General features: G+C 42.5%; 1 protein-coding gene and 1 pseudogene across 1 annotated transcript; one reads left to right on the top strand and one right to left on the bottom strand.

Moving 5' to 3' along the window:
* Positions 1-258755: 258755 nt before the first annotated feature.
* LOC126481121 (glycosyltransferase 25 family member) lies at positions 258756-1110075 on the bottom strand. Its single transcript, XM_050104655.1, has 10 exons — positions 1109706-1110075; positions 1101342-1101573; positions 1087735-1088077; positions 1047263-1047382; positions 1045455-1045644; positions 544223-544297; positions 416569-416626; positions 340035-340162; positions 279448-279651; positions 258756-260614 (listed from the first exon to the last, which is right to left on the bottom strand). The coding sequence occupies exons 1-10, from the start codon at positions 1109942-1109944 to the stop codon at positions 260440-260442; spliced, it is 1764 nt and encodes a 587-aa protein (XP_049960612.1). The 5' UTR covers positions 1109945-1110075; the 3' UTR covers positions 258756-260439.
* LOC126483011 (5S ribosomal RNA) lies at positions 698805-698922 on the top strand (annotated as a pseudogene).
* Positions 1110076-1153433: the final 43358 nt, after the last annotated feature.

Raw genomic sequence — 1153433 nt, 5'->3', positions numbered from 1 at the left:
GAGGGCCGCAGATTCAGATGCAAGATTGTGGGCGCTTGTTGTCGCCGTGATCTCAGCCACGCCGGCAAGAAGCACGCAGCTGGCCGCCTGTGGCTCACACCGAGCAACGCTGAGTCAGCAGGGAAGCAGACCACTGAGTCGATTGCCTGCATCCTGCATCCTGACGACGTAACTCCGCTGGCGTACAAGGCTGGCACACAGTGCGTGCACGGGTCACTGAGGCAGCCATTCCGCACCAAGCCGTTTCGCAGACAGCGAAGTGATGTCCTCAGCATTGCGGGACCTGGTGACACAGATCGAGGGGAACGGGGGCACTGTAGTTGGAAACAATAAATAACTTGGAAAGCTCAGATGAGTCTTAATACAGTGCCTTCTACCTCTTCCCGCTACATTTGGTCATCCTGATACAGTCAGTGGCAGAAGTGCCACTACTACTATTGCTGTTGAATCCTATGTGCAGGAACTGTGATGGATAATTGTAACCTGTTTCTATTTTATTGAGCTCAACATCTCATTCATTGTGTATGGATCTAATTTACCCTTTTTCAAATGGGCTAAAGGAATAACACGAAGAATTCAGTGAAATGGCGGAAGTAGCGCCATGGTCATGACGCCAGCTGAAAGAAAGAGAAAAATTGTGTGTGTGTGTGTGTGTGTGTGTGTGTGTGTGTGTGTGTGTGTGTGTTTGTGTTCGCATGGTGTGTGTGTTTTTGTATGTCATGTGAGATGTGAGGACTGGTGTGACACAAATGACCAGCTAAAAAGTAATTTTCAATAATTGTAAATTTATTTGCAAATTGGATATTAGGGCCTGCTGAAAAGTAATGCCTCCAAATTTTTATGTGAAAAGTCTTGAAGTTTTTTAAACAAAACAAACTTTATTTTCGTACTACATCTTTGTTCTTCAAGTCCACATACTTATTTTTCAACTTAGTCACCCTGCCCTACAAACAAATTTCTCCCAACGAGAGAGCAATTGGTTGATACCGTCACTGTAGAATGACTGACTTCGTTGAACGGAGCCACCACGTCCCTTGTGCTAGCGCCACTTCATTATTATCAAAGTGAAATCCTCGAAGGTGTTCTTTAAGTTTGGAAAAAGATCAAAATCGGATGAGCCCAAGTCAGGACTGTATGAGGTATGATCGATGAGAGCGAACCCAAGGCGACGGATTGCTGCAGATATCGCAGCGCTCTTGTGCGGTCTGGGATTGTCTTGCTGAAGGAGAGGGTACTCCATGTGTGGTAGAATTCTTCGAATACTGTTTCTTACGCCCCAAAATAGTTACTCATGCACCGCCAATCAAATAAACATTTACATGAGCACTCCGCCAATCACGATTAAGTGCCTGACATTGGGTTCATCGAACCGCCTTCGAGCTATTTCTGTACCGTTCCACTCTAGAAAGGCGTGCGGGAAAAACAAGAACTTAAATCTTTCTGTTAGAGCCCTCATTTCTCTAATTTTATCAAAAATGGTTCAAATGGCTCTGAGCACTATGGGATTTAACATCTGAGGTCATCAGTCCTCCAGAACTTGGAAGTACTTAAACCTAACTAACGTAAGGACATCGCACACATCCAATGCCGAGGCAGGATTCTAACCTGCGACCGTAGCAGTCGCGTGGTTCCGGACTGAAGCGCCTAGAACCACCCGGCCACCTCGGCCGGCTCTTATTTTATCATTATGATCATTTCTAGCTATGTAAGTGGGCGCTAACAGAATATTTTTGCAATCAGGAGAGTAAGTTGGTGATTAAAATTTCACGAGCAGGTCCTCCCACAAAAAATTAGCCTTTGTTTTAATGATAGTCACCCCAACTCACGTATCATGTCCATAGCACTCTCTCCCCTATTTTGGCGATAATAAAAAAAGGAGTTTCCGTTCGGTGAACTTTTTCGATGTCTTGCATCTGATGCAGATCTCAAAGCGTACTTCAATATTCGCAAAGGGGGCGGACAAGCTGATGTAAGCCGTTTCTTTGGTAGACCTGCTGCACTGAGTGTACTGCGAATAAATCGTTGTCTTCGTTTGCTTCACCTACAGCGTATTATCTGTGCGATCTTTCCAATTTATGCGTAATTGTAATCCCTAAGTATTTAGTTGAATTTACAGCCTTTAGATTTACACACTACAATTCGGAGCCCTTCAGCGGCAGAGGGCTGCAAACATGAAGATATGAAAAATATGTCTATGTTCTTGCTGACAACATTTATTTTATTTGAAAAGCTTTAAGAGTTGTGACATAAGTATTCGAAGGCGTTTCTTTCCAGCAAACCCTTGCGTAAGGTAATGGGCGTAACATTATTAAATTAATGATACCTTAACCTAGACGAACAGTAAATAATATTACTGTATGCATGAATTAGCTAATTTTTAGTTTTTTAAAAACTGCTAACTTTTTCAACTAACAAGGAGACGGCACGATCGTGGGGTCGGGGATTTGTCCGCAGTTTTGTGCGGTGAAAGAGGACCCCTAACATCTAACGTGGTTAAAATATTAGGAAGCACTACTCAGAAAATCCCGAGAAAAATCGATCCAAAGTTTCTTAGGTGCCTTATGAGTATAAAATGTTAGTCCACTGCCGAGCCGCCGTCTGGCCTACATGGTTAGCGGTCGGACCCTTACGCCGAAGGGCTCGCATTCGATTCCTCCTCCGGCACTTTTTTTTTTTGTCCTGCTCTTGCTTGCAAAATTGCAGCGCATTGTTACAGGAGAATCGTGAAATTAATTCCCGCGAAGATTGTATAAAAATTCATTCTATAATTCACCATCAATTATCGTCACCAATATTCCGAGACATGATTCAATATGCCTGGTTTGCCTCAAAATTGTCAGAAACTCGAAGCATTTTCGTAAATGTTAAGGGGGAATGTTTCTGTACAGATCTATTGAAAACGGCTTGTGATTGTAAAAAATTCGCTTTTATATGTTGCGCAAGATGTCGCAAAAATTATGGCTTTGTTTGTTTTAACGATAATTACCACTGTGGTTCTTGTTTATAATTATTATATGTATAAAAATTGAATGTTTTCCAATCGACTTTGTTATTCTGATTAAAAAGTCCATGTTTCTCCTTGTATACTTAACAATGAAAAATGGAAAACCCACCGCCAGGTATTGTGTTGTTGGACAAAAAGAATATAATTTTTATTCAATAATGAAACTAATTTGTTAAAGATAATGTAGGTTTGGGAAACTTTCTGAATAATTGGTGGACTAACCAAAGAAAATCAAACAGAAGAAGGAAAAAAGTGCCAGAAGAGGAATCGAACACGAGACGTCTGGCGTAAGAATCCGAGTCCTAAACACCTAGGCCAGACGGCGGCTCGGCAGTGTACCAAAATTTTATACTCATAACCACCCAAGAAGCTTTGCATCAATTTTTCCACGGATTTTCCGGGTAGTGCGTCCTAATATACGTGAGGTGTTAGGGGTCCTCTTTCACCACACAGAATTGCGGACAAATCCCCGACCGTGCCGTCTCCTTGTAAGATGACATGTCTGATACCACTCTGTAAATGATCTATGAATGAATAAGCAAATAACTAACATCCACTTTAAGGAATCAAGAGCTGTGACAGCACATTGTGGAATAAGCAAAACATCACTTTATGCCAGGAGAAGCCATGGAAAACGTTCAGCTCACTTTCCTTTAAAACATGCAAGTGAGAGAAGGCATCACCTATACACTGCAGGCAATAGGAGCTCGTCCAGTGAGCTGCGAGAGGATGCCTCGCTTGCAGTTGGCCAGCCTCTCGCCTCCTCCTCCCTTCCCCTCCCCCCACCCCCTCCGCCCACTCCCTTAACACTAGGCAGCCCCTCGCGAGCTGCAGCCGGCTTTCAACTCTGCGGGCTGCGCCACAGACGACCCTCCAGTTCAGCATATCGAACTGCCCGCATTCAGCAGACGCGACCGCGGTGGAATCTTGATAGCGAACCGCTGCGCACTCTCCTTCTGAGGCAGCTTCCAGAGCCCAGATTCACAACCCGCCCAAGTAACTGGTACGCTATTCACGTTTCGCACGGTCGGTCCCAAGAAACTACTCAGGCGCCACCCAAAAGATGAATTTTTCCTGAAAAACAAATGCATAGGTAATATCTATGTCAAGTAGCAGTCCGAACAGAATATACTTTTAGAATCGTCGCTACGTTTAGTGAAATTTAAGTTTTTCCGCTAAGCTCTTAAAGCTTGCGCCTCCCATTAAGCAAAACTGAACTTTGAAGTCGACATTGCTATCGGAAGTTCTCCGAAGTTCTCTACAACATATCATACCTTCGTAAGTCCCAGGCGACTGGAAAAAAGCGCAGGTGACGCCTGTATATAAGAAGGGTAGAAGGACGGATCCTCAAAATTAAAGACCAATATCCTTAACATCGGTTTCTTGCAGGATTCTCGAACATATTCTCAGTTCGAATATAATGAATTTCCTTGAGACAGAGAAGTTGCTGTCCATACATCAGCACGGCTTTAGAAAGCATCGCTCCTGCGAAACGCAACTCGCCCTTTTTTCACATTACAACTTGCGAACCATGAATGAAGGGTATCAGGCGGATGCCATATTCCTTGACTTCCGGAAAGCGTTTGACTCGGTGCCCCACTGTAGACTCCTAACTAAGGTGCGAGCATATGCGGTTGGTTCCCAAATATGTGAGTGGCTCGAAGACTTCTTAAGTAATAGAACCCAGTACGTTGTCCTCGATTGTGAGTGTTCATCGGAGGTGAGGGTATCATCTGGAGTGCCCTAGGGAAGTGTGGTAGGTCCGCTGTTGTTTTCTGCCTACATAAATGATCTTTTGGATACGGTGGATAGCAATGTGCGGCTCTTTGCTGACGATGCTGTGGTGTACGGGAAGGTGTAGTCGTTGAGTAGCTGTAGGAGGATACAAGATTACTTGGACAGGATTTGTGATTGGTGTAAAGAATGGCAGCTAACTCTAAATATAGATAAATATAAATTAATGCAGATGAATAGGAAAAAGAATCCTGTAATGTTTGAATACTCCATTAGTAGTGTAGCGCTTGACACAGTCACGTCGATTAAATATTTGGGCGTAACATCGCAGAGCGATATGAAGTGGGACAACCATGTAATGGCAGTTATAGGGAAGGCGGATAGTCGTCTTCGTTTCATTGGTAGAATTTTGGGAAGATGTGGTTCATCTGTAAAGGAGACCGCTTATAGAACGCTGGTGAGACCTATTCTTGAGTAGTGCTCGAGCGTTTGGGATCCCTATCAGGTCGGATTGAGGGAGGAGCAATTCAGAGGCGGGCTGCTAGATTTGTTACTGGTAGGTTTGATCATCACGCAAGTGTTGCGGAAATGCTTCAGAGACTCGGGTGGGAGTCTCTAGAGGAAAGGAGGCGTTCTTTTCGTGAATCGCCACTAAGTAATTTTAGAGAACCAGCATTTGCGGCTGACTGCAGTACAATTTTACTGCCGCCAACTTACATTTCGCGGAAAGACCACAAAGATAAGATAAGAGAGATTAGGGCTCGTACAGAGGCATATAGGCAGTCATTTTTCCCTCGTTCTGTTTGGGAGTGGAACAGGGAGAGAGGATGCTAGTTGTGGTACGAGGTACCCTCCGCCACGCACCGTATGGTGGATTGCATAGTATGTATGTAGATGTAGATTTACATGTAAACAATCTATAAATGGTCCGCCGTACCCTGTTGCGCATAAGTCATTTCGAGTGTAACGAGAAAATTTCTCAGACTCTCTGAATGGAGCTCATAGCTGTGCCACTCACTTCCGCTTGCCGTACACAGATATTTGTTCTGTGTTATGCATTCAGTTTCTCGTTGATTAACTCTATCCCGCGCTAGAATAATCTGAAATGGAGAATGATCATCATTTTAATGAGGATTCTAAATTATTGAGGAAATGATGTGGTGGTTCAAATGGTTCTGAGCACTATGCGACTTAACTTCTGAGGTCATCAGTCGCCTAGAACTTAGAACTACTTAAACCTAACTAACCTAAGGACATCACACACAGCCATGCCCGAGGCAGGATTCGAACCTGCGACCGTAGCGGTCGCTCGGCTCCAGACTGTAGCGCCTAGAACCGCACGGCCACACCGACCGCCAGGAATGATGTGTTGATCGATAAGTAATGCAACACACTTATTCCTGTAAGCAGGTTGGTTTTATACAAAATTTCAACACACGATATTTCTCCACTCTTTTGGCTACAAAATCCTATTTTTCAACATAATTTCCGTTCAATGTAGCGGCCTTGTGCCACCTTACTGGGGACCTGTATGCCCACGTGGTACCACTCTACTGGTCGACGTCGGAGCCAACGTCTTACTGTGACAGTAAGTACATCCTTCATTGAGCCAAACAGATGGAAGCCGGGAGACGCGAGAGCCGAGCTGTAGTGAGGATGAGGAAAGACATTCCAATGAAGTTTTGTTAGCTCCTCTCGGGTGCGGCAGACATATTTGAGGCCTTGTATTGACACGGAAAAGGAGAAGTTCCTTTGCATCCATCGATCACCTAGAGTGAGAGTGTCCGCACGTTCCGACATTGCAGCAGTCACAGCTGTGTGCGTCCGGTCGGCACTCGAGAGATCGGACACGTTTGCGTGACCTTGTTTCGATGATGACTGATGCTTCACAAAACGATTCACCGTGTTACTGTTAATTGCCAGGTCTCTGTAGATATTTTGCATGCTTCTGTGATTGTCTGCCAAAATATTTTCGCAAAAAGAAACTCAGTGACAGGTCTCCGCTTGGAACGTACTTCCATTAAATATGACATTTTGAAGGCTACATGTAGCGTCGCCACCTGTCGGAACATCATGAAGCTATAGGGCCAGAAGTGGGAATATTCCAAAATGTCCTACAACCGAAACTGACCGAGAGAGAAATTTGTTGTATTAGTTATAGAACGTCTCTAGTGTGAGATATGATGGTGCAAATCTCATTAAGAGAAGGAAAAGTAGAACTTCCCTGATTAGCTGTTGTAGCCCGTGTTGACTGAATGAAAACATTTTAGCAAAAGGTAGTGTGTTGCCCAGTTCACTTAATCTCAAAGTTGTGATTTAAGTGTTCCAAGCATTTGATTATCAATTCTTGCAAGGATAACTAAAATATATCACTGTTATGCTGATGCATCATAGCACTATAATAACAGAGCGGATTTCTTCTGCATTTTGTAGATTTAACTGCAGAATTAGGTTTCTCTCCTTTAGCGACGGTACACAAACATTGACTGTGTTACTACAAGATGGCGGGCAAGCAGTTCACGGCAGAATTTCAGCTCTCGATTCTGTCACTATTGATATTTGCAGTAATAAATCCTAGGCGGAATCGGGTTAATTTAATTTCAGCAGCGATCGAAATTAATACTATCAACCAAGCGAGCTTGTCATAATTGTTATGCCATGGTCATAGTCGGCAGAGTAAATTAAGTCTCACGTGCACTAAGAGCTGCATAGACACTTTCCTCTTGTGGGGCGGCGGGTGGACTAATTGTTAATGTTCCTATTATTTATTTAATGCTGTTGTTTGCCGTTCTCAACACTGGCTCTCTAACTACAATATTGGCAACCAAAAAGTGATTAGCAAAACGTGAAGCCTGTAATTAGAATTCCTAGTGCCCACTTCATCTGAGAAATACACTTATAGCTACAGCTTATAGCACTGAGGAATTAGGAGATTCATAACCAAAAACCATTCTCTCTAAAATGTTCACTATATTCTGAAAGTCACAGACCAAAAAGAATCCACACAATCCAACTACCAGAGCAGTTCAGAGTCTAATGAGCTGATGCCACTATAACTGTTCAAATTAAATGTTTAAGTGAATGCTCGCCATAATTTGATGATAATGTTCATCAAACGCCACACTAATAATGGTAGAATGTCTGTCCTGTGGCGGCACGTGAAAATACGACATACGCAAACTAAAGATAGATCATTAACGTCATCCCAAGATTAACACTTCACTCGAAAACGATTTCATGGTTACGCGTATCCCGAGTAACTTATTACTGCATCCAAGGCTGTTTATATCAACGATACCGACGTGACGCGATTCCCGGCACAGGTGGTGCGCTAATCAGCGTGTGAAGAGAACTGGGGCCTTCCTTTTCTCACACAGCGTTCTTACATACAAGGCCGCGGTACGGACAGCCAAGGGAACGCCTGATCAAATGCGCTCTCCCGACTAGCCACTGAGCTAGTATTGCACCACTTTAAGTTATCGAATAAATCATTGCTTCCTTTGCTGATGACCGATGAAGCTCTCAATTTAAATGTGCAAGCAGCACACAGGTAAGTAATCATAATAAAAGTCTGACGTGGCTAAGTTAAATATTTTGGGCGAGATAATTAATTTAATTACACTACACGCAGTAGACGAGCTCTGAACTTGCTCTTTGGATATACGCTATAGCTATAGTTTTATAGTTATTCTGTTGAAACTTCTCACATTATTATGATTATAACGGATCTCCCTTCTACTTAAATTTAAACATCCTAGCTTTATTTATTCGCCTACTTAATCTATCTTGATTCCTTGATTTCTAAGACATAAACCAGAAAATCATGAATTTCAACTAAAATTTTAATTTGTGAGATCCAGAATACTGTTTCTACTAAATTATTATGCAAAAGGAATCTAAATATAAATTTTTAAGTTTCTAGCTATTTTCTGTTGCGCCAACGATTTTTACAGAAAAACATCCAAATTTCGAAAATGGTTAAAGTTATTGAACTGATATCCAACACATATTGATTTTCTATTACTCCTCACATGCTAGAACCGTTTCAGGTTATTTACATCATTTTAAAGTATTGCGCAATATTTATGACGTCAGAGCTAGTTACAGCAGACTAGGCTGGCACACAATGGAAAGACTGATTCAGAGGCTTTCCTGTCTGATGTACTTCGTTCATGTGGTGCCCCATAGATAGTTAACATTTAAAGAAAAAAAAATGATTTAAGTGGCTCTGAGCACTATGGGACCTAACATCTGAGGTCATCAGTCCCCTAGACTTAGAACTACTTAAACCTAAGGACATCACACACATCCATGCCCGAGGCAGGATTCGAACCTGCGACCGTAGCAGTAGCTCGCTTCCGGCCTGAAGCGCCTAGAACCGCTCGGCCACAGCGGCCGGCTTTAAAGAAAACCATTTTTGAGTAACAGCAAGAGGTGCTTATGAAACGTACCTTTTGTTTGCTAACTGTTTCACTAGAAGCTTATCCCAGGAACTTCTGGAGCAATCTCATTCGAATTTTGTTTATATGTGACTCATTATTTGTACAATTATTTGTGTAAAAATATTCGGGGTTAACATACCCAAAACAAGCCTAATGGAGGGGGGAGATTGGAATGAGAAGACAAATATTCAATAACGACTCACATTAGTGTTAGGTCCACAGTATTTTGTGACGCTAGACTTATTGGTGACAGTCAGGTTGTATTGTTACAATACTCCAGTTGTGATTAACAAACTACGTTCCCGGAATCTGTTTGTAACAGAGACAAACGTACATGCGGGAGTTTTAGACGGAGATACGCACATCCCTCACACCTCGAAAAGTGTATTTAGAGGACTCCCATCTCACAGCTTTTAAAGATGTCCTCCTAGCAGCAGATGATAATACCGAGTCGTGAAATCAATGAGATGTTGTGGAGCTGTTAAATTAAAATTTTAGGCAGAGAAGAAGTTTTCCTGCAGTAAAGAGCACATCATGTATTTGAAGCGATGCCGTGTTTTAGAGTGGGTGTAAGTGTTCCAACAACAACACATTTAAACAAATTTACTCATGCACTCTTTGAATATACTCGCACTTGTCACTTGCTGGTATATTAATTCAATAACGCGTACCCATAGCTGGCTAAGGCCAAACCAATCACGACCAAGGCCGCCCATACCCGGGGGCAAGGGGGCCCGTCCCCCAGCTCCCCTCCTATCGCTCAGAGAAACGAAAAAATATAGCGCAGTCATGTGCTTTTCTTTCAAGATAATGACATCGAAGGTGCTATTTAAGGAGGTCTTTAACAGAGCCACAACCGGAACTTTTTTTATTCTTACTTACAACTCGCTATTCGCTTTCCAAAATATTAAAAATACCCCATACCCTGAGATCTCGCCCAGGTTCACGCTACTAACAAGACAGCTTCTGAGTCACGCATTTTAGCCAAACACAGCAAAGGAAACTTGGTGCTATTACATATATTGGTGCTTTTAGCCAACAGCAAGCGAGGACGCTGTTACCAGATGCATGACGCCCTGACACGTGAGCAAACCGCCACGCTGGAACGGTCACGTCATGTTTTTTGTACAGACTGTAGATCTTGTGATATGCTGCACCATACTACGAATATTCGATTCCCATTTTAACTAAAGTCTTACATTTTTCAATGCGCCGACTAGGTCGCAAGACAATGCACTGCAGTGATGCAATAATTTCGTCGGCCTGTTTTGGAGCCGAAGACCATGCTACATGCTTCAGTACCACGGATACTTTTTAACTTCCTCCAAAGAGTCGCATAATGCAAAACAGCGGAGAAACAGACAGTTGACAGCGACAGCGCTTTTTCTCGAAACTATAATCCTCAGAATTCGGATAAAACTGAAGGGCGAAATGTGCCACACATAAAGATGAAATATGTTTACAAATATGTATGAAATATGTTAAATGTATGTGAAAAGTATGTAGTATATGCATATTCGGGCAAATTCACAGGCAAAAAGCTTCAGTTATGTGAATTAAATCTGGAAAATCCGTGCTTTCCACTTGATCAGTTATACGCTGCATGCTCATGAGTGGGCCACTGGAAAATCTGTTTTTGTAGAAGACGGAAAGACCAAAAGTACTGTATACTCCAAAGCACCTAATTAAAGTTTTCCAAATTTAACTTAATACACATAAAAGTCATTCTCTTTGGTTTATTTTCTTTTTTTTTCCCTGTACCTTCCTAGAAATATAGAGGTACTGCAACCCATACTTGGCACAGCCAGTCCATACATATTATGAGAATGGATGTTCCTATTTATGTCCTGGGTGTAACACATTGTAAGAATATGAAGTGGAATGAGCGTATAGATTCAGCTGTCGGTTAAGCAGATGGTAGACTTCAGTTTATTGTTACAATATTGGGAAAATGCAATCAGTCTACAAATGATATGGCTTAAACATCACTCATACGACTCATTCTGGAATATTGTTCTCAAGTGTGTGGGACCCATACCAAACAGGACTAACAGGAGTTACTGAACGTATACAGAGAAGAGTATAACGGATAGTTTATGTAAAATGTCATGGACAGAGCTTTTTGGCATCTGTGATTCACGTGAGGCACTGCGCACCGATTTCTTCGGACTTCGCAGAAAAGACTGCCTTACAGCTTCCACCCTGTCTGCTGAGGTCCTTGGTCGAACAGACCTCGGAAGGTCAGCAACCGATCCTATGTTTTTGAACTTCTCATTCCAGGCTTTAATGCTCTTGACATCAGGTGGATTACTTCCAAATGTTGTCTGGAAGTATCTCTGCACTGTGGTTGGTGATCGTGTCTCATGGTACCACAGGAGACACTGTGCCTTCTTCTGATTGGTTAACATGACACTGCACCTCATCCACTACTTACGTTCTGCGAACCTAAAACAGAAAAAAGACTTTGATAGTTGTAAACAATTCGACACAAGTTTCATATTTGTATCTTACTTCCAGCCTGAGTTATCAATTTATGTAATCAGGGAAAGTCTTTTCGGACACCCTGTAGTGTTGCTGGTACATTTAGTGGTATAGGTGAATAGAGTCTGCATAATTTGTTGCAAATATAGTTAGTAGCAAAGAAATAATAAATTAAAACGTCGTGCATCATGTGGCACATTTAGTGCATCAACAACTCTTTCCTTTCAACATTTTGTAGGGATTGTCAGCGAGAAAAGTTGGATAAAGTTTTGAAATTATGTATAGAGTTTGATACGAGTATCTAAGTGCTTCCTTTCTCAAATATTGGATGGGTATTCTCGCGTCGTGTGCTGCATTGCTTTTTCACACCCATCCCCTCCCCTTTGATAGGTAGGTGGTAGTTAACCCTCCCCCCTTCACTGGGATCCTTTCCAGACAGTAAGTGATACCTGCACAAAATTTGGCTGAAATCGGCCGAGTGGTTTAGGAAGACGTGGAACATACATACGTACTTTTACATATACATCCAACCTCTGCAAACGACTGCGAAGTGCATGACAGAGGGCACGTCCCATTGTACCGATTATTAGGGATTTTTGCCATTATATTCACATATTGAGCGGTCTAATTGTTTAAATGTTTCTGTGTATGCTGTAATTAATGTTTCTCCTCGCAATCCCTATGTGAGAGAAAAGTATGGGGATGTAGTCTATAACTGGAATCACTATGTAAAGCTGGTTCTTGAACTTTAAATAAGTTTTCTCGTGATGGTTTACGTCTATTTTCAAAAGTCTACTAATTCAGCTTCTTCGTCATCTCTGTGACCCTCTCCCGCAGGTCAGACAAACCTGTGACTATCCGTTATACTCTTCTTTGTATACGTTCAGTAACTCCTGTTAGTCCTATTTGGTATGAGTCCCAGACACTTGAGAACAATATTCCAGAATGAGTCGTATGAGTGATGTTTAAGCCATATCCTTTGTAGACTGATTGCATTTTCTCAATATTGTAACAATAAACTGAAGTCTACCATCTGCTTAACCGACAGCTGAATCTATACGCTCATTCCACTTCATATTCTTACAATGTGTTACACCCAGGACATAAATAGGAACATCCATTCTCATAATATGTGTGGACTGGCTGTGCCAAGTATGGGTTGCAGTACCTCTATATTTCTAGGAAGGTACAGGGAAAAAAAAAGAAAATATACCAAAGAGAATGACTTTTATGTGTATTAAGTCAAATTTGGAAAACTTTAATTAGGTGCTTTGGAGTATACAGTACTTTTGGTCTTTCCGTCTTCTACAAAAACAGATTTTCCAGTGGCCCACTCATGAGCATGCAGCATATAACTGATCAAGTGGAAAGCACGGGTTTTCCAGATTTAATTCACATAACTGAAGCTTTTTGCCTGTGAATTTGCCCGAATATGCATATACCACATACTTTTCACATACATTTAACATATTTCATACATATTTGTAAACATATTTCATCTTTATGTGTGGCACATTTCGCCCTTCAGTTTTATCCGAATTCTGAGGATTATAATTTCGAGAAAAAGGGCTGTCGCTGTCAACTGTCTGTTTCTCCGCTGTTTTGCATTATGCGACTCTTTGGAGGAAGTTAAAAAGTATCCGTGGTACTGAAGCATGTAGCATGGTCTTCGGCTCCGAAACAGGCCGACGAAATTATTGCATCACTGCAGTGCATAGTCTTGCGACCTAGTCGGCGCATTGAAAAATGTAAGACTTTAGTTAAAATGGGAATCGAATATTCGTAGTATGGTGCAGCATATCACAAGATCTACAGTCTGTACAAAAAACATGACGTGACCGTTCCAGCGTGGCGTTTTGCTCACGTGTCAGCGCGTCATGCATCTGGTAACAGCGTCCTCGCTTGCTGTTGGCTAAAAGCACCAATATATGTAATAGCACCAAGTTTCCTTTGCTGTGTTTGGCTAAAATGCGTGAGTCAGAAGCTGTCTTGTTAGTAGCGTGAACCTGGGCGAGATCTCAGGGTATGGGGTATTTTTAATATTTTAGAAAGCGAATAACGAGTTGTAAGTAAGAATAAATAAAAATAAATAAGACCTGCAGTCGATGAGGATGATAGGATGATGATGAGGACAGCACAACACCCAGTCCCTGCGCGGAGAAAATTTCCCGATCGAGCCGGGAATCGCACCCGGGCCCAGAGGATTGAGAATCCGTCACGCTGGCCATTCAGCTACGTGGGGCGAACAGGCAAATCAAAGGGTAAAATGATCATTCTAAACGCCTGCGACTTTTTTAATCAAATTTGGTACACTTGTTAGTTACGATATGGGAAGAAATGCTTTGGAGGTAAGAACAACAAACCTCCTACTGGGATGAGGGTGATAACCCCGAGAGATAGTGGGGGTCGGAGGAGATGGACAGACAGTGAGAGGGAATGAGGAACTGGACACAGACAGCGGGTAGGAAGAGATGGACAGAGAGAGGAGAGAAGAGGAAATGGACAGAGAGACAGGAGAGGAAGAGATTGGTAGATAGGGGGAGGAGGTAGCGAACAGAGAAATGGAGGAGGAGATGGTCTGACGGAAGGGAGAGGAGGAAATGGATAGAGAAAGAAAAGAGGGAGAGAAGCAGATGGACTGACAGAAAGGCAAGGAAGTTATGGAGAGAGAGGGGGCCTGAAAGAGGTGGACAGAGCGGGAGTCGCGGAGGTGGATAGAGAGAGGGGTTGGAAGAGGTGGACAGAGAGGGGGAGGAAGGAGGAGTTAAATGATGGGGAAGAAAGAGACTGACTAATATAAGATTGGAAAAAATACACACCCAGGCAACGCTCGCTACTCAAGTAGTGTTACAAAACCGTGCGGTTTCAGGTAAAATGCGTTTATACACTGATCAGCAAAAAGGTTATGATCAGTTCCTACTGCAAAGTTGGATGCCTCCTTGAAGTTGGATGCCTCCTTGTGACGTCGTGGGCATGTGACGCACTAAGGAAAGTATTTAAGCCGAGCACAGACGGGTGGGGGATTACCTTAAAGAAGATATGCTCTGCAAATGGAGAAACCCACTGAGATCAGCGACTTAGCCAAAATCAGATCATTATTACTCAGATCCTGTGAACGATTACCTCGGAAACGGCGAAGCTCGTCGAGTGCTCACCTGCTACTGTCGTGAACACCTAGGGAAAGTGACAGAAGGATAGCGAAACTATCTCTAGGCGTTAAGCGGTTGAACGTCCACGACTCTTCACAGAACTGTGACACCTCTGGCGAAAGAGCACAATGCCGGTGGACGCATGTGTGTTTCGCAGAACACTATTCAGCGTACACTGTTGAACAAGGGCCTACACAGCAGACGACCCCTCCGTATTCATGGTCCAACGCCATCACCGCTTACACAAACCAGCGGCTAGCTGTTTATAGGAATTACATTGACTTACGCTTAGACACCTGGTGCCGTATAGCTCCACAAATCTACCAAAGAACTACAGAATCGGTGATATGCTGAATCCGTAATACACTGCTTCACAAAATTGGCTCAACAAGCTATTAAGCAGATGGTCATAATGTTTTGGCTGGTCAGTGTACAAGTGAATAATCTTAGTACATCGTCCATTTCTATGTTCGCTATTATTCTGTGGAGAGTTTCCAGCATGTTCATAAACTCAAGTAGCAATGATGCTGCTATAATAATTTTACGTTGTCTGATGATGATGAACTGGATCGAGACTGTTGGTAAACAATGGTTTGTTTTAATAGCAGCTACAAAAGTGATTAAGTTTGTCTAATATACGACAGAATGCATAATTATTCCTCTAGTAAAAGGTGAAAATAGTGCTCCGTTTGAGTAAGACTGGCTCTACGATCGGCTGCATGAAGTGATTCTGACATCGGAGTGAGGTATTTAAACGTACGCATTGTACTATTATGAATCAAAGGCCCAAGAGGAAGCCTAAGAATACTAGCACATTATGCGCCAGAAGAAAGAAAAGTTGACGGGTCCAAGGTCTTTTTACAAACAGTTACAAGTGGTCTTAAACAGATAAAAATGAAATCTACTAATTCCAAAAATTGAAGGTAGATTTGGAGAAAACGTGTGTAATGAAAACGGAAAAATAATCAGAGATTATGCTACCTTTAATCATTTACAATTTACCAATAGTTTTAGGCAGAAAGACACACAAAAATTTATCTGTTCAGCAAGGTCTATTATAGATTATATAATAATTAATGATGGATTTCCAGGACACATTAGAGATATCAAAGTTATCGAAGAGTGGATATTGGATCAGATCACTTTTTATTGGTGTCATTAATTGGCATCTAAGCAAAATGGAGAAAACCAAAGAAAACGAGGATTAAAAAGAAGAACATATTCTTAAAGTTCATCTTTTAGAAGACAGCAGCATAAGAGATCTCTGTCAAAAGTGGTTGACAAAAACATTAGGAAATGTATAAGTGGTAGCAGACTTGGAAGGAGAATCGATAAACTTAAAAACAGTGTATCGAATATAGCTATTGAGGTTCTAGGGAAGACAAGGAAATACAAGAAACGTAGAGGAGTAAGGATTTGGATGCCATAGATAGAAGAAGCTGTTGAAGAAAAGCTAGAGGGTTTTGGGACATACACAAATACTCCCAGTAGTCAAAAGAGTAATGAATATAAATAGAAGAGAAATAATGCGAAATGCATAACTCGGAAAGTGCACGCAGAATCGTGGGAACGCTTTATTAGCAATACAGAGCATGCTTTACCTGACAAACCATAGCTTACAGAGTGATGAAATCAGTCCACAGACGAGACAATGATCGTATACTTGTTAATAATATAGATGAAAGTGAATGGATAGCTCATTGTAATTCATAGTGGTATAGCTCAATTCGGACATTACCTGAAATAAATGACACAAAAGGCCTGGACGATATTTATATGAGAGAACTGATGGAAGCTATAAAAATTACAAATAAGGGAAATCAATTGGTTTAGACGGTATTAATATGTAACTGTGGAAGTATGGAGGGTTATTCCTGCATCTAAGACGTCTTCCCATATTTAATCAATGTTGGAGATATCAGAAGGTACCTTAAGACTGGCTGAGAGACAAAGTAATATCTATCTTTAAGAAAAGTGGTAAAAATAAATGTAGTAACTATCGAGGTGTAAACATCCTGGATTCAGCCTATCAGTTATATGCCAGAATTCTGAATGCAAGACTTAAAAATATCATGGAAAACTCAACATCTGAAGAACAATCAGGTTGTGAAAAAACCGATCAACTATTGATGTTTTTACACTTTTATAGACATGAGACGAGATTTCAATAGGGAAACCCATCTTGTGTTTATATATTTTGAGAAAACTTTCGATAATATGAACAGAGAAATCGTATGGATTATCATGACTTAACAAGGTTATCCATTTCATCTCAGAAACACTATTAAAAGTGTACACAAGAGCACCGAAATTGTTGTAGGTATGGGACTTATAACAACAAAGACAATACACACAAAGCAGTACGACAAGAATGTTGTATCTCTCCAATACTCTTCAGTATATAAACATAGATGAAATTATCAGCAAATGGAAAATGTTGACCATAAGTGGAGTTCTTTTAGATCGTTACAGTAGACTAAATGTTGTTTGATATGCAGCTGACCTAACTTTGGCAACATAGATTGATCTTCAAACAGGAGTCTGTAATTTGCAGCAGACAGCATCAAATTACAACTTAACACTGTCATTAGATAAAAGGAAAGTGAAGGCATTTCAGGGCAGACAAACAGTAAGATCTAAAATAGTGTTGAAAAATAAAATCTTGGAACAAATAAAACATTTTGGGTCAACAGAAACATCTGATCTCACGCGTCGGCTTTGACCCGTGACGTAAGGGTGTTGTGGTGTGTGACGTCATTATGGCGCGGAGTTTGGTTTGTGAGTGTGGCGTGTTTGTAGATGTTGCCTCGTTGACGTTACTTTAGTAGGAGTTTTAGGGCCTGTAATATATAGTTTACCTTTTTACTGTACTTTTTGTTTTAACGTCGTCTATGAGGCTTTTATCAGTTTGCCATTAGATTGTTCAATCTTTATGGTCTATATGCTTTGTCGCTACTCGTTATGTCTAATGAATCAATATTGTTTTTTTCTTTTTTTTATTTGTTTCTTTTTTTTTATTTGTTTCTTTTTTTTATCTTTTGATTGACCTACATATTGATCTGTAGCGTAGCCCTGAATACGAGGTTAGGTTGGGAGTTTTTTTTTGGCGGGGAGGGTCAGGGGGGGGGGCGCAGCCCCCCCCCCCCTTGCCTGGCCTTGAGTACTACTTGTTTATTATTATCTTTGTTTGCTATCAATGTTAGCAGATTGCTCTTGTGACACCTTTGTGTGTGTTGTTTTTCTATATGTTTTCGTCTTTGTGATACGTATGCAACGTTTCTATATCCGCCATATTGTAATTGTCGTTTCCGCTATATTTGTGACGTCGTGGGTCAAAGCCGACGGGTTAGATCGGACGCTTCCGTATTTCCAACATTTTAAATATCTAGGATGCAACATCACTTACGAGTATAACTATGTTGTGCACTAAAAATTAAATAAATTTACTTCATATGAAGAACCATCGTTAAAAGGTTGTAGAATAAAGCAAGGAGAGAAACCCAGCTAAGATGTTATAAAACAATGGCAGTACCAGCCTTTACTTATGGAAGTGAAGCATGGGCAACAACAAGACACCAAAAATGTAGAACATAAGTTCAAGAAATGATATTTCTAAGAAGAGTGGAAGGACGTAGAAGGGAAGAGCGAAAACGAAATGAAGATCAAAGGAAAAATTTAGGACTATATAACCCAAATGAGAAAATAGAGGAAAATTGGAGATAAGGAAAGAAACATGTAGACCGGATGGGTGGAGAAAGATTCCAGGTAAAGCCTCTAAATTACAAATGTTCTGAGAGAAGAAATGTAAGAAGAACATGCAAGAGATGGGTATCGTAATAGGCAATTTGCTTAATACGCGAAGTGAAAAAGAAGAAGACGTAAGCTTGTTTATTTGATTGTAAGTGGCGAAATGCATTGCTCCGAATTTGTGACCGGTTTAACAAGTTTTCTTTAAAAATTTTGTAGCTACGCATTTAAAACATCTCATATAGCTAGGAGTGGCCGAGCGGTTCTAGGCGCTTCAGTCCGGAACCGCGCGACCGCTACGGCGCAGGTTCGAATCCTGCCTCGGGATGGATGTGTGTGATGTCCTTAGGTTAGTTAGGTTTAAGTAGTTCTAAGTCTAGTGGACTGATGACCTCGGAAGTTCAGTCCCATAGTGCTCAGAGCGATTTTTTTTCACATAGCGAATGTAAATTAGGCACGGAAACATGCCTTAGACCAGGCCCTAAGGCTCATTGGCACCGAATAAAAGAATGTGTCCAAAGTGGCCCTCACAAGGATTCTGCTGTGTATCTTAACCTACAACCTATGAAGTGCATTATGAAGACAAAGGACCGGTAATACCATCCATGATCTTCGTTATTGTTGCTTATACGTATCTTAGACAAAGCCCTACTGAAATGATCTAAGATGCCTAGTTAAGAGTCGGCGAGTCTGTGCACACTCAGACCTTTCGTATGAACATTTCTAATGTTCATACTACACTATTGGCCTTTAAAATTGCTACACCAGGAAGAAATGCAGATGATAAACCGGTATTCATTGGACAAATATATTATACTAGAACTGACATGTAATTACATTTTCATCCAATTTGGGTGCATAGATCCTGAGAAATCAGTACCCAGAATAACCACCTCTGGCAGTCGGCCTTGACACACCTGGGCATTGAGTCAAACAGAGCTTGGCTGGCGTGTACAGGTACAGCTGCCAATGCAGCTTCAACACGATACCACAGTTCATCAAGAGTAGTGACTGGCGTATTGTGACAAGCCAGTTGCTCGGCCACCATTGACCACACGTATACAATTGGTGAGAGGTCTGGAGAATGTGCTGGCCAGGGCAGCAGTCGCACATTTTCTGTATCCAGAAAGGCCCGTACAGGACCTGCAACATGCGGTTGTGCATTACCCCGCAGAAATGTAGGGTTTCGCAGGGATCGAATGAAGGGTAGAGCCACAGGTCGTAACACATCTGAAATGTAACGTCCGCTGTTCAAAGTGCCGTCAATGCCAACAAGAGGTGATCGAGACGTGTAACCAATGTCACCCCATACCATCACGCCGGGTGATACGCCAGTATGGAGATGACGATTACACGCTTCCAATGTGCGTTCACCGCAATGTCGCCAAACACGGATGCGACCATCATGATGCTGTAAACAGAGCCTGGATTCATCCGAAAAAATGACGTTTTGCCATTCGTGCACCTAGGTTCGTCGTTGAGTACACCATCACAGGCGCTCCTGTTTGTGATGCAGCGTGAAGGGTAACCGCGACCATAGTCTCCGAGCTGCTGCAAACGTCGTCGAATTGTTCGTGCAGATGGTTGTTGTCTTGCAAACGTCCCCGTCTGTTGACTCAGGGATCGAGACGGGGCTGGACGATCCGTTACAGCCATGCGTATAAGATGCCTGTCATCTCGACTGCTAGTGATACGAGGCCGTTTGAATCCAGCACGGCGTTCCGTATTACACTCCTGAATCCACCGATTCCATGTTCTGCTAACAGTCATTGGATCTCGACCAACACGAGCAGCAATGTTGCGATACGATAAACCGCAATCGCGATAGGCTACAATCCGATCTTTATCAAAGTCGGAAACGTGATCGTACGCATTTCTCCTCCTTACACGAGGCACTAGAACAACATTTCTCCAGGCAACGCCGGTCAACTGCTGTTTGTGTATGAGAGATCGATTGGAAACTTTCCTCATGTCGGCACGTTGTAGGTGTCGCCACCGGCGCCAACCTTGTGTGAATGCTCTGAAAAGCTAATAATTTGCATATCACAGCATCTTCTTCCTGTCGGTTAAATTTCGCGACTGTAGCGCGTCATCTTCATGGTGTAAAAATTTTAATGGCCAGTAGTGTATTTCTCTATCTGGACCAGCTGCGCTCCTAGCCGCATGAAGTCCGTATCATACACGTTCCGCTTAGATACTCTCGACGCATGTTATTCTCAAGCACAGACTGGAAACGGTTCCGCCAAGCATAGCCTCTGTCGGCTGTGGATGACTAAAGGACTCTGCACGCGAACACACACACTCACACACACACAAAGGCACACGCATTGTGGCCGCGTCCAGTCTGAAAGCCTGCTGGAGGCTGTGTCTGCCAAGCGAGGCGTGTGGTCCGCTCTGCAGCACACAAACCTGCGGGCGGCGCTCGGTTACTGAAGAGACGCCGCCTGCGGATATCGAAACCTACCCCCATATCCGGGAACTGCACCACTGCCCAGCCAGTTGTTCCTGTGTTGCCACGTTTACTTCATGCCTCGCGTACAGAGGGGTGGACAAAAATGTGGGAACGATAAAGACATCAAATTACAATACTCTATTACGATATACAACAAAACAGTTGGCATTCAAAATAGTTTCCAGCCGTCTAGAAATGGATTATTGAAGGTCCTGTATGACGTACTGTAAGTGTTGGCTGTGACATCAGTTATCGGCGCCTATTTTGAAATACGTCTCTTACAGCGTTCTTCGCTGTCAGTTATTATCGGTTTGGAGATAAATTAGTTTTTAGATCTCAAATGTAAGTGGGAAACAAAATACTGTCTTGATGAATTGTGACATTAAATTTTTAAAGTACACAGCGACGTGATGTTTAAAAGTTGATTGCTATTTTTTTTACTTTTATCTTATGATCAGATTCGATATATTCTATTATCATTTAATATTTTTCTGAACTACTAAGCATATCATTCAGAAAAACTTTTAGCCTAGATAGGCACTTCAAAAGACTTAAAATCATAACCGTAGAGTAGGTTAACCTCCTGCATGTCTGAGAAATTTCATTTTCACAATCTGGATTCTTAGTGGGGACACATACAGATCTAGAGTGCGGAACAAGTAAAGCCTGATATGACCAGGAGATGACGACGACGACGATGATGAAGATGTGATTATGATGATGGATTGTGTAATTGATTTTGTTAGTATCCAGGTTTCGCTTCCATGCTTCATAACTGCCAGTAACAGCATGTTGTAAAATTTCGGAAATAACTCTTCTTCTTACGAGGGGCCTTCAATAAGTAATGCAATACTTTTCTTTTTATGAGCCAATTTTGGTTAAAAATGCGGATTTTATCGTGGGTCACCGTGGAATATTCCCTCTACAGGCCCTGTAGTTTTAGAAGTTCCAAAAGGCGCCGGCGCTATACGTAGCCTTCAAAACGGTATCAGTAACGGTGGTGCGTTCCAAGCAGGGAGCTATCATTAAGTTAAAAAAGGTTCTGCAAGGTTTCGCAGGAGAGCTTCTGTAAAGTTTGGAAGGTAGGAGACGAGGTACTGGCAGAAGTAAAGCTGTGAGTACCGGGCGCGAGTCGTGCTTCGGTAGCTCAGTTGCTAGAGCACTTGCCCGCGGAAGGCAAAAGGTCCCGAGTTCGAGTCTCGGTCGGGCACACAGTTTTAATCTGCCAGGAAGTTTCATATCAGCGCACACTCCGCTGCAGAGTGAAAATCTCATTCTGGAAACATCCCCCAGGCTGTGGCTAAGCCATGTCTCCGCAATATCCTTTCTTTCAGGAGTGCCAGTTCTGCAAGGGTCGCAGGAGAGCTTCTGTAAAGTTTGGAAGGTAGGAGACGAGGCACTGGCAGAAGTAAAGCTGTGAGTACCGGGCGTGAGTCGTGCTTCGGTAGCTCAGTTGGTAGAGCACTTGCCCGCGGAAGGCAAAAGGTCCCGAGTTCGAGTCTCGGTCGGGCACACAGTTTTAATCTGCCAGGAAGTTTCATATCAGCGCACACTCCGCTGCAGAGTGAAAATCTCATTCTGGTATCATTTAGTTTCTTCTGGCGAAATACCAGAGCGTCACGGATATTCGTAGGCGCTTGCACAATGTCTACTGTGGCTGTCAGTGAACAAAAGCGCGGTGAGTCGTTAGGCAAGGCGTCTGTCATCATCGGATTTTGGTCACGTATACCTATCCGGTCCCCAGCGAGTCGGCCAGTCACATACAGCTGTGACTCCTGCATTGTTGGAACGTGCGGACAGTCTCATTCGAGGTGATCGACGGAGCAACCAAACACCTCGCTGCTCAACTGGACGTCTCTGTTGGTAGTGCTGACACACTCGTCCACCGATTGGAGCACTCAAAGGTGTGTGACCGTTGGTTTCCTCGCCACCTAAAACATGACCATAAAGAGTAACGAGAGGCCATCTGCGGGGAATTTCTTGCGCTTTACGAGGCTGATCGTGACAATTTTTTGTTGAACAGTGTCATAGGCGATGAACCAGCGGTTCATCAATTCGAAGCGCCGCCACACCACCTGTCCTCTGAAGAAGAAGTTCGAAGCCGCACCGTCAGCCGGTAAGGTCATGGCGAAGATTTCTGGAACTCTGAAGGGGTTATTCTGTTTGATGTCCTCCGTCATGGCAGTGCGATCAACCCTGAAGTGTATTGTGCTACATTCAGGAAATTGAAGAAACAACTTCAGATTGTTCGTTACCACAACAATGAAAACGAACTTCTCCATGTCAACGTAAGATCTCACACAAGTCTGCGTACCCGAGAGGTGGTGAGACAACTTTATTGGAATGTTTTTCCTCATCCATCCTACAGCCTGGATCACGCACCTTCCATCTGTTTAGCCTAATGGAGGACACACTCCGCGAGGAGTACGTGGATGATGGGGTTGTTATTGGTTCAGCAAGACCTTGGCTCCGACGTCGAGCAGTATAGTGGTGTCATGCGGGCAAATAGGCCCAACAAATAATGTGGTGTAAGGTCGTCACTTTGAAAGGAGATTACGTCGCAAAATAGGATTTTGTATCCAAAAGAGTGGGGAATAAAATGGTGCATTATAAATGCACCCAACTGTTTTCAGAAAAAATGTTGTGTCGCATTACTTATTGAATGCCCGTCCTACTTTCCTTTGTAAGTTTGTAACCTAAAACCAAACCACACACACAGCTATCGGTTTTATGCTACGTAGGCATGTAAGTGTCATTCGCGTATTTGCAAGTGTAATGGATGCTCTCTGAATATAACAGCCATTTTGACCATTTCTTGTGCTATTCTTCGTCGTTTTACAAAACATAAATAGAAATTGTGGAGATCGTAAGTATATGTAAACAACATAGTAAAACGTTTAAGATTTCTGAACACATCTTGGACAATAAATTATTTTGTAAACGTTAAGCATTGTCCTTGAGTAAGCCCTATTAAGACGCTGCACTGTGATTGGCTCCGAAAATCTGAATATCTGAAACGGAGGAGATCAACACCTGAAAGACTATGGAAACTGAGGGAAGAAACGTGATAATACAAAAAGATACGTACGCATCAATCAGAAGTGGTTGTTAACTTTTCTGGAAAATGTAGAAGATGAAAATAATTAATTAAGGAATCGAGATCAGTGATAATTTCCAAACCCAAATGTGATGGAGAGTAATGACCGAAATGGTCACAGAGTTGATATGATGAAAAAGAGGGCCGTTACAAGGTTCGTACATAGTACCATTTCTCTATCTTACACTGAAAATTAGTTTGCGTTCGTGTGTTATACTGCATCCGAAGTGTTTCAGATTTATTACTTGCTCTATTACGTTCCTATTTACGGAATTTTGGACCTAATTTTTGTTTTCATAAAAATGCCGTAACATTTCTTTTGTTGTAGGGTACATTAAAAAACCGAAACATTATCATGGTCCTGCCCACAGCGAAATTAAATACCACTTGCTGGCGTTAGGGGCGCGTGACGCGGAAAGGGATGTATATACACTGATGAGCTAAAACATTCTGATCACATACTTAAAAGCTGGTTGGTCTACTTCTGGAACGAAATTCAGCACTGATTCTGCGCGCCATGGATTCGACAAGTACTTGATAGGTTTCTAGAGGTTTGTGGTACCAGATGCCTACACACAGGTCATACATACTTTCAGTAATTTAGGGGTGGTTGTTTTGCGGGCGCGGAGCTGGCGCCCGGTAGCGTCCCAGATGGTTTTCATCCAATTCATATGAGTCGAATTTGATGGCTAAGACATCAACGTGATTTCGCTATTACGCTCCTCAAACCATTGCATCACGATTCTGACCTCGTGTCACGCACAGCCACCCTGCTGGAAGATGCCATCACTGTTGAGAAAGACATCAAGCATAAGGGCAACAGGTGGTCACTAATAATATTCACATAGTCCATAGCTAACGTGGTGCCTTCTATTACTACCGCAGGTCCCATGGGAGCCCAGGTGAGTGTCCCCCATAACATAATACTGATCCCAACAGCCTGCGTGAGTGGCGCGCTGCATGTTTCGAGCAGCCGTTCGCCTGGATGACGGCATATCTGAACACCACCGTCGACCTAATTTAACAATAAACGATATTTATTCGACCAGGCGACACGACTTCATTGATCCAGTCTCGATGACCCCGTGCCCACTGTAATCACAATTGACGATGTTGTAGCGTCAACATGGGAACATGCTGGGGTCCTCTGCTGCGGAACACAATGTTCTACACTGTGTGCTGAACGGTGTGCTCCAAAGCACTTGTGCCTGCGTCAGCACTGAACTCTGTCGTCAGATCTGCCACAGATTACCTGCTATCCCGCTTTAGAGAATGGACAAGCTTCCAATACCTGAGTTCTGTGATGAGGTATGTACGTCCAACTTCTGGTCGCCTACTCGTTGTTTCAGCACTCTTCAAACACTTTCCGTAGATGCTCACTACAGCAGCACGGGAACAGCCGACCAGCTTCGCCGTTTCTGAAATTCTCGCTCCGACACTGGGCCACAACAATCTGGTTTATGTCAAAATCACTTACGTCGGTCGATTTTAGCATTTGCACCACTTAGCATCGCTAGAATGATTCCCCATTCGTCTCTTACCGTGTCACATGCTCTCAACGTCACCAGGCAGCATACAACTTCGTGGTGGTCAGCGGTCATAATGTTTTGGCTCATCAGTGTAAGCGGATCAAATACGATTCGGAACCATTCTAGCGACGATACAGCCGCAAATGGGGAAAATTACTGACATAAGCGACTTTGACACGGGACACATGATTATTGTCTTGCGCCTGGAAAAGTTCACCTCTAGCGCATTGTGAGCTCCTGCTAATGCAGTGGACAATAAATCCAGTGGCGGACCGCGATCTCCCTTAGCGTCTTCTGAGTGCACCGTCCAGCTCTAACTGTTGAGGCCTGCCGCAGCGGCCGAGCGGTTCTAGGCGCTACAGTCTGGAACCGCGAGATCGCTACTGTCACAGGTTCGAATCCTGCCTCGGGCATGGGTGTGTGTGCTGTCTTTAGGTTAGTTAGGTTTAGGTAGTTGTAAGTTCTAGGGGACTGATGACCTCAGCAGCTAAGTCCCATAGTGCTCAGAGCCATTTGAACCACTTTTGTAACTGTTGAAGGCCGCGAGAAAGGGGCTGAGGTGGCCGTGCACCTGGGTTTCTGAGTTTTAATTCCTTGGTGCAACCACTCTAGCTTTGCGACCCGTGACGTCAACGTGGTGTTTCCAACCACAAATATTTAGCCATGGTTTGGCCGACCGTCAAAGGAAGTCGCAAAAGACCCAGAGACGCTTCCGATCATTTTGTAATAAGAACAGCACTTCACATTTTATCCAGCCTTAAGACTGGCTACGCGCATAGTACATAGGTAGGTTTAAATTATTTTTATTTTTCCTCTTTTACTCTTTTTATAGTTCGGGACCTCAGGGGATAAAAACAGAGCCCTTATAGGATCACTTCGTTGCCCGTCATTCTATTCTTCTGTTAAAACCAGTTTCTCTCAGGAACGGGTCCACATATCAAGTTGACATGTATGTCAAATACTAAGACCTGTGGTTCCTTGGTGGTTTAAAAAATTTCAGCTTCTAAGACAATAAAATCAAAAGATACGGTCACATATGTCACATATTTTGATAGCTACAAACTAACATATCAAAAGCTATCGATAACTATATACACACACAACTGAACTATCTATATACACAATTAAGTTCGTACGAAACCCTCAGAACTCCAGTTATATTCGTATTATATTCGTATTTTATGCGTTTTTATTTTTATTTTTCATTTTTTTAAATTTTTAATTCTTTTCTTTTTCTACAGCGCTACTGCACTGAATGACTGAACTTATTATCTTATATCATTAATTTTAATGTCACACTCCATTTTTATAAGAAGACCAGAGATTTTCAATGTCTCCTTAAATGCCCCAAGTTATATCTTTTTTGAACTTCTTTTTCGAAGGGGCGGGGCAATGGACTCTATTTAATGTCAAATACTACATTTACTGATTCCTTCTTCAGTTTATTTATCAGAAAGTATACGTTCGGCTGTTTTTGATATAGTGAGAAGTTTACTTTCCTGTGTCTTCGAGAGTATTCGTGGTTCTGAGCCGCTTACTAAAAACATTCCACGTTTCACTTAGCGCAGTAGGATTTTCTCTCTGTTTATTAACCATATAGTTTGCGAATTTCATAACCTTTTAATCCACTGGGCATTTCTTCTATTATTACCATCAAGACTGTTTGGTGGAAGGTGTGTCACCGCAGCGCACAAGCGGCAAAACGATCGGACTTCTTTTCTACCCCTGTATTCCTTCTTTAACCCCAGTTCTTTTACTTTCGGCAACAGACGTTGGCTAAAGTGAAAATTGCAACTAGAATGGAATGTTTCTGGGAACACTGTTTCCATAGCTATAGTTGTAGCCATTTCAAGGTCTAATACTGCAGTTTTCAGTGACCACCCAGTCATCTTATTTTCCTATCCAGAAATGACTCATTCATATGTATTTTGACATCTATCTGGGAGTAAAGCAATTAAAATGGGAAATATCTCCATTCTTCCTTTCTGCTTCCTATCTTAATACCAACTAAATTTAGTGAAAGGGGTTCAAGGCTTTCCTATTTTTAGTTAGCTGGTAAAATAACGTCGAAAATGCAGTTAAGTTTACCATTGGAAATTTTATTCTACTCATAAAACATTGTTTATAAATTGCACTGTTGATAAAAGGAAATGTTTTATTAGCGGATGGTGAAAACCAACTGCGTTCAACAAAAATGTGAACGAATATTCCCTGAGTGGGTTTCCAAGTTCTACAATGGATCGAAGGATGACCTATGCCATATCACATCTATAATCTAGGTTTAAATTAAGTTTCACAAAAGAGAAAACTATCAAAATGGTCTACAGTGACCATCAATTATCTTTAATTACTTATCTAACTTGTCGTAAATTACAGTGGGTGATGTGGCTTCTCAATAACTATATAACAGAAAAATCATTGCGTTTCAGATTTTTACTTCAAGTGGCAAATGTGAACACCATGAGCTTTAATTGACGATCGACACTAGTATTACGCAAAAAGGGGGTGTAACAGATGAGACTTCTGCAGTTCTGAGTGAAGCTTTATGCGCTGTTATGCGGCATCGTGTGCGTTCATTACCTTGTCGGTGTTCGTCAGGGGGCGACGGACAGCACAGCTCTGCTCACCTCGCCGTCTCAGAAGCAACTCTCTCCTAACTTCCCCTTACTACAATTTGCCGAAGTTGGTTTAAAAAAACTATCTGGCTGTGTTTTCATCTGATCAATCAGGGTCTCAATGTTAACCTTGAGATCCGCCTACAAAATTTCTGTCCATCCAATGAGTAACGTTATACTTTTCGTGGTGGGGCAATGTTTTTAAAGTTTGCAACGTAACAGAGACACGAAAAAGTCTCACGCTAAAACTTGCAGCTGGTATGGTCCTTTAGTGTTATTGTAAGATCTATACTGTTCTTCTGGAGGGCTCTATCTTTTAACATGGGCTGGCGGGTGGTCCTAACGTAACAGATGCGCAAAAATGTCTCACGCTAAAACTTGTGGCTGGGGGGCGGCCCTTTTTGTGTTATCGTAAGATCTATACTGTTCTTCTGGAGGGCTCTAGCTTCTAACATGGGCTGGCGGGTGGTCCTAACGTAACAGATGCGCAAAAATGTCTCACGCTAAAACTTGCAGCTGGGGTGGTCCTAGTGGTTAGCTGGCGACGTGGGTGTCCAGTCCGTCCCGTATCGTAGGGCCTTCTAGCTTAACACGGTTCTGCTCTCGGCTTCTGTTCTCGTTTCTCCCCTCGGAACTGTGTCTGTCTCACGGTGGGAAGGTATGACATGCATGTAGGCATTCTTGTGTTAGTCTGTGGTATTCCATTTGCTCACTCGTTACTCGTATTACTTTGGTTAATTTAATGTCATGATTTATTCAGAGCTATGTGACATACTACTGGATTTGCTTAGCATGTCAGGGTTATCACAGAAGGTGTTGGATTTGCCTGACACCTTACATATCACCACCCTTCTAACTTAATTTTTGCACTGAATTTAGGCAATGATTGAATCGTTGTCTAAGTCAGTCAAAAATTATTCCTTTATCTAAATTTTGTTGCCTACTGTTCAGCCACATTATTCTGGTTCTATGCTAGTTTGCATAACTAATTTATATTTTTATATTCTTCCACATTATTCTCAAAAATGACAAGAGAAGAATATTTTTATGCTATTATTAATTTTTAATTATTTTCTTTCTTTATTTGAGTGTGAAGTGTGTTTTTTAAGAAGTTTGTTATCGAAAGTGAGGAGTCTTTCACATCGATTTTCTTATAAATATATTTTTTTTTATAAATGTAGTAATTAAGTAAAATCTATTCCTAACAATTTTCTAAATATCATGTACAAGTAAAATATTTTTGTTTCTAGACACTCAGCATTGTTACACTAACAAATAAGAATTATTTCCAAGAATTGCTTTGACAAAGAAATTAACATACACAAGTATTGAGATATTATCCTAACAAATGGTACAAATGTTAAAAAAAAGGGAAAACATCCAACAAGATAATTTTTTATTCTTTGTTTTTATAAGGAGAAAATAAGTAAAATATAGTTACTCTTTTATTTTTTATGAGGAGAAGTGGCATATAGTTTTAGTGTTTATTATGCCTTACTTTTGTTTTTTATATACTGTCCATTTCAGAACTAACGACTTATTTTTATCGATAGTCTATTTTTTACTTAAGTCCATAGTCAATGACTGTTATTTTGTAGTTTATTAGCTGTCTGGTGTGCTTAACTTATTTAGTTTTTCACATAATTTTATTTCACACATTCACACAATACTATGAATGTTTAAGCATGAGGTTGGCGAATGTTTTTGCTCAAAGGTGATGGACTTGAGCAAGATGGATGTGGGCAAGTATTTGATGTACAGCTTCATTCGTCGTTCCTTGTTGGCTTTGCAAGTGTATGTTGCTGTTGTGGAGGTCCCATAATGGTATGGAGCTGTGAGTGCAGAATCTCATGGTTTACTGGCTTTGTATGCATGAAAGTCGTTTTTCGTTGTAATACTTCACAGACGACTAGTTTACAATAGGATAGGGATTTGGGAAGGTATGTCGTCTATTCTTCACCCATCTTCTTTCTTGGTCTCAATCTTGCGAATCTTCAACTTCTGTTCTTCCTGCTTTTTCTCTGCTTCTTACTTGCTTCTTGGTTCTTCTCTGGGCAGGATATGGAAATATTTATTGAGAACTAGTCGCTTTGAAGTTATCCTCTTAGTAACAGTTTGATAAATGGTTTGGACATGTCATTTCTACTTTGTGGACATTATCTTCAGTTTTGTGCATCAGCATGCTGTTTAATAGCGGTAGTGTGACTTTTACGGATTTTTTTTTTTTTTTTGCCAGTGGTGGCTTGCCCAAGCTGTCTTCTCGTCAGGCCGTTTTTTCCTCGCTCCGCTGAGTCGGGGCGCTCGGAGACCCTTCCGGCGTTCGGCGTCCCGTCGCGTCTCTGCAGGGCTCCGCCACTGTGCGGCTCCATGTTCCGTACCAGCAGGGTTCCGCCTGGCGGGCAGATTTATTGCCCACTTTCAATACAAGGGCCTTCTGTTGGTCTCACTGTCCTTTCCTTTCTCTCGACGCTTCTGCCTTGTAGGAATCGTGTCTTGCTAGTTACGTCCTTTTCTTTCTTGATACTTCTCTCATTGCAACTTGTGGGTCGTTGCATCTCGTCCTTGCTGGAGTTTTTACAATGGTTCTTACAAAAAGTTTTACTTATAATCATCTAACATATGTCTAGTACCTACATTGTTTTACGCCTTCTTAAAAGCTTTACAAATTTCGACGCCCTTTCCATGTTACAATTCTAAGATATTTTAAGTCTTAATTTCTACAAAAATCCTCAAATTCTTTTATTTTTTGTGTAGTGTCGTGGTGTATAGCATTTTAGTATTTCATGCTGTTAGACTATCTACGCTTTATCCCTTCACCTTAATCTATAGTACTATTGGTGTTATTTTTGTTTTTGTTTTTATTGAAACTACTTTCCTTTTCCCACCTTCTTCTGTCTTCATTCTTCTTTCTCCTGATGATCTTATCTGCAGCATGATCTTGAAATATTGTGCTGATTATTTACCAGTAATAAAATTAATCTTCAAACTTGTACTGAAAGTGTTTAATACTGCCAGTCTCAGGTAAAAGTACCTCTGCTTTTTCTCGTAAAATACCTTCTAATTCTCTTTTACTGTGTTCCGAAATACCTTGAACATCTTGCAATTTTTCGTCGATTTCTTTATGAACTTCTAACATGAGTTGAGGCGATTCCCCCTTTTGTGCATACCATTCTAATTCTTCATCCTCTTTATCTCGCATCATTCTTAATTGTTTATTTATAACTGGTATTTCTTCTAATTTTAGCTTTTGCTCAAAGAGAAGTGTGACATTCCTGAATGTTACGCTACCTTTCCCCGTATCTATTATCGCTCATCTCTCATTTAAAAAATCTGCACCTATAATCAAATCTACAGTTAGTTTAGGTATGATCACGAAGTTGGCTTCCATCTTTTGACCTTGACACGAAAGAGTTAACCTTGTTTGTCTCGTAACTTCCGCAGCATTGTTTCTAATAGCACCTCTTACTTTAATCTTACGTGTTTTCAGAACTGGCAATTCCTCATTGGCATTACACTGCATGAATAAATTTTCTGAGGTCGCGGTCAGTTCACTTCCGCTACCAATTACAATATTGACTGGGATATGCTTTACCATGGCCTTCACAATTGGTTGAATTTCAAAGGGTTGGTTCTGTTCTTCCTCTTCTTGCATCAACGAACCCTCCACTGAATCATACATGAGTTTTTTCAGGAATTTCCCTTGTCAATTCGAACTTTCTGTAGGATAAGCTTCGACTGCTACTTCTATCTCTTTTATTTCCTCTTCTCTATTTCTTCCTTCATTTACACTTTCTTCAACATTCTCTACTTTTTCCTCATACTCGTCTATCTTCTCCTTCTTCGTCGCTACTGCCACATAATCGCATCTAAATGCTCTAATTATCACTTCATAACTTCCTTCATTATATACGTTGGGTTGTGTGCCCACTCGTAACTTATTTTCAACTTCTGTCGACTGCGCATTATCCTCATTCAATTCACTTTCCCTGATTTCCATCTCAAATCGCTCTGCAATACTCATTACTTCGTCCTTTCCTCCTACATTCGTTGTGCATGCCTCTGGTAATTCATCTTCCTCGTCAGTATTCTCCCAATTAATTTCGTCCCAACATGATATTGTTATTTTCTTGTCTTCGTTTTCATCTGGTCCCTGCGGATTTGTTTCTTCCTTCTTCTCTTCTCGTGATAAGATTTTTACTTCTCTGTTCAAGGTGCTGCAATTGTCCTGGGTCGGTGCGTCATTCTCTTTCGAATGGGTGCTTAACTGTCAATTCGAACGTTTATCGGGGTTTGGTGGTCTTACCTCCACCTCTTCTATCTGTATTCTCTTTTCTTGTTCAGCTTGTTGATAGTGGTTTCTTTGTTGATTATTTGTCGGTCTATTGGTTCCCCAGTACCCGTTCCGGTTGTCGTTATTCCCTCTGTAATAGTTGTTGCCGTTCCTGGGTGAATTATAGTTATTGCCATATTCTCTTCTAAATCCATAACCGGTTCTTTGTTGAAATCTATTGTCGTTTCTTGGTGCGAAGTTATAACATGGTTCGTAATTATTGTTTCTTCGTACTGTGTCTTGTGGATTCCACCGCTTTTTGCTTTCGTTTTCACGTGCACTTCGTCTTTTTCTTGCGTCATCTTCCGAAAATATGAACTCTAGTTCCCTTAGAATACCTTTAAATGCTTCGACGTCATTGCCTCCGCGACCTTCTAATGATTGCTGGTATTTCAATGGTAGCTTCATCGCGCATAATTGAAACAACTCTCCGTCACTGTATGGTACATCTAAGCATTGATTTTTCTTTGCCATTAATTCGAAAAATTTCACGGGACTCTTCTCTCCTGAATTTTAAAAATATGGGTTCTGTAATAATTCGTACTTCACTCTGTTCTGTGCCTCGCTGGACCAATATCGTGAGAGAAACTTCTCTCTGAAATCTTCGTACGATCGGCATGTCGCAGCAACATTCTGCATGGTTTCCGCGACTGTTCCTGACATGTGTGCACATATAAAGTCTAATTTGTGCGCTAGCGTCCAGTGTTCTGGTAATCCTACTCGGAATTGATCAATAAATGTTCGTGGATGTAATGAATTTCCTTCTCGAAAGTGTTGAAATTTTCTGACTGTGAGGAAATGATCGTTGTTATACTTCGTCATAGTTCCATATGAAATTCGCGATTCTTCGCCACTTTTGTTTCTGATCATTTCTCCCGTCGTTCTTTCCGGTTGTGGTAGATCCATTGGATATTTTCCACTGTAACTTTCGCCTACCCTTGCGTAGTATCGTTGGAGTGGTACGCAATAATTTTCTTCCATCGGTTGTGAACGTGTAGCTGAATGCATTGCACTGTACTCTTCGCGACCTGGCTTTCCATTGTCACGTGTGTTACTTTCCCCCTGTGATTGGAACCGCAAATGCGTAATATCTTCGTTAATTGCTTGTTTTTCCGGTGCTGTTACAGATATGGATGTGGTTGCAGACTCAGTGTTTGTTCGATCTTGTTCACTACGCTCTTCAATGGTTTGCAACAACTCTGCTCGCAATTTCTGAAATTGTTGCTTCGTTTGCGCTTCTATTTTGACTATGCGGTTATCATATCTTTTCAGCGCTGCTTTTGTGATACGTTTGTGTGACACACTGTTTTCAACAACTTCACGCGCTGTACCTGCTGCTTGTCTAGTAATTTCGTTTATCTGTTTCTCTAGTTTCTTGACTTCTCAGTGGGTGTTGTTACGTAATGTTTTGATCTCGTCCTGAATGTCATTACGCAATGTTTGTACATCCAATTGTACCTTGTCAATGTTTGTTCTCAATTGATTGTAACCTGTTATTAAGTTTCCTATCACTTCTCGAGATTCTTTTGCCTCGTCTTCAATATCACTTAGGTGTAACTGAATTTTTTTGTTTTGTTTTTTAATCGCACGCATTTGTCTCGTGGTTTCTGCATTTTGTTTCGTCATTTTTGCATTCTGAATTTTAATTTGGTTCGCAATTTCTTTATTTTGTCTAGTCATGGTTTCCGTAATTTGTTGTAATAATTCTGCCAGATTGGTGCTTCCTATTGCGTTTTCTTCCGACGTCCTACGCTCTGTGTTTTCGCCCAAGTGTTGGTTCGAGACCGATTGCATTGAAATGTGCGGTGACACGTTTCTGCTCGGATTCCTTGTACTCTGTGGTGAGGGAGCTCTGATTACTTGTACTATGGGTTCTACGTATTCAAGGCGCAAGTTAGAATCCTCATCGACTGTCTCTCTACTTTCCTGCTCCTCTGTCGTATGCTGACTTACGTTTTCTATGCCTTGACGTACATTATCCTCGTTATGGTGCGTTATATGTCCTATTTCTCGCGATACTGCATCGTCTGTTGTACCGTCCTCTATTCTCTGTCCATCTTCATGTTGGGTCTCTACCTCAATTCGATCAAGGTCTCGATCTGCCATTGCTAATCTTTCTGTTTTAAAGCAATTCACGCGCCCTACTTCGGGTCAACATGCGCTCATACGATCTCACGTGTTTCATAAACTTTTTTTTTCACACGACTTCACAAACCATTCACTTACTTGTAGGGACAGAACCAACTTGTCAACGATGTATACGCCACCTGTGCGCTTGCATTGGAGAGGAAACTTAATTCTAACAATATTAAAATTCATAACTTAATTATGCTATTGTCTCTGCCAGAATGTCTCACATTTATTGAATACTTTCTTACTATCTATCGCTGCAGCTACTGTTTTCGACTATTTGCAACGTTCAAAAAAAAATTTTTTTTATTACAAACATTTTTCAACAGGATATTTTTCTGACATAGTTAGGAATGTGGTCGATCTTCAATCGTGGTATTTTATCATCCTGGCAGGGTCGCCATTTTCTAACATTCTGCGTGGTGTCTGTTTGTTCTATATCGTGTCCCCCTACCACTTTCGTGCAACAATGCTCTGAGCGTGTTTTTTAGGGAATTGACTAGTTTGAACATGGGACCTGTTGCTGGTAAGGAGACGTCAGACAACACATGACATGTAGAATTCAGCAGAGTTCAGTGAGACTAGTGATGTTATAACAAAATACTTAATGTTTTCAGCGTCAGCTCCACTGAACCCCCTGTAAAAGAATCTTAATACTAACTAAATTTAGTGGAAGGGGTTCAAGGCTTTCCTATTTTTAGTTAGCTGGTAAAATAACGTCGAAAAAGCAGTTAAGTTTGCCATTAGATATTTTATTCTACTCACAAAACATTGTTTATAAATTGCACTATTGATAAAAGGAAATGTTTGAATACCGGATGGTAAAAACCAACTGCGTTCAACAAAAATATGAACAAATATTCCCTGAGTGGGTTTCCAAGTTCTACAATGGATCGAAGGATGACCTATGCCATATCACATCTATAATCTAGGTTTAAATTAAGTTTCACAAAAGAGAAAACTGTCAAAATGGTCTACAGTGACCCTCAATTATCTTTAATTACTCATCTAACTTGTCATAAATTACAGTGGGTGATGAGGCTTCTCAATAACTATATAACAGAAAAATCATCGCGTTTCAGATTTTTACTTCAAGTGGCAAATGTGAACACCATGAGCTTTAATTGACGATCGACACTAGTATTACGCAAAAACAGGGTGTAACAGATGAGACTTCTGCAGTTCTGAGTGAAGCTTTATGCACTGTTATGCGGCATCGCATGCATTCATTACCTTGTCGGTGTTCGTCAGGGGGCGGCGGGCAGCACAGCTTCGCTCACCTCGCCATCTCGGAAGCAACTCTCTCCTAACGTCCCCTTACTACAATTTACTGAAGTTGGTTTAAAAAAACTATCTGGCTGTGTTTTCATCTGACCAATCAGGGTCTCAATGTTAACCTTAAGCTCCGCCTACAAAAATTCTGTCTATCCAATGAGAAACGTTATACTTTTCATGGTGGGGCAATATTCTTGGAATTTGGAAGGCAGAAGATCTTAAGAGCAATATTTATGGGCCTTGAACGCTGCATTTGGTAATACTATTATCATGGAATGGTTTTTGGCCCTGCAAAAATATAATTCCAACGCCGAGAAGATCTGTAATAAGTCGACGCCAACAGTATTACCATGACGGCATCACCTCCATGTTAACAGCCACTGCAAATTACGCCACCAGCCTACCACTATATTGTTTATATTTGACACTCTGTAAATGGACCAGGTATTTGTAAAATTATGTTGATTTTAATAATAATCATGGTGTTGCTAAAAACTCTATCTTACACCTGTGATTATCCCAAATCACAAACATGGCCGGGAATCCTATATTACAGAATTTAATTCCGATTGTTCTAATTTATTATAAAAGACTTATTCGGTAACTGTAAAAATAGTTGTGATTGCTTTCTAATGTGTGATGTTATAGTGTTTAAAGTTCAGTTTCATAGTTTAAGAAATACTCCACTCCCAGTACATTTTAAATCAGTCTGCAGTCATTTCCTTAAATAATTTGCTTTGCTGGAAAAGCTGCCTGGAAGTAGTAAAGTTGGTCTGAGGTGAAAAAGATTATTAACTGTTGCATGTATGGAAAGTGACTGCAATACAGCGAAGACATTTGTGGCTGACAATACGTTGGATGTCCACATTTTATCGCATAAAATGGTGGTCAGAGGCTCGCCTGATGTGTAAAGCGGGACTGACGCCGATCAGTTTCATAGTTTAAGAAATACTCCACTCCCTTTGATCAAAATTACAAAATTTTATCAGTGTTCATTTCATGAGAAAGTGCTTGAACTTGAATTCAGTGTTGTGTTGGCATTTGCACAGCCAACTATATTTTGGGTAGGTTAAAAGACTGGTTATCAAAGCACATTTGTTATTTAAAGAGTTATAGTTTGTTGATGCAGATACTTACCATTTCTCATACATACTTGCGTAGTTTAGTTAACGAGCATGGATCTTCGGACCATGAAGGCTTAAGAGTCTTCATGTACTAGGCTAGTTAGTTAATGAAGCAAAGCAAAGGCTCCTTCAGAGCCAGTGTAGCTGGATTAGAATTTTGTTTAATTGCTTCAAACCGAGTTTGAGAAAGACATTTACTGTGTTAGGCAGTAAGGAATGATGTTATAGAGTACGATCATTAACAGACTGCCTGATTTAAATCAGAATCATTTTCCGTTTGGTATTGCTACTAGGCGGTAATTGGTTCTATAAACTGCTGCATCTAGTTCATTTAAGTTACGTTTTGTTCAGAGGCATATGTTACTGCTTCTTATCACATTTTCCATTTGTTTGACTGACCTCTAAGTTAGTAGTACATTTATCTGCAAGGTTAGGTTACTGTGTTGTAGTGTGAACAGGTATAAAGAAATAGTTTAGTGTGTATGTGCCGAAGAAGGTTAGGTTAGCCTTAGCACTGCCTTCTGCTTTATTACATTTCTTGACACAAGAATGCCTATTTAGGCTGGCGACAGATTTTAATATGTAATGTTATAGCTTACATTTGTGCAGTGAGAACGTCTGTTCCTGACCCACCTGTGTACTGTTTAGATGTGCTCTGCTGCAGTGTTTCTGAAACGAACCCCAGTTTGATTGTTCTGTTTCCGTCAGGTTATCTCAATGTAAAATTTCTCAAAAATTCCTCGCAGAGGTATAACGTTAACATCGATATCCGTTTAACGTGGTCGTGGTTACCGTTACAGTATCCGAGCTTGCTGATCACTGGCCCGTAATTTACAGGAACTACGTGACCTGTGCTTCGTCATCTGGCGTCACATACCTACAGAAACTGCATTCCAAAGGTGTACCGGCACGATAATAATCAGGTGGCCATAACGTTTGGACTCATCAGTAAATTTGCAAGTAGTACAGTAGTTAACATGCTTCTCTATGTAGATTATTCTTCCTCTTAGCAATAGTTACTGGGCCATCTCCGAACAACATCATCGGTATAGAGTTTATGTTTATAAGACTGAAAGAGTAAAATGGTGGTTTATTTATCCATTACAAAAGAATTTCTTTTACATACGAGGGACGTCAATAAGTAATGCAACATTTTTATTCTGAAAGCAGGTTGGCTTTATTCAGGATTCCAACACACCATATTATTAACCTGGTTTCCAAAATAAACACCATTTAATGTTACGGACTTACGCCACATTATTGGGAGGGCCTACATGCCAGCATGGTATCACTCTACTGCTCGATGTCAGAGCCAAGGCCTTGCGGCTGGACGGACACGACTGTGCAATCCTTTTGCGATGATGACAGACGCCTGTCCAACGACTCACCGCGCTTTTGTTCACTGCCAGTTCTCCGTACACATTTTGCTAGCGCTTATGAATATCTGCTAAACTCTCCTTGGAACGCACCTCCCTTAAAGACGCCATTTTGGTGGCTACGTATAGAGCCGCCACCTGTTGGAACTGCATTAAACCGTAGGGCCTGAAGTGGGAATATTCCACGATAGCCCATAACAAATCCCGCATTTTTTTCAACAGCGACTGGCCAAGAATAAAAGAATGTGTTGCACCTGCCATGGTTTCTTCTGTTACTACGACAGGTCCCACGGAAGCCCAGGTGAATGAACGCCCCTCACCGATATGATGCGCTGCATGTTCCGAGCCTGAATCACTGTGTAGTTGGAAACGATCATCCACCTGGTGTAACAAACTTGAATCATCTGACCAGGTGACGTTTCAGTATATCCGTTGTCCAATCTCGATGATCCCTTGCTCACTGAAAGCAATATTGCCGATTCCGTTGACGCGACATCTCAGCACGTAGGGGTCGTCTGATGTAGAGAACCATGTGCGCTGAACGATACGCTCCAAAACACTTGTGCCTACACCAGCATTGTACTTTGTCGTCAGACCTGCCACAGATCGGCGTCAGTCCTGCTTTACACAGCAGGCGAGCCTCTGACCACCATTTTCTGCGATAAAATGTGGACGTCCAACGTATTGTCAGCCACTAATGTTTTCGCTGTACTGCAATCACTTTCCATACATGCTCACTACAGTAGCACGTGAACAATCGGCGACCTTCGCTGTCGTGTAAAACTCTGACTCCTCAACCTCGTCATTAACTGTAGTTGTTACCGGGACTAGGATCCAGTTTTGTTTTGTTGGAGAATGATCTAAATCGGGGTAGGCCATGGCCTGCAAAACGGCACGTGTGTGCACTATGGCCTGCACGTGTGTGATCAGAGGGTCACCCTGTCTCTGCAGTTCTTAGTACATCTCGGCTGCTCTCAGTCTATCTCGTAACTATTCGGTACAGCGCGACATTTCATTTAGCAGTTCGATGAAACACTGTTTCCTCCGACGACTGGTGCAGCACTTTTCCATCGACAGGAATTTCTTCGGTTCGGCAGACTCAGTGACAGGACTATATACTTCTCTGTTTGTTCATGGTATGAAGGAAGATCACAGATCCAGTGGGTGTTTGCACGAGAAGAATCAGTCTAGTGTTCTATTGTCACAAACCTATACAAGTGATTGGGAATCATGCAAGAGAAGGATGACTATTCTCAATATGTATTATGCAGTCGCTTGATCGGCGGTACCGTAAATCTGCTATGGAACAGCGATAAAACACCGTACAGAAATCATTTAAAAATTTAGCTGCTGATGAACGAGCAGAATTTACAACTATCGACAGACGATTTCCTCGGGATTATTCATTGTTCTGTACATCAAGAAGCACTTTTGATAGTTAATTAGTTAATTTCATTTGCCATGGATTGTTTGCATGGTAAATGAAAATTATGTGGAACGAGTCATTTTATATTTACATCACAAATTATTCTGTAAGAATGTATACATGCTGGTCATTCATGTATTTTTTTAAAAAAAAAAAAGGAAACTGTGAGTTAGTAATTCCTACCTGGCACCCTTTTCACATTAAAATAACAGAAATTCTTCTATGGAATAGAAGGAGTTGTCAAGAAAACTTTACAAAGTGAGAAGCAATTTTTATCTTATTTGACATGGAAAGTGGATACTTGCAAAGTGAGAAGCAATTTTTATCTCATTTCATGGGGAAAGTCGATTCATTTAAGAAAATAGTCACATTGTGAAACGGACAATTTCTTACAAGGAGCACTGCCCATTTAAGTAACTCACTGGCGTTAAAGAAAACGCGAGTTCTGAGAAATTCGTTGTGTCTTTTAAAGAATTGCAGGAAGAGTTTTCTGCACAACTTGAGAACACTTACATTTGTTTTTGACTGATTTTCGAGACCGTTTGCCATTTCAAGCGAAAGCGTCCTGATGCATGTCCTGATTTAACTGATCGATCTGCAATATAATTCTCCTTTTAAAAAACAATTCATTTTACATTAGAACTATTCAGGACTTCAGTGCTGTTTAGCACGTCTCCGTAACGGGGTTGCAAAGATGACATCAGTGTTTCGACAAATAGATGTGCGTCAAACGCTATTTTCGATTATGTAACTGAATGAGAAAATGTGCAAAGGTACTTGCGTCTGTCCGTATCCAGACAGTTTGTGCCAGAAATACGACTTTTATTGTGTCTTAAGCGACCAGCAAATAAAGTCGCGTTGAGTGCCCGCACGATTTGAGACGTCATGTGACGGGCTGCACGGCCCCTCCCGCCGGAAGTTCGAGTCCTACCTGGGGCATGTGTGTGTGTCTGTGTGTGTGTGTGTGTGTGTGTGTTGTTTTTATTATAAGTTAGTTCAAGTAGTGTGAAACTGTAGAGACCGATGACCTCAGCAGTTTGGCCCCTTAAGAACTCACACATGTTTGAACATTTGAAATAATTAAATACACCCAGGACTGAAGAATTATTTTGCTTATGACCTACATTGTTGATGTTCCTTGCTCGACAGTATTGCCACCTAATACACTGCATTCGCAGTTTCCCCGTCTTCCTGCTGAGACAGTGTGGCGTTCTAGTGCAGGGAGCATGGGCGTGCGAGACTTCTGTATGAGTGCCGAGTTCTTTGATTTCCCTGATCTAAATCATTCTGAAGTAACGTCGTGATCAGTCAGTCAGTCCGTTTGTTCAGAGCAAGTATCAGATATAGGAAAATCATTATACTTTGAAAGAAAATGCCATTACAGTGATAGTAAAGCAACTCAAATGCAATAACATTGCCAAACTATTCTTTTAACCTTTCATTTCTTGACTCAGTGTGTGCTGTTGTTGGGTTTGGGTTTATTAGGGAATCTCAAACCGCTGAATTTTGAATATTTTTAATTCATTTAAGGAGTTCTAAATTATTTAAATCAACGGAACTAAATAATCTTCATTTTTGATATCCGTGAGTTTCTCATGTCTAGGCAAACATTGTTTCTAGGTAACGCAATTTTGACTAGAACAGAGACTGCTCACCATTTAAACATTTCCCTAATGATTATTTGCATTTCCTTAAATTATTACAGTTGATTTCCTTTTGGTTATTTAAAACCACAGCTACAATTCGTCTTTGTTACTTCGTACAGTGATTCTGTTGATTTTGTGTGTGACCTATTTCATCAACAAACATTTGATCAGATAAACTACTAATAATTAGTGTTTGATAACCAAAAGGTTAATGAACAGATATTGTCTAATAGTACTGCCGACAAAAGTTAGAATCAGTTCCATCGATTTTCTGTGAGCTACTCAAAAATTTGATGCTAATTTTCGTTGCCTTTGTTGCGTGTGATTTGAATTACTTTACAACGATCTTTCAGAATTTACATAGAAAAAAGGTGGAGTAATTTGTGATAGTACCTTGTTTTACGCTTTCCCCACTAATCAGTTATTATTTCAGAAAATATCGTCCAACCTCTTTCATCTGGTTAAGATCACGTGATACGGGTGATTTGCGTAGTCCTCCAGGAAGCAGGCAAGATTAGAAATGTTAGAGGTTTTCTATTGTGAACGTAGGGTCAGTGCATTTCCAAAAGCTGCTCTCAGCTATGGGAACTGATTTTATCTCAATATACGCTAATTCATTACAAAAACCGACCTTCTTGGTTGTAACCTGTTCCCATCCGCCTCAGTTCCCTACGTAGCTATAACGGAACCCTCTGCAAGTATTATAAATTGTCCGCTGATATACAGGGTGATTATAATTAAAGTTAAACTTTCAAAACGCTGTGGAAGTAACACCACTAGTCAGAATGACACCAAATTGCAACGGAATATTAACGGAGAAGAGGGAAAACGTATGGCAGAAGAAAAAAAATAGTGTGAAAATTGATCAATAGATGGCGCTGGTATGTGTCAGAATACGTAAAAGTAAACATCTGTCATGCACATGACCCTTTGTTGGTATAAACGCGCGCGCTATACCGCTTTTCCTCCTTTCGCATCTGCGACGTTCGCCATAACTGTGCCAATGCAGGATCGCGCTCTGCGTGTAAAGCTGTATTACGAGAGTGATGACTGTGCACACGTCGCTCTGCAGAAGTTCCGGACACTGAAGAGTTTGGAAAAAGGCGTTTGTCCGATGACTGCCTTAGGTCTAGAGAAAATGATTCGAAAATTATAAAAGACGAGTCCTTTTGGTATGCAACCAGGTAGAGGGAGGAAACGAATTGATTCGACGTCAGCGGAACCAGTGGCCACAGCATTGCAAGAGGAGACGAGTAGTGGTGTGCAAACGTGTAGTGCACGGAGAATTGCCCGAACATTGGACATACCCGTGAGCTCGGTGCGTAAAATCCTACGAAACATCCTTCCTTGCTATCCATTCAAAATTACCCATGTGCACGAGTTGTTTCTTGTTCACCTGCCAGCAAGAGAGACCTTTGCTTTAGAATTTCTTACTCGCATGGAAGTAGAGAAAAAATAGGCGGTGGAAGATTTTGTGAACAGACGAAGCCCGCTTCCATCTGACAGGATATGTCAACACACAGAATTGACAAATGTGGGAAACGGAAAATCCACACGCAAATCAATCAGTACGACGTCATCCTGAAGAGGTCTCTGTGTAGTGCTGGCTTACGGCATCGTTTATGATAGGGTCATATTTTTTCGAAGAGACAGGTGCTTCCGGTCCTGTTACCTGTACCGTCACTGGTAAGCGCTATGAGTGTCTTCTGCGCAACCACATCATTCCAGTTCTCCAACAACGTGGATGTGTGGATGCGATCTTTTTTATGCAGGATGGTGCACCTCCGCACATTGAAAATCCAGTTAAGCAGCTGCTGAAGCTCCATTTCGGAAATGCAAGAATTATTAGCCGCCATTTCCCTACAGCCTGACCGTCCCGATCGCCTGGTCTTAATTCGTGTGATTTCTGGCTGTGGGGCTATCTGAAAGACATTGTGTTCAGTGTTCCGATTGCAAAGTTAGCTGCATTGAAGGTACACATTGCACAACACATTCTGAACATGACCCCAGAAACACTTAAACACTTAGATCAGTTGTGGAACATGCTGTTTCTCGATTTCAACTTGTTGCAGAAAACGGTGGATAGCATATTGAATATGTTTTGCGCCAGTTACACGAAAATTAATAATCCAATTTGATTTGATTCATACTTTTTATGCGGGTTTTGGCCTCAGGACAACTAAAAACCGATTTTCCCATCCGATGTGATATGACCGTGCCGTGGTGAATGGGCTTACGTAGCTAACAGTATTACATCTGTACGCCCATGCACACTGAGTAGTACAGTTTGTTTAACGTCAGACATAAACCTTAGGCATTGTTGCATGATTCATTTGTCATCTGTAGTCGACCACTGTTAAATTATGATGCTTACAGCACCATCTATTGCTACATTTTGTAACTATTTATTTTTGTTCTGCCATACGTTTCCCCCCTTCGCCGATAATATTCCGTTGCAATTTGACATCATTCTGACCAGTAGCGTTATTTCTACAGCGATTTGAAAGTTTAACCTTAATTACAGTCACTCTATACGTTGAAAAGCAGAACTGTCAGCTCTTAAGTCTCGCGAGGCACCTGTCAGTTTTGCAGTCACTGAGTAAACGTAGCTGCTAACCATAATTTTCATTCGATTCACGTAAATTCGCCACATCTCCGAGAACGTCGTCAGATGGTGAATATTATCACCCTGCAGCGCTAAATGTATGTCAGTTGAATTGCCGTATAATGATCGTTGATCCTAGTGCGAAAACTGGATGCTGGCCTTCACCCCGCGCTATTCTGCAGCCGACTCATGGTGTCGTGTACTCGTGTTACGATAATCAGGCCAAAACACTTCACTGCATGCAAACCCATCAACTAACACCGTGGCCAATCGACTCTCTGGTGGAAATGTTATGGATGTGGTAACATTTTGTTCCTGTTTCTATTGCAAGTGCTCTGTACCTTAATTCTAGGCAAACAATAAATGGCGAATGTATTTGTTATTTATTTGGCCTAAATTTTCATTCCCATTGATGAAGCAAGATTCAGCCTTACCTAGCACCCAACAATAAATCAAAATACACAGAGGTGACAAAAGTCATGGGATAGCGATATGGTGGTACACAAGGTGAAAAGGGCAGTGCAAGCTACCATTTATACTCAGGTGATTCATATGAAAAGATGTCCGACATGTTTGTGACTGCACGACGGGAATTAACACGGAAAGGTAGTTGGAACTAAACGCATGGGACATTCCATTTCGGAAATCGTTAGGGGATTCAATATTACGAGTTCCAAAGTATCGAGAGTGTGTCCAGAATATGATATTGCAGGCATTGTGTCTCACCACGGACAACGTAGCGGCCGACGCCCTTCACTTGACGACCAAGACCAGCTTAGAGTTGTCCGTGCTAATAGGCAAGCAAAACTGCGTGACATAACAACAGAAATCAGTGTGGGACGTACGACGAACAATGCGACGAAACATGACATTAATGGGCTATGGCAGCAGACGACCGACGTGTCTATGCTAACCGAGGCCAACGAGAAAAAAGTCTTTCTCGTTGGCCTCGATGCTAACACTATGACGTCGCCTGCAGCGCCTCTCCTGGCCGTGTCTGTTGGACCCTAGACTACCAGAAAACCGTGGCTTGGTCAGATGAGTGCCGATTTCAGTTGGTAAGAGGTGATGGTAGGACTTGAGTATGGCGCAGACCCACACGACGCTGTGGACCCATGTTATCAACAAGGCAAGCTGTAAATTATATTTCATTCGTAAGGGACCACAGCCATATGGAATTTTTGGAATAAATTTCCGCCATTTGTCTGTTGATTGTTCATTTATTTTACACAATCATGATTTTGGCTTTGTAGCTTGTTGAAATGTTAAAATACTGTATGTCTGACCTGTTTGAGACATGTCATCGTTAAAAAACATATTTCTGGTCTCGTAGCCCTGTTGTCGTATTGCAGGACACGAGTACATATCCAAGACATGTACGTATCCAAGATACTGAAACGTCCCCTTAGAACAATTGTACAGGACTGTGCTTAACCTGACACACAATATTTTTAGCGCAACGCAATCTGACTTTCAAAAATCCCTACAAAAGAATGGCCCTGACTAACATTAACCCATACGTTTCACAAATCACTTACCTCACAAAAATCTTGGTTACTCGAACTACTGCAATACAGCTAGCGCCACTACTGCCAGCTAAATAAAAGATTCAAACTATGGAAGGCACTAACTACTGATAGGCATAGTTAGCAAATGAAAGATATTAATAGAGAACAAACAATGTATTTACCTTAATATCATATATATATATATATATATATATATATATATATATATATATATATATATATATATAGCAGTTCTAGACAAATTTCAAAACTCCACCATCTCTCTCCCCACATCCACCACTGCTGGCGGCTCACCTCCAACTGCGCAACGCTACGCGCTGTTCACATCCAGCTGCCCAACACTACAATGGCAGACAACAATGCAAACTATCCACAGACTGTGCACAGCACAGCCAGTGATTTTCATACAGAGCGCTAAGAAAACCTAAACAGCCTACTTACATAGCCCCCATGTTCCCCACAAAAAATTTTACAGATTGTTTTGGGCAGTGGCCAATACAGATTTGAAAAAGTTTTTCATAATTACAATAACAAAGAAATCAAAGGCACACACTTATTGATACAATGTTGGTCAAAAGCTAAAATTTTCTCACAGTCCATAAAGACAGTCCTAATCGTTCATCACAGTAAAATAGCCGTGTTCTTCTCAAAGTCTGAGCAGTAAAAGAAAATGCACACGGAAGTAGTGGATTTCCATGCAGTCTTGAAGAAGTAGTGTTGTCCTTCCAATGGAAAGACAGTGCTGACTCTCGACATGCAGACAAGTAGTGGGTCACAACAGAGCAAACCCACAGCAGAGTCATTCGAAGTTTTGAAGAATATTGGTAGGTAGGTCATCACAGAGCAGACCCACTATAGTCTTGGTAGAGAGTATGGTACAGGTGGGCCACCAGAGGTGCAGATCCACTACAGTCCTTGTAGAAATAATGGTACTGATGAATCATCAAAGGTGTAGACCCACTGTAGTCCTTGTAGAAATAATGGTATTGGTGGATCACCAAAGGTGTAGAGACCCACTGTAGTCCTTGTACAGATGGCCAGCAGCCATCTGTTGTGACTGTGCAGGTACACAATCACTATTGAAGAGTCTTGCAGATAATATAGCAAGTCCATAACCACCACTTGTGCACTCACAAAGTGTTTGGAATTGTCCTTAGAACCAGCAATGCTGTTATCCAGTCCCTTGCTGAATTATTAACACACGTGCAAACACTAACAGTCCCTACTTCTCACATATTGTCCATATACTATGACCAACACAAACGTGTGCAGTGAAATGGAACTTACAAGTTACTTAATTTGATGAACTGGTGTCAAGTACAATTTTATAACATAAGAACACAATAACAAAGGTACAAAACATATCATTAAAAACATAATAATACAGATAACATTTGTAGTAATAGGGGCTTTACAAAAGAATAGAAATAAACATATACATCAGTGTTACAGGAATTATGACATAAGTAAATACATAAAAGATCAGAATAACTTTTGAAACATCAACTTCACACATGAGCGTTAAAACAAAACAGAATAAATAATGTCTAAACATCTTTACAAAGAAAATAACATATTATCAGAAAAATTCTACAACATAACTCTTAGTAGCTAAACACATTAAGACAGGAAAAAAACAAATTCACATAGTGTAATAACACAAAAATACAGGACAGGGTTTGTTTTTAGTGTGACATTTGGTACTGCAGTCCACCCCAAAACTTCAATCGATATATCTTTCCTCTTATTTCAACATTTGTTTCCACCAAAGAAATTCTATCCAAGCATGCTTTCTGTATTTATATGTTCACACATTTCTTACCTCATCATTTATTTACCATTATCTTACCTCAACATTTATTTCCAAAAAAATCCTACCTAAACGTGTTGTCCCTAAACCCTACTTTTTTTGTTCATATCCTCTTTCAAAATTCTTTGTTTTGGCCACACCATTTTCTTATAGCTTCTCAATGCATTTCTTCCAATTCATCATAGTTAGTTTCTTATATAGTCTACCCCCTCTTAAGCTAACTTAAATCTACTGAGCTCAGATGCTAAACTAAGGGACGAGGCAATGCAGCAGCACAAAACAATTAACACAAACAGCAATGATCAAAAATACAAATGACGAAGTAAGCAGCATAAATTACAACTTATATAAGGCAATGAGCAGCAAACAAGAAAAATAAATCAGTAGTAAACTGGCTTAGCAGAGTAACACAAATTAAAATTCAGTAGCACTATGCCTGGCAAACAGCAGCAGTAAATGCTATAACATATACCTAAGCATGACAAAGCTCAAGCAGAAAAAATAGTACACTAAAGACAACAATGCAGACAAGGGAAATGTATATTCACATCTTAATGTCTATGTAATTAAAGTGGTGCACCACAAGAAGTTATTCTACCAAAAAAGTTACCAAGTACTTGAAAAGAAAATGATATATGCAGTTACTGTTATTAGTCCCTTCTTATTGTTCTTTCCATTCCAAGAGCTCCTTTTTCGAAGAATGTGGGTCATAAAATAATTATTTAATAGATCTGTTTACAGAAAGTGTTCACATTAGCAAATGAATTTAAGTTTATTTTATAAAACCAATGCTGCAAGACAGTTGGAAACCAGATATCAAATGAAATAAGCAACTATGTACAAAGTAAAGCATAAAATAATCATTCAGTAGTCATGAGGCATTTCATAAGTTAGTAAAAATTCTCTCAATTCTCGTAGATAGACACTTGTCCTAATCAGGTGTGCAGATGTAAGAATGTTTCCAAGGTATGAGGGTGTCTTATTTGCGATGCTTTCTACAAAGGAATGTCAATAGCGAGGGTAATGGCCTCCCTTTTTTTTCTCCACCTGTACCTCTGAAAGGCACACGCTAATGGCTTTTTTTTTTTCAGGCGACTGTCGCCCAGCTGGGTGCCCACGACGCATCACGTGCAGGTGGTAACTTAACTTTCTTACCGAAATATTTACGACACCAGTTTCCGCTACAGTGACAGTCTCATATGAAAATTTCACATGTCAAAAATTTACGTTACAAATGTGTAGAAACAAAATCCTGTAAATATAACAGTGTCCAAAAAATTTTCGTCGGCATTGTGGTACATTCAAGCATTTACACACATTTCATAACTCTTAAAGTACGATTCTTGGTTTCCAACATCCTGGTGCGCAAATCAGAGTCCCTAACCACTACTCATTATTCCTTACCTTATTATACACATACATATTCGTCAACACTTCTTCAATATTTCATCATAAGAAATACGTAACATAATCAAATTCCTCATATACAGTAGCATCATCTTATTGATCATAAACATACCTCAACTGCATAATACACATCGTCGTCGTAAAAATAACATCATAACACCTCAGTCAAATCTCAAAAACGTCGTAGCTTTCTGCAATAATGTCAAAACCTAAAACAAATTCTCTGCTCATTTCAATAGTGTCATCTACCTCAAACGTACTTTAAAATCATGCTCCCTTACCAAAGACATCATTCAAAGCTCTCATAGTATCACAATGGTTCCGGAAAAATATGAGCATTTCACAAAGTACAGACAAAATACAATTTCATAAGTGTGAAGTTATCCAACTGTGTAATTATGTAAACATCTGTCACTGATGTAGTGAAGAAATGTTTGTTTCTCTGTTAAATAATCAGATAGCTGTGTAATTCTGTGTTAGAGAAATATGGTACCGATGTGTAAAGTTGTGTAAGCAAATACCATATTAGCTAGGGCTCCTTGTGCTTGCCAAACACATGGTACACAAAGTAGGCGTGTACCCCCCTGAGGATTAATGTAATTATACCCTCAGGTGTTACGGATTACAGCAATGGAATGAAATATATCACGGAAAACCCTTGTATCATTGTACTTCAAATATCTCAAAAAAATGCATGTTTTAAGTGCGAAATTAATCACTCAAATACGTGTCCTGTAGCGCTAAATGTGCGTCTTGCTGTAAGATAATCTCTGTGGAAGTATCGTAATTATCGTCCTCCGGAAGGTAAGTTCTGCAGAAGCCAATGTACTTACCTCATGATACACCAAATTTCAAGTAAACCAAAATGTTGCATTAAAATCTCATTAGCAGTACTGGTAAATGTTCTAAGTATGTGAGCCTTATAGTCGTTACGTAATCGTGCAACTAACAAGCAAGAATGTACACACACAATAACACTGTGACGTCTGTTCACTATAACAATGCATTCGTAATTTCTGTTTAAAAATGTTCCCTAGGTTCTAGACTGGATATTTAACTTCAAACATTGTTGCATGTTAACAGTTTATTAAGTCTGACAAAGCATACTAGAAACGTGAAGTGAAAAGTTTTATGGCAAAGACTAAGTTAAAAAGCAGATTATCTTTCAATAAACGGTTTTACATGTGAAATGTGGTGTAAACCTTTACTCTTCCTAGTAAGCAGAGTTTCAACTTCTACGCAATTATCATGTGGTATACATCGGTAAAGAATGCTAAAATTTTTCTCAAGGCTAACGTCTTACGTTATTTTTCTCGGAGCCAGTGGGCGCACGCGGCTGCCTGCTGCGCGAGTCATTGTATGTCTCTTTGTTGGCACGCGCCGTTATTGTGATTAGGAGACCTAACTTCTACAAATTCGCCTTGGCGAGAGGGCCCAGCTCTGTTAGAATCCCGCCAGTTCTGATGAAATTCAGGTCTGTCGTTATGTCGGTAGTTTACATAGTTTCTTTTCTCTCTGTCATGTGGTGGAGAATTTCTCCTGGAATCGTAACTGCGCGGTGGACCGTTGCGTCTGAAGTTATTCTGTCTCCCGTAATAATAATCGTCTTGGTTCCCATATTGTCTGTTTCTATTGTAATCTCTGTCATATTCATTACTACGGAAATGCGATCTTTCTCTGTAACTAGTATTACTCCGCCAGTGGCTGCCATATGGGTGGTGTCTGTTTTGGTCACGATTTGCGTTGTAAGAATAGACTTGTCGTGTCCAGTTATTGTTTCTGTCATCACGGAATTGTGACGGATGTGACCTATAGTGATTGTTTTCCTGTTTTCGCATCCGGCGACTGTCTGTGTCAATTTCTAATTCTTGTAGGAGTCCCTGAAAAGCTTCAGTGTCGTCTTTGCAACGTCCTGCCAAAATAATATTTCTTAAATGTTTAGGCAATTTCATTAAGCAAATGCAGATGAGTTCTGAGGGGCTGTATGGGTTTGAAAGATACTGATTCTTATGCAACATGTCTTCAAAATATTTCATAAGACTGGAAAATTCAGATTGTTCAAAGTGTTTCATCATCATGATGCTATGTTTTACTCGGTCTTGTGTGGCTTGAGACCAATATGCTGAGAGGAAGGCATGGTAAAATTCTCCTTCACTGTGGCAATCGTGAATGACCGATCGCATTCTTACAGCTGGTTCATTCTCCAAGTAGCCACACATAAATTCTAACTTGTGCTCCAATGACCAGTTGGGAGGAAAACAATGAGAGAACTGATGGAGCCACGCTTGTGGATGAATGTCGTTGGCAGAATTCTTAAACGTTTTGAATTTACGTGTAGTAATGAACAGCTTATAGTAAAAATCATCGTGTCGGCGAGTTGCATGTCGGTCATTGTTACGTCGTTTCGGCGGTTCCATTTCAAAATTCGGTGCACCTTGCCAATTTCTTTCATACTATCCGAAATGCCCTGTGTTACTATTTTGTGGCTTTTCCGTATTTCTAAGTTCCTCTTCCCGTGTTGGAGCGCGAGTGTCCTCTGAAATATGAATTTTTTGTATTACTTGTGCCAACTGATCTTGTACTTCCCGGATTTCTCTTTTGTATTACGCATTAATTTGATTCTGATTTTGTTTGAATTTTCTAATTTGTTCATACTCTTCTGTGTCAGTGAAGGCTACAGGTCTTGTGTCATTCAGATCATCATCTACCTTTGTAGATAAGTTAGTGACCTCATCCGAAAGTTCGGCTACTTTCTCCGATAGTGAACACATTTCCTCAGTGTGTTTTTCTGAACCAAGTTTCAGAGTGTCCATTTGTGTTGAAATCGAATCTACTGTGTCCTTCAAGATTTCCTGAGTTTTTGCAAGTTGCGTAACCGAATCGCTAGATGCAACTAAGTCAATTTTAGCCCACAAGGTCTCATGATTTTCATGAACAATGGTTTGCAGTTCTTTTATGGCTGCTTCGTGATTCTATAATACATTTTCATGCCGCGAAAAAATAGGTTGAAAATGCTCACAAATTTGTGTTTTTACGTTATTACAGACTTTTTGACATTTCGGTTCAATGTTATGTAACTCAGTAGTTAAATCTTCACGTGTTTGTTCAAGCGTGGTGTCTAACTTTTGAAGAATTTGTTCCATTGTGTCTAACTTGTTAAGATTTTGTTCCACTGTGTCTAACTTTTTGAGATTTTGTTCCACTGTGTCTAACTTTTTGAGATTTTGTTCCACTGTGTCTAACTTTTTGAGATTTTGTTCCACTGTGTCTAACTGTTGCTGTGTTTGTCTCTGGTGTTGTTCCATTGTGTCTAATTTTTGAAGATTTTGTTCCATTGTGTCTAATTTTTGTAGCCTTTGTCCCATTTGTTGCATTAACTGTAATAACAATGCACTGGTGTCTGAAACATGTTCCTCAGTGCTTTTCGGCAGTGAAGTTGCACTGGCAACATTCACATTTTGGCAAGCAGAAAATGTTACTTGACTCATTTGAGAAAACGGTGAGAACCCAAAACCTGAGTCTAGAATATTTGCAATATTGTGTTCTGTCATTCACGATTCCTGAGGCGAGTTGTTGCCGACCGATCGATCGATAATGCTTCCCTGTTCACTACCTGTTTCACTGTCTACACCATTATTTGACGCCCGCTCCATTTCCCTATGCACAGTTACCAAATTACTACTTTGAATGTCTGTTAATTCATTACGCAGCGGTGCTGGTAAGCTACACTCGTCGTCACTATTATTTCTCAGTTTACTTTGGAGCCTAGTGTTACGTTTTTCACACGCCATTATTGTCACAATATTTCACACGATAACACAGAAAAGCGCAATTTGAAGAGCAACAATAAGAGAACACATTAACATAGCACTGAAAATAATATCTCGTTAATTGCAAGCGCAGCTGCGAAATACTTGGTGCCAATCTACATGCATGCCACAACTGTTTTACTGTTCTAGAATGAAAAACTACAACTACAAAGGAAATTCTCTCTACAATTACGCGCTAGCAATAAGCAATAGCTACACTAATTACACAAACTATAAGAAAAAAAATCAGAAGATTCCAGTGAGGTATCCTGGCAGAGTCGACATATGAAACGTCCCCTTAGAACAATTGTACAGGACTGTGCTTAACCTGACACACAATATTTTTAGCGCAACGCAATCTGACTTTCAAAAATCCCTACAAAAGAATGGCCCTGACTAACATTAACCTATACGTTTCACAAATCACTTACCTCACAAAAATCTTGGTTACTCGAACTACTGCAATACAGCTAGCGCCACTACTGCCAGCTAAATAAAAGATTCAAACTATGGAAGGCACTAACTACTGATAGGGATAGTTAGCAAATGAAAGATATTAATAGAGAACAAACAATGTATTTACCTTAATATCAACATATATAGCAGTTCATGACAAATTTCAAAAATCCGCCATCTCTCTCCCCACATCCACCACTGCTGGCGGCTCACCTCCAACTGCACAACGCTACGCGTTGTTCACATCCAGCTGCCCAACACTACAATGGCAGACAACAATGCAAACTACCCACAGACTGCGCACAGCACAGCCAGTGATTTTCATACAGAGCGCTAAGAAAACCTAAACAGCCTACTTACAATACGTACTCATACCCTGTAAAAGGACAACTGCGCAATAAGCTCAGAAATGTGTTTTTTCGACGACGACATGTCACAGACAGACAAGACATATTTTAACATTTCAACATTCACTTGAGAACGGCAACAAAGCTAAAATCGTAATTGTGAAAGATAAATGAACGATTAACAGTCAAATGGCGGAAATGTCTTAAAAAACTGTAAAAAGTGATGGTGGTTCAATGTTGGTATCGGATGTGTTTGCCGGCTGCTGTGGCCGAGCGGTTCTAGGCGCTATAGTCTGGAACCGCGCGACCGCTACGGTCGCAGGTTCGAATCTTGTCTCGGGCATGGATGTGTGTGATGTCCTTAGGTTAGTTAAGTTCTATGGGACTGATGACCTTAGACGTTAAGCCCCATAGTGCTCAGAGCCACCATTTGCAATCATTGCTAGACTTCATGTTGTCAGACTTGTCACCGGGCCACAGTTGTTCGCGATTGGTTTGAAGAACATTCTGGGTAGTTCAAGCGTATGATTTGGCCACCTAGAAAGCCCGACACGAATCCCATAGAACATTCGTGGGACGTAATCGCCAGGTCAGTTCGTACACGAAATCCTGCATCGGCAACACTTCCGTAATTATGGACGGCTATGAAGGCAGCATGGCTCAATATTTCTGCAGCGGACTTCCAACGACTTGTTCACTCCGTGCCACGTCTAGCTGCTGCACTACACCGGGTAGAAGGAATTGCGACACGATATTAGGAGGTATCCCATGACTTTTGTCACCTCAGCGTATTATTAGGCGAAATACAGTGTGATTCAAAAAGAATACCACAACTTTAGGAATTTAAAACTCTGCAACGACAAAAGGCAGAGCTAAGCACTGTCTGTCGGCGAATTAAGGGAGCTATAAAGTTTCATTTAGTTGTACATTTGTTCGTCATTTCAGCCAATAAAGTTTTTGGTCCCTTTTTCTTCGAAGGTGCTACTGTAACTGGACTACAGTATCTGGAGATGTTAGAGAATTTGCTGTTCCCTCAGCTCGAATAAGAAGCACAACAATTCATATTTCAGCAGGATGGAGCGCCACCACATGTGCACTTATCTGTCCGTAACTACCTGAACGTCAACTACCCGAGGCGATGGATCGGCCGCCAGGCAGCCCGTAACAGAGCACTTCATCACTGGCCTCCAAGAAGCCCTGATCTTACCCCCTGCGATTTTTTCTTATGGGGGTATGTTAAGGATATGGTGTTTCGGCCACCTCTCCCAGCCACCATTGATGAATTGAAACGAGAAATAACAGCAGCTATCCAAACTGTTACGCCTGATATGCTACAGAGAGTGTGGAACGAGTTGGAGTATCGGGTTGATATTGCTCGTGTGTCTGGAGGGGGCCATATTGAACATCTCTGAACTAGTTTTTGAGTGAAAAAAACCTTTTTAAATACTCTTTGTAATGATGTATAACAGAAGGTTATATTATGTTTCTTTCATTAAATACACATTTTTAAAGTTGTGGTATTCTTTTTGAATCACCCTGTATATTCCTGCTAAAGTATTTAATATAAATATTGTCAGACTGTATGTCCCTTGTGGATTAGTTACACTTTCTTGGTATTCTTGCAGTGAATCTCAGTCTTAATTCTATCTTCCTCACGTCTGTATTTATTACGACCTAAATTATTCCAGACGGCTATTCTAGGACACTTCATTTGTGACTTAATTTCAGTGATCGGTAGACAATCGTGTATTCACACAATGTCATGTCTTTTCGCCTGTTTACGTGACTTCCTATCCTTTCATTTATGTTGAGCGTTAGCTGCTAGTCTTTTCACGGAGGGCTGATAATTTTCATATCTTCCTGCACTTCGTAGCAGTTTTTAACGACATATACAACAGCATCATCTGCTACCAGCGTAGAGAGTTAAAGCGATATCGCTTGTGACATTGTTCCCAGATTAATAACGACGTAATACTTTAAAATAAAGTCTTCAGAGCAACCGTATAGCTTTTCCATTACTTTGTGATCCCGTATTTAGTTTATGGGTACCGTTATGGTGCTGTATCAAAGGCTTACCACAAGTTAAGGAACACGATATTAATAGAGTTCCACGATTTGCATCCCACTGAATGTCATAAGCAAACAGAAAGTACTGTTCTGTAAGATTGGTGCTTGAGGAATGCATACTAATCCTACAAGGTCTTCAATGATGACATTACAGACGACTACAAAATTCTTACGTAATTACAGATAGTATTCTGCAATTTCCGTTACAATCTCTTTCTATTTGTAGAGGGGACTGAGTAGATAATATTTTGAATTGAAACCAATGCCCGGAAGCATAGAGTTTCTGTGCTACAGCCATTTGAAAACATGCTGGTAATGCCATCACTTTTACAAGTAATTTATTAGGTATGACCCAGTAACAGTTCCAGTCATTAATAACCTAAGAAACAAAAAGAAAACGTAATGCAGTACGGCCTCCTCCAATACGGGTCTGCGACAGTTCCTTGGAGCACCACAGTCACGCCAGCTAACGGTGATGGTGACCATTTCTCCAATCCGTTGCGAAATTGTGTTAAAAAGAGTATGCGTTGCAGCCGACCAACAGCTCTTCTATTAGTATATGCTTCGGCGTACAGAAGGATCAAGTCGGTGTATTCTACAACCGTGCACTCAACCATGTTGTTCTAACACTCACAGACAAGTGAATCAGGTTCGAACAACTTCAGAGAAGTAGGATGGATCTCAATGACATCGGCCGATCAGACGTAAACACTCCCTCCAACCATGACAACCCTGTTAAATAGCTACCTAGCAAACATGTTTTCAAACGACAGTAGCACGTGTGATGACACATTCCGACGCAGATATATACAACACCTTAAAGGCTGCGCCAAAGATTAAATTTAGAGGGATGTAGAATATAATCTCTGTAATGTTCATATTGGATTCTCTTTTGTTTCATACTCCAAGAAGGAGTTAAGAGACACTTTCGATTGTTACCTTGTAGGGGATGGACGTAATTTTTGGAGTGTGCGGAAACGCAGCCATCTTGTTAGTATTTATGGTTTGTGCGACGAGCAGAGCAAGTCTTATTATGTTGTGAATAAAAAATATTGAGAAGTATCTAAGTCTTACGAGAATTATTTAAAGCGACGTAGCATTGTATTCCTTGGTTTCCACCGTCTTCGTGAAGTGAACCGATGCCGACTCAGGAAGATACACACGGTCGACAAAGAGAAGAACATCGATGGCGACTAATGAATTAATATTGTGGCAGAAGGACGAATTCTACGTCTAAGGTGAGAACTCTGAATAACTCAACAATGACGTAGAATTCAAAAATGTAATTAATCGGAATGGTAAATTATATTACAGGCAAATGTCACACAGCACTGAATGTGTCCTCATTCAAGCCGGTCAATACAGTCCGTAAAAAAGCCTTTCAAAAATTCTAAATTTACAGTTCCATATCCATAATTTTACCTCTTTTCAAAAAATCTATAAATTTATTTTTTTTCTTTTATTTCACCACATTGGCGACCGCTGATAGGGACAGTGCTGGTGGAACAAAGAGTAAGTACTTGATTGTTGTACTATAAATGTACTTGTACTAATTACTGTTTCTCTGTTACATGACGCACATGGAAAATGACGAATAAGGTGAAACAATATTAATTGTATAAACGGATGGCACAATAACCAGAAGGAACAAGGACAAGGATTTAGAAAACTAACGTAATCGTGAGTGACGCAGCTCAGCCGGAATTAAGGTAGTAAAGCGCAAACGCGTGCAGCGGCTGCACCTTGGCTTAGCTCCACTTAAAGCCGAACCTTTTTCCTTTCCATATTAAAATCCTGGTAGTGTTGGTGGCAACACACAATTACACTTTGATAATTACTTCTTTATGTTCAACAATCGCAGAATTAGAAGATGTAGTGCACATCTTGTAATTTTAGACGCGCACCAAATAACTATCGCGAGAGAATTCAAAGATTTAGATTAACGTTAAAGTCCAGATAAAAATATCTTCACATTGGAATCGGAGAATCGTAATTTGACAAATGTTCATGGACACGTCACCGATTCTGACAATAGCGATGTAAATGATGACGCAATTAGTTTTTCAGCACAACATAATGTAGAAGTAAATACAATTCAATTCCACTCCACCGGGATTAACAATAAAGAACCACTTGCAAATGAAACCTTGTACACAGTCGATGAAGCGTCGATTACCAGATCAGATAAAAATGTTTCGCCTGAAATCAGTGAACCTAGCCCGGTTTCGATTCAATCAGACCGTGGTAGAGAAACAATGGTTACAAATAATGGCATAAATACACACACACATGCTTCGTCAGTTATGCTTGAGGCATTATATAGTCCAATGTCAAACGTGAGCACGCAATCATCTGATTTAAAGATCAGTTAGAACACAACGAACACAAAACTGTAGAATGTAGAAATCAGCCACAAAGTGACAAACACAAAATTTTCAAACATGGAAATTGGGTTCCAACTGCAGTTTTCAAGTGTAAACACGCAATTTGAAAGTATGCACAAACATTTCGATCAACGCTTAAATAAACTCGCCAATGAAATCGATCAAAAGATCGAAGACAAAGTCATCAAAACAGTCAATAGTGTATACAATGTATTGGCAAATGATTTAGAAAAGAAATTGTCAGATCTTACAAACAAACAGGAACAGGAACTGTCAGAAACCGCAGAAACACATTATCAAACACAAACGGTACAAAAAGAAATACATGAAAACGTACAGGCTATTCAATTAAATTTAACCAGAGTCCAGTCCGCATGTGAAGAAATACCTGACCAAGTTAATAAAGTTAACGAAGAAGTCGGTCTTCTGAAACAGGAGACTCGAAGTATCAAGGCGGACATTATCAAAATAAATGAAATTTTAGAAACCGGTAATGTAAATGAATCAATAACTGACCGGGAAAAAAAAGTTTTGAAAAATTAGGTAACGAAATCAAAGTAGCCGAGGACAGAATACGTAAGGAAATTGCGGGTAGACTGAATGTTTCAAATGATTTGCCTACGTCAAGCAACAGGCACTCGCCCGTGCCAGATTACGATGTCAGTAACGCAGAACATCACGCGCCCAGTCCGGCGTATGCGCACGCACCGGCGCAGGCAAACAATGGCTATTCGCCAAACGCGGTGCTGCAACAGGCAGTAGGCGTGCCGCCTTGCATTTCGACGATTCTATTCTATGAGAGCCTGTTACAACATAGACAGTTTCCAGTTTTCTCCACAGAATCCAGAAAAACCCATCCAGTCGTATTCGCAAGAGCATTCAAAAATGTCTTACCAAGAAACTGGACTGAGGCACAAAAGATTAGATATGTAGTAGGCTTCACACAAGGCGACTCACTTTTGTGGGCCAGACATGGCTGAACAGTTCATCACCTGCGAACAATTTGAACGGGCTTTCTTGAAGAAATATTGGTCTACTGGGCTCCAAGAAAGACTGCGACATGAGATATTCAACCCACAACCCTTCAACCTAAAAACGGCGGGTTGAGAAAGTATTTGTATAAGACGCGCTATTGGAACAATCCAATAGCGCACGTATATGTTCTCAAAACTCTGAAAAACAACTACCCGCGAACTTACGCGAAAAATTGGTAACCATACCGGAGAACGACCTTTAATACTTTCTTTCCGTGCTTGGCTCAATTGATCTAATATATGAAGAATAGCCGAGCACAAGTAATCGGAATGAACATTCCGGAACCAATCAAAACAACGGTAACGGAAATCATGGCAGTGGACAAAATCAACACAGTTGGCATCCGTATGCTACAAGGTCAAATAATGGAAACCGGAATTACGGAAATCGGAGGAATTCAGCCAAACAGAGACGTGAAGACCGAAGAGCTAAACTGTAAAGGAGGAAAATATGGAATGATTGCGCATTAATGGACCGTAAGGCAGTTACGTATGTAAGAAGAAATATTTAGTTGTAAGTACTATTAGTATGAGGGGACGATGCTCAGCACACCCTGAATTATTTGGGAATATTGAGGGAATGGTGCAGGGTACCGAAAAAGTGCCCCACCAGCAAAGTGTATATTACAGTAGTAGATATTTTTTGTGTTTATAAACGTATATATGAATATGTGAAAGGCGAAAGAAGCTCTGTACATGTACAGAACCTAAACAACATAGAAGTGTTTAAGGAAAATTAAACTCTAAGACAACCTTGTATAAACATGTATACCTAACGGCAAGAAACAACGGAATTAAAACCGTAAGGCTCTACGACTTTACGAGAAAATACGAAAAACATGATACACAGTGTGTAACGCCCGGAAATGCGTACCCTCCGATTTCCATCTATCGCACTATAAATTTTTTCCTTAGTTTTTACCTGAAGATATGACATTTCTGTGTATATATTGTAATTGTTTTAATATATATATATATATATATATATATATATATATATATATATATATATATATGCCGGCCGGAGTGGCCGAGCGGTTAAAGGCGCTACAGTCTGGAACCGCAAGACCGCTACGGTCGCAGGTTCGAATCCTGCCTCGGGCATGGATGTGTGTGATGTCCTTAGGTTAGTTAGGTTTAAGTAGTTCTAAGTTCTAGGGGACTTATGACCACAGCAGTTGAGTCCCATAGTGCTCAGAGCCATTTGAACCATTTATATATATATATATATATATGTCGATGTATAATTGGTTTGTTTTGTAAATATTGTTTGTATTTTTCGCTGGGTCTGGCCTAGGGAAAACTATGCTATCGAACGAATACATCGATAGGTCGTGTGGAGAACCAAAGTGTTTAGGATCTTTGGTAGTGTTAACTCTGCCGCATGGAGCGCGGGCAGGGAGAGTCTGGCTGGAGTAGGGTGGTGGAGCAGGTGTGTTGAGTGACGCTCCCGCGAGTTGCCGCGCTTCCGGGGTTTGGCAGCATGTAATTGGGCTCGACTTGCTAAGATAGTTTCTGACACGGTGTCGCGGACGGGAAGCATTAGCTTGCGCACATCAAGAGCCCGTTTCGCCTGGTGACCGTGTCAAGAAGAAGGCGTGCCAACATCCAGCTTCTGCAACAGCGACGGCCGACAATGAGTGACTGTCGCCACCACCTCGATCGACGACTACTAATGAATTAATATTGTGGCAGAAGGACGAATTCTACGTCTAAGGTGAGAACTCTGAATAAATCAACAATGACGTAGAGTTCAAAAATGCAATTAATCGGAATGGTAAATTATATTACAGGCGAATTTCACACAGCACTGAATTTGTCCTCATTCAAGCCGGTCAATACAGTCCGTAAAAAAGCCTTTCAAAAATTCTAAATTTACAGTTCTATATCCATAATTTTTTATCTTTTCAAAAAATCAATAAATTTAATTTTTTATTGGAAACAAGACGCTTTCGGACAAGGGTTCCTATTCATAATATTACGTACTCACTCTCCTTTACAAGTTCTAGAAGTTTAGAACGGGAATTTCCGAATACCCTGTATGGTGTTACAAATTTTCAAGGATGATGGAAAAGAACAAATGCATCAATTTGAGGTAAGGGTCTCTGGTTCTTAAACGAACGAGTCGAAAGTTACAAGCAAAAATAATTCTGATACCTCTGACAGTGGAATAATGTACCGGTACTGTTGTTGCTAAGTCGTAGGGTATGCAACTTTCAGAGTTGACACTATGAATCAAAACAAAACAAAAAAGTCCAGTAAACATGGGCTCTAAAATGCATACCCGAGGAGCTACGAGAGCTCATTTATTTTCGATAATATAAAACCCATCATCTCTATTGAACAGTCCCCATAGCTCTTAAGGTATCCATTTTATATCCCATGTTTACTAGACGTTTTTTCTTGTTTTGGTCCATACTACCTCCTCTGAAATTTACCTATCCTACAACCTTAGCAGCAACAATACCAGTACATGTATCCCACTGTGAAAGGTATCAGAATGATTACGCTCGTAACTTCGGAGTCGTTCATTTCTGATACGGTCATCCTTGCCTCAAACTTAATATTTATCCGTCTCCATCATCCTTGAAAGTTTGTAACATCATCATGGACTCACTCTGTATATACAAACATTTACAGGGGCCGGCGCCTGTAACTTTGACGCTCTGTAACGTCGTTGGATGACATTTCCGGACATGGGTTCCTATGAACATACTGCCTCTACATGTCCGAGAAGTTTGTAACAGGAATTTCAGAACACCCTGGATAAAACATGTACATTATGCAGATAGGTATGTAGTTCTGTGCATCTGCCATGTGAACTTTTTTAAGGACTAGAATGACCTGCATCTTTTGTCCAACCACCAAACAAATTCAGCAAAGTGTCAGGCTGGAGCTTTAGGTTCAAACGCTGGAAATGCTGCACTCTCTAGGGCATAGCTCGGCCATTGCCCCCTTGCGACAGGCCGCAAGCTCCCACAGAAGAGTCTACTCGAGGGACTGCTGGAAGAGCGGACACTACGGGCAGAGTGGACACACTAAGGAGAGAGGGCGAGCCGCAGGTTAAGAGCCAAGTCCGCTGACCAGTGGCGGCGACACTGTCGTAAAAGGCGCCAAAGCGACACAGAGTCTGTCCAAATGAAAAAGGGAGATCGTAAATGTGAAGCGTCGCGCATGTCGCGACGTCACGGCGGCGCTCTGCTGCTGGCTCTGGGGGGGGGGGGGGGGGGGAGGTAGTCTTGGGGTAACAAGCAAAATCTGGAGGTTCTGTCAGCGTAAAAATCGAAGCCCAAGTCTTATACGTATGAAATCAGTGTAGGTGCTTTACTTGATGTAGCTGCACTGTTAGATATGACAGTAGGTAATGTATAGCTGCGATCGCTAACAAGGGTAGGCAGTAAAAGAACTCAAGTGCCCCAATAACATGGCCCCAAGTACAGAGTGCATAATGATATAAATCATATTTATATTCCCTTGTATTAATTACGTTTATCATGTAGAGAGCAAATATTACACAAAGTGAGACCTGAGTTTCTCCCAGTATATACAATGATCAAACAATTTACGAAATTGCAGAAAGGTGACGTCGTCGAAAACAGCCGACATTGCGACATGTACACACTCCGTCGTTTTCAAGACCAAACTGCAGCAAGTGTGCAGTGTGCAAGGGAATTTAAAATCTCGTTTTGCAGAGTAATTCCGGAAACATAAAAAAAACACACACACAAGTGCCATCACACAGACAAAGATGACAGACATCATAAGGTACTGATAGTGGATATTGATAACCAGTGGGTGAAGTAGCATTTTCTCTGTCCCTCCGTTTTTGGCAAGGGAGAGAGAGCAGAATTTCACGCATAATTTAAACAAAAACCCACATCTACAGTTATAAGCTTACTTGCTATTTTAACTTTGAGTACTTCCTTAATAACACTATCCCAGTGGTTGGGAGCGCATGCCAGCAACTCCATGTTATTACATTCCATAGGATGACCGGTTCCAAGACAATGTTCTGCAATAGCAGATTTAATTGACAGTTGTAGGCATGTGTGACGCTTATGCTCAGTACATTGGACCTCCACAGTCTTGATAACCTAACCAATATACAACATGCCACAGCCGCGTGTAATACATAGAAAACCGCCTAAAGCAAACCAAGATCATCCTTCACGGGACCTAAAAGACTCTATAGAATGGTTGCAAAACACATTTCACGTCATAATTACGCAAAATACGACCAAAGCTGTTGTAAATGGCTCCTGCCTAAGTTAGAAAGACCGCAGAACTTGGTGCCAACTCAGTTACTATCATCACTCACCCACTACATGGTTGGTGGTTAGTGCAACGCTCGTCTGATCTGTCTTCCACTATAACCGTTCTCACGAAAGGAGACCTCAAGATGGACTAACTCAGCCGACAGACTCTGAGAGTCCTAGATGACGTGGGTCCTGTGAACCAAAGTACGATGTACACCTTCACGCTGAGCCGGATGGTGATAACAATAAGCATCTAGATGCAAGTCAATGTGATCAGACTTCCTATAAATCTTTTTATAGTCATCCCCACAGCTAAATCGTAAACATATTTTAGTTTTTCTATATCTGAAAGTGTGTAATTGTGAACATAAATGTAAACCAGTTGATTTACTTATTCTTCATTTCTACACATTTTTATTTATTTTATTTATTTATTTATTTATTGTTCCGTGGGACCAAATTAAGGAGAAGTCTCCATGGTCATGGAACGAGTCAATACATGAAAGTATAACACGATATTAGAAACAGATAAAATGAAATATAGAAAAACATATTCAGGTGACAAGTCGTAAGTTTAAATGAAGAAAATCAACAATGTAACACTGGAATTTGCTTAATTTTTTAGCTCTTCCAGGAGCTCCTCGACAGAATAGAAGGAGTGAGCCATGAGGAAACTCTTCAGTTTGGACTTAAAAAGCCGGCCGAACTGGCCGTGCGGTTAGAGGCGCTGCAGTCTGGAACAGCAAGGCCGCTACGGTCGCAGGTTCGAATTCTGCCTCGGGCATGGATGTTTGTGATGTCCTTCGGTTAGTTAGGTTTAACTAGTTCTAAGTTCTAGGGGACTAATGACCTCAGCAGTTGAGTCCCATAGTGCTCAGAGCCACTTAAAAGAGTTTGGGCTACTGCTAAGATTTTTGAGTTCTTGTGGTAGCTTATTGAAAATGGATGCAGCAGAATACTGCACTCCTTTCTGCACAAGAGTCAAGGAAGTGCATTCTACATGCAGATTTGGTTTCTGCCTAGTATTAATTGAGTGAAAGCTGCTAACTCTTGGGAATAGTCTAATATTGCTAACAACAAACGACATTAAAGAAAATGTATACTGTGAGGGCAATGTCAGAATTCCCAGATTTTTGAATAGAGGTCGACAAGAGGTTCTCGAACTTACACCACATATAGCTCGAACAGCCCGTTTTTGAGCCAAAAACATCCTTTTTGAATCAGAAGAATTACCCCAAAAAATAATACCATACGACATAAGGGTATGAAAATATGCGAAGTAGACTACTTTTCGTGTTGAAGTGTCGCTTATTTCAGATACCGTTCTAATGGTAAATAAAGCAGCATTTAGCTTCTGAACAAGATCCTGGACATGGGCTTTCCAAACAGCTTACCATCTATCCGAACGCCTAGGAACTTGAACTGTTCCATCTCGCTTATAATATGCCTATTCTGTCTGATCAAAATATCGGTTCTTGTTGAATTGTGAGTTAGAAACTGTAAAAACGGAGTCTTACTGTGATTTAGCATCAAATTATTTTCCACAAGCCACAAACTTATTTCATGAACTACATTATTTGTTACTGTTTCAATATTACACACAAGATCCTTCACTATCAAGCTGGTGTCATCAGCAAACAGAAATTTTTTTGAATCACCTGTAATACTAGAAGGCATATCATTTATATAAATAAGAAACAGCAGTGGCCCCAGCACCGACCCTTGGGGAACGCCCCACTTAACAGTGCCCCATTGGGACTGAACATCACTACCACTCTCAATGTTGCGGAGAATTACCCTCTGCTTTCTGTTCTTAAAGTAAGAGGCGAACCAATTGTAAGCTACTCTCCTTACTCCATAATGGTCCAACTTCTGCAGTAATATTTTGTGGTCAACACAGTCAAAAGCCTTCGTTAAATCAAAGAAAACACCTAGCGTTCGCAACCTTTTATTTAACCTGTCCAAAACCTCACAGAGAAAAGAGAATATAGCATTTTCAGTTGTTAAACCATTTCTAAAACCAAACTGAACATTTGACAGCAAATTATGTGAATTTAAATGCTCCAGTAACCTTGTATATACAACCTTCTCGATAACTTTAGCAAACACCGATGGCATAGAAATAGGTCTAAAATTGTCAACATTATCAATGTCTCCCTTTTTATAAAGTGGCTTCACTACTGAGTATTTTAATCGGTCAGGAAACCGACCACTCCTAAAGGAAAAGTTACAGATATGGCTGAGAACTGGGCTAACATACATAGAACAATACTTCAGTATTCTGCTAGATACTCCGTCATATCCATGAGAGTTCTTGGTCATTAGTGATTTAATTATTAACTCAATCTTCCTCTTGTCAGTATCATGGAGGAGCATTTCAGGTAACAGTCTCGGAACACTTTTTTCTAAGAGCGCTATATGATTCCCTGTTGGGACTAGGTTTCTATTTAGTTCACCTGCTATATTCAGAAAGTGATTATTAAATACTGTACATATATGCGACTTATCAGTAACACGGACATTCCCACTACGAACTGATTCTGTATCCTCGACCCGTCTCTGCAGACCAGCAACTTCCTTTACGACTGACCATATGGTTTTAATTTTATCCTGAGACTTAGCTATTCTATCTGCATTCCACATACTTTTTGCCTTCCTAATAACATTTTTAAGCACCTTACGATACTGTTCGTAATGGGCTGCTGCATTTATATTTTGACTGTTTCTAACGTTTTGATATAATTGCCACTTTGTTCTACAAGATATTCTTATCCCTCTAGTCAGCTACCCAGGCTGCCTGTTTGTGCTAGTACCCTGTTTTAAACGTTCTAACGGAAAGCAACTTTCAAAGAGCATGAGAAAAGTCTTGAGAAAAGCATTATATTTATCGTCTACTGTATCAGCGCTATAAACATCTTGCCACTCTTGTTTCTTTGTAAGGTTTACAAAGGTCTCTACAGCAACTGGATCAGCTTTCCTGAACAGCTGATGACTATATTTAACACGTGATGCACCACAAAAATCTTTTAAAGTTAAAATTTGTGCATCATGATCTGAAAGGCCATTCACCTTTTTGCTAACAGAATGCCCTTCTAGTAATGAGGAATGAACAAAAATGTTGTCTCATCACAATTGCCTTGACGACGAAAACGAGAGGCCATTTTGTACAAACCATCACTATAGAACGTCTGAGTTTGTTGACAGCGCCACAACCTCACATCTGCTTGCATCGCTTCATCACTATCAAAGTGAAGTCTTCGAAAGTGTTCTTTAAGTTTTGGAAACAGATGAAAATCGGATGGGACCAAGTATGGACTGTGTGGAAGATAGTCGGTGACAGGGTCTCCATTACGTCATGTTGATGCAGATATCGCAGCACTCGTGTGTGGTATGATATTGTCATGCCATGTGTGGATGAACTGTTGGAATTTGGAACTCGATTACAGCACGAAGTCTCATGACCCAACATAGTTACTTTACACACCGCCATGTTATACGATACAGTGCAAATCCCTCTAGCGCTATTAATCCATTATATTCCAAGTAAAGCGCCCTGAATTTTTGTAAACAATGTTGTTTTACGTTGCCCTCGAGTAAATAATACCCAGTTTCAAATAGGTTATTGATTTAGCTGTGTAAGTGATTGTAACTACAAGTTTTTTTTCTCGTAAAGTTTCAAAATGCAAAATAAAGCTGCCTTCTGTTGTTGACTCTTTCAAGGTGAATAAACATGTGTCTGAATACATGCTGCTCACAATAGCTACAGAACTAAACATATAGCAAAATAAACCAATAATGTCTTCTGAAAATGTTGATAATATATTGTATCACCATTTTATCCTCCCTCTCTATCCACCCAAAACAAACATTAAGATCAACGAAAGGGAAATGGCTACCAAAATTTGCCAGAAAACAATGAGAATTACAATTTTTCTATTGCAGAGCATCATGTGCTCTCATCTTCTCTCTACGTAAGACGCGAGCAATCGTAGTAGCTGACAGAAAACTTATTACCCCTTAGTTCAGAGAATCTCTTCCACCCTCAATCCTAAACAACATGGAAATAACCTTTCATTCTTCTGCATAGAATTTGCGGATAATTCTCGACCATCAGTTAGGCTGGACTGGACACACAACAGCAGTTTGTAAGACACCAGCGTTACCTCTTTTACTACAGAAACGTACAGAAAAGTACTTGCTTTAGAGCTTAAAAAGAATCCCTCATGGTCAGCAGTACTCCCCAACCTTGACTGTGGTGATGCTGTTCTCCAAAGACTTTGGTACCAAAGCTCACGCAGGCTAGAACTAGCGATGAATGCTTGTGTGCGATTCAATTATGACGTACGTTATTTCGTCCACATCACTCCTGCATACGAACGATGATCATGGCTGCGTGCTGATAAACGTAGAAACTCTCTCACTCTATGGTCTATACCTACTTGATCGCCTTCTCTATCATTCCATTCCCTCTTATTTATCTTCAACTCTTACATTACTATCTGAACGGCACAACAGAAATTCTGGTTTTCAACGAAGTAAAATCACTTATGTACCATTACACAACATTGCTATGTTCTCTTAATGATTTTCTGTATCACGAACTCGACTCTGTAACAACCTTCCTCAAAATATCAGAAATTAAAATGATTTCATACTTCAAAAGACAGCTAATGCCGCACTTTCAACTATAATAGCTATCTCTTCTATACCTTGTCAGTAGCTTTTCCTCATCAACTTCCACATCCCACAAAATCCCCCCCCCCCCCTCTCCCTATTGTCTACCGAGTTTTCTATTTCAATTCTGTTTTCCCTTAAGAACCACTGTCACTGTCATTTCAATCTTCTTCTCTTTTCTTATACCTTCCATTCATGACAGTATTACACAGTGTTTTAAATGTGGCAAACTAATCTGAGTCACTCTTAATGCACATTAATACTATTATTTTCCTTCTCGGATGGGCCAACAAAGGACCACAGGCCAATTCCAATTTCTTATTCGTTGTTCTCTGCTTTCCTCCAGTACTCTTTCATCCATTCACTGCATTTCTTCTTCCTGTGTTCTGACCACTTAAAACCAGCTTTTTTCACTCTCCTGCCTCGGGGTCTTCCCCATTCAATATTTTTTCCGAAACGCTTCTTTGTCAGTTGTTATTCAGCTTTCATATAATTTTTTCCTGGCTCCAATTTGATGGCTTCGTATCCCATAAATATTTGAAAGTCTTTTTTTGGTTAATCTACTATCTGTCACTCGATATTAATGTCCAAAAAATACAAGTCTTCTTTCTGATATGCTATCTACGTTGTGATAATTTCAATCATTACCGTAGTATCCAAGCTTTCTTGGTTGTTTGCCCCACATTGGTTGGCTTTTCTATTATTTCTAATTTATCTAAATTATATTTTAATGCTAGGCAACCACCTGCTTACAGATATTCTGTCTTTACTACTGTACTGAACTGTACAATCTTTTACTTGGATTTTTAGACATGTATTTAGTTATGTCCTATGCCCCTCCCACTTTATGTGTACTTTCCTCTATAACAGCTTTTTCCAAACCATTTTCTTGGGTTATCTACACAAGATACTGAAATTTTTTTAACGTTTTGAATTTGGCCAATATGTGTCTTACAGAAATTTTGGCATATTTAATGTTTGTAAAAAAATTCGTTTTTTCTAGTGAAAATCTTAAGCTGATCCCACTCGCATTTTCTTCTAAAAGATATATTTGTGTTAGGTCAAATGTCACATTTTCAGAAGGTATAGCTAGTGAGGGACAGTTTATTCCAATATTTTTGTCTCCTCTACGTGACATTATGGGCGACATCTTATATTCATTCAGTTTTTCATTCCAAATATTCGTTGTTTTTTAAGAACAGAATTAAAAATAAACGGGGATGGACTATGATCTTACTGTAAACCTGTGTTTATTTCGAAGGATTGAGAAATTTCTGCCATAAGTTTCCCTTTATATACTGTCTCTATAAGTTTTTCACAAACTAAAGTTGCTAATTTAGACTTACACCAAATTCGTGGATTATTTTGTCTACATATATATATATATATATATATATATATATATATATATATATATATATATATATATATATCAATCCATGGTCTTGCGGCGATATGAATTAATAAAATCTTCTCGGGCTTCCAGCTGCGTCAGGTGTTAAAATCCCCGACCGAGCTCTCCTTGGCCATCGTCAGGTGGTAAATAACGGCCTCGCCATTGTATACATGCGTCTCTGGCTGTGACGCTTTTGGTACTCTCTTCCTCGGCAACTTTGGCAATCACTCCTGCGTCCGTCGTATCCGCTTCAGCCTTGCGATGGCAGGATCCCAGCCTGTGCTGAGCTACAAACCACCTTTCCCGAGGATGCTTCGATACTGTAATGTCTGCCGCCTATTTTATGACTCTATCAAAAAATCGTTTCGTTTTCATAATGACAGATTTTTCATTGAATAGAGTTCTGACAGGGCTGATTTTTCAGGACAGCGTAGGTGTCAGCAATTCTGTTGTTCCTTCCGGCGTGCTCCACAATGCGTACTGTTTCGGCGACCTAGGGGCAGCCATACTGACATGGTATTTTGTACAGCCCACGTGTTCTAAACTGTAGTTCGTCCTACACGGGCCTGATGAGCTCTCATACTTTTGTTGGGGCTGTGAACACTGATGACATGCTGTGACTCTTCACGAGCTGACTAATCGTTCCTAACACTGTGCCACAGAAAGGCAAGTTTTTTCTTCTCTTCGTCGGTGGTGGTGTTCCGACGCGTCTCACCAGAAATAGCCTTTGGTACCTGGCGGTGATCGAAGCCATTTCCCTAGAACCTAACTTTCCATTACTTTTTTACTTTCTTTGTGAGGCAGAGGTAAATTTCGATCGATATTTTCATGAGTTATAGAATTCAAGGCCAATAAAGAAGGCCAATAGAAAAGCTGACGAAAATCTTTTGTATGTATCTGGAATTTTCTGTGTTACTTAAGACAAGGCTGCCATTTTCGTTTATCAAACACACATTCACTCTCTAATACCCCTTCATTTTGCCCTTAAATGCCTGATGAAAATCGCAGGTACTATTTTCGAAAAGTTTTCTTCAATTTCTGAAAGTTTCCTCCTTTCAAAATCTCTTTTAGTTAATCTAATTGTTCTTGTTGTTTCCTTTTTCCTGTTTAAGTTTATTATTATTATTATCATTATTGTGAATGTTTTGTAATATTCAAACATTTGTATGTGTTGTTCCTGCTCAGATGTAAGAGAGGGTCTTAAGGCCCTAATCTAGTCAGGTTATGTAAGCAATAAATAAATAAAGAAATGAATTAATAAAATGGTGGTTTCTTAAGGGATCCATTGCTGAAAAGATCTAAAAGAAAGTCAGGGAATTACAGTCAGTTCTCGTACCGCCAATGGTCCTACGCGTAAAACTGGAACTGTATTGTTGCTGGTGTAGAACATTATGTGATATCATTTATCATCTCGTCCCCCAAAATACTGACTGGTAGAGAGCACTGTCCATGAAAATCTTCTAAAACGTGAGGTGAATAAAGATCTACTTTCGTACCTGCCATTCCGTGAACAATGTTTGCTATGACAGATGTTTCCACCTCATCGCAGACAACAGTATCGACAAAATTCAGCACGTGTTACTTTAATATTGGTACTTAACTACAATAGACTATGCTATACAGTAAGTAGTAAAACTATTTTACATTTTCTTCACAAATACTTTCAAATATAGCTAAACAAAACTAAGCTATTGGTTTAGCTGTCAATACGACTGTAACTTCGTTTTTTTTCTCAATAAACATTAAAATACGAATAAACGCTACTTGGATCGTTATATTAGCCCCCGTATGCGATGCCCACAAGGCCAAATCCCATATGTTTGTGCATATACCCTAAGACTCTCTAATCCTGTAAATCATATCAAAGTACAGATGAAATGCTAGACTGCATTGTTAATCAGAATACGAATTGTTTTGGGGTAGGATAAATCAGAAAGGCTGCTGCGAGAGTGAAATTGATCATGTTTATATTCCAGCTAAGATATGATTTGAACAGTCTCCTAACTGAGGCTGATTCTGTGCGGTGTTGCCATAATGTTTCCTATTATGATGAAATTGAGTGCATAAATCTCTACAGTCACACTGCACACCAAGAATAATCGGACTTCTTATAACAGACAATTTAAACTGTTCGCTCGTAACGAAAGAACGCAGTTATGCATGTTATAGCATGCTCGTGGCATGTAACTATTACGTCACCAAACTTTCGCTTCCCAGCGGAATTAAACTGCTGAAACATGTAAGAAACTTGTATACACAATTAGTAATATTTAAGATACATACTCACTAAATAGTAGGTCATTTTAACTCAGTACAAGATGATAATTCATAATTAACTTAAAGCTACAAACATGGTGGTCTTAGATGCATCTAGACAGAAGAAAGTGAGTGGTGTTACTAGAACCCTAAGGAACATCCTTTTTTTCATATTAAAAAATAACAAAATTAGTCCATCGAGTCTAGCACATCGAGCTGAAGGATATATGTATCTCTCTGTATGGCACTAGACTGAACAACAGAAGTTAATCGGTTATAACCGTTCACAATAGTTTCTATAAAGACAAAAAAGTCTAGGAAATTTTGCAGCTAAATATCCTGTCCAATTGCTCTTAGTATAATGTTTCACCATTTTAGACCTCCAGGAATGAAAAACATGGTAACATTGGCAATGGTGCGAATACGTCTGGCGCCATGTAGACTTTATGCAATAGCCAGCACCACTGGAAGAGAGTAACGCTATGCTCCACACATCCATGCTGTGGGAACCTCTCTGACTGACCAAAATCCAAGAACGTTGCGTGGCTTAGGGAGATTCTACACTGCAGCGCCAAAGAAATTGGTGTACGCATGCGAATTCAAATACAGAGATATGTAAACGGGCAGAATACGGCACTACGATGGACAACGCCTGTATAAGACAAGTGTCAGGCGCAGTGTTAGATCGGTTACTCCTGCCAAAATGTCACATTATCAAGATTGAAGTGAGTTTGAACGTGGTGTTATAGTCGGCGCACAAGCGATGGGACATAGCAACTCCGAGGTAGAGTACCCATACGACCATTTCACGAGTCTAAGGTGAATACCAGGAATCTGGTGAAACATCAAATCTCCTTCATCGCTGTTGCCGGAAAAAGATCCTGGAAGAACGGGACCAACGACGACGGAAGAGAATGGTTCAACTGATAGAAGTGTAACCCTTCCATAGATTTCAATGTTGGACCATCAACAAGTGTCAGTATGAGAACTATGCAACGAAAAATCATTGATATGGGCTTCTGGGGCCGAACCATTAGTGTACTCTTGATGACTGCACGACACAGTTTTACGCCTCGTTTAGGGCCGTCAACACCGATATTGGATTGCTGATGACTGGAAACACGTTGCCTGCTCGGGCGTGTCTCGTTTCAAATCGTATCAAGCGGATATACGTGTACAGGTATGGAGACAAACTCATGAATCCATGGATCCTGCAGGGGACTGTTCAAGCTGGTGGAGGCTCTGTAATGGTGTGGGGCATTTGCAGTTGGAGTGATGATTGACCCCTGACATGTCACAACACGACTCTGACAGGTGACACGTACGTAAGTACCCTGTCTGATCACCTGCATCCATTCACGTCCATTGTGCATTCCGACGGACTTGGGCAATTCCAGCAGAACACACCTCCATAATTGCTACAGAGTGGCTCCAGGAACACTCTTCGAGTTTAAACACTTCCACTGCCCACTAAACGCCCCAGACATGAACATTATTGAACATATCTGGGATTCCTTGCAACGTGGTGTTCAGAAGAGATCTCCATCCCCTCGTACTCTTACGGATTTGTGGACAGCCCTGCAGGATTCATGGTGCCATTTGCCCCCACCATTACTTCAGACATTAGTCGAGTCTATACCACGCCGCATTGCGTCACTTCTGACGGCTCGCGGGGGCCCTACACGATATTAGACAGTTGCTTTGGCCTTTAGTGTAGAAAAGTAATTGAATGAGTTGATATGGCATTAAAGTACTAAATTGTGACTGTGCTAAATATATGTAGCACTGTTGGCACAGAAACTGTCTCATTGTCATATTTCTAAAAAATTAAATACAAAAGTGAGAGAGGGTGCCAAGAGCAAGTGAGGGTGATCATTGCTAAGGATGGGGGCATGGCTTAATAGATGGTAGGTGCATGAAGATGTTATCTGCTTGTATCTGCATGTAGACAACCTGATAATCAGAGATCAAATTTGATCCAGACAAAAAGTACTTTGCTCTCCTCCCATGATGGAAAAAGCACTTTGCTTTCCTCTCACACCTCAAACAGTAATTTTCTCTCCTAATGTATGTATATCAGGAAAAAATTTTACATCACTTATTACATGAAGAATTAATTACCCATGGGATAACTCTGTTCAAGATGGATGCTAATTTTTGTAAATACCAAAAGAATTTCTGAGTTGTGGTTGAGTTTGATGAATGTTGCAGACAACAGCAGGAGGAGCAGTAAAACAAATGAGCAGAAGACTGAAAATGGTGGGGAGTGCTTCTGGCAAAATAGATGAGGATACACATGTAATTCTTTAGTTTGGGAGAAAAGTAAGACTTACCATCAGTGTGTGTAACGGTGTTGAAGTATAGAAGCAACAGAGGAATTGCACTTCTAAAAACATTAAGCTCATTAAGGATGCTAAATTAGCATTGCAGACTGGATGAGGAAATTATCACTGTATTGGAAACGAAATGAGGTGAGTGGAACATGTAACCTGTCGAAAGGATTGTAATGGGTCAAGGAAATACTTAACTGGATCCCAAAGGATTAGAAGAGACCAAGACGAAAAGTTAATGGAAGGCAAATAGGTGACATTACCAAACAAATGGAGGCAACAAGCGTGCAGCCTGCTGAAGAGTGACCAATTGGCAAAGCTTTTTACTTGTTGGAAGAAGTCTTGACTTGTTGGCTTCAACGTATCTCAACTTGCTGACTAATTGCTTTTTCTTGTTGGCAACGAATAGTGCAGTATGTTATGGCTTTGTGTAACAATGGTGATGTATGAGCGTATTTGTTACAGTTCTCTGTAACAATCACGATATATGGGACTACTTGTCTGTTTTGTTTGATGTTTAAATAATATTTAAGATCCAGTTCTAACACCACTGGTGATTTATAGGCTAGTTTGTTTTAATTTTTCTGTAACATGATGATGTATGGGGCAATTTGTTTCAGTTTTTCTGTAACATTTCAAAGTACAAAGTAATCTGTTTCAAGTTTGCTGTAGCATAATAATGTATTGGAGAATTTGTTTCAGTGTTGTAACATGCTGATGTATAGCGTAATTTGTAACAGTTTTACTGTAATATGGGGCAATTTCTTACAATTTTGCTTTAGCAGGGGGCATTTGTAACAATTTTGTTGTAACATGTCGATGTAAGAGTAATTTTTTACAACTTTTGCTACAGCATGGTAATGTATGGGGAAACCTCTTCCAATTTCTTTTTCTTTCTGTCATGGACTTAAAACTCATGAATTCAAGGTCGATGATGAAATCTTCTTTATTTGGATGAATTACTAGATTCAGCTAGCACTAGTCATTTTCAGATCACAAAACTTTCTTGATTAGTGTTGGAGCCGTTGCAGTTTCACACATCGTTATACTCTACCTTAAAATGACAGCATCCATACAGGAAATGGTTCAAACAACTTTTCATTGCTTGTGACCAGTGTAATAGAATGCTGGTCATGAAACAAAGGAATTACATCGTTAAAACTATGTAACTAACACAATCAGTATTTACATCATTTCGTAACAGAAGTCGTCATATATATATTGCTGTAACATAGTGATATATGGAGCAATCCGTTATAATTTTGCTGTAACATGATACTGTATGATGATATATCTGCAACTGATAACAAACGTTTTGTACAGCAAATTGAAGTTAATACGCTAGCATGGGGATCACAATAATGTTTGGCTGACTTTGATGTTGGTTTCAGCCGAGCCAAGACGAATTTTTGAGAAATAACGCATACCGTCTGGACTTGGCAAGAACGATGTTCACCATGTGTACAGGGAGTGAATAACAACGACGGTCTTTTTGGTTTCTTGCACCAGCGAGTAAAAGAACAATTATTTTGCTATATACCATTAGATTCTATACAGTTATCGTGTAGGGTCTTTTGCTTTTTTTATTATTTCGTTTCATTACAAATTACTGTTCTGACAGTTAATTACACAGCCCATTTTCAGAGTCCATGCGTGATATGTTCAATGATGTTTTACAATTTTCAATTTAGTTCGTTTTGTGCTCGATTTGTCGTCGCACGATTTAATATTTTGCACTGCATACCAGTACATTTGGTACAATGACTTAAGTATGCTCATTTTCAAGTACACTATAACTTGTAAGTTAGATCATTAGTAGTGTTTATGCATGTTTTGCAATGTTATGGAACAAATATTTACATATTTTGACAAATAATAAGTACAATCTTGAATTTATTTAAAATATAGTATAGAGGTAAAATTAAGCACACTGACTAACATTTAAGTTACATCATTAATGTCTATAAGAAAACTGCATGTAATTTGATAAATAAGACAGACAATCTAGATGTATAAGTATTTAATTTGAAGGCCCATTGTGCTTTGCAATGTGTGGTGCAGATATCAAACTTTAATCATCCACAAATGCTGCTTAACCGCTAAGTCTTACCACTAGTTGTTAGGCAAGCTTTGTGTATTTTGATAAGTGATACAGGCAATTTAGACGTGGAAATATTTAATCCCTTAATACCTGAATAAATTTCTTTGTGGAAGAAGAAAATTAAAATCTATGTGTCTCTATAAGTAACCAAAGGAGATGCCAACACACGTCAGAAGCAATGGTACCTTCGTGTACAATCTGCATCTACCAGCACTGATGCTCTAAAACAGTTATCTTTCCACTGGTTTGAGTGACACTGATAATGGTGCAAATTCGCGACACCCGGCATTAAGGGGTTAAGTATGGCACAGATGTTGAACTTAAGTCACCGACAAGTCATCCTTAATCAGTAAGTTTTAACATTAGTGCAAATGTCTATCCATACACATCTTACAGTACAGTTCAATCACAATAGCAATGTCATATGTATTTTGTATCCAAATTCGTTATGTTATTTTATAAATAATTTTATGTTAGTGCTTAGTTTGAATTTTCATTTGCAATGAGAGATTAGTAAATATAGTCGCATTTTATGCTAAGCAATCTGTGTGTGTGTGGTGATGAATAATTTTATTTAAGTGCGAAGATAATATTTTCGAAGTATCAGACTTTCTGCTTTCTGTGTGATAGATTCTCTATCATTTTCTTGAGCTATGTTAAGTGTTAAGTGTTTTTGTCTTGTATTCAGAGGATTATGAAGTCACAGTGGCATCAAATGATGGTTTTGTACAGAACCTAAAATAGGTCTAAATTAATTGCAATAAAAAGCTTTATTAGCCTATCATAACACTGATTATGTTATTGTCATGTGTTTTTCTTGTGATGAGGTGAATTATTACTTAAATACTTCTAAAAATATTAGATGCTCACAGTTCGATCTTTGCACCATGAGCAACATAAACACAAGGAAGCCTGAAATCAAAATTCCAACACCTTTTTCATATATTAACAGATATTTTAGATGTGCAAATTATATACTAACATTTGACATAAGCATTGTGTGTGTTGCTGAAGTATTTTGACACACATTTTAGAGAAGGAAATACTATAAGTTTGTTTGTCTTTGGTCATGGGTGTTTATGTCTCACATTCAGAGCACTCCAGTTAGATTTTGGTATTATTTAGAAGTTGAATAAGACAAATGCGTTTTAGAGAGGCTTGGAACCATAGTTCCAGTCGGTAAATGCCGCAACTTTTCTCGAAAGATTGTTTTGTACAAAACCTAAAACAGACCTAAATTAACTGTGATGAAAATCGTTACATATTTTGATGGAAATTTTTAATGAAAATCACATTGGGACACTTTACATCAACATTGTACAGTTGACGTGTTTTTAATGTACATTTTAGACATGATAGTATTCTAACTTACAACGTTTTTGTAACTTGATATTGAAATGATTTTGACTAGCCATTGCTTTTGAGAGCCATTGCTTTTGATAAATAAAACATAGTATTCTGCTACAGTGACGTAGCCTCATTTAGGCCTAGGAGGAACTTTCATATACTACATTTTAGGTGAGGAAATAGCTTGGAAAAAGCACTTTATGTGTTTGAGTGCTTATGTATCTTCGACAAATAATTCAGAGATTTTAGACATGGAAATATTTAATTTATTATTCTATTGTATCTTGTAACAAATGTGGTAAATTAATCAAACTATGCTCATTGACAAGTGCAGCTTAAGTTGTAAGATAGGGAATTATACCAATTTTTGACATGGAAATATTTTAAGTCAATTTCTTCGTTTATTTTCATAAATAATCAGATACTCCTGAACTGGACACAAAATTCAAATCGTTCAGACAATTTTGTACATGACCAAGATGATGGCTGATACATACTGGTGTACACTTCTTTGTTTAAACTGGCGGTAAAATACTGCGATGTAGATGGCTGGTTTGTTTTAATGGCTCGTAAAATACTGGGTTGTTCGTGTGAGAGAGAAAACGATGTGTTTGTTAGTGTGTTTTTTAGTGTGTGTGTGTGTGTGTGTGTGTGTGTGTGTGTGTGTGTGTGTGTGTGTGCGTTGCTAAGGGGGCAGAATTTACGTTAAAAAGGTAGCATTTTTTATGACAAGGTGGAATGTTTGTTTATGTAACTGTGTATCAGGTTTCTGCTCGGAAAGGACCTTGCCCCTGCATCTAGGCCACATTTGAAGTCTTTCCCCATGAAGATTTATGAACTTAAGCACCTGTTCAAGTTAAAAGTATCCAAGAAGGAAAATAGCCCTCCTACTCAAAGAACATTGTTATGAAACAATAGGGTGAATAATTAACGATATAGAGGCCACCTCATGAGATGACCTCATGAAAAACCTTCAAAATAATAGCAAATTGGTACCTGAATACCTTATATCGCTTAGTGTATTTCAATGTTAGATGAGAAACACCCATTTTTCATCCTGTCTCTATCATTTCTCTTACTCCTTAATCTAACTTCCATCTCACTTAGATGTTTTAGCTATATGTATAGCTCCCTTTCATTCACCTCTGTCTCTCTCTCTCTCTCTCTCACTCTCTCTCTCTCTCTCACCTCTTCTTATCTTCATATCCTCTCCCTTTGACCTTCAGGTACCTGCATTTACATAACTAACATCTGCAAGTTGTGCAGACCAATAACCTCTATTTTAGTGTCTCTAGTACATTCCCTAAATACTTAACCAATGATCCTGCAAGTTACAAAACTGAGAAATCGTTTGATCCAGAAAAGCGTTCATGCCAGAAATTTAAACCTCTAAATTTGGCTATTAAATGTAAAAGCTAAACTGCTTTACTCTAAACAGTCCTGGCGTCTGGCACCCACATTGATACCGGTACTCTTCGGAATGGTGTGCCTACAAATGATGACGGTATTAGAAGAGAAATTTCTAGTTAAAATTTCCTAATTTAATCCCCAAGTCCTCTGCTGAAGTACACTGCACACAGAATCATCACCTGAAGCTCTGAAACAACAATTAGCTAGTAAATAATCACCTGAACACAATATATACATCTATACTTTACGAACCACTGTGGAGCGCACGACAGAGGATACATACTGTTGTACCAGTTATTACGACGTTTCTTTTTCCATTGACGTATGGAGTGCGGCAAGAACGATTGTTTAAATGCCTCTTTACGTGCTGCAGTTAATCTAGCCTTGTCCTCACGATCCGTATTGGAGCGATATTTAGGCAGTTGTAGTATATTATTAGAGTCACTATTTAAGGCAGGTTTTTGAATCATTGTTAATAGAGTTTCTAGGAATAGTTTCCACCTATCTTCAAGAGTCTATCAGTTCAGTTCTTTCACCATTTCTCTGATGCTCTCTCACAGGTAAACAAACCTACGACCATTCCTGCTGCCCTTCTCCATGCGCATTCAATACCTCCTGCTAGTCGTACTTTGTACAGGTCCCACACACTTGAGCAGTATTCTAGTATGGGTCGCATGGGGAATTTGTTAGCAATCTCCTGTGTAGACTACTTGTATTTTCCTAGTATTCTATCAATAAACCGAAGTCTCGTATCTGCTTTACCCAATACTGAGCCTAAGTGGTCGTTCCATCTCCAGTCCCTACTCTGTGTAACACCCAGATATTTCTGTGAGTTTACCATTTCCTACTGTGATTCACTGATATATTCGTAGGATACTCTGTTTCTTTGTTTTGTGATGTGCAGAATTTTATATTTCATAACATTTAAATGTACGAGTAAATGCTGGTCTTTTCACAAATTTGAAATCTTATCCTGGTCTGACTGGATATTTGTACAGCTTCTTTCAGACTTTACTTCAATGAAAATAGCTACATAATTTACGAAAATCTTGAGGGTACTATTAATATTGTCCGGAAGGTCATTAACATACAACTCGAACAGCAAGGCACCCCACACACTTCCTGGGGTACACTCAAAGTTGTTTTACAACTGTCGATAACTCTCCATCCAAGATAAAATGTTGCGTCCTTCCTACTAAGAAATGCTCAATCGTGTCATAAATTTTATTTTATACCCTATACGATAGTACTTTTGGCAGCAAGCATAGTTGTAATACAGAGTCAAATGCTTTTCCGAAATCGAGAAATGTTGCAGTACCTGATGGCTTAGACCCATGGCTCTCAGGAGGTCAAGGTACTGCATCACCTTGTAGAGAGGTGTGGCGTGTGCTTTCTTCCCGCTACTGGGCTCGGTTTTCTGTTCGAGGGATCCACGATAGATTATAGCCAATAGCTGGGCTAACTCGACAGCCAGGTGGGCACAGAATCTGATAGAGATTCTACATCTACATCTACGTGATTACTCTGCTATTCACAATAAAGCGCCTGGCAGACGATTCAATGAGCCACCTTCATGCTGTCTCTCTACCCTTCCACTCTCGAACGGCGCGTGGGAACAAACGAGCACTTACATTATTCTGTGCAAGCCCTGATTTCTCTTATTTTATCGTGACGATCATTTCTCCCTATGTAGGTGGGTGCCAACAGAATGTTTTCACAATCGGAGGATAAAACTGCTGATTGAAATTTCATGAGAAGACCCCGTCGCAACGAAATACGCCTTTGTTTTAATGATTGCCACTCCAATTCACTTATCATGTCTGTGACACTATCTCCCCTATTTGGCTATAATACGAAACGAGCTGTCCTTCTTTGTACTTTTTCGATGACATCCGTCAGTCCCACCTGATGCGGATGCCACACCGCACAGCAATACTCCAGAGTAGGGCGGACAAGCGTAGTGTGAGCAGTCTCTTTGGTAGACCTGTTGCACCTTCTAAGTGTTCTGCCGATGAATCGCAGTCTTTGGTTTGCTCTACCCATAGCATTATCTATGTGATCGTTCTAATTTAGGTTATTTGTAATTGTAATCCCTAAGTATTTAGTTGAATTTACAGCCCTCAGATTTGTGTGACTTATCGCGTAATCGAAATTTAGCTGATTTCTTTTAGTACTCATGTGAATAACTTCACACTTTTCTTTATTCAGGATCAATTGTCATTTTTCGTACCATACAGATATTTTATGTAAATCATTTTGCAAGTGTTTTTGATCATCTGACAACTTTACAAGACGGTAAACGACAGCATCATGTGCAAACAATCTAAGACGGCTACTCAGATTGTCTCCTATGTCGTCAATATAGATCAGGAACAATAGTGGGCCTGTAACACTTCCTTGGGGAACGCCGGATATTACTTCTGTTTTACTCGATGACTTTCCGTCTATTACTACGAACTGTGACCTTTCTCACAGGAAATCACGAATCCAGTCGCACAGCTGAGACGATACTCCGTACGCACGCAATGTGGTTAGAAGACGCTTGTGAGGAATGGTTTCGAAAGCCTTCAGGAAATCTAAAAATATGCAATCAATTTGACATTCCAGGGGGCCTTGCGAATTTGTTCGGTTTTAGCAATTTCAGCTGCTTTCCCCCTAATGCCGCTGGCACCACTATCTATTTCGATCATCTTTTCAGTTCGGAAATTTGTGGTAATTACCTTTGGGACCAAACTGCTAAGGTCATCGGTCCCTAGGCTTACACTCTACTTCAGCTAACTTAAGCTAACCTACACTAAGGGCAACAAACACACCCATGCCCCAGGAAGGACTCGAATCTCCGACGGAGGGGAGCAGGGCGAACCGTGACAAGGCGCCTAAGACCGCACGGCTATCCCGCGCGGCTCACCTTTTCAGTGTTGCGGAAATTATATCCAGGCAATAATCCTCGGATTTCCTTCGTGAAGGAACATTTGAAATAATATATGTGAAATACTCATTCTCAATCATCACAAGCCGGTTTGTTTCATGTTTTCTCAGCGACTCATGCTGAACCAATATTCGGTTGAGCTTTATTCTGAAACAAAGAGAATGTTGGAGTCGCAATTCTATTCGAGCCTCTCAAGCGAAGAACTAATAAAGTTCATCTTTTAGGTGTAAGTTGTACCACTCAGTATAGCTGTCTTAACAAGATGTCAGCGTATATACTGTCTCTACCTGTTTACTAAGAAACTTGCAGCAAATTTTACTCATACTGCTGACCAATTGGAGCTGTGAAGTCATTTGTGTGGGGAGAGACAACGAATTGCGTGCTACGCTGGAAAAATCGCCGGAACCGTGTAACAGTGGTGCGTTGCAATAGGCTTTGGCGTTAACTTACTGCAATAGCTGTTCGGTTAGTACTGCGAGAGGCACCGCGAGTCGACGCTATGGAGTGCGAAACAGAGAGTAATAGGGCGTACTGTTCACGACATTTAGACTGATATTCTGTCGGTTCTCTGTCGACGCAGCAAGTAGATATGGGAATCTTGCTTCATAATAAAGTTTTGAAAATAATACAAAATTCGGTGCCATCGAAGGTCGTTCATTACTGCAGATTCAACTAAAATACAGTTCTTCGTAAAACTTTCAGATAATAATAAGCTATACGTGCAAAATAGCGATCAGAGCCATAATAGTATTGCTATGAGTCTTTTTTTTTTCAGAAAACTGCGCTGTGTACTTGTATACTCGGTGTTTCACAATTAATGTCATAAACGCATACAGTTGAAAGTACACGACACTAGAAGCAAGGAAGCTTCACCAAGCACGAGCTCCACCAAGCATACATTAAAATTTATGAGCACTTCTTCACATTCAATACTGTGAAACAGATCTCACAACGTCTACATGATACACAGACAGGTGGCGTACACGACTCCCCTCCCGCGGCTTGAGTGACGACTCGTGGCGCCGCTGTACAAGACTCTGCGGCAAGTAATTTTAAATCCCTGCGAAAATTCTGGGAAGCATCTTAGCGTTTCTACACATATTACAAATTTCTGTTTGTATGTGACGGCTAATCTCAGGGACAGGTATTTTGATTCAATTTGCGTTGATAGGTAGACTATGTTGCTTATGTGTACAGAGGTCCCCTTGAGCCAATGCTTATTGCATGTCCGCCCCGATAGCTGTGTGGTCAGCGTGACGGAATGCCATCCTACGGGCACGGGTTCGATTCCCGGCTGAGTCGGAGATTTTCTCCGCACAGGGACAGGGTATTGCGTTGTCTTCATCATCTTTTCATCTCTATCCGGCGCGCAGGTCGCCCATTGTGGTGCCGAACGTAATAACACCTGCACCAAGGCGGCCGGACCTGCCCTGCAAGGGGCTTCCCGGCCAATGACGCCAAACGCTCATTTCCATTGCATGATCTTTCTGTTTGACAATAGTACTTCGATAAGCTCTAAGGAGCATAGGTCCACAGATATCTTTAAATGTATACATCTGAATCTACAGTGACTGTGACTTGAAACACTTGAATTGTTGGCAACAACGATCTATTTACTGCATTTATGGAACAAACACTTTATATACAAATCGTCTGTTGAACACCACAGGGTAGGCAAGTGAATCTTTCAGCAACACAAATATAACATTAACCACTTTCCCATGGCAAACTGTAAGTCATCTGTTGAGTTTTGCAACAGCAAGTGCCGTATTCATATTACTTGCCCCAAACCTCCACAACGCCAAAAGAACTGTAAAAGCCAACCTGCAGCATCATACGTTTGACCAACTTCTACTCAAAACCGAACAGAAAATACTGTCTACTATCTTGTTACTCATGAGGCGAACACGAGACATACCATAACCTGATTGCCCCGAAACTTCGCTTAGTGGAAGAGGAGCCAAAATAAGCGAATATGTGTCTCAGTTTATACGTAGAAACTCGACCGCTTCTGAGAAAACGACCGTCATAGTTTTTGACATACATTAGATGTCTTTTATAGCACGGTAAGCTTAGCCCAAGTGCTGGCGAATGGTTAGCGTCGCGCTATCTCATTGCATCCTGTGTTCGAAAACCGATTATTGCTTTTATTTATTTTATTTTTTGTTCAATTATCTATCCGTGTCCGTGGAAGGTTACTACACGAATGTTTCTTATCAAGTTTTGGGCGAGGGGGGGACAAGAGCATTATATTCATTGTAACATTGAAACTGAGTTTCACTACATGTGTTACATATTTATTAGGTAATATATGAGTGAACGGTATTTTCATTGATTACAATCTTTTTTAAATTCACACGTTCTTCATTTCACCCTACATCAGTTCGTAATTCTTATATTTTATTCTTATGTTTAGTCTTCAAGAAAATTTCGTGCATTCCCTTGGATGATATTGATCGTAGAAAAAATTGCAAATATAGAAATTCCGAACACCACAAGCATCGCACAAAGGCATGTTTACCACGGCGACATTTCTTCGTATGAGTCTCACGCGGGAAGAAACCATCGTTAACAATGCTGAAGATTTTAAGCGTTGGCAATAATTTCGTGGCAGACCACGCTTAATGGTTCACTTTTCCGAAAACTGGCGCTTTCAGATGGGTATGACTCAACATACACTACAGGGGTTTCACTGAAAAAAAATTTCAAATAATTTTGCCTTTCTTTTATTGTGTTTCCGCTTTTTTAAAAAAAATCATTCACCAGACATACAGTTAGACAAATAAGAGCGTTGTTTCAATATATACACGGGAAAGCATTCGCGTAGTAATCCTCTACGGGAAAAAGAAAAAATTAAAAATCGAAACCAGGTGTCGAACACCAGACGCAAAAAGTGTGAAGCCGCGACGCTGTCCACTGCGCCACCATTGCTGTTGGATTACTAGTAAGCTGTATCCGTCGTTTTCTTGGAAACGGTCTAATATCTGCGGATGAGCCGAGACACGTCTTCGCTTATTTTGAGCCCTCTTCCACTGAGCGAAGTTTCTGGGAAATCAGGTTACAGCACTTGTCGTGTTCTCCCCGTCAGTCACACTTATTCTTTCTACGTAATTCACGCATGATCATCAATGCATTTGTCAGTTATACCCTCGTTCATGGGGCCGATTCACAAAACGGTTTGCAGGCAGGGGTGGCCGAGCGGCTCTAGGCGCTACAGTCTGGAACCGTGCTACCGCTACGGTCGCAGGTTCGAATTCTGCCTCGGGCATGGACGTGTGTGATGTCCTTAGGTTAGTTAGGTTTAAGTAGTTCTGATTTCTAGGGGACTGATGACCTCAGATGTTAAGTCCCACAGTGCTCAGAGCCACAAAACGGTTCAATGTGCTTGTGTCCGCTAAGAATCACGACACCTGCATTATTTATGGATTATCTGACCAAAATTCATGTTTAATCGATTATGTTCCAAACACCTTTGGAATTCTGATTAGATCCGGCATGTTTTGGAGACAGGTATAATGTGTTACAACTGCTCTGGAGTTTAAATTACTGCCATAAGACTGTATAATAATCAGACAATATCTGTGTTGAAAAGCATGCGCTGCAGAATGTGCTCTTTTTGCTGTATCCAGCATAATATGATACCAGCTTTGACGAAGTTGACGCGGGCGCATTACATGCCAATCTGCTGCATTGTTTGTTCGAATACGTTTAGAAGAAATGGTTCAAATGGCTTTGAGCACTATGGGACTTAACTTCTGAGGTCGTCAGTCCCCTAGAACTTAGAACTACTTAAAACCTAACTAACCTAAGGACATCACACACATCCAGGCCCGAGGCAGGATTCGAACCTGCGACCGTAGCGGTCGCGCGGTTCCAGACTGTAGCGCCTAGAACCGCGTGGTCACCCCGGCCGGCGATGTTTAGAAGAAGTAATATCAAACTGATGGAGATTCATTCATGAAATTCTTGTCCGCTCTGACCATGTTCTATATTTCTTCGAGCAGGACGTATTCAGAACGCGGCAAAAAATGCGGTGTGCATTTACATGTTTATCTGCATCCCTACTGTACAAACAACCAAAGGGGGTGTGTCGGAGTGACCATAGTGCATCAGTAGTATCACCCCTCCATTCATCTATATAAATAAAAATGTAAACGTTCGTTTGTACAAAAGCTTAAATCTCTCAAAGATCTTTACTGGTTACTTTGAAATTTTGACACAAAGTTGCTTTCGAATATGCACGTGTTTTTAGAAACCCACTGGAGCGCCATATGGCGTATAATATTAATAAATGTTATACATTCCAGAATGAGATTTTCACTCTGCAGCGAAGTGTGCGCTGATATGAAACTTCCTGGCAGATTAAAACTGTGTGCACTTGCCCGCGAAAGGCAAAGGTCCCGAGTTCGACTCCCGGTCCGGCACACAGTTTTAATCTGCCAGGAAGTTTCAATGTTATACATTGTTAGCAAAAATCTCATATTCGTTAGTACAAAATCATTAATGTCTTCTTTCGAAATTTTAACATAGAGTTGTATCCCATTAAAAGTGTGTTTTTATATATCAGTTTTTAAATAAGTATGTGGTATATAAAAGGCAAATGATATCACCAAAAATCTCGAAAAGTTCTTGACCAATTTTCTTCAGATTTTTACACAATGATCTAATGAACATTCCGAGGGACATAGCCTACATATTTTTAATACATATTATATGTAAATTTATAAAAACATATTAAAGTTGAACGTATTAGCAAACAAGGAAGTTGAATACTACTACAGATTCTGAATTTACAATAACATTAAACATGGCTCAAGATCAGCGAGATGGGGAAGAGAACACAGACGGACGGATGGGAGGGAGGGCAGAGAAAGATGGAGAGAGACAGGAGAATAAGATGTACCTATAAAGAGGATAAGAAATGATGGACAGAGGTAGGAAGAGAGAGAGGGACATGAGGAGACAGAGAGACAGGGAGAGGATAAGAGGGAGAGGGAGAGGAGATGATGGAGGGAGAAGGAAAAAGGAGGAGGAGATGGACAAAGGGTAGGTGAGGAGATGGACAGAGACAGGGGATAGAAGGAGATTAGGACTTCTATTCAATTCCTATACATATTACAAAGTGTGCTCTCTCTTTTCTTTCTTTCCCATTTAACCAGATTGAGCCACAGCAACGAGTGGCTGGGAGCGGTTAGTATTTGATAAGAAGAGGACGTGCGGGGAAAGGGGTTTTTGATGTGCTCTAAGTGTTGTTCTCGTTGTTGATGTGCTCTGTCACAAGACTGGTTTGTTACGTCTCTCCTTGATAGTCTATCCATGCTTCCTCTGCCTTTCCCCATTCCCTCTCGCGTCTACTCTGCTCCCCCCTTCTGAGTCCTCTCCCTTCGTTGTTCCCCCCCCCCTTCCCCCCAAGCCTTTCGTTTTTTTCTCTCATTTCTCCCCCTTTTTCTTCCCCCTCCTCTCTCCTCTGTCCAGGTCCCCCTTCCCATCTGCCCTTGCCTGTGGAGTGTCATCTTCGTGTCGACCTTTTAGTGCAGTGTTCCTAGTGATTGTTAAGTGTTGTGCGTCTTTTCCGAAGTGTTGCGAACGGACATCATGCTGTCGCAGGGTGTGATTTTTTTTATATCTCTTGCGAACAGAATCCAGACTGTCGCCTTTTTTTTTTTAATTGTCTGTCTACTTTTTCCCTGTCTGCTTCCTGTGTATTTTATTATCATCGACAACCATTAATTTTATGTTTTAACTTTCCACAATTTTCCGCCGTTTTACATTTTATGTCACCGTTTTATCGCCTGTTTTTATTGTTTCTTATCTTCTTATGTTTCAAAAATTCTGTAGGCTGAAGAGCGGCGCACTAGGCTGCTGCCAGCCCGCCCCCTTCGGGGGGGAATCGAAATCCAATAAAGGAAAAATGAAAGGTGATTACAAGACACTTTTGGGGTATGGTGTCAAAAGACTAATGGAAATCTAGAAATATGGAATCAATATGAAATCCTTTGTCGACTACACTCAACACTTCGTGTGAGGAAAGAGCTAGTTGTCTTCCGCAGAAACTATGTTTTCTAAATCCGTGATGAGCACATGTCAATAGACCATTACCTTCGAGGTAATTCGTAATGTTCTAACACAATTTAGTTCCAAAACCTTGCAGCATGTCGGCGTTTGTGATATTGGACTATAATTTAGTAGATTACTTCTATTTCCGTTGTTGAGTATTGCTGTGACCTGTGCAACTTTCAAGACTCTGAATACGGATCTTTCGTCGAGCGGGCGGTTGATGGTTAAGTAAAGAGCTATTGCATCAGGGTATTCGGAAGGGACCTCACTGGTATATAGTCTGGACCGGAAGACTTTCTTTTATTATGTGGTTTAAGTTGCTTTAGTACTCTCAGGATATCTACTACTATGTTACTGATGTTGGCAGCTGTTCTTGATTCGAATTCTGGAACATTTACTACGTCTTCTTTGGTGAAGGAATTTCGGAAGGTTGTGTTTATTAACTCTGCTTTAGCAGCAGATTCAATGATAGTATTTCCAATGTTACAGCGCAGAGCAGGCATTGATTGTGTCTTGCCGCTAGCATACTTTGCATACGACCAGAATCTCTTTGTATTTTCTGCCAGGTTTCGACACATTGAAGTACGCGCTAAATTTCGAGCTTCTGTGAAAGAGCGCCAATATTGTGAGTTTTGCCTTCTATTGAATTTGGCATGCTTTTTTCGTTGTTCCTCGTTATACTACGGGAATTTTCGAGGAATTTCTCGTAAATGATGCCTCTTGAGACATTCGAGAAGGTCAACATATTTCTGACCAACCGATTTGACGGCTCTCTGGTGTTCTGAGTACAATAGGCTTCGAATCTTGCGCTGTGGGCCAGGAGATTAACTCATAAAAGGGAGAATGGCTTTGTTCCCAGCGAATAGCGTACGTGAAGTATGCGAGGTCTGCAACGCTAAACAACACGCGATGAAATATCATTCACTTCATTTGAGGTGTATCATATGTTTGTTGTGAGAAGGAAACAGCGGTACTAAACGCAGTATTTCTAGTGTCTATTAATAGCAACTAAGAGCACAAGAATCTATCGTGTGTGTCCCTGAAAACAGACAACAATATGGTACTTGTTCCATGTGTGTTGGTTTGGAAAAGCGAAATATGACGGATATAATTCTCTATTCTATAAACCATGAAAAATTTCAAGGCAGTCAGACGCCTTTGTAGGTTACTAACGCTGCTATGACTCACAATGAAAATTACGGTGTTTCAAAAGGTATGATACAATTTTATTACATTATAGCATCCAAAATGATTAAGATATTCACTAGCTGTTCCCAGCTACCTGTTGCTACAGTTCAGTCTGGTTAAATGGAAAAGAAAAAAAGATAAAGCACACGTTCGTAATAAATACGGGAATTGGTCATACGTCCCAATCTCCTTCTCTCTTCTGTCTCCATCCATCTCCTCCTCACCCTCCCTCTCTTTCCACCACCTCCTCCCTCCTTTCTGTGTCCATCTTCTCCTACCCCCTCTTCATTTCCTCCTGCAATAGCGACGCGTTTCGTTTATATCAAGCAACAACTTCACTCTGCCGTTTCTCGGGATGTAATTGACGTATTGCGATGCAACCAACACCATTCATTTATGTTATTTTTCATGTGATTGACTGCATAAGAAATAGTATAGGGTGTCCACTTTAAGAAAAATGTAAGTTTGTATTGAAAATATTTGCATATGTTTAGAATGTTTAAAAAAAAATGGATCAAATGGCTCTGAGCACTATGGGACTTAACATCTATGGTCATCAGTCCCCTAGAACATAGAACTACTTAAACCTAACTAACCTAAGGACATCACACAACACCCAGTCATCACGAGGCAGAGAAAATACCTGACCCCGCCGGGAATCGAATCCGGGAACCCGGGCGTGGGAAGCGATAGAATGTTTCATAGCATTTACTTTCATGAGCCCCTGTATTATATGTACACACATGAAAATCGGTTTTCAATATCTATTGTTGCTCCAGAGATATTTTTGCTGAAACATTTAATTGGGCCACCTTATATACATATACGAGGGCTATCCACAAAGTACATTACGTTTTGGAATTAAAAATAAATAAAGTATTGGAAATTTTTTTATTATATACAGGTGAAAGCCACACTTAAATACTACTTTTCTACATAGTTTCCATTTAAATTAAGCCACTTATCGTAGCGATGGAAGAGCTTGTAAATTCCTTCGCCGTAAAATTCGGCCGCTTGCGCCTTCAACCACGTGGTTACCTCTTCTTGAAGCTGTGCGTCGTCATCAAGACGCTGCATAGCCAACCACTTCTTCATTGCTGGGAATAAGTGGAAGTCGCTCGGTGCCAGGTTGGGACTGTACAGCGGATGAGGAAACAACTCCCACTTAAAATATTCGAGAACTTCACGAGTGGCATTTGCCGTGTGAGCCCGGGCGTTGTCGTGAATCAGCAAGATCTTTGAGCCCAACTTTCCCCTGCGCTTGTTTTGTATTGCTCTTCTGAGGTTGTGCAGAGTTTGGCAATACCTTTTACAGTTTATTGTAGTGCCTCTTTCCAGGAAATCCACAAAAATCACACCTTTTCTGTCCCAAAAGACAGTCGCCATCACCTTCCTTGCTGACATTGTCAACATATATTTCTTGGGTTTTTGGGGGGAATTTGTGTGCCCCCACTGCATTGACTGCAATTTTGTCTCGCAGTTCACATGCTTAACCCATGTTTCGTCACCAGTAACGATGCGATCGAGTAATGAGTCGCCATCTTTCTCGTAAGCGTCCAAAAACGTTAACGCTGCAGCCATTCGCTGATTTTTGTGAATCTCTGTCAAGATTTTTGGTATCCATCTTGCACAAAACTTGTGGTAACCAAGCTCTACGGTAATGATTTCGTGCAATAAACTTCGTGAAATTTGTGGAAAGCTCATAGACAATTCCGATATTGTGAAATTACGATTTTCACGGACCGGCATCGACTTTTTCGACAAGTTCGGCAGTCACTATGCTGGGTCTTCCACTTCGCTCTTCGTCGTGAACGTTGGTTCGGCCATTTTTAAATTTTATGACCCATTGACGCACTCCACATTCAGTGATTATGTTGTCCCCATACACTTCACAAAGCTGCCGATAGATTTCTATAGGTGTACAGTTTTTTGCAGTCAGAAACCTTATTACAGCACGCACTTCACACTTCGCGGCATTTTCAATTAACGCTGACATTTCAAACTGTCACAGTAACTCAACGGAGTACAGCACGAACATCTCACTAGCACGGCAGGATGCCGACTGAGCGGCGGAATGCCATGACACCAAGATGGCAGCGCTAGCCCCACCCATAATGGACACAAACGAAAACGTAATGTACTTTGTGGATAGCCCTCGTATACAGGGTATAACAAAAAGGTACGGCCAAACTTTCAGGAAACATTCCTCACACACAAAGAAAGAAAATATGTTATGTGGACATGTGTCCGGAAACGCTTACTTTCCATCTTAGATCTCATTTTATTACTTCTCTACAAATCACATTAATCATGGAAAGGAAACACACAGCAACAGAACGTACCAGCGTGACTTCAAACACTTTGTTACAGGAAATGTTCAAAATATCCTCCGTTAGCGAGGATACATGATCCACCCTCCGTCGCATGGAATCCCTGATGTGCTGAGCAGCCCTGGAGAATGACGTATTGTATCACAGCCGTCCACAATACGAGCTCGAAGAGTCTCTACATTGGGTACCGGGGTTGCGTAGACAAGAGCTTTCAAATGCCCCCATAAATGAAAGTCAAGAGGGTTGAGGTCAGGAGAGCGTGGAGGCCATGGAATTGGTCCGCCTCTACCAATCCATCGGTCACCGAATCTGTTGTTGAGAAGCGTACGAACACTTCGACTGAAATTTGCAGGAGCTCCATCGTGCATGAACCACATGTTGTGTCGTACTTTTAAAGGCACATGTTCTAGCATCACAGGTAGAGTATCCCGTATGAAATCATGATAACGTGCTCCATTGAGGTGGAAGAACATGGGGCCCAATCAAGATGCTACGTACTGATGTGCTTGATGCTAATACTGTAGAGCCATGCGTCGCATGTCAACACAAGCACGGAAGTCAACTTTACCTTCCTTCAATTGGGCCAACTGGTAGTGAATCGAGGAAGTACAGTACATACCGACGACACTAAAATGAGCTCTAACATGGAAATTAAGCGTTCCCGGACACATGTCCACATAACATCTCTTCTTTATTTGTGTGTGAGGAATGTTTCCTGAAAGTTTGGCCGTACCTTTTTGTGACACCCTGTATACGCAGGGGATAAAACTAAAGCATTCTGACTGTGTCCCCGTAAGTGTGGTATTAATTAGATTGTGGTCTGAATCTTATCTGCTCCTGGATACGCCTTAAAATCCAGTATCTGATTTCGAAATCTCTGTCTGACCACGATGTAATCTAACTGAAATCTTCCCGTATCACCCGACCTTTTCAAAGTATACCTTCTCCTCTTGTGATTCTTGTAGAGCGTATTCGCTATTACTAGCTAAATTTTATTGCAGAACTCAGTTAGTCTTAGTCGTCTTTCATTCCTTCTCCGAAGCCCATATTCTACTGTAACCTTTTCTTCTACTCCTTCCCCTACAACTGCATTCCAATCCCCCATGACTATTACACTTTCATCTCCATTTACGTACTGTATTACGCTTTCAATATCCGCATATACTTTCTCTGTCTCTTCATCTTCAGCTTGTGACGTCAGCACGTCTACTTGTCGGTGTTGGCTTGCTGTCGCTTCTGATAAGAACAACCCTATCACTGAACTGTTCGCAGTAACACACTCTCTTCCCTGCCTTCGTATTTATAACGAATCCTACTCCCTTCATAGCATTTTCTCCTGATTTTGATATTACGCTATACTCATATGACCAGAAATCCTTGTTTCTGTCCATTTCACTTCAGTGACCCCCACTATATCTAGACTGAGCTTTTGCATTTCCCTTTTCAGATTTTCTAGCTTCCCTAGCACGTTCAGTCTTCCACACCGCGACTCGTAGAACACTATCCTTACGTTGATTAATCAGTCTTTTTCTCATGGTCACCTCCCCCTTGGCAGCCCCGTCCCTGAGATCCGAGTGGGACTATCCGGTATCTTTTTTCAATGGAGACATCATCATAACACTTTTTCAGTTACACGTCACATGTGCTGTGGATACACATTATGTGTGTTTAATGCAGTGGTTCCCACTGCCTTCTGCATCCTCATGCCGTCGATCATTACTGATTCTTCCGCCTTTAGGGTCAGTTTCTCACCCCTACGACAAGAGAGTGCGCTGAACCTCTGTCCGCTCCTCCGCCCTCGTTGGCGGAATGTGGGTGACTTCTTACGCCGGAAGTCTTCGGCCGACAATGCTGATTATTAATCAAAATAATAGCAGCGGCTGGATTGCAACCCAGAGCCGAGGACGTTTTGACGTTATCGGTCGCTGTATTTGTTCGGGGCGGACGTTCCGTGACGCTTGTTCAAATTCATCGTTGATCCACTCACTCAGTTTTCTGTTACAGAGGGCAGCTAATCCTCTGACCAAACACGCTGAGCTACCTTGCCTGCGTCCGCTAGACTACGGGTGAATTTAGACGCAGGGGATAAAACATTTTGAATGTGCCACCATAAGTTTGGTATTAATTAGATTCGTCGTCTTTGTAGTAGCGTTATGATATTACTTCCTACCTTAACTGCTTCTGTTCCATGTGCACGTACGAGCTCCTCTTTCAGGCCTTGAGGCCTAAGGGACGTCGACTGGCTGCCACGCTGTGTCGTGTGGATGCAGTAGTGGAGTGGAATGTGGTCAGCACACCGCTCTCCTGGGCGTTTTGTCAGTTTCCACACCTTGGAGTCATTGCTTCTCAGTCATTCCCGATCAATTAGCTGCTCAACCGACATCACTTGGTTGTCCTCACACCAATGAAAAATCCTTTGTAGTACCAGGTATCGAACCCGGGTCCTCTGTATGGCAGCCATCTAAGCTGTTTATGCAACTGCGGGGACAGACGTCTGCATGTACACTCGAAAAGTGTAAAATGAAATAAGACACGTACATATTTCAGCCTTGGAGTTTGCTTGTGAGACGAATCATTGTGTTAACATGTAGTGCACATTGCAAATGTTTAGAAATATTTATTTTACTCAAAACAATTAAAAATGAAAAACTGGGACAGATATAAACACCTTCATCTTTTGTAGTCCTGTCTGCCTCAGTTGCGTGTAATATTACGGTACATTGTTAATGTTTACTTGTTGACCGTCTACCTACAACTGAATGAAACACAATTTTCGTGACATACTGTTTATAACCCATATATATATATTGCCCCAAAATATAAGCCAAATAGTAAAAATATGTACGTATTCCAGCCCACGGAAGAAGCCTTGCATAGATTAAAGGTGAAACGCGTATGGCACGAAAACTGTGTTTCATTCAGTTGTAGTTAGACGGTGAACAAGTTAAAATTAACAATGTACCGAAATGTGGCAAATATAACGTCAAGTACTCCTCCGTTTTAAATACACAAGTATTTGGACAATTAGAATTTTTTAACAGTTCCTATGATCAAATTCTTGTATAACATCGATTTAATGTAATTGGAAGCTTAAGAAAGTTCTTTCAGACACGCAGGCAACTCGACATTGACGGTTGTGTGGGGATTGATTACTGCGACGGTATCAAGGCACATAGACGGTCTAGACTTCAAAATTGTGACTATTGTTTAGCAAAACTTTCACAGAAGACTTAAAAAACTCATACGTATAATTCATATTGCCACAGTAAGCGCCGTAAGCGGATGTCTTGATTCTCCCGTATTTATTAATTATCTCCGTTTCGATGTCTCCACCGCAGGAATTTTACCCCAGGCTTTTGGATGTGGCTCAGTCATATCTGATATGATTGCTTTTATCCAGGATTTTAAGCTGCTCCATAAATTTTTAAACATATGTAAATTAGGAGAGTAAAACGTCCTCAGTTTTTTTTGTGTGTTTCGTACAGGAACTACGTCATAGCAGCGTTTGCATAGTATCATTTCCCTGTTGAAAGATACACTTTTCAACTACGTCTGTACTCGACAAGCCAGTATATGGAGTGTGGCCTTCAGTGTATTAGTGATGCACATTTCAATAATTCCATCAATGAATTCCCGGAATTCGATCGAGTCCTTTGTTTTTGTTATGCATCCTCAAACAAGCAATGGCTCACACCCGTACTTTATGGTTAGAATTAGATGCACATACTCGTATCTAGGCTGCAGCTCGGCGTGTGCTAGATGTCAAGTTATGAATAAAAGAAAAATGTTTTCATTAAGAGTTGAATAAACTATTGATGTGTCGTCAGATCAAGAACGCATTACACATCCCAGCGTCGAAGGTTGCCCGATTGCCAGGCAACCACTTCTCGCCGAAATCAGATTCCCTGGTGTTCCACCAGGTGGCCCTACCAGCACCTGCAGAGGTCGCGGGGCCCTACTTGTTTCCGCGATCTACGTGACGTCCTACACTGGACGGTATTTAGGCCGGCACACGACAGTTCACTCTGAGGCAGACTCCAGTTCAGACCTCCAGCTCCACGCCGACGCCGTCGCAACGGATGCGCCCTGCATCGCTGCAGCGCCTCCGACAGACCGTTCTTTCGTGGCTGTGGATGCTGTCAAACTTTGCCTAAATTATTCTTATAGTACATTGACTGTAGACTGTTCGAAGAGAACTTGAACTCCGTGGAAAGACAGAAGAACTTAAAACTTTTGTTAAACTTTAATTCTGTGCGTAGATGGAAGAACTTACATTTTTTGTAAGATTTTATCACCGTGCCAAGACAGATGAACTTAACCTCTTAGCTGAACTTCGCTTAAGGGCGATCTCACGGAGACTTAGCATTTTCATTTGTGCGACAAACTTGGTTTCCAAACTTTGGCCTTCACCCAGAGAACTTCAAGTGGTAAACCTCGTATTATTCGTCTGGGTAGACGAGCAGCGTTTCGTATTTTTGTAGATAAATTGTCTGAACAATCTGAAATTTTTGTGATTCTTCAACTATTTCCTTATATTATTTAATTTTATTTTACTAGCAATATAGCAAAACTTCTTTAGTTCACCTACGTGCTTTTTTCGGATAACCATTTATAATTTTCGACAAAAAGTTCAGAAGAAAGAGATCACGGACTATTTCTATGGAAAACCATATACAATTTTATTCAGTCGAAAACAATAAAATGCTTTTTTGGTTTTTAATACCACTATTATTTAAGTAACTTATTGTTATAAGTGAGCTTGTTATCATACTAAATGAAGGCAGATATTTCAGCGACGGCTTAGGATCGTGTGTCAACAAGCATGAATGCTGGGCGTGACATTTCGTTTTGGGAGCATAACAACTGCGTTTGAAGTAGCGTCAGCTCCGGCAAGTTGATTCGTGTCTCAACTTGATAGCCACAGTCCTAAGGATTAGTCTTAACGCTAAAGTAGTGCAGCGATTTATGTGTTCAGTCAAGAGAAGATAGTATAGATCAAATTGATTTAGAAGATTTATTTGACAAGGGAGACTTCGCGATCAGCAACAACAAAAAATGGCAGTAGCCAGCATGAAGCAGCTGGAGAGAATAACTGGAATGAGGCGAGCAGATATGAAGTATCAGACTTTCTTAGAAGGTGAGGATGAGAATGTACTTGGGCTCTGATTACAGAGTGAAGCAGAGTATAGGAGCTATAGCTGGTATGGATTTTATAGTTTCGATGTAACATTTTAAACGAAGAAGTTTGCTGGGTTAAGTACACTGGTGTGCCAAACTTAAGGACGAAAATAATTTCGGATATTGTGTCATATGACCCGAATTTTGCTTTGTACTTCCTCTCAAATTCTGGATCCAACTGAAATTGATCCACATTTAATCAATCCAATTGCAAAGCACTAGTTTCTCAGTGGTTAATTACACAAAAGAAATCATTTACATGTGTATCACTACAGAATAATCACCAAATGGAACAGAAGCGTTTACTCACTTTACAGTCACAGTAAAAATGTCTAATCCTTATCTACGGTCTCTGTCCATTTTACATTCCTTTTACTCGGTCTACTAAGTTCCCACTATTAGAGCCACAAAAAATGAACGCACCTCATCACAGCAGTTGCAGCTCAATTGATAATTAGCCCTGCACGTGCTCTGCACTTAGAAAACGTCAATATTTACTTACTTTTGTCCCTTTTCGACTTCACGTAACGTGTAGTACAGTCCTGCCTCAGGTACACGTAACGACAACATTCCTTTTCACTCGTAGCCTTCGTCTGTGTAACATCATAGTCTTTGGATCGGCAACTGCTCTGCTCAACTCAGCTGAAAATTGAACTAATTGGGAAGTATCAGACTTTATTAAACACTAATAATTAAACGAACTTTTCCGTTTCAAACCTCTATAATTACGTTATTAGCGTAGGCAAACCAAAAATTCAAAGATTGTAAAGTCCTTCGGACTGTTTTATGGAGAAAATTCCCATAAAAAAGACCGGCCAAAGCCGGTTAAAAAATATCGCGCTTCACCGAAATGTGATAAAATCATAGCAGTCCTTGCTATTACTTAGTGCACGTGTCTGTCACTGCTAAGGAAACGGTATTAATAGGACTCAGTGATATTCGCCGCTAGACATATAAACCAAGTCAAAACAGTCCCTACTGCTGAGTTTGATGTCTGTATTTTAGACGGCACTAGTCATAAGTTAAAAACTGAGTTTTCCTAAGAAACAATCTATAAAATTACTTTTGGCTGTGACTTCAAATTGTCAGCAATGTAATATGCGAGCTTATTATCATAGTTCAGAATTTAGGATCATAGCTCCAGCACTGCGAATCCATCAATAATAAAAGCTTAATCTTAGTGAGATAGATGTCTGAAATATAGGTTTATTATATTTACTACATTTTTGTTTTGTACACAGACCATGAAGGCGCAATGTGATCGAACTCGATGTGAAATATTCCTCAAAGCCATATGTACAGCTCACAAACGCCCTGAAATGAATTTCTTCAATTCATTTGCAATGTTTGTAATTAGCATTTACCACATTTAGTCGGAGTTCGCTTGCTCTGTCTGCTCTGGTAACAGCGGACACATCGACGCAAGCAGACTTAAAAATCATATTTCACTTTTCTTGCACAATTGTAGTACAACAAAAACGAACATGACATTGCATATTCATTCATATTACGAAGTACAGAACATTATATTTTTCTCACTTAAGTACAAGACAACCAAAGATGCAAAAAGCTTTGTTCAGAATAAATTTCACTAATACTGACGTACAGCATTACTTAATATTTTATATCGACCGCTTTTTCTTTACACATGTACCGTATTCAAAATGTCCATCAGAGAGAAAGGTCAAAAAACTTAAACTTACAATGTCTGCTCATTTTTCAGAGACAATCCTTTCTCATTACATGTTCTGTTGAGTAAAACTGGTTCTGTGAGTCATTTCGAATTTCCGCTTCCAAATTCTAATTTTTTCTGTGTCGGATGCTCCTGTCTGTAGGTGCTAACTACAATAATCAGGATTTAGTTTTATTTTATCGCACCTTTCGTACTTCCTTAAACAGCAAAAACTTCTCTCCACACACCGCGGCAATGCTGTAACACAGAAAATAAACAGAAGCACAAATTTTCAGTTGATTTCTCAGCTCTTCTTTTACTCTTATTTTTAATAACTTTATTTTTAATAACTTATTTGTAATTACCAAGACATCAATTCCTAACTCATCCCTATTCGTGACGAAATAAACAGGGGAAAGAAATTAAAAAATGTGTTGCGTCTTTTTATAAAACTTGACATACAATATCAGAACAACATACGCCCTGATAAATCAGCAGATTAGGATCCATCACTTAAGCTTGTATCGAATCAGAGTCTTTTCATCATATTTGTGCTGGTGTAGCGGGAGGAAGCAATATCGCGCGTCAGATGTGACTGACAGCGAAGCTCCAGCGTTCGGGTAGAGAGATATATTGGGATAGGTGAATTGGATCCGTTGTGCAGAATCCAAGTCGTCAGGGCAAACAGTCACTGGCATCTGTTCCGCTGCCAAAAATTAAAAAAAAGTCTTTACGCATCTCATCAGATTAAGTAGCAGGAGTGTAAGTAGCAGAAGTTCATAACTGTGCAGCATTAAGTGGTAAGCTGATTTCTTCTTGCAATGTGTTAGTAGAGTTTGAGGTGAATTGCGTTAACAGTGGTGTACCCTGTAGTGTAGCAGAGAAACCTGATTGCGGGAAGTAGGGGCGTTAAATACACAAATAAAAATGTTTTGCATCATCTCAGTTCCGAGAGTTCCGGAACCTATACAGAAAATTGGAATAGAGATCAACATTAACATCATTTCAACCCCTTTTTATTGCTCATGAAAACCACGCATTGCATGTTGTACCACCATACAGCAAGACCTTCAGAGGTGGTGGTCCAGAATGCTGTACGCACCGGTACCTCTAATACCCAGTAGCACGTCCTCTTGCATTGATGCATGTCTGTATTCGTCGTGGAATACTACCCAAAAGTTCATCAAGGCACTGTTGGTCCAGATTGCCCACTCCTCAACAGCGATTCGGCGTAGATCCCTCAGAGTGGTTGGTGTGTCACGTCGCCCATAAATAGCCCTTTCCAGTCTATCCCAGGCATGTTCGAAAGGGTTCATGTCTGTAGAACATACTGGCCACTCCAGTCGAACGATGTCGTTATCCTGAAGGAACTCATTCACAAGATGTGCACGTTGGGGACGCGAACTGTCGTCCATGAAGAAGAATGGCTCGCCAATATGCTGCCGATATGGTTGCACTATCGGTCAGAGGATAGCATTCAAGTATCGTACAGCCGTTACGGTGCCTTCCATGACCACCAGCGGCGTACGTCGGCCCCACGTACTGCCACCCCAAAACAGCAGGGAACCTCCACCTTGCTGCACTCGCTGGGCATTGTTTCTACGGGGTTCAGCCTGACCGGTTTGTCTCCAAACACGTCTCCGACGATTGTCTGGTTGAATTCATATGCGACACTCATCGGTGAAGAGAACGCGATGCCAATCCTGAGCAGTCCATTCGGCATGTTGTTGGGCCCATCTGTACCGCACTGCATGGTGTCGTGGTTGCAAAGATGGACCTTGTCATGTACGTCGGGGGTGAAGTTGCGCATCAAGCAGCCTACTGAGCAAAGTTTGAGTCGTAACACGACGTCCTGTGGCTGCACGAAAAGCATCATTCAGAATGGTGGGGTTGCTGTCACAGTTCCTCCGAGCCATAATCCGTCGGTAGCGGTCATCCACTGTAGTAGTAGCCTCCGGGCGGCCTGAGCGAGGTCATGTCATCGACAGTTCCTGTCTCTCTGCATCTCCTCCAGGTCCGAACAATATCGCATTGGTTCACTCCGAGATGCCTGGACACTTCCCTTATTGAGAGCTCTTCCTGGCGTAAAGCAACAATGCGGACGCGATCGAAACGCGTTATTGACCGTCTAGGCGTGGTTGAACTACAGACAACATGAGCCGTGTGCCTCCTTCCTGGTGGAATGACTGGAACTGATCGGCTGTCGATCCCTTCCGTCTAATAGGTGCTACTAAGTGCATGGTTGTTTACATCTCTGGACTGGTTTAGTGACATCTTTGAACACTCAGACTGCGTCTGTGATACAATATCCAAGGTCAACGTCTGCCTTCCCGGAGTTCTGGGAACCAGGGTGATGCAAAAAATTTTTGGTGTGTGTAAGTAAAACACTGGGTGACAAGAAATGCAACACGTTCAAATGGAAAGAATAATAAATACAACATTTAACATTATCCCCACAGTTTGCCGATCTCAAAGATATAGCAAACTGCGCAATAGTTCTTTCTCTGACTTTATTTCATTCCGAACATGTTTCCTACAAGGACAAATGATGGTGTCCCAACACTGTCTTTCTCTCATTTTCGTTAGCCTCCCGTCTATACGGATTGATTATATGGTGGTGTCCTGCAATAATACATTGTTTGAATTTAATTAAATGTCATGAATACTTCATTTATTCACTTTATAATCTAATATTTAATTTATTCCTTGTCCTAACTTGAGTTTTTTAATGCTTTTTAGCAAAAATATTTTTACAAGGTTCATTCTGACGAAAAAGCTTTTTAATTGTCTTTCCACGGACACCCATCATCGGCTTAAAAATAGGCCGACAAAAAGGACTCGCCGATTTTAGTTTATCCTCTCATCATCATAATCGCCCTTTCCTTAATTTGCTCATCTTTTCCTGTACAAAAAACATTCAGACAATTTTAAAAACTGAAAGAGTGATTATGAAAGAAGCGGCAAAACTGCACATGCTGAAGGTTTAAATTACTGACAGCTACCAAAAATGAATGGTGACAAGAACGAGGGAGGTGATAAACTGAAAAATAAATATGAAAGAATGATATGAAAACTCCAAGAACAACAGTCTACTCAGTTTGAAACGAATCCAGACTGGCTGGTTAAAGGACAAATGAAAAATACAAACGACCTAAAAACAAATACAATTACTAGAAAAAATACTGAGGTAGACTAAACGTGAAAGAACAGAAATAAAGACTCGTATATGTAACACGAAATTCTTATTGCTGTTCGAACGATACTCATACAGGACAGGGTACGGAAACGTGTTATGACTATTTCTATGGCAACATTCGTTTACAGTCTGAATTCTATGAACATATGGCTCAGACATATACTGATGATGCGGTAGGCATACATGATTCGTACACGTTTCCAACACGTGGCCTGATGTGTGGTTTAATCCCTATTATTTTTTTCCGTCTATGACTAAGATGCAATGGTGTACACTACAAAAAGAAATTACATGTTTCTAATCCTATCTTCCTTTAAGAAAAGGTCAAATAAAGTGTTTTTTTTTTTTTTTAACGAAGGCAAGTTCTCCATATCGTAAATAGTACAAATAATAACGCTAGTCGCAATCAGAATGCGGTAGTACCAGAGTGGGTACACGGTGACTGTTTCGGCACCCGAAACGTATTTCCTCTTCTCATTTTCACAATTAACGGGAATAGGCACGTAAATGGACGTGAATGTCCCCTAAATGTTAACCAAGAAAACGAAGGAGCAAATGACAAGACTGTGGGGAACACAGGGGATCCTTTCATTACAACTCAAATAAAACGGCTGGTTCAGAAATTGCAGGTAACTGTGGACCTGGTCCTAATTCCACACCACAGTGAAAAAGTGAAGGGAAGAAGGGCTATGCCGCTCGCAGACAGCGGCAGTAAATGTAGGAGGAAACACCAGAGGCCATAAAAGTTTGAGTCAGGATGGAGGCGTGATCAGGTTAGTGTTGGGGAACCGGAGTGTACAAATGTTCCCGGTTCCACTGTTTTCGTGGTGTTCTCGTGAAACGAAATCGAGCATTCGAGCGCCACATTCGAAAGCACTACCTCCCGTTTCACGTTGCCGATTGTCTCGTGACGGATGCGCTTCAGAACAAAACAACGAACCGTTCTTAATGGTTCTCGTATCAGTTACAAGAGATCCCTATCTTTAGTGGCAGCACAATGGATACTGGACACTTTTCTTTCTTTGCACCGACTGTCGTTATTCGTAAATTGTCTCTTCCGCCATTTAACGTGGACTTGTTTAAACACTTGGATCTCTCGATAAAAGGAGAGAGAAACTTATTCATGTGCTTTTGGTTCCGCAGTGTTGTGAGAAGTAGTGGTAAACTGGTAGCCTAACACTTAGAATGCGCAACGGAAATTAATGTGGCTTCAACACGACCTCACAGTGACGACAGATTGAGGGATTATGAAAAATAGCGGAGCAACCAGCCCTTTCTGAATTCTAAATTCTGGGCTTGGTGGCTCGATCACAGAATTTCCAGAAAGTAGAAGAGAAAGCGTAGCGGGGGGAGGTAGTGAGGCCAACAATGACAGATACTATCACCTAGGCATTTGTTACAAATATGCTCTACTAATTTACAAAATACAACGGTCACATCATGGGATAAGAGACTGTTTCTTTATGTTACCTTACACATACGCACGCACACACACAGAAACAAATACACACACACACACACACACACACACACACAGCCGTACATGCACATTTCATTAATGAAATTTTAAGAAACTGATTCACGTTTTCGCGAATCCTCATTGATGTCACTTGTTTTGTGCCACACCTGGACGCGAACCCAGATATCCCGCTTATAGCGAGCGGTCGCCTTAACAACTTCGGCTATCCGCCTCCACGACCGACCCAAATTTCTACACGTCACTGAGTCCAAAACTCTTATATTCGCATATTTAGTGATTACTGCCTGTCGAGGCAAGAATACACCACTAATGGTTACCACGTCTGTGTTTATACAGTGTCTTTATCTTTATATTACAATGTACTTCAGATGTGCATGCATGTCTGAAGGACACTGTAATCTGAAGATACAGACACTGTATAAACTCAGACATTGTAACCATCAATTAACGATATTCCTTACCATAATAATCTGCTTAGGCGCCTCGTGATAGGATACAACTACCAGGAGTTGTTGAGGAACCATACCATGCCTTGAGTGATCACTCACACAGCGAGAATTGCTACCAAATGTACCAATACGTGAAGGCCTTTTGGTTGCAGAGGTCTACAAAGGACAGAAGCTGAAGACCACTACACATGAAGAAAAGGCAGTGATTGTGATAAAACTTGATATATGGAAATATTACAATACAAGCTAGCCCTATGCGATCACAGAGAATTACTGAAGTTATAAGACGGCCGGAGTGGCCGAGTGGTTCTACGCGCTACAGTCTGGACCCATGCGACCGCTACGGTCGCAGGTTCGAATCCTGCCTCGGGCATGGATGGGTGTGATGTCCTTAGGTTAGTTTGGTTTAAGTCGTTCTAAGTTCTAGGGGACTGATGACCTGAGAAGTTAAGTCCCATAGTGCTCAGAGCCATTTTTTTGAAGTAATAAATCTAGTTCAGAGCCAACCTAAGAACCACAATAATTTCGGTAAAACACAATTTATGTAAATGTTACCATATCTGTAGGGGTTCGTGTCAAGCAGTAAATTTAGCTCAAACTAATTGGGATGTTCCCTAAGAGAAAGTCATGAATTCGGTTACACGTGCTGGTTGATAGTCAACAAAAGACAACTCGAACCTACAGGAAAACCCAATTAACTGATGGGAATCACGTACAAATGTTGCAAAAAAAACCACTGAAGAGGATCAATAGAACGATCTAGGAACTTCACACTATTAGGATCCAGCACAGGGACCCATCACCATGATAGGCGAATCCCATTGTTTTCGAGAAATTTCATTGTTATTACACAGTCCAACAAAATCCATACCCCAGAAATGAGCATGCGTTAATTATTAGACACGGGAGAACGTCAAACTTGACGAAAAGTGACTTACTGAAGGGACGTGATCTGCTCTGGATTACAAACAAGTTACAATCACAAGTTCGTGCATTATGCGCAAATTTTATTGGTATCAAAATCGATCTTTATCAAAAACATAATTTATTGCTAAACCGATATAAAGACGTCGGATCCTAAATTTTAAACAAAGCAATCTGATCTTACAACAAACCATGTTCCGAAGAACAGAGATACTCCTGACTTGACGGCTGTAACAGAAGTGTCTTGAAAACCCACTCAACGTACAACCTTTTTTTTTTTGTGTGGAGGTGGGACACTCCTTTACGTGAACCTAACAAATCAAATTAACCAAAAGTGCGGGCAAGTCTTCAGTATACAGCACGCTTTGTTATTGGATTTCTATGGAAAGGAGCCAGTGAGATTGTTACCACGATACTCTGAAGAACTGAAACTTGTCCGACATTCACTAATACTTCTGAAATCATTCACCTATTCACCTCCGCGTCTACATACCACATGTGTTATTCGGGATGTGGCAGGGAAAAGAAAGAGGTTGCTGATTTGAAAGAGAATAAAACGGGATCTCTCCGTCGTCTTCTTTTCCCAAATGCCCATCAGAAGCTCGACTAGACAGCAGAAACATCGCCTGCGAGACTTGAAACTGGAGATACCAAAGCATGAGACTAGAAATAATATGAAACGGGGCTAACACATCATTCCCATCACGTGTGAAGACGGCGCGAGCTCTTCTGAGCCTTGCTTGAGGGTGGTCTGATAGTTTCAAAACATTCGTAAGCGGTTTAGAAAATAATTTTAACTGTAGTATTGGTAACCTAAGTAAGAATGAAAAAAGCCCGCTTTTAAAGTCAGAAATCTACTGTGTGAGAAATAACTAAATAATTAATATATTTCTGTTCCTTAATTCCTATATATTTCTTTGTTGCTGGGGTAGCGAACGATCCGCACAGAAGTGGTTTTGCTGGGGAGTAGGAGACTCGCTGCTCGCTGCCGTTGCCCGCTCGGAGCCCCATGGCCGTCTTTTGTCGCTTCCCCTTCAATCCCGTCAGATAACCGCTGTTTGCTCCTCTCCCGAGCTTACGGCGCGGCCGCCTCCGCCGGAAATATGCCGGATTATAATTTCCTTCCTTCGCACCTCTCTACTGCCTCCATCCGCTTCTGCTATCAGCCTCTTAAACACCCATGTCTCCTCGTCCATTAAGTTCGAACGTTGGATTACTATCGTGAAACGTCCTCATTGACCTAAATGCTGTCTCCCAGTCAAAATCTTTCCGTTTCCTCGTTTCTGTTTTTCTTTCTTTTTTTTCAGTAATCAAGGTTTCGCTTTGCTTCTTCTGCCCAGCTAATCGTAAACAGATGACTCGTCAGTCAAATAGCCTTCCGTTCGCTCCTATTCCTATAATCTTCTTTGAGACTGTTAGGCTGTAGGTGTTACATCCTGAATGACAATAGCTTTGCACACAAAATCCGATCCTAATATGAGCAGTGTCGCCAGTCACCTTAAAACAGTGAGATTCTTGTGTTCTACCCCGTCCAGGCACATTAATGTGACCGCTTGTTAATAGCCTTGAATAACTATCTTTCGCAGCGCAAGGTGTGCGTAATGAGAGTCATTGAGGTGCTGCAAGGTACCGACATGTGTGTAGACCAATGCCGACTCCAACACCGTGGCCAGCTGCGGTGGTTTCTCGACTGAGGACCCATGGCGTGAACCATCCGATCGAGGTGATCCCACAGATTTTGATTGGGTTTGAGTGAGGGGAGTTTGGTGGCATGGGGAGTGCGGTAAACTCATCCTGGTGCTCTTCGAACCACGTACGTGCACTGAGAGCTGTGTGGCATGTTGCATTGTCCTGCTGGTACATTCCATCGTGCCTAGGAAAAACTAACTGCATCTAGAGCGAACAAGGTCTCCAAGGCTACTTGTTTGGTCCACTGTGCCTTCCAGAATGCTCACCCAAGAAATGCCACGAAAGCATTCCACATGCCACAACTCTCTCTTCTGGTAGCAGGATGTTTTCTTTCATACTGTTTCACGTCATGCAGCTCAACTGCGATCTTTCCGATGGAACATAAAACACGATTCATCTGAAGAGGCTACCTGTTGCTACTCAGTAGACGTCCAGTAGCGGTATAGTTGTGCAAATTCCAACCATCGTGGCCGACGAACAGCAGTCAGCATGGGAGCATGAACCAAGCGCCTGTTGCGGAGGGTCATATGCTGTGTAGCGGTATCACCGTTTAGGATAGTGAAAGTCAGTTTTGTGCAATATTCTAAGCGCAAGTTATAGCCAGGTGCGGGTTGGATTGCAGTGAGTTACGCATACCAACAATTGCGAAGTAGAATAGAAGCCACAAGGACGTCAAATTAATGAAAGATTATATGTAGCAGTTTTGCATGTCACAAATCACAGCAGAAGGGGGCCACTGGCCAACCTAGCGTGTTATGATTACGTGATGTGAAGCGGTGCGTATGGCAAAACAGAGTGCACAGCCACGTATAAATAGGTGCGATTTTCTAATGAGATTCATTCAAGTGTGGCAGCTCTCCTGAATGGCAGGGCATGTCACACCACCAACTACAAGCAGCAGATGGGGCGTCAGCATTTCAGTCCACGACGGGTCACAAGTTTGACCCTCTAAGGCCGATGCGGTGTCCGTAGCCAGCCAGCGGCGGGCCACTCCACGGCTCGCTACCACAGGCAGTCGACCTGGCTTCCAAAACATGCTGGAGGCATCCCGAGCCTAGGGCCACAGATTCGGACGCCAGATTGTGGGCACTAACTGTCACCATGATCTCAGCCACGCCAGCGAGAAGGACACAGCTGGCCGCCTGCGGCTCGCACCAAGCAACGCTGAGTTGGCAGGGATGCAGACTGCTGAGCCGACTGTTGGCATCCAGATTAGGCCACAACTCCACTGGCGTACAAGGATGACACACAGTGTGTGCATGGGTTGCTGAGCCAGCCATTCCACGCCAAGCCGTTTCGCACACAGCAGAGCGGTGACCTCAGCATTGTGGGAGCCAGTGATGAAGACTGAGGGGAACACGGCACTGAGCTGGCACAATAAATCACTTGGAAAGCTTGGACGAGTCTTAACAAGGTGCATTCTACCTCTTCCCGCTACATTTGGTCATACTGATACATTCGGTGGTAGAAGCTGCCACTACAGCTGAAACGTTCACTGAACAGTCATTGAGTACACACTGTTGGTAGCCCCTTGATTCATCTGGGTGGTCAGTTGCTTAACAGTTGCACTTCTATTCAGCTATAAAGTCCTCTGCAGACGTTGTTGACCCCTGTCGTCTATAACTCGAGGAGCACCGTAGTTATCTCAACGCTGGTTTTGGATATCGTCATTTTTGCATGCATATTGTGCATTAACCACAGGGCAAGCGAACAGTTTGCAAACTTAGCCGTTTCGGAAATGCTTGGACCTTTTCCACGTAAGTTAATGATCGTTCCCTTTCAGGCATAAGACAAATCACTCCATTTCCGCATCAGGACAACGACTGCACTGTTTTCCGCGTTCTCCCCCCCCCCCCCCCCAGACACCCTTCATATATCCTCCACTGCTAGCGCTTCCACCTGCCATCTGTGAGTGGTTATTGCACGCTGGCGTCGAACATAGGCGATGGTCAAATTAATGTGACTAAACTATATATAACTTACAATGTCTGAGAAAAAAAGTGGTGCTCACTGAAAGGTAAGACGAAAAGAAAAGAAACTTCGTGATTTAAATTTTACATGTAATTAAAAAACGGGTCGAATTTACAAAGCTCTCGGCAGTATGAGCCAGCTTATCAGTATGACATGGCATCGCCTCTGGACTGGATGCATGCATAGGTCACCGCTGTGCTCGCCAACGATGCTCACTAAATACAATGCAACGTCATTCTTCAACAGTCCTTGCTTATCGGCCACTGCATCGCTCCAAATGCAGCCGTTCGTGTTGTGGTGTTGGCAGCAGCCTATGCATGTGACGCTAATTCTCTAGTGCGGCTGCCACCAGTCTGCGACCAATGGTGCTGAATGACAGAACGTTGCAGGTATACAATTAGCTGTTTTCGGATGGCAGACGCAGAAGTGAAGCGGTTTGATGTGCTTGGTGCTCTATGCGTCGACCTCCCCTGTGATGGTCAGACGTAGAGACCGGTAGCTCGACGGCAAGTGTGCCTGCCCTCACTTTCTCATGCACTCCAGTTTGAGGCCACAGTCACGTTACAAAGCCCCACAAATCTGGATTGAACTATTCAACAAGTCGGCTAGATGGAGACCTACGATGAGTCCCATTTAATTTTTAAGACTATCGGACGCCGATAACGCTGTTTCACACAAGAACGCGGCATCTCCGTATCCTCCACGTGTTCATTCAACACCTGACACTGTTTACGCTCCCTATACGTCTTACCATCTCTGATAACAATTCCAAGCATCGACAACAATAAAAATTTACGTACCCGCCTATGGCTTGCCGGAGTGGCCGAGCGGTTCTAGGCGCTTCAGTCTGGAACCGCGCGACCGCTACGGTCGCAGGTTCGAATCCTGCCTCGGGCATGTGATGTCCTTAGGTTAGTTAGGTTTAAGTAGTTCTAAGTTCTAGGGGACTGATGACCTCAGCTGTTACGTCCCATAGTGCCCAGAGCCATTTGAACCATTTGAACCATTTGAACGTGTACGAAATTACATTGACATCCGACAGTGTCTTCACCTTTTTTTTTTTTTTACCTTACAGGTAGCCTGTTGTGGCTAATAAATACCGGCCCCAGACTGGGACTCAAAACCGATTTTCCTGATTATGGGAGCAGCCGCCTTAACCATTAATCTATCTGAGCTAATGATGGACACGCTCAACAACTGCAGTGAATCCAGAACTCTGTTCTCGATGCTGAAAAGGAATCCAATACACATCTGAGAAACGAGAAAATTAAGATCTGAAGTGTCAGAAAGGCTTTCAGTCACGCCGGCGTTGAGTTAGTAATGTTCTCTCAAGTTTATTTAGCGCGCCTACGTCCATAATACTGCGATATATTTGCCGCCTAGGGGTTCTGCGTCTACGTCTATATGATTACTCTGTAACTGACAATGAAGTACTTGCTCTCCCTACATTGATGGGTGGCAACAAAATATTTTCGCACTTGGAGGAGAAAGTGACTGAAATTTCGTGAGAAGACCCTCCCGCAAGAAAAGCTCGTTTGTTCTAATGATTGCCACCCCAATTCGCATACCATATCCGTGGCACCCGCTCCCCTATTTCGTGATAATGCAAAACGAACTGCCCTTCCTGCTGCCCTTCTCTGAACTTTTTCTATGTCCTTCGTTAGGCCTATCTGATGAAGATACCACACCCCAAAAGTGGACGGACAGTCTTAATGCAGGCAGTCTCTTTAGTAGACCTGTTACATTTTCTAAGTGTTTCGTAAATAAATTGCAGTTTGTGTCGGTTTCCCTACATTATCTATGTGATCGTTCCAGTTTAAGTAATTGCTATTCCTAAGTATTTAGTGGAATTTACAGTCCTTAGATTTGTGTGGTTTATTGTGTAACCGAAATATAGCGGATTCCAGTGGATGACTTCACACTTTTCATTATTTCAAGTTAATTGCCGCTTTTCACATCATACAGATATCTTGTGTAAATCATTTTGCAATTGGTTTTGGTCACCTGATGACTTCACAAGACGGTTAACGACAGCATCATCTGCAAACGGTATGAGAGGGCTGCTCAGATTTTCTCCTAAATCGTTTACATTGATCAGGCGCAGTGGAGGTCCTATGACACTTCCTTCGGGAAAGCCAGATATCACTTCTGTTTTACTCGATGCCTTTCCGTCAGTTACTACTTTCTGACAAGAAATCACGAATCCAGACGCACAATTGAGATGATACTCCACAGGTACGCAATTTGATTACATGTTATATTTAAATTTTTCCCGAGACATTTAAGTCTCATCCCTATCTACGGAAATGATGGAAGCTGATTAAATGAATTAAAATTTGTGCTACAGTCGGCACTCGAAGCCCGGTTTTCATGCTAACTAGCAGAAATGCTGAGCATTAAGCCATAGCAGCACTACGGTCAACAATGCTGCACAACAATGCCAAGTTTAATGTCGTCCCCAACACAAACGTCAGTTCATATCCTCACCTTATTTTCCCTCTAAATTGTCACTATTGTCGGGGCTCATCGGCATTGGTTTCTGTTGCGGAGGGTATTGGACTTGTGTGGTTCGTGCAGCAACAGTAGCCACAGTGCTTCGATGGTGAAATGGTCAATATTTCTGCCTAGTAAGCAAGAAGACCTGGGTTGTAGCCCCGGCTGTAATTCATTTCATCAGTTTGCATCATTATCGTTCATTAAATGTTTCTTGTGAGGAATAGTATCAAAAGCCTTCTGAAAACCTAAAAACATGGAATCAGTTACTTCTTGAGAATAAAGATCTTGTTGTGTTTCACAAGAGCTACGTTTTCTGAATACGTGTTGGCTATTTGTCAATAAATCGTTTTCTAGGAGGTAATTCATGCGAATCCTATAAAAAAGTTCATTATTTTCCAATGTTTTCATGTGCGATGTGAGTGAAACTTATAGATGTGCGCAGCCACCAAATGACATACACGATCGCAGTTTTATTGGTAAAAATAAACTTTTATTCACATTCCATAATCCGTTTTAATCTACTGGTCGTTGGAACGTAGGTCAAACTCGTGGAGCCATTATAAAACAACAGTGTTTCTGTCCGCTTATAACCATTTAACAGACACCTTTCACTAACATTGAACCATATGAAAAATTCATTTATCTGGCAAACACATCTCCCTTAGCGCCTCCTCAACACATAGGATCTCACACACTGTCTACAAGTCCTCAGCAACCCCTCCCTCTCACCCCATAAAAATTACCAGCGGTTAATCACAGCAGCCGTCATAGCAGAATGTGGGGTTTCATATTATTTGCTTCTTTTTTAAAGAAAGTAGTCTTTCTAAACTAAGCAAAGCTTCATGTGTTTGTGAAATCAATTTCTTAGATAATACGCTGCCGGATAAAAAGTTAGTACAGCTGGAAAGATGGCATATACCACCTGGGGCGTAGCAGATGTACTGATAATGGTCTCGGCATCGTCCGCCAACACACACCATAGTGGCATAGCTACCAGAGAGCCATCTGTGTCTACCCCTTAATAGGGGATGCTCACAGACAGAAGACTCCATTCGAGGGTTGGAACATCTCTGCCTCTCAGGATTAAGAACTGCCTGGACTGCTCTTAGGGTTACAATTCCAATAAGGATAAGTTTCTAGCCGTCTACGTCATCGTCATCATCGTCTCTTCGGTGTCAGTCACCGTCCTTGCTGCCAGTAATCGCTAACTGTCATCGTCGCATCTCGACCTCCCCCTTGCTTCTGGTCATCATCAGCCCGCATCAACACTGCCAGTCTTCGCTTCCATCAGTCCGTCATCGCCGTTTCATCGCCTGTTTGTCAACGCCTTCGCCTCCATCTTTTATCGCCACTACTGCATCACATTGGAGGCATTCTCACCACTCTCAAATGTACCAAAGCTCGTCACACTCGTCTAAACGCCACTATGGAGGCCGCTCACACCAGTCAACGCCACTCATCACTCTCCGCCATAGTGGATCATACCACAACTATCATCTGTACCCCTCCTTTTCCCGCTTCCACTGTTACCACATGGAGCACGTCCCCTCACCCACGCCCTATGCCTATTCGCCCTGACCTACTGTTATCACACCCTGAACAGTCGTAATTCATGCATCTCTCTCCATCCCAGCTCCCCTTATAATTTCTTTTCAGCCACCTCATCCACCACTGCTGCACATGTAACAGCCCCCTGAGCAACAGTGGCCTCAGATGCCATCACCAGCATCACCTCACCATACAAACCGACTCATACCATGCTGACCTGCACCAATCAAAGGTAATCCCCACTAACGTAACATCTCACCACCCCCATTCCTACAACAATCCTTTCCTGTAATAGCTCTTTAAAAATCAACAAAACGACAAAACACCGACATCAGTCCTACTCCCACACAAAGAAACCATTAACTGATCGTGGCAGCCCATAGCATATAGACACTACTCCTGCCCCCTCAACGTCTTCCCCTACCATCCAAACCTTTGTCCTCTTCAACTTAAATCCGAAATTCCTCAAACACAAATCCCTCTCCCTCGAAATCAAAAACACCTACCTAGCCGCTACATCCTCAAATCATCAATAGAAAAGATTCTGTGCTACCAAAGTCCCTCAACCTCAACTTCCACAGTGACCTCCTCTACAAAATTTCTCACATTACCTCCGGTTCCAAACTCCGTGCCATCCTCTCACTCTCACTGTGGTGATCACCAACGCTGACTTGAGATCAATAGATGCTGAAATGGAATCCAAACTGGACACGAACCTGAATTTAGAGCCCTTCAGATGAACAACGATGACTGTCCCACTTGCCTTGTTTGTGTATTTACTGAATCTACCTCCATTATAGACCTTCTTTCTATAGAGGGAGCCCTGATATACCATCACTGCCCCAAGCTTGAACCTTCCAAGTTCCATCCTCAGTCCATCTACCTGTCCACACTGAAAAGCCTCCCATTTCCTTATCAGTGCCCTAACCTAGCTTCTCCTCCTTCTCCTCCTACCTGCAACACTTGCGATGACTCGCACCCCACCTATTCCCCAAAATGCAAAGCCTAGCCACAACCAACCAAACCAGAACTCACTGTCCCAATCTGTCCCATTGATACGTTAGTCATCCCTGAAGTTCCCTCTGCCCAACCCCCAATGCTGAATACATCATCAACTTCATAACAATCGTGGTCCAGAACACTCATCCACCCTCCAAAAATCGCGCTTCCTGCCCTCTGTCTTTCATCTCAACACCCAAGTCACTTACTTCCACAACCAGACCCACTTCCTCTTCACCTTCCTTGACACCCTAGTCTGAGGTCTGTCTAGTCCTCACCCAAACACACCACTGTTATTTCTTTGTAATGGCGTGGCAGCACTACAAAATCTTGCACCACAACATCCACTCCCTACCCACCAATAAACATCTTTTAGTGCATATCCTGTCCCAACATAATATCCATATCCTTATCCTTAATGAAATGTTCCTCCAATCCTAGCGCACCATCTGAACCTCTCCTTATACCGTCCACCAAAGAAATAATCAGCCCCTTCCCCTGACCAAAAGTGGAGTTGCAGTTGACCACTACAGGAACATTCCTACTTAGCCTTATACAATACTCCCACCAAACACCTTATCCTTATCCTCTTTTTTCCCACCTTAACCTTTACCTGTGCATCCATCTACATCTGTTCTAATCACCCCATCCCCTATGACTTCCTTGCCCACATAGATCGTACATTTTCCACCTACATTGTTGCCGCTGAGCTCAACATCCATAGTAGATGCCCTGCAAAACTCTAATGGTGGTGTCAGTTTACTGGCTTCCTCGAAGGTTGCTTGTTCCCATCCCCCACCAGACCCAACATGAAAGCAACATCGCCTCTGATGTCATCCTACCATCTCCCAATATCCTCAAATGCCTCACTGCAGAAGTCCTCAATCCGATTGGAAGCTACTACCATTCTGTAGTTCTCACCGTCTCTTACATGCAATCTCATCCCTGTGCACCCTATCCCAATCTCCATCCACAATTTATACAAGACCACTCCTGCACCAACTGGAAGACCTACTGGTACCCCGTAGAAACCCCGACTGGAAGCCACCCCTTGACTTTCCAAGAATTTGACGATAGCCCTCACACAGGATCCTTCCTGCAGCAGAACTTGTCAGATGCTATATTCACCCACATTCCTACCAAGACCATATATCTTATCTTCACTGGCCCACCCTCCCCCCACAAGAGCTACTCCTGCTTCAAGAATCCTGTTGCATGTGCCACTTCTTTCTGCAAACTCATTACCAGAAAACCTTTCATGCCACTGGAAAATACAGAGACACATCAGGAATTTATTAAATACAAGAAATGCCAGCACTGGTGCCATATATGCACCAGACTCAACATTACACTCTCCATAAACTCTTCCAAGTATTGGAAAGTACTCCATCGATTCACAGGCAATGATGCTATCTCTCTCTACTCACTCATCCACAACAACCATTCCTTACCTGATAACCTGAGAAAAGCTGACCACTTTGGCGATATGTCTCAGACATCTTCTCCAACCTTGATGACCCTCATTTTTATTGGTCCCTGTTTCCTACCATCCAATAAACTTCTAACACTGTTGTGGCACCCCTTGCTCCTAGCTTCCAGTGCTTGGGCAACATATCACATACAGAATTAAATATACCAATCACAGCATATGACACAAAACATGTACTTCACAGAAAATACAACACATCCCCTGATCACAATTGTATCACCTACTGACACCTTAAAGAAAAACCCCTCTCCTTTTTTCGTCACACTCGCGACTCTCTATACCATTATCCTCTCTTACAGGTTACTATCCTCAAACTGCACAAACCCCTACTGATGTCTGGCGTGAGGTCAGTCACTTGACGGCGCGTTTCGGCGCGGGCCCGCCCGTCGCCGGCGCGCCGTAAGGCACGGAAGCTCGCACTGGGGCGTATCGCTTCCAGTCGAGCGTGCCGCGGCAGTCCTCACTCGGGGAAGTGATGCGTCTCTCATTGCCTCTCCTTCCCAAGTGGCCCTTTCCTCCTTCCCGTGGTGCCAGATGTCAAGCTCGGCATTCTGCCTTGCGACAAAAGGGAGACCTGTGACCCAACCCGATGCGAAAGTGAAGGGTGCGTGGCACAGGGGGAGCTGTGTCCAGGGACCAGCCATCTGTCCCTTTCTGTTCGCAGGGTACAGACCAGCAGGTGCTCTGCATGCCGGCGACCTCGTTTGTCGGCGTGGGATCGCGGTGCGACTCGGCAAGGGTGCTCCGCCGCGCCTCTGGGTAACTGGGGCGTGTTCTGCCAAACCCAGGAGGTGGTGACACCGCCAGGGCCAGGTTAGATGGGTCCAGACCGCCGAACTACTTGGTGACCGACCAACCATCTGAGTAGGAGTGGGTCCTTGGCCGAGAGGTGGAAGCTCGGGCTAGTAGGCGGCGAAGGACGAGAGGTGCATCCACCTCTCTGGAGTGCGGGGTGCACTTGTCGAGGAGCGTCGCGTGAAATCGTCGATGACGGAGCCACCGACGGGGACCAGTGCGCTGGCAACGGCGCGCTGAACCCAGCAGTTCGAGGATGCCCTTGGCCTTGGGGCGAGGCCGGTGGGCGAGCTGCATCAGTCTCCCCCCCCCCCCCCTCCCCATGCCAGAGGAGCCGGTCCGGGGCAAGAGACGAGCTCCCAACCTTTCACTCGTCAAATCAATCATGGCTGAACAAGAGACGAGTGATTCGAGTGTTCTTTCGAGGTGTTCGACACTTACTGTTCCCACCCCTGAAGAGGGCCTGGGGCAGAACGCAGACAACGTAACTGAATGGCATACTAGAATAAACCAACTGCTAAATTCTAGTATAAAAAATGGTAAAATAAGCAACACAGCAGTACTCTCTATCATAAAGGAACTCACCGCCTGGGCTATCGCTAGCGCGAAGCTCGAGGGGCGACTAGAGGAACTAGAAAAAGAGAATGAACGACTGCGAAAACAGCCCACCAAAACGTGGGCAGGGGTGGTCGCACAATCGGCCACAAAAACACAAACTACCAAAGAGACCATTGAAAAGGTGTCAAAAAGGCCTGACACAGCAGTCTTCCTAAGACCCCTGCCAAGCCAGGACATCAAAAAGGTACAAGAACTTTTCACAACCACTGTAAATCCGGCAGCAGACAAGATAAAAATAAACAAGGTAAAGGCAACAAAAAATGTTGTAATAGTAGATGTTGCTACTGAAGAAGACAGGGACAAGATACTTAATCATGACAAACTCAAAAAGGTCGTTAAGTGTGAACCGCCAAAGAAGCGGAATCCCTTGGTGATCCTGTATGACGTGCCCACCACAATAAATGAGAATGATATTTATGAAACAATAAATCAACAGAACTTTGAGGACATGAGTCTGGATAATTTCAAAAAAGAATTCAAACTACGCTTCAGAACTGGACCTGGAGAGCGCGATGTAGTGCATCATGTAGCTGAAGTCTCGGGGAGTATGTGGCGTAAGCTCAACACTATGGGCAGAATATACATGGGGTTCCACTCGATAAACGTAAGGAACTACCTCGTAGTTCCCCGGTGTCATAACTGTGGAGACCTTGACCATGTCAACAAACACTGTGAGCGAAAGCCGGCTTGTTCCAGGTGCGGCGCTGAAGATCATACTAGGAAAACTTGTGGCAAAACAGGAATATGTATCCCTTGTACAAGAAGAGGGAAAAGGAAATGTAATGCCAGAGGAAGAAACTGCCCCACATACAGGGCACTAGAACAAAGACTTATATCGAGGACTGATTATGGCTGAGTCCATTTCAGGCAACAGGAAGCCTAAAAGAAAGTCTCCAAGTAAAAGGGTAATGGATGCACTAAGGGCTAGCAGATTCAGGGAGTTCTTACAAGGAGCCACCAAAACTCAGACCAGAAAAATAGACACAAAAGATGCTGGCGTACAAACGGACCCCTGCGGTCAGATTGGTGCTCCCTCTCCCCTAAACCAGGGACTAAGGTCGCTTGAAGAGCTAGAACGACCAAAAGGGCGACCTGTGGCAAAACAACAAATGGAAACACCAGAGAGACAAAAAATACAAGTTAACACAATAAGCAGTTCATCACCCGCTATAAACCCTCTCACACAAAAAGGTTCGGGCGTAGATCCCAATATATATATACCCCAACCTAGAACACGCATTACAACTAGCGCGCCTGGAGGAGCCGGCGGTCTTCATCACAGCCCTGAGGCATGTGGTACGTGTCGGTCATGAATATGGCAGAGACGTCACCTTCTCGGTAATGGAGGCTGTTGACAGAATACAGCTGAAGACAATGAATCTCCCCACTGACTTCGGAGTCCTGCGTGACCTGGTCAAAAAAGTCTTTGAAAGGAGAAATGAGAAATTCGATCTTGACGAACTTTACAGTCAATCTGTCATTACGAACGGAAGACTAGCTCACGATTGGAGCAAGAATTGGCCTGAATCACACATTAGAACATATTACGCACGTGAGCCACTTAAACGTAGGACAGATTAACTCACACAATAGTAAATTAGTCATGCAGGAACTCCACAGGGTCGTGGAGGAGAGGAGTCTGGATGTGCTCTGTCTGCAGGAACCATACTCCCTGGCTGGGCGAATCCCATTTGCAGCAGCTAATTGGCAAGTCGTTCACAGCGGAGCGGAACCCAGAGCAGCTATAATGATCATCAATAAAGCGATAGGAGCCACAGTCCTCTCTCAGTTCTGCGACGATCATTGCAACGTCATGGAACTACAATCGCCAGCTGGAGTACTGTACATCATCAATATGTACTTCCAGTATGGCCGGGCAATAGATGAATTCTTAGACAAACTTACACAAATAACCACGGCGTTGCAGGGACGACGATGTGTCATTACAGCAAACATAAATGCCAAATCTCCCCTGTGGGTCAGCGGCACACGAGACGACCGAGGAGAAAAGGCCGAGGAGACCATCATGGCGTTACAGTTAATGGTCGCCAACAAGCAAGGAAATCCACCCACCTACGCAGGAGGTGGGGGCGAGGGCACAAATATTGACATCACACTGGTCACGCCCAATCTCGCCACCAGAGTAACCAATTGGATGGTCTGGGATCAAGTTACAACCAGTCATCATAACCTTATTACATTCTCATTGGGAGATGAGGAGTGCCGCTGGGACATGGGGTGGGAGACACAGTTAAACTACAACAAGGCTGACTGAGACCGCCTGTCAAGGGAGTTTGAAATACCGATATTGCCAGATGGTGACGAAAATGTAGAAGGATATGCTGAGGTACTGGTAAAGCAGTTGTTAGGGCGGTAAAAGCTGCCGTACCAACCAGGAGGAGAGCCGTAGCGGCCTCTCCGTCACCATGGTCAACCGAACTTGGACAAATGCGCCAGTCCGTAAGGAGGGCGAGGAGGTACTACCAGCGGAGTGTCGTCTGGGAGGAGAAGCAACGCTGGTTGCAAAGATACAGAGAGGCAAAGGAGCACTTCCAACAGGAGCTTAAGGCAGTAAGGCTACAGAGCTGGGAGAAATATGTACCAACACAACTAGCTACGGACCCATGGGGCGTACCGTACAAGTAAGTACGGGAAAAGATTAGGTCACCCATGGTGCTGTCCACCGTCAGGGATCAGGGCAGGATGACGGAAACCTGGCAGGAAACTGCTGAGGTCCTACTTCGTGTCCTGCTGCCTGACGATGGCGAGAATGATGACTCTGAGGCACAGCAACAGATTCCGAGACAAGATCAAGAGGAATACCAGAACAACAATATGGTATATCCCTTCACCGAAGAAGAAGTAGCCGCTCAGATAAATGCCCTCAAAAGAGGCAAGGCTCCTGGCCCAGATGGCATCACTGCGGAGGTGGTGCAATTCCTGGCCCCCCAGCTGGTAGCACCTCTCACAAAGTTATACAACGAGTGCTTGAGGCTCGGGAAATTCCCCCCAATTTGGAAAAAGGCCACAGTAGTAATAATCAAGAAAAGCCCGGATAAAGATCCACAAGAAGCTAAGTCCTACAGGCCCATCTGTTTATTCGACACACTGGGGAAACTTTTTGAGAGGTTGCTGGCAGACAGACTGGCAGCACACCGAGTTTTGTGTGGGATGAGTGACAGACAGTTCGGCTTCAGGGCCGGGAGATCGGCGTCTGACGCCATCGCCCTCGCTGCAGAGGTCTGTGCCTCTACCCCGCACAAATACGTGGTCAGCATCATGGTGGACATCAGTGGCCCCTTTGACAACCTGTGGTGGCCCTCGCTCTTCTCCCGCTCGCGAGAGAAGGAGTGCCCGGGGTCGCTATATGGCTGTCTCAGGAGCTATTGTGAGAATAGGGAGGTTTGGCTATCGTCCCCTAGCGGGAGAATAAGTAAGAAGATCACCAAGGGATGTCCACAGGGATCTGTCCTGGGGCCACTCTTTTGGGATATTAACATGGAACCCCTTTTGGACAACCTACAGAACAGCGATGATGTGCTAGAGGGCATAGCCTATGCGGACGACCTCCTCCTGTTGGTTGGCGGCCGTAGCCGCGAAGAATTAGAGCCGAAAATTGAGAGGGCCATAACAATCTTGAGTACATGGTGCCACATGACCAAAATGAAGATTTCACCAACTAAGTCCACGTACCTACTCCTAAAAGAACAACTAATTAGGAATCCGACAGTAAGAATAGATGGCTCACCAGTTCTTCGACGCCATGACGCGCGATACTTGGGTGTAATTGTCGATGAGAGGTGGACTTATGCATCACATATTCACACCATCACACAGAGATCATTAGAAACACTAAACAATTTAATAGCGATTGGTCACAAGCGATTCCACCTGCCACCAGAATTAATCAAACTTTATCACAACAGCATACTGACATCAATTGTAGGATATGAGTCAGGAGTCTGGGCCCACAGACTCACGATGGTCGTGCCTGCCATGGCTGTGAGAAGAGTGCAGCGGAACATGCTTCTCAGATCAGTAGGAGCATACAGAACAACACCAGGAGGAGCGTTAACAGTACTAATGGGGCTCTGTCCACTTGATATAAAAATCAGAGAGCAGGCAACATGGTACTGGGTTAAAAAGGGAAACAGGGATAAAATAGTTGATCTAATGGGGATTCATGTGGGAAACAAAATGGAAATCAAACGCAGGGGGGAAGAACTTTGGCAAGAACAATGGGACAACGAAGAAACCGGTCGCAGAACATACGAGCTGCTGGCCAACATCGGGGAAAGACTGCAATTAAAACACTTTACACCGTCACGAGGACTACTGCACTTCCTCACAGGTCATGGACCCTACCCGGCATACTTATGGCGGTTCGGGAAACGGGCTACACCAGCGTGTGACTGTGAGGCCACACCAGGCACCCCAGAACACGTGGTGTATGAGTGCCACCTCTTCGACGACGTAGCGGCGCAATTACGTCATCAGCTACCCTACTACGACACGTATCACCTACTCAGGCATGAGGACCATTTCTCAATCCTGAATAAATTGGCAAATGAGATATCACTCAAAGTGATAAAGGAATATCTTAGGAACAACGACTAAGATGTCATTACACCAAATCTGACTCCGCGCACCTGTCCTGTTCCGCCGGGGCGTGGAATTGGCCAGCCGCCTCACGGCTGGAATCCGCCACGTCTGGGATTAGGGGGAGGGTGCGCCCAACCACCGATCTAGATACTCACCGATTTTGACACTAGGTTAAGTTAGGTTAGATGTAGGATAAGCTTGGATAACAACTTTAGTATAGTACTGCAGGGATCAACAATTGTGGCCAGCCCGGTGCCAGGGGCACGTTCACCGGGATTAGCTCGGTGAACAGGGCCACTAACACAGGTTTATACAACGCTGGCACATCTGCAACGCTGCAGGTAGTCGTAGATTAGCATAAGTAGAATAAAATAACATAGAAAGACATAACAGTAGTGCCCATAGTGACAGCAAAAGGCAACTGACATAGAGTAAGCTGTAGTAGTAACACTAAATTGAGTCAACTAGGATCCACTAATTGTATAAGGTGGTGGGTTATAATGTATCATATACTGAAGAATAAAGAATTTAAAAAAAAAAAAAAAAAACCTACTGATGCCTTCTCCTATCGCCCCATCTGCCACGCCTCAGTGTTTGGCAAGGGTTTTAGAATCCATCCTCTCCCAATGCATCCATTAACAATGAACCAACACCACTTTCTTCCTCTTAACCAGTATGACTTCCATCACAATTTCTCCCCTGATGACCTGCTCCTGCACCTTACTCACCTCCAATCCCACTAACTCAATTACTGTAAAGCTACTATTTTTGTGTCCCTCGATCTAGAGAAAGCCTATGACCAGGCATGACATTCCAGTCTCCTTTTCAGACTCTAGACAAATGCACCTCTAATTAATTGTTTCTGGCTTGTTTCATCTTTTCTATTTAACAGCTCATCCTTCGTCACAGTAAGAATATGAATTCCCATACCTTCCATCCCTCTGCAATAATGCCCCAAGGCTCTGTCTTCTCTCCTCTCGTTTATCTGCTTTACACTGCTGATATGCCTAAACCACCCCCACCAGTTCAGCTCCTTCAGTATGCTGATGACACCACTTTCCTCGCCCTCTACCCTACACTCTGGAAGCCTCACGATTCCTCCTAACCACCTCAATCAGTTTACCTCCGGATGTAACCAATGGCTTCTCAAGATCAACTCCTCCAAAACCCAATAAATAATTGTTGGATGAACCTCCCACACCTTCTGTCTCCATGATTTCTACCTCACCATTTACAACTGTCTTATCCCATTAATTAACACACTAAAATATCTTGGACTAAAACTCGACCAGCAACTAACCAGCAACTCAACTACCAACTATCCAATAGAAAACCAACAATACACTAAAACTACTGAAACTCCTAACAGGTCCAGCTTGGGGATTACATGCCTCCACTGTTCTCTAAACCTACAAAATCCTGATCTACCCATCCTCACCTACACAAATTTGCATGGATTTCCACCCTCAGCAAAGTTCTATAAGTTCCTCCAAATTCTCAAACGCCAAGCACTCTGTCACTCTTTCGACATCCATTTACCTTCCCCGACTTTGATCCTCCACCATCTCATCAAATTCCCACCCCTCCTCAACCATACCAAACACCCCCATATTGTCTGCCTGCTTAGCTGAGTGGTAACATGTTGCCTGTCATGCAATGGGCCCAGGTTCAATTCCTGGCCAGGTGGGAGATTTTCTCCACTCGAGAATTGAGTGTTTTGTTGTCCTTATCATCATTTCATCACCACCGATGCACAAGTCACCCAATGTGGTGTCACCTGACCTGGAATCTGAGCTTCACTGGGCGGGGCCACCTGTCCAACAATGCCACATGATAATTTTTTACCTCTGCATCTCCTATACTGTTCACAAAGTAGATTCCAATCACCCTATTGTCTCCACTGTTATCACAAGTCCTGTCATGCCTACACAACCATATTCCTCTGTCCCTAAACCAACACACATTCCATATCCTCTCCCAATGCAACTTCAACCACCTCCCTCTCCAACACAATAAGATCCGGCCCCATATTTATCCCTCTTTCCAACAACTCTTCCCCACCTATCCTATTCCACATCAGGCTTCCTCTCTCCTTTCCCTCTCCATCCATCCCCATCCCTTTCCTTGTGCAACCACTGCTCTACCGACACATCACGCTACTGCTCACCCTCCGTCTTTCCTAACAACATATTTCCCCTACCTCTCATCTCCACAGTTTTCCTACCTAACAAAAAAATGTTCAAATGCGTGCAAATTCATAAGGGACCAAACTGCAGAGGTCATCGGTCCCTAAACTTACACACTATTTAAACTAACTTATGCGAAGAACAACACACACACCCATGCCTGGGGGAGGACTCGAACCTCAAATTTTGTTTGTATATTCTCATTATAAATTTGATTGGCTGAAGAGCGGCGTACTGTATTGATGAAAACCTACACCCTACCACGTGCAGGGAGGGGGATGAAATAACACTAAAGGGAAAAAGAACAGGAGGCTCACTGTGGTGCAGGCGTGTGAAACAAACAAATGAAATGCCACGGAGACGCATTCGCGCTTCGTACAGCCAACTGAGCGAGTGTGAAAGGGGTCAGACTGTGACCTTCTGTGTGACCTGATAGCTCTTTCGGAGAACTGCCACACAAGTTGCAAGTGCTGCATCAATTGTGCAATGATGGTGGTATCAGTGGTCACGTGAATATTCAAACACTTGCAGATGACTGGAGTGGTGAACATGGTCTGACATTCTTTGTTGTGAGGAAGCACGGTGACGCCGCGAAGAAATTGATTGTGCTATAACTCTTTTTTTAGTACAATGCAACTGTGGCTCTGAAAATATGGTTAGGACGTTGTGGGACCCTTGTGGATTAGCAAAAAGTCATTGTAGTTTTTTCTTATTTATGTGATTTGCTCGTACATCTGTAGTAGGTTGTAAATCGGTATGGATTGCGTTGTCTGTCTCTTGTCGGTCTGGAATACGGTGGAGATGTTGGTGGCAGTGGATGTATATTAACCTATTGAGCCATTCAGTTTGTTGCTATTTTATTTTGGTGTCCTCTTGTAAAGTCATTTACGGGGAAAAGCAGTATTGTTTTATCTATATAATGTATGCCTCTATCTTAGCATAAGTTTTCACTCTATATTATTGATGGTCACTTTGGGGGACAGATTATTTTATTACTGTCGGGGAATTAATTATTTCGTTTTTTATATGTCATTTGCTATAAGAAACTAATTATTGCAGGAAGTTGTGAACAAGAGTCTGCTGTATTCGCATGTCGTCACGTGACAGCTTTGTTCCGACTTAATTCTGAACAAACGTCATTACAAACACGCCTCTCGCAGGGGGCTATCGGAGATGAACTAGGTGGAAGCAGAAGACCCCTCCCCCTGCCCCCACTGTACAGCACTCGATAGGCAACATACGTGGAAGCAATCAGTCCGCCGCAAGGCCACTCACATGCCGCGGGTACAAACAGTTTCCGCGGTGGTTTCAGCTCAAAGGCCGGCTGTCGGCAAACGTGGCAAATCGTGTTACACGCTGCCTGGCGACAGTTAGCAGCGAGCTACTGATTCGTGAACCGCCGCAGGCCGCTCACAGTGCATTCGGCGACAAATGCGCCTCTCTGGCAGTCTCTCTCGCTACATCAGCCCGTAGATCGCGGTATCCGTACTGTACTGAATAAATTTTCTGCCGGAACATTACGCGCTGAAGAATTTTTCCAACATTCTTGGAAAAAAATATAATAAATTTCATTGTCATCTGTATTAGCTAGATTCATATTCCGTGGGTTAAATTTCATGATGTGCCATGATGGCGACGAACATCTTAGTTTACAGAATATTAACGTATCTGTTAGATAAGAGTGGCCGCATAGTGATCATATACTGATGAGTTCTCATAACAGGAAACAAAATTACATTTACTTAGAAATAGCGAGTTGGTGCATAAGTTCGTAGGGTTTAATAAACAGGAATACACAAATAACAGAGACTTCAGTGATCGACAGTATATGCTCCTTCACTATTTACGACAGTCTGTCAACTCTAGGGTAACTTTTCAATTTAGCGACTGTAAAATCACGTGGTTCTGAGACGAAGAGCTCGTCGAACCGTGTTCGGAGCACATTTTCATCTGAAAAGGAAGTTCCTTGAAGGCTATTCAACAGAGCGGAAAAGGTGAAAACCTGAGGGTGCAAAATTAGGCCAATAAGGTGTGTGCGGAATGACTTCTCTGCCCAACTTCTGTGTAGTGCTTTTTGTAAGTCTAGCAGAAAGGTGGCAGGCGTTATCTTTAAGTGGCATCGCTTCACGCAGTCTTACTGGTCTTTCTCCTTGAACTGCATCTACAAGACGTTTCAGTTGTTGACAATAAATGTCAGCAGTGATGGTTACATCTCGGGAAAGCAATTCAGTCGCTGTTCCACCAGATGTATAACTTTACCTTTCATGGAAGCGCTCAGGTCTTTTTACTGGGAGTTGCTGATTTATTTAGGCTCAACCATTCCTTTCTTTTCCTTATGTTAGCACAAAGACGGAATTTCTCATCACCAGTAGCGATACAGGGTAGGAATGGTAGTTGTTGTTCACAAACCAACTGATGACGACCAAGTAGAGATGCACATATGGCCAGCCGCTGACTTTTGTGATTTTGGCTTAGAGTATGCGGTACCCACGCACCCGATTTTTGAACCTTCCCCATTGCATGCGAATGGACCACGATGATTGAATGGTCACAGTTGATCACATTTGCAAGGTCTCGACTATGCTTAAGTGAATCATTATGGCCTAATGTGTTTAAACGATCTTCTTTGAAACCCCGAAGGTCTTTCTGAACGTGGAGAGCCACTAATGTCAAAACGATTCCCCTTAGATCTAGAAAATCATTTTCTTGCCTTGCTCTGTCCAGTGGCATTATCCCAATGAAAGGCGCAAATGTTTCTGACTGCCTCCACTGCTATCACTCCTCTACTGAAGTCGAACAGAATAATATGCTGGAAGTGTTCAGATTTATCCACTTGGCACTCCATTTTCTAGCGTCCGCAGCTCCACTCACTATCTGTAACCAACAAAATGACAATATGTAAACTCATACAGCAACAGGGAACTACAAACAAAACATGATAATCGATAGATAAACCCATAGCAACCGGAATATCAACATGCAAAACAAAAACGCTATGAACTCATGCACCAACCTAATATATTCGATGACTGCGAATTCCTTGGCATCGGCAGTATAGATACAGATATACTACCAATTAGTGAAATATGAAAATTTTCAATGGACCGGAACTCGAATCGGGATATCACACTTATTGCAAGCCGTCGCCTCCCCTTTTGTTATCAGTGAACGCTCCCTGGAATAACACAAACTTCCATATGTCACACTGCCTGCATCCTTAGGTCACAGTCCACTGTATATGTCAATAATGGATAGTATATTTGTACCTGTACAGCTGATGCCAAGAAATTCGCAGTCAGCGAATACGTTTCGAAGTATTTCGTGCAGCTATGCATCGTCAATAGCATCTGTTCTTTCAAACATGGAAGTAAAGTTACGTTTGATAACAAAAATTGCAATAAAGAAGCAAGAAGTTTCTAAATCGGAGTTGCCCACAAGGAACTTCTTCAGATTATTTTCCATTTCTTTTTATCTGTTAGGCATTATCCTCGAGCTCATTGTATCTCGTGAAATCGTTAGGCATACATCCATCGTCAAACAAAAATGTCTCAAACGTCTCACTGTCTTATCCCGATTTAAGTAATCACAATAGGTTCCACAAAGGTAGAATGAATCGGAGTGGAGCGTGGACCCCAAGCCACTATCGCGGTACAAAGTGCTATGCTCAGTTAGTCAATGACAGCAGATATAACTTTCACGCACTTTTTGTTTCCATAAATATCGGTCACATTCAGGAATAAGAGCCACATTTGGCCGGGTTTAAAAGTTGCTGACCATTACAACAGCAACATCGTGAAAACGACTTGCAACAAACATTAAAACAGAGTGAATTGTATCAATTTCTATTATAACAAAATGACCACGATAGTATTAAATTAATGAACAAGAGCCATAATAGAAAGCCAATTAAATTCAGAGATCTTGTCAATTATATAACTGACGAAAATGTGTTGGCATACAACATAGAAATCTAACGGGCTTACGACACAAACATTTTGTGAATACAGTACTGCAGTTTGATATGAACAGTAGCGCTGTGAACATGACGACTGCAACGACACTGTGGCTTATTACCATATTTTAAACACGCGCAACGATACTAAGCTGATTTTGTGTGTATCTTCTGATGATGACACTTTGGCTTCATTATATCAGGACACGTTTTAAAACAGGAATGTCTCGTCACAGTTTAAGCGAATGTTTCCCAAATGTATGTAAGTAATACTTTTCGTTATGATCCATTTTATTGTATTAAGATGTAGACAGTCCACTAGTTGTCTTTCTGTTTTTTTCTCATGCTTTGCTGCAGATCTGAATGTGGTCACCGCTGGCCGAAACTTGTAGTATAAGAACCTAACAATTTTGTGATCACAGAGGAAAGTTAAAGAAATTTATCCTAAAAAATAATTTTGCTATGGAGCTGGCACAGGGTATGGAAACACATCAACAACAGGATTAGTATTGTCAATTAAATAAGAATAAAATATTGAATGCACCTTAATTTTTATTTCCCTTTAGCACACTCGCACAAAATATTAGAGTATGCGGCTTGTAACACTTTTACGTCAGTTAAGATATTCCTTTTTCAGTTATGTCTATTAGGACTGCTTCTTTAATAAATTAGTACAGTGGTGACCTTAGACATTTTAGGTGTGTTTTCTATTAATGGCGTAGTGGAACTCTCGTTAGACACTTCCCCTCTAATCAGGACTGCCAATTAAAAATCTTCATCTTTCATTACGCACGGAAAACATCAAAAAGTATGTAGAGATGTGGATTGAGTCTTACATAGAGTGATTCAGCAGCCCCTACCGTTGTCGCTCTTTGCAACCCACAATGTTAGAGCTGGCCTCCATACATCACGTACGTGATTTCATATTCTCTCGCTCGCTACGCGCGAATTATTAGCTCTACAGAGAAAATGAGCAGGACCTTTTTTGAAGCAAATTTAATGTAGTTACGTCTTGTACTGGAATACATGTTCGCTCGAGGCCAAGGTTTTCGAGCTATTCAAGAGAAACATACAAAATTGACCTAGAATCGCACGTCCACCCCACGCATTCCTCACTAGTCAGTTTTTCTAGTGCGTCGTTCGTGGCACTCCCGCCTACCACTGTACAAAAATTACGCAAACTATTCCCGATATTCTACCTTTCTCGGTCCCTATTGTTTGGGCTATTTGCCACCAGCGTAATTCGCTACTTCATTAAAATTATTAATTTACACTTTCCCGTGAGGGTAATAAACGAAAAACGACTTTTGTACACATTACGTAAAAACTTAACCGTTAGAAGCACAGTAGTTTCACGCCTGACAAATACAGCGATTTAATGGTTTATTTTATGCTGCTAAAATTCAGAAAATCGTTAGGTAAAACTTACACAAATCCAACTTTTACAATTTGTAAGTGCTAGACTAAGCCGGTGGCGTAAGAAGACCAATTAATGAAGAGAGCAAAGTCGAATGTGGGAAATAATTCGTGCAGTCTCAGTTTCTGTACGGTGGTAGGACGCAGTGCCATAAACAACATACTAGATATCCTGACAGATTGAGGCTGTGTGTGGTAGTGGGGCTGCGTTTGAAAGTTGCTTTTGCAAGGTTTTCTTGATCAACTCGAAATCCTAGCGAAAACTAATCCATGTAAAAATTTAACTACATTAAGTTACCTGCAAAACAGGCCTGCTCGTTTTTTCTGTAGGATTAATAATTTGGACGCAGCGAGCGAAAGAATACGAAAATCTCACGCATAACTTATGTAGGCCAGCAATAACATTCCAGGTTGCATCAAACGACGGCGGTAAGTGTAGCTGACTCAATTTGTGTCTTACTATTATCTCAAGCCGGGATTAGATGCTGGACTATTATTTTTATATTTTATTAAATACTTTACTAACATAATTCCCACTACGATGATGGTAGATATAACATTACGAATATTAAATTATTACGATTTTTAGAAGTGGGGAAGTTAATTTGAAATATTGAGTTTAATATTAGCTATGGAAGTTAATTCCTGATATCTGCTTTAAATATTCCTGATTGAAATTAATTTACCTCCGCGGAAGACATTTACTGTTTGTTTTACCGTTATTAAATAATATTATAAAACTTTTAATCACGTCTGCTGATGGAAAAGCTTTCGAAATGATAAAACGGCGCATAAAAATTTTACTTGTTTATTAATTGATTTGCATTCTGCCATCCAGCATTAGATTCCCATCAGTCCGACGAGAACGTCGACCGACAGCATTGTTCAGAAGCCAGTGACCGATCTCAAAATTACGCAGTTTGCATAATTACATCGAGCGGATAATGATAGGAAAGATCGGTAAAAGTGATCTCGGGAACACTGAAATGAAAGTTTTATAAAGTAAATGCCGATTGTATACTAGTAGCATTCGGCTGTGGCCACCAGACAATTCGTCGACAAGTTGTAACTCCGAAAATTCAGATAAAATACCTCCTGCATCATACAAAATAGTCGCCGTTTAATATCCTTTTATAGCTTGTACTGTACTTCTGATTCCCAAGCTTTACGCTGTATTACAGAGATATATTTAATAAGTAATAGAGTATTTATTTCTGACTGTATATAATAATTACAATGAAAATATTGTAAATTTCTAGGTAACAGCAAATGGAACTTTGTTTAAATGTATCGATAGCAACGGCGAAATGGTAATAGCTGTGTCGTTATTCATCTTTGCGTATGGGAACTCTGTCGCGTTGTGAGAACAGAGGAAGGAGAGTACCTTGAACTATGAAAGAGTGCGGAAAGTGTTTGTTGCGCGCTACCGCAGGCACGGCGTACAGCTATGCTCGCGCAAGTGTAGGCACGCCTGATTCCTAAGCCCGCGGGTATTTAAGCACGATAGGGGTGGACAGGCGGAGGAAGCTGCAAATTCTAACTATTGCCTGTCCCGTAATTGTCCGTGGCTCTGGAGATGAGTCGGGGTTCTCAGACTGTAGCAGCAGCAACAACAGCGGCAGACCAGCACTGTCGTCGGCTACATTCTTCGTATTCCGCACAGCTACAACATAGTAAGACTGGTAACTGACAGATATAGTAGTGTAGAGGCTTTAACCAGCATCATTTCTTTCACAAAGTATGGCTAACCTGAATAATAACCTGCGGCAGTTAAAACTTGTCGGGCATCTGTGTTGTCATTGTCCTCAGACATTATTACCAAGCAGGGTCTCTTTCCATTCCATTCAATCACCGAGTGTCTTCAGAATATGAAAATTGGTTAACTATTTACTGCCAGATTTGTTTGTTTGATAATGACCAGTTTTAGTCTAAGTATTCTGCCTCAGTCACTTTTCGTTCTTGTATTGCACAACGGATGCTTATATAATTTACAGTTTTGCGTATTAACTCCATTCACTTAAAGTAACGTAAAATCTCACGTGCAAAACTAATAACCAAAGATACAGCACAAATTAAGAATGCACATTCCATTTATTCTGTATTTAGCTTAGCGAGTGGCTTCTGCTGGCTTGGTATGTATGTTATTGTTGTTATTTTAAAAGTAAAATCAATTGCTCATTTGCTTCGAGTAAATTCAGTTCAGTCTTTCAATAATCGAAATAAATTTCTTGCTTTTTTCTAAATTTTGCATTACATTACACTGAGGTTATTTTATGTCATTTTTGTACATCACAATGTTTAAATTAAGCAAGTCATTTACTTAACCACTAAATTCATTTAATTTTACTTTCAACATTAAATATTTCAGAATAAGTGGCTGTAAACTCAGTGCTTTCCGATTCACTTGTTTTCTCGTGAAGTGTTATGCTGTGGAAAAGCATGGAAACCTTCTGTTGCCATGTCAGTGATTATTGCTTAAATTTCTTTGCCATTACTTTTCTTAAGATACTGCAGATTCATTGCGATCGTTCAATTATCCCCTTTTTAGCTAATCAGTGTTTGCTTTGTATATCACTAATTTTTGTAGTAAATACACTCCTGGAAATGGAAAAAAGAACACATTGACACCGGTGTGTCAGACCCACCATACTTGCTCCGGACACTGCGAGAGGGCTGTACAAGCAATGATCACACGCACGGCACAGCGGACACACCAGGAACCGCGGTGTTGGCCGTCGAATGGCGCTAGCTGCGCAGCATTTGTGCACCGCCGCAGTCAGTGTCAGCCAGTTTGCCGTGGCATACGCAGTCTTTAACACTGGTAGCATGCCGCGACAGCGTGGACGTGAACCGTATGTGCAGTTGACGGACTTTGAGCGAGGGCGTATAGTGGGAATGCGGGAGGCCGGGTGGACGTACCGCCGAATTGCTCAACACGTGGGGCGTGAGGTCTCCACAGTACATCGATGTTGTCGCCAGTGGTCGGCGGAAGGTGCACGTGCCCGTCGACCTGGGACCTGACCGCAGCGACGCACGGATGCACGCCAAGACCGTAGGATCCTACGCAGTGCCGTAGGGGACCGCACCGCCACATCCCAGCAAATTAGGGACACTGTTGCTCCTGGGGTATCGGCGAGGACCATTCGCAACCGTCTCCATGAAGCTGGGCTACGGTCCCGCACACCGTTAGGCCGTCTTCCGCTCACGCCCCAACATAGTGCAGCCCGCCTCCAGTGGTGTCGCGACAGGCGTGAATGGAGGGACGAATGGAGACGTGTCGTCTTCAGCGATGAGAGTCGCTTCTGCCTTGGTGCCAATGATGGTCGTATGCGTGTTTGGCGCCGTGCAGGTGAGCGCCACAATCAGGACTGCATACGACCGAGGTACACAGGGCCAACACCCGGCATCATGGTGTGGGGAGCGAACTCCTACACTGGCCGTACACCACTGGTGATCGTCGAGGGGACACTGAATAGTGCACGGTCCATCCAAACCGTCATCGAACTCATCGTTCTACCATTCCTAGACCGGCAAGGGAACTTGCTGTTCCAACAGGACAATGCACGTCCGCATGTATCCCGTGCCACCCAACGTGCTCTAGAAGGTGTAAGTCAACTACCCTGGCCAGCAAGATCTCCGGATCTGTCCCCCATTGAGCATGTTTGGGACTGGATGAAGCGTCGTCTCACGCGGTCTGCACGTCCAGCACGAACGCTGGTCCAACTGAGGCACCAGGTGGAAATGGCATGGCAAGCCGTTCCACAGGACTACATCCAGCATCTCTACGATCGTCTCCATGGGAGAATAGCAGCCTGCATTGCTGCGAAAGGTGGATATACACTGTACTAGTGCCGACATTGTGCATGCTCTGTTGCCTGTGTCGATGTGCCTGTGGTTCTGTCAGTGTGATCATGTGATGTATCTGACCCCAGGAATGTGTCAATAAAGTTTCCCCTTCCTGGGACAATGAATTCACGGTGTTCGTATTTCAATTTCCAGGAGTGTATTGCATGGTACCCTATTTCCCCCTGTGAGGATCGTGAGTGATTGCACTAAAGTCCATCCATTTTAAATTATCATCAGTAAGTAGCTTAAGTTTAGAATAGATTCTGTCTTCAGAAGAATCTTCTGCGCACTTTCCTCCAACTAACCGGTGTTATTTGCATTCGGTAGCGATAGCATTACTCAGTGTAAAATTTCACTAGGTATATGCGATCACGGTCAGTTATATCACAATCCAGTAGGCCGATTAGGAAGGGGGAGTTAACAAAATTCTCCTTCGCTGCATCGTGAAAAAGTTCTAAAATGCAACATAATAAACTTAGATGTGGCATTAATGGAAGAGGAAAGTAGGTTTCTTTATCCAAACAAAGTTGTTACCATTAAATTAACGTAATTATTTAACCAAAAGTTACAGATACAAGAGCGACACTTACATTTTACGAGACATCAATTAATAACAAACGTGAGAGAGAGAAAACAGGAGTGCAGTTCCTGCATTTATACGGTCAAAACAAATTACGGCGACTGCCTTCAACTTGCTTCACAGAGCGTCTTTTATAAAGTTTAGATGTGTATAAACGTTTCTCTGGACCATATTTGAAATGAACAGTAAAAATACATTCTCGTCATTAACTTATGACTTTTTCTCCTTAATTTACAGATTATTTACAAAGAGAAAATTAATTCTTAATGTCTTTTGGCATTAATTAAACGTTTGGGGGATATTTTATGAACTATTGAAAAAGAATCATTTCACTGCTCCCTTGAAGACTTGATTCTTATTTTGTCTCTAGAAATAGAGATCAAAGTTTAAACTGTGGTAAGATTAGTATATACTGTGAGATAGAGGAGTAAATAAACATGATATTCCAAAAGAATCATTAACAAAATACGCTATCCACTTGGATGTTCTTTTAGAGAAAATGTTCGGTACAAACGCTTTATATTTCACTGTCTTTGTGTACCTGTTACTTAAAGTTTGTCCAAATATATATGGTTTTATAGAAAATGTTCATAAACTTTTATGTAAATATACAGAAATACAATACTACAGACTTAAGTTCTTTCTGAGGTTGTTATCTCTTTTTTATCTTTTGTCTTTTTACTGACTTTTTTCTACAAGAATATTGATGGATTTGTCTACAACTATGAAACACGTGCGGTTCGTCTGACACATCAGAACACTGTCTCAATTGGTTCTATCTGTTGAGAAGGAGGTGAACCGTCCGCTCGCGCAGTGACCTCTGACGGCCATTCCAGGAAAGTAGGAAACCCGCTGGAACGCTTGCGAGCGGCGCAGAGCGATTCTGGTGGCAGGCGGCGTCCCGACTCCCGCATGCCGAATCCACGTGACGGCCGGCTGTGGCCGTTGATACATGAAAATCAAAGCAAAGCAGTATCAGCTCTACAAAAATTAGTTCAATATCGCAGAGCTACCGTAGGGAAAAATTTGAGTAGCACAACAGAGTTCACTTTCACTATTGTCTTTCGTGTGTATTGTTCTTGATATCCACTAGTTTCTAGTTGGCACCACTGTCTGCAGATCATGGCATATTTTCAAACTAAGTGAGTCGAGTTCTTGTCCGCTGAGTTCGTCAACAAATAATACTCGTACACGCTTTTTAGCGTTCACCACATAGGCATTTCAAGAATGTCTCTGTAAAGTCACCGCTTGGAGTTGTTACTTCAGAAAATTTCACTCAGTGTATAATTGCAAAGTTTGTGTGCGGCGACAATTATTCACGCTTACACACAGTGTCTGTTTATTGACAAGGCAGATTTTTTCTTGTCCTTTACGTCGTTAGTGCCATAATACCTTTTATAAGTTCACTAAGTCACTTTTGTGTGCCGGCACATGTGTCAACGTAGGGTACACATATAAGACAAGTCATATGCACAGGACTTCTCGCTGGGTTGGCTGGCATGACGTTCATAACGGTGAATTTGACATATAAACTGTTCACTTCATGTAGTAAAACTTATTTAAATACACATTTTGGATTCACAACGTCACTTGCTCCAGTGTCGTATTACTACCATTCCACCAGTTCACACAGCAATCTCCACTTATAAAATCATTGACAAATAAGTGAGTCCCTTTTCATACCCACACAAGTCTGTTCGTTTCCTGGATCGCATTTACTTCTTGTACAATTTAATTAACATATTTTTTACATTACTCTTTCTTAAAAGTGTGGTACTTTACGTGAGTAATGCGTGGCTCGTGTGTTTTTGTTAACTTAGCCGTGTTTGTTACAATGCATTACTCATGGGCTGATGTTCATAAAATTCTTTACTTCCCTCTTTTTATGTTCCACAGACGGAGTACGATTGTCTAGGTTATCGTCATGTTACCATGCATCCATGATATAGTAGTACTCTAGGTACGGACTGGCAAAGAGCAAAGCGCAAACAAAATCCAAACAACATAGGCCACGATCATGAAATTAACACATGCCTCCGAAATCGCATGTGGCGAAAATCTAAACTCCTGCTCCGCATAAACTCACATAACTCATGGTCTTGCATCATTTAACACTTAATGGGTACTACCGATTAAATTGTGTCAGTATATCTTCACACAGAAATTATCTATTTCAAAATAGAATTCATATCAACTCATATATGACATAGATAAGTAAGAGATTAGCATACACATAAATATTTACATAAAAAATAAAATATCAGTCCAGTAGCACCTTGCTCTGGCTTTTGTTTGACTTATCGACTAGGAATGCTATCTTTCATGCTGCTTACATACTAATATCTATTGTCTGAGTATAGTTATTGCATACCCTGTACATCTTCCTTTCAATAAATGATCAGTTAAATTTAGTACCACTCTATACAGCACAAGTGTGGCCAGAGAATGCACTCTGTTTACTTACTGCTCACTACCAGGTATAACTAGTTCTTCTTTACTTGGTAGTATTCAGTGAATAAGTGTATCGCATATTTATGCCACAGAAATTAAACTTGAGAAAAATGTTTACGACACGGTAACTAATTACGCTGAATATTACTGTCTCTTGCACTATATACACTTCATTGCGTGCAACAGTTCATCAGTTTGTGTTTGTTATAGGCAACAAACTATAAAAACATAAATTTAGTTCTCATTTGGCTTCTGTTCATCACTTTCCCTTATCCGATACTTCAAATTATGTATCCAGAAATATCTTCCAGATTGTACTGTTTCCTCATCTTTTGATAATTTGGAAACAGTTTCTGCTAAATCCTTATATGCCTCCTTTAGGCTGGTAACTTTGGGTGCTATTGTTCGTAAACTAGTGTTTAATTTTTTCCAATTCCTCGTTTACCTGAGTAGAAATCTTAGTGACCAACTGTTTATCACATTCAGTCAAGGTATTATTTATTTGAGATGTCAGTGGTACATCCCTCAGCAAGAGTAGTACTGACCTGCGTAGATATTTGCAAAGCAAGTTGTTTTTCCCTTTCAGAAAGGGTGTTGTTTATGCATGAAATAAGCGCTTCATCGCGAGCGTTAATGATTTAGCAATTTTAATAAATATTACAGAAAAGAGATCTACGACGGCACTTTCAATTATTTGTTCCTATGTTTTAGCTTCTGTCTCCACATTTCGAGCACCGAATTTTACTGTCGTCGGATCGGTACTATTGCTGCCGCCATCGACGTTATTTTCAGAGATACGATCATTTGCAGACACCATGATTTCAAATTTACCTGTCTTTGTCACAACACAAATTGAAAATATACTTCGAAAGAACATCTCTTGACAACACACCGAATAATTAAAGAAAATTCACCTGAAACTAATTGTTGTATCGCTAAAATGACAGTATGGATGCTTCAAACTAAAACAATCAACTATTACTCGTTTCCACCTTGCTTGCGCATAGCGCAAAAGAAGCCACCTTGATACAAGGCTTAGCAACAATTCCTACTCCAATTACTTAGCTGCAAACTAACACAAAATAAAAAAATTGGAGCATGAATTGCATAAGCTACGCGTTGCAGACTACAAAGGCGGGGGCATTTTGATAACCATACCTTTTCTTTCATGTTGCTGCTTGGAAATTGCTTCACTTCCCGCTGCAGCAATTAATTTAATTTAAATTTCTTGTAGTCGCCATCAGTTCTCTCTTGACTCCAACAATACAGTTCATTCACGAAGAAGAGAACAAGCAAGCATCAATTACCACCATACAATTTTTTGTTAGAGCAACACGTAGACTGTACCAACATAATATTACTAATATTAAAATATTATACAGTATTACGATTTTTTAGAGTTGGTGAAGTTAATCTGAAATACGGAGTTTAATATTAGCTGTGTAAGTTAATTTCTGATATCTGTCTGTTTTAAGTATTCCTGACTGTAATTTAACTCCCCTAAAGACATTTACTGTTTGTTAACCGGTTAGTAAGTAATATCATAATACTTTTAATCACGTCCGCTCGTGGCAAAGCTTCTCAAATGGTAAATCGGTGCATAGTAAATGTTTACTTGCTTGTTAATTGATTTGTACTCCTCCATCCAGCGTCAGATCCCCATCAGACAAGAAGGTTGATCAACGGCATTGTTCAGAGGCCAGTGGCCGATCTCAAAATCACGCAGTTTGCATAATTACATTGACCGGATACTGATAGAAAAGCCGGCCGCTGTAACCGAGCGGTTCTAGGCGCTTCAGTCCGGTACCACGCGGCTGCTACTGTCGCAGGTTCGAATCCTGCTCGGACATGGATGTGTAATGTCCTTAGGTTAGTATACGTAGTTCTAAGTCTAGGGGACTGATGACCTCAGGTGTTAAATCCCATAGTGATTAGAGCCACTCATAGAAAAGATCGGTAAAACTAATCTCAGGGAAGCTGAAATAAATGTTTGGTAAAGTAAATGCCGAGTGAATACTAGTAGCGTTCAGGTGTAGCCAGTAAACAATTCGCCTGTGAGTGTCCTTCGTTGCAGTTTGAAGAAGTTCTAAAATGCAGCATAATAAATTGACATGTTGCATTAATGGAAGAGGAAAGTAGATTTCTTGATTCAAACGCGACTGTTACGATTAAAATAACGTAATTATTTAATAAAAAGTTGCAGATACGAGAGCGAGGCTTACATTTTATGAAAGACCAATTAATGCCAAACAAGAGTTACAGAGTAAACAGGAGCGCAGTACCTGTTCATATACGATCGTAACAGATTACGGCGACTGCCTTCAACTTGCTTTACAGAACGTCTTTTATAATGTTTCGATATATATAAACATTTCTCTGGAACATTCTGTATGTGGACAGCAAAAATTGTTTTTTTTTAATATTAACTTATAACCTTTTCTCCTTAATTTACGGATTTACTTAAACAGAGAAAATTTACTCTTGACGTCTTTTAGCATTATTTAAACGTTTAGGGCATATTTTATTAATTATTCAAAAAGCAAAATTTCATGGAGACGTATTAGATGTTACTCTGTGATTCGCTGATGATTAAGTTTTAACGGAGCTTCTCATACTAAGTAGAAGGAAAGTCCTATAAGATAACAGAACAGATTCCTCATTCAAAAATTGCATTTTAATATAGGGTTATTTGTGAAAAATTTGTGCTGTGCATCATGCAATAAAGCAAAATGTTTTTCAGCATGAGTCGCAATTCGACAGTGACAACGATCTTGGTTTATTGAGATTGCAGTTCACCATTCTGCGAAACTGTTTCTCAAGTTGCTCGTAGACTGAATACTGTCATGCGAATATGAAATGTATGGGTTTATGAGGCCAGAACCTCAACAGTTTCGTGCGAATAGCGACTAACAGTACAGGTTTGCAAAAGTGAAAGTATCTCCTGGACAGTGCAACAAATTCTGGAGGAGTATACACTGTTGCCACAGTTACTATTGTTGTAGCTTCCCTTGACTGGACGGAAGGAAGAGGCATGCCTGTGGTGGTGTGGCCAACGGCAACACGAGGAGCTGTTTTGAAGGGAATCTCGGATCTGCATACAGCCTCATGATGAACGTATCCCTTTCTTGAGGCTCCTAGGAGAATTAAGGTTGCCGCGCTGCATCATTCAATCCTAACCAGCCAGAATCTGGGGTAATGAAGAGGAGTGTACTGTCGCATCTGCGAATGACTGTGAGCCTATCAGTAATGAGGAAGCATTGATATTTAGTTTCCAGAACTACAATGGGCTCTTCCAGGTCGTAGTTCTCTGGATTTAGGGCTGCAAGAGAAAAGGTTTCACACTAGGGAACTCCGAATGTAGATGAAATACGGCTTTCAATAGGCAGAACAAAGGAAGGTTTATGATGTATTGCAAATTTGCGAGATATTGTGAGCAGTAGACGAATGGCGGCATCACACCAATTTTGCTATCTAATTGATATGTAAATTAATTAAATTGATCAAATAATCTCCCCGACCAAACCCCCGCCCTCAGATGACGTCATGTGTTTTCCTCAGCCAACACGCCCTAGTACATACACTCCTGGAAATGGAAAAAAGAACACATTGACACCGGTGTGTCAGACCCACCATACTTGCTCCGGACACTGCGAGAGGGCTGTACAAGCAATGATCACACGCACGGCACAGCGGACACGCCAGGAACCGCGGTGTTGGCCGTCGAATGGCGCTAGCTGCGCAGCATTTGTGCACCGCCGCCGTCAGTGTCAGCCAGTTTGCCGTGGCATACGGAGCTCCATCGCAGTCTTTAACATTGGTAGCATGCCGCGACAGCGTGGACGTGAACCGTATGTGCAGTTGACGGACTTTGAGCGAGGGCGTATAGTGGGCATGCGGGAGGCCGGGTGGACGTACCGCCGAATTGCTCAACACGTGGGGCGTGAGGTCTCCACAGTACATCGATGTTGTCGCCAGTGGTCGGCGGAAGGTGCACGTACCCGTCGACCTGGGACCGGACCGCAGCGACGCACGGATGCACGCCAAGACCGTAGGATCCTACGCAGTGCCGTAGGGGACCGCACTGCCACTTCCCAGCAAATTAGGGACACTGTTGCTCCTGGGGTATCGGCTAGGACCATTCGCAACCGTCTCCATAAAGCTGGGCTACGGTCCCGCACACCGTTAGGCCGTCTTCCGCTCACGCCCCAACATCGTGCAGCCCGCCTCCAGTGGTGTCGCGACAGGCGTGAATGGAGGGACGAATGGAGACGTGTCGTCTTCAGCGATGAGAGTCGCTTCTGCCTTGGTGCCAATGATGGTCGTATGCGTGTTTGGCGCCGTGCAGGTGAGCGCCACAATCAGGACTGCATACGACCGAGGCACACAGGGCCAACACCCGGCATCATGGTGTGGGGAGCGATCTCCTACACTGGCCGTACACCACTGGTGATCGTCGAGGGGACACTGAATAGTGCACGGTACATCCAAACCGTCATCGAACCCATCGTTCTACCATTCCTAGAGCGGCAAGGGAACTTGCTGTTCCAACAGGACAATGCACGTCCGCATGTATCCCGTGCCACCCAACGTGCTCTAGAAGGTGTAAGTCAACTACCCTGGCCAGCAAGATCTCCGGATCTATCCCCCATTGAGCATGTTTGGGACTGGATGAAGCGTCGTCTCACGCGGTCTGCACGTCCAGCACGAACGCTGGTCCAACTGAGGCGCCAGGTGGAAATGGCATGGCAAGCCGTTCCACAGGACTACATCCAGCATCTCTACGATCGTCTCCATGGGAGAATAGCAGCCTGCATTGCTGCGAAAGGTGGATATACACTGTACTAGTGCCGACATTGTGCATGCTCTGTTGCCTGTGTCTATGTGCCTGTGGGTCTGTCAGTGTGATCATGTGATGTATCTGACCCCAGGAATGTGTCAATAAAGTTTCCCCTTCCTGGGACAATGAATTCACGGTGTCCTTATTTCAATTTCCAGGAGTGTATGTCCCACTATAACCCATTCATTATGAGTGTTGTTTTTTCACGACAATTTCGAAGTGTAATTAGAACTGTGATGCATTTTTTCCATCAGTTGTGTGTAACGCCGCTTCCTTTGGACGCTAAATTGAAAATCTAAAATAGTACCCAAAACCCAAGTATAGTCCCAAAATCCAAAATCCAAATTTCAGGTCCCACTGGAAGAGCATCACTTGAATAGTAGCAAGTATATAGAAAGGAAATCCAGTGTAGGGTGACTTAATGTTTTGAAGAGGGAAAGAAAAGAAATAGAATCCATTAGTTTCAAATTAAAATAATAGTAGACCGCAAAGTAGTGTACTTATAGATCACGAAATTGAACGAGTGAACTCAAAGAATACTCTTTGTGGAGTACTCTTTGAGGACACTGCGTAATACAGAAGAAAAAAGTCATGCATTGTTAATGTGCTGCTAGCGCTTGCTGGATCAGGTCGTATCTCAACGTGTGTTCTTGTATGTAGGCGCCACGAGATTGTTTTTTGTACATTTTGGGAAATTTGCGCTCTGCTAGGAATCATTAAACTTGAAACAGGTAGAACAGCAACCTTGAGTATATCACTACGTAAAGCCAAGCGAGGAAAAGACCCGAACTTGTCTTACTTGATTATTATACAGGGAAGACTGAACTTTGCCCCAAAGTAATAGACTGTTAGTAATTTACCGACATAGGAAGTGAAAATTGGTATTGAATTGTGATAAAGTACTGAAGTTTCGTTAAAGTAGCAAATAAAATCGGGATCTTGTTACAGACTCTTTGACTGAAACTTACGTAACTAATTCTACCCAGCATAGAGAAAAGTTACTTCCTTAATACAATGATAGGACGTGAATAGTATAGAATAAACCAGCATAAAGTGGATTTACTGTGTGACATTTCAACTCATTTAATACTGTGTGTGATGAAATATTTATTTGTGCGAGGACATAGATTAATAACAGAGCGTTAGACAGTTATTGTACCGATTCGAACTATTAAGCTTGCGTAAATTGACAACTTTAGGGGAGAAACTATTGCCGTACATGGACTGTAGCCATAAGTAGTACAAGGATAGCCATTGGTTTGCAATTACGTGTAGCTATGCTCGTACACGTCGGGGAGCATATAATTATTTGAACTGGTCTACATCTACATCTACATCCATACTCCACAAGCCACCTGACGGTGTGTGGCGGAGGGTACCTTGAGTACCTCTATCGGTTCTCCCTTCGATTCCAGTCTCGTATTGTTCGTGGAAAGAAGGATTGTCGGTATGCCTCTGTGTGGGCTCTAATCTCTCTGATTTTATCCTCATGGTCTCTTCGCGAGATATACGTAGGAGGGAGCAATATACTGCTTGACTCTTCGGTGAAGGTATGTTCTCGAAACTTTGACAAAAGCCCGTACCGATCTACTGAGCGTCTCTCCTGCAGAGTCTTCCACTGGAGTTTATCTATCATCTCCGTAACGCTTTCGCGATTACTAAATGATCCTGTAACGAAGCGCGCTGCTCTCCGTTGGATCTTCTCTATATCTTCTATCAACCCTATCTGGTACGGATCCCACACTGCTGAGCAGTATTCAAGCAGTGGGCGAACAGCGTACTGTAACCTACTTCCTTTGTTTTCGGATTGCATTTCCTTAGGATTCTTCCAATGAATCTCAGTCTGGCATCCGCTTTACCGACGATCAACATTATATGATCATTCCATTTTAAATCACTCCTAATGCGTACTCCCAGATAATTTATGGTATTAACTGCTTCCAGTTGCTGACCTGCTATTTTGTAGCTAAATGATAAAGGATCTACCTTTCTGTGTATTCGCAGCACATTACACTTGTATCATTGATACGCACTCGGCGTGAATATGGTGCGGCAGGACATATTTTTTTATGAAATGTTCCTCATAAGCTAATATATATACATTCTACCGCTAGTTGGTCGGAGCACGAAGTGGGACGCCAATTTTTTATGTAACTGCTCCTCATAAGATATACTGGAAATTTTCGTTCATGACATTCGTACTCCAACTAACCAGCGGTAATATTGTCTTATGAGGAACATTACACAAAATATCTCGCTATTCTGTGCAACGAGGTGCCACAAACGTCTAAGTCCCGACCCGGTGACAGAGTGATACAGAGACGGCGTCGAAGGCGGCGTCTAAGACGGAATCCCTCAGAGTGGTTGAGCTGTCGTTTACATAGGCTCGATGACGCTCTTTCCACGCAATCACGCGCTGTCCTCCTGACCTCGTCTCTTTACAGAAGCTTCCTAGCGTCCCTGATATCGTGTCTACAATCTCTGGGGAAACTCCTATTGCGAGTATGGCAGCGCAAACTCTGCCCATGCTTGAAAATTCGTAGAAAGTGCGTTGTCAAACGACCATAAGTCACAGAAATCAGCGTATTCACCTCCCCAAAACATATGCGAAAACACTACAATATCAAAGTCATGACAAGTTGTAGATTATGTAGCTGACTAGCTACCAACAGAAATACCCAATAACCTCAAACAAGTAAAAAAATAATATAACCCACTGACGATAGCACAGAAAGTGCTGAAACGTCTGGATAAAACTAAACTGAAAAGGTGTCTAGCATAAGGCGGAATTCCCCGTCCTGCTTTGTTATCATAATACACTGAAGAGCCAAAGAAACTGGTACACCTGCTTAATGTCGTGTAGCGTTCCCGCGAGTACGCAGCACTGCTGCAACACGACGTGGCACGGACTCGATTTATGTCTGAAGTAGAGCTGGAGGGAATTGACACCATGAATCCTGCAGGGCTGCCCATAAATCGGATAGAGTACGAGGGGATAGAGATCTCTTCTGAACAGCACGTTGCAAGGCATCCCAGATATACTCAATAATGTCTCGGGAGTCTGGTGGCCAACTAAATAGTTTAAATTCTAGGGGTGTTCCTGGAGCCTCTCTGTAGCAATTCTGGACGCATGGATTGTCATATTGTCCTGCTGTAATTGCTCAAGTTCGTTGCAATGAACAATGGACGTGATGGATGCAGTTGATCAGATAGTATGCTTACGTATGTGTCATTTGTCAGGGGTCCCATATCACTCCAACCGCACACGCCCCACGCCACTACAGAGCCTCCACCAGCTTGAACAGTCCCATGCTGACATGCATGGCCCATGGATTTCATGAGATTGTCTCCATACCTGTACACGTCAATCTGCTCAATACAATTTGAAATGAGACTCGTCAGACCAGGCAACAGTCATGAACAGTCCAGTGTCGGTGTTGACGGGCCCAGACTAGACGTAAAGATTCGTGGCGTAGAGTCATCAAGGATACACGAATGGGCCTTCGGCTCCGAAAATCCATATCGCACCACGCTGAACGATTGTGTTCAATCGTCGCTGGTCCCGTTATTGCAGTATATTTTTCCGGCCGCAGCTACATCTTAGATTTGATGTTTTACCGTATTCTTGATATTAACGGTACACGCGTGAAATGGTTGCACGTGAAACTCCCCACTTCATCGCTACATCGAAGATGTTGTATCCCAACGCTCGTGCGCCGACTATGGCACCACGTTCAAACTCACTTAAATCTTGATAACCTGCCATTGTAGCAGCAGTAACCGATCTAACAACTACGCCAAACACTTGTTGTCTAATACAGGCGTTGTCTGTTTACATATCTCTGTATTTGAATACACATTCCTATACCCGTTTCTTTGGGGCTTCAATGTACGAGGGTTATTCCAAAAGTAAGGTCCGATCGGTCGCGAAATGGAAACGACTATGAAAATCCGATAAAGCTTTGCACAGATGTGTTGGGTAGTGTCTCTAGTATAACCCCAGTTAGCATCACGTCGCTCTTCTCATTTCTGAGCTCGCAGTGAGTGCGTAAAGATGTCTAGAAAATAGTGTCTGCCGCCAAGTACGAGGGCCTGGTGAGAAATTTCGCCTGAAGCTATGCAGCCAACATTACATAACTGTCGTGCTGTTTCGTCTTCACGACAATTCTCAGCCGCATTCTGCAGGGGCAATGAAGATGCTCCTGCATCGTTTTCAAATGGAAATGTTAGATTACCCACAATACAGTCCGCAATTGTCTCCCCCTGAGTTTCATCTCTGGTCACATGAACCGCTGTCTTTGAAGACAACATTTTGACACAGACAACGAGGTGTAGGCCAGCGTGGAGAATTGGCGGAAAGCACTGGCGGCTGCCTTCTATGATGAGGCTATTGAAAAGTTGGTACAACGCTATGACAAAAGTCTAAGTCAGAACGGCGACTACGTAGAGAAGTAGCTGAAAGGTGTAGCTAATTGTTACAAGTAAAACATTTCTGATGTTCACTGTGGTTTCAATTTGGCAATCAATCGGACCTTACTTTTGGAATAACCCTCGTATAAGCCTGGGGACGACTGGAATTTTGTCACTTGCAGATCTTGCTGTTGCACTATTGTCGTAATGCCAAAAAGTAGCAAGGCCAGTCCTACTCTTGGGTGCGTTGCCATGATCCTCTAAGTTAAAAAAACTGCTTTAATCTGTTAGCATCTACTTTTAGATATTTATTTCATCTTAACTAAATTACAGCATTTGGTCCTTTGACTTCAATAATAGTAAATGGACCGCGCCAATGACTGTCTAACTTTTTAGAGCGATCACGTCGTACGCTTTCATCAAACAGAAGAATCTTATAGCCTTGTCGGAATGTTTTTGGATTTGTGTCAGATCATAATATTATTTGTTTTTGATTTTCGTTTTGGACATTACGTCCCTTGCATTCTGATGCATTATTCTTAATCGTCCCTTCAACTCAGTTGCATAATCGTAATTGTAGATGTTCTCTGCAGGCTTTTTCTATAATACACCCAGCACATTACACACTCTTCCGAAGACTAATTCGCCGGCCGTCATGGCCGAGCGGTTCTAGGCACTACAGTCTGGAACCGCGCAACCCTACGGTCGCAGGTTCGAATCCTGCTTCGGGCATGGATGTGTGTGATGTCCTTAGGTTGGTTAGGTTTAAGTAGTTCTAAGTTCTATTGGACTGATGACCTCAGAAGTTAAGTCCCATAGTGCTCAGAGTCATTTGAACTATTTTTTGAAGACTAATTCGTGTGGAGCACAGCCTATCGTCATATGAGGTGTGGTATTAAATACAAACACTGCATATGGAACCCAAGTGTCCCAGTTTAGTTGATCTCTGTTGATGTAATGTCGGCGTGTGTCTGTTACTGTTCGATGTGTTCGTTCTAATTCCTCGCTGGCTTTCCCGTGGTACTGGTGGTATGAATTTCTATGTGTAGTAAGTAATCTGCATACACGATGCATGGTTTCACTCATAAAATTACTACCCACGTCGCTGAGTAATATCGACGGTATACCGTATTTTAATATTATCTTCTCTACTAGAACTCTAGCGACTGTTCCTGCATCTTGGCGCTTCAATCAGGAACCACGGGACTGCTCCGATCGCAGGTTCGAATCCTGCCTTGGGCATGGATGTGTGTGATGTCCTTAGGTTAGTTAGGTTTAAGTAGTTCTAAGTTCTAGGTGACTGATGCCCTCAGATGTTAAGTCCCATAGTGCTCAGAACCATTTGAACCATTTTTTTCTGCATCTTGCTGTTAGATCGGTTGTGCTACTAAAAATTTGGTTAAGGTCTCTTTAAAGGTTAGTATATATTTATTGCCTCGATCTGTCTGAGTGAGTGAGCCTACAATATCCACGTCTCAGCGTTCGAACACATGGTCTGAAATTGTAGTTATTTCCATAGGAATCTTTATTCTATTTTGCGGTACCTTATTCCTTTGACAACTTTCGCATTTGCGAATATACTGCTCGATGTCAGCTTTCATGCCATCCCATTTACAATACTTTTTGATCTTTTGATACGTCCTACCCATGCCTTGGTGTCAACCAATAGGTAAGTCATGATACAGTTTAAGAATTTTCAGTTTGTCTTCCTGATTTAAAATATCCTTATACTAAATAACTGTCACGTCATCACTATCTGAGGCTTCGGGAACATCTACCACGGTCTCTTGACAATCATGGACGTGTCTGACTCGGCGTTATCACTTTATACTTGCTCAATAATATTCCTTACACGCTATTTCGTATCATTATCTGCAATCGCCCAATGTTCCGTATTCTTGAAAGGGCATCTGCGACCAAGTTTCTTTTACCACTTTTATAGTTAATTTGATAATAATACTCCTCCAATTTGAATGAAAGCAGTTTTTCCTCAATTAAGCGGTCAGGTAACGGTGCATTAAAATTATTTCTTTCAGCTTCCTAGAGACCTCAGAGGTGAATAGTGGATTTTATTATGTCATTTTCAGATGGACATGGGCAATTGCTATTACAATATCAGTGACGTAAATAATTTAAGTAAATCAGTGCAATAAAATTTTACTTGTGTGATATCAAAGACTGCTCTGATGAAATCTGTTCTGGCTAATAATACAAAAACCAAATTTCATTTTTAGTCTCATGCTCTCGTGTTAGTCGTGGCAATCGATAGTGTTCATATATTAAAAAATCCAGTCCGTCTTTAACGTTTAGAGAACATAGCGTACTGTAACTTCTGTAGGTATAATAAGAGTAATTTTTAGTGCATTTCAGAGATGAAAGTAGCGACGGACATGTTTAATTTCATAATTACTTACAGTAATGATACCGTGTTCCATTTCTAACAAGCCAGATCAGGGTTATATAAAAATAGTTTGCAAATTAAAGAGCATACGTGCACATCAGGAAATCTTTTAATGTTGCGCGAATCCCCAAGTAATAGATCAAGGTGCACAAAGTTAAAGTATTTTCAACTGCAGAAACTAATAGTGATAATCATATTTTATCTGTTGTGCTCGCTACAATAAGCAATATACAGTTAGTTAAAATATCATGCCATATAAACTGCACCTAAAGTCAAAAGCACGGTGGGGATTACGCGACAGCGGACACCGAATACAAAATCTTTGCAACGGAAATAAAATACATTCCTAAACATGAGAAGCCTCTTACTGTCGCAAATAAATTGCAGCAGGGTACGGATTAAGCTGTCGTTGTGCAAACAGAGAGCTGAGATATAGGTAACATAGCGGTGGAAGTTGCCACTGACTAGAGTCATGTTCTTCGGAGGCCCGGAAACCCTCCATACATAAAGGGCGGTTACAAAAATAACGTATCGGAAGAAACCAGAGCTGCGTAGTATGTGATAAGAGGCAAGCTTCGATACGTAGGGACTACGTGACCGAATGAAGGTCAGAAGGCGTCCAGGGAAATAGGAGATTCCCTCGAGGTTGTGGAAGCTTCTGGAAAGAGCCGAGGTCAGCAGGACTGCGCGTGATCGCGTGGGAAGTGCGTCGAGAGAGCCTAGCATAACTGGCCTGAGGGATTCCGTCTTAGACTCCACTTTCGCCGCCGTCACTGCGCTACTCTGATCTCGGGGCGGGACTCAGATTTTCACAGCACCTAGTTGCACAGGGCAGCGACGCCTCTCTAAGTTTCCTCAATGACTCAGTCATATTCACAGTACCTTGTAAGCTTGCAGTACAACATAAACCATCCTTTGTACTGCCTTTTTAAAGACGTATTTCCTCTGCATACCGAGTTCCCTGGTCTGAAACCGTTTCAACTTGCAGCTCTAACTCCAGAGAACTACGAGTTGGAAGAGCCCACTCTATTCTCGAAACTAAACATCACTGCTTCCTCATTACTGGCCGCTCGCAGGAATTCTCAGACAGTCGGTATGACGAATCTGAGATATTGCTGATCCACATTAGTGGCTTATTGTAAAATTGCGGCCGAACAAACAAGGTCGGAAATTCAAATGATTCAAATGGCTCTAAGCACTATGGGACTTAACATCTGAGGTCATCAGTCCCCTACACTTAGAACTACTTAAACCTAAATAACCTAAGGACTTGTCACACATCCATGTCCGAGGCAGGATTCGAACCTGAAACCGTAGCAACAGCGTGGTTCCGGACTGAAGCACCTAGAACCGCTCGGTCACAGCGGCCGACAGGTCGGAAATGTTTGACCGCGAAACAAATAGCCAATATTTCCCTCTCTGTGGTACTAAAATTTTTCTCTGCTTTACTTAGAGTTCGTGACGCATAGGCAATAGGTAAATCACTGCCAAGTTTGCCCCGACTTAAAGTGGCTCGTACACAGCTCGGGCTCTCATCAGCTGTGAGTCTAGTCTTTACTAAAATCAGGGTATTGTGGTATTGGAGGGTTCAACAACTTCCCCTTCAATCGTCATTTCATTTAGACGCCTATAATCCACTATTACAAGCTACTTTTGCTTTCCACTGGCGTCCACCTTTGTCGAAATTAAAAGGAGGGTTGAGTTCCATGCACTGTTGCTAGGTGCCACAATATCACCTCTTAACACTGTTTCTGTTTCAGCTTGTTAAATCTCCTTTTGTGCTTGCGGTATTCGATATGGCTTTAAATTAATTACCTTCAATTATGCCTCTGAAATCAACAGAATTTTGTGTTTGACAACGTCGGTACAGAATAGGTTGCCTCCGGGCAGACGAAATATATCGTTCTAAGCTAGATATAATTCTAAAATACCTTTTCTCTCCTCACTATTCAAGTGATCATCCCGGAAGCTCTCTTTCAGTTTACTAGCTCTTGATGTTATTTCCGAACGCATCCTTTTACATGTCTCTTCCACTGAAGGTAATTCTTCTGCTCTTAACTGAAGATCATCGATTTCAACCTTTTCTTCGGTAGCATTTAAATGCTTATTGTGGACATAGCGTCTTTCACTGCGACTAACGCTTCAGATATAAGTACACCTGACGTCAACTCTTGTTTTGGGACTATCGCTTCTGATACACCCCTTAAACCAATTCGTACTTTTGCAATTTTCTCTTCCCTAGGACCGATACTTATCTTACACTTCTGTTTTACTTCTCCTTCCCTGGAGTGATTACTCTCTTAATAAACTCCTACTTCTGCGACTCCGATCGCCATCGAACCGACACCTAACGTGTTCGACACACCTTCACCTCGTCCTGTGGCTCCGACCGCAAACGAACAAACACATGGCTCTCTCGTGGCTCCTGCGGTATTCTACGTGAATTTTCCTCGTTCTGCTGCTTAAAAAATGTTCAAATGTGTGTGAAATCTTATGGGATTTAACTGCTAAGGTCATCAGTCCCTAAGTTTACACACTACTTAACCTAAATTACGCTTAACACAAACACGCACAGCCCGAGGGAGGACTCGAACCTCCGCCGGGAACAGCCGCACAGCCGCACAGCGCCTCAGACCGCTCGGCTAATCCCGCGCGTTCTGCTGCTCCTAACGCACATTACATACTCTACCGAAGACTAATTCGCCGGCCGGAGTGGTCGAGCGATTCTAGGCGCAACGGTCTCAGGTTCGAACCCTTCCTCTGGCATGGATGTGTGTGATGTCCTTAGGTTAATTAGGTTTAAGTAGTTCAAAGTTCTAGGGGACTGATGATCTCAGATGTTAATTCCCATAGTGCTCAGAGCCATTTGAACCATTTTTGTCTGCCCCGATTACATAAAACTTGCGCTCCACAGTTAGGTCTCTTTCAACTCTTAATTCTAACTGTAGGGCGCCTTCTGTTTTAACAACATTATTGCTAATTCCCCTTGTTCTTACGTTATCAGCAGAATCACATTTTTCTGGTCCTTCTTTAAAAGACTAATTTGTGCATTACTATCTATCAAAAATCTTGAGGGATATCGTACGCTCCTTTTGCACATTATGTTAATATATTAATTCTTATTTGTGCAGTCCACTTTAAATATTTATCCTGGAGGGACGCAATGTGACTGCCTTATTGCGCCTCCCTTTAGTTTCCCTGTTCTCTAGGTTTCTTTCGCCTTAACGGCCAATTATTACATTGCCTAGCATAGTGACCTTCCTGATTACAATTGAAACAAGTAACATTCATCATCGAAGTGTGGGACACTACCTTAAAATGCAAGGAGTGCCAGCTACATGCTCTTTGCTTTCTTTATCCTCCTTTCGCGTTGTCATTCTAACTGGTACTGTCTCTACACTTCGCTTTTTCCTACTGTTAGGACATCTTTTTCATATGTGCTCCAGTTTTCCACAGTGAAAACAGTTCTGGCTTTTATGATGACCTGTCCTGCTGGTGTGTCGTTCAAAAGGCTTTTCTTTTGAAGAAGTTATAGCATTTTCCCCTGTAGAGGCAAAATCTATCGCTTCAGGCAGGTTATTGACTCTCACCATCCTGTTACCACTGTCTTAATCTCTTTGTCGTATAACCGTTGGATAAGGTCAACTCAACGAAACTTGAAAATTAACGCAAGGCTATCTGCTAATTCTGATTCCATCATAAATCCCTTGACCACCTCCCTGAATTGGTGCTGAAGTGAGTATGTTTTAGAACCCCATTGTGCTATGCTTTCCCATGATTCCTGCCTACTTACAAACATTTTGCAGGCGTAGTAGTCAAGAGTACTTCTACAACCATAATTTTCTACTAAAGTAGCACATACTGAAAGCCGAATAGCATTCAAATCTTTCACTAACAGTTTACTAAGTGTTGCTAATAGTACTCGCGCCTTTACAAATTTCAGTAGTACATCACGCTGCTCTGGTGTAATCAGGTCGAAAGCACTGTCACGGTTGACAAGAAACTCACTGAGTTGTGCCTTATTACCATCAAAAGGATGTTGGAACAATTTAATTATGTCACATAAACTAATATACTCTCTTTGTAGAGCCGAGGATGAACCCTGACTACCAGGTATCTGCTCCTCGTTAGACTGCATATTTTCTGAAGAATTTCTCTCTCACCTTCCAGTGTGGTGCGTCGTAACTCGCGGCCGTGTGCTGTCTTCTACGCCGCCTCTCTCATCGCACCGCTTCCCAGCCAGGCTGTTAACGCTGCCGGCCCAGAGCCGGCTGACACACGCCTCCGGTTATGTTATATCCTTTCTTGCTGCTGGCGGACCCCTTTGGCCCGTCTGTGATGTCGCCGTCTCCCTCTCTGGAACGGCGTTCTGCCGCGCCTGCTGCCAACTCACTTCCCGCGAAGAAGAACCCGCTCTGTGGCGGACCTCCTTGGCCCGTCCGAATTGTCTTCTTTCTGCTCGCCTTGCCTCCCGATGTCCTCCCCGCCTAACTTCTTATCCCTACCTCCTCTAAGCCGTCAGTTCGTCTGAACTTCGGGCCGAGTTTTCTCAGGCCTATGAGCTTGTAATTAACTTTGGGCTACCCTATACCAAATGACGCCAAGCGTCAACAACTGATGCCCACCCGACACCTAGCACCGAAAAATGTTTTTATGTCGCGTCTGCGAATTCCTGCGAGCGGCCAGTAATGAGGGAGCAGTAATGTTTAGTTTCGAGAATAGAGTGGGATCTTCCAACTCGTAGTTCTCTGGAGTTACAGCTGCAAGTTGAAACGGTTTCAGACCAGGGAATTTGATATGCAGAGGAAATATGTCTTTAAAAAGGCAGTACAAAGGATGGTTTATGTTGTACTGCAAGCTTACAAGGTACGGTGAATATGACTGAGCCATTGAGGAAACTGAGAGAGGCGTCGCTACCCTGTGCAGCTAGGTGCTGTGTAAATCTAAGTCCCGCCCCGAGATCAGAGTAGCGCAGAGACGGCGTCGAAGGTGGAGTCTAAGACGAAATCCCTCAGGCCAGTTAAGCTAGGCTCTCACGACGCACTTCCCACGCGATCACGTGCTGTCCTGCTGACCTCGGCTCTTTCCAGAAGCTTCCACAACCTCGGGGGAAACTCCTATTTCCCTGGACGCCTTCTGACCTTCATTCGGTCACGTAGTCCCTACGTATCAAAGCTTGCCTCTTATTACGTACTACGCAGCTCTGGTTTCGTCCGATACGTTATTTTTGTAACCGCCCTGTATGTATGGAGGGTTTCCGGGCCTCCGAAGAACATGACTCTAGCCAGTGGCAACTTCCAACGCTAAGTTACCTATATCTCAGCTCTCTGTTTGCACAACAGCTTAATCCGTACCCTGCTGCAATTTATTTGCGACAGTAAGAGGCTCCTCATGTTTAGGAATGTATTTTATTTCCGTTGCAAAGATTTTGTATTCGGTGTCCGCTGTCGCATAATCCCCACCGCGCTTTTGACTTTATGTGCAGTTTATATGGCATTATATTTTAATTAACCGTATATTGCTTATTGTAGCGAGCACAACAGATAAAATATGATTCTCACTATTAGTTTCTGTAGTTGAAAATACTTGCACCTTGATCTATTACTTGGGGATTCGCACAACATTAAAAGATTTCCTGATGTGCACGTATGCTCTTTAATTTGCAAACTATTTTTATATAACCCTGATCTGGCTTGTTAGAAATGGAACACGGTATCATTACTGTAAGTAATTATGAAATTAAACATGTCCGTCACTACTTTCATCTCTGAAATGCACTGAAAATTACTCTTATTATACCTACAGAAGTTACAGTATGCTATGTTCTCTAAACGTTAAAGACGGAGTGGATTTTTCAATATATGAACACTATCGATTGCCACGACTAACACGAGAGCATGAGACTAAAAATGAAATTTGGTTTTTGTATTATTAGCCAGAACAGATTTCATCAGAGCAGTCTTTGATATCACACAAGTAAAATTTTATTGTACTGATTTACTTAAATTATCTACGTCACTGATATTGTAATAGCAGTTGCCCATGCCCATCTGAAAATGACATAATAAAATCCACTATTCACCTCTGAGGTTTCTAGGAAGCTGAAAGAAATAATTTTAACGCACCGTTGCCTGACCGCTTAATTGAGGGAAAACTGCTTTCATTGAATTTAATTTGAATTTGCCGCGGCAGCGGCTCCCGCGATCGCTGCACAGCTCTGCGTCATAAAAACTCATAAATATACTGAAAACGGCTAAAAATGTTGAATGAAGTACTAGGCAAGCTAGCAATTAATTATTACGAGTATTTTTAACAATTTCTATATTCAAAAATCAACAGAAATTTAAGGTTCACACCTTTTACATTCATCAGCCTCCAATGGCGTCTTTCTCGAACAAGGAACAAAAGAAATATAACCAAGCATTCAATCGAGCGTTCCAGGCTCTTACAACTTTGACTTCTACAAGAAGACAGACAGAATAATGTTTTAACCTCCACTATTTATAGGCAATTTAATATGCGTCTTTGTTATCTATTTTAATTGTCATTGTCTGTTTCTATTTCTACACTCTCCGATTATAGACGTTATTTGCAAAATATTGATCCATAATTATTGTACAAACATAAAAATGAAAAAAGATTATATCTTTTTTACATAATCGACAACCGTTCATACAGAAATGAAAATAACAATACAGATAAATGTTTCTCTTTTTCATATGTTACAACGACTTTGTAAATGTCTTACCAGGAGACGTCACACCGCCCTTACAGATTTTGATTCGAAGAACGTCTCAAGACAATTCTTTTTTTACACGTCAAGTTCCATAGGACCAAACTGAGGAGCAAATCTCCAAGGTCATGGACATTCTGCGACTGTTTTCTGGAAAAGTCTTGGCCTTTGAGAGAGTCTTTCGGTTTTGATTAGGAATGTTTTACAAATTTCAAAAGATATTTAGCCCAATTTGTGTCGTTTCCAGGGAACACCACGAGAGCGTAGTCTCTTTTCGTCCCCCATTAAATTTATTTACAAGATGAGTCTATTATTCTACTTTTCAATATTCACAAATGATTTTGACCTTTGCTTCGTCACTGTAACTTCTTCGCATAGGCCCCACAAGCCAACAATGATTTTAAGTTCCCATCGGTGCGGAGTTTCTTCAAAGGCTTTTCAATAGTCTCGTCAGTCTTGATTGCTGACTTTTTTGTTCTTTTTCTATTAAAGTTTAAAATTAGTCAGTCAAACTGGTGGCCTTGGTACTCTGCATCTTCTCGAAGATTTTTCACTAATTAGTAAAGCTGATGAACTTTTGATATTAATGTATTTATTCTTCGGTTCCATCTTCCTGAAACGTTATTAGTACTATGGCGTCTTCCACTGCAATTCCAAATCTCTCTTGTAATACGTTTGTTATCGAGTCACTGGTTCACAAAATAGTCATAAAAGGTTCTGAATCTTTCGGTTTCCAGGCGTATTCTCCTCAATACACAGCCAACCGTCAACCAGCATTTACAGAGGAAGTTGTGCTAGAGTAGAATATATTCGTATGTGACAGTGTACTTCCTCGTTTTCCTTATAAGATGAAACGAGGTCGCAGCACTGAATTTGTTTCCAAAAACGTTGATTAAAATGGTAGCCAGTGATCTATGTTCTAGGAAACAAACTTTTAGCTGCTAGGACAACAGCAATTTCGAAGTCCATCATCAGAGATGCAGGGGTCCATCCAGCACGTTAGTCTTAATAGCTTTAAAAAAACGTACATATGTTTCTCGTTATTTATCTGGCATCAAAACGTAAACAACTGAAATGAGGTTCGTTTCCTCCCAAGAACTATTATGGTCGGCGTGGGGTATAAACAGCTGTCTAAACTGCTTGCTCGAACTCTTCAACGTTCCATCCACAAAGAATGATTCGCAGATTGATAAAAGCGCTTTTCTCTGGCAAACACCTGTGTTCTGTCATTCGGACCCCTGTTACCATCTGCAAGTAAAATATTGCTAGTATCATTCAGCAGTAAATTATTTTCTTGAGAGGATATTCCTCCAGAATCGGTGAGATCTTGTGTAGTTCCCAGATATTTTCGCCTAATTCTATCTAACGATTGTTTCGCATTTCTATATGATGGTATCGGTGTTACAAAGTCGCTACCTCGATTAAAGGTAAACTGACGAAACTATAAAGTCTGTTTGTTTTGCCAGCTTCTTTGAGCTGACAAAACGTTTTCGCACTTCATTTGCTGCTCCATCTGGAATACAGACGTGTCTACCCTCCACTAAAATTATTTTTGTGTGGATAACCTTCGTTCGCAGTTATTCTTTTTAAAGTTTGCACAACGCCAGTAAGTCACTTCTTGCTCACTTTTATAATCCACTATCTATTAGTGCCCTCTGTAAATGAGTGAAGGTTTCCGTTTAGTGGTTTCGGTGAGCTCCATTATCTCAGCACTAAAACACGTAACACTGCTTGCCAGTCAGAGGTCAACTGCAGCACCGAACTGGTACGGGGACAGGGAACATTGTGCAGAAAATGTACTTTTAACTTGTCCAGAACATGTCGCAGGTAGCTGGGGACAGACCGGTGTAGCCTACATCTGAAACACCTTGTCTACTACCTACAGTGTCCTCGGCTCCGTAAAAATGTCAACACATTCCCTCTTCGTACAAATTTCCACTCCGTGCAAGTGTCACAGACCCTAGTATGAGTGCCTGTAAGAGATTTCGCCTGATTTCATGCAGCCTACACTGTTATGCAGTTCCTTCTTCATGATAACTGCCGACCGCATCTGCGGGGCAATGAGGACGCCGCTGCAGCGTTTTCGGCGGCTGGTGTTTGATCACCCACCCTACAGCGCTGAGTCTTATCTCTGCACACATGAACCGCTGGCTTCCAATCCCACTTTTTAGCAGAGACAACAAGCTGTAGATCAGTGTAGAGAATTGGCAGAAAGCACAGGAGACTGCTTCCTATGACGACGTACTGGAAATTTGGTACAATACTACGACAAATGTCTAAGTCGGAGCGGCAACGATGTGGAGAAGTAGCTGAAAGGTGTAGTTAACTATTGTAAATAAAAATATTTTTTACTGTGGTCTCCACTTTGCGGCCGATCAGACCCTACTTTCCGAATAACAATCGTACTCCATGCCCTAGACACAGTCGAAATCCTCCAAAAATTGAGTTTCCCCAAGAAATGATACCAAAAGTCATTAGTGAATGGAAATACGCAGGATACTATGTTCCTCATTTTTATATCACCTAAATCAGTAGCGAAATGAAGCAGAACAAAGACGCTTCATTATGTGGAGATTTACTATCTTTTGGTTCAAAAAATCAATTTTTTTGCATTTTTGGATCCATAAAAGTGTTCAGAATCCACCCCTGAAACGGGTTTTCCGAATATGGAACGGAAATGTTTGTTATTCGAGGTTGAACAAAAAAATGCACCTGCCTGAAATCGGCCTTTTTCACGAACCATTTTTTTTTTTTCATTTCGGAGGACGAGTTATTGTACCGGAGCTTGGGAGGAAACACACAAAGTTCAAATGAAAGTTTGGCTGTGTGTGTTTGGAAGTTAGCCTCCAAGGATTTGCATTCTGGTGTGAAGACTGGAGATTGCGAATTTCCTGGCAGTGAGCGGCTTCAGCGAAAGGTATTCAGCAATTATGAAGACCATGACAATGTTGGACGTCAGCCTGGGTCTCTATTCGACGCAGTTCGCCAAGTATTCGGGCGACCCCCGGATTCAAGCGGCCGAAAACCGCTTGTCACCGGCCGTACGAGCGGCTCTGGAGCAGCGCAGGACGGCCCAGATCGAGCAGAACGCCCTCTGTGAGGAAGAGGAAGGACTACTTTATGGACCCGGAATAGCAGATTGAACGTAAGTTGCATAATACTGCATTTATATGTAGTCAAAACTTCAAACGCGTTTTTCTGGAAATGACTTCTTTTCTATCGCGCGGTATGGTAAAATCTACTGAACCGATTGCCATGATCCTTGGTTTGCGACGAAGCTAACTAAACTGCCTAGGAGTAGTACCAGTTTTATTCCGATCCATCAACTATAAATATTTTTATTTGGCCGACGAAGTCGAAAAATCGATGAAAAAACCCCTATTTTTTTCAAATGGCCGCCATTTTGTTTCGTATGGTCCAAATAACTTAAGCGAGGTACAACTCCTAAAGAATCTTATATACTTCGCTAACGTCAACTCAATTTTGATTTCAGACTAGCCGGCTGACCTGTAACATACCGCGCGTGGATGTCTACATCGAAAATTTGTTTCGTTCCGACGGCACTTCCGCCTTTAATCTTCGACATTTCCGGTGGAAAAAATACCAGTTTGTAGAGGAAATATCAATAAACATTTTCACCAAATTTGACATTGATATGTATAAGACATCCCGAGAAAAAAAATTCACAAAGAACATGCTTTTTCGGGCCAAAGATAGTAAACGTACCCTTAATGGGAAGTAGTGGTATTTCCACTTAACCAGAAAAGCAATACTTCATTGACAGACGACACTTCTGTGCCCCAGCGCACCGTCGGATTACTCCCAGAACAGAAAGCGGTCGCCTCAGTGAAACGAGGCTTGCCCGCTGTGGAGTCGCAAGGTGTGCCGCCCTGCCGCGCCGGCTCTCAGCCGAGCCCCGCGGTCAGGCCGCAGGTAATTGCGAGGCGCCTGCGGCCGCCGCAACCCGCCACGCACGGACGGCGGTGCCAGCCACACAGCCACAGCCACGTTGCGAAGGCGCTGCTGCTCCCTGTGAAACCTTCCCGTCTCCTCTCTATATCTCTTTTCTTAATGATAACCTTCCCTTTTACAATAACCTATGAAACCTTTTCTTAGGATTTCTATCTCTTGCTTAATAATAACAAATGAAATCTTGCCTTTGAAATTTATTCTCTTTCTCTATCTTCGCATACAAATTTAATTGCTGCTTATTAAAATTGACTCTCTGATTGTTTCGACGAAATATATAATACATCGTCGTCGTGGCCCTCAGTCGTTATCTGCAATAGCCCAAAACTGTTCCTTACCTTTTTTACTGTTACTGGATCGCCATCTGACTGCTACAATTAGAACTGCGACATGAATATACTTACTCTGGTTTACTATACTCTATTAACTGCTGGTGTGCTGTCATAAGAAGTGGCTGTATTTATTACCAAAAGCTGACGTTATTCTTTAATTAATTTGACTGAAGTTACGTAAATCATAGTTACACTTTCTCTTGACAAAAATAAAATTTTTGCAAGGTTTTACGTTGATGGTTTTTGGGATGGATTATAATTAGTAATGCAACATTGCTGGCAAAAATTAATTATATTCTGAAAACGTTTCTTCAAATATTTACTGCTGGTAATGAAATGATTTTACAAACGTTCAAATGGGACTTACTTTTTACAATAATCTTACAACTAGCATTGCGCAAACATACCTTCAGTAGTCTTGAGTTTCGCAGAGAAAATAATTCAATAATATTAGTTCCTCTTATGATAATAGTTAGCTGATGTCTCTGTACATCCGTTTATAATCTCTTGTAAATCATAGCTGATGGCTTGCAGGCACACCGCTCCTCTCAACCTCTCGCTTCAGACCTGCTACCAACTCGCTTCACATCTCGCTTACTACTGACTTCCTACGAACGCTAAAGTGCTGTCTCTCTTGCCAACAATGCTTTCTGGTGCAGACGATCCCTGCTACCATTACAAAATGTATCAATGCGCGGTCTTTCCCGCTCTTTTCTTAAAATCTATGCATACGCGGTCTCTCTTGCCAACAATACTTTGGTGCAGACATTTCCTGCTACCACAATTATTTCCAACATGACAAATGTTAATTATTCCTACTTTGTCCTATTAATAAAATATAAGCCGGCCGGAGTGGCCGAGCGGTTCTAGGCGCTGCAGTCTGGAACCGCGCGACCGCTACGGTCGCAGGTTCGAATCCTGCCTCGGGCATGGATGTGTGTGATGTCCTTAGGTTAGGTTTAAGTAGTTCTAAGTTCTAGGGGACTGATGACCACAGCAGTTAAGTCCCATAGTGCTCAGAGCTATTTGAACCATTTTAGTAAAATATAAACATCTTTCACAAATTGTGGTTTGACAATAGACAATAGAAATATTCACGTCTTACACGGTTTGTAATTGTGCGGGCATCATCAGCGTGAGTCGGTCACAGAGCTAGAACCACTTGACACATTACTGTGGAGTAAAGCGCGTGCATCAGATGAAAGGCAGTAATACGTAGCAAGCAGAGTCAGCAAATCCACAGTGCTTGCGAATTATGTGGTTAATTACTAAAACGGATGACACATGTTGCAATACCAGGCAGTAAAGACTCCGAACAATTCCCGAGAGTGCAGACGTTGTGATCTTGCTCTCACATTTTGTAGCTCGTCCAGCCTCCAAATCTATAAAACCACCTCCCCAAACAAGTGGTACGCGATGTGTTTCTTGAAATATGATGAAATATTCTGTCTGTGGAAAAATCTTCCAAAAACACATTGCATATGTCTTCAGGGAGGAGATGGTTATAAGAGTGCAATTATTTTTTCATCTCCGATCGTTCGCGACATTAAAGGTACAGTGAAAATGCGGTGAACTTTTACACATGTGTGATGTGTAGGGCCTGTAGTATGCCCGTCTATCGCGTTACGTCGCACTTTTAAGTTCTGAGCACACAGTGTGAGCACGTGAATATCCCTAGGAAATAGTGTCTCCCACCAAGTGTCAAGTCCTGTTGAGTGTTTTCGCCTGATTTCATGCGATCTGCACAACGTAACTGTCATGCTTTTCCTTCTTCATGACAATTCTTGGCCACATACTGCTGCGTTTTCAATGTGTTTGATCACCCACCATACCACCAGAACTCGACTCCCTCTGACTTTCATCTCTTCGCTTACATGGACCGCTGGCTATGAGGACAGTATTTGGGCACAGACAACGAATGAATGACGAGGGCACCGGAAAATTGGTATCATGTTATAACAAATGTCTAATTCGGATTGGCGACTATGTAGAGAAGCAGCTGGACGGTAGAGCTAAAAATTGCAAATAAAACATATTTCACTTTCATTTTGCGACCAATCGGAGGTTGGAAAAAAATAGCCCTCATTTATGTCTCAATGTTGGACAAGCTATGGAATCTGAGAGTAAGATTACTACTTTCTCCTAATGTGGGTCCACAGCTTCTAAAAGTTTTTTAAATGTCATGTCGCTTTTAGCTGTTCTTACTTTTATTTTGCTACTGCAGTTTCCGCATTTTTACCACTTTCAAGCATTTACAAAACGTAATACAACATACTGAGAACAATGTAACATCGAATTAACAATAATTAAAACAAATTTTGCGGTTTGTTGAGATTCATATATTTTATACCGCCCCCAATGGAGGAAGGGGCAGCTATGAACCAGTAATTTCAGCTGCTTAACCGCCTTAGCCTTTGAGAACTCGCGTACAGCTTGCACTAGCTTCTGATGTGTCCTTACTCCTTCTTTACTAATTACATGCCCTAAATACCCTACCTATTCTAATGCAAAATGGCATTTCTCTCCTCTCCCCTCAACACACACAAATACACACACACACACTATTTTTGCAAGGAGACGTTATATCAATTGCTTCTCTGTATGACACATGAATTATGTTAGAACACACACAGCCCAAACTTCCGTGCTGTGTCTTTCGTCAAACGAACACAGCATTCGTTTCGTCGTGGCCTATTTCAATAATACTTTAGATAACTGAAAGGGGTCGCATTTGTCGAGAGCTGCGACTTACTCTCTAGATACGTGGAGGAAAGAGCATTATGGCAGAAGAAATGCCTCAAACTAGTCTGTGCACTGATGGCAACAACATGTCTACAGAATTTCTTTTGTTTTGCATTGCACATATATTATTTATTCTTTTGAAGCAATCATCCAATAAAATTAAAGAACAAGGAAGATCGTGTATAAGGATATCTGTCACAAGGAAAATATGTGTTACTCTGAAGAACATCTTCGAAGATCTGAAACAACTGACCATGATCAAACTTTAAAAATTCATTCGCTAGTTTTAAACGTACACTACTACAAATCTTGAGAAGAATAAAGTAACTCCAGAAAAAAAACCTGCTGTAGTTCAAAGAACAGTAACCTGCAGCAAAAACCGTGTCATTTCAGTTGCAGGTAAATGACCCACAGAATTGTCTCTGAGTGTCTATATCGTCGATACGCTCAACATATGAATGAAAGCATTAATCTACGCCTCCTGTATCAGTATCTCCCACAAGTGAACGTAGCTCGGATTTAACTCTGGTAGAAATTTCCAAAAAATATTTTGGGAAATTGTCTTGTTTGCAGAGACGTTTTGATTTCTTGTTCTCGTGGTCTTCAGACTGAAGACTGTACTGATGTAGCTCTCTGTATTAGTCTGCACTAATAACGGAATAGAACAGGTTGAAAAATCAGCCAACCAGTCGCAAATCAAAGGTTTATTAGCCCTTGACCTAGGTTTCGATATTTATAAAATATCTTCTTCAAAATTTTTAAAAATATCGAAAACTAGGTCAAGGGCTAATAAATCTTTGTTTTGAAACTGGTTGGCTGATTTTTCAACGTCTTCAGATTTACGCAGTTGCTGTTTCGCAACCATGTTTAAGATTTTTTAATAACGGAATGTTTTACGTTATCAAAATGTTTCGTAAGTCGTTGTCGTATGAAGATGACACTACAGCTCTTGTGATGATCTGTGCATTGTTTGCATTTATTGTTTTGTAAGTGTCATTCTCTGACAATGATACTGCTGTGCCCTGTAAGCCAATTATTGGTCAAGAGTCGTTTCTTTTTTTATGTTACTGAATGTAATTCATAGGTGGAGACAGATAATTACGTACAGGTCTGATTTGACTGGGGTTTATGCAGTGTATACAACTGCTAGTCATATATACATTTTTGTAAACTAATAAACCAACAATTCCAAAAACATCATTACAATATTCAGTCAAACCTCATCACTAGACCCTGAACACATTGTAAACACTCCACACACCTCCTCCCAGAAAGGTTTGGCAATGATGACTGACAATAGATGAGTATTAATATTATCTTACATGAAAGTAACAGAAGTCGTTTCTGGTCGTGCATATATTACTTTATAACCAGACTGGTAATTGAAGGTATTGTAATATGTACAGCCGTAGTTCAACTATTATGTACAATTACTACTCATAAATGTCTAAGTTAGAAATCGTTTTAGTCATTATTGCATTAATAAAGAAATGACACGTAAATAAGTTACTTACAGAGCTAGTGCTCAGGGCAGAACTTTATTGTGGATTGAACTTTTTGATATTTGTATTATGAGGCGTTTAACTGGGGTAGTTGTACTAAGTAAATGTAGAGCCATACCGAGCTGCATATTTTTCAAAACAGACAAAAGGTTTTCTACACATGAGGCACCTAGGTGCAGAAAAAAGTAATTTGTAGCACATTATTCAGAACTAAACTGTGTTTATACAGAAAGTTAAAGTAATGCGAAGGAAAGTGTCAGAGGCGACTTATGGATAGATGATACACTGGTAATTAAACGTGGGTTACAAAGTAATTGGTACTGTGAAGTCTAGCTCTATCATTGGAAATGTGATTGTCAAACTTAATGGTTTTGTGTATAGATCTTAGCACAGAAAGGGTATGAGCAGCAGCTAATAGACTGGTTGTAAAAAGATAACACAGGGTTAAATGATAACTGTGTCTAACAGAAGTAGCAAAGGCAAAGACATGCGTGAATTTTGTCAAGGTTTCACAGATCTATAATTTGTCATTGGTTACTACTAGGAAAGATCTGGGAAATACCAACATACCAGCAACACAGGCACTATTCTTTTCTCAGCTGAGTAGCACTGTAGACAGTGGGAGGCAGTGCTGCAGCTTAGCATACAACGCCAGAAGTAGGGTGCAGAGGCGACGAGTTCTTGCAAACGACTTTCTTAACAGTGCTAAAAATTAATTTTGTTTGAATTTTAATGTTAGTTTTGGTTTATTCTTACATTGAAATAAGCGTTTCAGTACTTGTTTAACGGTAATAATTATAATGTAAACAGATAGTATGATTTCTAGTGTGACTTTCAGCATGGGTTTTGTAACTGTTCAAGCATTAGCAAAGCAATTAAAATTTGGTCTGTTCTGAGCCTGACCTGAGTGTGGTAATATCGGCAGACGAACATGGGCCAACTTCGACAGGGTGTCGATATTATCTCTTACTCTAAACTTAGGAATAAAAGTTGTTTACATTTAAGTAAGGTCTTACATCTAATTTCAGATGGGGAAGAGAAGTAAAAGAAGTTGAGGGAGGGCTACATGGACTGAAGAAACAGTAAAAAAGACATTAAGTTTAGTGAAGTCAGGGAGATCACTGAACAGGGTGTCAAAGGAGCTAAATGCACCAAAAATAATACTTTATGATCGAGTAAAATTCAGACAAGGAACATTGCTTGGCAAGAAAGTCTTTCTTTACTTCTGAACAAGAACAACAATTAGCTAACCATGTGGCTAAATTGGTACAATTATTCTGTGGCTTGTCCCTGGTTGATTTGCGGCGAATGGGCTATGACCTTGCCGAAAAACTAGGTCTTAAACACAATTTCAATAAAACTACTAAAATGCGTGAAGAAGACTGGGTTTCTGGTTTTAAAAAGACAAATCCTAAAATAAGCATAATAGAACCATCAACAACAAGTATGAACAGAGTTCTAGGTTTAATAAAGCTGAAGTTGATTTTTTGTATCGTGAACACCACTTGCGGAAAAAAAGTGCTGTATACGTCTTTTGATACATGTTAAGATAACGAAATGTGTTACTTACTTAGAACAGGAATTTTATTCTGTCTGTATTTCATACTGTTGGCATTACCCCGTAAGGGTTTCGATATTACCCATGTACTCGAGGAAATGTTTGCAGGTTGTAGATATGAAAAAAAAAGATGTTTACACAGTGTGAATCACCTAAAACTGGCACCGCAAATGTTGAGGAAATGGAAAGTTCTACTAACGTGCTGTTGTCACAGAATAGATTGTTAGTCCGGGGACTCGTATTGTTAGCCAATACACAGATCGTAATAATACTTAGAAAGTGTATTTTTTGTGCAAACGTACACTTTTTTAAACCGAAGAATGCCTATTGATATCAGCAAACTAAAAACAGGGTAAATTCTAATGTGAGTGATGTTTGTTTCAGAGTTTTAGTCCGAATTGTTTACGAGATATCTTATTTTTAAAAGTTCCCACACCGACACTTGTTTGTGCCTCTCCACCTGCGTGTTTGCTAGGTGGATTAAGCTTGCTCACAGTTCGCTTGTGTGTTCCTTCAGTGCATTGTGACTTGCCAATCAGTTAGTGTGTGACAATGCATACACTAGGCCGTAGGCGGATGATGGGATTTACAAACGCAGAAAATGCATACATAATCGTAGTGCATGGAGAGTGTAGGAAGAATGCAGTTCGTTCTTGTACGGTGTATGCGGCAACATATCGCAATAGACGTCAACCAGCTCGGCAGTTATTTATCAGTCTTTTCAACCAATTGCGTGAAAGTGGTAGTCTAACACCTAGACAACTTAACAAAGAAACAAGTGACGACAGAAGAGGGGGAAATGAATGTTCTTGCTGCTGTTCCAGTTCATCCGCACGTTAACATCCGCGTAATCGCACGAGTAAGTGACATGAGTGACGCAAGTGCCTTACCCATTCTCCATCGACATAGGTTCCATCCTCATCACATCTCTCTCCATCAAAAGCTACATGGAAACGATTATGAAAATCATGTTATCTTCTGTATATGCGCATTACGACAGGATACTCCAGATGTACCACGCATCTTGTTCAGTGATGAAGCCACAATTAAAAATCATACCCAAGTAGACCACCGAAACATAAGCTGTTGGTCTGTTGACAATTCCCGTTGGCTTTCTCAGGTGGAACGTCAGCGTCCATGGAGTGTAAACATGTGGTGTGGGATACTGAACCACCACCTCATAGGCCCGTTTTTCATAGACGGATCACTGAACGCTCATGAGTACCGCAGTCTAATAGACCATCTCCAACTTCCACGAATGCTAGAAGAGTTCCTCTGTTCACTAGGACGAAACTGTGGTACCAACATGATGGCTGCCCAGTGCATAGTGCACAAAGTACTACAACGTGTCTTCACGAATTGTTTCCAAGTCGTTGGATTGGGCACAGAGAACCTGTACCTTGGCTGGCCCATTTCCCGGATTTGATGCCTGTAAATTTTTTTTTTCTGTGGGGAAAGCTGAAAGACGCTGTCTGTAAGGATACACCAACTACGCCCGATGATATGCAACGACGTATTACTACAGCCTGCTCGAATAACTCCGCTGAAATGCTAGCATGCTTGCAGCAGTCGTTCCACATCGGACTGAAAGCGTGTATTGCCGCTTCCGATGTTCATTTTGAATACAACCTGTGATGGTTAATTTTCACGTTGCTGGTCACAATCCACACAACTAGTGCATGCATTTATGTTGTACCTTAGTGTGTGCTTCCGCAGGTATTGTACATGTGTTGGTGTGGGAACTTTTCGAAAGGCTGTATCTCGTAAATCACTCGCACTAGAATCCCACAACATACGTCACTGACATTCTTATTTGCCATACTACTAGGATTTAATATCAATAGGCATTGCTCCGTTTAAAAAAGTGTATGCTTGCACAATTTGTGTATTAGCTAACAAAACTAACCCCTGATTACCAAACTATTCTGTGAAAACCGCACATTAATACCACTTTCCATTTCCACAACAACTGCGATGCAAGTTTTAGGCGATTCACTCTGTATAGCTCCGAAGGAATTTAACATTTTTTGATTTTTCTGATACATTTTTGCGTCTAAATTCCAGTCACACAGTGTGCCATGAATTTTTCCATGGAAGTCTCAGTTCCAAAATAAAACGAAAAATTTATTAAGGTGTCGGTATTCCCCCAGTCTCGACTACTGAGAATAGTAATAAATACCGACTTCAGCAGCCTACTACGAACAAATAAAAACTTGTATTATTGCAGTATCCGCTGCTGTTACTGGATTACTTAATTACTTATTTGCTCTTTCATAATTATCGTCTATCGTATGCTTAAGCAAACAATACCTATAACCATGTTCATTATGGTAAGGCAGTTTGAATGATTATAATTTCTGTTTGATTTTTACTGCCATGGTAACAAAGTACATTACTTATGCTACTACCAACCATTTCCCCACTACACAACAACTACTGCGTCCACTAATACTAATATTAGTCACCTTTCCTCCTGCTCGAACAACAGATGTTTTGACGGGGCGCAGCAGCTAATGGCATCCTCTCTACAGTGTGTTTCACTATTAAAGTTACAAACGAAGGGCAAATAGCGGACAAAACAACACGCAGATAATTCTAATAAACATAGGTCCGAAAACCAATGGTTTCCCCCACGCGACGTATTGCAGATTACTACATGACCACCTTATGACAGTATCCCCCGCGATCCGAACGTCAGATAAAGACTTAGGGACAAATACATTAGCTAACGTTCCACACGGCCACCTTTCATGCGAACGTAGGCATGAACACGTCTCTTCAACGATGCCCATGCAAGTTCAAAAATCCCAGGCGTATTCCGAATGCATTGATAACCATCCACAATAAGTTCTTGGAGTTTATCGACTCTATCAACAGAGCTTGGAATACATCAAAGTTTTTAAATATCATTACGCCAAAAAAAAAGAAAACAGCGGTTTGAATCGGAGGACCTGCCAGTCAGTGTTATTAGCAAGCCATGAGCGATACACTTGCTGCCGAAAATTAATGCCACGTATTCCTCAACAGCCATTCATGTACCACAGCCGATTCCTTTCACCACAAGAACCATCATCCAAACTGGTGATTAGATTGTTTTGCAGGAAATGAAGGTACACACGGCCAGTAAGTCTACCTGCCCAAACGTTAACATGATAACTCGGTTGACATGCCGTCTCAATGGTAGCATGTGGGTTGTCATAGACCAAAACTAGTACGTTGTGAATGTTCGTAAAACCACCTCGAGTAAAGCAAGCTTCGTCTGTGAATAAACTGTGGACTATTTCTACATTGTGTAAGATTCATTGGCAGATGGCAACCCGACCTGGACAGTCAGGTACGGCAACGGCTTGCACATTTTGAACATGATATGGGTACAACTGTCCATCTTGTAATATCCACCACACAGTGGAGGGTGAAACGCGTTCTGCTGTTGCAATTCTTGTGATACTTGTGCCCAGCATTGCGACCAGTAGTTATACACGCTCCTTCATTTGTAATATCGACACCGACCTTGGTCTATCTCCATAGTGCCTGTTGGGTTTAAATAAACCGGTCTCTCGCAGGCGCTGTGAGACATAGTGAACATTCCGAAGTATGGCCATATTCGCTAAGGACACGCTTAGTAGTACAACTCTGCTGCCTCTTGTGTATTGCCATTAGCATGTCTCTACATAAAGTGGAAGACAGCAATTTCTTCATTTAAAAATGTGTATGTAGTGATGGCAACCGTTCCAAATGCTTCACTAGTGGAAGCAAATTAGACTTTTGCCAACTAATAAATACGCACAAGCCCTAAATAAACCCCAAACAGGAGTTAAATGAGCTTGCGACGACTTCTGGCTTGCGTTAAACTTTTGAAGGTTGAAAAACCTCGAAATTTTTGGACTTTTTTTTCAGTTTTTCGCTTATAACTCGAAATCGTTACACTACAGAAAAATTTCAAAACTCGAAAATGAAAGAGCAAAAAGCAGCGTGTGGAACCATTTACTTATAAGTACAAATCGGTTCTGCCGTTTAATCGAAATAGATTGTCAAAGATCCCCTATTTTTATCAGGTTTGTGGAAAAGTGGTTATCCTCGTGTTCCAACGCCTGTAACACAAAAAATCTACTATAAATTAAAAGTATCTGTTATGAAAGTTGTACAGCATCAAATTCTGAATAAAAAGTGCTCCTAAACTTCAAAATTCACTCACTCCTTTGCAGAGAAACAAGTAAAAACGTTAAAATATTTGTAGCGCTAAATTCCTGCTAAGACTTTTTGTGGAGGCAAATTATTTCCGAACGCAAAATCATCCACACTTGTCTAAATAGTTAACAGCAGTTTACTTTGGTACCAACCTACTAAGGTAGTTAGCTGTATATATTAATTAATTACTATTTCAGTCCAAGAGGAAAATAAATGTGTATAATAATGAAAAAAATCATATCAAAGGTCTTATTAATGGAAAAATACTTCAGTTAAAATATAAAACTGAAGACAGATATTTCAGATATCCTTCAAGCAATTATTGTTCTGTATTTACATTAATTTTCAGTTTATTTTTGTGATGTTTTTCTAAGTTTCGGAGAAGATGGTCCTTGGGGGGAAACATCGTCGTCCAGTTCTTCGTCATCTTCAAGCATGAGACCGAAATCGATTTCATCCTCGATGATGTCAGTCTCACCATCGATCTGCGTCGAATCAAGAAGAATTCCTCTTCTGTTACAGAGTTAAGGCATGAAAGCTCCTTGCAATCGCTCCATATAGCCGAGCACTTTATAGACATTCTCCTGTAGGAACAAGTTGCTTGGCATCCCTTCTTACACATGCAGAATATTGCGTTGAGCAGTCCCTGGAGCGCTGTTGTTTGGGTAGTTCGCAGTGGGGATCATCCCCATTTCAGTTGATCTAGTTGATTGTTCCACCCCTGACGGAGTACTCCCTAGTGGCGACTTCAGTGGGAAGCAAACGTGCCAAACTGAAATAATTTTTCTTTAAAGCTTTCCGGAATAGCTGTAGACGAACTTCATTCAAAGATTTGGAGCTGCCACAATGAATTTCACTCCCACATCAGCAACAGTATCAGGGGTGGCGTTGGGATCCATGAAATACGACGTTCTTTTCAGCCAACTGGAAACACTGGATGAGGCAATACTCAGTATCGAACCCGTGACAGATTCCTACGACAGTTTTTCACTTCTCCAAAATGTGCGAGGAAGATTATTTAAAAATCTGATCAAGTGTGGAATTCCTTTTGTACTGTTGATGATAAAATCGCTAAATTTACACTATTTGATCAAAAGTATCCGGACATCTGGCTGAAATTGAGTTACAAGTTCGTGGCGCCCTCAATCGGTAATTCTGGAATTAAATATAGTGTTGGCCCACCCTTAGCCTTGATGACACCTTCCACTCTCGCAGGCATACGTTCAATCAGGTGCTGGAAGGATTCTTGGGGAATGGCAACCCATTCTTCACGGAATGCTGCATTGAGGTGAGGTAACAATGCCGGTCGTTGGGGCCTGGCACGAAGTCGGTGTTCCAAAACATCCCAAAGGTGTTCTATAGGATTCATATCAGGACTCAGTGCGGGCCAGTCCATTACAGGGATGTTATTGTCGTGTAACCACTCCGCCACAGGCCGTGCATTATGAACAGGTGCTCTATCGTGTTGCAAGATGCAATAGCGATCCCCGAATCGCTATTCAACAGTGGGAAGCAAGAAGGTGCTTAAAACATCAATGTATGCCTGTGCTGTGATAGTGCCACGCAAAACAACAAGGGGTGCAACGACCACACCATAATACCACCGCCTCCGAATTTTACTATTGGCACTGCACACGCTGGCAGATGACGTTCACCGGTCATTCGCCATACCCACACCCTGCCATCGGATCGCCACGTTGTGTACCGTGATTCGTCACTCCACACAACGTTTTTCCACTGTTCAATCGTCCAATGTTTACGCTCCTTAAACCAAGCAATGTGTCGTTTGGCATTTACCGGCGTGATGTGTGGCTTATGAGCAGCCGCTCGACCATGAAATCCAAGGTCTCTTACCCGCCGGCTAACTGCGAGAAATGTGTGAAATCTTAAGGGACTTAACTGCTGAGGTCATCAGTCGCCGTCTAACTATCATAGTACTTGCAGTGGATCCTGATACACTTTGGAATTCCTGTGTGATGGTCTGGATAGATGTCTGTCTATTACACATTACGACCCTCTTCAACTGACGGTGGTCTCTGCCAGCCAACAAACGAGGCCAGCCTGCACGCTTTTGTGCTGTACGTGTCGCTTCACGTCTCCATTTCACCATCACATCGGAAACAGTGGACCTACGGATGTTTAGGAGTTTGCAAATCTCGCGTACAGACGTATGACACAAGTGACACACAACCACCTGACCACGCTCGAAGCCCGTGAGTTCCGCTGAGCGCCCCATTCTCCTCTCTTACGATGGCTAATGACTACTGAGGTCGCTAATATGGAGTACCTGGCAGAATGTAGCAGCACAATGCACCTAACATGAAAAACGTATGTTTCTGGGGTTGACCGGATACTTTTGATCACATAGTGTATTTGTCAACATGTGAGTTATTCCAACTTTTTCATTACTATAATTTTTATTTCCAGATAATTATTCACTATGAATTACGACTAATCTATCGATTAACTGACAGATATCATCCATCAAGACATATTCGATTGGTTTTTCTGAATATTTCTTTACTAGACCTTGACCTGTTTTTTTTTTTTTTTTCATCTGAACTTGGATCTGTATTAACCTGTCTTCTTCAGTTTGGGAAATAGTCATCAACAATTTGGTTTACTGATCAGTCCAGCATTTACTATATATTTCCTTAAAATCGTCAAACTTCTGTAAATCTCCACCAACAAACTTATGAAAAATATGATTTAAATTGGTATCACCTTGTCTGAAAACATTTAAAACATTAATAATATCTCTAATTGTTTTGGTATTTTAGAATAAATCTGAGCTAAGCAAAAACAGTCTATTCCTTTGTCTACCTCTAGTAAAATATTCTTTAACTATATCTTGATTTTCAATAAAAGTAAAAATTGAAATAATGTCTCTATCATAATATGACTCCAAGCCTAATAAAGGATTATCACTGCCTCTTACAATAGCAATAGTTAACCAAGTATTACCAGTTACAACCTCGGTTGTAGTACAAGAAAAATTGATCTTAGCTCCTACAAAAGTAATAGGACCAGTAAGTAGCTCTTCTTGTGCTACATTATTTGGTCTCAAAGTAAATTTGTCTACGGTCTTGTAGACAGGCATTCTTGATCTTCTTGTATATCTCCTTCTCCTGTACAGCATGGCTGTGTGCTGCATGCGGCTGCCTCAAGTGGAATGAGTGTGCAGCTGCCTGTGTAGCGGATGTGCGTACTGATAAGACTGGGCGCGCCAGGAAGTACCGCGCTGATAAACCGCAATGGCGGCACCGGAAGTCGAGCAATTTTCAATAAAAGTAACAATTTTTTCGTTGCACTTGTCTTCAATTTATTCACATCTTTTTATAAATTACGAGTATTTCAATTGATCTAAACTTTTAGAATTAATGTACAAATGATTAATTTTATTCCAGTTTAACCATCCTAGTGTCATAATACAATTATCAATTACTAATGTCGTTTTCCCACAACTATGTGGGCCTATGGTTGTACATCGAATAGAACTGGTAATAGTTTAACATTCTCATACTTTGACTTCTTTTCAGGAAGTCTTATTTTTAGTTCCCAATCAGGTGTCCATTAAATAAATACAATTATTCTATTCGAATTAATTAATATAAATTTCAGTTTAGCTGATGGAATGTTTGTAAAATATACTGATCATTTGGATCACAGAAGTAATGTTATTTTTTAATTCAAGCGTAATGTTGAATTTGGTGGAGCAGTAACTTACAGACTAAATTTTCCTGTAAATATTCCAACTTTTGATCCTATTCAATATTTAGAAATTACTATAACCGATTAAAATGATAATTTGATTGAATTTAATGATGCTTGTGTAAAAGTTAGTTTAGAACTGTCTTAATGAAATTTTTGCCTTAAGAAATCATGAACAAAATCAAGAGTTGTCATCTTTACTCATTCCTTGTGAATGAGAAAAGTAAAAATAATTTAAATGTAACCCAACAGGGATACAGAAATTAATATAAATATTGGTGATGGATGGTTACAGCCTACCCATGCACAATTATACACGAACTTCAATACTACCGGAATTGATGGTACAGATTATCCAACATATGATGGAAAATTCAATTCAAATTAATCGATAATTACGTGGCAAAATTGTTTGACTTCATAACCATAAAGAAAGGAAACTATATTTTATCAAGAATTGTGCATCCTTTTAGGTCATCATCAGTTCTGTTGAATTTGACTTCATCCAGATTTAAGATACGTATGGAAGGCAATACTCTTAATAATAATGGAAAAATCAAGAGTAAGAAATGAACTACTTTATCCACTTGGAATACTTGGAGGATTTTTAAAGATTATAAGGAAATTATATGGGCAGGTGATTTGAGCGTAATTTTACTTGGAGGAAGTGCTGGAGATGCTATTTTATGATGGCCTGATTTCAACCAAGCTGGAGATGGAATAAAAGACACTCTTCCAAAAGAAGGTAAACTTGTTGTAGAATCTATGGAAATTCGTGTGCTAATTGTTAAATATGAACCGAATTATGAACTTGAACAGCGAGAAAATATACTGAAAACTCCGAAAATTCTAATATCTTTTTATGAACGTCAAACTGTAGAAAATAAGATTTTTGGATTAGATATTACAGATTTCTATTAACTCTAAAGAATTTAATGTGCAATATTTCGTATTGTTTACACTTCAGACAAATCGCGATAATAATCAGTTACTTCACTCGCCATTATCAGATCACGTTACGTTACAGAATATATAACTGAAAAATTGAAGAAACGAAATTTTTTCAGCGGAAACGTGAAATATTAACCCTCCAAATAGTTTTCTGAAAGCTTACGATGTATTTTTAGATTTTAAAAGAGTTATACTACTCTAAGCAGACATTGCATAACTCCATATAATTCCATAACAAACTTTCCTTTCTAAGTGATTAACATGACTCGTAGAATAAATATTGTTACAAGTCAGAAGACAGCTACGAAACTTTGTACCCCTCCTCAAATTGCTGCAGATTTCAGTGCTAGCCCATCTACAAGTGTCACTGTGTGAACCATTCAACGAAACATCATCGATATGAGCTTTCAGAGCTGAAGGCCCACTCGTGTACCTTCGACAACTGCACGACACAAAGCTTTACGCCTCGCCCGTGCCCATCAACACTGACATTGGATTGTTGATGACTGGAGACATGTTGTCTGGTCAGGTGTGTCTTGTTTCAAATTGTACCGAGCAGATGGACGTGAATGGGTATGGAGACGACCTCATGAATCCATGGACCCTGCATGTCAGCATGGGACTGTTCGAGTTGGTAGAGGCTCTGTAATGGTGAGGGGCGTTTGCAGATGGAGTGATATGAACCGCTGATACGTCTAAATACTACTCTGACAGGTGGCACATATGTAAGCATCTTGTCTGATCACCTGCACCATTCATGTCCATTGTGCATTCCGACGGACTTGGGCAATCAGTAGGACATCACGACACCCCACACGTCCAGAACTGCTACAGAGTGGCTCCAGGAACACTCTTCGGAGTTTAAACACTTCCGCTGGCCATCAAACTCCCCAAACATTACCATTATTGACCATATCTCGGATGCCTTGCAACGTATTGTTCAGAAGAGAGCTCGACCTCCTCGTACTTTTACATATTTATGGTCAGCCCTGCAGAATTCATGGTGTCAGTTCACTCCAGCATTGCTTCATTAACCCTGTTAGAATCAAAAGTTCAGTTTTGGCTCGTTTATTCTTCGGTTAGGCGTCATTACGTGTTCATACAATGCATTTTCCGCACCATTCAGAGAGCAGGACTTCAGCGACTACTGTACAACTGGTCCTTAAGTACTGTAGCGTGCTGGCAAAAAATTTGTGTTAAAATTTCACTTTCTTGGAAACACCAAGAAAATAATACGTAACGTTTCTGCCCTGTTATTCCTGTCAGTCGTTTATTTCGACTGTGGTAGCCTGAATCTATGGATTTCACTAATATTGTAACAACGCTGATCATCCACACACCCATTCAACCGAATAAACAAATAGTGACTGGCATTTACCTGTTTTGGTTTATTCAGCTCGGCTCGTACAGTGCCATCACCTTTTGTCTGCGGGAAAAGTTTTTATTTCTAGATGTGACAGGGCTTCCCCTTGCAGAGACATCAAGTACACTACACACGAATTAAAAAATCAGCTTATGATCCGTTCAGAAATAAACTCTGAATGTGTTCGAAAATGTTCAAAAACCAACTGGGATGTGTTTCAAAATCATATGAATAATGAATAGACCAACATGCACTGGATGCTAGGCGCTTTGTAAAACAAAGTTCTTTTCTTCAAAAAAAATGGTTCAAATGGCTCTGAGCACTATGGGACTTAACATCTGAGATCATCAGTCTCCTAGAACTTAGAACTACTTAAACCTAACTAACCTAAGGACATCACATACATCCATGCCTGAGGCAGGATTCGAACCAGCGACCGTAGCGGTCGCGCAGTTCCAGACTGTAGCACCTAGAACTGCACGGCCACCACGGCCGGCCCTGTTCTTCAAGAATATAAATTGGGCGCCCCCTTAAATCGCCACCTGGGGTAGATACACCAGCGTATCCCCACCACCTCCCCTTCCACACCTCCCACACCTCCCCTAGATTTGGGCCTGCTAAATAATCTATTCCTTTATCAAATTATCCCATGGAAACTTCCGTCATGGTTAATTTTCTGCAACTTTTACTAGTAATTGTAATTAATATTGTATTATCTAATAATGATGGCTATCAATACTGGCTGTGGCATAATGACCAAGCAGTGGGAAAAATTAAAATATTTTCAAGAAAATTAATTATAGCATCTATGAATTAATGGTAAGATTAGAAGGAAGTATACATTTCTAAATATTTGTTTTCTGTTTGGAGAACAAATATGAAAATTCCTGTTTGTCATCAAAATTATTTCATCCAATAATAAGTTTTATGATCACATTTACATTTAACTTCAGTTTCCAGCAATAGCACAAAATATGTCTTTCAAATAGTCTTCCGTGCACCAAATGTTACAAATATAAAAAATTATGGCTTGGTTTGGAAATTATTAACCTTGTTCCATTTGCAAATAAGTTTGCTACACTATGGCTACGAGAAAATTGGAACCTGCTGAGAATACAACGTGATTGTCAACCAAATGCCATGTCACCCAAATCGTTTATCATCAGATGCGATGTCGAGGAGCATGGGGTCATCACACCGCACTCCTGGTCATTGTTCCTGTTCCGACCTTAGAGCTGTTACTTGTCAATCAGGTAACTCCTCAGTTAACATCATGAGGCTGAGGGCACCCCATTCAGTCCTCCCACAAGGAAGAATTCCTATTAGTACTGGGTATCAAACCCAGGTCACTCACTCGGTGGTTTGTTGTGCTGACCATATGATTATGAGGCAGAACTTTACCTCAAGTGAACCAATCCAGTGAAGCATAAGACAAGAGGTGAACAAAAATTATAATCCTACTTTACACATTATGAACTACTTTTTTTAACTACAATGATAGCTTTCACCTAGCCGAACAATATTTGACATTTTTTGTATCATAACTCTTCGCTTCTTAATTATGATTCTTGGACAGCAACACTGCTGCTTATTAATTTTACATACAAATTCAGATGACTTTAATTCCCTCTAGTGGAAGCTTTGGTACACTGATGACATAAGATGGTGGTTGCTAGTGGTCTTCTTTCACTACACCAGCTAAGTTACCAGCATAGACAGTCATTTGGCTTGTGATGAAAATAGTAGATAGTTTCCAGTTAAATACACATTGTGATATTATCTGGTAGTCAGAATGATGGATAAATTATTTGAACGTATCTTCCAGCACTGTGGGAAGAGAGACTTGTGTGTGTGGGGAGGGGGGATTGCAGTGAGAGACAAAGGCATAACTACAGAAACAGAATCATCAGGTCCAAGTAGATGTAGACTGGAACAACTACAAGAAGATGGCACAGGATACATTAATGTGGAGAACTGCATCAAACCACTCTTTGAACAGAAGTCTAGAACAACAACAACAACAAAGATGTGGTTTTAACATGGGAAATCTCCTAAAGACACATGAAAACTTAACCCTGAAGACATGCTTAACAGATTATTGTAAACTACATATAAATGGTGCAAGAAACAGTTACTTTCATTAGTGCAGAAATTGTTTCCTTAAAAAGTTGATATTTTCAGTTTCAGTTTGAAGTGTATTCCAAAAATGATACAGGTGTGTAAACTTAACTGTTGTAAGTCAGTGACCTTAACAAAATATTTATAATCTTTGAAATTGAAATGTCTCTTCTATGAACATGGATTTAGCCTCGAATACAAGAGAACGGAATAAACTATTTCAAAGAAGACTCCTCTGCATTGCAGGACTGACTGAATAAGTATAATCTCATAAGACAAGGGTGAGAGAAATCACTGTGACAGATTTGATGGTCCCTAGAACAAAACAAGCTAATCTGAGCTTGCTGCTAGGTTAATCCATTTTTTGTTTTTTAGATACTTGGACACCAATGGATTTTATTCAACATGTTTCACGTGGGAGGGGAAAATTAGTAAAGTATAATAATAAGTAAATTTTGAAAAGTTAGGAAAATTGAGGCGAAAACTTTAAATGAGGACTGCATTTTTTCCTTAAAATGCTTCATATACCAGTATTTAAAAGCACTAAAAGTATGTGATTTTCAATAACACTACTGAACAAAAAATTCATCACTGCTTCATGCACACATTTTCATTAAATTGCCTGATCAGTTATTTATTGAATGGTATTTTTCCAAAAATATTTTTTACACTTAATAAATATCAAATCCTACTTTTAGTACAGTTTTACTAGCCATATAATTTTATAATAAATTCTGATTCTTGCCATGTGACTAACAGAATCTTTCAGTCAACATATTGATATTAGGTAGGTCAGTTTAAAAATTAACTTAATGCAAGTGTTCAGTTACTTACAGATCTAGTTAATCCAAAAATTAATGTTACACCATTTAGCCACACGTAACCTTTCATTCTTTCATCAAGCTCCATAGAACCCATATAGGAGGAGAACTGTCAGCAATGTGCAGTGAGCTTAGGTATACAACATAAGATGAAGAGGTCATAAGAACTTAATAAGGTGTGCATAGTGTATTAATAATAAACTATCACTGTCATTCTTAGTGTTTGTCACACTTAAAACATCTGAATTTAATCTAGTACATTAATAGAGAAGCTACTACTTAAAATGAATAACTTAATAAATAAAATAAAAATCTGCTGATTCCTCAGTTTTACATATGGCAGTTATTTATTTTCTATTATTAGCTTAATATTTATCTGATTACAACTGTATTTTTCTAAAAAAAATAAGTTTTACATCTATGTATCTATACTAGTTCTATTTTTATTACCTTTTGACTTGTCATAGTTTCATGATAAATATTGCTGTTTGCCATGTGTCTAACAGGACCTTTCAGTCACAGAAACTAGATTTTTCAGAAAGTTTGTAGAAATAGTAGCAATGTCATGGAAACACCCTTGTTTCTGACATCAAGACCCTGGTGAATGCTCTGCCTGTTCATTACCTCCTTTTTGTGTTTCCATTTCTCTGGCCTGATTTGAGTCAACATTCTTCCGTAATGACAAACCTTGTATTTACTGATGAGATATGAGCAAGTAGACACTGAGTGCAATGTAATATGGCAAACTATGTGACACAATATGGAAGTGACTGATACCAGTTATACCTGTAGCATACAACACGATCCATATTTGTCTCATTATGCAAATATTGAAATTCTTGGATTTCTGACACTGAGTGCAATGTAATATGGCAGACTATGTGACACAATATGGAAGTGACTTATACCAGTTATACCTGTAGCATACAACACGATCCATATTTGTCTCATTATGCAAATATTGAAATTCTTGGGTTTGTTTATTCATTTCTGTTATTTACCAATCAATTTACTCCCAGTATCTGCATGATAACATACCTATTTTATCAGACACATAAAAGTTTATGTTGTCAGTCATGCAAATGCCTCTTCTTTCCATTCATATGTAGTCAGAGATGACGCTATACAATATTCAAGGATATGACAGGAACGTTCATTTGCCACAAAAAGTCATTTCCAAGGTAGAACAAATTTGATATATATTTGTTTTTGAGTTAGTGTGCACATCTGTTTCTTACTCACCCAGTCTCTTTGAGGTTTTCATTTTATTGTAGCCCCACCTATTTCACTGCTTTCAACTTCTTTGTCCAATATGTCTTTGTGCTATTAAACTAGCACATTCAATGGACCATTGTCCATGCTGTGTTGTGAGTGAAGTAGTGTGATGGACTGAGAGTGTATCAGAGACAAGCATCAGTTGTAGAAACACTGAGCTAAAATGCCTTCACACAGTTGTATAATACACTGAGAATATTAGTATATCTCTCCACATAGTAATTAACTCATTAATGGAAACCTAATGGCCACATACCGTTAAGACATTATTTTATAAATTTCAGATGTTTTAGTATTTTGAGCAATGCATCTGTTTTATACTTGAATATGTATGCCACAGAGCAATTTAATTAAATTAACATGAACTTTTGTAACTCTAAATTTATCAAGCTTGTAAATTCAATTATGTGTAGACAAATTTTGTTTATTGAGAATGTATAAGCACTCAGACACTAGAGCTCATATGTCTCAGTCTCAGATTCATTCTGTGTCATTTTTAATTAGTATGTTCCATAAAATTACCAAATTTAATTAAAAATGGAGGAAAAGGTTAAACACTGTGTTTGTGTTTTCATTACAATGTCATAAAAATTGTTTCACATCATTAAAACCTGGTATGTACCTTTTTCTGATCATACTACTTGAGCATACAATTTTCCAATAACATATTTTACTGGGAGATAGTGAAACTCATACAGGAGTTGGATAATCTTCAGAGGACAATATGGATGCTGTTCAGTGCCCTCATCTTCTTTCTGTGGTGAAAGGAGGAAGGTATCACTCCTGATTTTGCTAGATTTGTTCATTTTATTTATAACAGGATGGTTAATAGGATTAAGGAGCATGTCAGTCAAACACTGATTAGATTCTGCACTCATTTTAACTGTAGACAGGTGGACTTTATTTCCAAGGATTTACTCTACTTATATTTGAGCCTTTCATCACAGAGATGGGTGGAAGTTTGATGATTATTCTATATAGGCACTATTGAACTGGGCACATAGGAACACCATTACCAAATATTCAGGCAAATTAGAATAGCTTCTTTCTTGTTCTATGGTGCAGGAAGAGAATACATATCATTGTACTGTGACTGATCTATTAAGTAACGAGTTGAATGGGCCCACAGAGGTGGTGTTGGAGAAAGGTTTAAATTTTGTCCTGCACCAAGGTGTCTTCCAGTCACAAAAATTATCTGCTCTATAGAGCAAGCAGTGCACAGCTTCCCTGACGATCAAACAAAAGAAATTTAGTAAGAATTGTCTCATACCTTACATCAGCCTCAGTCACCATGGAACAATATCTCCTCTGCAAAGAGCTATTCATTCCCATACGAATGATGATGAAGTAGCAGTTTTACCAGCTGATAAGGGGAATACCATGGTTGTTTCAACAGGGGATGATTTTATCCTTAAAATGGACTCACTGCTCAATGGCATGGCTTTCAGGAGAGTACTTAGTGACCCATGGAAAGGATTAAACAAAAGACTGCTTCATTTCTGAAAACAAGCATGTTGTCAGAAGATTTGTGCAAGAAACTTTATCCTGGAGCTGCCATTCTGCCAAATTTTTACGTTCTGGTAAAGATGCACAAGATAGGGATATCCTTATGCCCTATAGATAGTAATTTGGTGCACCCACCTATAACCTGGTGTTGTAGTTTACATCTGTTCTTGGTCCATTTATTTGCAAGAGCAAACACTGTTCCTATAAGGCTGTGAAGTTTGACAGCTGAAATATTTGAGGCTGGAATCCATTAAAATCAGGTTGGCAGGCAATTTGATTAATAGAGTTTTTCTCTTAGAATAACTCCGTATTATCTAACATCAAAGCACAATGCTCTTTTTTATGTGAAGCCCTAGTATTTTAAGATACTTTTTAATTGTGATATATCAATAGCAACAGTGTCTACCACAGGTAGTGCCACAAGCACAGTCTTGGGGTTACATGACCAGTGGTGGTGCAATGCACATGTGCTATATATGGTATTGGTCCTATATAGGATGAGAATTTCCACTCTCAGCATCAGTTTTCAGTGACACTCAGCAGTAGTAGCATCTATCCTGAAGATGGCAGATACATAAATTGCTAAAATATCGAATCATGTTGATTTTGGGATATGGAAGCAATGCCTGCTTCAGCTAATTATCTACATGCTTTACACTCTGAAAATTCTTCATGGAATAATAGACAGGTTTTACTGTTTACCAGTCCCTACAGTTTTTTTTACCAATACTAACTTTGTATCACTGAATCAATCATTTACTGTATGCTATGACTTAATTAACTGTTATACTTTAACTACATTTTTAAAACATGTTCATTTTAATGAACTCCTTCAAGGTGGTAACAGACATTTTCCAAATATTTATGAGCTGTGGGGCACCACCAACTGAAAATATATAACTTTCAGGTCTGAGAGAGTTTTATTGCACAGTTTTATTACCCAGCAGAAAATATTGTTTTCATTCTTTTGTTTAGTTTCTCATGGTATTTATAACTATAACCTGGATGTTGCCCCACAATCAGAGGTTGGGTTGGGTTGTTTGGGGGAAGAGACCAAACAGCGAGGTCATCGGTCTCATTGGATTAGGGAAGGATGGGGAAGGAAGTCGGCCGTGCCCCTTCACAGGAACCATCCCAGCATTTGCCTGGAGCAATTTAGGGAAATACAGAAAACCTAAATCAGGATGGCCGGACACGGGATTGAACCGTTGTCCTCCCGAATGCGAGTCCAGTGTGCCCACAATCAGGAATAGAGCTTATAATTTGGTGGAATAAGACAATATATTTAAACATTTTGATACCAAATCAATGACAAGCTATGGTACTACATGGGAGATATTGTAAAGCTGCACTGTAGCTACATTACCATTGAGAATCTGGTTTATGCATGAACTTTTATGTCGACAGTGATCACATTGGAGATACATTTAGCTGCTTGTCATTATAAATTCAGTATATACTACTCTTTAAATGATGTAACCTGATTTTTAATATAAAGAAATAGAAGTATTATGACTTGCTAATTATGTAGGTGGACTCACAGTAATTGTATTTGATGCAGCTTTATAATAATGAGAACATGTTAGTAATATTAAAACCTCCTTGGTTCTAAAGTTATTAAGGAATTCATTTTATACATTGTTAACCCAACTTAAATCACATATTTACAAAAGTAATTTTTTTCTAAGTTATCAATGCCATTATTGTATGTTCAAATTCATGTCAAGGCTAGGTGTAAGCTATGTCTAAATTATCCAGGCAAGCAAATAATTAATTGTAAAAATTGTAATGTAGAGATTTAACAATGTCCTTTTTCAACTTTCATTACTGTGATTTTATATAAAGAACTTATTTGAAGTCCTGAGGGTCAATCAGTGTTATTCAGAATCAGTCAATCTGTGTTAGCTCAGTGTATCTTCTTGTCACAATGTAATAAACATCTAAAGCAAAAGTTATCATGTGAACTTGATCATTTAGTAGCTAGTGTGGTAGCAAATCATTCAGAGAATTTGAACAATAAGAAGTAAGCATAACAAAAGTGTAAAAGTCACTATTTTATAGAAAAGCAGAACCCTTTCATCAGACTAGAGACTTAAAAGATGAGTACTGGATTTGTGCTGACTACAGCAGTTGTTGCATTTCAAGCTGTTAGTGTAATAATTGCTAATGCAATGTAATGTCACATTTTTCCAAATGTACCTAACAGATTGGTAGAATTACTCAGATGTTGCTGATACAATGACAGAATCATTTAAAAGTATGTTTAAAATTATCCTAGTTATTGTGTTTAGTTATTTATCTTTTGGCATATATTGGCACTTAATCAGTTACTCTTCCTCTTCTAGTAATTTCATCTATAACACAAAAATATTGGATCTCTAAAGTAATCTATAACTACACCACTGTGTTGTATTACTTACAATATCTATTGCATCAAGTAGTTTCCTAACAGATATATCTAATCGCAACTTCCAATCAATCTCACAGCAAGGTATGCAGGAGAACTTCCGAGGCATTTGGAATATGGGAAAAGATGCACTGACTGAAGTAAATCTTTGAGGACAGTTCATGAGTTGGCACTTACCTGAGTAAGGCAAAGGGCTCAGTCCCAAGTCCCAGCATATAGTTTTAATCTGCCAAGAAGTTTCATATCAACTCCCACCCCACTGCAGAGTGAAAATTCATTCTGAAAGCTTTCCTTTGTGTGTGTGTGTGTGTGTGTGTGTGTGTGTGTGTGTGTGTGTGTGTGTGTGTGTTTGTGTGTGTGTGTTGTGTGTTGTGTGTGTTTTGAGTGGTTTATGTATGTATGTATGAAACAAATCAATGTGATTTTACTCAATTTCAAATAGTATGTTCAATATGAAAGTGAATTCCTATACAGATTGCACAAGAAGCCCCACAAACTATATCAATTCCTGGAATTTGTTACAATGGTAAGAGCTACAGATTGTCTGTCTGAGAAAAGAGGTAAAACTTTGTACCAGCCAACTAAGGCAAATCTAAACCATGGACTTGAATCCATATTTTCTCTAAGTTAGATGAATGAAATTAAACAGAATCATGGGGAAATGATAGCTAAGTCATGGGATTGAAGGATCTGGTGCCCAAAAGAGAATGCAGTACCTAGTTTACATGCTAGACTGTAATGAAGAGTTGAAAGTTCAAAAACATCAACAGTGTAAAACCTTCCAGACTTTTATCAGAATAGCATACATAATGCTTTTTAGAGGAAAACTTGTACTGTGCCTATCAGTTTGGCTTCTGTGCCTGGTATTTTCCAGAGCTGTTTCATTCATATCATTAAAAATTAAGCTATAACTAAACTGAATGAACAAAATTATCCCATTTACTTTTTCCTTTAATTTTTCAAACTTTTTCATGCCATAGATTGTCTGCATTAGACCATAGGCAATAAAGCTGAGGTCTTCTCAATAAATGTGATATAAGTGCCATGTACCATTTCATGGCTTTGTCAATGTATAAAGGTACCTCTCAGGAAATAAGAGAAAGTGCTCTGATGTTGATGCTATAGCTCGTTACAAGACACACTGCAAGATATTGAAGGAAGTCATTTAGATGTCAAGATAAACGGATTAAAGCAAAAAAGGTCACATCAGACAACAACAAAAAAGAAACAGTACTATCAATGTCACAGACCAAATTGTCGCAGCCCCAGTGTGTGATAGATGTGGAACAGAGAGTCAAAGATACTTTGGTTCAGAACCTTGTATCAACTAGATGTGTTCTATGTTTCTCTCTGACAATAAAGTTAGGGGGGAGGCAGCACCATTCCTATTGCAGATCAAAGTGCCACAGCTGGCAGTGTGATATCTGTGGAACTGAGAGTCAAAGATAATTCAGTTCAGAGCTTTGTATCAAATAGATGGGCTGCATATCCTCTCTTGCAATAAAGCGCTGTTAACTCATAACCATGTAAATGAAGTTATTAGTACACATCCTCATATCCTTATGTGGGGATGACAACACCATCAGCTTTGCAGACTATAAGTGTTGCTGCTCTGGTGTGTGATATCTGTGGAACTGAGCTGAAAGCAGTTTGGATCAGAGTCTTGTATTGAGTGGACATATTGCATGTTTCTCTCTGGCAATAAAATACTGTTAACATTTTGGAGACCAGCCACTTAGAAGAATATTAGTCCTAGGAAACCAGCCATTTATGCTGTTATTTTAAGTGTTAATGGCGCATATGTAATTGGTACATCTTCAGGAGTAATACATACTAAAAACAGCCAAGATTTATGTTTCATATTTTCTTTATTTCTTTGGTAGATTACAAATTTTAAAATACTGATGAAAGAAAGTATAACTATCTTTCCAAGAAAAAAGTGCAAGATGAGATATTAAGCAGTTTCTTTCTCTTGAGATCCCAAATTTCTTGCTCACTCAACAAACATGATGTATCTGTAGCAGAATCACAGAAAACTGTAAAACCTAAAAAGTATATGCACAAAATTATTCCAATGCATTCATACTGGCTCAGACATTTGTGACAGCAGCTATTAGATTCTCTAATGTTTATTAGATTTATTTGTAGATTTTCATTTCCAGACATGCTGCCTGCAGCCCAGCCTGCTTCTCCTGAGCAGTCCTTGCTGCTGCTTCACACCTGTGCGCGCAGGTCTTCTGGCAACTCTGTCATACAGATTAAAGGGATCAACCCCTGCCCACCTACGCAGTCACCCTGGAGCCATTGTTGAAGTTGCTCCAAGTGTTTTTGGGTGATAGCAGTCATGGACATCGAGACTGCATCATCAGTACAGCCTTATTTGCCCTCAGCAACACCAGTGCCGTATCCACCTGTGTCACTGAATGGACACTTGCCTGTAGTTATGTAGCAGATGTTCTCAGTAGTTCACAAGATAAACATTGAGACACCTGTTGGCTGGCACAATCAGTGCACATGCCACAGCCAACCCCATCAGCAATATCATGACGCAGGTCTTGGAAAGAAACTTAATAATTTTTTCCTTATTGATAAATGTATAGACAATTTTTTGACTCTCTTACCAAAGATTCATTTGAAAAGTGTTTAACACTGATGGACAAAAGAAGATTTACATTCTTCATTTATTAGTTTTAGTAATAGTTACCTTTTGTTTTTCTCATGTCCTGGTGATACGATGTATAAACAAGTGCTCTGCAATTTCAAGTGAAATTGTGCTTAACAATGAAAGCAACTTCTGAAACAATACATTTTTCTCATTTACATGGATACCAACTACTGTGACTCTGCAATATTATTATTATTTTAATTTTTTATGGAGAATTTAGATGGAGGTGATCTTCACAATGGTGCTGCTCGACAATAGAGGTACATGCATGTATTTACCTCTTTCCCTTTGTGGCCACCAATGTCACTTTCAGTATTTAGGTCATATTTGCCATGACATTCAGAACCTGCTATCTTTCTTCTCATTTAATTATGAAGTCTGATTTTTTCTTTCTCAGATGAATAAATGCATTTAACCACAATTCTTCATACCCAGGCCATGGGGAATGATAGTAATTAGAACGTATGTGCCTCTATCCTGATTGTACATTCATAACAACTGAGTGTGTAGTGATGTAACCATACTTATGACCCATTTCCCTTATAGTATTTGTGTGTAGTCAGTCAGGTGCATTCCTTAATAACATTACTTTTAATATTCAGTAGCTTAGTTTCCACAATTGACCTTGTCTCTGTTGCAATGGCACTTCACACAAAATATTTGTGTTGTGACATTCATACTAACTCTCATTTCAAAATTACAACACCAGCTGACTAACTTTTTAACAATTTAACAATGGCGACTGAGTGCCATGACCCTTGTTTCAGAAAAAAATAGTACAAATCTTAAGTTGAAATACTTAAAAAAAATTTCCAACCATTATTGTGACTATAACCAATTGTTTATGTTACATGTTACGCCAACTGTGCACCAGACAAGAAAATTAACACTGAAATGAGTCCATAAAATCGACAAATATTTATCCTAAAAATTTGGACAAGAAGTAACATTAAACCAACTACTAAGGAAACTGACCATCAAAAGAAAATACATAAAGTAACAGCAAGAGCATTACTACACTTTTGGTTGATCATAAATGTGGAACAGAATCACATTTTGTGCAACACCCACCGCATTTTTATTATTATTATTATTATTATTAATTTTTTTCAAAAATTTTTTTTCAGATATTTTTGTAGATTTTTGTAGATATATTATACATGAATGTATCACAAGATGGCGGGAAATTTTTTGTAGTTGTGTGTGATTCTGGATCGTCAGCCTATTGTTTGAGCAGAGAGATATTTTACTGCATTAATTTAAACGAACAGCACTATGTCATTTGTGATCTGTCTATGTGTGATACAAATTGCTGTGAGGCTTGGTTATACATTGACTAATGAGTACAGATAATGATAGTGAAACTTAGGTCTCAAACTAACACTCCTACACTAGAAACCGTATCAGATTCTGCCCTTACACAGGTTCCGGCAGAGCCAAACTTATTAAAATTGTTCGAAATATGCGAACTAGCCTGTTCACGCAAATGACTACACAGATGAGCAGTTTAGAAACTAACATCAATACACAGATGAGCAGTTTAGAAACTGTTGTAAAGTATCTTACAGAAATTGCCTGACAACACAGATAACGCAGTTAAAAACTGAAGTGGCTGATCAGGTGATTGAAGTAATATGGAAAGATTTAAATAATATGACTCAGGACATTGAAATTAAAAACAAGATAAACAATATACCTGACCAAAGAAGAAAACTAACCAAAGACTTTAATGCTATGCACTTAAAACAAACAGCACTTAATACAAAATTGCAGTAAGCTGTCACTCAAGCTGAAGAGGTAACTAAAAACCAGGAGTGTCAGTTTGATGGATTTTTGCAGGAGAAAGGTATTCATATCAACCACAGTTTAGAAACATGGTTATAATAGAGGGAAACATTCCACGTAGGAAAAATATATCTAAAAACAAAGATGATGTGACTTACCAAATGAAAGTGCTGGCAGGTCGACAGACACACAAACGAACACAAACATACACACAAAATTCAAGCTTTCGCAACAAACTGTTGCCTCATCAGGAAAGAGGGAAGGAGAGGGAAAGCCGAAAGGATGTGGGTTTTAAGGGAGAGGGTAAGGAGTCATTCCAATCCCGGGAGCGGAAAGACTTACCTTAGGGGGAAAAAAGGACGGGTATACACTCGCACACACACACATATCCATCCACACATATACAGACACAAGCAGACATATTTAAATATGTCTGCTTGTGTCTGTATATGTGTGGATGGATATGTGTGTGTGTGCGAGTGTATACCCGTCCTTTTTTCCCCCTAGGGTAAGTCTTTCCGCTCCTGGGATTGGAATGACTCCTTACCCTCTCCCTTAAAACCCACATCCTTTCAGCTTTCCCTCTCCTTCCCTCTTTCCTGATGAGGCAACAGTTTGTTGAGAAAGCTTGAATTTTGTGTGTATGTTTGTGTTCGTTTGTGTGTCTGTCGACCTGCCAGCACTTTCATTTGGTAAGTCACATCATCTTTGTTTTTAGATACAGTTTAGAAACAGAAATACAGAAAGCTAGAAATAACACAATGGAACAAGTTTACACTAAACAGAACACATCTGTTACAAAATTACAGATGGACATAGAGCAAATTAACTGGCAACTTCATGACATTAAGGCGTGATGCAGAGATGCAGAAGAAGAGCAAGAACCTGAAAACATGCATGCAGGTAAGGACAACAGTGCCCATAGTGACTATCTCAGTACCAATGTTAATATGTATTCACCTAACTAAGAAGGATATGGCAACCAATGACACCAGAATGTGAAAAGGAAACAGACAACAGTAGAACCAACTTTGTCACTGCATTGTTTGAAGAGAGTCTTATAAAACATCGGAAGTTTCAGGTGCTTACCCCTGAACAAAAGTCAGTACATCCTGTTATTTTTATCATGTCATTCAAGCATTTGCCCAAGGCATGATCCGAACAGCAAAAGATTCGCTATGTTACTGGATACATTCAAGGTGACAGTGCACTGTGGATGACTGAAATGTCTCAAACTTGCCAAACATTAGAGCAATTTGAAAATGCTTTTTTTTCTAAGTACTGGCTGCATTGTGTACAGGAATGATTGAGGAAATCAGTGTTCACTCCTGAACAATACAATCCAATGTTTGGAGCTTTACAAAACTACTTCAAACCATATCTAAACAAAATGTGTTCCTGGGATGAACCAGTTTCACATACTGATTTTATATGGACTTTGAAAGCCAAACTGCCCATTAACATTAGAGAAAAACTTGTACAGATACCTGAGAGCAGTTTGGAGAAGTTCTTATCCATTTTAGATTCCATAGATCTGATTTATGAAGATGTGAAGCACAGTGGTGACAGCCAAAATAGTTATCATAATTGTGGTGGAAATCAGTCTCCACCACACCAAGCACAATATGGCATCAACAATGCTGAGCACATGGCTGAGCCACGACTGGCTTTTGTTGATCCAGTCTCTGCAGCGCAAATGCAAAACCTGAATTCAGGAGGTAATTTTAATTACAATTACAATTCTAATTACAACCAGGACTTGAAAAGAAAGAGGAAGAATGGTGATAGGAATTATTAAGGCTATTCTGGCAATGGAAATCGAAACTAGAATAGTTAGGATGGTAGAAATCAGTGGAAAATGCTTATAACCAGTGTCAACCACAGTACAATAGCAATAACAACTTAGCCGATCCCAGAAATATGCAATGGCAGTATATTCAAATGAACCAACCATTTCAATTCCAAGTGTTAAATAATATTATGCCTGTTGACTCAAGGACCAAACAATGACCGAGATGTGCAATGTACAAATAACGCATAGGCTGTAAACATTACCAAAGTGGCGAATGAGACACCAATGGACAATAACTTGGCGTTAAACTAAACATGGCCACACTAGACCCTCCAGTACTGGCCATGGATAGTCGTAAAAGTGATCCATGCAATCAGCATAAAAATGTACTGAGATACCAAGATGAAGCTGACATACGTGATGTGTTGACAAACAACGAAATACTCTGTATGAGGAGGATTGCATAGTTCAAGGAAGTATACAGGAACTAGTAGGAAAAATACGACCAGTATCTTAATGGACACTGGTCCCAAGATTAGTGCAATATCAGAAGCCCTTTTCAAAGAGATTGGCAGTCACAAGGCTCTACCAACCCACCCAGTACAAAACTGTGGAATACTAGGTGCCATAGGTGCCAAATACAAGCTGATTAAAGCGCAAACCATAATCAGAGTACAGACTGAGAAGATCGTATTCCAGTCGATTTCTCTGGTGGTCAAAGGGTTGACAGAACAATGTATTTTCAGACTGGATTTCCTGAGTGAAAAGTGTGCTAAAATTGATTTAGAACCTGGGGAATGTCATCCACTTATCAATGGTCAAAACTGTGTAATAGATTTAATAAAGGCTAAAGGTGGGATTGGTAGCCTTGTAAAAACATACAAATTCAAATTTTGAAGGTCAATGTGTTTCACTGCCATGACTCAACAAAACAGTGGTGCCAATAAATGGAGCATGGTGAAATTGAAAATAAGATAGAAGAACACACAGAGATTTCTCTACTACAAAAAGAAGAACTTAGAAGTTTATTGTTTGGATATGCATGTGTGTTCAATAAAAGACCCAGATTAATTAGAATGTATCAGTACCACATGGATATTGGTCCCCATGACACATTTTGCAAGAACACATACTCCATGCCATGGCCACAAAGAGAGGCAGTAGCTCAGGAGATAAAAAAGATGATGTCTTGGAATATTATTGAGACCTCATTGTCACCATATAGTAGTCCACTACCCATGGTAAAAAAAAGGCACTTCAACAGCTGCCAGCCATTCTGTACCAAGAGTCCCTTCCACACAGCCTAGCCAACTGTGGCTGTCACATCTGCAGTGATGATCACTTCCTCTCAACGTATACCAAGGATCCTACTGAGACCTTCACAGACCATAATTACCCTCTCAGCCTTGTACAGAAACAGATCTGTCATGTCCTATATCTCCAATCACCCACTGCCTCCCAAAGTTCCAATGTCTGCCCACAGAGGAGCATTCTGCTAGTGATTCAGTACCACCCAGGACTGGAGCAACTGAATCTCATTCTCTGCCAGGGATTTGACTACCTCTCATCATGCCCCGAATGACAAATGTCCTACACACTATCATTCCCACCTCTCCCACAGTGTACAACCCCTGCTCCCAAATCCTTGCCTCATGGCTCATATCCATATAACAGACCTAGAGACAAGACCTGTCCCATACATCCTCCCACTGCCACCTACTTTAGTTCAGTCACAAAAACCTATGAAACCAGTCATGGATTTATGAGCTAGGCTGCAAGCACTGTGCTGCATTCTATGTGGGCATGACAGCCAACAAGTTGTCTGTCCATGTGAATGACCACTGACAAACTGTGACCAAGAAACAGCTGGACCACCCAGTTGCTGAGCACACTGCCCAACACAACATTCTACAATTTAATGACTGCTTGACAGCCTGTGCCATCTGGATCCTTCCTAACACCACCAGCTTTTCTGAACTGTGCCAGTGGAAACTCTTACATTTCTGTAACCCTCCTGGCCTCAACCTTCATTAGTCATTATCTTACACCCACCTATCCCTTTACTTGATCCCACTCCCACACTACACAGCACAATGCACCCATAGTCTTTTTAATTATCTCCTTTTCCACTGCCTCCCCCTCCCCCTGCCCACAATCTAACATCCCTACTGCACCCAGCTACCCTACCCTCCCTCCACATTGTCTGTGTATGCTCCCACAATCAGCAGTTTACTGTCCCTACCCTCTTACTCTTCCCCCTCCCAGCCTACTCCTTACCTGTACCACATAGATTACTTCTCAGACCAAGTTCAGTTGCACACAGTCTGGCCTCAGAAGCCAGAGACAGTGGTCATGTGTGTGTGTGTGTGTGTGTGTGTGTGTGTGTGTGTGTGTGTGTAAGTTGCATTTGCATGTATATATATAAAAGTGCAACTTACACACACATGACCATTGTCTCTGGCTTTTTGTTGTGCCTGTCTGTGACTCAGCATTTCCACCATGTGATGAGTAGCATTATATCCTTTTTATAGTATTGTCATTATTCCATCCTGAATTTTCCATGTAATAGTAACAATATCATGAATATATCATGAATAACACTTTACGCATCTAATAAATCTGTTTTAAATAGTGCTGTTTTTGTTCCTGGTGTTCAGCTTCTCTTAGGAAGAATTCAATGAATTTAGATAACAATAATTTGAATATAATATCATCTGCATCATTGCCATTGTTGCTAGGAAAGTGAATAAAGTTTGCCATACTTCATTTCATACCCAATAATTCTACATACTATCTTAGCTTTTTATCTAGGAGTTTCAATTTTTGTACATATAATAAATAGTTTCTGCCTTTCCAATCACATGGTGAAGAATCTTGCAATATTGACTGTAGTGCCCTTTTAAGTAAATTCTCTGCATGAAACAAAAGCTCTCTCTTCCTGGTACCAGGCACTTTATTTCAGGTTTTAACCACTCTTTCTCTTGGCTTCCACTGTGACTGCCCCTGACCTGTTGTAGAGAAAAGCTAGATTTATAGTTGAGAGAATATTTAAGGAAAGAATTAAATTTCAAACCTACTGCATATTATTAGTAAACTTCATCACATCTCAAATTCTGTAAATTCTCCCAAGTTTCATGATTCTGATAAATTTTACTTTTCCCACCTTAATTAAAAGTAACAGGCCAATGCTTCATTGCTGCAGTTTGTCTGTCGCCATCAGATAAACCATTTATTATGGAGTGAACATTTATTTCATGAGAAACTGTGGGACTTATAAATAAATTTGCAATGTCTATTTTTGCACTATGCCCTTCTCTTCTAAGAGGGAATGTTACTGGAGCAATCAATAAGTGGAAATGTACCTCTGTGTCGTCTATCATTCACTATCACTGTGTACTGGAGTCCCACATTGATGACCCTGAACTTTGAGTGAATGCTAAAACAGCATAAATTTGTGTTGTGGCAATGTGGCCATCACACCCCCCATTGTATTATGCTGACCAAAAATTTTGTCAACTTGTGATGCCCTCACTGTCAACAGACATGAACAGTGCTCTGTACAATGCCCAAGTGATTAAAAGTGACAGGGACACTTCTCACGCTGCAGCATCATCACAAATCACAGGGGCACAATAATGCTGTACAGTTGATAATCTGCTTGTTGATTTAGTTACGTACTCTGTCATTGTAATGTCTATCCTCTCTCCCTATTCCACCAACATTTTCATGAGCTGGACTACTGATCAGTGCCAACTGCATCACAGTCATTATCGTACACGTTAGACATGCGTCTGCCTGAAACGCATGCCATCTCACCTGCACTGCACAGCAGGCCGTACATCCTTTGGTCTGTGTAGCCACCTACATTATTGACCAATGCCCACCGCTAACTCTCCCTGTGCTGTGCAACCATATTCCAACCACATTACCGAACTGAGCAGTGGACTACTTCATGGCTCACACTATTGCCATTTTGTGTGGACAACCCATGCCTGTGGTCTGCAATTCTTGAAAGCAATTTTGTCTCCACTTTCAACATCACAGATGACACAAAGTACGTCACTCTACTTAGCCACCTTGACACCCAATATGACGTTATCTATGATGTCATCTGGGCACCACCATCTGTGGACAAGTACGGGAGCACCAAAACAATGCTCTTATGACACCTCTCCCAGAGTCCCAGAGTGAAACTACACCAAGTACTTTATAATGAATATTTACAGGATGGGACCCCCTCCAAACTGTGGTGGCATTATTGCAGCAAAACAGACCTATGCACCATGCACATGAGGTGCTGTGGATAATCTGTATTCTCAAGCTCCCATCTCAAGTACATATGACTTTACTCCCATTAGTAACGAGTCTCTTGATGCCCACCTGTCCCTGGCTGACTGCATTTTCGCCATTTCTCAACATAGGTACAGCATCAACAGAACTCTCAATAATGGTATGGATGTACAGGTCACAGCAGTCAATGCCCCTTGTGTTTATAAAGCGAATTTCCCTCCAGCTGTCACTCCCGGTACAGCAGCAGTGATGCACACCCAGTCTCACCTTTGTTGGAAACACACCAACTTTGGTGACCCTGCATGCTCTGTTGTCAACCTTGTGCCTCCCCAAAACTAACCCCATGGCTCACAAGAGATGCCCCAAGCGGTGAGCAATGTGTAAGCCACCTCGACACAATGTCACTGCCTGCCCACCAGCCCCCTGCTGCCTCACTGCTCCAACACGACAAAGCTGACACTCCTTTGCCTTGAGCCATGCCCACACAAAAGTGCATGCAACAATGGCCTGCACTGACTTTTTACTACACATCTGTCAACAGCATATGGACACCCTCCAGCAGGACAATGCATCCCTATGCAGCCACATAAACAGCACAGGCAAAACTTGCAGAGGCTCACTCCATCCTCAAGCACCTCCATTTTTCACCCATTATCTACACTTACAGAACTGCACCTGTCACCCAACACCTCGAGTCACCTGACACAGCCACCCCTGCCTCACTGTTTACCCATGTCATTATGTCAACTGCTGCTTATTCCGTGTCCTTCACTACCTTAGGTCACCCGCACCATGCTCGTGGTACTGCCACTCACCTCCCCCAAACACCCACCCATGCAGAAAGATGATGCCTCTCACACCACATCTGTGCCTGTGCAGTATGCCACCACCTACACAATGTCCGTGCCTTTGCCTGCATAATATGCCACTACCCGTGCCGAGCCAGCACCTGCATGCAGCACTGCCTGTGATGCTATGTCCAAATTTCTACAGTTTGCTGATGATGCCACGTAGGTGCAGACTACTGTCTTGCTCAGGCAACCCTGTTCCACTGCTTGGGACACCAACATCCATGTGACCCATGCTGACAAACTCTCAACCATAATCACCACCCCACCTAATCTTTTTATCATGTCAGCCATCAACAACGACATTGTGCACCACATGAACATAGAACCCAGCCTGCCAGTTAGTTCAGCACTCCAGACATCTACCTCCTGACCACCTCTGCATGATGAAGACAGTGGTGGGCGAGTTGTTGCAAGGTGGCACTGTTCACCCACAGAAGCATCTGGGCCTCGTCCATCCACTTTGTTCCCAAGAAGGACAACTCAGTCAGATTTTGCAGGCACCTTCATGCCTTGAATGCTCACACAACCATTGGTAATTACCAGGTTCCTAACATCCAAGATTTCACACACTATCTTACTGATGCTAAGTGTTCAGTGTAATTGATTGTAAGGAAGCATATCTGGAGATTCCAATGACATGACATTCACAAGACTGCCATAACCACACCTTCTGGATTTTTTGAGTTCCTTTTTATGCCTTATGGACTGAAAACCACTGCACAAGCCTGGCAATGCTGTATAGACTGTCTGATCATTAAATTTTCTTATTTTTATGTATATCTGGGTGATATCCTAATTTTTTCATCACATCAGCACACGCTCTGCCCATCTTGAATAGTGTAGTGATCAACACTGATAAATGTCAACTCTGTCAGCTGCAAGCTACCTTCTTGGGCCACATTATTAACACTTCCATCATCCTCCCAACTCCAGAGTGCACAGGGCTGATGCATAGCCTACTGCCACTTTCCGAACTCCACTCTTTCCTCAGGATAATCAATTTCTATTACTGTCACTTTCTCCACAAAGCTGCCTTGCAGGAACCTTTAACACAGGTCCTCAAAGGCAAAAATACAACTGGTTACAGGAAGGTCACGTGGACCAAGTATATGCAGTGCACCTTCCAACTGATCAAGGACAGTCTGGTTCAGGCAGCCACCTTAACTCACCTTATTCTAGAAGATCCCCTGTCCATCACTGCTGATGCTAGCAGTTTAGTGATAGGAGCCATTCTTCAGCAACAGGTCTATGGCTCCAATCAGCCCTTGTGCTTCTTCTCCCATAGGCTGATGGAGGCACAGCAGATGCAGCCAGCTTATTACTCAGAGCTACTGCCCGTTTACAAGGCAGTGCAGTACTTCAGAGAAGATACTGAAGGATAGCCCCTTGTCATTTACGTGGACCACTGGCCATAGCTGACACCATCTGTAGCCCATCCAAGGATGAGTGCCTCTACTATTACCATCACCTCAAATGCATAACACAATTCACTACAGATGTCCATCATGTGAAAGGTGCAGACAGTGTAGTTGCTGACTACTTGTCGGGCATCAACACCATCTCAGCTGCAACTGACTTCGACAAGCTCATGTAGACTCAATAGGATGACACTCAGTTACAGGATCTGTTAAACAATGCCTTTTCCTCTCTCATTATTGAGGCAAAGTTTATCACTGGTTCAACCCTCCCTTCTCTGTGACATGTCCCAGAGGTACATATGCCTGCTCATCACACAATAAGATTATTTTTGACCTGTTTCACAACCTCGCCCATCCCAGTGTCAAACCTACTGCTCACCTGATAATTGAGTAAAATGTTTGACCCTATGTTAAGTGAGACTGCAAGATGTGGATGAGGGCCTGTGTATTAATCCGGCAATGTAAAACCACCTGACACACTCAGTGCCCAATAGGCACCTTCCAGATATTGAAGGAACGCTTCCAACACATTTGAGTGGAGCTGGTAAGCCCCCTACCCCTACCTGGCAATTACAACTACCTCCTCTCGATTGTTGACCCAGAAACAAGATGGGTATAGGCTACCCTCATCCGAGACACCACTACTAAAACAGACTGTCATGTCTGTCTGGTTTGCATGTTTTGGCTGCTCTGCCCCAAAAACCATGGGTCAAGGTAGGCAATTTGAGTCCTACTGGTTGCTGAACTCTGTGAACTATGTGGTATTACCTGTTACAAAACCACTGCCTACCACCCTCAAGCTAGTGGGCTTGTTGAGAGCTGACATTGGACTCTCAAGGCTGCTCTGATGTGCCACAGGGGTGAATGGTGTGATGCACTCCCATGGGTGCAGCTGGGTGTCTGCATGGTGCATAAACAAGACCTCAATGCATACTAGTTCAGATTTTATGTGGTGTGACACTATCGCTCCCTGGTGATTTCATCTCTTCTGACCACCTCCCCTACACCAACCTCACTTCTGCCTTGGTTGAAAGCATCTAGCATCACATTGCTAACCTTCACATTCCCTCCATTCCTTCCCCAATGCATCTCCTAAAATTTTTGTTTCTAAAGACCTAGCCACATACAACCACATCATGCTGCATTATGATACTGTCCACACTGCAGTCTGGCCCCCATTCTCATGCCTGCATAGAGTTCTCCAACATGGCCCCAACACTATGACATTCTGCTAAATGGCAAGCCAGTCATGGTCTCCATCACGACTGAAACCTACCTGGTATCTCATCAATGAGCCCCTAATATGGACGCTACCATCATGATGGCTTCCCCACTTACTCCTAACCCCCCTCCTCTATGACTGCATCCCCTCCTTTCCAGATGCTACTCAATGTCTACTCCTTCCACCCAGACAATCTTAGCCTCATGATAACAGACAAGGTTCTGGAAGTCACAGGGGCCCACAGTGACTGCACAGTCTCATTTGAGTCCCCAGCACACAATTTCCAGGAAGGTTTCACATTACTTTATAATATTGACCATGCAACTCTGTAAGCACATTTCACCAACAACGGCTGCATGGTCATCTCCACAACTTGTCCACACCCTCTGAACAATGAGCTCCTCATGGAACCATGCAATGCACACATACCCACTTCCCAACCTCCCCTTCCCACACTCATCTGCACAGGCCATGCCAACCACACACCAGCCCATTTCTGTGACTATCATCTCTACACCCCGCACCAAACCACCCTCGCCAGCACTCCCACTCATCAGTCATCACCCCCACACCATGCTCCACATGGGGGTGGGAGGGGGGGAGGCTTCACTATGTTCTGGGGGGGAAAAAATGAAAATATCATGTCCCATTGATGGCCGGGAGAGACCCCATCAGAGGAAGTTTGGCTGCCAGGTTGCAAGTCTTATTTAAGGTGGCAACACATTGGGCAATTTATGTATTAGTGATGGTGAGATGATGATGAGGACAACACAACACCCAGTCCACAAGTAGAGAAAAATCTCCTACCTGGCCAGGAATCAAACCCGGCTCCGCTGCGTGGTAGGCAAACAAGTTATCACTCAGCTAAGCAGGCAGACTATGCACTGATGTTCCACAATTATAAAGCTGGATGTGAGGAACTATAAGTGCCCTTGATGAGAACTGTCTAAAATTAGATCAATATTTATGTTTCCAAATAAGTCACTTCTCAATGATTTATTCTTTGTCATATCAGTATCCTCTCATTTGTATCAATCCCCAAAAACAGAGAACTTTCCTCCCTGTTTACCATATTCTATTGATGCTGTACATTCTTAACAAATCTTGGATTCTTAGATTCAGTACTCAATAACTTTACTCCTTAATGGTATTTGTTGCTAACAACTGATCCACAGCAAATCATAACTATAGCTCCTACAAATACTCGTACTATGCAGTTACTGATTTACATTCCATGACTGAGGGTTACCAAAAACTGAGCTCAGTGGGCACACACTAAATGAAAGTTGATGTATGAGATTTGTAGGCATCTAAATGAATAACAAAATTACATGACACTGCAGAAAGGTAAGCTAACTAAAATTCTAAGTTCTGTCTGTTTTGCATGTAGAAATCCTCCTCAATGTTTTGCTCTGCAGACAAGATTGTCACTGTACTTTCTATACGTTCACCCCATATTGTCATATGGCATAATCTTCTGAAGCAATAAAGTATTTATCTTACAGAAAAATGCAGTAAGAGTATTATTTGAATTTAACAGATGAACAGCTCATAGAAGCCCCTTCAGTTGCCTTAGCAGTCTTACTCTGCTAATATACTTACTCCACAGTTGCAGTTGTGATTAATAATAAGAATGAATTTAAAATAAATTGTGAAAACCACAAGCACAATATTGGAAGTAAAAATAATTTATTTTCTGATACAAAAGTGTTTAACACATTAGTGGCAGACATCAGAAAGAAAACTGGAAACCCGCAAGTATTCAAAAACAAAATAAAATGATACATTATTAGGTAGTAATTATCAGAATATTTGGTCTCAGAAGTGTAAATATTGTTCATATTAAGCAGGTTTTAAGCTTTCCAGTGCACAGACAGCTGACTTTTCTTAAAAAAAGTCATGCAAATGCAAGAAGAGTAGAAGAAAGAGCAGTAGTTTTTTCCAAAGTAGCCACTTTTCTACTGATATACATTATATTCTGATTTATAATGTATAAAAAATTACAGAAGTAAAAGAAATTTTCATAGTTAGTAATGTGAGAAAAATAGTACTAGTCATGAGTACAGAAGTGGCATTAGATGTAAGTATAGAAGTGGCATGCATCAGATGCTTACAGCAGTTAATGTATTGTTTGACTCATTGACCTATGTGAATGCTCTTCTTCACGGTGGAATTCACAAAGCACAATGTGTGAATGTCTGACTGAATGAATGATAAAAGCCATTACTGTTGCAATGAAATACATTAAATAAGTTTCAGAGGTCTGTAATCTGAAATATGGTATTATTTTAAAATTTTGTAATTCGGAGTAGGTATTAAAATCCATGGAGAAGAAATAAAAATTTTGAGGTTCACCGATGACATTGTAATTCTATCAGAGACAGCAAAGGACTTGGAAGAGCAGCTGAATGGAATGGACAGTGTCTTGAAAGGAGGGTGTAAGATAAACATCAACAAAAGCAAAACGATGATAATGGAATGTAGTCGAATTAAGTTGGGTGATGCTGAGGGAATTAGATTAGGAAATGAGACACTTAAAGTAGTAAAGGAGTTTTGCTATTTGGGGAGCAAAATAACTGATGATGGTCAAAGTAGAGAGGATATTACATGTAGACCGGCAATGGCAAGGAAAGCGTTTCTGAAGAAGAGAAATTTGTTAACATGAAGTATTGATTTAAGTGTCAGAAAGTCTTTTCTGAAAGTATTTGTATGGAGTGTAGCCATGTATGGAAGTGAAACATGGACGATAAATATTGTTTAGACAAGAAGAGAATAGAAGCTTTCAAAATGTGGTGCTACAGAAGAATGCTGAAGATTAGATGGATACATCACATAACAAATGAGGAGGTATTGAACAGAATTGGGGAGGAGAGGGGTTTGTGGCACAACTTGACTAGAAGAAGGGATCGGTTGGTAGGATATGTTCTGAGGCATCAAGGGATCACTAATTTAGTACTGGAGGGCAGTGTGGAGGGTAAAAATTGTAGAGGGAGACCAAGAGATGAATTCACTAAGCAGATTCAGAAGGATGTAGGCTGCAGTAGGTACTGGGAGATGAAGAAGCCTGCACAGGATAGAATAGCATGGAGAGCTGCATCAAACCAGTGTCAGGACTGAAGACCACGACAACAACAACAGCAACAACGATGTGCTCTATGAAAATTAAAATAAATACCTTAAATAAAATTGTAGTTTGTTAATTTCTTCACCTTTTCATCATGTTCTATAGATCCCATCAAGAAAGGAAACCTTATATGAACATGGAACAAGTCAAAGTGTACATTAAAAAAAAGACGAGAAATCATAATAATCTTCAGTCTTGGCGTGACTAAGGGAGTGTATGTCTGGGTGTCCGTGTGGTTGTATGTATGTGCTTATGAGCATTGTTAGAAAAAGAGCTAGTGCTCAAAAAGCTATTGTTGTGAAAACTGTCTTCTGTTATATATTACTGTGCACCATATAATAATCCACTATAAATGAGTGGTTACGTTTCCCTTATTTTACATATTTCTCCATCCAGGAATTTCCATCATTATTATAAATTAAAAAACATACTATTATGAAAAAACACTGCTTTTTATGTCCTATTGTGAGCTTAATGAGCACTTGAATACATTTGTATTTAAAAAAAATAAAAATAAAAAATTAAAAAAAACAGTCACATACATTTATGAATATAGATTCCTATTTATAACACATAAATAGATTGCTATAAACACAGCACTATACTTCACTGAACTTTCCAAACATGAGATCTAGATATTCATGTAATTCATAGGAATGGCTAAACAGAAATATATTTAATTTTGTTTTAAATAGGTTGACTGATTAATACTGTACAGGAGCTTTTGAATACTTTCGCACCAGAATCCATGACTCCATTGTGAACTTGTCTACAATGACCCCATTGTCAATGGGCCATTGAACTCTAATATTCCTTCCTTCTACATTAAGCCATAGACAAGAAGGTAAAGACTATATGATAATCAGTTTTATGTCTTGTGTTGTTATTTTATACATTGTAGTTCAGCTGACATTCATTTTATTTGTCAACAATGCAGTTGCTTATTTCTGCTAAATAGATACCCTGACAAAAATTCCATAAAACAACAGGGAGTTACAATATTCAAAATAAGTCAACATTTATGTCTTTAAGTGAATACAATGGGAGATACCTCCAAGGGAACAATATGCTGAACAAAACTTCTTGTTTAGTTTGTAAATTTGTTGAATCAATTTTAACTTGTTATCCAGTTAGATCCAAAGGAATTTTACATACAGGCCTTCATTTACTTTAAACTTCAGGGAACAGAAATAAAAACTTTGAGGTTTGCCAATGACATTCTAATTCTGTCAAAAATGGTGAAGGCCTTGGAAGAGCAGTTCATCTAAATGGGTAGACCTGAAAATAGATTATAAGATGAACATCAACAAAAGTGAAACAAGTGTAATAGAGTATAGTTGATTTAAATCAAGTGACGCTAAAGGAATGGGATTAGGACATTAGGTGCTAAAAGTAGTAGATGAGTTTTGTTGTGTAGGTAGCAAGATTAAATGGTGGTCAAAGTAAGGAGAGTATAAAATGTGGACTGGCAGCGGCAAGAATAGCAATTTTTAGAAAGAGGACTTTGATAACATTTAACATAAAATTGAATGTATGAAATCTTTTCTGAAGCTATTTGCGTGGAATGTAACCTTGCACAGAAGTGTAACATGGACATTAACCATTTCAGATAAGAAGTGAATAGAAGCTTTCAAAATGTGGTGCCACAGAAGGATGCTTAAGATTAGATGGGTAGCTCAAATAACTAATGGGGAGGTACTGAACTAAATTGGGAAAATTGAACTTCATGGCACAGCTTGACTAAAAGAAAGGATCAGTTGGTAGGACATATACCAAGGCATGAAGGAATCATTAGTTTGGTAATGGAAGGTTGTGTTGGGGCTAAAAATTGCATAAACAGACCCTGTGCAATAAGCAGATTCAAATTGATGCAGGTTGCATTAGTTACATAGAAATGAGGGGGATAGACTAGCTTTGAAAGCTGCATCAAACTAGTATTTGAACTGACAATCACAACTGCAACAACAACAACAACAACAACAACAACAGAAACAGTACACATAAGAATCATATTCAGTCTTAAATAAATGGATATGTTGAAATGCTCAACTACATGTATGAAGCAGATCACATTTTATGTATGTAATTGCAGTAAAACAGATAGCATATGAGCTAAAGCTATTCAACAAGTACATAAAATAAATCATGTATACATTACTTGATTACCTGTATAAATAATAGGAAATAGACAACAGCACTAGGTAAGGAGGCTGTAGGATGCTGGGATGCTTGGGAATGAGTGAGTGATGGTGACAGGATGTGGGGTACAGGGAAAACACTGTTAACAATTACAAATAATGTTTTGATCTTGTAATATGGCACAGTGAAGCAGGCACACCTCTCCTCACTGACCCTGGCTGGGGCTGATGAAATGGTGAAGGCTTCTGCTTGGTGCTGCTGGCCTGGCATCTCACACTGCCGGCGATGGCAGCCCCTGTAGGCTGCAGGTATTGACATCAGCAGCAGCGTGTCAGGTTGTGCTATGGCAATGCTCCACTCACAGAAGATGACCCATTGGTTCTGCACACAGCCACAGTGATGGCATGAGGAGACTGACATGTGCTGCTTCACTCAGCATTGCATAGGGCTGGTGGCCCCTTGAACCACTTGTGCCACTGTGAGAGAACGCAAATATGGCTGTGTGGGATAGACTCATTGCCATTGGGCAGTAGTCAGCTGATGGCTGGTGTTGTGGCTCTGAGTCCTGCTAGGAACTCAGTATCAGAGTCAGCAGGCACAGATGACAGATTGGCAGGGCTGAGACACATAGGTGCATGAAGAACTTAGTGCACATGATAGGCACAGCCTGGTCTTAAACTCATGGCTACAGCTAGCAGGGACCAGTCATCTCAACATCCAGCATCACTCTGGTGTTATGGCAACACTGCTAGCCTCCAGTGATGACAAGTAATCCCCACCTTAAAATTCAGGCTCATTTATGCCTCCAGTGCCCATCTGTTTCATTAAAACCTGGAATCTAGTCACACTGCCAAAATAAGAGGCTTGCCCTGGTTCGATGACTGCCCCACTTTCTACATTGTTACAGCTGTGCACCACAATTTACTGCTGAGCCTGGCTATCCTTGCTCTGCAATTCACTGATATGTCTGTTATTGTAACACACATGGCCCCACCCTTGTGTTTACCAATGCACCACTGTTAACATAGCACTCAATGGAGCTTCCATGCAACTTTTTCTTACTTTTGTTAAAGACTAATAATTTTCCAACCAGAGACTTGGTCATGGTACTGCAAGCTATACATAGTATGAAGTCACCATCAATTACAGAGGTCCACACCGGTTCATCCCAGGTAATAGCTACCTACAGTTAACTACTTGATATAGCTTAAATGATTATTTATGTAAATGACCATTAATAAAAAATTATATTAAATCAGTCTGCCACTCGTGGTCTCGCAGTAGCGTTCTCCATTCCCGAGCACAGGGTCCCGCGTTCAATTCCCATTGGGGTCAGGGATTTTCACCTGCCCCGAGATGACTGGGTGTTGTTGTATCATCACCATCATCATTCATCCACATTACGGATGGAGGAAGGCAATGGCAAACCACCTTCATTAGGACTTTGCCTATTATAGCAGTGTGGGTCTCCCGTATCATTCCCCTACGCTCTGTCAAGAAGCATGGGACTTCATTTCCATTTCCGTATTAAATCACTATGAAAGAGTGAACAAAAAATAAAATATTTGCATGAAATAATGTGTGTCTAGAGTGCAGATGGTCACACTTTGTTCAAGCTAGTGTTACATTTTTATCAATTTTAACACAAATATTTCACACCTTAAAAGCAAATGTGTACATGTGTAGGAAGTCTGCTGATAAATTACATAATACTCTATTGTTTTGTAATAAGAAGTCACAAAATAACTGTAATAATAGTGAGATTATTCTAACATTATGTGTAAATATGTAAATAGCCTTAGTTTTGAATGGTGATAATTGTTTTGATATTTAACATGGATTCAGTAGTGTATCATGTCGTGGAAAGTATTTAACGGTGAGCAGCTGCACACACATGGTCTTTCATCCTTGGACGTTAATATGTGATTGTTGGAGGCTGTATTGGTCGTGCAGTCAAGGTAATCGAGGCTAAAAGTAGTTTTGCTAGTTAAGCACATCAGACCTTGTTTGAGTGCCAATCATTTGACTAAGAATTATTTTTGGAGAGGTCAGGCACATACTTTCTTATTGTTGGACTTAGAAGAGTTTTGAGTGGACACAGATTATACTTTAACTACTCACTATACTTACAACATTTGATAGTGATATTGATGACTGACTTTGAGAGCCCATATGAATATCAGTTTTAGTTGTGGGGCTGGAGACAACTGACAACTTTATTTGTTTTGCAGCTGTTAATATTGAGACTCACCTGTGATGGAATTATCTGGTTATTTTTGCAGTGATGGTTGGGGTAATGAATGAATAATAGTGAGAAATTGTGCTGTTAGATGTTAAGTGTTTGTCCACAAATTTCATCACTGAAAGGCTGTTTAAAGAATTTTGCACGCATGTATCCTGTTTACATCGCACTGCTGGGCTATATTAATTATTATTTATCTTGGTTTTTGTTTCAGTCTCCAGTTGGGGAAGGCCACTATTTGCAAGTGTGTTAATTACTATCAATAAATTTTTATTTGATTAAAACGATAATTACATGTTTTGACAACATTATTAAACTCACAAAATTTGTCAATGCAATTTATTTTTATAACTTAAATTATAATTGTCAGATTGTCAAATTAGTAAATGTACAGACTTTCAAAGCACTGGTGTATGAATGACATCAATGACACTGAAGTGAGCTAAGCTAATAGTGCAGGGCATGCATTGTCCACACTAATAGTGGATTTTAAAACTGTTGGTGCAGTTGCACAACCCAACTGGGTCTTTGTAAAAAGTTCTGGTAGGATAAGTCTGGGTTGTTATTTTAGGTTCTGTGACCTTTTACTGTGAATTTCACCTTTTGTAATTGTATCCCTATATGTGAAGGCAGGTTTATCCCATACAAAGACTTGGTTTTAATAGAAATCAGCGCAATGGTGATAAATTATAACATATTAATGTGAAATGGCCTTCCATTGCTAGCTGCTGGAATTCATGGAAGGGTCGAGCCCCAGTTAACATCACTTGTGGTTGACATCATGTAAACTTATTCTGTGAAAACATTTAGAATTTTCCTTTACAATGGAATGAAGCAAAAAGTCAGTTAACATCAACCAATAACCACAGAGTGCCAGAAGGGCTTAAAAACTTGCTTTGAAAGTTATCCCTTTAAAAAAATTATAACAAGATCAACATCAATAATCATAGAGTGCCAGAAGGCTTGAATATACTTTAAAATTCTCTCCTCAAACTATTCACAGCAAGATCAAAATCAATATTCATAAAGTGCCAGAAGGTTTAGAAATTTTTAAGTATTACAACAAGCTTAAGATAAATACGGAGCCCAAGAAGGATTAGAAATGTTCCCTTTTCAAAAAATTTGAAACACTTTAACAGAAACAGATCAAGATATTTTACAATTCTTCCAAAAACAATTAAGAGAGTAAATCTCCCACTTCAAAACAACTAGGCCTTAGTGGTGACTACCCGGAACACAGCATTGCAATAAGCATAAGAACTTAACTGAAGTGACCATCAGTCCAAAATTGCAACTCGGGATGGGATAGTGGTCCCAATGAGGTCCTAGTATCAGCCTCTGGGCCAGAATTGTGCCTGCTTCCCCTACCATTATCAAGTAGACTGGCTGGCAAGGCACACCAGAACGATTTGTCAGCTCGTCGGACAACAAGGAGCCAATTCAGCATACAATATGGCCAATTAGCCCAGCCTGCAAAACTGACAACCTGATATTACTGTTAGATCAACATAGACAGTAACCACATAAAACATAAGAATAATTCACCACTTGAACCTTCTGCAAATATGTTCCCTTTTTAAAAAAAGAAAGATACCAAATGCTTACATAATATTGTAACACTTAATCCCAAGAAATAACCAAAGATAACTGCAATAAAACTATTAGAACTATTATTTTTCTCCAGAATTCTGAAAAAAATAGACATTCACGCACACACTCATGCACACACTGACAAACATTTAAACAAGAAACACAAGATTAATCCAGGGTAATTACAACGAGTTGCCTCCACAAAAAATTAGGACAAAAAATTTTACTAGATACAAATACTAAACCTCACCAATACAAGATATGCATAAACAGTCACAACAGTCCACAGTGTCTGCTACATGACAGCCATCTCTCTGTGTAGCTAGGGCTAATGTACAACCCATTGAATGACCAATGTAATTCTAAAAAACAATTAAAAAGGAGTTTAACAGCTCAGCAAAATAATTGCCCTGTCTATCTCAATAGGACTCCTATTAGTTGGACCTCTTCACAAACCTTCCAAAAAAACAGTACCACAAGCAACTCAAACAATACTAAAACCAGTCACTGTGCAGCAACAGGGGTGAATTACAAGTAATCACGGGCACACAGAGACCAGAAGTTGCCAAAAGACCCAACGCATGTTGTCTGCTGAGACAATCAACCAACCAGCCAATGGTCGTTCCCAATTAAATCACAGGGAAGGGAAATGAATCACCAACTGACAACTTATTACCAAAATGTCCTCAAAAGTGGATGGACAGCAACACAATGGGCAGCAGTAGCAACACACTTTTTATGGAAAACCTATTGCCATCAGCCTCTCATGGAATGGAGCCTTTGATCACTTCCCATACAACTGGCCAACCATTGTCCCAGCCACTTCAGCTCAGAGCCCCAATTTCCTCCCAGCACTGCCTGAATGAGATTTGCACACTGCAGAAATTTTGCCCACCAGCTGCAGTGTCTCAGCAGCACCACCGTATGGCCAAAGGATAAACGAATCAGGGGAAGACACCAAAAAGAGAAATTGATACTAGCCAACATGACTCATAATGTGATTGTGTATCAACTAACACAAATCACAAAAAATGTACTCCTTTAGTTGCAGAACATCATAATATTATCACCATATCTTTGGTTATCAGCAAAACAGAAATAATATTAGTATTCAATTTTAAAACTCATCAATTAATAGATTTTTTATTAATTTTTTATTCTCATTGGCTTCTCTTAACAGATAATGCATAATCTTGGTATCACCCCACCTGCTGAGGGTGTGGCAACAGAGAATCTTTGTGAGATTAAGGCTTATACTTTTTCCTGTGGGCTAATTGAGAGCTTGTTCCACTGTCATGACTGGTAAGCTAAAGTTGGAGGCTTTGTAAGTATACTTGTGTCACCAGCAAACATCACAGTTGCTGAAACATCCTTTAAAGCCATTGTAAAATCACTAGTGTAGGTAAAAACAAGGCTGGGAGCAGTAAAGATACTTGTGATACCCTGTACATTATACTCTCCCGCTCTGAGGTGAGTTTAATCCCTGTGACACAGTCTGTCAGTGTGACTCTCAGTGTTCTGTTAAGAAGGTCATACACAAAAGAGGGATGCAGTCAGTGGTCCAACACTTCAGTTTGCCAAGTATAATATTATGATCTGGACAATTAAATGCTTTTGCAGGGTCACTGGTTATGCTGAGGGGATAAATTTTCTTGTTTAAGTCTAACAGGACTTTATTTATGTGCTGACCTTAAGTCATCAGAAGTTACAGCAACATGATTTCTCACACATGCCTCTCCCAGTCTCTTTCCAGCATGGTGCTGAAATCAGCACGTGTGTGGCACCACCTAGTTTCAGCTGCTTCTTACCAGGTACAGTGGCCTCCTAGATTCAGAAGTATCCACTATTTCACTCACTTTTCTGCAGGATGCCACTATCCATACTGCTGCAGAGTCCTCTACTTGGTCCATATTGGTGACAGTGTTGGTTACCATCAAACATTAATGTTTATGATCTTCACAGGAATGCTGCCGGATATGATCATCTTCACTACACAATATTTCAGCATTCCATCTGGCCACCATCTTCAGGTGTGACCGCTGAGTACACAATCATGCCGGAACTGAATGAACGTCAGAAACAGAGGCTCTTTTATTACCTGGGTACCCACCACTGCACCTGTGCAAGAAGCAGAAGAACTGCCTCCTGAAAAGTGAAGAATTGCAGTGCTGCCAGCAGTAGAAATTGGCAAAAGCGATAGATCACAAATTAAGAGGTAGTGGGTCGAAAACCAGATCGTTGTTTTATATCAGATAAAATAGGGTTCCATATCTTGCTTAAAGGAAAACTTTTATCTCCATTAATAATGTCATCAGATAATCATATTTTGATGGATTCCTTGAGCACACAGTCCCAGTAACGAGAAGCCGGATCGGAGTGTCTCTTTAAATGACGTATTGTGCTCTTCACTGAGACAATGTTCGGCAACAGCAGATTTGTCAGGCTGGAGCAAATGTATGTGATGCTGATGTTCCACCCATTGGCCATGAAACATGTCAATAGTCTGTCCAATGTAGGCCTTTCCACAATGACAGGGAATTTTATGAACTCCAGGCCTTCTCACTGCCAAATCATCTTTAACAGATCCAAACAGGGATCATGATTGTGTACTCAGCAATCCCACCTGTAGATAGTGTCCAGATGGACTGCTGCAATACTGTGTGGTGAAGATGATTATATTCAGCAGCATACCTGAGAGGAGCATAAACATGTAAGATGCCGGAAAAATCTACGCAATCACAAACTTCAATGCTATTTTTGTAGTAGTTGGTGCTGACACTTAAGAAAGCTTGTTTTCTGGTGTCTGAATTTGTTGCGTGCTGCTAAATGCCTTGGCTGACGTTTTCATGTGGCTGCTGTGGCTGGTTACTGTGCGTAAATAGGGGTCAATGTTATCTTAATGCAAGAGAAATTAAGTGGTTTGTAGTTCACCTGAGGTTATTGGGGAGTGATCCATTTTGAAAATTAAGGACAGTGCCAAATTGTAATACTCAGATAAGTAATGTTACCTGAGTCACTAGCAGAACTAGTTATTCCAAGCATGAATAATAAGATGTCATTCATTAGCTGAGGGTATTGCAATGTCCTCAGTTAAAATACTTCATAGTTAAAAAGGTGCAGTCTCTGAAATCATTTATGTTGTGTTTCTAGCTTGGGTAACCAAGTTGTAAAATTATACCACAGTTTCTAATGGCAATTAAGTGTTTTAAAATACTGTATTATTATAATTGTGTGAGAAATCATTGTGTTGTAGCATGGGTTCACAATGAGGAATGTGGTTACACATAATACACAGTTTATTCAATCACAGAGTGCATAACAGTTATGGGTCATGGGGTGAACTCACACAGAACATGAACAGACTAGATGTACTTGTAATCAAATGACTAATACAGACATGTTGATGCATACAGATTAACAGGTACAGACTAAAAGGTACAGACTGACAGATACAGAATAGTGACAAGTACAGAATGGTTGACAGTTATAGACTGCTGACTGGAGCTGCTGCATGGTTCCATAATGAGCATTCTGTCCACCAGGGGCCGCCAGGTCTCTCAGCTGCAGGTGATTTAGATGCTGGAGCATGATCAGTGACTTTGGTGAGAGGGGGGGGGGGGGGAGGGGGGAGGGGCTGGAGCAGTCAAGCAGTATGCTACTTGAACTGCATGATGCACACTGTGTCAGAGGCAGCCAAGGTGTAGTAATGGATGAGTTGCTACACAATGTAATTAACATTTGCTGAGGATTTTGGGATTGAAATCATAATAAAGAAATTCTTACTGAAGATTTTAAAATTATTTTAAGAAGTATGTATGTTGGATGTTGCAATTGCAATAAGGGCAATGTTGTTTAAAGGAATATGTCACACCCACTTCAAACTAGTCCTTCCACATACAACAACTGTTACAGTACTTGATGTCTTGTATTGGTTTCTCTGAAGAATTCTTTACTTAAGGCAAATTGAGAGGCATTTAATAAGTTCTGCTTACAAAATGGAGTCAGTATTCTATGATAACATCATTTTTGAAATGGCTGAAAGGAGTAAATTGGGTTAGTAATCTGCTAAAGTCCTGTTATGTAGATGTGTGTTAATGAAGCATATTTAAGTATGCAAGGAAACAAGCTTTGTGTAACAGGTGGTCTACAGAGATAATTTAGGAAAGTCCTACCAAGTCAGCACTAATCAATGGTGAAGATGGAAGGGAAGTATCAGTGAATTAAATGTGAATCATTGGTATTTGGTTGCTACTGGATACACACCATCAAAAGCAAACATACATAAACAGCATAAAAGTCATTGTGTCTGTAGTGGCCTACATAATAAGGGAAACAATAGGGTGGATCTCAGGCCACACATGGTCAAATACCTGTTGTCATGGGTAGGAAAAGTAAGTCCTTTTTAGGATAAATCCAGACAACAGGTTCTCCTGCCTAAAGAATATCACCAGCACTTTAAAAAATACTGAAAAAAACCACTGAAAAGACAGATTTAACCACTCCAAGTATCACATACACCAGATGTCACACAGAAAAACAAATATTTGGAAAGAGTAACATGGGGCATTTCACAGACTTAATAAGCCTCCTTCAAAACATGCAATCAATAAAAAATAAATTACAACTGTTAGAAGTTGAGCTCCAGTCTTTGAGCTGCACAGTAGTTTGTGTTACTGAGTACTGGTGTGGGGAGACAGAAATCCAACATGTAGTGTTATCTTATGAAAGGGCACACTCTTACTGCAGAACTGCTTCAATGGGTGGAGACTCATGCATATATATCAGAAAACGAACACAGTTCATATCAAGACTTGACCTCAGTACAGAAAGTGAAGAAAAACATTTGGAAATATCAGCTATTGAACTAACAGGGCTTGATATAACCAAGAAATTAATCATTTTATGTGTATATAGATCTCCCAGTGGTAGTGTGACACTTTTTTTTTTCAATTAATTTACAGAAGTTCTGCATAAAGTCTCAAGTATGAAGGTCAATGTAATTCTGTGTGGGGACATTAACATCAACACTAATATCATAAATGAATCCAGCAGCACCCTCATAAAAGTTTTGGTATGTCCCTGTTGGTCAACAGTGCAACAACGGTTCCTACAATGACTCATCAGTAATTGTCCATGTGGTCACAAATATGGACAGGGAAAAATGTGATGTAGCTGTAAAAGATCTCGGATTAGCAGACCATCAGTAAAATCAAGCATCGAATCATTCCCTGAACTACAAGCCTACAAGTGACATTTATCAGAAATCAAAATAAAAGGTTTTTCAAAGGAACTTGCAAAACAAAGCTGAGATGAAGTGTATAAGGAAACAAATGCGATTATGAAATTTTCTAAATTCTCCACATTATTTAAATTGAACTCTGAAAAAGCGTTTCCAAAAGTATGCATATCTGTATCAACATTTCACAAAAATAGATGGATAACAGCAGGCACTAAGAAGTCCTCCCAGACACTTAAATAACACAGTTCCATGAAAAAGAGTTGCAATGATCCAGAATTCTTACATTTCTATCATAGGCACAAAAAGACCTATAGGAATGTGCTGATTGCTGCAAAAAAGTCATTTAATGACAAAATAATATATAATGCAGAGAATAAAAGCAATGCAGTCTGGGATGTTATAAAAAAGGAAATGCGGAGAGGCAAAGAAATGGAGAATAATGTACTGCTAAGGGAGGAGGATAAAGTAATAAATGATCCATAACACTTAGCAAGCTATGTAAATGAGCATTTTTAAAGTATTACAGAGACGTTATAGCAAAAATTCCCCCAAACAAATATAACAACTGTAAATAATGTTGTAGCAAATGTAATGATGTTACTTACAACCACAGAGAATGAAGTCAATGAAACTGTTAAAAAACTAAAAAAATACAAAGTCAGTAGGCTTACATTAAGCACCAATGTGTGTACTGAAACAATGCATAGAGATTATACAAGGACCATTAACAAATATAATAAATGAATCCTTCACATCAGGGACATTTCCAGAGCAGTTAAAACAGGCAAGAGTTGTACCTTTGCTTAAGAAAGGGAATCCGGAAGACACAGAAAATTACCAGCCCATTTCCCTGCTGTCACCATTCTCGAAAATAATAGAACCAATTATGAAAGACAGATTAATGAATTGCCTGAATAAACACAACCTTTTAAGGGAATCACAGTCTGGTTTCCAAAGTGGAAAAAATACAGAGTCAGAGACAGTAGAATTCACAAAGGTTGTACTTGATGCTCTTGACAAAGATGAGTGTGTGTCAGGCATATTTTTGGATCTTTCTAAGGCCTTTGACACAGCTGACCACAAGAGGATATTATATAAATTAGATGCATTAGGAACAAGAGGGGTAGCTAATGACTGGTTTCAATCATACCTAGCAGGTAGGGTACAAATAGAAGAGATAACATATACTTCAAATAGATCTAAACATTTAGTAAAACACTTACCAGAACCAAAATACATTAATATAGGTGTTCCACAAGGCAGAATATTAGGACCAATAATATTCCTGATATACATCAATGACTTTCGCAGTAGTGTTACTCATGGTGAAAAAATTCTCTTCGCTAATGAAGCAAACTTATAGTCACTGAGAAAACAAGAGAACTCATTGCAGAGAAAACAAATGAAGCTCCCAAGGAAGTTTATGACTGGTCAATAAGCAATAAAGTGACATTGAACATAAAGAAAACTAATGCCATGTATTTCAGTTTGAAGAGGGAAAATGACAATGTTAAATTAAATGTAGCTGGCACCTCTATAGACTGTGTAACAAATGCAAAATTTCTAGGAATGAATATTGATTCTCAGCTGAAGTGGTGTGAACACACAAACGTACTTGCAAACAGAATATCATCAGCATGTTATGCCCTTAGAATCCTATCATCAGTTTGTAACATGCAGTGTCTTTTAGTTACATACTGTTCATATGTACACTCAATTCTTAGCTATGGCATTCGTTTTTTGGGAACAAATGCACAAAATATGAACACAATTCTCAAACTCCAGAAAATAGCCATAAGAATCATAACCAAAAATGGTAGTTGAGCTCATTGAAAAGATCTGTTCAGAACACTGGGGATGTTAACTGCTCGGTGTGAATACATTTACCAGTCAGTTGTACACATCAAAAATAACATTGGTAATTACTGCATGAACAGTTCTGTCCATGACCATGGAACAAGAACTTGACTCAACTTACATTTGCCAAGAAAAAATAAAAATAAAACCCAAAACAGCATTTTCTACCAAGGAATAAAACTGTACAATAAATTACCAAAACAGATAAAAGAAATTGCAAAAATACACTTATTTAAAAATTCAGCTAAAAAGTACCTGTCAAGCAATACATTTATACATTGAAGGATTACTTAGATAAAAGAGTAGGGGTTTGGTAAAAAAAAATGTTATACAAAGAAATAATAATAATGATTATAAAACATCCAACATCCCACATAACACCTTCACACTATGTTTTGTCCTTCCTTTTTTTCCTTTTCTAGAAAACCTTACCCCCAAGCTATGCATTGCGTAATACTAACACCTCTTCCTCTTTCTGAGCTCAACATCTCACTCATTATAGAGTGATGCTAACTCTGTTTCTCAGGATAGCAAATGGGAAATATTGTGGTGCAGAAAATGACCCAGAGATCACAAGTGTGTGTGTGTGTGTGTGTGTGTGTGTGTGTGTGTGTGTGTGTGTGTGTGTGTGTGTAGTGAGTGAGGTGTTATGAAACAATGTGTGTACTACTACTGTAGCGTAGAGCACCATAAAAATCGATATTTGTTCTGTGCGTAAGTGTGCTATCTTCGAGAAGAGGGCTTTGGGACAGCATGTTGGACACTAACGGCAGTTAGCCTCCGGACTTGTATTTGTGTAGACGCTAAGTGTGAATAAATTTGTATATGAGAGAATTCTAGTTGTTTACCTACAACTATACCATATTCCCTCACTGGTGACCCCTTTTTGTGTAATACACGTCCGAGTTACCGCCTGAAGGTTATTTACGCGCCTACCGCGTCGGGTTTCTCCGCGATCGCGAGGGCCTTTGTTCAGCTCCAGACAATGGCCTCTCAGCATTCACCGCCACCCGGATTCCAGCAACATCTCTCCAGCACTCCTGCCATTGTAGTGGACATGCTGCAAGAATCTTCGGAATCCTTCAGCCAGAACATGCAGTGGAATTCATTGAGTGCCGCCAGTTTCTTCCAACCGCCAACGGTCGTGGACTCTGGCTTTGTTAGCCTGGACCTTCCCACATGTTCTCCACAGAGTGTTGGTCAGAACATTTCTACCCCTGTGTCAAACACACAATTCAATACAGTTCGTGGCGTCGAGCGAGGTTTTGCTACTTTAGAAAATCCAGTAGTAAATTCAAACTCGAATCAGTTCCCGCCACGTGTGTATCCTTCCACGCCGGCTAGTCAACAGGTGTTCAATGCTTGCCAAACAGCTAATATCACACCGAGTGCGCATCCTAGTGGACGTGTGTGGGATCCTTGTGTTGCTTCTAATCAGGTCAACAATTCTGTGCTGGATAGTAATTACTCCGACATCTACAACCAGCCCCACCACTCACGGTCGAGTGAATTCTGTGTGCATAACGGACATTCACCGGCGTACTTAAGCACTTGTGGCTTCTCTCCGAGCTACCACGTCAATGAGAATGCACATTTTGACTACGATCCTCACACCGTTCGAGCGTCCGTCGCTTCTCAGCCGCCCCCCCAGCGTCAAGTGAATTTCGCGATTCCCGCATTACGGGACGCCAATAATCCGGACTCGCAATCTTCTGCATGCTCTACTTCTGTCCGAAGTAATAGGCGCACCTCCGCAGTGACTGCAGTGCCGAATCTGCCGAAATTACCAGACTTCAAACCCGCTCACCCGGAGTTCTGGTTTAACCGGGTTGAGCAAACATTCAATGTCTGTGCTTTGGACGACGACGCACGCTTCGCCTGCCTCATGAACCATCTTCACGACCGCGTTGATTTAATTTATGATCTGCTCAAAGCACCCCCCCTAGCAGGGAAGTATGCTGTGGTGAAACAAACGATACTGGAGTGCGTCTCTAAAACCAGGAGAGAAAATGTGCGACAGCTCATCTACGAGGAGCGTCTCGGCGACAGGTCTCTGTCCCAGCTGTGGCGGTGCATCCGTCTTCTTGTCAATGAGCAAGTTATGCCTGATGACACGCTCACAGAAATCTGGACTGAAAAGCTGCCTTTGCCTGTCCAGACTGCAATCTGTGCATATGAAGATAGGCCAGTAAATGAACGTTTATGCGCCGCCAACAGAGCATACTCCGCCAGGCAACGTGAGCTCCGTGCACTGCATTCTGGACGTGACCGCACTAAGACGCTTTCTGACGCCACGCCCATGTCTGGCGCTGCTGATAACAAGTTTTTCAAACTAGCCGCCCTGCCTGCACCTTCAACTCCTCACAACGACAGTGCATCGGCCTCTGTGGAAGACTCTGGGGCACATACTCCGTCACCTAGCAACTACCCACAAGGGCACAGGCCCGCCCAACCTTACTGTTTCTTCCACGCGAGATTCGGGGAGCAAGCTCGCAAATGCCAGTCACCGTGTTCTTACCCAAACTCCAACCACAGGTAGGCTACGGTGCCACCTCCTGCGATGTAAACAACGGGCACCATCCCACGTTGCACTCCGTTTCAGACAATAACAGTAAGTGTGGTCGAGTCTATGTTCACGATTTATGATCAGGTGTATGTTTTCTGGTAGACACTGCCGCAGACGTCTCTTTGCTGCCAGTTCGCCTAGCAACCAATAAAGTGCAACCACACAAAACAGTACTTCGTGCAGTGAACTTGTCTACCCTACAGTGTTCGGGTTCCACTTTGTATACAGTGAAACTTTCGCCCGAGTGCAAGCTGGAGTGGACGTTTCTAGTGTCAACAATTGAAGAACCTATTCTCGGAATTGATTTCCTCAAGCAATATCAGTTGTCACTAGATTTTGTGCAAAATACTGTGTTTTACCCCCCCCCCCCCCCCCCCTTAACAAACATATTCCTTTCGCTTCGCCGAGTGACAGTTTGGCTAACACCAAACATGTGTGCTGTGCTAAGAAGTGTGTAAACCTATCCTTGGAGCTGCAATCTTGGACAAACAAGTGGCTAGTGGAGTGCGCCAAGTCTTCTAAGTTGCAGATGGAACGTATGGAAATGCTGCTGCATCTCCGCGACATACACCACGAGTTGGCCTCCACACAACAATGCCTCGCAGCACTACAAGCAGACGACTCATCGGCTACAGACAAGGTCAGTCCGTGCCAATCTGGTGTCCCCATGCCCGCGCACGTTAACGACAATGTTGTGAACTCTGTAAACTATGTCAGCACCCCCTTTTGTAATGATAGGGTATACCCGAGTGCTCATGCTCCTTGCGTTCCGAATGCAAAATTAACTTGCCAAGCTAGTGGCAATGAACTACGGCCATCTGCTGTCTGGCCAGGCCCACTCGTGCCTACAGCACTCGTAGCAGCACGGCTCGCTACCAAGAACCAGTGTACCAACCTCGCCCATGTTAACACGTGTGCGGCCTTTACGCAGCCTACGAGCAGGTGGCACACCTGTAGTTCCGTGCCCTCAGCGCCACAGCTTGGCCCGTCCACCACTGCCTGCTCCGCTTCACGGACATCTGACTATCGTGCCGCGCCACGTATTGCAGTAGTCACTAATGGCATAGTTCATCGGTTACGTCTAACCGATGGGCCGCCCATATCCCTTCTTCCGGTTGCTGCGCTAGTCCTATCCTGTTTGACCAAAAGGAAGACAGTACTTGGCGTATGGTCAGAGACTATAGGTGTTTAAATGTTCGCACCATCATTGATAAATATCCGGTCCCACACATCGCAGACTTCAATCATGCGCTTGCAGGTGCAAAGTACTTCTCTGTTTTGGACTGTAAGCACGCATTTCATCAGATTCCTATGGCTCCGGAGGACACTGAAAAGACTGCCATAACCACTCCCTTCGGGCTGTTCCAATACAAATTTATGCCGTTTGGGTTGAAAAATGCACCCCAAACGTGGCAGCGTTGCATCAATCAAACTTTATCCCATCTAGACTTTTGTTTCGTATATATGGACGACATATTGGTTTTTGCTTCTACTTTAGAACAGAGTGAGGAGTGTGTTCAAGTCGTGACAGATATTTTAGCAGCCGCTGGTTTTGAACTGAACAATAAAAAGACTCAATTGCACCAGTCATCCGTCACATTCCTAAGTTATGTTGTGTCATCGGACGGTCTGACACCACCACAGGACAAGATCAAGCCTGTTCTCGAGATACTACGCCCTCAGACCTACAGGGAATTACGCAGGTTCATCGGAACAGTTAATTATTACCGGAAACATTTGCCAGCCGCTTCTGCAGTGCAGGCTGCTCTCACAGATGCTCTCGCTGGCCCACAAACTACTGGCATCCGCCAGGTACCATGGACACCAGACATGGACAAGGCATTTAATGAACTCAAACAGCTGTTGGCCTCCGCTGTCACTATTGCTCACCCACAGGCAGACGCCACAATGTTTATCACTACTGACGCTAGTGACAATGCTATTGGCGCAGTACTGAGTCAGACATACAACGATGTTACGACCCCCCTGCAGTTTTTCTCAAATAAGCTAAACAACGCGCAGAAGAAATACTCAGCATTCGACAGAGAACTACTTGCAGTTTATGAGGCCATAAGACACTTCAGAACTGATGTTGAGGGACGAGATTTCTATGCGCTCACTGACCACAAGCCGTTGGTTCCTGCCATAAAAAATCCTGCGGCTGATCCGCCCCCACGACACTTTCGTCACATCGATTACATCTTGCAATTTACAAATGACATTTGCTACATCCGAGGAGCAGACAATGTGGTTGCTGATTTTCTCTCGCGTGTTGGTGCTGTCACAACCTTAATTGACTTAACAGACCTACCTCGGTTGCAATCGGCAGACTCCGATACCATGCAGTTAATTTCAGACCACAGCTCCTCTCTCCAACCGGTACGCTCTACTTTCCCTGGCATATCTGACTTAGTGTGGTGTGATGAATTGACTGGTACGTTGCGGCCATTCATTCCTAAGCCCCTTCAACGCCAGGTCTTTGACAAACTACACACATTAGCACACCCCGGTGTCAAAGCCTCCACCCGTCTGGTAGCTGAAAGGTTTGTCTGGAGAAACATGCGCCATGACTGTCAGTCTTGGGCAAGGGCATGCATGGTGTGTCAACAGAACAAAGTTTCCAGGCACACTTCTCCGCCCCTTGGCTGTTTTGCCCAACCTCCAGGCCGGTTTCACCATGTTCATGTCGACCTCGTAAGCCCTTTGCCCCCCTCTGAGGGTTTCCGTTACTTGTTTACAGCTATTGACAGGATGACTCGGTGGGCTGAGGCTGTGCCTATTCTGAACATTACCTCTGAGACAGTAAGTCGAGCATTCTTAGATTCGTGGATCTCTAGATTTGGCTCACCTGTTTACCTCACCACTGACCAGGGGCGACTATTCGAGTCTTCAGTTTTCTCTGACTTATGTAAAATGTGTGGTATTGTCAAAATTCATACTTCTGCATACCACCCCCAAAGCAATGGGCTTGTCGAGCGATGGCATCGCACCCTGAAGTCTGCCCTGCGTTGCCATGACTCACTATGGACAGAGGCACCGCTCTTCGTGCTTCTTGGCCTTCGTGCGACTTTCAAGGAAGACCTCAAGGGGTCCGTAGCCGAGTTTGTATATGGCCAACCTCTGGTTTTGCCTGGAGAATTAGTCACTCCGATCCCACTTCCACAGCCCTCTGAACTCCCTTCACTTCTCGAGCGGGTGCGCTTGCACTGCAGCAAAATTCAGCCGCCACCTCTGGCTGCTCATACACCTCCGCGCGTGTGCGTACCGCGCACGCTAGACTCTTGTGAGTACGTGTTTCTCAGAGACGACTCAGTCAAAGCCCCGCTTCAGTCGCCCTACACAGGTCCTTACAAGGTCGTCAAACGCTCTGAGAATAACATGGATCTCCTCATAAAAGACTCTGTAACCACGGTCTCACTCAACCGAGTGAAACCAGCTTTCATTGAGCCTCAGGTGAACCTCCCTGATTCTGCCCCTATTTCTCCCACTCCTGCTTCGAGCGGCCATCCATCTTCCCACACCATGCATTTGGGTATTGATTTTCCACAGCGTGTTTCTCTGCCGAGCACTGCTCCTTCTCCGCGTTCATCTAATTCGAGTGGCCAATCTTTTCGGGGCTTCACTCCTCACAGCTCTCGCAGTCGAACTGCCAACCACTTAGATTCTTCCATTGTGTTACCATCTTCGTGTGGCAGCTCTTTGTCACGCCGTTCAACCCACGCTGGCTCCTCGTTGCCTTCGGTCATGCTCCCTCGTCTGTCAGCTGATCGCCCGAGGTTGTCTCCTGCACAGTCTAGTGCACCTGCCACCCCCCTCTTAGCAGATGCTTCCCCCTGCCATGGCTTTCCCACACCTCCCTGCCTCCCTACCATTGCTCGTACAGGTGCCATCCAAGAATTCACAACACATGTGCACCCTGATGACATACATAAATTATCTGTTGTTGTAGATGGCGATACAGTGTGTGTGGTACTCGCGTGTGACAATATTGTGGGAGGAAGTGCAGAATCTCGTGTGGTGCGCCACTTTAAATTGAGCAGAAGTGCTGCGTGTGGCAATTTGCGTGGCTTTCTTAGGCCTTCTGGCACGGTGATTCTCCACCTGCCGGCTGATGAAGTGCTACACCTTCACTCCAGGATGGGACGTCGTCTTCAGCCGCCGGCGTCGCTTGCTGACTTCACCGTCGACGTACTGGGCTTCACCCCCCAGTCTCCTACCAGTCGACTGCTTCCGCCTGACGCAGAAGAACTGTGCGTTACCTTCCTAACTTCTCACCCCCCCCCCCCCCCCAATTCACAGGGACGTACTCCATACTGCGCGGGGCGGGGGGGGGGGGGGGAGGGGGGGGGGCTATGTGGCGTAGAGCGCCATAAAAATCGATATTTTTTCTGTGCGTAAGTGTGCTATCTTTGAGGAGAGGGCTTTGGGAGAGCATGTTGGACGCTAACGGCAGTTAGCCTCTGGACTTGTATCTGTGTAGACACTAAGTGTGAATAAATCTGTATATGAGAATATTCTAGTTGTTTACCTACAACTATACCATATTCCCTCACTACTATTACTACTAAAGCAAATACATGCGTGTGATTTTAAGCATGATTCTGAAAGTTGAAAAAGAGACAGACTTAGAATTAGGCTGGCAATTTAATAGTAATTTTGTGTTCAGTATCCTCAAAAACATAAAGATGAACTGTATCACTAAACATACAAAGAAAAAGTTTTAATTTGTGTGACAATGAAATCAGGAAATTCAGTAAGCATGAAGACAAATCACTATCTCTATTCTGTTATCAGCATACTACTCATTCACGCACAGTATACTAAAGTACAAGGTTCTACTCTGGGATAACATTCCACTACATGCATGTTGATGTTCTTTTGATATTATTCATTAACACAAGTTTCATCAGTGTAAAGCCATCTATTCTGTAGTAGTGTAACTTCACTTGAACAAAAACTTCAGAAAAAGAGCTGTAAGAATCAGAAAAGGGGTTGGCAAAAAAAAAAATGCAGAGTAATTTTTAAGGAACTTAAAATTTTGACTTTCCTAGCTATTTGTATTTACAAGCACATCTGTTGCTCAATTGTCACGAGAGTTCTTTAGTAGATATCGAAATAGACGACAGAGGGACAGAGAAACAATTAAAATCGCTCAAAAGAGGAAAGGCCTCTGGACCTGATGGGATACCAGTTCAATTTTACACAGAGTACGCGAAGGAACTTGCCCCCCTTCTTGCAGCGGTGTACCGTAGGTCTCTAGAAGAGCGTAGCGTTCCAAAGGATTGGAAAAGGGCACAGGTCATCCCCATTTTCAAGAAGGGACGTCGAGCAGATGTGCAGAACTATAGACCTATATCTCTAACGTCGATCAGTTGTAGAATTTTGGAACACGTATTGTGTTCGAGTATAATGACTTTTCTGGGGACAAGAAATCTACTCTGTAGGAATCAGCATGGGTTTCGAAAAAGACGGTCATGTGAAACCCAGCTCGTGCTATTCGTCCACGAGACTCAGAGGGCCATAGACACGGGTTCACAGGTAGTGCCGTGTTTCTTGACTTCCGCAAGGCGTTCGATACAGTTCCCCACAGTCGTTTAATGAACAAAGTAAGAGCATATGGACTATCAGACCAATTGTGTGATTGGATTGAGGAGTTCCTAGATAACAGGACGCAGCATGCCATTCTCAATGGAGAGAAGTCTTCCGAAGTAAGAGTGATTTCAGGTGTGCCACAGGGGAGTGTCATAGGACCGTTGCTATTCACAATATACATAAATGACCTTGTGGATGACATCGGAAGTTCACTGAGGCTTTTTGCGGATGATGCTGTGGTGTATCGAGAGGTTGTAACAATGGAAAATTGTACTGAAACGCAGGAGGATCTGCAGAGAATTGACGCATGGTGCAGGGAATGGCAATTGAATCTCAATGTAGACAAGTGTAATGTGCTGCGAATACACAGAAAGATAGACCCTTTATCATTTAGCTACAAAATAGCAGGTCAGCAACTGGAAGCAGTTAATACCATAAATTATCTGGGAGTATGCATTAGGAGTGATTTAAAATGGAATGATCATATCATGTTGATCGTCGGTAAAGCAGATGCCAGACTGAGATTCATTGGAAGAATCCTAAGGAAATGCAATCTGAAAACAAAGGAAGTAGGTTACAGTATGCTTGTTCGCCCACTGCTTGAATACTGCTCAGCAGTGTGGGATCTGTACCAGATAGGCGGATTTGGAGGGACATGGTCAGCACACTGCTCTCCTTGCTGTTATCAATTTTTTTAACTGCTGCTTTTCAATCATGTTGTTCCTCAATTGGTCACACAAGGGCTGAGTGCACCCTGCTTGCCAACAGCACTGGGCAGATCACTGTGGCAAGGCCATTGGCTTAGTAGGTCTAGTACGTACATTTTTTAAAAAAGTAGCCATGAAAATACACAGCAAAGAACATAGAACTTTTATGTTATTTATTGTTTCTTGTTGTTACATTCCATTTTTTGAAGCCCTTGAAGTTCCTACACTTAACTCTCAATAATTTACTCTTAATCATATCTGGAGGTGTATAATAAAAACCACTTTCATCTGAGCTGTGAATTAGATAACCACAGTACAGGAGAAAAGAAAAATATGAACTTAGACATTACCTTCTTGTCTTAGAGTCAGAGCGGGGTACTATACACTAGTGTAAAGATTTTCAGTAAGTTTCGATTTCTCACAGAAGGTATTCTTATTTTCCTACAAATTATAGTTTATCAAAATTAACAGATAAAACATTTCTGCTACTTTTGTGATAAGTAATAATGCTCACCATAAACATACAAGATATTATACAGTAAATAATTAGACAACTGTTCTGTCGTAAATACCAGTATGACAGTTGCATACTGAGATAGCAGTGAGAGACAAACAATGAAGGCTTTCACAGCCAGCTGTATTAAATAAAAGAAAAAAAGAAACCATGTATGGATAATAACTTTACAGAATCAATAAGTTTTTTATGTCCAAAAGGAGATGCAATTACTTAATTACTTTTTCAGTGCCACAGACAGTTGATCATATATTGCTTAAGTACAATGATCCCCCTACAGAAATTAAAGGCCTCTGCAATTTACTCAGACAAGTTTTTACATACTGGAATGAATTTTCAATTTTGAACAGGTTCACAAAGATTTTGTGAAGGTGCATGGATAGCTGTTTCAACATCACTCAACATTTACCTAAGTGTTACGTCCATACAAGATATATCTAGCAGCAACAGATTCCTGCAGATCAACAAAATGTACTGTGCACAGATCATGAGTGTGCCATGAAAGATCAGAGAGGAACTGAGTTGTGATGTCATGGTGGTCCAGGAACTATAACTGAGGAATGAGAAAATTCCCCATTCCTTGGTACATGTTACAACAATAGTTGGGAACCAGAATGCCAAGGCAGCAATCATCATTCTCAACTGCTGATACCTTGCCACTAAAATCATACAGTTAAAGTGATGAGCATGCTGTAACAGTAAAAATAATAACTCTTCAAAGCAATTGCATTATCACTTGCATATATGTACAATAGGCCTACATAATTTATCCATATCTTGACGAATTAAGAGGTGTAACAATGTACAGTCGCAGTGTGTATCACGTTACAGAGCCTGAGGCAAATGCAAAATTGACACTGTGGCATAGTAGAATGGCAGATAAGTGGGGTGTAATGGTGCAAAGCTTGATCCAAGAACTGGGCTCATCTGAGATCAATAAAGAATGGCAACCTAGCACATTTGTAAATGTACCAGTGCAGAGGACAATGTAGACATTACCCTGGAAAAGAAGGCAGTGACTAATAATTTTATATCTTGGGAGGTTAACTGGCACATGACCACTAGCAACCATACAGTCACAACCTTTGAAATCAGAACAGAGATTGAAAACTCCAGAAGAAGTGAAGGCGATATGGAAATGGAAGGCTGGAATTTGAAGAGATCAAATTAGAATGAACTTATTGCCAAAGCAGCTTCTTTCAGTCTAGAGCATTTACCTGAAAACATGCCTCTCTTACGGAGCTCCATCAGCTCGTGCAGGCAAATCGTATCCTGCAGAGACAATATAGATTTAGCCCAAAGGCATCTTAGATAGAGTTGTGGACAAAAGTCCATAATAGAAGGAGGAATTACTTATTTCAGTAGGAAGGTACAAATAAGATAGAAGACTAAATATATACTGCCAGCTTAAATATACTGAAAAAAGAGTCAAGACACTAAGAAGGAGATCTGGAAGCACTTCCTGAATGAACAACTAAAAAAAGTCTTGAGGGGTCAACTGAAGAGGCTTCTTACCGGCAATCATCCTTTCCACTTTTCACAATACTGATGGAACAATGCCAAATGTCAAATACTGACTACATCTACATCTACATCTACATCTACATCCATACTCCGCAAGCCACCTGACGGTGTGTGGCGAAGGGTACCTTGAGTACCTCTATCGGTTCTCCCTTCTATTCCATACTCGTATTGTTCATGGAAAGAAGGATTGTCAGTATGCTTCTGTGTGGGCTCTAATCTCTCTGATTTTATCCTCATGGTCTCTTCGTGAGATATACGTAGGAGGGAGCAATATACTGCTTGACTCCTCGGTGAAAGTATGTTCTTGAAACTTCAACAAAAGCCCGTATTGAGCTACTGAGCGTCTCTCCTGCAGAGTCTTCCACTGGAGTTCATCTTTCATCTCCATAATGCTTTCGCGATTACTAAATGATCCTGTAACGAAGCACGCTGCTCTCCGTTGGATCTTCTCTACCTCTTCTATCAACCCTATCTGGTATGGATCCCACACTGCTGAGCAGTATTCAAGCAGTGGGTGAACAAGTGTACTGTAACATACTTCCTTTGTTTTCAGATTGTATTTCCTGAGGATTCTTCCAATGAATCTCAGTGCTTTACCGATGATCAACTTTATATGATCATTCCATTTTAAATCACTCCTAATGCATACTCCCAGATAATTTATGGAATTAACTGCTTCCAGTTGCTGACCTGCTATATTGTAGCTAAATGATAAGGGATCTTTCTTTCTATGTATTCGCAGCACATTACACTTGTCTACATTGAGATTCAATTGCCATTCCCTGCACCATGCGTCAATTTGCTGCAGATCCTCCTGCATTTTAGTGCAATTTTCCATTGTTACAACCTCTCGATATACCACAGCATCATCCACAAAAAGCCTCAGTGAACTTCCGATGTCATCCACAAGGTCATTTATGTATATTGTGAATAGCAATGGTCCTACGACACTCCCCTGCAGTACACTTGAAATCACTCTTACTTCGGAAGACTTCTCTCCATTGAGAATGAAATGCTGCGTTCTGTTATCTAGAAACTCTTCAATCCAATCACACAATTGGTCAGATAGTCCATATGCTCTTACTTTGTTCATTAAATGACTGTGGGGAACTGTATCGAACACCTTGCGGAAGTCAAGAAACACGGCATCTAAGTGGGAACCCGTGTCTATGGCCCTCTGAGTCTCGTGGACAAATAGCCCAAGCTGGGTTTCACACGATCGTCTGTTTCAAAACCCACGCTGATTCCTACAGAGTAAATTTCTAGCCTCCAGAAAAGTCATTATACTCGAACATAATACGTGTTCCAAAATTCTACAACTGATCCACGTTAGAGATATAGGTCTATAGTTCTGCACATCTGTTCGATGTCCCTTCTTGAAAATGGGGATGACCTGTGCCCTTTTCCAAACTCTTTAGAGCGATTTTAATTGTTTCTCTATCCCTGTGTCATCTATTTTGATATCTACAATTTTGTCATCTGTGCGAGAATCTAGAGAAGGAACTACAGTGCAGTCTTCCTCTGTGAAACAGCTTTGGAAAAAGACATTTAGTATTTCGGCCTTTAGACTGTCATCCTCTGTTTCAGTACCATTTTGGTCACAGAGTGTCTGGACATTTTGTTTTGATCCACCTACTGCTTTGACATAAGACCAAAATTTCTTAAGATTTTCTGCCAAGTCAGTACATAGAACTTTACTTTCGAATTCGCTGAAAGCCTCTCGCATAGCCCTCCTCACACTACATTTCGCTTGCGTAATTTTTGTTTGTCTGCAAGGCTTTGGCTATGTTTATGTTTGCTGTGAAGTTCCCTTTGCTTCTGCAGCAGTTTTCTAACTTGGTTATTGTACCACGGTGGCTCTTTTCCATCTCTTATGATCTTGCTTGGCACATACTCATCTAATGCATATTATACAATGGTTTTGAACTTTGTCCACTGATCCTCAACACTATATGTACCTGAGACAAAACTTTTGTATTGAGCCATCAGATACTCTGAAATCTGCTTTTTGTCACTTTTGCCAAACAGAAAAATTTTCCTATCTTTTTTAATATTTCTATTTACAGCTGAAATCATCGATGCAGTAACCGCTTTATGATTGCTGATTCCCTGTTCTGCATTAAGTGTTTCAAATAGTTCGGGTTTGTTTGTCACCAGAAAGTCTAATATGTTATCGCCACGAGTTGGTTCTCTGTTTAACTGCTCAAGGTAGTTTTCAGATAAAGCACTTAAAAAAATTTCACTGGATTCTTTGTCCCTGCCACTCGTTATGAACATTTGAGTCTCCCAGTCTATATCCAGACCTATAACATGGTGGGGAAATCTACTCAAAATATTTTCCAAATTATCCTTCAGGTGCTCAGTCACAACAGCTGCTGAGCCAGGGGGCCTATAGAGACATCCAATTATCATGTCTGAGCCTGCTTTAACCATGACCTTCACCCAAATTATTTCACATTTCGGATCTCCGTCAATTTCCTTCGATACTATTGCACTTCTTATCGCTATAAACATGCCTCCCCCTTCACTGTCCAGCCTGTCTCTGCAGTATACATTCCAATCTGAATTTCATTACTGTTTGCATCTGGTTTCAGCCAACTTTCTGTCCCTAGTACTATGTGGGCATTGTGACCATTTATTAATGAGAGCAGCTCTGGGACCTTTCTATAGATGCTCCTGCAGTTTACTATTAGCACATTAATATTGTTATTCCCTGTCTCATTTTGCCTACTCCTACCTTGCCACGTCTCAGGAGGCATCTTGTCAGGCCTAGGGAGGGAATTCTCTACCTAAAAAACACACATGTGCACTCCACACGTACTCTGCTACCCTTGTAGCCGCTTCCTGCGTGTAGTGCACGCCTGACCTACTCAGGGGGACCCTACATTTCTCCACTCGATAGCAGAGGTCGAGAAATTTGCACCCCAGATCTCCGCAGAATCTTCTGAGCCTCTGGTTTAAGCCTTCCACTCGGCTCCAAACCAAAGGACCGCGATCGGTTCTGGGAACGATACTACAAATAGTTAGCTCAGATTCCACCCCGCGAGCGAGGCTTTCCGCCTTCACCAACTCCACGAACTGCCTGTATGAACTGAGGATGACCTCTGAACCCAGACGGCAGGAGTCATTGGTGCTGACATGAGCAACAATTTGCAGTCGGGTGCACCCAGTGCTCCCTATCGCCACCGGCAGGGCCTCCTCCACATCTCGGATGAGACCCCACAGCAAGCAGACAGAGTGAACACTGGCCTTCCTCCCTGACCTTTCCGCTATTTCCCTAAGGGGCTCCATCACCTGCCTAATGTTAGAGCTCCCAATCACTAATAAACCCCTCCGCCCATGTGCCTGCAAGGACCTTGCTGAAGGAGTGGCCACATGTCCACTCACAGGCAGAGCGGATGATGCCACACGGCCAGCCTCCACATTGACCCTCTGCCTCATGCGCCGTGAATGCCACTGAACCCACCACTCCCCTTGGGGAGAGGGTGGCCCAACCGTGCCCGGTACCCATGAAGCTGTCTCGACAGCAGGGACAGTGGGTGAAATGTGTAACACCTGGGTTGTACCATGGGACGCACCAGACTCCCCACTGCCGCTACACTCCGAGGCAGCAGCCTGAAGACGGCTGACCGCAGCCATAAACACGCTCAGCTGTTCACGAACAGTGGCCAGCTCCTCCTGCGTCCATACACAGCAGTCACACATCCTATCCATCCTAAGAAATCAATTTACTGTAGAGAGTTAAACAACTTTTAACTAGACTGCTAATTCACTAAAGGCAGCTGATAATTGACTAAACTGTGGTTACTAGACACTTCTTGTAGAAAACAATGAAAATAGCACTACCTGTCTCTGGACTGTATTCAAAACAAACACTAGCACTACTGGCACTATGAATGACCAAAGGGACTCTCTCTGACTGTATTCAAAACAAACACGAAATCTATGGAACACTATTACTAGCACTCGACAATTAAAGCTTCCTAAAAGCAAAAACACACTGAAGAAGAAGTGACAAGTAAGAAAAATACAGTTAATACTTAAATTAACATAGCTCGCTGCACAGCAGACGTGATGCAGACGGCAGTTATGACGACACTGACTAAATACTCTTTTGTCAGATGCTCTGCAAATAGAGACAATAACCATCAGTCAGTGCTGCATGACCAGATGAGAATGAAATTCTTTTGACAGCATCAGTAATTACCGATGTGGCCACAAATATGGGCAGGAAAAAGTGTGATGTAGATATAAAACATCTTGGACTATCAGATCATTTCTCCCAAATAATAAGAGTAAAATTGGGTGTGGAAAAATTCTCTAAACTACAGGCCTACAAAAGACACTTATCAGGAATAAAAATATAAAATTTTTCTAAAGAACTAACACACCAATGCTGGAATGAAGTGTATACAGAAAGAAAAATAAATGAGAAATTCTTAAATTCTCAACACTATTTAAACTGAACTGTGGAAAGACATTTCTAAAAGTATCCACAACAGTATCAAAGCCTTAAAAAAACAAGTTGATAACAGTAGATGTTAAGAGATCTTCCCAAACCTTGAAGTACCTCACTGCCATAAAAAAAAGAGTCACAATGAACCACAGTTTCTTCATAGGGACAAAAAGATTTTTAGGAAGGTGCTAACTGTTGCAAAAAAGTCATTTATTGACAAAATAATATACAAAGAAGAGAATAAAAGCAAAGCAGTCTGGGATTTCATAAAAAAGGAAACAAAGAGAGACAAACAAAGGCATAATAACCTACTAATATGGAAGGGGGATAAGGAAATAAATGATTCACATCACCTAGAAAAATATGTGAATGAGCATTTTTTTTAAAGAAGAGAAGTTACAACAAAAATTCCCAAAAGCAAATCTAATATTCATAAATAACTATGCTATAAGTACAATGATGTTAGAATCAACCAACGAGAATAAAGACAGTAAAACTGTACAAAAAGATAAAAAATAAGTCTGTAGGCTTAGACGAAGTCTTATATGCAACAAACCACTTTTGGAAGCATGTCTCACTGATTGATACAATGACTATCTTTTCATGTAGGGCAGCTAATAACCCAAATTTCAATTAACAGGACAATTATAATGTCAGAACAACCTTAGATGACATAAAATGTAAATAACTATGGAACTTCAGTACATCTAATTTATAGAATTCTAATTCATTGGAAGGAACATTGGATATTATCACATTCTGTTTTAATTGACTGTAATGAAATAATGTAATACAGTGTTACTAATTTTCATCAATTATCCAGAAACCTGGAACAAATAATAAACTGTTGTTACCCATGTGTATAACAAATGCATGCAATCAAAGCACTAATTTTCAAATTAATTAAGTCAGTTTGAGGGATTACACCAACCACAACATGACAATGAATCATCAAGAGACGTTTTCTGTGCAAAAGACAGCATTGCTGTTAATACTATTATAAAGCTCTTTTCAAATATGTATCAGAAACATAGCAGAAAAGTTGTTGTTAGCTTCATCTTGGACAGCTTGGAAGAGCAGTTGAACGGAATGGACAGTGCCTTGAAGGGAGGATATAAGATGAACATCAACAAAAGCAAAACGAGGATAATGGAATGTAGTCAAATTAAATCGGGTGATGCTGAGGGAATTAGATTAGGAAATGAGACACTTAAAGTAGTAAAGGAGTTTTGCTATTTAGGGAGTAAAATAACTGATGATGGTCGAAGTAGAGAGGATATAAAATGTAGACTGGCAATGGCAAGGAAAGCGTTTCTGAAGAAGAGAAATTTGTTAACATCGAGTATAGATTTAAGTGTCAGGAAGTCGTTTCTGAAAGTATTTGTATGGAGTGTAGCCATGTATGGAAGTGAAACATGGACGATAACTAGTTTGGACAAGAAGAGAATAGAAGCTTTCGAAATGTGGTGCTACAGAAGAATGCTGAAGATAAGGTGGGTAGATCACGTAACTAATGAGGAGGTATTGAATAGGATTGGGGAGAAGAGAAGTTTGTGGCACAACTTGACTAGAAGAAGGGATCGGTTGGTAAGACACGTTTTGAGGCATCAAGGGATCACAAATTTAGCATTGGAGGGCAGCGTGGAGGGTAAAAATCGTAGAGGGAGACCAAGAGATGAATACACTAAGCAAATTCAGCAGGATGTAGGTTGCAGTAGGTACTGGGAGATGAAGAAGCTTCCACAGGATAGAGTAGCATGGAGAGCTGCATCAAACCAGTCTCAGGACTGAAGACGACAACAACAACAACAACAGCTTCATCTTCATGTAGTAAAGCAAACTAACAAGTTCAACAATTGAAGGAAAAGATAAGTTGCTACTTACCATAAAGATAATATGATAAGTTGCAGAGAGGCATAATTAAAAGACTTTACACATCAGCTTTCAGCCACAGCCTTCGTTGAAAGAAAAAGAAACATGCACCATTCATTCACCAAGCAAGCATGCCTCACATGCACATGACCATAAATTCTGACAGCTGAGACACAGGAGTTCATTTTTTTCCCAACTTCAAATATTACGAAAGACAGATTAATGAATTACTTGAATAAATACACACAGTTTGGTTTGTAAAGTAATAGAAGTATGGAATCAGTCACAACATAATTCACAAAAGAATACTTCTACATCTACATCTACATGAATACTCTGCAAATCACATTTAAGTGCCTGGCAGAAGGTTCATCGAAACACCTTCACAATTCTGTATTATGCCAATCTCGTATAGGGCATGGAAAGAGCAAACACTTATATCTTTCCATATGAGCTCTGATTTCTCTTATTTTTTCATGGTGATCGTTTCTCCCTATGCAGGTTGGTGTCAACAAAATATTTTTACATTCAGAGGAGAAAGTTGATGATTGGAATTTCATGAAAAGATTCTGTTGCAGCAAAAAATAGCTTTCTTTTAATGATGTCCAGCCCAAATCCTGTATCATTTCTGTGACACTCTCTCCCATATTTTGCGATAATACAAAACGTGCTGCCCTTCTTTGAATTTTTTTGATGTACTCCGTCAGTTGTATCTGGTAAGGATGTCACAGTGCGGCAGTATTCTAAAAGAGAATGGACAAGCGTAGTGTAGGCAGTTTCCGTAGTAGATCTGTTACATTTTCTAAGTGTCCTGCCAATAAAACGCAGTCTTTGGTTAGCCTTCCGCACAACATTTTCTATGTATCCCTTCCAATTTACGTTGTTCGTAATTGTATTACCTAGGTATTTAGTTGAATTTTTGGCTTTCAGATAAGACTGATTTATCATGTAACCAAAGTTTAACAAATTCTTTTTATCATTCATGTGGATAACCCCACACTTTTCGTTATTTAGGGTCAACTACCAATTTTTGCAACATTCAGATATCCTTTCTAAATTGTTTTGAAATTTACTTTAATCATCTGATGACTTTATTAGTCGATAAAAGACAGCGTCATCTGCAAACAACCGAAGACGACTGCTCAGATTGTCTCTCAAATCATTTATATAGATAAGGAGCAGCAAAGGGCCTATAACATTACCTTGGGGAACGCTAGAAATCACTTCTGTTTTATTTGATGACTTTCCATCAATTACTATGAACTGTGACCTATCTGACAGGAGATCACAAATCCAGTCACATAACTGAGATGATATTCCAAAAGCACGCAATTTCACTACAAGCCGCTTGTGTGGTACAGAGTCAAAAGCCTTCTGGAAATCCAGAAATACAGAATCGATGTGAAATCCCTTGTCAATAGCACTCAACACTTCATGTGAATAAACAGCTAGTTGTGTTTCACAGGAACGATGTTTTCTAAACCCATGTTGACTGTGTGTCAATAGACAGTTTTCTTCGAGGTAATTCATAATGTCTGAACAAAATGTATGTTCCAAAATTATGCTGCATATTGACATTAATGATATGGACCCGTAATTTAGTGGCTTATTCCTACTACCTTTCTTGAATATTGGTGTGACCTGTGCATCTTTCCAGTCTTTGGTTACAGATCTTTTGTCAAGCAAACGGTTGTATATGAGTGTTAAGTATGGAGCTAATGCATCAGCATACTCCGAAAGGAATCTAATTGGTATACAGTGTGGACCAGAAGACTTGCTTTTATTAAGTGATTTAAGTTGCTTCACTAGTCTGAGGATATTTACTTCTACGTTACTCACGTTGGCAGCTGTTCTCGATTCGAATTCTGGAGTATTTACTTTGTCTTCTTTTGTGAAGGCATTTCGGAAGGCTGTGTTTAGTAACTCTCTTTGGCAACACTGTCTTTGATGGTATCTCTATTGCTATCACACAGAGAAGGCATTGATTGTTTCTTGCCGCTAACATACTTCACATAAGGCCAGAATCTCTTTGGATTTTCTGCCAGGTTTTGAGACAAAGTTTTGCTGTGGAAACTGTTATAAGCATCTTGCATTGAAGTCCATATTAAATTATGAGCTTCTGTAAAAGATCACCAACCTTTGGGATTTTGTATCTGTTTAAATTTGGCATGATTGTTTTGTTATTTCTGCAACTGTGTTCTAACCCGTTTTGTGTAACAACAAGGATCAACTCTGTCATTTGTTAATTTATTTGGTATAAATCTCTCAATTGCTGCTGATACTATTTCTTTGAATTCAAGCCACATCTGGTCTACACTTATATTATTAATTTGGAATGAGTGGAGATTGTCTCTCAGGAAAGCATCAAGTGAATTTTTATCTGCTTTTTTGAATAGGTATGTTTTTCGCTTATTTTTGGAAGATTTGCAGATTACAATATTCAATCTCTTGGTGCTCTTGATAAAAATGAGTGTGCAAAAGGCATATTTTTAGATCTTCCTAGGGCTTTTGATATCATTTACCATAAAGTTCTACTAAATAAGCAACAAGCATTAGGAATAAGAGGATAGTTAATGACTGATCCTGATCATAGCTATCAGACAGAGTATATAAAGAAGAGATAACACATACCTCAAAAAAGTCTGAACTTTTAATAACATTCTTATGACAACCAAAATGCTTTAATAAGGGAGTTCCTCAAGGTAGCACATTAGAACCAATACGGTCCCTAACATACATCAACGAATTTCGCAGTGGTATTATGAAAAAATGACACATTGAATTGCAGACAGGCATGATGAAAAGACTGTTACATATCAGATTTCAGCTAGAGCCTTCTTCAGAAAAGAGAAATGTGCTTGCATTTACACAAGCAAGCACCCCTCACACACTCATGACCACTACCTGCAGCCACTAGAGCCAGACTGCAACAGGTATATAAACAAATCTGTGGCACAATCTTGGTCTACTGCATGGCACACTCCTATGCCAACCCATGTTTGTGCCATCTAGAGGGAACTTTCCTAGCCTACCAAAACCCCAAACCCCTGGTCTGGTTCAGGTTCATTGATGATACTTTCACGATCTGAGCTCAGCCAGGTCACCCTACCCTCATTCCTTCACAACCACAACACCTTTTCTTCCTTCCACTTCACTTGTTCTCCCCCAGCCTCTTCCTCCCCCACTACCTCCAGACATTGCATCTGTCAGCCCTGTCCTGTCAACTTCAGTCCCTGCATGCTCCACCAGGCAGAGCCACTTTCTCTTCCCCCACCTGCAAGCTGCTATGCCTCCCCCTTCCTTGCCATGCTCTAGATTTTTGCTCCCATTCAACATGTTTCTGTTGCAATCTGGAAACAGTGGCCAGAGGTTTGCAGTCATGCGTGTATGTGTGGGTGCTTGCTTGTGTGAAGTATTCCTCTCTTTTCTGAAAATGGCTTTGGTAAAAAGGTTATATGTAACAGTCTTTCCATTGTGCCTGTATGCAACCTGTGCCAACTCTATGGTGAGTAGCAATCCACACTTTTCATAATATTATTGTTATTCCAACCTGGAATTTCTGTTGTTTGATTTTCCAGTAGTGTTAGTCATGGGGAAAAATTTTTCTTTACTGGTTACAGATGTATTATAGTCAATAGAATATAAGGGAACTCCTTGCAGACAAATCAGAGAAATCCTCGAAAAAGTTTACACCTGGTAAATAAGCAATAAAGTGACAATGAACATAAAAAACCAATGCCATGAATTTCAGTTTCGAGAGGGTAAAATGACACTGCTATTAAATTTATATGACACCTCTATACACTGTGCAAGAAATACAAAATTTATAGGAATGAATACTGATTCTCAGTTGAAGTGGTGTGAAAACATGAAGGTACATGCAAACAGAATGTCATGCCCTTCATCCATGTGTAACAATGTCTTTTAGTTATGTACTATCCATATGTGCACTTCATTCTCAGCTATGGCATGTTCTGGAGAACAAATGCACAAAATATGAATACAGTTTTCAAACTACAGAAAAGGGCCATAAGAATAACAAACAAAAATAGTGGTAGGGTTCATTGTAAGGACTTGTTCAAAACACAGGAGGTTTTAATTTCACCATGTAAGAACATGTACCTTTCAGTTGTTACATACCAAAAATAACATTGATAATTATTGCATAAACAGCAGTCCATGACCAGCGACAAGATCTTGACTGAATTACATTCACCAAGAATGAAGAAACATAGAACTCGAAACATTATTTTCCTTCAAGGAATAAAAGTGTACAATAAACTGCCAAAAGCGATTCAAGATATTGCTGAAACAAACTTATTTAAAAAAAAAAAAAAAAAACTGAAAAGTAGCTGTTAAGAAATACATTCTATAAATTGTAGGCTTACTTAGACAATACAGAGTTGGGATTTGGTAAAAAAACGTAACAAATAAATAATAATAATAATAATAATAATAATAATAATGACAATAAAACACCTATCTTTCCACATAACTCGTTCACACACCATTTTTCCTTCTTTTTTTTCCTTTTTAGAAAAACTTACTCCCAACATGGCACAATATATAACACCATGGGTAGTTGCAATACACAAAATAGTTCTAATGTCAGCAGGCTGTGTGAGTAATGTTATAAAAATGTGTGTATAATGTGTGCAGTGGCTATGAGTGAGAAATGAATGAACGGTGTAACAATAGCCTTTTACATTATTAAACAACTTATTTGTAAATTGTCTTGTACACAAGGTATGAAATGAATGAGGCAGCATTGTTGTAAATAGAGTAGCCTTGTATAAGGGAGGGTGGAGACACCAATCTTTATCCAGCTATCCTGACTTAGGCTTTTCATGATTTCCCTAAATTACTTCAGGCAAATGCCAGATTGGTTCCTACTATAAGGCCATGGGCCTGTTCCATTCTTGTCACGGGAGACCCATAAGTACGTAAATGTCTGTACAAGTGAATTGCTTTATTTTTTGTTCTTCTTAAATTGTAACACCAAGACATGTCCAATACGTTTGTAAAAGAGATCTATAGGTGAATTAAACTACCACTACTACTACTACTGCTACTACTACTACTATTACTATTGTTATACTAATAATGATGCCCAACTCCAGTTTGCTCAGGAAGAAGTAGCAGTAGTGATAGCCATGCTAAAATGTGTGAAATCACTGGGTCCAGACAGTATCTGTTCAGAGGTGATACAGAAAGCAGTTCCCACTGTAGTGCCATCCTTAACACATCACTGAATGGCACATCGAGGATAAGGCAGGATACAGGAGATTTGGAAATCTGCACATGCAGTTATCTTAAAGAAAGTTGCAACAAAGATACCCCACAGCTGAAGCAGCTAATCTGCAATATCTTCGAGTGCAGGCATCTCCAGGCTCTCAGGACTTTAGCTAGGGTTCCACAAAGATAGATCTATAAATTACATCAAAATCAGGCTCTACAAATTGTAGAGAGGCCAAACAATAAATACTGTGCCACAGTTATGATTGACATTGCAGTTGCATTCAATAATATATAGTGGCCTGAAATGTTCAATTTCTTAACAGATCCCTTGATTCCAAAATGCCTTCATCTACATTTCATGGCCTACCATATGGGATGCACACTTGAATTACTTGTTGGGGAGCAAAAGGTAATTTAAAAAAAAAAAACACACCTAAGGGCTGCCCACAAGGCTCAATACATGGACAATTGAGCCACTGCTGGAAGTCCTGGATAGGAATGACGAAATGATTGGAGTTGTGGATTATAACTCTGTGGTTGCTTCTGAAGGTTGCGGCACATGAAGAAAATGGTAAGCAGGTGCCCTCAGAGATGTAGTGGTGGTACAAAGGCAACAAATTAACAACAGCTGCAAATTAAACTGCATACATAATGCACTGTTTGCAGGTATTTTGGAGTTCTTCCTCAATGACAGAGGAAACTTCTCACCACATACAGTCTGTCTAAATTCTGCTAAAATTATGCACAAATTTGCCAACACCAGAACTGCCACATGTAACTTACCTCTGGAGGCTGTGAAGCTGTTCCACAATGCAATACTGGTGCCCATTCTGGGCTTTGCACCAAGTGCTTGGGTTCACTGGTTCCATCTGGTATGACACAGAAACATGATAAGACATGCACAGCAAGGGGTTCTCCTGTGGGTGACTGGACGATACTGTAATACACTGGCAGAGGCTCTTCTCATTACTCTCAGAGTATGCCCACTGACAGCAGAGTAGGATGACATCTTGCCATAACACGTTGGTTGCAGTGAGATAACACAGACAAAGTACAAGAAATTACAGGTTACAAAGTAAATAATAAATTAGATCTTTGAAACTGGACATTTGGTGAGTGGCAGAAGAGTTGGGATAGTCGAACTACAGGATGGCAGGTATATAGTCTCCTTCCAGTAATAAGAGAGAAACTGCTAATGAATCATATTGTCTCCACCAGAAGTATGGTTCATTTTACAAGGCATGTTCTGAAAGTAAATGTTCTGTGAGCAGAACTGGCTGTTGTTTTTTGAGGGTTGGCAACAGTGAGCGGTAAAGGAGAATCTCCTGACCATAGCAAGCATTTCAGGAACAGAATAGTGCATAAACTCATATTGTAGTGTCCAGTTCTGTGAAAGACATCAACAACAGAAGGAATAACACCTGCTGATTGTTTTTTTTTTTTTTTTCTCACAAATCAAAATGGTTAACAGTGAAGGGGTTATGAACATAATGAGTATATTTAGGTGGTTGTAGTCTACTCCTCCCTCACATCATTTGTTAATTGTCACTGACTTCATAACTAATGCTTTTAATGAGCTTTGAGAGGAATAAGATTCACAATAAACTTTTTACTTATCTTCTTTTCTCCTAGTTGGCTCCAGTTCTTCACATCGAGGGGCTGATTCTTGAAGCTAAAATTTTTAGGATTATAGGCTCTCATGGTTCTAACTGACATAAATAACTTCTCAGTGATAGCACATTATAGTGGGGGGAGAGAAAAGTGCTGTCTGGTGGAGCATGCAGGATCCTGGCCTAATCATCCTACCTGCAGACAAAGGTTCAACCACTGTCATTATGAATTGCAATGATTAGCTGGTAGAAGGCCTCTGCCAATTATCTGACTCCTGTCTGAGAGATCCATCCCAGGAGGCTATCAACACCTACAATCCTTGCTTAAAGCTTTAGATCCTTCCCAGAATACCTCCACTGAATCCATTTCTGAAAGAAATTTGGCTGTCATGGACCAACACCACCAAATAATTCCCTGAAATCTAGCCTCCCACATAAGAGACACAGAGACACCTACCACTTCCTTCACAAACTCTAGGACACTCCCCCTCTTTACCTCCTCGAATCCCACACATCACTGTTGACGCCACTTTCCCATACACTAAAATCCTCCTCATGCCCATGGTCTTGCCACTACTGAACACTACCTTTCCCAGCGTCCTTCAGACTCCAAAACCACTACCTCATCCCTCATATACCTTACTAACTTTATCCTAACACTCAACTACTACTACTTTGAAAAGAAGGTATCCAAACAAATTCACAGTACAGACATGGGCACTTGCATGGCACCCTGCTCTGCCAGGTTTATGGGCCATCTATAGGAAACCTTTCTAGCCTTCCAAAACTCCGTATACCTGGCCTGGTTCAATTTCTTGATGATATCTGCTTCATCTGGTCTCAGGGCCAAGACACCCTATTCCCATTCTTTCACAATGTCAGTACCTTCTCTCCCATCTGCTTCACCTCGTCCTCCTCAACACAACGTGCTTCCTGGACGTTGACTTCCTTCTCCTCCTCTTCCTCCTCTCTGATAACTCCATCCATATCTCTGTCCACATTAAACCCACCAATCACTGACAAAACCTGCATTTCAATAGCTGTTATCCCATCCAACCCAAAAATCCCTCACATACAACCTGGCCACACACGGCAGCGTATCTGCAGTGACTGCCTTGCAAAACTACCTTGTCCAGTATGCTGAAGGTCTCACCAAGGCCTTCACAGACATGCACTATCCTCCAGACTTAGTCTGCAAACAGATCCCCCCATGCCATTTCCCAACATAGCCCCAATTTTCCCACCACCCTCCAGAATCACCCACAAATGGGTGACCCCTTCATCATCCAGTACCACTCCAGAGTGGAACAACTGAACCACATCCTTATAAAACATTCTCCAGTCCCAGAATTATATTGGCTTCAATCTATGGTAACCTATTGTTCCCACATCTTCTTCAATCCTATACGCCCCTCCCTATTCACGTTCCCTCACCTTCATTGTAATGCATACATCCATCTTTACCCTTCCCTGTTCCTCTCATATTCTGCTGCCTGTTTCTCCTCTGTTACACACACACACACACACACACACACACACACACACACACACACACACAATGTTTAACAGCCTTCTTGTTGTGCCTGTCTGCAGATCAGTGTGCCATCTTTATGGTGCGTAGTAGTCTATCCTTTCACTAATATTGTAGACTGACATTTATCTTCAATGTCATAACTTGTTTTGTCTAATTTGTGCTAAGTGGGCAAAATCCATATGGTGCACAATATCAAAGGATGAATAACTGAACTAAATAAAATGGAAATCTTTAATTATGTTACAAAGTTCTTCTCCATTCTGAGATGCAGGAAAAATGATGCATGCCTGTAGGAACAGAGAAAAAATTTGACTATGTTTTTCCACACAAAACCATTACAGTGGATTTTTGGAATATGTAAGTAATACTAACTGTCATCATATAATGCCAGATTAAACAATTTAAAATATTCAGAAAATGTAACTATTCATTTCTAGTCCATGAAACAGTCCCTTGAAACTTATTGTCTATTCTGAATACATATAACACTTAATGTTCTTTCACATTTCCAATCTGTACATTTTTATAATCCCAAGCAAATTATTTCCATGTGTAACAAAAATAGCCTAGTATATAGAGGATCCAAAAAGTGCTAATCTTATATTAATTCTGGCAAAATATGTTTTTTTAGAATCATTTGGAATGGTGTGAGTGAACCAAATCTCAGTTATCGATCTCGAAAGGGGTACGGGGACCGAAAAATCTCTAAATTTTTGGACTTTTTCCAGTTTTTGCTTATGACACGAAAACAGTTCATATTTTGGAAATAACCATTACATAGTAAAGTAATTAGGGGTAAATCTTGATTTGATTAATACAAAAAAAATTGAAAGTTGATCCAGTAGTTCGATTTTTATGGGGATTCAAAAATCAGCAAATTTTTCCCTTTGCGAAAACTGTGTTTTCCCCCTTTTTAATGCCCTGTAACTTTCCAACATCAACTTTTATCAATACCCCACTGCCTGAAAGTTATTGAGCACCAATCCGTGGGCCCCAAACGCCCGAATCTTTCAAAATTGGGCCGATTTTGAAATTTTTTTCGACTCATAAATCGAAATTGAGGAAATTCACACAATTGGTTTTCACACGTTTTTGATGCCTACAAGTCTGACTTCGTTCTGAGGCTATAATATGCCATCTGAATGTGTTTAAAACTGGTTTTAAGGAATTTTGTGAAAAATCTAATTTTTTCATAATTTTCACATAGTACTGATGGTTTCTTGTTTGCAACATACATTCTAATAATAGAAGAGCTATATTAGGTCCAAACACATATTTTCCAGGTATACTTATACACCCAAATGACAAGATTTGATTTCATTTCTAACTTCCAGAGCATCCAGAATACTTTCTGCCTGAAGAAAATCCCACATGATTTTTACCTTCAGCAAATTGGTAGGTATACAAGCATATCAAAGAAGGGCACTTGGTGAGCTACTTGTAACATTAAGATAAGGAGGCAGTGGGATGGAGAGCTAGATCATAGAAAAGGGTGAGCAGGTAATTGGTTCCCCTCATGTGGGCCTGTTGCTCCTTAACAAGATTGAAGGATAGGTGGGATGCCCTACTATCCCCCACCTTCATTTTCCATTCAAGCTCTTCAGTTCATATCTTTCCACCAATGTGAATGGATGTCAATGTACTATGAGCCAGTTGTTGTGTTATTGTTTCAACATGAGTGGAAATGTTTGTTTAACCTGTCAAGTTGATGAAGATGAATTGATATTTGTCAAAGAAGAAGGAGACATGGTTAGAGGCAAGTAGAAAAAGAAATAATGCTGAACACACTTGTTTGACAGAGAGAGTTGAGAGGTATCTGCTCATATTGCATATCAAAACCATTAGAGTTACCCAAACTGATTGACGTTTATGTTTACCGTGGATATAAAGAAGCTGCACAATCAACTGTAGCAGGAGGAGTTCATGGTAACAGTTGTACCTTCAATTTTGGAGAACACTGTGTTTTATGTGGCAAGGTACTCAGAAGAATTCAAAGAGTGTCAGAAACGGAGACCAAATGACTAGAAATAACAAATTCACAAGGTCATGAAACTTTAAGTCAGACAGAGCACAATGAATGCAGCTATTTCTTGTGGGGATCAAGACATAGTAGGTCATCTGAATGATGAGTGGTTAGACTTGGTTGCAGTTGACTCATGGTATCACTTTGTATGTAAGAACAAACTTTACTGGAAGCCTTCATCAGATGGTCAGCAGGGAGCAGGACACAAACCTCTGGCCAAAATTGATAGGGCAGTGGAAAAAATAGTCTTGTAACTTGAAAAACACTCAGATGAATGCCAGTTTGCTATTGACAAGTTAATGAATCAGGTGGAAGAGGAAAATCACCCAAATATAAGGACAGTGTTAAGTTTGTCTGTTGAAACAGTGATGATTTGCTGTATGTTGAATGAGCTCAAAAGTCACCATTGATTTGTTTCCAGAATGTTGCGCACAAAATCCTCACTGATGCTTTCTATGACAAGAAAAACCAAAACACAGAAAAAGAATGAAACAGAATTGTGAAAGCATCAGCAGAAATAGTTCTGGAGTATACCCACTTTGTTGTACATGACTTAGAGTAATAATCACCTCCTGGCAACAATTTCCTGTCCAAAGCTGAGTCTGCAATACCAAGCACTTTGAAACTCTTCCTTGAAACAGTAGTCACAAAACACAATAAAGGCAAGTTGGAAAAGTGGAGAAAAAAGACATCTTTCACGATGTACCTATACAATTGTCCCCACACTGAATGTTGGAATGGTATAGAGACTAACAGTGTTTTTGTATGTGCATAAATTATATTTACATTTGCCGATAGGGGTTGATGCCCCTTATTTGTTGGCTTGTTTTCTATTTAATAGAGTGTATATGTCAGCTTATCCTATGTATGTTAGAGTTCTACAAGAAATTAATAGATTATACACATAATACAACAGTGCATTACATATTTGAATTTAGCACTCTGACAATAATGTTCAGTATGCTTTGGCTTCATTGCCAGGTTTTGCACCTGTGCACTAGTATGTTTGGCAGCTAAGCACGAGCTGCTAACAGTCAACATCCTAGTTGCTACCATTGTACATGTGGGCATTCCATTCTTAGTGTTAATTTCACACTTAGTGTCACACTTTCAGCCGTGTATTACATATTAAAGGATTGCCGTGGTGTTTGTCTTCATTCTGGGTGCAGTATGTGTGTGCTTGTTGTTTGTAATCCAATGTTGTGGCAGATGATCTCCATTCTTATGGCCCAGGTGTCATTATTACCCATTGTACTTCCATTTTCAGTGGAGAGAACCTTGGCCAACAGCATCTGTTGATGAGGTAAGTACTGGTTTGAACAACTATTGTTCACTTATTAATGTATCAGGTGTTGTGATAGTGACTGATGATCACAGTAAACTTTAGTATTCCTACCCCACAAAAACATTCAGACTTTTTAAATACCCATATTACAGCTAAACTTTCCAATTCTGACACGGAGTAAGATCTTTCTGCTTCTGATAATGTTCGACTAGCAAAACTGATGACATTGGGTATTTCTTTACCTTCTTCATCTTGCACCTGGAAAAAGCTATCCCCAGTCCCTGAGATGAGGCATCTGTGTATAGACAAAAATCCTTGCACATGTCAGGTTGGCTAAGAATGTTTGTGTTGACTAATGTCTGCTTAATGTTATAAAAGTTACCTGTAACTCCAGTTGGTAATTGCTCATGTGTTGGAGCTGTGGGTATGTTTACATTTTGCATGCTGCAACTGTCACTAGTACCAGATGTAGGACTCATGACACTTTGTGGTTAGACACGATAGGTTGTGGTTTATTCACTGTAGCCTGTGTATTATTTATGTGCATATTTCGAGATCCGGTAATATTTTCTTCTAAAAGATTGCAGACCCTAACTTCCATTGCTTGTGGGTTAACATTTACCTTGTTCACTATTTCATTTTCTTTTTTCTGGATAGGTTTTCCTACTACATCTGTGTATCACTTACAATCGGTTACTAACTTCTCTGCAATGGTATTACTCTTATCTAATGTACCTGCTTCAGCTTGACTAATGATATCACTTAGATTTTCATTGATCTTCTCTCTCTCCCTCTTAGCACATGCTGAGTCAACTTCTAATGCTGCTACCATTAAAGTAAGCTCTTCTACAGCTAGAGGTACACCTTCATAGTCTTTGTTTAGTTTGTTAATGATGGTAGTTAACTCTTCTACTGTTGAACACAACTGGTTCTTTGTGGCTGCAATGTTTGTGTTCATGTCTGCAGTTTTCTTTATCTGTTGCTCTACTAGATGATGATGGTCATTAAAAGAATCTACCTTCTGTTTTAAATGCATAATGTTACTGTTGCTTCACTTGTTTCTTCATACCATTCAATTTTTTGTTGATTTCAGTGTGAAAATTTTTGGCTGAGTCATTGAACTTCTGTGAGACTGTGTCTTACAAACCCTTGAATATTTGTTTTTGTTCTTGTTTCATTGTATTTAAATCTTGTGTAACAGTGTTTTGTTGCCATTTTAATATGTTCATATTTTGTGTAATGGTGTTCAGATTCTGTGTCAAATTATCAATTTTGGTATTCATATCTTGTTTCATATCACTTAAATTGGTGTTCATATTATTATTATTATTATTATTATTATTATTATTATTATTATTATTCGTCCAGTCTTAGAGTATTGTTCGCCTGTATGCGACCCTTACCTGTCGGGTCTGATTCAAGAGATTGAGAAGGTGCAAAGAAGAGCAGCATGATTCATGACTGGTACATTTAGCCATCGCAAGAGCATTACAAATCTCAAAGAAAGTTTGAAGTGGGACACAATTGCAGATAGATGACACGCCAAATGGAAGGGGCCGCTCACTAAATTCCAAAATCTGATCTACACCAAGGATATAGAGCATACATTATTACCACCAACTTTCATATCGCACAATGATCGCCATCCAAAGAGAAGGGAAATTAGAGCTCGTACTGAGGTGTTCAGACAGCCGTTTTTCCCTTGCACGATCCGAGAGTGGAATAGGGGGAGGAAATGTGACTTTGGAGCAAATAGTGCCCTCCGCCACACACTACTTGGTGGCTAGCGGAGTGTACATGTAAATGTGGATGTAATTTTGTGTTTATGTTAGATAATAACTGCTATAGCAGTGTGTCAGTTGTATTGCTGTGATTTCTGTCAGCTGTACTTTCCAAGTCAATGTTTGTGTTGTAGATTGTATTTTATTGGTCCTGTTGTCTACATAGCAGCTTATGCATAAGACATTGGACAAGTCAAGTTATAAATATACAGTCTGAAAGTAATTTCAAGGCATACATATTTAAGCTTACAATAATACACTTTACACGTAAGTATTTATATAACACATTTCATAAATTTATATATTCTTCAATGGAGTAAAAGCAGTGATGCTGTAAATATGACTTTAGAGATTTTCCAAATGTATTGACCTCAGTGATAGCTTTTATGTTTTCAGGAAGTTTGTTATAAAGCTTAACTCCCATGTGAAAAGTACCTTTTTGGCACAGTGCTGTGCTGATTTGAGTCATATGTAAGTTTCTGTTTTGTCTGGTAAAGTGCTCATGTACATCAAAGTTTTTTTGTAGTCTCTGGTCCTTGCCTATTACATTTAATTTAAAGAAAAATAGGGTTTCCATAATGTATACACATGGTAATGGGGGAATACCAGATTTCTTAAACAGGGGTTTACAAGAGTCTCTAGGCTTGCACCCAAACAAGATTCTAATGGCCCTTTTTTGTAGTTTAAAAGTGCTATTAGCTATTTTAGAGTTTCCCCAGAAGGTGACCCCATATCTAAGATGAGAATGAAAGTACGCATGATATGCATTCAATACTGTTTTCTCACTACAGCATGATTTTAATGAACAAAGAAGATAACATGTTTTGCTCAGTTCTGCATTGAGATATTCAATACGCTTATTCCATCTGATGTTACTCTGCAGCCAAAGTCCTAAGAATTTGGTTTCAGTACTGTTACCAACTGGTTCTTCATTGATAGAGACTGATGGGATAAACATGTCCTTGTTAGGAACATTGTGGAATTTTAGAGCAACAGTTTTCTTACTGTTTATTACAAGCTGATTACTCTGTGCCCAGCTGCTAAGTTGTTTCGTGACCGTGTTTACTGTCTGCTGTAACTGTTCATCATCGTCTCCTTTTAGTAGAATCGTGGTGTCATCTGCAAATATGATTGATTTGTGTGCATCAATATTTAAGCTTAGATCATTTATGTACAGAAGAAACAGAAGGGGTCCCAATACGGATCTTTGGGGTACACCACATATTATTTGTTTATAGTCAGATAAGTGATTAGATACAGTTTTTAGTTCAATATTTGTGTGCTTGACGCACACTGCCTGCATACGATTTGTCAGGAAGGACCTGATCCACTTGTTGGACAGACCTCGAATACCATATCTTTCTAGCTTTGATAGCAGAATTTTATGGTCCACCATGTCAAAAGCTTTTGACAAGTCAATAAAGACTCCTATTGTTTCCTGTTTTTTGTCCATCAGGTTTAGGATGGAATTGATGCACTCATAGACAGCAGTTGTTGTTGACCTCTTATTTCTGAATCCATGTTGTTCATTACATAGGATGCTGTTTTTATTATAAATTTCATAAGTTTCTCATACATAACTTTTTCCAGTACTTTAGAGATGCAGGAGGAAATTGTGATGGGTCTGTAGTTATTTACAATGTCTTTATCCCCTTTTTTATATACAGGAATAACTTTCGATTTTTTTAACACATCAGGGAAAGTGCCTGCCTGAAGTGAGCAGTCGCATAAATGTGTGAGTACTTCAATTAGGTTTGATGCGCTCTTCTTTAACATTGTTGCAGGTATACCATCAATACCTGCCGATTTGGAATTTTTTAGTCCTTTTATTGCTTTAGCTACTTCACCTTGTGAAACAGAACTGATGTACCTCTACATGCACTTATTTTATATTCATTTGCCTGGATGCTCTTAAAGTTTGATTGTAACATATTTTCAGCAACACCTGTGAAAAAGTTGTTAAATGTGTTGGCTACTTCTAAGGGGTTTGTTACTTTTTTATTTTTATGTGATAGTGTTATATTTTTCCAAGGTTGTCTGTACTCTCCACATTCTTTTTTTATAACACTCCACATAGCCTTTGATTTATTAGCTGAATTATAAATGATTTCATCATTATGCATTATTTTTGCTGCTTTTATTACATTTCTTAATGTTTTGGAGAATTTTTTATAGTATGCGCGTACTACAGGTGAGGAATTTTTTGAGTTACATATTTCATGAAGTAGTCTTTCCTTCTGGGATGAAACCCTTATTCCCTTTGTGATCCAGCTGTTTGTTCTAGAGTTTCCCCGTATGGTTATTGTTTTCAGTGGGAATGCAAGTTCAAAGAAATGGGTTAATGTATCAATGAAAGTGTTGAATTTTTCATTTATATCGTTCATTTTGTACACTCCTAGCCATTTTTCTTTCTGTATTAAGTTGTTGAAGTAGTTCACATTATGCTGATTATAGCTTCGATATGCTGTTCTAAAAGACATGTTGTTAATAATACTGCCTTGTACTTTTATGCTTAATACTTGAGCAAGATGATCACTAAAACCTGCATTGAAAATTTTTAGTGAGGTGTTGTGTAAACTCTTCTTTTCAAGAAACTGATCAAGAGCTGTTTGACAAGTTTCTGATACTCGGGTACTGTTGTGAACAAGTAGTGTGTTGTCAAGTTTCATATTTTCACCTCTCTCCAATGTTTCATTAATGAATGGTATATCACTCTGGGAGGTGAATGACATTGTCTTGTCAATTGTAAACATTGTGTCATCAAAGTTATTCTGCTGTGCAGCATCGCTGTCATTTGCTGCACCTGCAACACTCATCTCTGACCTACTTAAACTTTCTACAGTAGGCATCCATGGCACCTCAACTTCAATTGTTCAATTGTGGAATTCTACGCCATCTTTCCTGATTGTGTTTTCGCTATTGTTAACAACAATGGACACATATTTTTCTGCCATGTTGTATGAATATGCAAAAAATTAAAATTTCACAACAAATGGAAAAATTTCGTATGCTGATTATTACACTTGGCAATTGTAATTTATGCGATGTCAAAGCCTGTTTTATGTCTACTATGACACACAAGCTATTGTGTTGCAATTCTTTATGTTTTACTGACAACACATATCACACTGAAAAATACCTGTAAATTTTCCACAATAAAATTTAAGGAAGGGAATAACTAGGAACAGGTTTCTATCTACATCAAAAGATGTGCTACCAAGCGTAACCACGAAAGAAACTTGCATAGCTGCCCTGCCTTTGCTTTGCTGAACAAAACTGCTTACTATGGAAAATTTTATGTAACCTGGGACCAACTCTTATTTCTTTCCAAAATTTCTCCTCAGGTTTTGCCTTTTTGCTTTATTTGCTCACCATTGTGATTCATGCAAACAAAAAATACAGACAGTTGGTTTCTATGACTAATAACAATATCATAGAAATTTCTTACAATAACAATAGTTAACAAACCCTATTTACAACTGGTGTCCTGAAGTCCTGTCACTTAGGTTGCCAGTTGCATTATAATAAAATAAAATAATTAAAGGAAAGAATGAAAGGAAGAAACGAAGGAAATTGATTGGTAATTATCTTTTTGTTTGCAATGAAAAGAGAATATTAGTACAATTGCATTATTATGAAATTTTCTGCATTTACAAAATTGTGTTATTGTTTATTCATTTTATCGTGTGTCTTTTCTTTCTGTGTCCATCACTATACATATTTTAATTATATTTCTTGTCTTCTGAAAGTTTCCCCTTCTTTTAATTTTACGAAATATGACTGTGGACTCCTTTTCCTCAACTTCAATTGTAGATGCAGGCAGCTGACTCCAGGGAACACCAGTGCCTCTCAAGATCATATAAAATATGAAGCAATTCTTCTTAACTTGGTTTTACTTCACTTTAATAAAAATACTTAATAGTGTTATCAAGTCTTCTCCTACTCAGAAACATGTATGATATAAAAGACTTGTAGCCTATCATACTCCAAGCAGTACAGTGTAACAAAACTTCTATTTATGAGAGAGTGAAACAAAATCATGTACAAAAAAGTGAATGATGTTTTATGGTCATTTGTCTGCACTTTACTGTGCATTCATAACTAATGTAAAGTCCAGGATGGAATGTAACAATATTATGAGAAGGAAAGTTGCTACTCACCATATAGTGGAGATGCTGAGTTGCACATAGGCACAACAAAAAGATCTTCACACTTAAAGCTTTCAGCCAGAGGCCTTTGTCAACAATAGACATAATACGTTCATACACACGACTGCAGTCTAAGGCAACTGAAACCACACTGCAAGCAGCAGCACCAGTACATGATGGGACTGGTGACTGGGTGGGGGAAAGGACGAAGCTGGGGTGGGGAGGGGGAGGGATAGTATGGTAGGGATGGTGGACAATGAAGTGCTGCAGGTTGGGTGGTGGGCAGGGGAGAGGTAGGGAGGGGGCAGGGGGAGAAGTGGAAAAGGAGAGAAATAGAAAGAAAGAAATTTAAAAAAATAAAAAAATTAAAAAGACTGGATGTGGTGGTGGAATGACAGCTGTGTAGTGCTGCAATGTGAGCAGGGAACAGGCTGATGGATGAGGACAGTGACTAATGAAGGTTAAGGCAAACAAACAAACTAATGTGTGTGAAATTTTATGGGACTTAACTGCTAAGGTCATCAGTTCCTAAGCTTACACACTACTTAACCTAAATTATCCTAAGGGCAAACACACATAGCCATGCCCGAGGGAGGACTCGAACCTCCGCCGGGACCAGCCGCACAGTCCATGACTGCAGAACCTTAGACCACTCGGCTAATCCCATGCAGTGAGGTTGAGGCGAGGAGGGTTATGGGACTGTATGATGTATCACAGGGAAAGTTCCCACCTGCACAGTTCAGAAAAGCTGATGTTGGTGGGAAGCATCCATATGGCACAGGCTGCAAAGCAATCATTGAAATTAAGAATATCATGTTTGGCAAAGTGTTCAGCAACAGGGTCTTGTTTCTTGGCCACAATTTGTCAGTGGCCATTCATGCAGACAGACAGCTATTTGGTTGTCATGTCAACATAGAATGCAGCACGGTGATTGCAGCTTAGCTTGTAGACCACATGACTGGTTTCACAGGCAGCCCTGCCTTTGTTGGGATAGGTAATGTTAGTGACCAGACTGGAGTAGGTGGTGGTGGGAGGATGTATGGGACAGGTCTTGCATCTACATCTATTACAGGGGTGTGAGGCATGAGGCAAGGAATTGGGAGCAGGGGTTGTGTAAGGATGGGCGAGTATATTGCGTAAGTTCAGTGGATGGCACAATACCACTGTGGGAGGTGTGGGAAGGATAGTGGGCAGGACTTTCTCATTTCAGGGCACAATGAGAGGTAATCGAAACCCTGGCATCCCTGCTATATGGTTCATAACTAATGTCTTTGCCAACGCTTATAGTTGGTCTTTGATTATATCGTTATCGGTTTCATTTTTTAATAAATTTTAACTTTACCGTATCCAGGGGTCTTTCATCATGTACCTACACAATGTTTTCAAACGATTATAACAGGGAGTTGGTTGAAGGATTTGCTGTCAGTCATCTATGCTAGAAACAATGTTGACAAAATGCTAACTGGCCATGCCTTCGGGCGGGCAGTCAGAGCACACATCCTCATCCACAATACAATGGCATCGCTGACATAGGACATGGTTAAGCTGAATGAGGAGGAGAGAGTTGAAATGGAAAGGCTGTTGGGAGGAGATCAATCATTGATCTTTGATCAGAAAAATGTGGTACTGTCAGTCATTAACAAATTTTAAATCACCTTGGAATCCCTGCAGCAAAGAGGGCCTACTGAACATTGTGGGTTATGTATTTCAAGATAGTCACCCCGGTGAAACAGTTCAGAGAGAAAGAATGAATGGGTGACTGGAATCTTCTCCTGGGCACTACTTTTAAAAAAATGTTGCGCTTCTGTCATGAAGCTGGGCACTTGCTGCATGCCAAAAGTGCTCATCTTTATACAAGACAGGATGACCTTCAACCATTACGTGAAAAATTTTGGTGGGGTATGTATTCAGACATGACAATAGAGCAGACTTTGCTGGAGTCCAGCGAAGTTAAGGTGGTGGGCGGGTGGGGGTGGGGGGATTAGAGGCTTCAGTGAAAGTGTTCTTGCTAAGTGGACACAAGGGAATGTCAATCTGCAAAATGTGTCTGTTGTCGTAGAAACCTACTGCCAGGTGGCTGCTGTTTTGAATGAGGAGCACATTCATCAAGTCAGACCAGAGTGGCTGGAGACAATGTTGACTCTTGCAAACTGAAGGCATGGTTTCACCAGCATCTCCCCATTTCCAGAGATAGACATGCTCATGTCAGTACGCAGTGGAGTAGTTGGCGGGGAGCAGGTGAATTGTCATTCAGCCCAAGAAATAGGCAATGGATGTTTGATAAAGATGATTGGCCAAAACTTCCACAGCTTTAAATTCAAATGCATGGATAAAGTTGTCACACTCACCCAGATCACACAAACCTTGAAAGTTGGCTCCCAAATGCTGACTGCTGTGGAGCCTACAATGTTGTTTCAATGAACCTACATAGTGAAACAGTCTGATGAAGATCTGAAGCACTTTTTCACCCATGAAATGGCACCATATTCATTATCATTGTTCAATGAAGATGGATCATGAAAGGGAACTAAATTTCTACTGTACAAGGCTTTCAAGACAGCAGCTGTTCCCATAGGATTACAAAATAAAATTGTTGTTGTGGATGGAGGCTTCCTTTTTCACAAAGTTATGTGGAACAAGCATGAATCTTTTGGTGTCATCTGCAAAATGTTTGTCAGCTGGCACTACAGATCTGCAGTGATTGTTGTGTTTGAAGGGCACGCAGGACAGGCAAATCAGGGAGGCACTAAAAGCTCATACAGAGCTTGGCATTCGAACTGAAGACTTCAGTCAATAGAAATGGCTCTTTCCCAGGAGAAGTCTTTGGAAATGAAATGAATAAGCTCCACCTCATTCAAATGTTGAGGAAACATTTGGAAGAATCTTCCATTCAAGTACTGGAGGCAGCAGAGGATGCTGATTTACTGATTGTGAGAACAATTGTTCTCAGTCACCCAGATTTGACACTGTGCTTGTGCTCAGCGAGTCATCCTGTGTGGGGCTCCCAGCAATGCCACCTACAGCAAAATCTACCTACTGAAGCCAGGAAGGGGCAAGCTGACACATACTATACCATCTCATAGAACCAGTTTGAGAAGAAACACCTCCTGCTCTTGGATGCCTTTCCTGGGTGTGACACGACCTCTAAGGCAATCGGGCGTGGGAAAATCAAACTGTTAATCTCATCAACAGTACCCCAGCATTGAGGGCAGCAGCTATGGTGTTCTACAAGGCATCTGCAACTCAAGCAGAGATCAGTGGAGCTGAGGAGAGGATCCTGATAGCAATGTGTGACACCGGAACAACGACCACCCACAGCATCAATAAGCTGAGATATCATATTTTTGTGAAGATGTTAGCAAAGGTGAAGTTCATCTTGCCCCAACTTCCTCCAACACTCGACACTGTAGACCTGCACAGTTACAGAGCATTCCTCCAGGTTCAGTGATGGATGGGAAACACGCTAGACTCACTTGAATGGGGTTGGAAGCAGGACAGCCTCAGACTCACTTCCATTCCTGTAATGAAAGAACATGGTCCCCAAGAGCTTCTGAAACTGGTGTTCTGCAGCTGCAAAAAAGGGATGCATCAGTGCATGCATTTGCTGCAGATCAGGCCTCAAGCACATCACTGTGTGCAAGAACTGTGTGGGGACTTTTTCCATATGTGGAACTCAATATAGACTTGGACAGTGCTCTCACTGAGGAGGAATATGGGGATGAGCCTGATGAAGAACTTGGAGGCGAGGATGTTGAGGAGACTGATGACGACAGACCTGCAAATAACACCAATCAGCATGAGGAAGAAGAGCCTAAACCAGGGCCATCAAAATGACCAAAATTGTAAATATTTCCACTACCTATGTAATTATTGTAAGCATTTCTGTAAACAACTATAATTCCTAACATTTAATGCAATGTTGGAATTAAAAATAGATAAATAAGTTATCTTTCCTGTATTTAAGGTTTAAATAAATGATTTTTGTAAGTATTTACTTAATATCTCTTTCCCAATAACAAAAGTCTTCAGGCATTAAATACATATTTAGGAAACAAGAAATCAGCTGTACATGTCAAACTCATGAAAAATATAGATTTTAAATTTTAAGAACAGGTTAAAGTATGAAGAATTTAAATTTCAAAATTTTCACTGAATTCATTAAAACTAATTTAAAAAGCATTCAGATGGCATAATATAGCCACAGAATGAAGCTAAAATTGTTTCCCATAATTGAAGCATGCGCACGAATAAGGCTATATGGCACATTTTGCAGTTGTTGGGAAATTGACAAAAACTGTTAGTTCCAGAGAATTAATACGATATAATAATGTAATAGCAGATATGTATTGTTTGTGCATACAGACTGTGGAAAATCCTAATTTCTGGTTTTTAAAATTGCGCTAAGCACAGATTTTTCGAAAATAAGTAAGTTTTAAAATGGAATAACGCTGTATGGCAATGGATATACAGCGTTATTCCAGATCAGCCAGTGTTCTGCTGTAATTATAAGGGATCTAGAATCCAAAAATGGTAAGTTAGAGATTTAAAAACAGATACTAAATAATATTTATTGTAAACTGAATTGCTTGATCTTAAAAAAAAAATACAACATTAGTTTATCAAGTTTAGGCTCAAATCTAGTAGCCTACATTATAGTCAGTTGTCACACTGCAGGTTTTCATAAAACTGCCCGTATTTTAGTTCCATATATTTCGTCATGTTCAATAGATCCCTTTTCTTCTCCTTGTGAACTTTCAGTGTCCCGTTATAGGGCAACCGGAATTCAGAAGGCAATGGACAATTTTTTACTTGATGTTCACAACCATGCTTTACAATACAGTGTCTTTCCCATGGGCGAAGCACGTTGTGGGTACTGCGCACGCTTAAACCTCGAGGATCGTCACTACACAGCTTCAACCAAAGTACATCGGTAATTTTCAAAGCAGGCGGCTTCTTCAAACGCAACTCGATGGATCCTATGTCCTTGAAGTCTTCCATCATCATCTCGTGAATGTTCAGTTTTGAAGGATCGACAAAGGCTTCAGCAATGATGTGCTTCCATTCTGAAGGAACCATAACTTTTGACACTTTCTTTTCTCGATGACTGCAAAATCCCTGTCCCAAGGTAGGAAACTGTGACCCGAACATAAAAACTTCTGATGTATTTCTGTAAAGTACTTGCAGCTAATCAGATAGAAATAAAGCGCTAAAACTCTCCAGTTGTTGTTCTGCCCGACACAACGGTCAGACCAAACAATCAGTTTTCGTTCCATACCTTCTTCAAGTGTATCATAATTGTGCGTCACAAATTTAAGCAGACAGGAAACTATTTCGGCTGAACCTCTCCTTGCGGTGGATTCATCCCACAAATTTACGGTGATGTTTCCCGTACCAACGTCATGAATACCGTGGAATGAGTCAACGTAGGACAAAGTAAAACCTGTTGTAGGTCAACACATATAACATGTATATTGTTATTCCTCTTAGCCATTTCCGTATCGTTTTTTAGGGCTTTGTATGCTTGGTGTGCCCTTGAATGATGTAACTGACTCTCAATTTCGATCTTGTGCAGTTCTATTTCATCTGAAGCTGCAATCATTCTGTTGAACAACAAAAAAAATGGTTCAAATGGCTCTGAGCACTATGCGACTCAACTGCTGAGGTCATCAGTCGCCTAGAACTTAGAACTAATTAAACCTAACTAACCTAAGGACAGCACACAACACCCAGCCATCACGAGGCAGAGAAAATCCCTGACCCCGCCGGGAATCGAACCCGGGAACCCGGGCGTGGGAAGCGAGAACGCTACCGCACGACCACGAGATGCGGGCGTTGAACAACAAATCGCACAGTCTGCAAGTATCTGATCTAGGTGTTCCGAAACGCAGATTAAAATCTGTTTGAAACACACTTCGACAGTGTTGTTGTTGTTGTGGTCTTCAGTCCTGAGACTGGTTTGATGCAGCTCTCCATGCTACTCTATCCTGTGCAAGCTTCTTCATCTCCCAGTACCTACTGCAACCTACATCCTTCTGAATCTGCTTAATGTATTCATCTCTTAGTCTCCCCCTACGATTTTTACCCTCCATGCTGCCCTCCAATACTAAATTGGTGATCCCTTGATGCCTCAGAACATGTCCTACCAACCGATACCTTCTTCTGGTCAAGTTGTGCCACAAACTCCTCCCCAATCCTATTCAGTACCTCCTCATTAGTTATGTGATCTACCCATCTAATCTTCAGCATTCTTCTGTAGCACCACATTTCGAAAGCTTCTATTCTCTTCTTGTCCAAACTATTTACCATCCAGTTTCACTTCCATACATGGCTACACTCCATACAAATACTTTCAGAAATGACTTCCTGACACTTAAATCTATACTCGATGTTAACAAATTTCTCTTCTTCAGAAACGCTTTCCTTGCTATTGCCAGTCTACATTTTATATCCTCTCTACTTCGACCATCATCAGTTATTTTGCTCCCCAAATAGCAAAACTCCTTTACTACTTTAAGTGTCTCATTTCCTAATCTAATACCCTCAACATCACCCGACTTAATTCGACTACATTCCATTATCCTCGTTTTGCTTTTGTTGATGTTCATCTTATATCCTCCCTTCAAGACACCATCCATTCCGTTCAACTGCTTTTTCAAGTCCTTTGCTGTCTCTGACAGAATTACAATGTCATCGGTGAACCTCAAAGTTTTTATTTCTTCTCCATGGATTTTAATACCTACTCCGAATTTTTCTTTTGTTTCCTTTACTGCTTGCTCAATATACAGATTGAATAACATCGGGGAGAATATTCAACCCTGTCTTACTCCCTTCCCAACCACTGCTTCCCTTTCATGCCTCTCGACTCTTATAACTGCCATCTGGTTTCTGTAAAAATTGTAAATAGCCTTCCGCTCCCTGTATTTTACCCCTGCCACCTTTAGAATTTGAAAGAGAGTATTCCAGTCAACAGTATGACCTGCTTATTGACTTATCAGGAAACTTTTCGGTAAACAACCGATACATCCTACAGAGGTTGAGATCGGGGTGCAGACATTCTTTTGAGGATTTATTCCTGCTGTAATGGCTCATCTGCTTTGGGAAAGTCGATATGTGTTGCCGAATAAGAGCCCTGTCGCCATTTGATATGGCATGTGGTCTATTGCAATGTTTTTCTCTATCGTCTTTAGAAGTGGTTATTCCACCTTTTACTTTAAGTTGCAGAGTCTGCATTCGTCGCTGGATGATGGAGAATATGTCAAGCAATGTTTTTTGACACACTTCTTTTGAGTAAACTTTGTGTTTGAAAGTAGCTTGTTTCCGTGAAGTATCGTCTGTCTTACCTCTCTTGCGCCTGGCTGGCACGCCTATTTCCATGGATTTTATTAAGAATATGGACTGCTCATCGTATGTGAAGGCATGATATTCTTCGTACAGCTTTAACTTCATTTCCAGGTTTATGTCCTTACATCCTTCTTTTGAGCACACTACTGCATTGCATACACGATCCTGAATCACGAAAACAATCACTATTACTACCTAATATTCAACTAGATTATCAAATTTCACATTCTCTTTTAATAATATAGCATTACTCAGACTGAGTATTCTATTTTTTCACCAATGATAACTACAGAACTGTAGTTAATTTCAGTCACATTACATACTTTTGCTGTAATGTTTTCAGAAGATACACATAACATGTCATTAGAGCCATGTACTCTACAGGGCACGTTGCCGCTTTACAGGACACATATGCATCTCTAAAGACATATACCTTTTTACAAAACCCATACTGTATTATTCCACTCACCTATGTTGGAGGCTGTTTCGCAGGAACTACCTTTCCTTTTCGTGATTTATGTTCCAGTCCAGCATCACGAAGCCTTTTCCTCTTAATATCCTGCCAACTACCAATGTTAATTTTCCATTTCCTTGCATTATTTGCACGTTTCAAACCACTTGCGGTAAGCGTCACCTTGCTGCACTCCGCCATTCTTGTAACATACAGCATTGTTCGCGCAGAGGCGCGAAAACTGTGCGCGTCTCGTCGTTGTTTAGTGCTGCCCTCGGACGGTGAACATGTCAATTATAACAGCAGGCGATGCAGACTGCCGTACACAGCATTGTTCCACGCGATTCTACGAAATGTCAAAATGTGCCATACAGCGTTATTCGTGCGCACGCTTAAATTGTTGACATAAAAATTTGCGGAAACCCAACAGTGTGAATTTAAGGCTTTCCTCAAATTTGCTTTACATGTCCAAAAAATTTCAAAATCGGACCAATTTCGAAACATTCGTGCATTTGGAACTAATGGATTGATGCTCTACCACTTTTAGGCAGAGGGGCGTTGATAAAAGTTGATGTTGGAAAGTCACAGTGTGACGATGCAAGCTGGGATATTTTTATTTTCCCTTTGTTTTGCCATCTGCCTACTTAAATTCGTTTTTTTTCATGTCTGACTAATTATCATTAACATAACTGAGTATAATCTGCATTTTCATAAAAGAGGAAGGTTGGCCCTCAGTTTTAAACAATATAACACCAGGTCTAATTTTGTGGTTAGTCTTATGTATGTAATTGATTTTATAATTTATTTTGACTATGACTATTTTTTTCATAGTTAGTATCTTTTGCTATAGAGTGAAATCAGTAATTGTTTCATAAGATAAATTCCATTGTTGACTTATGAACAAATATAAATTCTGTACATTTGGAGGAACAACTAATATTTTTCTTAAAGGATCTATTTCGCTCTATTTGAAAACATGTTAGCAAAGGCAGCCCTTCATTAATTCTCAAGTAATTTCCTATTTCGTCAAAAGTATTGTTTGTGTAACTATATTTGTTAATTTCATCATTTAAACGAAAAATTTGGCCTAACCCTTGTGGTAGAAGAAACTGTTAAAAAGAACCAATTTTTCGATGTATTCAGTTAATTTAATGAGTTAAGTTTTTAAACGTAATTTCTGTAAATTAAACATCAAACAATGTGCGATTTCAGTGCCTATTATTGAGAGGATATACGAGGGGCGTTTAAAAAGTCCGTGCAAAGTCCGACAGATGTCACCACCGGCGCGTATCGAGGTCATGTTTAATTAGTAGCATCTTTGGAAAGAACGCACACCATGTTTCAGCGATATTGGTTTATTACTTTGTGTTTGGCATTCGTTTGAATCAAGGTAGTCAAGTGATTGTCAAAAAATGGACGGAAAAGAATTTCGTGTGGTGATCAAACATTACTTTATAAAAGACAAAATGCCTCAGAACACTAAAGAGAACCTTGATAAACATTACAGTGACTCTGCACCTTCGATTAGAACAGTTTATAAGTGGTTTCAAAATTCTCGGAGAGGCCACATGGGCACAAGTGATGCTGAACTTTCTGGACGCCCTGTGGAGTTTACGACTCCAGAAATCATTGATAATATCCATGATATGGTGATGGATGACAGAAGAGTTAAGGTGCATGAGATTGCTAGTGCTGTGGGCATTTCGAATGAATGGGTACATAATATTTTGCATTAACATTTGGACATGAGAAAGATATCTGCAAGATGGGTTCTGCGATTGCTCACACTTGATCAAAAACAAAATTGTGTGAAGTGTTGCCAGGATGGTTTGCAGCTGTTCAGGAAGAATCTGCAGGACTTCATGCATCGTTTTGTCACTGTGGATGAAACACGGATACATTATTATACTCCTGAGACCAAACAACAATCTAAACAATGGGTTACCAAGGGAGAATCTGCACCAAAAAAGGCAAAGACCATTTCTTCGGCTGGAAAGGTTATGGTGACTGTCTTTTGGGATTCGCAAGGGATAATTCTCATCCACTATCTGGAAAATGGTAAAACTATCACAGGTGCATATTATTCATCGTTATTATTGGACCCTTTGAAACCGAGCAGCAAGAAAAATGCTGGTGACTGGACTGGAAAAAAATCCTTTTCCATCACGACAATGCACCAGCACACACCTCAGCAGTTGTGGTTCACAAAATTAATGAAAATAGGATTCCAACTCGTTTCACATCCCCATTATTCTCCAGACTTGGCTCCCTCGGAATAGTATTTCTTCCCGAATTTGAAGAAATGGGTGGCGGGACAAAGATTTTATTCAAACAAGGAGCTGATTGCAGCAACTAATAGCTATTATGCAGACTTGGACAATTCCTATTATTCAGAAGGGATCAACAAATTAGAACAGCGTTGGATGAAGTGTGTAAGTCTAAAAGGAGACTATTTTGAAAAATAAAAAAGGTTTACCCCAAACACATAAGGGGTTTTTATTTTTGCACAGTCTTTTCAAACGCCCCTCTTATAAGGGCCCAATTGTTGGTTCATGGCCGAATTTCAGCCGAGAAACCCATAATGGTTAGATCAACAACAATAGGTCAACTTAACTGTGAAATAAGTGTAACACAAATAGGCTGTGTTGTAAAACAATGACAGTGTCTGTTCCATATGTACCTTTTTAGTCTTCAAGAATTATGAAATGTGTGCCTAGGCTTTTACTGCTCTTAGATGTTCGACAGAAAACTATTGTAACAGTATGTGGATGTTTGCCTGAAAACTATTAATGAGGCTTATCGAAAGCAAAACAATAGTACACTGGCCATATAACTGCATATCACTGGGGGGGGGGGGGGGGGGGGGGGTGAACAGTGAAAGTAAATAACTGTGAAACACAAATGTGCACCTGTCGGCTACATCATTTAAAGTAGTCAGTGTTTGACTTCCACTCCTGTTTTTTCAGCCAGTATTGCCATGCAGTACATCGACACTGAGGACCATCAATAAGGAAATAAAGCATGTGAATGTCACAACAGCACATTTAAAATGGGTAAAAAACAGTTTTTGGCAAAGTTGGAAAAATTTTGGTTTTTTGGATCCCCATAAAAATTGAATTACTAGAGCAGTTTTCAATTTTTTACTTTTAATTGGCACAGCAATTTGTCTTCTTTATTTTACTATAGAACAGTTATTTCCAGAATATGGACTGTTGTCAGGTTATAAGCAAAATACTGGAAAAAGTCCAAAAATCTCGATGTTTCTCAGCCACTGAAAGCCCCTCCCCCTCCTCCCATCTTTGAGGTCAAAAATTTAGATTTGGCATACCCACACCATCGTACGATCCAAGGAAAAAAAAATCTTTTGTCACAGTTAATGTAAGCTGAAACCCCCTACATACTGGGCAAAAAAAGGAAGATTAGAGCATAATGACACGCCAGTAACGAAGTTGTTTGAGATGGATCACAGTCTCAGACTGGACAAAGCTAGAAAAAGCAAATACTTATAACTGTCCCAGTATTTCCTTCAATAAATTTAGAGAAACAATGGAAAACCTAAAGGCAGATGGCCAGACAGGAATGTAAATTATGCTTTCCAAGTAACAGGAAGAATACACTGCGCTCAACCAAATTTATTCCTCTAAGAACTAAGGGGCCAAGATTAGACATGCTTTTTTCAAGAAAAGAATCATTGATGATCATTTACTGAGTCTGAAATTGTAATTAATGAATTGACATATTCACAAAATAGTGGAATCATGCTTAGGAATTTCCATATCTCTGTTCAGCCATTTCATTACAGTCTGCAACAGTTACTATGGATCCCCTCAAGTGAAAGTCAAAGTCATCGCTTTGACGATGATACTCTTGAGACCTTCCCTGTCCTTGTCCAACTGAACTAGTTTGCTATTGCTAAGAACACTCACAGACTTTAAGAAAACAACCAACCACAAGTTGCCTTGAAAAATTTTACTTAATTACTACCTTCAATTAGCTTCCCATTCATCTTTAGGTTATTCACTTAAGGTGCTTTATAAATGTTTGCCATGAATTTATGAAAAACAGTCTGAACAGCAAAAAAAAAAAAAAAAAAAAAAAAAGTTAAAACAGAGCATAAATCACTATCATTTGAGTTACAACAAAGGACATATTCAAGGCACCGTAGGGTAGTTCAAAACTTGCAATAGAGTATATAGCCAACAAAAAAAAAAAACACTTTTTACTATTAAATAACTTTATTTTTCAAAAAAATATTCCATCAGATGCAAAACATAAAACATACACATGTAAAATGATGCCACTAAAATTAACAGTGACATTGCAAATTACTCACAATGAACAATGTATAAAATATTTAACAATATATAAAATATTTATGAATGGCAGTTAAAATTACAAAATAAAATAAAAGCTACAAAATATGGCACCATCAAGTTTGAAGCGTTATGTTAGGTAACTGTTATACCATTCATTCACTCATGGCTGTATAATTTTCACTAAAGAGATTACAATGACTTCACAGAAATATGCTTTACTGTTTTGTCCTAATGGTGTGAGCTGTCACTCTATCAACACCATTTCACTTTACTTCCCTGCTACACAACTGCAACATCAATGTAGTCATGCACTAATTTCAACTGAAGTCTACTTCTCTATGAATCTCAAAAATAAGCAAAAGAATATTACAAGAAACACTGTTCTTTGGGGACACCATAACATTGAAGCATTACGACAAATCTTTTACAACAAAGACATACAAGAAAAGTTTAGCACAAATAAATAACACATCATCATAATCAGGTCCACAAATCAGATATGAAAGAAATGTATGCAAACAAATGTTTGTTAAATTTGGATTGCATAGCCTTAGAAGCAATATAGACTGAGTAATTGTACAGCAGAAGCACAGGGTATACAAAAAAAATCTGGTTTTATCATCACATCATCACTACCAACTAAACATTCATGGGTAGCAGTAAAAAAAAAAAAAAAAAATCTGTATAAGAAAATAATATGCCCTACTTAAAAAGCTCAGTCTTGGAGATAATAGTATTAAAATTCTTCTTATTACAGTACCAAGGACTTCCAAAGCTGAAACAGCATTCTGAGTGAAGTCTGTGGTGTCATTTAATTTTCACTTATAATATGCAATGTATGTTCACTGAAACAACTTTAATTGTGTCAGCTTATTAGTGACAGACTAACAGTGAGAATTTCAGCCACATTCAGTCACAAAACTTTTGTATTAGAGATATCTGGTAGCAATATTATATATTTCACTTTGCACATATGAAGATCAACATGACCTTTCCAAGATTTTATGAATACTCAGTCTTTACTCATGCCCTTTTCATTGTAAAGTTTCTTAATCTGAATGTCCCCAATGTGACCATTATTAATAATATTAAAACACAGTTCTGTAAACATTACTTTTATAGTTTCAGTCCCTCTCTTTTCTCCTCATGCAGTAATAATGTTAAACTCCCTGCTAAGAGACCGATCATGTTTAATAATTCTAAACTTTATATTTAACTGAGCTGACCAACTACAATTTTGAAATGTGTTGTATAGAAATGAAATGAAGCAAGGTTTGTCAGCAAAAGAAAAATGTGAATTTTTAATATCTCTACAGTTCAGTATATTTTATTAGAATTAGTAAAGGAGAGTGATGACACAAGAGTCTTTCAACAGAGCTATGCATTAATTTTATGATAAAAAAATCTGTAACCTGTGAAGTGTGAGTGTGAGTGTGTGTGTGTGTGTGTGTGTGTGTGTGTGTGTGTGTGTGTGTGTGTGGACAGACAAACCATACATTTTTGTAAACAACAGTGTAGCTGGTCAGTAGTGATATAATGAAAATTTTATTCCTTACATAAATGTTGAGTTCTGACTATATGAAAACTGTAAAATGACAGGATACTATCTTTCTATAATGGAACTTGTTTACAGCTCTTCTCCTGTAACATGATAATGCTTCTCTGGTTCCTTCACTACTGCAGAATCCTCTGTGTCACTAATATAGCCTTCTTCACCAGTGTAGTGTGTTGGGTAGACAAGCAGAGGCTCAGCTGAAAATGCTATCAGGTTTCGATTTGGGAAGTATTCCTTCCATGTATCACTGAGAAATGGAGAACATCAGTTGTTATAGTTATGACTCTGGCTTAAATATCATCTACAAAATGAAATTCTGCTTAAGTAAAATGCATAATTCTAGAGATATTTTTTAATATGGTAAATCAGAGTAACTGATGTTAAACAATTCAAGAGCCTTTAAGCTATATTATATTATAAGAAAATCCTCATATGCCAAACCATACTAATTTTAATTGTCATTAATAAACAAATTTACAGCAGAAAAATCTTAAGATATTCTATGTAAAGAGACATTAAAGCATATTCACACTGTAACTAAATGGATCAGGGATCCCTTATTACACATGATACTGCTGACTATTCTACAGAGACACAAATGAAAGTGTTACACCAAACTGATACTTCAAAGAAACATCCTGGTAGATTAAAACTGTGCTGGGCCAGGGCTTGACTCTGGGACCTTTGCCTTTCATGGGCATGAGCTCTACTGACTGAGCTGTCCAGCTTGACTCATGACCCACCCTCAAAGCTTTATTTACACCAATAACTCTTCTTCTACCAACCAAAATTCACAAATCTTGTGAGAAAGGATATTGCAGAGAAATGGTTTAGCCACAGTCTAGGACCATGCAGAGAGAACATTCATTCCGATACCTCAGTATATCAATGCCTGTGGAATATGTCGCTTAAAATCCATTCTCACACAAGCTTGTTTTCTGTACTTTGATAATACAAAAATCCAATTCTATACAATGACTATTTAGTGTGTGTATAATTACTGTAACTTTTTAGCTAGATACAACAATACAGCACACCCAGTGTGCTGTCTCTCAACTACTCACTCTACTGAATTTAAGGCTGGTGCTCAGTGGTGGGAAGCCAGGTCATTCCTAGTGAGCTCTGTGGGCCAGACACTGACGGCATTATCAGTTCATTAAGTCCTACTTACAAACCATTGCACCTGCAGGATCTTTGACACCTGTTATCCCTTTGGAAACTGCTGCTATGTGGAACAGCCAATTCTGTCATCAGAGCCCACAAAGATATGGCTTGTTCTGCAGTGTGGGCTTGTGGACACATTAATATTGGGCTGTCACAAAGTTGCGCTTTTAAACTTTTGATTCCGACTAATTCAATGACAGTGACTTTAACTCTGGTTGTTCAGAGTTGGATCTTATTTCGATTAAGTGTATATTGTCTCTGTTTGCAGACACCAAGACTAAATAGTGAATTTATAATTGTGCTATTAACTTTAAAACATTTACAATGAATCCAGAACTTGAACTTTCTGTTTATCAGTTTTGACAATATTCCAGTTGATCATTGATTGCCATTCTTGTTGAGACTTGAGCTAGTAAGGAAATTTTGATTTGCATGTAAATCAAACTCCCGGAAGGGGATTTGAGTTTTGGTCCAGTGCATATTATTGCCTCCAAACTGAGAAGTGTACTTTTTATGTGTTTATGAATAATCCAATGAAATTGTGTTGCATTGTTTATATGAATATCTGTGCACCATCAGTGACATATCACAGAAGAAGTGCACATACAAGTCATTGCCATCATTCCGGCTTCAAGAAGGTTGAATCATTGGCACAAGAGACATGTAAGCAACACACTGACAGACTGCACAGACAATGGGCTGTAGTGTAACAACTGCAAAGGAGTCATGATGAGATGACCATTAAAAGATCACAGGACTGTCACACTGTCTCTGACAAATAGACAGGTGACAACAGCTGAAATCCAGGCAGAGGTTGGAGATATTGTCACCATAAACCATGGGGAACAGATTACTGGAAGATGGGTTAAGATTTAGCATGCTTCGTTTACTGCTAACATCATACCACAGAGAACAGACTTGCGTGGTGTGGATCAAAAGTTGACTGGGTCATCAAGTGGCATTATGTGGTCCTCAGCAATGAGTCTTGCTTTAACTTCGGGTGGTCAGATTAATGCTGATGTGTCCATAAATGATGTGGTGAAAGATCACAGGAAAGAGCAATTCTTTAGATCCGTGTCTCCAACCACTGGGACCATTGTGAGTAGTTATTTGTTATGACAACAGGAACAATCTGGTAATTGCTGAAGGGAATCTGAATGTTTGCCAGTATTTTGCAAGAATAGAAAACCCTTTTGTCACACCCTTCATTACCAGGGCACCAAATAGTATATTCCAACAGTGTAAGGGAAGATCCCAAACTGCAATCCACATCACAGATGCCTTGAGGGATGTACGGACCACTAACTGGTATTCCCATTTCCCTGATTTCTCATCTATAGAGCATGTCTGGGATGCAATGGGGAACACGTGTTTTCATATGAGCCTCCAACCAGCATTCTTCATGTGTTTCAGGCATTGTAAGAAATTCTTTACGATGACATTCAGTAGTGTGCTTCCATGCCACAATGAACAGAAGAGAGCACATATACCCATGGAGGTTATGCCTCAAAATGGTTTTCAAAATGGGCATAAATTCTGAATGGAACAAAAGTTAAGGCATTTAATATCTATAATGTGGCGAATATCTTTAAACTTTGATACATGTTGTTTTGGGTTTCGTGGTGTAACACAGTTTCTGTCAGTGTAGTATAAATTAATCACCCCTAACATACATACACACACATGCGAGTAGGCAACTCTGTAACACACTTGTGATTCCAGTCACTTGTCTACTTGTGCCTTGACACTTTATGGGTTGTATCATTACACATTCATTACTAAAATTCTCAGTAAAGGTGGGTGGGTGACAACAAGGGTTTTGTCGAACTGGGGGGTCTTAGTTTTATTCATGCATGAATGCATGATCACGCCACAGGAGGACGTCAAACAGGAGGGCAGAGAAGGGATAAGCACCATTTGCTGCTTCGGATCACGTTCAAATTTCTTCGAACCGTTTTTAAAGGTCCCTAGTGATTCCAACTGTACACGAGAGTAAACATTGCGGTCGCACTGGATTTCCAAAGGGGTCGATCACGTGTAATGGGGATGCAACCCCATTATGTCCTTAGAGAAGGACTGAAACGTCCAAGGGTATCAGCAGTGTCAAAGGTTGTCAAGAACGTCTTCCCGTTGCTAATCGCACTGTGAACTATCGTTTTCGATCGCGAAATGTGTGGGCATCAACACTCAAGGGAAAGGGGTGGTTTCATTACCACCCTTTATGCGACCATCTCAGGCCTTTTCGTGCCAATTCTGAACGATGGTGTGTCTGCAATGCTTTTCCCGGCCACTCACAAGAAAACCACGCGATTTCAAAGCTGGACATCGAAATTCTGATCTCCATCACAGAGGTTTTTTTTTTTAAAAAAAAAAGGGATGAAATGTGGGTAAGAGACGTTGTGCCTACCTTCCCATCGTGTGACACATTCTCGATGGCATTGGGCAGGATTATGGTGAAATTTGGTGCCAATGTGACATCATTAACTCATATTACGGGGGTTCGAAAAGTGGTCCTTTAATTCTGTTAAATTCTCTCTTTCCTATGTGAGTTGGTTTATAGAAAGCCTGGCTTACTATATGACAAACAATTTATAGGAAGCCTGCCAACACAGATACGTATTTAGACATCACTTCACACCATCAACCAGTCGAGAAGCAAGTAATCTAAAGACTCTGTCTTGTCATAACTTCCTCATCGGTAACGATAAAAGCTTGGGATTGGAGCAGGACGTGTTACGAGACATGTTGATGATCAATATACACTATGTGATCAAAAGTATCCGCGCACCCGCCAAAACATACGTTTACCATATTAGGTGCATTGTGCTGCCACCTACTGCCAGCTACTCCATATCAGCGACCTCAGTGGTCATTAGACATTGTGAGAGAACAGAATGGGGCGCTCTGAGGAACTCACGGACTTCGAACGTGGTCAGGTTATTGGGTGTCAATTGTGTCATACGTCTGCACGCGAGATTTCCACACTCCTAAACATCCCTTGGTCCACTATTTCAGATGTGATATTGTAGTGGAAACGTGAAGGGACACGTACAGCACAAAACCATACAGGGTGACGTGGTCTGTTGACTGATGGAGACCGACGACGGTTGAAGAGGGTCGTAAAGTGTAATAGGCAGCCATCTATCAAGACCATCACATAGGAATTCGAACTGCATCAGGATCCACTGCAAGTACTATGGCAGTTAGGCGGGAGGTGAGAAAACTTGGAATTCATGGTCGAGCGGCTGCTCATAAGCCACACATCATGGCGGTAAATGTCAAACGACGCCTCGTTTGGTGTAAGGATCGCAAACATTGGACTACAGAACAGTGGAGAAACGTTGTGTGGACTGACGAATCACGGTACACAATATGGCGATCCGATGGCAGGGTGTGGGTGTGGCGAATGCCCGATGAACGTCATCTGCCAGCGTGTGTAGTGGCAAAAGTAAAATTCGGAGGTGGTGGTGTTATGTTGTGGTCGTGTTTTACATGGAGGGGGCTTGCACCCCTTGTTGTTTTGCGTGGCACTATCACAGCACAGGCCTACATTGGTGTTTTAAGCACCATCTTGCTTCCCACTGTTGAAGACCAATTTGGGGATGGAGATTGCATCTTTCAACACGATCGAGCACCTGTTCATAATGCATGACCTGTGGCGGAGTGGTTTCACGACGAACTTCCCTGTAATCGACTGGCCTGCAAAGACTGGCCTGAACCCTATAGAACACCTTTGGTATGTTCTGGAACACCGACTTCGTGTCAGCTCTCACCGACTGACATCGATACTTCTTCTAGCTGTAGCACTCCATGAAGAATGGGCTGCCATTCCCCAAGAAGCTTCCAGCACCTGATTGATCGTATGCCTGCGAGAGTGAAAGCTCTCATCAAGGCTAAGGATGGGTCAACACCATATTGAATTCTTGCATTACCGATGGAGGGCGCCACGAACTTCTAAGTCATTTTCAGCCAGGTGTCCAGATACATTTGATCACATAGTGCCCCCAGAAAAATTTGTGTTTACAGTACCGACAAGATACGGAAACCAACTCCTTATCTTGTATGATCACATTGCAGTAGTATCATAACTGAAGGCACAAGTAAAAATCCCGTGAAAAATTGATAATAAAACTTCATTTTCAGCCACAAGACTTTTGCCGGCTTACAACTGACGCACTTAATCACAACCAAACTAAAGTGACTATGAAGTGACGTACAGCAGTGCGACATCACTAATGGTTATTATGTCTGTGTTTATACATTGTCTGTATCTCCACAACGCAATATCCTTCAGATATGCATGCATGTCTGACGGCATGTACACTGTCCGTGACGATTGCAGCCGTGGTAAACATTACGAAATAGTTTCTCATGAATGCGCGTCTGAAGGAAAAGACTATCATTGCTGACTACTGTTGTGGTAAACATAGCTAAATAATTTCAGATTCTGCGATTATGCATTAATGTAAGCTATTTGCGACATATAAAAACTTATGCCGGACCCGAACTTGAACCCTAATTTCCCGCTTATCGCGTGCAGTCGCCTTAATTACTTCGGCTATCAAAGCATACCTCTACGACCGATCCAAACTTCCACATGCGACGTGGTAACAACCCTTATGCTCGCTAAACTCCCTCTGCCGGAAACACGAATTGCACGACCATAAGGTCCAAAATGCCTCTGAGCACTATGCGACTTAACTTCGGAGGTATCACGCCTAGAACTTAGAACTAATTAAACCTAACTAACCTAAGGACATCACACACATCCATGCCCGAGACAGGATTCGAACGTGCGACCATAGCGGTCGCTCGGCTCCATACTGTAGCGCCTAGAACCGCACGGCCACTCCGGCCGGCCCGAGCATAAGCGTTGTGACTGGGTGACATACGGAAGTTTGGATCGGTCCTGGGGGCGTGCTCTGATATCCGAAGTAATTAAGGCGATCGCTCGCGATAAGCGGGCAATCCGTGTTAGAGTCCCGGTCCGGCACAAATTTTCTTACGTCACAAACAGATGGCGTCAATGCATGGTCGCAGAATTCGGAAATTATTTCGTAATGGTAGGGGGAAAGTGTATACAGGATGGTCCATTGATCATGACCGGGCCAAATATCTCACGAAATAAGCGTCAAACGAAAAAACTACAAAGAACGAAACTTGTCTAACCTGAAGGGGGAAACCAGATGGCACTATGGTTGGCGCGCTAGATGGCGCTGCCATAGGTCAAAGGGATATCAACTGGTTTTTTTTTTTTTAAATAGGGGCCCCCATTTTTTATTACATATTCGTGTAGTACGTAAAGAATAGTCACAAACATATGGCTCACAATTTTAGATGAACAGTTGGTAGCAGGTAGGTATTTTAAATTAAAATGCAGAACGTAGGTACAGTCATGCCCAAAAGTATCCGAATGACCTGAATTGCATTTCGCCTGATTCACATGCAACCCACATAACGCAGCTGTCTAGCAGGTCCTCTAATCGCTCCTCGGTACAGTCATTTGACTATTGAAAATGGTTCCAACAAGTCACCACTAGAAAACATTGCTCTGTATCGCAATAACTCAAGATTTAAAATTATACCACGATGCTACAAATATCAGGGAACACCGTATCACAGATAAGACTCCTTAAGGCTTGTAAGCTCACCTTTATTACAATAAATAATATACCTGAAATGTTACCACTCTCATTATTACGTCAGATAGGGAATGCACGTAAGTTCGTCGTATTCATGATTTCCTCTTCAAAGTGTGCTCCCTGCCGCCGTTGGATAAGCAGCTGCAGCAGCAAGTCGTATACTCTTAGCTCTTTTATTTGTTACATAGTTTAATTCTTAATTTCTTTGCGTGTTTTTGGTATTTGAATTGTTTAATTCATAAATTTCGGTCGTATTATAGTATTTGAGAGTTGAAGCATCGCGTTTTAGTACCTGAATAGTGTAAAATCGCGTAGTCTCCTTCCGCCGCCGAGCAGTGTGTCAGCAGTGCGCAAGTTGCAGCATTACTGCATTTACTAGGCAATCTTGTATTTTAATAACAGTTTAAATTTTGTGTCGAATTGTTTGTGCTCTCTGTAGATTAGTTCAGACGTTCTTTGCACAACAGTTTTTAGCATGGATAGGGACTGCAACTGCTGTGTTCGGACGCAGGCTGAGTTGGCATCCCTTCGCTCCCAGTTTCAGGCAGTGTTGGCTTCGGTCACACAGCTTGAGCCTGTTGCCAATGAGCATCACTGTGAGGGTCCGGGTGGGGGTTTGTCGGGGACGGCCAGCTCGTCCCACGCATCCCCCGATAGGACTACGACTGTGGCTGCCCGGGATACTGCCCACATTGAGGCTGATCCCTCACCTGTGGTAGAGTGGGAGGTCGTCTCGAGGTGTGGCAGGGGGCGAAAGACATTCCGGAGGGCTGAACGGAAGGCCTCTCCAGTTTGTCTGACGAACCGGTTTCAGGCTCTGTCTCAGGCTGATACTGATCTTCGGCCGGACATGGCTGCTTCTCCTGTTCCAGAGGTTGCCCCTCAGTCTGCAAGATTCGGGCGGTCGCAGAGGGTGGGCTTACTGGTAGTTGGGAGCTTCAACGTCAGGCGCGTAATGGGGACCCTTAGGGATATGGCAGCAAGAGAGGGGAAGAAAACCAATGTGCACTCCGTGTGCATACCGGGGGGAGTCTTTCCAGATGTGGCCGCGCGGGATTAGCCGAGCGGTCTCAGGCGCTGCAGTCTTGGACTGTGCGGCTGGTCCCGGCGGAGGTTCGAGTCCTCCCTCGGGCATGGGTATGTGTGTTTGTCCTTAGGATAATTTAGGTTAAGTAGTGTGTAAGCTTAGGGACTGATGACCTTAGCAGTTAAGTCCCATAAGATTTCACACACATTTGAACATTTTTGAACATCTTTCCAGATGTGGAAAGGGTCATTCCGGATGCCATGAAGGGTACATGGTGCACCCATCTGCAGGTGGTTGCTCATGTCGGCACCAATGATGTGTGTCGCTATGGATCGGAGGAAATCCTCTCTGGCTTCCGGCGGCTAACTGATTTGGTGAAGACTGCCAGTCTCGCTAGCTGGATGAAAGAAGAGCTCACCATCTGCAGCATCGTCGACAGGACTGACTGCGGACCTTTGGTGCAGAGCCGAGTGGTGGGTCTGAATCAGAGGCTGAGACGGTTCTGTGACTGTGTGGGCTGCAGATTCCTCGACTTGCGCCATAGGGTGGTGGGGTTTCGGGTTCTGCTGGATAGGTCAGGAGTCCACTACACGCAGCAAGCGGCTACACGGGTAGCAGGGGTTGTGTGGCGTGGACTGGGCTGTTTTTTAGGTTAGATGGCCTCGGGCAAGTACAGAAAGGGGAGCAACCTCAAAGGGTGCAGGGCAGAGTCAGCACATGCGGGGGCCAAACAGCAATCGGTATTGTAATTGTAAACTGTCGATGCTGCATTGGTAAAGTACCGGAACTTCAAGCGCTGATAGAAAGCACCGAAGCTGAAATCGTTATAGGTACAGAAAGCTGGCTGAAGCCAGAGATAAATTCTGTCGAAATTTTTACAAAGGCACAGACGGTGTTTAGAAAGGATAGATTGCATGCAACTGGTGGTGGCGTGTTTGTCATTGTTAGTAGTCGTTTATCCTGTAGCGAAGTAGAAGTGAATAGTTCCTGTGAATTATTATGGGTTGAGGTTACACTCAACAACCGAGCTAGGTTAATAGTTGGCTTCTTTTACCGCCCTCCCGACTCAGCAGCATTAGTGGCAGAACAACTGAGAGAAAATTTGGAATACATTTCACATAAATTTCCTCAGCATGTTATAGTCTTAGGTGGAGATTTAAATTTACCAGATATAGACTGGGACACTCAGATGTTTAGGGTGGGTGGTAGGGACAGAGCATCAAGTGACGTTATACTGAGTGCACTATCCGAAAATTACCTCGAGCAATTAAACAGAGAACCGACTCGTGGAGATAACATCTTGAACCTACTGATAACAAACAGACCCGAACTTTTCGACTCTGTATGTACAGAACAGGGAATCAGTGATCATAAGGCCGTTGCAGCATCCCTGAATATGGAAGTTAATAGGAATATAAAAAAGGGAGGAAGGTTGATCTGTTTAGCAAGAGTAATAGAAGGCAGATTTCAGACTACCTAACAGATCAAAACGATAATTTCTGTTCCGCCACTGACAATGTTGAGTGTTTATGGAAAAAGTTCAAGGCAATCGCAAAATGCGTTTTAGACAGGTACGTCCCGACTAAAACTGTGAGGGACGGGAAAAACCCACCGTGGTTCAACAAGAAAGTTAGGAAACTACTGCGAAAGCAAAGAGAGATTCACTCAAAGTGTAAACGCAGCCAAAACCTCTTAGACAAACAGAATCGAAACGATGTCAAAGTTAGCGTAAGGAGGGCTATGCGTGAAGCGTTCAGTGAATTCGAAAGTAAAATTCTTTGTACCGACTTGACAGAAAATCCTAGGAAGTTCTGGTCTTATGTTAAATCAGTAAGTGGCTCGAAACAGCATATCCAGACACTCCGGGATGATGATGGAATTGAAACAGAGGATGACACGCGTAAAGCTGAAATACTAAACACCTTTTTCCAAAGCTGTTTCACAGAGGAAGACCGCACTGCAGTTCCGTCCCTAAATCCTCGCACAAATGAAAAAATGGCTGACATCGAAATAAGTGTCCAAGGGATAGAAAAGCAACTGGAATCACTCAACAGAGGAAAGTCCACTGGACCTGACGGGATACCAATGCGATTCTACACAGAGTACGCGAAAGAACTTGCCCCCCTTCTAACAGCCGTGTACCGCAAGTCTCTGGAGGAACGGAAGGTTCCAAATGATTGGAAAAGAGCACAGGTAGTCCCAGTCTTCAAGAAGGGTCATCGAGCAGATGCGCAAAACTATAGACCTATATCTCTGGCGTCGATCTGTTGTAGAATTTTAGAACATGTTTTTTGCTCGAGTATCATGTCGTTTTTGGAAACCCAGAATCTACTCTTGTAAGAATCAACATGGATTCCGGAAACAGCGATCGTGTGAGACCCAACTCGCTTTATTTGTTCATGAGACCCAGAAAATATTAGATACAGGCTCCCAGGAAGATGCCATTTTCCTTGACTTCCGGAAGGCGTTCGATACAGTTCCGCACTGTCGCCTGATAAACAAAGTAAGAGCCTACGGAATATCAGACCAGCTGTGTGGCTGGATTGAAGAGTTTTTAGCAAACAGAACACAGCATGTTGTTATCAATGGAGAGACGTCTACAGACGTTAAAGTAACCTCTGGCGTGCCACAGGGGAGTGTTATGGGACCATTGCTTTTCACAATATATATAAATGACCTAGTAGATAGTGTCGGAAGTTCCATGCGGCTTTTCGCGGATGATGCTATAGTATACAGAGAAGTTGCAGCATTAGAAAATTGCAGCGAAATGCAGGAAGATCTGCAGCGGATAGGCACTTGGTGCAGGGAGTGGCAACTGACCCTTAACACAGACAAATGTAATGTATTGCGAATACATAGAAAGAAGGATCTTTTATTGTATGATTATATGATAGCGGAACAAACACTGGTAGCAGTTACTTCTGTAAAATATCTGGGAGTATGCGTGCGGAACGATTTGAAGTGGAGTGATCATGTAAAATTAATTGTTGGTAAGGCTGGTACCAGGTTGAGATTCATTGGGAGAGTCCTTAGAAAATGTAGTCCAACAACAAAAGAGGTGGCTTACAAAACAATCGTTCGACCTATACTTGAGTATGCTCATCAGTGTGGGATCCGTAGCAGATCGGGTTGACGGAGGAGATAGAGAAGATCCAAAGAACAGCGGCGCGTTTCGTCACAGGGTTATTTGGTAACCGTGATAGCGTTACGGAGATGTTTAGCAAACTCAAGTGGCAGACTCTGCAAGAGAGGCGCTCTGCATCGCGGTGTAGCTTGCTCGCCAGGTTTCGAGAGGATGCGTTTCTGGATGAGGTATCGAAGTCACCACTAGAAAACATTGCTCTGTATCGCAATAACTCAAGATGTAAAGTAATACCACGATACTACAAATATCAGGGAACACCGTATCACAGATAAGACTCCTTAAGGCTTGTAAGCTCACCTTTATTACAATAAATGAAATACCTGAAATGTTACCACTGTCATAATTACGTCAGATAGGTAATACACGTAGTAAGTTCGTCGTATTCATGATTTCCTATTCAAAGTAGCATACCGTACTTACTATTTAACACAAAATAACATTACAAATTTAAGTTCTTCAAGAGCAGCTAGTTCAGAATATGTATGAACTTCAAATGACACGACGAACTGTCTCGTTCTGCATACGGATTCAAACCCAGGTCATGCAGACTAAGCAAAGATATCGTGATTGACGGAAACTAACAGTCATTCACGACTATGCATACAGAGCGCGATATACTTCGATTTTAGACAGTTTCAGTTGGCAAATATCAACTTTCAATTACATAACGTAAATATTTTTAACGGACAGGAATTCCTAGCCATCATCTATGGTCCCTGTTAACGAACTACGAGAGATGTTAAATATTGCTTCTTCACAAGTAACTTACTTGAAATGCCGTGAGGTAAAGCTTTGTGTTGGACAGGGATTCGAACCCAGAACCTAATCAGATTGTTATCGAAGCACAATCAACTGTGCATATCGGATTTTCTCGGCAGTAGCTAGATGTTTTAACTGAAATGACGAGATGAAACATTAATTTTTTCCTTCCCAGGACTCCAACCCGACACCTATCGCTGTTATATTGTAGAGAAAGCGAACGTTAAATATGGGTTTGTTACACCAGCAGCGACATGTGAGCATGTTTGAACTAGAAATAATATGACGAAGAGTTCAGTGCTGACTGGGAATCGAACCCCACACATATCGTTGTTGAGTACACACAAAGAGACGTCAGCTACTGAATTTTTCTATACCAGCATCCTTGAACTTACAGTGATCTCACAAATAGATCTGTGTCTCACTGTGAGTTAAAAACGTCAGATATCGTTAATGTTGACAACGAATGAAAATACATTAAAAATCAAAATTATTATCCACCAGCAGATAGGTGTTCTCATGCTAGAGCGTGATAATACATAATGAAAACTTTAGTGCTGCGCCAGGATTCGAACCCATTCACGCGCAGTATGTAGAGATGTTGAAGAATCTGCAGTATTGAACAAACAACAAATTGTAGTCGAGCTGTATTGTCACGAAGGCATCAAATTCCGCGTTAAGGGCGGTCTGAGTTGCATTCCCAGCTCAGAACCAATTTTATCGACATACAGAAGCTCAAACAGAAGATGGAATAAGCGTCCTGTGACCCTACATACCGTTCGTTTCGTCACTAGAAATAAATAACTAGTATAATAAAGGTTACTACATGTCGCCACACCTGACTTTATTGTGGTTCAACATAACGTCTACTTGATACAGAAGGAATATCATGATTAATGTGAATTTCGGACCACAATGCCATAATACCTTCTTCACTTGGCGTGGCCAGAACAGAATAGAATCTGTCTCTCCCTATCAAAAATCATCGGCAGAAGTTGGAATCGAACCCAGACCATAAGCATATGAACCTATTATGAATCCAACAGACCACCGAATCCTCTGCTCAAAACGCCACTGCGCCACACTGGATCAGAATTCTGATACACAGGCTCCCTGTAGTTGTTTGCAACATGTTCAGTACATTCATTTACTTGGTTGACCGAATCGCCATGAACTAGCTGCCTCAGTTACCCAGTGCATACATTCGACTCTATTTTGTAATCACCGAAATAAAATCACGTAACTGCCAGCTACACAGAACTGCCAACAGTGTAGGATGCAGAAATTTAAATAGGAAGTGTTCCTTTCCGCTTGAGCTACTCTATTGGGCTGTTTGTTGAAAACGTCGTGCAGTGCAAAAGAAAATCTGTAACTGTCTGTCTCTCAGAAGTCTAGATCAGGTCATATGCATTATCTCAGCGCACTGTGGAATGCGGATATTCTGGAGGACTTTTAACTGACTTCTTGCTGTGCTGTAGCTACGTGTCACCTAGTAGCATAATGGTAAGCGTTTCGCAACGTGTGTAAGATGTCGCGAGTTCGAGTACATTCACTGCTACTTTTTTAAAACGCAATTCTGCTATCTGCTGAAGTTATCGATCTAATGGAACTATGAACATAATTCCCTTCTATTCTCAACCCAAAATCGTCCCATGTGGAAAAAGGACTAATTTCTGCGACATTTTGTTCTTTTCAGGTTTAATAGACGGCCAGGCAGCAGATGCATTTCGAAACTTTTGTATTATGTATGGGGAGAGCGCATAGTGCCGAAATACGCCAGAAAAGTATTTTCTACATTATCTGTCGTGTGGTAGTGGCATTTTATTCTCGTTTGACAGCTTTTACTCAGAAGACGTTTTCTAAATGAATGTAATCAATGAACTGCATGTGCATTGTCGGACTGTTATAAAGAACATCAGAGAATTCGCATATATCATTGAGATTAATTTCTCTCTCATGTTTACTATTCTTTTAGCAACACTAAAAGAAACCTTACGAAAATTGTGTACTGTATTATAAGAAATGAAATAAAACTACCCATGATAACCTTACGACGAAAGTCTGCTTTAATAAAACTGAGTATCTGTCACAAGTGTGCCTCTATTGGCACGAATTAGTAAAACACTACTCACGTATATTTCGATTGAGTCTTGCTTAATTGGTGTGCTGTATCATACTCAAGAGGTATGCATATGTGGCATTTCATAAACAAAGTTGTGTATTCCTCGAAACCCAAAATTTGCATGTCAGCACCGGAAAGAGGTGTTACCTGTAGGGCAGCATTGTAAGTTTTTCACCATTGCATTATGAGCCGAAAGTATTTTCTTGCGATTCCCTAATCGATATTTGATCTGACTGCTTGTAGCTCTTTCACATAAGGGATAAAAACGTTACTGTCAGCGAGACTGGAACCGCTAACCATGACAGACACTTCTTCACAGGTTAGCACATAACCACAGAGCCAGCGAAGAGGTATGTGTTTTGATTTCCTCTTACGAGCCCAATAGTCGCTAGAACTCGTAAACAGTTATTTAAAGGACGAGATTAGTTGTGATTTCCACGTGCAACCACTTTCCTGGGCCGAAAACCGTAAATTTACAATCATTTATTACACTTAAAGCGATAACAACTCAGATTATTCAATGGAAATGACAGGAAAAATCAAGTGAACTTTGAGGCTTAATTCTGTGCACACCAGGAAGTAACTCGTCGATCATAGAGTTGCCAAACATACCTTGCCGTGTTGCCAAATCTCAGTTACAGTGCCAGCAGGAAGAAGACGAACCGACGTGAGCCTACAGTGGGCTGGGAAGTGACCATAGCTGGCATCTCAAAGACGCAGCTGCTATGGCCTAGAATACGTAATGCGTCTGATTCAAATTTCTATAACTAGGTTTAGGGACTGGAGCTTAGTTATTAATAATACTCAGAACTGACTGCAAACTAAGCGTCATAAATCTGTAACTCTCATAGTTGTTTTTATATTTCTTTCATAAGTGTACTCAAAACTAAGAAACTCATTCACGAACGTTTTCAAGACTCACCAATAGTCTAGCACAACAATCAAATAAAAAAAGAGAATGTGTGTGTGTGTGTGAGAGAGAGAGAGAGAGAGAGAGAGAGAGACGGAGAGAGAGATAAAAATAAAAGAAAATGAGAGAGAGTGAAAAACTTTTGTAAAGAAATTGAATCATGGTATGTAAAGAAATCTTTCATTAAAATGACACTTTCCACATCATTACAAAATGTCGTATTCATGATCTATGGAACAAGTATTAATCTAATCTAATCTAATCATGTTGCTAACTAGCCATGAAGAGTCATGAATTACTGAAAGTTTCGCCGATATCAGTAACCAAATCTAAACTTGAAAATAAAAGACGACAGTTTTTGTAATAAACCAGGACTCCTATCAGGACCCTTTCGACCCTGTTAACTAACCACGAAAGATGTCTGATATACCTTCATTCAGAAGTAACAAAGTGGGCATGCATTTAAAAATGAAGCGCATGATGTGAAGTTCTGTGACAGAGATACGAACCAAACACATAATCGGATTGTTAACTAAGTAAAATCAAATGTTACTTCTCGGTTTTTCTTACCAGCTGCTAGGTGTTAGAATCAAAAATAAGGATACAAATATTTGTGCCTGAGTGACAATCGAACTACACACCTACCGTCCTTCTTTATCATGCACGAATATAGCTTAAGTATCAATTGCTTACTCACCAACAGTATGATGTGTGCGTGTTTAACCAGAAATAGCGACATCTATTGCGAATGTTGGTAACACATGAGCAGACATTAAAAATGCGCGTTAATTCTCACTAGCAGGCAGGTGTGTTCGTGATACGGCTTGAAATGAAATTATGAATATTTCTGTTCTGTATCAGGTTTCGGACCCACATACTTACTTTGGAGGAGACCTAGGGATGATTGAAGTCTTGGGAAAAGGAACGAAATAATTGAACTATACTGTTCCAAGAGATTGAGATCCTTGAAAGAAGAGATACGAATTCGAATCACAGTCCAGCACCATATTTTTCAACGACTCTAGTTCAATCAAGTACAAGTAAAATAAGAGCCCTGTTCCTTTAAATGGCTACCGGTTCATCAAATAAAATAAATTTTTCTAATGTAAGTAAGTTCACTGGCGACAGTATTTCTTTTTACCATGACTTTCGCCTATGTCATTTCCCTACGTAAACCGGCTCTGCCCAGTTGGTAATGAAAGAACATGATGTTTAATGCGGATTCTGGATTATAACGTCTTTCTATCGAGTTTCCCGGAGGTAATGTAAATACGTTTGTGCCTCTTAAAAGTAGATGCCTGAACCCACGCATTGCACCTGTGATAGTTCATTCCACCAGACCATTGGGGCCACATTTCCCAGCCCCAGGAGTGTGCTGTAACGGATGATGTGCTTAGCTTACAATGTCAGTCACGGTGGAAAAAATACGACTCTATTAAATGGTTAAGTAGAAGGAAGCTTTTGACGCAGAAATTATACTATTCTCATGTCAACAGGATGGAAGGACTCTTCTAGGCATCATAGCCTCGATGTGAAGCCACTTTGGAATTTTCACTAATTCAGAAAATTTCTTAGTTCGAGAAAATCCACTGTGAAGTGAAGTGTGAAGTTACCCGATAATTCGATTAGTACCGTCATTATTATTATAGTTTTCTTCATGCCGCTGCTGGAACACATTTGCTTGAAGATCATTTAATGCCTTTTGGTCATTACAGTAGTAGCTGCCTAAGAACAGGCTCTTTATCCGTCAACGGAATCCTTTTCATGTTAATATCAAACATCAGCAATCACTCGTAGATTACATTAAAACTAAAGTAACTGATGAAGACGTTACTTGATAACAAAAACGCGCTGCCTTTCTTCATTTACTTGCGACCAGAAGTGGCTGTCGAATACTGCCAAACCAAAAGCCAAGGGATCTTACTGCCTTCCGTTATACGTTTCTGTCAGTTCTTCGACAAGATTTGGTCGACGTGACCTGTTTAAAGTTGTGTATGGCAGAGAATGTTTTAGAATATCAATTGTTTTCCTTTGCAATAAACAGAAAGATTTTCATTCTAAGCTATCCAAGTTCAAAATTTTCGCAATATTAGTTCAAATTTAATATTCGTTTCTATAATGTTGGAAAGTATTTCACAGTTGCAAAACTCGCAACCGACTCATTGACCTTACATTTAGTCGCTGACCATAAATTTTAGCTCAGAATGACCTCAGTTTAAGTAACCTAATGTAGCGAAGACTGTTTGCCAGTACTCTTCCTCACCGGAAAATACGCAGTTCACTCATTGGGCTCCATAAATACACTGTAACAGCAATTTGTGTGTGTAGGCGATGCATACGGATTGTAGAATTTAGTGGTGCTCTCTCTTCCACTTCTGTATACAATATGCCTGACCTAAACGGGCCCTTTATCATTACAGGCCCTGGGCAGTGTCACATCATACTGACGACAGTAATGTTCTTATAATGACAACCTCACTGTTCGTTTTACCTGATTTTGTAATCATTTAAATAAAACATCATGACCTTACAGTGGGAGACATTTCGTCACCCTTTGGTATGGTGCTTCGACGACCAATCCACCGGTCATGAAATATGTATTCAATACCGCTTCAAACGCACGCAAGCTATGTGCCGTACGTCCATCATGTTGGAAGTACATCGCCATTATGTCATGCAGTGAAACATCTTGTGGTGACATCGGTAGAACATTACGAAGGAAATCAGCATACATTGCACCATTTAGATTGCCATCGATAAAATGAGGGCCAATTGTCCTCCCTCCCATAATGCCGCACCACACATTAATCCGCCAAGGTCGCTGATGTTGCACTTGTCGCAGCCATCGTGAATTTCCGTTGTTGGTGAATGACACTTTGTCTCTAAATAGAACGCGTGAAAAAAATCTGTCATCGTCCCGTAATTTCTCTTGTGTCCAGTGGCAAAACTGCACACGACGTTCAAAGTCGTCGCCATGCAATTCCTGGTGAATATAAATATGGTACGGGTGCAATCGATGTTGATGTAGCATTCTCAACACCGACGTTTTTGAGATTCCCGATTCTCGCGCAGTTTGTCTGCTTCTGATGTGCGGATTAGCCGCGACAGCAGCTAAAACACCTACTTGGGCATCATCATTTGTTGCAGGTCGTGGTTGACGTTTCACATGTGGCTGAGCACTTCGTGTTTCCTTAAATAACGAAACTATCCGGCGAACGATCCGGACACTTGGATGATGTCGTCCAGGATACCGAGCAGCATAGATAACACACGCCCGTTGGGCATTTTGATCACAATAGCCATACATCAACACGATATCGACCTTTTCCGCAACTGGTAAACGGTCGACTTTAACACGGGTAATGTATCACGAAGCAAATACCGTCTGCACTGGCGGAATGTTTCGTGATACCACGTACTTACATGTTTGTGACTATTACAGCGCCATCTATCACAAAGCGAAAAAAGTGGTTCAACTAAAACATTCATATTTCTTTACGTGCTACACGAATATGTAATTAAAAAGGGGGGTTCCTATTAAAAAAAAAAACGCAGTTGATATCCGTTTGACCTATGGCACCGCCATCTAGCGGGCCAACCATAGCGCCATCTGGTGTCCCCCTTCAAGCTAGACAAGTTTCGTTCTTAGTATTTTTTTTCTTTTGACGCTTATTTCGTGAGATATTTGGCCCTGTCACTATTAATGGACCACCCTGTATAGTCGAAACTGTGGCGACGGTAAAATGTCGTTTTAAAATGAGCACCAATGCCATATAAAGTGTAGCGGAATACGAGAGAAACAGTTGCTAGCCAGAAAACACATTTTAACAACACACAAGTCCTAGGTAAAGAAAGAGATTCTGGAAGTTGAGATCTCTAAGGGTGAGCGTCAATTTAGGAGGAATGACGGCTATCAAGTTTACGTGGCTTCCCCATCAAAGAAGTAACTACCCAACCATATAGGAACTAGAAGAATATAAACAATAATTAGGAAACTAGTACGACAGCACGGAGGCAACAATAATTTGGTACTACACCCTATCTATTTTATTACGTCTACCCAATGATGACGATCCACCAGTGAGAGGTTGGAACTTTATTTTACAGCGCCATCTCTTCGGAAAAATGCGAGAAAATATCATTTTTATAAATGAACGCGACGCCAGTTTTCGATACCGTTCCGTCAGCCGGGAATAACAAACGACTCCTGAACTTTTGGGAGAAGTTTGAAGAGGACTTGGCATCAACGCCCATAAGATCTTATTTTTATTTCTCGCTCTATTTAGTACGGAAATGGCAGAAGAAACTCACTTGGGGTGCTTGTCGAACATGACGGGCAGGTACTCGTCCACGGGCATGAGCTTGTCGAGCGGCTTGGCGTCCACCAGCTTGCGGGCGCCCTGCCGGCTCAGCAGGTACCCCAGCGTCCAGTAGGAGTAGCTGGCCTTCACCAGGTTTTCACTGCCCTCCACAAACGGCTCCTCGGCCTCCTGCATCCTCTTGCGTCCCAGGTATCTGCGCACAAAAACAAAACGTCGTCACCGGCACTTAGCAGCAGACCTTCGTGAGAAATGTAGTTGCTAGGTCGCACTAGTGTAAGTACGACATTTTCGAATGTGTACTTGCTAAACCCCCGACACAACTACAATTTGTATCCCGTCCTTCACTTCGCCTTCACACTGACACTATACATGTCAATTGGAGAGCAAGATACAAATGTTGGGTACAGCTATATAGCTCATGTAACGAATGGGATACTATTAGCGTCCAAGGCAACAAAAAACTGTACCGCATAGTGACGTACGGGATACAAATTGTACATGTGTCGTCTTCTTGTCTCCGTGTAGTTCAATTGAAGTACAGGTTGCAAATGTAACGTACCTCTATTTCCACCTTTTTGTTACCAGTGTACATATATAGAGGTCAACGGAAGTCTGGTATACAGATATTACATACGAAGGTCCTTCTGTCATCAGTAGTACTGATATGTACGTAAGAAAAGACTGTTAGTAATAGCGGAGACGAAATAAAAGACACATCTACAATTTGTATCCCGTGTTCCATTTAGGGTTTACTGAAGCGGAGGATACATCGTTCAAATGAAGAACACGACAATAATGCTAGTGAAAACGAAGAAATTGACTTACGACAAACTCGTATTCCGTACTGTACTTAGGCAACACACTTCGAATGAGCTTTTAATTTGTATCGGGTGTTTCATTTACGGTTTAGTGAAGCAGGCGATACATAGTTCAAGTGAACAACGGTACATCAATGCTAGCTAAAACTAAGAAATCGACGTCCGCTAAACTTGTATCCCGTGCTGCACTTAAGCAATACAGTTCGAAAGAGTTTCGAGATACAACTGACATACACGTAACGTGATGTATTCTTTGCTAGTAATATATGTCATTCATTTCTTTCCATTGTATTGTGCGGAGAAATACTAACAAGGGGAGGCCGCCAATTGTGAAATTCAGATTCGATTCATACTGCGCATAATAAAAGCTCATGGACACAGGTGTAATGTGGCAAAGCACCAAGATGCACTTCTCAGCCGTTATCGAGAAAATCGACAGCTAAGGGAAACCGCTGCGGTGAAATACTCTCTACGATTAATAATTTTCTGCAATCGTCGTGGCGCAGCGGTAAGCGCTCGGATTCGTAATCCGAAGATCGCCGGATCGAATCTCGCGCCGTGCAACTTTTTTTATTATTAGTTTCTTGTAATTCAAATATATATATATATATATATATATATATATATATATATATATAAACTATTAATGAATTGCTTATGCATGTTGGTGAAGGCGGATCGCTCTCAAATGGTACCGCCTCCATTTTTCCGTTTGTTTAACAGGGTGTACCAAAGCTCTCACGTCCGCACTGATTTTTGACGATGTTATAAGTTGCGCTAGGGACCGCATCTACCTTCTTTCGAAGTTAGCAGGCAACTACGCTGTTATGCGGCGGCTCGTTTCGGCCCATTCAACATCTGTCCTTCAAGTGTAACGAGCGAGTGACGGAGTCTATATTTCATACCTGCCACAGCAAATTTGTGTTCGTGGGGTCTCTATTCTAACTGAACGTTTGACTTACGCTATACGTATTCGTTTCGGAATATCGTTTCTACGTCTACCGTTAACTATACGTGGTTAACATTATGAAGGCAATTAATAACATTTGTGAAATACAACTTTGTTTGCGGAAAACATAATAATGTTCGAAGTCGCCAGTTTTTCCACGACAAACGACTTTCAACAACTTATTATATGCATAATTGTTGCAACTGATATATGTGTGTGTGTGTGTGTGTGTGTGTGTGTGTGTGTGTGTGTGCGTGTGTGTGTATACACACACATTTGAATTACAAAAAACAAATACTAAAAAAAAAGAAAAAGGTTGCATGGCGCGAGATTAGATCCAGCGACCTTCGGATTACGAACCCGAGCGCTTACCGCTGCACCACGACGCTGTAGGAAATTATTAATAGTAGAGAGTATATCACAGCAACGGTTTCTTTTAACTGTCGATTTTCTCTACAACGGCTGAGAAGTGCATCTTGGTGCTTTGCCACATTACACCTCTGGCAATGAGCTTTTATTATGCGCAGTACGAATCGAATCTGAATTTCACAATTGGCGGCCTCCCCTTGTAAGATACAAACACGCGATATCGTTAACGTGAAAATACTACTGGCCCTTATATATGTAAAGTACAGCTTTTCTCTCTCGCATTCCTTTGTTTCTGAATCTTCTTATCAGCTCTTTCATCTTTGTAATACATGCTCTCTGGCCAATTCTGACGTCATTGGACAAAGTCGACGGGTTGTATCCCCTGATAAACTTGACCCCCTGCTTCACTAGACCCGAATTATTTCATTTCGTACTACACTGGAAGCGATACGACGGGTCGCTGCATGTTTCAACCTGTACACTGAGCGAGCAGTAAAAACCAAGAAGTAGTTTGGAAACGGAATTAACATTCAACGTTGAACAATAACACTTTAGAAAATGAATTTTTACCATCAGTTGTTTTATTTATTGATTTCGGTTATAGACTATCATCGTTGAATGTCTGTCAACATCGAATTTGAAAAAAAAATTATTTTTTTTGAAAGAATGCAATGTACACGAAAATGACAAAACAAACCAAAAATATGGATCAAATTTACATATGTACACTTACATGGTAAAACACATCAGTTATAAACATGCCCCGATTTCCTTAGAAGCTGATACGAGATCATTGAGATTGTCACAGTGAAACCACCCAAACAACTCCTTGAAATATTAACGAACATATTTCACAAGGACGGGTTACGATAGTTGTTTGGGTGGTTTCACTGTGACAATGGCGGTACAGAAAAACCTCGAGGAGGGGGGGCGGGCGGGGCGCGCTAAATATAAGGGCGAGTTTCCAATGATGGTGTCATCCAGCAATTTGTGTGTGTGTGTGTGTGTGTGTGTGTGTGTGTGTGTGTGTGTAGCTTTTATTGTCCATTCCGTTCCTTTCTAGTGCTTTCTATAGATGGCCTATATCACAACAATGCGTTTTTAGGAATCTTCTCGAAAGTCACTATTACCGGAGATATACGCATCAACCGGAGATATATGCATCAGTAGTTTCCCATACCTAATCCGTATTACATGTTAGGTATGAGAAACTACTGTTACGTTATTAGCAAAAATATGTAATTGCTATGAATTACTATTATTAATACTCCACAATAAACTGATCACTGTCACTCTTGACTAATCTACACACTTGCACTTGCTACAACTAGTACTGTTTACTTATTCATTCTTCAGTCTTAATATTTCTGCTTCTGAATGAAACTAGCTTCCTATTAGGCGAATAGGCCGTAGTTAAAACGCTACGTATCGAAAGTTCTCTGTACAAGAAAACAGTAGAATATTCGCGACTTTTCTCGAACAAATGCCACCAGAGGGGAGGACAACGTATCGATATCACTAGAATGGCCGCGACGTTTCTCGTAGGTATGTGTTAGCTATCTACGTGCCAGACAGAAACGTATAAAATACAATGACACGGACGCGCGTGCTACATAGGAAAGTACAACTACTCGATAACTCGATTCAGCTGACGAAGCAAGCAGGTGGCAATGGCAATGACATTGGCTCCGCGGGAGGGGGGGACCCGCGCGCTCCCCACATGTATCCGCCACGACCTTGATTTCGTACCAGCTTAAAAGGAAAATGGAATATGTTTTTAACTGATCTGTTTTACCTTGCAGTACACATATTTTTGATTAGTTATGTCGTGTACACTGGATTTCTTAAAACATTTCTTCAAATTCGATATCGACATCCATCCATCACCGAAATCGGTAGATGATATATATGTTAAATGAAACAGCTGCCAGTTATAATGCATTTTCTAAAATACTAAACAGCGGTTGGTTTCTCGTTTGATGGAAACATTACAAAATACTTTAAGGTTTGCCTGCTGCATTTGTAATCCTGTCAGAGATGGCAAAGGACTCTGAAGATCCGTATGATCCGACTGATCCGTATGAATAGTGTCTTGAAAAAAGGTTATGAGTGAACAGAAGTAAAATAAGGAGAATGTGATGTAGTTAGTCGAGTTAAAGCAAACGATACTGGAGGATTTAAAATAGGAAATGAGATAGTAACTGTAATAGATGAGTTTTTGCTATTTGGGTAGCAAAATAAATAAGGATGGCCGGAGTAGAGTGTATATAAAATACGGCACGGCAATAGCAACTAAAGTATTTCTGAGAAAAAGTATTTCTGAGAAAAAGTATTTCTTAATACCCAATATCAATGTGCTAGGAAGAGATGTCTGAGCCGGTCGAAGTGGCCGTGCGGTTAAAGGCGCTGCAGTCTGGAACCGCAAGACCGCTACGGTCGCAGGTTCGAATCCTGCCTCGGGCATGGATGTTTGTGATGTCCTTAGGTTAGTTAGGTTTAACTAGTTCTAAGTTCTAAGGGACTAATGACCTCAGCAGTAGAGTCCCATAGTGCTCCGAGCCATTTGAACCATTTTTGACATGTCTGGGATGTGAAGCAAGGTCAATAGAAAGAACTGGCAAGAACAGAATAGAATCGTCTGGAAAGGGTGGTAAAGAAGAATACTAAAAATAAATGAGTTGATGGCATGAATAGTGAAGAGACAAGAAATCGATTTAGGGAGGAAAGAAATTTATGGCACAGAGTGACTAAAAGAAGGGATCCGTGACAGGACACATCCTCAGACATCAAGAAACAGTTAATTTGATAATGGAGTTGAAGTGGAGAGGGTGGGGGCGGAGGTAAAATTATAGAGGGAGATACAATAACTATGTAGAGATGAAATGGCTTGCGTAGAGCAGGCTCATGGAGTTCAGCATCAAACCGTCTTCATATTGAAGACGTCGACAATATATTATCTCGGTGCTGGGTACCAAATTGCATACTGCTGAACACGATCAAAGGAAGGATATAGTAATAACGATGATAATAATAATAATAATAATAATAATAATAATAATAATAATAATAATAATTTTATTATTAATATTCGGCAAAGTACAGCGCAGACTTGGCCGTAGCGATAACCAATTTGGTCACGTGACTAGTTACAGCAACGTTCCAGTTCAAAGTAGTGCGGGCTCTTACATTATCTCAAAGTACGAGAACGGAAAGGAATCACTGAAAATGTGTTCGAGATCGACATCATGTGTACGGAAACACACAGAAATTCTGGATTTTTTTCTGCGACAATGGACACAGATACATTAAAACAGTTTCGTTCAAGGTTTTTCTGGAGGAAAGCCCCCCTCCACTCATTTTAACTTGTAATTCTTCTGAAGCACAAACATCCTCGGCTTGTTTTTGAATGAAAGCAACGGAAGCTCAATAATGGGCCATTTCACCAACAGCCAGTACTACGCCAAGCATAAAAAGATAGCAATGATTTCTTGTTAACATTAAATTATTGACAGTGAGAATACGATCGAGTGACAGTACCTACCAGAAAATGAGACTGAACGTGCAAACAAGATGATAAAAGTATCATAGTTCGATGGCTTGCAAATTATGGCAAGGTCCAAAGCGCACTGGGATTCAAGTTCTGTCTCCACCACACAGAAGAAGCAGTAAAGCGTACGCAATACACATGCGGGTAATCGTGTTGATTTGTTACACGGAAGTTCCTGCACGTTCTTACAAAAAATAAAGCATCTGAATTAAAGGGGCCCGTAGTTTTCTCAAATGAAGCACACAGGCATACATGTCACACTATCATTAAATGTCGTGGGTTAAGAAGGAACTGTTAAACAGAAGTTCCGGTTAAGAAGGAACTGTTATACTAAGCTATGCATGGCACTGGCGTATAAATTTGTAGCAAGTGGCACTGTTCCACTTGTACACTACAGAGCTACTATGAATGATTCATTCGTTTTCAAAGTTTTGCATTTTCCAAAGTATTATACGTGCACATATGACTGATGCATGATCAGACTCGTAAATTCAGGAAGTCTGCATTCTTCACTGTACAAAACGTTCCATGAGCGCCCCTCTTACACGTGTCCAAGCAGTGTATGTACTATGTCTGTAATGTTCCAGACCTAGAAACGACGGAGAGGCTTCGTCCCCACCGTAGCCCTCTGCGGTTCACAACCCCACAACAGGATACAGTAGTCCATTCACCCTACCGCCGACCCACACCGAACCCAGGGTTATTGTGCTAGTAATTACAGCTATTATTATTATTATTTCTTTCCTTTCTCAGACGTTATGTCTGGTTAAAAATGGAAAGTGACGCGGACCTTGAGCAAGCGTGACTTCCTTTTAACTGTAAGGTATATGTTACATTGCATTTAGGAACTTCCGGGTAATTGAATATGTATCAATAATTAGAGATTCTGTAGTTGTATATATACGTTTGGATGTAGCTGTATTGCGTTGATGTACTGGTGGATATTGTGTGGTATGACTCCTGTAGTTGATAGTATAATCGGTATAATGTCAACTTTATCCCGATGCCACATGTCATTGACTTCCTCAGCCAGTTGGATGTATTTTTCAAATTTTTCTCCTGTTTTCTTCTGTATATTTGTTGTATTGGGTATGGATATTTCGATTAGTTGTGTTAATTTCTTCTTTTTATTGGTGAGTATGATGTCAGATTTGTTATGTGGTGTTGTTTTATCAGTTATAATGGTTCTGTACCATTATAATGTGTATTCATCATTCTCCAGTACATTTTGTGGTGCATACTTGTATCTGGGTGATGTGTCGACAGAAGTGCCGACACAGTGTTATTTTGAGGAGGCCGATAGGCACGCTATCTAACGCAGACGGGCGTGAATTCTGGAACAGGATAACTATTGAATGGTAGCAAGAAAAGTACGTAGCTGCTTTATACTTAACTTTATTCGTTGATGAATACAGCGTTCTTCTGGAGACATTTATACTATAACTCTCAAACTAAGTAAGGCTAATGGCGCCTTGCTAGGTCGTAGCCATGGACTTAGCAGAAGGCTATTCTAACTGTCTCTCGGCAAATGAGAGGAAGGCTTCGTCCGTATTGTCGCTAGCAATGTCGTCGTACAACTGGGGCGAGTGCGCGTCCGTATCTCGAGACCTGCCTTGTGGTGGCGCTCGGTCTGCGATCACACAGTGGCGACACGCGGGTCCGACATGTACTAAATGGACCGCGGCCGATTTAAGCTACCACCTAGCAAGTGTGGTGTCTGACGGTGACACCACAGTGGGAACGTGTTGTTTTATTAGTTTATGTTGTATGTCAAGTTGTTGATGTATTATTTTTGCTACACTGTCAAGTCTTCTGGTGTATTCCGTATTTGGTAGTATTGTACATCAGCTTGTGATGTGATCTACTGTTTCTATTTGTTGTTTGTAAAGTCTGCATTTATCTGTTGTGGTATTGGGATCTTTAATAATATGCTTGCTGTAATATCTGGTGTTTATTGTTTGATCCTGTATTGTAATCACGAATCCTTCTGTCTCACTGAATATATTGCCTTTTCTTAGCCATGTGTTGGATGCGTCTTGATCGATGTGTGGCTGTGTTAAATGATACGGGTGTTTGCCATGTAGTGTTTTCTTTTTCCAATTTTCTTTCTTCGTATCTGTTGATGTAATGTGATCTAAAAGGTTGTAGGAGTGGTTATGAAATTGCAATGGTGTAGCCGATGTATTTATATGAACGATTGCTTTGTGTATTTTGCTAGTTTCTGCTCGTTCTATAAAGAATTTTCTTAAATTGTCTACCTGTCCATGATGTAGGTTTTTCATGTCGATAAATCCCCTTCCTCCTCCCTTTCTGCTTAATGTGAATCTTTCTGTTGCTGAATGTATGTGATGTATTCTATATTTGTGGCATTGTGATCGTGTAAGTGTATTGAGTGCTTCCAGTTCTGTGTTACTCCATTTCACCTCTCCAAATGAGTAGGTCAATATTGGTATAGCATAAGTATTTATAGCTTTTGTCTTGTTTCTTGTTGTCAATTCTGTTTTCAGTATTTTTGTTAGTCTTTGTCTATATTTTTCTTTTAGTTCTTCTTTAATATTTGTATTATCTATTCCTATTTTTTGTCTGTATCCTAGATATTTATAGGCATCTGTTTTTTCCATCGCTTCTATGCAGTCGCTGTGGTTATCGAAGAGCTATTATTATTATTATTATTATTATTATTATTATTATTATTATTATTAGTATTCCTGGCTACACACTGCTGTGGCTTAGTCTGATTAAACAGAAAAGAAAGAAAAGAGAAAGCACACGTTCTTAATACGTATGGGAATTGTATGTATTGGATATATGTCCTAACTCCTTCTCCCCCCTGTATCTGTCCATCTCCTCCTCAACTTCTCTTTCTCCATCTCTGTCTCGCTCTCTCTGTTCATCACCTTCTCCTCCCTCTCTCTCTCCATCTCCTCCTCCCTTACTGTCCATCTCCTTTTTCCCTTGTCTCTCTCCAACTCCTGCCCCCCTCTCTCCCCGCTCTCTGACCATCACTTCCTCCCCCTTTCTATATCCATCTCTTCTCCCTCTCTCTGTCCATCTCTGCCTCATCTCTCCGGCCTCTCCTCCTTTCCGCTTTCTGTGACCATTTCTCCCCACCCTCTCTCTTACCTTGGGCCTTGTTTATTGTTATTGCAAATTCAAATTATGTAGTAGTTATCAAACCATAAGCTGGTAAGCCATAAATACAATTTTCCCATTTGATAACAACGTCTCACTATTATATTATGTATTAAAAATTTATAGTATTTATGTGTGCAAGCGTTTATGTCAGTAACGTTTAAAATTTGAAATAAATCGGTCGAGCACGTTATGAGATTTTTGGTAACAATTCCCCTTTATATATTTTACATATATTTAAATATTATATAAATTAAAAATACATGGCGTGTGTCCATCTGAATGTTCATTAGAGTACTGAGTAAGAATATAAAGTAAATCAGTAAATAAATTTTCGAGGCTTTTGGTTATAACGTTTCCTCTTTACAAAATAAAGATATATTTATGTATTATTATTAATAGTCGCAAAGCTTCCAGAGTGGAAGACACTAAGTAAAGATGGTTCATTTTCCGTTCTTCTTGTTCTTCTGGCAGGTGCTGACAGATGTGATTATTACCGAAACCGACCTCGGGGAAGATCAGTTCGGTTCCAGTAGAAATGTAGGAACACGCGAGGCAATACTAACCATAAGACTTATCTTAAACCTAAGTTAAAAAGAGGCACACCTATGTTTACAGATTCTGTAGATTTAGAGAAAGCTTTTGATAATACTGAGTGGGATACATCCTTTGAAATTCTAAAGCTAACACGTATACAGTACAGGAAACGAACGGTCATTTACAACTTGTACAATAACCAGACTGCAGTTGTAAGAGTCGGGACATGGAAGGAAAGCAGTAGTTTGGGAGGGAAAGAGGTAGGGCTGTAGCCTATTCCTGGAGTTATATAAGCTGTACACAGAGGGAGCATAAACGAAAGCAAAATGAAATTTGGAGAGTGAATTAAAGTTCGCGGAAAAGAAATACAAACTTCGAGGTTTTCTGATGACATTGTAATTCTGTCAGAAACAGCTAAGGACTTAAAAAATAAAATAACAAAATAACAAAAACGAACATTTGAACAAACAAGGGTAGCGAAATGTAATCGAATCAAATCAGATGACGCTGAAGGAACTGATTCTTCCGTCGGTTCTTGGTAAAAGAACATTATAATAAATGAAAGCATTATATAGCTTCTATTCTACAGGATTAATTTAACGAGTTGACCGGTTTTCGGCTTCCAAGACTTTAACTGACTGTTGTCGCCAAAGATGTTACAACGTTTGCAAAAACACTGGAAAAGATGTTTCACATCTAGATTGAGGCACACAGTAAATGACATCTTTGACACTGTAGTGGTTATGCAATTTAAAAGGTAAACATCTCAACAATAAATAAATATAATCGGAGGAAAGATGAAAAACATTAACACTAAATCCGAAAACCGTGCCTGCATAACAGTTTACATTAAAAAATGACTCTGAGCACTATGGGACTTAACTTCTAAGGTCATCCGTCCCCTTGAACTTAGAACTACTTAAACGTAACTAACCTAAGGACATCACACACATGCATGCCCGAGGCAGGATTCGAACCTGCTACCGTAGCGGTCGCGTGGATCCAGACTGTAGCGCCTAGAACCGCCCGGCCACCCCAGCCGGCTTACATTAAGAAAGCAAACCCAATAAAGTAAAGTAAAATTAGTACTTGATAAGGCTACTACAAGAGGTATTAGATATGGAAAGTGTTACAGAAACCAATTAAAGGAAAGAATTAAGAATTGTAACAACGGAATACATAGACACTCTGAATAAAATAAAAGAAATCAACAAATAAAGGAAAATGGAGCAATATGAAGGAACACACAGTATGGGAAGAAATGGAAAACTGAGAGGATTGAGTGAAGTTTAGTGGAAGGGAAGTACTAACTGCGTTCGGTCATATAAGATTACATCAGGGCTGTGGGCAAGATGTTTGTTGGTTTCCAGGGCTTCAAACGGACTAAGTTTTTGGCCCTTGTTTGCTAAGTGAAGGACATGGAACTGAGGCTTGTAGTTGTAGCCCTCTATCAGTACATGCTCAGCATATGCGAAGTCATAATTATGGAACCCGCAGTTGCGTTCATGTTCAGCTTTGTTGCTATGTCGCTGCCTGATTAAACAATATAAAACTTACACAGTCAGAACACGTAATTTCACCTCCTCCTCGCCCCGAATACTGCCCCTGACTCTTTCAGTGTCTGCAAGAAGTGATGTACAGTACTATACCTGGAGAGGTATCACAGATTGTAGAAGCACTGAAATCCTGCAACTATAGAATTATTTCCTAATACGTGAAAACCACCACAACTCAGTGTATTTCAGTAGCACAGATACGACCTTATTACTAGCAAACAGCGGGGTACACAAAATTAATTTTTCTGATTTTGGTAAGTTTTATACTGATCAATCAGGCACAGACGTAGCATCTAGGCTGGCTGAGCATTAACGCAACTGGATGTTGCAGAATACTGACTCAACATTTGCCGAGCATGCACTGAGTGAGGGCCACAACCACTATCCACAGACTTATATCCTTCAGTTAGCAAACAAAAGCCAAAAACCCAATATGTTGGAAGCTATGAAAATCAACAAACATCTAGCCCGCAGTCCTGATCTAATCTTAAATGACTAAACACAGCTTAAAACTTCCCCTCTTCTGAACATCACATAATCCTCTCAGTTTTCTGTTGCTTCCCAAACTGTGTATTCCTTTTTTTTTTATTGAGATTGCCTATGTATCCTGTTGATACAATTGTTAATTCTTTCTTTTAATTGGTTTCTGTATCACTTTCAACGTTTAATACCTCCTGTAGAAGCCTAGTCAAGAACTAATTTTATTGGGTTTATTTATTAATGTAAACTGTTGAGTAGGCACGGTTTCTGAGTTTAGTATTAATATATTTTCCTGTTTGCTCCGGTCATATTTATTTATTGTTCAACTTTTTACCTTTAAGTTGCATTCCGTGCTCCTTCAACTCTACGCCAGAGTACATTAATCGTAGTGGCTGGCGACATGTGACGTGGTAGTACTTCGCACACGTAAGAAATGACAGCACAGCCTTGCTTTATTTTGTTGCTAGAGAACCTCGATGATAGAGCACAGTCATCAGCTTGAACACGTCCGAAATGTAAGTGCTGCTGTTCAAATTACCGGCTATGCGAACCAGAAGTGATCTTTATGAATAGCCAATGGTACAACATACTATCGAACTAGGTGTTGCGCCACTGTGACGAGACGAATGCAACCTGGCAACTTCAATTCGCCTCGGAGCTTAAACACAACGATATATCCATCGTTGACGCTGTGCCCAGAACCTGAACTGGCCTGGAAAGACGATGCGATGCTGCGCCCAGTGTTTCCGTTGGGCGCGTCTGTGGCGGCACACCACCACTCTGTTGCCTCGTCAACGGAAACCGGTGATGACAGTGCATGGTGAGCCAGACGTCATCGCTCTGCCGGTGTGGATGCTTGTCATACTGCACATTTCCAGACTCGAGGTGCGAGACGTGGCCGTACGATCCTGCACGGCCAAGTGGGCATTATGTCTATCCCCTCGTGCGCTAATCGCGTGGCGCCGCTGAGATCCTTCACGATGTTGGGCGCTGTTCTCCTCAGCCCTCCGATTCCATATTCTCATGACAGTCGCGGGTACCAAACAGCGCGAGCACCAATACTGCGGTACTTGCAACCACATCCTCCGTGGGCCAGAAACCTGAAGCTAACGAATTCCGACACGTGCTGGTAGCTGTTTCTGCTTCTTAGACAATCCGCAACACCAAAAACCAACGTTCGAACGTAATTTATTAACGAGAGACATGCTGCGTAATCTTATCTTGTACAGGGAGTCACAGGAAAAGTGGTCAATATTCAGGGATATGACACCAGCGATCATTAGAGGCAAAAAAGTCTAATGATGCTGCGCTCTAAAAATGCATACGTTTAAGGCAATGAGCACTTGTTCATCTTCGCTACCCTAGTACTGAACAAATGATCATAGCTCTTACGATATGCAGTTTAGAAGCCATGTTTACTACTTTTTTGCTTCGAATGATCGTTTCTGTCATATCCCTGAATTTCTCCTGGGACAGAATGTAGATGCTTATTCTGTGACGTTGGACTTAAATGCTAACCATTTGCGTATACAACTACGCATTACGCTTCATGCTAATCTGACGTTGCTGCACACAGTCTTAATAATCAACAGCGTACATCCTTTATGTTCACAAGCGACGCGTGAAACAGAACACACACACACACACACACACACACACACACACACACACAATAGTAGCACAAAAAACGCCAAAATTTAGTTTTCTACACAGGACAAGGAATGCCATTAGATCAAATACATGTAAAAAGACATGTCTAGGGGGATGTTAGAGTGACGATTTCACTGCCAGTATGAGGTCGCATGGTGCTGCAATTTCTATAACGCGTTTTATTAGGCAGAGTAAACTGTAAAGGCTGGCAAATCGGCGTGTTGTAGACTCCGGTTCCCAGGACACTCTAGGTCTAGACACCATTAGAAACGCGGCGAGAGGATTTTTGCTTTGGATTCCGTCACTTCTGATTATGGAGGCTCAGCGGGCCCAAGTGAAAGTTTTTAGAGTGAGTCCCGGCACTGGAAAACAGCTGCCCACCACACAGTGCTGCTTCTCTTCAGGCTGGCGCATTCCCTACCTGATGACGCGACACTGTCGCTCGCTGGAGGCACCTGCAGTCGCTACCAAAAGAGTTCCGTTTGATGAACGATAATCCCACCTGCAGGCGCGAATGCCGCATTTACTCTGAAGTCTCAGAGCTGAACAGGATTCATACACAGTGGAACATCATTTACCCGGCCCACGTTAAGCCGGATCGCCGGCGCAACTCGATCGATCACTTAATTTTTATTTTTTGTTTTGTTCTGTATTTGCTACCGTGAACGAAATAGCGGCAACAATTAACGACGATAAGTATTATTTTTTAATCCAGCACACACCCTGGCAAGGTGTCAGTGTGCATGTTAACACTGAGTTGTACAATACTGTATTGCCCGTATTTGTTGCAACTGTAAAATAACATCGCAAAGAAATAAGGTGGTAGCGTCCACGGGCAAAAAGATTTATAGGCAGTGCGGAACAGATCAAAGAAAATTGTTGAAGGACACTGCTGCTGAGTTTGGTGACGCAGCATTTGCAAAGATTCCAGGATGCTCAGACGTAGGTTCTGTAGGTTTCAGTGATTGGGTCCGAAATGACAACAAACTAGCTAGGTTTATGATGACGAAATCATCGCTGGTTGTTCGTCTGCAGATAATGACGATAGCGATGGACTGACTGACGAAATAGGCGCTCAAGCTGAAGACATCACGACACATACGGATATAACAACGCAGCTGGGCAAAATATGTGTCATTTGGAACTCCACGCGGGAACAACTTCAGCTGAACTACTGCTGGTGAAATACGTACGTAAATGTACTGCACATAAACGGAATACGGATCTGGCTTAAAAGAAACTTACTGATTAATTTAGTGTATAAAACTCGCTGCTTCTTTTGCCATGTGTGGTCGACACCTACCTGAAAACATCATATAATTTCTGTATTTAGCTGAAGACAAATATGACATGCGTATTTACAGCATTTAACTCGTTCCAATCTCTATTTTTCCTGACTTTCCGAATTATACTGATTCTCGACTATCCCGATGACCTGTGGTCCCACCTTGTTCGGATGAATCAGGCTCTACTGCATCTAGGTTAAGCAACACACACCAATTTATTACAAGAGCGTGCCGAAAAGTAATTCCTTCGAAATTTTTTATGAAAATTTGTAAATAAAACTAACTTTATTAATATTCTACCTCTTTATTCTTCATGCCTGCATGTCTGCAGCTCTCTGCCACTAGAGAGCTCGAAATTTTCGCATGTAGCAAGGCGTTGTGTAAAGTAACTACATTGGTGCGTGAGAAACAGCGGCTGTAATCGAGTTTCGAATTCTAAGAGTTCGACCACACATGGAGCACTCTTTCCTTGAGCATGACAATGCCAAGCTCTCCACGAGGGCTGCGTCATCTGCAACAATTCGACTGCCATCGGTCGTCCTCCATACAGTCCAGACTTGGCCCCATTCCAATTTTCATCTGTTTCCGAAACTTAATGAACATTTTCGAGGACTTCAGTTTGATAATTATGAAGCGCTGCAGGCAGAGGTGAGGTTGTGGCACCGTCAAAAAAAAAAAAAAAAATCAGACATTCTACAGTGAACGTGTCAAGAAACAGGCCTCCCGCTGAGAGAACCATATTCGTCGCCAGGTTGATTATTGCGAAGTAAATATGTAGGCATGAAGAGTAAATATGGGCGAGCTGCTCCATTAAATTTGTCTGTTGGGACCGACATACAGATATTCACCTTTTTGCTCTGTTATTCACAATTCATTTAGCAGGCAGAAAACCGCCGGTGACATGGCGAAAATGGGTACTTAAATCGTATTTTACGATAAAAATGGGGCATTACGGATAACAGAGAACCAGCTTTAACATCGTGCTCGAATATTCTTGCACCATTATCTGTGATGTTTCGCCAGTACTGCAGTTACTGTCTTCTCCCTTTCTTCTGAAAAATTACTTTGGAAGTATTTGCCCTTGTATCCGAAATCGTAGACGATCGAATAATTTATCTGAAGCCATTTCAGTTCATATTACTAATTCTTTGATGTCTATTTTACCTTTTTAAAATAACAGCAAGCGGTGTTTTACAAGTTTTAATGGTTGTTTCAGAAAGTATTTAACTGAAACTTACAACAAACGTAGCAAAAACTATTACTAGTGCTAGCACTACTAATAATATTACTACTACAGATAGTACTCAGAGCCGGACGGTGTGGCCTAGCGGTTCTAGGCGCTTCAGTCTGGAACCGCGCGACCGCTACGGTCGCAGGTTCGAATCCTGCCTTGGGCATGGATGTGTATGATGTCCTTAAGTTAGTTACGTTTAAGTAGTTGTAAGTTCTAGTGGACTGATGACCTCAACTGTTAAGTCCCATAGTGCTCAGAGCCATTTCATTTCAATAGTACTCATATTCCTGATATTAATACTATCATCACTAAAGGAGAAGTCCTGCATGCTTGAGGCACACAAAAAGACCGCTTTGAAATCATTTAGCGAAGAACGAATGAGGTCTTGGTACTCCCGTCTCTAAATCAGGGCTGATCTGGTCAGTAAAACTGTAAGTTGGCCCCAGTCGTCGCGACAGGATTAGAAGAGGAGCACAGAAGAATCACTGTGGGTTACTTCGTCACATAATTTAACAAATACTGAAACAGACCTCTGTTTCAGTAGTTCTAAGTTTGTACCCACAGACTGCCCATATACAGGGTGTGTTTGGCAAAGCTGCAGAAAACGATTCATGAGAGGGAAAGGAACAAAAAGGGTCATACCGATACTTGTATATGGACAATAATGGGTTCCAAGGGAGGTACACCTACTTGAAAGTGGTGCTGGAAGAGGTTTGACAACATCAAGTGGGCCGGCAGCATGGGGTAAGCCAGAAGACCGTCTGTGAAATTACCCACAGCTGCCGCTATCCATTTTACTCATAACGCGCGCACGCCTTGTTACCTACAGAGCCGACTCCACGGAGACGCCTTTGTCGCTGGTTCATCGCACAGGCCACTACGATGCTGGGACTTAGGTCACCTATCCCATTAACAGAGGAGGCTACCTTTACGAGGGACGATATATAATGAGTAGACAAAAGTCATGGGATACCGATATGCACGTATACCAGTGGCGGTAGTATCGCGTATACAAGGTATAAAAGTGCGGTGCATTGGTGGAGATGACATTTGTACTCAGATGATTCACGTAAAACGGTGTCCGACATGACTGCGGCAGCACGATGCGAATCAGTAGACTTTGAACGCCGAATGGCAGTTGGCACTAGACGCATGGGACATTCCATTTCGGAAGTCGTAAGGAAATTCAGTATTCCGAGATCCACAGTGTCAAGAGTGGGCCGAGAATACCAAATTTCAGGCATTACGTTTCACCACGGACAACGCAGAGGCTGAAAGTCTTCACTAAACAATCGAGAGAAGCTGGGTGTAAGACAGGGATGTAGTCATTCGGCCCTACTGTTCAACCTGAATATCGAAGAAGGAATGATGAAAACAAAAGAAAGTTTCAGGAGTGGAATTAAAATTCAAAATGGAAGGATATCAATGGTACGATTCGCTGATGACATTCTATCCTAAGTGAAAGTGAAGAAAAAGTAAATAATCTGCTGAATGGAATGAACATCCTAATGAGTACAGAATTTGTATTAAGAGTAAATCGAAGAAAGACTGAAGTAATGAGAAGTAGGAGAAACGAGAACAGCGAGAAACTTATCAGGATTGATGGTCACGAAGCAGATGATCTTAAGGAATCCAACTACCTAGGCAGGAAAATAACTAATGACAGACGGAGCGGAGGAGGACATCAAAAGCAGACTAGCACTGGCAAAAAGAGCATTCCTGGCCTAGAAAAGTATACTGTTATTAGAACTGTGCCTCAATTTGAGAAATTACGTTTGGAGCACAGCATAATATGGCAGTGAAATATGGACTGTGGGGAAACCGGAACAGAAGAAATGGCTCTGAGCACTATGCGAATTAACTTCTGAGTTCATCAGTCGCCTAGAACTTAGAGCTAATTAAACCTAACCAACCTAAGGACATCACACACATCCATGCCCGAGGCAGGATTCGAACCTGCGACCGTAGCGGTCGCTCGGTTCCAGACCGTAGCGCCCAGAACCGCACGGCCACTCCGGCCGGCTCGGAACAGAAGAGAATCGAAGCATTTGAGATGTGGTGCTACAGAACGAATGTTTAAAATTAGGTGGACTGATAAGGTAAGGAATGAGGAGGTTCTGCGCAGAATCGGAGAGAAGCCACTGCTCGAGCGTTTGGGATCCCTATCAGGTCGGATTGAGGGAGGACATAGAAGCAATTCAGAGGCGGGCTGCTAGATTTGTTACTGGTAGGTTTGATCATCACGCGAGTGTTGCGGAAATGCTTCAGGAACTCGGGTGGGAATCTCTAGAGGAAAGGAGGCGTTCTTTTCGTGAATTGCTACTGAGGAAATTTAGAGATCCAGCATTTGAGGCTGACTGCGGTACAATTTTACTGCCGCCAACTTACATTTCGCGGAAAGACCACAAAGATAACATAAGAGAGATTAGGGCTCATACAGAGGCATATAGGCATTCATTTTTCCCTCGTTTTGTTTGGGAGTGGAACAAGGAGATACGATGCTAGTTGTGGTACGAAGTACCCTCCGCCACGCACCGTATTGTGGATTGCGGAGTATGTATGTAGATGTAGATGTGGAAAATACTGACAAGGAGGGCAGGATGATAGGATATCTGTGAAGACATAAGAGCCATGGTAGGCGAAGGAGCTGTAGAGGGAAAGAAACTGTAGATGAAGACAGAGTTTGGAATACATCAAGCAAATAATTGACGTAGGTTGCAAGTGCTACTGTGAGATGAAGAGGTTGGCATAGGAAAGAAATCCGTGGCAGGCTGCATTAACCTTGTCAGAAGACTGATTAAAAAAAACAGATGACTTTAGTTGCAAATGTGGTACCATATCCCTACAGCGACCTACCAAGGTCTCATTGCCTCTATGCCAAGACGTGTCGCCTTTGTTATACGTGCGAGAAGTGGACATACCGGCTATTAGGTAAGCAGTCTTAAACTTCTGACTGATCAGTGTATGCACAACTGTAGTGAAAGCATTGACATCGCGATGCGTTTTCCTTCGTCATCAATATACTTGTTTACTGTAACGTCACCATGTATTTCCCATGACAAGCAAGTGCAATAATATAGTGGTTTAGTGATTGCGTATTATAGGAAAGAAGCACTCCTTGGTGTGAATAGCGGCGTAATCGAAAGGTCACAAAAATGCTTAAGAGCACCCATGTTGCAGTCTTGTTTGTTCGTTCATAGCGAGCAGAGCGTAATGTCTTGGTGAATTTGACAAAGATGCTATCTAGACCCTGTTCTGCAGGTCATCTTAAGCAGACCAGACACAGACCGAATGCTCTGTATCCTTTGATGTGCCACAGAGCGCCATTTTGAGGCTCTGGCGACTGTTTCGGCATACAGGATATGTTCGTCGTAGGCCTGTACAAGATCGAACAAAATAACTACCCCACAGCAGGCCCAAGAGTTGGACGTAACTGCCCGATGAAGTCGGAGTACACGTGCAAGACAATTGGCCGCAGTGCTCACTCCAGCACAGACACTGTCCAGTCTATTGTGGAATCGGCAACATCAAAATTGGACCATGAATGAATGGGAAATGTCACTGATGAATCCCACTTCAGCTTGCAAAGTATTTCTCGTCGCACGTTACTCTTGAGAGAACCTGGTTGCCGATAACACCCGAGGAACATTGGGGAACCAGACCAGTTGGATGGCCTCATGGCGTGGGTAGCAATCATACTGAATGGCCGTACAGAGGAGCACATCTTCGTTGGTGGTCGGAGGAATACTGTAGCCACTCAGAGGTATAGAGGTGCGGTACTGCCACCACATGTTCGTTTCTTCACAGGTGGAGTTGGTCCAGACTCCCTCTTTATGGACGATAACGCCCGTCCGCATAGAGCTGCTCTGGTGGACGGGTTTCTTGAAAATGAACATATTCGTTGCATGGACTGGCCAGCGAGGTCTTCGGACTTGAATCCTATGGAACATACCTGGGATGCATTAGGGAGGCAAATTGCATCCTTTCAGCCTCTACCAAGGATACTTCCAGGCCTCCGCACTGCTCTTGTTGAGAAAGGGATCGACTGCCAAGAGAGCTCCTGAACCATCCGGTAGAGAGCATGCCACGTCACTGTGCAATATGGTTGGGTGTTACATGTAATCATATCCTCTGTTAACAGCTTCTTTTGTGGTGAAAGAGATTTTTCGATTTGTGTCAGTTTCTTACAAATGTTTATCTTAGCTGTCAGAACTTTTCTAATATTGTATTTCGGGCACTGAAGTATGACAAATATCCGGTGGTTAAGCTGCAGCTTGTTCATCCAATGCTCCCGACGTCCTGATACAGCAATATGTTCTTTTGATTATGCTTAACTTTTGGACACTAGTGTATTTGTAGTCCATTTTCTCTGTTGGCGTTTTACCATTTCAGCAATGGCCTCGTGCAAACACTCGCCATGTTCTTCGCTGGCGGTGCCGAGGTTTTCAAGGACGAAATCGAGATAGCAGTCGAAAACGAGTATTGTTAACGATACATTGCATCCCACGACGTTGTAGTTCTCAATAAACTCAATGACTAGTTTTCTGTAATGTTCAAACCTGTAGCTTCCTAGAAAGCTTATAACAATGTTTTTGAAAGGGTATCATGAGGCTGATTGTTGCATATTTAACAGGCTTTCAAACTGTGACTCCTTTGTATGTCACCTAATTTGAGGGCCAATAAATATTGCCTCTTTTAGTTTCGCTTCACTGATCTTTGGAAACTTGGTTTTTAGGAAGAGAAGTACACCGTCGTCACGACCCACTGATTTCACAAAATTCTCGACCGTACCTAGTATGATATGTTATGGAGGCCATAAGATTTTGTCAGCACTTCGAAGTCGTTGATGAACAACATTTGCCAGTCCTGGACTGAACGACTACCTTTTGAAAGCTCTTCTTAATATAATGATTGATTCTATCTCTGATCTCTTATATCCCACACGCACAATAAGCAGCAAAATTTTGTATGGCCAAGTTGTAATGCAAGTAAAACAGATATCACTTTAAAATCTGCACATATATGCCATGGATAGTCATCGCATCAGGTACTGGATATCAAGAGATGCACGTTCGTGTAACTTTCCTTCATACCAAGTGCGAGAGCTACACGAATGGATCGAAACGTATTTCTTTTATGTAGTAACACCCCGTTAAAGCTTGTTTTCAAGGAGTCGATGAAGAAATCTTTTGGTTTATGTTCAACATACAGTGATTCTATCAAAGAACAAAAATTATTACAGAAAAACTATGCCCTCCTGTTTAGAAAATAGATGCTCAAATTCCATTTGGCGTAGACGGAAATAACTTACTATGGTGTCATCCTGCAGGCGATGCGTCTTTCAATCTTGAAGCAAATAACTGTTTTATTTTTACATACCCGAAATCACAAATTAAGCCATTTGGATTGTCCTGTGTTAGAAAATAAAGTTTATTTACAGTACCCTTCCACAAAATCTTTTGTTGCAATTCACTAATGTCATCAACACTTTATTTATTCCACCAAATTTTTGTCGCTTGGTGGAGCTGATATGGAAAGCCCTGGTGCATGGTTCAAATGGTTCAAATGGCTCTGAGCACTATGGGTCTTAACTACTGTGGTCATCAGTCCCCTAGACTTAGAACTACTTAAACCTAACTAACCTAAGGACATCACACACATCCATGCCCGAGGCAGGATTCGAACCTGCGACCGTAGCAGTCGTGCGGTTCCGGACTGCGCGCCTAGAACCGCTAGACCACCGCGGCCGGCTCCCTGGCGCATGAGGCACTGGCTGAATTGCTGATTGTTCATTGTATGTTTGAACTATGAACTATTTTCAGATATATTTGTCACGCAGAAGTTGTCGTCTATTCCATGAGCTCTAGATCCCCGCCACATCATACCAGCTGCAAAAAGCATAACACGTGATCCTTTTAGCCAGCCATTTAATAACGCTACTTTTGGCACAACAGATATCTGTAGCCCAAAACCTATTCTGGTCTATTCCGTTGTCAAAACAACACTGGTATGTTCTTTTAATTACAGGAGTCAAATTTCGCTTTTGCTCTTTTAAAGCAAATTCGCCGTAACAAAAATTATTTTTATCGTTACACATTTGCAAGGCATGTTCCTCTTTCCAAAACACAATTCTTAATAACGCACACTATTAGCTGATACTAAACATGTCAGATCACAGCTGATGAACACACTGAATTAGATTCTTCCATTAAATAAAGCCTATGGTCCTCTGACAAATAAGCAGGACACTTTCTATCTATAACAGATCATCTTGCTTGTATGTTGTTGGAGCAAACCTGGCCGGGAAAGCCGTTACAGTCAGGAAATGTTCATTGTTGAACATTTTTGTCACTCTTGAAGTGATAGACAACAGTCGCTAAAAGCAAATATGTCAGCTGGCCTAATAGCTCTTTTACATTTTGTTGATTACTTCTAATCACCTTGCGCTACGAAAACAGTTTTTTTTTTTGTATTACAAAAAACTGTTGGATGACGGTACATTTCTCATTTCATTTGTGGATTTGGCAGATGCAAATACTTAAGGATCAGCTGTAATTCAACATTTTCATTGTTGATCGGTGTAATCGGAAGTGAATGACATTAATGCCGAATACCGGTATATAGTTTTCGGTCTCGCTAGCAGTTACAGTCCTGATGACATTTAAGCCTTAGGGGGTGAGAATAGCAGCAGCAAGGATTGAAATGAAAGGCATAACTCTGCGAGGTAGCGCAGCGGCAAGACAATGGACTGGTATTTATACGTTATATAGATTTAGGTTTTTCCGTGCCTTACGTAAATGGCTTAAAGCAGATGCCGGGATGGGTTTTTCGTAAACGCCATGTGTGATCTTTTCAAATCCTTCTCCAAATCTAGCTTCTGCTCCATCTCTCTAACGACTTCGTCGTCTATGAAACCTTACGTGTCCTTCCCTCTTTTGCTTGAAGCTATGTCAACCAAACTAGGTACATACTGTGTACTGCTTATGCAAAGAAAAAAATACTAAGGGGTAAGACATGTCTAGTAACAGAAGAAGTAGGGGGTACTAAGGGGGCGGTTTGCAAAAATAATAGAAAGAGACAAAAATTAGTGACACGTAGATTGCATTCGTGGTTTCTAGATTGACTGGTGAAAAATTCAATAATAAGTGACAAGTAGTGGTGGTGGGGATCGGACGAGGGATGACATGTACATCGTAACTGTGGAATGCATGGAGGAATTTCAACTAAAAGTGATGCGCGTGTCACTTATTACGTGGTAAGACTGAGTGACGTAAGTAACCGGGAAACGCCACGGGATCAGTAATGAAACAAAAAAAATCATTAAGCAAGCTACACGGTATTACTCAAGAAAATATGAGATAAGAAGGTTTGAATTTAATGACTCATCGAAGAGCTCGGATGAGACAAGGATGACGGAAGTAAATGTTCTCGTTGAAGGAGTCCTTCCGACTCACGAGAAAAACTTACTTAGAATAGTTAGATGCGGTTTGAATGCCACCACTATTACGACTACTACTACTACTACTACTACTACTAAACAGGAGGCCGGAACCTAAACCAACCCGTCACCTGACTCGGTGCCGGGAGTGAATGAGTGCTGGAAGAATAGGGAAACATCGCCATGATTTGTTGGTCCTGACGGGCATCTGAAGAACGCTCTTTCTTTCTAGTCAACATACCAAATCGTACGTGCAATTCGAGAGGTAGCTGGTCGCAGACTGTAAGCAACGTTTGCACTGATGGTCTGTGAAGACGAAATATGTGATATGAAAGGGCACTACTGGGTAGTCGTGACTGGACAACACGTATGTTATCTGAGAGGCTGCACTCCGCACCTAAGTGCGCGCAAACAGAGGCCACATGCCACACGGTCGGTCGGCTCTGGACAGTGAGGGTACGGCGATACGTTGTAGACACTGCCGGAAGTTACGTCTAATCTGAATTCTCGTGTGCTGTCAGGAAATCTGAACAGCAGGCGGTGCACTGAATCACTTGCTGCAATGAACTTCCAACCTTTTAAAGTTGCAAATTAAAATGTCTTTCGTTCTTTGCTTTATCCCCGTGTCATGCTAAAAAAAAAAATCATTATAATTTTAGATTAACACTCTTCGCATTGCTGAAGTTATCAAGGTTCATATACAGGGTGGATAAGGTATTTTACAGCATGTACGGTATCGCGTTTGCAGTTATATTAGCCTAAGTACATGGAAATCAGGCAGTAATGGAGAAGGGAGTGATGCAAGGTTACAGCCTGCTCCCATATAACTGAATCTACATCGAGTAAGAAGTAAAGGAAACCACGGTGACATGTGAAAAAAAAAAAAAAAATTTCAGCAACAAGAGGTAAAATTTTGAAGGTTTTGCGATAACATTTTACAGCTACCGCAGAAAGTCAAATGGCTTCGAATTCAGTTTCATTCAATGGATAACATCTAGCAAAGAAGTTACAACATACACATCAACAAGTGTCATGGAATATAGTCGAATTACATCAGGAGATCCTAAGAGAATTAGATCAGGAAATGAAACACTAAAAGTCGTAAACGAGTTTTTCTATTCGGGCCACCATAATTTCTGGTGACCGAAGCAGAGGGGATACAAAATGTAACGGGTGTTCTGGAAGTAAGGACAAATTTGAATTTTGCGCATTTTTGTCGTATGACTTTTGCAGCCGTGGTTTTTTCATGTTTGTTACCCGTGATCCTTCCCATTGGCACCCTGATAGCTTTAGTGTGACGAGACTTGTTGTTTGACGTTTATTTTCGTAGCAGATGAGAACTGAGCAACGTATCCGAGCGATAAAAAAGATATTACAAAAACAGTGAAAAACAGTGAAAATGCCACGGCAACCGTTCGTGAATTGCGTGTGACTCATCACTTCGGAAATTGATCCGGAAGTTGGAGACCATGGGTTCTACGTCAAACGTTAAGAAAACAGGACGGCCGCGTTCTGTTCTAACACAAGAAAACATTGCTGTCGTGCGTGACAATGTGATCGTAAACCCCAGAAAATCTGTTCGCCGGCGAGCTCAACAACTGAATTTATCGCCAAGTTCACTTCATGAAATCGTTTCAAAATATCTGAAAATGAATGCCTACAAGATACAACTTACATAAGAGTTGAAGCCTGAAGATCATGGAAAGAGACATCGTTCTGCTCAATGGGTCTTGGCTCGACAAGCGGAGAACGAGATCTCCGCAAAAAGAATAATTTCCTCAGATGAGGCGCACTTCCACCTAGTGGGTACGTCTATAAGCAGAACTGCAGAATTTGGGGTGATGAAAATCCGCGAGTGGCTGAGGACGATGAGATCCATCCACAACGCATGACTGTGTGGTGTGGGTTCTGGGCTGGAGCAGTGATCGATCCGTACTTTTTTGTAAATGATGCAGGAGTTGCGTCACTGTGAACGGCGAACGTTACCGAAACATGCTTTCTGATTCGTTTTTCCTTTTATCGATGAAAATTGTGTGGTTTCAACAAGATGGTGCGACATGACACACATACCGTGAAATGATTGCTCTGCTGAATGAAAAGTTTCCTCAAAAAATTCTCTCTTTGCGTGGCAACCAGGAGTTGTCTGCCAGATCACGCGATCTTACGCATTTGCGACTCTTTTATGGGGACTTGTGAAATGAAAAGTGTACGTGAACAAAGCGTAAACAATACACCAATTGAAGGATGAAATTAAAAGGGTTATTAACGGCATCCCACCAGATGTATGTGAACACGTCATCGAGAATTTCAATGAACGCATTGCTCGTTGCCGCGCGGCCTTGGGTGGTCACACGGAGGCTTTAATTTTTCACATATAAATAGGAGAAGTTAGTTAATATGTTTGTAAAGAAGCATTACATTTTCAATAGATTTTGTATGTTCTATAGCTCTTTAATATTCATTCTCCTTCTCAGACACCCTCTTGAATGTCAATGGCAAGAAAAGTGTTTCTGAAGAAGAGAAGTTTGTTAATATTGAATATAAATTTGAGTGTTAGGAGGTCTTTTCTGAAGGCACTTGCATGGAGTGTAGCGTTGTACTGAAGTGAAATGTGGACGATAAACAGTGCAGAAATGCAAAAAATTACATGGGCACATAAGATAACTAATGAAGAGGCACTGAAAGAAATCGGTGATAATAGAAATTTATAGAACATCACTAAGAGATGGCCTACTTTGATTGGACTTGGCCCGAGGCATCAAACATCAAATTATAGTTAAATTGAGAACTGAGGGAAGTGGAGGGGGTAAAATTACAAACTGTGTGGGGGGGGGGGGGGGTTAAAGTTAAAACAGTACGCAGGTTCAGCTGCTTGTGTGGTGCAGTGTGCAGTAGCTCTGCAGAGATGAAAAGGCTCGCACAGGACAGACTAACATGAAGAGTTGTGTCAAACGAGTCTTTGGACTGTAGACTGAGCAAAACAAATACAATTTTCTTAGATGTAAAGGATGGTTATGATTAAACTTTCGCTGGTTAAGAAAGCCCCCATGAAAAACGAATGATCGTAGGACAATGAAACTTTGTGGAAATATCAATTTTAATTTCCACACAAGACGATAATATTTGTTAGCCGTGTACCATGTGCACGTTCCAGGTTACGTACATTGCTCAATGTGACGACCAACCCCATCCACGACAGCCTGGAACCGCACTAGAGACTGTTCTACTGCTACCCGAAACGCTCAGGTCGGATGTTGGCTACCTCCCTCGCTATGCTCATCTTCAGCCCCCAAATGTGCACGCTGCGTTCAGCAGTTTTAGCCGTAGCACCAATAACTTCAAAAATTTGGGGCGCAATCGGCCGTCACCTCTATCAGGAACAACCCCCATATCGCCAGTTAATTCCAACTCCTCCGTATTCCTTTAATGCGTCGATACTCGGGGAGAGCAGCGACACTACTGCTGTTGTTTTCACAATACAGCTTTACGGGCGAAGCCCTGCTAAACTCGTGCAGACCAATGCAAACTGCGACTGCGCTGGCACCTAATGACAATTCATGACACGCACTACAAACAACGCAAACCCTGCAGTGCACAGTCCTAACACCCGTGGGGTAATTCCGGGATTGATGCACCACTGGGCGAGATAACCAGCTTGTTAGTTTCTAGCTAATCCGCTTGATGGCGCCACCGACAGTCTTGTATCACCGCAGCGGATGAAATAAGAGCACCTAGTGTTTTTAACTTGGCTTTTTAAAAAGTTTTCCTTCGATAAACTGCGTAAAAGTTTTCTCTCCACCTCCAATTAAGGTTTTTATCACCAGCATCATGTTGTGCAGTCTCAACAGCTTCCAATATTCGTTCAGTCATGTATCTTACGACCCTAGTTATAGGTTAGAAGCGTCTTCCAGTAACAGGGCCGCCATGATGGCACGTCCTCGGGAGAGGTGGAGCACTAGACTGGCAAAAGCCAAACTGTCCAGTGCCGTTACGCGAAATTGTGATTTTAAGCATCCTCATTAACTACTATAATTTCAATAATAAAAACTACAAAGAACTTAGCTAAAATTATACCTTTAATGGTCTTTGTGATTTTAACAGTTCCTATTTAAAATTTGTCTTTGTTCTTAGTTGAATAATATTAAATAAACTTTTATTTTTTTTTTGAAATTAGACAGTTAATATAACTGTTAACTATCAAGTTTGCTGCAAACTAGTATTATAATATACAGTCACCCTCCTGAAATTTCATTTAGTTGACTTAATTTAAATCTAGGTTCACACCAAATTTTTTGTTCTAACTTGCGCAGGAAAAAGTTGACACGTTATGAAGGAAAGGCTGATTCCGTAACAGATGCTGGAGCGAAGAAACTCTGCATAAGGCCTGCAATGTTGTGAATAACTGCGCAATGGGTGTCAATGCAGCAGCCAGACATTACGAGGCACCGTCAACCACATTAAAATGAAGATTAAAATACGGCAACGTGTCGAATGTCCTTCTTGGGCCACCACCTGTTCTCGGAGAAGATGGTAAGAAAAAATGTGCGCCACATAGTAATAAAATTTCAGTATAGCGGTTTTTCTCCTAATAGAGAGACAGTTCGAGTGCTGGCTTTGAAATTAGCTAGAAGCCTCAAAATTCCCCATAAATTTTAATAAGGAAAACCAGGAAGCAAGTGATAACTGGCTTGAAAGTTTCTTGGCACGGAATCCCAAGTTATCAGTTAGAAAAGCGAAGGGACTGTCGATAAACAGAGTTGCAGGGATCGAGAAGGAAACAGTGGAAAACTATTTCACCATGCTGGGGAGAAACCTCCTGGACAATGATTTAGTAAGGAAACCTGCTCACACTTTCAATGTACAAGAGAGTGGTATATAGCGGAATAATAAACCCGGGTAAGTAATCGCGAAGAGAGGTTCAAAAAATGTGAACACTATTACTATTGGTGAAAAAGGAGAAACAATTGCAGTTGTTGCTTGTTTCAGTGTTGAAGAGGAGGAGGGGCGGGGGGGGGGGGGGTGCATTCCTCTCTACTGTATTTACAAGGAGAAGAATACGAAGCAAGAGCTTACTGATGGAATGCCACCTGGATCACAAGTTGTGATGAATGAGAAGTCGTCCTATGTGGCTTCTGGCATATTTTATGATTAGCTGATAAATTATTTTGTTCCGAGGAAACCAGCTGGAAATGTGATCCTTATTTTGGACGGGCATGCCTCCACTTGCTCAATGGTGGGCATGTTAGAATGTGCAGAGACTAAGAACATTATATTGTTAATACGACAAGTTCGGATAGCCAAACGGTAAGGCGACCACTCGCGATAAGCGGGAACTCCGTGTAGGAGTCGCGGTGACACAAATTTTCATTGGCGTCATTCCGTCATACAGCTGATGGTCGTCCATATTTGCTACTGTGAATAAGTTTCTTATCTTAAATTGTTCAGTCTGCCAAGTCATACGGCCCACTCCATGCTGCCTCTTGACCGCTGTTCCTTGAAAACGTTTTACTACTCCGCTTGTCACAGTTTCATCTATAGTAGCCCAGACAAACAAATAACGCGGCTGCGATTCGGAAAACTGTTGGGATCTGCTTGGGCGAATGCAGCAACTGTAGCGAACGTCGTGTCTGGATTTACGGCAGCTCGGATCAAATCTTTCAATACGGCAGCTATTCCGGTGCGTGCTTACTTCACCGCCGACGAATCAGCACAACCAATACTGGAAGAAGTATCTCTTACCACCAGTGGAGAACCCAACAGTGCTCCTTGAAAGAGTTTTCAAGACATTCCAGAGGATCTATCGGATCCAGAGGTAGTTCAGTTACCAGCGAAAGTCCTAAACAAAGTCCCTCTGATCGTAGAGGTGTACAAAAATCACGTCACGAGGTGCTGCTACAAGTGTTGCTAGAATCTTAAATTCCAGGGAAACGTTAAACAGCAAACTGACAAAGCCAACAGAATTAAGAGAAAAAACAAGGAGTTGAATAGGCAAAAAATGGAGAAGCCGAAAGCACGACCAGCGAAGAAGAACAGTAGGAGCCACATCTCTTGCTCAGGAGACTCTGATCCCAACCTGGATAACGGTGAAGAGTGTGACGAGAACGCTTGTGCGGGCCGTGGGGAGGACTACTATCGCACAACCAGCAAAGCTTTTCGCTCAAATGTGTTATAAGCAACCTTTGATTGCATGAAAGCTGCACAAAATTCGATAACACTTATGACATATGTGATAAATGAGAAATTTTCAATTTTGCTGAGTTTCACAATTTCCAAATGTTACCTGTTTGAACAGTGAAGGGCACAGGAAAAACGCTCTTTTCTTTGCTTTGAATATCTCCTACGATTTATTTTATGTTATAATCAATAAAACATTGCATAAATTCATAGAGTGTTTTGAATTTGTTACTTAGTGATCGCCGGTCCATTTCATACGGATGGTCCGGCTTAGAGGAACCAGTAAACAATTCTTTTTTGACCTTGGCTCCCCAGTTGACAATTTTCAGGAAGTTTTCCTATGGGGATTGCTAATATATTTGGTATTACATAACTGCGTGTCTTTTTAATTATTATAAAATCGCTGGGTTGTCCCAAAATTGCATTACAAAAAAGGTGCTCCATCTTTCCATGAATTACCCTACGTGTTAGTATCTACGTATGTTCCACATCCCCTCCTAAACCACTGGATCAATTGCAACCAAGCTTGGTTCGCATTTCACTTACTTTCTTGAAAGAACCACTGTCGGCGTAAGAACTACCTACCTCTCAAATGGGTGAGGCTGAATGTGAAAAATGAAGCATAACTCACGACACGCAAATAGCCAGACTATATTCAACTATATTCATCCAGACAAACTAAGACCTTTATCTCGTTCACACCCGCCAGAAAATCACCACAGGACAAAAGTTTATCGCTTACTGCATTTTCGATGTTACGCAATAGAACTGCCGCATCAGGCATGACTTTTTAATTTATTCCTTCTTTATTAATAACTATTTTCAACGCATAGTATTCACAAGATCACTCAACGCACCTGCAAATGCACACACCAAAAAAAGTTTTGCGTCAATCCGGTTCCAAAAATGGTTCAAATGGCTCTGAGCACTATGAGACTTAACATCTAAGGTCATTAGTCGCCTAGAACTTAGAACTAATTAAACCTAACTAACCTAAAGACATCACACACATCCATGCCTGAGGCAGGATTCCAACCTGCGACCGTAGCAGTCCTGCGGTTCCGGACTGCTGCGCCTAGCCGGCCGGAGTGGCTGTGCGGTTCTAGGCGCTACAGTCTGGAGCCGGGCGTCCGCTACGGTCGCAGGTTCGAATCCTGCCTCCGGCATGGATGTGTGTGATGTCCTTAGGTTAGATAGGTTTAATTAGTTCTAAGTCCTAGGCGACTGATGACCTCAGAAGTTAAGTCGCATAGTGCTCAGAGCCATTTGAACCATTGCAGCGCCTAGAACCGCACGGCCACCGCGGCCGGCCACTCCGGTTCCCAAAAGTCCTGAAGATGGACGTTGGCTGTGGATATTATCACAGAAACAGTCCCTTTGATGGTTCAGAGATGGCACTAAACCCGCCCAAAGATGTAAACAACCATGCATGAGCAGCGCCTATTACATGGAGGGGGTCCGACAGCCGATAAGTACCAGTCATTCCACCAGGAAGCAGGTACATGGCTCGTGTTGTCTGTAGTTCAGCCAAGCCTAGACGGTCAGTATCGCGGTTTGATCGCATCCGCATTGTTACTTTGTGCCAGGAAGGGCTCTCAATAAGGGAAGCGTTCAGGCATCTCGGAGTGAACCAAAGCGAAGTTGTTGGGACATGGAGAAGGTATAAAGAGACAGGAACCGTCGATGACACGCCTCGCTCACGCCGCCCAAGGGCTACTACTGCAATGGATGATCGCTACCTTCGCATTATGCCTCGGAGGAACTCTGACAGCAACGCCACCATGTTGAGTATATGCTTTTCGTGCGGCCACAGGACGTCGCGTTACTACTCAAACTGTACCCAATAGGCTACTTGATGCGCAATTTCACTCCCGACGTCAATGGCGAGGTCCATCTTTGCAACCACGACACCATACAGCGCGGTACAGATGGGCCCAACAACATGACGAATAGACCGCTCAGGATTGGCATCACGTTCTCTTCACCGATGAGTGTGGCATATGCCTTCAACCAGACAATCGTCGTTTGGAGGCAACCCGGTCAGGCTGAACGCCTTAGACACACTGTCCAGCGAGTGCAGTAAGGTGGAGGTATGTGGGGCCGACGAACGACGCTGGTGGTCATGGAAGGCGCCGTAACGGCTGTACGATACGTGAATGCCACCCTTCGACAGATAGTGCAACCACATCGGCAGCATATTGGCGAGGCATTCGTCTTCATGGACGACAATTCGCGCCCCCATCGTGCACATCTTGTGAATGACACCCTTCAGCATAACGTCATCGCTCGACTAGAGTGGCCACCATGTTCTCCAGACATGAACCCTATCGAACAAGCCTGGGGTAGATCGAAAAGGGCTGTTTATGGACGACGTGATCCACCAAACACTCTGAAGGAGCTACGCCGAATCGCCGCTGATGAGTGGGACAATCTGGACCAACAGTGCCTTGATGAATTTGTGGACAGTATGCGACGACGAATACAGGCATGCATCAATGCAAGAGGACGTGCTACTGTTTATTAGAGGTACCGGTGCGTACAACCATCTGGAACACCACCCCTGACGGTCACGCTGTATGGTGGTACAACATGCAATGTGTGGTTTTCATGAGCAATAAAAAAGGCGGAAATGATGTTTATGTTGATTTCTATTCCAATTTTCAGTACAGGTTCCGGAACTCTCAGAAACAGAGATGCGTGAAAAATGCTACATCATGCATGACGTTTCAATTTATTAGTGGTTTCCTATTACTTCATTTCACAGTACATTTACTACTACTTCTATTCGTAGCACATTCAGCAGACTGTCCACATACACCACTGGATGTACACTCTTTGACATAAAACTCGACCGGCGGCCGGCCGCTTCAGAGGCTAAGTCCGCGCCGATCGCGACATGGGACAAAAAAACTGACCAACTCGCTAATTCTCTAAGTCCGGTTATCTGCACTTTCTGGCAACACTGTAGACTGCGGCACTTCCTGGAGGAAAACTTGTCCCATGATAGAGAAACCCTAGGCTGATTACGCCTGTGGTCTAGCGGTAGCGTGCGTTGTTTTTGTTCATAATGTCAGTGGATCGAGAGCAGCTGGCATAAAATATTTTTATAGCCTCTTCTGTCTGAATGCTGAAGACGTGAATGTAATGGTAGCGCAGATTCAATCTATTTCGCTTTCTGACACACCGATATCAAAATTTTATCCAGTAACGATTTTGCGGCAGATTTCCTGCAGATTGTCCTCCTCTGGACGCCGTACACGGCTAAGCTCCGGGATCCACTGGCTGGCTAACGGCAGCGGCCGTGGCGACAGCAGTGGGGCTGCACTCCCCCGTTCTTTATCGAAAGCGCCTGCTACCGCTCATCGCTTTTGATGATTTAAAACGCTTTATTATTAAATGTTGCTTCACAGAAAATTTCTTCAATTTCCATTCACGCTCAAACGCAACGGAGACAGTCGCCCTGATTAGTAGGCGGGTATTATATTACATTAATCGGCAAGAGCTGAGTATGGCCCGAAATTAATTTTATAGACTGAGACGAAATTAAACCACCTCAATACATTCGATGAATTTACAAATGCTTCATACCTCGTTTCTTTTCCTTTCAAACGCAATGATTTGTGCAGCTTTTGGTCAATGTTCGGATGTTTTCGTCAAGCCAGAGTGAGTGTCTGTGGTGTAAAGTGTATTACAGTTCTTGTTTCATTCCTTATGGTAAGTCTATGCGATAAACTGTGTGAATACCTTGCAATGCATGCTCTGTAGCAGTACAGGAACACTGCACATTTGGAGTTCCATGTATGGGTTCATGAAGTATTTAATGTTGATCGGAAGTGATAGTTAAGGTCATCAGATTGAAACCAGAAAAATTTGTCGTTTTGGAGGTTTCAGAGAACGGAAAGGAATTGCTAACGCCGGTGTTAGAAAACGTCTACAGTTAAATGCTATTGCAAAAATTTAGAAGAGGGGAACTATATTAATCAACACGTGCACTTCATAAACAACCTTCTGACATGTTAGACCTATATGACTAACAAAGCTCAAATTTATATCGTTGACAGTCGGTTTGAATCTTTTCAGGATCTATTTTACAGTGAAGCACCTTGGCATTTGCAAAGCAGACATCCATGATATTAACTTAATTTACTAAGTCGAAATCGGACGAAGATTGATGTTTAAAGGCATTCTTCAGATTTCGTATAAGGAATTTTTTCTAGCAGTTTGCAACTCCATTAATTAAAATGGAAAATAAAAGGTTGTAGTCAGCGGCTTCTACCGTGATTGGAACTGCTATGTCATATAGTACGAGCATTGCAACGCACAAGGGAACCTCTGAGCTAACGACACACTGGCAGGAAGAGACGGACTATAGTCACTGCGATGTTGCCTGAGCCTCAAAACGCAACCTTAAACACAAACAGAGGAGGAGGAGGAGATTACTGTTTTAACGTCCCGTCGACAACGGTGTCATTAGAGACGGAGCACAAGCTCGGATTAGGAAGGATGGGGAAGGAAATCGACCGTGCCCTTTCTAAGGAACCATCCCGGCATTTGCCTGAGGCGATTTAGGGAAATCACTGAAAACCCAAATCAGGATGGCCGGGCGCAGGATTGCACCGTCGTCCTCCGGAATGCACACACAAACAGGTGTTACTTATGTGAAGAACGCCGTTCTTGGAGTCCAGAAATTAAATATACTTTCTAATTGTGTCATCTTACAGTAGATTATATCGTACGAGTCTTCGATGTGTAAAACGAATGTCAAGTGAATTTAGCGAGGTAATGCCGGCCTACACCCGGAAGTAAATGCACTATCAGAGTGTTGACAAATACTTGCTACGACGCTGCCATTTCTCGACTCTCTTACGAGGCAGCTCTTCAGCGAAATGCTTGCCGTGATTCTCCGATACGGTTCTTCAGAGTGGAGACGCGCGCGCACGTTTGGTTTTTATGCGGCGTTCTCCCCTGATGGTTTCTGACGTCGCCTTGTGGGCTATGTATACATTTGAGACCTTCGATTATCATTAATCCAGAATGATACAAGTTTCAGCTTCCGGCGTGGAAGAAGGCTGTTGCCGCCGACATTATATCATTTCAACGTAGGGAAAGCAAAACGGGTCATTCAATGTTTCTCATTCAACATAAAGCATGTGAGATAATTTTCCGTAACGTTCATAATCATCTAAAAATACAAATGAAGTAAAAATACATCGGAAGCTTATTCGAATTGAATATAATGTAAGATGACAAACGCTTTGCACCTCGATGTCGAATTTGTCCACGTGCAATCTTTTGCAGCATACACATAGAATGTCATGAGTACCACGAGAATGAAGAAATGTGTTGGTAGGAATGGAAGCAAGAAGAGACGCAGTCAAAAAATATTCGATTCCTCATGGCATTCATTTCATTTGAGACGTAAGAAGAGGTAGAGCGGGATATTACTTTCGTTAACACGAAAGATATGCCGCACATATTGATAACGAGGAAGTCTGCGTCTTCATACGTTTCCTCCTTGAAATATGTATGCTCTATTACATACTAAGTAGCCTAACAAGGAAGGAGAAAAAGGCAAAAGTAAAAGTGAACAACAAAGTGACCAAGAGCTTTAACTTTACAGATGGAGTGAAACGGGCTGATTATTTATCTGCAATGCTGCACAACTTAGCACTGCACAATAAATAGACAAGAGAGGACCAATAATAATGAAATCCAGTGAGATGCGTGCATATGCGGATGATGTTGGAAATACTGCAAGAAATGTAAACACCCTAAAATAAATTACGAAACAATGAAGGCAGAAGGAGCAAAAATTTTACTTACGGTAAACGAAAACAAGACCAAATACATGGTAATGTCATTTCCAAGGCAACGAGAACACCACATGAACTGAAGGTCTCTAATAAATTTTTTAAAGCTGTCAGCTACTTGGATCACATAGGTGTGCTGTTAACCACGAATAATAATGTGAAACAATACATTAGAGAAAGGATATAAGCAGGAAACAGAGGCTGTTATACTCACTTATAGGTATTAAAAATTCTCTAATTACAAGATCAACTAAGCAGATACGGTTCCCATGTGCAACCAGTTATTATAAATGAGTTATAAACAGATATGAACAACCTAAGGGAATTTGAGAGGGAAACGCTGCGAAAATTTAAGAGCCCTTGAGAGAGGCAGAGGGTTGGAGAGTTAAGTATAACCATAAAATACAAGAGCTTATACAAGGGACAGATATAGTGAAATTTGTTAAATCTCAAAGAACACCATGATTAGGACATGTGAAGAGGACATCGGATGACAAGATGCCTAAACCAATAACGAAAGGCAGATTGTATTCCACCAGAAGGAAGGACCGTCCAAGAGCTAGACGGCTGGACAATGTGTTGGCTGACCTCACCAAGATGGAGATCCGAGGATGGAAGAAGAAACTAGAGACCCCATACAGAGGAAGATAGCTGAGGAGGCCAAGGCCCGTCAAGAGCTGTTGTGCCATACTGACCACTGAAAATGTGGGTCAGTGGGTACTTGCGACACTAGTACGAAAGATTGATAACAAATAAATTTTCAGCGTATCTATTGTAGCTGACTGAATTCTACCTACTACTCTTCTGTAACAATGAGCATAAGTTGTCAGTATGAATGTTGCTTCGGATACGATTGTGCTTTATTAATTCTTCGTCCGAGATCTAAACTGCTACAAGCACTGAGTTGTGAAGGAGATCCTACTATTTACATGGAATGTGATCATAGTTTGGCTTTTGCACATACGGGAAGACCAGAAATGTCACTCGACTTACAGAACAAAAGAAAATCTTATGACCATGCAAAGTTTTGTAATCTGATGCTTGTTCAAATGGTTCAAATGGCTCTGAGCACTATGAGACTTAACATCTGAGGTCATCAGTCCCCTAGAACTTAGAACTACTTAAACCTAACTAACCTAAGGACATCACACACATCCATGCCCGAGGCAGGAGTCGAACCTGCGACTGTAACGGTTACGTGGTTCCTGACTGAAGTGCCTAGAACCGCTCGGCCACCCCGGCCGGCGTCGGCAGTACTGATCTTATGTAAGGGGTAATTTAAAGTAGATGAGCACGCAGTGAGAATTGAGGAGGTAGGCGTAATGGGGGAATCCGTTCAGTTGTGTAAACTGCTGTGCCAAAGCACCTGCCTAGTAAGCAGCAGGCCTGGGTTTGATTCCCGGCCTTGGTACAAGTTTCACTCGCTGCTTCAGTCTATATACATAAAATAATATCTGTATGAGACCAGAAAAGTCTCTGAAATTATGTCTTTTCCATTTTATTTTTGCATTTTCCCTAGCGTTTATCACGTCTATTACACGGTCCTCTTTTTCAGGATTTGTCAAATTTAGTTTGTACTATGTTGCTTGAGGATTTAATTTTTGATATTTAACTTTCTGGAAAGACTAATTCATTGACTGCACAGTCATCAAGGCAACTTATGGGAGCAAAGTCGTGTGCACCATCTGTCTGAGAATCGTGGACACTTTATCCTGTGTGTCACTGTATTTTAACCGTTTGCGTATTGTATTCCCTGAAGTGGATGTTAGGACCATCCCAGAGTTTGCCTAAACGAGAATTAGAGACCGCTTACAAGCCACATTCTAGCCGGTCGGTGGTTAATCCGCCGTGCGGATTCTATCCGGTCTGGCCCATCACCATGTCTCACAAGCTAGCACGTGCGCTATAAAAACATGTTCCACAACGTATTTACTGCACCCCGAAATAATATTCTCTCTCAATCAGTTTTGACTGTATAATTGTTATCAACAGTTCTTCTGATTAATTTTAATTTATTCCACAAATGGCATAAGCCTCACACAGCTCATGTCTCTTGATATAGGAGGCCTATTCGGAAAGTAAGGTCCGATCCGTCCCGAAATGGAAACCACTGTGATGGTAAAAAATTTCTAATTGCGACAGTTAACTACATTTTCCAGTTACTTCCATACATAGTCGTCTCTCCGACTTCAGACATTTGTCGTAGCGCTGTACCAACTTTCCAATACTGTCGTGCTTTCCACTAATTCTCTACACTAGGCAACAGCTCGTTGTCTGTTCCATAATGTTGTCTTCATAGTCAGCGGTTCATGTGAGTAGAGATGAAACTCAGGGGGAGCCAATTAAGGGCTGTTTTAGGGTGATCAACACATCAATACATTCCATCGGAAACGCTGCAGAAGCATCTTCATTGCCCCTGCAGATTGCGGCCAAGAGTTGTCACGACGAAGGAAACGCATGAAAGTTGCGTTATGTGGGCTGCATGATAACAGGTGAAATCTCTCACCGGGCCCTCATACATGGCATGAGACACTATTTATCTAGGCATCTATACGTGCTCACTGTTAGAAATGAAAAGAGCGACATGACGCGATGGACGAGCGTACTAGATACACTGCCCAATGCACCTGTGCAAAGCTTCACTGGCCAGTCGCCGTGGCCGACCGGTTCTAGGCGCTTCAGTCCGGAAACGCGCTGTTGTTACGGTAGCAGGTTCGAATCCTGCCTCGGGCATGGCTGCGTGTGATGTCCTTAGGTTAATTAGTTAGTTAGATTTAAGTAGTTCTCAGTCTAGGTGACTGATGACCTTGGATGTTAAGTCCCATAGTGCCTAGAGCCATTTGAACCAAAGCTTCTCCGGATTCTCACTGTGGTTTCCATTTTGCGCCCGATAAAACATTAGTTCCCGAACAGCCTTCGTATTATGGCACAGCCATTGACTAAGACTCATCATGTAGACTATTGACAGTGGTTTTGCAGCTGAAACACGTAGAGTCACAAATTATTTTGTGTGATTTTGACTACAATACACTTTACAGTTACAACTGTACTACCGAGTGAGGTGGCGCAGTGATTAGACACTGGACTCGCATTCGGGAGGACGACGGTTCAATGCCGCGTCCGGCCATCCTGATTTAGGTTTTCCGTGATTTCCCTAAATCGCTCCAGGCAAATGCCGGGATGGTTCCTTTCAAAGGGCACGGCCAACTTCCTTCCTCGTCCTTCCCTAATCCGATGAGACCGATGACCTCGCTGTCCGGTCTCCCTCCCCAAACAACCCAACCCAGCAACTGAACTCTCAGTTGTTCTCACTATACATGTGAAATACAAGACAGTGTGTAGTGGTAAGCTCTTACAGTTACCTGCCTACAATAGAATGTGTTGTTTATCAATGGCAAAACAATGAAATAAATAAAAGAAAACAATCAAACTGGAAATATGCTAAACAGTAATAAAGACAAACACTCATAATGTAAAGAAAAGAACAATATACCTATCAGAAACACTGTTTCTTAAGGATTATGTGCAACCAATATATGTGCGGCACATCTGTTTCACCGTGAGTGCTCTAAACATGTTGGTGACAGACTTTCATTTACGAGTTTAAGAATGTTATAAAGTATTTCCACAACATATACTTTACAACACACAAATTGTTACGCAATTGTCGGTATGTTTTAGCAACGTTAAAAGCATGACTAGATGCCGCAGGCAACAATGCACCGCGACAGTCATGTCTAGACTCGTACTTCTGTACTTTTTAGCTGTCAGGCCTTTGTCTGATGGTTGCACTAGAGAAGCATGATATGGGGGCGTTAAGATGGTGGCCATTCGGTGCTTCTAAAAAGGAGTTGGTTACGTCCCAGCAACGACTCTTCTCTTGCCCCTATCAACAACAAGAACTCAACATTGTTCTCTATGCATATTCCTCACATTCATCGGCACTAAACAATTAATGTGCAACATTCATGTGTCAGAAGGACACCTATATTCACAGAGAAAGAATAAAAACCTTTCCTACTGATTACATACCTCGGAATCTACAAAACAACGCTATCATATGAATTTACTGCGTACCTCTAACAAAGTGTTGGTGACTGAAAAACTGCAGCTCTTTCCATAATGGACTGAGTTACCTCATTCATTGAAAGTAAAATGTTCACATAGTTTATTTGAACTGGCATGATTTAGTTTCAAAATAGAAAACAAATTTTACTTGTAAGGAAGTAAATTCCTATTATTTCTAGAATCATGGACGTCTTTGGTATTGGGGGAACGAGAACAGAGCTGCTGAACAACGAATTTAAATTGTGACCCGCTAACAGAGCAAAGTATCCGAAAAGCGTCGTAATTGATAAATTGTAATGTATCGAATAAATTCTGCGACAGTCGAGACGTAGTTGTATTTATCGATAATACTTCGTCTTAGGGGATGACTATCTGACCTCAGTTTTTTTAGCTTTAAATAAAAATTAGCAATAATAAAATTGTTTCTCATGTACTAATTAGATTTAAAATAACGTTAGGTTGATCGTAGGTGCAGCAAATCTAAATAATACACTCCAACAACAGGCGGATAATTTTAACAAATATTGTTTATTTGTTCTTAGTATCTCAAAAATTTCGTAGCCTGATTATAAAATCTACGTAATTACGTGAATTAAACTTTAGCTCGAGCCCCTATATAGTGGTTGGCAAGCGCACTATATAAATGAAACATGGAGTACGCAGGCGGTCACCACATCTAAAATTAATCGAAGTCAAACTCTGCACTAGCACAAATAAACGATAGTCTAATCGACATACAGTGCAGTAAGCTTAAGAGCTTATCAGTGACGAAAATATAGTCCCACTGGCAAACTGAGTTAAGAATCAGTCAGTGCAAGTAAACCAAAGTCCAAATCGGCTTACTAAATCCAAGCGCTGCTAAACAATTGGCAGAAATGGAACAGAGTCCTGATCACAGTAGAACATTTCTATGTCCCCACTGAACTGATGCGAAATATATGAAAGTGTAGCGACTGACAACGTGAAAATATCTACACTACTGGCCATTAAAATTGCTACACCACGAAGATGACGTGCTACAGACGCGAAATTTAACCGACAGGTAAAAGATGCACATGATTAGCTTTTCAGAGCATTCACACAAGGTTGGCGCCGGTGGCGACACCTACAACGTGCTGACATGAGGAAGGTTCCAACGGATTTCTCATACACTAACAGCAGTTGACCGGCGTAGCCTGGTGGAAGGTTGTTGTGATGCCTCGTGTAAGGAGGAGAAATGCGTACCATCACGTTTCCAACTTTGACAAAAGTCGGATTATAGCCTATCGCGTTTGCGGTTTATCGTATCGCGACATCGCTGCTCGCGTTGGTCGAGATCCAATGACTGTAAGCAGAATATGCAATCGGCGGGTTCAGAAGGGTAATAAGGAACGGCGTGCTGGATCCCAACGGCCTCGTATCACTAGCAGTCGAGATGACAGGCATCTTATCCGCATGGCTGTAACGGATCGTGCAGCCACGTCTCGATCAGTGAGTCAACAGATGGGGACGTTTGCAAGACAACAACCATCTGCACGAACAGGTCGACGACGTTTGCAGCTGCATGGACTATCAGCTCGGAGACCATGGCTACGGTTACCCTTGACGCTGCATCACAGACAGGAGCGCCTGCTATGGTGTACTCAACGACGAACCTGGGTGCACGAATAGCAAAAGGTCATTTTTTCGGATGAATCCAGGTTCTGTTTACAGCATCATGATGGTCGCATCCGTGTTTGGCGACATTGCGGTGAACGCACATTGCAAGCGTGTATTCGTCATCGCCATATTGGCGTATCATCTGGCGTGATGGTATGGGGTGACATTGGTTACACGTATCGGTCACCTCTTGTTCGCACTGACGGCACTTTCAACAGTGGACGTTACATTTCAGATGTGTTACGACCCGTGGCTTTACCCTTCATTCGATCCCTGCGAAACCCTACATTTCAGCAAGATAATGCACGACCGCACGTTACAAGTCCTGTACGGGCCTTTCTGGATACAGAAAATGTTCGACTGCTGCACTGGCCAACACATTCTCCAGATCTCTCAACAACTGAAAACGTCTGGTCTACGAGGGCCGAGCAACTGGCTCGTCACAATACGCCAGTCACTACTTTTGATGAACTGTAGTATCGTGTTGAAGCTGCATGGGCAGCTGTACCTGTACACGCCATCCAAGCTCTGTTTGACTCAATGCCCGGGCGTATCAAGGCCGTTATTACGGCCAGAGGTGGTTGTTCTGGGTACCGATTTCTCAGGATCCATGCACCCAAATTGCGTGAAAATATAATCACATGTCAGTTCTAGCATAATATATTTGTCCAATGTATACCCATTTATCATCTGCATTTCTTCTTGGTGTAGCAGTTTTAATGGCCAGTAGCGTATCACCACGTTGACTAGCAGAAGTCTTGCCTCTACCGAACCGTCCCGAAGAGCGCGAAAGAGCAACGTGCCACAGCCCTTTTAAGCCCTCAGCACATCCATCTCCAGAAAATCCTAGCTTCTCTGTGCTTAACGAATTCGTGCTATCACCATATACAAGTGTAATAACAAATCTGAATATGCCATCAAATACAGTCTAAAAATTTAACCAGAACCGGTATCTCATGCTTAATTCTACGTGCAGTAGTTTTCCCACAATTAAATTGTAAGCAAAGCTGAATTTTAGCAGCAGTAATCAAAACACTTCATGATCTCTATCCCTTCAATAATTACAATATAGACATAGCTATGGTGCCTTTATCTTACGGAAATTTGCCTGCTCTTTTCACAACGGAATTAATGCAGCTATAAACAGTTACGAATTACCGGCAGGACAATGTACATCTGTAAATAATTAATTAAAAATAACAAAAATGTAAATCTTACAAACTAAATGTTGTAGCTGATGCGCAATCACGTTTTTCAACACATATAGCCTTGCTATTAGTGAAGCTGTCTTTGATAAAATGGTAAGCTCATTTTAATCAAAAGTTTAATAAAAAAAGTCCTTCACAGGTTAATTAATTACGTTATGAAACACGTCAATAGGTGAGTCCGTGCGCGTTGATGACCATTACAAATTACTGCTTGGTCACTCTTGTGTAATAAAAACTGTAAAAGCTATTTCATTATTTACTGCTTAGCGCTTTATCTTCCCACACACATTATCTTCAGAGCATTTATGCAAACCAACAGAATAATCATTACTCCTCCTCTTTTACATGACGTATCGTGCTTTTCTATAACTGCAACAGTTTGCACTACGCGTGTGCACATGTGAATTACGTAAATCTACTATTTGTGCTCGCTAGTGGGTGGATTTGACGTCACGTCCAGAGAGTTCAAATTCTGACAGAAGCCACGTGCTGGACCAACCACGGTACTTTGCCAGCGGGAGAACAGTGCACACAAACCAAACTCTATATCCGACCGGGATCACACACCAGTAAACAAATGTGACACATCGTGTCACAGTATTCAATTTAGAAACAACGCAAAAATACAAATCGCAGGAACAGCCCGATCACATGCTCCTTTGTGGACTTAAGGCTTATGATTTAGTTGATCGGAAATCTGTTTTTATCATCCTCAAAGAATGAGGACTCGGCACGAAAGGACAGGAAAGCCGTGAGTCTCATCACACACACACACACACACACACACACACACACACACAGAACCTCCAAAGTAAAATTCATGAGTGAGTTGTCAGAACCATTGCTGATCGAAACCGGTGTTCGATTGGATGACAGTCTGTCTCCTATCCCTTCCAATGTTTTGGTCAAAGTCATCCGAAGGTGGGGAAAAAGAACTTATAAATCAAAATTACTGGAAACCAATACGACTTGCAAGATCTAAAAATTAGATCTAAATTTCTTTCCTAGATTCCGCAAATCATCTGACAACACTGGTAGGCAAGGGAGACAACAGCAGTCAAACAGATAGAAACTCTATAAAGCTTATTCCATTCCTTTATGAGCCAATTGGTACAAAAATCGGGTTTCACAGTTATTTAAAGAGACAGTCTCGGCTGCAACGCTATTTTTACAACAAATAACGCGTTTCGCCCGGTTAAGGCTATCTCATATTTTCGAAGGCTACCCAAGCATTACACTAGCCGGTGATATGTAATATTTTGATAGCCTTTGAAAATACGAGGATGGATGGATGGATATTAGTGTTTAACGTCCCGTCGACAACGAGGTCATTAGAGACGGAGCGCAAGCTCGGGTGAGGGAAGGATGGGGAAGGAAATCGGCCGTGCCCTTTCAAAGGAACCATCCCGGCATTTGCCTGAAGCGATTTAGGGAAATCACGGAAAACCTAAATCAGGATGGCCGGAGACGGGATTGAACCGTCGTCCTCCCGAATGCGAGTCCAGTGTGGTAACCACTGCGCCATCTCGTTCGGTAAAATACGAGGAAGCCTTGGCGAAATCGTTATGTCAAATAAATAACTTTGCGACCGAGACTGTCTCTTTACATAGATATAAACTCTCAAGGACTGTACTGGAAGAGTTGGCCTCCAAATATCCTTTCCAGAAACCAAGTGCAGGGATTGCACAGAAATATGAAAACACCGCGAGAAATCACAGTTGAACATAAATGCAGATAATAACCAGGCCTACTGGTTGCGCTGTTGTATTTGACCATGAAGGTCACCTGTGCAATGTCATCGTCCTCCATACGGTGCAAGTGTGAGTCGTAGCCAGAACGTACTGTCTACATGTGAGTGCATTACATCTGAGCTAAGTGAATTCCAATGGGGGAAGTTGTTCGTGCCTTTGTGGTGAGTGCTTCCGCAACCAACAGAGCCAAAGTGTTTGAACAGGTTACCTTCCATTCGGAAAGTGGGCGCACTCAGCGACCGTAATGTGACTTAGTAGGTAGCCATTCTCAATGTACCATTTTCTATTCTCAATGGATGTAAGTCCCTGTTGTTCGGGCGTCAGTCACAGTTCTTTGAAGTGTTTGGTGTTTCAAGAGGCATAAAATCGAAGACTTATACCTCTTAAAAGAAAAGCGGAAAAACATCATAAACTAAGTCACAACGCGGACGAAAGTATGTGCTGAATGATCAGGATGGACGGTCGTTCAAGAAAACTGTGACGAAAAATAAGAGGATTGCAGCTGCAAAGGTCACTGCAGAACTGAATGTCGCACTCGTGGATCCTATCAGCACCAAAACAACACGAAGGGAGCTTCATAAGCTGGGAACTGCAAGGCGAACTGGAATTCCAAAACCACTCGTCACTGATCCAAATGCCCTGAACAAGAAAGCGTGGTGCCAAAGCTATAAAACCTGGACTGTGGACAAATGGAAGAAAGTAATTTGATCGGATGAGTCTCGCTTCATACTGTTTCCAAATTCTGGCCCAGTTTACATCCCAAGAGTGAAAGATGGGGAGGGTTTGAGGGTTATGTGATGATTTGGGCAACCATGTCGTGGTATTCCGTAAGCGCCATGGGTACCCTTCAGGGTCGCATTACTACCAAGGTTTATGTGAGCATTTTGGCTGATCAGGTCCACCCCTTGGTATAGTGTTTGTACCCCAATACTCATGCTGAGTTCCAAGACAACAGGGGCCCTTCTCACACAGCTTGCATCGTTCAGGACTTGTTTTGTGAGCATGAAGATGAATTGTTGAATCTCCCCTCGCCACCAATGTCATAACAATATTACTGAGCCTTTGAGGTCGACTTTAGAGAGAAAGGTGTTTGGTCGCAATGGTCTTCCAACACCGTTACCTGAACTTTCCACTATTTTTCAAGAATAATAGAATAAGACTCGCTTGAAAAGCATGCAAGACCTGTATTTATCAATTCCAAGACGACTAGAAGATGTTTTGAATGGCGAGGAGTTTCCTATGCCGTATTAGGCATGATAATGTATTGTGTTTTAGGTTTTTCATATTTCTGTCCATCATCTCAACATTCTGCTCAAAAAGTGATAACAAAAACAGAAAAATCGAGAGAGTGCAATACTTCAGATGTGTTCAGGCGAAGCTATTGAACCTAGAGCGGGATAGAAAATTACACAGAAAATTCTGATGTAAAACCTTAGGAGAGCTTACGGTAATGTTTACAAAACCTACATCAAAAAATTATGATCAAACACACGAAAATCAGGCACTGTAATAAAGTTAACGAACCTAAGTCTTTTGCCTAGCGAAACGCCTACACTAGATAGAAATGGTGATCTGGGAGGTATCCTAAAAGAAGACCGCAAAATCCTAAGAAAAATACTCGCCCCAAAAGAGTAACAGATGGATACACACACAATTCCGAAAAACAGCCGAAAAAATATCCAATATCGCGGTAGACGTAACAAAAAGACGATTGAAATTTTATGTAGATGTCCACAGACTCCCAACAACAAAACTCAATCACAAAATTGCGACGTACGTAGAATAACTGCAACCATACCCTGGATCCAGCAAAAAAATGGCTCTGAGCACTATGGGACTTAACATCTGAGGTCATCAGTCCCGGGACTGGTGACCTCAGATGTTAAGTCCCGTAGTGCTCAGAGCCATTTTTGAGCCACCAGTCCCCTAGAACTTAGAACTACTTAAACCTCACTAACCTAAGGACATCGCACACATCCATGTCCGAGGCAGGATTCGAACCTGCGGCCGTAGCGGTCGCGCGGCTCCAGACTGTAGCGCCTAGAACCGTTCGGTTCCGTCCGACCCTGGATCCAGCAGATCACATAGAATTTAGAAAAGGCCCTTGTAATCCATCAGATATTTTGAACAGTAAGTTATACAGACAAAAAATTAGCAAATGAGGAGTACTGCCAGAGAACGAGTTCACCACCAGACAAGGGACAAAATGGACTGAAGAAAGAAAGCAGATCCACGGAGAAAAATGAGAGCTGCTTGAAACATAATAGCTTTGAGTTGCAAGATGCCACTGGTGTTATGGAAATACATGTATGTATATACTAAGATGGTATCTGTTTTTTCGGACATGTCCGAAAGAACATATACCATCAGTGACCAAGCAGCTCGTTAGAATGAAATTACAATGTTTCATTGTGATTTCATTCTAACGAGCTGCTTGGTCACTGATGATTATATATATATATATAGTTACGGCTCACAGGCCACTTGACCATCTTCTTCTTCTGTACGGATGCACAAAAATTGCCCGAATTCTTGCGGGAATCGGCAACGCGCCGCGAGTAATGAGTATAATGGGCGGGGGCACTACGAATGTAGTGCGGGACAATACGTTAAGAATGTGGGTGTCGCGGGAGGCGTGCCAGAGTCCCTGCAGTCGCACTATCCTCTGTGTCCTCGGTGGCTCGGATGGATAGAGCGACTGCCATGTAAACAGGAGATCCCGGGTTCGAGTCCCGGTCGGGGCACACATTTTCATCTGTCCCCGTTGACGTATGTCAACGCCTATAAGCAGCTAAGGGTTGTCTTTTCATTGTGATTTCATACATGTATGTATTACATGGTCCAGTACATGAATGTGACTACTGCCTATATTTAATGTTAACGTGCAACAGTCGCTCACTGAGGGCTAGTGGCAGGTGGCAGCATTAGCAGTGGAGGGTATATACTATGTTTCGGGCTACCAACAATATCTCTTGAACGAACGTACAGCGAACATTGCTGCATACGGATGTCCGCAGCAAGTGCTTGGTTCATGCGGCCGTCTGGCTGCCGTTCATCGGCGACAAAGACCGGAATTTGCAAGCCAGTACCGCAACTAGGCGTCCGCTGAGTGATGATAGGTGGCCTTTTCAGATGAATCACGTTTTGTGTTTCACTGGATAGATGGCTGTTGGCGTGTATGGCGTGAAACGTCTGAAAGCAAACACCGTGCTACACTCGTCGGAAGGATCTAGGCCAGAGGACGGAGCATTACGATATGGAAAACGTTTTCGTGGCATTCCCTGTATGATTTTGTCATTCTAAAAGGCACAATAGATGAACAAAAATATGCATCTATCCTTGGGGATCATCTCCATCCCTACATGCACTTTGTTTTTTTCTCGGAACGATGGCTTCTACCAGCAGGACAATGCACCATGTCACACAGCTGACAGTGAACATGCGTCGTTAGAAGAGCACTATGATGAGTTTACCGTACTCTCCTGGCCACCAAACTCCCCGAATTTAAGTCTAATTGAAGTCGGTGGGACCACCTCGATCGGGCTGCTAGCGCCCTGGGTCCTCAGCCCAGAAATCTAGCGCAGCTCGCCACGGCACTAGGGTCGGCATGGCTCCACATCCTTGGTACGTTTCAGAACCTCACTGACTCTCCTCCTGCACGTCTCGCTGTGGTCCGTGCTGCAGAAGGTGGTTATTCAGGTTTTTGACAGCCGGTAACATTAATGTGACTGGACAGTGTAATTTAGTGGTCCCCTCCCGATATGCAGATTGCCCGATTGCAGTTCACATGTACGATAACGACGTATGCACAGGGAAACGGAACAGGTAGGTGCCACTGACAAATGAATTATAGCTGTGGGTCTTGTACTAAATTAATACTCGTGGGCGTAGCCCTGTAGGGGATGGTATGTTCACCTACTGGAATAAAAGTGAGATTCATTGAAATCATGGTTTATTGGCAATGTTTCACTATATGTAAATTACGAATCTGATTGTCTCACAAACTGGAGATGAGTGCAAGACGGAAACTGTATCCCTGATAGTTAGTCTCTCATTATACTGGATCGGAAAGGATACCTCAGGGAGGCATGGAAGAACCTTGGCAATTAACTCGTGAGTTACCTAACTGAAAAGCAAATGCAGTGTCGCATTGGTCATGAGATTGGTCAATTCTGAAAAGTCAAGAGAGAAAGAATGCATGAAGAGTATATAGCCAAGCCACGGCCAGGGTATCAACTCACTATGCGTCCTTGAGCTAACGTCCTAGTTAAGTGAAGCGAACAAACGCGCCTATTTCTACGTCAGTGCTGCTGACTCGCATCATTACTGCGTGACCTTACACTCAATATGTGAAACTGGATGGTAAGCTAGCACTGGAGCACGTGGTGGGCTGCAGAAAGCCATCGCGCATCTCTCGAATGTCAGACGTGGAAACCGTACCAGTCTCCAAGCCCGAATGTGTAACCCAAATGGCGAACCTTGAATGCATATCTTTGAATTGCAAAGTCGATACTTCGATGACCAATCTTGAGTCTAGAATCGTGAATGGATCCAGAATTGTGAATGAGTCCAGAATCGTCAGGAAAGCAGAATCGTGAACCGTGAGTGGCGCTGCCCCTATCTTCGCTCGTGACGCAGAAAAATTACGCGTTAAGACAATCTGAAGGACTGCCTCAGTCTATGATTCTAACATTTCTCTCGGTTACGCAGAATTTTTGTCAAAGCTCTAGCCAATGGTATAACTTATGTTAGGCCAAGCAAGAAGTGGGAAACCACTGCTTCAGAAGGGTCACACAACAGAACGCGGCTTGATTTGTGTGTCCAGAACTCCATGTGGAGTGTCCTTAAATAGCGGCGCCAGCAAGGCTCGGAAGACCACAGAGGTGTCCTTTAATGACGGTGCTATGCATTTCTCACGTTATGAGACGATCTTATAACGCTGGGCAGCCGGTTGGCGCTCGTGTTTCCAGCCCGAGGTCCGGTAGTCCTTGCCCACCTTGCGTGTGACCGCTTTTGATAAATGTCACAGTCTCGCGGATGTGCTTTTGACTGTAAGAGGACCCACCAGACAGGCTCTCCCAGTTCGCCGAAATGTTTATATTCTCAAACGGCGCTTGCCGACCGCTCACCTGAGCAGACGGGACGAAACGGTGGTTGGCCACTGCCACTCAATAGCCCAGTCCCGTCCCGTTTCAAGTCTCAGTCCTAACTGTCCCACCGAGAGAGGTGGCGCAGTGGCTAGCACACTGGGCTCGTATTCGGGAGGACGACGGTTCAATCCCGCGTCCGGCCATCCTGATTTAGGTTTTTCCGTGATTTCCCTAAATCGCTCCAGGCAAATGCCGAGATGGTTCCTTTGAAAGGGCACGGTCGACTTCCTTCCCCGTCCTTCCCTAATCCGATGAGACCAATGACCTCGCTGTCTGGTCTCCTTCCCCAAAAACAACAACAACCTAACTGTCCCATTCTAACGAACCGCCCTGTCCACGGCTCGGCTGCTACGATCAGACTCACTACAGAAATAAACATTACCAGATAGGAGTGACCTCCGCAATCATCATTCCTGCCTTTTATAAGAATGAAATCCATATCACACATACATTGTTTTATCAACAGGAAGCCTGCATATCACATTACGCAATTAATTCAGGTGGTTAACAAATGAAATGTCAGGCTGCCTACAGCCGGACATGTTTCAGCGTCATCCCAAAAGGTCCAGTTGCATATAATCTACACATATTATAACAATGGATGTGTGTATGTGTGTGTGTGTGTGTGTGTGTGTGTGTGTGTGTGTGTGTGCATGCGCGTGTGCGTTTTGCCTATCTCCTGCTAAACCACTGGACCGATTTCAACCAAACTTTGTACACGTATCTCGTACTATCGCAACAACTGCCGTGGGGGTAAAAACTACGTACCATCATTGTTCAGAAGATGTTGTTGTTGCGGTCTTCAGTCCTGGAAATGGTTTGATGCGGCTCTCCATGTTACTCTATCCTGTGCAAGCTTCTTCATGTCCCAGTACCTACCGCAACCTACATCCTTCTGTATAAGCTTATGTATTCATCTATTGGTCTCCCTCTACGATTTTTACCCTCCACGCTGCCCTCCAATACTAAACTGGCGATCCATTGATGCCTCAGAACATGTCCTACCAACCGATTGCTTCTTCTAGTCAAGTTGTGCCACAAACTCCTCTTCTCTCCAATTCTATTCAGTAACTCCTCATTAGTTATGTGATCTACCCATCTAATCTTCAGCATTCTTCTGTAGCACCACATTTCGAAAGCTTCTATTCTCTTTTTGTCCAAACTATTTATCGCCCATGTTTCACTTCCATACATGGCTACACTCCATACAAATACTTTCAGAAACAAATTCCTGACACTTAAATCTATACTCGATGTTAAAAAAATTCTCTTCTTCAGAAACGCTTTCCTTGCCATTGCCAGTCTACATTTTATATCCGCTCTACCTCGACCATCATCAGTTATTTTTCTCCCCAAATAGCAAAACTCCTTTACTACTTTACGTGTCTCATTTCCTAATCTAATTCCCTCAGCATCACCCGACTTAATTCAACTACATTCCACTATCTTCGTTTTGCTTTTGTTGATGTTCATTTATATCCTCCTTTCAAGACACTGTCCATTCCGTTCAACTGCTCTTCCAAATACTTTGTTGTCTCTGACAGAATTACAATGTCATCGGCGAACGTCAACGTTTTTATTTCTTCTCCATAGATTTTAATATTTACTCGGAATTTTTCTTTTGTTTTCTTTACTTCTTGCTCAACACACAGATTGAATAACATCGGGGAGAGGCTACAACCCTGTCTCACTCCCTTCCCAACCACTGCTTCCCTTTCATGCCCCTGGACTCTTATAACTGCCATCTGGTTCCTGTACAAATTGTAAATAGCCTTTCACTCCTTGTATTTTACTCCTGCCACCTTCAGAATAATTTGTAAGAGAGTATTCCAGTCAACATTGTCAAAAGCTTCCTCTAAGTCTACAAATGCTAGAAACGTAGGTTTGCCTCTACTTAACCTTTCTTCTAAGATAAGTCGTAGGGTCAGTATTGCCTCACGTGTTCCAATATTTCTACGGAATCCAAACTGATCTTCCCCGAGGTCGGCTTCTACCAGTTTAGAACTAGTGAAGCCTCGAACAAGCGCTGTCATGGTCAGGGACAACGCTTGAACCCTATGCCCGTCCACAATGGTAACGACTCTGCTAGCCACACGGAAAATGATTTAAATCCAAATAGAGGTGTTTTCCAGGATATGTTTCCTGCAACCACTCTAGAAGGAAAACAAAGACAGAGGATGAGATGGTCAGACGAAGTTAACCGACACCTCATGTTCTGTTACTACCAAGCAACAAACTTAGGAACCAACACAACTGGATACAGATCATAAGTATACGCAAAATTTATTACCAGATACCCAGAATTAAAATTTTTAACAGAACAACGACTAGCTGATCAGATCCGTGTAATAATCAAAAACAACAGGATACCCCAGTCACAATTAGAAAACATCAAACAACAAGTACAACAAATACTGGAACAAAATAATGTGCAATCAGAAGAAGAAGAAAATACAGTAATGGACTCAAACATCCCAGAGCAAACAAACAAAGAACACCACACATCAATTAAACAATCAGAGGAAAACGAAATCTTAAGACAGCCACCAGAACAAGGACAAACAGAACACGAAATGACACATATGTTAGATATAGAAGAAAAATTTCGGCTGACATACATAGAATACGAAGACACAAATACAGACATTAGACGATTCTTGCATAGACCACCAAATAACCCACAAGTCGAAACAACAACAACAACTATCAACACAATCATACACAACAAAATCAGTGAAAATACAACTATGGAAGAGTTACAACTACTGGTTTATATAGGAGCACTCACTATACTAAATATACACACTAGGCAGAGATCAGAACAAACCAACAACCCACAAAACCAGCATGGCAACACAGGCTACCGATCAGAATAGAAAAACTGAGAAAAGACATTGGACAGCTAACACAATTTATAAGAAATGAAATATCAGATAAAAAACGAAAAAGGTTAGCTAAAATCTCATAACAAGAAGCGATAGAGCAATTAGATGAAAAGAAGCAGAAATTACAAGCATTCGCCAAACGACTTAGAAGATACAAAAAAAGTGAAAATAGAAGGAAACAAAACCAAACATTCAACACAAACCAAAACAAATTTTATCAGACAATAGATAACACACACATTAAAATAGAAAACCCACCAAACATAACAGACATGGAACACTTCTGGAGCAACATATGGTCAAACCCGGTACAACATAACAGGTATGCACGGTGGATACAAGCAGAAACAGACACATACAAGATGATACCACAAATGCCTGAAGTGTTAATTTTGCAACATGAAGTCACACAGGCAATTAATTCTACTCACAATTGGAAAGCCTCTGGAAAAGATAAAATAGCAAATTTCTGGCTAAAGAAGTTCACCTCAACACATTCACATCTAACTAAATTATTTAACAGTTACATTGCAGACCCATACACATTCCCTGATACACTTACACATGTAATAACTTATCTGAAACCTAAAGATCAAGCAGACACAGCTAACCCAGCAAAATATCGCCCCATAACATGCCTACCAACAATATACAAAATATTAACTTCAGTCATTACACAGAAATTAATGACACATACAACACAGAACAAAATTATAAATGAAGAACAAAAAGCTGTTGCAAAGAAGCACGAGGATGTAAAGAGCAAATGATAATAGATGCAGAGGTGACATATCAAGCTAAAACCAAACAAAGGTCGCTACACTACGCATACATTGATTACCAAAAAGCTTTTGATAGTGTACCCCACTCATGGTTACTACAGATATTGGAAATATACAAAGTAGATCCTAAATTGATACAGTTCCTAAACATAATAATGAAAAATTGGAAAACCACACTTAATATCCAAACAAATTCAAATAATATCACACCACAGCCAATACAGATTAAGCGTGGAATATACCAAGGAGACTCGATAAGTCCTTTCTGGTTCTGCCTTGCTCTGAACCCACTATCCAACATGCTAAATAATACAAATTATGGATACAATATTACTGGAACATACCAACACAAAACCACACATTTGCTATACATGGATGATCTAAAACTACTGGCAGCAACAAATCAACAACTCAACCAATAACTAAAGATAACAGAAGTATTCAGCAATGATATAAATACGGCTTTTGGAACAGACAAATGTAAGAAAAATAGCATAGTCAAGGGAAAACAGACTAAACAAGAAGATTACATATCCAGAATGAGATTTTCACTCTGCAGCGGAGGGTGCGCTGATATGAAACTTCCTGGCAGATTAAAACTGTGTGCCCGACCGAGACTCGAACTCGGGACCTTTGCCTTTCGCGGGCAAGTGCTCTACCAACTGAGCTACCGAAGCACGACTCACGCCCGGTACTCACAGCTTTACTTCTGCCAGTACCTCGTCTCCTACCTTCCAAACTTTACAGAAGCTCTCCTGCAAACCTTGCAGAACTAGCACTACTGAAAGAAAGGATATTGCAGAGACATGGCTTAGCCACAGCCTGGGGGATGTTTCCAGAATGAGATTTTCACTCTGCAGCGGAGGTCCGCTGATATGAAACTTCCTGGCAGATTAAAACTGTGTGCCCGACCGAGACTCGAAATCGGGACCTTTGCCTTTCGCGGGCAAGTTTGGAAGGTAGGAGACGAGGTACTGGCAGAAGTAAAGCTGTGAGTACCGGGCGTGAGTCGTGCTTCGGTAGCTCAGTTGGTAGAGCACTTGCCCGCGAAAGGCAAAGGTCCCGAGTTCGAGTCTCGGTCGGGCACACAGTTTTAATCTGCCAGGAAGTTTCATATCAGCGCACTCTCCGCTGCAGAGTGAAAATCTCATTCTGGAAACATCCCCCAAGCTGTGGCTAAGCCATGTCTCCGCAATATCCTTTCTTTCAGGAGTGCTAGTTCTGCAAGGTTCGCAGGAGAGCTTCTGTAAAGTTTGGAAGGTAGGAGACGAGGTACTGGCAGAAGTAAAGCTGTGAGTACCGGGCGTGAGTCGTGCTTCGGTAGCTCAGTTGGTAGAGCACTTGCCCGCGAAAGGCAAAGGTCCCGAGTTCCAGTCTCGGTCGGGCGCACAGTTTTAATCTGCCAGGAAGTTTCAAGATTACATATTGTGATTCTTGAGTTTCTCCCGGCGTATTTGATAATCAAAATATCCACGGGTATGCTGCCGGTCTATAGTGTCCAACGGGCACAATATTTCGGCGATCAAACATGTCGCCATCATCAGGTGAACTGACAGACTGAGCTCCTGTGAACGTGCCGGCACGGAGATCCGTACGCTATGGCTGCTCAGAGGGAACTGGGTTCGGTCGCGGCGGCGGCCGATTTAAATACCCTCCGCCCGCGGCGCGCTCCCTCCGCCGTCCGCGCCCAGCGCCACGGTCGCGCGGTGGAACAGATTGCGACGGCGTCTGAGATGACGTCGGTGTGATGGCTCTGTCCGCCGTGGTCGTCACAACTATACGTCTGCTCGATTTACTCTTGATTAACCCGATCGCTGGTTCCCAAGCCTTGCTAAGATTATAGCCACAGTCACGGTTTATGAGGTCGTCATTGGTGCGAATTTCGATGGCCTCTCTAACAACGCTGTCCCGGTATCTCGACGTCTGTACCACAATCCTCGTGCGGTCATACTCCATGGCGTGATTTTCCAACAAACAATGTTCAGCGACCGCCGTCTTGCTCGGATACATCAGTCGAGTGTGCCTCTGGTGTTCACGGCATCGATCCTCGACGGTACGCATCGTCTGACCAATATACGACTTGCCACATTGACACGGAATCTGGTACACGCCGGCCTTCCTCAAACCGAGGTCATCTTTGGCGCTCCCCACCAGTGCACGAGTTTTATTTGGAGGACAAAACACAGTTCCGACCCGGTGTTTCTTCAGAATGCGGGCGATTTTTCCCGAGAGTGCGCCTGTGTATGGAATAAATGCAGTGCCTACCTCCTCCCTCGTGACTTCATCCATCTCAACAGGTTGTGCTGCAGTGGTTGGGCGGAGAGCACGTTGAATCTGCCACTCTGAGTACCCATTTTTTCGAAATACAGTTCTCAGATGTTCCAATTCCTGGGGTAGACTCTCTGCGTCAGAGATAGTGCGCGCCCTATGTACTAGAGTTTTAAGTACCCCATTCCTCTGTGAAGGGTGGTGGCAGCTGTCTGCATGCAAATACAGATCAGTGTGCGTAGCCTTCCGATACACCCCATGACCTAGGGTGCCGTCAGCCCTTCTCTTGACCAAGACGTCAAGGAAAGGTAATTTACCCTCCGTTTCAGTCTCCATAGTGAATTTGATGTTGGGGTGTATGGAGTTTAGATGTGTAAGGAAGTCAAGGAGTTTATCCATACCATGTGGCCAGATGACGAACGTGTCGTCAACGTAACGGAAAAAGCAAGTAGGTTTCCATACGGATGACGACAGGGCTTCCTCCTCGAAGTTCTCCATGTACAAATTCGCTACCACCGGTGAGAGTGGGCTACGCATGGCGACTCCCTCCGTTTGTTCGTAGTATTCTCCATTAAAAAGAAAATACGTCGAAGTCAAGACATGCCTAAAAAGTTTAGTGGTCTTCTCGTCAAACTTCTGACTAATCAATTCTAGTGACTCTCGCAGGGATACCCTCGTAAACAAGGAAACGACGTCAAAACTCACCATGATATCTGACTCATCCAACCTGAAGCTATCAAGGCGTTTAACAAAATCCACGGAATTACGGATGTGATGAGGGCATTTACCCACATAAGGACTTAATATTCCCGTCAGGTATTTGGCCAACAAATATGTAGGTGCCCTGATGTTGCTGACAATGGGGCGTAATGGTACCCCTCTTTGTGAACCTTCGGGAGTCCATATAGTCTAGGCGGTACCGGACCTTGGGGTAACAATGTCTTAGCGTCACCCTCCGGTAAATCTGCGTCCTTGAGAAGCGCCCTCGTCTTGTTCTCCACCTTCTTTGTAGGGTCAACGCTGATCTTCCGGTAGTAATCGTCATTTAGCAGGCTCTGCATCTTATCAGTGTAGTCCTTATGGGAGACAACAACTGTAGCATTGCCTTTGTTAGCCGGTAAGACAACAATTTCAGAGCGCTCCCTCAGATCACGAATGGCCGCCCTCTCTTTACTGCTGATATTTGACTTCATCCGCTTGGATTTCGTCAACGCACGACAAGTTTCACGACGTATTTCCTCGGCTGATTCTGGCGGAAGTCGAGCTGCAACCTGTTCAACAGCACTAACAATTTCTGCGACCGGAGTGAACTTGGGGGTGGGAGCGAAGTTGAGACCTTTCTGCAAAACCGAGACCGCATCATCACACAACACCATGCCACTCAAATTGATGACAGTCTTGCACGGAACCTCCAGGGATGGTTTGTCAAGGATAAGATGCAGAGCCTGCTAAATGACGATTCCTACCGGAAGATCAGCGTTGACCCTACAAAGAAGGTGGAGAACAAGACGAGGGCGCTTCTCAAGGACGCAGATTTACCGGAGGGTGACGCTAAGAAATTGCTACCCCAAGGTCCGGTACCGCCTAGACTATATGGACTCCCGAAGGTTCACAAAGAGGGGGTACCATTACGCCCCATTGTCAGCAACATCAGGGCACCTACATATTTGTTGGCCAAATACCTGACGGGAATATTAAGTCCTTATGTGGGTAAATGCCCTCATCACATCCGTAATTCCGTGGATTTTGTTAAACGCCTTGATAGCTTCAGGTTGGATGAGTCAGATATCATGGTGAGTTTTGACGTCGTTTCCTTGTTTACGAGGGTACCCCTGCGAGAGTCACTAGAATTGATTAGTCAGAAGTTTGACGAGAAGACCACTAAACTTTTTAGGCATGTCTTGACTTCGACGTATTTTCTTTTTAATGGAGAATACTACGAACAAACGGAGGGAGTCGCCATGCGTAGCCCACTCTCACCGGTGGTAGCGAATTTGTACATGGAGAACTTCGAGGAGGAAGCCCTGTCGTCATCCGTATGGAAACCTACCTGCTTTTTCCGTTACGTTGACGACACGTTCGTCATCTGGCCACATGGTATGGATAAACTCCTTGACTTCCTTACACATCTAAACTCCATACACCCCAACATCAAATTCACTATGGAGACTGAAACGGAGGGTAAATTACCTTTCCTTGACGTCTTGGTCAAGAGAAAGGCTGACGGCACCCTAGGTCATGGGGTGTATCGGAAGGCTAGGCACACTGATCTGTATTTGCATGCAGACAGCTGCCACCACCCTTCACAGAGGAATGGGGTACTTAAAACTCTAGTACATAGGGCGCGCACTATCTCTGACGCAGAGAGTCTATCCCAGGAATTGGAACATCTGAGAACTGTATTTCGAAAAAATGGGTACTCAGAGTGGCAGATTCAACGTGCTCTCCGCCCAACCACTGCAGCACAACCTGTTGAGATGGATGAAGTCACGAGGGAGGAGGTAGGCACTGCATTTATTCCATACACAGGCGCACTCTCGGGAAAAATCGCCCGCATTCTGAAGAAACACCGGGTCGGAACTGTGTTTTGTCCTCCAAATAAAACTCGTGCACTGGTGGAGAGCGCCAAAGATGACCTCGGTTTGAGGAAGGCCGGCGTGTACCAGATTCCGTGTCAATGTGGCAAGTCGTATATTGGTCAGACGATGCGTACCGTCGAGGATCGATGCCGTGAACACCAGAGGCACACTCGACTGATGTATCCGAGCAAGTCGGCGGTCGCTGAACATTGTTTGTTGGAAAATCACGCCATGGAGTATGACCGCACGAGGATTGTGGTACAGACGTCGAGATACTGGGACAGCGTTGTTAGAAAGGCCATCGAAATTCGCACCAATGACGACCTCATAAACCGTGACTGTGGCTATAATCTTAGCAAGGCTTGGGAACCAGCGATCGGGTTAATCAAGAGTAAATCGAGCAGACGTATAGTTGTGACGACCACGGCGGACAGAGCCATCACACCGACGTCATCTCAGACGCCGTCGCAATCTGTTCCACCGCGCGACCGTGGCGCTGGGCGCGGACGGCGGAGGGAGCGCGCCGCGGGCGGAGGGTATTTAAATCGGCCGCCGCCGCGACCGAACCCAGTTCCCTCTAAGCAGCCATAGCGTACGGATCTCCGTGCCGGCACGTTCACAGGAGCTCAGTCCGTCAGTTCACCTGATGATGGCGACATGTTTGATCGCCGAAATATTGTGCCCGTTGGACACTATAGACCGGCAGCATACCCGTGGATATTTTGATTAAGAAGATTACATATTGGATAGCCACAGCGACTGCATAGAAGCAATGGAAAAAACAGATGCCTATAAATATCTAGGATACAAAAAATAGAAATAGATAATACAAATATTAAAAAAGAACTATAAGAAAAATACAGACAAAGATTAACAAAAATACTGAAAACAGAATTGACAGCAAGAAACAAGACAAACGCTATACCAATATTGACCTACTCATTTGGAGTAGTTAAATGGAGTAACACAGACCTAGAAGCACTCAATACACTTACACGATCACAATGCCACAAATATAGAATACATCACATACATTCAGCAACAGAAAAATTCACATTAAGCAGAAAGGAAGGAGGAAGGGGATTTATCGACATAAAAAAACCTACATTATGGACATGTAGACAATTTAAGAAAATTCTTTATAGAACGATCAGAAACTAGCAAAATACACAAAGCAATCACTCATATAAATACATCGGCTACACCATTGCAATTTCATAACCACTTCTACAACCCTTTAGATCACATAACATCAACAGATACGAAGAAAGAAAATTGGAAAAAGAAAACACTGCATGGCAAGCACCTGTATCATCTAACACAGCCACACATCGATCAAGACGCATCCAACACATGGCTAAGAAAAGGCAATATATTCAGTGAGACAGAAGGATTCGTGATTACAATACAGGACCAAACAATAAACACCAGATATTACAGCAAGCATATTATTAAAGATCCCAATACCACAACAGATAAATGCAGACTTTGCAAACAACAAATAGAAACAGTAGATCACATCACAAGCGGATGTACAATACTAGCAAATACAGAATACACCAGAAGACTTGACAGTGTAGCAAAAATAATACATCAACAACTTGACATACAACATAAACTAATAAAACAACACTTTCCCACATACAAGTATGCACCACAAAATGTACTGGAGAATGATGAATACACATTATAATGGAACAGAACCATTATAACTGATAAAAGAACACCACATAACAAATCTGACATCATGCTCACCAATAAAAAGAAGAAATTAACACAACTAATCGAAATATCCATACCAAATACAGCAAATACACAGAAGAAAACAGGAGAAAAATTTGAAAAATACATCCAACTGGCTGAGGAAGTTAATGACATGTGGCATCGGGATAAAGTTGACATTATACCGATTATACTATCAACTACAGGAGTCATACCACACAATATCCACCAGTACATCAACGCAATACAGCTACATCCAAACGTATATATACAACTACAGAAATCTGTAATTGTTGATACATGTTCAATTACCCGAAAGTTCCTAAATGCAATGTAACATATACCGTACAGTTAAAAGGAAGTCACGTTTGATCAATGTCCGCGTCACTTTTCATTTTTAACCAGACATAACGTCTGAGAAAGGAAAGAAATAATAATAATAATAATAATAATAATAACAATAATGTCAGCAACTAGACTCAGTAACTCTCTTCAAGCAAACACTCACGGACACAAAATCTAAAAAAAATGTATGGGAGAAATACCAAAGCGCACATTTATTAAGGCCAGTGTTCGTAAAGGAGATGGACTGTCACCACTCCTCTTCAATCTCGTCCTGGATAAAGTCATTAGGGAAGAACAAAATCTCAGGGTGCCTACTCATCTTGAACGGACAACAGCGATATACGCGGACAGCGAAATCACAGCAATAAAAAAAATGGAAGTCCTCAAAGAACGCGCTGGAAATGGTGGTTTGCATGTCTCTTCTGGAAAATCTGAGTTCATTCGCGCTAAATTTAACTTTCAGAAATGAAACACGATATACGGACAAATAAACAGGGACAGACACTTCAAGCATCTCAGTGAGATCATAGCACCAACAAAGGTAGGAAAGGAAGCATAGAGTTGGATTACAGAAACAAAAGAGACCATGCGGGAGTATGCATACCATCTACAACAAGAAGTGCAGTTCCACAGGTACAAAGATTGGACAGCACAACACGGTTATCAAACCAAATGGACTGAAGGAAGTAAAATAGCTCACGAAGAGAGAATGAGGGCTGTAAAGATGTTCAGGAAAAGAAATCTGAAATCGCTGTGACATATGGTCCATATCCTAATAATAATAATAATAATAATAATACTATGACGAGAAGGAAGAAGGAGCAGGAACAAAACGGAGGAAGGATGGAAGGAATAAGGAAATAAGGAAAAAAAGAAAAACTGAAAAAAAAGAAAGGACTAGGAATGGCAGAAATTAGACGAAAAATGGTAGTCTCAAAAACCAACATTACTTCCGCTGATAATATTGAAAATGGGCTAAATTTACGGGTATTTAATTTAATTCAGCGACAAGGTTTACGTCACAAGTGCATCTGACGCCTATCATCGATCAAGAAACGCAGTTACAATTGCTGCTATTGTTAAAAGAAAAGTATTTTCAGTAGATTAGAGAAATTCATAGTGACACGAAGTAAACAGGTATTACTTAGCGTTAAGAATGCAGCGAAGAGTAAAATCATCTATCTGCGACTAGCTACTCACATGAGGTCCCATTCGATGTCTTCTTCCTCCAAATCCCGCATGATGTTCACCACTCGATGACGAAAATACGATTCGAAGCGAATGTCATCCTCTAGCACCATGACTTTCTCGTAACCACCTTTCAACACCTGAGAACATAAAAACCACAAGCATAGTCACAGTGGATAAAAAATTTCAATTTTTTGTTTGGGACAATATTTTCCCAGAAAAATCTGTAAATACTTCCAATCCTCCATTTCCAGCCTGTAGTTTACGCCAGTAATTTGCCAAATGCTGGACCATGCAATTTCCCCTCCATCCTCCTCCTCATTAAAACAAAAAGAAAAAAAATTGGGAGCCCCTTTATCCCGCTGAAAATATCCCAGCGTTCTACAGCGATCAATCAACCATAACCAAAGGTCAATCAGTAATATAAAAATTTACATATTTCAGTGGAGCACAGACAAACTTCACACGCAAAAAGACTTTACTGCGTCATAAATGACGCACGGCTGCAATACAGTATGTAATACATACAGTAGGTTTTAGGAGAAAATATAAAACGTTAAGAAGGGATGAACCATAAAAGGTAATTGACACAGTATGTTTTAGGAGGAAATACAAGACATTAAGAAGGGATGAACTACCTGAAGCAGTTTGTTACAAATGGAATTTCACAGTCACTCAGGCAAAAACGAATGAACAGCATGCTCGCTTTTAAAAACTTCTGCTTTTAATGCAAGTCTGTTTCTACTTGGAACAGACAATAAGAGGTTACTGTTTCCGGCTTCGAAGCCATCCAGTATTTATAGAGGGTGTACAGGAATAGTGAAAAGCTTCTAAGGGTGGTCCAGGGTAGGTTGTGTTGAGAAATAATCGTTAAGAAAAAAAAAATCGATACAATGCGACGTTTCCGAGTTGCTTAAAGTTGGCCAATCAGGTCGTTGCGCGAGAAAATTCAAGCGGCCCGTCAGATACAACTTGTGTCAGTTGTTCTCATAGTGTAGATGACGGTGCGTGAGGACTGCTCAGCCTTTGGTTTGAGTTCGATTCTCAGTACCGTCCCACGTCTCTCTCTTGTCCGGTTGTAGGAAACCAAACGAAGCACACGTCTGACGATACCATCTCTGGCGAGCCGCTTGTACTGGAGAGCACTACGGTCTGTTTAGCTAAATTCAAGGCCAATTAACTCGGAAGCGGCGCAACGTATCGACTTTTTTCTTAACATTTATTTCCCAGTACAACCTACACTGAAATACCCTTCTAAACTTTTCAGACTGTTTCCGACTAACTTGTATAAATACTCAGCAGTAAATACAATGTTTTAGATGTCCGAGAGTGTACAGTAATTGGGAAAAAACACGTTAGTTAAATAATCCAACAGCAATGGTCCTCGAAGCGACGATAGTGACAAACTTAAGCACTGTCATCTGAATGTAAATTCAAAATCGAAACACTAATTTCCCTGCAAAGTCCCGCGATGGTTCCTATTTAGACGTTGGCGAAAGGTCGAGTAGAAGGTATAGACGGGGGTGGGTGAGAGTGGAGGCGACTTTTTTATAAGGTGTATTACAAATTACGGAACTGTTCCTGCCCATTTTCACAGACTGCAGATCGTTGGGAACAAGCACTTTTTTTATTTTATTTTTTTTTATTTTGCCACTCGCTCTGCTTGGCTTGGGTTATGAACAGAAATATTAAAACACACGTAAGTTTATCACCGCAATAGCCAACTTGTGCTGTTCAGTTCTTCCAGGTTCTGAAGAGGAAATAGATAACGGACTCGCAAGGATAGCAGTTGGGCATTTGGTAATGCAACACTTCTTCACTTCTCCCTTGTCACCGCGAAAAGCTGTCAAGTAGCAGCTCTCACATCAAAGAACGCTGCCCATAGCCAGCACTTTCACTGAACACTGTATACCAAGTAACGTGTGCTGAATGGTATAATTGTACTCTCGCAATCAGATGGAAAGCATACATCCCTACATCCTGTAGGTCACCTGTTACTGCTATAATTCGCCCCACTTCCTTCGGTGTGAGCTCTAACTTAAGTTTCACGCTCCAACGAGAGTGTTACGGGAGTCAGATAGTCTACACAACACAATTTGGCAACCCGCTGCCGTAGAAGTCCCATGGTACTATCCCTTCCTCTGGCCGGATTTTTCTACACACGCTTTTTATCGCCTATTCTGCCTGATAACTAGAACCCTTTTTATCGCCTGTTCTACCTGATTCTCAGTATGTCTTTCTATTTAACTAGTAGCGTACTTCTGCAACATCGCATATTAAATGACTCTATTCTCCTTTGGTGGATCTTCCACGATTTTCGAGTTTCGATCTTGGGTGGTTTTTCGAGTTCCGATCTTGGGTAGTACTGTCCTTGAAACCTAAATTTCAAATTGCAGTTTTTCGTCATCACGATACTACATTAATACTAAATGCACACAAGTTTTACACATTTATAAACATTATCCTCATGAATGCCAGCCAGTCTCTTTTTCTCCTTCTGGGTCAAACTTGCTTACAGAGCCTTTCAGATGTGTTTTCTTGGAAATATATTTTCTCATTTCTTTAATGTATATGCCCAGTTTCAATGGCAACTGTTTGACTTCGCTGTCAGTCTGCTGTTTATTGTGGCTTTACGGGTTTTCCTTGTGTATTTTAAAATGCTGTCCATTTTGCGTCGTATAGCAAATACATTCTGGTATATGTTTCTTTCTGCTCACTCCATGAAGTCCTTTGATATCAACCACTTCTGCACAAGATGCCTCCCAACGTGTAACATTTTAGATTTTCTCATTGGGTGTACCGATATTTTAGTATTGTTCTCATTATACATGGCTGATATGACCTAAAAGTAATGTACATTTCAAGTTTGGGTGATCTGAACGCTAAACTGGATGAGTACTGCCCTCGGACAGGCAGAACAGGTCCCGGCGTAACGATAAACATTTTTAAATTGTCGTGAATGTTTAAATGTAGTCTTCTCTTCCAGCACAAAGTCGGGTAAGTTCTGTTAGTTTCCATCCTTGAGAATGTCGCAGTCTACTTGACCAGAACGTCAACTGCGTAACTGTGTTCCATTTCAGTAGACGACACCTGTTTACCGCAGAAATACGTAGAGTTTCGAAGGCTGGAGAAAGGTTATAAAGAATTACTTCTTCAATGTATCTGTCCAGTTGTAACAGCAATAGTCCGGCCCCGTTGACAGTGAACTGGAACTGATGATTAACATGCGAAAAACTGACAGTAGAAGAATAAAAATATAGAAAACATAGACATAGGCAAAGGGAAAAGAGCATTAAGATACCTCTCTGCAACAGCAATATACACAACACACACACATGGGAGGAAACCTGCTGTGTTCGGGAAACCACAAAAAATTAAGAAGTGGATGGTCATCAATTAATTTTAACCATATTTCTAGTATTTCCTGATACAATTCCAACTGCTGATTTCCATATCTCTCTCTCTCTCTCTCTCTCTCTCTCTCTCTCTCTCTCTCTCTCACACACACACACACACACACACACACACACACACACACACACACACACACACAGACAGAGAGAGAGAGAGAGAGAGAGAGAGAGAGAGAGAGCGACTGACTACGGTACTGAAGACGGACTTTTCTATAGTTTTCTGACATTTAGAGCGAGGACGAACCATGTTAATAACGAAGTAAAGGAAGAAGGAGGATTAGCGTTTAACATCCCGTCGACGAAGAGGGGAAGGAAATAGGCCGTGCCTTTTTAAAACTAACTACTCCGCTGTCAACTCTAAGTGGTTTACGGAATCCACGGAAACACGGACGATGATCTGAAACTCAGTCGTCCTACTGAATGAGGACCCAGTCTCCTAACCGCTCTAATCCCTGCGCTACTTCGCTCGAGAGTTGATGCAACAGAACCAAAGCTGTTATTGCGGCTACGACATCTAGGAAGGCGACAGGTGGTCAAAGGCAATGCGTATATCGACTTTTCCAAGGATGAAGGAACAGAAGACGGTCTTCTATAAGATGGAAGGAAAGCGAGACGTTGGTGGCCGGTGGTGACCAGGAAGGAGAACGGCTGATGAGATAATGGAGAGGCAGAAGCAGCGATAACCATATACGACACTCGGGATACGATAAGAGAGAGAATGAGAAATTGGCCTTAAACTGAAAAAAAAACAGAATTTACCGCATTGACGACAATGCAGTTATATAAGTCAGTCACGTGATAGATGACATGGGAGGAAACCTGCTGTGTTCGGGAAACCACAAAAAATTAAGAAGTGGATGGTCATCAATTAATTTTAACCATATTTTTAGTATTTCCTGATACAATTCCAACTCCTGATTTCCATATCTCATTCTGCAATATATCGTGATACACACGATACTTAAATTTTCACGTTAATTTTCAGCATTTACACAATATAAAATATATTTGAATAGAAAGATGTAAAAACCTAAAAGAATGTTATGTTCATAAATGTATTCCACGCTGTTTATTGTGCCACAACCGGTTTCGTTCTAACAGAACATCAGGTGATCAGTTTCAGTCTTGTCCGTTGAAGCGAAACGGCTCTACGTTTTGCCTAGTACGGCAGATAGTCTTAATAATTTTGCACCTTCCCCTTTAGAAAGAAACCGATTGTGGGGTAATAAACAAATCCAGAAAAAATGTTCATAAAGGAACCTTTACCAAGCCTCCGGTGACTATAAACGGTCAATTTTTTGCTCTCGTGCTCTGTAAGGAAGGAATGAGGAATGGAAGCAAAATGGTTTAGCGTTCTGTCGACGACGTTGTTAAAGACGGAGCACAAGCTTCCACCGAGTAAGGATGAGGGAGGAAATCGGCCGTGACGTGGGTGACTAGAAAGGAATTTGAAACATCGCCTCGCCAAAACACCAGTCCAGTGTGTTACCGCTGCACCACCTCGCTTCGTCTCGCGCTCTGTGACTGTCTGGAAATAATTCTAATTTCAGTCCATCATTTAGGAGTTATTAGCTGTTTCTGTTATCTGATCGAAGGATGACATGCAACCATGGGTTGTATGGGGATTGACATAGTTCCAAACGCAAAATTCCGTAAAGGTCATTGATTTCATGCAGCTTCCTCCGCTGACATTTCAGTACCTTAGCACACGTGTAGTGCAAATATAACTAAGTTTTTCTACAATTGAACAGTTAATCAGACTACGATAAATGAACGAATTATGTATTATACAGTAACAATAAACTGCACAAACGACTTTTTGCAGGAAAAGAAGTCGCTTGTATCAAGAAAAATTGATACAAAAATAACCGAACTCTCATTTATCAGCGGCTGTATAGCAAAGAAGTCTGCATTAATTACATACACCTATATTTAAATACGTAACGTGTAACATATAACAAATGGTGAAAGCAACTGCAATATCAGAAATGTTCAACAGCTGTAATCCGTACCTCCTCATCTTTCTTTACGCTCCTGTTGCTTGCTTCCTTTGTGCTGTAAAAGAAATATGAAGCTTCGACATTGATTATAGCGGCTCACGATTTACGATTTGTTAACGTTTTATTGCGTATTTTTGCCAGTAATGTCACACACATCCTTTGTTGATTTACAGGGCATAGATAAGTGGAGATGTTTAAATGGCACCTAAGTGTTTGGACACCTTCACAGACGCATTAGACTGAAGTTGCAGTGATTTTATGCAAGTGACGAAGATGTCGGCTACGCCTCGCAATGAAATTATCATGCCACTTGTTAGATTAACATAGCAAGTTTACTCTTTGTCAGACAGCTACAGAAGAATCGTAAATTATTCGAAACAAATAACCCCGAAAAATTTTCCATTATCCTAACTACTGCATCACCACAGTAGGCGAGGAACACTCATGGACGGCAAACACTGCAAAGTTGTGCACCGAACTCTCTCTCGTCTCTACACTCTACCAACAACGTGGAGTAATGCCCATCATGTGTCAAACTGACACTTGTGCAGCCACTTGTTTGGCGAATCTTCACAACTCTGGTGTAGTTCGTGACTGCACGAGTAATGTGTGGTACACACGGCTGTAGATAGCTATCAGTTCTTGAGTCAAAGGCGCTGACATTTATTTGCTTGCCTCAAAAACTGCTTAAGCTGACGAGAATAGAGAAGGAACTTGACTATCTCCATTGACTCTTCTCTGCCTCATTTTTAGCATAAATTTTACAGACAAGTGAACCACATTATTCCGTGTACACGGTACTGTGATAGTATCTTCAAATATTATGTGTATTATCTTGACTTCCTTCTCGTCTGGCTCTGTCTGGAATTTTACATAACGCCCAGCACCATTTTATGTATAGCAATTAACGTGTCGCTCCTTGCAAGGGTAACCCAACCTTCAATAATGAGATAAACAGTTTCTTTTTTATATGGGCCTGTGGAGGCGTACTATAGAAAGAATGGACTGCTTTCCCTGCTTTCTGGGTATTGAGAGTTAAAACAGAAATTTTCTTATCAACATATTTTCTTCTCGGTTGTTGGTTTAAAATAATTTTAAGAAGAGCCTTGATTCAACAACACATCTTTCAATGGCAAACTATCGTGGAAAAGCTTCCCCAATACGTACCCAGTAGATGGCCAATAAGAAAAAAAATATTTAAATTTTGGTATTATTCACTTACGTTATTAACTTCCACATAATTACTGAATTACACTGATAATCCAATACAACATACATAAAAACGAGTGAATGTGTGTTAACGTGTGTATGGTGGGGGCTATTTACTGTTGTTGCTTCTTTGGCACATCGAAAACACGAACACAGAACAAATGCAATTCCAGTTTACGAACTAAACGTAATTGTTTCCACGAAACCAAATAGTGACAGCTTCGTTGGTTGGTTAGGGGTCGGGGAGGAGGGGGGGGGGGGAGGAGGAGGGAAGATTAAGGATGTTAACAACGAGGTCACCAATTCCTTAATCAGAGGATAGCCTATCTGGAAGAAGTGACATCAGCCGGAAATGTGATCGAATTGTGATTGAATGCATGAGTGGTAAAATCGAGACATTGATAGCAAAAGTTATATCATAGATAAGAAATAATCGGATGAAAGGTACGGGTACACTGAGGAGACAAAAGTCATGGGATAGCGATATGCATATGTACAGACGGTGGTAGTATCGCGTAAACAAGGTAAAAAAGGGTAATGCATTGTCGGGGCTGTCATTTGCACTCAGATAATGCATGTGAAAAGTTTTCCGACGTGACTATAGACGCACGACGGAAATTAACGGACTTTGAACGCGGAATGATAGCTGTAGCTAGACTCATGGGACATTCCATTTCGGAAATCGTTAGGGAATTCAATACTGCTAGATCCACAGTGTCAAGTGATGCCGAGAATACCAAATTTCAGGCATAGTCTTGACAACGCAATAGCCGACGGCCTTCACGTAACGACCGAGAGAAGCGGTGTTTGTGTAGAGTTGTCAGTGCTAACAGACAATAAACGCTGCATGAAGTAACCGCAGAAATCAGTTTGGGACGTACGACGCAGGTATCCATTAAGACAACGCGCCATGTCCATGGGCCACATTGTTCGTGATTGGTAAGTTTGAGCGAATGGTTTGGCCACATAGATCGCCCGACATTTATGGGACACTATCGAGAGGTAAATTTGTGCAAAAAATCCTGTACCGGCAACACTTTCGCAATTATGGACAGCTATAGAGGCAGCATGGCTCAGTATTTCTGCAGAGGACTTCCAGTGACTTGTTGAGTCCGTGCCTCGTCGGGGTGCTGCACTATGCCAGGCAAAACAAGGTTTGACAAGATATTAGGAGGTATCCCATGACCTTTGTCACCTCAGTGTATATGGTTTGGGGCGGCCAGCAGGCCCGACAGCAGTGTGGCGCCATCTCTCAGGAATCGTTATCAAGTAATCAAAAACACGTTAAAAGGAATGTAACGGTTCGGGCCACGGCAGGAACCTAGTGCCGTATTCAGGGTGCAGCATTTCGTCATATTGACAGCTTGCTCAATAGTGACTTCGTTCTTTGCGCAATAACTAGCCTTCAGGAAGTTTAGACAGCGCTAAAGTATGCAATAGTAGATGCCTTCCGCATTAACAGGCGACCTATTTCACTGTATATATAACCCAGTCCACCTGAGTACGTCATCGGCACAGCCAAGCTGTAGATCGGCGCTCGCCCTATGCCAGTCTCCGCCGCGGGATCGTCGACGTTCTTCTGACGCAGCTATCATCAGTGCAGTGGGCTTACGAGTAAATGACCACTACCAGTGCGCCTACATTCTGCCGTCATTTAAACATCTATCTGCCACTACCTCGTAGTCCGAGATACGAACTGAGATTCTCCCTCCTGGAGTCATTGGACTACACTAATGCCAGCCGCCACTCTCCAGCCACAGGTTCAGGATGTGACACTGAGCAACATCACAGACTACCATGGACACAGAATGTAGATTTTGTCCGCCCACAGCCAGGAAACTGACGCACTGCGCCTGACTCAGGTCACGAGGCAGTAGAGCCGTTTGTACGAGAAGCAGTGACACCGACGAGTCTACGCTAGCCTGTTACAGCCCGAGATTAAACATCCACTGCCTGGCACCTGATACCCATGGGTAAGCATTTTCTGTGCCTGTTTACTAGACAATCAATGCATTTTTTGTCAACCACTGGCTGCCTATATCTTCTCCACTTCCACCACAAAACTACTCGCCCTCAATCATACACATCATAACAAAGGATGACCTGACGGAGAGCCAGAAGGAGTGGACGTTCCACCAGGATGTAAGCTTCTGTCTATAAAGTGCCGCAACCACAGGGTTGTGGTGGCTCAATGCATAAAATAAAACTATGGCTTAATCTGGTACTATTGACGTGGAGGGGATGTAGAACGATGGTCTCCTTCTGAGAAGAATGGAATGAGGGACGGCATGCAGCGGTACTCTCCTTGATTGTGGGGAGTTTAGTACAGGAAACAATAGCCCACGTGATAATGTATCATCTCTGAGTGAGTAAAGGCCTCATCTGCACCCAGAATCACCAAAGTGAACGTTGGGTATGTGATCCCTTCTCTAACCAAAAGATTGGTCAGTTCTTCCTTGGGATACCAAGAGAAAGACAAATGAGCAGGTAGTACAGCTAAGGTCAGAGAGAAAATTGTGAATAGCAGGTATCACAGTGTCCCAAGAAAAATAGTGATAAGGCCTGAGGACTGCTCATTAAGTCACTAAAAGATTAAATGCGGGCGAGGGAGGTCTGATTAATAAAACGTCGGGCTCTACTAATTGCTATTAGCTCCACAATACAAAAACATTACATATTCCAGTCAACGAATGTTATTTGTGATTATCGGAAGATGTAAGAGCGTATCCTGTCCTATTCACGGCTTTAGGGTCAGTATCGCTAGAAAGTGATCGCTGTCACAAATGCCACTGTAGTGAAGCCACAAGACTGCAGGAAGCAATTGTAAGGTCTACAGCCGAAAAGATCGTGGGTGTACCCAAAATCGGTAGGGGTACCTTCATTGAGGAGAGGCAGATCTATATGTACAGTAAGTTGTTCAACCAGAAAGCAACTACCAGACGACTTGGTACTCAAAAACAGGAGGGAAGTGCGCACTGAACTCCCCAAGTAGGAAAAATGGAGGGAGAGTTTTCAGATTAAGGTGACCATCTCAAGGTACGTAAATATCCTCGCCATGGGGAAATAAACATTGCAAATGGTGATTGCTGGGGTCGCTAGCACTCACACTGATATTAACTTGCAATGTGGTATGGAGGGGAATCCACACGACTGACATCAGTACGAACCAATGTACAGACCCCTCCAGACGCCAGATGCTCTCTTGGGACCAGGATGGTTCCGACAGAAGGCACAGTAGCTTCTATAGGTTGGAGAATTATCGTAAGTGAAAGGAGTTCCTTACAGAGTAGAAATTTTGTTGTTGTAGATCAGGCAGGTGTCAGTAATATTTATTGCAGTTTCACTGAATTATAAAATTAAGGGCGTCCTTTTTATGTGTGAAGGTCGCAAGGGCACCGATCACGCCCTAGGATCACTGGCTGTCAGTGACGAGGATGGATCAACATCTACAAAGTTCTGAGATCGACGGCGTGCAGAATCTGGCGCTTCCGAGATCACTGGATCAGATTTTTCCCACGACTTCTTTTTCTCTTTAACAACTTCAGAGGTTATGGACTCTTGCCAGGAATTCTCCGTTGTTAGGGTAGAAACTTAATAGGAATGAGCAGCAGTGGACATACAGTCACAGTCTCCTTCAACCAATGGCTTACAACAGGTTGCTGGTCTGTAGATTTCTAGGGAGAGGTTTTCGTAAATGGAGTACTGTCGCTGGTAGGTGCCAATGGAGAAAGCTGCTTCTCTGGCCAGGTGTGCGAATTTGAGATCCCTGAAGATGGTGCTGTAGGAACCACAACAGGAGAGAGCCTAAATTTTACATGGGCTAATTTACTTTCGTGACAACCAGATGTCACTATTATAGAACGGTAAGACTAAGTACTCGAGATACGGCCGAGGACTTGGCGAAAGAAGTGTCAAAATGTGATTCAATTCGGATGAGGTACAGGCAGCTCTTCGTTTTCTAGGTTTCCAAATATGAGAAACATGTGGAAATCTCAGGTTCCTGTATCTTGCGTTCCTTCATTGAAGTAGCACATTTTGGGGTTGGTGAGTATGAAGCGACCGACCACAGACTTCGCAAACTGAGTTATTAGTAGAACAGGAAGACATATTTCTGAAGCCCTGGCATTTACAGCACCTTACCAGGGGTGAGAAATACGGCTTCATGTCACTATGGTAGATCAAGATTTTTACTTTATCAGGAAACAGATCCCCCTTAAAAGAGAGGATCGATGGTCTGGTGTCAGCCTTGTTCTCTGGTGCCTCCACGCACACGACATATGAAGTGGATCCCTCGCATCTCCATGTTTGTCCAGAATTCCTCATCCGCCTGCAGCATTACGTCACTGCGAGAAATTAAAGTCTGTGCCATATTTAGATTTTTATAGGCTACCACAGTAATGGGTGAGTCACCAAGAATCTTGCAAAAGACTAACTCTCGGGCCGGGGTAAGATTTACTATTTTACACTACTGGCCATTAAAATTGCTACACCACGAAGATTAAGTGCTACGGACGCGAAATTTAACCGACAGGAAGAAGATGCTGTAATATGCAAATGATTAGCTTTTCAGAGCATTCACACAAGGTTGGCGCCGGTGGCGTCACCTACAACGTGCAGACATTAGGAAAGTTTCCAACCGATTTCTTATACACAAACAGCAGTTGACCGGCGTTGCCTGGTGAAACGTTGTGATGACTCGTGTAAGGAGGAGAAATGCGTACCATCACGTTTCCGACTTTGATAAAGGTCGGATTGTAGCCTATCGCGATTGCGGTTTATCCTATTGCGACATTGCTGCTCGCGTCGGTCGAGATCCAATGACTGTTAGCAGAATATGGAATCGGTGGGTTAAGGAGGGTGATACGGAATGCCATGCTGGATCCCAACGGCCTCGAATCACTAGCAGTCGAGATGACAGGCATCTTACCCGCATGGCTGTAACGGATCGTGCAGCCACGTCTCGATCCCTGGGTCAACAGATGGGGACGTTTGCAAGACAATTATCTGCACGAACAGTTCGACGACGTTTGCAGCGGCAAGGACTATCAGCTCTGAGACCATGGCTGCGGTTACCTTTGACACTGCATCACAGACAGGAGCGCCTGCGATGGTGTACTCAACGACGAACCTGGGTGCACGAATGGGAAAACGTCATTTTTTCGGATGAATCCAGGTTCTGTTTACAGCATCATGATGGTCACATCCGTGTTTGGCGACATCGTGGTGAACGCACGTTGGAAGCGTGTATTCGTCATCGCCATACCGGCGTATCACGCGGCGTGATGGGATGGGGTGCCATTGGTTACACGTCTCGGTCACTTCTTGTTCGCATTGACGGCACTTTGAACAGTGGACGTTACATTTCAGATGTGTGACGACCCGTGGCTCTACCCTTCATTCGATCCCTGCGAAACTCTACATTTCAGCAGGATAATGCACGACCGCATGTTACAGGTCCTGTACGGGACTTTCTGGTTACAGAAAATGTTCGACTGCAGCCCTGGTCAGCACATTCTCTAGATCTCTCATCAACTGAAAACGTCTGGTCATTGGTGGCCGAGCAACTGGCTCGTTACAATACGCCAGTCACTACTCTTGATGATCTGTGGTATCGTGTTGAAGCTGTACCTGTACGCGCCATCCAAGCTCTGTTTGACTCAATGCCCAGGCGTATCAAGGTCGTTATTACGGCCAGAGGTGGTTGTTCTGGGTATTGATTTCTCAGGATCTATGCACCCAAACTGTGTGAAAATGTAATCACATGTCAGTTCTACTATAATATATTTGTCCAATAAATACCCGTTTATCATCTACATTTCTTCTTGGTGTAGCAATTTTAATGGCCAGTAGAGTAATTAAGACAGAACCAGTTCATAATTTACTGAAGGAAGAGGTTTCTCTAAATGCTTCTTCCATATTATTTACAAAGAGCGTCAGCTTACTAGATAGTTTTGATGCGAACCAGTAACACAGATGGGATTCTGAGAATCTCTTACATTATTTGATGTATTTTACCAGTTGATGTATTTTACCAGCTCTTCAGAAATACTGTGTAACACGTTTCTATTGCGTCGGAATTTTTATAAACGATAACGATGGAAAATCAAGTGCGCTCTCCAACATTTTATTTTATTATTTTAAATTTCATTTTAACCTTTGTATATTTTATTTTTTGGGAATATGTTCTCTCATGTATAATACATTTTAGCAGTTCACCATAATGTGGTGTAATTATTTTTCAGACTTTTTTCGATAACATTTTAAGCTCCGTGGAATTGTATGGGTACACAAACATACGATTTTTGTCCATAATTGTATTGCATTTCACATTTTAGAGGTTGGTAAAAAGACATACCCTGTATTTGCTTGTGGGTGTCTCGTCGTGTATTTTTTCTCAAATCACTGTGGTGCAGTGTTGGCTGTTTTATTTGAGAGTTTAATGGTCGAGTATATTTGTGTATTCTGTGTTGTTTCATTAGTTGCAATCTATACGTATGCAGAGTGATAAGTAAAACTACTGTTGCCATGTTTGTATGAGCACCAAAGTCACTGTAAATCTTTTAGGGCAGTTAAAAGTATATATGTAATACCCCTCTAATAAATAAGTTTTCTCATTTCGTCCCCTGTACGCATGACGACGCCATTACACAGAAAGCTGTATCTTGTCAACAAATATAAAACAATCTTACGATACTAAAGTTACAATTGCTATCTGTGAAATGTAGTATCTATGACACGGTAAGTAGTGTGTAAGAACATACGGTCTTTTTGTTGTTTGTGTTAAGTATGTTAACACTGATAACAGTTCATGTAATTTAGATGATTTCACATGTATGGAGCTTCGTGCTGTTTTAATCTTGCTGTATTCTTTTCGTCAAAACACGAAATCTTGAGGAGACATGTATACATGTCGGAGGATTTCAAAGATTCACATATTCTGAAACAAAGTGGTATTTTATTTTTGCCATTTTTGTAATACGCTATTGCATATATGACATGTTCGTGCACTTCTGTATGTACTCTGTGTGCTTTATTTTACGTAGTGCCACTAGATAACCGCCTTAAGGTCGAAACTGCAATCGCGAAATAAATAATTTCTAGAGCCAACGGCGACTATGACGTCCTTTAAAAAATCCTACATTATTGTGAACGGCAGTCATGAAAAGTTAATCAGAGGAGAGTGAGTTTCTACAGTGTGTTTGCTTTTGCTTTCCTCCCATTGCGTGGCCAATGTGGGCAAGTTCTTGGGGTCGCAACGATTTGAGATGAAGGATTCTGGTCTGTCAGAGTAGACAGTCGGAGCCTCACGGCCACCGGCTGATAATTTTGTTCTTTCCACTGTCCAAAGTATCTGCCATGACTCGGAAGAGGGCTTTGTCTACAGGTGCCAGCGAGTCAGAGTAAAACAGAAATGGCTTGATAAACACTGTGCGGAGTCGCGACACCCCCAAACCGACAGACATCTGCTTCCTAGCTTGCGGTGGGAAGTAATAGGTAGGACACCAATACAGCACTTTCTTCATTGTCAGGTGGCCAACAGCATGCGGCTATCCTCGCTACCACAGTGATTTTGGTCGACCTTCTTCGCACTTCCCGCACTTCTGTTAAGAAATCTGGAAAAGTGTTCAAAGCCGGATGCAGACACCAAACATTAGTTAAACGAAAATGTGGTGTAAAATGAACTAAAAAAGTGGGGAAAAATATATTCGATGTTCTACGAACAAGCTAAGTTGTCAACAGGGAATCTGTCCTATAGACTACATATGAGACAAGCTATAGTCAGAGAGTAAGAGGATGATCATGTGTAGTGCGTAACAGGAAAGGTTAGGTGTAGTGAAATGTGTAAGTGTGACATACTATAAACGGAAATCCTGTACTGAGTGTGCCTAGTGCCTACAAAAGAAGACGTGGCCACATGAAAAGAACAGAAAAACGAAAACGAAGATAACAAGGTGCTTGTGCTGGCCACTGTCGCAGCAGCTGTAGATAAATTATAGTAGTTCAAAGTGAAAACGATGCACATTAAGTTTTTTGTTTATCTTGTGCACCCAGATGCTTTTCGCCTTAGTTACAAGGCATCTTCAATGGGTTTCCTGAAATATTAAACGATACTTTTGTTTGCTCTTCAGGTTATCGTCTGCTCTTATAAGTTATTGATTTAAAACAATTCTTTCAGGTTTTGATAATAAAATAGAAGACTACTTACAAATTAGCATTTAATTCATTATTTTTAAGCGAAACAGTTTTCTCTCAGGTGGTAAACAGGTTAAAAGTTTGCTCTTTTCCTTTTGGTCATTGTTTCTCATGTACGGCAATTTGACTGTCATTTGTTTCTGTGTTGCCAACTTTCTCAGGTTTAGCTTTCAATTGTTTTTCCCTAACATATAGTCACAGAAAAAAACAGTTGATAGCTAAACTTGAGGAAGTTGCAGAAACAAACGATACTATACTCACAAAAGGCAATGAAATTGCTATATTTTGAAAACAGTGACCAAAAGGAAAAGTACATACTTCCAACCAATTTACCATCCGAGAGCAAAGTGTTTGACTTAAAAATAATGAATTAAACGCTAATCTGTAACTAATCTTCTAGTTAATTAGAAAAACATCAACGAACTGTTTTAAATCTATAACCTGTAAGTGCAAACGATAACCTGAATGTGCGTGTCATGTTTCAGGATATCCACTGAAGATGCCTTGTAACTAAAGCGAAACGCATCTCGGTGCACAAGATAAAGAGAAAACTTATTGTGCAGACTTTTTCTTTTGACCTACTGAAAGTGAAAACAAAGATGACGCCTACTATGAATAGGAAAATAAGTTTGGTTAAAAAATAAACATTCAGTTCTAAAAGTTAAAGCTTTACATGCCTAGGACACATAAGATAAAGTGACGAAGTGCAACATATAAATTAGAACCAGGGTAGCAATGGTGAAAGAAACATTTCGTAAGAAAAAGATAATTTTCTGCAGAAATAGAGCGTCCTCGGGTATGGAGTTGATACGTGAACAATGAGTAATAAAGACAGAGTTAGACTGTGGGCTTTTGAGATGTTGACGCGACGGAGGATGGGGAAAGAAAAAGTTGAATGAGGAGAGTGCAAAATGAAGAGGTACTTAGAAGAAAGGGAGAGCAAATTACTCAGAGTAATAAAAAGGTAGAAAACAAACTCGTAAAATTGTAAAAACAGTCTTAGGAAAATATGTGGAAGGGAGATCAGATATTGGACGCTATACTGGGACAACACACACAGAGGTATTAAGCAGGAAGTGATGGACTGCTATAAATGGACAGGCAAAGGACCTGCTGAAGATGACGATCCCGAAATTCGCCTTATGCGATTTATGGAAATCACGGGAAACCTAAATCTTCATAGCCGGACGGTGATTTGAACCACAGCCCCGTCGAATAAACGTCCAAGTTCTTACCAATGCACCATCCCCCAGTCTCGCTCATTTACAATAAACTAGTTATTTTTTGAGATTATGCTTATGCTTCTTCTGGATTTCGTTAATTTCTGCATCCTGCAGGAACATACTGTGAGATTAATTCGGCGTGATCAGTTGACTGCGTAGCAGCGAGGAGAGCTCCGCCTACCATCCTAAGGGAGCCATGGGTCTGATGATGGTTTTGTAAAAAGAACCGAAACCGGTTACCTATATCATTAAAACATAAATAGTGTGATCAAGACTGAACTTTAGTCAAAATATAAAAATTATATTAATTTTGTGCATACATTTTAATCCACATTTTCTCTCTCCCTCTGTCCCTCTCACTCCCCCCCCCCCTTTCTCTCTCTCTCTCTCTCTCTCTCTCTCTCTCTCTTAACTCGAGGCCTGACAGGAGGAATATTTTGTGCAGAGACAAGATTTCCGGTAAATCTGCACCACGTAATTACAGAGCGCACAGCGTGGCAGACTGTTCAAACAAAGCGTGTGGGCTTAGTGCACGGGCGCCAAAGTTTGACAACAACCCTGAACCCTCACATCCCACGTAAGCGTAAACATGAGTGAAACAAGCAGTCTAGTAGCGTACAAATTCTATCCGTAGCAGTCTAATGCGAAAGCACGAAGAGCCCAACACGCATTGGAAGGAAACGCCTTTGTGAAGTTCGCACGGGAAGACAAGCGCAACCGGAAAATTGCCTTCAGGATAATTCGTGGAATTGCTTACATAAATTGATTCTGTATTGTACAGATAGTTGACAACGTATCTAAGACAAAAACGTATTCATAGATAACCCCCCCCCCCCTCTCCCTCTCTCTCTCTCTCTCTCTCTCTCTCTCTCTCGTGTGTGTGTGTGTGTGTGTGTGTGTGTGTGTGTGTGTGTGTGTGTGTGTGTGTGTGTGTCTGTGTGTTCATTATGGTGTGAAAACCTCCTGTAATGCAGTCAGCGATTCTGAATATCATAGCGTGAAATCAATAAGGACCGACATGCTCCTTCCATGCGGCTAGTACGCGGGTCAACTAACATGGAAAGTGATTTCAGGTATAGTGTGAGAAACAAGTTGCCGAGGAAGCTGTGGCACACAACATTCCTCGAAGAAGGATCACAAAGTCCTAGACACATGTTGCCATGAACTACGGCATTTAGTGTTTGCTGAAGGAAGGCAGTAACATGGGCAATAAAAGTTTACTGGTCTTGCCAACGCTACTCAGTTTGCGATTCGAATCCTACCCACTGATGTCATGTATCCAACGGCTGCGCAAACCGTTACACTTGAATCACGTGAAGTTGCCCATCAGTGTAGGTTCCAGATAGTGGCCATTAGATTAGCGTCTGACGAGTATGTGGCGGGCCTCGCCCGGAAATATTGCGTTTCGCCACCCGACACCTCAAAGAAGCCGTTCGCATTTATGCAGTCTGAGGAATTTACCGATTAGGGACAACAGAACTCGTCTCTTGGTTCGATGGCTCCTCTTTGACTGAGCTTGGCGTGAAAATTACCTTTAGAGTTATACAAGGCTACCAGACTGACGTTACGACATCTCTCTGCATTCTAAGCCACTTACTGTTCATAGATTAAATTCGAAACACTTCATTCTACTGTTCCGAAGTCAGATCTACGTAACACTTTATGCTGTATGATACCATTGGCAGAACGTACATAACTAGTTATGCAACAAAATTCGTCAACGGAGTAAAAGAAGTGGACCGCCAATAAACCCCTAAGGCACACCTTAAACTGAATAGCTAACTTTTTTTATTTTAGCTGGTGTGCCAAATAAAATTTGTGTTCCAGGACAGTTCGAACATTTCTGGACCAAAGTGAGTCTTTTTATGAAGACGGTTCTTATTTGTGGTACTGATTCTGTGAACTGAGCTGTAAGTTTGAGTTACATTACTAACAACATACATGGTCTATGATAAATATACTGAGAGGAGATACTATACTCAGCTCTCTGAATAAGTATCTGCAAGACATTCTTGAAGTTACGCCTGACTTGGCTCTAAGAAGGTATAATTACGAGCTATTTCTGGTTGGGTGGTAACCATCCATCAAATCTGGGTTTATTCTTACATTTTGGATGTTAAAACACAACACGGGGGACGTTCTAAAATAAGCGAGACGAACTGCATCAAGCGAGGAAACCAATAACATTTATAACAGTTTTATGTTAGTCGAGTTGGCACCATTAAGGACAAGTAAAGTCAGCTGTCTGAAAAAAATAACGAAAAACGTATTCTATTTTGTCTATTTCAAAATGTCAGCTTTTCTCTAAAAGTGTCTGCAGAAAAATCAGGTTTAATCATAAAATTTTTGTTGTGTGATGGTGTTACCTGGGAATGTTGAAGCACTAGCGGATAGATGTGTCATTGAATTTACAATTTTCATTTCCTAGAACAAGTGTCTCCCGTATTCATCGCACCGAATGATCGGTTGAAGTTACAAAATCATATAACTGAATTTATTCGCGAATATAGACTATAAAATCGTGACACTTAGTGATTTGTATAATATCTTTGTTAGAAAATATGCATTAAAATTATCACGTATAATGAGATTAATTATCGCAAAAGCGTTCGAAAACAATTTTCAAAAACAGTTGGCACGCCATAAAGATACCTATGTTCATATTTGTTCTGAGCTCATAGGACTGCTTTTGACGGAATGTTATGACTTTCAAGACCGTGTTGTAACTTGAGATTAAACGTGGATTCACCACCATGAACCTGAGTAAAAGCGGGAAAGTCTTGAATGAAACAGTCGTAAAACACCCACTAGGAAAGAAAACGAAATCTATTTACATTTCTGCCATATGAAAACAACTGCTCCCACATTCGGCCAGAAAACACGAGATACGATGAGCATTTGAGTTCGGAGGTGTTGTCACACCCGCTTCACAGTCCCTACCTTGCACTATCCTGTTTGCATCAGTTCAACCGGCTCGAAGATCGAATAATCTATACATGAGTACCTCAGACACAAAGGTCAAGAACGTTTAAAATGTTGAAAATGTGATAGGATGTATTCCTTCATGTTTTCGGAAATTACATCGAAAAATACTGAAAGTTTCATAGGCTTTTTTTCAAAAATCCATTTGTCACGTTAGTATTGAACATCCTTATATTACGTTTGCAATTTTTGTACGGGTATGTGGAGTATCGACGCACTTTATTAACAAGCATCTGATTTAAATTACTTGCAAGTTCATGCACAGACTGAGATTGTTCAGAATTGTTGAGGCTTTCGTGGCCACTGGATGACATAATGCCTGTTTCCTTTTGGTTCGGGATCTTCGGCCGACGTATAATTAATAATTTTTCTGACATTTGGCCAGCGCTAATGGTTGGCATTGTCAAAGAAAAACCCACCACTATCCGTGGCAGACCACAGTCACAGATTATAAATGTGTACGTGAAGTCTCTACACATTTTTATGGAAAACAAATTAGACATCTGAGTTGGGAGAATGAAGGAAAGAGAAAATTACGGCAGAATATGGTGTTGATAGTAGGAATGAACAACGAAAAAGACTAATTGAGTTCCGCAATAAATTTCATCTAATAACAGAGAATACACACGTAAGTCAAAACAGGAGGATATACACTTGGAAAGGGCCGGAGACAAGAAGATTCCAGACGGATTACATACAGGTCAGACAGAGATCCCCAAATCAGATGCTGAATTGTAAAACGTACTCAGATAGCAGATATAAACACAGATCATTTACTAATGATGAAGAGTAGAGTGAAGTTTAAGAGAATCGTCGAGAAGAATCAATATGAAAGAAATGAGATACTAAAGAATAGAGGAATGATGAGATGCGTTTGAAGTTACATAAGGTTGTAAATACTACGATACTGAATACCACAACAGGTAGTTCAGTTGAAGAGAAATGAACTTCTCTAAAATGGCTGCATATAGAAATATAGGTGCGAGGGAGGTAGCTGCGAAGAAATCTTGGGTAACAGAATAAACATTTCAATTGTTCCATAAAATTTCGGGGGGACTACCGTAAGTCAGTAACCTGCTGTCACGATATTTTGGCGCAGTCTTCTGTACATGTTCACATGTATACTGGCGACAGTACATCGAGTTTCTCCATTTAAACCCCAAGGTGCTTTGCTTGAGTGCTTGCATTTCTGCTGTATGTCTTTACGCAGCTACGAGCACCCTCCGTGATGAAAACTCGCCTATCGATATCGAGATAGATCTTCGTCACGGGAAAAAATATCAAAAGAGCCGACTGCGCAAAGAACGAAGTTTCACTATCACAGGATCCTATCCAGAATCCAACTGGAAACCGCTTTGCTGTCTCGGACAGCAGTATTTCTACTGATTCGTTGATAATAGAGTTCGTGAAGTTTGCAGTATGGGCCAAAATTTTTATTGCATTGTGTTTCACCGAACGACCAATAGGAAGCCTACCCCCCATATACTGAAAATATTTCCGCGAACTCTTCCATCGCATTGCCACACACTCGCACGGAACTACAGCGAGAAACAAAGAACCAGGTATAGCTCTAACGTAACAGTTGCTTCTGGATGTCTAGTTTACAGGGTGGTTATAATAATCTTTCGCTAATTGACAGGGCCCCCATGAAAAGCGAGTGATCGTAGAACAATGAAACTTTGTGGAAACATTTGTCAAGACTTTTGGAAGAGAAAGAGTAAACCACTGAAAGAAACATATCTTAATTTTCACTTGAGGGGGATTTGTTCATTACGTACCATGTATACTTTACAAACGTTGCTCAATGTGACGACCATCTGCATTCACGACAGGCTGGAACAGCACTGAGATACCATTTCGCAGTTATTTACAACACTTTTCCAACGGTGGACCACGGAAGAGTTATCTGTCGTGACACAGTTCGTGCACGGCTTAAAGATCGCACATTGCGTCCAGCGTTCTCGTCCATGGCAACAGTAACTTCTTCGACAACTTGTGGCGCTATTGGCCGTTGGCCTCTCCCAGGAGCAATTTGCAAATCGCAGTTAATTCCAACTTCCGAATCGTGTTCTTCAACCACTGTGCGGAAAGAGCGCCTCTAGGTATACCTTTAATGCGTCGCTACTCGCGAAGAGCAGCAGTTCTATTGCTGTTTGGGTACAACAGCTTCACGAATGGAGCCCTGCTCACCTAGTCCAGATCCGTGTTCACTGTTTTGCGTCCACAGCTAACAGTTGCTGATAGTGTAGCTGATCTTTCAAAAAACGTCCCATACGAGCAAACCAGTTGCGCCTTTACCAGCGGTCTCTTCTACTTTAGGTACTTCGGCTACGCACGGTTTAGTTTAAAAAGAATAACCAAAAATGGTTCAAATGGCTCTAAGCACTATGGGACTTAACTTCTAAGGTCATCAGTCCCCTAGAACTTAGAATTACGTAAACCTAACTAACCTAAGGACATCACACACATCCATCCCCGAGGTAGGATTCGAACCTGCGACTGTACCGCCTAGAACCGCTCGGCCATCCCGGCCGGCAAAAAGAATAACCCAATGAAGTCGTAGGGTCGAGCCGTGTACATCTGCTTTCAAGCCTGTCAGCTAATTCGCTGCAAATAATAAGCTATAGCTGTGATCCTACTTTCAAACAGTCTATGCATTGGTGGCTGGAATTGCGAATTAATACACAGAAATACAAAATAAAAGGAAAATGAATAATTTAATGACTAGGGTTCTGTTCTAACGAATGTAATCGATATAGACGACAGAGAATTACGCTGAATAGCGTTTACTGAAGGACGTCTCAAATAAGACAGAAATGGTCCTATTACAATCAGCTAAAATACAGTCAGAAAATACCCTCAGTAGATCCAGTTATGTTGAGAGCATTAGGAGAATGGTAGCAAAATTCCCAAACTGAATCGAAGGTACACGATAACTAAGCCCATTTCGTAATCACAATACCCGAAGTAGCCAGAAGCTCAAAACAGTTTAGAGTCCAACATGATGATTCGCAATTTAACAAATGCTACACTAAGAATAGTAATGCCTACTCTGTCTATCCTCAATTCCGTAACACAAGAGGAAAAGTTACAAGTCCCGTTCTGGAGCACATTCAAACTTCTCGAAATATAAAGATCTTTGAGAAATTAAACTATGGTAGGGGCCATTCGCCACCCAGAATCTATGACCTACTCCTGCAAAAACCACAAGGTACCACAGGCAGGTCTGTCTTCTTCCAGAAAGAACATCCGAGTGTTACCTTCAAGATGTAACCCGAAAGTGTCCTCAGAAGTTAAAAGTCTCATAGCGGCCCTTGACCGCTGAAAATCTATCACCTATATGTCCGAATCTCCAAATTACCACAGGCAGGTCTGTCTTCTTCCAATACAAACGTTAATGTGTCCACAATCGCTACCTTGAGCTCTTCACTCACAATGTGCCACTCTCCACTTGACTCCTTTAGTGTCCAGCTATTGTCTGTATTTCCACTGGCTGAAAGCCGTCCCCATGAAAGACAGATCTTTGTTACGCTCTACAGATAGGATCTGACTCAACATGAGTACTTCCTGGACTACACTAATATATTACAACAGTTTTTAAACAAATAAATGTTATAAACTTTCAGTCAAACTCGGAACTCTCACAATAAATATGTATGAAGGTTTGTCCATAAATAAACAAGACAGTATTCTTGCGCAACTGCGTTCACGATAAATGACCACAGATTGTCGTTAAATATGGTTTAAAGAATTATTTAGGGCTGCTTGTCAGAAGCGTCTTTTGGTTCTCTTTTCAGTTGTAGTGTCCGCTAACACATGCGATCAAACACTTTTAAAGTAGCTTCGCTTTTTAATAACACTTGCAATTAGCATTTGAAGAAGGCTACTGGCAAAATAAAGAACTGTTCATTAAATAAATACTCAAGTATGACAAAATATGGGGTACTCATGGTGTTTTCATTTGCTGTGTAACTGTGGAGAAAATGATGTCCTGACACACATTTGAGTAATAAAAAAGATATAAGAGACACCCTAAGTCAATAAATAAAGTAGATACAAATGAGTGTCTTTCGGCGGTGATAGCTGTCGTGCAATACAATGTTAATTCAGACGTTCATTGTGAAAATGTTTATTCACTGTGAAATATTAACTTCCATAGAATTAAAGATATTGGAATACTGTTGTGTCATTGGATGTGCCTAATTTTTCTGAGATCGTGAATGAATTGGTTGAAATAGCTCTAAGCACTATGGGACTTAACATCTGAGGTCATCAGTCCCCTAGACTTAGAATTACTTAAAACTAACCTAAGAACATCACACACATCCATGCCCGAGGCAGGATTCGAACCTGCTACCATATCAGCAGCGTGGTTCCGGACTGAAGGGCCTAGAACCGCTCGACCACAGCCGCCGGTGCGAATGAATTAAGATTTGCTTTAGTTCTTGACTTTCAACTATACTAGATTCTAAGAGAGCTGTAAGAAACCATATTTCAGCTTTCCTGACACTCTGTCAGTTTTGGTGCATCTCTTGCACAGAGCCGTCCAAATTTCCAGCTTTCGGGAGGCGCTGCTCGCTTTTGTACCTGGACTCGGCCGTACTGGTTGCCTAACCGGACCTGCCGCGGCGCGCCCTGAACCTGCTAGTGTTCAGGCGTACAGCGATTTCATCTTACCTCGTACCAATACTGTGGACCGCCGATTAGCTCGCCCACATCGTAGTAACGTTACATTTTCACCTGTATTGCTCACGGTTGCCTGTGTACCTTATCTATACCGGTGTCTAACAGCGAATCAAGACACTAAAACTACGTACTAACAACGTAAATCCTGCAGCGCACAGTCTAAACATCATTCCAATATATCTGGGTACCCATACAGTTAATAGTTTTCCGCCTACACTGGCTGAAGTAGTGAAAGTATAATTATAGTCATCCAGTACGTAACCCTACACATTAGACTCGCTTTCACTCCGTTCCTGATCTCTAGCAAACAGGCGACCAGGGTGCATACAGCCGTAACAGTGCAGCGGCTGGTCGGCGTGTGCGCAGCAGACGAGGTGGCCCGGGGTGCGCCGCGCTGCGGGCCCACATCAAACAACGGCGTGGGCGGCGCGCTGCGACCGCACTCTGCCACCGCCTGCTCCTCACCCGTCTACTCCACTTGCCCACAATTTATTGCTCCTTGCAGCGACGACCTGTTCGCGTTCGAGTTAGCCTCATTGCAGTTCAATACAAAGTAAGATGAATACGCGGATAGTACGGTGGGCGTTCAATAAGTAACAAAGTACACATTTTTTTATTAAAGCATGTTGGTTTCTTTCAGGATGTCAGTACACCGTATTATTCGCCAGACTTTTGACTACAAATCCCTATTTTTCAACATGATCTCCGTTCACTGTGACGGCCTTACGGTACTTTGCTGGGAGGACATGCTTGCGTCGAGGCCAACATCTTGCTGCATCAATAACCTCCCTATCACCCATGAACTGCTTCCCGCAGAGTGCATCCTTCATGGGCCATACATTTGGAAGTCGGAAGCTGAGAAGTCAGGGCTGTAGGGTGGATGACGAATAACATTCCGATGAAGTTTTATGAACTCACCTCGGAAGCGTAGACCTATGGGAGGCCTTGCGTTGTCGTGAAGAAGTTCGTTTGCATGGTTGGTTGGTTTAAAAGAGGGGGGAAGGGGCCAAACTGCAAGGTCATCGGTCCCTTGTTCCGAATGAAACAATGCCACAAGGGCGAGAATAAAACAAATAAAACAAGTGAGACTGACAATACAAAACGGAGAGAAAGGAAATACCCCAAGAACGACGGGAGGGCAACAAACACTTAAATGGACAAAAGGTGAGAATAAATCCACAGAAACGCAAGAAATACGTAGACATTAATACGACAAAACAGGTTACCATGGCTGGCTGACCATGAGAATAAAAAGAGCAAGCCAGTCACTCCGCAACACATTAAAACCTCCACATACAAGCACTAGGGTGGAGGACACATAGTGAAAAAGGAAATGTGCTAAAACTTAGATCAAATGATAAAACGCACCCTCACGAATAAAAACCAAATCGAAATCAACCGATGAGTCGTTGTCAGATAAAATTAGCGGCAACGAATCCGGTAACCGAAGATTTCGTCGCAGCGCCGTCAAAGTGGGACAGTGCACCAGGATATGGGCCACTCTCAACCGAGCGCCGCATCGACACTGAGGCGCGTCTTCACGGCGGAGGAGGTAGCCGTGGGTCGTCCAGGCGTGGCCAATGCGCAGCCGGCAGAGAACAACAGAGTCCCTGCGAGAAGCCCACATGGAGGACTGCCACATATTCGTGGTGTCCTTAATGGCACGCAGTTTGTTGTGCGTAGTGAGACTATGCCATTCCGTCTCCCAAAGCCGAAAAACCTGGCGGCGCAAAAACCAACGCAGGTCAGTTATTGGAATGCCGATCTCCATAAGCGGTTTCCGTGTAGCCTGTATAGCCAGCTTGTCGGCAAATTCGTTGCCTGGGATTCCTACGTCTCCTGGGGTCCACACAAACACCACTGAACGAACGGACCGTTCCAGGGCATAGGTGGACTCCTGGATGGTCGCGTCGCTACCAAAGGATGACGAGGGTAGCACTGGTCAATAGCTTGTAGGCTGCTCAAGGAGTCAGTACACAGAAGAAACGACTTCCCAGGTCATGAACGTGTGCGCTCAAGAGCACGAGATACAGCCACCAGCCCTGCAGTGAAAACACTGCAGCCATGGGGCAAAGAATGCTGTTCAATATGTCCTCCATGGACATACGCGAAGCCGACGTGACCATCAACCATCGAGCCGTCGGTGGAAACCACTTCATGGCCTCGGTACATGTCAAGAATCAAGAGGAAGTGACAGCGGAGAGCCGCGGGGTGAACTGAGTCCTTTGAGCCATGTGAAAGGTCCAGGAGAAGCCGCGGCCTAGGTGTACACCATGGAGGTGTAAGCGAATGGACCTCGAGTATATGTGATAAAGGCAAAGACTCTAGTTCAGATAGAAGAGATCTGACGCGAACTGCAATTGTAAGCCCTGACCTGGGCCGCCGATGCGGGAGATGAACCGCCGTGGGTGGGAAGAGGAGATGGTATTCGGATGCACGGGAGAACTACGAACGTGTGCCACGTAACTAGTGAACAGTTGCCCAGCCTGACCTGCTATGGAGGAACTCCAGCCTCCGCCAGGACGCAGGTCATTGGACTCGTCCTAAAGGCTCCCGTCGCTAGTCGAACGCTACAGTGGTGCAGTGGATCGAGTAAACGCAACGCTGAGGATGCCGCCGAACCATAAATCAGGCTCCCGTAGTCAAGGCGGTATTGAAAAAGGGCTCTGTAGAGCTGCAGCAGCGTAGAGTGATCCGCACCCCAGTTGGTGTTGCTCAGGCAGTGGGGGGCACTGAGGTGCTGCCAGCATTTCCGCTTAAGCTGACGAAGATGAGGAAGCCAAGTCAATTCGGAGTCGAAAACCAGTCCAAAAATCGGTATGTCTCAACTACAGTGAAGGGATCATCAGTCACATAAAGTTCTAGTTCCGGATGAACGGTACGACGCCGACAGAAGTACGTAACACACAACTTTGCGCCCGATAACTGAAAGCCGTGGACTAGAGCCCATGACTGCACCTTGTGGATGGCTCCCTGTAGGCGCCGCTCAGCAACACCAGTACTGGTGGAACAGTACGAAATGGAGAAGTCGTCTGCCTACAGAGAGCACCCTACTGCTGCTGCTAGACCGTTAATGGCCACTAAAAATACACATACACTCGATACAGAGCCCTGTGGGTTTCCAGTCTCCTGGATATGGGGGGAACTATGGGAGGCACCAACTTGGACATGGAAAGTAGGGAGCGACAGGAAATTCTGGATAAAAATCGGGAGCGGGCCTCGGAGACCCCATTCGTATAATGTGGCAAGGATATGATGTCGTCAGGTGTTGTCATGCCCTCTTCGTAAATCAAAAAAGATGGCAACAAGGTGTTGCTGTCTGGAAAAGGCTGTCCGGATGGCAGACTCGAGGGTCACAAGATTATCAGTGGTAGAGCGACACAGCTGGAAACCACCCTGGCACAGAGGCAGTAGGCCACGTGACTCCAGGACCCAACCCAATTGCTGATACTATATATTCCAGCAGCTTACAAAGAACGTTGGTGAGGCTGATGGGCAGATAGCTATCCACATCAAGCGAATTTTTGACGGGTTTGAGCACTGGAATGATGGTGCGCTCTCAGCAGTGTGATGGATGGAAAGACACCATCGCACCAGATCCGGTTGAAGATCACGAGGAGACGTCGCTTTTAGTCAGACGAGAGATGTTTAATCATCTGACTGTAGGTCTGGTCTGGCGCAGGAGCTGTGTTGGGGCAATGTGCAAGGGCATGAGGAACTCCCACTATGTAAATGGGGCGTTATAGTGTTCGCTGTGGTGTGTAGTGAACGAGAGGACTTTTCCTTCCATCCGTCGTTTGAGAGTGCGAAAGGCTGGGGGGTAATTCTCCGACACAGAGGCGCGAGCATAGTGCTCGGCAATCGCGTTTGCGGCGGTAGATAACCATTTATGTTAACACTTGGAACATCTTTTGGGATCTCGTACCCAAAACTCGTTCCATCTTTGCCCAGACTTGGGAAGGTGACGTATGGCACCCAATGGTTGAGGTGTGTCTCTCCCAACAGTCCTGTTTCCATCTTTTGATAAGCTGGCGAACGCGGGCACGGAGTCGTTTAAAGACTACGAGGTGCTCCTGGGAATACTGCCGCTTATGCCACTGTAGAACTCGCCGACGCTCCTTAATTGCCTCAGCGGCTTCCGGCGACCACCAAGGGTACTGTCTTTCCCCGGGGGCACGCTAAAAACGATCGTTGTAGTTACTCGTACCTGCTCAACCATCACATCGACGTTACCATGTGGAGGAGATTCAACGGTGACATCAGAGGTGAAAGCATTCCAGTCTGACTTGTTTAAAGTGCATCTGGGCACGCGTCTGTGGGCCTGACGCCAGGGCAGTGACAGAAAGATGGGGAAGTGGTCACTGCCAAGTGGTCACTGCCACACAGGTCGTCATGTGCTCTCCACTGGATAGATGGGAGAAGGCCAGGACTGCAAACCGAGACATCAATGGACGAATATGTGCCATGTGCCACACTGAAATGTGTGGGGGTACCTGTGCTTAAGAGGCAGAGGTCGAACTGAGAAAGTAGGGTTTCGACGTCTCTGCCCCGGCCAGTGAGCACGGTGCCACCCCACAAGAGGTTATGAGCGTTAAAATCTCCCAAAAGTAGGAAAGGTTTAGCGAGTTGATCAATCAGTGCAGCCAATGCGTTCAGGGGTACTGCAGCACCTGGAGGAAGATATAGTTTGCAGACAGTTATTTACTGCGTCGTCCTTATCCTGACAACCACAGCTTCAAGAGGGGTTTGAAGGGGCACAGTTTCACTGCATACTGAGTCCAGGACATAGACACAAACTCCACCTGACACTCTATTATAGTCACTATGGTTCTTGTAATATCCCTTATAGGTATGGAGGGCTGGGGTCTGCATTTCTGGGAACCAGGATTCCTGAAGAGCAATGCAGAAAGTAGGTGTAAAGCTTAAGAGTTGCTGTAGCTCAGCCAGGTGGTGGAAAAACTGCCATAATTCCACTGGAGGATGACGTTATTGTGAGACCGGGAAGGCATGAAGCGTGCAAGGAGGCGGGTTGTGCCTCAGGGTCACCTGCTGCCACAGATTGAGTATTTGTAGCCATTTATATGGTGGATGAGACATCAGTGAGATACAGGTCCACAGCGGATGCTGAGATCTCCACTGCATCCTCAGATGCAGAATTAATAGAGAGTGGTGGTGTTGGGGCCACCAGAGGGTCCTGTTTCTTAGCAGACTTCTTCTTAGTTTGCTTGCTCTCTCGCTTCTCTTTAGGGGCTTCCTGGGAAGACTTCTCTGAAGCAACTTCAGGCATGGAGGAAGACCATGAAGCTCTTCATCCAGCAGCTTTTGTCTCCTTGAGCCACTGGCGAGTGTCCACCATGGCATTGGTGGAGACCTTGGGAGAGAGGTCCCCAAGGGACCCCTTCCGCAAGAGAGGAGCCAGAGGAGGCCGTTGTTTCTCTGGCAGGGGGGAGGTGACCAATGTCTCCTGCGTTTGGGGAGCCTTGCTCCCAAAGTAGATGCTTTGGGAGCAATGGAGGAAGATTTGCCCCCTACCATCAAGGGGGCAGATATATTCTGGCGTCCCAGAGGGCCCACTTTTCGTGGCACAGAGTGAGGAACCACTAGCACTCGTGACGGTGATGGTGACGTAGCTGCAGCATATGTCGACATCAACCGAATGGGGTGTAATGTTTCAAATTTACCTTTAGCCTCTGTGTAAGTAAACTGGTCCAGGGTCTTGTACTCCATGATTTTCCGCTCCTTTTGGAGTACTGGGCAGTCTGGCGAGCGAGGGGAGTGGTGCTCTCCACAGCTGATGCAAGTGAGAGGAGGCGCACATGGAGTATCTGGGTGCAGTGGACGTCCGCAGTCTCGAAACTACAGCGCAGGAAGTACAGCAGGAAGACATGTGCCCGAACTTCCAGCACTTAAAGCACAGCACAGTGGGAGGGACGTATGGTTTAATGTCACAGCGGTAAATCATCACCTTGAAATTTTCAGACAGTGAATCACCCTCAAAGGCCAAGATGGAGGCACCAGTAGCAACCCTGTTGTCTGTGGGTCCCCTGTAAACGCGCCGGATGAAATGAACACCCCACCATTCTAAATTGGCGCGGAGCTCTTCGTCAGACTGCACGAGGAGATGGCGATGGAAAATGATCCCCTGCACCATGTTGAGGCTTTATGGGGAGTGACGGAAACAGGAATATCAACCAGCTTGTCACAGGCGAGTAACGCTCCGGATTGGGCTGGGGATGCTCTCTGAATCGAGACTGCGCCATTTCGCATCTTGGACAGCGCTGTCACTTCTCCAAACTTATCCTCAAGGTGTTCAACGAAAAAATGAGGCTTCGTAGGTAGAAAGGAGTCCCCATCAGTTCTGCTACAGACTAAAAAGCGAGACGAATGTGGCTCTCTCCATTCTGTAGCCCTGCTCTCTCATTCTGTAGCCCTACGTTCCTCCCACGGTGTATCGAGGGAGGTAAATGATTTAGGGTCATACCTGTCGGTATTTTAATCGATCTTGCCCTTCTTAGAGACTGCTGGTGTCGTACGGTCACCAGCAAGTGATGACTTAGTCTGCTACATTGCAGGTCATCTGCCCTGATGCTAACCACTCTGATCTGGGGCACTCCCCATGGGTGCCACCCAGCCACAGCAAAGGCCAACTGGCACGATGACCGTCGCCCAGAGTCCTGATGCCCCAAGAAGACAGGCATATACTCCTTGGCATACGTAGGGAGTTTAAAGTTCAGGCACCAGCAGTGTAATCCCTGTGTTGACAGGAGGCTACCACCAAATGGGTACATGAGGGCCCCACCACAAAGGTCTGACTACCGTGCTGGATATTGGGTGCAGAGAAATCCAATACTGTCATGGGGGTGAAAGTGGTCAGGAGACTACGGAAGAAGATGACATACCCCGGAAATTGTCCTCGCCCAAATAGTTGAAACGCAGGTGGAGATGCAAAGCTATGACAAGAGATTGAGAAGATCGAATCTAAGGGCACTATGGATAACTCGTGCACCACGTAAGGCGTCCTTCCTCAAATGACCAGCACTTCTATAGAATTTTGGATGTGGCAGGTCAAACCACAGAAGTGGACTCATAGGGCTGAAAAGTGTGAGACACCTTTTAGTCGCCTCTTACGACAGGCAGGAATACCTCGGGCCTATTCTAAACCCCGGACATGCAGGGGAGGCGTTTGCATGTTTGTGGCGAGGAGCACGCTGAAGTCGTTTCTTCAGTTTCATGACGGTAGCGCAATACACGTCAGAGTTGATCGTTGCACCATGACGGAGGACATCAAACAGAATAACGCCTTCAGAGACCCAGTAGACAGTCGCCATGACTGTACCAGCTGAGAGTGCGCCTTTGGAAGTTTTCTTCGGAGGAGAGGTGGTATGGCGCCACTCCATGGATTGCCGTTTCATTTCTGGTTCGAAGTGATAATCATCGCCTGTGACGATTGTCACGATCGTCCTCGTAATGTGCAAGCAATTCCGCACATATGGTCTTTACGGTCTTCTGTTGGGTGGCGAGGAATCCAGCGGGTATACATCTTCCCGTACCCTAATTGGTGGACGAGTGTGTCAGCACTACCAACAGAGACATCCCGGTGAGAAGCGAAATGTTTGATTTTGATCCGTCGATGAGCTCAAATGAGTGTTTCCACACGTTCCAATGCAGCAGAACACACAGCTGTATGCGGTCGGCCGGCAAGCAGGAAATCGGACAGGCTTGCGCGACATTGTTGCGATGATGACAGACGCCTCGCCCGACACACCGTGCTTTTGTTCACTGCCATGTTTCTGTAGACATTTGCGCCTGTCAATATCTGCAATACTCTGATTTCCCACCAAAACAAACTTCCCATTCGAAGGTCCTACACTCCAGAACCTGTATCCCAATCACACAAAATCGCCTGTGGAGACAAACATTCCACCGACGCACCACGTTGAAGATACCGGTTTGGTAAAACACCGTGTCTTGCTGCGCGAACAAGTCCGTAATTGCTTGCTGCACATCTCCGTCCGACAACAATCGTCGACCCAAGAGAGCTTATCTTAAGGGACCAAAAGCGTGATAATTGCATGAGGAGAGATTAGATCAATATGGTGAGTGCTCGACTGTTGCGTAGGCGTAACTTCCTCATTACGATATTTGCGACATGCGGACGTCCGTTACCATGAAGCAGCAGCACCCGTTGTCGAGCACGTTTCCACAACTGCGGTTTTTGGCAGCCAGACTACCCCACGTACACTTTTCACTATCCAGTGGATGTCCATCGGTGTTCGTGCTTCCGCAGCCAATAAGAGAGAACAATCCGTTCTTCCTGTTGGGGCGCACTTGGTAATAACGTCTTCATAGTTCAAATTTCTGTATCGACCGCACGCACATCATAAAGACACGAATGCCACATTAATCCCTCGCCTACACATCAGTGGTTACATATCCGCTTCGAAGTCGCGCTGCGTTGCATATACGCTGTAGCAACGCCCTCAAACGGAAACTTTTTGATTGCTTCTTGTGATTTCCTTTGTTCTTTTAAAATAATATTTTTAGTACAGAACATTTAAAAAGGATTCATCAGGTTTCACTATATGTCCTACGCCAGTTAAGACAGAATCTAGGAGTAAATTTTAACTTAAGCATAGGGCTACATTGTTTTTATTTCCGCATGGACCACCTGACCTTACACAGATATATCCTTTGTCCGCAAGTACACACTTCTCACAATAACATTTAGCGTCATAGTTTTTATTACCTTCCACAAGTGTTCACTGTGTCCTGCAGCAGACGCATGGCAATCATTTTGGCGACAGCCAGACTCTTCTAATGTTTTGGGAACATGCCTGAAGTTAATGCATCGACAGCTGCTACTGTTCGCCACGCAAATTTACCTGAAGTTGTTCCAACGGGAGCAAACAGACAGTGTCCTTCATAAATCCCACAAAAATACCTTTAGATGACGCGATCTTGGAGATCAATCGTGCAGTTCAACATCTGCATCCCCCTTACGCGGCTCCCCCCGTCGGAGTTTCGAGTCCTCCCTCGGGCATGGGTGTGTGTGTTATCCATAGTGTAAGTTAGTTTAAGTTTGATTAAGCAGTGTGTAAGCTTAGGGACCGATGACTTAAGCAGTTTGGTCCCATAAGATCTTACCATAAATTTACAATTTACATCCCCCTTACAGCCGATCCGTCCATGAGGTAGTCCATTGTTGAGAAATGCTGTTATCTGCAAATGCCTGTGTGTTGGTGATACGCTTTATTGAGAAATTAATTGTCCGGCATGTTCTCACAATTGTGGAGAATCATATACTTGTTTCCTGCAACCGTCCTTTCCGAGGGGAAAAAAACGGACCATTGATCTTTTCTCGGAAAGCATGAAGTTTACTACAACATCTCCCAGTAGTCTGCTATGCTATGTGGTTTACATTGTGATACCCTGTAGTTCACATTTCTACTCAAATGGAAGGTTTCCTCAACTGTGAACATTAAACGAGAGAGCATTCTTATCTTCCGTCTCCTCACCCAGAATGAATTCACAAAACTCTAGACGTTGTTGGTATCGCCATCAGGAAGGCGCAGTAGCAACTCAATTCTTCGCTGATTCAAACACGAATGCCGCTATAAACAGGCCAGACACACGACTAAAGAACGGCTCCCTCTTGACTAGTAAGACGAGTAGTGTTCTTTGGTCTACGTGCAAAACGTCGAATGCGCTCTGCATCTTGAAAGAACACACGGGGTGACCTGCAGAGTTCCCGTTGCACAGGAGTAAGCAGCCAGGGTACCGAATTTGCTGGTGTCATCGTCGAATGCTCTCAGCTGTAAGAGGTGCAGTGCCGTATCCTCGACGAAAATCGCGTTGCACACTGCTTGACGGAATTGTAGCTCCTGAAACGGAGAAGGCAAACCGCCTTCTGCGGTTGCGTAATCGTCATCTCGTCTCGATGCACTTTGGGTTATGAACGAGTGACCGAGCTGGCTGCGCCAGAACATGAACCGGCAATTCTCACCTGACGCCAGAGTAAACTATTAATTTCGATGCGTACATCACAATTCACTCTAAATTTCATTGGCATTGCGAAATCTTTCTCAAACATTCTGTATATGATCGGGACAGTGTGATCATTAAAACGTCTTGCTGTGCAGGTCTGAAGCGACAGGAGAGGTGAAGGCCCCATCACTTGGCTGTTATAGTAAACAACATATGTGTCAGACGAAAGTTCATTCGGAGTTATGACGAAACGAAGCTTATACGGGATTATTATTAGTGTCCCGTTTACTCACATGAGATAGTACTGGTAGAAACTAAGTACAAACTCTATAAAGATATGTTCAGAAACAAACACATCTTGAGGTACTGTTCCTTTTGTGCTATTACATCCATAGTTCTATTGATTCTTTAGAAAGTACGCAATGTCTGTCTACAACAGTAAAGTTCTCCACCAGCTCGGGTACTGTATCGCGCAGAAATGGTGTTGAACAAAATATGTTAATTTGCCTGGTAAACTGTACAGTTCTTTGACACTGTCAGCAGTAATACGATACTGCTATACCTGTGTTATTCCGCTGTCCGAACACGACTCACGGCCAGACCCAAACTATCATACGTCGTCAAGTGTCTACAACCTGTACCCGCACATCCATTACGTATACTCCCGTACAGGGAGGACATTTTACTTGAAAGTCGCTTGTATGGTGTCGGCTGATAAATATGATATTGCAGTGCCTGTTTTATTTCACAATGTCAGAAGAAATATTACATCGTAATTCGGAATAACACAGGCTCTGCAATATTGTATTTATCCGCCGACACCATACGAGCGACTTTCAAGTAAAATATCTCCCCTGTACGGTAGTATGCGTAATGGATGTACGGGTACAGGTTGTAGACACAGAGTTGACGACATTTGAAAGTTTGGGTCTGGTCATGAGTCTTGCTCGGATAGACAAATGGTAGGGCGAACGCTCGCGATAAGCGGGAAATCCTTCCACTCGTGTTCTCCATAGGTGCTCACAAAAGTACATCTACTGCGGGGCCAAACGGATATACGGGCCCTGCAGCGCGCGCCACAGCACAACAGGGTACCATTGTCAGCGACCGTCTCTGGCGGACGGCGAATTACTATTTCAGACAAGTTTAATAATTTTAATTACCTGACATCGTCGGAACGACAGCAGTCTCTATATCTCTGTAAAAAAGCTTCCAAAATCGAAGTTTTATTGCCCATATCACAGTTAATATATATCATGATTACTAGTTTCGGTAAAGTTATATTGCTATATTCAGATCATCGGATGCATGAATTGAAAAGCCCTGGCAATGTACCACATGTAGTGGCTTTATAATTCAACTATCCGACGATCTGAAGATGGCTATATAACTTTGCCGATACTAGTAATCATAATATGTATCAACTGCAATCCGGGCAATAAAGCTTCTGTTTTGGAAGCTTTATTACATTGAGTTTAATAATTATTAACTGCGTATTTAAATGCTTACACGCTCTCGATAGTATACGACGAAGCTGAGACCTTTAGGTGATACTGACTTCTCGTGAGCCCTGAACGGAGCCGCGCTTTCGTCACCTGTAGAGAATTGTACACTGCTGGCAATTAAAATGGCTACACCACGAAGATGACGTGCTACTGACGCGAAATTTAACCGACAGGAAGAAGATGCTGTGATATGCAAATTATTAGCTTTTCAGAGCATTCACACAAGGTTGGGCCGGTGGCGACACCTACAACGTGCTCACATGAGGAAAGTTTCCAACCGATTTCTCATACATAAACAACAGTTGACCGACGTTGCCCGGTGAAACGTTGTTGTGATGCCTCGTGTAAGGAGGAGAAATGCGTACCATCACGTTTCCGACTTTGATAAAGCTCGCATTGTAGCCTATCACGATTGCGGTTTATCGTATCGCGACATTGCTGCTCGCGTTGGTCGACATCCAGTGACTGTTAGCAGAATTTGGAATCGGTGGGTTCAGGAGGATAATACGGAACGCCGTGCTGGATCCCAACGGCCTCGTATCACTAGCAGTCGAGATGACAGGCATCTTACCCGCATGGCTGTAACGGATCGTGCAGCCACGTCTCGATCCCTGGGTCAACACATGGGGACGTTTGCAAGACAACAACCATCTGCACGAACAGTTCGACGACGTTTGCAGAGGCATGGACTATCAGCTCGGAGACCATGGCTGCGGTTACCCTTGAAGCTGTATCACAGACAGGAGCGCCTACGATGATGTACTCAACGAAGAACCTGGATGCACGAATGGCAAAACGTCATTTTTTCGGATTAATCCAGGTTCTGATTACAGCATCATGATGGTCGCATCCGTGTTTGGCGACATCGCGGTGAATGCACATTGGAAGCGTGTATTCGTCATCGCCATACTGACGTATCACCCGACGTGGTGGTATGGGGTGCCATTGGTTACACGTCTCGGTCACCTCCTGTTCGCATTGAGGGCACTTTCAAAAGTGGACGTTACATTTCAGATGTGTTACGACCCGTGGCTCTACCCTTCATTCGATCCCTGCGAAACCCAACATTTCAGCAGAATATGGCACGACCGCATGTTGTAGGTCCTGTACGGGCCTTTCTGGATACAGAAAATGTTCGACTACTGCCCTGGCCAGCACTTTCTCCAGATCTCTCACCAACTGAAAACGTCTGGTCAATGGTGGCCGAGCAACTGGCTCGTCACACTAGCCAGTCACTACTCTTGAACTGTGGTATTGTGTTGAAGCTGCATGGGCAGCTGTACCTGTACATGCCATCCAAGCTCTGTTTCACTCAATGCCCAGGCGGATCAAGGCCGCCATTACGGCTAGAGGTGGTTGTTCTGGGTACTGATTTCTCAGGATCTATGCACCCAAATTGCGTGTAAATGTAATTACATGTCAGTTCTAGTATAATATCTTTGTCAATGAATGCCCGTTTATCATATGCATTTCTTCTTGGTGTAGCAATTTTAATGGCCAATAGTGTATATTGGCAGTCGGCCGCATATGTCCGATGTCCGCTGTCAGCTCGACTTTTTTGCCGTGCGGAGTTGCCTAGCCGTCGCTCACAAGTGTCTCTCCTCCGGCGATTGTGTATCCGTACAAGACGGCATGTCACGACACCGTGCTGTATACAAACAGTATGTATAACAACGTTTGTTCCAGACTCCACCGGGGGACACCAGCTACGCTTCTGAGCAGCACACACCAGGAAACCAGTGGCGCTGCAGTCAAAGAACAAACATCGTCCGTTCTTCACGTGGACGGAAACGTACTTTCGGCTGCTGGGAACATAATTCCAGACACAGCCTCCAGCAGTACGAATTCTAGTAAAGCACAGTGTGGTCACAGAGACAAGCAGGACGCTTACTCTGCTTTACACCGTCGTCGCGCCTATGCCACTCCTCGCTGCGCGGTCCCGCTTCGGACGCCGCCCTGCAGCCATACGGGATTATGCTTCACGCGGATCTATTATTACGCCAGTAAATTGTGTGTTCGTTATTTCAGTTGTTCAAGAACTATATTTCAGTAGTATCCTTTGAAACAATTCATTGCGAATCTGTGCAATTAATGTTCTGCACTGTAACTTCAGGATCGCAGTATAACACAGCAAGCAACCCCGTATAAAAAGCAAAAGACAGAAAATGGCGGGCAAGGCGACCAGTGTAACGTCAGAAGTTCGTTGCGGGGCTCGATCAACGGCCGACTACCTTGACCGTTTCCAAGTTGTTCATTCCCAGGCGCCAAGCCAAAACAATTAATACTTTGCCGAAGTCGCATGTGCAACGGATTTTCCTATCAGGCGTTCCGTGTCAAAGATAGAAGAAGAATCAGACGGCGTTTTGAATGAATTGAACGGCCCAGTAACTACAAGCTATCGATTGAGAGTAAGCTAAAGAATGGCGAAAGTAATGTGGAATACTAGAATTGGGATCACGACAAACTTTATCAAAGTACGTGACCACGAAGTAGACAAAGTGAATAAATTCGGGTGTCCTGGGAGCAAAATAACATGATGGAAGGTGGAAGGTGAGCATAAAGAGCACAGTTGCACAGACAAAGAAGACAATTATTACCAAGAGAAGTCTGTTGGTATTAAATATAGGCCTTAATTTGAGTAATGCATTTCTGATAATGTACTGTTGGAGCACAGCGGTGTGTAGTTGTGATCACGGACTGTGAGAAAACGGGAAAAGAAGAGAACCAAAGCGTTTGAGGTATTGTGGTGTAGAAGGAAGTTACTTCATTGGGAAAAGAGCGAGGAGTGACCTCTAGTTTCTAGGTGCAAGCTGCAGTGGAACTGACGGTGTTAATATGACTCGATTGTACTACGTCAGAGGAAGAATGTAGATAATGCTACCGAAACAGTGAACAAAAATCTTCGGTAGAGGGGGTTAAACGATTTGAAACTATCCAGCGAGATTACCAGGAAAGACCACGTGAAGTAGAATATCAATCACTTCCACGTAAGTTGAAAGAACATTACTAGGGATCTGGGTAACCTGAGACCTTCGGAACCGCAGGAAAATGTACTTAGGATATAACTGACTCAACACATAACCGCCGGCCGCGGTGGTCTAGCGGTTCTAGGCGTTCAGTCCGGAACCGAGGGACTGCTACGGTCGCAGGTTCGAATCCTGCCTCGGGCATGGGTGTGTGTGATGTACTTAGATTAGTTAGGTTTAAGTAGTTCTAAGTTCTAGGGGACTAATGACCACAGATGTTAAGTCCCATAGTGCTCAGAGCCATTTGAACCATTTCAACACATAACCCGTGGTGAGAATCATTCGCATCCAAAACTACGAGTCTTACCATGAGAGATATTTGAATTATCGGATGTTCAACATGTAAGAGAGTAACTTTGGCAACGTAGAGAAACAAAATGCCTAGGAACACAAACATTTAAATGTCGTCACTTATTGCTATACGCGTTCTGCTATAAGCCTCCGGGCTTAAAATAATTGTTCTGTCTGAACAATAAACTTTTTCTACTGCCCAGACAGTGCTGAATAGCTGTTCAGTCTTCAAAGTACTGGTAAGGTATTTCAGTGAAATGCTCAAAGCGATGTGGAACAGAATAATAATATGCACGACTGACTAAAGCTGCTTTTGCACATTAAATAACTTTTGCATTCGAGCAGTCCAATATCAAAACGCCACATTAATTACATTTTCAAAAGATTGTATTGGTATGTCAGTGTCATAAACTGATTTCTCCAAGCATATTGTAAGATAGATTCGTACTTCGGTGCGGAAAGTTGAGTGCATAGCACAGAGCGAAGTGTGATGAAATGAAGTTCGTCTAACTTTGCTTCTGGTTTTTCAGAGTTAACGATCCTTCTTACGCAGAGGTTATATTGCCGAAAGAAGTACAAATCAAGAGACTGACAATATTTTTTTGCCTTCGGTGAGTTTTTGGTCCTATTACAGATTTTTTTTTTTTTCGCATTATCAAAGTTCGTCTCTTAGACCTTCAATATGTGATGATTCAAATGTCTCTTGAGCTAAGACGTTCAGTTTTGCATGCGAACAGCTCGCACCACTGTTTTTGGGAAGAGCAATTTACTTTCTTAGCCCATTTTCGTATTTTTTGATCGTTCTAGATCGCCTACTACCCTTGATAACTGATATTATTGTCCAACATAGATTTACCGAGGGACCCATAAATCCCCTAATACAATCCCGACAGTCGACGGGTACCAGCCAGTGTTGTACATTGCAGTTGACTCTTTCAACAATCACTTTTCGCGGTCAGAGGTACTGACTATACACCATTGACTGGATAGCGCATGGAAAGTTCCTGTGCTTATATGACCTGTGCGCAGGCGAGTCTCATCCGTCGACCGCCCGTCATCCAATCGCAATGAAATGCTCTGATATCGCGTGTTTCTACCATCCTCCACTCGGCTGTTGCTCTGATGGCAAGCACAAACTCTTGTTACATCCCAGTCACGTGATGCAACCAATCATTTTACTAGGAACAGTGGCACCTAATTCTCTCTCCAACAAAACAGCTATCTCCAGTAACTTTTATTCTGTGTGTTTTTAAGCAGCATGTCATGTGATGCAGACGGAGCCATGATGAGTGTACCAATGAGGTTTCTTTAGCAGCTCTGTAGCATTCTCAAACCGGCGAAAGAGATGTCCGACAAGTCGTTCAGCTCTTTTTCCAATTTTCGTGCTAATGTTTCCAGAACGACCAGGAACATTGGAAAATGAAATATGTGCGTTTTGTAAATTGGTTCTTTGAAATGAAAGACTTTTAAAACCATATTCCATATTCTTACGTGAGACAGTACTTGCCAAAATTAGAATAATTGTAACAAAATATGTGTGTCGAAAACGGCCAGAGCTCAGATCTGCATGGGCTGTCTCCTCACGAGCTGCCTCTCTTCGATTTCCTCTTACTTATAGAATTTAAAGGTCAGTGCAACATCAGTTTGCTGAAGAAATACGACACAGTTTGCAAAAAAGGCCTCAATAAACCAGGATCGGATTTTCGAGCGCTTTACAGGTAGCGTACAAAACATTTGCATTAAGAAACAGGGGTAGCTGGTAAAAAAATTCTAGCGCGTAAGCCTAAAAATCGCAGAGTCTCTAGTTCGATTCCGCAAGTAACAACTATTTTTTTAGTTTTATTTTCGTTACAGATTTATTATCAAATGGAAATGTTAACTACAAATTACTGAATCATATTTTTTAATAAAAGTAACTCCTTTGTAATTGCTAAATGGATGAAAATAACTTAAAATTTGACACAAGTGAAAAGCCTTATTGTTAAATGAATAAATTTTGTACATCAATAAATAGCGTTCAGTCTCTAGTAATAAAAAAGTATTTTATTTTCTATCTGATGTTCCGCATTTTTGTGTAAAACTTTGATGTTAGATTTTTGTTTTAATGTGATTTTACTTTATTTTGTTTAGTAATTAAAAATAATAAAATACTTTCATTTAGATATTACGAATTAATTTTCATTAGTACTGAATATAGAATTTAAATAAAAGTTAAATAAAATGTTACAAGCAAGATTCGAACCAGGTACCTAGCAATTACAAGTATTATATGCTTCGCACTTTTTAAAAAATAACTTTACTAACAAAAATCATTGACATTACGATCCTTATATATCTACACAATTCTTGCCTCACACACGCATGTATTACAAATACAATACAGAGCACGTCAATAAATATTACACTACTGGACATTAAAATTGCTACAACACGAAGATGACGTGCTACAGACGCGAAATTTAACCGATAGGAAGAAGATGCTTTGATATGTAAATGATTAGCTTTTCAGAGCATTCACACAAGGTTGGCGCCTACAACGTGCTGACATGAGGAAAGTTTCCAACCGATTTCTCATACACAAACAGCAGTTGACCGGCGTTGCCTGGTGAAACGTTGTTGTAATGCCTCGTGTAAGGAGGAGAAATGCGTACCATCACGTTTCCGACTTTGATAAAGCTCGCATTGCAACCTATCGTGATTGCGGTTTATCGTATAGCGACATTGCTGCTCGCGTTGGTCGAGATCCAGTGACTGTTAGCAGAATATGGAATCGGTGGGTTCAGGAGGGTAATATGGAACGCCGTGCTGGGTACCAAAGGCCTCGTATCACTAGCAGTCGAGATGACAGGCATCTTATCCGCATGGCTGTAACGGATCGTGCAGCCACGTCTCGATCCCTGAGTCAACAGATGGGGACGTTTGCAAGACAACAACCATCTGCACGAACAGTTCGACGACGTTTGCAGCAGTATGGACTATCAGCTCGGAGACCATGGCTGCGGTTACCCTTGACGTTGCATCATAGACAGGAGCGCCTGCGATTGTGGACTCAACGACGAACCTGGGTGCACGAGTAGCAAAACGTCATTTTTTTCGGATGAATCCAGGTTCTGTTTACAGCATCATGATGGTCGCATTCGTGTTTGGCGTCATCGCGGTGAACGACATTGGAAGCGTGTATTCGTCATCGCCGTACTGGCGTATCACCCGGTGTGATGGTATGGGGTGCCATTGGTTACACGTCTCGGTCACCTCTTGTTCACATTGACGGCATTTACGACCCGTGGCTCTACCCTTCATTTGATCCCTATGAAACCCTAAATTTCAGCAGGATAATGCACGACCGCATGTTGCAGATCCTGTACGGGCCTTTCTGGATACAGAGAACGTTCGGCTGCTGCCCTGGCTAGCACATTCTCCAGATCTCTCACCAATTTAAAACGTCTGGGCAATGGTGGCCGAGCAACTGGCTCGTCACAATACGCCAGTGACTACTCTTGATGAACTGTGGCATCGTGTTGAAGCTGCATATGCAGCTGTACCTGTACAGGCCATTCAAGCTCTGTTTGACTCAATGCCCAGGCGTATCAAGGGCGTTACTACGCCCAGAGTTGGTTGTTCTGGGTACTGATTTCTCAGGGTCTATGCACCCAAATTGCGTGAAAATTTAATCACATGTCAGTTCTAGTATAATATATTTGTCCAATGAATCCCCTTTGATCATCTGCATTTTTTCTTGGTGTAGCAATTTTAATGGCCAATAGTGTACGTAAATATTCTCATCATATGACAAGAAGTGGGTCTGAATTTAATGTCATTAAGAACTTCCTAATACAGATTAAACCAATATATCTCACTTAAAGGATGTTTGTCTTTAAAAATGTTGTTATGTGCAACTTTTAAGACAATTAGTAAAAATTGGCAAATTCTGCTTTAAAGTTATCGTCCATTGAAGTGTATGGTGCTCTTGTCGTGAGGTACTCTCAAAAGTCCTGTTAGTTCTTTTCTTTTTTCGCCACTCAGTTACCAACAACTTTGTTACACTGGTTCACTTGGCTTTTTACTTAACAACTCTCGGACATAATCAGATTTTCGAAACAATTTTTCTTTGAGTCTCTCTCTCTCTTCTGACAACTGTGTCAATACTGCCTTGGAAAACTGACGTCCAGAACACTGGCCTTCTAGACCTGTAACAGTGGGAAACTCGACTTAGCCCTGATTACAGAACGTGAGGTCGAAGGCTTTCACGCTCCCTAAAGCTGGATATGCGGTGATCTGCAGTAGGTCCGATGGCAGGCGTAAGTGTTTCGGAGCACACCGTTCACATTATGGAACATGAGGGTCCGGAACAGACGACCCCTACGTGTTCTCATGTTGACCCATCTAGATCGTCAATTACAGATGCAGTGCGCACGGAAACATCGAGACTGGTACAATGGAAAAATGTGTCCCTGATCGGATGAATCACGTTTCTTGTAATACCAGATCGACCGTCGTGTCCGCATACGGCGTCATCCAGGGGAACGGCTGCTCGGAACGTACATCACATCACGGACGCGGGCCGGTTGGGGTAATAATGTTTGTAGTAACAGAAGAAAGGCGATGGCATCTTACAGCAGTATAAAGGTCCGTGTCACAAGGTCGAGAAACAGTGGAGGAGCATGATGGTAAACTCAGGTTGATATCGCGGTCATAAAATTCGCCTGATTTAAAATCGATGGAACACGCCAGGGACGCTGTCGACCGCCACATCTTCTCCCATAAACCACAGGCTTGTAATTCATTGAAGCAGCGTGACCTGTGCGAAGCTATCTGATCCCACATACCTCCTGTAACCTACAAAGGACTTGTCGTATCTGTGATTCGGAGAATAGCCAATTTGCGTTACAAAGACGAAACAACATGGGGTCTTAATCAGTGTATATACTAGATATATTTGTTACTTTACTGTTACTCTCACATAGTCGTTATATCATTTGGTCATGGCATCATTTACTTGCGTTAGCGGAAATGCATCTGGAGACTGGTTATGTGTAATCGCATCTTCTCCATGATCCAATGACTCACGTGGTATTCTCAGAACTTTGCATGTATCTGAATGTTTGTCAATGCTGTTCCGCAATGACTCAGTTCTTGGCGATCTCGACGGCGCAGCACCCTCCGTGACAGCGACTACTGCGTACTGCATGTCCGCGAAGTCCTTACCTTCCGACATCCATTTCATCTGCACACTGAAAATGCGTTTTAAGATGAGTCTGGAGGCCGATAATCAATTGTGACAGTTGCGAAAGCGGTAGTATTGTTTGCAATCATTCAAAATTACAGTCGATGTCAGATCAACAGCTGTATTACCACTTGGACAGTCCACCGTGGATAAATAAAAAAATCCCTGTTGAAAGATGTGTCGAAGCCAACTGCTTGTGATTTTCAATTAAAGGATTCACATCGTCGTAAGAGTTGGTTCACAGTTTTGCGGACCAAGCGCCTAAACACTCATTTTGACGCGAAAGTTCCGTACGACCTACAAATTCGGAATCTGTTTATGAAAGTGAACTGCACCTTCGCACTCGCTTCCGATTCACAACATATATTTTGTCTTTAAATACTTAAGTAATTTGTACTAATACGTCAAAGCACTCGCACTCGCAACTCACCACGTGCACCATCCAACAAAACTACTCTACGTTCAACGTCGCACTTTGCGGCGTTCTGCCTGTTTCACTATAATGAAAGCCAGCTGTTGGCTGTTCCCTTTACCTTCCTGAACTGCTTCCACACCTGTTTCCAACTGGTATTGTTCTCTTAATTTTCTTACACAGACATGTTTGTCCACGGCAAATTAAAAAATAAAATCTGTCTTCCTGCTGTCTCTGTGAATCAGCAGACCCTCCCCCCCCCCTCCCCCACCACCCAAACATTTCCTAATTAGGAATTCCTACAAACGGCACAGCACAGCTTGGTTAAGGGCCACAACATTGGGCAACACTTATCCATCTAAAATAAAACTTTTTTTTTTCTAAATGAAGCACAATAGTTATAAGAGAATAGTTATATTTTTACCACAATCTCTCAGTGTCATATAAAGTTTTGTTTGATGTATTATCTTTTATAGACATCTTTTATAAACCTGACACGTTCCACATCATTACAAAGTGTCGTATTAATGACCTATGTAACAAGTACTAATCTAATCTCAGGCCGTATGTTTTAACGCAAGAAACGCCAGTAATAATAATTCGTACTACAGAAGAAACCTAACTGGGCAAAATAAAGACAGATATTAACCACATAATTTTTGTGACCAGATAATATGTCTTCAATTAACAACAGTTGAGTCTGTATGATAAATCTATAATACAACATTTTACTTTATCCCCACAACTTCCTGATCTCAAAGAAATAGTAAACAGCTTAGAAGTTCATCCTCTGACTGAATTTCGTTTTAAAAAAGACACATACTGGTGTCGCAGTACAGTTTTTTACTCTCTTGTTTTCTAACCTTCCTCCTGAACGGATGGACTAAAATGAGGTGACGTGTACTAATACATTGATTGAGTTAAATTATAATGTTATGGTTATTTAATTTAGTCACTTCTAATTATTTAATTTACTCCTTGTCCTCATGTCATATTTTTAATGTCTTTCAGCAAATATTAATTGTCGGTCGTTTCATACGATGAAGCAATGGAACGGCCACCATTATTGCAGCCTTTAATGTTTATTACACGTTCCAAAAATGAACCTTACAGTAGCCAGAATACGAAGTACTATGTCATTTTATTACAAGGTCAATTATGACGCAAACAATTTTTATTCGTGTTTCCCTGGTCACGTATCATCGTGTTAAAGGTGGGCCGGCAACACAGGCTTCACCGATTTTAATTCCTCCTCTCCCAGTTAAAACCGCACCCTCTCTCTCTTTCATCTTATTCCATACCACCAACAATTTAAAAAAATTAATATTCAGAGAAAGGGCGATTACAAATGGCGAGACGGTGACTGAACATATCATCTATCATTTCCTTTTTTATGTTGGATGTTCATCGTATTATTGGGGACTTTTCACATAAAAACAAAAAAATTAATTAGAAGGAAAGAAAATTAATAACTGAAATCGAAAGAAATATCCATGCATAAAGTCTTTTAAACCAAACATTATTTGGAACTGTTATGACTTCCTTCGGACGGTGTGTGGTTCCTTAGTCGATACAAGAGTTGGAACAAATTCCGTTCAAGACCAGAGAATTCAGAAACTAATTTATTCTACATCTAATATCATATAGCAAAATAATACACAACTCTGAAGCTGTATTTGCAGCGTCAGTTGTTAACAGTAGACTTGAACGTAGATATATTTACAAAAGATTTATAAATCTATCACTCCTCAGTACAACGCCTATTTAGAAGACGTTGCGCCCTGGCCACTATGAAAGTCTTTAAATGTTATTCAACTGGAAAACACACGAAAAGAGGCCAGTGCATGAATTCTCGAACTTAAGTACACCCGCCACTGGCCCTCCGGAGAGTGGCTGTTTGCATCTCATTGACAGGGGCGTAATCGCTGGTGGCATTGCCGTCGTGCCACGGTGGCAGGTATAGGAAACGCGGGGATGTAACTGGCGGCGAGCGTATTTGAATGTGTGACCGACCCCAACAGCAGCCGATACAGCAGGAACGTCGATGCATCAGTATTTGAGGTAAGGACAACTTGCAGATCGTAATTTTCTGCATGTTGTCTTTCCACGGTCACGCACCATAGTGTTAAAGGTGGGCCGACAACACAGGCTTCACCGATTTTAATTCCTCCTCTCCTAGTTATTTCTCTCCTTCGCTTATCTTATTCCTTACAACCAGCATTTACAAATTGAACATTCAGAGAAAGGGCGATAATAAAGCTCAAATACTTTGAAGATAACAGCATCTTGTCAGGTGCTTCCTTCCGTGACGGGCTGCAGTCTGAGTTCCAGTGGCAAGTACAAGCATCACAGGAACGTCGCGAACACACTCTTTTGTAAGGTTTCAGAGTGTGGTTCGTGTCAGCGGACAACGGCGGCGGTGCGGCGCGGGCTGACAGCGAAAGGACGGGCGCGGCCGCCCAGACGGCAGATGAGTCGTCTCCCGGGACAAAGCAGTCCGTCTGGCCGCGCTGCCGGCTGCTCTTCTCTGCTCTTCTTTGCTCTGCTCTCCTCACGTGACACCACCGAGGTGCGAGCTGGAGAGGCGCTGGCACGTCATGCGGGGCTGCACGACATCCAGGGGCAGCAGTGTTCGCTGCTGCAGGACGCCGTCCTCAATAAGTGCCCTGGTCGCATTATCAACGATGAGTTTTGTCCTTACCAGTGATAAAACTTTGGCCATTGAGAGGAGTTCACACATACCAATGGTAAAGAAGCTCACATTATTCGCGCCTCTCTGTCGTAGTCGACTCGTGAAAGCGGGATGAATGATGTGCAGATGCTGCCCATATGGCATTCAGGATATCCACTAACGATTTGCGTGATGCCGCAACTAAATTTATACACGACGCTTTCTCATATCTCCTACGTTATCCCGGCCCAACGGAGTTGACTGTAACTACACTACTGGCCATTAAAATTGCTACACTGAGACGAAATGCAAATGATATACGGGTATTCATTGGACAAATATATTATACTAGAACTGACATGTGATTACATTTACACGCAATTTGGGTGCATAGATCCTGAGAAACCAGCACCCAGAACAACCACCTCTGGCCGTAATAATGGCCTTGATACGCCTGGGCATTGAGTGAAACAGAGCTTGGATAGCGTGTACAGGTACAGCTGCCCATGCAGCTTCAACACGATACCACAGATCATCAAGAGTAGTGACTGGCGTATTATGACGACCCAGTTGCTCGGCCACCATTGACCAGACGTTTTCAGCTGGTGAGAGATCTGGAGAATGTGCTGACCAGGGCAGCATTCGAACATTTTCTGTATCCAGAAAGACCCGTACAGGACCTACAACCTGTGGCCGTGCATTATCCTGCTGAAATGTAGGGTTTCGCAGGGATCGAATGAAGGGTAGAACCACGGGTCGTAACACATTTGAAATGTAACGTCCACTGTTCAAAGTGCCGTCAATGCGAACAAGTAGTGACCGAGACGTGTAACCAATAGCACCCCATACCATCACACCGGGTGATACGCCAGTATGGCGATGACGAATAGAAGCTTCCAATGTGCGTTCACCGCGATGTCGCCAAACACGGATGCGACCATCATGATGCTGTAAACAGAACCTGGATTCATCCGCAAAAATGACGTTTTGCCATTCGTGCACTCAGGTTCGTCGTTGAGTACGCCATCGCATGCTCTCCTGTCTGTGATGCAGCGTAAAGGGTAACCGCAGCCATGGCCTCCGAGCTGATAGTCCATGCTGCTGCAAACGTCGTCGAACTGTTCGTGCAGATGGTTGTTGTCTTGCAAACGTCCCCATCTGTTGACTCAGGGATCGAGACGTGGCTGCACGATCCGTTACAGCCAGGCGGATAAGATGCCTGTCATCTCGGCTGTTAGTGATACGAGGCCGTTGGGATCCAGCACGGTGTTCCGTATTACCCTCCTGAACCCACGGATTCCATATTCTGCTAACGGTCACTGGATCTCGACCCACGCGAGCAGCAATGTCGCGATACGATAAACCGCAATCGCGATAGGCTACAATCCGACTTTTATCAAAGTCGGAAACGTGATGGTATACATTTCTCCTCCTTACACGAGGCATCAGAACAACGTTCTATCAGGCAACGCCGGTCAGCTGCTGTTTTGTGTATGAGAAATCGGTTGGAAACTTTCCTCATGTGAGCACGTTGTAGGTGTCGCCACCGGCGCCAACCTTGTGTGAATGCACTGAAAAGCTAATCATTTGCATATCACAGCATCTTCTTCCTGTCGGTTAAATTTCGCGTCAGTAGCACGTCATCTTCGTGGTGTAGCAATTTTAATGGCCAGTAGTGTATTTCATGGTCTGAATATCAATCATGAAACAAATTGGCAAACATCTCTCTATGATAGGTAGGTGTACTGGCGTCTACTCCCGAACATAAATACATCGTTCGTCAGTGTTGGAGTCCAATAAAGCTTGCAGTTATGAAGTCACACAGCGAAATACTTAGTATTAACTTCTTGTAATATGGATACAAAGCCTTTACAACATTTTAAATGATGCCAGTCATACTGACGTGAGAACTGGACACGGAAAAACGGAGTTTACTGCTTGGCTTCATTACGGCGTTGCAGGCACACTATCTGCAAAACAAAACCGTTTACGCAATCAAAATCTTATACAGTCAAATATAGTGAGTGTGAAAGTGTCTATGTGGGTCAAACAGGTAGGCGTTTCTACAGAAGATTTAGAGAGTCCATGTACATAAGCGAGAATTCTTAAACGTCTCGTAGTGCTCATCTGCGTAATTAGAATTACAACATCGGTAGCAATGAGGAATCTTTAAATATACTGCACAGCTCGGTGAAGGGTAGGTTAATGGGCGCTGTGGAAGAATTTGTGGTTTACAGTGCCTCCAAAGCAACCGAAAAATATTCTCAATGTACTAATGGACCTCAGATAAACGGAATTCTTAGACTGGTTTAGACATTTGTCCTAATGCACTTATTAGTACGCTTCTGTCTATGTAAAGCTCCACTGTTGTGAACTAGGTGTACTCAAGATTCCACTAAATCAAATTGAGTATCACCAACAACATTTACACTTCTACACACACCATCACCTTTACACTGCACATAAATCGCCTTTGACTCGTCAACCTTACGATGAGTGCGACTCCTACCAACATGAAGATACTAGAACTAAAAATAAGATGTATCCATGTCCCTATTATACACTTCACTAATCTGAAAAGTAAGTAATAATAAAACATTACATTATATTATATGGTATTGTATTGTACCGTGTCTTTGCAGGTGCTTGAAAAAGCACAAAAATGAAACTGCAATAGCCCAATAAAACAGTTGCAGCTAAAAGCTAAATCATGACATTAAAATAAGAAGTAATTAGCAGTGTCAGTCTACTTACTTATGGTTCTCTTTGTTCGTGGTTGTGGATTTAGAACACTTTATAACTATTACACTACTGCTTATTTCAATATCGTGTCTCAAATTCAAAGAACTCCAAGAATGGAACAGCTGAAGTGGAAATGAGCGTTTGGCGTCATTGGCCGGGAGGCCCCTCGCGGGGCAGGTCCGGCCGCCATACCGCAGGTCTTATTACATTCGGCGCCACATTGGGCGACCTGCACGCCGGATGGGGATGAAATGATGATGACCACAACACAACACCCAGTCCCTGAGCGGAGAAAATCTCCGACCCAGCCGGGAATCGAACCCGGGCCCAGAGGACGGCAATCCGTCACGCTGACCACTCAGCTACTGGGGCGGACACAGCTGAAGTGGCGGATACAGACTTCAGCGCACATCTTTTAATTAACAGTAAAGGGCTGCGCAGACCATGCTATTCGTAGAACCTATCTCTAGAAACAGGTCTTGATATTTTTTAACACATTGTAATGAAACATTTGGCATTTGTTAGTTTAGGCTTTAGACTGCTAAGTAACGGCCTGGAGCATTCAATCTGCTATTTCTGTACACGTTCTATTTCCTGAGTTTGTTCAAATTTATACACAAGGCACACAAATCTGTCCAGTATTTGGACAGGTAATTTCGCAATATAAGCTGTCACTTTATTTTTCTCGTCATACTACGGTATATTTCAGTCAGATTTTTAGATGGGAGACAACTTAAAAACATACCACGCCTGGAAAAATGAGACTGTGTGTCTACTGTCGGCGACGTACCTGTAATTAACTGCCATAAATAATTAATAATCAATGACGATAGAATACTCTGCAATAAGAGACGAAGTCCATAGTTATTAATTGTCAAACAATATAGCACGCCTAACTATGTCCTTTCCATTCACACTGACATAATTCACATATCAAAGTCAATTTACTCTAGAGAAGCCGTAGTTCGTTCAAGTTGATTCAGATGAGTCTGTTTACAAATACCGTAAGATCGGTTATATCTTACTCGACGTCCCGGCACCCAAACTAACTGTGGGCATCCATATCCTGAGGGAACGGGGAGGCTCTCCCTAGCTCTTAGGGAAAGGAAAAAAGTACCGTAGTCTGGTATTTCTTTTTCAAGAAATTTATTGAAAAGTTGGTGATTCCTAGATTTTTAACAGAGTTGGACTTGAATTCTTTTACCTCTATTTACAAGTCGCCATTCCTCTTTCCAAACATTAAAAATACTCCATATCACCAGGAATAGGCGCCCTTGACACTAAGTATTGGCATTTATTTGCCTAAATTGCTTAATCTGACATTTGATCCCGTAAAGTTATTTCTGCTCAACGTGAAGCATTATCCAATATATGAAAGCGTGCTGAAAAATAATGCCTGCGAATTTTTCATGTGAAAACTGTTAAAGTTTTTTAAACACAATAAACGTTATTAACATTCTACATTGCAGTATACAGGGATCGGAATTTAGTACATGGAGCTGCAACCTTGGGCTATGACAGTGGATCTAACTAGGGATGGCGGTTATCCATAAAGATACTGGTTTTCGGTTATGTTGATTTTTTTTCACGCCAGTTTAAGTTGACTACTAAAACCGCTAAAAATAACCGATTTCTGAAATAATGAATTTTTCGGTTTTTTGTTCATATTATACCCTGTAATAAACATACATGGAAATAAGAATTTTTACTCCCTCAGTTTCAAGAAACAATGAAGAAAAGTTTTAAATACAGTCCCTCCATTGATTGCTGCTATTCTGGAGAAGTGATAAGTGGCAGAATGCAACGAAAAATCCAAAGTATCATCCTACTGATTCTAATTTTTTTCAAACTCTCCTCAAAAATCATGCCGTAATCGGGGATCGTAACACTATTTGGGCTTTACGAATAGTCAGTTGATGAACTCTATTTTTCGTGTTAATTTTCCCGTTTTCAAGAGTTAGAAGCAGACAGAGGTATATTACGTTGAGAAAGACAGTAGGTCAGCTACTTCTATTTTTGTTGTATATTATGGATGAATGGTTGTTAAGTGTTTAATTTGTTACTGCTACCGTAACTTCTTCCTCTTTTATTGTTTCATAGAAATGGCAGACAAATCTTTCATCTTTTAAAGCAAATGAAGCATTGCAGTTCAATACTACGTCACTTCATAAAAATATTTCCAGACTAGGGTTAGTACCGCTCTGCAAAACAATGGCTGTCAGGCTACGACAGCGAGAAACTACCGCATAGACAATGTGTGGTCAAGTCTTGCACATTCAGCCATGGCGCATGGCAACAGGGACAGTACTGCCACAACAGTGCTGCACCAGTTCTTACCCCATTGTTTGTTGATCCAGTCGGCATTATTATTAAAATAACAATGATCGCTTTTCCCCATTTTCTATAAAACGCAGTATTTCAATGAAATGCAAATTTTACGAATGAAAACTACTCCTTTCTTTAAAAAAAAAGTTCATTTACAGATGGAAAAATTTTACCACTACTACTATGTCAGATTTTCACTCATTTATTAATAAAAACAAAAAATTTCCCCATTCCTAGCTGCAACTCGGCTGTGTATCAGGTCAAACTGAGTTTGAATGACAGTGACGGGTATGTCATACTTTGATGTTTCAGTTCTTTATCAGAGTTCTATAACTGTAGTGACTGGCGAGTTGTGAGGTACGAGTCTCTAGGCATCCCGTGACCAGATGTTTTCAGTGGGTGAGAGCTACAGAGGAAATGCTGGCTAGGGCAACAGTCTAACACACTCTGCATCGAGGTAGAGCAGGAAAGCACGAGCAACATGCAGTATTACATTAACTTCTTGAAAAAAGTCATAGAGATCTCACAGACAGCGGACCTATTTGAACCAGAGTTGATCGTGTTGTGAACCCAATGGCGCACCGTTCCCTCACACCAGGTGCCGGGCCCGTATGATGATGAAAGCAGTCCAGCGGTGCCCTTCCTTCCAGACCGAATACGAACATGCTGCACATAGGACCAAGACTCGTCTGAAAACACACCGCGTCCAGTATTGTAGATGGGCGCACCACTATAGGTGCGCCTTTCTCTGTTGCCGCATGAAAGGAAGCTTCAACGGGTTCCCAAGTTCACAAGTTCACCTTGCTGACAGTCCGTGGTGCTATTAACGTCGTCGCTGTGCCTGTGGATATTTGTCTCGCAGAAAAAAAAGACCACTTCCTGACTCAAGTAACGTGACAGTAAGATCCTACATGCTCGCGCGATGGAGAACAGTCCTCTCGGGCGCTAGTAGCGCCGTGATGCTAACAAGGGAACCTCCCCATCGTACCCCCCTCAGATTTAGTTATAAGTTAGCACAGTAGATAGGCCTTGACAAACTGAACACAGATCAGTCGAGAAAACAGGAAGAAGTTGTCTGGAACTATAAAAAAAAAAAGCAAAATATACGAACTGAGTAGTCCATCTGTAAGATAGGCAACATCAAGGAGTGTGTGAGCCCAGGAGCGCCATGGTCCCGTGGTTAGCGTGAGCAGCTGCGGAATGAGAGGTCCTTGGTTCAAGTCTTCCCTCGAATGAAAAGTTTGCTTTCTTTATTTTCGCAAAGTTATGATCTGTCCGTTCGTTCAGTGACGTCTCTGTTCACTGTAATAAGTTTAGTGTCTGTGTTTTGCGACCGCACCGCAAACCGTGCCATTAGTAGACGAAAGGACGTGCCTCTCCAAAGGGAACCGAAAACATTTGATCGCAAGGTCATAGGTCAACCGATTCCTCCACAGGAAAACACGTCTGATATATTCTATACGACACTGGTGACGGCATGTGCGTCACATGACAGGAATATGTTGTCGTCCCACCTAACTTGTACACTTGGCGAATGGGTAAAAAGATTCTTCTACCTCGCCCGATTTAGGTTTTCTTGTGGATGTGATAATCACTCCCAAAAAAGTGATGAAAACATAAGAGTTTGTCACATAAACTGCAACAAATGAATGCAACAGTTTCACAGTCGCACAGTTTTCCTTGTGATCTGTCAAAACATATATTTTTAACGTTTTCAAATTTTTTCGTGTCTAGACCGTCAAATCCTGCATATGTCCAAGCAAATCTGAACATGTCCTGGAATTTTGGAGAGCGAAGTTGATTATATAAAATTTAAACTTTTTCTTGAGGGAAGATTTGAACCAAGGACCTCTCATTCCGCAGCTGCTCACGCTAACCACGGGACCACGGCGCTCCGGAGCTCATACTATCCTTGATGTTGCCTGTCTTGCGCATGGACTACTCAGTTTGCATATTTTGCTTATTTTTTTCATAGTTCCACACAACTTCTTCCTGTTTTCTCGATTGACCTGTGTTCAGTTTTTCAAGGCCTATCCACTATGCCAACTTATAACTAAATCTGAGGGGGGTGCGATGGGAAGGTTCCCTTGTAAGATCCTGGACGGCGTTGAGTATGGGCTTCCTGGGCCCACCCGGTTGGCCGTGCGGTCTAACGCACTCTTTTCCGAGCGGGAAGGAGCGCCGGTCCCCAGCACGAATCCGCCCTGCGGATTTGTGTTGAGGTCCGGTGCGCCGGCCAGTCTGTGGATGGTTTTTAGATGGTTTTGCATCTTCCTCGGCAAATGCGGGCTGGTTCCCCTTATTCCGCCTCAGCTACACTATGTCGGCGATTGCTGCGGAAACAAGTTCTCCACGTACGCGTACACCACCATTACTCTACCACGCAAACTTAGGGGTTACACTCGTTTGGTGTGAGACGTTCTCTGGGGGGTCCACCGGGGGCCGAACCGCACAATAACCCTGGGATCGGTGTGGGGCGACTGAGAGGTGAAGTGGACTGCGGTAGTCGTTGTGGGGTTGCGGACCACTGCGGCTGCTGCGGGGACGGAGCCTCTCCATCGTTTCTAGGTCCCCGGTTAACATAACATAAATAACATGGGCTTCCTGAATCCATCGGATGCATACTCACGTGACTTGTGGGATTCCGACCATCATGAGCAGCACCGTCGTGGAAAAATAAACCAAAGTCTCCATATCACACTGTCCTGTCGCTGTCACATTCCGGCACATTCTAGTAGAAGATTCTCTTTCTTACACAACGCGTAACACAATCGTCTACAAACAACCAATATTAAACTGCGATTTCTGAATGAGAAGGCCGGTTCATAATCTTTTCCTTACACTGAGGTCACAGAAGTCATGGGATACCGATATGCATAAATACAGATGACGGTAGTATCGCATACACAAGGTATAAAAGGGTAGTGCATTGGCGGAACTGTCATTTGTACTGAGGTGATTCATGTAAAAAGGTTTCCGACGTGATTATGGCCGGACGACGCGAATTAACAGACTTTGAACGCAGAATGGTAGTTGGAGCTAGGCGCATGGGACATTTCGTTTCGGATATCGTTATCGAATTCAAAACTCCGAGATCCACAGCGTCAAGAATGTGACGAGAATACCAAATTTCCGGCATTACCTGTCACCACGCACAACGCAATGCCCGAAGGCCTCCGCTTAACGACCGAGAACAGCGAATTTTGCATAGAGTTGTCCGTGCTAACAGACAATGAACACCACGTGAAATAACTACAAAAATCAGTGTGGGAAATTTCATGTTAAAGGACTGTGGCAGCGACGACTCACGCGAGTGCCTTTGGTAGCAGCACGACATCGCCTCTAGCGCCTCTCCTTGGCTCGTGATCATATCGGTTGGGTCCTAGACAACTGGAAAACCATGACCTGGTCATATGAATTCCGATTTCAAACACTACGAACTGATGTTAGGGTTCGAGCGTGGCCCCACGAAGTCATGGACCCAAGTTGTCAACAAGGCAGTGTGCAAGCTGTTGGTGACTCCATAATATTGTGGACTGTGTTTACATGGAATCGACTGGGTCCTCTGATCCAACTGAACTTCTTGGAGACCATTTGCAGCCATTCATGGACTTCATGTCCCCAAACAATGATAGACTTTTTATGTATGCCAGTGCGCCATGTCACGATGCCACAATTGTTCGCGAGTGGTTTGAAGAACATTCTGGACAAATCGAGCGAATAATTTGGCCAACCAGATCGCCTGACACGAATGCTATCGAACATTTATCAGACATAATGAAGAGGTCACTTCGTGTACAAATTTCTGCACCGGCAACACTTTCGCAATTATAGACGGCTATAGAGGAAGCATGACTCGATATTTCTGCAGGTAACTTCCAACGACTTGTTCAGTACATGCCACATCGAGCTGGCGCACTAAGCCGGGCAAAAACAGATCGACACGATATTACGAGGTATCCCGTAATTTATGTCACCTCAGTGTGTATACAGAACGAAGATAGTGTTTCTCCTACCCACTTTGTGTTGTTGCGGTTAAGTACTAAACACTTGCAAATATACGCTTGTAAAAGAGAATTACCGGCATAATATGCCAGTGAATCATCTTACGAGAGATACGAGACATTTTTTGCAATTAGTGCACGTCGATCGTAACCCGTGGTGCCTTCGCCTCCGTACAGGTGACCATCACAGCAAAGCAGTGTGTGTGTGTGTGTGTGTGTGTGTGTGTGTGTGTGTGTGTGTGTGTGTGTGTAAGTTGATGCACAGGCCTTAAGACGCTCCCTTTGGGGCTCCTGTAGCCTTTGTATTACAAGGGGCTCTTCCCTAACACAAACCTTGGCCATGGAACTGGAGAAGAGCTACTTTGTAAAGCGGCAACGTCAACACAGTACAGGCAACCGCTTTATAGACAGCCCTCTCCTGGAGCTTCTACCACGTATTAACTAAGAGAATTAGAGAATATTTCTGAATGCATATGCATCATAACACCTGTCAGCTCTGTAGGTGACGAAAAGTAGTCATTGGTATACACAGAACACATTTACATCACTGTATAAACATTATGCAATTCTCATTGCATGTGCTCTGCGTCAATATAAGCATTAAAGATGGATCGACATGATAATCGGATGTTTTTATAGACAACTTGCCTCAGTGCTTCTGCTGTTCCTGTCTCGCTTCTGGTGTGGAGTGACACTAGATTTATAGTCCTTTCACCTGTGTTCCATAATGGAACTAAATAAAAATCTGTCTCCTCCATCTTTTAATTCTTCTCCTTCGGACCAGCTACACTGCCTCAAAGTGCCGTGTTACATAAAACTTGAAAAACGACTTTATCTTCTGAAACCTATTAAGTGACGAGAGCCTCTCTTCAGTTAACTGCCCATGCATTTTCTCCTTAGACAGGTGCACGTTATTTCACAAGATAAGATCTCATCTCGTGCTATACATTAATAATAACAGAATAACATAATTTCCACCGTTTTTATACCTTCTCGCGGATTATTCGTGGCTGGCGTCCCATGGACAGAGCAAATGGTTCAAATGGCTCTGAGCGCTACGGGACTAAACATCTATGACCATCAGTCCCCTAGAACTTAGAACTACTTAAACCTAACTAACCTAAGAACAGCACACAACACCCAGTCATCACGAGGCAGAGAAAATCCCTGACCCCGCCGGGAATCGAACCCGGGCGTGGGAAGCGAGAACGCTACCGCACGACCACGAGCTGCGGACCAGGGACATAGCACATCTTTGGGCTACACGTTGCGAGAGTTGGCGCCCCCCACCCCCCTTTCATCAAGTGGTGACGCCACGTTCGTCATTCTACACGACCGATATGATGCGCTCATGAAACTTCCGACATTTCCACGCAGCAGCATACCAGTTCCTACACAATGAATTGTTCCTGCCTTAATTCTAAAATAAAACGGTGACTTAACTTTACGGTCACCTTTCCTCATCTATGAGGGCACATGTGTGACCAATAATTTCCCAAGAAATGACGTGTCACACCTCAAGCTGCAGCAGCAGAGTGCATCAGAGAAAACTTGTAGTATATCGTGAGTAAGTTTCACGATCACGCTTCTAATACCCAACTTTTCGAACTACGAGGAGCATTAAATAAGTAATGCAACAGGTTTTTTCCCTGGGTCAATTTCGGTTGAAAAAATGTGGAATATTCTCGCTTCAGCCCTTAGAGTTTCAAGAAGTTTCGAGAGGCGGCGGCGCTATACGTTACCTTCAAGATGGCGTCTGTAACGGAGATGCGTTCCAAGCACAAAACTGTCACTGAGTTTCTTTTGGAGAAAAACTAGAGCATCTTAGATATTCACTGGCGCTTGCAGAATCTCTACGGAGACCTAGCAGTGAATAAAAGCACGGTGAGTCGTTGGGCGGAGGGTCTATCATCATCGCAACAAGGTCGGGCAAACCCGCGTCCCAGCCGACCGCAAACAGCTGTGACTCCTGCAGTGTTGCAACGTGCGGACACGGTCATTCGAGGTGATCGACGGATCACTATCGAACACCTTGCTGCTAAACTGAACGCCTCTGTTGGTAAAGCTGATACCTGAGGGGAACTCACAAAACGTCATTGGATGTTCTTTCTCATCAACCCTAGAGGCCAGGCCTCGCTTCTTCCAACTTCCATCTCTTTGGCCCAATGAAGGATGCGCTCTGCGGGAAGCAGTATATGGATGATGGGGAGGTTATTGATGCAGCGAGACGTTGGCTCCGACGCCGACCAGTAGAATGTTACAATGCGGGCATACAGGCCTTCCCAGTAAGGTGGCGCAACTCGTTTAACGGAGATTATGTGGAAAACTGCGGTTTTGCAGCCAAAAGAGTGGGGAATAAAACCAACCTGCTTTCAGAAAAAGATATGTTGCATTACTTACTGAAAGCCAATTGTAGTTAGAGGAAGGCAACAGTGATTGGCTCTGAGTACTATAGGACTTAACATCTGCGGTCATCAGTCCCCTAGAACTTAGAACTACTTAAACCTAACTAACCTCAGGACACCACACACATCCATGCTCGAGGCAGGATTCGAACCTGCAACAGTGATTACAAGGCTTTAAATGAATCAACAACTCCAGGTGTTACAAGGAATGTTACTAAACGTTGGAAAAATACGTTTCTTCAGCAAGAGCGACAACGTGATATAAATTGCAGAGCATCTGAGTAGTCATCATCAAATACTCATCTTTGAGGATGAAGATGTGGAGCACATTGTGACAAAATAAAAAGTCACCTCACATAGTGAAAGATTATTGCGAGAGTTTTAATGGTTTGCGCCTTGTGCTGGCTAACCAGCCAGCGTGGCACGCTAGGTCGCTGAGCACCGGACGCGGGTGGGTTGATTGGTTGGTTGGTTTTCTCGGGGTAGGGGACCAAACAGCCACGTCATCGGTCCCATCGGATTAGTGAAGGATGGGGAAGGAAGTCGGCCGTGCCCTCTCACAGGAACAATTCCGGCATTTACCTAAAGCGATTTAGAGAAGTCACAGAAAACCTAAATCATCCGCTGAATTACAGGCCTATATCACTAACGTCGATTTGCAGTAGTGTTTTAGAACATATACTGTATTCGAACATTATGAAGTACCTCGAAGAAAACAATTTATTGACATATAGTCAGCACAGATTCAGAAAATATCGTTCTTGTGAAACACAACTAGATCTTTATACTCATGAAGTAATAAGTGCTATCGACAGAGGATGTCAAATTGATTCCATATTTTTAGATTTCCAGAAGGCTTTCGACACCGTTCCTCACAAGCGACTTCTAATCAAACTACGTGCCTACGGAGTATCGCCTCAGTTGTGCGACTGGATTCGTGATTTCCTGTCAGAAAGGTCACAGTTCGTAGTAATAGACGGAAAGTCATCGAGTAAAACAGAAGTAATATCCGGCGTTCCCGAAGGAAGTGTTAGAGGCACTCTATTGTTCCTGATCTATACTTACGACACAGGAGACAATCTGAGCAGCCGCCTTAGATTGTTAGCAGGTGATGCTGTCATTTACCGTGTAGTAGTCATCAGATGATCAAAACGACTTGCAAAATGATTTAGATAAGATATCTGTATGGTGCGAAAAGTGGCAATTGACCCTGAATAAAGAAAAGTGCGAAGTTATTCACATGAGTACTAAAAGAAATCAGCTAAATTTCGATTACGCGATAAGTCACACAAATCTGAAGGCTGTAAATTCAACTAAATACTTAGGGATTACAATTACAAATAACCTAAATTGGAACGACCACATAGATAATATTGTGGGTAGAGCACACCAAAGACTGCGATTCATTGGCAGAACACTTAGAAGGTGCAACAGGTCTACCAAAGAGACTGCTTACACTACGCTTGTGCGCCCTATTCTGGAGTACTGCTGTGCGGTGTGGGATCCGCACCAAATGGGACTGACGGATGACATCGAATAAGTAGAAAGAAGGGCAGCTCGTTTTGTACTATCGCGAAATAGGGGAGATAGTGTCACAGACATGATACATGAATTGCAGTGGCAATCATTAAAACAAAGGCGCCTTTCGTTGCGACGGGATCTTCTCATGATATTTCTATCACCAGTTTTCTCCTCCGATTGCGACAACATTCTGTTGGCATCCACCTATATAGGGAGAAATGATCATCACGATAAAATAAGAGAAATCAGGGCTCGCACGGAAAAATTTAAGTGCTCGTTTTTCCCGTGTGCCGTTCGAGAATGGAACGGTAGAGAGACAGTATGAAGGTAGTTCATTGAACCAGGCACATTATTGTGAATAGCAGAGTAATCACGTAGATGTAGATGGCGGGACATGGGTTTAAACCATCGTCTTCACGAATGCGAATCCAGTGTGCTAACTACTGCGCCATCTCACTCGGTCCGGACGCCCGTTTTCCCCATGGTCGTAGCATGCGCAATTAGCTGGAATGTTGGAGGTGACACAATGGCAGCTAAGATGTACGAAATGAAATGTGAAAATTATATTTCCAATGAAATTACGTTACAAACTCTACAGGCATGATACAGAAAAGCGAAGTACGCACAAAAAAGAAAACAAAAAACGCAGCTATGACACGAGCTCATTGAAACTTCAAATATATAATTGCAGGAAGACTACTCAGACAGTCGATGCTGATTAAGAACGTCTCACTGGTGCAAGAACGAACGTGGCTGCTGTCTCGAACGATGACCACCAATTCTTCAATAAAGACACAGCAGCTGTTTGGCAGGGAGCATAGTTCACTGCACCTTGCATGTGTGAGGGCAAAACCGATTCATCTGTCAACTGTACGGCCCTCATCAGGTTATACCACTTCCAGACCTGGAAATGGGCCGAGGCTGGCCACGGACAGGCGATGAAAAACCGCTGGGTCATCAAAATCTTTCGGTCCTAAGGATAGACCGAGACAATTGAGGATGAAGTACATAACATTGCTTCCACACGATAGCTCCATGACAAGAGATAACATATGCGAAATGCGATCGTGCCTTCAATCCTCGCCCTCTGTTACTGTGGGTCGATCTGCCTATCAGAAAAAATTTGGATGCTTAAGAGGTGGCGAACATAGGGGTATACCGCGTAGTCGAGCAGCAATTGTTGGAACCTGATCCTTAGTGGTATCAACAACTGATTGCTCGACTGTGCGAAATAGCAGTACGTTCGCTGGAGAGACCACAGCTTCTGCGAGTAGGCTATTCACAGGACTGGTCCAAAGGGCACTTGTCTGAAGTCGGACCCCACAGTGGTGTATTTCGCAGAGCATCCGCAAAGCTGAAGGCAATGCTGAGTCATCTACCAGAATCTCATAATCATGAGCGGACAGGATCAGAGCTTTGTGAAGCCCCAAAGTGAAAAACAGTGTGTGTCAACTGGTGTTGTTGGGGCAGAGAAGAATATTAAGGTGTGACCACGCATTGAAGAGCAGTCCCAGAAAGTGATAAAGACTCCAACATGTAGGGCAGTTGGTCGCTGAAGTTCTGGTTGTGGATCGACAGTATGATTGTGACAGAAGCGCATGACGCATGTTATGGTGGCTGAAAACTGTAAACCACGGGTGACAGCCCAGTACTGCACACTTTACATGGTGCCCTTCATTCGGTGTTCTGAAAAACCCAGAGTAGAGGAGCAATACAAAATGTAAAAATCGTCAGCGTACAGGAAGGGTGACACGTTAGATCCCACAGTTGCAGTTGCACCATTGACAGCCACTAGCATACAGAGCCCTGCAGCAAGAACTTGATGAAACCAGGAGTTATCATAAACCGTTTACAAGTCGAAGAAGACAGGAATGGAATCGAAAGACCCCGAAATTCGAGGTACCAATACAGCCGCTAGTTAACCATACATTTTAGCAACTTGCAGAGAATGTTATTAAGTCTAATTCGGTGATAGCTGTTCATATGAAGGGGCGTTCACCCAGTTTCAGTACCGGGATGAGCAAGCCTTCTCGCCATTTAGATGGGAACTCACCCTCACTCCAGATACGACTGAAAACGGCAAGGATATGACGTTGGTGATCCATTATCAGGTGCTTGAGAATTTGGCTGTAGACGTGGTCTGGCCCTGGAGCCACATCAGTAAAAGGGCTAGGGCACTGAGGATTTCTCATTTACCGAACGAAGCATTATATGGCTCCAGGTAAGGCGTACTGAGAGACTCAACCTTGGTTTAGGGTAGCATCGTTGATTAGTAATCAAAACGTCATCGGTCCCTGGTTCGAAACCAGCCACTGGTTAAATTTTGATTCATAATCATCACTGGCGGCCGAAAACTTCTGGCATAAGAAGCTGCCCTCATTCTGCCAACAGCCTGGTCAAAGAGGGTGGACAAGCGGACAGAGCACTCACTTCTCCTTGGCGTGGGCACATGGCGCTAGTTTCTGACTTTTAGCGGCACGCTCATTGTATACTTACTTATACATCGCCAAAGAAACTTGTATAGGCATGCGTATTGAAATACAGAGTTGCGCAAACGGGCAGAATACGGGGCCGCGGTCGGCAACGTCTACATAGGACAACAAGTGCCTGACGCAGTTGTTAAATCGGTTACTGCTGCTGCAAAGACAGGTTATCAGGATTTAAGTGTGTCTGAACGTACTGTTATAGTCGGCTCACGAGCGATGGGCCACAGCATCTCCGAGGGAGAGATGAAGTGGGGATTTTTCGGTACAACCATTTCGTGAGTGTACCGTGAATATTAGGAATCCGCCAAGAGAATGCAGAAGACAATGGAAGCCACTGAATTAGAGATACATAACGTGTATCCACACGTTAGTAATTGGTAAAAGAGTCATGATGTTCTCTCCATTGGCAAAAGATTCTGGAATAGTCCCCCATTTGGATCTCAGGGAGGGGACTGCCAAGGGGGAGGTGAGCATGAGAAGGAATTGAATAACCAATGAAAGGATAATGTTCTTCGAGAAGGGGCGTGGAATGTCGGAAGCTTGAACGTGGTACGGAAGCTAGAAAACCTGGAAAAAAATGCAGAAGCTGTCTATATATACTAAGGGTCAGTGATGTGAAATGAAAAGAAGACAGCGCTTTCTGGTCACATGAGTATAGGGTGATATCAACAGCAGCACAATCGTATAACGGGAGTAGAATTCATTATGGAAAGGAAGGTAAGGCAGAGTGTGTGTTACTGTAAACAATTCAGCGATTGGGTTGTTATCACAATCGCCAGCATACCAACACTGACGACAATAGCTCAGGTATACATGCCAACGTCGCAAGCTGATGATGAATAGATACAGAAAATAAATGAGGGCATTCATCGGGTAATACAGTATGTAATGGTAGATGAAAATCTAGTAGTCATGGGGGACTGAAATGCAGTTTTAGGGGAAAGAATAGAAGATATGGTTACAGGAGAATATGGGCTTGGGGCAAGGAACGAGAGAAGAGAAAGACTAATTGAGTTCTGTAATAAATTTCAGCTAGTAATAGCGAATACCATGTTCAAGAATCACAAGAGGACGAGGTATACGTGGTAAAGGGCGTGTGATACGGGAAGATTTCAGTTAGGTTACATCATGGTCAGTTTCGAAACCAAATACTGGATTCTACGGCGTATCCAGGACCAGATATAGACACAGATCACAATGTAGTAGTGATAAAGAGTAGGCTGAAGTTTAAGAGATTATTCAGGAAGGATCAATACTCAAAGAAGTTGGATACGGAAGTACTAAGGAATGACGAGATACTTTTGAAGTTCTCTAGGGTTACAGATACGGCAATAAGGAAGAGTTCAGAAGGCAGTACAGTTGAAGAAGAATGGACATCTCTAAAACTGGCAATCACAGAAGTTGGAAATAAAAACACAAGTACAAAGAAGGTAAGAAACCATGGGTAAGAAAAGAAATACTTCAGTTGAACGATGCAAGAAGGAAGTACAAAAATTGTCAGGGAGGTTTAGGAATACAGAAATACAATTCGCTGAAGAATGAGAGAAAAGGAAGTGCAGGTGAGCTAAGACGAAATGGCTGCATGAAAAATGCGACGACATGGAAAACTAAATGATTGCTGGAGGCACTGGCCTCAGCATATGGGAAAGTCAGAACAACCTTCGGTGAAATTAAAAGCAAGGGTTGCATTAAGAGTGCAAAGAGAATTCCATTGTTAAATGCAGAAGAGAAAGTGTACAGGTGGAAAGAGTACACTGAAGGCGTCTGTGAGAGGTAAGAGTTGTCTGATGTCATGTGTTTGGCTTGAGGAAAAGTAAAGGCACAAGAGAGATAATTTTGAGCTGCGGTTGATAACGGCAGCAAGACTAAAGAAAAATCGAGACACATTTATGGAATTTGTCAACCTGGAAAAAGCTATAAGGAGAGACGGGTAATATACAATACGTACAACAGCCAAGAAGGGATAATACGAGTGGACGGCCAAGAACGAAGTGATTAAAAGGGGTGGAAGACCGGGATGTAGTCTACTGCCCTTACTTTTCAATCTGCGTGGAAGAAGCGATGACGAAAATAAAAGAAAGGTTCAGTAATGAAATTAAAATTCAAGGTAAAAGGATATACATGATACGATTCCCTGGTGACATTACCATCGTGAGTGAAAGTGAAGAAGAATTACATTAACTGTCGAATGAAATGAGCACACTAATGAATAGAGATTGAGAGTAAATAGAAGAAAGACGAAAGTAATTACAAGTAGCAGAAGTGAGAACAGTGAGAAACTTAACATCAGAATAGACGACCACAAATTGGCAGATGAAGTTAAGGAATTCTACCACCTAGGCAGCAAAATAACCTATGACGAACGAAGCAAGAAGGTCATCAAAAGCAGACTAGCAAAAAGGGCATTCCTGGCCAAGAGACGTCTACTAGTATGAAACACAGGACTTAATTGAGGAATAAATTTCTGAGAACGTACGTTTAAAGCACAGCATTGTATCGTAGCGAAACATGGACTGAGGGAAAACCGGAACAGAAGAGAATGGAAGCATTTGAGATGTAGTGCAACAGACAAATTTTGAAAATTAAGTGGATTGATAAGGTAAGGACGGAGGAGGTTCTGTCCAGAATCTGAGAGGCAAGGAATAGGTGGAAAACACTGACAAGGGGAAGGGACACGATGATAGGACATCTGTTAAGACATCAGGGAATGACTTCCATGGTACTAGAGGGAACTGTAGAAGGCAAAAACTGTAGAGGAAGACAGAAACTGGAATACATCTAGCAAATAATTGAGGACGTAGGTTGCAAGTGCTACGGTGAGATGAAGAGGTTGACACAGAAGAGGAATTCGTGGCGGGCCACATCAAATCAGTCAGAAGACTGACGACTCAAAGAAAAAAATGCGAAGTGAAACATAAGTGAATTCGCTCCACCCGCTGTTTGAGGACATGCAGGCTGAGAATACTCGGAGACCCCCCCCCCTTTCCCCATGGACATGGACCTTGTCGTTGGTGGGCAGGCTTTGGTGCCTCAGAGATACAGATAGCCGTACCGTAGGTGCAACCAAAATGGAGGGGTATCTGTTGAGAGGCCAGAAAATGAGTGGTTCCTGGGGAGGGGCAGCAGTCTTCAGTAGTTTCAGGGATAACAATCTGGATGACAGACTGACCTGGCCTTGTAACATCAGCCAAAACTTTCTTGCTGTGCTGGTACTGCGAACGGCTGAAAGCAAGGGGAAATTATATCGTAATTTTTCCCGAGGGCATTCAGCTCTACTGTATGGTTAAATGATGATGGCATCCTCTTGGGTAAAATACTCCGGAGGTAAAATACTCTCCCATTCCGTTCTCCGGGCGGGGACTACTCAGGAGGACCTCGTTATCAGCAGAAACAAAACTGGCGTTCTATGGATCGGAGTGTGGAATGTCGGATCCCTTAATCGGGCAGGTAGGTTGGAAAATTTAAAAAGGGAGACGGATAAGTTAAGGATATATATATAGTGGGAATTGGCGAAGTTCGGTGGCAGGAGGAACAGGACTTCTGGTCACGTGAATACAGGGTTATAAATACAAAATCAAACAATGGTAATGCAGGAGTAGCTTTAATAATGAGTAAAAAAAATAGGGATGAGAATAAGCTACTATGAACAGCATAGTGAACGCATTATTGTAGCCAACACAGACACGAAACCCACACCCACCACAGTAATACAAGTTTATGTGCCAACTAAGTCTGCTGATGAGGAGGGGGCTGAGGAAATGTATGATGATATAAAATAAATTATTCAGATAGTGAAGGGAGACGAAAATTTAATAGTCATGGGGGGACTGGAATTCGACAGTAGGAAAAGGAAGAGAAGGAGCAGCAGTAGTTGAATATGGATTGGGGAAGGGGGTGAAAGAGGAAGCCGCCTGGTACAATTTTACACAGAGCATAATTTAATCATATCTAACACTTGGTTTAAGAACTATGAGAGAAGTCTGAATACGTGTAAGAGACCTGGAGATACCGGAAGGTTTCAGATTTATTACATAACGGTTAGAGAAAGATTTAGGACCCATGTTTTAAATTGTAAGACATTTCCAGGGGCAAGTGTGGACCCTGACCACAATTTATTGGTTATGAACTGCAGATTAAAACTGAAGAAACTGCAAAAAGGCAGGAATATAAGGAGATTGGACCTGGATATACTGAAAGTACCAGAGGTTGTAGAAAGTTCCGGAGGGAGTGTTAGGGAACGATTGACAAGAACAGGGAAAAGTAATACAGTAGAAGAATGGGTAGCTTTGAGAGATGAAACAGTGAAGGCAGCAGAGGATCAAGTAGGTAAAAAGACGAGGGCTAGTAGAAATCCTTGGGTAACACATGAGACATTGAATTTAATTGATGAAAGGAGAAAATATAAAAATACAACAAATAAAGCAGGCGAATGGAAGTACAAACGTGTAACAAATGAGACTGACAGGAAGTGCAAAGCGGCTAAGCAGAAATGGCTAGAGGACAAATGTAAGGATGTAGAAACATATCACAAAGGGTAAGATAGATACTACCTACAGAAAAATAAAAGAGACCTTTGGAGAAAAGAATGTATGAATACACAGAACTCAGACAGAAAACCAGTCCTAAGCAGAGAAAGGAAAGCAGAACGGTAGAAAGTATATATAGAGGTTCTATTCAAGGAAGATGTACTTGAGGGCAATATTATGAAAAGGGAAGAGGATTTAGAGGAAGATGAGAAGGGAGACATGGTACTGCGTGAAGAATTTGGCAAAGAACTGAAAGACTTAAGTCGAAAGAAGGCCCTGGGAGTAAACAACATTCTGTTAGAGCTACTGATAGCTTTAGGAGACCCAGCCATGACAAAACTCTTCCATCTGCTGGGCAAGATACATGCGATAGACGAAACACCCTCAGACCATCAGACTTCAAGAAGAATATAACGACCCCAATTCCAAATAAAGCAGGTGCTGACAGGTGTGAAAATTATCGAACTATTAATTTAACGAGTCACGGTTGAAAATACTAATATGAATCCTTTACAGAAGAATGGAAACACTGCTAGAAGAAGCCAACCTCGTGGAAATGTAGGAACACGTGAGGTAATACTGACCCTACGACTTCTCATAGAATATAGATTAAGGGAAGACAAACCTACGTTTATAGCATTTGTAGACTTAGAGAAACCTTTTGACAATGTAGATTGGAATACCCTTTTTAAAATAATTCTAAATGTGGCAGGGGTAAAATACAGGGAGAGAAAGACTATTTACAATTTGTACAGAAACCAGATAGCAGTTATATGAGTCGAGGGGCGAAAGGGCAGCAGTGGTCGAGAAGGGTTGTAGCCTATCCCCGATGTTATTTAATCTGTATACTGATCAAGCAGTAAAGGAAACAAAAGAGAAATTTGGAGTAGGGATTAAAGTCCAGGGAGAAGAAATAAAAACTTTGAGGTTTGTCGATGACATTCTAATTCTGTCAGAGACAGCAAAGAACTTGGAAGAGCATTTGAACAGAATGGACAGTGTCTTGAAAGGAGGATATGAGACGAACAGATGAATATCAACAAAAGCAAAACGAGGGTAATGGAGACGGGCAATGGCAAGTAAAGCGTATCTGGAGAAGAGAAATTTGTTAACATCGATTATAGACTTAAGTGGCAGGAAGTCTTTTATAAAAGTATTTGTCTGGTGTAACCACGTATGGAAGTGCTGCATGAACAATGAAAAGTTCAGAGAAGAAAAGAATAGAAGATTTTGAAATATGGTGCTACAGAAGCATGCTAATGAGGAGGTACAGAACAGAATTGGGGAGAAGAGAAATTTGTGGTAAAACTTGACTAAAAAAAGGGATCGGTTGCTAGGACACATTATGAGGCAACAAGGGATCACCTATTTAGTACTGGAGGGAAGCGTGGGGGATATAAATCGTAGAGGGAGACCAAGAGATGAATATAGTAAGCAGATTCAGAAGGATGGATGTTGCAATAGTTACCCAGAGATGAAGAGACTTGCACATGATAGAGTTGCATGGAGATCTGCATCAAAACAATCTTTGGGCAGAAGAACACAACAACAACTCTCTTGAGGCCTAAGCATAATCCAGAGCAAAAATTTGGCGACAGCATCTGTGCCATGTAGACAACATTAAGAAAGGCACTAGGAACACCTGCGGGGGACTTGTGTCCCTAGAGGCATCCAACATTTGCCCAAACACTTGAAGTCGGGATAAACAGTTCAACGGTAGTAAAATACAGTTCCCAGCATTCTTATTTCTGTCGTATTAGTAGGTGGCAATCCCAACCACAGAGTCGGTTAAAGAATACGAGTTGCTACATTTATGGATCTCACTTATGACATTGGAGAGCCCACCAACAACGTGTAATGACCACGCTAAATTTGGAAGCGCACCAAATGTGCTCGGGACAGTTGTATCGGTACCTTCACATAGCAGGGTGTTAAGGGCGATGGCAGAAGTCAAAGCCATCCCAGTTGGCATTTTTAGAGCCCATCTGGGTGTGTACACCCAGGCGAGTGATGCAGAGCGTGGGATGGGACAGCTGGAAACTGATTACTACCACAGGTCATCACTGACTTCCAATGGATGGAGAGAAGTCCAGGGTTCCAAATAGAAAATCAGTGGCTGAATAAGATCGATAAGCCACACTGTGGGGGCACCGGCATTCAAGAGACGAAGATCAAACTCTGTGAGCGAAGTTTCGACAGCTTTACCGCACTCAGTGGTCGCACTTACAACCCACAAAAGGTTGTGGGCATTAAAGTCATCTCAAAATGAGGAAGAGTGCGTGGGGGGGGGGGGGGGGGGGGGGAAGGGGGAGAGACAGGATTGAGGAATCAGCACAGACAACTCTTTCTGAGACACTTCAACATCAGGAGGAAGATGTGCGAGTACGTTCAAAATCGTAAAATCCAGACACATTCTCATACAGTCAAAGCTTGCGAAATTATTTTTGTATTTCGACGTAACTGCCCACAAGTAGTGTAACTGAATGAAATTTGTAATGTTTATTAGGCGAGACAAATGGTCGTCAAGCCACAGTCACTAAAACAATAAAATTTTTAAGAGGCTACATTTCAAGTGCGTCGAAATTAGTAATGTAACCTTTCAAAAATTTTATTATTTTAGTGGCTGTAGCTTGACGACCGTTTGTGGTGTCAAATAAATACGTTAAACTTCAAAACTGTACTGAGTGGTAGTGTTTTGCTGTAGATAGAGTCCAGAAAGTTTTTGCAAACTCCACCCGACACTCTGTTAAAGTCAGTCCAATTCTTCAAATAGCCCCGACAGCCATGGAGGTGCAATGCTGGGTGCCTGTTTAACTGGAGGGCAATGAAGAAAGCAGGGAAACTCATAAGAAACCTCATAGCTCAGCCAGGTGACGGAAAAAACCGATACAATTCCACTGGGAGATCACGCTATCAGTATCCTGTGGGGGCATAGGGGGACTAACGATGCAGGTCACGCCCCAGAAACAACAGTTACAACTAGTTGCATGTGCATAGCATCAGTATACATCGGTTATGAATTAGGGGCATCAGGACCTTCAACTTTGGTGCAGAATCAGAACATGTGAGATCCAGTGTCATGGGGATCACCAGAACATACTTCATCCTGGAGATCTTTTTGTCTATTTTGTCTTTGGATAATTCCGACGTTTGCAAGGGTTTGTCTCTTCCAGTTTCAGGGACAAAGGAGGAATGTCAACACTCACGACCAGGAACCTGTGGCTCATTCAGCCACTGGCTGATATCTGGTTGCAGATCAGCAAAATCTTGGATGGGGAGCATCCTGAGGGATCCTTCTGGGTGAGAAAAGCCAGGGGAGTCTGTTGATTATCTGAAGCAGGATTGAAGACTGACATCCCCAACGGTTGATGACTCAGTGCTTCCAGAGTGGGTGTGGAAGAAACAGGAAGATGGCCCCAACCGCCAGGCGAGCTAGAGTACTCGAGCAGCCCCAAGGGCCTGCCGTAGAAAACACAAAGAGTGAGGGCATTGTCACTACAGAGGATGACTTTGTCATAGCTGTAGCAAACAGTCATACTTATAGGACGCAGATGGTCACATTTCTTCTCGTCTCCTGAAGTGAGACGGTCAAATTCTTGTATCCTTGTATTTTCTTTTCTATTTGGAATATGGTGCGGTCCAGTGGCCATGGGGAATGATGCTCACCACGAATGACGCAAATCGATGGAGCAGTACAAGGAGTGTTAACGTGCAACTTGTAACGCCGGAAATGCATATCCTCTTATTTCCATCTATTGTACTGTAAATTTTTTCCTTATTTTGTTACCTGAAGATATGACATTTCTATGTCTTTATATATTGTAATTGTTTTACTATTTGTATATATATATATATATATATATATATATATATATATATATATATATGCATTTATGTCGATGTATAATTGGTTTGTTTTGTAAATACTACTTGCATTTTTACGCTGGGTCTTGCCTAGGGAAAACTATGCTATCGAACGATTACATCGATAGGTCGTGTGGAGAACCAAAGTGTTTAGGATCTTTGGTAGTGTTAACTCCGCCGCGTGAGCGCGGGCAGAGCATGGGTCTGGCTGGAGTAGGGCGGTGGAACAGGTGTGTTGTGTGACGCTCCCGCGAGTTGCCGCGCTTTCGGGATTTGGCAGCATGTAATTGCGCTCGACTTGCTATGATAGTTTCTGACACGGTGTCGCGGACGGGAAGCATTAGCTGGCGCACATCAAGAGCCCGTTTCGCCTGGTGACCGTGTCGAGAAGAAGGCGCGCCAACATCCAGCTTCTGCAACAGCGACGGCCGACAATGAGTGACTGTCGCCACCTCCCCGACCGATGATTTCAAACCTTCTATCAACCAAAAAGGAAGACTAAAAGCACATAAAGTTTTAGAATTGTATGGCAGACCTCAGCTTTTTCAAACTGTTGCCTCACGAAATTACAGCAACTTAGCATGAACCTCTGTTGCTCATTGTGCCAAATGGATTACCTTCCTTTTCCGGAATGAACCCGAGTGTCGTTGAAATTCAAATGCCAGCATTAAAGTAATATCATTCGATTTCACTGCTTTAATTTCAAAGTTCATTTAAAGTATTCATAGCTGGCTACAATATTTAGATTACACAAGCACAAATTAAGAGTACGAGTTTTGTTACCAGATTTTAGCTTACCTGTGGCTGCAGCTCAGCTTGGTACGTACTAAATTATACTATTGTTAATTGTTCAGAATCATTTAATTCAAGTTCAAAGTTAAATCTCTTATTTCTAAATTGCGTAGATTCAAGTAGTTTTTGAAATTATTGTTGAGGTAGCCGAAGACTAACCTAATTTTATTGAATTTCGAAGTGCTTCAGAAACAAAGTTCACTATTAATCTCAGTCACTAAATTAACTTTCAATTTTCCGGTTTTATTAATTCTTTTGCTAAATTAAGTCAGAGCGTAGCGAAATTTATTACTTCTGAAAAACATTCAGTTTTCACACAACACATGTCAACCTTCAGTTGCCACGCTTTTAGTGCTAAATATATGTGCATTAATCTTTCATTTTCAGTTATTATAGTAGTTGTCCATGGGACTGGCGACCGTAATTTTCCCAAAATCTCAAATATCTAATTAACGCCAATTAATTGTTAACGTAACGACCGCACATTTACTCTCTTTATTAACTTTACCCCTTTTCAAAATTAATTTCCACCAATTTCATTTGCATTTTTCCTTTCATTTAGATAACCCTTTCCTCCCTCTTTGCCAACAAATTAACTTCGGTAACGATTGATTTTCCCAAATTTCCATTAGGTGCACGCGGTTTAATTTTTCACTGTCATTAAGTGAGGGGGAGGTTACAAACTGACGCCCACAATCCCTAAGGATGGGGCTGGCATTACAATATGAAGACATCTGCCCAAATCTCATGCACTTGAAGCACCGCATGGGAAGGGGAACATACATTTTCAAATTGCGTTGATACGCCATCACCTTTTCAGGCAATGAGTCGCCTTCAAAGGCCAGTATTAACACTTTTGTCCTATAGTCTCCATTGAACATGACGGACAAAATGCACACCTCATTGCTCCAAACTCTTTGGCATACACAGTGATTTTCCAGTGCAGGCATCAATAGTGCAATCCCAGCATGGTCAGGTAGCTACCACAGTGTAGGTACTTGATGGCAACAATGGGGACAATACAGTTGAAGAACGTGCCCAAAGAGAAAAATAATGACTGTCGAAAATCATACACAAATTAAGGCATAGTCGGCAGCAAGAAGACAAGACAATGGAAAGACAGAGAGGAAAAAAGAATAGTAGAAGGGTGGACTTGCAACATAAGACGGGAAGTAGCACTGCAAGGACCAGGGCCTCGTGTTGGAAAAGCATGTACTCACAAAAAGAAATGGTGAGCCCCCTTGGACCTGGGAAGGGGAGGGAGGGGGGTGACAAGGAAGGGGCGAGGAGATGATGGTACCGAAAGTACCCTCTGTAACGTACAGTAAATTATCTTGCAGAATATAGATGTGTACTTAGTTTGTTACCAGAAATTCGGTATTTAATCCGCCGATGCGTCCAGAATCTTCTACGCAGATTTCTCTGCTGATCTTCGACGATCGCTAATGCAACAAACGTCCACTTCCGTAAATAAGCTGTGGTGTCTGCACCACAGATGTAGCCATCCAGAATCGTAAATCACTTTGAGGAGCACATTTTGTGTGATGTCCCCGCTCGTTTCTTGGTGCGGAAACATGCCCCGTGCGAGGAAGGCACAATGCAAATTCCAGAACCGATTAAATCCACGAAATAATATTCCCAACTGGAAGTGCTTCGGAAAAAACGAAGCGAGCTATACAATAGGCCGTATTTCCAAAAGTGGGTGGGGAACCAAACGTACCAAATGAACGCTCAGGTACATTCAATCACAAAAAGTTCTACACTTCGTTATCTTACTACTTCCATGTCAAGCAAATATGATGCGAGAAACCATCACATTGACGTCTCAATGCAAACGGACCATTTCAGTACGGCTAATCGCAGTGTGCTAAAGGTAAAGCACAAGATACAGAGGAAAGCAGTAGTTGAATTACATAGCAGTTTGCTTTAATTTTTTACCCTATAATTCAGGATACCGCCTACAGGAAAATTAAAGAGACCTTTGGAGATAAGAGAACGACTTGTATGAATATCAAGAGCTCAGATGGAAACCCAGTTCTAAGCAAAGAAGGGAAAGCAGAAAGGTGGAAGGAGTATATAGAGGGTCTATACAAGGGCGATGTACTTGAGGACAATATTATGGAAATGGAAGAGGATGTAGATGAAGATGAAATGGGAGATACAATACTGCGTGAAGAGTTTGACAGAGCACTGAAAGACCTGAGTCGAAACAAGGCCCCCGGAGTAGACAATATCCCATTGGAACTACTGACGGCCGTGGGAGAGCCAGTCCTGACAAAACTCTACCATCTGGTGAGCAAGATGTATGAAACAGGCGAAATACCCTCAGACTTCAAGAAGAATATAATAATTCCAATCCCAAAGAAAGCAGGTGTTGACAGATGTGAAAATTACCGAACTATCAGCTTAATAAGTCACAGCTGCAAAATACTAACACGAATTCTTTACAGACGAATGGAAAAACTAGTAGAAGCCAACCTCGGGGAAGATCAGTTTGGATTCCGTAGAAACACTGGAACACGTGAGGCAATACTGACCTTACGACTTATCTTAGAAGAAAGATTAAGGAAAGGCAAACCTACTTTTCTAGCATTTGTAGACTTAGAGAAAGCTTTTGACAATGTTGACTGGAATACTCTCTTTCAAATTCTAAAGGTGGCAGGGGTAAAATACAGGGAGCGAAAGGCTATTTACAATTTGTACAGAAACCAGATGGCAGTTATAAGAGTGGAGGGACATGAAAGGGAAGCAGTGGTTGGGAAGGGAGTAAGACAGGGTTGTAGCCTCTCCCCGATGTTGTTCAATCTGTATATTGAGCAAGCAGTAAAGGAAACAAAAGAAAAATTCGGAGTAGGTATTAAAATTCATGGAGAAGAAATAAAAACTTTGAGGTTCGCCGATGACATTGTAATTCTGTCAGAGACAGCAAAGGACTTGGAAGAGCAGCTGAATGGAATGGACAGTGTCTTGAAAGGAGGATATAAGATGAACATCAACAAAAGCAAAACAAGGATAATGGAATGTAGTCAAATTAAGTCGGGTGATGCTGAGGGAATTAGATTAGGAAATGAGGCACTTAAAGTAGTAAAGGAGTTTTGCTATTTGGGGAGCAAAATAACTGATGATGGTCGAAGTAGAGAGGATATAAAATGTAGGCTGGCAATGGCAAGGAAAGCGTTTCTGAAGAAGAGAAATTTGTTAACATCCAGTATTGATTTGAGTGTCAGGAAGTCATTTCTGAAAGTATTCGTATGGAGTGTAGCCATGTATGGAAGTGAAACATGGACGATAAATAGTTTGGACAAGAAGAGAATAGAAGCTTTCGAAATGTGGTGCTACAGAAGAATGCTGAAGATTAGATGGGTAGATCACATAAGTAATGAGGAAGTATTGAATACGATTCGGGAGAAGAGAAGTTTGTGGCACAACTTGACCAGAAGAAGGGATCGGTTGGTAGGACATGTTCTGAGGCATCAAGGGATCACCAATTTAGTATTGGAGGGCAGCGTGGAGGGTAAAAATCGTAGAGGGAGACCAAGAGATGAATACACTAAGCAGATTCAGAAGGATGTAGGTTGCAGTAGGTACTGGGAGATGAAAAAGCTTGCACAGGATAGAGTAGCATGGAGAGCTGCATCAAACCAGTCTCAGGACTGAAGACCACAACAACAACAACAACAATTCAGGATGTGAGTTGTGTGAGAAGTCGCGATGAGACACACGTTCGATGAAACAGTAGCATTTATTAGGTTTATGGAGGAAGAAATACATGAAGTTATGTGGTAGTTTTAAATATATTTTTGAGCTGAACAAGGTAAGAAGAAGACGCTTTTAGACTTCCTCTCGCAAGATTAGAATGCATTACATTTTGCGTATGGCGAACTACCAGCAGATCTTTACTGTCTGAATCTGATATGAATGTAAAACGCCGTCCGTGTCAATCCTTCTCGGATGTAGATACCATTTTGATCATTTACAGAGACCTAATAACGGCACTGGTCACCTGTCCAGAATGTCTAACGAACTTCACGAAAAAAAATGTGAGCTCTCAAAAACAAATTCCGTCATTTAAATTATTTGGATTTGACATTAACAATAGTTGATTACAAAATATATTTCAACATTTTTCGCACAGAAACCTGCACTGAGCAAATAGTTCAACACACACTCATTGTCAGATCTTATTCATCCACAGCGCTGTTTCCACTCCTTTATCTAGTAATACATCTCAAAGGTTTCTCCTTGAAACAACAACAACTCTTGCCATTTGTACATTTACGATGTGGTATTTTTGTAGAATAACGTTACATTTTTTTCCATGATTGTTTCTTATATTTTCGTTTCTTATCAAAACTGGCTGTAGGATTTCCCTCCATTTTCTAACGGCTGCATGTTTTAACTTTCATCAATATGGTTAACGACGGTATGAGGCCCAATTACTTACATACATCTTAAAGGCAATGAAATAACGTCGAGATTGAAAGTCTGTATCAGTTTGTTAGTAGCCACGTCGATTACAATCTGCTTCATATCTCGGATAACTCCGTCTAGCAGTAGGAGTTAACAACTCAGAACGAGTGGCTTTGCGTAAATGGATGTAGACGGCAGTTGGGACTGACCCGTGTGAATGCAAGATACCCCTCACAGCACAGTAAACCCAAGTATTCGAATTTTGTAGAGTGTGATTATGATCTAAGATCCCCCCTCCCCTTTCCCATTTCTTTTCAGTTATGAATCTGTAAATCCATTCTTCTCGTACTATCAAGATCGAGCTAGTGTTGTGTCCCAAAAGCGCCAGCAGACTCAGTTCCAGTTTTAGCCCTTTCCGAAGTCTATAGTAGCCTGTTCACCTTCCTAACAATTCACCGCTGAACATATTCCACCCACGTGGTTTCTGTGTACACTATGATTTGCATTTTACGCCAGTTATTACCGCAATAGCACGGTCGCTGCATATTTACGAGAAGTTTCATAGATTAAAGAAGAAACACATCCAGCAGACAATTGTTTACACAAATAAAACAAGCAAAGCAAACTGAGCAGGAGCTCTGTGCATTCATACCGTTCTCCATATGAGGTAGTGGCTGAGGAAGCATCCCACTTCTCCCATCGTCATTGGCCTGCCAACAAAGAAAACATTAACACATTAGTCACAAAGGGCAGTCAACCAAATCGCCAACAATTTATTCTAGACGCTCTCGACCTCATTTCCGCAGGAAGCCACCGATACGGTTTAGAATATGCACGCCAGCAGTTGATGAGAAATGCAAAGCAATAACGTAGCGCCAGTAATTGATACAGCAACTCTGATTGAAACTGCTGAAATTAAAAGCACTTGTCAGTTTTACGAGGCAATTTACGAGTGTAATATAGCGACCTCCGCGTTATGAATCCGACATTAACCGTTATTTTCGACGGAATGTACCACTCTGCAGGAAACTCCGTCGTAAACGTGCTGGAGAAACCACGGCATAGAAAATTCATAAACGGGAACGGCGCATTTCACAAATGCCTACCGCCGTGCTTCGCTTCACTTTGCACATAATTTCACGAGATTGCATACAGGAATTGAGGGACGTTTATCTTCCGGAATTATTATTCCACACTATGGAACACATGTTAACACCAGCATCATCCAAAATAACCATTAAGAATTTAAAACTCATAAAACCATTAGAAAGGCTGTGTCTGAAGGGACCAATATTTTAGACGTTGTTTCTGCCTGGCGATTTCTTTATGGCATCGTTATGTTGTATTGTGTATTTTTCAGTGTATAAATTTTGGTACGTATTAATGTAGCATACCGTCTGAAAACAAGTATGTGTCTTATGAAGGCTGTTCTAAATCTTACACAGGTACATTTACTTATTAAAATCCTTGAACATGGGCATATTCTAGTGTTTGGTTAACGTTACTTGAAGTGGATAGAGTACATTCTACTTTCACAAAAAAGAACTGTTCCTCAGTCTCACAGTCAACAATTTATTTCATACACACATAGTTCTCGCGGCACTTCGCAGCCCAAACAATGTTCAAGTAATGGTTTTTGCATAGTAACACTTAAGGGAATATATTGTATACCATATGACGAGTTGTAGTTTTACTTATATAGCATTAGGTTAATATACACATGATAGTTTTTCACCTCGTTCACAATCTGTTCATTTCACTGATTATGATTAGTGCTTTTATGAAATAAAAATCCTCCCTAAACAGATTGAATTTGTATTATACGTTCGTCCAATTACTACGCCCCGCTCGAAATCAGCTGCCGGAAGATAAATAAAGTAAATCGCTAAAACGTATTTTTTAAAATTAAGAAAGCTACAGAATCAACGCAAATAATGTTCTACTATCTGTCGCAACGGGAACGAAAATTCGAGTGCTTCATTGTCCCAGCAGTGAGACTGCACTGAGATTTACAATGAAGGACGTAGCGAATTGCCTGAGAAACGCGATTCGTTGTTATTGTATGTTAAATATAAATATCATCCTGGGTTCTTGAATGCTATGAGGGCTGTTACGACACACCTTATACTTCAGGGCTCCCCACACAAAGTAATTGCACACTAACGGATTAGGTGGCCAGCTAGGGCCACTACCAGACTAACCTCTGCTAACATCTGTCAGGCGTGAAGGTTCTGTGAATGTACTCCTAAGGTTCGGCCTGTTGTATCGGCAGTCCCTCCATCCTGTTGGAATTAACTGTACGTTTTTTCGTCGTGGTTATGTGCATACATTCATGTCCAGTAGTATCCACTCGTTCGGACCATTTTTATTTACCCCACCCTGTATATATAGATATTTATTGTTGTCTGGGCACCTCGTGCAGGGTTCAATTTGAAGTATATTGTAGAATTACATAGCAGCTGCCGATGTAAACGTGGCTGGGAAATTAATGTTTATGAAACCGTTGTGGATATTTATTATGTAGAGGCTGCCACTAGAACGTCACATGCCAATAACTTCCTAACGGCTTACGATAAATAAGCGGGGGTGATGGGAAACAGCACAGCGCGTTACGGTGTTATGCTACTTTTCCTAAGCCTTTATTAGTAAATTCTTTGGAATCTTTAATATCTTGGACCTGAATGCAGGGAGCAACTGCATAACGCTGTCTTGGTGAGGAAAAACTGAGAATCAGCCAAATCAGTTGCATTAATGGGAAAATTGGTTAAAACCTTGATTTCGACATCTTCAAAAACGTCTTCAGAAGGATTACTGACTGGCACCTCCACAACATTATGTAACCAGTGTAAGTCTTCTGAAGAAGAAGTTTTTAAAGACTTCGAAACTTAGGTTAAGATGTTCTAATAAACCTTTTCACTACTGCAAATGATTTGGCACTTTTTCAACTTTTCCTCGGGCAAATTCTTTGGAATGATTCTAAGGTGAATATATTATGAAATACAGGTCTGAAATACGGTCACTGAGAAGAATAAACCTCTTTTATCGTTCGAAAGCAGGAATGCCACAAGTAAAGGAAAGTTGTGACCATCTGTTTAAACACCATCATACCCCACCAGCCAGGGTACTGTTGGATGAGGTAGGCGCTTGCCCTTATTTTATTTATGAAATACGTCATATTCTAACAATACTATGGGAGATAACGTACGCCTGTGCAGTCACGCTCGACTCGTAGTTAAGCCGGTTCGAATCTTGGAGGAGACTGTAACTTACACTGCCAGTAAATGGTAGGCGAGGGGAAGGTATGTGGTGTCATAAATTTCCTGACCACCAGTTTCTGAGTCAATGTCTTGGATTAAATACTGAATCAGTCCACAGTATCTCACGAAGTGATGACATGGGACACTGCTGACGGTCGTCTGTCCATCGGATGGGAAAGTTAAACTCGGCGGACCGGTTGGTGCTATGCGAGAGTCGTAGCTATGCGCCAGCACACAATTTTACCCTCTCCCCTCTGTCATCACCACCATCGACAAAAACGTAAGAGCACACTATAAGCGAAACCATTACAATAACCTACGCTCCACAAATACATAAGAGCCACAAGTCTCACATATCAGCAAGGGAAGTGCCCACTGTGCACAGCGGAAGGAAAACCGTTTCCGACTCAGCACCTGAACACAATCCTTGGAGTCTCCTAGCCTACAATGCTTGATGACTATACTTTTCGGTAGGTGCATAAATTCGGAAAAAGAATCCGAAACCACGAAAACATTACATGTATTTCACACGCACAGAGTTTTGTTGGAACAGAAAGTTGCGCTATCACGAACGCGGTAATGATTAGATGACTTTTAAGTCTCACTCGTCATCGAGGACAACATACTGGGTTCTATCACTTAAGAAGTACTCGGACCACTCATATATCCGTGAATTATTGCATATGCTCGTACCTTCGTTAACAATCTGCAATGCGGCACGGTGTCAAATGCTTTCCGGAAATCTAGAAATATGAAATCTGTCTGTAGCCCTTCATCCATATTTCACAGTATATCATCTGAAACTATGCTGATTCGTAGATATAAGCTTCTCAGACTCAAGAAAGTTTATTATATTCGAACTGAGAATATGTTCAAGGATTCTGCAGCAAAGCGAAAGTAGGGCTACTAGTCTGAATTTTGGGGGTCCGTTCTTGTACCCTTCTTGTACACAGGAATCACTTACGCTTTTTTCAGTCACTTGCGACTTTGCAATGAGCGAGAGATTAGTGATAAATGCAAGCAAGGTAAGGGGCCAATACCGCAGAGTACTCTTTGTAAAACCGAACTGGGATTCTAACCGGACTTGGTGATTTATTTGCTTTGAAATCTTCCAGTTGTTGCTCTGCGCTAGGGATGCTTATTACAACGAGGCGTCTTTTTAAGTAAGTACCGTTTTGAAATTTAAAAAAAAGACCTGCTAACATATCTCAATAATTTTATTTTTACATGAAAGTCTATACCTTAAACTACTTTTCTACATAATTTCCGTCAATATTGAGGCACTTGTATAATGTTGTACAAGTTTTTGAATACCCTCCTCATAGAAGTCTGCCGCTGACTTGTTAAACCACTGCATCACCATTGTTTTGACTTCGCCATCGTGTTGAAGACGCTGACCGCCCAGGTGATTCTTCAAGTGCAGGAACAGGTGGTAGTCACTAGGAACAAGATCGGGCTTGTACGGAGGGTGATCTAGAGTTTCCCATCGAAAAGATGTAATGAGACCCTTGGTCTGATTCGCCACACGCAGACGGGCATTGTCTTGCAGCAAAACGATGCCCTTGCTCAATTCCCATGGACTGTTGCTTTGATTCTGGTGTGACGTAGGCCACCCATGTTTCATCGCCCGTAACAATTTGGATTAGGAAATCATTACCGTCGTTGTGGTACCGCTCAAGGAAAGTCTATGTACTGAAACTTCCTGGCAGATTAAAACTGTGTGCCCGACCGAGACTCGAACTCGGGACCTTTGCCTTTCGCGGGCAAGTGCTCTACCAACTGAGCTACCGAAGCACGACTCACGTCCGGTACTCACAGCTTTACTTCTGCCAGTACCTCGTCTCCTACCTTCCAAACTTTACAGAAGGTTCGCAGGAGAGCTTCTGTAAAGTTTGGAAGGTAGGAGACGAGGTACTGGCAGAAGTAAAGCTGTGAGTACCGGACGTGAGTCGTGCTTCGGTAGCTCAGTTGGTAGAGCACTTGCCCGCGAAAGGCAAAGGTCCCGAGTTCGAGTCTCGGTCGGGCACACAGTTTTAATCTGCCAGGAAGTTTCATATCAGCGCACACTCCGCTGCAGAGTGAAAATCTCATTCTGGAAACATCCCCCAGGCTGTGGCTAAGCCATGTCTCCACAATATCCTTTCTTTCAGGAGTGCTAGTTCTGCAAGGTTCGCAGGAGAGCTTCTGTAAAGTTTGGAAGGTAGGAGACGAGGTACTGGCAGAAGTAAAGCTGTGAGTACCGGACGTAAGTCGTGCTTCGGTAGCTCAGTTGGTAGAGCACTTGCCCGCGAAAGGCAAAGGTCCCGAGTTCGAGTCTCGGTCGGGCACACAGTTTTAATCTGCCAGGAAGTTTCATATCAGCGCACACTCCGCTGCAGAGTGAAAATCTCATTCTGAAAGTCAATGTACTGTCTAAACGTTTGGTCTTGTGCACATCCGTCAACATTTTCGGTACCCAACGTGCGCACAATTTTCGGTAATTCAAGTGCTCGGTCACAATGCCATACAAAACACTACGAGAAACATTAGGAAAGTCATCCCGCAAGTAGGAAATTGTAAAGCGTCTGTTTTCTCTTACCTTATTGTCCACTTCCCCCCAGCAAACTTTCATTAACGACCGAAGGACGCCCACTCCGTTGTTCATCATGCGCATTTGTGCGGCCATCTTTAAATGCTCTCACCCACTTTCTTTCCATTCCATCACTCATAATGTTTTCTCCGTAAACGGCACAGATCTCACGATGAATATCGATCGCTTTTAGGCCTTTCGAACTAAGAAATCTTATAACAGCCCGTACTTCACAGTCGGCGGGACTCACGATTATTGGAGGCATCTTAAACACTCAGTACACAACCTAAGCAAGGAAGAATCAGACTGTAATGGCGTCTGTGAGTAAATTAAGGTACACGCTTTCATGTAAAAATAAAATTATTGAGATATCTTAGTACGTCTTTTTTTTTGTTTCAAAACGGTACTTACTTAAAAAACACGCCTCGTATGTCGTCCATACCGGAGTCCATCCTACGGTAAAGTGACGTATGTTTATGCGATTCTCCTGGGTGAGTAATTCCTTGAATGTGAAATTTAAAACTCTGAATTTCGTTTTGCTATCTTCAAGTGACACACCAGACTGGTCAACAAGGGACTGACTGAAGCCTTAGAACCGCTTAGCGATTTTACATACGACCAGAATGTTCTCGGGTTCTCTGCCAGACCTTTTGCTAAGGTGTGACAGTGGTAGTTACGCATAGATCTTTTCAAAGACGTACAAATCTCTACTAACCTTTGCTTGTCATCATTTCTGCGTTCTCTTTTGAACCGAGAGCGCAACAGCCTCTGCTTCCTCAGCATCCTCTAAATTTCGTCATTAAACCATGGTGGATCTTTTCCATCCTTTACCGACTTACTGGGCACATAAGTCTCCAGACCACGATTTATAATCTGCTGAACTTTGCCCATAATTCCTCTACGTCCATCTTACTGGAACTAAGTGAAGTCGATTCACTGTGTAAGCGAGATGCTAACAAATGCTCAACCGCTCTATTTAGCAAAAACACTCTCATAGACTTCTTGACTGATTCATTAACTTTCGTAACCATAGTTGGTCCAATGACATCATGATCGCTAACCCCTTTTCCTATACCGACATTGTCAGTAAGGTCGGGCCTATTTGTAGCTACAAGGTCTAAGATATTTCCATAGTGTGTGAGCTATCGAACTAGTTACACAAGACTGTTTTCAGAAAACGTGTTCAAAAGGACTTCGCATGACTGTCTGTCTGAATCCCCCCGCAATGAATCTATAGACATCACACTCAATACTCGGTAAGTTAAAGTCGCCTCCAACTAGTATGGCATGATCTGGGTATCTACGCGCTACTGACCGTAGACCTTCTTAAAAAGACTCTATGACTGTAACAGCGGAGAAGAGTGGCCGTTAAAAATACCCAAGAATTAACTTGGTTTCACCTACACCTGTTGTACGAGACCTCATAACTTCACTGTCACACTCAACTTTGAACTCGATAGAGACAGTATTTTTGCCAACTGCAATGAATATTCTCCTTCCAATGGCCTCTAATCTCTCTTTCCGGCATTCGTTTCATGGCCCGCTAAATATCTCAGAGCTTTCCATTTCGGGTTTCCGCCAGCTCTCGGTGCAAAGAATAATTTAAGCGCGAGAACTTTTCTGAAGGGGAGTACATTCGGGAACTTTGTTACGACTACTTCGACAGTTAACAGATAAAATTTTGACAGTCGAAGTGTCTTTGCTCTGAACACTGTCTAATTTCTCTTGCTGCGTATCGACTGGCGAATGTTCATCAGAGCACCCCAAATTAACGTTTAGCCTAAAAAAAAACCATGTGCACTCCGCAAGTACTCTGCTACGCGAGTAGCTGTTTCCTTTGTGTAGTGCACCCCTGGCCTATCGAGGGGAGTCCTATTGTTAAGACAAGAAATCATAACGATAATAATAATAAAGACCATAACACTGAAGAATGTTTAGCAGAATAAAAACTTTAAAAAAAGGACACACACACGCACACGCACACGCACACGCACACGCACACGCACACGCACACGCACACGCACACGCACACGCACACACACACACACACACACACCACGAAGGTTGCGAAAGGAAAATTCTATAACAAGGGAAGCAACGGTTATGAAAGAATACAGCAGAAACATGACAAAAAAGGAATAAGATGCGTAAAATAGCAACGGAAATAGTAATGTGAGAGAAAAGTGGGAATTTTTTCACTGCTAATCACAGATATTTACCGTTTGTCATTCTCGAAACGAAATTTGTATTACTGGAAACATAGCACGATTCGGTTCAGAACAAAATCCAGATCGCTTTTACTTTTCGAAGACTAACAGTTAGCAGCGTATAATCATGTTCGTTAGATGCTGCAAGGGCATCGATAAAAACTTTCAGGACAGATTCTGCAAGTAAAATATCAGACTCCCCTTAAATTCTGCATACTGTAGAAACAGCTGCATCAGAAAAACCTGCCTGGAGCGCTGTACAAATTAACCTGCAGGGAGCATTAAAAAGAAACAGCATTTTGTCGTCAGCGTAAATTAAATGCTCTAATAATGAGAACACTCACCTAAGATTCTCTGAAGACAAATTCTGACGTCGCAAATAAATTATTTTTTTTAATTTTCGCCACAGCAAACCTTGCTGTGCTGTTACGGTCTGCCGGCAGCGAGAAGCCAGCTCATTTCCGCGAAGATCGAGATGTGCTGTTTAACGGGAACAGCTGTTGATCTGGGCTTGACTGGGGTGGCGTGGGCGCATTCTGAGCAGATGCTGAGACGCTGCCGAGGGCGAATTAAAACCAGAATAAGTTGGTCTGCTGTGTACAATGCGGCAATCGCGGGGGTACTGCGAGGCAGCGAATGGGCAGACGAATGATGTTATACCGTGATACATTAGGGCTAGCCCGTTACATCATTTCTGGTCGTAACACACATTGTGCCAAATGTACGCACATCAGGTATAGTAACAAGTGGTTTGTGCGTTGTCATACACTGACGCCAAAAAATCATATACGAAAAAATAATTAACGTATACTAACGAAATTTCGTCTAGGAAACGTATTTCAGTGATTAACACTGTCACAACACAAGGTTAATGTAGGTGCGAGTTAACCACTGAAAATGTGAAATGCTGATCACCTAGAATGTCGAATGCAAGAATGCAAATGTGCATGTCTGTTGCACTTGGTCAGTTAATACAGTGACGGTTAATGCTGTTCGTGGATGACGCTGGAGTTGCCGTGCCATGATGTCCCATACTTGCTCGGTTGGAGATGGATCTGGTGATCGAGGAGGCCAAGATAACATGCCGACACTCTGTAAAGCATGTTGGGCTATAACAACGGTGCGTGGACGAGCGTTATCTTGTTGGAAAACACGCTGTGTAATGCTGTAAATGTATGACAGCACAACAGATCGAATCACCAGATTGACGTGCAAATTTACAATGAGGGTGCATGGGATAACCACGACAATGGTACTGCTGTCATACGAAATCGCACGAGCTCCAGGTGTAGGTCCAGTATGTCTAGCACGCAGATAGGTTGTTTGCACGCCCTCAACTGGCCTCAATACACGGCTATTACTGCCGCCGACGGAGAATCTCATCAGAAAATACACCACACAGCCGGCCTGTCCTCCAATGAGTTCTCGCTTGATACCACTGAAGTCGCACACGGCAGTGCTTTGATGTCAGTGGAATTAACCCTACAAGGCGTCTGGCTCTGAGTTGTCCATAAACTACCCGATTCGTAACAGTTCCTTAAGTCCCTGTAGTGCCAACCGCTGCTCAGATCGCTGCTGCGGATGCAGTAAGGTGCGCCACAGCTATATGCCGCACATGATGGTCTTCCTTCTCGGGTGTGACACGTAGCCGTGCGGAACCCGGTTTTCTTGGGACCGCACATTGTCGTGACTGCCGGTTCCAGCAGTCATGTACAATGGCTACAATCTTGCCAAGTCTTCCTGCAGTTTCACAGAAGGAACATCCAGCTTCTCGTACCCCTATTGCACGACGCCGTTCAAACTCAGCGAGGTGTTCATAATGTCGTCTTTGCCACTTTCAAGGACCTCACGATCGTTACAGCGTGTACTTAGATCCAAACCTGATTTGCACCGTCACAGTGCCGTTAGTAGCGTCTTCTTTCAAACGTAGATACACGCCTGTCAACTTCCGTTTATATCGCAAAAGCAACTTCTTGGTGTTACGATTTTTTTCTTCCGTCAGTGCATTTAATCATCGTTGATTTCTTCTTCTTCTTGCTCCTGCTCCATCTCCTCTTCCTCTTCGGATACCATGTAATCCACCATATTCGAAGATGTTTTCCATATTGTGATATTGCACAACTTTTTACCTCTAAATTTTTCACATCGTACCGTCCTTGTTCCGCAAAGTATAATTTTCGATTCAAATTTCTATTTAATATCTTTAATAGTTCGCACGTTCTACTGTCGAAATTGTCTGTTTAGAAGTCTGTATATGGTATCGCAGTATTTGCCTTCATAAGTCATTTCCAGTTTCTAATTGGAAAGTGTAATTATTGACAAGTGGCAGTAGCGCGTGGTTAATCACGACTGGTTTATGCACATACTGGTTCATCTGGTCGTTGAAATGATAACTGCCAAAACTTGGTTGGGGGAATTAACATAAAAACGGAATTTGCGTATTGTAACGTCTTGGGAGTTACTGTAAGAGAAGCAGCGAACGGCGTCTAAGCCAGACTTAACAAATTTTTACCCGTATAAAAGAAACAAGACAGCAAGTACCTGGCGCAGTTATTAGATCAGTTACTGCTGCTACAATGGCAGGTTATCAAGGTTTAAGTGAATCTGAACGTGGTGTTATAGTCGGCGTACGAGCGATGGGACACAGCAATTTCCAGATAGCAATGAAGTGGGGATCTTCCCGTACCATCATTTCACGAGGGTACCGTGGATATCAAGAATCCGGGGAAACATCAAATCCCCGATATCGCTGCGGGCGGAGAAAGGTCTGCAAGAACGGGACTAACGACGTCTGAAGAGAATCATTCAACGTGACAGAAGTGCAACCTTCCGCAGATTGTTGCGGATTTCAATGCTTGGCCGTCAACAAGTGTCAGCGTGTGAATGAAACAGCATCGATATGCGCTTTCGGAGCCGAAGGGTACCCTTGATGACTGCACGACACAAAGCTTTACTCCTCGCCTGGCCGTTTAGCACCGACATTGGTCTGTTGATGACTGGGAACATGTTGCCTGGTCGAACGAGTCTTGTTTCAAAGTGTATACAGTGGATGGACGTGTACGGGTATGGAGACAATCTTATGAATCCATGGACCCTGCATGTCAGTAGGGGACCGTTCAAGCTGGTGGAGACTGTAATGGTGTGGGGCGTGTGCACTTCGAGTGATATGGGATCCCTGATACGTCTAGACACGACACTCACAGGAGACACGTACATAAGCACCCTGTCTGATCACCTGCATCCATTCATGTACATTGTGCATTCCGACGGACTTGGGCAATTCCAGCAGGACAATACGACTATCTGGGATGTCTTGCAGCGTGCTGTTCAGAAGAGATCTACACCACCTCGTACTCTTGCGGATTTACGGACAGCCCTGCAGGATTCAAGGTGTCAGTTCCCTCCAGCACTAGTCGAGTCCATGCCACGTCGTATTGCCGCACTTCTCGTCCTCGCGAGGTCCCTACACGATATTAGTTAAGAGCACCAGTTTCTTTGGCTCTTCAGTGTAAAAGGACAGGTGCGTGTGTGGAAAATTCTCTTGGCTCTTATCTTTCTGTTCTACAGCTGCCATCTTATCCTTTAGTTTTACTTTGAGCTCTTGTTATCAGGTCTTGGATGGAATTAGGTCTTTGTTGCTGATCTGTAATAACAAGTGTAAGTTTTGTTGACGTGTGTACACCGATTCATCATTAAAGCATAAAAAGTAATCTGTATATTACGACTACGATATTCGAAGTTCGTCTTTCATTTTTGAGAAAAGGAAGAAATAGATTTCATTCACAAAAAGTGCGTAAATTAAATAAGGAAGCTACTAGTTTGGTTTGCGCTTATTTCAAAAGCAATCTCGTGTGTAATTACAATTTGCGTAATGCATTCATTAGAACCTGCAGTCACGTATTATCCTCGAAGTAAGCTTCGTTTCCTTTAGCGGTCAGTAAAATGCCAAACGAACTGCTTCCAAGCTAACTGTGACCACAGTTATTTTGCAATTTTAAAGTAAATCCTTCTTGATTTTTACGAGAAGATTAAATCAAAGATTGTCAGGCCCCAATTTTCTTGTAGGGTTACCGCCAAGGAAAGCGTTCCGATCTATGAGCGTCTGTCAAAAATTTATTATTCTCGATTATCATATTCAGAATATAAAGCAGTTTCCACCTAATTACAGACAAAAATGTTGTAAGTTCCACAGTAGCAGTATGCGGGGCGAGCAGGCAAGCATAGAGGCGCTGGTATGCGATTTCATAAACGAGTCTGTTTACCTGCCATAAGGCGGGCCAGGCCGAGCCAAGCAACCTCGGCAACGTCGCAAAAATGCCGTGGAACTACGAATGGACTTGAGGACAGATCCCCCAGCGGGCGACAAAGGTGTCGATTTGTACGTGCCTGCAAGCTACATAGCGGCACAACAAACGTGCCATTAACCGTTATAAAAACCCTCTGATTGTAGAACGGGTATGTGCATTCTGGCACCACACTTCGCAACGCCAGGGGTACGCAAGTCTTGATCGCGTTATGGACCATCGTGCAGCCGACGCCAGTATGGGCAGTCATCATTACCAGACCAACTCACAGGGTTAAGTCCGCACCAGTGGACTTGGGACTAGTCGTCCCCAGACTCTTCAGCAACTTTTGAGGGCAGCGGTTCGTGGCCACTGCGGTGCCACTGCCAACAACCCACGCCAGTGCTAGATTCTCTTCCGGTATCGGCGGGCCTCTACGAGTATGAGAATCCGGGCGCATATCCGCTTTACTGGTGTCCCTCGCTCACGGCTTCGCGGCGCAAGTGGGCATGCGCTGCGGACAAGCAATCCCCTCAGTGTGAGGTCGCGAAAGGCAAATGATATTTACGGCATTCGACGCCCAGCTTATTGTCTGCCATGCAGTCACAATAATGGCTACTAATTACAACAGGGGGCGGAACTGGAGGTATGCAACGGTGAGCACAGCATGAGTCTACGGATCGTAGCTGAACTGTTTAGTCGACGAGTAACTCACAACATTGCTACAGTGCTAGTGGAGTTGATAAAACGCACAGCAATGGCAAAGATAAACAAATCACACATTGCATTAATCTACAACAGCAGATGCCGAAGTTGATGTTTCGTCACAAAGGACCCAAGAAATTTCGCAAAGTGAGAAAGAAGTGGCAGATGAGATATTAGCGTTTCTGCAAGATGAGTCGATGGAATGTTTGGTGTCGCATAACGATCGACTGTGCGGACAATGTACATGAGGAGTACAATGATGACGATACATGCTTAACAAGTCAAAGTGATACTGAAACACGTCTCGAGCCATGTAGTTTGCCATCTTTGTTGGACGGGGAGCCAAAATCCCGTCTCCAGTGAAACAGAGTGAAGGACAATCGTTGTTCAAAGAGCAGGTACTAAACATAACTTATAGATGGAAGATCATCCGCAGCAAAGGGAAAAAAATGAAAAGATTTCGAATTAGTCGGCAACAATATGACCGTATATGCATACGAAAAACTACGGATGTTCAAGAGAGGACAAGGCGCACTTGTTACAAAAAGACGTTTGCGCGTTCAAGGATGTTCGACACAATTTACAAGATGTGCATAATAGTAACCTACGTTATGCACATCAAACTGCGCACTTCATAGATTACAGTGATTTCAAGGGAAGCAGTGGATGGCTGCATAACTTCAGTGTTACAGAATTGTGAGACGTAAGATAACGAAATTTCAAACAAAGCGCTAACTTGACGAAGTACAGCAAACTGCGTGGCTCTGAGTACTATTGGACTTAACATCTGAGGTCATCAGTCCCCTAGAACTTAGAACTACGTAAAACCTAACTAAGGACATAACACACATCCATGCCCGAGGCAGGACTCGAACCTGCGACCGTAGTGGTCGCGCGGTTCCAGATAATCGGTCCGAAAATTTGTGGATCATATAAAAAATCTTATCCCATCGTTCAGTAAGAAATTAGATCCAACTTCGACCATTCGGGATCCGAAGGGGAAATGCATATGAAAGGAATCCTTACTGGGATGGCCTGTGTGCCCGCATCGATAACCTCTCCAACATCCACGTAATGCTTCCCGCACAGTGCACTGGCCCACACAGAAGAAAGTCGGAACGTATGAGAGCCGGGCTGTAGGATGGACGAGGAAGAACTGTCCAATGACTTTGTGGTCTCCTCGTGGGTGCGTAGACTTGAGTGAAGCGTTGCTTTTACATGGAGAAGTTCGTTTTAATTTTTGTGGCGACGAAGACGCTATCCGTATGTTCAGACATTGCAGGAGTCACAGCTGTGTGCGGCCGGCTGGCACGCGGGAGATCGGCCAGGTTTGCGCGACCTTGTGGCGGTGATGACAGACGCCTCGCCCAACGACCCCCGTGCTTCTGTTCACTGCCAGGTCTCCGTAGGCGTTCTGCAAGCGCCTATGAATATCTGTGATGCTCTGGGTTTCCGCGAAAAGAAACTCACTAACAGCTATCTGCTTGGATCGCTCCTCCGTTACAGACGACATTTTGGAGGCTACGTATATCGCCGCCACCTACTGAACTTCATTAAACTATACGGCCTGAAGCGGGAATATTCCGCAATGTCCCACAACAAATTCTGTATTTTTTAACAGAAACTGTCCGAGGAAAAAACTGTTGCGTTACTCACTATTTAGCGTAAGGGAAAACTACAGAAAATTTGAGACATGTAAAAAACAAAAAGAAAATTTACAGCAAACATAGAAAATATTAAAAAAGTAGAGTAAAACTGTAGCACACTGAAAATTTAGAGACGTTATTAAGGTCACAGTTCCATAACAACTCTATATTCAGGGAGCTTAACCATGTAGTAATTTTTAGGAGAGTTCTTGATGAAGTCGTTCCAGCCTTCTTCAAACCATTTTATTGGACACTCACGAATAATGTGGTCTCCTGTTTACTCCACTGTATCGCAGTCACTTTCAGGGCAATGTGCAATCCCGCATTTAAAAAGCGATGCTTCGCATCTTACGTGCCTGGTTCTTTCCTTGACCGTTGCGCGCCTTAGGCGGTACGGTTGCTTCAATCTGATCCACCAGGCTTTGTCCAGAAAACAGTGTTCAATTAGATATGTAGCTTTCTTCTAAATTGGCATGGAGCAGTGTGGTGGAAACAGCTGAGATCCCAAAAACGCTGCTACGTGGAAAACGTTGAGAAGTCAGAGGGCAATGAACGAGTCGTTAATTGCATTAGAAAGGGCTGCTAAGGAGACACACTTACAATCAGTGAATCTAAGAATAAATACATTATCTGGTCAAAGGAATCGAGATGCGTATTAGTGGACATTAGTATGCGGTGCGTCCACCCTAGGCCTTTTAACGGCTGGAACTTTGCTGGTAAACCTTTGAAAAGGCGCCTGAATCTCTGTGGTGGAATGACAGGCCATTCTTAATCAAGTGGCGAAACCAGAGAAGGTGGTGACGTTGGGCGCTGGGGTCTGGAGCGAAATCGACTTTCTGACATCCCAAGCGTGTTCCCCTGAGTTCAGATCGGGACTCCGAGCAAACCAGTCCATTTCAGGAACGTTATTGTTCACAATCCACTGCCTCATAGATGCTGCTTTATGACGGGGTGCATCGTCATTCTGATACAATCATCGTCTCCGAAGTTTTCCTCTACTGTACGCAGTACATAATGCTGTAAAATGTGGCCGGGTCCTTCTACATTTAGTGTCTTCTTAAGAGTAATAAGAGTACTACCTCATAACCAGGGGAAAAACCCATACCGTTATACCACATTGGCACAACACGTGAAACCGAACCCAAATCCTTCCATCCGATTGTGACCGGATATAATGAGATTTAACACACTAAATCTCTAGTTTTCATCGTCGCTTAGCACTGGCTACAGATATGTGTGCCTTATCAGGAGTTACTCGTCCGTTGTAGTCCTTACTATTTAATTCTATGCACACAGTCACTGTGCCCGCTGGACTGCTGGTAGCACTATGAAACTCACGAGTGATTCCTACAACTGATTCATGAAATATTTTACATCCATCCTCCGCCGTCATCGACAGCCTGTGTCTCACAATATTGCAGGTCTGTTCTTGGTTAAGCTGTGGTTGTCCCCTCACGTTTTATACTTTACAATAATGTCACCAAGAAACGGCGTGGGCAGATTTATGAAAGCTAAAATGTCCTCGATGGATCTGGAAAAAGCATATTTGTGCCATCTGTTATACAATTTTATGTTTTGTGGATAAACATAAAATTACAGGGTTATTACAAATGATTGAAGCGATTTCACAGCTCTACAATAATTTTATTATTTGAGATATTTTCACAATGCTTTGCACACACATACAAAAACTCAAAAAGTTTTTTTAGGCATTCACAAATGCTCGATATGTGCCCCTTTAGTGATTCGGCAGACATAAAGCTGATAATCAAGTTCCTCCCACACTCGGCGCAGCATGTCCCCATCAATTAGTTCGAAAGCATCGTTGATGCGAGCTCGCAGTTCTGGCACGTTTCTTGGTAAACCCCATAGAAAGAAATCGCATGGGGTTAAGTCGGGAGAGCGTGGAGGCTGTGACATGAATTGCTGATCATGATCTCCACCACGACCGATCCATCGGTTTTCCAATCTCCTGTTTAAGAAATGCCGAACATCATGATGGAAGTGCGGTGGAGCACCATCCTGTTGAAAGATGAAGTCGGCGCTGTCGGTCTCCAGTTGTGGCATGAGCCAATTTTCCAGCATGTCCAGATACACGTGTGCTGTAACGTTTTTCTCGCAGAAGAAAAGGGGGCCGTAAACTTTAAACCGTGAGATCGCACAAAACACGTTAACTTTTGATGAATTACGAATTTGCTGCACGAATGCGTGAGGACTCTCTATCGCCCAGATTCGCACACTGTGTCTGTTCACTTCACCATTAAGAAAATATGTTGCTTCATGACTGAAAACAAGTTTCGCACTGAACGCATCCTCTTCCATGAGCTGTTGCAACCGCGCCGAAAATTCAAAGCGTTTGACTTTGTCATCGGGTGTCAGGGCTTGTAGCAATTGTAAACGGTAAGGCTTCTGCTTTAGCCTTTTCCGTAAGATTTTCCAAACCGTCGGCTGTGGTACGTTTAGCTCCCTGCTTGCTTTATTCGTCGACTTCCGCGGGCTACGCGTGAAACTTGCCCGCACGCGTTCAATCGTTTCTTCGCTCACTGCAGGCCGACCCGTTGATTTCCCCTTACAGAGGCATCCAGAAGCTTTAAACTGCGCATACCATCGCCAATGGAGTTAGCAGTTGGTGGATCTTTGTTGAACTTCGTCCTGAAGTGTCGTTGCACAGCTATGACTGACTGATGTGAGTGCATTTCAAGCACGACATACGCTTTCTCGGCTCCTGTCGCCATTTTGTCTCACTGCGCTCTCGAGCGCTCTGGCGGCAGAAACCTGAAGTGCGGCTTCAGCCGAACAAAACTTTATGAGTTTTTCTATGTATCTGTAGTGTGTCGTGACCATATGTCAATGAATGGAGCTACAGTGAATTTATGAAATCGCTTCAATCATTTGTAATAGCCCTGTATATACCTGATGGCATAAATATGCTTTTTCCAAACAATTTAACAGCTGTAGACAATCGGCTACGAAAATCCTGATGGATTTGTTACTCAGGTGACATCCAATGAGCACGCGTTCGAAGTCACTGGACTACCTGACCGATCCATCCTACTGTTATTTCTTCTCGACTGCCAACAAAATACTACCAGTGCCGCTTAATACCGTCTGATCTGCTCCTCGTCACATGTGGCGGTCAATTCTGCATTACGTAGGGCTGTCCAGGTACTTTCGATGGTATGGTTTGGAGAACCGCACACAGTGAAAATATACCGTAGTCAGTAACTGCGTCTGATTCTGGAACTGCGTCTAATTCTGAACTGGACAAATTCGAAAAGCTTAAATACCTCGGATAGGTCGTGTCCTGCAAAAACGACACCACGTGCAAAATTAAACAATGGCTGGTGACAGCTTACAGAGCTTACCCTCCAATAGAAAATCTACTTTTTTCAAGACTTATCGCGCATCACTAAAAAATCATTTACGTATCACGCTTCCCGTAAATGCACATGTCTCAGAAGCTTGGCCACTAGCAATAATGAATGGCAGCCTGCTGGATTGTCTTTTAAAGTAAGATACTACACAGATTAATAGGTCCTTGCTGCGAAGGAGGGAGGTGGAGAAGACGGTATGGCCTACATTATATGAAGTAAAAAAAAGGCGCACCACGAAGGACTTATCCGAATGGGACGGATATCGGTAGATGTGATGTACTTGTACAGCCAAACAAATGTTTACAATTTCAGAAAAATTGAAAAATTGACTGATTTATTCAAGAGAAAGAGCCTCACAAATTGAGCAAATCAATAACGCGTTGTTTCACTTCTCGTGCTTATGCAAGCAGTTGTTCGAATTGGTACTAATTGATAGGAGAGTTGTTGAATGTCCTCCTGAGGGATATCGTGCCAGACTTTACTTAATTGGCCGTTAGATGGTCCACATCCCGAGCTGGTTGGAGGGCCCTGCCCATAACGCTCCAAACGTTCTCAGTTGGAGAGAGATCTGGCGACCTTGCTGGCCAATGTGGCGTTAGCAAAACACGAAGACAAGCAGTAAAAACTCTCGGCGTGTGCAGGCAGGCTTTATCTTGCTGAAATGTTAAGCCCATGGTGGTATGCCATGAAGAGCAAACTGAATGGGTTGTAGAATATCGTCGATATACCGCTGTGCTGTAAGGGTGCCACGGATGATAACCAAACGGCTCTTGCTATGAAGTGAAATGGCACGCCAGGGTATCACTCCTGGCCATGTGGCGGGAAACAGTCAGTTCGGTATCCCACTGCTGTACGGGGCGTCTCATGAGACGTCTTCGGCCTGAAATCTCATTGATACAAATGTCTTCAATGATGAGTCCCGCTTAGAAATGAGCCCCTTTGACCAGCAAAGACATGTCTGGAGACGCCCCAGACGGATTGGGATACCATCATAACTGTCATTCGCTATACGGACAACCAGGAGTGATGGTCTTAGGTGCCGTTTCTTTTCGCACGAGTGGGAGGATCCCTCTGGCGCCATCCAAGGCACTCGTACAGCACAGTGATACGTCGATGGTGAGCCGTGCTGCGTCTCGCGTTGGTGCTGTTTGTAGGTTTCCACCCTCTGTTGGAGGCCAGACGGTATCGTTTAGTTGGCATGGTTGCGGTTGTTTGTCTTCTTCTTATGTTGGCGCCACTCGGTTTCAGAAGCGTTGCCTGTCCGCTAGTGGCAGCAGCGGCGGTTATCGATATGTAGTAACTGTTGCCCTATCTTTGGGGCGACGTCGTTTTTCCGGGTCGTCTGAGTGGGGAGTTCGGTTGGGGACTCAGGAGGAGCCACGTCCTCGAAGTGCCAGAACACGCCGGGACCGCTGGCGGCACGCATCGATTGCCAGATTGAGGGGCTGTGGTCACCAGGGTGTACGACCTCGTCGTAAACCGGATCCAGCATGCTTTAAGATGAGTGCAATTAAATCCAAGTAGAGAAACCTCCACCATTGTGATGTCTCGCGATTCTCTAGTGACTTGGGTTCGTGTTGTTGCTTGTAGTGTCGCCGAGGCGAAGAGCAGCGAGTGGAGTGCTTGGGGAAAGCGGATCTGATTAGCTTTCCTCGACTTCTTATTACTATTTACTGCGTTCAACTTGTTACAATTTGTTAAGTTCAATCAGCGGTAATTTTTCTTGCCTGGTGGCCGCTAACACCCCAGCTACTTGTCCTGGGGGTTAGTGTATGTCGGCAGTGTACGTTTCCTCGCCTTGCCGCTGCTATCCGGTAAGGAGTGTAGTGTTGACAGTTTTCTTGAATGTAGGCCGTTTGGTGATTCTTCTACTCTCGTGGTAGTCATTCCTTTCTCGTTCCGGGCGCTCTAAACACAGCATTCTGGGCACGTAGTGCAGACCGCCGGTTCCGGTTTTGGCGTATTGTTCCATCGTTGCATTCGGTTTATCGGACGTCAGGTAGCTTAATCAAGATCATCATTAGTCATTCGTTAGACCACCAATAGTCTGAGTTACCATCTTGTGAACTGAATGCAGCTCTTGGCTGCCTATCTCATAGCTCGCTAAGGTATTTGTTGTCGGACCTTCTCAGAGGTCGATAGGTCGATTCCTGGAGCACCGTCTGTGGCCCCTTGGTTCTTGTAAAACATGCGTATTCTAAAAGTAGGTTCAGTGTAACGTTCCTTCAGTTTACACTTTCTGCGTGTATAATCTGTCTGTGTGTACAATCTGCCTCAGTACCTTTTCAGGAACTTATGTACTGGTCTTTGTGTTTTATTATTGAATTATTTATTACAATACCTTGTAATGCCTACATTAAAGGTTATATATGTCTAGTTGATAGTTCTGGTCGCCTTCTAGGATAAATCTAGCAGTGTATTGTTCAGTGGATGTTAAGGGTTGTGTTACAAACTTACCATCATCTTATTTCACCCGTTTGGTGATGAGTTGCTTGTTTTTTCTTTTATTTTTAACTAACCTTTGCTATTGTATTTCCTGTTTTACAGCAGATTTCTAAAACTTTGTATTATTGCCGTTCCTGGTGTGTAAGGCCTTCAGCAGTGATTGTGGTCATTTGTCTTAATATTCTAATTTTGTATTTGTATTTTCGCAGTAAGCCTCTACAACCTTATTTACTGCCATTCCCGGCCTCTGATGCCGTCTGCTGTGTTTGTACCGACTTGCCTTTAGTATTTCCATACCTGTAATTAGTAAGTTGCAGCGAGCTTTAAACAATTCTTAATTTATTGCCATTCCTGACGTGTAAGGCCTTCTGCCCAGATCATAGTGGCTTGCTTTTCAATGGTTCAAATGGCTCTGAGCACTATGGGACTTAACTACTGAGGTCATCAGTCCCCAAGAACTTAGAACTACTTAAACCTAACTAACCTAAGGACGTCACACACATCCATGCCCGAGGCAGGATTCGAACCTGCGACCGTAGCGGTCACGCGGTTCCAAACTGACGCGCTTAGAACCGCACGGCCACACCGGCCGGCTGCTTGCTTTTAAAACATTATCTGCTGTACCTGTATTTAATGGTGATTTGCTAAATTGTAACTCACTGAAAACACTATCATTTACACAGTTGTTTATTCCATCATTAATAACGTGTGGTATTTTTTATTTATTGTTGAGTCTGGAATTACTGATTTAAAATAAATTGTGTGTAACTGTAAAACGCAACCAATAGTAACTGATTACGGCCCCGTCCACAATCATAACCGAATCCTGCCTTCCCTTGACTACCAGGTTTCAGATGGCGGTGGTGGTGTGTTGGGGCTTATGGGCGCTCAACATCGAGGTCATCAGCGCCCTGACACACATTAAAAGGAACGAATGTGGGGAGACCTAAGAAAACTAAAGCACACACTCAAAGAAAGCAGGAAAAGAAGGAAAATGCTACATAAGAAAGTAAAACCTAAGGAAAGGGGAAACATAGCAACAAGAATGTCACAGGAAATTGTTATTGGCTGGCCACTTACATAAAATATGGGCGAGCTTGTCACACAGTGAGCAAATTAAAATCCTCTCCCTACAATCTTTGTAAAAACATTTGACAGGGTACAGAACTTTAAAACTTTAACCACATTCGTCCGAGTGTTGCCTAAAAGAGATGGCAGGTCCGCTGGCAAGTCAGCTGCGACCCGCTGGTCAGAAAATAAAACGCAATCCAATAAAACGTGGTGCACAGTGACCTGGACGCCGCAAGCACCACACATTGGAGGGTCCTCTCGTCGGAGTAGGAAGTCAAGCGTCATAGGGCTGTGGCCTATTCGAAGCCGAGTGAGGAGAACCTCGTCCCGTCGACGGGGCTGAAAGGAAGTACACCACACACGCGTTGTGGGCTTGACTATGCGGAGCTTATTGTCAGTCACTTCCAGCCACTCATCCTCCCACCGACGCATGACCCGTGAGCTCAACAGCGAGGTGAGTGCGTGCAGGGGGATAGCACACTGAGATACTTGTGGGGCAAGACACGCCTCCTTGGCTGCGAGATCTGCCCTTTCATTCCCAGCAATGCCAACATGCCCCGGAACCCAGCAGAAAGCTACAACCTTCCCCAGTCGCTGTAGTCGGAGGAGGGCATCCTGGATGGTATGGACAATTTTGTCTGCCGGATACAAACGTTGCAATGAGTGAAGGGCACTGAGTGAATCGGAACAGACAAGAAATTTAGGAGAGGAAGAATGTCTCATGTGCTCCAGTGCCCGCAAGATCGCAAACAATTCTGCATCAAAGACAGTAAAAGTCTGAGGCAGTCGGACCTTGAGGACACGACATGGAAAAACAACTGAGCAACCAACAGAATCCCCTTGTTTGGACCCATCCGTAAAAACAGCTACATAGTCGTGGTGCTCAGATAATATGGCAGAAAATGCTGCATTAAAAACAGTGGCAGGAGTGCAATCTCTCTTGTACTGCAATAAATCTAAAATCACTCCAGGCCTCTTCAGTAACCAGGGTGGCAGGCGGTTAAAACCTTGGATTTGGGGTTGTACAGACTCCACACCGAGGGACTCTAGTACACGTTGCACACGGATCCCAAACGGCAACGTAGCCCGGGGACGGCGGGAAAAAAGGCGGTCCAGAGGTGGATGGGCATCGAGATGGTGAGCAGGCGATCTGGGAGCTGCAAGAAACTTACAAGCCTGGCGCACCAGCAGGAGCTGCCGCCGGATGGTAAGTGGCGGTTCGCCAGACTCAGCACAGAGGCTGGGTACGGGACTGGTCCGATAAGCACCTGTGGCCAGTCGGATCCCAGCATGGTGAACAGCGTCAAGGATCCGCAAATAAGATGGCCTCGCTGATCCATATACTGTGCACCCATAGTCCAGCCGTGAACGCACAAAAGCTCCATAAAACTGAAGGAGACGTGCCCTGTCCGCGCCCCAAGATCTGTGGCTGAGGCACTTGAGGATGTTCAGTGCCTTCAGCGTTCTGGCTTTCAAGTCACGTAGGTGTGGCAGCCATGACAACCTGGAGTCAAAAATTAGGCCCAGAAACCGCACTGTGTCTCTAAAACGTAGGACAGTATCCCCCATATGCAAGGCAGGAAAAGTAAAAAGATGACGAGAACGATTAAAATGAACACAAACACACTTATCGGCAGAAAACCGAAAACCCGTCTTCGCAGCCCACCCCTCTAACCGCCGCACTGTTAGCTGCAACTGACGGCTCACGGTTGCAACACTGGAGAAGGAACAGAAAACAGCAAAGTCGTCCACAAATAAGGAGCACTGTACTGGACTCCTCACTGCAGACATTATACTGTTGATGGCTATGGCAAAGAGGGTAACGCTTAAAACACTGCCCTGGGGGACACCGTTCTCTTGCTCAAAGCGATCAGACAGTGTGTTACCAACGCGGGTCCGAAAAAACCGCTGAGACAGGAAAGACCGAATGAAAATCGGGAGGCGGCCACGAAAGCCCCATTGATGCATTTGTGCAAGAATACAGCGTCTCCAAGTAGTATCACATGCCTTACTGATATCAAAGAAGATACCGATACAATGATACTGACGGAGAAAAGCCTGCTGAATAGCCGCCTCTAGGAGGCTCAGGTTGTCGACCGTGGACCGATATTTTCGGAATCCACACTGAAAGCGGCTAAGGAGCTGTCTGGTCTCTAACAGCCAGACGAGACGCCGGTTAACCATCCGTTCCAGGGTCTTTCCGACACAGCTTGTCAAGGCGATACTACGATAACTACCGGGACATGTGCGGTCCTTTCCTGGTTTGAAGAGAGGAATGAGAATTGCCTCCCTCCACGAGGTGGGGAACACTCCTGTCTGCCATATGAGATTAAAACATTCGAGGAGGATTTCCTTTGACGCCGCTGGCAGATGTCGAAGCATGGAGTACCGGATGCGGTCGTAACCTGGTGCAGTGTCAGAAGTCTCAGTAAGTGCCGATTCAAGTTCCCACATGGTGAAAGGGGAATTGTAGGCCTCAGAACTGTTCGACCAAAGTCCAAGGTCGCTCTTTCGACAGTCGCACGGTAGCGACGGAACGCTGGATCCTGATTTGCAGTGGCAGTAGTTTGTGCAAAATGCTCTGCCAGCGTCTGAGCAATGGCTCTGGGTGTCGTTTGGAGGCATCCTTGGTTCAGGACAGCAGCTATTGGTAAACGGCTATGTTTACCGGAAATCCTCCGGATGGCTTCCCATACTCTTGTGGAACAAGTGGAACGGTTGATGGAGTCCAGGAACTCCTGCCATGACCTTTTCTTGCTCTCTTTAATGACACGGCGTGACCTGGCTCTCGCGATTCGAAAAGCGGTAAGATTGACCGCTGTTGGGCGGCATTTAAATCGGCGAAGAGCCGCACGCCTGTCCCGGATGGCTGAACGGCACTCTTCTGTCCACCAAGGCACAAGGCGCCGCTTAAGAGTGCCAGAAGACTGTGGTATGGACAGGTCAGCAACATGATGGACCACAAGCGTGATGTGATCCACCCATTCCTGTACGTTATTCTGGCGGTCAAAGACAGCCAACCGAGTGAACAGTGACCATTTAGCCCTGCCAATCATCCACGATGGTGGCCGCTGCTCCAGCGATACACCATCCAGGAGATGAATGCGGATAGGGAAGTGATCGCTGGAATGAAGGTCGTCAATGACCTCCCAGTGAACAGAGTCGGTGAGGGTTGGAGAGCAGAAAGATAGGTCAATGGCTGAGAATGACCCTGTAGCAGTAGAGAAATGAGTCGGAGTACCTGTGTTGAGGATGCACAACACTTGAGATGTTAGACGGCTCTCCAAAATTCGACCTCGAGCGCAAAGAGAAGTGGAGCCCCACAGGACATGATGGGCATTGAAGTCTCCCAGGAGGAGAAATGGGCGGGGGAGTTGGTCGATAACATCTGTGAGAGCGTCTAAGGTCATTGCATCCAGAGCGGGTAAATAAAGGGAGCAAACGGTAAGCCTCCGAGGTGAATGAATTTCAACTGCAACTGCTTGCAGGTCAGTATCCAGGGGGAGAGCAGAGGAGTGGTGGTCATTATTGACAAACACAGCGACTCCGCCTTTGGCCCTTTCTCCAGTCAGGTCATCTTTGCGATATGACGTATAGCCCCTTAGTACAGGAGCATCAGATGGTTTTAAATGGGTTTCCTGTAAACACAAGGACAGGGGGCGTTGCCGTGCTAGGAGGTTCAGTTCCTCCACATGTGCCCGCAATCCATTCATGTTCCACTGTATAATGGGAGCCATCTATCAGGGTGGGAGTACCTTCATTCTCACTTTCTGTTGGGGAGGAGAGCCCACAACAGATGGAGGCTCAGTTTTGGGGCGAGATGATTGCCCCAGTCTGACATCAACCTCCATCGCCTCAGAAGAGGAGTCGAGAGAGACGTCAGAGAGAATGACATCCAAATCAGGAGACTGTATAACTGCAGTCTCCTTTAGTGGGCGAGTCTTCACCTTTGTCTTTGGCTTCGATGTTCTTGCATGAGGTGGCATTGGAGCCAAAACCTCAGAAGCAGTAGGGGGTGTAGCAGCGTTGGGCAGTGCACAAGACTGGACTACGGCCTGGTCAGAAGGCCGGGGGGGGGGGGGGGGGAGGGGGGGGAGCAGCAGGTTTCACAGGAACGGCAGCAGCACACGTACATTGACAAGCGCAGGTGCTAGTGCTGACAGTAGCAACCTCCGTTTGTGTAGCGGCATCGGTTTTCAAGACTGGTTGTTTGAGAACGGAAGAAAAGGAAGCAGCGAACGCGGGCGGCTGCATGGACTTGTAGATTTTCTTCACCTCACCATACGGGATGCGTTTTGTAGTTTTTAGTTCCTGGATCTTCCGTTCCTCAAGGAAAACTCTGCATTCCCTACTCCACACAGGGTGATCCCCAGAGCAGTTGACACACTTGGGAGGAGAGGAGCAACCAACTCCCTCATGGGCGGCTTTACCACAATTCCCGCAAGTGGCTTCCCCTCTACAGCCGAGAGTAGTGTGTCCAAAATGTTGGTATTTAAAACATCGCATGGGGTTGGGGTAATAAGGCCGTACACTGAGACGTAGGAAACCTGCCTTCACATGCTCTGGCAATTTGGTGGTGTTAAATGTAAGGATAAATGAGTCAGTCTTTATGAGAGCACCATCCACCCGTTTCATAATGTGTTGCACGTCGACAATTCCTTCCCGGGACCATTCAGCCTTCAGTTCGTCTTGGGGAATGTCAACGAGATCTCTGCAAGTCACAACACCCTTGCTGTAGTTCAAGGTGTTGTGAAATTCAGTCTCTATCGCATACTCCCCAAGAAATTGTGCCTTCTGAAGGTTCTGGACTTGCTGGAAGCTAGTTGTTTCAACCAACAAGGTGCCATTTCGCAAGCGCTTTACAGATTTTAATGTGCCAGCAATACCTTCTAAGCCCTTCTGTATATAAAATGGCGAACCTTTTTCAAAACTCCCATCTTTTCTTTTAATTATGAAAAACACATTCTGCGAAGCAGCATGCGTTCTGTTACTACTACCTGAATCAGGAGGACTGGCTACACGAGCCCTCTTGTTGGATTGGGTGTTAGAACCCACCAGCGGTCCACCCTTTCCGCTGGCAGGAGAAGAATAAAAGTTCGAGGGTTCCATCTCGGTCCCACGAGCAACTAGGGAACTAGAAGTCCACCTAGACAGAGCCCCGCGTGCCTAAGTAAGCCTTATACAACTGGGGCGCGGCAGGTGCCCCAGAGGTTGCTCGCTTGCGACTGTTCCACCCCAACAACCATGCATCTTATAGGCGCGCAGCACACCGTAAGATTGAGGGGTTTTTATAGAGGTTTACCTTCCTCGCAATCCAGGCGGTCAAGCCAAGATTACCATTCCCCGCAGCACACAACATTCCACCGCCGCGCCATGCGGTGGTCGCTGATGCATGTCCGGGGGTTACGGTGACAGGAGACTGGCGGCGCTGACCAGTCCCCAGCTCAGGACCCCGTGGTCGCCAAGCCCGTACTCCGCAAATGAATGCTGAGCCCCTGGGGGGTTTCAGATGGTATTCTATGCCCCGTCTTGTTGCCCATAACTGAGAACTTTTGGGGCATTTTGGTCAGGAACCTCCAACCACCCTGGGATTTTGACGGTCTACCGCGCCAATTGGGCAGAATAACTGCTTGCACAAGCGCTAGAGGTGGACCAAAGCGTTACTGACTTACTCAATTTGTGAAAACCTTTCTCTTGAAAAAAGTATCCATTTTTTTCTAAAATTGTGATCATTTGTTTGCACATCTACCGATTTCCGTCCCATTGGGATATTTCTTTCGTTGTGCGTCGCTTTTTTTTGTCTTAAAGTGTGTAATGAACCACGAATCAGAAAAATAGTGAAATCAGCGAGACTGAGGCGCACCGGGAATTTGTCATGGTCGAGTGATACACAGGTACCGAAGAAGATGCCAACAGAAAGTTCCGAAAGGCAGAGAGATCGCGACCGATCGAAAATCTGGTGATAGAGGTGCTGAAGCTCTACGAAGAATGGCATACAAGAAATGGAAATTACTTGCATGAAATTGGGACATCTCTTGGAAAACCGATGTGTAGAAAGCCCACAATGGACTACAGCACCACATAAGAAGAATTAGAACTTTCATATTATAACGCAAGGTGTTATTATAAAATCAGAATTAAAATGAATGAAAGAGCCAATGCGGTCATCTTGGCTTTCATTCTTTTTAATTCTTATTTGCTAATAACACTCTGCGTGAACACTACGGTATGAAAGTTCCAGTTCCATCAATCATGTATTATTGCAGCTGTGGTTACCCTACCTATAGAGTAGTTTGTGGCAAAAGAAGAAGATTTGGAAGGTAAGAAAGAATCTTATTGATTGTTGAATCTTTTGGAACTAATCCATTGAACACCTCCCTTCATTCTCGGTCGACAACCAGTTGCCATCTGCGACTGGTAGTGTTAAATTACTTATTACTTATGGTGCTGATTTTAGGGTGACTGTGACAATAGTCATTGTCTCTTTATGCGGCACGCCACTTTTGACGCTTGACTGCTTCACTAAAGGCACAGGTAAAAAAGGGAGGAACATCGAACAGTCACTAGAAAACCCCAAATGACGCAGAGAAAACACTAAAAGGCTCCAGAATGTATTAATTTAAGTAAGATGGGTGCGGCAGTGGACAAGAATTATGTTTTACGACACATACTTTATTCATATAGCACACCCCACACTTTACAAAAACTGGTTCAAATGGCTGTGAGCACTATGGGACTTAACATCCGAGGTCATCAGTCCCCTAGAACTTAGAACTACTTAAACCTAACTAACCTAAGGGCATCACACACATCCATACCCGATGCAGGATTCAAACCTGCGACCGTAGCGCTCCTGCGGTTCCAGACTGAAGCGCCTAGAACCGCACACTTTACAAAACCAAAGTTTCCCTTCAGTTGTAAAGACAGACGTCAGTATGGTTAAATTTGTGAGCTAAGTCAAAAGAATGCGTTGGGATGACGGCCTACACAAACAAAAATTAAATCTATTACCTAACCAAAGTTACTTCACAAGGCTTCTTCTAGATATAACAATTTTCCGAATCACCGATTCACTGCAGTATGAAAAGCATCTAGGAATAACGGATGAGGTGCAATATCGAAGCAACACCGTCTGATTCTATATGGAACGCCAAAGCTCGTGGGTGGAATAGCACTGCCCTCTTTTTCGGTAAACGGTAACCGCAGCTCGTCGGTGTGTACGATTATCGTGGCCGCAATTCAATCAGTCGGCGACTCGATACGCGGCGTATTTGCAGTTCGGATATAAGGGCAGGGCGTGCCTGCGGGCAACGCCCACCCAGCTCCCCACTGGAGCGCCCTGTGCTGCGTGGGAAGGAGCAAGTGTGGGGGCGGCAGCAGGCAGCCCAGTCACGCGAACGCCTTATGTTTGCCTCTCGTTACCCGCGAGTCGCTCTGACGTGGCTGCCAACAGGCCCTGGCAATATCGCACGGCACTGCACACTTGGCGTTATATTGCACAAAATGTTACCTAACCGCTAAACAAACAGCAAAAGCTTTGAAAAGGTTTTGAGAGAGCTAAGGGCAAGCTTGCTCGGGGAGCCATTTTCACGTCGCGCTCTTCCAAGGCAATTAGTGTTTCCCCCACATATGGTAAATTTGTCTTCAGTATCACCGTCTGGTCTTAATCCTACATGATAGTATTAGTTGTGGCCATACATCACGTGGTATACTCTTGCTTAGCTCCTAAATGAGAACCAACTAAAGCAATCCTATATTACACTTACGTCATTTATTTCTGGCGCACAGATAAATTCGCACATTCAGCTTAACACAACTCACTTATTCATATTTGTGACAACAATAATATACAAAAGAACAGAAAAGAAAAATGAGGTTCTGATAGATGACTATCAGTTCGGCTCCAAGAAAGGTAAAGGCGACAGAGAAGAAAGGCTGACGAAGAGCTCAACACTAGAAACAAGATTTAAGAAAAATCTATACACTTTCTAGTGATTTGTCCCTCTAGATTACAAAAACAAACAGTGTAAGTGATGATTTTCATGTGTGTGGTATTCTTTGTAGTGGAGGAGTCACAGTAGTTTATAACCTCAAAACCACAACTACGATGCAAGGTAGGAAGAAATTAATAGATGCAAACATGATAAAAATATTTATGTAAACAAATGCACTAATTCTCGAAATGCGTTTGATAAGCATGAAAACGCAAATAACTGTTTGAATTTTTCACTACTGAAACGACAAAGTAGATTGAGTGAAGGAATTCTGCTACCTTGTAAGTAAAATAATACATGTTGTGCGAAGGAGGAGGACAGAAAAGCATATTACCTCAGGCGAAGAGGGCATTCCTCGCCAATATAAGTCTGCTAATATCAAACATTGCCCTTGAATAGAGGAAGACATTTTTGAGATTATACGTCCGGGGCGCAGCACTGATGGACCAGGAGAAAATCAGAGAAAGAAGAGTACTGAATCGAGATGTGGTGCTCTAGAAGGATGTTGACAGTTAGGTAGGCAAATTAAAGAATAAGGAAATTCTTCGCAGGATCGGTGACAGAAATAACACATCGAAAACAATATCGCACGGCACTGCACACTTGTCCTTATATTGCACAAAATGTGGCAAGAAGAGGGAACAGGCTGATAGGACATGTCTTAAAACAACAGGGAATAATTTCCATGGTTATAGAAGATGCCGTACAGGGTATAAATGCTAAGAAAAGGCAAAGAGTGTAATATACCCAAAACATAATTGAAGATCTTTGGCATAATTATCACTCTCTCAGATGGAGACGTAACCACAAAAAAGAAAGTTCGGGGAGGCGAATGCAGCAAGTTATAGGACTGATGAGCACTAGCTGGGTCTCGTGTTAGCTGGGAGGAATTTTCTGCTTTGTCCGCACATGGCCGGCTGTTAGTTTCTGGAGATGGAGGAATCAGCTGCTCTCGAAATAAGGACAGGAACTATTATGAAACGGTTACTCTACTCAATTAACATGTACAAGTAACACCCGACTGGATAACGTAGAATATATAAGTAAGATTTAAACCACTGTCTTGCAAGACTGTTGAAGGAAAATAATCAGTTGATACAGCAAAATAATTATAATGCTTGCAGCTAACATCGTGGAATACCGCTCAGGCGGTAGCAATGGCTGATTTAAGTTTACGTACGGGTGTACGGCTGCGGCTGTGAAATGTCAATAGCGGCCGCCGGCTCTGACTGTCTCTGCCAGCCTTATAACTGGATTACGAGCGAAGACAATCAGCGAAATGCGGTACTGCTTTGTAGGCGACGAGTAAGGCAGCACGTAATTGTATGTCAATACGTTACTGATTCATGGCGGCACCGAATCACAGCACAAGTTGCACAATGGAGTTAGTGTACAGAGGCGGGGTGCGGTGTCTGGAGGCAGCTGCCCTGTCCACGTGCTATCTACGTGCACGTCAGCGTCCCTCGCCAACAACTAGGGCCATGCATCGTCCTACGTTGGAACGAACAGCGGTACGGAGCCAGCACACGAGTGTATAGCTGAAAGCTCTGTCTGGCACACAGACGGTGTTGGTACGAGGTTCATTGATCAAATTTATTGTTTATTATTTGGAAACATTTATCGGGAAAAGTACTACTTGCGACAATCCCCGTCCCCATTTTTATTAAATATAAGAAATGTCTGTTTAGTTAGTGAGTCTGTAGATGATATTATAAGAGGCGTACACTATTATAGGCCGTGCTTTTATTCCATCCGAGTTTTGCAGAGATTAAGACAATCAGTCCTTGGACTAACTTAGAGAGCCGTCTTGTAGGAATCTTTCTACGTATTTTGCCGAGAAGCTCCGGTAGTGTATGTCCCTCGCAGAAGCAGGATCAGCGCCATTGGGTCCTCTGTAGAGTGCAAATGATTCTGATGACCTGTAGGCTTCTCTTAATATCTGTATCGGGAAAAGCGACTTATATTACCAAATGTACAGGGTTATTACGAATGATTGAAGCGATTTCACAGCTCTACAATAACTTTATTATTTCCGATATTTTCACAATGCTTTGCACACACATACAAAAACTCAAAAAGTTTTTTTAGGCATTCGCAAATGTTCGATATGTGCCCCTTTAGTGATTCGGCAGACATCAAGCCGATAATCAAGTTCCTCCCCATCAATGAGTTCGAAAGCATCGTTGATGCGAGCTCGCAGTCCTGGCACGTTTCTTGGTAGAGGAGGTTTAAACACTGAATCTTTCACATAACCCCACAGAAAGAATTCGCATGGGGTTAAGTCGGGAGAGCGTGGAGGCCATGACATGAATTGCTGATCATGATCTCCACCACGACCGATCCATCGGTTTTCCAATCTCCTGTTTAAGAAATGCCGAACATCATGATGGAAGTGCGGTGGAGCACCATCCTGTTGAAAGATGAAGTCGGCGCTGTCGGTCTCCAGTTGTGGCATGAGCCAATTTTCCAGCATGTGCAGATACACGTGTCCTGTAACGTTTTTTTTTTGCAGAAGAAAAAGGGGCCGTAAACTTTAAACCGTGAGATCGCACAAAACACGTTAACTTTTGGTGAATTGCGAATTTGCTGCACGAATGTGTGAGGATTCTCTACCGCCCAGATTCGCACATTGTGTCTGTTCACTTCACCATTATGAAAAAATGTTGCTTCATCACTGAAAGCAAGTTTCGCACTGAACGCATCCTCTTCCATGAGCTGTTGCAACCGCGTCAAAAATTCAAAGCGTTTGACTTTGTCATCGGGTGTCAGGGCTTGTAGCAATTTTAAACGGCAAGGCTTCTGCTTTAGCCTTTTCCGTAAGATTTTCCAAACCGTCGGCTGTGGTACGTTTAGCTCCCTGCTTGCTTTATTCGTCGACTTCCGCGGGCTACGCGTGAAACTTGCCCGCACGCGTTCAACCGTTTCTTCGCTCACTGCAGGCCGACCCGTTGATTTCCCCTTACAGAGGCATCCAGAAGCTTTAAACTGCGCATACGATCGCCGAATGGAGTTAGCAGTTGGTGGATCTTTGTTGAACCTCGTCCTGAAGTGTCGTTGCACTGTTATGACTGACTGATGTGAGCGCATTTCAAGCACGACATACGCTTTCTCGGCTCCTGTCGCCATTTTGTCTCACTGCGCTCTCGAGCAGAAACCTGAAGTGCGGCTTCAGCCGAACAAAACTTTATGAGTTTTTCTACGTATCTGTAGTGTGTCGTGACCATATGTCAATGAATGGAGCTACAGTGAATTTATGAAATCGCTTCAATCATTTGTAATAGCCCTGTATATTAATATAGATTACTTGCTTCAGGCCAGAATGACTGTGCTTTCCCTACGTACCTCGCTGCTGACGGGCTTCTCATGTCCAGCCACAGTGCCTCCCATGCGTTCTGCAGTACCGCTTTACTCGCTGAATGCTACTTGATATCTCCAGACGCAATACAAAATTTTAAAACTAGAAAAGCAGGAAATAAAATGTAGCTTGAACCGAAGGGGTGCCTTACGTATTTCCCCTCGTAAGAGCACAATGGTAGTTTTGGAGCGTTGTACATGAAGTACGACCGCTACCAGGCGGCCATACGCTCCTGAGCCCCTGACGTTAAGTCATGGTGTTGTGGATGTGCCATTGGGTTGGATGGCACAGCGCACAATATGGGTTGACTTGGAGGCGTGATGAATGGCAGAAAGGAACTATCGTGTTATGAGTGTGACCACTATCACATCCAGAAAAAAACTGCCTGGATTGTTGGTGCATCAAAGCGAACCACCTACTGAGTTCCTATGCATGATGCATCACTCGTAGCACGTAACACGGCGCAAGACTTGTAGTAGTAAAAACATTCTAACCGACAGGTACTGGAGTCAAACCTTGTCTACAACTGTACTCTGCAAACCACTGCGTAGTGCACGGCAGAGAGTACGTCGTATTGTAGCAGTTATGAGGGTTTTTTCCGTTTCACTCATGTATGGAGCACGGGAAGGAGGATTGTTGAAATGCCTCCTTGCGGATCGTAATAAATCTAGAAAAATTAATGTAGAGTGCTACAGTACACTCACGGAGTCATAATTTAAAGCCGGTTATTGAAATTTTGTAAGTAGGCTTACTCGGGATGGTTTACGTCTATCTTCACGACTCTGCCTGACTTTCTTAACTACCTCTGTGACGCTCACCCATGAGTCAAAGAAACGTGAGAGCAGTCGTGCTGCTCTTCTCTGTCTATATTCAACATCCCCCGTTAGTCCAATAAAGTACGGGTCCCACACACTTAAACAGTATAGGATGGGTCAGACAAGTGATTTGTATGCAATCTCCTTTGCAGACTGATTGCATTCCGCCACTATTCCACCAATAACCGGAAGTCTGCTACTTGCTTTACCCACGACGAACCCTATGTGCTCATTCCATTTCATATCCTGGCATAGTGTTACACCCGAATATGTGTCAGAGTCACCCGATTCCAACTGTGACTCATTGATACCATAGTTCATTCTATTTTGTTAAATATACAACTTTACATTGATGAACATTTAAACCAAGTTACCTATATTCGTACCACTTTGAAATCTTATCAGTATCTTACCGAATAATTATGCAGCTTCTTTCTGACAGTAATTCATTATTTGTAAGTGTTTACGACCTCGCAGCATGGTGCAGGTGAAAAATAGGTCCGAAACTAGTTTCATAATTGAAATAAATGGTTGCAGCTCCGTCATAAGTTGCATTGAGAAGTATCTTTGTTTTATTTCTTGATGAAGTGTGACAGTAGAGACGACAGCCTATGTACAAAAACACTGTAATGTCCGTCCTATGTGGTCTAGTTACTGTTGTTGAGGCGGTCATAGCGCCACTTTCATCATCACTGAAGAGGGAATTTTTGTGCGTAGGCTATTGCCAGTATTGTCACACTTACGATACTGACGGATGGTTTGAAAATCGACACAGATGTCTGAAACTAGTCACCATCAAAAAATTAATAAGAAAAGATACTTCTCTATGCAGCTTATAATGGAGCTGCACCCATTTATTTCAACAGGTTAGTGTGCAGTCTGCATGAAGTCTGGCGTCACCTTTGATATTGTCCGCAAGGTCATTAATATACAACATGAACAACAAGGGTACCAACACTCTTCCCTGAGGCACACCCGATGTTACTTCTGCATCTATTAATGACTCTCCATCCAAGATAATTTGCTGCCCTTCCCTTCGAAGAGAAAAAAAGAAGTCAACCCAGTGACAGATTTCTCTTCTACTTGACTGCGTTGATCCAAATCATTCGAATGAGAAAAGCGTGAGATGGGTTTCACACGATCAGTGTTTTCTGAATCTACGGTAAGTGGAAAGCCAGAAGTCATTCTGTTAGAGATATCTCTTTACGTTCTAGTTCAGAATATGTTCTAAGAAGTCTACAACAAATCGATGTCTGTGAGAATATATATATATATATATATATATATATATATATATATATATATATATATATATATATATAAAAAATCATTACATGTTGTATTCTCGTAGGCTTTCTGAATGGAAAAGCATGGCCTGTGAATTCTGCCACAATAACTCATATTTTTCTCAGTTCGTGGAATGTTGCGAGGCGTGGCACCTGCAAATATTCGGAAGTGGCTTAACAATATCGGAATTCCGAGAAGTTTCCCAAAACAACTTCTCCCGGACAGCGTCGCGCGAGTAAGCCACTTTGAGTGTCTAAGAAGACAGAGTGCTACAAAAGCGCCTTTCATAGACATTCTAGTAACGGGAGATCCTGAGTGATTTGAACAAAGCCCATAGGTGTTTCGGAAGATGGCAGCAAAAAGTAGGGCCACAGCTATGTTCCCGTTAACATCATGGGAAGCAAGCTGCATTTGTGCGCTCAGATATTTTTCCGCCAGTCATAAGGCGAGGGCTGGTATTCTGATAACTTCAGCCTGTTAACGGAGAATACTGCTTGAGAAAATTCTGCAGGCTTACCCTGTGCGCAGGAAGAAAGAGGAAGATCTTCAGTTGTCACTGTGGCAAATCTTGCAATTTCCTCGACCCCTGTGTTAAGTTTGAGGAGTGTGCAAAGGCACTCTAGTCAAGATTCACTTGGAGGGTGGAGGTATCTGTTTCTGGGCGAGCCCACGGCGGCTGATCGTGCCTAGTTCGTTGGAGACTTGGTGTTCGGTGCATGGCTGCATTTTTGGAGCGATCCAACGATTTTCGCATAAATGTCGCTTTTAGCGTTTGCGTTTGTTTTTGCATTCCATAGCTCACAATATGTCAATCAGTTTGACAACAGGTGATAACAATTTATCTTTATTTCTTTATCTTCTTGAGATCTAGACTTGATGCTATACAGTGTACGAGCATTTCGTGAGTTGTCTAGGCTTTGTTAATTGATTTGCATAACATACAGTCTTCCAGAGAGTATTTAGGTGCCTTCAGCACAAAAACAATTTTCATTAAATCGAATGTTATCACATTGGTGAGCAGAGAAATCTAAAAACTGTTAGCATGTTGCTATTTACGTTTTTGATGAAACTAATTGTGAATCAATGCAAACTCAATTTAAATCAAAGTGATTAAGACCAAATAAATTTGTATACTTGAAAATAATTTTTCTCACTCCGTCTTTTCCTTTCGCAACATTGTGATGAGGTGACTTATTGAACTGAAGTCTCACTATCACTGTGTTATACAGGTATCACAACGAGAAAAATATTGTTTTCTTTTAATCTTGAAAGTTATCTGGATCATTTTGAATTATATGAATGTGATTAACTTTTTATTCTGTTGATAATAAAATTTCACTTGCATTAGTACATAATAGTGTGAATAATTAGCAGTTTAATGATTGTGTTGGATTCTAAAGCATAGAATTGGTTGTCTGTTCTTTTGTGTGTTGAGTTCGCGAGTGTAGCAGGCAGCTTGCACAAATGACTGCTCAATCGCCGTCGAGTCGCACACGTATGTACAACAGCAGACACAGCCGCCACGCAGGTGTTCAAATGGATTGACTGGAATATTGAACTAGCAACTTTTGTTTCGTTGTCTTAGGAGATTTAACGCCAATGTTAATCCATCGAAAGGTGTTGAAGATTTATAAATAGTCTTTTCATTAATTTTAGGCAATTACAAAATGGTAACTTAAATTCAACATGAGAGTACTTTTTTTTGACCATTATTCATCTGACGCACGTCTCAAGGCTCACCAGGCGTAAACACTGAGCAAGTTCATAATACAACTCGGACAATCAGCGAATAAAAGTGTGTGGTACACGAAAAAAAGGAACTACTTTGTGAAACAGTTGCCCCTTCAGACGTATCTGAAGAAGTAGTACCTCACATTTTACAAAGAGAATAGGTAGCGGGAAAGCTCTTTACCAGTGTCGTATATTTTGCAAGCTGACCACCAGTAAATGCGACAGCAAATTTCTTATAAATGAATAAACTGTTTTAAAAAGCATCCAAATCATTCTGTTCTATAGGTTGTCACATTTACGAAACGTAGGCTCCCAACTTCACGACCAAAACTAAACATCAGTCAAAATCCGTCAGTTCAAACAAATGCGAGTTTGGAAACGCTGTGAGAGTGCAATGAGTATTTTGTAGATCTTTTTGGATCCCATATCAGTGACGGAGTTCAATCGCTAGAAAAATATTGGACAAAGTACATGAACCTAAAAGGGTTTTACGATAAAATTATTTTTTTACTTAAAAGAGTCTTTTCCTGGCAGGATAAGAACTTTTCACCATATCATCATACTATAGGATTCAAAATAAAGGTAAAGAAAAAGGGGAGAGAGTTTCAGGGATGTGATACCCACGTTATACTGGCAATCATTAAATCAATGTCTTTTTTCTTTGCAGTGAGACCTTTTCACGAAATTTCAAACTCCAGCGTTCTCCTCCGAATGCGAGAAGCTTTTGTTCACACCCATCTACATAGGGATAAATGTTCATTGTATTAAAGTGTGATAAATCAGAGATCTCAAGGCAGGAGACAAATTTTCCTTTTTCCAAGCACTGTTAGAGAGTGAAACGGTACAAAAATAATGTGAAAGTGGTTCGATATACCCTCTGCCAGGCACTTAAGTATGAATTGCAGAGTAGAGATGTAGCTGTCACACTCTTGGTCCATAGAGGAATAACTGTCCGCTGAAGCATAAGACATTGTAGGTCTACTATTTAATTTAGTAATTGATGTACTATTCAGCTGCAAGTTCCATATTATCCCTTCAAGAAAGTTCATGAACACTTTGCATAAGATGTGATGACATACAACTATCAGCACACAAGCATTTTAAGGTGTTTATATTTAAACTGACGGTGTTCCACATGCTGCAATGAGGGTTATATACATCACAGGATGCTGAAACATTTTATTAGGTCTGTGAATAAGTTCGTAGCGTTTTTGTTTTGCCTCTTGTTATTCTGGTTGCTATGGGTTTATTCATCGACTGTCGTTTTTATTTGTAGTTCCCTGTCCCTATCTGAGTTTACGTACCGTCATTCTGTCATTTGGAGATAGTGAGTGGAGTTGTGGACGGCAGGAAATGGGGTGCCAAGTATAGAAATCACGTATTCTTCTGCCTGAGTGTAATAGTGGGGTTACAGCAACAGGAACAGGAACAGCCAGTAACATTTCCGCCGCTTAAGGGGATAATGTCACTGGACAGAGCACGGAAAGAGAATGGTTTTCTCGTTTGAAGGAGGATTGTTTTGACATTAGTGACCCAACACGTCCAGAAAGACCTTCGGGGTTTGATGAAGATCGTTTAAATGCATTAATCCACAACCATGCACTAAGGTGTACTCGAAAATTGGCAAATTTTATGAACTTTGATCATTCCACCATCTTGTGACTTTTTCATGTATTGGGAAGGTTCAAAAATCGGTGTATGGTACCATGCGCGCTTAGGCAAAATCTCAAAAATCAGTAGGTGGCCGTATCTGCATCTCTGCTTGTTCGTCATCAACTGGCTCGTGAACAACATCAACCATTCCTATCCTCTATTGCTACTGGTGACGATAAACGGTGTCTTTAGGCCAACAGAATGAAAAGAAAGAAATGGTTGAGCCGCAACAAGGAAGCAACTCCCCGTACAACGACGTGCGCCCATCCGAAAACATTATATTGTCCATATGGTGGAACAGCAACGGTTTTGCTTCCCCGAGGTGTAACCATAGCTGCTGACATTTATTGTCAACAACTGAGACGTATTGCAGATACAATCCAAGAACAAGGGCGAGGAAGACTGCGTGAAGTGATGCTACTTCAAGATGACGCCAGCCCTCATTCTGCAAAACTGACAAAAAACCACTATACAGGACTTGGGGGGGTGAGGCATTCTGCACCCACCTTATTCACCTGATCTCGCACCGTCAGATTTTCACCTTTTGCGCTCTCTATCGAACAATCTTCGAGAAACTTCCTTTGCGGATGAAAATGCGCTCCGAACATGTCTCGACAAGCTCTTCGCCTCAAAACTGCGTGCTTTCTACAATCGCGGTATTGAAAAGTCACCCCAGCGTTGGCAGAATAGTGAAGAAGACTATATTACTAATGACGTGAGTCTATTATGTGTACTGTGTATACCTGGTGTGTTTATCAACATTATGGAGAAACGCTTCGAACTTATGCATCAACCCAATAGCTCGCAGTGTTCGCTGAAAGTAATAATAGTTCCGCTTCCTGCCACCAGATGAAAATATGACGGTGTAAACAGTCAGAATGTGGAAAGTTTCCTGTTTTGACGTCAGTATTCTGTCTTCACTTGGCGATGCGTGGTAATTCCTTTTATGAAGTGACTTCTGGTGTAAACGGTTAAGAATGTTTAAGTTTTCCGTACGAACCGCAAAGCCTATTGAGGAGAAAGGCCATGCACTGCTTTTAGCAGAATGGCAGCAATAGCAGCGCCACCCTAGTGATTGGATATGTAGCGCAAGAACATTTCCTTGGCCTCCGTACACGTATGAATCAAACATGTCGGACTTCTTTTTCTGGCGTTACGTTTATGGTTTTTGTAACACCTATCAGTACTGAAGAATATCACGCACAGGGAACTTTGGAAGCCTGTGCGGCGAATGGCACTATACCGGATGTTTTTATGTCTGAAACATGTACATCTACATCAATATCAATCCTGCACAAGCCCCCTCACGCTGTGTGGTTGAGGATTCTTATGATTCTCCCTTCCTCGTTGCACTGGCGTAAAGCGCATGGGAGGAATGATTTGTGTCATTTCGCGAGACGTATGTGGGAGGAATAAATATTTTTCCCGGAAGATACCCTCTTAAAATTTCAATAGTAAACCTATCAGTGATACACAATGCTTCTCTTGTAGTGTCTGCCACTGGAGTTAGTTGAGCACCTCTTTAACGCTCTCGCGCCTACTAAATCATCCCGTAACGAAACGCGCAGTTCTTCGTTGGATCTTTTCTCTCTCTCTCTCTCTCTCTCTCTCTCTCTCTCTCTCTCTCTCTCTCTTCCCCCCCCCCCCCGTCCCCCCTCTCTATTATTACTACCTGGTAAGGATCCCTGACTAATAAAAAAAAATACTCAAGAAACGGCCGAACAGCGCATGATAAGCCACTTCTTTAGTGGATGAATTAAATTTCCTTAAGTTTCTTCCTCTGAATCTGTCTGCCGTCTGCTTTTTCTGCTACTTCTTTTATGCGATCATTCCACGTGAATCCGCTCAGGATAGATATTCGTAGTTGTTTTACAGAGGGCTGTGGCCGGTATTCAGGAAGGTGGGCAGTTTGAGCAGATTATGAGGGATGTTAAGAGAAAGGCAAACCTCTCGTAGGCCCGAGGATTGATTTAATCACCGCAGTGCTTTACGAGACCCTTGCCTTAGGCTTTTGAACTTAGGCATCCAGTTACGGGAGGACATATAGTTTAAGGGGTACTCCGAACTCTGGTGCAGCTACACCTTTTTGCATATTCGCAAAACATTGACAGAAATGGCCAGAGAAATAAGTGACAGAAAAAAAATTCTAAGAATGATTACAGACACCTTCCCACTTCGCTACTGAGTCACAACCACTTTAAAAAGCAACAAGTATACATTTACGGTGTCTAAGTGATTTTTATAAACGGTACATTATGAAATTTCGCGCCCATTTCGACAAATATTCTGATGTTTACACGAGGAATCATATGCTTTAGTACTGCTGACTTCGTATTTTCGGTACATATTTTATTATAAACCCATTTTTAGGTGCCGAACAGAAACAAAGTGAGGCAACCTGAAAACATTACTCAGCTGAAAAATCTCGTGAAGGAACAAGATGGTAGGGAACAATTTTACCAATGGTGGGAAACTATAGGGAAAGAGAACGACAACCAGCTCACTCTTGCTTAGAATCATGGTTGCAGACCGAAAAACTGGTAGAACTGAAAGCATACGAGGCAGAATTAATGCGTGAAAAAGAGATGCTAAATACGTTTACTTACTTTATTTGTTCAGTATTCTTTAGACAATCGATCATCACATTTAAATAAAATGAGTGTTTATGCCCCTGCCTGAAGTCGATATCCTAGTACTATGCCAGACCACATTCAAATGTTGAAATGTGTGTGAAATCTTATGGGACTTAACTGCTAAGGTCATCAGTCCCCAAGCTTACACACTACTTAACCTAAATTATCCTAAGGACAAACACACACACCCATGCTCGAGGGAGGATTCGAACCTCCGCCGCGACCAGCCACACAGTCCAGCGCCCTAGACCGCTCGGCTAATCCCGCGCGGCCGACCACATTCCTGAACTTAAACAGGACGCATGTAAGGCATTAAAAAAAGGTTGGGAAGAAACACTACGACGCAGAGACCACTAGTACCACAACCTATCCATCCCATAGGAACGCAGTTAACGGATGAGACTAGCGGTACATGACACCTAACGCCCTTCAAATGGATATACTCATAGCAACTTCTGTCCATAGGATATGCGTCAGAGACTATTCAACTTGTTCGTGCGACTCAACCTCAAAAAGTTATTCATATGAACTGTTATTTTTGCCAGGGTGGTACGGTACAGTGATCAGGAAGTTAGCTTAAACAAATGAGAACGCAGTTTCAAACACCAACTTCCCACTAGTATCACCACCATCATCTCATCAGAGAATTCTACAATTTACAAATTTATCACAGACTATTCGAGAGACTGTAACCTGCAACATGTCTCGTGTATTATCATAAAGACAAATGGGTGGTTGTGTAATGTGTGTTCCTTGACCTTTACTTTTTGAAACCATCATATGATCTGTAGATTATATAGCGATTTCACTTCAAAATTCTGCTACTCTTTGTATTTCTCCTCAATAATCTAAAAGAACTGCACTTGTTGCCAGTTACCTCGGTTTATCATCATCATGAACTGCTATCAGCTATTTCGAACTTCCTTGTTCTTACACAAACAGTTTACTAATCAGATGGACGACTTTTGTAATACGGTGGAGGTTGATGAGATGACCAAGATCGTTTCAACCATTAATGTTGATAGGAAGAGAAGTTTTGCTGGCTGCGTGACATGTACAGGAAACGTCAATGAAAAGGTTTAAAAAACAAAAAAGTCATGGTTTTAATTTTTTGATCACAGTTAGCTGCAGGCAGCACCAATAACACACAATAGGAAGCAAAATACTTCAAATCGCCATCCTGAAGTCCAGATTTATACTTCCTGGGGAAACACTAAATCCGTTAATGAGAATGCAGCTAGAGTTTCTGGCAAGCGGCCACGGCCAATTTCTTGTCCTATGCTTGTCCAGTCTGAGTGTTTAATCGTCCGTAGCTAATCCTAATGACGTCTTAGACGGGACGTTACGTATTAATATTCTCTCCATCATTTTGAGGTTGCAGTAAGAAGATGATATCTGCAACGGCAGAAACATTCACTGGCTTGCAGTTATCTCACTCGAAGTTGGTACCGCGGCCCTGTGTTTTCGAAGACGACCACGTGGTGCCTCCAGAGACCAGCACGGTTTTACATGTCATGTTCACACAGTAATTTAGAATGTAATTATCAGTCTTCAGTTTTGTAAATATTATATGGGAAACAAGCAGTCGTGATATGTGTGTACCTCAGAGTTTTGTGATATACCTGTCACGCTTGGACACAAAACGGAAATGTACATTTTGAGCTACCTAAGCTATTGAAGTAAAATATTTACGTCACGGTTAAAAACATAGCCACTATGTTTCAACCACAGAATGACGAGTAGTTTCCTAACCATGTTTATGGAGATATCGATACCAACATGATGGAGCTGCAGCTATGACATTTTTATACTAAACTTCACACTCTGCAGGATAGCCGGCATTCGTCAGAAAGGATTTCTGTAGTAATACGGCCAACTGCTTCACCAAGTATCGATTCTGTATCACCAGCGCGTCTATAACGGTCTGAAACGTAAGTCCTTCAGTTGAATCTCTATGACAAAAAATCGCAGTTTTCCAGCCCAGTGTCATATATATTTCGGCAGAACTCCAAAAAAGGTGCGTGACACGCTAACCAGGCAGCGTAAAAACTATTTAGGAAACGACTGTATTGGTGAAGGGCGCCAGTTTTCCAAGCAGAAGCTACTGACAATAGTCGTGAGCGAAGTACAGAGCCATGGCTGAAGCGAGATCAATACACATCAGACGGAAGCTACAAAGGCAAATACTGTAGAAACAATACCAGACGCAGTTGACTAGGCGTGACCACTGACACAGCCGGTTAATTGAATTTCCTTCGCAATAAGTAAATAAATTGTTTTAATTCGTAATCGACAGGTATTTTCTCACTGTCAGGTAGCTCATGGCTGCTTGCAAACGGGATTCGTATTTGCGTAAAACAGAAATATTTGAATAAAATATTTAAATTCTCCATTCGAGGCAGATTTTTGGTAGCTACCGAAAAATTCCAGTTATCAGTTACACTTATTTTCACTAACGAACGGTGAATCTGAAACGTGTAACAATCTTATTTTCTTTCTGTATTTCGCAGCCCATAGATAACTATATATAATACTCCATCTATAATGTATTTTAAAGGGACTCATTCGATTTCACAAAACTAGATCTGATACATGAACGCAGAAAACAGCGTGGGTAGATTTTAACTTGCACATAAGACTACACAGTTTTTATTATAAACACTCTCCGATTTTACAAGGGTGTGCCTTTTACTTGCGTAAAATAAAATCCTTTATTATTACGTTTAGAATTAGCATGAGTATACAAAACTCTACGTATTGCCTTGTTGTTCATCGGCATCATGACGGGCTAGTATCAATTGAATACTCTATGCTCTATGGTTTGGAACATAACAGTCGCCATAAATGTCGCCATAAGGACACATGAAGAATGCCTAACTAACGGTTGGCACGATAAGCAGACTTCGGATATGACGTGCGGAGTTCCGTTGAATGCACTCCACGTGCTGAAAGAGCGTGCAGGGGCAACCTGAGGGTTTAGTTTCTCTTCACAACCAGTGTGTTGAATCTGCTGGTATCGTCGCCGAAAGTTTTGAGCTGTAGGCGGTGCAGTACCGTACTCACGACTAAACTCATGCCGCTCAGTTGAAACTGAACTGCTACTGTTGATACGAAGAACTTGAAAGGCTAGACTCCTCGTGTTACTGTGCTGTCGTCTTCTCGCCTCAACGCACATTGGACAATGAACGATACAGATGCACCATTGAGGCCCTAACCGATAACCACATGAACCGGTGGCTTACAACTAGAGCCACAGTAAACCTGCAGTTTCGAGACGTAAATTAAAATTCACCCCAAGTTTCGATCTATATTCATGCAGAAGATACTATCTTCTAAAACAGGATGTTCCCGCGCCCGGGTTACCGGGTTCGATTCCCGGCGGGGTCAGGGATTTTCTCTGCCTCGTGATGACTGGGTGTTGTGTGATGTCCTTAGGTTAGTTAGGTTTAAGTAGTTCTAAGTTCTAGGGGACTGATGACCATAGCTGTTAAGTCCCATAGTGCTCAGAGCCATTTTTTGAAACAGGATGGATGACGCTTTCTGAAACACCCTGTATTTTCTGAGGTCTGTGTCACGCTAAACCACAGAAGACCGGAGGCCGCTGAAGTGGGCTTGATCGACTGATTGATCGCTCCAATATAGGTTAATGTGTGCGTCATACATGATCCGTCGCACGGACAGATGATACGCACCACCGATCAATGTGTGCGCCAACAGGGAGCAGCGAGCGCTTCACGAAATCCCGGCTATATAAAAGTCTAACACCAATACTTCGTCACTGATGTTGTAAAAATTACATATTTGTGCCACTCACTCAAGTAAATATTGCTGTATTGTTATTGTATTATTGGTTGTTCTCAAATGTATGTATTCTCTTTACTAAATATAATCAATGGGTACATTTTTTTATTTAGATATAAAAAAATTTTTATTTCGTTGATCAATGAATAGGTAATCGATAGAACTGAAGTGGTTAGGAAACAAAATGTGGAGGGAAGTCTTTCTACGTATCAGAGATGTTAGCGTGCCGAAGGAATAGCGCGAAGCTAGCGCGCCAAGAGATATTTAGGGAGTCAGCAGCTAGCTGCCGAAGTTTCCACATCCTGGAGTGGAAATGTGGCAAAATTATTTCCGAACTGTTGTAAAAGGGCCCCTGTGGATCTACTATCAGCATATTACAATGTAGCATAACGTGGAATGCTCCAAAATGACTGACAGTGAAAAGAAGAAAATAGACTGAATAGTACGAAGAGCGACGATTGTTTGTAATACTTTCCGGCCCAATCGCCGCAGCAGATCATCACTGAGCGAGGTCATGTCACAATGCTGATTGTGATCTGTCCGTCGGATAGGGACGTTAAGCTCTGCGGTCTCCTTGGTGCTATTCGAGAGAAGCAGGCAGTGTTCTGGCACCGGATTTCACGCTCTGCCTTTTGTCATCATCATACAACGCAAACCTCATACCATACCACACCACCCACCCACCCACCCACCCACCCACCCACCCACCCACACACACACACACACACACACACACACACACACACACACACTCCACAGTCTTCTACACAAATCATATATACTTAAGACAAAAACATCACACTGCATGAAGGAAAGGTGCCAGTGTGCGTGAAGGATATTAAAAACCTTTCCAATTAGGCGGCTGAACCTAACCCTCGGAGTCGCCCACAGCCAGTCACGCCACACGATTTCACCTTACTTCGAAATTTCCAGCCAATTTACGGATTATCTAGACTTTAACATTGTATGAATCAGTCATTTCATAGCAGTGCGACTAATTGTTCGTAAAATTCAATGTTCGTGTGATACAAGTTATGTAGCCCTTGTTAGGATCCTGATCCTGGAAGTTTCTACATATCCATAAATATGAAGATAATCAGAATAAAATTATATCAGATTAAGAAATACTGTTGTTCAAGAATCGCTCAATCTGAGTAAAATCAAATTGCTGCTGAAAATAGTTTTCATACTGCTCTGAAATTACCTTTGCTTAAATATTTAACCTATGTGATACGCGGTTCTGTGTATCAGAAGTTCTACGAAAAGTGTTGTTGAATGATATCACAGTCTGTTTGATCAGTGATTGAGATATTTTCGTTATTAGCTGGTCAGTTAGTAAACTATGTAGTGTCGAATGTTTTATTACTTTGTTCACGTTTAACATTACGGGACTTTATGGAAGTTATGAGTGACTGATGTTACCAAAACGTTATCGCCTAATTCCAATATTAAGAGTTTACATTTTATTTCTGAATTACGAACGTAAAAAAACAAATAATTATTGACAACTACTCTGAAATTATTTGTACGATATGAAGTGGCGAGCATTTCTATATGTACAGTTACAGACTATTTCCACTGCTAGATGAATTTAAGTTCGAATCACCTTTACAGCTTTATTCTCCATTTTTAATATAATGCTATGTTTGGAAATGAAGTTTAATATCCGATTGCTTTAATCCTTTAGACACACAATCACGTTCACATAATCCTGGAAAATTGTTAATAGCACTTAATTAGCTTCTGGTGGAAGGGCTGCTATAAAAGGTTTTGTGCCCGGCGCTACGTTAATTTTTCGACTAAAACAAAACCATGGGTGACTACTGAAAATAAATGCTGACATATTTTTAAGACTGATTCGTTAGTTAGCTACAAACAAACGGCAATTTGGGAAGATTTTTGTAATATTGCCGTCTATTCCGTGCAGTTAAATATGGTAACAACTTCGTCAATAGTAAACTTGAAACAAATTGTCTGCTTGAACAAAATATATGAAAAGCTGAACTCTATGAAATAGTAAAATAATACGATCAAGAGAAAGAGCAGTATTTTCATAGTTTATTCATTAGCAAAAACCACATCACAAAACGCTACACGTCCTTCAAGGTACCGCTGCCACCTCTATGCCGTTACACTTGTTTGGGCTTTAATTAAAGTACATGTCGTGGAGCAAAAGGAAACATTAACGTTGCGACGTATGGAGCGCGTATATCGCCACATGAGGTCACTACGAATGAGGGCTGCAACGCCAGTGTGGTTGTGACGACAGAATATCAGCCTGATTATGATTATATTAGTGTTTCCATCCACCAACAAGAAAATTGTAAGTAATATCTATCCTCGTTATTTCATATCGTAATTTGTGTACTTTGTTCTTCTTTGTGTGGGTAGAGACGCAAACACTGCTTATATATGAACATACACTACGTGATCAACAGTAAAAACATATGTTTTTCTTATTTGGTGCGTTGTCCTACCATCTTCTGCCAGGTACTCCATATCAGCGACCTCAGTAGTTATTAGACTTCGTGAGAGGGCAGAATGGGGCGTTCCGCGGAACTCACGGACTTCGAACGTGGTCAGGTGGTTGGGTGTCACTTGTGTCATACGTCTGCAAGCGAGATTTCCACACTCCTAAACATCCATAGGTCCACTGTTTCAGATGTGATAGTGAAGTGGGAACGTGAAGGGACACGCACAGCACAACAGCGTACATGTCGACCTCGTCTGTTGACTGACTGCCGACAGTTGAAGAGGGTCGTAAGGTGTAATAGGCAGACATCTACGCAGATCATCAAAAAGGAATTCCGAACTACATCGGGATCAACTGCAAGTACTACGTCAGTTATGAATCACGGTATACAATGTGGCAATGCGATGGGAGGATGTTGGTATGGCGAATTCCGGTGAACGCCATCTGTCAGCGTGTGTAGTGCCAACAGTAAAATTCGGAGGCGTTATGGTTTGGACGTGTTCTTCATGGAGGGGGCTTGCACCCCTTGTTGTTTTGCGTGGCACTATAATAGCATAGGCCAACATTGATGTTTTAAGCACCTTCTTGTTTCCCATTGTTGAATAGCAACTCGGGGATGGCGATTGCATCTTTCGACACGATCGAGCACCTGTTCGTAATGCACGGCCTGTGGCGGATTGGTTACACCACAAATGGCTCTGAGCACTATGGGACTTAACATCTATGGTCATCAGTCCCCTAGAACTTAGAAGTACTTAAACCTAACTAACCTAAGGACATCACACAACACCCAGTCATGACGAGGCAGAGAAAATCCCTGACCCCGCTGGGAATCGAACCCGGGAACCCGGGTGCGGGAAGCGAGAACGCTACCGCACGACCACGAGCTGCGGACTGGTTACACGACAATAACATCCCTGTAATGGACTGGCCTGTACAGAGTCCTGACCTGAATCCTATAAAAACCTCTGGGGCATTTTGGAATGCCGACTTCGTGTCAGGCCTCACCGACCGACATCGATGCCTCTCCTCAGTGCAGCACTCCGTGAAGAATGGGCTGCGATTCTCCAAGAAACCTTCCAGCACCTGATTGAACGTATGCCTGCGAGAGTGGAAGCTGTCATAAAGGCTAAGGGTGGCCTAACACCATACTGAATTCCAACATTACCGATGGAAGGCACCACGAACTTGTAAGTCAGGCCGGCCAAAGTGGCCGCGCGGTTAAAGGCGCTGCAGTCTGGAACAGCAGGACCGCTACGGTCGCAGGTTCGAATCCTGCCTCGGGCATGGATGTTTGTGATGTTCTTAGGTTAGTTCGGTTTAACTGGTTCTAAGTTCTAGGAGACTAATGACCTCAGCAGTTGAGTCCCATAGTGCTCAGAGCCATTTGAACCATTTGTAAGTCAGTTTGAGCCAGGTGTCCGGATACTTTTGATCACACAGTGTATCTTCTATACTGTCGGCAGCTTTTTGCAGTACGTGGTTAAAAGCTGCCAACAGGACTGCTAAACAAGAGAGATCGTTTCAAGCCGAATGAAGAATACGAGGGTGTGCTGGAAAGTAACACTTCTGAATTCCTTATATGAAAACTCTTGAAGCTTTCCAAATAAAACAAACGTTATTAACATTTTACATCTTTACTCTTCATGTCTACGTGGATTTACTTTTCAACATAGTCACACTGGTGACGAACACACATCTCCCAACGAGAGACCAATTTGTTGATACCGTCACTGTTGAATGTTTGTTTGACTTTGTTGACGGAGCGACAGTCTCACTTCTACTTGCACCGCTTCATCACTAACAAAGTGAAGTCCTCGAAGGTGTTCTTTCGGATCTGGTGCCAAAAGAAAATCGAATGGCGTCAAGTACGAACTGGAAAACTCTTGTAATTCGAAACTCGAATACAGCACGCTGTTTCTCACGCATCGACATAGTTAACGTTACAGACAGCCATGTCACACGCTACAATTCGAAGCTCTCAAGCGGCAGAGGACTTCAAATACGTATACATGAAGAATAGAGTTGCAAAATCTTAATAACCTTTCTTTTATGTAAAAAGCTTTAAGTGTTTTCACATAAAAATACGCCCCCATAGTTCAAATGAGACTGACCCATTCTTATGCTAAGTTACCACGGGGCGCGAATAAGGAGACGTATCACCCTTTCGATTTAACTTTCACGCATTTGTGGGCGTGACCCCACCAGTCATGTCATGGGTTGCTTTCAAGGACTAAATACCTATGGAAAAGTGACCCAGTTCATAGGGGGAAGAATGTGGACGAGCTACTAGTACAAAGTAACATTGTCATTTCAGTATTTTTTATGAGCAAAGAATGAACCGGGTGGTTTCACCGATAGCAAAGCTATAGAAAGGATGATGGTGGATTCTAAAAAGGATATCAGTGCCATATTATTTTATTGACAGGGAACTCATTAGTAGGTAACCAGATGATTTCAAGAAGATACTACTCCTGTTTGAACGCCAGTTCGATTAACTTATGAAAGGCGTTTCACCATCGAACTCTAGATCTGATACTGATATGACACAGGCAGTAACTGAAAAGGGAAAACAACAACAGTAACAACTTCGGCGTATTGCTGACGTAGCGAAAACCTGACAGCTTGGACATGAGTCGTGAGCCCTAACGCTTTTCGGTAATGCCATAGGATCTGTCACGACGTTTCGTTCATAATCTACGAATACGTGGCTCAAGCTAGCTTGTCTCACCCCGTGGAAATGTACCTTTACGCACAATATTTCGACGATAGGCCTAATTGTGGTGCGAATGAAGTGTATAAGTGTGCTCTCTGAGAGACCAACCCGCTGGAAACCTAAAAATATCCACCGATCAATCACATCGAGAAAACTTTGGACAGCCTATATACGCAATACACTAGTGATTGCCCAATTATAATGCGCGACAAATCTGAAAGAAAATTCATGTGTTTCAGTTTTTTTTTTTTGTTGTGTCATTAAAAGACGACATGGACGTCTACAAAATATTCTCAAATTGTTTACACAATATAGAAAAAAAGTTCACCGTGTCTAAAGAGTTAACAATAGATAACTGAAAACTACATCGTGCAATGGAATTCCGCCTCTATAGCTGAGCACCCTTACTGCCATGTAGAGGGTCCAGATTGAGTTACCAGGTCCGCCAACGATTTTTTTCCTTTGTGACAGGATTGAAATGGTGTCCACTCAGCCTTATGAAGCCAACTGAGCAGGTACTTGAATGAGAAGTGGCCACTCCAAGGTCTCGCAGTGAAATAATTATCGTTACCCCATATCTTCTAACAGGTTAACAGATCGTATGCCCGTCGCTGGAAGCACGTCTCAAAAACAGCGTAGTTGTCCAGTTCTTCTTTGCTATAGATGACGTAAAGTTTAACTCGTGCAGAGCAGTTTACGTTCAGAACCGCTCATGACAGTTAACTGGTATTAATCTTCAACGCTCACTGCGCCTCTCAAGCGTCGATCCAAAACGATGTCCAACGCCCACTGATACCTGACTACGTAGTGGGTCAGGAGTCAGTGTCACTCACTGGTATTGTTAAATGGTTGTGGGAAAGCCCGAAGAACAAAAACAAAGTATAACAGCTTGCTTAGGACTAAACCAATTACGTAACTTCTCCAGTGGGGCTGACTACCGATCTAAAATGGCTGTTGTACACCCATCATCTACACCATGTATACAACACACCGAGTTTCATCGGAAGTGAGACAACACACCGAGTCACGCCCATTGCACTCACAGAATTACAAAATTTTCCGTCTTCGATGCGAACAACACGACACTTCATTACTAAAATCGCTGCAGATACTTCCTGGTGATTGAAATGCATTCAGGTCTCCTACCGGTCACTCCGATTTATACTGAAGCGCCAAAGAAACTGGTATAGGCATGCGTATTCAAATACAGAGATATGTAAATAGATAGAAAACGCCTGTTTAAGCCAAGTGTCTGGCGCAGTTGTTAGATCGGTAACTGTTACAACAATGGCAGGTTATCAAAATTTAAGTGAGTTTAAACGTGGTGTAATAGTCGGCGCAGGAGCCATGAGAAAAAACCATCTCAGAGGTGGCGATGGATTGGGAATTTTCCCGTACAGACGTTTCAGAATGTTCCGTGAATATCAGGAATCCGATAAAACATCAAAACTCCGACATCTCTGCGGGCGGAAGAAGATCCTGCAAGAACGGGACCAATGACGACTGAAGAGAATCGTTAAACGTGACAGAAGTGCAACCCTTCCGCAAATAGCTAGGGATTTCAATGCTGGGCCATCTACAAGTGTCAGCGTGCGAACAATTCAACGAAACGTCATTGAAATGGGCTTCCGAAGCCGAAGGCGCACTCCACTATCCTTGATGGACTGCACGACACAAAGCTTTACACCTGGCCTTGGCCCGTCAACACCGACATTGGACTGTTGATGATGGAAATGTGTTTGCCTGGTCGGACGAGTCTCGTTTCAGATTGTATCGAGCGGATGGACGTGTACGGGTATGGAAACAACCTCATGAATCCATGGACGCTGGATGTCAGCAGGGGACTGTTCAAGCTGGTGGACGCTCTGTAAAGGTGTGGGGCGTGTACAGTTGGAGTAATATGGGACCCCTGATACGTCTAGATACCGGTGACACATACCTGCATCCATTCATGTCCATTGTGCATTCTGACGGACTTGGGAAATCCCAAAAGGACAATGCGACACACCAAACGCACAGAATTACTACAGAGTGGCTCCAGGAACACTCTTCTCAGTTTAAACACTTCCGATGACCATCAAACTCCCCAGACATGAACATTATTGGGCATATATTGGATGCCTTGCAACGTACTGTAGTGAAGAGATCTCTCCCCCCCCCCCCTCCCCCCCCCCCGTACTCTTAACGGATTTATGGACAGCCCTGCAGGATTCATTATGTCAGTTCCCTTCAGCACTACTTCAGACATTAACCGAGGCCATGCCACGTCGTGCTGCGGCACTTCTGCGTGTTCGTGGGAGCCCTACACGATATTTGGCAGGTGTATCAGTTTCTTTGGCTATTCAGTGTAGTTTTTTGCTGCTTCCGTTAATCAAACCACTTGTAACATAATAGGTTATTTCAAAAGGACACGACTGATTTTCTTCCCAATCAAGGGAAGTGACATTGACAAAATATGGTTTTAACATGTGTAAATAAAGATACTACTCAGGTGCGAGCAATGGCTCTTTGGCGGTGACAAAATGCAGTTTAAATAGTTATTGCTGTTCTTGAGGATGCAGAAAACGCGGCGACCGGATCATATGTCACTGATTCTAGTGGAGTCATATTGATCCACAAAGTATAAGTAAAATAATAATTATGGTACCAAACTGTTATAAAATAGTGTACACAAAATGTGGTAGCAGAAAGTCTACTTCTACTAAGAATAGAACCGCGTTTCGTTAAGTCGATTTCAAAGACAGTTAAGGGATTTCTTCCTAACAATCTCTCAAAAATTTATTAAGCATCTGACACTGTGTGTAGTAAAGCAAATCTGGGTATACCCAAGTTGTGGGCTGCTGTCCAAGGTTCAAACAGTGTGCACTCAACTACAGTGCGGCACATAAATAAACTTACGACGCACATTCGTCGGTTCACTCTCTAGGGGACAACGACACATCAAACAGTTGTGTTCTTTCAGAACGTGAGTTAACGGTATTGTATTCCCCCTGTGTGATTAGAAGCCTGAGCCACAGCTGGATGGTTTATTTCACCAACGTATGCCTTTTTTTCACTTCCAGCAACAAATCCTCTCAAAGAGACGCGATGAAAAGGGATTACATCATCTAAGGCACACTTTTTAATTTGCCAGTACTATAAGGCCTCAAAGGCCACCAGTTCACTGACCTGTATTGTGGATGCTTTCGTACCCAGTTCACTATCACCTCCTTCCCTAGATGCTGTAGGCAAATGATGATACCCTTGACAGAATGTAAAAGATTTGTCTGCAAAGTACAGTAAAAATGACTGTTGGATACATATACTGAGTCGGCCGGTGTGGCCGAGCGGTTCTAGGCGCTTCAGTCTGGAACCACGCGACCGCTACGGTCGCAGGTTCGAATCCTGCCTCGGGCATGGATGTGTGTGATGTCCGTAGGTTAGTTAGGTTTAAGTAGTCCTAAGTTATAGGGGACTGATGACCTCAGATATTAAGTCCCATAGTGCTCAGAGCCATTTGAACCATATGAATATATACTGAATGACGTCTAGTGCACTAAGGGAATTGTGGCGGACCAGGAACTTTGCAGCTAAAATGCATACAACCTGTCTCAGTGCCCAAAGATCGCATGTACCTCCACATCACCAACCATGAACTCCACGAACTATGAACTCACTCTGTGTATGTAACTTGAAGGTACAGCTACACCATAACGCTGAGCAGTTAAGCTTGTGCCACTGCTTGGACCCGTAAGTCAAAATAGATATGTAACGATGGTACTGGCATAAAGTGTTAACAGATAAATGAAATATGTAGTCGTCTCTCTCTTTAGAGTACTGACTCTTATCCAGGCTTCTTGAGCATCCAAGGTCGTAGTTGGGTTGGAATGGGTTGGAATCCCGGCCATACCTACCACCTTAACATTTTACTTTGTATGGGTCCGAATGGTTTTATGGCATATCGATGGCTGACAAAATGCATTTACATGCTGGTTTAACAGCTGGATGGAATGGCTGTTCCTTAAGACCAAACAAGAAGCTGTACGCTTGACTCCCCTTGAGGAGCCGCCATCGTATGGACAATGGGGGCCCATCATCGTCAGCAGAGAGGAGAGTAGTGGATCACGTCATTTAGGTGGATGGCATCGATGATCTTTGTCTAGAGGGCTTTCTGATACGTTATCGATTAAGGCTTGCACATAAACTTCATGAAACTGAGGGGTAAAAAGAGCATTCTACCTCCAGAGAACTATGGAAGACACAACTAAGGACTTTCAGTGCACTGATGGACAGTGATCACAAATTCCTCCGAGGTGGTAACAAATAGTAGCCGGCGGATTGTTTCTCAAGTGCCATAACTTCAATCATTAACGATTTGCCGGTTGATACCATACTTGTCTCTTCGCTTGTAATTATTCACAAGAAATTGCGAGTGACCAGTAGGTTATCAAAGCATTTAACGACGTAAAGCTTTAAGCTGGTTTCCCCATTTTTCACGAAGTTCAGATGTTAGCCTTCACTTGAACCTTCGGTGTGCAGAATCTCGCATATTCATCATCTGACGTGACGTCAGATATGGAATGTGAGCTCTCTTTATTTTCGCTTAGCGCTGAAGAGTGTATTCGACACGAAGTACAGTAAGTCGACGAGTGAACTAACGAACTTAACGTCTACTATCGACTCATTATCAGTATCATTACCACTAGATATCTGAAAAGTCCTTTCAGTCTTTTGTAACGTCTGCATGGTCGAGCTGTTTATGAGGCACGACAAGTCAATGACCGTGTGTACGATGTCAACTGGGAATATCAGACATCGGACGCGGATTTCCGTTTCCTTCAGCGGCCCTCAAAACTCCCTCCAAGGCAAGGACTGGGCTGTTTGTTACTATGCATCCCATTTGCGATAATTTCTTGGAAACAACGAAAAGCGTGTGTCACTACCGTCAGTACGAAATTACCCGGCGGTACGCGCAACAGAGCCTGCCGCACATCCTCGTTCGGCAGGAATCGTCGACCCTTCAAAGGATTTTTCAAGGGACCGAAGGCGTGATAATCACATAGGGACAGATCAGGGCTATAGGGCGCGTGCTCGAGTGTCTCCCGCTTGAGTAGGCGTAACTTTTGCGTTTCGACATTTGCGATGTGCGGACTTTTGATATGAAGCACTGCACCCGTTGGCGCACCATTCCACTATCGTTGTTTTCGACAGACCTGCTGACCCATGATGTATTCTTAATTCTCCTATGGATGTCTTCGGAGCCAAGAAAAGAATATCAGCATGATTGTCCCGTTTGGCCGCATTTGGTTATAACATCGTCGTAGTTCACGTTTCCGTATTTACCTCATGCAAGTTGGAAAGACACAAATGCCATACTAAAGCCTTGCCTACATGTCGGTGTTCTGTATACTCGTATCTGATCCGCGGTACATTGCATAAAATCTACATCTACATCGATACTCTGCAAATCACATTTAAGTGGCAGAGGATTCATCGAACCACCTTCACAGTAATTCTCTATCATTCTAATCTCGTAAAGCACGTGGGTAAATGAACACTTATATCTTTCCGTGCGACCTCTGATTTCCCTTATTTTATTATCATTATCGTTTCTCCGTATGTAGGTCGGCGTCAAAAAAATATTTTCGCATTCAGAGGAGGAAGTTGCTTATTGAAGTTTCCTGAGAAGATGCCGCCGCAACGAGAAACGCCTTTGTCTCAATGACGTCTACACCACATACTGTGTCATTTCAGTGACACTCTCTGCCCTATTTCGCGATAAAACGAAACGTCCTGATCTTCTTTGAACTTTCTCGAAGTACTCCTTCAATCCTTGGTAAGGATCCCACACCACTCAGCAGTATTCTGAAAGAGGACGGTCAAGCTTTCCGCAGCAGGCAGTCTCTTTAGTAGATCTGTTACAATTTCAAAGTGTCCTGCCAATAAAACGCAGTATTTGGTTAGCCTCCCCCAAAACAATTTCCATGTGTTCCTTCCAGTTTAAGTTGTTCGTAATTGTAACTCCTAGGTACTTAGTTGAATTTACAGCCTTAAGATTTGACTGATTTATCGTGTAACCGAAGTTTATCGGAATCCTTTTAGTACTCATCTGAATGACCTCACATATCTCGTTATTTAGGGTCAATTTCCAATTTTTGCACAATACAGATATCTTTTTCTAAACCGTTCTGCAATTTCTTTTTATCTTCTGATGACTTTACTAGTCGAAGAACGACAGTATCATCCGCAAACAACCTAAGACGGTTATTCATATTGTATCCTAAATCGTTTATAAAGATAAGGAACAGCAAAGGGCCTACATCATTATCTTGGGGAAAGCCATGAATCACTTTTGTTTTACTCGATGACTTTGCGGCAGTTACTATGAACTGTGACCTCTGACAGAAAATTACGAACCCAGTCACATAACTGAGACGATATTCCATAAGCATGCAATTTTACTACAAGCCGCTTGTGTGGTACAGTGTCAAAAGCCTTCTGGAAATCTAGAAAGACTGAATCAATTTGAAATCCCTTGTCAATAGCACTCAGCACTTCGTGCGAGTAAAGAGCTGGTTTTCTTTCACAAGAACGACGTTTTCTAAATCCGCGTTGACTGTGTGTTCAAATGTTGGGACCAAACTGCCGAGGTCATCGGTCCCTAGACTTACACACTACTTAAACTAATTTATGCTACGAACAACACACACACCCATGCCCGAAGGAGCACTCGAACCTCCGGCGGGAGAGGCCGCGCAATCAGTAACGTGGTGCTTCGAACCGCGCGGCGACTGTGTTTTAATAGACCGTTAACTTCTAGGTAATTCATAATGTTCTAACACAATATATGTTCCAAAATTCTGCTGCATATCGACGTTAATGATATGGGCCTGTCATTTAGTGGATTACTCCTACCACCTTTCTTGAATATTGGTGTGACCTGTGCAACTTTCCAGTCTTTAGGTACGGATCTTCCGTCGAGCGAACGGATGTATATGATTGTTAAGTATGGAGTTATTGTATCAGCGTTCTCTGAAAGCAACCTAATTGGTATACAATCTGAACCAGAAGATTTCCTTTTATTAACTGATTTGTTTCACTACTCCGAGGATATTTATTTCTACGTTACTCATGTTGGCAGCTTTCTTGATTCGAATTCTGGAATATTTGCTTCGTCTTCTTTGTTGAAGGAATTTCGGAAGGCTGTGTTTAATAACTCTGCCTTGGTAGCACTGTCATCGATAGTATTTCCATTGCTAACGCGCTGAGAAGACATTGATTGACTTGGTGCTAGCATATTTCACAGAACCTCTTGGGATTGTCTGCCAGGTTTTGAGACAAAGTGTCGCTGTGGAAATTGTTATAAGCGTCTCGCATTGAAGTCTGTGCAAAATTTCGAGCTTTTGTAAAAGATCGCCAATTTTTGAGGTTTTACGTCCGTTTAAATGTGGCATGTTGTGATCCGTTTTGTGTATTTGGTATAAATCTCTCAATTGCTGCCGATACCATTTCTTTGAATTCAAGCCACATCTGGTCTACACTCACATGTTACTTTGGAACGCCCTCAAACGGAGAATTTTGATCGCCCCTTACATATTAGTGACGCGGCAGACAGACTTTTTGTGAAGATGCAGTTATCCATAATGAAGTAGTGTCTAAAAAATGCTGAACAAATATTCTGTGGGATATTAATAAGATTTAAAAGTGCCTTGCAGATTAGCAACTTGCTTTAAATACTCAAGTGTGAAACTTCGTACGTCACAAAACGAGAAAACGTAGAATCGCTTGATTAGGAGTCACAATTGGAATCGTTCAACTCATTCTAATACCGACGTGTAAAAATTGTAGGTCTATAAAATGGAACGATCACACAGTCTCAGTAATAGGTGGGAGACTTCGGTTCACTGGTGGAATTCAGCGGAAATGCAATCACCCTATAAAGGAGACTGCTTACAAAATATTCGGGTGATCCATCCTAGAATATTGGTCAAGCTGTGGGACCCTTACCAAATAGGACTAAGAGGACATATTGAATGTATACAGAGGAGAACAGTACGAATGGTCGTAGGTTTATTCGGCCCACGGGAGAGCGTCACGGGGTCGCTGTACTGACAGAAAGCCCACTTAAAAATTTTCAGGAGCAAGCTTATGGTGATTAATCTAAAAATATATTACAACCCCATACGTACCGCTCCAATAAGCATTTCAGGGCCACGATTAGACTAACTACACGGTGCAGAGAGGCGTTTAAAATATCATTACTTTCGCGCTCCATATGTGAATAGAAAGGAAAGAAACCGTGATAGCTGGTGCAATGGGAAGTAATCCTCTGCCACGCACTTCACAATGGTACGAGAAAAGGGCCGTTTCATAACAAGCACAATTTAAAAGAAAGTGTTATTTTGCTTTAGTAGGGCATAAATTCCGGGTCAAAAGGAATGTTGGTCGACGTCGTCAACAAATGCTGAAATAACGGGGCAAAAGGCGACCGATGTTAGGATAAATATTCACAAAAGTACCAGTACGAATTGAATGACTCATCTCCTATCTTACAAATTCTGTTTGAATAAAAGAGAATGCACAAGAATAAGAGCACTGAGTGGACTGAAACCCGGTTTACAGCTTGGAGGGACAAAGACGTCGCTAGGCAAACAAACATCTGCTCCTGGCACAGGGGCAGACTGGAAGGCATGTTTACGGGCACAAATGTGTTGCAGACGCCTGACGGAACTGTTGTTCACCTTTGTGCAAATGTTTTTCTTATTAGTTATATTGGTCGGCTGAGTAGCTTCTCACACAGCTGTAACGCCCCTCTGCCACAGCTGCAACTCGAAATTTGAGGCCTTTATTCAGGTCAATAACTCGTCGCAATATCATGTAGGAACGCACACAGAATGGTGATATACATACAAAATATGAGGGTAATCATTGAGTATTACCGAGTGAAAAACGTTTAACACAAAACGGAAACGACCTATTATCCTTTTTTTGTGTTAGACGATGCCAGATGAAAAAAAAACCTATATTTTCGATCCAGACATATTTCATTACATTATCTTCATAACAACGTCTACTAAAATCTTTTCTTGTAGGTACAGTTGGTGACCGGATTCGCGAGAGCCCCTTGCCATATCGTTATGCTCAACTCCACTGTTTTGCTGTCTGGTACACAGCATAATATGCTACTGTATACAGGTGTGAAGTCGAAAAACTGTCCAAGCATTGTCAGATTCTTTCTGATAACGTGAGAGACTATAATGTTGCTGATTAATTTACCTCTTATATTTATCTCTTGTGCTCAATAACCTAACGAAAAAATGTTTAGTATGCTCTTTACTAATGCAAGTGTATTAAAACTTATCATGATAACGTTACGAAAAGTGTCTTTTTTAATCAGACGAAGTCGCTAATGATCAGGATAATACACACTTTCGGTTTTGGAACTGTATGTGTCTACCTTCTGTCCACAGTGAAACTGAAGTTGCGTTAGAGGAAGAACTACTACGGGAGTATGCACATGTAGCAGTAGAGGTGGATACAGAACGGAATCCATTTAACAGATCATTCAGTGCCACAGTTAAGTCAATAAAAGAAGCAGACAAAACACACATTAACAAATTTACAATTCTGCACATTTTTCACGTTTGGATCTTTAGCGTACAGGATCCACGCAGTAACAAAACTTAAGGGGGAGAAGTTGCTTTAAGAGTTCTCTACTGATTATCGACCTGCCTGCTAATAGTTCTTTTTTACAGAAGACGAAAAAAACTTGTCTCCAGCAGGATGGGAACCGAAAACTTGCGCATTCTTCCCCTTGACGATCGAGCACTTTGTTGCTGAGTTGGCATACAACCGCAACAGACATCGGTCTATTGTTATCCTGATTATGTGTACGACGGACAATTCGCAGCGTGCAGTATATGGCGAAGAAAGGTGCAGTTCCTGTTGGAGCGAACTTCCTGGACACAGAAACAGAAATCTGCTAAGTCTACGTCACCCCTTAGTTGAGAATCATTCAGTGTGTATAAGCTACATGGAAAAAACAGTTAAGTGAATTTTTCAGGATGATTCTGAACAAATCCAGGAAGGAAAAATATACGGTCATGTAGTTGCTAAGTATATTCTACAGTGTTGTCAATTCTCCATTAGATTAGCGGCAGACATAATACGTTTGCTCATCCGATGTGTTACTTGAGCTGGTTAGCGCTGGGGTAACTCACACATCGAAGATGCGCTGGCACCGGCTGTCCCCCCTGAACAGAAATATCTAGTATAAGCCAGCGCGTTTTATTCGCATTTCTGTAATTGTGACTTTGTAGAACTCGCCTTGGTGGTTCATGGGTGTACTATACAAAGGAGGCAGTTACTCGGGTAGCAGAGTACTTGGGGAGTTCACGTGGGATTCTTTTAAGCTAGGGGTTAGTTTGAAGTACTCTGATGAACACTTGTCAGTCGACTTGCAGTCCACGTACAGAGTAAAGTCAGCTTTCAAAATTTTATCAGTAAATTGTCAAAGTAATCATAACAAAGTTCCCAAATATACTGCCCTCCAGGAAATTTGTCACGCTCAAATTATTCTCGGGAACGTGAGCTGGCTGAAACCTGAAGTACAATGCTCTGAAATATTTAGTAAGTCATAGAACGTACATTGGAAAGACATTAGACGCAACAGGAGGGGGAGGGTTCATTACAGTCCACAAAAATATTGTGTTTGATGAGGTGTGACAGTGAAGTTATCTGGACGCATGTAACAGATCTAAGTGAAATCAAGTTACTTTTTGGATGTTCCACCAGATTTCGCCGTGACAGGTGTAGAGTCCTTCCAAGAAAGTGTACGTTCAGTAATGCGGAAATACCTAGTTCAGATAATGTTAGTCAGAGGCGACTTTAACCTACGGAATTGGACTGGGATGTATATGGATTCATTGCAGAGGATACGGACAGGCAATCCTGCGAAGTACTTTTGAGGAAGTTTCCCGAAAATTGTCGTGAGCAGCTAGTTCGACAGCCCACACGCAACGGAACTATTTTAGAGGTTGTAGCTACAAACAGGCTTAGGCCCCTTACACACAGGCGAATTTGTCGCGCGACTTGCCCGCTACGCGGAGTCGCGTCTGTCCTTTAACACACAGTTCCCATAAGGCCTTTCACACTGGCGATTTGGCCGCGCACCCGCTGTGCACCCGCCGTGCGCCCGCCGGTCCCCGCGACGAATGCCGGACATTTGCCACGTCGGACATTTGCCACACTTGCCCCTTCGCCAGGTAGCGATCCCTCAGGTAAGGGACGCCCGTCCTCATACTACTTCTGTCCGCTTTCAAACCGCCGTCTCAACATTTTACTCGGTACAACCAGTACGTAAGGGACCTTCTTCTTCGACACCTTGGCCAAATACAGAGCTTCTTTTCCGATATCGATATACTTACAACTTTTGGGAAACGAAAGCAATACCGACGATTATGTCAGTATGTAATTAGTTCTGCCAAATATAAATATAGATTCCTCTGTCTGTACGGTACCTTCCTTTCACACTTACTGATTGCGATAGAAACAGTCCATCGCCATGGGAGCGACAAGAAAGGAACGATGTAAAGAGAATGCGAATGTACGCTAATTTCTTTTTGATCACTGCATTTGTGCCTACTTTAATTACTACAACTCTATGCTCCAAAGGCAATAAGTAAAGCAGAAATGGGTATGTGAATGTTTGAAAAGAAGAACGACGTACTCCATATTAACTTACTCTCTAAAATGCGATATCCCTTGCGGCGAAACATTAGTTAATAAAGTGTAGCGGGACAATGTTCAAAACGTGACTGAAAATACCTTCACTAAATATAAGAACATCTATGACTGCCATGTCATCTAAAGTCGGCGTACAATTTTAAAATGTTAGAAATAAGGAAATAAAGTAATACACAATGCTATGCTTGTAACGTACGTTGTTGTTCTACATTGCTTAGCTCTGGTATTTACAGGGTCACAGAGAAAGCATCCTAGGTTTTGGAGGGAAAAGCCGTAATTATAATGATCTGCACTACAACAGAAACAAGAAGCACAACTTAATGAAAAATAATGGAATATGTGTTCCAGCTCACAAGCGACATTGAAGCATATAGTTCCTGTGACTTAGTATAGGCAGAGGTTATATTCGACAACCGGAATAAATTAATAACTGGTTCCCTCTACCGACCCCCAGTCTCAGATGAAACAATTGCTGAACAGTTCAAAGAAAACTTGAGTCTCATCACAAATATGTAGCCTATTCATACAATTATAGTTGGCAGCGACTTCAATCTACCTTCTGTATGTTAACAAAAATACATCTTCTGACCTACTGTAGATAGGAAACAACTTCCGTAATTGTTCTAAATGCTTTTCTTAAAATTATTTTGAACAATTAGTTCACGAGGCCATTCAAATTGTAAATGGTTACGAAAACACACTTGATCTCTTAGCCACAAATAATCCTCAGCGTCACGACGGATACAGAGATTAGTGAACACTCAGCCGTAGCGAGTCTCAATTCCGTAACAAAGAAATTCACCAAAACTAAACGCGAAATATATCTATTTATAAAAGCAACCAAAAATTCGGTTGACGTCTTTCTAAGAGACAGTCTCAAATCCTTCCAAACTATGTAAGTGAAGACGATATGTGGCTTAAGTTCAAAGAAATAGTATCAACAGCACTCGAGATATTCATACCAAATAAATTAATAACAGACGGAACTGATCCCCCATGGTACACAAAACATGACAGAAAGCTGCTGCAGGAGCACCGAAAAAGGCAAGTATAATTTAGACGAACGCAAAATCAAGATTGGCGAAATTTTACTGAGGCTCGAAATTTGGTGCGGATTTCAATGCGGGTTGCAGTTAATAGTTTCCACAACGAAACTTTCTCTAGAAATGTGGCGGAAAATACAAAGAAATTCTGGTTCTATGTTAAGTAAACCAGCGGAAAGGCTCAGTGAGCGATGAAGAGGAGGAGGAGGAGGATGGGGAGACAAGAGACCCAACCCTTCAGAGCAGGTAAATTCGTGGCAAATGTCCGGTGTGGCAAACGTCCGCACACCCCCGCGCCTGGTCGCGGCGGTTCAGCCGCGTTTGGCCCTTTCACACGCGGCGATCCGGCAGCGCGGCTGCTCAGCTGGGGAGGGGGTAAACAGCTGACGCTTCGCCTCCCCTCGCCTCGCCAGTGTGATTGTTGACTTGCTTGCTATTGTGCTATTTTTGCTGCAAAAATGACTTTCAACGTGGAACTTTCCATCATTGAAGTAGAAAGTCGCCCTGTAAATTGAGATTCAAGAAACAAGGATTACAGTAATAAGATCGAAAAACGTAATGCTTGGGAGATGTGTAAGAAATTTGTTCCTGACTTCGAAAATAAAACAGTATCGGCGAAAAACGAAAGTGGTATGTATTATTCTGTTTGTTTCTCATTAGAATTGGGAACATTTTGGGTAAACAGTGCTCATTTCCTCTTACAATTTTTATAAGAAACGGTCTAGAGCGCAAACTTTGTTTCAATTTTCATAAGCAGTAACAGCACCAGGAGGCATCCGTAGCACCTGCTCCACACCATGCCAACTGTGGTATTGTCTGAAGATGATCCACCTATGGATTGAAAGTAGTTGCTAATAAATTTAAAAGTTTGCGCTCTAGATTGTCTTCTTTTTAATAAAAATTAGAATACATTTTATAACTTGCTCATTTGCCAAGTAAGAGCACCTTCACTGCTGACAAAATAATCAGCAGATTTGTCTCGTACCCTCGCGGCATAGCGGCTTCTTACAGGCGTGGTGCTCTGTGCATCGTCCAACCCAATTATTTCTACAGTTTCATCCAGTTTGAACCCATCTCTTTTGCGAACGAAGTTGTACAGTAATTATTACTGCACAGGGGTCCGCATTCGCATGAAAAATTCGGCATTTGTTGGATAGGATTCCAAAAGTGCACTCAGTGTAATGTCGCGCCTTTGAAAACCTGTAATTATAAATCTTTGTTTTCTCTGTCAAATTTTTTCCACTGTGCGGACGTTGCATGTTTTCTTCAAGTGCAAATGCTTCATCTCCAACAAAGCAGAATGGAAGAGGCTCACCCGAGTGAGTCAAAGGTCGAGGCTCTGGCAAATTTAAATTATTGTCTTCCATTCTTTTGTAAAGCTCACTGTTTTTGTAAATTTGTGAGTCCCCACTTTTGCCATATGAACCTACGTCTAAGAATGTAAAGTAATAATCAGCGTCACAAACTGCTAATAACAATATTGAGAAAAAGTTTTTGTAGTTATAATATAAAGAGCCACTGTGTTCAGGTTTAACAATTCTTATATGCTTTCCATCAACTGCACCAAGACAGTTCGGAAAATCAGCACACACTTTAAATTTTTCTGCTATATTAACACAACCTCCTTCTGATGCAGGTGGCTTACATATCCTTTGTAGATTATCTCATATCTCGTGACAAGTTGAAACGCCACATTTGAAGGAATAATGTAGGCCTGTAAATGTACAGCCTGTATGTAGCAAGGTACCTCAAATCAGAGACTTTTGTTCTTTGCAGCAACACAGTTGAAGAAGTGGAAGAACACTCGTGACTGTTACACAAGAGAACTCAACAAGAGAAAAGCTTCAAAAAGTCGTTCTGCAGAAAACCACAAAAATATGTATATTTCGATATGCTTAATTTCGTATCACCTGTAACTGCTGCTAAACCACCAGAGTTGGAAGAACCTGATGCACATACTGATGACACAAATAATTCTGACGTACAGGACGGAGTTGCCTCCAATTCCAGTAAGAGACTAAAGATGACAGACGAAGAGAAATTATGTCAGGTACCTGCATTAAACATCAAGAAACAAACGCATCAATTGCCGAAGCAGATGACCGTGACAAACATTTTCTACTACATTATTAGATGATTTGAAATCTGTGCCACAACATTTGAAAATGGACGCTAAATTTGAAATAATGTCAGTTTTGAGAAGTACAGTTTACTAGACAACCATAATTTTCAGTTCATTTCACAAATACCAATGCCTGTATACTCAAATTCACCCATAACTATATCTGCATCTAATCCAAGCCCACGTACATCAAATCGTGATGCCACACTTTCACTTGTATCATCTGATTCATCAGTGGTCACTGATTTATTCTCTGGGTAGCGAAATGTCACAGTTTTGGCTTACTGTATTTTAATATTACACATTGGAGTAAATTACTGGTAAACCTACTTTAAAAACAAAGTTATATGTAAAATAAGCATTTTATTTACCTTAAAGTAATCATTAGTCTTTCCTCTGGTGAAATACTGTTTCTCATTTGCGTATTTTGCTTTGCGAGATTTGGCCTCAGCATAGCACATAATTCATCAAAAGATGTCAGAGACATTCTGAAATAGTTCATGAATTTTGCAGGGTTTTCTCTTAATTCGTAATAAATGTTAAAAAAATTTCCGTGTTTCTCTCGAGTATTCAGTAGAGGATGAATCAAGTATTTTCTTTGACGTCGGCGGCATCTGTATTTCCTTTTCAACAACAGAGAGAAAAGCAACACTTCTTCATCAGAATCCACTTCGGAACTGGCTGGCACAAGCACACAGACAGCTCCTGCCACAGAGATGCTGCCGCTCGGTTGAACCGCATGCCTGGCGATTCAGTCGCACGGTTCAGCCGCGCGATAGTCGCACATTGCAGCGATTGAATCGAGCGGCTGAATCGCGGCGACGAAATCGCCAGTATCAAAGCAGCTTTAATCTTATCGATGGTGTCAGTAGAGACACAGGGATTAGTGATCTGATATCGTAGCGACAGTGGTTATTAAAGTTAACATATCTGTCACGAAGGGTAGTAGAGCATTTTTGCTAGAAGAGCAGTAGAGGATGAATCAAATATTTTCTTTGACGTCGGCGGCATCTGTATTTCCTTTTCAACAACAGAGAGAAAAGCAACACTTCCTCATCAGAATCCATTTCGGAACTGGCTGGCACAAGCATCACACGTAGACAATGAAACGATACCATTTAGTTACAGTGTGATGGAAGTGGAGGAATTATGGACAAAGTTTAAACGGATTGTAAATCGCGCTCTGGGGAAGTATCTCCCAAGTAAGTACAGAGCTATTACAAATGATTGAAGTGATTTCATAAATTCACTGTAGCTCCATTCATTGACATATGGTCACGACACACTACAGGTACGTAGAAAAACTCAAAGTTTTGTTCGGCTGAAGCCGCACTTCAGGTTTCTGCCGCCAGAGCGTTCGAGAGCGCAGTGAGACAAAATGGCGACAGGAGCCGAGAAAGCGTATGTCGTGCTTGAAATGCACTCACATCAGTCAGTCATAACAGTGCAACGACACTTCAGGACGAAGTTCAACAAAGATCCACCAACTGCTAACTCCATTCGGCGATGGTACGCGCAGTTTAAAGCTTCTGGATGCCTCTATAAGGGGAAATCAACGGGTCGGCCTGCAGTGAGCAAAGAAACGGTTGAACGCGTGCGGGCAAGTTTCACGCGTAGCCCGCGGAAGTTGACGAATAAAGCAAGCTGGGAGCTAAACGTACCACAGCCAACGGTTTGGAAAATCTTAAGGAAAAGGCTAAAGCAGAAGCCTTACGGTTTACAATTGCTACAAGCCCTGACACCCATGACAAAGTCAAACGCTTTGAATTTTCGGCGCGGTTGCAACAGCTCATGGAAGAGGATGCGTTCAGTGCGAAACTTGTTTTCAGTGACGAAGCAACATTTTTTCTTAATGGTGAAGTGAACAGACACAATGTGCGAATCTGGGCGATAGAGAGTCCTCACGCATTCGTGCAGCAAATTCGTAATTCATCAAAAGTTAACGTGTTTTGTGCAATATCACGGTTTAAAGTTTACGGCCCCCTTTTCTTCTGCGAAAAAAACGTTACAGGACACGTGTATCTGGACATGCTGGAAAATTGGCTCATGCCACAACTGGAGACCGACAGCGCCGACTTCATCTTTCAACAGGATGGTGCTCCACCGCACTTCCATCATGATGTTCGGCATTTCTTAAACAGGAGATTGGAAAACCGATGGATCGGTCGTGGTGGAGATCATGATCAGCAATTCATGTCACAGCCTCCACGCTCTCCCGACTTAACCCCATGCGATTTCTTTCTGTGGGGTTATGTGAAAGATTCAGTGTTTAAACCTCCTCTACCAAGAAACGTGCCAGAACTGCGAGCTCGCATCAACGATGCTTTCGAACTCATTGATGGGGATATGCTGCGCCGAGTGTGGGAGGAACTTGATTATCGGCTTGATGTCTGCCGAATCACTAAAGGGGCACATATCGAACATTTGTGAATGCCTAAAAAAACTTTTTGAGTTTTTGTATGTGTGTGCAAAGCATTGTGAAAATATCTCAAATAATAAAATTATTGTAGAGCTGTGAAATCGCTTCAATCATTTGTAATAACCCTGTATATTAAGGACGGAAACGACGCACCGTGGTTTAGTACAGAAATTCGGAACATGCTGAGGAAAGAAAGACTGTTGCACTCTCGGTACAATAGAGAACTCGCAAATGACCACAGGCAAAAGTTGGCAGATATTCGTCCGTCTGTAAAAAAAAATCGATGCCCATACCGTACAACATAGGAACGTGTGCATTGTACTCGACGGCGAGCCTTCGTAAGAGACAAGGATATCGGCAGGAATGTCGCAGGGAAGCGTGACAGGACCGCTATAATTCCTTATCTACGTATGATGTCTAACGGACAGGGTGAGCAGCACTCTACAGTTATTTGCTCACGATTCTGAGGTCTACAGGAAGGTGGCGTCTTTGAGTCACTGCAAGAGATTACAATATGATTAAAACAAAATTTATCGATGGTTTGATGAATGACGTGAGATTTAAATGTAGAAAAATGTAAGTTAATCTAGATGAGTAGGAAAACAAGCCCGTAATGTTAAAACACAGCATTAGTGATGTGCTATTTGACACATTATGGTCGATTAAATATATACGCGTAACGTTACAAAGCGATATGAAAGGGAACGAGCAAGAAACGATTCTAGCGGAGAAGGCGAATGATCGCCTTCGTTTTAGTATGAGAGATTTAGGAAAGAGTGGTCCATTTGCAAAGGAAACCACATATAGGACACTACTGCGACCCATGCTCGAGTGTTTGCAACTCCCACCAAGTCGAATTAAAGGAAGACATCGAAGCACAGTTGATAGATTTGTTTCCGGTAGTTTCGAGCAACAAGCAAGTATTACGAAAATGGTTTGGGAACTCAAATAGGAATCCTTGGAGGAAGGGCAACATTCTCTTCCAGGAATACTACTGAGGAAACTTAGAGAACCGGCGTCTGAAGCTAAATGCAGAACGATACTACTGACGCCAACATACATTTCGCGTAAGGACCACGAACATAAGATAAACGAAACTGGAACTCGTACAGAGGCATACAGACAGTCGTTTTTCCCTCGTTCTATTTGTGAGACTCCACAGATCGTGCTCTAGTGGCTAGCGTTGTTGCCTCTGGATCACGGGAGCCCGGGTTCGATTCCCGGACGGGTTGGGGAATTTCTCTGCCCCATCATTTCATCATCATCATTTATGATAGTAGCTAGATTGGATTGTATAAAAATTGGATTGTGTCAAAAATTGGGACTAAGGGTGCTGATGACCGCGCAGTGGAGCGCCCCAGAAACCAAACATCATCATCATCATCATCTACTTGTGAGTGTAACAGGAAGAGAAATGACCACAACGTACTCTCCGCGACGCACCGGACAGTGGCTTGCGGGGTATATATATGTAGATGTAGATCATTAATAATGACCAGGGGAAATTATTTGGGTGGGTCACTTTTCAGTAGCTACCCCTGCTACGGTCGCAGGTTCGAATCCTGCCTCGGGCATGGATGTGTGTGATGTCCTTAGGTTAGTTAGGTTTAAGTAGTTCTAAGTTCTATGGGACTGATGACCACAGATGTTAAGTCCCATAGTGCTTAGAGCCATTTGAACCATTTGAACCAAGTAGCTACCCAAGCAATATTTGTTTTCCTGCCTCAAGCAAACAGCAAATTGCAAGCGATTCGATTTTTTAACTTTACCAGAAGCTATTAACACAATAAGTAAATAAAATTCATTTTAACAGCATACAGTTTAAAACGGGTTTTCTTTTGTATGCTTTCATTGGCAGCATCTCTAATACCTAACACACACGCACAGACAACATAACACTGACAACAAAGCGTGAACATCCAGAAAGAAATATCATAAGCTGTGACTTTCATACAGCTTCGGATCATGTAAAACAAGGAACAAATAGTGCCTATAGTAACTTCTCGATGATGTTTCCGAGATATATTTTAAAAGCATTATTAATTAAGTCTTTCCAGTAGTTTCCAAGAAGATCTGAAATTACAATTAGCGTTGTCCCGAAGCAAAACTGTCAATATTTCTACAAAAACCAAAGGAACCAAAAGTGTGATTACAATATAAATGATAGTGATGATTTGTCAATAAAAGCGAAAATCGCCTGATGAATGAGGTGTTCAATTTTTAGAGAATTTAAACAAAGAAGAACCAAATTAAGAAGAGGCTACCCTGGGCGAGCGTGACATAATTTCTATACAGTACGTCGCAGTAGCCGCATTTCGCTCGTGGTTTATTTCGCGGTTGCTTCACACTAACGACATCTCTAGGCTATCAGATATTCATATGAAAATTACCGAAGAGTAATTGTTGAAAGATACTTCTATGCTAAATATTGCGGAACTCGCGGTCGAATTTAACTCAGTGGACAACGCTAATTGCAATTTCATTTCATCTTGGAAACTACTGGAAAGGCTTAATTAATAAGGCGTTTAAAATATAACCTACAACCTATAATTTTCTGTTTTATGACTTCTGAATAACTAAAAAGTTGCGGGTCACATAAATAGCTCAAAACCAGAAGGACAAATAGAAATGGAGGCTGGACATCTCACGCTTTACTTAATTGTGGAACAACCTGAAAATGTTCAGCATTGGTAAGGCAACGAATTTAGGTGGAATGAGGTTCATGAAATAAGTTAAACATTTCCAAATCACGTACTTGCAGCTTGCTGCAGGTGAAAAATAGGTCCGCAATTTGTCTTGTAACTGAAATAAATGGTTGTAGCTTCGTCATAAGTTACATTGAGAAGAAATTTGAAAATTTGTGGTAAGGTCTTATGAGACCAAATCGCTGAGGTCATCGGTCCCTAAGCTTAAGCACTACGTAATCTAACTTAAGCTAACTTTCGCTAAGGACAAAACACACACACACACAGACACACACACACACACACACACACACACACACACACACACATACACACACACACACACATACTATACACACACACACTCTCACACACACAAGCCCGAGGGAGGGCTCGAACCTCCGACGGGGGGAGCCGACATTGAGAAGAATTCATTTTCTGTTTCTTGATGACGCCTAGTTTCGGACACACGTGTCCATTTTCAAACGATCTGTGCTGTAAGCATGACATGCACAGACGATAGCCCATATATAGAAACTGTCCCTGCAGTTATAAAAGCGATACATGGCTGACTTAACAACACCAAGTTAAACTACGTAGGACGTCCATCAGGCAGCTGCAGGGCGCTCAAACCATGAGCGTTATGCGACAAGGAGATGCCTAAAAACACCAACAGGTCAGTCAGTATGTTAACACACTTCGTAGCTTTCCCTTTTATATTGATTGATTGTTAACGAATGATGCTCAGGATCCGGCTAGCTCGCGGTAGAATGTTTGTGAGAAAAGTCACAAAAAAGAATTGTCTTGCTGCACTGTATTTACGAGGAGTGCGTGTTAGTTGTACCGCCTTACTCAGATGAATATTTGCTCCCCGACGTGTACGAGCCTAACTTCACGTAAATGCATACTAACTGAGATTATTTCCCTAATCATGATTACAGTCTATATACATCCAGAGTTTATCTATGGAAGTTTACTGTTCGCGTGAGCTAAATAGCCTGAATCAGTACGATAACTTTCCAGAGCGCCAAAGAATATCTATGAATGCTGCGCTCTGTTGATAATCTATGTTGTCGCACAGATAAATATTTCATGAGCACGTAATATTAAATGGGTTGAAAGAAGTGTCAAACACTGTAAATTCACTTTATGTTGGTTTATTCCAGTCTATGCATATCCTATCATTGTCTTAAAGAAGTAACCTTTCTTTCAGATGGGTGGAATTAGTTACGTAAATTCAGCCAAACAGTTTACAGGAAGATCCAGATTACGCTAGTTACTTTAACGCAGTTGAGGTATATTCCTCACAGTTTACACTATTCATCACTTCCTATCAGTTGAACTATTGATTCTCTATCGCATTGGGTCTAAGTTCAGCCTTTCGTTGATAACAATCACATTAAGACAGTATATTCTTTTATTTTCCTCGGTTGAATTACTTCAAAGATATTTTCTAAGTTACTGATTTAACTCTTTCAGTTTTTAATCATTTCTAGCAGATCGCAAATCTTCAAAATGTAACAAACCATCTTCATCGCCTACCAATATTACGTACGAGAGCACAAGTTCAATTACACAAGGCAAGCGCCAGAAGCACATTAAGAATGTACAACTTTAGCTTCTGTATTTCGCAGTGTCCTCAAAGAGTACTGAGAAGGAGTATTCTCTGAGGTCACTTGTTTACTCCGTGACCTACAAGTCTACTACCTTGCGATCTACTATAATTTTATCTTGAAACTTATGGAATCTATTTCTGTTTTTATTCTTTTTCAAAACATTACGTTACTTTGCTACCAAGATTCCTTTCTATTTCTTTTTATATTAGTTTATTTTCAGTCTACTTCCCACTAGCCATGCAATGTTAGTACAGAGGGACTTTGCTTCTCTTTTTATGAAATTTAGATCTTGGGCTTGGGGCTTGTACTGGGGTGTGAGGACTAGATTTATATTTTTCATTTTTGCGTCCAAAGGGTAGCAGTGTTACAACTTTCAGTAAATAACTGCCTGAACAAGCAATCCAAAATAAAGTACAACAACATCTGGCAAACGGCGATTAACAGACTAAACTAAGAATCGACAGGCGATCTCAAGTTGATTCCGTATTTCTAGATTTCCGGAAAGCTTTTGACACCGTTCCTCACAAGCGACTTCTAATCAAGCTGCGGGCCTATGGGGTATCGTCTCAGTTGTGCGACTGGATTCGTGATTTCCTGTCAGGAAGGTCGCAGTTCGTAGTAATAGACGGCAAATCATCGAGTAAAACTGAAGTGATATCAGGTGTTCCCCAGGGAAGCGCCCTGGGACCTCTGCTGTTCCTGATCTATATAAATGACCCGGGTGACAGTCTGAGCAGTTCTCTTAGGTTGTTTGCAGATGATGCTGTAATTTATCGTCTAGTAAGGTCATCCGAAGACCAGTATCAGTTGCAAAGCGATTTAGAAAAGATTGCTGTTTGGTGTGGCAGGTGGCAGTTGACGCTAAATAAGGAAAAGTGTGAGATGATCCACATGAGTTCCAAAAGAAATCCGTTGGAATTCGATTACTCGATAAATAGTACAATTCTCAAGGCTGTCAATTCAACTAAGTACCTGGGTTTTAAAATTACGAACAACTTCAGTTGGAAAGACCACATAGATAATATTGTGGGAAAGGCGAGCCAAATGTTGCGTTTCACTGGCAGGACACTTAGAAGATGCAACAAGTCCACTAAAGAGACAGCTTACACTACATTCGTTCGTCCTCTGATAGAATATTGCTGCGCGGTGTGGGATCCTTACCAGATGGGATTGACGGAGGCCATCGAAAGGGTGCAAGAAAGGGCAGCTCGTTTTGTATTATCACGTAATAGGGGAGAGAGTGTGACAGATATGATACGCGAGTTGGGATGGAAGTCATTAAAGCAAAGACGTTTTTCGTCGCGGCGAGATCTATTTACGAAATTTCAGTCACCAACTTTCTCTTCCGAATGCGAAAATATTTTGTTGAGCCCAACCTACATAGGTAGGAATGATTATCAAAATAAAATAAGAGAAATCAGAGCTCGAACAGAAAGGTTTAGGTGTTCGTTTTTCCTGCGCGCTGTTCGGGAGTGGAATGGTAGAGAGATAGTATGATTGTGGTTCGATGAACCCTCTGCCAAGCACTTAAATGTGAATTGCAGAGTAATCATGTAGATGTAGAAGAATACTACAATTTAAACACTGGCGAGAACCAAGATTAAGTCTATTAAAATAACCAAGCTAAAAACAAAATTTAAGTAGATTTTAAATAACAATTTTGAAGTTCCCTTCCGGGTTGAAATCCTGGTTCTATTAACAGTGTAACTGCCAGATACCAGTACAGTGGGCCGTCTGGTCCACAGAGCCAATAAGGCTCAAAAAATCAGGTAAGGAATTTGGCCTTACAACATCCACGGGAGCCAACACACAAAATTTCACAGCTCTCCGGCAGTACACCCGGTATACTAACAGATTTGGCCAGACCACAATCTAGAACATAATTAAAAGAGCACACTAATCACACATGTTCATAACAGCGCCGGTAGCACCCCGCGACTGCTGTCAAATTCCCACCGGTTGCACAAACGGTGATAGTAATAATGTTAGGCTTCATTTGGCAAGGAGAAACACTATTGAAAAAAGCTATCACCACAATCGTCACAGCCGGGAATCACAACTAAGCTACTTTTCAGGAAAGCAAAACAAGGCGCTCAGTGAACACACAAATGGGCGGTCTGGAACAGTTTCTGTAAGTGATACACGCCACACTAAGGGGGATCCAAACTTCCTGGAAATCACAAATTCACAACTCAGGTAAGAATCACGGAGGCCAGGGCAGATATAACAGAACCCACGAACTCCGCCAAACTAGATCACACAACATGGCCCGACAGCAGGAAAGAGGTGCCCTTTGAGAGCACCAAAATAAGCTAATCATAATAAAAGTCGTTCCCGTTACAACGGTTCCCTCGGAGGGAATCGGTCAAGACACCGGTCACCGGCACTCGACAACGCAAGCCAGAGTGATTCTAATGCCTATCTAAATAGCTGAATATACTTTTCCTAATATTCTGCATATCGAATTGTGCGAGAACATTCATTGTCAAATTCGATGTTGACGTATTCTGCAAGGATGCTTTCTTTTGAGCTCTTAATGACCTCGGAAATATCTTCGTCCCGCGAAATGGGCGCTGTAAGCACATCACCATATGTGACAAATTTATCCAGTGATTCTGCATGACAATTTATTCACTCAGAAAAATTTCCTAAGCGTGTTATTAAGTAATTTCAATATATTCTGATTTTGGAACAGCATATAAATATGGTACATTGGAGAATCCCCTATGCAAAACCAATTTGGATTATTTATAACGCCAGCAGATTTCACGCAGAATGTAATATATGGAATATGTTCTTTTGCTTCAATTAGGAGTGCGTATTTTCAGCGCAGTTGTTTTCATGAGTAAAATTTCAAATGTTATGAAAGCCTTTCCATGATCAAAATGGCTCTGAGCACTATGGGACTTAACATCTGGGGTCACCAGTCCCCTAGAACTTAGAACTACTTAAACCTAACTAACCATAGAACATCACACACATCCATGCCCGAGGCAGGATTCGAACCTGTGGCCGTAGCGGTCGCGCGGTTCCAGACAGAAGCGTCTAGAACCGCTCAGCCACAATGGCCGGCTTTCCATGATCACATGACTGTACACGTTTGTGGTGTTCGGACTAAAAATAAAGAAGTTGTATAACTACAACTTCGGAGTTGTATGGCGGTGATTCATGCAAACATTTCTGTTCCTAACGTTTCGTCCATCTTAACAGAAGCTACTGGATCGGCTGCGTAAGTTACGCGTAAGTAATTTCGGCAAGAATCAGCGGGACAAAGAACACCTCTGAAGATATCCAGTGCATCTCCAGACGAAACGTTACGAATGGAAAAGTTTCATTGGCCACAACCAAACTACCAGGAAAATTCACAAGCAGTTAAGACATCTTGTTGTGACATCCTTCATTGTATGATAAGGCTTATAGTTTTTTTTTAAATTTAATATCGGCATATACTGAACAATTATCAACAATACTTGCAACTTTAGAGTCCTCTCGTAAAATTTGGATATATAAATTGAGAATGCCTTCCAGGCGGATAGGGCACTGCGGCAAAGCAACGGCGAGGAATTCGAGCCCGGTTGCTACGCTTGTCTAGAATGGTTGCCTCAGCCGACTCGGACCTCTGGACACGCTTTCCGTCAGATCCAAATTCCTACCTTCACGCTCGCCCCACCGGAACGATCCCCGGCCATGAACCTCCTAACTGCAAATTTCTGATTCCCGTAGGGTTTCCGGCGAAGCGTTTTCATCACGCCCATAGAACTATAATTGAGTGGTGTCTGTTCTGTCAGTAACGTACTATAGAACAAACGCTACTAGTACCTATGATTCATGACTCATCACTGCAAACAAAGTTTCCAATGAAATCTTCATTTTTACCCAATGAATGTAACATTTCCTCACAAAAGTCCTTATGGCCAAATTTACGTCTTTTAGTTTTTGCAACAATGTTAATTTGCACGTTTTGAGATACAAATGCCTTCTTAACACACGGCAGACTATCACATATAGGACGCCCAGAAGCACGCCGGGTCAGTTTTGTTAGACTGTAACAAGGCTCTGCCTCTATTGCCCTACTTCTACGACATCATTCATATGTGTGTGACTTATCGAGCGGCCAATTTTTTCATAATACTTACATCACTTGTGAATGATAGGAGGATCTTAACAGTAGTCGGTACGAAGCTTTCGTTGCACAACGATCGCAGACTTTTGTTCTTAAAACCGAAACACACAGTGAGAACACTCGGGATCAGTGAAGGCAATCATCTCTCCTCCAACTGTCGCTAGCACTTGCTTGGTGTGATTCTGTACTAGCGTACTAAGTAAGTCGAAACGATCTATTTCCCGACAAAATTACGCCAAGATGAATTCTGCAAGTGATATAAATACGGCTATTCCAAGTTGTACAGCCTTTTTAGAAACATCCCGTATGTGCTTCCGCTAGCTCTTGTTCATGCAGTGTTTCAATTTTGCATAGCATATGCAAGAGAACATAATTCTCTGCATGAACCCGAATTTCGCTTTTTTTACCTTCGCGGTCATTGCATGAGATACGAGCGACCCTTGATTCCTACAGGACCGGAGACTCTTGAAATTTTGAGAATAAGGGTTTCCGCGATGTCTCTGTCTCTTGTTAATACTACCTGTCAAGGATGAGCATTCCATACGAGCAAACCATTTGTGACTTTATCTGATGCATCTGATGTTGCTCGCACCTTAGGTAAATGGGTTGCGCACGGCTCTGCTTAAAAATAATAGCTCGATAATGTCGTACAGTCAATCCACACACATCTGTTCATGCCCAGCAGCTAACTCGCTGCAAATAATAACCTGAATCTGTGATAGTGCAGTCAAATATATACATCGGCTAGAATTGCGAATTAACATAATAATAAAATTTGAAATAAAAGAGAAATGAATAATTAATAAACAAGGTTCTATTCTAAAGTCCGATATAGAGGATAAAAAATGGTTCAAATGGCTCTGAGTACTATGGGACTTTAACATCTGAGGTCATCAGTTCCCTAGAACTTAGAACTACTTAAACCTAACCAACCTAAGGACATCTCACACATCCATGCCCAGACAGGATTCGAGTCTGCGACCGTAGCGGTCACGCGGTTCCAGACTGAAGCGCCTAGAACGGCTCGGCCACAACGGCCGGTGATATAGAGGATACAGAGAATTATGGTGAATAATGTTTATTCCAGAATGTAAATCTTACATGAACGTAAAGTGATCCTATGATAGCCAGTTTTAATAAAAACAGAAATATAGCCTTATAAAATGCAATAAAGTTGCCTTGAGAGCGTTACAAGAATGATAGCAGAATCCCCAAGCTAAAAAGGCATCAAAGACGTGTGAAAACTAAGTCTATTTCTTGATCATAGTACACTGAAATAGTTGTCAGCTCAAAATAATTCGGAGTTCAGCATGACGATTCATACATTAACACATGAGAGATAATGAGTAGAAACTCATACTCTGTCTAACCTCAGTTCTTAAATACAGACAGAAAAGTTAAAGTTCTGCACCAGAGCACACTCAGACGTTGCGAGAGTTAGGGTTCCCTCACAAGTTAAAGTTCTGTGGCGGCCATTCGCCATTCAGAATCAGGCACCTACGTGACCGAATAACACACACTAACATGGTTAGGTCTGCCTTCCATCAAGTTCCTTGAGCGCACCACTCAAAAAGTGTCTGTCTCCGCAGGACTGCAGCAGTGTTCCGCCATTGTCTAACTCCATCATTGGCTGAAGGCCATTCCCACCAAAATTACATCGTTCCTACGTTAGACAGACGTGATTTGACTCGCCATGACCACTTTCTGCACAAAAATAATATATTATAACAACATTTAAATAAATAAATGTTCAACATTCTATCACAGTCAGGTCACTTACAATAAATAAAAATAAAGGTTTGTTCATAATAAATACGCCAGCATTCTTGTGCAAGAGTACTCACATTACGACAAAAATGTTTTTAAATATCGTGTAGACAGTTATTTACGTCTGCTTGATAGAAGCGCCTTCTGTCATGCTTATCAATAGCGGTGTCAGATGTGATTCATCTCTTGAAAGTACTTTGATTATATTGACAGTAGTTAGATTGAAATAGGGTTATTGGCAAAAATTGTGACATTTCCCTTAAATAACTACACAAGTATGATAAGATACGACGTATTCATGCAACATTTAGTTGCTACGTTACTGTGGAGGATATGATGTCCTGGTAAAGATTTGCAGAATAAAAAAAAAAATAAACGCGTAATAAATCAATTAATAAAATAGATGCAGATACATATCTTTCATGGATGATAGCAATAGTGCAATGGTTTCATCTGTGATATCGTTTGTTTGACTCACGTGAAGCGTTTAAAAGTTAACTCTAATGTTCGCCATGAAAATATTTAGTCACTGTGATATACACACATCAAAAAAAGTTTTGCATCACCTCAGTTCAGAGAGTTCCGGAACCTGTACAGAAAATTGGAATAGAGATCAACATAAACATCATTTCCGCCCTTTTTATTGTTGATGAAAACCACACATTGCATGTTGTACCACCATACAAAGAGACCTTCAGAGGTGCTGGTCCAGATTGTTGTACACACCGGTATCTCTAATACCCAGTAGCACGTCCTCTTGCATTGATGCATGCCTGTATTCGTCGTGGCATACTACCTCCAAGTCCATCAAGGCACTGTTGGTGCAGATTGTCCCACACCTCAACAGCGATTCGGCGTAGATCCCTCAGAGCGGTTGGTGGGTCACGTCGTCCATAAACAGCCCTTTTCACTCTATCCCAGGCATGTTCGATAGGGTTCATGTCTGGAAAACATGCTGGCCACCCTAGTCGAGTGATGTCGTTATCCTGAAGGACGTCATTCACAAGATGTGCACGATGGGCTGCGAATTGTCGTCGATGAAGACGAATGCCTCGCCAATACGCTGTCGATATGGTTGCACTATCGGTCGGAGGATGGCATTCACGTGTCGTACAGCCGTGACGGCGCCATCCTTGATCACCAGCGGCGTACGTCGGCCCCACATAACGCCACCCCAAAACAGCAGGGAAACTCTAACTTGCAGCACTCGCTGGACAGTGTGTCTAAGGCGTTCAGCCCGACTGGTCGCCTCCAAACAAGTCTCCGACGATTGTCTGGTTGAAGGCATACGCGACACTCATCGGTCAAGAGAACGTGATGCCAGTCCTGAGCTGTCCATTCGGGATGTTGGTGGGCCCAACTGTACCGCGCTGCATGGTGTCGTGGTTGCAAACATGGACCTCGCCATGGACGTCGGGAGTGAAGTTTCGCATCATGTAACCTACTGCACACATTTTGAGTCGTAACACGACGTCCCGTGGCTACACGAAAAGCATTATTCAACATGGTGGCCCTGCTGTCAATGTTGCTCAGAGACATAATCCGTAGGAGCGGTCATCCACTGCAGTAGTAGCCCTTGGGCGGCCTGAGCGAGGCATGTCATTGACAGTTCCTGTCTCACTGTATCTCCTCCATGTCCGAACAACATCGCTTTGGTTCACTCCGAGACGCCTGGACACTTCCCTTGTTGAGGGCCCTTCCTGGCATAAAGAAACAATGCGGACGAGATCGAACCGCGGTATTGACCGTCTAGGCATGGTTGAACTACAGACTACATGAGCCGTGTACCTCCTTCCTGGTGGAATGACTGGAACTGATCGGCTGTCGGACCCCGTCCGTCGAGGGCGGTTTTAGTGACATTTCTCAACTGGCAAAGGGACTGTGCCTGTGATAAAATATCCACAGTAATCATCTATCTTCAGGAGTTCTGGGAACTGGGGGATGCAAAACTTTTTTTGATGTGTATATTAACTTCTGTAGTTTTTAAGATGTCGAAAATATTGTTGTTTCACTGAATGTGCCACAATTTTCTGACAATGCATATGTATTGAGATTTGCTCTATGGTTTATTACAGAATTTCAAAAGAGCTGTAAGAAGCCATATTTCAGAGTATCTTACATTCCGCCATTTCTGTCCTTCGGCTTAGCGAGCGATCGCTGTCCACATGCTCTTGGCTTTATCCATTTCCAGCCATGCCATTGACCGTCTTTGCACCTGGGCAGGGCCGTAACGATCGCCTTGCTGGATCTGCCACAGTGTCCCCCCGAAATGCCACTTATCATTCAGTCGCACAAACAAATTTTCGTTACCTCCTACCAATTGTAGGCAGCCGAACAACTCATTTACAAACACCTAACGTTACTGGATTTCCGTAGACTAGGCATATTGCTTTATGGATACGCATTGGCCATCATGTAAATGACTTTTTTATATAAATGAAATGTACAAATTTGTTATTTATCTACTGTATTAATTTATTTAGTTAACCAATTTTTGGCTTAAAAGGCCATCATAATATAGGTAAAGTAAATAAATTAATACTGTAGAACATCGACAATGTTGTATTTTTCATTTATAATTTTGAAATTGTTCTATAAAGAAGCGATGGAATAATCAGTCAAAATTGTGAACAGAAAGTGTATTTACAACTGTGAATATGAACCACCATCGGCTGTATACTGAAATGACAACAATGAAAATTTCTGCCAGACCGGGACTAGAAGCCGGATTTCATGATTTGCATGAGTGGTCACCTTAACCGCTTTGGCTATCTGTGCACGAATCATGGCCAGAAACAAACTTCCATATATCTTTGTCCATGTGCCACACTCCAGGAAGGACCTATTTATTGAGAGTTGAGGGCCTGATATTGGCGAATAAATACTAAATAACAGCGCCAGTGACATTAAGAAGTACGATGCAGTGTTCCTTCGGACATACATGCCCGTTGTATTTTTCATTTATAATTTCCAAGTTGTTCTATCGAGAAGCGATGGGAGAATCAATCAATATTGTGTTCAGGAAATGTATTTGAAACTGGAAATGTGAAACACAACTGGCTGTATATTGGAATGCCAAGAACGAAAATTTGTGCCGGACAGGGACTCTAGATCGGGTTTCCTGCTTTGCACGAGCAGTCGCCTTAACTGGTTTCGCTACAGGCTTGAATCACGGCTGGACCCACACTTCCACATGTCTTTACCAGGAAGGCAGATATCGGAATCTCCTCATCCAGTAATGCGTCCCTCTACAGCATTTGCTTTATTCATAAATTTCAATGAAGCTGTGTTTCGTATGTATTTCTACCTCTAACATTATTCCACGCATTTATGCAGTTCTTTGGCTGCGTTGGTGCTGTGTTTTTGTTACCGAAGCTGCGTATCTACGAAGAAATTATGAAAACTAGAGAAAACAGACAACTCTTAAAACTATAGCGTTAAAATAGCTTCGAGCCACCGAGAGACACTACGTTTCTGCAGTATCAAATAAGGACCTCACCAGCTCCATATTTCATGCCATCTCCAACAAGTAACCATATCATCTACACATTAAGGCATCAAGACAGCCTTAGTTTCCGTTTTTTACCTACACTGGCTCTGGCTGTCAACGTGCTGTTGGATGTTCAATAAATACTATGAATAATTTCTCCGCTTAATCTCCCACAAAGTTTCGAAACCAATAAACTGGATCCTAAGTAAGGCAAACCACTGACACACTTATGAAAATTAAGAAATGCAATCAAAACGTATAAATGGACTTAGCGATGCACTTAAAGTTTATCATCAGAACATGTAATTCAAACGACATTTGTAACATTGACGAGTATTGGACGAATTATTTGATGTACACCAAGTATATACATCCTCAATAAGCAAGAACTGCCTTTTGTCAAACCAAAAATCTGAAATTCAGAAATTATGTAGCAAACAAGACCGATCGATTCAACTTACTATGAGGCCCCTCAGTTATCCCGGTATACAACAATAATACGTAAAAAGACTCGATTCTCCAGTACTCACCAGAGTTTCGTTACAATAAAATGACTAGATATAAGTAAGACGGTAAAGACGATACCTGCCCCTAACCTAACAGAAACAAACCGAGAAACGTACTGTAACGCTAGAGAGAGATTTCAGCTCGTCGCATGGATTCTGAGACCGTGGAGATGCTAAAGAAAACGAATTAACTCTTCATACATTCGTTGAAGCTTCAAAAAACTTCACAGCTGTAGTTCCTGAGGCTCGTACGAACATCCATAACAATATTTTGCGTCGGCCACATGTACTGGACTTCTTCAAATTAAGTAATATCTGCTGGTATCTGAATGATTTCCTTATTAAAGACCTGCTCATCAAATAACAGAAATATTAAGTCCTCTGGGTAAACTGGGTGTAAGTGAATATAATAGTCTCAAGGAAAAACCCAATCTTTAAGCTAAATTCTAAAGCAGCCTTAGACCATACATTAACTCTATGTAGCACAGATTTTGTATCCGTTGTACATTGTGAAAAGCGTGTATTATTTATGACGACGGGATGGTCGAAAATGAACTAGCTCTACATTCCGTATTTTGTTTCTTACATGTTTGTAGGTACGTGATGGTATATATGCGTCACCATCGTTTGGGGTCGGATGAACTGGAGCTCTTTTGGAAGGAGCAGTTGTATTAAAAATGGATGGTCCCGCGGCGACATGAATTAATAAAATCATCTCGGGCTTCCAACCGCGTAAAGGGGTTAAGTTCCCTCTAGTTTTCTGCCGACTACTCCTTGGGAATTGTCAAGTGGTAACTGACTGCTGTGTCATCAATGGCCGCGTTCTTACACAGCTGCACATGACACTTGCGAAGTTTCAACTTCATAATTAGCATCATTATCTGTATTGTCCAGAAGACTGGAGGTCAGATGGAATCTAGATCAGCCATTGTTTAGCTCTACTGTTTTTTGATTTACAAGTGAAGAAGTACTACCATAAAACATAGTACCAACTTCAAAGAATATATAATCGACAACTTTTCGGTTATGAAGACAAAACAGGTAAACCTCTTGCCTGAAATAGTGGTAATACAAACCTGTCACCCGAAATTACATGACTCGGAACACTGAAGATTAGCTGTGAATACATTTCAACTGACATCTTAGCAGTACTCCCCAGAAACATTAAACAACGAATAATCCCAGTATAATGTACAGTGGGGAGGGAGGCAATGGCAAACCATCTCCGCTACGACCTTGTTTAGTTGGCGGTGCGGGTCTCCCGCATCATCCCCTACGCTCCTCGGAGTATGGGACCTCATCATCAGCAATGTACAGTGGATAACAACAGCCTTAAAGTAACACGAAGTGACAGATAGTTGTATTCCAGCTGTTTTGTCCGCTCTCTGTGACACTTGGATCAATAAGTGCTGACATGCCACTAAAGGAAACAACAAAACTAAGCGGCAAAACAATGGTCATGAAGGTCTCCATCATGATGAGTCCTGAGAAAAATAATGAAAATCTGGCATGATTTTCATACAACCATGCTCTAAAAAAGCTAGGAGCCTCGCAGGTGTCACCGTCCGGAGTTAAGACAAGACCACTATTCCAATAATTGACAGTTAATCATGAAAAAACTTTCCTCCGCAAATACAGAACTTGCTTACAGAAAAAAGACCGTTTGGATCGTCACAAAATGGAAACACTTGTCACCAGATAAACCTTCAATATTAAACGAATCGATGCTAGGAAAATCCCTTGAGAAACAGATTACAATGCAGTAAAATCTGCGGAGACCCATCAAAGTATTACTGATTTAATGTATGAAGTCCGTAAAACGCGTCCGATGTCTGCCATCATAGCGTGCTTCCATATCAAATATGCAATGTTTAAGTGGCACTGTAAATGAAACAATGCTGTAGTGGCATCCTCTGATGTTTTTCCAAATCGTTCCAGTCCTGACAGTCGTTAGATCCTCGTTATCCTCTTTTAAAGAGCTGTCAAATTTTAACGAGGTCACTTTGAGAAAACTGTAGTTACGAGTATTAATACAATACCACGTTCGATCCTTTGTCTACTATCATTTCTCGTAAACATTGTTGATTAAATATTTCCTCGTAATGCGGGACAACCGCAAAAATTATGTATTTACAGAGCAAATTCTATTAAAAAGGGGTAGTTATTAACAGCAGACAAATACGCTCTGCTATTGCAGCGCCCACACAAAATGCACAGAATATTTATAGACAAAATAAATGTCCGTTCTGAAGCTATTGAACAGCTGGTTACTCTATATTTTTAGTTTACAGCAAATAACACAACCTTTGTGTACTGAGATGATAAAAGTCGTTGGACAGCAATGTATATATCTAGATGGCAGTAGTATCGCGTACACAAGGTAAAAACGGGCAGTGCGTTGGTGGACCTATCATTTGTACTCACACGATCCATGCGACAAGGTTTCCAACGGGATTACGGCCGCACAACGGGAACACATGAGACATTCCATTTCGGAAATCATTTGGGAATTTCGTCATTATTCCGATATACATTGTGTGAAGAGTGTGCCGATGATACCACATTTCGTATTACCTCTTAGCAAGGGCCGGCCGCGGTGGTCTCGCGGTTCTAGGCGCTCAGTCCGGAGCCGCGTGACTGCTACGGTCGCAGGTTCGAATCCTGCCTCGGGCATGGATGTGTGTGATGTCCTTAGGTTAGTTAGGTTTAAGTAGTTCTAAGTTCTAGGGGACTGATGACCACAGATGTTAAGTCCCATAGTGCTCAGAGCCATTTGAACCATCTTAGCAAGGACAACGTAGTGCAAACTTTTCAGTGCTTCGGGTATTCAGAGTATCTTATGCTAAACTTGACGCTTATCTTTGACACCTATGCTGAATAACAGGCACTGAAGTTTGACGTCAGTCTGCACTGCGTTAAACAAATACAATGAAACAGAGTGTTTGTAACTTACTTTTCAAGGTCACCATGAATTATATCGAGTATGCAACACAACGGTTTTCCCGTCATCGCATTTATTCGTAAAACTTGACTGGTTATTCCGATAACCGAAAATAGTGTACAGTACTCGCCACGGTCTTTTCGAGACAGATATAGCTCATTCACATGCACTCAGCGTTTTTTAAATAGGAAAATACGGAATGCACCACTCGTCTTCAAAACACAAGGGGCGTCGTAGCATCCAAACCCACCCTAAGAGATTAAAATCTAACCTACTTCATACATAGAACAGATTCTAACATAATATACTTCACCCCGCCAATAATTGACGAAGGCGATCGAATGCACTGTGACCACGCTGTTGGCCGATGTTATATAGAGCGACCTCTGGCTAGCACTGTGTCGGACGACTGTTGTCGGTGCCACTGTGACCGCAGTTATAGCGGGCGATGGAATGGGTGACTGTCTTTCACGGGTACCGGCCGCCTATTAAGAGTAGCGAGAAGATAAACGGATGTACTTGATCAGCCAGTAGGTTCCTGCGTCTTTCACCGGTGAGATACCACAACAAACGAATCAGGGGCACTATATCGTTCCACGTAAATATCCCCTGCACTACAACATCTTAGAGACACGGGATGATAGGAGGTGGATTACACACTGTTGGCCATTAAAAGCACAGCACTATGAGAGCACCGTGCAATAAACATCATACTGATATGAAATGTACTGTACGACTAGATATGCAAATAATTAGCATTTCAGTGCAACAACATGAAGTATGTAGGCGTTACGGCATCTACAGCCTGTATATGAGGAACAATTACGCAGCGGGTTTTTCGCTCACAAATCGCATTTGGATATCGGTAGTTTGTGAGATAGTGTTATGGCTCATGTAAGAGGGAGCACGTGTCGGAATTCGACAGTAGCAGGAAGGGGCCTATGGAGAGTCTCTTTATACACTACTGGCCATTTAAATTATTACACCAAGAAGAAATGCAGATGATAAACGGGGGATTCATTGGACACGTACATTATACTAGAACTGACATTTGATTAAATTTTCACGCAATTTGGGTGCATAGATCCTGAGAAATCAGTACCCAGAACAACCACCTCTGGCCGTAATAACAGCTTTGATACGCCTGGTCATTGAGTCAAACAGCGCTTGGATGGCGTGTACCGGTACAGCTGCCCATGCAGCTTCAACACGATACCACAGTTCATCAAGAGTAGTGACTGGCGTATCGTGACGAGCCAGTTGCTCGGCCACCATTGACCAGACGTTTTCAATTGGTCAGAGATTTGGAGAATGTGCTGACCAGGGCAGCAGTCGAACATTTTCTGTATCCAGAAAGGCCCGTACAGGACCTGCAACACGCGGTCGTGCATTATCCTGTTGAAATGTAGGGTTTCGCAGGGATCGAATGAAGGGTAGAGCCACCGGTCGTAACATATCTGAAATGTAACTTCCAGTGTTCAAACTGCCGTCAATGCGAACAAGAGGTGACCGAGACGTGTAACCAATGGCACCCCATACCATCACGCCGGGTGATACGCCAGTATGGCGATTACGAATAAACGCTTCCAATGTGCCTTCACTGCGATGTCGCCAAACACGGAAGCGACCATTATGATGCTGTAAACAGAACCTGAATTCATCAGAAAAAATTACGTTTTGCCATTCGTGCACCCACGTTCGTCGTTGAATACACCATCGCAGGCGCTCCTGTCTGTGATGCAGCGTCAAGGGTAACCACAGCCATGGTTTCCGACCTGATAGTCCATGCTGCTGTAAACGTCATCGAACTGATCGTGCAGATGGTTGTCTTGCAAACGTCCCCATCTGTTGACTCAGGGATCGTGATGTAGCTGCACGATCCGGAGCAGCCACGAGAATAAGATGCCTGTCATCTCGACTGCTAGTGATACGAGGACGTTGGGATCCAGCACGGCGTTCCGTATTATCCTCCTGAACCCACCAATTCCATATTGTGCTAACAGTCATTGGATCTCAAACAACGCGAGCAGCAATGTCGTGATACGATAAACCCCAATCGCGATAGGCTACATTCCGACCTTTATCAAAATCGAAAACGGGGTGGTACGCTTTTCTCCTCTTTACACGAGGCATGATAACAACGTTTCACCAGGCAACGCCGGTCAACTGCTGTTTGTGTATGAGAAATCGGTTGGAAGCTTTCCTCATGTCAGCACTTTGTAGGTGTCACCACCGGGGCCAACCTTGTGTGAATGCTCTGAAAAGCTAATCATTTGCATATCACAGCATGTTCTTTCTGTCGGTTAAATTTCACGTCTGTAGCACGTCATCTTCGTCGTGTAGCAATTTTAATGGCCAGTAGTTTAGCTCCGCAATATTTGTTGCCCGCGATGGTCTGGATCCCGTGGGTGTCATGGAAGTATGGAAACAATGGGTTCAAATGGGCCACATTCAGCTCTATGTAGAGAACAGGCCGTGCAGGATCACGGTCGGTACGACATAATTTCGAGCACCATAGTCTGTCAGCAAGGCGGTCACAGTTACGGCTTATCTTGTGGCGGCAGAGAGAGGCACGGCGACAGTGCTGCGCCAGACGACAACTCCGGACACTGGAATGGCACCACGTTGTTTCCAGACGGGTACTGGTTCTGCGTACAGAATCACTATGTATGTATCTATGAGTCGATGGTGCGGTTTGGTTGGTTGACTTTGGGGAGGGGACCAAACAGCGAGGTCATCGGTCCCATCGGACGTCAGCCGTGCCCTTTCAAAACAACCATCCCGGAATCTACCTGAAGCGATTTACTGAAATCACGGAAAACCTAAATCAGGATGACCGGACACGTCCTCCCGAATGCGAGTCCAGTGTGCTAACCACTGCGCCACCTCACTCTGGTGATCCAGGGAGAACGAACTGTGCCAGATTGCATTCGTCATCGTCATGAGGGCGGAGCATCTGCACTGATGGTGCCATTGGGCCCACAATACCATTACCTAATTTGAGCAGCAGCCGTTACATTTACAACTCGTAATGATCGGTAGCTGTCCCGTACCATCCAGGTCTGTGTGACGTCTATTTTAACAAGATAATGCAAGACCGCCTGTTGAACGTGTTCTCCTGACCTACCTCGAGGCCCTGGTCACAACATTCTCCAGTTCTCTCACTCATTCGAAACATGTGATCATGGGTTGCTGAGACAGACACTACGATGAATGAATTCTGCCATAGCGGATGTAGCGTGCAACGAATCCAGGCTCAGTTCGATTCGATGGCCAGCCGGATTGCAGCTGTACTCCAGACAGCATGTATCCGTGTTCCACAGCATGTGATCACACCGCCAATTTCTGGGGCTACAGTACGTGGATGCGGGTGCGCCGGGTGCGCAACGGAAACGTTACATTATACGGTGTTTGAATTGGTAGCACAGCTTTAAGAATGGAAATAGCAACCACATACCAGTCACCACTTGACTTGCCCGAAACCTTCTGTACTTTTAACCACTTAATTTAGCGGGAAAATAGAGAAAATGTTCGTAGTTTCTACCTCGTGGGAGCGTGCATTTGTACAATCCGTTTTTATAGTTATCATCTTTGTTCCTCAAAGCTGAAACGGTTTCCACTGCAATAAAAAACATTTCCAGTGATGTACAGCAATTATATAGAAAACGTATTAAAAATTCTGAGTTGGTTTCATTATTTGTATGAGATTTACTTGCTGTACCATTTGTTATGTTACAAATAAATATTTTTTTCATTTACTGCATGAATTACTTATGCAACTATTCATTTTTTCTCATTAAAAATTCTATTGGACACTTTCTTTAACTCAGCAAGAAGAAAACGTAGTTTCATTTTCTGATAATGCCTGTAATTATTAGTGTGAGACTATTTTCACTGCTCTGTGTGGTTCGAATGCCGGCATTTTGTCTAAACAGTTGACAACATTATCAACCTTTACAGCTCTGGTTTGGTTGATTTTGAGAAGTTCATCGTAAAGAAAATAAGGAACACCTACAAGTAAATAATAGCTCGTTACAAGTGTGCACAGAATTTCTGGGATTCCAACGACACGAAATGGGAATTTCAACTCACAATCTCATGCCAACAGTAGCTCAAGTCGGTGCGAGTGAGGTATAGCATCGAAGAGATTGAAGAGGCAAGATTAGAGATAGTGAGAGCAATGTCTGTATCGTCTGCAAAGGAAAAACGTATTGTATGGTGCCTGCCTACGATTCATAGATGCTCGCATGATGGGATGCGATGCTCCCGTTTCACACTCATTAGTTGACGTGAATGTGGGCAAAGTATCGCATTTTAAATTCGTAAAAAGTTAGCATTTGAAAAAAATGCTAAAAGAAAGGAGTAGAAAAAATTAGTGTCCCATGTGATACCCAGGGCTTGCGAGAAAACACATTACGTGAAAACGGCAAAACAAAAAGTTTTATCAGGAACTAATTCTACAAAAAAAGAAAGGAAATTGGAAAGTAACGGGTACAAGAAGTTGGTTATTTCACAGTCGTGAACTTGCATAAGATAAATAAGGGGCGCATGGTTAACAAGTTAACTTATACCAATATGTCGACAAACTTGCCCGCGAAAGGCAAAGATCCCGAGTTCGAGTCTCGGTCCGGCACACAGTTTTAATCTGCAGGAAGTTTCATGTCGATATGTTTACACTAATTTAGATTTAGTAAAATATGACATAATTTTCTCATCAAAGAGGTGCCGTGGTTGGCTGAAAACTGTGATCGTCATTGGATACATGAGAGACATGGTATTAAACACTGGTTTCAACTGTGAGATACGAGTCCTTTTTAGATTACCACCAAGGTAACCAAGTTAAACAAACTAATGAACGAATCAAAATACGTATACAATACATAATGATCTTACGGTTTAATCGTGAGTTGGTCATGCTCTGTTTACAACACCCCCACGTACTTCTGACACGCAGTAACAAACACGGCTACGCCTCATGAAGTGTTCCTGTTTTAATTGGAAATAACTGTGGCTGTGTCTTGGAGAGGCTCTTTTAGAGCTACTACATATACAAGAGGAGAAAAGAGTGCATTATAATGTAATATCACAAAAACTTTAGCTCACTGTGAATTTACATCATACGGTCGCCACTCTGAAAGAACGCAAGTTGTTTTGAAGTCACCAGCCCAAAGTTTATTTTCTTATAAATAAAGGATAGTGGCCTGAAATACGGTAAGTATTCGCAAAATCCACTTTGAAATTTCAAAATTTGTTCATTACAATCGCACGTTAAAATACTACTTTGTATCAACTTTTACCTGATGTAAAAGTAACTAGGTATTGAACAGAGCCGGCCGCGGTGGTCTAGCGGTTCTAGGCGCTCAGTCCGGAGCCGCGCGACTGCTACGGTCGCAGGTTCGAATCCTGCCTCGGGCATGGATGTGTGTGATGTCCTTAGGTTAGTTAGGTTTAAGTAGTTCTCAGTTCTAGGGGACTGATGACCATAGATGTTAAGTCCCATAGTGCTCAGAGCCATTTGAACCATTATTTAACACAAATTATCGACGACAAATTTAGATATGGCTTGAATTATGTTACGGCGTATACCTTATTAGTGTTGTGTGTAAACACGTTTAACAATCACAGCAACAGCGTCACAACCTCACTTCAAAGGAAAGAGCTTTTACATACACTGCCGGCCTTTGTGGCCGAGCGGTTCTAGGCGCTTCAGTCTGGAACCGCGCTGCTGCTACGGTCGCAGGTTCGAATCCTGCCTCGGGCATGGATGTGTGTGCTGTCCTTAGGTTAGTTAGGTTTAAGTAGTTCTAAGTCTAGGGGACTGATGACCTCAGATGTTAAGTCCCATAGTACTCAGAGCCATTTGAACCATCTTACATAGTAAGCAAAACAACGTATCGCAACTGAATTCTGTGACTTGAAATTTAATAAATGACCCAATACTGTATCTTTTAAAGTTTGTCTGATTTCTCAAGATAGGTGTTCTAATATCAAATTGTAATGTTCATTCTAATAACTGCTTCCGTTTAATTTCATCACATTAGGATTTTTCACAAAATAGGACTAGAAATTTTAAATATTTAAGTATCTAAACACAAATATTTAAATTTCTACATTTTCATAATTACAGTTGCACTACGTTATGACATTTACTACCAGTACTGAAAACAGATGCCGTAGCAAAATTACGTGTGTTCTGTTACATTTATGCATGTTGTCTTCTTCGTTTTACGGCCTCTTTCTCCACAGTGGCAGTCAAACAATTTTTGTACGGATGATACCGTCTTTTGCGAATTTAACAAAGGTATTATTTAGACCGTACGCGTTTCGCTTTATTTTAAAGAATCTTCAGCGGTCAGTACCCCCCACCCCCCTACTTCAGTTTTAACGTTCGTCTACACACACTCGTATATGCTCTCTGTCGTTTTCCTTCTGTTTTCTTCACAGGTGTAGTGCCTTTCACTATTTCTCATACGTTTTACAGCGTGTGATACGGGGTGCTTGTGCGGATCAACGCGAGTGAATGAATGAATGAATGAATGAATGAATGAATAAATGAATGAATGAGCGTGCCAACGTTTTTAGCCCTTTTAACCATGTTCGTTTCATTTAATATTTGTAAGGGCGCTGATAATCTCGCCGTTGAGCGCCCATACACCCATAAAACAACAACCGTATAAGCTAGCTTTCTGTATACAGCACTTGCATTGACGCGAAATATACTTACGTTTTTGTTGTGTAGGTCCATAAATCCACTGCCATCTCGCCATGGAGATGACGAGACAGAAGCAGGGAGGGGAGATATATATATATATATATTTTTGGGGGGGGGGGGGGGGGGAAGAAAGAGGTGCGTAGTCAAAGACTAATGAAAAGTAAATACAAAGTAGGGGGAGAATAGAGACTGAGTTAGTAATAATATGGACGAGTGTCTGATTTCCGAGTTTTATCTGATGTTTCACATCAAGAAATACAAAGCACGAAACAATGTAGCTATAACTCAAGAACGTGCAAACAGACGGCATTTCCCGGCCAGAGCGAAAATGGGACATAAAATACCGCAAGTAGAGACACTGTCTATTTAACGAAATTTTTCAGATCTTTAAAGGAAGCCAAATTACAAACATCTTCCATTACAGACAACTGATGATGTTTCATTTCAATGAAACGAAGTGCATTTGTTGACAGAAACACGTATTTTCTTGCAGTTACAAAGACAGATTCAGAATACCTTCAATAATTATAAAGTAACCACGGACAGCACGGTCAGCTCGTGGTCGTGCGGTAGCGTTCTCGCTTCCCACGCCCGGGTTCCCGGGTTCGATTCCCGGCGGGGTCAGGGATTTTCTCTGCCTCGTGATGACTGGGTGCTGTGTGCTGTCCTTAGGTTAGTTAGGTTTAAGTAGTTCTAAGTTCTAGGGGACTGATGACCATAGATGTTAAGTCCCATAGTGCTCAGAGCCATTTGAACCATTTGGCAGCATGGCCATACAATTGAATTGACAATCACGGTCAGTTGCAACTGAAGTAAGAACGTTTGACGACGCTTACCTTCTTTAGTTATAATGGGTGGAAAGAAGGTAGGATGTCCGTTTACATGGAAAGTAAGTGGTATGCCTGAATATAAGGCTCGTCGTAAGCTACTTTAAACGAAATGAATTTAAACTATGATTGTAAAACTTCACGGACCTGCAATTAGCTTATCAACGTAATATTCTTGGTTGACGCGTCAACACTGGGTCGCTAATCTTTATTAAATTAGCACGACAAAGTGAAATGTCCAGTTCCTGCACGGTTCCTTGCTGGAAATGAGCAGTGATTTGAATGGTGTTTACTGGATAAAGTGAGCGATTCTATGGAAAAGAAAACATCCTCTCTGTTAGATACGTGTGGTGACCAGGCGAACACATGGCAGCAAGCCGTCAAAACGGCGGCCTCCGAGCCGCTTTTTTCCTCCCAAGCAAGTAGGGATTCCGGAGACATTTGCCGGTGAAGAAACAAACTGTCGTTCACGGCACGTGGACGCCTCTGTAAATTTCCGCCAGCGCCGAGGGCAAATACTCAGACGCTGCTGGCTGCCGGCCTCGGCGCGGTGCGGCGCGCTGACCGCCAGCTCCATCACGTCTGCTACGCATCGGACGGGAAGTTTACTCGGCGCCGTTCAGTGCTCGGGAGCTCCAAACTGGTCGTACGCTTCAGCTCATATATCACGAGTAGTTTTCACAGACACATTGCCGAGATGGAGACCAGTCTCAGTACAAGTTCATGACGTTTCTTGTGCTACGGCAGATGAAAGCTCAATGAATCATCTTCAAAGTTCCACGCATTTCAATCAGACAAAGCCTATCCTTATTTGTCTTTGGCCTCGAAAGGTACAGATATCGATTACGGTTGTCAAAGATCGAATCGTTCCCTTTGCTGTCGATACATGGTCTACGTTTCTCCACAACAGTGGCTCCAGCTTATCTGAGAGCATCCCCCGTGAATTGGATCAAATAAAACCAGTACAGTTTAGTATCCAACTAAAATTAAAATTATAAAAAAAGTTTGAACATTCCTATTTTTAAAATCACAGGAAAATGCATAGTATTTTACTAACCCTCAACAAATAAAACACACGTTTTTGTAAGCATTATATTACAACAATAAATAATGAAAGTAAATAAGAAGGTTAGTATTGCTCATTTTAACATTATTTTTCATATTCGGCTTGGTTTCGGCCAATGCACATTGTAAATCGTGTTCCAAGTTCAATCGGTTCCATGGTTTTGTTCCCCTTCGAGCAAAGTCGCAAATCCAGTTCCACACCTAGAAGTTGTGGCGAATGGAAACGGTATTCTTACGGCTTTTTTTCGTAATGGGTACTCGTCAGTAATCTTCCTTGAAAATGTTTTAGAGAAATATATTTAGTGTGTCTTGTCTTCACATTGTCCAAGAAATTCTATTTTGGCTTGAACTACAATCTCCGAAAATATTTCTTCATTCATTGATAACTGTCTTAAAACCTAGGCATTTATTTGCCGAATCTCCAGTTCACGAAAGTAGTTGTATTGTATTGTATGTTAACCTGGAACCTAGAAACGACGGAGAGGCTCGGTCCCCGCCACAGCTGCAGTGGTCCACAACCTCACGACGACTACCACAGACCACTTCACCCCTCCGCCGCACCACACCGAACACAGGGTTATTGTGCCATTCGGCCCCCTGTGGACATCACCCCCCCCCCCCCCCCCCACCGAACGTAACACCGAATGTAACCCCTATGTTTGCGTGGTAGAGTAATGGTGGTGTATGCGTACGTGGAGTACTTTATTGCGCAGCAATCGCCGACATAGTGTAGCTGAGGCGGAATAAGGGGAACCAGCCCGCATTCGCCGAGGCAGATGGGGAACCGCCTAAAAACCATCCACAGACTGGCCGGCTCACTGGACCTCGACACAAGACCGCCGAGCGCAACGATAGTTACTATTACTAACGATAAGTGCTCATTTATTTCATATGGGAATGATGACTTTTCACTGTTGGCGTCGAAATGTTCTGAAAATATCAAAAGGTCTTGAACTGCGACGCTGAATTGATAAAGTTCGTCTGGGAAGAAAACTGACAACTTCATTTTGTACTGTCAAAATACTGTATTTACCATATTTTCGTGCAAAACGAACCGAGGTTAACCGTATTTATTTCTACAAAGAGATTCGAAAGATTGCCGCATTTAATAAATTAGCTGTTTGGCGCTGAAGCCTTTCTCCCTTTCCGTCCTCACCCTTTCCAAAAACAAAGCAATACCTTGCCACGTTACAGCCATCGTACTTTTTTTTTAAGAAAAAATCATATAAAATTTGACTCCAACCTCTTTGCGAACTCTGAGATCTCTTCTGTCCTTTGCATTACATCGGGTGTGGTTGGTAATCTTAACTATCTGAGTGAGTACATTCAAGAAATCAGACAAAAGTATTTTTCACTGCCAGAGCCTAATGATGTACACCGAAGCGCCAAAGAAATTGATACAGGCATGCGTAACCAAATACAGAAAGTTTTTTTGGAAATTTGTGGTAAGTTCCTATGGGACAAAACTGCTGAGGTCATCGATCCCTCGGCTAACACACTGCTTAATCTAACTTAAACTAACTTCCGCTAAGGACAACACACAAAGACTCATGCCCGAGGGAGGACTCGAACCACCGACGGGGGGAGTCGCACGAACCGTGGCAAAGCGCCCTAGATCACGCAGCTACAACGCGCTCCTCAAATACAGAGATATGTAAACAGGCAGAATGCGGCGCTGCAGTCGGCTACGCCCATACACGAGACAAGTGTCTGGCACAATGTATAAACGTATGGGTTACATGTTGAATTAGGAGAAACTTCTTTTAACGATGTGTGGAATACAGACCGAAAGCCGAACACAGAAGGTACTCTGCCTGTAAGTACACATACAAACTACAATCACTGCATCTCATTTTTCCTCAGTAAAATTCTTCACTGATCGGAAATCATCTTCAAAAAAGTTTCAAATGGCTCTGAGCACTATGGGACTCAACTGCTGTGGTCATAAGTCCCTTAGAATTTAGAACTACTTAAACCTAACTAACCTAAGGACATCACACACACCCATGCCCGAGACAGGATTCGAACCTGCGACCGTAGCAGTCGCGCGGTTCCGGACTGAAGCGCCTAGAACCGCTCGGCCACCGCGGCCGGCCTAATAATTGAATTTAATTAAAATTAGTAAGTAACCAAATAACATGAAATTCACTACAACTTCACGCAGATACATGTGGATGTTTATTATATTACCTCTCAGAAGTCATATACACTGAAGTACCACAGATGCGTATTCAAATAGAGAGATAAGTAAACAGGCAGAATAGGCGCTGCAATCGGCAACGCCTATATATCACAAATGTCTGGTGCAGTTATTAGATCGGTTACTGCTGCTACAATGGCAGGTTATAAAGACTTAAGTGAGTTTGAACTGGTGTTATAGTCGGCGTATGGAGCACAGAATCTCCGAGGTAGCGATGAAGTGGGGATTTTCCTGTACGATCATTTCACGAGTTTACCGTGAATACCAGGAATCCGGTAAAACATCGAATCTCCGACATCGCTGCGGCCGGAGACACGTCTGCAAGAACAGGGCCAACGACGTCTGAAGAGAATCATTCAACGTGACAGAAGTGCAACCCTTCCGCGGATTGTTGCGGATTTCAATGCTGGGCCGTCAGCAAGCGCCAGGGTGCGAACCATTCAACGAAACAGCATCGATATGGGCTTTCGGAGCCGAAGGCTACTTGATGACTACACGACACACCGCTTTACGCCTCGCCTGGGCCCTTCAACACCGACATCGGACTGCTGATGACTGGAAACATGTTGCCTGGTCGGACGAGTCTTGTTTCAAAGTGTATACAGGGGATGAACGTGTATGGGTATGGGTATGTAGAGACAACAACATGAATCCGTGTACACTACATGTCAGCAAGGGACTGCCCTATCAGGTGCAGGCTCTGTGGGGCGTGTGCAGTTGGAGTGATATGGAACCCCTGATAGTCTAGATGCGACTCTGACAGGTGACACGTACGTAAGTATCCTGTCTGATCATCTGCATCCATTCATGTGCATTGTGCATTCCGACGGACATGGACAATTCCAGCAGGACAGTGCGACACGTCACAGCTCCAGAATTGCTACAGAGTGACTCCAGGAACACTCTTTTGAGATTAAACACTTCCGATGACCACCAGACTCCCCTGACACGAACACTACTGAGCATGTCTGGGATGCTTTGCAGCATACTGTTCAGAAGAAATCTCCAACCCCTCGTATTCTTACGCATTTATGGACAGCCCTACAGGATTCATGGTGTCACTTCTCTCGAGCACTACTTCAGACATTAGCCGAGATGTTACCACGTCGTGTTGCGGCACTTTGCATGTTCACGGGTGCCCTACAAGATACAACGCAGGTGTACCAGTTTCTTTGGCTCGTCAGTGTAAACCAAATAACATTGACCAGTGATGAAAACATATGGCTTAAAAATTGAGTTTTAGCAGGAGTCGAACCGTCGTGTTATACACGTTCGTCTTACATAGATCGAACGTTAACTACTTGACCACCATGAACTCTAACGTTTGACTCCTATGCACAGATAAATGACTTACGTGATTTTCTCGGAATTGTCAGAGTAGTGCACCTTACTACTAGCACATTACGTTCTTTTTAAGGCCTATTAACGGTGTACAAGATTCTAAGTAAATCTGTGATCCCAATATCGTGGCCTCCCCTTGTTAGTCTCACCTCTTTCTCAGTTGTTTTTGATTTTGACTGAAACGTCTCCTCAGTTTGGCGATCCGAGTACGCATGCGTTCGAAACACTATTCGCAGGCGTTGTAATTCTTCGGGAAGACTCTCCTAGTCCGAAAGTGTTCGAGCTCTACAAACCAGAGTCCTTAGCATCGATTTTATTTGTGATCGATACTGAAGGCATGGAGACAGAGGTCATGGTGTGTGGGTTTCCTGTACGCATTGTGTCGCAGGGATCGGTCCAGATTTCTCTTAAGTAATATGTCGGGGACTTGTAGCTGGCCCTCTATTTCACGTTCCATCACGAGTTTCTACTACGGTGGACAGAGTTTAAATGTTTCAGGAACTCTTAAAGCGTTTCCATTCCATGTGGCCATACCACACATCTCGACTCGGGTAATTTTTGAGTCTTTGCTTCAAAGTGGTCCGTGCAAAGGTTTGCCACGACAGGCGATAACGGACTACCGAGCTTAATCGGGGGTGACTTAGACGTTATAAAGGTGACAGCGATCCAATGTTAAGAAATTTTGTAAATTGCACAACAATGTACAACGTTTCTTGTTTCTTTTTTTTTTTTTTTTGCCTTAAATTTTTATTCTCACAGTCGATAATGTTGTTATAAAAGCAAATATTTTTCTGATACACGTTTAAAGATTGAATTTAACATACCGAAACTTCCATAAACTTTAAAACTGGTGAATGTAAAACCATTGACTAAAAAAGGGAATAGCGACGCTCTTTTATCTTCTTCTGCTACCACCTTTACGTCGTTGTAGCTCGAGCTGACCGTGTGTATGTGTATATTTAGCGAATAAATGTTATTTAAATGTATCTGTTATCTCGGCTCCGTTATTGATTCAAGCCATTACTTCCTCTTTCAGTAATTTATGCTGTTTTCTTCACGTGTTACAGGCAAAACGGGCGAGGTTGACGGCGGACTGTTCGGACACGAATGGTCGGACATAATTAGTGTCCTTTCCTTAATTACTTCTCAGTTAAGTGCCCGAACCCCCTCATATGTTCATTCCGATCATTTCTCGGATGTAACCAATACTTTGCAATTAAAACAGCACGGGTCTGATCGGATTCCGTTTTCGAACAATGACGTCTATGGCTTTTATACCACGCGATCTGCAGATAAAATCAAAGAGAGCGGAGTTCAGTAAGAAACTATTATGTTTTAAAGCAGGGTGTGATGCATTACATTGTCCACTGTTGAGTAAAATCATCCATCCTGAATGAACGTTCCGTCCATGTCGCGGCAGTTCTGTTGTTTCTAAACAGCCCTCCTCGTATTTGTAAACTGTTAAAGCCTTGCCGCCCTTTTGCGTAATGCCTTATGTGGCTCTCATTTAAAGTCCTGGGGGAAAACGCTTTAAGTCTCTGTTGGCCAATATTTGTTACTTCTGATACATCTTTCAATCATTATGATCATCTTAAGACTGATCTAAAAAGACAAATCGTTCGGAATAAAATATACGTAACGGAAGGCAGTCAACTATTACAAGCAGTATCGTAATATTGTACACACGGTCTGGAGGGTTAGGAAACATAACTTTTCACGAAGTTCACAGATTAAGACAGTGAAATATACAGCAATAAATGGCATCGTCAAATAGAATAAAATCACGATAAAATGGTAAGCACTCCCGGCCAGTAACGTTAGGTCGTCGCTTGCGTACTGCGCTTACAACTACAGTGCAAACAGCTGGATAGGGGGGGGGGGGGTCTCGCCGCTAGATGTCGCTGATCGAAGACAGTTTCCAACGGCTTGATACAAAGTCACGTATGCACCTAGTGTACTTCACAAGGGGTAAATGTAGTCATGACTGAAATAGCGAACACATGGCAAGATTTCAGGAGCCATCCCAAGAGTTCTGAGATCAACAAACTATGATTTTAGTCGCTTTTATCAAATACACTCCTGGAAATTGAAATAAGAACACCGTGAATTCATTGTCCCAGGAAGGGGAAACTTTATTGACACATTCCTGGGGTCAGATACATCACATGATCACACTGACAGAACCACAGGCACATAGACACAGGCAACAGAGCATGCACAATGTCGGCACTAGTACAGTGTATATCCACCTTTCGCAGCAATGCAGACTGCTATTCTCCCATGGAGACGATCGTAGAGATGCTGGATGTAGTCCTGTGGAACGGCTTGCCATGCCATTTCCACCTGGCGCCTCAGTTGGACCAGCGTTCGTGCTGGACGTGCAGACCGCGTGAGACGACGCTTCATCCAGTCCCAAACATGCTCAATGGGGGACAGATCCGGAGATCTTGCTGGCCAGGGTAGCTGACTTACACCTTCTAGAGCACGTTGGGTGGCACGGGATACACGCGGACGTGCATTGTCCTGTTGGAACAGCAAGTTCCCTTGCCGGTCTAGGAATGGTAGAACGATGGGTTCGATGACGGTTTGGATGTACCGTGCACTATTCAGTGTCCCCTCGACGATCACCAGTGGTGTACGGCCAGTGTAGGAGATCGCTCCCCACACCATGATGCCGGGTGTTGGCCCTGTGTGCCTCGGTCGTATGCAGTCCTGATTGTGGCGCTCACCTGCACGGCGCCAAACACGCATACGACCATCATTGGCACCAAGGCAGAAGCGACTCTCATCGCTGAAGACGACACGTCTCCATTCGTCCCTCCATTCACGCCTGTCGCGACACCACTGGAGGCGGGCTGCACGATGTTGGGGCGTGAGCGGAAGACGGCCTAACGGTGTGCGGGACCGTAGCCCAGCTTCGTGGAGACGGTTGCGAATGGTCCTCGCCGATACCCCAGGGGCAACAGTGTCCCTAATTTGCTGGGAAGTGGCGGTGCGCTCCCCTACGGCACTGCGTAGGATCCTACGGTCTTGGCGTGCATCCGTGCGTCGCTGCGGTCCGGTCCCAGGTCGACGGGCACGTGCACCTTCCGCCGACCACTGGCGACAACATCGATGTACTGTGGAGACCTCACGCCCCACGTGTTGAGCAATTCGGCGGTACGTCCACCCGGCCTCCCGCATGCCCACTATACGCCCTCGCTCAAAGTCCGTCTACTGCACATACGGTTCACGTCCACGCTGTCGCGGCATGCTACCAGTGTTAAAGACTGCGATGGAGCTCCGTATGCCACGGCAAACTGGCTGACACTGACGGCGGCGGTGCACAAATGCTGCGCAGCTAGCGCCATTCGACGGCCAACACCGCGGTTCCTGGTGTGTCCGCTGTGCCGTGCGTGTGATCATTGCTTGTACAGCCCTCTCGCAGTGTCCGGAGCAAGTATGGTGGGTCTGACACACCGGTGTCAATGTGTTCTTTTTTCCATTTCCAGGAGTGTATAAGTTTATGACGTGCTGTCAATTCACCCGGAAGTTATTCGATGGTGCAACCTGGAAACGTAAGCATCTGACAAAAAAATTTTTGATATTAAGTTCTTTGTACTTGCAAATCAAACAACGCAATTTTTTGCACACTGTGGGCGTAGCCTAAAAGTGTTGTGCATTTTTATGTAAAGTAGGTATTGCACAGTGAACATGCATTGGATAAGTGACGATTTTGCGTTAACCTTTAATTATGAGTACTTATTTGTTATTTATATGTTTCAAAGTCTGTAAATGTGTCCAAGTATATACTGCCAACACTTTACTGACCTACAGAATTCGTTTTACATAAACTACACACTCTGCTGTAACATGGAAAAGAAAGGAACCAGCTAAAAAAAGGCGAATATGCTACTTTTTAAAAGACTTTGACAGAAAAGAGGGGAACCAACTGCCTCAATCCTCATTCTGTCTTCCCCACCAAAAATTTTGGCATCCGAAAATAATCTCTCTTTTTGTGCTGAAAAAGAGTAAAAGGCAGACGGTGAAAGTGGATGAGAGAGGAGGTAGTGGTAGAGGGAGAGAAAGAGTGTGGAGCTAGTGAGTAATGGGAGAGAGAAAGTCACAGTGAAAGGGTGGGAGGGAGGGGGAGAGAGATGAAGCCAATAGCAGTGGGAGTCAGAGAGAGAGAGAGAGAGAGAGAGAGAGAGAGAGAGAGAGAGAGAGATGTATTCCAATCTCTGTCTTCCTCTACAGTTTCTGACCTCTACTGCTCTCTCCAGTACCATGGATGTCATTCCCTGATGTCGTAACAGATGTCGTATCATCCTGTCCCTTTTCCTTCTCAGTGTTTCACACGTATTCCTTTCCTCTCCGATTCTGTGCAGAACCTCCTTCTTCCTTAACTTATCATTACAGGTAATTTTCAACATTCCCCTGTAACACCACGTCTCAAATGCTTCAATTCTCTTCCGTTCCGGTTTTCCCAGAGTCCATGTTGCACTACCATACAATGCTCTACGCGAAACGTACATTCTCAGAAATTTCTTCCTCAATTTAAGGCCTATCTTTGATACTAGTAGACTTCTCTTGGCCAGGAATGCCCTTTTTGTCAGTGCTAGTCTGCTTTTGATGTCCTTGCTCCGTCCTTGATTATTTTCCTGCCTAGGTAGTAGAATTCCATAACTTCATCTACTTCGCGACCATCAATCCTGGTGTTTTCTCGGTGTTCTCACTTCTGCTACTTCTCATTACTTTCGTCTTTCTTCGATTTACTATTAATCCGTAATCTGCACTCATTAGACTGTTCATTCCACTCAGCGGATAACGTAATTCTGCTTCATTTTCACACAGCTTAGCAATGTCATCAGTGAATGGTATCACTGATATCCTTTCACCTTGAATTTTAATCCCACTCCTGAACCTTTCTTTTACTTCCATCATTGCTTCTTTGATGTACATATTGAGCAGTAGGGGCGAAAGACTACATCCCTGTCTTACACCCTTTTTAATCTGAGCACTCTGTTCCTGGTCGTCCGCTCTTATTATTCCCTGATCGTATATTACCCACCTCTCCCTATAGCTTACCCCTATCTTTCTCAGAATTTCGATCATCCTTCCATTTTACATTGTCGAACGCTTTTTCCAGATCGACAAATCCTATGAACGTGTCTTGATTTTTCTGTCGTCTTACTTCCATCATTGACCGCAACGTCACAATTGCCTGTCTGGTGCCTTTATCTTTCCTAAAGCCAAACTGATCGTCATCTAGCACATCTTCATTTTTCTTAACCATTCTTCTATACAGGATGTTACAAAAAGGTACGGCCAAACTTTCAGGAAATATTCCTCACACACAAAGAAAGAAAATATGTTATCTGGACATGTGTCCGGAAACGCTTACTTCCCATGTTAGAGCTCATTCTATTACTTCTCTTCAAATCACATTAATCATGGAATGGAAACATACAGCAACAGAAGGTACCAGCGTGACTTCAAACACTTTGTTACAGGAAATGTTCAAAATGTCATCCGTTAGCGAGGATACATGCATCCACCCTCCGTCGCATGGAATTCCTGATGCGCTGATGCAGCCCTGGAGAATGGCGTATTGTATCACAGCCGTCCACAATACGACCACGAAAAGTCTCAACATTTGGTACCGCGGTTGCTTAGACAAGAGCTTTCAAATGCCCCCATAAATGAAAGTCAAGAGGGTTGAGGTCAGGAGAGCGTGTAGGCCATGGTATTGGTCCGCCTCTACCAATCCATCGGTCACCGAATCTATTGTTGAGAAGCGTACGAACACTTCAACTGAAATGTGCAGGAGCTCCATCGTGCATGAATCACATGTTGTGGGTACTTGTAAAGGCACATGTTCTAGCAGCACAGGTAGAGTATCCCGTATGAAATCATGATAACGTGCTCCATTAGGCGTAGGTGGAAGAACATATTGACGAAACTAAAATGAGCTGTAACATGGAAATTAAGCGTTTCCGGACACATGTCCACATAACATCTTTTCTTTATTTGTGTGTGAGGAATGTTTCCTGAAAGTTTTTTGTAACACTCTGTATATTATTCTTGCCAGCTACTTGGATGCATCGGTTGTTAAGCTGATTGTGCGATAATTCTCGCACTTGTCAGCTTTTGCAGTCTTTGGAACTGTGTGGATGATCTTTTCGCGAAAGTCAGATGGTATGACACACACATTCTACAAACCAACGTGAACAGTCGTTTTGTTGCCACTTCCCCCAATGATTTCAGAAATTCCGATGGTATGCTATCAATCCTTTCTGGCTTATTTAATCTTGAGCCGTATAAAGCTCTCTTAAATTCTAATACAGGATCCTCTATCTCTTCTAAATCGACTCCCATTTCTTCTTCTATCGCATCAGAGGAATCTTCCTCTCATAGAGGCCTTCAGCGTACTCTTTCCACCTTCCCGCTCTTTCGTCTTCATTTAAAGAGACAATTGATTTGTTTATAAATAACGTTTGTGTTACTATTCACGGTTTTTTTTCATATTTTACACGTTTCGGGAAATATTCCCATTTTCAAATGGGGATAATTTTATTTACAAATCAGATTACATACTGCTGTTTGTTTACAACATTTATTATTGTGGCGTTTGTCAACTGTGCAAAAACACTGTGTTGAACAGATATCACACAATTTTTCTGGAAGCTGATGCCTGATTCATGAAAATTTTATATCTTATCGAAACTAGCGGGGATGGGGACTAATGTTCCAAATCTGTTGCATAATGCTTTCAACGCTAATAATCCGCAGCAAGAGATGACATTCCGCATTTTCTTACGTGGCACTTTTCAAGAAACAATTACTTATGTCCTCGGGAATTAGTTTGTTTTACATTAGGAAAGTTCCAGATGGAAGACGAACGCTACATTCTCAGTGAGATTCAGCAGAACTCTCTTTCCCATCTAGTAGGATCCAGTTCCACTCTATCCTGTAGTGACAGTACCACAATGAAGTAACTGCCTTTTGGATTCATCATTGACTGAAAAACGTTTTGTCCCACACGTGTATCTGCGTTTGTCTTTGGGCGTAGACTGAAGCGAAGCAAGGAGTGAGAGACTGAGCCATAAGAATCTACAACAAAATAAATTTAATGTGGGATGATAACAGGACAATAACCACATTGTAATACAACCACTATTTTTTCACACGGTAGTGCAAACACCACTGCCGCAACTAATGGAAGAAGCCATGAAAGCGAGACAGATCGGAGTTGGTCAGATGAAGTTACAAAAGGGGCTACCTGGCGATACGGCTAGAACTGTTCTCAAGGCGTTGGATCGATTACTAGAGGCTGGAACCGAGCAGAGGCAGCACACGCGTGATGGCAGTGACGCAGCTGTAGGCAGAGCCACTGCTGCCTGGGTGCCCTGCTTGCCTCACGTCTGAGCCATGGTTTGTGTGGCATACGTGATAGAAACCGATGCTGTAGCAAAACAAGAACTGGCCAAATCTATATAAATATTCGTTATTTTTAGTAAAAGGTACTGCAGTCTGCCAGACACCAGACTTGAGGGGGGACCTCTAATACTCTACGAGTCTACATGAATCAACAAGTCACCATTTCCGGACTTTGCCGCTAACTGCGGTCCTGCTGCTTGAAATCCTCCAACCGACAGTCACCTAGGCCTAATTGAAATGTTAGCTGCTTCCTACCCTGTGGATCGGCCGTTCGAGATTGGGACCGAACAGCCCCTCAGTTATCATCAGTTGAGAGGGCAAACGCTTCATGCCCACCTCTGCTCGTGTGGGCAGATACTGATGCTGCTGTGAGCTGTCTCGTCCACGCTGGGACCATGGCGTGATTCGGCGCGCCTAAGCGTGTCTCGTTCGGTGCAGACTAGAAGCCTTTCCAGAACGAGATTTTCGCTCTGCAGCGAAGTGTGCGCTGATATGAAACTTCCTGGCAGACTAAAACAGTGTGCCGGACCGAGACTCGAACTCGGGATCTTTGCCTTTCGCGGGCAACTGCTCTACCAACTGAGCTACCCAAGCACGACTCACGCCCCGTCCTCACAGCTTTACTTGTGCCAGTTTTACTTCTGGTAGAGCACTTGCCCGCGAAAGGCAAAGGTCCCGAGTTCGAGTCTCGGTCCGGCACACAGTTTTAATCTGCCAGGAAGTTTCGTTAGAAGCCTTTCGTCTGCAGAGCGGAAAACTGCTTGCCGCCCGCTACTGCAGTCTGTGTCCTTATGGGGTCAGTGCCATCATCACTCTACTGGCAGCGGGACGCTGCTGATGGTCGCACCTCTTCACATGCCACCTACAACTTATATCCCGGGGACGTTGATATCTCTGAACATCATCCCGGCTACTGTAGTTTACTGAGTAGTAAATGAATGTACTAACACTGATATTTTCACGTTGTCATGTCGGAGAACTACCAGGTATCCACGCACCGCTTCACAGTTACCCTGCCGAAAGTGGTATACTATCGACTTCCTGCCACTAAAAACTCGGTTCCACCACCCACTGTAGAGGCCACACACGTACTCTCTCTCTCTCTCTCTCTCTCTCTCTCTCTCTCTCACACACACACACACACACACACACACACACACACAAGCGCGAGCGCAACCGTTACAAAATGAAGACAGTCTGACAAAGTGAAAGCATACTCTCGTATGCAAAACTTAAAGACGAAAGTAACCTTCGCATGTGTCACTACCAAGTAACGAACCTGCTTGAAACTTTGACTATACGAAGAAATAACTGCTACAGCACAGGTACAGAACGTAACTGAAAGACATACGCAATGAGACTAACAGAAATTACACTTTTATTCAAAGACAATAATTACATTGAACTCATCACGATTTATAATGGTCATCTAGATATTTCAAAAGGCGAGACATGGTTCTTAGAAGGATGTGTGATCACCAAGGGCAGCAACGCATGCTTTGCAACGAGCTCCCACGCTGGCCCCTAGGTTGGTGAGTAATTCTTGTGGCAAGGAGTTCCATTCTTCTACCAGCGCGATTGATAACTGCTGGGCAGTTGTTGCTACATGTGGACCTACTGCAATACGTCTTATAAACACATCCCACACGTGCTTGATGGGATTCAATTCGGGGAACGGAAAGGTCAGTCTATTCGCCAAATACCCTCTCGTTCCTGCATCTGCGCCATTTGATGCGGTCACGTACTTTCACCCACAAAAATGATGGCAAATGGTTCAAATGGCTCTGAGCACTATGGGACTTAACATCTGTGGTCATCAGTCCCCTAAAACTTAGAACTACGTAAACGTAACTAACCTAAGGACATCACACACATCCATGCCCGAGGCAGGATTCGAGCCTGCGACCGTAGCGGTCACGCGGTTCCAGACTGAAGCGCCTAGAACCGCACGGCCACACCGGCCGGCGCGCAAAAATGAAGTCAGGACCAAATGTACCCCTGAAATGACGCACATGGGGAAGGAGTACAGTGTGGCAACAACATCGACCGGTATGTGCACCGTCTTCAAAGATCTGGAGGTAAATACACCTATACAATATTAAGTCTCTCCACATCTGCACCAACAAAACGATCACGTTCGACGATGTTCCTGAATCCATGACATGCTCTCACCTACCACCATATGAAGCTATGTTCAGGATCACTACTCAGACCTAATCAGCTTTTATCCGAGAAGAGCAAGCGACTCTCTCCTCGTTGTTCCAGTCCCTACGCTCATGGCAACATCGCAAACAATTTGGGGGTGTCAACATAACACAACGTACTGGTCGTCTGATAGCAGCCCATACAGTCGCGATGTCGCTATCGAGCGTGAGATTGCGTGCATTGCAGTTGTGTTAAATGTGGTTGTAACTGCACCCACTGTTTGACATTTGTCTCTACTTGCCTGTTGCACAATGTAGCAGCCATCTGTTTCCGTAGTTAATCGTGATCGACCATTTCCTCTCCTCTGGGCAGCATTGCATGTGGCTCGGAACGCTCCTCATGCGCGTCAAAGAATGCTGTGAGCAATACCAAAGTCATGGACCACATTTGTCGCACTTCGTCGTTCTTCAAGTCTCCCGATGATAATTCTCCGTTTGAAGTCCTACAAATGTTGTCTCTGGGCCACGTTGCAATGAAGAGCACCACAGTGCATCGTAGCTGCTCGCTGATCGCACAATCAGTCTCTTCCAGTTCTTTCAACAGCCTCCTGTTGCGGAGCCAGCTCCAAGGATGACACTGTCACACTCGCCTCACGCCATATGACGTCCAGCATTCAGTGCACTGCGGGAAACTTCTGGCAACATCCTCCCATAATTTCATTCATTTCCACAGAGTTGTTAATATGTCATGTTAGTTTATCTGCCTCGTCCGTTCGTTTTGCAGAGCAGTATATGTTGCCCCATCCTGTGGGTTATAACATACTTGCATTCTTATTTCCATGCTATTCGTGGTCGAGACGTTGCTCCTCAAGCGTGTAGCACGTAACGACGGCGCTTCCGAGTTCGCCCAGTGTGAGACCAGGGTTCTTGTGACGATGCACTGCAGCTTTTAGCTATTCCAGAGTTTCTCCAAAGGGGCATTCACGACGTGGGCGTGCTGTGATCGTGCATTATCGTCTTCAAAGACGAACACATCGGCGAAATGTCGGCTTTAAGACAGGACAATACCCTTTTAGCATTTTTATCAAAATATTGCACAGCCCTTAAATTAACGTGGAGAGACATCCAATATCCTCACATGACCGCCCCAAAATGTGACTGACTCCTCCTCCCCGCTGAACCAGTGGGAGTGCATGCCTGACATGTACTTTGGGACCTGGCCGCCTCCATTTTCTTCTACAACGATGAATCACGCGTCATACAAAACCTACCCTCGTTGGTCAGGAGAATCCGATGCTACTGAACTCCATTCCATTTCAGGTGTTCCCTTACCCACCTTCTTAGCGCACAAGCTTGCTACATGGTCTCTACTGTTTTCAGTAATGGACGTCTAAGGGCCAAATCGATCGTTTGGAGGCGGTTATAGGGGTGAAGCTTTACTTGAAGATTTGCTTTGGTGTAAATGGCGAAAGAAAGATTTGTAACCAAAATTACACATAGCAAGAAAAAATTATCTAGTACAATCAGAGAAGTTAAGAAAAATGTCGGGTACTATGGGCCATACAACAAATTATAGGTTTTTACATAAGGAAGGTGCTTTTTCAGTTCACAAAACAATCCACGTGTTTATATATCAAAAGTACAAGATAGGTAAAAGAGGTTAGTTAAAAAACCTTTCAACTTGGCGTCGAGTGAACCCGCCAACGCACTAAACTTGTGGATTTAAGTTTTCTGCAAGACAGTTTGGGTGCTCCTGCATAGAATTTTCTCAAAAATCTTTACCTGCCAATTTTCCTCTGCCGAATCTGTAAGGCAGTTTTAAATTTTCTGCCAAATCGTAGGCCAAAATTTGAATCTTAGCTAGCGGCACTTAACTGCAATCCAAATCTCTTACGTTTGTTACAAGCATTTCTTCGCAGTTTTCTTGAGTTGTTGGTTTGGAAAACCCCATCTGAAGTTTCATAGATGTCTGCTGATTCGCTACAACGTATTCTGATCTGATTTGCTGTATGGTTATAGAAAGATTAAAACAATCAGCAGCAGCCCTTTCAGTCACGGCTTGCTTTGTTCCACTCTAAGACCACTCTCCTCGACCCTCACCGGCACGCTTCTTCTTCAGCCTTACATCGTGCCCCAAAAGTAAAAAGAAAATTAGTTATATCGCCGATAGTACCCAACTCTGGGGTGGCTCATACTACCTAAATGGCGTAGCACATTAAAACAAGGCAGAAGCAGAAACGGGCTTGAGTGAGTGGAATCACAGTACTACAACAAATCTCCATTAGACTACTTAAGCACTAATACTAGTGAGATAATATTAATTCTTACCTTTAAAAACAAAAATCAATGCTGAAAAGTCACACCACTCACCTTCGATTTCCAAAGACCAATAAAATTTACTTGTAACACAAACTAAACAGCTGCATCACTCAAGTTCTAGGAAATGGTGGATTTGCATGTGCGCTTTATTCCAAGAAATACATGTGTCTCCTGTTTCACAGGAAATCCGATAAACACCAACAGACCTATGCCACCCGTCGGCGTGTACCAATCGTCGTTCTCCTATGCCGTATGGGTTGACGCATCACTCCAAGTTGCCTCCAAGAAGGCAGCTCACAGTTTCGTTGCATTCTCCTTAGGATATCCTGCCTCGGTCGAGTACTATGAAAATGGACTTCAATGATTTTTGTCTCACGACAGCAGCTGATGATGCGAGGCCCACGACAAAGACACGCCGCAGTGTGTACATCACAGTACGTAGCACTGCGGGTCTTCAGAGTGCCAGCAGCCGTTTCCGACAGGGAGCGAGTAACTATTTCAGAGCAGCTTAATAATTCTTAACAGCTTGTTTCGATGTATGCAAGCTTCTGATAGCACACGACAAAGTCAAAACCATTAGTAGCTGAATGATCATTGACACATTGATTTCCCCTGGGCCCTGCACGGAGCCGAGCATTCGAGAAGTAAGTCGGGCAAGGCGACTAGTGTGATGTCACATGTTCATTGCTGGGCCCGTATACCTCCTAGGCCCCATTGAAGGCGCGAATGACGTCACTGTGCCAGTTCAGCGGCCAACCTTCTGTGCTGATACGCCTTCTTGTTGTACAGTCTGAAAGATCCTTTGAGGAGTGTCACACTCAGTCGTGTCAGAAGACGCAGTGACCTGTTAACGATTGGAGCCACAGTATGCTTGACTGACATGAATTGAGCACGCAATTTTACTTGTACTTACATGACAGGGACTGAGTTTCTGTGGTACAAGCAGTACTGACAAATACGTTTCCAATAAAGAAAGATATATTACGCAAATCCTGAGGTTGGCTCAAAATTCTGGGAGATTTATTAACATCTCAAAAAAAAAAGGGCTCTGAGCACAATGGGACTTAACTGCTGAGGTCATCAGTCCCCTAGAACTTAGAACTACTTAAACCTAACTAACCTAAGGACGTCACACACATCCGTACCCGAGGCAGGATTCGAACCTGCGACCGTAGCAGTCCAGACTGAAGCGCCTAGAACCGCTCGGCCACATCGGCCGGCGAATATCAGGACTCCGTGAAAACATCAAATCTCCGACATCGCTGCGGCCGGAGAAAGGTCTGCAAGAACGGGACCAACGACGTCTGAAGAGAATCATTCAACGTGACGGAAGTGCAACCCTTCGGAGTCTCATCATTTAGAAATTTGTGCAAGCAAACAAAACATATGGTAAGTTTGCTTGAAAAACCTGCAGCAAAATAAAGCAACAACTATGTGGAAACGTCCGGAACATAATTCTAATTAATGTGTTTGTTGAACCGGAACGCTCTGAGACAGTAAAAAATTAAACAATAGTTCTCTATTCCAGTAAACTACAATCAATATGAAAAGAAAGTACGGAAAACAAAAAAGGATATATCTTTGAGACAACACTGAAATTATCCCTAACATATGCATCATCGAGTAGATAAAATAGATATACTACAGAAAGCGATTGCATTTAAGATGAACCAGCTTTGTAATACAATAAGACCAGATCCAGCAAAACAGTTGTGTCTCCCTGTCTATAGGAAGACAGCCGCGTAAAACTGACGTAGCGGCAAATTAGTTTTTCGCGTGCGGCTCTGGTTTACGAACTTATGAGCCTCCTGGAGGAAATAAGTTGTGTAAAGGAGAAAACGTCACGAAGAGTGAGCTTAGTATCCTACTGCTCGAACACACGATTATTTAGACAATGTATTGACGAGTTTCTTGTGGTGCCCATTTTTGGAGCAGCTGAAATGAATAGCTATAGTTTACAAGAAAATCGCATTTTTCATGCTCTATATTAATCTTTTATTTTATTAAGGCACCCGAAAGTGTTCCTTCTTTTTCACAAGGCATATTGAGTGGCTGTAGTGAAATATATGACTTTTCCGTTTTCATATGTTTGTTATAGATTTAAACCACTTCATGCAAAATTTTATAATTAAATGGAAAGGTACTCACAGATCCGCGTCTAATATATTATTTGTAAATCAAGAAGCTTTCTTTCATGTAGAAAAGTGGTTTACAGCTTGCAGTTTTCCTTGTGGTCACTGTTTTTGAAAAATTAGCACTGAAACTGCCATTTTCTGTGTCTAGAGTCATTTGTTTTTGTTAGTGTTTCCAGCATCACCCGTGCGCGCTCGCTCGCGCATATATATATATATATATATATATATATATATATATATATATATATATATATATATATATTGTAGGTATCGCCACCGGAGCCAACCTTGTGTGAATGCTCTGAAAAGCTAAACATTTGCACATCACAGCATCTTATTCCTGTCGGTTAAATTTCGCGTCTGTAGCACTTCATCTTCGTGGTGTAGCAATTTTAATGGCCAGTAGTGTATAAACATGGGTAAGAGGTATCCTTTAAGTAAGATTTGGACCCCTGTTCTGTTTGACATTAAGGAACAGAGGTTCTTGTCTCGGTCTTCAAAAACTGTCAATAGTGTTTGATATCGATTTATCGTTTCCGCGAGCTTTCACCACCGGTGTGCTGTTACAACTATCGCTAAAGGGCAGTTATGATCGCGCACGCGCGGTGGACGCACGGCCGGCATAGTATGCGGCTCCCTAGTCCCTTGGCATAGTTTGCGGCTCCCTAGTCCCTTGACATAGTTTCCCACAGTAAGAACATCCAAACATCTGGCGAAAGGTCACCTGTCTATAGGCGTGTTTGAGTATCTCGATACCGACCGGAGAAGGTTACACTGCCAAAACAGAGAAGCAACTCGTTCCACATAAGGAATAACGGCCAAAACCTGTTACCCTTTAATGAACAATTCGAAGTATTCGACGTTTCAGCAGATTCAGATGAAACTAACACCGACATCTCATCCTAGGGCGCAGATTATAAACTACTTCAACAAATGCGATGCTCTCATAACGTGTTGCATACACTCGTGTTTATGATATTGCCGGTACATTTTTGCTGTTTTTCAGCTTTATGATATCTTGTACACATTTCATGAAAGGTACTATATTTCGCAATAGAGTGTACAGAAATGTCACCTGTACGCAACCAAACAAGGGTCACTTCAAGCTTGGACCCTGCATGCACTGTGACTTTACTGAAAATCCACTGAGGTGACGAAACTCATGAGACAGCGACATGCACATATACAGATACCGGTGGTATCGTGCACCCAGGGTATAAGAGGGCAGTGCATTAGCTGAGCTGTCATTTTTCCTCAGGTGAGTCACACGCGAGAGACTATGTCTGTCGTGTTTAGCATTTAATGTGACACCCAATTTTACCAGAAGACCGTTCGATAGAATTACTGGTAGCTCGCCATGTTATATTCAGCAGCTCATGAAAACTATTATTGAAGAAATTAGACTTTATATTTTTTTTAAAAGAGATGATTTATATAATTAAGCCTATGTAACTCACTTTAAATATTCCAAGGAACTGCACCATTTTATTGTTGATGACTCACTTGTGCATACTGCCTATCTCAGTGATTGTCTGAGGATAATGTTACTAGTTTTCATGTCAAAAAAACTCACTCACACTAGCTCCAAAGAGTAGTACACTATGTGATCAAAAGTATCCGGATACCTGGCTGAAGATGACTTACAAGTTTGTGGCGCCCTCCATCGGAATTCAATATGGTGTTGTCCCATCCTTAGCCTTGATGACAGCTTCCACGCTCGCAGGCATACGTTCATTCAGGTGCTGGAAGGTTTCTTGGGGAATGGCAGCCCATTCTTCACGGAGTGCTGCACCGAGGAGAGGTATCGATGTCGGTCGCCGAGGCCTGACACAAAGTCGGCGTTCTAAAACATCCCTAAAGTGTTCTGTAGGAATCAGATCAGGACTGTGCAGGCCAATCCATTACAGGGATGTTACTGTCTTGTAACCACTCCGCTACAGGGCGTGAATTATGAACAGGTGCTCAATAGTGCTGAAAGATTCAATCGCCATCCCCGAATTGGTCTACAACAGTGAGAAGCAGAAATGTGCTTAAAACATCAATGTAGGCCTGTGCTGTGGTAGTGCAACGCAAAACAAGGGGTGCAAGCCCCTTCCATGAAGACCACGAACACACCATAACACCACCACCTCCGAATTTTACTGTTGACACCACACATGCTGGCAGATGCCGTTCACCGGGCATTCGCCATACCCACATCCTGCCATCGGATCGTCACATTGTGTACCATGATTCATCACTGCACACAACGTTTTTTGCACTGTTCAATCGTCCACCAATTTTTACGCTCGTTACACCAAGCGAGACGTTGTTTGGTATTTACCGGTGGGATGTGTGGCTTTGAGCAGCCGCTCGACCATGAAATCAAAGTTTTCTCACCTCCTGCCTAACTGTCATAGTACTTGCAGTGGATCCTGATGCATTTTGGAATTCCTGTGTGATGGTCTCGATAGATGTCGGCCTATTAAACATTACGATCCTCTTCAAGTGTCGGCAGTCTGTCAGTCAACAGACGAGGTCGGCCTGTGCGCTCTTGTGCTGTACGTGTCCCATCACGTTTCCACTCCACTACCACATTGGAAATAGTGGACAGATTTTAGGAGTGTGGAAATCTCGCGTACAGTCGTATGACACAGCTGACAGTCAAGCACCCGACCACGTTCGAAGCCCGTGAGTTCCGCGGAGGGCCCCATTCTGCTCTCTCACGATGTCTAATGACTACTGAGGTCGCTGATATGGAGTACCTGGCAGTAGGTGGCAGCACAATGCACCTAATATGAAAAAGTATGTTTGTGAGGGTGTTCGGATGCTTTTGATCACATAGTGTATGTTACAAAAGATGCGTCGATGGCATCATATTTTTGTATAACGGGACAGACGCCCTGCCGCAACTTTTTCAACGTGAACTTAATAAAATGTACCCCATGATTCAGCGTACGACAGAATACCACTCTGCTGTGATACTCAAATTTTTGGATTTGGAAATTACGTACAGCACTGTAAAGTTCACTTTAATATATTTAGGAAACCAACCACGACCAGTTCTATTACTTATTGCTCTTCAGTTCATCCAAAGCAGCAAAAGATGGCTGCTCTTCGTGCAATGCTTTACCGCGCGGCTAGAGTCCCTCTCTCAAAACAAAACTATCAGCGTGAGTTGGATCTGATTAAATTTATAGCACATGTTAATGGTTACCAGCCAAATGTTGTCGGTGTTCTTCACCAGCAAATGCAATAGAAAACCGCTTCTCACAATCCGTAACGGCCTACCCTATCTTCTACTAGTAATGATAACTCTAAAAATATTTTCTGCTGGATGCCATACGTTAGTGTTATATTCGATACGATCAGCAATTGGCTTAGAAAAAGGATTACACCCGCCCTCTATACCCAAGGTCGGGCACCTATTGAAGAACCACGAAACCTTAGAAGAAAATCGCTATACGAAATTGGGTGTCTATCGTATCCATTGTAGTGAGTGTCCTTCCGCCTACGTAGACCAAACTGGCAGTTCTTTAGTATACGGTTCAGACAGCATCAGTACCATATCAGTTCTAAATCGGCCTTCACTAATCACCTGAAGGATCATAATCATTCCACTTCAGACATAAACACGAATTGCAGCATTCTACACATTCAACGTAAGGGCCCTGTTTTAAATATTTTACAAGAAATAGAAATTATCCGCAGCTTTAATCGTTATCCATCGGGCATTTGAAATCAACAAACTTCGCTTAAGTATGCAAACCTGCTGAATAACTTGTATTTTGTGAAACAGCGTCCAGTCTCATCTCATTTTCCTTCTGGTTTCTGACTATTGTACGTCACACATGTATACTTCTTAAATGGGTCAGTATTTTCGCCACTGTTTTGGTAGCGCTTAATTAGGGTTAGTCACTATATGGCGTATGCCTATCTCCTATAGTGATGACTGCAAGCTCCACTCAGTTTATCCTTTATGGCGGTAAAATATCCTCTTTTAACAGAAGGCTGTATATTTTTAATTTTTTATGCTATGACCACGGCGCATTATTGTGCATCATTAGCTGTGTCCTCAATAAATTAAAATTAGTCTTTCAGGATGTAAAGTTTGTCTCATGTCTACTAGTATGTAAGCCTCGTTCAGTCGTCGGCTTTCAGTTAACTGGTTTTAAATTGATCCTACTTTTAATGTGTTTCTTTAGTGCTACTGCTGCTGGGTATTAATTGGTATACTAGTTTTTCAACCTTGCGGACTGTAAGGTGACGCGACCTGTCAATTTGTTCAGTAGCGAGATTGTTTTTTATACGAATGGCCCATGCCTATGGCGCGATCTTTCATATAAATTTTATCTCACTGGATTGCAGTTAGTTTTACTACACTTCTGCACTGCCCAGTGTTCAGTATAATCCTTTACCACTCATAACGCAATTTTAAGTTTCTCACCTAACTATGTAATGGATTTTTTTTTATTCTGAATGTAAATCACTAATTCAGATTGTGAAGGCCGGGCTAGTTGGCCCCGCATTCTTCTTCCCGCTAACGGATGGTAGTGCTTTTGAACTCCGGTTTATCACTTTGCTTTCCCCTCAGTGCACGCTTATCTGTGTTCGGTGCTCGCTGGTGATACACCGGGTCCTGTACTCGTCCATCGTGGCGCTCGGAGTTACACCACAAAGTGTAAGTGTCCTGGTGTTGACTGAATATTTCTTTACCCAGGCAGTCGCCCGTAGTATTATCTGGTATTACTTCGCGATTGGCTTAGATTTTATCACACCTAGCCCGATCGCTGTTTTCTAAAATGTAATACCGAACTTATTTCTTACTTTTTGTGTGTCCTACTGCGTATAAAACCTATTATTAGCTCCGGTCTCTCTTCTTTATTTTCAGTGTAACACCTGATGATGGACATAGAAAAGGCCAAAACTTGTCGTGTTTTAACTAATGAAATATAAAAAGAATCTTACAACTGAAGTGGTACTTTCAACCTTAGCTCATGTGACGTTTCGACGTGGTTTTGGCAGCACGGCGGGATTAAAATACTTTCGACACGGAATGGTAGTTGGAGCAAGACGTATGAGACAATCCATTTCGGTGATCGTTTGGGAACACAATATTCTGCGCTCCGCAGTTTCAAGAGTGCGCCGAGAATACACGTTTCAGGCGTTACCTATCACCACAGACAACGCAGTGGCCGACGGCCTCAACGGCCGAGAGCAGCGGCGTTTGTGTAGAGCTGTCAGCGCTGACAAACAAGCATCGCCGCGTTAAAAAACCGCAGCAACCAATGTGGGGCGTACGACGAACGTATCCGGTAGGACAGTGCGGCGAACTTAGGCAATAATGGGCTATGGCAGCAGAAGACCGACGAGAGTGCCTTTGCGAACAGCAGTACATCGCCTGTAGCCCCTGGGTTTGTGATCATCAGTAGTAGGGCACTGACGGTGCTGGAACATATTGTTACAGTGCGTTGCCTACGTCATGGACAAGCATACATTCAGGAAAGTAGCTATTGTTCTGCTCCATGTAAACCTTCAACCTACTGTCCTCTTTTCATTGACACATCCTTAACGTATTGTTCTACACCACTACGGATATTGCAAATTAATTAAATTGTGACATCTGATTGATTTATGACCCCATCCCTCTCCTTAACCTACAGTTCTACTAATGGATTATGACCCACTGAGGTATGACTTATGGACCTCTGGGGATAATTCGCCCTTTCATGACATTCCCCCAATCCTCCCCCTATTCCTCCTGCCACCCTCTGGAAATCTCCAACCTACCCCTCCTCTCCCCAATCAGGTATACTTTCATGCCTGAGTTATTCGAACAGCGCCTTCCACTCTACCAATTTGATTGACTGATTAATTATATCAATAAATTAATTAACTTGTCCACTTTGGGAAATCCCTCAGCCCTCCTACCCCCCCCCCCCCCCCGGAATGAAATTTGGTGGGTTTGTGCTGGAAAGGAGGGCTCTCACGATAGGAAATTCAGTTACACAGCAAAGGATATATTGTTTATTTACAAATTTCAATGTGCAGCGTTTGGATCTCTCTTGCTCAACATTCTCTGCTGTTTGAGGAGATGGAGATCTTGTAAAAGAAGTAATAAATCGATCGCTTTCAATTTATTCCAGTTGCGCAAGGAATACCATCAACATAACTCACTAAATATAACTAAAATGTCAAAAATCATTCAATCATGAAGTACACACTGTCAACCTGGCCGCAGCACGCGTCAGTCACTTTGCATATCCCAACACACGCAGGCTTCACCATGCCCGCTCAGACCCCATGATTGGCAGACCGGATGATACCTGAGAAATTCCTGTCGACACGCATTCTATCTATCTATCTATCTATCTATCTATTTATCTCGGTCTCTCAAGTGGATGCTTCCTATTTGTGTGAAGCAATGTATGGAAACACACACAGACCAACATCACCTACTCCCCTCCACCATTCCATCACCCACCCCTGGCTCACTCGCCGCTAACGCAGACCTGGCGTTGGTAGTCGGCACATCTTTTTGTTCTCACTGTTCTACTGCTATGGAAACCTGTTGCAGATAGAACAAAGACATTCGAGAAAAAGTAGGTACCATCTGTCATGTGCCATGTAAACCTCATCATCTTTCAAAATGGTGAACCGCGAAAGCACTCCTCGCCCGAGAAGCAAGAATGGAATGGTTAACGATATCCGCTGAGCACGTTTGGGACCAGTGCAAACTGCAGTGAGTCACCACAGTAATCTTCATCTATAAACTCGGAAGGGCAGCCATAAAAGAGTAGGACAAGCTTGAGTACCAACGTCTCTAATATCTTGCGGATCCACACACTCGAACAGACTGACTTCACTTAGGTTAGTGTTTTTTTCAGCATTATTATTTTTTTGTTTAGTTTCATAATACTTGGTCTTTCAATCATCTTCGTATCACAAATGTACAGACTAAGAGACAACACACACTTTTACTTCCACAGCAAATTTAACAAGAGCTCAAAAACGCCTCCATCATCGGTAATAGGATCTGAAGACAAGCTACTTTTCCCTTCTACAGTTCGTCGGGAACCGTGCTACTCTGGAACATCACCCATAGATGCATCCAGAGAGAAATGACATTAATAAGGGAGCATCACAAATACTTTTATCCAGTAAATTTATGGATGCTAATGGTCCCAAATATGTTTGATCTCTTTGGGGTCTTCATCAATACGACAGGCTACAATCGTCACCAATCTCTAGATGGTCCTCAGTGTGTAATAGGCGAAATACGTGACGGTCGCTGAGCAAATGCGTAGTATGCATTCTGTTCATGGAAAGTAATCAAAGAACTTAATACGTTGCATCCTCGTCCTTTTACGTCTCCCACCCATCCTCTTTGAGTTAAACAAAAATCTGTGTTGTGAACGCATCAAAGAGTCCACAGACACGGGCGGGAGAAAAGTCGTTAACGTTCTACTGAGAATACCGTGTGATTGTCAAAGGAAAGAAAGACACACTGTCTGTTCTCCATTCTCCCCACATGCCACTTCCTCTCTTGCTGTGTGTTTATAAAGCTGTAAACTGCGCCGCATCAAAGGGCTCCCGCCAACGTGATAGAAGCTACAAAAACATACTGTTTTTCTCGGCGTCGAGCTATGCAAAAGCCACACTATTTATTTCCGGAAGCAAATATTTCTCTACTTTCTGTTTTCCGGTCTGGAAGTTTTATTTCATTTTCCAAAGTAGCTACTGTTCCTTAGAAACGCACAGCAACATCACAAATTTTATCAATCAATTACGTCAAATATAAACGCTCAATAAAACCAGCGTTATAGTGAAAAATTGCACAGAAACTAATAAAGAATCTAGAAAGGAAAGACTGACAATTATACGGAAGGACACTCGTTTGAAAGCACAGAATTCGAATGGGACAGTGAACACAATTACTTTGCGTATCGCTACAGATGTGAATTAGACAATAATAGACTCTGAGAGAAATAGTAGGCACGCACCAGTGCAGTACCACATTAGTACAGCCCTGGCAACGTTTGATCGCTCATCGCTAAACGCACAGCAATTTTCCCGTCGTACAAAGCAATTACGCAGCGAGAATGCATGACAATGGTTGATTGGCCGCCGTTCGTACTGCGCAGAGATGGGTAATACACTGTAAACGTTCAATCACTGATATTATCTAGCTCGATTGGATCATTTTGAAAAGTAGTGAGCACAGCTCAGAATTTACGTTCGGTACTTGTTAGCAACGAAAGAACAGTAACGTGCGCATTGCTCAACGCGAAGGACTGTGTTATGGTTTTAATAACTTGCTTTTGGAATCAGTTCACTTATCAGCGCACGAAACTACTATCGAAAATAGCTCGTGCCGTAAATTACGATTCAGCGATTCGGCATAATGGTACATGTAATCGCATATTTTGCTTGAGAGGGCACCGAAAGCAACTGAATCAGATACATAATGCAAGCTGCGTTTTGCATTCACGACGACGTGGTACGGACTCCGGACAGACACCGAATACCTTTGTTAGCCAAGTTGTTTGAAGACCACCAACAGCCAATCACAATTCATACAGCCTAGTTCGGACGATTTCCTATACGAGAACGTTCTTTTCGAGGGCATCCGATTTGCGCTCAGTACTAGTAAATGGCATCAGGAGACGCTAAGGGAAAGGCAAGTACCCTAATGTCTTGAAAATGTTAATCGAACCAATATGGCAATAACCTGGCACTGAAAGATGGTTCAAATGGCTCTGAGCACTATGCAACTTAACTTCTGAGGTCATCAGTCCCCTAAGAACTAATTAAACCTAACTAACCTAAGGACATCACACACATCCATGCCCGAGGCAGGATTCGAACCTGCGACCGTAGCGGTCGCTCGGTTCGAGACTGTAGCGCCTGTAACCGCTCGGCCACTCCGGCCGGCCTCTTCGGGATCCTCTTTCCTACATAGGTACTTCTGTAGTATTTCAGGGCTTTTTCTTCTTTTATTTTGCGTCTTTAGCTCAGTAAGATTCACGCCCACACATATTATTAGAGACATTCAAACGGAAACAGAACACACGCCACAACGGGACATTGGAATCGTTCCATTCAAAAGTGATCACCACGCGCCTTGAGATATTTATCCCACTGGGAGATGAGACGAACAGTTCCTGTTTCGTAGGATACGGTTGGCCGCTGACGGATCCACAACCGCAGCCGCTCCCGCGCTACTTCGTTCGACTGAAACCGACGTCCATTTACGTCTTTCTACAGGTCGTCAAAGATGTGAGACTCACAGGTGAAAGTTTCGGGCTGTACGGAGGATGTTGCATTATTCCCGCTGAATCGTAGCCTTCATCCAATTGGCAGTATGCGGACGGGCGTTATCGTGCAACAGGATGATTCCGTCCAGCAGCATCCCGACATCCCGAAGGCTAACGGTAGAGCCAACACTGGAAATATCCCACAACGCCCCCGGCGAAGAAACCCAAAGCTGTCCACACAAGTTCCGGTAAGGTCATGTGACCTACTTCGAATGCAGAGGCCCTCTGCTCGTCGGGTTCTTAGAGCTATGAAGGAACTTTGCAGAAACTGTGACGCGCCATAAATGCAAAATACCCAGGAATGCTGTCGTACGGAATCATCCTACAGCGCAATAACGGCGCGGTATTAGCCGAGCGGTCTAGGGCGCTGCAGTCGTGGACTGTGCGACTCGTCCCGGCGGAGGTTCGAGTCCTCCCTAGGGCATGGGTGTGTGTGTTTGTCCTTAGGACAATTTAGGTTAAGTAGTGTGTAATCTTAAGGACTGATGATCTTAGCAGTTAAGTCCCAGAAGATGTCACACACATTTGAACATTTGCACAATAACGCCCGCCCCCACACTGCCGATTGGACGAAGCTTACGCTTCAGCGAAATGGTTGGAACACTGCAACATCCTCGATACAGACCAAATCTTTCAGCGTGTCAATTTCACACCTATGGCGACCTGAAGAAGGACATACGTGGGCGTCGGTTTCAGTTGGACGAGGGACTGCACGACTGGGTGCGGTTGCGGATCTGTCAACGGCCTACCGCGTTCCATGATACAGCAATTGATCGACTCGACTCCCAGTGAGATAAATGTCTTAGCGCGTATGGTGATTACTTCTGAATGGATCCACTCCATGGTCTCGTTGTGACAATATTCATTTTTGATTTCACTGCCCGTTCTATTTTAAAGACATTATCATCTACGATGTGCAGAGAAACGATCTATGTCACTCTCCGGGTGTTCAGTGTGCTACCTCTTTACGAAGACGAAGATGACAAGAAGGAAAAGTTAGTCCACGTCCATCAGCTCAATGAATTAGACGCTACTGTAACGAGCACCGGAATTTATTGGTTCAAATGGCTCGGAGCACTATGGGAATTAACATCTGTGGTCATCAGTCCCCTAGAACTTAGAACTACTTAAACCTAACTAACCTAAGGATATCACACACATCCATGCCCGAGGCAGGATTCGAACCTGCGACCATAGCAGTCGCGTGGTTCCGGACTGAGCGCCTAGAACCGCTAGACCACCGCGGCAGGCCCGGAATTTATTCTTATCTGCCTTACAAGCGGTACAATCACTGTCATATTAAGAGGAGAATTAACTGAGATAATCTTACTCAAAACTACATGAAGAGCGCTTGCTTGGAACGTTTTAGATTTTAATGCTCGAAGCAAAATAAACAGCAAATATATATATTTCTGTGGCTTCGTGTTGTTAATAAAACCGATTTTTTATGTTTCCTGAAACCTGGCTACAGAAGAGCGGAAGTATAAGAAATTTTGTTGTATCAGTCCCTCACCCATGAAAAGAATGTGGGGGCTCGAGGCATAGACAAAAAATTATTTTAAAGCATTATAAATTTTCCGAAAGCGGACGGTTTCTTATATTCCCTACATAAAGATAGCACTTCCGACCTGAGCTGTACCTTGTTCCCAAGTCACTTCAAAAGCTTCCCGTCGCGCTCTTACCGTGCTGTTGGCGTCTTCCGAAACATACTGTGGCAAACAACATGAGACAATGTTCTCCCACGCTTTGCCCATACTAATCCGAATGTGGTATAATGAAAAGTTTACCAAAATATCCGTGAGCGACGTGGCGTGTGATCCTCGTTGTGAGATGGTGGCTCATAGTTGCTCACGTGTTGCCGTCCTTCAACGGCGACTACAACACTTCTCAATTTGCGGTGTCATCAGCTGTTACAATCCTAAATCTCAGACATCAAGATTTGTCCAGCACACTACCATTACGACAGTTCACATGGACACAAGCAGCTTTTCTATCCCAATATATATCATATTTCGCTAGCCGCTTTACGGCGTTACGCGGAGGGTACCTCTGGTACCACTATCTTCGCCCTTCTTTCCTGTTCCATTCGTGAACGGTAAGAGGGACAAACTAATGTCAGTAAACTTCCACAGGAGCTCTACTTTCTCCCATTATCTCGGATTGGTCTTACCGCTAGACGTATGTGGGAAGAAGTAATACACACATCAAAAAAGTTTTGCCTCATCTCGGTTCCAAGAATTCCGGAACCTGTACAGAAAATTGGAATAGAGATCAACATAAATATCATTTCCCCCCCTTTTTATTGCTCATGAGAACCACACATTGCATGTTGTACCACCATACAGAGATAGCTTCAGAGGTGGCAGTCCAGATTGCTGTAAAAACTGCAATCTCTAATACCCAGTAGCACGTCCCCTTGCATTGATGTACGACTGTATTTGCCGTGGCATACTATCCACAAGTACATCAAGGCACTGTTGGCACAGATTGTCCCACTCCTCAACGGCGATTCGGCGTACATCCCTCACAGTGATTGGTGGGTCACGTAGTACATAAACAGCGTTTTTCAATCCATCCCAGGTATGTTCGATAGGGTTCATGTCTGGAGAACATGCTGGCCACTCTAGTCGAGTGATGTTGTTATCCTGAAGGAAGTCATTCACAAGATAGGCACGATGAGCGCGCAAATTATCGTCCATGAAGACAAATGCCTCGATAATATGCTGCCGATATGGTTTCACTATCAGTAGGAGGATGGCATTCACGCCTGGTAGTTGCAAAGATGGACCTCGTCATGGACGTCGGGAGTGAAGTTACGCATCATGCAGCCTATTGCGCACGGTTTGAATGTAACACGACGTCCTGTTGCTGCACGAAATGCATCGTTCAACATGGTGGCGCTGCTGTCAGTGTTGCTCCGAGCCATAATCCGTAGTTAGCGGTCATCCACTGCAATATTAGCCCTTTGGCGGCCTGAGCGAGGCATGTCATCGAAGTTCCTGTCTCTCTGTATCTCCTCCATGTCCGAACAACATCGCTTTGGTTCACTCCGAGGCGCCTGGACACTTCCCTTGTTGAGAGCCCTTCCTGGCACAAAGCAACAATGCGGACGCAATAGAACCGCGGTATTGACCGTGTAGGCTTGGTTGAACTACAGACAACACAAGTCGTGTACCCCCTTCCTGGTAGAATTACTGGAACTGATAGGCTGTAGGACTCCCTCCATCTAACAGGCACTGTTCACGCATGGTTGTTTACGTCTTTGGGTGGTTTTAGTGACATCTCTGAACAGTCAAAGGGGCTGTGTTTGTGACACAATATCCACAGTCAACGTCTATCTTAAGGAGTTCTGGGAACCTGGGTGACGCAAAACTGTTTTTGATGTGTGTATTTTGTCTGACCCTTCGCGGGATGTACCCTCTCAGAGTCTCAACAGCAATCGCCTCCCTGATGCACAGTGCCTCTTTTGCAGCAGCTGCCACTGGAGTTGTTGAGCTCTCGCACTAATTAAACGATTCTACAACGGAGTGTTCACTGTACGTCCTCACTCCCTCTTCTATCAGTCCAGTCAGACAACAGTTTCAGACTAACGAGCAGTCAGTCTTTGGAGCGCTATCTAAGCTACTTCATTCCTGGATAAATCACTTTTCCTTAAGATTCTTCCATCTAACCTCAGCCTGCCATTTGATATTCCGATTGCTACTTGTTTTACTATTTTGGTATCGTGTATTGAGGCCACGCTACTGGCGTGTCAGGCTTGACAACGGAGTTGCAAGTTTCCGTCAGACGACGATGGCGGTCGCACGGGATCTTGCTGACACAATGGTGCGCATCCACAAAGCAACCTCCAGCGGCTCCGTACCGCGAGCGCCCACTGCTGTCGCGATATACACTACTGGGCATTAAAACTGTTACACCAAGAAGAAATGCAGATGATAAACGGGTATTCATTGGACAAATATATTATACTAGAACTGACATGTGATTACATTTTCCCGCAACTTGGGTGCATAGATCCCGAGAAATCAGTACCCAGAACAACCACCTCTGGCCGTAATACCGGCCTTGATACGCCTGGGCATTGAGTCAGAGCTTGGATGGCGTGTACAGGTACAGCAGCCCATGCAGCTTCAACACGATACCACAGATCATAAAGAGTAGTGACTGGCGCATTGCGACGAGCCAGTTGCTCGGCCACCATTGACCAGACGTTTTCAATTGGTGAGCGATCTGGAGAATGTGCTGGCCAGGGCAGCAGTCGAACATTTTCTGTATCCAGAGAGGCCCGTACAGGACCGGCAACATGCGGTCGTGCATTATCCTGCTGAAATGTAGGGTTTCGCAGGGATCGAATGAAGGGTAGAGCCACGGGTCGTAACACATCTGAATATGCGTTCACCGCTATATCGCCAAACACGGATGCGACCATCATGATGCTTAAACAGAACCTGGATTCATCCGAAAAAATGACGTTTCCCCATTCGTGCACCCAGGTTCGTCGTTGAGTACACCATCGCAGGCGCTCCTGTCTGTGGTGCACCGTCAAGGGTAATCGCAGCCATGGTCTCTAAGCTGATAGTCCATGCTGCTGCAAACGTCGTCGAACTGTTCTTGCAGATGGTTGTTGTCTTGCAGACGCCCCCATCTGTTCACTCAGGGGATCCAGCACGGCGTTCCGTATTACCCTCCTGAACCCACCGATTCCATATTCTGCTAAAGTCATTGGATCTCGACCAACGCGAGCAGCAATGTCGCGATACGATAAACCGCAATCGCGATAGGCTGCAATCCGACATTTATCAAAGTCGGAAACGTGATGGTACGCATCTCTCCTCCTTACACGAGGGATCACAACAACGTTTCACCAGGCAACGCCGGTCAACTGCTGTTTGTGTGTGAGAAATCGGTTGGAAACTTTCCTAATGTCAGCACGTTGTAGGTGTCGCCACCAGCGCCAACCTTGTGTGAATGCTCTGAAAAGCTAATGATTTGCATATCACAGCATCTTCTTCCTGTCGATTAAATTTCGCGTATGTAGCACGTCATCTTCGTGGTGTAGCAATTGTAATGGCCGGTAGTGTAGCTTGGCCGGCGGCAGCCACACAGCCCCGCTCGCACTTGGAGCCGCTACGCTACGTGACGCTAGGTAGAAGCCGCGTACTCGTGGCTCCGACTACGATCATTCGTTCTGTAATACAAACTGCCTCATCCTTGTTGCTACTGTATTCGCTGGACTTCATTTCTTGCTGCATTATTTGTAATGAGTCTTCGTATGCTTGGAGAAATACAAGTTACGTAAATCTTCTGTTTATTTTGTTAACTCATTCGCTAATCCTCTCCAGCTTTCCTACGACGACAGTCGCCGTATCAGTTTGTAGCTCAACTCTCCTTACCGTTGTATATGAAGTAGTAAACAACAATTATGTCTTTCATTTTACACAACAATTATGTCATTTCATTTTAGGTTGATCGGAATGGTCATTTCTAGTTGTTTTAGGTGCTTAATGTTTTCAGTAATTTTTCGTAAATAGCGCAATCGAGATGGGTCCAGGAAGCGGGTAGGCGATCATCCGCGCTCGCAGGTAGGCGAGTATGAGCGCTCGCACCCGCCGCTTGTTGCCTGGGTGCTGAACGCTATCATTAAAATGGGGCGACCAGATGTCATTATGTAGAGCAGGGGAAGTGCAAACTGTGCGCTGTCGTGAGAGGAATTTACATGCGTTAAGTTCGCCGTAGCCTTACAGACAAGTGTATATACTTAAAGCGCAGTGCTTCAAGTGGCTAATGGAGTATTTTAAATCGATGAAAAGCAGCATGACATCTGCGTCACGAAGGAAGGTCAAACACACAAATATCAATCTGCAACCGCCAGTGCATGATGCCTAGGCACAGCTGGAACATAAAGACCTATAGTGTGAAAGGAAGTTGCGTAATAAATTTCATAGTAAAGTAAGTCTCGTAGACTTGTAAAAAAGAAAAAAATTCCCGAAGTTAAATTTCCATAACTTTATACGTTTGTGGTTACGATTATGTCGATGTCAGGACGTAAATACACTACTGGCCACTAAAATTGCTACACCACGAAGATGACGTGCTACAGACGCGAAATTTAACCGACAGTAATAAGATGCTATGATATGCAAATGATTAGCTTTTCAGAGCATTCACACAAGGTTGGCTCCGGTGGCGATACCTACAACGTGCTGACATGAGGAAAGTTTCCAACCGATTTCTCATACACAAACAGCAGTTAACCGGCGTTGCCTGGTGAAACGTTGTTGTGATGCCTCGTGTAAGGAGGAGAAATGCGTACCATCACGTTTCCGACTTTGATAAAGGTCGGATTGTAGCCCATCGCGATTGCGGTTTATCATATCGCGACATTGCTGGTCGCGTTGGTCGAGATCCAATGAATGTTAGCAGAATATGGAATCGGTGGGTTCAGGAGGGTAATACGGAACACAGTGCTGAATCCCAACGGCCTCGTATCATTAGCAGTCGAGGTGACAGGCATCTGATCCGCATCGCTGTAACGGATCGTGCAGCCACGTCTCGATCCCTGAGTCAACAGATGGGGACGTTTGCAAGACAACAACCACCTGCACGAACAGTTCGAAGACGTTTGCAGCAGCATGGACTATGAGCTCGGAGACCATGGCTGCGGTTACCCTTGACGCTGCATCACAGACAGGAGCACCTGCGATGGTGTACTCAACGACGAACCTGGATGCATGAATGGCAAAACGTCATTCTTTCGGATGAGGTTCTGTTTACAAAAAATGTTCGACTGCTGCCCTGGCCAGCACATTCTCCAGATCTCTCACCGATTTAAAACGTCTGGTCAATGGTGGCCGAGCAACTGGCTCGTCACAATACGACAGTCACTACTCTTGATGAACTGTGGCATCGTGTTGAAGCTGCATGGGCAGCTGTACCTGTACACGCCATCCAAGCTATGACTCAATGCCCAGACGTATCAAGGCCGTTATTACGGCCAGAGGTGGTTGTTATGGGTACTGATTTCTCGGGATATATGCACCGAAATTGCGTGAAAATGTTATCACATGTCAGTTCTAGTGTAATATATTTGTCCAATGAATACCCGTTTATCACCTGCATTTCTTCTTGGTGTAGCAATTTTAATGACCAGTAGTGTACTTGTGCCAGCAACAGCTTTTCGCAACACAAAGAAGAAATCTGTCCACATAAGTTCAGTGACAGATATCAACTTGGAAGCTTATCTTCGAGTTAGCAGTGTTCAGAAAGTTGTACCAGTCATTTAAGTCTTAGTGAAAAGGAAAAGCACTAATTTTGATGAACGACCATCAAAACTTAAACGTGTGAATAAAAGAGTCACAAGCTGATGTCAATTTAATCGTGATCCGAAAATAACATTCATCATAAGATTATATAAATCGTAAGAAATGATGTGTTTCCTATTTGTTTTAGGTGCTTAATGTTTTCAGTAATTTGTCGTCAATAGCGCAATCGAGATGGGTTCAGGAAGCGGTAGGCGATCATCCGCGCTCGTAGATAGGCGAGTAGAGCGCTCGCGCCCGCCGCTTGTTGCCTGTGTGCTTCAACAGGTCATCAACGTAAAAGTCTTAGAAAATAATTTTGCCATGAAAACATTAATTACTCGGCATGAAGCGATACACCTCCGTGGAACTAACGCTAGTGGCGTAGAATAGACTCTTTGACAACAGTTTGCCGTGCGTAGCTGCGTTGTTTCGACTCATTCCTCCCTTCCTCTTCCCATGTACTAAAATTACGCACTGTCAGTCGACCGGTTGCTCATTCCCGTGGTGTGAGCGCGAGGCAGTTCGCATTAGCTAATCGGCGAACAGGCCTGATGTAATAGAACAATAATGGATCTTTCCGCTAGTTAAACGCAATAGTTTTGACAATTACTATCACTTGTAAGAATATCGGACATTTGTTTTTTTTTTTTTTTTTTTTTTTTTTTACACAACACGTCTAAATTTCAAAGCTATGAAGGAACACTCGCAGCAGATATTGCACTTGAAGAGACGCACACAAAAAGTGTGACTAACTTTTGTCCAGTGGAAGTGATATGAAATATTGCGTTCTTAAAACCAAAAACGGCAAGACTTAAAAAAAACCTGATTTTGTTCAGGTTAATTCGAAATTTCAGAGTGGTACACTTATCTAATGTGGTTCTGCAGTGATATACCAAAATTTTAAACCGAACTCGGAAATACACGGACACGTACGTGGCCGAATTTGATTAACAGACCAGAAGTGGTACAATTTGTCCCAAGCCCTCTAGAATCAACTTATGTACTATCAGCTGTAACAGCGACTGGGTGTCAAAAGGCATCGTACGACACTAACAGAGAAATAATTCCATAGTTCGAGCAAGTGATACACTGCCTACCTCTTGTGGTAAGGATCTTCATAAGCTGGCAGAAAACGGACGTCCAACTCCTTCAGGGACTCATCGGTAAGCTCTCTGCAACAAAGAGCGTAGAAATTTTTGTTAGTTTTAATACTTTATCACACCTACAGACACGATGAATGGATATGACCACAAACAAAAACAAAAAATGGACTTAAAGCGTTCCATGTCTACAACTTCATAACTCTTCACGCAATAAAAACACACTAACATTTTTGGGGCTATAAGAGCACGAGGGGCACATGCGGATGATACAATCTTTATACCGTAGATTAAATATAAAGCCATGCGAATATAATTCCAATTATAGAACTATATATTGTCTCTGAACCTGAGAATGCAATGTGGTGCGAGCAATGCACTTCCTGCGATTAGAGTCTAAACATCAATGCATAGAGTGACGTACGTATAATATGGGGCCGCTGCGCCAACAATGTTTGTACGCTGATAGTCATATCGCCACCAGCGGTAACCAAAACGATGGAACAAGTTAGATTCTTACTAACCAACTCCAAAACAATTCCAATGGGTAGTGTATCAGGAATATGTGCACTAGTGCAGGTGAGTGCAATGCTACCCGCCGTTCTTCAATGATAGCTTGCACGTTCCTAACCGTATGTAACACTCTACCGCCCGAAATAGCAGCAGGAACTATGTCTCTAAAATCTACTTCACGTAGAGGTTGCTGTTCAAAATGCCTTCATTACGTGGGCGTCGGCAATGCTCCATACTCTAACTGTGTTTGACCACTCTACCGCCCAACACTGAATGCCATCAGATGTTGATTACAGTGGTTGCGTTTCATCCGTGGTGCAAATAGACAGTGCAGTCTCCCAAAATAGCTCCTAAGTAGCGCGTAATACGTATACAGCTATTGCTGTAGGACAAACTGAAGTTAGACTCTTTCGAAAACGCTGCTCTACATGCAAAATCAGTATTTTTGGGGCAACGGCATGATAAGCTCACCGAATAAAATGTTAGTAACCCCTTAAAAGAGCACACTGGTTTCCTTAGAGCTCTATAGATGGGGTAGAACTTAACATCGCAGTCATGTGACCTTCGGCGCTGACCTAAGTCGTGGTACTAAATTAGTGGTGTCTTTGAGCCCGTCGGTTGTATGGAGTAAGTGCAGTAAGATGGGTCGAGGTGGATAAGAGGCAGAATGGAAGAAATGAGTTACCGTGTTTGAACGTGCTCACGACGACGCACAAATGAAGTTGCCCGATTTGTTGGTCTATCAACGCGGACCATCAACGAATCTGCGAGCAAAAGTATGCCACATGCATCCATTTAACATGGTATAAGAACGAGGGCCGTGAAAAGATCCTAACTTAAAGGAATTTGCGACGATGTCATTCCCTGATAATGACAATCGGTTCCAAAACCGACAGGAGGTCTTGTTCCGAGGATCCTCTCTAGCCGGCCAGGGTGGCCGAGCGCTTCTAGACGCTACAGTTTGGAACCGCGCTACCGCTACGGTCGGAGGTTCGAATCCTGCTTCGGGCATGGATGTGTGCGATGTCCTTAGGTTAGTTAGGTTTAAGTAGTTCTAAGTTCTAGGGGACTGGTGACCTCAGAAGTTGAGTACCATAGTGCTCAAAGTTATTTGAACCATTTGATCCTCTCTCGCTAATGGCGCGCTTAAATGGAGGAAGCAGTTGTAGTAACAAATATTACTCTCATATCTTATACACATATCACGTAGAGTTAATATCACAACATACATACACCTAGTAGTAGCTATAGTAGACTAAAATAATATGCTAATTCAGGTGGGATTTTATATCCTCTCTACTTCGATCATCATCGGTTATTTTGCTCCCCAAATAGCAAAACTCATTTACTACTTTAAATGTCTCCTTTCCTAATCTAATTCCCTCAGCATCACCCGATTTAATTCGACTACATTCCATTTCCTCGTCTTGCTTTTGTTTATGTTCATCTTATATCCTCCTATCAAGACAGTGTCCATTCCGTTCAGCTGCTCTTCCAGGTCCTTTGCTGTCTCTGACAGAATTACAATGTCATCGGCAAACCTCAAAGTTTTTATTTCTTCTCCATGGATTTTAATTCCTACTCCGAACTTTCCTTTTGTTTCCTTTACTGCTTGCTCAATATACAGATTGAATAACATCGGGGATAGGCTGCAGCCATGTCTCACTCCCTTCCCAACCACTGCTTCCCTTTCATGCCCCCTGGACTCTTATTACTGCCATCTGGTTTCTGTAAAAATTGTAAACAGCCTTTCGCTCCCTGTATTTTACCCCTGCCACCTTCAGAATTTGAAAGAGAGTATTCCGGTCAACATTTCGAGCTAAAATCTGTAAATTAAAATCCAAAATCTGTAAATGATTCACGAGACTTTGGGGAATGACAATCCTTGGTACGAAAGAAGTGTTGTGATATTTTCATTTTGTATGGGACTAATTCTTGTGACGTCAGACCTTCCGAGGGAGTACTACTGATGAAAAACAGTCTAATACGTTTGTCATGATAGTCAATTGCCATTAAACACAATAAACACTGATTGCATACTTGACTCATTTCAGGATACATTCGTTAAACGTAATTATAGTTAAAGTGATTCCTACTGGACCCCACGTTGAACACGTAGGGGGTCGGGTAGCAATATTGTACGTGTACAATGTATTATTTGTAACAGTATTTTACTTTATAAATTCTCAGGCGTTGCTGGCGCTGATGAAGCATATGTTTGCTGAAGTATGCTGCCGCGAGTCGCCACGGAGCACCTGAGAATGACGAGCAGTTACGTCGTTGAAATCTTGTGCCAAGAAGACAAAATATTCTAGCAGCGAACATTATGTATCAATTTGTCCACTGTTTCTTATGACCACGAACGTATCGACAGCTACATCTGTGAACGACTCTCTGTTCTATTCATTTTATGAAACAAAAAATGTAATACATAGTAACTCTGTGCATTCTAAGCACGGACCGAAGTCCCATAAACTTCTTCAAAATGTGTGAAATACGACAGAGCGGTCGTCTTGCGCATCGCGCAGCTTTCTGTCATACACACATCTCTTAAAAGTTCTCCACTGGAAAGACTGAGACGGCTGATGAGATCTAAAAGTAAGTACCCTATACCAGTAAGAAGCATCCGTTCCTGTTTATTGCGTTTCTCAACATCACTGTTTACACAGACTCTTCATTTTCGCTCACTCTAAATCTCAGCGTCAGGTGGCCAGTACGCTGTAGGTTCCGTAGATCGTTCGTGTGATTTTTATCGAATGACGTGGAAGGAATCGGCCTACAGGTTGCGTGCACATAATTTGATTGTGGGTATGGCTGCATTCCGGCCACTTACAGGTTACTAAATAGCGCACTGCTTTAAACTGACTAAGAACAAACATACCAGTCTTTAATACCAGTCACATAACTATTGGTGTTTTTAGTTTCTTATTTAGCCACATATGTTAGTAGTTTTCAACTAAAAATGTCTACGGAACAGAAGAAGTTGTCCCGAAAAAATGATTTCATGGTGGATTTAAAATTTGCTTTGCTATCTGTTATGCATTTCATATTATTTTATTTAACCCGTCCATGACAAGGTCATCAGGGTCCCTCTTAAAATCGAACCAGTCACTAAATGTACCAGAAAGTGCGATAAAACAACCTCAATTTATATGCCTACTTGTTGTCCATATATGTTTACTACCTGATCACAAGTATCTGGACGCCTATTACAAGACAATATTGTGGTGTCTGTCCGCCCAAACGAAGGCTTGATCTCTGCTGGGGACACTTTGAGAGAGGTCTTTTAATGTCTGTAGACGAACAGCAGCCCGTTATTCCTCTACAGCCGAACCCACGGAAATCTGTGGTGTTGGATTCTGCGGTCTGGAGCAACGACAGCATTCTAATTCAGCCCAAAGGTGTGCAGTTGGTTAGGTCGGGACACTGAGCAGGCCAATCCATTTCAGGAATGTTTTTGTCCACAAACCACTTGCTCACCGATGGTGCTTTATGATAGGGTGCACTATCATGCTGATACAAACAGTTATCGTCCCCGAATTATTTCACTGCTGCAAGCTATAAAGTGAGTTTACATTCTCTGCTTAAGCGTGGAAGACACCCTAATACCGAAAAAAAACCGTCCACATCGAACATCACGTCCGCCGTACTTCACCGTTGGCACATCACTTAATGGCAGATAACGTTCCTCCAGCCTTTCGCCACATCCAAACCTTTCCATCGGATTGCCGCATGGTATAGTGTGGTCCATCACTCCATATCGGTAGTTTTCAGTTATCCACCGCCCGGTCGCATCGCTCTTTGCACCACCTGGAGCGTCGCTGACTACAGAAATGTGTGGATCATGACGAGCTGCTTGACCACTGTGCTCCTTTTTATCTCCCTACGCACAGTCATTATGCTACCTGGAATGCTGATACCCCTCTGGAACTCCCGGGTGATCGCTGATTTTACGCGATGTTTTACAAGTACCCTTTGCGATGCTCGACGGTCTCTACCCGACATAACATTAGGTCTGCCTGGTTTCGCTGTGACTTCCTTCGCATTCCCACTTCACAATCATGTCACCAACAGTAGATCTGGACAACTTTACAAGGATTGAAATATGTCTGATGTATCTGTTAGTCAGGTGACATCCAGTGACTAGTCCACGTTCGAAGCCACTGAGCTCTCCGGAATGACCCATTTTCGTGTCACTTCTTCGCCACTGACAAACCAGTACCATTAGCATTACTAGGAAATATAATTTACGAAACTTTAAGAACGATACGTAAAGTGAAATTTATTTTAGAAATATCTGAGGCAGCCCAAACAAAAGCTGGTGTTAGTTACGGGGATTGCTTCTCGAATTTACTGAAAAATCGTGTTTTAGAAAAATTGTAATTTGGAGCTAAAACGATTACAAAATTGAAGTTACAGTTACAGGTAAGGCAAAACTTCCTGCTCAGATGATTTTTCAATGCTTTCAGAAAAGCTGACCAAAGCAGATACTCAAATAAATCTTCTGAGAACAACAGAATCTGTGTCACAATTCCAGATGGAAAAAAACTTGGAAAATATAAAAATTCTGCCAAACTACATAAAAATACGAACAGGTATCTTGGGGAAACCGTACAGCAAAGTGCACTAGGAAAAATTGCTATAAGCGTAAGAGTTAATAAAATGGAAAGATAGTTTAACTAAAAGATTTACAACAAGAAATTCATACAACACAAATAAAGTTTTTACTTTTGTTTTCCACAGTGGTAAGACCAGAATGCATGTGAATGCTTAAGAGTGAACTACTTTGTATATAAGCTGGACAGAACAGCTTTCCTTGAAGGGTGTATTATCAGAAAAGTAATGGGTGCAATATAAACTACAGAATTTTTCGAAAATGAGGTTCAGTAAGGAGATTTACGAAAATGTACAGAAATTATAAGAAGTAGAAGCAAATGGAATGTTACTTTTCTTTGAACACCTCTCACAGAGGAATGAGAACAAGCTAACGGATAAAAACTTTCGTGTATTGCTGGGAAAATAATTTAACAATAGCATGGCGTACTGAAGTAACAAAGGAATTAAAAGATACTGTTGCAAATAATCGAAAATAACAGAAAGAAATGTTTTAAGAGTGAAATGCTAAATTTAGAAGACTTTCATGGCAGAGTCAATAAAAATTCAGAAACAACATGGTTAGAAGTAAGGATAGTTAATATGCGTTCAAATGGCTCTGAGCACTATGGAACTCAACATCTGAGGTCATCAGTCCCCTAGAACATAGAACTACTTAAACGTAACTAACCTAAGGACATCACACACATCCATGCCGAGGCCGGATTCGAACCTGCGATCGTAGCGGTCGCGCGGTTCGAGACTGAAGCGCCTAGGACCGCTCGGCCACAGCGGCCGGCAGTCAATATGGGGAGAAGCAGCGTGGAAAGAAGAGAAATTATGTTCTTACGTGGTCCTAATTCGTCAGTACGAAAATAATTAATAATATTAAACATTAAGAATAATACTAAATTATTTATAAGCAATGTTCTGCATCGTCAGTTGTTAAGAAAGTGTAGACTTTTTAATTAGAGGCTTGACTAGAGTGAGCTGCATAGGTGTAGAAGTGATACCTAGCGTGATACGAGGTGAACGACTAACTTTGTTTTGTAGTTGGAGGGGAATTAAATTTCTCTGATATTTTCAGGAAGATCGTTAAGAATTGAGGTTACTCATAAAGGCAATGATTTTCATGAGGTGGCTGTGTTACGTAGCGATGTAACGAGCGTATTGCTTTGTCGAGAACGAGTATTTCCGTTATGGTGCTCAGTGAGTAGTGTCAGGACAAGATAAAAACGATGATTGGACAGATGGTCGGGCAAGCCGAGCGACCAGCGATCGAAAGTTTTTGCGGTTGCATACTGCAGTCGCTTCTGAGCCACTGCCAGTCTTAGTAATTAATAAAGGCCAACAAAAAACAGTGGACTTGTAAATGTGAACGCATAGCGTCTAAGTCCATTACAAAAAGTATAGGGACGCACTTGCTTGTACCCTTACACCAGGGCACTGGATGCGTCGCTTGCAGGCGGGACGCTAGCTGTGCCGTCCTCGGAAGCCACTTATGTCCTCCAGACTTGCGTCGTGCGGCAGTCGGACGCTGTATTGTGAGCCACTTAGGACTTTAGAGGCTGTTACACAGCCTATCCGGAATTCCCCTTGACGCGCCGCCTCGGGTAACATTTGTTGTAACACAGTCGAGATTGGACTGAGGTCGTAGTTCTCTCACCACAAACCCGAGACAGAGCGTTGCACAAGCAGAGACTAACGCTGTACGAAACGGTTGCTGTAATGCTGACATGACGTCGGCAGGAATGTTGTGTTTTCTGATCTGTTACTGTACTGTACTGTTACAGAAGAGCCTATGATTGTAAAACACCCGCACTGTGAGTAGCGAGACCAAACCTGGTAACGAAGTACATTTCTGTTTGTTTATGCAGTTGTAACACCCTGATAATGTTCTCAAGTAATGTGTAGGAACAAGTCAGGTATGGCCAATCATCAGGTAGTGGCAAATTAAGTACATACACCTACATAATTACGTCATGCTGACATTACAGTGACCACTTGGTCATAGCACTACTTTTTGTTTGTACAGCACGCTGTCTCGGCATGGTGGTGAAACAGCTATGGTTCCAGTCGCACTACGCATGTGTAACAAACATTACCTGAGGCGGCCAGTCACAGAGAATTATGGATAGGCTGTTTAACTGCCTGGAATGGCTCATTACGCTGTTTCCGTCTCCAACTAGCCGCAGGCCCGGTGCAGCTAAGTGGCTCTAAAGCACGGCAAGTCAGTGTACAGCCACAGACTAGGCAGCAGATAACGAGATGTCCACTGCGCTTATATGAATTACCATAACACTATACACTACACAGTCTAGTGTGCGAGAAACAAGTCTGAAAATGTATTATCTGGAGAAAGATATTTAGTTATATTCACCATAAATTATGTTGTTTATTATGGATCTAGGTGAGCAGCTTACTAACATCAGCGGATTAGTTAATATCTCAATGGAGAAGCGACAGGGAAGCAAACTGATACGGGACGAAAAGGATTGGCGATATGTACAAAAGACTACATAGCTCGTAGTATAAGTACTGTCCTTTAACGTATGTTACATTTTTCACTGTCTAGTACTGCTGACAATAATTTTAGGAATATGGAACATCTTTGGCTGACTTCTCTTTCAATTTTGAAATACTCACCGTCGCTTTGAGGTCCAGTGGAAACTATTACTGACGTACATATTCTTTAGCATACTAACATAAGTTTCGGTTTCAAACATTTCTAAAATGAAATGAAATGATCGACTGGCATTGATGGTCGGAAGGCCCCATTCGGGGAAGTTCGGCCGCTGGGCTGCAATTCTTACTTCAGGTGACACCACACTGGGCGATTTGCGTGTCGGTGATGATCAAATGATGATGAGGTTAACATAACACCCAGTCCGCGTGCGGAGAAAATCTCCGCCCCGGCCGGGAATCGAACTCGCAGCCGCTGCATGGTAGGCAAACACGTTACTACTCAGCTGAGCTGGCAGACTCAAACATTTCTGAAACCAGTTCCTTTCAAAGTCTAATGTATTTTTAGGGATCCGTAGTTACGTCTGTAAACCCCTTATGGAATCACTTTGTTGTCCAACCGTCTGTCTGTCCGTATGTTAAGATCTCTCTTTCGTATGGGCGGGTGCAACCATCAAGTTGGAATTAATGTCAAATACTAGGCGGTGTAAAAAATTTAAGCTTCTAAGTCAATATAATCAAAAGATATGCCACTTATATCACATATTTGATGCTTGAAAATTCTCGCATCAAAACGTGTAGATGAACTATATACATAAATAATTAAATTTTTACGGAACCCTCAGAGCACGAAATTTACTCGCAGTTTTCTTTTTCTTTTGTTGTTGGCGATGAGGTTGTAAATTTACAGAGAGTAGGCTCACAGGAACACTTTTTTTTTTGTCTTGTCACTGTCCTTTCCTGTACAGCAGTCTAATTATAACATTGTCCCTGTTTTGTGTCTCCTTTCTCGCCAATTTTTTAAAATATTTTGCCACTTTGTTTTGTGTTAGTATTCCTTACGATTTAATAGTACGTACTCCAATGTAATACCATAATCACCCAACACTGTCCCTTTGTTCAGACATCGAAGGACTTTATTATCCTCACCTGGCATTACTTTCTGAACGTCGACAAAGGCGTTGCATGTGTCTGTCTCAATGTCCATGCAGAAATACGCAAATAATATGAGTGCGTGCTTTAAATATGAAAAATTTTAAATGCTTTACTCGACTGTGTATGGTTATTATTCAAAGTGGGTGAGAATGTGAATAGTACACATACCACAAAGACGGTATTCGTGCCGGCCACGGTGGCCGAGTGGTTCTAGGCGCTACAGTCTGGAACCGCGTGACCACTACGGTGGCAGGTTCGAATCCTGCCTCGAGCATGGATGTGTGTGATGTCCTTAGCTTAGTTAGATTTGAGTAGTTCTAAGTTCTAGGGGAATGATGACCTCAGAAGTTAAGTCCCATAGTGTTCAGAGCCATTTGAGCGGTATTCGTGATAAATAAGAAGTATCGCGTCGTCCCTAAAATTTGGTTGAAAACTCATAGCCAATAACCAAGCACCTAATTTGTAGCGATTCTGACTGCAGGCAATGCGAGTGTTACAAAGTGACCTACAACCGTGCAATATCTTCTGTGTAAGGTTCATAGCTATTACGCGCCCAAATTAAGTGGGAAGGACGTTAGTGATGTGTTCCTGAAGTGTGCTTGTCCAACTGCAACGTCCGACCTACATCATAAGGTTGTTGACAGCAATGTCGGAGTGGAGGTGTTGCACTTCAACGCCAATGGCACCAGAATATCCGAAAAATATATTTCAAATGTTTAAAAGCCATCGTTCCGGACGATGTGGACACCGGGTAGTGAGGATTCAAAACCACACAATCATTCTGATTGCGATCGAATGTTTACTCGTGCGAACAGTTTCTGGAATTCAAAAGAAATGCTACACCACCGGGCGAGGCTGGACAGATTTTACTACAAAATATTGTGCAGAAATGTCAAGAAAACCGAATGCATGCCCAAGGACCTATTACGTCGGAAAAGCCTTCAAAATCAAATTATTTATTTTACGACATCCCCCCAGAAAGTTAGACTAATATTGCGTCTAGTTCTACGAGAGCTTTCTTACTCACCACCATATCATAACGAAACTACTGACATGCGGTGGCAGCCGCGGCGAATAGCTTTGAAGTGCGAGTTCTGTGCTTTAACCGCATGCCACCTCTTTCAGCTAACGAATGTGAAAGAAATATAAACATTCTGCACACATCTTAATAAGCTGACATGTTACAGAGGCTTCGTACATAAATTTCTGATGATAAACACACGCTCGGATATGTTCCGTTTGGATATATGTAATAATTTTGAAATCTCCCAGTACACACTACGCACGCAATCTGAGGAAAGGGAGCCGTCGGTAGACCCTGTCGTAATTACGATACCAGATACTATTTACGTCTATCACAACAATGGCTGCGACAAACTGGTACGTTCGCAACTATGCGAGCGTGCTGAACGTGATGCCTGAGAATTTTTTATTTCAAAACTTTTAAATATCTTTAAAGAAAGGAAACCTAATTAACGTTCTACATCTTCATTCTTCATGTCTACATATTTATTTCTCAACAGTCACCCTGGCGCCCAACACATTTCTCTCAACGAGAGACCAGTTTCTTGATACCGTCACTGTAGAATGTTTGAGTTTGCTGTCGGTGCTACAACCCCATCTCTTTTGTACCGCTTCGTAACTATCAAAGTGAAGACCTCGAAGATGTTCTTTAAATGGATGGAAATCGGGTTGGGCCAGAGTCGGGACTGTATGGAGGATGAGCGATGACAGTGAATCCAAGTTGTCGAATTTTTGCAGATGTCGCAGCGCTTGTGTGTGGTCTGACATTGCCATGTCAAAGGAGAGGGTGCTCCAAGTGTGGACGAACTCTTCGGATTTGAAACTCGATTACAGCACTCACCCTCTCACGCACCGGCATAGCTACGTTACACACCGCCATGTTACACGCTACAATTTCGAGTCCTCTAGCGGCAGAGAGCTGCAAATATGTGGATATGAAGAACGAAGATGTAAACTGTTAATAACTTCTGTTTTATTTAAAAAGCTTTATGAGTTTTCATATAAAAATTTAGGGGCATTATATTTTAGCACGCCCTCGTAAGACGATTGACAGTGGTGTTCCAAGGACGCTTGAAGACGAATTCAGGAAACGTTATCCCTATCAGGCGCCCCTATAGAGCACACTGTTCAGATTTCATTTTCTCCACAGCGTGCGTACGGTGGAAGTGGGAGTTTTCAATGTGATCGCATCTTCAAACTTACTTTAAACACAAACGGTACATTTCTAGACGTGGGTCTTTATCACACTATCTATTAAGCCCGCTCTACAGCCCCTAGAAGCCCGTTATAGGAACGTGAAACACCGTGCACGTATTGGATACGCATTCGTGAGGAAGGGTGTTCTAACTGTTTCGTAGTAGAGGGATTTCGGTTTTCTGCAGTTCCCCTAAATCACTTCAAGCAAATACTGGGAATTTTGTTTCAACAAAGGCTTTGGATATTTCTTTCAGCTATATTTCTCCAAATGAGATGAAGTTCATTTCATGCGAGGGGTGGTCGGAAAGCTTTAATTGCAGAATGGCAAAGAATGAAGGTGCAAGCGTGAAAATTTATGATGTTGTTAGTGCGTCCCGACATATTCACCCTTCAGTGTGACACATTTTTCTCAATGATGGACGACTTGATGGGATACTTTGTTTTAGAAATCGGAATTTCGGCTCTTAAAGAAACTTTTCACCTTTTTATAATTTCATCGTTATTCTTCAAACGCCTGACACGCAATGGTTTCTTCATCCAATGAAAGGCGAGAAGTCCAAAGAAGCAAAATATGTGATTGTGTACTGTACAGATTGAAGTGAAGCGTTGTCGTTGAGGGAAAAACACCCCTTCGGAATCTCCCCCTTGATACGCCCCGTAACCTCGTGACGAGACTTACGAACACTATCTACTACACTCCAAGACATCAGAAAAAAAGACGCACGACGAAGGAATCATCCAAATGGAGCGGAAATCTGTAGATATGTAAATGCGTACTTAAAAAAATGACAGTTTCACAGAAGCATTTGAACATACACAAACTAAGTCAGTAGTGTGTTTTTCCACCTTTGGCCCATATGCAAGCAGTTATTCGCCTTGATATTGATTGACAGACTTGCTGCATGTCCACCTGAGGGATATCGTGCCAGATTCTGTCCAACTCGCGCGTTAGGTCTGGACTGCTATTTCATTTCGTAGCAGGACCTGTCTGATTGCCATCTGTGATAACCTTAGAGCACAGCGGTACGTCGACGACATTCTACGTCCCGTTCTGTTGCCCTTAATGGCAAGCCACCCTTAGCCTATATTTCAGCAAAATAATGCCCACCCGCACATGGCGAGAGTCTCTACTGCTTGACTTTGTGCTTGCCAAACCCTATCTTGGCCAGCAATTTCGCTGGATCTCTCTCCAAATGAGAACGTATGGAGCATCATGGACAAGGCCCTGCACCCAGCTCGGGTTTTTGACAACCTAATCCTCATGCCTAATTTTGCACAGAGCATAACTTAATCACAGCTAACACTTGGTTCAAGAATCATAAAAGAAGGTTGTATACATGGAAGAATCCTGGAGATAATAAAATGTATCAGATAGATTATATAATGGTAAGACAGAGATTTAGGAACCAGGTTTTAAATTGTAAGACATTTCCAGGGGCAGATATGGATTCTGACCACAATCTCTTGGTTATGAACTGCAGATTGAAACTGAAGAAACTGCAAAAAGGTGGGAATTTAAGGAGATGGAACCTGGATAAACTGAAAGAACCACAGGTTGTAGAGAGTTACAGGGAGAGCATAAGGGAACAATTGACAGGAATGGGGGAAAGAAATACAGTAGAAGAAGAATGGGTAGCTCTGAGGGATGAAGTAGTGAAAGCAGCAGACGATCAAGTAGGTAAAAAGACGAGGGCTAGTAGAAATCCTTGGGTAACAGAAGAAATATTGAATTTAATTGATGAAAGGACAAAATATGAAAATGCAGTAAATGAAGCAGGCAAAAAGGAATACAAACATCTCAAAAATGAGATCGACAGGAAGTGCAAAATGGCTAAGCAGTGATGGCTAGAGGACAAATGTAAGGATGTAGAGGCTTGTCTCACTAGGGGTAAGATAGATACTGTCTACAGGAAAATTAAAGAGACCTTTGGAGAGAAGAGAACCACTTGTATGAATATCAAGAGCTCAGATGTAAACCCAGTTCTAAGCAAAGAAGGGAAGGCAGAAAGGTGGAAGGAGTATATAGAGGGTCTATACAAGGGCGATGTACTTGAGGACAATATTATGGAAATGGAAGAGGATGTAGATGAAGATGAAATGGGAGATACGATACTGCGTGAAGAGTTTGACAGAGCACTGAAAGACCTGAGTCGAAACAAGGCCCCGGGAGTAGACAACATTAAATTAGAACTACTGACGGCCTTGGGAGAGCCAGTCCTGACAAAACTCTACCATCTGGTGAGCAAGATGTATGAAACAGGTGAAATACCCTCAGACTTCAAGAAGAATATAATAATTCCAATCCCAAAGAAAGCAGGTGTTGGCAGATGTGAAAATTACCGAACTATCAGTTTAATAAGTCACAGCTGCAAAATACTAACGCGAATTCTTTACAGACGAATGGAGAAACTTGTAGGAGCGGTCCTCGGGGAAGATCAGTTTGGATCCCGTAGAAAAGTTGGAACACGTGAGGCAATACTAACCTTACGACTTATCTTAGAAGAAAGATTAAGAAAAGGTAAACCTACGTTTATAGCATTTGTAGACTTAGAGAAAGCTTTTGACAATGTTGACTGGAATACTCTCTTTCACATTCTAAAAGTGGCAGGGGTAAAATACAGGGAGCGAAAGGCTATTTACAATTTGTACAGAAACCAGATAGCAGTTATAAGAGTCGAGGGGCATGAAAGGGAAGCAGTGGTTGGGAAGGGAGTGAGACAGGGTTGTAGCCTCTCCCCGATGTTATTCAATCTGTATATTGAGCAAGCAGTAAAGGAAAGGAAAGAAAAATTTGGGGTAGGTATCAAAATTCATGGAGAAGAAGTAAAAACTTTGAGGTTCGCCGATGACATTGTAATTCTGTCAGAGACAGCAAAGGACTTGGAAGAGCAGTTGAACGGAATGGACAATGTCTTGAAAGGAGGATATAAGATGAACATCAACAAAAGCAAAACGACCATAATGGAATGTAGTCAAATTAAATCGGGTGATGCTGAGGGAATTAGATTAGGAAATGAGACACTTAAAGTAGTAAAGGAGTTTTTTGGGGAGCAAAATAACTGATGATGGTCGAAGTAGAAAGGATAAAAATGTAGACTGGCAATGGCAAGGAAAGCTTTTCTGAATACGAAAAATTTGTTAACATCGAGTATAGATTTAAGTGTCAGGAAGTCGTTTCTGAAAGTATTTGTATGGAGTGTAGCCATGTATGGAAGTGAAACATGGACGATAACTAGTATGGACAAGAAGAGAATAGAAGCTTTCGAAATGTGGTGCTACAGAAGAATGCTGAAAATAAGGTAGGTAGATCACGTAACTAATGAGGAGGTATTGAATAGGATTGGGGAGAAGAGAAGTTTGTGGCACAACTTGACTAGAAGAAGGGATCGGTTGGTAGGACATGTCTTGAGGCATCAAGGGATCACAAATTTAGCATTAGAGGGCAGCGTGGAGGGTAAAAATCGTAGAGGGAGACCAAGAGATGAATACACTAAGCAGATTCAGAAGGATGTAGGTTGCAGTAAGTACTGGGAGATGATGAAACTTGCACAGGATAGAGTAGCATGGAGAGCTGCATCAACCCAGTCTCAGGACTGAAGACCACAACAACAACAACAACAATCCTAATGCGCCAATTGGACAGAATTCAGCACGACATACCTCAGGAGGATGTGCAGCAATTCTATCAATCAGTGCTTAGCCGAATAGCTGCTTGCATGAAAGCCAACCTGTTATAGCTCAGCTCAATTTGTGAAGCTCTTTCTCTTGAACAGATCACTCAATGTTTCTGTGATTGTAATCATTTGTTTGTATATGTACATCACATCTACAGATTTCCGCCCCATACAGATAATTCCTACGTGGTGCATCATCTTTTTGTCTTAGACTGTAGAACAAATTTTTTTTAGGCTTTCGTGGGCACTTGTTGATGTACTGCCTGTTGGTTTTTGTCTCAGAATCTTCGGCCTACGTTTGTGTAATGATTTTGATGACTTTCCAGAACGAGTCGTTGGCATTGTCAGAGGTTTGTTTTCCACTGAGTCCTTGACATTGCCAGCCACTCAAGATGCCGAAATGTCAGAAAAACCGTTAAACTAACGTCGGCCAAAATTCCAGAGACAAAAGGCAATAGTCAGTGTGTCATACTCTAGACACACCACAAGATAACAGTCCACAAAACGACCTTGTTCGATGATTGTTGGGTCTTAGTCTTCGTGGACAGTTGTGAATTCATGTTTCCACTGCTTGGTTTGCTTCTCTGTCTCGTGGCCGTAGTGATACGCCCATGACTCGTCCATGGTGATTTGGCGGCAAAGAAGGCATCTTGATTGACCTGGCAGCAGCAATGATTCCGCTGCTGCATCGGTTCGATGTGCTTCTTGAATTTGTGTCATCAATAACGGAATCCAGCTGTCGGCGACCTTTATGATATTCAAAATGTCATACAACACGTTGAAACCTGATCCAGGGCTGATTCTCTCATTTTCCACTATCACCTAAATCTTGATACGGCAGTCTTTGAACGTCAGGGCCTCGACTTCTATTGTGATTCCCGATTATACACAGAGATGTGGATTGCCACATCATTCCTCGTAATTCAGATTTGTTTACTACACAGGAAAAGTCTGTTACCAGACCACAGTCTCATATGAAAGTGAAATGTCGGCGTCCAATTCCACAAACACAGCTGATTGTTGCAGTGTTGTTTCCCCTCAAATACAATAAATGAATTACCGCACGATACCCTGCCTCACCAATGGGCTCCACTATTTTGTTTTATTTTTCTATATGTTGCTACAGTATGTGGTACAGGGATTTAAGTGTATACCAGGCCTACAGACATATACCTGCAATGAAGCAAAAACTGAACTACGTACTTTTATTTTACTTTTCGAGGTACTACTTAAATTTTTACGACTATTCTTCGTACTCCAGATCTAACACCTCAGACTGCAACTTTAAATTCATGCCAGCAGCCGGCCGTTGTGGCCGAGCGGTTCTAGGCGCTACAGTCTGGAGCCGCGCGACCGCTACGGTCGCAGGTTCGAATCCTGCCTCGAGCATGGATGTGTGTGATGTCCTTAGTTAGGTTTAAGTAGTTCTAAGTTCTAGGGGACTGATGACCTCAGATGTTAAGTCCCATAGTGCTCAGAGCCATTTGAACCATTTGAGCCATTCATGCCAGCAATGACATCATTTTGCAGTCAGATTACACTCAACATTATCTGTATTAAAAATTTATTACGTAAATCTCGTTTGACTGATAAACTGAATTGAATTTTTTGAACCTCTTTGATTGTGTGCGTACTGGATATAGTGGAAAAGTAACACCAAAACTCTGAAATACGCGTTTTGCACATAATAGTATCCTCCATACAAGCTGCAAAACACTTATGTGAGATGTCTTGCAGAGCATGGAAAGACCTGATACAGTATTCAGTAAAAGATTCATCGTACTGAAAGCAAGTTTCCAAGTGCTGGTACTACAGAAGGCAGTACCAGCGTGGTTAGTACTTTCAACTTCCTTACTTGTCGAAACAGTCACACAATTATGGCTGGTTTAAATAGAAATAGCTGTTGTTTGTCTACTGTGAAGTCCGGCATACGACATACAAACTCCTTGCAGCTACTTAAAAAAATTAGTCATATCTAGATTACTCTCATCGGTTTTTGTAAACTATGACAAATTCCTCCTTAGAGTCGCAGGAACGTTGATCGATAGTTTATTAGATACTTGTCTTATTCTTTTCAATATATTCAGCGATCAGTTTAAAATCAGTTTATACAAACAGGTTTCGTGTTCTAATATTTTATTTAATGCTCCATGGCAACAATTGTGTTAACAGAACAAGAGCCAGGATTAACTTACACTTATCAGGAATAAAAAAACAAAAAACACATAACAGCATTTTCTATGAGGCAATGAAATTGTAAAATAAATTGATTCAGGAGATTAAGCAGACAACTAAAATTTAGATGTTTAAAGAGTGAATTAAAGTCTATCCCTCAGATAATAAATACTACAAAGTTAAGGGGAGAATGATCCAAAATCCTATGCCAAGAATCTGTAGCAGGTAAATATAAACTCTTTCCATTTTCTTTAACTCAACAATTTATTCGCTATGGTTAGGTGCTGAATTAGCTTTTTGAGAGAGGCCAACGGAAAAACGCAAAGAATTCAATAGAATTGTGGAAGTATAGCCAAGGTTCTGATTCAAGCTGAATGTATGTGTGTGTGTGTGTGTGTGTGTGTGTGTGTGTGTGTGTGTGTGTTCAAATGGCTCTAAGCACTATGGGACTTAACATCTGAGGCCATCCGTCCCCTAGACTTAGAATTTCTTAAACCTAATTAACCTAAGGACATCACACACATCCACGCCCGAGGCAAGATTCGAACCTGCGACCGTAGCATCAGCGCGCGCGCCCACACACGAGAGAGAGAGAGAGAGAGAGAGAGAGAGAGAGAGAGAGAGAGTTAGTTTTACGATGACATGCGCCATAACATTTTGAAAAACAAGAACTAACTCAATAACATTTCTTATAAGCAGACATCTACATCCCTTTTGGTTTTTAAAACCCAAAAGTCTGTTAACACTTTTGATTCAATTTTTACAATTCATATATCTTCATTTGGTAAATATTTCTTCTTTAATATGTTCCACAGCGTTCGTCTGTTGACTTTGTACAAAGTTTACAAAGCTTCCCGTCAGCGTATATATTAAACAGGAAATTATTTTTCGATAGCCGACTAACGAAAATACTGACGAGTCTTTCACTACCTCTAAACATAGAAAAGGAAAACTTCGAAATAATCGGAACAGTGTTTCACATGAAAAGAGAGAATCGTGGAAAATAAGCTTCCGTTTGTTTTCTAGGTGGGTACTTATCCCCCAGTGTATTACAAAGAAACTTTCTTTTACGAAAACCGTGAACAGCGAGAGTTTGTTCCGAATGTACACATTTCCGAATCTCAGGAGCAAATAACAATTATCCAGATGCAAGGTTGCAAGTTAACTGCTAAATTAGTAATTTATCCTAGCTCTTAATATTAACCCTAGGAGAACCAACGTACTTTTTGTTACACGTGGCACAAATCAGCTGCAAATTTTGCCCGTGTTATAATAAGCCGTAAATCCTGTAATATGTATTTATTTTAAGTAATTGTGTTTCCAATGTGAAATCAGTTCGACATGAAATAGCGACAACATTAAAAACTTAATACTTTGAACACACAGGGTGAATACAACATGAAACAGTGGTCAAATCGTGGACAATGAAAGTTTGTATAATTTGAAAACATTAAGTCTGTACTTGAATACAAAGGCTGTCCACAGCTTCTATGTACTGTTTGATCTAATAACTGAATAACTTCACATAAAGTTTCGAAAACAGAAATAAAAACATTTGCACATACATAGGTTACGGAACACTGAAAACTTTCAAAAAATACTCTTCACCTGGAGAGAATACCGTTATTTACAGATGACATTAACCTCCTGCACACAAAATGGTTTATTCTGAATGTCGCTTACAGAGATAGAGACCACAGCGTCCATATGTTAACTTGGTTTTCGCGATGCTGCCTCTGGTTACTTGCGTTCTTCAAGCATATGTAGCATCTTACTTTCATAGTTGGTTCCTCATCTGCAGCACTTTTGGTTCCCTCTAGTTTCTTTACAAGGATCTCCCCCATCGCGCAAATAATAGGCAACTAGAGCCCTTTCAGGTCTTTGGATTGTTCTTCTACATGTGGTTTTAAAAGTTCCCTTCGTTCCACTTCGACACATTCATCTTAAACAATGTGTATGAGTTTACTACAGCTATATCAAGCAGGCTGCAGAACACAGATTTTTTTCCTTTGTGATGAAAGAGACAATTGATATTGGAGGCTTCTTAGTAGATGGATATGTGAAAGTAGATTTGGAGGAATACTGCTCTCTGCCTGCTGTTGCCTGAAGTTCTTGTGGTATGCGTTTTCTGTTGGATTTGAGTGTCCCAACCAAAATAAGTTTGTAATCTTCACACTGAATATCCGCCAATTCCACAGAAGTGTAGAAACGGCCAGTTGTGATACTGCAGCCTGTGTTCTTTATTGGTTCCACCAGTCTCTTCACAATCTCAAGTAGACCTAGTTCACAAGCAGCTCAACTAATCTTTCAGAAACACCAGCAGGAGATACGCTTTTTTCAGCTTCATCATCTGCATGGTCAACAATTTTCTGTACTATTTCAAGAGTGAAAAATACATACTTTTTGATTTCCCAGCAGTAGTTAATCCCTGATGTTAACTGACTATGTTAGCAAAATCCCTTTTACAATGTCTTGGATCTTCTGCATGATACACTCTACCAGAACTTGTAACATATTTGTTTGGAGCGTTGCCTGCATGGTTTGTTTCTTTTTTATTCTCCGCTTCTATATTTGAATTCACTTCTACTTCTGTGTGACCCAACTCAGAATCACTAAAATCTGATAATTCGTCGTCTACTAAAAGTTCAGCAAGAATTTCTGCGTCGTTCAAGTCTCTATAGCTCATTTTAGAAAATCTACTTCACAAGAAAGGCGTCTGCTCTACTGTGACAGACTGCTAATAACAATGGTTAGTAATTAGGAATGAAAATGAAACTCAACACTTAAGACTCTCAACTACGCACTGTAAAAGTCACAATCGAGGTTGCCAAATGAAATTTAATAAAAGAAAAATCTACAAACAACTTTTGTTCACGCTTGTTGGTTGTAAGGAAGACAATAAAATTCTGGTCGCATGTAGTACTAACCCAGGGCAAAATGTGCCCTTGGGCAGAAAATTTCTAATTCTTATTTGCAATTCTTTAAATTTTAACCAATGAAATGTACAGTATAGTACTTATGAAGATGAATGACAAACAGAAAAAGGCCTCTAAACACAGAACACTTTTTAACTGTGCTTGGTGGTTGTAGGGTTAAGCTGTTATCTTAAAGCTGACTACGGATTCCACATATTGAATGCATAATAATTTCGGTTATCCCTTCTTGTATACCAAAATCCTTGTAAGATAAACTTCTGCTATGATGATGACGGATCTGATAATAATAATAATAATAATAATAATAATAATGAAGCCTCGGACAAGCGCTGTCATGCTCGTCCACAATGGTAACGACACTGCTAGCCACACGGAAAATGAGTTAAATCCAAATAGAGGTGTTTTGCAGGATATGCTTCCTCCAATCACTCTAGAAGGAAAACAAAGACAGAGGATGAGATGGTCAGATGAAGTTAACCGACACATCTTCTGTTATTACCAAGCAACAAACTTAGGAACCAACACAACTGGATATAGATCACAAGTATACACAACATTTATTACCAGATACCCAGAATTAAAATTTTTAACAGAACAACGACTAGCTGATCAGATCCGTGTAATGATCAAAAATAACAGGATACCCCAGTCAGAACTACAAAACATCAAACAACAAGTACAACAAATACTGGAACAAAATAATGTACAGTCAGAAGAAGAAGAAAATACAGTAATGGGCTCAAACATCCCAGATCAAACAAACCAAGAACAACACGCATCAATTAAACAATCAGAGGAAAATGAAATCTTAAGACAGCTACCAGAACAAGCACAAATAGAACACGAAGTGACACACATGTTAGATATAGAAGAAAAATTTCAGCTGACATATATAGAATACGAAGACACAAATACAGACATTAGACCATTCTTGCATAGATCACCAAATAACCCACAAGTCGAAACAACAATAACAACTATCAACAAAGTCATACACAACAAAATAAATGAAAATACTACTATGGAGGAGTTACAACTACTGGTTTATATAGGAGCACTCACTACACTAAATATACACAATAGGCAGAGATCAGAACCAACCAACACACAGAAGAAACCCACAAAACCAGTATGGCAACACAGGCTACAGATCAGAACACAAAAACTGAGAAAAGACATCGGACAGCTAACACAATTTATAAGAAATGAAATGTCGGAAAAAAATCGAAAAAGGTTAGGTAAAATCTCACAAGAAGCGATAGAGCAATTAGATGAAAAGAAGTAGAAATTACAAGCACTGGCCAAACGACTTGGAAGATACAAAAAAAAGTGAAAATAGAAGGAAACAAAACCAAACATTCAACACAAACCAAAAGAAATTTTACCAGACAATAGATAACACACACATTAAAATAGACAATCCACCAAACACAACAGACATGGAACACTTCTGGAGCAACATATGGTCAAACCCGGTACAACATAACAGGCATGCACGGTGGATACCAGCAGAAACAGACACATACAAGATGATACCACAAATGCCTGAAGTGATAATTTTGCAACATGAAGTCACCCAAGCAATTAATTCTACTCTCAATTGGAAAGCCTCTGGAAAAGACAAAATAGCAAATTTCTGGCTAAAGAAGTTCACCTCAACACATTCACATCTAACTAAATTATTTAACAGTTACATTGCAGACCCATACACATTCCCTGATACACTTACACATGGAATAACTTATCTGAAATCTAAAGATCAAGCAGACACAGCAAACCCAGCTAAATATCGCCCCATAACATGCCTACCAACAATATACAAAATATTAACTTCAGTCATTACACAGAAATTAATGACACATACAACACAGAACAAAATTATAAATGAAGAACAAAAAGGCTGTTGCAAAGGAGCACGAGGATGTAAAGAGCAACTGCTAATAGATGCAGAGGTGACATATCAAGCTAAACCTAAACAAAGGTCGCTACACTACACATACATTGATTACCAAAAAGCTTTTGATAGTGTACCCCACTCGTGGTTACTACAAATATTGCAAATATACAAAGTAGGTCCTAAATTGATAAAGTTCCTAAACATAGTAATGAAAAATTGGAAAACCACACTTAATATCCAAACAAATTCAAATAATATCACATCCCACCCAATAAAGATCAAGCGTGGAATATACCAAGGAGATTCATTAAGTCCTTTCTGGTTATGCCTTGCTCTCAACCCACTATCCAACATGCTAAATAATACAAATTATGGATACAATATTACTGGAACATACCCACACAAAATCACACATTTGCCATACATGGATGATCTAAAACTATTGGCAGCAACAAATCAACAACTCAACCAATTACTAAAGATAACAGAAGTATTCAGCAATGAACAGACAAATGTAAGAAAAATAGCACTGCCAAGGGAAAACACGCTGAACAAGAAGATTACATATTGGATAACCACAGCGACTGCATAGAAGCGATGGAAAAAACAGTTGCCTATAAATATCTACGATACAGACAAAAATTAGGAATAGATAATACAAATATTAAAGAAGAACTAAAAGAAAAATATAGACAAAGACTAATAAAAACACTGAAAACAGAATCGACAGCAAGAAACAAGACAAAAGCTATAAATACTTATGCTATACCAATATTGACCTACTCATTTGGAGTAGTGAAATGGAGTAACACAGACCTCGAAGCACTCAATACACTTACACGATCACAATGCCACAAATATAGAGTACATCACATACATTCGGCAACAGAAAGATACACATTAAGCAGAAAGGAAGGAGGAAGAGGATTTATCGACATAAAAAACCTAAATTCTTTCTAGAACAAGCAGAAACTAGCAAAATACACAAAGCAATCACTCATATAAATACATCGGCTACACCACTGCAATTTCATAACTACTTCTACAACCCTTTAGATCACATAACATCAACATATACGAAGAAAGTAAATTGGAAAAACAAAACACTACATGGCAAGCACCCGTATCATCTAACACAGCCACACATTGATCAAGACGCATCCAACAGATAGCTAAGAAAAGGCAATATATACAGTGAGACGGAAGGATTCATGATTGCAATACAGGATCAAACAATAAACACCAGATATTATAGCAAGCATATTATTAAAGATCCCAATACCACAACAGATAAATGTAGACTTTGCAAATAACAAATAGAAACAGTAGATCACATCACAAGCGGATGTACAATACTAGCAAATATAGAATACCCCAGAAGACATGACAATGTAGCAAAAATAATACATCAACAGCTTGCCTTACAACACAAACTTATAAAACAATACGTTCCCACATACAAGTATGCGCCACAAAATGTACTGGACAATGATGAATAAAAATTATACTGGAACAGAACCATTATAACAGATAAAACAACACCACATAACAAATCTGACATCATACTCACCAATAAAAAGAAGAAATTAACACAACTAATCGAAATATCCATACCCAATACAACAAATATACAAAAGAAAACAGGAGAAAAAAATTGAAAAATACATCCAACTGGCTGAGGTAGTCAAGGACATGTGGCATCAGGATTAAATTGACATTATACGAATTATACTATCAACTACAGGAGTCATACCACACAATATCCACCAGTACATCAACGCAATACAGCTACATCCAACCTTATATATACAACTACAGAAATCTGTAATTATTGATACATGTTCAATTACCCGAAAGTTCCTAAATGCAATGTAACATATACTGTACAGTTAAAAGGAAGTCACGCTTGATCAAGGTCCGAGTCACTTTCCATTTCTGACCAGACATAATGTCTGAGAAAAGAAAGATTAATAATGGTAATAATACTTATGAAAGGTACTTGTGATTGCTATTAACATGTTCCATGTTGTTGTGGTCTTCAGTCCTGAGACTGGTTTGATGCAGCTCTCCATGCTACTCTATGCTGTGCAAGCTTTTTCATCTCCCAGTACCTACTGCAACCTACATCCTTCTGAATCTGCTTGGTGTATTCATCTCTTGGTCTCCCTCTACGATTTTTACCCTCCATGCTGCCCTCCAATACTAAATTGGTGATCCCTTGATGCCTCAGAACATGTCCTACCAACCGATCCCTTCTTCTGGTCAAGTTGTGCCACAAACTTCTCTTCTCCCCAATCCTATTCAATACTTCCTCATTAGTTATGTGATCTACCCACCTAATCTTCAGCATTCTTCTGTAGCACCACATTTCGAAAGCTTCTATTCTTTTCTTGTCCAAACTATTTATCGTCCATGTTTCACTTCCATACATGGCTACACTCCATACAAATACTTTCAGAAATGACTTCCTGACACTTAAATCTATACTCGATGTTAACAAATTTCTCTTCTTCAGAAACGCTTTCCTTGCCATTGCCAGTCTACATTTTATATCCTCTCTACTTCGACCATCAGTTATTTTGCTCCCCAAATAGCAAAACTCCTTTACTACTTTAAATTTCTCCTTTCCTAATCTAATTCCCTCAGCATCACCCGACTTAATTCGACTACATTCCATTATCCTCGTTCTGCTTTTGTTGATGTTCATCTTATATCCTCCTTTCAAGACACTGACCATTCCATAAAAACTGCTCTACCAAGTCCTTTGCTGTCTCTGACAGAACTACAATGTCATCAGCGAACCTCAAAGATTTTATTTCTTCTCCATGGATTTTAATACCTACTCCGAATTTTTCTTTTCTTTCCTTTACTGCTTGCTCAATATACAGATTGAACACCCACTGCTTCCCTTTCATGTCCCTCGACTCTTATAACTGCCATCTGGTTTCTGTACAAATTGTAAATAGCCTTTCGCTCCCTGTATTTTACCCCTGCCACCTTTCGAATTTGAAGGAGAGTATTCCAGTCAACATTATCAAAAGCTTTCTCTAAGTCTGCAAATGCTAAAAACGTAGGTTTGCCTTTCCTTAATCTTTCTTCTAAGATACGTCGTAGCGTCAGTATTGCCTCACGTGTTTCAGTGTTTCTACGGAATCCAAACTGATCTTCCACGAGGTCGGCTTCTACTAGTTTTTCCATTCGTATGTAAAGAATTCGTGTTAGTATTTTGGAGCTGTGGCTTATTAAACTGATAGTTCGGTAATTTTCACATCTGTCAACACCTGCTTTCTTTGGGATTGGAATTATTATATTCTTCTTGAAGTCTGAGGGTATTTCACCTGTTTCATACATCTTGCTCACCAGATGGTAGAGTTTTGTCAGGACTGGCTCTCCCAAGGCCGTCAGTAGTTCTAATTTAATGTTGTCTACTCCTGGGGCCTTGTTTCGACTTAGGTCTTTCAGTGCTCTGTCAAACTCTTCACGCAGTATCGTATCTCCCATTTCATCTTCATCTACATCCTCTTCCATTTCCATAATATTGTCCTCAAGTACATCGCCCTTGTATAGACCCTCTATATACTCCTTCCACCACTCTGCTTTCCCTTCTTTGCTTAGAACTGGGTTTCCATCTGAGCTCTTGATATTCATACAAGTCGTTGTCTTATCTCCAAAGGTCTCTTTAATTTTCCTGTAGGCAGTATCTACCTTACCCCTAGTGAGATAAGCCTCTACATTCTTACATTTGTCCTCTAGCCATCGCTGATTAGCCATTTTGCACTTCCTGTCGATCTCATTTTTGAGATGTTTGTATTCCTTTTTGCCTGCTTCATTTACTGCATTTTTATATTTTGTCCTTTCATCAATTAAATTCAATATTTCTTCTGTTACCCAAGGATTTCTACTAGCCCTCGTCTTTTTACCTACTTGATCCTCTGCTGCCTTCACTATTTCATCCCTCAAAGCTACCCATTCTTTTTCTACTGTATTTCTTTCCCCCATTCCTGTCAATTGTTCCCTTATGCTTTCCCTGAAACTCTGTACAACCTCTGGTTTAGTCAGTTTATCCAGGTCCCATCTCCTTAAATTCCCACCTTTTTGCAATTTCTTCAGTTTTAATCTACAGGTCATAACCAATAGATTGTGGTCAGAGCCCACATCTGCCCCTGGAAATGTCTTACAATTTAAAACCTGGTTCCTAAATCTCTGTCTTACCATTATATAATCTATCTGATACCTTTTAGTATCTCCAGGGTTCTTCCATGTATACAACCTTCTTTCATGATTCTTAAACCAAGTGTTAGCTATGATTATGTTGTGCTCTGTGCAAAATTCTACCAGGCGGCTTCCTCTTTCATTTCTTAGCCCCAATCCATATTCACCTATTACGTTTCCTTCTCTCCCTTTTCCTACACTCGAATTCCAGTCACCCATGACTATTAAATTTTCCTCTCCCTTCACTATCTGAATAATTTCTTTTATTTCATCATACATTTCTTCAATTTCTTCATCATCTGCAGAGCTAGTTGGCATATAAACTTGTACTACTGTAGTAGGTGTGGGCTTTGTATCTATCTTGGCCACAATAATGCGTTCACTATGCTGTTTGTAGTATCTTACCCGCATTCCTATTTTCCTATTCATTATTAAACCTACTCCTGGATTACCCCTATTTGATTTTGTGTTTATAACCCTGTAGTCACAAGACCAGAAGTCTTGTTCCTCCTGCCACCGAACTGCACTAATTCCCACCATATCTAACTTTAACCTATCCATTTCTCTTTTTAAATTTTCTAACCTACCTGCCCGATTAAGGGATCTGACATTCCACGCTCCGATCCGTAGAACGCCAGTTTTCTTTCTCCTGATAACGACATCCTCTTGAGTAGTCCCCGCCCGGAGATCCGAATGGGGGACTATTTTACATCCGGAATATTTTACCCAAGAGGACAGCATCATCATTTAATCATACAGTAAAGCTGCATGCCCTCGGGAAAAATTACGGCTGTAGTTTCCCCTTCCTTTCAGCCGTTCGCAATACCAGCACAGCAAGGCCGTTTTGGTTATTGTTACAAGGCCAGATCAGTCAATCATGCAGACTGTTGCCCTTGCAACCACTGAAAAGTCTGCTGCCCCTCTCCAGGAACCACACGTTTGTCTGGCCTCTCACATATACCCCTCCGTTGTGGTTGCACCTACGGTACGGCTATCTGTATCGCTGACGCACGCAAGCCTCCCCACCAACGGCAAGGTCCATGGTTCATGGGGGGGGGGGGGGGACATGTTCCATAGAATGCCCAAATAAAAGAATACTGTAAAAGGTGCTTGTAAACCAATAATGCCCACTGTTCTGGGCTATGGATCTTCCATATATATTAGTCGTAACTCTAACACACTGACACATTTTCTTACCGGAATGATGGAATAATGAGGTGGAGTCCCTGTTATTTCCCTCCTGTAATGTGTCAAGAGAACTCTTGTATCGTGTGGAGCACTGTGCTGAGTGATTCTGCAATAAAGATTCCTGTTTGTGCGGTTATGGAAATGAAAGTTTTGGAGAGGGCCATACTCGGGGCCAGCAAATACTCTACCGTAATCCACCGCTGAAATGCAACACCTTGAGCGATAGCGAATAAAGAAATTTTACTTATAATGCTCTACAGTAGTGTTGGAAGCACACATTATTAACCTCGTAGGTGATTTGGGGATACACAGGGCGTAATGTTTCGTACATACAGCTACCACCTCCGGCACCAGTAAGGGTTCTAACTCGGCTGTGCTCGGAGTCGAGCTGAGCTTGAGTAACAGATAAGGGCACGTCATTCGGTGAGGCTTCATTTGTGCCTGGGTTTATCAGTCGTATTGGCTGGTGAATGGTGGTCCGCTAGTCTCTCGGCAATCAATTATCAGATTCTGCCAGTGAGTGAAATCTGGAGATAATGTTCGCCAGGGCAACAGAGGAACGGAGTCTCTGTATCGAGATAAGTCAAAACAGTACAGGCAACATGTAGTCTTGAGTTATCTTGTTGACAGGTAGCATCTCGGGGACTTTGAAGATCTGACACAACCAGAAGTATAGCCCATCATAAATACATTGAGATGATAAAAGTCTTGGGATAGCTCCTAAATGGTGTCGGATCATCTTATTTCCGGCGTAGTGCAGCAACTCGATGTGGCATGGACTCAACAAGTCGTTGGAAGTCACTGACATAAATAGTGAGCCATGCTGTCTCTATAGCCGTGAATAATCACGATAGTGTTGCCCATATAGGTTCTTATACAGTAACTCATTACGGGCGATCTGAGTGGCCAAATCATTCGCTCGAACTGTCCAGCACGTTCTCCAAACCATTTGCGAACAGTTGTGCCCCAGTGACATTACATCATTGAATGGGTACGTGAAGTCCATGAATGGCTGAAAATGGTCTCCGAGAAGCCGAAAATAACTATTTCCAGTCAATGACGGGTTCAGCTGGGTCAGGGGACGCAGTCCATTCCATGTAAACACAGTTGACACCGCTATGGAGACACCACCAGCTTGTTCCAGCTTGTACAGTGCCTTGTTAAGAAGTTGGGTCCATGTTTGTGGGACCTGTGCCACACTCGAACATTATCATCAGCTCTTACCAACTAAAATCGGGAATCATCTAACCAAGCCACGGATTTCCAGTTGTCTAGTTGATTTGTTCATGAGCCCAGGAAAGGCGCAGCAGGCGATGTCGTGCTGTTAGCCAAGGCACTCGCGTCGGTCGTCTGCTTACGTAGCCCATTAACGCCCAATTTCGCCACACTGTCCTAACGGATACGTTCGTCGTATGCCCTACATTGATTTCTGCGGTTATTTCGAGCGATGTTGCTTGTCTGTTAGCACTGACACCTCTACGCAAACCTGGCCTCGCATTCGGGAGGACGACGGTTCAAACACGCGTTCGGCCATCCTGATTTAGGTTTTCCGTGATTTCCCTAAATCGCTTCAGGCAAATGCCAGGATAGTTCCTTTGAAAGGGCACGGCCGACTTAATTCCCCGTCGTTCCCTAATCCCATGAGACCGATGACCTCGCTGTTTGGTCTCTTCACCCAAACAACCCAACCAACCCAATCTACGCAAACGGCGCTGCTCTCGGTAGTTAAGGGAAGGCCGTCGGCCACTGCGTTGTCCATGTTAAGAGGTAATGCGTGAATGGCACTGTGGATATTGGAATATCGAATTCTGTAACGATATCCAAAATGGAATGTCCCATGCGTCTAGCTTTAACTACCACTCCGCATTCAAAATCTGTTAATTCCCCTCGTGGGGCGATATCAACGTCGGAAAGCTTGTCACAAGGATGAAGTGAGTACAAATGACAGCTCCGCCAATGTAGTGTTCTTTTATACCTTGCGCACGCGATACCATCGCTGTCTGTAAATGTGTATATCACTGTTCCATGAATTTGTCACCTCATTCCAATTTCCGCCTACGCGAATGAGAAGTCATCGTGACGATGACGAACGCAATCTGGTAATTTTGTTCTTCTCAGAGCCACCACACATGGATATGCCCATTGTGGTGCTGCACGCAGTCCTGTGACTCGTCTCACATGACAACGTGGTTACGTGGTTGCCGTTGGGCGCACCACTATCGGCGCCTCTCTCATCTCCTGCCGCGTCAAGGGCAGACGCAGTTACTGTCGTCTCAGTGCTGACACCACAGTGTTGCAGACGCAGTCGCGCTACCTGTGTGGATGCTTGTCGTATTGCGAAGTATCTCACCTCGTCAAATGGTTCAAATGGCTGTGAGCACTATGGGACTTAACATCTGAGGTCATCAGTCCCCTAGAACTTAGAACTACTTAAACCTAACTCACCTAAGGACATCACACACATCCATGCCCGAGGCAGGCTTCGAACCTGCGACCGTAGCTGTCGGGCGGTTCCAGACTGAAGCGCCTAGAACCGCTCGGCCACTCCGGCCGGCATTAACTTCTAAGAAAGTTTGATAAAAGCGAGTTCAGCAAGATCTAATACAACATCGCAGGAAAAAATGTCTTCGGCTGATCAGTGGACTTTACTGTTGTTCAACCAATCACTCTACAATACACGCAAAAACGTTTTAAAAGTAATGTTTCAGTCCACAAAAAGTTTTAAAAGCTTCATCTCACTCCTCTCTTCGTCACTTAAAATAAAGAGCAGGTGCCCAGCAAAATTTACAGGTCCGCTCTTATCAACACATAAAATATATTCTTTTAAGATGGTACGGCGCTTGTCCCACTGCGATATCACGTCGTCTGTCAATGGACAGTGGCCTATTCAGAGACGTGGCTCTAAACATTCGATTGATTGGTATGAGGTACGTCACGACCAAACAGCTGGTTTCGGAAAGCACAGCTGCTCTTCATCCCATAATTGAAGAGCTGTCTGACTCAACAGAGAAAGAACGGCCCACATGATAATGCCGCATAGTGTTACTCTGTGTTCCTTGCAGGTGTTCTGCATTTATAGCTCGCTTTCCCGAATACCTATGTGCCTCAAATCACGCAATTTACTTAGGGTCATTTTGTCTTCTAGATGTACTGATTTAGGATCGAACACTTATCAAAGAAAACGCAACACTAATTTATAACAGTGTATTTAAAAAAAATATGATGTTGCTTTGCCACATTAAATGAGTTATACATCACATTTCATCCCGTATTAAGTATATCAGAAGGACATTGGCACAAAGTCTGATACTCGAAAACTCTGGTGCCACTTTTTTTCCCCTGTTGTTCGGCAAATGTTTATTATGAATAGTAATTCCTCTGACAGGAACAAGGCTACTTCAACGCCGAGTACCACTGCAATCAGGCGACGATATAGGTTCACAGCGTTAATGATGAGAATATGTTAGGGACTGCATGCTCCAATTCCTTAGAAATAATGTTACGGGTGCGAGTCAGTAGGTATAATGTAACTAGGTAGTAAAATATACTGAAACATCGCATCACTAACCTCTGAGCTGGAACGGCAGCCACAAACGATGCAAACAATATTCTATAGAGATTACATAATGTACTTGAGCACTGAAGAACCTTCACTAGCTGTAAAAGATTTCTTGAATTGACTCGAAAGTTACAATTCGCCTATATTAAAACATGAAGTTTTGAACATAACAATATGAAAGAAAATTGCCTCTCTCTCTTCCTCTCTCTTTCTCATTCTCTCTCCTCTTTGATTACCTCCTCCCTCTCTCCCTCCTCTTCACCCGCTTTCTTGACAAGCGAAGTATTATATTGGGGGTACAAGACACTATTTATTACTGCCTCTTACTCGGCTCCGCTATAAATTATTTTACTAGGACTTGCATTAAAGTATACGGGCGCAATTTAGGAATATGATAACGCAAGGTCCACGTAATTTGCTCAACAATGCCAACATCGTTTTGAGGGGATCCCTCATCCCACCGAGCTCACTACTGCCACTGATGATCGCAGTTACACTGACGGAAAAAGGTCGCAATACCAAAAAATAATATTAATGTAGAGTAATTGAATTTCGGGGATACATCTGTCTAGGAAATATTGCAAGTGATTAACATTGAAAGACCAAGAGAGATAAGCCGTCGTAAATGTGAAATGCTCGTACATTAATAACCGTCTCAACCGCCGGAATACTAAATTCAAGCATGAAAATGTCAATGCATTGTATTTTACAGGTGCCGGATATGTCTCGAAGATTAATGCTGTTTCTGGATGTCGCTGGAGTTCTCGTGCTCGACTGGAGACAGATCTGGTGATCGAGCAGGCCAAGGCAACATGTCGAGACTCTGTAGAGCATGTTGGGTTACAACGGCGGCATGCGGGCAAGCGTTATTCTGCTGGAAAACAACCCCTGAAATTCTGTTTACGAAAGGCAGCACAATATATCGAACCACCCGACTTCAGGGTGCGTGGGACAACCACGAGAGTGTTTCGGTTGTGATACGAAATCGCAATCCCGATCACATCTCCAGGAGTGCGTCCAGTGCGCCTAGGATGCTGACAGGTTGGTTGCACGCCCTCAACTATCCTCCTCCTAAACAACACACAGCCATGACTGGCACCGAGGCAGAAACAGGTCTCATCAGAAAACACAACAGACGTCCACTCTTACTCTAATGAGCTCTCGATTGACACTACTGAAGTCGCAAATGGCGGCGGTTTGGGGTCAGTGGAATGCAGGCGTCAAAGCGTCTGGCAAGCAATACCCTTACCGACTGAGCTATCCGCGCACGAATCACGACCCGTCCTCACACTTTCACTACCGCCACTAATTCTCTCCTAACTTTACAGAAGTAACCGAGTTGTAGCAGTTCGTCGTGTCACTTTGGAGCCAACATGATGGTCTTCCCTCTCGGTAGTGCAACATGACTGTCCGGAACTCTGTCTTCTCGCGACCGTTCATCCTCGTGACCATTGCTTCCAGCAATCATGTACAGTGGCTACATTCCTGCCAAGTCTTTCTGCAATATCGTAGAAGGAACATCCAGCTTCTCGTAGCCATATTACACCACCTCGCTTGAACTTAGCAAGGTGCTGTTAATGGTGACTTTGTCGCCTTAAAGGCATTCTTACCCAGCATCGGCTCAGCACGTCCAATGTCAGAGGTAAGTAACGCTCACGACCGTTACAGGGTCTATTTAAACAAAACTGATTTGCATCCTCGTAGTGGAGCTGCTAGCGCCACTCTTATGCGATTGACGAGAGATTATAACACACATCATCTTGCAGTTGTAGAAACACGCCTACAAAAATTTCGTTTATGCTGCAGAAATTCTTTGTGGTATTGTGATTTTTTTTTCGTCAATGTATCTACGCGAGATTCAAGGAAGCACTGGGAGAAAATCCGTTTAAAACCTGAGTGTTTTTAAAGCAATGTTAACAATAATGAATATAAATAATGGTGTCACCATACTGACTGAAATGACGGTGACAACAGATTCCAGAGAAAGGAGAGGGAGAGGGAGGGAGAGACTTCTTTCAGAAGGATGCTACAGTCAAAAACGATGGAACAGGAATGGGGAGTGGGAAGGATGGAGAAGATAGATAGAATGGAGGAAACTGAAGGAGAAATTTATGGAAGGAATTGAGGAAAAGCTAGAGAACATCAGCATAACTCAGGTTATATTTACGAATGACCTTGGCTTGCGAAAAGCATTGTTTTCTACTTAAGTCAGATAGGGAAATGTTTTGATCATCAGATAAATATTTTTTTTTTTTTTTACAAATACTAGTAAGCATGACATTCCTATAGATCAAATAAAACGCACTGTACCTGATAATGAGGGGGTAAACTTAAAGAAAAGCTTATTCTGGAACCAAACAGATCAAATCAAAGTTGGAAGTTCTGTCAGTGATATCATAAAGCCCCTTCGAGGTCACATAACTGGCTTACTTAATAACGCACCAAGCGAAGTGCAGAAAGGAATTAAGAGTCGACAGGCTCTGAGCACCATGAGACTTAACTGCTGAGGTCATCAGTCCCCTACAGCTCAGAACTATTTAAACCTAACTAACCTAAGGACATCACACACATCCATGCCCGAGGCAGGATTCGAACCTGCGACCGTAGCGGTCGCGCGGTTCCAGACTGTAGCGCCTAGAACCGCCCGGCCACTCCGGCCGGCAAGAGCCGACAGACAACGAAGACAAATAGCAAACATTATTCATGATATTGGAATACAAATGGCAGAACACAGGATCCTCAACCATTTTTATACAAGGCTGAAGGTGTAAGAAAGAACCGAGGCTCAAGTTAAATACCGAGAGTTAAATAGATATACGTTGCAACCGATAGTACGTAACGAAGTGTTATCCAGGATGGTCGGAAACAATAAGAAAAGCTTGTAAAGGTGTTTCAGGGTAGGTTGTGCTAAGAAGTAATTGTTAAGAAAAACATTCGATACGTTGTGAAGTTACCGAGTTAATCAACATTGAAATTAGCCAATAAGAGCGTTTCGTGCACAAATTCAAGCGTCCCGCCCGTCCTAGTGTTCCTTGTTCTCGCAGCGTAGGTGATAGCGCACGAGAACACTCAGCCTTTGCCTAGGGTTCGATCCTCAATACACTCCCATGTCCACTTTTTGTATGGTTCTCTTGTTAGGTTCTAGGAAATCAGAGGAAGAGCACGTTTGGCGACACCTCATCTGGCGTTTCACTTCTTGTGCGCAACGACCTGATTGGCTAACTTCAATGGTAACTCGAAAACGGTGCAACGTATTGAATTTTTTTCTTAACAGTTGTATCTCAGCACAACTAACCCTACACGACTCTTACAAGTATTCAGACTGTTTCTCGCTTAATGTTGTTGTGCAACGACAGGATGTATGCCAACTCTCGCAAAATCGGCTCAAGTATTTGAAATAAGGTTATATAAAAAAAAATTGACCATCTCATTGGTACACTACGTTACAAATCAAGTTTTTCGACACGGTTTTAAAAAATTGAGATGTATGTAAAAATCGGCCTTGGATGCGCCGTACTATGGGTAAGTACATTCTTTGGACTGTAAAGCCTCGTGCAGGTTATAATACAATGCGAGATGGAAGAAAGACGCGGTTGGTTCAAATGGCTCTGAGCACTATTGGACTTAACCTCTGAGGTCATCAGTCCCCTAGAACTTAGAACTACTTAAACCTAACCAACCGAAAGACAGCACACACATCCATGCCCGAGGCCGGATGCGAACCTGCGACCGTAGCGGTCGCGCGGTTCCAGACTGTAGCGCCTAGAACCTCTCGGCCACCCCGGCCGGCATAGACGCGGATTTAGACGAAAAAGACTGAGGGGAAATCCTTAAGTTAACAGTTTGACGTCACGAACAGGGTAAAATTTATATAGCTGAAACAAAACGGAAGAAAATATTTAACAATGGCCGCTTACTTTCTGAAAAGTAAGCTTTGTGATGGATATAACCGGCACTTACTTCTGCTGACCTGCTCAGACTGGAGTGCTAACTGCGTGGATACACAGCGGAGGCTGTAAATTATCTAGGCTGTAGAGCATGAATACACAAGTACAGAAGTCTTTACGTCTTTCCGCATGCAGTAATAGTAACCACTTGTAGGCAAAGATAACCGGCAGAAGAAAACGATTTCTCAAGAATAGTAAACCTAAATATTGCTCAACAGCAACAAAAGCCCTGAGTACTCATCTGAAACTGTTAGCGGAATGTTCTCTCCGTACTGTAACACTGACAGTTTTGGAAGCTCACAGGGAAGAATGATGATATTCCGGCAGTTTATCATTTTTATCGTAACCAAACAAAAAGAAGCGAACTGGACCTATCATACTTTGTCTAGTCGCAAAATATACATCAAAGTCCTTGCTGGCTTAATGGAAATGTTCGATTAGCATGAGGCCTACAACAACGCAACTGTTACCGACAGAAGTTAACAGTCCATTATGAGTGTGATTCAAATGAAGTAAAATTAAATTCGTGTGGAAACTATTGGAAACGTAACTGCGTATACGACTGGTTCGAACACCCAGCAATACGTATCTCTTCTGAATGATTCGACGATGAGTACTTCAACGATGGCAAACTGTAATTCCTTACCGATTCTCATGACCAGCTAGTACTACATGACACCAAACTGTTCATGTTTGTAATTCATATATGCAAAAGAAACGGACACTGACTTCAGACACACTATTACGATGCTCGCCACGTGAAGTAGAACCCCAAGAAGACGAAGGTCGACAATCTATAACTCAGCAACAGCGAACTTGCTGCAAAGTACACATTGAGGTTACAAAAATTATGGGATAGCAATTTGCACATATGGAGGTGGCGGTAGTATCGCGTACACAAGGTATAGAAGGGTAGTGCACTGGCGGGGCTGTCATTTGTACTCAGGTGACTCACGTGAAAAGGTTTCCAATATGGTTATAGCCGCACGACGGAATTAATAGACGTTCATCGCGGAATGGTAGTTGAAGCTAGAAGCATTCCAATCCAGAAATCGTTAGGGAATTAAATCATTATTCCGAGATCCACAGTGTTGAGAGTGTACCGAGAATATATTTCGGACATTACGTCTCATCAAGGACAACGCAGTGGCCGACAGCCTTCCCTTAACGACCGAAAGCAGTGGCGCTTGCACAGAGTTGTAAGTGCTGACAGACAAGCATCAATGCGTGAAATAACCGCAGAAATCAATGTCGGATGTACAACTAACGTATCCCCTTAGGGCAGTGCAGCGAAATTTGGCGTTAATGAGCTATGGCAGCAGACGACCGATGTGAATGCCTTTGGTAACAGCAGGATATCGTCTGCAGCGCCTCTTCTGGGCTCGCGACAATGTCGATTGGACCCTAGACGACTGGGAAAACGTGGCCTGGTCAGATGAGTCGCGATTTCAGTTCATATGAGCTGATAGTAGGGTTAGAGTTTGGCGCAAACCCCACGAAGCCATGGATCCAAGTTGTCAACAAGGCACTGTGCAAGCTGGTGGTGGCGCCAAACGGTGCAGGCTGTTATTAAAACTGTGTGCCCGACCGAGACTCGAACTCGGGACCTTTGCCTTTCGCGGGCAAGTGCTCTACCAACTGAGCTACCGAAGCACGACTCACGCCCGGTACTCACAGCTTTACTTCTGCCAGTACCTCGTCTCCTACCTTCCAAACTTTACAGAAGCTCTCCTGCGAAACTTGCAGAACTAGCACTCCTGAAAGAAAGGATATTGCGGAGACATGGCTTAGCCACAGCCTGGGAGATGTTTCCAGAATATCAGCGCACACTCCGCTGCAGAGTGAAAATCTCATTCTGGGTGCAGGCTGTGTTTACATGAAATGCACTGGGTCCTCTGGTCCAACTGAATCGATCATTGACTGGATACAGTTATGTTCGGTTACTTGGAGGCCATTTGCAGCCAGCCATTCATGGACTTCATGTTCCCAAACAACGAAGTAATGTCACAGGGCCACAATTGTTCGCGATTGGTTTGAAGAACGTTCTGGACAATTCGAGCGAATGATTTAGCCACCAATATCGCTCGAGATGAATACCATCGAACATTTATGGGACATAATCGAGAGAGCACCTTATGTACAATTATGGACGGCTGTAGAGGAAGGAAAGTCAATATTTCTGCAGGAGAGTTTCAACGACTTGTTTAGTATATACCATTTCGAGTTCCTGCTCTAGGTCGGGAAAAACGAGGTCAGACACAGTATTAGGAGGCATCCCATAACTTTTGTCACCTCAGTGAGTGTTTTGTTTCGGACGTGACCATTGCTCCCCGCGAGAATCATTGCCGCCTGGAGGTACTGTGTTCACGTGACATAGTAAAGAACGCAGGCTATATAAGGGGAGCAGAGACGAATGTGGATTCATTCTAGCGACGATGCGGGCAGATGATGGGGATATCCTTTGTCAGACGCTACTTTGACAAAGGGCAGACTACTATGGGCCGGAAACGAACATTTCGGAAACGGCTAGTGGGAGTGAGGCGGAAGGGCTTTTAAAAACAGTTACGTTAGGTCTCCCTAATATTTAGATAAAGTATCTTATAAGTAATTTTTATTATATGCTTTACCCTTCTGTGACTCTGGCTTGTAAGTTTTATAGAGTAATGTTACTTCTCTACTTTATAAACCCCCTTTTACGGTGGAAATGTTAGGCTGTGAGAAAATTTTGCTACCAACACAGATACGTATGTGAGTGATAGGTGAAAAAGGTTGACTACCACTGGTCAAGAGCTCGATCCCTAAGTTTTCCCATATTGATCGATCTAAATAATCATTTACGACTGCAATGGGCACGGGATAATGGAGATTAAACCATGGAACAATGGAAATGTGTCGCCGGATCCGATGTGTCCATTTTTTTGTTACATCAGATCGATGGTCGTGTTCGGATTCGCTCTCATCAAGGCGAACGACTGCTCGAAACATGGGCAGAATTATGCTACTGTGGCATTCACCTGGGCTTCCATGGGACCTGTGATAGTAATGTATGGCACCATAGCGACACCTAAGGCCTAAATGAACATTATTGTGGAAAACCTGCATGCCTTCCGTCTTGATGTATTCCCGACGGCGATGGCATCCTCTAGAGGGCTACTGTCCGTGGTTGTGAACTCGCGTTCATGTGTTGGCCACCAAATTCGCCTGATCTGAACTCAAGAGATTATATCTGGGACACTATCAGGCGGCAGCTCCGTCCACTAACTAACGGCCCGCAATTTACTGGAATTGCATGACTTGTAGGTAGACATCTGGTGTCTCATGGCTCTAGCAACCTAACAAGGACTTCTCGAATCTACGCCAAACGGCGTTCGAGACACGGACCAACACGCTATTAACCGAGTGGTCATTATGTTTTAGTTCATCAGCGTAGTTTTACTTTTGGTTCAACTTCGTGAATATCCACGAAGACATGTTGTGGTCCGTTTTAATGCGAGTTCATACGATGTATTAAAATACCTAGGCAGAGTCACAGTCGACTGCTAACATGACAGTCGTGTATCTGTGTCGTACAGTTGCTAATGATGAGTTCTTGTGTTTTTGTTTTTGTTCGAAATGTTTGTTATTCATAATTATGAACTTTTCTAAATGTAAACTGGGCATTGGTAGTTGAGCCAGTTCATTACTGTCAGTCATCAAATATTTCTTCTTTTTATTTAGAATGCAATGCAAATACACACATAGTCCGTTATGTCATTTAATTATATCACTAAAGTGAATATAAACTGTAACGATCCATTAAAAATTCACACCTATATCCGAAGCAGGACTTTAAGAAGCGACCTGACCTTTACGAGACAGCGCCGCCTTCCTAAGAGCACAGAGGCCGGATATGAAACGTGAGGATGAATTCTGTAGCCGGTAAATAGATTGATTCTATTGAACAGTACAAAGGGTAAGTCAATAACGTCAGTGGAGTACTTTCTCACTCCGTGAGACATTGCGGCGAAATGTGAAATTCAATACAGAAAAGCGGTGAACTCGTTGGTAATCAGAATCTCACGCGCACATCGTTTTTTCCCTTGCCCGTACGGTAAGTGTAACGATAATTTCTTCCAGTTCCACGATTCCAGCTTAACACCTCACAGTCATGCTTCTCCGAATTAACCGTATTTACCGTCTTTCGTCCAAGGGGTCGATCTGTCTTCTAGTACGCACCGTGTTACTGGCAAGAAGAGTACATGAAAACGAAAGAAAAATCACTTACTCTTTGAAACTTCCTGGCGCATTGAAAATGTTTACCAGACCGGAACGTGTATTCGAACCATTGCCTTACGTGAATAATATCGTTACCGACTGAGCTACCTTTACGGAAGTTATCCTGCATACCCTGTGGGACTAGCACAGCAGGAAGAAAGAATATTGACGAGAACTGGCATAGCCCCAGCATAAGGGATTGCTTCGAGGACGAATCTGCCCGAAAGTTCCAAAGCAGTGCCCAGTCCGCTGCAGAATGAATGATTCATTTTCGAAGTCACATTTTGAATTCGACACCGTGTCATCTCCTTGACAGTTGCACACTGAGGTGACATAAGTCATGCGATAGCGATACGCACGTATATAGATGGTGGCAGCATCGCATACACAAGGTATAAAAGGGCAGTGCATTGGCAGAGCTGCCGTTTGCAACCAGGTGACTCATGTGAAAAAGTTTCCGACGTGATTATGGTCGCAGGACGGCAATAAACAGACGTTGAACGCGGAATGGTTTTTGGAGCTAGATGTATGGGACATTCCATTTCGGAAATAGTTAGAGAATTTGATGTTCCGAAATCCACAGGGCTAGAGTGTGCCGAGAATACCAAATGTCAGGTATTACCTCTCACTACGAACAACACGGTCACTGACGGCCTTCGCTTAACGACCGAGAGCAGCGGCGTTTGCGTACAGTTGTCAGTAGTAGCAGACAACCAACACAGCGCGAAATAACCGCACAAATCAATGTAGTATGTACGACGAACGTGTCCGTTAGGACAGTGCGGCGAAATCTGGCGTTAATGGGTTATGCCAGCAGACGACCGATGCGAGTTCTTTTCCTAACAGCACGACATCGCCTGCAGCGTCTCTCCTGGGCTCGTTACCATACCGGTTGGACTCTGGGCGACTGGAAATCCATGGCCTGGTCATGTAAGCCCAGTGTTCTGTTGGTAAGAGCTGATGGTAGGTTTTGAGTGTGGCGCAGACGCCACGAAGCCATGGAACCAAGTTGTCAGCAACGCGTTGAACAAGCTGGTGATGGCTCCATAACGATGTCGACTCTGTTTACATGGAATGGACTGGGGCCTCTGGCCCAACTGAACCGATAATTGGCTGTAAACGGTTATGTTCGGCTACTTGGAGACCATTTGCAGCCATTCATGGACTTCATCTTCCCAACTAATGAATAATGCTACCGGGCCACAATTATTTGTGATTGGTTTGTAAAACTGAACAATTCGACGAGTGATATGGCCAACCGGATCGCCCGACTTGAATCCCATCGAACGTTTTTCGGACATAACTGAGGGGTCACTTTGTGCATAAAATCCTGCACCAGCAACACTTATGCACGGCTTAAGGGCAGCACGGTTCAATACTTCTGCAGGAGACTTCCAACGACTTATGAAGTTCATGCCACGTTGTGTTGCTGCACTACGCCGTCCAAAAGGATGACCGACACAATGTTTGGAGGTATCCCATGACGTTTGTCACCTCAATGTGCTACTCTGAGAAGATACTGCGAATCTCACATTATTCACTCGAGATGTATTGAAGATATTTTCTTTGTTTGTCATTGTTCGCACAGCACCCGTTTTGGAGACCGTTACTAGGTGTACGTGGACGTTACTTATGTGGAACCAGCAAAGCTAATCGTTACAGGAGTAACTGTTACAATGCCCTGCTGTCCTTACGGATTGAACAAAGATAAGTAATTAGATACAAAAACCACGATTATAGGGCCTAACGAGGGACGGATTCGTAGAACTACCAGCGTGGAGGCAATGAGGCAACCGACACGTGACCGAGCATTATCTCGCCAGAACAGCACGCCATGCGTCCATTTCCTGTTGTCGGCCGAGTCCCAGCAGCAATTTGCATTATGGATCGATGTTTAAGCTTTCGACACTGTGCGGATGACTAAGCAGCGACAACACCTCATGTCCTAACAGGGTAAATGGAGCTTTAAATCACAACTGTACTGGTTTATAGCTCACTTCTAATGCCTGTGCTGTCGTCTTTAGAGACGGGTCGTGCAAAGAACAACCTCTGACCGAATACTCAAACCAAGTATCCTTATTCGTGCTATAATTCAACAGGTAATTTCTCTGTGATGTTTATACTTTGAAGAATGGAGCCCACCGCGCACACTTCTCGTTCGAGTATTGATGCGTGACCACACGGCGCCCGCTAGCCTCCGACGACAGATCCGTAGCGCAAAACAGTTCTGTCAATGTCATCATGTTCACATCACGTTGAATCGTAGTTCACGTAGTGCTTCTACGACAAGTAAATAATAATTTTCCGCTCTCAGATACGAAGCAAAACAATAGTCTGTTACAAGGAGTTATTTTAACACACGTGGATAAAAAAAACCAGTCAGGGTATAGCATGTGCAAGAGAGAAGGTAGATACTAGACTGATTTAGCGCAAGAACTCTCTCCTGGAGTTATTCCACTATTTGGATAGCTCGTCCATTCAGGATTTAACAGGTACCATTTTCTGTAGTCGGATGCTAATCATGTAACCAAAACGTAATGTAGCACAAGGTAGACAGTCGTATATGCCTTCTGTGTGTAAAACTATGTAAATAAAGTAATCATCGTTCTGTCTGTTCTCATATTTTAAGCGTTTGCGTGTCGTTTCACGGTAGCCATAGAGACTATTCTTCATCGCCGTCTCTTATACTCGTACAATGGAGACAAGTAAAAAAGCTACTGAAAAGACAGTATATGAATTTTATTACTAAGCTTTCCATTTGTAAGTGTTATTTTTCACGAGGTGGAAACGGCGAATCAACGTGGCATTTATCTAGACGGGTGTCATAAATGGCCTGAAAGCTGCACACTGGCTAGTGAGTATAGCAGGCCAACAACCATTAATACGGCGCCCGTCTTCCACGCAGTAGCGATTGGTACTGTTGTTCAACGTAGCGATGAACCTGCACTGCATATGAGAACATACTTCTCTTCGTATACCACAGGTAATCATGTAGTAATTTATATGAGCCGCTCAGCCGATGTTCACACTCATATTCGAGAGTAGCACACAGATTTCTAATTTCCGTACCTTTTTATCTTAGCAGGACGCAGCATCTGTCTGCGCCTGGAAAATTATGATGATGATACTACATCAGATATGGTAGTTCATAAACATGTATCCCTTCTTGCCTAGTCAGTGAGTCATCCGTTCATATTTATAATTGACCGTATACTAAATGTGCCCCAGATCTTTATGGTAATCTGTCATTCTAATAATTTTTATCTTAATCTAATAACTTGGGATAAAGAATAAATGTTAGGAAATGAATGTTGACATTAAGAAGATGTAATCCTTTCAAGTGTCTTTTTGTAGCCGAACATGTCACGCGGAGTGTTACCCAGTGAATAGTGGGTTGAGAAGCCAAAGATATTGCATTTTGATCAAAAATTGGTTAATGAAAATGATCACATGATAGGGAGTGTTGCCAAGGGGGAGCATTTATCTGTTCACAGTGTCTGGTATGACGCTATTTACTGACCCTTTCATGGGATTTTTTATTATACATGTAAACATCGTGGTTGGCAACAGTTCAAGGAGCAAAAATTCATTCTCGAAAAGTATGGTCTTAATTTTTGACACGCTAATTCGAATTTCTTCTGTGGCAGAGGCTGGTCAGTGTGCCACTCTTCATTATGGCGTTTTCTGTCGGCATTTATACACGAAACCCCATGAATCTCCACCAGATACACACATTAATAACGAAATATGACTAATTTTATATTCTTTAGAGAAGATAAAGGCTCCAATTCTTCGTGTTCAGTTGCGAAGTTTCTTGGAACCATCTTGCCTTAATATACAGCGAAAATCAGGTGAATGATAAACCCATTGAGGTTTAAACCCTCGGTTTCAGTACTAATGAAGTCTGTTCTGTATCAACATTCCCGTTAGTTTCCTACGATGGAGGTCTCCCATAACGAGTTTCGTCTTCCACTGCTCCTCCGGTGTTTTATTGTCCCCCCTAGATTTCTATTGCAATATCTCACAAGTCTATTTGTGCACTCACGGAGCCACAACGTACAATTTGTTTGCAAGCTCTTGCTGCAAATTCCGTTGATCTGCTTCTCGTAACGCACTGAACAGGCACTGAACGAAACACTCTGGCTCGGTCCCTTGGTGAACGCAGGAGGGTGGATCTCTTACTACACACCAGCGAAGGACTAAGTTTTCAAATCAATGCCTACTAAAGAAAATTTCTTCACATCACATACCTAGCAATATTTGTAATTGGTCAGATGATTTCTCGTCATTCATAACATAGCTTGTTATCCACGACAACATGAAGTAATTTACGCGCATAGAAGAAGAAAGTTAAGTAATACCTGATCAACACCTAAGTCACTATACACAGTGACAGAAAGATTTAGACCTGCCCACCACTCTATCAAACAGGAAGAGAGAACTTGCGACAGCCTTAGGAAAGACATGTTTCTACGCCGCCGCTGCTGATTCAATGCATATAAGGTCCCTGACGATTCGTAGTAATATGCGATAAAGCGTTTCGTTTGTAGCTGGCGAAGATGTTCGCAGGTGAGTAGCCGAAAAGAGAACGTGAAGTAATGGGGCGACTGGAAGGGTGCGAAGGGCGTGAACTCACGATCGAAACTCAGGAGTTACAGAAAGCAATCTCCGCTTGCTTGCGTGCCGTCTGGTTCTCGCTCACGTACACTGGAGGTCATTAATTGCGACTCTGTAGGTAATTAATAAAGCGTCTAACAGTTATCACTCAGTCACAGTGAGTACCACGTTAATCTCGAATGTACCTCCGTCGAGCAAAAACGGCCATGGTTGCTTGTTGTATTTTGTTTACAAGTTACCTGAGCCTCTGTGCACTGATTTCTCGCGTACGACTATCACTGCAGTGGTAACGTTACTAATGCACAGAAAATAAAAAATCATACAGATAGTCTGCGTTTGTCTACTCTTAAATTATTTAAAATCTGACTTAAGTATTTCTTCCCCTACTTAAGTTGGAATTATACGTAATTTCTGACCACAGCGATACGACACAGGTAGGTTCCCATTAGTTCTGAAAACTTCATGCCACTCGTTTGCTGATGCGTAAAAGATTCGCATACATTGAACAGTTACACCATATTTAATTTGTTGATATTAATCATAAATTTTCTGTAGAGTCAACAAACAAGGGAAGTTTAATTTTTATCATATTTCGATTACACAAAAAACGATTTATCATTATAACTACAGGGGTGCACAACATACGGCCAGTGGACAACATGCTGACCGTTAGGTCTTTCGGTGTGGATCGCGGGAGAATCTATCAAGATTGATCAGTTCCATATTTTTTTCATACAGTTCTAAGATTTTTTTTAGACGCACCTCTTACGACGATAAATTTAGGTATCATTTAAACATTCTTTGACTTATTAGCAACGGCAGTGTCTGCGACAGTAAGGTTGAAATAGGTTTACATTATTAAGCTTCTTAGTAATGGCGCTACTATAGAACAGCAGTCGGAACATAAATGCACTGTTAGTGCACTCCACTAAACAGATGGTATGCGCACCTTCCAAGTGCACACTGATGATGATTTGGGTTGAGGAAGCTTCTTGATCGGCTGCTATCCCACACGGATAAAGTCGTCGGTTAAGCTAGTTATTTCTATACACACAAACAAACACTGTTCCGCATTCAAGCGACGTTTGTAGTGTTTCGGTATTTAAAGGTCGTTGAAAGAGGAAAAAATGTCAAGGTACTGTACTATAGTGTCTGTGTCCCCAAGTCGAGTCACAATATTTGAACTAATTTCAGATGAGTATTTAATATCACCGCTAGAATTGAGTCATACGTACGCCTGTGTTTCTGTTGCACTCCTGTGGAATTAATATTGCTGACATAGCCTTGGTTAGAAGTTCAAAATCAGGTGTCTTGAGACGACGATACCACTTTATTTATACTCTGTTCCCCGTCCGAACAGGTCTCAGAAGGCCCAACGGTACCGATGGACCGCTGTGTTATCCTCAGCCTATAGGCGTCACTGGATGCGGATAAGGAGGGCCATGAGGTCATCACACCGCTCTCCCGGCCGTTGTTAGTTCTCGTGGCCGGAGCCGCTGCTTCTCAGTCAAGTAGCTCCTCAATTAGCCTCACAAAGGCTGAGTGCACCCCGCTTGCCAACGAAGCTCAGCAGACCCAGACGGCGACCTATCCTAGTGCTATCCATGTCCGATAATGCTTAAGTTCTTTGATCTGACGGGAACCAGCGTTACCACTGCGGCGAAACCGTTGGTTCACTTTATTTACAGCTCGTGTTAATTATCATGAGCCCTTTGTTTGATACGAACGTGGACGGTAAAGTAAGAGTTTTAACTATCAATGGTCACTTCAAGGTGACCAGAAAGAATGGGTGACGAACCTCAAAAGAAAAATTTGATCTGAACGCAGAGCTTTTAATACGGAGTGGACAAATAATTACTTTCTTATCTGTACAACGGTATAGTAATTTGATTCGTTTGCCATGAATCAGTCGCATCTGTAAAAGAATATAATATCCGACGTTATTTTGATCAAAAGATGTCGATTTAGTAACAATAGAACATAACGAGATGAAAACCAGGAAAACCAAAGCGTCAAATTTGCTAAAATCTTTATACAGTCAACAGTAATTTTTCAAGAAAGCAATGACAGAAAGTAAAGTACCAATAAACGTGCGCTTCTTAATTTTCAAAGAAATTTCCACTGCTGGAAAACCTTTCACGGAAGGCTATTTCTTAAAAGAATACATGATGATAGCTGTATGAGAACTAAGTATAGAAAAAATCAACTTTTTGGGAGGATAGGCTTGTTCAGGATGGCAGTTCAAAGAAGAGTGCATAATATCAATACCAACCTTCACGACCAGTTAACAAAGGAAGCTGAAGAATTGAAATACTGATCACTACCCATGGATGACAGCACTGACAAAAATGGTACTGCACAGCTTTTAGTTTTCATCAGTTGTGTTGATAACAGTTTCAATATCACAGAAGAACTGGCGGGATTGTGTTCCACGAAAGGGCGAACAAACGATGGAGACATTTCTAACGAAGTGAAAGAATGTGCCACGAAGGAATAGGGTTTGTCTTTTGAAAATCTTGTGGTCATTTGCACCAATGGAGCACCTTCTTTGTGTGGAAAGGAGATTGGTGCAATTTCATCACTGGAAGAATACACCGGAAAAACAATAAGGACGTTCCACTATATAGTTTACAATAAGTGTTATACAGTAAAGTTCTGGTATACCACCATATCATGTTATATGTAGTTTCTGTTATCAACTAAATCCGTTCAAGAGGGCTTAAACAATGAAAATTTCGTGGATTTCTTGAAGAAACAATGGGACAAAGATTAGCGGATTTATTGTATCATACGGACGCTGGTTGGTAGATCGTGGGAAAGTATTGCAATGCTTTTTTGCACTAAGAAAGGAAACAGTTGATTTTATGAAAAAGTATCTACGTTTCAGAATAGAAAAATTAAGATTGGATTAATGACGTAAGTTTTCTTACTGATATGACGGCTCATTTAAACTAGCTGAATTAAAAACTACAGGGAAAGTCACTGTTTATTTTACATCTATTGGCAATAGTGCGTGCTTTCAAAACGAAACTTGGACTCTTCAAATATCAATTGTTGAAAGGAGACATGACCCATTTTCCTACTTACAAAACAATGCTCTCAGATAAAAATGCTGTGTTTTCTCTCGTCGTTCATAATTTAATTGAATTCCACAAGGGGTTTGTGTTGTCAAAAGAGGAAGAATTCATGGTCAATGTGATTGAATTTCCCTTTAATCTGTAATCCCAGAAGAGATATCCGAGGACTTTTAACTAGAGATCACAGAAATTCAGTGTTCTCCAGTCTATAAAACCCAGCACACTGAATGTGGTCGTCTTGATTTCTATAAAAGCTTGAATAAAAATAAATTTAATAATCTACGAGAAGCAGCAACAAAAGCACTCAGCATGTTTCGCTGCACTTACGTATATGAACAAACATTTTCTGAACTTAAATAGAAGCCAATTTCGCTCTTATTTAACTGACGGTTAATCACAATGCAAACTAAAAACTTCAGCGTCACATATGACTCCAGACTTTAAAACACTTGTGGCTGACATGAAATGCATGGTCTCACATTTAAGCTTTGTTTTGATTTATTACGTTTTTGTACTGTTTTTATAAGTAACATTTCGTCATGCCAGTATGCTACTAAGGCAGTCATTACTCACTGTCATTAAACATGTCTTTTAATAAAAATATTTCGGAAAGAAAGTATTTAGTCAAGAGTGCAAAAATAAATTTTGTTTAGTTTCGCCAAGGTTAATGTTTTTGGGTACTGCTTATGTTACGTTGTCGATATCTAAGCAATACTTCAGTTATTTATATGTCACAGTTCAACGAAAATGTACAATAAAATAATAATTCATAATTGGCATAATAATTAATTTTAAAGATTATAGTTAACACAACAAGAAGTCTACTGTGGCCCACGTTTTAGATTCTAGTTTTGGCTTGGCCGCGGACGACTTTTGAGTTGTACATCTCTGCTCTAATACATAGAGAGAAATGCAGAGTGCAGCCGCACTGAGTGCATAAACGTCGTTTGATTGACAGTGGTCAAAGTCGCCATTAAAACAAGTCAGAATGTTTTTAATGGCCTCAATAATCCCCCAACCCAACGTGCAAGTAACAGCACAAAGTATATTAAGACTTTGGCAGATGAAAATGCTTTGATAGCTTTAGAATAAAATCCTACAGTGTGGAGAGTGTCTATTGTAGAACAGAAATCAAACAAGATAGCTGCCGTCTTCCAGATATGAAGTACACGAGGCTCTCATATTACTGTAAAAAGACCCCTGAGTCTATGTGAGAGCACTAAGGAAGGACCGTGCGACAAAGGCTAAGTTATAAGACTCTACCCAGTGTTCCGATCAAGAAAGGGCTGATTCACACTGCAGAATACATCCAGCTCTTTCCTCAGTAATCTAAAATGGAAGCGAAGCACGATTGGTTGCCCAATAAACAGAAGATGGAAACGTATAATTACGAGCAACAAATTATTTTTTTTAAGTGTCACATGTGGAACAAGTCTTGAACACTAGAACAATACAGAAAACTGCGAATAACTTGAACAATTCGAAAAAGACTACTATAGTTCATAATATTTCTGCTTTCCACAAGTTACAGGAAAATTCGAAAAATACAATGCAGTAGAAACGAATGGACCTGACGCCGCACAAAGTACTATGGTAAATCACGACACTACAGTTATCTTCGTTAACAACGGCGTTTCAGGATACTCGTACATAGCTGGTCTTATGAGAGAGACGAAGGATATCTGAGACAGACTGGTCGAAGCGCGTCGAGGCTTCAAAATGCGGATCGAGGTCCAGTCTTGCTGGAAATTCTTTCGGTGGGGCTAACAATAAAATTCTACAGTTATATATTGAAAGCGACTCCCTAGTCGTATGTTGTGGTGGTCCATCCGATCCGTTCTTATCTTCCACGTCTGATTTGAAAACTGTTTACGGGGGTGGGGGATGGGGGGTGGGGGTGGGGACGGGGGGGGGGGGGGGGCGTTCACGAAATTGACCGAAAATGCCAATTTTCGATTGATTGTTCATTTATTAGTAGAACTCAAGGACAATCAGTTCCCAAAGCTTCAGTGATGAAATCGCATCCGACGTGCCTGAATTATAACAAAACGTGTGACGCGACCTTCCTGCCATGCCAACTTTTTGAAGCAACACTTCAATGCCAGCTCTGTGAACAACAATTCAGTGGATTACTTTCAATAAAGCCTGCATGGGGGTACACCTAGGAGGCTGTGACATATACTCTTTGGTATTATAGATGACATGTGACTGTTCTGTATCTTAGAAACAATAAAAAAAACCAGCTGCTCTGTTTATGAAGTAGCAATTCTTGTTTTTCCTTGTGCTACTGACAGAGATATACGCATGGGTCCGATTATTGTATTTAATGATGGGAACGTAGAGAGAATGGAGGCATTACAGGGAATGAGCTTCAAGAAGAGAAATTTCACTCAAGACATATTGAGAAAAATAGAACTGCAGAACCTCTCTGCAGGGGAAAAGTCAGATGAAGACCTGGTAAAGGAAAGGAAGCAAGAAAACAAGAAAACGGAAGAGAAGCCTTTCACGGCAACAGAACTCTGAGTACAAATCTGGAACCTTTTGAAAAAACGTTAGGCTGAACTTAAAAAATTGCATTTCCTGAAAATTATGTGCTTAAAGTTTATGTATGTTTTTCTCGGAATCTACAAAGGCTATAGTTATGAAGTTTTGTACACCTATTTCTGTAAACCCAGTAAATGTTGTAACACGAATAACTTTGTGTGAGCTGAGATATGGGGGCAAAGTGCTTGATATTTTGAATGAATTTTATATTAGACTTACAGAATCATAATTTAAAATTATTAAAATTCTCCTATTCGATATAGTCGAAAAACCTCATGACAGACGCTTACTGTATGCAAAGAGATTAAACAGAGAAAATTTGGTAGGAATTTCCTTAATAGTTTTTAAAAATAGAATTTTTAAGTTCCATAAGAAAAGTTAAATATAGTTATAATCCAAAGAACTCTTGTGTTTTTCTTGAACGTCACCCTTCCGGATACAGTTATTCTCTTCTCACAGAATACGAATATGTAGTTAAAAACGAAGGTTCTCATTTTGTTTAAATGTTGCCGTTTCATCTAGAAGAAAGTTGATAGTGCTATCTTGTACGCTCCTCTAATTCATATTAATTTGGCCTTTATTTTTTCCTTGTGGGATTCATAGTTTTAGGGGTAATTCGGTGCCTTAAATAATTCACCTTTAACCAGTTGAATGATTAAATAAATGTAATCATGCGACAAGATCTATTACAGGCTCTCCGAAGACGTTCCCACCATTAGCTGAAAGCATTGTAGGACAGAGTCTCCGCAAACTGTTTGATAAGATTCAGAAGAAAACTTGCCGCAAGAAGAATTGGGCTGAGGACAATGATTTATTATATGAATGATTTTGTGCTATTTGGAGTAGGTAAAGAAAAATTGCTGCCGATCACGTAGTTGTCTCAATAAATCGCCAACACTGCCACTATATCACTAACGGCTGCCAATGTATGATCTATATGTGGATGATAAGGTATGCTAATGGCAATCATGAGTGATGGGGGAAAACTGCCCGAGTTGCGAACCTCACTGTGTACCCCTAATGTAAAAAAATCGGGTCTGCATCCTGGTTTGATTTTATGTTCTTTCGTATCTCTCACCTACACAAACACGTCGGTTTGAAACAAGAACGACTTACTATACAACCAATGGCACCGAACTCGCATATTTACGATGAAGACGTACTTGTTCTGGAGTGAAATGTGTTAAACTGAATGACATATCTATGTGGTGCACCTGATTACAGACATAGAAGTGACCTCTTGTCCTGACACACTGTGCAAGAAAGAAAAGAAGAAATCATGTTCCCCAGATGATAATAATGTCTGTGAACAAAGAGCACAACCAGTCGCTCAGTATTTATTTATGATCGTACAATATTAACAAAACAAAATGATGGCGTGATAACTATCAACCAATTCGTTGAGCATATGGGATCGCCCTCTGTACGTACCTAGCTACCTTCGAGCGCTTCACAAGCACCACAAGAGTTAATAAAAAGTTCTCTATATTCGAGCTACATGGGTTATTCAGATGGTGCGACCCTTCTGCGTTACTTCCTTCATCTTCTGGCGAAGTGTCGAAAAGATGTCTGGGTCGACTTTACAGGCGATGCATCGGCGGGCTTTGTCGTCTCCCGTCGCCACGCATAATGGATGGGAATAGGGTGAGGCTGGAGACCCAGCTTTGGAACTCAGGCTCCACTTCTCTAGAATGCTAGAAGAGGACTTTTCGCTAAGAATACCTTGTTTTGACACTTTTCCAGAAGATGAAAGGAATGAAATTCACCTAAACGACCCGCCATTCTGACAAGGATGGAAACGAAATACGTTATATTAGTTCTAGTCGTCACGGAAAACAACGAGATCATAGCCGACGATCGTTGTTTACCGTTTTCAAATGACAATAGGCTGCATATGTCAAAAGAGCTGGTCCATGCCATTACTAATACAGTATTAAACATTTGCATGCAGTATGGGGAACGCTTCAAGAGAGGAGGCTTAAGTAGTGGAAATCAGAATAAAGGTATGGCTACGTCAGTCGGGAAACTGATATAATTGTGAATGATATATATGCAATAGTATGAGAGCCAGTATACTGACAAATGCAGTCAAATGGTGTCGCAATTGACGTCAGTAGTAGATTATACAACAAAACAATAATCCAGGTGGTAGAGGATGGAACTCGGTATAAAGGCAGTTGGATCCGTACGTTATTAGTGTGTGCGTACGTGCCATTTGTGACACGCGTATTGTGTACATAAACCATGATTATCGTAATGCCACGCGGAAAAGTCGGTGAAAAAACAAAAATCGGTGCGCAGAAGGAAATGGGACACTCTAATCGTCAAATCGCCATGAAATTGAGTCGTTCAGTAGTGCTTTATAATTTCGTTACATTGGCGGCACAATATGGACACAACAGGAAATTGGGCAAAGAAGGAAATTATCTTGGTTTACCCAAAAGTAATCTTTTCGAAGCCTAAGGATCACAAACCGTTATTCTTCTCAACTTGTTGCTGTTTTACAACTTCCAGTAGCTGCCTGAAGTGTACAAGTTTTGTGAAATTAAACCATTTTGCATTCAAGAAACGACTGCAGTAACCTACTCTTAAACATAAACAGGCTGGATAAGAGTTTGCTGAAAACCGTATATCATGGACTTGAGAATGGGATAAAGTGTTCTTCAGTGAGGAGAAGAAGTTTATTTTAGATGGTCAGGATACATTTCAGTACGACTGACATGATATGAGAACAGAGTAGCAGGTAAGAATGAGCAGAAATTTTGGTTGTGGATGTGCTATGATTCGGGAAACCTCCTGCGCTGAAAGTAAATCACGTATTACTTGGGTGAAGACTAGAATGTACTCAATACGTTCACTGAGATGCTGGAGACATAACTGATTAGAGTTTATGAAGACCGAGGGGACGAGAGTCTAATGTATTAACAAGGTAATGCATCAGTGCATGTTCCTGCTACAACAAAAAAGTGGTTTGAAAATAAAGATTTCGATGTCTTTGCCCTGACCTGCACGAAGCCTGGATTGAAATTCCGTGTAAAATTTTTGGGGAATATTTGCTATGCGTGTTTATCGCAATGGAAGCTAACTGTGGGTCGAAAAGAGCGATACGAGAAAAGAGGGCAACAATTTCACTGCAAGAACTACAAACTCTAACAAAATCAATAGGACAATGACTGCCTTTATGCCAATCTCCGGAAATGTAAACGCCGTAATTTGTTACACGTGTTCTGAAAGAAACTAAGTAATTCCGTCATGATTGTTTATGTCTTACATGGATCTTCTGATTTCATAATAAATTCGATACATATATTTTTCAGACATTGTATATTGCTTTCGTAGGAACCCTACCTTTGTACTGATTATCACTACTGTAAAGTTTCCAATAACACGATCAGAGATTTCCAACAATGCTAAAGAAACCCCTTTATATTAATGTCGTCTGCATGATACAAGTAATGTCGTTAGAGTAGAATTTTTCAGGGCCGTGGAACCATTGACAAACAAAATTGACAAAGGGGATAAAGAAGGCTAAAAAATAGCGCTATTCGTCAAGGGCTTGATCGATTTATTCCGGCTTTCGCGGGCAGTGAATGCACTGTTACCCATAGCACCATTTTTCATTTTCTTGGGGATAATGTGTACACTCACTGATTTACGTTTTCTGGCGACAGTGGTGAACAATATCAAAGGCTAATCAGATTGGCAGCTTTACGAACGTAACTCAGCTCAAATACATCGAAATATTTTATTTTGGGAAAGTCGTTTAGCCGTCAAAGGACTTTATAGAAATAACTAACTAGTTCGAATGGAAGTGTCTGTGAGTCGCAAGAATGCTTACCTTCCGCAAATCCTAGCACAAGCCTTCGGACACGAATCAACTAATTCTCACGATCTCCATACTTTCTATACAAGGGCTCAAATGCTCGGACAATTGATCTTCCTGCGTAACATAAATGGACAAGATATGCGGAAAAATTATACCTGTAAAATATATACCCTCAGATTCCATAGTAGAAATGCGGATAAAGATCTGAAAGCAGCGTACAATGCGACTATAAAATATGGCAAATGTAAGCCACTCTCAGTGAAAATTTGACTGCAAATGATGTGCACATGGTGGCTCATTACTGGGAAGCAAACAGCGTCAGACCAATACATCAGACAGACACCCCTTTGTGGAGTTGCTGGTTAACTGCACTATAGAAACATGATCAGAGAAGCGATGTAGAGGGAGAAACAAGCGTTGTAGCAGTGAAACTGAGAATGCAGAGGTGCTATATTTTAACAAAAAGCATTTCTATATTGGCAGATTCTACTAGATTAACTGCTTTTGATTCTGATATTTGATTTGTTAAAGGTACCTACTAAACAAAAACAATGTAATTTGCAAATGTCAACGGCCGTACCGAGGTAGACACATTGGTTCTCTTCAGGGCATGGAAGTAAGCACTGTCGGGCGCGGTCAATACTTGGATGGCTGACCGCCCGAGTACACCACATGATGTTGCCAATTTTTACCTTTGCCTTTACGGTCGAGGGGAGAGGAGAGGTGGTGACGTAAAGTCCCTGATCGTCATTCTCTGCGCCAATGTCCTGAACTCAGTTCCAAACCTCTCTGCAATGTCTAATGAAAAGGGAGAGTGCGACACTGTTGATCGTGATCCGTCCGTCACAGAGGGACTTCAGGCTCGGCGGCCCCCTCCGTTCTCTTCGGGAGGTGCATGCTACGTGCTAGAAATGGGTTTCACCCTCTCCCGTCTCACATCATCTCGAACCCAACACGACACCACACTATGCTACACTACACATACATTACAGTCGCCTACATTTAACAGATATGCTTCACCCACAGCTCTCCTACCTCGCGAAGAAAAGATGTCTATGGGTGCGAACGATAGGTAGGACCTCTCGAATTAGGCGGCTGAAACTGCACTTCAGGGTGTCCCAACCATTTCACGCCATTTGACTTATCTGCAAATGAAATGTAATACATAGTGTACATCATACAGGGCAAGTTACCTGGACATTTAATCGTTTAAAATACCTCCTCGGTAAACTATGTTTAGTCCTATCCTAGGAACACTAATTACATTGCTATCAATATTAATTTTAATGTCTATATTCTTTAGTTAGACTATAGTAAATTCTCCTGCTAGTTTTGTAGATCTGAAAGAAAGGCATTTCTGTTACCGAGTTCCATACATATTTTAAGGAAAATAACAATAATTTTAGAATAGAGTTCCTCTATTCTTAGCATCGACATGACTGGTATCTCACGCAGATTTTCCTGATTTCAGATCCAAATAAGGAAATATGCTGCGTAAGAAAAGCAGGACACGGAATGTTACACCACCGTGATGGCAGTATAAACGAGCAAGTTTATAGGAGCACAAGGTGTAAACAAAATTCCATACGGATTCTGCATTTTTATGTATGGCACAAACTAGACACCTTCATGTGGCGCTTTTTAAGAAAGCACTGGCAAGTATAGTAGATAAAAGTGAGAGTCCTGAGAAAATCAAAACCTAAATTCGAAGCATGTCTTTCTAGGGACTCTTCCCATAAACTGTGTGTTTATTTGCATTCTGGTTGTGCAAACGAGTTAGCACTGTTGGGAAAAAGACATGCTGTTAATAAGCACATTTCGTAATCTATACTGCATTTATTGTGCAAAATTAATCAATATACTCATATAATTGTTGAATGACATGCAGTAGTAGACGAAAACTGGCTTACAGTACAGATAGAAAATGAATAGATAATTTGAGAGCAGCAGTATTTCTGTCAATTAGGTAATCCACTAATTTGAAACATTTTTATGTGAGGAATAGAGAATTATAATTACCTCTGAAACGCCGCTCGTCTGCCATTAAACTGATGTGGAGTATAAATGGACCAAAAATTCCGGAATTAATTTTCACTCTGCAACGGAGTATGCCCCGATATTAAACTTCTTGGCACATCAGAACAGTATGCCGGGCCGAGAGTCCAAACCGCGACCTTTGCCTTTCGCAGGCAAGTGCTCCAACAACTGAGCTATCAGAGCACAACACATGACCATCCTCACTGCTATATTTCCGACAGTAATGCACCTCCTACCTCCGAAACTTCACAGAAATCCTCCCGCATTGCAGCGAGTCTAGCACCCCTGGTTCAAATGGTTCAAATGGCTCTGAGCACTATGGGCCTTAACATCTATGGTCATCAGTCCGCTAGAACTTAGAACTACTTAAACCTAACTAACCTAAGGACATCACACAACACCCAGTCATCACGAGGCAGAGAAAATCCCTGACCCCGCCGGGAATCGAACCCGGGAGCCCGGGCGTGGGAAACGAGAACGCTACCGCACGACCATGAGCTGAGGACGGCACCCCTGGAATAAGGATATTGCGGAGTCGTGGCTTAGCGCACACTCCACCGCCGAGTGAACATTAATTCTGGAAACAACCTCAGGTTATAGTTTAGCCATATCTCCGCAACATATTTTCTCCTAGAAGTTCTAGTGCTTCAAGTTATGCACAAGAATTTGAATTAAGTGTGGGGCCGGCCGGTGTGGCCGAGCGGTTCTAGCGCTGCAGTCTGGAATCGCGCGACCGCTACGGTCGCGAATTCGAATCCTGCCTCGGGCATGGATGTGTGTGATGTCCTTAGGTTAGCTAGGTTTAAGTAGTTCTAAGTTCTAGCGGACTGATGACCTCAGATGTTAAGTCCCATAGTGCTCAGAGCCATTCGAACCATTTTTGAATTGTGGAAGGTAGGAGATGGGGAACAAGCGTAGGTGTATCTGTGTGGACGGCTGAGTTGCTCTTGGATAGCTCAGTTGGAAGAGCACTTGCCTGCGAAAGGCAAAGGTCGTGGGTTCGCGTCCCCGTCCGCCAGGCAGTTTTTATCTGCGAGGAAGTTTCAGATGAAAACTTCCTGGCAGACTAAGACCGTGTGCTGGACCAGGAATCGAGACTGGAACCTTTGGCTTTTGCAGGTGAATCTTCTACCGACTGAGCTGTCCACTCTCTCATACCTTTACTTCCACAAGAAACTCTCTCCTACTCTCCTTATCTTACAGAAGCTATGTCGCACACATTCCAGTATTATCACTGCTGGAAGAAAGGATATCGAGAAGAAATTGCTTTGTCACAGCCTATGAGATTGTTTCGAGAATGATATAAGGAGCGAGGAAAACGTTTCCGTTCGAAGGCCGTACAGTCTAGAATTGATATACCGATCAGGCAAAATCTCTGCAAGCATTGAGGCGATCACATCACCGATGTACCAGGTTGACAGCACTATAGGGCTGGTGCTAGAGTGTCTTCCACTTGAGTTGGCATAATTTCTGCTTTACGACATTTGCGATACGGGGACGTGCGCTATCGTGGAGCAGCAGCAGCACCACTCTGTATTAGTGGTTTCAGACAGGCATGCTGCCCACACGCATTCTTCATTCTCTGATGGATGTCTACCAGTGTTTGTCTTTCGGTAGCCAAGAAAAGAATAATAGCGCATTGGTCTGTTTTGGTGCATTTGGTAATAACGTTGCCGTAGCTCACTTTTCCGCATTTTTCGCATCCACGTCGGAAAGACACGAATGCCACACTAATCCCTTGCCTACGTATCGTCGCTTATACAGGGTGTTACAGAAAGGTACGGCCAAACTTTCAGGAAACATTCCTCACACACAAATAAAGAAAAGATGTTATGTGGACATGTGTCCGGAAACGCTTAATTACCATGATACGGCTCATTTTAGTTTCTTCCACCTACGCTCAATGGAGCACGTTATCATGATTTCATACGGGATACTCTACCTGTGCTGCTAGAACATGTGCCTTTACAAGTACTACACAACATGTGGGTCATGCACGATGGAGCTCCTGAAGATTTCAGTCGAAGTGTTTGTATGTTTCTCAACAACAGATTCGGTGACCGATGGATTGGTAGAGGCGGACCAATTCCATGGCCTCCACGCTCTCCTGACCTCAACCCTCTTGACTTTCATTTATGGGGGCATTTGAAACCTCTTGTCTACGCAACCCCGGTACCAAATGTAGAGATTCTTCGTGCTCGTATTGTGGACGGCTGTGATACAATACGCCATTCTCCAGGGCTGCATCAGCGCATAAGGGATTCCATGCGACGGAGGGTGGATGCATGTATCCTCGCTAACGGAGGACATTTTGAACATTTCCTGTAACAAAGTGTTTGAAGTGATGCTGGTACGTTCTATTGCTGTGTGTCTCCATTCCATGATTAATGTGATTTGAAGAGAAGTAATAAAATGAGCTCTAACATGGAAAGTAAGCGTTTCCGGACACATGTCCACATAACATACCCTCCTGGAAATGGGAAAAAAGAACACATTGACACCGGTGTGTCAGACCCACCATACTTGCTCCGGACACTGCGAGAGGGCTGTACAAGCAATGATCACACGCACGGCACAGCGGACACACCAGGAACCGCGGTGTTGGCCGTCGAATGGCGCTAGCTGCGCAGCATTTGTGCACCGCCGCCGTCAGTGTCAGCCAGTTTGCCGTGGCATACGGAGCTCCATCGCAGTCTTTAACACTGGTAGCATGCCGCGACAGCGTGGACGTGAACCGTATGTGCAGTTGACGGACTTTGAGCGAGGGCGTATAGTGGGCATGCGGGAGGCCGGGTGGACGTACCGCCGAATTGCTCAACACGTGGGGCGTGAGGTCTCCACAGTACATCGATGTTGTCGCCAGTGGTCGGCGGAAGGTGCACGTGCCCGTCGATCAGGGACCGGACCGCAGCGACGCACGGATGCACGCCAAGACCGTAGGATCCTACGCAGTGCCGTAGGGGACCGCACCGCCACTTCCCAGCAAATTAGGGACACTGTTGCTCCTGGGGTATCGGCGAGGACCATTCGCAACCGTCTCCATGAAGCTGGGCTACGGTCCCGCACACCGTTAGGCCGTCTTCCGCTCACGCCCCAACATCGTGCAGCCCGCCTCCAGTGGTGTCGCGACAGGCGTGAAAGGAGGGACGAATGGAGACGTGTCGTCTTCAGCGATGAGAGTCGCTTCTGCCTTGGTGCCAATGATGGTCGTATGCGTGTTTGGCGCCGTGCAGGTGAGCGCCACAATCAGGACTGCATACGACCGAGGCACACAGGGCCAACACCCGGCATCATGGTGTGGGGAGCGATCTCCTACACTGGCCGTACACCACTGGTGATCGTCGAGGGGACACTGAATAGTGCACGGTACATCCAAACCGTCATCGAACCCATCGTTCTACCATTCCTAGACCGGCAAGGGAACTTGCTGTTCCAACAGGACAATGCACGTCCGCATGTATCCAGTGCCACCCAACGTGCTCTAGAAGGTGTAAGTCAACTACCCTGGCCAGCAAGATCTCCGGATCTGTCCCCCATTGAGCATGTTTGGGACTGGATGAAGCGTCGTCTCACGCGGTCTGCACGTCCAGCACGAACGCTGGTCCAACTGAGGCGCCAGGTGGAAATGGCATGGCAAGCCGTTCCACAGGACTACATCCAGCATCTCTACGATCGTCTCCATGGGAGAATAGCAGCCTGCATTGCTGCGAAAGGTGGATATACACTGTACTAGTGCCGACATTGTGCATGCTCTGTTGCCTGTGTCTATGTGCCTGTGGTTCTGTCAGTGTGATCATGTGATGTATCTGACCCCAGGAATGTGTCAATAAAGATTCCCCTTCCTGGGACAATGAATTCACGGTGTTCTTATTTCAATTTCCAGGAGTGTATTTTCTTTCTTTGTGTGTGAGGAATGTTTCCTGAAAGTTTGGCCGTACCTTTTTGTAACACCCTGTATACCCGCATCGGAGTCAAACTACGTTGAATACAAGCTGTAGCTAAGCCCTCAAACGGAAATTGTTTGATCGCCCGGTGTATTGTGCATACAGACACTTCACATAGTGGTCTACGCACGAAGGAACGAATGCTTGAATAAACAATAATACTGCCATTACTTTTCAGTGGATTTGCTACAGGCATCGCATCAATACCTAAAGCTTTTGTGTTTCTTCGATATCGTCAAGAAGATTGTTCATAGTTTACATTTTGAATTCATCCTCGGTCAATTAATGATACAAATATTATAATGAGGACAATGAATAACTAATTTTCATTGTTCTCCCTCATTCGCAGCCGTGACTGTTACAGAAGTTCATTCAGTTCGTGCTGTCGATAGGCAAAGTAAGAGCACTCACAAATACATTCATGGAAATGGAAAATATTACACAATGAATGTCTTGAACGAACCCGGCACTATGGTTGATGGATATATTAATTAAAATTTCATCCTTTTTTAGAGATTGTTTTCAGTAAATAAAAAGCCAGTTTTACCAATGAAGAACGATATGAGTACATGCTTGCTAATGGGTACCTCATAAGCTGTTGAAACATTTCAGGTGGAGACTGCAACACACCATTACCAGAGGGAGTGCACGTGCAGCCAGTCGCCGTCATTCGGACTTTGACAAAGGTCGAATAAATGGCATGAGGGACATGGGAGCACCGTTCCGACAGATTTCACATATAGCTGGCTGAAGCGCTAAGACTGCAGAAAGGGAGGTAGATAGTGTATCAAGAATAGTAATCACCGTTCCTTTCCAAAGAATTACACCACGAGGAGATCATGGTATTGTTTGTCTAGCTCCGATGAACAGGCGGCTGGTTGGCTGGATTGTTTAAGGGACTAAACAGGGAACTCATCAGCCCTCTGTCAAGAGCTAATTTATCTGGAGTTAGTGACGTCCGCCAGAAATGTGATCGGATTATGAAAGTATGTAGGAGTGGTAAGTTGAGGCACTGAAAACAAGATTTATGCCAAAGTTAGGAATTAAGTTAATGATAAAATACAAGTTATGGGTAAGTAAATCAGAGCATACAATGGGTCTCCCAGATGCAGGACGAGTTTGTTTCGCCACAGATGTGTGGCGAAACAAACCCGTCCTGCATCTGACCTACCGCCAGTACAATTAAGGGCGAGGACAGCTACAAAGAACGCCATCTAGCTGGGAGATTCGGAATACTAACCGTGAAAAGGCTAAAAACCTAATGGACATCAGCTGGACCGACACTAACAATATATGGTGACCGTAATAATCGGGTCAGCAGGGCAGGTGAGTGGGACCAGGCACTCGTGCCCCGTGTCTCTGTTTGCGATGGGGGCCGTCCCTCCCACAGCCATCTCACCCCCCCCCCCCCCCCCTCGGAAGCACTATAGTCAAAGAGTTAAAGAAGGGAACTGGCGAATAGACGGATCACACACCAGTTGAAATCGGAGAAGACGTTGCAGGCGCACTGCCAGCAAGGATCGTCTGGATCACCCACAGCGGATTTTCATGGTGTCGAGCAATAGTCAAATGGGACATTAAGTGTATTCGACGGTATTCAGCTATGAGTATCACTTCTGCATGAGGCGGTCACTTTGACGGTCAGCGACTTGTCGCCGACCCACAGCACACCCCGATCCAGAACTTTATTTAGAAAACCACCTCCTCGATGTTATAGCACAGTCCCGTTTCTTGGGTCTTATTTGTTATAAAAAGCTGACATGGCTGCCCCACATTTGCCACCTAAAGACTACATGCATGCGGAAACTTAATGCTCTCCGCCTCCTGGCACACACATCTAAGGGTGCAGACCGTTCCACTCTTCTCCATCTTTACCGTGCTATGGTCTTGTCCAGACTGGTTTATGACTCAGCAGCTCCTTTCACTTTGAAACTCCTTGACCCTGTTCATCATTGTGGGATGAGTCTGGCTATTGGTGCCTTTCGCACTAATTCTGTTGATAGTCTCCTCACGAAAGCAGGGATTCTCTCTCTACACATCCGGTGGAGCCAACTCCTTGTCTCTTACACAATCGCCATACGCCAATTCCCTGACCATCCTGATCCTGTGTACCCTGTGCTCTTCGTCAATGAGGGATGTCTCCCTCCTAACACCCGCCCACGGGTGGGATTATTGCCACATGGCATGTGGCTCACAACCCTCTGTCGGGATCTCCATCTGCATTCACTGGACTGCACCCCGTGTCTTTCCTCCCATACCCCCCGTTGGATGAAGCCTAGACCACGGATTAGGACAGATCTATACCAGGGTCCTAAGGTATCTGTTGCTCCTATGGTTTACTGGTGTCATCCTTGCGGAGTTCCAGGGTGCCACCATCTTCTACACTGATGGTTCTAAGACTACTGATAAGGTGGGATACATTTTCATGTCTCCTACTGGCTTCGAGCACCATTTGTTGCCAGGATCACGCAGTGTGTTCACAGCAGAGCTTCTAGCCATTCACATGGCCCTCCTTTTTGTTTCTCAGGCCTCGCTCCAGTGTTTTAATTTGTTCCGACTCCATGAGCAGCCTGCAGGCTATTGATCGATACTACTCTCGTCACCCTTTGGTTTCTGCTATCCATGACCTTCTCTCTGTCCTTGAGCGTGCCGCCTGTTCAGTCGTCTTTCTCTGGGTCCTAAGGCATGAGGGCATCCCAGGGAATGAATTGGCTGACGGTTTGGCTACAGATGCAGATACTTACCCCCCATTTCTTTCATGATTCCAGCTGCCGGTTTGCGGATCTATGTCAAATCTCTCTTTGCGCTACATTGGAATGCCATCTGCTCACAGCAATAAACTCCGCACAATCAAGGAGTCTACTGCAGTTTGGGGCTCTTCTTTCAGCTCCTCTCGGAAGGAGTCCACTGTTTTATGCCGTTTACGCATTGGTTATACCCGGCTCACCCATTGTTTCCTTCTACGTAACGACCCACCCCCACAATGTGGTTGTGGCGCCAGACTGACGATATCTCACATATTGATGGCATGTTCCCTTCTCTCGGCCCTTCATGTTAAGCACAGTCTTCTTGATTCCTTAAATTTAATATTAGCAGACGATCCATGGATGGCTGACCTGGTCCTCGGTTTCCTCTATGAAAGTAGTTTTTATTTCCAGATATAAGGTTGTCCTTTAGTTTTGGAGCAGGGGCGGGTTGGTTGTGGTTGGGACTTGTTTTGCAGTCTTCACGGTCTGTGTCCCATGACCGCCCACCTTTTTTCCAATTTTTAGATTTGGTCTCATATGTTTTTACTGTATGTGTTTAATGTACATTATTTCATAACTTGACTCCCTGACAGAATCCGTAAACTTTTAGCAGACCCTCTTTCTTCTGAAACTCGCGGGACTGATGACCTCGCCATTTGGTCCCATACCCCTCTCAATTATCAATCAATCAATTAGTCAAAGGGCGATGGATAATAAGTTCCCATCAAGCCTATGGAAATGCTCCGGAAACTGCATTGTAGATATACCTACTACGTAAAAGTGGCTGTTGTGTTTTCAAAGTCGCAACCATTGTCAGGAGCTCGGTCTCCAAATTTTATCGAAGGTGTAAAAGCAAAGAGAGAACATTGTGTACGGCAGGTAAATGAAATACTCCATGTTTTTACATTTGATTCAATATGTAATACATTTTCGTGATCCCCGCAGACACATAACTTGGAGTCGGAAAGACGGAAAACTGGGAAAAGATCAAAACAAAGGACGATAGAGGAGGCGGAGAATCGGAAAGCGAGAGGAGGATCACGCTGTTTAACAGCTAGCATCGACATACAGCCATAAATCATGTGATCTAGCCATATACGGTATCACGTTAATGATATTTGCGAAGCTAGATATCTTAGGCGTTAACGATGATTCAGCTCGAAATTACCCCACATTGCACTATAAAACGCTTACTGATCCAAATGCAAGCTTAATGGTTGTTCAAACAGCTTACAGGAATGCGGCTGGGTGGCGTCGTACACGTATGCCGATATTGTCACAGCTGGAACATCCCATCATTTTGAAGCCACATATGCAACGGGACAGCGCTGTCCAAGGAAATGTAATGCATCTGTAGATGGAGGAGGCTACGCCTATCAAGAACCATCATACGGCATAAGCAGAAACACATCACACGCGACGTAAACATCTAGTAGCACCACACAGCCAAAGATGATGAGCTTCAAAAGTTATCGACAGCTGACGTCAGTTATCAACGGGTGAGAATGTAGCATTAACTGTGCTCCTTGTTCGACCGGGGAGAGAGCAGGATTCCAAGCAGAATTTTACAAAAATTGTCTGCCTCTATTTATAAGATCGCTGGCTAATTTAATCTCTACTGCATCCTTAATAAAACTGTTCCGATATCTCGAATCTCTGTATTGCTATACATCATAGATGACCAACATCGAGGCAAAGTTCTGTAACAGCAGATCCGCTCGGTTGTTGCAAGTGTGTGTGACGCTTGTGCTCTATACACCAGTCAGCCACGGTCCTGATGATGTGACCAACGTACACTCTAAGACAAAGACGCACCACACAGAAATTATCCGAATGGGGCGGAAGTCGGTAGATGTAATGTACACGTACAGACGAACAAATAATTACAATTTCAGAAAAAATTGGATGATTTATTCACGAGAAAGGTCATCACAAACTCGGCAAGTCAGTAACGCGTTGGCCTTTATGCAAACAATTATTCGGCTTGGCATTGATTTACAGAGTTGTTGCATGTCCTCCTGAGGGATATCGCGCCAAATTCTGTCCAATTGGCGCGTTAGATCATCAAATACCGGATTTGGTTGGCGGGCCCTGCGCATAATGCTCCAAATGTTCTCAATTGGGAAGAGATCCGGCGAACTTGCTGGCCAAAGTAGGATTTGGCTAGCACAAAGACAAGCAGCAGAAACTCTCACTGTGTGCAGGCGGGCGTTATCTTGCTGAAATGTAACCACAGGATGGCTTGTCATGGTGTGCAATAAAGTTGTGTTGTAATGGGGTCGTACCATGAAAGGAAACGGCACCTAAGAGTATTACTCCTTGCTGTTGGCCAGTACGGCGGGCGACAGTCGGATTGGTATCCCACTGCTGTCCAGGGCGTATCAAGACACGTCTTCTCTGGTCATCGGGGCATAGTCGATGAGATTACATGCACTATATCCTTCAGGAGGACATCCAACAACTCTATCAATCAATGCCAAGCCACATAACTGCTTACACAAGGGCCAGAGGTGAACCTACGCGTTATTGCCTTGCTCAGTTTGTGAAGCATTTTCTCTTGAATACGTCATCCAGTTTTTTTGATACTGTAATCTTTGCCTGTATATATACATCACATCTACCGATTTCCGTCCCATTCGCATAATTCCTCTGTGGTGTGTGTTTTCTTTATTTTTTTATTTTAGAGTATATTACACGCCACAACAGCACGGCTTGTAATATACTTCCGCCTCACGAAAACACTATCACTCTTACAGACTCTAGAAGGATCTTATTCTCCGATTGTGGTAGAAAAACATACTTCATCCTGCGTTTCCGCAGAATACGACCGATCCTGATGGAAATGCTACCTGCTTATAGCAAAAAGGCCCTAGACTTGTGTGCCATCTCGTAACTGACGGATTCACGGTTGGTCGATAGCGCTACGCGTGTCTGATCTGTCTTTCACTAAAACCATTCTGGCGAAAATTCACTTCAAGGTGAGCTACTCAACTGATTATTTTTCAGGGTCTCAGACGACGTGCGCCCTGTGAACCAATGGACGAAGTAGCTTTTTACGCTGAGCCGCACTGTTGACAGCTATCTGCCTGAAGATAGAATTTACTGTCAGTTGACTTCCTGTAAATGGCATGTCCCAACATACAATCAACCTTCCTCCTAGCCACAACTTTAAGCCATCCTTTACCACCTTCATAGCGAAGCCATAATTCGTATGGACTGAATTCAGATGTTTAATCAGCTTTTCGAATTATCGCTGTCATGAGGCCAAATAACAAAAGTATAGTCTCTCTATCTAAAATGGTATTTAGGTTTCAAGCCGAAATATTTCACAAACAGATTAGCAATAATAGGTGAAAGAGGGTTCCCCAACGCAACTGCATCTGGCTGCTCTTAGAACTGGTCACTGAATAAAAACTCAATAGACGTCGAAGTGGATTAGTTAATTCAACATCAAATCTAACGTCACTTAAGCATAACGAATGGGACAGAGGAACGCGAGTGAAAAAGACCACATAAAATTTCATTAAAATATCAGTCATTCAAACGCAAGCCCTGCAATCGAAGGAACAAATCCGCCGTGTACCTCACATAATATACAAACCGACATACCAGTAAGCTCAAAAGTGTGGTAAGGTGTTTTGCTACAAGGCAGGCCAATGTCGGAGCAACAGTGTACTGGCAGTAGGCTTAAGAGAAGACCCTTCGTTGCGGATCTTCGGTGAACCGTACAATCTACGAGAGACAGAACAATAAAAGTTAAGACTCCTGACACCATTCTGCAACAACGATAGTTTTCTTCGGGAGGCTGTATTCTCTCAGCCTTTTTAAGGGATCAGCACTGTGTGTACGTTACATTGGCTCAGGTAGTAAGCACTGAATCTTTCGAACATACTTCTACTTTATTGTAGAATGGAAAATGCCCTTTATAGGAAGTTAAACCACATTAACAGATATCTTTAGTCTGATAGATGTTACCAACCACCTCAGCGTGAAGGAGTGCTTGGTTCAAAGAGCCTTCGTCATCTCTGAAAGTTTTTCAGCTGAGACAGCCCACCTCGAACTCATCTTTCGTCAGAATGGTTAACGAGAAAGACAGAGCAGACGCGAGTTGTACTATCGACTAACCGAGAACCGGGTGAGTAAGGACAATTACGAGACCGTACCCAAGTCTACGGCAGGTAGTAAATGGCTCTGAGCACTATGGGACTTAACTTCTAAGGTCATCAGTCCCCTAGAACTTAGAACTACTTAAACCTAACTAACCTAAGGACATCACACACATTATGCCCGAGGCAGGATTCGAACCTGCGACCGTAGCGGTCTCGCGGTTCAAGACTGTAGCGCCTAGAACCGCTCGGCCACTCCGGCCGGCGGCAGGTAGTATTTCCAATAGAATTGTTCGTATTCTGCTGAAACATGGTGTGAAGTGTATTTTTCGATCACCATATAAGATGAAGGCCAATTTTGGGTTTGTGAAGGATGAATTCAGTTTGCGTAAGGCGGTTGTGTACTGTATCCTACGCACTTGTGAGATCTCGTACATCGGTCAGACCATCAGGACTATGGAGGACCACTTCATACAGCACAAGCGTCACACATACTTACAACAGCTCAGCATATCCGTTATTTCGGAAGTTGCCTTGGTACCAGTCATCCTGTGAAACATAACAACACAAAGAGTCCTGTGTCACTTCCATTGGTGTAGTGTTATACAGGAAGCAGTTAAGACTAAATTAGCAAGTAAATTTTAACAGAGAGATGGAGGTTTTTGCTTAAATTCTTCTTGGAATCTTTCTCTCTCCCTGCTCAAACAACAGGCGGACAGTGTTATTGGTGCCTCATCCGTCGGTAATTAATATTCAGTATTGATAACTTCTAACATAGCAATCTTTGATTGTCTAGTGGCGCTAGCTGTTTTCGATGTGCGTGTTGTCCTGGATTTGCCGTATGATGGTTCTCGGTTTCGTTTACGTTGTAGATAATACCTGGCTTATCAAAAAGCCCGTTTTCGGGCTACGGTGTTGTCAATAGATCAACGTTAAGAACTGACTTCGTCTCTATTCATTTCAGTCGCTCAGGCAACAGAGAGCCCTTGCGCTTCTCTGATGCTTCAGTCTGCATTGCGTGGTAAAAATGAGAGAAGTTAATCTTTCTCTGCATTTTTCTTTTCTTGATTGAATTTATTTTTCAAACCCATCTGATTAGCTGAACTGAAAGCTATTTGCGTGAGGTCTGACCGTTTAGGAGCAAAGCCATATGCTTGCAATTTCTTTACATGGGCAACTCTAATTTCCTTTCTGCATCTTCGACCAAATATGATGATGGTCTGTACTTTGTTTTTTGAAACTGCACTTAGGAAGTCATACTCTTAATGTTCGTTCTGGTATATTTTTCATTCAAGCTGCTTTCCTTTTAGCATTATCTTCGTCTTTATTGGTCTCACAGCCTCTATTAGATCTTCTGCAGTCCATATTCCCCCGTCCGTTGTCCTAATGCGCTTTCTCGGCATTTTTCTGTTAACCGAAATCGCATGGGCTCCTGTTAGCGTTGCAAGTATCGCAGTATCTGTCCGTTTTCATAGCGACAGATGCCGCACCCCTTTTTCACCAAAGATGTTGGCGAAAGAAGCCATTACTCGGCCCACATAACCTACAATGTTTCTATTGCTCAATCTAAATAAGAGTTACAAGTTACCAGCACCGTGTCTCTAGTACCTACTATTAAAAAGGAATTTTCTTCACTTACCTTGGTCTCGAAATTCTGATTTCTTAAATCTCCCTTCTATTTTCCACTCCTGAAGTACAAAAACTTGCGAATAAGATGATCTCACCGGCAGCTGCAACAACAACAATGATCGTCGCGCGCACAACAGTCTACTAAGGAATTTCTTGGAAGTGCGATGTCAGTCCCCCCCTCCCCGCGTCATCTGTCCCGCTTTTACAGCAATCACATGAAAATGCTATATGCTGCAGTATTCACGATTAGCTAATTCGGCAATTGGACCACTTACAGTAGTCAAACTGCAAGGAATACATAGATCTGAATAGGTAGTCATAGAGCATTTCGACAGTGACATAAATTTTTCATACAATCTGTATGGCACAGGAAACAATTGGAATATGCTGACAAACTGATTGATACGACGGTAACTTAAGTAAGTTTCTTTAAACTTTCTGGTGTCACAAATTTATTGAATGATAATTCCATTTTCCTACCTGACTATTTATACACTCATTGTAATATACACCATGTTTTAGCCGTTATTCAAATGCGTACTCCCATACCGTAAAATTTATACATTCACCCTACGTTGGTGTATACAAATGTACATAAGTCATTTAAATGTGTAACTGCGACAGGCAACGAAACAGCTGTTTCAAACCGTTAGTAAGAGATAGAATACACATTAAAGAAAAGTAGAGATACAACTGATACGTAGATTACCTCGGCTAAAGATAATGAAGTAGCGACGAAAACCAATTAAGCCTCAGTAAGGTATATTGGTAAAATATCAGACAGAATCTCGCATTTTTTTTACTTTTTAGAAAAGTAAACCTCAGTTTGCATGTTGAGCATACACTGGATAGGCTGACAAGCCAAACAAACAAACACGCAAGTGGACACACTGCTAAGCTATGGGATCTACAAAATCAAATGTGATCGATTTTATACAGTTCAGACGGGTCGTAATTTAGGCATTAGATTTAGAGAGCGCAGTAGGTTGGACTCAGAATAATAATTACATAGTGGAAACACATCTGCAAAGGCAGCCCACACTACTTCGGAGGCCACCAAAGTACTACAAATACTATAGACATGCAAGAAAGGAAGAGTTACGAATATACTCGATAAAGCTAAATATATCAAGCGAACACACAGAACTACGTAGCGTAGAGTTTTAGCGGAGTATTTGATAAAATGGAACGGTTTAAATGCCCAGACTGCCTGCCATTACATGAGTGGTGTTACATGACAACTTACAACCTCGCAAAGCTTGTGAAAATTTTAAATTTCGATGCCTGGAAGCGTATGTTTTAAGGGTTTGACATCATTGTACAGAATGAGTTACTGTATGACATGACGTAACCGTGAATATATTTGTGTGTGCAGGTGGAACCGACAAAATGTAAATGAGAGGCAGTCACATGAAAACCGAATACCCGCCACAACGGGATCATACAATAGGTTCCACTCAAAAGTAATCACGACACGCATTAAGACATTTATCACTCTGGGGGACGAGACTATCAGTTCCTGTTTCGTGGAATGCAGACGAAGAAGAAGAAAAAGAAGAAGTAGTAGTAGTAGTAGTAGTAGTAGTATTGTAGTGGTAGCTTTATTCATCCGTAGATCTCTTTTTACAAGGATATAGAACATGTCAAAGTATTTACAAGTTTAGACCAATTTAAAATAAACTAATTCGTATACACATATATTTACAGTCTTCTAGTTGGAGACGATCATTGGATTTATTCCTGGTATACAATACTTTTTCTCAAATAACTTATTAAATAATGTAATGCCATATTGCTCATTCATATCTCACTATCAGTCACTGCACACACACACACACACACACACACACACACACACACTGGTGATCTCTGGGCTATTTTCTCTACCGTAGCTTCCCATTTGCTATCCTGAAACACTGAGTCAGCATCCCTCTTTAATGAGTGAGATGTTGAGTTCAGAAAGAGGAAGAGGTGCATAGCTTTGAGGTAAGTTTTTCTAGAAAACGAAAAAAGAAGGCAAAAAACAGTGTCAAAGTGTTATGGGTATTGTTGGATGTTTTATAATTATTATTATTATTATTATTATTATTATTATTAATACTTACAACTTTTTTTAACAAAACCCAACTCTGTTTTATCTACGTAATCCTTCAATGTTAAGTTAAGTCACACAGTGCTCAGAGCCATTTGAACCAATGTTACTTCTGATGTGCCGCGCGGTCTGAGGCGCTGCAATCATGGACTGTGTCGCTTATCCCGGCGGAGGTTCGAGTCTTCCCTTGGGCATGGGTGTGCGTGTGTTTCTCCTTAGAATAATTAAGGTTAAGTAGTGTGTAAGCTTAGGGACTGATGACCTTGGCAGTTAAGTCCCATAAGGTTTCACACACATTTGAACATTTTTTATTTCTGATGTGCACAACTGACTGGTAAATGTATTCACACGGAGCAGTTAAAATCCCCAGCGTTTTGAACACATCTTTACAATGAGCTGGACTACTACTTTTGGTTATTATTCTTATGGTTCTTTTCTCGAGTTTGAAAACTGTTAATATTTTGTGCATTGATCCCCAAAAAAGAACGCTGTAGCTAAGAATTGAGCGTCCATATGACTAGTATGTAGGTTACACACTGTTGATAGGATTCTAAGGGCATAATACACTGATGACATTCTGTTTTTAAGTACCTTTGTGTGTTCACATCACTTCAACTGAGAATCAATATTCATTCCTAGAAATTTTGCATTTCAAAAAATGGTTCAAATGGCTCTGAGCACTATGGGACTTAACATCTATGGTCATCAGTCCCCTAGAACTTAGAACTACTTAAACCTAACTAACCGAAGGACATCACACAACACCCAGTCATCACTTTTGCATTTGTTACACAGTCTATACAGGTGTCATCTACATTTAATTTAAAATTGTCATTTTCCCTCTTGAAACTGAAATTCATGGCTTTAGTTTTCTTGATGTTCAATGTCACTTTATAGCTTATTGACGAATCGTAAAATTCCTTGAGAGTTTCATTTGCTTTCTCTGCAAGGAGTTCTCTTGTTTTCTCAGTGACTATAACATTGCTGTCAACAGCGAAGAGAATGTGGTTGGGCGCTGACGAATTCACAACCACTTCACAGTCCTACTGAAACCGATGTCCATGCACGTCTTTCTTTCGGTCGCCAATAATGTGAAAATCACACGGTGAAAGAAACGGGCTACGCAGAGGATGTTGCAGTGATACCAAAACAAATCGCTGTAGCGTAGACTTCGCCTGATGGGCAGTGTGGGCCCGGGCGTTACCGTGCAGCAGGAGATTCGGTCCGATAGCATTCCTGGACATTCTGACTTACAGCGCGTCGTAGTTTCTGCAATTGCCTTTGCACCGCTGCGCACTGATTGTGGTTCCACGCTCGAGGTCGAGGAACTTGAACAGAAGAAGCATCCCGTCGCACGATAACAACCGCCCCCTCACTGTCAATCGGATGAGGGCTTTGGTTGGGAAACATTGCAACATTCTCCGTACAGACAGGATCGTTCACCGTGTGATTTTCTCATATTTGGCGACCCGAAGAAAGGGATGTATGGACGTCGGTTTCAATCGGACGAGGAAATGCAAAAGCGGGAGCAATTCTCGATTCGATCCGTCAGCGGCGGCCGATCACGTTCCAGGAAATAGGAATTTATCACATCGTCTCCCAGTAGAATAAATCTCTTAGCGCGTGTGGTGATTACTTTCGAATGGCACCATTCCATGGTTCCGCTCAGCCAGGTGTGCGGTTTCGTTTCACGCAAAAGTGGATAACCAGTGTCTCCAGCATATATCAATAGGTGCGATCAGCTGGGCAATGGAGACTGTTTGTCAGCATAGCTTTGAACGGTTGTTTACTGTAAACTGGACAGTGTTTTATCAACCTGGATCGCGCAATGTACTGCGCAATACGAGTTTTTACGTTTGCAAAAGGAAACCACTACGGCAGAATGTTATTTTAAAGCGTAGACGGCAGCAGCTACGTATTAAAATGAGAGATGTACATTTATATACACCCACAAAAGGTAATGGTGTAAATTTACGAGTGTAGGAGTACGCACTTGAAAATAAACAGCAGATCGTGGCACAAATTATAGTGATTGTACAGCAGAACAGCCAGGGTGGAAAACTGAATTGTCTTTCAACATAATAAACGTTGTAGCAGATGTTATTGGTTATCTGGACGGCGAATGTTGAACAGAAACGAAGTAAAATGGGCGTTTAATAAGTAAAGCTACACATGTTTTAAGGGAAGTTTTGGTTGAAAAAAATGCAGAATTTGTGACATCGTATAATATTCCCGCCTCAGGCCCTATAGTTCCATGAAGTTCAGATAGGTGAAGGCGCTATACGTAGCCTCCAAAATGGAGTTTGTAGAGGAGGTGCGTTCCACGAAGAGAGCTGTCACTGAGTTTCGATTGGTAGAAAACCAGAGCATCGCAGATATTCACAGGCGCCCTCAGAGTACCTATGGAGACCTAGCAGTGAACAAAAGCACGGTGAGTCGTTGAGCGATGTGTCTGTCATCATCGCAGCAAGATCGTGCAAACCGGCCGCACACAACTGTGACTTCTGCAGTGTTGGAATGTGGAGACACTGTCAACAGAGGTGATGGACGGATCGCCATCAAACTGCCTCTGTTGGCAATGCTGACATACTCGACCACAACTTAGCGTTCTCATAGGCTTGACAACAAACACCGAACGAATTCAGAGACGCGCTGCCAGGATCGTAGCAGGCCCGTGTATTCCATTCGAAAATGTAAGGGAGATGCTCGGAGAACGTAAATGGAAACCTTAGAAGAACGACGACGTACTTCTCGCGAAATTTAGTAAATTTAGAAAATCTGTATTCGAGGAACAATTTGTAACCACTTATCTGCTGGCAACTCATATCTCGCGTATGGATTTCAAGAATTAGATAAGAGCACTTATGGGGCGTAAACTAATATACAGACTCTTATTTTCCAATCGCCCAGTACACAAGTGGATAGAACCAAAAATCGATAATATTGGTAAGAAGTACCCTCCGGCAGACAGTGTACAGAGGTTTGTGGAGTATGTGTAAATGTAGTTGTAGATGTTCACAAAGCTTACTGATAGCCTGGAAGCATAAATGGAGGTCTTATTCCCCGAAAGAAAGTAGAAAATTAAATTTTGGATGACGACGATTAGTGACTGTAGACAGCGCCTAAGCTCAGGCTGCAAGGATGTGAAGGGATAGCGACATTACGTTTTCAAAAAAACCTAACGTGATGTTGGGCGGAGAACCTAGATTCAGACACAAAGGAATCAAAAACATTAGCTGCCAGTGAACATTGATTTATATCAATGGAGAAATATAAAAATTTGTGCTGGACCGGGATTCAAACCTGGGTCTCCTGCTTACTAGGTCAATGCGCTGACCGTAATGCCATCCAGACACAGTGGTCAACACAACTGCCCAAACTATCCTAGCACGTCTTCCATCAGAACCACATTCTCAATTCATACGCACACTACAAATGTAGTGCCCCCCTGTCCATTGTCATTACTCGCGACATTTCGCCGATTTCCGCGAGAGTTCGAGCTTGGTGTACTTCTGCATTGAAGGGATCCTTGACCACCCTCGCCTTAATTATGTGTACATTGTATCCGTTCTTTCGGACACAGAACCTGTACCCGGACGCTACATGGGGATCTGAACACGTCTCCTACTGAACATAGAGGCCAATCCTTTAAGCACTGGAGCACCTCATTCGGTCCAACTCTGGACATTGATTTTGCTCTGAATTATAGCTGCACGTGTATTCCATCTTTTCTCCCCGTTTCTTATGCACGAGCCAATAGACATTCCACTCAACAAATGTAGGTACGTCCTTTACGCTTTGAACAGCAGGAGAATGGATGAACGCTGCCCGTAAAGCGTTGTCTACAATTACGAAAAACACGTTCCACTAATGAACAGATATTTTTCTGCTGCCGATGGGATGAGTTCGAACTAATGTGGGTAACTACAGGTTTATGTCTCCAGATTACGTCCTAAATTAGCAGCACCAGTTGGCGATGCCCCTAGTACATCCGTAGAACGAACTTCATTTGGCTTCATTTTATTTGTTGACAAGAGGCCACTTCGTTTAAATGGAAATTTTATTTTCGTTTTTAGGTGACAATGGGACAAGTACGACGCTTCTTTCAGAGCTTGTTTGGCATCAGAAATCTATCGTGTGTTTCCCCGTGGGGGTCTCAACACGTACCAGTACTACTGAATGAAACAGTTCCGAACATAATCGACCATTCATACACATTTATCACAGAACAGCAGGAAATGATTAACTCAGATCAATGTGTGTGGGCGATGACGAATATTTCGAGAGCTATGTCGACAGTTACTGTACGAAACCTATCACAGCAGGATGCATTTTGAATAGCAGTATCATTTTGATCACTTCCAGTTTCCCAATCATCTTTCATACGATTAAGCGACATCTTTTATCGTCAGTATCTTTGAATTAGTATACAGTCATTTCTGAGACAACATATGCAAAGTGTCATTTTGAACTGCTTTACATTTATGTATTTAAAGATGGACCGATAGCTCAGCTTAATGAGAACCGGCGAATACATCGTCCTTGCTTACGACGGAGAAACCATTACGCAATTTTTATGACAGTCACGGATTACCAGTTTCATGACAGGGGAATAGAAACTTTAAGCCCACAACTTCACAAAAAGGTTTCACAGCAGCTCCCCACCTCTCGTTACTTACTTACTTAACACCATTCAATATTTACAAAGGTTATACGTCGGATACAAGTGTTAGGATTTGTCGGAGTCTTACATACAACACTGTTTATCGAAGAATTAAATGCATAAATATAGCAATGGGAGCACAGTATCTGACTGCTGTCGATATATTAGAGTCTGACGTCTTCCGATGACATTGAATTTCAGTTCATTTATAGCCTGCAGGCATCTGCCGCGATCGCAATAAACAGTGCATTTATAATGTACTGCAATAACGCAGAGACCATCCTAGCGTGTGTGGGCTTCACGCTCATATTGCGCACACATTCGCCATATCCGCTGCTGACAGACATAAAAGAGCCGAATGTTCTTTTTTTCCGATAGAGCCAGTAAAAAAAGAAGAATCAGCACTCGCACAGCGGGAATTTCAATACACTCGACCGGAAATGCTCGGATCTCACTGTGACTCATAGAAGTAGGGAAGTTTCGTATAAGAGTTCTCATGGTCGCATCCACTAAATGTAGATTGTGGCAGAGATCGAGATATATATATATATATATATATATATATATATATATATATATATATATACAGAGAGAGAGAGAGAGAGAGAGAGAGAGAGAGAGAGAGAGAAGTAGTTACTGTGAGGATGCAATCACGTGCAATAGCAGCTCAACTGTAGAAGACTGGGAATGGAGTGCCCTTCCATCTTACTAACTTTTCGCTCTTTAATTTCAGTGTCTACAACAAAAACATTGTACCCAGTAGCTGTGCTTATAGGTCACACCCAAAAAGGATAGCGCAAGTGATCCACAAAATTACCGCTCAATATCTCAGGCATCCATCTGCCGTAGAACACTGGAAGATCTTGAACTCAAATGTATTGATGAATATGGAAAAGAATGACCTCCTCCATGCCAACCAGCATGAATTCAAGAAACATCGGTCATATGAAACTCAACTTTCGGTTTACTCACATGACATCCTCGAAGCCACGGATCAAGGCGATCATGAATGTGCAGTACTTCTTGACTTTCCGAAGAGATTGACTCGGTAGTACATCTGTTGTGTCTAGACAAGACAGCCTAGACACAATGAGAGGAAGCCGAAAGGCACGCGCTAAGCTAAAGCAGGATGGCGTGAGGTCTGAAACAGGATACGTAATGAATGCTATAAAGAAAAGTACGTAGCTTCTGGAATACTTAACTTTAATCCATCCTTTTGGTACATCTGGAGATTGTGGCGATACAAGTGAGACTCTTTAGATACATGCAATGTTACTAATGGCGCCTTGCTAGGTCGTAGCCATTGACTTAGCTGAAGGCTATTCTAACTATCTGCTCTGCAAATGAGCGAGGCTTCGTCAGTGTAGTCGCTAGCTACGTCGTCCGTACAACTGGGGCGAGTGCTAGTCCGTATCTCGAGACCTGCCTTGTGGTGGCGCTCGGTCTGCGATCACACAGTGGCGACACGCGGGTCCGACATGTACTAATGGACCGCGGCCGATTTAAAGCTACCACCTAGCAAGTGTGGTGTCTGGCGGTGACACCACAACATCATCGTGTATTAACCAAAGAACTGTTACATGGCGCATTAAACAAATTTTTTACTAGATTGATGATTTTTTGGTAAGACACAGCATGTTATACTGGTTGGAGAGTCATCGATAGATGTAGAAGTAACTTCAGGCGTGCCTCAGGGAAGTGTGATGGAACCATTACTGGTCGTCTTGTACATTTTGACCTGATACACGATATTGATAGTAGCCTCAGAATTTTTGCAGACGATGCAGGTATCTGTATGTACTATCTCAACACAGCTGCACAAATATTCAGTATGACCTTGATGATATTTCAAAGTGGTGTAAAGATTGGCTACTTGCTTGATATGTCTAGAAACGTGAGATTATGAACTTAACAAAACGGACAAAATAAGTAACTGAGTCACAATTGGACTCCTTCAACTCTTACAAATACCTGCGTGTTACAATTCGTACGAATATGAAATGGAATCATCACAGAGGCTTAGTCGTAGGTAAAGCAGGTAGCTGGCTTTGGTTCAGTGGTAGAATACAGGAAATACAAGTTTTATCTCACTCGTACTACCCATCCTAGAATATTGCTCAGGTGTATGGGAGCCGTACTGTTACGGCTAACAGAATGGCATGAATGGTCAGAGGTTTGTCTGACCCAAGCCAATACATCACTGAGATCCTGCAAAACCTGACCTGGCAGACTCTTGAACACAAACGTCAACAATTCGGAGGAACCAGTGAGGAATCTAGAAACACTCTACAACCTCTTATTACTTAGCGTTCACTACGGGAAGTTGAGAATGAGCACAGTGCCGTATAAATATTCTTCCAGTGCTCCATACATAAACTGAACAGGAATATGCCGTAATAAGTGGTACCATCTGCCTTGCACTTCACACTAGTTTACAGAGCATAGATGTAAATGCTTATGTAGAATCGAAGGACAGCTGCTTACATCACGTTTCAACCAGTCAAAAGTCTCAGTTAATAAAATATTCCAGGCTATTATACCGTGGTCGAAGTGAAACCCCTTCGACTACGGCATAATAACCCAGAATATTTTATTAACTGTGGCAATTCCGGCAGTGACACTTTACATTTTACAACTTAAATGTCTGTGAAGAAAACTAATGTGAAACGAACTACCTTCTTCTCGGGTGCAATGCACTTGAAATTCGGCCGAGCGAGCATAACCCACTGTTTCAGCCGATCAAAAGTTAAACTTGCCTGTGACTTCTGCCCATTTCCTCCCAATTCGGATCGTTGTGCGTGCCTGGTTGTCCTACTGAAAGAGCTCTGCCCTCGAAGGAATGTTTCCGGGTTGGAGTCAAGATTCAAACACAAATTTAATTTGCCACATACTATGAACACAGACCTGCACTTAGCTTAGGGAACAGAGATTGCATCCACAGACACTACTACTGATTCCAGTCCTGTGGCTAACAAAAGTAACAAAAAATTATCAATACTATTAAAACTTCCTGGCAGATTTATTAAAAGTTTCTGGCAGATTAAAACTCTTCGCCGGAACGAGACTCGAACTCGAGACCCTTACTCTACCGATTGAGCTACCCCAGTACGACTTACGACGCTTTCTCACAGCTATATTTCCACCAGTATCTCATCTACTACGTTCCAAACTTCACAGAAGCTTCCTGCGAAACTTGCAGAACTAGCACTCCTGGAGGAAAGGATATTGCGAAGACATGGTTTAGCTACAGCCTGAGGGATGTTCCAGAATAAAATTTTTACTCTGCACAGTGTGTGCGGATATGAAACTCCCTGGCTGGTTACAGCTGCATGCCGGACCGAAAAGCTAAGGTCCCGAAGAGCAGAGACCCCGAGTTACAGACTCTGTCGGCACACAATCTGCCAGGAAGTTTCATATTAGTGCACACACTGCTGCAGAGTGAAAATTTCATTCTGGATACACTATATTATTTTTGCCTTTTGTGCCATCCTCATAGGTTGATTAGGTCAGTGCCAGAAAGTCACGAAGACGACGTTCAACTCCAGTGACGAAGGCTGTAATGGCGTTATGCTCAACGAAGAAGCTGGTCAGTTCACAATCTTGGGATGGAAGGGAACCATAGTGCATTTTAAATGGCTGCATTCACACAGACCGTCAAATGAAGGAAAGGTTTTCTGGAAGAAAATTCTGGCTTTGGTGCGGGAGACGGCGGCGTCGTTTGCTACCACCGGAAGTTAACCTATTCCCGTAACACTCATTCACATTATGGTATCAATTTTTGTGCATTTTTGTCTTTATAAACCTTACTTTTACTTATCGTTTTGTTTTCGTGACGCAACGCGGAGGACTGCTTGAGGACATGATATTTTTCCTAAGTGTCCTCCCACGAAAGAAACCAAATATCTGAAAGCGGCCACGAAAGAGACCAAGTATCTGAAATCGAAAAATTACTAATGTTTTACAATACTTGAATATATTAAAGCTTTTCAAGTGCACAAATCAGAATATACTGAAGTTTGAGTCATGGACCGGCAAAAAATTTTAATGTCAGAAATTTTTAAGAATATAAACAGATAAAACAAGTTTTTTTTAATAAGAATTGTTTCAATAATGAAACTGCCAATCCTACTGAGAGAAAAGACCTACCGTTTCATTAAAATAGTTTGGCAATTATAAAGAAAAAAAAGACAGCAGCATAAAAGAGACCTGTGCAACCCCTTTTAAATATTGTTTGATCTGCTTGTATGTATTTAGTTACTCGGACAAATAAATGTTCAATTACGGAAAAATTTGGACAACACTTCTGGTATTTTTTCATCTCCCAGCAATTTGAAAAATTTGTTAAGGACATAAATTTTGCTTTTGGCATTTATTAATTCTACTATCATTACTAGTTTCTTAACGCTGGTTCTATATTAACCTTACTTTCACGTACATCACTGGGCTAAGCGACGAGACGATGCGTTGACGCTTCACAGACGTCCAGTGTGAATCGTCCATTACTGTTAAGAGCACATGTTTCAACAATAATCAAGTAACTTGTACTTCTTCCCACAAGTATCCCACAAAAAAAAAAAACGGTACAGCAAAATCACGGAAATTTGAGCTCATAGAAAGATCTGACAATCGTCAGTCACCCTGCACACAGTTTGCGGACGACAATAACACACGATGTACTCTTCGCCATACACCGTGAGATTGCTTAGGCACAGATATATATATATAAATTTCGGAACGTAATTTCGACTTTTTTTGTCATCAGTCTTCTGACTGGTTTGATGCGGCCCTCCACGAATTTCTCTCCAATGCTAACCGCTTCATCTCAGAGCAGTACTTACAACCAACGTCCTCAATTATTTGCTGGGTGTATTCCAATCTCTGTCTTCCTCTACAGTTTTTCCCCTCTACAGCTCCTTCTAGTACCATGGAAGTCAGTCCCTCATGTCGTAACAGATGTCCTATCATCCTGTCATTTCTTTTCATCAGTGTTTTCCACATATTCCTACCTCTCCGATTCTGCGCAGAACCTCCTCATTCCTTACCTGTTCAGTCTCTCTAATTTTCAACATTCATCTGTAGCACCACATCTCAAATGCTTCGATCCTCTTCCGTTCCGGTTTTCCCAGTATCCATGTTGCACTATCATACAATGCTGCACTCGAAACGCACATTCTCAGAAATTTCTTCCTCAGTTTAAGGCCTACGTTTGATACTAGGAGATTCTCTCGGCCAGGAATGCCTTTTTACCAGTGCTAGTCTGCTTTTGATGTCTTCCTTGCTCCGTCCGTCATTGTTTATTTTACTGCACAGGTAGCAGAATTCCTTAAATTCATGTACTTCATGACCACCAATCCTGATGTTAAGTTTCTCGCTGTTCTCATTTCTTCTACTTCTCATTACCTTCGTCCTTCTCCGATTTACTCTCAATCCTTACTCTGTACTTAATAGACTGTTCATTCCGTTCAGCAGATAATGTAATTCTTCGTCACTTTCAATCAGGATAACAATGTCATCAGCGAATCGTATCATTGACATCCTTTCACATTGAATTTTAATTCCACTTCTGAACCTTTCTTTTATTTCCATCATTGCTTCCTCGATGCACAGATCGAACAGTAGGGGCGAAAGGCTACATCCTTGTCTTACACCCTTTTTAATACGAGCACTTCGTTCTTGGTCCTCCACTCCTATTATTCCCCCTTGGCTGTTGTACATATTGTATATGACCAGTCTCTCCCTATAGCTTACCCCTACTTTCCTTAGAATTTCGAACATCTTGTACCATTTTAAATTGTCGAACGCTTTTTTCAGGTCGACAAATCCTATGAACGTGTCTTTATTTTTCTTTAGTCTTGCTTCCATTATTAACCGCAACGGCAGAATTACCTCTTCGTGCTTTTACCTTTCCTAAAGCCAAACTGATCATCAGCTGGCGCATCCTCAATTTTCTTTTCCATTCAACTGTATATTATTCTTGTCAGCAACTTGGATTCATGAGCTATTAATCTGATTGCTATTAAGCTGATTGTGCGATAATTCTCGCACTTGTCAGCTCTTTCCGTCTTCGGAATTGCGTGGATGATGCTTTTCCGAAAGTCAGACGGTATGTCGCCAGACTCACACATTCTACACACCAACGTGAATAGTCGTTTTGTTACCACTTCCCCCAATGATTTTAGAAACTGTGATGGAATGTTATCCATCCCTTCTGCCTCATTTGATCGTAAGTCCTCCAAAGCTCTTGTAAATTCTGATTCTAAAACTGGATCCCCTATTTCTTCTAAATTGACTCCTGTTTCTTCTACCATCACATCAGACAAATCTTCTCCCTCATAGAGGCTTTCAATGTATTCTTTCCACCTATCCGCTCTCTCCTCTGCATTTATCAGTGGAATTCCCGTTGCACTCTTAATGTTATCACCCATGCTTTTAATGTCACCGAAGGTTGTTTTGACTTTCCTGTATGCTGAGTCTGTTCTTCCGACAAGCATTTCTTTTTCGAAGTCTTCACATCTTTCCTGCGGCCATTTCGTCTTAGCTTCCCTGCACTTCCTATTTATTTCATTCCTCAGCGACTTGTATTTATGTATTCCTGACTTTCCCGGAACATTTTTGTACTTCCCCCTGTCATCGATCAATTGAAGTATTTCTTCTGTTACCCTTGGTTTCTTCGCAGTTACCTTCCTTGTACCTATGTTTTCCTTCCCAATATCAGTGATGACTCTTTTCAGAGACAATTCATTTCCTCTTCAACTGTACTGCCTACTGAGCTATTCCTCATTGCTCTATCTATAGCCTTAGAAAACTTCAACCGTACCTCGTCATTAGTTAGTGCCTCCGTATCCCACTTCTTTGAGTACTGATTCTTCCTGACTAATGTCTTAAACTTCAGCCTGCTCTTCATCACTACTGCATTGTGATCTGAGTCTTTGTCTGCTCCTGGGTACGCGTTACAATCCAGTACCTGATTTCCGTATCTCTGTCTGACTATGATATAATCTAATTGAAATCTTCCCGTATTACCCGGCCTTTTCCAAGTATACCTCCTCCGCTTGTGATTCTTGAACAGAGTATTCGCTATTACTAGCTGAAATTTGATACAGAGCAATTAGTCTTTCCTAATATTAAGTGAAGTTCGAAAATTTCGCACATATGTCAGTCCTTATTCACTCCAATGCGTTCAGGAAGAACGAACAATATTTCGTATTGGGTAACGGAATGTAACCTGAGAGCGCCGGATGCCACTACGATAATAACTATGCACAAAGCTGAAATGTGTGCTGAAGTCCGTAAAGGAAATTTTTAAAATTAAATTTAAGCTGTAATAAATTGTTGGCTGGTTTTGTCCCAATGAAACTGAGTGTGCGCTCGACTACATTTTTGTGTGGTTTTCGTTTTATGCATAACATTCGAACAGCTGTAGCTGCACAGCCGCTGCAAACTAAAAATGCGTTCGAATAAATTTTATAACTAGAAATTGTCCGTAACCGCCTACTGCAACATTTACCACTCCTCCTGTAACACGTTGTTATCTCTCACCGAAAATTTTGGTGCTCTGGCTAGATTTAGCTCCATTCACAGATAAAAAGAAACAGAAAGAAATGTTCTGTTCTCGTTTAAATGTGATATTACTGCGGAACAAAATGTAAAGCATGAGCAGAACAGAACGCTTGTACTAGCGTTTCTTGACAGCCACTTTCGCATGCTGCAACAGTTACTGCTCACAGAATTAAACTACAGACGAACTCTGCAATAACTGCTGCAAACGAACCGCAACATGTATTTCGCTCGTGCGTGGTGGATAAGACCTAACCAATCGTACAGCCTGTATTCTTCGCGTCGTTGGAACCGTATGCACGACAAGTTAAACAACTGTTTGTATGCAAGCAATGGACTTCTGAAAACAACTGTTTCCTCTAGTCTTCACTGCAAAAGAAGCGTTTTCTCTTTTATATAGGAAACCGAAAACTTTCCCTAACGTGCAAGAGACACAATGAGGAATTGGGTATCCACAATTAAAGACAGTGTTGTATCTGCTTGTTGTACTATGTTTTACAGGCATCACACACTGAGGTGACAAAGATCATGCGATTGCTATATGTACATATACATATTGTGCTAAAATATCGCGGACACGTGGTATAAGAAGACAGTGCATTCGCAGGGGAGTAATGAAGTCATTTGTTCTTAGGTGATGTGAAAAGCTTTCCGACCTGCACCACGACGAGAATTGACAGGCTTCGAATGCATGTGACATTAGATTTCGGAAATTGTTAGGCAATTTAATATTCACAGATCCACAGTTTCGAGCGTTTGTCGAGAATGCCAAATTTCAGGCATTACCTCTCACCAAGGACAACGCAGTGGCCGACGGCCTTCACTTAACGATGTGATGTTGGCGCAAAGTTGCCAGTGGTAACACTGCGTGAAATAACTGCAGAAATCAATGTGGGACGCGCGATGAACGTATCTGTTAGGAGAGTGCAGCGAAATCTGGAGATAATGGGCTTTGGCAGCAGAAGGCCGACGCGAGTGCCTTAGCTAACAGCACGGCATCCCATGCAGCGCCTCTCCTGGGCTCGTGACCGTATCGGTTGAGCCCTAGATGACTGAAAAATCGTCGGCTGGTAACATGAGACCCGATTTTAGTTGGTAAGAGCTGATACTAATGTTCGAGTGTCGCACAGACCCCACCAAGCCATGGAGCCGAATTGTCAACAAGGCACTGTGCAAGTTGGTGATGGCTCCATAATGGTGTTGGCTGCTTTTACATGGAAGAGGCTGGGTCCTCTGGTCCAGATGAACCGATTATTTATTGGAAATGGTTATGTTCGGCTACTTGGAGACCATTTGCAGCCATTCACGTTCCCATGATAATACACCAAGTCACTGGGCCTAATTGTTCGCGATTGGTTTGGAAAGTATTCTGGACAGTTCGAGCGACTGATTAAGCCATTCAGATCGCCCAATATGGACCGCATCGAACATTTATGTGACATAATCGAGATGTCAGTTCGTGCACACAGTCCTGTACTGGAAACACCTCCGCAATTATGGCTATAGAGGCAGCATGGCTCAGTATTTCGGCAGGGGACTTCCAATGACGTGTTGAGTCCGTGCCACGTTGAGTTGCTGCACTACGGCGGACAAAAGGAGTTGCGGCATGATATTAGGAGGTATCCCATGACTTTTGCCACCTCAGCGTAAACAACGTCAAATTCCGGAAAATAGTTTCTATAAGGTTTTGAGTTCATCTCCGAAATACAAATACATTACCCAAGGACAAAAACGTTCGTGTTTAGGTTCTTATTAACGTCTACTGTCTTCATCTAGGTACCAAAATATTCATGAGTATGTATGCGATGTAAAGCCTTGTATACACTTCTGGAAATCAAAATAGCAAGACCATGAGGACAAAATGCAACAAATGTCTAACTGTGATGAACTGCACAACATGCTTGGATAAGCAAATGATCAATATTTCAGTTCAGCCACTCAAGTTAGATACCTGAAACAACATCTACATTCTGTATACAAGGAAAGATAAAACAGTAGACCCCTCTTCCAGAAATCGCAATTGAATGTTGACTGGTTGTCAGAAGTTCGTGTTATGACTTGTATAAGAGGGAGCAATTTCTACTACTTCATGTCAGAATGCTACAGTGGCAGGATCGTGGCCTATCTAGAACTATCTGTTTAACGTTCCTCGACGTCGCTGCTGGCGTTGTTCGCGATCTTACAACTGTCATGTTAACATGGGTTCAGCACAGCCATACTAAACGCAAAGCAGGATCTCAATGGTGCCACAGGACTACTGTCCCAGAGGACAGATATATTGTTATCTCGGCCGTGCAGGCTCCTATAGCCGCCTCAGAAATCACGACACAGGAAATACTATTGTCTGCAGCGAGACAGGTGCCCCCACAAACAGAGCGACGTCTGGAGCACCAAGGACTGACAATGCGACGACAGAAGTTGCGTCTTCTCTTGACGTGGTAGGAAAAAGGTGTGCAGACAGTGGTGCAACGAACAACAACAGAGGGCACCGCATCTTGTTTTCAGATGCAATGTTCTCCGCGGAGATCGTTCCAGACTGCAGTCGTCATTGTCACACGGGCCCCGCGTCTAGCATGATGGTGTGGTATGCCGTCAGTTAGTTGGTTAGTTGCATGGATCATTTGGATGACTTCTGTCTCGAAATGATGTGGAACGAGTCAGTTTACAGGATATCTGTACACAGAAATATACTTTTTTTTTACTGGCTACCAGTTTTTTCAGTAGAAACTTGGCAATGGAATGTGTCCAGGATGAATGATTTTACTTTAGATTTAAAACCTGCTTCGCCACCAATAAGACATTTTACGTCACTTTATAAATGATCGAAAATTCTTGTTGCATTTTTAATTTCTTTGTGAGCCGCTGACAGCTTTAACAAGGGGTACTGAAGATCATTTTTCGCTCTAGTGTTGTTAGTATGGACATAACTATTCTTCTCGAATAGTGATGGATTATTTATGACGAATTTCACTAGCGAATATATATATTGTGATAACGCAATTACAATGCGTAGCTCCTTGAAGAGGTAACTACTGTACATGGCGTCTGTGAGTGAGCGCCATATATTACTCTTAGTGCTCACATGCGTACACTCAGCAGCCTAGTTTCTTTCTGACCTGTGAGTAACCCTGAAAAGATATACCGAAAGATTATTATTTTCCAAACACAGGAATTAATAGCCAAATTGTTGCAAATAATTGGTACAATTCAGCTTGGTTTCGACAACTACCAAGGGTTTCTTCATCACAATGAAATTTTGAAAAATCTGTAAAATATTACATAGAAAATTAAGTATGACAAAAAACATGTTATCTAAAATGAAAATATCATGACGAACAATGGTTACTTACCTAAAACTACATTGCAAGAAAGCAATGGTAAGAAGTTTGAGCAGCTATGCTCAAGTCAAAACTAAAATAAAATAGATTGCAGCTTTGTCACGTATACCTAGGTAGGAATAACATCTGACTGATCGGTCCAGTGGTTTATGTTGCTGCCACGAAAATAACACACAATAGCGCCGCCTATCGGGCGCGTACAGTGACATGTGCCCATTTGAAACACTATAACCCTTTCAGGGGAAGTGGTTCCGTTTGAAACCACCAACAATTTCCTCATTTTGTGGCAAAAGGGCAGTGGCTACATTTGGGGACACCATTCAGCAGCCTAGTTGGTGCTGCCCTCTAGCGGCTGTAACTGGAACCGCTTCAAAATCTGTAAATATTAGCAAGTAGTGAGGCGAGATGGATAGCCATTTTTGTACGCTGTGCGCGAACGTCTTTGTTCTCAAATTGTGACTGTATTCTTCTGTATTAGGTAACTTTTATGCGAGTATTAAATGCAGAAAACTGTTCTGTTTACATTAATACTATATGTACTGCAATAATAACCAAAATAATGCATTTATTTCCATGAATGTTGTGGTGGTTCCATTTGAAACCACTGCTCCTGTAACGGCGGCATATGTAGGTGTGACGAATTTTTTTTTTTCCAGTTTCACGTGATGTATTCTCACAGACTAAAGGATGAGGAAATTCTGGAGTGCCTTTTCGCAGACATTCCTTCAGATCCCGACTCACAGATTGACACTAGTGACAGTGAAAGTGAAAGTGATGTGCTAGCTGAAGACAGTGATCTGGATTTGCGAATGAAAACACTTATCTCAAATTATTTTGGAAAGTGAAAGTGAGGTCCATTTTGACAATGACAGTGATGACAGTTTCAGCACTAATGACGATTTGCCACTGTCTTCCATTGCGAATTTTTCATGGAGAAAGGACGTCAGTGCAATTAAATTTGCCGCCAATTTTTCAGAGGAAGCTGGTGTACGAGGAAAACTTAAAAATTAAAGTGAAGGTATGCAACCAGTAGATTTTTTTGTGTGTTTTGTGGCACTATGTTAGAACCCATAGTTTTCCAGTCTAACCTGTACGCAACACAGAAAGGTGGCAATTTCAGGCCTCTTTCTAAAGCAGAACTAAAAGTATTTTTGGCTATAAACATTCTAATGGGAATCAAGAAGCCTTGTTATTATCGTGACTGGTGGTCATCCAATAAGGAACTTCGAGATGAGCACATTTCCTCACTAATGTCGGTAAAAAGGTTCAGCTGGATTTTGACACACATTCACATCAATGACAATGCTGTTGTGCCTTCAAGGGAGAGCAGAAATTATGACAAATTATATAAAATCCGTTCACTAATCAATCAGATACTGATAAACTTCAAAGAATTCTATGCACCTACTAAGGAGCAAGCTATAGATGAATGCATGGTGAAGTTCGAAGGACGAATCGCATTCAAACAATATATGCCCCAAAATCCAATCAATAAGGGATACAAAATCTGGGTCAGAGCTGATAAGCTTGGATATATTTGTGATTTTCAAATATATACTGGAAAAGTTGAAGGCATAGCGGAAAAATCCTTAGGAGAGAGAATTGTGAGAGATATGTGTAAAGGCTTGGAAGGAATGGGATACCACATATACTTTGACAATTTTTTTTACCAGAGTCTCACTTTTACAGAGGCTAAAAGATGACGGACTTTTTGCCTGTGGAACAATTAGATCGCACAGAAAAGGACTTCCTACGCTAAAAACAGACAAAGAGTTGCAAAGAGAAGAGTTTGACTGATGAGTTCGTTCTGGTGTCATTGCCTGCATCAAACGGAAAGACAAACGTGTGGTCATGTTGCTGTCTACAACTGATTCGCCTGTATGTGTTGTGAAGTCAGCCATAAAGAAAAGGATCGAAAAGTATGGAAAAATCACCCAAAAATAATGAAATCATATAATGCAAATATGGGATGTGTCGATAAGGCAGATATGATGAACAGTTTTTATGCAATAGACAGGAAATCACGAAGGTGGTGGCTAAGATTATTTTGGTATATATGTGATATTTCTATTGGAAATGCATTTATTCTGTTTCGATTATGTAATCCAACAGCGAAGCAAGTGCTAAAGGATTTTCTAAGACGTGTTGCCACAGGCCTGGTAGGCAGTAATGTCTTCAAAGATAGTCCTGGCCACCCCTGTACACCGGCAGAACCAACTGCAAAAAAATTCAAAACTGTTGTTCCCCATGAGAAATGTATATCGGAAGCAAACATCTGCCAAAACATGGAACCTCAAGAGCCCCACAGAAGCAGATGGACATGTAGTCACTGCCAGGTAACCTTATGCTTATCTGCAGAAAGGAATTGCTTTTTACTGTATCATCAAAAGTGATGACATTTAGCGGGCAGTGGCTCCATTTGAAACCACCCTGTATGTGTTCAGTTTATGTATATTTCATTTAATTTTTACATTTTTCTGTCTCACTGTATTAAAATTAATACAATAAAAACAAGGAAAAATTAAAAATTATTTTTTTTTATTTTCCCGCTGAAAGGGATCGCAAAAATAATTGAGGAAAAAAATGACAGTCAATTTTAAAGCCAAATTACAACGGAAGAGAGCGTAACGTATTTCTGAAACTATAGAGTAGTCAAGCAGCTGTAGTATGAGGGTCATCTGTTAGGTTTCCCAGAAATTACTATTACAAAAAGGACAGAATAATATAGGAAATTTATATAAACAGCTGTAATAAACAAAAATATCTACGTGAGAGTAACAACAGTGGTACACATCCGTGAGAGTCGAAGAAAATGATGTTTCGGAACTAGAGGCAGATAAAAGTATTAAAAAATAGAGGAATCAAAATTCTGCGAGTAGAAATTTTTGTTACGTAATTGTAACTATTTTCATTGAGGATGAGGCCATCGTTCTTAGAAACATGCTTGAAAATCTCCAGCTCTTCGAATACATCCTGTGTATGACCTTTCATTTCTCGGAGTAAAATGGAACTTTCTGCAACATCTTTCGGTTTGGGACCGGAAATTAACAGACGGTAAGCAAAAGTGGAATCATATACATTAGTATCTCTTTTCGCCAATAAATGTTCTTTGTACCTGACACTAAACGATCTTCCAGTTTGTCCTATATAATAAACGGGACACGAATCACAAGTGATTTTATACACTCCTGAATTATGTATTGGAGCTTGTGGACATGAGACTGTGAATAAGATTTTTATCCAAATTATTGTTAGTCGAGAAAATAACTTTGCAGCCCTATTTTTTAATAAGGAGACGACGAATTTTATAAGAAGCAGAGACTAGAAATGGAATCGAGAAAACATTTTTGTGCTCGTTCCTATCAGAAACAGCACTGATACCTAAAGTGGTCACTCTAGTGTCAGTTTTAACTTGAAAGATCTTTTCAACTATCGAGGGATCATAGACATTATTAATTGCAATGTTTTTTTTCTTATATTCATCTCTTTACTGAGCTTTTCAGGTAACCGAGGTACGAAACTGTACCATGAACGGCTGAATGGGATAAATGATAAATGCTCCCTTATGGGAATGAGGATGCACTGAACTAGCGGGCACAATTTGATCTGTATTAGTTGCTTTTCGAAAAATACCGAAAGTAAGTCTGTAGTTGTCAACAGTAATACTTAGGTCCATGTAATTAAGCTGGCGATCGTTATTCTCTCATTCAAAAGTGAAGCTGATTTTTTTCATGAAGACTATTGATAGTTTCAAACAAATGCTGAATTCCTTCCCGGGAACCACTGTATATGATCAGAATGTCGTCCACGTACCGAGCATGTGACAAAATACCCATGTCAACAGCAGAAAAATTATTGATGAATTTCTCTCCTAGCGAATTGGTGAAAATCTCGGCTAAGATGCCTCTCGGTGGGTAATCAATTTCCAGGCCTCAGACTGATGCTATTGTTTGCCATTGAAAACAAAACAATCGTACTTTACTACTATTCTTAGTAAACTAATTAGGCAGTGATTTGCTCGTCAGAAATAGCTTTTTTAAAAGTACGTAGGTTTTTTCCAACCATGGCAGTGGTAGTTTGAACACGTATGTTAGTATAAAGGTTCGTAATATTTCATGAAAACAATTTAGTATTTTGATCACATTGCAGATCTTTGAATTTACTGACTAGATTTTGACTACTGACAACAATAATTATTTCGAAAAACAAATTTTTTTATTTCATCATGAAGAAACCTTGCTAACTCATGGCATGCACTGTTCATACTTTTCACAATCGGACGTATCGGATGGTGATTTTAAGTACTTTAAACTGGTAATGCAATTTTGGGGCCTGTGGATTCGTATTTATAAGCTGTTTTTTGATGAAATGGTTTAAGGAAATGCACAGCACTGTTAATGGCAAGCCTAATTTCGTTTTGTATCATGGGAGTCAGATCCTCATCTACCTCCGAAACATTATTCTCTTCCGAAAATTGTAATGCTTTACACACATATTCGTTATGCGTAGCAACGAGTAGGCATTCCCTTTGTCAGGCTTCGTTATAAGAGTGTTGTTTTGTTCAAGCTTGAAAATTTTTATTATTTTTTTGGCACAATCACATTGACTACAGTTTTTAACGGAATATTCCTCCAAACAACTACTAACATCATTAGCTACCCTCGTTTGTCAAGATGCGTCCATTTTGACGCTAAAAAGGTCTATTTTGAGATCTATAATCGTACTTTCTACAACAGTTTTGTATGACAGGTTAGGCATTACCCCTTGAATTTTCCCTTTTCCCAACAATGTAATTTCTTTTGTGTAAAATCTATTTCAGGGTTATTCAGAACTCTGTAGAAAAATTTATGTTTGGACCTTTGAAACTACTAACAACACGCTTTTTTGCAGATAAAATGTTTTTAAGATTATCCATTATTTCTTGTGTCTTTTTGCAGTACAATTCATACAGGTATCCATCTAGTCATTAATAAAATCCCAAGATGCATCAATCTGAAAATTCAAATGTGATCTAAAAATTTTAGTGAGTTCAAGAAACAAGACATATGTCTCTTCATTTAATCTGTCCTTTTTTTAAGTGTTGAGGATCCGACCGCCATGATAAAAAAAGAAATTAGGCTTACCATTAACAGTGTTACGTATCTGTTTAAACATTTCATAAAATACAGCTTATTAATATGAATCCACAGGCCTCAAAAGTGCGTTCCCAGGTAAAAGTGCAGAGTGATTATAGTTGACGTTAAATTTTCAAAACGCTGTAAAAATAACACTACAGGTCAGAATGATGTCAAATTGCAACGAAACATCATCGGATCAGGGGAAATACGAATGGAAGAAGAAGAAAAAAAGCAGTGTAAAAATTGATCAATACATGGCGCTGTACGTGTCAGAATACGTAAATGAAAACACCTGTCATGCGCACAACGCATTGAAGTTGGTATAAACACGCCGGGTACACGGCTTTTCCTCCTTTCGCGTCTGCGACGTTCGCCATGACTGTCTCGATGTAGGATCGCTCTCTGCTTGTAAAACTGTATTAAAAGAATGATGACTGTGCACACGCCGCTCTGCAGAAGTTCCGGACACTGAAGGATATGAAAAAAGGCGTTCGTCCGATGACTGCTGTGGGTCCGGAGAAAATGATTCGGAAATTCGAAAAGGCGGGTTCTTTTTGTGTCCAACATGTTACAGGGAGGAAAGGAATTGATTCGACTTCAGTTGGACCAGCGGCCACAGCAATGCAGGAGGAGGCGAGTGGTGGTGTGCAGACTGTGGTGTCACCGCCAGACACCACACTTGCTAGGTGGTAGCCTTTAAATCGGCCGCGGTCCATTATTATACGTCGGACCCGCGTGTCGCCACTGTCAGTGATTGCAGACCGAGCGCCGCCACACGGCAGGTCTAGAGAGACTTCCTAGCACTCGCCCCAGTTGTACAGCCGACGTTGCTAGGAATGGATCACTGACAAATACGCTCTCATTTGCCGAGACGATAGTTAGCATAGCCTTCAGCTACGTCATTTGCTACGACCTAGCAAGGCGCTATTACCAGTTTATATTGAGATTTTTATTAATGTATCAACAAGAGCGATGTTCTCCACTTATGGATTAAAGTTAAGTATTCCAACAGCTACGTACTTTATTTGCTAGACTCAAATCCTTTAACTGTTCCAGATCTCGCGCCAGCCTGCGTGAGCTTAAGCGCGTGCCTTTCGGCTTCACCTCATAGTGACTTGGCTGTCTTGCCAAGTCACAACACAGACCACTTCCGTCTGACAGGATATGCCAATACACAGAATTGTCGAATATAGGCAACGCAAAATCCATACGCAAATCAACCAGTACCACCATCAATATACACAACCAAAAAATTGGTAGCGTTCTACCCTATTTACTGACTCCTGCTCAGGTGCTACATCAGTTGTTGGTGTCACGCTATTTGTTGTACGGAACCGAATGTAGTTTCTTTTGCTTTCTTTTTCTCAAAATTTAGGAAGAGTCCATTTTCATGGACACAGATCACCATCACACCTGATTCGTATAGCCAGTAATTTATACAGCAGTTGTTACACTGTCGCTGTTGAGGTGTTAAAAGTCATGGAATATCTCGTAATATAGTGACAGACCTCCTTTGCCCGACGTAGTGTAGCAACTCAATGCGGCGTGGACTAAAGAAGTAGCTGGAAGTCTTCTGTGAAAAACTGAGTCATACGGCCTCTATAGCCGTTGATAACGGCAAAAGTGCAGGATTTTGTGCACGAACTGACCTTTCGATTATGCCCCATAACTGTTCGATGAGATTCATGTCGGGCGATATTGGTGGCCAAACCATTCGCTCGAATTGTTCAGAATGACCCTCAAATCAACCGCGAACAACTGTAGCCCACTGACATGCATCCGTGAAAATTACATCGTTGTTTGGAAACATTTTAATGAATGGCTGCAGGTGGCCTCCAAGTAGCCAAACACAACCATTCGTAGTCAATGACCAGATCAGTTGGACCAGAGGACCCAGTCCATTCCATGTCCGCAGCTCGTGGTCGTGCGGTAGCGTTCTCGCTTCCCGCGCCCGGTTTCCCGCGTTCGATTCCCGGCGGGTCAGGGATTTTCTCTGCCTCGTGATGACTGGGTGTGGTGCGCTGTCCTTAGGTTAGTTAGGTTTAAGTAGTTCTAAGTTCTAGGGGACTGATGACCATAGATGTTAAGTCTCATAGTGCTCAGAGCCATTTGAACCATTTTGAACCATTCCATGTAGACACAGCCCACGCCATTATGGAGCCATGACCAGCTTGTACCGTGTCTTGTTGACTGCACCACAGCTGAACACTACCATCAGATCTTACCAACTACAGTCGGGTGTCGTCTTATCAGGCCACGATTCTCCAGTCGTCCAAGGTCCAACCGTTATGGTCACGAGCCCAGGAAAGGCGCTGCGGGCGATGTCGTATTGTTACTAAAGGCACTCGCATCGGTCGTCTGCTGCCGTAGTCCATTAACGAGGAATTTCGCCCTATTGTCCTAACGGATACGTTCGTAGTACGTCTCACATTATTTCTGCGTGTCATTTCACGCAGTGTTGGTTGTCTGTTAGGACTAACAACTGTGCGTAAACGTCGGTAAGCGAATTCCGTCGATCACTGTGTTGTCCGTGGTGAGAGGTAATGCCCGAAATTTGGAATTCTCGACACAATCTTGACAATGTGGATCTCTGAATATTGAATTCTCTAAGGATTTCCGAAATGGAACCTCCCATGCCTCTAGACAATGCACTGCCTTTCAATACCTTGTGTACACGATAGTACCGCCATCTGTCACCTCAGTGTCCAGCAGCTGTGTCCTACCTTTGAAGTATCTGTTTCTATAAGATAACGCCAGACTGCATGTTTTCGTTGCTATCCTGACTTCCCTCGATACGGAGGGTGTTCGACTTTTGCACTAGCCAATATGTGCTCCAGATCTCCAACCCACTGAAAATATTCGATCATCGGTGGCCGAGAGCCCAGCACACCAACCCTGGCCACCCACTATGACTCATTACGAAAGCTGATATAGAGCTGAGGCGGCACGGAATGGAGTAGCTTTATCTGTCAAAGGAGCTCAGTTCAGCTTGATGCCCAACCAGATTACAGCCGCTGTTGCTGGCAGAAGTGACCACTCTGTGTACCGAGATTCCCACCCTATGTACCGAAATCACCTGCAAACATAATCACATATTCTTTCAACTATACTTTATAACCACAATATCTAAAACCCACTTATTTGCTATCCTTCGTTGGAACTGGGACACGCATATGCAGCGCAACGAAAGAGAGTCTGTTCCGTGTAGTCTCGGCATGATACTGGACACCTCTGAACAGTTTTTAACGAAGCCTTCAGGTGGTACAAAGATTAATCGAGGTTAATGTTGAGAATGCAGGTGAAACGGAAGCACCAGTAAGAGTCTAAAAGTAACTGCATGACTGAAATATACTACGCGCCCAAGGCTTATACGAACTTAGCTGAGCAAACATTTTGCAGCGAAATCGGAGGAAAAGAATGCACAAGTTGTGCTTATCAAGTTTCGCACAATTGAGGATTCATTTACGGATGATACATAATCATATTTAGAAATCCATTGGAGAGTTGCTACAAGTGTCTGGTGTGTGTGTGTGTGTGTGTGTGTGTGTGTGTGTGTGTGTGTGTGTCCGCGCGCGCGCGCGCGCTTGAGAGAGAGAGAGAGAGAGAGAGAGAGAGAGAGAGAGAGAGAGCGATGTTGGCGCGAAGCAACAGTGGAAAAGAAAGGCGCGTAGGTGACAGCATCTTACGTGTAGCTGCAGACGGCGGACCAATGAGTCTTCTTCGGAAGGCGTTAAATTATGAATGGAATATATGCCTCGGGAACGGTGAACACTGTGATGTATATTAGGGGCACTTGCTACTTCTCTGAGTGTGTAAGCTTTCAGAACAAGCCTTTACCAAGAGGGCACCTAGCACGAGGTCAACTGTGATGGGCGCCTACTGTATGACACGGGCATTAAAGCCGCTATACTGTGAGGCCAACGCTACGAGACCGTGTTCGGCAAGCAATGTGCCAGTGTCTTCCAGGAGCTGGAAAGGGGTTCCACCGTAAGGGTAGGTTCAAACTTTCAGAACGACGGGAAAAATGCGAGCAAAGAAACGATGTAAAGTGAGAGAAAGTTTGTATCAGAATTAAGACATTTATAATTTACTTTATTTGACTAAAAAAAATAAAAGTATAAAATTTAAAACATTTTTGCTCTTTATTTTCAATATGGCCATCACAATAATTATAAAATGAAAGAAGTTACCTCAAAAGTAAAATGAGCCAAAAATACACTCGTATGAAAGGAATAGCGTGGTCTACACTACTGGCCATTAAAATTGCTACACCACGAAGTTGACGTGCTACAGACGCGAAATTTAACCGAGCGGAAGAAGATGCTGGGATACGCAAATGTCAAGCTTTGTAGAGCATTCACACAAGGTTGGCGCCGGTGGCGACACCTACAACGTGCTGACATGAGGAAAGTTTCCAACCGATTTTTCATACACAAACAGCAGTTGACCGGCGCTGCCTGGTGAAACGTTGTTGTGATGCCTCGTGTAAGGAGGAGAAATGCGTACCATCACGTTTCCGACTTTGATAAAGGTCGGATTGTAGCCTATCGCGATTGCGGTTTATCGTATCGCGACATTGCTGTTCACGTTGGTCGAGGTCCAATGACTGTTAGCAGAAAATGGAATCGGTGGGTTCAGGAGGGTAATACGGAACGCCGTGCTGGATCCCAACGGCCTCGTATCACTAGCAGTCGAGATGACAGGCATCTTATCCGCATGTCTGTAACGGATCGTGCAGTCACGTCTCGATCCCTGAGTCAACAGATGGTGACGTTTGCAAGACAACAACCATCTGCACGAACAGTTCGACGACGTTTTCAGCAGCGTGGACTATCAGCTCGGAGACCATGACTGCGGTTACCCCTGACGTTGCAACACAGACAGGAGCGCCTGCGATGGTGTACTCGACGACGAACCTGGGTGCACGAATGGCAAAACGTCATTTTTTCGGATGAATCCAGGTTCTCTTTACAGCATCATGATGGTCGCATCCGTGTTTGGCGACATCGCGGTGAACGCACATTGGGAGCGTGTATTCGTCATCGCCATACTGGCGTATCACCCGGCGTGATGGTATGGGGTGCCATTGGTTACACGTCTCGGTCAGCTCTTGTTCGCATTGACGGCACTTTGAACAGTGGACGTTCTGTTTGACTCAATGCCGAGGCGTATCAAGGTCGTTATTACGGCCAAAGGTGGTTGTTCTGGGTACTGATTTCTCAAGATCTATGCGCCCAAATTGCGTGAAAATGTAATCATATGTCAGTTCTAGTATAATATATTTGTCGAATGAATACCCGTTTATCATCTGCATTTCTTCTTGGCGTAGCAATTTTAATGGCCAGTAGTGTAGTTTTTGTCCATCTCTCGTTTCGCGAGCACCACAATAGCAGCAGGCAAAAATTGGTTTATTCACATTGAACAGTAGTGCGGTTGTAAGATCAGTTGATAAGGATGTGAGTCATACGATGCAGAGAAACACCTACATGAGGACATACCTGACTAAAAAAAATGAAAAGTAAGTTGCAAATAAGAGATTGAAACGCTGTACGGTGTTGTCTGGAAGCCAGGAATAGTTATGTAGTAGTTGTATTAATACCGCAAGCTTCGCACAATTGGCAGAAATTATCACTCCTCGAAATAACGGAGAACAGGAGGCGCTACAAGAACCGTCCTGTATCACTATCGAATGAGCAGACTTGAGTTACTCTCCTGATTACCCATTAAAATGTTGCTGAGTTGTCATACACTTTCACTCGATGTGCCAGTTATTTATTTTAGTTGTACGATGATGAACACAATATAATTTTTCAGTTTAAAGAAGTGTCTTTGAAGTTAGGCTCAGATTAGAATACAGCTATTATCGTAATTGGAGCCCTAGCGTAGATGTAGTTAGTGATATGCGACTCTGGATTGTAGTGTTGTGTTGCTGTTCATGTTGTAAAAAGAAAAGAGAGAGAGAGAGAGAGAGAGAGAGAGAGAGATGTCACGTAGTCGCTCCTTTTCAATAGCGCCAAACATAGTATGCATGTCCATATCACCGTTCCATGAGAAACTCCAGAGGGTTTTTGAGATTTAATTGCCGGCTGCGGTGGTCTACCGGTTTTAGGCGCGCAGTCCGGGACCGCGCGACTGCTACGGTCGCAGGTTCGAATCCAGCTTCGGGCATGGATGTGTGTGATGTCTTTAGGTTAGTTAGGTTTAAGTAGTTCTGAGTTCTAGGGGACTGATGACCACAGACGTTAAGTCCCATAGTGCTCAGAGCCATTTAGAGATTTAATTCTGGATACTGCTGAACAGGGACCGTATGTCAAAATATGTCCTTATCTTAAACGGCCAAATCTCAGTGATACACTTCACATCCATCATCAGGGATATAACTTGCTGCTTCCATGACGACTGCCACCATATTAGTGCGTAGCGATCTTGGGTATGGCGACTGGTTTGCATATATGCAGAACACTCACAGCAGTTCCTTGGTGCAGAGCAGAAAACGTAGTAGTTCACGAGCCTGCGATGAGCTCCCGTGCTCGTCACGTTTCTGCACAAGGGAAGCAGACGCCCTGCGGCCAGGCTGAAACACGGACAGGCTAGAGCAACTGGCCCTGTAATTGGGAGCCGCGAATGGACTACCTCTAAGCCCTCGTAGTTTTTCTGAACTCACTCGAAAAAAGAATATTTTTAAACAGAAAATTAATAGTTAATTTCCTCCGTCGCGTACGCTTGAACTCTAACTTGGAAAATGCAGTCCTTCTGGAGCACTAAGACCAAGAAACGATCAAATAGTCTTCAGGTTAGGTACCGCGAATGTTTCACATTTGCTCGCGATTTCAGGAGTATTCCACACTTGTCTTAAATAATTGTTGTGTAAGGATATTGATAGTTGGCTCATTTTTTTAAATTTCTTTCGCCTTTGCAATTTCACCAAATATATGTACTTACAAAGTTTTTGAGTCGTCAGTCTTCTGACTGGTTCGATGCGGCGAGCCGCAAATTCTTCGTCTCAGAATAGAAGTTGTATCCTATGTTCTCAGTTATGTGTTGGATGCATCCCAATCTCTGCCTCCCTCTACAGTTTTTATCTTCTACAATTCCCTCTAGTACCATGGAAGTTATTCGCTGGTGCTTAAAACATGTCCTATGAACCTCTTCCTTCTTCTTGGCAGTGTTTTCCATATGTTCCTTTCTTAGCCAAATCTGCGGACAACCTCCTCAATTCTGATCATATCAGTGCACCTAACTTCCAGTTGTGCCACAAAATCACGCAGGAAGAATGCGAATATACTGCAGATCAATAATAGTACTGCACTATTGCTGTATTGGTCCCTTAATAGGAAGCCACCGGCTGATAAGCCAATGACTTTATCTGACGAGTTTCAGGTACAATCCATCCTCAAACCCTCATGAACATCTTAGTGATTACATACGTAGAGTATGTAACAAACAAGGCTGGGCAGGCCGCAGTGGCAAAGCGATTCTAGGCGCATCAGTCCGGAATCGCGCGACTGCTACGGTCGCAGGTTCGAATCCTGCCTCGGGCATGGATGTGTGTGGATGTCCTTAGCTTAGTTAGGTTTAAGTAGTTCTAAGTTGTAGGGGACTGATGACCTCAGATGTTAAGTCCCATAGTGCTCAGAGCCATTTGAACCATTTTTGAACGAGGCTGTCATGACAGCTTTGTTTGTTATATACACTCTCTACATATCTGATCACCAAGATGTTTCTGACAATGAGACGATGGATTCTACACGAAACGTGTCAAGTAAAGTCATTAATTTACCAGCTGGTCGCTTCTTACTTAGTGACCAATACGTCAATTATGCACTGCTACTACTGGATGTACCAAATTTTCTGAAGCCCCACATCCAAGATGCTTCCGATTCTGTTCTGTTCTGGTTTTCCCACAATTCACCATTCACCACCATACGACGCTGCTTCCAAGGTAGCAGAATTCCTTTGTAATCACTACATGCGATGATAAGATTCTCGATCTTTTTACTTCTACTACTTCCCATTACTTTCTTCTTTCCTCTCTTTACCTTCCATCCATGTTCTGTGCTCGTTACACTATCCACCCCATTCGACAGGTCCTGAAATTGTTCTTAACTTTGAACGAAGATGGCAATGTCATCAACGAATTTTATCGTAGATATCCTTCCATCCCAAATTTTAATCCCATTTTTGGTCTTTCTTTTATTTCCGCCATTGCTTCGTCGATGTAGAGAACGAGCAGCAATGGCGAAAGACTGAATCCCTGTCTCACACTATTTAATCCGAGTACTTCGTTCGTGGTCTTCCAATATTATTGTTCCCTCTTGGTTCTTGTAAGTATTGTAATTTTCAGAATATTACTCCTATTTTTTCAGAATTTCGAACGTCTTGTGCCATTTTATAATATCGAACGTTTTTTCTAGGTCGACGAATCCTATCAAAAGGCTTGACTTTTCTTCCTGCTTGCTTTCTTTATCAAGAGCAACGTCAGAAACTGCCTCTCTGCTGCCTTCACTTTTCTTAACGCTAGACTGATCGCCATCTAATTGGTCCTCAATTTTCTTTTCCATTCTGTTTATTATTTTTGTCAGCAGCTTGGATGCATCAGCTGTTAAGCATTTATCTATTCTTGCTGTCTTTGGAATTCTGTGCATGACATTCTCTCGAAAGTTTGATTTAGTTTCACAGACTCTGCACACCAACTCTAACAGTTGTTTGGTTGCCACTTACCCGAATCATTTTAGAAATTTAAAAGGAATGTTATCCATCCCTTCTGCCTTACTTGATTTCAAGTCGTCCTCAGCTTTTTCAAATTCTGACTCTAATACTGGATCCCCCATGTCTCCGACACAGACTCCAATTTTTTTCTTCTATCACGTCGACAGCAAAGGCCTCCCACTCAGAGAGCGTTTAAAAGTGCAATTTCTACAATGCTCCTAAGGAAGGCGCTTTTGATCTTACTGAAAGTTGTTTTGACTTTTCTATGCTGGGTCAATTTCTACAATTTCTTCTAACTTCCCAGTTAGAGTCCTTACGTTTAAGGTGCCCAGTCGTAAACCATCTCGTAATCCTTTTCCATTGCTTGGTCGGTTTCCTTTAAATCCGTTCCGTGATCCGAGGCATGTTCCCTTTTTAAAAGCAGTTGATTTATCCAATACTGGCTTGCTAGGCCTATCGCAGCTTCACCAGAGCCCCGTTAGCCGTCACGTTTCAGGATTCCCATAGGGCCTTCCCAGCTACCGTAGCGGTCCTGGGGACACGAAGTCCCCGCTGTACATCGCCCCTATAGGCAGTCTCCTACTTTGTGCCGTTGCCCATCTCCCACGACTTGGACGAGGGGTTGGACTTATGGGATAAAAAGCCAGAGTACGAGTGAAAGGAAAAAGCATTGAAATCATCCAAGCATATGCCCCACAGGTGGGGTGTACAAAAAAGGAGAAGGAGGAATTTGAAGATGACATGCAAAAGCAGCTAAATGGAGGTAATCAGATTATAATAGGGGACCTCAATGCACATCTTGGCACAGACAGGAAAGGATTCGAGGAGATAATAGGACCAGAGGGCTGGGGGAACCGAAATAGAGAAGGAAAATTGTTGCTGGAATTCTGCAAGAGGAATGGGCTGGCGATCGCAAATTCCTGGTACAAGAAGAGAAGTAGCCACAAAAAAAACTTGGTACAGTGGAGACTGGTCCCAAACTTCAGTAGTAGACTATGTACTAGTGGATAGGCAGATGATGAGCAGCCTCACAGATGTTAAGGTCATTCCATCTGAGGCCTTAGACAGTGACCACCGGCTGATGGTAGCCACCCTGAGAGAGAAAAAAGATAGGAGGGCAACAGATATACAGGAGAAAAGGTTGAAGACATGGATGCTGAAAGAGGATGAACGGAGGACCCAGTACCAGACACTGATCAGGAAGAAGCTCCCAAAGGAAGATCAGAGAACAGTGGAAGAAGAATGGGGAGATTTTAAGAGGGCTCTAGTTGAGGCAGCTGAGACTGTGTGCGGAAGAACTAGCACAAAGAGGAGAAGTAAGGAAACCCCATGGTGGAACAACATACACTCCTGGAAATTGAAATAAGAACACCGTGAATTCATTGTCACAGGAAGGGGAAACTTTATTGACACATTCCTGGGGTCAGATACATCACATGATCACACTGACAGAACCACACGCACATAGACACAGGCAACAGAGCATGCACAATGTCGGCACTAGTACAGTGTATATCCACCTTTCGCAGCAATGCAGGCTGCTATTCTCCCATGGAGACGATCGTAGAGATGCTGGATGTAGTCCTGTGGAACGGCTTGCCATGCCATTTCCACCTGGCGCCTCAGTTGGACCAGCGTTCGTGCTGGACGTGCAGACCGCGTGAGACGACGCTTCATCCAGTCCCAAACATGCTCAATGGGGGACAGATCCGGAGATCTTGCTGGCCAGGGTAGTTGACTTACACCTTCTAGAGCACGTTTGGTGGCACAGGATACATGCGGACGTGCATTGTCCTGTTGAAACAGCAAGTTCCCTTGCCGGTCTAGGAATGGTAGAACGATGGGTTCGATGACGGTTTGGATGTACCGTGCACTATTCAGTGTCCCCTCGACGATCACCAGTGGTGCACGGCCAGTGCAGGAGATCGCCCCCCACACCATGATGCCGGGTGTTGGCCCTGTGTGCCTCGGTCGTATGCAGTCCTGATTGTGGCGCTCACCTGCACGGCGCCAAACACGCATACGACCATCATTGGCACCAAGGCAGAAGCGACTCTCATCGCTGAAGACGACACGTCTCCATTCGTCCCTCCATTCACGCCTGTCGCGACACCACTGGAGGCGGGCTGCACGATGCTGGGACGTGAGCGGAAGACGGCCTAACGGTGTGCGGGACCGTAGCCCAGCTTCATGGAGACGGTTGCGAATGGTCCTCGCCGATACCCCAGGAGCAACAGTGTCCCTAATTTGCTGGGAAGTGGCGGTGCGGTCCCCTACGGCACTGCGTAGGATCCTACGGTCTTGGCGTGCATCCGTGCGTCGCTGCGGTCCGGTCCCAGGTCGACGGGCACGTGCACCTTCCGCCGACCACTGGCGACAACATCGATGTACTGTGGAGACCTCACGCCCCACGTGTTGAGCAATTCGGCGGTACGTCCACCCGGCCTCCCGCATGCCCACTATACGCCCTCGCTCAAAGTCCGTCAACTGCACATACGGTTCACGTCCACGCTGTCGCGGCATGCTACCAGTGTTAAAGACTGCGATGGAGCTCCGTATGCCACGGCAAACTGGCTGACACTGACGGCGGCGGTGCACAAATGCTGCGCAGCTAGCGCCATTCGACGGCCAACACCGCAGTTCCTGGTGTGTCCGCTGTGCCGTGCGTGTGATCATTGCTTGTACAGCCCTCTCGCAGTGTCCGGAGCAAGTATGGTGGGTCTGACACACCGGTGTCAATGTGTTCTTTTTTCCATTTCCAGGAGTGTATGTAAAGAGGCAGTACTTCGAAAGAACAAAGCCTTCAGAGAATGGTTACAGACCCGAACAGAGGAAGCTAGGGTAAAATATAAGGAAAGCAAGAAAGCGGCACAGACCATAGTAAGGGCGGAGAAGAAGTGGATGGAAAAATGGACAAGAATGTTAGAAGAGGACAGTGAAGGGAACAAAAAAGTACTTTACACCATGGTAAGAAATAAGAGGAACGACAGAAGCGAGTGCCTGAGGATCATGGATAATAATGGAAGAGTTGTGGAGGAAATGCATGAGCTCATAAAGATTTGGAAGGAGTACTTTGAAGATCTGTTGAATGCCGCCAAGCGGGTAACTAACAGCGTTGGAGAGCCAAAGGCAGCAGACGATTATAATAGTGGGGAAATTGATGATCTAACTTGGAATGAAGTGGAAGAAGCCATAAAGAGGATGAAAGGGGGCAAGGCACCAGGTTGGGACGAAGTAACAGTGGATATGATACGAGCAGCAGAAGAAGTAGGAACCCAGTGGCTATACAGAGTGCTGAGGGTGGTGTGGAAGGAGAACCGAATTCCTGAGGATTGGAAGAAAGGAATTATAGTCCCGATCTTCAAGAAAGAGGATAAAAGGAGAAGTGAGAACTACAGAGGAATCACCCTGCTATGCCACTGTGGAAAAATCTATGAAAAAATCCTGGAGAAAATAAGAAGCAGTATTGAAAGTAGACTGCAAGAGGAGCAGCATGGTTTCAGACCGGGAAGATCAACAACGGACCTCATATTTGCGGTAAGGCAACTGCAGGAAAGGTACTATGAGTACGGGAAGGACTTAATCATGGCCTTTTTAGATATTGAGAAGGCGTATGACAGTATCTGTAGAGACAAGCTCTGGGATGTGCTGAACGCAAAAGGGATAGATGAAGAGATAACACGAAAAGTCAGAAAAATGTATGAGGGAAGTGAGAGTTGTGTGAAAGTGGGGAGGGAACGTACTGCATCGTTCAAGCTGGAAAATGGGCTGCGACAGGGAAGTGCACTTTCGCCTTTATTGTTTATTATTGTTATGGATGAAATCCTACAGCAAGTATCAGATGCAATTGGAGATCATAAAATGAAAGCAGTGGTTTCTGCCGATGACCTGATGTTATGGGGAAATTGCGAGGTGGTGGTGCAAGAGCAGTTAGATGTATGGGAGGCAACGGCAGCACAATATGGAGTGCATTTCTCTGCAAAGAAAAGTGAAATAATTGTCACAACAAGGAAGAAGAATAGGCCAAATGTGGATATAACTTATGGAGGGGAAAAACTACAAGTGGTAGAGAACTTCAAGTACCTGGGAAGCATGATTGAAAGTAAGGGGGGAAACGCAATGGAAATAAATGAAAGGTGCAGAAAAGCAGGGCAGTTCTACAAATGCATTAAGGGGCTTATTTGGAGCAAGGAGGTGCCACAGAAATCCAAGGGAATTATATACCAAACCTACTTCGTCCCCATATTGGCATACGGAAGTGAGACATGGGTAATGCACAAAAGCGACAAAAGTAGAATACAGGCTAGTGAACTGAAGTTCCAGAGGAGCAGGTTGAGTGTAACAAGACGAGACAGATTACGAAATGTGTATGTGAGGGAAAGACTAAAGGAAGAACCAGTACAGGACAGGATAGAAAAATCAAGGCTGCAGTGGTATGGACACATGAAGAGAATGGATGAGGGAAGAATTCCAAAGAGGATGTTCGATCTGCAACTGGAGGGGAAAAGGCCCAGAGGAAGACCAAGAGATAGATGGGTGAAGGGAATGAAGGAATGTGTGACGAGAGAACTGGAAGGTGGAAGAGGGGGAATGGTGGAAAGACAGAACATGATGGAGAGGCTTGTGTTCCCGACAGACCCAGCCAGTGGCTGGAAACTGTCCAAGATGATGATGATGATATGCTGGGTCAATCTTTCCCACGATCATTTCCTTTTCGATTTCTTCACATTTTTCCTGCGTCCATTTCGCCTTGGCTTCCCCGCACTTCCCATTAGCGCATACCTAAGTGACTTACATTGCTGTATTCCCGTCTTTCCCTGAACATGATTTGCACTTACTTGTTTGCCGATCAACTGAAATATTTCTTTTGTTACCCAGCTACCTTCCTTGTATCTATATCTGTCTTTCCAACACCTGTGATTGACCTTTTTAGGGACTGCCACTCCTCTTCAACTGAACTGCCAACTGTGATATTGCTTATTGCTGTATCCACTTCGGAGAACTTCATACGTGACTCATCATTTTTCAGTACTTCAGTATCTTATTTCCTTCCACATTGATTCTACTGGAAGATTTTGTAAATTCCAGTCTACTCTTGATCATTACTAAATTTTGATCTGAGTAACTATCTGCCGCTTGGTACGCCTTGCGATCCAATACCTGATTTCGGAATCTCTGTCTCACCATGATTTAATTATCTGGAATGTTCCCGCGTCTCTGGACCTTCTCCAAGTATTTCGAAAATTTACTGCAGGGTTCACGTAATCTTTCTCCTCTCTGGAACCCATTATCAAGTCCATTTTCTCCCGTACCTCTTTATTGCTTCCCCCACAACCATGTTCAAATCCTCCATGAATATTAAAATTAGAACTGCCTTTATATACTTATTATCCATTCGCTACCCTCATATACGTTCTCTGTCTCTTAACCTTCCATCTTTTCCTCACGGTAACCTCCCCCTCGGCAATCCCTCCTGGAGATCCGAATGGGGAAGTGATCCGGCATCATTTGTCTATGGAGAAATGATCATGACACTTTTTAAGCCACAGGCCGCAAGTCCTTTGACGAGGCCTTTCGCAGAATGAGCGTGACTGCTTATTCCACCACTGCTCATGACTTTCATAAAAAATTTAAGCTGTGGCTGGGTTCGAACCCGGGACCCAGTATGTCGAAAATGCAATTTCTAGACCATGGGGTGATAAACTGTCGATTTTTAAAATATAATGTTTATGTAAACCCTCACTTGAAACAGTAAACAATCGTAGAATTCCTTGGAGTAGTCGTTCGACTTGATCTAAATAGGATTGATCTACGGAGATTAGTTTGAGATTCCTTGGAAGAATAACATTTCTTTAGGATTTTTATAAGGCATTCGTTCTTTCGACCACCGATTCTTTAGCAATGTGCTTGGAAGCCGGGGTATCTTACCTAGTTGAAAGAGAGACAGAAGATCAACAAAGAGGACTGTGTGTCGTCAAGGCTTCCTTCGCTATGCACAAGGGCGAATAGTGGTACAGACATCTCTAAGCGCGCACAGCTGCGGTGCTAATGTATTCTCGTCTTTCGAAAACATACGAAATTAGTGATTAACAGCAGCTCCGAAACAACGGTTTAATTAGTCCGACATAATTTTAGTCTAAGCCAATCACGAACGACAGAAGTTTGTTTGCGATTATGACTGAAAATTAACTCCTATAATGTCTAACAATCGCCGATGTTCCTCTGCCGTGTGTCTAATTTAAATTAATTGCAAGTGTTCAGACTATAGTGTTGTTTGCGATAGTGGCTGAAATAATAATGTTTTATATTAATCAAAAATAGCAGGTGCTCCGCCGTCATATGGCTAGTAAAAACGAAAGTAGTTGGTGTTCCGTTGCTGTTTTAATCAAGTGCATTATATTTTTATTTGTGTCGAGCTCAAACTTAAACAAAGGCGAACACCGATCCTATCAAATGTATTTAAACGTGTAAGGGGCAGTGAAACGAGAATGAGACACACAGAAAAAAGTAAACAAACTGTTTATTATTTGAAACGCATCCGCCGTTACTGTTAATACATTTATCCCACTGTGAGAGAAGACGATCAATACCGTCAAGGAAAAATGTCTGCGATTGCCTACGGAGTCATTATTGTGCCCAGGCGCGCACCTATTCGTCCGAAGCAAATCGACGGTCACGAATGTCTTTCTTCAGGGCTCCAAAAACATGGAAATCGCATGGGTAGAGTTCAGTACTGTACAGAGGATGTGTAAGTGCTTCCCAGCGAAATTTCTGCGGCGGGGACGAAACAAACTTGGCAACATGTTCTATTCCATAACAGAAAAACATGTAATTTTCACGACAAATGATTGACACAGCCTGAAAATGGGTTGAGACCTAAAACTAGTTACGTCTAAATTTATCACTGATTCGATGAAACTGTGAGTTATGGGGAATTTCATTCCATCGTTACAAACCGTTCCCGTATCTTAAACATCGCAAATATCGTCGCAACTGATCCTTTATATATTTTCGTCGTTTTTCTTTTTATCTGACGTTCGTTCCAGGAATTCTGTGTACTTCTCTGAAATGTATCTTCCGCTCTTCGACCGAAGGACGTCATTTGTAGCGCTTTGTAGACAACAACTTTGAGCTCGGCACGGGACGTGTTTACTATTCACTTCGCCACAGCAAAGCTGAACCTATCGATCCAGCTGCAGAATAATGTTATAAATTACACTCAGAGGCCCTGAAAAGCACCAGTCTGTCATCACGAAACACAGTACTTCCACAGAACACGACTGGTTTAATGAAGTAGCTAAGTATCTGCCGGGACGATTCCGTTTCTCGTGAAATATTCTATGGAAGCTGGGATCGCAGACCTTTTGAGATATTAGGATATCGCATTTCAACTTTACCCCGCCGGAAATTCGGCTTTAAGCCTGCTTAAAGCGCAGCGGTGCAGTGGGCGGGAATCCCTGGACAGTGATAACGGCCTACCAGCAGTCTGTAAAAACAGAGGCAGTGTTTTCATCTCGCGAGATGTTGTTTTGCGCACGCAGTAAAAGATCATCCATAGCGTGCCAAAAATCTTCGCGTATAACATTTCGTGTTCGATATGTGCAGAGAGAGGCTTTGTTTTTCACGCAAAAAATCTCTTTGGTATTCCTTCTTTTTTTTCTTTTTTTTTTTTTTTAATAAACTGCAAGAGACATCGTTTCCTGTTCTGTACACCACAACCAATCTTATATTGTCTGGTCACCTACAGAGACAAGGCTGATTTCCTACTTCACACGTCTCCCCAACTAACGTCATCGCGATAAGCCACAAAAAACTAATTATACATTACCATAAGCACCTGCACGTAGCCAGAGTAATCACCACAAGCAGTGTGCAGTTAGACGAGCTGAAGTGTCCCAGTGAGGCGCTTCTACTTTTGCTCTGTGGGGCGCCTGTCCACTGTTGTTGATGCGTGTTATGCGAGAGGCGCATTCGATAGCATGTTGCGCTTATCTTAAAGTATGGGCTAAAGCAATAGTTTGGTGTGTCGTCGGTAGGGACCTAGGAAAACGTGTTGTGATTCGTATATGGGTTCTCTACATTTTAGAAACGAGATATACAGACATTGCGAAAGCATTATCGTAGCCAAGATAGACACAAGCACGAAGCCCGCACCCACCACAGTAAGTGCAAGTTTACACGCCACCTAGCTCTGTAGATGATGAAGAGACTGAATAAATGAATGATGGCATAAAAGAAATTTTTCAAATAGTGTAGGGAGACGAGAATTTAACTGTCATGGGGGACTGGAACTCGAAAGTGGGGAAAGGAATAGAAGGAAAAATAATAGATCAATATGGACTGGGGGAAACGAACGAATGAAGAAGCCGCCAGGCAGAATTTTGTACAGAGCCTAATTTAATCATCTCACACTTCGTTTAAGAATCATGGAAGAAGGATGCATACGTGGAAGACTCCTGAATCCAGCGGAAGGTTTCAAGGTGAGTATATAATAGTAAGACAGAGGCTCCGGAACCAATTTTTAAATTGAAATTCATTTCCGGGGACAGATGTAGACTCTATCCACAATTTATTGGCTACAAACTGTATGTTAAAACTGAATAAATTACAAAAAAGTAGGAAATTAAGGAGATTGAACTTGAATACTTAGAAAGAGAGAGAGGATGTTGAGAATTTCAGAGACAGCATTAGGCAACGACTGAATAGAACATGGGAAAGGAGTACATTAGAAGACGAATGGATAATTTTGAGAGGTTAGCATAGTACAAATCCTTGGGTATCACAGGAGATAATCAATTCATTTGAAGAACGGAGAAAATATAAAAATGCAGGAAATGAAAAAGACGGAAGGGAATAAAAGCCTAAAAATGAGATTGTCAGGAAGTGTAAAATCGCTAGGCAGGAATGGCTAGAGGACAAATGTGAGGATTTCGATGTATATTTCACCAGGGAAAGATAGATACAGCCTAGAGCAGAGGTTCCCAAACTTTTGTTTGTCACGCCCCCCTTCTGCCGAAAAGAAAACTTCCGTACCCTCCCCCCCCCCCTAAAAAAAATATAGAGATTTTTATTAATTATCAAGAAACTATTGAAAAATTTGTGATGGTGGCGTCATGTAACATGGTGGGCTATTAATGTATCGAGTCGCAGTTATTACGTCATCAGTCTAGTCTAGTGATTATAAGCCACTCCTAAAGCAAAGAAAGTTGCGACCTTTGCACATTAGTGGATGCGGGCCATTAGTTTAAGTTGAGTGTAGCTTATTACTTTCACTCATTACCAAAAAAAGTCACTCAGTCAAGGTGTTAACGAACATCACTGATTTTTACGCCTATAGCGCTCCCCATTGTCATTGCGCATAGGTTGGCATTTATGTCAACGACGACAGTTACCGAACGGCGACCAAGGCCCAGTTCGCAGAACCAGACAAAAAATAAAAAATAAGTTTTACGAAATAATTTTGCTGAATACACAGAACTTTAAAAAATATGACTAAAACAACTTAGTTACCTTAATTACATTTCCTTGCTGCACACCATTTCTTCACCAGTATACGATTTTAGGACTACTCTTCGCTTGGCATATCTACGATAAACTTTCGTTGTGTCTTCATCCAGAAGAAATACTATTATTAGTTGAAATAACATACCACACGTAACATCAGAATCCATAAGGATCACACGCAGTATTTATATTTAAATCAGATTCACTATGTTTATTTTATATTGTTTCTTCGAAATAGTTTTTTTGTAATTTTACAGTATTACCTACATGTACGGATAGTTAGGAGGAAAATAAGTTCTCTTATAATGTGACGTATTTATTATAAAAATATTATTTCCACACACATATGGCAAGAAACAAACAAATCAATGTGAAGGATGAGCTTGCATATTTTTTACAAGATTTTGAATTCTTGGCTGAATAGTAGAAACTGCGCAACGTAAATCATTGGCAATACTGAGTTTGCTTCTAAGCTTATTTTTATCGCCACTACCGCTGAAAATGCTCTTTCGAACAAATAAGTGCTTGAAAATGGTAAATACAGTTTCAGTGCTTGTTCTGCTGTGCTGGGATACACCGTGAGATATTTCACCCAAAATAAAGGTTTATTCATCTTCTCAAAGTCATACTTCGCTGCAGAATCATTTTTAATTTCTAAGACTTCCTCTTGCAGCCTGTCTGGCAACACACCCACGTCAACGTGAAATGGATCCGTCGCTAACCTATAATAAATTTTATCATCACAACTGTTAGTGAAGTATCGTTCGAATTCATCAATGATGTGCTGCAAATGGTTCGATATTTTACTCTTAGTATCAGTATCCTTAAAATCGTTTTGAAATCGGGCTGGATTCCAAACAATCTGGCGAAGCAGGAATAATTGACGGCTAAAATTTTACGTCTCCATAGTTGCAACTTATCAGTAAATGCTTTGATGGCATCCCGATGAAAAATTATGTTTGACTCTCCACCTTGTAATTTCAAATTCAATGTGTTTAAAGATTCGAAAATATCTGACAGATAAGCCAATGCAACATGAACACTGGACTTTCTAAAAATGGCTCTGAGCACTATGCGACTTAACGTCTGAGGTCATCAGTCGCCTAGAACTTAGAACTAATTAAACCTAACTAACCTAATGACATCACACACATTCATGCCCGAGGCAGGATTCGAACCTGCGACCGTAGCGGTCGCTCGGCTCCAGGCTGTAGCGCCTAGAACCGCACGGCCACTCCGGCCGGCGGGGTTTCTAAATTCCACATACAATTCAGTTTGTTTGTTATTTTCCAAAAACTGCATCACTTCGTCTGGAAGTTCAAATAATCATCCTAGCATATTTTCTTTTGAGAGCCAGCGTACTTCTGTATGAAATAAGTGTTTAGTACTCTGCTCTCAAGTCTTCACAAAGAGCCGTAAATAACCCGGAATTTAACGCACTCTTCTTAATATGATTCACGATTTTGATGCACAATTTCAAGACATCATTGAGTTCCTTTGGAAGTGTCTTAGCTGCCAATGCTTGACGGTGTATTACACAGTGGATAGCAGTAACACTAGGGTTTTTTTCTCTGACCACCTGGACGAATCCTGAGCGACAGCCAAGCATTGATGGGGCGCCGTCTGTGCATACTCCTATCACTTTCTGCCATGATAACTCATTTTTACAAAAGAATTCAGAGAAGGCTGCCTTTATATGAATTGCTTTTGAAGTTGTCTTTAGTTCTGTAGAAAACAGCAACTCTTCTTTAATTGCTTCATTTTCTATATAGCAAACGAAAGCTAGTAGTTGGCAACAATTAGCAACAATTCGCAACATCGGTACTCACGTGTAATTGTATTGCGAAAAACTGTGATTGTTTGACGGCCGTAACTAATTGATTTTGTAAGTCTTCGCCCGTATCATCAATCCGACGTTTCACAGTATTGTCAGAAAGCGGTATTTGTGAAAGTTTTTGTTTACTTTCTGACCCAAGAACAATATCAGCAGCTTTCAAGAAACAGGGTTTGACTAGTGTCTCTCCGATAATATACTTTTCTTGGTCCTTGAAATAAGTAGCGATAACTCATACGAGGCTTCCAGTACCTTTTCTGATGTCTGAGCGAAGGATCGAGCAGTGTCCAACTTTATCCGTTTCAAATTATCACATTTTGCAGCAAAAAATTCATTCGGCTTCTCTTTCAATGCACCATGCTTTGCCCACAAATGGCGTTCCAGAAAGAATGTCTCATGGAATCATTGCTCAATACCTCATAGCAAATAACACATTGCGGCTGGTCAACACCATTTTTTTGTATGGAAGCAAAACCGTATTTGATATAATCATTATAATATTTACGTTTTTTCACGACACTCATGGTGAAGTAAAAAGAAAACAAGAAGTTAACAGTATAATTTCGCACTAACATTGAATTTTACTGAGGCACAACTGTGAAAGATTCAACGCAATTTCAGCAAAATCCAATACATCAGATGTGTCAACAACTGCAAGCAACCAACTGAAATAAAGGAAAGCTACTGTCGTCTGTCGGCACCTCAGATGACTGCCTGTGAGGAGTGGGGCGAAGAACGGGGAAGCCCAGCCGCTGCGCAGGTAGTCAGTGCACTGTCTGTCTGCGACCTGGTGGCCGAGCAGGGCTCTTGCTGGGAGAAACGGGCTTTTGCCGGATTAGGGCGGGAACAGCCCACAGGCACCCTAAGAATTTGCTACCCGTTCTGCGGTGCTCTTCTGAGCAGTGCAGCCTGGGGTTTTATGCGAAAATCTTTTTTGTGCCCCTATCTTTCGTTACTTATAAACGAAACGTTATGTAAGTTTTGGGATAACATCAATGAATTGGTTGCCAAATTTAATGAATTGGTTGCCGAATTTCACAGTAATTAAGTAAGTTCATGGATACATCGCTGGAAACTGTGCACAGTGCCAAGCAGTTATCTCTGTACTCGTACCAAAAGAAGCCATTGTCGCAGCAAAGAACGTACACTAATTTCAAACAAAATTTTGCAGTATTTCAAAAAGGCAGAAGAAAAATAACTGTTTTGTCAGATAGGTAATCCGAATGAAAGAGCTGTAGTACTGATTGTTCGAAAAAAAAAAAAGCCTCACTAATGGACTTCATTGTCTACCTAGCTGGGTTATGTTTCATTGTTAGCAGTCACGACAATGTTTCCAGAACGGCGCGAAGTACTCTGCTCAGAACGAACACTTGTACTAGTTTCGCATTCACGTCGTGCACATTTTTATGGTGACAAAGGGCATAACCCTGGCGTCCAAATACGAACCCGCCAGTTCATTTGAAGCGCATACAGTCTATTAAAGTCACTGTAATCGCATCACATGGGGATCCGCGGGTTGACGGGGTAATAAAACGGCATTTTTGCAGTTACGCAGCATAAGTGATTATTACTCTGATGAACATAGCCTACTACGGCTAAGAGTTATAACATGATTACGTTCAGTTCATGTGTACAAATGTACGGAATAGTTAATACCTGACTTTTCTGTTTTCCAACTGTCAGAAGTAAGTTGTTTACAAATATAATATATTAGAATTAACGGATATCGCCTTCATAATTTTGAGAGTTTCCCTGTGTGACATTCTAAACGTGATCTTCAAAAGCTGTATGTTCTAGGATAGGTTATTGAGATAGGATTGCGGGAAATGGGACGCCAAACGATTGCATTTAGCACCATTCTCTATCATTAATACCTGCACATTCATTTTTATTAAAATATCGATATTAAAAAGAAATATTAGGTTTATACCACTAACTCCACCTGCGCCCCCCTTGCAACATCATGCCCCCCAGGGGGCGACCCCCCCCAGGGGGGCACCCCCCAGGGGGCGACCTCCCCCCCCAGGGGGGCGACCCCCAGGGGGGCGACCCCCCAGGGGGGCGCACCACCCAGGGGGCGCCCCCCCCCCCCAGGGGGGCGTCCCCCCCCCCTCCGTTAGGGAACCCATGGCCTAGAGCAAAATTAAAAAAGCGTTTGGAGAAAAGAGAAGCAGCCGTATGAATATCAAGAACTCGGATGGTAAACCAGTACGAAGCAAACCACGGAAAACTGGAAGAAGGAAAGAGTACGTAGAGGGTCTATACAAGGGAGATGAGGTCGAAGGCAATACTATAAAAAGGAAAGAGGACCTAGATGAAGATGAGATGTGGAATATGATAATGTGGGAAGAATTTGACAGAGCGTAAGTCGGAACAAGGCCCCGGTGATTCTGCAAGACGTTGGGTCTGACCATTAGAGTGGTACCGTACGGGCACACAGACCCTTCCAGTAAGTTGGCGCAGGGCCGTCGTTTTGAACGGAGATTATTTTGAAAAATGTGGTTCAGAAGCCAAAAGAGTGTGGAATATTATGATGTATTGGAATCCTGCGTAAAACCAACCTGCTTTCAGAAAACAGTATTGCCTTAAAATTGTAAGATGTGAGGTCCGCCAGTTCTGCAAAACACCGTTTCTTCCAACTACCCAAACATGATTCAGCGCCACTGTGACATCAATGGGTTTCCGTTTTATTTAATCTGCAATGTGGACATTTTTACTAAATGATTGTAAAATTATGTGGATATCTAGTTCAAACGATAGATCGTTTCTTTTTGTTAATACCTTTGTACTTGGTGTGCATGATTTTTAGTACCATTTTGTATTACTTATTACAGGTAGCGTATCATCTGCAACCAAACGATGTTGAAGAGAAATTTTGTGGAGAGTTAACCTAAATGTAATTCAGTTTGTCGCGATATTTCGCACCTTTATTCGTCTTCACTTACGTTTTCGTGTGGCAAGCCCCTTTATTCTTAGCATCATGGTGAGGTGTCGTGATGCAGACGTAAATGTAACACGTATTTTCACTTTGCACTTCACCAAAACACAGTGTAATTGTGGTTGTTGTGTGTCCCACGCCAGCCAGTGTTTATTTGTTCACCAGAGAATTCGGCGCCAAATATAAATACATAAATTTTGTTTACATTTTATCTGTGTGTGTGTGTGTGTGTGTGTGTGTGTGTGTGTGTGTGTGTGTTTTCTGTGCGCTTCTTAGCTGTTTGTGTTGTGTTTTACATGGTGTTCAAATTCAAATGGCTCCAAGCACTATGGGACGTAACATCTGAGGTCATAAGTCTCCTAGACTTAGAACTACTTAGATCTAACTAACCTATGGACATCACACACATCCATGCCCGAGGCAGGATTCGAACCTGCGACCGTAGTAGCAGCGCGGTTCCGGACTGAAGCGCCAAAAACCGCTCGGTCCCAGTGGCCGGCTTGCATGGTGTTCCTTCGTGCGTAAAATGGTGAGTCTTTGCAGAGTGTCGTGTATCAATTTTTCGTGTGTGTGTGTGTGTGTGTGTGTGTGTGTGTGTGTGTAGAATTTATCTGTTTGTGTTGTCTTTTTTGTAAAGTTCCTTTAATGTGTTAAATAGTGTGCCCTTGCAGAGTGTAGTGTATTCATTTATGACCTGTTTTCCTTCAGCTATTGCCTTCTGTATGTGGAAGTTTTCCTCAATAGTCTGTCGCTGGGTTTTAGTATTCTTAAGTCTCTTTCTTTTGTAGTTTGGTGGTGATTGTGGGCTATAAGGTGGTCAGCAAAAGTTCAATGGGAGCTGTTGCTTTTTAAAGTTCTGAGATGTTCTGAGTAACTGGTTTTGAGGTTTCTGCGTGTTTGTCTTATGTACAATGACTGGCAAGTGTTGCATGTGAGTTCATATGCTCCTGATCTGTTAAATTTATCCGTGGGTGTTTCTTGTATTCTGATCTTTTTCTGTGTTGTTTTCTCCGTCCTATATCCTATTTGGAGTCCCTGTTTCTTCAATATGTTGCCTATTCTATGAACAATCTTGTTATTGTAGGTGAGTATGCGCCATTTCGTTATGTATGTGTGTTGTTGCTCTGTTATGTTTTGTGTGTGGTCATTGTTTGTGTTTTGTGTTGTTCTATGTTGGGAGAGGATGTGTGTGTGTGTGTGTGTGTGTGTGTGTGTGTGTGTGTGTGTGTGGTATGTTCTTTTTTGTACTGTTTACATCGATCGTTAAGTGAAGGACGTCGGCTACCGAGTTGTCCATGGTGAGAGGTTATGCCTGGAATTTGGTATTCTTGGCGCACTCTTGACACTGATCTCAGAATACTGAATGCCCTAACGGGTTCCGAAATCGAATTTCCCGTGCGTTGTAGCGTTACGCATATGTAGAGGAGCTAATCGGACGCTTAGAATTGGTATGAGGGGAGGTGAAGTTGCTTGTGAGGCTGAGGACCAGCATTGCGGCCGCAGGGCGTTACCGGCCAGCCAGGTGCAGAGGGGAGTGGCAAAGGGCCGGATGTGGGTAAATCCCGAAGCTGGGAATTTCGACGACATTCATTTCACTTACAGAATGCGCAATTATCAGCAATGGCGGGCTTTACGGCAAACTGAAAGACGGATTTTTACAGATCTTTCAGAGTTTGTAATAAAACACAGTCATATTAAAGCAAATCTGAATACATCTGCGATCTCAGATAAATGAGACACATCCAATGACATAACAATATTTTCAGTATCTCGAAAACTACAGAAGTTAATATTTCACAGTGATTAAACACTTCCACAATGAATGAATTAAAAATTTTAAACGCTTCATGCTATTTCAAAAAACGATATCTCAGATAACAGTACTGTACGATAGCTATCATCCCTGAAAGCGGCCTTGACATATGACGTCTTTTATATGTTTTTTATTACGCAAATGTTTATTAGAAGATCGCATTGGTTCAAATGGCTCTGAGCACTATGGGACTTGACTTCTGAGGTCATCAGTCCCCTAGAACTTAGAACTACTTAAACCTAACTAACCTAAGGACATCACACACATCCATACTCGAGGCAGGATTCGAACCTGCGACCATAGCGGTCGCGCGGTTCCACACTGTAGCGCCTAGAACCGCTCGGCCACTCCGGCTGGCAGAAGATCGTATTCTCCACAGTTACACACCAGCTGAATACAGTGTCATATTTTGTCATACTTCTGTATTTAATTACTATACAGTTACAATTTTGCAGTAACTTAATTCGAATGCTGATGGCAAGTGCCATTAAAAAATTGTGACAGTTTAAAAGTGGTCAATCGCATGTGTTAGTGGAGGTCACAACTGAAACGAGAAACGAAAGATACTTCTGTCAAGAAGGGCAACTACTTAGCAGTAACCGTTAAGTACAGTCGTAGCGGATAGATCTTTATTTCAGGCAGTGTTGCTTATCTGTTAGCACTGACAACTCTACACAAAACGCCATTGCCCTTGGGCACTGAGTAAAGGCCGTCGGCTACTGTGTCGTTTGTGGTGAGGGATAATCCTAAATTTGGTATTCTTGACACACTACTGACAACGCTTCCTAACGATTTCCGAAATAGAATGTCTCTTGCTTCTAGCTCCAAGTACCATTCCGCATTCAAAGTCTTAATTCCCGTCGTGCAGCCATAATCACGCTGCAAACCTTTTTACACGAATCACTCTATTACAAAAGACGGCTCCACCAATACACTGTCCTCTTACACCCAGTGTATGCGATACTACCGCCATCTGTATATGTACATACCGGTGCCCCATGACTTTTCTTACCCCTCTGTGAGCTGTGACGTAACGTAAGTGATTCAGTATGGTGGAGGGATTTCTTCGACAGCTCTATTTGTGCAACGCCCACCAAAAGCAACGATCCGAATTTCAGTCCCAGTCTGGCACACAGTTTTCACGTTTCAGTACTGCATAGACTCACCAGAACACTGAAGCATCCTCTCTGAGCACAAGGCTTCCGGTCAAGAAATGGAAATTGAGCTTTTAATTTTCCGTTTACCACTGGTATAAGCCGAGCGGTCTACGGCGCTGCAGTCATAGACTGTGCGGCTGATCCCGGCGGAGGTTCAAGTCCTCCCTCGGGCATGGGTGTGTGTGTTTGTCCTTAGAATAATTAAGGTTAAGTAGTGTGTAAGCTTAGGGACTGATGACCTTAGCAGTTAAGTCCCATAAGATTTCACAAACATTTGATCATTTTTGAACCACTGGTATATTTGTGCAGAACTTTCTTTTACGTCTTGGGCGAAGCACAGCTGAGTTCTGGAGGTGACGCCCATGATACCCAAGGGAATCGGCGAGACGCTGCCTCTGGCACATGACGCTGCAGCTAGGAGCCCAGCGCTGTAGCCCGGCACAAGAAGCAGGCGCACATTCCGAGACCAGCGTTCACACCGCTGTGGCGGGTATGTATTTTTGGAGGGAGCAGTGTGTACTCATTAAAACGCTTAAAGTCGCCGCAGGAAGCACTTTATGTGCGACTGCGCGCGAACCAAAATACTCGGGCGCAGAGGTAGTTGGTAGAGAGAGGTGGAGGGACAGCAGTAATTGGACGGTACTGGGCGGAAACGCGCGCACGTGTACCTGCCGACCGGCCACCCGGGTTTACACACAGGAAGCGGCGATGCGTCAGACGCTTTTGTTTCACTGCTGCAGTCCCCGAATTAAAGGCTTCAACAATCTGGGTCCACGCTCGAAAAATTCCAGTGTGCGACACAGTGAGTTGCGGAGCGCAGTCTGTCTGCGTACTACGTTCTAACCCGTATAAAACCAAGTTCACGAAGAGAGAGGTAAAAACGAAGACATACTACACGAATAGGGACCTACTTGCTGGGAATCAAAACTATTTTAACAGAACAAGGCCATTTTGTTCTCTTTTGTTACGTGGGGGGTATCGTTCAGTTATACGCTGAATAACGTACTGGAATCAGACTTCACGTAAAAAATGGCGCTTGAAAGAACGAGGGAAAAGGTTTAGTTCCATCTAACACCCATTAAAACACGGGTTGTGTGAAATGTAGTGGCAACACTGTACTAATTCGTACCAGACGTAATTGACAAACGTTCACCGTTACATACCCTCAATATAATCTCCACACATTTTGATCACCTTCCACCAAACAGATGACAGGTGCCATATAATGTCAGTGCGTCTCTGTCAACATCTCGTAAGGACCGCCCTGTGCCACGGATTATGTCTTCTGTTTTATCGCGGGCCACGAAGAGGTTCCTTGATTTTGGCGAACAGGTCGTAATCGCACGGACTCATATCGGGTGAATACGCAGTAGGCAGTACAGTTGAAGAGGAATGGACATCTCTAAAAAGGGCCATCACAGAAGTTGGGAAGGAAAACATAGGTACAAAGAAGGTAACTGCGAAGACACCTTGGGTAACAGAAGAAATACTTCAGCTGATTGATGAAAGGAGGAAGTACAAACAAGTTCCGGGAAAATCAGGAACACAGAAATACAAGTCGCTGAGGAATGAAATAAATAGGAAGTGCAGGGAAGCTAAGACGAAATGGCTGCAGGAAAAATGTGAAGACATCGACAAAGATATGATTGTCGGAAGGACAGACTCAGCATACAGGAAAGTCAAAACAACGTTTGGTGACATTAAAAGCAACGGTGGTAACATTAAGAGTGCAACAGGAATTCCACTGTTAAATGCAGAGGAGAGAGTAGATAGGTGGAAAGAATACATTGAAAGCCTCTATGAGGGAGAAGATTTGTCTGATGTGATAGAAGAAGAAACAGGAGTCGATTTAGAAGAGATAGGGGATCCAGTATTAGAATCGGAATTTAAAAGAGCTTTGGAGCACTTACGGTCAAATAAGGCAGAAAGGATAGATAACATTCCATCAGAATTTCTAAAATCATTGTGGGAAGTGGCAACAAAACGACTATTCGCGTTGGTGTGTAGAATATATGAGTCTGGCGACATACCATCTGACTTTCGGAAAAGTATCATCCACACAATTCCGAAGACGGCAAGAGCTGACAAGTGCGACAATTATCGCACAATCAGCTTAACAGCTCATGCATCGAAGCTGCTTACAAGAATAATATACAGAAGAATGGAAAAGAAAATTGAGAATGCGCTAGCTGACGATCAGTTTGGCTTTAGGAAAAGTAAAGGGACGAGAGAGGCAATTCTGACGTTATGGCTAATAATGGAAGCAAGGCTAAAGAAAAATAAAGACACGTTCATAGGATTTGTCGACCTGGAAAAAGCGTTCAGCAATATAAAATGGTGCAAGCTGTTCGAGATTCTGAAAAAAGTAGGGGTAAGCTATAAGGAGAGACGGGTCATATACAATATGTACAACAACCAAGAGGGAATAGTAAGAGTGGACGATCAAGAACGAAGTGCCCGTATTAAGAAGGGTGTAAGACAAGGCTGTAGCCTTTCGCCCCTACTCTTCAATCTGTACATCGAGGAAGCAATGATGGAAATAAAGGAAAGGTTCAGGAGTGGAATTAAAATACAAGGTGAAAGAATATCAATGATTCGCTGATGACATTGCTATCCTGAGTGAAAGTGAAGAAGAATTAAATGATCTGCTGAACGGAATGAACAGTCTAATGAGTACACAGTATGGTTTGAGAGTAAATCGGAGAAAGACGAAGGTAATGAGAAGTAGTAGATATGATAACAGCGAGAAACTTAACATCAAGATTGATGGTCACGACGTCAATGAAGTTAAGGAATTCTGCTACCTAGGCAGTAAAACAACCAATGACGGACGGAGCAAGGAGGACATCAAAAGCAGACTCGCTACGGCAAAAAAAGGCATTTCTGGCCAAGAGAAGTCTACTAATATCAAATACCGGTCTTAATTTGAGGAAGAAATTTCTGAGGATGTACGTCTGGAGTACAGCATTGTATGGTAGTGAAACATGGACTGTGGGAAAACCGGAACAGAAGAGAATCGAAGCATTTGAGATGTGGTGCCATAGACGAATGTTGAAAATTAGGTGGACTGATAAGGTAAGGAATGAGGAGGTTCTACGCAGAATCGGAGAGGAAAGGAATATGTGGAAACACTGATAAGGAGAAGGGACAGGATGATAGGACATCTGCTAAGACATGAGGAAATGACTTCCATGGTACTAGAGGGAGCTGTAGAGGGCAAAAACTGTAGTGGAAGACAGAGATTGGAATACGTCAAGCACATAATTGAGGACGTAGGTTGCAAGTGCTACTCTGAGATGAAGAGGTTAGCACAGGAAAGGAATTCGTGGCGGGCCGCATCAAACCAGTCAGTAGACTGATGGGAAAAAAAAACGTGGAAGTTTCAGTATCTCCGATCGTGCAGTGACAAGAAGGATATGGCACGCAGAGTCAGAAGATGCCGGCGCTTTCTTCTTAGTGCGAGATGAAGGTGATGTCGGAATAAATTGCAGCAGAAGGCTCCAGTGACATACTGCTAGGGCGCTTGAACTGCCATTCCGTACTTTCAGACAGTACGCGCTGCAACTGATTCAAGCATAGCCGTTGCCGCTCACTGCATCACTTCAATTGACCTTCTGGTATCATCTACAGACAGTGGGCATGCCATTTGACGCACATCCTTCATGTTACGGCTGCGTTGCCAGTACTTTTTATGTAACCCACGTATTTACAGAAGTATGGTATAAAGCCTTATCGACGACTATAGACGGATCAGAAGCTCGGACTACGCAACAGCAGGGAAGGAAATCGGCTGCGTCCTTGCCACGACGACGGAATTCGTCTGAAGTGATTGACGTACATCATGAAAAACCAAAATCTTGATAGCCGGACGTAATTTTGACCAACGTCCTTCTGAATGCGAGTCTCGTTTCTTTCCGCTGCACCATCTCCGTAGAAACTAAAGTAATGCTTGAGATGACGTGTTTTTACTCTTTACGGGTATGTACGATTGGGTGAACATTAGCAACAAGATGAAAGAATGTGTCAGGACAAAACTCCAACGCAGATCGCCGCGTTTCGCGGACACAATGCAATCAATTGCGCTAGCCGACCCCCATCTGTACTTCATTTGCCTAACAATCTTTGACCATAACTTACAAACTTCAAGAGTGCTACCCCTAAAATCTGGAAAAGTACTTGATCAGATTACTTATGAGTATTACGCGATGCTCTAGTAAATATTCAGCTGAACGTAAGTTAAGTTTTAATCACGGCAGCACAGCAGGTAAACTATTAGATAGATTCGTTCTCCCTTATGTATTGTCTCTCTTTACACATGACGTCAGTTTTACAGAAAACAGCCTATGGGACCGATGACCTCAGCAGTTTGGTCCCATAAGGCCTTACCACAAATTTCCAAAAAAATATTACAAAATTAGAATGAATGTGATGACAAAGTCAAATGGAGAATTGTCATATGAAAGCACCCTTTTTAACTTGGATTTTGGAGTGGTGGAAGTTAAATTTATGAAAACACATTCAATTAGTTTTGCTCCAGAACGGTTTACCTCTGTATTGGCGTTTGCTTTCTTTCTCTTAGGTACGTCGCAAAAGCTTAACCATACTCGTACTTTTCAAAAATTTCCTTCTTTCAGGTTGTGGAGGAGTGAGTACGAGCGATTTTTGTACACGGAAGAACGCTCAGAATTTAAAATCACCTCAACCTCATAGTCAGAAGAAACTGGACACTATGTTAGTAGGGAATGAGCGAACTAAACGGTCGAAGCCTTTCAGAGGAAATCCCTCAGTTTCTTCTATAAGTGATTTGGGAAGTCACAGACAAAGAAGCTTTTGTTGCTTGGATGATGGTCAGAAATGACATCTTATTGTTACTTTTTCTTTCAAAAGCGTCAACACAAATTATTTTCTTCTCGTAACCTATTTAAAGATGCCCGTTTACATACACGATGGCCAGTACGGAATTTATTAAATGGGCTGTGTTATGCTGCACTTTATAGAAACACTAGCGTTCTGCCTGCGTATCCACCTACCTACTCATATGTAACGTACATGTTACGTATATTGTATACATAGCTTATCTGTGTCTGTAGCGAACTTCGCCCTGCAGTTTCATGTGAATCTACGGATTCGATACTAATAACGGCCATAATCGAATAATTTTACATGTTACGAATTCTCACTCTCACCTCCAACTGTAGGGGTGGTAGTGATGTATATCCCCCATGTTACTTAATGCAAACAAAATTATACAAATAATGAGTCGCGTATAGACAAAATTTGGTTGAAATTGCTCCAGACGTTCCTCGTTAGTCTTGTATGCCACCCCCTTTTCACACGCCCTCTCCCCCAACACTTATTGGGGATAGGTGGTTCTAACTCCTAACAGTTTCTAGAGCATAGTGATATGTGTACCAAGTTTGGCTGAAATCCTTCTAGTGATTCAGCAGATGTGGACTGTACGTTCATACATGCATACATAAAATGATTTTTATAAATAAACTGATAGATGTATGGGTGGTTTAGGCTAGTTTTAAACCTTGAACGTCTACAACGGATTTCTTTGCTGCTATCTATCGCTGGTGTTTGGAATTTTCAAGAGACAGAACTTGAATGGAAGATCAGAAGACAAGTGACAAAAGAAAACAAAGTGGTTCAATAAAATACCTTTATATCTAAAGGCAACAGAGTTTAGGTACAGACTGTTACTTGCACGACTGTGTTCGAGTCAGGAAGCTTTCATCATAATTGGTGTCTCGTTTTTGACACATATAAAAAGTGACCACATTTACACTGAAAAGAGCGAAGACACGCCGGATATATTCCTAGAAGGTTACTGTATACCACTATCATCAAAGGTTTCTACTCAGGAGCCAGAAGCGACGTTGTGGGACCGGCACCTCTGGCTGCTTATGTACCGGTATTATTATTAACTGTTAACCTACATTAAGTGAAATATGAACACCTAATAGATTAGCCACAGTACGGAGGCGACAATTTGGCCAGGCGCTCACAAGGGCAGATCGTACAAAATCGTCAGCATTCGGAACGCTTCGAGTCGATTGAGATTGCTGCGACCCTCAGAGACTCAAAAGTTGTCACACACTGTTATTGCCTGTTGTGGTGGTGGTGTTGTTGTTATTGTTATTGTTATAGTGTTGTTATAGTGTTTGAGTGGATGATTACCTCGACAATGACAGTAACTGTATTTATATTTAAATGCATCATGCATTGTGAGACCCGAGCATAAATGTTTACCGTATGTTTTGAATGTCTTTTTCTTCTACTCATTGAGTTGCATTAAAGAAGCCTTAATTTAATTTCAAAATCTGAGGTCATCAGTCCCCTAGAACTTAGAACTACTTAAACCTAAGTAACCTAAGGACATCACACACATCCATTCCCGAGACAGGATTCGACCCTGCGACCGTAGCCGTCACGCGGTTCCACACTGGAGCGACTAGAACCGCTCGGCCACAACGGCCGGCTTTAATTTCATATTCCTCGCTACAAATATGTACCGCATTGAAGGCGACCGTCTTTATAATGTGCGTTCACAAATCCATGTTACTTCCCTTTGAAATCCATACCAAGCAGCTGATCCGTGCGAGTCGCGCACGCCAGTGAACTGTCAGTACTGAAGACGAACAACTATACTTTCCCCATCTCTCACAACCTCTAACCCCGAAGTGGCCTCGCTGGTTACTCTTCTGCCCCTGAGGTAAGCGACCAAAAAAAATGGCTCTGAGCGCTATGGGACTTAACTGCTGCGGTCATCAGTCCCCTAGAACTTAGAACTACTTAAACCTAACTAACCTAAGGACAGCACACAACACCCAGCCATCACGAGGCAGAGAAAATCCCTGACCCCGCCGGGAATCGAACCCGGGAACCCGGGCGTGGGAAGCGAGAACGCTACCGCACGACCACGAGATGCGGGCTGGTAAGCGACCAACTGTACTTACTGTTAGCTGACGACCAAACGCATCAATGTCAAAATTAAGCGAATATAAAAAAATACTGTCTCTGCTAGTATTTTTATTTGTTACTGAGCAGGAAAACTACACTCTAAAGAAGCTCTTAACGGTATCTGACGTTTTTGGATTTGGCTGTTAGTTACTACATGCATATTATAATAAAATACGGCTGAGAACCGCGGGTCGCACGAACAATTGATTCAGGATGCACTTTGACGACCACTCTTCTACAAGCATTTCTGATGCTACTGGCGTCAAAACAAGGATTTAGTTGTCCAGAAATTGAGTCAGTGGTTGGTGAGGATCTGTCCTGGTGAACATACACCGTGAAGCGGGTCCGGTAAGAAAAGAGAGACAACTGTTTGGACAGAAGGTGATCGTACAACTTTACTTTTGGGGAAAAACAAGATTGTTACTGTCCAACTGAACACAACAGTATGGTCCCTAACATGTTTGATAAGCTAACAAGAAAGACGGCGAACTTTAGGACCGCAGGAAACATTCAGCCTCCATCGTTCGTCCGCGCAGACAGCGAAATTTTACTGCTCAGTTCGCAGACTAACACAAATTAAACTCATGATTCGTCTTTGCTGCAGTTATGTTTGCTGTTACAAAAAGAAAGTCCTAAAGAAGCTGTTAAACGAAAGAAAATGAGAGAGAAAACTTGCTTCGAAACTCGTTTACAACATTGATTTAAAAAAGTTTCGTGAATGTGCGAAGGTGTAGTGGCCGAAATTGTTTTATGGTTTTCACTTCTTGAATGACGTTAAACTTCCGCGGACAGCCCCATAGTGGCAAATGGGAGCACATTTGTATGATGATGTGCATGTGCAATATGTCTGATAGGACAAGACATTGGAAAATCAAGCTGACGGGAACGTCCTTATTCACATGCATGAACCGGTAATGTACTGTCAAGCAGACAATACGCAACTGTGACAACATGCGTCTGCGGAGAGCAGATTCCGGAAGTCAGCACCCGAGCTCTCCATCCCTAAGACACTCTGCTCAGTACCGGCGAGCAGAGAATATGCAACGTAGAAGGCAGCAAACAGTTATCAAACCATTAATCTTCAGTTAAATTCATCGTCCTTGTTAATGTAGAGAGGCAAAACAGCCTTGCAGTCATCAGAGAACAGGGATATCTGTGAAGTGAGCATTTAGATGCAAAGAACACAATTTTTGTTGTGAAAGCACATTCTCATCCAGTCATGCGTCTAGGGTACGGCGTGCGGTTTGTCCGTAACTGTCCTGAAAATTTTTAATGTCATTACAGTGCTCATGTAGACAGCTCCGTTCAGATTGTTCACGACTTTTGTACACGTGATTCATAGGCACTTTCAAAATTCGCATTCCGTATCTGGAATGAACTTTGGTTAACGCTCCGAAGAGAGAACCGCAAGGCCATTCTGCCTTCTGTGACATGCGTCGGAGCTCAGATATCGCTACTTGTTTTGGGGAAAAGAATGGGTAGCCATCACTATTTTTTACTTTTGTACTGTACTTTGACGCATTTCACGTCTCTGTTTTAATAAATTATGCTGCAGCGGCACTGCTAGTACACCAAAACGAAAAGACTAGTAAAATTTCTGATATGAAGTACGGCATGAAGCAAATAGCGATTTAACACACTTCGATATATTTTTAGTGACGAAATTCTTTCGTTGTTACGTTATGGTGCGACCTTTTTAACCTTTGTTCAACTTTCGAAAAACCGAAATATTGATCACACATAATCATTCTCCACACTGTTCAGTTCCCTAATGATACTAAAATGTTACTGACATCCGTATAGTCTGGCAGTAATGACTCAGACGGTCATATATAAATCTGATCTGCAGGTCAAAGCTGCACGAATGTGCACCTTTCATCGGACTATTTGGAAGCACAGTTTCATACTACCGAATTTATCCAGCACTCGCCTAGTACATACACTGAAGGGTCAAAGAAACTGTTACACCTGTCTAATATCGTGTAGGGCGCCCACGGGCACGAAGAAGTACCGCAACACGACGTAGCATGGACTCTACTGATGTTTGAAGTGTGCTGGAGGGAATTGACACCATCAATCCTGCAGGACTCTCCATAAATCCGTAAGAGTACAAGGGGATGGACATCTTTTCTGAACACCATGTTGCAAGGCATCCCTTATATGCTCAATAACGTTCATGTCTTGGGAGTTTGGTGGCCAACGGAAGTGTTTAAACCCAGAAGAGTGTCTAGAGCCACTCTGTAAAAATTCTGTACGTGTGGGGTGTCACGTTGTCCTGCTGGAAGTATCCAAGTCCGTCTGAAAGCACAATGGACGTGCATGGATGTAGGTCATCAGACAGGAGGCCTACGTACACCACACCTGTCAGAGTCGTATCTAGACGTATGAGGGGCCCCATATCACTCAAAATACACACGCCCCACACCATTACAGAGCCTCCACCGGCTTAAACAGTCCCCTGCTGACAGGCAGGGTCCTTGGATTCATGAAGTTGCCTCCATACCCCTAAACGTCCACCCGCTCGACACAATTTGAAACGAGACTCGTCCGACCAATAACATGTTTCCAGTCATCAACAGTCCAATGTAAGTGTTGACATGCCAAGGCAAGGCGAAAAGCATTGTGTCGTGCAGTCACCAAGGGTACACGAGTGGGCCTTCGGCTCCGAAAGCCCATATCGATCATGTTGCGTTGAATGGTTCGCGCGCCGGCACTTGTTGAGCGCACAGCACTGAAATCTGCAGCAATCTGCGGAAGGGTTGCACTTCTGCCACGTTGAACGATTCTTTTCAGTCGTCGTTGGTCACTTTCTTGCAGGATCTTTATCCGGCCGCAGCGAAATCGGAGATTTGATGTTTTACCGGATTCCTGATATTCACGCTACACTCCTGAAACGGCCGTACGGGAAAATCCCCACTTCATCGCTATCTCGGAGATGTGTCCCATCGCTCGTGCGCCAACTGTAACATCACAATCAAATTCACGTAAATCTAGATAACCTGCCATTGTAGCAGCAGTAAGTGATCTAACAACCGTGCCAGACACTTGCCGTCTCAAATGCGTTGCCGACCGCAGCGCCGTATTCTGCCTGTTTACATATCTTTGTATTTGAATACGCATGCCTATACCAGTTTCTTTGGCAATTCAGTGTCTGTGGCCGTCCAGTAACGTAAATTGGACCTACGACATTAACTCTCCGTCTCACTGAGTCTATATTTTTCAACACCTTACGCTCCTCTTAGGAGTGCCATAACCGTTATCAGATATTTCTGGCATTTACTTACCAAAGCTAACTTTCTTTCCTCTGACGTATTTCGATTTGCATCTGTGGCAGCAACAATTCTTCACCATTGCTGTTTTTACTAAGCAGATATGTAAAAACAGCGCAGGTTTTGATTTTAGCGCAAAATGTAAACAAACAGCGTAACACGAAAATCATGTAACAACCCCAGTTTGATATTCACGACGTGTGCAGTACCCTTTGCTCACTCTATTCAAATTCCAAATTTTCGTAGCTCTACGACAGTCATAAAACGTGTTTGTGATTTAATAAAGTTTGTTCTCAGCTAAACGTATCAATCCTTTCTCTCACGTATTATGACAATATGCAATACGAAAATGTGTTGTCGGAATCCGGAAGGAAGCAAGGAAATGGATAAGGATTTCAATCTATGGAGAAGATATTGAAGAGATCTCAGGCTCGGAAATTACAAGCACATCAGACTAGTGGCTTCTGCAAACAGACTAGTTTGCTTATTGGCAAACATATATCTGTGCACCTACGCATATTTGTCTCCGATAGAGCCACTTCGCAGTAATAGCATGTTTGCTTATTTAGTCTATAACAAATAATATAAATATAACAATCATTAAAATTTCACGCCATCTTAGACACATCAGGAATTATTTTCAATTCAGTCCGGAAGCGCGCGACTGCTAGAGTCGCAGGTTCGAATCCTGCATTGGGCATGGATGTGTGTGATGTCCTTAGGTTAGTTAGGTTTCAGTAGTTCTAAGTTGTAGGGGACTGATGACCTCGGATGTTAAGTTCCATAATGCTCACAGCCATTTGAACCAATTATTTTTAAGTTAAAACATAAACGGATCACATTAGCCTACGTTCAGATGCAATATACGTTTGATGCATCCACGCGAGCCGAGAAAAAAGAATATTAGGCCGACTGCAAGAAGTCTTGCAAGGAATAAATACGTTAAGTGATCCACTCCACAGCTGGTATATGTTTTCTGGAAATAGTCATGATCCAAGGATTAATTCTCTGCCTAACGTTTCGTCTTTTTCGAACTCAGCTTGTTTGAGAATGTAACTGCTTTCTGAGTCGTAAGAGCTTCTGATGATGTCTTCAACACTGGAAGACGAAACGTTAGGCAGAGTATTATGCGTGATGACTGGGTGTTGTGTGATGTCCTTAGATTAGTCAGGTTTAAGTAGTTATAAGTTCTAGGGGACTGATGACCAAAGATGTTAAGTCCCATAGTGCTCAGAGCCATTTGAACCATTTGAAGAGTATTATGTCTTTGACCAAGAAATTATGCCCGTAAAACAAAAGTCAGGAATAACGCAAATACAAGCCGTAAAAGCCTGGATTCTATTATCCTCTCCACCATTTTTTACCATACGACACTTACAACGTATTCCAAAACTATGTTCAATGAATCTCAGTTACACTTTAGAAAAATTATTTTCCAATATGCTGCAAAAAGGATCGCGCAAAAGAACTGTTTCCGTTACAATCATCCATTGCCATTGCTATTGCGTCGTTAATGCGCTATTCTAATTATTTCGAAAATTTAAAATGTTATTGAAAATTATTTCTTATTTTTGCGTTGGTTAATTTGATCTATAACATTTGCGTACAGTTACACACAGCTCGTCTAGTTACAGCAGATAGCAATTATTCACTGAAACGTTTGCTAATAAAAGCATAATTTAGTGTTCTGGGCCATGTGAAGTTGAAACGTTGTTTTCACAGTGCAGCTGCGATCCCGATATTTGGCGGATGCGGTACAGGAGTGGTGGAAAAGCATTACATCCAAATATAGCTATAATAGTGGTTTAGGTGCGCGTTTACGGATTTTTAAATTGAATAACGTTTTTTTCCTATAATAACAGTAACAAGACAAATAAATACTCAGAAAGAACCATCGGAATCGTTATTTCCTGGCACGCAGTAACTGATTATGGGAGGAGGTACCCAAAAGAACCCGAACTTATTTGTTAGCTAAACCTCCAATACCCTTAGAAGTACTCTCCATTTGCACTAATACACTTGTCTAACTTTTTATTCTATTATTCAAAACATTGTTTAAATTTACCTCTTGTGATGCTTGACAGCGCCTCCGTTGTTTATTTCTTCACCTCAGGAACATCAGCAAACGCTCTCCTTTCATGTCTCTTTTCATTCTCGAAAACAAAAGTCGCACGGGTCAAGGTCGAGAGAGTATGGAAAGTGAGGAACAAGGTTCATACCATTTTTGGTCAAGAACTGTGATACAGACAGGACTGTGTGAGCAGGGGCGTTGTCTTGATGGAAAACCAGTCACCCCCGAGTGCCACAAATCAGGCCGCTTCCGCCGCACACTGTTGTGCAGTATTTTCAAAACTTCCAAGCAGAAAACCTGCGTAACTGTCTGGCCCTAGGAAACGACCTCTGAATGGACAACTCTTCTCACATCGAAAAAACAAATAAGCATTTTCTTAGTTTTGATTTCACCCGAAGAGCTTCCTTGGGGCGAGGTGAAAAGTCTTCACTGGCTTGATTGTTGTTCTGAGTCACGCTCGTAGCACCAAGTTCCGCCATCTGTGATAATTTTTGAAACGAAGTGTGGATCACATTGCGACTCTCCTTTCAAAGTACAGCATGCTTCCACGAGACCTTGTTTTTGTTCAGCAGCCCTGGCACGAATCTGGCAGCCACCCTTTTCACTCCCCAAACATTCTGTTAAAATTCGCTGCACTGAACTACAATTTACTCGCAACACCTCCACAATTTCTTCAATACTCCTTCATCGATCTTCACCGATGATTGCAAGAATGTTTTCAACATTTTTATGTATTCGGGCCATGGCAGTACGACCAGAACGAGGTTTGTCATCAACTGACATTTCACGATTTTTTAAACGGGAAATCCACTCAAACACTAGAATTTTCCCCACATCATCGTCCTTGTACGGCGATCTTAACATTTCAAGCGTTTTTTTTCGGAGCAAAAAGCATAATTTCACCGCCGCACGCTGTTCACAAAATTAGCCATTGCAAAAACGAAATCACACAAAACAGTGTCATCATGAAGGCTGCCGAAAGTAGTCCTGACCTTCAGCGACGGCATTCCACTTACTGACTCCGGAATGTTTCCTCCATGCGCACCTAGCGGAAAAACGCGGTACTGAAAAAAGATATGCTCACCAAAAAATTTGTTAGGTTTATTTTGGCTACCGCCTCATATTATGGTGAAAATTCCAGGAACTTCGCTCTGTTATGGAGTGTTGTTGGCAACGTCCTGTGTTAAAATTTCTCGTGCAACGTACGTAATCTGATGGTGCAGGTTCTGGAGCTGTATCAATTGCTAGGAATCAAATAACAGCAACAGTTGAACCACAATACGCTCATAACCACTGGAAAACATCGCGGGTGGCCGAAATCGGTCTTTGTGATCGAAAATAAAAATGTAGTTGGTGGTTGATTCCTAGATTCTGTCCATATTTTGTTGCCATTAAGACTTTCTCTTGAGCATGGGAGATTGGGGTTTTGCTTTTCTTCATCTACATAAGTTTGATCCGGCAGTTGACTTGGCTTAGTCCAGCTTTTATAAGCAAGGCAAGTGGTCGTAGTACGTACTCAAAAATTTCTTGATTCTTGGCTTCAGGCGATTGTTTCGGATGTTCCCGCTCAGAAAGAGGACAAAGCAAGCGAACTGCATGGTAACGACGCCTTCGGACTGTTGAACCAATATAATACACTGCAGGAAGGAATAATGTGATAAGCGGTAAGGTTGTAACTTATCTTACAGAAGAATGGAGGGTAAGGGTGAGCTCCCGGGATTTTTCACAGTTGGCACCTCGTTGTATGACATCAGAATATTGGGTACAAGCAAACATTGGCTTGTCACATGTCGCTAAGTTACAGTATACACTATGTGATCAAAAGTATCTGGACACCCCCAAAAACATACGTTTTTGATATTAGGTGCATTGTGCTGTCACCTACTGCCAGGTACTACATATCAGTAACCTCAGTAGTCATTAGACATCGTGAAAGAGCAGAATGCAGCGCTCGGCGGGACTCACGGACTTCGAACGTGGTCAGGTGATTAGATGTCACTTGTGTCATACGTCTGTACGCGAGATTTCCACACATCCCTAGGTCCACTGTTTCCGATGTGGTAGTGAAGTGGAAACGTGAAGGAACACGCACAGCACAAAAGCGTACAGGCCGACCTCGTCTGTTGACTGATTGACTGACAGTTGAAGAAGGTCGTGATGTGTAATAGGCAGACATCTATCCAGACCATCACACAGGGATTCCAAACTGCATCAGGATCCACTGCAAGTACTACGACAGTTGGGCATGGTGGGGGGGGGGGGGGGGAACTTGGATTTCATGGTCTAGCGGCTGCTCATAAGCCACACACCATGCCGATAAATGCCAAAAGACGACTCGCTTGGTGCAAGGAGCGTAAACATTGGACGATTGAACAGTGGAGAAAAGTTATGTGGAGTGACAAATCACGGTACACAATGTGGCGATCCGATGCCAGGTGTGCATATGGCGAATGCCCGGTGAACGTCATCTGCCAGCGTGTGTAGTGCCAACAGTAAAATTCGGAGGCGGTGATGTTGTGGTCGTGTTTTTTCATGGAGGGGGCTTGCAACCCTTGTTGTTCTGCGTTGCACTATCATAGGACAGGCCTACATTGATGTTTTAAGCACCTTCTTCCTTCCAACTGTTAAGGGCAATTCAGGGATGGCAGTTGCATCTTTCAACACGATCGAGCACGTGTTGGTAATGCACTGCCTTTGGCGGAGTGGTTGTACGATAATAACATCCCTGTAATAGACTGGCCTGCAGAGTCCTGACCTGAATCCTACAGAACACCTTTGGGATGTTTTGGAACGCCGACCTCGTGCCAGGCCTCACCGACCGACATCGATAACTCTCCTCAGTGCAGCACTCCGTGAAGAATGGGCTGCCATTCCCCAAGAAACTTTCCATCACCTGATTGAAGGTATGCCTGCGAGTGTGGAAGCTGTCATCAAGCCCAAGGGTGGGCCAACACCATACTGAATTCCAGCATTACCGATGGATGGCGCCACGAACTTGGAACTTGTAAATCATTTTCAGCCAGGTGTATGGATACTTTTCATCACACAGTGTACATATAGTCACATGTCGCTAAGTTACAATATATTTATAATCATTTAGAGTTCTGTTCTCGTAAACTCGCTGAATGGAAATGCAGAACGTGTGAATTCCGCCATTTTAGCTCGTGTTTTTCGCAGTTCGTGGAATATGGCGAAGCATGGCACCTGCAAGGCTTCAGCAGTTTGTAGACAATAGTGGAATTCCGACAAGTTTCCCAACAGAAAGTCCCACGGGCAGCGGCCACGCCAATGAGCCGCTTTGAATGTCTTGAGCCAGAGTGCTACAAAAGCACCTTCCAAAGCCGTGCTAAGCACGAGAGGTCCTAAGAGGTCTGAACAACGCGCATAGGAGGTCCAGAAGCAGAAGAAGGAAAACAACGCCACAGCTACGTTAATGTTCGCAGGATGGGAAGCGAGCGGCATTTATGCGCCCAGATATCTTTTCGCCAGTCGTAAAATTGTATTCAACCAACTTCAGCTTGTTAACAGAGAATACAACAAATGCTGGATGAGAAAATTTTGCAGGCTCTCCCTGTACGCAGGAAGAGAGAGGGAGGTGTTCAGTTGTTACTGTGGCAAACCTTACAAGTACCTCATCGCCTACAGTAATTTTGATCAGCATCAGAGACACAGTCTAGTCAGGGTTCGGTTAGAGTGCCGGGGTGCCGATTTCTGGGCAAGCACATGGCGACTGCTCGTGTCTCATTCGTTGGAGACTTGCTGTTCAGTGTACGGATGCAGCTTTGTGCGCCTTTCGAATAAGTGTCGCGTTTAATGTTTGCGTTTGTCTTTGCATTGCATTGCATAACTCACAAAATGTGATTCGCTTGTGACTGCATTTTATCATTATTTCTTCATAATACTGGGATCTAGACTACATGCTATCCAGTATATGAGCCTTTTGTGAGTTGCCTAGATGATGGAAAGTGATTTGTATATCAATTTACAGTCTTCCAGAGAGCATCCAGGTGCCTTCTGCACAGAAACACCATAATTTCCTCCACACAGCTTTCTGATGGGTCGTCCCTTATAAGAAAAATATCGTCAGTGGATTCTTGCTCAGTGAACCGCAGTCTCACTGTGACGGTTTTTCCAATGTTATATGCGTGCCGTGACGAGAAATATATTGTTTTATTTTAATTTTGAATGTTAGCTATGTTATTTTAATTATAGTTTTACTTCGCTGATAATTAAATTTCAGCCGCATTAGTACATAGCGGTGTGAATAATTTACAGGTGTACGATTTTGTTCGATTATATCTGAGCACACTCGGTTGTCTAGACATTAGGCAGCTTGCACTAACGACTGCTGAACCTCAGTCTAGGTTGGTTGGTTTGGGGGATTAAAGGGACCAGACTGCTACGGTCATCGGTTCCGAACCTCAGTCTATTCGCACACCTACAGCACTGACAACAGCGTAGACAACCTTAACGTTACACCTCAACAACTTTCCTTTTGTTATCTCCGAAGAAATATGCTGTGTGTGCTTTTGTAAAATATGATGAGGCGAATGTAATTTCCATCATATGACACAGAGTTTTAACGCTAATTTACGTGCTCGTCAAGCTTTGTCCCAATACAAAGTTTTCTGTATTATCCCAAGATCTGAAACGGGTTTCTGAAATAATTAATTTTCCGTTTAAATGACGCAAAGATGGGATTCAGGCACATGTGAACCAATGAATATGGTTCAAATGGCTCTGAGCACTACGGGACTTAACATCTGAGGTCATCAGTCCCCTAGAACTTAGAACTACTTAAACCTAACTAACCTAAGGACATCACACACATCCATGCCCGAGGCAGGATTCGAACCTGCGACCGTGGCGGTCGCGCGGTTCCAGACTGTAGCGCCTAGAACCGCTCGGCAACACTGGCCCGCCAACCAATGAATAGCTGTCTTGATTAGGCACGGGTGTAGTATCGTATGCTCCCACTATTATGGCGTCCTTGGAATTACGAGGCCCGAAACGTTGTGATCTTCTGCTGTACAGAGCGGTCAAACTTTCAAAGAGCACGAACTGAATGAAGCATGGTCGTCGAATGCATTGCTGTCTATTAGAGGTTCCGTCATTTGTTCACTCTGAACGACAATTCGAATTTCCAGTTATTGACTAGATGTCAAAAATTACAACGTTCTCAATTCGCCGCTTGTCAACTACTAAATGCTATATTCTCTTCAGTCGTCGCGCACTTTCTGTAGTGCGCGTCGTACCCTCATGGTACACTAGATGTATCTGTTTCCCCGTTGGATGTGCGGGCATATAAAACAGTCTGAACAGCTCACGTGCCTAATCCACGTCACTGCGCATGTTGTTTTAGCTACTCGATTAACAACCAAACTGCTACATTTTTACAGATTTTTTGCTTTGTTTTTTGGCTTCCACTGAAGAGCCAAAGAAACTGGTTCAGCTGTTTAATATCATGTAGGGTCCACGCGAGCACGCCAAAGTGGAAATCTCATCTGAACAGCATGTTGCAAGGCATCTCAAGTATGTTCAATAATGTTCATGTCTGCGGAGTTTGATGGCAGCGGAAGTGTTTAAACTCAGAAGAAGGTTCCAGGAGCCACTTTGTAGCGATTCCGGACGTGTGGGATGTCGCATTGTCCTGCTGGAATTGCCCAAATCCGTCAGAAAGCACAATGGACATGAATGGATGCAGACGATCAGACAGGATGCTTACTTACGTGTCACTTGTCAAAGTCATATCAGAGGTCCCACATCACTCCAACTGCATTCGCTCCACACCATTACAAAGCCTCCACCAGCTTAAACAGTCCGCTGCTGACATGCAGGATCCATGGATTCATGAGGTTGTCTCGATACCCGTACACGTCCATCAGCTCGATACAATTTGAAACAAGACTCGTCCGACCAGGCAACATGTTTGCTGTCATCAACAGTCCAATGTCGGTGTTGATGGGCCCAGGCGAGGTGTAAACCTTTGTATTGTGCAGCCATGTAGGGCACACGAATGGGCCTTCGGCTCCGAAAGCCCATATCGATCATGTTTCGTTGAATGGTTTGCACGCTGACACATCTTGATGGCCCAGCGTTTAAATGTGCAGCAATTTGCGGAAGGGTTGCACTTCTGTCACGTTGAACGATTCTTTTCAGTCGTCATTTGTCACGTTCTTGCAGGATCTTTTCCGGTCCCAGCGATATCAGAGATCTGATGTTTTACCGGATTCCTGATATTCACGGTACACTCGTGAAATGGTCGTACGGTACAATCCCCACTTCTTCACGACCTCTGAGATGCTATGTCCCATCGATCGTGCGCCAACTATAACACAGCGTTCAAACTTACTTAAACCTTGATAATCCGCCATTGTAGCAGCAGTAACCGATCTAACAACTGTGTCAGACACTTGTCTTACATAGGCGTCGCCGACCGCAGCGTCGTATTGTGTGTGTTTCCATATCTCTGTATTTGAATACGCATGCCTATACCAGTTCCTTTTGTGCTTCAGTGTAAATTACGTAACTGAGACTCTTACTATCGCCGGCTACTGTCCCCCTATGATCATTAATGGATTATTCTTAATATTACACATGTAATTTGATTCCATTTGCTACCTCTCCTGTACATACATAGGGTGAACTCGAAATCCATGTATAAAATTTTGGAAGTGTTCAGGAAGCATTGAGTATTTAGATTTTGGGCCTCGTCGATTCCGGTGGCTCGTTCAGGACTAATTTGCTTTTCGTGTGATTCCTTACCTTTGTATCTGAATTGCACAGAAAATATTTGCACAACACAGCAAATGTCGACGATATGCGTTTAGTGGTTTGTTTGTAAACAATTCGCTAAAGACAGCTGCTACTGACAACAAAAACGCCCACTTTATCTTTTATAGTGGAGCTCGTGTTCAGTACTGCACGTTTTCATTTCCTAGTTTGTTGTACCTTACAGTGATGCACAGGGATTTGCATAGGTTAACAATGAAGAGCTGGCCGATATGCACCTCGTGTGTGGGTTTACTGAATGCCACGGAAGAACGACAAAGGCACCATATGCTGTGCTGCTCCCGCAGCGACGTAAATCACGTCACAGGTCGTTTGCGTCTGAAGATTCTTGCACTACCTCGTGTGCAGGGAGGGACAAATAAAAGTGGCTCGGACGAGTGGATACGATTGGACGTGAATGTACACATATAACCATACCTCGTGACACGCACACTACGTGTACCCCAGCCACGTGATTCACTCCTGTTCAGAGCGTAGTGTGTGCTGTGTCGGTGTGAGTAGAGCAGTGCACTCACAGCGGCCGGAGTGGCCGAGGGGTTCTAGGCGCTACAGTCTGGAACCGCGAAACCGCTACGGTCGCAGGTTCGAATCCTGCCTCGGGCATGAATGTTTGTGATGTCCTTAGGTTAGTTAGGTTTAAGTAGTTCTAAGTTCTAGGGGACTGATGACCATAGCAGTTAAGTTCCATAGTGCTCAGAGCCATTTGAACCATTTGAAGTGCACTCACAGTTGAGCAGTGGGTGATCGATGTGGAATGTTATATGACAACGAAGTCATGGAACCGGTATGGACAGTTACTTGCTGAGAAGGTTAACGGTGCCAAAGTGCCAGCAAAGAGTGCCATGCTACACTTCGTCTGAAAAGGCGTCAGATAGGATATGTTTTCAATAAGTCAGTAAAACGTTCCGAAATGTACCCTCACATCAGAAAATGTGGCTACAGTTCACCAGAAAATGTTTCACTCCCAGCAAATCAATCCGAGCCTGTCGCAAGAAACCGGTATATTACGTTGATCTCACGGACGATTACTCAACCTGCATCTACATATGCATCCCTACCGAGTGTCTGTTGTTCATGCATTAAAACCAACAGATGCTCATCAGCAGCTCCGGTTTTGTGAGTGGCTGCTCAATGAGACAACAATCAATGGCTTGGACGCTGATCTGTTATTTATGTTTGATGAAGCCTCATTTCAACTGAGTGCTTATGTCAACTCACAGAATCACAGGGTCTGGACAGCGGAGAATCTGCATAACTTCCACAAAGCACCACTGCACAATCGTATAGTTGGTATCTGGTGTGCAGTGTCTGCACGCCGCATTCTTTCATCAGACGCTGACTTCGGTGCGTTACAATGCCAACATTTTGAAAGCATTTGTGGCAGCATTAATCGAGGAGGAAAAGATCTACAGTTACTTCCAACAGGATGGAGCAACTGCCCATACAGCCGGCCGAACCTTGGAGCGCTTTTACACACTCTTCATGCCTGACAGGGTTGTTAGCAGAGGCCGCGGCCCCAGCTGGCCACCTCATCTGTCAGTGTGCGATTAGTTTGTGCGGGGAGCCCTCAAGTCTAAGGTGTATCTGAACAACCCTATAGTCTTCAGGAATTGCAGAAGAATATTTCATATGAGACTGCACCAATTCCATGAGTCTCGCTTCGATCCACCTTCAGTAACTTGGTGACCAGGGACCAAAAGTGCGAAGGGATGAATGATGGTCACTTTCAACATCTGCTATAGTCACGTTATACTGTGTTTTCTTTCCTGTTCTGTGTGTCTTTGTATCCTGGATCTGTTTTCTCCGGGTCACTTTTATTTGTCTCACCCTGTTCGTTTCGGCGTTCGCATATCACTGGTTTTTTCACTATTGTGAAGGCATATTCACAGAAACATAGGTAACAGGGATAAGAAACCGAATAAATGATAACTACATTATTACTCTGCAACGAGTCACCAGAGGCCACAGATTCCTTATACAAAAATACTTGGAAAAATACAGCTACAGCCTTCGAAATTTTGTCGGTAAAGTTCAGGTTCACGCTATGTACTTTGCAATCCAATGTAAAGTACATGTATACTCTCTATTACATGACTATGGTAATAAGTACATTGTTAAGTTCTTATCAATTATAATAAAATATAGCACTAAATACAGCATAGGCGTAGAACTCATCAATAATTCTTCTACCATTTTATGCAACAGTAGCTGCCTCATTGAGAAACGCGTGATGTTTTCCAAAGTAGTTCCTATTTTGAAGTTTTATTGTATGTGGAACAGGTAAACCCTCTGTGCTATAGTTCAGTTTTGCACGCAAAAACACCACAGCTATTTTCAGACTGAATTTCAGCACACGAAGCTTAAGAGTTGAGACCAAAAATAGTCGCACATTCAGAGTACGCGACTCAGCAGCTCCGTCCACCGCCAGTGCGGGATCAGCAAGAAGGTACTAACGAGACCTGGGCTTGCCGTGTGTGGCGCAAACGAGCGAGCGATGAATCCAATACTGAGGCCGGCAGCGCGAGATGTTTCGGCGCGGAATCCTCTTGCATTTGCCACCTCAGTAAGTGAGAAGATGCGGCTTGTGCCGAAGTTAACGAAGGATATCCGTTACCACAAGGGAAAAGAGAGAGAGAGAGAGAGAGAGAGAGAGAGAGAGAGAGAGAGAGAGAAAGAGGGGGGGCGAGGAAAGGGGGGGGTCATGCATTTAAGCACGCCTCTCAATAAGTAGATAAATTTCTAGTTGGTCTGATGACTAGCAGGTTGCTCCAAATGTGGAAAAATTCATGGCATTGCAGTCTAGTACGAAAAAAATCCATGATACTCGAATACAACATAATTAGTATGCTGTTTTACATAGTCGTGTCGATTAATTATGTACGAGCAACACTGCAAAGCGATGTGAAATGAACGAGTACGTAAGGACTTTAGTAAGGAAAGCGAACTGTCGATTTCATTTTAATGGGAGAATTTTGGGAAAAAGCAGTTCAGGAGTACGTCTATAGAACCGTAGGACTACCCATTCTTGAGTAATGCTCGGGTGTTTGAGACCCCCACGAGATCGAATTAAAAGACATCGTAACAATTCAGAGGCGGTCTGCTAGATTTGTTAGCGGTAGGTTCGACCAACACGGAAGTATTGCGGAGATGCTTCTTGAAGTCAAATGGGAATCCCTGGAGGCGGGACGACGTTCTTTTCGCGAAAAACTACAGAGAAAATTTAGAGCTCTGTGTTCTTGCTACGGTACTTTCCCGTGACCACCGCTGCCAGCAGTCATGTACAGTGGCTACATTCCTGCCGAGTCTTTCTGCAGTATTGCGGAAGGAACATCCAACTTGACTTAGCTCTATTACACGACTTCTTTCGAACACAGTGAGCTGTTGATAACTGCATCGTCATTGTCTTAAGGACGTTCTTCACTAGCGTCAAATCACTATGTCGAATCTCAAAGGCAACTGACGCTCACGTCCGTTACAGCACGTATTTAAAGCCAGCCTGATTTGCATTCTCAATGTGGCCACTCTTATCCGACTAACATCAAATTTCTATAGACGTCATCTTTCGGATGTTGGAACATGCCCACCAATTTTTTATAATCTCGCACAACTCATTATTAGTAGTGCGATTTTTTTCCATCAATGCACCTTTTTACGATGCAGGATATATGATACGGTGAGATATGTCGGAATATGCACGAGTCTGTTCGCAGAGGACGCAACAGTTTATAGAAAGGTAGCAACGCCAAAGATCCTTAGCGAGATGCAGGAAGACCAGTGGGGGATTGATGTTTACTGCAGGGACTAGCAGTTGACCCTGAATGTAAATAAACGTAACGAATTGAGCATAAATAAGCGAAGCGAGGTACTTCCGTTTAATTACTCTGCTGGAAACAGTAACAATCTAAAGTGGAATGACCACATAAAACTAATTGTAGGGAGATCTGATTCCAGGCTGAGATTCATTGGAAGAATCTTAATGGAGGCAATTTATTCATGAAACAAGTGGTTTACAAAACACTTGCAACATTGATTGCTGTGTTGCTCATCAGGCCGGTACTCATTTGAGATAGGATTAATGTACAAGATCCAAGAAAAAGCAGCACATACCGTCACGCGAGCGCTTAGTCGGTGCGATAGCGTTGTGAATATGCTCAACAAAATCCAATGGATAACGCTACAAGAGAAGCTTCCGCTCCGCGCAGAGGTGTACAGTAGAAATCGTGAGAGCGTATGTCCCAAGAAGACCCGGGGAATTTGTTACTTTCTCTCGTGCGTTTCGCGGAAACGACGATGACGAGAAAATCTGTAAGCTTGAGCTCAGATGAAGGTATATCGACAGCCGTTTTCCAACGTACCATTCGCGAATGTAAAAAGGAAAGGGGGAAATGACAGTGGTACCAGAAGGTCCCTCCACCACACACAGTAAAGTAACTAGCGCAATATAGATGCAGATCTGATTTTATGTTAATGTCGGCTCCGAGTGGTATTCGAGAGCAGTATGTCATATGCGGATTCCATCTTTATGAGCTTCGTAACACTACGCTACAGAAGTATTCAGCACTGTACTCTACAACACACAAAACGCATACATTTCTCGATGGAAATGTGACTCCATGGGTTTCGTTTTAGTTTTCTAAGAACCATCTGCATCTACTGTACATACATACTGTCCAAGCCACCAAATGAGACAAGGCGGAGAGTGATTCCTCTATCCGTCGTAGTCATCAGACCAACTAGAAATCTGAATTGTATTAATACCTTCAGCTGCCAACGGGCGTTGATATATATCAATGGGGACGTGTGCGAATGTGTGCCCCGAGCGGGACTCGAACCCGGGATCTCCTGCTTACACGCAAGACGCTCTAGCCATCTGAGCCACCGAGGGCACAGAGGATAGCGCGACTGCAGGGGCTATCACGCGCACGCCTTCCGCGAGACCCACATTCTCACCTCGTATGTCCACACACTACATTCGTAGTGTCCCGCCCCAACACATTCATTACTCGTGGAAGACATTCTTACCAAGTCTCGTAAGAGTTTGAGGAATGTGTGTGCATCCACACAGAAGAACAATGTCATGGCTGGTGTTGCCAGAACTGTATACTTATATGGATATGGTGTCTGTTCTTTCGGACATCCATGTAAGTATAACTAGAAACTTTGTCTGAGACATCTCTTATCTTCATACAGTCACACTATGGTGGTACGTACGCGGAGGGAAGACCGTCGTGTTCAGCGCGTTGCTTTGGTGAATCATACCTGCGTCTGCAACAACGATTAGGGCAACAGCTGGCACCACTGCGACACAATCAATTGTTACAAGTCGGTTGTTGCAAGGGCAGCTTCAAGCCAGACGGTCTGTAGCGCGCATTCCACTGACCTTAAACTGCCGCAGCTGCAAATTCAGTGCTGTCAAGCAGGAGCTCATTAGATAGATGGAGATCTGTTGAGTTTTCTAATGAAAGTTGGTTATGTCTCGTTGCCATTGATGGCCGCATATTCGTTACGAGGAGACCAGGTGAGCACCTGCAACCAACCTGTCTGCGGCACTGGACGTACGACTGGAGCTCTGGTCTGGAATGCGGTTTTGTATGAGAGCACGAGCACTCTCGTGGTTATCCCACGCACCCTGACTACAAATTTGTACGTCGATCTAGGGATTCGACGTGTTTTTCTGCATTCATGAATAGCATGCCAGGAGGATAACGCTCCTCCATATATCCCTCTTGTAACCCAACGTGCTCTACAGAGTGTCGTCATTTTGCCTTGACCTGCTTGATCACCAGATCCGTCTCCAATCGGGTACATATGGGACATTATCGGACAACAGCACCAACCTCACCCACAGCCAGCATTAACCGTCCATGTACTGATCGACCAACTGCAACAAGCATTGAACTCCATCCCACAAACTAACATCCGGCAACTGTACAACACAATGCATGCGCGTTCCCATGCTTGCGTTCAACTTTTTGACAGTTACACCGGTTATTAACGTAACAGCATTCCACATTTGCAATTGCTTATCTCGCGCTTGCATTGACCTGTGATTTTGCAACGTTAATCACCTAAGTATGTTCACTAGACAAACGTATTCCCAAATTTCATTGCCCTACACTACTTGTTTCTTGGTGTTGCGATTTTCCGTCAGTGAAGTATCACCAACAACGTCGTATTGGTGTTACTCAACGAGGCATTGAGCAGGGGATTTCAGTCTATCCCTCAACATTGGTGAACGAACAAGTTCACGTGAGTCACACCACCACTCCCCGTTTCCTTCTTTTAGTGAAATTTCGAGGGAGAAAATTTCATCATTAGATTCGAACCGGTTACCTCCAGGTCGAGTGCCACTGCTCTAGCGTACATTAGCGAAATGGGCTACGGAGAGCGGTACAAATGTGGAAAGTCATCAACACTGTAATATAGTACGACTTTACAAAATAGATGCACTCGTTACTGTTTCGGCAGGCAGGCATACGTTAACAGGAGGAAAGAAAGAAGGGAAGGAACTGGGCAGGTTGCACATTCTTCCATACTGTCTCCAAGATTTTCAGTGCTGTTCATTTCAGACGCGCAATTGTTTCTAAGCGTTTGTCACGCTAGTCAGTCGCAGTTTTAGCTACGTGGACGCGAATATTTTCTTCTTAGAACATAAGATTTGTAACTGGCGATTTATCCGGTATAAATACGCAACCAGACACTTTTTTTGGGTTTTGCATTAATATTTCCAAGTACAGATAATAGGTTTAAGTGAATCTGGCTAGCTGCAGATGTGTTCTTATTAAAAATGTACGAAGAATACATAATAAATAGTCACTATTTGTTTGTCTTTAGTGTACCTTTTTAAGCCATATTCCTCGTATATTATAAATACACCGAAGAGCCAAAGAAACTGGCACACCTGCCTAATATCGTGTAGTCCCAATCCATAAGAGTATAAGGGGATGGACATCTCTTCTGAACACCACGTTGCAAGGCATCCCTTATATGTTCAATAATGTTCATATCTTGGGAGTCTGGTGGCCAGTGGAAATGTTTAAACTTAGAAGAGTTTTCCTGGAGCCACTGTGTAGCAATTCTGGACGTGCGGGGTGTCGCGTTGTCCTGCTGGAATTACCCAAGTCCGTCGGAGTGCACAATGGACATGAATGGACGCAAGTTATCAGACAGGGTTACGTACGTGTCACGTGTCAGAGTCGTATCTAGACGTTTCAGGGGTTTCGTATCACTCCAACTGCACACGCCTCACACCATTACAGGGCCTCCGCCAGCTTGAAGAGTCCCCTGCTGACATGCAGGGTCCATGGCTTCACGAGATTGCCTCCATACCCGTACACGTCCATCCGCTCGACACAATTTGAAACAAGACGCGTCCGACCAGGCAACATGTTTCCAGTCATCAACAGTCGAATGTCGGTGTTGACGGGCCCAAGCGAGGCATAAAGCTTTGTGCCGTGCAGTCGTGTAGGGCACACGAATGGGCCTTCGGCACCGAAAGCCCATATAGATTATGGTAGGCTGAATGGTTCCCACGCTGATTGTTTTTGATGGCCCAGCATTGAAATCTGGTGTAATATGCGGAACGGTTGCGTTTCTGTCACGATGAACGGTTCTCTTCAGTCGTCGTTGGTCCCCTTCTTGCAGGACCTTTTCCGGGCGCAACGATGTCGGAGATTTGATGTTTTACCGGATTCCTGATATTCACGGTACACTCGTGAAAAGGCCGTACGGGGGAATCCGCACTTTATCGCTACCTCGGAGATGCTGTGTCCAATCGCTCGTGCGCCGACTATATCACCACGTTCAAACTTACTTAAACCTTGATAACCTGCCATTGTAGCAGCAGTAACAGATCTAACAACTGTGTCAGACACTTGTCTTACACAGGTGCTGCCGACCGCAGCGCCGTATTCTGTCTGTTTGCATACTGAATACGCATGCCTATACTAGTTTATTTGGCGCTTCAACATAAGAACACACCTGCAACTAGAAAGATTCATTTAAATTCATTATCTGTACTTGTAAACATATATTTTGTAATACAATTCATGTGAGGTCGAGGATCATGATGTAGCAAAATGTTATATCTATTGCATACATACCTTTGTATTTACATCCAGTGTTTACATTCTGTGAATAACTGTGAAACCAAGTGCTGCTGAACATTGTTTATATTTGTTTGTACAACTGATAATGCACGTTATTGGAAAGCAACTGCTATGGAAATCACAATGCAGTGTACTTAAAATACCCAAAATGTAACAACATTTACATTTCATAAACGTTTCGTTACCGATCACTAAATTTCTGTTATTTTCGCCAACATAGTCAACACAGCGACTAGCTCCAATTGGTCCACGATATAATGTTCCTGTAATACCACCATCTGATAATGAGCCTGCAGTGGTTCGAAAACTAGTTAATGATAAAATAAATCGTATCTAAAACCCAAAAAAGTGAAGGGCTGCATATTTATACCCTGATAAATTACCAATTTAAATCATAGCTTCAGTTCGTCATCCATAATGGATATATTGATATTAGTAATAATATGGTTCCGGTAAGGATGAGTGAACTGCTAATACCAGTTGTTCAGAAGCTTATTGTAGCCGTTGGCTAGAAAGACTTTTTCTTTGCAACGAAAAAAATCATGTTTTCAAATAGTCTCGCAATAGAACAAAGTATCCACTGGCTTGCATCACTTCCAGCATGAAATATTCCAGATGGCCTGCCGATGTTCATGAAGATCTCAGCTTAGCGCTTCGGCCACATAAACGAATAATCGTCATTAACCTGATCGGATGCCAGACGCCCAGTCCTCGTTGGTTCACTGTTTGTATCCTTTCACCTACTGTAAACGCGAAAATTTGTGGGCAGGAGGGAGCAGGGCTCTCTTACTTGTTATTCTGGCCCAAATGTGATACAATTCAGTCCGAAGTGTTTGGTGGAAAACGCTCACGGGAAGACAGATATTGACGTCCTGCAGCAATCTGTGCATCGTAAAGATGCAAAACATCCGCAAGCGGGCCCTTTCTATCGCTCTATTCGTGATGTGAATTATTTGTAGCCTTGTAACGCATATACAGAGGAAAATATGTAGAGTACTTTAATAAGGCTTGTCCTTGCTTATTGGTAGTCTGTTCAGGAGTCTGAAAGCGATGGGCTGAAGAACATTATCGAAGGAAATCAGAGGACTATTTTTGGAGTTAAGGAGATATGCGGAACTTACGACTTCACTCACTGTAATATCTTGCAAGATGTTAACACAAATTATTCATTACACGTATGAACAGTGGGTCCACCAAGTAGTGGGAGACCCAACCCATGAAATTAAAACCACAGAGTGCTACGCAGGTATACATCAAATATAATAACGCTGTAGGATTACGTTCGAAGTCTGTACAATCCATGATATTGGGGAAGGAGTGTGCGGGGGGTTTGGGGGGAGTGGGGTGGGAGGGGGGGGGGGGGGCGGCGAGATATTTCACTTTGGAAGTTACGAGCCGAATTAACTGTAGACGACTAAATAATACTGTATTACAGGGACACCAAATCGTATCGAAGTTGAAATCACTGGAAAAAAAACACAAAATAGTGCCTCTATGTTGGCTACATAAGAGTATAAGAACTGTTTATTAGTATAAAACGTCGTATGTAACGCCTTCAACCGTCTACAATGGTTCAAATGGCTCTGAGCACTATGGGACTTAACTTCTGTGGTCATCAGTCCCCTAGATCTTAGAACTACTTAAACCTAACTAACCTAAGGACATCACACACATCCATGCCCGAGACAGGATTCGAACCTGCGACCGTAGCGGTCGCGTGGTTCCAGACTGTAGCGCCTAGAACCGCTCGGCCACCACGGCCGGCCAACCGTCTAAATTTCAAGTTGTGTTATTTGGGGAATCAATCTCAGCGCTACATTACGCCATCTTCAGCCGCCCCTGACAGACGTGTAGGAAGAATCCCACCTCTAGTCCAGTCAAAATAGAGGCTAGTATTCAGTGGCTGGTATCTGTAGATTTCTTCTTCACACAGCGATTCATTCGATCGTCAGTTTTTTTTCGGCAAACGATGGTCGAAGGGACTGCTGTGTTAAGAAGAAATCTACGTAAATCAGTCAGTGAATGCTGGCCCCTATTTTGACTGGACCAGAGGTCGGTCAGGGCCGGAAGATGATGTAATGTAACGCAGAAACTGATTGCCCAAATAAAATAACTGGAAATTTCGACGGCTGAAAATGTTTTGATTCGACATTCTGTATTGAAGAATAGAGGTCCCACAACCATCTATATAAAGATGGACTTACAGAGACTTGCTTATTAGTAATCTGTATTCAGTACTCATAACAGAAACATTAGTATTATCCATTTAGTGATAGTTAAAGCATGATGTAATTCTACAGCTACAAAACTTTTAAGTTAAATGTACATAAGTCCACAATTTATTTCTTCCTATTCATTACGACGTATAATACTGCTCAAAACACCAAATGACACTTCCCAACTTAATAACAAGTTTTTCAATATGATACTTACCACATTACATCACGATAACAGAGGTTTAACACTTGCTGACTAACTACTTTTCAACGTGCGAGTTCTCGTTTACCTTCAGCATTGACATGTAGCAAGAAACATGGGTTACAAACAGTATCGTGAAAACTAAATGACTGCAGAAGAAATTAGGGCGTCTGAGATACACCGATTCGCCGAGAGTGTGGAAACCAAGGACAAAGAACAAGTCTGGCTGAAAATATCTGAGAAAAGAAATTCATCCATAAACGTTTCGAGACATCCTGAAGTGATTCTTCAAGACACACCGCAAGAAATCTAAATCAGATAATAAGGACGGGAATTTCAACTCCTTTTCTTCCGAATATGAGCCCACTGACATCGCTTCACTATCTCGTTAGATATCATCTCTCGAGACAACCACGAAGGGAAATATATGAAGGTTGGACAAATTAATATGAACATTTATTATTTCTCCATAGAGTAACGTTTAGGACCCGTAACATCCGGAAAATTCCTTGGGATTAGACAATTAAATGACTTGCATTCGGTTGGGTTTTATTGTGTTCCTCGCACAGAAAATGTTTCTCGAGAGATGATGGAAGAGGAAAAGAGACCGTTACTGGTCACAATAAGTAGCTATTATTCAAATCTCGAAACTTGATGAAAATTACACATTTCATCCTCAAGCTCATTTAACTAATTTTGATCTTATTTACCCGAAGCAGTGGAGACATTATGATGGTATGCATTCCCCTGATGACAATCTGGTCTGCATCAGTGAAAGAACATTGTAACCGAAACTACGTTAGCTATTCTTTTTCACCCACTGAAACTCGTATCTTTATGTTTTCCTGTTTTACAAAAGATTTGTGAGTAGCAGTTTTCCCAGGTGTATTTTGTCCACGCAGTTCCCACAGTTCTAGATGACAGTGTTTCTCTAACCGTATACTATGCTCAGTAGTCACTTTTGTGGCGGTGTTATTACTTCCGAGCTAATTATCCTCTTTACAGCCCGCCCTTCCCGCCAAGAAGTGTAGGTCCTCTACCACTGTCGTATTTAGCAGACGAAGCACGCTGTCAGACGTCAGATACTACTGTTCTAACTATTGCTAGTGAGAATACATTTGCGACTATGCCACAGATACATGAAAAAAGCGGCAGCCGATAACGTGCCCTTGTTGGAAACGAATAGTAGGGTTTATCGTACCGTCGGTGACTACATTAAAGATGGAAAAAAACTCGGACAGAGGAAAGAAATCAGCCGTACCCTTTTCATAGAACCATCCCGACATTTGCCTTAAGTGATTTACGGTAATCTCGGAAAACATAACTCCGTATGGCTGGATGAAAGTTTGAACCACTGTCCTCCTGAATATGAGCCCAGTGTCTTATCGCTGCCCTAGCCACCCCTCTTGCTCCCTTGTTGGATGACTGGGAAGTCCGACATCCAATCAGTTCCTTAGATCATCAGAATTCAGGGGTTTATAGCAAGATGTTCAGTTTATTCCACCCAACCCTATATGTACCAATGGCATGTAATCTGCTTTTTATACAGGATGTCCCAAGAAAAAACACCGACCAACTTCAGATTCAGGTTCTTTACACCAAAATAAGAAAAAAGTATTAGTTAAACCAGGGCTCTAAAGCGCATACCTTACGAGATAAGAACACTTGTTTATCTTCGATGCTATAAAACACCTCTCTTCTATTGCAATCTTTTTTGCTTTTCATTCTTTGGGAGGTGGCAGTATGAATGAAAACAAGAAAACAATGTCTGGTGAACATGGGTTCCAAAATGCGTACCTTAAGAGCTATGAGCACTAGTTCGATAGAACAGATGTGTTTCAGACTACTGAAGAGGAACTATTGTTCACAGTTCAAGGTATGCATTTCAGACCCAATGTTCACTAATCATTTTTTACTTATTTTTGCATAAGGAACCTGTTGCTGAAGTTTGTTGGTGTATTCTTTTTTTGGGGGTGGGGGAAGGGGGTGGGGGTGACTACGTGTATAGTATTACTAAAGGAGATTGTGTTATTTCGTATTAGTATTAGTTAGTAAGCGGATTTTCGAAATAAGATCTTCCACGTTGGCAGTCTATAACGTTAACTAGTGGATCATAGAGGTGCAAGAAAAACGTAATGTCGGATAATGCCCAATAGAGGCTACTTGTGTCAGACCTTCGTCATGGCAGCGTCAGTCATGTAAAATAAACTAAATGGGAATGTATCTCAGAGACGGGGATGTCCGGAGGCAGCGAGCAGTTGTTTGTCCTTAATTAAAATCTAGTGCCTTCTACAGAGGAGGGATAAGGGAGTGAAGCGTGGAAGGCGTTGGCTGGCGTTCGGAAGATAGTTTTTCACTGACGTCTCCTTCCCCTCGGGACTTTTATATTTAGCCACGACTAACAGCAGACACCACGCCTCCGCTCTAAGAAGCTGCACTTAATTAACGATATGCAGGCTAACATTCGTAACTACTCCGACACAGCTACGTAATCACTACAGCTACGTAATCACTACAGCTACGGCATTAAAGGGAGAAATCCTGTGCAACTCCCACGTAATGATCCCCCTCCTTCCTCTCTCCATTTAAATCCTGTCGACATTGAGGCTACATGAAACGGCTACATCGCTCGAATGAATAATGATGGGGAAGAAAGTCTCCCTTCGTCAAGGAAACTATCCCGCGAGTTTGCCTTACTCTAATTCAGGACAGTCTGAGGTTTGAGTCCATCTACCCCTGATAAATTTGACGTATTAAACATTCCACTATCTTGCTAGTTACTCGAATTAATAACGTGTACGTGAATAGCCTGTGAGCGATTTGATGACGCAGGCAAATTCATTCATGACATGTTCTGCTGTTGAGTAACGATACAATTTTCATTCTAAATCTCTTCAGATTTGACTTGAAGTCGACTCCTAACTTGATCAACGAATTGCAAGCTAGAGGAAGCAGAAGTGAGTTCTACATTGTAAATACGAAAGAAATGTTTCATTGACTAGCTAATTGTTTTTATGAATATGACGCTAAGAAACAATGAAAGTAGCTGTGAATTCCAGTATTTTAGTTGTAATGGTGTTCACACTCAAAACAAATTTCCTTAATGACAACAGTATTTCACATTAGCTGTTGCTAACTGAATTAAAACTTCCCTTATTTGGGTTCTCCCCTTTTGAACAGTTCTGGCAGTTTAGCCATTTTCAAATGTTTAGTATAACACGTCAAACCGATATATTTGGATTACAGACAGCTTTCGATGGGTTATACTACATATACTTGAAAACGGCTACAGAGCCGAAGCAGCGTAGTAGCAGAGAACCCAAAATAAGAGTAACTAATGACAACTGGTGTGAAAGATGCTTCTCAAAGACAAAAACATGAAAATTTTAATTTCTCTTAGTTACAGCATGCAAAGCAGTTAATTTGTTATTCCTTAGCGTAAAAATGGGTATTTGCCTGGAATAACTGACGAGTACTAGTTTACCAGACAAACAAACCAACAAATCAGAAGCGAGTAGGACACTGATTAGCATGGTAACTACAACAAAAGTTTTTCAAGGGTTGTATTTGGAATCAATGTAATTCATAGTTATTTCTGAACTGTGAAAGACTGTCTTTTAAACAAGCTACATTTATTAAACCATGTAGCACACAGTGTGCGGTGGGTGATGGAGTTCCTGAAATTAATTACTTATTGTTCATTGATTGATACAATATTTTGTACAAGTGGATTTGGTGCAGACTGGCAACATTTCTTCCTGTTATAGATTGATGTCTGAAGTCCGAAGATTGGCTTGATGCAGCTCTCCGTACTGGTCTATCCTGTGCAAGCCTATCCATCTCTGAATAACTACTACACCCTACAACCACTTGAACCTTCTTACTCTAGACAAGTCTTGCGCTGTCTCTCTCTCTCTCTCTCTCTCTCTCTCTCTCTCTCTCTCTCTCTCCCTCTCTCTCCCTCCCTCCCCCCCTCCCCTTACAACTGTTCTTATCCCTAACATCACTACTTTTAGTTCAGATGTACCAAACGCTCTTTTCTCTCAAATTGTATTCAATACCTGTTCACTAGCTATTCGATATACCGATCTAATTAACAGCATTTCTCTGTACCGTATCATTTTAAAATCTTCTATTCTCTTTTTACCTACACTGCTTGTCATCCTACTTTCACTTCCAAATCAGGTACACTCCAGACAAATACCTTCAAAACAGATTGCCAAGGATTTAAATTTATAATAGATGTTAAATAAACGTCTCTTTTCAGAAACGTTCTTCCTGCTGTTGCAAGTCTGCATTTTATGTCTTTTCTAGTTCAGTCACAACCATCACCTCACTGCACGAACAGCAGAACTCGTCTACCACAATTGGTGTCTCATTTCCTAACCCAGTTCTCCATTACTCTTGTTCAATTTTTGTTGATATTCACTTTATAGCCTCTTTATAAGACAATATCCATTACGTTCAAATGGTCATACAAGCTCTTTGCCCTCTCTGGCAGAACAATAACGCCATTAACAAAACTGATATCTTCTCCATGAACTTCAATACCCTTTCTGCGTTTATGCCCTTTTTAATCCGAGTACTTTCGCTTTGGTCTTCCTTTCTTATTATGCCCTCTTGGTAGTTGCACGTACTGCATATTTCTCGTCATTCCCAGTAGCGACCACCTTCCTTTTCTGAGGATTTCATATATTTTGCACCGTTTTTGGTTGCCGAGCGCATTTTTCCGTGCAGTACTAATTGACAAATAAGTTATAGAGAATTCTTGGTGAGAAATTTTGAATGTTTGAGAGGGATTGCTCCTATAAGTCAAGTATTGTTTTACCGGCTACTTCACTAGTTTCAGTCTGGTGGTAGCTATCTTCAGATGACTTATGTGTAGACTTTGTACTGCGACAGGCCTGACAAATGGCAGCGCTGTTGTCGGCTTTCATGCAAATTCGAAGCAATGTGACTTAAAACACGTCGTCAAAAGAGCCGCGAAACATCAAGGCGTTGCAACCGAGACGAACAGAATATCGCCTTACATGACTGGTTGTGGTAAACTTAAGACGCACCCACTTTAACGGTCAGGGCGCTTCTTTCGTCGCACAGAGTATAGCACTGGCACCTGACACAGCGCAAGTGAGCTTCGGTGTGTGTGTGTGTGTGTTCGTGTGTGTGTGTGTGTGTGTGTGTGTGTGTGTGTGTGTGTGTGAGCGCCCCAGTAGAGGCCGTGTGGCAGGCGCCCACGGCTCTCCGGACGACAGCTCCCCTCGCGGAGAGTTTTGCAACTTCACAAGCGGCAACTTACTTAACGCCCGCTGTGACTCGGGATCCCCAGCTGCTAGCTTCCCCCGGCACACCGTTGGTTGCACTCCACCCACTTTATTATGGAAACCCTGAACTCTCTGAAGCAGCGGGACTTCTAAAACGCGAGATGAACTACTATTCTTAGTTTCCCGTGCGTGGCTAATACAACGAGAACTATCTGGGAAATAACCTCCGTTAGGCTATAAGTAAAACACCATACTACCAAATTTGTTACAAACATCTTTACAACCAGACAGATGTGCTATTGTGTACCGTGTTTGTATGATGGACAAGCATCTCTGAGCAATATGTATATAAACATGGTCTTTCGGACATGGTGGTTCATGTTTTTAAATATTTTAGCGATTACTAACGTTTGCAATGCACCAAATTTCATTCACTTGACATTTTGTGCGTGAGGTTCAACGTAAAATGAAAATGTTTTCCAACAAAAACATGGTTAAGACCATAGGATGACAGAAAGGACATTTCAAATCGGTTGTCTTAGTTAAAGAAATATTTTATCCCATCTTGGCTTTTGAAAGGTTTCTAAAAATTAAAACATCGCCCTTCAGTACTCTCAAAATAACCAAATTCAATCTAATAATTTATAATATCTCTTAAACTGCCTGTATTATACGTAACAAACAAATAGAGGTAAGATATCAGATCACCTGAAGTTTGTTCTTGTAGTAATTTATCTATCTATTTTATCTTGTACTTTCATGTTATCGCCAGTCTGAATAAAATATTTGCCCTTATATCGACGTTAATACATGTAAAGAAGAACAAATTACATCTGTGTGCAAAAGAGGTCTATGCCATATCTTTCTATAAAGATCTTTGTTACAAGCAACAGTTGTAAAGAGCATTCTAGATGCTGGAAAAGTCTCGCTGTCAGAGCGTAAATTAATATAGTTTGTGTGGATGTGTGTGTGTAGTAATATAACAACTGGACATCAAATTGGAGGCAGACAGATGGACTCTAACCGAAAAAAGCCGCCTATACTGTCGCAGTAAGTAAAAAACTAAATTTACATCCATATCGACAGATAAGATATAGTAATGGCGATACGTTAAAGTGTGTTCCATCTTTTTGTCATAGAGCCAGCACCAAGCATTATGCTAGCAATAACGATGTAAATTCCTGAAACCATCTGAAGATGAACCTGAAAAGGTTCGAAAACCGGTTCATGGAATAAAACATAATTATTCAAAAAAGTGATTGGTTGTAGTTTTGTATAACTTATTTACATTTGGTATCTCTTAGTGTTGTGACGTTCACTGAGGTGACAAAAGTCATGGAATAGCTTATGTACATATACAGATGGTGGTAGTATCGTTAGTATCGTGTACACGAGATATAAAAGGGCAGTGAATTGGCGGATGTCAGGTGATTCAGATGAAAAGGTTTCCGACGTAATTACGGACAAACGACGGGAATCGTGGTTTGAGCTTAAACGCATAGGACATTCCATTTCGAAAATCGTTAGGGAATTCAGTATTCCGAGATCCACAGTGACAAGAGTGCGTCGAGAATATCAAACTTCAGACACTAGCTATCAGACAACACAGTGGCCGACAGCCTTCAATTCATGACAGAGCAGCGGCGTTTGTGCAGAGTGATCGGTGATAACAGACAAGCAGCATTGCGTGAAATAACCGCAGAAATTAATTTGGGACGTGCGAGGTACGTATCAGTTAGGGCAGTGCAGCGAAATGTGGCGTTAATGGGCTATGCCAGCAGACGACCGACTGCTAACTGCGCGACATTGCCTGCAGTGCCTCTCTGGTATTCGTGACCATGTCGGTTGGACCCTAGACAAAAGGAAAACCGTGACCTGGTCAGATGAGTCCCGATTTCAGTTGGTAAGAGCTGATGTTACGGTTCGAGTGTGGCGCATGCCCTACGAAGCCATGGACTCACGTACTCAAAAACTCACTGCGGAAGCTGGTAGTGGCTCCATAACGGTGTGAACTGTGTTTACATGGAATGGACAGTGTTCTCTGGTCCAACTGAACCGATCATGGACTGTAAATGGTTACTTTTCGCTCATGGAGGTCATTTGCAGCCATACATGTTCGCATGACAATGCGCCATGACACCAGGCCACAATTGTTCGTGAATGGTTTGAAGAACATTCTGAACGATTCGAGCGACTGATTTGGCCACCATGCTGGCTCGACATGAACCCCATCGAGTACATAAGGGACTTAATCGAGAGGCCAGATTGTGCGCAACATCCTGCAATGGCAACAGTTTCACAATCATGGACGGCTACAGAGGCAGCGTGACTCAACATTTGTGCAGGAGAGTTCCAATGAATTGCTGAGTCCATGCCACGTCGGACTGCTGCTCTACGTTGGACAAAAGGAGATCCGAAACGATATTACGAGGTATGCTATGACTTTTGTGACCTCTGTGTACAGATTTAGGGAATTACAATATCGCTTAATGAAGTGAGATTTTCTCTCTGCATAGAACCCTGCCGACTGACAGCAGTTTTTGCTAAGAATTGGAAACCATATCACTTTTTCATACATCACGAAGAGGTGAAAATCACTTGGAGCCCAGCAGCTAAAGGAGAGATGTTCAGAAACGACAACTGACAAAAATATTGTTGCATTTGCCAGGCAGACTATAGCATAGCTTTGTCGTACTGAGCCACAAGAAACATCACTCATTTCAGTTTTTTTTTTTTCAGTTCTCTTAATGGTTCACAGTAGGCCTCACAACTGATTCCCTTTACACGTTCCATTATATATATATATATATATATATATAAATATGACCCAAGACCACTGACCGCTTTTTAGCGCTTCTGCTCACGCACTCAACGGAAGAGGATTCCAGGGAAGCAGTAATCCGTTGAGTTTTAAGGTTCTCACAAAAGAAAGCAAGATTACGGTTTTAGAGATGGAGCTCCCTCTCCTGTTGGGAAAGTGACTGAAGGATATCAGCCAGGTCTTCTCAAAAGAACAATTTCGGCATCTATCCTATTACCATTCAGAGAAACCACGCAAAACCTAAATCTGGATGGCCAGACGGGCACTCGACCACCATCGTCCCACTGTGAGTTCATGCCTCAGAACCTCAGTCAGACTCTCAGAAAGGGATTTTGTAGATATACAGGCGCAGAACTCGCAACAAATTGACTGTTTCGACACATTCACATGCAAAACGTTCCGAGAAATCCGTAGGCAAATGTCCAATATCGAAGATACCGTGAAATTTTTGGACTTGTTCGTTGCTGACATTCCGAAACGGTCATAGACATTCGTCCGTCCACTCTTTAAACTAAACACCGTCTCTAATGACCTCACTGTCGAAGGGACATTAAACTACAATATTCCTTCTTTTACTTAAAGACGCAACTGACGCACAATACGTTCATTCGTCACATTCAGTCCGTAAACAGCAAGATTTTCGCGATGAATTTCAGTAGCGTCTAGACTTGTTGCCACTAAATATCCTATTACAGAGCTAATTTCAGAGCGGGCAGGACTATCAATCACAACTTTCAATTTGAACAGCTACGAGATGAAATGTGACTTTCTCCTTATCACGGCTATAAGAACACTGACGTACATGTCGGTCATTTCTAAGATTTCTGTTTTTTATACTGGCAACGCCCTTGCCGCAGCGGATACACCAGTTCCCGTGAGATCACCGAAGTTAAGCGCTGTCGGGCGTGGTCGGCACTTGGATGGGTGACCATCCAGGCCGCCATGCGCTGTTGCCATTTTTCGGGGTGCACTCAGCCTCGTTCAAAAATGGTTCAAATGGCTCTGAGCACTATGGGACTTAACATCTGTGGTCATCAGTCCCCTAGAACTTAGAACTACTTAAACCTAACTAACCTAAGGACATCACACACATCCATGCCCGAGGCAGGATTCGAACCTGCGACCGTAGCAGTCACGCGGTTCCGGACTGAGCGCCTAGAACCCAGCCTCGTGATACCAATTGAGGAGCTACTCGACCGAATAGTAGCGGCGTCGGTCAAGAATACCATCATAACGACCGGGAGAGCGGTGTGCTGACCCCACGCCCCCCCTATCCGCATCCTCCTTGAGGATGACACGGCGGTCGGATGGTCCCGATGGGCCACTTGTGGCCTGTAGACGGAGTATTTTTTATACTGGCCATATTATAGCAAATCTCCATCAGTATGAAATGATGAAAAGACAAAAGAGCAACGAATGAAAAATTACTAGTCCATAAGTATTAAGTACTCAGATTTCCAACATGATAACACGGAAGAGCGAATAGATTCTTGTGAAACACTATGAGTGCTATTAAACATACCTTGCTGGGAAACGATATCGAGTTTGATCTGATGACGGCATATGCCACTTGGGGGATAGTAGATGTGCTTGGCCAGCACGATCTCTGAACCCGTCTCCAACCGAGCACATCTGCGATATGATGGGATGAGAAGTGATTCGTGTGACTCGTCAACCAACAACTCTTACAGAACTACATGAATATGTCCAGCATGCCAAAATACAGGGCGTTTCAAAAAGAAAGAGCAGATTTCAAACATTTATTTCTCAAAAACTACAAATGATAGAAACACAATTCCAACGGTCCTTCACTCAATATGAGTACCAAATGTTACACAACAAATATCAAAACTGTACCTCAATATGAGCACCATTTGTTACACGACAAATATCAAACCGGTATCTCATTTCTTGCCACACACGACGCAACTGGTCTTTAGTTACCGAATTCACGGCCGCAACAATTCGATGTCGTACCTCTTGAAGAGTAGCGGGCATAGGTGGGACATAAACACAGTCCTTTATGTACCCCCACAAATAAAAATCGCAGGGAGTAAGGTCTGGTGACCTGGGAGGCCACAGACGATGACATTGATCTTGTGCTCCTGCTCTTCCAATCCACCGTCCTGGAATGGTGTTATTTAGGTACCGTCGTACAGGTTCAGAGAAGTGTGGTGGGGCGCCATCTTGCATGAAGATGAAGTGATTTGAATCTTCCTGAAGTTGAGGAAATAGCCAGTTTTCTAACATGTCCAGGTAAATGGTTCCTGTGATAGTTTTCTCCATGAAAAAGAAAGGTCCATAAACTTTGTTTACCGAAATTGCACAAAAGACGTTAACCTTTGGTGAGTCTCTTTCATGTTGAATAACGTCCCTCGGAGTTTCACTCGCCCAAATTCGTACGTTATGCCGATTAACTTTACCAGAAATGTGAAACGTTGATTCATCTGAAAAAATTAATCGTTCGGCAAAATTGTCCTCTTCCATGTCCTGTAGAATTGCAGTTGAAAATTCGAACCTTTTGTTGTGGTCGTCAGGACGCAATGCTTGCAATAACTGCAGTTTGTACGGCTTCATGTGCAGACGCTTACTCAGAACGCGCCATACCGTTGTTTTAGACATGTTTAGTTCGTGACTTGCCCGTGTCGTGGATTTTCTAGGGCTCCTTTCGTAAGCTGCACGGACACGCTCGACATTTTCATCCGATGTGCGTGGACGACCCGTGCTTTTTCGCTTGCAGATGCAACCATCTTCTACGAATCTGTGATGCCACTCATAAATTTGCTTATGACGAGGCGGCTGTTTGTTGAATTGACGGCGGAATGCACGTTGCACACCAACAATGGACTCTAACTTTGCAAATTGCAGCACACAAAATGATCGTTCCTGTGGTGTCGTCGCCATTTTCCTACAAACAAACGCCAGCGCCACTGCGGATTTGCATGGAACTTCTGCGCGGACCATTGAAAAACTTTGAACCTTTCTCTGACAAGAAACGTTTGAATTGTGTTTCTATCATTTGTAGTTTTTGAGAAATAAATGTTTGAAATCTGCTCTTTCTTTTTGAAACGCCCTGTATATCTCAGGATTGTGTTCTCCATATGCAGTATTCGCCATCTGCACGATCGACTGGATACCAGCGTCATTGACAGCAGTCACTTATTGCCGAAACTGAAGGAATATGTGAATGGAAAGGCATTTGCAGACGACATTGATGTTCAATAAATAGGTTGTAAAGGCAGGCGGTATTCTATGAAGAAGAGTGATTGATAATGATCGTACTTGGGCGTAAAAATGAACGACTATAGATGGTGATTAAGTAAATACCTAACTAAAGATATGCTTCGAAAATTTAACTTATAGTACAAACGTATAGCCTACTGTACGCTTTTCCACTCTTCTAATAAGCCTAAGAAAAACTACACACTTATAATGCGCTCCACGCTTATTTTGCCTCATCAGTCTTTTGTCAGGATCGATGCGCCCCACCTCGCCCTACCAAGGACTCCTCTCTTCTACCAGTCTCTTGGACCCGTATTCCTTGATCCTGGGTTCGAGCCCCGACACCGCTTAAATTTTGAATAAAAGTCATCAGCAATGACAGGCCAAGACTTCCAGCATAAGACGTCACCCTCAGTCTGCCAATTGCCTTGCCAAAGAGGGCGGAGGCGTGGACAGAGGGTTCAGGGTACTCACTTGCCCTCAGGATGGGAAACTGCCGGTGAAAGTGGTAAAACCAGCAGTGACCAATGGCTTACGGTTGCAGAAGGCAATGGAAACCACTACATTAAAGACACACAACGTGTATCAACAGGACAAGTGGCCTGTAATTGAAGAAGTGTCAAGATGATCTCTGCATTGGCAACAGGTTACAAACTACTCCCTCATTTGGATCAACGGCAATGGACTGCCAAGGCGGAAGTTACCATAAGAGAAGGATGGAATAATCAACGGAAGGGTAACGTTCGACGGGTAGGGGCGTAGAATATAAGAAGTTTGAACATAGTACGGACGATGTAAAGTCTGAAAAGGGAAATGCTAAGGTTCGATCCTGATATACTGGACGTTAGTTAAGTAAAATGGAAAGAAGACAAGAATTTCTGGTCAGACTAGTATAGGGTAATATCAACAACAGCAGAAAATGGTGTACCGGGAGTAGGATTCTTTATGAATAGGAAGATAGGGCAGAGAGTGAGTTACTGTGAAGAAACTTCCTGGCAGATAAAAACTGTGTGCCCGACCGAGACTCGAACTCCGGACCTTTGCCTTTCGCGGGCAAGTGCTCTACCATCTGAGCTACCGAAGCACGACTCACGCCCGGTCCTCACAGCTTTACTTCTGCCAGTATCTCGTCTCCTACCTTCCAAACTTTACAGAAGCTCTCCTGCGAACCTTTCAGGAGTGCTAGTTCTGCAAGGTTCGCAGGAGAGCTTCTGTAAAGTTTGGAAGGTAGGAGACGAGATACTGGCAGAAGTAAAGCTGTGAGGACCGGGCGTGAGTCGTGCTTCGGTAGCTCAGATGGTAAAGCACTTGCCCGCGAAAGGCAAAGGTCCCGAGTTCGAGTCTCGGTCGGGCACACAGTTTTAATCTGCCAGGAAGTTTCATATCAGCGCACACTCCGCTGCAGGGTGAAAATCTCATTCTGGATTACTGTGAAGAGTACAGCGATAGGGTCGTTCTAATCAGAATCGACAGCAAATCAAAACCGGCAATAGTTCAGGTATACATGCCGACGTGGCAAGCAAAAGATGAAAAAATAGATAAGTATATGAGGATACTGAACAGGTAATTCAGCACTTAAAAGGACATGAAAATATAACAGTCATGAGGGATTGGAATGCGGTTGTAGGACAAAGAGTAGAATAAAGGGTTACGGGAGAATAAGGGGTCGGTACTAGGAATGACACAGGAGAAAGCCTAACTGAGTTATCCAATAAGTTTCGGATGGTACTAGCGAATACTCTGTTCAAGATTCACAAGAGGAGGAGGTATACATGATAAAAGGCCGGGAGGTACCGGGAAGACTTCAGTTGGATTACATCATGGTCAGGCAGAGATTCCGAAATCAGATATTCGATTGTAAGACGTACCCAGGGCCAGGTGTGGACTAAGGTCACAATCCGGTAATGATGAAGAGTAGGCTGACGTTTAGAAAACTAACTAGGAAGAATCAAATTGTAAAGAAGTGAGATATGGAAGTACTAAGGAAAGAAGACATACGCTTCACATTCTCTGAGGCTGTAGATACTGCGATAATGTATAGCTCAATAGGCAGTTCAGCTAAAGAGGAATGGACACACTCTAAAAAAAGGCAGTAACTGAAGTTAGAAAATATAGGTATGAGGAAGATAACTGAAAAGAAACCATCGGTAACAGGTGTAATACTTCAGTTCATTGACGAAAGAAGGAAGTTCAAAAATATTCAGGAAAATTCAGGAATACAGAAATAAAAATCACTTGGGAATGAAATAATAGGAAGTCCAGGAAAGCTAAGGCGAAGCGGCTACATGACAAATGTGAAGAAACCGAAAAAGAAATGATTGTCGGAAGACAAAACACCCTTCGGTGAAATTAAAAGCCAGGACGGTAACATTAAGAGTGCAAAGGGAATTCCAGTGTCAAATGCAGAAGAGAGAGCGGATGTGTGGGAAGAGTAGGACCCATGTGAGGGGGAGTACTTATCTGATGACATGATAGAAGGAGAAACAAGAATCGATAGAGAAGAGATAGGGGATCCAGCATTAGAATCAGAATTTAGAAGAACCTTGGAAGACTTAAAATCAAATAAGGCAGAAGGGATGGATAACATTCCATCGGAATTTCTAAAATCATTGGGGTAAGTGACAACAAAACGATCATTCATGTTGGTGTGTAGAATGTGTGAGACTGGCGACATGCCATCAGACTTTCGGGAAAGCATCATCGACTTATTCTCAAGATTGCAACAGCTGTTAAGTGTGAGAATTTTCACACAGTCAGCTTAATAGCTCATGCATCCAGTTTACTGACAAGGATAATGACAGAAGAATGGAAGAGAAAATTGAAGCTCTGTTAGATGACGATCACTTTCGTTTTAGGAAAGGTGAAGGTACCACAGAGGCTGTTCTGGCGATGCGAATGGTAATGGAATCGTAATGGAATCAAGACTGAAGAAAAGTCAAGACACGTTTATGGGATTTATCGACCTGAAAAAAGTGTTTGAAAATGTAAAATGGTGCATGATATTCTAAATCCCCAGAAAAACAGGGATAAGCTATAGATGTACAAGTACCAAGAGGGAATAATAATAGTGGAAGACCAAGAACGAAGTAAACTGATTGATACGTAGTCTTTCACCCCTGCTGTTCAATCTATACGTCGGAGAAGCAGTAACGGAAATAAAAGAAAGGTGCAAGAGTGGGATTAAAATTCAGAGTGAAAAGATATCGAGATGGGAACCACGAATTTAAATTTAATGAGACAAGCGTTCTAGCACGAACATCCCATTATCATGCGCGCATGTATAGAGAAGCAATAGAGATTCACAAACATCATAACAATTTTAATAGAAAAGAGGAAGTTTTAAAGTTAGACAAAATATGGATGTCGACGTTGCGACAGCAGAATGACAATAGATTACTCTTAATCGAGAATGATGACGCCTTCCAAAGATAGGCATACTGTCGGCATCATGTGACGAATGGTGGTGCCCTCTATGCGCCCTATAAATGCGAGAGCACCTGGAGCCTCAGTGGCAGTAGCCGGACGACCTTAGAAGATGTCTCCCGCAGATGGAGACGAAACGTTAGTTGGAAATTTTATACATCGACCACGGCCTCTCAGCCCGGAAGTTTCAACTGAAGAAGGATATCAGTGTTAAGATTCGCCGATGCCGTTGCTATCCTCAGTGAGACTGAAAAAGAAGTACAGAACCTGTTGAATGGAATGTAGTCTAATGAGTATAGAATCTAGATTGAGAGTATAACGAAGATAGACGAAAGTAATAAGAAGTAGCAGAAATGGTAACAGCGAGAAATTTAAAATTATTATTGGTGAGCACGGGGTAGGTGAAGTTAAAGATTTTTGTTGCGGAGGCAGCAAAATAACACATGAGCAAGGAGGACATTCATGGCCAAGAGAAGTGTACTAGTACCAAACAAAGGTCTTAAGTTGACGATGAAATTTCTGAGAATGAACGTTTGGAGCACAGCGCTGTATGACAATGGGACAGGGACAGTGCGAAAACAGGAGCAGAAGAGAATAGAAGCATTTGAGATGTGGTGCTCCAGAAGAATGTTGAAATATAAGTACACTGATAAAGTAAGAAATAAGGACGTTCTCCGCAGATCGGGAAGGGAAGGAGTAAATGGAGAACAGTGACAAGAAAAAGAGATAGCTCATAGATCTGTTAAGTCATCAGGCAGCTTCCATAGTGCTAGAGGGAGCTGTAAAAGGTCAGAGATCCAAAGGAAAACAGAGACTGGAATACATACAGCGAATAACAGAGGACGTAGGTTGCAAGTGCTAGTCTGAGACGAAAAGGTTGGCAAAGGACTGAAATTCGTGGTCAGTCGTATCCAACCTATCAAAGGACTGAAGAGGGAAAAAAAAAAGAAAAAGACTTGGTGACCACAACCGGTCGCGATATTTGCAATGTCAATAACTAAATATTGCACTATGAATCTTTGCAACATTCCCGTCGGTCGCTTCAAATGTTTACACTATGCTCTAATAAACATTCAGATGGGCATAGGTTGTATATTATTTTAAACGGCAATATACAGGTTCTCTGTAGAAATTGACTATGGGAAAGAACATCCTTTCTTTCTCTTTATACATAATTTTAAACATTGTGTACAACTCTGTGCTGTTTTGTTTTCTTCCTGGCCGGCGGTTATGCAGAAAACAGGGAAGTGGCTTATGATTAGAATACTACTGTGACATCTGAATCGTCCGAAATTATATCCTCACCCAATCGCAGGTTAAAACTATGTGAAAACCGGTAACTGTCATTGAAGCTACTATCCTCAGAGAACCAGCAGCTGGAGAGGTCTCTCTCATACCATATGTACCAATGATCTCAACCGATTTACCGATCCATGTTAAGCGACTTCACTTCCCAATCGAGGGTCTGTTTGCAATAACAGTAAACAAGGCTGAAGGTAAGAGAGAGGGAAGAAGAGATGGCCAGAGAGGGGGGGGAGGGGGGGAGGAAATGGACAGAGAGAGAAGGAAGGAGGGGGATGGACAGAGAGGATGGAGGACACACACACACACACACACACACACACACACACACAGAGAGAGAGAGAGAGAGAGAGAGAGAGAGGGAGAGTGGGGGAGAGGGGGAGAGAGAGGGGGGGGGGGGGAGACGACAGACGGAGATGAGTGAGTTTAGGATATATAGCCAATTCCCACATATATTTAGCAATTGCGAAGCACTGCCGTACTCGCTAGTATTCAATAAAGGCATTTATGAATACTGAAGAAGCAGTCAGAAAACCTGTAACGGGAAGTACTTTAATGAACTGTCAGTGCAGGACTAGCGCCTTACTCTGTGATTCTAGCGGGTACAACTGATCAGAGCGACGAGATTCCCGGGCACCCAGACAAGCCCTCACACAGCCATGTTCCCAGTGCAGCCATGAAGAAAAGTAAACTAGCGGCGGCCCACGAGTTAGTTACAACGCGACAGGCTCTTTTTTTTGTTCAAAGGGGGAGGAGAGATCAGTGACGCGCGCAGAAGTCAATGCCAAGAGACGTATACTGATGTTAGTTTAACAAAATCGGCAACGACGCTATACACGGTTGCCCGCCTCGCAGCAAAATTCTGTGTGTAACGAGAGCAAGGCCTCCGAGCGAGGGAAGCGTTGAAGCCGTGCGTACAGTCGAAGCGAGACCGGACACGGATTACCTGCGTACATGGGGACAAAGGTTCGCCCAAAGGACCCAGTTCTGTCGAATATACTCTAACAACTTTATGAAGGTCATCATACACCTGAAAGATTAAATTCCATTTCCTGAGGTGGGCGAAATACTAAGATAACCTAATATTTCTCTGCGGAGATAAAAGGTGATATTAACGAAATTTTCTATTTACTCCAGTGGTACATGTTGCGGAATAATTATTCGAAATAGTTTCGCTTTTTTAAGGCTTTTAAATTACTTTTGTGCATGTTCTCTTCAGATTGATATATTCATACACAATTACAACTCTTTGCTTTAGACATTTTATCACCATGTCTGGCTCGGTTCACAAATAGTCCGCTCCTGTAATTTCAACAGTTAACAAATGGAAGTGTTAATTCAGTCATACTCATTTTGAGAATGACCCATAAGCACAGACGAACACATTGGGAAAGTGCACAATGTGATGCTGGACGATCGGTGATTAGAAGTGAATGAAATCAGAAGAACAAATACAAAAAGTTTTCGTATGAAGTATTAAACTTGAGAAAGTTTTGTGGAAGACAGGAAATACATTTGCAGCGGAAACGAACTTCACAGAAATTCTACACCGTTTTAAAATCATATTGGTTCTGTGCGTCAATTTGCAACTGTGGCTGAAAAGGAGATCCTTTAGTTCACACCAGAAACAAAACAGCGGACAAATCGTGGTTCGAGATAAGTAGCCCTAGCATTAAGGAAGGAAAAGTAGATTTCGTACGTCACTAAAGGTGTAGCTAATGTTTTCTGGTATACAAGCGGGGATCCCTTTCTTGATTACCTTTCACTGAGTGTAAAAACATCTAGAGAATACTACGGAAGTCTACTGGACCGAGTGGTTATAAAAAACATGAAAAGAAGCCTATATTGTAAGAGAAACAACCATTTTTCTGAAAAACCTTCGTGACTGGATAAGAGAGTTGTTGAAATATTATTAGTATTCACCACATTTCTCACCCCTCTTACATTTACCCGGGCCTAAAGAATTTTATGGATAAATAACACGAATATCCTAATGAAGATCTTATCATGGTAATAACAAGTTCTGGTACGGCAACGGATATGTCTGAATTACATTGCACATTCCTATGAAGAACTGGCAAAAAGTGGTGTTTCAGAACAATTAATTCCTCTACCCACAATCATGAAGGTAATATAATTCATCACGTAAGGAAGCTTCGAGATCGAAGAAATACATTACATTATGGTGCCACAGTCAGCACTAAATTATTGCAATACTGTTTTGTCATAACTGCCATAAGACATCCAACCAACACAGCACTCTTTCTAGCAACGAATTTTGCGGCCTCATCTCTTTTTATACATCTCCAATTATAACTTTTGCTGTTTATTTCACATGCGCACTCTTTGTCCTCAGAGACCTAAAGAAGCATTCACCTCTCATTAAGACACCGCATAGTTGGGCAATTTTAGTTGCGTTGCCAACCGCGAAGCGGCCAAGGAACAACGAGGTAGCGTCCTGTTTCGAGTCGACATAGTTACAGTATGGGGATAATATTCTGCAATGATATGTGCTTATTTTTCACGTTAGATGGACCTAGGCTCAAATGGTTCAAATGGCTCTAAGCACTATGGGAGTTAACATCTGAGGTCATCATATCCCCTAGACTTAGAACTACTTAAACCTAACTAACCTAAGGACATCACACACATCCATGCCCGAGGCAGGATTCGAGCCTGCGACCGTAGCAGCAGCGCTGTTCCGGACTGAAGCGCCTAGAACCGCTCGGTCACAAAAGGCCGGCAGGTTCCATCTGATCAAGTAAATACCCAAGACATGGAGTTGGTAAGGTGGACAGGTACTTGTCACATGACATCAGTCTTAAATCCGATAAAAATTCATGGTACGGTTTAAACCACGAAGCCCACCACCATAACAACCATTGTTGGGCATCCAGATGGTGCTTATCAGGTAATGGGAGATGGTAACCTAAAGTTCTGCAGGACGGAAAATTCCATATCCGACGCACTGTACGCCACCAGAGGACACCACTCACAGTAATCGACGGTTTAACGTATCTGTATCACTGTGTCACGTCGCCAGGGAAACTTTTAGTGCACACATTTCCGCCGTTCTCCTTGTGCTTTCGTGGATCTTTAAGAACCTTCAACTTTTGATCTTGTGTGAAAAGCTGCAGATAGTCTCTATCCTTGTCGGCATAAAGCAGGTCCTTGCCAACAGTCTCGATATTAGCAAGTAATAGTACGTGAGATCGGTCTCGTTAATGCTAGAGGATTCGAGTCCTGAAGTTAGGATTTGTGGAATTTTAAACAGATGTCCGTTCAGTATGTTTGTCTAGTGGTTATTTATGCACGCAGGCGACACATAATAGTTCAAAAAAATGGCTCTGAGCACTATGGGACTTAACAACTGGGGTCATCAGTCCCCTAGACTTAAAACTACTTAAACCTAACTAACCTAAGGACATCACACACATCCATGCATGAGGCAGGATTCGAGCCTGCGACCGTAGCAGCAGCGCGGTTCCGGACTGAAGCCCCTAGAACCGCTCGGCCACCACGGCCGGCGCGTAAAGGTTCTATCGGAGTTTAGTGTCGTGTACACTCCTTCAGGGTTGTCATAGAAAGAATTTCTAGGCTACTCAAATGACTCTAGTACGCCTCAGTTCGCGCTTCGGATTCCTATCCTTGTCTCTGCTCGGAGACTGGGTGTTGAGTTGTCCTTACGTTCGTGTCGTCGTAACTGACATTCGACAGTTGAGATGACTGAACCGGCACGTCCCGAAAGGTCCCAAAAGCCACTAATCTTTAAAAAAAAGGATACTGCGCACAACAAAATATATGTTGGAACACAAACAAAAGTAATATGACGTAAATAGGAGAAACACTCGATATTATGTGATTTCACAAATGCGTGCGATTTCCGTTATTTATTATCAGTCGTAAAACATATAGGGATATACAAAGTGATCAAAAAGTCAGTATAAATTTGAAAACTGAATAAATCACGGAATAATGTAGATAGAGAGGTACAAATTGACAGAATGCATGGAATGACATGGGGCTTTATTAGAACCGAAAAAAATACAAAAGTTCAAAAAATGTGCGACAGATGGCGCTTCATCTGATCAGAATAGTAATAATTAGCAGAACAAAGTAAGACAAAGCAAAGATGATGTTCTTTACAGGAAATGCTCAATATGTCCACCATCATTCCTCAACAATAGCTGTAGTCGAGGAATAATGTTGTGAATAGCACTGTAAAGCATGTCCGGAGTTATGGTGAGGCATTGGCGTCGGATGTTGTCTTTCAGCATCCCTAGAAATGTCGGTCGATCACGATACACTTGTGACTTCTGGTAACCCCAAAGCCAATAATCGCACGGACTGAAGTCTGTGGACCTGGGAGGCCAAGCATGAAGAAAGTGGCGGCTGAGCACACGATCATCACCAAACAACGCACATCTGTCGGACATTTTGTGAAATTTTTTTTTTGTTCTCATAAAACCCCATGCCATTCCAAGCATATGTGTCAATTTTTACCTTTCTACTTACATTATTCCGTGGTTTATTGAGTTTTCAAATTTATATGGACTTTTTGATCACCCGGTACATTTGGAGCGCTTAAAACCGAGAAGAATGCAGAAATTAGTTGTGCGGTAACCAGATAACTCGCAGTAAGGAATTGTAGTTGACACAAGAAAGACTCCTCCTCCAAAATTCATCTCTGACAAGTTCTTGGGAATTTTTCATCAGTTTTCTCGTTTCTCTCATAATAATCATGACGGTGAAATGAGAGACATTCGTTACTATGTGGACGTGTACCTGTATAATCTGCAAATGGAGCAATGCAGGAGACCGAGCGAGGTGGCGCAGTGGTTAGCACACTGGACTCGCATTCGGGAGGACGACGGTTCAATCCCGTCTCCGGCCATCCTGATTTAGGTTTTCCGTGATTTCCCTAAATCGCTTCAGGCAAATGCCGGGATGGTTCCTTTGAAAGGGCACGGCCGATTTCCTTCCCCATCCTTCCCTCACCCGAGCTTGCGCTCCGTCTCTAATGACCTCGTTGTCGACGGGACGTTAAACACCAATATCCTCCTCCTCCTCCAATGCAGGAGTAAACTGTTCCCAGTACACTTCGGTCTCCACTCCATACAACTTGCGGTGTCCCGGGAAAAATCTTTGCGGATACTGCTGCCGAGCTGTTGCATAAACATTAAATCAATAACTTCATCTCAATTTTTGTCGGGATGAATCTTAAGTTTCCTTTCCCGACCTTTCACACTCCTCACGTGAGTGTGTAGGCTCGGGGTGCGTGGAGTGGGGGAGGGAGGGGGGGAGGCGATGATAATACCATTACGGTCTGGGCGCGAAATGGGTATCCATGCGTAAGTAAAAGGAATATTACGTTATCAGGCCACGTATTAAGGTGCCTGGCACCCGTGGAGGAAATATGACAATATATATTATTTAAAAATAAAAATTCTGACATCCAATAATGCCTGTTATGCAAAACATGATTATGCTTCATGCGTCAAAAGCGAAATAAACTGACTAAAACCGCTTTTACGTAATTCGAAAGCTACATGTCTGAAATTGTATTAAAACGCTGTGCTCACATTACGTCACATCCGATAATAACTGCGATATACATAAGTTTAAAATACCGAACTAACACCATACGGTGGTGATTTGTAGAATTGGAGATCTGCGTTTCTAGTCATGGTTGTGCAGCTAATACAAAGGTAGAATGTCAGCTATGAGGTTTACTTACTACAATTAGCTGTAATTAACGCGATATTCTTTAAGAAAGAATTGCGCTGTAGGTCCTGCTGAGTCAGTATTTTATTCGGCACTGAAACACACTTAACTACGCACAAATAATTACAAATATTCAGTGCAACGATTACAAGCAACGAAAATTACTGATCGCTAAAACACAGAGCTCTGTACTGAGCTCAAACGTTTTCAGTTCTTACACCTGACGTACGTTGGCGATCAGCACGACAATGACGTCTGCTGCCGTATGGACATCTGCAAGTACAGTTGCTCTGTTAACTGAAAGGCACACGATCGAAAGGCCTGTGGAACATGGCATTCATTGGTGTGAGCTGAGCACACGGTCATTGCCAACTGTCACCTGCATAAGTTGCTAAATGGAGCATGCGATATGCACAGGTGCACTATTCATCATTTATATTACGCATACAGCTCTTGCTTCTCTTCGAAATAAGATATAATGCTTCCAAAACGAATTTTCACTCTAGTGTACGCCGACTTGAAAGTGCTCTACCAACTGAGCTACCCAAGCACGACTCACGCCCCGTCCACACAGCTTTACGTCTGCCAGTGTCTAGTCTCCTACCTTCCAAACTTTACAGAAGCTCTCCTGCGAACCTTGCAGAACTAGCACTCCTGAAAGAAAGGATATTGTGGAGACACGGCTTAGCCAAAGCCCGCGAAAGTCAAAGGTCCCGAGTTCGAGTCTCGCTGCGGCACACAGTTTTAATCTGCCAGGAAGTTTCATTTCAGCGCACACTCCGCTGCAGAGTGAAAATCTCATTCTGGAAACATCCCCCAGGCTGTGGCTAAGCCATGTCTCCGCAATATCCTTTCTTTCAGGAGTGCTAGTTCTGCAAGGTTCGCAGGAGAGCTTCTGTAAAGCTTGGAAGGTAGGAGACGAATATTGGCAGAAGTAAAGCTGTGAGGACGAGGCGTGAGTCGTGCTTGGGTAGCTCAGTTGGTGGAGCACTTGCCCGCGAAAGGCAAAGGTGCCGAGTTCGAGTCTCGGTCCGGCACACAGTTTTAATCTGGCAGGAAGTTTCAGTCTGAAAGAAGTCCCGAAAATGATCTATAATATCACTAAAACAACGAATAACCAACATATCGGAAAGAAACCATAATAATTAGGTCTTAATACGAGACGGTAAGCTTTTGTGCTTAGGGTAGCTGAAAACAAATACTGGATGGGCAAGAAAAGAAATAAACAGAAGACTATAAACGACATAAAGTGCTTTTTGCTACTAAATAGTGCTTTCAATACTAACTTCCCTATATGTATGAATCGAAAAGTTACCAATCAGTGTGCACAGCCCACACTCAGAAGAGTTGTACGAGGTCTGTTCAAAAAGTTCCGCAACATTCGCAATTTCGCGCCAGTGGTGTGTTGGAGCGGAATGCGGTTGGCGTCCCTGCACACACCTGTCTTTAATGGTAACTGTCGGAAGTCCCATCGATGTATGTCTGCTAGTTGTTGTTCAGTGATGTATTGAGTAGAACGTTTTGTTGCACAGTTTTCGAATTTCGAGATGGCAGAGTTAGAGGACTAATGCGACTGCATTAAATTTTACGTGAAACTCAAGCCGTAATCGGTGTTACGAATGGTTCACACGGTTTAAAAATGACCGGTCGGAAGTTAAAGATGGTCTCGTTCAGGACGCCCTTCGACGTCCATCGACGACGCTCATCTCAGTAACGTCAACAAAATTGTGCGTGCCAATCTAAGACTGACAGTCCGAGAGATTACAGAACGATGTAACATTTCAGTTGGATCATGTCTTCAAATCCTGACGCAGTATTTTGGAATGCACCGTGTTGCCACCCACTTCGTCCCAGAGCTCATGAGCCAAGACCAGAAAGACCTTCGCTTCGCAATCTGTGAACAGCTTTTGTACCGCGCAAACAAGAACGAGATGTTCCTTAAGATAATCACAAATGGCGAGGAAACGTGGGTCTACGGTTAGGATGTTAACATCAAGGGTCAATCTTCACAACGTGTCGGGAAAGGTCCCCCAACAAAAAAAGCTCGTCAGGTCAGGGCAAATTTCAGCCATGCTAATAGCTTTATTTGACTTTGAAGGATTACTTAATCGTGGATTCGTGTCAAATGGACAAACCGTTAATCGATGGTACTATCTGGACACGTTGAGACGTCTGTGAGAAAATGTAAGAAGAAATAACCTGTAACGTGAGCCCACACTTCAGGCTCTTGCATTACGATAGCGCACCCGCACATTCGTCCCTGTTGGTGCATGACTGTTGCACAAACAACGAAATCACTGCGCTGCCTCATCCTCCGTACTCTTCAGACCTGGTCCCTGCGGATGTTTTTATTTCCAAAGTTGAAAACCCCGTTGAAAAGGATGAAGATTTGTGGCGATGGACGAAATAAAATTCGCGGACGGCGCTTCGCGCCATGCAGAAAGAGGTCTACCAAGACTGCTTACGGAAGTGAAACGGCGTCGGGAGCGGTGTATCAATTGTGGAGGAGAGTGTTTCGAAGGAGACCATGCACAATAAATAACAGGTAAGCGTAGAAGAATTATGTGGACGAAGTTCCGGAATTTTTTAAACAGACTTCGTATGTCGAGAATAACTAGAGAGAAGGAAAAACGAACAAATCAATCATGTAACACACTGCAGTAGAAGCCGCAATGTAACGTAATGAAAATGAAAGGGAGGTGGGTGGGAGATGCAGCCAGGTTCACGTTCTTTGCTGATTTGCAAAAAGTAAGAAAAGACCGAGACGACGGCTGAACGATATCATGTATGTGAAGATATTAATGAGAGGAAAAAAAAACAAACTCTACAGCGGGCATTAATTCAACAATGGGTATCAAATGGATGGTGGTGGTGATGAATCTTCCACAAAAATTCTAGTGAATTTTCGTAATTTCGGATAAGAGGTAATTCCTACACACTACCAGTTTAATGTTGTCGTTGCTATATTCGAAACTTCTACAGCGGTATTGTTATATGTAATAAAAACACGAAGTGGCTATTACAGTCTCCATGTTACATTCGACTTTATGCAAGTCAAAACTTTAAAGCGATTCGATTTAAGAGATTTCAACAAGCTTCGTCATTTGTGTCACAAGACAGAACACTAAGAGTAACTTGTGTTAAGTTTTTAAGTGAAGTGATAGCGCAGGCGTTTACGTAAAGATAAACAAGTACCCTTAATCGCACATGAGTCTGTGTTGCAACTGTGACAGAGATCAAAAGCCACTGTTGCATTAATTGTGTTATATGCGATTGCAATCTTTCTCGGCGTATTCCAGTGATGAATTCTTCTCGGGTTATCAGCCGAGTGGTGGCGTCGTCTTGTCACCACTCGGCTGATAACCCCAAAAGAATTCATCATTAATTGTGTTTACTCTCCCATTTCCAAACAATCCTCATCTAAGTTTGCGGTAGTGAAGCAAGGCGCTTTCTTCGTGTTCATAGAAGATACTAATGTAAAATTAGATATTGATGCAAAATTAGACGTAGAATAAGGCTCTAAGGAGTATGTGCAGTAGGTATCCTGCACTGATAAGTGAACGTAAACAAAAGTAAGTCCTGTCTGGCCAGTCAGAGACATTCCACCGCTTCGAAAACGCTTAACCACTGCTCGTTTGCTTGGTGCAGAACTGAACACAACCGGCGGTTATTTTTCAGCTTTCGAAAAATAATATCAAACGATTTTGTTCAAATGCAAGTAATTAAGACTTACGTTTCCCTTGATCTAGATTAAATCTGTTACTTTAGTACTATCTTACCAGTACTCGTATTTACAACCCTATTATGCCGTGATTTGAAACTTCTTTGAAGCACAATTAAAATTCATGTATATTACTGGACCTTTGGATTTTGTTTCCAAGTGAACACATGACCTTCCAAGTGAACACATGTCCTTCCAAGTGAACACATGACCTTCCAAGTGAACACATGACCTTCCAAGTGAACACATGACCTTCCAAGTGAACACATGACCTTCCAAGTGAACACATGACCTTCCAAGTGAACACATGACCTTCCAAGTGAACACATGACCTTCCAAGTGAACACATGACCGTCCAAGTGAACACATGACCTTCCAAGTGAACACATGACCTTCCAAGTGAACACATGACCTTCCAAGTGAACACATGACCTTTTTTGCAATTGAGTTGTACCTGTCCTCTTCCATGTAGGTTACTTATCGCTGCAATACTCGATGCCGCTGTACGCAAATATGGCTCGCCTTGAATCTCAATATGGTCAGACTTTGAAGAGTTATAGATAAACACACAAGGTAAAGAAAAATGTGTCTTTCAGTCGCACACTCGTTTGTTAAGAATTTTTATATGGGCGTAACACTGTCGTATGGCACTTTGAGTGACATTGTACTTGTTGACCTGTAAATAAATCTGCTGTACGGCATAAAAAAAGAACAACACTCATTGTACAATTCCGAGAAACAGGAAGTGTACAGTCACTGGTTCAAATGGCTCTGAGCACTACACGACTTAACTTCTGTGGTCATCAGTCGCCTAGAACTTAGAACTAATTAAAACGAACTAACCGAAGGACATCACACACATCCATGCCCGAAGAAGGATTCGAACCTGCGATCGTAGCGGACGCTCGGCTCCAGACTGTAGCGACTAGAACCGCACGGCCACTCCGGCCGGCGCACAGTCATTCTCAGCGCCCGAAACGTGAGGATATTACTTTATAGGAACATTAAAGCACTGAAGTACTCTCGTAATAAGTACACATTACAGTGTATAATGATTCAGCTGAGCCGGCCGTTGTGGCCGAGCGGTTCTAGGCGCTTCAGTCTGGAACCGCGAGACCGCTACGGTCGCAGGTTTGAATCCTGCCTCGGGCATAGATGTGTGTGATGTCCTTAGGTTAGTTAGGTTTAAGTAGTTCTAAGTTCTAGGGGACTGATGACCTCAGATGTTAAGTCCCATAGTGCTCAGAGCCATTTGATTCAGCTGACATAAGGCGAAACATTCCATGTCTGGTTACTTCTAAAATTGTAATACTGCATATATGCTGTAGAATAGGTACATTTTTGCTAATCATGACTTTAAAAAAAAAAGAAACGCACTACTAAATAGTAAAAAAAGAGAGGGAGGAACGGAAGATACGGATTCACTGTCATGAGGACAAAATGAAAAGAGAGAGAGAGAGAGAGAGAGGGCAAGCTCGGACTGGGTAAGTGTGGGGGAAAAAATCTATCGCGTCCTTTTTAAAGAAACCATTCTGACATTTAAAGAACTATAGAGTCTGCTCCCAGCCTCCTACAGTCGTCTTGAGAGAGCCGGGCGGGAAGCGGTGGTGATGACCTAGTTACACCTGAGAGCGCCGAGAAAACATAATTGACAATAACACATATGTTAAGCAGTAATACAGGATTGTCTTCCAAGGCGCTGCGCCACAGCTGGGTTCACAGAGTAGCGCCTCGCCAGCGGAAGAAGGGCAGCGTGGGCTCGACTTGCAGAACCGCCACCACAGTGAAGCGTCAGCTGGCGGCTGTCGCGTCACGGAATGGTCGTAGACCCATTGACTCCAGCGCCCTCCAGCTCTACGTATCCATCTACAAAGCGTCCTCGTTGACATCGAAGATTTGCACTCAGGAGACTCGCTCCTGGTCCAACTGAAGTACTCATTGGCTAACTGTGGTCGGCACTCGGCATCTGTTTAGGAGACAGCAGCCGGCAGCATCAGTGTCTGCCACAGGACCAGGATGAGCAGTAGCAGTGACCCCCCCCCCCCCCCCCCCCACTCTCAAAGCCAGGTGACGGACAGCATCCAGGTCACGCAGGTCAAGCCTCTAGCAGGCCTCCAGGCAGGGTGGCCTCCGCGCACCATCAGTGTTGCCTCGGAAGTTGGCTGTACAGCTGGCAGCGGCAGCGTCCTTTCAGTCACACTCGTGGGTCCATAGACGATCAGAGACAGTAAGGCGAGCCGAGGGTTGACCTCCACAGCCTCCCCTCTCACTGGATAGCCAATACTGAGAAGGGCTGAGACTACCTACTGGGCAGTCGCCAGACAGCACTCAGCAATGAGAGATACCTTAAGAAGCGTGGGATACTTCCAATGCGCTCTGTGGCAGTGGGAATGGCTATGTGTACTGCTTTTCCCTCACTGTCAGCTGTCCTATTGACTTCAGACTTTCGCAACTTCATCTTTCAGAGGCTCTTTCCGGCTGGTTCGGCACCTAAATACTTACTGTTGCGTTGTACCTAGCCTTCCTTCTGACGCTCTGCTTTGTCGCTAGTATCACGCTACCTCTCAAGTTACATGATGTCATTCTGCTTCATTTGCAGACTTGGGCGTTCGGTCGTTCCCATGTGCTGCAGATTGCTCGGCATTTGCCACTAATTGACAGGACACTACTGCTCATTGATATAGGCGTTTCAGCTTCCAGGAAACTCCAAGGTAGAACTTGTAAGAATTTTTTGTGGCCGCCGGGGATACTATCCTGCAGCGTAATAGAATGATAGGAAACCAAATCTAGACAGTCGTGTGGGGATATGATGGCCGCTTCTCCACAGTGCGATTAAATTATTTTAATCACTGCGCCAAATCGTTCGCAAAAAGCGAGGCAAAAACTTGTGCGGGTCCGATCTTTCACACGGAAAATAAAGTATCGCTATTATGGCACAATATAAATATGCGATTAGCGAGTCACTTAACATCAAAACTGGTGACAAAAATAAGTAGATGAGGTGGAGGAATTTTGTTACTTTGGAAGCAAAGTAACATTGCGGACGAAGCAAGGAGGATATAAAAAGCACACTAGCACACGTGAAGAGTGTATTCCACGCCAACAAGAAGTCTACCAGTATCAAATAGAAGAGATTGACACAGGAGACGTAGTGGTGCCGACCCGCATCGAACTAGCCATAAGAAATTGACGGCTAAAAATAAAGAAAAGCAGCGAAACGACAAACGGTGTTGAATATGTTTCATAAATTATGCTGATATGCTGGAGCTGGAATAGAATTATTAATTATAGCGGACAAGATGTATCCACATGTGTTATCCGAAAGTACCCTCTGGCCAGTGGTAGCTTTTGAGCATTCCTTTACCTTCATTCTTCAATCCCATTCCCTAGAAAGATATTGGACAGCAATATTCGAACTCCGCGAACTCTCTTTTATTCTCAATTTTTATTTCGTCTCATATTAGTGCTAGTTTTACTTTGCTTTTATTTTGCTGTATTTACGGTTCCGTGACTCAGTCGGTAAAAACGAAACTCTTATAAGATCACTTTGTTGTCCGTGTGTCTGTCTGTTGTATACCTGTCCGACTGTTAAGAAACCTTTTTCACAGAAATGGGTCGACATATCAAGTTGTAATTTATGTCAAATACTAATGTCTACACTTCTTTAGCAATGTAAAACATTTACGCTTGTAAGCTAATGCAATTAAAAGAACGGTCATTTGTGTCCTATACGAGTATTTTGACACTTGTAAACTCACACATCAAAATCTATATCGTACTTCCCGCTGACCTAAAATTATGAAAATTGGTAAGATGCAAGGTTTCACTGTACATGTAAAGAAAAAATCCAAAAACTGTTAATTTGTAATTGTATCACATGAAAAAAGTATTTTTTGTTATTTGTTATCCGACTGCCTATTCATCTTATTGTCAAACGTCGGTGTGATCTCAAAAGAGCACGCACGCGTTCGATGTGTCCATTGGTTTTTGAAGTTGAAGGTATCCCTGAGCGAGGTCCATCTTCAATGTTTTCTCGGCCTTTCGAAAATGATTTGTGCCTGCGAAAAAATTTTGCTCCTGATAACGAATGTTCCCCATGGCTTCGTTTCAACTTTTCAAAGGTCACACTCGCAGATGCCCCAAGTTTTAACACAAAACTTTTTGGCACAACGTTGCTCTAAATTCCGCTGTTCTGTTTTCGTAACGAACAACAAAAAAACAACTTCACCGTTGGCGCTCTCGAAAATCATGTGAAAGCTGTACGCAGCTGAAAAGCGGACTGAGCATCTGGAAGGGATGAACACGTCGGGCTACTCAAGTAGAACAACACAGCGTCGCCAGTCTCTTGCATTATTGTCACACTCATTATTTTTCTCACACTCCTCGAATATATATATCACCATCGCAACCACAAGATGAGTATTTAACCTGATGACGACGTACGCACGTGTCAGATATATTAAAAATTTCGACGATGTTGTCTTTCGAAATATCTTTTATGACTTAGAACCCGAACCAAGGAACGATCAACAGACTTCAGTGTTAATTCTTTTAACTTTAATTACGTTTTATTATAAATTTAAGGAAATTTCCATCTTTCGTAACTTTAATTTATTCTTGAATACCAGACATGTTGTCTATTAATGTAGACTTCTTGAATGGTCTATAATACACACAAAATTATTTAATGATACATATATTGATCAGGGATTCTTTGCCAGATTGTTTAAACCTAACTGTTTCTAATTACAATGATACACTGATAAGCTAAAACATTACGACCATCTTCTTACAGCCTGTTTGTCCGTACATCACTGATTATGCGTATCAAGGATCCGACAGTTTGCTGGTATAGTCATGTCATTCGCGTAAATAACGGTCCGCTGATTTGCGTATGCGGTGGTGGCGACCGATAGCAACCCAGATGGGTTCCATAGGATTTACAACAGGCGAATTTGGTCGCCAAGACATCAACGTGAGTTCACTATAACGCTCCTCAAACCACTGTAGCGCGGTCCTGGTTCAGAGACATGGACAATTATACTGGCGAAGGATGACGTCGCCGTCGGGGAAAACATCAAGCATTAAGGCAGGCAGGTGGTTCGTGGCCCTCACTATCACAGGTGCCATGCAAGTGCAGGAGAATGACTCTCATAGCATGATACTGCTTCCACCAGCCAGCGTGCGTGGCGCGCTGCGCGTTTCGAGCCGCCGTCCATCTCGACGACGGCGTTTAAGGAGAGGAACATCGACCTAGTGTAGCAAAATTGTGATTCGCCCGAAGAGCCGATAAGTTTCCACAGATGGACGTCGAATCTCTATGGTCCCGTTCTGAATGCAATGGTAACTGACGATGTCGTTGGGTCAACAGGTGAACACGTAGGGATGGTCTGCGGCGGAGCTCCATACTAACAATGGACGATGAACGATATACTCCGAAACACTTGCGCGTGTACCAGCACTGAGCTCTTTCGGCATGATGGCACACAGCAGCATCTTTCCTAGTGTACAGAGCAGACAAGCCTCCAAATCTCACGTTGAGTAAATAGTGTGCGGACGTCCAACCATTTAGGGCCTGGTGGTAGTTTCAATTTCCTTCTACCACTTTCCTTAGATGCTCACGCCAATAGCACGTGAACATTCGAAAAACTTCGCCATTTTCCAGATACTCGTTCACAGGCTCTGAGTAATAATAATCTGCCTTTTGTCAAAGTCACTCATCTCAATAGATTTCCCCATTTGCATCCCATATCTTCGCTAAGGGTGATCCCCCGTCCGCGTCTGTTCCGTTTACCGACTTCTGTAAACGCGTCACTTGCCCGCAACGCCACCAGGCGGCATCTAATGTTGCAGTGGGCAGTAGACATAATGTTTTGGCTCGTCAGTGTATGTATGTGTTTTTTACTTACAGAATGTAATTTTACTTACATAATATAAATAACACAAATGTAAAATTGTTATTAGAAACAAACTGCCAAGAATTGCTACAATTTCATATTAAAAGGTGTATAATTAAATAATTTTATATGTATTACAGATCACTGAAGATGCCTAACATGAACAGGAGAAACATGTGTGGTACTCAAAAATAAATTTCAGCTGAAAGGGCGTAAGTTTTCTTATTTTTATGATAAAACAAAATTGAAGTTATCAAAAGCAACTGAGAAAAGGACAAGGGCAACGACAATAACTGTTATTGTTGTTAGTGTATGCGAGATGTAACGAGAATTGTAAGAAACTTACAGGCCCACAAGTAAGAGTTCAGGTAAGTGCTAAAACCAGAAATAAATATTTTGCTTAATGGGTGGGCGATCTCAGCTTCGTTCTGCATAGAGACGGCAACGAGAGGAGGCTTGCCGGCCGGTAGATTGCTAGCTCAGTTGTGCACTGGAATTCAACTTCAGGTAAATGCCAGTATGAGTACTTTCTGGCAAAAGTATCCCCCAAATCTGATAAAATTATTCATGATAACTGTGTATTCTGAATACATCTGACTTTAAATAATTACTGGTATCTCTTTTTAACGGTTAAATAAACCTCACTGAAAATTTATTACCTCCATTCAAGATTATGTTTGTAAGTACAGAACAAAACAAAGAAAATCTCCTACATTACGAGAACCAGGAAAATTATAGCAAAAAAAATTAAAAAAAACTGAGTGAGAAGATGCACATATTGTAAACGAACATACAAATAATGTTCATTCTAACAAAATTTCCACATGGAAGCACTGGGTGGGAGCTTGAGCCGGGATGGGGTGAAATGACAGTTCCAACTGTGTATCCTAGCGACAGATCTATCATGGCGCGTGGCTGAATCCCGGCAAAGGATGGTGGTCAGTTGCGTGAAAAATTAAGCTGAGGTACAACATCTGAAGAAAGATTTGCGTCAAAATTGGCACAGTGAAATCCTGGTTAGAGGAGCGTTCAAGGAAGGAAAAGATGTAGCAAACCGGGGAAAACAGGAAGGAGGCAAGAGACTCGCTTTACATACCTTCATGGGGCCACTCTCAGCCAAGATCACGAGGTTGTTGGGAAATTACAACTTTAGAACCGTCTTCCGACAGCCACCGAAGTCGTTAAGATATTACTGATTCTACACTGAAAGTTCACGTGTCAGCGATAAATAGCATCCCAAGCGAATGTGGTCGCCAGTTCAAAATGGCTCTGAGCACTATGGGACCTAACATCTGAGGTCATCAGTCCCCTAGAACTTAGAACTACTTGAAACTAACTAACCTAAGGGCATCAGACACATCCATGCCCGAGGCAGGATTCGAACCTGCGACCAAAGCGGTCGGGTCGCCAGTATATCGGACAAAACCCAAAACAGAGCTGTATCTTTAAACGCATCGAGGAACACATTAGATGTGTGTGTGTGTGTGTGTGTGTGTGTGTGTGTGTGTGTGTGTGTGTGTGTGTGTCTAGGAGACACAGAGAAATCACCAGTGGCAGAGCTCTTCCCAAATCAAACACATACGATTTTATTTCCAGAAGACTAACTTTCTCTGCGTGGCTAATGTGGAAGTGTAAGGACGAATCTGCAAAAATAAGGTTGCAAAAGAATCTTGTCATTAGAGACGTAGGTTACCACAAAATTCAGCATGAAATCCCGCGTTCTCTCTTACGAGAGCGCGCCCAGCACTTGAGGTGGATCAAGAATGTCCACGCAGAGATTCGAGCGTATCACCCGACTAGCCCCACAAACGGCTCCGCCACCACCCACAGTTCACAAGACTTTGTGGAAACGTGACAACTGACGTCACACAAAGTTACCCAAGACCACAGGAACTGCTATCGACTTTCGTTTGCGTTCGATGTAGAGTTCTTGGGTGACAGAGACACCATATCGGACTCTGAGGTTGACAGTTTTCATATCGAAACTTGCTTATTACAAAACTGTGTTGTTTAAAGGAAACGGCACATTGAAACTTTATAAAAACACGTCATTTTCGGTACGATCTGATATAATGAAATATAAAATAATGACTTATAGCGGTTAACGCCTTTATTACCTGTACGTTACAGCACAAAGGCCGAAGTTTCGCAAGTTCACCGCGGTGTAGTGGTAACGAGCATATAGTTACGAAGCAACGAAGCAATGTAGCACAGTGATTGGTTCGCCTCATGCCACATCTAATTCTTTTGTTTTGTTTTTATTTTTCACCTTTGCGTTACTAAAAGGTTCTGAGAGTTCCTTATAGGAGTCAGTGCTCGTTCGCTCAGCTTGTTTCTTGCTTGCAATCCAGAAAGTCATTTCACTTTTGGGGCTGATGAAGGCATATTAAGAAAAACAGTAAAAGTTTTCGGTAAATTTCGGACGTAATTCTTGCATACATTGAAATCTCTGTAACATTCAGTGATATCTAAGTGTAAAAATGCTCTCTCTCTCTCTCTCTCTCTTTCTCTCTCATTTTACAAATTCCGCGCCAGCCACGGTGGACGAGCGGTTCTACGCGCTTCAATCCGGAACCGTGCGACTGCCACGGTCGCAGGTTCGAATCCTGCCTCGGGCATGGATATGTGTGATGTCCTTAGGTTAGTTAGTTTTAAGTAATTCTAAGTTCTAGTGGACTGATGACCTCAGATGTTAAGTCCCATAATGATCAGAGCCATTTGAACCATTTTTACAAATTCAGCATGAAACACGCAAATGCGTATCAATATTTAAAACAAGTAGATAATCGGGTAAAACAATATACCTCTCTGAATAAAAAACATAGAAATGAATGACACATCTGTAAAATAAATACAGAAAAAGCAACTTAAGCTCAGCCATCTATAAGGCATAAAAGAAAATTTAAGTGCTAGTTTTTTTAGAAATCCAAACAAGAAAGTCTTGAATTAAACTACATCCCTAACCATCAATATTTCTTTTTTCGTTATTTTATTACAACATATTTTATCAATATCAACGCGCCTAGGAGAGATCAACGTGTTGGCGTTTTGGAACAGCATTTATTTACAGGACACACGTTAAATGAGGTGCTGCTTTAATTCGTCTGGTATAGTGGCTAACCACACTTTATAATTACAGACCAACTGCCGAAATTAGTTTCCAGCCCTTACAAAAATAATGTTACTTTGTTGAAACACCTTAATGAATATTTTTGTATATATACGTTATAGGAGTCAGTGCTCGTTCGCTCAGCTTGTTTCTTGCTTGCAATCCAGAAAGTGATTTCACTTTTGGGGCTGATGAGGGCATATTAAGAAAAACAGTAAAAGTTTTCGGTAAATTTCGGACGTAATTCTTGCATACATTGAAATCTCTCCATCATCCACTGCCCAGTCCACACGAATGCAGAACTTTGCATAATCTTAAACAAAGTAACTTCGAGTTTAACTGACTTTTTATTTATTTTTTATTTATTTATTTATTTTTATTGTTCCGTGGGACCAAATTAAGGAGAAGTTTCCATGGTCATGGAACGAGTCAATACATGGAATAACACGACAGTGGTAACAGATAAAATGAGATATAAAAAACCTATTCAGGCGATAAGTCTTAAGTTTAAATAAATAAAATCTATAATGTAACACCGGAATTTGCTTAATTTTTTAGCTCTTCCAGGAACTCCTCGACAGAATAGAAGGAGTGAGCCATGAGGAAACTCTTCAGTTTGGACTTAAAAGAGTTTGGGCTACTGCTAAGATTTTTGAGTTCTTGTGGTAGCTTATTGAAAATGGATGCAGCAGAATACTGCACTCCTTTCTGCACAAGAGTCAAGGAAGTGCATTCCACATGCAGATTGGATTTCTGCCTAGTATTAACTGAGTGAAAGCTGCTAACTCTTGGGAATAGGCTAATATTGCTAACTACAAACGACATTAAAGAAAATGTATACTGTGAGGGCAATGTCAGAATTCCGAGACTATTGAATAGGAGTCGACAAGAGGTTCTCGAACTTACACCATATATAGCTCGAACAGCCCGTTTTTGAGCCAAAAATACCCTTTTTGAATCAGAAGAATTACCCCAAAAAATAATACCATACGACATAAGCGAACGAAAATATGTGAAGTAGACTACTTTTCGTGTTGAACGGTCACTTATTTCAGATACTGTTCTAATGGTAAATAAAACAGCATTTAGTTTCTGAACAGGATCCTGTACATGGGCTTTCCACAACAGCTTACTATCCATCCGAACGCCTAGGAACTTGAACTGTTCCGTGTCGCTTATAATATGCCCATTCTGTCTGATAAAAATATCGGTTCTTGTTGAATTGTGAATTAGAAACTGTAAAAACTGAGTCTTACTGTGATTTAGCATCAAATTATTTTCCACAAGCCATGAACTTATATCATGAACTACATTATTTAATACTGTTTCAATATTACACACAAGATCCTTCACTACCAAGCTGGTGTCATCAGCAAACAGAAATATTTTTAAATCACCTGTAATACTAGAAGGCATATCATTTATATAAATAAGAAAGAGCAGTGGCCCCAGTACCGATCCTTGGGGAACGCCCCACTTAACAGTGCCCCATTGGGACTGAACATCACTACCACTCTCAATATTGCGGAGAATTACCTTCTGCTTTCTGTTCTTAAAGTAAGAGGCGAACCAATTGTAAGCTACTCCCCTTACTCCATAACGGTCCAACTTCTGAAGTAATATCTTATGGTCAACACAGTCAAAAAGCCTTCGTTAAATCAAAGAAAACACCTAGCGTTCGCAACCTTTTATTTAATCCGTCCAAAACCTCACAGAGAAAAGAGAATATAGCATTTTCAGTTGTTAAACCATTTCTAAAAGCAAACTGTACATTTGACAGCAAATTATGTGAATTTAAAAGCTCCAGTAACCTTGTATATACAACCTTCTCGATAACTTTAGCAAACACCGATGGCATAGAAATAGGTCTATAATTGTCAACATTATCCCTGTTTCCCTTTTTATGAAGTGGCTTCACTACCAAGTACTGTAATCGGTCGGGAAACTGACCACTCCTAAAGAAAAAGCTACAGATACGATAAGTACTGGGCTAACATACATAGAACAATACTTCAGTATTCTGCTAGATACCCCGTCATACCCATGAGAGTTCTTGGTCTTTAGTGATTTAATTATTAACTCAATCTCCCTCTTGTCAGTATCATGGAGGAGCATTTCAGGTAACAGTCTCGGAACACTTTTTTCTAAGAGCGCTATGTGATTCCCTGTTGGGACTAGGTTTCTATTTAGTTCACCTGCTATATTCAGAAAGTGATTATTAAATACTGTACATATACGCGACTTATCAGTAACATGGACATTCCCAATACGCACTGATTCTACATCCTCGACCTGTCTCTGCAGACCAGCCACTTCCTTTACGACTGACCATGTGGTTTTAAGTTTATCCTGAGACTTAGCTATTCTATCTGCATACCACATACTTTTTGTCTTCCTAATACCATTTTTAAGCACCTTACAATACTGTTTGTAATGAGCTGCTGCATTTAGATTTTGCCTGTTTCTAACGTTTTTATATAATTGCCACTTTGTTCTACAAGATATTCTTATCCCTCCAGTCAGCCACCCAGGCTGCCTGTTTGTGCTGGTATCCTGTTTTGAACGTTCTAACGGAAAACAACTTTCAAAGAACACGACAAATGTCTTGAGAAAAGAATTATATTTATCATCTACTGCATCAGCGCTATAAACATATTGCCACTCTTGTTCCTTGGTAAGGTTTACAAAGGTCTCTACAGCAACTGGATCGGCTTTCCTAAGCAGTTGATAACTATATTTAACAAGTGTTGCAGCACAAAAATCTTTTAGAGTTAAAATTTGTGCATCATGATCTGAAAGGCCATTCACCTTTTTGCTAACAGAATGCCCTTCTAGTAATGAGGAATGAACAAAAACGTTGTCTATGGTTGTTCTACTGTTCCCTTGCACTCTCGTTGGAAAGAACACGGTTTGCATAAGATTATATGAATTAAGGAGGTCTACCAGTATCCTTTTCCTTGCACAATCACTTATACAATTAATGTTGAAGTCACCACATATAAGTAACTTTTTGTATTTCCTATAAAGTGACCAAGAACCTCCTCTAGCTTTAGCAAAAATGTTGTGAAGTCGGAGTCTCGGGATCTATAAATAACAACGGCTAGAAGTTTAGCTCCATTAAATGTAACCACACCTGCACAACATTCAAACACCTTTTCAGTGCAGTACTTTGAATCATCAATTGACTCAAATGGGATGCCGTTTTCTACATACATAGCTACTCCCTCACACCGCAAAGAGCTCCTAGAAAAGCTGCCAGCCAACCTGTATCCTGGTAAACGAAGCTTCTGAATTATCTCCTTATTTAAGAAGTGTTCAGATATACCAATAATTTCAGAGTCAACATCTATAAGCAGTTCACTAGCATTATCTTTAATACGTTGTATATTTTGATGAAATATACTAATTCCCTCATTACTCGGATACCTAAGCTTTGTCAAAAGTGGTTCCTTTGTTAGAGAGACTTCCCTTAAGCAGGAATACCTATCAGCTGACTTCAATCTAAAATAGGTGCAGCTCTAACACCCACTACTGCAGGAATTCTCCCATGAGTGATCCCACCACCCCCACCTATGCTGTCACCAATAAGCTTTGCCAACCTCCCCTTCCCATACCTGTTGAGGTGCAGGCCATCTCTAGTGAAACCCGTCCTGCTGATAGACTCCACAGACCCCACTGAAATGGGACTCATGCTTTCTGTCATCAGCGCACCCCCAAGTCTCATGTTATTACGCCTGACGGCTGTATTAAGATGAGGCCGATCGTGACACTGAAACAGTTCCACGAAATGCACATTCGTGTTGCCAGTCTGAGTGGCTATCTTTTCCAGGTCACCATCTATGACATACTCCCCATCCCTATCAATACTATTACCAGCACCACCCACAATCACTACCTGATACTCTTTAGCAAATCCCTACATAACCCCCCTATGTTAACAGTCACCCGAGCCAATCCTGCATTAGGCTTCACAATGCTGGTGACCTGGTACGCCGGCCGAGGTAGCCGCGCGGTTCTGGCGCTGCAGTCTGGAACCGCGAGAGCGCTACGGTCGCAGGTTCGAATCCAGCCTCGGGCATGGATGTGTGTGATGTCCTTAGGTTAGTTAGGTTTAACTAGTTCTAAGTTCTAGGGGACTAATGACCTCAGCAGTTGAGTCCCACAGTGCTCAGAGCCATTTGAACCATTTTTTTGACCTGGTACTCACTGCCCAACACTTCCTGCAACTGCTGGCCTACACCTCTGCCGTGAAAACTACCTAACAGCAGAGCCTTCTTCTTCCTCTTCAACTTTGAACTGTCCTAGCCACCGTAACTGCTGAGGTCTGCTGCATACTTCCTACATCTACAGCTACTAGAGATTCCTCTCGACTAGACTCTGACAGTTGGTCATATCTATTGCAAACACCAATAGTAAAACTATCTGAAAATCTTCTTCTCCTAGCAGATCTCTTGCCAACAGCCAGATCCCATTCCCCAACCGCCTTCTCCCTCCTCATCCTATCTAGCTCCTCCAGTGCGTTTTTCAACTGCACCTGAAGGGCACAGATCTTACGCTCCTGCTCCTCTATCAACTTACTCTTGCTACATAACCTGCAGCTCCAGGAGAGGATCTCAGCAGAATGCCCACTGGCTTCCCCACTGCATTCCCCCCCCCCCCCCCCCCCCCAGTGAAAATACTTCGAACAAGTCTCACACCGCAATCCACTACTCACGAACCTACGGCAAAGCCCACATTTATCACTCATGGTAAAATTTTACACTTATTGAAACAAGAAAACTACATATCTAAGTTCCGCTACTACAATAAGAAGATGTTAAAAACCTGACTACAATAATCACAGACTTACTCTACGAGGGAAGTAACTACTATTATTAGCAGTATTAATCAACAACAAATGAGAATATAACAAAAGACTAATACAGAAGGAGAATCAAACGTCTAATGACACAGTAACGAAACTGAAAACAGTTCCCAAAAGGTTCTTCTGAAATTATTTCACCAGAAAACACCAAGAACACCGGTTGAAGACTACTACAGTTCCTAAATAAAACCACTATACACACACAATTAATTAGTACTTAGCTTTCGATGCGCCGCTACAGCTGCAACTGCTCAGCGCGGAATGCAATCACAGATAAGAGGTTAAGTTGCTCAATACGAAACACTCACTCACAAATGTCAGGTCACAACACAAGAAAGGCAGAGGTGAATGAGGAAACCACTAATAAATCACTTATATAGTAAATAGTATCACAAAAACCGTTAAAATATGTATCTGAAATCTAAAAATATATAAAAACTTAGAGAGCGATGTCACATGCAGTCACTCGCTTATGACGTCACATCAAAGAAACAGCAAACTTCCAGTTTTCTCTAGCTGAAGTGAATGTTATTGCTTTGAACGTCATATCCTCCGAGCGCCCTCGCGTGCTGTGAACTCAACGGTCACGGCAGTCGACAGATGGTTTCTTTCGTCTTCGATACAGCGTATACGTCAAAATGATGTAACGTTTGTAAGAAGTCTTATGAACTGCACGTTACTTCTTCCCATCCGCTTGATACTCTAGACCCTGGCACCCACAGCCAGGCGGACCGGGCAGCGCCCCACTAATAGCTAAGGGCTTCTGTAGTATGTCGACACTTCAGCATAGTATATTAAGTACCACTCTCGTCCAAAAATCGCAGAATCTGCTCAGTTGAAAACCCAGGAGCTTTTGATAACGTTTCACCATAACTTGCGCGATGTCTGTCTCGTTAGCCAGAAACTGCCAAGAAATCTTTCTGATGGCCTCCCGCACTAATAGGGACTGTGCAGAACGAATTATGCTGTTCAGGAAGTCACGTAAAGGTCTCTTCTCACTCTCCTAAGCAGTTTGGCACAATCTGGCCCAGCTGCATGGGAAAGGATTTAGAGCTGATGGTAAAACATCGTCTTGCCAGAGTTCTCGAATATAGACACTCCGAGCCGTCACCAGTGTGGGTTCTTGGGATGTGAACAATGTAAGCAGGGAACAAAATAGGTCAATAAATGTCCAGTTCTTCATGTGCGGTTAGGTTCGACATATTCTGCAGCTCTTGACAAGGCGCTTAGGACACAGTGCTTTACACTATGTCGTTGCGACTCACTGGGAACGTGATCTATTTACCTGAGTGCGGGAAACAAGTTTACTTCCAAAAATCTGGAATAAGTCTATACTTAAGATCTGTTTTAGATATCTGGGAAAGACCGAACATGCCATAGTGTTCTCAGAGTCGTTGTACTCATCAGTTTAATCGGGGGAGTTTTTAGGCGGATCGTAAACCATTGTCTTAAACTGCCTTTCGAATAAGGGCAGTTCTTTGTTCGTGTTCTGTGTCGATTCATGGGGTATCAGCCTATACTTGATAACAAAACTTGACCGATAAATCCAGGAAATTAGTAGCATAATAAACAACCCAGTCATCAATTTTGAGGATTTTAATCGAAGTACCTATTTTTCCAAACTCCCAGAAAATGCAGTCCTCGAACCGCTGCTTATCCGCGTGATCTACCATCTGCATTGTTAGTCTACAAATTACGGAATGCAAGGAAATTACAAATTATCTTTTGAACTGTAAGTACAAATTATCCTGTTTTCAGTAGTGAACGTTTCGCACAGGGCTGCTTATGGCGTCCGTAAGGAAAGACTCTCCCCCTTTACGAAAACTATACTTTAGAAAATTTCTACAATGATACAGTTTTATACGGGTGCGACTATGACAGATTTGTAAAATCAAATGCTGTCCTGAAGGGCTAGACTACGATGAGCCAAATCTTATTGTTGCAACTATACCACACCCGATGGTCGTCTTTTGTCGGAAATCTCTTATAAAAACTGGGTGTTGATGAGAATCGTTCTTAAACATCACCCCATACGCATGATGCCCAAGTGGATCGTGATAGGCATCAAGAAAACACTGATAATGGTGTACAAAAAAATGGTTCAAATGGCTCTGAGTACTATGGGACTTAACATCTGTGGTCATCAGTCCCCTAGAACTTAGAACTACTTAAACCTAACTAACCTAAGGACATTACACACATCCATGCCCGAAGCAGGATTCGAACCTGCGACCGTAGCGGTCACGCGGATCCAGACTGAAGCGCCTAGAACCGCACGGCCACACCGGCCGGCAATGGTGTACAACATGCGACACACCAGACATCGAGAACTGAAGTATTATTATGCTATTCAACGGAATATCAAGTGTCTTAAAAATACAGAGTTGGTGCACAAGTTCACAACGTTTTTTCCATAAGTTTAATACACACAACAGGCAGGTGTACACGTAACAGAGACTTTAGTCATCAATAATATATTTTCCTTCGCTATTTATAACTGTCTACCAAGGCTTCGGGTAGCTTCTCGATTCCGTGACTTTAGAAATCACGTGGTTATGAGGCGAATAACTCTTAGAGCCATGTCCGGAACGCATTTTCATCCGGAAAGGAAATCTGTAGGGAGGTGTTCGGTACAGAAAGGAAAAGATGAAATTCCGAGGGCGCAAGATCAGGTGAATAAGGTGGGTGCGGAATGGTTTCTCAACCCAAACCCTGTACAGCATTTTATGTCCTTCAGCAGAATGCGAGCAGACGTTATCGTGGAGTAGCATCACTTCACGCAGTCTTGCTGGTCGTTGTTCTTGGACTGAGTCTGCAAGACGTCTCAGTTGTTGACACCAACTGACAGGTGGTTCAAAATGGCTCTGAGCACTATCGGACTTAACGTCTGAGGTCATCAGTCCCCTAAAACTAAGAACTACTTAAACCTAACTAACCTAAGGACATCACACACATCCATGCCCGAGGCAGGATTCGCACCTGCGACCCTAGCGGTCGGGTCGCCAGTACATCGGGCAAACGCAGAGCTGCATCTTTAAACGCGCTTAGAACCGCTCGGTCACACCGGCCGGCCCCAACTGTCAGCTGTGATGGTTACACCTTGGGGAAGCAATTCATAGTACATTTCATTGTCGCTACACCACCAGATGCATAACATTATCTTTCGTCGACGCTGCTTTCATTGTGCTCCACCAGCCGTTTCTTTCCTTTGCGTTACCATAAAGACATTTCTCGTCATCAGTAATGATACAGTATAGGAATGATTGGTGTTCTTCACGAGCTAACTGATGACGACCATGCAGAGATGTACGTAAGGCCACCCGTAGGTTATTTTGATTTTGTGTTAGATAATGCCGTACGCGTACACTCGATTTTTGGAGTTTCACCATTATGTGCGAACGTCGTGCGATAGTACAATGATCATAGTTCATCATATTTGTCAGTTCTCGAGTACACTGACGTATATTATTGTAGATTAATGCGTGTAAGCGATCTTCTTCACACCCTTAACGTCTTCCACTAACGTCAAAACAATCTTCCTCAAAACGAGAAAACCATTTTCTTGCCGTTCTCTGTCCAACGGCTTATTCCCATATAAGGCGCAAATGTTTCTGGCTGCCTCTGCTGCTGTCATCCCTCCGTTCAACCCAAACACAAGAATTTGTCGAAAATGTTGCGATTTCTCCACTTGGCACTCCATTTACTAGCGACCACAGATTCACTCACTATCTACAAATTACAAAATCACAATATGTAAAATCAAATAGTAAACAGTGACTCACAAATTAAAAAATGAAAATCGATAAATATACCCGTAGCCACCGGAATACCAACATGCACAACAAAAACGCTACGCCCTTAACCACCAAAGTAATACTTGGGAGAGTATTACAAAAGTTATTTGTGACTGAACTGTGACACTACGACGTTAGTTGCCGACACTTCTAATTTGTGTCCTCATCGAAATATGGATTTTGACTGGATTGGTCATTCAACATTCTCGCCTTCCTCGTTCTCTGCCCTACAATGGACTCTGGACTTGATAGCCTGTGTGCTGTGCGTCTTCCGTTAAGCGCGTTCTTAGATTCTCGTCGAATTCGGCTTTCCTGCTCCTCACTTTCGGCTGTTGTTTATGACCGTTCTCGCGTGCGATTCTAATGCAAAAAGAAACGCTGGTCACAGTTTGCGTTGGCACAAATGTCACAGTCCCGTGAGTTCCTGTTTATGATTCCGCTGCTAAGTGAGGGGCAAACAAACAGAGCGCTGTCAGTCGCCTAGTGTACTAGCTCCAGCTCCACAACAACAGTGTCTGCTGATCTCTCTCTGTGTTCCGTAAAGTTGTGCGGCAGTAGGTTCTGCTCAAGGATATCAGATAACTATTTTCAAGTTAGTTTCATGAAATAAAATACAGTTAATAAACGTCAAAATTCAATCATGTTAATGATCGAAAGTTAACTTCTCTGTCATTAGAATACATCTGAATTACACACATCGACAAAAGTCTTGCATCACCTCGGTTCGGAGAGAACATTGGAATAGAGGTCAATATAAACATCTCCGTCCTTTTTATTGCTCATGAAAACCACACATTGCATGTTGTACCACCATACAGCGAGACCTTCAGAAGTAGTGGTCCAGATTGCTGTACACAGCGGTACCTCTAATACCCAGTAGCACGTCCTCTTGCATTGATGCAGGCCTGTATTCGCCGTGGGATATTATCCAGAAGTTCATCCAGGCACTGTTGGTCCAGATTGTCCCATTCCTCAACGGCTATTTGGCGTAGATCACTCAGAGTGGTTGGTGGGTCACGTCGTCCATAAACAGCCCTTTCCCATCTATCCCAGTTATGTTGGACAGGGTTCATGTCTGGAGAACATGCTGGCCACTCTAGTCGAGCGATGTCGTTATCCAGAAGGAAGTCATTTACAAGGTGTGTACGATAGGGGCGCGATTTGCCGTCCATGAAAACGAATGCCTCGCCAATATGCTGCCGATATGGTTGCACTATCGGTCGGAGGACGGCATTAACGTATCGTACAGTCGTTACGGCGCCTTCCATGACCACCAGCGGCGTACGTCGGCCCCACATTATGCCAACCCAAAACAGCAGGGACACTCCACCTTGCTGCACTCGCTGGACAGGGTGTCTAAGGCGTTCAGCCTGACCGGGTTGCCTCCAAACACGTCTCCGACGATTGTCTGGTTGAAGGCATATGCGACACTCATCGGTAAAGAGAATGTGATGCGAATCCTGAGCAGTCCATTCGGCAAGTTGTTCGGCCCATCTGCACCGCGCTCCATGGTGTCGTGGTTGCAAAGATAGACCTCGCCATGGACGTCAAGAGTGAAGTTGCGCATCATGCAGCCTACTGCGCATAGTTTGAGTCGTAACACGACGTCCTGTGGCTGCTCGAAAAGCATTTTCAACATGGTGGCGTTGCTGTCAGAGTTCCTCCGAGCCATAATCCGTAGGTAGCGGTCATCCGTTGCAGTAGTAGCCCTTGGGCGGCCTAAGCGAGGCATGTCATCGACAGTTTCTGTCTCTCTGTATCTCCTCCATGTCCGAACAACATCGCTTTGGTTCACTCCGAGACGCCTGGACACTCTCCTTGTTGAGAGCCCTTCCTGACACAAAGTAACAATGCGGACGCGATCGAACCGCAGTTTTGACCGTCTAGGCATGGTTGAACTACAGACAACACGAGCTGTGTACCTCCATTCCGGTGGAATGACTGAAACTGATCGTCGGCTGTCCCCCCCCCCCCCCCCCCTTCCCGCTCCGCCTAATAGGCGAATCTCATGCAAGGTTGTTTACATCTTTGAGCGGGTTTAGTAGCATCTCTGAGTAGTCAAAGGGACTGTGTCTGTGATACAATATCCACAGTCAACGTCTTTCTTCAGGAGTTCTGGGATCCGGGTGATGCAAAGCTTTTTTTGATGTCTGTACATCCATTGTCAAACGTCTCTGTCAGCCATCCCAAGAACTACTCAAATTCCTCGTTGCACACGTGTTAGTGAATATCATTCACCGAGTGATTCGCTAGTTTACGCGCGAACTGAAATTGTCCATTTGACTAGCTAAAGTGGTTATACGTATTTTGCGCGTCATGTACACATTCGACTAGCACATATTGGTGTACGAGTTGTGTGAGAAAAGTAATGAGACTGCCAACACTGTGAGCAAACTGGTAACGCTGTATTGTCCTACTTGTGTAGAGCGATGTGTTCATCTCTTTCAGATGCTCAGTCCGAACTTCAGCTCCATACAGACATCACGTGAATTTCGAGAGTGCCATCAGTGAAGTGTCTTTGTTGTGTGTTACCTAAATGAAACTGTGGAATATACAGCAAAGTTACGCCACAAAGTTTTGTGTTAAACGTGGGGAATCCGAGAGTGTGAAAAGTTAAACAGGTCTATGGGGAACACTCCTTATCAAGAGCACGAGTTTTCCGCTGGCGCAAATCATGGGTAGGGTGAGGAGGGAGGACAAGGAAGGGGGACGAAGCAAAATGAGGAGAGACGGTGGGGAGGAGGTAGGAGGGGAGTGGGGATTGACCTTGGAGATAAGGCACATAACTGTCTCAGAAGGGACGACATTGACCTTGAAGGGAATTGACCTTAGATTTTGCGGACAATGAGAACAGTGGGACCCTTTGTGCCAGAAATCACACTGATCCACTGCTAATATCATTATTCACGTTGCACTTTAAATTCTGTCCATGCATATTCCATAAAACCCACTTGGGATAAATCGGAGCACCAGTGTAATGACCACAGACTTCAAAAAAGTTCTGTCAGAAGATGAGTTGTTCACACGTCTTAATGTCAGTACGAGTCTACATTATAATACTTATACACCCAATGCAAAATTCCTCCCGCCACCGATCAGAAATATAACAGAGAGTAGTAGTATAGCTACACTGCACCTGGCCCACTTTAATTGACACTGAATCTTAATGGTGTCACGTCAGTGGCCATTGTGACTGACTTCATGATGTCACTTGCACACTGCCTAATTGCAGAGGCAAAAAAGCACCATCACACAACAGTAACAACAACTTGAGGTGTTGCCTGCCAGATCACGTATACGTCGTGAACAGTGGAAGCGCTATAACAACGCGTGGAGGTACAACTTACGCTAGATGTGCCTTTCTGTCGGAGCATCCCCATCGATGATGACAAACTTAGTTCCACTTGCTAAGAAGTCTCCAGTCCAGTAGCAAATCTGCTCGGGTATTCCGCGTGACTTCTTATTTTATTTTATTAGGTGACGCTGCGGAACTGTATCGAAGACATTCTGGAAGTCAAAGAGCGTAGCATCAACCAGAGTTCTGGTATATATTGCCTTCAAAATCTCTAGTTTCACATAATCCATTCTTGCGGTAACAATGCTGATTCCCACAGAAGAACTGTTCAGTCAGTATAAAAGTCATCAGACGCATACACAAAATATGTTATATGATTCTACAATACAATGTCTTTAATTTTTGCATTCGGCTACTGAGCGATTCCTACAAATAATATTAGAGGTCGGGCAACCGCAACCAGAATTGCACATAGTGAATAAACTCTTCCACACTGGCTGTTAAAATATTTATTAAAAAGTCACGGCCGGTTTGGGATAAGTGGAAATGCATCTTCAGGACATAGATTTCTTTATTTTTCTAAACAGACAAGGCGCGGCAAAGTAAATGCTAAAAGCCAGATCCCATCGTTCATCGCCATCGTCATATATTCAATGTGATCTTCTTTCCTGCCCTCAATTATTTGACTATTATTTTCACAGCTTGTCTGACAGTGAATGTGATATTCTACGACACAGAAATTTCAAAACATATAACAATTTCAGACTTCGTCCGTTTCGGTCCCATCAGAAACTACGAACATCTGGACAAAAGTCTTCGCCCCATTGATGAATTTACATAGGACGCTTGTCTTGAGGTATTGTAACAGCTCAGGAAATGAAAGCGTCATTTTGGATGTATGAAACGTTTCTCAGAACAACAGTGATCACTTTTTTGACTTCTTTCAGCCGTTTTTAATGTGTTTGTCGTGTTCTCCAGCCGGTAGCAAAATATTTACTTTGGTGTGCTTAATTACTTTCTAAGATTAATTTTTACATCTGTTAAGCGGAAACTTTTCGTTCAGTACCGTTAGTCAATCCACACCAATATTATAGATGAGGAAGAAACTCCATCTGTTACTTTTTCGCCGGCCGAGGTGTCCGAGCGGTTCTAGGCGCTACAGTCTGGAACCGCGCGACCGCTACGGTCGCAGGTTCGAATCCTCCCTCGGGCATGGGTGTGTGTGATGTCCTTAGGTTAGTTAAGTTTAAGTAGTTCTAAGTTCTAGGGGACTGATGACCTCAGAGGTTAAGTCCCATAGCGCTCAGACCCATTTGAACCATTTTTGTTACCTTCTCATGACTAAACCACTGAACCGATTTTGATTAAATTTGATGTGAAACAGCAGGAATGATGAGGAAGAACATGGGCTACTTAAAGAGTTTACAGTATATCATATTTTCTGATTTCAAGAATATAATACAAATTAGGGATATATTTATTATTTGAAAAAAAAAAAGTGATCCGCCATGTTAGCCGAGGGCGCTAATGCGTTGCTTCCGGGACTTAGGTAGGGGCGCCGGCCCCAGATCGAATCCACATACCGGATTAAAGACGAGGGCCGGTGTGCCGGCCAGCCTGGATGTGGTTTTTAGGCGGTTTTCCGCATCCCACTAGGAGAATACTGGGCTGGTCCCTACGTCCTGCCTCAGTCACAGGACTCGCAGACATTCGGAAAAAGTTCGCACTTTTTCATGGCTTACACTAGACGCAGACAGCTGGAGTACACTAATTCCGTCCCAGGGGGTGCGGAGTGGCGACAGGAAGGGCATCTGACCATTCACTGACACTAACATCACCAAATCTGTAACAACAAGGCTGACCCCGTGTTGAAGTGGGACCAAGGTGCAGAGCATATGATTTATTCTTTGAAAAAGTTGTTTACTCCTTTGACTTTTGAACATGTACAGAAAAGCTTTCACTGGTTTATATGTTCTACATAATTTGATTCAACGTAATGAATACAATGCTTATACAACAAACCTCAACGTGTTTAATCCATTCTTCCATACTAATATTATAAATGCAAATGTAACTCCATCACGTTTTCACCGCTAAACAACTGAACAGATTTCTTGGAAATCTGGTAAGGAGGTACCCTGAGTCACAAAGAAGAATGAGGAAGAAAAAAGAAGTCAACCCCTTATACAGTGAAGTAAAGAATGCAACATCTTTTCTTTTACATCAGTGAACAAAAACCATATAAAAAATTAAATTTTCTGAATAATGTACACGCTGTATGATGTGTAATTTCCTCAGCAGCAGGGTGCATACACAGATGCACGCTCCTGCCCATATCCCTCCGCACGCACTGCTCAGCAGCGACACAGTGCAACCCACGTCGTCGTGCGTTCGGGTTGGGGATGGGGATGTGTATGTGTATGTGTGTGTGTGTGTGTGTGTGTGTGTGTGTGTGTGTGTGTGTGTGTGTGTGTGTGTTAGGGGGGGGGGGGACGCACATCACGGCAGAATTAAAGCTGTGAGGACGGGGCGTGAGTCGTGCTTGGGTAGCTCAGTTGGTAGAGCACTTGCCCGCAATAGGCAAAGGTCCCGTGTTCGAATCTCGGTCCGGCACACAGTTTTAATCTGCTAGGAGGTTTCATATCAGCACACACTCCGCTGCAGAGTGAAAATCTCATTCTGGAAGCTTACTTACTCACCGGCAGCTGCCGGTAACAGCTAGCGATGGCTTATGGCCTCTGTCTCAGTATTTTTAGTCACGGGTTTGTTTCTCTATGACAACTGAGTCGGAATGTTCGGGATTGTTTGTCACCAGCAGATCCAATAACACTTCGCAGAATATTTGTCTCACAAATTGCTCAAGGCAATTTTCGGAAAATGTTTAGTATATCATCACAAGATCCTGTCACCCTGCCTCTTTTTTTAATTGTATACCTTTTCTGGTCTATATGTGGTATATTTGGACGTTCCCTGTCAGTATGAAACCAGGGTAGAATTTACACTCCAGCTTTCCATGAAGCTTTGTCTGAAGCATGAAAACTTTATTACTTGTTGTGGGCCGACGGCTGACACATGACATTGCTGTTTTAGGCCCATCTTTGGCACATAGGCATATAATCTTGCATTTTGACTCTGTTCTTGTCTCATTAGCTATGAGGACTATTTGGGAAGATAGGTGCAATCGATCACGAAATGTAAACCACGATGAAAATCAAATATGTTTTATTTACAACAGTTTGCTATACCTTCCACTTACTTCTCTACATAGCCGTCGCTCCGACTTAGACATCTGTACCAACTTTCCAGTAGCCTCATCATAAAAAGCCAGCCACTTGCGCTTTGCTACGGTCGCAGGTTCGAATCCTGCCTCGGGCTTGGATGTGTGTGATGTCCTTAGGTTAGTTAGGTTTAAGTAGTTCTAAGTTCTGGGGGACTGATGACCACAGATCTTCATGGCCAGCAGTTCATGTGAGCAGAGATGACGGGGCGAATTCTGAGCTGTATGGTGAGTGATTAAAGGCTTTCAATTGAAAACGCTGTAGAGGCGTCCTCAAAAATGGTTCAAATGGCTCTGAGCACTATGGGACTTAACATCTATGGTCATCAGTCCCCTAGAACTTAGAACTACTTAAACCTAACTAACCTAAGGACAGCACACAACACCCAGCCATCACGAGGCAGAGAAAATCCCTGACCCCGCCGGGAATCGAACCCGGGAACCCGGGCGTCGGAAGCTAGAACGCTACCGCACGACCACGAGATGCGGGCGAGGCGTCCTCATTGCCTCTGCAGTGTGCAGCCGAGAATGTCATGGAGAAGATGTTGTTTCACATGTACATTATGCGAGATTTAATGAAATCAGGCGAATCCTCGCAGCCGGCACACCTACTAAGCGAGAGACTACTGTTATAATCCTCTTTATGTCCTAGCTGTGTGCTTAGAACTGAAAAGAGTGACGCGACAGGATCGACTGGCATACTAGAGACACTGCTCAACCTATTTGTGCAACGCCTTACCGGATTTTCACTGCCGTTTCCATTTCGCGACCAATCAACCTTACTTTCCGAATAAGTCCTCGTATTACGAAATTTTTATGGCAATATATCCTGAGCGGATCACTGGTGTCCAGGCTGTATATTATGTGTACTTTCTATTAATAAGTCAACATTCCATTTCTATTTATTTATTATTTCAGGTCAATTTCCGTTCCAGATGGTAAGTACGTTTTTTTATTGGTGAAGAGAGGAAGAATCTAAATCTTTTATGTACTCATTGCTCTGCAACTCTCACGAAAGTCAGGAACTTTATCTTTTATGACCAAATTGACGTTGGCCGCCTAGGAGTTATTTTAAATTTATTACGCTGGAACGTTACCGCGCCGCTGAAGAAGGGCATGTGTCCCCTACATTGGTCAAATATAATAAATTTAAATTACATCATGGGTAGCCAATGGCGATATTTCAGTCATAAAAATTAAATTCGACTGTGTATGTAGATGTATGTGTGTGTGTGTGTGTGTGTGTGAATGATTGTTGAGAGAGAGGAAGGACGGAGATATGGTACCGCTTGTAGATAAGCTTAGTTCTGTATCTTGAAAGTTTTATGAAATATTGTTAGGGTCCGTATTATGTAAATTGGACTTCCTCTTCCCTGGCACCAAATGATATTAACTGCCTGAAGCGGAAATCCGTCGTGTGCACACAAGAAAAAACCCTGTTCATATCCTCATGAGTTTCTTCGGTATGAGTTGTATGATAGCTCCGTGTCAGATAAAGACGCGTGCGTTGAAGATGACCAGGAATCAGTATATCCTGCAAGATGTGGCTACAGAAGAGAAGAAAATTCTCTCGTACTAAAAGTTTTCTGGGATTTTGTGGTTTTCCGTAAGTCGATCAGAATTAGTCGAGGATGGACAAATACACTTATTTGCCTGTGCCGTTATTGGTCACACTTTAAATTATGGAAAAGCCAGCAACCTCTCCGGTAACTGGGATCAAAATGAAACAAAAGACATACAATATAAAAAAGGTAGCTCAACTTTTGAATGTACCACAGCATCAGCTCATGCACACTGTCAATAGACGTTCCTAATTCGTGTGACCCCTTATGTTCCGATTTATTTTCATTTGTTTATTATCCTTTTTATTTTCGATAGACGTTCTGCTGTTATCAATCTTCGCTGCATTTGTCTCAATCTTCTTCACTTTTATTAACTATTTGTCCAATTTATTTAACTCGTGGTATTCTTGATACTTTTTCATATAATGTCAGGAGTCGCTCCCATGCATATCTTCATATTTTGTTCCACGAATCCACATAAAATTATAAAATTTATTATTTATAAATTCACAAGAATCAGAGAGACGCAACTGGAGCTTGCAGGAAATCTAAAGTCCGAATCAGGTATGGTCGCATACCAGTTTCGACCGTACGGTTCTGATCTGCAGGCACGCAGAAGAAGGTTTTCTGCTTTTGTTTTTGTAGGCGGTAAGGCCGCCTTCGGTAAGCAGAATTCCCCCACCGAAGTTGTGGAATACTTAACATTTTGATTGTTCACCATACACGTAGCGGCACCTCTCTTATACGAGGGCTATTCGGAAAGTAAGGAACAATAGGTCGCGAAATCGAAACTACAGTGAAAAAAAAACTGTTTTATTTGCAACGGTTAGCTACACCTTTCAGCTACTTCTCCACACAGTCGCCGCTAAAACCAAGACATCTGTCATTGCGTTGTACCAACTTTTCAATTCCGACGTTTTAGAAAACAGCCGCCAGTGCTTTTGATAATTTTCTACTCTGGACTGCAGCTCGTTGTCTGTGTCAAAATATTGTCTTCATACCCAGTGGTTCATTTGAGCAGAGATGAAACTCAGGGGGAGGCAAATAAGGGCTGTATTGTGGGTGATCAAACACTTCCCATCGAAAACGCTGCAGGTGTGGTGTCACCGCCAGACACCACACTTGCTAGGTGGTAGCCTTTAAATCGGCCGCGGTCCATTAGTATACGCCGGACCCGCGTGTCGCCACTGTCAGTGATTGCAGACCGAGCGCCGCCACACGGCAGGTCTAGAGAGACTAACTAGCACTCGCCCCAGTTGTACAGCCGACTTTGCTAGCGAAGCTACACTGACAATTACGCTCTCATTTGCCGAGACGATAGTTAGCATAGCCTTCAGCTACGTCAGTTGCTACGACCTAGCAAGGCGCCATAGCATTTGATAATTAATATTGTGAAGCATGTACAGTAACGAGAGATGTTCTACAATTGTGGATTAAAGTTAAGTATTACATCCACTACGTACTTTATTTGCTACTATACATTCCCTTAACTGTTCCAGACCTCGCGCCAGTCAGCGTGTAATTAAACGCGTGCATTTCGGCCACCTCTAGCAACACAGTGTTGGCTCTTCTGCCAACACATCATCAGGAGCATCTTCATTGGCCCTGCAGAGAGCGGGCGAGAATTGTCGTGTAGAACGAACAGCATGACAGTTATGTTATGTGGGTTGCATAGCTCCAGGCGAAATCTATCGCCAGGCCCTCATGCTTGGCAGGAGACGCTAATTGCTACCCATTTTTAGGTTCTCATTGTGAGTTCAGAACTGAAAAGAGCGACATGATGCGATCGACAGGCACACTATACACAGTACTCAATTAATCTGTGCAAAGTTTCATCAGATTTTCACTTTATTTTCCATTTTGCAACCGATCGTTCCTTACTTTCCGAATAACACTCGTAGCTATCTTTCAGTTATTCAACTTCCTGTGATATCGCGTTGGTCTCTAATCTGCACAATGAACCGCCGCCGCCTCAGGATTTCCAAAATTGTGAGGTCATTGGTAGCAAGTGGTAGTAGCTATTTACCTAAGAAATATGGGGAGATAGAGACAAATTTACAGATTTCCTTTAAGGAGCAACTGGTAAAAGTTTCTTGCTTGTGAAATAGCGGAGTTTCTAGGATTGATCTCACATGTAATAAATCAATGTTGCACTAAACAACTTACAATATGCCAAATAAATAATCACTATCTGCCTGATGTTTTCACGGATATGTAGCTTTAATAATACGGTGTATTTGACACAATATTTCGAAGACTTGCCTACTGGCAGGGACCACGAGATGGTTACAAGACAGTGAAACACAGTATACTTACAACCATCCACAGGTTCGAATCCTGCCTCGGGCATGGATGTGTGTGATGTCCTTAGGTTAGTTAGGTTGAAGTAGTTCTAAGTTCTAGGGGACTGATGACCTCAGATGATAAGTCCCATAGTGCTTAGAGCCATTTGAGCCACTACCATCCCCTTCAGTTCACGAAAACATCAGGAAAGACCAGCACTGGAAGAACGTATTGCGTTACTTACAGATTGATCACTTATTCATAGCATTCTAAAAACAGCATACGCATAAGGAGCGTGGGGAGAATGATTGCTTCAGTTTCGTTGAGCAAGATGTACTAGATGTAATTTTGTCTTCGTGGTCCTATTGGTGGGATACGTAGGGGATAATAGTATTGTTCTACATTCCATACTAGACATTTGCTCTCGAACTTTGTAAGTAGGTTTTTGTGGAGCGTCCTTGTTCAGTTGTCTGCCTGTTCAAGTTCCTTACAAGGAAATCTCCCCATCACACCCACCTCAGATTTAGTTGTAAGATGGCCCAGTGGATAACCTGTCAAACACTGAACACAGGTCATGCGTGCAAACAGGAAGAAGGTGTATCGAATTGTGAAACAAAAGCAAAATAGTGAAAGTCCAGGCTCAAGACGAGCAGCATCGAGCGTACTTGCGTTACGGCGTTGTGGTTTTGTGGTTTCCATGATGGACTGCGAAGAGGGAGATCCGTGTTCAAATCTCATTCGTGCTCCATATGCTCGCTGTACTCAGATTTGCGCCTGTGCCGTGGTGCAACATCCGTTCTCCAGACGTGTGTACCTTCTATTTGTTCTGCACCAGTGCCACATGTTATGACTCTTGCGTTCCGTTTCGGAAGTTTTGACTTTTGAATTCCTTTGTTGTACCATAGTTCACACCCGCTTATTTTCTGTGAACGGTCGGTGCCACATTTCATCAGCTTTCACTATTCATCATATTTACTTGCGACGGTAATATATTCTTACCACATGACATATTCTGTAACCAGTGTACAGTGCGAAAATTTCCAAGACTACAGACGGAGAAAAGACACGTCAAAGACCGGACGGAAAGTTCATAATTTTGTGGGAAAAAAATTGTGGCACGTGCGAGATTTGAACATGGATCTCCACCTTCGCAGTCCAAAACCGCTACCCCATTGTCACGATGCCGTGGCTACACAACTACGCTCGATGCTGCACATCTTGACCTTGGCCCGTTCACTGTTTCTATTTTCCTTCTTGTTTCACAATTCAGTACGCCGTCTTCCTGTTTCCGTGCTTTATCTGCGTTAAATTTTTGACGGGCTATCCACTGAGCCGTCTTACTACTAAATCTGAGGTGTTTGCGATTGATATTTTCCCTTGTTAGCATCACCGTGACGTTGTCCACTCATTCGAACAAACATGCTACCATTCGTGCCACCCTTCTTTGTATATGTTCAGCATCCCACGTTGTATGTGGTATCAGTCCCACATAACTGAGCTGTGTTCAAGAACACGTCGCAAGATTATTCTGCACGGAATTTCTTTTGTAGGCAGCATTTTTTCGAGTATGTTATTGATGAGCCGGAGTCTGCCACATTCATTGTCTAAGACTGAGTCTAAGTGATTTCATACCCTCGCTGACTATTACTCCCAGGTATCTCTACGAGTTAACGGACGTCAAACTAGCATTTCAGTCATACAGATACATTTCTGTCTGTTGTGAGTGCAAAATTTTACACTTTTGAACGTTTAAATCAAGTTTGTCAAATCTTGGCACCAACTTAAATCTTATTATGATATGACTGAATATATGAGTAGATTTTTTTCATTATAGACAACTACATCATGTGTAAAAGTCTGAGATTACTATTAATATTGTATGTAAGGTCATAATACACAAATTGAAGCATGTTCCCCAACATACTTGCATGGAGGACGTTTGAAGGCTATGACTCTCGATTCAAGAAGCGTCCTTCCTACCAAGAAATCATCAGTTGGATACGAACTCGGCAGTCAGACTGAATTTTACAGGAACTCGCTGTATCAGGAGGTGATATTGCATTTTGGAAAATATGTTTTTACTCGGAACACAATAGTTTTTACAATGCTAGCTGGATGATCAGCAGCCTGTACAGAAACCAAACTACAGTTACAAGAGACGAAGGTCATGAACTGGAAGCAGTAATTGACATGCAAGTGCGTCAGGACTGTCGCCTACCCCCGATGTTGTTCAGTGTGTACGTTAAGCAAGCAGTAACGAAGGAGAAATTTGGAATTAACGTCCAGGGATAAGAAATTAAAACTTCGAGATTTCGCACTGACATTGTCATTCTGGACTTAGGAGATACATTAAACAGAACACTGTCTTGAAAAAAGTTATAAGGTGATTAACAAATGGAACAAGATTAATGGTCCGTGGTCGAATTAAATTAAGCAACGATGAGGCAAACTGATTAGCAAATGAGACATTGATAATATAATAAACGATTTTTGCTATCTGGACTTCAAAACTAACGACAATTATCGAAGGAGGGAGGCTGTAGAGAAGGACTGGCAATAACAAGAACAACGTTTATGTAGAAGACGATTTGCTAAGAGCGAATAATATTCCAGTAACAAGAAGCGTTTTCTGAAGGTATTTGTCTGGAATGTAACCTCGAACAGAATTGATACGTGAACGATAAACGGTTCAGATTACATAATAATAGTATCTTTTGAAATGCAGTGCTACGGAGGAATGCTGAAGATTTTATGGGTAGATTGAATAACTAATGAAGAGGCAATGAACTGAATTAGAGAAAAAGACTGTTGTAACAGAACTTGGCCTTTACCCGTCGACGTCGGGTGAGGGAGGGACGGGGACGGGGACGGGCACGACGACGACGACGACGACGACGACGACGACGACTCAAAATCAGTCTGTGCTATGTTATACTGAGGACCCAGTGTTGCGCAGTATAATCCATCTCCCTTTCCCAGGGAAATGGGTGAAGACCACACCGGTGGTGAAAGTGGACAGGAAGGACTTCGGTTCGACGGATCCGGCGCAAGCGGCAATCCTGCTTTCAGATGTGATACAAAAGCACCTGGTGAAGGGCGGCTGCATTTTACGTTCCACTGGGCCCGCAGCATAGTCCACGTCATTATACAACATAATGAAAATGAAAGCTCCAAAACTAGCGGCAATATATTTTTAACGCGGCTGTATTGAAATGGCTGTATTACTACGATGGAAAAGGCAACGGGATAACACTCCACTATTTCCACAGTACAAATCTTATGGTTAAATGAAATTGCGCCCAGAGAGTGCCAAGAACCCGCGGATTCCTTTATAAAACAGCTACCAGGAATGGTCTAAGCATGCTCTGAGCACTTCAGTTTGACAACAATGTTAAAGAAATTGATAGACGTCAAAGATTTGGAGTATGCATATTAATAAAAGAAAACATAGGTGTATCAGTTGTAGAGGTACTAATATTCTCTGAACGGATTATTTTGTTACAGTTAAATTAACCGAATGGTAAGATAATAAAGATACATCAATCCATGGCTAATAAATCGGACAACATTCATGAAGGCGAGCACTCCCATGGTGAACTAGATATGGTTCATAAAACAAGCAGACAATACAATGATTATAGGTTAACTCTAATGCCGAAGTTGGACGAGGAAAAGGTGATGAATTTGTAGTGGACAATGGACTGGGCGTCAGGCAAGAACGTGGCGAAAAATTGAGTTCTCTTAACAATACAGATTTGTGACAATGAATACGAGATACAAATAGCCCAAATGTCGTTTATACAGAGTGGTCCACTGATCGTGACCGGGCCAAATATCTCACGAAATAAGCTTCAAATGAAAAAACTACAAAGAATGAAACTTGTCTACCTTGAAGGGGGAAACCAGATGGCGCTATGGTTGGCCCGCTAGATGGCGCTGCCATAGGCCAAACGGATATCAACTGCATTTTTTTAAGTAGGAACCCCCATTTTTATTACATATACGTGTAGTACGTAAAGAAATATGAATGTTTTAGTTGGAACACTTTTTTCGCTTTGTGGTAGATGGCGCTGTAATAGTCACAAACATATGGCTGACAATTTTAGACGAACAGTTGGTAACAGGTAGGTTTTTTAAAATTAAAATACACAACGTTGGTACGTTTGAACATTTTATTTCGGTTGTTCCAATGTGATAAATGGACCTTTGTGAACTTATCATTTCCGAGAACACATGCTGTTACAGCGTGATTACCTGTAAATACCACATTAATGCAATAAATGCTCAAAATGATGTCCGTCAACCTCAGTGCATTTGGCAATACGTGTAACGACATTCCTCTCACCAGCGAGTAGTTCGCTTTCCGTAATGTTCGCACATGCATTGACAATGCGCTGACGCATGTTGTCAGGCGTTGTTGGTGGATCACGACCCCCATTATTTTTAACTTTCCCCACAGAAATAAATCCGGGAACGTCAGATCCGGTGAACGTGCGGGCCATGGTATGGTGCTTCGACGAGCAATCCACCTGTCATGAAATATGCTATTCAATACCGCTTCGACCGCACGCGAGCTATGTGCCGGACATCCATCATGTTGGAAGTACATCGCCATTCGGTCATGCAGTGAAACATCTTGTAGTAACATCGGTAGAACATTACGTAGGAAATCAGCATACATTGCACCATTTAGATTGCCATCGATAAAATGGGGGCCAATTATCCTTCCTCCCATAATGCCGCACCATACATTAACCCGCCAAGGTCGCTGATGTTCCACTTGTCGCAGCCATCGTGGATTTTCCGTTGGTCAATAGTGCATATTATGCCAGTTTACGTTACCGCTGTTGGTGAATTACGCTTTGTCGCTAAATAGAAGGCGTGCAAAAAATCTGTCATCGTCCCGCCATCTCTCTTGAGCCCAGCTGCAGAACTGTACACGACGTTCAAAGTCGTCGCCATGCAATTCCTGGTGAATAGAAATACGGTACGGATGCAATCGATGTTGATGTAGCATTCTCAACACCGACGTTTTTGAGATTCCCGATTCTCGCGCAATTTGTCTGCTACTGATGAGCGGACTAGCCGCGACAGCAGCTGAAGCACCTACTTGGGCATCATCATTTGTTGCAGGTCGCGGTTGACGTTTCACATGTGGCTGAACACGTCCTGTTTCCTTAAATAACGTAACTAGAACGTTCCCGACACTTGGATGATGTCGTCCAGGATACCGAGCAGCATACATAGCACACGCCCGTTGGGCATTTTGATTACAACAGCCATACATCAACACGATATCGACCTTTTCTACAATTGGTAAACGGTCTATTTTAAGACGGGTAATGTATCACGAAACAAATACCGCCCGCACTGGCGTAATGTTACGTGATACCACGTACTTGACTATCACAGCGCCGTCTATCACAAAGCGAAAAAAGTGGTCCAACTAAAACATACATATTTCTTTACATACTACACGAATATGTAATCATAAATGGGGGTTCCTATTTTTAAAAAAACGCAGTTGATATCCGTTTGACCGATGGCAGCGACATCTATAGCGCCAACCATAACGCCATCTGGTTTCCCCCTTCAAGCTAGACGAGTTTCGCTCTTTGTAGTTTTTTCGTTTGATGCTTATTTCGTGAGATATTTGGCCCGGTCACTATCAGTGGACCGCCCTGTATACACGTACATCACCGAGCCATACTACAGAACCTACAATTAGAAATCAACTTCAACCCCCTTACGGAAAGGTATCGAAATGCCACCAATGCGGTTGTAATACCTATCCAGCAACCAGCATCAACTCGGACCGTAATTCTCTCGTAGCAATGTTCACCGTAAGACGGAAAAAAAACTGATAAGGAAAATCCACTGAATAAAAGTAATACAGCACTATTCGAAGAAAAGGCAGTAGAACAAAAATGGAACCTAATATAAAAGCAATACTAACCCACAAAGAAAAAGGAAACAATATTGACGAAAATAATAAAAGAGATTCTACTTGAAGCTATCCAAGGAAACATTAACAACACAAAATGTATTCGAAAACAACACGACAGCCTGTCTATGATGGCCGGAAGAAAGAAATATTGTATAAGGTAATTAAATAAGAAAGTACAAAGAAATAGACCAACAGACCAGGTTGTAGATACTTCAGTCCACGAAAGTTTTATGAGAGAAAAATGTGATAAAACACAAGACTTACACAAAAAATATTATACTTTTAGAGTCTACAAAAAGATTAAAGAATTTACAGCAACGGCATGAAGGAAAAATCACAATTTACTCAAAGATAAACAAGGGAACTTAATCCTGGATATTTGCCAGAGACTTAGAAGATGGAAGAATACAAGAAACAACATTCTGAAGACGGCAGAGGAGAGCTGAAAGAGGAGTTGGCAGCACATGGTCCATCCGTGGCAAAAAGTGAAATATAAACCAGAATGTGTAAAAACGAGGAAATCACCCAGTCCAGGTGATACATCAGCGGATCTCCTAAAGCTGATAGAAAATAACCAACTGCAGGAGCTAGCTGATTTACACTATGAGATCAAAAGTATCCGGACACTTGGCTGAAAATGACTTACAAGTTCGTGGCGCCCTTTATCGGTAATGCTGGAATTCAGTATGGTGTTGGCCCACACTTAGCCTTGATGACAGCTTCCACTCTCGTAGGCATACGTTCAGTCAGATGCTGAAAGGTTTATAGGGGAATGGCGGCCCATTCTTCACTGCTGAACTGAAGAGAGCTGTCGATGTCGGTCGGTGAGGCCTAGCACGAAGTCGGCGTTCCAAAACATCCCAAAGGTGTTATGTAGGATTCAAGTCAAGACTCTGTGCAGGTCAGTCCATTACAGGGATGTTCTTGTCGTGTAACCACTCCGCCACAGGCCGTGCATTATGAACACGATCTCGATCATGTTGAAAGATGCAATCACCATCCCCAAATTTCTCTTCAACAGTGGAAAGCAAGAAGGTGCTTAAGACATCACTGTAGGACTGTGCTGTGATAGAGCAACGCAGAACAACGGGGGGTGCAAGGCCCCTCCATGAAAAACACGAGCACACCATAACATCACCGCTTCCGAATTTTACTGTTGGCAATTCATACGCTGTCAGATGACGTTCATCGGGCATTCGCCATACCAGCACCTTGCCATCGGATCGCCACATTGAGTACCGTGATTCGTCAGTCAACACTATGTTTTTCCACTGTTCAATCGTCCAATGTTTACGCTCCTTACACCATGCGAGGCGTCGTTTTTCATTTACCGGCGGGATGCGTGGCTTATGAACAGGCGCTCGACCATGAAATCCATGTTTTCTCACCTCCCGCCTAACTGTCATAGTACTTGCAGTGGATCCTGATGCAGTTTGAAATTCCTGTGTGTTAGTCTGGATATATGTCTGCCAATTACACATTACGACCCTCTCCAACTGTCGGCGGTCTCTATCAGTCAACAGAAGAGGTCGCTGATATGGAGTATCTAGCAGTAGGGCGCAGCACAATACACCTAATATGAAAAACTTATATTTTTGGGGGTGTCCGGATACTTTTGATCAGATTGTTAACATGATGCTATACGAAATAGGATGCATTCTAACAGAATGGCTAAAATCCGCCTTTGTGGAATTACACTGAGGTGACAGAAGTCATGGGGTAGCGGTATGCACATGTATAGATGGCGGTAGTATAGCATACACGAGGTATGGAAGAGTAGTGCATTGGCGGAGCTGTCATTTGTATTCAGGTGTTTCATATGAAAATGTTTCCGGTTTGATTACGGCGGCACGACGGGAATTAACAAACTTTGAACGTGGAATGGTGGTTGGAGCTCCATGCATGGGGAAATTCATACCGGAAAGTGATAGGGAGCTAAACATTACGAGAAACAGAGTGTCAAAGATTGTGGCAAAAAAATAAAAACTAATTTCAGGCATTAGCCCCCACCACGGACAATGCAGTGACTGATGGCCTTCACTTAACGACCGAGAGCGTTTATATAGAGTTGTCAATGCTAACAGACAAGCAATACCGAGTGAAATAACCGCAAAAATTAATGTGGGACGCACGACGGACTTAATCGTTACGACCGTGCGGTCAAATTTGGCGTTAATGGACTATGGCAGCAGATGACTGACGCGAGTGCCTTTGCCAACATCACATCGCTTGCTGCGCCAGTACTGTGCTCGTGACCATTTCGGTTGGATCCTAGACGACTGAAAAACCGTGGCCTGGTCAGGTAAGTCCCAATTTCAGCTGGTAAGAGCTGATGGTAGGGTTCGAGTGTGCTGCAGGGCCCACGAAGAAATGGACCCAAGTAGTCAACAAAGCACCGTGCAAGCTGGTGGTGTCTCCGTAATGGTGTGGTCTGAGTTCATATGGAAAGGACTGGAGTCCTCTTGTCTAACTGATTGGAAATCGTTTTGGTCGGCTGCCCGGAGACCATTTGCAGCTCTTGATGGACTTCATGTTTCCATGGAATTTTTATGGGTAACAATATGCCATGACACGGGGCCACTGTGGTTCGCGATTGGTTTGAAGAACATTCTGAACAATCGAGCAAGTGGTATGGCCATGCAGATCGCCCGACATGAATTCCATTGAACATTTGTGGGACGTAATCGGGAGGTCAGTTCGTGCGCCTGCAATACCTCCGAAATAATGGACGGCTACAAAGGCAATCCGAACGACTTGTTGATTCTATGCCACGTCAAGTTGCTGTACTGCCCTAGGCAAAAGGAGGTCTGACACGCTATTAGGGGATAGCTCACGAATTTTTCCACCTCAGTGTATTTGCGTCGAGAGGCGCATCGAATCACTCTTCGGACTGAAATCAAGAATGGGCTGAGGAGAATAATAAAAGGATCGTGGAAATTCGCGCTTCGGGTAGCAGCTTCAAAATTGCCCAATTAATACGAATTATGAACGTCATACAAGCTTTCGCTACGACGTAAGAAGAGGTTTTCGCATGTGCTCGGACATCCTTTGGCGTTGAGGTACCATCAATGCTTTGCTCGGCACAGCTGAAGTTCGATCTGGAGCACTGTGCGACGGAAGATGCAGCGTCGGGTGGCGTGGTGTGGCGTCGCGTGATGCAGGCGACAACCGCGGTCTGTGGCCGGGAGGCGCCGCCTGCAGCTGACGCCCGCTGACGCCGGAGGTCGGCGCGTGCGCGCCACGGGCCGCGGCGGCGGCGGCGGCGCTGGGCGTCGCGACCGTGGCGGCAGTCGGCGCCCAACCTGCTGCTGCTCCGGCACCGCGCCGCGGCTCCGGCAGCCACAGGTAACCGGCCACATACTCACGGGGCTCCGACGCCGCCGCTACTGCCACACAGCGAGTCCGAAGATCACTGCTTCTTACAGGTCAATCACCGCGTCCGATTCAATCTCTAGTTGAATGGAAAATCGTTCGTGTGGATTTTATCACCATTATATTAGCAGTGTGGGTTTCTGGAGACAGCACTTGATTTCGGAGTAAAAGGCGGTGGGAGTGGGGGTGGGGGGACAGTGGTGACGACATGCCTCAGGGAAAATGTGTTGATATTCACTAATCATGTACTTCACAAGAACACCAATAATTCAGAGCCAGTACAAAATATCGAAATATATAATCAGTATTTGAGAGTCCGTCCAAAATAGCAAAGCGAGATTATCGGTAACTGATGGCACGCAAAATGCTCATATTTTTCTGTATTTTACGTTCCTTTTAGCTCGCAGCGTAGTATACGTCATTATAATAATAATGAAAATGAATGCCCTAAAACTAGCTGGTATACGATGTATTTTTCATTTTTTTACACGACACGCCTGTTTTGGCTGATTGCTGTTATTAATTCCCCTGCGAAAGTAACATTAGAAAGATTATCTTACGCAAATCGTGGATGTTTTATGTTTACATATAAATTGGTACTTATGTCGAGTTGGAGGTGAGGAGCATATTGCATCTAAAGTAAATTTTTCTGTCACGCAGTGGTAAGTATAATACTTTTCGTAGTTGCGGAACGTAAAAAAATTATATTTGAGAGATATTTTGACAGATCCCTATTGTGACACTTCTTTATTACGATGTCACGATAATACCGCTTACCAGAAATGATATTATATTTCGTTGTTCTCATTTTGCTTTAAATTTTATCTGTCACCACTGTATGTTTTGTTCATTTAAATTTTAAACATAAATGCTATCGCGAAAACTTAATTGACATAACAGAATATGAATAGGGATAGTAATACGGAAAACAAAAACATACGCAGACCATAGACAAAAATATAAAGGAAAATAAGAACAACGAAATGTAATATCATCTCTGATAATCTGTATATACTTTGTAAACATACAGCTTCGTAGTAAAGAACTGTCAAAAACATATTTTTTCCGTCTTGCAACAACAAAAAATATTATACTTACCACGACGCAACAGAAAAACATTGTTATAGAGGCAACACGGTTTTCACTTCCAACTGGAAGTAAGTAGTAATGCAAATGTAAATATAAAGCACCCACGATTTACGTATAGATAATCCTACCAAAGTAATTTTCGCAAGTCACTTTATAATGGCAGTAACTTGAAACTGCCTGTCGTGTAAAACATTATAAATATACCATCTTACTGGAACTTTCATTTTCATTTTGCTGCATGGGTATTATTAGTTACGCACGTATAGAAATCTGTTCTTAAAGAACGATATCATTTTGACCTGTCACTTAATTTAAAATGAGAGTACATTTAAGCACTACTAGCTACTTTCTGGAGTTACAGATTCTCAAGTGCAGTAGTATACATGAGAATTCACATGTCATGCGTAACTGTGCACGGCGTGTGATTTCTGTTTTATATTTCTGTTCCGAAACGTACAACCAGGTGGAAATGATATTGTTCTTTAAGTTTTTTGAAGGTTATGGTGCGCATCCAGAAGAAGTTAATCATGTTACCCATTTTTAATGGAATGGCGGTATTCGACAACTCGAGAAAACAGGAACACCGTGATATAGGCACAAGTCAATGGTGATGGAATAAATCCACGCAAAACAGAGCTGTAAAAATTGCTAAAAGTGGAGCCAAAGTCCGTAGCGGTAACCCAGTTCCTGCCTTGTATCTGTCGCTCCATCTTGGCTTTTAACAATTTTTCCACCTTTGTTTCCCGTGGTAAGTATCATTATCATTAACATGCGCTGTGTCACTGCAGTCTCACTTCCACGAGTTACTGAATGCTGCGAGGAGTACGTATTTCTACAGAGATGAATGGTTGCTTCTTTACGTTGGTAGATGAAAATGTTTCGAGCACTAATGATGTAGCAAAATACTTGCCGAAAATCTTTCTTCCATATGTTCAACCGCTCATCAAATATTGGTTGTGTTATTTGATTCACACAGTATAACCTGGTTGGTGTCGGCATCCGCCTGAAGCTTATCACGGACAACGTGAAAGTATAGCATCGTCATAAATTTGTGGCGGAATAAAGAAAAACCTGCAGATGATCACCGCCTACGACGAAGATTGGCAATTGATCATAGACATCAATCATAAATAACACATGTGAAACACATAAATATGCGCAGAGTTGAAGTGTTCAATCACACCGTAGTCGAGCGGTTTATGTAATGTTAAAACAACTAAATTAGGCAATATCCGATTTATACGGAGGCGTATCGAGACTGTTTCCTAGTGTGAGTAATACAGAAAAAAAACAAAAACATATTCTACGACGTATATACCGTCGTACCGTGGCTTGTGGGGGACACACGTGATTTGAAAGTATGTTAAAATGGGCACTAATAAGGTAAAACAGTTAAAAAACAGTCTTAACCAAAGATGTTCTTTTGTACTGAGCTTGAATTTTGTCTAATTCCATATTCGTACTCAACGACTACACGAGGCTTGTCATTTTGTACATGCCAGTTCTTTATGTTTCATTCACGAATAGAGTGTGGTAAGAACGGCTGTTAACGTATGCACACGCGTATGCATGTGTGCGTACGCGTGAGAGAGAGAGAGAGAGAGAGAGAGAGAGAGAGAGAGAGAGAAAGCTGTAATTAATGTAATCTTATCTTTACGATCCGTGTGAAAGTGATACGTTAGAGGCTACAGAATATTCTCAGACTACACTGTAAAAACTAAGCTAGCAGGCGAGCCACGACGATTACAAGGTCAAACGCTAAGGAGACAATGCTAATATTTGGAAAAGCTTGTTAGAGATCGGAAAACTGTTCTCGATAACTGACAGTACGCAATAGATACATGTATTTTTCAGTACGGTTACAAGTTGTAACTTTTGTACCCACAGGCATATTTCAGTAAGTGTACTTCCAGAAGATTTGAGCCTTGCTTATCTCACAAGGGGAGGCCGCCAATTGTGAAATTCAGATTCGATTCATACTGCGCATAAGAAAAGCTCATGGCCAGAGGTGTAATGTGGCAAAGCACCAAGATGCACTTCTCAGCCGTTGTCGAGAAAATCAACAGTTTAAAGAAACCCTTGCGGTGAAATACTCTCTACGATCAATAATTTTCTACAGCGTCGTGGCGCAGCGGTAAGCGCTCGGGTTCGTAACCCGAAGGTCGCCGGATCGAATCTCGCGCCTTGCAATTCTTTTTTATTATTAGTTTTTTGTAATTCAAAATATATATATACTATTAATGAATTGCTTTGCATACTGATGAAGGCGGATCGCTCTCGAATTGTACCGCCTCCATTTTTACGTTTTTTTAACAGGGTGTACCAAAGCTCTCCCGTCCGCACTGGTTTTCGACGATGTTATAAGTTGCGCTAGGGACCGCATCTACCTTCTTTCGAAGTTAGCAGGCAACTACGCTGTTATGCGGCGGCTCGTTTCGGCCCATTCAACATCTGTCCTTCAAGTGTAACGAGCGAGTAACGGAGTTTATATTTCATACATGCCGCAGCAAATTTTTGTTCGTGGGGTCTCTATTCTAATTCTAACGTTTGACTTACGCTACACGTATTCGTTTCGGAATACCGTTTCTACGTCTTCCGTTAACTATACGTGGTTAACATTATGAAGACAATTAATAACATTTGTGAAATACAACTTTGTTTGCGGAAAACATAATGATGTTCGAAGTCGCCAGTTTTTGCACGACAAACGACTTTCAACAACTTATTATATGCATAATTGTTGCAACTGATTGCCGGGAATTATATACATATATGAATTACAAAAAAAAAAATACAAAAAAAAGGGTTGCATGGCGCGAGATTCGATCCGGTGACCTTCGGATTACGAACCCGAGCGCTTACCGCTGCGCCACGACGCTGTAGAAAATTATTAATCGTAGAGAGTATTTCACGGTAACGGTTTCTTTTAACTGTCGATTTTCTCGACAACGGCTGAGAAGTGCATCTTGGTGCTTTGCCACATTACACCTCTGACCATGAGCTTTTATTATGCGCAGTATGAATCGAATCTGAATTTCACAATTGGCGGCCTCCCCTTGTCAGCGAAACTTTTAACCCCGAACATTAACAAGCGACAACACATATTTAGAATGACAGAGCTCTATGTTTCACAGTTTAATGTACAGATATGAATGGTTTTGGCTTGGTAGGGTTTCACTACTTTTCTTAATATCCCTTTAGCAATGAAGCTCAATTAATTTTTGTAGTGACAACCAACCTAGAAGGCAGTAGTTAATAATGCATGTGCTAGATAAGTGGCACACAGCGATAATGTGACGCCAAATTTCAGTGGCATCTTGCTGTCAAAGGGCACATAAACCTCATTTGTCTTTGAGTATGTCTCTAATTCACTCACGCTTCTGAATCGAACAGTAATGACGTGTCATCTTCCCGCGCTGTGTCTCTAACGTTTCTATGTATTACGTATAGTCTAGTTGAAGGTGCGATCCTTCTACATTACAGCAACCTGCAAATTAAAGGGACTCAAACACTGAAACACATCTTTAAATCGATATTGGCACAGTTAACGAAATCTGCCGCCTCCAGCATTGGTTCATACTCAGTGACTTCCACAGTTCAAAAAGCATCCATTTCCGGCGTGTCTTTAACAATATTGAGCATTTTTATACGCTGTGTTGACGTCAAACTTCCACAGACACATATCTGGTGCTCGTTATGATTTTCATGAATACCATTTTGGGATAAATTCGTGTACATCATGAAGTGGCGTGTAATGGAGGTTTTCTGTGGCTTCCATAAAATCCCATCGATCGGTGCCGCCGTAGCTGACTAAACAAACAACGGTGAACTCCTTTCCAATGCGTTCCCCAACAGTGTTACAGCGTGGCGCGTCTGCCTATAGTTACAATGATTTAATTAATGAAAGTTTATGCCCGATCTAATTATAAGTAATAACTTCAGTTCCCTGCGTGGTTTTCGTACGGAATTATTTCCTCAGTCATTCCTGTTCAGTACAAAATTCGACTGCAGCAGCAGTGCCTGAAGTAACAGATACGAGATCAGATTCGTATATAAATATTCTCTCTCATGCAACTCACAGACCAATGTCTTCCTTGCACTGTTGTTGACGGACGTCTACCTATTCACAGATCCGACAGTCACTGAACTGATCTCGGTAAACAGCAGAAAGCCTGGATCAGGAATACCGACCGAGAAATGAAACGTCACTTGCATCGAAATGAACATTGTGGCACCACTGAACATAGTTTTGCTTCTGTTTATTACCTAAAGATACTTTCGTTTATTATGTGACCGTCGCGAAACGAGTCATATTCTTCACGGAGTATCGAAAACTATCTTTAAGTCAATATTGGTACAATATTGCAGCCGACCTGTCCACTTTCATAATTTCTGGAAGCCTAGCATTGTTCCCACAGAAGATGGAAATACTGTGGCAACAGGACAACAATGGTATGGTTTATGGTTTGTTTCTTTAGCTCTAGCAATGACAGGCGTAACATGAAAACATACTGTTTACTAGATTTTATTGAAAAATGATTATTCTGTAAGTAAAGAAGTCTGTTCTGCCGGAGACGGTGCTACTTTGTCTTCTCGTCAAACGATAAAAAGACAAACGGAAAAAAGTACGTAAACTATTTATTACTTTGAAAGTAATCGCTGTAATTGTTAATACATGTACCCCATTGTGAGTTACGTCGGTCAGTGGCTTCATGGAAACATGTTTGCGGTTGATTGTACCCAAGCGTGCACCTCTTCGTCCGAAGCAAATGGACGGCTACTTATGTCTCTCTTCTCGGCTCCAAAAACTTGGATCTTGCATGGGGAGAGATCGTAATTATATGAAGGATGTTAAGGGCTTCCCAGAGAAACTTCTGCAGCGCATTCGAAAGAACTGTGGAAACACGTGGACGGGACCACAAAATCAATAATAAATAGTTATTTTTGTTTTTTTTTCATTTATTTCGTTTTCATGTAACTGTCCCTTATATTTGATACACTATTTCTATACTGCGTCTCACAGTCGATACCATCTCGTGATCTCTATCAGTAGCCACGTCATCGAAATATTGTGCAAAGCAGTCGCTATTACTTGGTTGCAAATCTAAATAGACATCACTTATTCTGGATTTTTGAAGGCTTTCACTGCAATCTACGTTTGTTTTACGTGAGGCCAGACCTACAAATTCGCTAAGAGAGAAAACGTTATCAGTTGCTCCTTACCATTTATGTAAATCTATAGCTACCTGCCTCACCTACATACATTTCCTAAATACATCGCTGCTAGAAGGAAACGGAAGGTAGACTGGGTGTAACGTCCCGTCGACATCGAGGTTATTACAGACCACAAGCTCGGATTATGTCAAGGATGGGGAAACAAATCGGCCGTGCCATTTTCAAAGGAACCATCCCGGCATTTGCCTGGAGCAATTTAGGGAAATCACGGGAAATCTAAACCTGGATGGCAGGACGGGGTTTGAACCGTCATCCTACCGAACGCGAGTCCAGTGTGCTAACCACTGCGCCACCTCGATCGGTATAAATCGCTGCCATCATTTGCTGCATTCACATATAAATTTCGTGTCTTTTTGTATTTACATATACCTTCTTGTTCAATCCGTCAAGGCAGGTTTCTGGAGACCACTAAAAACTTTAGGCTATAGTTCCACGTGATACGGTGTTCATCTTATTTAATTTCTTGTTATACCATAGACTGTTCATAAAATTATATTTTCGTTTCAAGTAAACCGCAGTCAGGTGGCATTAGCGTCAGGTTAATGTACACTACCAGCCCGATTGCGATATTCGTTCGTATCTTCAACCACTCACTATTAAATTCCAGCTTCCTTTTATAGCATATTACGAAGATTTTTGTGATCTGGCAGATGTCGTATTTGAATCCAATTTGTGAACACATCGGCATCAAGCACTCGTTCTACAGTACAACCCCAGAACAAAAGGTCGGGAGAGGAAAAAATCTGGCAACCGATACAAATATAAATAAAAATTAAACTAAGCTGACTTGATTTGGTATGTTCAGAAGTGTAACAGAAAATGATATTTACGGGAAACCCATTAAATCTAGTTCTATATGCTTACCGAAGCTGGAGAAATACGTATTTTCTCTAGTAACAGGACGTCAGAGATGTAGGTCATTTTTTGGAAAGCGAAGCCAACATGAAAATTCTGTACAAAATCGATAAATGTAAAAGGGAGGAAATCATAAAAAAAGTTGAAATATTTATATATACCATAGTGCATTCACATGCTGTTCTGAATGAACACGAAGATTTTAAAACTTAAATTTATTTAATAGCCTTAAAGAAATATATATATATATATATATATATATATATATATATATATATATATATATATATATATATATATATATACATACTTTGATATACGCTGTTCTAGCGAGAAACAAAGGACTGTTTAAATTTTTAAATTACAAATATCGGTAGTAGACATTCTGCCATAAATTACATGCCTTCCTTATTGCGATAAGCTTTTGAGTGTTATGTGAGGATCGCGAGGTGAAATTCTTCAGATTTACCGATAAGCTGCATCGTGTTGCGGAGTAGTGCTGCACGGAAATGCAGTATAGTACCCCAGCAAGAAATACGCGCCCAAGGAACCCTTGGAAGGCCAACATAGTGAGTTATACAATTCTTGCACCATAGTAATCTTCTATGTCCTTAAGAACGTAAGCTTTTCTTGCCTTTGCCAAAGATGTTTAAAGTTCTTGAGTTTTTTCACGGCGTCATTCTTGCCAAAATCTTTCAGTTCGACGGTCCAGCCTTCTTCCGGGAACAAACTGCACAGAAGAAGGTCTCGGCAACAAGGCCACAACGTCGGAATGGAACATTCTGATGCACGAATGAGACCGCCCAAGAACTCTTCAACATCTTCACTTTTCCTCACAAAGTTTATGTAGTGCAATTCTATTCTAAAAGCAGCGAGACGCAGCATTTCAAGTTGCAGATCACAATAGTTGACACTACTGGTAAACTGAAGGTGAGAGGTAGGGGGCAGTGGGGGGAGGGGGGGGGCAGAAAGCAAAGGAAAGGGAAGGAATAACAGATGTCAGTAATGTCGGGACATTACGCGGAATCAGCGCCTACAAGTGAAAATGTGTACCGGAGAGTAAATCGAACCCAGGATTTCCTAATTACTAAGCAGATGCATCAACCACTGCGCCATCTGGGACACTGTTATCTCAACTGCGCGGACTATCTAGGCACGCCTCGAGGCCGACCCACATTCCCACCGGGTGCCAACTATCCGCAGTCCCTGTCCATTTCCTCCCTGCTCGCTACTCTGTGATTCCCGCAGGTGGTCGGACGCACTTGTGCATCCGCACCATTGCCCATCTAGGCGAATCATTTATATGAATGCCTGGAGTCTGTTCTTTCGGACAGGCAGACGCATGGGACATTCCATTTCGGAAATCGTTAGGGAATTCAATATTCTCAGAACCACAGTGTCAAGAGTGTGCCGATAATACCAAATTTCAGACATTACCTCTCACGACGGGCAACGCAATGGCCGACGGTTTCACTATACGACCGAGAGCAGCGGCATATGCGTAGAGTTGTCAGTGCTAACAGACAAGCAACACTGAGTGAAATAACCGTAGAAATCAACGTGGGCCATATGACGAACATATCCGTTAGAACAGTGGAACGAAATTTGGCGTTAACGGGCTACGGCAGCAAGCGACCGTCGCGAATGACTTTGCTAACAGCGAGACATCGCCTGCAGCGCGCTCGTGACCATATCAGTTGGACCCTAGACGACAAGGAAACCGTGACCTCTTGAAATGAGTCGCGATTTCAGCTGGTAAGAGCTGGTGGTGGTGGTGTTCGAGGATGGGCAGACCACACAAGTTGTCAACAACGCATTGCGCAAGCAGGTGGTGGCTCCACCGACTCGTGGAGATAACATCTTGGACCTACTGATAACAAACAGAACTTTTCGACTCTGTAAGTGCAGAACGGGGAATCAGTGATCATAAGGCCGTTGCAGCATCCCTGAATATGGAAGTTAATAGGAATATAAAAAAAGGGAGGAAGGTTTATCTGTTTAGCAAGAGTAATGGAAGGCAGGTTTCAGACTACCTAACAGATCAAAACGAAAATTTCTGTTCCGACACTGACAATGTTGAGTGTTCATGGAAAAAGTTCAAGGCAATCGTAAAATGCGTTTTAGACAGGTACGTGCCGAGTAGAACTGTGAGGGACGGGAAAAACCCACCGTGGTTCAACAACAAAGTTAGGAAACTACTGCGAAAGCAAAGGGAGCTTCACTGCAAGTTTAAACGCAGCCAAAACCGCTCAGACAAACAGAAGCTAAACGATGTCCAAGTTGGCGTAAGGAGGGCTATGCGTGAAGCGTTCAGTGAATTCGAAAGTAAAATTCTATGTACTGACTTGACAGAAAATTCTAGGAAGCTCTGGTCTTACGTTAAATCAGTAAGTGGCTCGAAACAGCATATCCAGACACTCTGGGATGATGATGGCATTGAAACAGGGGATGAAACGCGTAAAGCTGAAATACTAAACACATTTTTCCAAAGCCGTTTCACAGAGGAAGTTCGCACTGCAGTTCCTTCTCTAAATCCTCGCACAAACGAGGAATAGAAAAGCAACTGGAATCACTCAACAGAGGAAAGTCCACTGGACCTGACGGGATACCAATTCGATTCTACACAGAGTACGCGAAAGAACTTGCCCCCCTTCTAACAGCCGTGTACCGCGTGTCTCTAGAGGAACGGAAGGTTCCAAATGATTGGAAAAGAGCACAGGTAGTTCCAGTCTTCAAGAAGGGTCGTCGAGCAGATGCGCAAAACTATAGACCTATATCTCTGACGTCGATCTGTTGTAGAATTTTAGAACATGTTTTTTGCTCGCGTATCGTATCGTTTTTGGAAACCCGGAATCTACTCTGTAGGAATCAATATGGATTCCTGAAACAGCGATCGTGTGAGACCCAACTCGCTTTATTTGTTCATGAGACCCAGAAAATATTAGATACAGGCTCCCAGATAGATGCTATTTTTCTTGACTTCCGGAAAGCGTTCGATACAGTTCCGCACTGTCGCCTGATAAACAAAGTAAGAGCCTGCGGAATATCAGACCAGCTGTGTGGCTGGATTGAAGAGTTTTTAGCAAACAGAACACAGCATGTTGTTATCAATGGAGAGACGTCTACAGACGTTAAAGTAACCTCTGGCGTGCCACAGGGGTGTGTTATGAGAACATTGCTTTTCACAATATATATAAATGACCTAGTAGATAGTGTCGGAAGTTCCATGCGGTTTTTCGCGGATGATGCTGTAGTATACAGAGAAGTTGCAGCATTAGAAAATTGTAGCGAAATGCAGGAAGATCTGCAACGGATAGGCACTTGGTGCAGGGAGTGGCAACTGACCCTTAACATAGACAAATGTAATGTATTGCGAATACATAGAAAGAAGGATCCTTTATTGTATGATTATATGATAGCGGAAGAAACACTGGTAGCAGTTATGTCTGTAAATTATCTGGGAGTATGCGTGCGGTACGAATTGAAGTGGAATGATCATATAAAATTAATTGTTGGTAAGGCGGGTACCAGGTTGAGATTCTTTGGGAAAGTCCTTAGAAAATGTAGTCCATCAACAAAAGAGGTGGCTTACAAAACACTCGTTCGACCTATACTTGAGTATTGCTCATCAGTGTGGGATCCGTATCAGATCAGGTTGACGGAGGAGATAGAGAAGATCCAAAGAAGAGCGGCGCGTTTCGTCACAGGGTTATTTGGTAACCGTGATAGCGTTACGGAGATGTCTAGCAAACTCAAGTGGCAGACTCTGCAAGAGAGGCGCTCTGCATCGCGGTGTAGCTTGCTCGCCAGGTTTCGAGAGGGTGCGTTTCTGGATGAGATATCGAATATATTGCTTCCCCCTTCTTATACCTCCCGAGGAGATCACGAATATAAAATTAAGAGAGATTCGAGCGCGAACGGAGGCTTTCAGACAGTCGTTCTTCCCGCGAACCATATGCGACTGGAACAGAAAAGGGACGTAATGACAGTGGCACGTAAAGTGCCCTCCGCCACACACCGTTGGGTGGCTTGCGGAGTATAAATGTAGATGTAGATGTAATAGTGTAGGCTGTATTAATACGGAATGGACTGGATGCTTTGGTCCAACTGAACCGATCGTTGACTGGAAATGGTTTTGTCTGGCTATTTGGAGACCATTTGTAGCCATTCATTCATAGAATTCATGTTGCCAGATAACGATATCATATCATTGGGCCATAAATGTTACTGACTGGTTTGGAGAACATTCCGGACAGTTCGAGTGAGTGATTTGGCCACCCAGATCGCCCGACATGAATCCCATGGAACAGTTATGGGACAATCAAGAGGTCAGTACCTGCACACAGTCGTGCACCGGCAACGCTTCCACAATTACCGGCGGCTACAGAGGCAGCATGGCTCAGTATTTATGAGGGGAATCCATTGACTTGTCGAGTTGCTGCACTACGCCGGGCAAAAAGAGGTCCAACACAATATTAGGAGGTATCCCATGACTTTTGTCACCTCAGCATATGTGTAAAATCGAAACTGCGATCTGGTAATGAATCGCCAAACACTATCCATAATTACAAGAGCCATTCAGCGGCGAACAAATGCTGCATACTTTCTAAATCCATGTTTTACACCGCTTTCCTAGGTGAAAAATAATAGTTTTATAGGATTTTTGGAAAAACGTTTATTATTCCACGCATAATAAAGAAATGTTGTATTTGAACTGTACCCAAATGTTATCTCATCTACTATATTGCAAACTGAGAACGCCACCGAAAAAGGAACAATTGTTGAACTGAAAACGTCATAATGCAATCCGACTACGCAATTGAACGTTCTTTCTTCGCCAGTTTACATTATCAAAACAGCCTCGTCAGGGCTTCAGTTATTATGTAAGGCCTTCATTAAGATGACAAAACGCCAGAAACGCTTACGTGATGGAGTGACAATGCGTTCTTAATTGCAGTCTGCGGAGGTGGTGGAACATTTATGCAGAATAACAGAATAACCTACATCGAGTTCTATGTAAAAACTTCGAACATACCAGGAATATTGCACCGAGCGAGGTGGCGCAGTGGTTAGCACACTGGACTCGCATTCGGGAGGACGACGGTTCAATCCCGTCTCCGGCCATCCTGCTTTAGGTTTTCCGTGATTTCCCTAAATCGCTTCAGGCAAATGCCGGGATGGTTCCTGTGAAAGGGCACGGCCGATTTCCTTCCCCATCCTTTCCTCACCCGAGCTTGCGCTCCGTCTCTAATGACCTCGTTGTCGACGGGACGTTAAACACTAATCTCCTCCTCTCCTCCTCCAGGAATATTGCTGATTAGAACATACCAGGAATATTGCTGATTTTTGTTGTAGACTACATCAGAATGAAGTAACTCCCACTTCAGTGAAGTAACTTCATTCTGATGTCACATCCAACAGAAACCAGCAACTAGTATGTTTTAACAAAAACATACATATATTTTACTGTAAATGCATCTGTTCCAACAGAGTTTCTCAAAGTGTATAAGGAATGCACAATAACAGATTCACGATTTTGGAGTGCTGACGTCGGAATAAACGACTTTCGAAAACAACTAACGATGAAACTGTGCTTCGAAATTTGCACTGGCAAAGTAAATTCGATATTAAATAGGTCATTAGCCGGATTTCATCAGTAAATTTTCGATTCATTTTATTCTCTCGGTTTCGTCAAGAATACCCACTATAACTACCATGAAAACTAGTTGGCGAGTTCCTTATTACTAAATCATTAGAAGCGGTTAAGACCTTTATTTTCATCGCCGAATCTCCTTTTATATCTAACTTTCAATCAAGCAGTTCCTCATTCAGTATACTGAATAAATGAGAGCATTGGGAGAGTAAAAAATACACACAGGTCACAACACCAAGGAATGAAAAACGCGGCGAAGTGGTTAAGACGGTGGGGTCTTACAAGAAATGTTAGCAGTCAAATCACATCTGTCCACCATAATTTTGGTTTCCCTATGAAATGCATCGAGGCACCATTTCTATTGGTAGGTTACGGCTCGTTTACTTTGCAATTTTTGTCCAGCTCTAGCTGGTGCTCGCTCTTTAACGCCATCAAGACCGACGGAAACTTAAACGCTGACATAACTGCGCTGTAATGAGCAAAGACGTAGGTGATGTTAGGACTTTACACTGTAACCTATCGAAGCAAACGTACCACCTCGCTCGGTTAGTGCGCCTTCCCACACCGGACCTGACAGGTCGCCAGCTCCTCAAGTGTCGAGCATCCCCGAATTCTATATCCGGCCTTTACGAGCAGCGAGTCTGTCTCCCTCAGCGCCGGCCTTTCGGCCGCGCTCGCCGACGCGGTGGTGGGTCGCTAAAATTGCGCGCGTCGAGGCAAACAACGCGTGCTCCCTCTCACTGCGCACTCTTCTCTGCTGATTCATAAAACATGAGCGCGCTGCCCGCATAATCTGACAGAGCGCCGGTAACGAGCTCTACCGGAATCACACGATCAGGTTACTACCGTCATCTCGACGACGGTTCACTCCGTCAGCACGCTTTTTGGCGACTCTAATCCAATGTTCTTCTGTGCCCGAAATGCTCATCATTACTGGAATTTAGCAGCACCTTATTTAGTGACAGCCGTCGACTACTGATCTTACAAGTCTTATTTTCCGGTTCCTCTTGTTCCGATCTCATTTCTTCATCGATTACCCATAATTATCTTCGCTAACAATTTCTCAGTCTCCCCTTCCCGCATCAACAGTGTTTGTCTTTAGTCTGTCTCTCGACTCCCACGTCACTAGTCCTGGCTCATTTATTAACCACATGGTCCCCCTGTCGCTCACATTTTTCCTTATACGAGCTTTCTCATCCTATAACGAAAACGAGCAAGCACATACAGTCAGATGACGAAAGTTACTGGGTACGACACGCATATACAGGGTGTTACAAAAAGGTGCGGCCAAACTTTCAGGTAACAGTCCTCACACACAAATAAAGAAAAGATGTTATGTGGTCATGTGTCCGGAAACGCTTAATTTCCATGTTAGAGCTCATTTTAGTTTCGTCAGTATGTACTGTACTTCCTCGACTCACCACCAGTTGGCCCAATTGAATGAAGGTAATGTTGTTTTCGGTGCTTGTGTTGACATGCGACTCATTGCTCTACAGTATTAGCATCAAGCACATCAGTACGTAGCATCAACAGGTTAGTGTTCATCACGAACGTGGTTTTGCGGTCAGTGCAATGTTTACAAATGCGGAGTTGGCAGATGCCCATTTGACGTATGGATTAGCACAGGGCAATAGCCGTGGCTCGGTACGTTTGTATCGAGACAGATTTCCAGAACGTAGGTGGATCGGCGTCTTAGAGAGCACGGAACATTCCAGCCTATGACTCGCGACTGGGGAAGACCTAGAACGACGAGGACACCTGCAACAGACGAGGCAATTCTTCGTGCAGTTGACGATAACCCTTATGTCAGCGTCAGAGAAGTTGCTGCTGTACAAGGTAACGCTGACCACTTCACTGTATGGAGAGTGCTACGGGAGAACCAGTTGTTTCCGTACCATGTACAGCGTGTGCAGGCACTATCAGCAGCTGATTGGCCTCCACGGGTACACTTCTGCGAATGGTTCATCCAACAATGTGTCAATCCCCATTTCAGTGCAAGTGTTCTCTCTACGAATGGGGCTTCATTCCAACGTAATAAAATTGTAAATTTTCACAATCAACATGTGTGGGCTGACGAGAATCCGCACGCAATTGCGCAATCACGTCATCAACACTGATTTTCTGTGAACGTTTGGGCAGGCATTGTTGGTGATGTCTTGATTGGGCCCCATGTTCTTCCACCTACGCTCAATGGAGCGCGTTATCATGATTTCATACGGGATACTCTACCTGTGCTGCTAGAACATGTGCCTTTACAAGTACGACACAACATGTGGTTCATGCACGATGGAGCTCCTGCACATTTCAGTCGACGTGTTCGTACGCTTCTCAACAACAGATTCGGTGACCGATGGATTGATAGAGGCGGGCCAATTCCATGGCCTCCACGCTCTCCTGAACCTTCTTGACTTTCATTTATGGGGGTATTTGAAAGCTCTTGTCTACGCAACCCTGGTACCAAATGTAGAGACTCTTCGTGCTCGTATTGTGGACGGCTGTGATACAATACGCCATTCTCCAGGGCTGCAACAGCGCATCAGGGATTCCATGCGACGGAGGGTGGATGCACGTATCCTCGTTTACGGAGGACATTTTTAACATTTCCTGTAACAAAGTGTTCGAAGTCACGCTGGTACGTTCTGTTGCTGTGTTTCCATTCCATGACTAATGTGATTTGAAGATAAGTAATAAAATGAGCTCTAACATGGAAAGTAAGCGTTTCGGGACACATGTCCACATAACATATATTCTTTCTTTGTGTGAGGAATGTTTTCTGAAAGTTTGGCCGTACCTTTTTGCAACACCCTGTATACAGACGGTGGTAGTGTCGCATTTGCAAGATATAAAAAGGCAGTGCATTAGCGAAGGTGTCATTTGTACTCAGGTGATTGATGTGAAAAGCTTTCCCACGTTCTTATAGCCGCACGGTGGGAATTAACAGACTTCGAACGGGGAATGGTAGATGGATGGTTCTAATGGCTCTTAGCACTATGGGACTTAACATCTGAGGTCATCAGTCCCCTAGAACTCAGAACTACTTAAACCTAACTAACTAACCTAAGGACATCACACACATCCATGCCCGAGGCAGGATTCGAACCTGTAACCGTAGCAGCAGCGCGGTTCCAGACTGAAGCGCCTAGAACCGTTCGGCCACGGCGGCCGGCTGCTAGAGGGAGCTAGACGCATAGGACATTCTATTTCGGAAATCGTTAGTGTCAACAGTGTGCCGGAATACCACGGACAATGCAGCGGCTGACGGCCTTCACGTAACAACCGAGGGCAGACTAGCAACATTGGGTGAAGTAAGCACAGAAATCAAAGCAGGATGTAGGGCGAACGTACCCTTTAGGACACTGAGGCGAAATTTGGCGTTAACGGGCTAAGGCAGCAGATGGCCGACGAGAGTGCCTTTGCTAACACCACATCGCCTGCAGCGCCTCTCTTGGGCTCCTGATCATATCGGCTGGGTCATAGACGACTCGAAAGCCGTGGCCTGGTCAATGCGTTCAGATTTCAGTTATTAAGAGCTGATGGTAGGATTGGACTGTGGCGCAGTCCCCACGAAGCCGTGGACCCAGGTTATCAAGGCACTGTTTGCATTGAATGGACTAGGTCCTCTGGTCCACCTGATTCTATTATTGACTGGAAATCTGTATGTTCGGCTATCTGGTAACCGTTTGCAACAATTCATAGACTCCGTATCACCGGGCCGCAATTACTTGCGACTGGTTTGAAGAACATTTTGGACAATTCGAGCGAATCATTTGGCCACACGTACAGAACGACATCGAACAGTTACGTGATATAATCGAGAGGTCAGTTCGTGCACCAAAACCAGCACCTGCAACACTTTCGCGATTGTGAACGTCTGTGTAGGCAGCATGACTCAATATTTCTGCACGGGACTTCCAACGACTTCTTGAGTCCATATCACGTCCAATTGCTGCATTACGAAAGACAAAAGTACCACCGATACGGTATTAGGAGGTGTTCCATGACTTTAGTCACCTCAGTTTACAACGGCTAAGGAAGCTTGCAAGGATCGCTATGGATCACTGCGCTGTGGGCCATCATCAATCGCTGTTTGGGTGGGAGGGTGGGTGTGTGAATGTGTGCGACAGTAAAGTGCAGTCACCAGAAGTGATTGTCTACAGTGGTACACCTCCTTCTGGTTACTGTGATGTAACAAAGTCAACCTGACCCATCTTTGCATGATGCATGTCTCCAAACTCGTGCAGGACGAATCTTAGCTTGTGCAAGACCCAAAATGCCAAATTTGAAACACTACCTTTTATAAAACGAAAGGGGGCAACTGCTAATTTAAATAGCGACGTACCGTACGTGTTAGATCAAGAGAAGACGAGTGTGATATGCGTTTCAGATTTTTAGGTGTTACCTGAAATTTTATTAAGATTTTAAACTGTTTTCTTAGTTTGATGCACAGTCTCTGACGTTGTGTCTTGCATTACGTTTCTAGCTGCTGTTATTGTACATTTAGCAAATACAGAGAAAGCGATATTTTACAACGAAGATACAGTTATTTTATACGGTAGCCTTAGTGGAAATAACTACGTGTCTCCTGTAACGATTCTGATACCTCTGAAGTTGGTGCTCGAATTAAGACTTTCTCGTTTCCTGCTCTGTCTGATATTCATTTACCAATGCCGCTTTATAAATATTTCCATTGCCATTACTAACACTTCCCAGCTGTTTACAACTCCCTTCCGAACAATCCTGTTTTTAGCGAGTGCTGGTGCCAACAAATCTATCTTGACGAAACTCTTCTTCGCTTATTATAATCAGTTTTTCTTAATCTTGTAAATCACTCCCTTCAAGAAACCAAATTAGTTCACTACTTCTCTGTGATTTCAGGCCAGAAATGGTACAAACAACAGAAATGTGTCCACGTTTTTTTCCTCCTTTCCTTAATTATTTAGTCGTGTACTGTATTATGGAGTCCGTCCATTGCATACAATAGTTCTGTCTTCTTTACTTAGGATGAGCAATGCCCAATGTCAGCTGAAAGGCTAAACAGCATTTTTTTCAGCACGAGACAATTTCAATTCCTTCTCACCCGTGCCTCTTTTTTTTCGTCTTTCTTCAGACCACTCCATACCCGTACTCTTAATGTTTCTGCCTTGGAATCTTCCTAAATTTAATATTTTCCTTCTTCAAAATACCCGTTTCTCATGTTTTTCTACCTTTACGTAGAGTATTTTTAAACCTTTTTTTGTAAATTTTGGGATCCACCTTGTTATTAACATCTTATTCCAGAGGTACTTTAATATCTGCTTGTCCAGTATAAATGCCCCAGAAAATCAGTCTTCTTTTGCTTATTGTTTCGACATAATGTGTCATTGCTCATTGATTTCCAGGTCTTTGCCTCTTAATAGCCTTAACAGGTTCGTCATGACTCTTCTCTCTAATATTTCTAGTTTGTCTAACTTATAGATCAATTCTACTGCATTCTGGTTTCACTGCGATGTTTTAAAGTATTATTTTTTGCATTTTTTAAATATGCACTATTTTGTAAATACATATTTGTTACTGCAAATGCCCATTCCGTTTTGTGTGTCCTTTCCTTCCCTTCTCTGTTCTTACTTTAAAGCACTATCACTAATGACCATGGCGAACTCCGAGCCAGAAAATGATTGATATCACTACAAAAAGTTATCGTGCTTTTCGAAAACTAAATTGGAGAACACTAAAAAGTCTTCTGAATATTAACTGAAAATAAAAGTTTCTGTAACCAGGCATATTTATTTTTCTTCATGCCACTGATTTAGAAGTGGTTTGTGTCATTTAATGAGGCGTGGACTATTTGTATGTGGGCAACTGTTGATGCTCTGCCAATCGAATTTACATCACATACATTTCCTATAAACTGAGTTATGTATAGATGACGATTTTCCTTTAATTCTAGTATTCAGTACATTCTGGCATCAAGAATTGGAGCTAAAAACGCTACTGGAGGTTTTTAGAACCCAGGTCCATTTGGCATTGTCAGCTGTAAAGAGAACAACGGCGGAAAAGTTTCAAGAATTCAATGCAAATGGCTTTTGGTACAATGTTACTAATCAATATCCATTAGATGTTCTGGCTTTTTGTGCTTTGACGCGTCTGTCTCTGAGTGGCAAACAATTTTCCTTTTTTCACTTCCTCCTTCTTCTAACGCACTTTAACTTTTCTGTGACTGACAGTTGTCCTGTAATATTAATTTAAAAGTCATTGGTTACAGATCCTTAATGTAAAATCTCTCTCCTCTGATACGCCTATGGTGTTTGCTATTTCACACCTCTATAATCGCCGATCATGAACGAAACTTCCTGAACGTTCTTCATGTGTTCACCTGTGGTTACAGCTTTCTACGTCCTCCCAGTGGATAATTTTCAACCTTCAGTCACATTTAAACTAACCTTCATCTTGAATTTTGAAAATCAAGAAGCAAACTATTCCCGAACCTTTAGCGCATAAAACGCAGTTACTGTAAAGACCTGCGTAAACTAAACTAATCCGCATATCAAAATTTCCCATAAGTTACTTTACTGCGCGACATATGCTGAGTTAGCAAATACAAAACTTCATTGACACGAAATACATCACTGCACCACACAGAGTATTTTTCGCTTTGCTTTCGTACTACAGTAGCGTTCAGGGCAGTTTCACAAATTACTCTCGCTGGAGAGCAGAGCAATCATTGACTATCGAACAGTCAAACTGCAAGTCTGCGTCCCGACTGTAAAACTCGTTTGGATTCCGGGGCTGGAAGCGGCCTTTCATTAACGCGGACACTACACTGCGGGCCGTGTGCTAATTTACCACGGACTGTCCGAGTCGCTTAACACGCTTACTCTAGGTAGAAAGGACTCACGGCTGGTCTGAACTGAACGACACTATTCAACTTCTTCAATCCGAGCTCGTAAAAGGGCAAGTGTTTTCTGCAGCACGCTAAATATCCGTTGTTTCTAGAAGTAAAATTACATAGCTGAAATATTCTAGTCTGTGCAATGCAAGATGTCTATAGGTCCACGCACCCAGTTCCGTCACCTCAAAACACTTGGGAAACAGAACTCATCAGTGCTTAAAATTTGCTATTTGAACTTAATTTACATCACTTTTGTCGAGAAACAAAAACTTTGCTTAATCAGTAAGAAGTAAATAAAAGGCTGCTTTATTTTACGATTTATATACTGCATATATTATATTTATATACTTTATATGCGGAATCTTTACTAATGTCATAATCAAATTTTTGGAAATTTGTAGTAAGTTCCTATGGGACCAAACTGGTGAGGTCATCGGTCCCTAGGCTTACAGAACTATTTAATCTAGCTTAAACTAACTTACGCTAAGGATAACACACACACCCATGACCGAGGGAGAAATCGAACCTCCGACGAGGGGAGCCGCAGGAACCGTGGCTAGGCGCCCTAGACCGCACGGCCTCATAGTCAAATCATGGTGTCTCAACAGTATCGTTTTAGTACGTATATCTGTAACAGTTTCACCATAACGTAGTCTTCGGAAAGGTGAGCAGTTGCTAACCTTTGTAATTCATTAGTGTCCAGCGCAATCGTTAAGGCAGTAGACTGATGTTCAAGAGGCGCGAAGTTAATAATTCCTTTCGGCCACCCATTCCCAAATCTTTTCAAATAAATACTGAAATGATTCCTTCGAAAGGTCACACACTACGTCTTCCTTATTCCAACTATGCTACGTTCCCGATTTCTGATGACCGCGATATCGACTATTACTAGCCCTTCAACATCTTCCACCTCCTCCCAGGCACTTTATGATTGCCGACGGAGTTTGATAGACCATCTTTTTTTAATAAATGTTTTGAAGAGATAAACAGTCTTGGCTACAAAAAAGGATTTATTATTTTATATTTTTCCAATAATGCGTTTCGCCTTGTTTACAGCATCTTCATATTGGTTGGCACAACAGGTGTTAGGCACACAGGCTGCCGCCCATGCAATATTTTAGCAGGCAAAGATCGTGGTCAATATTTTTAGAACATAGCGCGGCGCCCTTGTGTAAAATAGTGTTGAGTACATGGGAAGTCACGTTTGAAAGACTTATAACAGACTTCAGCAGGTAGTTGCCGTTTCCGAGTTTTATGAGTTCGCGCATTGCCCTTGTAGAGAATGTAGCGCAGTCCAAAAGACGCCGAGAACGGGATCAGGCCTACAGTAATGCATCACAAAATGTAAACATGTACGAAAGGCAGCTGTACATGTTTGCGTTTAGTGATGCATTTCAGTAGGGCTGGTCCCGTTCTTGGATTTTTTGGACTGCGCTATATTCTCTACAAGGGCACTGCGCGAAGTCTCTTAAAACTCGCCAAGGGCAACTACCTACTGAGGTCTTTTGTGTGTTTCAAACGGGACTTCCCGTATACTTATCGATATTTTAAATAAGGGCGCCGCACAATGTTCATGAATTTTCGACAACCGCCATCGCCTGCTAATTCATTTGCATAGGCGGCAGCCTATGTGTAAGGCACCTGTCACGCCAACCTATCTGGAGATGCCTGAAAAAACGTGAAACGCATTATTGGTAAAGCATAAAATAATAAAGCCCGTTTTGCAGCCAATACTGTTTATATCTTTAAAACATTTATCGCTGGTTGCTTTATCACCCCACCATGAATTGGAAAATAATTTCTCTAATAAACGTTTCTGGAAACTTCTGCAACGCAGTTCATAAAAGATTGAAATGTAACTAAAGTCATAAAGTTTTGAACATGTCTGCGTGGTCAGCGACCGTTTACAAAGTAAAATTAAAGCAATAACAGTTCTCAGTCTAAAAAAGGAAGTCTTTTGACCTAGGTTTCGTCAGGATCTCAACGGAGGCTACTGAGACTTAGCCAGTTATCAGAAAATGTTACATGTCTCACTGTTTTGCTATTTGACAAAGTTCAAATACCCATTAACTAACAGGTAATGGAGAATCTGGCACAGTTAACATGCTTACACAATGCAGCGAGGATGTAGTTAAAAAATAGTGACTTCAAGCGATATTAATACGGCAGACTAATCTAAACTCCGTTCTGCTTTAATAACCGTGAAGGTTAAGACGACAGAGTGGTCCATAAAAATGCAGACACTCTTTGATAGTCAATATTAATGGAACAAAATTACATACCGTTATAATTTTTGCACGTTGACGGTGGGTAATGTTACTTTATGTGTAGAAAGTGATCCACATTTGCAGTCAAACAATGTCGATGCCGCGGAATTGTTGATCGAACTACGGCTGTCAGTGTTGCCCGTGTGATAGCCGCACAGGACGCCACGATGGTTTCTCGTAGCTCGTCCGGCGTAGCTGGCTTCTGTCGATACACTTATTTTTCAAGGTCCCCCACTGGTGGAAGTCAAGAAGTGTAAGATCTAGAGACCGTGGTGGGTACTCAACAGCTTCTCTTCGACCTGTCCATCGTCTAGGTAGATTTCCATTCACGTAGGCTCTGACATCTCTATGGCAGTAGTACTATGCGTTAAACCTTTCATTTCCAAACACCTCTCGGATGGCAGGTAAAATCGATGTCTGCAGCATATGAAGATACACCTCACCAATTACGGTACCTTCAAAGGAGAATGAGCCAATCAAATTGCGCGATGACTGATCACACCACACATTAACACCCGATAGATTAACACGTTTGTCCACATGAACGTGAGGATTTTCAGGAGCTCAGTAAAGCATGCCTTCAGACCACTCGCAGTACTCCATCCTTCGATCCCGGTCGTCCTCGTTCATAGCGTGCAGCGATCTTGGAATGTACAATTTCCAGTTTGCAGCCTTCAGAATGCGTCGTACGATTGATCAGCTAACCCCGCTTTCACGTCCACCCTGCTTCGCAGGTTTTCGAGGTGACCTAGTAAAAATGTTACAACACAGCAGCGCTGGAAGGTGGGTTTGTAGTTGTTTTTGGTCGGCCAGGCCTTTCCCTATGCACGTCTTGAACAGTACTGTCGGCTTCAAATTTATTCCGAATGCGATAAATTGTTGTACGTGTTGGTGGATGAGTTTCGTAAACATTACGCCATTGCTGTACTTCCAGTACCACTTCAATAGAGCTTTGCGTTGCTGAAACGATAATCTGACTTCATTCATTGCTGCGCTGTCAGCTGCTGGAAAATCCGCGCCGTCTGTTGAGAAAACAATGGACTACGCTACTACGCAAACTGCAACGATATGTCATTTTGTTCCAAAGATATTAACTATCTAGAGTGTCTACATTCTTCTGGACCCCTTTGTATTTAAATATACAGCTTTATAATTTGATCTGATAAGACGTAAAAAATACGAAATTTGAATGGAAAGAAAAATTTTACATTTTGATAACGTTTAATGGTTATAGGATATCCATGATACATGAGTTTGAAAAAAAAAATGTTTTTAGTTCCTAAGACTTCCTTAAAAATTTCGGTAGCAAGATGAATAGCGTATCGCTCGTGAACAACGCAACACTCATAATTTCTACGTAGGAATGAATTTCGAAAACACAGCATTTTCAGGTCAAAGACGCAGTGTGCATTTCAGCTCACGCCAGTACTAATGTTGCTTTTACTTGTATATGTGTGCGCCTTTATGGCGGTATAAAACGTGAAAGGTATTGATAGCTACATAACATTACAGCAGGAGTGTACATTTTTACTTGTATGCCTGTGCACCTGGATGGAGGTATAAAACGTGAAAGATATTGATAGCCACATAACATTACAGCGTGAGTGTATATTTAGCGATATAAAATCAGCCATAATCCTGTGGTGACACATGCAGTAACAGCGAAGCCTTTCGAAGGAAACAACGTTACTAGGTAGTCACTGGAGGACGACCGCCAACTCAATGGAACATAAATCAGTACAGAAATATAAGCACGTAGAGGCGAGCTTCAGCAACGTACTGTCGCGGAATGGAACATTTACATTTAAAAACTCTGCAAGTATCCCAGGGGATCATGCGATGTTAATGCACCATTGCGTCATCCATTCGTCTTTGTAGTCATGTGGACGTCAATGTCGGTTTTTCCACGCTGGAGTTACTGTTTTTCGTTCAGATAGCTACGCATATGTTCTTACGAGGCAGAGCACACCCATTTCTAGTTCTCCTAGGAAGGAAAAAGCTCTTCATAGCATAGAGAATTCAATCCAGGTAGAGGGCGTGGCGGTCGAAAAATAATGCATACACTAACAACAAATGTAGAATACTTGCGCTAGAGAACTTACATTGCACCATTGCCGAGAAGAAACCTTACATGGTTAACAACAACATTCTGTAGTGAAATGAGACTGCTGATGAAAAGCTCTCGAGTTTCCAGCTGGGTGGCAGTGTTGAAAAACCGTGACGTTCGAGGTCGGGGTATTTCAGCACTGCCACCTGGGTGGAAAGCCGAGAGCTTTCCACCGGCATTACACGCTGGGAAAAGTCTGCATTCAGAAAATGAGATAGCTTTCAAATGGAATGCTGCGAACTGAAACAGTTATTTTTAAAAGCTCTGTCAATATCTGCCGTTTGTGCAGTGGTATTTGTATAGCCTTGAATTTTCGAACGTTGTGTCACAGATTGTGTGTGTTGCACAGTACGATTAATCAACAGCTAAACGGTGCGTTCCTCTTCACATGGCCTGGAAAGTTGTTCCTTGCCTTATCTGCGGAGGATTTTTATTGTAGATGGTCGTAATGTGTATAGTTCTATTTTGTTTTTTTTAGGGGTAATTGTGAAAATAAAATGTAAGGAAACATGGAGCAGACAAGAAGCCTAGTGCTGTTGAAAAACATCAGGCCTAAAACAAAGCGTTTTGGTGCAGAAATCGCCACCTAAAGTGGCACATCCTCTCCCTCTGTCAAACAGCTGCTGATGCTTTGCTGTAGACATCCCTTTACCCCTAGTACATTCACCACATAATTTCAGCGAAGAAAAATCTTCCCAGCTGGTGAGCGCAAACCCATAAACAAAGAGTTATACAGCAACCTATTTACGTAGCTGGTTCGTCAACGGGAGACGCTTAAGTTAACCGCACTGTAAGAATGATATTTGGAGGACAAAAACAGAATTAGAAGAATCGACTAACGAAAAGTAAGAAATTACAAGGTGTACGGATAACTCACTTCTGTCAGTCTTCCTTAGGTCTACCAATTGGTGTGGATCCAGGTAACGGCTCTCTTCCGAAAGATTTCGCTAGGCGAACACGAAGATTTTCTGCTGTATTCATTCTCCTTTTATTTGCGATAGCCTATTTCCAAAGATCTTTTACACTAGAGGAATGAAAATATGCTCATGGAAAACACTGCCTGACAAAGACAGTGTAACTTCATAGCGTACATACTATACCATCGACGAGTACGTAAATAATCAGAGAAGCAGTTCTCTAGGACACTTATTTATTGCTGTAAATTTGACAAAGCCGTCTTGTGATTCCAAGGGGGGTGGTTATATTCTATACATTTCAGTTTGACATTAAATATGTAATATTAATATCTACAGCTATATTAACACATAAAGGAGAAAAGAAAAAAAAGCAAGAAGAGTGGAATGAAATTAAAACACGGACACCAGGGTCCATAAACGTTGATCGTATTGAGTGTTGTCATCAGTCCCACAACGATATACAGTAAAAGGGGCGTGAACAGCGTCAAGTGTTGAGTGAATACTGTGAACGGTATGGAGATGCTGAGTGCTTGTGAGAGACAGGGTTACCAATCCTGGAAGACTTTTGAAAGTGGCGTCACTGTGGGTCGCCATTTGGCCAGCTAGTCGAATCGTACAATATCCGTATTTTCGGGGCATCCATATGAGGCAGTCGCCGATGTTGCATTGTACGGGAACGTCAGGGTAGGCTTACACGTTGTCAATGCTCCAGTCGATCACCTGTGACTCCCACAATAGAGAATCGTAGTACTGTGCATCAAGCACATCTTAGCTCCTTCACTTCTGCGCCTGCCCTCAGAGAACAAGTAATGGACTTCCTACGACACTGTGTGTCAGCCTGCCCCAGTGGTCGGAGACTAGCAGCAGCCGTAAACACCAAAACACAAACGGCTATGTTTGGTGTGGTGCCGCGACCAGGAAGCATGGACTGCTGATGAATGGCGTTGAACTGTGTTCAGTGATGAATCCAGGTTTTGCACTTCTGGACAGAACGGTTCTCAGGGGTGTACTTTGCGAGATTATAGACCGTGAATTTATACGAGGTTAATAATATAACTGAGCTGATGTCCGAGTATTGCCTAACAGTGGCGTTAGTAGCCCCACTATGAGGATCGAAATCAGGTTTTTTTTTTTTTTTTCAAATAAACGCTGTAACGGTCGTTGGCATTACACATCTTTGAGACTGGACGCGTTGCGTTGACGTTAGGGCGACAGGGACGCCATTGTCAGCAACCAATTGAGTTTGACCAGTAATACGGCTACGAACAGCTGCATGTTCCTTCTGCAATACTGCAGAAAGACTTGATATGAATGTAGTCATGATTACTGGCAGCGATAGTCACGAGAATGTATGATCGCAAGGAAACCAGGCTCCAGGTCGGTCACGTGTCACTGACGAGAGTAAAGACCTTCGTGTACGGCGCATGGCTCTGTCGCTTCTTTCTGCATCTGCAGCAGCAATTTGAACAGCAGTTGGCACCGCAGTGTTACAACGAACTGTTACAAATCGGTTTCTTCATGGATAGCTCCGTGCACTCGCCTTGTAACGTGCATTCCACTGTCCCCAAACTACCGTCATTTACAGTTTCAGTGGTGTCGAGCGAGAGCTCATTGGAGGGTAGGGTGTAGTCCGGAGTGCGATTTCGTATGAAAGCAGGAGCACTGTCGTGTTTACCCCACGCTCCCTAACTGCATATTTCTACGTCAATCTGGCTGATTCGCTGCTGCTACGGTAGCAGGTTCGAATCCTGCCTTGAGCATGGATTTGTGTGATGTTCTTAGGTTGAAGTAGTTCTAAGTCTAGGGGACTGATGACCTCAGATGTTAAGTCCCATAGTGCTTAGAGCCATTTGAACCATTTTTGACTGATTCGGCCTGTTGTGCTGCCATTCATAAACAGCATTGCAAGGGGTGTTTCCCACATACCGATCACCAGACCTGTGTTTTCCAACAGGATAAGGCACGGCCACATACCGCTGTTGCAACCCAACATGCTCTACTACGTGTCGACATGTTGCCTTGGCCTGCTCGATTACCACATCTGCCTCCAAGCAAGCACGAATGGGACATGATCGGACAACAACATCAGCGTCATCCACGAACAGCATTATCCATCCCTCATTATTGACCGACCAAGTGCAACAGGCGTGGAACTCCGTCCCACAAACTGACATTCTACACCTGCGCAACACAATGCATACACGTTCGCAAGCTTGCATTCAGCAGCCTGTCTGTTACACCTGTTAGTAATGTACAAGCCATGCAATGGCTTGTCTCGCGCTTACAGTAACCTGTGGCCTTGTAGTGTTTGTTACTCACTTAAATATGTTAGTAAACGAACGTATTCCCGGATTTCATTCCTCTACATTGATTATTTTCTTGGTTTTGCGATTTTTTCCGTCAGTGTATTCCCGAAAGAAAGGATAATATAAATATGCATATGCGCCTCAACGGTAAATAATTATACCTTCAGTGCGGATGCCCTCTTCGCTCGATCTCTTGTGAGAATTAGGTGAGGCTCCATGCAATGAGGATAAGGGACAGCGGACACTACGTATGTTGTGCGCGAAATATGACAGTTTGGTTTGTATGGGTAGCATGCTCGAATAGCTGAAATTATTATGGCGACGGCTCAGGATAAGCGGAAAATCTGGGTTCGAGTCCTGGCCCGGCATAAATTTTCACTTGTCGCCATTGGATTTCTTTCTATACATAATTGCATTAGATGTCGGAATTTTGTCTTTCGTCACGTCTTCATGACGTTGACAGTGTTAGAAAACAAAATATATAGGCATAAATGACGTCGTCACAGAGAGAAATCATGATAAAATGGTAAACACTCACGACGCGTTATGTCGGGCAGTCGCTAGCATGCTGTAGATACGTGTTTCACAATAGCAAAAGTGAACAAGTGCTCATAGCTAAAGGTATGAATTTTAGAATACAGGTTTACTAGACTTTTTTCTTGTTTTGGCACGCATTACCACTTTCGAAAGTTTGTCGACCAAGTTCTGGTTAGGGTCATCAGTCTTCTGACTGGTCTGACGCGGCCCGCCACGAATTATTCTCCTGTTCCAGTCCTTTCATCTCGGAGTAGCACTTACAACCAACGTCCAATATTAATTGTTGGGTATACTCTGATCTCTCTCTTCCTCTACTGCTATTACCCTCCACAGCTACCTCTAATATATTGCAGTTTATTCCCTGATGTCGTAACAAGTGTCTTATCAGCCAGTCCCTTTTTCTTGTTGGTGTGTTCCACATGTTCCTTTCCTGTCTGATTCTGTAGAGGCTCTCCTCATCTACAATGCTTCGATTCTCTTCTTTACCGATTTTTCCGCAGCCCTTTATTTACTTTCGTACAGTGATATACTCCACAAATTTCTTCCTCAAATTAAGACCGATTTTTGATACTAGTAGACTTCTTTTGGCCATGAATGTCCTCTTTGCTTCCCACCCTTTTCCTTTTTAATATCCTTCTATCGTCAACACAGTGTTAATCTGCTTCGAAAGTCGGATATTTTCTTCACTTCACTTCGTCTACTCAGTGGATTTTCAATTTTGCTGTTACATTCATATTCTATCCGAATATTAGCACTGACATCGTTTCAGTATGAATGAACGTCATTAGCTTCGAACAGGTCTTTGTTGTGCATCCCCCACTTCAGGCGTCGACAAATTACGGCCGGGTATCGGATGCTGCCCGCGAAGTCGGTGCATTCCGCCCGCCAAACGGTACTTGGAACTGCTTGATAAAGGTACGGAACAGAAAGCGTTGTGATACAATTTAAATTTATATAATATGTTTAGAATACCAGGAGATCTTCATATGTGCGGAGACTTCCTAGTTCTTTTCTGCCTTAAATTTACTCTTTGCAAATTCCGGGCTCTCAGTTCAAACACTGCATCATACAGCGGCAAGCACTCTGTGGGAGAGACTGAAATATTTCTTGTGTGCTGAAACCAATCTCTTCTGCTGTGAACTTCTTTCGGGGTCATCCGCTCAGTCATGGTCAGTCCAAGACTTTTCTTGAACAAACTGATTCTAAAATCTGTGATCTCCACAGAAGCATCAAAGGATATCAGGGAAACTTGTTACTGAAGCACAAACAGAAGGAGAAAACTTTTCTAATTCTCACTGATTTAAGTGTTTTGTGCTACAGTCTCCGAAGAAACCAGCCTCGATTTTCCCAAAAAAATTATTCGTGAGATGAAGAAGCAATTTTTAGACAGTAGCGTGGTTTTGTTCCAGAATCCATTTGAGTGGCACCTTGATGATGTGCCAAATTAACTACAGCTGGACCTCACTGATTTTCAAGCAAATTACTTGTTGAAGGAGAAGCAATAAATGAAAAATTTGTTAATTTTATCGTCGCTTACCTGATGTTGAGTTTTCGAAACTGAAGAAATTTGCCGCTGGTATGGCATATGTGATTGGTACAACTCATGTCTATGAACAAGTGTTTTCTCAAATGAAGTATGTACGCAACAACATCAAACCAAACACTGATAACAACTTGAAAGCCAAACATCAGTTTCAAAAATCTCACGTTCTTTTGCTGCTTAGTTCCTGAGATTCAGATATGTGCAAAGTAGGTCCAATAGAACTGTCTTTCTGCTGACGTCGCTTTCTTTGATAACTTTTATAGTAAATATGTTCGTTACATGCCACTCACCCATGAATAGCATGAAATTCTGAACTTAATTGCCGGCCGCTGTGGCCGAGCGAATCTAGGCGCTTCAGTCCGGAACCGCGCTGCTGCTCTGGTCGCACGTTCGAATCCTGCTTCCGGCATGGATGTGTGTGAGGTCCTTAGGTTCAAATGGTTCAAATGGCTCTGAGCACTATGGGACTCAACTGCTGAGGTCATTAGTCCCCTAGAACTTAGAACTAGTTAAACCTAACTAACCTAAGGACATCACAAACATCCATGCCCGAGGCAGGATTCGAACCTGCGACCGTAGCGGTCTTGCGGTTCCAGACTGCAGCGCCTTTAACCGCACGGCCACTTCGGCCGGCGATGTCCTTAGGTTAGTTAGGTTTAGGTAGTTCTATGTCTTGGGGACTGATGACCTCACATGTTAAGTCCCATAGTGCTTAGAGCCTTTTGAACTCAATTCTTGTCTCTTTTTCCCCAGAGCTTTCGTTCTGACTTGCATGCGTAAAATGATGATGCGTTTCGCGCTCATAATTTTGTCAGTTCTCTGGTTCACTGTGAAAAATGTGTTACCTCTACTCTACTTCATCGCAGACCGGACTTGTATATAGATGACGGGACACGACCGTAAAAAGCCGGAGGTGTCCGACTAAACCTGGACACGTGACATCCGTAGCAGCGGTGCCTTTAATTTCCTGATAGCCAAACAGGTCCTCCTCGACCAGATCCTCAATCTTCTTTCTCATTCTTCCGTGCGTTATTCTTGACAACAACATGGATGCATGAGCTCTGAAGCTAACCGTGAAACTGATAGATATGTCCAGAATGAGATTTTCACTCTGCAGCGGAGTGTAAACCACCCACTACCAGCTGCTCCAGTTGAGACATCGAGTTAAAAATTAACTCGACATCCACGGAAAAAAATTGGTCCATTAAGAATAACAGATTGTGCAGTCCCATTTCCTCGAAGTTTATTTTCAAGGCTGATTATGTGTTTATAAACTGGCATGCGGTGGCGACGATGACGATACACACGTCGACGAGGCATAGTGCTTCAATGCTGTTGCAGATAGAGCTCACAGCGGAATGGTTCCGCTAGCGTGCACTGCCCGCTTATATAGAGAGCGCATGACCTTGATTACGTACGCGCTTGGTGTACTTGCTGAGAATGTAACTGTAACTGGTGATATTACTTTGTATTATAATTATTAATAAAGTGTTATCCTTGACTCCTGTTACCGGGGGCGTCAGCCGAGAACCGCTAGATGTACATCTGGTAATCGGGGGCTCAAGGATGCAACAATTCAAAAAAATTAACAAAGCATAGATATGTGTTTATAATTTAGTGCATGTATTGTACAGCGGGAATTGCAGCACACTCTGTAAGCACCCTGCAAGGCGCTACCTGAACGGCGAGGGGACGAATCTGTTGCGTGCGGTATGCGGGGGTTTGGATCAGCACCATGGCGCCTGTGTGGACTATTTGTGACGCAGACTATCTCGACGTCAATGAGATGCGGGGGCGTGGAAGAAGAGAGGGGTCGGCAGACGTGGAGGTGAGATGTTACGTAACCGAAGAGCGTCCGAGGGGAGGGGTTCGCAGCGGGGCGTATTTCTTGCAGACAGAAGCGAAACGGCCCGTAAACGCGTGCTGCGGGCACTGCGGGCCGTGAATACAGAACAGCATAGGAGCGGCGTGGGGCGGGCTGTTTTCTGTTGCGTTGGCCGCTGCCGCCGCCGCTGCCTCGCTAAACACAAAACGCGCAAATATTTACCTGCCGAGGCCCGCACAAGCAGGCGCGCCGCCGTAGCTTACACAGCGCCGGACAGGTCCTTATCGCCGCCGAGCTACTTTTAAGAAGCATACGCCACGGGAAAAAGAGAATTACTCCGACTGCGGAACGTCGGGCACGCTTTCCGACGCGATGCTGGATTCCACAGAACAAGTGCAGATGGTGATATTAAAATTGGAACAGCAGGAAGGGTATAAAATTACGCTGTTTTAGTTATTGTGATTATATAGTATAATAGGAAGAACGCACGACTGAATTTGTAGGGTGACTAGCGGGTGTACAGGGTACGAAATTTAGTGCATACAACTTCCCCGTTTGGCAGCAACATCTGCGTCTCCAGTCGAACTGTGCTTGAATGATGGACACGAATATGTGAATCTAAGCAGTTTCATCTCTATCAAACAGTTTATCAAATAATGTAGCTGGCGAGAGGTCGTCTGCCTGTCTCTTGGCTGTCCATCACTAGATGTTTCAAAATGGCTCTGAGCACTATGGGACTTAACTGCTGTGGTCATCAGTCCCCTAGAACTTAGAACTACTTAAACCTTACTAACCTAAGGACATCACACACATCCATGCCCGAGGCAGGATTCGAACCTGCGACCGTAGCGGTCACGCGGTTCCAACCTGAAGCGCCTAGAACCGCACGACCATACCGGCCGGCACCAGATGTTTCCAGTGGATGAAAAAACTTAACAATGTGCTGGCCAGAGCAACAGTTCAAATGGTTCAAATGGCTCTGACAAGGGAACCTCCCCATCGCACCCCCCTCAGATTTAGTTATAATTTGGCACAGTGGATAGGCCTTGAAAACTGAACACAGATCAATCGAAAAAACGGGAAAAAGTTGTGTGGAACTATGAAAAAAATAAGCAAAATATACAAGCTGAGTAGTCCATGCGCAAGATAGGCAACATCAAGGATAATGTGAGCTCAGGAGCGCCGTGGTCCCGTGATTAGCGTCAGCACCTGTGGAACGAGAGGTCCTACGTTCATGTCTTCCCCCGAGTGAAAAGTTTAATTCTTTATTTCCCCCCGAGTGAAAAGTTTAATTCTTTATTTTCAGACAATTATCAAAGTTCAGGCACTCACACATAATCAACTTCGCTCTCCAAAATTCCAGGACATGTTGAGATTTGCTTGGACATATGAAGGATTTGACGGTCTACACACGGAAAAATTTGAAAACATATGTTTTGACAGAGCACAGGGAAAACTGTGAAACTGTTGCATTCATTTGTTGCAGTTTATGTGACAAACTCGTATGTTTTCATCACTTTGGGAGTGATTATCACAACCACAAGAAAACCTAAATCGGGCAAGGTAGAAGAATTTTTTTACCCACTCGCCAAGTGTACAAGTTAAGTGGGTCGACAACATATTCCTGTGATGTGACGCACATGCCGTCACCAGTGTCATATATTCTATATCAGACGTGTTTTTCTGTGGAGGAATCGGTTGACCTATGACCTTGCGATCAAATGTTTTCGGTTCCTATTGGAGCGGCACGTTCTTTCGTCTACTAATCGCACGGTTTTGCGGCGCGGTCGCAAAACACAGACACTAAACTTATTACAGTGAACAGAGACGTCAATGGACGAACGGACAGATCATAACTTCGCGAAAATAAAGAAAGTAAACTTTTCACTCGAGTGACTACTCAGTTTGTATATTTTGTTTATTTTTTTCATAGTTCCACACAACTTCTTCCTGTTTTCTCGAGTGATATGTGTTCAGTTTTTCAAGGCCTATCCACTGTGCCAACTTATAACTAAATCTGAGGGGGGTGCGATGGGGAAGTTCCCTTGTGAGCAATATGTGACTTAACATCTGAGGTCATCAGTCCCCTAGAACTTAGAACTACTTAAACCTAACTAACCTAAGGACATCACACACATCCATGCCCGAGGCAGGATTCGAACGTACGACCGTAGCAGCGACGCGGGTCCAGACTGAAGCACCTAGAACCGCTCGGCCACTCCGGCAACAGTCGGACATCCTCTGTATCGAGGTACGTCAAACAGGACAGGAAACAAGCGATCTTCCGTTACTTTGTTGAAAACACCACTGAATCACATTTCTATCTATTTAAATGTTCTCCCGTCTCTAAATCTTAATTTCGTATGCAATAAATAAGTTGAACAACCTTTTCTTTCCCTGTCCGAGGGACTCTTATATCAGATCTCTTCCACAGCTGTCAAAGACACGGTTGCAGAGGGTACACTACGAAAGGAGTTGAACAGATGTTTAACTGCGTTAAGGCGAGCACAATTAGAGGGCCAAGAAATTAGTCTGAAGTAACGATTGTGCTATAAAAGATACATTAAAACATGGACGGCACAAGCTGATAATAGACAATTTTTATTCAAGATTTTCTTTTGATGACAATGGTTATTATATCTCCTTTGGGATAACTGGTTTATTATCCGTTGCTGTTTTTGGTGGTAGCCAGTGAGTTGCAAACATCTCTCGCCATGTGGTTCAAATGGCTCTGAGCACTATGGGACTTAACATCTATGGTCATCAGTACCCTAGAACTTAGAACTACTTAAACCTAACTAACCTAAGGACAGCACACAACACCCAGTCATCACGAGGCAGAGAAAATCCCTGACCCCGCCGGGAATCGAACCCGGGAACCCGGGCACGGGAAGCGAGAACGCTACCGCACGCCATGTGGTAAGGAACATTGTCTTACTGAAAGATTTCATCCTCTTCGGGCGAGATGATTATCACGTGTGGATTAACGTCCACCGTGAAAATTCAGCTGTAAACACATCGTCCCAGTGGCCTTCACATGGATTAGCGCCCTAGAGAATACGGCGACCACGTTCCTTAGATCGTGACACCGTCTCTGCTGGCTAGTGTACTTTCAGCAATGTGTGCTTAGTACATGTTCTCCCGCTAATCCCGTCGAATACTCAGACGTACTTCCCTCCTATGAAGCAGAAAATGTGACCTGTCATCAACAGTTCCGTTTCAGACCGGACAAGAAAAAGCACGTCCTTTTCCTTCGATGCCATTAGCAATGTTTGCACTAACCCACTGCATAACGCAATGCACCAGTCCGGAAATTGCTTTACCGTGTTCCGCTTCTCTTAGTATTCCTTCATGTAGTACGTGAGACACTGCCAATAATTGACCAACATGATGTATGGTACAGGCTGACAATTGTTGTACCGAGCATGTATATACGGCCTCTGCGCATCGCATCCTTCACATCAGTGTGGACATGTGTGTGAATTCCACGGAGAGGTTACTCAAAACGACCTTCACTTTTGTACGACTTTATTTCCATCTAAATATTTTATCTCTGTCACATAGGTTTGGGGCTACGAACGTCCTACGGGATTTTCACTTCCCTATATCACAACAAGTAAATCTGTTTTTGAGAGTTAAGGTGCCTCCTGCACCAGTTGGTTACATCAACAGGCTCAAAGACAGAGACGAAACCGTCTTGGTAGTCTCTCGTGCTGTGTGTTCCGGCAAATAACATCAGTCTAACTTTCACCTGGGCAAGCATGTATATATTTTTGATCACACCATATGTACCACACATACAGAGCAGTATTAATTAAGTTAAAATACCTCATTTTACATGGACACGGCCAGTAGGAAAACAGCGGTATCAATTGACCATGGTAACATACGTCACTACTCGTCCTTTTCCAGGCAGTACTGACCACATAATGCAACAAAAATGCTAAATAGAAACAAGAAGGAAGTGGTGCGAAAATAGATTTTATGTAACCTATGAGTGCTATTGCTTCTTGTTTGATTTATTCTGCGACACATCTCCCCCATACCTTGAAATAATAATGAAGTAGTTCAGTACGAGCAAAGAAATTGCAAGCATACTTCACCAGCGACCATGTGACTTTACATGAAATGAATTGAACTCTTCGAAATGAGTAGGGAGTTAAAGAAGATGAAATCACCGTAACTGCACTCATATGAAATGAACTGCAAGAAATGCTGAATCTCCTCTCTACTATGAATTTTCCATTGTTGTAACGTACATAACTTACTTTAGATCAGTCAACCGAAAGAAGTAATCAACGTGTCTAAATAGCCGTGCATGTTATGGCGCCACTTCCGGGAAGCGGGGTGTGCCGGCCCCGTATCGAACCCATCGGTGAATTAATGACGAGGGCCGGTATGCTGGTCAGCCTATATGGTTTTTCGGCGGTTTCTCACATCTCAATAGGCGAATACAGGGCCGATACCCAAGTCTAGTCTCAGTTATACGATTCACAAACATTTCGAAAGCTTACGCTCACTTTCACATTACGAAAACTACGCGCAGGCAGTTGGAGTACACACATTCCACCACGGGATGTAACGGGATGGAGACAGGAAGGGCAACGACCACCGTTCAAATTAACCCATCCAAATCCTTACATAATAATGCCGACCCTACTGCAGTTCCGGATAAAGTTACAAGCAAATGAAGAAGAAGAATCGAAAGAAATAATCAGATAAGCAAAACAAGGAACTTTTCAGGTACGTTAGAGTTCATCTTCTATTTTATGTCTACCGAACGCGAGAAAACAGTCGATATGTGATGTAATCCATTTTTCACGACAGATGTGCGGCTCTCGCAGAGGTGGAATCATAGCGAGAGTGGTCGCTGGTGGGAATATCTTCCAGCATTTCCTTTCTTCAAGAACACGATTTGAGATGTGGAGGTCTTCAGATTTTACTGACGAGACAATACTGCTCTTAATGCTCCATTGAAGTGTCTCTTGCATTTTTACGTGTGAGAAAGAAGAAAGCTCGAAAAGTCCATCGATAAATAGATTGCAAAGTTCAAGACCTTTTTTAATCACTGTCATTTTTCATTAGTTATTTAGACGCAATCGCGAGAGCTTTTCAGTGCTCAACTCTTTAGTTCGAATCCCGTGTTCAGTGCTTTAAAAAAAAACTCTGAGCACTACGGGACTTAACATCGGAGGTCATCAGTCCCCTAGAACTTAGAACTACCTAAACCTAGCTAACCTAAGGACATCGTACACATCCATGCCCGAGGCAGGATTCGAACCTGTGACCGTAGCGTCGCGCGGTTCCAGACTGAAGCGCCTAGAACCGCTCGGCCACTCCGGCCGGCGTTCAGTGTTTCAGTAAACGAACAAACAAGGGGAACAAAATATTTTGTTACATACATATGTGACTCTATGGAAAACCCTCATCTGCTGAGAAACGCACTAGAACAGTAGTAAGATCGTGCCTCACTGAGGCACCAAAAGAGAAAAAACTACAGAGGGAAAAAAGTCATACTACGTGGCAAAAATTAATGTCGATATGGAATCACGATTTTAAGAGAAATGCGAGTGAACGTAGCACAGAACAGGTAGACCAAAATTAAGGATTCTGCGACCTCGTGAATTTAAGCTACAGTACAGCGTTCAAAATATTTACGGTTTATGGTTCAGAACTACAGAGCTACGTAGACACGCCACTTAAAAATAGGCTGATGTCGTTCGATTTGTTTGTTCGTTCACGGGGCAAACAGCCAGGCCAAAAGAAATTCCGTCTTTAAGAGCGTCGTAACGAGCAGGAGTTACACATCAGCTAAACAAGTGTCTCGTTCTTGGAGATTTCTCAGCGACAGGCTAAAAACTCCACCTTCACATCGAGTCTCAGCCAACCTGTGGAATTAAGGAGCAACACGACCGATCAAATAGCAAAATATGTAGTTCACAAAGCTAATCCTTTCCACCGTGAGAATCTCAGGCAAGGCGAATATAGCCCAGTAAATTGCTTCCAAATTTATGTTGTGTCATACTAAAAAATAATTATGAATATTCTTTGTAACGCTAGTTCTACTTTATTTTGTTGCTGTTCGACCTTTTATTCGAGGAACTCTGGGAAGACCCTGATACCAGAGCTGGTGCTCTTTAGTAGTTTCTGACACCATTAATTAGGGACCCGTAGCTTCGTTAGCTGGAAGTAACAATTAATACTTGCTCTAACTCCGAAGATTCTGAATTAGTGTCGCTATACATCAGGGGATGAAAACAAGGAATGAATTTTTGGCCGATGTAAAGAGGAACAATCATCTTCTCACGTCCGTAGCCACGTCGCTAACCAATCTAATGCGATAGTAGTCGACGCTGGAGGAAGCAGTTCAAATGCCAGTGGCCATCGGTGGCGACGAGGTGCGATGGGTAAGATACTGGACTATTATTTGGTAGAAGCGAGGGCGCAAAGTAAGTCCACCTTGTCATTCCGATTTAGCTTCTTATTAATTCCCAAAAATTACTCCAGGCGAATGAATTTCGCAATCGTTCCTGCAGAAAAGTCATGGGCGAGATCCTTCACTTTCCTTGTACAACAGAGTCACTATTTCGCTCCGTGGTGTTGAAGGCTTACAATACTGCTAATGCGATATGAGAGAGAGATTTCTTAGCGACCTAAACACTCCACCTGCACATCGAGTCTTAGGTGTCTTGTAATTGAGGAGCTCGGTGGCCTCTTTTTATGTTGTTCGAGAAAGGTAAGACAAACGCCCTTGTGCTGTTCGAGAAGGGTAAGACAAATACCCGCATTACAACATCTTCCTCGTTTCATATCCATGAGCAGCGATAACAGAACAAGTACTACACTGCACACACACTTTCCAGTCATCTGCAGGATACAAATATCCGACACATCATGCATATGATGGAGAAGTAAAAGGGAAACATGCTCCCCTACCTCACTGCCAAAAGTACAATGATGGATGCAATAATTGCCACCATGTTGAGCACTATGTCAGTAACACCAAAGTCAGTTTAATTTCCTGCCACAATAAGCTGTTCCTGCCGACTTACAAATTTACAAGATCAGTAAAGTACCTGAACAACGTATAATCCTAGGGAGGCTGTAATTTAAGAAATGGTAAAAGCTGATAATCAGGAAACGAATTCGGCAAATTTCAGATCCACGAGGACCAATCCACAGCACTGAAAAATCGTCACAAGCGGTACTCACATGTCACTGGAAAGATCCTCTTGACACGACCGAGAAATATACACTTAATAGAGTTGCTGAATTAACTTCATGAAAGCAAAACCAACAGAGTGTACTTTATGAAGGTGCCAAAGTAGGTATTTCGATATGCACCGTCACTGTAGCTGTTGTTCAGAGATGTCAAACATTTAGTATGTATCTCTAACGCTACATAACATTCTGTAGGTTCTCTCAGTAAATATCGTTGAACTGCGCTTCGCGTTAAGTTCTTTATTTAAGCACTTTTCATTCATCTTCACCTAAACTCAGTCAAGAAAAAGGATTGAAAATGCCACCTTAACTGTAAATAACTGAAGTTTTGTTAGTTGATCTGACTATTCTTAATTAATTCATGGCCCAGTGATAGGCGCAGTGGACTCGAGTTCAGGAAGATCAATGTTCAAGTATCCGTCCGACCAACAAGATTAATGCTTTCAGCAGCTTCCCTAAATCGGTTAAGGCAACTGTCGGGATGGTTCCTTTGACAAAGACATGGCAGATTTCCTTCCCTATTTTTCCCCAAATATGAGCTTGGGCACCATCTCAAATGAACTCGTCATCGACGAGAAGTTAAACGCTAATTTTCCTTTCATCATTACTGTAACACATACGGCGCCTCTGTAATGCACTTTGCCAAGTTAGTGGAGGACGAGTTTAGCGTTTTACGTCCCAGCGACAACGACGTCATTAGAGACGGAGCGAAAGCCTGGATTAGGGAAGAATGGGAAAGGAACTCGACTGTGCCCTTTCAAAGGAACCATCTCGGCATTTGCCTGAAGCGATTTAGCGAAATCACAGCAAACCTAAATCAGGATGGCCGGACACGTGTTTGCACCGTCGTCATACCGAATGTGAGTCCCTATGTACACTACTGGCCATTAAAATTGCTTCACCAAGAAGAAATGCAGATGATAAACTGGTATTCATTGTCAAATATACTAGAATTGACATATGATTACATTTTCACACAATTTGAGTGCATAGATCCTGAGAAACCAGTACCCAGAACAACCACCTCTGGCCGTAATAACGGCCTTGATACGCCTGGGCATTGAGTCAAACAGAGCTTGGATGGCGTGTACAGGAACAGCTGCCCATGCAGTTTCAACACGATACCACAGTTCACCAACAGTAGTGACTGGCGTATTGCGACGAGCCAATTGCTCGGCCACCATTGACCAGACGTTTTCAATTGGTGAGAGATCTGGATAATGTGCTGGCCAGGGCATCAGTCGAACATTTTCTGTATCCAGAAAGGCCCGTAAAGGACCTGCAACATGCGGTCGTGCATTAGCCTCCTGAAATTTGGGCTTTCGCAGGGATCGTATGAAAGGTAGAGCCACGAGTCGTAACACATCTGAAATGTTGAGAGTGCCGTCAATGCGAACAAGAGGTGACCGAGACGTGTAACCAAAGGCACCCCATACCATCACGCCGGGTGATACGCCAGTATGGCGATGACGAATACGCGCTTCCAATGTGCGTTCACCGCGATGTCGCCAAACACAGATGCGACCATCATGATGCAGTAAACAGAACCTGGATTCAACCGAAAAACTGATGTTTTGCCATTCGTGCACCCAGGTTCGCAGGCGCTCCTGTCTGTGATGCAGCGTCAAGAGTAACCGCAGCCATGGCCTCCGAGCTGACAGTCGATGCTGCTGCAAACGTCGTCTAACTGTTCGTGCAGATAGTAGTTGTCTTGCAAAAGTCCCCATCTGTTGACTCAGGGATCGAGATGTGGCTGCATGATCCGTTACGGCCACGCGGATAAGATGCCTGTCATCTCGACTGCTAGTGATACGAGGCCGTTGGGATCCAGCACGGCGTTCCGTATTACCCTCCTGAAACCACCGATTCCATATTCTGGTAACAGTCATTGGATCTCTACCAACGCGAGCAGCAATATCGCCATACGATTAACCGCAATCACGATAGGCTACAATCCGACCTTTATCAAAGTCGGAAACGTGGTGGTACGCATTTCTCCTCCTTACACGAGGCATCACAACAACGTTTCACCAGCCAACGCCGGCAACTGCTGTTTGTGTATGAGAAATCGGTTGGAAACTTTCCTCTTCTGAAAAGTTAATCATATGCATATCACAGCATCGTCTTCCTGTCGGTTAAATTTCGCGTCTGTAGCACGTCGTCTTCGTGGTGTAGCAATTTTAATGACCAGTAGTGTAGAACGAGCTTTCACAGGGGGAGTAAGTCCAAACTACGTCCAAATAATTTCGGAGGTTGTTCAGGGACATGGTTTTCAACGGAACTGCATACCATTCTTCCTGCAAAATGGTGGAAGGTTCAGCTACTGGCAACTGACGCGGATAGCGATCACGGAACCTGCTCTCCAAAGCAGACCACAAAGGCTCACTAACATTGAGGTCTGGCGACTGTAGTGGCCAGGGGAGACGCGACAATTCATCCTCGTGCTCACAAAACCAGTTCTGGTCGAACCGATCTTTGTGGCCAGGAGCCCTGTCGTCTTGGCACACATCATCACCATTGCGGAACACATTGTGCAATGAGAAGTATGACCTATTGTGCCATGGTTCACATAACCCTTGGCAGGAAAGCGACCTTCCGGTGTTACCAAGAGGCCCATGGAACGTCACGATATGGCTGTCCAAATCACCACCGACCCCCCGCCATATTTCAATCTTGGGAGTATCCTCCGCCACAAGTTGGAAACGGTGTGAAACGAGTCTCATCCGAGCAAATGACTTTCTTCTGTTGCTCCATAGTTCAGGTATTGTTGCTTCGGCACCATGTTTTCCTGCGTCACTGTCGGGTGGTTTTGTAATTCCAGTTCGCCCTGAAATATCCTGCTTCTGGAGCGCCCTTCGTGTTTTTTGATGCTGACAGGGTTCGCGAGTGCGACATTCAGTTTTGCATTGACTTTTGGAGCTGTCGACCTCTGGTTTGTGACAATCCTCTTCTGTCACGACCACGCGACGCATACACATTCCTCCGCGTTCTAAATTGGCGGATGATTTTCTTTCGCCATGTGCGGTATAAATCTCCCATACGGTGCTTCTTGAAACACCAAACACTTCGGCTCCGTTCGTTACGGAAGCAACCAACAATTTGTCCACGTTCGAACGCACTGAGCTCTGACACAACGCACTCAAGACTATAAAGGACACTGTTCCGGCCACGAGTGACACTTGCAACGCATTGGCGACATTACAGAGGTGCCGTTCATGGTCAAATACAACAGTGCAACCTGCAGGACTGGCCAGCATCTGCATTTATGTTCAAGCGTGCATTACTCGCTGTGTTTTCATGTTATTGCGCACCTATCTTTCGTTTGATTTCTTATCCGAATTTATTAATTTATCTGTATTGCACCAAAAATATTTGTAGAACAGTACAAATGTCGAAGGCGTGCGCTGCTTGGAAACAAACTCATGGAACTTTATATTGACAGCAGTGTAATGCACATTTTTCGCTTTAGCCTCAAGCTTGCATTCGATACCGTTTACAATATGCCGGATTTGTTTTTCCTGGCGTGTTAGTCGTACGTTAATAATGATACGCAGCAATAGGGATAGGTTAACTGACAGGAGTCTGCCAATATGCGCCTAGCGTTTGGGCTCAGTGAATGCAAAGAGAAAGCGACATAACGACGCTATGCAGGGCTGTCCCGCAGCGACGTCAACCACGTCACGGTACTTTTGCTTCGTCCAAGGTTTGGAGCACTCTTGTTTCGTGCTGTAGGTTTTGGTGATTGCGTATTTCAGGCTTTTTCACTGTAGTGGCGGTACAAATGTAACTATATTAAAAAATGGAAAAAATACATTTGTATTAGTTATTTATAAAAGGTTCACCACGTGAAGGGTAATTAATCCCTGAAGGGTTGAAGGTAATTTTCTGAGGGGTAAAAACTGAAAATGTTTGTGTTTCAATCATGAAACGAAAATATTTCTGGAAGATCATTACTACTGTCACAGTTTCGTAACACTCTAATATTGGGTATACGACGAGGGTAAAAAAATATCTCAACACCAAGAAGAAGTTGTGCGACATAAACGAAAGTTGGTAAGCATGTTTCTACATGACGTCTATTCAAATTTCACGCTATTCGCGTAGAAGTGTTAGTATTAATACCACTATAAGGATGCAAATCAGTTTTGCTTTAAACACATGCTGTAACGGTCATGAGCGTTATTTACCTTTGAGACAGGACGTGCCGAGTTGATGTTGGACATGGTGAGTTGATGTTAGTGAGGAATGCCTTTAAGGCGTCAGGAACGCCATTATTGCACTCAGCTTGAATGGAGGCGGATAGTAGGGCTACGAGAAGCGATACTGCAGAAAGGCTTGGCAGGAATGTAGTCACTGTACGTGATAGCTGGCAGGGGCGGTCAAGAGAATGTACAGTCGCAAGAAAACCACAGCTCCGTACAGCCACGTGGCACAACCGAGAGAGAAGACTTTAGTGTTCAGCGTAAAGATCTGGCGAGCAGCAACTTCAGCAGCAGTTTGCTCCGCAGTGACAGAACGAACTATAACAAATCCGTTAATTCAAGGATAGCCCCGACCCATACGTTCTCTACCGTGGATTCCACTGATCCGAAACCACCGTCATTTACGATTTCAGTAGTGTCAAGCAAAAGGACATTGGAGGGCAGGCTGGAGGTATGGTTCACTTTCTCATAAGAGTTGGTTCTACCTCGGTGCCTGTGATGGCCGTGTGTTGGTCAGGAGGAGGCCAAGTGAGGGCCTGCAACATACCTAGTCTGCGTGTTACACCCACTGGAGCTGCACCTGGAGTTATGGACAGGGATGAGATTTAGTATGACAGCAGGAGCATTCTCGAGGTTATCCCGGCATCCCGACTGCAGGATAGTACATCAGTCTGGTCATTCTACCTGTTGTGCTGCCATTCATGAACAGCATTCCAGTGGTTGTTCTACAACAGAATGGCTCAAATGGCTCTGAGCACTATGGGACTTAGCTGCTGAGGTCATCAGTCCCCTAGAACTTAGAACTACTTAAACCTAACTAACCTAAACACATCAAACACATCCATGTCCGAGACAGGATTCGAACCTGCGACCGAAGCGGTCGCGCGGCTCCAGACTGAAGCGCCTAGAACCGCTCGGCCACACCGGCCGGCTACAACAGAATAACGCTTGTCCACATACAGCTGTTGTAGCCCAACATGCTCTACTATGTGTGGACATGTTGCTTTGGCCTGCTCGACCACCATATCTGTCCCCAATCGAGCACATATGGGACATCATTCGACGGCAACTCCAGCGTCATCCACAAACAGCATTAACTGCTCTGTACCGATCGACGAAATGCAGCAAGCATAGGGCTCCATCCTACAAACTGACATCCGGCTCCTGTACAACACAATGTATGCACGTATGTATGCTTGCATCCAACATTCTAGCGCTTACACCGTTTACTGACGTATCTATATTTCACAACTGCAATAGCTTATCTAACGCTTACCTATGAGCATGCAATGTTAATCACTTTAATGTGTTACCTAGACAAATGTATTCCAGAAATTTCATTACTAAACAGTAATTACTTTTTAGTGTTGCGATTTTTTTCCGTCAGCGTGTAAGTTATCAATACTGATCTTTTTCTCGATTACTAGTATTCATGCGTCATACTATGCAGTGGTGATTACAAGTGTCTTACATAGCCCACTCACTACACACGTACTTTGTGACATACATCGATTACGGTAAAACTGAGATAAATGCGTAACAAACACTAAATGTCTCATGGAATGTCTTCTCCGAGTTTTACAAAGTTCCTGCAATAGACCACGAACTGCTTCATTATTCACTAAGAAACAGCTAACTGGAGTCATTGACAGCACGACACAGCAGAAACTGCGTAAGGGATAGTAGCCTGATGTCTTCCACGTTCCGACAGTGCAGCAATCAAATGATTTACAAACATACAGTGAACACACTTTCACTTGGGTCAATTTAAATGGGGTTTCATGGTGCACAAGAAACAAGTGCTCCTTGGGAGAGCAGAAGTGCAAAGTGCAGGGGAAGCAGGTTTTGTAATAAGTGCCTACCTCCAGCGGGATAGTTAGCTTTCTTATCTAAGAAGGAGTCTTAAAATAATTGAACTATAAAAAGGTTGTTACACATAAGCAGTACCAACTGTTTCATTGATTCATTAGTTCGAGGCCAAATGAAACACACGCAACAACAAAATAGCCTTCATCATTTTAATAATAAAAGCGGCCAAAGAAATTCTTTTCCACTCTGATGTTTAGTTACTCGCTTATGTTGTAGTTGGAAGCGGCTTGCAGGGAGGGGCGGGGGATGACGGTGAGAGAGCGGGTTGGGTAGAAACTAATAAGTGATTGCGGTCAGAGGTAATGGTATATGAAATGCTGGGAAACATTTCTCTATAAAGAGCCATCGGAAACAATGGATCCCTGACATCAAAATACTCGGAAAATATCCCACAACGACGTTGAAATTTTCTCGGTGGAGTTCGCGTTCAAATTGTACATGGCGGTAAACAAAAAAAGTGTCAAATTTTGAAAGATAATACACTACTGGCCATTAAAATTGCTATACCACGAAGATGACGTGCTACAGACGCGAAATTTAACCGACAGGAAGAAGATGCTGTGATATGCAAATGATTAGCTTTTAAGAGCATTCACACAAGGTTTGCGCCGATAGCGCCACCTACAACGTGCTGACATGAGGAAAGTTTCCAACCGATTCCTCATACACAAACAGCAGCTGACCGGCGTTGCCTCGTGAAACGTTGTTGTGATGCCTAATGTGAGGAGGAGAAATGTACCATCACGTTTCCGACTTTGATAAAGGTTGGATTGTAGCCTATCGCGATTACGGTGTATCGTATCGCGAAATTGGTGCTCGCGTTGACCGAGTTCCAATGACTGTTAGCAGAATGTGGAATCGGTGAGTTCAGGAGAGTAATACGGAGCGCCGTGCTGGATCCCACTGGCCTCGTATCACTAGCAGTCGAGATGACAGGCATCTTGTCCGCATGGCTGTAACGGATCGTGTAGCCACGTCTCGATCACTGAGTCAACAGACGGGGACGTTTGCAAGACAACAACCATCTGCACGAACAGTTCGACGAGGTTTGTAGCAGCTTGGACTATCAGCTCAGAGATCATGGCTGCGGTTACCCTTGACGCTGCATCACAGACAGGAGCGCCAGCGATGGTGTACTCAACGGCGTACCTGGGTGCACGAATGGCAAAACGTCATTTTTTCGGATGAATGCAGGTTTTGTTTACAGGATCATGACGGTCGCATCCATGTTTGGTGACATCGCGGTGAATGCACATTGGAAGCGCGTATTCTTCATCGCCATACTGGCGTATCACCCGGCGTGACGGTATGGGGTGCCATTGGTTACACGTCTCGTTCACCTCTTGTTCGCATTGACGGCACTTTGAACAGTGGTCGTTACATTTCAGATGTGTTACAACCCGTAGCTCTACCCTTCATTCGATCCCTGCGAAACCCTACATTTCAGCATGAAAATGCACGACTGCATGCTGCAGGTCCTGTACGGGCCTTTCTGGATACAGAAAATATTCGACTGCTGCCCTGGCCAGCACATTCTCCACATGTCTCACCAACTGAAAACGTCTGGTCAATGGTGGCCGAGCAACTGGCTCGTCACAATACGCTGTGGTATCGTGTTGAAGCTGCATGGGCAGCTGTACCTGTACACGCCATCCGAGCTCTGTTTGACTCAATTTCCAGGCATATCAAGGCCTTTATTACGGCCACAGGTGGTTGTTCTGGATACTGATTTCTCAGGATCTATGCACCCAAATTGCGTGAAAGTGTAATCACACGTCAGTTCTAGCATAATATATTTGTCCAATGAAAACCCGTTTGTCATCTGCATTTCTTCTTGGTGTAGCAATTTTAATGGCCAGTAGTGTAGTATGGACAAAAAAAAAAAAAAAAAAAAAAAAAAAAATACGTGTTCAGTTACCATGCGCTTTAAATGCATACTTTACGAGCACTTGTTTATGTTCGATACTGTGAAACACCTCTACTGCAAGAGATCTGTCCTATTACATACGAGCTATAGAAAGCAGTAAACAAACGAAGCCACACCCATCTGTTGTAAATGTATACAGCATTCAGTAAACGGCTGTTAGTGCTTCTACTGTAAACCGTAACCCAGTTCTGCAGGGCATACATTACTTTTATTGAAATCAGTTTGTGGATTAATAAGTTTCTGAAACGGTTTTACAATGAAGTTTTATCTTTGCACTTACGAGCAAAGGGGAAGCCTGCTGTTCCACACGGGAAATGACAGACATGATCTTCTGTACTAGGCAAGTGGAAGTAACTATCGAGCCCGTGTTCTGTACACTGAAAAATATGCACAACGCAGGTTATCATCTGCACAATTATTGAGCCGCCTTTTCCAGTGAATAACAGATCTGGGTTCCATACCTCCAACAACTGCTGATCGTGGCAGACCTCGTACCACTTGTGCTTCTCTTGTGCGGAAGCGAGTACTTCAAGGAGTGTACGTACAATTTCAGCAGCTATCGGAATTAGTCATCCTCTAGTATAGCCAATTCCGAAAGAACAGTTGCTATACCCGTATTATGCACAGCGTGTCCTTGGGCCACAAGGTTAGCCTGCCAGATTGCAGATCTGCCACTGGTTTTTGCAAAGATGTCGTCACAATCTACTTTTCATAAGAAACAGTCACAGATGTAGCTGGTTTAAAGCACGATGGGATTGTCAATTTGTCATGCTGATGCAAATCCAGACAAAGTTGAACAAACAAGGCACCAGCACCGATTCTCAGTTAGTATATGGGCAGGAATTATTAGCGATAAAATCTTCCTTACTAGGAAACAGGTTTGCTGGTGTAAGGCATCGTCAATTCCTATCGAACTACTTGCCTGTCCTGCTAGAGGAGGTACCAAGGCAACAACCGCAGATGTGGTTCAAGCATGATGAAGCACCAGCCCATTGTTTCCGAAATGTGCAAGGGCACCTCACACATTCATTTAATGAGCAATGGATTAGTTGGCGAGGTGCAGCACGTTAGCCAGCTCGTTCCTCCGGTCTTAATCCCTTGGATTAGGCATCATCAATGCCTGCCAGCGAATCCAAGAGTAGTCTCGAGTTTTTCTGAGTACGAGATTTCCTAAGTCGTCGAGCAAAAGCACGCCTTGTTACGAGTGCGCACCATATTAAATCCCCCTTTACCGATGGCCCACAAGGGCAGGTTATACGTAATAGCAAGTAGATTACATTATAGAAGCACTGATATTTCACAGTAACGGAAGTGCGTACTCTCATTTGTTTACTGCTTTCAGTAGGTCGTTCGCAATACGAAAGAGTGTTCAGTGAGGGGATGTGTTTCAAGGTAGCTAACATGAAGAAGTGCACATACCTCTTACTCTTGTTTACTGGAGATTTCTTCTTGTTTTGGACTATACTACCACCCATCAAAATATGGAACACTTTTTTTAATACCATGTTCGTTTACAGCAGAGGTATTTCTTTATATCCAGCATACTGAAACAGCAAGCAGATGTACCATATGATAATCTCTCTTCGTCTCATGATTAATAGCCTCAAAATGACACCTACAAGGAAAAAACTCTCAATTCGACCACAGACATGAGAAGTACGTGATCGCCTAACGGATACAAAATCGACAGGAACGAGATAAGGAACCACAGAGATTCATATTTCTTGGCTCTTGCCTCCCCCCTCCCTACAATCAATCTAAGCTAATGTTGCACTGACAAAGGAACCCTAGAGACAAACGTAATAGTGCAGTGAGAGATACGTTTTATGGACAGATCGAAACATTTCATGGTTAGGTGTGACAGCTCGAATAAGGAAATGTTGCTCAGTCTAATTAATTACAATAGTAATAGTAATAATAATAACAAAAGAACAAGAAATTTCCCTTGTATAGTCTCTAGACATAGCTAGTAGTACGTGCGCAAACAACGTGCCTTCTTGCCATATATATTCGGTGTGCATATAGAAATATGTGAGGTAGGATCCCTGTATTTTCCTTAAAGCAGTGAGTATTATACCTACAACGGATGTGTGTCCGAGAAACGGAAACATTAGGATTTCATGTCTCGTCAACGGTGAGATCGTTAGAAACGGAGCACAAGTACGGACGGGTGAAAGAGCACGGAAGGAAGGCTGTCGTGTCCTTTTCGAAGGAAGCATCCCGATGAACCGCCTCCCTGCCAGTATCTCACCAACGCGCGTCCTCGATTCATGGAGTGATTGTATAGCGTAAATACCGTTGCCTACAGTTAGTCTGCTCCTTACTAACAGCACTAAGGTGCTCAATAAGACGTATTGTATAACCGTCATGGTCACTTATGTGTATATGATTTATTACACATTGAGTAAGTTGTTGAAAAATCATGTACGTTTTTTTGGCACAAACTGCTCCGTCTAACTTTTAGAAAAGAACACAATCCTTTCACTGCGTAAGCATCCTCACCAGCGATCATCATAGTGATTAGTGACGTGGTGACATTGAATCTCGTAGACTATCCGTCGAACGGCACTGTTAACTCCTCGTATACTGTGGAGCTATAGTCGGGTGCTATTAAGCTCATTAGATTTCACATCGTGATATTCCAGCACCTTTGTTACGAAGATTTATGGGCATTCAACAACTAAATACACTATTAGGAAACCACAGAGTTTGTGAAAAACATATAACTCAAGAAAACTCCAAAAATGTATATCAGATTTGTGTGACTAATGATCTTCCTCTAAACGAGAGAACCTTATTAATGTCAGTCTTTAGCGAGGAGTACTACAGTTAGACAAAGTCCTGCGACATTCAGCTTAACCTGAAGGAGACATACAATCTAATGGAAGCTATCGTCTTTCCCAGTAGGCCTTAATAGTAGTTTTTACACCTCAATTCTAGCCTCGTATATTAATTATTTGTTTTAGGAGGCGGGAGAATTTTGAAACTTTGATCGGAATTTGAGCGGATCATAATCAATCTTAGGCTGAGTAACCTGATCGTGCTGCGCACTGTTGCAGCTGGAGGGAAGCTGCGCCACGTCTCTCTCTGATACTAACCCTGGAGGTGTGTGCTCTTCCACAGATCGACCTATGTGTAATAAACGGACCGAATGAGGTTAGCGAACAAAACTTCGTTTTGAGAATCAACGCTTTGCCGCTTGAGAGAGCAGACACACACGGTCGTTTGCCCTGTGGAATATTTGCCACCATATAACAGTTGACCACCCGGCGACGATTAGTGCACATATGCATGCTTGTTTGTTGTGAACTGGAGCTGCTGATGTAGGACGATATACGGTACAAAGCCGTGCGACCGTTTAAAGTTGCGCCGCGGGCAGTTCTGCCAGCGGAGCAGTGAGTAACTGTTAGCCAGCCGGGCTGACTGCAAACAGTTCAGTGGAGCACCGGAGATTGGGCAGGTGCAACTGACCATAGGTCTGCTGTAGCTCTGACCTGCTTCCAAAATGTGTGCTCCCATGCTTGCTATACGTTATTTCGTCACGAGCAGGTGGAAAATGGACGCAGGAGACGAGCGTAAGATCAAATTTAATCAAGGAGAGCTTCATTTCTTCATTCAGAGGTTATCTGTCTCCCAGTTCTCATTGATCCGCAAACAGTTTTTACTTTTGCAACATACATGTTCTGAGACACACAATAGCGTGGCTGTAACAACAACGTAGACTCCACCTCCTGTATAAATATCTGGCTGAGTAGATCCTCAGGGCGAATAACGGCCAGTGCCATGCCTACTGAAAGGTTTTTGTAATAAAACTAATTTTCAGGTCAATGGAAGCTCCACTTTACTCACTTTTTCGACATTGTTGTTCCGCTGAAATACTTTTACAGGCACTTATTGATGTCAAATAATGTACGAGTGGACAATTAATGCCGCCTATTGCCACTAAATTTTTCTTTTCCTATAGTGTAACAGCTTTGGAATGACAATGCCTTATATTCCACACCAACTTAGAAAATTTCGTCCTCCACGGAAATAACTACTATGTAGTTCTAAACTTATGGAACCCTTATTTTTTCTTCTCTAAATTTCAAGTTCCCCATACATCTTACAGTTTGTTGTTTCCCTTTCCTTCATCGCGCGTGTCACAGGAAGTGCAACAAAGATAACTTTGCCTGTACTGTCGGCTATGGCGATAATGACAGTATGAACATGGAGTCCAGTTACGAGAATTTTCCATTGTCTAGAAAGTGTCGAGTTTGCTCCATCAACACATGTTGAAGTACTCTGGTGCGTCTAGGCCAGTGGTTGTCAAATCTTTTTGTTCAACAGCCAACACTAATATTCTTGGGCGACACCTCGGGCTGGGGAGGGAATGGGGGCGGGAGGGGGGTAAAGTGGCCAACAAACCATGTTTACTGATAGAAGCTCACCGCTTAAGCATTTTCATTCTGCTTTACATGTTACAAGGAATCACACCAAATATTTTTAACGTGAAAAAGAAAGTAAGGTATAGGAGCTACACGCATTTTTCTGAAGGGTTGCGTAGTGACCAGTTTTCTGTGCCCAAGCGTGAATGTGGCCAGTGCGATCCCACGCATGTTTTTCTGACGTCGGACATATCTACATCTACATCTACATGACTACTCTGCAATTCACATTTAAGTGCTTGGCAGAGGGTTCATCGAACCACAATCATACTATCTCTCTACCATGCCACTCCCGAACAGCGCGCGGGAAAAACGAACAGCTAAACCTTTCTGTTCGAGCTCTGATTTATTTTATTTTGAAGATCATTCCTACCTATGTAGGTTGGGCTCAACCAAATATTTTCGCATTCGGAAGAGAAAGTTGGTGACTGAAATTTCGTAAATAGATCTCGCCGCGACGAAAAACGTCTTTGCTTTAATGACTTCCGTCCCAACTCGCGTATCATATCTGCCACACTCTCTCCCCTATTACGTGATAATACAAAACGAGCTGCCCTTTTTTGCACCCTTTCGATGTCCTCCGTCAATCCCACCTGGTAAGTATCCCACACTGCGTAGCAATATTCTAACAGAGGACGAACGAGTGTAGTGTAAGCTGTCTCTTTAGTGGACTTGTCGCATCTTCCAAGTGTCCTGCCAATGAAACGCAACCTTTGGCTCGCCATCCCCACAATATTATCTGTGTGGTCTTTCCAACTGAAGTTGTTCGTAATTTTAACACCTAGGTACTTAGTTGAATTGACAGCCTTGAGAATTGTACTATTTATCGAGTAATCGAATTCCAACGGATTTCTTTTGGAACTCATGTGGATCACCTCACACTTTTCGTTATTTAGTGTCAACTGCCACCTGCCACACCATACAGCAATCTTTTCTAAATCGCTTTGCAACTGATACTGGTCTTCGGATGACCTTACTAGACGGTAAATTACAGCATCATCTGCGAACAACCTAAGAGAACTGCTCAGATTGTCACCCAGGTCATTTATACAGGGTGTTACAAAAAGGTACGGCCAAACTTTCAGGAAACATTCCCCACACACAAAGAAAGAAAATATGTTATGTGGACATGTGTCCGGAAACGCTTACTTTCCAGGTTAGAGCTCATTTTATTACTTCTCTTCAAATCACATTAATCATGGAGTGGAAACACGCAGCAACAGAACGTACCAGCGTGACTTGAAACACTTTGTTACAGGAAATGTTCAAAATGTCCTCCGTTAGCGAGGATAGATGCATCCACGCTCCGTCGCATGGAATCCCTAATGCGCTGATGCAGCCCTGGAGAATGGCGTATTGTATCACAGCCGTCCACAATACGAGCACGAAGAGTCTCTAGATTTGGTACCGGGGTTGCGTAGACAAGAGCTTTCAAATGCCCCCATAAATGAAAGTCAAGAGAGTTGAGGTCAGGAGAGCGTGGACGCCATGGAATTGGTCCGCCTTTACCAACCCATCGGTCAGCGAATCTGTTGTTGAGAAGCGAACGAACACTTCGACTGAAATGTGTAGGAGCTCCATCGAGCATGAACTACATGTTGTGTCGTACTTGTAAAGGTACATGTTCTAGTAGCACAGGTAGAGTATCCCGTATGAAATCATGATAACGTGCTCCATTGAGCGTAGGTGTACGAAACTAAAATGAGCTCTAACATGGAAATTAAGCGTTTCCGGACACATGTCCACATAACATCTTTTCTTTATTTGTGTGTGAGGAATGTTTCGTGAAAGTTTGGCCGTACCATTTTGTAACACCCTGTATACATCAGGAACAGCAGAGGTCCCACGACGCTTCCCTGGGGAACACCTGATATCACTTCAGTTTTACTCGATGATTTGCCGTCTATTACTACGAACTGCGACCATCCTGACAGGAAATCACGAATCCAGTCGCACAACTGAGAAGATACCCCATAGGCCCGCAGCTTGATTACAAGTCGCTTGTGAGGAACGGTGTCAAAAGCTTTCCGGAAATCTAGAAATACGGAATCAACTTGAGATCCCCTGTCGATAGCGGCAATTACTTCGTGCGAATGAAGAGCTATCTGCGTTGCACAAGAACGATGTTTTCTGAAACCATGCTGATTACGTATCAATAAATCGTTCCCTTCGAGGTGATTCATAATGTTTGAATACAGTATATACTCCAAAACGCTACTGCAAACCGACGTCAATGATATAGGTCTGTAGTTAGATGGATTACTCCTACTACCCTTCTCAAACACTGGTGCGACCTGCGCAATTTTCCAATCTGTAGGTCCAGATCTATCGGTGAGCGAGCGGTTGTATACGATTGCTAAGTAGGGAGCTATTGTATCAGCATAATCTGAAAGGAACCTAATCGGTATACAATCTGGACCTGAAGACTTGCCCGTATCAAGCGATTTGAGTTGCTTCGCAACCCCTAAGGTATCTACTTCTAAGAAACTCATGCTAGCAGCTGTTCGTGTTTCAAACTCTGGAATATTCCATTCGTCTTCCCTGGTGAAGGAACTTCGGAAAACTGCGTTCAATAACTCCGCTTTGGCGCCACATTCGTCGGTAACAGTACCATCGGCACTGCGCATCTAAGGTATTGACTGCGTCTTGCCGCTTGTGTACTTTACATACGACCAGAATTTCGTCGGATTTTCTACCAAATTTCGAGACAATGTTTCATTGTGGAACCTATTAAAGGCATCTCGCATTAAAGTCCGTGCCAAATTTCGCGCGTCTGTAAATTTTAGCCAATCTTCGGGATTTCGCGTTCTTCTGAACTTCGCATCCTTTTTCCGTTGCCTCTGCAACAGCGTTCGGACCTGTTTTGTGTACCACGGGGGATCAGCTCCATCTCTTATCAATTTATGAGGTATGAATCTCTCAATTGCTGTTGCTACTAAATCTTTGAATTTGAGCCACATCTCGTCTACATTTGCATAGTCAGTTTGGAAGGAATGGAGATTGTCTCTTAGGAAGGCTTCTAGTGACACTTTATCCGCTTTTTTAAATAAAATTATTTTGCGTTTGTTTTTGGCGGATTTGGATGAAACGGTATTGAGCCTAGCTACAACGACCTTGTGATCACTAATCCCTGTATCAGTCATGATGCTCTCTATCAGCTCTGGATTGTTTTTGGCTAAGAGGTCAAGTGTGTTTTCGCAACCATTTGCAATTCGCGTGGGTTCGTGGACTAACTGCTCGAAATAATTTTCGGAGAAAGCATTTAGGACAATCTCGGAAGATGTTTTCTGCCTACCACCGGTTTTGAACAAGTATTTTTGCCAACATATCGAGGGAAGATTGAAGTCCCCACCAACTATAACCGTATGAGTGGGGTATTTATTTGTTACGAGACTCAAATTTTCTCTGAACTGTTCAGCAACTATATCATCGGAGTCTGGGGGTCGGTAGAAGGAGCCAATTACGAACTTAGTTCGGCTGTTAAGTATAACTTCCACCCATACCAATTCGCACGGAGTATCTACTTCGACTTCACTACAAGATAAACCACTACTGACAGACATAAACACTCCACCACCAATTCTGCCTAATCTATCTTTCCTGAACACCGTCTGAGACTTCGTAAAAATTTGTGCAGAAATTATTTCAGGCTTTAGCCAGCTTTCTGTACCTATAACGATTTCAGCTTCTGTGCTTTCTATTAACGCTTGAAGCTCAGGGACTTTCCCGGCACAACTACAACAATTTACAACTACAATTCCGACTCTTCCTTGATCCAAGCACGTCCTGTATTTGCCATGCACTCTTTGAGATTGCAGCCCACCCCATACTTTCCCGAGGCCTTCTAACCTAAAAGACCGCCCAGTCCACGCCACACAGCCTTCGCTACCCGTGTAGCCGCCAGCTGAGAGTAGTGAACTCCTGACCTACTCAGCGGAACCCTAAACTCCACAACCCTATGGCGCAAGTCAAGGAATCTGCAGCCAACACGGTCGCAAAACCGTCTGAGCCTCTGATTCTGACCCTCCACCCGGCTCTGCACCAAAGGTCCGCAGTCGGTTCTGTCAAAGATGCTGCAGATGGTGACCTCTGCCTTCATCTCGTAAGCAAGACCGGCAGCCTTCACCAAATCAGATAGCCGCTGGAATCCAGAGAGAATTTCCTCAGATCGAAAGCGACACACGTCATTAGTGCCGACATGTGCCACCACCTACAGCTGGCTGCACCCTGTGCTCTTCATGGCATCCGGGAGGACCCTTTCCACATCAGGAATGACTCCATCCGGAATGCACACGGAGTGCACACTGGATTTCTTCCCCTCCTTAGCCGCCATATCCCTAAGGGGCCCCATTACGCGCCTAACATTGAAGCTCCCAACAACCAATTAGCCCACCCTCTGTGATTGCCCGGACCTTGAAGGCTTAGAATCATCCTCTGAAACAGGGCAGGCAGCTGCACCTCGCTCAGCCAGAGACAGTGCCTGAAACCTATCTTCCAAACATACTATTTTTTTTTTTTTTTTTGGTTGGGTTTAAGGGCGCTCAACTGCTGAGGTCATTAGCGCCCAGTCACTGTTGTTAGAGCACATGGAATCTGTTAAAGCTCAAGGGGATGGGGGGACACCAGAAGGACCTGACAAAGATACAGATAAAATAAGTAAAAAGGTTATATGTCTTTGGACAAGACAGTTAAAGTTATAAAACGCAGAATACGAGCAGCTGCTCAAGCGTCATCAGCTAAAACATCCGGTAAAGTAGATGGCAGGGACAGGACAACACGAAATTGACTAAAACGGGGACACGACAATAAAACACGGCGCACTGTTAATTCCTGACCACAAGGGCACTGCGGGGCCGGGTCACCGAAGAGCAGGTAGCGGTGGCTAAACCGGCAATGCCCAATCCGCAACCTGGTCAGAAGGACCTCCTCTCGCCGAGATGGTCGGGAGGATGTCGTCCAAGCAGTTGGGAGCGGTTTTACTGCCCGGAGCTTGTTTCCTCGGAGGGATGACCAAGCATCCCACCACAACGACACAAGCCTCTTACATACATCCCCACGAACGTCAGATGACGGGACACAGTGGGAGGCTGGCCGAGGCAGGAGGACTGCAGCCTTGGCTGCAGCATCCGCAGCCTCATTCCCAGGCACTCCTACATGTCAGGGAACCCACAGAAAGCTAACAGGAGAACCATTAGCAGCGAAAGAATGGAGGGACTGCTGTATCCGTTGAATCAAGGGATGGACCGGATAGGGAGCTCCAAGGCTCTGAAGAGCACTGAGTGAGTCAGAGCAGGGTATGTACGATGAATGGCGGTGGCGGCGGGCATACTGAACGGCCTGATGGAGGGCAAAAAGCTCGGCCGTAAAGCTCGATCATTGGTCGAGGAGCCGGTATTTAAAGGTGGCGGCCCCGACGACAAAGGCACAGCCGACACCATCGTCAGTTTTGGAGCCATCGGTGTAAATAAAGGTGTGACCAGCAAGGTGAGCACGAAGTTCGACAAACCGTGAGCAATACACTGCAGCCGGAGTACCCTCCTTCGGGAGTGAGCTGAGGGCGAGATAAATATGACCCGGAGCCTGGAGCCAAGGTGGTGTCGGGCTCTCACCCTCTCTGAAGGTGGTAGGGAGGGCAAAATCCAATTGTCGAAGCAGGCGACGGAAGCGGACTCCGGGGGGCAGCAGGGCAGAGACATACAACCCGTACTGACGGTCAAGAGAATTGGCGAAGAAGGACTTGTAAGAGGGGTGGTCGGGCATAGACAACAGCCGGCAGGCATACCAACACAGCAGTACGTCGCGCCGGTAGGTCAATGGTAATTCGGCAGCTTCAGCATAAAGACTCTCGACAGGACTAGTGTAGAAGGCTCCAGTCGCAAGACGTATCCCCCGATGGTGGATGGAGTTGAGCCGGCGTAAGAGGGATGGCCGAGCGGACGAGTAGACGAAGCTCCCATAATCCAGCTTCGACCGGACTATGGACCGATACAAGCGAAGCAGGACAGTGCGATCCGCTCCCCAAGATGAACCGCTAAGAACTCTGAGGACATTAAGGGAACGTGTACAACGGGCCGCCAAATAAGAGACATGTGGAGACCAACACAGTTTCCTGTCCAACGTGAGCCCTAGAAACTTAGTTGTGTCAACGAATGGGAGAACAACAGGACCGAGATGTAAGGATGGCGGAAGGAACGCTTTATATCGCCAAAAGTTGATACAAACCGTCTTCTCTTCAGAGAACCGGAAGCCATTTGCCACGCTCCATGAGTAGAGGCTGTCTAGACAACGCTGAAGGCAGCGCTCCAGGAGGCATGTTCTCTGGGCACTGCAGTAGATCGCGAAGTCATCGACAAAGAGAGAGCCTGAGACATTAGGTGGAACGCAATCCATAATTGGATTGATCGCGATGGCAAAAAGGGCTACGCTCAAGACGGAGCCCTGAGGCACTCCGTTCTCCTGGAGGAAGACGTCGGACAATACGGAACCCACACGTACCCTAAACTTTCTATCCGTTAAAAAGGAATCAATAAAAAGGGGCAGGCGACCGCGTAGGCCCCACCTGTGCATAGTGCGAAGGATACCTCCTCTCCAACAGGTATCATAAGCCTTCTCCAAGTCGAAGAACACGGCTACCGTTTGGCGCCTTTGCAAAAAGTTGTTCATGATGAATGTCGACAAGGTCACAATGTGGTCAACAGCGGAGCGGCGGCGACGAAAGCCGCATTGGACATTAGTAAGTAGTCGTCGAGATTCAAGAATCCAGTCTAACCGAGCATTAACCATGCGCTCCATCACCAAACAGACACAGCTTGCAAGAGAAATGGGGCGGTAACTAGAAGGAAGGTGTCTATCGTTCCCGGGTTTGGGTATAGGAACAACAACGGCGTCACGCCAACGCCTTGGGACTTGACCGTCGGTCCAGACGCGATTGTAGGTACGAAGAAGGAAGCTTTTGCCCACCGGAGAAAGGTGTGCCAGCATCTGAACGTGAATGGCATCTGGCCCCGGAGCAGAGGATCGGGACAGTGCAAGCGCACGTTCGAGTTTCTGCATCGTAAAGGGGGCATTATAAGTTTCTAGATTCAGCGAGTGGAAGGAAGGTCGCCGAGCCTCTTCTGCCTCTTTCCTGGGAAGGAAGGCAGGGTGGTAATGGGCGGAGCTTGAAACCTCCGCGAAGAAGCGGCCAAAGGCGTTGGAGACAGCCACAGGATCAACAAGGACCTCATTACTTAAGGTCAGGCCAGGTACCGAGGAGTGGGCCTTAATGCCCGACAGCCGGCGCAGGCCACCCCAAACGACGGAAGATGGAGTAAAACTGTTAAAGGAGCTGGTGAAAGAGGCCCAACAAGCTTTTTTGCTGTCTTTGATGATTCTACGGCATTGCGCTCGGAGTCGTTTGTATTCAATACAATTCGCCAATGTAGGATGGCGGCGAAAGGTGCGTAAAGCACGTCGTCGAGCACGGATGGCGTCCCTACAAGCCTCGTTCCACCAGGGGACGGAAACGCGACGTGAAGAAGAGGTAGTACGAGGAATGGAACGTTCGGCAGCATTGATGATAACAGCCGTGAGGTATTCGACCTGACTGTCACAACTGGGAAAATCGTGGTCCGGAAAGGTCGCCAGGGAGGAGTAAAGTCCCCAGTCAGCTTTCAGTATGTTCCAGCTCGAAGGACATGGGGATGGGGTGTGGTGCAGGAGACGAACGACACAGGGAAAGTGGTCGCTCGAATAGGTGTCAGAAAGGACATACCACTCGAACCGACGGGCAAGAGTGGTAGAACAGATCGAGAGGTCCATGTGGGAGTAGGTATGGGTAGAGTCCGAGAGGAACGTCGGGGCGCCGGTATTGAGGCAGACAAGATTGAGATGGTTGAAGACATCCGCCAAGAGTGAGCCTCTTTGACATGATGCAGGGGAGCCCCAAAGGGGATGATGGGCATTGAAGTCGCCAAACAATAAGAACGGCGGGGGAAGCTGAACGATCAGGTGCATCATGTCAGCCCGACTAACAGCAGATGACGGTGGAGTGTAGATGGTACAAACTGAAAAAGTAAAAGCAGAAAGAGTAATGCGGACAGCTATTGCTTGGAGTGGGGTGGTCAATGGGATGGGATGGTAATAGACATCGTCCCGAACGAGCAACATGGCCCCACCATGAGCTGGGATACCGTCCACAGGGGTGAGGTCATGCCGCTCCGAGGTATAGTGGGTAAAGGCAATACGGTCAGTCGGGCGCAACTTGGTTTCCTGGAGACCAAGGACGAGTGGACAGTACAGGCGGAGGAGCAGTTGTAATTCCTCCCGATTAGATCGAATACCTCTTATGTTCCAATGAAACAACGCCATCGCTAGTCAAAAAGTTGGGGGAACGAGACGGGGGAAGAGCTGGTCACCTCTACAGCCGCGGAGGGCCAGTTTGCGAGGGAACAACGCTACAACCGACGGGAGGCGGATCCGGTTCCATCGACTCGTCGCCAGCTGCGGCCGCTGTCCCTGATTGTGTAGGAGGGGCCGCATCATTAGACGACGAAAGGCTTGCGGAGCGCCTGGCAGCAGAGCGTCCCGGCGAAACTGAGGACGGCCGGGAGCAGCGACTCACGGATGAAGCGTCAGATGAAACGCGCCGGGGTGGAGAGGGGGATAGAGACTTCTTCTTGGAGGCCTTCTTGGAAGGCCGAGGAGGCACAGGGATGGTGGGCTGGACCCGAAGAAGGTCCTCACGCGCGGGGTCCGTTTTGGAACGCCGGACCTTGGAAGCTGGGGTCCGGAACGTTTCCCCGATGGATGCCTGAGAAGAGGATCGCTTCTCAGGTGGCGTGGGGGGAGGAGGAGGAGGAAGGGTGGCCCCTGGGGCAGAGAGGGTGGGGGCCACGGGGGAGGAGGATTTGGAAGGGAGGGATTTGGGAGGCGGAGGCAGAGCCCCCTGATGGGCGGAGGAAGCGGAGGGGGGACAGGATAGGGGTGAGGATACCGCGGAAGGAGTGGACACAACTGAGGCAAACGAAGTGGTCAATGGCACGGGATGAAGGCGGTCATATCTCTTCCTGGCCTCAGAATAAGAGAGCCAATCCAAAGTTTTAATTTCTTGTATCTTCTCCTTCTGATAGGCGGGGCAGTCTGAGGATCTAGGCGAGTGGACGCCAGGACAATTAATGCACCGAGGTGGTGGGGTGCATGTATGTTCCTCACGAAGAGGACGTCCACAATCGCCACAAAGGGGCTCAGCCTCACACCGTGACGACATGTGCCCAAAGCGCAAACACCTAAAACAGCGCATAGGAGGCGGGACGTAAGGTCGCACGTCGCACCGGTAGCACATCACCTTTACGTTCTCCGGGAGAACGTCCCCCTCGAAGGCGAGGATAAAGGCCCCGGTGTCGATGCGACGGTCTTTGGGGCCGCGCTGGACTCGCCAGACGAAATGCACGCCGCGGCGCTCCAGGTTGGCCCTGAGCTCCTCATCAGATTGTAGCAGGAGGTCACGATGAAAAATAACCCCCTGCGTCCGATTTAGTGCCAGATGCGGGACAATGGACACTGGGATGTCCCCTAGGCGGTCGCACGCCTGGAGCGCCGCCGACTGTGTGGCGGAGGTGGTCTTGATAAGAACGGACCCTGAACGCATCTTGCTGAGAGCCTCAATTTCCCCGAAGATGTCCTCAATATGCTGAACAAAGAACATGGGCTTGGAGGTGGCGAACGTCCCCCCATCGGTTCGAGAACAGACCAAATAGCGGGGGAAGTACTTCGTCCCAAGCTGGCGGGCCTGTCCCTCCTCCCATGGAGTGGCCAAGGGGGAAAGAGCAGGAGAACCAGAACTAGAAACGGTACCTTTTCTTTTGAAAGACTCGGCCGCAGAGCGACCTGATACGTGTTGACGTTTCATCTGTGAAACATCCGCCCCGATACCACCCACTCCGACCAGGGGCTCTCCCCACGGGCGCCACCCAGCCGCAGCAAGGGCCACCTGGCAGGATGACCATTGCCGGGAGTCCTGATGCCCCAAGGAGACGGGTATCTACTCCTTGGCCGACGTGGGGAGGGTGCAGCTCAGGTATCGGCAGCACGATCCCTGTGTTGTCAGGGGGCTACAACCTAGAGGGTACATGACGACCCCACTCCAACGGGCTGGCTACCGTGCTGGATTTCTGGTGCCATGGAAAGTCCATCATGATCGCTGGTGCAGATGGAGATGCATTATGGGCGTAACTTGGACAACCCATCAGGCGTTTAGGCCCAATTTGAGGAATAGCGGGCATGGTTACAACGCCGGTACAATGCTGAGTGCCAAGGTCTTAGTGCACTTAGGACCAGTGGTACACCATGTAAGGTGTCCTTCCCCATTAGGCTCGTACTTCTGTAGAATTTTGAAAAATGGAGGTCAAACCCCAAGGGGGACCATCACATAAAAGGCCGAAACGGTTGAAACTCCTTTTAGTCGCCTCTTACGACAGGCAGGAGTACCTCGGGCCTATTCTTACCCCCGAACCCGCAGGGGGGTTCCAAACATACTGATGCCCTTGTATCTGAAACAATATCAAGTGGGTGCACCAGTCTGTTTTAAATTCTACTTTTGTATTATGCCAAATATAATAAAATAGAGGCGGTTTTAAAAAATATAAATTTATTAATTCAAAATTGCCATAGGGGGGAGAGAAGACGAATGATAGTTTTTATATAAAAGGGTTTAAAATTCAATATGAACTGTAGTATTACGCGTGATATACGGAAGTAACTAACTCTTATTGGGGTAACCATCTTAGCCACGTTTCCCGACGAGTAGCGTGGCTATTTTTCCCGATCGGACGCTATGTCGGCTTTACTGATCCACAGAAGAAACTATGAGACTGAAAGAAATAATAAGGAACCACATTTGTAGTTTAGGCTAAAAGACATTGTTTAAACATTGATAGTGTAAAAAATCATTGCTCTCCTTACAAGTACGGCAACAAGACTACCATAAATACCTTACATTAGACGACTCACCGTCAAAAGCTTCCCCTGTCAATCCCACTCACAACAATGGCGATGTATATTAGAACTAGTCCGATCGCTTCTCTGCTGGCAGCAGCACTGTACAGTGCAAAAGCTATGCAATGGCCACTTTTCCCGTCCTGCTCATTTTACCCCACCGTCCCCTTCCGATCTTACTGTTAATTAGTAATGTTAATAAAATGGCACGTCACATTAAACAATAACAAATGCGATTGAGAAACTATAACAAATGATTACTATATGTTTTGAATTTGGGTTTCCTTTTACGCATTCTCTTGTGTTATGACAGCTTTAATTTGAGTTAATATTACGCGCTACGAACATTTACCACAATTGAAGATGAGCATCTCTCTTACAAGCGCTTATGAATCCATGTTATGACCGTTTGACATACATACCATAGCTGCTGATCGGTGCGAGGTGCGAACGTTCGTGAGTTGTCAGCGTTGGCGTACAAACAATGAAATATTTCCCACTCCCACTTCTATTAACTCCTCAGTGACCGCGCTACAGACCACTTTGCCAGCCGGCCGGAGTGGCAGTGCGGTTCTAGGCGCTACAGTCCGGAACCGAGCGACCCTCAGAAGTTAAGTCGCATAGTACTCAGGGCCATTTTTGAACCACTTTGCCCCTGAGGTAAGAGGCAAACTTTGCTTAGCCCACAGCCCAATTCACCAACGTCAGCACATCTTAAATGTTGCTATCTCTGCAAATACACTTGTTTCTTGCTGAGCAAGAAAAATACTCATCAGAAGCTCTCAACATTAGTTGTCGTTTTTGGATTCTACACTTAGTTGCTAGAAGCATACTAAAATACGGCTGAGAACCTCAGACCTCACGAACACTTCATTCGTGCCTCATGCGCTCCGCAGTCTGATGGCAACTGGTCTAGACGATGGGTATAGTTCTTCCAAACCAAAGGACTGAAATACTTCATTTACGCCAGGCACAATGTGCAATACACCATTCCTTGTTACAGAATATCTCAAGGTTGGTTTTCGTCACACACTTGACAAAAGTATTAACAGTAACTATTACACTAAAGTGTGTCTTTGTTGCAAAGAAAATACTGTTCCTTTCTCTTCGATGTGAGGCTCAAGTTACCAAATTTTTACGGTGAGTATATGCTACGCCATCTCACTGACTGTCTCTTACTCTAGGGAGTACGGTAATCTATTGGGATTCTATAGTTTATTCAACGCAAGACGGCCTAGAAAATTCTCTTACTGATCGGCGACAGCACGTAATTTTGTACTTGGGCCTTACGTGCAAATGAATTTTTTTGTAATTTCGAACACGCCACTTTTGCAACTTAGATATACTGTTATATTATGATATAGGAAACGCAAGACCGGCCAACTGAGAAAAAACAGCGCGACTCTAAATTTTAGTGAGTAGAAATGGAGTATATGTCTTTTTCACTGAGTTCCGTGCTTCACATCACATCGCTGATGACATAACCTCTTTAATGAACAGACTGTTTATATCTATGTTCACGAAATAGAATTTTAGCCTCTTTGTTCCGATTTCAGTAGCAATGGACGCTTTAATCAGAAAATGGTTAACAGCGTTCACAACTTTAACATTTCGTTGACATAGAGATCATGAAGAAAGAGCTCATGTGGACAAAGATAGTGAAAAGAATCACAAGTTGAAATAACAATTCCGGCATCGCGAATTATTTGCGGTAAAGAGTAAATGTGAGGGGTTACGCCTCTCGGAGAGGAGTCCAGTGTATTAACCGACTTCACTAGGCGTCAATCAAGAGGCATGACTGCTTGATGGGACGTGATCCAGCGAGACCAGTCTCCGCGAGTTGTGGCCCAGCATTCCAACGCTCTCTCTGTCTCACTGAGGCCACGGCAGAATGCGTCACCGCAGTCCCTAAATAGGCATCTTTAACACGATTGTTCATGAACGCATTTCAAATCACCTAAAAGAAGAGGAAATTATATACGATCCTTCAGAGGCACCTGTGGGGTGAAAACTACGAAACATACAGAAAAGTCACACATATCAGTGGACAGAGCACCTCTGCAAATTTTGAACTCGCTTTACTGATCTTCAATAAGCGTACAGTTTGTGAAGTGGCAAACGTCAATACGTGTATGCAATTCATTGAAGTCACTAATACCATCTGCTGCGGAAGGTGCTACAGCAGCCCACTCTGGATATCTGCAAACTGGCTTGTCTATTTTCAGGTGCAAACTAGTTCAATGCGACAAAATGGAACAGATCATTTGTCTACATGTTCTGACAAGCCTGCCCCCTAGTGCAACTACACCGCGGCGCGTTTTACGAATCGAAACTTGGAGAAATTCCATATCCACTGATAAGTGTCATTTTCTGTATTTCTTGTAATTTTCGCACAGTCGTCTTGTGAAACATCGAAGGGAAGGTACTTATGAATAAATCTCTATACAGGGGGCCCTTATGTTGTGACAAACTTCGAGCAGCTGTAGAGGATGTGTTCAGCAACAAATCAACGATACGAACCTGTGTCTGTACACGTCATCCAACGATACTACAGAGCATCGAAGTTATAGGCACCGGTGTTTGCCACTAGACCACATCTTTGGCAGCAAGGTGATTCTCCAGGCCGAGGGACCGTAGCCGGAACGTCTCGCAATATTGCTGTCTCGCAATGGTGTTATTCAATGATGGCAACTGATTGCCACGATCACCAGCGAAGAAGATGGAGCTGCTTGCTGCACAGACAGTCCTTGTCTCCTATTAATGCGATGCTCCGTTGCCTCGGTGGATGAAGGTTTCGGACACGGGTTTCCCACCTACAGTTTATTATTCCCCTGGAACCCTCTAAAATCTCCAATGTTTTTCGGTATACAGCAGAAAAACAAACTGCAGATGGAAACCCTTGTCCGAAACCTTCATCCACTTACGCTACTATCCTCGATTTCTTCCTCAAGACATTCTCTGCAACACCTCAAAGTTCGCCGAAACATTTCTGAGAGACCCTGTAACGGTCGCTTCAGTGTGCATATCAATAATGGTATCAGCTCGTCAGTGTTACATATGCAACTGATAAGTCAACGTGCATATAATCTCAAAGACAGATTTGTTGCTCATTTTCATCACTGTCGTCTTGGATAAAGGAAGCGATTTATTCGGAACTTCAAAAACAAATTAGGACAGGTTTTGTGGTCGGTGATCTTAGTATTTCTGAGATGGGAAATTTCTAAAATTTTTGTTTGCCTCTGTAGCGAAAGGGTCAATGGCGCTATGGTGAACAGCTGATCAGTCGCATGGAACAGATTCTAATTACCCATAAAACCGTCAAGTGTTTTGCTGTGCTGTTTCTTTTTTACTTTTTCTGTGTTATTACAATTGCTGTCTGGCTCTTTCTAAATTAGGACATAACGTGCATTCCGGGAGGAAATGTATGTTCATGAAAACGACATGTCCTAGAAATTTCGACAAACGTCAGTATATGTAATTTCAGTCATTGCATGTGTTGGTAACATCAGTCTGAGGTAGTGTGTCGTGAATGCAGGGAACTTTCGAGTTTATCACAGGAATGTCCGGCGAGTATTAAGGCAAAGATTAGTCTAAACACCGTATCGACCACAATAAGTGCAATCTCTTCAAGCTGCTGATAAAAGAGAAAGTTTTGACATTCGCTACGCTCTCTTAATCGCATTGAAAACGACAGACTTTTACGGCGATTAAGATTCAGTGATGAAGCAGTAAATTTAAACGGTATCAAGTGTTCAGAATCCTCAGAAAAGTTTTGACGTGAAATGCCACGAAATAAATCCACCTAAAATGAACAGATTTTGTGACCATTCCTCGCGATGGCCCATTCTTTTTTGAGGGCAACACAATCATTCAAATGAACTATTTTGAAATTTTGCACGTTCCGGACTACTACTTTGGTTACGTATTGTAACACGATGGAGCACTGCCACGGGCACAACAACTGACAACAATTTCCCAGTGACAATGCCTGAGCGCGGTCAGGACCACGATGAGATACCGCTCTACATGCTTGGCCTTGAAGAGCCCGAGAGACTGCCCTATATTCTTGCCATTCAAGATCCCCTAACACCACATCATGCCATTCTTTTTTGGGGATACGTGGCATTAATGACTTTAAAAAAATTCCACTAGAGAGTATGAGGAATTGAGCTATCAATTAATTTTGTACCTGAGGCTGTAAGTTGACACAGAGCATAGGTCACTAGTAATAAAAAAAATATGTTAAGGTTTTGTGCCCAGTTGCAAATTATTACTATTCTGTAGTGTGCTTCCATTAACAAATTGTCAAAATCAGATCACACTTTTTTAGACACTCTGTATTTTACACACACTAAGGTGTCAATAGTTACGGGTAACTGCTAATGTGTCGGACCTCCTTTTGTCCGGCGTTATGCAGCAACTCAACGCGGGATTCACTCAGCAAGTCGCTGGAAGTCTCCTGAAGAAATACTCGGCCATGCTTCCTCTACAGCCGTACACACATGCGAAAGTTGCCGGTGTAGCATTTTGTGCACGAATTGACCTCTGGATTATGTCCCATGAATGTACAATGAGATTCATGGCGGGTTATCTGAGTGACTCGACCAGTCGTCCGAATTGTCCAAAGGTTCTGCAGACCAATCGCTAACAATTGTGGACCGATGACATGACGCACTGTCATCCATAAAAATTCCATCGTTGTTTTGGAACATGAAGTCCATGAATGGCTGCAAATAGTCTCCAAGTAGCCGAACATAAAGATGGTTCAGTTAGACCAGAGATCCCAGTCCATTACAAGTAAACAAAGTCCTCACTGTTATGGAGCCACCACCAGCTTGCACAGTGTTTTGTTGACAACCTGGGCCCATGACATCGTTGGGTCTGCGCCCACTCAAGCACTACCATCAGCTATTACCAACTCAAATTGGGACTAATCTTATCTGTTCACAGTTTTCTAGTCGTCTAGAGTCCAACCGATATGGTCACGAGCACAGTAAAGCCACTGCAGGTGATGTCGTGCTCTTAGCAAAGGCACTCGCGTCAGTCGTCTGCTGCCGTAGCCCATTAACGCCAAATTCCGCCGCACTGTCCTAACGGATACGTTCGTCGTACGTCCTGCATGGATATCTGTGTTGATTTCACGCATTATTGCTTGCCTGTTAGCACTGACAACTCTACGCAAACGCCGCAGCTCTCGGTCATTAAGTGAAGGCCATCGACCACTGCGTTTCCCATGGTGAGAGATAATGCCTGAAATTTGGTATTCTCGGCACACTCATGACAATTTGAATCTCGGAATATTGAATACCCTAACGATATCCGAAATGCAATGTCCCATACGTCGGGCTCCACCTACCACTTTGTGTTCAAAGTCTGTTGATTCCCGTCGTGCGGCCATAAAGACGTCGGAAATCTTTTCACAAGGACCACTTGAGTACAAATGACAGTTTTGGCAATTTACTGCCCTTTTATATCTTGTGTGCGCTACTACCGTCATCTGCATATGCACATGTTACGAGTACTATCCCATGACTTTCGTCACCTCAGTGTAAATCGACTGAGACAACATTAGTCACCTGGCTACGTATTCTACTATCAGTATTATATGTGGATGTTGAAGACTACCTTAAGCCACACAAAATTACTGTCTTTCCTACGAAGGATGACATCTTCCAGCAGAAGGCTATTGTACCTTGTCTCATGTGTGATGTGTGCACAAAAACGTGGGAGAAATATGTCAAGATTCCAACGTACGTCCTCTATCCCCCACCCTCTCCTTAATTTCCTTGAATTATGCCTCAACTGCACATTTTGAGACATCTTAGTCGTTGTGTTCAATGTGAGGCTACACCGTCACGAATAAATCATTAGCTGTGAGGAGTACTGAAAGCCCGTGGAGACCTATCGTTACCCCTATGCTTCGCTTCTTCCTCATCTAGCTCCCGTTAGTGCGTTAGAAACGGCCTTTGCTCTGTGCGTTAACAGGTAGTTATATGATGTGGACAGTGTACTAGCATGTACGCAACGGTAAACAACACATTCACGTCTACTCTGTGCCAAATGAGCACAAAGGTTGCTACGTACGTTCGTACCGAAACCGACAGTAATGGTATTTTCCCGGCACGCGGCACCACGCGGTAATGTCGCCGCCGTTCTCTCTCTGTCGCCCCCCAGCACAGAGCTATGAATTATGGGCTCTGCATAATGCATTGTGCGAAATGAGGGGCGGTGCCGGGCTGTGTACTCTGACCCTTAAAAGATGCACCAACCACGTGGCTTACAATGCCCTCCAAAAGGAAGCTGTCACCTCGTCTGCGCGTCTTTACGTCAGCATTCGACCTTAAAACACTGGCTGGTGTATACTGTGAACTCGTCGCAACCGTGAGACGCTTTTATACTCTTCCCCAACGATGATTTTTTAAGGTAAAAAGTCTTCTTTGCATAATTTGTAGTACCTATCTCTAATTCTCTAGCACTTTTATTAGAAAGAATCTACTGCCGTGCCACAGGTGAAGATGATCTACACTACTCTTGGGGTATCTGGTTCAAGAAGGGATTAATTATGACAAGAGTTTTTGTGACACTACAACGCACAATCTCCTAATAACAGTTTGGATGAGCGGAAGTGACGTAAGTTGAGTGTGGTCCTGCTTAGCTTTCGGCTGTAAGAGGAGGTGGCATACTCTGGGATGCCTTGATATAAACATGAATATTACCTTATGACGGTGTTACAATAAATTGTAAGTGCAGCTTTACGTATTACATTCATTTTGCCTGTAGTACTAGTGAAAGTTAGTTATTAGTCATTTAAAGGTAATAGCCAATTTTGTGAAACATGGATATTTCACACTTACGATGCTTGATGAATGCCAGACTTAATTTTAAAAACGAACTAATTTTTTTCTAGATAACTTTTCGTGCTCTATAGCCGAATTTCATTTAGAAATTTTCACAACATGAATATCAACATTCAGTGGTTTTTTCCGAGATGTTTGCTCAGTGGTTCGACACAATTTTTTTTTTCTTTTTTTTTTTGTGGGGTTTAAGGGCGCTCAACTGCTGAGGTCACTAGCGCCCAGTCACTGTTGTTAGAGCACATGGAATCTAGTAAAACTCAAGGGGAAGGGGAGGACACCAGAAGGACCTGACAAGGATGCAGATAAAATAAGTAAAAAGGTTAAATGTCTTTGGACAAGCCAGTTAAAGTTATAAAACGCAGAATAGGAGCAGCTGCTCGAGCGTCATCAGCTAAAACATCTGGTAAAGTAGATGGCAGGGACAGGACAACACGAAATTGACTAAAACGGGGACACGACAATAAAACATGGCACACTGTTAATGCCTGACCACAAGGGCACTGCGGGGCTGGGTCACTGGAGGGCAGGTAGCGGTGGCTAAACCGGCAATGCCCAATCCGCAACCTGGTCAGAAGGACCTCCTCTCGCCGAGATGGTCGGGAGGAGGTTGTCCAAGCAGTTGGGAGGACTGCCCGGAGCTTGTTTCCTTGGAGGGATGACCAAGCATCCCACCACAACGACACAAGCCTCTTACACACATCCCCACGAACGTCAGATGACGGGACACAATGGGAGGCTGGCCGAGGCAGGAGGACTGCAGCCTTGGCTGCAGCATCCGCAGCCTCATTCCCAGGCACTCCTACATGTCCGGGAACCCACAGAAAGCTGACAGGAGAACCATTAGCAGCGAAAGAATGGAGGGACTGCTGTATCCGTTGAATCAAGGGATGGACCGGATAGGGACCTCCAAGGCTCTGAAGAACACTGAGTGAGTCAGAGCAGAGTACGTACGATGAATGGCGGTGGCGGCGGGCATACTGAACGGCCTGATGGAGAGCAAAAAGCTCGGCTGTAAAGCTCGAACATTGGTCGAGGAGCCGGTATTTAAAGGTGGCGGCCCCGACGACAAAGGCACAGCCGACACCATCGTCAGTTTTGGAGTCATCGATGTAAATAAAGGTGTGACCGGCAAGTCGAGCACGAAGTTCAACAAACCGTGAGCAATACACTGCAGCCGGAGTACCCTCCTTCGGGAGTGAGCTGAGGTCAAGATAAATATGAACCGGAGCCTGGAGCCAAGGTGGTGTCGGGCTCTCACCCTCTCTGAAGATGGTAGGGAGGGCAAAATCCAATTGTCGAAGCAGGCGACGGAAGCGGACTCCGGGGGGCAGCAGGGCAGAGACATACAACCCGTACTGACGGTCGAGAGAATCGGCGAAGAAGGACTGGTAAGCGGGGTGGTCGGGCATAGACAACAACCGGCAGGCATACCGACACAGCAGTACGTCGCGCCGGTAGGTCAATGGTAATTCGGCAGCTTCAGCATAAAGACTCTCGACAGGACTAGTGTAGAAGGCTCCAGTCGCAAGACGTATCCCCCGATGGTGGATGGAGTTGAGCCGGCGTAAGAGGGATGGCCGAGCGGACGAGTAGACGAAGCTCCCATAATCCAGCTTCGATTGGACTATGGACCGATACAAGCGAAGCAGGACGTGCGATCCGCTCCCCAAGATGAACCGCTAAGAACTCTGAGGACATTAAGGGAACGTGTACAACGGGCCGCCAAATAAGAGACATGTGGAGACCAACACAGTTTCCTGTCCAACGTGAGCCCTAGAAACTTAGTTGTTTCCACGAATGGGAGAACAACGGGACCGAGATGTAGGGTTGGCGGAAGGAACGCTTTATATCGCCAAAAGTTGATACAAACCGTCTTCTCTTCAGAGAACCGGAAGCCATTTGCCACGCTCCATGAGTAGAGGCTGTCTAGACTACGCTGAAGGCTGCACTCCAGGAGGCATGTTCTCTGGGCACTGCAGTAGATCGCGAAGTCATCGACAAAGAGAGAGCCTGAGACATTAAGTGGAATGCAATCCATAATTGGATTGATCGCGATGGCAAGAAGGGCTACACTCAAGACGGAGCCCTGAGGCACTCCGTTCTCCTGGAGGAAGACGTCGGACAATACGGAACCCACACGTACCCTAAACTTTCGATCCGTTAAAAAGGAATCAATAAAAAGGGGCAGGCGACCACGTAGGCCCCACCCGTGCATAGTGCGGAGGATACCTCCTCTCCAACAGGTATCATAAGCCTTCTCCAAGTCGAAGAACACGGCTACCGTTTGGCGCCTTCGCAAAAAGTTGTTCATGATGAATGTCGACAAGGTCACAATGTGGTCAACAGCGGAGCGGCGGCGACGAAAGCCGCATTGGACATTAGTAAGTAGTCGTCGAGATTCAAGAATCCAGTCTAACCGAGCATTAACCATGCGCTCCATCACCTTACAGACACAGCTTGTAAGAGAAATGGGGCGGTAACTAGAAGGAAGGTGTCTATCGTTCCCGGGTTTGGGTATAGGAACAACAACGGCGTCACGCCAACGCCTTGGGACTTGACCGTCGGTCCAGACGCGATTGTAGGTACGAAGAAGGAAGCTTTTGCCCACCGGAGAAAGGTGTGCCAGCATCTGAACGTGAATGGCATCTGGCCCCGGAGCAGAGGATCGGGACAGTGCAAGCGCACGTTCGAGTTCCCGCATAGTAAAGGGGGCATTATAAGTTTCCAGATTCAGCGAGTGGAAGGAAGGTCGCCGAGCCTCTTCTGCCTCTTTCCTGGGAACGAAGGCAGGGTGGTAATGGGCGGAGCTTGAAACCTCCGCGAAAAAGCGACCAAAGGCGTTGGAGACAGCCACAGGATCAACAAGGACCTCATTACCTGAGGTCAGGCCAGGTACCGAGGAGTGGGCCTTAATGCCCGACAGCCGGCGCAGGCCACCCCAAACGACGGAAGATGGAGTAAAACTGTTAAAGGAGCTGGTGAAAGAGGCCCAACAAGCTTTTTTGCGTTCTTTGATGACTCTACGGCATTGCGCTCGGAGTCTTTTGTGTTCAATACAATTCGCCAACGTAGGATTGCGGCGAAAGGTGCGTAAAGCACGTCGTCGAGCACGGATAGCGTCCCTACAAGCCTCGTTCCACCAGGGGAGGGAAATGCGACGTGAAGAAGAGGTAGTACGAGGAATGGAACGTTCGGCAGCATTGATGATAACAGCCGTGAGGTATTCGACTGTCACAACTGGGAAAATCGTGGTCCGGAAAGGTCGCCAGGGAGGAGTAAAGTCCCCAATCAGCTTTCGGTATGTTCCAGCTAGAAGGACGTGGGGATGGGGTGTGGTGCAGGAGACGAACGACACAGGGGAAGTGGTCGCTCGAATAGGTGTCAGAAAGGACATACCACTCGAACCGACGGGCAAGAGTGGTAGAACAGATCGAGAGGTCCAAGTGGGAGTAGGTATGAGTAGAGCCCGAGAGGAAAGTTGGGGCGCCGGTATTGAGGCAGACAAGATGGAGATGGTTGAAGACATCCGCCAAGAGGGAGCCTCTTTGACAGGATGCAGGAGAGCCCCAAAGGGGATGATGGGCATTGAAGTCGCCAAACAATAAAAACGGCGGGGGAAGCTGAACGATCAGGTGCATCATGTCAGCCCGACTAACAGCAGATGACGGTGGAGTGTAGATGGTACAAACTGAAAAAGTAAAAGCAGAAAGAGTAATGCGGACAGCTATTGCTTGGAGTGGGGTGGTCAATGGAAGGGGATGGTAATAGACATCGTCCCGAACGATCAACATGACCCCACCATGAGCTGGGATACCGTCCACAGGGGTGAGGTCATACCGCTCCGAGGTATAGTGGGTAAAGGCAATACAGTCAGTCGGGCGCAACTTGGTTTCCTGGAGACCAAGGATGAGCGGACAGTGCAGGCAGAGGAGCAGTTGTAATTCCTCCCGATTAGATCGAATACCTCGTATGTTCCAATGAAACAACGCCATCGCTAGTCAAAAAGTTGGGGGAACGAGACGGGGAAGAGCTGGTCACCTCGACGGCCGCGGAGGGCCAGGTTGCGAGGGAACAACGCTACAACTGACAGGGAGGCGGATCCGGTTCCATCGACTCGTCGCCAGCTGCGTCCGCTGTCCCTGGATGTGTAGGACGGGCAGCATCATTTGCCGACGAGAGGCCAGCTGAGCGCCTTGCAGCAGAGCGTCCCGGCGAAACTGAGGACGGCCGGGAGCAGCGACTCACGGATGGAGCGTCAGACGAAACGCGCCGGGGTGGAGAGGGGGATAGAGACTTCCTCTTTGAGGCCTTCTTGGAAGGCCGAGAAGGCACAGGGATGGTGGGCTGGACCCAAAGAAGGTCCTCACGCGCGGGGTCCGTTTTGGAACGCCGGACCTCGGAAGCTGGGGTCCGGAACGTTTCCCCGATGGACACCTGAGAAGAGGATCGCTTCTCAGGTGGCGGGGGGAGAGGAGGAGGAGGAAGGGTGGCCCCTGGGGCAGAGGGAGCGGGGGCCACGGGGGAGGAGGATTTGGAAGGGAGGGATTTGGGAGGCGGAGGCAGAGCCCCCTGATGGGCGGAGGAGGCGGAGGGGGGACAGGGGTGAGGATACCGCGGAAGGAGTGGACACAACTGAGGCAAACGAAGTGGTCAACGGCACGGGATGGAGGCGGTCATACTGCTTCCTGGCCTCAGAATAAGAGAGCCGATCCAAAGTTTTGAGTTCCTGTATTTTCTTCTCCTTCTGATATGCGGGGCAGTCTGAGGATCTAGGCGAGTGGAGGCCAGGGCAATTAATGCACCGAGGTGGTGGGGTGCATGTATGTTCCTCACGAAGAGGACGTCCGCAATCGCCACAAAGGGGCTCAGCCTCACACCGTGACGACATGTGCCCAAAGCGCAAACACCGAAAACAGCGCATAGGAGGCGGGACGCACGGTCGCACGTCGCACCGGTAGCACATCACCTTTACGTTCTCTGGGAGAACGTCCCCCTCGAAGGTGAGGATAAAGGCCCCGGTGTCGATGCGACGGTCTTTGGGGCCGCGCTGGACTCGCCGGACGAAATGCACGCCTCGGCGCTCCAGGTTGGCCCTGAGCTCCTCATCAGATTGTAGCAGGAGGTCACGATGAAAAATAACCCCCTGCGTCCGATTTAGTGCCAGATGCGGGACAATGGACACTGGGATGTCCCCTAGGCGGTCGCACGCCTGGAGCGCTGCCGACTGTGTGGCGGAGGTGGTCTTGATAAGAACGGACCCTGAACGCATCTTGCTGAGAGCCTCAATTTCCCCGAAGATGTCCTCAATATGCTGAACAAAGAACATGGGCTTGGAGGTGGCGAACGTCCCCCCATCGGTTCGAGAACAGACCAAATAGCGGGGGAAGTACTTCGTCCCAAGCCGGCGGGCCTGTCCCTCCTCCCAGGGAGTGGCCAAGGGGGAAAGGGCAGGAGAACCAGAACTAGAAACGGTACCTTTTCTTTTGAAAGACTCGGCCGCAGAGCGACCTGATACGTGTTGACGTTTCATCTGCGAAACGTCCGCCCCGATACCACCCACTCCGACCTGGGGCTCTCCCCACGGGCGCCACCCAGCCTCAGCAAGGGCCACCTGGCAGGATGACCGTTGCCGGGAGTCCTGATGCCCCAAGGGGACGGGCATCTACTCCTTGGCCGACGTGGGGAGGGTGCAGCTCAGGTATCGGCGGTACGATCCCTGTGTTGTCAGGGGGCTACAACCTAGAGGGTACATGACGACCCCACCACAACGGGCTGGCTACCGTGCTGGATTTCTGGTGCCATGTAAAGTCCATCATGATCGCTGGTGCAGATGGGGACGCACTATGGGCGTAACTTGCACAACCCATCAGGCGTTTAGGCCCAATTTGAGGAATAGCGAGCATGGTTACAACGCCGGTACAATGCTGAGTGCCAAGGTCTTAGTGCACTTAGGACCAGTGGTACACCACGTAAGGTGTCCTTCCCCAAAAGGCTCGTACTTCTGTAGAATTTTGAAAAATGGAGGTCAAACCCCAAGGGGGACCATCACATGGAAGGCCGAAACGGTTGAAACTCCTTTTAGTCGCCTCTTACGACAGGCAGGAATACCTCGGGCCTATTCTTACCCCGGACCCGCAGAGGGGGGGGGGGGGGGGGGGGGGGGGTTCGACACAATGAATCTATAGTCTGCAATAGCTCGTAATCGGTGAACTTTACGAGCACGATGAGATGTTGGACACATAATATTTACAATATATGTAATGAAACCGCCTCAGGGCAAACAAAGTTCATTAAATGTTTCGCTACTGCATAGAAATTTTTATTAAGATGCAAATTATCACTACCAATCATCACACACTGCATAACGAGGCATCATGGAACCTGACATGTACACTCCGGGGCCTCTGGAGACTGATGTAGAATTTCAGCTGTTGGGGTAACTTCGACAACTTGACTTTTCACTGAAGGCTCGCGACGCGAAATGACCCTCAGAGGTACAAGTATATCTGGGGTCCGAAGTGGCAATGTAAAAGCAATTCCATAAATTCTTCATTCAGGTGATCCATAAGGACCTGTGTCAAGCGTCATGTTTAAGCTATTTAAGTACATAAGTTTGATAATTATCAGCGGAAAATCTTCTGGGAAGCATGCGAATACTTGCTCAAGGGTCGTTCTGTACAGACATTCATTCGGTATATCAGGAATGTAGTTGCTGGGTAACGAGATACTACAGGCCAAATTTTCTGACATCAAACCGACCGGGGAACATTCATGAACAATCTCGCAACGATTGTCGGTGGAATCATTGTTCGCCCTACGTAGTTATAAAAAAAATGATTAAACAGACTACTAATCTTCGAGTCTTTTATATAAGATTACATATTAGGCGAGATATACTTTTCGTTCTATACTGATAACATCCCCAAGGATATAGAATATGCCACGAAACAAGAATAACAAATTTATAAATTTTCCAAAAAACAAATATGTTAATGTTCTTTTCACAGATCCTAAGTGAAATGGTGCTTTTAGATGTGGAGTACGTAAAAAGTCTCGAACATATTTTAATTTATGAAGAAATACCAAAGGTGTCACAGTTGGATATACGAGGGAAAGCTGAAAAATAACGCCTCTGAGTTTATTATGAGAAAACACTAAAAGATTTTTAAATAAAACAAACACTGCATAAATTCTACACGTTTATTCTTCGCGTCTACGTATTTTCAGCCCCCTGTCGCTAGAGGGGCTCCGAATTGTAGCGTGTAACATGGCAAATGGTTCGCCGATGACATTGTAATTCTGTCAGAGACAGCAAAGGACTTGGAAGAGCAGTTGAACGGAATGGACAGTGTCTTGAAAGGAGGATATAAGATGAACATCAACAAAAGCAAAGCGAGGATAATGGAATCTAGTCGAATTACGTCGGGTGATGCTGAGGGAATTAGATTAGGAAATGAGACACTTAAAGTAGTAAACGAGTTTTGCTATTTGGGGAGCAAAATAACTGATGATGGTCGAAGTAGAGAGGATATAAAATGTAGACTGGCAATGTTAAGGAAAGCGTTTCTGAAGAAGAGAAAATTGTTAACATCGCGTGTAGATTTAAGTGTCAGGAAGTCTTTTCTGAAAGTATTTGTATGGAAGTGAAACATGGACGATAAATAGTTTGGACAAGAAGAGAATAGAAGCTTTCAAAATGTGGTGCTACAGAAGAATGCTGAAAATTAGATGGGCAGATCACATAACGAATGAGGAGGTATTGAATAGGATTGGGAAGACGAGAAGTTTGTGGCACAACTTGACTAGAAGAAGGAATCGGTTGGTAGGACATGTTCTGAGGCATCATCAAGGGATCACCAATTTAGTGTTGGAGGGCAGCGTGGAGGGTAAAAATCGTAGAGGGAGACCAAGAGATGAATACACTAAGCAGATTCAGAAGGATGTAGGTTGCAGTAGTTACTGGGAGATGAAGAAGCTTGCACAGGATAGAGTAGCATGGAGAGCTGCATCAAACCAGTCTCAGGACTGAAGACCACAACAACAAAAACATGGCAATGGGTAATCTAACTCTGTCGGAGCATGAGAAACGGCGTACTGTAATCAACGCTTGAATTCGAAGAGTTCGTCCAGACGTGGAGCATCTTCTCCTTCGACATGACAGTATCAGACAACACACGAGCGCTGTGGCATCTGCAACAATCCCACACCTTGATTTTACTGACATCGGTCATGGTCCACGAATTCCAAACTTGGCCCCATCTGATTTTCATATTGTTGCAAAACTTACAGGAGACCTTCGAAGATTTCAATTTAATAGCGAAGAAGCGGTGCCAGTAGAGGTAAGGTTGTGGCTCCATCAACGATGTCAAACATGTTACAGTGACTGTATCAAAAACTGGTCTTCCGTTGGGAGAAATGTGCTCGTCGCTTCCTATGTTGGAAGATAAACATGTAGATATGCAGCTACGTTTGTTTTATTTAAAAACCATTATTTTCGCATATAAAAAATTCAGAAGCATTCCTTTCTGGCACGTCCCCAAAAACCTTACAGTTGCATTACTTACTTCCAAACGAGCAACACTTCTCTATAGACGAAAATAAAGTATATTATGTAGACGTTTGTTGACTTAATTATTACTATTGCAAGAAATATAGCTACGAAACAGATGCCATAAGTAACTGATGTGTCTTCCATTTATCACATTATTCATACCTGGATTAGAAACATCCTTCGGCGACTAACCGCCAGTTTCGATGTTGGTTTATTTTCTTGTCTCGTGTCAGTGCATGATCCCACATTTCAGTGTATTTTTTTTACTGATACTTTTCTTTTCATCTTACACAATCTCAAAACTAACACTCCTTCAGCCTATATTTCCACACATAGGTCTCAGTTTCCTAGTTTCAATAACGCTGACGTCCTTGCGACGATATAAACTAACCCCTTAACCGAGATACGTTGGTTTCTCCAAAACTATTGCCGAAACTTTACTCACCTACATTCAGTTAGAGATTTATCTCCCTGCGCTCGCTCTTTTATTTATCGCATACTGAAATTATCAAAAGTGGTCTGTTTTTGTTGCTGTGTCTGTAACTTGACCCATTTGTTGTTGTTATTAAGTAAGACACACTAGTTTTTTTAATGGTGGTTTTCAGACCTCCTGCCTTCCAAGACTCTTCTCCAGTCTAGTAATTCTCCGTCAATGTTTCATATCGATTTACACACAGGAAACGTGTAACAACCTATGACGACAGTGTTCGCTGTTCAAATACAGTATCTATGCGAGCGCTTGAAACGTTGCAGCACATTGGAAGAAGATGTTTGAAACTACGAAAGTAATGAAAATTTTAGTGAAGACAAAAACATCACCAGTTAGAACTTTTGGAATACATTTTGTTCCTTGGGGTAACAGAACAAAATGGGTCGAATCAATAAAAGATAATGTGTTAGTTCGAGAACGCATGTGAAGTGAAATTCTTGAGCACACGTTTGACAAACGTGTGAGCATCAAAGTTACTTTCAAACTGGAGCTCTGGTTCGGGGTGAGTTAGAGCCTTCAAAGGCAAACGTCTGCTAATGGTTCGTGATATGATGGTGTAACATAAATGCTTGTAAAACTTGGGCCTTACAATGCGTTGAGCATATTATACCTGAAGAATTCGTCGGTAATGTAAGTACACAAAGTATAAATTTATTATATTGTATGACCAGAAGCAAGGTTCATCCACACTGGACTCGCATTCAGGAGGACGACGGTTCAATCCCGCGTCCGGCCATACTGATTTAGGTTGTCCGTGAGTTTCCAAAATCGCTCCAGGCAAATGCCGGGATGGTTCCTTTGAAAAGGCACGGCCGATTTCCTTCCCCGTCTTTCCCTAATCCGATGAGACCGATGACCTCGCTGTTCATCTTACCGTACAAAAAGTAAAGAATTTAAAAATTTTAAGCACCTTTAACATATGTTTATGCAGAAAATTTAACGTTCACTTTATATAGCTTTTCACGTTCCTTGTTTTTTTTCTCTGTGAGTGACGAAGGAATCTGTACATGAACAGATCAAAATGATTCTTAAAGTTTGCATGTATTATAGGTTCACTAACGGCCATGAGATGGGATTAACAACTTTTCACGATTATTTCTTAAAACACTTCACCTCCATCCCGGGGGTGACGAAACTTAGCGTCTCCGTCGTATATATGTACACGAAATTCTCTTTCTTTCAAAGATTTACACAAAAACAAAACGGAGAATGTCTCGACAGCTATACATCAACTACAATACGTAAATATCAGCCAGTCATGAAATAGCAGGAGTGTTGCGCACTAGTTTCACTGAAGAGGCAGAGAGGAAAACGAGTAATTCATCGGAGGTGAGGGTATCATCTGGAGTGCCCCAGGGAAGTGTGGTAGGTCCGCTGTTGTTTTCTATCTACATAACTGATCTTTTGGATAGGGTGGATAGCAATGTGCGACTGTTTGCAGATGATGCTGTGGTGTACGGGAAGGTGTCATCGTTGGGTGACTGTAGGAGGATACAAGATGACTTGGACAGGATTTGTGATTGGTGTAAAGAATGGCAGCTAACTCTAAATATAGATAAATGTAAATTAATGCAGATGAATAGGAAAAAGGAATCCTGTAATGTTTGAATACTCCATTAGTAGTGTAGCGCTTGACACAGCCACGTCGATTAAATATTTGGGCGTAACATTGCAGAGCGATATGAAGTGGGACAAGCATGTAATGGCAGTTGTGGGGAAGGCGGATAGTCGTCTTCGGTTCATTGGTAGAATTTTGGGAAGATGTGGTTCGTCTGTAAAGAAGGCCGCTTATAAAACACTAATACGACCTATTCTTGAGTACTGCTCGAGCGTTGGGGATCACTATCAGGTCGGATTGAGGGAGGACATAGAAGCAATTCAGAGGCGGGTTGCTAGATTTGTTACTGGTAGGTTTGATCATCACGCGAGTGTTACGAAAATGCTTCAGGAACTCGGGTGGGAGTCTAGAGGAAAGGAGGTGTTCTTTTCGTGAATCGCTACGTACAATTTAACTGCCGCCAACTTATATTTCGCGTGAAGACCACAAAGATAAGAGAGATTAGGGCTCGTACAGAGGCATATAGGCAGTCATTTTCCCCTCGTTCTGTTTGGGAGTGGAACAGGGAGAGAAGATGCTAGTTGTGTTACGAGGTACCCTCCGCCACGCACCGTATGGTGGATTGCGGAGTATGTACGTGTATGTAATTAGGTAGCTTGGAGGCTGAATGTTTTTCATCGAGAAATTCGAGCCTTAGAAAATAAAGAGCTTTAGTCCTCACTTTGCAATGAAAACATATTTGTGGCAGTTCCGCTATTTGCGAAATAAAAATGAATAAATATGAATGCGGTGCTTGTAAAGCGAAAATTTCGAACACAGCTAATTAGCTGTGAATGCTTATTTAACTCAGCGACACATATGAACGGTCACGCGTTTCATGTCGACACATGAATTAGGGTACAATCCCCATAACAGTGCCGCTGAGGTGCGGAGCTCATAGGTTGCAGCTTTATGCAGCATCACCACACAGCAGCACAACGCATTTCCGCGTGGTGGCTGTCTCGCACGGCAGTAGCACCAACTTCACTCAGTTTTCAGAAACGGAGGAAAACGTATATACAACGTCTCGATAACACGAGACTCTGGCCATAGTGGTGGAATAAGGGTCGCTATGGGTAGATTAACTACGATACGGCAGTGCCTGCGTTGCTAAGAAGAACGATGAAGAAAGAACATTGTAATATGTGTGTACGAGTTCAGGTCGTGACGCAGGAACGACAACATATAGAGGTTTGCATCTGGCCGTGGGACGTACTCGGATCACCAATGCGGTTGAGGCGACCGCTCGCACATAGCGGAGAATCCGGGCTCGAGTTCCGGTCCGGCACAAAGTTTCGTTGTCGTCATTCTCTTATGCAGCTCCCAAGACATTTCATACGTCATAAGACCTGTAAACGTTGAATACACCTGCATATTCCGCAACACTGAAACATTGTGTCGCGTTCCCACTGTGCGTTAGGCTCGCGACTAACTATCGCGTTCTTTTTGTGGAAGAAGTACGTCTTCTACGTTTATCATGTTTTATTGAAGATCACTCAGGAAATAACACGTAACATAGGCAGTGATTACACAACAATACCCAATGGAACGTTACAGAAAACTTGGGTAGAACTCCCCAGAAACGATCTGTGAAATCAACAACGGAACAATTATAACGTACACATCGTTTAATAGTCGTGGAACGCTCGCGCGCCGCGGCAAGGAGTAAGTAGATGTCAGCGCTCCTCGCGGCCGGCACGCGAACCTCGTTGACAGTTGCGTTTCGTCAGCTCATCGCGGCTGCCAGCCGCCCGACCGCCTTAGTCGCCACAATTTCAAACATCGTGCCTATGCTTCTTCTCTGTTCTCAGTGGATCCGCTGCTAGATTTTTGATCCTCACGGGCACTCTTACTTCAAATCGGACTTCGATCAGTTAAAATACAAGCATCTTCCCAACATAGTACCCGCGCGAATTATTTTTCCGTGTGTGTTTGTATGTCTGAGTGTGTGTGTGTGTGTGTGGTTTTTTTTTACATTACAGTCTGATAAACAGTATCAGTGACCCGGTCATCACTTCCTAACCATCGCAGTTCACTATAGTTTTCTGCTTCCTTGTGTCCTACACGACTTTGGGAATATTTGATCTCGTAATTTAATCTCTCCACCTCGTCTTTGCAGACAAAATGATATACCCACGGAAGCTGATCCTTGCCGCCTTATGCACTGTTAGCAGGGTCAGATGCCTTTTGTTCTGTACCCACTGGCAAGTAAGGGACGCATCATCTCCTCTTTCAGCAACGGAGTCGTATATGAGCAAGTAATAAGTAGTCAGTAATCTCCGACAGTAAGAATGAAAGTTAAATGTTGCACCGTATAATATGCCATTTTCTTTATATAGCTGTGCTCAAAGCTAGCATAATGTTCATCGATTTTATTACAGAAGATACAAAGAGTCTGAAGCGGTTTTGTGTAGCTGCCACTGCAAGGCATGTGAGCACATCAAAGAGTTCAAGAGCAACAACAAAAGGAATTAACCAGCAGCAAGTACATACAATGTGCTCCACAAGTTAAACAGGTAAATCAGGTAGCACATCTGTCTGCAGAGGGATCATCAAGACGGTGTATGGCGTTCAACACAGTCGGACACCCATATCATAACAAATGCTTGAGTAAGACTTGTGACGTTGGACTCTCCTTGCGTAACAGTAAGCACCGTTCTGGGAGGGTACCACAGAAAGTGAACAACATGGTGCTTACCAGAGGTTTCGATGTGGAACAACATCCAATAAACATACTGTAAAGCCCTTTTTTTTTGAAAATGTTACTAATAATATCAGTCCCACACGTTCTTGATTGTACTGGATGATTATAATTAAAGTGCTGTTACTCATGGTCTAGAGTGGGCTGTAATTATGGCAGCGATACTTGCTAATGCATTAATCTTAAATCAGTTTACAGTGGAAAAAAAATTATTTACTATTTTGGACCCACACACAAATCTGGCACTATACACTCGTTTCTACGATGGTATGACATCACCGCCGTCATTTGACAAGCCATATCGTAAGTGGACAGTATGGCTATCGAGAAGAGTGACTGTGTACAGTTAGTGAAACTGTTTCATGTGAATAGTAGCAATTACAGTGCTGCATTGAGACAATATTGCCGACTGGAAAGAAGATACTAATGAAATTCGAAAACATGGGTGAGCTTGGGGTGGTACCTAGGAGAGGTAGGCGTAATATCCCAGTGGAAGCTACTGAGGTACCTGTTGCGTAACTGACCATGCAATACCTGCAGTGGGTAGAGTCTGAACACAATACAGTGGCCAATATGCTGTGACCAACTTCGTCCAAAGCACTGGATGAGGTCATTCGTTTTTTCAGAAGCAGTGGCCAACTTTGTTTGCTGCTTTCGGCTGGTCAGGGACGTGCTGTGATAACATGCGCATTATCGACAGGACCTTGTAAAGTATGTGATTCCCGCTTTGGAAGAGTGCAACTGTGTGGGAACCACTGTTATCTGTGAGATGGCGCCAACACTTTATGTCGGCTACTAATCAGAGATCTGCCTAATGCAGCTGTCCACGAAAGTGTTACCTCCAGATGTTTTCCAGATGAAGATCAGCTGATCTGAATCCATATGATTTTTGGCTCTGGGGACATCTAAAAGAACGCGTTCACCAGAACACGTTCAGTCTCTGCGTGATCTGAAGGTCGGTATACAGAAAAAACGTTGTTCAGAATACACCGGAATTGCTGCGAGCAACTATTGGTCACGTCGTTTTATGGATGCAGCGTATTGTTGATGACTCCAGTGCACATACTGAACAAACAGTGCAAGTGGCAGTTAATAATAAAATGAACAATATCCCTTTCTCACTTATCTGACATTTTCTGCTCACATCCCGTTCCTTGTCCATTATATCTGGAAACATTTCTGTATGTCTTTCTTGCATTCACAGTGTCAGGTTTGCGCCTGGTGGTCAAAATTGGATCTAATTTTTTTCGAGCGTAAATCAGTTCCACATCAACGCGATAGAATATATATCAAGTTTCTTTGCTGGTCCTCCCTCAGCAGCTGCAGTTTTATTATGACCATCCAGTTTCAATGTTTAAGAAGTACCAGTTTCAACAAGGACTTTATTGCTGGTAAAGAAAAAGTTAATTGCAAACATGCACCGATAGAGGCTGCGAGGCCATAGCAGTGTCGATGCAGAGTTATTGCATTGGCTTCGCCGGTAACTCCACTACACAGTTTTTTAATCTGCAGGGGTGTGAGCTCGCTGCCCACATTGCATCTACTTTAAGAGCAAAACTGAACTCCATTACCGTCTGTAAACTCACGTCATTTCGCGTTTGTACTCATTTTGCCTCCTTATTTTCTCTCTGTAAATACGGGACGCGCTCTAACGTTTTAATTTAGCATCTTCATACGACATTGTTCCCTAGTCGACTCAGGAATGCTGCACAGTGCATTCTTATATAATTAACGTAGCGGTTGTTGTAGCTCATGCAGTACGCTAATAATATGGAATACAAATTTTTGTTGCCACACATATAATAATAATAATAATAATAATAATAATAATAATAATCACAATTTAAAGGAAAGTAATTTTACTGAAGTTACATGAAACTGTTGAAAACATAAGGAACAAAAACCAGCGGGAATTCATAACTTTTGCATTTCAGTAATAAAGAAGAGTACAGTTTAAATAATATCAACGCAAGGAGGCGATTATGTGAGGTTGCCACTAAGACACAATGGCTGCACGACCTGAAATCGCATAATGTGCAGTGTGTTGACTGGAAAGTAACACGTTTGGGACTACAAAATCCCACATTATTGTTCTTTCGAAGAATATGCTTCTGAAACTTCCTGGCAGATTAAAACTGTGTGCCGGACCGAGACTCGAACTCGGGACCTTTGCCTTTCGCGGGTAAGTGCTCTACCAACTGAGCTACCCAAGCACAGCCTTAGTTCTGCCAGTACCTCGCCTCCTACCTTCCAAACTTTACAGAAGCTCGCAGGAGAAGCTGTGAGGACGGGGCGTGAGTCGTGCTTGGGTAGCTCAGTTGGTAGAGCACTTGCCCGCGAAAGGCAAAGGCCCCGAGTTCGAGTCTCGGTCCGGCACACAGTTTTAATCTGTCAGGAAGTTTCATATCAGCGCACACTCCACTGCAGAGAGAAAATCTCAATATGCTTCTGTCTTGGCTTCGGAAGTGTCCAGTATCACTTCCCTCCGACATAAGCCTTGTTTGTAGTAACCTCTGCATCCATGGTCGACAAATGGATAATGAAATCTTCGGCGTGTTCGTATATTCACAAACTGAGTGCACAAGGTTGTGCAGATACGTTGCATCCGGGGTAAGCCACTTGCTGAGGATCATATAGCACAGATCCACAAATTGTGTGAATGCTGATGCTGACGATTTACCCACAGCTCCAACATGTCCCGCAGATTTTCTATAGGCTTCAAGTCACGTGATTTTGCAGGCCAATCACAATTTCACAGGGTGCGGGATTGTCCAGAAAACGAGTCATATGTTCTTCCCATACGACAAACTTTGCTGTTGTGGCCTTTAGGTGCCTGTATGAGCAACGATATCTTGCAAGGTGACCGACTCCAAATATTCATTGTATGCAGTACGTGTCGCAATGATCTCTCGATAATACACTACTGGTCATTAAAATTGCTACACCAAGAAGAAATGCAGATGACAAACGGGTATTCATTGGACAAATACATTATACTAGAACTGACATGTGATCACATTTTCACGCAATTTGGGTGCATAGATCCTGAGAAGTCATTACCCAGAACAACCACCTCTGTCCGTAATAACGGCCTTGATACGCCTGGGCATAGAGTCAAACAGAGCTTGGATGGCGTGTACAGGTACAGCTGCCCATGCAGCTTCAACACGATACCACAGTTCATCAAGAGTAGTGACTGGCGTATTGTGACGAGCCAGTTGCTCATGCCGGGTGATAAGCCAGTTTGGCGAAGACGAATACACGCTTCCAATGTGCAGATGGTTGTTGTCTTGCAAATGTCCCCATGCCTGTCATCTCGACTCAGGAGTCGAGACGTGGCTGCATGATCCGTTACAGCCATGCGGATAAGATGCCTGTCATCTCGACTGCTAGCGATGCGAGGCCGTTGGTATCCAGCACGGCGTTCCGTATTACCCTCCGGAACCCACCGATTTCATATTCTGCTAACAGTCATTGGATCTCGACCAAAGCGAGCAGCAATGTCGCGATACTATAAACCGCAATCGCGATAGGCTAGAATCCGACCTTTATCAAAGTCGGAAACGTGATGGTACACATTTCTCCTCCGTACACGAGGCACAATCGGTTGGAAACTTTCCTCAAGTCAGCACGTTGTAGGTGTCGCCACCGGAGCCAACCTTGTGTGAATGCTCTGAAAAGCTAATCATTTGCATATCACAGCATCTTCTTAATGTCGGTTAAATTTCGCGTCTGTAGCACGTCATCTTCGTGGTGTAGCAATTTTAATGGCCTGTGGTGTAGATGAGAATGGACCTTCTCTTACTGCCTGCGGCCATTCCTGCTGGGCTTGGAAGTGATTTTGATTCATTAGCCGTGAAACGCGTCTCCAATCCATCTTAGTCTGGATCTTTTTCGGACCACAGTTCTGGCGTCGTGTTTCGTGGCCACGTGTGTTACGCTATTGCTTGTGGACACATTGAAAAGTCGGCCAAAAAACACACACAAATGCAGCAATTTCGCACACCGTATGGCCATGAGCACAGCTAAACACCATAGTCACGTCTTTACATTTACCCATGTTTATGTAGTATATCCACTCAAATATAAACGTCTCATCGATCGATACTGGTTTATGGTCACCTAGTGGCCATGCACACGTGGTTGAGGTAGTCATTCGATCGCTGCGCATCTAGAAAGGCTCAACAATTCATCCGCTCGTGTGCACAGAGGTGACTAATTATTTGTCCGGTGAGCTTATTTTGTTCACTAAAAGACGGTGCGAAACTGTACTGAACGTCTTCCGAAAGTCAAGGAAAGCGGCAGTAACTTGGGCACTATTGTTTACGGTGCTCTTCTTATGAGCGAACAGAGTGAGCTGCGTTTCACAAGGTCCCTGAGGAATTTAAGCCGATTCCCACAGAGGTGATCTTCATTCTGCAAAAAAGGTCTCAGTATCTGCCACTTCGGCGTCGTGAACACAGAACGTACTCATAATTCTGCAGCCGACTGAAGTCAGCGATATAGGCCTATAATTATGGGCACCCGTCTGACTATCCTTCCTGAAAACGGAAGTGATACTAATTTTGGAATCACTTGCTCCAGCAACCAACTCTAAGAGCTACTAAAAGGGAGCAAGGTCCTTCACATCACCTGTATAGAATACCCCTGATATCTCATCCGTTTTAGGTGCGCTTCCATTTTTGAGTTTCTATACCGTAATCTAAATGATCAATATCTGTCATTTCAGCGTTCGTACGATGATTGGAAGGTGCAACCGTATAATGACCTTCCGTAGTGAAATAACTTCGAATTCAGTATTTGCACCTTCCTTCTGTCATCTTCCGTTTCCGCACTCAGTGACTGAATCCAAAGAATTTCTGACCAAATTAGCTGGCAAAATATTACTTTATAATTCAGTGAACGGTTTCTCACAATGCTCTCTTGATCATTATTTTGGAACCGCTCCGCTGTTAGTTGTGAACAAGACTAACATGGCTAAAATCTGTGACGAAAACCTCTTTGGTTTCACAGCAAGCTTCTAACACGGCTAGTGAACCACGGCGGGTTTCTACCATCCCGCGGTACATACGTGTCTAAAACGTACTGTACAGTGTTCATATCTTCATATGCTCCACATCTTTTTTTGCTGTTTCTGGGTGAACATGTACTCTCGTGAGAGGTTTGCTCGCAGTCTAAGCTCTGCTCAGATGAAACTAGATCTCTAGCTGTACCGGTTATCCAAACAGCCAATCTCGCTCGTCCTCACCGTGTTAGCGGTGCAGCGCATACGGCGCGCAGGCGGACTCAGGCGCGCTGACTCTTTTGAGAACACTCGGTCGTAAGCATCTGGGCAAAGACTGCAGGCAGATATGGCAGTCACTCCCGGCCACTGCACTGATGTATGGCGCCGCCACAGCTGCTGCTGGCGCAGAACCGCGACCGGACGAGATAAGGGCCATTTACTTTCTTCCTTCCCTCCTTTCCATTATCGTGTCCTCCAACGACGCAGGCGTCTGCTTGTTGTTAAGAAGAGGGAAGGTTAGGCTTTAACGTTCCGTGGGCGAGGAGGCCATGAGAGGGCGCAGCGATGGATCGGATTATACTGTGTGGCCAAAAGTAAACAGACCCAGAAACAGCTTTCAGCGTTTCATGACAACGTAATAGAGGCAGCGAAGGGGTACTGTGAACTGTGAAACTCATTTGACAACCACCTTCGCAGCTACTAAAAGTGCTTATTTATTTTAACACATGCGCTACGTTTTATTCATTTAAAAGATCGCCAGCGGCATCATTATTGTCTAACATCTGTAACTGTCGACTACATGCACGTTTTCCAAGTATCCCTGCGAGTGACACTGATGTTTTTGGTCAAAATTCACATAGGGTGCAGCATTGCACATTTGACAAAAAACACGGCAAAATATTGCATCGTAGTGTCTATTTACATTGTCTCCACTAATGTTGCATTCTTTAGACGATGTATTAAATGGACTAGATTTTTCTACACGGCTTTCCCCGCGTATGCGTTCAAAAAATGGTTCAAATGGCTCTGAGTACTATGGGACTTAACATCTGCGGTCATCAGTCCCCTAGAACTTAGAACTACTTAAACCTAACTAACCTAAGGATATCACACACATCCATGCCCGAGGTAGGATTCGAACCTGCGACCGTAGCGGTCGCGCGGTTCCAGACTGAAGAGCCTAGAACCGCTCGGCCACACCGGCCGGCGTATGCGTTCAGCATATACATACATTGAACACATCTTCTGCTACCTCTCATCCTTTGCTCACCTCTTCTTCCCTCTGTCTGTCCAAGTAATCCTCTGACCTTTGTCTATCCGCTCCTTCGCACGCACTCTCTCTCTATCTCCCTCTCTCTCTCTTTTGATCTCCTCCTCCCCTCTCTTTGTCCACTTACTCTACCTCCTCTCTCTCACCATACATTCCTTTCCCCACCCTCTGACCTAATCCTCCATCCCCTCCCTCTTTTCATCTCCACCTTCCGCTCTTCCCCCTACACCTTGCACCTGCTTCATGCATCTCCCCCTTTTCCCCTATATCCGTCCATTTCCTCCTACCTCTCATTCTGTTCATCCCCTCCTCTATCCATCTCAAGTCACCCCAAGCCATTCTGATCAGCAAGTGCGGTCCCTGCAACGCATTTCAATAAATCAGACCGATATTACTTCCACAGCACACCTGTTATGCAGGGCAAGTTACACATCAGGGTCTTGAAACTCAATTATTTGCCCCTGACGTACAGGCCGCAATACAAAGCAGATCGATAAAACATACCAATACTACACCAACACAACATGTCTGTCGTGCATGGTAGCCAATGTGTCATGGTCTGGAAAACCGCTTTTCCCCCTGCAGAGCAGTTGATTTGGCAGGCCGATACTATTCCCACATGACTATGAAGCAGGGCAGTCTGTATGCCACTGGTGGAAAAAACGTTTCGCCTACATCTCGGCTACTATTGGAGCTAGATCGTTATAAACGCCACAGTGTTTATACTCGTGAAGCCTGATGTTTGTGTGCAAAATTTGGTTGAAAACGATCCGCAGGTTTAGGAGGAGACCCTGAACATACAACCAATCTGTTAAAATTTTTAGTAGCTGGAAAGAGAGGTATATATACATACTCTGCAAAGCACCATACGGTATATGACGAACGGGACCGTGAACCACAACTACTCGTACACTTCCCTGCTCCACTCACAAATGGAGTGAGGAAAAAACGAACTACGTACATGCTTCAATACAAGCCCTGATTTCTCTTCTTTTGTCTTCATCGTCCTTATGCACGGTGTATGTTGGTGTCAGTAGAATCGTTCTCAGTCTGCTGTAAGTACCAATTCTCTAAATTTTCTCAACAATGTTTCATGAAAAGAAAGTATATTTCACTGCAGGGGTTCCCACTCGAGTTCAGAGAGCACTTCCATAATACTTCTGTGTTAATCAGGACTACCAGTGACAAATCTAGCAGCGCGCCTCTGAATTATTTCAACGTCTTCCTTTAATATGATCTAGTAGGGATCAAAAACACTCATGCAGTATTCAAGGAACAGTCGGAGAACTGATCTGTTCACCGTCAAATGAAGAAGACAATTACAAAACTATCTGAACACTTAGAAACATTGCCCTGGTGAAAAATAGCTAGTGAAAACGTCGGAGAAAAACTCCTAGCCCCAGTTGGATGAGCAATTGGGAATCAGAAGATCTAAAGTCAGAACATATCAGGATCGGTACCCTGTACGTTTACCAATTTTCTGCTGTGCATAGGTTAAAGCTTTCACACAAAAATGCACGAATTCATACTGCCCTTGGTTACTTAATAAATTGATTACGAGGGCCTCAGGTATTTTTTTTTTTTTATCATTTCTTCATATGCCGCCGGGTTCGGTCTGTCCAAGCACTATAGTAAGTACTAAGCAGAGACTAAATTTGTTATATTTTATTTTTATACAACTTTTGCTGAAGGCAACTGATTTTTGTGAGGTAATACATGTTTTTAATTTTTAAGCACAAATTAAACAAATATGTGAACTTCTTACGGCTTCCAATATGGCCAGAAATTAAAACAACAGTAAATATCAGATGGCGCTTACTTATAAATACTATATCTATGTATTGACCTCTTTTTCAACATAATGCCCATGTCGATTCAGATATTTGACACAATGGTCTACCAGCTTTTCTGTCTCCTCTGGAAAAGACGTCTGCCGGCTGTTGGTTGAACCAGATCATAATCGTGTTCTGCAGTCCTTCATCTGTGCAAGCCGCAGAACACCATACAGCGCGGGAAAAAAATCATTGTGGCAGCATGTTGTCAGACGCATCGAAAGCTACACGGGTCCATTAAAAACAAGGCGTCACGTTGTCAGCAGGTGTCCTTCTGCTACACTGAAAAATCCAACGGCGTTCTGCTGCACTCAACACATTCTAACAATGTTTTAAAGGTGAGACGGTGAATCACTTTCATTGCAGTTCGGATTCGGTGCTGAGATTTTCTGACTGAAATGGGGAATTGTTAGGCATCATAGTGACGACACATTCTACCAGCACTGGGTCTTCCTCCATAGAAGAAGGATAAGAAAGCTAGTATGTTGTTGAAGTAAAAATCGCTACTGCCATAGTGAAATTGTTGAAAAATGTTCTCATTTGTTTTAATTGTCGCTCCTACTGGAGTTTAAAAAACATATCGTAGGGTTTGAAACAAGTGTAAAGAGTAGCAAAAATATAATCATATTGAGATGAAGAACTTTTCAGATAATTCCCAACGAAATAAAATTGATGTTTACGAGTAAAATCGGTCTAATGTATGTTATCTTCGTAAGGAGTGGAGTAAACAGTTCAAAATAAATCAATTTCGGAACAGTATTTTGTACAACAAAATATATCGTAAAATCAGTTGATGATAAACCTTTTAAAATTAAAGTTCGGGGAATAGTTTAGGGAAACCATTTACAGACTTGGTCTTACTACCCTGAAGGATGCACAGTTGGCTAAAATCAAAATTGCTCAAACAGGAACGATATCTGAGACACAGTCCTCCGGACTGCGAGTCTAACGCTATAATGTCGCATCACCTTGTCTTCAACAGATTACCAGTCAAAGAAATGAAAATGCCCAAGTTCAAAGCATCCTTTCGTAGTTCCCCCGGACAAACTAGGAATAGTGAATAGTTATTACGGCAAGCACAATTTTATCTTCAATGCAGTAACAGTTTAGTTAATCTACAACCACAAACTGCGTCTATTTCGGCTTCACAAACCGGACATGGCTTTCGTGGCATTTTCATTTGGCTTAAACTGGATAGAGAACTTGGTGCAATGAGTATTTATGTATCTCAGTCAGTCGCGCCTGTAAGCAAAACTACGAGCTACTGAGGTTTTTACCCACTAAAAATAATGGAAGCCATTATCTGTCCGAAGTAAGTACCGTTTAGTGATGGGATGATTCCGTGGTTACCCATCCCTTTATTGCAGCGTTCTCCCACAAGTCGACTCCCCACGCACCCATCTACATCCCGCTACAAGCACGCACATAAATAAAACAATAACACACACACACACACACACACACACACACACACACACACAAGCGTGCGTCAAGCAAGTAAGCAAGCAAGCAGAAACACATGCGCGGGTACTTCGCTGGAATTCTTACTGCCATGCTGATATTGCCGTACTGATATTGAAGGGAATCTCTTTCGTGTAGCAAGGTTCTCCCTTTTTTTTTAGAAATAGTATGCAATAGAGAGAATTTATTCAATTGAAGACAGTGTGCATCATTCATTTCACATGGAGTTCGTTCCGTCACTCCGCCTGATGCTGACTCACTGTGATGATGTATCTGCTGTGAGACCACTTTAAAAATGTGCTTATCTTGCTTATAGGACTATTCGGAAAAAATGAAACAAAAAACACTCTTGCCTTGCTGATGACGAACATCATGTTATTCCAGTGTCGTACTTGGGACTGAGAAGCTGTAACTGTTTCTCCATCGAATCCGATGTCGAACGGCACCAAACGGTTATTACACGCCGCCAAATTCTTCTGCAGCAGCGGAAAGAAGTAATCGAAAAGGGCCAAAATGTCTAAATTCAACACAATGTATACGTTATAGCAAGTCGCCCTGTAGGGTCGTAGCACGGGGCTCCAGGCTGCTTCAGCTACGGATCTCTGTTCATCGTAACTAAATTCTGGAGGGCACCCGGTCCAGTATACGCTTTTAAATTGCCAAGAAGTTTCAAATCAGCGCACACTATGCTGCAACGTGAAAATTCTTTCTGGAACCACTCCCCCAGGCCGTGGCTAAGTCACATCTCCGCAATACCCGTTACTTCGAGAGTGCTAGTCGCGCGAAATATGCAAGAGAACTTCTGTGAACTTTCGAAGGTAGGAGGTGAGTTACTGGCGGATGTGAAGTTGTTAAGGTGGATCGTGAGTCATGCTTGGATAGATTAGTTCGGTAAGGCAGAGATTCCAGGTTCACGTTCTGATCTGGCATACAGTTTTAACATCTCAGGAAGTTTCTTCAGCTTTTCACGAAAGCGTTCCATCTTCTGCAGTAACGAATTCAATCACAGAACGCTGACTAATATGTACGTAAATGTTGGATTTTTTCTAAAATTATACAGTTTTGTCATCTGTTGATGCTAGAAGCTGTAATGGAGTGTGCTGAAGAAGAAGGTTTGAGGAAGTGCGCGAAATTCATGGTTGCTACGTTACAAACCTCGAGAAGGATAAAAAAGGCGGCATAACATTCACCTTGGACCCTTCACAGCTGTAGGATCATGCAAATGGGAGACTTACTACTGGCGACCCAATTTCCTTGTATTGAAGAAAGGTATGAAGATAGAGGGTCTGATGTGCCGCGGTCGACGCGTTTATTATAGACTGAGCAGAATCTCGGATTGGACAAGGACGAGAAAGGAAATTTTCTCAACGGAACTCTCCAGGAATCTCTACGACTATGGTAAACCACAAAGCATACATCTTTATGACCCAACAGGGCTTTGCTCTCCACTCTTTCGCAATACAAATTCAGACCCTTAACCGCTCAGTTACAATGCATTGTGTTCACTATTGAAAAATGTTCCGAAATGTTGTAATATCGAAACATGTGGTATGTCATCACTTGCTGTTCGTTTAATGTTAGGCTCCAGATTGCATACGGGAACATGAAGCTGATCCACAAACTCTTCAGATAACAGTGGAAACTTCAAACCGAACGATGACATAAAACTTGCGACAAGACAGGACCCGGACAGATAGTGAACAGAGGGGCGTATTGGTTAAGAGGCAAAGCTTTCATTTAGCAGAAGTAGTGTTCAAATCCTCGTCTGTCCCTCCCGATTTGGCATTCTTGTGTTTCCCCTCCCTCACTTTCAGGAAATACAGAGTGGTTCATCTGGTAAGGCCGCGATCGAATTCCTTGGCACTCCCTGCACCAACAGAGGGAATTTTCCATCTGTGATGATCCTAGTACAGAGGAAATGTCAAATCCCAACAAATCTTTGTTTCGCCCTCATTTTCGATGCATTATTCCAAGTTTGATACATAATTACGGTTTAACATACACTCCTGGAAATGGAAAAAAGAACACATTGACACCGGTGTGTCAGATCCACCATACTTGCTCCGGACACTGCGAGAGGGCTGTACAAGCAATGATCACACGCACGGCACAGCGGACACACCAGGAACCGCGGTGTTGGCCGTCGAATGGCGCTAGCTGCGCAGCATTTGTGCACCGCCGCCGTCAGTGTCAGCCAGTTTGCCGTGGCATACGGAGCTCCATCGCAGTCCTTAACACTGGTAGCATGCCGCGACAGCGTGGACGTGAACCGTATGTGCAGTTGACGGACTTTGAGCGAGGGCGTATAGTGGGCATGCGGGAGGCCGGGTGGACGTACCGCCGAATTGCTCAACACGTGGGGCGTGAGGTCTCCACAGTACATCGATGTTGTCGCCAGTGGTCGGCGGAAGGTGCACGTGCCCGTCGACCCGGGACCGGACCGCAGCGACGCACGGATGCACGCCAAGACCGTAGGATCCTACGCAGTGCCGTAGGGGACCGCACCGCCACTTCCCAGCAAATTAGGGACACTGTTGCTCCTGGGGTATCGGCGAGGACCATTCGCAACCGTCTCCATGAAGCTGGGCTACGGTCCCGCACACCGTTAGGCCGTCTTCCGCTCACGCCCCAACACCGTGCAGCCCGCCTCCAGTGGTGTCGCGACAGGCGTGAATGGAGGGACGATTGGAGACGTGTCGTCTTCAGCGATGAGAGTCGCTTCTGCCTTGGTGCTAATGATGGTCGTATGCGTGTTTGGCGCCGTGCAGGTGAGCGCCACAATCAGGACTGCATACGACCGAGGCACACAGGGCCAACACCCGGCATCATGGTGTGGGGAGCGATCTCCTACACTGGCCGTACACCACTGGTGATCGTCGAGGGGACACTGAATAGTGCACGGTACATCCAAACCGTCATCGAACCCATCGTTCTACCATTCCTAGACCGGCAAGGGAACTTGCTGTTCCAACAGGACAATGCACGTCCGCATGTATCCCGTGCCACCCAACGTGCTCTAGAAGGTGTAAGTCAACTACCCTGGCCAGCAAGATCTCCGGATCTGTCCCCCATTGAGCATGTTTGGGACTGGATGAAGCGTCGTCTTACGCGGTCTGCACGTCCAGCACGAACGCTGGTCCAACTGAGGCGCCAGGTGGAAATGGCATGGCAAGCCGTTCCACAGGACTACATCCAGCATCTCTACGATCGTCTCCATGGGAGAATAGCAGCCTGCATTGCTGCGAAAGGTGGATATACACTGTACTAGTGCCGACATTGTGCACGCTCTGTTGCCTGTGTCTATGTGCCTGTGGTTCTGTCAGTGTGATCATGTGATGTATCTGACCCCAGGAATGTGTCAATAAAGTTTCCCCTTCCTGGGACAATGAATTCACGGTGTTCTTATTTCAATTTCCAGGAGCGTACATTAAAAGCGATTCTTGAGCATCAATATTCCAGGGCTGATGGGATTATGTGCACATTGTAGCCTAGCTAATTATGGCTAGTAATAAATACGGGGACCTTCCTGCGAAGTAGCAGCTACCCCTTGAAAACGCTACCGCGATCGATGCGCTCAACCTTAAGCATATGTTGGTGCTATACTGCAACAGGGCAACATCCAACTGCATGTTGCATGAATCCTTGATAGCTGCTTCTGTACATCGCATCTTTGATGTCAAAGACTTGGCCCCTGCTGAACCTTTATGTAACTCGTTCGTTCGCCAACGGGCTCATGTGAGTCAATGGACTTCTGCCGCAGCTGGCAGTTAGTACGCTACAAACATACCCTACGCCTCCTGAAACGGACTGTAATGTAAGAAGTTTGTAGTTTGCCGTTTTTGGCTATCTCAATAGTGGTTCCTATTCTCTTATTAACGAAGCAACCCATTATTTCTTTCGAATTTGTCTGAATCAACTGGTTACCTTGGCTAAAAGAACCGAAGGTGTAGGAATCTTCTTGATATTAAAACAGTAAATATTTTCTCCTTCTTTCTCTCAGCTTTGAGTGACAATACATAAACGAACAACTCGTTGCGTTTCACAAACAGAGGAAGAACATGTACCAATAACATTAACAGTCACTAAGTAATTCTCATATATAACGGTAGAAAAACTTACACTCCACAACTCTAACTGAAGTGTAATGCGCTGGGTAACTGGTGTAGTACCGTATTTTATAATACACAAAATTCATTTATGCCCATGGTGAAATATTAGCTACGAATAAGCTTTGAATCGTAAGCTGAAATTAGACGAAGTAATGGTCTGTGATGGAGATGAAACGAGAAAGATTTTTTAAGTACCATCAAGATACTTCATGATGTTCAGATCTCAGCCTAAACTAGTAGGTAGCCTCCGCAGGTAAATTACTTCTATTCTCTAGTCTTTATGGTAATCGGTTTAGACTGGTTGCAAATGATAGCAGTCGTCCTGACAGCCATGACCTTAACCAAATCTTTTCCTAAAAGTAAAACAGTTTTGGATGTTGACAGAAGCTTAGTCACAGTCTTACAAAGCAACTCGAAAAATAGCAACAACGACTGAAAACGTTATATTTTGGAAACCTTGTTTTAAAAGAAGCGAGGATAAATTTTGAAGCCGACGGTGTCTGTATCTGAGAATGACGAACACCAACCACAAAATCTGATTTCACTTGGATACTTCCAAAATGTTTTCCTTTAAGTGACGTATTTTCCTCAGACTTGGAAACCAACGAGCGATGGTATATACTGGAATTCTATAGAGTCATCCTTGCATTAAGACTTCTAACGAAATCGTCTCGTAACTTCTGAAACGATACCAATTAAAAATTCGAACAAATCAGAACGAAATTGCTAGATTACCTACTATTCTTCAATAAGTAATGTAATAACTTCACCTGAAGCCTGCCTTCACGACTTTATCTTGCCTTATTTGCGTTATATTACGAAAAATACAAGCAGGCGAATCTCCTAAAACGTACGCAGTGGCTAAAGTATTGTGATAGACAAATTAATATTGCTGATAGTAAAAAACCTGTTAAATAATTGGTAATCATCATTTAATACAGAGGCATAATTACGAAGGCAGTAAAATGAAATCTGATCTGTAATTCAAGTACAGTAATTGTACTTTCCCTAGACTTTACCTCAACTTCATTATTTTCAGTTATGATGCTCTTTGAACATCAATAATGGTATTTCTCAAAAGATACCTCTAAAAGACAGCAGTGCAAAACTTATTCATGGGTTGATAATTGTGAAAAGCTTATGAACTTATGCCATGGAGGTATGAACATTCACCAAATATTACGAGGAGTTGTAACGATGAAGGAAAAACACACATAATTCTCACTGACACAAATGATGTGCTCACTCAGCGTTCCCGTATATCATACAAAGGTAAGCCATCACTAGGCCACATCGTAAGCCACGTACTATTTAAATGGAGTGTGTTTATCGCCCTGTATCGAAAACGTGAGAAGCGTGCTCTATCCGTTGCTCAATTTTAAGTTGCACATAATAGACAATCTTCCACCATATCACACAGCGAAAAAACAAGTGGCAATGATTACTGCGATTCGTGGTCTGGGCAGGAGATCATATTAAGCGCATATAACCTACAACAAAAGATATAATAATCGTGGAGAATTTCAGCAACTATTTCTGGGTGGTGCGGCGTGTCCTAAGAATGCGCATCTTTAGACGCCAGTGAGCTTTAAGCTGTTGTCAATGGTGCTGGTTTCTTTCCGATACTACACACCGGAAAATAAACGGTTTCGTGGTCTATTTTAAAGCACGTCTGAAGATCTGGACCGGTTCCCAAATCGTCTCTAACAGACGTCCAAGCGGCAAAATAAATTCCCGAACCTCCCGCTTTGCAGAGGAAATGGCTACACTAAAATTTTCATTTCTGCTGGCTGTTATGGCTGATCAGGGGAGACGGTAAAATAGTTACCACCCGCTAAACCAAAGCATGTATTGAATGTGAACACTTCATTTCATTTGTATTAGCTCTAAAGTGGAAGATGTTGACGCTGGCGAAGAACAGAAAATCCATACTGGGTTGACTGTAACTACAATTGGAAAATGCCTCGGCTCGCGTTCGTTTCAGGTTATTCTACGCGACTGCGTCAACATGAATATCCAAAAAGGTACATGACGATGTAGACACTTTGAATATGACTGAAAAAATCGACAGGAATTTAATAAAATCCTTCAAAAAAATAGAAGTCTGGTAGTATATTTATTTGGAAACAGGGAACTACGAGAAAAAGTGCGTCATTTGTCAAAGGAAATAAGCTAGTTATCGTTGTGGATTTTTTGATGATAACTGCTGGGTAAAACACCGTGAGGTAATTCAGGGAAAGAAATTATGGGATGCAGCAACCAAATTAGACCGGCACGGATCTACTGTGGCAACTGTTTCGTCTCTCGACGTGCAGTGACCTCGTAGTTGATGCAAAGGTTTGAGAATCAAAGGGAGAATGAGTGAGTGGCGTTGGGGTGCTAGCTGCAGTTGATTAAACCAAAATCCTGGCCATTATGTGACTCCTTCCAGTCACTGCGGCAGTCTTACTGGTCAGCGTGGACGCATGGATTCCCACACCGACGAGAGCACCCAGGCGTGAGAGGTGTTTGGCGCGTGCGAAAGTATCTTTCCACATTTTGGAAGCGTGCACGCAGCTTTCACACGAGAACTCGCAGCTCTGGTGAGGACTCGCCCTCGATTTCGGCAATATCACAGGACGTTTCAAGAGCCTTTTTAGATTTTCTGAGACATGAAGCACCTAGTCAAATTGTTAGGAACTATCGCGTAACTTCTCCTGAAACTGCTTGATATAGCTAATTCTTGTAATATTTTTTAAAATCTGTATACATATACTTTGTTATATATTTTTCAGCCTTTATTTGTCGTTGTGATGGTATTCAGTACAAATAGCAGTCTAACGCAACTCTTCATGCTAATCTAGCTTGTACAAGTTTCTTCCTTCCCGTATAAATAATGCAATCTAAACCAATTTGACCCAGGGTACTGTAGTCAGCCTGATTACAATATTCAACCCTTGGTCTCCTCCTACAGGCTCAAATGGCTCTGAGCACTATGGGACTTAACTGCTACGGTCGTCAGTCCCCCAGAACTTAGAACTACTTAAACCTAACTAACCTAAGGACAGCACACAACACCCAGCTATCACGAGGCAGAGAAAATCCCTGACCCCGCCGGGAATCGAACCCGGGAACCCGGGCGTGTGAAGCGAGAATGCTACCGCACGACCACGAGATGCGGGCTCTCCTCCTACAGTTTTTACCTTCATACTTACAACCATTACCAAACCGACGATTCCCTGATGCCTAACAACGTGCCCTATAAACCGAAATTTTCCTTTAGGCAAATTGCATTACAAATTTTTTTCTCCAAAATTGGATTCAGAACCTTCATTCTTTATCCAATATACTAATTTAATCTTCAGCATTCAATGTGCGCTATAAAACTATATTTTCTTTTAGTTAAATTGTTTTTTCTCCAAAATTCCATTCAGAGCCCTCATTCCTTATCCAATATATTAATTTAATCTTTAGTATTCTTCTGTAGTATCACATTTAAAAACTTCCATTCTCGTCTGAACTGTTTATGGTTCACGCTTCACTTCTCTAAAACGTTACACTCCCAATTAATACTTTCAGAAAAGACTTCCTAGCATTTGAATTTCTATTCGATGTTAACCAAGTTCTCTTTTTTTTCTTTTTTTAGGTGATGCGTTTCCCGCTACTGTCAGTCTGCATTTTATTCCTCCGCTTGTTCGGCCGTCGTCAGTTGCTTTCCTGCCGAAATAGAAACTCTCATCTCTCACCTCTGAAGTCTCATTCCCTAAGCTAGTAACTCTCTCGGTGACCCCTGGTTTTATTTGATTACATTTCATTATATTTGTTTTACTTCTCTTGATATTCACTTTATAACATTTTTTCAGGACACTATAGTCCGTTCAGCTGCTCTTCCAAGACTTTTGCTGTATCTGTGAGACTAAATACGATGTCTTAGACGAACCTGAGGGTTTTAATTTTTTTTACCCCCTGAACTTTAATTCCCTTTCCAAATTTCTCCTTCCTTTCCACCATAAATTGCTCAACGCATAAACTCAATACGAGTATCCGGGTGGTGCAATGGTTCACGCAACTGAATAGTAAGCAGGAGTTCCCGGGTTCGAATCCCAGTCTGGCACACTTTTTCATTCGTTGCTACTGATTCCGCATTAGGTTCCGATGAAGCTGACATCAATAGCTTCCCTTTCCAAATTTCTTCTTCCTTTCCACCATAAATTGCTCAACGCATAAACTCAATACTATGGGGCTGGTTACAGCCCTGTCCTACTACCTACTCAATTATTACTTCCTTCTCAGGCCTCCAACTCGTATGACTACGGTACGGTTCCTGAACAAGTTAACAACTTTTCGCTCTCCATATTTTATCTCTTCACATTGAGAATTTCAAAGAGTGCTTTCCAGCCAAAATTTTCAAAAGCTTTCTCTACAAGTTACAGATGCCATTAACGTAGCTTTGCCTCTCTTCAACCTATTTCTAAGATAAGTCGTAGGGTCAGTATTGCCGTACATTTTGTTCTTTGTCCGAAACCCAAACTGATCTTCCCAGAGCTTGGCTTCTACCAGTTTTCCCGTTGTGCTAAACTTGTTAGTTGTTACAATTGTTCTTTGGGGTAAATAGTTTTCGATCTGGTTTCCTTTGCACAACACTGTGTTGTTAACATTTGTATGCTAACGACCTCGCCGCTGTGCGCTACAATTCGAATCAACACCGGAGAGAGGTGCTCAGATGGAGCGTGTTGTAATGTATGTAACGCGGGGTGGTCTAACGGCGCGCCAGCAGGCGTGATGAGTCCGCCTTCACTAGGCTAATGAGGCGACAGCGCCGAGAGCTCTCGGCTGTCGCCAGGTGGCTCCGCCGTCGCTACTGCTAGCCGCCCGTAGCCGCGCCAGGAGAGCGTAGTACGTAGTACAGTGTTTCACATACGTTACACGAATGCATGGTATCTGTTCTTTCGGGCATGTCCGAAAGAGAAGACACCACGCATTCATATAATTGATTCGCCTCGATGGGTAATGAATCTGCCACTTACTGTGTGGATACACAGTTGCGTTCGGCCTCCTGTGGGAATCTCAAAGTAGAGAGCATGGAGAACACGGAGGGGGACTGTGGATAGTTGGCGCTAGTTGAGAGTATGAGTCGGCTGGGAAGCGTGCCGACAAAGTCGGCACAACTGCGACCAACAACGTGTCCGGGTGGTGCAATGGTTCACGCAACTGAATAGCAAGCAGGAGTTCCCGGGTTCGAATCCCAGTCTGGCACACTTTTTCATTCGTTGCTACTGATTCCGCATTAGGTTCCGATGAAGCTGACATCAATAGTTTCATCCCTTTCCTTTTCTTTCTCTACACCCCCACCCTCCACCTTCAATTTACATAATACTTTTCACATAAAGATAGAACAGCGTAGTCAGCATCGCTTATACTGATTGACATGCAAAGAAACCATTACTCTGCAATGTCTTTTAATCACGCTGTATCGTTTGGTTGACGTGAGGACGTAACGGAAATACTCAACAAACTACAGTGGCAGATGAAACTTCCTGGTCAGTATCTCGACTCCTACCTTCCAAACTTTACAGAAGCTCTCCTGCGAACCTTGCAGAAGTAAAGCTGTCAGAACGGGGCGTGAGTCGTGCTTGGGTAGCTCAGTTGGTAGAGCACTTGCCCGCGAAAGGCAAAGGTCCCGAGTTCGAGTCTCGGTCCGGCACACAGTTTTAGTCTGCCAGGAAGTTTCATATCAGCGCACACTCCGCTGCGGAGTGAAAATCTCATTCTGGAAACATCCCCCCGGCTGTGGCTAAGCCATGTCTCCGCAATATCCTTTCTTTCAGGAGTGCTAGTTCTGCAAGGTTCGCAGGAGAGCTTCTGTAAAGTTTGGAAGGTAGGAGACGAGATACTGGCAGAAATAAAGCTGTGAGGACGGGGCGTGAGCCGCGCTTGGGTAGCTCAGATGGTTGAGCAGTTGCTCGCGAAAGGCAAAGGTCCCGAGTTCGAGTCTCGGTCCGGCACACAGTTTTAATCTGCCAGGAGGTTTCATATCAGCGCACACTCCGCTGCAGAGTAAAAATCTCATTCTACAATGGCAGACGCTATAACAGATTCGTTGTTCGTCACTGAGATGTTTACTAATGAAATTTCGAGAGCGCACGTATAGTCTATATTCCCGTCACCACCACTCGCATACTTTTTCTTTAAAATCTTTTTTTCATATCAACATACATTTGATACGTGCATTTTCTTCAACGAAGTGCATTAAATCTGCACAGCGTAATGCAGTGGCAAATGAGTTGTTGGAACAAATTTAGTTTCGCTACAACGCCAATCATAATCGACATCGCAGCAATTGCCAAGAGCAAGTTAAATAACTCTAACCCAAATATTCAAAAGACTCGTAAATATAAGTACAGTATTTTCGAGACAACTTTTAATAGTTTATGTCTTATTGATGTTTACGTTCAGAAATAGGTAAGCCTTACGATCCAAAACAACTGACATGCCTGTATTGGCCGGCGTGGCTGTGGCGGTAGAGTAGGAACGGGGAAGCACTCACTAGAGGAGAGCAGGTCGCAAGCCACACTTTGCCAGATCTGATCTACCGTCTAAAATCTTCATCGAACACACGTGTATTTTCTTTAAGTTCCAAATAATGTAAGGCAAATTTTAGTGACATGGCGTTAGTGGTAATCCATTAACAATTTAAAGAAGCCTATCTATAGTATTACTTAACATTGTGGTATGAAAGCCGAGCTTATAAAAATCTCATGTCCCGCGTCCATCTATAGTACCCAAGGTAGAGTGCAAGTGATCCACAGTAACACCGACGCTGCGCCCATCTGATTCGGTGAAGAAAACAACATCCACATACCCTCCAGCCGCTGCCAGTGAACACCATGCACCCTTTTCTTGAGATACCGCATATAGTGACATGACCATTGACGTAATAGAAAATATGGTTGAGCTGACCAGGCAACTAGCGTCAAATAAAAGTTTTCTCTGACGACATTGACTCAAAAACACGACATATTGGAGCAATCTCCAGCGAAATTCCATATTTGCAACAATGTCTGGTTTAGTTAGTTTACTTTTTTGCATGTTCCATTGATCACATTCGCAATAAGTAACTGTATTGTGAGGCGTGTCAGTAAGTGCACAAATAAGATGCATGTGACGAAATCTTCGGGATCTTCCATCCAGGTGATGTACTGAAATTTCACGACGTTTCAATGAGTGCCCCTCTCGCCACTTCGTCGTAAGATGATCAGGGTGACACTCATCGAAACATCATGAAATTTAGTCGCAGACATCCGTATGGAAAACGCCAGATGATTTCGTCAGCAGCTTACGCCTGGAAATTTAACATTCACAAGATGCATCTTAACATGAACCTTTTCTGAGTAGTTTACTCGCGGCAGACAATCTTACCTAGTAATGAAAGTAATGGGCAGGGGTACTACGAATGTAGTGTGTGGACATTACGTCGGGAATGTGGGTTTCACGGGGAGCGTGCAAGGGATAAATTCCTACAGTCGCACTATTCTCTGTGCCCTCCGTGGCTCAGACGGATAGAGCGTCTGCCATGTAAGCAGGAGATCCCGGTTTCGAGTCCCGGTCGGGGCACACATTTTCAACTGTCCCCGTTGATGTCGACAACTTAGGGTCTAGATTTAATTATAATTTCATTCTAAGAGAGCTGCATAGTCACCATTAAACACTAATTTCCTCCTCCTCCACCTCTAGTGCATGAGTGTGCCTCGAACCTCTGTCAGGTTTTCTGCCCTCTTTGACAAGGCCGTTGGCGGAACGAAGAGGAGTTCTTTGACCGGAAATCTTCGGCCGCCAATGCTGCTGATTTTTATTCAAGATTTAAGCAGTGGCTGAGTTTTAACCCAGGACCTATGACGTTTTGATTAGTAGTCTAAGAAGCTACCCTAGACCACACGTTATAAAAGTGTCGTAGTTACTTACACTAAAACTGACCTATAACTCATAAGTATAAACTAAAATGAACATTCAATTGATGTGGTCGTTGCAGGATGGAATATCTCATAGTGTCACTTATATAATACATGAAGGTGAGGATTCACACTTCTAAAAGCGTCGTCGCGTCCTCAAAAAAGCAAAACGTTAACAATAACGTGACTGGTAGCAGTTTAACAGCTGATGATAGCCTAAGTAGGGATAATGTGAAATGTAGAATGGCACCAGGAAGCAAAGTATTTCTGAAAAAGAGCAATTTGTTAACACCAAATATTAGTTTAGGTTCAAAATGGCTATAAGCACTATGGGACTTAACATCTGAGGTCATCCGTCCCCTAGACCTAGAACTACTTAAACCTAAGGACATCACACACAACCATGCCCGAGGTAGGATTCGAACCTGCGACCGTAGCAGCAGCGCGGTGCCAGACTGAAGCGTCTAGAACCGGTCGGCCACAACGGCCGGCTATCAGTTTAAGTGCTAACAAGTCTTTCCTGAAGGAATTTCTTTGAAGTGTAATCTTATACGAAACTGAGACGTGGACGAGAAGCAGTTCAGACAAGAAGAGAAGAGAAACTATCAAACAGTGGTGCTATAGAAGAATACTGAAGATTAGGTCGGTATATTACGTAACTAATGAGGAGATACTGGAGGGAATTATGTAGAAAATACATGTACGGCACTACTTGACTAAAGGGAGGGATAGGTTAATAGGACACGTTGGGAGACATAAAGAAATTGTCAATTTGTTTTTGGACCCCAAGTACAAATATAAAGATATTAAACTGGTCGCCTCGTTGATCGTTTTCCAGGATTACACCTTTGTATTGGCTTTAACACAGTCGTTCTCACTTCCGTACATCCAGAAACAAAAATAGAGAATCGTGCTTCTTAAGAACACGTTACAATAATCTGTTCTAAACTGTTGCATACCTTACACGCAACATTCTTGTCGAAGGCACATGGCGACAGACCGCATCTCTTTGAGAAATGTGTAGAAACCTACATTGCCAGCGCACTCAGTTGCCGAGGACGTAGATACTTATTGGTGTGAAGGATGATGCTCCGATAACCAATAATTTTCCACAGAAAATGGGCTGCTTGACACAATCATTACGATCAGGACGTTTGGTTCTAACCTACGGAGTGGAAATAACGCAAAACGTATGAAGGTTCGCAAACTGTTGGACGGGTTCGGCGTAGCATCTATCAGTCACTCAGTTGAGAGATCGTAACTCCGGATAGAATAAAAAAAACTGCTTCTAACGTGACGACAATAAACAGATGATGTCTATGGCTATGAGACGAAGTGATACTCGGTCGTATGGACGAAGCTTTGCTCATGTCACTCAGTGGATTTGGATGACGGAAGTGCTTTTTATGGTAGACTTAAGGTTCGTTAGCGTGGATTCGACGAGGAATGTGTGAACATTGATATATCATGTCAGTCGTAAATGGTAACTGAAGTGAACTAAAAGTAAACGTGGCCTCGTTACACTGGTTCATGCTACCCCTTACCAAGTGCAAAAGGAACTAGATGTACGTGTAGGTCCTACGGCGTAGAGATACGTCAATATTTGTGCTGCACAAACTACTGTGCGGTGTATGCTTTAGCAGAATTATTTTCCCCCTTCTTACTCCATCCGCAGCTGTATGCGGGAAGAAGAAGTGTCGGTTATAGCGCTGCAACGGTTTGTTTGACCTGTTAGAACTCCCCTGCTGAAGACCGAGACGCTAGTGGCCGGTCCCGGATGAGACTGAAGTCCGGAATCAGACACGTGAAGAACCGAGCATGGCCAGTCTTTGCTGACGCGTCGCTGCCCTAGCCGCACAGCATATATCCATCTCCCTTCCTTCCTCTCTCTCTCTCTCTCTCTCTCTCTCTCTCTCTCTCTCTCTGTCTCTCTCAAAAATGCAACGTTTCCAGTAGCGCTTTCGCGACACAGTTAACTGCATACAGCACGTAGAAAATAATATTGCAGTGCAACCGCCAAAAAGGTAACATTCATTTCCAAGCAGAAGATTTATTCTGATTATCATTAAAAAGAAATAAGGTACACATTAAACAGATACTGTCCCTGAAATGTATGGCACTACTAAATTCATAAAGAAAACATACGAAGAACACTATATATCTGCAGCTCTATATTTCCACACTTTTTACTTGTTCGAAACAGAAGAAGATTTATAGTTACCTACTGTTGATCAACAGTAGATCACTGATGCGTTCTGGAACTGGCTGCAATGGAGAGAGAGAGAGAGAGAGAGAGAGAGAGAGAGAGAGAGAGAAATAACACGGAACTGATGTGAAAACATGAAAGAGTACGTTAATGAATTATTATACGAATTATGTATACTTCCGTTTAGCTATAAGATACTATGCACCAACTAAACACAAACGAATCAATTTTAAAATGTCGGCTCAACCATCTACCGCAGTGTAACAAACACTACAATACATGCGAGTCGAATGTCAAGCCTTCATCTTCAGAATTATTGTACGAAAACCCTCTACGAGAGACCAATAAAAAACATAAACAAGAGCAATAGAAATAATAAAATAACAAACACTTCCCTTGCAGCCGTGTCTTTTTAAGTTGTACATCCGTAAGAGCGTCAACTGATAAAACAGATTAAAATGGAATGGCTTATGCTTTACATATACACTCCTGGAAATGGAAAAAAGAACACATTGACACCGGTGTGTCAGACCCACCATACTTGCTCCGGACACTGCGAGAGGGCTGTACAAGCAATGATCACACGCACGGCACAGCGGACACAACAGGAACCGTGGTGTTGGCCGTCGAATGGCGCTAGCTGCGCAGCATTTGTGCACCGCCGCCGTCAGTGTCAGCCAGTTTGCCGTGGCATACGGAGCTCCATCGCAGTCTTTAACACTGGTAGTATGCCGCGACAGCGTGGACGTGAACCGTATGTGCAGTTGACGGACTTTGAGCGAGGGCGTATTGTGGGCATGCGGGTGGCCGGGTGGACGTACCGCCGAATTGCTCAACACGTGGGGCGTGAGGTCTCCACAGTACATCGATGTTGTCGCCAGTGGTCGGCGGAAGGTGCACGTGCCCGTCGACCTGGGACCGGACCGCAGCGACGCACGGATGCACGCCAAGACCGTAGGATCCTACGCAGTGCCGTAGGGGACCGCACCGCCACTTCCCAGCAAATTAGGGACACTGTTGCTCCTGGGGTATTGGCGAGGACCATTCGCAACTGTCTCCATGAAGCTGGGCTACGGTGCCGCACACCGTTAGGCCGTCTTCCGCTCACGCCCCAACATCGTGCAGCCCGCCTCCAGTGGTGTCACGACATGCGTGAATGGAGGGACGAATGGAGACGTGTCGTCTTCAGCGATGAGAGTCGCTTCTGCCTTGGTGCCAATGATGGTCGTATGCGTGTTTGTCGCCGTGCAGGTGAGCACCACAATCAGGACTGCATACGACCGAGGCACACAGGGCCAACACCCGGCATCATGGTGTGGGGAGCGATCTCCTACACTGGCCGTACACCACTGGTGATCGTCGAGGGGACACTGAATAGTGCACGGTACATCCAAACCGTCATCGAACCCATCGTTCTACCATTCCTAGACCGGCAAGGGAACTTGCTGTTCCAACAGGACAATGCACGTCCGCATGTATTCCGTGCCACCCAACGTGCTCTAGAAGGTGTAAGTCAACTACCCTGGCCAGCAAGATCTCCGGATCTGTCCCCCATTGAGCATGTTTGGGACTGGATGAAGCGTCGTCTCACGCGGTCTGCACGTCCAGCACGAACGCTGGTCCAACTGAGGCGCCAGGTGGAAATGGCATGGCAAGCCGTTCCAGAGGACTATATCCAGCATCTCTACGATCGTCTCCATGGGAGAATAGCAGCCTGCATTGCTGCGAAAGGTGGATATACACTGTACTAGTGCCGACATTGTGCGTGCTCTGTTGCCTGTGTCTATGTGCCTGTGGTTCTGTCAGTGTGATCATGTGATGTATCTGACCCCAGGAATGTGTCAATAAAGTTTCCCCTTCCTGGGACAATGAATTCACGGTGTTCTTATTTCAATTTCCAGGAGTGTATATTGGTAGCATCACTGCCCATGTATCTTTCTGAAAGCCATACGCCACAGAAAAGCACAGATGTAATACGTGTGAGTTCTCCGTGAATGTAAACATGAAATCAAAGTGATACCGAAGAAACAAAGATGATGCATATCCATGGCGGATAATCCAGAAATTCAAATTCCATCATGAATCAGAAATCTAGCACGGTATACCGTGAGGTCACTAAATAATTATAGGTATTACAAAGGATATACAAAGCTCCTGAAAAGGTTATTTCTGTGTCCTGTACGCTGTTCATTTAATTTATTATGATTTCTCATGCTATGTATCGTAATTTCTAATCGTCCTTATAGATCCAGTTTCTTGCCAATATTTTCTATATGAATACCCAACACTGCGTGGACAGTTTCGCGAATATACATGGCTACTGCTGACGTCTCGAAATTATTAAGGCGAAAAGCGTCCCTGTATTTTTTGTACCTTAACTTAATGGACTTACCATTTTGGACAATATAGTCAGCTTTACAGGCGTCACACTGAATTTTGTAGATACCGCCTCTCTCGTATTTGTCGACTTCATATTGTAAACTGCTCCTTAGCTTAAATCAAGCAGCTTATTATTGATCTCAAACACGGCACCGACTGAAAAAGATTACCGAGGTAGGTGACTGCGAATCTCTTACTATTCCGCGCGGCACTCTCCTTAATTCACGTGGGCTGTTTCTTGCGTAGCAATTTATTAAATGTTTTCGTGATAACCGTTGGCTCTGGTTAGCTGCTTTATGATGTTCAGCTCAGTCATGCTTATTCATTGGGGCGCTAAATTCTCTAGCTATTACACATCGGAAGACAAAGTTTTTGGCACTTCGGTTGACAAGAGTTACTGTGCATTAAAATATCTGTTGTCGGTTTCCTGAATACTTGGAATGCATGTCTGCCATGTTGCTTCATAATATTTAAACTGAGAAATTGTAGTTTACTATTTTTTTCACGTTCTACAGCGAATTCAGTTTTATCGTGTGGCTCATTACGTTTACTTATAATTTCGGTAACTTCCTTTTCCCCGCCATCGATCACAAGAAGCGTATCGTCTACGTAGCACTTGTATATAAAATCTTATCCACGGTGTGTTCCAGGAGATGATTGATGAACAGTCTGCTATGGTTCCAGATATACCGGAGACCGTAGCCAGACCGTCTTTTTGCATGCAAAATTAAATGTTAAAAGAATAATCATTATTTATAAGAACAAACTCTCGATGATAAATGAATTCGACAATTTCTTGCTGAGATAGCTTTTACGCCTTTAACATGTTTGTTTTCATGACTTCTAGCGCCTCATTCGTCTGAGGGATATAGGTTTCAGGAAGGTACACAGACTTCGCAGGCATAGGGCTGTTCTGTTGACACGGCCGGTGCTTATGTGCAACACACGCCATTCCATTTTAATCGATAGTAACAGTTGCCGATGATATGGATATACATCTTAAGGATACACGGCCGCGAGGGAAGTAGCTACTCTCATTTAATATTTTCATTACTCTTGTTTAACGTTTTATGTTGTTTGCTCTTAGGGGTTTCTTATACAGTAATTCTGAAAATGAACCCTTGATTTTATTTTTTATTTTTTTCCACAATAAATAGGTGGTTGACCTGACATTTTAACACTGATTTTTACAACCACGACCTCATATCAATAATGGATAAAACCAAATATACAAAAACTATTACTTTAATGATTGCTTGTTTTGTCTACATAAACTTGGATACATTTGTTTCACACTGCAAAGAATTCCCTGCTTTTCATTTATTGCAAGAATATTGACATCATGGAAACACGACCAGAGGAACGTATCAATTTTATGTTTAGAAGTAATTACAACCTTCTCACACAGGAAAGTTGGGGTTCGATTTTCAACCCCTTGAAGTTCCTGTTAAAAAATACATATATGTTAGAACCCATAAATTACTCTACATAAATACAAATCTGTCCTTTCATCGTATCATAATGAAGCCTTACTTGACGCTGCAGTAATTGACACTGTGAACATTGGGAAACCAAAGAAGAACTAACAGGATTCCATGTTCTTTTTCACCTTCTCATTCATCTGTAGCATCTTTAAATCGTTTCAGAAAATCCCCAGCTCTTCCTGCAAGCTCATTATCATATCCCTGCAATCTGTAAGTGGAGTTCTTTCCCGCCAGAAAAAGAGCAAATTCGTAATACTGAGTTTGTAAGGACTTTGGCACAGTGTACAAGCTGTTCCATTACGTGCTGACCTCGTTTTAAAGATGAGCGCAGAGCATCCATCTTCATGTACTATAAAATGCATTTTGCAGTATTTATTGTTGCTGCGATGTTCATGGCAGGATTTAACAAGAAACTTTCTTCATGGAAAGTGTGGCTAAGTGCTTTACAATGGGCAGGCAAGAGTAGAATTCCGTGAACTTTCAAATCTTTTATTGTACTGGAATTCAGACTGAGGAAAAAAACAATTATGCAATATGTATAGCGAAATTTTCCAATCAGCTATCCGCCTCTGCTTATTTTACAGTATTTACTCCCACCTTCTTAATATTCGGGGAATTAGTTGTGAATAAAACATTATAAACATGAGGACAGTCTGTATTTACGTAATGTTCTGTAAGCGTCAAATAATGCACCTGATCCTGCTAATAATTGACATCTCAATTATCGCAGTACTTCTTTTATTCAGTATTCCCGTAATAAAAGAAGGATTTGAGCTGCTTCGGTTGGTTGGTTGGTTTGGGGAAGGAGACCAGACAGCGAGGTCATCGGTCTCATCGGATTAGGGAAGGACGGGGAAGGAAGTCGGCCGTGCCCTTTGAAAGGAACCATCCCGGCATTTGCCTGGAGCGATTTAGGGAAATCACGGAAAACCTAAATCAGGATGGCCGGACGCGGGATTGAACCGTCGTCCTCCCGAATAGCTGCTTCGGATCGCATCAATCCGTTCTCTGATATGTCTACTTACAGTGGATGGATGCGGAATTACATCTAAGACGCTGACTTCACCATAATGTGCACTTAGATCGGCTTATTCTAGGTTTAGTTCCTTGAAACCTTCACCTGAAATAGCATCAAAAGGTCTCATATATTTAGCACACACTACAACACACATTGTTGATCTATTATTTTTTATTACTACCGGTATCCCTGAAGGAGCTGTTTCTGTGTGGGATTTCTTACAGCCGTGATTCTTTAAATAAATAGTTCCCGATTGGAAACGCAATAATGTACAGCAGTTTATGTACGACACGTACCTAGCAGACTTGGTGGTTTCATCTTCAACCAACACAATCTTATTCCAGACAGCCCATTTTGAACTCTCCCGTTTCTTTAATGTGCACACATTGATTTCAATCTCACATTTTACTACACTTGCTACATAACCACAGACACACCACGAATGAGAGGTTTGGGTTGGCTGTAGCAGCGAACGTTTCACGTCTTTGGAGTCAAACATTACCTAGGATTCGATCATGGCTTTAAAAGTAGTGCTTGCAGCCTATACAGTTGGGCTGTCCTCGTAACATGTCGCATTTTTTGTTCGCTGTCGGTGCCTCAGCGCACGGCCAAATTTCTCTATTTTTACCTACGTGGCCAAGACTTGGCATATGATATGGAGAATATAACATGTTTCTTGGCTCGTATTAGAACAGCGTCACTCCGAATTTTGAGAGCAGCGGTTTCTGTGACGAATTACGCTTTTTTCCATCTCCCTTTGGAACTTGTTATTTCTGTGATGCCTTCGCTCTGACTACAGATAACGCGGATCTAACGCAGGACACATTGAATAGTTTATTAAACATAGTCGTTTCTGCTTACGGCTGTCAAAACATAATTTCAGGCAACTGGAAACATTCCACATATCTGTTTATGGTTCACAAAGAGTATGTGTTCTATATAAAATACCAGAAACAGTGAGTGAGTGCTGCTTACAAATCACGCAGGCGTAAATATAGGCACTACTATAAAATTCAAGCTAGTACGAATGGTGTCCATGTCATACAATACACAAGTAGACGTAAAACCGAACAAAAACAGTCATGCTGAAATATTTGCTCATGTTCGTATGGTCCCACTTGACAGTTGGATAATAAATATTGCAGCTGGGCACTACGATGACAACAATACCGTGCCATAATATTTACTACAATATAAAAATATAAAAAACTGGTAGTTATGTCACGACAGACCACAAGGCTAAATGCACATGTGATTTTAAAGTTACCATCAGAGAATTTTTTTTTTTAAATTTGTACCACCAGTTTATCGCTAGTAACATACGCTTATCAGGGCTCTCTTTTTACATTGTTATTCCATTTGCTTTTAAATGCAAACGTATATTTTTTAACATTGAAGTGGCGTAATGTTCAAATCGCTGCTCCGCCTTCTTGCATACAGGAGAAATTATCTCTACCTTTGTTATGTTTTTACTGTTGCCGTGATACTTTCTTTGAAGTTGTCTCCGAAGTGTGGCTATGCCACATTTGCACTCCAACTGTCAAACTGCACCATACGTAGTTTTGTTGGGTTTTATATTTCGTTCTGAACTGTATGTTGCTGACACCGATTGTATTCGCTTGTAAGTTGGGATAGAAAGCGTGTTTATACGTGTGTGCACTTTTGCATTTGTGATTTGTAAGTATCACTATTCCTTAGTTTCTTGTATTTTATATAGAACATACACTCTTTATAGCGAATCACTGTATATAACGGTAATTTAGCATGCTTCGAGGTGCCTGAAGGTAATTAATGTTCGAAATATCAGTCTCAGTAAGTAATAAGTAAAATACAGAAACGAACATGTTTCATAATTACACGAAGGCTGTGTACCCAGCCCACATAATGCTACACTGAAAACATATTCCTAAGAAATAAAGAACGTGCCGAGTTTGGTAGCAGAAGAAAGTGTGTCGACATTTGATTCCGAAACAAGTAATTTAGTAACTAGCAAGAACTATTAGCCACTTACCGACAGATTATGAGACCGCTAATTTGTAAGTAACTACTGAAAGAACTCAAGCGTTCTTAAGAATTAAATACCAGGCAAAAGTCAACGTCTTCAACCGCCAAGGGAAATACTTCCGAGTCCAACTATTGAACAGAACTAATACCCTTCCCGATTTTCCGAAGGACTGCACATCGTTTTCGAAAAGACAGTTTATGGTTTTCGTCAAAGACATTTACCTAGCGTGACAGCACAGTGGTTAAGATAGTGGGCCTGAATTCCGGAGTAACGAAATTCAAATCCCAGTCTAGGCGTCCAGAATTAGGTTTAGTGTATTTTCCGTACATAGCTTGAGCAAACGTCAAATGTAGCACTTGTACAAGTGCACTAACTGGGTGCAATGATGACAGACCATCTGGACAAGTTGATAATGTCTCAGTTTGGTTGAAGCGCTCAGCTTTTTGTGCACAGGGGCAGCAATATTTACCTATTTTCGACCAAAAAGTAAATACGACATCAGCTTTAAGAACATTTGCGTACTGTAAAAGAATTTCATTCATAGTCAACAGGGAAAAAATTCTATGATTTCATTATGAGCCTATCTCTCTGTCTCAGTTTCTAAGGCGCAATAAAAAGGAAAAAATACGTTAATAGCGCTGAATGAATGATAATAGCTGTCTAACGTTGGTTCCGATTAATGTAAATATACGGCCATTCATTAATAATTTAGAGAAAAATATAAATATCTGATACCTGCGAGCATTAAGTCAAAATTATTTTTTAATTACTAACTTTTACCTTACAAAATTTGAGTTATGTTCTTTTAAACAAATTCACGTGTGTGTTCACTGAAACTAGCTTCACGTTGAGTTAATTATGGGCTCTTGCCGATTTTACACGCAGTGGTACGTACCATATTTGACAGGTACAGATGCCAGAAAAGCTACGAAAATTAACCTCAGGGCGTTATACGTCACAAAACCCCGTCGCAATGATACAATGAGAAAAAGTGATATAAATGTGTTACAAAGAAGTAAATTTTAACAATCCAAAGACACAAGACAAAACGTTAAAAACCAGGCAAGTTCACACTGGTGAGACTAGGACGCAAGTTTTGGATTTTAACTGCCATAAAGTACTTTAACACCTCAACTTCAATCATAGTTTTGTTCTTATTATAATACAGTGAAACTAGTGAGCACTTTTACGGAGTTAATTATTTGCATCCAAAAGGCTCGGCCCATTTTCTCGGTTTAACGCATTGTGGAAGGTTGCGTTGCACGGTACATGTTGGCTGTATAGTGTCGGTGCTTGATGCTATTTGCAGAGCTGTAAGAAATGTGTAATGAATATTATGTGGTCTATAAAACTCTTGGCATACACAAAAACTTCTAGACCAATCCGGTCAGAAGTTCACATCCCGCCCATGTTATATATGACAGCGATACTCTATCGACACATTTAACTGATGTTCAGGTCGAAGTTTTTGTCTGACAGGATCTTGAAGTAGAACAGTCGTCTGTCGACAAGACAGCATCTGCAGCCTCACAACTATTATTACACAGGCTGTGATTCCAGATCCTTCGTGTACCTGCGAAACAAAGATGCAGTAGCACATCGCAGAAATCACACTATATTACGTCGTGTACGCACAAACATTATGTATGGATTTTAACCTTCTATTTATGGCGAAAAATTCATAGCACTGAATGCCATTACAGACTGGGCTCGAGTCATAACCACTATTTTGCCGACATTTCCCTGTCAGTTGAGGCATCTAGGAACACAATACTGATTTATCACTGCCCGTTGGCCAAACACTGGACTCATATTGTTCAAATGTGTGTGAAATCTTATGGGAATTAACTGCTAAGGTCATCAGTCCCTAAGCTTACACACTACATAACCTAAATTATCCTAAGGACACACCCATGCCCGAGGGAGGACTCGAACCTCCGCCGGGACTCATATTCTGGAAGACGACGCTTCAAACAACCTTTCAACCTTTCCTAAACCGCCTTAAAGGGCACAGCCGATTTCCTTTCCGTTCTCTCCCGAATGGGATGATCACATAGACTCACTCACAGGTAAAGCAGGTGGTAGGCAGACTACCTCTATTGTTCGATGGAACGTTAAACCCTAATATTCTCTTCTTCGTGTCGTAGTTGTCAGATATGTAGGATTAGCAGGCGTATCTGAGTCAAATCTTGGCTTAAAGGAGAGAGGTAGTGACACCCAAGGACGGGAGGGGAAATTAACTATGGGCATAGTTAATACTGAACTGGGCATAGTGGTATTCGTATGAAGTCAGGTACAGAAAAACGAGAGGCTTATTAGTACTGTCGTCAGGAGTAATGATCCGACTGCTCTTAAATCGGAGTGCAGCCTGCTACCACGACGCCACCTCACTCGGTGCCTAACGGTAAAGTTTGCCTGCCTGCCTGGAACACGCGTCGAGAAGTGCTTGACGGAAGACGGGAGTAGGGGACTTCCCCAGAGACCGAGGAGCCACCACGCCCACTCAGGCTGAGTGCACGGGCTTTGTGCACGCTGGACTGCGCTCACCAAGGGGAACAGTCAGTCACTCGGTCTGGCTGCGAGACCACTGCTCAGCAAAAGTAGCGCCCTTGTATCAAGCCACGAATCAGCGAAACGTCAACGTACATTAACTATCTGGTTAGGAAGTAAGAGTGCCCGCTCTCCCGCAAGGAAAATGGTACGAAATCCAACACCGTATCTGTTCTTTATATTATTGCTACAATTACTGGTGCCTGTTATCTGGACGGCTCTCTACAAGCAATTCTAATGTTTAATGTCACGTAGAATACAAATGAGGGCATCGAATAAAAATAAAAAGGAGAGGAGAGAGACAGCATTGGCTTGGATTTGACACGGAATGGGAAGTAAATCAGCCATCACTTTTCCAACAGTCATCTCGGCTTGCGCCTTAAATGATGCAGACAGAATAAGAAAAAAGGTATAATTTTGCTTGTCGGATTGGGTTACGAAATCTGCTCCTTGAGCTTTAGGTATCCAGCGCCTTACAATATACACCGCGCCGAAGCGTCTGCACAAAATAATAATCATTAGAGATAATGCAACGGCAACACACAGGATTAGCTTTCGGAAGCAGACTGTTACAAGCCCCATAAGCTCCTATAAAAATAAAAAATAAAAAAAAACTGCAGTCAACCTATATTTAGCAGTGTCTTGTAACAGGTTATTAAGTTCTTCAGTCACAACCTAAATTTATGCTCGCTTCCGACAGTGTTCATTTTGTGTTCCTAAGCAACATACTCTTTGATGTGATGATCCTATTAGAATCCCAAACAGACTCAACGAATACTTTTTCCCAAGCATGGAAATTCTGCATGTATATCTCCGTGTTATTCGGCCCTAACACACATATATTTCACATCACGCTGCTGTCCATTTAAACTGCAAAACTACGATAGTTCTCAGCACATTTATTAAACACAACACCCTTCATACTCAAGTTACACGGTACCATGTAACGCCCTATGGAAAACGAACGCCTATCGATGCTATGCGATGCAATATTGAGGGCCTGGGCTGGGGTGCTCAACTTTCTATGTAATTAGCAGCTGTCTACATTTCTTCTTGTATGAATGACCAATGGATTGAAGATACCCGTTTCCTAAAACATCGTGTCCTGCTGCGTGAAGAAGTCCGTAAATTCCTGTTGCACATCCCCATCCGAAAGCGTGATAATCTGATAGCAGGAGATCAGGACTATAGGGCGGGTACTCAAGTGTCTTCCTCCTGAGTTGGTGTAACTTCTGCGTTATATTTGCGGTATGGGTACTCGCGTTATCATGAAGCAGCAGCATCCAGCACGATATTGCAACTGCGGTTTCCGACGACACACTGCTCCACGCACATCTTTCATTCTTCGATGGATACATATCGATGTTTTTCCTTCGGTAGCCAAGGAAAGAATAACAGCACATTGGTCCTGTTTCGATGCATTTGTTAATACAGTCGCCATAGCCATAGCTCACGCGCCGTACTTACCGCATACACGCCGGAAAGACATAAATGCCAAACTAATCCCTTGCCTACTTGTCAGTGCTTATGTACCCGCATCGGAGTGGCGCTACGTTGCATATACGCTGCAGCAACACCCTCAAGCGGCAACTGTTTGATCGTCCCTTATAAAAAGTGCATATCCAGAAACACAACAATGAATTATAACAAGGTAGTGAAACCACGTCTCGAAGCAAGCGAATGCCTAGCAATGAACAAAAAACAGGACGCAGGAGAGTATTTCAACAAAAGAGTTATTAGCAAAATTTTAGATCGAATAAGAAGCACACAAGCACGTAATTTTAAAAGTAGTGATGAAATATGTCAGAACGTTGTTGTTGTTGTTGTTGTTGTTGTTGACAACGACGACGACAACGACGACAGTGCGAGTGGCTCAAACGACCTCCTGTAAGTCTTTGGACTGGACGCCACTTTGGCGACTTGTGTATTCGTAACCAACCCCGATAATCCTACCTAGGGAAAGCGACTAAAATTTTAACGTTTGTTTCCGAACTACGTGTCGTTCCCGGTATAGCTAGGTTGAAGGCCAACTGCAAATTTACATTGCCCAGCCGGGACCCAATCCCGTACCTTTCGGTTTAACGGTACACCGTCGTGCCCGACTGTCAAGTCATATAATAAATAACACAATGAAAGACAGTAGACTAATAAAACAGATCTTCAAGTATATCAGGAAACGAAATTGACCGTTTTTTGTCATCAGCCTTCTGACTGGTTTGATGCGGCCTGGCACGAATTCCTCCCCTGTGCGAACCTCTTCAACTGAGAGTAGCACTTGCTACCCTCGTCCTCAATAATTTGCTGGATGTATACCAATCTCGCCGCGGGGTCTAAGGCGCTGCAGTCATGGACTGTGCGGCTGGTTCCGGCGGAGGTTCGAGTCCTCCCTCGGGCATCGATGTGTGTGTTTGTCATTAGGATAATTTAGGTTAAGTAGTGTGTAAGCTTAGGGACTGATGACCTTAGCAGTTAAATCCCATAAGATTTCACACACATTTGAACATTTTTTTATTCCAATCTCTGTCTTCTTCTACAGTTTTTGCCCTCTACAGCTCCCCCTAGTACCATGGAAGCCATTCCCTGATGTCTTAACAGATGTCCTATCATCCTGTCCCTTCTCCTTATCAGTGTTTTCCAAATATTCCTTTCCTCTCCGATTCTGCGCAGAGCCTCCTCATTCCTTACCTTATCAGCCCACCAAATCTCAACATTCGTCTGTAGCATCACATCTCAAATTATTCGATTCTCTTCTGTTTCGATTTTCCAAGAGTCCATGTTTCACTGCCAAACAATGCAGTGCTCCAAACGTACACTCTCAGAAAATTCTTCCTCAAATTAAGGCCTATGTTTGCTACTAGCAGACTTCTCTTGGCCAGGAATGTCCTTTTTGCCATTGCTAGACTGCTTTTGATGTCCTCCTTGCTCCGTCCGTAGTTCGTTATTTTGCTGCCTTCGTGACCATCAATCCTAATGTTAAGTTTCTCGCTGTTCTCATTTCTGCTACTTCTCATTACTTTCGTCTTTCTTTGGTTTACTCTCAGTCCATATTCTGTACTCATTAGACTGTTCATTCCATTCATCAAATCATGTAACTCTTCTTCACTTTCACTTAGGATAGCAACGTCACGAGCGAATTTTATCATTTATATCCTTTCACTTTGAATTTAAATTCCTCTCCTGAATCTTTGTTTTATTTCCATTATTGCTTCTTCGATGTACAGGTTGAACAGTAGAGGCGAAAGACTACATCAATGTCTTGCATCCTTTTTAATCCGAGCTCTTCGTTCTTGGTCGTCCACTCTTATTATTCCCTCTTGGCTCTTGTACGTGTTGTATATTACTCGTCTAATCCTATAGCTTAACCCTCTTCTCCTTCTTCTTCTTCTTCTTCTTCTTCTTCTTCTATCACATCAGACAAATCTTTCCCCACATAGAGGCCTTCAATGTACTTTTTCCGCCTATCTGCTCTCTCCTCTGAATTTAGCAGTGGAATTCGCGTTGCACTCCTAATCTTACCACCCTTGCTTTTAACGTCACCCAAGGTTGTTTAGACTGTCGTTCCGATTCTTCACATTTTTTATGAAGTTATTTCTTCTTAGATTCCCTGCACTTCCTATTTATTTCATTGCTCAGCGACTTGTATTTCTCTATTCCCGAGTTCCCCGGAACATTTTTGTATTTCCTCCTTTCATCGATCAACTGAATTAATTCTTCTGTTACCCATGGTCTCTTCGCAGCTACCTTCCTTGGAACTTACGTTTTTCTTTCCAACTTCTGTGATTGCCTTTATTAGAGATGGCAGCCCTTTTCAAATGTACTGCCTACTGAGCTATACCTTATCGCTATATTATAGCCTCAGAGAACGTCTAGCATATCTCGCCATTCCTTAGTACTTCCGTATCCCACTTCTTTGCGTTTAAATTCTTCCTGACTAATCTCTTAAACTTCAGCCTACTCTTCATCCCTACTACAATGTGATCTGAATCTATATCTGTTCCTGGGTAAGCCTCACAATCCAGTATCTAATTTCAGAATCTCTGTCAGACCATGATGTAATCTACCTGAAATCTTCCCGTATCACCCAGCCTTTTCCAAATATACCTCCTCCTCTTGTGATTCCCGAACAGAGTATTCGCTAATCGTAGGTGAAATTTATGACAACTCAATTAGTCTTTCTCCTCTCTTGTTCCTTGCCCCAAGCCCATATTCTCCTGTAATTTAACCATACGGAACTGATTAGTTAAAGAAGATTCACATAAAAAAAGGAGAAACAGCAAAAATAAATGCCTTCACCACTAAAGTGCAAATAAATTCGAAAATTAGTAGGCTGAAGATGTAAGAGAAAAGGTGTCGAGTCGTCTCAGAGAAAAAAGGGTGAAAATATAGAAAAATATTGGAAGAAGTGAAGGATTTGAAAGTGCCATTTATCTCTGGATGACCATAAGACACGGAAATAAACTCGTGCTGCTTTATTCTTACCTCATGAAGCATTAAGCGATAAGATTATTATAAGCATCGTTTGCACAAAACAATAGCTTTAAAGTTACCACAATTGTAGGGAAGATTATGGTTTAACATCCAATCGATAGAGATGTCATTGGAGAAGAAAGAAATGCTTGGATTGGAGAACAAAATCGGCTGTGCTCTTGCTAAGAAACCATATCCGTGTGGCTGAATGAGGATCCGAACCACCGGCCTCGCTCATACGATTCCTGTGTCTCCCGTTGGCTCTGCGTCATCTCACTCGCTTTCAGAGTGGATGCGAGAAAGGTAGAGGTCAGCTCCCTTAGCAACTAAGAGTACGGAGGCGTGCTGGAAGGCAATGCCTCCGAATTTTTTCTCGGTATCGGTTGATGTATTTATTACATATGTCATGCGTATTACACAGTCAGTCGACTTTCAGCTTCGCAGGCGGCAGGTGCAACCTTCTGCTGCAAGAGCGCTCCGAAGTGTAGCATTTAATACGACGGTGTGTAGCGTTACTATCTCGGTGCATGAGAAACAGTGTGAGGTAATCGAGTTTCTAACCGCAGAAAATAAGCCACACATGGAGCACCATCTCGTTCAGCTTGACAAAGGCAAACCACACACGAGCGCTGCGACATGTGCAATAATCCAATGCCTTGGGATTACTGTCGTCAGTCATCCTCCATATAGTCCCGACTTGGCCTCCGATTTTTATCTGTTTCCAAAACTTAAAGAACTCCTTCGACGATTTCACTTTGACAGTAATGAAACCGTGTAAACACAGGAGAGGTTGTGGCTCCGTCAACAAAGTCAAAAATTTTATGACGCATCAGATTACGAATCTTCCCTAGGACGCCACTCAAGGCCGGAAACAAAGGATGAGCCGAGAAATAATTAATGCATATGAAGTCAGGTGACAGGTTTCGGGACTTTCTGATGAGGACCCAACCGCTGCGGTATCCATAAGTTACGTATCAGTTCTATTTCGTAATGTCTAAAGATTCAACCGGGAATTAAAGTATCTAGAGGCGAAAAAAAACTTTATGGTAATAACTCCCTCCATTAAGAGGAACTGAAATCTGTAAACATATTTCGGCTGCCTTCATTTGTTTAATGTAGCCACGGCCGTTATAAAGATTCAAGTTTAAACGGAGCATTTTTTTTTTTTTTTTTTTTTTTTTTTGCCTGTAGGCGCACACGAATACATACAACACCGCTGTTACAACGGCCGAGGTTGCGCCAGGCAAGGAAACCTCTGGTGCAAAAAGAAAGCGGCCAGCTCTATGGTCTAGCAAGCATCATGTAGCTTCCTGACCGCCTATCAAGTTGGCACAAGAATTTTTTCAGCCGTAGGCACACTAGTGTGAGGTGCCGGCCAGCTAACAAATTCCCTAAGCATCGCCGCTCCGGGCCACTCTGGAACTTGTCCTGGGTGGACCACCAGCTACCGTCTCGGCCGCAACTGCGTCTTAGCTATAGGCACGCTCCGCCATGCTGCAGTACAATTCAGCTGTTAATCAAAATATCCACGGGTATGCTGCCGGTCTATAGTGTCCAACGGGCACAATATTTCGGCGATCAAACATGTCGCCATCATCAGGTGAACTGACGGACTGAGCTCCTGTGAACGTGCCGGCACGGAGATCCGTACGCTATGGCTGCTCAGAGGGAACTGGGTTCGGTCGCGGCGGCGGCCGATTTAAATACCCTCCGCCCGCAGCGCGCTCCCTCCGCCGTCCGCGCCCAGCGCCACGGTCGCGCGGTGGAACAGATTGCGACGGCGTCTGAGATGACGTCGGTGTGATGGCTCTGTCCGCCGTGGTCGTCCCAACTATACGTCTGCTCGATTTACTCTTGATTAACCCGATCGCTGGTTCCCAAGCCTTGCTAAGATTATAGCCACAGTCACGGTTTATGAGGTCGTCATTGGTGCGAATTTCGATGGCCTCTCTAACAACGCTGTCCCAGTATCTCGACGTCTGCACCAGAATCCTCGTGCGGTCATACTCCATGGCGTGATTTTCCGACAAACAATGTTCAGCGACCGCCGACTTGCTCGGATGCATCAGTCGAGTGTGCCTCTGGTGTTCACGGCATCGATCCTCGACGGTACGCATCGTCTGACCAATATACAACTTGCCACATTGACACGGAATCTTCCTAAGGCCGGCGTGTACCAGATTCCGTGTCAATGTGGCAAGTCGTATATTGGTCAGACGATGCGTACCGTCGAGGATCGATGCCGTGAACACCAGAGGCACACTCGACTGATGTGTCCGAGCAAGTCGGCGGTCGCTGAACATTGTTTGTCGGAAAATCACGCCATGGAATATGACCGCACGAGGATTCTGGTGCAGACGTCGAGATACTGGGACAGCGTTGTTAGAGAGGCCATCGAAATTCGCACCAATGACGACCTCATAAACCGTGACTGTGGCTATAATCTTAGCAAGGCTTGGGAACCAGCGATCGGGTTAATCAAGAGTAAATCGAGCAGACGTATAGTTGGGACGACCACGGCGGACAGAGCCATCACACCGACGTCATCTCAGACGCCGTCGCAATCTGTTCCACCGCGCGACCGTGGCGCTGGGCGCGGACGGCGGAGGGAGCGCGCCGCGGGCGGAGGGTATTTAAATCGGCCGCCGCCGCGACCGAACCCAGTTCCCTCTGAGCAGCCATAGCGTACGGATCTCCGTGCCGGCACGTTCACAGGAGCTCAGTCCGTCAGTTCACCTGATGATGGCGACATGTTTGATCGCCGAAATATTGTGCCCGTTGGACACTATAGACCGGCAGCATACCCGTGGATATTTTGATTATCAAATACGCCGGGAGAAACTCAAGAATAAATTCACCTGTTAGTTACTTCGAACACAATATAGTAATGACGCTCGGATTCGATCGTCGTTTCGACAGTTTGGCGTTTGTGAGTATTTCGCGACACTACGGGAGAGCAGGAGCGCCAGTCATACCATAAGGTTCACCACCTTTTTGTTAGCTAAATCCAGATCTCGTGGTTCAGTATTCTCTCTTCGAAGTGTTTCATTAAAGTTACGTAGTTATGGGTCAATGCTCTTTCTACGAGGGTTGGAACTTTAATACTGGCAACTACTTATTTACAGCTCGTACAAAATAGATACGTGTTTCAAAGTTTTACTGACCTTTAGAGTAGTCACCAGCATTGTGTATAACCCGTTGTCAGCGATGTGGAAGTTATAGGATACTCTTAGCAGTGGCAGTTGTGCTGATAGTTCGAGCGGCGCGGTGTATTGCCCGACGAATTTGTAGCATTTCTGAAGCGAATGTCGTGAAGTGTTTCCTTCGGTTTAGAAATAGAGTTGAACTCACGAGGGCTGAAGTCAGGGGAGTGCAGTAGATGGTATAGCACTTAGCAGCCCCATCAGTCAAGCAAATCAGTAACAGCTTGCACTGTAAGTGCTTGAGCATTGTCCTTCAAAGTGATGGTCAGATCCTGCAGAAAGAGTCGTCACTTCTGTCTCTATGCTGTTCATGTTTGGAACACAACCTACGACCAGCTTAGAGACAGAAGGGATGACACTTTCTGCCGGAACTGACAATCATTTTGAAGGACAGTGTTCAAGTACGTACAGTGCAAGCTGTTACTGCTTTGTTTGACTGATGGGGCTGCTAAGTGCTATACCACCTACTGCACACCCCTGACTTAAGCCCTCATGAGTGCAACTCTATTTCTAAACTGAAGGAGACACTTCACTGCATTCTCTTCAGAACTGCTACAAATTCATCAGGCAATAGACCACGCCGCTCGAACTGTCAACACAGCTGGCACTGCCAAGAGTATCATACGACTTCCATATCGCTGACAACGGGTTATACACAATGCTGGTGACTACTCTGAAGGTCAGTAAAACTTTGAAACACGTATCTATTTTGTACGAGCTGTAAATAAATAGTTGTCACTATTAAAGTGGCAACCCTCGTATAAGTCGTTCTGTGAATGTTCTATGACACAGGGGGCTGACTTCTGTTAAGAGTACCTCGTTCTACGCTGATTTCAGAATATATCTTTGTTTATTTATAAATATATTATTTATTAGTGCTGCCATTACTACCACCTTTCCCCAGTGATCATTCACATCATGGCTCCCTACAAGTAAGGTAGTAGTCCATGCCTTCTCCACGATTTGAAACTGGGTAGAATATTAATATGTTATTCCGACGATCAATCAATATTTATCTCGCCTGCTAGCTGGGACAAGTTGTTTTCTTCTCGGCTACCAGGATACGAGAATTGTGGCAGTCAGTTTAAGTATGGCAGCGCAATTTTACAGTCACGGATCAACAAAGTGATCTCTCGTTGGGAGAAATGCGTTCGTCATCAGGATGGCTATGCTGAAAAATAAATATATGAAGAATAAAGATAGAGAATGTTAATACATTTGATTTACTTGAAAAGCTTTAAGTGTTTTCACAAATTCTGAGGCATTACTTTCCACCATGCCCTCGTAATCATTAAAATTCAGACTTAAATTTTGACACTGTATCGTTTAGAAAATCCCCTTACAACAGCCGTTAAGCTAAGAGCGTAGATATAAAGGCTCTGTAACAATCAAAACATCCGTCTGCTAGTGGACTAGTATACCGTTTTTTCGCCCTTCTTCACAAACTCTGAGTTTGCACAATCATTATTGACGACCTGGTTTCGAGCACTTGCATCTAATTTTAGCCGTTTTGATTGTAGTATACCAATAGACTGCAACCAATTCACGCTTTTGAACATTCTGTAATTAAATTAGTCGTTTTGAGGCTAAACCTTTACTGTGATATTCACGAACGGTCACAATATTGAAACAACTATTAAATTGACAGTCCAATACAAATTACAGGTAGTACTGAAATAGCGAATAACTCAATCGCTTTTAGGTTATTGTTTGATCGGCAAATAAAAACGCAGTAATCTTTCCGCTTTATGCATCTTGTTGGCTTGCTTTTGCTATGCGGAAAGGGCCAAGTGACCTCAATACATTTATTAATATACTATCTACTATTGTCGTTTCCATATGAGAGGATATTACCGAGATCAAAAGATAACTGAGAATAAATCTCAAAGGTATATAAAAATTCAAATAGCTTATCGAATACGACTGGTAATACGCAAAGTTATAATGAAAGCATTTTTCCTTTATAAACACAAATCTACATGTATACATTCAATCCGAAAGCTACTTAACAGAGCATGGCTCCGTACCAATATCGGGTTCTTTCTCTTTGTTGTAGGCTTTACACATTTTCCATGGATTACACCAAGAGGAAATTTTGTCCAAGTCTCTATGCGCTTACCTAAAATTTTCCAAAAACAATATTTTCTTGTAGACAACAGCATTTGCGAATATGGACAATCATCATCTCTATAACGGAATGACCACACTGAAAATTTGGACCAGACCAGAATTCTAACCCGACTGTCCCAATTACAGCGAGCGGTCATCTTACCATTAGGGTATCCGATTATGACTTACGACCAGACCCAAACTTGCATATATCGTCAACCAAGTGTCCAGAAACTGCATTCGTACTTTCGTTATGTATATTCCTGTACAGGGGAGAAATTTTAATTCGAAGTCGATAAATACCATAGTGCAGTGCCTGTGTCTTTGAGAATTACGATGCAAAGTTCCTTCTGACATGCATGCTGTTATGAAATACATGAAATGCACTCGCATTTGCGAATATGGACAACCATCAGCTATATAATGGAATGACGACAATGAAAGTTTGTTGCGGACAAGGACTCTAACCCAGATTTCCTTATTATCACGAGCGGTTAGTTTCTATAGTATATTCATCATCTAGCGAAACGTAGTGGGTTACATTAGTCATATACTCATCGAGCCATCCACATGTTTGAAGAGCTAATTCGCACTAACGTTCCTCAAATAGATATCGACGATGTGGCACGGTGTCTAAGGCTTTCTGCTTATCTAGAAGTTGGACAGTATAGGATGTTGGAGTATTCCTGTTCATTTGTACCTATTATGTGCAATAGGCAATGTATGAATAAAGCAAGCTGTGTTTCAGATGAGTGGATTTTCCTGATCTTTTCTAACTCTTCGACTGAAGCTAGTTCCCCCTCCACTAAAGGAGCTAATTACACAGCATTTTCGTGTGAAATAAAACCGGAACTCCGGCAGGGGCTGATGCCTTGTTGGCTTTAAGTAGTCTTACCTGTTTTCAATGCTAAGAATACTAATACTAACTACTCTCATTTATTAGTCTGTGCAGTAGTGAAATATCAATATAGTATTATCCTCAAGCTAAATGCATTTTTAATTTCAGAATTTAATATTTCTGCTTTCTTTTTGCCCTCCACAATTTCAGTGCCAGACGGATCCATGAGAGTTTGACAGGAATGTTTCGATCCGTTCACTGACTACGTATAGTCTGCCAAAACCTGGCCATCGGTCGGCTGCTACAGAGACTGAGTTGTCCACCTAAGGCGGCAACGAAAAAGAATTCCAAGTCCAACCAGCTACATGATCTGGTTACCTCGTATGATGTGGAAGTTTCCAGGGCAAGTGTTGTCTCCCACTCGAGCTGTTATAGCGCTGTATCTGCTCGTGGCCTAGTGATATACGTCGCGCAGTGTAGATGCAGAGCCATGAGTTTCGGCCCACAGTTGCCGGCAGCCACGTTTTGTGTCAAATATTGATCGATCGGAACATCCTATTGAGACCAGTCACTGGGATATACAGTCTTGTCATTGGTTTCCTCTCATGGGTTTGACATGGCGTTCCACATATTTCCCTCCTATGCCTCACCAACTTCATATCAGCATGTCTGCTACTCCCAAAGCCGTCAACGACGTTGATAATAAATCTGCAAAGTGTATCACTACTTCTCTCAGTTTTGGCACAAGGATTCTCTGGGTAGGAGAATGTCACGGAGATAATGAAGAGCGCGGCGGCTTCTCCTCCTGTCGTGAAATTCCTCTCCGCATCTGGCTCCTAAAGATGTGCAAGAGACTCATACGTACAACGGGTCACCGCTTTTCCTCATATTTCACACGGTCGTAGTGCACAGTTAGATGTAACGAACACTCCTTTAGTACGGCGAGCTTTTCAACTTTCATGAGAGTGCTGAGTAACGTAGGAGAGCGCCACCCATCAAGACTAGAAGTCTGTATATACTGCGTTCAAGTCTCAGTTTAGTTTCAATTTTTTCACCTAATCAATCACCAAACACTTTTACTGCTCAAGTAATGTTTCCTGTAAAGGAACAACGATAACAATACCAGGTGAACCGGTATGAAATGAGCGTTAAGATACAAATGTGTCGATAGGGAACATTTGTTGTGAACGAGCCTTAATTTTTTTTTTTTAATTGGATGGCATGACATCTGTCAAAGATATTTAGTATACATCAAATCATGCAACAAACAACGTCGTATGTTTTCATCGTGTTAACAATGTCGAATTTTATACTAGAAAGTGATGATTTGCGGAAAGCATTAATTTTTTGTTTTCATTTGAAAAAAAGTGCTGCAGAGTCACGCCGAATGCTTGTCGAGGCATATGGTGATCATGCTCTATCAGAAGCAACATGCAAAAGATGGTTTCAACGGTTCAGGAATAATGATTTTGATGTAACAAATGAAGAACGTGGAAGACCACCACAAAAGTTCGAGGACGCCGAATTGCAAGCAATATTGGATGAAGATGATACTTTGAGTCAGAAGCAAATGGCAGCAATGCTAAATGTTGCACAACAAACTATTTCTGACCATTTGAAAGCTATGGGAAAGACCCAAAAGTTTGGAAAATGGGTGCCACATGAACTGAATGAAAGACCGATGGAAAACCGAAAAACCATTTGTCAAATTTTACTTCGAAGACATGAAATAAAATCAATTAGGCATCGAATTGTTACCGGCGATAAAAAATGGATTTATTTTAAGAATCCTAAACGGGAAAAATCATGGGTTAATCCGGGACAACCATCAACATCGACTGCAAAACCAGATCGATTCGGCTAGAAGACAATGCTCTGTGTTTGGTGGGATCAGATAGGTGTGGTGTATCATGAGCTTCTAAAACCCGTTGAAACTGTGAATACTAATCGCTACAGACAACAAATGATCAATTTGAACTACGCATTGATCGAAAAAAAGACCATAATGGGGTAGAATACATGTCAAAGTAAATTTTTTAAACGACAATGCACCTGCACACAAAGTAAAACTGGTTCAGGATACAATCAAAACACTTGGCTGGGAGCTGCTACCCCACCCGCCGTATTCACCAGACTTGGCCCCTTCAGACTACCATTTGCTTTCATCAATGGGACACGCATTGGCTGAAGAACACTTCGATTCCTACGAAGAAGTCGAAAATTGGGTGTCTGATTGGTTTGCTTCAAAAGACGAACATTTCTATTGGCGTGGTGTCCACAAACTGCCAGAAAGGTGGTCAAAATGTATAGAAAGCAATGGTCAGTACTTTGAATAAAATGTTTTTACTTTTCAATTCAAAATTAGTGATTCATTTTTACAAATAAACGCTAATTTCATACCGGTGCACCTAGTAATGATAAAAACTGTGGTATATTCTTGGCAATGTACACTGGTGTGCAAAACGTAAGGAAGAAAGTAACTTTCGCATGATGTGTCACTGCCAACATAAAAAGAACTGCTAAAGTATAATACAGTACACAAGATAACTGAAACAAATACGCAATGAGACGAACAGAAATGACACTTTTATTCAAAGTTAATAATACTGAAGCCACGACGATTTAGGGTGATCCTCCGTATACTACAAACGGCCGGACATGATTCTTAAAAAGGTATGTGATCACCATGGACAGCAATACATGCTCTGCAAATTGCTGCCATGCTGGCCACAAGGTCGTGGTAGGGAATTTCATTCCACCACCAGCGCAGCTGACAAGGGCTAGGTCCTCGTTGTTGCGGACGGATGTGCTACAATACGTTTCCCCAACGCACACCTAAAGTGCTCGATGGGATTTTGGTGTTGAAAACGGGCAGGTCAGTCCACTCGTCGTTCCAAGTACTCCTCCACCTGCGATATCCGATGCAGTCGCGCTCTATCATCCATAAAAATGAAGTCAGGGCGGAATGCAGCTCTGAGAATACTCACAAGGAGAAGCAAATTTTCACAATAACGTAACCCGTGAGTGTACCATGTTCAAAGCTGTGGAGGTCAATACGCCCATGCAATAGTGCCTTCCAACACCATAACACATGCATCACCATGACGATCATGTTTGACAGTGTCCCTGGGTACATTCAGTGTTCCACCTCTCGCCGTTTAAGGGTACGTCCACCAGTTGTCAACCGCACTAGTGGAAGGATGGAACGTCCTATAACAAGAACTTCTTACCAACCTTGTGGCCGGCATGCGAACACTTTGCAGAGTCTGCACTGACATCCCTGGTGATCACGAACTCTATGAAGAACCATACCTTGCCTTTTGTAATGTCCAGCGTACCATCATAAATCTGGTGACTTCAGTGTAACTATTGTTCTTAAACGAAAGTATCATTTCTGTTCGTGTCCTTCTGTATATCTTTCAGTTTCATTCTGTGCTATACCGTAGCAGTTCTTTCTATGTATGTTCCAAGTTTCATTGATCTATGTTACTTGGCAGTGACAGAACATGCGGAAGTTACTTTCGTCCTTAAATTTTGCATAATAGTGTGTAATAGAGATATAATTAGGAATCGTGATAACACTTATTTATCGATATATTCATGCGTATATCGCAAATACAGTGTACATTATTAATAGCAGGTAGCAACTGGTATGACTTCACTGCAACACGCGCAACATTCTACCCATGAGTAAATGTTCATTTCAGCACGGTGCTTACTATACTTTGCCAAGAATGTACCACACTAATATTATTATTATTTCTTTACGAAAAAAAAACAATATTCATGTAGAGAATGCGGTACAAGCAGACTTGCAGTTTATTGGCCACGCTGGTTGCGCTAACACCGGTGTTGTGTTCGACCGGGGGAGGGCGGGCATAAAACTTTGAACAAGGAATTTCGAAATCGCTAATCGCTTGAGGAGTGCATCGTAGCACAGCAGCGCTTGTTGTATATAATTATGTAATAAGAAGATGCTGACTTGTTGGGTGCATCCTTCCCTTGTGAGAAGGCACAACGGATCATTAGTTCCATTTACCACCAATAGCATTTATCTCAGCGCTCCGATGTGAGTGTGACGTCGTCCGGCAGCTGACTGCACGCGAATACTCGTTTAAGCTCGGGAAAAAGGAGGATGAATCGGCGTCTCGTTCTCACAGTTAGCTTAGCACACAGGACCAGTCCGGTAGTTGAAGACGAAGAGCATACCTTTTCTGCCCTGTGTACCACCTAACTGCTAAATAAATCCGCAATTCATAGAGTCACAGTTGCAAGAAGTTTAGATTAGCTTAGTTATTTTCATGCTTCGTGAATTCTGTGGTGTGTAATGAGTCAGTTTACAACATCGCAGTACACTTTCTCCGTGAAAATATGAAAAATGCTGATCGTTTATATCTTAAGCTAAGCATTATTTATGCATACAACGATTTGTACTGAACCACGTTCATCCTCTCACTCTTAAGCTTACCGTCTCCCGTTCTCCACACACACACACACACACACACACACACACACACACACACACCATATTTTTACACGTAAGTTCTTGTACGCAGTAGAAGGAATTCTCAAGCAGTTACGATTTCAGGTTATGTTTGAATTCACATTTATTTATTAAATTCTTCACATCTCTAGGTAGATGGTCAGCGAGCCTAACTGTTTAAAAAAATGGTTCAAATGGCTCTGAGCACTATGGGACTTAACATCTGAGGTCATCAGTCCCCTATAACTTAGAACTATTTAAACCTAACTAACCTAAGGACACCACACACAGCCATGCCCGAGGCAAGATTCGAACCTGCGACCGTAGCGGTCGCGCGATTCCGGACTGAAGCGCCTAGAACCGCTATGTCACTGCGGCCGGCCCTCACTGTTTAACGAGCTGTCTGCGAAAGGATCTAGAGTGGACTCTATGTACTGGAAAGTTAGGGTAGCCCCAGAGCGCTGCTGAAGTGCTCGGAGCACTGACATCACTCATTTTCTATAGCCAGGTGCAGAAATAACAAACTCGCGAAAGAAATGGGAAAGGTCTTCAAGGTTCAGATTCCCTAACAACTATTTGCCTGAAAATTTTCAGTTAATCTCATAGTTTACATGGACACTTCCCGAATGTATCGTTTTTTATACTGTAAGTAAACTACTTGTGCCACGACATTTTATTGAACAGTGTTTTCGACGCTTGTTTAATTTATGACGGTTGGCGTTCATACATCACGTAAAAGTTCCCGTTGTATGAATTCAATACTGCGAAGAACGTATCTTCCGTGACGTACAGTCATGCGTGACCGTAGCAAGAGATGTATAAAAATAAACATAACGTGAACAGCAGGTCGTCCAGCAAGTTGTTAGTTACAAACCCCTGACTTAATGGCTGGATGATTCCCTATATAACGCTGATTTCTGTGTGTTGTACACACACACTTCAGTTGCGAGAAATGTGGACCCGTTTTTTGCTCCACGCTACAGACTGTTGCGAATGGGTGTTGCGCATTCCGGAAAGCCGATTACTTCGCTCAAGGACTGCATTCGTGGAGAAAATGAGAAAACTTTAGAGGAGCTTTGCTAACCAGGGAGGCTGATTACTTTAGCCTGCACGTCGTGGCGATGGGGCACACAGACAAGCAATTGTCTGAATCCAACATGGGTCTTCAAGTGTTGAAAGCTCCACAGAGACGTAAGTGAGAGAATTGAAACTGTACCTCTGAACCTCAAAGTTTTGACAGTATTTCACCTAGAAATGAACAAGTCATCACACAATCATTTCAACTGCTGACTGAGTCCAGAAGCATCGTGTCAGACCCTTTATCGCATATTCAGCAGTCCAGCTTAAGGCAAAATTGCGCTAATCGTACTACCCTCCATGTTCGACAGACTAAGAGCAATTTCTGTATCATGTGCAAACCTCAACGCGTAAATTCAACAAATGGAGGAACGTTTCCAAGCTTTTCTTCGCCTCTCCTAATGAGTTTGTTCATACGTTCCAGATGTTTTTGTTTTTCACGTTGGAATTTCGGTTGCGATGGGTTCATTTATCGAATGACATCGTTTATTTGTATTTCACTGTTACTATTTGAGTTTAAATATTATCCTGTTCTCATATGGAGATAGTAAGTGGAGCTGTGGACGCTAGAAAATGGAGTGCCAAGTGGAGAAATCGAAACATTTCCGACATATTCTTCCGTTTGAGTTCAGTACAGGGGTAACAGCCGCGGAGGCAGCCAGAAATATTTGCGCCGTGAACGGGTTCATACATTGGACAGAGCACGGCAAGAAAATGATTTCCTCGTTTAAAAAGTATCGTTTTGACATTAGTGACTCTCCACGTTAAAGAACACCTTCGGAGTTTCATGAAGATCGTTTAAACGCATTAATCCACAATGGTCCACGTGAGTGTACTCGAGAACTGGAAAACGTGATGAACTGTGATCATTCTACACTCGTGCGGCATTTGCGTGCAATGAGGAAGGTTCAAATATCGGGTGTACGAGTACTTGCATGCTCTAAGGCACAACCACAAAAATCAGCGGGTGCAACTCTGCCGCTGGTCATCGATTGGCTCAAGAACAACATCCACCATTCCTATAGTGTATCGTTACTGGCGATGAGAAGTGGTGTCTTCATGCTAACATAAGGAAAAGAAAGAATCGTTGAACCCAAACAACGCAGCAACTCCCGTACAAAGATCTACGCGCATCCGCAAAAGATATGCATATGAAGGAACAGCGACAGTGTGGTGTACTACGGACTGCTTCTCCGAAGTGTAACAATCACTGTTGATAATTACTGTCAACATCTGAGAGTCTTGCTGACGCGATCCAAGCAAAACGACCAGAAAGACTTTGCATGAAGTGATGATAACACCCGCCCGCATTCTGCTAGACTGAGAAGAAACACTATACAGGGGGAGGTGGGTTGGGAAGTCGTTTCGCACGCACTTTATTCGCCTCATCTTGCCCCTCAAATTTTCACCTTTTCTGATCTCTGTAGAACATCCTTGAAGGGACTTTCTTTCCGATGAAAATGCGCTCCGAACATGGCTCGAGGAGCTCTTCGCCTCAAAACCACTTTATTTCTACAGTCGCGGAATCGGGAAGTTGCCGCAGCGTTACCAGACTAGTAAACAGTGAAGGAGAATATATTATTGATGACTATAATCTGTTATGTGTATCTGTTGTGCTTATTAAACTTATGGAGAAGTGCTAGGAACTTATGCACCGCGCAATATTACTTACTAAGATTTAAGCCCGTTGACAACAAGAACATAACCAATGAAGCTACAGCCTACTTGAACAGCAAGGACCATGAAACAGTTGTGGCGATTTTAAAGCGACAATGGGCACACACCTATGGCTGAGAGCCCCACCAAATCCTTTGACTCCCTCCATTTCTATATCTCGCTGTCTCCCTCACCCACAATGAAGATTAACAGCAGTCGAGTGATATAAAGATGGAAAAGTGAGGGCGATTGAAGTTGGCCGGCCGGAGTGGCCGAGCGGTTCTAGGCGCTACAGTCTGGAACCGTGCGACCGCTACGGTCGCAGGTTCGAATCCTGCCTCGGGCATGGATGTGTGTGATGTTCTTAGGTTAGTTAGGTTTAAGTAGTTCTAAGTTCTAGGGGACTGATGACCTCAGAAGTTAAGTCCCATAGTGCTCAGAGCTATTTGAACCTTTTTTTTTTTTATTGAAGTTGTCCTCTACTTGCTGAAGGCAGTTCAGAGCACATAGTTCGCATATTGGGCAGTCAGTTAACTGAAATGTCAACATGAAACAAATGGGCAGAAAATACATTGTGTGTTCGGTCTCCCACTTATCATATTTCCAGCTGCTTTCGTGAAGGATTCGACGTATTGACATGTGCAACATAAATGACTTTTCTTTTCATGAGTTACTTAATGCCGTAAAAACAGGGCATCGTGCATTTCAAGAAAATCACATTTATTCAGTCTTAAGAGAATCGTCTAAATAAGGAAAAGAAATTCATCAACTAGCGAAGTAATCGTCAGTAGTTGATGTATCATAGTTATTGGTCCACTTGCGACATGGATTTCATCAGGCTGGGTACTGAATATGCCACTTATCTCTTCGTCATGCACATTTCTACCATCACTTCAATAGTCTCCATACCATTACCTCAGCTCTGTGACCCCTCAAACCAAGCACAACTCTTGATGAATTTCAGCAGCTGTTGACCCTTTGGCACAGAAAATCTAATTACAGCGCGCACTTAGAACCTTGCGCTAGCAACTATGTTCGAAGCCACTGTTGTTTGCTTTCATACACAGTCAAAAGACTACTGAATCAATGGACTTGTAAACAATCAATAAGCGACAATGCATAAGCGTAGCTTTGTACTGAACTTCCAACGTTTAAATACAAGCAAACGGCTTACTTTTCGAAAGCGTCTTGAAATAATGGAATCCACGTTTTGTAGTGCGGACTGTGCAGTACAAGTAGATATGTTCTGTTACCACCATCTGACTTACTTCTGCGTGATGGACAGAAGATATGAGCGAATACAGGGTGACTACATCCGTACTGTGGTATCCGCGCAATTTTCCATACTGCGAACTAGCAGGAGCGTCCTTTTTTATCAGAAAAAAATCGCAGGGGCAGAGAAAAATGTTTTGCAACTATTCTCGGAGTGCTGCAATAGAAGAGCGAGTAACATGGAGAGTGTAGCAGTGAAGTGCCACCCGAGCGATACGGACTGCAAGCGGGCCGGGCGCCTCGCCTGCTCGGTCCACTGCGCTTGCTGCATCGCGGGGGCAGCCGGCCGTAGCCGGCCGCTCACATACGTTGCGCAGTCCGCTCGGTCCTCAGGTGCATGACGACGGGCACTTTTTATGGAAATTCGAGTTAGCGAATCTGCTGTCATCCTCACAGCAAATGGACATTCAGTACGGAAAAGCATTCCTTACTTTAAATGGAACAAAAAATTGAACATACAAGCAGTTTTCGGTTTATTGGGAGAATGAGTGTGCATAATCTCTTTGGATTGTTCCTTAATTTCAGACTGTACGTACTGCACCCAAGGTTCACCCTCAGTCACCACTCTGTTAACAAATTCCTCCCGGTCTTCACGGTAGCGATGAAGGAATGCCGAAACCGAACCCATTTTTTTACTGTAGTGAACACCGGTTTGACAGTTTGGTACCGGGCGTGAACAAAATTTATGGTATCTTAACCTCTCTGTGGCGATGATAAAGAGGGTTGTCCTTAAAATCTAAGATACATATTGAGAAAATTCGGAAAATGTGAACCGACGTCTCTCAAGCACAATTTCGTCATAATGTTGTGCAAGTTCATCAGTCACATCTGACTGAATTCCTCGACCACTTTCATCGTGCACATCCGTGCGACCCATCTTGAAGTTTCTACACCATTCACTCACAATATTGTTACTCGTAATCCAATCCTCTTACACACGACATACCAGACGATGAATCTCAGCGGTACTGACACCTGCTTGCAAGAAGCAAAGGACAGCGTACAGCGCAAATGGTGGGAAACGCAGTAACATCGGTCACTTGAATCGCTTGCTGCTTACACATTGGCGAACAAAATAGAGAGCCGACTGCCGCAATGTGATCTTCACAGTTTCGTTTTCCAGTCACGCAAGCACCATGAAGCTAAAAGCATTTATGTTATTGTTGGTCCTGTATTGTTCACAGGAAGAACTCTTTTCCTAGAGTCCCTAGCCGAATGATACTGCAGGTATCCTACTTCTTTGCACGTTTTCGTGGTAGCAAAAAGGGCCAGAAAGGTGATTAGGTCTTGTACAGGACGAAGCAAAACATTTTTTGTAATATGATAGAATAGCCGACTGTTAAATTGAATAATCCTCTTGACAAAGATCCAAATCACAACTGGCGCCATGTTCCTACGACTAATCAGAGAGCGAAAGGTTATCTACAATTTGTACAGAAAATAAGACTTCAGTTCTACGACCAAGGACATGAAAGGATGACAGAAGCAGTAAAGGGAGTGATACAAAATTGGAGCCCATCCCCCGAGTTATTCAAAATGTAGAATAAGCAAGTAGCAAAGTAAATTAAAATGAAATTTGGAAAAAGAGTTAAAGTTTTGGCACAAGACGTAAACAGGTTTGATGACGCCATTGTAGTTCTGTCGAAGACCCCAAGAACTTGGAATATCAGTAGAATGTACAGCGTAGCCTCTTGAAAAGATTGTAAATATGAACATAATCAAATCTGAAATGATGATAATGATTGAGTCTGATGAGTTCAAGTGAGGGAATAGATTAGGAAGTGTGACACTAAAAGTATAAGGTGTGCCCAAATGAAGAAGATAACAATACTGTAATTAGAATTCGTGTGGAACGATACACCTATATACAGGGTGTTACAAAAAGGTACGGCCAAACTTTCAGGAAACATTCCTCACACACAAAGAAAGAAAATATGTTACGTGGACATGTGTCCGGTAACGCTTACTTTCCATGTTAGAGCTTATTTTATTACTTCTCTTCAAATCACATTAATCATGGAATGGAAACACACAGCAATAGAAAGTACCAGCGTGACTTCAAACACTTTGTTACAGAAAAAGTTCAAAATGTCCTCCGTTAGCGAAGATACATGCATCCACCCTCCGTCGCATGGAATCCCTGATGCGCTGATGCAGCCCTGGAGAATGGCGTATTGTATCACAGCCGTCCACAATACGAGCACGAAGAGTCTCTACATTTGGTACCGGGGTTGCGTAGACAAGAGCTTTCAAATGCCCCCATAAATGAAAGTCAAGAAGGTTCAGGTCAGGAGAGCGTGGAGGCCATGGAATTGGCCCGCCTCTACCAATCTATCGGTCACCGAATCTGTTGTTGAGAAGCGTACGAACACTTCGACTGAAATGTGCAGGAGCTCCATCGTGCATGAACCACATGTTGTGTCGTACTTGTAAAGGCACATGTTCTAGCAGCACAGGTAGAGTATCCCGTATGAAATCATGGCGGTGAATCGAGGAAGTAGAGTACATACTGACGAAACTAAAATGAGTTCTAACAGGGAAATTAAGCGTTTCCGGACACACGTCCACATAATTTTTTTTTTTTTATTTGTGTGTGAGGAATGTTTCCTGAAAGTTGGGCCGTACCTTTTTGTAACACCCTGTATAACTGACACTGATAGTCTACTGGCAGACCGTTTCCGGAGCATAGGAAGGAATAAAAGACTCTTCTGCTGTAGACGGATCCAGTTTTCCACGGTTCCTGAACTTCTTGTCACAAGTTTCCGACCTTTCACAGATTGTTCTAAGTGGCCAAAGATACGCGAGTCACATGGGAAGATATCGGGGCTATAGGGTGGATGTTCCAGGACCTCTTATCGAAATTTTTAAATGAGCTTGTGGGTCTTCTTGGCTATACACCCCGCCTCATAACTCTGACACCATCGGAAAATTTTGCACCGTGCGAGACAGTGCTCTCCGCACATCTCTTTCATCCCGCGTTAAATTCGTGAAGCACGCTTCTCTTCTGTGCGAATAAATTGGATAACCGCTCTTTCTGTTGATAGGGAGGAATCCATAATGCAACGCAGTGCCGAAACGACAGTCTAAAAATGGGGAATTTGCTGTGAAACCATTATCTCCGCTTATGCAACTGGGAATGCCACGACACCATCTCGCAGCAAAAACATTCAACAACTCGAATTGCATACAACGTCGCTACAGCGACAGAAGATCAAATGAAGAAGCACTGAATCGCATAGGGAAAAAATTAAATTTATTGACTAAAAGAAATGAAAGGTTAACAGAACACATTCCTGGCATCAAGGAATTGGTAATGGAGAAAAGTGTATGAGACAAAAAATAGGAAACGAAGGCTTCACTACATTAAACTACTACGAGAAGATGTAGGCTGCAGTAGTTTTGCATGAACAGATTTACACAGGATGGAATAGCTTGGCGAGTTGCATCCAACCTGTTTCCGATTGATTATTGTACTGCTATCACCACAATGAGAAAACCTACGAAATCTGTTACCTTCCCCAGACAAGTGGAATTTATAACAGTACAACACACTCCACGATTGCTCAAGACCTACTTACCAAATTTTTTTCGGTACAAAGGCCTGTAGCTAATCTACAGACACTACAAGGTATACAATAGTATGTCACTACTACTGTTCTTATCGCTTAACTTCCTTATCTGAAGTTATTTTATCGATGAGACTGACAGAGATTGGATATCACCTACGTCGTTATCGACTTTTTCTGATAATTTACACGCAGTAGATACCTGTGGGTAAACCTCTGCAGACTTCTCCAGGAATCCTACACTAACTGCTCCCTTGCGACAGAATGTAATTTAATTTTAAATCTGGATCTGCCAAATGAGTACGGTTTTCACAAGAAAAGCAGATTTTATAGAGCCTTATATACAGAATGTCACAAGTATTAATACCAATTCAAGTGCTGCTGTCCGAACTGTTGACAGTTTTTAACGGTCTCCGAATCGCACAATCCATGATAAAAGTAATTTCACTCCCGAATGTTATTGCTAGAAAGGGTGTCGTTTTTCCATCTGCAGAGACTTCATTTGTTCCTAAAACGAAATGAATCCTAGATCACGTACTTCATACAAAGTGTTTCACGATTCTTATTATAAGCTTTTAGTGTTTGTAGAGGGGTCTTAATCGATAAAGTTTTTATTAGGACCTATGCCCTGATATTTACCGTTTTAATGTAAAATAAGTATGAAGATCAGACCACTTTCAAATCTCCCACTTCACGGTACGCACACAGCAAAGAGGCTGAGCCGTGAGTTGTGCTATACGGAGCCTCTGGCATGGACACTGTTTCGGTTTCTCTTCTACGTGACGTAGGACATTCTCTTCCTTGCAGCACCACAGCCATCCCTCCTTTTTACGAATGTACCAGTCATAATTACAACAGGAACAACCGCGCGCCTCTTCTCAGTTTGTGTTCGAACCATGTAGCTCGAGATTTGGAAGAGATATCATCCTCAAACTCATTTCATATCCAAAATATACATTTGCGGACATTGATCCTTCATCAAAACTTTATCTACGAAACCCCAATCTATACAAACCTTTAATAGGAACTGTGAAACACAATTTAAAAATGCTTAAAGAAATGTTTCAAAAAACATTTCTTCCTCGTACATCAAAAATCATTATAGAATTCTGAGGTATGTTTCATATGAAATGTCTCAGAGCTGAGGAAATTTGTTGTTCCTGAAGTAATGCATTGCGCTGATAAGGCGTTAAGTATTTGTAAATAACAATATTGTGACCGCATTCTGTTTTTTTGTGTATTGCATTGGACTAAAGTTCTCTAACACTTATCACAAAACGATATTGTATGAATAGAAGTACTATTCTCAGGTCTCCAGGTATGTTGACAACTCATTACAGACTACTGACTACTTCCATATTTCCGCAATCGCCTTAAGTAAGTTCAGCTCTGTAAGCCACTGCAAGTATGTCTAAGATCATTGAAAATTTTTCTCTCGGAACTCCCATCAATTACACCTGGTAACCCCAAACAGTGTTCGAATGTACTGAGTCCAAGTTTTCTTCTTTTTTCCTTTTTCTAAGACTAGTGAAACGATGCAATTACAAATGTGCTTGTGAGATTAGTAGCTGAGAGAATGAAACAAGCCACAGAGTTACTTCAACATGGCCTAGTTATAACTTGAAGAAACTGCAATTCAAACTATACGATGACTGCTGTAATAGATGTACCTATAGAACAACGGAAATTGCTATTTTAAATCACGTTTACCTTCCGCGGTCTAATTATACTATAAAACTTCATGGAGTTTTCGTCACATAGAACATGTCCTATGACGAAGGCATTATTGGACGGCTGTTCTGAAAGACCATCTAGTCAGCACAGCCCTTGTCCCGGCAGTTAATATAGGCTTTCGAAAATGTACCCGCCATTTACTCAGGTAGTATCTTACGCCTTCCTCACGATGTTTAGGGGACCATGACCTAGTTGAGATTTTCACTCTGCAGCGGAGTGTGCGCTGATATGACACTTCCTGGCAGATTAAAACTGTGTGCCGGACCGAGACTCGAACTCTGGACCTTTGCCTTTCGCGGGCAAGTGCTCTACCGACTGAGCTACCTAAGCACGACTCCCGCCCCGTCCTCACACACAGCTTTAATTCCGCCAGTACCTCGTCTCCTATCTTCCAAACTTCACAGAAGCTCTCCTGCAGACCTTGCAGAACTAGCACTCCTGAAAGAAAGGATATGGCCTACTAGATGGTGTGTACATGTAATGTGGAAGACTTGCCCCCACTTGCTCTATATGGTAGTTTCTCAGAGTCGTCGCCGGACCTCAGTTGTATTACAGAATGCCACCATTCCTCGTCTGGAAGTATTTTCCGAAATGCGGTATCAGTGAAGTATAATGCTCCATTCACTTTAAAAGATTAAAAGCGGAAGAAGGCACAACAAGCTTCTGGCATAATATAAGGAGAAAACTTCAGGTGAACAGTTCATTCATAGTTACAGAAAGCAGCTGATCGGCTGCTTGTGTCTACGTAACACGCCTCTGCCTGCAGCCCTTGAAAACGGTCAAATCATCAGCGTCAGTTTTCAGCCTTTAGAACGACTATTCGTAACATTCAAACAGTGGTATTGTTCCCGATTGTAGTGTTGGCAGAAGAGCCAATCTCGTGTTACTAGAGGAGGCCGAAATGCACGCGTTTTAGCTCACGCAGGCCGGCGTGAGGAGGGAAGAACTATACTAACGTGAGGTCTGGAACATGACAAGGAATTAGAATTTAGAAAGCAGGCGTAGCTGGTTTGATTCTTAACTTTCATCCATTAATAATGAACGTCGCTCTTGACGGTACATGATTCACAATATCTGTTCAGAAGACATTCTTGAAGTTAGCACTTATAGAAACTGAATATGGCGCCTTGCTAGGTCGTAGCAAATGACGTAGCTGAAGGCTATCCTAAACTGTCGTCTCGGCAAATGAGAGCGTATGTAGTCAGTGAACCATCGCTGGCAAAGTCGGCTGTACAACTGGGGCGAGTGCTAGGGAGTCTCTCTAGACTAGACCTGCCGTGTGGCGGCGCTCATTCTGCAATCACTGATAGTGGCGACACGCGGGTCCGACGTATACCAACGGACCGCGGCCGATTTAAAGGCTACCACCTAGCAAGTGTGGTGTCTGGCGGTGACACCACACCGATCACAACACATCTTTTGAGCAACGTTTAATAAATAAAAAATAAATAAAAAAACTGTACGAGAATACTTCTGATTTTTTTGTAGCAGTCAACCACTTATCACTTTTCGTGAAAAGCATCGAACACTGGATTTGTTAAGTTTTCTTTTACTTGCATATTTCATTTAATATTTTCATTCAATGTATATTGAAAGTGACGGAGTTAAAATTTTAAATCTATGTTCGACTTCGACGTTCATTACAAGAAATAATACGAATAAAAAAGCGAAAAATCAGTTATTTTAGAACTGATTATATTGAGCGGTTTTAACAATCCGGTTAAACTGGCGTTAAAAAACGATATAACGGAAAACCGGTTGTTTTAGCGACACCGTCATCCCTACAGTCACAGCCAGAAGTGTCAGCGTGGTGCAGACGCGTGAAGCAAGCAGACAAAAATGCCACGGAGACGCGCTCGTGCTTCCTACAACCAAGTGAGAAAGTTTGAAAAGGGGTCGAATTGTGCCATTCCGAGTTGCGGGATGGTCCTTTCGGAGAATTTCCACACATGATGGACCTGCTGCGTCAGTGGTGGAACGATGCTAGTATCAGTTTTCACGTGGACATTCCTGTAGACGAGGTTCTGGACGTCCACGCAGCACAGACACCCATCAGGATCGTCGTATTGTTAGGGCAGCAGTGGCAGATCGTAGAGATACCACAGCACAGATAGGAGGGCTTGCGGCCCAGATGTGTCAACGCGAACTGTTGCGAACTGGCAATTAGCGATGGGACTATGGGCATGCACACCTCTAGGCCGTCTTCCTTTCACGCCACAGCATCGACGTGCACGGCTCGACTGATGCCGTTAGAGGATCACTTGGAAGATGGAACGGAGCGCCACAGACTTCAACGGAAGCAATGGTCGTTTGCGTGCACGATGTAGAGCTGATGAGCGCTATGTTGCAGAATGCATTCGTCCAAGAGCCAAGCTATTGTAGTCTGGGGTGCGATAACCTACAACTCTCGATAAAGTTTGGTGTTTCTGGAGCTCGGTACATGTAGACTGTTGTTAGACAAGTTCTTTTGCCGTTCTTGCTACAAGAAAGTAACGTGCTGTTCGAACAGGATAATGCTACTCAAACACTGCCCATGAAACCCGATGTGCTCTGCACGACGTGCAACAACCTTCCCGGCCCGCACTATCTCTACACTTGTCTCCAATTGAGAACATGTGGGACACGATGGGACGAGAAGTGACTCGTGCGACTCGTCAACCAACAACTCTTACAGAACCACGTGAACAGGGCGAGTAGGCGTGGCATAACGTATCCCACGTCAGAATTCGCCATTTGCACGATCGACTGGATTCTGGAGTCAGCGTCTGCACTGCCGCCCGTGGAGGCTACCACCTCGTACCTCACAACCACTCGTGTTATTGTCTATAAATGTAATCATTTCATGTACTCCATAGGCACTGTTGCATCAATAAATTTTGAATAAACTGAAAATCTCTAAAAGGGTGTACCAATTTTTCCGGCAGTGTACTATGTCTCGTTCTCCTCTGTACTATATACTGATAAAGATTATGACGAAGATGACGATTATTCGTAGAGGGGCTACTAAAATGACAAGGGCCTAGTGTTAAACTACCAGCAATGAACGCGAGTGCACATAAGAAATAAGCGATCAACTGCTGCTCCTCAGCGAGAAACAAAACGGCGGAGCGGAGATATGGGAAAGACGGAGATATGGGAAAGAAAGCAGTGATTAACGGAGCACCAGCCGGCTGCTGTGCGGCGCGACCGTCTGGGCGATAGCCGCCCACTTGAGCGCTGCCGACGCATTCTGCGGCTTTAATTAAGGGCGGAGCCTGATAGAGTGTGGTGCTATCGGCCCATCCTCTGTCCTCGCAGGGCCGCCAAAGCAGCGCGGCTTTTCATAATACACACCGACAGCCTGCCAGCCTGACCCCATCTCTTATCGCGGCTATTTCCATAATCAATCTGCGAATTTGTACTTGTAAATAGACCGGAAAAGACGGCGGCAAATAACCACCGTATTCGGCACTGAATTTCGAAGACCTATTTGAATTCAGAATTCAGGTTGTTTCTGGATCTTCTCTGATCAAATAATGCTGTGTACACTTTACCCTGTGTCAGTCTGTACCGGCGAGAAGTATACTGTATTCGCTAAAATTGTTTTAGATGCATTTGCAAGTAAAAGGCGAAAACAATCTCTAGTTTGATTAATTCAAAAATGTGGTCATGCTTTGATGTACTTCCATGTTAGCAAACGCACTTTGTCCTATGTTTTACCACTGTAACGAATATGCTGTTCAAATGTGTGTGAAATCTTATGGGACTTAACTGCTAAGGTCATCAGTCCCTAAGCTTACACACTACTTAACCTAAACTATCCTAAGGACAAACACACACACACCCATGCCTGAGGGAGGACTCGAACCTCCGTCGGGACCAGCCGCACAGTCCATGACTGCAGCGCCTCAGACCGCTCGGCTAATCCCGCGCGGCGAATATGCTGTGGCAGTCGAAAATTTACACCAGACCTGGAGTCGAACTTGGACTCTCCATTTATTGTGCGTACTAGCTTTTATTTTAGGCTACCTGAGCACATCTCCAGATTGGACTCCAATGATTTCCGAAAACTACTAACAGAGATTTTCCGCACAGGATTTGCGTGAATAACGCCACTGATGAAACATTCGGTGAAGGGCCGTGGCTGACCCCACTCAAGGGATATATATGAAAGGAATTACATGTACTGAAATGAAACGGATAGGTTGACATAGATTCCATAGTTCAAGTGCGGTTCTGGAAGCTCAGCCAAACACCGTAGTAATTATTTCATATGGGAATAAGCAGAAGCTAGATGCGCACTGAATTTTATGGATGGCCCAACAATTCATGTTTCAAACCATTCAGTTTCGCACTAGACAAAAGCAATTCACTGAAATGCTGCATGAAGAGTCTTTTATATTAAGAGTCAGCATCTGAGAGAGGACGTGTAGTTGGGCGCAAAGAAGCCATTTGGAATACTTGGTGAATCACTAGACGTTTGAATAGGACTAATGCCACTATTCGACGATGTTGGCAGGAATGAGTGAATCGTGGCCCAACACAGCGTCAAGAAGGAACCGGTCGACCTAGGGAGAGGACAGAACGTGAGGTCCAAGCAATCGTCAGACAGGCACTCAGTGCCCCGATTCACCATCATCGTGATTCGACGTGTAACTGGCGCTTCTGTGACCACAATGACCGTTAATAGGCCCTTCTCAAAACTTGGGCTGAGCACACAGCGCCCCGTTGCACCCACTACGTACACATTCATCTACATCATACTACACAAGTCACCTAATGGGGAGGGTATTTTTGTACCACTAACTGAGCCCACCAACTCTGTTCAACTCGCGAATAGCGCGTGGGAAGAATGATTGTCGGTAATGCTTTGTATTGGCTGTAATTCCTCTAAGTTTCTCCTCGTGGACACTACGCGAAACAAAGGTGGAGGGAAGTAATATGTTGTCCGACTCTTCCCGGAAGGTATTCTCTCCAAATTTCCGTAGTAAATATATTCGTGCTGCACAACGCCTGTCTGCCAGACGAGTTTGTCGAGCACCTACACCGCATGCTGAACGGTCCCGTGACCAAACGCAACACTCTTCGTTGGATCTTCTCTATCTCTTCTATCAGTCCTATCTGGTAGGGATCACAGATGGATTAACAATGCTCAAGAATCGGTCGAACAAGTGCGTTATAAGCTACTACCTTCGTGGATGAGTTACATTTCCATAAGATTCTTCCTGTGTATTTGAGTCTAACATCTGCTTTTCCCGCTATTTGTTTTGTGTGGCCATTGCATTAACTTCTGTACACCAACAGGTCCGTTCGCAGAGGTGTCTGTCACATTCGGCCTGGAATAGCATTGACCGGAGCAGAACTGTCTTCAGTGGTGAATCTCGCATCGAACTGAGCGCCAACGACAAGCGAAGACGTTTCTTGAGACGCCCCAGACAGTGCTGGGTTACCAACCTGACTGACGCCCGCCATACGGCCCCGACAACCAGAAGTAATGGTCTGGGGTCCCATTTCTTTTCATAGCAGGGCCACTTTGGTTGTCATCCGAGCCACCATTACAGCACAGCGGTATGTCGACGATATTCTAAGCCCCCCTTTGTTGCCCTTCATGGCTGGCCATCCTGGGGTTAAATTTTTGCAAGATAATGCCCGCCCGCTATCGTTGAGAGGTTCTACGGCTTGTCTTCGTGCTTGCCAAACCCCACCATGGCCAGCAAGGTCGCCGAGTCTCACCTCAACTGAGAACGTTTGCAGCATTATGGGCACAGCCCTCCAATCAGCTCAGGATTTTGTCGATCTAAGGCACCAATTGGATAGAATTTGGCACGACATCCCTCAGGGTGACAACCAACAACGCTCCTCAATCAGTGCCAAGTTGAATAACTGTTTTCATAAGGGCCACAGATGGACCAACGTGTTCTTGACTTGCTCAATTTGTGAAGCTCTTTCTCTTTAATAAATAATTTAAATTATCTGAAACTGTAATCATTTGTTTATCTGTACATGTACATCCAATCTGCCAATTTCCGTCCCACTCAGATAATACCCTCATGGTGCGTAATTTGTCTTAAGAGGGAATGAGTAAAACAAACCTTCAATGACAACAATTCTAGCCCCGTTCCTCGCTGAGAACTGGAAACCATCTTCGTCGTCTGAAACATGATATTTTGTTCATAGCTTACAAAGAGTTTCCTACATGCAGATTTTTCTGTACATTGTATTCTGGTACCTTTAATATTGAAGTTCTTCACCATTTTACATCACAATGTAGAGAATATTATGAAATGTAAGTTGTTTGTTACTCATTAAATTCAAAATTCACAATGGGTGACTGAGTCAACGAGCGACCAGACCTTTTGGTTTGATACTTAACCCAACTTGAATGTATCGTGCCTGCATTCTTATTTTTCACATTGAAGGTGCGCTGTAACCAGATACGATTGCAGTTTCACTCTGCCTTTCGTCGTTTACTGAAGACTTAAGAGACTGTAGAATTAAACACTATTTCCGTGTGGTAAACAATATTTGTCTGAATCACTATGCGAAAAAAAAAAGATTTCATGTTATTCGTAAGGGTAACGTACAGTTCGTCTAACCACGTACATGTTATTGTTGACGATGTTACACGCAATTTATGTTTCTTTATACAACAATATACGCTGTTTGCTAGTGGGTAGCTCTTTTATTTTCGTATTTTGGTACTGACTGGACACGCATTTCGCCATCGTCATACAACTCCTGCTCCACCATCCCCCGCATACCCCCCCCCCCCCCTCCGGCATCCACCCACCCACCCACCCATCCACACACAAACACACACACGCACACACACACACACACACACACACACAGGCTCATGTCTAAACCTATTTTGCGACAGTTGGCATCGTAAAATACTACTCTTTGGAGTGACCCGTCCGCCACTGATGAGTCTCCACACCAGCTGTAAGAAGGAAGGTCGTCAGACGTTGAAACACTGTGATGCTGCCATTAGACAGGGAAATTGGGATGCTGTAACGCATTACTAGCAGTAAGATGGAGGCGTCAAAAGAAGGGCAAAGAGGTGGTGTTCGCTTTCTGACAGCAGAAGGAGTAGGAGGAACGGACATTCATCGACGAATGTCAGAAGTGTACGGCGAACGCTGCATGTCCCTTGCAAGGATCAAGGTGTGGCGCTTGCGCTTCAGGGAAGGACGGTTGTCGTTACCCGATGATGCACGGTCTGGAGCACCACACTGCACTACCGATGACATCGTCCAGCTGGTGGATGCACTCATTATCCAGGACCGCCGAGTGACAGTGAAAGCCATAGCCGCCGTGGTCGGATTGGGCGTCGGAAGTGTTCACATCATCATGCAGGAACGACTGTACATTCGCAAAGTGTGTGCCAATGGGTGCACCACAGTCTTCAATCACACCAGAAAGCATGTCGAATGGCCCACTGTCTTGCTCATCTGCAGCGCTATGCTAGGGAAGGAAATGCGTTCCTAGCACGAGTGGTGGCTGGAGATGAGTCATAGTGTCATCACTTCGAACCAGAATCAAAACGACAAAGTCTCCAGTGAAAGCATCCACGGTGGCCACCAACACAAAAAGCCAAGGTTATCCACACGCGTGCAGGAAAGGCTATTCTGACGTTCTTCTTTGACCAAGATGGCCCCCTTCTAATTCACTTCCTGCAGCACGGGACAACAGTGAATGCCCAGCGTTACTCGCAAATCAAAACCACCAGGCAATCTCACCCGTGGCGTCCTTCTGCTGAACGACAATGCAAAGCCTCATACGGCCAACACAGTCGCGGCACACCTGCAGAAATTCAAATGGGAGGTTCTCGGCTACCCTCCATGCAGTCCGGACCTCTCTCCGCGTGATTACGCCATTTCTGGTCCCCTTAAAAAGGCTCTGAGAGGCAAACGATTCACCTCGGACGACGACGTCCAGCTGTACGTGCGGAACTGGTTAACATCACGGCCCCGAGACGTTTATGAGACAGCCATTTACTGTCTTGTGTCACAGTGGGACAAGTGTCTCAACAGCCTGGGTCTATACTTCTAACATACAGGTACTGATTTCTGTAATTATGCCTTCGGCCCGTTTCTTTTTGAACGCCCCTTATACAGGGTGTTACGAAAAGGTACGGTCAGACTTTCAGGAAACATTCCTCACACACAAAGAAAGAAAATATGCTATGTGGACATGCGTCCGAAAACGCTTACTTTCCATGTTAGAGCTCATTTTATTACTTCTCTTCAAATCACATTAATCATGGAATGGAAACACACAGCAACAGAACGTACCAGCGTGACTTCAAACACTTTGTAACAGGAAATGTTCAAAATGTCCTCCGTTAGCGAGGATACGTGCATCCACCCTCCGTCGCATGGAATCCCTGATGCACTGATGCAGCCCTGGAGAATGGCGTATTGTATCACAGCCGTCCACAATACGAGCACGAAGAGTCTCTACATTTGGTACCGGGGTTGCGTAAACAAGAGCTTTCAAATGCCCCCATAAATGAAAGTCAAGAGGGTTGAGGTCAGGAGAGCGTGGAGGCCACGGAATTGGTCCGCCTCTACCAATCCATCGGTCACCGAATCTGTTGTTGAGAAGCGTACGAACACTTCGACTGAAATGTGCAGGAGCTCCATCGTGCATGAACCACATGTTGTGTCAAATGGGCATCTGCCAGCTCCGCATTTGTAAACATTGCACTGACTGCAAAACCACGTTCGTGATGAACACTAACCTGTTGATGCTACGTACTGATGTGCTTGATGCTAGTACCGTAGAGCAATGAGTCGCATGTCAACACAAGCACCGGAGTCAACATTACCTTCCTTCAATTGGGCCAACTGGCGGTGAATCGAGGAAGTACAGTACATACTGACGAAACTAAAATAAGCTCTAACATGTAAATTAAGCGTTTCCGGACACATGTCCACATAACATCTTTTCTTTATTTGTGTGTGAGGAATGTTTCCTGAAAGTTTGGCCGGACCTTTTTGTAACACCCTGCATACTAACGAGAAGACGAGCCTGAGACGCTAGCCATATGCCACACTTTTTTGTTTTACCAGGCTTATGTTTTAGCTTCACATGTCTCTTTCGTACTTACTTACATCCCTCCTCCCCCTCTCTCTCTCCCTCCCCTCCTCTGTCTGTCTTCTCGTGCACCATCCATGTGTCGTGTACTACCTGCTTACAGAATAATACGTCAACATTAGACTTCATTTATGCTCCTTCGTTAATCATCCTTTTGATTGACAAAGAACCTGTCTTCGTCAATATCGAAGTGCGATTACATTAATTTCTACATTTTTTCAGTATAAGAATGTTTTAAACTTTCACAGTCTACGTGCATTTTCAACTTTCTCGCGGCGTAATGAATAATCCATTAAATTTCGGGCATGCAGCCGTGCAAATAAAATTTCCTCCACTGATATTTCGGCCGCGTATCGTCCGGCCATCCTCAGACTGAGTCACAAGACACAGCCTACACTCCCTTAAGAATGACGGCAGACAGCCAAAGCGTGTTGGCCTGAGGTATTAGCATTTTTTTTTTGGGATGGGCCGTGGGAATAATTATTAATCGCATTTTTTTACTTTTTTCAGATCACAAAAGGTTTCATGCATTTTGGAAGCATCAAAGACAATCCCATCGCCTTCTTGAAGCGAAAAAATACGCAGGAGAAACTTTAATCATTCGCCTTCTCCAGTGCCATTTAGCTGGAGAATTTTCCTTTGAAGAACTTTAACGATAGGGCACATTTCACCATTACAGGACGTCCTAAACGTGGCCGATCACTGGTTTCAGTTCCTGCGCTTCCTGGTGCTTTAACTATCTTTACCCATTTCCGAATAGTATTCCTGTCAACTACATACACTGCCCACAGACGTTTATAGATGTTGACTACGGTTTCTTTTCCCGCAGCCAGAATTTGATTACAGCACCTTCCCCGAAACGAGTGTCATGGACAGACGCCATTTTGACGGTTCACTACGGCTCTGCCATCAGTCAGAATTGTTTGATATTTCCCACAAATGCAGAATAAACATAAGGTCTGAAGCACGTAATAGGAAGTTTAATATATTAACGGATGTTAAAAAAGTTTTGGGATTTATTTATTGGTTCAAATGGTTCAAATGGCTCTGAGCACTATGGGACTCAACTGCTGAGGTCATTAGTCCCCTAGAACTTAGAACTAGTTAAACCTAACTAACCTAAGGACATCACAAACATCCACGCCCGAGGCAGGATTCGAACCTGCGACCGTAGCGGTCTTGCGGTTCCAGACTGCAGCGCCTTTAACCGCACGGCCACTTCGGCCGGCTGATTTATTTATTAAATGGCCTTCGTACAATTGCCGAAAACAAACGTCTTCAAAGCAAATAGTGATTTCTAATGTAGACAGAAGAAATCAACGTCATATTTGTGAAACGTAATACTCTAGGGCGTGCTGAGATGAATTAAGAAAGTAAAGAAATACAACTGTATGGTAGCTGGACCAGTGATATGAATCTGTACTTTCTGAATACAGACCAACTCCTATGCCGCTCTGCTATACCGCACTGCTTGTAACACCACTATCGAAGAGTTTGGAGCCGTTTCCACCAGTGATACACAATGCGCCACACCCACACCACCGCACGTCAAGAGTAACGAACCAAAAGGCAAGCTGGATCCCAAATAATCGAAGCCACGAGCCAAGACGCACGCAGGAACAGGAACATAAACAATGGCGCGCGCGTCCGTTGCTAACGACCTTGTTTCTGAATGTGACCTCCTTTCTTTTAGACAATAATTAAGGCAGCGAACGCATCACATCTGGCGCACTGAGGCTACAGGGTGTGCATATCCTTACACGAGCAGAAAATGCGGATCAAATGACAGTTTATGGAAAAATGTTTAACAGCAATTTGCACTTGCGAAATGTTCTAAACTACCGGAGATGTTTCGCTACATTACGACGTACCAAATGTCACGCCAGTATTTAGATTTACGTAAATGCGAAAAACTCTCTATCGAACAAGAACATTTATGGCAAAGCAATTTTTGCACCTTTTGGTTTTTAAATATAGTTACTTTAAATATCATTCTTTTGCCGTGAAACTGTTAGTGGGCACAAAGGCAATACAAAACATAATTTAATTAAAAAAAACAGAATGAAGTGACGAAGAAACATATGTTTGTGACAGTCTTAATTAGATAGTTGATGTATTTGACGACTTGAGATGAAAGATCGACCACACGAAATGGTTAATGAAATGTGAAGCGAAGAAAATAAACTCGCATTTTTTTTTTTTCCAACCGTTGCAGCAACGACATGAAAGAGTACGACTTGAAACAATGTAACAAATTCAGGAGTTATTAGCAAATAAGGTTAGAAGGATAGTGCTGTTACGTGCAAAGCAATCTTTGGTGAAATAAATCGAAAAAGAAGGCTGTAATTTTCTAAAAACTACATGAATGATGAAGGATTCTGATATTTACTGATTACACTATATAAAACGTGTTTTACTCGCTTGGCATGGCGAATGTGTGGTAACAAACAAAGGAAGAATTGCGCGTGAGAAGAGAATAGTTAGCAACAAAGAACGCGCCGGTAGCATCATCACCTGGGTCTTAATTTCGTTTGGAGAAGTTTGAAAAATAGTGTTGAATAAAGGCAGTATAAAGACGGAAGTTCATGGTTGTTGTAGTTTTTGTCTTTGTTACTGCTGTTGTCTTCGGTTCAGAGACTGTTCTGCAGCAACTCACCACCTAAGTTTATCCTTTAGACTGTATACAATCAGTACCTTTGTGTATTTGTGCAGGCCGTATTAAAACGACACCTATATCAGTTACGAAAGCGGAACTGGCAATAATCCCACTCGTTTTGAGACGAAAGCTCTATGTAGTCGATAAATGCTAAGTGTCAGTTGCTCAATACATCTTTCAAATGATACACCACAGAAATCAATCGTCGTTTGCTTTCAGGTTTTATTAAGAAAATCTAGACTTCGGCTAGTGCCTATCCGTTATTAATGCACTATTTCATGGTATCAATGCATGTCTTAGTACGTCAATCCCCTGTTGTTCGGGCTTCTGTCTCAGTTCGTTCAAAGCCACGCTCTATTAATCATCCATTACATATTGCCACTGAACGAGATCATACAAAAACCAATACATCCAACATTGTTTAGTATCTAAATAAAGTTTATATTGGTAAAATAGTGTTTTAATATTTTTAATATTACAAGAAAAAATATATATTTCGCTATCGCCAAACAAATAAAACTTGTTTTTGTGATAATGAAAGCCAGTTAGAGGGTTTTTTATTGCTTATTTCTAACAATAATTTTTATATTCGGTTTGGTCTCGGCCAATGCATATCGTAAATCGTGTTCCAAGTTCAACTGGTTCCTTGCTCTTATTTTCATTGCCACTGTAGTTCCAAGTCGTCTTTCCCACCTGTACGCTGTGGTGGATGGGATCAGTTCTCTTATGTCTTTTTCTGATAACAATTAATCTATTCGAAGTGTTGTTACTTGTGTTTCAGAAAAATCTATTTCCAGTGTGTCATCATCGCGTAGTCCAAGAAATTCTCCTTTTACTTGAACTCCACTATCTCAGAATATGCTTTCATTCGCTGAAAACGGTCGTAAAACCTAGGCATTTACTCGTCGATTCTCCAGTCAATGATACCGACAGAAAATGTTTCTGGTGATAAATACTGACTAATTTCATGTGTGAATCAGCATTTTTCACGTTTGACGTTGACAATATCACTTCTGGGAACATCGAAATATCTCAAGCGTTAGCCCCGCTTCGGTAAAGGTCCAATCTGCGAAGAAAACTGGCAACTTATCTTGTATGCCAAAATATTCGCCGTATTTCCTTACAAGACGAGTTAAGCCTATGCATTTCTTCAAAGAAATCCGCAAGTAATATCACTTTAAAAATGAATACAACGACTAGGTAACGAAAGAAAAAATGTAATGTATTGCGAATACATAGAAAGAAGGATCCTTTATTGTATGATTATATGATAGCAGAACAAACACTGCTAGCAGTTACTTCTGTAAAATATCTGGCAGTATGCGTGTGGAACTATTTGAAGTCTTGTGACAGCCAGAGCGAGAGCACCAGCAGCAGCGAGTACTGTTTGTATAAAGCGTTTATTTTGCATTTTGTTTACGACCTTCCACTAAGGAAGGGATTCTATTTGTGTTTATCTGCTCTGCATAGTAACTAACAGTTCTTGATAAAACTTTACGTAGTTTTCGTGTTAGATTTCTTAGTGTTTTCTTGATCGTTTAGAACAGAAAGCGCCCTAAAACCGTCTTTTGTTTGTTTCGCGGCCGTTAGCCACTAGTCACTTGAATCAGCAGTTGTCTTGTGACAGCCAGAGCGAGAGCACCAGCAGCAGCGAGTACTGTTTGTATAAAGCGTTTTTGTACTTATTTGCTGCGCTTAGCTTTTAAATAGTTTTTCTGGGAAAACCTAGCGTAGTTTTCGCGTCTCGTATTTCAGTGAGTGTTTCTTGATTATCAGAGTAGCTCATCAGAAGATTATCTTGGGAATTTGTCACCGTATAGAGTAGGGTAAACATAGTCATGTGTAGGGACTGTGGTTGTAGTGAGCGGACGCAAGGAGAATTGGCCACTCTTCGGGGGCAGGTGGAGGCTTTGTCTGTTAGGCTCATCGAGCTCGAGGCGCAGGCGTCGGCTCGTAGTGGCGTTGGGGCAACTGTGGTGAGACCTATGCCTACTTCGGTGGCCTTGGAATCACATGGAACCCCTGATGTCGCTGCGTCTTCCGGCAGTGAGCATCTTACCGGTCAGCCATCACTCCAGGGTGAATGGCGGACAGTGGTGGGCTCGCGCGTGCCTGGCCGAAAGGCGAAGGTGGGATCTGGCCGCGTGGCAGCTGCCTTACCCCTTTCCAACAGGTACGGAGTGCATCCTAGTGGTGATGACATCGTTTCCGAACCACCACAGGATGCCTCGCCTGTTGGGCCAGTGGCCGATTCTCCGGCAAGGTCCCGACAGTCACAGAGGGCGGGCCTATTAGTTATAGGGAGCTCCAACGTTAGGCGGGTTATGGAGCCCCTTAGGAAAATAGCGGGTAGGTCGGGGAAGAATGCCAGTGTGCACTCGGTGTGCTTGCCGGGGGGTCTCGTCCGTAATGTGGAGGAGGCCCTTCCGGCAGCTATTGAACGCACTGGGTGTGACCGGCTGCAGATAGTAGCACATGTCGGAACGAATGACGCCTGCCGCTTGGGTTCTGAGGCCATCCTTGGTTCCTTCCGGCGGCTGGCTGATTTGGTGAAGACAACCAGCATCGCACGCGGAGTGCAAGCTGAGCTTAATATCTGCAGCATAGTGCCCAGAGTCGATCGCGGTCCTCTGGTTTGGAGCCGTGTGTAGGGTCTAAACCAGAGGCTCAGACGACTCTGCGACTATAATGGTTGCAAATTCATCGACCTCCGTTATTGGGTGGAGAACTGTAGGGCCCCCCTAGACAGGTCAGGCGTGCACTACACACCGGAAGCAGCTACTAGGGTAGCAGAGTACGTGTGGCGTGCACACGGGGGTTTTTTAGGTTAGAGGGACCCCCCCTTGGGCGAAACGATAAAATACCTGACGGCTTACCAGAGAGGATAAAGAACGTCCGTCCTCAGAGACCAAAAACAGGAAAAGTTAACGTAATATTGGTAAACTGCAGGAGTATCCAGGGCAAGGTTCCTGAATTAGTATCTCTTATTGAAGGAAATAGTGCGCATATAGTATTAGGAACGGAAAGTTGGTTAAAACCGGAAGTGAACAGTAACGAAATCCTAGACACAGAATGGAATATATACCGCAAGGATAGGATAAACGCCAATGGTGGAGGAGTATTTATAGCAGTAAAGAATTCAATAATATCCAGTGAAGTTATTAGCGAATGCGAAATAATCTGGGTTAAGTTAAGTATCAAAGGTGGGTCAGATATGATAGTCGGATGCTTCTATAGACCACCTGCATCAGCAACCGTAGTAGTTGAGCGCCTCAGAGAGAACCTGCAGAACGTCGTGAAGAAGTTTCGTGATCATACTATTGTAATAGGGGGAGACTTCAATCTACCAGGTATAGAATGGGATAGTCACACAATCAGAACTGGAGCCAGGGACAGAGACTCTTGTGACATTATCCTGACTGCCTTGTCCGAGAATTACTTCGAGCAGATAGTTAGAGAACCAACTCGTGAAGCTAACGTTTTAGACCTCATAGCAACAAATAGACCGGAACTTTTCGACTCCGTGAATGTAGAAGAGGGTATCAGTGATCATAAGTCAGTGGTTGCATCAATGACTACAAGTGTAATAAGAAATGCCAAGAAAGGAAGGAAAATATATTTGCTTAACAAGAGTGATAGGGTACAAATCGCAGAATATCTGAGTGACCACCATCAAACGTTCATTTCTGAGGAAGAGGATGTAGAACAAAAATGGAAAAAATTCAGAAACATCGTCCAGTACGCCTTAGATAAGTTCGTACCGACTAAGGTCCAAAGCGAGGGGAAAGATCCACCGTGGTATAACAATCATGTACGAAAGGTACTACGGAAACAAAGAAAGCTTCATCATAGGTTTAAGAGTAGTCGAATCATAGCTGATAAGGAAAAGCTGAACGAAGCGAAAAAGAGCGTAAAGAGAGCAATGAGAGAAGCATTCAACGAATTCGAACATAAAACATTGGCAAACAATCTAAACAAGAACCCTAAAAAGTTTTGGTCATATGTAAAATCGGTAAGCGGATCTAAATCCCCTATTCAGTCACTCGTTGACCACGATGGCACCGAAACAGAGGACGACCGAAGAAAGGCAGAAATACTGAATTCAGTGTTCCGAAACTGTTTCACTGCGGAAAATCGTAACACGGTCCCTGACTTCAGCCGTCGCACGGACGCCAAAATGGAAAATATTGAAATAAACGATATCGGAATTGAAAAACAACTGCTATCACTTAGTAGCGGAAAATCATCCGGACCAGACGAGATACCCTTAAGATTCTACAGTGATTATGCTAAAGAACTTGCCCCCTTTCTATCAGAAATTTATCGTAGATCGCTGGAAGAACGTAAAGTACCTAGCGACTGGAAGAAAGCGCAGGTCGTTCCCATTTTCAAGAAGGGTCATAAATCAGATGCGAATAATTATAGGCCTATTTCGCTTACGTCAATCTGTTGTAGAATAATGGAACATGTTTTGTGTTCTCGTATTATGACGTTCTTAGATAATACAAATCTCCTTCATCATAACCAACATGGATTCCGCAAACAGAGATCATGTGAAACTCAGCTCGCCCTATTTGCCCAAGAAATTCACAGTGCCGTAGACACTGGCGAGCAGATTGATGCCGTATTCCTGGACTTCAGGAAGGCATTTGATACGGTTCCGCACTTACGTTTAGTGAGGAAAATACGGGCTTACGGAATATCGGACCAGGTTTGTGATTGGATTCAGGATTTCCTAAAAGAAAGAACACAACATGTCATTCTTAACGGTTCAAAATCTGCAGATGTAGAGGTAATTTCGGGAGTACCGCAGGGAAGCGTGATAGGACCTTTATTGTTTACAATATACATAAATGACTTAGTTGACAACATCGGTAGCTCCGTGAGGCTATTTGCAGATGACACGGTTGTCTACAAGAAAGTAGCAACATCAGAAGACTCGTACGTACTCCAGGAGGACCTGCAGAGGATTAATGCATGGTGCGACAGCTGGCAGCTTTCCCTAAACGTAGATAAATGTAATATAATGCGCATACATAGGGGCAGAAATCCATTCCAGTACGATTATGCCATAGGTGGTAAATCATTGGAAGCGGTAACGACCGTAAAATACTTAGGAGTTACTATCCGGAGCGATCTGAAGTGGAATGATCACATAAAACAAATAGTGGGAAAAGCAGGCGCCAGGTTGAGATTCATAGGAAGAATTCTAAGAAAATGTGACTCATCGACGAAAGAAGTAGCTTACAAAACGCTTGTTCGTTCGATTCTTGAGTATTGCTCATCAGTATGGGACCCTTACCAGGTTGGATTAATAGAAGAGATAGACATGATCCAGCGAAAAGCAGCGCGATTCGTCATGGGGACATTTAGTCAGCGCGAGAGCGTTACGGAGATGCTGAACAAGCTCCAGTGGCGGACACTTCAAGAAAGGCGTTACGCAATACGGAGAGGTTTATTATCGAAATTACGAGAGAGCACATTCCGGGAAGAGATGGGCAACATATTACTACCGCCCACATATATCTCGCGTAATGATCACAACGAAAAGATCCGAGAAATTAGAGCAAATACGGAGACTTACAAGCAGTCGTTCTTCCCACGCACAATTCGTGAATGGAACAGGGAAGGGGGGATCAGATAGTGGTACAATAAGTACCCTCCGCCACACACCGTAAGGTGGCTCGCGGAGTATAAATGTAGATGTAGATGTAGATATAAAATTAGTTGTTGGTAAGGCGGGTACCAGGTTGAGATTCACTGGGAGAGTCCTTAGAAAATGTAGTCCATCAACAAAGGAGGTGGCTTACAAAACACTCGTTCGACCTATACTTGAGTATTGCTCATCAGTGTGGGATCCTTACCAGATCGGGTTGACAGAGGAGATAGAGAAGATCCAAAGAAGAGCGGCGCGTTTCGTCACAGGGATATTTGGTAAGCGTGATAGCGTGAGGCGCTCTGCATCGCGGTGTAGCTTGCTCGCCAGGTTTCGAGAGGGTGCGTTTCTGGATGAGGCATCGAATATATTGCTTCCCCCTACTTATACCTCCCGAGGAGACAATCTGAGTAGCCGACTTAAATTGTTTGCAGATGAAGCTGCCATTTAGCGTCATGTGAAGTCGTCAGATGATCAAAACAAATTGCAAAATGATTTAGACAAGATATCTGTATGGTGCAAAAAGTGGCTATTGGCTCTACATCATGAAAAGTGTGAAATCATCCACATCAGCACTAACAGAAATCCGCTAAATTTCAGTTACACAATATATCACACAAATCTGAAGGCTGTAAACTAAATACTTAGTGACTACAATTACGAATAACTTAAACTGGAACGTCCACTGGGGGCCGAACCGCACAATAACCCTGGGTTCGGTGTGGGGCGGCTATGGGGCGAGTGGACTGCTGTAGCCTGTTGTGGGGTTGTGTACCACTGAGGGCTACGGCGGGGACGAAGCCTCTCCTTCGTTTCTAGGTCCCCAATTCCATACAGTACAATACAAACCACAGGACTGTAGTACTTTTGTAGATAAATCGGCAAGTACACCAAAAGCTCAGGGGCCTCTTGATCTATAGAGATGCACATAGGACACTACCATTCGCCACGCAATGCCGAATGCGTTGTGACATCGTTTCCGATTGGTTACGTTCAATAATCACGCATTCGGCATCAGGTACCCTCTATGCAATTCTATAAATTCTGGGGCCCAATGAACTTTCGATGAAATAGCCGGTTTGTATCCGAAGATGTCTTCCGCAGATGGTGGCGAAACGTTAGTGATTAGTTTTATATATCGACCATGGCCTCCCAGTCCGCAAGTCTTAATTGTAGTACACTGAGCTGACAAAAGTCATGGGATAGCGATATGAACATATACATACGGCGGTAGTATACCGTACCCAAGATATAAAACGGCAATGCATTGGTGAAGCTGTCATTTGAACCCAGATCATTCATGTGAGAGGGTTTCCGAAGTGATTATGGCCGCACGACGGGAATTAAAAGACTTTGAACGCTGAATGATAGAGCTATACGCATTTGACATTCCATTTCGGAAATCGCTAGGGAATTCAATATTCCGAGATACACAGCCTCAAGTGTGTGGCCAAAATACCAAATTTCAGGCATTACTTCTCACCACGGACAACACAGTGGCCGATGGCCATTACTTAACGACCGAGAACAGCGACGTTTGCGTAGAGTTATCAGTGCTAAGAGACAAGGATAACTGCTTGAAATAACCACAGAAATCAATGTGGGACAAACGACGAATGTATCCATTAGGATAGTGCGGCGACATTTGGCCTTATGGGCTATGGCAGCAGACGACCGACGCGAGCGACTTCGCTAACAGCACGACATACTTCGTAGCCCCTCTTCTTGGGCTCCTGACCATATCGGTTGCACGCTAAACGACTGGAAACCCGTGGCCTGATCAGGTAAGTCCCGATTTCAATTGGTCAGAGCTAACGGTAGGGTTCGTGTGTGGCGCAGACCCCTCGACGCCACGGACGCAAGCCGTCAAAAAGGCACTGTGCAAGCAGATGGTGGCTCCATAATGACATGGGCTGTGTTTAAATGGAATTGATGTATCTGCTGGTCCAACTGAACCGATCATTGACTGGAAATGGTTATGCTCGGCTATTTGGAGACCATTTGCAGCCATTCATGCACTTCATGACAGAGCGCCATTTCTCCGGCCCACAACTGTTCGTGATTGGTGTGAAGAACATTCTGGACAATTCGACCGAATGATTTGTCCATCTGAATCCCTCGACGTGAATCCCATCGAAGACATATGGGGCATAATCAAGCGGCAACAGTTCCTCAGCTGTGGATGTCTATAGAGGCAGCTGAGCAGGGACTTCGAAAGACTTGTTGAGTCCATGCCATTTCGAGTTGCCGAACAACGCCAGGCAAAAGGAGGTCCGACACGACATTAGGAGGTATCCCATGACTTTTATCACCTCAGTGTACACGCTCATTGTACACATTGGTCGTGAAAGCCTATGCTGTATAGTTTTTTCATTATGTTTTATTTTTGTCACAACTTCTACACTTTAGGTCACATTCAAAAAATGGTTCAAATCGCTCTGAGCACCATGGGACTTAACATCTGAGATCATCAGTCCCCTAGAACTTAGAATTACTTAAACCTAACTAACCTAAGGACATCACAACATCCATTCCCCAGGCAGGATTCAGGATTCGAACCTGCTACCGTAGCGGTCGCGCGGTTCCAGACTCAAGCGCCTAGAACCGCTCGGCCCCACCAGCCAGCTAGGTCACATTCAATGACAACTTTATACTGCGTTGTTGACTTCGCGATCTCTATTTACGGGGAGTGTAGCATTCACAACACGATGACGCGCGCAACAAGGGGGCAGCTGTAGCGTTGTAACCACTGGAGCGATAGCTCACGCGCCCACGTGTCGAGTAGTGGAGATGAGTGGCGCGCGTTATCTACTCTGATCCAGAGATTGCAGCAGACGGCAGCCAGTAGCGCCGCCACGCCACGGTCCCAACGCAGTGGCTCTACACTACGTCAGCGATAGCAGCACGTGCGAGAGCCCAGTTTCCGTGGAAACGCCATATTTGTGAGGTTCTTACACCTGGCACTCAACCAGCCTACCACCGTAGCACATTTATCCGCTGCAAATCTTTTTCGTTTAAAAACAGTCACTGCAAACGATTAAACAGGCGCATTACGGAATGCAGTCTTCACTTAGAAATTCTTACGTCATGTCACTGTAGGACATCTTTAACCGGTGTAGCATTTCATGAGAGCTTGTTATTCTGCAGCAACAACAGGTTAATTAGCCAGCAAAAAAACAACTAATTCGCTCAACAAAAGTTACTGGACCTTGTGGGATACCTATACTGCTCCACATAGCGTGAACCAGGTACACTTTGACCGATTTTCAGATTAAAATTTGATTACCATGACAGGTTATTAACGTCTTAATGAACATAGGGGCTTGTATGAAAGGATTACACACTAACTAGCACAATACATTTTCTACACAATGCAATGTAGATTGTCAAAGTTGGCATGGGTTTTGGGGGTACACTGACTGGCCTATACTTCCACCACCACTGTCCACTACCATTCCGTTAATGGTCAAAACTTCAAAAACGCAATGAAGCGTTGACCATCCGCAAATAAATACATTGATCTTACGTTTTCTTTACTGCTTTGTTAAGCCTCAAAAGAGAAAAAGCATAGTACGGTACGTAAATCAAGCAGTATGATCCATCTTCGCCGGCCGGGATGGCCGAGCGGTTCGAGGTGCTACAGTCAGGAACCACGCGACCGCTACGTCGCTGGTTCGAATCCTGCTTCGGGCATGGATGTGTGTGATGTCCTTAGGTTGGTTAGGTTTAAGTAGTTCGAAGTTCTAGGGGATTGATGACCTCAGAAGTTAAGGCCCATAGTGCTCAGAGTCATTTGAACCATTTTTGATCCATCTCAGAATTATAACTATAATGGAAGATACTATGACCGAGTACCACAAGTACAGCTCCAAATTTCGCTGTGCAAAATACTTTCAGTTTCATCCCTCTTAAAGCTAAAATCTCGTTTCAAAACATCTGATATAGCTAGAACTAAAGTTATCTGTTCTTCCTTTATCGAATCAACATCTGGCAACTTGTGCCCAAACAAACTTCATTCCTTATTTCTGGAGACATTTGACTTTATACGTTAGAGCTTAACCACTGGTCGAACCACAACAGCTTGCAATTTGAGCAATATATAACTGTTATTTGTTTTTCTTAGTTGTAGGCACATTAACAGGTACATATTACCCTTCGTCGATATACCGATCGTTAATGTTTGTAATCCATACTTCCACAATGTCATTGGCATCAACACTGTTTAATAAATCGTGTACCAGTAATGCTGGGGTGACCGTGACCAATGGTCAAAGTAAACCCGAATCAGAGATATGCACATGACCTCAGAAATTATAATATACTGGCAAACTTGAAGGGACTCATTCACAAGATTTGCTCTATGGGGGCACGAATTGTTGTCCATGAAGAATACCTCGTCAATATGCCGCCCATTTGGTTGCACTATCTGTCGGAGGATGGCATTCACATATTGTACAGCCTTACGGCGCCTTCCATGACCACCAGCAGCGTACGTCGGCCCCACATAATGCCACCTCAAAACAGCAGGGAACCTCTACCTTGCACGCGCTGGACAGTGTGACTAAGAAGTTCAGCCTGACTAGGTTGCCTCCAATCACGTCTCCGACGACTGTCTGGCTGAAGGCATGTGCGACACTCATCGGTGAAGAGAACCTGATGCTAATCCATTCGGCATGTTGTTGGGCCCATCTGAACGGCGCTGCATGGTGTCGTCGTTGCAAAGATGGACCTCGGCATGGACTACGGGAATGAAGTTGCGCACCATGACGCCTATTATGCACAATTTAAGTCGTAACACGAAAAGCATCATTCAACATGGTGGCGTTGCTGTCAGGGTTCCTCCGAGCCATAATCCGTAGGTAGCGATCATCCACTGCTGTATTAGCCCTTGGGCGGCATGAGCGAAGCATGTCATCGACAGTTCCTGAACAGTCTCTGAACAGTCAAAGGGACTGTGTCTGTGATACAATATCCACAGTCAACGTCTATCTTCAGGAGTTCTGGGAACCGGGGTTATGCAAAACGTTTTTTGATGTGTGTATGTAAGTGACATAGCAGATAACGTCGGAGGCTACACGAAGCAGTTCACAAATGACGCTGTTGTATGTAGAGACGTCACAATTCTAGAAAGTTGTTGTGAATTGCAGGAAGACCTGTGGAGACTAGGAGCTTGGCGCAGGGATTGGCAGTTGACCCTCGACATATGCAAAAGTAACGTACTGCGAATAAATACACAGTAATGACCATTGCTGTATGATTAAACGATTGCCGATTAATTACTGGAAACAGTTACACCGGTTGAATATCCGAGAGCAGTCAAAAAGGTCTAAAGAGGAACGAAGACATAAAACCAATTGTACAGATAGGCAGATACCGCTGGAATAATCCACACGATGTGTAGTTGACCCATGAAAGAGGCAGCTAACAAACTCCTACTTCGACCGCTACTACACTACTGCCCATTAAAAATGCCACACCAAGAAGAAATGCAGATTATAAACGGGTATTCATTGGACAAATATATTATACTAGAACGGAGTGATTACATTTTCACGCAATTTGGGTGCATAGATCCTGAGAAGTGAGTACCCAGAACAACCACCTCTGGCCGTAATAACGGCCTTGATACGCCTGGGCATTGAGTCAAACAGAACTTGGATGGAGTGTACAGGTACAGCTGCCCATGCAGCTTCAACACGATACCACAGTTAATCAAGAGTAGTGACTGTCGTATTGTGACGAGCCAGTTGCTTGACCACCATTGACCAGACGTTTTCAATTGGTGAGAGATCTGGAGAATGTGCTGGCCTGGGCAGAAGTCGAACATTTTCTGTATCCAGAAAGGCCCGTACAGGACCTGCAACATGCGGTCGTGCATTATCCTGCTGAAATGTAGCGTTCCGCACGGATCGAATGAAGGGTAGAGCCACGTGTCGTAACACATCTGAAATGTTACGTCCACTGTTCAAAGTGCCGTCAATACGAACAAGAGGTGACCGAGACGTGTAACCAATGACACTCCATACCATCACGCCGGGTGATACGCCAATATGGCGATGAAGACTACACGCTTCCAATGTGCGTTCACCGATATGTCGCCAAATACGGATGCGACCGTCATGATCCTGTAAACAGAACCTGGATTCATCCGAAAAAATGACGCTTTGCCATTCGTGCACCCAGGTTAGTTGTTGAGTACACCATCGCAGGCGCTCCTGTCTGTGATGCAGCGTCAAGGTAACCGCAGCCATGGTTTCCGAACTGATAGTCCATGCTGCTGCAAACGTCATCGAACTGTTCGTGCAGATGGTTGTCGTCTTGCAAACGTCCGTATCTATTGACTCAGGGATCGAGACGTGGCTGCACGATCCGTTACAGTCATGCGAATAAAATGCCTGTCATCTCAACTGCTAGTGATACAAGGCCGTTGGGATCCACCACGGCGTTCCCTATCACCCTTCTGAACCCGCCTATTGCATATTCTGCTAATAGTCATTGAATCTTGACCAACGCGAGCAGCAATGTCGCGATACGATAAACCGCAATCGCGATAGGCTACAATCCGACCTTTATCAAAGTCGGAAACGTGATGGTACGCATTTCTCCTCCTTACACGAGGCATCACAATAACGTTTCACGAGGCAACGCCGGTCAACTGCTGTTTGTGTATGAGAAATCGGTTGGAAACTTTCCTCATGTCAGCACGTTGTAGGTGTCGCCACCGGCGCCAACCTTGTGAGAATGCTCTGAAAAGCTAATCATTTGCGTATCACAGCATCTTCTTCCTGTCCGTTAAATTTCGCTTCCGTAGCACGTCGTCTTCGTGGTGTAGCAATTTTAATGGCAAGTAGTGTATAGCAGAATGTTGCACATCAGTCTAGAACCCTTACCATGTAGAATTAATAAGGGAAGTAGAGAGGATCCAGAGCAGTGCAGTATGCTTCGTCACTTGCTCGTTTAGTAAGCTCATCCAACTCCAGTGGTAGATGTTACAAGAGAGGTTTTTGTGCATCACACTATGGTTTACTGCTAAAATTGCGAGAGCGTGGGTTTCTAGAAGAATCAACAAAAATGTTACTTCCTTATGAGTATATCTTGCGAAGAGACCATTAAGGTAAAATTACTGAAATCTGAACCCAGATGGAGGTTTACCAACAACTGTTCTTCCCGTAGACTCCTCGTGAATGAGAAGGAACGGTGAGGAGTGTAGATGATTTCCGTTTCAAACCAAGCCTCAGACACGTATACCTGAGTAGAGCAACACAGACTTGTACCTCACCGCTCTCCAAAAATAAGGAACATTCCCAGAAACTACAGAGGTTCAGAAGTGTGAAAACTGGTCGAAGAGTACTGCACGTGCATAAATTCACCGGACATCAACACAGCGGATGCAGCGACGCATGGTATTTTGTAAAGGATGACATCTCCCACAGGAAGAAGGGAAAAATAGCGCGTTTCGCCAGCACATGCAGCCAACTCTCAACGACTTTACCGATACATGGCTGACCGCTGCTTTGGGAGCACTGTAGTGTCGCGTAGTGTCGGCTTACAAATGGTTTTTATCAAACTATAACTCTGAGATCTGCACACAGCCGTAGTTTAACAAAAGATTACTCTGGGATGATTTCTGAATTAGTAGCCACTGAGATTCTACTTCGAATATTGCATTACATGAGCTTAAAGATATCGTTGAGCGGAATAATTGAAGTTATTTGGATGATCCGCTAGTTTTCGTGGCTTCAATAGCGTTACAGCGTGCAATCATCGCCGTAATTGACGAATCTATATTATTTAGTAATGAACAAAAGTAGTAAACACTTAAGTGTTATGGGACAAAACTACTTAATTTTCCTGATCCTAACGTCATCTAGAACGGCTGTTCGGCTGGATTTCTAGTTGAGTACGGATTCTTATAGCTCCACTAGTATGAAAGCATTCATTAATCAATTTATTTCTACTGGGTCTTCTTGCACAATTCTCACTTTCCAGCACCTCTGCGTTGATTTGCTATTTACTACAAGCTAAGAAGCCACTTACTTGGGGTGTACACGACTGTAATTATATGGGACGTTTGTGAGATCACCCTGAGTTTCTTCAGAGTTCACAAGGCTCTTTTTCTATTTTATTCCGTCTCAATACTACTTTCCAATACCCACTTCTGCTTCCTATGCCCATTAATTCTGAGGAAAAGTGTTTCTCTTACAGCAATTGCCTCATTTTCTTGCAAAGCTACTTTCAGGAAGGCAAGAGTCTGCAAAGCAGGACCCTGTGGAGCAAATCGCCACACGAAATAATCCAGTCTATAGGACTCAGATCTTTCACGCGTTCAGTGTTTGATCTTAGAGATAGTCCCCGACGAAACGCTGCGTTCGGGGGTCGTTATCTGTATAGCCCAGACTAGCCATCATTTCACACTGATAGAAAATAAATTATCAGCGTACATAAGGACAGACACTGCTAAACTTTAGAATTGTAACACCATGCAAACAGCATGCCACAAATGTCAAACTTGCATGAAGTATACTACATGCTTGGACACGCAAATGATTAACATTTCAGTACAACCACACAAACATGGTAGCCGTAACAGCATCAGCATTGTTCACATAAGGGAAGATTATAATACTGCTTGTACTACTGCTCTGGATGGTCGAGATCCCACTGTTTCCATACGAATATGAACTCGGTGGGTTTAGGAGGACCACATTCAACGCCACGATCACATCGGCCCCAGACGACCAGCGCCCGAGAGGCAAATACATTGTTCGCTCGGCCTTGCAGGGTCGTAGAGCCACGTCACGTAACTCACCCTCATGGAAACAGGCGTTTCTCAGCAAGAGGGGTACCCACGCGAACAGTTTAACGATGTATAGAGCACCAGGCACTGTCAGCATGGCAACAATTGTCGACAAGGCAGCACAGACGCGCGCCGACATTGGCTGGCCCAGTAATAAAAAATAGACACGGGAATTATAGCCACTTTGGCCTTTCAGACGAGTCCCAGTTCTGTGTACATCACAACAATGGATGCATCCTTGTTTGGAGGATCGGAGGAGGACGAACGCCGCCAGATTGCTCTCATCATCAATACGGATCTAGCACCTAGCGTTATGGTATGGATTGCCATTGGGTACACAAACGCCTCTTATTCCCACAGCCAGTAATATGGACAACAGCCATTACATTTCAGACATGTTAACGCCGGTGCTATACCGTAGTATCTTCGAGGTCACCATGACGTTATCGTTCAACAAGATAAAGACAGTTTTCGGCTGTTGTCCTGTCTAGCACGTTTCTCAAATATCTCATCCATTGAAAACATCACTGTACGGGTTGCCATAGCAGGCCAACCACTACGATTTATGAGATTTGGCACAGAGCTGAAGCAGAGTGGAATGACGAGCTCATAAAGGTCATCATAAATGAGTTCAGTTTCTCATTCTTTGTTGTGTTCGTCTTTGTACACAAAGGTGAAAAGGGTGGTGGAGCAACTGTCGGCATAGGAAAGCTGGACATGGGCATACACGACTAGCAAACACGTTAATCACAGTAAACATAAGATTTACTTAACTTGTATTTCTCCAAGTGAACTAAGACTCATTACAAATAGTGTGCCAGCCGTTGTGGCCATCGGTTCTAGGCGCTTCAGTCTGTAACCGCGCGATCGCCAGGGTCGCAGGTTCGAATCCTGCCTCAGGCATGGATGTGTGTGCTGTCCTTAGGTTAGTTAGGTTTAAGTAGTTCTAAGTTCTATGGGACTGATGACCTCAGATGTTATGTCCCATAGTGATCAGAGCTATTTGAACCATTTGAACAAATAGTGCAACAAGAAACGGAGTGCAGATATCACAATGTCAACAAGGATGAGGCTCCGTGAAGTAATCACAAACGAATGTGTCATAGTGAATAGGCTCCGACTGCAGTGGATCCTGCCATCCATCCTATATTGCAGCAGTGATGGGCACTCGTAGTACAGAGCTGCTGGAGGCATGGCTCAGCAGGCGTGAACCATTTGGTCCACCAGATCTAGCGCGACTGCTATCAGTATCGGACAGAAACATGAAATTCCGTTATCCAATTTGCAAAGCCAATGGGGTGGTATCATTATGTGTCATCACTCTCTTTACACCCTAAAACCATCGACAGATCTAATCATGTGTCCTTCCTACTACAATGTGTGTGCACAATAAATAAAATCTCCTTACATTATCCTTTCTTGTCTCACATAGCAATGTAGTTGTGTCATTTGTCAAATCAAATGGCTTTGAGCACTATGGGACTTAACATCTGAGTTCATCAGTCCCCTAGAACATAGAACTACTTAAACCTAACTAACCTAAGGACATCTCACACATCCATGCCCGAGGCAGGATTCGAACCTGCGACCGTAGCGGCCGAGCAGTTCCAGACTGAAGCGCCTAGAACCGCTCGGCCACTCCGGCCGACTGTCATTTGTCAGTTGTATATTTGTTTGGTCTCTGTTGTAACAGGTTTTCTTTTTCATTTTTTCTGATAACTAGGTAAAAAAAAAGAAATGTCAATTAGCCATAGAAGCTGTGCTGAAATTGTGGTTTGTAAATAAATCTTACTTAAAAAGCGAGTAATTTTTGTTCGTAAAATTTCCATTGCTTTGGAATATTGCGTTATTATTGAAAATGAGAGAAGCGATCAGTGCTGTTTTAATGACAATACCGACGGAAACGACCAACAAACAAATGGCGTAAGAATTGGTGTGGCATTGCTGATACAATGTATCATGGCGTGGCCTACTGGATCGTATGCGTGTACATGCAGTCTGCGAGACTTAACGCATCTGGTCGACATTGAAGTTTTTCATTGTTGTCTTTGGGCGTCCTTTGTATTAGAGAATGGCACCATTCCTAGTCTGGAAATACTCATACTTCACGAAGTGCGATACCTATGAAGTACAACGTCCCATTTCCTTTAAAAAATTAAGAATGAGAGGAGTCACATCAAACTTGTGCCTACATGTACGGAGAAAACTTAACAATTCATTTACAGTACACAGAAAAAGTAGGAAGTAGATGATATGTTGCCTGTGTCTCCATAATAAGCCTTTATCTGATTGTTGCTTTTGAAAACAGACAAATCAACATTAAAGTTCTTCAACCTCAGTTTTCATCCTTTAGCACTGACTATTCGTAACGCCCAAATAGTGACCGAGCCGCGATAACAACATGATTTTTGGGCAGAGTTTAAAAAAATTACAAATAGCAGGAGAGTACTAGTGGTTTTTTGTAGTATTCGAAGTCTTATCACTTTTCGAGAAGAGTCAGAACGGTTGACACACTTTTCTTTTACGTGACTTGTTAATTTAATATTTTGATTCCGAATGTCTTGAAACAGAAGGAGGCAATATTTTTCAATCCTTCTTCGATTTCTATATTTATTACAGGAAATAATAGCAATAAAAAACCGAAAATTTGTCATTTTAGAAACTGCCTATTTTGTGGGGTTTTAACATTCATGTTAAATTGGCGTTGAAAATAATTGATATAACCAAAAACCGGTTGTCCCAGAGATAACTGCCATCACCAAAAGGAATGAGAGAAAAAAGTGTCGAAATGAGAACAAAACACGAGAAAGCAAAATGTTTCATATTTCATCTGTAACACAGGTGTGTAGACTGTAATGACAAATCCAAGCAGAGTTATTGTAGTACCGTTACTTTCTTACTAATCATTGATGACTCCATAAAACGAGATCGGATAGATTTCCATGTAATAGTGGAACGGTTAACTAATAAAACCTTCTTAACGCCCATGTTTTACCTGGGAAAAGCAACAGCAACACAGATTTCCAATTGCAAAGAGATGGTGCAACTACAAAACGACTACACGGAACGTGCATTTTTGAGAGGCTTTTCTTTACTCCATTATACGGTTACCGTAGCTACTGCTCCCCTTTACAGTTCTTTCGAGCATGATAATGCCTTGTCACTTCTCGTTGTGCTCATTGTACCGAAATTCCGTGGATTTTTCCTTAGGAAAACCTGTCGACAGCTCCATGCTGCGCACTCAACAGCTGCTTCTCACTGGCACACAATTTCTGCGCCGAGACCGAAAGCTTCAGCCACTGGGCATTCCTTCAGATCACTGAGACCCTTCACCGCACCGTATAATATTTTGCCCAGTACTTTCAGTTAGCTGGAAGTTTTATAACCTGCTTGCCAAGAGTCATGGGAAGTGCTCTTCTATTTGAAGATATACCGTGTATGACGTCCTGATGTTGCGGCTACATTCGGCGTATTTGTATCTACGCGGACACTGCAGATCACACTTTAGTGCCTGGCAGAGGGTTCGTCGACCACTTTCACAATAATTATCTATTATTCCCATCTCGAACAGCGAGCGGAAGAAACAAAAACCTATGTCTTTCCGTGCGAGCTCCGATTTCCCTTATTTTATTATGATGATCGTTTCTCCCTTTGTAGGTCTGCGTCAGCAAAATATTTCCGCATTCGGAGAAGATACTGCTGCAACGGAAAACGCCTTTGTTTTAATGCTGTCCGCCTCAAATCCTCTATTATTTCGGTGACAATCCCTCCCCTATTTCGCCATAATACAAAATGAGCTGCTCTTCTTTGAGCTTTTTCGATGTAATTCGTTGATCCTATCTGGAAAAATTTCAGACCGCGCAGCAGTTCTCCAAAAAGAGGACGGACAAGCGTCGTGTAGGCAGGTTATTTATACAGACATCTTTTCTAAATCGTTTTGATCTTCTGATGACTTTACTAGATCATAAACGACAGCATCATCTGCAAACGACTTACAACGGCTGCTCATAATTTCTCCTAAATCATTTACATGGTTAAGGAACAGCAGAGGGCCTATAGCAATACCTTGGGGGACACCAGAAATCGCTCCTTTTTACTCAATGACTTTCCGTCAATAACTACGGACTGTGACCTCTCTAACAGGAAATCACGAATCCAGTGACATAACTGAGACGATGTTCCATAAGCACTTAGTATCACTAAAAGTTTCTTGTGTGGTACAGTGAGAAAAGCCTTTGAAAATTTAGAAATACGGAATCAAACCGAAAATCCAATGTCAATAACATTCAACACTTGGTGTGTGTGTAAAGAGCTAGTTGTGTTTCACAAGAACGATGTTTTCTAAATCCGTGATGACCATATGTCAATAGACCATTCTCCTCTAGGTAATTCGTAATGTTCGAACACAATATATGCTCCAAAATGTTGCTGCATATCGACATTAATTACACGGGTCTGTAATTTAGTGGATTGCTCCTACTACCTTTCTTGAATATTGGTGTGACTTTTGCAGCTTTCCAGTCTTCCGTCGATCGAGTGGCTATATATGATCGTTAAGTATGGAGCTATTGCACCAGCATACTAATTGGTAAACAGTCTTGACCGTAAGACTTACTTTTATTAATTGATTTAAGTCGCTTCACTACTCGGAAGATATCCACTTCTAAGTTACACCTTTTGGCATCTGGCCGCTGTGACCGAGCGGTTCTAGGCGCTTCTGTCCAGAACTGCGCTGCTGCTACGGTCGCAGGTTCAAATCCTGCGTCGGGCATGGATGTGTGTGATGTCCTTAGGTTAGTTAGGTTTAAGTAGTTCTCAGTCTAGGGGACTGATGACCTCAGATGTTAAGTCCCATAGCGCTCAGAGCCATTTGAACCATCCTGTTGGCAGCTGTTCTTGATTCGAATTTTGGAATGTTGACTTTGTCTTCTTTGGTGAATGAATTTCGGAAGGTTGCGTTAAGCACTGCCGTTGATAGTATTTCCATTGTTGTCGAGCAGGGAAGGCAATGATTGTGTCTTGCCGCTAGCATACTTTACATATGACCAAAATCTCTCTGGATTTTTTGCCTGGTTTCGAGACAAAGTTTCGTTGTGGTAACTGATATAAGTATCTCGCACTGGAGTCTGCGCTAAATTTCGAGATTCTGTAAAATACTGCTTCTTGCAGGTTTTGCGTTCGTTTAAAATTGGCATGCTCTTTTCGTTGTTACTGCAACAGTTTTCTGACCCGTTTTGTGTTCCATGGGGACTGCGCTCCATCGTTTGTTATAAATCTTTCAATTGCTGTCAATACCATTTCTCTGAATTGTCGCGAGTGTGGATACTTTATCTGAACTGTCAACTTGGCAGGACGTCGTTAATTAGCCTGCTGTGAACGTAGGACTACAATCGGTGCATGAAGCATGGGTCATAGCATATTGGACACTACACAAGAAACTGCGTTTTCGCTGTCTAGTGCGTGTGTGTATATATGTGGGGAAGGGGGTGGGGGGGATGGAAGAAACTAGGGGCGCTCAACATGAAGGTAATCAGCGTTGATACGAAGGTGAACTGAAGCGAATGTTGTTACATCGAAGAAAATGTAATAGAAAAACTTAAAAGCAAACTCTCTCCCAATTGGAATGTCGGACGTTAGGGACCCCATTTCTATCAGGATAGTGCGGAAAGAAATGCACCGCACAGACTTCAGCAACGGACGGCCGTCACATCCAGTACAATCCACAACCTACCCACGAGGTTTCGGTGATTCAGTGTATATCTCCAGATTGTATGGGAATCGCACTCTGTCAGCTACAGATGTTGCCAATAACCGTTGTCAAATATATATAACTAAACTGTAGATTGGCTTTATTGTTAGTTGTTTGTGACATACACAACAGTGAGGAGAGCATCAAATGACTCACCCATTTGCTTGCATAGGATGATCGAAATAAATCTGGTACAGAAATTGTGCATCAAACATCAATTTTAAAATATGCGACGGTTGTTCAACATATTGAAGGCTATCTTCAGATGCATAATTGTGCGTTTTCCGTGAGTTCAAATACTGCGACAAACTGAACGTGGCCTCATGTGAGGAGCTGAAAAACTGCGTATCCAAATGCCTCAGTAGCACTTCATTCATTCATAAATCTCTGGCAGAAGTGAATAGGTGCAAGTTGGTACGGATTCTGTAGCTCACGCACAAGAGCAACTTTATCGGTATCAAAATGGAAGTCCTTTTTCATTACGTTCTGACACCATGAGCTTGGAACTCTCACTTGCACATGTGAAGGACGTTTCTATTTTGTCAACTTTTCTGCAGGCTACAATTTCATTAGCATAACACGACACGAATTATCAAGGACGTTTTGATCCTTTGCTTCTACAGTCTTAGTTCTCCGCAGATATCTGTTTTGTTTAAACTATGTAGTTTCGAAATACCGCAAACACTTCTATAGCCAGTTTAATCTTGGCAACACTGGATGTTTCTACGGACAGGCAGAGCCCTGCTCTGTTACCTGCTCTCGTTCCCACAGTTAGCGAAACGTGTGTACAAAGGAGCCACACAGAACAAAACGCTCGGGCTCATGAGGCCAGAGAAACTAATGTCGTTTCATCAAGCAGCAAACTAGTGCAACATGCTAAGGTACAGTAATTTGCTGAAGGACCCTTTCGTTCTCAGAGCAGTCTATGGACTGATATTTCCCTTCGCCGTTTCTTTTCTGGTTTCAGTACATTGATCATCTTATGCACACACACTATCGTCATCACCACCACTCTTATTGTAATAATAATTATTACTGCCCACTTAGTGTTCTCGTTTTTTTTTTTCATTTAATTTCTGCTGCATGCGTTACAATACAGAAGTTTTAAGGAATAAAAAATAAAATTAGAAAGTCGCTGTTGGCCAAGTTCATGAACCGCGTACGCGACTTACTAGTAGTGATTTATTGTCGGTCCGGAAACGAAAACTAGCAAGATATTTGAGGTTTAACGACATAAATACGACGCGGCATGGCGTGAGGAAAGGAAGCAATAAAATTCCGGAACGTATATAAAGCCATGTTGTTTCAGGACACTGCATGCAGGCTCGGAAAATAACGTAAAATCCATTTATACTCAAGGATGCATGACTGACACTGCAGTGTGTGGAAAAACGGCACTTCTAGGCCTTCTGGAGAATAAGAGTTGTTGAAGAGTACGCCGGAAGCTTAAAACTAGGATGCATATCTAGATATATTTCTGATAACAAATAATACATAGTAAACGCATGAACGACGCTGGAGTATGCCTTTTCAACGACGCCAGGCACGGCTGACGACGACACAGAACATTTTCCGGAAGCCACTTACTTCTAAGCTGCCAGTGAAAAATGCATGATATTGTAACTATTAAAGGTTGGTAGGACATCTGTTAAGATATCATGGAATAATTTCTGTGGTACTACGGGGAGCAGTAGAAGTTACAAACTGTGGAGGTAAACATAGACAGGAAAATATCCAGCAAACAATAGACAACGTAGGTTGCAAGTGCTACTCTAAGATGAAGAGGTTGGCACAGAAGAGGAATTCGTGGCGGCCCGCATCGAACCAGGCAGAAGACTGATTAAAAAAAAAAAGACATGCAAATGGAAATTCATCAGAGGTCGATGAAGGTTTACTCGACGTTATATGATTAATTCTGAACTGATCTGTCCCCAGTGTGATTGGTCGAGTTGTGAGACTGGCTCTGAGCACTATGGGACTCAACATCTTAGGTCATAAGTCCTCTAGAACTTAGAACTACTTAAACCTAACTAACCTAAGGACAGCACTCACACCCATGCCCGAGGCAGGATTCGAAACTGCGACCGTAGCAGCCCCGCGGTTCCGGACTGCAGCGCCAGAACCGCACGCCCACCGCGGCCGGCAGTTGTGAGACTATCGAGCGTACTAATTCTACTCCTCTAGTTTTTGTCTCGGCTGTTGAAGGATCTTCTAAAAACGGATAACAGCTGATCCACTGTTTGGTAATTACATTATGTTTAAGGGTTGTGTTTCTGAAGTGTAGATCAGGAACCAATCAGCATTTGGGAAGATACGTTAGAAAAATAGCACAAAAAACACATTTAGTTGTCCTGCCGTTGCCCACACTTAATCCCTACCTAACCCAGCTTCCTGTTTCGCATTGTATGTTAATCTACACGAGCAGCTTAAATTGTAACCCATGCGGCATACATTACTATTGCTTAAAAGAGTGGAAAACACTGAAAAAGGAACAACTCTGCTGCGAGTCACACGTTATATTACGTCTTTAACCTCGACATGTGAAAAACTGGAGCACTGATTTACATCTACATCTATACTCCTGAAGCCACCTTACGGTATGGGCGAAGGGTGTTTTGTGTATCACTGTCAGCTACATCATGTGTTGTCACAACAAGTTCTCAAGACCTACAGAAACATGCAGTGCCTGCACGTATTCTTTCTTCCTACCCCAGCCCCCGGTTCTCTCTCTCTCTCTCTCTCTCTCTCTCTCTCTCTCTCTCTCTCTCTCTCTCTCTCTGAAATTTGGTTATCAAATCGGAGATTTCAGCTGAAACGGTGTGACCAACACAATCAAGTCCCAACTGGCAACAAACAGCTGTTTCGATCATTCTCGCTCCAGTTTTGATAAGCACGCACGAAGCTATATACACAAAAATGGTCATCTTTCAGGGTGCTTTATTCGATGAGATACCGGGTACAATCACCGGGTGTTGGTAGTTCGCAACACTGCGTATCATGGGGAAACTCTGCTTCTCGACATCGAACCTATTGTACTCTCGATAGCTATCGTTACATTCTACACGAATCAAAAAAAGTTTTGCATCACCTCGGTTCCGAGAGTTCCCTTTTTATTGCTCATGGAACCCACCAACACTGCATGTTGTACCACCATACAGCGAGACCTGAGGAGGTGGTCGAGATTGCTGTACACACCGGTACCTCTACTACCCAGTAGCACGTCCCCTTGCATTGATGCATGCCTGTATTCGTCGTGGCATACTATCCACAAGTTCATCAAGGCACTGTTGGCCCAGACAGCCCCACTCCTCAACGGCGATTCGCCGCAGATCCCTCAGAGTGGTTGGTCGGTCACGTCGTTCATACACAGCCGTTTACAATCTATCCCAGACATGTTCGATAGGGTTAATGTCTGGAGAACATGCTGGCCACTCCAGTCGAGCGATGTCGTTATCCTGAAGGACGTCATTCACAAGATGTGCACGATGGGAGCGCGAATTGTCGTCCATGAAGACGAATGCCTCGCCAATATGCTGCCGATATGGTTGCACTATCGGTCGGAGGATGGCATTCACGTATCGTACAGCCGTTACGGCGCCTTCCATAACCACCAGCAGCGTACGTCGGCCCCCGTAATGCCACCCCAAAACAGCAGGGAACCTTTACCTTGCTGCACTCGCTGCTGGACAGTGTGTCTAAGGCGTTCAGCCTGACCGGGTTGCCTCCAAACACGCATCCGACGAGTGTCTGGTTGAAGGCATATGCGACACTCATCGGTGAAGAGAACGGGATGCCAATCCTGAACAGTCCATTCGGCATGTTGTTGGGCCCATCTGTACTGCGCTGCTTGGTTGCAAAGATGGATCTCGCCATGACCGTCAGGAGTGGAGTTGCGCATCATGCAGCCTATGACTCACAGGAGTCGTAACACGACGTCCTGTGGCTGCACGGAAAGCATTCTTCAACATGGTGGCGTTGCTGTCAGGGTTCCTCCGAGCCATAATCCGTTGGTAGCGGTCCATCCACTGCAGTAGTATCCCTCGGGCGGCCTGAGCGAGGCATGTCATCGACTGTTCCTGTCTCTCTGTATCTCCTCCATGTCCGGACAACATCGCTTTGGTTCACTCCGAGACAGCTGGACACTCCCCCTGTTGAGAGCCCTTCCTGGCACAAAGTAACAGTGTGGACACGGTCGAACCGCGGTGTTGACTGTCTAGGCATGGTTGAATTATAGACAACACGAGCCGTGTACCTCCTTCCTGGTGGAATGGTTCAAATGGCTCTGAGCACTATGGGACTCAACTGCTGAGGTCATTAGTCCCCTAGAACTTAGAACTAGTTAAACCTAACTAACCTAAGGACATCACAAACATCCATGCCCGAGGCAGGATTCGAACCTGCGACCGTAGCGGTCTTGCGGTTCCAGACTGCAGCGCCTTTAACCGCACGGCCACTTCGGCCGGCCCTGGTGGAATGACTGGAACTGATCGGCTGTCGGACCCCCTCCGTCCAATAGGCGCTGGTCATGCATGGTTGTTTAAATCTTTGGGCTGGATTAGTGACATCTCTGAATACTCAAAGGGACTGTGTCTATCTTCAGGAGATCTGGGAACCAAAGTAATACAAAACATTTTTTGACGTGTGTAAAAGATGTAGATAACAAACTCGAACCCCCTCTCAAAGGAATTCGAGGAGCTGCATTCCAACAGGATAATGGCTTTTCAAATTATTGTCAAGAAATATTAAGACCCCTCCTCTGTATGACAGATAGCAACTCCTCCTCCACCTCACTTGTTGGACATTATACATGTAGTGATCTTCGAAACTGAGAGTCTCTTTTGTTAAGCTGAACCAGGCAGTAATTTAACTGGATTTTAGGACTCGGAGAGGAGTTACCTACATTGCCTCTCTTCAAGCAGAAATCGATACCACATAGTAGGAGGTCTATGCTCCTATTCCAGCACTTGGTGGCTGCATCAAATTTTGATTTTCGACATTTAATATTATATACTACTGCTTATAATGTCTGCAAGTGTGACATATTAGGAGGATTCCAATTGGCAGCATAAGCTTTATTTTTCTGACATCTTACACACAACCTCTCGATCCTCAAGAGTTTAACAGTTAGACACTTTCTCTGCTCTATGGCGTTACCGTCTTCAGTGCAAATGCTGCCGGCCGTTCTGACTGAGCGGTTCTAGGCGCTTCAGTCTGGGACCGCGTGACCGCTACGGTCTCATGTTCGAATCCTGCCTCGGGCATGGATGTGTGTGATGTCCTTAGGTTAGTTAGGTTTAAATCGTTCTAAGTTCTAGGGGACTGATGACCTCAGATGTTAAGTCCAATAGTGCTGAGAGCCATTTGAGCCATCTGAACCAGTGCAAATGCTGCAGGTTATGAATCTTGGCTTATAGTGAATGTGGCACTACTTTCTTTGGCCAGATGCCCTTCCTGATGGTGATAATGTTGATGATTATAAAGATGATTCCTCGAATACGCGTAAACTCTGTTCCGTGCGTTGTCTTATTTTAACTGTTTGTAGATACAGTTTATTATGTCGCAATGAAAAGCTGCAACAGATTTTAGCTACACAGGTGTGGATAATCGACAAAAACTCGTACCAATGTACGATGGTGTACCGGCCCAATAAGGTGGCGCATGTATTACGCTCACTATGGATATGGGTCATGTAGGTTGTCTCGATGTAACTGATATGTGTAACAGCAGATATTCAAATAGTACAGACGAAAATAATAACCTTTCACTGTTGAACCTTCCTGGCAGATTAAAACTGTGTGCCCGACCGAGACACGAACTCGGGACCTTTGCCTTTCGCGGGCAAGTGCTCTACCAACTGAGCTACCGAAGCACGACTCACGCCCGGTACTCACAGCTTTACTTCTGCCAGTATCTCGTTTCCTACCTTCGAAACTTTCACTATTGTTTTAAAGCGAATTGAAACTTATGCAATGCCGAGTTAGAAGACAGGGAATACAAAAGCAGAAGTAAAGGCTACGGACACGTTCTAACAACCCTACCACAATAAAGGTCAAAATTTTAATAACGATTGTGGCGTTGCTCACGCTGCTAAATACTGCATTTTCGGGCAACATCAGTCATATTATGTGGCAGGTGTCATTAGAGCACAATTAATAGTCATTTCATGTAATAATGAAAAAACTAGGCACTCATCTTTTTGTGTTTCCCACGCTGGTCTCGTCGTAAAATCATGGCTCAATCGTTGAAAACCTAGGTGGTTATGATTCCAAGCTCGGATGCAAAGAGCCCTAGGTTTTATTCTGCTATATTCAAAAGTTTTGTAGATGCGCTTCACAAACCATTCTTGAAGATTAAACCTTTCAAATTTAGCACAATGGTGATATAAAATAATAATCAGCACTCCGAATTTAAGTTACACTTCCTTTTAATTGCTTTTATTGCAATATCACGTAAACACAAATCATCACTTCACAATACAAAACATACTTGAAAACATCTTCCTCACAGTCACTGTTGAAGTTCACATTTTATATGCTGACGACAATATTGGTCTTTCAAAACATGACGTCCAAGACTTGACCTTCTCAAGGGCCGACTCTCTAACCAGTTAGCAACTAACTAACTATCGCTTACGCGCCCAAAAATCAGAGTTACAAGTACGTCAAAGATCATGGTGACAAAAGAAAGAATACACATAAGAATAATATCATTGCAATATAAACATATCGATGTATCACAAATGAAATCAAATCTGAATGTTGTCTCAGAAATATGTTAAGTACTTTGCAGAAACACAGTAGAATATTACTGGTATCGAGAGGTTCAGGTGAGGTGCCGTAATGGTTGCGTAATTCAAGTACCATTACAACGTGCAGTCTAAAATAAACATTTAAGATTTAATCAACACATACCAATAAGTATCTACCAAGGGCCTTGCAAAAGTGATTCGAGTTTTGATTTTTTGAGTTCATCCATGCCGGTCTCTTTATGGACGGTGGATTAACGGCCTTGGGTCACGATGGCACGTCGGTACTTTCCGTGACACGTGGAGTCCATGCAGCATAGTCATCACGGCAATAATATGTTGTGCTGTGCGCTACTGTTACAGGTAGATAGATGTCACTAATTAATTTGCTATTGACTGTATGTACTGCGATACTCGCGACACAGTTCAGCAAAATTTCACTTTTTCGATCGTTCCATTTGTTTCCTGTTACACATCTAACGGAAAACTGTTTTAATTGGCACATTGTGGCATTGTTCTGTTATGCGACAATACGCCGGAGAGACACCTACAGTCTCTGAGGGCCCGGAAACACGAACTCGCTCAATTATCGACGCCTGTCATGGAGAAACTCCACTATTATCCGAAGCACGTCTGGCGGTGCACTGCTCGCATCACAGTAAGCTAATTAGCGCATCTCGCCAATACACTGCTGCCACTTTTTTTTCTCACTACAAATACAGTGCCCCCTTTTTTTCATTCGTACTGCGTCAACGGGCGGCACTGTTTGCAGCAAGTGTTACAACCGTTAAAGTCTTTCCAAACTAGAATCATTATTTATTTTGAAGTACCCCTTAATTATCCTCACAAAGTTGAAGAAAACTCCCTTTTAGTCCTGTCAACAAGGCAAAGGTATTGGCACTAACGCCGTTCAAACCTGGGCCCTGCACGCTGCTTTAAGGCAGTAGACTTCACACGCGGTTTACGCTCACCAGTAGAGCGGCGAACTTTAACCGTTCAAGTGAGATTAGTATGTACACAAGGCCTTAAAGAATGGCGTTTTAAATGTGGAACCAATAGCCAGAAATGTGAAATAAAGTTTCTACACCATTATGCACTTTCTGCGCTTTCGGAAGGCTAAATGAAACACCAGAATACTGTAGTTTGGGAGACGTTTATTGACAGTAGAGTACAATCAAATACTGTAAACCAAAGTCCGTGGTTTCAATACCGTACAGTAACTGTTCAATGTGACGACCATCAATATCGTTACATAATGTCCGACGACAAACTTCGTTTGTCTGATTCTCTGTAAGTATCCCGTTCCTCTCTGATTATATCAAAAGCTTTAATTGTAAAAATATGCTTAATAAATTCAGTAACTATTCCTACTGGAGTTGAGTACACAAGGGACTCTACATACTACCAAAGGAAAAAAAAACAAAAGTCAAGAGGGGTGATGTCAGGGGAGCACGCAGGCCGAGGGATGGACACCCCCTTCTAATTACTCTCTGCCTGGAGTCTGCGAGATATTCTCTGGCCCGACAGTCAAAGGGTGCTGGAACAGAGTCGTGCTAAAACCAGAAATAAGCGCAGTGGGCGAGGGAACATCCTCCAGAAGTACAGCCAAAGCATCATCCACACCGTTCAAATATCATGTACCATTCAAATGATCTCGTAAGTTCTGTGGTCCAGTAAGGTGATCTCCAGGAATTCCAGCCCAAATGTTTGCTGAAAATCTCAGCTGGTAACTTCTCGTACAGGTAGTGCGTGGATTTTCAGCAGGCCAGTAGTGGCGGTATTCCGTATTTCTGGGTAAAGATTCCTTATGTCAAAACGTTTCTAATTTTATCCACTACAAAATTCCAAATTTTTAAAACTTGATTCTGCAACGCTTGTGTATACTACTCGTCTTAAATGCTGCTTAATACTTTATTTACTACAAGAACCGTTATTAGTATATTCACATTAGTTTCTCTGGTAAGTATGAATACCATTTTCGTGATTCTAAGTCAGTGCCCTTGAGATATCGGCGAAAATGTGAGTATAGGCATGAATATTTACCGATGGCCTTTGAGACACTCGTCTTCAGAACTGGTTTGTATTCAGCTAGCATTTGTCACAGCTGGTATAAACGATGGTGAGTTCAATTCACACATCAGTAAGCATAAGATCAACACGGGAGCCGTTTTTAAGCATATTTATTGTTATTTTATGGAAACAAAAAGATTGTCGTAAAAACAGTCCCTAGCTACATCCACCTTTACTGATTAAATGCTGCGAAATGTTTCTTCAAAGGAAACTGGAAATTATAGATACTTTGTTTAACAAGTTACTTCTAAAATGGTAGCCGCTTACATACTATTTATTATTTCCGCTGGCAATGCACACATTACAGATGATTACTGGAAATACGCAATATGACTAAAACAGTTTACGCACAGGCTTGAATTTAATAGGCAATTAGTTACTATTTTTGGTAGTGTTTATAGTTAAAGAGATCATACTGATAGTCGTGATTTTTTTTTCTTTTTACTACATCTATTGAGGTGACGTAGTTCCATGGCTCATGCAGATGTTAGAGAATTTGGAGGAGGCTTTGATGCAGATGATGTAATTATTATTTATAGTGTTTCAAACACTACTAAAGTAACTGACGGTCTTCTGATAACACGGTATGAAGTATACCAGCGGGGTAAGTGTACAGTACAGATGCAGCAGTTAGGACAGATATTTTTCCTGTGCTTGAAGAAGGATTTCATGAAAGTATGACTGGTACTGAAGTGGCTGCAATTACGTGGACTAAATTTGGTTGTCAATACCATCACTTTGGGAAATGTCTTTCTCCAAAGGGCATATGATTCCCAACAGAACTTTACACCGCTAACTTCTTGCAAATCTGTCAAAGTTTTTCAGCACAGATCTTGTGCTCCTGATTTATTAGTATAAATAATTACCATCATATAACTCACTGTGAACTTAGAAATAGATATTAATTTTACTGATTACTGTTGCCTAAGAGTACACACAGACATGTATTTTATTACTATGCTGGGTAAAACATTTTGTTGAATAATGCGGAAGTTGACTTGACCATGACCATTGTATCAATTGGAAAAATATCACACACACACACACACACACACACACACACACACACACACACACACACAAAACAACAGCATTTAAAATGTTGAATACAATTTGCTCATGTTGATTGAATTATTATTATTATTATTATTATTATCATTGTTATTGTTATTTGTACTTACTAGCTTCTAATACACCATCTTTGCTTACTTCAGTGTGTAGGAGTGTGTGTGTGATGTAAATACGAATTGAAAAGCAGCCTGTGACTATTGAAAGATGCCAGTCACAACCTCTACATACATTCTGAGCTTTGTACTAAAACCGCTTTTTCTTTCTCTTCTTATGCTAGAAATTGCCACATGTTACCCAAAAGGGGTATACAGTACATCCATGCCTGTCTTCCCTTTTTTGCTTTTTTTCTTTTACAGGCGCAAGCGTACTGTTTTACACTCTTTCACTGGCTATCTCTGTGTTCTCTTTGTTAACGTTGCTGAATAACGTCAATGAAGTCCGGTTCGCTTTTTCTGTGGCGAACTTGTATTACAGACCCATCTTAGAAAATAGTTTAATAAGCAAGAAGGCACACTGGCACAAGCCGTCGAAATGACGCCGGATGGAAAGACTTGCACTCGACTATGAGCCGCATTACAAAGTCATTCTTATTTCTTTTGCCTTCTCTTCGAAGTGTGATTGTACGATCTACAGGGTGGAAACAAACAGCGCGTTAATAAGGCCAGAGCAGGGTATGGGATGCCAAATCGAGCAGAATTATTCACATACAATGTACGCTGGTAACGTCATGGATTTGGCTCCTATATCCACATTTAAGAGCCGATTGTTGAACACCATAATTTGAACTTTCACAATCAGTTCATTTTTTGTTGCACAGCGCCCTCCACGAGGTTCACTTCTAAGAGAGGTACATCTGTGTTTCCATTCAGCCATCGATTTTGTAACTGCTGAAAAATCACAAAGCATACGCTTTATAAACCTCCATCAACTTCTCATATATTTTCGCTGGATGTAGTCGTCAGTCTCCTGTATGGTTTGATGCGGCCCGCCATGAATTCCTCTTCTTTGGCCGTCTTTTCATCTCAGAGCAGCAATTGTAACCTACGCCCTCAATTATTTGCTGGATGTACCCAATCTCTGTCTTCCTCTACATTTTTTACCCTGTACAGCTCCCTTTAGTACGCTGGAAGTTAGTCCCTGATATCTTAACAGATGTCCTGCCATTCTGTTCCAACTTATTGTCAACGCTTTCCATATATTTCGCTCCTCGTCCATTCTGCGGAGAATCAATTCATTTCTTACCTTATCAGTCCACCTAATTTTCAACATTCTTCTGTAGCACCACATATCAAACGCTTCTGTTCTCTTCTGTTCCGGATTTGCCGCAGTCCATGTTTCAATCCCATACAAGCTGTGTTCCAAACGAACGTTCTTAGAAATTACTTCATCAAATTAAGACCTATGTTTGATATTAGTAGATATTTCTTGCCCAAAAATGCCCTTCTTGTCCGTGCTAGTCTGTTTTTTCCTGTCGTCCTTGCTCCGTCTGTCATGGGTTATTTGAGTAATTAGATAGCAGAATTCCTAATTTCATCTGCTTCGTGATCACCAGTTCATATGTTAAGTCTCTTGCAGTTCTCATTTCCGATACTTCTAACTATGTTCGTATTTCTTTGATTTACTCTCAATCCATATTCTGTACTCATTAAATTGTTCATTACATTCAAAACATCCGTTAATTCTTGTTTACTTCCACCGAGGATATTATCTATACCTAATACCTTATTTGATTTTAAGTCTTCCAAAGCTTTACTAAATTCTGATAATATTGGATCCCCTGTCTCTTTAATACTGGATCCCCGATCTCTTCCCTGTCGACTCCTATTTATTCTTCTATGGTGTCATCAGAGAGGTCGACGCCCTCAATGTACTCTTTCCACCTATTCACCCTCTTCTCTGCATTTAACAGTGAAATTTCCATTGTATTTTTAATGTTACAGTCATTGCTTTTCATTTCACCGAAGGTTGTTTTGACTTTTTTATATGCCGATTCCGTCCTTCCGATTTCTTCACATTTTTAAGTAGCCGTTTCGCCTTAGCTACCCTGCATTTCCTATTTACTTCTTTCCTAAGGACTTATATTTCTGCATTCCTGAATTCCCTGAACATTTCTGTCGATCAATTATATTTCTTATTCATCGCTGTTACCTTCCTTGTACCTTCAATTTCTGGGATTGCCATTTAAAGATTTCTTTTCCTCTTCAGCTGAATTGGCTTCAGAGCTATTTATTATCGTAGTTTCTATATCCTCAGAGAACTTCAAGCTTTCGATTCATTCCTTAGTTACTTCCGTAAATCACTTCTTTGCGCATTGACTCTTCCTGCCTAGTCTCTTAAACTCCAGCCTACACTTCATAACTACCAAACTGTGATCTGAATCCATATCAGCGCCTGGGTACGCCTTACAATCCAGTATCTGATTTCGGAATCTCTTCTTACCTATGATGTAACCTAACTGAAATCTTCCAGTATCTCCAGCCTTTTCCAAGTATACCTCCTCCTCCTCTTGTGATTCGTGAACAGAGTATTCGCTGTTAGCATCTGAAATTTACTGCAGAACTCAATTAGTCTTTCTCCTCTGTCACCCTTACTGCCAACCTCATATTCTGCCGTAACTCTTTCTTCTACTCCTTCCGCTACAACCGCTTTCTAATCCCCCATGACAATCAGATTCTTATCTCCCTTTACATACTGAATTACTGGTTTAGTATCCTCATATACTTTCTCCATCCCTTCATCTTCTGCTTGCGATGCGGCACGTATGCCTGAACTATTTTTGTCGGCGTTGGTTTGCTGTAGATCCTAATGAGTACAACCCTGTCACTGAACTATTCACAATAAGTCACTCTTTGCCCTATCTTCCTATTCATAACGAATCCTATCCCCGTTATTCCCTTTTCTGCTGATGTTGATATCACCCTATACTCATCTGACCAAAAACCCTTGTGTTCTTTCCATTTCACATCACTGACGCCCACTATCTCTATATTGAGCCTTACCATTTCCATTTTCAGATTTTCTAGCTTCCCTAGCTCGTTGAAACTTCTGACATTCCAAGCCTCGACTCGTAGAACCTGTCTTTTCGTTGGTTATTCCAGCTTTTTTCATGGTTACCTCCTCCTTGGCAGTCGCCTTCCGGAGATTCGAATGGGAGAGTAGTCCGAAATTGATCATTGCTGATTCTTCCGCATTTTTGAAGGCAGTTTCTCATCACAGGGGCAAGAAAGTGCCCTGAACTTCTATCCGCACCTTCGCCCTCTTTGACAAGGCCGTTGACATAATATGGCGAAAGTCTTCGGCTGCCATTGCTGATGATTTTCCTCTATCTCCCCATCTGAAACAGGTTTTCTTCGACGTACCGCATCTCACGAATGATGTGTCAAGCGCTACCGCTTTCCAACAGCTCATCATCTGTAGTAGATATCTCGAGTCACAGGGAGTACTCTATGGATGGGTGTATGTGCATTAAATACGAGAATCAATTCACAAGTCGTCTGCTATTAAGGAAACAGCCAAATCTAATCAACTACAGTATCAAGAAGGATATTTTTGTAGAATGTCGATAACATACAGCAGCAACCACCAACAATTTGGTTTTCCACTTATACATGTATCATCCGACGACTTGCATGCTTTTCTCGAAACTCACGGTACGTTGGTTTGTCCGGAATTGAATTTGTTTTCCTCTGATGGATGTGAATGAAAAAATATATACTATACAACATAATTAAAGGGCCAGTTTTTTAAAACTCGCAACTGAATCCTATTGAGACGATGGAGTTTTAAATTTGGGTCAAAGGTGCCTACAATCTTCCTCTGTAATGGTACAAAAGCGAAGCTCCCTACGACGCCACCCTCGAGCTCGGCGACGTTTTGAACAACACGGTGTCGTACATATGCGAAAAGAAGGCTACAGCTCTGAAGTTCAAGTGAGGTATCACTTTGACAATGATGTCCCGTTGGCACCAAATGTCACTACAACTCTTCCCAACGCCACGATGGAAGCGTCACACGACGGAAACGTCGTCACACAGTTTCTTACCCACATTTCATCTCCTGAAAATTCCTGGCAGATTGAAAGTGGGTGCCGGACCGAGACACGAACTCGGGACCTTTGCCTTTCGCGGGCAAGTGCTCTACCGAAGCACAACTCACGACCCGTCCTTTCACCTTGAATTCTGCCAGTACCCCGTCTCCTACCTTCAAGACTTCACAGAAGCTCTTCTGCAAACCTTACAGAAGATCTCCTGGAAGGAAGGACACAGTTTTAACCTTCCAGGAAATTTCATATCAGCGCACGCTCCACTGCAGAGTGAAAATTTCATTCTGGATTTCACTTCTTCTTTTGAGCGTCTGCCATGGGGGTCAGAACCGCGATACCAACGGTTAAATCACGCTTTTTTCTCACATGTACCGGGTAATACATTTCAGACTCACCGCCGCGAAAAATCGACATGAAAACGCCTCAAGAGATGGCATAAAGGGGGTCAATGAAGCCACTCCTTGCCTTAGGGCGTTGATTCTCACAATTTAGCGCTCGAAAACAGCAGTTCGCAGTGTGATGAGCAAAAGGACGACAATATTGACAACATTCGACATTGCTGACATCCTTAGTCGATTCAACCCTTCTAGGAACATAGTGGAGCTGCAACGACACTGAACGAGATCTGACCCCATTGGGGTGTAGCGCAACTGCAGTCCCCCCTCTGGTATACAGGGTAGAAGCAGTCCGAACCCTTCAAAACTATTCGACGAAATTTGAACAAGATATGAAGCCGCGAAGGGTGGTTAAGCTTTTTCAGTCCTGTTTCGCGTGCTCCTGTGGTGTGACCACGGAGGGGTGCAACGCTACCAAATGAGTGAGTAAAACGGCAAAGGGTCTCTTTAAGACCCGCCAACTCCGCAAAACTGTCGTGGAGGCCCTATAGCAGCAGCGGGGCGCCATTCAGCTGCATGCTCAACAAAGGTGCGCAGATGACACCAAGGGTGTTGCCAGACTGGGAGTCTTAGAAAGACCCATTGGCGTTTTATGCACGCACGTATCAATGTTCCACCCCCCGTGATCACGTCGCAGGAGTGGGCGAAAGAGAGCTGAAAAAACATTATCACTCTTTGCTGCTTCGGATCGCGCTGAAATTTCGTGGAATGGTTTTGGACGGCCCGTAGTAGTTCCACCCTGTACCCGTGATTTCAACACGGAGCCTCGCGGTTCTGATCTCAATCACAGCGGCGTCAAGGAAGAGGTAAATGTAAGAAGGGATGTGAAGACCTTCGCATTGATAGACACGTCAAACAAGACGTTTGACAGACTTGTGGAGAAATTTTGTTCAAGTGCCAAGTTATTACCAAAGTGATTCCTCCCATGAACTTCTCAGCTGTCTTCGTCTGCATCGACACAGGCCGAGGATTACGTCGCAAAGCGCTATGCTTTTGCAACATTACGGAGGAAGGCTGTAGTCAAATTTCAGACTTCTATAGCGCAATGGGAGGCATTTACGCGGTTTCGAAAAAAATGATCATGTAACTGTGTTGCGCAGTGTATTTTTGTAAATATTCCGCCCCTATTTCTCTGCTTTTCTCATTATCTACCCAATAACAATGGCCCACCAATATTAGTCAGAAAATTATCAACCAATAACGCCACTTCTTCAGAACAAGTCCGCGAAAACTCCCTCTAATAAGTGAACGCGAATGCGATCTTGATAGTGTTCAGCTATCTAAGGATACCAGAAGAACTTGAATAAGATCCCAGCAGAGGGGACGAATCGTCGATTGTGTGAGATGAAATTTAAGAAGAACATGATGGGGCTAACAACACTTCGATCACACTGTATAGCGCCCTTCTTTCCCTGTAGCGTGCATTTATTTTTCTGAGAATTTCACACATCTTGAACTATTTTACGTTGTTTTTCTTTTTAAGTCGACAAATCCTATGAAGAAATCTTGATTTTTCCTAAGTCTTGCTTCTGTTATCCATCGCACCGTCAGTACTATCTCTAGCCAAAGTGGTCGTCATCAATGCAGATACTAAATTTTCTTTTGACAAAATAGTAATAGGACTATTTTGGTTTTAAGCTCGTGGTATGGAATTTTGTTAGAATGGTCCGTGATCGACGCTATTTTCACGGCAACATGGATGAATTCATATGTCTGTAACTGAGTGATTCTTCGCGAGAGATATATTTCGAGTAAACAGCTTAGTTTGTCTTCGTTGAGATGAAGTGAATTGAAATTTCCTCTTGTACAATGTAAACTGAAGAATGTTAAAACCATAATATCTGTTACCGTTTTTTTGGAGGACAGACAACTAGTCTGTGCGGGAGTGGGTTAATCACTGCGGACTGTAAGTGCAGGGAACCTCCGGTATTAGATACGGTGAAGCACGTTAACGGAGTCCCGTTTGCAGCGGCGCAGGGGTGCATGCACAGGGAAGAGTAATACCGGCAAAGGAATCCGTGCAGCACCTTCCACGGCACCCACGCCTCGGCGCGGAGGCGGCAGCGAGGGCTACGGCAGTTTATTGGATTGCCACTCTGCCGCTAGCGCTCGCACGACTTGGGCCCTGCTACAGCTTGCCCGCTGAACCTGATCATCTGGCGTGCGCTTTCCTGGCTTCTGGATTCTACCGGTCCACCCGCCTCGGTGATACGTCATCCCGCTAATCCGCCTCCGTCCAAAACCTGGAGACCACCTCAAAGCTGCCCGCCCTACGGAAAGTAAGATAGATGGTCGATCGTCCGTCTCTTTTGCGCAATAACTTGCTCCTTCCACGGTCCCCTGAAAACCTCACTCCTCTGCGTACTAGCTCGCAGGGAAGTAAAACGCAGAGCAAAGTGACTTCTTTTCGGTGTAAAGGACTAAATTTTGTAACCGTGAAACAAACATAGTTTACGGGCTATTTAATATTCCGTTTGTGATTTGTAATGGCGTCCCGGCGTTATTGACACACGAAATTATATCGCGTGTCCGGCCGAGCTGTGTAATACGCTTTCGTGGACAATATTTGGACGACAGATACAGTGATATTCATCGGGAAAGGGAAAATGTCTCGTTGGCTTCAAGTTCATTAGATATGGAGCACAGACTCGGATTGGGGAAAGAATCCGGCCGTGTCTCTTTTTTCAAATGAACCTTCTTGGCATTTACATTAACCAATTTAGGTCATCCACGAAAAACATCACCATAGACGGACAGGAAACTTTTGCAACAGGTTCCCATCGCATATACGATTACCGTGTTCGCAAACAAGAGCCTAAACTACATTATAGATGAGGGTGGAATATGTGCAAGACAAAGAAAACGTTTTGGCTACAGAAATCCGAGCGGCCTGCAACTGATACAAACTGGACAAAATACGTTTTTGTACTGTTTGTATTTTATCGGAAACCTTATTTTGATACTCCTTTAACCAAAGTAAATTTATAGGGACGCCAACTTGAGTAACGGACGTAAAAGTAATTTCTCATTCCCACTTCTCAGTGTGGTTCAGTAAAGCATGCTGTGTACGCTGCAATAGTGAACAGGGCAATGGGGCTTGTGTATACTGTTCACTTTGTCAGCATTCCTTGAAATGTCATTTCACGATTAGACTGAGGGCGCATTACGGCAACTAAGGCTGTCAGCGCTGGGTGCTGACAGCCGAACTGGCGTACACCACGGCGACATCATTATAAACTTGAACACAACACTGAAATTATGTTTAGTAGTGCCGTCAACTCCACACCATTTGACGGCCGCTACCTACAAAATTGTGGCTCGAAGGTACCCTTAGGGGAAAGCAACCGAACTGCATGCCATCTTTTTAGAGGCAACTAGGACGGCTGTGTCGATCCAGACAGTAATCTACCGTCACCACACGATCAAATGGCTAGGATTCCATTACGAATAATATTACGAAACCCCCGCGACAGTATGCACGAAGAAAACCGCCAACTAAACACCTAAAATGTAACTTAATCGAAGGAATCGGATTCCTTTTATCGACAAATGTAGAATTTGTTCTAACAAGGGAACCTCCCCATCGCACCCCCATCAGATTTAGTTATAAGTTGGCACAGTGGATAGGCCTTGAAAAACTGAACACAGATCAATCGAGAAAACAGGAAGAAGTTGTGTGGAACTATGAAAAAAATTAGTAAAATATACAAACTGAGTAGTCCATGCGAAGATAGGCAACATCAAGGACAATGGGAGTCTAGGAGCGCCGTGGTTCTGTGGTTAGCGAGAGCAGCTACGGAACGAGAGGTCCTAGGTTCAAGTCTTCCCTTGAGTGAAAAGTTTAATTTTTTATTTTCAGTTTATGTGACAAACTCTTATGTTTTCATCACTTTTTTGCGAGTGATTATCACATCCACAAGAAAACCTAAATGGGGCAAGGTAGAAGAATCTTTTTACCCATGTACAAGTTAGGTGGGTCGACAACGTATTCCTGTCATGTGACGCACATGCCGTCACCAGTATAGAATATATCAGACGTGTTTTCCTGTGGAGGAATCGGTTGACCTATGACCTTGCGATCAAATGTTTTCGGTTCCCATTGGAGAGGCACGTCCTTTCGTCTACTAATCGCACGGTTTTGCGGTGCGGTCGCAAAACACAGACACTAAACTTATTGCAGTGAACAGAGACGTCAATGAACGAACGTACAGATCATAACTTTGCTAAAATAAAGAAAGTAAAATTTTCAGTCGAGGGAAGACTTGAACCAAGGACCTCTCGTTCCGCAGCTATTCACGCTAACCACGGGACCACGGCGCTCCTGAGCTCATATTTTCCTTGATGTTGCTTATCTTGCGCATGGACTACTCAGTTTGTATATTTTACTAATTTTTTTCATAGTTCCACACAACTTCTTCCTGTTTTCTCGATTGATCTGTGTTCAGTTTTTCAAGGCCTATCCACTGTGCCAACTTATAACTAAATCTGAGGGGGGTGCGATGGGGGGGTTCCCTTGTAATCCTCATGACCGTCGGAGAAGAGTTTAGCGGTACCATGGAACCAGGTCTGCAGTCGTTCACTTCGTGCACATATTCCTCCAAGTAGTAGTTATCAATCAAATGTAATGGCCTGCAGTATATGTTGAAATGAAACCGACTGAGCATTCTGTGTATTATGTGTAATAAACCGGGGACCTGGACCGATGGAGAGGCTTCGTTCCGCCGTAGTTCACAACCCCACAACAAGCCACAGAAGTCCACCCATCCCACCGCCGCCCCACACCAAACATACGGTTTTTGTTCGGTTCGGCCACCAGTTGACCCCCCCTCTCGGGAACGTCTCATACCAGACGAGTGGTAACGCCAAATAGCCAAATGTTTGCGTGGGTGAGTAATTATTGCGTACGCATACGTGGAGACAGTGTTTGCACAGCAATCGCCGACGTAGTGTAACGGAGGCGGAATACGGGGAACCAGCCGGCATTTGCCGTGGTAGCTGGAAAACCGCCTTAAAAACCATCCACAGGCTGGCCGGCACATCTGACCTCGACATCAATCTGCCGGGCGGATTCGTGCCGGGGACCGCCACGCCTTCCCACTCGGGAAGCAGCGCGTTAAACCGCGCGGCTAGCTGGGCGGGCCGCATACTTGGTGTAAGTTGAAACGTGCAACGCGTCGTCGCCAGAACCCTTTTCACAAAATGGATGATCTCGAGGGGAGATGGGGGGGGGGGGGGGGGGGCGCCAGGCAGTTACGGGCTGCAATGCTTCTGCTACCTTTTGAACAGGATATGGAGGAGGATCGCAGAACGTTACAGAATGAAACAATGCGCTATCGAATGTAGCCCAGCATCATATTTTGTTTCACAGATGTTACACAACTGCGTAGTATTGAAAGGACTGCTTTGATTTGGGTTATTGTTTTATTTTCATTTCACAGCTAACACGAGGACCGTACGAACTTCCCTGCACCGATGTAATTCACTTTATGAGGCTGTCTTAGGCAAGACCACGAGTTCAGTGTATGCCAAGAGCAAGACGAAACTCTCAACCGTTTTCGAGAAAATCGAGATTGAACATTTTACGGCTGCTTATATTCTTTTTATGGTCATTAGTAAACAAATATTCTGCTGCCAAGCGGGTAGGAGCATAGTTCCACAACCTCGAAGTCTGTGGATCAAATCTCGCTTCTGCTACTCTGTTTTTATTTCATCTCCACATAATTCGAACAACAGATACGAGTAGTACGCCGCGACGTTGTGTGATGACCGAGACCCGCTTAGGAATATAATCCAAGTTTGTTTAGCAATAGCAATTAGAATTGAAAAAAATAAAACATGCACAAACAAAGACTCAGCGTTCATTACAAGTGCTCTATGTCGCAATAATTGTTGTTCCCCATGTTTCTATGATCAGTGTCATCCTGATTCGTACTGTGCCCCATAGGTTACACATTATAATTGCCACACATGTACATAAAATAATATAAACAGAATGACTATACCGATTCGACTGAACGTTCTTGTGTATCCGTTTTTTTTTTTTTTTTTCAATTTCACTACGAAAATTCTCCTCTTTTTTTAGGATAAATATTATGAAAATAATAATTGAATAGTTCAATAATGACGATTTGCACAGTCATAATAATAATTACGTGGGAAGAACTAAAAATTAAGTGTAGGCCGGGATATTTGATTCTTGGACCTCCCGCTCTTGAAACTAAACGCTTAACACGCCTCCTTTTATATTTTTAAAATTTTTTAAGAAAAACAATAGGTGTATTTCCGATTCCACAAAGTAGTAAAAAAAATGATTGGCTTACAAGCTATGACATAAATAAGTGACGTCTAATTACAGTCGTCAATTACAGCATTCATAGAATGAGGAATGTTATTCAGTCTACAACAGTAGCATATGTCCTTCATTCGGGAAGACTTTCTTCACTGCCTCAACTGCCGATTTCTAGAGTATTACCGACCATACAAATAAATAAATACACTAAAATTATTGAACTTGATTTTTTCGAAACAAGTGACAATTGGGATTTCCTGTTTACATATGATGAAGCCGTAGTCGTGCCCTACACATCGTGTTCTAATGAATCAGATCGGTGAGGGGGGAGTTCATGCGGTCCCTTTGTAAGTTGATCATGTTCTATAAGATTTATTCTTCCAAGTTCCCTTTGAATCTAAGACCAAACAAGTCTTTTCCATGCACAAAACTACAGTGTTACGTTGTCTAAAGATGCTCCGAAACACAGCAGGGAATGACCATGTATGTCGAACACTATTACAAATTACTGCAATCATATAAAAAATTGTTTCCAAATACAACTCGAAAACGTTTACCGTTTGTAGTTTCATTATGGTAGAAAAAGAGTATCCGAAAAGAAAATGCTGCAACTGACTCATGGTGGCTACAGTGAGGCCAGTGCCAGTGAGTTTAATGATAAAAGCAGCGTATTTCCATATTGATGAGCTCGTCACTTGGAAGCGTTGGCGTACCGGGGCAGCTGAACGTGCGCACTGCTTCACCCCCACGAGCACGCCACCAGTAAAATCGTGACACAGTAACAGAATGTACCGCTGATTGCCGCATGGGGACATTACATTTTTTATGCATAGAATGGCCACCTCATCACTCCACGTCAGAACACAGCTCCGCTCGTGTCACAATGAAGCACATCAGGACCTTTCATCTCCTCAACATAAGCAATATAACAGACTAAGGGAGCAACACTGACGATCCTGATGTCTACAGCAAAAGCATCATCGTTGAATTACTATAAGTGAACTCAGACACACATAGGAATAGACCTGCACTTCGGGTACTGAACGGCAATCTTACATTATATATGAATAAATACAGCAAAATATGAATAAACAACGTAAAAAGAAATCTAACAGAATTCCACTGTGGCATCAGTGGCCCTATTCTAGGTTCAGTCTCTTGCGCCAGATAATTCCGGGTAATCTTGAAAACATATCTGGAACATAATCAATATTTATCCAGAAATGAAAAAAAACACAAGCTATAATTTCAACCAGATTACCCAGCCATGTAACGGAATTCTATGAAACCCGCAAGAAATCTAACACTGAAATAATGAAATTGATCGCTTCAGTTGAAGAAGACATGAAGGAAGTAAGAAATAATAGAATTTTATATTACAAACACAAACAAATGCAGGCAGAAAATTCACAACTGGATGTTTGGCTTGGCAGAAAACGAAAGAAGACCGGGACAGCTTAATCTGCCGAGTGAAAACGACCCCATGCTTCGAGAATAGCCACCTCATCACTCCACGTTAGAACATTGCATCGTTTGTATCCTAATGAAGCACGACAGGTCATACGAAACAAAGAAAAACTAAAACAAAACCCTAACAAGCCGGTTCAGTCAGACAGTGTAAAGTAGGCTCACAGGGTAACTTACTCATACATGGAAATCACGTATTTGGAGAAAGAGTGTGTCCTTCCCGAGAAACATTGAAGGCTACACCCCCCTCCATAGGAGATGGTCGGTAACGTTCGCTTGTGCGGGACTCTGATGTAGCCGGTTCGAACTCTGGTGGTTGTCAATAATTGTAGTTTTACCATATGATAACGCGGTCCCATATCCAACAGAATGTTATTGAAATGAACTTCGTCGTTAGTACTTGACCGTCAGTAAGAGGAGAGAGGTGTCCTGTGTTAAATTTAAAACCTCTCCGCAAAATTTCGTAGAGTAAGGGAATGTGACACTGTTGACAGAGATTTGCCACTCACAACACACAACACTTGCAGATAACGAATGAAAGATTCACCGTCCATCAGATAGGAAAGACCTTGCAAATAAGTGGCTTAACAGTCCCTAACGGGGGCCAACATTGCCTCACTCGTGCAACTTCATTGAATATCTCAAACACGGAATAAATAATGCCTGCCACTCTTCTTACTCATAACCAATGTTAGGTCAAGACAAGTTACCGACGTGGACTACACGTCCCAGTTCAGCAGCAGTTCAGTTTCGGATATAGTGGAGAACATTCAAGTATTTTTTATGTCGATACGATCTTTACTACGAATGTTCATGCACTAGTGTAATTTTCTTTCATCTCTAACATCAATGAGATAGTAAGCTCCATAATTTCCATATAGTAGTGCTCTCTAAGTATTCACATGTATTTGTGTGTAGTTCATAAAACTCGCTGTTTCATAAATACTGTTACCTATGACCCGCAAGACGTTGGTCTTTCCTCGTCGTAACTTGGAAAGAAAGGAAGTACATGATACACCCGTCACAGCACAGAGCTAACTGCGTAGCGACGTCTGGAATGCGCACATTTGGGTCGCAGAAGCACCAATAGGGTTTGCCCACCCAAGTTGTAGCTTTGAATAATGCGTTTCGAAAGTGGCTTGTTTAATACCCTTGGTGGTATAAAAAATATTGTTTGTATTGCTTTATTATCATAACTGTCTATGACTGTGGAAACTGATATTTTCTCTACTGCGTCGGGGCTTTGTGTACATAACAAATCATTGAGATCGTGAGTCATAGAGGAAGTAATATAACCCAGTAGTTAACATGCTGTATACATCACATCTAGGAAATAGAGGAGGAAATGAAGTTCGACATTTAAGCTTACAGGAATCATACACAAAAGGTGGAAAAATCTCTAGAATGCCGGCGCAGCTCAGGTCAAAAACTGATGCAGCTATTGTCACATTTAATAAGAAAATCTCAACTATAACAATAGCACTAGATTTTGAAGACCACCTGACTTACGATGAAGTCCTGACAGTCACTGGAGCTTTGATTTTTGTCTCAATGTATTTCCATTTCAGTGACACCCACAGATGGGCACGTAGAGCAATTTAAAGGCATCAGTCTCCTTGGCCGCATGAAGCCAGTTATCTATACCAGCGTCTCTCGAACGCCGTGTCGCGACACATTGGTGCTTTGCGAATACAGTTCAGGTGTGTCACGAGACTTTTAAAGTCTTCTAATTTTCTGCAGATAAAAAATCTAGGACATAAATAATTTATTGCGAAATCGTTTCTTGGAGTTGTCCAGTTTGTAAGAAATCGTCGCTCATTATACGTGGTTGTATGCACTCAAACATGCATCACAGCATATACTTTTTCTTCGGTTCCGTCAGTACAAAATGTCGGTGGGTACTCATATTGCACTCCTGGAAATCCTGGATTATTCCTTTCTCAGTATATACCAAGAGAGTCGACTTCCACTTCTCTCTATCTCTATCTCTATATCTCTATCTCTCTCTCTCTCTCTCTCTCTCTCTCTCTCTCTCTCTACGAATCAGCTGTCGTGTGTCTTCTGTTTCGTTGCTCGGTACAATTTTATATTGGTTTCTGTAGTTTCGTGCATCTGCTAGTTGCTGGTCCGATCTTTTCAACGTTAACATTTTGATGATAAGGAAAAAGAAAGCCTTAGACCGTCGGCAGCCCTTTTACTTATGAAGCGATAGAAATTCTAAAATTCGAAAGATAACAATAATTGCGCCGTTTGCCTCATCTACTAACCAGAAAAATGTAAAACCAGGATCAAGCAAGGTCCAACAGAACCGCTACGCCACTATAAAGAAGAATATATAAATTTCGGATTCACATGGTCAGGCGAGGACGGCAAGCCTACACCGAAAAGTCTGGTACGCGGCTCCGGGTTGTTTGGTACCCAAAAAGGTGAAAAGGCATTTGGATCGAAACCACACCAAAGCGTCTCTCAAAAACCGCACAAATATTTTCAACGTCTGTATACTTCCACCGAAGCCTCTTCTGTCATGATGGAAAAACGAATAAAGTTCTCAGATAAAGCCCTTTCTGAAATGACAGCCAAGAACCAGAAACCCCATAATATCGGCGAAGAACTTATTTTACCGGTTTGTCAGGAAATTGTTCCTATTATTCTGGGACCGAAAACAGTTGAACAGATTTAGAAAGTACCTCTGTCAAACAATACAGTTCATCGGTGAATTATAGACATGTCAGCTGATATTGTAGGTAATGTTATAGAAACGTAACAAACACGTGAGTTGCTCGACAGAAGGCTGAAAACACATTTTTCGAAACACCCAATTCTTATCTTTTGTGAGATTTGTTTGCGGATCATAAATTACTGAACTACATCTGTTTTTCGAGAATAGAAAACAGCAACTGAACCTGATATATTTGCTACCGTTGAGAGTTATTGTTTTTCAAATAAAGACGGAAATCGTTTGGTGACGTCATCCAAACGATGATCAACTATGTAAATAGTCGTTCTGTAAAATTCTGAGTGTTCGAGAAACGTGTAAGGAAACGGGTGCATATCATAAAGTGTTGTTACTCCACGAGAAAATCCGTTGGCTTTCCAAAGAAAAGATACCAGAGTTCCAGAACTTAAAGGTGAAAATGATAATTATAAGTTTGATTACTGTGAATAACCTAAAAACCCCGTTTAGCGTGCTGAGCTGGCTTACCTTTCCCGATGTTTTCAATACACTTAATGTACGCAGAGATTAGCAGAAACGATCATATCATCAAATGATAAAATCAGAGCATTTTCGAAAAAAACTCGTCCATTGGACGTCGACTACAGGAAAGAACGATCTAACTGCTTTCCCAGCTACGACCAGCGCATTACAGGGATCACAGCTGTATGCAGAAGAAAGAAATTAGATAATGTAACACGTGAAAGGCATCTAACTGAGTTGCAAGAAGGGAAATCCAAAGACTTTTCCTCGCTTTAGACTTGGCTGGGAATGGGTTATCGCACCTGACGAGGAAACCGCATCCAAAGCAGAATTAAATAGCTACGAAAAAGAGCAGCTTATCGAGATATAATCGAATTTTAAAGAAAATGCTCCTGATGTTTTCCGATCTTAATCAAAAGCGAATATACAGATATCGCAAATAAAGCACTATCTTTTTTACTACCTTTCTCAACGTCCTATCTTGAAGAAAATAAAATGTGACTACAGGTCTCGCCTCCTTGATGTGAACGGCGAGATGAGAGTGTGCCTATCAAGAGTTCGTCCGCGTATAGATCTCCTCTGTGAAGATCGCCAGGACAAGTATCTCAGAAGTTTTAAGGTTTCATATCTTTTTATTTTTTTGATATTAATATTTATTTTCTATGTTCGTGCTTAAGAGTCAGAAATTTCTTTTATGTCCACATACTGCTATTCAACAGTCTTACGTAATAAACTTGCATCTCATCGTCGTTTCTCAGTTAAAATAATGTGCTTTACGTGTTTGCTTGTTTGCATCTAGGAAAAAAAATACATGTAGGGGTGTCGCGATAGTTACGAACTACTCTGTTGTGAACCAAGCCAAACACGTTGAGAATCGCGGATCTATATTATCATGGAAGCTAACGCTAATACACCATTATGGTTTAGTTCAGTGCAGGATAAAAGAGGTATTACACTACACTGATAAAAAGCCTTAAAAAGGTTCCGACGCATTCTACTACATCATTTACACCAATTGTCAATAGTTACAGTCGTAACGGCTCTATGACACTTCCCTGGAGTACGCCTTAAAAGCACCTTCACATCCGCCGATTTTCTTCCATTAAGAGCGACGTGTTGAGTTCTATCTGCAAAACAGTCGCAAATCTGATCCGATACCGGGTAAGCTCATATTTTTCTCACTTAATGGCAGTGTGGGACGGTGTTAAAAGCCTTTGTGAAATCAGGAACGCGGCATCAACCTGAGCACTGTTGTCTAAAACTCTATGGATATCATGCAGGAACAGAGTGAGCGAAGTTTCGCAGGATCTCTGTTTTCGTAATCCATGTTGCATTTTATAGAGGAGATTTTCGTTCTCCAAAAACGTCATAATTCTTGATCATACAACCTGTTCCATAATTCAGAATATTGATGTCGACGATATAAGCCTATAATTATGTGCACATTCTTGACTCTTCTTGAAAAGGGGAATGATCTGACCTTCTGGTGTGTGTTCCTCCCCTCCTCCCCCCCCCCCCCACCCGCCCAATAGCTAGGTACCCTTCGTTACCCCGGCGACCTACGGTAAACTGCTGCTAGAAGGGGAGTAAGTTATTTCTTATTTCGCATTATGTCTGCAGAACGTTACAGGTATCACACCTGGTCCTGATGGCTTTCTACCACTACGTGATTATAGTTGCTTTTCTATTCCACAACTGGTTATCTCAATATCAGCCATTTCGACGTTTGTACGATGACTAAGAGGAGGGGCCGTATTACGATTTTCCGCGGTGAAAGAATTTCAGAAGACCGAATTGAGTACCCCGGCATTATCTCTGTATCTTCCGTTTCGTTACCTATATGATGACTGAGTGAGGCCGGCCGGAGTGGCCGAGCGGTTCTAGGCGCTACAGTCTGGAACCGCGCAACTGCTACGGTCGCAGGTTCGAATCCTGTCTCGGGCATGGATGTGTGTGATGTCCTTCGGTTACTTAGGTTTAAGTAGTTCTAAGTTTTAGGGGACTGATGACCACAGCAGTTAAGTCCCATAGTGCTCAGAGCCATTTGAACCACTTTCTTGACTGAGTGAGTGAATAGATGATTTCAAACCGCTTACAGATTTTACGTAAGCCCAAAACCTCTTAGGGTGTTTAGTTCGATCGGTTAACAAAATTTCCGAGTCACTGAACGCTCCTCTCATTGTTCTCCTTACGCTCATTTTCGATTCCTTCAGCTTTTGCTTGTGAGCTAGGTTTTCACTTCCCTTGAAACTGCGATGAAGGTGTCTTTGTTTACGTAGCAGTGTTCAAAAAATGGTTCAAATGGCTCTGAGCACTATGGGACTCAACTGCTGTGGTCATAAGTCCCCTAGAACTTAGAACTACTTAAACCTAACTAACCTAAGGACAGCACACAACACCCAGCCATCACGAGGCAGAGAAAATCCCTGACCCCGCCGGGAATCGAACCCGGGAACCCGGGCGTGGGAAGCGAGAACGCTACCGCACGACCACGAGATGCGGGCAGCAGTGTTCAAACACAGCTATTAAACACGGTGGGTCTTGCCCTCCCTTAAGATCTTTCTGGGAACATAAGGCATATTGAACGATGCTTTTGAATTTTCCCATTTGTTCCCGACGTTTTCGTCCTGAGCACTCACTATTTGTTGTTGACTGCTAAGATGCTCTTCAGTTTGTATCCTTTCACTCTTGCTAAGCGAAAATATTTTCCTGTCTTTCTTAACATTCCTTGTAATAGCCATAATCAAAGATGCTATCGCAGCCTTATGATCATTGATACCCTCTTTTATGTTAACTGATTCGAGACGATCATGTCCGTTTGCACGAGTTGGTCCTCTATCTGCACGAAGCAATTTTCGGACAAGACATTCAAAATAATACCACATGAATCCCTGTCTCTGGTAACAGTTTTGATAGCATGACTCTCCCAATCTATATCTGGCAAGTTGAAGTTACAACAGCATGATCAGTAAACTTCTTTACGAAATTCTGCAAGTTCTCTCAGAAACGCTATACCACTACACCTCATGTTGCTGATAGTCTATGAAAGCATACGATTTTAATTTTTGACCCATCTTTGATGCTTAGCTTTACTCACATTAATTCACACTTGGAATCAGAGATAACCTCACCAGAGTTTATCGGATTCCTTATTGTAATAAATACGCTGCTACCATTGGCGAGTAACCTATCCTTACGTCAAATATTGCAATCTGAATTTAGAATTTCGTTGTTGTTCACATTCGGCTTCAATTAGCTTTCTATTCCTTATACTATCTTGGTATTATAACAACCTTCAGTAGGCGATACTAATTCTGAAACCTTACCGTGGATGCTCCTGCAATTTACTGATATCATATAAAGCTTTTCTGTTACCTACCTAATGGAACGACCATTCTCTGAGAATAATGTGGCAGATGCATCCTTGATTTCGACAGACAGTTCATCTCTGACCCCAAGGGGGGGGGGGGGGGGTACCTCAAACATTGAAAAAAAAAAAAACACCCATGTGCACACCACAGGTACTCCGTTACCCTAGCAGCCGCTCCCTGCACGTAGTGCACGCCTGGTCTATTAAGGGGAACCCGACAACTCTCCACCCAATAGCGCAGATCGAGAACTTTGCAATCGATGCCGTCGCCGAATTTTCCGAGCCTCTGGTTTAGACCTTCCACGCTTCTCAAAACGATGCCACAAATAGCGAGCTTAGTCTGCACCCCACATGCGATGCTAAGTGTGTTCACCAAATACGCCATCTGCAGGCGTCATTCGTGCCGACCTGAGACACGATTTGCAACCGGTTGCACCCATCGCACTTGACAGCCACCAGCAGAGACTCCTCCATGTCTTCGACAAGACCCCCTGCAAATGTACAGGCTGGCATTATATCTGCTATTTCCCGAAAGGTCTCCCTTACCTGCCTAACAGTGGAGCTCTCTGTGACTAGCTCTTTGCAATTGTCCGGACTGGATAGGAAAATTGACCACTGGCCCAACAGGAGAGGCGTCCGTGCTCGAAGTGCTATGAACACTCGGCAGCCCGCCGTCCCTGCTGCTAAAGCGTAAGGAGTCAACCGTGTAGCCATTTCACACTTTCGTCTTCCGCCCAGAGACACGCGAACCCACCATTGTCTGCCGCTGATTCTCGAGTAAAGACAGACTGGTCAGATGGTGCCTACTGGAAGTCGCAACGACGGACGAGTCACCAGGGGATTCCAATGGAACCAAAGGTTTCGCAGATCTCGCCTTCGATGCCACAATGTCGGCGTAACTTTCAGTAGTAGCCAGGAGCCTCTGGCAGTGATCAACGCAGTTTCCAACTGTTCATACGGACAGCGATAAATTCATCCTCGTGTCCGCACGCAAAAAGCACAGTCTCTATCAAATGGTGGTGGTTAGTGTTTAACGTCCCGTCGACAACGAGGTCATTAGAGACGGAGCGCAGACTCGGGTTAGGGAAGGATTGGAAAGGAAATCGGCCGTGCCCTTTCAAAGGAACCATCCCGGCATTTGCCTGAAACGATTTAGGGAAATCACGGAAAACCTAAATCACGGAAAACCTAAATCACGGGATTGAACCGTCGTCCTCCCGAATGCGAGTCCAGTGTGCTAACCACTGCGCCACCTCGCTCGGTATCAAATGGTTCAAATGGCTCTGAGCACTATGGGACTTAACATCTGAGGTCATCAGTCCCCTAGAACTTAGAGCTACTTAAACGTAACTAACCTACGGACATAACACACATCCATGCCTGAGGCAGGATTCGAACCTGCGACCGTAGCAGTCGCGCGGTTCCGGCCTGAAGCGCCTAGAACCGCTCGGCCACCACAGTCTCTATCCATACCGTACTGTGCAACAAGCTGTATTAGGTCTGAAAACATAGTCGGAGTAGTCTCAAGCAGAATCCTGCAAAAGAGAAAATTACTCGATTGTGGCGCTGCTGAAGCTGATGTCCGCAAGATATAAACGAGAAGAAGAAACAAGCACTAAAGTCTGCTCCGTAAAGGTCTTAGTATAGCCTAAGATCTCAAGAAATTAACGCAGAAAACCTTAAAGAAAGTCAGTAAACAGTAGTCATTACACAAAAATACACGTGCACAATTTACTTCCTCGCAGAAGTACGTACGAACACAGAATCTAATCTAAATTGCTGTGCATCGGAGCAATTGCTACAGCTACACAGATGCGCCCTTTCGGCTCCGCGACAGCCTCCTGGTTGTTTCATATCAGAGCATACACTCTTCATTACTGAATGAAAATTCATTGTAGAACCAAAGATTCTGTACCGTCATCTTTCAATAGCGCTCTATCCGTCTAGTATCATCTCGTATTATGACGCTGAGCTGCTGCTGTCAGGTCAAAATAGCGCTGTAAATGAACACGCGGAGAAGGCGGTGGCGGCGGATTAAAAAGCAGAGACGCGGACAGCCACAGCTGGCGGACTGCGACTTTTTGCCGGCCGGGTGACTGTAGGCGCCCATCGGGAACAGACCACTGCGACGGCAGAGCCGCCCCTGTGCTTGCCGGCTCAATATTTACCTCCCCACTTCCTGCATCTCGTATCTCGTATCCTCTCGTCAAAACACGCGACCTGCCGACCACCTCAAAGATGCTTTTGAGAATGGGAATTACGAGGGACGTTTGAATCCAGAGTATAAAGCGAACTAATCGTGGACAACGCGGCCATTTCATTTCGTATGGATGTTTAAAGCAGATGCCGAGATTCGAGGCTCCACAGATGAGACAATGGCCTCAATTAACGGACAACAACCGTCATTTCGTATGCTCTCATTTATTATGCAACGCACGCTACGTATCGGGCTGTATATTGAGGTGACAAAACCCATGACATAGTGAAATGCACGTACACAGATGGCGGTAGTGCCCTGAGCACAAGGTATAAAAGGGCACTGCATTGGTGGAGCTCTCATTTGCACTCAGGTGATATATGTGAGAAGGTTTCCGACGCGATTATGGCAGCTCGACGGGAATTTTCAAACTCCGAAGGCGGAATGGTAGTTGGAGATAGACGCATGAGGGAGACTTTTTCTGAAATCGTTAGGGACATCAATATTCCGAGATCCTCAGTGTTAAGAGTGTGCCGAGAATACCAAGTTTCAGGCATTAACTCTCTCCTCGAATAACGCAGTGGTCGACAGTCTTCACCTCACGACCAAGAGCAGCGGCGTTTGCGTAGAGTTGCCAGTGCTGACATGTAATCAACATTACATGAAATAATCGCAGAAATTAATAAAGGGCGTACGACGAATGTTTCGTTAGGATAGTGCAGTGAAATCTGGTGTTAATGGGTTATGATAGCAGAAGACCTACACGAACGCTCTTTGCTCACCGCCTGCAGAGCCTCTACTGAACTTACCGGTTCGACCCTAGGCACTGGTAAACCGCGGTCTGGTCAGCAGAGTCCCAATTTCAGTTGGTAAGAGCTGTTGGTAGGGTTCAGCTGTGGCACAGACCCGGCGAAGCCATGGACCCAAGCTGACGACTGGGCACTCTGCAAGCTGGTGGTGGCTTTCCAACTGAACCAATCGTTGACCATTTGCAGCCATTCATGGACTTCATGTTCCCAAACAAACACGGAATTTTTATGGATGACAATGCCCCATGTCACCGGGCCATACTTTTTGCGTTTGTTTTGAAGAACATTTTGGACAAGCGAATGATCTGGCCACACAAATCGCCCGAAATGAATCATATCGAACATTTATGGGACATAACCGGGAGATCAGTTGGCGCACAGAAATATGTACCGGCAACACTTTCGCAATTATAGACAGCTAAAGAGGCAACATGGCTCAATATTTCTGCATGGAACTTCAAACGACTTGTTGAGTCCACGCCAAGTCGAGGTGCTTCATCACGCTGGGCAGGAGGAAGTCCAACACGATACTGGGAGGTACCCCATGACTTCTGTCACTTTAGTAACACGTCACTGTGCCACGAGCGGTCAGCAGTTCGCAAATTACACTAATTTCTGTGCTTTTGCTTTGCTGTACACGCAGAAGGTCGAGTTTCGTACTCTCCTTTTCGTTTACACAATCATGTACCTTTCTGCGCTTTCTAAGATTCCCGATAAAATTACTTCGTTTCATTATCTCGCGTCATAACTAAAAATGAAATGTAGTGGTCAGCGTACGAAGGTTAGCATCTGCAGTCCTGGTATAGATTACAATTCCTGTGCCACAATACCGTAGTATCATGGTCAGTCGCTTCCGCCGCCGCGGTCACCTGGTGGTGGTGGTGGTTAGTGTTTAACGTCCCCTCGACAACGAGGTCATTAGAGACGGAGCGCAAGCTCGGGTTAGGGAAGGATTGGGAAGGAAATCGGCCGTGCCCTTTCAAAGGAACCATCCCGGTATTTGCCTGAAACGATTTAGGGAAATCACGGAAAACCTAAATCAGGATGGCCGGAGACGGGATTGAACCGTCGTCCTCCCGAATGCGAGTCCAGTGTGCTAACCACTGCGCCACCTCGCTCGGTCGCGGTCACCTGGCTTCTGGCCCATCTGCACTAGTCACTTCCGTCTTGTGCTGTCAAGGCGGGCGCTGTGGTGGCTGGTCCCATGCTCTCATGCGTTTGTTTGACGTGGGTGTGACCACCGATGACTATCTGGATCGACCGACACATATTTATGTCCCTATAATTATTTGGTGGCACCTCAATATGAAGCATTATGCTTCGAAGCCGGTCGTGGAATAAAATAAAAAATTAATGGCAACTGGAGGGTATCTTTATTCTATCAATACCTTCCTCAGTTGTGGATGTTCACTTGATGAAATATTTTGATTGTAGTTTCGTCTGGTCACAGTAAATAGTTGTAATATATATTTATTAGGAATCAAAATACGAATATAGTTAATAGCTCGTCCATAGACGCAAGGACCACCAGAAGCACACGTTGTTGTATTTACTTACAACATGGATTTACTGGTTTTAGTGGGTTTCACACATGTAAAAGTGTAAGTGCGATTTCCTTTTTTGGTTCTCCACAGACATGACGAAGAATCAACTAAACAAAAACTATCAAGGATTTTCATTCAAAAGATTCTATCTCCGTAGCGCGTGCTCAGTGTACAAATTTCAGGTGAAAGTTTGAAGCAAACTTCTTAAAACAATCAGTAATGTATTTTAAAGAAAGAGCAAACCATTTATCTCCCCCATCTGTTCTGAAATCCTTCCTTACCCTCAAAATTACTTTAGCTTATGTCAATAGAAAACAAAACGGTGTGTACTCACTTCAACGAACGTTAGTTTCTCTGAAAATATTTGTGTCTTTAGACTATCAGCTGTATACGAAATTAGCTGTTTAATCGACTTGTGTTGGCAGCTTAAAATTGTCGGATTAACAGTAAGTGCTAAAAATGAAATGTCAGCTGGCCCAGTCGACTGATCAAATCATTGACAGTATCAACGTTATAGAAACAAGTACCCACTTACCCTGTAGCTACAATACCTCCAACTGAAAGTTATTTACCATATTAAGTCGACACGAATGCAACATCAAGCGCCCAATACGTCGTAGCCAGTATGTTGTTTCCCTGGCCAAGAACTTCTTAAACTTATACGATACTTGAAGAAAACACAGCCAGTCAGTATAATTCTTTTAAAAAGTTCTTCATTGTAGTACAAGACTAGTTCTGCACGATGACACATCATAAAACCGTTTCCCGTATTTGCGGTCATTTCTTCAATTTAATCACAGGTACAGTTAGTAGCTGAACAATGATGAACACTATGACAAGAAAGAATTCCCAACCACTGTTTGTGATAGACTTTCACTAGGCACGGTTCATAACATAAAATGTCTTTTTTTAAATTTTGCACATGCGTAGGCTTTTTAAGAATACGGAAAACTATCACTAAGTTAACTGATATATCAACGTTTTCCGCTGTCTGAGAAAATATTACGCTTCCATATCACAGTGCTCTTGAGGACTGACATGCTGACTGCTAACAATACGCTCGAAATGAAGAAGTTAAACAGTTCCGTGACTATTTTTGATTGCTTCTGGTTGCACCGTGAATTAGCAATTCATGGCGAAGCTGATTTCCCTCCCCGTCTAGTGGCGGTGCCAGCGTGGCTAGCGTTCTCGCCGCCACACAGTGGGTCAACTCGCTTCAAAACACGGACGTAATACAAACATACGTCGCTCATTTCGAGTCCGATGTAGGAATTACAAAATTCAAAATGGCGGATCCAATTTGATGCATCAAAAATTATAAATTTAGCGGATTCGAGTAAAATTTCGGGTAATAAAAATGGAAATGTCGTGTGGCTAGGGCCTCCCGTCGGGTAGACCGTTCGCCTGGTGCAGGTCTTTCGATTTGACGCCACTTCGGCGACCTGCGCGTCGATGGGGATGAAATGATGATGATTAGGACAACACAACACCCAGTCCCTGAGCGGAGAAAATTTCCGACCCAGCCGGGAATCGAACCCGGGCCCTTAGGATTGACAGTCTGTCACGCTGACCACTCAGCTACCGGGGTAAAAAGTATTTTGAGGTCGTTGCTAACGAAACAGAAGCTCAAATTGCTGAATTTAAAAGTTTTATTCGATACTTTACATTTTTTAATTTGAAATCTTAGTCAAATTCGTCGCTTGTGTCATTATCGGGTTGTCCATCGGGAGATGGTCCGAAAACCAGATCTTATACCTCAAGTGGCATCTGTTTTTCTTCTTCAACTGTCATTTTTTAGAATCTGTAGATGAGTGGATCAAATGGTTCAAAAGGCTCTGAGCACTATGGGACTCAACATCTGACGTCATCAGTCCCCTAGAACTTAAACCTAACTAACCTAAGGACTTGGCACACATCCATGCCCGAGGCAGGATTCGAACCTGCGACCGTAGAGGTTCCAGACTGAAGCGCCTAGAACCGCTCGGCCACACTGGCCAGCGATGAGTGGATTCGAAGGTACCAAATACGCTAGAATAAGTACTGCATCGTTTCTTCACGTAAATATTTAAGCACAGAATCTCCTTGTTAACGCAGAATATCCTTATTCCGATCTTCCTGCGCCTCTTCAGACAGCCGACCAACAGACAAAGACGCATCTTCGGTTATAACATATCCGCACATTAAAACTATGTGGAGTAATGTAGGCACCCTTCATTATTGCAAAATACTGTGCACTGTTCGACAACAATTTTCTACCGTGTGAAAGTGCCGTACTGTAGACACATGACCATCCACTAAAAATGGACAAGTATGCGCACGAAGATACATTTGAATTCGTTAACTATATTGTCAAAGTAGTAGGAGAACCATTCATTAAAGTGTAGCCACGCAAAGGTGGTTTTTTTAAATAAAAAAAAAAGAAAATTGGCATTTAGCTCAGAGGAAATTTTGTAGCCAACGATTTCGAATAATATCGGTAGTGGTTTAGTTTTAAGTCAATATACTTCATACAATGAAGGCTTTCACGACCGGATGTTTCAGCTGCCGAGAATTCTTCCGGGTTGCATGGCCGCGGTCCATGGAACTCTTCAATCCCTGACGTTTCGTCCAGAGCTACGTTGGACATCTTCGGAGGAAACGTCAGGGATTGAAGAGTTCCATGGACCACGCCCATACAACCCGGAAGAATTCTCGGCAGCTCAATATACTTCATTGCATCAGTTGAAAATGACATAAATACACCTTCTGCAATGATACCCATCTTATTTTATCCTGACAACTGGGCAGGATCGCTGTCATACATTAAACAGGCCACACAAACAATACCTGAAAAATATACCTTTGACGCATTCACTGTTTATCGCTAACTGTCACGGCACATATCATATCGACTTGTGATAGAATGCCACCGTGGCATTAGACAAGTACGCACCAGTCCATTCTACACAAGATTTCGGAACGTGCGCCTTCTTCTATTTGTATCCTGTCCAGGTATTGAACTGACCCACAAAGCGCCGTGCGGGTGCGCGTATCGGCGAGTTTTTCAGACGCCGCACCACGCCGAGGTAAGATGTGGCTTAGTAGGGCAGTGGAGGCAATTCTACTGATCGAAACTGTAGTGGGAACAAGATCTTGGAGCCAGCCCCTCGTGCCCACGGATAGGGGCGGCTGAGTCCTCGGTGTGGCGCCAGGACCATGCACGACGCACTGGACGGGCTTGTTTGTGTATCAGCATAGCTGGCCCAGAGAGTTGCCGGTGTCAGTGCAGCTCCGCATAGATCGAGGAAAGGGCGACCACTGTCGCCATGGGATGGACGGCCTCGGTGGAGCAGAGTTCGGAATTGCCAGCGATGGAGAAGATACAGTAGCTAACAACTTGGAGGGCCAGAAATATCACCCACAGAAACAAAGCAGGAAGCTCGGGGTAGAACAGAAGATGGCAGAGGCTGGTGGTGGTTTAGTGACAACGCTAGGTATCGTTCTCGCCAGGGGAGTGGACGGTGCTTGGCTTCGCGGATCCAGGGCACACGGTGCAGCCAGGAGTGTAAATGGTTGCAGAGCCATTTTTCGAGTATGACAGAGAAGATTTGTTTGTTGTGACAAGTGCTAGCTTTCAGTGCATTTAACTGAAGCAGGGCTAGCCTACTTCACTCATCTACTGATTACGTTGTGAAACATAGCTAGGTCGATGTTGAGCCTAGTGTATTCATTTTGAAAAGTTCTATTTGGTCAAAGGACCCATACCATTCTCTGCCATATAACAGGACAACATGTCATACGTGAAGAGGCTCCACGAGTGCTTTTCTGTTTTAATATGTCATTAAAAAGCTAAGTTGATAATTCTCAACGCATGTGTGAAAAACGTTACAATTGTATGCCACAGGCATCCACTAAAATCCACAGGATACATAAAGATAGCGGCTTAAAAACTGCAAATACAGGAACGGACTTGGAATAAATACTGGAAGTGGCCACAGGTATTGAAGCTACAGAGAGTTATTTGTCATACACCGAACTGTATAAACTTTGGATTAAAGTATGCCAACAATTTACTTTTTCCAGAATGAGATTTTCACTGTGCAGCGGAGTGTGCGCTGATATGAAACTTCCTGGCAGATTAAAACTGTGTGCCGACCCGAGACTCGAGCTCGGAACCTTTGCCTTTCGCAGGCAAGTGCTCTACCAACTGAGCTACCCAAGCACAACTCACGCCCCGTCCTCACAGCTTTACTTCTGCCAGTACCTCGTCTCCTACCTTCCAAACTTCACAGAAGCTCTCCTGCGAACCTGCAGTCCTGAAAGAAGGTAGGAGACGAGGTGTTGGCAGAAGTAAAGCTGTGAGGACGGGGCGTGAGTTGTGCTTGGGTAGTAAAGCTGTGAGGACGGGGCGTGAGTTGTGCTTGGGTAGCTCAGCTGGTAGAGCACTTTCCCACGAAAGGCAAAGGTCTCGATTTCGAGTCTCGGTCCGGCACACAGTTTTAATCTGCCAGGAAGTTTCAATTTACTTTTTCCTTGTAAAGTTAAGAATTCTTTCCAAGTAGCGAAATGAGGAGCATTTCCATACAACGGAAACATTTTGTCGCTTTATGGAAAATTATCTGTTACATATTGCTTAATATAGCATCATCGTAGCTCAGTTCCTGATCTGACTGGATTTTCGAAAGTAAATACTTATGGTCATGGAGAAACATGTCGAGTCCGTAGTCGTGCTGCACTCTCAACGGCAGCAGTGACTGCAAAATCATGCGGGCACGGACATTAAGTGAATATTCATGATCCAGAAACCTGAGTAAATTGCACTTGCGGTCCAGCAGAACGCTCGTTTAGGGATCTTTGGAGTCAGTGCAAATCTGGCTGGCGTTCATTACAGCGGTGCAGTTGCACAAGAGCACCAGAGTAAAAACAATTGCAAATTCGTGGAGTATCGCACAGATCCTGCAGAGCTCTTGGAACCTTCCTGAATAGGAGCGAAAACGGATAGGTTCTCTACATACCGAATGTCATACAACACACGAAATGATGTTGACTGTAAACAAATCATCTTACTACTGTGGTAAGACGTATTGTATGGTAGCTTAGGAAAGCCTTAACGTGACCTGCGGAATAGTTTTGTCCGTATGCCTTTCTAAAAACTGTAGTGATGTGTTTCGTTCAAATGAATGAGCTGAAATAACGCCCTCTTATAAAATCCTTTGTTACCGATCATACAAATTGCCAAAGATATGATTTAGGCTGTTTCTTTATTTTCCAATAGTTAGAATACGAGCGGCTACCTTCAAATTATGCTACATTCCTCTTTAAAATTATTAGTGCTGCAGACATCCGAAACTGCAACCACAGAGGAAAAAATAGAGAAATATGGTGCTGGGTGCTCGACAGTTAAAGGCATGCGGAATGGCGCACGCATGAGGCGTATCAGCAGAGAGGAGACGCTAGATTTTTACACCAAGATTTAATTATGAACAAGGTTTGTACAAAATAGATGCCGCATTTGTTGAACATTTGTTTCCTCGAGGGCAGGCAGCGCTCATTCGGATCTCCAGGCGGGGACTCCTCAGGCGGACGTCGTTATCAGAAGAAACAAAATTGGCGTTCTACGGATCGGAGGGTGGAATGTTGGATCCCTGAATCGGGCAGGTAGGTGGTTGTTGTTGTTCTTGTTGTGGTCTTCAGTCCAGAGACTAGTTTAATACAGCTCTCCATGCTACTCTATCCTATGCAAGCTTCTTCATCTCCAAGTAACTACTACAGCCTATATTATTCTGAATCTGCTTAGTGAATTCATCTCTTGGTCTCCCTCTACGATTCCTACCCTCCACGCTGCCCTCCAATACTAAACTGGTGATCCCATGATGCCTCATAAGATGTCCTACCAACCGATCGCTTCTTCTAGTCAAGTTGTGCCACAAATTGCTCTTCTCTCCAATTCTATTCAGTACCTCCTCATTAGTTACGTGATCTACCCATCTAATCTTCAGCACTCTTCTGTAGCACCACAATCTGAAAGCTTCTACTCTCTTCTTGTCTAAACTATTTATCGTCCATGTTTCACTTCCATACATGGCTACACTCCATACAAATACATTCAGAAAAAGACTTCCTGACACTTAAATCTATACTCGATGTTAACAAATTTCTATTCTTCAGAAACGCTTTCCTTGCCATAGCCAATCTACATTTTATATCCTCTCTACATCGATCCTCATCAGTTATTTTGCTTCCCAAATAGCAAACTCATCTACTACTTTAAGTGTCTCATTTCTTAATCTAATTCCCTCAGCATCACCTGATTTAATTCCACTACATTCCATTACCCTCGATTTGCTTTTGTTGATGTTCATCTTACATCCTCCTTTCAAGACACTGTCCATTCCGTTCAACTGCTCTTCCAGGTCCTCTGCTGTCTCTGACAGAATTACGTTATTGGCAAACCTCAAAGTTTTTTTTTTCTTCTAAAAGGATTTTAATTCCTACTCCAATTTTTTCTTTTGTTTCCTTCACTGCTTCCTCAATATACAGATTGAATAACATCGGGGATAGGCTACAACCCTGTCTCACTCCCTTCCCAAGCACTGCTTCCTTTTCATGCCCCTCGACTCTTACAACTGCCATCTGGTTTCTGTACAAATTGTAAATAGCCTTTCGCTCCTTGTATTTTGCGCCTGCCACCTCCAGAATTTGAAAGAGAGTATTCCCGTCAACATTGTCAAAAGCTAAGATAGTTCGGTAATTTTCACACCTGTCAACACCTGCTTTCTTTAGGACTGGAATTATTATATTCTTCTTGAAGTCTGAGGGTATTTCGCTTGCCTCATACATCTTTCTCACCAGATGGCAGGGTTTTGTCTCCCCAAGGCTATCAGTACTTCTAATGGAATGTTGTCTACTCCCGAGGCTTTGTTTCGACTTAGGTCTTTCAGTACCCTGTCAAATTCTTTACGCAGTATCATATCTCCCATTTCATCTTCATATACCTCCTCTTCCATTTCCATAATATTGTCCTCAAGCACATCGCCCTTGTATAGACCCTCCATATATTCCTTCCACCTTTCTGCTTTCCCTTCTTTGCTTGGAACTGGGTTTCCATATGAGCTCTTGATATTCATACAAGTGGTTCTCTTTTCTCCAAAGGTCTCTCTAATTTTCCTGTAGGCAGTATCTATCTTACCCGAAGTGATATATGCCTCTACCTTCTTACATTTCTCCTCTAGCCATCCCTGCTTAGCCATTTTGCACTTCCTGTCGATCTCATTTTTGAGACATTTGTATTCCTTTTTGCCTGCTTCATTTACTGCACTTTTATATTTTCTCCTTTCATAAATTAAATTCAATATCTCTTCTGATACCAAAGGATTTCTACTAGCCCTCGTATTTTTACATACTTGATCCTCTGATGCCTTCACTATTTTATCTCTCAAAGCTACCCATTCTTTTTCTACAGTATTTCTTTCCCCCGTTCTTGTCAATCGTTACTTAATGCTCTCTCTGAAACTCTCTACAACCTCTGGTTCTTTCAGTCTATCCAGATCAAATCTCCTTAAATTCCCACCTTTCTGCAGTTTCTTCAGTTTTAATCTACAGTTCATAACAAACAGATTGTGGTCAGAGTCCACATCTGCCTCTGGAAAAGTCTTACAATTTAAAACCTGGTTCATAAATCTCAGTCTAACCATTATATAATCTGTCTGAAACCTTCCAATGTCTCCAGGCCTCTTCCACGAACACAACCTTCTTTCAGTATTCTTAAACCAAGTGTTAGCTATGATTAAGTTATTCTCTGAGCAAAATTCTAACAGCGGCTTCCTCTTTCATTCCTTACTCCCATCCCATATTCGCCTACTACTTTTCCTTCTCTTCCTTTTCCTACTACCGAATTCCAGTCCACCATGACTATTAAATTTCGTCTCCCTTCACTATCTGAATAATTTCTTTTATCGCATCATACATTTCTTCAATCTCTTCGTCAACTGCGAAGCTAGCTGGCGTATAAACTTGTACTACTGTGGTAGGCGTGGGCCTCGTGTCTATCTTGGCTACAATAATGCGTTCACTATGCTGTTCGTACTAGCTTATCCACGCTCCTACTTTTTTATTCATTATTAAAAGTACTCCTGCGTTACCTGACCAGAAGTCTTGTTTCTCCTGCCACCGAACTTCACTAATTCCCAGTACATCTAACTTTAACCTATCCACTTCCCTTTATAAATTTTCTAACCAATCTGCCCGATCAAAGAATCTGACATTCAGATTTCTTTCTCCTCCTTAGGTAGGTTAGAAAACTTAAAAAGAGAAATGGGTAGTTTTGAAGTTACATACAGTGGGAATGGTTCAAATGGCTCTGAGCACTATGGGACTCAACTGCTGAGGTCATTAGTCCCCTAGAACTTAGAACTAGTTAAACCTAACTAACCTAAGGACATCACAAACATCCATGCCCGAGGCAGGATTCGAACCTGCGACCGTAGCGGTCTTGCGGTTCCAGACTGCAGCGCCTTTAACCGCACGGCCACTTCGGCCGGCATACAGTGGGAACTAGTGAAATTCGGTGGCTGGAGAAACAGTTCTTCTGGTCAGATGAAAACACGGATATAAACACAAAACCTAATAGGGGTAATGCAGTAGTAGCTCTCATAAGGAGTAAGGAAATAGGAGCATGTGTAGGCTACTATGAACAATACAGTGAAAGCATTATCGTAGCCAAAATAGATACGAAGCCCACACCCACCGCAGCAGTACAAGTTTATACGGCAACTAAATCTGAAGATGATGAAGAAAATGGAAAAATGTGTGATGGGATAAAAGAAATCATTCAGATAGTCAATGGAGACGAAAATTAATTCTGATGGTGGACTGGAATTCGATAGTAGGAAAAGGAAGAGAAGGAAAAATAGAAGACGAATATGGACTGAGGGAAAATAATGAAAGAGGAATCCACCTAGTAGAATTTTGCACAGAGCATAGTTTATTCACAGCTAACACTTGGTTTAAGAATCATGCAATTGGGTCGTATACGTGGTAGAGACCTGGAGGCACCGGAAGATTTCCGATTGATTATATAATGGTAAGACAGAGATTTCGGAACTAGATTTTAAATTATAAGGCATTTCTAGGGGTAGATGTGGACTCTGGCTACAATTTATTGGTTTTGAACTGTAGATTAAAACTGAAGAAATTGTAAGAAAGTAGGAAATTAATGAGATGGGACCTGAATAAGTTGAAAGAACGAGAGGTTGTTCACAACAGAAGAATGCAATACAGAAGGAGACGAATGGGTAGCTTTGAGAGATGAAATAGTGAAGACAGCAAGGGATCAAATAGGTAAGAAGACAGGTGTAGCAAAATCCTTGGATATCAGAGCAGATATTGAATTTAAGTGCTGGAAGAAGACAAGCGAACAACAACCGTGTCTTCGAATTTCACTATCATGTTCTTCAAAACGTTTAATGACATCGAGTCTCTCCTCAGACCTTTCATTGGCGACAATCACTCAATTCAGCACTGTAATTGCTGCCGTTCAAATAATACAGTCCCACCAACAGCGCACCGTCTCTCTTCTAAATAGCCGTACTGTTCATTTACGTAATGGTTACGTTGATGCCAAGCCGTCATACAAACAGCGTACAGCGCCACATTAGAATCTGGTGGCCAAAACTGGGATTAATTTTTGTCCATCGAACATAGGTTCCGTATTAACGAATTAGCACATCTACACAGTTTCGTTGCCATGCGATAATTACAGCCCACACTGGATCTCCATGAGTACCTGCACTTTAATTATACCACCTATTACTAGATACACTCTTGTGAAACCGGACGAATGTTTTTGAAATATCTTGTATTACGAGTACTAGAACTTTCTTCTTACTGCACTCTTTACTTATTTTCTACTTTTCACTTTTTATTCTCGGACAGTGATTAAGATTACAATTTACTGTCTCAATGTATTCATTCACAACAGTCGAGGTGCATATCATTATACATCGCGCAAACCTGAGGCGTTCGCGCCTGTGGCAGCAGACGTAAGCAGGAATAAGACTGTCACAAGGAGAACGCTGCAAAGGTGTAAAAGGTCATAAAAACTTCCCGCTGTCAATACGACGTAAGTCTCGTCTTTCACTGTTGCCTTGAAAACAGGAAGCGCTAATTAGCTTCATTTATAGTCTGCTCTTACACGAACGTTAATTTGAACTTGAGGAGCAGCGGCAGTTCTGGAAGTTGGTGGAAAAAGGACTCATCTTTTTCATCTAGACGGCCACAGCACAAACATAATAAATCTGTTCTAGGTTTACACGGTGTCGTTTCCCTGCCAACGTCTACGGCGTACAGAACTTGCAGAGTAGTAGTTTTTCTTCTCTCTGTGACTGTCTCTCTTTCGTAGAGGAGACGGTAATGCCACCTTAGAATTGCGCAGTATAATACAGTTTCTCTCTCCTATTCTTGTTGATTAAATCCACGTATGGCGGCCTTCAGATCTAGGTTTTCCGTGGTGTCCCTGTGTCGCTTAACTAAAGTGCTGGAATGGTTGCACTGAAAAGGATATTGCCGTCTCTACTGAGCATGATGTTGACGGGACGTTAAATTCTATCTTCCATCTACACTAGTGCTGACCACACACATATAGAGAGAACAGGAGTCCAACTCTTTCGCCCCTTTGTCACAGCGTGACTAAATCAGTTTGAATGGATTAGTGCTTGTCGTGATGCAGCACGCTAATGGAATAAGGTAACGTAAAGTTTAATTTAACGCTGCTGTCTGAACTAAGGAGTAAAAAGCCCTCAATTGTTAGGAAAACTATTAATTTAAGACTTATTCATGTTAAACATAGCTCATTACAGGAATGTACACTGCCCGTTACACGACACTACATTCGGAAAACAAGCTCCGTTGAGGATTCCTGGGAACACTGCGGCACGGCTCCTACTTTTGTGCATGCACCACGCAACGGTTGTAGTTTTCACTAGAAATTTAACATGTTCGAATTTAGTTGTGATCTGTCATCGGATTTCAGCCGATAACCATTACCACACTCGTATCGGCCCCTGCAGCAGCGTACGAGGTATGGGAGCAACGCCTATTCGTTTTCAAGTCTGGAACGTAGAAATGAGTGAAATCATTGTTTATACATGACTGATAGAAGGTGGATGCGATGATTGGAGAGAACTTACGCTTTTTACATACAGATTTTACGTTTCAATGGAGATGTCGAAATACCAAAATACTGTCCGCTTTAGTCTGTAGGTTAGGTAAACCTGTGCTCAATCTGAAAGTTGGTTTGAACACTGGTTTGTCGTAATGAAGGTGGTGCGGCTCACGGAATGTCTTACCCAGTCTGTTCTCAGGGAGCGCACAGTTCAACGTGGACACCGAATGACGATGAAAATGGCATTTTCCACACAGTTTAATAACATTAATAAATCATCGTCAGAGTGAAAGAAATGATAGTGACAGAATAAAATCATAGAACGGACAAGGCATTGAATCCCGAAACCTTCGATTTCAAGTCTCACGCATAAGCCCTGACCTACTGAGCCACAACAGACGACATATACCGACGGAAAAAAAAACCGCAACACCAGGACGAGTTGCACTCTGCAATTCACATTTAAGTGCTTGGCAGAGGGTTCATCGAACCACAATCATACTATCTCTTTACCATTTCATTCCCGAACAGCGCGCGGGAAAAACTAACACCTAAACCTTTCTGTTCGAGCTCTGATTTATTTTATTTTGATGATCATTCCTACCTACGTAGGTTGGGATCAACAAAATATTTTCGCATTCGGAAGAGAAAGTTGGTGACTGAAATTTCGTAAATAGATCTCGCCGCGACGAAAAACGTCTTTGCTCTAATGACTTCCATCCCAACTCGCGTATCATATCTGCCACACTCTCTCCCCTATTACGTGACAATACAAAACGAGCTGCCCTTTGTTGCACCCTTTCGATGTCCTCCGTCAATCCCATCTGGTAAGGATCCCACACCGCGCAGCAATATTCTAACAGAGGACGAACGAATGTAGTGTAAGCTGTCTCTTTAGTGGACTTGTTGCATCTTCCAAGTGTCCTGCCAATGAAACGCAACCTTTGGCTCGCCTTCCTCACAATATTATCTATGTGGTCTTTCCAACTGAAGTTGTTCGTAATTTTTACACCCAGGTACTTATTTGAATTGACAGCCTTGAGAATTGTACTGTTTATCGAGTAATCGAAATCCAACGGATTTCTTTTGGAACTCATGTGGATCACCTCACACTTTTCGTTATCTAGCGTCAACTGCCACCTGCCACACCATACAGCAATCTTTTCTAAATCGCTTTGCAACTGATACTGGTCTTTGGATGACATTACTAGACGGTAAATTACAGCAACATCTGTGAACAACCGAAGAGAACTGCTCAGATTGTCACCCAGGTCATTTATATAGATCAGGAACAGCAGAGGTCCCAGGACGCTTCCCTGGGGAACACCTGATATCACTTCAGTTTTACTCGATGATTTGCCGTCTATTACGCTGTAAAAGTCGTGAGCGTTAGTTATCTTTGGGCGTGGTGATTTGATGTTAGTCAACAATTACTTTAAGGTGACAAAGACGCCATTATCAAAACATCGTGGAGTTTGAACGAGGTCGTGTAACGGCTACGAAAAGCCTGATGTTCCTTCTGCCATATTGCGGCAAGCCTTGGCAGCAGAGTTGCCACTGTACGGTCCAAGGGGACCGGACTCCGGGCAGGCACGTGGCGCTACAGGGAGGAAAGACCATTCTGCTTGGCTTTTGGCATCGTACTGCATCTGCAGCAGTAACCTGAGCAGCAGTTGCCACCACTGTGACAACGAACCGTTAAAAATGTGTTACATCAAAGACATCTCCGAGCCAGACGCTCCGAAGACCTCACTGCACTGACCCCAAAGCACCGGCATTTGCGACATTAGTGCTGTCAAGCGAGAGCTCATCGGACTGCACCGTGGAGGTCTGGTGTGTTGTCTGATGAAAACTGGATCTGTCTCGATGCCAGCGATGACCGTGTGTTGCTTAGGGGGAGACCTGTTGAGGGCCTGCAACCAACCTGTCTCCGTGCTAGACACACTGGACCTGCACCTGGTGTCATGGTCAGGGATGCGACTTCGTATGACAGCAGGAGCACCTCGGCGTTATCCCACGCACCCTGACTGCAAATCTGTACGTCAGTCTGGTGATTCGACCTGTTGTGCTGCTATTCGTGAACAGTATTCCAGCGGGTGTTTTCAACAGGATAACGCTCGCCTAAATACCGCTGTTGTAACCCGACGTTCTCTACAGAGTGGCCTGTTCGATCGCCAGATCTGTCTCTAATCGAACACACATTGGACATCAGCGGACGACAACTCCAGCATTATTAACTGTCCCACTAATGACAGACCAAGCGCAGCAGGCACAAACTCACATCTGGTATCTGTGCAAACAATGCGTGCACGACTGCATGCTTCCACTCGACATATAGGCAGCTAAAACGGTTAATAATGTACCAGCATAGGCTTAACTCGCGCTTACCTGTGATCTTGAAATGTTACTTTAATATGTAACCTAGACAAATGTATTCTCAAAATTTCATTACTTTACATTAATTATTTTTTGGTGTCGCGATTTTTTTCCCATCAGTGTAATTACCATATCGAAAACATACAAATCCGGACCCAAACAATCCACACTGTTTCTACGGACACTGTAGAAGAGTTGTGATAGATACTTTCCTGCAAGTATCTGGAACGCATTTTTTTATTGCTACTTGTTAGACAAATGGGTATGCGCTGACCCTTCTCTAATTTTGTAACTTTCGCCTACAGTATTTAAATACGTTCAGATTTTCAGATTTAAGAAACATTAACAATCGTATTTCTGGACAATAACTATGAGATTGTAAATTATCACAAAAGGGACTTTTCAACGCACGTTCCGCTGCATAGTGAGTGATCAGATCCGGAATAACACTATGCTGGAAAGTAAGACCTCACTGCCATTTTTCTGCTGGAGATGCGGAGGTTGTGGCTGCACATTCATAGCCATTACGGACAGACACAAGAGCCGTGCGGTTCTAGGCGCTACAGTCTGGAGCCGAGCGACCGCTACGATCGCAGGTTCGAATCCTGCCTTGGGCATGGATGAGTGTAATGTCCTTAGGTTTAATTACTTCCAAGTTTTAGGCGACTGATGACCTCGAAGTTAAGTCGCATAGTGCTCAGAGCCATTTGAACAGACACAAGGAAGGAGGCAGCTGCCGTTCGCTGTGCTCAAAAACAGATCCTGTTATCCCAATCATTTCAGTGCTAATTCTCCTGAAGACTAGTGGAACATGTTCAAATGGCTCTGAGCACCATGGGACTTAACATCTTAGGTCATCAGTCCCCTAGAACTTAGAACTACTTAAACCTAACTAACCTAAGGACATCACACACATCCATGCCCGAGGCAGGATTCGAACCTGCGACCGTAGCAGTCCAGCGGTTCCGGACTGAAGCGCCTAGAAACCGCACGGCCACCACGGCCGGCTGGAACATGTTATCACTGTACGTCCTGCATCGCTTCACGCAGGTCTTGACTAGAAATTTTGAACTTCTCTGAGATATATATATACTTAGAAAACGTCAGTTACATCTCATTAACTGGATTATTTGTTATTTTTCGACATAATCAAACCCGTTATCCAAACAATTGTTAAGTCGGTGCACAAGCTTTTGTATCCCACAGTCATAGAAGGTTGCCGCCTGTTGTTGGAACCACATTTCAACTTCATCTTTGATCTCTTCATCGTCGTGGAATGATTTTCCACCAAAATGTGACTTCAGGTAACGGAAGACATGGAAGTCGGTGGGCGCAAAGTCCGGGCTGTATGGCGGATGGTCCAATACGTCCCATTTGAATTGTTTGAGTAGTGCTTTGGTTACGAGCGCTGTGTGAGGCCAAGCTTTCTCATGAAGCAAGCGGACTCCACTTGTCACCATTCCCCTGCGTTTGTTTTGAATTGCCCTTAGAAGACGTTTCAAAGTCTGGCAATATGCAGCAGTATTAACTGTCGTTCCAGGAGGCATAAATTCCAACAGAAGAAGCCTTGTCTGTCCCAAAAAACATAAGCCATGATTTACTTCGCTGAAATGGACGTTCTGCATTTCTTGGCTTTTGGTGAATTTGAATGGCGTCATTGCAATGATTGTTGCTTGGATTCAGGTGTATGGTGATAAACCCACGTCTCGTCACCTGTCACAATGTGATCAAGGGACTCACTATCTGCTTCAGCACAGCGTGTGAGGAAGTCGAGTGCAAAGCCCATCCTTTTCTTTTTGTGTTCTTCCGTTAACTGTTTTGGAACCCAGCGCGCACACAATTTCCTGTACCCTAACTTGACAGTCACAACGTCATAAAGAGTTGTCATTGACACGTCCGGTATGATCTGAAGCAATTATTTCAATGTGAGACGTCTATTCGCACGAATTGCTTCCTCCGTTCTCCGAAGAAGGGCATCAGAGATCGCAGATGGCCGACCTGTTCTTTGTTCGTCATGAACATCGGTGCTACCTTCAGAGAAATGACGACACCATTTCGTTACATTTTGTCGATTCATAATGTTCCCATAAACAGAAACAATTTCTTTGTGAATATCCACTGGTCGCTGACCTTTTGCATGAAGAAAACGTATGACGGAGCGCACTTCGCATTTGGCGGGATTCTGAATCGGCGCAGCCATTTTTAACACGACCCACTCCAACCAGAAGCAGCGTTCAACTGCCGAACGACCGCGAGGAGAAAGCTAACAGTTCAAGGTTAACACCAGTGTTGCCAACTTGCTCGCTAAAACTCTTCTGTTCTTCTGGCGTACGGTGTATCTTTACTTTCCGAAATACCCTCGCATATACTTCCAGGATCTCTTCTTTACCTTTTTTACTCTCGAAATCAGTGTAACGAAGTCTTTTCTCATGATAACAAAGCTTACACTTGAAAAAGAAAAGACAATATGGATAAAAGAAATGTATAAACACATTTATAAATTACATGACTCAATAGATACTTTAAGAAAACGAACAGTACCACAGTGGGGTTTATTTATATTAAAAAAGTATTTAACGAATTCACGATCCACTGTGTGTCAGCTATTTCCTGCTATTAGGCGATAAAATGATTAGACAAATGTATTTTTAAATGTCTGGAGTGGTTAGTGCCATAAGTAATACTCATCTAGCGTCGTGTGAGGGATTCACAAATGGTGTTCCTGAACAAACGCCGAAATTCTATCGCTGGCGTTAGTCTTCATCGCGTTGAGAACGTTGCAGAGAATGCGAACCAGATACTGCCATTAGTTGGTAGATTACTTAGAAGACGCAACAGATCCGCTGAAGAAACTTCTTACACTTCCCTTGTCCTAATACTCTAAAGTGTAGATGTGCAGTGTATCGGATGCTTACCATATGGGACTGACAAAAGACTCGAAATGAGAGAGATTGCGTCACGGGTATAATAAGCGACTCGGAAATGCAATCATTCAAAAAAAGGTAAGCTTCTTCAGTGCAGCGAAACCTTCCCAAAAATCTATAATCAACAATTTTCTCCCCTGAATTCTGAAACGTTTTTTTTTTTTCCTTCACGCGGAACTTTTATTTTTTTTATCTCAGAGTATCACTTGCAACCTACGTCCTCAATTATTTGCGCATGAGTTCCAATCTCTGCCTTCCTCTACAGTTTTTACCCTCTGAAGTTGTCTCTAGTACTAAGTCTCAACAAGAAAGCCAATTTAATTTTTGAACAACACATTAGTTACTTGAAAGGTTGAAACAGATTTATTTTAAACTCGTCAATATGCAATGCAATCGTGTGGAAATCATTACCGGACAGAAGTTCGCCAAAACGTAGTTGCAAACACTATTTTACAAAATTACAATGAGATTGTCGAAAATTTTTCGATCGATTTCTGCAATGACGCGCTCTGTTTGGCCCTCTGACTCAGAGATTAGTTTCGTTAGGTGGATTGATTAGGTAAGAAATGAAGAGGCTCTCCGGAGAATCGGCGAGGAAAGGAATGTATGGAAAAACAAGAACAGTGGGCAGGATGGTAGGTCATATCACAAAAAAACTCCTATGGTACTAGAGGGAGCTGTAGAGGATACCAAGTAGAGGAAAACAGATATTGGAATACATCCAGCAAGTAACTGAGGACGTAGGCTGCATGTGTTACTCTGAGATGATGAGATTGGTACAAGAGATGAATTTGTGGCGGGATGCATCTCCCGATCGGACTACGGCTGTGGCTGCCCGGGATACTGCCCACACTGAGGCTGACCCCTCACCCGTGGTAGAGAGGGAGGTCGTCTCGAGGTGTGGCGGGAGGCGAAAGACATTCCAGAGGGCTGAACGGAAGGCCTCTCCAGTTTGTCTGACGAACCGGTTTCAGGCTCTATCTCCGGCTGATACTGATCTTCGGCCGGACATGGCTGCTTCTCCTGTTCCAGAAGTTTCCCTTCAGTCTGCAAGATCCGGGCGGTCGCAGAGGGTGGGCTTACTGGTATTTGGGAGCTCCAACGTCAGGCGCGTAATGGGGCCCCTTAGGGATATGGCAGCAAGAGAGCCGAAGAAAACCAATGTACACTCCGTGTGTATACCGGGGGGAATCATTCCAGATGTGGAAAGGATCCTTCCGGATGCCATGAAGGGTACAGGGTGCACCCATCTGCAGGTGGTCGCTCATGTCGGCACCAATGATGTGTGTCGCTATGGATCGGAGGAAATCCTCTCTGGCTTCCGGCGGCTATCTGATTTGGTGACGACTGCTAGGCTCGCTAGCGGGATGAAAGCAGAGCTCACCATCTGCAGCATCGTCGACAGGACTGACTGCGGACCTTTTGTACAGAGCCGAGTGGAGGGTCTGAATCAGAGGCTGAGACGGTTCTGCGACCGTGTGGGCTGCAGATTCCTCGACTTGCGCCATAGGGTGGTGAGGTTTCTGGTTCCGCTGGATAGGCCAGGAGTCCACTACACACAGCAGGCGGCTACACGGGTGGCAGGGGTTGTGTGACGTAGACTGGGCTGTTTTTTAGGTTAGATGGCCTCGGGAAAGTACAGAAAGGGCAACAGCCTCAAAGGGTGCGGGGTAAAGTCAGGACATGCGGGGATCACGCAGCAATCGGTATTGTAAATATAAACTGTCGAAGCTGCGTTGGTAAAGTACCGGAACTTCAAAGCGCTGATAGAAAACACCGAAGCTGAAATCGTTATAGGTACGGAAAGCTGGCTGAAGCCAGAGATAAATTCTGCCGAAATTTTTACAAAGGCACAGACAGTGTTTAGAAAGGATAGATTGCATGCAACTGGTGGTGGCGTGTTTGTCGCTGTTAGTAGTAGTTTATCCTGTAGTGAAGTAGAAGTGGATAGTTCCTGCGAATTATTATGGGTGGAGGTTACACTCAACAACCGAGCTAGGTTAATAATTGGGTCCTTTTACCGACCACCCGACTCAGTAGCATTAGTGGCAGAACAACTGAGAGAAAATCTGGAATACATTTCACATAAATTTCCTCAGCATGTTATAGTCTTAGGTGGAGATTTCAATTTACCAGATATAGACTGGGACACTCAGATGTTTAGGACGGGAGGTATGGGCAGAGCAAAAAATGGCTCTGAGCACTATGGGACTCAACTGCTGAGGTTATTAGTCCCCTAGAACTTAGAACTAGTTAAACCTAACTAACCTAAGGACATCACAAACATCCATGCCCGAGGCAGGATTCGAACCTGCGACCGTAGCGGTCTTGCGGTTCCAGACTGCAGCGCCGTTAACCGCACGGCCACTTCGGCCGGCATGGGCAGAGCATCGAGTGACATTATACTGAGTGCACTATCCGAAAATTACCTCGAGCAATTAAACAGAGAACCGACTCGTGGAGATAACATCTTGGACCTACTGATAACAAACAGACCCGAACTTTTCGACTCTGTAAGCGCAGAACAGGGAATCAGTGATCATAAGGCCGTTGCAGCATCCCTGAATATGGAAGTAAATAGAAATATATACAAAAAAAGGAGGAAGGTTTATCTGTTTAGCAAGAGTAATAGAAGGCAGATTTCAGACTATCTAACATATTTCTGTTCCGACACTGACAATGTTGAGTGTTTATGGAAAAAGATCAAAGCAATCGTAAAGTACGTTTTAGACAGGTACGTGCCGAGTAAAACTGTGAGGGACGGGAAAAACCTACCGTGGTTCAACAACAAAGTTAGGAAACTACTGCGAAAGCAAAGGGAGCTTCACTGCAAGTTTAAACGCAGCCAAAACCTCTCAGACAAACAGAAGCTAAACGATGTCAAAGTTAGCGTAAGGAGGGCTATGCGTGAAGCGTTCAGTGAATTCGAAAGTAAAATTCTATGTATCGACTTGACAGAAAATCCTAGGAAGTTCTGGTCTTAATTTAAATCAGTAAGTGGCTCGAAACAGCATATCCAGACACTCTGGGATGATGATGGCATTGAAACAGAGGATGACACGCCTAAAGCTGAAATACTAAACACCTTTTTCCAAAGCTGTTTCACAGAGGAAGACCGCACTGCAGTTCCTTCTCTAAATCCTCGCACAAACGATAAAATGGCTGACATCGAAATAAGTGTCCAAGGAATAGGAAAGCAACTGGAATCACTCAACAGAGGAAGGTCCACTGGACCTGACGGGATACCAATTCGATTCTACACAGAGTACGCGAAAGAACTTGCCCCCCTTCTAACAGCCGTGTACCGCAAGTCTCTAGAGGAACGGAAGATTCCAAATGATTGGAAAAGAGCACAGGTAGTCCCAGTCTTCAAGAAGGGTCGTCGAGCAGATGTGCAAAACTATAGACGTATATCTCTGACATCGATCTGTTGTAGAATTTTAGAACATGTTTTTTGCTCGCGTATCATGTCATTTCTGGAAACCCAGAATCTACTCTGTAGGAATGAACATGGATTCCGGAAACAGCGATCGTGTGAGACCCAACTCGCTTTACTTGTTCATCAGACCCAGGAAAATATCAGATACAGGCTTCCAGGTAGATACCATTTTCCTTGACTTCCGGAAGGCGTTCGATACAGTTCCGCACTGTCGCCTGATAAACAAAGTAAGAGCCTACGGAATATCAGACCAGCCGTGTACCTGGACTGAAGAGATTTTAGCAAACAGAACACAGCATGTTGTTCTCAATGGGGATACGTCTACAGACGTTAAAGTAACCTCTGTCGTGCCACAGGGGAGTGTTATGGGACCATTGCTTTTCACAATATATATATATAAATGACCTAGTAGATAGTGTCGGAAGTTCCATGCGGCTTTTCGTGGATGATGCTGTAGTATACAGAGAAGTTGCAGCATTAGAAAATTGCAGTGAAATGTACGAAGATCTGCAGCGGATAGGCACTTGGTGCAGGGAGTGGTTACTGACCCTTAACACAGACAAATGTAATGTATTGCGAATACGTAGAAAGAAGGATCCTTTATTGTATGATTATATGATAGCAGAACAAACACTGGTAGCAGTTACGTCTGTAAAATATCTGGGAGTATGCGTACGGAACGAATTGAAGTGGAATGATGATATAAAATTAATTGTTGGTAAGGCAGGTGGAAGGTTGATATTCACTGGGAGAGTCCTTAGAAAATGTAGCCCATCAACAAAGTAGGTGGCTTAAAAAACACTCGTTCGACCTATACTTAAGTATTTATCATCAGTGTGGGATCCGTACCAGGTCGGGTTGACGGAGGAGATAGAGAAGATCCAAAGAAGAGCGGCGCATTTCGTCACAGGGTTTTGGTAACCGTGATAGCGTTACAGAGATGTTTAGCGAACTCAAGTGACAGACTCTGCAAGAGAGGCGCTCTGCATTGCGGTGTAGCTTGCTGTCCAGGTTTCGAGAGGGTGCATTTCTGGATGAGGTATCGAATATATTACTTCCTCCTACTTATACCTCCCGAGGAGATCACGAATGTAAAATTAGAGAGATTCGAGCGCGCACGGAGGCTTTCCGGCAGTCGTTCTTCCCGCGAACCATACGCGACTGGAACAGGAAAGGGAGGTAATGACAGTGGCACGTAAGGTGCCGTCCGCCACACACCGTTGGGTGGCTTGCGGAGTATAAATGTAGATGTAGACGGGCGACTCAAAAAAAGACCTTAGTGGACAGTTCTGGTCTCCTTTGCGTGAGGTGGAATGACTTCAAAATTTGTCCTGGTACAACGCGGGCGTATCGCGCCACCTTGCTAGAACCACTTGTTTTTTAGGCCCATATCTCCAGCTGTGGCCAAAGAAACTCATGACATTATGCGATGACATGTGCCACTCACCTTCACTGCATTATCTCCAGTATTTTCGAAAGCGTAAGGCTCAACCGAATTAAACAGTGGTCCCTCGTGGTTGTATCGGCTGTTACTGTGTTATGCGAGGGTCCCGGTCGCCCCAGATCCGACAGTTACATTTGTTTGCGAGAAGTACTCGCAAAAGCGCCATCCAGATTTTGATATTTCAACACACAATCGGAGAATTCAAGCCACTGCAAATGGTCGGATGGCAGTAGTTGTTGCGTCAGCTAAATCTTGTAAGGATGCAGATGTAGACGCTTTGTCAGGATTCGCTGGATAATGCTCCTCGAAATATTAAAATCTTCGACTCTGAATCGAGGTTCGGGGACTTTGGGCTATACTCTCTCTCACGGTGGCAATATTTTCAGCAGACCGGCCGTACGGTATCGATTTAGCAGCGTAACATCGGCAACTGAACCACTCTCCTCAAACGTTTCAATTACTCGCAATTTCTTGGACAAATTGTATACACTTCGCCGATCGAAAATTGTATGTAATTTGGGAAGTGTCTAAAGAACATTCACTGTATCTATAACATATTTTGATGATTACAACGCGTTTTTTGAAGGTAAGAGAAGTGATTTTCAGCAACCGTGATTTCTCCAGAATAAAACTGAGCTAGAGCAGGTTACAGAGAGAGAGAGAGAGAGAGAGAGAGAGAGAGAGAGAGAGAGAGAGAGACGGGGCATGGAGTGGACCGGACGTAGAGAGTACACAAGGCCCGCCCAATGTTCAAACAACCGCCCAGTTAATTGCAGTCCAGGTTGACGGGTGGCCGCGGAAAACGATGCCGGAACCAAGCAAACACGTCTTTGAGGCGCAGCCCTCTTGTGATGGCGGCCACGTGTGAACACGCGCCGGTAACACTTGGTCCTGGCAGTGTAAATTCCTCGTCTCCTGTGGGTCACCAGCTCACAGATTAGCGCGCTGCTCGAAGGCCTGTCAATGCTGCGTGCTGTACGCGCACTGTCATTTACCTCTACTCGCGGTATCCTGCGCTAAGTGCCAAGCTTCAGTGTGATGTTGGTATTCGGCCGCAGGAGTGCTTAATAACAATAACTAAGACATTAGGTAAGTTTTATCGTCTGATCTACGATATAGAGGAAGAAAGATGATTTCCCTGGGGATGAAAATGTGCCCTATTGCATAAAAAGGGTAACAGAATTGAGCCATCAACCGAGGCATTTTGCTGATGCCTATATAGGCTCAAGCCTTTCAATTCTATATCTACATTTAGTACATATTTCCTCCTCAAGGCACTTTACGACAGGTAGCGGAGAGTATTATGTCACATCCAACCTTTCCTCTTCCAGTCGCTGCAAAATTAGGGCCCGACTTCAAAATATAGTGCCAGGAGAACAACTTCAATGTACCGTACGATGCACGAAAACAAGAGCACTAACAATAAAATAATGAACGAGATAAGCTCTAATGGCGGAATGATATTGATAAAACAGTATTACATCAAGAAAGAAATTGAAGCGCCACTGTTTAGTCTCCCGTGAAATTTGTAAGAAGCTGCCGTGGAGTGTTGCGTTAGCTACCACTGGTCGGTAAGCGCAGTGGCGCGACATATAGGTTATGGCAACTTTTACGCATAGGGATTGCGAGACGGGCTAGCCGTGCTGTGCAAAACCTGCACGACGCAGCGTTTATGAAATACTTTTGGTATCTGAAGCGTTGAATCTCTTTGGATCACTACCCAAGAACTTATTGCATACTGAAGGCGGAATTTCTTAAGTTCTTACATGAAGAGGATTAATATTTGCCTTACCGTGCTGACACCAGAGACGGTTCGATTTCGAAGCGCTGCCACTATGTGGATAGCTCGTTATTGATAAATAGTTACGACATCTACGTTCATTCCTGCGTTAACCAAATCTAAGGTCTCAAGCGTAAATCAAGAAAAACGTTACAAGGTCATCAAATGGCCTTCGAAAGTTTCACTGTTGCCACAACACGTACACAACGCTACAGCTCGCCAGCCATTTGCCAGATCCACACCCGCCACGGTACGTACTGCGACCCTCAATTTCATTTTAAAAAAATCGTTCTTCTACTCCACAGAATGGGGAACCAGTCTGACCGTTGCGTTGCTCTGAAATTTTAGCTGTTTTTCCGTTCCGTCGGCAGATATTTCTGCATTCTCCACCTTCGGTAGAAAATGAGGACAGTGGGGTCACATGTGAAAAATAGCTCGTAAAACTGACTTACGACAATCTTTATGTTTTAGAGTATTTCTATTTCAACAGTGTTCACAGTTCTTCTTCAGGTTGTTCGCTATCTAGAAAACGCCCCCGTTTTAATTACAGTAAAACCTCTGTCTCCGTTGATTTAATTATCCGACCTCTACTCTCTACCCCGTCTTTATTATGTTTCATCACTGTGTCAGCATCTTCGCATTTCATGTCGTGTTCAGAGATGAGCCAGTGCTCAACAACAACTGATTTAGTTGACCGTGTGATCGTTTGTAACGAGGGCGTTTTTATAACATCTGATTGTGAGTTATATTGGTCTCTCAGTTTTCAAATACACAATCCACACTGCATCGCATGTAATATGCATTAGGTTTCCGCCATACATCATCTTTAACACAGTATAGGTGCCCTTTAAGTTTAGTTTGAGAGGGCAATACACACTGAAAGTCACACTTTCCTCGTCTTCTCGTCATCTTCCCGGACGATGACTCAGTATATGGGAAATATGCGCCTATGGATTTTTTCCTTCTTAGCGCTGTCTACTGTCGCAGATGACGATCGATATGTTGATATGAGTACTTGTTCGTTTAGAAAACCTCTCTTAGTTTCTGCACGTCTTCCGAGAGGCTTCCTCTTCTTTTTCACAGTGTAGTGCTCTTTGGACCAGTGTTCTTTGGACGGAACGTTTTTATAGGGGCTGGAAAACAATAACTGTTATAAAAAGCAGAGTGCGGCTTATCCAGTTCAAACAAAGCACAAAAGGCGTCCCTATAGAATTATCTAAGTACTGTAAGGTCACAAAGGGCAACAGGCCTCCCATGAACAAGCTTCCGCCCTTCCGGAGAGGGATAGAAAAGCCAGCTGAAAAATACTCCTGCCGGAGCACAAAAAAGGAGAATATGTTCCTCCTTAGGAGACTCTGATAGAAAAGTGGGGAGCCAGTTGCCTCAGTCCTCATTTCGCCTTCCTCGCCAAAAAAGTTTGGCATGCGAGAATATTCGCTCCCTCTTTTAACATGGAATAGTCTAATCCATTTACCCAGTCTCTCTTGGTAGTAAAGCTTTCGTACCGAGCATATCTCTGATTGCCACTGTCTATATATGTCTCTCCCACTGTCACTGTCTTCATTCCTTTCTCTCGATCTTCCTCACCGCTTTCTCCTTCTCTGACACTTTCACTCTGTCCCACTGCCAATATCTTTCTCCCATTATTTTTCTCTTTGATTGCTGCTGTTTCCTTTTTCCACGCCTACATTCTGATGTCTTTGTCTTCAACCGTCATTGTCTCCTCTCGACGCATGTCTCCTTGGAGGTAAATTGCTCGGTGTTTTGAGCCCTAGAAGGGGAAATTTTGACACGTGGGTATAGTAGATGGGGGAAAGTGAACAAAGTTCTTCGATGTCAAAGTTCGCCGGTCTGAGAGTAGTTCAGATCCCCCAAGCCTATGTATGGTCGCCTTTTTTTTCTTCTCATTTACACCGCCTCCTCTCTCATGTTCTCTCTCTCTTTTACCTCCAGTGCCTCTCACTGATCATCACTAACTACTCTCTCTACGGCTCTCTGCCACGTATATTCTCATGCCAAAATTTTTGGTGAGAATGACGGAATGAGGATTGAGGTATCTGGTTCAAATGGTTCAAATGGCTCTGAGCACTATGGGACTCAACAGCTGAGGTCATTAGTCCCCTAGAACTTAGAACTAGTTAAACCTAACTAACCTAAGGACATCACAAACATCCATGCCCGAGGCAGGATTCGAACCTGCGACCGTAGCGGTCTTGCGGTTCCAGACTGCAGCGCCTTTAACCGCACGGCCACTTCGGCCGGCTTGAGGTATCTGGCTCCCCACATTTCTGTCAGCGTCTTTTACGGAGGAGAATATTCTTTGTGTGTGTGTGTGTGTGTGTGTGTTCCAACAGGAGAATTTTTTAGCTGCTACCCTTTTTTTCCCTGTTACATAAAACGAAATCTACAGGCCAGTAAAGTTTTGACACATTTCTATTCTTCGAAGCATATAAACAACAAATAAGCACGCGTCATATAATGCCAACACAAAACCGTCTTCCACCTAACGCAAGTCAACTTTACAATACCGCACATGAAAATGCACAACATTTTTAGGTTACACCTACAGCAAAAAATGTGGCGTTTTATTTGCAAGTTCCAAGAATTTCGTATGACAAAATTATTTTTTGTGCGGTTTTCACGGCGCCAGACGGCATCATCGAATAATTTAGAGGTTAAGACAGCCTGTAAAGGCGTGAACTGCCCGTTGTACAGAGACAGAGAATCTAAGTTTAACTGGTGAAAAACTGGCGATACAAAACCTAGCCTGATGCCCTCAGAAACCTTGCGATGATCCCAGAATCCTTTCCATGAGTTCACTACATCAATCAAAACTACGTTTACACCTCACACTGCATATTATGTGCATATTTTACATGCGTACGCAGGTAACTTTGAACTTCTGGATCTCGGTAACGGATAATGATATCAAAAAAAAGCTTCAAGGTTCCCTGGGAACATCATATCTCATGTAGCACATATCATGCAGTAAAAATTTCGACGATTTGCCATGAATAGAAATTATAGTAGTAGCCATCCCTCACAATCGGTACTTTTGGTCCACAAAAACCAAGTTTATCGGGGTTTTCTCAGGAACCACCCACGAGCAAACAGTGCTTTTATAAGCAGTCTAGGGCTCACTTTAGACCACACCTAATGCAAAATAACCAACCGATTTGCTCAATTTCCATGGGCTGGAGGAAGTGTGTAATGTTTAAACTTTGAGTCTATACTGCAGGGTAGCTACAGTATACCCGTTCTTCCGATAGGTATACAAATGCTCACTAGGACAACGGCTTTCCATAACACTTGTCTCCTTATAAATGTGATCAACAGAACCCGACATAACTCCCAGAAAAATCGCATTTTCCTGAGATATATATGTATAGTATCTCTGTTGCCCGCAGTGTGCATTTTGGAGTTTTAGGTATGTGAAAAGTGCGCACAACGGCAACAGAGATCTCTGCTCTAGAAACCTCAAGAAGACAGCTAGGGAAACAGAAACACTACGAAAAATAACATTAACTCGACTCCAAACTTGAATATCTGGAGAATATCAATTTTGCCGACAACGCTTAAAAGATCAGAACTGGGCTAATGACTTTACTCCGCTGACTGATTTCATTTACAATTGAAACTTTACGCCGCATTCTTATTGTCCTAATAATATACTTCTGTGTCTTGTTTTCGTTGAAGGCACATAGAACATTTCCATAAACTACTTCTGAGCTGCAGACCGGGCCATGTAAAATGTACCATACCTAGGTATCTGGAATATTTACAACATGACGCGGCCTACAACCCACAACAACCCAGGGCTTCTATCTTACACATATCTCGAATGGGTTTTGACTAGCTTTATTTTCCTTTCCTTGAACTGCAGTTTCTCCACATTCATCTCATCTATTCTGAAACTTTAGTGCAGCACTGTCTGCTTCCTTAGCGTCTTCGTGTCACTGTTATTACACTATGAAAATTGAACAAAACTACCTAGATGGAATCCCTATCAAATTCTATTCAAAATCTGTTGTTGAGTTAGCCCGTCTTTTAACCTTAATATTCGGCTGATACCTTGAACAAAAAACCTGTGTCCAGCAGTAGGAAGAAAGCACAGGTTACATCCGTCTGCAAGAAGGGTAGCCAAAATGATCGACAAAACTACCGCCCAACAGCTCTGAAATCCATCTATTGTCGAATCTTAGTTTGACACCACTGAAGTCGAAATTGACGGTGCTTCTTTGGCGTCAGTAGAAGGCACGCTACAGGGCATCTGGCTCGGAACTGTCCTTGAAGTAACTCATATGTAACAGTTCGTTGTGTCACTGTGGTGCCAACTGCTGCTGGAATTGCTGTTGCGGATGCAATACGAGCGCGACAGAGACACGCGCCGAACACGAAGGTCTTCCCTCTCGGTAGTGCCACGTGCCTGTCCGGAAATCGCTCTTCTTGCAACCTTACATTCCCGTCGCCTTTGCTGAAAGCAATAATGCACAGCGGCTACATTCCTGCCCAGTCTTTCTGCAGTATCACACAAGGAACATTCAGCTTCTCGTAGCCCTATTACACGCCCTCGTTCAAACTCAGTGAGGTGTTGATGATGGCGTCTGCTTCGTCTTAAAGGCATTCTCAACTAACGCCAACTCCAGGTCCAGGCTGCAAGGAAACTAACGCTCATCACCGTTACAGCGTGTATTTAAAGCAATCCTGATTTGCATCCTCATAGTGGCGCCACTCTTATGCGACCTTCGCGGAGTTTGAATAGACATCTTTCAAATGTAGTAACACGCCTCCCAGCTTCAATTACGTCGCACAACTCCTTAATGTTGCGATTTTTTTCCATGAGTATATTACAACTGTCGACAAACTATAATACCCACAGACCGTTTGATTATTCTCAGAACCTAGAAGTTCCGCGTCCGCTCTAACAAGGTTTTGTGCTTACTCGTAGGTCTGTGTTTGACGACAGGAGATTTTTCTAGATACTCGTACTTGACGCGCAACTGATATTCGTAGATGCCTGCGAAAGGGTTCGAATAGTCTGTCCCACGTAGCTAATGCCACATTCTCATGGAATATCATTAAACGGCTGCGACTCTGAGGCCATGACGGTCTTTAACAAAACTCGCCACAACTTCACAGTAGTTATCAGAGTGGTGAACATTGCGTCATCGCTTAATGTTTTAGTCTAAGACGAACATCCTCTCTCGTTTAGTAATTGCACTATTTAACTGGCGACATGCTTTCGCTAGTATCTCGTAAAGGCGCGCAGTGCATTTTCCTCGGCTGTGGCACTCGCAGTGCGATGTGATCCGCGGTTTGTAGCAGACCGCTGCCGCTTCGACTGAGCTGCTGACAAAGTTCTGCACTCGGAGGATGGGTGTAGCGACAGCTGTGCCCGCCGAGCACAGAACACAACACACGGCTTCCTCCGCAGCTCCGCCGCGCTGACGTAACTGTTTCCAGAGGCTGCTGCTCGAAACGCTATCCGACCGCACTGCACTTCGCTCGCTGCCAGACTGCTTCATCTGACGGCAGGCTCCTACAGAACTAAGACTAGGTAGCAATGTCATTTCAAGCTTTACCTACGAACGTGCTAAAACCAGGACTGCAATTCATAATGATACTATCAGCTCTGGTACATTACCACACAAAAAAGTATTCATAAGAATTACGCTAAATGTTTTCTTTTTGACGCAATCACAGAAAATGTTTTATGCTGTTAACCGATGTCAGCCACCATTGGCCATTATCTGAGCGAATGAAGGCAGAATCAGATAATGGGAACAGCCTGAGAAAGTACACTACTGGCCATTAAAATTGCTACACCAAGAAGAAATGCAAATGATAAACGGGTATTCATTGGACAAATATATTATACTAGAACTGACGTGTGATTACATTTTCACTCAATCTGCGTGCATAGACCCTGAGAAATCAGTACCCAGAACAACCACCTCTGGCCGTAATAACGGCCTTGATACGCCTGGGCATTCAGTCGAACAGAGCTTGGATGGCGTTTACAGGTACAACTGCCCATGCAGCTTCAACACGATAGCACAGTTCATCAAGAGTAGTGACTGGCGTATTGTGACGAGCCAGTTGCTTGGCCACCATTGACCAGACGTTTTCAGTTGGGGAGAGATCTGGAGAATGTGCTGGCCAGGGCAGCAGTAGAACCTTTTCTGTATCCAGAAAGGCCCGTACAGGACCTGCAACAAGCGATCGTGCATTATCCACTGAAATGTAGGGTTTCGCAGGGATCGAATGAAAGGTAGAGCCACGGGTCGTAAAACATCTGAAATGTTACGTCCACTGTTCAAAATGCCGTCAATGCGAACAAGAGGTGACCGAGACGTGTAACAAATGGCATCCCATACCATCACGCCAGGTGATACGCCACTATGGCGATGACGAATACACGCTTCCAATGTGCGTTCACCACGATGCCGCCAAACACGGATGCGACCGTCATGATGCTGTAAACAGAACCTGGATTCATCCGAAAAAATGACGTTTTGCCATTCGTACACCCAGGTTCGTGCAGATGGTTGTTGTCTTGCAAACGTCCCCATCTGTTGACTCAGGGATCGAGGCGTGGCTGCACGATCCGTTACAGCCATCCGGATAAGATGCCTGACATCCCGACTGCTAGTGATACGAGGCCGTTGGGATTCAGCACGGCGTTCAGTAATTACTCTCCTGAACCCATCGATTCCATATTCTGCTAACAGTTACTGGATCTCGACCAACGCAAGCAGCAATGTCGTGATACGATAAACCGCAATCGCGATAGGCTACAATCCGACCTTTATCAAAGTCGGAAACGTGATGGTACGCATATCTCCTCCTTACACGAGACATCACGTTTCAACAGGCAACGCCGGTCAACTGCTGTTTGTGTATGAGAAATCAGTTGGAAACTCTCCTCATGTTAGCACGATGTCGGTGTCGCCACCGGCGCCAACCTTATGTGAATGCTCTGAAAAGCTAATCATTTGCATATCACAGCATCTTCTTCCTGTCGGTTAAATTTCGTGTCTGTAGCACATCATCTTCGTGGTGTAGCAATTTTAATGGCCAGTAGTGTATTACTTGGTGACCATCTGATGGTGCTTTCTGTGGTTTTGATGATAGCTAATGGTGGCCAAGGCCGTTTAACAGTATAAAACAAAAACACTTTCTATGATGGTGCCAAAGAAAATATTATGTGCGCAATTAAAAATTCAATCCCTATCTCCCAACAAAATTTCATTTTTCTTATTCATAAAAAGCTCATCCGTATATGCACAGTATAAGCAAGCTTCTTAAAAACAAGACGATTTCAGATGAAATAAGTGCAAACAAAAGCATAAATCGGCATATAGTTGTTGTTATTGTGGTCTTCAGTCCTGAGACTGGTTTGATGCAGCTCTCCATGCTACTCTATCCTGTGCAAGCTTCTTCATCTCCCAGTACCTATGCAGCTTACATCCTTCTGAATCTGCTTATAGGTAGACCTTAATTCAGACGCTCTTGACTACCAGATGGGCAATTACTAAAGGTTTCAACAACTACGGCATATTATCGCTGGACCTCTTTACATGTCAAGGCCACATTAAGCGTACCGGTCCTTTGTGTAACCCCACATGAATACAATGCGAGCGCCTTGCTCTCTGTTCTATGAATTTGTTCCGCAGGCGGGATTGAAACCAATCGGGGGCCGGATCCGAAACGCTGGCCGTCAGTTGCCCACCCGTCTACTAAGCACTCAAGCTTAGTTCACAATCGGCCAACAATCATTCCGGGTTGCGCGTGATCAGGTAAAGACAACTGCAGGTTATTTCCCCGGAGTAATTTCAGGTTCTATTTTAGGTTCTATAGTAGAGGCATTATGGACTTTGCTGAGACACGGGTATTGCTCGCCGTCACAAATTGCCTGTTGGCTTCTGTCTCGTGTTCTTCGGCCGACGTTCGTTTGATGATGTTGCTGATGTTTCCGCAGCACGAGCGGCTGACACTGCGTAAGCTTCACCGTCCACTGTTGGTGGCAAAATCCAGCAATGGAGAGTGAAGCTATGACTTGTGCTGGTGAAACGCCAGCAAAATCATCAAACATCTGTCAGCCGAAGAACTCCAGACATACACCAACAGGTAGTCTGTCAACAGGTGGCCAAAGAAAGCCTTAACAATTTTGTTTTGTTGACTGTGCTTTTAGTGATCTGTGCCTTCTCTGCATGTTGTCCAGGTCATCTTTAGACCAGTAAGTGCTGAAAATCCTTTTCTGCTGGACGGTTCATTTAAGGAGTTGTTGCTAGAGACGGCGCATACGGACAGTGGAAAGCCATTTCGCTTACTCTCATGCACATAAGGTTTCAGAAACGATGCTTCTATACAGCGCAGCTTTAGTTCTTTTCGCAGATGCGCTTTATTCACCGGAGAAATCATTTCTGGCCAGGTCTCGACGCAGCTAGCACCGCGGAGAGGTTAGCGGCTAAGCGGAAGATCAAGGACCTCCCGCAGCTCCTTATCTGCGAGTCGGTTATAATGCTGGCCAGCGATAACTCCAGAAGCGACCTCGCTGCCACAACTTTGCTGGAAAGATGGAAACTTTGTTTTCTTTTAGAAAGCAGAAACCACTTGCTGTGTGGCTGCACGATCGTTTCGCTTTAATAGGGCTGTAAATGAGTTCCAGTATTTTTCATGAGTTCGCGGTAGTTACCGCACAGTATGTACGGCGGCTACTGTTATATTGACGGAGTTTTTAATCTGTGAAGGTTAAAACCCTAGTCAAGGACGATGGATAAAATGAAACAGTGATGTTAACACTGTTATATTGACGGAGTTTTTAATCTAGTCAAGGACGATGGATAAAATGAAACAGTGATGTTAACACTCCTTGTACTTCAAAAAGTCACAGTAATGACATGGACCAGGAGAAAGAAGGAGAAAAAATACTTAGAGAGCTTTGAAATGTGGTGCTGGAGGAGAATGGAAAAGATCAAGTGGACAGATCGCAAAAAAAAAATGACGATGTACTGCGAAGAGTAGGAGAGAAGTATTCTGCATACAATTTTTCAGAGGGACGACATGAAAGATGGAAGGAGATACAACAGACTGAAGAAAGAAACTGAAGACAGGGAACAGTGGAATCAGAAATTCTCCGTGCAGAATTTGAGGTGGACCACACTAAAACAAAGGCGTTTCTTGTTGCGGCGGGGGCTTCTCACGAAATTTAAATCACCAACTTTCTCCTCCTAGTGCGAAAATGTTTTGTTGACGCCCACCTAATGAAGCAGAAACGATTCAAAATAAAATAAGGGAAATCGTAGGTCGCGCGGAAAGGTACAGGTGTTCGTTTTCTCCGCGTGCTGTCAGAGTGTGGAATAATAGAGAATTATTGAGAAGGTGGTTCGATGAAACCTCTGCCAAGCACTTAAGTGTTATTTGCAGAGTATCCATGTACATGTGATGTATATGTAGACTGGTTGTACCAATGTCAATCAGGTATCACGTCTGCATTACAAACCATACTGGAAGAAAATTTCTGGAAAACAAATACGCTAAAGTTTCATTTATCTGATGAACTGTAAATACGTTTCACGACTGAGCAAACGCTCCAGTGACAAAATCTTTCAAGCACATCTTTTGTAAATTATAGAATTCGTGGTAGCAATAAGCATAGACAAATTACAGGCTGATCTCCAAAACGCTTTTCTAAAGATTATAGACGCTGCACTGTAACAACAATTCTACATGAAGAACAAAGAACAATGAACGATGAGACTTCGGGCGATAATCTGATTACGAAGATAAGATACTTAAAGTATTGTCTTTCATGCCATATTCTGTGGGGATTGCACTAATTGTACGAGGAACACAGTTTCGAGACAATAGAAACAATCCTCAAAAGCACTCTGTAACGCTGTGACGAACTATTTAAAAAAAGTCTGCACCAGTTTCTACGACGCCTGTTGACCTGTACGTTTCCGCTCGTTAGTAGACGGTCCAATTACTGTCATAATTAAGGTTACTATACGTCTAACAAGACAAATATTAAACAGCAAACAACTGATGAAGTGAGTCTCTTTTGTGAATGTTTCCGTTAAGTAAAACTAGTTCAAGCACCTGCTGATACACTCCGTCATAGATCCCCTAACTTATCGAATACTCTATTACATGAATGTTTTTAATGACGATTAGTTAAAGTAAACAAGAAACTCAACTTTCTGTAGCCACAACAGCAGTAAATACTGGAAAGTTTCTTACAAGTTAGAAACACTTCCACTAAAACTCTTCGTATACAATACCAAGGTAACTGGGGGGGGGGGGGGGGGTGTAAAGTTTAACAATATTTTTTATTAGAAAAGAATTGTTAACGTCCAGTATCGGATTCCGTCTCCACAATACCATCTCAGACTTCAGTGAACTACACATCGAAGACGCGTTGGCAGACTGTCCCTAGACCCTACACTGGCATGCACGGTGGTCGCTTGAGAACTCTGGCAATGGTTGGCAGTAAATTAGTGGCCAAACACTCACAACATCAGTAAGTCATTATAATCAATGATTACTCCGTCATCACATTAGAGACCGCCAATGCTAGAAATAACAGAATCCAATTTATAATATAGACAAATTGTTTGCCAGATTAAATTCATTTTTAATCCTCCCCATCTCCAACATTTTCAAACCACCTACAGTTTCCGAGTGCATAAGTTAACTTCTGCAACACTACCTAAAAAGACTGAATTTTTGAACAGTAACTGCTAGACACACGCAACGGCATTTTGGGCAAGTGTAAATTTTTCTGTACTTGAGTTTCGTAAGCACCCCAGCGCTGGGATGCAGCTGGGTTTGTTCTCAGTATTTTTTTCTGATGGGCTTCATAGACAGTACATATGCCCAAATATTCACCAAGCAGGTACTTTGACTCACTGATCCAATAATGAGTCACCCTAGTAAGCAAGCACAGCTGAGTCGTTAAGCCTCGACAGATGGCACATCCATAGAGTCACGTACTCAACCGCGCACGTCCTGCCCCCCCCTTTTTTTTCTTTAGTCACTGTGTTTTCGTAGCGTAGCACTTTAACTGCCATTTCTGGGTTTAGAGTGTCTGAGGAGGCAAAACGTGTCCGTGTATAGAAATAATGTAAAAATTAATTAGCAAATAGCGTTTCTCTTCTAAAGTACTGCAATTTTTATATGTTTATCGTATATTTTGACTTATATAAAGTTTTTGACAATGTCGACTAGTATACAGCCATTAAAATTCTAAAGGTAGCAGGTGTAAATGCAAGGAGTGGAAGGTTGTATGCAGGTTGTACAGATACCAGACTGCAGTAGTGCAGATGGGAATGGGAGAGGGTTGTTGCCTCTTCCCGATTTTGTTCAGTCTGTATATTGAGGAAGCAACAACGGAAATCTTAAAGAAATTTGGGTAGGAAAACTTCAAGATTTGCTGAAGACATTGTAATTCTTTAAAAGACGGCAAAGGACTTCGATAGGTATATGAACAGAATGGACAGTGTCTTGAAAAATAGGTATAATACACATAATGATAAACTTAAAGTAAGAGTAATAGAATATAGGGGAATTAAATCACGTGATGCTGACAGAATTAGATTAGGGGAATCAGACACTATAAGGATTCGATGAGTTCTGCTATTTGTGCAGAAAAATAACAGACGATGGCCAAAGTAGAGAGCATACATACAGCAACGCGTTTCTGAAAAAGAGAAATTTGTTAACATCAGATATAAATTCAGATTTTAGGAAATCTTTTCTTAAGGTATACGTCTGGAGCGTAGCGGTGTGTAGAGGTGAAACGTGCATGATACACAGCGTAAGCAAGAACAGAATAAAAGCTTTTGAGATGTGGGACTACAGAAGAATGCTGAACAATAAACAGTTAGATCGCATTAAAAATGAGGAGGCAATGAATCGAAATTTATGGTGCAACTGAATGAAAGAAGGGGTCGGTTGATAGGGCACATTCTGAGGTAACAGGGAATAAGCAGGCTGGAACGGTGACGGGGACCGGGAAAACTATAGAGGGGACCCGAGGTTCAAGGAGATGTAGGTTGCAATAGTTATGCAAAGACGAGTCTTTTTTACTACATTGTTGAGGAGAGTTGCGCCAAACAAGTCTTTAAACTGAAGACGACAACACTAATAATCGCACTTTTCTTTTGCTAACAGAATGAAGTATTTTTGTTTGAGAGGCATGAATCAATATGCAGATATATTGTTTTAGTACAGCGCTAAACATACCTGCAGTGAAGAGAGCGCATTAGACCTAACGAGTCCTGCGAGACATGTTGCGGAGGAGCTGCAGCTGCCATGGCAGCATAAACGCGGCCACAACGAGCCGGGGATTTTCATTTACACAGGTGGTATCATCTCACGCATCTTTTCGACGTTACTGTGCGATAAATGCCTATATCAGCGCTGTAAAAGGTATATCGACGCCGCTGTCGATCACACCCTTTTATATGAGGGAAAACCAATTCCCCCTGTATTCACAATGAAGTATTCCCCAGGATCTCGTAAGACTTACATAGTTCTATTGAGAATTCTCTTAAACGTTTGCAGTGTGGCAAGAGGAAAGAATGAAGTGCATTAGTAGGAACTCAATAACAGGGAGGAAATTACCGATAAAATTTTGGCTCATTTGGAGACGACGGAAGTATACGAGTTTTCGGGCATTCCCTCGATAGAGTAACTCTCTAGGTACATTCTTTCTCTGGCCGGAATCATGGAAGCCACTCATCCTGAATGCTAGTCCAGTGTTTTAATCACTTCTCGGCGATAATTCGTCCGAGGAATGCCAAGACAACATTTAATTATAGTGCAGTCGGACAAAAAAAGGCTCACAAACAGGTTAGAGGTATTTCCACAATAGTCTGCAAGCGCAAATTAGGAAAATTATTCGATGCAACAAATTCTTCTAAAATAATGGTGTCAACTGGTCTAATTCCATTATTACCAAGTAACTAACGGGAATATTTCACTCTGCGCAGGTACATGAGTTGTCAGTTCCTCGTTCTGCCTAACCACTGAAATTCCAAAATTCGTACGTGCGTTTTACTCAAATGAAACTGCATTTTCAGCATATTAAGTGAGTGGATAAAAATACGGGACACCAAAAACACAACACATTACCATGTGTAATACGGTGTAGGAAACCCGTTGGCATCCAATGCAGCTTCCAGACGACTGACTCTGAATAGACAAAAGCAAGTCCTGTATAGTTTTCAATGGAATTTTGCACTATTCTTCCTGCAAAATAGTGGCAACTTCAGATAACGATGACGGAGGTTGATAGCGATCACATACAATTCTCTACACAGCAGACCGCAAAGGCTCAATAACACCGAGGTCTCGTTACTGTGGTGGCCAGCGAACACGCGACGATTCATCCTCGTGCTGACAAAAGCGGTTCTGGGCGGTGTGAATTGAGTGAATAGCGTCCCTATAGCCTCTGAACACAGCATCAGCATTGGGGAACACAGACTGTACCATGGGATGGACCTAATAGCCAAAATGGTCACATAATCCTTGGCACCAATGCGACCTTGCAGAGTAACCATGAGGCCCATAGAATACCACGATATGGCTGTCAAAACCATCACCGAACACCCGCCATGTTTCACTCTTGGGGTGTAACTTCGGCCAGAAGTTGTAAACAGTGTGAAATAAGACTCGCCCTACAAAGAGACTTTCTTTCATTTCACCATAGCCGAGCTTCTATGGCTTCGCCATCACATATTCCCGTTACGGGAATTTGCAAACCTGATGAGTGATTTTCGAATTCCAGCTCGCCCTGTAATTCCCAACTTACAGAGCGTTCATTCAGGTTGTTTTGGTGCTGACAGGGTTCGCGAGAGTGCAGGCCTCTTCAACGACGTCCTGTCACGATCACTAGACACACGTTTCATTCCGATGAGATTTTTTTTGAGATCTGAAGATGACATCAAAACTTTCGAAACCAGTTGTTTTAAATAAATATTTATACGATCTTGGCTTTCGAATGTTCTTAGGAAAAACAGATGGTTTTTTCTGTCTTCTCAATACCAGGAAATTCAGTCAGAATATGAAAGTCCTACGCTTGGTTTAGGATGGCGGGTTGCACAAAACGACATCGGAAGGGGTAGCTGAATCACCCTTTTTCCTATTTAATGGTATTCTGAAACTTCCTGGCAGATTAAAACTGAGTGCCGGACCGAGAATCGAACTCGGTACCTTTGCCTTTCGGGAGAAAATGCTCTACCATCTGGTCTACCCAAGCACGACTCACGCCCCGTCCTCACAGCTTTACTTCTGCCAGTACCTCGTCTCCTACCTTCCAAACATTATAGAAGCTCTCCTGCGAACCTTGCAGAACTAGCACTCCTGAAAGAAAGGATATTGCGGAGACATGGTTTAGCCACAGCCTCGGGGATGTTTCCAGAATGAGATTTTCACTCCGCAGCGGAGTGTGCGCCGATATGAAACTTCCTGGCACATTAAAACTGTGTGCTGGACCGAGACTCGAACTCGGGACCTTTGCCTTTCGCGGGCAAGTGCTCTACCATCTGAGCTACCCAAGCACGACTCACGCCCCGTCCTCACAGCTTTACTTCTGCCAGTACCTCGTCTGCTACCTTCCAAACTTTACAGAAGCTCTCCTGCGAACCTTGTAGAACTAGCACTCCTGAAAGAAAGGATATTGCGGAGACATGGCTTAGCCATAGCCTGGGGGATGTTTCCGGAATGAGATTTTCACTCTGCAGCGGAGTGCCTGTTCAACATAATTAACACTCATCAAAATCCGTGCTTAACAGCTTGATCGTACCCTTGTGAGCCACATGTAACTATTATTATTATTATTATTATTATTTAGTGAGGAATGTTCTCTTTGCTTTCATTCTTATACGTACCTAAAATATGTTTTCTCTGTTGCAGGTTTTTTCTGAGATGTGGTTTTAACAGCGCAGAGGCACTAATCTACTACTGGACAGCAAAGATGTAAATGCAGCAACAATTGCTACCGTACTCTAGCAGCGAACTGGGAAAATGAAGTGTCCTAGTTTGTGAGGTACAGCGTGGGACTACTCTGAAGTGGTGACATTCGCCCTCGAATTGGTACGAAATGTTGACTGCGGTAGGTTTACGTCGGCCGCAGGCACAGTGCCTGTCAGCGATGCAAGATAGTGAGGCCACACTTAAGGACTCCATGACGACGAGCGGTGAGTGTTCCCGGTAAGGCACATCCGCGACGTCGCCAGGGCATGCACGGCGACGACGCGGCCGACGGCGACGGGGCGCCCGGCGCCGCGACGCTGGCGCCGAACGCGACGGGACCGGTGGGCGTGTCGGGGGAGGAGGCCGCAGACGGCGGCGCGGGCGGCGGGGGCGAGGAGACGCTGCGCCAGCTGTACGCCTTCAGCGTGCCGTCGCTGCTGCTGCTGTGCGCCGCGTCGCTGGCGGTGAACGCCCGCGTGCTGCTGTCCGCCTACTGGATCCGGCGGCCGCTGTCGCCCACGCTGCACATCTCGCTGAGCCTGGCGGCCGCGGACGGCTTCGCGTCGGCCGTGCTGGCCGCCGGGCTCACCGTCAATAGCCTGCTGGCGCGCTGGCAGCACGACCAGTGCGTGCTGCTGCTGCTCGAGGCGCTGCGCCTCGCCGGCGTCATCATCACCGTGGCGCACCTGCTGGCGCTCGCCGCCAACCACTACCTGGGCATCCTGCGCCCGCTGCACTACCTCACCATCATGACGCACCGCAACACGGCCGCCTGCATCGCCGCCCTTTGGCTGCTGCCCACCTTCTTCTTCTTCGCCTACTTTTCGTTCGTGCCTGACCAGGGCTTCCAGAGCCCCGAGTGCCACTACACGTACGTACTGCGGGCGCCATTTTTGTCAATCAGTGACTACAAACGCGTCCAAAAAAGAAAACTTGGTACAGAGTGAGCGAAATAAAAGTGGCCAGTAACATGTGCATCTTCACGTTCTCGCAGCACAATGACTGTTCCATTAAACTACAGGCATGCAGCCGCATAAATATATACTAAGATGGTATCTGTTCCTTCGGAGATGTACGAAAGAACAGATACCATCTTCGTATATACATAGTTAAGGCTCACCGGCCACTTGACCATCTTCTTCTTCTGTGCGAATGCACAAACAGTGCCCGAACTCTTACGGGAATCGGCATCGCGCCGCGAGTAATGAGTATAATGGGCGGGGCACTACGAATGTAGTGCGGGACAATACATTGAGAATGTGGGTTTCGCGGGAGGCGTGCCAGAGATAAATCCCTGCAGTCGCGCTATCCTCTTTGTCCTCGGTGGCTCAAATGGGTCGCCGGCACGGTAGCTCAGCGTGTTCGGTCAGAGAGCCGGTTGGCCTCTGTAATAAAAGAACTGAGTGGAAGGATCAACTACCGAACTTGAACAGGATGTCTTGCGACGTCCGCGACGATCAATAACGAAAAAAAGAAAAAAAAAGATGGATAGAGCGTCTGCCATGTAAGCAGGAGATCCCGAGTTCGAGTCCCGGTCGGGGCACACATTTTCATCTTTTCATCTGTCCCCGTTGACGTATGTCAACGCCTGTAAGCAGCTAAGGGTGTTCGTTTCATTGTAATTTAAGCCGCATAAATTCCACTCCTCCTCCTGATGTGTCGGCTGTGTATCGTTTACCATCTTTAAAGTGAGCCTAATGAATGACGCCATAGCACTCACTCCGTCCTTTTTAAACCAGGTGACACAGTCACTGCGTATGCCGTCACAGATACATAACGCATCAGAGATGTTGCCCGGCGGCAAATAGATATAACCACAAATATACATTACTATACTCGCAAAGTACTGACGTTTGGTGACATAAGATGGCGGCGTCAGGAAGTTTGTGTGTGGTACTAACACGGTTTTTTGAAAAAATGTGGCGGTTTAAGCTACACGAGGTGTTTTAAAGAATTTCTTCAATTGAGCAAATATTTAGCTATTAGTTGAGTTTAACACATTCATCGTAGAATCGTGTTTTGAGAAATCATCAAGTTACATAAAACACGTTTAAAGCAGACTATAGTTTTCATATGAGCACTCAAATGAAAAAAAAAACACTTGTTATCAATGACAAATAGTGCGTTCTGCGTATAGGAGCACTTTCATAACGAGCATACTACTCGAAGAAAAGCCGGAGTTGATCAAAATTGGTTAAACGTGCATCATTAAGCTACGTCTATTAATATTAGATTATTAAACCGCCTAAAATATGCATAACCTATTTAAATACTGCCGGATACAACAAACTGAAATGTAATTATTTAGGCTTACAACAGAAAAAAAGTAAAAATTCGTAAGATGTTTCTAGTTATGCTTGCAATGAGACTTGTTCCTTTCCTTGCATCTTTCGTTTGCTGTACGAAAAATTACAGATAAACACGACGCATGTAATGACCATTATGTTAAAACTCTAAATGTAAAGTAGTTTTATCAATCTATTCCCATTTCTTACGAGTGTTTTATCAGTAAATAAACAGCTGTTTATAGGTTCGTTGCGCTCGCCGCCTTATTCTAGACTTCTGGCTTCAGTGACACTAATAATACTATATACGGTATTGCCGGTCTAGTAATGTATGTATGTGGGTGCAACATAAGCATGAATTACATCTGTGACTCCACGGTCGATCCACGCTGGAATATCGATGCATCACTGTCCGCTGTGCTGTAGCGATGTCTTTGTAAGTTTATCACATAAAGTGTCATACTCCATGATTTATCCAAGCAGAAGCAGTTATCTCTATTAATTAAATTCGTCGCCAACGGAATTCGAAAGAATCAATCGAAAATTGGTTGGCGACGAATTTAATTAACAGAGATAGCGGCTTCAGCTAGGATAGATTATGGAATCCGGCACTTTCTGTAATAAACTTACAAAGGCGTCGCCACAGTACAGCTCGCAGTTATGCATCGATATCACAGTGTGGATCGACCGTGCAGAGACAGATCTAATCTATGCATATGTTGTACATCTTTGCTGGCGATCAAAGTCTCTGGCCCCTTGTGCATGTGTGGCCGCATGTGCATTGGCGCGGTCCGCGAGTTTGAAACGACGGAGCGATTAATGCAGCGTCAGTCATTCCGCTCACTCTGAAGATGGTTAAACGATACACAGCCGAAAAATCAGAAGAAGAAGTGGAATTTATGCAGCTGCACGCCCATATTGGCATGTCTTCACAGCAGACGTTGAAAATACCACCACTGTCACGGACGCATGATTTCTACAATGTGTAAATTACGCTATCAGCAAAGTTCACACCAGTTTTAGTTTGGTCGCCATGGTTTAAGCTGAGATCTGAGTAGGGGACGTCTAACTGAGCAAACATTGCCAAAATAACAGTAATTCCGAATTTCCTTTTCATTCTTCAATATTTATTAAGTACCACCTTTCACGCAAACCAATAATTATACAGAGTGTATCAAACACTGAGATAACATAAGTCATGGGATACCACGTAATGTCGTGTTAGACCTTTTTCCCGGTGTAGTGTAGCAACTACATGGAAATTGACTCATCGAGTCATTTGTAGTCACCTCCAGATATATTGTACCTCTATAGCCGTCCATAATTGCGAAAGTGTTCCCGGTGCAAGATTTTGTACACAAACGGACCTCTCAAATATGTCTCATGAATGTTTGATGGGCTTAATGGGAGGTGAGCTGCGTGACCAGATCATTCGCTTGACCTGTCCAGGATGTTCTTCATAAAATTGCGGACAGTTGTGGTCCGGTGACGTGGTGCATGGTGCATTGTGCATGCTCATCATTCCATAATAGTTTGGGAACAAACGGTCTCCAAGTAGCCGAACACAACCACTTCCACTCGATGACAGGTTCAGTTGGACCACAGGTCCGATTCCATTCCATGTAAACACACATCACACCATTATGGAGCCACCAACCACTTGCACAGTATCTTTCTGACAACCTGGATCCATGGCCTCTTGGGGTCAGCGTCAGATACGAATCCTACCATCAGCTCGTACCTCGTGCTCACCTGGATAGGGCACAATTTCCCAGTCGTCTAGGGTGGTGGTGGTGGTGGTGGTGGTTAGTGTTTAACGTCCCGTCGACAACGAGGTCATTAGAGACCGAGCGCAAGCTCGGGTTAGGGAAGGATTGGGAAGGAAATCGGCCGTGCCCTTTCAAAGGAACCATCCCGGCATTTGCCTGAAACGATTTAGGGAAATCACGGAAAACCTAAATCAGGATGGCTGGAGACGGGATTGAACCGTCGTCCTCCCGAATGCGAGTCCAGTGTGCTAACCACTGCGCCACCTCGCTCGGTAGTCGTCTAGGGTCCAACCGATACGGCCACGAGCCAAGGAGCGGCGCTACAGGCGATGTCGTGTTGTTAGCAAAGGCCCTCGCGTCGGTTGTCTGCTGCCATAACCCACTACCGCCAAATTTCCCCGCACTGTCCTAACGGACACTTTCGTCATGCTTCCTGTATTGATTTCTGCGGTTATCTCACGAAGTGTTGCTTGTCTGTAAACGTTGACAAAACTACGCCAACGCCGATAAAAAAGAAAAAAAAAAGTGTGACTACGGCCTCCCGTCGGGTAGACCGTACCCCTGGTGCAAGTCTTTCGATTTGACGCCGCGTTGGCGACTTGCGCGTCGATGGGGATGAAATGATGATGATTAGGATAACACAACACCCAGTCCCTCAGCGGAGAAAATCTCGGACCCAGCCGGGAATCGAACCCGGGCCCTTTTTTTCCATTTTGTTCGTTATTGATCGTTGTGTTTGGTCGTTGCGGACGTCGCAAGACATCCTGTTCAAGTTCGGTGGTTGATCCTCCCACTCAGTTTTTTTATTACAGAGGCCAACCGGCTCTCTGACCGAACACGCTGAGCTACCGTGCCGGCTTCCAACTACAGTCCGAGTTCAAAGCCTGCTAATTCCAGTCGTGTGACCATAATCACGTCGGAAATATTTTCACATGTACAATTTGATGTGTTGGCAGAAGAGCCAACACCGTGTTGCTAGAGGAGGCCGAAATGCACGCGTTTAAGCTCACGCAGACTGGCGTGAGGTCTGGAACAAGGTAAAGTAGTTGAGTCTAGTAAGAAAAGAACTTAGTTGCTGGAATACTTAACTTTAATCCATAATTGGAGAACATCGCTCATGTTTATACATGAATTACAATCTCAATATAAACTGGTAATGGCGCCTTGCTAGGTCGTAGCAAATGACGTAGCTGAAGGCTATGCTAACTATCGTCTCGGCAAATGAGAGCGTATTTGTCAGTATATCATCGTAGCAAAGTCGGCTGTACAACTGGGGCGAGTGCTAGACGTCTCTCTAGACCTGCCGTGTGGCGGCGCTCGGTCTGCAATCACTGACAGTGGCGACACGCGAGTCCGACGTATACTAACGGAGCGCGGCCGATTTAAAGGCTACCACCTGGCAAGTGTGGTGTCTGGCGGTGACACCACACAATTGACACTGCCTTTTTATACCCTGTGTACGCGATGTCTGTATATGTGCATATCGGCATCCCGTGACTTTTGTCGTCTCAGTGTATTCTGAATTCCGGGCAACAGCAGCCAATGTACACTTTTTTTTTAAGAAGGTAAAAAGCGCTGTCCTGGTTGTAGGAAGTTTTTCACTAAAACCGCGACCACTTTCACACTAATTTAGGCGCATCATCCTCAGTTAATCCAAACAGGAATTAGAAAAGAAGTATTTTACAACGTTCCATCATACATTCGTTTATTAAAAATTATTATATGAAGTAGATTAGTCCTGTCTACATTATTTTACGCTGTCCTGAAGCCTCCCCCATCCTTCACGTTACTGATAAATTAAAACCCGCAAGAAGCACTTGTCAGATTGATAAAAGGAGGTGTGTTACCTAAAACAAAATAAAACGAGTAGTTGGTAAGGACAGATTAAAATAAGTCCTACAAGCGTGCGGAAGTGTATATAAGCTTCAACAAAAACATACCCTATTATCAGCTAGAGGTGATGTGGGCATAGCCATAAGGAAAATTGAACTAACTAGCGCCCTACACAAACAACCACGAGGAAAACTGCATTGGCCATGGTATCCAAAAACCCTCCGAGATGGCGCTGGAGAAAGTATGGCCATTGTACTCCGTACAAAAATATTTTACAAGCCAGTATAAGAACAAAGATTGTAAAATACCTCATTTTCAATCGCTGCTTAGATCACCTGTGGATGCTCCTAAATCAGCATGAAATCGCTGGTACTTAAAAAAATTCTACAGCCAGGGCAGTGTCTTTTGCCATCTTATAAAAATGTATCATAATTAATGGCGTAAAGTTTACAGTTTAAAGTACACGTCACTAGAAACAAGGAAGTCTCAGTAAACATAGATCTGCAAACGAACCGTTTGCAAGATAATTGCGGCTTTGTGGTTACTAGTCACTACTGACGTGATTGCGTGTAAACACTGTATGCCGGTTCGTGGTGTGGTTTTTATTTACAGTTTCGAGACGTAGCGCTGTAAGCAGAATGGATACGACAGTACAGTACACAGAGTGCCACTCGCGTCACTTGTTTATGGAGCGACAGCTGTGTTGTATGAGTGTTGGTGGTGGCATGTAACGTCACAGTAGCGAGGAGTATGCAGATACTTATTTCACGTATTGTAGCGCTAACGGCACTGCACGGGAGGCTGCACGCTTGCACCAAGAAGCATACGCTGCCATAAGGCATTCCGTTTAAAAGTCCACATCAACAGCTCCGAGAAACTGGGAGCTTTGCACATGCTGCGGAAGCGGGTAGGCCTGCACGAATTACACCTGTGCTTGAAAGTGTGGCGCTGGACACAGTCAAACTCTCTCTAGGAATCTCGACAAGGAGACTTGCCACAGAAATTCCTGGAATGAGCCACCACGGTAGTGTCTGAAGCACAGCGCATGCGATGCAATCTAGCGGTACGACCTTCGACGAGTTTAGTGTCCCAGACTAAAGTTCTTTCAGTGGATGCAAAAAGACGATGTAGGCAATTCTACCTTTTATAATTACATTTTATTTACAGATCAAGCAGGATTCACTCGTGATGGTGTGCGTAATTATCACAATTCTCATATTTGGAGTCATCTAGGCTCCAACCTACGTGCTGTGCATGTCTCAATATAACAGACGTTTCTCACTGCATATGTGGTTAGGCGCAGTAGGTGATCGTCTCATTGGGCCATACATGTTGTCAAACAAACTCAGTGGACGAAATTACCTACATTTCTGCAGCATCATGTCGCAGGACTGTTTGAAGAAGTTCCCTTAGAGCAACGCCAGAGAATGTGGTACATGCCTCATGAAGCACTGACACATTTTGCTGCAATGGTAAGACATCTAACGCGCCGATATGGCCCAATATGGACTGGACGAGGAGGACCTATCCCGTGGCCTCCAAGAGCACTTGATCTGAACCCCAGGGACTTCTGTGCTTGGGATCATATTAAAGGTGTAGTGTAAAACCATTGACTAGTCTCTTATCCAATTCTTGAACCGTGATAACCTTAGTGTACCAAAGTTGTAGATGTGTCGGAAAGGAATCGAAACCCATTTCGGCGATGGATACAGGCCTGCACCCGGGTACAGGAACGACACTTGGAACACCTCCTTTAACTACGATTACAGTCATGTAACTGTTGTTTTTATTGAAAACTTCTCCACTTCTGCCAAAGTATCTCTAATAACTTTTCTTAATGTCATACAGTATTGCCACCTGTCACTAACCGGGATAACGTTTACGCAAAATCAAGTCTGTGGTGGATGGGTTCAAATGGCTCTGAGCACTATGGGACTCAACTGCTGAGGTCATCAGTCCCCTAGAACTTAGAACTAGTTAAACCTAACTAACCTAAGGACATTACAAACATCCATGCCCGAGGCAGGATTCGAACCTGCGACCGTAGCGGTCTTGCGGTTCCAGACTGCAGCGCCTTTAACCGCACGGCCACTTCGGCCGGCGTGGTGGATGGGAACTACAATGTTTGCGGATTTATATTTACTGAGACTTTTGGCTTCTAGTATCGTGTACGCCATTAATTATGGTACACTTTGTATAGCCATCAATACTTTGCTGTAGTTTCGATACAATTAAGACAAATACAAAACTAATTCATATGTAAAATAATGAGATTGAGCCGTTTTCTATCAATAGAGCACGTTGTCCGCAAAATCCACGAAAAGTTAGACTCATGATCCATGCGAAACACCGATTTCCTCCTTGTACATGACCTTCGGGTCTGCCTCTTCCTACATTAACGCTTGGCTGTGTATTCTGGCCATAGAAAGATTCCAGTGTGTGGCCTTCCCATCAATAAAAACTTTTGACATCAGTTATTGTAAAAACCAACGGTAAAAACGACAACGGAAGAGGAATTTTCGTCAGCAAATTGTCTGTACATTCCGCAGATGACGCTTCTGCGTGCAACAAAATGTCATTGCTAAACAGCAAGAAATGGTAAAGCCTCATTTAGAAACAAAATTAGAGGAGTTACAGTACACTTTTTTATCATTATCTTAGTGTATAGTTATTTATATATTTGTTACAATAAAGCTCAAATATTGTTATCTGTACCTTAACAAAAATTGTAAAAGATGTCCTTAACATTTCATCGCTGCCAGCACTGAGTGTCACAGTGGTCATGTCAAGTATTTCACTATACTGCTGTTTCTTTAGCGCAGCTTATTACTTTTACAAAACGATAGTATTGTACTACATCAAGCGTGTACGATTTAGCAGCCACTTCACTCGGTTAACATCACAGAAAAATTTCGTCTAACAATCAAATCAGGGATACGAATCTAAAGTTTGCCTAATCTAGACTTTTCAGCTTAAGCTATTAACATAATTTAACCAGTATCTGCAGTGCTTAACCTAACGGTCACTATCTGGGGCAAGACAGGAAAATCCTGATACCTGCGCACGGTCGACGCTGATTGGCTGCTATTCATGCCATAACGATGTATTTCCTATGTTATCTGGATAGTTTTGCTCGGTCCGGCAATCCCTGCCGTGACCTTAAAAGCACAGGCTTTTTTCTGCATGCTGTATATTTCAGTCACTGAATTAGATAATTTTTCCGAAGTGCCAAATTTAGTATGGATCCCAGACCAACAAAAATACTAAAGAATTCTTCCTTGAAAAAAAGAAACTATGTGCCAGAATGACGAATATGCCACCTCGCTTGTTCCAAAAGGTATAGTAGAATCGGTTTTGAGACAGAGTATGTTGTTGTTGTTTTTTGGGGGGGAAGGAGACCAGACAGCGAGGTCATCGGTCTCATCGGATTAGGGAAGGAAGTCGGCCGTGCCCTTTGAAAGGAACCATCCCGGCATTTGCCTGGAGCGATTTAGGGAAATCACGGAAAACCTAAATCAGGATGGCCGGACGCGGGATTGAACCGTCGTCCTTCCGAATGCGAGTCCAGTGTGCTAACCACTGCGCCACCTCGCTCGGTGACAGAGTATGGAAACCAGCTTTAATCCGTTAGTAATTTCACTCTGCTTCAGATTTTACAAGGTTTCTTATGCTATTTTATACCGTACAATATTTTGTTTATGAAACTGTGGGACGAATTTGCCGCAACAAACGACATAAATTGTATCATGCTTTACTTGATAGGGTCATTTTCCGCAGAGTAAACGCTGCAACTTGTTTAAACGAGAGTTACATCAGCATTCTGGAACTCCCATTATTTTGGCTTCCATCTAACAGCGCCCCGTACTGGTCTTTAGTTTCCCATCACTCGCGCGTACTGCAGAGCATTAATTTCGCCTAGCTTTCGAGAGGATAGGTTTCCAGTCTTCCATTAACAGCAAAGCCTTCTTGCTACACAGTACACACAAGATAACCAAAACACTAAGCTGTTCTAGAGACACAGAGTTTGTTCACGGAGTGCAAAAAAGTTTCCGTTGCTGAGCAGATGCATCACTCTCCTGTTATTAATTAGTAGCAAACAGAATACGACAGACAAACCGCGAAAATTTATGCTCCTTTTTACGCAAATATTGGACGCAGTCGGCAGTTCTTTTTTTTAATTGGGTGTACCGCCGTAATTGCTGTCTTCTGGCTCCACTAGCGACTTCACTGAATTCTCACAATAACAGATGACTAGATGTAAAACTGAATCGAAAGAGCTGCTATCAAACAATAACATTACACTATCCCTAGCCGAAACGAATCCCTGAAAAGATTTCAACATTGTCCCCTTGCCATGGAGGGAGACGTAAAAAGGCACTACCACGTATCATCAAGTTTCCACCTGACTTTAAGTTCAGGTACTAGCCAATGTATAGCATTACTTCATGGTGTATATGATGAGCTTGTCACCAATGTTAGAGCACTATACTACTGTATTAAGATACAGTGAGAACCAAATTGAAACATTCAATCATCATTCCCATTTCGGTTCTCTTGTCCGATTTACTTATTTCGAGATGACTGATACGTTATTTGTGTTTCACGTAATTTTTGGACGCATGACATTCTTTTCTTTCCCAACGTAAGCAACAACTCTGAGGAATGTTATACTTCGAAGATTACACAATCTGCTCGACATCAGTAATGAGACAATGTAATAGAATGATAAGGGGACGCCGTGTGGGATTAGCCGAGCGGTCTAGGGCGCTGCAGTCATGGACCGTGGGGCTGGTCCCGGCGGAGGTTCGAGTCCTCCCTCGGGCATGGATGTGTGTGTTTGACCTTAGGATAGTTTAGGTTAAGGAGTGTGTAAGCTTAGGGACTGATGACCTTAGCAGTTAAGTCCCACAAGATTTCACACACATTTGAACATTTTGATAAAGGGACAAAAAACGAGAAATTCCATTACGATTCTAGATTTTTACAGCATATGATAAATGCGACAATGGTCCTCCATTCAACGCACAATATTCGGAATAGTCTCCTATATACTCACACTACAAATACCTATTTTTTATGTTCAGCTCCTCTGATAGTGTTCTTACGAGCCATAATGGGGTATTTTTACTGTGTACTAATACCAGGGCCTGTTCATACAACTCTTAACGTTAATGGTGTTTCTCTCACGAATTTTTTTCTTTGGCGCAGCTGTCATGCTTATAAAATGTAAATGAAGTAATCAATCATTATTTACTGGTAACCCATATATTTACGGCAGAATTCATCACGATTAGGGTTTATTGGAAATTTGTGGTAAGGTCTTATGGGACCAAACTGCTCAGGTCATCGGTCCTTAAGCTTACACATTACTTAACCGAATTTAAACTAACTTACGCTTAGGACAACACACACACACACACACACACACACACACACACACACACACACACACACACACACACACACACACCAGGGAGGACTCGAACCTCCGACGTGGGGAGCCGCGCGTACCACGACAAGGCGCCTCTGACCACGCGGCTACCCGGCACGGCGATTAGGGTTTATAACTTTGGTCTTGCTTTTGTTCAGCACTGAACGAAATTTCCTGCTTTCCTACTCCATTCGCCCAAACGGTTCCTTCAACTCTGTTTAAGAAACTGTGGAAATTATAAAAAATTAGAAAATCTGAAATTTCTAATTCGGAATCCACAAACTCAAATTCCCCCGTGGCAGCCATCAATAATTCTACTGATAACATACTCTTTAAATACACTATCTGATCAAAAGTAGGCGAAAAGATGTATGTAATGCAGAACTGACCAGTAGATGTCGTGAGATGCCGGCCCGCCAGTAAAAAGGGAGGCAGGGAGTATTGTTTGTCAGTAGAGCTCAGTGGCTTCGAAAGTAGACAGGACAGCGGCTGTTCCCTGAGTAACAAAACCACCAAGGATAATTCAACCCTTCTAAAGATACCCAATTGGACTGCTGGTGCTGTAAACCAAGAGCAGGTACTGGCGCATAGGGAACGTCGAGAATTGTGGAGGGTGGTTGTGAAAAGTCATGCGAAATCAGCGGAATGAATCACTGGTTAGCTCGAATGTGCTACAGAAGTCCAGTTAGCACAAAGATTGTGCGCAGGCAGTTAAAAAGAGTAAGATAGAATGGTGAAGCGCCTCCTCATACGCCACACAGTTCTGTAGCGAATGCTACGCGACACTCAAGGTTGTGCAAGGGGCAACGCCACTGGACAGTAGATGACTGGAGGCAGGTGATTAATGAAGTTATGTTCTGGCGTCAGGAAGCTCAATCGGCTGACAGCTGTCACTAACATTTCAAAAAAAAAAAAAACCATATAACAGAGCCGACCCCCAAGAGACCGTGAAATGGCAAATAAGAACAACAATCACGCTATACCCTGCGGCAAGCCGATATAAAGGTTCGAGTTTAGCGAATTCCTGGAGATCGTTACTTGTCGTCACGTGCAATGCCATCAATGAGAACGGAGGAGGTGGTGTTACGGTATGGGGTGTTTTTCGAGATTAGGGTGGGGTCCCCATACTGCACTTCAGAATACACTAAATGCGGAAGGATACGAACACATTTTACAGCGCTGTATGCTGCTGACAGAAGATGTCTGTGTCAGCATGACAATTCACCCTGCCATAATTCAGCATCTGCGAGACAATAGTTTGTGGACAATAACATATCTAAAATGGACTGGCCTGCCCAAAATCCTGGCATGAATCCAATGGAACCCTTTTGGGATAAGTTAAAGAACGTCGACTTCAATACAGCTCCTGCGCCCAAAATCACTACCATCTTTGGTTTCGTTCTTGAAGAAATGTGTGTTCTACCATTTCTCCATTAGACTGAAAAACCTCACTGAAAGTCCCCAGCAAAAATCAAGCCGTCACATACACAAAGAGTGGATACACTACATTAACGTCTACTAACATGTGTCCAGATACTTTTGATCAGATAGTGTATGCTGAAAAAGCCTGTAGTGGAATTAACCTTGTGTGACTTCTTTGGGACGAAAGTGTTGAGACCTTGTGTCTTACACACTAACCACTGCAATAGCCTCCAAACAAATTTTTGATCAAAGCCCGGAGATGTTCGGCAACTTCTGCATTTTGATCAAGAATATTCATTCACGCACTAAATTACGCCAAATAGTGGTGTATCTGACCAGGTATGTCCGCCGTGTGGCAGGTTCCTGCGGCAGTACAAGTTCCGCGCGGTCTTCTCCTCGCTGTTCTTCGGGCCGCTGCTACTCATGCTGCTCATCTACTCACACATCTTCGTGATCGTGCAGCGCCACCAGGCGAGCCGGCTGCGCTTCAGCCGCATGAAGTACGTCCAGGAGTGGAACTGCCCGCAGAAGAAGCGCAGCCGGCAGATGGCGCGCAACGTCAAGGCCGTCTACACCACGCTGCTCATTCTGGGCTCCTACCTGGTCGCGCTCATGCCAGCCGTCCTCATCTTCGTGCTCTACTGCGACGACTGCCTCTACCCTCTGCCCACGCGCACGAACGAGAGGATCAACATGTTCTTCATCTTCACCACCGTCAACTTCCTCGTAATCCTCAAGACACTCATCAATCCCATCATATACGCTGCGCGTATGCACGAAATAAAGGTATTGTATACTTTGCTGTGCGAGCTATTCTCGTGTAGATTTGCATTAAAGCTATAAGTCATTTTCTGATGTTGTTTTTGACTGGGAATTAATCTGTGCTGTGGCATAACTAGGGCAAGACGCAGTTATCACTTATGGCTACAAGATATGTGACACGACACGCGACGTGATTCGTGATATGTCGCAGAAGCGACCCATATACACTATGTGATCAAAAGTATCCGGACACCCCCAAAAACATACGTTTTTCATATTAGGTGCACTGTGCTGCCACCTAATGTCAGGTACTCCATATCAGCGACCTCGGTAGTCATTAGACATCCTGAGAGAGCAGAATAGGACGCTCCGCGGAACTCACGGACTTCGAACGAGCTCAGGTGATTGGGTCTCACTAGCGTCATACGTCTGTACGTGAAATTTCCACACTCCTAAATATCCCTAGGTCCAGTGTTTCTGACTTGATAGTGAAGTGGAAACGTGAAGGGACACGTACAGCACAAAAGCGCACAGGCTTACCTCGTCAGCTGACTGACAGAGACCGCCGACGGTTGAAGTGGATCGTAATGTGTAATAGGCAGACATCTACCCACACCATCACACCGGAATTCCAAGTTGCATCAGGATCCACTGCAAGTATTATGACAGTTAGGCGTGAGGTGAGAAAACTTGGATTTCATGGTCGAGCGGCTGCTCATAAGCCACACATCACGCCGGTAAATGCCAAAAGACGCCTCGCTTGTGTAAGGAGCATAAACATTGGACGACTGAACAGTGGAAAAACGGTGAGTGGAGTGACGAATCACAATACACAATGTGGTGATCTGATGGCAGGTTGCGGGTATGGCGAATGCCCAGTGAACGTCATCTGCCGGCGTGTGTAGTGCCAAAAGTAAAACACGGAGGCGGTGGTGTAATGGTATGGTCGTGTTTTTCATGGAGGGGGCTTGCAGCCCTATCATACCACAGGCCTGCTTTGATATTTTAGACACCTTCTTGCTTTCCATTGTTGAAGAGCAATTCGGGAATGGCGATTGCATCTTTCAACACGGTCGAGCACCTGTTCTTAATGCACAGCCTGTGGTGGAGTGGTTACACGACAATAACATCCCTATAATGGACTGGCCTGCACAGAGTCCTGACCTGAATCCTACAGAACAGCTTTGGGATGTTTTGGAGCGCCGATTTCGTGCCAGGCCTCACCGACCGACCTCGATACCTCTCCTCAGTGCAGCACTCTGTGAATAATGGTCTGCCATTCCCCAAGAAACCTTCCAGCATCTGACTGAACGTAGACCTGCGAGAGTGGAAGCTGTCATCAAAGCTAAAGGTCGGTCAACACCATACTGAATTCCAGACACCATACTGAATTCCAGCATTACCGATGGCGGGCGCGACGAACTTGTAAGTCATTTTCAGCCAGGTGTCCGGATACTTTTGATCATGCAGTGTAGGTAGAGCGCGTAGAAACGTGGGTGAAGCGACTTAACTTACAGCTACAGAACACCAGTAAAACTTTCTATTGTATCGGCGAGCACAACAAACAGTGGTTTTTGCTTTACGCAACTATACCATAAGATACACACGGAGAATTTAAGGTCAATTGATATGCCTAAAAAACTGTTTCATGTAGATGAAGTAATCTCTGTATTTAGTTTCTCAGTAAGACTTTTACTTTTTGCATATAAAATTAAAATCACTGTTTGTAAGTTCTCCGCAAGGCAATCTTTCTCATTCAATTTTGATGAAAATATTCGGTAAAAACGTTTTTTTTTTTTTTTTTGCATCTTATAGTTTGATATGACAACTTGAAAACGAACTGGTTTTCTTTTCGCTATTATCCGTAGTCACTGTGATACATCGAAATTAAGGAAAGCACAATCCTGAAAAACTTGTAGTAAAAAATGCAGTCGCTGGCCAGTTTACGTTGGGTGCATTTTACGTCATACACAAACCACACTTATTTCCAATCTCGAGTAAATACCTGACATACTTGGAGGCTGTCTGCAAAAAGGGTGGAAACGGCCCATCACACGCGAGGCTATTGCTGATTGTGATGTCTTGTTCCTTCTGATATCGCTCCTGTGAGAACGTGAGTGTGGCACGGGTTAAAGTCGTTACGCGCGACTTTATTGCAACGTGTATCTTGTCGCCTCAGTGAGATCCGTGCTTAACAGGCGCTCTGTGCAAACTACGACCTTTCGCCACCATCCTTTTTCTCTACCTTTCGCCGCCATCCTTTTTCCCTCGTGACGACAACACCCCAGTACTTGTTAATTCCACAGCCTCCTTCCCCTCCAAACCGCTCTTGTTAAATTGCTATATTTCAGCGTGTTGAGGAAGCAAACTCGAGATGCAAATGCTACCAAAGTAGTAGTTTTATCGCCGTATTGGGTAGTTGAATTAATTCTCGCAGCTGATGAAAAGAGGGCACAAACGGTACTAATGCAGCATATTAGAAGTGACACATGGCTATTTACAAGAAGAAAGATTTTAAGTTCTGTGATCTGTGTGACTTTCGAGTGGAGTGAAAACACAATGCCTGTTTAGTGTCTTGAACATGCCAATTTTTGCAAGTCCAAAACCGCATTTGCGGGAGGTGTTACTCTTTTGCTTTCATCTCTAGAAATCTACTTCAGGAAGCCATCGTTTGTTACTGGCAGCTTATGGAGAACATGCTCTGTCGGAAATAACGTGCAGAAATTGCTTTCGACTATGTAAAGTCAATCAATTTGAATGGGTGATGAAACGCGTCCTGGACGGTGAGGTGTACCGTGAGCTGCTGCAACTAGGACAAACACTGAATGGTGAATGCTACGAAGCATAATTAGGCGACTTGAATCGTACACTGAAAAGCACACACACGCAATATGCTCAGAGACAAGACAAAGTCATTCTGCTTCATTTAGTGAAGAAAACCTTGAAAGAACTGCGGCGGGATGTCTTCCCCACCAGTCATATTCAACAGACGCCGACCCTCCGGATAGGCATTTGTTTCGGTCCATGCAGCATGGTCCTTCTGAATAACACATCGTTTAACGATCTCGAAAACTGGATCCATGACTGGATCACCTATCAAGAATCTAACTTTTTTTCTAATCGCAGAATCCGTTACCCGAAAGATGGGAAAAGTTTGTAGCTGTCGAAGGATGTTACTTTCAGTAAGTTATATCATTCTATTTAAATAATCATCTGTTTACCATACGACAAGCAGTGAGAATTTAATCAAGTACCCAATATAAAATACCTTTAGCATTTATCTGTTTAGTATCCCCGCTGCATAGGCTGTTTCTGTTGCACCCATGTGGCGTGCTAGACATGCTACGTAATAAACGCTGCTTTACCCCTTTTTCCGTTCATTGTGATCAACACGATTTCACAACTAAATAAAAGAGGAGGATTTCAGTAATTCCTCTTTGTATTATGCAGTTCAAAACATGGTATAACAAGTAGTCCACAGTTGCATTGCTTGCAACATGAACGAGATTCGTTCTTTCATTTTTTTCATCGCAATCCAAGCAAAGGAATAAAAAACGCAAAATATATTGATGGTGTGATTCCAGGTCCACAACAGAATGGTTGATTCCATTTTATGCAGAATATTTCGATCATCGACCCCTTGGTCTCATTCAGGTGTTACGAGCTGTGTTATGCATACTCGCTGCTTACTTGGAGTCGAACCATGTGAAGAACGCAGCTGGGTCGGTCGTCGAAACACTGTGGATAAAACAGTATCAACAACTTGCCTGTACATCCTGAAGCACGCTATTCATAACTCACTCCGAGGAAATCTGAAAGATGGAAAAACACACCCTTTACACTTCTGTTGCTTCACTTGACATAACGAGAGTGGCTCCATGTAGCAACCGAAATGTCTCAATACCAGAAGGCGATAGATCTAGTGGAAATGTTACTCAACATTGTGAGAGCTCGATCTTCCAGTGATTTCTTTTTGTACATCTCCGCCTCTTCTTATTTTAGTGACCTCCGATTCTTCGCCTTCTTCGTTTTCGTTTTCCTCTCCTCCTTCGCTGTCCATCTTAGTCTCTTATATTGCCCTTTGCACCCCTACGGAAATGGCGTACAGAACTCGCGCACCGGCTCACACACCTGGTCAAGCCATTACCTTCAGTGGTTCATAAGCCTCAAATCTCTTTACAATTAGCCACATTCCTGGTTACGCCATTACTTCCAGTGGTTCAGAAGCCTCAAATCTCTTCACAATTAGCCACATTCCTGGTTACGCCATTACTTCCAGTGGTTCAGAAGCCTCAAATTTCTTCACAATTAGTCATTAGAGACCTTTTCTTTGTGTAGCATGTTGCGTCTTCACTGACAATGAGCAAGAGAAGGGAGAGAATCGAAGTCAGAAGTCGGCACGTAACACATCCTGTCGAGTAGCAATAGGAGGGTCACTAAGCTTAACATCATTGTCTGGCAAAGGAATTACCAATAGTCAATGTTGACTAGAATACAATTTTCAAAATTCTTAAGGTAGCAGGAAAATAATAAGGAGAAATAATGGTTATCTAAAACTTGTACAGAAACCTGGCTACTATTAAATGGGTCGAAGAACATGAAAGGGAAACAGTAAATGAGAACTATGTGAGACAGAAATGTAGACTATCATGACGTTAATCAGAATGTACAGCGAGTAACTATTAAAGAAACCTTAAAGAATTCTGGAAAGAGAGAAAAAGAATTAGGTCTGCTGATAACAGGCCGAAGTAGAGGTGATAAACAATACAGAGTGGAATTACCAAGAAAAGTATTTCTGAAAAGAGAAATTAGTTAACATCAAGTATAAATTTAAGTATTGGGAAGCTTTTTATGAAAGTATTTAAGTGTAGCCTTGTTCAGAAGTCAACATGGATGCTAAACGAGAACATTTTCAAATGTAGTGCTACAAAAAATGCTGAAGATTAGATGAACGTATCACATAACTAATATATAGACACTGAATCGAAATGGAGAGAAAATTAATTTATGGCACGATCTGACTAAAAGATGGGATCGCTTGCTATTGTCCCCTCGGCGATAAGTTCATTTGAGTCAGAGAGTAGTCACTGAGTGGAATAAAGTGGGTGAGAAAATCAGCTGTGTTCTTTTCGAAGGAAGCATTCCCGGAATCAACCTTAAACTTAATAGGGAAAACATTGGGTCGCAACGATAACGCAGTGGCATCACTTGTAGTGTAAACACAGGGTGCTAGTCCAAAACGTTCACCAGCATCTTCAAGACTGCTTCATCATCATCATCTTCACTTTCAGCTACAACAGCCGTGTCATTACGATATCTCAACATATCTATTCTTTTGCCATTATTGCTATTATTTGTTTGCGCGCGTGTGTCTGTTTATACGCGTGGAGCATTCTCTGACAGCTAACAACAGCAACATCACATCCCCCACCACGCAAGCTATTATTCCCACACATACAACACAGCTTACTTATATAATGGTTTGTGGGGAGTGGTTTTTTAAGAAAGAAAATTACTCTTTCCATGGTTCGAACCCAAAACATTTACAACAGTAGCAAAAGTTTGAGGACACTTGAGCTATCATAACCACAATATAATCAAAGAAAAAAATATTTTCTAAATAATGAAAATTTATGAAAAATTTGCTCTGGGCTCTGGGGTTCGAACACGAGGCGTTTATAATTTATCTGCAAATCCTGAATTCCTTCGAGAGAGAGAGAGAGAGAGAGAGAGAGAGAGAGAGAGAGAGCACGGACAATGATGGGACAACTGTTCTATTATACCCGTTCGTCAGCGCATAATGAGTTCATTAGTATGCCCACTACGTCTGCATTCACATACACAATCCGCAAGCCTCCATATGTTGCATGCAGAGAGAGCTTTGTACTGCTGCTAGTCATTACCTGTCCTGTTCCACACGCTAGTGGGGCGATGGAAAAACGACTATCTACATGCTTCCACAATAGGCCCAGTTCCTATTATCTTGTGTTCGCAGTCCTTACGCGAGATGTATGTTGGTGGCAGTAGGGTCGTTCTGCAATCTGCCGCAAAACCCGTTTCTCTAAACTTTCTCGACACTGTTTCGGGAAAAGACAGTTTTATTCCCTGCAGAGATTCCCATTTGAGTTCACATAACATTTTCATAATAATTGCGTGTTGACCGAACCTACCGGTAACAAATTAACAGCATGCCTCTCCATAGATTCGGTGTATTCGTTTAATGCGACCTGATGAGGAACCCAAACAGGCGAACAGTGCTCAAGAATGGTTCGCACAAGTGTTCTGTTTACGGTATACTTTATAGTTGAAGTACGCTTTTCTAGAATTCTCAGAATAAAGTGAAGTTAACCATTGATCTTTCCTACAGCCGACCTCATGCGCTCGTTCCATTTCATGTCGATTTTCAAAGTCAAGTCTAGATAGACTTCAAGAAAATAAAATACTAAAAAAAATAAAACAAACAACTAGACAAATCACGAAGGAGTTACCCGAATAGGACGGAAATCGATAGATGTGACGTACATGTACCAAACAAATAATTACAGCTTCAGAAAAATTGGATGATTTATTCAAGAGAAAGAGCTTCACAAATCGAGAAAGTCAATAACGCATTGGTTCACCTCTGGCCCTCACGCAAGCACTTCTTTCGCTTGCCATTGATTGACAGAGTTGTTGGACGTCCTCCTGAGGGGTATTGTGCCACATTCTGTCCAATTGGCGCGCTATATTGTGAAAATCCCGAGCTTGTTGGAGGGCTCTGTCCATAATGCTCCAAAAGTTGTCAACTGGGGAGAGATCCGGCGACCTTGATGGCCAAGGCAGGCTTTAGCAAACACGAAGACACGCAGTAGAAACTCTCGCCGTGTGTGGACAGGTACTAACTTGCTGAAATGTAAGCCAATGATGACTAGCATGGAGGGTAACAAAACGGAAGGGTAACAAAACGGAAGGGTAACAAAACGGAAGGGTAACAAAACGGGGCGAAGAATATCGTCGATGTACCGGTGTGCTGTAAGAACGCCGCGGTTGACAACCAAAAGGATTCTGCTATGAAAAGAGATGCCACCCAGACCATCACTGCTGGTTGTCGGGCCGAATGGCGGGCGCAGTCAGAGTGGTATCCCACGGCAGTCCGGAGCGTCGCCAGACATGTCATCGGCCTGGAATCTCATTGACTGGAGTAGAATTGTCTTCAGAATTGTGCCCAGATGACCAGTGAAACCCTACCTTGGCTAGCAAGATCGCCGAATCTCTCCCCAAATTTAGAACACTTGGAATACTTTCGACTGGGCCTCCATCCATCTCTGCATTTTGACAAAATCATGCGCCAATTGGACGGAATTTGGCACGATATTCCTCAGGAGGACATCCAATAACTCTATCAACCACTGCCATGCCGAATAACTGCTTGCTGCGAGAAATACGAAAACATCTGAAATGAAAAATATGGATCGCTACGACTTTGCGCTTGGTGCATATTAACACCGTATGTTGCTGCTAATGACATCTAGCTACAATATTAAACTCTTGCTTGGACTTGGAAGGAGGTCTCTATCTGTCTCCAATTTCAAGGAAGTGGAATTTATGTAGCACCTGCACTTCTCACTGCGCGAGCGTGAGAAAGAAATAGTCATAACATACCTCATATCTCGCAAGCCGGTCTAAATAACGCTTTTAGACTCTGGCAAGTGAGACCTTCCAAAGAGGAGAGTATTTTTCTTGATGATTAACATACGGAACTTTCTTATCTATGGTGATATAGCAGAAGCTATGGCTTTTATTTTTTCAGTCCAGTACTATAATTTTTTAAGTCTTCGAAAGCTATTGAGAAGGGAATTTTCTGGTATGAAAATAAACGCCGAATTTCTTCTTATATTACAGCATACCAGCACAAGGAAGTTTTTCCTTAAGGTACAGATCATGCTGGTCGCCTAATGCTTGTTTAATAAGACACTCTTTTTCAAGGTCCTGTCGCAGTAACTATTGCAAGGCGAATTTGTGCAGCTTATACACTATTTTGCCAAAAAAATCAAAATTAAACCTTTCAACAGGAGAAATGTAGCCGTTCTTCATAACTGATGAAGCTTCTTCAAATGGGATATGTTAACAGTTCACACAAAAATAAATCGCTAATTCTGTTGCTATTTTGGCAGAATCATGTAACCCACCGTATTTTTAATAGTGAACGACTGGAATGGAAACTTACCAAAGAATTTTCTTTCTGTTTTACATCTGAGAAAAATTAAGATAATTCGCAGCAAACAGTGTGCCAAATTTCAGTTACTATCCTCATTCAGAATGAAGTGCTGAATTTCTGCCTCACAATTATCTTTTGATGTATTACAGTATATAGTCTATTTTAACCCTAATGAGTAGTCTCAAGCGGTTCATAAAGTAATGACTATCGAGTTTTTGTAATTGTCTTATCCACATATACACAGACACTAAATCAGTTGTTTCTAATAGAACACCACCGCATTTTTTGCTGCAGAGTAGAACTGCCCCAATAAAAGTCTTTTGTACCTCTGAAGCTATCAACGCACTGACGACTTGCGGAACCAAGCCTACTATTCGTCAAAGACAATATCACTGGTGAATTAAACAGTAATTCTAATAAGATGATCCACTCCTTCACTCTATACAGGGATAGGAAAGGGTAGATCGACGGTATTTGTTGTACTTTCTCATGTCTACTATAACTGAGGTGTAGGAAGAAAACCCTTTGCTAAGTTTCAGGCTTAGGCGTTCATTACTAAAGATACGCTGCGTTACAGACGTCCGCTGCAATTACAACAGAATTGCCGAGTTATTTTCATCTGTGTTATTAAACTTTTTTAGCCAAATATCGCCACTGATGACGCTTTTCGGAAAGAGAGGAGGTTAACGAGTCTGCCAAAATGAATCGTTTCTTCTGTTGCAATTTCAGAGTAATCTTGTAATCCAGGGTCTTCTTAATAAGGATCATATGCTGCAACAACTTAGCAAATGATTTTCTTTGTGGACCTTATATCTCCTGAAACAGTGGTTTATTAAGTGAGGAACTGAGGACAAATGGTGTGAATAACTTATCAAGAAGTATATCCTCTACACGAAAATAAACTTGTAACTGCTTCACTTATGTTGTTGCAAAAACCCATAGCAAATTTCGTTTCACCACATGTCGATGGTCCTTAAAAATTATATTGTTTCATTACTTTATGAACCACTTGAACTAGTCGTTACTATTAAAACAGATTATTAATATATGCAATCTATCTTTAACAAGTTAAAAGATAATGATGGTGGAGTAGTTCACCACTTCATTCTTAATGGGGATAGTAACCGATAATTGGTACACTGTTTGCTGCGAATTATTTTCATATTTCTCAGATATAAAACAGGAAGAAAATCCTTTGCTAAGTTTCCATTCCAGTCGTTCACTAATAAAAATACGGTGGGTTACATGATTCTGCCAAAATTGCAACAGAATTGGCGATTTATATTTGACTGAATTGTTAACAATTTCTCATTTGAAGAAGCTTCATCAGTTATGAGGAACGGCTACATTTCTCTTGTTGACAGGTTTAATTTTGCTTCTTCTGCCAAAGCAGAGTATAAATTGCACATATTCAGCCTGCAATAGCTACTGCGACAGAATCTTGAAACAGAGTGCGTTATTAAACAAGCAATAGGCGATCAGGATGGTCAATACCTTACAGGAAAACCTCATTGTGTCGGTTTGCTGTATTATAAAATAAGAAAATTCGTATGAATGCAGAGTCTCGCGGCGATAAAATTGAATAAAATGTTCTCGGGTTTCCAACCGCGTCAATTGCTAAAAACTAGACGAGCTTTCGGCCAAGCACTCCTTGGCCGTTGTCAAGTGGTATGACTGCCAGTGGGCTGTTGGTGCGCCCTTATATACGCTGGCTGCCGGCTGTGACGTCACTGGTGCTCGTGACATTGGTATACATGGGCATGTTTTGAGTCGGCGTTCGATGTGCCCTCTTCAACCTCGCGATCGCTGGATCCCACGCAGCGCTGAGCTGCAAGCCACCGTCTCTATTCAGGGTGTTTGTGGTAATTTTTATTTCAATGGCTTCCTTTATTAAACTGCCCCAGAAGCTGTTAGTGCGAGCTACGACAGAGGTATCGTCAAATTTTGTGGTGACCGTTTTCTGACGCATGCTCAGCTAGCGCAGATTTCTCTGGATAGCGTAGGCGGTAATACCTCTCATGTTCTTTCCGGCGTTATTCCAGGCAGCCAGCGTATATAAGGCCGCACCAACAGCCCACTGGCAGTCATACCAATTGACAATGGTCAAGGAGTGCTTAGCCGAAAGCTCGTGTAGTTTTAAGCAACTGACGCGGTTGGAAACTCGAGAACATTTTACACAAGAAAATTCGTGTTAATTTTTATACTAAAAAATTCTCTTCTCAATGGCTGTCGAAGACTTAAAAAATTACAGTACTGGATTGAAAAAAATTAAATAAAAACCATAGCTTCTTCTCTATCGTCATAGAAAAGAAAGTCCCCTTTGTCAAACATACAGAAAATACGGTCCTCTTTGGGTGGTATCACTTGTTTTGATACCTCGAACAGTTTAGGAGATTTGAGGTATGTCATGAATATTTTATTCTCTCGCACACGCTGTCGGAAGTGTACACGCTACATAAATTCCATTTTCTCCAATTTGGAGACAGACAGAGACCTCCCTCCAAGTATAAAGAAAAATGAAATATATTACTGAAATTTCATTCGCAGCAACATGTGATGTAATATGCATCATACGCAAAACCATAGTGAGCCATATACACTACTGGCCATTAAAATTGCTACACCACGAAGTTGACGTGCTACAGACGCGAAATTTAACCAACAGAAAGAAGATGCTGTGATATGCAAAAGATTAGCTTTTCAGAGCATTCACACAAGGTTGGCGCCGGTGGCGACACCTACAACGTGCTGACATGAGAAAAGTTTCCAACCGGTTTCTCATACACAAACAGCAGTTGACCGGCTTTGCCTGGTGAAACGTTGTTGTGATGCCTCGTGTAAGGAGGAGAAATGCGTACCATCACGTTTCCGACTTTGATAAAGGTCGGATTGTAGCCTATTGCGATTGCGGTTTATCATATCGCGACATTGGTCGAGATCCAATGACTGTCAGCAGAATATGGAATCGGTGGGTTCAGGAGGGTAATACGGAACGCCGTGCTGGATCCCAACGGCCTCGTATCACTAGCAGTCGAGATGAAAGGCACCTTATCCGTATGGCTGTAACGGATCGTGCAGCCACGTCTCGATCCCTGTGTCAACAGATGGGGACGTTAGCAAGACAACAACCATCTGCACGAACAGTTGGACAACGTTTGCAGCAGCATAGACTATCAGCTCGGAGACCGTGGCTGCGGTTACCCTTGACGCTGCATTACAGACAGGAGCGCCTGTGATGGTGTACTCAACGACGAACCTGGGTGCACGAATGGGAAAACGTAATTTTTTCGGATGAATCCAGGTTCTGTTTACAGCATCATGATGGTCGCATCCGTGTTCGGAGACATCGCGGTGAACGCACATTGGAAGCGTGTATTCGTCATCGCCATACTGGCTATCACCCGGCGTGATGGTATGGGGTGCCATTGGTTACACGTCTCGGTCATCTCTTGTTCGCACTGATGGCACTTTGAACAGTGGACGTTACATTTCATATGTGTTACGACCGGTGGCTCTACCCTTCATTCGATCCCTGCGAAACCCTACATTTCAGCAGGATAATGCACGACCGCATGTTGCAGGTCCAGTACGGGCCTTTCTGGATACAGAAAATATTCGACTGCTGCCCTGCCCAGCACATTCTCCAGATCTCTCACCATTGAAAACGTCTAGTGAATGGTGGCCGAGCAACTGGTTCACCACAATACGCGTCACTACTCTTGATGAACTGTGGTATCGTGTTTAAGCTGCATGGGCAGCTGTACCTGTACACGCCATCCAAGCTCTGTTTGACTCTATGCCCAGGCGTATCAAGGCCGTTATTACGGCCAGAGGTGGTTGTTCTGGGTACTGATTTCTGAGGATCTATGCACCCAAATCGCTTGAAAATGTAATCACATGTCAGGTCTAGTATAATATATTTGTCCAATGAATACCCGTTTATCATCTGCATTTCTTATTGGTGTAGCAATTTTAATGGCCAGTAGTGTATTTTATGGGAAACTTTGCACAGCGCCTTCTTAAATGAGAATATCACAGTAAGTATAACCATCACCGAGATGATGGGCATTTCATCATGAAGCTGGCATATAAAGCTATACGTAAGCTCAAAATCGATTTTTTTATGATTGGTTTGCGTAAAATCGTGTAAGAAAGACTACTGAGCTAACGGAGCGTGCTTGACGCTCTAGTCATAATGGCACTGCTGCACCGTGACTAGCAAGGTGCACCCAAAGACGAGGATAGCTGCGCTGGACAGCGCGGCGAGTCTGCACGCAGACAACCAGCATCCTTTCTGTTCTTAGACTAATCGCTGCGCGTGCGTGGCGTGTTGCAGGCAGCGACGAAGCGGATGAACGCGACGGTGCGAGGTGTGTGCTGCCAGCGTGCGGCCGGCGGGCGGGAGGCGGAGGCGGAGACGGGCGGCGGCGCCGGCAGCTCCAGCGAGGCGACGCAGCTGCGCCAGCTGTCGGGCAGCGCGGGGCCCTCCTCCTTCCGCATGCGCTCCCTGCGCTCGTCCAGCCGCAACGGCAGCCTACGCGCCAGCGCGCGCAGGACCAGCGGCCTGCGCCACGAGCAGCTCGGCGTCGCGCTGTAGAGCCGCCGTCGCCCGCCGATTCGTCGTCGACACCGCCACTGGACGCGTCTGCTTGTAAACTTCGGCGGTGACCGCAACTGCTTCGCAACTGAACAATGTGTGGTTTATCATGTGTCCGAGCTAAAACGTCTGCAGGCCGTTCGGCCAGAGAAGATCCCTGTCAGTTAACTCTACTACTTCGCTGCTACTGCCCGTCGGAGCGGCTGGAAGCTGATTACCGTTATTGGGCAAAGCAATAGACCAATTAATGTCCCAGGAACTGCTCAGTAGTCAACGATTCGCTCTTCAATTTCTGTGGCTCGACCGCTGAACGGGCAGCTAGTGACAGTCGGGTGTGGTTAACGCTGTACTCATCTTATCCTGTCTATCTATCTATCTATCTATCCATATAAAGGGTGGTCCATTGATCGTGACCGGGCCAAATATCTCACGAAATAAGCGTCAAACGAAAAAACCACAAAGAACGAAACTTGTCTAGCTTCAAGGCGGAAATCAGATGGCGCTATGGTTGGCCCCCTAGATGGCGCTGCTATAGGTCAAACGGATATCAACTGCGTTTTTTTAAAATAGGAACCCCCATTTTTATTACATATTCGTGTAGTACGTAAAGAAATATTAATGTTTTAGTTGGACCACTTATATGATGTCATTCAGGATACCGAGCAGCATACATAGCACACACCCGTTGGACATTTTGATCACAATAGCCATACATTAACACGATATCGATCTTTTCCGCAACTGGTACACGGTCGATTTTAACACGGGTAATGTACCACGAAGCAAATAAAGTATGCACTGACGGAATGTTACGTGATACCACGTACTTATACGTTTGTGACTACTACAGCGCCATCTATCACAAAGCGAAAAAAGTGGTCCAACTCAAACATTCATATATCTTTAGGTAATACACGAATATGTAATAAAAAATGAAGGTTCCTATTTAATGAAACGCAGTTTATAACCGTTTGACCTATTGCAGCGCCATCTAGCGCGCCAACCATAGCTCCATCTGGTTTCCCCCTTCAATCTAGACGAGTTTCGTTCTTTGTAGTTTTAACGTTTGATGCTTATTTCGTGAGATATTTGGCCCGGTCACTATCAATGGACCATCCTGTATAAATTGAAGTCCCCGCCGCAGTTTCTGCCTTTATATGAAGGCTACGCTAAGGAAATACTGCACGCATTTCGACGCTGTCTTCACTAACAGATCGACTAATTCGCGTGGAAAGTTCGTGGACACAAGCGATAGGCATAGGCCAACTTCTTACACGACATGCAATGCGGGACGTACCATATATTAAGCTGAGTAGTACATATTTAAGCGACGTGAAGAGAAATGAGGATAAAATCGCATAGGAAATGTAAATACAGTTCGCGTCGGACTGGCGCCGAAGTCGGGAACCCGGAAAGTGGCCGTAATTCGCACCAAACGGGCGCTGCGATTAGGCTGACAGATGGCGCGGTTACTCACAACTCTCATCACTGCCACGAGATGTCACCCCAAACGTCAATTAAACATGGATCAGGTAACATTCGTGCCTCCTGCCAACATTCCTTGCGTGTACTGCTTAAATAGTTTAACTTACATAGAAGTTATGTCCGTTACCTAATGCTGTTGGCTGTTTTTATAATCATAACTTACGCAGTGGCTTGCAAACAAAAGTAGCTATACGCCGACTGTGAACACAGTTAGGTACTCACACTGTCACCGACATCAGTGGTTTCCGCTGACGACCTACATCGGCCGACATCTTCAAAATAGTACACGACTACTTGCGCGGTAACATAACAGCTCATCTCAGCGCTCGAACGTGCACTCTTCTGATGACAATCAGTAAAATTCCAATCAGTTTATTTTCTTTGGTCCAGTCGGCTGATGTCCTCACACACGAAATGGGGCTGTGAGGAACTGGTAAGTCTACTGCAAGACACAGGCAGTTTGTGACATCATGAGGATAAAAATCTCATAATCGGGATATAACTCTGAATCTATGGACTGAAATCGCAGCTCTACTGGGAACCAAAAATAGGCGAAACCTTTATTGGAAATTCTGAGCGTAAATTATGACCTCAAAAAATAATTTGTCAGGTGAGTTGGATGGCGAATCTTATGCTTAAAGTTACAGTAGTGGATCTTTTATTGGGTTGTGGTAGGGAGGCATTACTGTCTAGAAGTTTATTATTACCGTTTATTGGCATTTTCATGATAGTAGGGTGATTTCCCTAAATCGCGTCAGGCAAATGCCGGGATGGTTCTTTTGAAAGGGCACGGCCAATTTCCTTCCCTAATGTGATGGAACCGATGACCCCGCTGTATGGCCCTCTCCCTCAAACCAAGCAACCATGCCAGTAGGATTGTGGTTCTGTTAGACGATGTGGTTAGCAAATGGAGCGTACGTCTGTGTGTTCTCATTTTTCAGTTCTTTAGGTGTTCAAGGTATGTTCTTCTAAAATTTATGATTGTCTTTCACATGTACGATGAATGACACTCACTGAAGGTTAGTTGACGCATGTATGTTTTGCTGAATTTATTTTAAGTTCGCCAATGTTCGTAATCTTGCTTCTCAACGTCACCATGAATCTAACCTCCTGGACATAACTGATTCTAATGTAATGTGATCTCCTTGATCCCGCCAAAAACTGACGAGGGAATTTGGAAATTTGTGGTAAGTTCCGGTAAGTTCTATGTGACCAGACTGCTGATGTCATCGGTCCCTAGGTTTACACACTATGTTAATATAGCTTAAACTAACTGACGCTAAGGACAACAGACACACCCATGCCCAAGGGAGGACTGGAACCTCCGACGGGGAGAGCCGCGCCATCCGTGGCAAGGCCCCTAGACCGCACGGTTACCCCCCCCCCCCCCCCCCCGCGGCAAATTGACGACGGAGGTCGGACATACTATGACGACGATGTCGACCGATGTTATCGGGCGACCTATGGCTATTTTTGTCGGCGCCAGTGTGAACACAGTCTTAGCGCTACTCGTTACAATATCTCCCGAAAGTCGTCTAAGAAGTTGGAGTAAGAGTGTGACCAGTCGCAGAACGCAGTAGCCAATATATGGCATCAGACATGACGGGTAGAGTACGAGAACTTTATAGAGTTGGGCACAACTACGTTCTTTAGTAACCTCAACACAATCTCGTCTGCCCCGAAGGCTCACAGCAGGTCCTCTCTACCTACAATTTTTCGATGCTCAAAACATTTGGTGACGATTTGCTCACGTGCTATATGGTAACACTCCGAGGAAATCACCACGAAACTCGCTACGATCTGTATAACAACTGGAAGATTAAATGCTATGAAGAGAATACAAGACAACCCCACGCCTTTAAATTATCTAGCAGTTAACTGATCATAATAGTCAACGATACTGACGAAATTCGTTGATGAACCATATTAAGTGATAAGTAATTGCATCGGTAAAATAAAATAAAAACCAATTATGAGTATGAGGGCTGTGGTTAACACCATAGCACCAAGGGCAGTTTACTATAAATCATTCTCACGAACGTCTTTAAACACAAGAGTAATTCCATCGTCAAGACTTTAAATTGCTTAAAAAAGTACGTTTAAGATAAGAGCGTAATCTTTCGGTTAACTGCGTATGAGAATAACAGTCCTTGTACGCAACACAATAAACTGGTTGGTGGTCGTGATAGTGTTTTGTGAATAATTAGTAACAGACCCCAGAGCCACTACGATTCAAATGGTGCGTGCATAAAAACGCTACGTAGCTTGTCTGCACTTGATTTGAGATACAAAAAATTTTTTCAGTATTACGTGTGTTTTGTGTACAAATTTACTGTAATAATTAATGTTTGTAATACTTTTGTGATTTAAATTTTGAATGTTTATTACAAATAAAAACGAATGAAACTTTCTGTATTACAGTTGAAGCCTCAAATCCTTTGAAGCAGCTCGACAGAAACGTACTTCTGTGTTCGAGATATTCATATTTGTCGTGTAAAATATTTTTCAACGTATTCTCTTGCATGCTAAACCACATGTACGGAGCTCAGCACAAACTAGAAAACAAGGAAACGACGCACTCCAACAGAATGACTGGCGTCTCGTCATGTTTTCGTGTAAAACAAACAACTCCTAACAGAAAAGATATGCTACAGGGACAAAATACATTTATTCATTGTGCAACAGAGACTGCTGATTTGGGGTAAGTATGTATACTCAACGCTGCAGTGCGATGACAATGATCACTGCGCTCCTGACCATCTCCCAAGTAAAGATTAGGTCAGTTTAGGTGAACTCCTTGTTCCACAGCCAACGGCCTTGCCGCAATGGTAACACCGGTTCCCGTCAGATCGCCGAAGTTAAGCGCTGTCGGGCTGGGCTAGCACTTGAATGAGTGACCATCCGTTCTGCCGAGCGCTGTTGGCAAGCGGGGTGCACTCAGCCCTTGTGAGGCAAACTGAGGAACTTCTTAATTGAGAAGTAGTGGCTCCGGTCTCGTTATCTGACATACGGCCGGGAGAGCGGTGTGCTGACCACATGCCGCTCCGTATCCACATCCAGTGACACCTGTGGACCGAAGACGACACGGCGGCCGGTCGGTACCGTTGGGCCTTCCAAGGCCTGTTCGGACGGAGAGTTTTTTTTTATGTTCCACAGAACCGTACTGAGGAGATTCTCTCAGATGTCAATCATGTCAGATAAACATGTCGTTGCCTTCCTCCTACCTGCAAAGCTGCAAATGGTGCAAATGAATGCTTGGAACACATGTAGAGCGAGTGTTGTGCCGTGTATTGTCATCGAAACGAACTATTCTACAATGACGACAGAAGAAACGCAAATCTTAAAACCACTGGGCTCGCATTCGTCACATGACAGTAATGTAGATCGATACATGGTTCAGTTAATATTTTATGGACAGATGTATCTCTCTTCTCCATACTACTTTCTCCAGCAGTGTAATTATCCCAGCCAATGAACACCAAAAAACGTCGACTGGGGAAAACTTCGTGCAGTTTCAAATTTTTGTAGAGTGACAGGGGGAAGGGTGGGGGCGCAGTGTTACGCACAATATACTAAAAATCTTGACCAGTGCGGTGTGAGCGTGCGGGTGAGAGGGCGTGTAAACGTCACTTTTTAAGGTTTGTCTCGAACATCTCGAAAACAGCGGTTTCTAGCCAAAAGTATCCCAATATAAAATTAAACTAAATTAAATTTCCTACAAATAATTCATGTACATCTTTTCCTCATTGTATGGGATGGGAAAATCGCTTATCATTATAAATAGTGTTTCTACTGCGTAAAGATGATGTTTATTCTTAAAAGACGTGAGGTAAGAGCACATATGAAACTTAAGTACCACATCTAAGTGTAATAGAATCGTATTAAGGGATAAATTGTGTTCTGGAGGTGTAACAGGGTGGAAAGTAGGTGGTGGAGCGTGTGGGAAGGTAGTCACTGGATTGTGGTCGTCCAATTCCCTCCTTCAGAGGACTTCAAAATGAAGAACGAGCAGGCACTTCCCCATTCTCTCTACCGCAATACGTCACAAAAAGCAACTACAGGGTATTTCACGAAGTTATACCGACCTTTCTTTATGAATCACTGGCGACGGAGTCTGCGGACAGTTCCGCTGGTGGAATGTTTATTTTCCACAAAGTATGTTAACATTACAGTTTATACAGATTTGAGTTTCTAATAACACAAACGAAAGGAAAGCATATGTACACATTCTGCGTGAATTGTAGCATTGTGTTCTGTACTGCTACGGCGGAAATTTATTCTGTCATCCTGTACGGCAGGTGCAGTGTTCTTCCGGGAAAGGCGGATTCCTCCTCTAAGAGCGCTGCTCAAATGGTTCTGAGCACTATGGGACTCAACATCTGAGGTCATCAGTCACCTAGAACTTAGAACTACTTAAACCTAACTAACCTAAGGACATCACACACATCCATACCCGAGGCAGGATTCGAACCTGCGACCGTAGCGGTCGCGCGGTTCCAGACTGAAGCGCCTAGAACCGCTCGGCCACCTCGGCCGGCGAGCGCTGCTCGCTTTTCAGTTTACATCCCAATTTATCTCCCGAATATTTCATGGTCAGTTCTCTTATATAATTACACAAATCAAAAGTGCAGTGTGATTCGGTGAGAGTGCCATGACGTCGACCCAATGCGACGTTGAAGTGGCATCAGGAGCGGTGGAACTGAACTCACATAAGTCGATAAAACTTGGGAAAAAATACAAAGAAATGTGGAAAAACAAACAGTGTAAAATACGTAAAAATTAGAAAATGTGTGAAAAGTACGTAAAACCAGAGGGAAAATGCTCCTCCGCCAAAGGCTATTTCAGAAAGGTGTGGAAGAACCAGCAGCCTCATTCCGCCTTCCTCACCAAGAACTTTGGTATGCTGACATATTTGTGCTCTTTTAACACAGAACATTCCAAAACCTTTTACCCAGTCCCCGTTTGTAGTTACAACTTCATACTCAGCATCTTCCTTTCACTGTCAATGTCTATACAGGGTGGTCCATTGATCGTGACGGGGTCAAATATCTCACGAAATAAGCGTCAAATGAAAGAACTACAAAGAACGAAACTTGTCTAACTTGAAGGGGGAAACCAGATGGCGCTATGGTTGGCCCGCTAGATGGCGCTGCCATAGGTCAAACGGATATCAACTGCGTTTTTTTTTTTAATAGGAACCCCCATTTTTATTACATATTCGTGTAGTACGTAAAGAAATATGAATGTTTTATTTGGATCACTTTTTTCGCTTTGTTATAGATGGCGCGGTAGTAGTTCAAATGGCTCTGAGCACTATGGGACTTAACTGCTGAGGTCATCAGTCCCCTAGAACTTAAAACTACTTAAACCTAACTAACCCATGGATATGACACACATCCATGCCCGAGGCAGGATTCGAACCTGCGACCGTAGCGGTCGCGTGGTTCCAGACTGTAGCGTCTAGAACCGCTCGGCCACTTCGGCCGGCCGCTGTAATAGTCACAAAAGTGTAAGTACGTGGCATCACGTAACATTCCGCCAGTGCTTCGTGATGCATTACCCGTGTTAAAATGGGCCGTTTACCAATTCCGGAAAACGTCGATATCGCGTTGATGTATGGCTGCTGTGATCAAAATACCCAACGGACGGGTGCTAGGTATGCTGCTCGGTATCCTGGACGACATCATCCAAGTGTCCGGACAGTTCGCCGGATAGTTACGTTATTTAAGGAAACAGGAAGTGTTCAGCCACATGTGAAACGTCAACCAGTGATAACCTCCTGACTACAGTACAGTATTGACCTAGAACTGAGTTTAAGTATCACCAAGGAAGAAATGTCTGAAAATGTAATTTTTCAGAGTTTTGCAATCTAAATGTGAATAATTTTATTATAGTGTCCCTAAAGTGCGATGGACGCTCATAGAAGGAAGCTTCAAAGAGGTTTGTTGCTATATATATATATATATATATATATATATATATATATATATATATATATATATATATATATATATAAGAAGGAAGTCTTTGGTGGTTATTGGCTATCTTCAGCATTCAACGTTACGAAGCAATTTAAAGTGTCATAACTGCCTGTGGATGTGACATAAGCAGTCTAGTGTCCAATCACTACATTCTTAAAGTCGTCAAACTTTCCAGTACAGTAATTAAATTAAATTATTTTGCAGGTTTTTTAAAAATATTTCTACAGTGTTATTACTTAGAACTGAATTTTTCACCAGGTGACCTAACATCAGAAACAGAAGTGTTTCAAGAAACCCCCTATCAAGGCGTAACTTGAGACATCCGTACTTCCTTATTTTTGTAATAGTAAACAATATCGTTACATATTGTAAATCTCAATTGAGAGTATGTCTCAAAGTTTGGAATACATTTTATTGCGTTTTCATTCATTCTTGTGATGTAGTAAGGGTTCAAAGACCAAAAGTGTTTCATGTGACTCCAAAAGATGGTAGCTTTTTTCTATACGTTAAATATGCACCGAGTCTACGACATGTATGTGCACGGATGTACATCTACATCCACCATACTTCGCAAGCCACCTGACGGCGTGTGGTGGAGGATACTTTGAGTACCCCTATCGGTTCTCCCTTCTATTCCAGACTCGTATTGTTCGTGAAAAGAAAGATTGTCCGTACGCCTCTGTGTGGGCTCTAATCTCTCTGATTTCATCCTCACGGTCTCTTCGCGAGATATACGTAGGAGGGAGCAATATACTGCTTGACTCCTCGGTGAAGGTATGTTCTCGAAACTTCAACAAAAGCCCGTACCGACCTACTGAGCGTCTCTCTTCCAGACTCTTCCACTGGAGTTTATCATCTCCGTAACACTTTCGCGATTGCTAAATGACCCTGTAACGAAGCGCGCTGCTTTCCGTTGGATCTTCTCTATCTCTTCTATCAACCCTATCTGGTACGGATCCCACACCAACGAGCAGTATTCAAGCAGTGGGCGAACAAGTGTACTGTAACATACGTCCTTTGTTTTGGGATTGCATTTCCTTAGGATTCTTCCAATGAATCTCAGTCTGGCATCTGCTTTACGAACGATTAATTTTATATGGTCATTCCATTTTAAATCACTCCTAATGCCTACTCCCAGATAATTTGTGGGATTAACTGCTTCCAGTTGCTGACCTGCTATATTGTAGCTAAATGAGGAAAGATCTTTCTTTCTATGTATTCGCAGCACATTACACTTGTCTACATTGAGATTCAATTGCCATTCCCTGCACCATGCGTCAATTCGTTGCAGATCCTCCTGCACTTCAGTACAATTTTCCATTGTTACAACCTCTCGATATACTACAGCATCATCCGCAAAAAGCCTCAGTGAACTTTCGATGTTATCCACAAGGTCATTTATATATATTGTGAATAGCAACGGTCCTACGACATTCCCCTGCGGCACACCTGAAATCACTCTTACTTCGGAAGACTTCTCTCCATTGAGAATGACATGCTGCGTTCTGTTATCTAGGAACTCTTCAATCCAATCACACAATTGGTCTGATAGTCCATATGCTCTTACTTTGTTCATTAAACGACTGTGGGGAACTGTATCGAACGCCTTGCGGAAGTCAAACACGGCATCTACCTGGGAACCCGTGTCTATGGCCCTCTGAGTCTCGTGGACGAATAGCGCGAGCTGGGTTTCACACGATCGTGTTTTTCACAACCCATGCTGATTCCTACAAATGGTTCAAATGGCTCTGAGCACTATGGGACTTAACATCTGAAGTCATCAGTCGCCTAGAACTTAGAACTACTTAAACCTAACTAACCTACGGACATCACACACATCCATGCCCGAGGCAGGATTCGAACCTGCGGCCGTAGCAGTCGCGCGGTTCCGGACTGAGCGCCTAGAACCGCTAGACCACCGCGGCCGGCTGATTCCTACAGAGTAGATTTCTAGTCTCCAGAAAAGTTATTATAATCGAACATAATACGTGTTCCAAAATTCTACAACTGATCGACGTTAGAGATATAGGTCTATAGTTCTGCACACCTGTTCAACGTCCCTTCTTGGAAGCGGGGATGACCTGTGCCCTTTTCCAATCCTTTGGAACGCTGCGCTCTTCTAGGGACCTATGGTACACCGCTGCAAGAAGGGGGGTAAGTTTCTTCGCGTACTCTGTTTAAAATCGAACTGGTATCCCATCACGTCCAGCGGCCTTTCCTCTTTTGAGCGATTTTAATTGTTTTTCTATCCCTCTGTTATCTATTTCGATATCTACCATTTCGTCATCTGTGCGAAAATCTAGAGAATGAACTACAGTGCAGTCTTCCTCTGTGAAACAGCTTTGGAAAAAAGACATTTAGTATTTCGGCCGTTAGTCTGTCATCTTCTGTTTCAGCACAATTTTGGTCACAGAGTGCCTGGACATTTTGTTTTGATCCACCTACCGCTTTGACATTTCTTAGGATTTTCTACCAAGTCAGTACATAGAACTTTACTTACGAATTCATTGAACGCTTCTCGCATAGCCCTCCTCACACGACATTTCGCTTGCGTAATTTTTGTTTGTCTGCAAGGCTTTGGGTTTGTTTATGTTCGCTGTGAAGTTCTCTTTGCTTCCGTAGCAGTTTTCTAACTTGGTTGTTGTACCACGGTGGCTCTTTTCCATGTCTTACGATCTTGCTTGGCACATACTCATCTAATGCATATTGTACGATGGTTTTGAACTTTGTCCACTGATCCTCAACACTATCTGTACTTGAGACAAAACTTTTGTGTTGAGCCGTCAAGTACTCTGAAATCTGCTTTTTGTCACTTTTGCTAAACAGAAAAATCTCCCTAACTTTTTTAATATTTCTATCTACGGCTGCAATCATCGATGCAGTAACCGCTTTATGATCGCTGATTCCATGTTCTGCGTTAACTGTTTCAAACAGTTCGGGTCTGTTTGTCACCAGAAGGTCTAATATGTTATCGCCACGAGTCGGTTCTCTGTTTTACTGCTCAAGTTAGATTTCAGATAATGCACTTAAAAAAATTTCACTGGATTCTTTGTCCCTGCCACCAGTTATAAACGTTTGAGTCTCCCAGTCTATATCTGGTAAAATAAAATCTCCACGAAGAAGTATAACATGGTCGGGAAATCTACTCGAAATATTTTCCAAATTTTCCTTCAGGTGCTCTGCCACAACAGCTGCTGAGCCAGGGGGCCTATAGAGACATCCAATTACCATGTTTGAACCTGCTTTAACCGTGACCTTCACCCAAATTATTTCACATATCGGATCTCCGTCAATTTCCTTCGATACTACTGCACTATTTATCGCTGTAAACACGCCTCCCCCTTCACTGTCCAGCCTGTCTCTGCGGTATACATTCCAATCTGAGTTTAGGATTTCATTACTGTTTACATCTGGTTTCAGCCAACTTTCCGTCCCTAGTACTATGTGGGCATTGTGACCGTTTATTAATGAGAGCAGTTCTGGGACCTTTCTATAGACGCTCCTGCAGTCTACTATTACCACATTAATATTGTTATTCCCTGTTGCGTTTTGCCTACTACTACCTTGTCACGTCTCAGGAGGCGTCTTGTCGGGCCTAGGGAGGGAATTCTCTAAACTAAAAAACCCACATGTGCACTCCACGCGTACTAAGCTACCGCTTCCTGCGTGTAGTACACGACTGACCTATTCCGGGGGACCCTACATTTCTCCACCTGATAGCGGAGGTCGAGAAATTTGCACTCCAGATCACCGCAGAATCGTCTGCGCCTCTGGTTTAAGCCTTCCACTCAGCTCCAAACCAGAGGACCGCGATCGGTTCTGGGAAAGATACTACAAATAATTAGCTCAGATTCCATCCCGCGAGCGAGGCTTTCCGCCTTCACCAACTCGGCCAACCGCCTGTATGAACTGAGGATGACCTCTGAACCCAGACGGCAGGAGTCACCGGTGCCGACATGAGCAACAATTTGCAGTCGGGTGCACACAGTGCTTTCTGTTGCCGCCGGCAGAGCCTCCTCCACATCTAGGATGAGACCCCCCGGCAAGGAGACAGAGTGAACACTTGCCTTCTTCCCCGACCTTTCCGCTATTTCGCTAAGGGACTTCATCACCCGCCTAACATTGGAGCTCCCAATCACTAATAAGCCCCTCCCCCCACCCCCCACCCCCGTGTGTCTGCTCGGACCTTGCCGAAAGAGCGGCCCCATGTCCACTGACAGGCAGAGCGGGCGATGCCACACGGCCAGCCTCCACATTGACCCTCCGCCTCGTGCGCCGCGAACGCCGCTGAACCTGCCACTTCCCTTGAGGAGAGGGTGGCCTAACCGTGCCCGGTACCCGCGAAGGTGTCTCGACAGCAGGGACAGTGAAGCATGTAACACCTGGGGTGTACCATGCGACGCACCAGACTCCCCACTGCCGCTGTACTCCGAGGCAGCAGCCTGACGACGGCTGAACGCGGCCATCAGCACGTTCAGCTGTTCGCGAGCAGTGGCCAGCTCCTTCTGCGTCCGTACACAGCAGTCACACATCCTATCCATGCTAAGAAATCAACAATTTACTGTAGAGAGTTAATCAACTTTCAACTAGACTTAATTCACTAACGGCGACTGATAGCTGACTAAACTGTGGTTACTAGACACTTCTTGTTGGAATCAATGAAAATAAGCACTACCTGTCTCTGGACTGTATTAAAGAAAAACACGAAATCTATGGAACACTATTACTAGTACTCGAAAATCAAAGCTTCCTAAAAGCAAAAACACACAGAAACAGAAGTGACAAGTAAGAAAAACACAGTTAATAGTTAAATTTACGTAGCTTTCTGCACAGCAGATGTGAAGCAGACGGCAGTTACCACGACAATGGCGAGGGGAATCCTACCATCAGTACTTCTGAAATAACGTAGCCTAACACAATGTCGGTCGAATAGCTTGAGCTTCTAGTGTTTCATATCAGTTTCACATTTTTAGCATTGTGGGACGTTTTATAGTCCCCTGATCGTGCTAGCTGCAGCCTTTGTACTCTGGTTTTATGATGCAAGATGGAAATATATCCATATTCTTGCCTGAAGAGTGCCTGATCCACATCCTGCTCTGGTTCTGGAAAATGGATAGCCTCAAGAGAGCTGCTGATAGTTATGTTATTTTCGTAAGTAAATCTACTGGAGGATCTCTCCTCGCACATCTCGCAGACCTACTGCATCAAATTTTTACCCTTTCTCCACCTCAATTTGTAGACTGTTCCTGATTATCGTCACTGGTGAGTGACATGAAACTGCAGTGTTTCACTGCCTTATTCTTACAATGACCCAGTAAAATAATAAAGCCAAGTTTCCATCGCGCGAGGTACTGTACTGCAGTCTGTCTCGTGAGGGCATATGGGGCGATACGGATCTTATGTTACAAAGGCTGAAGAGTAGTCATTCGGTCGAATCTGTGAGATGAGAATGGAAAATTTTACTGATTTATGTGACTTCGACACAAAGCTGGTTGTGTTGAAAAGGTCAAGCAGCTGAAACAGAACATGAAAAAGGCCTGGCTCGTCGCACGTTCACGTGCAAGTATCTACCGAAACTGATAGGAAACCAAGTGAACGAATAAATGTTTAATGTCCATATCCTTGCCAAAAACGTACATATTTCAGGCTTCCATGCTCCTCACAGCAGAACAGGGTGCAATATGCACTATAACTGAGAAACTTAAAGCGACGTTGGTAAAGTCAGAAGTGCTTATGAGCATATTGTTAACAAAATGGCTCTGACCACTATGGGACTTAACATCTATGGTCATCAGTCCCCTAGAACTTAGAACTACTTAAACCTAACTAACCTAAGGACATCACACAACACCCAGCCATCACGAGGCAGAGAAAATCCCTGACCCCGCCGGGAATCGAACCCGGGAACCCGGGCGTGGGTATTGTTAACAGCAAACGACATGTAAGAGAGAATTTATTGATGGAGTGACATTTTCACTTATGACTGCTGGAGGCACCGAAACTTGATTGGATCATGGAAAAACCAAAGCGAGTTGACATATCATCTAAACGACTCCTATCACGCTGCATAGGCGGTACTGCCAGGAAACGCTGTCCTCCCAAGAATGTCTCCTCAGCACGTGGATCTGGAATGTATGCCAGTCCGTGGAGTTTGTACATGACTGAGGGACTCAAATCACTTGGGTATTCTTGCTACTTGCTGTTGTTACACTAAAATAGTGCTATTGCCGCTCATTTCCATCCTTTTATGGCTGACTACTTCGCTGGTGAACATGGCATTTCCCAGTCAGAAACTTGTCTGTGCAATACGTCCAGAAATTTGCTATAACAGTTTGTGGAACATGATAATTAACTCCAGATCATATGTACGACTCAAATTCACCGGATATTAGTACTGTCTAACAAACTTTGGTTCATGAACTGCATCTTCGCATGAACATTTAGTTTAAATCTGCTTCTGAGCACATACCTTGGGCTTGTAGAATGTATTTTCTATCTAACTGCAGATGTTTTGGGTGCAAGAAGTACAACAACACGCTATCATGGGGGCTGATGTCATCTTTCAGCAGAACAGACATGGTTGCCTGCACAATTTCGAAGAAAGAATGTCCAATACATATAATAACGAATTTAACGATACTTGACTTAACGAAATATAAACAAACAACAGGTACAGATCTTAACATTTAGAAAATATGAAACATAAGGGCGATCAAAAAATTTACTTTTGAGGACGTTGCCACTGCGTATAAGCAACGTAGCGTGACTCCGATGTGCGTATGAAAGCAGCGACATGTAGGCACGGAATTAGTGTAGTATTCGTGTCTTTTCCACGCGCGTACAGTAAATGCGGAAACGTAAAGTGAGGCGACGTTATTACCAAATGCATCAACACAGGACCAGCGTGGCGTTATTCTTTTTTTGGCTGCCGGATGTCAAACACCGGTAACATCAGTCTGAGAATGACGAATGTGTTTGCCATTAAGGTGAAACGTCCGGAAATATTGCGACAAGGGGTGTTGTTGCTTCACGATAACGCACGTCCCCATATCGCAAATGTCGTAACGCCAACCCAAGTGAGAGACATTTGAGCACCCACCGTGAAACCCTGATCTCTCCCCATGCTGTTATCACGCCTTCGGTTCCTTAAAAGAGATATTGACGGGCCGGAGATTCCTGTCGAATGAGTATGAGCAGCAGGCAATTGCGTCATTCTTTATGCAGTAGGGCATGGCGTTTTTACTCAGCAGGACGTGGCGTTTTCCGACCGGGTACCATCAACATGGTGCATGATCGCCGCAATGCTCACGGTGATTTTGCCCGAATGGCACACCGATTCTGGACTTCACTGCCCTCGAACGGAAACTTTTTGATCGCTTGTTATTGTTTGCTCACTTGAGGCGGTCCGTTCCAAAACTGGTCTTATCCAATTTTTTTTTACGAAATGAGTGAAGCCTACTCCGATTTTCTTCCGTACCCGGCGCATTGACTGATTAGTCTATATTCACGCAAAAGTTGTTCTTTACCATAGAAATCATTAACAAAAATCGGCCATCGTTCCAAAACTTGCCTTATTTACTCCAAGTGTCGTTCCAAGAGTCGCCTTATCCTACCAGCCAATGAAATTCAATTCCTCCCTCCTATTATTTAATTCTTGCAAAAATGCTTCACACGCATGACCAGTCGTTAGTCCCATGCTTTTTTCAAGGACTGCTTGTGGAAGACGTTTAAATTTTTTTTCTATCCAAGGGAAAAATTCCGGTCTTTTCGGAATCATCCTTCTGTTTCTTTATAACTAGATCAAAGTTAGTCATCAGCTCTTTGGGAAGGCGCGGGAATCCCTAACTTCGCGCTGTGGAGCATCATCTTCCAGAGGTGCGAGTCATTTCCCATTTTGTCAATACTTGTCTCCAACGGTATTTTAGAGGCTGCAATGGACAGGTTGCATCTGGCGGCAGCGAGATGAACTTAACGTTATTTTCCTCACAGGGACGTAGTACATCGGGACTTATATGGAAACTTAAGATTGTCACCAGTTTTAGCTTTTAGGCTTACTTGCTTCTTTAAAATTGGGAGAATAAGTGATGTAAACAAATCTTCAAAAACCTTGTGGTCAAATCAGTCTGATCTGGTTCGATTACACATTATTAATGATTAAAGCGATTTCTCAGATTCTATATATATATATATATATATATATATATATATATATATATATATATATATTATCAGTATGCATATATACTTAATGTCACAGGGCTTTTTACACACAGAAAAACTCTATATATATATAGGGTGAGTCACCTAACGTTACCGCTGGTTATATTTCGTAAACCACATCAAATACTAACGAACTGATTCCACAGACCGAACGTGAGGAGAGGGGCTAGTGTAATTGTTTCATACAAACCATACAAAAATGCACGGAAGTATGTTTTTTAACACAAACCTACGTTTTTCTAAATGGAACCACGTTAGCTTTGTTAGCACATCTGAACATATAAACAAATACGTAATCAGTGCCGTTTGTTGCATTGTAAAATGTTAATTACATACGGAGATATTGTAACCTAAAGTTTACGCTTGAAACCTCCGACGTTCAGTTGCGTGTTGTAACAAACACGGGCCACGATCGTCGAGCAGCATCTGCAGGGACATGTGTATGATGACGACCGTATTTATGAGTGTGGCTGTAGTGCACTGTTGTGGTTTGGTCTGTGGACTGTAAATGTATGGTGCGGAATCTTTGGCGACCACCTCATTGGTCCTCACTTCATTGCAGGGGCCCAAACAGCTGCAACATACATCGCGTTTCTACGGAATGATCTGCCAACGTTGCTCGAAAATGTTCCACTGGAAACGCGTCGACGTATGTGATATCAGCATGATGGTGCACCTGCACATTCCGCAATTAGCACTAGGCTGACCCTTGACAGGATGTTCGACGGGCGTTTCATAGGACGTGGAGGACGCATAAATTGGCCAGCCCGTTCTCCTGATCTTACACCTCTGGACTTCTTTCTGTGGGGTACGTTAAAGGAGAATGTGTACCGTGATGTGCCTACAACCCCAGAGGATATGAAACAACGTATTGTGGCAGCCTGCGGCGGCATTACACCAGCTGTACTGCGGCGTGTACGACATTCATTACGCCAGATATTGCAATTGTGTGCAGCAAATGATGGCCACCACATTGAACATCTATTGGCCTGACATGTCGGGACACACTCTATTCCACTCCGTAATTGAAAACGGAAACCGCGTGTGTACGTGTACCTCACCCCTCATGGTAATGTACATGTGCGTCAGTGAAAAAGACCAATAAAAAGGTGTTAGCATGTGGACGTAATGTGCTGTTCCAGTCTCTTCTGTACCTAAGGTCCATCACCGTTCCCTTTGGATCCCTACGTAATTCGGTGCTCTCCGATACACACGATCGAACAGCGGAGGAGTGGTACTCAAGCGTCAACTTTAGGTTACAATATCTCTGGATGTAATTAACATTTTACAATGCAACAAACGGCACTGATTACGTATTTGTTTATATGTACAGATGTGCTAACAAAACTAACGGGGTTCCATTTAAAAAAACGTAGGTTTGTGTTAAAAAACATACTTCCGTGCATTTTTTTATGGTTTGTCTTAACCAATTACACTAGCCCCTCTCCTCACGTTCGGTCTGTGGAATCGATTTGTCAGTATTTGATGTGATTTACGAAATATATCTAGCGGTAATGTTAGGTGACTCACCCTGTGTATATATATATATATATATATATATATATATATATATATATATATATATATATATATATATATTACAAGTGTTCCATATTCTCCCTCCTACTGATTCTGGAGATATCAAGTCGATAATAAAGTTCTTCCCATGTTCCAATCAATTTACTCAAAAGCACTGCTGATGCGAGCTCGTAGTTCTGGTAGGTTTGTTGGTAGAGGAGGCGTAAACGATGAATCTTTCACATAGCGCCACACAAAAATATCGCATGGGGTTGCGTCGGAAGAATGTGGAGGCCATGACGCGAATTGGTGATTATCAGCCCCACTAAGACTGATCCACTGGTTCTTCAGTTTCTTGTTTAAGGAATCATTAACATCATGGTGCAACAGGGTTGGAGCACCATGCTGTTTGTAGGTGAAGTCCACACTGTCTGTCTCCAGTTGTGGCAGGAGCCAATTTTCCAGCAATTACGTAATTCTTTATGCAGCAGGGCATGGCGTTTTTACGCAGCAGGACGTGGCGTTTTACCGACCGGGTACCATCAACATGGTCAACATGGTGCATCGGTGGGATGACCGCCGCAATGCTCACGGTGTTTTTCCCCGAATGGCACACCGATTCTGGATTTTACTGCCTTCGAACGGAAACTTTTTGATCGCTTGTTATTGTTTGCTCACGTCTTCAGAGCGTCACTTCACTGTGATTACCTACTGGCTTGTCTTTAAGTTTACGAATCAGGTTTGAAATACACAGCGAAACAACCAAATTATTTAGTTTATTTGCAGTTACAAATGCAGCTTTTCTGTTGGTCTTAGCCAAAGAAGGAAGCATCCGAGGCACGTGAGAAATAATCTCGTATGGACAAAACAATAACAAAAATATCCGTACTGATCTATTGAAACCATTTATCACTGAATCCTGAGAGAATCAAGTTGCAGAGGCAAGTCAACTGATCAGCAAGCTCGCAATGCATTTCCCCAGCTACAGAAAAAATGTGAACTTCTGAGTGAGGCATTGTAACATGCCATCAACCGTGCTTTCTCTTATTCCCAATTTTCAATCTAAGTTATATTAGACGTTATATGTTGATAATTATAGGTATAAGGCATAAGGCATAAATAACAGTACGATGACAATTCTGATCGAAAAAGAAGTAGTTAAAATGTGAACGGCCTGGGGCAGGACGGTGTTGATTTGCTGGTGGTGACCAACTAATTTGCCTGCAGAAACTAAAACAATACTGAAAGCGATACAAGATTAGGTCACTGAAAGTCGGTGAAACAGAAGGAAAGAGTATCCTATATTAAAATCTGTAAAGCTCTAGCATCTACAGACTGTTTTAAAAGGTTTCATGAGATGAAAATAACCGACCAGAAGTTAGTTACTGACAGACTTTCCTCTCAGTGTTCAGAAAACAGCAAATTCCAAATTTACTGGAAACACAGTGTAACAAATGATAAAACAGACCAATGCAATCGATTTGATATACCAGTTATCAACAAGGCTGACCAAATTGCCTTGCTCATAAACACTTCTATACTCAACACACAATTTGCATACTTTCTGGAATGAGAGGGAGGCAGGCTCCGGCAGGTGAAGAGATAGCTATGCAGAAACAAGGAATCTGTGCACATATTTCAATTTATAATATCGGGTACCCGCATTATCTCACAGAAAACTTTCAAGAGCCTATAGGACCTAAAACTCCACCCTGCACTCTCTTGGCAACTTTCAAGAGCCTGTAGGGCCTTAAACGGTGCAAATGGCTCTGAGCACTATGCGACTTAACTTCTGAGGTCATCAGTCGCCTAGAACTTAGAGAACTAATTGAATCTAACTAACCTAAGGACATCACACACATCCATGCCCGAGGCAGGATTCGAACCTGCGACCGTAGCGGGCGCTCGGTTCCAGACTACAGCGTCTAGAACCGCACGGCCATTCCGGCCGGCCCTTGGCAAATGCAGAAGGCAGGTTTCGCAGAATATATTTAACATACTGGTAACTTGTCTTTGAAACTGTTATGGTTATTAAAAACATGACAGATTGAGTGGATAATTTATAATAATAATAATAATAATAATAATAACAGCTATCTATTGGTCTGTTGGGTTTCTCGTATTTAACCTAGATATGGCTTATAAAACTAATACAACAGATTTCGCCATAAATATAAATTTCATTCACGGCTGTTTCTACAGTGCATTTTTCGCTTGGTAATCGAATTAAGAGTCACACAGTGAAGACTGAAGTGCGTGATTCGCTGATGTTTACGAATCAACCACCCTCCACAGTTCAAGGGCAAGGCTTTTATTGCCCGTTTTCAATTTACATGGTAATTTTGTGGCGTTTAATAGCCCGTGCTTAAACAGAACATGTAGACTGAGCTCCAGGCAGTGATGTCCTGCTGTGTGAAATATTCCCTGCTGCTCAGTTATAACATAAAATAAAGTCACGTAAACGAGTAATCCAATGTTATCTAAGCAGACGTAAGAAATAGTGTCATTTACCGCATTGAACCTTACAATGTGAATTTGGTAATCCTTGCAATTACTGTAACTTCCCTAAACATCCCATATTCGATTCTGCGTCCTTAGTTATTCGTAATGCAACTGGTCAATCTAGCAAAAAACTGCTATTGCTCATAAAATTTCTGAGTGGATTACCTTCCACGCATTTCTTACTTGTTCATCAGGCTATACCACCTCCTGTTATGATTTGATGTCGAAGAAACGTCAGGCACTAAACCATTTGAACTTCAATCACTGTCTTTTTATTCATAAATTTCTCGACATTGTCGATATTGTAGAGAGGGGTTACGTAGTGGCAGATTTTATGGTTTGTGTTACGTCAAATATTATATTCGAAAGACAATCAAAACACATTATCTGCATAACAAATGTATATTCTTCCTCGGTATAGTTGTTTGTCGCTTATTTTGAAATCTTTAACAACAACAGAGAAATTTTGGTTGAAAGTTGTCACAATGATACTCCGCCAGGTGGGCTACACTGTTAACAGTTCTTTTTTTATCCTTGAAAGCAAGAGAAAAAATTGTTTTCACACAGCTACGGAAATCGTGAAATATGATATATATACGTGTGTGTGTGTGTGTGTGTGTGTGTGTGTGTGTGTGTGTGTGTGATTTAAATTATGTAGTACATGATTTTTATACAGTGAGAACATTCCTTTTTCACCTCAGCAGCGATACAACTTAGCATTTGTTTATCTTAGTTTTTATCATTTACTTCGATGCCTTCGGTTTCCCTCTAGCTTTGCGAAATTAATAGCGTACAAAACTTTTGTCTTTTTGTATAAAATTTCATCGGAATGGATCGGCCATCTTCAATTAATTATTTATCGTTCCGTGCCGCTCACCATGTATCCTCCACTTTTTACCCCCATAATTTTGCCACGGTAGGAGGTGCCCTCAAACAAAACCAAAAGAAACTGACCACTCGAAAGACATCTGCACCGTTTGTTTCCAGAAAGCAACGCTGATGGAGAACGCTCTACGTCTGACATGTTCGAATCATCTTCATTCAATTCCATGCTCTCGTCAGAATCGTGAAGAGAAAATGTGTCACTGGTGTCGTCAGTCTCGTTGTTTGGCGTTTCTGTGAGCACAGAAATTGTATGGGACGGTTTTGACCCTTTGCAGGAAATTACATTTTATTCTGTTTCCCTTTCTTCTCAACTAGTTTTTCCATCATATTTTTGCTGTCGATGGCTTCCTGAAAATCGACAGGACTGATGATTTTTCCTGGTGGGACATTAACATTTTGCGACGTTTTAATTATTTTTTTTCCTATCCAGAGGAAAAATTCTGGTCTTTTCGGAATCATCCTTCTGTTTCTTTATAACTAGATCAAAGTTAGTGATCAGCTCTTTGGGAAGGCGCGGGAATTCGTCCCTTCGCACTGTGGAGCATCATCTTCCAGAGGTGCAACTCATTTTCCATTTTGTCAATACTTCTCTCCAACGGGATTTTAGAAGCTACAATGGACAGTTTGCATTTGACGGGAGCGAGATGAACTTTATGTTATTTTCCTCATAGGGACGTAATACATCGAGACTTATATGGAAACTTAAGATTGTCACCAGTTTTAGCTTTTAGGCTTAATTCCTTCTTTAAAATTGGGAGAATAAGTGATGTAAACAAATCTTCAAAAACCTCGTGGTCAAATCAGCCTGATTTTGTTCGATTATACAACGTTATTATAAACGATTAAAGCGATTTCTCAGATTCGTTGTATATATATATATATATATATACTTAATGTCACAGGGTTTTGTACACACAGAAAACCTCAATAAGTTCTTTTTTTTTTCCAAGTGTTCCATATTTGCCCTCCTACTGATTCTGGAGATATTAAGCCGATAATAAAGTTCTTCCCATGTTCCTATCAATCTGTTCAAAAGCACTGCTGATGTGAGCTCGTAGTTCTGGTAGTTTTGTTGGTAGAGGAGGCGTAAACGGCGAATCTTTCACCTAACGCCACCCAAAGAAATCGCACGGGGTTGTGTCACAAGAATGTGGAGGCCATGACACAAATTGCTGATTATCTACCCCACCAGGACCAGGTGAAGCAAATGGGGGAGAAGCTGTTGAGGTTCTGGAGGAATGTGAATAAGGTGTCCTCACCTTCAATCCAGATAGCAAAGATGTCATCAATGAATTTGAACCAGGTGAGGGGCTTAGGATTCTGGGTTTTTAGGAAGGATTCCTCTACATGGCCCATGAATAGGTTAGCATAGGATGGTGCCATGCAGGTGCCCATAGCTGTACTGCGAATTTGTTTGTAGGTAATGGCTCAACCCAACAAGCCACCTTCCTAGATGTTGACCTTCACCTCAGAGATGACTACATCAGTACCTCTGTCCATATCAAACCTACTAACCACCAGCAATACTTCCACTTTGACAGCTGCCACCCATTCCATACCAACAAGTCCCCTCCGTATAGCCTAGCCACCCATGGTTGTGCATCTGCAGTGACGAGCAGTCCCTCTCAAAATATACCGCGGGTCTCACTGAAGCCTTCACTGACTGTAATTATCCTCCTATCCTTGTACAAAAACAAATCTCCTGTGCCTTATCTTTCCAGTCTCCCACCACCTCCCAAAGTCCCACAGTCCAGCCACAGAGGAGCATTCCCCTCATAACTCAGTACCATCCGGGACTGGAGCAACTGAATTACATTCTCCACCAGGGTTTCGATTACCTCTCATCATACCTTGAAATAAGAAATGTCCTGCCCACTATCCCTCCCACCCTTCCTACCAAGGTATTCCACTGTCCACCGAACCTACACAATATAGTCGTACATCCTTACACAACCTCTGCTCCCAATTCCTTACCTCATGGTTCATACCCCTGTAATAGACCTAGATGCCAGACCTGTCCCATACATCCATCTACCACCACCTACTACAGTCCAGTCACTAACATCACCTATCCCATCAAAGGCAGGGCCACCTGTGAAACCAGTCATGTGATTTACAAGCTAAGCTGCAACCTCTGTGCAGCATTCTATGTAGGCATGACAACCAACAAGCTGTCTGTCCGCATGAAGGGCCACCAACAAACTGTGGCCAAGAAACAAGTGGACCACCCTGTTGCTGAACACGCTGCCGAACATGATATCCCTCATCTTAATGACTGCTTCGCAGCAATACATCCTACGTTCCCATAACTCTCCTGGCCTCAACCTTCATTAGTCACTGTCCTCACCCATCCAGCCCCCACCCTGTTCCGATTCCAGCACTACACAGCCATCATTTCGTGCCACACCCAGTCTTTTAATTTCTTTTATTTCTCTCCTTTCCACTACTTACCCCCTCCCCCCTCCGCACCTTCTCTCCTGCTCTCCATCTAAACTGCAACACTTGACTGTCCACCATTCCCACCATACTATCCCTTCCCCCTGCCCACCCCAGCCTCCTCCTTACCCCCACCCAGTCGCCACTCCCATCATGCACTGGCGCTGCTGTTCACAGTGTGGTCTCAGCTCTCTGAGACTGCAGGCGTATGTGTGTCTACTGCTGACAAAGGCCTTAATGGCTGAAAGCTTTAATTGTGTGAATCTTTTTATTGTGTCTATCACGACTCACCATCTCCGCTATATGGTGAATACTGTATGTTGGTGTTTCTGTCCAATATCAACCACTTTTCATTGTTTTTGTTTATATTACACGAATATTGTCAGCAATTATTTCATGTAAAAGGCAGTTTTTGTTCATAAAAACAGATATGAAAACAGAAAGGCAAAAAAGAACTAAAGGTTTTTATTTCTTTGCTACTCACTTTCCGTCGACAGCGTCAATGATACTTGCTGCAATACCTAATTCCTGGAAACATTTCAGCATTTTTTTCCTCCTTTCTGGGCGTCTTTGTAAATTGATCATATAAACTTCATCAAAGCCCATTGCATCTGGCTGTGGGTAAATAAGGTAGTCCAGAAAAATGTCATTTATTGGAAAGTCAGCACCGTCAGCTGTAAGTAAACAAACATACTTGAGTCCACACAGGTGCCTCTCACCCCCCCACCCCCCCAAACACACACACACAAAAAGTGTATCAATTTAACATATGATAAATACTTTTTTAAAGTAAATAATGACAACGAAATATACAATGTTTGGAGCGAGAGAGAGAGAGAGAGAGAGAGAGAGAGAGAGAGAGAGAGTTGGAGGGAGAGAGGGTGAGAGAGAGAGAGAGAGAGAGAGAGAGAGAGAGAGAGAGAGAGAGAGAGAGAGAGAGAGAGAGAGCTTTTGCATTAGGAGAAAAGGAAAGATGGAATGACAGAACACTATAGCATCAGAAACAATGGGCTTCAAAATTTGTTATTGTAAATTTTGCCAAACTTTGTGCAGCAAAGGTGGGTGCAGAAGTAGCTCATGTGTGACTTGGCCTGAAGCAATTGCCTGATTTTCCCCTCGTCCTTTATTTGTAATACTCTTTCATCTGTGCAAAAATATCATAATGCCAGGAACCCTCCCCACAGTACACTAGCTTCATGAGGTGTGAACAATGCTAACTGGCAGCAGTCTTACGATCTCAACAGACTCAGTCCACATCTGACTGCTGTTAAATCTCAGTGCCTGGATTCAACATAAATAGTTTTCAACCTGATCATAAGTGAGCAGGGACCTCATGTCACCATTATCATTTCCCAGTCAATCATTCTTTCTTTGCGTAACCTACAATAGATCAGTGCGGAGAGCAGAGAACTGATCCACTATGACTTCTGCATTGTGGGCAAATAAAGATGAGACAATCCATCAAGATTATCTTCTGAGAATTTGCAGGCTGAACAATGTGAACATTTGGATTGTACATTGAGACTATCTTGACTGGTTCCCGTCATCCTCATTATTATGCAATTAGGCTCCACATCATTGGCTCTACGGTCACAGGTTCGAACCCTGCCTCGGGCATGGATGTTTGTGATGTCCTTAGGTTAGTTAGGTTTAACTAGTTCTAAGTTCTAGGGGACTAATGACCTCAGCAGTTGAGTCCCACAGTGCTCAGAGCCATTTGAACCATTTTGAACCCATCATTGGCTCAGTGGCCAATGTGCGTGACTGGAATGATGAATACCCAAGTACAATTCCTGGTACTCCCACAGATGCTTCCTTGGTTGGAGGACTAGAATGTGATGTACTCAGCCTATGAGGCCAACTGAGGAGCTACTTGAATCAGAAGCAGTGATTCAAATGTCTGGAACGCTTCAACAGTTTGAACAGCAGCTTGCTGATGCCATGTCCCACCACAAAACATCCAAATGATGTAATCTGGCAAATGATGACAGGATGACAAGTCAGCACTGACTTGTATTCTGGTGCTGATCATGTAGTTACTTCTTTTTCCTTAATAAAGTCACATACATAATGCTTCAGAAATCCACATTTTCTCTTAAACTCCCCTCTTTTCCCTCCCCCCCACCCACCCATCCGTACATCCGTACTGTCTAAAGTGTTTGAGAAAATGAAAGGTTCAGACTTGAGCCCTCTGATTTCATCCATTTAATGAAGTAGACATAGTCAACTCCCTTTAAAATCTTCATTTGAATGCTGCTCTTTCTGATTCAATGCGTAACACAAGTTGCTTACCAATTGCTGACACCTTTACATTAGTTATCTGGAGAAAATCATCCTCAAGCTTTGCTTCATCTCCAAGAGGTATACTGATGTACCCAAATGGTTCTGTGTTGCAAATATGAAGTGGAATTCCTGCAACATAAACATTCTTTAGAAGAGGATGTTACAAAATTTAACAATTTATCAAATCTGAGCTCAACATTACACTACATGTACAAAATAATCCTACAAATTCTACCCATCTCTTCTATTACTATTTCTACTAGCTCGTGAGAATAAGCAGTAGCTTTGTTTCTATTGACAGAATTCACTGCTGCAGATAATCCGTTAAATATATCCTACAGGATGTTAAACTGGGCAAAGAATCCAGAATCCAGTACATCTCTAAACCAGCAACCCCAACAGTCTATGTCGCATACTTCGTTTTTGCTTCTCTTACAGGTTTCTCAGTTTTCGCATTCATCATGTTAGATTCTTTAGCAATAGCACACAATTACACCCATCCTTCCAATAATACTTTACAATATCCTTTTTCCTCATCTAGTCCCTCCCTAACTAACTTTCTTCCAGTACAATTCACTCCAGTCTTATATTTTTATATAAAACCATATCTATTATGAGGTGGGCCTCTTTCAGCAATTGTGCTGAATTGTGACGTTCGCCTTCTTTCTAATCCTGCACAGAAAAAAAAAATGTCATTCCTCCCTGAAGAAGGAACTAATAATTCCAAAAGCTAGGAATATTTTTTCAGTTTTTGCACCTATCAGAAATACTAAAATTTTACCTCCTGGATGCATGTTCTGGCCAGCCATTCCAACTGTAAATTTAAAGGCAATAATAGCTCACTTGAGACTCTGGCAACGAGTGGCGAAAAATAATCCTGGTTAGCTGTTCGTAACTTTACGATTTGGAAAAAAATTGTCCCCTGTATTGAGAGATCAAACAGCAGCTTATTTGAGGCAAAGAAGTTTGAAACTTTTTAACTTCTTTTGCAAGCACTAAACAAAGATTAAATAGGTCCTTTCTTTTAGCACTTTTAACTGACAATGCAAAAGGTATGGTAGATGTTCTCAGAAAATGAAGGATGCAGAAACAGCCACCAATTAATTAATTAATTAATTCACACATTATGTTTTGTGAATTTCATCATGAAGGAAAAGTTTCAGACATGTGGAACAGCTCATGTATTTCCAGGCATAAGCTACTTATGCAGTTTACATCTGCAAAGTATGCTCATAACAAATTATGACTAGTGCTAATCTACTCACACTGATAACTATGGAATTCTAGATTACTTTATAAATGTAAATGCTGATTTGAAAAAGCCATTGCTCCTCTTCTCACACTCCAAGATGCTTTTTCTTAATCTTATACCTGAAAAAAGTATTTGCCTAGAACAGAACACTACCAGTTGTCTGTATATTGGCAAAGTCAAAATCTACTTAATATGAACATCAGAATTAAGCAGAAATTACATCCCAGAGTCCAAATATTCCAATGAATTATAGAAGGAATGGCTAATGAGATGTTATTTAACTCTGATAAATCTTCTGGAGGTATCAGACAAGCTATGGCACCGCGTTGGTGCAAAGTTTTCCTACCCTTCATCTTCAGATGAAGTGATGGTGGGTTCATGTCATGTTCATTCCTTTATAGCTGCTGGACGGCAGACCCTGCAGACAGGCCATTGGGTCGGCCAGTCGCACGCATCCAGAAAAGATGTTGAACCCAGCAGTGCTGGTCCATCCCCCCCCCCCCCCCTCCAGCTGGATAGTGTGTGGGGGGGGGGGGGGTCTGGCTGCTGAGTCCTGGTGCTGATTTTCTATTCTGCCCACCGATGATCAAATCTCAGGACCTATTGTGTAGTACAGCACTTTAGTCTGTTCAAAAGCAAATGTGACATTCAACAGGCTATAACTGGGCAAAATTGAAAAAAAACTTTGTTCACTAGCTACCTGCAACTAGCATTCAGTCTCTCACTTTGCATATGGGAGGGGATGGATGGAAACATCTTTGAAAACCAGTGAAATCTGCGAGCAGAAAGCTGCTGTGAAACAAGAGAACATGTTTAAACTACTTTGGGGCTCATCTGCAGAACATTGGCATTAGTGATTCAAGCGTAAGTCAGTTTGACAAGAAAGGAACCGAACAAGGTGATAACATCACTGCTGTCAAAAGGTTTGAATTTTGCACCAATTCCAAGCAGTGGTGGACACAGAAAAACCTAAAGGAGGGGGTGCTAAAGATACCTTGAGCTACCTTTACTTTTATAGTAATAAAAAATAATCAAGTCACATGCAAAGTTGAAGAAAGTTTTATTTAAACTGATTATACATATATACAAGACAACTCCACCTTATGATATAAAAAAGTTACAGCTGTGGTTCTCTTCCTTAAATTATGAATTCTATTTGCCCATTCTTCCTGGCAAATTGGTTAATTACATCATCAATAGGACAATCAATGTCAGGGTGAGAGTTCAACAGAGCTAAGTCATTAAGTTGATCCTCCTCCATTGTCGACCTCAGTCTTAATATTTCTGCTTCTGAATGTAAACTAGCTTACAGTTCAGCAATAGTCCATATTTATAACACTACGTATCGAAGGTTCTCTGTACAAGAAAACAGTAGAATATTCACGACTTTTCTCAAACAAAAGCCAGACAGAATATCGTATCGTGATCACTAGAATCTAGAATGGCTGCGACTTTTCTCATACGTACGTGTTGGCTATCTACGTGTCAGACAGAAACGTACAAAATGATGACGACATGCATGTGCGTGCTACATAGGAAAGTACAACTACTCGATTCAGTCAACTGATGAAAGAAACGAACAAATAGCATGTGGATTGACTGGCGGGGCTGGCACAGGTGGCAATGTGGGCAGCCTTCAAGGCGGGAGACATGCGCCCCACACTGGTTCCAAGAATATTGCTTATGTGAGAGATTATCAGCAGTGTCAAACAAGCCAGCTGTCGACTCTCCTCTGATACTGATAAAAACATGAGAAGGGAAATGAGCCGTATCTGTGAAAAAGCCAAAATTATGAATAATAATGTCTCACTGCCACAGTGCAGGGCTATACATGCCCTCCATTAGGACACTGAGTCAGTCATCCTAGCAGCTGACAACAAAGGCAATGTGACAGTGCTCTAACAGTCAGATGACTATTGACAGAAGATTGAGATGTTGCACAGGATCCAGGATCCAGCATACAAGCAAGTGAAGAAGGACCCCTATACATAGTGTGACAAAGAAGACCATCTTACTTCTCAACAACTCAGGACTGGACAAGGATATGGTCAGAATGTTGTACCCTTCAGCACCAATAACACTATGGATTTAAAGCATCTGAAAAAAAGGAATAGGGGGTCTCACTACATCTGACAGTGAACACTATAAACCCCCAAAGCATGGCTTAGTCAAACACTTGAAGCAGGTAATAAAACCTCTCATAGGGTCCTGTTCACACATGTCAATAACTCAAATAAGAAAACAAGTGCCTAGTGTTACTTCCATATACAGGACAGCCCACAATCAGGGCTGCCAGGATAATGGAGAAAAACCATTTTCCATCCGATGTTAAAATTAACAATATGCTTAGGTCTGCTGAAGACCAATTAGTAGTATGAGCACCAATAGTTAAATTTTTTAAGTATTCTTCTTTAGGTTTATTCTTGGTGGTTTTTATACTGGGTATTTTAGGACAGTTTGACAAATGTTTTTTTTTATCAGTAATTATAAAATTATTTATGTGATTTCCTACCCTTTACATCTAAATACTTACTTTTTTTGTTTTACTTTTGAGCACCATGCCTAGTTATTTATTATGTACATTTTTCATTGTGCTTTCAGATAACCTAATGATGCCCTAACCAGATGAACTGCATTGTTTTTCAGCCAATAAAAAGCACTGTGCAACCTAGGACTGGTCTTTTAATAGTAATCAGAATATAAAACTCCATTCTGAGCTTTGGAAAAGGATACATAGTCTATTGTTAATTAATTTTACTTTTAATATTGTGGTTGTGAACTGCACAGCTCACTGTAAATTCATTACTGACATTAAATACAAATGTCATTGTGGATGTAAGTGTAAGAAACCTTTGGACCCTGAAAAGACTTTTAGAAGTGGTTCAGTTAGCAACTTTCCTATCTTAATATTCTGACTGCATACTTCTGTAGAACATACTGTTTTTGACCCTATCTGAATTACCCCAGAAGAATGTGCTACAGGGAAGTATTGGGAGAAAGTTTGCTAACAATCCTGTCAGCAGGTCAACACAATGAGTGTGTTTCACGAGTGCAAAGCATGCAGGACTCAGCCTTTTAATTAACTTATCCATGAGCTGGTACCACCTCAGTTTGTTATCCATCATAGTGGCAAGGAAACTCACATACAGGACCTCACTCAATGCATGAACATTGGTCTCTGCTTCTGGTACCTGTAAGTCATTTTGCTTGTTTGGAATTGCATAATATGAGTTTCTTTTTCTTTTAAGATTAAGGAAACAGCTGCAAGCCTGTTCAGCTATTCTCCTGTTTGTGCAGAGTGTTGATGTGTTTGGGTCCTTTATCACTATACTTGTAGCACCAGAAAACATCACAGTTTTCGAAGAGTCCTCAAATTTCCTGAGCACATCATTTGTGTAAGTAATGTTTCCTCACTCTAAATTTTATCTTAGTCCTCTGATATCACTTGTTACTGTGTCCGCCTGCTTTCTCTTGTTGAGATATGGCTCCATCTATGCCCGCATCTCGTGGTCGTGCGGTAGCGTTCTCGCTTCCCACGCCCGGGTTCCCGGGTTCGATTCCCGGCGGGGTCAGGGATTTTCTCTGCCTCGTGATGGCTGGGTGTTGTGTGCTGTCCTTAGGTTAGTTAGGTTTAAGTAGTTCTAAGTTCTAGGGGACTGATGACCATAGATGTTAAGTCCCATAGTGCTCAGAGCCATTTGAAGCCATTTGAAAGCTCCATCTATGTAAGGGTAATTGCTGAACATCAGCTGTATGCAACTGAATTATGCTCCCAGCACAATGTCTTCAACCAACAGGTTTGCCTAGCCTTGGCCCACATGTGTTTCTGTTCTATGACTATTTACAAATATCACACAGTCATTACATGTTGTGTACACGATATCATTATTAACAGTCAGTTGAGACACTGGCTGTTACAGGTGCACCAAATGGCATCAGCCATGCTCCTGAGCAACATGCACATCAGCAAAATAGTGGTGCTGCTATCAACAGACCATTTCCATCCACGGATTATGTGGTCATCCGACTCTTGCAGAAATCCTTCCTCCTGCTGAATATTTAAACCTGAGCACAACCTCCAGCAAGTAGCATTCCATCACACACTCAGTTCCAGGCAAAGGGCCAGGTGCACCTTGCAGCAAATCTGTCAGAACTTTGTCAAGACCAGCCCGGACACTTGCATCTACATCGCCACCCTCTCCAGGCTGTACTGCAAGGCCAATAAGTTGCACTGCACTGCACTATAGACATCGCTCCAACACACCCTGGTATGGGAAGGAAGGAAGATTGGGTTTAACTTCTCTTTGGGGTTTAACATCTCATTGACAGCAAAGTCATTACACACAGAGCACAAGCTTGGATTGTGCCAAGGATATGGAAGAAAATCGGCATGCTCTTTCAAAGGAACCATCCTGGTATCTGCCTTGGAGCAATTTAGAGAAATCATAGAAAACTTGAATCTGGATGACTGGGCGTCGATTTGAACTGACCTGGGATGACACTCCACAATGGGACTGGTATCAGCAGTGGACTATGTTTCTGTTACTCTTATGTGAGCATGAAAAAATTTTCAGCTGTAAGGCTTATTGAATTATATTGTGAGCTCATGCTGTGAATAGAAGTGTTCTTTACTGCAACTTGGCTAACATAATTGACTGTAGCATACATCACACCCAACAAGTTTCAACACTAATGTCTTTAATGCCTTGCCATTTGATTTCCCTAGTAGTATATTTATGATTTACACAAATCTAGGCACTAGTATAATCACAGAAAATGCTCTTGTTCATTTCTATCACGTGTGACTGAGATACTGCAATGTCACATTTACAAGTGTGCATTTTGCACCTGAAATTTATCTTTGCTCAGATTATATGTATTCAAGATGTCTATACCTAAAGGCAATACAAGGATTCCATGCTATTCTCAATTCCAATCACTGGAAATTACAAAGTTATAATACATAAAATCATTAATGTTCAAGGCTCTCTCTTTCACACACTTCTGATTGATCTCATTTGTGATCACTTCTGAGGAGAAGGTAGTATGTGTAATATTCTAGGTTAAATAAATATCTTAAATGAAATATCTGGGTTCATCTTAACAAGTACCTCAGTCCTGATTTATGATGTAGATAATAAATTTTCTGTGAAGATCACATACAAAGTATTCACTTAGTGGAATATTCAGGTTTTATAGCGTGTCATGCATTGGTATTCTATCTGGTGGTAGCCTACATTCCTTGAATAATAATCATAATTTCATTTAGTGACATTAGAGCCTGCACTCCTGTAACGAGTCTAATTCAAAGATTAACATCATTTGCATTAACAGTGTGCCCCATGTTGAAACCTTTCACAAAGTTCACTATTTTTCAACTTTGTGCCTATATAGTAGAATTGCTGGTTATGTAGAAGCTCTTTGCCAGAGAGGCTTGTGGTGTGAATATGGTCCGTGAGGCGGTGTAGCTTAGACAACAAGGGGCTCTCAAATTAGCAGCAGCATGAGGTAGGTAGTGAGTCAGGCCCTGTGCTGGGAGCAGTCCATGTATGTGCCAGAAAAAGAATTGGCTACATCTGGAGTGATAGCGTGACCTGGTTGTAGTTGAGAGCGGTTGTTTGGGAAGCTGTAATTTGGAAAGGAGCTCCCCTTTTGCATGGAAGAACGCTTCAATTGCACAATACTGGTGTTGCCTGAAGGAGATCAGCAGTTAAAGCAATGGTTGGAAGTCTGTGAAGTTGTAATTATACTATCGCTGTGCCCCGGTTGCATGGACACATGAGTACTGGATAATGCCACATGAACTGAGTAATTTTATTATTGAGTACTTGCCCATATGGTTGTTGTAGTTCTTCATCTTGCAGAATTGTGATTGAGTCTGCCCTTGTGGGGTGCCATTGTTTCCAATGTTTCCAATGTTTCGTGACTGGTCATTTGTTTGTTTTAACTGTTCATGTTGCAAGGCTGTCATTAAGCTTGCCCTGGTGGGCGGCCGTTTTTTGTATGCATTTGCAGGATCAGTGGTAATCGATTTATGTTTCAGGTCTTATCATGCCAATTTAATGATGTGTGTAATGTATTTTCAGGAAGTGCGCACAAGACTGGCATACGAAATAAAATAAGACACAAGATAACAGCTCTGCAAACCCATTGAGGTAGCAGTGGATACAAATTTTTTCTTGAGTTAAGTAATTACATTTTGTAATTTGTTCAGTATTTCTGTACAGTAACTGAGCAAATTTTAACTTGTAGCATGAGAAACTGGTGTGTACAAAACTTGTGATAACGGGGTTCCACTGTAATTTGCTGTGTATTTCAAGTGCTTTCGTTAAATTCGATTTATCTGACTACCTGTCTAAGTTGAATTGCTGTCAGTTTGTTATTACAAATTTGTTTAAAGGTTACTACACATATTTTGAAATAGCCTCAGGCATTTTAAACTTTTCATGACAAATAATTATCAAGCTTCAGTTGAAACTTTTAATTGATGTTATAATTACTTTGGGCTCAAAGACAATGTTTTCTAATAATTTTTGAATAAGAACTGTTGTTATAAATTTGTTTTAAAGAATGTCTCAATTCATGTTAGCCTGGCACCTTACCACTCCTTAATAGCTTCTACCATACCAATGGTAGCAGAGCACAATAAGAAGGTGGTGGGATTCTGAGTCTGTTGTACGGATGGACATGTTTCCATTTTTAAGTGGTTGGCACCAATTGTCATTGTCTTATTATAGCCATTCTTACATTACAGTTTACACCGATCATACTATGGAAGCCAGGAACATGCTGGGGATATCATATTTAACAAAAAGTGAACTTGAATATGTGCTTGCCATTGATCAAGAAAAAGTTGATGGAAGCGTAACTGTGATTAATGCAATGGCTGCGCGGATGGCTGGGATGCTGCCTTGTTGTCAACACGGAAATTGTGAGCCGTGTGAGAGATGCCTGTGTGTGTTGTAATAGCCTCCTAGAACCTGTGCGGGCTAGTGTGGAGTTATTGCAGGATAATGTTCCTAGCCATGCGCAAGCATTCCGAATACAAGTGCAAATGCATCTTTTGCTCAATCGTGTTCAATATCTTAAAAAGTAGTTGCTGACTCCAAAGAGAAAGTGCTTGTTCAGGATTTACGCAAGAAAATAATGAAAGTGCAGTTACAAAGTAGTTTGCCAATCTGGCAATAAAATGAGGGGAAGGAAAGCATGCATGGTTCTGGTCACGCAAGTGAAACAGTCAGTGATTGTAATAGAGTGGACATTGGTACAGGGGTTTAGGAAATGTATAATAAACTACCCAATCCTTTTCTGACCTGTTTGCAACTGCATCAGAGTTTGCAGTAGATACTAATGAACGGAAATAACTATGGCTCAAAGTTTGATTATAAAATTTGAGCAAAGCTTTGCAAGCGCCTGATATAGTAGGGTTACAAACATTTCCTCGCACTGTAGGGAAACTTGAAAAGAGTGATTACTGATGCCATTAATGAACATCTATCATTAAATAATTTTAGGAGAAAAGTTCTGCAATGTCAGCTTTCAGAGTAAGCACAACGTGAATTTATAAATTCTCATGAATATTGTGTGAAAAGGAGTTCGGAGAATTTGGCTCAATATATTGAGGAAATCTGAGTAGCACTAATGACGTTGTGTGAATAAATCTCAAAGAGTGATGCGGTAGGAAATATAATTTAGGGTCTTTGGGTAGAAGACAGAGCAAGGGCAGTATTTCAAATGGCTCTGAGCACTATGGGACTTAACTGCTATGGTCATCAGTCCCCTAGAACTTAGAACTACTTAAACCTAACTAACCTAAGGACATCACACACATCCATGCCCGAGGCAGGATTCGAACCTGCGACCGTAGCGGTCACGCGGCTCCAGACTGTAGCGCCTAGAACAGCTCGGCCACTCCGGCCGGCAAGGGCAGTATTTTGCACTAAGTCACAGACATTTGTTGAATTGCATCAATTAGTCTTGGATATTGAGCAGTTTCAGTTTTGTGATACAAAACATAAGAACGAGGAAATAAATGCTTGTAACAACCAAATACAAGCTCTCACAAGTGAACAAACTCAGCCTATGGCTGAATTTATAAATGATATAGTGTGTTTCCAATGTAATAAAAAAGGACATTTTGCATGTAATTGTTTTGAGGATCAATTGAAGGAACAAACCCTTAAAAAAACAAAAAAAAACACACAGTTATAGGTGTTTCTGTTATAATGAACAAGGCCATTTTGCAAGTGACTATAAGAAAAATCGGGGAAGAGGGAAAACTAATTGACACCAGAAGGAAAAGGGGCACTGTAATGATATGAATGTATTGATTGAAAAGACACATAAGTGAAAGTATTTATGTGCTGCAACTGCTGCTTTACATATGCAATGTTTCATGGAGGACCTGTTTGTCCTACTAGACTTGGACAGTAATTTTTCTCTCAGTGACAAATGATAGAATCAGCATTTTGAACACCTTTCCAAGGTCCCGCAGCCACAGAACTCGGATTTATGTTGCTGTAGAGTCAACAGAGAGGTTCTTCCTGTAGTAGACACTGTTCTCTTATATGATAAAATTCAGGAGCTGAGTTGGCCTATTCAATTTATTATTGACAACTGGCTATGCATGTCATATTGGGATGTGATTTTTTAAAAAAGAAAACTGGTTGTGTTTTAGATTATGTGGATTCTGCCATTCAATTTAAATTTAGGCTGGGTGTAAAATACCATTTGTGTCAGCATCGTTGTTGAGCTAATGTACGTACCATCCAATCTAGTGTTTCCAGATCTGATACAACACATTTCAGTGCTGAACAGAACGAGGCCTTGTTAGAGGTGTTAGGGTGATTTTCTGAAGTGCTTGGGCATCACAAATAAAACTGAGTACACCAGTCAGTTGAATGATAAGGTACTGGTTTGCCAGCCCCATGACGTTTATCCCCTCCCAAGATAAAAGAGTTGAGGCAGTTGGTGGATAAAATGCTGGTGGAGGGAGTAATCAGACCATCTGTGTCTTCTTATGCCTCAGCCATGTTCTTAGTGGCTAGAACTCAAGGGCAAGGTTACCAACTGGTAGTGGATTATAGAGTGCACAATAAAAAGATGATTTTGGAATCTATCCTGTTGCCTGATTTGCTTAATTGTTTTACTTGGTTTTCTGAGGCTAAGTATTTTTCCATCATGGACTTAAACCAGGCCTATCATCAAATTCCTTTGGCTGAAAAATCTAAAGCAATGACTGCATTTACCACTAACTAGAATCTGTTTGATTATAATCAGTGCCTTTTGGTGTTGCCATAGGGGTGGCAATGTTATCTTGTTTATTAGATTCATTTTGGGGAGATCTTAAATAAAAATGTATTACAACCATCTTGATGATGTCGTGATCTATAGTGGTACCTTTGATGATCATTTGTTGCATATTGCCCAGGTCCTGGAAAGGTTGCGTGAAGCTGGTCTCACAGTTAAACATTCCAAAGGCAATTTAGTGCATAAGGAAATCTCATTTTTGCAGAATGTAGTTTCTGCTGATGGTGTGCATATCAATCAGCAACGGACTCTAGCAGTACAGAAATTTACAATACCAAGAAGCAAGAAGGACATCACTAGGTTTGTCAGGATGGCAAACTTTTTTTTGCAGGTTTTTGCCACATTTTGCACAATTAGTCGCACTCCTCAACCAGTTACGGCACAAGGGAGAACTTTCTGTCTGGCGACCATCCCAGTATGCATCTTTTGATGCTATAAAAACTGCTTTAGCCAATGTGCCTGTTTTGGGGGTGCCTTATTTTAGTTGCTAATTTATCATGCAGACTGATGCTTCGAACACTGGTATTGTCCCCATCTTGCTTCAGAAAATTAGTGGAGAAAGGAAGCCAATAGCTTAAGCCTACTGGGCATTAACTGAAGCAGGAATGAAATATTCTGTTTATGAACTGGAAGGTTTGGCTGCGTTGTTTGTACCTGAAAGGTTAAAATTCTATCTTGAACATAGGCAGTTTCTACTGGAAACCAACAACCAAGCATTCTCCTGGGTGCTGGCTCATCCACGCAAGATGGGAAGACTTGCTGGGTAGGCGGTGTGGATATCGGCATTTTGCTTTGAGGTCTGACACATTAGGGGAACCGATAACCAAGTCGCTGATACCCTAAGCCAGATGATCCAACCTGAGGGGGAAACAGCAGAGGCGGGGACTGAAGAAATTAATGAAATGTGTGTTTGTACTATATACTAGAGGAAGAACCTGGACTATTTGGTGATCTGGGTACTATGCAAGACAAGGATGCACAGATGGTGCAATTAAGGGCTAGTTAAAAGAGGGGGGGGGGGGGGGGGGAGTTCCAGGGTACTGGTTGAATAAGGGGATTTTGTGTTATACTACCTGTCTTGATGGAAAGCCTAAGATTTGCCTGCCCAGGAATTAGTGCCTGCCATATTTAAGTATTTTCATGAATTCACTTCGGGCAGTCACTTAGGTACCTTAAAGACTCATGAAAATTGAGGTGAACTTAATGTGGCCAAACCTAAATAAGAAGGTGAGGCAGTTGGTTAGCCAATGCCAAGAGTGTCGTAGAGCTAAACCTAGTCCGCATTCCAAGGAAGGTGAATTAAGTTCTGATAGGGCAGAATACCCCATGGGAAAAGGCTATTTATTGATTATCTTGATCCTCTCCTGGTTGTTTCCGAGCAGGGTGAATATAGCTGAGGAAAATATTCAACATTTGTCTTAGGTTTTCTCCATCTCTGGGGCACATAGGGTCAGTGATTGTATTGTACTGTATTTTATGTTAACCGGGGGTCTAGAAACGACGGAGAGGCTCCATCCCCACCGCAGCCGCATTGGTTCACAATCCCATGACGACTACCACAGTCCACTTCACCCCTCCGCCACCCCACACTGAACCACTCTTCCAGGGTTATTGTGCGGTTTGGCCCCCGGTGGATCCCCCCACGGAACGTCTCACACCAGACGAGTGTAACCCCTATGTTCACGTGCTAGAGTATTGGTAGTGTACAGGTACATGGAGAACTTGTTTGCACAGCAATCGCTGACATAGTGTACCTGAGGCGGAATAAGGGGAACCATCCCGCATTCACCGAGGCTAATGGAAAACAGCCTAAAAACCATCCACAGACTGGCCAGCTCACTGGACCTTGACACAAGTCCCCTGGGTGGATTCGTGCCGGGGACCACGTGCTTCCTCCCAATCCAGAAAGCCGTGCGTTAGACCACATGGCTAACAGGGTGGGCCCTGGTCAGTGATAATGCTCAAGCCTCTCTGACAAAGGAACTTAAAAAGTTTTATTTTGGCAATGCTATCCACCATGTAACTACTACACCTTATGACTCACAACTGTCATTTGCAGACCGTGAGATATCGCAGCTCGAAATCTGCCCTTATTATATTTCATTTGAAGGATCAGACCCAGTGGGACTAGTCAATATGGTTTCTGACCTTTTCATTGAATACCGACCTTTTCATTGAATACTGTACACCATGAGGCTCATCAAGCTACATCTGCTAGTCTCATTTTTGCCTTATTTGTTAATTCACCACTGTCAAATGTCTATAGTTGATCAATCACACATTGCCCATGGATGGTAGTCTGGAGATTATAAGTAAAAATTGGCGGGCCGCTAGGAACAACAATCTGCATGCGCACAAGAGGGAGACTGTGTGATACAGCAAGGATAGGTGTCTCATCACTCTTCGTGTTGGCAGTCAGATTTATGTAAAAAAGACACTGATGAAACCACATCTAAGATGATCCCTCAGGCTTTGGGTCCATATGAAGTGACCCAGGTTCTTACCCAAGTTACGTTCCTGGTATGTGAAAAATCCAGTGGTAAACCGATAATGTGTCATGTGTTGAAACCTTCTGCAAAGTTTGGTATGTTTCGCCTTTATGCCTCTTTGATGCAACCGCTGGTTGTTAGAAGCTCTTTGCCAGAGAGGCTTGTGGTGCACGAGGAAGGTGGTGAGCAAGGCCCTGTGCTGACAACAGTCCATGTATGTGCCAAAAAAAGACTTGGCCACATTTGGAGTGATAGTATGACCTAGATGTAGATGAGATCCATTGGTTAGCATGCTGTAATTTGGAAAAGAGGCAAGAGTGCTTCGTTTGCACAATACTGGTGCTGCCCAAAGGAGATCGGCAGTTAAAGCAATGGTTGGAAGTCTGTGCAGCCATAACTATGCTGTCATCGCAGGCTGGTTGCATTGACACATGAGTACTGGGATATTTCCAAATGAAGCCGAGTTATTTTATTATTGAGTACTTGCCCATCCAATTGTTGTAGTTCTTCATCCTGAAAAATTGTATTTGAGTCTGCCCTTGCGGGGTGCCGTTAGTTCCAGTATTTTGTGAGTGGTCATTTGTTTATTTTAACTGTCCATGTTACAAGAGACAAATTGAGTTGTTGTTAAGAGGTTACTGTCATCAAAGTGGTTCAGTAATGTGTTTTAAGCTAGTTTCTCAAAACAGTTTGAGCACAATGGAAAGAGGAAGATGGATATATAATTATAAATCACTTTCTTATCTCCATCTCCATTTTCATGTTACACTACTACTAGTACTGGTACTAGTACTACTATTACTAGCATCTTAGTAATGGTAATAGCATAAGAAGAATATTTCTCATCAGAGCAGCAAGAAATGGCACTTATGTCAATGATGTCAATGTACAATGGCACTGTACAATAACACAAGTTGCAAAATGACTGTGTGGACGATGTGGTCTATTTTACATTATATTTTAATTCTACATGACGATGCTTTGCTGAGTGTATTTCTATGTTTTGACGATGCCGTTATGGCTTTATCACATTAGGACATGGTGTAGAACAAATCTGAAGATGGCAATTACTGACTCAAACCGATCATCATCGAAAGACAATGTTGTGATCAAAGACTGGAATAAAAAACATCTGACAGTACCTGGATCACTGTTTATATTCACAGCTATGTCGTAGCTTGTGAAACTTATGTTCCCATTTTGCTGTCTTGGTATCACTGAATCTTTATGCATAAGGTTTCAATCATTTATGGTGCTTGTTGCCTCTGCTTTGTTCACTGTCCAGTTTGTTTAAGGGTGCAAAAACAGAGTCCATACACACCCATGTCAGAACCTTAGAAAACTAAGATGAAAATGGAGTTAAAAGCAATTACATGATAAGCTCAATCAGTGGAATGAAATAGCACTAACAGCAAGGACTTTCTCTTAGAGAAAGGTCCACCAAATATGCTGTAGAGACAACAGAGGTCCCAAACAAAAGATTAAATGTCCTTCATCATATTGCTGCAATGGGTAAAAAGTAAAACCAGTCGACAGCCCATGCATCATTCGCTATAACAGCTGATAACTCAAACAGCAAACATACATTAGAACACAAGTGGTTAAAATAAGGGCATTCATTCAGGAAATGGTGAACTGTCAAAGGTTAATTACAATGAGCACAAAGTGTTGGGGGATTACCACTTAAATGGTGATGGCTGAAATGACAGTGCCCAATACGCAACCTAGCTAAAATGACCTCCTTGCAGTGTGAAGGCAGAGAGGTGGTCAGACAAGCTGCTAGGAGGGGTTGAATTCCCCCGAGCTTGTTCCCACGAAGGGAAGAGCAGTGGCAATGCCAAAGTGACACCACCTGCTGACAGATGGCAACATGGAAATCATTGGAAGGAATGGAAGAACCAGCGGGCCAAGGTAGGAGGACTGCAGACTCATTTCCCATCAGAGAGATAAAACCAGGAGCCTACACAAACATCACAGTGGCTCCCTCAAGACTGAGTAAGTGGAAGTTTCCTTGGACCCATTGCACTATGGGGTAGACAGTCTACGCACTCAGAGGCTCTTAGGGGCACTGAGAGAATCAAAGCAGATGACACAATTGAAAAGCCTTTGTTGCCAAATGTACTGCATGGCCTGATACAGGGCAAAGAACTCTGCTGTAAATACCAAGCTGTATTCTGGAAGTCGATATCAAAAATCGTCGGTGCCAATGATGAAGGCAAACCCAGCACTATGGTCAGACCAAGAGCCATCAGTGTACACGAAGGTACTATCACTAAGTTCCGTGTGAAGGTTGAGAAACATACAGTGATAGATCAAATCTGAAGTAGTTTCCATAGGAAGTAAATGAAGTCCAAGGTGAACATGGGCCACTGCATGAAGCCAAGGTGGTGAAGGGTTCACAGCCATCGGGAAAGTGGCAGGTAATGTGAAGTTAAGCTGCTGCAGCAATAGTCAAAAGCAAACTCCAGGTGGTAACAGAGAAGAATGATTTGCCCCATACTAGTGGTCTTAGTAGTCATCAAAGGAGGAGGCATAGGATGGGTGGCCAGGCATGGCAGACAAATGGTTTGCATTTCTGCTGAGGACAACATCATGTCAGTATTACAGTGGTAGTTTGCCAGCTTCTGCATAGAGACTCTCAAACAGGCTAGCATAAAAGACACTAGTGCCAAATGGATTCCACAATGGTGGATTGTATTTAGGTGGCATAAGATGGATGGATGTGTAGATGCATTAATGAAATACCCATTGTCTAATTTTGAATGGTCTAGGGATCGGTACAAACAAATAAGGGTGGTCTGATCCGATCCACAGAAAGTACCGCTTAGGACACATTGGACATTAGGGACCAGGCACAGCGGATTGCCAGATAAGTCACCAAGAAAGTCTTCTATCAAGCATGAGCCCAGGTATTTTGCAATTTCAGTGAATGGAAGAGCAACAGGCCCAAAATATAAAAACAGTGGAAGAAATCGACTGTGCACCAGAAATTCAAACAAATGGTTTTGACAGAGGAAAAGCACAATGCCATTGCTGATGCTCCACAAGTAAAGATGATCAAGACACTGCTGAAGATGCTATCAAGCATGAGCCCCAGGAATTTTGTAGTTTTAGTGAATGCAAGAGTAACAGCCCCAAGATGTAAAGACAGTGGAAGAAACTTATTGTGCAGCTAGAAATTCATACAAACAGTTTTGTCAGTGGAAATGCAAAAGCCATTGACAATGCTCCATGAGTAAAGACAATCAAGACATTGCTGCAGATGCCACGCAAGAAGACAAGTCTGTGGATAACTGTAATAGATCAGAAAATCGTCAATGAAAAGGGATCGGAGATGCCTGGTGGAGGACAGGCTATAACAGGGTTAATGGCTACAGCAGAGGATGACATTCAAGATGGAGCCCTGAGGTGCCCCGTTTTCCTGGATCTACATTTACATCTACATTTATACTCCGCAAGCCACCCAATGGTGTGTGGCGGAGGGCAATGGTGTTGAACAAGGCAGAGCACCCATGTACCTTGAAAACTCAGTCTTTTTAAAAATTCCTGATGGGAAGGGGGCAGGCAGCCTCAGAAACCCCGTAGAGAGTATGGAGGATACAAGTTCCCCAGCAGGTGTTGTAGGCATTCCACAAATCAAAAATCATGGCCACAGTCTGATATTTTTTGCAGAAAACCAATCATCACATAGATTAACCAAGTGACAAGATGGTCAACTGCAGAATGGCATGCTCGAAATCCATACTGTGCAGTGGTTAGTAAATTGCGAGGCTCTAGCCACCGTACCAGCCAGGCATGACTCATACGTTCCACCACCTTTCAAACACAGCTGGTGAGAGAAATTTGGTGGTAGCTAGAAGGAAGGTGTTTGTCCTTACTGGCCTTAGGTATGGCTGGCTTCACGTCAGCACCTGAAAAATGTGCCATCTGCCCGGATGCGTTTGTTCATATGAAGGAGAAAGGGCTTGCCCATAAAGGAAAGGTGCTGCAACATCTGAATGTGAACATCGTCCAGCCCTGGGGAGGGAGACTGGATGAAGTGAGAGCATGATCTAGCACCCTCACAGTAAAGCCAGCATTGTAGCATTCATGATTATGAGAGGAGATGGGTATCACCTGAGCCTCCTCCATTCATTCCCAATGGAGGAAGGCACGGTGATAGTGGGTGGAGCTCTAAATTTCATAGAAATAGTGGCCAAAGGTGTTGGAGACACAGTGTGGTCCACAGTGACATCATCTGCTACAGTCAGGCCAGAAATTGGGGAATGGATCTTGGTCCCAGAGAGCTGTCAAAGATTGGCCCACATGAGGGAAGAGGGAGTAAACTGTTAAAATAACTAGAAATTAAATCTAGATAGCTTTCTTGCTATCCCAAAGATGTCATGACAGTGTGCATGCAACCGTTTATAACGAATGCAGTTTGCCTCTGTAGGATGATAGTTAACAACATTGAGAGCATATGTCTCCATGTGCGAATTGCATCACCTCATGACTCAGTACACCACGGGAGCATGACACGGCATGGTTAAGGTGCAGTACAAGGAATGGAATGGTCTGCAGTGGTAAGGATAACATTTGTATGGTATTCAACCTAATCATCACAACTGAGGAAGTGTTCTTCATCAAATGTCACCAGGGAGGAGTAAAGCTGCTAGTTGGGTTTACACACAGGTGGGGTGGGAGTCAGCAAAAGGGTAGCACATTGGAAATGGTTGCTCAAGTATGTGTCAGAGAGAATGGACCACTTAAGATATGGGCAAGCTGGGCATTGCAGAACGAGTGGTACAAATGACAATAAGTGTGCATGGAGTCTGAAAGGAACGTGGGTCCTCCAGTGATAAGGCAGATGATGTTGAGTTGATTCACATCAGCCAAGAGGGCACCTCTTAGACAGGTTCTGGAAGAGACCCAAGAGGGATGGTGCGCATTATAGTTATTGAGCAGCAAAAAAGAGTGACAGTTGCCCAGTAAGCTGGAGGAAGTCTGTCCTAGTGACACTGAATGATGGGGAGAGGGGGGGGGGGGGATGTAGACAGTACAAAGAGAAAAGATGAAGCAAGGAAGGAAAATGTGGACTGAAACAGCTTGGAGCTAGGTGTCCAGTGAGACAATTTGACTATGAACATCCTGGATGAGCAGTGTGACTCCCTCATGAGACAGAATGTTGTCCTCAGAAGGAAGGTCAAAAAGGACCACAAAGAAATGGGTTAGGTCAAAGTAGTTACGAGGAGATATTTTGTTTTTTGGAGACAGAAAACAAGTGAACACTGTGATTCCAAGGGCATAACTCCTCATTGTTGGATCTAATGCTGCAAACATTCCTTTGGAGGAAAGTTATGACGAGCAAAGGGGAGGAGAAAAATGTGAAGTGTTTTCAACACTTTGATGGCTGCTGAGCAACAACCTTTAAAGACTCACTGCTACAGGGTGCAGAGGATGGAGCATCCTGCTCCATGAGACCTACAGAGTTGTCGGCATTCTCCTTTGGTCGGTCTGCAGAGTCCAGGGCAGAAAATGGTTGACAGTGTGCACCGGCAACACAGAGATCAGCCAGGTGAGGGTATCGCATGGTGACACCATTGAAGAGGATCTCCAAGACCGTGAAAGGAAAAGACCGTTTGCCTTTGTTTGATTTCTTGGAGTCTGCGGGTTGGCGTATATAGACTCCAATGTTCGTTGGCTGCAGGGACATAAAATATCTTCGCAGAAGTATTCCTTCTGTCCTTTCTGGCATTCTGGTTGTGTAGCACGTGATTTTGCCAACGAAAGTGTTGCATAGATAGAGGAGAAGGAGATGGAGATGCTGTTGTGACACTGGGCAATTTTACAACCGAAATGCTGAATTTGAAGTCGCAAGTCAGCATGACCATGTGCTTTGTGGAACAAGGTGTAACAAGAATGGTACTTTAAGTGCCAGATGGTAAAATGCAGGGTTTCTGACTATCCAACAATTTGCAAGCAACAGTGCAATACAATCTTCCTTTCACCCAGATCTCCAAGACGACCCACTCATCAAGATACATGGGACATTCTTGGTATGAGGCTGCATGGTCCCCATTGCAATTGATACAGCAGGGAGGAGGAGGTAGGTAATTAACATCATGAGCATCCCTACCACAAGTAACACACTGGGCCATGTTTTGACAGGACATTCAAGTGTGGTTGTAATGTTGACACTGGTAGAAGCGCATTGGGTTTGGAATGTATGGTGGGACTGTGATGACTTCATAGCCCACTTTGAACTTTGTTGGAAGCACTACTCTATCAAACCTGAGAAAAATAATGCGTTTAGGCACTAAGGTTGCATAAACCTTTTTCATTACCCGATGGGCTGCAGTGATGCCCTGATCAGAGAAGGAAGTCTGGATTTCTCCCTTGGGCAGACCATCGAGCAGCCTAATTGAAACAACAGTACATGGAGATTTCAGCTTTCTATGGGCCTTGACATGAATAGGAACGCCATGGAGGAATGAAGCTGCAAGCAGTTGTTGGACTTGAGAATCACAACTGGTCTCCAAAAGCAAAGTGCTACTACATAAACGAGAGCATAATTTCACAAGATTGTCAATTGTATCAACATCTATCTGAAAAATAAACGGATTAACCCTAGCAAAAGACTGACCTTCTTCAGTACATAACACCATGAGGAACCCAAGTGCAGCGGAGAGAGTCTTGGAATCTTAAGCCTCATTACATTTACATTTAATAGACAGAATGAAGTGGTGACTGGATCATTGCGAGAAAATCCCCATGATTGCCAACGTCTCTGACACTACTTTATCAAACATGAGAAAAAGAATGCATGTAGGCACTAAGGTTGCATCAACACACCTCAGGTCATGCATCCCAAACTCCTGGCAGAGGTACCAATTGGCAATTGGGGAAGGTAACAGCTCAGGCAATCGCTCCTCCTGAGCCTGGCCTGTACCAGAGGGTATGTGCGAAACCTACCTGTCGACCCAGGGCTGAGAATTATGCTTTACTCATCCACCCGTTACACATCAGACACACAGGCTGGCCTTCAGGAGTGCACAGGGAGGAAAAAGAAACAAAGAGGAAACTCAAATGCTAAAGTAGAGGAAGGACAGGAGATGATGAACAAAGAAAGAAAGAAAAAACAGAGGAGGACTGTTCTGATGTTAGGCTACTATGCCTTCAGAATACAATCCCAAAAATATTCCAGGTGTGTTCCCCAATGGAGGGGGAAAAAGAATAGCAGGAGAATAGACAAGGAGCACAGAACGGAAAAGGTGCTGCAAAGGCTGGAGCACCGTGGTAGCCAAACATGAACTCATCAAAATGTGGTACGCCCCTGGTGGTTGATTGGCTTGGAGGAAAGGGACCACACAGAGAGGTCATTGGTCCCATCGGATTAGGGAAGGATGGGGAAGGAAATCAGTTGTGCCCTTTCAAAGGAACCATTCCAGCATTTGCCTGAAGTGATTTAGGGAAATCACTGAAAACCTAAATCAGGATGGCCGGATGCAGGTTTGAACCGTCATCCTCCCGAATGTGAGTCCATTGTGCTAGCCACTGTGCCACCTCGCTTGGTCAGCCCCTGGTAGGAGGGGGAGCGAGGTGGAGTGGCTTTGTTCACTGTGTATGTTTATAGTGTGAGCTGCAGTAGAAAGACCACTGAATTGGTGTTTGTTCACCAAAAAACTGAGATAAATTGAAACTTGCAAGAAATTTTGTATAGTGTATGGAAATGATTTAATGAGTGCACCTGGAGTGAGGCGATGGTGCGTCATGTCTAACAATGGCTTCACTAAGGTTCATTATGGAATGCGAAATGCCCAAGCACTGTTTATGCTGAACAGGTGGAGAAAATCAGTAAAGGATTTACAAAAAGTGAAGCTTCACAATTTCAGAGCTGTCACTGCAGTTTCCTCAAATTTCACGAACTTCATCATTTTGTGTTGGGACACAAAACCTAGGCTACCATGAGCTTTGTGCTCATGATGGGTACTGAAACTCTTGCTAAAAGACCACAAAAATCACAACACGGCATCTTTGATGTTTCTCAACAAGTACAACAAACATGGTGAATCATTTCGTGATCATGTCATAACAGGGGATGAGACTTGGGTACAGTTCATGAACTTCCAAGACAAAACAACAGTTTATGGCATGAGATTATATAAGTTTTCCCATGAAACTGAGGAAATGTTTGCAAACATTGCCATCAAGAAAGACCATGGGGCAACTGTTTTGTGGGATGGAGAGGGTAAGCTTTCGGGAGATTTCTTTGAATGTGAAAACAATATATAGTGAGAGATACTGTGAAACACTAACATAATCAAGAAGATAGATACAAAACAAACATTGAGGGATGTTGTTTTCTGAGGATTTTTTTTCTTTCACGACAATACACAACCCCACACAGCCATTAAACCTTGACAGATCTCATATGGTATCAGATGGGAGTGTTCTGTCCATCCACCTTACAGTCCAGGCCCTGCTCCAAGTGATTTTCACTTGTTTCCACACATGAGGACCTGTCTCACAACACAAAACTTTGATGATGATAAAGAACTGTGTGCAGGTGGTCCTGCATGGTTGAGGTCTCAGGTGATGACATTTTATGATTATGGCATTGGAAAGATGGGGTATCATTACAAGATGAGTCTTAATGTTTAGAGAGATTATGCTGAAAATATATTTCAAAACTGCTCCTTTCAAATGTATGCAACGAAAGATGTTACCTATCACTTCTTTATTCTAAAATGTAAGTTACTGTTAAACAGCCCTAATACAGTCAAACTGAAGTGGCTTTGAATTGTTTCTCTAAGCAAAAAAGATCCCACACGCCATAGGTTAATACAGGCCCTCACACATGCGTTTTAACCATGCAACTGAGCAGGGTGCATCTGCGCGTGTGTGTGAACGTGTACAGAACTGTGGTGTGGAGATGCATGTAGTGAAGTTTAGGGCCATGTTCTTACCCACATGCAAGTTGACATTAAGGAGTGTGATGTGCAAGCACTTGCCTATAAATTGTGAAACCCATGTGCAGGTCATGAATATGTTAGACGCACAGCAAAAGGAAACCTACACGAGTACGAGTCTACCCCCTTTATGGAGAACAATGTGTTATTGATTGCTATGGCAACCTAACTGATTTAAGTGCATCTTAAGGAATGCTGTTCTTTCAGAGAAATCTTGCAGATGTGTCAAAAATACTGAGAGAATAAAGTTCGAAGTGAAATGGGTATGTTTCCTTTCACTTTTGCAGTGTTACCCTACAACACATATCAACCTTCATTACAGTTCTATCACTGTCTTAGAGTGCAGGTATGTGAAAGTGCAACTCTTTCACCTCTAGTGCCTCCCCTTTTGATGTGCTTCCCCCTTTGCATGATGATGATGTAAATACTGTTGCTGTTATTGTTTCCTACGAGACACCTGCAGCTACAAGCATCTAGATTGTTGTATTTACTGAGTACAATTCAGAGACAATAAACCGGCTGAAGGAATCGCTATAGATCGTGTATTTGTAACCATTAGCTCCAATTCTGCTTCAGTATCTCTGATCTATTAAATGATAACTGCTTTCGGACACACTTTTTTCATCTTTATTTTATGGTGAAAGAAAGAATATTGGCAGTACGAACATTCATACGTCTTCTTGGCTTCATGGTTCAGTGTATCTTCTGTTACTTCCAGTCTTGTATTTATCTTCTGTTTGGAACATTGGACATTCCTCGCTCCTAACTGGATGTTTTCCTAAAAAGTTGCCTTGCATTTCTAGGAGCAAGTATGTGATTACTGCTGACTGCATTTCCCATAATTTGCCTCTTCCTGAGCATGAGAAGATCCAGGCTTGGCAATTAAAGCAAATCATTCCTTGGAAAATATCAGGTTAAATATAAGCAACACACATCTAGACTTTATGTAGCCTGGTGAGAGAAGTGTACTGAAAGTTATGTTGCAGCTGTCACTTTTCATATGTTTGTTGTCAACTCTGGTCATGTTATATACTCAATATCACTCTTCACATTCCCATTCTCATTTTGAAGTTTTGAAGGTGGAATGTGTATGAAGAGCTGACATATTTCAATTACAGAAAGCTCCCGGTTATCCATGTACCAATTATCCAGCTTGTGGGCTATCCTGGTTAAGGATTATCCATTGAATTTTTGACAAAATAAAATGAAGCTCAAAACAATCTGTTGTAATTATAATCATTATTTTCATTTAAAATACAAATTTCTCATTGTGAAGACACAGGCGACATAAATCATCCATGACTGGGTAAACAGTGATGCCTATGAGCAGGGGTTTGCACAGTTAAGTGATGCACATATAGTGAATGAAGTGTGTTTGGCAGAGGAAGAGATGACCAACGATTCCATTAACAAGCGCGTTGAGGCAATCAAATGTGATGATCTGTTATTAGAGTGTAAGGAAAAAATAAGTTTGACATTTCCCATGTTTTATCTCTCAATAAAATGAGAACCATTGTCAGTTCATTTCCCAAAATGAACTGAAAGCAAGTGACACCAAATACAGTGTATTAAAAATGTAATTTGTAAAGAAGTTGTCAGTTTCCAAAAGGTAACACATAAATAATACAGTGGGCTTTCAAATGTGGTGTGTAGCATGAATGTTAAATACAGTACATACAATAAATAGCAATGTAAAAGATTTGTATTTTGGATTATCCACATTTTCTGGTTATTTGCGCAGTTGCAGGTTCACCTCAACCTGACTCATCAGGAACTTTATGTATTTAGAATAATCAAAGAGATATAAAAATCTACTTAAAAAGAAAGTTTTTCTCACCATATTGCAATACATTTTGTGTGTGTTTGTAAGACTATATTCTTCTTGTTACCAACACTTTGGCTCCAATGCTGGAGCCCTCTTCCTGAATTTTATTCAGCTGCATTGATGTGTACTCTCAAACTGTGTCTCCTGTATTACCTGTGTTTGTCATTACAAAAGGAGTTCAAGCTTGGATTGGGAATGGATGAGGAAAGAAAGTGTTCAAATGGATCACCCCAGAATTTGCTTTAAGTGACTTACGGAAAGCATTGATACGGCCAGACGGAGAATTGAATCCCAGTCCTCCAAAAAGTCATTGCACATGCATTTCACTGAATGCTTGAATAGCACGTTTCTTACTTCCCTTTTTTCTCATCCCACCATATGTATCAAAGAAAAAGGGAAATGAAGTGGAAGGAGGGAAGAAGGGAAATTTGAAGACAGAAGAAGTGGAAACTACAGAAGGTACCTCAAGGCATTTCTGGAAATCAGTAGAAAAAGCAGCTTGTCTTCAGTGATATCTCCTGATCTGACAACATAAACAGATAATGCTAGATCTGAACCTACAGTTCAAGCTAGCAGCGAAGATGCGATGACGGTATCATTTTGGAACTATTCAGCTGTAGCATGTTTCCTTTCCTCATTTGACACTATATTGAGAGGTACCTAAAAAAAGCTTGCCCGTAGTCTTCTTATGTGAATTTAAGACTAGGAAGAACATAAGAAGAGAAGCCCATCAGGCAGTATCTTGCAAAGATAGTTCAGGTTGGAAGCAGATGACTCTAAGACCAGAGAAACAAGAGATGATGTAAGTCAACTACACAACTGCATGTTGAGAGTTGACTTCCTGATTATGCTGGGATTCTGGGATGAAATTTTCACAAAGGCAAAGTTCTGAAAAGCCTCCAAGAAACTTATATGAATATGCATGACTTTGTGCTTGATAGTAAGACAGCCTGTGACAAGTTCCATGAAGAAAGAGAGAAGTTAAGGTCCAAGTCACATGAGGAAGGATCAGATCATGCAAAGAATTGGAACTTGACATTGCAAGGAACATTCGATGCCAATGGCTGGTGTGTGGACCTCCGACACAGGATTGGTGGCTGATCAAGAAATGGAAAGAGTAATGAAAGGAATGATGTATCATTTTTATGTGGTAATGAACACACGGTTCTCTACAGTAAACAAAATGGATGAAAATTTTCAGTTTCTTCTCAGTACAGGAAGAATATGGTTTAGTCTGATAAGGAGGAAGTGAATAGCAAATGTCACAGATACAGCAAAATTTACAGCTGCAGTGTGGATGGTGCACAACTGTATGGAAAACTTTTCACCTACAGGATGTTGACATCAAGCTGCAATTCCATCAAACTATCAAAGCTAGAAGTACTGTTGCAGGTCACTGTTACACACTAATGAAAGTGTCTTTCAGAATTTAAGAGTAGCTGCCCAAGTCATGCTGGCAGTCACTGTCTCCATCATTGCATGAGGTACTGTAGCAAACTTAAGCTTATTTTTTCATATCTCAAAATATGCTCAGTGGCCTTACATGGCATGGTGGTGGAGACTGGTAAATGATTGGTTGGTTGGTTGATTTGTGGGAGGGGACCAAACAGTGAAGTCATTGGTCCCATCGGATTAGGGAAGATTGGGGAAGGAAGTAGGCTGTGCCTTTTCAAAGAAACCATCTTGGCATTTGCCTCAAGTGACCTATGGAAATCACAGAAACCCCAAATCAGAATGTCTGGATGCAGGTTTGAACCATCATCCTCCTGAATGTGAGTCCAGTGTGCTAACCACTGCATCACCTTGTTCGATGACAAATGAAATTTTTGCTGTCCTTGATAGCGGGTGTTCAGAGGCAAAAGTATCATCAGGAGTTTCTCAGGGAAGTGTAACAGGACCACTATTATTTTCTACATATATAAATGACCAGACAGACAGGCTAAGCAGCAGTGTACAGCTGCTTGCTGATGATGCTGAGGTGTAGGGGAAGGTGTCAAAATTTCTATTTGGTGTGATGAATAGCAGCTAGCTCTCAATATAGAAAAAAATAAGGTAATGCAGATGAGTATGAAAAATGAACCCATAACATTCAAATCAAGCATTAGTAGTGTGCTGTTGGCACAATCATGTCAAATAAATATCTAGGAGTAACATTGCAAAGCAAAATGAAATGGAATGATCATGTAAGGACTGTGGTAAGAAAGTGAATGGTCTACTTTGGTTTATGGTTTACTGAGAGTTTTAGGAAAGCATAGGGTGACCAGACATCCGGATTAATCCGGACATGTCCTTTTTAGCTCTTTGTCCGAGTTCCGGGTGGATTTTTACAGTGTACGGCTTTTTCACAAAGTTGAGCGTAATACGGTTATTTTACAATTCGTCCCATTCTATTGCTCTTTTCTTAAATACTTAAATTATTGGCACAGCCTTCATGATAAACACACACGAAGGCGGTGTTAGTAAGTGGCACCAGGATCGTCAATGTTACCGTTGATCTACCTATAAGCGAATGCAAATATCGATTATTTAAAATTTTCATTTCGTATCTTTGCTTTGTATTGGCTTGACTTCCTGTAGTGCACGTGTGATGTGTGAGTGCAATTTTTAACCGAGTGAGTTACGTAAAATATTTGGCTATGCCTAAATGAAAGTGTACATTTTCTGAAGTCCTTTCCTGCAAATATCCGGCTTTAAGAAAGGGAGAAATGAATTTCAAGCGGAATGTAAGATATGTGGAGCTGGAACATACGTCTCAGTGGCCAATAAAGGTAAGAAATAACTCGACAGATTAACCATCATGGTTTTAGTTCATTGTTTCATAGTCATTCAATTTATTTTTACTTGGAAGGTTATTCAATTTATTTTTACTCGGAAGGTTAAAGTGCAGTTTACATGTTGTCTGCTGCTGCTTGAATTGTAGATGTTGGTAGCGGTGCATCGAATGAAGGGAGGTGAATGGTCTTACATTTTGCGCTTTGTAAACAATTCCATGTTGCTGACATAACAAAACAATTGATGCCACACTGTCACCATAAACAATGTTTTTAATTTTTTTTATATTGCTCAATTAACCACCACCTGATCATCAGTAACAATTAACTACTAGTTTCACCGGTAATTCCTGGCAGTCATGTGACTTGTCCAAAGCTGACTGGTGGTATCCTCATCTGCAGTTGATCCGTTTGATGTGTCCTCTTTCTCTTCTTCCTTTGTCCTCCTTTTTGAAGCTGTTTGTCCTCCTTTTTAAACAATTGCATCTGGTCACCCTAGGAAAGTGTGGTTCATTTGTAAAGGAGACTGCATATAGAACACTGGTGAGGCCCATTCTTGAATACTGCTCAAGTGTCTGGGATCCTCGCCAGGTCAGATTAAAGGAAGACACTGAAGCAATTCAGAGGTGGGCTACTAGATTTATTACTGGTAGGTTCAAACAACACACAAGTGTTATGGAGATGTTTCAGGAACTTAAATCAGGATCACTGGAGGGAAGGTGACATTCGTTTTGAGAGATGCTATTGAGAAAATTGAGAGAACCAGCATTTGAAGCTGACTGCAGAACATTTTTACTGCCACCAACGTACATTTCACGTGACTAGAAGTAAAGGATACCTTCCACCATGCACCATAAGGTGGATGTATGTATGTACTATAGATATAGATGTCAGTTTGATGGAGCAATTGAGTAATCTTCAGAAGCAAAACAATGAAAGATTAGTTTTCAGTATATCATTTGTGAGTAGAAAAATGGTTATGGTTTTGCTAACTTTTATTCTGTTCTTGTTAAAACAAAAATAATTCAATGACTTGTAGTGATTGAAGTGCAATCAGTGTTGCTTATGAAATTTTTACTGTCTCTTGTGGTAAAAATGGTGGTCTGACAAGCATTTCAGACACAAAAAATAAGACTAGTGCTTTCCATCAAATTGAACTCTCACATAATAAATTAGTCTGCTTTTGGTTACAATTTAATTTTTGTTCCTCTTTTGTGTAAGAGTATAGCTAATATCTCACAAGTTTTTGTGCAGTTACCTTGACATTAAACATTAAAAAAAGTTTTGAATATAAATTTGAGTTTTTACTATATATTCTTTGTTAACATTATACAGATCAATTTTAAAAATCGAAATTTACAGTGTTTTCTTTCTGCAGGAACATAACACTGATAATAAGGTTTTATATTATTAAAATAATTAAGCATTTGTAGCAACCAAACCATTTCACATTAAATTATTCTTAATTATTTAGGCATCACAATATTGCATTATCACTACAACTTACAAGTTAAGACCCTGTGGTAAGAGTGGAGTTTGTAACTGACAGTTTAGTTATTTTCTGTCAAAACAGGTTACAAAAAGTTCTAGAATTACAAATTATTCTTGTGTAGAATACTGAACAATTAATGAAAGTACCTAACTACTGACTTTGCTTTATTGGTGCATTCAAATGAAGCAATATAACAATGGTGAATAGGAGGAACATGGAATGAGGATTACAGTACCCTATTTATGCCACCTAACAGCCTCATGTAGTGCTGCAAAATCATGTCAAAATTGTCATATACGCAAAATTCCACAGGAGTGCATCCATAAAAGTGTCTTTTGCACCTTTTGCTTCACCCAAAGGCATCTCCATCAAATGGCTTATAGAAACAATGTCTGAAAACATGTGGTACAATTGTACATCAGTGCCGTCACAGAGATAGCTATAATTCTCCAACTTCAAGATAAAAACACAGTGACTTCTCCCTCTGTATAAACTGAACAAAAGCAATGTTTCAAGTAGTTATTGTAGCAACAATGTCACTGCTAAAAATGCAGACATAGCAGATTGGCAGCCTGTGTTTGAAACAATATGTATTGCATACAGGAATAACACAATACCCATATGAGTTGTAGTTATCTTCAAAGTTAAATAACATCAATGCTAACTGACCCATTGGTACATCCAACATAACCGGAATGGATGCCTGCACTATATTTCATTTTTAGTCATTTTTAAGTCATTAGATTTTAAGTTATTTTGTGTAATATTTGCAAAGCCTCTGGTCTGAAGATGGTCATATAGATGACAACTGGTTACAGGAACTGAAAATAAATAATTTTGTGATCTAGAATGCTTTTTTACTTAAATATTTGGTTTTATTGTGTGTGATTACATTAATGTTTTATGTTCATGTGGTATCATCAATTTTGTCTATTAAAGCTGACTAGATATACAAAGTGTGTGAGAAACTTAATGGGACTGGCAACACTACAAGTGATCTGCAACACTATGTTGTTCCACCAGTGTAGATCGGTGTGTTCATTCCTTCCAGATGTTCAGTCCAAGTTTCAGCTCTGACAGCCATCACTTTATTTTTGAAAGTGCATCAGTGAAGTAGTGTTTTTGTTGTGTGTTACGAAAATAGAACAGTGCGGTTTAGAGTAATGTTTGCCATCAGGTTTTGTGTTAAACTTGGAGAATCCACAACCATCACCTTTGAAAAGTTGAAGCAGGCCTATAAGGAACATTCCTTACCAAGAGCACAACATTTTCACTGGCACATATCATTTTTGGAAGGCTGAGAATATGCTGAAGATGAATCTTGCTTAGGAAGACCTTCAATTTCAAAAACCAATGGAAACATCCAATATGTGCATGCTCTCGAGAGATCAAACCAACGTTTCACAATAAGGATGATGGATGACCTATTAAACACGTTCACCATACATGAAATTTTGACCATATTTTGCACATGCAAAAGGCTTGTGCCAAAATGATGCGGTACAACCTCACAACTGAGCAGACAGACATTCAAAGAAATGATTGTGTTGGTCTTCTTAAGAGGACTGACAGTGACCACAAATGGTTCAATTGTGTAATCACAGGTGGTCAACCCTGGATTTTTAGCATGATCCTGAGAAAAAGCAGCAAAGTGAGGAGTGGCACACTGAGACCTCCTTGACAAATAAAAATAATAAAAAAAAGAACAATGAGCAAATCAAAGATCAAAACAATGCTGATTTGCTTTTTTGACAGTATGGATATCGTGCTTAAGAATTTGTTCCTCCAGGACAAACTGTCAACCTATGGTTTACAAAATGTCCTTGAAAGGCTCACGCAAGGGTGAATTGAGTGTGGTTGGACACTACAGGAAAGTGGATGCTGCATCATGGCAATGCCTGACGTCACATGGCCACTTCCATCATGGAATTTCTGACCTCAAAAGGCATTCCTGTTGTTCCACAGCCCCTGTATTCCCCTCATCTAAGTCCTTGTGACTTTTTTCTTTTTCCAAAATAGAAAATTGCCTTAACAGGATGTCATTTTGGGACTTTGGAGAACATTCAAAAGAACGTGACTGACATGTTAATGGCCCTACCAGCTGAAGCCTTTCAGCACTGCTACCAAGGTCGTGAACAATGGCTCTATCAGTGTACAGCTGCTGAAGGGCACTACTCTGAAGAGGCAAATGTTGTCTGAAAGAAATAAAAACTCTCTTACATAAAAAATAAGTCTCATTACTTTTTCACACACCTTTAGAACACATAGATTGTGACAATGTGGTCAATGCCCACATTCTTTTAAATGATAACATAACCAAAATTCTACTGAGTGCACAACATCCAATTTACATTAATGAAGCTTCATTAGATGCCTGCACCCTGAAGGATCTTTAAATTGAAATCACTGTTTCCCATTCATCATTTTCACATTAATTATAAAGAAACCATCCATAACAATTCACATTTGCAGCAATTCCGAGTCACAATCAACCTTACGACAATATCAAGAAATACTCCAGCTCTCAGCCCACAGAGCTACTAGATAATTAGTGGACAGCGCTTTTCCTAAACTGACCAACTGGAAAAAGAATAAAAACAATACCCAGTACTGAATACCCCCTTTGGGTTTCACCAACACCAGTGACTTCAATCTGGCATTTCTAAGGTGCTGATGATATTCCCGCATTTCTGGAGCAACTGACCCAGTGCATATCATTAGACAGCCCCAGTTATCTTGAGTACAGAGTCACTATCATGGCAACAAAACAAAGCATGTCAACAAATTGCTCCATACATTAAAAATCAAGGACTGAACTGAAACAGAAAAAAGTTAAATATTGTCAACCATAGACTGACTATCACTGATATATATGGGACCTACTACATCTGCATCTGTATCTATGATCTGCAAATCAATGTTAAGTGCATGGCACTTCCCACTGTACCAGTTATTAGGGTTTCTCACCATTCCATTTACTTATGGAGCACAGGAAGAATGATTGTTTGAATGCCTCTGTGCATGCTTTAATTATTCTGATCTTGTCCTTACAATCCATAAGTGAGCAATATGTAAAGGCTTGTAGTATGTTCCTAGAGTCATCTTTAAAAGCCGTTCCTTCAAACTTTGTTACTAGACTTTCTCAATACTCAGAACTCTGCCAGTTCAGTTTCTTCAGCATCTCTATGTCACTCTCCCATGAATCAAACAAACAGTGACCATTCATGCTGTCCTACTCTGTATACATTCAATATCCTCTCCGAGTCCTATTTGGTTTGGATACCACACACTTGAGCAATACTCTAGAATGAATATCACAAGTGATCTGTAAGCAATTTCCCTTGTAGATTGATTACACTTCCCCAATATTCTACCAACAAACCAAAGAATTACCACCTGCTTTATCCCTGACTGAGTCTATGTTATCATTCCATTTCATATTCCTACAAAGTGTTACACCATGGTATCTGTATGAGTTGGTCGATTCCAAAAATGACTTACTGATGTTATAGTCATAACATAATATATTTGTCAGTCTTTGCACAACTTTGAAATCTTGACAAAATCTGAATGAATATTTATTCAGCTTCTTTCGGACAGAACTTCATTACAGATAACTGCATCACCTGCAGGAAGTCTGAGGTTACTATTATTAATGTCTGTAAGGTAATTAATATACAACATGAATAACAAGGGTCCAAACACATTTCACTGGAGCACACCCGAAGTTACTTGTACATCTGATTATGACTCTCCCTCCAAGTTCACAAGCTGCATTCTCCCATACCCAAAAGTCCTCAATCCAGTGAAAATTTCATCTGATACCCAATATGACTGTACCTTTGACTATAAGTGTAGGTGTGGTACTGAGTCAAAGGCTTTTCAGAAATCAAGAAATACTGCATCCACTTGACAGTCTTGATATAAAGCTTTAATTATGTCATGTGAGAGAAGTGTGAATTTGGTTTCACATGATAGATGTTTGGCACGGGGGAAGTAATTCTGTTCCATGTACCTCATTATGCTTGAGCTCAGAGTATGTGCTAAGATTCTCCAACAAATCGATGTCAAGGATACTGGATGGTAGTTTTGTGGATCAGTTCTACTACCTTTCTTGTAGACAGGTGTGACCTGTGCTTTCTTCCGAAAACTGGGCATGGTTTTTCATTTGAGGTATCAACAACTGATTACATGAGGTCTGTTCAAAACATTCCAGAACAGTCATAATTTCATGTCAGTGGTTCATTGGAACAAAACGTGGTTTGCATCCCTGCACAGGCCTATGTTTAAAGTGTAGCTGCTGGAAGTTTCATTGTTGTATTTCTGTTAGTTACTGTTCAGTGCTTATTGAGTAAAACATTGTGTCGCACAGTTTGCGAATTTCAGAATGGCAGAGTTAGAGGAGCACTGCACCTGCATTAAATTTTGCATGAAACTCAAGAAACCTTACACCAAATGATGCAGGAAGCCTATGGTGATGAGTGCTTAAGTTGTACTTGATGTTACAAAAGGTTCACATGATTTAAAAATGGTCATATGGAAGTTAACGATGGCCCTTGTTCAGGATACCATTCGATGTCTACTGATGATACTCATGCCAGAAATGTCAACGAAATTGTGTGGGCCAATCGAAGACTGACTGTCCGAGAGATTGCAGAAGAATGTAACATTTCAGTTGGATCATGTCATGAAATCATGACACACCATCTTAGAATGCATCGTCTTGCCACCAAGTTCACACCACGGCTCGTATGTCAAGACCAGAAATACCTTCACTTCACATTCTGTGAAGAGCTTTTGGTTTGCACAAATGAAAATGAGATGTTCCTTAGGACAATCATAATCTGTGGTGAGACATGGGTTTACAGTTATAATGTTGAGACCAAGGTTAAATCTTCAGTCTGGATTGGAAAAGGTACTCCAAGACCAAAAAAACCTCGTCAGGTCAGGTCATATGTCAAAGTCATGCTGATAGTTTTCTTTGACTTTGAAGGATTAGTTCATCATGATTTCGAGCCATAGGGACAATCTGTTAATCAATGGTACTATCGGGACATATTGTGATGCTTGTAAGAAAATCTGAGAAGGAAATGGCCTGAAATGTGGAGAGATGATTCATGATGCTTGCATCACGATAACAAACTTGCACATTCATGACTGCTGGTGCGTGGCTATTACACAAAAAATGAAATCATTGTGCTGCTCTAACCTCCGTACTCTCCAGACCTGGTCCCTGTGGACATTGTATTTATGTCTGAAGTTGAAAACTCCTTTGAGAGAAAGAAGATTTGTAACAATAGATGAGATAAAAGAAAATTCGCAGATGGCCCTGCATGTGATCCAGCAAGAGGTGTACCAAGACTGCTTCCAGAAGTGGAAACAGCATTGGGAGCAGTGTATCAATTGTGGAGAAGAGTATTTCAAAGCAAACCATACACAAAATGTAAAAGGTAAGTACAGAAAAATTTTCTAGAATTTTTTGAACAAACCTAGTAGTTAATCTGATAGAGATTCCATCAGGCCCTAGAGCTTTGTTCACTTTTAATGATTTCAGCTGTTTCTCAACACCACTGACACTAATAAGTATTTCAATCATCTTTTCAGTGGTATGGGATTAAGCTGGGGCAATTCTCCCAGGTTTTCTTTTGTAAGGAAACATCTGAAAAGGGAGTTAAGCATTTCAGTTTTTTGCTTTGCTACCCTAAATTTCAGTTACTATCTCACTCGAATGCTGCCACTAACAGTCTTTACATATGACCAAATTTCTTTGGGTTTTGGGAAAGATCATTTGACAACATTCTGCTTTGGTAGTCATTGAAGATTTCATGCATTGCTCTCTTGACAGACAAATGTTTTTCATTCAGTGTCTCATTATCTACAGTCCTATCCCCTGTTTTAAGTCTATTGTGCCGTAGCCTCTGTTTCTTTAAAGTGATTGTATGGTCCCTCCTATTATGAGCTGTTCTACTGGGTAACTGGGTACATCTGCGCACAAGTCTGTCCAATGCATGGTCAACTATTCTTTTATACTTGAGCTACAGTTTCTCTATATGCCTACAAGCTACTACACTGTGTTGAAAGTTTCAAGTTCCTCATTGAGATACCATACTACTAATTTTTTTTTTTTTTTTTGTACTGAAACTTAGGAATCTTTCTGCTACGCGACAATGTAGTTTGGTAATTTGCTGATAGTCAGCGCTAGTCGCAAACATGGCAATGGCAAGTTCCAGTGCAGAGCGAGCTTTCTGTGTGTTGGAGTTCGACAAAAACAAGTGTACTACAGCTATTCAATGGATGTTTAGAACCAAGTACGGTAAGAAGACACCAACAAGGAAAGCCATTTATCACTGGCACAACAAATTAATTATGATGGGTTGCTTGCCTGGCAAAGAGAAGCAGACGTCCCAGTGAGAATGAAGTGAATGTGGAGTGCGTATTGACATCTGCCGGGTCACTCATGGTTCGCATATTGAATCTTTGTAAGACTTTCAGAATTTCTCTTCAATATTCAATATGTATGACATCTGTACAATGTTTAGATGTTTAATTATTCTGCAATAAATAATTGAAAGTGTTCCCAGACTTTATGTACACCCTGTATTCCCTGTTGACTGTTGGATGATTAAAGTCTCCACTGATGATTACAGTATGACTGGGGAACGTAAGTACAAGTGAACTGAGGTTTTCTCTAAAGTATTGGGTTACCCTGGAACTGAGTCCAGGGGCAATAAGAGGATCCAATTACCATTTTATGCCCATCCCTGATGTTGAGTCTTACCCAAAGAATCTCACATGCAGCTTCAATTTCTATCTCAGTGGATTTGAGTTTCTTGTCGAAGGTGACAAATAATCCATCTTCTTTTCCAATTAGCCTATAATTTTGATATACACCTAAATTTTCCTCACAAATCTCACTATTATCAATTTAAGGTTTCAATCAGCTTTCTGTGCCTAGTATTATGTGAGCGTCAGTGCTTTTCAGAGCACCTGAAACTCTGGCACTTTTCCCTGAGTTTTTCAGCAGTTAACCATTACAATTTTAATACTCTCACTTGCGGGAGGCATTTCTTTTGATCTTACACTGATACTTCTGGTTTCCTACAGTTATTGTCTGGACTGGATGGATCGCACCCTGTTCCCTCAACAGCTGCCAGAAGAGACTCTTGAACATGCTGAATGAGGCCCCTGGGCATACACACTGAGTGCACCTGGTGTCCTTTCCTGCCTGTAGCTGGTATTGCTGTAAGGGTTACCATCATTCACCGTATGTTTGAACTGCCGATGATTAAAAGATGCCTATCCTTTTGCATTTGCTCCTCTTTATACCAGACAAAACTAGTTTTCCCAAAACATGTGAAGTGTGTCCATCTGGGTCACTTTCAGTGAATGACAGCACCTCTAACTTGTTGGTTATGTGAATCAGTATAAGACCCTGAGTCTACCCTGGTCCCTGTGTGCCATGTACAAGACACCTAGCTCTATCATTGAAACACCACTCACTATTAAGTGTATGAGTAATGACATATCCCATACTTTTTGCCGAGAAGACAGGATCCACAGGAGAAGATAGTACTTGAGGTACCTTTGGTACCAGTACTGCAGACACGACTCTCAGGCATGCTACCAAACAATGATTTGCAAAAGTTGCCATTTGCACACTGAAACAAAAAGTGGTCGAGACCTTACCAGGGGTTTTGGATGGCTTTCCAGTAACTCTGCCCATTTCTTAAACCTTGCCAGCCCTTTTCCTTCATCCTCTTCTTTTTCATCCAACCCTTCTGCCAGAAAACAGGGCCACTGGCTCTGAAAGGGCACACATTTCCTTATCTTTTATAGGTTTCCTCCTGCTGCAGTTTGCTGAGTAGATTTTATATCTTCATACTGAAAGACTCATTACTGGTTTTACAGTATAGTGCCGTGTTAGTGGCATCTTGCAGAATAACTGTGAGACAGTGATTACCTCACCACAAAAAGACTGCACATAATTTAAATTTCTCAGAGATGCCAAACTTTTATTGCCTCCAAATGTGTTGTTATTTGGCAAATATCTGTGTGCTTTGTTAATGCTACACAATTTCTAGATTTTGACTGAAATAAACGCAAGCCACAGTGTTGATCTTCAGCACACCAATGTTCGCATTGCCATAGAAACAGCTATGTGAAAAATCCATGCAATTTGGATGTTTGTTTGTATATAAAAAAAGCCAATGGCCTTGCTGCAGTGGTAACACCAGTTCCCATCAGATCACTGAAGTTACGTGCTGTCGGGCTGGACTAGCACTTGGATGGTTGACCATCCAGTCTGCCAACTGTGGTTCACTCAGCCCTTGTGAGGCAAACTGACAATCAACTTGATTGAGCAGCCCTGGTCTCATAAACTGATATACAGCCAGGAGAGCAGTGTGCTGACAACATGGCCCTCCATATCCACATCCGGTGATGCCTGTGGACTGATGAGACACAGCAGCTGGTCAGAACCATTGGTGAGTCTATGTGTGCAGATTCCTGTGCCTATTTGAAATTCTAGATTCACATATTTTACTGTTCACATCATTTCTGCATAATTTTAGCCATTTGTACTGTGATATATTGTAAAATTTCAAATAATCGGAAGGGCCACAATAAACTCTTACTTTTACGTCAATAGGCTTAAATTTATTTGTGCTCTAGTAAATTTTTTTGAGAAAGTAGCCCTATCCTCGATCAAAACAATCATTATCTAATTTCATTATATAACTCTGTGAGAAATAGGTTATTTCTGGGAATTTTTGAACACTTACAAAACTGTATTTTCATGAGTTGTCAACATCAGTGTTTCGGATACGTAACTTATTTCATAGCAAATCAGCATTTGCGGTTCACAGTTACTGCCAAAGAATAGATCACTCCTGATTTTCATTGTATACTGGTGCATATAAATTTTCATAAGATACCATTGTCCTGTCCACAATCTAATTCACAGTAAATCAGCATTTGTGATTTAGTTATTATACCAGATATACATATGTGTTGCATCTAGTTCTCCCTTAAAGAGGAGTAGCCCTATACATTTTCTACATTTATCATAAATTAATTCTGTTTTTGAGTTTGCTAACAACTATAATTAACCTCAAAAACTTATAGGAAATTGGCAATTTTTATCACTGGTTTTCCTGTTGCCTTAATAGAAATCTAATTTTGTGTATTTGTTTCAATTTTTATAGGGAACTGGTACCTTTTAGCTCAGATTAAAAGACAATCAGTGGGCTTAGTTTAAGGTTATTCATTCAGTATCCTGTAACACACAGCACCAGCCAAAATGCAGTCCCACTGTGAATGCTGTTCTCTAACACAAAATGAGTTGGCTGACACTTGTAAGCAGCTTGAAATCACCCTTAATATTGTCAAATGACTAGCAAGAATTTTGTACACCTCTGCAGACTCTTCCCCTGCAGAGGTGTACAAAATTCTTGCCCTATGGGTCCTGTTTATAGCCTCCATGTACACTATACATTACGAAAATCACTCACAGCAGCAACTGATGAATGAAAGCATGGAACTGGAACAATCATCTCACATTATGCTGAAGATGGAATGAATCGACTTAACAGCTGCTTTTAAAAACTACAACCTGTATATAATGGAACTCTTTCAAATCAAGAAAGAGGTACTTATATCACCTATGTGGAGCAGAAATTTCTCCAGTACCTTTCTGGGGTCAAGTTCCATCTGGTTACTGATCACAAATGAATCACTGAATTTCTAATCCCACTAGAGAAACACCAAGTGCAACTCACCAACTGAACTGCTGGACATACTTTTAGGTTAACTACAATTACTATCATTTTCATTTGACAGTGAAATGTACTAATGCATGCATATTGTTATGCCTATTAGCAGATCCTAAGAATACTTTAGATACCACAGAAAATATTTTTTTTTTTTCCATTGATACAGGAAGGACTGAAAATATAAAAGCTTTTCCAGTAAAGGCAAAATCTGTCCTTAAGAAACTGACAATTATTTAGTACTGAGGCATGTCCATAAGTAAATACATTTTGGGTGGAATGATTCAATGTTAGGCACCCAGAAGTACAGCATTTGTTTATCCCACAGCATCAACTTTTACAACAGGGCCTCATCCTTGTTCACAGTACCATAAAAAGATGCTGTTGGATATTAGTTTCTCCAACACAAAAGCCAGAAATCATGCACTTATTACACGAAGTTGTTGGCATGAAAGATATTGTGTCCAATATTGTAACAGTAATTGTACTGAACATCTATTGTGACCATTAGTCACCTATTCAGAAAACGAAGCATTTGCCATGCATATTTTCACATCTTGGTCAACACCAACACAGTCAAAGGAACAAAAGAACTTAATTTATTATTATCATTATTTTTAAACTAACAGTAGTAGATAAATTTTATGTATCCCTTATGCAATAAAGAGGAATTCTATAACATGCAAGGCCACCTCCTGGTGCTCACATAATTTTTGCTTTAACTGTTAGATATCAACTTTGGGTGCCAGTTGTAGGTGCAGTCCTTTAAAGTTATGTGAGTGGGCAATGGAATGAATAATTTCATTGCTCAGTCTAATGCAAGATCAGACACTTAGTATTTCTTTTAAATTACATGGAAAAATCATTGTATTTTGAGGATGAAGACCAACTTTCACTATTTCTTAAAACAGAACAAATCATTTAAGAAAAAGATGAGGGTGGAACTTCTCCACCGGTGTTAAGACACCATGCTGCTCCACCTTGTCAAGCAAAATGGCTGTGCCCACTTTACAGAGGTCACAGTCCACTATTTCCACACCAGGATTGAATTTTGGCTATATGTATCAGTCAATGAAGGATTTGATCATCTAGTTTGATCACCACCAAAAGGGTAACCATGGTGGAAGTGCATAGGCCATGAGTTTTGGTGATCATACGCTGGAATCACATTCATGCCCATCAATATGACAATGCCATAATCAACAATCTACCACAAAAATCTATGCACCAGGCAGACCATGCTCCCTTGCACACTTTCCCTGTAGACCCGAAGCACATTCTGACACGGTTCCATGCTATTACATTTCTAGAGCCACTGGCAGCACCTTCCTTGGGTTATTGTGGGACCATCACTACTCAGCCAGAAACCAAACTATTTGTTCCTGTTTATATGAGGGAGGAAGAGAGAGAGAGAGAGAGAGAGAGAGAGAGAGAGAGAGAGAGAGAGAGATAGTACGTCACCCGAGGGCAATGATAGCAACACAACGTATCAGTAGAGGCTGACTGTGAAATGCCACTAGTCACAAAATCTGTTTCTGCATAGAGCACCAGTAGCATTGTTAAATTCTTGTTTCCAGCCAGTAACATCATCGTCATTGTCCAGAGGCCTTAAAAGCGGTGCCTATACTTCAGTATGTCATATTTTTTGTACCACTGCATCAGAAAAGAGCACTATTCCTACACTGACTCTTTGCAAAACTATCTACCGCTCCTCTTGCTGTAATTTCTCCTTGTTCTCATGTCTTCCTTTTCCACTCCTTCCTGATGCCCACTCACTTCACACTTTAAAGAACACTACCCACTATCAATCCAATCCAACAGACTGTTTTGCCAAGAAGCTCACAGTCCTCTTTCAGATATGGAATCACCAGCGTTGTGAGTATACTAGTACAGTGTTGCAACCAACAGTGGCCAATGAAACTGAATCTGAGCTTACTGAGGTTGTAGAGGTATGATGGTGCTTATCAGCTTTCACTATCCTGGGCTTAGAAGCCCAAACACAGGAAGTGTTGACTGAGCTCTCTACTGCATTCAAAATTTGGCCCCATCTAGGTACTTCAGATATGTCAACAATATTATGAAAAGGATAAACTGCAACTCGCCATATAGAGGAGATGCTGAGTTGCAACGAAAAGACTGTTATATATTTTAGCTTTACACCAAATGGGGCTTTTTCTGAAGAAGTACAGTCTTTTTGATGTGCCTGCCTGTGATTCATCATCTCCTATATATGATGAGTAACACACTTATCATTTCCATAGTATTGTTGTTGCTCTGTCCTGGACTTTCCATTGTTTGGTTTTACTTCAGATATGTTAGAGAGATGGTGAACTTCACTCCCTCAAAGACTATCAATGATTCCTTCGGAGTTATACACATGAAGAACTAAGCTGCAGAAACATGACAGCTAAAAATGGTCACTAAACACAACTGGAAAAATGCTGATGTTTATCACTACTCTGCTTTACTACTTTACTCTGCTTGTGTGCAGGATCTAACAGCCCCTTCAAGTAAATTTGTTTTTGGCAAATTACTGTATCATTTTACCTGCCTCCATGTTGCCACAACTTGAAAATTTAATGTCAACAACATATACAAATTAATCTTTAAACTATTACTCGTATGTACCTGATTTGTTTGCTCCAATGGCAAAGGTAATAATGTCATCATATGGTCCATCATAAGCAGGAATTTTATTCTGCACGAATGTCAATTTTGTGGAAGCTGTTCTCTTTAGATTTATCAGTGTTGCAGAATTTACCATTGGGACCGAAAAGCAGCCAGTACGTTCCCGGTACAGTATAGGCTGGTAATCCTCTGTTCGCTGATAATAATACTCCTCTGTCATACCAGCCCAGAAGTTTGAATACATTCCATCAGATCTGAGCATTGGGGCTGCTACAGTGAGATTTTCCTGCACAAGCAGCTGGAGTGTATTTGGATTTGTCAGAAACACATCGCAGTCCAGAAACTGAAACATAAATGAAAAATATTACAAACAAAAAATTATTTCCTGGAAAGAAATGAAGTTTCACATGGAGCACTCACATATCAGCCAAATCCCACGATATTTAATAGAAGTTAAAGTTGATGTCATGATAAATAGCAGGTACAGAGGACAAAAAGTAAAAGAATTTAAATCCTTATGATTTTAAACAGTTTGCAGTGGGAAGGCCTAACTGACATTTCAGGAGAACTACACACTGAAATACCCAATACAAGAAGGATGCAGGAGTAGGTGATGCACTTTTCAAGTCACTTATGTAAAAACTGTGTTTACTCGCATATTTTAAACATTGAATTCTGCAAGTGGGAACTCTCTATGCAACACAGCCTTTGCTGGTCTCCATCCTTTACATGCCTCTATTTCTGTAAACTGAAGAGCGAGCGAGCGAGTCCCCACTCTGCCTACCCAGCTACAACACATGGCACTACTACAGGCTGTTTCACAACGTAGTACTGGCCCTGGCACAACACACGCTTTAAATCTGTGGCATTGCAGTATACAGATACGTCCCAGTTGCATTTATTTTTAGACAAATGTGTTAAGACCATAAGGAATACAAAAGACAGTAGCTTTTTCTGAAACACAACATTATTGAATAAATAATACTAACATAAGAACAGAAGTCAGGATTCTACTACAAATATAGAACCGAATGCCTGTTCAAGTGAATGTATGTTTGTCTATTGCTGTTCGTAAAATGAACCCCATATAATGCAATTAATCTGTAGAATTTAAGGCTTGTTCTTACTTTTTGTTTCTACTAAAAGGTAGAAGTTTTCTTTGGAGGGCTGCATTGAAACTTCACAATTCTTGCAACATGAAGAGTGTTCAAAAAGTAAGCAGAAATTTATAATTTTGTGTGTTGTATTAGTCCAATGTGCACTACTTTTTTTGTCACTGTCTTCGTAAACATGTCTGAAAAATATGTGTACAGTGCCGTGCATATTGGATATTTACTCTGTTGTCAGCTGGCAAAAAGGTTAAATGTGTTTTGGTACCACGAACAATTATTTGTTTTGTATAAAAATAGATTAGAGAATCTGTATTAAATTTTGTTATAAGAATGGAATAAAGTGTATCAAATTTTTAGAATTGTTAAATATTGCCTTTGGTGAATCTGTTATGAGTAGACCAAGGCCATACAAGTGATATAAACATTTCAAAGCTGGCCCTAAAGGACAGCAGTGTTACAAGCATGGATGAGACTTAAAATGCACAGTTAACAGACCTATAAACTATTAGAAGAAAATAGTTCCTAAAGTGTTTCGGGAATTGGAAAAAGCACTGGTGTAAGTGTTTAGTATGTAATGGTGAATGTTTTCAAGAGGATAAAATTGCTGTAGATTAGCAAATAAAATTCCTACCAAAAAATAAAAATTAATATGTGAACAACCTCGTACGTCAAGCTTTTTACTTAAAAGACCAGAATCAATATATATGTTTTGAAGGAAATTTCAGCAGTGTTTAGAATAGCTATTCTGCACATGTTTTAAGCAATATGTCTTAGAACCAGGTGAACAATAACTGAGATAGAAATCTAGTGACTGAATACAATCAAATGCTGCTGTTCCATAAGCATCAAAGGTTTTCTGTGATTGTGAAACTGCCTATAACGATATGTTTCCTCCCATAATTATTAGTGTTCCTTCATGGCAATTCCAGTAAACCATGCTGCTTATTTTCACATTCCTTCCTTATGCACCCTTTTGTGGTGAGGCTGACGTTTGCACAAATTGCAGCCCTTTGATTGTGACTGGTAATATTAGCCAACTGTTCTTTTTGTGTCACTCTTCAACACACATTGTAATATCATTAGAGACGATTGAATGTTTGTTACATCACAAATACCTCCTCTTCTTCATATTCTGCACATTTTCTTGCAATGCAGGGTGATTAGCCATCACTTCCGGATACTGAAGTATATCAGTGAGTATACAAAGTTAACTGACTGATGCTGGCAACTAAGATCCCACAAACATAAATGACGTATATCACTGCACGCCAATCTATATCGCTAGGCAGGCAACAAGCAGCTGATTTTGGGCGCCCCTATAAGCCGTTGGCAGCGTTCTTCCGAGAAAGGCCATTTTCCCCACCAAAAGCGCTGCTCGCTCTTGAGTTTACAGACAGACTATAGCAACCCACAATTCCATCCCTACACACTCCCTGCCACGATATAGCACCTTCCCCTACCCCTCTGCCCTGCTATCCCTCCCCTCCCAGTCCCATGCCTCTACTATGTCCCACCATCCCCCCCCCCCCCCCCCCCCCACTGCAGAGGCCATGAGTGCACATGTATCAAGATATGTGTGTGTTTCTGCATCTGACACTACCTACCTACCTACCTACCTACCTCCCTCCCCCTTACACCAGCTTAACACAGTTAGCAGTAAGAATTTATGACCTGATGACTTGCCTGGCATAGCAGTAATAAACCGTACCAACAAACCTTCCTTGTGAGTCATACTATCTATTAATGAAAACTGTACCAAAATCCTTACAGTAGTTTCTAAGATTATCCTCCACACAAACAGAAAAATGCAGAGAGAGAGAGAGAGAGAGAGAGAGAGAGAGAGAGAGAGAGTCAACCAAACATGAGGTTTCATTATTGAAATGAGATGATCAAATAATTAAAACTTATAACAGCTGATCTGCATGTTAACTGCTATGTTATTAGGAGAGCTATATAATGCAATTCATGAGACCTTATTCATACAGATGTATGTGATACACTTTTTAAATGAATTATACAACATCAGTGGTTATGCCTCATTTGGCATATTCTATTTTTATTACGTTGACCCACATTTCCAATTATTCTTGGCACACATATTAATCACTGTTTAATGTCTTGTTTAGAACCATCAGTCTTCTGACTGACTTGACGTGATCTATCACGAATTCCTCTCCTGTCATCATTTAAAGTAATTTAATGACTTGAAACATGGCAAAGTTCATCATCACATTTCATAGTGTAAACTGCAAAATTATATAGATCAGAACTTTGTGTACATATATTTCAGTCCAGCCACTTTTTTCCATATTCAGGAAAAAAGAAATTCATTTATGCATTAAAATATTTGAGTAAAACACACAGATCTGTACTATAGAACTCTGTAGAAAACAATGTAGAACAACATAATCAGTCGTTCAAGCTGTAAATATTTCAAACTTCACTGGTTGGTTAGTTTCATCCTCCAGGGATCATTTTGCACTATAAATTGTAATGATGTGGAATGAGTCATTTTACACTCACATAGCAAATTAATTTGTATGTATGGTTACATGCTGAATATTGCTAATTGCTTTTAAAAAAGGATATGCAGATGTGAATTAGTAGTTCCTTCCCACAATCTTTCACACATTACAGTAATAGAAGAAGTTGTCAAGGAGAAATTTTCTCTCTTTGTTTTTAAACTTTTCTTTACTGTATGTCAGACATTTTATGTCACTGGGTAAGTAAACTTTTTTTTTGTTGTGGCATTAAAAATACTTCAACATGGTAACATTTGTAAATGAAGGCAACTGGAATACTTGAACATTTTGTTTATAATTTGCATATTTTAAAGTGATTGTTTTGACATAAATCTTCACAAATTTTTATTTAGGGAAAATTAATATTAAACAAAACAAATTGTTTCAGATGATTTCTTTGCTTGTATGGAATTTAAGTTTTTTACTGTTATTCATTTATACAAAGGCCAGTTCCAAGGCCATTCTATGAAGAAGTTTTGAGGCAGTTGTAGACACAGTCCGTCTATGAATGTTTTTGACAAATATGTCCCAGTATATAAAAATAAGATACATTAATCAGTGTTCCAGGCCATAGTTTACAATAGAACCCATACCTCTTGTCTACTAAAACAAGGTGCAGCTATGTATTTTTTAAAGAGTTCTACATATTTCTCACCCACATCTACATCTAGACTCTGCAAATCACCGTGAGGTGCATGCCAGAGGGTACATCCCATTGTACCAGTTATTAGGGTTTCTTCCTGTTCCATTCATGTATGGAATGCGGGAAGAGTATTGTTTGAATGCCTCTGTGCATACAGTAATTATTCTAATCTTATCAGCACGTCCCTGTGTAAGCAATACATAAGGCATTGTAGTATACCCTATGGTAATCACTTAAAGCTGGTCCTCAGAACTTTGTTAATAGACTCTCTCAGGATAGTTTAAAACTGTCTTCAAGAGTCTCTGTGGCCTTCTCCCTAGAATTAAACAAACCTGTGACCATTCATGCTGCCGTTCTCTGTGTATTTTCAACATCCCCTGTTAGTCCTATCTGGTACAGGTCCACACACTTGAGCAATATTCTAGGATCAGTCACACAAGTGATTTGTAAGCAATCTCTTTTGTAGACCGATTGCATTTCCCTAGTATTCTACCAATAAACTGAAGTTTACCACCTGCTTTACCAACAACTGAACCTGTGTGGTCATTCCATTTTACATCCCTAAGGTATTTGTATGAGTTGGCCAATTCCAACAGTTACTCATTGATATTATAGTCATAGAATATTACATTTTTTTCATTTTTGTGGAGTGCAAAGTTTTACATTTCTGAACATTAGAGGAAGTAGCCAATCTCTACACCACATTGAAATCTTATCAAGATTTGACTGAATATTTATGCAGCTTCTCTCAGATGGTACTTCATTACAGATAACTGCATCGTCTATGAATAGCCTGATTTTACAATTAATATTGTCTGCAAGGTCATTAATACACAACATGAACAGCACAGGTCCAACACAATTCCCTGGGGCACACCCAAAGTTACTTCGACATATAATGATGACTCTCAATCTGAGATAACATGCTGTGTCCTCCTTACCAAAAAGTCCTCAATCCAGTCACAAAATTTACTTGATACCCCATACAATCATAATTTTGACAATAAGCATAGGTGTGGTACTGAGTCAAATGCTTTTCGGAAATCAAGAAACACTCCATCTACCTGGTTGCCTCGATCAAATGCTTTCAGTACATCATTTGAGTAAAGTCCGAGATTGGTTTCACATGTTCAACATTTTCGAAAACCATGCTGGTTGGCATTGAGGATTTCACTCTGTTCAAGGTACCTCAAACATAATGAGCTCAGAACATGTTCCAAGATTCTACAACAAATCAATGTCAAGGGTATTGAACGGTAACTTTGCGTGTCACTTCTGCTGTCCTTTTAGATGCTTGTGACCTGTGTCTTTTTCCAAGAACTGGCAAAGTTTTTTGTTCAAGGGATCTACAATAGATTATAGTGAGGAGATGAGCTAATACAGCCACAAATTCAGTATAGGATCTGATAGTGATTCCACTGGGGCCTGGAGCTTTGTTCAATTTTAATGATTTCAGCTATTTCTCAACACCACTGACAATAATACTTACTTGATTCATCGTTTCAGTGGTACAAGGATTAAATTGGGGCAATTCTCCTGGGTTTTCCCTTGTAAAGGAACATTTGAAAATGGAGTTAATCATTTCAGCTTTTGCTTTGCTACCCTTAGTTTCAGTTGCTGTCTCATTCACTAGGGACTGGACACTAACTTTGGTGCCACTAACAGCCATTACATACAACCATAATTTCTTTGGATTTTGGGAAATGCCATTTGACAATATTCTGCTACGGTAGTCATTGAAGGCATCACACATTGCCCTCGTGACAATCAAATGGGTTTCATTCAGCATCTCAATCTATAGCTTTGTGCTTTGTTTTACACCTATCATGCTGTAATCTCTGTTTCTATAGATATTTCTTTACAGTGACTGTGTACCAAGGAGACTCCCTTCCATTACGAACTGTTCTAATGGACACATATCTATCCAGTTTGTGGTCAACTATTCTTTGAACTTGAGGCAGAGTTGTTCTACATGCTCCTGACCAGAGCTGGAAGTTTTAAGTTCCTCACTGAGATATGGCATTACTAATTTTTTATCTAATTTGCTGAACATATATATCTTTCTGCTTGTTTTAGCTGTCCTTGTACTTTGGTGACCACAGTCACCACAACCGCATCATGATCACTGATGCCAGTTTTGATGTGAACATCCTCAAAGAGGTCAGGTCTGTTTGATGTCATTAGAACCAATATATTTCCATGTGGAATAGGGTTCCCAACTATCTTGTTGTAACCTGCTGTGATACAATAATTTTGCTTCATTAAGAACACTGTTGCAACTGTATGTTTTGCTGCAGATGGGATGGCACACCAGAAATGGAAAAAGTATTCACTGATAAAGATGCATCAAGTAACAGTAAAAACAGTAGAAGGACGCCTTTTAATAGTGCATAAGCCATGCCATTCATAAGTAATGGTGATTTCAGACATCATATACACTGATTTACTTCCACACCATGCAATCTTCTCGTAAGATACTGGAAACTAATTGTCAACATAGCTGTTACATGGTAGTGACTGACTCTTTCTTGGAAATACAAAAAAACATCCTAGATTCACTTAATCATTAGGGTGCCTAGGGAAGCAACTAATGGAAGGTATGTACCCTCATCTGTTTCTGCCATTTCAAATAGTTGTCTCAGTAGGTATGCAAACATACTTACATACTTAGAAAACTATCAACTATCAGCAAGTGCAGTTCCAAGTTGATGCTGGAACCATTGTGTCCCTGATATATCTGGACACACATCACAGTTTTTTTCACAACAATTTAGCTGGCACAAGAAGAAGTGACAGCTTTTGGTGATCATAAAATCACTCAATCTAGCATCTATTAAGCTCAGAGAGTTGCCTTCATTTTGTTGATGCAGTTAAATCAGCACTAGATAAAACTTCATTAATTACAATCCAGTGTGCCCATATCAGTGGGCAAAGCCTATGACTGTACTTAAAAACATAGATCTGCGATAATTTTTACAATAACCATTAACACACAATCTAAATTTGACCTGTATGCAATCCTGCACCTGAATGAATTACTGGCAAAACTGGCTGGCAGCCAATATTTATCTAAAATTGATTCTGCAGACACACATTTATAGTTGCCACTGGACATGCAGACCACATAGATCACTCCATTCAATATACTTTTTGGGATCTACTGTTACAATCACTAGCCTTTTAGCCTGACTGATATGTCACCCTTATCACAATGTTACTTAGAACAATTAATACAAGATATTACGAACTGTGCAAATTGTTGCTGTAGTCTTCAATCAAAGAATGGTTTGATACAGCTCTCCATAATTCACTATCCTGTGCAAGCTTCTTTATCTCCAAATAACTACTGCAACCTACATCCTTTTGAACCTGCTTCCTGTATTCATCTCTTGGTCTCCCTCTACAATTTTTACCCCCACAATTCCCTCCAGTAGTAAGCTGGTGATCCCTTCATGTCTCATAACATGTCCTGTCAACAGATCCCCTCTTTTAGTCAAGTTATGCCACTTTTTTTTCTCTCCCCAGTTCTGTTCAGTACCACCTAATTGGTTACAAGATCTACCTGTCTAATCTTTAGCATTCTTCTGAAACATGTAACACATCAGCCTCAGTTGCAAATAGAAACCAATCTTTACCCAGGTTTCAGCCCAAAATTTGGTTATGTCAAGTATAAAACTGTAGCACCGTAGTAACCAGTCATAAATCTAAATTTCTTGGGCTGAAGAGAAACAGCAGGCCCCGCTGCGCGGACGAGGTTGGTATGCCACGAGAGCTGCTGGAGTTCCAGCGCAGCTCTCGTGGCCTACCAATCTTGTCCGCGAAGCTGGGCCTGCTGTTTGTCTTCAGCCCAAGTAATGTAGATTTATGACTGGTTATTATGGTGCTACAGTTTTATACTTGACATAGAAAAATTTTGGCATGCAATAGTTTAGTGTCACTGGCTTCTGAAGAAGGTCAAATTATTTTGGCTGAAACCTGAGATAAGATTGGTTTCTATTTGCAACTGAGGCTGACTTGTTACATGTTCATTTATCACAGTTGCTGACACAGCTGCACGATGTTATAAATAAATTCTTCTGAAACACTATATTTCAGAAATTCCTGTTCCCTTCTTGTCTGTTTATCATCTATGTTTCACTTACTTACAAGGCTACATTCGAGACAAATACCCTCAGAAAAGACTTTCTACTTTCCACTACTTAAATCTATATTCAGTATTGACAAATTTCTTTTCTTAGGAAAAGCTTTTCTTGCAACTGCATTTTATATCCTCTCTACTTCAACCATCATCAGTTATTTTATTGCCCAAGCAGCAGAAGTTTTACTTCTTTCAGATTCTCATTTCCTATCCAATTCCCTCGGTATCAACTGATTTAATTTGACTACATTCCATTTTGCTTTTATTAAAGTTCATTTTATGTCCTCCTTTCAAGACATTATCCATTGAAACAACTGTTATTCCAAGCTCTTTATGGTCTCTGACAGAACTGCTATGTCACTGGCAAACAGCAAAGTTTTTATTTATTCTCCGAAAACTTTGATTCCTTCTCCAAATATTTCTTTGGTTTCCCTTACTGCTTGCTCAATGTACAGATTGAATAATATCAGGGATAGGCTACAGCCCTGTCTCCCTCCATTCTCAACTGCTGTTACCCATTTATGTTCCCTGATTCTTGTAACTACTGTCTGGTTTCCTTGCACTACCTGTGTTTTATGCATGCTGGCTTCAGAATTTCTAAGAGTGTACTCCAGTTGACATTGTCGGAAGCATTAAATGTGTGTTTGCCTTTCCTTAATCTATCTTTTAATTGAAGTTATAAGATCAGTTCTGCCTCACATGTTCTTACATTTGTTCCCCAAGATCGGCGTCTAACAGTTTTTCCATCCTTCTATTAATAATTTGGGTAAGTACTTTGCAATCATGGTGTACTAAACTGACGATCTGGTAATATTCATATCTGTGAAACACCTGCTCCCTTAGGAATTGGAATCATTACATTCTCCTTTAAGTCTGCAAGTTTTTCACCTATCTTGTACTCTTGCACACCAGGTGGAATAGTTTCGTTATGGCTGGTTCTCCCAAGAGTACCAGTATTTCTGAGGGATTGTCATCTACTCCATGGGCCTTGTTTCAACTTGGATCTTTCATTGCTCAGCCAAATTCTTCTTGCAATATCATATCTCCCAACTCATCTCCACCTACATAATTTTCCCTTCCTATAATATTGTCTTGAAGTTCATTTCTCTTGTAATCCCTGTAGATACTCCTTCCACCTTTCAATTTCCCATTCTTTAGTTAGTACTGGATTGTCACCTGAGCTCTTGATATTTGTACATCTATTCTTCTTTTCTCCAACTGTGTCTTTAATTTTCCTATACACAGTGTCTATCTTTTCCCTAGTTATATATGCTTCTATAGCCTGTGCAGATTACCTGGTCAATATTTCTGTAATGAGGACCACACAAGAGCAGTATATCTAAAGCCTTCAAACACTGTTTACCCACTGAGAAGCGCCAACTCAGTAAGAGCTAACCATTAAATGCATAGGATCACACTTTCAGTTTTCATTTTATGCCACACATGAGGCATAACTGAATTATCTGTACCTACAGGTTTAAAAGAGTTTCAATCTTTTGGGGGAGAGGTAAATATTATAGTAAGTGTATAACTAAATCAGTTTAAATTGCATGACCTACAAATATAACTTGTAAAACAGGCATAAAATTTGTTGGTCCACCAACAGCTACCAACAAGTTATAATAAAAACTTAACCACCACCCAGGGCTTAGGCCTGTTCCAACTGCTGCCTACAAGGCAATAAGATGAGTGATGTATGATCATGGGACTTGTGACCGGCATGTTGTCAATCACTCCCACAGTTAATGCCAATAGATGAATCCTGACGATGCAGCTGCTTCATTACTGATGCAGCTCCCCAGCTGGTGTCACAAGACTGAGTTAACACCATTCTTATCACAGAAAAATTCTGAGGAGGTACTGGGAATTGAGCCCCACTACTTCTACACTGAGTGCAGCGATGATAATCATCAGATATGGAGTGAGTTGCAGCCTATACTTAAACTAAAAAGAAAAGTCTCAAATCTTCTCTTTGCCTGGCAACTTTCACACCAAGCATGCACCCAACTTCAGCAACTGGTACGTCTCAAAATAGTATTTGTACTATACTGTCTCAAGAACTATGGCAGCATGGATCACCCAATGTGGTTGCTTATAAAACATTGACAGCAGTACAGATGAACTGCTTTCACATTCAAAAGGATGCTTTGGCAATAATCTGTGCTACAAAAAAGTTTAATGTATTGTTGTACGGGCACAACATTCCATGTGCCAATGCTCTCTTTTTGGTCCACTATCAAAAGCTTCCAGATAAAATGATGCTACACTGCAACAGTGGGTGACGTTTTTAAGTAACTATAATTATGAAATACACCGTCACCTCCCTGTCCAATAACAAATGCCAATGCACTACATCACATGTCTATGGGAATGCATCCAGACTTCAATATTCACAAGATGCTGTTTCGCCCTGGATGTACTATGCAAAATACCCTTGATTGAGTATCTAGCTCTTGAAGTAGCCACAGCCACAAGATGGACCTGCTACTACTGTCAGTAGAGCAGGGTGACCAGAGCACTTACCTACAGAGCCTGAACCTGCATTTAAGACATGCTTCTCCTCCATCTCCAACTAAATGCCAACAAGGATGTTCTACTGCTACATTGCTCACTACTGAGGAGGAGGAATGCCAAGTCACTGTCTTACTCAGATTCTGCCCCCCTGTATCGTCCAGAGGATTCACACAATGCACTGGGGATATTATATCCCAGGTGTGGCCCCAGTTGGACAAAGATATTTAACATGTGGGCCAAGCATGTCACTTGCCTCTATAATCTGGCTGACCCCACCAAAGAATTTTACTCACAGCCTGTTCCAGATCGCCTGTGGGAGTGAGTGAATGTGGACTTCACCAGACCAGTCCATGGAGCAATGCGGTTTCTAGTAGCGGATACAGTGTCAAATTTTCCATAAGTTATGTGGATTTCTGCAGACATTGTCCTTTTCACACAGCACCTAATTCAGAGGCAGAGGAGTAGTTTGTCACAAACCTCAGTGGGCAGCTGAGGAAAGCTACGTTATCATTCAACGAAACCCTCGCCAGCTTCCTTACAATGTATATAACAACCCTTGACATTGGTTGCAGCCTGACCAAAATTTTGCACTTACACAAATATTGCTTAGTGTTCAAATTTTTTGAACCATTTTTGTGAGGGCTCACAAAGGGTATTTGAGCACCTACTACTCTACATGCTCCCACCACTGGGCTCATAGTTTCAATTGGACCCAGGTTGGTTGCAAGGCCTCATCGTTCATCACAGGGGTCCCCCAGCTTTTTGACATCACAGGCAGACAAAGTGCAGATGGTATGCCATAGGAAACAGCTTTGGCCACAGCAGCATGAATAGCCCATACCCCTGCTCACACCTCACAAGGACATGCGTAACTTGCTGTGATCCTGCCCACAGGCATGCACCACCCATGTCCATGCCATGTCCACCATTGTAACCTCAGGCCCCACCACAAGTCACAAGAGCCTAAATACTCATTCACACAACTGTTGGTGCCCATAGAAGTTGAGCCTTTAATCCTCCCATGCCATTCATGGCACTCACCATACCACACCAAAGTCAACAACTCCCTCCAGAGGTGGCAGAAACCCACCTGCACTAGCTCCATCTCTGGCCAAGCCCAATGTCAGTATGCCACAGGACACACTAGTATGACGTCCAGCATCAATCTCCTTTTCTTCCTTGTCATACAAGCCACCACACAAGGTGTTATTGGTTGTAGATGCCGATTAAAGGGGGTCAAGGGAATTTATACATGCAAATGCGATTTAAATAGCTTTGTGCCACATGATTCCAGACAGCTGGAGCACATTTGTGGGTCTTGCTCAGTGTGCACATAAGAGGTGCTATACAGATTCACACTGTAAGGGAGCTGCCTAATAACACAGGAACAATGCTGAAAACAGTAAATGAAGAGATTTTCTTGATTCAGTTTTTATACAAACATGATCCTTGAAAATTTGAAGTTCAAGGGAGCTTAGCAAAAGTTCAAATAATTGAGAGCAAATTTAATAAAATTTTCACGGACTGAAGTGGAAGATGTTTGACTGATCGAGGGGAACCAAGAAAAAGTAAATGTGAACATAGTTAAAAAATAATGCAACAGTTTCAAAAACATTCATATTTCTTTACAATGAAAAGTGAAAGGGAGAGCTACAATTAAAATTAAGAGAAATCTGATCTTTTGTACCAATTTTTATTTATTTTAACACTTTGAATGAACATAAATATTTCTAAAAATATGCAAAAAAATTCGTTTTTATTTTGCAAAGAAATTAGTGATTATTTTCTGCGTCAGTTATGCCCAGCACACTTGCTGAAGCACATTTTCTATTGCAACCAAAGTAAAAAATACGTCATTGTCTACTTCTGTTCTGAGGTTGCACATGTGCAACATTTCTGATGACAATTTTTTCCCTTTTAAATCACAGACAGAATTGTCTTTTGGTCCATCATCATTTTCATCATTTTTGCCAGAACAGCTGAAATTTCAATCTCCACCAGGTTCCCCAAGATCATTAAAAGTGTACAAAATCATCAAACATCACATTTTCTTCTAAGTCATTACTCCCCATTAGCAGTGGTTTGTGTACTTACTGAAACACAGCAACTGTCAAAATAGGTAAAAGAAATAAAAATGGATGTGAGCTTGTACAGCTCATCAGTATCCATTATGTGTAGCACTAGTTTGTAACAGATGTAAACAGTTCCCAAGGAACTGAATTCAGTGATGGGTGTAGGGAGCATAAAAACAATTCCTCAAAGATCATTTCCATCTTTTACACACCAGTGGTGTGTATTACGAATGTTGATAACCACCATACAAGGTAACATCCATTTTGTATGTTTCAGCATTTAAGCCACTTGCTGCTAGACTGAAATCCAAGATTAAAAATTGAGGAGTTTACAGTAAACATATCCAGTCAATGGCAAAAATGTTACTGCTCAAGTAAAAAATTATCCACAGATGTTCACTATCTAGCAATTTTATAAAAGTACAAGCAGTTCATTAGATCCGTATTCTTTGTGTAATTGCCTAAATGTGTATTGCATCTCATAGCTGCAAATAAAAATTTATAAAAAATGTAGGTATATTTTGTTATTTGGAAATGGCTTTGACTGTATCATTAGTCACAATATTGTCCTGATAGTAAACTGATGATACACATATTTTCACTCACCCATATATAATCTGCCCACACATATCTCGCTACCATTAGTGCTTCTTCTCTCAGTTGAATAACATGAGTAAATCTTTGTTTAGACCATGCAACAGAACTGTTCTCCCCTGGCAAGCGGTCGGGTGGTGATGACAACAGCTCAGCACTTATAGAATGGTAGTCATTTTCAACAGTTGTCAGCCACTTCTTTAGTATTTCCAGGGATGAATCTTCATTGTGGTCGCTTCTTACCCTTGGAGAAAAGTATAATTACAGTGCAACAGCAACTTTATTAACAATAGATAAACATTTGCCAAGCAAAACAATAGATAAACATTTGCCAAGCAAAACAATGTAATTTCTTAATGAAATTGCAGTCATGTGCAATTGGCTACAGCATTTGTGTGTTAATCTGACTGAAGATACAGACAAAACATAAGAAAATACTTAAACCATTTTAAGGGTAACCAAATATGTCATTTTTGAAAACAGATAATTTCAGTGCTGCTATTTATTCAGAATTTTTGCCCCTATGAATGTAGCAGCATTTTCATATCTAACAATATATCTCACTTACTCAGATACCGAATCAGCCTTCAAGTGTTGCTTTTGTGCACATTACAGTCTCAAGTTGCAAACTGAATTTTCATCTTACAGAAATAAAAAGTAGTCTCTTACTTAGATTTGCAGATCTCAACAAAAGATTTTGGTAGATTTCAATCTCTGAGTTCACTACCATAAAAAGACAAGGTAACTGCACACATAAAAAAACTAACAGAATATGCAATGAATTGTCAGACTGAGGATTTTGGATAGTGAGCTTACAAAATAATTATCATCAGAATGGGAAGAAAACTACCTTGAGAAGCCATGGGAATCAATACTGGTTATACTACTACTATGACAACTTTAGTGACTCAAAAATTCATTTGTAAAAAGTTACTGGAAGTGCAAGGGGAACCTAATGTGGTGTATAGGTGACCAGACGAAGGAGACATGGACTTAAACTTCATTATTTTGTATGAAATTTCATATTAGTGATGCTTGATGTGGAAAATTCAGTTATTTAACTATTTCAGAGGTACGAAATAATGGAAAATCCAGGATGGGATGTAACAATATTATGAGAAGGAAAGTTGTTACCATATAGCGGAGATGCTGAGTCGCAAATAGGCACAACAAAAATACTCTTACACTTAAAGCTTTTGGCCATTGACCTTCATCAACAACACACACACACGACCCGTGTGTGTGTGTGTGTGTGTGTGTGTGTGTGTGTGTGTGTGTGTGTGTGTGTGTGTGTCCGCTATATTTCAGAGGTACAACAAATTATGGAGTAAAAATGTATTTACAATTGGTATTCTTCTGTTGCTTGTGTATCAAGTTGGAAAAACAACAGTCAGACATTTATGCCACTTTCAATATGAACAGACAACTATCACTAACATTGATTTACAGTAGGATTTTGGAACATATTGTGTGTTCTAACATTATGAATTGCCTCAAAGAAAATGATTTATTAACAAACAGTCAACATGGATTCAGAAAACATTGTTCTTGTGAAATGCAATTGGTTGTTTATTCTCACAAAGTAAAGAGTGCTATGAACAGGTGATTTCAAAGTGATTCCATATTTTTACATTTCTAGAAGGCTTTTGACACCATTCCACACAAGCAACTTCTGATCAAATTGTGTGTCTGTGCAGTACATCTCTGTTGTGCAACTGTAATCATGATCTCCTGCCAAAGATCACAGTTCACAGTAACTGACAAAGTCATTGACTAAAATGAAAGTAACATCCCCTGGTCCTCAAGAAAGTGTTATAGGCCTTCTGCTGTTCCTGATATACATACACAACTTATGAGACAATCTGAGCAGCCTTCTTAGATTGTTTGCAGATAATGCTGTCATTTACTGTCCTTTTAAGTCATCAGATGGTCAAAACTACCTGCAAAATGATTTGAACAAAATATCTGTATGGCGTGAAAAGTTGCAATTGACTAAGTAATGTAAAGTGTGAAGCCATCAGTAGAGGTACTAAAACGAATCCACTAAATACTGGTTACATGATAAATCATACAAATCTAAAGGCTGTAAACTTAACTAAATACTTAGGAATTAGAATTACGAATAACTTAAATTGGAATGATCATGTAGATAATGTTGTTGGGAAAGGTAGCTGAAGACTGTGGTTTACTGGTAGAACACTTGCAAAATGTTAACAGGTCTGCTAAAGAAACTGCCTACACTAGGCTTGTCCTTCCTCTTTTGCAGTATTGCTGCATGGTATGGGATCTGCTTCAGATAGGACTGACAGAGGACACAAAAAAAGTTCAAAGAGGGGCAGCTCATTTCGTATTGTCACAAAATAGGGCAGAGTGTGCGATGGATATGATACACGAGTTAGGGTGGTAATCATTAAAATAAAGGCATTTTTCACTGCAGCAGGATCTTCTAATGACATTTCAATCCCCAACCATCTCTTTAGAGTGCAAAAACATTTTGTGGGTGCCCATATACAAATGCAGAAATGATCATCATAATAAAATATAAGAAATCAGCACTAACACAGAAAGATTTAAGTGTTAATTTTCCTGCACTCTGCTTGAGAGTGGAATGGTAGAGAAACAGCTTGAAGGAGGAGGAGGACTTTAGTGTTTAATGAGCTGTCGACAAGGAGTTCTTTAGAGACGGAGTACAAGCTCAGATTAAGAAATGATGGAGAAGAAAAGTGGCCATGCCCTTTTGAAGGAACCAGTCTGGCATTTACCTCAAGCTATTTAGGGAAATCGCATAAAACCTAAATCAGGATGGCCAAACATGGGTTTGAACCGTCGTCCATTGCTAAGCTACCACGCTCATTAGCTCGAAGGTGGTTCAATAAACCATCTGCTAGGCACTTAATTGTGAATTGCAGAGTAATTACATAAATGTAGCCATAAGGGAACATTGAGCACTTTTGGTACAGTTCTTCAGAGGAGTTTACTGAAACATAATGGAACCTCCACAGATCAAGTTTGTTGTGAGAATGTCATTTATATTCATTTGCACTGCATTTATCATAAAACATTTACAGTATTTAATTGAATTTATTTTATAAATCTTTTTTAAATGTATAACTGTTTACAGATTTCATGTTTCTTTTTTCTTCTGATGACAGGCACAACTGCAACATTGATAGTCTTCTTGTTATTTTAGCTAATATGCTGAAGCCAAAACTGCTGACTTTTATCAACTTGAATTCACTGCCAAAAGTCTATAGAACTTGTTTACCACTGTAATGTTATTGATCATTTCATCGCATGTTGATGGGAAGTACTGCTTCCTACAAAAACAAGTCTTGCAGAAGCAGGCTTCCACTGTTGTGTTACATGCTAGTGACTATATAATAGCAAGTTATGTCGGCCAACAACTACTCACACTATTACTGTGTCATGTTACAGGAAGTGATGTCACACACCAGCACAGTACAATATACATTATTCATGGAACATAAATTTGAAAACAGCTTATACTGGAACTGCATAACAGTTTGATAAATTCAGACTGATCAAGGGATTCAAAGCTCACGAGGTTACTCAAAGAAGGGCAAAACTCACATCTCGTGTTCTGTGGCTGACACTTGTTGTCAAACGTACGTCAGCCCAGGAACCAGACACAGGCCAACAGGCAATTTGTCAACAAGTGATCACGAGAGCCTTAACAATTTTGTAATACATTATATCTCACTCCTTCATATAATGCAAAGAACTGTTTTCATCACAAAACATTGGCTGAGTTATCCTCCACGGCTGATTACCAAACACACTTAGTAAGCCAAGAGCAGAACCTTTTCGAAGGACATTTTTAGCATGAATAATTCTACAACATAGAGTTGCACCACATCCACAGATGAAATAGAAACAATGATAGTGGGTAGCAAGATTAGAATAGAGAAAACAGAATACAAATGAACAACACACTTTTCAAAACATGCACCTAGATATAAAAAGCTTCTTAAATACAAAGTGTTTGATTTTCACACCAATATTGAAATTCTGAATGACAGCCTTCACTTTTGGTAACTGAATGAATTAAAATAAATGGGTATTTTATTTTATCCAATGATAGCCAGTGTGGTAAGATTTTATCATTCAGACTCTGTCAATCATGGAAGAAGAAGAGAATGTGTAAAACACGCATATATGTAATCTCTGTTTGGGCATCACTTGAAAATCAGTAAAACTGGAGGTTTCCCCTTGAGAGATACACATGTGTATTATAACACAGGTTGTATATAAAGTCCAGGAACACTTTCAATTATCTATTGCACAAGAACCAAACATTGCACAGATATCATATATATGTCATTTTGAAGAGAAACCCTGAAAGTTTTTTGTTTTCACATATACCGCCACATCGTAGTTTGGTAATATGCCAAAAGTCAGCGCTAGTCGCAAATGTGGCAAGTTCCAGTGTGGAGCGAGCTTTCTGTGTGTTGGAGTTTGACAAAAACAAGTGTGCTACAGCTGTTCAACTGATGTTTAGAACCAAGTACGGTAAGAAGCCACCAACATGGAAGGCCATTTCAGCAGGATGGGGCGCCACCCCATTTTCATCGAGAAGTTCGTGGGTACCTTGAACACAGAGCTGTGGCACGAAGGATCGGCCGTGCTACAGAAGAGGACAGCTGTTTCATGAAATGGCCTCCCCGAACACCAGATCCCACTCTGCATGACTTTTTTCTGTGGGGACACATTAAAGATGTGGTGTCGGTACCGCCTCTACCACGTGATGTAGCAGAGCTCCGGGAGAGAATACGGGAAGTGACTGCCACAGTTGATGATGCCATGCTGGGATGGGCATGGCAAGAATTGGATTACCACATTGATGTCTGCTCATGGTTCACGTATCGAATGTTTGTACAAAAAACTTTCCGAGTTTCTCTTCAAAATGCAATATGTATGACATCTTTACAATGTTTAGTTCTTGTGCAATAAATAATTGAAAGCGTTCCTGGACATTATGAACACCCTGGATTATACAGTTAATAAAAATAAAGGAGTGGCTGTCCATACAAAAATTTGGTCAGTGGAATGTACAGTTATTAATAGGTCCAGGCTAAATATAGATGGTATTAGTGAAGTGGAATGGCACAAAGAACAGGAGTCTCAGTGCACTGGTATACATGCAAAATAGAATTTCTATCTGGGGCATAGATCTAATAATGAACAAAAGAAAAAAATAGTTATGTGGGTTAACTACCATGAACAGCATAGTGAATGGATCACCGTAGACAGCAAAACATGACAACTAGAATAATAAAGTATACATGGTTGATAGCTCTGCACATGATGAAGGGATGGAAAAGGTATGCTTAGTTAAAAGAAATCATCCACTATGTTACTGGAGATTCAAAATTAGCTAAGATGGTCAAATTTGATAGTGGGAAAAGGAACAGGAGGAAAAAAAGTTACGAAAATGTGGACTGTGAGAAAGGAATAAAGTCTCCCTGCATACACCTGACTTAAAAATACTGGAGCATGGTTGTACACATGAATGAGACCTGACGACAACAAAATATTTTTGGTACAGTAGGTAACAGTAAGACAAGGTTTTAGAAAGTAGGTTTTACACTGTAAAATGTGTCCATATGCAGACAATGCTCTGACCCTAATTTGACAGTTAAGACATGCAGACTGAAACTTGAAGAGACTGCAAAAAAATTTGAAATACAGGAAGAGAGACCTCAGTAATTTGAATCTGCCAGAAATTGTTGAGAAAGTCCAACAGTGGAAAACCCAGAATGGAATAATGACAATATAACGAAAAGGATAAACTGCTATTCGCCATAAAGTGAAGATGTTGAGTCACAGGCAGGCACAACAAAAAAGCTGCTACACAGGCAAGCTTTCAGCCAAAAGGACTTTTTTCTGAATTAACAACAGAACATACACACATTCACACAAACACAACTCACACCCACGTCCACTGTCTCTGGCCTTGACAGCCAGAGACAATGGTCGTGTGTGTGTGTGTGTGTGTGTGTGTGTGTGTGTGTGTGAGAGAGAGAGAGAGAGAGAGAGAGGATCCGTTAATGTAAATGTGTGTGTGATCTGTTGTGTAACTTTGGAGGAAAGATAAGCAGATGCATGAACATCCAAATTTCTGATGGCAAACTAGCACAAAACAAAGGAGAAAAGGGCAATAGGTGGAAGGAATAAATATGAGGACTATGCAGAGGAATGGAGGTTGAAACAATATTACATAAATGCATGACAAAATGGATGAAGATAACATGGGGGAAGTAATACTGTGAGAATAATTTGATACATCACGGAAAGATGCAAGTCGAAACAAGGAAGCTGGACTAGATGACATTCCCTCAGAAGTCTTAAGAGCCTTAGGAGAGCCAAACATGATGAAATTGACCTGGCAGTACCAAGAAAGTAATGCTGTCATCTGACCGACAGTTTGTTTGGACCCCACAGTACTTTGCTTGGCATAGTCCTTGTATGGTGGTATGTTGTCTACACATATACAAAACAAGTAGTAGCAGAAATTCAAGAGAATTTAGAGAAGAAATTAAACATTAAGGAGAAGTAATAAACACACAACATTTGCTGATGATATAATTCTGTCGGGGACCACAAAAGACTCGGAAAATCATCTGAATGGAAAGGATACTATCTTGAGAATAGCCTGTAGGATGTACAGTTGACTGACGCAATTAGCCTTCTTTATATATAAAAAAAAAAAAATCACACGATATGTTTTTGGAAGCTGAATTACATAACAGATATATATCAAGTGGACATTTTGGTGAATATTATGTACACACATGTTAGACTAACTACAAAAAAATTTGAGGACACACTGTAACTTTTTCCTGGAGCTGCATCAAACCAGCTGTTAGGTTGAAGGTGACAACAATAGCTGTTGATAATTCACTGAAATTCATACACTCAAACTATGACACAAGGGTATGGTGTGACAATGAATCTCTCTCTAGATACCACTGTCTTAAGTAGGGCCTAGTTGAGATTAATAGGTGGCAAAAAACCAGTCTGACAATGGTAATCAAATAAGAACTGCAAAATATTGTGATCAGCTTGGGTCCTTACTAAAGAAAATATTTTATAATATAGCCATAGGTATTGTCTCAGTAATCGTTAGATAAATTTAAAGAAAGAAAGAAAAGAAAGGATAGGTGTGGTTTAGTAATGAAAGATCAAGTACAAGCAATTCCTGATTTGTTATGTTTCTGCAGTATATTAAATTAACTTTTTCTATTAAAAGTGAGATTGGCCTACTGTAAGAGGCTGAAGATCAGTATTTTGCATTTCAGTGAGAGAAAGCAGAGAATCAGCTGTAGCTGAAAACAAATTTCAGACACTGCACTAATGTAATAAACTTATTTCTCTAAAAATTGACTTACCATATACTTAATCTAAACTAAAGGAGCAATACCAAAAGAAGTTGGAATATTAAACAAGAAATAATAACCTTGCTACACCAGTTGTAAGAGATACAGACTGGGCAAAGTGGTTGCCAACCAAATTTGGTGCATGTTTGCAGATTCCGACAGAATACCCACGGGTAAAAAATAAACAGTCAAATACAGATGTAAAGGATATATTCTGGCACATAGAGGTACATCATGGATAACTTTGGGACATCAATTTCAAGGAGGCAATCATGAGCGGAGACTGCAAATACAAGCAAGCTGAAAATCAGTAACTTTCCCGTCTGTGAGCTCACAGTCTTTATATTAACAGTTATATGGATAGCAAACGAGAAGAAAAGTAACACGTTACACCAATTTTAAAACAAGCTGTTAACAATTTTTCCCTGTCTGATACAAATACAAAACTTATAGTACATTGACCACAATTTATAGCGTAGTTAACCTACTTACAAAATATAAATAAACTAATACTGCAAAACTGAACAACATTGTCACTGAGTAAGTTACACACTGAATGTCATGCATATCATCGCGTTTTCTGAACTCTACTCTGAAAGAGTATCTACAACCAGTACATCTCAAACAGCTTCCATGACAGGAACATACAAGAATTTCACGCACTATATTTTTAAGTTTACGACAACAGAACTACAATGTTACTTCTAACAAGAACAATAAAACACTCGCAGCGCACATGTAAAAATAATTTCTTCCACTTTTCATGGATAGCAAGCACGAACCATCAATATACGAAACACATCGCGGAGTTTTACACATTGTAATCATTTAAAGCTAAACAAATAAAACATTATAATCTTATAAATGCTGTTTTTCTCCCCCAGGTTCTTTTAGGGAGGGATTCGAAATTAACCTTACATTAAAGAAAACTTGGGTTTTATAAATAAAATATGAAAAGATATTTTGGAAACGAACGTACCACAATGATATCCTATCTTTTGGGTATTCTAACCTCTCTAGGAGCGTCAGAAAGTAAGGCAATGTATGAGCTTTATTTCGAACTAGAATTGCGATGACAACCGTAGGATCTCTCAAACTTTGAGGATCGGTAAGTTCTTCTGCTCTAATGAATGCAAAAATAATAAGTATTGCACTGTACAACCCAAAACTGCAACTGACTGGGCAATGCATTGCCACGCTATGCCTTCTGCTTCTCATATTCTGTGTAGTTACTGTATACACCGATTTGTTTATGTTTCGAATTCAAAAGTCCCCCTGACGTCTACGATAATGCCACCTGTTGGCAGGTACAGAAATCAATTTGCAAACCACACCAAGCGGTAATATGTCGACATTTAATCGATGGTACTGTTGTCGATTTTTCGAGATACAGCATAATATCGACTACACATCAAAGTAAACTAGTATCGAAAAGTAAATTTCCATCAGTGATATCACAGGCTAATATAATTAATAACTATGGTGATACATAGAAATCACTTTTACTTTAGCGCACCCAAGGAGCAACTTGTACTTGGTTGTAACTGCACTAATAAATAAACCATCAATTATTTCAAGCGGCTCTTGTATACTTTTATATCCATACTATGCAAACTGCATGGCAGAGTGGTAATTCCCATTCCGCCATTTATTAGTGCTATTTCCCGTTCCATTCACGTATTCAGCGTGGGAAGAATGACTGCTTAAACGCCTAGGTGCGCGCTGTAGTTGCTGTAATCTTGTCCTCGCAGTCGAAATCCATGTCTGCCACTTGGTTCACCCACGAATGGATTCGTTTCATTTCATATATTTACAAATTGTTCCACATAGAAGTTGACCGATTCCTACTGTGTGCCTTTAATATCGTAGTTATAGGCTCCTATGTCTTTTTCTTTTTTTGGCCTAGAGTAAATTTGACATTTCCGATTATTTAAGGCACGCTGCAAACCTTTGAATGATTTTCACATCTTATCGAGATTTGAATGAACATTTGTGCAGAATTTTTTAGACGTAACGTCATTACAGATAGATGCAACATAAGCAAAAACTAACGTGACTAGAAAGTTATTAATGTACAACATGAATAGCAACGGTCCCAAAAAACTTTCCTGTAGCATATCCGATATTACTTCTATATATTTCGATGACTCTCCATCCAATATAACATGTTGTGTCCTCCGAACCAAGATATCCTCAATCTAGTCATTAATTTTGCGTACTTGCTTATCATAAGCATATGTGAGGTACACAGTCAAATTATTTTCGTTCAAAGACTTCCATTGATCTCCAACTGTTTCTCATGATACTTTCCAGAATGTTATAGAGATTGATCATATAGAAGCATGTGCCTGTGAGCTTAAATTAAATAAAGGCACATTTATAATTGTAACTGTATATAGGCCTCCATCAGGAAATTTCATCTATTTCTGAAAAATTTGGACTCCTTGTTGTGCTATCTGTCAGACAGGGGGAAGCAAATTATTATTTGTGGGGACTTCAATGTAGATTCTCTGAAAGAGGGTAATAGGAAAAATGTCCTTGAAGTATTACTCCGTTCTTTCAATTTGACACCCGTTATTGATTTTCCTACTCGGGTGGTAAAGGATAGCAGCCCACTGATAGATAACTTCTTTATAGACCAAGATAAGTTTAACCAGATAAATGCTCAGCCTGTTGAGAATGGTCTTTCTGATCATGGTGCACAGCTAGTTACAATATATGACATAGCTCCATTCAGCAATACTAAACAGTCCTCCAAAGTAGTACGTTCAGTCAACGATTTAACAATTGCAAATTTCAGGGAAAGCCTACAGCAGTTAGACTGGTATGAGGTGTACCGTGAACCTGATGCCAATTTAAAATATAATTTATTTCATGACATTTTTGTAAATGCCTTTGAAAACTGCTTCCCCAAGAAAATAGTTAAATATACTCGTAAGAAACCTTGTAACAAACCATGGCTTACTAAGGGTATAAAAATATCTTGTAACCGGAAAAGGGAAATGTATCTGACAGCAAGAAAGAGTAGTGACCCAGAAACTATCAAAAATTATAAAAACTACTGTGTTATATTAAGAAAAGTTATTAAAAAATCCAGGAGTATGTGTATCATGTCTGAAATCAGCAACTCTGATAATAAAATTAAAACAATTTGGAATATTGTTAAAAGAGAAACAGGTCAACCAAGAGCAGAGGAAGACAGTATTACCATCAAATTGAATGAAAACTTTACGAACAAAAAGTCAGAAGTTGAAAATATTTTTAATAATCATTTTCTAAATGTTGTGGATATAGTAGGATCCAGGTGTTCATTAGAAGATGCTAGGCTGTTAATGGAAGAGGCCATACCTATGCAATTTGATACAATTGAAATCTCACCCACTTCTCCCTCTGAAATTAGGAAAATAATAAACTTGCTTAAAAGCAAAAACTCACATGGAATTGATGGCATTTCCAGCAAAATACTAAAAGCTTGTTCTCAACAGATAAGTAAGATTCTCAGCCACCTGTGTAATAGCTCTCTGGAACAGGGAATTTTCCCTGATAGACTGAAATATGCTATTGTTATACCTTTGCATAAAAAGGGGGATAGATCTGATGTCAACAATTACCGTCCAATCTCCCTTCTGACAGCTTTATCCAAAATTTTTGAGAAAGTAATGTATTCAAGAGTAGCTTCACATATCTGTAAAAATGAAGTACTAACAAAATGTCAGTTTGGTTTCCAGAAAGGTTTTTCAACAGAAAATGCCATATATGCTTTCACCAGTCAAATTTTGAATGATCTGAATAACCGAACACCACCCATTGGGATTTTTTGTGATCTCTCAAAGGCTTTTGATTGTGTAAATCATGAAATTCTGCTAGACAAGCTCAAGTATTGTGGCATGAGTGGGACAGTGCACAAATGGTTTAATTCGTACCTAACTGGAAGAGTGCAGAAAGTTGAAATAAGTAGTTCTCATAACATGCAAAGATCAGCACATTCCTCAAACTGGGGAACTATCAAGAATGGGGTTCCACAAGGGTCAGTCTTGGGTCCTTTGTTGTTCTTATTATATATTAATGACTTGCCATTCTATATTCATGAAGAGGCAAAGTTAGTTCTCTTTGCTGATGATACAAGTATAGTAATCACACGTGACAAACAAGAATTAAGTGATGAAATTGTCAATACTGTCTTTCAGAAAATTACTAAGTGGTTCCTTGTAAGCGGACTCTCACTGAATTTTGATAAGACACAGTACATACAGTTCCGTACAGGGAATGGTATGACACCATTAATAAATATAGACCTTAATCAGAAGCATATAGCTAAGGTAGAATATTCAAAATTTTTAGGTGTGTCCATTGATGAGAGATTAAATTGGAAGAAACACATTGATAATCTGCTGAAACGTTTGAGTTCAGCTACTTATGCAATAAGGGTCATTGCAAATTTTGGTGACAAACATCTTAGTAAATTAGCTTACTACGCCTATTTTCACTCATTGCTTTCATATGGCATCATATTTTGGGGGAATTCATCACTGAGGAATAAAGTATTTATTGCACAAAAGCGTGTAATCAGAATAATAGCTGGAGTCCACCCAAGATCGTCCTGCAGACATTTATTTAAGGATCTAGGGATATTCACAGTAGCTTCTCAGTATATACACTCTCTTATGAAATTTGTTATTAACAACCAAACCCAATTCAAAAGTAATAGCAGTGTGCATAACTACAATACTAAGAGAAAGGATGATCTTCACTATTCAAGATTAAATCCAACTTTGGCACAGAAAGGGGTGAATTATACTGGCACTAAAGTCTTTGGTCACTTACCAAATAGTATCAAAAGTCTGACAGATAACCAACAAGTATTTAAGAAGAAATTAAAAGAATTTCTGAATGACAACTCATTCTACTCCATAGAGGAATTTTTAGATATAAATTAAGAAAAAAAATATTTAAAAAATAAAAAAAAATAAAAATAAAAAAATAAAGAAAAACAAAAAACACAAAAAATAAAGTTGTTATATTAACTTAAGTATGTTGTTAAATTAACCTAATTATGTCATGTATTAGAAAATTCGACTCGTTCCACATCATTACGAAATATCGTATTCATGATCCATAGAACTAGTATTAATCTAATCTAATCTAATCAACCTAGGTCAATAAATATTGAAATATTCATAAATTGTTGAATAATAATGAGTATGATGAAATTATCTTGGGTTATCATCGGTGTAGTAGCATCGACTTATCTCAAGATGACAATGCTACCTGACTGATCGCTAGAGAAGATTTAATTAGTGAAATTCGCTGAAAAACTGTTCAGATAAGTTTCGCTTCACTGGCATGGCTTTTCTGCCATAAGCCTCTTTCTAAATACTCTTTGGACCACAAGATATCGTTATGTGAAGTCGCCTGTGTAATGGAGATAGAAGTGAATCTGTAATCTCATTGTAAGTCAGTAGATGTAGCAGGTCTTCAGTTGTGAATGGGACAATGCGGCTTTTGTATACTATACTGTTCAGTCTGTCAGCATACCTCAGATGGTCATTTCAGGGTTAGATCATGTGCACATTGTTATTACCTTTTTAGGGTTAGAGATGACAGAAAGACACCAAGTCTTACGAGAGGTTAAGAGTGAAACAAATCTCCACTTTAGGAAAGAAATCAAACAACATAATCTTGGCATATTCCACCAGCAAAAACAACTGTTGGTTAAAAATTTTCAGCAATTGGCAGAAATCGTATTTCCACCCAATTTTAACTCATTCAGTGGAGAATGTCAGCTATCTTTACTGCATCAAAATATCTGAAAACTAAAAAATAAAATAAATGACATAATTATCAGCACTGATGAACTACAGTCATCAAACTCAGTTGGCATAAACGGCCTCTCCGAACATCTTGTGACTACTGGTACACAGGGCTATTCAAAAAAAGGAACAGATTTCAATCATTTGTTGTTCCCAAACTACAAAACGTTCTTAATAAAATTACTGAAATAATTATCAGCACTGATGAACTACAGTCATCAAACTCAGCTGGCATAAACGGCCTCTCTGAACATCTTGTGGCCACTGGTATACAGGGCTATTCAAAAAAAGGAACAGATTTCAATCATTTATTGTTCCTACACTACAAAACGTTCTTGAAAAGAGAAAAGTTCAAATTTTTATCCCTCGAGTGTGAGCACAAGACAAATTTCAAAACAGTGGCTCCAGCCACATACGAAGCAGCTGGTCACTCATTATCGAATTCACAGCTTCAACACTGCAATATCACAGATTTTCAAGAGTGTCAAGTATAGGGAGGATACAAAAGCGGTGTGTCAAGTATAGGGAGGATACAAAAGCGGTGTTCTACGTAACCCTACATATAACAGTCACAAGGTGTGAGTTTTGAGACCTGGGAGGAACGAAAGATGAACTTCATTGCTGGTGGCCTCAAAGTTCTCCATACTTAACACCTTTTGACTTTCATCTGTGGAGTTAGGTAAAAGACTGTGTTTTTATCCCCTGTATGCTAGACACTCTTGAAAGTCTGCGACATCACATTGTTGAAGCTGTGAATTCGATAACGAGAGACAAGCTGCTTCGTGTGTGGCAGGAAATGAGCCACCGTTTTTATATTTGTCTTGTAACACATGCTGCCCACATTAAATGGACAGAAATATGAATTTTTCTCCTTCCAGGAACGTTAGAATTGTGTTTCTATCATTTGTAGTTTAGAAGCATTAAGTGTTTGAAATCTGATACTTCTTTTTGAATAGCCTTGTCTATGTGTTAATTGGTACAGAATTTAGGTTAGCATCTAACTTCTGTAGAGCAGACATGGTAAAACGAGGAGTTGCTACATTCATCAAGAACTGTCATTTATTTAAGAACATAGACATTCATAAATTTTGCCTAGAGAAACACAAGGAAGTGTATGCAACAGAAGTAGAATTTCATAATAAGTGAATCATAATAGTAAGTGTATACTGAGAACCACCAGGTAATTTTAATCTGTTCATAAATCACCTTTAAGCTTATTAACCTGTTTAACATAAAAAAGGAAATAGTGCTTGCTGGTGACTTTAAAGTAGGTTTCCTTAAGAACTCTCACAGCAAGGATCTATTAGAGTCAGTGACACTACCACTCAACTTAATTCCTACAATTGATAATATCTTTATATACAGGTCTAATGAACAAAATTATATCATAAAATCAAACAGTCAATGGTCACTCACACCATGACATGCAGTTCCTTTTGTTAAATGTTAATACTGAACTGTGTATAAAGTCTATTAAATCTGAATCCAAGAGGCTGGTCAGTAGGCAAAAAATTGATTATTCTAGAACACTCCTCAAGGACATGAACTGGAGTGATGTACACAGTGCTAATGTCATGAATGAAAAATGTAACACCTTTAATAATAAGTTCTTATCTTAATTGAACACAGTTTTTCCCCAAAACTAACACAGATTAGACCAAAGTCTACAAGAAACTATGGATAACACAAGGAATAAAGGTCTCTCGTAAAAAAAAGAAACTGTATCAATCAGTCAGAAAGAGCTCTGATGTTGATGCTATAGCACATTACAAGACTACAAAATATTGAAGGAAGTAAGAGGTATGCCGAAGTAAAGACACTACAAGAAAAAGATAGTCAGATCAGATAACAAAATAAAGACAATATGGGATATAGTAAAGGAAAGGACTGGTAGAAACAGACTTAAAGAGGGGCAAATAGCATTAAGAGTAAATGATACATTGGTAATAGATGTGTGCAGTGTTGCAAAACCTTTTAACAAACATATCATAGCTGTCACTGAAAAGATGGCGTTGTCAGGTTCAGTAGATACTGCCATAGAGTACCTCAGACCAGACAATACACAGAAATTCACTAATATGAATATGATCCTCACTATGCTACTGGAAGTAGTGTCCATCATAAAAGTCTAAAATAAAAAATCTAGTGGTTATGATAAAATATCAACAAAGTTAATTAAAGAATGTGCTTCTAAGTTTCATAACGTATTAAGGTATCCATGTAACCAGTCGTTTATCAGTGGGACATTTACTGAATGGATGAAGTATGCTGAAGTTAAGCCTTTGTCTGAGAAAGGAGATAAAAAATTACTGTCAAATTTTCGTCCAGTTTTGCCAGCCTTTTCAAAAATTTTAGAAAAGGTAATATATGGTCAGCTTCTTAACCACTTGACAACAAATAATACATTGTTCAAGTCTCATTATTATTTCTAAATGGCTCTGATATTGAGAAAGCTATCTATACAAACAGGGACAATTTACTTAATTCATTAGACAATAAATTATGGCTACTGGTATATTTTGTTATCTGTCAAAAGCATTTGACTGTGTAAATCACAACATCCTTTTAACTAAATTAGAGTATTACAGTGTAACAGGAAATGCTGCAGAATGGTTCAATGCCTGTATCTCTGATGAGAAACATTGGGTGTTATTAAGGAAGAGACACATATTAAGCTGTCAGGCATCATCCAACTGGGAACTAATTATATGTGGCATCTCACAAGGTTCTCTCTTACAGCCCTTGCTTTTCCTTGTGTATATCAATGACCTTCCATCAGTAACATTACCAGATCCCAAGCTTGTTCTGAATTTAGATGATAGATACATTGTAATAAATAGCAAATCAAGTGTAATCTTAGAAAGATCAGTTAATTAAAATTTCATAGACATTAATAAATGGTTGCTAACCAATTATCTATCACTAAACTTTGAAAAAACACGCCATATGCAATTCAGAACTTGTGAGAGGTTTCCCACCAGTATAGGCCAAAAATATGATGACAAACAGACAGAAGTAGTGGACAATGTGAAATTCTTGGGATAATAGCTTGATAAGACACTTATGGGACAAAAAATTATGCCCACCTACTTAAAAATGTTTGTCCATCTCTGGAATGCAATTCAGCAGTGATTTTGCATGGCATGAATTCGACAGGCACTTGACAGGTTTCCAGCGGTTTATGGGATCAGCTGCCTACGAACAGGTCACACACTTCCCATAGTTTATGGGTGGTTGGACTGTGGGCGCGGAGCTGGTGCCCGATAGCGTCTCAGTTGGGTTTCAGTGGATTCTGATAAGCCAAATTTGATGCCCAAGACATCAACGTGAGTTCTTTTATCATGCTCCTCAAACCATTGGCCTTGTGACACTGACACTAATCCTGCTGGAAGATGCCATCACTGTTGAGGAAGACATCAAGCATAATTGATTGCAGGTGTTCCCTGTAATGTTCATGTAGACCATAGCTGTCAAGGCGTCTTTGATTACTACCTCACATCCCATGGAAGCACAGGTGAATGTTCCCCATAACATATACTGTTCCCACCAGCCTGCATCCATGGCACACCGCATGTTTCGAGCAGTTGTTCGCCTGAGTGACGGCGTATTTGGACACAACCATCGACGTGGCTTAACATCTGTTGTGGATCACCATGTTCAACACTGTGTGCTGAACGGTGTGCACCAAAAAAATTGTGCCTGCGCCAGCACTGTACTCTGTCATCAGATCTGCCGCAGATCACCTGCTATCCTGCTTTAAAGAGAGCGCAAGCCTCCTTTCCCTATTTTTTGTGATGAGGTATGGACTTCCAATTTCTTGTCGCCTTCTCATGGTCTCAGCATTCTTCAATAAGTTTCCATTTATGCTCGCGACGGTAGAGCGCGAACAGTCGACGCGCTTCGCCGTTTTCGAGATGTTCCCCCCCAGGCAGTGGGTCGCAACAATCTGGCTTTTGTCAAAATCGCTTCAGTTGGCGTATTTCCTCATTTTCGTCACTTATCACCGCTGGGATGATTACCCATTTGTCTCTGCTACGCTCATATACTTCTCTTATCGCGTCACGCGCCCTCAGCGCCGCCGGGCAGCATACAACTTCGCGGTGGGCACTGGTCATAATGTTTTGGCTCATCAGTGTAAATTCAACTCGGAGGAGCACACCACAGAACTGCTCATCAAGCCAAGCTAAAGTTTTCCAGCTACAAAAAAGTGTAATATAAGTTGTTTGTGGTGTGAACTCAAGAACAACCTGCAGAAGCCTGTTTAGAGAACGCTTCCCATTACGTTTATTCCTTAATGAAAATTGTAATTAAAAATACATCTCTTTCTTCAACCAACAGCACATTTCATGGAATCAATACTAGAAATAAGAATAATCTTCACAAAGACTTAATGTCACTTACTTTGGTCCAAAAATAATTTTCCAACTCCCATGAAAAGTTTAACTACCAATAAAGTTCAGTTTAAGATAAGCCTAAAGGATTTATGAATAGCCAACTCTTTCTACTTCAGTGATGAATTTCTTAGTAGACACAACTGATGTGTGTGTATGTGTGTGTGTGTGTGTGTGTGTGTGTGTGTGTGTGTGTGTTTCACTAATAATCCATACCAATATTTGAAATGCAAAAAAACTCTGTCTTTTATGCATTCTTATGACTAAATCGCTGAACTGATTTTAGTAAAATTTGGTATGGAGGTGCCTTTAACACTGAGGAGGAACATAGGCTACTGTAGAAAGTATGTATTACAACACATTTACTGATTTGAAGACTACACCAGTTACTCTTTGAAAAAGCTATTTACTCTTTGATTAAGCAATTGGTTATATTCGTGAAAATGCTTTTATTGATTGACATGTTATACATAATACGGATTCAACATCATGAATACAATTTTTATACAATCCTCTGTGTGTACAAACCATACTTCAATATTAATAACAGTCTCAAGCTCATCACATTTTAGCCACTGAGCGTCATGCTTTCTTATAACTTCTTCGTAGAATTCTGTGAATATTTCTTGGTCATGCAGTCAGCGTTCCTCCTTCATGATGGTGGGTTCAGTTTCCGCCTCTGTCGGTTTGTTTTTCTTTTCGCATCTGGATGTGTGCATTGTCCTCATCATCATTTTATCACTATCGATGTACAAGTCACAAGTGGTGTCAAATAAAAAGACTTGGACCAAGCCCCTGAACATCCCAACTAGTGCCTCCCAGACAATAAAACCATATGCACATTTCGTTTCATTTTATTGATATGCGAGCCCAGCCATGGGTAATAGCTGGAACACAAAGCTTATACGATCCTCAATGTGTTACATCTGTGCCAATCCATATTCCCATACTAGTACTATAAACACGAAAGTAACTCTACCTGTTATGTTTTCATGGCTAAACTGCTGAACTGATATGCATGAAATTTGGCGTGATATAGCTTGGACTCTGATGAAGAAGATAGGCTACTTTACAAGTGTGTAGTACAAGATATTTACTGAGTTGAAGAATATTGCGAAAATTAAGGAAAATTATCTGCTCTTCGAAAAAGCTATTTACTCTCCCACTATTGAACTTTATTATGTTAGTGAAAATGCTTTTATTGGTTTGTGTGTTCCCTGTAATATGATTCAATATAATCAGTACAACGCTTATTCAATTCTCAACCTATTAATAATTGCGAAAGTAACTTTCTCTGTTACATTTTCACGACTCTACTGCTGAACCGATACCATTGGTATTTGGTGTAAAGATATCTTGAGCCCTGACGAACACCATAGGCTGGCGTAGCTGGAGAGTTTTTGGATGGAAATATATTACTGCAATCCTCGCTAGTACATAGTTCTAAGAGAGCTCAAGCTCTGGAAGTTACGCAAACTCAAAAAAACTCAGAGTAAGCTCTTGCGCGCTGGAACTTGGATGCACAACGTCTGGCTGTCTTAAGACCTACAAAGACATTGTAACAGTCATAAGCCCATCGTATTTTAGACGCTGAAGGTCAAACGTCTCTTACAGCTTCCAGATGCTTGAAGAATCACAACGACAGTGTCCTTTAAAGGGTGTACGACAAACAGAGAGCTGTACCTTTACATGTAGAACGTGGGAGGGTTTTAGTGAGACTGCATTTAATTATGATCCATTAACTGACTATGTTAATCATAAATTAGTCATCATAGGGGGATGGATGAAAAATGTAGTCACCATAACGCATTAAAATGGAAGAGAGAAACTGTTGGTATGTGTTGTTCTGGTGGCAATATCTCGCATCCACTACTAGGTGAGCCAGAGAAAACCCTGAAAACTCTACTTCTGCATGAATGTAATGCATCAAGGCATTTATATGTATAATTAGAAAATGTAATGCAAACTACTTTCAGATTTGACACAAAGTAATAGAAACACATTCATTATGTACTTACATACTGGCATTGCATACATTTTTATACATGCATCTCTACACCATTGTAGACAGAGACATCTTGTAAAATTACTAGCTTACTTACTTATCATTGCTCAACAAAGCTACTGATAAGTGAACGAAGCAGTGGGTAACGGTATAAAATAATGTGAATATTAGTACAATCTGATTTCTACATAAATTCAGTTCAGTAATGAAACCATTGTAAATAAGTGTTATAGAATGATTCTTCTATTCAGCGTTTGTTATTTCACAAATGACAATATGTTGAAAAATATTTTGACTCATTCGACATACACAACGATAATTTCACTTGGGACCTGTGGAAGGTACATTGTCATATTCCTATTTGTTTTTCATTGTAAATATTCATTGTGTATTCTTATTCGTCTGACATGGAGGATCTCCTCACTGTTGATCAGTTGGAATGAAAAGTACATATAATGTAATGTAATTTAAATTGCAAGAAGGGTTGTCAGCTTGGGAAGTTGTCCACAGCACTGACATTCGTCACGGTGATGTTAGTCGAACATTCAGCTGCTATCAATAGCCATGAAATACTAATATCTGATTCTTAGTGCTTGTTCATGGTAGACAAAATTAGATGATGGTCACTACTTTCAAATTAAGACTCTTAAGTACGCCAAAAGAAATGCAACAGAACTGCAATCACCTTTTGGGGTGGACTTTGAAGGGATATGTTGAACCACTCTTAAGCACGCCAAGAGAAATGCACACCACCTTTTGGGGTTGAATTTGAAGGATGTGTTGAACCACACAGTAAGCAAGTCTCCACGCATTCTATTTGGTCTCTGCACATTGATCACAACAACAGTACAAATCCCTTAGCACAATGCTGCACAAAGGCGGTCGGTGATGCAACACCAGTATTGGAACCTGACTAAATGGCATCTCGTTGCCATTACTAATGAGTGTAGGAATGCATCTTGTTGTCATTACTATTGAGTGCAGTAAATGTCTGATGTCTGGTGATTATCGTAGAAAGTTGTGGAGGTGATCAGGAACAAACAAACATCTCAGGTATGTTGCCCAACAACAAGTTAGCTAAGCTACGTTTCGAGCTTGTATTGCACCGTACCTCTCATAACTATCCATGTTAATTTGAGGGCTGTTAGAATTAATCAACTGCCATGCCATGGTGGATACACCAGCTCTCGTCAAATCACTGAAGTTAAGCACTATTGGGCACTGTTGGCACTTCTATGGGTGACCATCTGGGCCACCATGCCCTATTGACCTACTGGGATGCACTTAGCCTCTTGATGGTGACTGAGGAGCTACTTGATCTAGCAGTAGTGACTCCAGATCGCAACTAACAAGGCTGGGAAAATGGTCTGCTGACTCCACGTCACTCCACATCCACATCTGATGACACTAGTTGGCTGAGGTTCAAATGGTTCAAATGGCTCTGAGCACTATGCGACTTAACTTCTGGGGTCATCAGTCGCCTAGAACTTAGAACTAATTAAACCTAACTAACCTAAGGACATCACACACACCCATGCCCGAGGGAGGATTCGAACCTGCGACCGTAGCGGTCGCTCGGCTCCAGACTATAGCGCCTAGAACCATACGGCCACTTCGGCCAGCCAGTTGGCTGAGGATGACATGGCTGTCAGTCAGCACTGTTGGGACTTCCGAGGCCTGTTCAGATGGAGTGCAGCGTCAGAATAGAATGCTTCAACCTATTGTCCTCGCCTAGAGTCAACATTTCGGCGGTGAGCTCGTTTTTCAATATATCACTGCATCCACTTCATGAACACTTTCCCCAGAAGGCAAGAAGCAAATGAATAGAATGGCGACGTCTCATTATTGAGCATGACTGGAACCAATGAAACTTGCTGTACATTGCTGTAGGAACTCAAGTCACACACTAGCTGATCTCTGAAGAGCCGCCGTCGAAGAGTGAGGCTGGCTTGAACAACAACATCTCGACTACCTTGTGGACAGATTGCCAAAGATTAACAAAGTATTTTACAGTCCAAGGGATGGAAAGAAACGGTATTGTATGCTACTCACCAGCAGATTTTGATTTCACAGAAGTGTGTAGATGCACCTTTTCACACATACAGTGGTCTAGAAGTAGCTTAATCAACACAATTATCATTCTGAATAAAAAATTTTATTAGTGGAGTTTGCAGTATTGGCCAGCGGTGGCTGTTACTGTCCATTAATGCGTAACTTGAATGTGAAACTTTAGTTTTTCCAGGTATATAAAATGTTCAAACAACTTATGGAAACGTAGCTGGGCGACATGTTCGACAACCGCTGACAATTCGACAGGTGCACACATGACCTCTGTCAAGGCAGTGTTGTGCAATAGCGGATTTGCTCAGCTGTAGTAAGCGTGTGTGATGCTTATGCTCAAGCCACCGGTGTTCCATGGTTCTTACTGTCTGACCAGTGTGTTACAACCCACAGCTTCACACAGTGTTTCGGCAGAATACGACCAAATCCTGTTCAAAATGCTTCCTGCATAAGGAAAAGAGGTCACAGACTTAGGACCTACCTCGTTATTTCCACCACGCAATCCTTCGTATCTGGTCTGTCTTTCACTATAACCACTTAGGCAAAAGGTGACTTCGAGGTGGGCTGACTGAGCTGACGAACATCCAGGTTCGAAATAATGGTGGTTTCGAAGACGTCTCCCAGCTGCATTCACTTCAGTTATTTGAACAGGACTTTACTTGTCCCACATCCCTGGAGGCTCACTTTCATTATGATACTAACGGAACACAATGTGTAAGCGAATGAATAAATGGATTGGAAAAACTACTCTCTAGAACAAAAATATATATGTGTTTTAACAATAATGAAAGTAGTTTGTTCTAAACATTTTCATTCACTAATGTGTTATTTCTTGGCATAACATTGTCGGCGTCAGATAAATATTCTGACTGTTATTACTTCGTTAGTATTGTTATGAGAATACACTTAACTTGTGTGTGCGTGCTTTACACCTACCTTCGCCGTTTACAAGAGCCTGAAAATTATTTTTGCAGTCAGCCACAAAGCGATAGAGAACATACTGAGATAATTTCCAGCCTGCAAGTCCACATTACTCTCTGCACTCACTGAAAAAAATGTTCTTTCATGCTGTTTACTCAGTGGAATCAGGAACTATGACTATAAATAAAAGTTTTGAGTTTTAAATTATTGACATATTCAGTAAAAGTTCATATGCACAAAATATAACAACAGTAGAAGGGCAAACTACATTCTCCCCCATATTGCGGGTTGCCTACATCGCGGGCAAGTATACATTCAGGGGCAAACCTATTCTTTTCTTTTGATTGACAGGTTCTTAACCTATTGTTACCCCACCCCTACCCCTCCATCTCACCCCCTCCACCTCATCCTCATCCTCCCCAGTCCCTCTGAGAACTCCCCTCGCCAATACAAGCACACTTTTGATACCAATTTGAGTGACTAATTAATTAAACCCCCTGGGAACCCCCCCCCCCCAACCCTCCAAATCGCTCCACCCCTCTCCCAGAAATTGGTAGGAAAAACTCAGTTGATCTGTCATTTGGAGGGAAATCGATTGCAGTGTCTGGAATATTGTTTAAACAATTTAGACCATGTGTGGAATATATATTATTAACACAATTTACGCGATGCAAGGCGGTGTTTGAAATACAGTTTATTTAGTTACAAAATTTGTCGGATATTGACTGCAATGTATGGAATACTGTTTATTTGAACAATTTACAAGATACAAGATAGTGTATGGAATAAAGTTTATTTAAAGCATTTGTCAGGAAATAGGTCGCGGTATGAATATTTAACAATTGCGGCGCTTTTTTATTCTGAACGCTCTTGGAAATGGTGAGTAGGCTTAGTTTATATTTGCTGTCGGAGTTGGGGATGTTAAGGGTCTTATTATTTATTTTTTCACTTTTCGAAGCACACTGGTGTCTAAGCATAGACGGGAAAATCAGAACAATTACATATCTAAAACTTCATGACGTATTTCGAAACCGACTGTCTCTTTTTGCAGATGTACAAATTACTAGAATCTCAGCGGCAAACTACCTTATCCAGATCGAGAAACATACAGCAGTCATATTGTACTGACAGTTAAACCCTGCAAAAGTGGTCTACAGGTCATGAATGGAATGAAGTCTGGTATAGTAGCCACCATTTGTGGTCTCCTGTGCGTGTTTTTATCGTCAGGACACCGCAACGAAGGTCAAAACCGCCCAATCTCCTAACTACAGATCTCGTTACTAAATATGAGGGTCACTCCAAAAGAAATGCACACTATTTTTTTTAAATCCATTTTTTATTCTACATGTTTGAAAGTTCTACAGTGTGTAGATACATCCTTTAGGAACAATATTTTCATTTCTCCACATAATTTGCATCCCTCTCAACTGCCTTACGCCATCTTGGAACCAGCGCCTGTATACCCGCATGGTAAAATTCTGGACCAACCTGTTGGAGCCACTGTATGGCAGCGTGCACAAGGGAGTCATCATCTTCAAACAGTGTTCCACGAAGAGAGTCTTTCAGTTTCTCAAAGAGATGTTAATCACATGGAGCCAGGTCAGGACTGGTTTTTTGACTGGCATGTGGCCGTGCATTGTCGTGCAACAGCAAAACATCCTGCTTTTGCCGATTTGGTCGAACACGACTCAGTCGAGCTTGAAGTTTCTTCAGTGTCATCACTTATGCATCAGAATTTATGGTGGTTCCACTTGGTATGATGTCCACAGGCAAAAGTCCCTCGGAATCGAAAAACACTGTAGCCATAACTTTTCCAGCAGAAGGTGTGGTTTTGAATTTTTTTTTTTTGGGTGAATTTGCATGATGCCACTCCACTGATTGCCCCTTCGTATCTGGTGAAAAATGATGGTGCCATGTTTCATCGCCTGTGACAATTCTTCCAAGAAATTCATCTCCACCATTCTCGTAATGTTCCAAAAGTTCGCTGCATACCATTGTTTTTCTTGTTTATTTGTGGGCCACTGTCAACATCCTGGGAACCCACCTGGCACAAACCTTTTTTAACGCTAACACTTTCAGTATTCTGCAAACATTTCCTTTCCCTATCCCAACATAGCGTGACAATTCGTTCACTGTGAATTGTCTGTCAGCAGTCACCAATTCATTAACTCTCCGCACATTGTCTGGAGTGTATGCAGTACGACGCCTGCCGCTGCGAGGACAATCCTCAATATTGCCGTGCTCGCTTTCATCACATAACCTGCTTGCCCACCAACTAACTGTACTGCGATCGACAGCAGCATCTCCATACACCTTTTTCAACCTCTTGTGGATGTTTCCCACTGTCTTGTTTTCACAACACAGGAATTCTATGACAGCACGCTGCTTCTGACGAACGTTAAGTGTAGCAGCCATCTTGAAGACATGCTGTGATGGCGCCACTCACGGGAACAGGTTGAACTAAGTTTGAAAACAAGCGGGAAGGATGTATCTACACACTGTAAAACTTTCACACATGCAGAATGAAAACTGTATTTTTACAAAAATAGTGTGCATTTCTTTTGGAGTGACCCTTGTACCTCTGACTACAGACCACATATCGGTCTCCTTTCATCTCATGGCCCTCAAACAAAGTGTCAAGTGGCAGCTTCCTGTCACTGTCTTCCTCAAGACGCCACTCCCTGATTGTCTGTGTGAATTACTGTCCTGAAACATGCAGACAGACTGTGCGGCTGGTCCCGGCGGAGCTCCGAGTCCTCCCTCAGGCATGGGTGTGTGTGTTTGTCCTTAGGATAATTTAGGTTAAGCAGTGTGTAAGCTTAGGGACTGATGACCTAAGCAGTTGAGTCCCATAAGATTTCACACATTTGAACATTTTTTTAACATGCAGACAGAGGACTGCATGTTTCCTCGGAACACAGTGTTTATTTTGCCTAATGCTGGAGACAAAGGGAAAGCCGATACAATTCCGATACAAAAAATAGAGTGAAATAAGCCATTATCACTACACTTTCAAAAAACAATTTACGGCAGTCAAATAGATCGCGTAAAATGCTCACCTCCACCTTACGGTGATCATTCTTCGTAATAAAACATATTTTCAAAGTTTGGGTATCACACACAAACATTATGCAGATCAAGTAATAAAACTTCCACCACAAATAGATCGTAGCACCAAATATATGCGAGGTCTTGTACACACCAACGTTTGAGAGCACTAACACCCTCCTCTACCACAATGTTCCACTTAAGTAATCTGACGAAAAAAAAATCCTGCCGATTACACAAACTAACAATCGCGTTCGCCGTTCGCCGTCTACAGCATAGCATTCCTCCGCATTGGCTGAGAGAGAGACTCACACCCGCGCAGTACTACTACTGGAAACAATAAACTGATCAGTCGGGAATTTACGTCGCGATTGGGTTTATAAAAGTATTGTAGAAATTCCTAAACATCTACATCTACATGTACATTTATACTCCGCAAGCCACCCAACGGTGTGTGGCCGAGGGCACTTTACGTGCCACGGTCATTACCTCCCTTTTCTGTTCCAGTCGCGTATGGTTCGCGGGAAGAACGACTGTCTGAAAGCCTCCGTACACGCTCGAATCTCTCGAATTCTACATTCGTGATCTCCTCGGGAGTTATAAGTAGGGGGAAGCAATATATTCGATACCTCATCCAGAAACGCACCCTCTCGAAACCTGGCGAGCAAGCTACACCGCGATGCAGAGCGCCTCTCTTGCAGAGTCTGCCACTTGAGTTTGCTAAACATCTCCGTAACGCTATCACGGTTACCAAATAACCCTGTGACGAAACGCGCCGCTCTTCTTTGGATCTTCTCTATCTCCTCCGTCAACTCGATCTGGTACGGATCCCACACTGATGAGCAATACTCAAATATAGGTCGAACGAGTGTTTTGTAAGCCACCTCCTTTGTTGATGGACTACATTTTCTAAGGACTCTCCCAATGAATCTCAACATGGCACCCGCCTTACCAACAATTAACTTTATATGATCATTCCACTTCAAATCGTTCCGCACGCATAGTCCCAGATATTTTACGGAAGTAACTGCTACCAGTGTTTGTTCGGCTATCATATAATCATACAATAAATGATCCTTCTTTCTATGTATTCGCAATACATTACATTTGTCTATGTTAAGGGTCAGTTGCCACTCCCTGGACCGAGTGCCTATCCGCTGCAGATCATCCTGCATTTCGCTACTGGTTCTTTCTGGTAAATTACGGAAGCGGGAGGTAGGTGCGTCATACAACAGAGACTACAGTAAATACCACTGTACAGCAGAGCCCACTGCGATGTATTGAGAAGCCTGAAACAAGAGACACATAAACCACCATCCAGTCTGTAGTGGTGTTAATTGTCTCCTCTGTGTTAGGGAGGAAAAGGTCTACTGCATGAGAGGATAGAGACAACAGCAAATACCACTCCAAGACAGAGTCCACAGCAACGTATTAGGAAGCGTTAAACATGACATATTTATACCACGATCCAATCCGTAGCAGTAGATATTATGACTAGCTTCGGGGATATAAAAAAAAACAAAAAAAAAAAACGCGCACACTGACGAGTTCCTGCCTCGAGGTCCATATGCAGCGCGCCGGCCCCCATGTACAGCGCCAGCGCCACGTAAAGAAGTTGGTGAAAATAACCGCCGCGGCCGCAGCCGCAGTCGTGACCGCGCGTGTATGCCAGAGTGCACCACCCCCGGCAATGGAGGGCATCTGGGGAGAATTGGAGTGGTAGGAATTCGGATGTTATCAATACCTCCAGCACAAACATCCATCATTTGAATCTTCTCTCACGAAACACCTAAGCGTCCGCTTCTGTCACGCTCACCCAGCACACTGGTCACTTCGCCAGCCCTCACAGCCGCAGGCAAGATCAGATAGGTAGACTCATTCTTTGTACACGTTAAAGGCTGAGCTAATCCGTTATTTCCAGTTGCCAACTCCTCGTGACCACCCTTGCAGGCAAGTCGAAGTGCACTGTAAAAATAAAAAATGGAAATGTCGTGTGGCTAGGGCCTCCCGTCGGGTAGGCCGTCCGCCTGGTACAGGTCTTTCGATTTGACGCCACTTCGGCGACCTGCGCGTCGATGGGGATGAAATGATGATGATTAGGACAACACAACACCCAGTCCCTGAGCGGAGAAAATCTCCGACCCAGCCGGGAATCGAACCCGGGCCCTTAGGTATCACACCCTGACATAGACTCCCCAGTTTAAAAAATCACTTTACCCAATCCGAGGCAACGATGTTGTTGATCTTAGACTTCGAATTTCCCATGTGAGATGTAGATTTCTCCCGTTTATACGAGTTATTTTCGAAGATAGAAGAAGTCGGACAATATGTTTTCACGTCGTTAAAGTATTGTCACTTGTTGTGAAAATCCTGTACGGGACTATGTCATATGCTATATTCCCTCGAAGCAATCTTTCATCGCCGGCCGGTGTGGCCGAGCGGTTCTAGGCCCTTCAGTCTGGAGCCGCGTGAACGCTACAGCCGCAGCTTCGAATCCTGCCTCGGGCATGGATACGTGTGATGTCCTTAGGTTAGTTAGGTTTAAGTAGTTCTAAGCTCTAGGGGACTGATGACCTCAGATGTTAAGTCCCATAGTGCTCAGAGCCAGTCTTTCATCATCTTTCCTTATCTATTACGTCTTGCATCACAGTACTAGAATATGAAAATCGTTTTTTGCTCATGATGGAGTGCTCAGGTCTACCACTGTCACAGGACGCCTCCACACTTTTGAACTCTCTCTTAACGTAACCAAATGTCTCGCCATATACTAAGTCTCTTTAAGGTAACAGCCCAGAGAAGTTGTAAATATAAGTTTTATACTACGAATCACTTTATAAATTCGGTAACACATCCGGTTTTATTACGATGGTTGTCTCTCTCTGACGATTGAGATATCATTAAAAGATATCGCCGTAACGAAAAAAACACTAAGTGAAGAATCATATCCGCAGTGCCCTACCCATCGCTTACACCCGCCAGGTGGCACGTCATTGATATCAAATTGATAGGCTAATTAAGTAAAGCCGGCCGAAGTGGCCGTGCGGTTAGAGGCGCTGCAGTCTGGAACCGCAAGACCGCTACGGTCGCGGTTTCGAATCCTGCCTCGGGCATGGATGTTTGTGATGTCCTTAGGTTAGTTAGGTTTAACTAGTTCTAAGTTCTAGGGGACTAATGACCTCAGCAGTTGAGTCCCATAGTGCTCAGAGCCATTTGACCCATTTGAATTAAGTAAATTTATCATGCGGGTCACTTTGCAGAGCGAGTAATTTTTCTTTTTCAGTAGTTGGATTACACTCACCACGTAGTTCAAATGGGAATCCCTGCAGGGAAGAAGATGTTCTTTCCGAGGAACTCTATTGTGAACCGACATTTGAAGCTGACCACAGAAGAATTCTACCGCCAGTAACATACATTATGTGCAAGGACCGCGCAATTAAAAGAAGATCACAACGGCTATGTTACCGTCACGCTGCATATAAAGAACGGTCTTTGTTTTACAGGCACACACAAGAGTCGCTGATAATGTTACGGTTTCTGGTAGAAATGCTGTATGCGATTTGGGAATCAAGTCTCTCCATTCTACCACATACTTACGTTGGGTCCTATGGACACGTCATTCAGTGATTACAGCCACTGGCAAATAACATTCGTGCCACTCTCTTATCTCAAAACGAGTCACCTTTTTCGAGCCTACACCATGTGATCGAAAGTATCTGGAAACCTGGCTGAAAATGACTTACAAGATTATGGCACCCTCCATCGGTAATGCTGGAATTCAATATGGTGTTGGACCACCTTTAGTCTTTATGACAGTTTCTACACTCGCAGGTATACGTTCAATCAGGTGCTGGAAGGTTTCTTGGGGAATGGCAGCCCATTCTTCACGGAGTGCTGCACTGAGAAGAGGTATCGATATTGGTCGGTGAGGCCTGGCATAAAGTCGGCGTTCCAAAACATCCCAAAGCTGTTCTATAGGATTCAGGTCAGGACTCTGTGCAGGCCAGTCCATTACAGGGATCTTATTGTCGTGTAACAACTCCGCCACAGGCTGTACATTATGAACAGGTGCTTGATTGTGTTGAAAAATGCAATCGCAAATGTCTGTGAAATCTTAAGGTACTTAACTGCTAAGGTCATCAGTCCCCAAGCTTACACACTACTTAAACTAAATTATCCTAAGGACAAACACACACACCCATGCCCGAGGGAGGACTCGAACCTCCGCCGGGACCAGCCGCACAGTCCATGACTGCACGCCTAAGACCGCTCGGCTGATCCCGCGCGGCTGCAATCGCCATCACCGAATTGCTCTTTAACAGTGGGAAGCAAGAAGGTGCTTAAAACATCAATGTAGGCCTGTGCTGTGATAGTGCCATGCAAAACAACAAGAGGTGCAAACCCCTTGCACGAAAAACACGACCACACCATAACACCACTGTCTCCGAATTTCATTGTTGGCACTACACACGCTTGCAGGTGACGTTCACCGCGCATTCGCCATACCCACACACCGCCATCGGATCGCCACATTGTGTACTGTGATTCGTCACTCCACACAACATTTTTCCACTGTTCAGTCGTCCAATGTTTACGTTTCTTGCACCGAACGAGGCGTCGTTTGGCATTTACCGGCGTGATGTGTGGCTTATGAGCAGCCGCTCGATCATGAAATCCAAGTTTTCTCACCTTCCACCTAACTGTTGTAGTACTTGCAGTGGATCCTGATGCATCTTGGAATTGCTATATGATAGTCTGGATAGATGTCTGCCTATTACACATTATGACCCTGTTCAACAGTCGGCGGTCTCTGTCAGTCAACAGACGAGGTCGGCTTGTACGCTTTTGTGCTGTACGTGTCCCTTCACGTTTCTACTTCACTATCGCATCAGAAATAAGGGATGTTTAGGAGTGTGGAAATATCGCGTGCAGACGTATGACACAAATGACACCCAATCACCTGACAACATGAAATAATTTGGGTGAAGGTCACGGTTAAAGCAGGCTCAGACATGGTAATTGGATGACTCTATAAGCCCCCTCGCTCAGCAGCTGTTGTGGCTGAGCACCTGAAGGATAATTTGGAAAATATTTCGAGTAGATTTCCCCACCATGTTTTAGTTCAGGGTGGAGATTTTAATTTGCCGGATATAGACTTGGAGACTCAAACGTTCATAACGGGTGGCAGGGACAAAGAATCCAGTGAAACTTTTTTAAGTGCTTTATCTGAAAACTACCTTGAGCAGTTAAACAGAGAACCGACTCGTTGCGATAACATATTAGACCTTCTGGTGACAAACAGACCCAAACTATTTGAAACAGTTAACGCAGAACAGGGAATCAGCGATCATAAAGCGGTTACTGCATCGATGATTTCAGCCGTAAATAGAAATATTAAAAAAGGTAGGAAGATTTTTCTGTTTAGCAAAAGTGACAAAAAGCAGATTACAGAGTACCTGACGGCTCAACACAAAAGTTTTGTCTCAAGTACAGATAGTGTTGAGGATCAGTGGACAAAGTTCAAAACCGTCGTACAATATGCGTTGGATGAGTATGTGCCAAGCAAGATCGTAAGAGATGGAAAAGAGCCACCGTGGTACAACAACCTAGTTAGGAAGTTGCTGCGGAAGCAAAGGGAACTTCACAGCAAACATAAACATAGCCAAAGCCTTGCAGACAAACCAAAATTACGCGAAGCGAAATGTAGTGTGATGAGGGCTATGCGAGAGGCGTTCAATGAATTCGAAAGGAAAGTCCTATGTACTGACTTGGCAGAAAATCCTAAGAAATTTTGGTCTTATGTCAAAGCGGTAGGTGGATCAAAACAAAATGTCCAGACGCTCTGTGACGAAAATGGTACTGAAACAGAGGATGACAGACAAAAGGTCGAAATACTAAATGTCTTTTTCCAAAGTTGTTTCACAGAGGAAGACTGCACTCTAGTTCCTTCTCTAGATTGTCGCACAGATGACAAAATGGTAGATATCGAAGTAGACGACAGAGGGATAGAGAAACAATTAAAATCGCTCAAAAGAGGAAAGGCCGCTGGACCTGATGGGATACCAGTTCGATTTTACACAGAGTATGCTAAGGGACTTGCCCCCCTTCTTGCAGCGGTGTACCGTAGGTCTCTAGAAGAGCGTAGAGTTCCAAAGGATTGAAAAAGGGCACAGGTCATCCCCGTTTTCAAGAAGGGACGTCGAACAGATGTGCAGAACTATAGACCTATATCTCTAACGTCGATCAGTTGTAGAATTTTGGAACACGTATTATGTTCGAGTCTAATGACTTTTCTGGAGATTAGAAATCTACTCTGTAGGAATCAGCATGGGTTTCGAAAAAGACGGTCGTGTGAAACCCAGCTCGCGCTATTCGTCCACAAGACTCAGAGGGCCATAGACACGGGTTCACAGGTAGATGCCGTGTATCTTGACTTCCGCAAGGCGTTCGATACAGTTCCCCACAGCCGTTTAATGAACAAAGTAAGAGAATATGGACTATCAGACCAATTGTGTGATTGGATTGAAGAGTTCCTAGATAACAGAACGCAGCATGTCATTCTCAATGGAGAGAAGTCTTCCGACGTAAGAGTGATTTCAGGTGTGCCGTAGGGGAGTGTCATGGGACCGTTGCTGTTCACAATATACATAAATGACCTTGATCATGACATCGGAAGTTCACTGAGGCTTTTTGCAGATGATGCTGAGATGTATCGAGAGGTTGTAACAATGGAAAATTGTACTGAAATGCAGGAGGATCTGCAGCGAATTGACGCATGGTGCAGGGAATGGCAACTGAATCTCAGTGTAGACAAGTGTAATGTGCTGCGAATACATAGAAAGATAGTTCCCTTATCATTTAGCTACAATATAGCAGGTCAGCAACTGGAAGCAGTTAAATCCATTAATTATCTGGGAGTACGCATTAGGAGTGATTTAAAATGGAATTATCATATAAAGTTGATCGTCGGTAAAGCAGATGCCAGACTGAGATTCATTGGAAGAATCCTAAGGAAATGCAATCCGGAAACAAAGGAAGTAGGTTACTGTACGCTTGTTCGCCCACTGCTTGAATACTGCTCAGCAGTGTGGGATCCATACCAGATAGGGTTGATAGAAGAGAGAGAGAAGATCCACCGGAGAGCAGCGCGCTTTGTTACAGGATCATTTAGTAATCGCGAAAGCATTACGGAGATGATAGATAAACTCCAGTGGAAGACTCTGCAGGAGAGACGCTCAGTAGCTCGGTACGGGCTTTTGTTAAAGTTTCGAGAACATACCTTCACCGAAGAATCAAGCAGTATATTGATCCCTCCTACGTATATCTCGCGAAGAGACCATGAGGATAAAATCAGGGAGATTAGAGCCCACACAGAAGCACGCCGACAATCCTTCTTTCCACGAACAATACGAGACTGGAATAGAAGGGAGAGCCGATAGAGGTACTCAGGGTACCCTCCGCCACACACCGTCAGGTGGCTTGCGGAGTATGGATGTAGATGTAGATGTAGATGTAGAACGTTCGAAGTCCATGAGATCTGCGGAGTGCCCCATTCTGCTCTCTCACGATGTCTAATGACTACAGAGGTCGCTGATGTGAAGTACCTGGCAGTAGGTGGCAGCACAATGTACCTAATGTGAAAAACGTATGTTTTTGGGGGTGTCCGGATACTTTTGATCACATACTGTATCTACTACAGGTAAACTTGCAACTGCCCCTCAGTCTCTCCCTGCTATCCCTGCAACTTTGCTCATATGATCATTCTAATTGAAGTCGAACTGATCAGAAGTCGGAGAGCGCTATATTTACCGCCTTCTGCAACCCGTGCAGAAACAGAATAAGCTGAGTTAATACGACAGGACCGCGTTTTGACCAGTTGATGGAAATGGGAACATGCTGCCATAGCTCTGCCAACTTTTATCGATGTGTAAGGTCAGCGTCAAAACGAAGCTTTCACCTGCAACACGAGGTAGTATGAAAGACGGTTCGAACAGTCAGGCTGGTGTTTCGTATAGGGAAAGTTAGGAAGCCTCCATATCATACAGGAACTGGACGAAGGACGAGAACTTTGCTACTGCATTATGATGTGTTTCCAAACTACAGTCTGAAGGAGATCTGTGTCCCTCAAGGTACCTTTACATCTGTCACCCAAACATTCTATCATCCTTATATTGTACTATCCAACCGGTTTCTCCCACGGTGCACACATCTTCGAACATAGAATACATCTCTGGACATGAAGTGTGGCTGGTCCACCTTCGAGTGCTATCCCAGATGTGAAGTGTTGTGGATCTGCCTCTGATATCGGGCTGGATACAATGTGTAGCAGATCCAACTTAAAACTCTATCCCAGATGTGGTAAATTGTGAATCTGCATCTCAAAATCACTCCCAATATAACGCGTGGCAGATCCACACTTGAATGCTAACTTGGGTCTACTCTGCATCATGGGAGCCATCTAAGGGAGGACCGGGTCATGGGAGCCAACTGTCACACGCGCACAGACACAGACATACAGAAAACAGAGCAAACGCACTGCAAATGTCGAATATGTGGTTGGAAGTGACTGGATGCATTCGAGTACATTAATACGCTATGCTGCCCGACCAGTAAAATAGTGCATTTGCGCTAGGTGTTGGCAAATGTACTACATTTACAAGCAATTTTAGAACACAGAGCTAAAAGTGACGTCATGATCGCATGGGTAGAAGCGACATAAAATCTATTAAACTACGAAAAATGACGGTAAATACGCATAAATTGAGGGGAAACACGCCGAAATGGGAATAATTGAGGGAGTACTTGCATGTCTTCTGCTGGGTGCAGAACAATTCTTGTACATGGGAGCAGGTATGTGAAAGCAAATGAAATGTAAGAAAAAGTTGACATGGAAGCACTGGGAACCAGAGGAACAGTCAATTTTTTTCGTCGAGGCAACATTCTACTGTATGTCTATTGAGGTAATAGTGATACACGCGAGTTGACAGCTGTTTTTGACGACAGAGAGTGGATGGAGTGATCGGCTGAGATGGAGTTGCAATGAGGTATGATTTATTGGTAGACTGATGATGCATTCTAGACCGAGAGGGAGATGTTGCTGCAGGTAATTTGACCATTTTTTTCCGTTATTCTGTCAAGATGCACCAGCTGCGTGACGTAACCTGCATTTCACTTATGTTCTGTGTGCGACTTAGAGCACTGTCTGCTTGCGATCATTAACAGCAAACCTCTCAGTCATCAGAGTACCTATACCTCATGTGTAATGAAACATGTCCATCCTGTTTCGACATATTCCTCCAGACGACCGAAGATTTATGCGACGTACTCCATTCCCCTGAAGCATCTAGGGCGTAAAATCGAGTCATCAGTTTCATAACTACGGTGATTCTAAGCTAGCGACATGTGTTTGTGAGTTACTGCAATCCCCATGTATACATCTGTTTGACAGGTGGCTGTTTATGCAGTTAGTGGCAGCGTGACTATAGTTACACGTATCAAATATCGTGTTATGTGTTTGTCTCTTTCTTTGTAAGAGGCATTCTCCATTACTAACGATCATTCTATATAGGACTGATGCGAGCATGGTATAATTTCTGAACCATGTTTGCATGTGAACAGTGGGCGCTATACACCTCTGGAAAGCTTTATTGTGCTAGTATCATAAAGAATCGATGTTTTAAGGAAGTAGTTTTTTCATTTTCCAGTTCGCCACCATAATTTACCGTAGAGAAACCTACAAGGAGAATGTATGTCATGCGCTGGAAAAATATTTCTTACATTGGGATAGTAACAATGCTACATTCCACACGACTAATAGGTCAGAAACCGCAACGATCTAATATTATAGAGTGAAGTTCAGAACCATATAGCCTCAGGAATGCATGTGTTTATGTTCTCTTTTACCAATACTTCCTTGGTACTGACTCCAGGTCCTAGAACAATACTTTAGAATTGACAGTGCCGTTGATTTACGTAAAATGCTTCAAACTACTTCCATCTGGAGCTCAATGTCGCATAAAAACCATCATTTCTTGTTCTTAGCTATCTATTATATCATTAGAACATTTTCATATCTACTATACACCGATAAGGGGTGCTAACCTCCTCGACATTCACGCATCTGGAGAAATCTTGTGCTTGTAAATGAGTGCGGGACAGCAGTTGCAGACTCTGTTCGCTCTGTTCCTTCACGAAATCGATGACAGTGTTGCAAGGAGCGTTGGTCAAAGACAATGTGAGGAGATCTTTCAGGCTCTAACGTTATTCTAAGACTGCAAGAATGCTCTGTGACTCACATCCGCATAGGGAAAGGTAGGCAAATCATAACTGTAAATTACGTGCTATGATCGAAGTGCTAGAAATATGTAGAGTGCAGTCTGCTGTACTTTCGCATATATGTTCGAGAATTAGCAATGAATGGACAGAGGAGGGGCGGTTTAGAGATGATTCAGAAATTGGGACGCATGCTGCTGTGTCATTGGTCGCTGTTGTAAAAATTGCTACAATTGATCGAGCTATCAACTGTGATGCTTATTACATTACATCGGTGGTGTCCTTTCCATCCCATCCATCCACTGGTATGCTGTTGACTGCCACATAATGACGGACTGACATCGCTTGTTTGAGATGCAAAAAGAGTCTTGATGGAGGGGCAACACCTTCCGGGGATGGCTAGCGCCGAAACAATGATTGCGTACATGACTGCAGTATGAGGAATCAATCGAAGTGGAACACTGAGCCATCAGCTATCCTGTCATTATGAAACAGGATTTTAAATGTAGAAGTCGTCAATCACCTTCGGGCAGCAATTTGGAAATGCCCCACAACGTCGCAAAATTCTTCCAGTTTCCTTATGTTGTGACTGTGTAAGTAGGCTGTTTAGGTTTTTTTTATTGGTAACACCACCTCTGTATGAAAATCACTGGCTGTGCTGTGTGCAGTCTGTGTCTAGTTTGCATTTATGTAAGTAGGCTGTTTAGGTTTTTTTATTGGTAACGCCACCTCTGTATAAAAATCACTGGCTGTGCTGTGTGCAGTCTGTGTCTAGTTTGTATTGTTGCAATACTCGCCATTGTAGTGTTAGGCAGCTGGCTGTGAACAGCGCGTAGCGTTGCGCAGTTGGAGGTGAGCCGCCAGCAGTGGTGGATGTGGGGAGAGAGATGGCGGAGTTTTGTAATTTGTCATGAACTGCTATATATATTATGACTTTTGATGATACTAAGGTAAATACATTGTTTGTTCTCTATTAATACCTTTCATATGCTAACTATCCCTATCAGTAGTTAGTGCCTTCCGTAGTTTGAATCTTTTATTTAGCTGGCAGTAGTGGCGCTCGCTGTACTGCAGTAGTTCGAGTAATGAAGATTTTTGTGAGGTAAGTGATTTCTGAAAGGTATAGTTTAATGTTACTCAGAGCCATTCTTTTGCAGGGATTTTTGAAAGTCAGATTGCGTTGTGCTAAAAATATTGTATGTCAGTTTAAGCACAGTCTAGTATAATTGTTCAAAGGGGACGTTTCATATGTCGACCCTTAGCCTGGGATACCTCACTGGAATCTTCTGATTTTTTTTCTTGTAGTTTGTGTAATTAGTGTAGCTATTGTTTATTGCTAGCGCGTAATTGTTGAGAGAATTTCCTTTGTAGTTGTAGTTTTTCATTGTTGTACACAGTTGTGGCATGCATTTAGATTTGCACCAAGTATTTCGCAGCTGCGCTTGCAATTAACTAGATATTATTTTCAGTGCTATGTTAATGTGTTCTCTTATTTTTGCTCTTCAAATTGTGCTTTTCTGTGTTATCGTGTGAAATATTGTGACAATAATGGCGTGTGAAAAACGTAATACTAGGCTCCAAAGTAAACTGAGAAATGACAGTGAAGACGAAAGCAGTGTGTTAGCGCCGCAGAGTAATGAATTAACTAATGTTCAAAGTAGTAATTTGGTAATTGTGCATAGGGAAATGGAGCGGGCGGCAAATAATGGTGTAGACAGTGAAACAATTAGTGAACAGGGAAGCATTATCGATCGATCGGTCGGCAACAGCTCGCCTCAGGAATACGAAATGACAGGACACAATATTGCAAATACTGTAGACTTAGGGTTTGGGTCCTCACCGTTTTCTCAAATGAGTCAAGACACATTTTCTGCTTGTCAAATTGTGAATGTTGCCGGTGAAAATGCACTGCCAAAAAGCATAGAGAAACAGATTCCAGACACTAATACATTATTATTGCAATTAATGCAACAAATGGAACAAAATCAGAGACAAATGAGACAAAAGCTTCAAAACTTAGACACAATGGAACAACACCAGAGACAAACACAGCAACAGCTTCAAAAGTTAGACTCATTGGAACAAACTCTTGAACAAACGCGTGAAGATTTAACTACTGAGCTACATAACATCGAATCGAAATGTCAGAAAGTTTGTAATGACGTAAAAACACAAATTTGTGAGCATTTCCAACCTATTTTTTCGCGGCATGAAAATGCATTACAGAATCACGAAGCAGCCATAAAAGAACTGCAAATTATTGTTCATGAAAATCATGAGACCCTGCAAGCTAAATTTGACTCAGTTGCATCTACAGATTCGGTTACGCAACTTGCAAAAGCTCAGGAAAACTTAAAGGACACAGTAGATACTCTGAAACTTGGTTCAGAAAAACACACTGAGGAAATAAGTACACTATCGGAGAAGGTAGCCGAACTTTCGGATCAGTTTTCTAATTTATCTACGAAGGTAGATGATAATCTGTATGACACAAAACCGGTAGTCTTTAATGACACAGAAGAGTGCGAACAAATTAGGAAACTGAAACAAAATCTGAATCAAATTAATACGCAACACCAAAGAGAAATCCGGGAAGTACAAGATCAGCTGACACAGGTAATACAAGAATTACATATTTCAGAGGACACTCGCGCTCCAGTACAGGAAGAGGGACATAGAAATACGGAACAGCCACAAAATAATAACACAGCGCATTTCGGAAGTTATGAAAGAAATTGGCAAGGTGCACCGAATTTTGAGATGGAACCGCCAACACGACGTAACAATGACCGATATGCTACTCGCCAACACGATGATTTTGACTATAAGCTGTTCATTACTACACGTAAATTCAAAACATTTAAAAATTCTGGCAACGACATTCATCCACAAGCATGGCTCCATCAATTCTCTCATTGTTTTCCTCCCAACTGGTCGTTAGAACACAGATTAGAATTTATGTGTGGCTACTTAGAGAATGAACCAGCTGTAAGAATGCGATCGGTCATTCACGATTGCCACAGTGAAGGAGAATTTTACCATGCCTTCCTCTCAGCATATTGGTCTCAAGCTACACAAGACCGAGTAAAACATAGCATCATGATGATGAAACACTTTGAACAATCTGAATTTTCCAGTCTTGTCAAATATTTTGAAGACATGTTGCACAAGAATCAGTACCTGACAAACCCATACAGCCCCTCAGAACTCATCCGCATTTGCTTAATCAAATTGCCTGAACATTTACGACATATTATTTTGGCAGGACGTTGCAAAGACGACATTGAAGCTTTTCAGGGACTCCTACAAGAATTAGAAATTGACACAGACAGTCGCCGGATGCAAAAACAGGAAAACAATCACTACAGGTCACATACGTCACAATTCCGTGATGACAGAAACAATAACTGGACACGAAAAGGCTATTCTTACAACGCAAATCGTGACCAAAACAGACAATATATTCGTAACGACAGACCTGAATTGCATCAGAACTGGCGGGATTCAAACAGAGCAGGGCACTTTCGACAACGTGAATTTGTAGAAGTTAGGTCTCCTAATCCCAATAACAATGCGCGCCAACAAAGAGACAGACAATAAGTCGCGCCGCAGGCACCCACGTGCGCCGGCTGGCTCAGAGAAAAATAACATAGACGCTAACCTTGAGAAAAATTCCAGTATTCTTTACTGACGTATACCGCATGACAATTGCATTCAAGTTCAAACTTTGAGTACTAGGAAGAGTAAAGGTTTACACCACATTTCACATGTAAAACCGTTTATTGAAAGATAATCTGCTTTTTAACTTAGTCTTTACCATAAAATTTTTTGCTTCACATTACTAATATGCTTTGTCAGACTTAAGAAACTGTTAACATGCAACAATGTTTGAAGGTAAATATCCAGTCTAGAACCTAGGGAACATTTTTAAACAGAAATTACGATTGCATTGTTATAGTGAACAGATGACACAGTGTTGTATTTGTACATTCTTGCTTGTTAGTTGCACGATTACGTAACGACTATAAGGCTCACATACTTAGAACATATACTGGCACTGCTAATAAGATTTTCATGCAACATTTTGGTTTACTTGAAAAGACATTCTTTATTTGAAGTACTTTCTGTGGGATTAAAGATGACTTAGCACTTGGTTTCTTTGACAGCTACACAATTATATCACGACGCTACTAATGCGTGACACAATTTTCATTGTTGCTTTTGTGCTGTATCTGCTTTATATCTGCACAGTTTTTCTGAATTCTTCTGGAAAGTAAAACATGTTTTAGTAGTAACGTTTGTGGTATAGCTACAATGAGACTGCCTTTTCCGTAGCACAACAATACGTTACAGCACAGTACTTTCTTCATCATGGCAATATGCTTAATAACTTAGATATCTATACGCAAAGCATTTCACTTTTGTTTATCATGAGGTAAGTACATTGGCTTCTGCAGAACTTAGCTTTTGGAGGACGACAACTACGACACTTCCACAGAGATTATCTTACAACAAGACGCACAGTTTAGCGCTACAGTACATGTATTTGAGTGATTAATTTTATACTTAAAACATTTATTTTTAAAGGTTTTTGAATTACAAAGAAAGTTTTCAGTGATACATTTAATTTCGTTGCTGTAATCTGTAACACCTGAGGGTATAATTACATTAATCCTCAAGGGGGTACACGCTTACTTTGTGTATCATGTGTTTGGCAAGCATAAGGAGCCCTAGCTAATATGGTATTTGCTTATACAACTCTACACACCGGTACCATATTTCTCTAACACACAAATTACACACCTATCTGATCATTTAACAGAGAAATAAACTTTTTTACTACATCAGTGACAGATGTTTACGCAATTACACAGTTGGATAACTTCACACTTATGAAATTGTATTTTGTCTGTACTTTGTGAAATGCTCATACTTTTCCGGAACCATTGTGATACTATGAGAGCTTTGAATGATGTATTTGGTATGGGATCATGATTTTTTAAAGTACGTTTGAGGTAGATGACACTTTTGACATGAGCAGAGAATCTTTTTAGGTTTTGAAATTATTGAAGGAAGCTATGACGATTTTGAGATTTGGCTGAGGTTTTATGATGTTATGATAACAATGTATATTACGCTGTTGCGGTATGTTTATGATCAATAAGCTGATGCTATATGAGGAATTTGATTATGCTACGTATTTATTATAATGAAATATTGAAGAATTGTTGACGCATATGTATATGTGTAATAAGGTAAGGAATAATGAGTAGTGTTTAGGGACTCTGATTTGTGGAAAAGGATGTTGGAAACCAAGAATCGTACTTTAAGAGTTATGAAATGTGTGTAAATGCGTGAATGTATCACAATGCCGGCGAAAATTTTTGGACACTGTTATATTGATAAGATTTTGTTTCTACAGATTTGTAACCCAAATTCTTGACCTGTGAAATATTTTTATATGAGACTGTCACTGTAGCGGAAACTGCTGTCGTAAATATTTCAGTAAGAAAGGTAAGTGACCGTGCCGTAATTCGTTGTGAGCGGCCAGGTGTGCCAGCTGCCTTGAAAAAAGCCATTAGGTGGTAGAAAAAAAAAGGAGAGGCCATTATCCTCGCTATCGACATTCCTTTGTAGAAAGCATCGTAAATACGACACCCTCAAACTTGAAAACATGATTACACTGTGGAGCTCTTAATTTATGATATTTACTAAAATGCCTAAAGAAATGATGAGAAACATTTCACGGCTATTGTCTTGCTAATTGAGAGAAATGCTATATGGCTTGCCTTTAGGTATTTATTTACTCATTTTGTTTAATATCTAGTTTCTAGCTGCACTGCAGCATTGGTTAAAATAAAATTTTATAGATGTACTAATATAAATATTTTCTGTCTACAGATCGAGTAAATAATAATTTTTTCAAAAAAAAAAAAAAATGAGTGAGCACAAAACGACATTTACCTTCACAGGAACTGCATTCATAATTTTCTTTTCAAGTACTTGGTAACTTTTTTGGTAGAATAACTTCTGGTGGTGCACAACTTTAATTACATAGATATTAAGATGTGAATAGACATTTCCCTTATCTGCATTGTTGTCTTTAGTGTAAAATTTTTTTCTGTTTGAGCTTTGTCATGTTTAGGTATTAGTTATATCATTTGCTTCTGCTGTTTGCCAGGCATAATGTTACTGAATTTGACTTTGTATTACGCTGTTAAGCCAGTTTTACTACGCATTTATTTTTCTTGTTTGCTGCTCATTGCCTTATATTAGTTGTAATTTATGCTGCTTGCTTTGCCTTTTGGATTTTTTATCATTTCTGTTTGTGTTAGTTGTTTTGTGCTGCTGCATTGCCTCGTTCCTTAGTTTAGTATCTGAGCTCAGTAGATTTAAGTTAGCTTAAGAGGGGGTAGACTACATAAGAAACTGACTATAGACAATAGGGAAAAATCCATTGAGAAGTTATATGAAAAATATTTGGGCCAAAATGAGTATTGTACACTAAGAAATAATTATTTTGCAAGAAATATAAATAGAATACAGAAAGCAGGTACAGATAGGACTTTTTGGGAATAATGATGTATGAAGGGAGATCTTCAAGAAGTAAAGAAAGTTTTGTTTGCAAAATACTGCAGTAAAACAAACCCTGTCTTTTCCTTTTGTATTATTATGCTATGTGTTTGTGTACCCTTGTGTATTTGTGTACTTCCTGTCTTTATGTGTTTATCTGATAAGACTTATGTTGTAGAATTTTTCTAATACTAAGCTACATTCACTATGATGAGGAATACTGTTATCCTCAAATATAATTTGCATTAATAATATGTTATTTACTTTGTAAAGATGTTTAGACATTATTTATCTGTTCTGTTTTGTTGCTCATGTGTGAAGTTGATGTTTCAAAAGTTATTCTGATATTTTACGTATCTACTTATCTCATAATTCCTGTAACATTGATGTATATGTCTATTTCTATTCTTTTGTAAAGCCTGTGTTACTACAAATGTTATCTGTATTGTTATGTTCTTTAATGATGTATTTTGTACCTTTGTAATTGTATTCTTATGTTGTAAATTTATAATCGTATAGACACCAGTTCTTCAAATTAAGTTACATTTCACTGCACACGTTTCTGTTGGTCATAGTATATGGACAATATGTGAGAAGTAGGGACTGTTAGTGTTTGCACGTGTGTTAATAATTCTGCAAGGGACTGGATAACAGCATTGCTGGTTCTAAGGACATTTCAAAAAAAAATTTTGTGAGTGCACAAGTGGTGGTTCATGGACTTGCTATATTATCCGCAAGACTCTTCAATGGTGATTGTGCACCTGCACAGTCACAACAGATGGCTGCTGGCCGTCTCTACAAGGACTACAGTGGGTCTGCACCTCTGATGGCCCACCAATACCATAATCTCTACCAGGACTACAGTGGGTCTGCTCTGTGATGACCTACCTACCAATAGTCTTCAAAACGTCGAATGACTCTGTTGTGGGTTTGCTCTGTTGTGGCCCATTACCTGTCTGCATGTCGAGAGTCAGCACTGTCTTTTCGTTGGAAGGCAACACTCCTTCTTCAAGACTGCATGGAAATCCACTACTTCCGTGTGCATTTGATATCTTTGTTATTGTAATTATGAAAAATTTTATCAAATCATTATTGGGCACTGCCCAAAACAATTTGTAAAATTTTTTTGTGGGGAGCATGGGGGCTATGTAGGTAGGCTGTTTAGGTTTTTTTATTGGTAACGCCACCTCTGTATGAAAATCACTGGCTGTGCTGTGTGCAGTCTGTGTCTAGTTTGCATTTATGTAAGTAGGCTGTTTAGGTTTTTTTATTGGTAACGCCACCTCTGTATAAAAATCACTGGCTGTGCTGTGGCAGTCTGTGTCTAGTTTGCATTGTTGTAATACTCGCCATTGTAGTGTTAGGCAGCTGGCTGTGAACAGCGTGTAGTGTTGCGCAGTTGGAGGTGAGCAGCCAGCAGTGGTGGATGTGGGGAGAGAGATGGCGGAGTTTTGTGGTGGTGGTGGTTAGTGTTTAACGTCCCGTCGACAACGAGGTCATTAGAGACGGAGCGCATGCTCGGGTTAGGGAAGGATTGGAAAGGAAATCGGCCGTGCCCTTTCAAAGGAACCATCCCGGCATTTGCCTGAAACGATTTAGGGAAATCACGGAAAACCTAAATCAGGATGACTGGAGACGGGATTGAACCGTCGTCCTCCCGAATGCGAGTCCAGTGTGCTAACCACTGCGCCACCTCGCTCGGTGCGGAGTTTTGTAATTTGTCATGAACTGCTATATATATTACGACTTTTGATGATACTAAGGTAAATACATTGTTTGTTCTCTATTAATATCTTTCATTTGCTAACTATCCCTATCAGTAGTTAGTGCCTTCCGTAGTTTGAATCTTTTATTTAGCTGGCAGTAGTGGCGCTCGCTGTACTGCAGTAGTTCGAGTAATGAAGATTTTTGTGAGGTAAGTGATTTCTGAAAGGTATAGTTTAATGTTACTCAGAGCCATTCTTTTGCAGGGATTTTTGAAAGTCAGATTGCGTTGCGCTAAAAATATTGTATGTCAGTTTAAGCACAGTCTAGTATAATTGTTCAAAGGGGACGTTTCAACTGTCTTTTATTTCACTCGTCCAGTGTGTGTGTTTTGGGAGCAGCAGCAACATGATTTACACCAGGCGATGTCCAGTTTTCTGTGAGAACCAATGGACTGAAACGTGTGAATGTCTGTTTCGAACCTGACACAGACCTCGAAGTCATGTCGGAAAAAAAAACGTATGGCGGTGTACAAAGTGTGTTACAGCAGAAAAAAAGTATCAAGCAACAAAACAGGGACCCTCTGTTGCGACAGATAGTCCATGGGATACAGTTATGCTACAGCACAGGCGATGAAACTATACACTGGTCTGTGCAAGCGAATTCGATCACTGGCCACCAGCTCCAATGGATCAGCACTTGTATATTTAATAATATCACACAAATGCTCGACGCCGGCACACAGACGGTATTTGTTTTCGATATTTCGGAAGAGAAAAATGCAGAAAAAATCTTATTGATTTCTCCGTCGGGTGAAGTTAGCGGAGCATTTATAGTTCATAGTTTTTCTCTGTTGGATGTTAGAAAATAATGATGATAGAATGTTTGGGTAACAGACGTGAAGGCACCCTGTGGGACGCAGATCTACTTCAGACTGTAGTACCTGTACGTAGTTCGAAAACGCATCACAATGCAGCAGCAAAATACTCGTCCTTCTTCCAGATCCTGTATGATATAGAGTCTTTCAAATTTTCCCTGTAAGAAACACCACCCTAACTGTTCAAACTGTCTTTTAACAACTTCGTGTGGCTGGAGAAAGCTTCGTTTTGGCGCTGACCTTACACATCTTACACTGTTGGCGGAACTATGACAGCATGTTCCCATTTCCATCAACATGTCAAAACACGGTCCTGTCGCATTAACTCAGCTTATCCTGTTTCCACACGGGTTGCAGAAGGTGCTAGATACAGCGCTCTCTGAATTCTGCTCAGTTCGACTTAAATTGGAACGACCACATGCGCAAAGCTGCAGGGAAGGTGGGGAGAGATTCCCTACGGATCTCTTGCATCCAGCCATGACAATTTGTTGTCACAGACTGGATTGTGGTTTACGTGTGTCGTGTTTAGTGCTACCCAATACCTTGCAGTGGGCTATGTCTTGCTGTGGTATTTGCTGTTGTCTCTGTAGTATCATGCTCCTACCTCCCTCCTTCCGAATGTAGCGGAGAGAAATAATTTAGGAATTCTAAAGTACTTTTAAAAATCGAATCGTGATGTCAAATTGTGTGCATGCATGCGTTCGGGTGTGGGTATCTCTCTCAGCTGGTGTGAAGGGACGCTATATTGTAGACGGCGAACGGCGTGTTCCCCGCGATCGCTAGTTTGTGTGATCGGTAGGATGTTTTTTTTCATCACACAAGTCAAGTGAACATTGTAGTGGAGGAGAGGGTTTGTGCTCTCAAACGTTGGTATGCACAATACTTCGGATATATTTAATGGTACGATCTATTTGTGGTGGAAATTACATTACTTGATTTGTATAATGTTTGTGTGTGATACCCAGACTTTGAAAATATGTTTTATCACGAAGAAGGATCGTCGTACTGCTGTAAATTATTAAGCAATTAATTTGAAAGGATAGTGATAACAGCTTATTTCACTCTATTTTTGATATAGAAATTGTGTCGGCTCTCCCTCTGTCTCCAGCGTTAGCCAATAGGAACACTGTGCTCTGAGGAGACATGTAGTCCTCTGTCTACATGTTTCAGCACGGTGGTTCACACAGACAATCAGGGAGTGGCCTATTGAGAAATACAGAGACAGGATGCTGCCACCTGACGCTTTGTTTGAGGGCCGCGAGATCAAAAGGGGCCGATATGTGGTCCTTGGTCGGTGATATTTAGAAATGTGATCTGTAATTAGGACATTGGGTGGTTTTGACCTTCGTTGAGGTGCCCTGAAGATAGAGACATGCACGGGAGACCACAAATGGCGGCTACTGTATCACACTTCATTCCATTCCCGATCTGTAGACCTTGCAGGGTTTAACTGTCAGTACAATATGACTGCTGTATGTTTCTCGATCTGTGCCAAATAGTTTGCTGCTGAGATTCTAGTAATTTGTACATCTGCAAGAAAAGTGACGGTGGGTTTCTAAATATGTCATGAATTTTAGATATGCAATTGTTCTGATTTTCCCGTCTGTGCTTAGATACTAGTGTGCTTCGAAAAATGAGAAAATAAATAATAAGACCCTTAACATCCTTGACTCCAGCAGCAGATATAAACTAATCCTGCTCAGCATTTCCAAGTGCGATCAGATTGAAAACAAAAGCGCTGCTGTCGATTAAATATTCTACACTGCAATCAATTTCCTGACAAATTCTTTAAATAAACTATATTCCATACACCATTTTGTATCCTGTAAATTGTTTAAATAAACAGTATTCCACGCACTACAGTCAATTTCCTGACAAATTCTTTAACTAAATAAACAAACTATGTTGCAAACACCGCCTTGTATCGCCCAAATTGTTTAAATAAACATATCCCACACATATTCCAAATTGTGTAAACAATATTCCATACACTGCAATCGATTTCCTGAGAAATACTTTAACTAAATAACCACGCAGCTTAGCCACATGGCCTGAAGCGACTTGGCATGGTTCACACGGCTCCCCCCATTGGAGGTTCGAGTCCTCCTTTGGACATAGGTGTGTGTGTTGTCCTTAGTGTATGGTAGTTAAGTTAAATTAAGTAGTGTGTAAGCCTAGGGACCGATGACCTCAGCAGTTTGGTCTCATTGGAACTTACTACAAATTTCCAAATTTTAACTAAATAAATCGACTATTTTCCATACGCTGCCTTGAATTGCATAAATTGTTTAAATAAACAATATTCCACACAATGTCTAAATTGTTTAAACAATATTCTATACACTGCAATCGATTTCCCTCCAAATGAAATATGAGTTTTTTTCCCATCAATTTTCGGGAGGGGGGAGGGGGGGGGGTCTGTGGGTTTTCCCAGAAGGCAGATTTAATTAATTGAAGGATTTATTTAATTAGTCACTCAAATTGATATCGAAAGTGCGCTTGTATCATTGAGGGGAGTTCCCAGAGGGATCGGAGAGGACGAGGTGGAGGGGAGGAGGAGGAGGTGTAGGAGTGGAGGAACGATAGATTAAGGACCTGTCAGTCAAGAGGAAGGCTTATCCCCATAGGGTCATAACCTGTCAATCAATAGGCTAGATTATCTCCAGGAGTCTTAATCCTGTTAGCAGAACAATAGGTTAAGGGTTGGGTTGGGTTGTTTGGGGGAAGAGACCAAACTGCGAGGTCATTGGACTCATCGGATTAGGAAAGGATGGGGAAGGAAGGAGGCCATTCCTTTTCAAAGAAACCATCCCAGCCTTTGCCTGTAGCGATTTCGGGAAATCACAGAAAACCTAAACCAGGATGGCCAGACGTGGGACTGAACCGTCGTCCTCCTGAATGGGAGTCCAGTGTGCTAATAGGTAAAGGACCCATCAATCAAGAGAGAACAATATTTTTACCTCTGAATGTATACTTGCCCCTGATGTAAGCAACCTGCAGTGTAGGGCAGAGTATAGTTTGCCTTAGTACTAATAACATCAGCAATAATAATATCAGTTGCGGTAACAGTACTATTAACAGTTTAGAGGCGACTTCTATGGGAACTTCCTAGTAAAATGGTCTACCGCCCTGACTTCTAATCACCCAAAGTTTATTGTTCACCTTAAAAGTGGAAAAATAATCTCGCCACTTGCGACGCGGTTATGTCAACAATGCGGGCTTCAAACAAATGAGTACTTACGTGAAGTCTAAGTAATTCGGGATGGTATACAGTCTTCTTGAGTTCACTTCTTACTTTTACCGAAAACGCTTTTGGTAGCTGCCCGAGTCTGATATAAAAAATGGTTCAAATGGCTCTGAGCACTATGGGACTTAACATCTATGGTCATCAGTCCCCTAGAACTTAGAACTACTTAAACCTAACTAACCTAAGGACAGCAAACAACACCCAGTCATCACGAGGCAGAGAAAACCCCTGACCCCGCCGGGAAGCGAGAACGCTACCGCACGACCACGAGCTGCGGACGGTCTGATATCATCTGAGGCACAGTGCATGCAGGCGTTTGAGTGAGGCGGACATATTAATTTCTCGGTGCAAAGTGACTCTTTCCACTGCTTCTCTGGCTGTATTTGTATATGGGTTCAGCGGACCACCAAATGGAACATCTGCTATCAACCGCCATACGCACAGGTAGCAGTATCTAAATGGCCCCTTTCTTGGACACTTACTAATTAATTTCTCTGTAGTTTAATAATTTGAATCTTCTAAATTTTTATATAAACAGAGTTAAGTCTGCTTTAATTACTGAAAAGGTTTTAGCTCCACTGCATTTAAACTTCGTCGCCTAGAATATTTACAACAGAACTGACAATAAAATGTGACCTCTGAACTACCTCTTGAAGATTCTTTATAATTATTATTATTTACATTACAGTCTTGAAGCTTGGTACAGCTGTACTTTTACATGAATGTAATGAAGTGCTGTAAGTAGAACTTTCTATTACAAATACAGACGATACTTCATCTACACTACTGGCCATTAAAATTGCTGACGTAACTGTTTCCAGAGGCTGCTGTTCGAAACGCTATCCGACTGCAGTGCACTTCGCTCGCTGGCAGACTGCTTCATCTGACGCCAGGCTCCTACAGAACTAAGACTAGGTAGCAATGTCATTTTCCAGCACTATGCTCCGAACGTGCTAAAACCAGCATTGCGATTCATAATGATACTATCAGCTCTGTTACATTACAACACAAAAAAAGCATTCATAAAATTTACACTAAATGTTTTCTTTTTGACGCAATCACAGAAAATGTTTTATACTATTAACCGATGTCGGGCACCACTGCCCATTATCTGAGCGAATGAAGGCAGAATCAGATAGAGGGGAACAGCCTGACAAAGTACACTACTGGCCATTAAAATTGCTACACCAAGAAGAAATACAGATGATAAACGGGTATTCATTGGACAGATATATTGTACTAGAACTGACATGTGATTACATTTTCACGCTATTTGGGTGCACAGATCCTGAGAAATCAGTACCCGGAACAACCACCTCTGGCCGCAATAACGGCCTTGATACGCCTGGGCATTGAGTCAAATAGAGCTTGGATGGCGTGTACAGGTACAGCTGCACATGCAGCTTCAACACAATATCACAGTTCATCAAGAATAGTGACTGGCGTATTGTGACAAGCCAGTTGCTCGGCCACCATTGACCAGACGTTTTCAATTGGTGAGAGATCTGGAGAATGTGCTGGCCAGGGCAGCAGTCGAACATTTTCTGTATCCAGAATGGCCCGTACAGGACCTGCAACATGCGGTCGTGCATTATCCTGCTTAAATGTAGGGTTTTGCAGGGATCGAATGAAGGGTAGAGCCACGGGTCGTAACACATCTGAAATGTAACGCCCACTGTTCAAAGTGCCGTCAATGCAAACAAGAGGTGACCGAGACGTGTAACCAATGGCACCCCGTACCATCACGCCGGGTGATACGCCAGTATGGCGATGACGAATACGCGCTTCTAATGTGCGTTCACCGCGATGTCGCCAAACACGGATGGGACCATCATGATGCTGCAAACAGAACCTGGATTCATCCGAAAAAATTACGTTTTGCCATTCGTGCACCCAGGTTCGTCGTTGAGTACATCATCGCAGGCGCTCCTCTCGGTGATGCAGCGTCAAGGGTAACCGCAGCCATGGTTTCCGAACTGATAGTCCATGCTGCTGAAATCGTCGTCGAACTGTTCGTGCAAATGGTTGTTGTCTTGCAAACGTCCCCCTCTGTTGACTCAGGGATCGAGACGTGGCAGCACGATCCGTTACAGCCATTCGGATAAGATGCCTTTCATCTCGACTGCTAGTGATACGAGGCCGTTGGGATGCAGTACGGCGTTCCGTATTACCCTCCTGAACCCATCGATTCCATATTCTGCTAACAGTCATTGGATCTCGACCAACGCGAGCAGCAACGTCGCGATACGATAAACCGCAATCGCTATAGGCTACAATCCGACATTTATCAAAATTGGAAAAGTGATGGTACGCATTTCTCCTCCTTACACGAGGCATCACAACAACGTTTCACCAGGCAACGCCGGTTAACTGCTGTTTGTGTATGAGAAATCGGTTGGAAACTTTCCTCATGTCAGCACATTGTAGGTGTCGCCACCGGCGCCAATCATGTGTGAATGCTTTGAAAAGCCGATCATGTGCTTATCATAGCATCTTCTTCCTGTCGGTTAAATTTCGCGTCTGTAGCACGTCATCTTCGTGGTGTAGAAATTTAATGGCCAGTAGTGTATTATGAATAAATACATTTTTGTCCCAAATTTTGTTTTTAGTAAATAACTTGAAAACAAATGGAGTTAGCTGATTGGTGTCATCTATTTGATGTTTCTACATCAAACAGAGGCTACATACGAATTTTCGTCTTTCTGAGTCTAATATTTAGCACTTTCAGATTTTAGTAGAAATGTCAAGATTGACCAAAATATTGCTCTGATCAAATTCAGACTTATAACGTTTAATTTCGACATATTATTGAATATTCTGACCAAGTGTTAGCTTTCTAGTTTTATTATTTAGCGCAACTTATTTTTTCTTGAGACCGTGTGTTTTGTGTAACATATTCATTTTAAATTCTGAGACCTTACAATTTTAGCCCTAATGTACTAAAGCATACACTGAAGAAGTTTGAAAAAGTTATTTTAATTTTAAATTTCACTCTTAGATCATTTGTATGTTAAACACAGGCGCGTTATGATGATGTGGCACTTGTAGTAGTGATCTGGGGTAACACTCGCTCGCCTCTGTACCTCTTACGATGACACAATGCTTGTTTTACCTCAACACAATTGAGAGGGATAATTGTCTCAAAATGCAGGAGTGTGTTCTTAGAGTAGTATCTGATTTCGTCAACTTGGGCAGCCGTTTTACAACTTTGCCTTATGTAACATACGTTGACTCGTTCCTCTGCCCTGAAGGTTCTCCTTCTTGATGGGATCTATGGAGCATGATGTTTGAAAGAATGAATGAATGAACAATACCTTAAATTTATTAATGTCCGTCAAAGTTCCCAACATTTCCGTTCTCTCAAAAAATAGTACAAGACATGGAAAAAATAATATGGTCTAACCAAGACCTACTACGCTGTCTTAGCAGGACTGATATGATATTCCCTGCGGCATATATTACGTGGCGGATAGGGAGGTCCTCACCGGCTTTCCGGTGGACTTGAGCAAAATAAAATAACTGTCACGGGCCAAACGCACCAATGCAAGCAAATATCAGGCTTTGTCCAAGGCTTGCAACATTAGCAGTATCTTGTTCAATGTGAAACATCACTGGCCCCAACCTAATGTTTTTTAAATGTCACAAACAAGGAGGAAAGTTCATCAGTAGCTACTACTCCTGGGGGTAACTAATCCATCGTCGTCTCGAACGATGCAAACGGGCTTTTGGATTCTGGAAAACCTGCAACGACATGCTCTTTGGTGCCAGAGACTCCAGGAAAGATTTGACACAGACGCTGGA

This window comes from Schistocerca serialis, chromosome 5 (genome assembly GCF_023864345.2).
Source record: "Schistocerca serialis cubense isolate TAMUIC-IGC-003099 chromosome 5, iqSchSeri2.2, whole genome shotgun sequence".
NCBI lineage: Eukaryota > Metazoa > Arthropoda > Insecta > Orthoptera > Acrididae > Schistocerca > Schistocerca serialis.
Note: the sequence above shows the minus strand (reverse complement) of the source record. Positions and strands in the feature narration are given on the sequence as shown.

What these genes read in the sequence shown, in the direction of transcription:
- LOC126481121 (XM_050104655.1), bottom strand. Translation starts at nt 1,109,944, where the DNA reads ATGAGAAGCAGAAGGCATAGCGTGGCAATGCATTGCCCAGTCAGTTGC. An exon ending in AAAGATAGGATATCATTGTG is followed by an intron (nt 1,101,574 to 1,109,705) that starts GTACGTTCGTTT and finishes CTTTTCTCCAAG; the next exon opens with GGTAAGAAGCGACCACAATG. An exon ending in CATTGGAGCAAACAAATCAG is followed by an intron (nt 1,047,383 to 1,087,734) that starts GTACATACGAGT and finishes TTTATGTTGCAG; the next exon opens with GAATTCCACTTCATATTTGC.